The sequence below is a fragment of the Lissotriton helveticus genome, chromosome 2_1 (assembly GCF_964261635.1).
Source record: "Lissotriton helveticus chromosome 2_1, aLisHel1.1, whole genome shotgun sequence".
Lineage (NCBI taxonomy): Eukaryota > Metazoa > Chordata > Amphibia > Caudata > Salamandridae > Lissotriton > Lissotriton helveticus.
This window is the reverse complement of record NC_136059.1, coordinates 811,729,457-812,882,889: the sequence shown is the minus strand read 5'-3', so window position 1 is coordinate 812,882,889 and position 1,153,433 is coordinate 811,729,457. Positions and strand designations below refer to the sequence as shown.

Here is a 1,153,433-nt window from a genome sequence, read left to right as displayed (position 1 = left end):
AATGTACGTGGTGCTGTGTGGCTGAAGTTTCTGGTCACTGGAGGTGTTCGAGGTTTGTGCTACTTGGAGCCTGAAGATCTTCTTGGAAGGAAGCCAACAAGCCTTTGCAACTGCAAGTTGACGCAGTGCACAGGCTTCGGTTATTGCAAACCCCACAAGTGATACTGACCATAAACTTAGTAAGAGGACAGTGCAGGCCATGGGAGCTGTGGAAAACCACCACCTGTGTTGCAGATACTTACGGGGTTGGGAGGAGGAGCTCAGGACCATCAGACCGGCTGACTTAGTTGTGGTGCATACCAATTTAAGGGAGAAAGTAGATAGACTGGGTTCCCGATTAGCAGGATCCTAGTCAGACTAGTCAGTAACAGCTTAGCACCAGGCAAAAAAGGTGGGGTAACCATAAAGTAGATCCTATTTTCCTACAGTTATCATGCACTGCACTTACCATAATACATCCACGAGTAAATGTGTACTGGGAGGGCAGGCATGAGGCTCCTTTCTCTCTTGTGATTGGCTCCTCCTTGGAGTTACTGGCTGGTGAGACCCTGTGGCTGCAGTGTGCTCTAGGAGTGGTACTTGATCCAAAAGACTTGGAGCAGAAACACACGTGCCCAGAGATACAGATCACTAGTTATGCCAAACATGATGAACACTTCAATACTTGTAAGTAAACTAGAGTGACTTTCTGTCATGCACTATAATTATCATAATGCATCTGTTAGAAAATCTGTGTTAGTATACCAGAGAGTGGGCACTCTTCATACTGTGATCTTCTCTTAAGTTTAGTCACATCTTTCAATGTTAAATAATAATAAAAACAAAAATATTTTTACATAAATAGCAAATATAGTGTGAAATCTATGTGGTCTCCGTTTTGCCCTATTTCCTTTTACACAACCATCAGAAATTATGCAACTGGTTGTTCCTTAGTTTTTTTCAAGAAGGAACATTTCCTTTAATGTAGGCCAGGGCCATCTTTGTATGTTATTAAACACCTATGGAGTTTGTTGAGCATGTGCTAATTTACTAGGTCTGCAACATAGTGGTAGCTATTGTTTCATGTATCAGCCTTGCATTGTATGTAGTCAGTTTACGTAGGAATTGTTTCAAGGCCCACATAAATCATGTTTTTGTCATTTACTGGAGTTTACTCCCTAAATGGAATTCCGGCTCAGCTGCAAATTGGGTGAGCTGCAGGTTTTTGCCCACACAATTGTTAGGAAATTGTGCATACTAATAGCTCTATTTCTTTCCTACAGTACAAGGAAAAGCATGGCTAATTAGTGCATTACTCTGCAATCCTAGATCTGAAACTCAGAATTTTGTACATATTTCTAAAATGGTGCTGATGGTACTTACTTTATATATGTGGCACTTCTATAGCGCAAATCTTTCTAAAGGGGAACAGAGCTCTGTACATGGTCAAAGACAATTAAAAAGTCAACAAGTGATGTGCTTTCATTGGTACTTGGGTGCAATCTCTGGCACAAATTACGCAAACTGTAAATTCCAATAGTAGGTTTTCGTATTTACTGGATGCACAATCTTCTGCATCCTTCTTAGTGTAGACCTCAGAATGGGGGATAACGTGCTAATTGTGTGAGTATTCCCCGTTCCGAGGTATGCACGTTTTAAGGGAAACATCCTTTACAACGCAACTTTTACCACGCAGTGCCTTTACAACGCAGGTTTTACAACGAAAACCATTACAACGCATTGCGCTGGGGGGCACTCTAGGATAGGGAATAGATTTAATTTACTATCCAACACCTTCCTTAGTGTCCACGGGGACTGGAGTTGGAATAGTAAATTAAACTATTCACTATCCAGCACCCCAAAGCACTATGCGTTGTAATGGTATGCGTTGTAAAAACCGCGTTGTAACAGCATGAGTGGTAAAAGCATGCGTTGTAACGTCACACATCCACGTTTTAAATAAGCCTTATTTGTTTGCATCATTTGCAGCAGGATTTACCTGACAAAATAAGTGAGGCCAAAAACGCTCAATGTACGCAATTTTTAGGCTGAAACTCCCCTTTGCACCCACAATAATGTATGTACAACCAGTGGTTGAAGTCAGAGGGTTATGTGCAGAGGTTGAAGTGAGCGGGATCTATAGGGAACTACTTTCCCAATCTTTTTTAATTTTACTCTAGTAGTTTCCATACTTCTTGCTGCCTTGCGCCTAAGTTCGCTGACCCCACCACCATGGCACTCATCATCAGTGCTTTAAATGGGCCGGTACTCACCGTTACTGAATACTTGCACCTCTTCATGTTCTCCCATTGAGTACCAGGACTTCTCCTTGTGTTAAGAGAGTACCGGTACTCCTAGTGGCAAGCTGTGGTCAGTCTCTTACTTATAGGCGCATGACAGGTAATGGTGAGTGTATTCCGGCGCTAGGTTGCGGCTGCAGCCCAACACTCAGAGCCGGCATTTGTTAAGATAGAGCCCTAGGCGGAGAGAAATTTGGTGCCCTTGCTAATAGAGACTGAAATGAGGCAGCAGGGGGGTCCTTCTTGAGTTGACTCGTCAGTCCCTGGATGAGCAGTGACTGCCCGCTGAACCCAAACACCTCGGGACCTCCCTAGCTCACCTAAATCACCGATAGCTTAGCTGCCTCATGGTGATGGATCTGTTGGTGTGTCTCAGCAGGGGTGAGACGGTGAAAGGAGCACAAAGAAAGGGGCAATGAGGTGTTAAAACATTGCCCAAAAGCCTAATCATAAAGGATGTAAATAACTCTAATCTGGCAAGCCAGACAGAGGCAGAGACAGCTAGCCCACGCTACAGGCCGGCCCTGCTCACACCCTGACAGCGCGGCAGGGCATGAAGACACATGTAGTTTGCCAGCTAGAGCTCTCGACATTGGAACTGTCGCGCTGTCAGTTATAGGGAAAGGTTGCAGCGCCATTGTCTGTCAGTGTGCCTCACGCCCTTCGGCCAAGTTCGGCTTGTTTGTGCTGGGCACATTGGTCCATTGTTTCAGTTATATATAGCGCAAATGTGGCAGGAGGGCATTAAAATGCTTTACATGAGAAGCACAAGTTCTACACGAACGTATACTTTTTGTTTTTATGGCACAGGTGAAATCCCAGCGTGGGCTCAACATCCTGTGATTCAGGGCAAATCACTTAAATCTCCTTGTGCCATTAAAAAAAGTCTGTAAAACTTCTGCTTTTCACGTTAATACCCTCGGGCTAAGTTCACGCTATATATAATTACAACAAACACCAATTACACCCTGCAGCTATGAGCAGAACATGGCCAAGGGCACCGGGGCACTTTACATTGAAGAAGAAAATGCTGATAGTGCACAAGGCTGCCTCGAAGCCACGCCCCCCAGACACGCCCCTCCCAGGCCCTCCCCCATCAATTTGGTGAGTACTGGCACTTCTCTTTTCCCATTTAAAGCACTGCTCATCATAGTTCCCATACTTTATTATCCACTTCAACCTCTGTGTGCAACTCTCGGAGTGAGGGCGGGGTGAACTCTCCAGTTAGCCCATGGGCTGCCAACAGAGCAGCTTATTAAACTGGAGCACAACCATTTCTTCACCTTCGCACACAAGTCCAAATTAGTGTAGTGAGTCTATAAATACATATCAGGCAACATTTTTAGAGAAGAGTAAAACTTTAGTAAAAGAAATCACATACACGCCATTTCCAGAATAGTTTGCTTTTTGGCATATTCCTCTGACACAAATCGCCTAAGCCTTTCGCCCCTATGGCTCAATTATAGTTTGATATCGTGAGCATCTTTTTCTTTGACACACCCTTTAATACGTAGCTTCAAGCTTATTATAAGGCAGCTTCATAGGTTGAGTGTCAGTCGAGGTGGTCTGTGCGCAAGCTGCGTGTTACAAGTTAATGACACAGAAAGGCAACTAAGACATTCTCCTGCTCGATATTAACCGAATGCTCCATGTGGGTATTAAAACACTTAACAATGCCAAGAACAACTCTCCTTGTAGTCTGTATTAAATAATTTGCCACACTTCTGGCTTAACGAAGCCTCTCTGACAAGAGCTCATGATGTCTCAGAATCTCAGAATGCGTCTGCTTTGACCGGGCAGCCCGGCCACCGATGACAGGATGAGTGAGGAATGTACCCGGGTGCCTCTCTTCTGCAATCAGACAGGAAGCTGCATTTTACAGGGCCTGCAGGTGGGACACCTCAGCATTCCAGGCATAACGAAGCCAACACCTGGACGAGTGTGAGAAAAACATAGCCTCAAAGGAAAGCCACGCCATTGATCATTTTAAGCATGCAGAGCAATGCTTGACTGCTGAACCTGTCCTAGGTTTCAAAGACAGCTGCGCCGGAGAGCCTCTCCCGCCTTCTCACTGCAGGCGCAGGCCGGTGTAAACACGGAAGTATGTATCAGAGAAGGCTTCGGGAAAAGTACAGATGGGCCGAGCTCGAGATGAGCAGCTCTGCTTCTGTGTGGATCGCCCTGCGCTTGGCTGCATCCATTTCCAAAAATACAGAACCGTACTCATAATGTACGTTCACTCACACATATTACAAATTGGTGCAGTGCTTGCTCTGAAGTTATCCATGCCATCTAGAAGTTACGAAGTTTAATCACGGGTTCTTCATTCCTTTGGGAGGGAGGGCGAGGGGTGGGAGAAAAGTAGACCAAAAGTTGTATGTGTGTGTAAAAGGCCGCTTTATTAAGACACAGGTGCACATTACAAATACCAACCTTGGCAACGCCTTACAAAACTAAACCTCACTAAATAAATAAATAACTACAAACTCAGCCCCCCGAACCCTCCCCCACCCCTAAAACATTTGAGCCCTCCCGCTCCCAACAATACATCAATAAACAATATAACAGCATTATAACATTACATCATCAATAAAACATTACATCATCAATAAAACATTTCGTCATTGAACAAACATACGTCATCGTTAAAACTTTATTCGTCAAACCACAATTGCAATAACAACGGTCAGGTCCTCCATAACCATAAACCCTGCCTGACCCTGCACTCCTGCAGATACCCCCCTCACAAAACTGAACGGTCAAACCATGACCAACATACCCCAGCACTTGTCAAAGAAATACTCGAACTAATACTCAACCAGCAATCTGCCTAAAACCGTAATGATACCCAAAAACACCGCACTGCACCTGTGTCTAGCGACGAATACAAATACAAGATAAAAAACCCCTGCACACCGGTGTCCCACAAAACAGCCTTTCACTTAAAAAAGAAAATTGGAGCAAAAAGCACCAAAAATGGGAAAAAACGAGACAGCGAGGGGAAAAAAGGAACATTAATGCAAAAAAGAGGGAGGGAGGGTGGGACAAAAAAGCTACAAGCCCTCCTAGCCACCAGGTCACCAAACCTAAAATGGTGGCTGGTAGGCAGTGGGAGGGGAGTTTATAATTGGGCTATACTGGTCCTACTAGACCAGCCCAAATCTAGAAACTTCTGTCTCCTTAAAGGGAAACCCCTCGCAGCCCTCCCAAACCGCCCGGGGGAGGAGACCTCCCGGCGGTCGGCTCCCTCCCCCAAGCCCCCCTTGGGAGGGAGGGCGAGGGGTGGGAGAAAAGTAGACCAAAAGTTGTATGTGTGTGTAAAAGGCCGCTTTATTAAGACACAGGTGCACATTACAAATACCAACCTTGGCAACGCCTTACAAAACTAAACCTCACTAAATAAATAAATAACTACAAACTCAGCCCCCCGAACCCTCCCCCACCCCTAAAACATTTGAGCCCTCCCGCTCCCAACAATACATCAATAAACAATATAACAGCATTATAACATTACGTCATCAATAAAACATTACATCATCAATAAAACATTTCGTCATTGAACAAACATACGTCATCGTTAAAACTTTATTCGTCAAACCACAATTGCAATAACAACGGTCAGGTCCTCCATAACCATAAACCCTGCCTGACCCTGCACTCCTGCAGATACCCCCCTCACAAAACTGAACGGTCAAACCATGACCAACATACCCCAGCACTTGTCAAAGAAATACTCGAACTAATACTCAACCAGCAATCTGCCTAAAACCGTAATGATACCCAAAAACACCGCCACCCAGAAAGGTAGGCGGGGAAGACACGCCTCCCTTTCTGCCCCCCAACCGCGAAGCGAAAGAGAAACCAGAAAATCAGCACTGCATGGCCAATGCCCGGGCTAAGACCTCACGAATCTCCAACAAGTAAAGTTCCATGCCCACACGGGACAAATGAACTCCATCATCCCTAAAGAACTCAACAGACTCAAACTTAATGTCCCTGTGTGAAATCCTGCTGAAACCAAGGCTCCTACAGCAACGAGACACCTCCGAATTCACTTTCTTCCTAGCCCGATCGACAGCCCTGGGATTCACCGCTCCTCTCCATATCCTGCGAGGGATTAACTCTGTCCAAAAAACATGACACCCAGCCCACCGTTCCTTAATGAGGCCTAAATCTCGTTTCATAGCTCGCAGCAAGACTACACCTTTCATTGCACATAGGTCATTTTCTCCCAAATGAATGACTAAAATTATCCGGGCAGACACCGCCCACCATGTTGTTGTTCAAACAAGGGATCAACTCTCTCCAGAGCATCCCGCCTTTACCCTTCCAAAGAACGTTAAACATTCGATCATTGAAACCAAGTAGGTCTCCAAAGTAACTCCTCGCTGCCTGGACTCTGGCCCACTTGACAAAGGAATGCCCCACTATCCAGACCGTTACCACCGAGGAGCGAGGCCCAGCAACGGATCCTGAAAAAGAAAAGAGAGTTAGAATCATGTGAAGGAGGATGACGCATGCGCCTCCTCCGCCGAGCTCCTCACATAACGCTGGAAACAGTTAGAAGACCAGCGCCCCAATCGTTTAATATCCCTTTCAGACCAACTTCTGTGAAAAGCTTCAGTGGCTGCACCTATTCTGAAAGAGTGAGTACCATAAAGAGTGCCATCGAGACCTATGTGCTGTAGCGCTTTGCGCAAAACCATACGTAATTGATAAGGTGTTACAGGGGTGCCATTGATATGTTGGAAAACCAGGACTTCATCGCCACCCCCACACAAGGAACGCCAGCGCCGCGCCAGCAGTAGAGGGCAAGTAAGCTTCGGAGCACATGCCTGTAACCACACACCTTTCCCCTTACCCGTCTGATCAGTTTTAGAACTGGCCAACCATACATGAACTCCCTCATCATAACAAAAAACGTCCTTCCAAAACAATCCACACTTATATTTTGAACCCAACAACTCCGATACCCTGAAAGCACCAAAAAACATGAACGCCATCAGCATTGAGAAAAGACATGCCTCAAAATCATCCGAACAAACTAAAGGCAAAACTGTAATTAACCTGGCAAGAACTTGCCAAGATAGAGGGGCTCTGGATCTACCAACGTGCCCTTGCTCCCTGGCCCAGCCCTCAAGCATCCTTCTACCAATTTCCCCCGCAGATGGAGGATAGCCCCACCACAACTTCCCCATGAAAGCAATCCCCGCCAGTTTCCCAGCAATGGTTACTTTGGTCAAACCCTTATCCATGAGGTCCAGTATAAAGTTGACCACATCATCCGACCGACTCGACAGATCCTCCCTTCTGACAGCACCAGATTCCAGAAATTCCTTCCACGCAAGGGAATACGCAGAACGCGTGGACACAGACAGAGAACCTACCACCAATTGAACGACCCGACCTCGCCGACGTGCCACAGATGACTCGGCATCGGAGTCGGGGATCTGTCCGCATCCCTCGCCAGTCCACGGAATCTCCCCCACTGTGAACGAGACAGAGCATCCGCAATGTCATTGTCCACGCCAGGAATGTGTAAAGCACGAAAATGAATATCGTGTTTCAAACAACCAAGAACAAAAACTCTCATAAGTTTCAACACTTGTTCGTCCCTGGCCGATTGGCGATTCACTATCTCCACCACCGCCATGTTATCCACACGAAACAGCACTTTCTTGTGCGCCAATTCCTCCCCCCACAGTGTCAAGGCGACCAATAAAGGGAACAGTTCCAGGAAAGTGATGCTGCGACCTCCATTCAACCATTCATCGGGCCAACGTTCCGCACACCATTTGCCATTCCAAAAGAGCCCAAAACCATCACTGCCAGCAGCATCCGAAAACATTTGTACATCCCACTGAAAGTCAACCTCTCTGACCAAGGGGACACCATTGAAGGAGTTCAGGAAAAACTTCCACATTCTCAAATCCTCCTTGACACCAGCAGACAGACGAACACGATGGTGGGGCAAATGATGACCTGCCAAAGCCCTGCCCAGTCTCCTACAAAAGGTCCTGCCCGCTCTCACCACTCTGCAGGCAAAATTCAAATGACCCAAAAGCACTTGAATCTCTTTCACCAACACTTTTCTCTTTGACAACATCACATCCAGTAATTCAATCATGTTGACCCTTTTGTCCTCGGGCAGTCGAGCAGACATAACCACAGAGTCTATTTCAATACCCAAAAAGGAGAGGACAGTGGCAGGGCCCATTGTTTTCTCGGGAGCCAAAGGAACTCCCAAATCCTCCATGAGCCCTTGGAATGTGTCCAGAGCCTTCTGGCACTCCGCGGAGCCCGGGGATCCGACAAAGAAAAAATCATCGAGATAGTGTGTTACCAGGGTATGACCGGACTGATGGGAAAAATACCATTGCAGAAAAGTACTAAAACACTCAAACAAGGCACATGATATGGAGCAGCCCATCGGCAGCGCCTTGTCCACGTACCATTTACCAGCGAACTGAATACCTAAAAGGCTCCAATCGTCCGGGTGGACAGGCAATAACCGAAAAGCAGACTTGATGTCACACTTAGCCATCTCAGCGGCTGCGCCCGCTGTCACAACAAGTGACATGGCCACGTCAACCGAAGAGTAAGAGACAGACACTGCCTCTGGGTCAATGAAATCATTAACAGACGACCCTTCAGGCCATGACAAATGTTGAATCAGTCGAAACTGTCCCGGTTCTTTCTTCGGGACAACTCCAACCGGTGAAACAATCAAGTTATGGATCGGCCAATCGTGAAACGGGCCAGCCATCCTCCCTTCATGTACCTCCTTATTAAGTTTGTCTTGTACCACTGTGGCATGTTCAGAAGCTGATTTTAAATTGGCAGACCACCTCCGTTCCCTAGAACCTAAGTAACCGAGTCGGAACCCAAACTGAAAACCTTCCAACAGTGTAACTTTTGCTGACTGATCTTCGAAACCATGGAGGGCAATACGCAGCCTTTCTAAATTAACTGGCGTACGAGCCCTTGGACCCAGCACCCTTAGCACCTCTGTATCCCCTTCCTCCTGAAAATTGTGAAGTCGTATTTGATGTTCCTGAAACCGTTTGCTTTCCATGTGTACCCTCCGATGGCTGATTGTCCCAACACTTGGACAACGGGTGTTTCCTACCACAACCTGAGCATTCATGTTTAAATTTACAATACTCCCTGGTACAGGAGCCCCTATTAAATTCCCAACAGAAACCAGACCCTGAGTGCAAGGTTGCAGTGGCCCCCACCCCTCCCCGGGTGGGCTTCCCCTGAAAGGGCCGATAAACTAACGGCAAACCACTGGCCGTAAAAATGGTTTTCCCCCCTGACGCCGACCCCATTGTGTGTTGCCACAAGTCATTATCCAGCTCCCCCCACTTAGCCTCCGGGTCCCAAGCCATCCTGGCCCTAAATTCCTCATCATATTGAGACCAAGCAAAACCACCCCCGGTGATCTGGGCCTTGCGAATGACGTCCATGTATTTAAAAAGGGACACGCTGCGCTCAGGGAACTTTTCGCAATATACACTGGCATAAATCAAAAATGCAGCTGTCCAGTTTTCAATAGTTAAAGGCACTCTGGGGCGTTTTGCCAGCTCAAACTCCTCCTCCTTAGACCCCTCTTTAGACCGGACTTCCCTGTGGAGTAGCTTCAGTAGTTCCACATACTCACCATTCCAAATACGTTCCTTGGTACTTAACATGAGATGCGCACCTAATGGTTTTGTAACCCCCATGTAAGGCATTTTCTTGATTTTTTATTCTTTACTGGCCACAGGCTCTTTAACCTTGCTGGAAGCACCAGCCATAACACCACTTACCACCTTGTTCGTAACGTCTACCACATCATCTGTACCAACTGCTGTGTCTTTTACATATCGACCTTTGACCAGACGGCCATCACCACTAATCACTTCGGTTTCACCACCTGTACCCACAGACACCATCGTAGGTTTGGCCTGTGTGGCTGATTGCTCACCTGGCAACAGAGAGACCACTCTCGATGGCTCCGCCCGTGTCTCCGAGGTCAATGCATCCGGTCTGCGAGGCGCCCTACTCGATGGGCCGTGCTCTCTTCTCCCTTGCACTTGACTTTGGACCACTGGAGCCTGTAACATACTACAAGAAACATGAGAGGGCACCCCCCCTTCCGGATCCCGCACTTCACCTTCTTCAGGACTCTCTTCGTCGTAGTCCAACACCACTGAATCGACACTGGTATGCAACAAATCACCACGGGTCTTACCCAACCCGGTATCAACCACCGTACATTTAAATGATTTTGAAACTCCAGGAGGGGGAGCAGGCTGTACCTCCCTGCGCGTTGACTCTGCAGCTCCATAGCCGCCGGCAAGGCCTGCCACCTATACCTGCTACTCGTTGGGGCCGGCGGGGCCACGCCAGACCCTCGTATGCCGACCGCGGCGGGATCCCCCGGTGGAACAGAGAGGGCCGCGCTAGGCACTCTCCTCACTTCCCCTTGGCGAGATGGGACTGGACCGCGCCCTGCCAAGTCTGGAACTCCGCACCTATTCCTATCCTGAAAAGAAAAAGTTTGGACTGGTGTGCTAGGGTCCCTAAATACAACACCTGAAACAGACCTTGACCTCTGCAAATTAGCCTCAACAACCATCCCTTGCAACCTATCCAGTGAACGCCCTCTAATGCCGCCCCTCGCAGGCCGTCCCCTGACCGGGGAATCGCCTATCATTTCTTCATCATCGCTCACATCCAGGTTACCCCCTGCCACCGCCGAAGATGGAGCAATAAGAGGGGCCCCCGCACCACAAACCTGGCCCTCATCATCCCTTTGAAAACCACGCTGCGCTAAACCAGAGGTACCAAAATGTTCCCATCCAGGAGATCCCCACATAAAATGTGGACCTCTTGCATCTCCAGTCCAACCTGGGACCGCCTCTCGAACCCCTTGAAGGGGCCCGCCACTCACTTGCCCGTGAAACCCTTCCTGTCCCAAAGACGTGCCCCGGAAACCCACTGCCTCTGCATACCGCACATCTGGTCGTGAAAACCCCACCAAATGCTCCACACCCTGCATCCCAAGCCCCGCCAAACCTGAGGCATGAGCAGGGCCAGCCCCACGTCCCTCCCACGAAAAGGCTCCCTGACCCACCTGTGACGCCCTCCTGTCCTATCTCTGCAGACCACCTCCATCTCCTGAAAACCGGAAACACCTCCCTTTGACCTTGAAAGCTCCTGACCCAAAGTACAACCAGACAAAGAACCCCCTTCACCCATCTGGGCCCACTCTCCTTCTCCCCTGGAACCCCCCCCCACTGACAAATCAGCACCCACCGATGAACCAGGGGTAGAAAACAGTAAAGGGCTGCCCACATTAGCCCCCATTTCATCCTGTGCAACACCAACACTATGTGAGGAAACAAGCGGGACAAAAGGAGTCTCACAACCCCCATGTGTCACCACCCCACCTGCCCCAGACCGACTTGACAAAATACCCTCTACAGCACAAATTCCAGGAACCAACAGGCTGGAAGGGGACAACAACATCTGTGCACCTGCGTCCGTGGTAAGCTGTGTCTCCGCCACCACCCGCTCTGACACATGTACTGGAGGCTCCATATGCCTTTGTGATGCACCACGAAGATCAGCGAATTGTACTGAACCCCTTCGTGCACCCCTAGCCAACACAACGAACTCAGGCTCCAAAACACGCTCCCCCAGGGGGTCGGATGCGGAGCGCTTCTTGCTCCCTCTCCGCCCCCCCTTTCCCCGCTTGCCTGCAGCATGTAAAAGCGGCAGGAACGTTTCAACGTTCCGCACACTTCCCGCCTGCACCGCCGGTGGAAACAAAGGCGCGCCTGCCCCGCCCGAATGTCCGGGAGTCCCGTCAGGGACCGCCGGAGCCGCTCCCACCCCAACCGCCACCCGAGCTCTCACCACAGTAGCCGGCCGCACTGCAAGTGCGCCCGCCACAGGAGCGCCGGACTCAATCAAAGCACCCCCTTCCCCCCCAGCCCCACGCGCCTGCATGGAAGGGGCCGGTTTCCTCGTACGGGACCGGCCCCTTTCGCTTACCTGTCCCGAACGCCTCTTGGTAGGCGGGGAACACGCCAGCACAGCAGCGGAGACGCCGGCGGAGGCCTGGCGCTGGGGGCGCGCCGGCCCCCCTCCCACCAATAAGTCCATGCGGCCTGCTTCGGACAGCAGCCTCATGGCCTCCAAAACGCGATAGTCCTCCATCACAGTAGAAGAAATGCTACAAGAAACTCTACTAAAAGTATCAAAATGCACCCAAGTAAGCACTCCACACACAAAAAAGCTACAAGCCCTCCTAGCCACCAGGTCACCAAACCTAAAATGGTGGCTGGTAGGCAGTGGGAGGGGAGTTTATAATTGGGCTATACTGGTCCTACTAGACCAGCCCAAATCTAGAAACTTCTGTCTCCTTAAAGGGAAACCCCTCGCAGCCCTCCCAAACGGCGGTCGGCTCCCTCCCCCAAGCCCCCCTTGTGCGCCAAACAAGCTCCTTGCACCGATGTCTTCTCGCCCCCACCTCCACCTGGTGTCACCGAAATGTTTTTGCACAACCCATAGAAAGCAATACAAGAGCGTGACATGCAAACACTACTTGTTGTTGGATTTTTTTTTTGGCAGGTTTATTTAGGCAAGGTCATAGGTTATTTTACAGGCAATCAATCCCAGGCCAGTCAGGGATGTTAGGACCTAAGTTACCCGCCCACCTGATTAGTCACTGAGCACCAGAACTCCAAACTCTCCTTGATCGGTTTACTCAGACTTTCTGAGTTGGCTCAACCCAACTCTGAGCCCCTTAGAAACTACACAAATGCACAGGGGTGAAGCTTCACCAGGGCAAGCACCTCGTTGCGCAGGCTTACAACTGCCCCTGGGACTAATGGGGAAGCTTCACTTTTATTCTGGGTGGCAGCCATACAGCTCCTAGTGGACTGTGATGAAAAGGCCCCTTCAGTGATTGCCTTTCCGCATCAAAATACTTTGGATCATCTTGTCGGTGTGTCAGTCTGAGTAGGTGACCACTATCGACTCCGAGGCCCACATTGCCTTCACCTAGTCGGTCTGCTCCACTTCTTGCACTGGTTTCTTCTAGGGCCTACTGTGTGAGCAAGAGGAATATGCCTGTGCTCACATCAAACAAAACAATGTGTAATCGAAAAAAGTGGCTGAGGAAAAATGTATACAAATGAGAAGTTCAGGACAAAACAAAAATAACACACAGCAAGAATGCATCCTCTTCAATTAAGGCCACATGTAGGCATCAATGGAATTTCGACCATAATAGAATTGGATGGTCATCTTCAGGACAAAACAATGAATTTTGAAGCATCCAAGGAAATTCTGTAAAACATCTATTCCGAGATTAGTTCTGCAGCAAGAAAATAAGTGAGTTCTATTCACAGGAGATACAAAACTTTGCTGCACAACTAAGATGTCGCCCTATCCAACATGGTTTGTAGCATATCAAGGAACTTATGTGTATGTGTATACTTTATTGCTGCGGACCTAATGGAATAGATGTTTTATTGAGTTTCCTTTGATGCTTCAATATTCATTGTTTTGTCCTGACAATGCCCATCCAATTCTATTATGGTCAAAATGTCATCGAAAACTACATGTGGCCTTAATTGAAGAGGACAGATTATTGCTGTGTGCTGTTTAGGTCTCGCCTACGCAGTGCGCATGCGCTGCATAGGAAAAAGACCTTTTGGAATCGCTTCACTTTTCGTCGTAAAAACGTGCACGCATTGCATTGCTTTGCGTGCACGTTTGACGATTCCCTTGTGGGAGCGAGCTTTGGCGCCATGTGTTAGTGTTCCTGGTGCTGCTCGCTCCCGCAAGGGAAACGCTTTCACTTTTGCCAACACTTTTGTTTTTTTACCTTTAACGCGTTGCTCGCACGCTTGTTTTTAAGTGTCGTAAGTGAACTCTCCGCGGCAGATCTGTCACTTGTAAAAGTTTTGTCCATTATATTTGAGACCCCTATCCCAAGAATTCATTCCACCCCGACTACCATGATAAAAATAAAAATTATTTCAAACATAAATAAAAGGTCAAGAAATCTCCCTGTTACTCCTTTCACAGCTCACTAAGTGGGGTTCACGTTTGTTGAGTGTATGAGGTTTCTTGTGTACGAGCGGGCTAGCCTAGATTTGAGAGAAATGTAAATTGGGGCCTTAAAATCCAAGACAGTGGCTAGCAGTGTACATACCACACGACAGGCACCCTCGTGTTTGGTCTTTCCGCTATACCACGCGACCCTATATCCATTTCGAGAAACTATAAAATGATCACAAGTGAGCGAAAGGCTGATGGTGAGTGCAAATACAAACTCTTTTTCCTTCAGGTGCAGTTTCTTTTCCACACTGTTGAGAGAAATCTTGGCGCCGGAAGGGACGTGGCTGCTTAATACCAGACAGATGGACGACCACATGAATGACATTTGAAGCGTCTCAGCTCGCACTGCTACAGCCTATGAGGATAAAGACGAAAACTGGAAAAAGAGGGGTTTCTAGTGAACGCGTCTGGGTCAAAAGACGAGAGGCGTCTATTCACTTCAACCATTTTGAAAGCAAAGCAGCAGGACACCTGTCTGGCAGAAGTGCCCATTTCAGACAGAGGTACGGCATGGGCACCAGTAAACAAGAACGAGGAGGTTTTTACTAAAAGACGGTGACTCTCTCCATGAGGCGACCTGCTGGTTTGTTTATTGTCTCTCCCAACGTGTCTCTCGACACCTCCCCTCCCCCTCGTCCTGTGCCTTCTTCACTGGCAACTTTTTACAGTCGGTTTAACCGTTGAGCACTGTTGTGTGTTTCAATGTTCATAAGATGGCACAAGTTAAAAAACGTATGTAAGGAGTACTTGAAAACAAGGACTATGCTACGCACAGCTATCAGGCAATCATGCCTCAAAAATTATAAGTACATCATTTAAACCAACATTAATTGATATTAAACACATTCATTGTATACATTTATTTGAAGTATTTCACATAAGTATTCAAAAGCAAAGTAACGCAATTTTTCTAATGAATTATTCATTGATATTGAGAATCCAACTCTGTGATTCATAAAAGTAAAAAATAGTAATCAAATCAAAACAACCCAATGCATTTCGGGTTCTACTGAACCCTTCTTCAAGGGTTAATTTTAAGCTTTTTCGTTCTGATTCTCCGGGCTGGTTCAGATGCCGAATCTACAACAAAAGTACACAATATGGACATTTCAGAAATATTACATGCGTGTCACGTATTGAATAATATATACAACTATAACCTAAGGGTTTGCATTCTCCTGTAGTACCACAGTCTCCGTAAAGGCTAAAGAAAAGACCAAAGAGTCCAAGAAACCCAAGAAAAGTTTTTTATGAATCCATCCATGCCATGGTTGGAACATATAGTGCAAATGAAAAGAGCAAGAACCTAACCCATCGTGAATAATTCTAATTCAGTCGTGTTCTAAAAAGTTAAATGTAAACCACACTTTCAAAATAAAGACATTGCTGTGTTCTAAAAGTTAGATGTTATATGCTAAACTGATAAGTACCTTAGTACCTGTGCTGCATTAGCTCGGTGAAAAAAGGTCGTCCGTTCAAGAATAACACGATCCTGTAAATAATACAATTATCCTAATTGTAAATCCGTATGTAATCAACCTCAGTTCTCAAAGTAAAAGATGGGAGGTAATGCGCCTACCGTCTCAGTGAAAGCCAAATACCAGCTGTTGAGTTGCTAGGTACTCTTGAGTAAACTTCGTGCGTCACCAACTGTACAAGAAATTACAAAATATCCAATGTAACAACTATTAGAGTTAGACTTGAGTCACGAATTCGACCTAGGGAAAAGCCCTTTCTTACCGGTGATATCACAATAAGAGCCCCATCCAGTTTGTATGTGTTAGTTCAAGGCTTACTCGCTCTTCGGCGCAAATGCCCTAAACGAAATAATATTACTATTAGAAACTGTACGTATTGAACAATATACCTCCCACTTCCACATAATACATCATGTGACGTCCCCTACCTTCGGGCCAAAGTTTCCAACCGGTAATCAAATCTCAGCGTCCAAGTTAACAAACTACAATCGACCCGACGGGTCTATCCTGTTCTTAACCTAATGCGACCCGGAAGTAAACATGAAAAGTGAACTAGAGGTTGAAAACAACCAAATCCAATATGGCGCTTACACGCGATCTCCTCAATGCAGGGTTCTAGACTGCCCTTATACTTTTCGATGTGAGAAACCAAAAGTGAAGAAATAAATAAACAAACAAATAAACAATAATGGATATAAAAAATTATATAGAAAGCATGAATGTGATGCGATAAAATAGAATGAAAAAGGCATATTATGAAGAGAGTGACACTTCAACCTGGTATAACATGAGGATGCAATATTACCCTGTACAGTCTGTATAATTCACAAGAAACACAAAAGTTCATAATGGTCGTTAAGACCCCCCGGGATTATGGTCCCCAACTTTTTTATCCATTCTGTCTCTTTTCGGGCCAATGTTGTGTGAATGTCCATGCCAGATTGTGATGTGATATGCTCTAAAATGGTAAATCGTAGTTGGGGGATAGTGTGTGTGGCATTCACGCAATGCGCAGATAGTGATGAGCTCATGTTTTTGTTCCTAATACGACTTTTATGTTCTATAATCCTTGTTTTGATTTTTCGACTGGTTCTGCCAATATAGACTAGACCGCAAGGACATTTGATTGCATAAATCACATTCTCTGTTGTACAATCAGATGCGTGTTTTAAGGATATCGCTTTTCCTGTCTTGGGATGTTGAAACTCCTTTCCTGAGATCACATTTCCACACTGGCCACAATTGTGGCATTTTCTCATGCCCTTAAATGTCTTTGTACATTGCTGTGTTCCAGATCTTCTTAAAAGTTCTCGTAAGTTCTGGGCTCGAGTATGCGCAAACAATGGTGGTTGCATGAAAATATTCTGAAAATCAGGCTCATTTTCTATCAATTCCCATCTCTGACGTATTATGGACTTAATCTTGGGAGCCTGAACGGAGTGTTTCAGAACGTACACTTCTCTTTTAACTGAGGATTTGGTCTGTTTTTTCAAAAGGTCATCTCTTTTCTTAGTGGACACCGTCTTTTTAGCCTCATTGAGTATAGATTCAGGATAACCTCTTTTCTTATATTGTTTTATTTGTTGTTCAATCTCTTTTTCACATGTAGTGTTGTCTGAAGTTATTCTTTTAATCCTCATTAGTTGTGAGACTGGTAAATGTTGTTTCAAGGTTAGAGGGTGAGCACTTGAGAAGTGCAACGCACTGTTAACATCTGTAGGTTTTCGATACACTTTTGTTTCAAGACCTTCGTCTGTCTTCAAGATTTCAATATCCAAAAAGTGTATCCTGTTTGTGTCAATCTCTGATGTGAATTGAATTCTGTTATTGTGTGTGTTAAGTTCAATCAAACACTTTTCCAATTGTTGTCTAGATCCTTTCCAAATTACAAGGATATCATCAATATATCGCATAAATAGAATCGTATGCTCTTTCCATTCGGGATGGCTCAGTATAAACTGATTCTCAAAGAAAGCCATGTATGTATTGGCATATGCAGGTGCCCCCGGAAATCCCATTGAGGTACCTGTCCTCTGCACATAGAATTTGTCCTGCCACTTAAAATAACTATGGTAGAGTGCAAAATGTAGAAGTTCAAGTAAAAACACACTCTTGTCACTTGAGAGATGTGAGTTCAATAATCTCAATTCTGTTGCCTCTAGTCCTTCCCCATGGGCAATAGACGTATACAACGCCACTACGTCGATGGTACACAATAGTATGTCCTCATGAAAATTCTCTTGTATTGTTTCAAGTTTTTTCAAGCAATCCGTCGTGTCCTTTACATAAGTTGACCAGGTTTGTACAAGTGGTTGTAGGTGATAATCAATAAAGTACCCAAAGCTTCATGTATTGACCCGCATCGGGCTACAATTGAGCACTGTTGTGTGTTTCAATGTTCATAAGATGGCACAAGTTAAAAAACAACACAAGTGCCATAAACTTTACACCGAGAGATGCAGGACAGAACCGACAAGAAAACCTTAAAAATCCAGCAAACAGACTCCCCAGCGGAAACTTCTCTAAAGAAAGAGAAACCGTGCCAATCAAGGTGACTTTGTGTGCAAACACTGCCCTCTGGGGGAGGGGCTGCGCTGAAGGCTGATCCAATTAGCCTGGTTTTATCTCCTACAAACAGCTTAGGCTGCTAATGGGAAATTCAGGGGAAAATTACTGTTAACAGCTCTCTAACGTCGAATGGTTTAGGAACAGAGAGTGATTGTGACTGTGCCAGAGGTGTTCGTGGTTCTACCCACGACTCTTCCTTCGTTAAACGGGTCTGAATTTAAAGTGTGCGCACGTTTTAAAGTGCCTGTCAGTGTAACTCGAGGTAAATGCTGCAGATACCTAGACCCCCTATGAATTGAACTTCAAATGCATTTACCAGGTAGACCACGGATAGCTGCACAATTTAAGAGATCTGACATCAACAGTAACTTACCAGTAAATACAGTTGGGGTTCTATTATTTATTTAGAGTGTAATCCAGTCCCCCCCCCACTCCCTCATGTCCTTCTGTGAGTAGGATCCCAAGGAGTACGCTCCCAACAGCTGCACGCCCAGACGCATGGTGGCCCCCTCTCCATGTGGAAAAGGTGCCCTGATGGCAATTAACTGTATGGAAATCCTATAGGGATGAGTGTAACCATCAGTGTCAAACACCGGAAAGAGCCGATCTCCAAAAGAGCTTGGAGATTCGCTCCAATCACAGAGCCGTAAACAGACTTAAATGACCCCGCTACTGCTTCCTGGCAAGTCCAATGTGGCTCGCAAATGACCTAACTTTAGCCCCACTGGACTTTCATGCCCACTCACCACTCACGAAATCTGAGAAGAGACATTGACACTGACCCAACCCTATCAGCTATTCATAGGCACAAGCCTATTGGACCCCGGACCACCCTTCTGTCAAGTACCCACCTGGGTCACAGATTGGACTGCTTCCCATAGACACCCATTCCTCTGGCGCGAGCAAGGCTGGTAGCCACTCTCAAAAACCCTATCTCGTTTCTGGTCAATAGCCATGCCCAGAGTGAGATCCTCATCCATTCCAGCAAGGGCTCCCCTCATAGGACCATCCCTGTCAACTTAGACCACTGCTGCTTGGAGGGTCTTCGCTCTATAGCCATCAGTCAGAGCTTAAGTGGGCCGGGTCTCAAGCGGTCTGAGCACCGGCAGTTTTTTTCAGGGGGCCTCGAAAGGGGTCTCTATCGGGCTCTGTTTTGAGCCCTGGCACAGCCGTTCATTTTTTTCCAGACTGCAGTGACAGCAGTTTGCTGCCACTGCATCCGGAAAAAAGTGCCAGGGCACAAAACAGCCCGATAGAGACCTGTTTCGAGACAGCAATGCCAGGGCGCAAAACAGCCCGATAGAGACACGTTTCGAGACAGCAGGCACATTGATGTGTGTGTGCTCACACTGCTCACTTCTCACTAGTGGAGAAGTTACGGCATGACGGCATGACATCATGCCAAGTGTGCATTGTGGGGGAAGGGAAATCCTTTAAAGAGTGATTTTGTTTCTGGATTTCCCTTCTCTTCTTGAAACGCAAGAGCAGCAACATTGTGGTGTCACCAGGGTTTTAAGTGGAAGCTTTTTCAATATTAGATGTAACAAGCCGTAGTTGCAGCTTATTTATCTTATGCAATTAATAACCATTGACAAAGCCAATAGTCCTGACTTGTAGGTATGATGTTACTTGTTGTATCACATATCTGTATGCAATGACAGAAACAGCAAAATACAAGTCTGGCGGCACACCATGCTAAACACAGATTTTTAGCGACAGTGTTTTAAAGCCACGCCCTTAATTACATCGGCCACGCCCCTTCGAGAGACCCCCCCAGTTTTTTCATCCCACTTAAAGCCCTGCCATCAGTGGCTGGAAGAGCCGTTGTTGCGAAAACAATAAGTGCAAAATATAAACTGCAGTTTATCAGGCACCAGAACCCCAATCTCTGGAGGACTGACCCCCCCTCCCCCCGCCCAGATTCAGCAGCTCCCATGTTTCTGAAAGGAGGAAAGCAGGGGGACAGATAAGATCCGACAAATTAGAAAAAATCGGGTCAAGCAGGTGGGACCTGAAATACAGATGAATATTCATTGCTTCGAGGTTGGCAATGAATGCCGTGCTTTTGGTGCACGGAGGATCATCTAGATGAAGATTCAGGTCACCTAAGATGGTAAAATTGGCGGCATTCAAAACATTGGAGGCTATAAAGTTGGAGAAGGAAAGTGACCAAGGCCCAGCTGGGCCCAGAGGGTGGTACCTTAGTGTACCAGACAAAGGAAACTTAGTTGTAAGAGTGAGTTTAAATAATAAGGCTTCGCAGTCATTGGCAGATAATGCTTCACAATTCTATTCAATAGAGCTTTTGTGAATAATAGCAATGGCATCTCCCGTTCTAATTTTTCTGTTCTTCCTAAAGATGGAATAATTCGTAGGGAGTGCAGTAGCCACATCGGGCCCTGAACTGTCATGTAACCAGGCTTCCGGTAAAAAAACTGCGTCAGGTTGGTTATTGAATAAAAGATTGAAAATGTCAGATTTATGCTTCGGGTACGATCGAAAATGAATGCTGTAGAAGGTAAAGTTTTGAAGTGGAGGTGTACCTAAGTGTGTAGTCTTCACTGATAAAGTAGTGTGATTAGAGAGCCCAGGTTCAATTTCAAGGGGTCGAACCCTGTCCTGGTAGTCATTGTATACTGCGCCCCTGAAGGAGAACCTACAGTGCTGGCAGTTTACGGGGGCTTTGTCTAATACAATCTTATGACAATTGGGGGAAGGGGATTGACAAAATTCTAACAGTTGTTTGGAGGAGTACCTTCTCCTCGCTGTGTTGAATTGACTAGGGGTCGGGCCGCTGGTCCCGGCCCGGCCCAGACGGGCTTGCCTTTGGCGGCCTTCCGAGCGCCATCGGTGTGCCCTCTGTGTGCATCCACTGCGCATCCGCTCCTCGGCCATTAAGTAGTGGTCTGAGGGGAGAAGGAGCTTAACAGCTGGACCGCTAACTGAAGCGGAACGTCAGGCACCACAAGATCGCCTTCAAGGTGGAGGAGCCCCGACGTCTAAAGTGCAAGGTGCAAGGCGTTTACAGAGAAGACAAATTCACATCTCATTAAACATATTTAGAAATGTAGTGCCACAATAGAAAACATACTCAGAACAAACAAAATAAAAAACACAGATTAAAACATAATAATGAAAATAGGCTAGGATCCCGGGCCATTAAGTAGTGGTCCGGGAGCTACTAGTGGGTTTGCAGCACTGCTTGGGTCACCCACCGAAGTAGCCTTTCAAACCTGTCTCAGGCCCATGCCACTGCTGGGCCTGCGCACGCAGTTTATTGCCGCAGTGACTTGGCATGTAAAGTTGTTGCCACGTCCAAACTCTACTTTTACTAGATATAAGTCACCACTAAGTTAGACCCTAGATAGTCCTATGGACAGGGTGCTGTCTAGGTAAAAGGTAGGACATGTCCCTTAACTATCCTGTAGGTGACAAACATCCGATTTCATTTCTCACTGCTGTGAGGCTGCCCTTTCATAGTTTTGCATTGGGAATTCCCTGAATTATGCTTCAGTGGTAATTTCTGATCTGAGAGGGGTCACATGACCATGTTCGGTATGGTTGAAATAGTAGTGGTAACTCCTGCTTGTTGGTGAAAGCAGATTTATTATTACTATTTTAGAAATGTCACATTTAGAAGTGGGCATTTCTGTGTGCTTATGTGTCTTTGTGCCCTGCCTGGGTGTGTATTGACCATCTGGTATTGACTGATAGGAGAGAAGGGATGGGCATTCACTCTAGATCATCACAAGGGGGATTGAGGTGTTTACCATGCCTTTCCTGGGTGTCTCAGCGCTAGGCTGAATAGACCTTAGCTGAATTTAGAGTAGTGGAAGGAGTTTCCTTGTACCTGAATAGGCCTGATCTGCATTTGGAGTGGTGGGAGGAGTTGCACCTGAATAGGGCTGTCTGCCTTCTCCAATGCTGTCTCCGCCACCCTGTGGTTTGTCTGGGGCCAGGGCTTACAATGTGAATGGGGTTGTTGTGCACTTCTAAGATGTCTTTGAAGTGCCCCCTGAACAAAGACCTTTGCACCATAAATACAGGGGCTGTGACCCCATTAAAAAAAGAAGACACTGCGTGGACTTGGAATAAGATGCTACCTGTTCTCTATGCTGCCCCAGAGGACTGCTGGGCTACAAGGGAACCGCCATCTGGACTTTGCCTTTATGTGCTGGTATGAGCCTGCTCGGGCCCCCCAGTTAACTCCCAGGGCTTTGTGGTTTGCCCTATCTGATTTAACACAGCACATGGTTAGCGCTGTGTTCTCACCATGTTACATTAAAGCCCATATGAAGCACTGTTCAGGGTCTCGAGAGCTCTTTACCTCCTCCTGTCTGGTGCAAAGAAGAAGGCACCAAGTGTGGCTGCTCGTCAGGGATCAAGTGCAGCAGGAAAGTAGGGCGTTGCCTAGCAACCTGGCAAAAGCTGGGGAGAGGAGCCACGGTTTGCTGCCACCCTGCAGGAAGCCACCACAGCAGCCGGAAGCCAGGCAGAGCTGACAGGCCGCATGGTCGAGCCTGGGTGTGGGCTTGGCCAGATGGGACTGCATTCTGCATAGGAGCTCTGCTCTGCTGTTATCCTGCTGCAGCTGGGCTGGCGAGGACTGCTGCACCCACTTTCCATGACTCACTGCAGAAGGAACCACCCGCACAGTGGAGAAGCCGGGCTGTTTAACCCCAAGAGGTCTCAGGCAGCCAGAAAGATTCCAACTCGCCAGGAGTACGGGTGAGTCTGATTACTGCAGGTAGTGCCTGTGCTGGATTACATGTGGGACGGGGCAGCGGGGTCTCACTGCAACGTTGTGTGCCCCCGCACCGTGGTATGCACATAACTCGGGCCTTTCTTCTGATTGGGAAATTCATCCCAGGGGGATCCTCGATGGAGGCCCCTGCTTCGCGGAGTAGGGAACCTTCCCTGAATTACCATATAGTTCCTGATAGAGGCATCAGAGTGAGGTGCCCTATCACTTAATGAGGAGGCTGTGGTTATATAAATTCCAGGTCATTTGTGACTACTGCATCTCCGCAAACCCTGAGGTGGTGCTGTGGGTCATTTCATGCCCTGAAATATAAATGTATGTAGTGGCATGCCCCGTGTGGGAATAACCAGGACTATGATAGCAGGAACTGCTGATTATGTAAGTGATGTTTTTGTTCTATCATCTGTGCACTCCACCAGTATTTACTACGGTGCACTACTGATGATGTTATGACAATTGCCCAATTGGCAAAGTGATTTGTGTAATCCCTGTGACATCATTAAAAAGGCCTAGTGGCACAGTAATATATGTGATTTTGAATAATACAAAGGATATGTTTATATAACATTGAGTGGAGTCTCTTTTGTGGTGTGCCTAGTGTGTCACTGTTGTGTGAGTGTGTTGCGCAAACACTTTACACATTGGCTCTGGGATAAGCCTGACTGCTCTGCCAAGATACCCAGGGGGGTGAGCAGGGGTTATCTTCAGTGTGTAACTTCTTTGCCCTGAGTGATGGGTTCTGCGTGGCTTAGGTGCATCCCCTGTCCAACCAGAAACCCTCTTTCTAACAAATGTGTTTAAGGATGGGCAGTGGTTGTGAACCATAATTGCAGTCTCAAACCTTTGATAATGTGGGAGGTTTTTTTAGATTTATATTTTTCATGTTGCCAATATCATTAAATATTAATGCTACTTTATTATTAAATCTAGGCATAAGCAATTACATAATATGTATTCAGTTGAAATAAGTTTACATACTGTTTAGAAATGTGTTTATTAACATGTTGTGTTTGTGTTTATGATTTTGTTTTTCATCACCCATCAGCACAGTAAATGCCATCACAGTAACCTGCACTCCTCCAACTCCCAGGAACTATTTAATGGCAGCTGCAATACGGAACCCTTCTGTGCCCATCTGCACCTGAACCATGCCCAGCACCAGATACCCTGGTCTGATCACTGACAGGAGATACTTCACATCAATCCTTAGGTTGCTAGACCTCAGACGTTGTTCCCCCACTGTTTCCATACCCCGTCTGGCACAATGGTAGGAGCTTTAACCTGCTCCCACTGCTGGTTCTCAAGCAGCCACAAACCCACATGCAAATGCTGGCAATGCCCTCAACACCACTCCCAACACACATGCCACACAAGCACCAACAATGCCCACTCCTCCATCCCACATCACATGCACAGTGATTCTGCACATCAACACCCACTGACATGCATGCTTCTAATTTTTCATTATCAATCAGAAAATACACAAACTAAATATGGTACCTGGAGAGTAGTGACACACCAGACATCCTCTTCATCACATGAACCTCTCTCAAACCCTCATCAGTTCGCGACATCGCCACAGCAATTCCAGTGGGCTAAAAGATTGTTCAACAGAGCCAACTTCACCAGCCAGGAGGAGAACTCTGAAGAACCGGGTTTTAAGACCCAGCGGTGCCAGGGGCACGCCCAAAGTCTTCGGGTTCCACCTGTCTTAGAATACAGAGACACGGGACTCTTCTTGGTGGCGTCAAAGATCAAATTTATTGGCTGCAGCCAGTAACAGAAGTCCTAGAAATCATCACGGTATGAGTTCTCAGGAGACTGCTCAATTTTACACAGCAAGTCATCCCTTTTTATGCCAAACATTATGCTTCAGGCAAACCTTCCTTGTTTACAGTTTAACCAATCACATGTTTCCACAACAAAAGTATTGCATGATGGTAAAACCCACTTTTCAGTTGCCCAGCCCATGATCAATCATCGGTCAAACCCAACATTCTTCTTTAGACAGGTCAAACGAACCCATAATAAAAAAGGCCACAACCCAATCATAAATAGATCATAAAGAAAGGAGCAGAAACAGGTGAGAGTAAGATAAGGCATATTTGTGTGCAATAAAACTTCTACGATGTCCTGTGCTCTGATCCTTAATCTTGATCTGCTAAAGGGCAAGAACTGGTTTAACAAGGTCAGCTTCAGGCAACAGGGTCAGTTCACTCAGGTCAAACAGGAGTCAGCACGAACTGGAGCTAAGGTGTACATGTACTTTAAAAGACTTGTTCAGCCACAGTCGTCGGCCTATGTGAGGGCAACCACAAAATGGCTGCCATACACAAAATGGAAACCAAGGGTTCAGAATGAAATCCCTAAATACGTAGTGAATCCATCAGTCTAACATGACGAAAACACTCATACTTGCCGCACTAACTAGTTACGGTTCGCTAATATCAAATTCATAACGAAACCATGACCTTTATGGAACAGGTTCAGAATTCACAGAACCTCAGACCCTCCTTTTGCCCTTACATAGGCAATAACCTAAACTCACGTCAATCTGAATCCAGGTCTATATTCATTAGATCATCAAGATGTTGCTGGAGCATAATCCTATTACTTAGTACCTCTCTTGGGACAGGTCTCCTTGCACACGTAGTAGCACAGAGGCCACATATAGCAGGAGCGCACTGTACACAAAGACAAAACAGGAAAAGAATCGCTAAAGCATCCCAATGATCATCAGAATCTTCCATCCCCAGGTCGATAACAGTTCCCAAAACCATCCAATCAACGACCAATCTCCTTTATCCACATTTATAGACTCAGAGATCTTATGTAACTTAGAAATGGCCTGGTATACTGTAGGAGCATTGTCTGGTATGAAAACGCAGCAACTTGATTGGATCACTTTACATACCCCACCTCGATCTCCAAGTATGACGTCTAAAACCATTTGATTCTGTAACGTCATAAGGCGATCCGCTTGAAGCTCAGCGGTCAGATTACTAAGGGCACCGGCAGTTTCATTTATGGTGGATTCAACCACTCTCGTTAATTGCCGTAAGTTTCTACTGTTTGCCATAGGTCCCCAAAATGGCAGGAAACCCTTGAAAAAGTCTCCCACTTCTTGTCCAGTGGTATCTTCCTTACTGAAGACACCCCTAACGACTCTCGTTCTGTGGTAATCTACGGCAGCTGTGTACGTAGTAGGCAACAAATATGCAACATAACATGTTCCCGAAAAATCAGGGGGCAACCATGTATATGCTCTATCATAGCAGACAAAATACGTGCCCTTAGCTGCTAAAAACGGTGGGGAAGTTTGGGACACAAAGACATACGTCTGAGTACAAACACTCTTCCCTAACTGAGCTCTCGGATTCTTGCCTTTCCCTTGCAGACAAAAATTACCACGATGGGGTACAATCCAAATCGGAGGTGACCTTTTTCGTCTCTGCTTCTCACCCAGACTGATACTATATCCGGTTGCATTCCAATCAACATATGCTAGTAACTCATCCTTGGGAATAATCTCATACGTTTCGATATCTCTACTCATATCTGTAATTCCCTTCACCAAGGCTTTATTACTTGAGTTATCTCTCATGGAACGCAGGGGATAGATTTCGATGGCATAAATAAACATCGTCTGATATGCCCATACGGACCCATTGTAACTGAATGGCAGAACCAGATAAGGAATACCTCTATCCATAGTATGTGGCATAAGACCACACACCCGACAATTAGTGGTGTTTACTACTAACTGGTGTTGATGGAGAAGTTGCACAAAGGAATTATTCACAAATTCCGACCTTCTAATCTGTTCGTGTTCAGGTAAAGTATGAAAAGAATGCAAAGAAGTAGTAGCAGGTAAAGTCGTAGGTTGGAAAATGGGTGCAGAAATCAGTTGAAGAGAAAATACAAACCAACCCACCAAAGCTAACGTCATGCTAAAAAACATCAAAAGACATGTGATCAGAAAACATTTGCTATGCATAATTTTACACAGTTTCTTCTTAAAGTTAATTTTCTCAACGGCTCTCTCAATCTCAAAAAACTTAATTCTCTAACCGATGCTGTTCACGGCGGTTGGTTTTCCTCTGCTAAGGAATGCTTCTGTCAGCCCAGGGAACTCCCTTAGACCAACCAGAACCGTTGACCTTGCGTCTTCGGCTTGCACTCTCTAGTCTTTACACCGTGACCCTACAGCTGAACCCGGATGGTGGTTCACAAAAATATACCAAAAAAGTTTCCTGGCTGAGAGAGTTCAATTCCTGAGAGAGTTCAGTTCCAAAAATCAAAAAAAAGGAATTCATTTATTTTATTAGTCCATTGTTTCTAGGACGTAGATTATAACACTCTTTTCCAGGCCTCGTTTGAGGCTGAAACAACAGTTCAGGTTCAGTAGTGTCTAATCTTTGAGAGACAGGCACAGCTTCTTGAAGGACATCGTCATCTTCTTTCTCGGAGCCACTCCACACCAACTCAGCGTCGCTAAACAGTGCAAACTTCGGCACCCTTTCAGTCTCTGAATCTGCAATACCTTCACGGACCCACTGGTCGTATGGCAGAGGCAATGGCGCCCTCTTACAATGTACGCCCTGGATCCAATTTTTCTTCCAGAAAACCTTTACTGAAGTCCTCGTAGATAGCAGGACTTGGTACGGTCCATTCCAGCATAGGTGATCATTCTTAGTCGGCTGAAATTTTTTCACCAGGACCCAGTCACCGGGATTGAGGATGTGACGTGGGTCCGCAGAAGCTGGCGGCAATTTATCATGAACCTGTTGATGTAAGACACGCAATTTAGTCGTCAAGTCATACAAGTAGTCCACTAGCATAGGGTATTCGATGTCACTAAACTTCGTTGGCCTCGGCACTCCCCAAACGTTTGCCGGATGGCCAGAGACAATCTCATACGGACTAAGGCCTATCCGGGAATGTACTGTAGTTCTAGTCGACAAAAGTGCCAACGGTAAAGCATCAGGCCATTGAAGACCAGTTCTAGCTTGAATCTTAGCCAGCTTTAACTTTAACGTGCCATTATAGCACTCAACTAAACCAGCTGATTGGGGATGATTCGCAGCGTGGAATTTCTGGTGAATTCCCAACCCTTCACACACTCTCTTCATCACCTTCCCCATGAATTCACTTCCGTTATCACTCCATACCATCCTTGGCAACCCAAACCTAGGGAAATATTCTTTGACCAGGACTTTAGCAGTGGACAGGGCAGTATTATCTTTTAGGGGGTATGCTTCTACCCATCTAGAAAAGGCGCAAACAACTACAAGGACATACTTTTAATTATTGCACCTTTCCATGTGGATGAAATCCAATTGCAAAACCTCGAACGGATACGTCGGAGGAGCAAAGTGACCAGCTGGAGTTGGGGTTCCCTTGCCAGGATTATACATTAAACACACCATGCAATTCTTGACCACATTCTCCGCACACTTGGGAATTCCAGCATTCTGCCATACTGGAGCCAACAACTTACAAATCCCTTTCACACTGATGTGAGACAAACCATGTGCCATAGTAACCTCTGCAAGCACGTACGCATCTGGCAACATCCATCTTTGGTGTTCTGACAATTCAACCCAACAACCAGTCGAATCCAATCTACCCGTAGTTTCTCTCCAAACATTCCTCTCACTTTCAGTAGCTTCAGCCTGTATCGATTTCACACTCTCAATCGTATCTTCGCACATTCCAACATCACCAATCCATCTCGCAGGGCCTGCCACATACATTTGACTCATCAAATTTCTTGCTGTGTCTTTCGCAACTTCATCCGCAAACGCATTACCACGGCCAACATTATCCATAACCTTCCGATGAGCAGTACACTTCACAATCGCAACTTGCTTCGGCAAAGTAAGTGACTTGAGAAGCTCATTCACCAACTGTCTATGCTGAATCTTAGTCCCATGGGATGTCAAGAATCCCCTTTCTTTCCACAAGTGTCCAAAACTATGAGCAATACCAAACGCGTACTGGCTATCGGTATACACATTCACTCTCTTTCCTTCAGACAAAACACACGCTCTCGTTAATGCAATCAATTCCGCTGCTTGTGCTGAATTATAGCTCACTCGTGCAGTTTCAACAACTGTACTTAATGTCGTCACGGCATATCCTGCAGTCGTGTCACCATTCGGAAGCTTGTAGCATGAACCATCAACCCATAACGTACCATCAGGATCCGGAAGAGGACAATCTTTTAAATCGATCCTACCCTTCGTCTCCTCTTCCGTCCTCAGAAAACAATCGTGCTGTTCCTGACCATCTGTATCCACAGACGCCGGCAACAATGTTGCTGGATTTAATACATTGCATCGCTTAATATGCACATGACTAGCCAAAAGTGTCAACTCATAACCCGACAACCTTGCACTAGTAAGGTGTTGAGTTTTTGTCCGATTTAATAAAGTATCCACTGCATGTGGAACCATCACAATCAAGGTATTATCCATCACCAGTCCAGCAGACTGTCGGATAGAAACAGCCGCTGCCGCTGTAGCTCTCAAGCAACTCGGCAACGCTCTAGCTACCGGATCTAACGTTGATGAAAAATACGCGCATGGACGCTGCTTGTCCCCAAAAGATTGTGTCAACACTGACAACGCACATCCCTCTCTCTCGTGCACATACAACGTGAAAGGCTTGTTATAGTCTGGAGTACCCAACACAGGAGCCGAACACAATGCATCACGTAATTCCGAAAAACTTTTCTGACATTCATCAGACCAAGGAAGAGGATACGGAGTATCTTTCACAGTCAATGCTAACAGAGGCTTCGCCAACAATGAAAAATTAGGGATCCATTGTCTACAATACGATGTAATACCCAAAAAAGCACGTACTTCTCTCTGCGTACTAGGCACAGTCATTTGAGCAATCGCTTGAATTCGTTCTGGGGTCAACCTTCTTCCCTTCTTCGACAAGAGATGACCTAAGTAGGTCACTTCTTGGCGACAATACTGCAACTTAGAAGGTGACACTTTATGATGCAAGTCCGACAGATGTCGCAACAAAGAAAGAGTAGCTTCTTTACAGGTTTTCTCATCATCAGCGGCCGCTAACAGATCATCCCCATACTGAATAAGAGCAGCACCAGCAGGCAACACAAGAGTATCAAGTTGAGTTTTCAAAGCCTGACTATAGATAGAAGGACTTTCACAATAGCCTTGGGAAGCTCTCTTAAACCAGAAGCTTCGGCCTAAAGAGAAGCCAAACATATCTCTACTCTCCTCAGCAATTGGAATACTGAAGAAAGCATTTTTCAAGTCTATGACTGAAAACTAGGCAGCTGAAGCAGGAATCATAGTCAGCAAAGCAGTAATGTCCGGAACAACAGGAAACTGTGGCACGACAATCTTGTTAACCTCTCTAAGATCGATCACAAATCTATAAACAGGTGGCTGAGAAGAGTCAGTGCGCTTCAGGACAGGCAAAACGGGACTGTTACACACATTACCTCTCGTTTCTTCAATCACATCTTTCTCAATCAAATCATAGATGATCGCTAAAAGCGCTCTTTCACCATCGCTAGAAATCCTATATTGGGGGATGCGCGGCAATTTAACATTCGCTTTAAGCATTACAACGTAAGGTGGAATCTCCAAAAGACCCACATCATTAGGACCAGTAGCCCAAAGAGTATCAGGGAGAGAACGCAATTCCAGTGGAAGCCGATCTTTAGACAAATACATCGGAGAGATCACTTTCTTACCCAATGTAAGCTGTACTCCCGCAGGAGAACAACGTAATGTTGCATGCAACCTTTTAAACAAATCCAAACCCAACAAATTCTCACCACAACCTGTCATTAAAATGAGAGGTGCTTCCAACTCACAAGGCCCTATAGAATGAGACAAGGGACTAGAAACTGGGTTACGAACTGGGGCGCCAGAGAATCCTACTGAAACATTAGTTACGCCAGACAAAGGTGCGCCAGGGAGTTTAGAGTGCATGATAGAACTCTTCGCTGCACCAGTATCCAAAAGAAAAGGCTCTACCACACCCGATGTGGCTACTGCAACATAAGGCCCACTCTGATCTACTGGAACCAACACTACTCCCTCTCTTTGTCTATGGCTGTCCTAGCAATCATTATAGTCAGCATTCTCACTCTCAACATAATAGTCATCAGCATAATACTGAGTCGACTGACCAGATGCAATTTTCTATTGATCAAAGCAATTCAGAGGATTTTGTGGGGGAAAGGAACGTTCGTTCTGAGGAAACGCACCACGTCCTCTACCTCTTGACACTTGCTGAAAACCACCACAGCCTCCCAGGGCCGTCATACCACTCGCACGCTGTCGCAACACAGGGCACTCATTTTTATAATGACCTTCCTCCCTACAATACGCACACTGATTTAAACCCAAGGGTGGTCTGGGAGGAAAATACCCAGCGTTCTGTTGCGGTCTCTGAAACTGTGGAGGTTGCTGTGACTCTTGCTGATTCGAGCGAGGCGGATACGCCTGCTGTAAAAGAACCTTTTTCTTTAAGTCTTTTGCCTTTTTCTCTGCTTTTTCTTTCTCGTCCTTATCCCTATTCTCATATTACTGTGCAGTCGCCAATATCTGGGCCGACGATGAAACAGCCCAAGAACTTTCAGAATTTTTCAACTTATTAGGAAGTTCAGGGAGCAAATTAAAGACAAATTTGTCCACAAATAATCATTGACCACCTTCCGTACTCATATCCTGACCACTGTGATCAATAAACGTCTCTTCAAACCTAGTGAAGAAGTCAGACACACTCTCATCTTTCTTCTGCTTGCATGCTGCTAATTTATCCCAATTCACTCATAAAGCAGGCATCATCATCTTCATTAAATTAATAATTCTGCCAGGTAGATCTGCCACTAGAGCTTCAGGTTTAGCACCACCAACCTGTCTAGCATCTGCAGCAGCGATATTCACCCATGAATCACCTAACTCAATCGCATGATCCTCATGACGAATTTTTGCCCACAGAGGTTGAGGTACCACGTTACCCAACAGCATATCTATATCGGCTAAATTCATGATGCATGCGTCAACTGTCTGGGACAACTCCTTGTAATAACCAGCCGGATTTTTACGGGGATCAGGTAAAGACTGTTTAAGGGCCAAAACTTCTACTCTCTTCAATGGCACATGTACCCATACTCTTTGAAAATGTGCTGGTATAGCTGGGGGAACATTATTCGCACCAGCAGCTACCTCATCGCGCCATACTGGAGGAACTTCTCTCATCGGATACTGTCTCACTTTCCTCCTAACTGCGGAATCAGGTTCAAACAGTCGCTGAGAAGGGAAATCGCTCCTTAACGCAAGTACCATCGCAACTGCATTCTCAATTCCGGGACCCACTATCGTCCCTTTCGCAAACTCAGACTGGACATTTAGCAATTCTACAGGGACTGAACCCAAATCATTATCTTCCCATTCCTCATGAAGGAAAGTACACATAACTTCAAAAACATACCTTTGCTTGGGTGCTTCCCACTGCTGGAAAACATCCATAACTGACTCTAAGTTATACCTCGAAACATTCGAAACCCATCTGCGAGCCAAGAGATCTAACACTGCCCGTTCTTCGCGACCAGGTAGCTGACTACGTATTTGTTTACGTGCAGAAACAGGGGTCATACTCAATGACACAAAGAAAGGAGACAAAAGACCAGTAACAGTATCAGTCATTCGTTGTCGAGCAGAAGGAGAAGCTGTCATAAGGACAGGAGACAAAGTATTTTGAGGTGATAGAAGCGTAGGGTTAGTAGCAAGAGAAGTTGAAGGTACAGGAGAATAAGGCAAAGTAGTTCCAGACAAAACCGATAGCAAAGTCGGCGGCCCCAGAGGAGGCTGCGCTGTAGGAGGAAGAACCAGCTGAGGAGGAGCCGGTGGCGGAACAGCAACAGGAGGTTGTGCAACTGAAGGTTGCGGAGGTGCCGTAGCACTCTGTGCATAAGGGGGTGGTAGTCTCAACAAATGTGACATCAAAGGATCCTTCTCAGGGTCCTTCGTTACATTCTCAAGAAGAGATGGCAAAGCTGGATAACATTTATCAATAGCCATATTATGTTGCCTATCTGACACCTCAATTGCTTTATCTTCTTCGTTTTCTTTAAACTGCCTAGCAGCTTGCATTATTGATACATCCTTTTCTCTTTTATCTCTTTTAGCTTGTTTAATTCCTCGCCAAAGGCGAAAGGAGTCAATCATTGCCGGCCGGGCTTTCTTCCTAAACAATTTAGCTTCTAAATTGTCTAAAATCTCTGTATTAAAGCTACCATGTTGGGGCCATTGTAAGACACCATCTTTTCTAGTGTAGTGGACCCATACTTCATTGAACGTAATGGGGCCCACACCGTGTTTAGAATAGAGCTCATAAGTCAGAGTTCCAACCGGAGGTATCAGACACGAATCCTCCAATCGGGAATCCTTGTTGCAACCACAACCAAACCAAGTACCAAATTTGCTACGATTAGGCATCTTCGCTCACTAATCGAGCTTCAAACTTCAAGGGATTATCTCTACCGATATACTCGTAAATATACAAGACCCTAGGCTTTGGAAATTGCAATTTTCAAATCAAAACTAAGGACCAAACAAACTAAGAACCAAAGAACCAAAAACTAAGGACTGGGAGCGACCCACTTATACTTAACTGAGGTATCAGTCACGCCACCAGAAGCCCGTCTATCGTCTCGCCTTACAAAGCATCACAAATGGGTCCAAGACAGGGCGACAGTCAGGGCAGCAGTCCTTCGTAGCCGTCAGGAAAGCGGGAAGCCTCGCAGAAAAGACCTTCAGTCCACATTTGACATGCCGGGGTCGATAAAGTGGTGGCCATCCTCCAGAGTTTCTTACGAAGCTCCTCACGATCTTCAGGCTTGGACCGGTACCGCTGAAGTCGCCCCATGTTGGGCGCCAACTGAAGAGCCGGGTTTTAAGACCCAGCGGCGCCAGGGGCACGCCCAAAGTCTTCGGGTTTCACCTGTCTTAGAATACAGAGACACGGGACTCTTCTAGGTGGCGTCAAAGATCAAATTTATTGGCTGCAGCCAGTAACAGAAGTCCTAGAAATTATCACAGTATGAGTTCTCAGGAGACTGCTCAATTTTACACAGCAAGTCATCCCTTTTTATGCCAAACATTATGCTTCAGGCAAACATTCCTTGTTTACAGTTTAACCAATCACATGTTTCCACAACAAAAGTATTGCATGACGGTAAAACCCACTTTTCAGTTGCCCAGCTCATGATCAATCATCGGTCAAGCCCAACATTCTTCTTTAGACAGGTCAAACGAACCCATAATAAAAAAGGCCACAACCCAATCATAAATAGACCATAAAGAAAGGAGCAGAAACAGGTGAGAGTAGGATAAGGCATATTTGTGTGCAATAAAACTTTTACGATGTCCTGTGCTCTGATCCTTAATCTTGATCAGCTAAAGGGCAAGAACTGGTTTAACAAGGTCAGCTTCAGGCAACAGGGTCAGTTCACTCAGGTCAAACAGGAGTCAGCCCGAAATGGAGCTACGGTGTACATGTACTTTAAAAGACGTGTTCAGCCACAGTCGTCGGCCTATGTGAGGGCAACCACAAAATGGCTGCCATACACAAAATGGAACCCAAGGGTTCAGAACGAAATCCCTAAATACGTAGTGAATCCATCAGTCTAACATGACGAAAACACTCATACTTGCCGCACTAACTAGTTACGGTTCGCTAATATCAAATTCATAACGAAACCATGACCTTTATGGAATGGGTTCAGAATTCACGGAACCGCAACTCTTTATCATCTACAAGGAATCCATCAAGTGCACAACATCGACAGAGCACGCCACCCCATTCATTTAACACCTGCACTTGAAGCTGCAAATATCTGAAAACTTCTCACTAAACAGTATTCTTGGCTACGGAAAAGCCAGACCACTAGCCACCTCTACCAACCTCATCACCAACTTCATCACTCCACTTGTTGCAGAGATTCTGCACATATACAGAACTATGCGCAAGAAACCAGGACCTTGGTGGATAGTGGTGTACCAAGCTATCACCTAAGTGCCCAAAATCTGCAAAACCGACTAGCAATAGCGTCTCATTCATTCTCCAACTAACAGCGAAGTACAAATGATAAGACAACCCAGAACATAACACTCCCGACTCTCTCAGGAATCGCGGTAGCAAGACAACTCTTTCGCTCACTCACTCATATCTGTCCACAATAAGAGTATTCAGAGTCACGGTATAGTTTAAAATGTTTATTATAACTAAAGTGCTCTATGGTACAGTACACATGCCATTACTAGCAGCAAAACGCATAAACACAATATCGTCAGCATTGTCACAATTACATAGAATACAAACAGGGATAGCATTTCATAAAGACAGTGGAAAAGGGCTATAGTACCTAACCACCCTCGCCGTGATAACACAATTGTATATTATAAAAAAGAAAACTTCTGGGCTTTGTTAGCAGACCCCATACCTCAAGGCCTAGATGAAAGGTTTACATCTCTGGACAAGCACAGCTCTACTCTCTGGAAAGGTCTCTCTCCAAGTGTCTGAACAACATGCTTCGCTGCAATATTAAAGCATACCACTCTCAGTAGTGCAGCTTTGTGTCATGTTATGTCTAGGTACGAGGGACTGACCAGAACAGAATAACAAGGGGCATTGTTTATCAACCTTGTACATCATGTGCAGACTACACTGCAGAGCACAGCAAAGAACAGTAAAAGAAGACAGTTCTCATGTGAAAAAGCACAAACAAAGTCTTGCAAAATAAACGCATGTAGTGTCGTGTGCAAAAGCAGCCACATGGCAGCGAACCTCATGCTAACTTAGCAATGTCGACAATGAACCCACCATCCATACTACACACCCACCATTGATTCCAGAGCCTATATTCTCCTAAGTGACTTCAACTGTCACCTGGAAGATCAAAACAACCCTGCTCCTCAGCATTCCTTGAAGGCTTGAGCAACATCAGACACGCCCAGCTTGTCTCATTACTAACACACACCGCAGGACACACACTGGACCCCATCTTCATAACAAGTGACAACAGCAAATACAACTCCATCACACCGCCCATATGAATCAACCACTCCATCATCCACTTCCAAATAAACACACCTCAAGTCAATACCCCTAACAGGTTCAGCATTCCAAGGTGCAGCTGGGACAGAAGCAGATTGATTCAGCGCCCATAGCACAGATCACCCTAGCCCCACAAACAAGCTTGACAAGGTAATGAACAACTTCAACAACTGGATCAAGAACTGCACGGACTCTCTTGCACCCATCAAACCCAACAACCGTAGTTGATCAAACAGGCCAGATAGTAGAAAAAAGACCTCTGAAACACCAAACAACACTGTAAACAGCTAGAAAGAAAATAGAGAGCCAGCCACGACACCACCGCCAGATCTACCTACGTAGGTGCACTCAGATGCTTTCACTAGCAAATAAGATACACCAAGAAAAATGTGCAAATGGACTGCATCAAAAGAAGTTACAAAAGCTGCAAGGAGATCTTCTCGATCGTTAAGGATTTCACCTTACCTTCAGCCACTGTCAGAAACATTACTGCCTCTCCACACCTCTGCGACAACAAATCCAGCTTCTTCCACAGCAAAATTGCAAACATTTACAGCAACTGTGCACACCAACCCAACCCTAGAGAACTCGTTGTTAACCTACCCACCACCAACCAAGACAGCCACCTGACCGAATGGACAACACTCACTAGAAGCAACATAGAGACAATCATGCAGACCATTCACTCAGGGCCCCAACATACGCATGCCCCACTACATCAACAACATGGGAAAATCACCAATCTGCACCTTTCTGACCCACATCATCAACACTTCCATCAGATCCAACACTTTTCCAGATGAATGCAAACTTGCAGATATCAACGTCCTCCTCAAGAAGTCCACAGCGACCCGAATCTACTGAGCAACATTTGATCCATCTCTCTGCTACCCTTTACAGCCAAAGTGATTAGGAAGGCCATCAACAAGCAGCTCACAACCACCTCAAACTTCACTATCTTGAAGACAACACTCATTCAGGATTCAAAAAGAACCACATCACCGAAGCAGTACTCATAGCACCATCAATGACATTTGAATCATCCTGGACTGAGGCGAAACTGTGGCATTCATCCTGCATGACCTCTCTGCAGCCTTCAACACTGTCTCTCATACGACCTTCATCAGAGTCTCCACAAGACTGGCATACAGGGATGCGATATCACATGGATCTATTCCTTCCTCACAGGATTAACCCAAAGTGGCAGACTCCCACCCTTTGCATCTGAGACCAAATAAGTGATTTGCTGAGTCCCCCAGGGATCATACCTCAGCCCCACTAATTTGTTCATATTTCTTTATTGAAAGTTATAAAAGAACATCACAATGCAGGTAAATCATAGCATTACATATTGGCTGAGGTCTATTGTCATTATAGATACATCTGTGCTGTTGTAAAGAAAAACTGAGCGAAAAGGGGTGAGTGAGGGATGGAGGGAGGGGGAGGTAGTGGGTGCAAAAGGGTCAGTAAACAAAAAAAACAAGGAGGGGGAGAGGGATGAGGTGGAAGGCAGTAAAAGGGGGAGGGGACAAATCCGCATAGAAGAGGTAGTCATTCTCCGCAGTGTTCAGCATTAGGATTAACTATGATTAGTTAGGTCCTATTATTGGGACCAGTAGTTTATAGTAGACTAGTTTGGGTTATTGAGTGTCATCAATAATGAAGGGTCCATGTCCCCCTGAGGGGGCCATGTGGTGGGTTATGGTAGAAATGTAGCCTTGAATGGGGAGGTTAAGGAGGGCAGGGGCAGGTGTAGATGGGTGTCCCTATGATTAGACTGGGGCGGGAATATGTTGTATGTTGAATCCGACATTCCCCGGCAATCACAGTCTTGAGGTGGTCTAGTCAGGTTGGGTCTCTGGGAGGAAGGAGAGGTTGAGTCACGGGTGTGTGGGCTGGTTGGTGATGCTAAGGGGTAAGGGATGAGGTGGATGGCGGCCTCCTTGCCCGGAGGGGGTGGGGAGAGGGGAAGGAGAGGGGTGTGGAGGGGAGGTCAACAGATGGTAAGGGAGAGGGAGAGGGTAGTTCAGGGGGAATATGTATGACATGCCCTGATGTGGGTGGAATTTCCTGATAGTGAATTACAGCCATTTTCATTTTTCACTATTGCAAGGCTACCTGTTCCCCATAGGCCAGAATGGGCAGTTTAATTATTACACCGTATAATCCTAAGTGACTCTTGGAACTAGGTAGAAATTGAAGTTTAGTATGCGCCTGTACTCAGAATGATAAAATACATCTTTTAGTGAAGGTGGTTTTAACATTCTGTGTTTGAAAAAGCAAATTTTAGAAAGTAGGTATTTTCTTGCCTAACTGTCCAAGCCTGCCTCTGCTAGGTTGTATATTCCTTGTCTGGAGTTTGAGTGACAGGGGCCTGGGGATTCCAGGAGACAGAGTGAGTCAGCACAAGGCTGAATAGAGCTATCTGCATGTAGATGGGTGGGAGGAGTGCACCTGGGACATGAATAGGGCTGTGCGTGCATTCTCCAATGCTGGATCCACCTCCTGTGGAGTGTCTGATGTCCCTGGCCCAAAATGTTAAAGCAAAGAAGGAGTCTTGTCAACAAAGTTCTCCAGGACTGCACAGAACTGGTTTGGACTGGGTACAGGACCCTCTGCCTTCAGAGGACAAAGGATTTGCTAGTATAAATATTGGGACCCAGACCCAATAACTGTAGGTCACTTTTGGGAAACAAGAAGCACCTTTTCTGAGGAGAGGAACCAGAGAAACTGAGGAGGAGACTATCCCTAAGCTGAGTGCTATTTGGGGGATTGGCCTGCAGTGGTTGCCTGACTGCCAAAGAAAGGAGAACGTTATTTGTGCTACCTTCAAATCAACTTGTAAGAATTTCTAAGGGCTTAAGATAGAGCTTGCCTCCTACTGAAGTCTTAGGGACAACAGACTTCACCAACCAGCTCCCCTGCCTTCCCTTGCTGGGAATTGAAGTGCCTGCTGTTGAGCTGGGCCTTCTGAAAGACTGTGTGTCACTCGCCGCCTCAGCCGTTGTCGTTGCATCACCGGAGAAGAGTGTCGCAGCAGACTCCGTCACATCACCGGAGAAGCGTGCTGCTGCTGTCGCCATCGCACCCAAAGCACATCACATCACCGGAGAAGAGTGTCGCTGTCGCAGCAGATGCGTCGCATCACCAGAGAAGCGTGTCGCAGGGCCTGTTACGGCTCAGAAGAATCGTTGAGTCGACGTACGGCCGTCGGCATGCACGCATTGTTGTCGCATCAAGAAGAAGACGCCATTTTGTTTCATTGAACTGGATCTTCATTGCATCACGGCGCTGCTGGTTGCATCGCCACGGAAGTGCAGTAAGAAACCGATGCATCGCCTTCCCTCCAACACTTTCATTTTATAGCGGTACGCATCCAAAGGTACATTGAACTCAAAGTGTCGCATTTTACATCTAAAAAGAACTAAGCTATTACTGTCATTTTTAAAGTACAGTATTGTGGATCTTTGTCCTTTGTGGTCTTGTGTTAAGTCTATATAAAAATACTTATTTTTATACTACAACTTGTGTGGTGTCCATCTGTAGTGTTATCACTGGATTACTGTTTGTGTTCACAAATGCTTTACATACTGCCTCTGAGATAAGCCTGTCTGCTCGTGCCAAGCTACTAAGGGGGTGAGCAGGGGTTATTTTAAGAGTGTACCCCCTTATCCAACACCACCACCCTTCTGGACAACCTCGCCAATCTTGGACTCAAACAACTTGTTAACACCCCCACCCACTATGCCGGACACACGCTCGATCCAATCTTCACCTCCAGCAAGCACATCTCCTTCAATCACACCACAGCTCTCTATTGGACAGACCACAGCTGCGTTCACTTCAACGACAAAAAGACCACGACCCACAACCACCCACAACCAATTCCCCACAGAAACTGGAACAAAATTACCACCGACCAACTCTTCACATCGCTTCACCAAAACCCTCCTGCAAAATCATCGGACCCAAAGCTTGCAGCCACCAACCTCACACAATGGATCACCCACAGCGCTGACGAATTAGCACCCCTCACAAAACATCAAATCAAGCAAGGTAGCAAAAAAGCCCCCTGGTTCAACGATGACCTTAAGAAATCCAAGAAGTTCTGTCGCACCCTCGAGAACGCCTGGAGAAAAAACCCAACCACTGACAACCTGGCCACCTTCAAGAACGCCACCCGCAAACACCACCAACTGATCCAATCCACCAAGAAATCAGCATTCAATGATAGACTCGACAACAACGCCCACAACAGCAAGGAACTATTCAACATCGTCAAAGAATTTACCAACCCCACCGCCAGCACCAACGACATCACTCCCTCCCAAAACCTCTGCGACTCCCTAGCCTCACTCTTCCACAACAAACTCGCTGACATACACAACAGCTTTGAAAACCAGTCCGGAGACCATTCCACCCCACCCACTTCTTAACTTAAACCCACCCTCGAAACAACTTTGCACCTGGAACCCTATCACCACTGAAGACACCATCCGCCTGATGAACTCTATCCACTCAGGATCTCCAACCGACCCATGTCCCCACCACATTTTCAACAAAGCAGACTCCATTATCGCACCCCATCTCCGAGACGTCATCAACTGCTCCCTCAACTCCGCTACCTTCCCGGAAAGCTGGAAACATGCCGAACTCAGCGCCCTTCTGAAGAAACCCACAGCAGACCCCACTGAACTTAAGAACTACCGCCCCATCTCGCTCCTCCCATTCCCTGCCAAAGTCATTGAAAAAGCCGTCAACAGTCAGCTCGCCACCTTCCTCGAATCCAACAAATCCCTCGAACCTTCACAGTCCGGCTTCCGAGCCAAACACAGCGCCGAGACCGCCCTCATCGCAGCAACAGACGACATTCGAACACTACTGGACAACGGAGAAACAGCTGCCCTCATCTTACTTGACCTCTCCGCAGCCTTCGACACAGTCTGTCATAGCACCCTTATACAACGACTCAGCAACGTCGGAATTCAAGGCAAAGCATTAGACTGGATCATTTCGTTCCTCGCCGGAAGAACCCAGAGAGTCCGCCTCCCCCCTTTTAGATCAGAGGCCACCGAAGTCATCTGCGGCGTACCACAAGGATCATCACTCAGTCCCACCCTCTTCAACGTATACATGAGCCCCCTCGCATCCATCGCACGCCAACACAACCTCAACATCATCTCCTATGCAGACGACACCCAGCTGATCCTCTCCCTCACCAAAGACCCAAACACCGCCAAAACCAATCTACACGAAGGGATGAAAGAAGTAGCCGAGTGGATGAAGAACAGCCGTTTAAAACTGAACTCAGACAAAACGGAAGTTCTCATCTTAGTCCCATCCCCCTCCGCCTGGGACGACTCATGGTGGCCACCGACCCTGGGAAACGCACCCATACCTACGGACCACGCACGTAACCTAGGCTTCATCCTGGACTCCTCCCTCTCGATGACCAGACAAGTCAACGCCGTCTCATCACCATGCTTCAACATCCTACGTATGCTCAAAAAAATCTTCCGTTGGATCCCCACCGAAACAAGAAAGACGGTCACCCACGCACTGGTCACAAGCCGACTGGACTACGGAAACACCCTTTACGCCGGAACCACAGCCAAACTACAGAAAAAACTCCAACGCATCCAAAACGCCTCAGCCAGACTCATACTAGACATCCCCCGCCAAGCTCATATTTCCGGTCACCTGAAAGACCTCCACTGGCTCCCCGTCAACAAGAGAATAACGTTCCGTCTCCTCACCCACGCACACAAAGCCCTCTACGACCTAGGACCCGAATGCCTCAACTCGCGCCTATCCTTTTACACCCCCACCCGCCAACTACGATCGTCCAATCAAGCCCTCGCCGCAATTCCACGCATCCATAGATCCGCCATGGGGGGAAGATCCTTCTCCGACTTAGCGGCCAAAACCTGGAATTCTCTCCCCACCCACCTCCGCCTCACACAGAACCACCTCTCCTTCAGAAAGCAACTAAAAACTTGGATATTCGATAAGTAAGTAACCCCCTCCCTCAAGCACCTTGAGACCCTCTGGGTAAGTAGTCCGCTATACAAATGCTAAACTTGAACTTGAACTTGAACTTGAACTTGAACTTGACTGGATGCAAGGGTCCCTATTTGGTCAAAGGTACCTACCTCTGCCAACTAGAGACCCCCAAATCTAACAGTTAGGTTCACCCTCCTTACTGACTGCAGTTCCACAACAACCGGAATAGCGGAATTAGAAACCTAACCATGCCTCATCATTGGGGTCCTCTCAATCCGCTGTGGATTGAGGCAAGCTACGACATGCGAACTACGTAGGAGCACTTAGTTATTGGAAAATATGTGTGGTGCAGTGATGTGGAGTGGTACAAATAGGATATAAATACCTAGCTAGTGAGCTAATATTGTATTCCTGCTCCTAGTCAGTATGTTTTAAAATCAGGGGTTGATACTACAGAAAAACTTAATTGTAATGAGTATGGTGTACCTAGTACTGGGTCGACATGTTTCGAGCTTTGACCTAAAGCTCTTCTTCAGAACCAAATGAGGGACAGCCCCATGCATACCACTCCTTAAGAATCCTGTGAATAGGAAACAATGGGGTGCACACCTAATGTGTGTTTACATGATACTTAATACATACGGTTGTACACTGACACGCTGTATCTGTAGGAAATAAAGGGAAAGGAAAATAAAAAAAGCCTGCCTACCAGCCAAGCTTGCAGGCCCTTTATATATTAGGCATTGTATCTTGATCAATGTACTCCTTCATAGTCGTTGTACTTAACATCTATTTTGTGCAAAGATCAGTGGTGGAAGAAATCAATCACACACAATGTCTTTGTGAAGAAAAGTAGTTATGTACAAATTGCAGTTTAAAAGCACTCTTGAAAAAGACACTACGTGACATACAACATATAACAAAATAGGAGTATTAAATATCAAATACACCTACTTTTGTTTAGGCAGAAATATGCCTCATGATCTGCAGTGGTAGAGGGGCTTGTAGTCACACCCTAAAATGGTCATGGGGACTTAGAGATAGTCATTAGAGTTTCCTTAAGGTAAATGAGCTAGGAACCAGGGACAGAATTCCTGGTGACTTGCCTTATCCTGGAAGGAAAAAAGAAACCTTATTATTTCCTTAGAAAAATATGAAATAAGGTCAAACGGGTCTGGCTGGACTTACTTCATCAAAGCACTCCTCTAGGAAAATGACCTAATGGCACCCCAGGAGACCGCTTCTTACAGCGTCTGTCTCCCGGTGGCCATTAAATAGACCTGGATCAACTTAGTCATGCTTACTTAAAAAAACTAGACGTTGACTCTCACAAAATGGCTGTTGAAGCTGGCAACAAAGCATCTTGGGCGAATGAAATAGACCGGGATCAGCCAAGTCAAGCTTACTTCAAAAACTAGACCGTGTCTCTCAAAAAATGGCCGCTGTGACTGGCAATGGAGCAGGGCCATCGTAGGTGAATGACCAAATTGTCGGGTATTGTGGACAAAAAGCTTAAAATAAAATAAAACTAACGAGGGGGATAAATTTACAAGGGGGATGAATTTAGACACTCAAGTACGATGTAGAGTAGTGATTCGTGCAGTATGTTGCGAGCGCAACTGTACATCTGATTAATGCGCAAGACCCTTAGACATAATAGCTGACCCTGGTTTGAAAACATACTGACTAGGAGCAGGAATAACATATTAGCTCACTAGCTAGGTATTTTTTACCATTTTTTTCCACTCCACATCACTGCACCATATTTTCCAAAAACTAAGTGCTCCTACGTAGTTCGCAAGTCGCAGCACGCCTCAATCCACAGCAGATTGAGAGGACCCCAATGATGAAACTTGCCACCTAGGGGTAACCCTGGTGGGTGAAGGGACTCTCGAAAATATTTTTTCTTTCTGGAAAAAGGGTTTTTCACACATGTTCAGTGGAATCCCTGTTCATCCTATGGTTAGTTTTCTAATTCCGGTATTCCAGATGTTGTGGAACTGAAGCTCAACTCTGCCAAGAAGGAAGTACTGGTCTTCGGCAACAAGATCTCCCCATGGGTTCCTCCTGGTGGCTGCAGGAGCTAGGACCAACACCCACAAACTACGCAAGAAATCTAGGGATCATCCTAGACAAAAAACTGAACATGACAGCTTAAGTCAAAATAGTATGCACTTCCTGCTTCCTTATCCTATGCAGGCTGTGAAGAATCTTCAAATTGTTGACTCAGAACACCAGCTGGACCATCGTGCAAGCACTCATCACCAGCAGACTGTACTACAGCAACACTCTCTATGCCGGATTCTCCAAACAACTCCTGCACAGAGTGCAGATTATACAGAACACCGGTTTAGGACTCATACTCAACCTTTCACACTGCACCCACATCACACCGCACCTCAGGAATCTTCACTTGCTCCCCATGTACAACACAGCCTACTCATACTACTCACACACACAAAGCCCCACACAACGCAGGATCAGAATACCAGAACAGCTGCATAAACTTTCGCCAACACACCAGAGACCTATGCTCTGCCACACTGTCTCTCACATACATTCCCTGCATCTGCAAAAGCAAAACTGGAGTTCGCTCATTCTCCTACATTACACCCAAGACATTAAATAACCTCTAGCAACATATCAGAGCCTCCTCCTCACTTCTTGAGTTCCGCAAGAAGCTGAAGACCTGGTTCTTCATAAAAGCACCTGGGGGACCACACACCTGCACACTTGCCCAAGGGGGTGAATACACTCGCGGGTGATTAGTGCACTAGACAAATCAATATAACAACTTTTAGTTAAAATAGATGCTGTTTCAGTCTCTGTGTCTTTGTTCCTGCATCCACCCCTCCCATCGTGTTACCCCGCACGTCTTCTCTCGCCAAAGGCTCAGTAAAAGCAGAGACAATTGATGTCATGTTTATTTGATTAACAACAGTGCAACAGTCCATTAGAAAGTGAAGCTTCTAGTGTTCTAGGAAGGCAACATTTGAGTGTTTTTTAGCTGTGTTTCTGTAGTAGTGTCCATTATGCACGTTTATGAATAGTCAATGTTTTTTTTTTTTTTTAAAACAGTTTTATTTGGCTTTTTTTAGCATTATCACAATACAGTTACGATTTGTCATCTCTTTCATTAAATGCTTACATTAAAGTGTGATCGTTGCTCGGATCAATAGTTTACAGTCTTATACAATAACACAGTCTTCGGTCGACGTATTCTCACGATAGATGTTCGTATTCTGTTACATAAACATTGTGCATCACAGGTTCGAGATTAAGTCTTACAAGAGATATTTACATCATCCAATCAATACGTACATTCCTTACTGTTCTTTCTTCATTCTTGACCATGACATCATCATATACACAGTGCAACCTCCACCTCACTTTTATGGGCTTATGTCAGGGTCTGGCATTTCTTGTGGGGGTTCGCAGATGTTACTGCGGTATATATTCCATTTCTCCCATATCCGGGACCATTTTTTCGGGCACCCCCTGTTCATGTAAACGGCCTTTTCCGCCACTATCGCCGCATCCATATCATTTCCCCATTGCGTTCGCGAGGGTGTAGTGTTAGACCCCCATTTCCTAGCGATATTTCGCTTTGCTAAAGTCATGCCTAGTGTGGCCCATGTTTGCAACCCACGGTTAAGGTCCGTGGGGGACCATATATTTAACCCCTTCGATGCTGATGACGGAACGGTTCCATCATGAGCGTCGGTTGAGCTGTGCTCATGACGGAACCGTTCCGTCATGACTCCGCCCGCGCAAGGCGGAGTCAGCATGGGCGGGGAATTTGCGCCGCACGCATGCGGTTAATAGACAGCACCTGGGTTCTGGTGTTAGTTCTACTTCACTTGCTTCGGATATATCCGACATGACAGATATCCAGTATGTTTGTATGGAAGGACATTCCCATATCGATAGTATGTACCCCGCATTCCACAGCCTCTCAGGCAGTCTGGCTGCGGTACGCGTCCTAGTTTGTGCAAAAGAGTGCGTGTATAGTATACCCTGTGTAACACCTTTAGTTGTATAAGTTTTAACCGGGACGGTATGGAGGCGTCTCTAGCCGAGGCCAGCGCATATAACCAGTCCTCGTCGTCTATATCTCCCAGTTCCACCTCCCATTTGCTTCGGAGTACCACCATGGGATCTGGAAGGTTATTGAGGAGTTTACGGTATGTAAGCGAGATTGCCTTTTTTTCCAGGTGATCAGTAAGGAGTCTATCTTCCAGTGGGGAGGAGTCCACTAGTGTGGTCCCTGGGGGAATGGCGCCCTGTAGGGCGTGTCTGATTTGTGTATAGCAGTATAGTTCGGTGTCTGCCATTCCGTACTTGTCTTTCAGGGCCTCAAACGTGATAATTGCTCCCTGGTTCCACATGTCCCCTATCTTTGAAATGCCTATTAGGTCCCATTGTCTGAAGCCCTTAGTGTTGGCTAGGGTGCCAAGACGCCGTGTATCCCATAGTGGGGTAGCAAGAGTAAAGACTCCCTCCAATCCCAGGGCTCTTTGGGCTGTATGCCAGATCCTGATCGTGTGTGCCGTTGGGCCAGTGAGTGTATGTCGTCGTTTGTTGGTGTAGAGAGCTTTCAGTAGCTTGTCAGAGGGGAGTATAGCTCTGTCTAAGCTGTATGCTGGATCATTCTGTGGGGCATGCAGCCAGTGGTTAACGGTCGTCAGTTGTGAGGCCCAATAATACAGCTTGACACTCGGGAGTGCTATCCCTCCGTCGTACCAACTACGGATGAGCTTGGAATGTGCTATGCGTGCCGGCTTCCCGTCCCATAGCAGAGAGGAGATTTCAGCATCTATCGCTTTGAAGTAAGTGAGCGGCATCGGAAATGGGGTATTTTGTAATGCGTATAGGAATTTGGGGAGTGAAAGCATTTTGAAGAGTGCTGCTCTTCCTAATAGTGTCAGTGGGAGGGAGCGCCAGTGTTTTACATCAGATTTGAGCCTCTGTAGTGGTTTTAGTAGATTTTCTTCCATAAAAACGGATTGTTGCGGTGCAACGTAGATTCCGAGATACCGGAAACCCCTAGTCGCTATCTGTAGTGTGCATGTAGGGGGTAACGTGGGTGTTTGTCCGTGGAGTACGTACAATAGTGATTTCGCCCAGTTAATTGTGTATCCTGATATTTCTCTGTATTCCTCTAGGATGTCCAACAGGGTGGATAGGGACGTGGTCAGGGACATGATATAAATTAGTACGTCATCGGCTTAGAGAGAGATACGGTCTTCCCACCCCGGTTCCCATGTGATTCCTCGGATCTGTGGTTCCGTTCTTACTTTCACCGCCAGTGGTTCCAGCACGAGTGCGAACAGGAGCGGGGACAGTGGGCACCCTTGTCTTGTACCGCGACCCAGCGTGAATGTACGCGAAATATGGCCATTTGCCACTACCTGCGCCAGGGGACCTGTGTATAATAGCTTTACCCAGCCACAGAACTTGGGGCCAAATCCCATCTTCCGAAGCACCGCAAAAAGAAAGGGCCATTCCACTAGGTCAAATGCCATAGTTGCGTCTAAGGATAGAATGGCCGCCTCTTCATTCAGCATCGGAATACGGTGTAATACGCCATTAAGGTGTCGCAAGTTGAGGGATGTATTTCTCCCGGGCATGAACCCCGATTGGTCCGGGTGTACCAATGTCATGAGGTGCGGCTGTAGGCGTAACGCCAAGAGCTTCGCCAGAACCTTGGCATCCACGTTCATCAGTGAGATGGGCCGGTAGGAGGACGGTTGGTTTGTCGGTTTGCCAGGTTTGTGTATGGCCACAATAGTGGCTAAGCGTTGTTCTTCTGTCAAACTACCTCTCGTGAGACATTCATTATACATGGGAAGCATGTGGGGAAGTAGATGTTTGGCCATTGTTTTATAGCATTCTACCGGCAGGCCGTTGGGCCCCAGCGCTTTGCCTGTGTGTAATGCTGTTAGTGCTTTCCCTAATTCATCTATCGTTAAGTCATCTTCAAGTGTTTGTGCGTCCTCTTGGGACAGAGTGGCAAGTGGTACGTCATTGAGGAAATGTTCGCTGGTGCCTTCCGTCACGCTGCTGCGTGCTGTGTATATTTGTTCATAGTATGTGGCTAATTCTTCAACTATTCTTTGTGGGGAGGTAGTGTGCGTACCATTGGCCAGTTTCAGTTGGGCTATCCACCTGTCTGCTCTTTCCTTTTTTTCCAGCCATGCGAGCATTTTCCCCGTTTTATCCCCTAACTCATAAATCCTATGTAGGGTGTCAGTGTGTCTTCCTTTGGCCATCTCCTCCCCATATGCTCTATATGCGTGTGAAGTCAGGGCAAGTGTTTGCGTCGTGGCGTCTGTAGGATCTGAGGTATGGGCTGATTCTGCCAGAAGGACTGCAGATTCTAGTCGTTCTATGGCCTCCCTTTGTTCCTTTTTGTGTCTTGTAATAGAGGAAATGGCCTGTCCTCTGAGAACAGTTTTATACGCTTCCCATAGTATGGATGGTGAGTTTACCGACGATAAGTTTTCTTCAAAGTAGTGCGTGGTTGTAGTGTCTAGGGCTTTTGCAATTTTGGGGTTCTTCAGGTATCCTGGGTAAATCGGGTAGATTCTTTGTCGTCTAGTGGGGTGTGTGGTATAGGTGAGATGGATTGGAGAGTGATCTGATATCCCTCTTGGTAGGTGTTCTAGGGATGTTACCGTTTCCGGGGGTATTTCTAAGGTAAGGATGTAATCTATTCGGGAGAGACTGTTGTGTGCTCCGGAGTGGAATGTGTAGCTGCGTTCATTACTGTGTTTAATCCGCCACATATCTACAAGCCCTATCGCGTCTTGGAATTCTTTGAAGAGGTAGCTCGATCTGGTCGGGTACCGGGGAGGTTGGCGGTCTATGTCTGTGTCCAATACCGCGTTAAAGTCACCCCCGACTATCAGGCGTCCCTCAGGGAGTTCAAGTAGCAGTTTCCCTAGATCCTGAAGTGTCCCTTGGTGTAGTGATGGGGGAATATAAACCGTTATTATATTGTAAATCTTTCCCTCCCATTGACATGTGATCCCCGCAAAGTGCCCTTGGTCATCTGCCCATGTGCGTTTGATTATTAACGGTGCCTTCTTACTCACTAAGATTCCGACTCCTCGGGATCCGGAGGAAAACTCCGCATGTATGACCATTTTGAATCCCCAGCGATTCATTGCTTGGGTGGCGTTTCCTGCGAGGTGTGTTTCTTGTAGGAGGATAAGTGTGGGGGCCTTGCGCTTTAGATATTGCAAGACCAATCCCCGTTTTATTTTATGCCCCAGGCCGTTCACATTCCAGGAGATAATAGACAGTGGTGGGGATGCCAAGTTGTTCAATTGGTGATCTATGCCCGTCAGGTTATCATCCCCCATCATGGTCAGTACAAAAGGATGTCTGGAGTGGTGCGGAGTGTATCTGTGACAGGGCCAGTAAGAGGCCGCTATCTGGGGAAGAGCCCCAAGCTTCTAACCTTCGTGCCGTTGGGTGGATGAAGTGTGTGAATGCAATGCTGAATGAATTTTGTAGGCTGGCCTCATCCGAGGCCGTATTTCTGAGTATATGCGAAAGAGCCATATCGGGTGCATCTTGTATGTGTGCCAAGGCTAGCCAAGCCATAAACCTAGAACATAAACAGAACAAACACATTGCGTGTAACTCCCCTGCCCCCCTCCCTGCCTCCCTGCCCGGTGGATAAAGAACCTTCCACCCCCCAAACTGAGCAGAATGCGTAGTGTCCCAACTTTTGATTATTGTTCGTGGGGGTGAGACTTCTGTAGTCTTCTTTGAGTCTCTCTCACCGCAGATAATATGCAAAGTCTGGTAGATCAGGGATTCTTACCTGCTCGACGCACATGTCTCGGGTCTGAGTCTTACCCTGTTTGCCAATGTCAGGTAGATGCAGATAGTCTTTCAGCCGCTGGCAGTTTCTTTGTCATATCTGAGGATACGGGTGCAGTTCACAGCCGAGCCATCCGTGTTCAATTCGGCCTTCATTAAACTGTCTGTCGCGTAGGCTGCTGAGTGGCACCTGTTTATTCAGTTCCATCAGTCATCTGAGGGCTCCTATCACCGTTGTTTCGCCATGGGTCGCGGTTCTTGGGTCCTCTAGCTGGTCTCCAGCCCTCCAGCCAATCCTGTGCGTCTCGTGGCGAGTCAAAAAAACAAGTTTTACCTTCTGATTCCACGCGAAGCTTCGCCGGGAAGAGCATTGAGTACTTAAGTTCTCGGGCTCGCAGTTCTTTCTTTACGTCTGTGAAGCTCCTCCTTTGTTGAGCCACTGCCGCCGTGTAGTCCGGGTAAAAGTTTACGTCCGAGTTGTCAATTCTGATTGGCGGGTGTGTTCGGGCTGCTTGTAAAATGGCGTCTCGGTCCCTGAAGTTGAAAATTCGCGCCAAAATGGGGCGAGGTGTAGCCCCCGTTTTGGCCTTTCCTCCAGGTACTCGGTGAGCCCTTTCTACCGAAAAATAATTGGCTAGTCCCCTGGGTTTGAGCTGTTGTTGTATAAGATTCTCAACATATAGGTCTAAGGCTGGTCCACCTTCAGATTCCGGTACGCCAATCAAGCGGACGTTATTGCGCCGGGAGCGCCCTTCCTGGTCGTCAAGTTTGGCTCTTAGTGTGGTGTTATCGTTTTCTAGTTGTAGGACCCTGCGTTACAGGTCTGACGTGTCCCCAACGAGTCCCGTGGTGGTCTTCTCCACTTCTCCGAGGCGATCCGACATTTTCGCCAAGTCAGCCCTTATCAGTGATACGTCGGTAGAGATGGTGCCCATGGAGGATTGCATCGTCTTCAGGGTCGCCATCACGTCGTGGAGGGTGATCTTCTCGGTGTCATTTGATGCCCCGTTGGGCTGGGGTGACGTACGCTGTGTGTCACCTCTTTTTGGCATCCGGCGGGTCTTTAGTGTAAGCAAATTTGTCCAGTTTCAGGGTCTGTTGGCCCCGTGTCCCCCTCCCACTCATACTGCAGTTGATGGGATGTGTCCCTCAGAGCGGGGTCAGTGCATGCCCAAGGTTGGAGCCGAGTTCGGTGGAGTGGTGGGACTAGCGCCGCGATTTTTGGGCGAGTAGGGCCGGTCTGGCGTTCTCCTGCTTCTGGTATGCGTTCAGTGATATTACTTGCGTGTGGTAGATTGGTAGGTCGATGTGGGAATAGGTTGTAGGCCTGGAATGACGAGCTGGTCAGAGAATGCCGTTTTTAATGTGCAGGACAGCTTCGGATAATTCACTGCTAGGATTTGTGTGATCCACGCGCCTCAGTATTCCAGGAAACAGGTAGGGTGTTGGCGGCTGGGTCTCGGCACTATTTCACTCTCCGGTGCTGCACTATGTGGTTGCTGTGGCTACTGGAGGGGCCCAGGTGCCGTGATCAGTCGCGGCTCGAGGCTTTTGAGCTTGCGGCTGTTTACGATCCTCTCCCTACCCTGGGCCGGTACCACGCTGGTCTTCTATGATGGGGGACCGGGGGGGCCAGGCGGGGGTCCCGTCGATGGTAGGTGGGCCGCTGTTGCGCCGCTGGAGCGCGGCGCGTCTGTGTACAGCTACGCGTCCAGCCGCAGCGCAAAGTGTTCGCCCGGTCGGCCTGGCACTCACCACAGTCCCCGGCTTCAGTCGCGAAATTCGGCCGCAGGTCGGACCTCGATGTATCTCCGTAGTCTTGCCACTCTCTGGGACGCGAGCCGGCTCTTTGTGCACCGGAGGCTTAGCGCAGGCAGGTGATGCGGGTCAAAAGTTGCGGTATCGCGGATTAATGTCCGGATAATTCACGAGAGAGCTCGTCAGCTACAGAGCTCCGTTAGTGTGCGGCCATCTTGGCTGGTTGCTAGCCATGCCCCCCATGAATAGTCATTGTTAAATGTTGCAAGTTATGTTCAAAACTTCTATTGAAGACTGTGTCACTGATGTGCAGGATGCTTACTTACTGCTTATGTAGAAAATGTGATAGTAAGTAAGTAATATATTTATTGCACAGTTAATTAAAACCTTTACAAAAGTTGTCCATCTCTTATAAAACTGTAAAACATCAATTTAAAAGGCTGGTAGTCATAATTAAGAACACAGTTAAAATTGCAAAAGAGATCCAGTGCTCCAGCCTTGGTGGCCCATAGTCCAGTTTCTTCATCTTTTGTAAGCGGAAATTTGGCAGCAGTTCGTAGGGTAAAATACCCCCCCCCCCCTGTTCAGTCTTGGCAGCAAAATGAGGGAGGGCGATTAAGTACAAGTTTAAAGTGCATAGTGCAGCAACAACTTTTATGGCTCAGTGCAAAATGGCCGAGGTTAGCCCGTTGATGTTTTTCTTCGAGGCTTGGATGTGCAAGAGTGCTTAGTGCTTGATGTAAAAGGCGCTGTCAGAGGCTTTTGCGTGGTAGGTCAGCAGGCCGGCTCCAACCCGATTCCAATGCCACTTCTCAGATAATCTGGTAGTATTTTTTTTAATCTGAGATCAGCAGCAGTTAAACATTTTACCAGGCAGCAACTTAGTTGAATATCTTCATCAGAGAAATTTGCCAGCACCGCTTGCCTACAAGACCGTATTTGTTTCTTGTTAAAGATTGGTCTAAGTAGTGACCAGAGCACCTGCATTAATTCCCGGCATATGGTTATGATGTGCACTATGTCCTCCTCTCCTTCCCCACAGAGACGGCAGATTTCCGGCTTTGGAGGGGGTAACCATGGAGGCAGGTGATGTGCAGATGGCAATAAGCCTAACCAAAATCTCAGAAACTTCTCTTTTGTGGTTTTGGAGAAGTTAGATTGGAGGTATGCTTTGGGGGGTCGCTTTACTGTGGGACTGTACAGTGAGCCAGCCGTGTGTGCGTCTTGTCAAGACGGCTTTGTCTTGTATGATAGATTCATTTTTGACAGTGTCATTTACAATTTTGTTGAAGCTTGCCATGGATCCTGACGATTTCCCGAGTTGCCGTAACCCCAGCTGGTACAGTGCAGTGTCCAAGAAGTGTCTAGCTGGGCAGGTCTCTGAGGCTTCTAGTTCCCTCCACAAGTAGGAGTTTAGCACTTCTGGCTGCCCTTTTTTGATTTTGTACCAGGTTTTACTGAAAGCTCCTTTGTGGGCCAGCTCGTCTTTGCATCCCGAATTCAAGCCTCATTTGTGCCGGAGATGTATATCCTAGCAACGCGTAGGTAATTCTCAAGGCTCTTGCAATAGTGTCGTTCAATATTTCCGCGTCACTCCCTCTCATGGCTTCCCTTCCATAGGTGGTTGATGGAATTAGTTTAGCCTGTATCACCCTGGTCGGAGGGAGAAAGCTTGGTCCAGCGGTCTTATTTTTCAGACTTCTAATGCCACTGCTGTCATTAGTCCCCTCTTTTTTATTGCCTCACATTGTGCTGTGTAGTTGCCTTTGTTATCAATCATAACCCTCAGGTATTTGCAGTCTTGGACGCCTTCCAGCTTGACTTTTGCCAGGAGCCAGTTGTGTTTTATTTTTGTCTTCCGGAAATTTACACACATGACTTTTTTGTTTTTTCTTGATTCATACTTAGTCTGTTGGTCTCAGAGTATTGGGATGTGATGTCAAGCAAGCGTTGTAGACCTATAGGTGTCCGGCTGATGAGCACCAGGTCATATGTATATAGAAGATTGGATAACTGACGGCCTCCTAGCTTAGGGGCATGCAAATTGCTTTCATTGAGTTGGACTGAGAGTTTGGTCATAAAGATATTAAAAAGAATTGGGGCAAGCACACAGCCTTGTTTTAAAGCTGAGGCTGTGTTTATCTTTTTCTTTAAATGGTCTCCTGCCCACAGCTTTACTTGCACCCAGGTGTTACTATGCAAAATAATTAGTCGTTTTAGAAGCAATGATGGAATTCTTAACCGTTTTAATTTTTGCCACAGAATATTTCTATTTATGTGGTCAAATGCCAAGCTGTAATCGATGAAGCACATGTACATGGGCTGTTTTATTACAAGTGCAGTATCTATCAGTAGTGAAAGGGCTGATATATTGGTAGCAGTGCCCATAGCCCTGCAGAAACCGATTTGGTTATAAGGTATTGCTTTGATTCCTATGGCCCGTGTTGTTAATTCTTGGAGAAGTGCACCAACATAATATTTGGCTTAATTTCCTGAAGAGCTACCAGCCGATATCTCTTTGGGTCACTCCTGTTGCCTTTTTTGTAGATGGGAGAAATTATTGAGCCCCTCCATGATGATGGTACAGTTGACGTTTGCAAAATTGCGTTGAAGATCGGTTTTAGGACTGAATCCCAGAATTCTGGATCTTGTTTAAATAATATGGGCGGGATCCCGTTTGGGCCAGGAGCTCCCTCACGTCTGCCTTTCAAGATTCTTTTGCAAACTTGTGCATTCATGACTATGAGATCCTGTCCCAGTATTGCATTGGAGTTTAACTGGGGCGATCGAGTTTCCAGGGTACGCGCAAGGTTAGTTGAGCAAATTTGGGGAATCTGTTCTTTATTAAAGTGCGATTCCAGGTAAGTTATCCATGCCTCTTCTATGATGCTTGAATTAATGCACTGGCCTTGCGGGTTAGACAGAGCATTAATCTTCTCCCAAAATTGTGCTCTATAGTTGTTTTTAATGTTGTGCAGGAGTCTGGCCCAAAGAGACTCTTCGGCTTCTTTTTTAATACGCCAAGTTAGTTTTTCGCGGGTGGGTTTTAGCTGCCTCAGTTCTTGCAGTGCCGTGGGGTCTTTCTTTAGCCTCCGTAGTGTGTGATTTATCAATGCTTTTAGCTTTTTTAATTCAGCGTTATTCCATGAATTGTGGCTTAACCGTTGATTTTGAGGACAAGCTGTTTTGAGAGCGTCCCTTTCTGTCTCTGTAGCTGTTCCATAGAGTTTTTGTAAACGCCTCCCAGCTTCCTATTCTGTCGGGATCGGCTCCTTCCGCTTCTTCAAGGAGTTGTTCGGAAGGGAAAATAGGCCTTCGGGACCGTTGGTTCTGCATTTCACTCTTTTCTCATTATTGATAATTTTTGAACAGAGTGTATTTGCTGGAGGCAATTTGCATGTTTATGGCTCTTCTACCGTGAATTCCTGAGGTACGTGATCGCTATAATCTAAACTCCCAATGCAATAATCTTTTACTTTTAAGAACATGCAGCTAGAGCAGAATGTGTAGTCGATTGTGGACTTTGTTACTACGTTATTAAATGTTGCTGTCTGTGGGCGATCTGGAAATCCGCCATTTAGTGCGCGAGAGCCCAGTTGCTCTAAAAACGCCAGTAGCTTTTTCTAAGTTTTTGTAGATCTTCCATCTGTGTTGTTATCTTGAGGTATTTCCTCCCAAGCAAATGGATCCTCTTCTGAATAGTTGACCTCAGCTCTGTTGTTGAGCATATTTAGGTTAAAGTCCCCTGTGACTAGTCAGCTGTTTGCTTTCTCCTCCGTTATTATTTTCACCAGTTCTTCCTTCAATTGTTGACTACCTCTGATTTTATCGCGTGGGTGCAGATAAAGATTTACGGGTATTATATGCCCTTTTTTTGTCGTCCATTGTAAGGTAATTTGGAGTGCTTGCATTGCGTTGGGTGGAACTAAATTGTATGGCAATGGTTCTGCTGCGTAAATGCTACTTATGGAGCTATATGTCGCTAGACCTCCCTTATTGTGGCCGAATTTGATGCTTCTTGATGCCGGTAGATAGAGCAAATTAAAGCCATGCAGTGCAGTTGGTACTTCACTCCATGTTTCTTGGAGCGAAATAATACCGAATTTCTGCAGATAAGTTTGCAGTTCCGGATCCGAGGTCTTATCTCCCAGACCATTGATATTCTTACTGCTTATGTAGAAAATGTGATAGAGATAATGTATAATGCCATTCACCTGGACTGTTCTGGTTTGGCAAAAGGAATATTACATAGATTATGCCATGATGAATCTGTAGCTTTAGTTAATTTTCTATGCAACATTTGCGCATGAGAACCCCTTGATTTTGGGAGTGAACCAGAACATTTTGAGCTTTCCTTGATGATAATAAGGACGCTGTCTGAATTTTCTTAATTTTAGGCTCATTTGAGTGTTAGAAAGATTTATTGACTTTTGAATATCCAGTATAACTCTACAATTCTGAGGTTTAATGGCGTTTATTTTTGCACCACTTGGTACTGGGATTTTTGTAGTAAAAGTCTAACTTTTCCTGAATATATATATCTGTGTTATTAAAGTGATCTTTATGACTTATTACAATACTCTGCTAATCTGATTTTGGGTGATGTGTTCTCTTACTTAAGATAAATCCAGCGAGGATCTTCCTGAGGTAATTTTCTGATATTCGCAAATTTGTAGGCTGTCAGGATTATTGGTGTTCTGTTCTAAATATTAGGGAATGGGGTTTGCTTCTGTTAGACCTTGTTCTTTGTACAGGGTTATCTCCAAATGTTTTACCTTCCTCAGCCTATTTTTCACACCTACATTTTGTTGGGGTTAGGACTCTGGGCACTTCCCCACTGCTAACCAGTGCTAAAGTGTGTGTGCTCTCTCCCTTAAAAATTATATGATTGGTTTACACCTGCTTGGAATAAAGTAGCCTGTAAATGAAATGCTACTAGTGTCCCTGCAGTACTGATTCTTCCACCCACAGAAGGGGAAACAACCATTACAACGCAGTCATTACATCGCACTACACTAACAACACAGTCATTACATCGCAACATCCTTTACAACACATGTCACTACAACGCAGGCCTTACAACGCATACCATTACAACACATGACACTACATCGCATTTCACTACAACGCAGGCATTACAACGCATACCAATACAATGCATACCATTACAACGCATAGTACCCCTACACTATCCAACACTTACCCTACTGTTGCACCCCCTTGAGTTAGAATAGTAGTTTTTAACCCGTACACTATCCAACACTTACCCTACTGTTGCATCCCCTGGAGTTAGAATAGTAATTTTTACCCCTATACTATCCAATACTTACCTTAAATGCAATGTAATGGAATGTGTTGTAATGGTATGCTTTGTAAAGGTATTATGTAATGTAATGGAATGCGTTGCAAAGGTAGTTTCTAAAAATGCGAGATAGTGTCATGCGATGTAATGGAATGCGTTGTAAAGGATGTTGGGATGTAAAAACTGTGTTATAAAGGCATGCATTGTAAATGTATACGTTTTAACGTCATACTTTCCCACCCACAGAAGTAGCCTTTCGAACCTATCTCTGGCCTGCCACCACAGCCTGGCATTTAAAACTATTTGTCAAGCCTTAAACTCCTCTTTTATTACACATCGGTCACCCATAAGGTAGGCCCTATGTAGCTTTATGGGCAGCATGCTATGTAAGTAATTGGTAGGACATGTTCCTATGCATTTTGCATGCACTTGGAGTGACAAACAGCCTATTTTGTTTTTCACTACTCTGAGGCCTACTCCTCTCATAGGCTAGCATTGGTATTTCACTTATCTACTTTTGAGTGCCATGTTTGGTATGTTTAAAATGGTAATAATAAATCTAACTTGCTGATGAAGTTGGATTTCAAATCACTATTTTAGAAATGCCACTTTTAGAAGTGGGCATTTCTCTGGGCTTTTAGCTCTTTGTGCTTTGCAGCCTGTCCCCAATACATGTCTGGGCTAGGTGACAGCTACACTTTGTGCATACTCTCTAGACAGCAACAACATAGGGAGGGCTGGGTGAGACAGGGGCTAAATCTACATCTGCAATATGTTGTGTCATTCCCTCAGACCACCGGCTGATTTACCCCCTAGTGATCATCTGGAACCAGGGCTGTGCTGAGAGGGATCTGTGAAAACTTCTAAGGGTTCTTTTGAAGTCACCCCCTACATCAAAGACATTTTTGAATATAAGTACTGGGGCTCTGTACCCACATTTTTAGACACTGCATGGGACTCAACTTCCTCTACATGTGCACATTGCCAGCAGACCTCTGTGCTGCCTGGATAGACCGACTTTTTAATGACTGTTATGCTGTGTTGGCCTGCTGCCTGCTCATTGCTGGGCTGCAGGAGGACCTGACACATAGCAACCTGACCTAAATGTGTTGACCTGCTGCTTTTTATTCCTGTGTGCCCCACAAATGTTCTCCAAGGACCTGTTGACTTGCCTCCTGTTTTGAAATCTCAGGGCCATCAAAGATTGCCCCTAGGCACCTCGGCATGGGACTTTATCCTCTCTGATTCCAGCAGCAGTGTGCTCTAACGGGGAGCTGTGAGTGATTGCTCCTTGCTGTATGACCAGCGTTTGTGAGCACTTCATCATTTCCCCCAGGGACTGGCATGTTGATCGTGATTTGAACTGCACAAGTAGTATGGGACATAGCCTCCGTTTTTTTCCCAGGGACTGACATGTCCTAACTTTGCTTGTGCAACGGGACACACACTTCAACTCTGGGCTGCTTGCCGCCTGTGCTCATGGGTTCTGGGCACACTGCTGGTTGCTGCTGAAGGGGTGCTCGGCCTCAGAGGAAGCCCTCCATCAAGCGCAGATTCCCTTTCTCCTGCCCTCGTGTTGCCGGAGCAACTGAAGCTTGCCAAGGGAACACCTGGTTTGGCCAATATAGGCCCCACCTTCTAGCCCTTCCAGCACCTATTCAGTGCAGAGAAGTTCCCTGCGTAGCTCCTCAGAAGAACACCACCAAGGACGGTCCTGTGAATCCAATGTCACCGCTCCCGCTGGAGGAAACCCTCTGTGGTGTTGACCCAGTCCCGAGGCCGTCACCCCTTTGGTGCTGAAAGGTACTGTGCTTCTGCAGCTGCACTGCACGCTCAAGGGCAGCTAATAGTAAGAGCCAAAGGTGAGGGACCGATTGAGGTCTCTTGTGCTCCCCTGAAGTTTGTGTTCCCTTCTTCTGTGGAGTGCCCTTAGGGGGCGTTGTTCGATGTCCTAGCCGGAGGACCCAGAAGGGACCGTCTATGCCCCACATTGAGGAAGATTGTTTCCTTTGGTATTTGTTAGCAGTACAGTGTATGGTATAATAGTAGGGACACATTGTTTGGTAGAAGAACTTACTTTATCACATTGGGTTTGGAGTAGTGCATTGCTACTCACACATGGGGATATTAGGTCCATCTGCTTTTAAACCCACAGTAACAAACCTAAAAGCAGCTCTTATGCTTGTGAGCCCTGTGATCACCTTTATGTGACCATTGATTGCTATTGCGTGTGGTATGTGAATGACATCGTCCTGAGGCGAAAAGCCGGGACTTGCCGTGAGAGACTATTGCTGGAATTGTTTGAATTTGCTTTGAACTTTATTAAAATTGCACTGTTATTTTGCGCCGAAATTGGTTTTAAAGTTTTAAACTTACTTGCTGCTCATCGCTAGTTACAGCGTGTTTTTCCCCCTGGCTGCAGACTCAGGTTCACCCACTTTGCTCGTGAGCCTTGCCAGGACCGCCCCCTTGCAGCCGAGTAGGTGCTGCTTAGGGTCCCGCCATCTTGGGTGAGGAGCAAGACGAGGGATAGCAGACTAGTGCTAAGCCCCTCCCGCCCTCACGCCCTGGCCAATATAAAAGCTCCACAGCCCATGCCCCCAATGATTGCTATTGCGTGTGGTATGTGAATGACATCGTCCTGAGGCGAAAAGCCGGGACTTGTCGTGAGAGACTATTGCTGGAATTGTTTGAATTTGCTTTGAACTTTATTAAAATTGCACTGTTATTTTGCACCGAAATTGCTTTTAAAGTTTTAAACTTACTTGCTGCTCATCGTTAGTTACAGCGTGTTTCTCCCCCTGGCTGCAGACTCAGGTTCGCCCACTTTGCTCGTGAGCCTTGCCAGGACCGCCCCCTTGCAGCCGAGTAGGTGCTGCTTAGGGTCCCGCCATCTTGGGTGAGGAGCAAGATGAGGGATAGCAGACTAGTGCTAAGTCCCTCCCGCCCTCACGCCCTGGCCAATATAAAAGCTCCACAGCCCATGCCCCCAATGATTGCTATTGCGTGTGGTATGTGAATGACATCGTCCTGAGGCGAAAAGCCGGGACTTGCCGTGATAGACTATTGCTGGAATTGTTTGATTTTGCTTTGAACTTTATTAAAATTGCACTGTTATTTTGCGCCGAAATTGGTTTTAAAGTGTTAAACTTACTTGCTGCTCATCGCTTGTTACAGCATGTTTCTCCCCCTGGCTGCAGACTCAGGTTCGCCCACTTTGCTCGTGAGCCTTGCCAGGACCGCCCCCTTGCAGCCGAGTAGGTGCTGCTTAGGGTCCCGCCATCTTGGGTGAGGAGCAAGACGAGGGATAGCAGACTAGTGCTAAGCCCCTCCTGCCCTCACGCCCTGGCCAGTACAAAATGAAGCTCTTACCCCGGAGGCGCAGCGGGCGCGCCGGCGGTGCGCCGAAGGCGCGCCAAAGGCAAGCACGTCTGTGCCCGTCCGCGACCGCACGGGACCAGGGTCCACAATCCCTGCCCCTTTACCAGGATACTTAAGGCGATACAGGTCCAGTGAACTGTTCAACCTAAGACCGCCTGCAAAGATAGCCTGCAACCATTTCTATCATCCTTTGAATCTGCCCACCCAATGTCTGCATTGTCACTCTCATCTTAAAGCCACCCCCATTACTAGGACCCAGCACACCTTTAAGATGTTTCTTCTTAATTGTAGGTCCTTACCTAAGCATCAAACAGAACTATCTCTGTTATTTGACGAGCTCACCCCAGATATAGTTTTTCTCACTGAGACATGGCTAACCCCCTCCACGGAGCCTGATATAATACAAGCTTTGCCTCAGGGATATCAAATAACAAGGTTAGATCGCTCATCTGGGAAAAGGGGTGGTCTGGCGATAATATTCAAAGATAACTATTCCTGTCGTTGCTCCCCCAGTCCCTTTCTGGACTGCGAAAGTATGTCCTTCAGTCTGGAGCTCTCACCTAATATTAATCTTGCCGGAGCACTGATCTACCGCCCCCCCCGGGGCTGGTTAGACAGTTTGCACATTCTCTGCCCTCAGCAGTTGCAGACCTAGCATCCACCTCCGCTAATTATACATTATTGGGCGACCTAAACATGCACTTTGAGGTTATTGGAGACCATACGGCCCAAGGGCTTATCGCCGATTTGTCTGCATTACAGCTATCTCAGCTTGTCCGATCCTCCACACATATGAAAGGGCATTTGCTGGACCCCATATTTAGTAACTGCCCCGATTTGGAGGCAGACCACCCCATTGTGCTCCCGTGGACGGACCACTGGTTAGTCCCGTTAATTTGGCACACGCACAAACCCTCTGCCTTGATGCCAGGATCACAGGACGCTCGAAATTGGTCCAAACTCTCATTAGACAAATGGGCTGACGAACTACAAGCCACTACACCATCTATTAATACAGATCCCCGGTTAGCTAATGAGGAATTTAACAACTGGATAACAAGAGCACTGAATATCACACTCCCTTCCAAGACAACTCGGGCAAAGAGATCTAGGACCTCGGCCCCTTGGTATTCTGAGGAGCTTAGGGATATTAAACGCAAATGCAAAAGGCTAGAGAGGAAATGGCGTCTGGGATACATTGACTCAGACAAAATCTTGTATAGGAAATCCATTAGGGACTACAAGACAGAAATAAAGAAAGTACAAACTCAGTACTACACACAAAAAATCTCCGAAGCCAGCTCCAATTCTAAGGAGATCTATCGGATTGTAAAAAGCCTCACTAAAATCCCCCAGCCCCCGGTAAATAGTGATGACCTACAAGCCCGATGTAATGGGCTAGCTGACTTCTTTTATAACAAAGTGGATCTTATCTACTCATCCTTTTCAACCATTCTCCCAAATGCTTCTGCTGACATCCTGGAGCATCCCAAGCAGGATATAACAGATAATTTGTCACCTGTGCTGGTTGAGTTCCCTCTGCTATACTCGGACCTTCTGGCCACTTTAATGGCGCAGGTTAAATCAGGTTCTCCTAGTGACCCCGCTCCCCCGAGTTCCTTAAAGGCAGTGAGCCATATTATCCTTCCTGTCATATTGGAGGTACTTAATGCCTCAATTTCCACCAATACGTTTCCATCAGCATGGAAAGAGGCAAGAGTGAGGGCTCTTGTGAAGAAACCCAATATGGACAGGAACAACTTTAACAACTATCGTCCCATTTCCCTGCTCCCCTGGGTCAGCAAGATACTGGAAAAATATATCAACAACCTTTTAACTAATTTTCTAGAAAATAATCAACTGCTTGACCCATCACAAACCGGTTTCCGTCCCAAACATGGGACGGAATCAGCTCTGTTGTCAGTCCTGGAGGAAACAAGAGGCATCTTGGATCGGGGAGGATCGGTGGCAGTCATCCTCCTCGATCTGAGTGCCGCTTTTGACACTGTGAATCATGAAATCCTATTGCAGCGTCTCCATGATATCGGGATTCAAGGGGGAGCGTTGAAATGGCTCAGGTCATTCCTGACCGATAGAACGTTCCAGGTCTTTGAGGGAAATACCATCTCCACTAGCAGACCGCTGGGCTGTGGAGTCCCGCAGGGCTCCTCGCTCAGCCCGATGTTGTTTAACGTCTATATGAAGCCGCTGGCTGGTATCGTCCGCCCATGTGGTATTAAGATCATTACCTACGCGGACGATACCCAGCTGGTGGTTTCCCTGATGCGGGCTGAGGGCCCTGCAGCCACGGTAGATCTGGCTGGTTGCCTGAGCGAAGTAAACAGCTGGATGACCCTGTCTTGTCTCAAACTCAATGGGGACAAGACAGAGGTTATGATGCTGGGACGCTCGACCCCGTCTTTGCTGGGCTGCATCTGGCCGGCCTGGGTCCCCCCCTAGTCCCAAAGGATGCCATTAAGAGCTTGGGCATCTGGCTGGACAGGTCCCTAACGCTAGACCACCAGGCTGTTAAGCTGTCTGCCACCTGTTTTGGCCTTATCAGAATGATGAGGAAGATCCTCCCCCTGTTACCTCTCCAAGCCAAACAAATTGTTGTACAGGGATTGATCCACTCTAGGCTGGACTTCGGAAACGCACTTTATCTTGGAGCCGCTGATTTCACATTGCGAAAATTGCAAGTGATTCAAAACTGTGCAGTCCGGACCCTACTTCAAATTCCCCGTAGGTCTTCTGCTAAACCTGGATTTAAAAAATTGCATTGGCTCCCTGTTAGGGACAGGATTACTTTGAAATCCCTTTGTATCACCCATCAGTCATTCTGGGCAACTGGCCCACTGATCAATCGTTCCTTAATTACCCCTTACCTCCCTAGCAGACAGCTGCGTTCTGCCAGCTCGTTTCTTGCTACTGTGCCCAAAGTTAACCGGGCTAGATCGGGAGGCCGTTCTTTTACCCTCAATGTTGCTAGGCTGTGGAACAGCCTGCCCCCTCAATTAAGGTCCAATCCAGATCTGACCGCCTTTAGGAAGCATCTTAAAACTCTTTTATTCAATAAATAAGTTCTCTCCCCTTTTTTATGTCACTCGCCCTGCTGCTTAGAACACCTCGCAATCTCAGCGCTTGGACGCCTCCGGGCAACTATTTCGCGCTATATAAAACGCATTTTCATTTCATTTCATTATGTATTCACTGTAATACTTGACAATGATACCATTTGAAAAGCATAGATATATTTGATGTTGTTTTAGTCTGCCTTTCTTCAGAAGAAAGAATATGGCCATTCTTATCATTTTTGTTCTAATGTGGTTACAATATAGAATCTATTTTTATGTAATCTTTTGTGGAGTCTCTTTTGTGGTGCAGTCATTATGTTACTGTGTGAGTGTGTTGCACAAATGCTTTACACATTGCATCTTTTGATAAGCATGCTTGGTCTGGGCCAAGCTACCAGGGGGTGAGCACAGATTATCCTAAGTGTGTATCTAACTTACCCTGACTAGAGTGGTGGGGTCTGCTTGGCTTCAGTACATTCCCTAGCCCACCATAAACCCAATTTCAAATAGCTTCCATGATACATATTAAAATGTATCAGACTTTGGAAGGGACGCCATAAACAATCTCCTTCCAAATTACACTTTAATTACAATTACATTCATACTTCTGAAACCATTTTGCGATTCAGTAATGTTAGACCTGACAGCTTTAGGAGTGGTCTTCCCCCAAACTTTTTGACTGCTTGCCTCTAAATTTGCCGAGTTTTTGTGTCTGGTGACCTAAGGACCCTATACACTTTACCCCTGCTAACCATTACCAAAGTACTTGTGCTCACTCCCCTAAACATGATTTGATTGGCATATCCACAATTGACATATTTGATTTACTTATAAGTCACTAGTAATGTGCACAATCTGTGTCCAAGGCCTGTAATTTAAATGCCCCTAGTGGGCCTACAGCATTGATTTTGCCACTCATTTAAGTAGCCCTGTAAACATGTCTCAGGACTGCCATTGCAGAGCCTGTGTGTTCAGTTTTAAACTGCCTTGTTGACTTGGCAAGTTAAACTTTTTGCCAGGCCCAAACCTTCCATTTAAAACATACAAGTCACCACTACAGTAGGCCCGGGAGAGCCTAGAGAGCAGGGCATAATGTTTTTAAAAAGCCGAACTTTTCAGTTGTACATGCCATAGTAGTGAAAAACGCTTACATTTATTTTTTACTACTACAAGGCCTTTATCCCCCATAGGATAACATTGGGATTATCTGATTACATTTTACAAGCATAATTTCCAAATGGGAAAATATAACTGGTTCATGTTGGGTGTCTCTGGAATCCTAACTTAAAATCCTAACTTATGGTGAAGTCGGATCTAAAATTACAATTAGGAACATGGCACTTAAGTTGTTGAGTAAGAGTGACTATTAGGGATTTTGTTTAACAATTTAATTCATTTCAAAATTGTTCATGAATGCCCTGATACCTGCATCAAAAATATAAATTTTCAACAGGAATAAAATTCTGTAGTGAATAAATCCAAAAAAAAGAAAAAAAGATCCAGGGGTATTATTTTTATATAAATTTTTTATCAAAAGTAGAAATCCAAGGGTACATATATATCTCATATACATAGGTGACCACAAGCACATGAAATCATTTATCCTTCTCCCCGATGTACTAAAACTCATTTCAAAAGGATAATCTTAATGGAAACAGCCTATATATAAGACATGAATTTCTTTAACAAGTTGGAAAATGGGTTGATGCGTTGACGTTTCAATCTTTTATATTGTCCATCTATAAGATCATCTTCATGACATATCAATCAATCAATCAATCATAGCATTTGTAAAGCGCACTACATACCCATGAGTGTCTCAAGGCGCTAGGGGGGGGAGCTGCAACTGTTCTAAGAGCCAGGTCTTGAGAAGACTTCTGAAGGTCAGAAGGTCTTAGGTGTGCCGTATGCGAATGGGGAGAGTGTTCCATGTCTTGGCGGCGAGGTGGGAGAATGATCTGCCACCGGCGGTTAATCTTCGGATGCGGGGGACCCTGGTGAGGGCGCGGTCTGCGGAGCGGAGCTGGCGGTTGGGGTGTAGAGGCTGAGTCTGCTGTTGAGGTACGCTGGTGCGGTATTGTGGAGTGCCTTGTGTGCGTGGGTGAGGAGTTTGAAGGTTATCTTCTTGTTGACAGGGTGCAAATGCAGGTCTCTCAAGTAGGGTGTGATGTGGCTGCAGCAGGGGATGTCGAGGATCAGGTATGCGGAGGCGTTCTGGATGCGTTGGAGCCGTTTCAGGAGTTTGGCCGGGGCTCCTGCATAGAGTGCGTTTCCGTAGTCCAGTCTACTGCTGACGAGGGCCTGGGTAACTGTCCTTCTCGTTTCGGTGGGGATCCACTTGAAGATCCTGTGAAGCATGCAGAGGGTGTTGAAGCAGGAGGAGGAGACAGCGTTGTCCTGCTTCGTCATGGAGAGGGTAGAGTCGAGGATGACCCTTAGGTTGCATGTGTGGTTGGTGGGTGTTGGGGGTGTTCCTAGTGCAGGTAGCCACCAGGAGTCGTCCCAGGCCGAGGGCATAGATGCGAGGATGAGGAACTCCGTCTTGTCCGAGTTCAGCTTCAGTTGGCTGTTCCTCATCCAGTTGGCGATGGCCTTCATTCCTTTGTGGAGGTTGGTTTTGGCGGTGTGGGGATCCTTGGTGAGGGAGAGCATCAGCTGTGTGTCCTCAGCATAGGAGATGATGTTGAGGTCATGCCGTCGTGTGACGTGGGCTAGCGGTGCCATGTAGAAGTTGAACAACGTTTGGCTGGGGGATGAGCCTTGGGGTACGCCGCAGCTGATCCCGGTGGCTTCGGAGCGGAAGGGGGGAGGCGGACACTCTGTGTTCTGCCGGAGAGGAAGGAGATGGTCCAGTTCAGCACCTTCTCTTGAATCCCAGCGTCATGGAGGCATGTTCGTAGTGTGCGGTGGCAGACCATGTCGAAGGCGGCTGACAGGTCCAAGAGGATGAGGGCCGCGGTTTCTCCGTTGTCTAGCAGGGTCCTGATGTCATCTGTGGCGGCGATGAGGGCAGTTCATGAAGAACAAAGACCCTTTAATGAGTGGTTCAACCAGAACACTTGTTGGTTATTGCTGTATGGAGATATTGGGCTGTGTAGCTCCGTGTGTTGTAACCGTTAGAGCCCCGTATTACAAAAGGCGAGATATGTACATGCTCTCAGCACCGAAATGCATCAATTGTCTTGAATTGTTCCATATCGTCGTCGTTGGAGACACAACATATCTGTATGGGGTCTTGCCGCATCACAAACAATGCTGAAATGAATTAGATTGATTGTTAAACAAAATCCCTTGTAGGCACTCTTACTCCACAATTTGTATTACCCAAGCACACAAGGGTATACTGGGTAGCCCAATCTTTGTTAACTTTTAGAAAGCTGGCATTGTCTTGTCTTACAGATTTGGTGCTTGCAGCCTGTCTTGTCACATAACTGTATGTAGTTGGCAGTTAGGTTTTATTTATTCCACCTATACATCCACACACAATGGTAGCTTAGATGTGATTGAGTGGGCTATCCTGACAGGATAGGAGGGACCAGCCTTACCCAGCCTCATTTACACCTGAATAGCCTATGTCCTGTCCCCACACAAAGGACTGCCTAGCTTCCTGTAGTTAGTCTGGAGCTAGTCCTGACAGGACAAGACATCCTTCAAAGGCTTGTCTTTGAAGTCTTCCCCACTTCAAAAGCACCACTGGGTATAAGTACTGGACCTCAAACACCACCACTTCAGTATACTTCAGGACCTGTGGATACTCAGGAAGAAGGATTGCTGTACTGCTGAAGGAATGCCACTATGCTGAACTTCTGCTCTGAAAGAACTGCTGCCTTGCTGTACTGGCCTTCTGGCTTTCTTGCCTTGGTGAGAAGAATTGGACTTGCATCTCTTAAACCCGGACCCCAAAGTATCTTCAAGGGCTATTTGTCTGGCCAAACTCGTAATCAGGCACTTTTTATATGTGACCCTATGTGCCTTAACAACAACAGAACAGATGTAAGGTAGCAGGAATTGTGCAGAGAGGACAATGGTGCTGAGATCAGTTTGGCAGATCTCATCTCACTGCAGTGCTCAAACATTCAATAAGAAATAAATAGGTAGAAAAAAATCAAAGTTGATTAATTTCCTCACAATATTTGGTCATCATGACTCTTTCATATTTGTCAAGGCATTGGTGACATAATTTAGAGTATTATACAATTACTCGTGATTAGTAGATAATTTTGTTGCATTTTTTCCTTTGTATAGTGCTGATTTTGTGAAACAACTTTCAAGTGTTTCACTTACATTTTGTCAGTTTTCTACTGACTTGGGAAACATGCGATAAAATGCAAAATAATGCTGAACATATTTTTGAACATGCTTAATTTCTTGCTAGGCCTGGCCAAAATACAGCTTTAGCTATTTATCCAGCCAATTAAAAATACATGAATAAATACATACATAGAAGAGCCGCAGGCCAGCCTTCTTTATCCATTGGTCTGTACTGTCCTTACCATTGGCATATGGCACAAGGTAATGGGTCAGCCCGTTTTTCCCCTGGCTCTCTTATACTGCCAGTGCTGCCATTTTCACTGATCATTTTCTTAGAAAGAAGCGCACTTCAGTGCTTGGACTGTTGGGCCAGTGCTCTATTTTCCAATTGCTCCTTTATTTTCATGATTTGTCCTTCTTTCATTTCTTTAGTTATTCTTGAGTGTTTAAAATATGTTTACATTACATTAATAGCTATAATAGACTATAGCTCATTTTTGGAGCCAATACGAATCATATTCTTCTCTGATCTGCATTAAAACTAAAAACAGATTCTATAGCCGTGCGTGTTAAGTACACCTTCCTGCTATGAAACAGCACTACTGGTCTATTAAAATAATGAATAATAGTTATGTTTGTTTAAATGTAAAGTTTTACAGCAGGCACATGGGCACATTCTTTAGGAAGCATACTTTATTTATTTTCTTCATGTTATTTTTTGCGCCAAATGCTTGCAATAAAAAATAAAAAATAAATGTAACTATAGCAGCAGACTTAAAAAAGCTCTACCTACTGGCTTTGCCAGTGCGTGTTTAATCTGACATTCACACTCTATGTCCTTCTACATGTGGTTGAGTATGAAGAGAGCATAAGAAAAAGTACCAGGGCATTGTAGGGGAAACAATCCATAATCACCTATACTTTCTCAGTGAAAATAATTTTGAAGCATAAAGACAATGTGGAGAAGATAACAGTACTAATAAAAATGCTTTAGAAGTGGCAGTGGAAGCGATGTCAGTTTAGCACTAACCTCTTCGCTCTGCCTCAAGGTCCACCCACCTGGAGAAAATATTATGAAAAGTAAGCTTCTTCATCCAACAACCAGAAAAGTAAGGGCAAAGAAATATTGGAGACCCAGGTTCTGATACTAAATGAGAGCTTTACCTCAGGTTGGTGCAGAGAAACCCTGAGAAACATTTTCACAAAATCAGCAAGGTAGGCACCTACTTTTTGAATTCATATTTAAAACTCACTAGTATTAAAGGTCTTCCTTTACATCAATTAAGGATAGCAGGTTTTAAAGTGCGCTCCTAACAATGTCCATATGACAAAAGCAGGTTTTTAGGGCCTGATTCAGATCTTGGCGGGACTCCCCTCATCCCGTCACGTTGGAGTATCCACGTACTCTGCCAAGCTGAAGGTATCCCACCGGCCATATTTAGATGTGTGCTGGCTGAATCACCATCTGCATTGCGTAAATGGCAAACTGTTGTCTAGGTGGCGGACTCCTCTGATGGTTAACAGTACTCGGTTGCCGTCAGGTCAGTGCGACCCGGAGGCGGAGCTTCCGGCCCGGAGGCGGAGCTTCCGGCCCGAAGTCGGAGCTTGCGGCCCAGAGATGGAGATTTCAGCCATGGCTAAAATCCCCACCTCCGAGCCGGAAGCTCCGCCTCCAAGCCGCAAGCTCCGCCTCTGGGCCAGAAGCTCCGCCTCCGGGCCGCAAGCTCCGCCCCCAAGCCGGAAGCTCCGTCTCCGGGCCGGAATTTACGGCCCGAGTTCGGACTTAGAGTTAGTAGTCTTAAATCTATTCTGTGAATACCGAAAGTAGTACGTTTATTCTGTGAATCCCGAAAGTAGTAAGTTCACTCTGTGAATCCCGAAAGTAGTAAGTGCATTCTGTGAATACCAAATAGTAGTAAGTTTAGGATTTAGTCTTAAGTTCATTCTGTGAATCGGGCCCATTGTTTCTTAGAGATTATGATTCCGTAATGATGATTCTCCTTCTGTTATACATATTGTTAGGTTGTCGATTTGCCAATCCATTGTACTTTGTACAGGCTTATTTTGATCAGTAGTCAAGAAAATATGCGGAGGTGCCCTGTGGGGCAGTAATGGATCCTTCTATAAAGCCTGTGGAGACTTTTGCCTGATTCCAATCACATTGAATCCATACTTGTGGAGGGTTTCTCGTTCATTTAAAATAATTGCTGGAATAAGACCAGACCAGAAGTCGACTCGGACTGTAACTACAACAGCCTTTTCTGGTAAGGAGATCAGGATTAGATCAAGGTTTAAGAGCCTTTTCAAGGGGGGAAGGATATGGAGGAGATTAAGTACACGTTTCCGATTCAAAGGGTCATTTTCTACTGGGAAGAGAACGGATAACTCAAAAGTCAGATAGACGTCTTGAATTTGGCTATTTCCAGTTATCATTGCCTTAGATTTGAAAGAAGTGCATCCTGGTCAAGATAGTTTATGTTCTGCGGAAAACCTTTAGTTATAAAGTTAGTTGCCGGGGGATTCAGTTGTGTTAACACAACTGAAAACAGGCACCTGACTGTGGTGATTGGGGAGATAATCCCTTATCATTGTTATTTTCAGTGTTACTTAATGGTATCTACAGATGAATTTGTGACTTCTGTCTGTGCAACTGTGCCTGCCCAAAGTATTTAGGAAAACTTAATTTTCCGGGGCTTTGCTTACTTAAATCTGTGGTTATTCCTTTTCCTTCTTTTTGTGCTTTTGGTTTGTGTTTGTGTGATTTATGTTTCCTGTTTCCTGCTGTTGGATTGTTTTAGGTTTTTTGGGGAAACTTCCCTTATTTCTCGAGTTTCTCCGGTTTTGACAGTAGTTGGGAGGGAGTAGGTTTGGCTGTTTGTTGCTGAAGATGTTTGGTTTGTCGCCTGTGTCTCTTTGTGAGTAAACATTGAATAGAATTTGTGGCTTCCAATTTGTAGGCTGCTTTCCTTCGGTGTCTCAAATAGCTTTTTTAAAGAATTAATTTTGTCGACTTGATCCCATTTTGTGTTTGAGTGCCTTTTGTTTTTGTGCTTACTAGAGCGCCACCATTTTCTTTTGTTTGAGTATTGTTGTCACTTAGTTGAAATAATTTCTTAGCATGCATGGGTTTGGAAGTTTTCCGGTAGAACAAAAATTGAAGGACTACTGATTGGGTTTCCAAGACATGATCTGAAATTGCTGTAGATTTGCCTAATGATGCCAGGATTACTTCCAAAACAGTTTGCAAGGAACACAGCGATTCCAGGACTGATGCTCCATTTTTTGGGAGATCCGGTGATAATAGCAATGGAAAATCTGGGGATAGGTTATCATCAACTTCCAGGAGGTTAGTAGGCCTAGTGTTAAACATTTGTAGCATCTGCCTTGTCATTTTTAGGGGAGGGACTGAAATTACCCGAGTCATATTTATGTCCAGAAGAGTGAAATCTGACACAGTTGTCGCGATTGTAAGAGGAGGTTGATATTGATATTTGGAAACCAATTCCTCTGGACATGAGTTAGACGGGGCTTCAGCACCCTCGGTCTGAGGAGCTAGAGGCTGATTTAAGGAATCGTTCATAATTACCTTGAGGCCCCTTTGTTCCTTTTGTTTTGGTGGTTCATGAGCCTTAGTTAATGAGGAAGGGTATGAGGGAAAAATTCTGGTATTGTAAGTGTTCCTGAAAGTACCCCGATGTGTGCTGAATGTGTTAGGCTTCTTCTCTGTGACTGGGCTGTGCCCAATCTTTTCATAAAAACTGTTCTACTTCTTAATTTTCAGAATGGCATTGCTGCACCATAGACTTTTGTGCTGTTGGCCGGCTACAATCTGTATTTTTGTGTTTCCTTTCAAATTGATTAAGTCCCTCAGGCTCCGCCGCTCTGGAAATGATTACTGGGGCTGGTTTCTAATGCTTGAGTGTCTGGTAAAGGATTTACTGTTCCTACTTCGGTATTGCTTAGTAATAGCCCCTACATGATTTTCCTTTTAAAGGAGCCTACACCAGAGAGGCGAGCCTCATGGATGTAAGGCGGTAGCTTCCGTCTACACATAGTGGGGACTGACCCTGCTCTCGCAAATCTTCTTTTGCATTACCCCTTGAGTTTATATTCAGACTCTTACCGAAGTCCTGGTTCCTGTACGCCTGGTTATCCCTCTTGTCACCATTGTTAACTGCTTAAGGGGAAGAGCCGACGTACACCAGTGAGTCGAGCGAGGTGTGGGGTAAACAGGTTATAAATGACAGAGTCCCCAAAATCAAATCTGCTGGACTTTATTCAATGATGACAGGAAAAAATGTTGATCAGAGATTCCAGTAGACATTAAGAATACAAATGATGTGTACAGTGGTGCAAATATTTACACTAAGGTCCTACCTGTCAAGGACCAGGTGTGCAGCACCTTTTCTGTGAGGTCCTGCTAGGTGCACCACCTTCGCAGTCTCATTGGAGCAGGTGAATATTTACGAGTCTTAGAGGCTCTTGGAGTCACAAGCAATGCAGAGAGCTTGACAAGTAGGCTGGCGCACTGGGGGCTAAAGGTCTTCTTCCACGGGCAATACAGGTGTTGATACCAGCTGCTGGAGATGTGCCAGATTGTCTGCAAGCCGCACCTGGCCAAGTCAGGCCGCTTCCGCTGGGACCCCGCGGGGCACACACTATAATGGCTGACCTTTAGCTGCACAAAATGGAGGATAGCCGTCAATAGCCGTCAATAGGTTTGAGTGCCTCGACCTGCCAGGCACTCCTGGGACGGCCGCTCTAAGCTGTTGGCCACACAGCAATCCTTTATAGGGCCCCGGAAGTATTTGGTTATTTTTTGGAGCTCAGGGCACTAGGCACTGAGCTCTGAGCTCCGTGCTATTCTCTCAAGCTCCACCCCCACTGCCGTCATACACCCGCCATCACTCTGGAACAGTTGAATGCGGTGACGATTTGGTGGGGGCTCGGCTAAACTTCCCCTGAGTTGCCGCTGCGGAGCTCCTGTTGGCAGGTCGCTGTGGCCCCGCTCTGCTCCAGCTGTACTCCCACCATACTCTGCCCCACTTACCAACACGTCACCAACACATCACCAATGTCACTACTGGTCATTACATAACCACAGTCCCTTCCACTTATTTGTGAAAGTCCTTTTTGTTGGCTCTTGGACTCTGTGCACTTTAACACTGCTATCCAGTGCTAAAGTGTTTGTGCTTTCTCCTTTAACTAGGTCAAAACCGGTCCTGGGATGCTTTTGTTCCGGTTCAGGGAGGATCTCGTTTGGCAGTTCGGGCTGGACTGTTCTGACTGGAGCTGGGTCAAGACTGATTTGCATATAGGTGTATCCAAACTGAGGTGACATGGTGTGCAAAATAAAGATGGATTGGGATGTGGCCCGAATAATTACCAGTGGCTGAGATTTATTCAAGCATTCCATCCATCACTTTTTTGCATACTTTAGTTCATTTTTTGTGCTTCACAATTTTGCCTCTGTGGTAAACGGAACATATTTTCTGTATGTGGTCTTTGGTGCTCGCTCTCCCTGAAATGATATGTCTTGGAGCACTATATGATCCACGATATTGTAGTGCTATTTGGATTTTGGGTGTTTTCATCTTTACATAACAACGCTCCTTTTACCTGTTGTAATCGTAAAATTGCTTTTTGTCTACAGTGTTAGTGCTTCCAGTTGAACATTATGTATTCAGGCTGTTGTTGTTGTTGTTCCTCTATGGTTAATGTACACGAAAACTGTGACCTATTCAGTTTGACGTCTCTGGTGTAAAGCTTCCTGTCTCTCTTGTTTCAGTTTCTCGTTATGCCTTTCTAGTTTTTAATCTGCAGTTTTATTGCTTCCAAGTGAAAAATATGTTATCAGTTTGTTGTTGTTGTTCCTCCTTGTTTTAGGTAAACATATGCTGGGACCTATTGACTTTGACGTCCCTGGTTGACGTTTACTTGTTTTTCTTGGATCCTCCTATGCTTTTCTAGTCGATTTTCAATGTTTTGGTTCCCGTGTTTCATTTGATTGACGCTGTTGGTTTCTTATTAAATTATATTGTGATCAAAGCAGCGTGTGTTTGAATTGCAGGAACATCAAGAGACAACTGATGTCAAGTTCTCTTTCGAAAATCGCACATTTATGGGCGAAATATGTTTGAAAAGCGTGAGACTGCCCTTATCTTAATAGCATATGACTACATCAAAGAAATGCATGTTCCAAGCCATTGAAGACTAAGAAAGTAAACATGCCTTGGCTTCTTCCAGACAGCTTCAGTGAGGGGGAGGTGTCTTTTAGTGACAGACTCGCTGGCTTTGTAGTCAGAATTCCTTGCTTTCCAATAGCACAGGCCATAATTATGAGCAAATATTATTTCAGTGTCCTTCTAAAAATCAAAGGATCTCACATTAAGAGTAGCACAGAAAATGGAATTAAATTGCAAGAGTAAAGACAATCCTGCGCCCTCATTATTATATATTGTTGTCTGCTTTTATTTTAAAACATATGTAATTTTTGTCTATTCTTGTGATCTACTTTTGAATGATTTTCTTAAAGGGTTCATTTTTCCGCATTGGCCATCATGCATCGAGTAAGGTGCTCAAAGTTGAGATTTTCCATGAAATTTTCCGTAAGCCCTTAAGCGTTCTGACACGAAGTATCTTTGATCTGAGGTACTTGCAACACTTGCTACTTAGCTTGTTGGGCATTTTCAGTGGTAAGCACACACTATACAAATACCAATACAATTAAATATAATTGTTGCACTGCTAACAATTTTCAAAAATATTAGCAAAGCACTTCATAAAAAACACATCGATCTTCTTCATCTTCTTCTTCTTTTTCGACTTCTTCTTTCCTCTTCTTTCTCTTCTTCTTAATAACATGTATTGTTATCATTGTTGTTATTATTATTGTTGTTGTTGTCATTTATTTGCAGTTTTGTTTTCTTCAGCACACTCTGCCCAACTGTTCTAAAATGCAGTTGTGGTACTGTAAAAAAAAAAAAGTTGAATGATGTCAGTTATTTAACCTCAATTTGGAACAACAGCATATTTCCAAATTATGCGGATATTAATCACCCTACCAGATGTAAGCGAAATGCTGTTGGAGAATCAGTTATCATAAATGATATGAATAGAAGGTAAATGAAACAACCGTAGGTATGGTCAAACGGCCTTAACATTTCTAAAAAGCAGGTTATTCCAGAGAGAGACTTGAAACATCAAATACATTTCAATACCACACAATTAACAATCATGGAAGAAAGTAAACCACATAATTACACTTATAGGCAGGAGGCTAGGGCGAAAGAAAGATCGACAAGGTGAGCATAATTTTGCCGAAATATCATAACTAGCCTGGAGCCACATAATACATTGTACTATTTTGTATTGCTTTGTAGTGGCATATATGCCACTGTGGACGCATCAAAGCGCTCTTGCAACTGGGTGACAAGCATCTTCGTGGGAGCAGGATGCAAGAGTGCGTCTGTTATGTTGTCTGTGTGAGTTTATATCATGCGAAGGGATTAGAATTGTGATCTCATTGTATTTAATCATTGCGCTTATGCATGAATTTGAAGCAAAAACGAGAGAGGGATAATAAATTAAGCATTAGATGCAGGATTGATATAGTGTATGGAGGGAGTCATTGAGGCCAACGCAGGGAGTGTTTTAGAGACTTGCGGGCAGGTCCAAGACTGCTCAGACCATGTCACTAGCAGTATTTAAATGCAGCTATGCATTGTAAAGTGTGAACAAAGATGCAATCATGCATACAGATGCTAACCATCTTTATAATCATCTGTAGAACCAAAATAAGTTAAATATAAAACCAAAGAAAATGACTAGAAGTGAAGCATGTTGCTACCTTGAAACATGCAGTCCGGCATCATTAATACTATATTTACTCCGGAGTCCACATGAGTGGTTGGAGATGTCATCAGTGATGTCACTGACTATGTCGTGAGAGATGTAATATTTGAGGTCATAAGCAGTGCATTGCGATGCGTAAGTTATGGTTAGCTAAGGTAACTGCCAAATTTCTATGGTTTCGTATGTGCAAAATCTGAGTCTAACTGTAACATCCCTGTAACATTTGCTTTTTTCAGTGGACTTTTTATTTTATTCTACTTCTAACATCCCTGTACCCTTTGAATTTCAAAGGTTTTTTAAATTCTATTTCCTAACTATAATGTCCCTGTAACCTTTGTTTTTTCAGTGGATTTCAAAAGTTTTTCAAATTCTATTTCTAAAGTAATATGTCCTTTTTGTTTTTTCATTTTCCATCTTTATTTCAATCGCATGGACCATAAAAGATATACACCAAAGAATAAAACAAACAAAATATACATGATCATAAAACAGTGCGTCTAAGAATCACTACATTTATCATATTGAAGTGAACAATTACTGTCCCTCCAAATGCTGCCGGTCTATAGTATAATTCAAAGTGCTTAAGCGCAGTATAAAGCAAAGCTCTAATTGTATTTAAAAATCACATTTATCGTATTAATTAAAACCTGTTAAAGTTCCTTCTGGTTTATGCTGATCTGTACTGTGATTTTTAAAGTGCCTGTGCCAAGTGCATATCGGGGTTCTGGATGAGGCGGCTACGCTTGTACCACATCGCTGTTAAGAATTTAGCCACAGCAAATACAGTGGGAGGTGATAAATCCGTCTTAAGTGTTCTGTAAGCTGGAATGCAGTGCCTGAAACCTGAATTTTTTAAAAGGGGAACAAGCCAGTGCTTTCTAGATTTTTGATAGGAAGGGCAAAAGAATAGAACATGTAATTCGTTTTCTAGCTCATGTGGACAGGCGGGACATTGCTTGGTAGCGGGGGAGTGGCACCAGGTACTAGTGAATGCTCTGATCGGGAGAGTGCCATACCTCCACTGCAAGAATAGCTTCCTGGTTAAGACAGGACAAATTCCATCCAGAACCTGTTCCAATTGGTAGGAGTCTTTGAATTGCATAAAAGTATTGGTTAAATTCCCCAACCACAAATTCGCTAGCAAGGTGTTCAGTTTTAAATCATAGTATTCCTCTGCTAGACATTTACGTGAGATCTTACTACAAACGTTTCCCGGGTCTGACCACAACTCTGGCCTTCCCAGACTTTCGCATTCATTTTTTATGTATTTCAGCCAGGGAATATTTGCCGAATTTGGTAAGCTCAAGATCTCTTTCAGTTCCTTTCTATAAATCAGGAGCTACGGGGTGCTCCAGATTCGCCGCCAAAATGTTAGGGGTTTTAGGCCCAGTAATCTTAGACCCAGATCGAATCTAAGAGGGACGAGAGGAGTGCTTGAAGGTAGGGCTGTCAACTGTCTGATGAACTTGTTTTCAGTGGTGGTCAGGTCCTGACTAGATGTATGCCCCCATAATTCCCCACCATATGTGACTGCCCCCCTCGCCTGCATTTTGTAAATTTCGAGAAATGGACCGAGCGGTTTAAGGGTCGATCAGCTTATTATCCTGGAGATGCCACCCGTTAGCTGCACCAACTTGAGGTTAGATTTTATCCGATGCGCGTCCCAGGTCATATTTTCGTTGATGGTCACTCCCAGGTACTCGAATGTATGCACCCTCTCTAACCTCGTTGTACCTATAGTTGGGTTGGGACGAGATATGGCCCGGGGGCTAAAGATCATACATTTTGTCTTCATGGCGTTGATCTCGAGCCCTCTTTCACCACAGAATGACACAAATCCATTCAGGACACGTTGTATCCCCATCGGGGACTTCGAGAGCAGCAGGGTGTCATCCGCGAACATGATCGCGGGCACTCTGCTGCCGTCGAGTCTTGGGGCGTCTATGTCTGTTATCCCAGTCAGGTGGGTGATTACCCCGTTGACAAAGAGGCAAAACAGGGTGGGCGCCAGCACACACCCCTGTCTCACCCCCCTGTCAACGGGACATTGCGCTGAAAGTAATCCATTCTTGCCACACCTGACCCGTGCAAAATTATCTTGGTGAAGCCTCATCAGTATGTTCAGAAGATCAGATGGAATTTCCAACTCTGCTAGCACGGACCACAGTTTAGTTCTCGGCACCAGATCAAAGGTGGCACGCAGGTCCACGAAGACCGTGTATAAGCTGCCGCCCTTGATTGTGACAGTTTTCCAAAATAACAAGTTAAGACGGAAAATCTGGTTCGTCGTTAAAGTTTTCTTTCTAAATCCTGCCTGGTAAGGGCTCAGGATAGAAAACTCTTCAACCCAATCCTGGAGTCAATCTAATATCAGTCTCTCGAATAACTTTTGTGATACGTCGATGAGGCTGATGGGCCTGTAGGTGGCTGGGAGCAGAGGTGAACCCTTTTTAAATATGGGGACAATCTCTGCGCCCAGCCAAGTACAGGGCACCTCCATGCCCCTCAGGACAGCGTTAAAGATCACCAACAGATACGGAGCCCAAACACCCGGCTCCTGTTTGAAAAGATCGCCCGGGAGCCCATCCAGGCCCGAAGCTTTGCCAGATGCAAGCCTCGATATGGCAACTCGGACCTCCTCCTCCGTAAAAAGATCCCCCTCTAGCTGTAGACCCTTAATTGGCTATAAGCCGACTGAGACCCCCTCTAGGTTAGAGTTGGCTCCCTTGTAAAGAGCTTCAAAGTGTTCCTCCCAGGCCTTCGCTGAGATGTTCGGTTCAACGGCCGAGAGCGGCTCGTCAGTCCCCGTATTTACAATTAGCCAAAATTTGCGGGAGTCCTTAGTTGCCAGTGTCATGGTAAGATTCTCCCATTTCTCCTGCTCCCATTCTGCCCTAGCATTACGAGTCAAATGCTTGTAATCCCTTCTCTTTGCCTGTATTACAGATTTATTATTGCTTTGCTTAAGGGAAAGTAATAAATCTGATTTGGCTTTTCTACAGGCAGCGTTATACCACGAGGGACGATGGCTCCTGATACCCCCAGTTTCCCCCGGGGAAAAAAGGACCTCTGCCATGATCTTAGTAAGGTTCTCATGAGCGGACCAAAGTTTTTTATGTGTATCATGGGAATGGGTGCACAGACATAATATCGACTCCAAAATATCGTTTGGACAGAATATCGAGTTTTAAATATTGTTTGGAGAAAATATCGACAGGACAGAATATCGACAGGCAAAATATCGTTTTTAAGGTAAGTGAAGTAATATCGACTGTAAATAATATAAAAAGTGAAAATATCCAAGTATATAATCTATATAGTAAAAAATATCGTTTTTTAAATAATATGTAATTATTTATAGTGTTTTTATGTTATAATATGTGTGAAAAGTGTCATTTTATGTTATAATTATTTTTAATTAATGATTTTTTTAAAATTATTGTGTAATTTTATTCTGTAGCGGGTTGTGGGTTTATAGGGGAATAGGGTGGGAAGTAATTTAATTATAATTAATTAAATATGTAAATGTATTAATTGGTAGTAATAATTAATTAATTGGTAATTAAATAATATATGTTAATTATTTAAAATTTAATTGGTAATTAATTTAATTTAATTTATTAATTGCTAATTATGTAAATTAAAATAATGTATTTCCTGTAGCGGGTTGTGGGTTTATAGGGGAATAGGGTGGGAAGTAATGTAATTATTATTTATTAAATATGTAAATGTATTAATTGGTAGTAATATTTAATTAATTGGTAATTAAATAATATTTGTTAATTAATTAAAATGTAATTGGTAATTAATTTAATTTAATTGATTAATTGCTAATTATGTTAAATTAAAGGGGTATTTTTAGGGTTCAGGGTCAGTTTTTAGTTTTTGGGTAAAGGGGTATTTTTAGGGTTCAGGGTCAGTTTTTAGTTTTTGGGTAAAGGGGTATTTTGATATTTTTTGATATTTGATATTTATGGGTATTTATAAAGCGCGAACATTCGCTCCAAGGGGAGCATCTTGGCGCTGAGCTTGCGATCAGTAAATAGATGAAAGATGATATTTGGTGAAACGATGGAACTAAATGGCTGCCAGTACGGAGGTGTCTGATTGTTGATACACCCATGTCTTAAGGAGTTTTCTGAAAAGGCCCTCCTTTTCAATTAGTCTGAGGTTGGCTGGTAGGTTGTTCCATGCCTTGGCTGCCAAGACAGTAAAAGTTTTCCCACCCTTGGTTTTGTATTTGAATCTGGGAATCGTGATGAGATTTGTCCCAGAGGATCTCAGACATCGCGGAGGATTATAACGCGTAAAGCGATTTGCAAGGTAGTGGGGACCTGTGTTTTGCATAGATTTGAAAACGGTGAGAAGCAATTTAAAAAGAATTCTTTTATGCAATGGTAGCCAATGCAGAGCTCCTAGTGCTGCTGAAGCTGATGACCTTCTGGGGAGTTGTAAGACCAGTCTCGCAGCTGCGTGTTGTATGCTCTGCAGCTTTTTAAGGGTGGACTTTTTCACTCCAGCCATTAATCCGTTGCAGTAATCAAGTCGGGAGAGTATTAAAGCTACCGCGACTGATTTTCTAGCTGCAATGGGGAGGAAATAAAAAAAAAAATTCTGCGATTTAATGAGACCAAAACAGCGTCCAGCCGTAATCCTGATGTAGTCATCGAAAGAAAGGAGTGAATCGAATTGCACACCTAGATTCCGTGCTGATGATACTGCACTGGGGGGGGCCTCCGATCCCAAGGGCCATCAGTCTTTCGGACAGAAAGATAGATCTTTACCCAGCGGTATAATTTCTGTCTTAGCACTGTTGCATTTTAAATGGTTTTTGTTCAACCATTGAAAAACATCCGAGAGGCAGTTTTTATGACGAAGATCTGCGTCCGGCCACTTTTTGTCGATAGTAACGACAAGTTGTGTGTCGTCGGCATAAGACGTGACAAGGATCCCGTGAGATTCTATCACAGCGAGAAGGGGCGCCATATAGATGTTAAAGAAGAGAGGGCTTAGTATGGACCCCTGAGGCACTCCTGATGTAATGGATTTTTCGCTGGATAGATAGGGACCCAGGGACACAGTCTGGGACCTATTAGATAGGAAGGAAGTGACCCATGCCAAGACTGTGTCTGTCACGCCGATCTCTCGCATTCTGTTAATCAGGATGGCATGCGAGATGGTGTCGAACGCTGCTGTTAAGTCAAGCAGGATGAGGACTGCTTGCCTTCCCTCATCCTGCAGGAACTTGATAGAATCGGCTAGTTCGATCAAGGCTGTTTCGGTGGAATGGCCGGAACGAAATCCCAATTGTTGAGGGTGCAGGATATTATGGGCCTCTACAAATGTTTTGAGCTCATCATGTACTAACCGTTCCGTGATTTTGCTAAGAACAGGTAGCAGAGAGATGGGGCGCATGTTGGTAAGATCCGTGGGCGATTTGTTCTGCTTCTTCATCAGAGGCTTTACAATGGCCTTCTTCCAATCGTTCGGCACTAGCCCAGATTCAAGAGATGCATTGATAAGACTATTAATGTAGGGGTTTACTGTCTCTATCAAGTGATGTAAGATGACAGGGGGACAGGAATCAGTGGTTCAGGGTTCAGGGTCAGTTTTTAGTTTTTGGGTAAAGGGGTATTTTTAGGGTTCAGGTTCAGTTTTTAGTTTTTGGGTAAAGGGGTATTTTTAGGGTTCAGGGTCAGTTTTTAGTTTTTGGGTAAAGGGGTATTTTTAGGGTTCAGGGTCAGTTTTTAGTTTTTGGGTAAAGGGGTATTTTTAGGGTTCAGGGTCAGTTTTGGGTTTTTGGGTAAAGGGGTATTTTTAGGGTTCAGGGTCAGTTTTTAGTTTTTGGGTAAAGGGGTATTTTTAGGGTTCAGGGTCAGTTTTTAGTTTTTGGGTAAAGGGGTATTTTTAGGGTTCAGGGTCAGTTTTGGGTTTTTGGGTAAAGGTTTTTTTTAGGGTTCAGGGTCAGTTTTGGGTTTTTGGGGTACAGGGGTACAGTGTAAAAATAAAGTAAAATTAAATTTACATTAATTTAATTTAATGAAATGAAATGAAATTAAATTATATTTAAATAATTTTAAATAATTTAAATTAAAAAAATTATTATATACTTACCAATACTTACGTTGTAATGGTAGTGCGTTGTAAAAGTTGCGTTGTAACGTCATATATCCACTGTTGCACTCTTTGCAGTGGGAATAGTAATTTTTACTCTTTTGTATTTGTACGTTAATAATATTGGCTATTATTTAATTAAATTTTGTTACTATATATATATATATGTTTTAAGAAAAATGATTAAAAAAATATTATTTTTTTACTTTCATTAATTATTTAATTATTAAAAGTTATTTTAAGTATTGTTAATTATATTTTAGTAATTAATTTTTTATATTAATGTAATTAAACATTGTTTTTATTAAAGTCGATATTTTTTACAACTATATTTTTGTAAACGATATTTTGTACTCGATATTTTTGTACTTACCTGTTTGTACATACAAACTCGATATTTTGGTTGTAGATATTTTTCCTCGATATTTTGGGTAGTCGATATTTTGGTAGTCGATATTATTTCAGTGATCCATGGGAATGAGGTTGCATCACTAGTGCACCAACCTTTTCGAGTGTGGGAATAGCACAGCCATACAACTTTGCCACCTTTTCCGGGTTGGCGACAAGTTTGTCCCACCTCACTCTACGTCTGTTGTTCGCTAGGGTCAGTCCTGGGACATGTTTGATTAGACCATCCCTGTTCCCGTTGTCTACGCCAGGGAGGGAGAATTCCAAATCTAGTGCATTATGGTCGCTGTCGTCCCTGATGGTCACCCTGAAATCCTTGATTTTAGACCAAGAGGACAACTGGACCAATATATAATCCAATTGTGACACCCGTCCTGCTCTATTGTATGTGCATTTAGAGGAATGTCTGATTTTGTGCGCCCATTACAAGCCCTAATTGCATGTTTAAGAGTTAGAGCAGTAATCTGGACTGCTAAGGGTGACAGCGCGTCTTCATCTGTTGATGTTCCATCTAGTAGACCTTTCAGTGGCTCATAGTGGCAATTCAGGTCCCCCCCAACCACGAAGGGTATGCCCTTCGGGATGTCATTGAGGAGAATGGAAAGTTCCTCGATGGTGTTAGATTCCCGGGTTATATTCACCGGCCTGGAGTAAACATTTACCAGTGCCAATTTAGCAGTGTATCACACATTGAACGTCCTCCTATGGTGTAAGGTGGGACTTGGCTGTGCAACCCAGGTGGGTTGCCACCCAGGTGGCAAGGCCACCAGAGGGACGGCCCTTGCCCCCCATCGGGCAGGGATAGAAAATGCAGCAAAGCCTGGTCGGGTGTGCTCTTCTCTCGCCCAGGTTTCTTGAAACATACAAACATCTTTAGTGTCTATGAATGTGCCCCAATCTGGGCAATCAAGCTTGTTGCATAGGCCTGCCAAGTTCCAGGACAGTATCTTCAGTGAGCCTGACATGGCGTTGGAAGTAATGTTTGGGGAGCCCCCCTGACCGATTGGGGTTTCTGGAAATTTTACATTTTGATCTAAGTCCCCTTGTTTGGCTATCTGTTGCATGATTCTAGGCGATGCCCCAGTAATGGACCGCTGGCAATCTTTAACAGGGTGTTGTTCTATAGGGGACTTGGCCCCTAGGATGCCAGCGATGCTTTGACCAGGGAGAGTGAGTTTTTTCACCTGCCACCCTCCTCAGTGGATAATGTCAATTGTTCATGTCCAGACAGCTAAACCGATTATGTGTTGTTAGATAAGGAGGCTGCTGTACTGGAGGCCGGGGAAAATCCCATCTCTCCCTACTTCCCCTACCTACCCCTCTCGCGGCCACTCTTTCTCAGCCCTTCTCTTCCTGCCCGTTACACCAGGGTGGGTAAAAGAAGGATAAGGGTAGCGGCTGAATGGATGTCTCTAGGTCGCGGTGCGGCCACCCACAAATATGAGAGACAGTTCTTGGGTCCCTGAAATTGATCAGGACGCAATCGCCGCTAATAGATTTCCTGGTATTGCCCACCCAGGGAACTCTTCTTACCACCAATACCTCACTCGCTATTCGGGGGGGAGGGGTCTGTTTATCGTAAGCCAGTTAACCACCTTGTTTTTGAGTGAGGCATAGGATTCTTTGGCCATGGGTTTTAGCTCTGGGACTACCGTTAAGATGACTACAAAGGGGCTCGCCTCAGGGGGTAGGTCCATGGACGGGATCTTATTTGTCTTGTCACCCACCCTCTGGTTGCAATTGGTACTTGGCTCAGAATTGCCAGTTGGAATTGCACCTTGAATTAATTGAGAAATTACAGGGTGGGATATAGACGCCTGTCGTGGTGGATTGTTTGAAACTAATCTGGCGTCATTCGTGGTTGGTATTATTATACCCCTCTTGCTCTTGGGCGGCCCCCCTATTTTCTTTATTATATTTATTGTCTGCTCTGAAGCCATCAGCCATTAGCGCCGATGTTTTTTCTATATTTGGCATTCTGGCTTCAATCATAGCTAGTCGGGATTCTAGGGGGCTAAGCAGTGACCTCAGGAGGACGCTAATCTTGGCGATAGTTATAGCATCTCCTTCAGTTAATGTGAGACTGGGGTTCGCCTGTTCTATTACTGGCACAGGCAAAGTAACTGCAGGTAATGAGACAGAATCATCAATAGGTAGAAGTAGGGTTGTGCTGTTTCCCAGGATGTTAGCGTCAGCCAGGGTGTGGTGCTTTGCAATTTTGGCCTTGCGCCCCCTGGGTTTTGGGCCCCTCATTTCCTTTTGGGTACTGCTCCTTCCCTGTTTCCCCGCTTTGACGGGTATGTCGGCCGCTGAAGGACTCATTGTTTAGGGTGTTGGTTGTTGTGGTTGGGGAACTAAGCTGTACTCGATTGGGGGGTGAAATCAATTGTCGTGCAGCTTCATTGCCTACGATTTCAGTGTCCCTTGGTTGTAAAGAGTCAGTAGACACAGTAGGGAAACCCATATCTCCAGTGTCCAGTGTTTCATACTCCGTGGAGTCCAATCTTTTCTCGGGAGTTCTGGCATGCGCTATATTGCCCATGGAGGACCTTTTTACCCATGCAATTTCCTGGGAAATGCGCCTCTCCATTAAAGTAATTTCGTCAATTAAAAGGGAACCAGCTCAGACAAAGTAATTGTCCAAAGTACTTGTCTAGGGGCCACCGGCCAGCGTGGTTTTACTCCTCGTTTCTCTTCCCGCCATTGTCCTTGTCGTAGGAAGAGCCCAAGGGAGGTGGCCGGTCCGGTCTCGCCCGTGCTCGAACGGGCTCAAACGGGCCCGCCCTCGTCCCGGGCTTCGCCCGGGCTGCGCACGCACACGTCCCGCGAGGCGCGGATGGAGGTGGAGCTAAATAGTACGAGGCGGGGCGGGAAGAGGCTCCAGCTGCGGCGAGTGGCAAGCCGCTAAGGGTGCTGGACCTCGCAGTCCCGCGCCCGTCCAAAGAAACCAAAGGTGCTGGGAAGAAGTTCCTGCGGCATCCCAGGGCTGTTGTCAGAGACACTCTTGCGTTGCGGCTAGCGAGCGGCTCCCGCGGAGCGGGGGGCGCGGGCCGAGAATTACTGGTGGGAGGCGGGGTGGGAATAGGCTCCAGCTGCATTGAGTGGCAAGCCGCTAAGTGTGCTGGACCTAGCAGTCCCGCGCCCGTCCAAAGAAACCAAAGGTGCTGGGAAGAAGTTCCTGTGGCGTCGCAGGGCTGTTGTCAGAGACACTCTTGCGTTGTGGCTAGCGAGTGGCTCCCGTGGAGCGGGGGCCGCGAGCCGAGAAGTACTGGTGGGAGGCGGGGCGGGAAGAGGCTCCACCTGCGGCGAGTGGCAAGCCGCTAAGGGTGCTGGACCTCGCAGTCCTGTGCCCGTCCAAAGAAACCAAAGGTGCTGGGAAGAAGTTCCTGCGGCGTCCCAGGGCTGTTGTCAGAGACACTCCTGCGTTGCGGCTAGCGAGCGGCTCCCGCGGAGCGGGGGCCGCGAGCCGAGAAGTACTGGTGGGAGGCGGGGCGGGAAGAGGCTCCAGCTGCGGCGAGTGGCAAGCCGCTAAGGGTGCTGGACCTCGCAGTCCCGCGCCCGTCCAAAGAAACCAAAGGTGCTGGGAAGAAGTTCCTGCGGCGTCCCAGGGCTGTTGTCAGAGACACTCTTGCGTTGCGGCTAGCGAGCGGCACCTCTGTTCTTTTAAGGTTTAGTTTTTTGAGTTAATTTCTAAGGGTTATTTTTAATACTAAGTATACTACAATGTATTTAGATTTTTAATTTAGCATGTTTTTCCAAATATACTTTATATATGTTTTAAAAGGTGGCAGTGACATCCATAAATAATATAAAATCTATAATGTTTTTATAAATGTAATTATTCAAGATTTATATATTTTTTTAAAACATTTTTGGTTCCGTGGTACTTCTGTGAATCTGAAAACTTATACAGGACCACAAGTACTCTATGGTTTATAATTCCGATCACGTGATCGCAATTAATCCATGAAGGCGGATCCGTGGATTCACCGAAAACATTAATAATTATATCAGTGTGAACATATTTACAACTATATATATATATGGGCCCCTACATCTGTTTTTAAAGATAGTTACTCATTTTCCGATTTTTGCGAATCCACAATTCTACGGACTGGATTTGCACATGCACCCGATGACAAACCCAAACCTTACCTTTGATTGGGTACATTAGGACCAAACCCATGTACATGTAAAACCTCACCCCAAAACAGTTTTTTCTCTAGTGAACTCTTTAGAAAGAAAATCGAGAACCAGTGGTCCTCTGCTTTCATAGCTTGGCTGAAGCATCATCTTTTGTTCTAACCCTCAGTTCTACAGAATGTCCATGGGGTGTCTTACGTGACTTTGTGAGACAAGCAAATTCTAACATTAAAGGCATCAAATTCAAGACACCGGGAGAGTTGTGTCTATGCCATGTTTGTGTAGTGTAACATCTGCGGCAAGCAAATAACAAGATAGACTGGTAAGAATTATTCTTATGGGACAAGTTCCAAGTGAAACCATCCATGAAAGGACATACAATTACTTGATGCAGGAGAAGACAATTAACTAATAAACATAACATATCTTATTTAACTATTTACAAATACTCTTTTGTGCACATTACTTCAGCTCAATACAGCTATGTCTTTAGACTAGCAAGGACAACCTGACCCTGTACTACATGAGCAGGAAGAGACACCACCTCGAAATACGAAGAGCAATATTTGGAAACATTTCAGTATTCCTTCGGGAGAGAAAAAGGTTAGTTCCAAGTTTGTAAAGTGCAATGTCTGCAGCAAGCAATTGTCGAGACAGCCTGGGATTAAGTAATCCCACGAGACAAGTTCCATGTGGAAGTACATCAAAACTACCCATCAATGCATGTGCCATCACAAAATGCGGGACAACGCAGGTGCAGCAGAAGAACAATCATTTTCTGCAATAGCCATAGTGAAACATTGTCACTGCCTGTCATAACTGTTCCAGCTGTCTCCGATAAGCTAACTGAGATAGTTAATGCTAGATGCCCGTGGCTCTAAAGTTGTCGTCCATGGCTGCATACCTCGAAACAGTGAAGAATCACCGATGTTAATTATTATTTTGCTCCCTGTTGAACCTTCATATTTTTAACAGACTAAAGTAAATTTGCTTTTTTCCAGTTGCCTTCCATTACCCCTTTTAATACCTTGTTTATTTTGTTTCCAAAAACATCTAAAAAAACCCAACATGTTAATGCTGCAGGACCACTGCCAGCATTTAATTTACAGGCCCTGAGCATACGTAGTGCACTCTACTAGAGACTTAATGATAAATTAAATATCTTACTTTTGGTCAATCAGATCATGTTTAGGGAGAAGCACTTATACTTTGACACTATCTAGCAATGGTAAACTGCTCAAATTCCTGAGGTGAACTGAGTGTTTCTGTATGTGGCAAGGTGTCTTGGTGTCTGTATAGGTGGTGAAATGGGTATGTAAGTCGCAATATGGATTGGTAACAGACTGTGTTAGTGGGTGTTTGGGTATGTAACAGTGTGCACAAATGCCTCTATTAGTAGTGGACACATAAGTACTGTGTGAGTGGATGTATAAGTGATTCTGCCACTGAGTGGATGCAACAGTGGGTGTATGTTCTCTAAGTGCATGTGTAAATGACTGAAGGGACGCTCCAGCTTCTGTGTGCTGTGTCGGGCTGTGTTGGGCTCAGTCACATCATTGCACGGAGTCCTTTATCCCTGGTGTGTCTGTAGTCCACGCTGCATCTTTCCTTGAAACATGACCCTGGTGGGGACTCCAAGTCCCAGGGTGTAACACGAAAGCAGCCAGGTATCGCTAACTAGGGGGAGGCACTTCACCATCTCTGCGCATAAAGCTCCGCCTCTCCTACTGTGAGGCCCGGGCCAAGGGTGGGCCCATCTGTGCCCATCAGGGGCTAAAGGAGGCTTGGCTGGGCCAGGGCATTAACATCTGTAGTCAGGACTAACTGCCATCGATGGACCTTTGCTGAACTGAAATTGAGCTGAATCTGTAAGGTATTGGGTCCCAATTCGTACAAGAGACTGAAAGAGACTGGGTTGTCCTAAACATTTATTATTGCTTGAAATTGACTTGTGATGTCCCATAGTATTGGTTATTGAAGGTATCAGTGGAATATTGTTTTGTCTGCTACTATTTTGTGCGGTGAGTCTATATTAAACATGACAAAACCATAGGTCGGTCAAGGGGTAGTTGTGGAATTTTAGTTCGTGTACTAAACATCATCTACGCCATCTTGCCGATTCACGTATGAACATACACGACAGCCATTTTAGGTACCATGGTCTCCCTGTTCACGATCGCCCGTCAGCACACTTCCCTGAACCTTGCAAGCCTTCCCCGCGCCTCCTGGCTGCCCCCGCGCTCACATGCACAAGTCATGAACCCCCCCCCCCATGACTCTGTCTCAGGGAATCACACCCCGCGCCTGACCAACACCTCCTTTCCGTCCATGAATACCCCTCCTTTGATGACCCCTTCCTCTGAGCCCGACTGCCTGTACAAACCGCTGGTCATCCCTTAGCCCGAGGGTACAGTTTATTGCCCACTACTGTATGCACTCGCCTCTCCTGAAAGAGACCACTATTGATCATGACGTCCCCACCCCCTGAGATTCGATCAGGCGCACACATTCCAAAGGAATCGGCAGAACACTCAGCTGCGTGATAACCCCCTCCCAATCATATGAGGGGAAAGGGTTTCTACTGTTGTCATGTGTTGGAATGGGCCGGAACTGGGGGGGTGCCGGGGATGTCGTTCTCATACTTCACAATGCCCTTGTTGTAATAAAGAGCGTTCACATGTCTTAACCCAGGGGATAAAAGACCAGGTCTCAGAGAGGTTGAGAGGGCACCTCGAGACGATACCTTGTTGTCTGATCTGATGTGTTCTACTCCGACGGAATAATCTTGTTTCCTGTCTTCCTGTCTCCAGCGCCTGCCTCTTTATTGAATAACTTCGTATGGTATTAGAGGCGTTTTACGCCGGGCAAATTTAACTTAGGAAACATCTACTGAAAGCGCCTGACCATTTTGAAATTGATCTTTATCAATTGGCGTCCCAAACGCGGGGCCCATCAGCGACACGTGGATCCAGTGGGAGAGGTCCTGACGACAGAGTGAACAACTGCAACGATCGGGAGAGCTCCTGTCCGATAGACCCTCGTCTGACAGCCGATCATCTGAACTTCACTGATTCCGAGCTGACCTCTCCCGAGTGATCTACGGTCCTGACTGGGAACCACCAGGAGTGCCGCGATAGCAACAAGAGAATAGAGGACAATCGGGCGCTGGAAGCGGAAGACGAGAAACTGTCCATGCGGTCCGGGTAAGGTCGTGACACACGACAAATTGCGAAATTAATTGATTGTTTGAAAATACTAGTATTACTTATTGACTGTTTCTGAGAAATTCTCTATTTGCAAACAAGTACAGAATCGCCATACTCTGTTTAGTCTTTGCAGATAGTGAAGGGTAGGCAACGCAAGCCTTTAACACGTCGTGCCTATTTTTCTCCTCATTGATTGATTGATTGAATCGAGCATTGAATTGTTCGAAGTTGGTTCTCTTAAGGATCTTCTCTGCCTACAAACGGGGAAGAATAGGAATATTCTCTCTCCCTTTGCAGATAGTGAAGGGTAGGCAACGCAAGCCTTTAACACGTCGTGCCTATTTCATTCCTCATTGATTGATTGTTTGTCCAAACATTGACTGTTTGGAATTGGTTCTTTCTGGAGGTATTCTCTGTTTGCAAATAGCGTAGAATAGAATATTCTGTCCAGTCTTTGCAAATAGTGAAAAGATAGGTAGTGCAGGCTTTTGCCCCCCATTGTAATCCGTCATGCCTATCTTCTCCCCATTGGTTAATAGTTGGGTCAACCCGGACCGCTTATTAGAGATGAACCATCCAGCTCCACTGGAAGGCACCCCTAATAAGGACATGTTTACTAAGCAAGGACTAGTCGCTATAGCTTATAGTAAGTTATGGCATAAATATACAAAAAAGGATCCTGAAAGTCAGTGGCCACTGGTAGGTTCTTTTGATGAAAATAAAATAAAAACACTAGAAGCAGCTGTAAAAATAAACAAGGCAACGCCCACTATGCTCAATAGTATTGGCATGTGGCGCAAAGAAGCAGAACATCGAAGGAAAAGAGAAGAAGCAAAAATAGTGAAAGAGTTACGAAAAGCAGCCCATCTGGCCGCAAAAGAACTAGATGAAGAAATAAGAAGAAGAGAGGAAGTTAAACAAACGCAAGAATCAGGACTGGCAGGCCAATGCCCTGTCAGGACCACCTCTGCGCTCTACCCGGAGATGCCCTCCAAACAGCGGGCAAATGACGAGTTACTGCTCGGTCCTCCAATTATCTACATGCCTCCTCCTTATGCTCCCAGCCAGCCTCTAGCACAACACTCACCAGTTCAAAGTGCAGGTGTGGGTGACCCTAGCGCTAGTGCCCCGGCTCTTACGGCCTTCGCACCAGCCGCATTGGTAACAACAGTAGATGAACATGAGACTAGCAGGCACCTAACAGCCAGACCAAATAGGTTGAGCAAAGATGAGCGGGATGGAATCGACAAGATAGCAAAAACATTGGTAGAACGGAAGGAGAGCGAAGAATATACGATGAATATGCACAATTCACATGCCGGTAGTCACAGACGGCATTTCATTTTACGGTTCAGCTACCACACCCTGAACGCGTATGAGGATAGGTACCAGAATAAAGGTCCTGCTAAATTGACGGCTCTATATAGAAGGGTCGATGTTGGAGATGGAACTGAGAGCGATGTGACGGACCTCTTCATGCAAACGCTTGAGGTCTTCCGCCACCTCGCGGAACAGAAACCAGAGGTCAAGATCACAGTCCCTGAGACGATTGAGTCCTCATTAGAAGCAGCCAACACGATGATGCCTATCAGAGAAGCCGCCCCCTATTGGGTTCCCCCAAGAGGTCAGGGAACAAACGATGATATCAACCACGCAGATGCAAAAGGGAGGGTTGTGTACAACTGGGTTTACCAACCATGGGATCGGCAAGATATTTTAACTTTTAGGCAAACCCTGCCCGATCTACGAAAGAACCCTACAGCATTTTATACAGAACTAGGCACAGCCTTGGGCTCAACCATAATGACTCTATCGGACATTGATTTGTTTTTCGGGTTGTGTCTGCCGGCTGATGTGTGGAAGCAAATCCGGAAAGCCGACCACACAGACCTGTTCGGACACACCTGGAAACAACTCGATGACCTAGATAGGCAGCGAGAGACCGGAAAGAAACCTGTAAAAGACATACTGGAACTCCCCGACAAAATAGTACAGAAGCTAAAGACGTTGATCCCAGAAAAGAAGGTAGACTGGTCGATAGTCACGGCTTGTCGTCAGAAACCTCAGGAAGATGTATCAGAATATTTCTCCCGATTTGAAACAGTGTTCTCCGACTACAGTGGCCAAGACATGACCACCGCAACCGGACAACACCTATTCGTGCAAAACTACGTAAAAGGGCTATCGCAAGAGGTCTCCCAAAAGTTACAGACGAGTGAGAGTAGTTGGGGAGCCTCCAAACCTGCAGCTATCCTTCAGATGGCTCAGTATTATGAACACCAAAAGAACGAGAACGAGAGGGCGAATGAGAAAAAGAAAAAGGACTTAAAGGAACGAGTGATGATTGCTCAATTGCATGAAGTGACTACAGGAAGGGAACGATATAGGGGAAACTACCAGTCGAATGCCCCTAGGAATTCGGCCCCTAGAGACCGCAACCCCACACCTGGCGCTCCACGAACCGACCTCGATGAGAACCAGTGTGCATTTTGCAAAGAATTTGGGCATTGGAAGTCTTAATGCCTGGCCCTTCGGGAAATGATTAAAAATAAAGAAACAAGGGACATGACAAATGGCTCCAAAACTGGAGGGCAGGGACGAGGGCAGACCCGCGACACCACCAATGACCGATCTGGCAGACCAAACCCATTTGACCGCCCCCGACAGAATCAGTGCCAACAGTCCGACTGCAACAATGCTCACGACTCTGCATAGGACTGCCAGGGGCAAGGGAGGGATCCAGTCGAGCTCTGTGTTGACCAGCAAGGTCCTTACGTCACTGCTAAGGTCCTGGGTACAAAGTCTCCATTTTTGGTAGACACTGGAGCGACACGTAGTGTATTATCAAAACGACTGATTCCAAGGGCACCCTTGTCTGGCTCACACATTACCTCGAAAGGTTTCGATGGAACGCCCTCCACTAATCCCCTGTCTGTACCTATCTCCTTTGACCTAGGAAACAATCCCACTGACACAACATTTCTGCTCTCCTCCAACTCCCCTGACCCATTATGGGTATTGATTTACTGAAACATTTCCGAGCTACTATTAGGTGTTCCCCGGATGGAGTCCGAGTCATCCTGTACGACAACCCGAGCATGTCCAGACCCTACCCCGCACGACATATGTACGCCATAACAGATGCTGACCTATCCTTGCTCGATACCCTACCCCTGTACCTATGGGCCAGAAACGACTCGGATGTAGGACGAATGATGATCGATCCTGTACACATAACTGTTCGACCAGATGCAATACTCCCGAAACTCCCACAGTACCGGATATCGCCCGAAGGCGAGAAGGCATTGGTAGCGATTATTCAGTCCTTGGTAGATGCAGGAGTGGTAGAGGAAGTGGTTAGTAATGTCTGCAATAGCCCTATCCTACCCATTGTTAAGAAGCAAGGTGAGGGAGATGAGAAAGCGTACCGCTTCATCATCGACCTGCAAGAAGTCAACAAAGTGGTGGTACCACAGTACCCCGTAGTCTCAGACATCGCCACCATCCTGACTCTCATCCCGTCCACTGCCACCACCTTCACCGTTATTGATCTTAAAAATGCATTTTCCTCTATCCCCATCCATCCAGGCAGCCGTTATCGCTTCGGCTTCACTTTAAAAAACCGTTCATACCGATTTTGTAGAGCTCCCCAGGGCTACACTGAAAGTCCCAGCATTTACAGCCAGGCCCTCAAAAGACAGCTGGACGCCGTCCAGCTACCAGATGGAGTGGTGTTGATCCAATATGTTGACGATATCCTTTTGGCGGCCGACACCACTCCACTTGCAATCACAGCCACTATCCAACTCTTGCACTTTCTTGCGGAGAATGGCCACAAAGTCTCCAAAAAGAAACTGCAGTTCTGCCAGCCCCAAGTAACATACCTAGGCCATCTCCTGTCCAAAGAAGGGAGGAAACTTACGCCCGACCGAATCCAAACCATCCTAGACACCCCCATTCCAAAAACACAAAAGTAAGTCCGTTCATTAGTGGGCCTTACTTCTTTCTGCCGACAATGGTTTCCAAATTTCAGTCTCATTATAAAACCCCTACTTTCCCTGTTGGCCAAAGATGTTCCGTTCCCACTCCCGTGGACTCCCGAATGCCAAGCATCCTTTAAGGAGTTGCGGGATGCCCTTTGCTCGGCACCCGTTCTAGGAACACCAGATTACTCCAAGCCCTTCTCCCTCTTCACTCACGAAAGGGAGGGATGCGCATTGTCTGTTCTAACTCAGCCCATCGGCGCCAAACAACGCCCTTGTGCCTACTTCTCTGCCACTCTTGATCCAGTCGCCAGAGCTCTACCTGCCTGCCTTCGAGCAGTAGCCGCTGCTGCTGTCTCTATCCGCCAGAGTGAGGGAATTGTGCTTTCAAACTCCCTCACGGTATTAGTGCCCCATGCAGTTGACACCCTTTTGAACCAGACTAAGACTCAACACCTGACTAGCGCACGACTAACAGGGTACGAATTGACTCTACTTGCACCCCACATCACCCTGAAGAGATGCACGACATTGAACCCTGCTATACTGTTACCCTTGCCCGAAAATGACCCCGATGTGCCCCCTATACACGACTGTGTGACCCTCACGGACGAACAGACCAGGAGTAGAATTGACCTCCGAGACATTGCTTTCACAGGTCCTGATGGAGAACTATGGGTAGATGGCTCTTGTATCAAACTCCCAGACGGCACCACCTCTGCTGCCTATGCGGTGACGACAGCTCGAACAGTTGTTGAAACAGCTCGCATCACACAAAGATCCGCACAGGCAGCAGAGCTAATTGCCCTCACACGAGCATGTATCATAGCAGCAGGAACCACGGCAAACATTTACACGGACAGCCAGTACGCCTTCGGGGTGGTTCATCATTTTGGGCTCCTGTGGAGGGAAAGGGGATTCCTGACGTCCCACGGTACGCCCATCCTTCACGGAGATTTAGTCTCCGCCCTGATTGAAGCAGTTCTTCTCCCCAAACGATTAGCAGTGATCAAATGCCAAGCACACAAGAAGGTGACAGACCTAGTCGGACAGGGAAACGCACTGGCCGACACCACTGCCCGAACCACAGCTGAGAATAGGACAACGACACGCATGTATGTGACCAGGTCACAAGCAGAAAAATGGACCGACGCTAGGGAAACAATCAGGGACATCCAATCGGCCAGCACACCACACGAACTGACTGAGTGGGCACGGGTGGGTCTAAGGGACGATGAGGACTGCTGGCGGACAAAAGACACGAACAAATGGTTGCTGCCTGATGCATACCTGATCCCCATACTGACCATGGCACACTCCCCTGCACACATAGGTTCTGCCCCCATGATTGAACTCATCTCCAGAGTCTGGCACAACAACAGGATCCCCGACTCAGCCAAACGCCTGGTCCAGCAGTGCCTTATCTGCCTACAACACAACCCCGGGAAAGGAACTGTGGTACCCCGGGGAGGGTTTGGGATCCCCGACCACCCCTTTGAGAACCTCCAGATGGATTACATCCAATTAGAGAGGTGCCAAGGCTTGAAGTACGTATTGGTCATTGTATGTGCCTTCAGCAAATGGGTGGAAGCCTATCCGACCCGTGATAACACTGCCATGACTACTGCCAAAGTACTACTGAAAGAGTTTTTCCCTCGCTACGGCCTTTGTCGAATTTTATGGAGCGACAATGGCCCCCACTTCATAGCTGAAGTTATCCAACTAATCCTGAAGGGGTTGGGGGTAAAACAAAGGTTCCATGCGGTCTTCCACCCCCAATCCGCTGGCCTGGTTGAACGACACAACGCTACACTGAAACTGAAACTGTCAAAAATAGTGGCCACCACAGGACTTAAGTGGCCAGATGCCCTTCCACTGGCATTACTATCGATGCGCTCCACTCCCACTAAGCACCACTTGACCCCCTACGAAGTTGTGTTTGGGCGGCCTATGAACCTCTGGACTGCCCCCAAACCAACCTCCATTCACGACGTCCCCGACGTCCTGCTGTCAGATTATTTATACAAGTTAACTAAAACATTGTCTGTCATTCATCAACAGGTGCAGCAGGCCATCCCCGATGCTTCCAGGGGTCCCGGTCACGATATCCAACCGGGGGACTATGTCCTAGTCCGGAACTTTCAACGAACGAAGAGTCTGGAACCCCGGTGGACGGGCCCCTGGCAAGTACTGATCACCACTCGGACGGCTCTTCGAGTGGAGGGGAAGAAGCACTGGCTGCACGCCCACCACTGCAAAAAGGTTTCCTCGACCCTGGCCACGACAGACAACGTCAGCACCCAAGAAGAGCTCCTGAACAAAGACCGACCATCACTGAACTGCTATCCTGATACCGAGGCACTTGAACTTGCAAAACACTCTGATCCCACTGTGCCATCTCGAGAAGGGTATTTCCTGCGTCGAAAGGAGGGAGCTTCGGCTAAGTAGGCCACTGACTAAGTTAAAAATCTCAGAACGGTGACCCAAAGCAACCAAGGGTTACCCGGAGAGAAGCTAAACAAAGTCTGTGGTTCTGCCCACTACCGAGCACCTTGAAGATGAAGATGATGGAAGCGCCAGATAAGAAGATGATGGAAGCGCCAGATAAGAAGACGTCGGAAGCAACAGGAAATACCCACTACAGGAACCCAAAGACTGACAATTTGCACAAATCAAAGACAATCGCTTTCTTCATTGTCTTCCTCTTTTGCCTCCTCCTCATGACTTCCTTCTGGATCTTGGAGGAAAGCACACCCGCTCACCAGATGTTGCCAACCACTGTCCAGCCAACCACCATGAAAGAGCACCACCTGATCACCCTTTCACCTCAGCTCCGAGAAAGGCGTAGGGAGTTCTGGAACAATTCCTTCGTACAACTGTTGCACCAGCACAACCTTGCTGCAAATGCCACGAACTGCTGGTTCTGTGGGTTGCTCCCACATGCTACCGGACACTCCATCCCCTTCATCCCTTCTCCTTTCTCAGTTCACGGCTCCTGCCTCGCCTGGTTGATCCTCATGCAGGAAAGCCACAAGGACAACGCCGCTTCTGGTCAAACAGTGTCACACTTCTACTATGGGTTCTGGCTGAACAAAACAGGAAGGACGTCTGCTCCCTTTTGTCCTGCAATTTCAGGTTCAACCTTCCTCACGAACATCCCTGCCAAAGAAAGGGTCGAAATGCAAGTGCTCCACAATCCAGCCAGACCCACCTTCTCCCACCTGCGGAAACAAACGGCTGCCACCCTGACCGTGGCCCTGTCTGTCATCAATGTCACAGGACTCGTATGCCTCGAAGGACAAGGAACGCAGCTGGTGGGTCACAGTTCTTGTCGCATCACCAAAACATTGGTCTCAGCTGACCCCCCCTCCTTTGTTGCTTCCCCGAATATGTACTTTGTTTGTGGCACCAAAGCTTACACTTGGCTCCCAAGAGGCTGGAGGGGTACGTGCTACATCGCCTTCATTCTTCCTCCCATGTATGTGGCTTCAGCCAACCACCACCGGCAAAAGCGCGCCGGAGATGTTGAACAAGCCGACTCCACCGGAGCACAGTTCCTGGATGCAGCAAAGGGACTTGTTCCTCTGTGGGGACCAATGGCAAATAGCCGCGCTATTCGACACCTGACTCAGGCATTAGAAACAACCATTAACATCACCGCTGGCATCCTCGCCAACAACACGGCTGAGCTTCAGGCCGTCCGCCTGGTGGCTCTTCAAAACCGTCTTGTTCTAGATGTGGTTCTGGCCGACCGCGGAGGAGCATGCCGCATCATCGGCTCCAGCTGTTGCACCTACGTGCCAGATAACTCACCTTCAGTCTACAAAGCAATCGAACACCTCCACAGACTGTCCTCAGAGGTTCACCAGGAGCAGGAAGGATGGTCGCTTGGAGGCTGGTTCTGGGACACTTTGAAGAACTGGGGATGGAGATTGTTCACATTTTTATTGATACCAATCATGATACTGTGTGGGTGTTGCCTAGGTATTCAATGTTTACCACCTTTATGTGCACTCATTTCCAACTGTATGTGCCCAAAGACTTTGAACTTTAAACCTGAGCACATGAGTCCCCTATACGAGATAGAGGTGCGTGGTCTCATGGGGATCGATCCGAACTGACAAGCTGGCGAGACATGTTAAAGGGAGGACTGTGGAATTTTAGTTTGTGTACTAAACATCATCTACGCCATCTTGCCGATTCACGTATGAACATACACGACAGCCATTTTAGGTACCATGGTCTCCCTGTTCACGATCGCCCGTCAGCACACTTCCCTGAACCTTGCAAGCCTTCCCCGCGCCTCCTGGCTGCCCCCGCGCTCACATGCACAAGTCATGAACCCCCCCCCCATGACTCTGTCTCAGGGAATCACACCCCGCGCCTGACCAACACCTCCTTTCCGTCCATGAATACCCCTCCTTTGATGACCCCTTCCTCTGAGCCCGACTGCCTGTACAAACCGCTGGTCATCCCTTAGCCCGAGGGTACAGTTTATTGCCCACTACTGTATGCACTCGCCTCTCCTGAAAGAGACCACTATTGATCATGACGTCCCCACCCCCTGAGATTCGATCAGGCGCACACATTCCAAAGGAATCGGCAGAACACTCAGCTGCGTGATAACCCCCTCCCAATCATATGAGGGGAAAGGGCTTCTACTGTTGTCATGTGTTGGAATGGGCCGGAACTGGGGGGGTGCGGGGATGTCGTTCTCATACTTCACAATGCCCTTGTTGTAATAAAGAGCGTTCACATGTCTTAACCCAGGGGATAAAAGACCAGGTCTCAGAGAGGTTGAGAGGGCACCTCGAGACGATACCCTGATGTGTTCTACTCCGACGGAATAAACTTGTTTCCTGTCTTCCTGTCTCCAGCGCCTGCCTCTTTATTGAATAACTTCGTATGGTATTAGAGGCGTTTTACGCCGGGCAAATTTAACTTAGGAAACATCTACTGAAAGCGCCTGACCATTTTGAAATTGATCTTTATCATAGTAGGCACATTAAATGCCTTTTTATGAAGGGCTGAATCTGCGCTCATACATGAAATTGAGCTAATTGAGCGCTGATTGTCCCTAGATTCTCAAATATTACCGAGTCACAATACCCTCAGTACTTTAAGCTCACATACTGGCCTGGCAGATGGAGTATTACGAACAAGCAGGTCACCCTCACCATGCGCTGAGTTTGTTAGCACTCAAGAGAAAACCGACTCTCAAGCAACCTTAGCCAAGTCAAATGTAATCACGAGGGCTCAGAAATCTAAATCAAAAGATGGATGTAGTTCTGCACCACCGCGAAAGAAAAGGAAAGGACAGGTAGCAACTAGGAAACATAAACAAAGTCATCTTATATCTAAATTTCTGGGTAGTAGGAGCAATCAAGCGGACAGGGAGCCCACATCTGAGGTAAATTAAGCTATAGTCCCTGTAGAGACGGTCCCTAGGCCGACTCTGAGTTATAACCTGGAGGAGGGTTTTTGGGATAAACTGAAAATCGTAATTACAGCTCATCTTAATCCTATTCTTTGTAAATTGACTGCCATTGAGAGCAGGCTATCTTGTTAGAGAACCAATTACTCAGCGTTTCCACACTGCCTGTAGATCACAGACGTAGGCCAAACATGATAGTGAGAGGGGCAAATGGTGGGAGTGTTCATAATTTGGATTCCTCTAGTAACACCATGATACGAGAGGGGTCCCATCAAGGGAACCCAGAAAAAAAAACATCCACAAATTATTGTTCCTCCATAACAGACAGGAGGTTTTTCACAAGGTTGTTGTCAGCCTATGAATCCTAAAACTACTAATCAATTGAATAGGGTGTGTAATAATGCTGATGAAAGATCCCAAAGCCTAGGCCCCTTTGTTGCTCACCACCCATGGTATCCGCACATTAGTGGTTCAAATTGACATTTGCCCCCACAAACAACACCTTACATTGTTGTCCTAGCTAATGTTGCTCCATTGTTGCCTGGTGATAGGGAAGACTGGTCATCTTTGAGGAACAAATCTCTGCACTTGTAAATGTAAAGACAGGAATAAACAATAATCTCCTGTTTTCTGAACTTAGGATGGCACATAGGTTTTAGGTGGGTAGGGTCAACTAATAAGTCACTGGCGGGGGACTGCATTGTACTGACCTTTAGGCCACCAGGCCTGGTAAGATCTATATTAGATAGGACGGCTGATCAACCTATAGATGAGTCAATGATCTCTATACTACCATTCGGTTTCTTCTACCAACCACCCAGATTGCGACCTCACTTAGGGGAAAAAGAGTGCCAATTAAGGACAAAACAATATCCACAGTCTTAACCATGGTATCATGATAACCGCTTTGAGACATTAAGCGATCTCACAGATATAGACTGACTAAAGTCAAGTGTACTAGAGAATAATGCTCATGTTTCCAAGATCACGCCCAATTTATGTATGAATGATAAAGTGTATACATTTCTTGTGGACCCCATACATAACAATAGCCTTCCGCAGCAGTTTCATAACAAAAGCTTGGGAACGAAAAAAGCTACTGGGATAGATCTGACTGCCACGCAAGTCTCTTCATATAAGCAAAATAGCCAACCTAATAGGTGCAGCCTTCGTTTAGTTTCTTGGAACGTGCAGGCATTTCACGAAGGCTATTGGATGAGGTATGGGTTCAGTATGTCAAAACTTTTGATATTATTTGTTTGCAAGAAACCTGGAGCAGGAATGATTTCTCTCTGGATGGATATGATCCACTAACTGTGCAGGCTGAACCATCACTGGCTGGGAGGGCAAAGGGAGGTTTAGCGACCCTAATCTTGGTGCAGAATGAGTCACTAAGAAGAGAAAAAGTAATTGACCAGTTGACCTTGCGTTTAAACCTGATTAATGTACCTATATTATTAGTAAATTGGTACTACAACATCTTTGATAAGCATACTTCTGACGTTATTGATTCTTTCGATATGACGAATGTTAAGGTACCAGGGAAGGTCTCTCCTTTGTGTATTATGTGGGTGGTAGATTTTAACTGCACCTTATGTCAGTATAGTGGGAGTAAGGTCTGTGGGCTAGTAGATACTAATGACCAACCTCTGACTCATTTTAAACATACAACACAGGGTGACGCGTTAAATTCTATTATTGTAGTTAATGTTGTAGTTAATGAACTACGTATGAGTGATACCTTGGCTACTACCCCAATGGTGCAATATCTGACATTTCAGGGGGGGTCATGTAAGTACAATCAACTTTATGTTGATCTCTAGCAAGTACATACACCTTGTTGATGATTTTGCAGTCGAACCTAATCCAGCTAGCGACCATAACCCTCTTACTGTATCCCTACACACTGTGGCACGAAAGGGTAAGGCATCAAATTGTTTAATTAAATATAGTCATAACCAAGGGATTTATTTATTTATTCATTTATTTGAGAATTTTGTAGAGCGCGCAGCGGCCCCAGCGGGGCGTCCCGGCGCTGAAACTCTGAAAAAAAAAAAAGAGGTCATAGGGGCAGATATCCAGATTTAAGAGGGGAATAGGTGTGTTTTCAGGGATTTACGGAAGACTAATTCTGTCTGACAGGTGCGTAAGGCTAATGGAAGTTTGTTCCAGCACTGAGAGGTACAAACCTCAAAGGTTTTGCCACCTGCCTGAGATCGTTTGAATCGGGGGGTTTCCAGGAAATGGAGGGTATTGGACCGTAGAGTCCTGGAGTTGGCATAGGGTCAGAGGGTGTTTTTGAGATGTGCCGATCCCCTGCCCCTTGAGGCTCGAAAGGCCAGTGTCATGGCCTTGAACACACATCTTTTTGCTATGGGCAGCCAGTGCAATTTGTGGAGATGAGGAGTAATATGGTGTCTGGCTGGGATTCTCTCCACTAGCCGGGCGGCGGCGTTTTGGACCGTCTGGAGTTTGTGGCAGAGGCCCGCTGTGATGCCAAGATAGAGGGCATTGGCATAATCAAGGTGGGATATGATCAGGGCCTGGATCACAGTCTTACGGCAGTCTGCCGGCAGGTAGTTAATGAGGCGTTTTATGGTTCTAATCTTGGCGAAACAGGAGGTTGCTACTGTTTGCACCTGATTTTTGAAGCTAAGTTGAGTGTCCCAGCGGACTCCGAGATTTCTCACCGAGTCTTTAGGGATGGGAGCTAGGCACAAGTCTGCTGGCCACCATATACTGGGGTCCAGGGGGGATGGAGTGTTGAAAAAAAGGATCTCTGTTTTTCCGGCGTTGAGCCGGAGGGAATTGGTATCCATCCAGCTCGAGATGTCCCTGAGACAGGATTTCAGAGGATCAAAAGCAGAAGCGGAATGGGAGTCGAAAGTGAAAAGAAGCTGAATGTCGTCAGCGTAGGAGGTAGATTTGATCCCCGTCTGTGCAATCAGCCTGGCCAAAGGGGTGAAATACACGTTAAAAAGGAGTGGGCTCAGGGAAGAGGCCTGTGGAACTCCCCATTTAAGTGGTCTGGCCGGAGAGGAGAAAGGGGGTGTGAAGACAGGAAGGTAGGATGAGAACCATTTCAGGACAGCGCCACCCAACCCAAGGTCCTCCAGTCTTTCCAGCAGGATTTTGGGAGAGACGGTGTTGAATGCTGCCGATAGGTCCAGCAGCACCAACACCGCCCTCGATCCTTGGTCAAGCGTCCACCTCACCGAGTCGGCCGTTTCAATTAGGGCCGACTCGGTGCTGTGGCCCGATCTAAAGCCGTACTGGGAGTCATGGAGAAGACCATTGGTTTCAATGTAGTTCGACAGCTGGGAGTGTGCCAGTCTCTCCAAGATCTTAGCTGGGGCAGGCAGGAGAGAAATAGGCCTGTAGTTACTGGGATTGTCTGGATCCAGGTTGGGTTTTTTTAGGATGGGAACTAAGGAGGCATGTTTCCATTTGGCAGGGAAACAGCCTGTTCTGAGTGAATCATTCCAGATGAGATTGAGGTACGGGTTGAGAAGGGACGCATGTTTTTTATATTGCTTGGCAGGCCAAGGGTCTTTGGGTGAGCCTGATTTACATTTGATTAGTTCGGCCAGAGAATCTGCTTCTGATATGGTATCAAATTCGAGTAAGGTGGGAAGCTGGGGGGAGAGGGTATTGAGTTTCTTTTTTCGCCCTACAGTGTTGGGGAGGGGGAAAGAGGAATAGATGGCCTCAATCTTATCCTCAAAGAATTTAGAGAGTTTGTCGCAAAGCGACTGGGAGGCAGGCTGAATACGAGCGCAATAGGGTTTGTGAAGGATCTCACTATGTTAAAAATTTCCCTAGGGCCATTACTGGCAAGTTGGATTCGGGATGCCAGAAAATCACGTTTGTGTTTTTCGATCATTCTCCGGTATTCTTTAAGGGCTGATTTATAAGTAATTTTGCTGTCCGGGGAGAAGTTATGTCTCCACAGGCGTTCGAGGGATTTACAGGAGGCCTTTTTCTGCCCAAGCTCATCAGAGTACCATGGTGCGGAGGGTGTCGCTCTGTAGGTTTTTTTGGGTTTGCTGGGAGCTAGGACATCCAAGGCCTGAGTAATCCATGAGTCCAGGTGGTCAATCTGTATGTCCGGATCGGACAACAGACAAGGAGGAGAGTTTTTGAGGTATCCCAGGAGTGATTCAGGGGTGATACGACTCCAGTTTCTACCTGATAATTTGGGAATGATGACAGGTCTGGCGTAACAGGGGATGTCAATCTCAAAAGGGATGAGAAAGTGGTCTGACCATATAACCTGGATGGGAGATGTGACTCGGATAGATGGTAAGTTGGAACAGATCAGATCTAAAGTATGGCCAGCTTTATGCGTAGGTAGAGTCATTATTTGGACTAGCTTACAGGCAGCTAGCGTCGAGATGAAATTGCTACTATGTGGACAGGATTCGTTATCAACGTGGAGATTGAAGTCTCCTAGGGCGGTGAAATTGGCGTAGCGTGTGCTAAGCTGAGTGAGATAGTCCGCCAAAGCCAGTAAGTGAGAGACATTGGAATGCGGGGGGCGATAGATAAGAATTCCAGAGCAAGAAGAAGACGGGGAGATTTGGACATTGAAGGGAAGGCCTTCAATGCTGTCAATTTGATCAAATGGGGAAGGGAGACCGTCCATTTGGATTTATGAATTAACGCAACACCACCTCCGGATTTACCATTGGGTCTGTTTGCACAGGTGATGTTATAACCCTCCGGCAGTGCGAGGTTGATGACGGGATTCGTGGTGTCATTAGGCCATGTTTCGGTTAAGAAAAGCAGGTCCCAGTCGTTGTCTCGAAGGGTCTGCCAGATGTCAATGGCGTGTTTACTCAGAGATCTGCAGTTGATCAGAGCAGCCCGGAGGGTCCGGGGGGTGGTAAATCGCGTGAGGGGGGGGCAATCAGGGCATCAGTCATCCTGATAGTGTAGCCAGGAGAGGGAAGAGAAAAATTGCAGACAGAGCAAGCGTGGACAAGGCCTTGAGCGTCAGAGGAAGGGAAAAGGCAAATCGTGCACTGGGGGGGTTTCAGAGACAGCAGCTCCTTTCGGGTGTAATTAGCGATAGTATGGCTAGAGGGTCGGAGATACCTACCGGCCCCGGTCGCGTCCTGATCGCGGACGAGCGCAGACGAGCTTGTCTTAAGCGTGCCTTCGGCGCGCCATCGTCGCGCCCGCTGCGCTCGTCCGCTGCGCTTCCGGTATGTGCACATTATTATGGAGGTGTAAGGAGGGGGGGCGTGGCCTCGTAGTGGGCGTGGCCAAGTCAGGGCGTGGGAGATGGCGATTAGTGAGAGATCGCCGATTTCAGCTTTTCCAGCGCTCGTTTTGCTGGGAAAATGGGGTGCCTGCACACAGCAATCGTGTGGAGGTGTGGAAAATGACTAAAATTAGTTATATATAAGCGGCGTTCATTCATGTTCACCACAGCCACTGTTGAAAGTAAAGTAAGAATCGTGAAACAGTGGCCACGCCATCCTGTCCCTTTTAGGCCCCATCATGCACGTAAGTGGCAGCCATTTTGTGTGTCATGGCCTCTCTGCCCACTGCCAATAGCCTGCGCGTCTCTCTCCCCCTCACTCCCCGGCCTTGCAAGCATTCCCCCGCGCCCCGACAGCCCCCGGTCTCTCCTGCTTGGGCCATAAGCACACCTCTAACGCGACCCTGTCTCCGAGCCACATCCCGTGCTGAACTCCCTCGCTCTTTCATCTCATTCAAAGAACAGGCCCTTTTGATAACCTCTTCCTCCCTGCCCAATTGTCCGGCCTGATCCCAGGCCATCACCTAGCCCAACAGATGCAGTTTATTGCCCCCTACAGTAGGACTTCGCCTCACATCAAAGGAGCGGGGATTAATCAATGCTTTCGCACCCCGAAGATCCGACTGATCACACACATCCCCGTTCCCAGCGGAATGTCCAGCTGCGCGATATCCACCACATGCTGAGGTCGGGGTGGGAACTCTACCGTAGATATGTGTGGGAACGGGCCTGGACCGGGGATTCCGAGGATGTCTTTTCTGTCCTTCAAAGAAACATTACGGATGCAGTGTATGTAATAAAGCCATAAACCTGTGTAAGAGGCCAGGCCTCAGAGATGCGGTTAGAGCACCTCGAGGAGATACCCTGTTGTCTGATTTGACGTGTTCTGCTCCGTCGGAATAAACTCCTGTTTCCTGCCTTCTGTCTCCAGCGCCTGCCTCTTTGTTTGGTAATTTTGAAAGTATGAGAGGCGGCTAACGCCGGGCAAATACTGAAGGGTTCTTGGTCGAATTCGGCCCTACCTTTTCACAGAGGAAGAGTAAGTGCAAAGTTTTAAAAGAGTTTCCAAAATTACAGTTTTTAAAACACAGTGCTACAAACACGATCTATCAATCTGCTCCCGGCTCTGCCTCAGGAGTATTTACAAAGCTGTCTTGCGCGCTAGCAAATCAGCGCGTTTTTAAGACCTTCTGCGGGGGGCGTGGCCTTGTAGTGGGCGTGGCCAAGTCAGGGCGTGGGAGATGGCGATTAGTGAGAGATCGCCGATTTCAGCTTTTCCAGCGCTCGTTTTGCTGGGAAAATGGGGTGCCTGCACACAGCAATCGTGTGGAGGAAGGGTAAGTGCAAAGTTTTAAAAGAGTTTCCAAAATTACAGTTTTTAAAACACAGTGCTAAAAACACGATCTATCAATCTGCTCCCGGCTGTGCCTCAGGAGTATTTACAAAGTTGTAAATACATAAGGCTAAAATGGGATTAGATGAATCCTCAGGACCTTGAGAAGTCTATCATTAATCCTTGCACATCTGGAAACATGGGCCAATGCTTCTGGTATCATTGTAAATACCCAATATGGCTTCAGGGAAGAAAGGGGAACGACTGAGCAGTGCCACAACCTGTCTATGATTATGGGCAAGTACATGAAGGCAAGGGGTGTTTCAATCCATATGGCCTTCATGGACTTGTCCAGTGCTTTCGACACAGTCTGTTGGGTAAAGTTGCGGGTGTTAATGGACACCATTAGATTTGAGGAACCGCTTGTTACTTTATTGTGCAGACTGCATGCAGCTACTACAGTAGCCATTCGGTATGGTCCAGGAGGAGAAAAGACCAACCCCCATATGCATCAATCTAGGATTTTGCATTTCTTAAATAGCGAAAATTAAGGAATCGCTATTTAGGAAATGCAAAATCCTATGCATCAAGAAATCCTAAAAGTTTTTAGGATTTCTTAATTTTCGGAAATTGCGATTCCTTAATTGCGAATCGCAATTAAGGAATGGCATTACATTGATTCCTATGGGCCTAGAGGCCCATAGGAATCAATGCCGTTTTGCATTTTTTTTTTTTGCACTCGCAATTTGTTGATGCATTGCAAGGGTGCAGAGGGGGGTCCAAAGGACCCCCCCCAGCACCCCTGAAATGTATTTTCAAGTGCATGTTTCACACACACATGTCCTAAGGACATGTGTGTCTGTAACATGCATGTTTAAAAAATGCATTTTTTTGCTTTTTTTAAAATTTTCGCAAATTAACACGAGGGTCAACCTCGTGTTAATTTGCACCTCCTATTTTAGAATTCGCATTTTAAAAAAAAATCATGCATTGCATTTAAGGAATCGCACACATGCGATTCCTTAAATGCAAACGCATTTTTTAGAAGTGCAAAAAATTCCTAAAAGTTTCATGCATAGCAAAAAGTGATTTTGGAATCGCAAACGGCCGAATTTTCCGATTCGCACCGTTTGCGATTCCAAAAACCTTTGATGCATGTGGGGGCAAGTCAATTCCCTCAACTGAGGGTGTACCCCAGGGATGAATATAGGCTCCCTTTCTATTTTTAATATATAAAAATGGAAATTTTTTTATTACAACAAAAATTGGATTTTCCAAGAATAGAAGGCAAACAGGTACCCTTATTGTCCTATGCGGACGATACAGTATTGATGACTTTAACAGCGAATAGCTTACAAAAATGTCTGAATGCATTTAATGAGTTCATGTTAGGATTGGATCTCAAGGTTAATTTTAGCAAATCTTTTAATATGGTTTGTGGTCCAAATAAAACTAAAACACGTAAGTACACTGTAAATGACATAGTCATTGACAAAGTGTCAAATTTTACCTATTTGAGGAATCTTTTCAATAATAAGTTGAGCTGGTATCACTTGATTACAACACGGTTACAACAAACGAGCTGAACCATAGAGGAGCTCTTTCACTTTGCCAGCAAACTTGGTCATAAGCCGATAGCTGAACTGAAAACACTGTATAAATCGAAATATCTGTCAGTAGCCACCTACGGGGCAGATCCCAATATCCAAATCAAAATATTAGAGAACACATTTTTAAAATGCCTCCTATTTATCCCCAGTAGTACTTCTACTTTATTCTGCTATTCCGAGGTGGGCTTAGATTATGTGATTGACAGAATTCATGTTTCCCTGTTGCTTTTATGGGGGAAAATTTGGACCTCAGAAGAGCTGTTCTTTTCAAGAGGTATTTTAAGAGATTGTATGAACCTTGACAATGCAATGGTGGTACCATGGTTACGCTATGTCAAGGAAACTTTTTATAAGATAGGCCTTGTAAAGTTTTATGAAAACCGGAGTCTATTCAATCTAACATAAAGACGGTCATCAAGAATGCCCATCATACTGTTTTAAGTTTATCTAGTCAGGATAGTAACACAGTGGCATATGTATCTTTAAAACAACAAATATTCTACTTGTCTTTTACTACTCAGGCGCATTCGCGCTTTTTAATGACAAGATTTTGTTTAAATACACTGCATTTTCTTGTGGCTTTTCCGAAACAGGGGGGATGGTGTGAGAGACTTCCCCTTATCCATGTAATAACGCAGCACATCAGAGCACAATGCATCTTATGCTGTTTTGTTTACTTTATAAAGATCCAATAGCCCGTTTCATTAAACCCTTTGTAAGGGACATTCATCCTTGTACTTATTAAGAAGGTTTTAATTACCTGTGGTCATTATCAACCGTTGTCATTTGTAGCTCTGTGCTATGTTTTATCAGAATTGTTCTTTTAATTATGAAAAGTTATGAACACATTTTATTGATTTTATGTAACTTAATATCAACTTTTTGTACTGTTTGCTAAAACCTTTTGTATTTTAAAATGAATGTACGAACTTTCTTGTAAACTTTTATGATTTTTTTTAATCGAATAAAGGTATTTGACTTGACTTGACTGAAACTGAAAAGTACGTGTCTTACATTTTACCTACAGAACCCCCTGCCCATTGGGCTTCCTAGGGCGTACCTTAGGGGTGACATGTGTAAATAATGGATACTTTAAACATTGGAACATGCTTTTAAATACCAAGTCGAGGATGCAGTAAAGTGCATACACAGGCTAGGCAGTGGCAGGCCTCAGTCAGGTTTAAAGGGCCACTTGTATGGATGAAGTAATTAGTGCTGTAGGACCACTACTAGCATTCAATTTACAGGCCATCGGTGTAAGTAGTTCACTCTACTAGGAACTTACAGAGCAATTAAATATACCAATTGTGGAAAAGTCAATGAAACCATGTTTAGGTGAGAAGCACATGCACTTTACCATTATCTAGCAGTTGTTAAGTGCTCAGATTCCTAAGGTGAACTGGGTGTCCCAGTATGTGACTGGGTGTGTTAGTGACTATATGGGTGTCTAAATGGGCACATAGGTGACAGTATGGATGAGTAAATAGCTGTGTACATGTGTGTGCAAGTGGCACTATTAGTAGTGAATACATAAGTATTGTGTGAGTATGTGAGTGGATGTGTAAGTGATTCTGTTACTGTCTGACTGGATGTGACAGTGGCTGCATGGTTTTCTAAACAAGAATGTTTGTGGCTGTATAGGTGGGTGACTGGCTATATAACTGGGAGTATGGGTCTGTAGTGTGTGTGCAAGTGATTTGCACTTAAAAGTAAGCTTACCTTTTAACTACACACCATCATGCCCATTGGGCAACCGAGGGAGTTCCTTAGGGGTGAGGTATGTGTAAAAAAAGGAGAGTTTAAACATTGGCAAGGGTATTAAATGGCAAGTCAGCCTGGCAGTGAAACTGCACACACAGTCTCTAAAGTCGCAGTCCCGAGACATGTTTAAAATGCTACTTGATGATGCTTGACTAGTGTCAGTACTTGAGTACATATCTGATTGACTGTATCTGATTCTCTGTGGGCGTGTCACCGGATGTGTAAGTAACCCTCAGCCTGATTCATGAAGCGAAATAGCGCCCGCAATGGCTGCGAAAATGCAATTGCGGGTGCAAAATACGGAATCGGCATTCAAGAACAAAATAGCGAATTCGCAAACACAGAATAGCGATTATAATAGCGATTACGCTATAATAGTCGCAGAGTCCCGGTAGTCGAGCATTAGCGATACGGAAATAGCGACCAACCACGGAATCTGCGAAATGAATAGCGAAACGCAATATATTCTCAATCGGCATTCATGAAAAATATACAATAGCGGAAAACCCCAAAATCGCAATTTTGCGCGGCGCAAATTAAGGACAACTCAAAGCAGGTGGTAACCATAAAAGCCATGATTAAGAAAAATTTGAAAAACAGTTGGCCAATCACCAACAGGTCCAGGCCTGACCAATCACACATAAGGACATTCAGCAGCAGCATTAGGCGTTCCACAGTGCCAGGAATGTACATGGTGGTGAGGCGGCGAAGGCTACAGCGAGCAGCACGGAGGAGACGCATGAGGCAGGAAAGGATTTACCGGCAGCGGGTCACCTTGCTGGGCCAAACCAGAGAACAGATATATGCTAAATACAGGCTGAATGGGGAAATGATCATCTGGCTGATACATGAACTTGACCCCCTCATGCAGCACCCAACAAGGCGGAACAATTCGGTGCCTACACATGTGCAGGTATTGTGCAGCCTGCACCTCCTGGCCTCCGGCAGTTTCCAGGGCATAGTAGCGGCTGCTGGGGGGATATCCCAGCCCACCATGTCACGCTGCCTCCACACTTTCGTTGACGCCATGCTCACCCAGCTCCACCGCCACATCACATTTCCCACGAGCCAACAGGAATTGGACCTGACAAAACTTCAATTTTACAATGTAGCCCATTTTCCCCATGTCCTCGGCTGCATAGACTGTACCCACGTCGCCATCTGCCCACCAGCTGCCACGGAGTATATGTACCGCAACAGGAAGTCCTACCACTCCCTCAACATACAGATGGTCTGCAATGCCAAGACCATCATCACTGACATTGTCGCCCAGTACCCAGGGAGTACCCATGACTCCTTTATCTTCAGGCACAGCGGACTCCACACACGACTGCTCAGGGGAGAGTTTGGGGAAGGACACCTACTTGGTAAGTACACTTTGTCGACAATGTCACATTGCAATGAAGTCACTGCACTGCACAGGCAATCAACATCTGCTCCTCTCATTCAGGTGACAGTGGCTACGCCCTACGGGAATACCTCCTGACCCCTTACCTCAACCCTGCCACACCTCAGCAACGGCGCTACAATGTTGCGCACATCCGGACAAGGAACTGTATAGAAAGGACATTTGGCCTGCTCAAGAGCAGGTTCCGTATACTGCACAAGACAGGTGGGGCCATGTATTACAGTCCTGCTGCCTGCTGCCGCATTGTGGCTGTCTGTGCAATGCTTCATAACATTGCAACCAAGCCCCGGATACCTGTTGAGATCTCAGGCAGTGAATCAGAAGGGGACGACCGGCCACCAGCACATGCGCACCATGCACGCGGGGAGAACCCAGCTGAAGGCCACAGACGTCGCAACCACATCACAGCGAACAATTTCTAACCCACCCTCTACCCCCACCCCACATATCACAATTGCATGCAAAATGTAATGATCACACAAGGCTAATGTGTGCAGCAAAATAAATATATTTGTTTCATTCACAAGAAAAAGGTAATCAGTACAACTATTTACAACCAACAGTATTCCTTCATACTGCAGTGTGCAAGTACATGGCAGGCTTATAGTCAGCCTGTGCCAGTGTTTTTCGGACAGAGTCAAGTGCGCCTCCTGCGCGTTATGCCCAGCCGCCTCTGAGGCTCATCCTCCTCCGGGGCACCTGTACCAGGCGTTGCCCTGGTGCTGTGCCTAAGTGGCGGGACTAGTGTTGCAGATTGGCTGCTGACGCTTGAAGCCCCCTCACTGCCATCGTCACCCCCTACAGGTGCAGGTAGAGCTGGAGGGTGTAGTGCCGTCACCGCGGTGGTTAGGTGCTCCAGGACCCTGGTGATGTCCTCACAGCACTGAACTAGTTGGTGCTGCTGTGTGAGTGACCGGCGTGACAACTGGGAGGTGGCATTTGCAGCCACATAATTTGACCGGCTGTAGGAGGCCAGCCGGCTCATGAGCTGGTGGTGGCGCCGGCTTGCTGCCCTGCGCTGCTTGCTCATCGCAGCAGTGTTTGCCTCCATGGCTGCAGTCATGCGGCCCATGGCCGCCGTCATGCGGTCCATGCGGTCTCCCACTCCCGCCACATTGCGCCCAATTTTGTGCAGCTGGAGCTGTATGGCACCTTGCTGCTGTGACTGGCGCTGATGGATCCTGAGCATGCGCCTCTCTACGCTCAAACAGGCATGGCGCTGTCCATTGCCCCTCCTGCTGATTGGAGCTGTGGTGTGACGGTGAGAACTCCCACGCCTGCTCTGCTGGCCTGTCACAGTGGCTGGCCGCTGTGTTGCCACTGTCGCAGGCCCAGATGACGTAGCACCAGTTGCAGGTGGTGTCACAGCAGGCGTTGCTGGTGCGGCAGGGACTGGAGGCACATTAGTGGGGTGCCTGGCTCTGGCTGCGGGTGGGATGGCAGATGCAGAGGCCACAACGGTGGGGGGCCTGGCTTTGGCTGCGGGTGGGATGGCAGATGCAGAGGCCACAACGGTGGGGGGCCTGGCTTTGGCTGCGGGTGGGATGGCAGATGCAGAGGCCACAACGGTGGGGGGCCTGGCTTTGGCTGCGGGTGGGACGGCAGATGCAGGGGCCACAACGGTGGGGGGCCTGGCTGCTGGTGTTGTTGCAGCGGCAGGGGCTGGTGCCTGGGTTTCCGGTTGTGAATCCTCCTCCTGGGCCTCCTCATCTATCTGCAGCCTCTCGCTGTCACTGCTTTCTGCGCCACCTGTGAGGGTAAGTGGATACTCATTAGTTGCATGTGACTGCCAGACGTGCTGATGTTAAATGCATGCTGGGTGACATTCCCTGGATGGCTGTGGATTTGCGTACTTTGGAACCTGTCTGGCTGCATTGTGGTACTACTACATTGTGGACATACTACATCTCCCACAATGCTTCAGGGCATTCCCTGATGCGCAACAAAGGCATGACTAAGGGCCAATAAGTGAGCCTATTTGGTCAGGGACGGTCATAGGGGACAGGGTCGCAGTCGCATGCCACTTACCTTGGGTGTCTTGGGTGGGGCGGGAGGAGTCCAGAGGTGTGACGCCAACGCACGCCTCCCTCTCAAGGGTGTTCTCGACCTGGTCCTCCAAGGGTGTGTTGGGAGGGACTGTCGGTCCGCCACCTCCAGTGCCCGATGCCTCTCCAAGGCGCTCCGCCACCCTCTCCTTGGCACGACCTCGGAGGTCATACCATCGCTTCTTGAGCTCCTCCAATGACCTATCGGCCACACCCACGGAGTTCAGGCTGGAGGCTATTCCCAGCCAGATCCTCCGTTTGTCTTGCTCTGGGACCTTCCTGGAGTTGATCCCGAAGAGTCTGTCGTGGTTGGCCACCACCCCTTCTATCAGGTTCTCGAGCTCCTGCTCTGAGAACTTCAGCTTCCTCTTACGCCCTGCGCTGTTCCTGGGGCCAGGAACAGGTTCCTCAGACATGGCAGCAGTTAGGTAGCTAGTAAAGTCGTTAGTGAAGTCGCTATCACTAGTTTAGCTGCTGCTTTCCGACTTGCTCCCTCGAAGGTTTGCCTCACTGTGGTGTTTGGGGGTGGGAACTGCCTGCTTCCTGGTTGTGATGTCATCACTGTGCTCGAAAAGCGACTTCCCGTTTTCCCGATCGCGCGAGATTGCGAGTCGCATTCCCGATCGCACGAGATTGCGAGTTGCATTCCTGATCGCACGAGATTGCGACTCGCATTCCCGACGCAGGTAGCCGGGAATAGCGATTTTTCTGCAATTTGAGTTAGTCGCTAACGGATTTAGCGCCCGCGTGCGAGTCGCTATTTTTTTCCCGTAATGTACATGAATGCCGTTTTGCGTGTCCTCAATAGCGAGTCGCTATGAATCGCTATTATGGCCACGCAATACGGCCCGTACATGAATCAGGTTGCATGTCTCTATGTGACTGGCTCTCTTAATAACTCTATGGGCCTGTAAATGTGTATCTAAGTGGTTGTATGGATTGCTTGCTGGATGTCTTAGAGAATATTTGGGTATGTAACTCTGTGTGCAACTGGCTGTATTTCTGCTTGAGAAATGAGTGCTATTTGGGTGTGTGAGTGAATTTGTAAATGCTGCTGTCACTGTCTGACTGGGTGTGTTATTGTTTCTATGCTTTTGTACATAGGTATATGAGTCACAGTATGGGTGGGAGACTGGTTGTTTATCTGTGCATATGGGTCTCTAAGTGTGCATGAAACTTCGAAGTACATGACTTACCTTTTAAGCACATAGCACCTTGCCCTCTGGCCTACCTACCGCCTACTTTAGGGGTGCTTATATGTAGTAGATGGGGAGTTTAAGGTTTGGCAAGGGGTTTTAAATGCCAAGTCCACATGGCAGTGAAACTGCACACACAGGCTCTGCAGTAGCAGACCTGAGACATGTTAAAGGGCTATTTGTCTGGATGAGTGATGAGGAGTGTCGGTAATTGAGTAAATATCTAAATAAGTGAATCAGTCCCTCTGTGAGTGTGTCACTGCATGTGGCAGCATATGACTGGCTCTCTTAGTAACTCTTTGGGTCTGTAAATGTGCATGTAGTTGACTGCACTGATTCTTTACTGGCTATGTTAGTGAGTATTGGGGTATGTAACCATGTGTGCAACTAGCTTAGTTACTATTGGATGCATAAGTGCTGTGTGGGTGTGTAAATGTATGTGTAAGTGCCTCTGTCATTCTCTTACTAGGTGTGTGAGTGGCTGTATGGTTTTGTAAATAGGTATGTGAGTAGCTGTATGGGTGGAAGACTGAGTATATATCTGAGTCGATAGGTGTGCAAGTGCTTGTGTAACTGACTGTCTGAGTGCTGGGTACATGAATGCCTGTGCAGGTGTGTGAGTCAGTGTGCTAGTGCCTGTACGAGTGCGTAAATAATAGGTATGTGTATGTGTAGGTGAGTAAATGGGTATCTGAATGGTTTTCTGGCGATATAAGTGATGGGTGTATACATGATTTTAATTGGGAGTGTAACTGGTTGTGTAAGTGCCTGTCTAACTGTGTGCATGGTTAACAATTGGGTACTAATAAATGTCATACCATAAGCAAACACCCAGATCTAATTTCAATTGCTCACTCTATTTTGGTTAATGCTCTCATCTAAGCTACCTTCTATTTTGCCTTCTAATATAATGTCTGGAAGCTACCATTTTCTTTCATCTTATATGCACTCACAATTTGTTATCTAAATATACTTTTTTATACTCCACCCTAATTAACATACCTGTAAAAGCTTTTTGCTGTTCTCCAACTTTAATTTCTATTTATGTTAACATCTTTTATTGGAAATCTCAAGTAAAAAATATGGGAATCCTTTTCCACTCTCAGTACAAAAGCAACTAAAATGGCTACCCTTCACCATGTGTTTTTACTTATTCTCCTGTAGTTATTAAATCACAGGCTTCCTTTCATCTTTTATTTTTGATTTACCACTTCAAAATGTAGTTTTTTTTAAAACTCATTCCATGTTTTCTGGAAAGAAGCCAAATGCGTTTTTTTTTCTGTGAATCTGCAGATCTACTGTAACAATGAGTTGCCCCCCAATGTAACTTTACGGTGCACCCGCAGATCCACATAGAAGCCCTTAGAGGAATTTAACAATCTACTATTATTAGTTTGCATTTATGTTTTACTTTGTAAAAAGCCAAACACTCCCTAATTACCAGTGTTTCCATACCACTGTTTTTAGTTTTTGCTCCCTTCCCCATATTGTCCGGGTCCAACTAGAAATTGTGGAAACACATTATTTTGACACTTGGGGATCTGTGGATCCACTACAGCGCTCAGCATGGCCTACCATGTGAATCCACGGCAAAACTGTGGATCCAGATCTCAATTAAAAGAACACAGGCACCCACTCACACCTGTCTCACACACCTGCACAACCACTCATACACCCACTCATACATCCATACACCCATACAGTCACTCACACATCCACTCACAGACATAGAGAACCACTCACACAGCTACATACATACTCATACAGCCACATTCACACATCCATACAGACACACACCCTCTTACACACCCATAAATGTAAATGTAAATCTGTATTACGGGTCTCAAGGCGCTGGGGGCCGTCATGGAAATTAAGTGAGCTATTGCCCAGAGTCACATGGTGCTGAGCTGAGCTGCTGCCAGAGCCGGGGATCAAACCGCAAACTCTGTGCTCCGAAGTCAGCTGCCCTGGCCACACCTCTCCACATACATACCCATACAGTCACTGATATCTCTACTCAGAGACCCAGAGCACCACTCACACACTCACTCACATACTCATACAGGCACTCATATACCCATTCACACATTCAGACAGCCACTTACACACCCAGTCACACACCCGTATAGTCACTGATACATCAACTCACAGACCCGGAGAACTTCATGTTAGAAAACCTATAAGTTCACTGAAAAAAACTAAAGGTTACAGGGACAGTATAGTTAGAAAATAAAATTTGAAAAACCTTAGAAATTCTCTAGAAAACCAAAGTTACTGGGATGTTATAGTTAAATTCAGATTTTACAAACATAAAACTGTAGGAATTCAGCAGTTATATTTATAGTTATAGTTATAGTTATCTCAAGTGTTAGACCTGGCATCCTTGGTGTGGTTTCTTCTGACTAATTCCCTTCCGACCTCCTGTTTTACTGACTTCATTTTTACTTGCATTAGGATTCTGGGCACTTTACCACTGCTAACCAGTAATAAAGTGCATATACCCTGTACTCACAATATACTGACATTTACATTTACTTATCCACAATTGGCAAATTTATTTGACTTATAAATCCTTAGTAGAGTGCACTTTATGTGCCCAGGTCCTGCAAATTAAATGCTACTAGTGGGCCGGCAGCACTGATTGTGCCACCCATTTAGTATCCCTTTAAACATGGCTCAGACCTGTCACTGCAGAGTCTGTGTGTGAAGTTTTAAACTGCCATTTCGACCCGGCAAGTTAACCTACTTGCCAGGCCCAAGCCTTCCCTTTTATTGCCTATAATATAAGTCACCCCTAAGGTAGATCTTAGACAGCCCTATGAGCAGGGCACAATGTATTTGAAAGGTAGGACCTTCTCTTTTCAGTTTTACATGTCCTGGTAATAAAAAAACAGTACATTTGTTCTTCACTACTGCAAAGGCATATCTCCCCCCCCCCCCATAGGTTAACATTGCGATTGCTTTAAAAACATCTTTTAAGTGTAATTTCCAAATGGGAAAAGATTGAGATTTGGAGTTTGGTGTCTCTGGACTCACAATTTAAATTCACAACTCATGTTGTAGTCGGATTTTAAATTGCAAGTCTGAAAATACCACTTTTAGAAAGTTGGCATTTGGTAACTTTATGCCTCTGCCTGTCTCTGAATACACTTCTGAGTTAGGTGAAAGCTGGGCTTTGTGCCCTAGACAGTGTGTGATATCTGCATCCTGATGGCCCATCACCACGCTGATGGGCCTTCCTGATGGGCCTTCCTTAGATATAATGGGAGGGAGGAGCTGACATGTGCACCTGAATAGGGCTGTGCCTGTCCACACACAAACAGCTTAATACTCCCCTGTAGTGAGTCTGGAGCCAGGGCAGGAAGGGCATAGACCTTGTGATCTTGAAATGCTCTCTGAAGTCTCCCCACTTCAAAGGCACATTTGGGTAGGTATAAGTACTGGACCCCGACACCATCAATCCTGAACTTTGCTGGAAACACTGACATTGTGCCTGGAAGAGGAGCTGCTGTGCTGCAGGAGGGACTGACACTTTGCTAACTGAATTGCTCTGTAGGCCTGTTGCCTGCTGATAGTTGTGCTGTAATAGGGACTGCCACTTTGCACCCTTCTCTGTTGTGTTGAAAGGGACTGAATCTGCTCTCTAAATGCTTGATACCGAGTTACTGCAAAGTTACTGAAGTCCCAGGGTCACAAAAACCTCTTGCAACTCTGCTGATGCTGCTGCACTCTGCCATCAGTAAGTCCTACTCTTGACTGAGATACATCCGCCAGTCCTAAGCCTCAGAATTGAATTCTGCAACTTTTTCTGAAAAAAATCAATGCATCGTCACCACTACGTCGCAATGCTTTCTGACGCTGACTCAGTACCGATCCAAGGACTTTCCTACATGGCTTGATGATGCGTATTGACCTGATTGCGAGGTTCAATGACAATTCAGTGCCGAACCGAGGCCCTTACTGCGAGGCTCAACAACAACTCATTGACCTGACTGCATGAATCAGAAGTGACTCGTCTAGTCTCCGGCGTTGACGCTTACTCCATCCAAAGATGCATTTCATCAGGCCCTGTGTGGGTCCTGTAGCTGTCCAACCCTCCATTGCAGTCAGCCTATAACTTTGTATTTAACCAAGTATAGTGCGACCTCAAGGAACCTTTTAGCGTTCCAGACTTCTAAGCACTGTTTTTGCATTTTATTTACCATAAAAATCATATCTCAAATTCTGCTTATTGGTTTCTTGTCATTTTGGTGTTGTTTTACTTAGATATATATTCTCTATTTTTCAATACAGATGTGGGGTCTTTTTGTGGTTTTTTCCCTGTGACTGTAATTCAAGTGTTGCACTAATAGGTTACACATTGCCACTTAAGTTAAATCTGACTACTCTGTGGCAAGCTACCAGAGGGTGAGCACGTGTCAATCAATTTAGGGTGTGTAGCTGACCTACTCTGACTAGGATTGTGGCTGCTGCTTGGACAGTATGCATACGCTACAAACCCGAAACTTCATTTTCTAACATCAATGGCAGTGGTGGGATAGCACTCGTGTTTGTGCAGTACCTTACAGTAATATGGTATACACTACTATCCACATCTAGACTAATTCAAATCAATTGTCTCTGATCCCCATTGTCATTTTTTCCTACTCGCTTCAATTGGCATTTTTAATCTTTTAATACTCCCTTATTGGCATTTTTGCTTTTTCCTAAACTCTTGTCTCTGATCGGTAGTTCTGTATCTGCACCTGCAAACTTGGATTTGAGGTGGCCAGAACTGAGGGTTACACTGTGACCTATCTCAAGGATTTCTGCAATGATTTTGTGCCCCTATAAAGAGCACCACCAGGAAGGTGGAGCTGTAAACGGCACTGAGAGCCTGGGCAGAAGCCCATGCTTCACTGAATGACACCCCAGAGGAGGGTGAGGAAGCGCTAGATGAGGACGATGATTTGGACCACGGTCTGAGAGGAGGCCTTGGGCTGCTGTCTGTGGAGGAGGGTGGCAATACACTTTAGGAATGGGTATTCCTTCCAGTGCAGGGAGCAGTGTGCCATCCAAGTGGCCTGTCTCAAGAGGAGCTGGAGGGTAGGAGGGAGGAGAGAATGTTAAAATTGGAGCAAGCTAAGCTCAAATTGGAGAAGGAGAAGGCCTTAGAGAAGAAAAGGCTAGCCTTGGAGATGGAGGAGAGCCAAAAGAGATTGGCTATGGAAGAGAAAAAAAGTATGTTGTCTCAGGAGCTAAGCCTGAAAGATCTGGACATCAAAGCTAAGCAGGTGGAGCCCAGCAGTGATAGTGGCAGCATTTTCTGTCTGTACCCTCTGACAGGTGTGTCCACATACCCAAGGGTTTGGTGTCTGATTTTGTGGTGGGAGACACAATAGACAAGTGGTTTGAGGCCTATGAAATTGAACTCCGAATGTGCAAGGTTCTTGAGGCAATCGGGGGCTAGTCTTTGGAGACATAACCTTAGTGAGCGGAGGTATACTCTATTGGCCCTAGAAATGAGTGACAGGATGAGGTATCGCCCCATGAAGAAGGCCCAAATCAGAACGTTTGGGTGGACACCAGAGTAATATAGACAGAAATGCAAGGATAGTCAAAGGATTTCCCAACAGACCTGGGTGAATTGTGCGGATTCCCTTTGCATGGCATTGGATGGTTGGATAAAGGGCAGTGAGGTAAAAGATTACATGGGGCTGTATAATTTATTTGCAACAGAGCAGGTTTTCAGCCTTTGCTTTCCAGATCTACTCCAACACCTTTGTTGATAGTAAGCTCACTGACCCCAGAGAGCTTGCTAAGGAGGCAGACAGTTCAGTCAGCACCAGAGTCAACAGGAATGTATCTGGGGGGATCACCGCAAAGGTGGGCAGGGTCTTTGCCAGAAGAAGGAGGGGGACAAAAAGAGTAAGAAGTTCTCCAAAGGGCCCCATACTAGTTCTGTGGGTCAGGGTTCCCTTCCCGTTGGTGATAAAAAGAAGAAATAGTTCCATGAGAATAAGTCTGCAGGGAAGACTCTTGTGAAGTGCTATGAGACCAGCAGAAAGGGCACTACAAAGAGGATGGCAAGTGTCTCAAGAGGGCACAGCCACCCATCAGTGGGCAATCACTGGGGTTGGCTAGTATAGCGCTTGGGGAGAAAAGTGCCCTAGATAGTTGTGGGGGAGTGTAGAATTGACCCTAGTGTCACTGTGTGATGGAGAGATGGTACAAATAACCCACATTCCTGATAGTACTAAGAAGTACAGTCAGTGGGTGTCCAATAATGGACAGATGGTGGAGGCTCTGAGAGACACAGGAGCCAGCATGACAACTGTCTGGTGTCTTCAGAGCAGGTTGTCCCTAACATTTTCCATGTTGTTGCTGCTGACAACCATGAGAATCACTATTCTGCGGCTCTGGTTCCCTTTGAGTGGGGGGATCTCAGGTGTGCTAAAGGTAGCTCTTAGTCCATCCATGTCTGTGGATTGTCTGCCGGGCAATGACCTGGAGCACACCATCTGGAAGGAGGTGTGCTCCAGCTCAGGTCATACTTGGAGATGACGGGGTTGCCTGAGTGGATGTGTCTGACCTCACGGTCCAATGGCAGCTCAAGAGGGTGGTCAGAAGGACCTGGAGCCTGGAAGAATGGCCCTGATATCTGCCAAAAAGAAGAAGGGCAGGGCACATGAAAGACGTTCCTGAAACACCCATGGTCTAGGAGGAGACTGAACATGGGAGGCCTGCAATGGTACCTACAGGGGAAGAAGTGGATGAACTAGGGGAGCCAGCCTGAGCTGACCAACTGGCAGCAGGAAGGGGGTCCCTCCAGGGAAGAGTTCTACAAGGAGCAGGAATGTCCTGCTGTTGTAGGTCTTTTGATAGCAGTCTGAGACCCAGGCAGCTGGTTATGATTCTGGGCAGCACCTGATCTACTGGGAGAATGATTTCCTGTTTAGTGAGCCTGGTGCAAGATGTGTGTTGGTGGTACCCCAGCACCTTAGGGCCTTCCTACTGGGTTTAGCTCATGATGTGCCATTGGCAGGTCATTTGGGCCAAGACCAGACCTTTGACAGACTGTCAACCACTTTTATTGCCCTCAAACGATCAAGGCCTCAGATGAGTTCTGTAGGCCCTGTCCTACCTGCCAGGAAAGTGGCAAGCCAGGGTTGGTGCAAGGCCCTGCTGCAACCTTTCTCTGTCATTAACACCCCTTCTGATCAGGTTGGCATCAACATTGTGGGACCTCTGAATCCCATAGCAGCGAGGGGCAACTGATTCATTCTGGTCTTTGTCATTCTACTGCACACATTGAAGAAGGAAAAAGTCTCCAAGGAATGTTTTTGGGAAGGATGGTGTCCCTTCCTGCACAAAGAAAATCCTGCCAACAAGGCAGACAGCAGGGTGCCTGCATTGTTTCTTGTCAGGAAGGACAGGAATGCGCAATCTTGCAAATACTGTACATTCCTGCCCTTTCGAATTAAGGTGGGACACTGCAGCCAAAAGACTTGCAGTGCAGCCCTAAGCCAATTTATTGTAAATGAGGCCCTTAGTATATACATTTACAACCACGGGTCAGAGAGGACCACACCCAGGATATCCTGCTGGATTTTAGGGTTAGGAGGGTACAATTTCAGGATATACCATGTATCAGGAAATCTGAATGTGGTGGAAGATTTTCTTTCCAGGGCTCCCTTAGATATTCCCATACTTGAAAGCAAAGGGACACATGATGAAGTTGTGCTTACAATAGTCAGTGTAGATGAAGCTGAATGACAAAATTGTCTGCAAATAGATGAGAAATTGAGCAGACTATCCAGGCTTATTCAGGAAGGTTAGCCAGAGCACCTCACTGTTATTACCAATTGAAATGCACACATTTTGGGAGGTCAGGTTTGAACTAAGTATACAGGGAAATGCTCTGTACCATGGGGACAAAATTATACACCCTGCAGGGATGAGAGAACAGATTATCAATATTGCACATGAGGGCCGTTTGAGTAGCAGTCACACTAAAAATAAGGTACACCCTTAATACTGGTGGCCAGGCATGGACACCAGGATAGAAGAAATGTCCAAGATATATCCAGAATGTATCAAGAGAGACAAAACCCACCAAGTAAGGAAGTCTCCTTTGTCATCGGTCGGAGTCCCAAACACACCTTGAACAAAGTTGGCTTTGGACATACTAGGCTCTATAAATCTAAAATCACTTAAAGTGAGATTCAGTCTGGTTTTGGTAGATTATCACACACGTTGGGTAACACGGAAGTGTGTACAGAAAATTGACACAGGACTTTGCTCATTTGGTGCCTCATTTGCCACGCGCGCACGGTGGAAGACTCCAGGGACTCCAGGATCCACCATGCATAGTGGCAGGAGCCACCCACGTCACTGGGGCAGAAGTGCTTTTAAGCAGGACCTGGCTCCTGCAGAGTGGGATACTTTGCTCATTTGGTGCCTCATTTGCCAAGCAGGCATGGTGGATGACTCCAGGGACTATCACGCATAGCGGCAGTAGGCTGTGGTGCTTTTAAGCGCGACTGGGCTCCCGCAGCGCGAGATGCACACGGGTGTGCCCGGGCCGTCCGAGACCGGATGAGGCTGTGCTGGGCCTATTCTCTTGGTCCTCTATTGGAAATTTCTTCAAACGGAGCCCAGCTGTTTGATCCTATTGATGAGCCTTGTCCCTGCCCTGCTATAGTGGTGTCCCTCTGCGGTACCAACAACGGCTGAGGAGGTAGGATGGAGGCCGGCTGAATATTGCTTATTTCTTATACATGCACCGGTACCACATATGGGGACTGTATGGGAGCCTGAGCGTAGAGTGTTTGTTTTGTGGCCTGGACATTCTAGTAAAGTATCTTCAAATACCTAATTAGGCCTGCTTTTCATATTATCGTGGTGTAACACTAGAGCTATCCCTCTAAAGTTGAAATGCTCTAACTTACTAACATTGAAACTGTCCCTTTACCAAACTGAAAATGGTTAGGCGCAAGGCAAAACTAGCCCCAGTAAGGGCTGTGACCGGTACAACCGCTTCAGCGACTACTATGGACTCATTCCTCCAGTGGGCGGCAGCAGTGATAGACAAGGATATTGAGCTTGTTAACAGACACCTTCCCAGGTCCCCTATCACTGCCTCTCATCCCATGCACGCTGACACACATGTGTCCCTGATTAGTGGTGAAGATGACCTTTTGAGCCTGCCTAATAACACCGGACTGCAGGAGGTCACCCATGACTGTGTCAAGACATCTAGTCAAGCAATACTTCATCCTCCGCCCCCGCCTCTTTCTCTCGTTGTTATAATAAGTAATAAGGAGGGATCATGAAGTGTCTTTAAATTAAGTGAATCTGCCTATCACCTCCAGCAAGCAACCAGAAACACCAAAAGCTACCAGACAAGGGACTTTATCCTTCGCTGAGACAGGGGGTTCAGGGGCAGGTGTAGGCACTAAATGGTAATCCCAAGTAATAGGGGGTAAAGTTGGGAGATCAAAACCCAACCTGTTCCCAAAAACCTCAGTATCCTCCCAAATATCACCTAAATCAGATTTGACGGGTGCACTGGAATCCTTTCAGGTAATGATGACAAATTTGCTGGACTCCCTACTGGGCCTGATAAACCATTGTCTGACACTGATTGAAAAAAGCTTATCTGACCTTAAACACTATGTTTTACCTTCATCAATGGGAGGGACAAGTGGCCAACCAGGACAAAGTATTCCACTGGAGACCCTCACTCTGGCAATCCCGCCTAAAACCACCAGGGGACAGTTACAGCCACAGTCACCGCCAAAGTCACGGGGCAAGTAACTGTAAGACAGGTAGTACCTATACAAGGTGAAAGCCCAGGCCAAAGCCATAACAGGGACAGATTACCCACGCAGGCTCAGGTTTTAGAAGGAAATCAATCAACAGGTAGTTAGACTCAGGGGGGAAGGGAGGTCCATCTGCAGCGTTCACCAGTTATCCTTCTGCCAACAGAATCCACCCCTTATGTAGTGGTACTGGGTAATGTGCCAACTCTCCCACATGATATAAAGGAGGACTTTTTCCAGTTGAAGAATAAAGTTCTTCAGTGGTTATCGCACAACACAACAGTGGGATTAAGGGTAGAGAAAAACATTAACATGGTGCGTAGAGTTAGCTAGATAGGTAGTACTCACAAATCATGCACGGGGACTGTGTTATTGTAAATTTTAACAGAACGCATATAGCATACAGGATCCTATTTACGGATTCACATTCTACTCCCTTTGGTTTTAAGTCGAATATCATGGCCTTACCACTTTTTATAAACCAGTCCTACCACGGTATACTCATGTGAACACCAACAATGTGGTCCCTTTTGACGGTCTGTCACAGAGAATCCCATCTATCAGGCATGTTTATTCGAATCAGCCCCCATCTACAGCTCACTTAAATCAGATGTCCATATATCGACAGAATTTTTTGTCCGCCACCCTTGGAGCTGTCTAACAAGTTTACCCCACTGGCCATGATGGAGGCATGTGACTGACTAGCTCCCCACTGACGGATCCTGAGATTTCGTTAAATCAGCAGGATTCTTCAATGCAAAGCAAGGGGGGCACATGTGAACATGACAATAATGTAATATCTTGGAACATTGCAGGTGTTACTAATATGTTTTCCGATCCTATATGGATGGATTTTGTGAAACAATTTGGTGTGGTTTGTCTGCAGGAAACATGGTTAGCGGACTGTAGTTTATTTTTGGAGGGTTATAAGTCCTTTTTCGTTCCAGCCTCCCCTTCTACGGCTGAAAGGCCAAAGGGCGGTCTCGTTATTTATATCTCCCTAGCTGTAGAATGCCAGATACAGGTTTTCCCCTCAACAAGCCCATGTCTACAGTCTCTGGTCTTAAAAGAGGGGGCTAACAAAATGGTTCTTGTACATTTTTATAACGCTGCATCATGTCCCTCTGCTGGCTGTAATATCACACTGTTGGGGTCTATTATAAGGCAACATTGCATTGCTGAACTACAAAACCTCATAGTCACAGGGGATTTTAACATCCACCCCTGTGGAGACCCAAGGACTACTAGCACAGTTGACTTAGGATGCCCACGGGTGAGGGGGATCCATTTTGCACATTCTGTTCAGGGGGATGTTTTGAATAACTCCCTACACAAATTTGACCTAATGTTACTCAGGTAATTAACTGATCCGTGTAGCAAGGCACTCGTCCCTTCTTTTGAAGGGAGAGGCAGTGGCACACTTATACATTTTATTTTAATCTCATCCTCTTTCCTATCTTTATTTCGAGGTTTAACTATCCAGGTAAGTGCCTATAGCGACCATAATCCTCTCTTTGTTAAAATTGGTGGACCATTGTTAGAAATGGGGGTCTCTAGTTGGTCACAGTCCAAGTAGGGACCCTTCTTCCTAAGTCAGAGTTAGGGGGCTACACCCTTTTATAACCCCTGCTCAACCCTGTGGTAACGTAGCACGAGCAGCTAGGCTTATCTCAGAGGCAGTGTGTAAAGCATTTATGATCATACACAGTAACACAGTGAAGGACACTAAAAAGGAACGCCACACAAGTAGGTATAAAAAATAAGTATCTTTATATATAGACTTAACACAAGTGCAATAACGGTAAAACGCCACCATACTGAAAAAGGGGGGTACTCTTGAAAAGCTGGAAAAAGAGTTCAAAGTGTTCAAATAGGGGTTCAGTTCAAAGCAGGGGTCTCTGAGACCCTTTTACTTACAAAGTACCTGGATTTTGTAGCAAAACAAGCAAAATGTCGCAAACAAGCTGTAGCGATGATTTTCCCCAAGCTAATGGTGCGTGCGGGACAAAGCGACAGACTTCTTCACGCTAGGCCAGTGATGCATTGAATCCTTGCCCCAACGGAGGACGATGCGCTGATCCTGTTGCGTGTGCGATCTTGTTGCGATGAAAGAAAATGGTGCCCGCGGGGGAGCGACGATCCAGGTGCGATGCAAGGAAAATGGCAGACACACGGCGCCCCCTCTGCCATGTTGTGATGCGATGATCTCGATGCGATGATCCGGGGTTAGCGAGCCTTTGAAAACCCCGCAAACGTGCAATGCAATGATTTCTGCGGTTAGCAAGCACTTTGTGGCCCGCAAGCTTGCGATGCGATGACCTTTGGTTTGCGAGCGCTAGGCAGCAGCAGCGCGATGATTTTTCTTATGCTCTTCAGCTGCGGCGGCTCATAAACAGGCTTAAGCGACGATTTCAGCACTCTCTTCTCTGTAGTAGAACTAAAGGCCCTGGAACTCACAGGGGCCTCACTGGCAGATAGAAATCCTCGCTGGGAGGAATCAGGAGACTGGTGGGGGAGTCAGATGTGCCTGTGACTCCAGCAGGAGGCTAGCTCTCTTCTAGCCTTTGGGTGATTGCTTAGCAAATTAAATGTCTCTCAAAAGTCCTTTTCCCTCTTCTTCCAAGTCCAAGGGGAACTACTGCAGGCCAATCCAAGAAACAGCACACAAGCACAAGGACAGTCCTCTCCTGCAGATTCCTTCAGTAACACGGACTGAGGTTCCTCTTGACATCCAGGAGCAATATCAAAATCAGGGGTTTGGGCACAGATATTTATACCCCAAAAGACTTTGTTCTCAAAAGTCTCTATTCACTGAACCCAGCCAGAACCAGTTCTGCGCAGGCCTGGAGCACTTTGTTTACTAGGCTGCATCCTTCCTTTCAGAAAGAGGGGGTCTGCCATCAGACGCACAGTAGGAGGTAGAGCCAGCATTCACCTTGCCAGGCACAGCCCTTTTCAGGTCAAGGAGCTACCCCTCCCCAGTACTCAATGCAGATCTCCCTATTCAACCCAGGTCTGACTCAGCCTGCCTTTCCCTTCTAAACTCAGACAGCCAATACACATAACAGTAGAGCACACTGGAAGGCTTAGGCATAAAAATACCTACTTTCTAAAAGTGGTATTTTCAAACACAGAATATTAAAACCAACTTTGCTAAAAGATGTTTTTTATTACTCTGAGCTCAGGCATACTGAACTCGAATTTCTACCGTGTTCCCTGGGACAGTTAGGACTATAAGAAGTAATAGCCAGACTGCCCATTCTAACTTATGGAGAACAGGTAGCCTTGCAGCAGTGAAAAACAAAATGGAGGGTAAATCACTATCAGGACATGCTACACATATAAAGCCATGTCCTGCCTTCCACATACAATGCACCTACCATAGGGGTGACTGAAATGTTGCTAAGGGAGGTTCAGGGGCTGGGAAGTGTGGGCACTTCGCAGCCAAGAAGGCAGTTCTGGACTGCATACAGACACTGCAGTGGCAGGTCTGAGGTACCATTTACAAGCTGCTTCTGTGGGTGGCGCAAACCAGCGCTGCAGGCCCACCAGCAGTATTTCGGTTACCAGCCCTGGGCGCACATAGGCCACACTACTAGGGACTAATAGGTAACGCAAATAAGCCAATCAGGGATATACCAATTCACAGTTACACTTACACAGGGAGCATACGCGCTGTGACACTGAATGGCAGTGGCACAGCGCCCAGAGCATCTAATACCAGCAAACACAGAGGAGACAACAGCGAAATATGGAAGGGAGACCCACGCCAATGGTGCCAGGTCTAACAACCATTATTGACAAGCAAAAGAGGAGTTGAGCAAAAAGGGACGAGAAGACCAACAGATGGTAGAAGACAGCTAAGGTGGACACAGATCTCTCCAGATATTTTTTTATAAGTCGGTAAAAGAATCCTGTGCCAGTGAACTAGCTCTGTATACCTCTTCGTGCTCATCCCCGGGGGAGGTTATTAGCACCTTTATCATTATTTCTACAGGAGTAGGCAAACTTTTAAGTGTGCCAGTCCATAGAACAGTCATTTCGAGCCCTAGAGGGTTTGATTCGACCTGTTCGCTGGCAGCAAGAAAGTAGCGGGAAGCCCTTGATGGGAGCCCTAGAAATCAAACCTTGGTTAGAGCGTGACATAAAGACTATAAATTGAAATTGGCAAAATGCAAATCCGCCCTGAAGGAGGAGGCATGGAGGGAGCTGCCTGAGGCAAGTACCCTGAGGACCAGCTCTAGGTTTTGGAGTATCATTAACAGACCGTTCTTAGAGTATGACAAAGGTAGCAAATCGGGTGTACATATTATTCAGAATGAATGGGTGCTCCACTTTAAAACCATGTTTAAGAGCCCGCCTGAGCAAACTTGTCAGCCAGGCGAGAGGTAGATGCCCCCGTACTAACCTTTGGACTGGGGGAGGTTGAGCGGGACATCGCCGGGCTAACAAGTAATAAACCGCCTGGCCCTTATGGCATCCCTCCGGACATTTTTAATTCTGATCCACCTTTTTGTGCACCATGCCTTGCTACTGTAATCAATGCGGCCGGAAGGAAAGGTTGCCCTGAGTCCTGGACCACCTCGACTATAGTGCCTTTTTTTAAAAAGAGTGACCTGACAGTACACATTGGGCCGATCTCGCTGTTGGACTCAGTGGTCAGGGTGGTGGGCCGCGTGTTACTTGACAGACTGACCACCTGGGCAGAGGAACACGATATACTTTCAGATGTACAGTATGAGTTCCGCCCATGTCGTTCAACCGTGGCCCAATGCCTTAACCTAACCATGATACTCAATAAATACACGGTTGCACGTCCTGGTACCATTTATTTAGCCTTCATGGACTTGTCTTCCACGTTTGATCTCATGAATAGGGCAAAACTGTGGCAGTCCATGAAGGATATTGGGGTTGACAGCAACATTGTCCATTTTCTAGAGGACCTTCACAGGGCAACCAAGGCCAACGTTATTTTCTCGCAGGACCTTAGCGTGTCATGGAATTTTGATATAAAAGACGTGTACTCCAAGGGTGTATCCTGACCCCCTTCTTGTTTATTCTCTATATTAACGACTTAGACAAAGCCCTCTTATGAACTGGGGTAGATTATCCGCATGCAGGGCGACGAGGTCTCCCTGTTTTGCTTTATGCGGATGATGCAGTTCTAATATTTAGGACTGCTAGGGGGATTCAAATTCTGCTTGAAGCCTTTTCCGACTTTATGTTGGAACGAGACTTATCTATCAACAACTCAAAATTCTATGTCATGCAAGTGGGGAAACATCCCAAAAAACGTTGTAAAATTGGAAAATGGTCAGATAGGGTAGGGGTAGGGTTAAGCCTTAAGAGACACCTTCTTCAAGTGTGCAAAGTAATCATAGGCAAGTTTTTATCGGAGGAAAGAAACATACCGTAATCAGGAGGGTTGTCGAAAAGTGGAATGAGCATGTTCAACCCAAAATGGCTTAAAGACATGATTTTAGTTAAGCATGGTAACACAAATCCAGTGGTAATGACTAATATAAACGTAATCAATATCTTAGCATTGTAGCCATGAATAGCTATTTACTTTCTGCGTCTTTTACTATGGTTATGTGAAACCAACTCTGATATATTTGCAAATGCTGTCTTCCCATCTGATTTGCTATGGATTTTCCAGTTTATTATCAGGTGCATTAAGACAAAGGAAAAAATGGCTCACATCATAAGTTTGTTACTTTTTGGATCTGTTCCCCCACATGTCTATTGGCTTTTTAGCACTGACCAGTTTTAGAAGTTTTATTGTATTTTACCAGTGGTTTTTATATATATGTACTGCACTATTGTGCACTTTACATGGTGGTTTAACTCTCTAGTCTCAATGTCTTCTGAGCCATTTACCTTCCGTTTGTCTGAAACAGTTATATTAATTATTAGTCTATACTTTTTAATATATTATATTGATCAGTTTTGGTACTGTTTGGTGTGTTTGCTTTTGTGGCCTAGGTTGGCTGAATGAAGTTTCTTTAACTTGACTTACTATGGTTATGGCAATCTTTTTAATCCCTCCCAAGGGAGATGTGTTGTAATGTTCTGATGTTAATTCCTGTCCTGTTTCCTCCCTCCCTTCATACTTCATCCTAATTCTTTGGGAACTGTATACGCAGCGATACCCTAGGGCACTTTCAAAATTCTTCTGAGATATTTATTTTCTGTATATTGAAGTTTGTTAGCCACTAAACAACCCCATACCTCACTTCCATATAGCGCCTTAAAAATGTAGAAAGAATTATACAATTTTAATATTACACCCGGTGACCATGTACCTAGTCTGTGTGCATAATTTGCGATTGCTCCCATTGCTTTCCTCATATGAAGTATCTTCCCCTCCTGCAAAAGTTTTAAATTTAGCTTTTCATCAAATAAAATATCTGGATAGGAGAATGCCAGGACCTTCTCAAGCCTATGTGTACAGACTTTATAGGTATTGTTTCTGGTGGCCTACTTACCAAATTCCATAATGTACGATTTTGACAAATTTGGTGACAGGTCCATCCCATTCATGAAGGCCACAAATCCATCCAATAAAAACAGCAAGCCTCTAGGGGTTCGTGCTAACAATACCGCATCATCTGCGTAAAACAGGACTGGTACTGGCTTCTGCCTAATCTTTGGGTATCAGCCTGTAAATCAATCAAAGTCGCTTCCAGTCCAATTAATGTATAACGTAAATGAAAATGGGACCAATATGCATTCCTGTCTTACCCCTCTAGAACATTTAAAATAATCAGTAACATTCCCATCCTGGGTATAGCTGACTGCAGCAGTAGTATTAAAGTGTAAGGTCATTAAAACATTTGTGATCGCAGGGTCAACCCCGAGGTCACCAAGCAGGGACCAAAGTTTGCGGTGGTTCACCCGCTCAAATGCTACAGTGAGGTCCATAAAACCCCAAAAAAGAGCACCAGGCTTAGCCATTGTGTATTTCAATATCAAAAGATAGAGGTTTAGGCATTGGTCCGTAGTTGACCTACCTATACGGAAACCATATTGTACTTCTGAGATGATTTGGTTGGTGTCCACTCAGTCTGAGAGACTATTTAATAGTACTCGGCCAAGGGCTTTAACTGTGGCATCAATGAGGATATAGGGCGGTAGCAGTGAGGATTGTGCCTGTCCCCTTTCTTGAAGATCGGAACAATAGTGGCTATAGACCACGAGGGGGGCATTATTGTCCTTACAGTAGTATTTAGGATCCTGGTTAAAACTGGAGCCCAGACCTCTATATTGCTGTGGAAAAGGTCCGGAGGGATCCTGCTAGGACCATGGGCCTCGTTCTATGACAGACACTCAATGCAGTCTCACCTTATGTAGAGTTAAAGAGATGGCTTTGGCGCCAGAGGGAGAACTGGTGTCTATAATTGATTCCTCGCTATAGCCATGTCGCTATAGTCAAAGTAGTCCTTTCACTGAGCTGGGGTGATGTTATGAGCTAATCCAGGAATCTCTGGGTCTGTAAAGCAGGGGCTGTTAATAATCTTCAAAGAAGGGTGCAATCCTTCTTTTCACATGCCTTTGTCAGCTCCTCCCATGCTTGTTTCTGTAACAAGCGCTTCCGCTCCTTAATGGCCCCCTTATAAATACTTCGACAAGTTGCCACCCCGGCCCAGTCACGTGGGATCTGCTTCACGGCCTTTTTTTGTTGACGCAAAGCCCGCGTGCACTCACTATCAAACCATTTCGGTGAATCAGCAGCACAAACAGTAGCTACCGGGACTGTTAATAAACATTCAATTGCAATAAATGCATATATGGTTTCTTCTCCTAAGGTTGAGAAGTCTAAACACTTTAAAATCTCCTGTTACCTGAAACTAAAAAGCACTCGGTTAAAAAGAGTAATATCCAGCTGTGACCACTTCAGATGCCTCCCTTGATTAGTTGCAACAAGTGAACCCACAGTCACCATACAGTGCACAGTCGAATTTCCCTGCACTTTGAGCACCAAATTCAAGGGATTGTGATCACTAAAATGACTGTGCTGGATTTTAAAAGAGTAGTATTTGAAAAAACATTTCAAACTTTGACCATTAAATATACAGTGAATAAAAACGTATGTAAAGTGTTTTCAAAGTTTATGTATTTATTTTGAGTCTAAAGATTGTTTGTTTTAGTACCTTTGAAAACACTTTGAATATGTTTGTTTCACAAATTATTCACTGTATATCCATTGAATTGAATGTTGATTCACTTTTCTTTCATCGCACCAATTGGTAAAATTTGAAATATTTTTTCAAATACTACTCAAGAAATTTGAGGCCATGTTTATTGAGTGCAATGTACCTCATGCATAAGTAAAGATGCATTTGGATTTTAAAAGAGAGTACAAACCACTTCAAGGAAAAAGAAATGAAAACAAAATCAAAAATGTTTGCAGACCCCCTGCCTTTGTAGGTCAGCCGTAAAAACAGATCATGGCACTTCCCCCAAATCTAGGGTGTATATTTCAATTTTACTGCTTCCGGCCACGGCAAAAATTGGCGAAAAACTGACATTTCGGCAGCTGAACGAGTTTGTAGAATCGTCAGGGGCTCTACACCCGGCTCAATCGGGGTTCCGTGCTGCACACAGCACGGAGTCTGCACTGGTGGAGATCTCTGAAGCAGTTAGGGAGTGTCTGGATAGCGGCGGCAGAGCGGCTCTAATTCTATTGGACCTCTCTGCCGCGTTTGACACGGTGCCTCACCAACGCCTTCTCGCTCGGCTTGCTGATATTGGGGTCTCCGGCCTGGCTTTAGACTGGCTGAGCTCCTTTCTTTCGTCTAGATTCCAGCAGGTCTGGCTTCCCCCTTCTCATTTTTGGCTAAGCCTCTTTCGACAGGGGTCCCTCAGGGCTCCACTTTGAGCCCTCTGCTTTTTAATGTTTATTTGACCCCCCTGATAGAGCTAGCCGAACAACTGGGGGCCAAAATTATTGCCTATGCTGATGACACACAGTTGTTATTTACGTGGCCCAGTGTTGCCTTAGACACAGAGCGGATTCAGTCCTGTCTATCCTCAGTCTTTAATTGGTTAGCTTCTTCACAACTGAAGTGTAATGAGGATAAGACGGAAATTTGACTCTACGGTCATTTCCCCCCTAATTTCAGAGAATTATTGTGGCCGGCTGGCTTTCTGATGCCCTGCTCAGTCAACGCCCTCGCTAAGAACTTGGGGGTCTGGTTGGGAGAAGACCTTCGGTTCGAGGGCCATATCAAGAAGCTGACTGGGGGCTGCTTCGGGACCCTTAAAGCGCTGCGGAAGTTTTTCCCTTATCTTCCCGCCTCAGCAAGAGAGTCAGTAGCGAGAGCTTTAATTCTCTTGCGCCTCGACTATGCCAACGCCTTGCTGAGCGGCTCCCCGGCATACACGGTGGGGCATCTTCAAGTGATTCAAAACGCGACCGCCAGATTGCTGGGTAATATTTCCAGCCGGGTGAGCGTAAGGAATCACTTGCAGAGTTTGCACTGGTTGCCAGTTCCACAAAGGATTACTTTTAAAATTTTGACACTGGCTCACAAAGCCATTATTGGACAAGGACCCGCCTATTTGATGAAACGATTTAGTCGTTACTCTCCTAATAGACCCCTGCGCTCTGCCGCTCAACATCTGCTGCAGGTTCCTCATTTCCGGCGTGCCCGGTTGGGAGGGCAATCAGTGGCGGTGAAGGCCGCTTCGGCCTGGAATGAGCTTCCATTATCTCTGCGCGACACCTTGAATTTTGGCTCTTTTAAAAAAGCGCTGAAAACTCATCTGTTTCGATTGGCCTTCTAGCTTTCCTGCTTTCCTTTTCTTTTTTTTTTTCTTTTTTTTTCCTGTGTAGTGTTGGCTGTTAGTCTGTGTCTTCTTCATCGCGCCAGAATACTCCGGCAGTAATTGAGCGCGTTACAAAACAGCATAACATAACATAACATAACATTAGACCATAAGTGTCTAGCAGAGTATTCAGTTTCTGTCCTTCTAGAGAGTGTGCCATGTGCAATCCGTCCCTAATCGTACATGTGACCCACTCAGACTGTGTTCTGTACTGGATTTGTACATAGATGGCAATTAAAATCGGATATGCCTCCTTATTCCGCAGTCTTTTAGTACGCAGGGAATCACAACGCGGTCGTTGCAACGACCGCGTTGTGATTCCGCATACCATTACTCCACAAGTCGGAACAACGACTTGCCGGCGGAGGGGGGGGGGGGGGTTTGCTGGATGTTGGAAAAGTATGATTTACTATTCCATCTCCAGTCTGTGCAGACACTAGGGAAGGTGTTGGATTTTAAATCCAACACCATCCCCCCCCACCCCAACCCCCCCTCCACAAGTCGTTGTTCCGACTTCCGGAGTAATGGTATGTGGAATCACAACGCAGTCGTTGTAACGACCCCGTTGTGATTCCCTGCGTACTAAAAGTTTCGTTATAAACATTCTTTACCATTAAAATCATCCACTAGAATGTGTTCTGTACTAGATTTGTACATAGATGGCAATTAAACTCATCCACTAGAATCAAATCACCCTGCGAAAAACCTTCACTCTGCAACAACTCTGGGCGACCACTTAACTCTGCGAGGCTTGAGGGATCATGGGTCTTACGTTTCGCGTTACAAAAGTTAATTAAAGTGAAACAAGGTGATTTGCCAACCGCTAGTATAAGACCCTGTGCAATTTTAGAATCCCCATTCAAATACTTAACAGCTCGACAGAGCCTCAGATCTATTATTTTTAATCAAGCCACCCCTTGCTCTTCCCATACTTGAGCGCTCTGCCAGGCCGCAGAGGTTTTGTAGCCCTCAAGAAAAGGGTTATTTTTAGTCTCCCATGTCTCCTGGAGGCAAATAATGTTATAAGATCTGATGAATTGAAGCCATCTTTATCCACAAACTTGGCGGCTAAACTTGCTACATAGATAATGTTTACATTTTCACCCCCACCTGGGTGATACTTAAAAGTTGCTTGTTAGGGTCCAATATTTGACTATTAGCCCCCATACTAGACACTTCCGAACTATCTGTGGGGGAGCCGTCCTGACCTACAATCGTACCCACTTGCAGCCGCCTTGTTACCAATCTCTGTGACAATGAAACACTGGATATAACAGTAACATTACTAATCCCATCACTCTCATGTACTCAGTCTGGGTCATTAATGTCCCTAAAGGGGCACACAAGGATTGGGCATTGACTGTATTCCCTCAACAGACGAGGGAACTCCCTCCAAGGTTAGAGGATGGTTACTGGTTGCGGTATTGTAAGTAGGCCTATAAAAGAAGCCCAAAGGTGATTTTGAAGCATGCCCCAAACGTTATATGTAAACCCAGCACACATGTTGTTAGACCTTGCATCCTTGGCATGGTTTCCACCCTAACTTTTTGCCTTCACACCTTTTGTTTTGTTGACTTCGTTTTTGCTGGCTTTAAGACTCTGCAAACTTTACCACTGCTAACTAGTGCTAAAGTGTTTCGGTTCTCTCCTTAAACCATGGTAAAATTGGCTGTTAACCACTTGACACATTTAATTTAGTTGTAAGTGCCCAGAGTTGTAAATTACATGCTACTGCAAAAGACACACAAGTGATGGACATAATGCAGAACAAATCAAAACCAGAGATCCAGGTTAAATCCATCATTCTTTTGCTCACTCTGCCACCCCAGTGTAGACCTTACCATATGCAAATCAGTCTTGACCCTGTGCCTCAAGGGAACATTCCAGCCTGAGCTGCCAAGCCAGGTCCTCCCTGGACAGGTAACAGCATCCTAGGACCGGTTTCAGGGTTTCACCCCTAATCAGCCAGGAAAGCTTGATTCCGGTTGCACAGTGAGCCCTGGAACCACATCTAGGCATACCGGGTGCACTTAGGGCAGGAAAGCAATTAATGGACGGAATGCAGAACAAATCAAACCATTCACCCCCATTCAAGAGATCTGGGTTAAATTCATCATTATTTTTCTCACCATGCCACCCCAGTTTAGACTTGGCCATATGCAAATCAGTCTTGACCATGTGCCGCAGGGGAACAGTCCAGTCCAAACTGCCAAGCCAGGTCCTCCCTGCACCCGAAACAATTATCCTAAGACAAGTTTTGGGGTTTCACCCCTCATCAGTCATGATGGCTTGATTCCAGTGGCACAATGAGCCCAGACCCACATCGGGCATAACCAGAGCACTTAGGGCAAGAAAGCAAAAGACACACAATTGATGAACGGAATGCAGAACAAATCAAAACATTCACCCTTTGTCAGGAGATCTGGGTTAAATCCATCATTCTTTTGGTCACCCTGCCACCCCAGTTTAGACCTGGCTGTTCGGTCTGAACTGTTCCCATGAGGCACAGGGTCAAGACTGCTTTGCATAAGTCTGGGTCCAAACTGGGGTGGCGTAGTGGGCAAAAGAACATTGGATTTACCTAGATCTCTTGACTGGGGGAGAGTGTTTTTTATATCATTCAGCAGTTCGTCCATCATTTGTTGCAGTTACCCTTTTGGCCCTAAGTGGGACAGGTATGCCCAGACGTGGGCTCCTTGCTCACTGTGCCACTGGATTCAAGCTGGCCTGGCTGATGAAGGGTGACATACCCTGAAACCGGTCCCAGGATGCTTGTTTCCGGTCCAGGGAGGACCTGGCTTGGCAGTTCGGTCTGGACTGTTCGCATGAAGCACATGGTCAAGCCTGATTTTCATAAAGCTGGGTCCAAACTGGGGTGGCGTAGTGGGGAAAATAACAATGGATTTAACCCAGATCTCTTGACTGGGGGAGAGTGTTTGAATCATTCAGCATTCCACCCATCATTTGTTGCAGTTTCACTTTTCGCCCTAAGTAGGACGGGTCTGCCCATACGTGGGTCCCTTGCTCACTGTGCCACTGGATTCAAGCTAGCATGATGAAGGGTGACATACCCTGAAACCGGTCCCAGGATGCTTGTTTCCAGTCCAGGAAGGACCTGGCTTGGCAGTTCGGTCTGGACCGTTCCCCTGAGGCACAGGGTCAAGACTGGTTTGCATATGGTTGGGTCCAAACTGTGGTGGCATAGTAGGCAAAAGAATGAAGGATTTAACCCTGACCTCTTGACTGGGGGAGAGTGTTTGAATCATTCACCATTCCATCTATCATTTGTTGCAGTTACACTAGTGGGCCTGCAGCACTGATTGAGCCACCCACTCAAATAGCCTTTTAAACATTTCTCAAGTCTACCATTGCAGCATGTGTGCAGTTTTAAAACTGCCATTTTGACCTCGCAAGATAACCCTTTTTCCAGTCCCAAACCTTTCTTTGTAATACATATAAGTCACCCATAGGCTAGGCCAGCAGACATAACAGAGGTCAGGGTACACTATGTTTAAAAACATCAACATGTTCTTTTTTGTTTTATATGCCCTGGTAGTGAAAAACCCTTACATTTGTTTTTCACTATGTCAAGGCCTACCTGTCCCACAGGATACCATTTGAGTTACGTTGTTATATTTAATAAGTGATCATTTGCAAAAGGGAGCAGACACCTAGTTCATGTTTGGTGTCTTTGGAATTGTAATGAAAAACCTCTCTCATGGTGCAGTCAAATTTAATATTACAATTTTGAAAATGCCCCTTTTAGAATGTTAGCATGTTCCTGTCTTAGCCTGCAGCCTGTATTTGAGGCACATGGCTGAGTGTAGCTGACAGTTGAGAGTATATTCCTACTAGACAGCCACATACACTAGGGAGCTTAGTTATGCTTGGATGGGCAGTCACTGGCAGGATGGGAGGGAGGAGCTGGGCACAGGCCTACTTACACTTGAATAGGCTGTGTCCTACCACCACACAAAGGGTCCCCTACCCCCTGTAGTCAGTCTGGAGTGAGGGCACGAAAGGAAGGTAGCTGTGGACTTCAAATGGAAATCTCAAGAAGCTTCTCCCATTTCAAAGGAAGGCCTAGTATAAATATTGGACCTCAGACACCATCTCTTCAGTACACTTCTGAACATGTGCATCCTCTGCCAGGAAAAAGGACTGCTGTGCTGCTGAAAGGGCTGCCACTCTGCTGCTGCCATGAAGGACTGCTGCTTTGCTGTGCTGACCTGCTGCCTACTGCCCTCTTGCCTGAGTGAGAAGGACTAGACCTTCAAGAGTCTAACCCAGGACCACAGAGTGACTCCAAGGGCTAGTTGGGTTTAACTCTTGACTAGAGCCTCAGGGACAGAAGGCTCCAACAACCTTGAACCCAACACCTGGACTCTGCCACCGGTGAGCCCTACCCTGCCAAGTGGTGCCAGCCCAGTCCTGCACTCTTGGAAGTTGGCCAACCCACCTGTGGATCTAGCAAAACCAATGCATCGACTCTGCTGGACGGTGCGAAACCTGAGCAGAACCGACACATCGCCTCTGCTGCAAGGATTCTGTCAGCGCAAGGACTCTGCATAGATCTCACAGCCCACACCATAAACGCTGCTGTGTGAAACTTCACAGATAGAGGCCTCACATCGCCAATCTCTCATTGACGGCAGCCTCAACAATGACGCAGCCTTGCAGTTCTTCAAAACCAACACATTGCCACGACTGCAAGATGAAACCTCATTGCCTGACTTCGTATCGCAAGCCCTTGTTGGCGTGATCATCAATGACAATGCAGGACCTCGCATTGCAGCTTCTCAGCTGCTTAGAATCAACATATTGCATCAGCTGCACAGCACATCCTCGACATGGGACTTCGCAATACCCCACATCGAGGATTTCAGGCATATTGTTCAGCGGGCCTAACTGGGTCCCTGTAGCTGACCAATGCTCCAACATGGATGGATTGAATTTGTGACCTTGTCACGGTCCTTTGTGACCAGATATCCACACTTGTTGCTTTGTGCTTTTTGCCACTATATTTACTGAAATCTTTAAAATTGTATGTCTCCGGTTCTACTAATAGGATTTTTGTCATTTTGGTCTTGATTTATTTATTACAATCTACCCTATGTTTTACATTGGTGTGGCATTTTCCCCGTGTTGTGTTTCTACTTTATTACTGTTTGAAATGCTTCATAAATGCTTTACATATTCCCTTTAAGTTAAGCCTGACTGCTCTGTGCCAAGCTGCCAGAGGGTTGGGAATAGGTTGATTTGGGGTTTACTTGTAACTCACCCTGAGAAAGATTGTGGTTGCTGCTTTTGTAGGGTTTCACCCCCTCAACCAGTAGCCCAATTTCCTACACCTGTCAATCAGGGCTTGACACATCAGCAGTATCTGACACTGTAATATTAACAAGAGTCCCACGGTTTTGGAGGCCAGTCTAGCTGGGGGTGGGGGGAGAAGCGCATTAACTACATCTGCTTGTTACAGAGTAGGTTTTTTTCAAGTTAACCAATTCCATGGGCCCAGCTAACAGGTTATCTTTTCAGTGGCAGAACAACAAATCCCCACACCCAAGACCTTTTGTTCCTGTACTGAGAGGAAGATCAGACCTCATTTGCGAATATTGAAATGCTAATTACTGACTTTCAGAAATGGCAGATAAAACGCAGATTTTGCTTCCAAGGGACCTCAAGCAGGGCAAAATACAACTTTTTGAAACTCATCTCTCCAAAAATGTGTTATAAATCTGACTTGACCAGTGAATTGGGTTATAATAAATATTAAACAGAGGTAAATTTGTAGCTGTTTCATAGCTGGAGATAATATTTATTAAACTTAATATTGTATCCCATTGCTTTCAATGGAACAGCCAACCCTGCTACATTGAAAATAGATTTTAGGGCTTTTCACTGTAAGGACATGTTTAACATTAAACTTTTATGTATCCTACTTTTAAATACCATTCACCCTGCCTCATGGTTGTGCCCACTTTGTTTTACTGAAGATAACCACTGATCCTAGAGGGGCACGAAGTTCTGATGAGAGTGGATAATATCCTAGGCTACTTCGATCCCACATGAATGTTTTTAGGGCCTCTTTGTAGAGACCTGCCTGCAGGCTGCACCTGTGGAAACATGTATAGTGTGATTCCCACCTCACTTTCAATGCCGCTACTGGTGCAAACCTGACCATTTATTTGTGAGCGCTGAGGTTCCATCCATGAAGAAATACACCCCCTAGGGGGCCAGGATACTTCTAACCTACAGGTCCCTTTCCAAATAGTGCCCTTGGTGGAACCACTACCTGTGCATCGTCGTCTGGGTTGCGGACATTTACTTTGTTCCCTACAGGGCTTTTTTACTCACAACGCTGGATCAAAGATATGGCATTGATGACAAGAACATTCGCTTGCAAAATAGGGAATGCCTATTGTGTGCCTGATTTGCGCAAGCACTCACTTTTATTCTTCTGGTGGCAGTTTTCCTGTGCAACCCAAACAAAGGTCTCCACAATTGTAGCAGTAGGAGGTGATCTGTCTTCATCAAGGACCCCCAAGTTGCAGTCTAGGTGGAGTGTTTGGCTAGTAAGGTGTGTCCTTTTCTCATTGCTCACCTATCAATGTTCTGCAAACAGTATGCACTTTATCATCCACATACACAGAAGGCATAGTTGACTTGAGCTGTCAACTAATTAAGGGGGACCAAGTAGTGCTCACAGGGTATGAGGCCACCTCAAAGAGGGCCCAGAAGAATTATGTGAATATCCCCAAGAGTCATGAGATTCAGACTTAGGGAGAAAGGGGAACAGAGTACTTGGAATGCAGAGACAGTGTCTGAACAGAGCAGTTAAGGAGCTTAGTGGGGAAAAGAGAGAGAGAGACAATAAGGTGGACAGAGAGCATGGCAGAGATTAAATAGGAAAAAACAGAGGGGGAAGGCTCAGTGGGGGACTGAGTAGGCGGTAGAGAGACTGAGGTGAGTAGACTGAGAGGGATGCTGAAAGGGAAGGAGTGAGAGGTGCTGAGTGGAAGATGAGAGAAACAGAAAGAGACTGAGGTGATACAGATAGAAAAAGAGAGAGATAGGATGAGAGGCACATAGAAAGTTAAAGGGATAACAGAGTGTTGGACCCGGCCTCGTGGCGTGGTCCTCATTGACCCATAGTAATTCCCCCTGACCCGTGCAGCCCCCCAGGGCCCTGATTCACCCGACCATTCCCTCCATGACCCACATCCCCGACACTGATCTTCCCCGTCCTCTCTCTCCATTTTCCCTGGTACCCGTGGCCGATGCCCATGTCCCTGCACCTAAGATGGCCGCCCCAGCCCCAGCCCGACCTCAGCCTTCGGCGCCATACCCGGCCAGGGGGTAGAGCGCTCCACGTGAGCGAGAGAGGGAGGAGTAGCTCGATCACACCTCCCACCTCCCCTCGAGAGATGAGTTTCGATCACCCATCCCGCCTCCCTGAGGGCTGGCTCCAGGCCTGCTGAGTTTCTGGGATCCCTCCAGACCCAACTTGGAAGGATGAAAGGAGCCGCCGAGGCGAAACCCCCAACAACCGGCTCCCAGGTGCTAAGACCCCTGCCTGCGAGGACTCCGGACATCAAAGACGAGGAGTCCTATATCAGGGGTTGCTCTGGAATGATCAAGTTAGTTGTATCCTGGACTACGTGAGCCCTGCTGACCTCGTCGCGGCTCCTACCGAGGAGAGAAGGACTTCTACTCGAGACCCATCTGAGCCCTGCTGACGCTGTTGCGGCTCCTACCTGGCAGAGAAGGACTTCTGCCCAAGACCACCTGAGCCCTGCTGACGCTGTCACGGCTCCTACCTAGCAGAGAAGGACTTCTGCCCCAGACCACCTGAGCCCTGCTGACGCTGTCGCGGCTCCCCTGCAACCGTGAGACTCCTGAGCCCTGCTGATTCGATCGCGGCTCCCTAAGACTATCCTGGTCCGGCTGGACCCAAGATCACCCCGTATCCCGCGGCTCGAGGATTGAGAGCTGTGCGCCGGATACGCAACCGCAAGTGACTTTGAACCTTGAGACTATCCCGCTACCCTACCCCTACCGAGACTCTTTGAGCCCTTGCTCGCCTGTACATAAGAATCTGCGGATCATAAAGATCCATTTTACTTGAAGATATAAAGAATACGTTCTCTTAATCCTACGGTGTGGTGTCCCTTTGTCGAGTGGTGCTAGCGCAGCGCGTACAATCCTAGATTTGAGGTCCTCTCCCTGAGGATCTCCCGCCAGTGCTCGGCTGTGTTCCTAGGAGAGGTGGGTCACCGGGTGGTCAGGTGCCAAGTCTGTCCTCCCCGGGGATCGCCCCTCTAACATTGGTGGCAGCGGTGGGATCCGAGTTCACAATCTAGAGATCGTACAGTAAGCGGCTGACGCACTACCGAACAAAGATGGCAGAAAAGAACACCAAGAGTACCACTGAAGCCGACGCGAGTACCGCTTTCCGTGCGGAACGGCTGGAAGAATACACGCAGAAAGAACTGAAAGAATTTTGCAAAGCACGAGGCATCGCTACCACAGGCCTGAATACGAAGGAAGACATGTAGAAAGCCCTACAAGCTTGGGTAGAGTCCGAGGAAAACCCTCCCCCGTCAGGAGGAGGGGCAGGGCAGCCAACCGAACTCGACCTCAGCCCAAGAGTAGGCAGCAGCGCTCCCGTACGGAGCAGCGCACCAGATGGAGGCCTCTCCCCAGAAGAACTAGCGGACAGAGACCGAAACCGAAATCATGAACTTGAATTGGCGAAACTCAAAATTGAGTGCGAGTTAAAGCTAGCAGAGAAGAGGCTAGCAGTAGAGCAGCTACGAGTGCAAGGAGAGATGGAGGAGAAGAAACTCCAACGGGAACATGAAGACAAAAGACTCCAGCTGGAGCACGAGCTCGGCCTAAAGGAGATCGAGCTAAAGGCCCGGAGTGAAGAAAACCGAACCGCGGGGAACAGAGAAGCCGTTCCCCCAGTAGAGCCAAAAGTCCACATCCCCAAGGATGTGGTGAGAGAATACTATAAGAACGATGATATCCAGCAATGGTTCAAGGCCTACGAAGTTGCCATGACCTCCCACCGAGTCTCACAAAAGGACTGGGGAGCTGGGTTGTGGGGTCGATTGCTGAGCGAGGGGAGAGACACCCTGCTCGATCTGCCGTACTCTGTGCAGACCTCCTACAGCCACATGAATGAGGCCCTCCTCACGAGATACGGGCTCACCCCCGAGATGTATCGCCAGCGGTTCTGAGAGTGCAAGAAAATCCCTGGCACCACGTGGGTGGAGTACGTGAACTTTTACAGTCGAGCATTAGAAGGGTGGATCAAGGGCAGCCAAGTTACCACCTTCGAAGGACTTATCGACCTCATTGCATGGGAACACTTGTCCGCAAACTGTTTTGTGGACCTACGCCAGCATTTGTTGGACAGCAAGCTTGCAGACCCAAGGAAGCTGGCCGAGGAGGCCGATCGCTGGGTAAACACCCGGGTCCCCCGGGGCCCCGTAGGAGATAACCCCCGAAGCAGTCAGGGATCTCCCTGCCAGAGGGGAGGGGGGAACCATGGAAGACAGAGGGATTCCCAGTCAGGACCCCAGCGTAGCCCCCCCCGAAACCAACCCCAGACCTTACCAGCACCCCCTCCAGCCAATCCCGCTCCCCCGGGTAACCGTGGGCACCGGGTCACGATTTCCTGTTTCCGTTGCCTAAAGCCAGGGCACTACGCCAGCGACCCCCCAGTGTCCCACGGCCCCGAGACCCTCCACGACAGCTCCCCCAGCCCGACAGGTAGCCAACGTAGCCCTAGGGGAGGAGATGGAGGACACCGAAGAGTGGGAACCCGCGGCCATGGCCCTAGTCTCCCTAGGAGACCGAGAGATGATGGCTCCCCTACCCGACAATACCAAGAAATACCGGCAACTGGTGATGGTGAACGGCCACCGAGTGGAGGCCCTTCGCGACACTGGGGCGAGTATCACCGGTGTCCTCAGCCACCTAGTCAGAGAGGATCAGATCATCCTGAATGTCCTGTGCCCCGTACTGTCCGCTGACAACACCGAGAGTGTATGTAGGATGGCCCTAGTCCCGTTCGAATGGGGGGGAGTGATAGGAAAATTACGAGTTGCTGTCCGAGCATCCCAACCTGTAGACTGTCTCCTCGGAAACGACCTCGAAAGTTCCCCGTGGAGACAGGTAGAGCGCAAGACCCACCTGGGCATGATGGGCCTACCCGAGTGGGTGTGCGCCACCACCCGATCCATGTCTGCTCGACTACCCCCCCTCGGGGCCGTCGACGCCGAGCCTCTCAGCCACAGCCCTGTAGAAGAAGATAGGGATGACCGAACTGAGCCCTCCGGCCTCTCCCCAGGAGGAGAGCCCATCACCGACAACGAACCCTTGCATCCCGATCCCGCACAGATCCCTGGGCTGGGTGATCTGCCCGAGTTGGCGCAGTGGCGTCACGAGGGGGGCCCCTCCCGAGAGGAGTTCTGCCGGGAGCAAGCCACTTGCCCTTCCCTGGTCGGACCCCGGCGACAGGCGGCGGCCCAAGCTGCGGGCGACCAAACGGGAACCCATTCCGTGTATTGGGAGAATGACCTCCTGTACAGTGAGCAAAAGTCTGCCGAGCTAGGGCCAGCCCGAGTGCTGGTGGTACCCCTACGCTTCCGAGACTTCCTCCTGGGCCTGGCCCACGATGTACCCCTGGCGGGACACTTGGGCCAGGACAAGACCTATGACCACCTAGTTACACACTTCTATTGGCCCAAAATGCGAGCGAATGTAGAAGCCCACTGCAAGTCCTATCTCACATGCCAGGCTAGTGGAAAAAGTGGAGGAACGGGCAAGGCCCCCTCCAACCCTTTCCCGTCATCAGTACCCCCTTTGAGCGGGTCGGGATCGACATAGTAGGGCCCCTGAACCCTAGGACCGCCCAAGGTCACCGATTCATCCTAGTCCTGGTGGATCACGCCACCCGATACCCCAAGGCCATTCCCCTCCGCACCATAACGGCCCCCGTGGTGGGCCGAGCGCTGATGGGGATCTTCTCCCGAGTGGGTTTTCCCCGCGAGGTCATGAGCGACCGCGGCACAAACTTTATGTCCAAATACATGATGTCCCTGTGGCAACAATGTGGAGTGTCCTACAAATTCACCACCCTGTATCATCCCCAAGGAAATGGCCTAGTGGAGCGGTTTAACCGGACACTGAAGGGGATGATCATGGGCCTAGAAGAGCCCCTCCGGCACAAGTGGGACGTCCTCCTCCCCTGCCTCTTGTTCGCCTACCGGGAAGTCCCCCAGAAGTCCCTGGGGTTCAGCCCATTTGAGCTGCTGTACGGGTACCCCGTCCGGGGACCCCTCAGCTTGGTCAAGGAGGGATGGGAAACGGCCCCCCGAGAACCACATCCAGATGTGTTCCGCTACATCCTCACCCTCAGAAACCTGACCCGGAAATTCCGAGCGCTGTCCGAAGCCAACCTTGAGGCAAGTCAGGAGGAGATGAAGCGCTGGTATGACCAGAATAATTAACAACAAGGGGTGGTGATGGACAGAGTCTCTGAATTAAGCAGAAAACTCTTACCCAGTCAAGAGATCAGGGCTAGATCCAACACCGTTTTTTAGCTCACTGCATCATCCCAGTTTCAGAACCTGGCTGTATGCAAATTAGTCTGTTCCTGTCCCAGTGCATGATGGGAACAGGGCAAACCAAACTACAAAGCCAATTCTTACACTGGAAAGGAAACAAGCTACCGGGGACCGGTTTCTGGCATTTCAGCCTCTTCGGCCCGGCTTGCTTGAATCCTGATGGTGCAGTGAGCAAGGGACTCATGTCTGAGCATACCCTTCCACGCTTAGGGTGGACAAAATAATTAACAACAAGGGGTGGTGATGGACAGAGTCTCTGAATTAAGCAGAAAACTCTCACCCAGTCAAGAGATCAGGGCTAGATCCAACACCGTTTTTTAGCTCACTGCATCATCCCAGTTTCAGAACCTGGCTGTATGCAAATTAGTCTGTTCCTGTCCCAGTGCATGATGGGAACAGGGCAAACCAAACTACAAAGCCAATTCTTACACTGGAAAGGAAACAAGCTACCGGGGACCGGTTTCTGGCATTTCAGCCTCTTCGGCCCGGCTTGCTTGAATCCTGATGGTGCAGTGAGCAAGGGACTCATGTCTGAGCATACCCTTCCACGCTTAGGGTGGACAAAATAATTAACAACAAGGGGTGGTGATGGACAGAGTCTCTGAATTAAGCAGAAAACTCTCACCCAGTCAAGAGATCAGGGCTAGATCCAACACCGTTTTTTAGCTCACTGCATCATCCCAGTTTCAGAACCTGGCTGTATGCAAATTAGTCTGTTCCTGTCCCAGTGCATGATGGGAACAGGGCAAACCAAACTACAAAGCCAATTCTTACACTGGAAAGGAAACAAGCTACCGGGGACCCTTATTGTAAATTAATTGGTATGACCAGAATGCCACTCTGGTCGAGTTTCAACCGGGCCAGCAGGTCTGGGTGATGTCCCCGGTGAAACCCTGCGCCCTCCAAGACAAATGGACCGGCCCCTTTAAGGTCGTGGAGAGGAAAAGCCAAGTGACCTACTTGGTGGACGTCCAGTCCCCTCGGAACCCCCTTCAGGTTCTCCACGTGAACCGCCTCAAGCCTCACTTCGTGCAGACGGAGTTGAGCTTGCTCTTGGCCACCGACGGCGGAGCGGAAGAGGAAACGGAGCCTCTCCCTGACCTCCTGTGTGCCAAAGAGAAGGATGGCTCCGTAAACGGAGTGAGCCTCTCTCCCTCCCTCACTCCTCAGCAGCGTGAGGATTGCCGCCAGCTCTTGGGGCAGTTCCCTGATTTGTTTTCCTTGATCCCCAAAATCAAACTAGTGTGTCCACGATGTGGACACCGGAGACAGCCCGCCGGTGCGACACCGAGCCTACCGAGTGCCTGACCGAGTCCGGACCTACATTCAGGCCGAGGTCTCGAAAATGCTCGCCCTAGGAGTGTTCGAGCCCCCAGACAGCCCCTGGGCCAGCCCAGTGGTACTGGTCCCGAAAGCCGCGGCCCCTGGTGCTGTCCCCGAACTTGGGTTTTGTGTGGACTACCGGGGGCTCAACGTAGTCACCCGAGCACACGCCCACCCCATTCCCCGCGCAGATGAGCTCATCGACATAGATCAGCCCGTAGCCTTCATCAGCAGAAGGTTTCTGCCCCGAGAACACAGGTGGAGCACCATCGAACGAGAAGCGTTTGCAGTAGTCTGGGCCCTCAAGAAACTCCGACCCTACCTCTTCGGAACCCACTTCCGAGTCCAAACAGATCATCAACCCTTACGGTGGCCGATGCCCATGTCCCTGCACCTAAGATGGCCGCCCCGGCCCCAGCCCGACCTCGGCCTTCGGCGCCATACCCGGCCAGGGGGTAGAGCGCTCCCCGTGAGCGAGAGAGGGAGGAGTAGCTCGATCACACCTCCCACCTCCCCTCAAGAGATGAGTTTTGATCACCCATCCGGCCTCCCTGAGGGCTGGCTCCAGGCCTGTTGAGTGTCTGGGATCCCTCCAGACCCAACTTGAAAGGATGAAAGGAGCCGCCGAGGCGAAACCCCCAACATCCGGCTCCCAGGTGCTAAGACCCCTGCCTGCGAGGACTCCGGACATCAAAGGCGAGAAGTCCTATATCAAAGGGTTGCTCTGGAATGATCAATTTAGTTGTATCCTGGACTACGTGAGCCCTGCTGACCTCGTCGCTGCTCCTACTGAGGAGAGAAGGACTTCTACTCGAGACCCATCTGAGCCCTGTTGACGCTGTCGCGGCTCCTACCTGGCAGAGAAGGACTTTTGTCCAAGACCACCTGAGCCTTGCTGACGCTGTCGCGGCTCCTACCTAGCAGAGAAGGACTTCTGCCCCAGACCACCTGAGCCCTGCTGACGCTGTTGCGGCTCCCCTGCAACAGTGAGACTCCTGAGCCCTGCTGTTTCGATCGCGGCTCCCTAAGACTATCCTGGTCCGGCTGGACCCAAGATCACCCCATATCCCCCGGCTCGAGGATTGAGAGCTGTGCGCCGGATACGCAACCGCAAGTGACTTTGAACCTTGAGACTGTCCCGCTACCCTACCCCTACCGAGACTCTTTGAGCCCTTGCTCGCCTGTACATAAGAATCTGCGGATCATAAAGATCCATTTTACTTGAAGATATAAAGAATACGTTCTCTTAATCCTACGGTGTGGTGTCCCTTTGTCGAGTGGTGCTAGCGCAGCGCGTACGATCCTAGATTTGAGGTCCTCTCCCTGAGGATCTCCTGCCAGTGCTCGGCTGTGTTCCTAGGAGAGGTGGGTCACCGGGTGGTCAGGTGCCAAGTCTGTCCTCCCCGGGGATCACCCCTCTAACACAGAGACAAAGACTGAAGGGGTGCAGAGAGAGAGTGAGAGTCTAAAGAGGCAGAGACTGACTCAGAAGTGGAAGCTGAATGAAACTTAGACAGAAGCAAATAAAGCGATACCGCCAGAGGCAGAGAGAGTGACTGAGATTGGCAGAGACAGCATCTGTTTGGGGAACATAAAGAGAGAGATAAGGGGGCAGGGAGAAGAACTGGGGCAAGGAAAGGGAGAGTGGAAATGGAAACATTCAGTGTGACAGAGAGAGACTGGGGAGCACAGAGAGCGAGTCTGGGACAGGAGCTGAGAGAAAGACTAAGAGGGCAGAGAAAGATTGGGTGGTAAAAGAGTTTAGGGGACAGAAATAGTAAGAGGAGTCAACAAGAAAGATTTGGGGGATACCCATCAGGCCCTACACCAGCTGTTTGGTCATGGAAAATTTAACATGCAAGCCTCCCATTTAACCATGTTTAATAAATATCAATGGGCTCTTGCTTTCCTTTTTAAACTTAAGGAATGTGTACCTGTCAGTTTTACTACATATTTTGGGAAGCTAATGCCAATGCAAAATATGTGTAGAGCTTTCAGTTTGTGTGTGTGCCTGCGTGTGCCTTATTTGTGTTTGTTTATCTGTACCTGGAGGTTCGTATTTGTGCCTGATAATAAAACAAAACGAAAGTCAACTTTTAAGGACTTGCTACCTACAGCTGTTTCTATAAAAACCTTTCTCATGCAGGCAGCAAGTTCGGGGATGAGGTGGGGCATTGGTACCCACCATCAATTTCGCTTCAAGCTTAATTAGGGGAATTCCTCAGCTTCCTAGAACTCAAACATGACTCTCTAACCATTGAGGGGCTTATTTATGAGCCCTTGCATCACTTTTGTGCCACCGGTGCGTCACTATTTGTGACGTGACAGTGACGTAAAAAATGCGCCTTGTTGAACCATATTTACAAAGTCACTCATCTAGGCAGATGGGTCACTTTGTAAACCCCTGCGCCACATTAAACTTTTTTCAGTTCAATTGGGTTTTTAAAAAAACAACATAGAAATATATGATTTACAAATCCTGAAGAAGGAGGAGATAAAGTCGACAAAACGCTGCGTTGACACTTGTTTTATTTAATGCAAATCATTGTTTAGATACTTGTTTTATTTTAATGCGAATCAATGTTTAAATTTTTGTATAATTGTTTACAACTATTTGTAAAGAACTGGGATTGACATGTAAATGGTGATGAGATTCTGAAATCCATGCTAAAAATCACTTGACAAGGAAAATCCAGCTCCATTGGATTTTAGAAAAAAAATGTTTTTATGGAATGTGTTATATGTTTCAATATGAATTTAATGTAATAAGTTGGTTTGAATATATGTTTTTTGTTATATGAGTTATTTTCAGGGAAGGTTCTGATTCAGTGGTTACTATTTGATTGACACTACTTCTAAAAATTGAAGCACAGAGGGGAATTTTGTTGTGTGTGTAACTTACCCAGTCCCCTCTCGCCTAACTGGGGTAACTCTCTTACTTTGTAAGGAAAGATAACTTTTGCACACTCTCCTTGATTTAATTTCACAATCTATGTTGTGCCCTTTTGTGAAGATGTACACTTTAACATTGGTACCTAGTCACAAACAGGCAAGAGATTAAAGAAACTGGAGAAACTGAAGGTACATTTGCTCAACATCCACTTTGAGCCAGGTACATCAAATACAGCCTCTAATTGCTGTAACATTACACTGTCCCATCTCTCACCATGGGAGCATCTGAACTTGTGGACACTTTAGGCTTTCATCCAGCAAGCTTAATACATTTTTCAACAAACACAAAACACAATATTACACAAAATAGTAGAGCATTCTTGTTGAGGCTGTTTTTCCTGGGTCCTAATTTAGCTCTATTGGTATTGGAAAAAGGCCATAATCCAAGTAAATTATAATATTAGTCCTCAAGGAAGTTGGATCAGAGGACAGCACAAGCTTGCTCATCTTGCTTGTCTCTACTCAATTCCAGTAAGTGCCTGAGTGTTTGTGGCTGTTTTTGTTTGTGTGGATGTATGTCAATATGTGCCACTGATTAATGTCTGTGTGCTGGAAGGTGTTTTTTTGAGTGCACATTGGTTTTTCATGTGTATTGGCTGTGTGCACTAGTGTGTAAGAAGTATGTTAATATGTGTGTGTTTATGAATATCTAGAGGTGTTTGCTGTACAACACAGCATGGTTCTATGATATATGTGCATTTTTGTATGTGCACACTGGTGCCTGCATGTAGTCTTTTTGGCTGTGTATACTGTACAAGAGTCAAATGTTTTTTGTTTAACCAATTATAATTCTTTTTTTTTCTACTAAAGCAGTGTGTGTAGAATGAGGGCATGATGGTTTATATGCTATTCCCCATTCCAACAAATAATACCTTTCCTGTAACTGACTTTGTAGCCTTTCTCTTATCCATTTTTGGGAAGGATTACAAGTGTTCTCTACCCCTACTTGGTGCACTCTGGATTAATTCTGCTGTTTTTTGCAATGCAAACCTAAAATAAGCCAATTCAGACAGACACTTCAATTGAACATGTTTTCGCTACCGTGGCAAAGGAGATGTATGCTTTTTTAAACAAGACCAGCTTCCCCCAGTCAAATCGCGAATAATAAAATGCGATATCAAAGGTTTTAAGTAGTGTCCAATATCAGAATGTCCACCTACTTGTCTACATGAAGGCACAGGCCACCTGGTTTGCAAAACCAAGGGGGTGGCCCTGCCCTACCTCTTCCTGTCTCTGACAGGCACAGACGGGACAGCCCTTAGCACGGGCTTTGCCAGGGCGTGGACCGCGCGACCTGCACCACAGGGGAAGAGGCAGAGCTATGAGTGCATTGGTACTGCCTCCCAGTGACATCAGGGGCAGCAGCAGGGACTGTAGTACCCTGGTACAGGGAGTCCCTCTAGGGTGGAGAAGTAGGGGCTGGTGATGGATTCCGCCCCACCCCCTCACCCCCTCCCCACAAACAGCAAGGCAAGAATGGGTCTTGCTCCACGGGGTTATAGGCAGTGCTGTGAGCAGTTGATCCTGCCTACCCCATAACTTCAGCGGTAGGAGGGACTGTCCCACTAGGGTGAAGAAGCGGGGCTGGCAATTGATTTGCTCCCCCGTCAAACAGCAAGGCAGCAAGAACGGGTCGCGTTATACCTACTCTTAGCAAGACCATTCTGTCATATTAAGGATAACAGCTGTAAATATAAATGTAAGCTGTGGATCTGTTAGCCAAATGCCTATTCATAGAGTGAGTAATGGAAGGGGAAAATTGCATGTGCAACAAGTAAGCTTTTGATTTTATGACCATACATTTATTTTTCAGCTAGCAAAATTATATTTGATATTTTTTCAACTTGAGTGGCACAGAATCAACTTGAGTGGCATAGAAAAATAAAAGTGCCTTTCTGATGTCTGTGATTCTAATGGCTTTTTAGCTAAGGTTGTAGACTTAAACGATTGATTCATAGGACATTGTAGGAAAGTCATTTCAATCACATTTTTCTAACAGAGGCATTTGCCAAGGAGGATTATATAATTTCTTTCGACGACCTTCCATGTACCTTGTTCAGTTCTATCCCATGCCACTAAAATGCAGTAAACAAGCCCAAACTTTTATTTCATTTCAGAGTAATGCATGGACATACTATTAGTAATACCACTACTTCTACTATAATGATCCTATTCATAATATTCCCAAGAATTATGACATACAAAACAACAAAAATAATGAAGCTAGTACATAGAACTTGTACACAATGAGCAATAATGTATCCTGTTTCAATATTCCATTCAGTCATTTTAGCTATATTGTACAATATTTGTGCAAGAGCAGGAATACGTTTAAATAAAATTCGGTTTTACCATCTCACGCAGGGCTGATTCCCGCTGCACTCCATCCCATAGGTCGATGGACTTTGGACATTGTATTTGAGAAGATCAGGAGCAAATCATCACATAAATAGTAATCACAAATTCTTTCTGAAGTCCAGTCAATAATGAGAGGTAATTACAGTTTTATTGGTTTTATTATTCTGATTTAGTAAATCATCTTTATTTAATTTCATACATTTTATTTGCATTATTTCCAATAATCAGTCATTTAAAGGAATGAATAACAAGCATTTGCAATGCAATAGGTCTCACATTTACTCGAGGTTAAGCTATTGGCATTGTAAATGACAATGCCTAATATTTTTGTTTTGTTTTTTAAAACAAAAATAAAAGGCATTGTCATTTACAATGCCAATAGATTTATAACGAAGTGCACAACTGAAGTATGTTTATTCTTGGGAACCACACATGAAATAGCTTCCTCTATTTTTCACCGTGCCTTATCAATTTCTTTATGTGCTGACTGTAGTAGCATGATGTAGTAAACCTGGCTAGAGATGAGCTTTGGCATTAAGTCATAGTGCGAATTCTGTCACAATCATATGTATTCCATAGCCAACTAAAAATTACATAATCTCTTGATGTTTAAAAAGAAAGCATGCATTTTTAATGCCCACCTCAACAGAACTCCTTGCTTTGAGTTGACCGTAGGAAGATGACAAGATAAGTGGGCCCTGCTGTCGACCATGACCTACAGATTACTTACCACATGCCATTATTACGGTTATTGGTGTAATTTTGCCTTAAGCGTGTTATTCAAATGTACACCATTATGCCAGGTGTTGTAATTACTCCTTGTTCGTGGTACAATTTTTTGTGAGAGCACAAGAGCAGTGCGAAATACCAGAACGAGGCTGTTGTTCATGGCTCTTATGGTTTTTGATCTATTTTTTAGTATGAAACACATTTCCGCATCCAAAATGAAAGAAAGGGGCAATTTTGCGCTAAAAAAGGAATGCTACATGCTGCCTTTGCACTTGATGTCATTTTTGCAGAATTGCACGTAATTGCATAGAAGCAAACTACACAAATGTCGGACACTCCTAGCCATTCTGCAGAGACTACAAGTAGAACAGAACACAAAGGAGAAAAGATCGTGACAGGGTGTGATGCTCTGTCAGGCTTTTGCAATGGTCCCCAATAGATTGAAAATGAGCTTCTGTCAATCTGCCTCTTGGAATAGGCTGGGATTTCCAAAGCCAAGGTCTCTCGGTAGGGGTTCACCGAGCGGTTTGAGTTACTGGCAGAGCTGCTGACTCCTCCGCTCATTCGTTCCGTCTATTTAAAGTGCGCATGCAGCGTGAAGAACATGTAGGACTGTTCAACAATTGACTTGAGCGAGTATAAAGTATCACAGAGCTGTAATAAGATGGACTACCACCAATTTAAATAGAAGTAACACGTATTATCTATTGCAATGCAAACAACACAGAATACTAGTACACCTAAAGGACCTACATAAAAAAACATTATTTCGAAGGTTTGGATCATTGAGTTTTAAGCCAGCCTTACAGTCAACAACATACTGTGCATTCTTGCTTGTTTTCATTTGAACCGCAGTTTGAACGCCGACAAACGTATCATGTGGGGTATAAAGCAAGTTTAACCGTGCACCCACTTTTTTTTATTTTAAGAGGATCTGGTGCTAGAACTGTTTCGCTGTGTTCTGATGAGAATCTGTGTTGTGCACAGACAATGTACAGCTACGTATGGATCACTTGAAAGTCACGCTGTCGCAAATAGATGACGTTTCATCTCATGACTGAAACGTTTTAACTGTGAGTCGCCATGCGTTGTTTGCAAGTGAAGAGCTGCGCTGCTAATGGTCCAAGAGGATGATGAAATTGTACAGGTCAATTAAAAGCAAAAGCAATAAAGCGCACCGGGTAAACTACTGGAGCCCTTGCTTGGAATGCCATAAGAATGAAGAGTGGAGTTTAGACAATGCATTGCAGTGGGGTTTGGGGTCCACCCATGTGGGGATCAGAAGGCCCTTGGTTAGGCCGTGGGCACTAACAGCAACAAGCATTTGCAATGCAATAGGACTTGCATTTACGCGAGACCTATTGCATTGCAAACAGGAGTGTGTGAGGGCAAGAAGGCACGAACAACAGGGGCTGGGGCGGGGGACAAGACACGGACTGTGGGAGGGGCAGGCACGGGAAGAAAGTAGTGCTGTGCTGCGATAGAAGCAAAGGGGCCAGTAGCCATGGAAGGACACAAATGACGACATGGCCGGCATAAGGAGAGACTAACAAGCTTAAAACCAATCGGAAGGCAGCATTTAAGACACAAGCCAATGAAAAAGATGGGTGGAGAGTGGGCGGAGCTTTCACAGAGCTTCCACTCCATAGTGAATACTGCATCCCTTGAAAAGCGAGCAGTGCATGCGCACTGCCGCTATAGGCTCGACCTAAAAAGCAAGAAGTCCCTGTTCTAAGAATGGGGCGAATAGGGGTCAGAAGGAATCCAGAAAGAGTTCAAGTTCAAAAGAGAGTGAGAGCAAATATAAAGCTAAAAATATATTTAAAAAGTCAATAATAGATCGAAGCAGAACTTCCCATAAAGAGAAGTTCACAAAACTCAGTAGAGTCTCAGATCAATAAGAAATACTGCAGGGTACAATGTGCAGTAGTAGTAGCAAGTGTAATCAGCAATAAGGCCTGGACAGAATGTCTAGATAAAGCATGGTGGTTAGCGTATGGTGGTAACCTACTCTAGGAACACATAATATTATAAACAGTTGGATGTTATGTTGCATCCTTTCCTCTCATCCAATCATCTTTCAGGATGCTTCCTGGGAACAGGATCACTCCTCCTGCTCTCACAAGAATACAATAGTTCTCAGACAGTAATCTCCAAGTGTGCAACTTTGTTGTATCAGTCTCAACTACGCGATGATTTTTACAATCAGAACTTCTTTTCCCATGAATGAAACTGCACATTTAACCTTCTAATACAGCAAATTGTATGTTAGCTAACAATGGACTATCTAGAAATCAAAACATCTATAGTAGCAAGAAACAATTATTAGCATAACATCATCCCTTGGGAATAAAACAAGTATGTTAAAAGAGGTCAAGTTCAGTCTGTGCTGCATTCTATGTGTGATTATTCTTCATAAATCCAGTAAACGATAACTTCTAAACAAATATTCAAACTTTTGATGTATAAGTATATAATTTTACAGAGTTCATTTGAAACATTTATTTAATGAAACATAATCATGGAAAGGTGAAGAAATGTAACATTTTCTGCGAACTTCAGCATATTTTAGTTGAGCTACTTGTAAAACAATGCTGTTGTAAACATTTTGAGACCTAGTTCGAGTGAGTATAGCTACCTACCACTATTGTGCACTTTGTTAAACACATTTGTTCATTTGTGTGCACGTTAATATTGCACATATATTTTAGCTATATTATATTGTGTTTTGCTTAAAATGCCTCTTTACTTGAAATTATCTTAGAACCCCAAGATGGTTGTGTTAGATCATCATATACTTTACGCCTTATGTTTAATTTATACTTGAATACTTTTGGTTCCATTGATAATTGTGAGGGGCAAGATGGCGGTCTGTCCTTAGACCGTGTAAGCAGCACCGTGTCTGAGCTCCGCTTCACTCCGCTTGTAAACCGGCATTCTGAAGGATTCATGGATTCATGGATTGATTAATGGACTCTCTGGACTGAAGCTATTCGTTCTGCTTAATACGGGCTAGCTTTTCTAAATCATCGGTTGCTGAAGTGTCTGGTTTTGTGGGGAAAGAAAAAACCTTATGCTTACGTTTGAAGTTTACGTTCACCCTGAGCGGCTCTTGTCTCCCTCAGTGCCGGAGGCTTCACTCGGCTCTGCTGCAGCACCGCGACCGCTCTCGCTGACTCTCCCTGTCACAGCTGTAGTGTGTTCTTCGAGCGCGGAGCAGCAGGGCGGGGTTCCGGTTCAGGGATCGAGTTTGAGCTCCGCGCAGCAACATTGTTTCAGATACTGCGGCAACATTGTAGCATCAGGTCCCTCTGCTCACGGCAACAGCGGAACGGAAAAAGCTGAATCTGGAAGGCTTTTTTTAGTACAATTCGTCGAAGCACAGAGTGAGAAGGAAACACCCGTTTTTGACCCACGTTCATCTAAAAAAATGCCAGCAAAGTCTTCTGCGTCAGCTGCAGCAACCAGAGCGAGGGTCGCCAAGGCTGCTAGGATTTTACGTAAAGAGGCCGAGCGGCAACAGCATGAACAGCACGAACAACTAGAGGAACCTGACAGAAGTGAAAGAACACGTTTACTGTCTAACATGGATAAAACTAAGACCCGAAGTCAACAGGCTCTATTGGATTCTACAGCAAGGCAGGAGCTTCACGCGGCACGCAGGAAACTAAACTCAACTGTGGGCACAGTTCTTGATTTATTTCTCAAGAAAGGACTTCTCAGTGGCTCCAACAAACAAATCTCAGTGAATGAGATCCCCGCTTTGTCTGCCACTACCACTAATAACACTGATGTAGAATCAGGACAGTTAACTACAGAAACTACAGAAACTTGTCCTGCTCCTGAGCTACAACATTCTACATCAAACATCGAAACTGTAAGTAATGTCAATGAATCTATTCAGACCCCTGTCCTACATATTTCTGAGGTCCCGACTAGCTCAAGCCATGTTTCGGAGCCTGTAAGACAAACTATGTCTTTTTCTGGAGTAGGGGGAAACATTTTGGGGGTGCAACTAGACTCAACTTCACCAGGGACGGCTCAATCTAGTCAATTGACCCCTAGCAGACTCTCAACCACTCTTACTGAGTTTTCAAATATAGCTACACCCCCTATACAACAAACAGTTGTCTCTGCAGATTCAGATTTGTTAGAGGGGGGCCACGCACCAACTCAAATAATTGCAGGGGGAGGCATATTAAAAAATCAGGCTCTTGATGAGAAGGAGAAGGAGAAAGAATCTAGTGAATTTTATTCATTCTCTGATGAAAATGGCTTAAATGTACTGGGGGAGTGGTCAGACAAAACTGACTCGCTGGAGGGTCTTGAAGATTCTGAACTGCAGTTCAGCTCATATGACGAAAGTACAGATGAGCAAGATTCTAACATTAACACGATTAGAGCCAGATCTAAAACCACTACCAGAATACAGGAAAAGGGCGCTATGGATATACAGACAGCTCCTAACCCGCCTCCACAGCTAGCAACAACATCAAATACCCAAGCAATCTCAGGGCTTTCTCATTCAGCCGTAGAGACTATCCTACAAGCTATAGCGGCTCACAGAGAAGAGACTGCACAAGATAGTAAAAAATCCAGAGCTGCACTTCGAAAAATGCAAGGAGTAGTCAGAAAACTCTCCAAATCCTGTAACCTGATAGGTGAAAGAGTCACCGAGATGGAGGCTAGAGTTATGTCCAATGAAAAAGAAACTACGTTGAATGCCGAGCGCGTCAAACTTCAAGATGCTGAATTAGTAGATATCAAATGGAAGCTAGAAGAATTTGAAAACCGGCAACGTCGGAACAATCTTCGTATTTTAGGTGTCCCGGAGAAACTTGAAGGGGCTGATACCCGAGCATTCGTGGTTAAACTATTAGAAGATTATATCCCTGCACTTAAAGACTGGAACCTGAATGTAGAGGTCCAACGGGCCCACCGGATGCCATTTAATATTCCAACAAAACCTGGCATATATCCTAGAGCCATTTTGGTTTATTTTGGAAACTTCTTAGTAAGACAGACTGTAGCCGAGAAAGCTAGGCCAGATCATAAAGTGCAATATAATGACTTTGCATATTTCTCAAGAACAGATTTCTGCCATGTAACGGTGGAAAGACGTTGGCAGCTTCGTTCTCTGATCAAATCTTTTCAAGACAAAGGTGCACAAGCATATCTTAATAACCCCGCAAAGCTAAAAGTTGTACATGGCGGCCTTACTAAATTTTTTCTTTCAGAGATCAAAGCAAAGGCGTACTTAGATCAGATTCCTTAATTTGTTTATTAGGATGTGAATGAAATTGAAAAACTGCTTTGTTTAATTAATGCCTTATACACTCCTATACATGTTTAGATGATGCGTCATCTCTGTTAAATATTTGTATCATTATGGGGGTATCTCACGTCATATATTGCACTGTTACTGATTAATTGTCCTGTTTATTTTTGATTCTCCTCTTATTAATCTTTTTCTTACCCATTTCCTTCTTATCTAATGTTTTTTTTAAGCAGCTGCTCCGACACGATGTTGTGATCACATCACTCAGACTCTGGTTGAGTCTGATTGCCTACTGAATGGGGAGGGGGGCTCAAGGGGAAGGGGGGTTGGTTTGCCAGGGGGGGGCACGGGTGGGTCACCTAGGGAGGTGAAAACTAAAAAAGGAAAAAATTAACCAGTTTTCTTAGCAGAGGAAATACGTAAAAAGAGATTAAACAGTACAGTAACAGAATTAGAACATTATTTTATAATAAAGATGTATTTGCTTGAGGCACTGCTACAATCATTTTCTATTAATAATGGGTAGGTTAAATGTTCAGACTTGGAACGTTGGTGGTTTATTAACAGGAGATAAACGAAGACGAATGGCTGAATTGCTCAAATTAACTCCAGTAGATATACTTTGTCTCCAAGAAACCCATCTGCCATGGGATAAAAAAGCTTGGTTAAATATTATTGGGTACAACATATTGGCTGTCTCTACGCAGACCTCAAATATAAGGGGGGTTGCAATACTCGGGAAAAAAAATCTGGGACTAAGTGTACGACATCTATCAGATCCCCATGGCAGATGGGCCATTTCAAAACTTGCCTGTGGTATTAACATCTGTACAGTTTATGGCTCAAATCTAGACGATTCCACAATTTTTGAAGAACTAGAGATCGAGCTGCCTACATGGCAGGGCCCGTTAATCCTATGTGGAGATTTTAATATTTCATCAATACCACCTGTATCTAATATTCCCTCTAAAATAAAATACAAAGGACGTAAACCCAGAGTTTACAAAACCCTTAGTAGACTTATCAATAATCTTGGATTAATAGATATGTGGCTACACAACAACCCACATGATCACGGTTTCACCTACTTCTCTCATCCGCATCAAAAGCAGGTTCGAATAGATTACATATTTGCAACCGCAGACCTCGTCCCACTCTCAACTATTAAAAAAATTCCAAGAATAATCTCAGACCACAACGCATTAATCTGTGCAATTACATTTATTCCTCTTTCTACTCAACAGAGGTCTTGGTCATTTGACCGGAAACTACTTTCTAATACTGAATTTATATTACATATTAAAAATTGGACTGAGGAGTTTTTCAATATAAATCGCTTTAGTGCGTCCAGAAATATAGTCTGGGATTCATATAAATCTGCTTTAAGAGGAGAGATTTCTAGTTTTCAATATGCAGCACGAATCCAAGCTAGAACATTTTATGAAATAAAGTTAATGGATCTAACGAAAGCTGAATTAGAGCACACCTGTTTGATAAAAGAGAACAAAGATTCTAATAATCAATGGCTTCGGGTTGCGGTTTTAAAAGCCGAGCTTAATACTGAGCTAAGTCAAAAAGCTGCTCAAACTTATAGAGCTTATAGAAAGAAGGTCTACAAGACAGGGGAAAAAATAGGTAAGCAACTGGCTTTGCGTACACGTCAAAAAATGTTTATAATAACATTACTTCTATTGTAGATGGCGGACGCACATACGTTCAGCCTATAGATATTATTACCCAATTTCAACAGTACTATCAAAATTTATACTCCGAGGAAGGGAATAATTCTGAAAAAGACATCAATATGTTTTTGTCTCGCTTTCTTAACAATACGGCAGCCATTAACCTGCTAGATGATGGGATGAGAGAAGTACTTGAGGTGGAGATTACACTTGGTGAAGTTGTAGAATCTCTCTTACTTTTATCTTCGGGCAAAGCAGCAGGCCCGGATAAATTGCCAATTGAAATCTACAAAATTCTTAGCTCCCTACTAAGCCCCTTATTATTGGATCTATTTCTCGGTGTACAGTACAATGGCATTCCCCCACCTTCTTGGGATGAGGCTAGCATTATAGTATTTCCTAAAAAGGGAAAATCACCCGTACAGTTGACCTCTTATCGACCTATCTCATTGATAAATTCGGACTCCAAATTATACGCCAAAGTGATGGCTCTCAGACTCAGCAGGGTCATTGGACATCTGGTCTCTCCGTGGCAACATGGCTTCGTTCCGGGTAAGGGGACAACTGATCATATTCGCCGTACTATCGCTTTATTCGATGCCATGTCGGTCACGGGGGATCAGATGTCTATGATCCTGCTTGATGCTGAGAAAGCCTTTGACCGTGTCTCGTGGAGCTTTTTATGGGTCGCTATGGCGCGTCTTAATTTCGGCCCCAAATTTCTTAAATCTATAAAATCTATGTATCATCAACCAAAAGCAAAAGTCTCAATATTAGGCTTGGAATCAGGTTTCATTAATATAACAAGAGGCACAAGACAAGGCTGTCCTTGCTCTCCTTTACTTTTCGCCCTTTATATTAATCCCCTTATCTTAAAATTAATAGAAAATAATAATATAAAGCCGATCTTATGTAACCATTATGAAACCAAAGTTCTGGCATATGCTGATGACATCGCGGTATTAACATCCCACCCGATCGAAGCGCTACATGAAATCGAACTGCACTCTCTCCAATATGGTAAATATTCGGGTTATTCTCTGAATAGGGGAAAGACCATTGTACTCTGCACCGACAACACTATATGCTTAGATACGAGAAGAGCAAAAACTGCGACATATCTCGGTGTGATTCTTTCCGCTGATATAAAGACTTTAGCTAAAAACAATTTTGACCCTCTTATAGACAAAATTAAAATAGACCTGGATAGGGTAAACAGATTACATCTTTCCATTATAGGCAGAGTGAACTATCTAAAGATGAATATATTACCAAAATGTCTGTACCTCTTTCGCTCTATCCCTTTAATTATAGACACTAAGATAATTAACTCAATGAATAAACTCACTTCTAAATTTGTGTGGCAACATGGGAAGATTAGACGATCTCTACCTTATCTATCCATTCCGCTCAACAGAGGGGGGCTTACTGCACCGAATATTATTTTGTACCATTGGGCAGCCTTTTTAAAACACCTAATACCAATCGTTCTAGAAATACCCTCTGCCACCGATACTATTAACACTACCATTCCTACAATTTATGAACTAATGCTTGGACAGGAAGCTTACGGTATGCTATTAAGAAAAACTGAAAATGCCCATTATAAGCAAATCAAGGGTGAGATTATTAAAAGCGCTTGGCTAATCTGGAATCAGATACTTAAACATATACAGATCGGTTAAATTAACCGATATACGCCCCTATTTCAATCGACCATTAGCTCTGATCTTGATTTTGAACATACAGCCAAGAAATGGTATAGCTTGGGCATAAGAACTATTAATGAGGTTTGGATAAATGGCCCACAGACTACATTTCAAGATGTAAAAATAAAATTTGGTCTCCCAGAAGGGGATTTCCTCAAATTTGCTCAATTGCATGCAAAATTAAAAGCTAAAAAAGATCTAATCAATCTTCAGAAGAACGACCTAATAGAAGCATGCTACCTTGCAAAAACTAGGATAGGAACATTATACAATATTCTATTAATAAATATCAATGATGATATCGAGAAAACAGACACCAAATGGGCGGTAAAGTTAAATAATCCCGATATTGATATAGATAAAACACTAGAAATGAGCAATAATTTATTTATGGCTAGTAATTTAAGGGCACAATTGTACAAAACCATTTATGATTTATATTTTACCCCTGCCAAACTTTTTGCATGGGGCAAAAGCGAAAACGACTTATGCCCACGCTGTTCACAAGGTCCAGCAACGTTAATTCACCTGTTCAGCAGCTGCCCCGAGTTACTTCTATTAAAAAATATGATGGCCTCATTTTGGGAGAAAGTCTTTCATCATAAACTTCCAGAGTCTGATACCTTATATGTTTTGGGATATGACAGCTCGTTAAAGCTAAGTAAATCGGAACAAAGATTATTATTTATAGGTACAGCTGTACTTATTTTGTACTTAGATTAATTTTGTCTGCGCGTTGGAAGGATAGTTTGCCCCCTAGCTTCCAAATGTAGCTAGCTCGCCTTCTCGCTGTCTTTAAATTTGAATCTGCAATATATGCGACTAGGGGAATCAAAACAAAACTTTGTGGCAAAGAACTGTGGCGCCCTATGTCTACCTGGAAAGAAGGTTTATGTCCTAGTGGAATCGGTTAAATTAAATTGGAATCCCTATTTTGTATTCTCTGTTAACGTTTTTGTTTTTTTTTGGCCTTCCCTTTTTTTTTTTCTTTATGATCGCTACGGCATGTATTGCATTACGTTTTACTGAATTTAAATGTAAACACTGAATGTATTGTACTTTACGGAATATGTATTATCCTTTGTTAATGCTGGTTCTAATAAAAAAATAAAAAAAAAGAATACTTTTTTTCTTGACCCTTCATGAAGAGAACTTTGATTAAACAAAAAGCAATGATGAAGCTGACTAGTGGGGATTGAGGGCCTCTTTATCTCAATGGATTATCACAGAAAAAAGATGGTGAGAATGAAAGGGGTCTCAAACAATGAAATCCACAATTCATGCAAATGGTGAAATGGAGCTGCATGGTTTCAATTCACTGCCTGCTGCGCAATAAAAGTATAGGTAATTTTAATATGGGTCAACATTGCAGGACCCAATGATACTCATTGTATCAACTCATGTATGATTCATGGCTTGGTTTTCCTGCCAAATTTCGATGCAGTAATTATTCAGTTGACAAGTAAAAGATAAAATAGTTTTCACTTAACATATGAGTAGCATTGGTGACATGGCCACATATGGTTTACCCATGAAGTACTCTCTCTAAGTAGACCTCTATATTTGGAATAAGAATTGGTAAAATCAATGTCTGACTTTCATATGACAATGCATGAAAATACAGGCATGCACAAATAGTGTTGCATGTGTAAGAAGATTAACCCGTTCCGTGCTCGCGTTGGCCAACGCACTACCTCCCGAGTGTTGCGCACGACCAACGTCCGACACAGCCCCGCCCACTGCATGGAACACCCGCACCACAGCGGAATGTGCGCCGCAGTAAACGGGTTAAAGTGGGGCCTATTGGCCTTTGCAGTGCTAGGTATTTCAAGATCAGCAGCACAGGAATATAGTACTATGAACAGCCCTGAGAGTATAAAGCAAAAACCTGAAGTGCCACAAGCTATTCTTAGGAGACCCACAAGAAAAGAGCAGCTGCTGTTTATTACACCGGCACTACAATGTAACTGTGGTTTCTTTTTCATAAAAGTATTATATTTAATAGGGATCGCAGTAACACATATACTTCAACAAAGAAGAAAAACATTAGTGGTACATAAAGGAGTAACACTGAAGAAGAAGAACAACAGGTGGGACAATGAGCCATAAAAGAAGTAGCACAGAGGTACATTAAACTAGAAACAATGTTTGTGAGGGGCCTGGTCACCGTGCAAAAAATGACATTGCTTCGCTGGCGGCATGTGAACAGAAGTACAGTAGCCACCACTCATCAACCAAAATATGTAAACATTAAATAATATTTGTCAGGCATTATTTGTATATATAAAATCATTATGGTGGGATTTTTTTCCAAATCAGAAAAAGTTATTCTTAACAATGACACAATACATATTATACAGCATTTACTCCCACAATTTTTAATTCATACTTCAATTATGCAGAGTATGTTCATTTTAGAAAGGGAAGTCTTCTATTCAACTCTTTTATGTGACTACCACATGCTCAAACAATGCATTCATGCATTGCAGTTGAAGCACTTTCTGGAGGTGGAGGGATACAGAAATAACCGATAGGAGAAGATGAGAGAGGTTTACTTTTCTAAAGCATATCATTTTAGACCACTAGTGACAAAAGCTTCAGCAAACCTAATAAAGCAGATGTATGGTTGTTGCTTTTGTAGCAAAATAGTCTGCATTGAGGCATTACCTGCTGCACTAAACCTTTGCCACCATATTTCTACCTATGTTTCTATTTGGCAGGCTATTTTTAAGCAGTAATTTCCCTTTCAAAACGCAAATACTATCCTGCTGCTACAAATGCTTATCTTCCATTTGGGAAAATAAAGAACCATCACAACACATAGGGGCATATCATCAAGCGACTTTTCACCACTTTAAACGCACTTTTCGGCCGTACATTAATTATCGCACTATTAGCAAGGCCGCGCTAAGATGACGCTTTGCATGTCAGCGATAATTATTGCTAATGACATCCAAAGTGGGCGTTCCTTACAATGACTGCATATAAAACGACGCAAGCACAACTTTTCACTATTAACAATGCAGCACCAGAGATAAATAAAGTAGCGCTAACCGCGAATATCGCAGGTATTGTAAGCCTGATCAAAACTTGACTAAACCATCCTTACAATGGGAAGTGGATTCAAAGTCCACACTTGTGTATTAGCGAGATTTTCCATTATCGCCGAAAATCATCGCAGGATTCATCCCGCTATCACTGCCTTACGCCACTATCGCTGGATTTCACATCACCTCTGCGCAGCTCGTTGATGATACGCTGCTAACAGGGCGAGAAAATCCAACGATAGGAAAAAACGCGCTAAGCGCGATTTGCGATACTTATCGCATTTTGTTGATGATATGCCCCTAAAGCCTTTATTCACTAAAGATTGCACTGGCACTTGTGTGACGCAATCCAAACACGTGCGCCCGCTGGTGTTGCCTTATCTGACTGCCCTTGCAAACATTTAGTAAAATAGTGCCTTTTAGTTGGACATCTCATTTTCTATGTGATGCACATATGTTGATGCCTTTAGCATGGTCGAAAATAAGGAACAGAAAGGATTTTATATTACCCCAGCAAAATGTTCATTTATGTTTACAGTGAAAAGGCATGTATTATTTATTTATTATATTATGCATTTATTTTGCACAATACTGTATGTGGTTGGAAAGTTTTACAAATGTGTGTCATCTGGGGGCATATTATCAAGGGGCTTTATCTCCGCTGTTTTGGCTTTAAAAGCCAAGAAAGCGGAGATAAAATTATCTCCCTATCACCAAGCTGTCGCTAACACCAGTTAGCGACAGATAATAGGAGATAGTGACCATCTTGGGCCCCACTTTGCATGTCAGTGATATTTATCACTAATGACATGCAAAGTGGGCGTGCCAAGATGTTAGCGACTGAAAACAGTCGCTAACATCGCTATCTCCTATTACCAACTTTTGGAGATATTCGCGCTAAGCGCGAATATCTCCAAAAGCTAACACTTGCCCAGGAGCAGTTCTTAGCCATGTTATCCAATGGGAGGTGGATAACATGGCTAAGAGCATTTGCTCGATAATGCATGAATATCGCTGACTTTTCAGCGAAATTCATGCATTGCGGCCGTTTTTTATCGCATTTGCGATAAACCTTGCTAATAGCAAGGTTTATCTGCGATAAAAATCGCCGATTTGCGGCGATAATTTTTGTCTCTAAATAAGTTAGAGACAAAAATTATCTCTATTGGTTGGTAATATGCCCCCTGGACACCAATAGAGCTTCAGAGATGCATGCTAAGGCCTGTACAGGGCATCAAAAGAAGTATTTTTAACTGCGCATAGGTTAGGTCAGATAGAAAGCTTTAGGCATTGTTTCTCGATCCTTTTATGGCATACTCTTATGTAAACAGTTTGATAATCACACTTTTTGTGGACAGTTGACTAACACACCTTGATAGCTCCAGGCACCATTGACCCCTTGCTCCTGGGACTTACATTTGTTTTCCTAAGTTCATACTCTGTCTCTTAGTCAATCATGTTATTAGTAGACAGGTGTTCGTAAGACATGTCACCCTACAGAAACTTGCATTCAAGCCTGAAAACAATGACCTTTTAGAACTGGATATCACAGTAAATTGTTGGTGAATGGGTTGTTTTTGACACAGGTGCAGACATTCTCTCCAACATTCCCACACCATTGCTTTTTGTGTTCTTAGTTCTTCGTATTGTGCTGTTTGAGAACGGTCCTTTAAATCGTATTCAGACAATGAACCTCAAATTCCCTACATTTACTACGTAATGGAAAACATTCTTAAAAAGTATCAGATTGCAGAAGAGAAGGGTCCTGGTTTAAACTTAATTTCATAGTTCGTGAATGCGAGGGTATGCTTATACCACTAGTTTTACGACTGCTCACCTGATTCACAAAAAACATGCATACATTTAAGTTCCCTTCCAGTATTTACACGCAGTCCCGATTACTTATTTTCCAAATCCTGCCGGTGGGATTCCCTTCATTGCGGAGAATCCACTCACAGGGTGTTAGGAAAGGTACTAAATGTAAAAAATATATTCTTTCACCTTTTTTCTTTACATCTAAAATTATTCCCCAAATTAAATCTTCCCTTCATATAACCACCTTTGGGAAACATGAAAATGTTACAGCACTTTACCATGTATTCTGCATAAGGTGCATCTTAGGCACGCAGCTGCAAATTTCAAATTACAGAAAAATGTGGCAACGTCTTTACAAATATTTGAAAATAGCCACTGCTTTAAGATCGATGTTAAAGTCATTTGCGCTGCATTTCCTTAACCAATCCTCTAACCCGTGGCTGAGAATGATTATCCTAAACGCAGTAGGTAACCATTATGCTTGTGAAAAATGTTTATATTTCGTAGAACATGTCTACTTGTAAGCTTTTTGCTAGAGAACGGTGGTCGCTGATGTGTTCAAAGCAAGGAACCGATTGCTGCTCTAATAGTGAGCATGTTTGCATTTAACAATACTGCGGTTGACTTACTGTCTTCTGAATATATCTTTCCTTCTTCTGGCCTGTATTTACAGGATTTGCATTCTCTCGGTACATTGCTAACCTCACGCAGATCATCACATATAACAACGCAATAGAACCACAAATGACAACAAAGACAAGTTTACATTCCACACACAGACTGTTTTATGACAGAACTGGCATGACAAAACTATGCGTGCCTTAACAACACGGTCGGACCAACGATTGCTCTCAATCAAGCATTCTTTTACCAGGCAAGCCTTTACAATGACTTGCCTTAAGGAAAGTGCTGGACTTTGAAACATTATTTACTATTCCAACTCCAGTCTGCTCAACAGTAGGGAAAGCATTGGACTTTAAAGTTTAACGCTGCTTTACCTAAGGCATGTCGTTGTAACGACATACATGGTAAAGTTATGCGTGGTTAAGGGTATTTGTTATTCCGACCATGTTGAAAAGGACAATGTGTATTTCTGCCATCGTTGTTATTGCTGTTTCTCCACATAGACACAAGAGGGGCAGAGAAACCCTTCCTCTTAGTCCTGGAACTCCTATAGCCTATTAGCAGCAATAATCTCTAGGCATAGCCTCCAGTGACTGTCTCAGTCCCAGCTATTCAAACCTTGAACTCAAAAGCCCTCCCATAACACTATTAGCACCAATTTCACTTGACTTCTTTTTCAATCATGATCCCCTGGTCATAAGTTATCCGCCCAATGTACTCTCCTTATATTTTTACCTTCTCATAGTCATTGGTAGAGAGTGTTGAAACAAGGATAGTGAAAATATAGAACTGCTGCGCTTTTAAAATACTAACAACACAATTGGGCAACCCTATAAACCCTTGGAGGCTTGGGTAAATCTAGATCAAGATAAGGTCAATGTGCCTACAAGTGATTTTTTTACATAACTCAGAAAGTTTTGTTGATTCAGAGAATTGTATCTATAAAGCCCTAGTTAGTGGCTAAAAGTAAACAAATTAACAAAATCAATTTTTTGTATTCAAAGTGATTGTATCAACAAAGAAAAGGAAAACCCGGGTGAATACTTTAAAGATACAAATGTATGTAGAAAAATCAGTTTATAAATAAGGGTACAAAATGCAAATCACATAAGTACAAAAGTTACGGAGATATATTATTCACAGTTTACGCCAGGATAGCCAGAAACCTTTAATATCTATTTCTGTTGTCAAGATTGTCTTTTGGTGATGCCAAAATGTCCCAAACTAGGCATTTTGACAAACTGCTCCTTGACTGCAAATTCTTCCTCACACTTCTTTGACCACTCATATGTGATCCCCTTTTTAACAACAGCCTCAAAGGTACAAAACACTAAAAACTTAGAATAGTTTTTAGGCAATGCGAGGAATGACCTCACACCATCCTTTTCCACTGGGGCCAGAGCCCTTACCATAGATTCAGTTGGATCCACCTTGAGTTGTATGTTATGGTATGTTTTTTTTTTTTATAACAAATTTTATTCGGTTTTACAGGAACAGGTGGGGCATTGCCCGATATAGACATTATCAATGACAATTGATGTAGAAAGTACCATATTTTAAATAACCATAATAATTCAGCCTGTATAACATCTGGCCTGCGAACTAAACAGTAGCAACTGATCCCTCTGAGTACTCGCCACCGCATACATTTAGATATTTGTGTAGAAACATAAGAAATGGCAAACCTGTGGCTTACTGATGGATCATGTGCTATATTGGGGGATTTATGGTGGTTCAGGGTGTGGTAAGGGAGGTAGATCTATACCTTGGTATAGTGCCCAGCCGGACCAAATTTTTCTATGTTTTTGCGGGCAACCCCGTGCCTGGAAGACTGTAATTTCGGCGCCCATACATCTATCCATGGCTTTTTTTAAATCTCGATACTCGGCGGAGTTAACACCTTCCACATCTGGGCTATATCCCTTTTGGCCGGAGCTAGTCCCAGGAACAGCAAGCGTTGTTTGTGGCGCTTTCCACCAATCTATTCTATACTGTGAAGTAATAATAACTGGGGGTCATATGTAATGGTCCAGGCCAAGACATTACCAAGGCAGGACGTGAGTCTCCGCCAGAATGGCTGCAACACTTCACAACTCCAGACGGTATGTAGGAATGTGCCCTCAGGGTCTCTGCATCAGAGGCAGTGAGGGGACTGAATCACCGCCATTTTCCATAAACGAAATTGGGTATAATCGGCACGGTGAAGATAGTAAACCTGAATGAGGCAGTATTGTGTGAAGATCGCTGCATTCCGGGGGCTAGCTAGGGCCTCGGTCTAGTCAAGTCAGATATGGTAGGTATGTCGGTCTCGCAGGCAGCTTTGGTCTTAGGTAGTGTATTTGGTGTGTGTGTGTGGTTAGAATTTGATAAATGTATCTAATCTTGTGCGCTCCTATGTCTCCCATTAATAAGCCACCCTCCAGGTGAAGGAACGCCAGTAATTCTTATGATAAGCAAATGGTGAGGGTTAAGGTGTGTCGTAATTGCAAATATTTATGGAACTGTGATTTATGTAGCTGAAACTCTGCTTGTATTTGTTGAAAGGATTTAAGCGTGCATCCCTGCATAATGTCGCCCAATGTGGAAATTCCAAAAAGGTCCCATTTGTGAAAGCACTCAAGGAGAAAGACAGTGCATATGTATGTACATTGCCACAATAGGGGTCATCCGCGTCAGGCATCCCATCCAGCCCAAGGCCTTAACCGTGGATCGCCATAGTTGTATCACTGTTTTGCAAGCTGGCGGGACAGTATCCAGATTTGTTTGGCTATACAGGAGTTTTTGTAAGGGAGTACCTTCCATGGCCAACCGTTCTACAACATAGGTCGGCTCTGCTTGTGGTCTGTACCACCATTCATTGATAACTAAGAGATGGGATGCAGTACAGTATGCGTATATCTACTGCAGTAATACTTCCACAATAGGTCGACTGTATGCATGTGGTTAATGCTACCCGAATCGCTTCCCCCAACCATAGGAACTTATTAAGGATAGCATTCATTTGGGCGAACCAAGAACGGGGGATATTATGTGGGAAGTTCTGTAGCCGATACAATATTCGGAACAGAGAGACCATCTTGAAAATGGCTCATTGGCCATATAGCAACAGGAGTAGTTGTGACCAAATATTGGTTTCATCCAACAGCAGGAAGAAGAGGGGTGATATTGTGTGACCACGAAATTGTAGGGCTTGATGAGATAAATATCCCTAGATATTTGAATCCCTCCTTGACATGGGATAACTGCTCGGCCCAGGTCCCACGTCCCTGATCTCCGCACACAGGATAAAGTACTGATTTGGAGGGGTTGGCGCCTAGGCCATATGTCAACCCGAACACCCGAAGGATCTTGAGGATGCGAGGTCCGGGGAACAAAGGATCTGTCATAAAAAAAGGACATAATCGGCATATATTTAGATTCTGTCGGAGCGCTTGCATGACCATTCAAATCCCCCGACTCAGCGGGTCCTGCCACACCCAAAAGGCCAAAGGATCTATGGCTAGAGCAAATAACAATGGAGAAAGGGGCAGCCCTGCTGCCTGCTTCTGTGGATAGGAAATGAGAGGACCGCATTCCCGTAACCCGCACTGAGGCCGAGAGGTCTGTATATAATAGTTGGACGTACGCTAAGAATCAGGGACAAGATTGAGGGCGCGCAGGAGTTTGTAAAGATATGTCCAACTCAAGGAGTCGAATGCTTTGTCAATATCGGCCAGTAAGATGGCCGCTGGCTGGACCAACTCTGGGGCCATAGCTAGGGCAATATGGACTCGTCTAATGTTATGCCGGGTAGATCACTGTGGCATAAAGCCAGATTTGTGATTTTAAACATATCTTAAGCTGAATTGGGGAATGATCAGATAGCCCTCTATCCAAGATGGAACAGTCTAACTTTAGGGAAGAAAAATATAATTAAGACGTGACAGCATGTCATGTACTGCCAAGGTATATGTGATGCCCTTTACGGATGGGTGGTGGGCACGCCACGTATCTGACCAACCCAGTGTGGAGGCCAAGCGATTAAGTTGGTATTTGCATGTGTGAGTTTTCCGCCTTGATCCCACCAACAGTCCAGAGGTGCCATGACATTGTTCCAATCTCCACCCAGTATTATTAATCCCTCAGGGATTTCCCCCCATATCTGAGTAATATTTTCAATGAATGATTGTCCCAGTGGGGGTGGGGCGTATATACTGCCAATTTTCAGTTGTTCACCAGCCATCGTACCAGTACTGATGGTGTGTAGACCCCCAGGATCTATCCAATGTTTACAGATGATATACGGGACAAGACGGTGCACCAAGACGGCTGTGCCTCGAGAGCCCCGTATGAACCCTGAATGATATATTAAAGTAAAGCTGAATCTGTTGAGACATGGGGTTTCGTTCCCCAGAAGATGGGTCTCCTGCAATAGGAGGACGCCTGCCTCACAGCGTTTAGCTAGTCGAAGGACCGCTTCCCTTTTAATCTTATTAAGTAACCCCCTGACATTCCTGGAAATTATGTTCAATTCCCCCTTTTGAGGGCTATGGGTGAGTAGCATCATCAGTCGTTGATGTGACGTAATTTGCAGTTGTGGTTACCACGATGGAATGTGGCCTCAATGTGTGGTCCGTGTATACAACAAAACATAATACAACTTTCCCACCCTCCCTCTCCCCTCCCCTTGACTTCCATAAACAAGGAGTACCTGTCGCGGAGGCTCAGCCACCAAGACCCCAATGAAGGGAGCCCAGGGAACTCCAGCAATCATACCCAACAATCCCACGACTGTTAAACATTACAATTTGGGGGCGTAGTAACTCAATTCATGGCCCTAGCCAGTTCAATTCACCCAGCAGTTCTAAATCCAGGGATGGAGGAGTCGTGTCTAGTCCGATCATGGACCTAGAAGGTTATATTAACTTATTATCACTTATGTGACTTCGGCGTGGTTTTGTGACCTCCAAAAGGATCTAGATCGATGTCTCCTTTTAGAGTTACTTCTTTTCTGTCTGTTTCTCGGCGATCCTTGCGAGGAGTCTGATTCCACTGGTGGCAGGGTATGTGGTTTGAGATGCATTGTTTCGTCAGCCCAGGTGAATACAGCTTCCAGGGTCTCAATGAAATATGTTTTCGACTTGCAAGACACTCACATCCGAGCAGGATAGAGCAGCATGTAGGAGATGTTAAGTTCCCATAGCCTGCGCTTGGCTGCCACAAATGATTGTTGCTGTTGCTGTACGAGTCTGGTATAGTCCGGAAAAATCATTATTGGCTGCGAGTCACACAATAATCAGTCCTTATGGATTCTTGCAAACTGAAATATAGCATCTCGATCAGCGTAGTTTAGTAACTTGGCAATCACCGGTCGTGGACGTTCACCAGGTAGGGGCTTCTTCCTCAGCGCCTGATGAGCGCTCTCTACCGTGAAGCAAGGGGACAAGAATTCTACTGATAGAAGGGATTTTAGCCATGTTTAAAAAAGTTGTACTTAGAGGAGCCACCACAACCCTCCGGGAAGCCTATCGGGCGTAAATTGTTTCTCCATCAACGTCCCTTGGCATCTTCAACTCAGGATGATACTTCCTGTGCTACAACTGTGAGTTTGTTCCCTTTCTTATTGAGGGAGGATACTGTATCTTCCACAATAGAGACAGGGGTTTCATCTTCAGTGATACAGTGTACTGCTTTACGGAGGTCTTGGCATCGGAAAGAGACCTCTGATCCCACTGTGCCGATCTTTGCCTCCAGGCTGTCTCTCGACTGAGAAATTGCCTCTAGTAATGTCGCATTGTCTGGGATTGGACCAATGGCCGTTATTTCTACTGGGCCGCTGGGGGTTGTAGGGTAGTGATCTAGGGTGCTCTGTTTGGAGCCTGCACCAGCTGGTTTATCTTTGCCCATGTTGGTTGATGGGGCACGAGGAGGAGGGATGATTGGCGGGGAAGCTATCAGTAAAATCAAAGTGCCCTTCTTTTAGTGTCACCATGTTCGCACTGCCAGAGGTCTGCGCTAAAGGATGACAAGTCTTTACCCATGTGTGTTTTAATATGCTGCTGTGTGTCCAGGTCGCTTAGTGGGACTCCCCCAGAGCAACAACACAAGCCGGATCTCACGGAATCCAGGCTGCTAGGTCCACAAGCCGCACCAGGCCTGGCCTGGCCACCTCCGTAGCCCCAGAAGACCAGCCAAGTGGCTCCCTAAAGGAACCGGACTCGCCGGACTCCAACCTGATAGTCGCTCCGATAGGAGTACTTCTCTGGAGGCAGGAGTCGTTACCCTGTAGAACATGGTTCTGTAGAGCTAATATGCGTGATTCTGTGTTTCCTAGTCCAAGCTCCTGGTTTGTTCCACCGGTGCTTCAATCGGGTATTCAACGATCTTGGTTATGTCCCCCACACTGGCTCTGCGGGAAGTTCTTTGGGTGCCAGTATCTAGTGTGGTAACTCCGGCTCTAGATTGTATCGTCCTCAGATCTACAAGGCCGCATGTTACTTTTGGCTTTCCGTTTCGTTGTCTGTCCTGGTGTCAAGATGCTATGTTAGAGGGGTCCCATTCCCCAGTCAGGTCACCAGTTCACAGTACTCCCAGTCATTGTTTTGGCAAGAGGAATATCTGCTTCGTGGCCTGTCGGGCCTTCAAGAGGAGCCTGCCGACCACACTAGTCCCCAGGCCCCTGCCTCAGCCACCGGGTCCCAGGTATCTCTGTGTAATCTCCCAAGCGCGGGGCACTAAATCCAGACATATGCTTTTCCACGGAGTCCTGTCAGGTGCGCAAGTCTTTAAGGAATTCCGATGCGGCCTTCTAAGCCTAGCTTTCTCAGGGTGAATATTGGGGGTTTCTTGTGGTTGCCTTGCGTTGTATTCGTGCCCACCCCTGCCTCGGCCACCACAGAGTCTCCTCACCTCCGTTCGTATCCTCGGGTAGCTGTTTTCCTCCCTGCAGTCTCTGAGATGTGGAAGCGCCAACACACCGTGCTCGCTAGCCTGCTACTGCGCAGGTTGGCCCGCGATCTAGTCGGTGTACGCCCACTCCGTTAGGTCTTCGGATGTCGCTGTTCATCACCTTTGTCAAACGAACCGCTCTCTGGGGTCAATACGGCAGGATCGTGTGGTGGGGTCCGGAGTTATATCGGATTCTGACAATTAATGGCTTGGGTGGTTGGGGCTGTTTTAGGTCGCAACTGCCATGTTGGCTTACCAAGCCACGTCCCCATAGTATGTTATTTAAACTTAATCTCACACATGAATTACTGCAACGGGGTAACTCGGCGCTACGGATAAATACAAGCAGTAAGTCTAAAGGATAAAATTAGAATAAGTAAATCTTTAATAATTGTTTGAATTTGGTGTAGTCAGTCCCAGTGCGAGTATGGAAGGGCATAAGATTGCAATAGTTAGGTATACCTCTCCTGGAATAATGTGACCCAGTTATGATACAGTGCCTACTCTGAATTTTCAAGGGCATTTTTCCCTCTTTAGGGTAAGACCTTTGCTCTTCAATCACTCCAACACATGTCACAAAGTGCCATTGCAAGTTTCTTCATCCTTCCTACAAACCAAAATATTGCCCTGGAAAAATAACACATTGCTAACGTCTTCCAGGATGCCTATTAATAATCTTTGAAAGCATGCAGAGGCTAATCCAAAAGACATTAATTTTAACATATACACAGTGCAAATCCTCATGCAACACCACCTGGTGACATGCTGCTGAAAGAACCATGATACTGAACAAATTAGCAACCCCTCAACATTGATAACATCTCCACTATATTGAGAAGTGGTTGTAAATTCACCCAAATACATTGGTTTACCCCTCTGTGATCCACAAACATCCTCAACTTGGTTATGTGGTCCATGGGTGCAAGTACCAGCGGAGTCAATCTTTCAGATACCTTGATCTCCTCAATCACATCCAACCTCACCTATCTGTCCAGTACTTCCTTCAAGGGTCCCATCATTAGATAAGAAACCTTTCCGAATTCATGTACTGCAAGTTTCAAATTCCATTTTACCATATGCTTTTGTTTGAATCATTCCAACAACCCAAGTTCACCTTTACACACCTCTGGAAACTCATTCACCACATCATCATAATCATCACTAAGATTGGCTATCAGCATAACTTGCTCCTTGTCATTAGGATTGAGTATAATACTCAAATACTCTTGATGGTGCCAACCTAACAAATTGTTACCACGTCTTGCCACAGACACATTCCAACAGTTGCTTGGAGTTTGAAATTGATACTCATTACTGTGTAACCATCAAGATCAATTTTCATTCCCCCCGAGCCATCTTGGTTGATATATAGAGCATGTAACCATTTGTTCCCCTTGACAAAAATGTTTCCCCAGTTCTTGTCCACAATTAGTGTACAGGGAGATCTCGAATCCGCCAAAACAATGACTGCTTTGCCACAAACCAAAACATCCCATTCCGGCATTCGTACACGGCCACCATTCACTACCCCATCCAGTTGATTGACTTGGGGGTAACTCACAGTGAGATATAGACAAAACAGCTTTTCTATTAATTTCAGGTTGGTAGCCGCTTATCTGCTTGTTGCCAGTTGGGGAATCCTGAAGCAGCAGGGTAGGACTTCACATCCCATCCACCCCTGCTCCTGGCCATGCTCTAAAGCGTGTCGCATCTCCTACAGTGGTGTAGCCACTTGTCTGCTTGCTGCCAGTTGGGGAAGCCTGCAAAGTAGTAAAGTAGTGGGGGAGGACTTCACATCCTGTCCTCCTCCCCTCCTGGCCGCACTCTAAAGCACGTTGTGTCTCCTGCTGCGGTGTAGCCGCTTGTCTGCTTGTTGCTGGTTGGGGAAGCCTGCAGAGGAGTGAAGCAGCAGGGGAGTACTTCACATCCCGTCCACCCCTGCTCCTGGGCGTGCTCTAAAGCACCTTGCATCTCCCGCGGTGTGGGATGTGCATGGGGACGCGCTCGGGCCAAGGGTGGACCCGCACACGCCCATCCACGCCTGGAGGAGGCTGGGCCTCCTCTCTAACATCTGGATCCCGGGACCTTCAAGACTCTCTCCTTGAGGTACTGTGCCATTACTAGTATTTGTTAATAATAGTTTAAGTGATACTCCTTACAACAATGAGCAAACGTAAGGGTCTTAGCGAACATCCAGGGTGTGGAGTAGCAGGAACACTTGATGCCTCCCTAATGAGGTCTGAGTCTATCCTCACCCACGAGATTGAATTAATGGAATAGCGGTTTTCCTTGGACCACTTGATCTTGCAGATACGCTCCTCCCTTGGCAGTCATATTAGGGATAGTACTCCTCTATATCCCTCCAAACCTCGTCCACACAACATCTGGTGGCAAGATTACACTTATCTCCACCTCCCGAGTCAATAACTGGGCCTAATATAGTTACAAGTGGCCAGGCTGTGAAAATTCAGCAAGATAAAAATGAATGAGCCGCAAGTGAAAAGAAGAAGGCGCGGTGGACTGCAAAAACAAAAGCCCTTGAAAACCACCAGAATTGGTAAACTAAGAGGGAATTGAGAAACTGAACTCGGGTTAAGTCCTGTGTTGAAGACTACTGACCCTGGTATACTGCCTTCCTGGGTGAACGACAAGGACTTTTGGAAAAGACTAAAGACAATGGTTACTGTACTCATGAACCCTCTGTTATTAAAACTAAGTCAAATTGAAGAGAGACTCTCACACATTGAGGGTTCGGGTATAAGCAATTTTCCCTCTCCCAGGGCATACCTCCTGGTATGGATTTTGGGCCATCATCACATCTGGGGGTGAGGGCTCGCTCAATGGAAACCAACACTGACGGGGACCAGTCGTATCACCCAAACAATAACATGAGCACTTTTGAATCGACCACTCGCCCTCACTGTCAAAAGTCCCCCTCACAACCCCCACAACCCTTTGAGCATTTGTCTAACACGGAGGAACCCACAAGTTCTCATTTACGGATGTATGTCAGTACAACGCGATCTTTTAGATCGCGGTACATGACAACGCTGCCATTACAACGCAAGTCGTTACAACGAATTGCATTGGAGGGCGTGGATTGTGGAATATTATAATTTTATATTCCAACACCAGTCCACGTAACAGTAGGGAAGGTGTTGGAATATAAAATTACAATATTCCTTATACAACTGCGCCATCCAGCGCAAGTCGTAGTAACGACTTGCGTTGTAATGGCATCGTAAAGGCAACACGGTGTAAACACCGCGTTGTAAACTATGTTCTCCCTCATTTACATGATAGTAGTATTACAAACAGGACCATAACTAATACATGGGCACTACGAACGGGGGACGGAGGGAGATATGCTCTTTTAAGGCAGCAAAGATCTAATCTGAGCCAGTTTGCTATCACAAATCAGTCCTTTCACCTTCCACCAGCCTCGTCCCCTCTCGTACTGGTCTTGGGAAAGTTCCCGACTTTGAGGGAGGGTCAGGTCGAAATAACAACCCAATTTATGACAAATCCCTCCATTGGCTGTCTCGTCATACAACCTGTACGAGAAAAGGGGACGCTTTACTGGTTAGCCACATTATTATGGATAGAAGGGTAGGGTGGCTGGGTTCGTCCACAAATTCAATGGAAGGTGATTGCGTGGTAATTAATCTTAACAATCCTCTTGCACCAAGATCTCTCTTAGCCCAACTACATAGAGCCCCAATTAAGGGCACACAGATTATAGTATTATCTTTGGACCATTTTTACAGGCCCCTTCCTTCGCGAGCCAAAGAACCTATAGTCTATTCAAGGGGAGGACCAATGAGGTTTAGCAACATGTGTATCTCGGGGATAACTCTTGAGAATAGATTTGCTCCACTTTCTGATCTGGATCTCTGTGACTGAATACATTCACCAGCTAATGAGGGATCTGCAATAGTGAACGTCCCATTTCTTGACACACAAGTGACCCTCAAAAGCAATGAAGTTAGGAAGGGGCGAGACAATATATTTAAAATTACATCTTGGAACGTGGCAGGTCTCACTAATAAATTGGGCAATAAACATTGGCTAAAACTTTGGCGGGATCAAGCTATCTCCTGTCTACAGGAGACATGAACAACTGAACCCATTTGTATAAACGGCTATCATTCGTTTCAGACAAAGGCAATCCCGTCATTATCAGGAAGGGACAAGGAGGCCTTCTAACCCTAATTCCCAGTACATTGGCAATGAAAGTTAAGAAGTTTGAAGGCAGGAGCCCCTACTTCCATCTGCTCATACTTGAGCGGGCCAACCAAGGTATTTGGCTTTTAATAAGCTATTATAATAACAATTTTGTGGTAAACATGTAATTAGTCGTAGATGAGGTAAACAGGGCAATCCATGAGGCTATAGATACATTAAGGAAAACTGAGGTTTTAAATATTATCTGGGTGGGAGACTTCAAGGAGACTTCAATATACATCCATGTAAGCACAATCAAGATTGTGTCTGTGGCCTGGAGGACTTGGTGGGAACCCCGGTTTACCATTTTTCCTATAGTAATTATGGAAACAGTCTCAATAAGACACTATTTACTAGGAATATGGTAATAGCTAATAAATTGATCACCTCAACGGACTCCCTAATAAAAACCTTCCGCCGAGACGCATATGAAACAACTATCAATTTTATATTGGTTACTAACCTCCTTAATGATAGCTTTAATCATGTAGACCCTCAATTCATGAACTTTAGAGACCATGCCATTCTTAGTTGTGAGATAACTCTGACCCCTAGTGAAGTGACCAAGCATCAGAAAATAAGACTCCCATTATTGGCCAAGGAAAAATGGCTACCAATTAAACTGGGCTCAAATTGATAAGGTTAAGTTGATCCCCCAAATAATAATGACTACCCATTAAAACATTGAAAACTGCTTAGACTCAGAAACCTCTCCTTCAGCTTTGGTATCATACTTTAGTGAACTGCTAGAACAAATAAAGGTGGCACTTACCCGGAATGAATCAGTTAAAGGGCTAAGGGCAAAGGTTGGGGAAAAGGGGGGTTTTGTATCAGTTATAGGTGGGTGCACTGCCAGTTCATACGCATACAGTTATAGATAATATAAGTCTCCTAGGTGCTAATCGGCGAGTGGACAAACCCCAACCACTCCTTTGAGTAGAGAACTACTACTAACTAGTACATGGATTGCCGAAGCACTCTATTATGAGTAAACAAGATTGTTCAGTGACAATTTACAAGCAATTTCAATAACATCAAAATGACAGAAGTGAAAAGAGTTCCAAAAGATGAGTGAATCTTGGAGTCTTTAATGAAGATTACAGCCAGCCGACACGTGTTTCATCGCCTTCGCGATTCCTCAGGGCTAGATGGCCGTGTCCACGTCAGAAGGTCGCTCAGCTGGTGATAATTCCGACCCAGCCGGGCCCTTGACCAGTTGCACTAGTTCGAGTGCGACCAGCAGCGGTAAATCTCTTTATTTATGAGTCTATAGATCACAAAAGTATAAGTGGGGCTCGGAGACCACCCGATATATTGTATGTAATTTTTGAGACTTCCGTTTTCTAATTTTCTAATTCCTGTGGGCTCGGAGGAGGTGCACCCACCGGACACAGTTGGAAGAGCCTAACACGGCTTGATACACGCTTGAACGGGAACCGCAACCGGTATCCACGCACAGGAAGCTAAATAGCATCTCTTCTTAGAAAATTAGAAAACGGAAGTCTCAAAAATTACATACAATATATCGGGTGGTCTCCGAGCCCCACTTATACTTTTGTGATCTATAGACTCATAAATAAAGAGATTTACCGCTGCTGGTCGCACTCGAACTAGTGCAATGAATCTTTCATTAATCATGGATAAATATACTAGAGCAAAGGGTGGGGAAATGTATCTTGCATTTATGGATCAATCAGCAGCATTTGACTGCGTGTCCCACTCCAAGCTCTGGCATATAATGGAAAAGATGGGGATCAAATCGGCTATAACTTATTTTATCCATCAATTATATGCTGATGCTTCTGAATGTGTCTACTATGGGTAAAAGGGGGAATGTACCCGCTCTTTTAAGATCTTAAGGGTGTAAGGCAGGGTTGGGTCCTCGCCGCGTTTCTCTTTTCCATCTATACGAACAGCGTTGAAAAAGCGCTTGCTGGCGCAACCCTGGATGTCCCTATGACTGATTCCCATTGGTTACCAATTTTGGCCTATACATACGGCACCGTCCTGATTGTCAGAACGGGGCTAAGTCTCCAACGTTTCATATCAGCCTATGTGTATTTTATGGAATCATTGGACCTGAAAGTCAACCAGACAAGTCATTCGCAATTATTGCAGGGGCTGGTAAACAAGATAAAACCCCGCTCCTCCACAGGGTTTCAGGGAAATTCGAGGTGGTCGAGTCTTTCCCCTATCTAGGGGTACTTTTTGAGAAAAAACAAACATGGTCATAGTTGGCTGAAGGAAGGGCTCTGGGGATGGAGAGGAGTCTAACAGCGATAACATCTTTCTCCAACAGGCTGGGTGCAAAACCATTAGTGCCCATTAAGAACATCTATCATGCCAAAACAAAGTTTGCAGTAACTTATGGGGCAGGTGTCTGGGGTATGGCACCTATTGACTCACTCCAAACCATTGAAAATAGATTCTTTAAGTCCCTGGTGTCTCTCCCACAATCTCATTCAAATCATGTATTACACGCAGAACTGGGTTTGCCTTATATTTCAAACTCAATCAGACTAGCCCTGATCCTGCTATGGCTCTCCATATGGCATAGGGATTCGGTGACCCTAACACAAAACATAATAAGAAATAGCCTAAAATTGGAGAACTACAGTTGGACTGGACTGAAGCTGACTGCTATGGGGCTGAAAGAGCTTTTTAAGGACCTAACTGAGTGTAGTAAGATATCACGGCAGATGTTGGTTGATACATTTATGTTGCGGGCCAAATATATTCATAGGGAGAAGAACTATAGCAAACTGTCGGTCCTTACTTACCAATTAACCCCACCTATGCTCGAGGGAGGCTACTTCTATCTAGTGGAAATCCCTATATCACAGCACAAATTCTTTATTATTGAGATTCCACTTAAATCTAATACCGCTGATGCTAGGGCACCCGGGGAGAAGTTTTAAGCCCTCAAAATTGTCCCTGTGCCCCTGTGATATGCACTCTCCCCAAACTGATCTCATCTACTATTTATTTGTAGTTTTTATCAGAAGGATAGAAAGGATTTTATTGCCCCGATTTTAAAGCGGTACAATTTTAAACAATGTCGAGTTGCACTTTATTTCTTAAAATGTTTGTCAAATCCTTTTGTCTGATTTTCGGTAGAGACATTCTTGTGGGCATGTAGTAAAAAAAGGTAGCAGTTGGGCACATATTTAGCCTATTTTTTTTTTTTACTATTTATTTTGCCACAATTTAATATCAGATAATTTGTATTTTAACTCACACTTTAAGCGGTCGTAATGCCTATGTATATAGAATTTTAAAATTAATTTTATCTGGTTTTCTTTTACCAATATGAATTGGGATTGTATATTCATTGCTTCTGTTTATGTAGTTTTCTGTTTATGTACTTTTATGATCTTAACTGGAAAAGAGCGAATATAGTTTCTAAAATAAAGCGAAAGGATGGTCAAATAGATTTTACACTTTAGGTTTTCACAAAACGAGCCGAGGCAGGAAACAATAGAAAAAATTAGTTTTCCCCAACAACAGATAAAGGATTAAAGCTTAAGGAAACTGTACGTGGCCGGTGCTCCTCACCCTTGAGCAGAATCAGATATCACCTATGCGAACCAGTTAGGATGCAACAAAGAAGAGCAACACTGGAGTGAACTTATGGTAGGCAGCAGGCAGGCACTAAATTGTTTTATTGAATATAGCAGGTCTTGCAGACAACGCATGCCCGCTGCCTAGGCCCGACCTTGAAAAAGTCTGGGAAGAATGAAGATTTATGCATCTAGAACATTTTCAAAAGTCCCTCGCAATCCAATATGTACGTTCAACAAACATTGGTTGATAGTTCAGTCATATGCTACTCTGAGAAAATACCTACCAGAGAAAGTGAGCGGGGAGAGGAGTTGGCGAAACGGCTAGGGCTATCGCCCTCGAATCTGGGGAACTGGGTTCGAGTCTCGGCAATGACAGCTGAACATCCTGTGATTCTGGGCAAATCACATAATCTCCCCGTGCCTAACAAAAATGAATGTGTTCTCATGTAATGCAACTGGTGCTAAGTAGACCGCTCTGATATCCGATTCAGGTCAAGTTCGCGCTACATAAAACTCTGTAAAAAAAAATTCACATTTAAGCAATCTACCAACATCAAATAACATATATGGGGCCATACGATCAAGAACGGCAATAACATTATAGCCGATTTAGCGGCAGGAAACTCGGCGATAATGGGCTTCATAATATGGCCTTGTGAATTCCCATAGAAGTCCAGGTTCACACCAGCACCTGGGCTTTTATGGGAATTCACAAGGGCATATTATCAAGCCCATTATCGCTGCTTTAGCGGCAGTTTCCTGCCGCTAAATCAGCGATAATGTTATCGCTGTTCTTGATAATATGCCCCTTGATCCTTAAAGAATGAACCACTTCAACCAATGAGAAGTGCAATATATATTTTTGTTAACTAAGTAGATTCTATAGATGCAGGCATTGTGCCATCTTCCAGTTGTGCATGAACATATATAAAGGAAGATTATTACCAGGACTCAAACCATACCAGATTCAATTCACTGATTTGTCAGTATACTGTTTATGTTCTAAACTGCGTGTAGCATAATTCATTCAATGAAAACCCATGCGTATAAACATTATGATCAGTCAATAACTTGGATGTAAAATTCCTCTTCATTGACAATTACACTTCTGAACATCCAAAGGAATTACAGTTTATATTTACAACTATTGGACACACATTTATTTTGAGATGAAGGGGTGCAATAGAATCCACTTTTCTACCATTACTTTCAAATTATCCTTCTCTCTCATATCGCTATACATGTAATGGCTCAGGACAAAAGGTTGATAATGACAATAGAAAACAAGTAAGAATCGGTCATTTTTAGCTTGCTCTTATCATTGAGGACTGCACTTACAGTTATTGTATACATCAGCCATATCACAATTAGAGCAATTTGCAATTTGCCACAACTTGCGACCCAGCATCGAATACATAGTTTGACATAGAGAATGCTTGTCTCTCTAAACTTGATACGGACAAACGTGCATGATGTAGTTTCACCACCAGGACAAATAGCTTTTTTGTCATCATATAATAGTCATATTAATACATCTCAGATGCCCCAAAAGACACCACAAATGTTTCTACGTGCATGCTTTAAAACAGGACTGGTGCAAGGACAGAGAGTCTTGTCCTACTTTTCACGCTACGGACATTAATGCACACTTTTTCACCACTAGTACTTACAAAAGCACACCATACTTTTGAATTGCTCAGACATTAAGGATGAGGTGACACTTCTTGTCCCTACTCACTCATCAACTGTACAAACTATTACCATACTCTGAGATTCTTTCTCTAGTAAAACCAATTACGATCTAGTAATATACACTCCCCCAATCCTTTCTGGGATAGCAACTTGACTACTGTCAGACCAAATTAAAAAAAAAACGACCAATTCAGTGCTTAAATAATATTAGAGAGACACACATGCAATGCTCTTACCGTGTTCACTAACAACGTTTTATTAGATTGACCTAAGTAGGTGTTTTCAATTGCACTTTAAAATGTGTGTGATGTGCAGTGTCAGGCACTCTCTTGTTTTTTCTCTATCTGTTCATAGAAAAGTCTCAAATGTGACCTTCAGTATTGTATTAATAGTGTGAAATTCAGCTCACTTAACATCCCTGTTTGTATTGTATCAATTCAATATTTCACTTTTTTTCGTGATATTCATTAAGGAAGGAAAAATAATTGTATTCAAATGAAGGCCAATTCTTTTGGCTGAACGAAAATGCTTACATTTTGAATGTGTTTTTGTTTTCTTTTGTAGGGCTTTATAGGATTATTCAATAGTTTAAACCAAAAGTCATTTCACTATGTGAATAGCTCAATTTTACATTCACATCATGGGATGGGCCTGGCCTGGCAGTTCGGGCTGGACTGTTCCCATGGGGAGCAGGCTTAGAACTGATTTGCATATGACTGGGTCCAAACTGAATGAAGTGACAAAGGAAATAAATGATGGAATTAGGCCCAGATCTGTGACTGGAGGTGAATGTTTGACAATGTTCAGTATTCTGTCTATCATCTTTTTGTTGTGCAACAATGGGTATGCAGTTCCTAAGGGGAACACAGGTCTTGCTTGTGATGCTCTCACACACCCCGGAGGATGTTATGCTTCATCATTGGGCTTTGCTCCTCATCGGGCCGCGCTGCAATGCCCGACGGGCCCATCGTGAACGGGGCTCTTTCGCGGAGATCTTTTAGTGAAGCAGCCGTTACCATCCAATAACATTAGGAGCCAGACATCTAGTAGTGCAACACACCAGTCACTTAGGTCCTGATAAAGTGCCATTTGACGCGCTAGGAGCTACAGAGGCACAAAACATGTTGACCCTTTCCATAGAGATACCCCTCTAGGAACATTACCTCCACATAGTGCATCCTGACATTTTTAATTAAGCTGGATCTCCCTAGAACAATAAAATAGTTTTTAACAGGACTGATCCCGACTTATTTTAACACTCACTATCCTTGCACTACCCTTGCCCTCATACCCACACACACCTAACGGCTGCTTCACTAAAAGATCTCCCCCAAAGAGCCCCGCTCAAAGTGAGCCCATTGGGCATTGCAACGCCGGCCCGAGAAGGAGCAAACCCAATGATGAAGCATGACATCCTCTGGGGTGTGTGAGGGCATCACAAAGCTAGACCTGTCTTGCCCCTAGGAACTGCATACCCCTTGTTGCACAGCTTACTATGAGCCGTGTATGTAGGACCTATTAAAATAAAAACCTCTTCTTCTTTGATATCATCTTTTTGTGTCACATTTCCATCATGCCCAAGGGACTGTGTGGTTACTATGTTAAAAACTTAATTGTAACAATCCAGATGAGCGACTACCACCCCTAGTGCAAGCCTGACTTTAGCTAAGCTCTCATTCAGTGAATCTATCATGCCAGTTTACTTTTTGAAAGTACTGGGGACATCTTGTGTAGGATAGTTTCTTTGTACCCGTCTAGTACAACATATAATAATAATTTTTATAAAAGTTGGTTTGCGTGATTGGGCAACACGTGGTATAGGTAGAATATTTCTTGTTCAGAATTTGAACAGAAGATGGGTTTTTTTTTTTTTATACTTTACTTTTATATTTTACAATCCTTACAGGAAATCTTGTCTCCTTGTGAAAAGTCTCATTAAATAGACTTTCAACTACATTCTTTGAGTGGTAAGATTTGAGAATTTGCAATAGGTGCACAATGAGAGTTTTCAGACACATCATATGATATATTTTGGTTTTCATTTTAGGCACTGTATATCTGAATATGTGTGGTACTATAGGCTCAGGATGTTTATCTTGAAATGAGCTATTTCCTCCTCAAACGTAAGAGGTATAGACAGAGTATTACTCACAACTTTGGATAATCTGAATGGTTTGGTGGCTTTCCTTTCCTATTTTGATTTGAATATTCACATGGCTTTTCCTTTGCAGTTTATTTATGGACTACTGTTCTCCAGACATGAGTGTTCTTTTGGGTGGTTACTAGGTGTTTTTTCTTTGACATTTAGGATGCACTACTCAATCTTTTCCTTTGGATGCTTTGTCTTGGTTGTGGTTGCATGCCTCTTATCTCCTAATGTTAACATTAAAGAAACAGTCATTTTTATTATGAGGAAATTAACACAGAAGTTTGTGCACCAGGGATATGGTGGTTGAATACTACATAAGAATGAAACTATGTAGTCATGAATCGCTTGATTATGTTTACCTGTGGCCCTGATAAAGTCGATGGTGGATATACCATATTGACAAAACACGTGTTAGCTACAAAGGTTTTAGAGACTGCTGGATGCATGTGGAGAATACAAAATGAAGCATTACCGATTATACTGAACTACTGGTCTTTGAATGTTGGTGCTCAGGGAACTTTATAATGTAGTGTTCGGAAGCTTTGGCTCACAATTGGAGTGTATGGCGACCACTACTTCTCCTTAGAGCCCGTTACTGAATTGATTTTTTAGATGCATTGAATACTTATGTGTTTGCACAACATTATGTCATTGCCACCTATTTGACATTCTTATTGAGCAAATTGATCCCTAGATTCAGTTTGTCAGTTTCTTTAGAATCAGATAACAGAACTCATGTTATGAATGAGTTAATGAGAATTTTGTGACTGCAGGAAGAGATGATCGGAAGTTTCATTGTAGTTACTGACCAGAAACATTCAGAGTTGTTGACAGAGTCAACAGTACTCTCAAATCAAAGTTGTCCAAGATGTGTAGTTTAACAGCACTGAAATGTTTATATAGTCTTAATTCAGATGAAAATGAGAAGCACTTGTCAGGAGATCATGAAGCCCCCTCACCCACCTGTGACACACAGTATCTTCATGGTCATGGAAGGCTGAAAGTATGCTGAGGTTATAGACTAATATTACACGTATGGCACAGGACACTACTGTTCTGCATGGTATGCACTCTAAGGGGCTCATTTTCAAGTCCAGTGTCCTCCAGAATTTCACGTTTGTGATGTGTGTTGGCGCACAGGGCGTAGACATATCTACAAGTCCACACAAAGCCACCCGGCGTGGCTTTTCTTGGCCTTGTAGGTATGGAGTGAAGCAATGCAGTGCAAGTCTCTGTGTTGCTTACACTGCAATGGGGAGGCATGCATTGGGTGTTATGGTGGGTTTTTACATGTAACACCCATGGCACTTGACACATTCCCAGATTTACAACAAGCTGTAAACTATGCGTGACGAGGAGAAATAATTGTGTTTCTCCTCGTTTTTTCCTCTATCTATGTGTGTTGCATTCAGAAGCACACATAGAAAGAGTAAATCACCTCCATCGATTGTTTTTGGGCAGGAAAAGCACACTTTCTGCCGAAAAACAATCATCCACAGTGCAAGGGTGCCTGCATTGGTGCAAGGCACCCAATTGAGTGCAAGCGTAGAGAAAAAAGACAAACATGTGCTGTATCAGATAGAAACGCTGCATTTCTACCCTTTTCTTTTGCCACTGGGCTGCGCAGCAGGAAGGCTTGCGGAGCTGCCCTATGGCAAAATATTATAAATGAGGCCCTAAGTCTGTACTGCTTGACTTCATGTTTGCACCAATGACACATGTTATGCTTCTAACCAAGATTGCCTTTGTGACCCTTAATGTCCCCAATGATTGCATAAACTGTGTTAAGCATTCTTTTTCTTCGGCTTTTTAGTGATCACTAAAACAAGGTCCATTTCCCATACAAAACCAAAAGCAGCCCTCAAGATCCGGCGAGATCATGAGGACATCTCGGCTTCCATCTTGGATTGACTGAGAATATAAATAGAGACCACATCCTGGTTCTTCTCCTTGTTGTTTCGGCAAAAACCAGGAGAGTGGTCTTTATGTTGGAAGAATTGTATTGGACCGTTTTGGATTAAATACACCTGAGACTTTCCTAAACAATCATTTTGTCAGTAACCCTGAAGAGGAAGTGATGTACTACCGTCCCTCATCTATCTATTTTCTAGTGAGTGAAAGAGCAGAACGCGGTATGAGTATTGGATTCCATACTCCTTAAAACCTTTCTAAGATAAGAGAATTCTTTGATTATTATCTAAATGCACTCAAGCCGTGTTTGTTGGAATATAATCGTGCTTATGAACAAGTTGTTGGAACAAAACTTACTGTCCAAGAAAACATTCCATAGAGGCAAATAAGAAAGACTCTCAAATTGAAAAAAAAAATAGTGGGAAGTCTTTTGGTCAAATACACAGAACTGTATATTCAAAGGTGACAGAGAATTATAACCCCACTCAGGGTGAAAGTTGCTGGAGAGACTTTATCTCAGCTGCATTAAAATTAAAGAAAGCACTGGAATGTAATAGCCTTTATGAAGAAATGCTTTGATACCATGTAGGGTGAGTTGTTCATAACAACCAAATGTTCCTTTCACTCGCAGGAGTGGCATATTGTTTTTTAATAGTCAAGCATTCCTGGAATGTTTGTGTTTGACGGTAGCAGTTCATTGTGGCAGCTGGAGGAAGGATAGGAGGAAGAACACTGGGGAAGCTTGTCGTGTCCTTCTGTGCTCCTCAGCTAACAAAGCAGCTAATAAAGGAATTACTTAAAATTGCATCGAGTGCATCATTTCATTGAACAGAATTCTTATACATATATTTTTGAAGAAGTTCTAAGGAGTTCAACTACTCTCATTCCAGATTTCCATCCCCACAGTATCCTCCTAACTCCCTTCCCTCATCTGGCCACTCCAAATCTCTGATAGTAATACATTCAGAGTCAGTGCTGCCTTAAGGGGAGTTTTTAAAAGCACTGCTCCTGAGGAAGTATGGCTATGACAGCACCCCTAATAAAGCGATGGTTCTCTCTCCACATGGAGCAACTTTGGGTGGGATTGATACACGTTCCTGCACCTGCAAATGTTCCTGGTGTCCTTGTTCTGGATTACTGTATTGATTTGACTGATGTGGTATGTTCTATCTCTCACCAGGTGAAGCTAAATACTCCCTCAACAAGTGAGGTGCCCTGATATGATCTGAAATCAGGTTACAGGGTCATGGTAAAAAAGCATGCAAGGAAGAACTGCCTTGATGTGAGGTGACATGGACACCCCTAAATAATCCTTGTAGCAGATACTGCTCTGAAGTATGAAGCTTTCCACAGGAGATCCACATATCTCATAAGACGAAAGTGAAGACTGAAGATGAAGAAGTGTTGACATCAATCACTGATTCATAGAATCAAACTAAAGATGGCTAAGCTGATCCTGAGAGGACAAGAAAATCAAGAAGAAGAGGATACCATCACACCTGAACTGCAACGGACCATCAACACCACCTTCACAACAGGCACTTTCCCAGATGACTGGAAGCGCGCAGAAGTCAGGCCCCTGCTCAAGAACCCCACGGCCGACCCCACTGACCTCAGGAACTACCGTCCCATCGCGCTCCTCCCCTTCGCTGCCAAGGTGGTAGAGAAAACAGTCAACAGGGAACTAACACAATTCATCGAAGAGAACGCCGTCCTCGACCCATCCCAATCCGGATTCCGGAGCAACCACAGCACCACGACCGCCCTACTCGCCACCATAGACAATATCTGCACCCTCCTGGACCAAGGCCACTCCGCAGCCCTGATCCTCTTTGACCTGTCTGCAGCCTTCAACACAGTCTCTCACTGCACACTAGTCGCCAGGCTGCACAATGCCGGAATACAAGGAACCGCCCTGGACTGGATCCGATCATTCTTCACCGGAAGAAGCCAAAGGATCAGTATGCCTCCCTTCCTCTTCGCCCCCACTGAAATCACCTGCGGAGTCCCGCATGGGGTCATCACTGAGACTGGCCCTCTTCAAAATCTACATGGCCCCCGTCGCTGCCATAGTCCGACACTACAGCCTCAACATAGTATCCTATGCCGAGGACACCCAACTCAGCCTCTCCCTTACCAGAGACCCCACCACTGCAAAACTGAGCTTCCAGAGAGGAATGCACGACGTCGCAGCCTGGATGACCAACAGCTGCCTAAAACTCAACGCCGAGAAGACAGAAGTCCTCATCTTTGGAACCACCCCTTCAGCATGGGATAACACCTGGTGGCCCATCGCCCTCGAAAGCCCACCTACCCCCTCAGACCACGCCAAAAACCTTGGCATCGTACTTGACTCATCACTCGCCATAAGCTGACAGGTCTACGCTGTCACCTCCATCTGCTTCAACACCCTCTGCATCCTTCGCAAGACCTTCAAAAGGATCCCCCCGAGTCAAGAAAGACAGTCAACCAATCACTCAGCACCAGCAGACTGGACAATGGAAACGCACTCTACGCCGGCATTAACAAGTCCCTACTCCGCAAACTCCAGACTATACAGAACACCGCAGCCAGACTTGTCCTTGGCATCCCCTGGCACAAACACATCAGCCAACACCTGTGGAGGCTCAACTGGCTCCCGTGGAGAAGAGAGTCACCTTCAAAATCCTCACTCACGCCTACAAATGCCTACACAACAACAGACTCAAATACCTCATGACACACTCAAATACCTCACAACAGAATAAACTTCCACGGACCCAAAAGAAACTTCTAATCTTCCAACCTCGCACTGGCTTCAACCCCGCGCATCCACAGAGCCAGAACAGGTGGAAGATCATTTTCTCACATCGCAGCCAACACCTCGGACGAGCTACCGGTAGACATCAGGTGCGCCACCTCCCTGAACACTTTCAGGAAGAGTCTTAAGACCTGGCTCTTCGGCTGACTGAAGCTGTGAACCTTCCCCGCCCCCAGTGCCTTGAGACCCTCACGGGTGAATAGCGCGCTTACAATTCCCTGATTGATTGATCGATTGATTGAAGCATTCATTGCACAATAGCAAATTGAGAAAAATCGGTAAGCAAGAATGCAAATAAAAGTGTGAGTTAAAGCAGATCAAGCTGTTCCAGTTGAAAACTGCATAGATCAAGTAGCAAGTGAAGATGCAGCAATTATCATTAGTGGGTCCGAAAATGGTTTGCCTGAGAGTGTGAAATGGAGTAGAAGAGTGCCAAAATAAAACTTGCTAACCGGAACTGTTTGAAAGAAGAAAAGACAGAATGAGAGTCAGAGCAGACAGAGCCAAATTTGAATGACAAGGAGTTAGATTTTTAATTATTATAGAATTGTGCAGAGGGTGCAAGGCAGAAATTAGGAAGAGCTATTATTTGGCGTGGAAGACATTTTATATACTATTTTTATTGATAAGTTTGATAGGTATTCGTGATAGTCTATACACATCAGTTCGGCATGCCTCAGCTAAAGATGAAATTGAATCATATATAATAAATTCTTATTCATTATGAACTTATTTATTTTTATGTACCTTCCTACATGCCTGTTTCTGTCGCTGAGTGAGTGACTTGCAATCGAGTACCACTTCCTATAGTTTGAGTTGCAGCATATTGTTCTGTTGGAGAAATTACCTGATATTGGGTGGTATAGGTTCTATTGGAGAACATTTTTAAGTAGTCAAGTCTATTAGCACTACTAGCATGCGTGATGAGGAAGGGTTGTGTAAAGGTGAATGATGTGGAACTGAATTTTAATAGATAATGTATTGCGAGAAAAGTGAAAATTTGTAGAACTTTTGATGAAATGATAGACACTGAGTTGCAAATTGAGGCTGCAGAGAGAGTCAGAAATTGGATAATACACCCTAGAATTTAGCAAGAGAGAATAGGAGTTGTGTGTATGATGTGTGAGAAATGCAATGGTTTAAAGCCATATGAAATGTTTGGAGCGAGTGAATGTAGTTATAATTTTGTGGTTGATGATAAGTATTTAAAGGGCTTAGACTGTATATATAGAAGTATTTATTATGCTGGTGGTAAAATGGTTTATTTTACCTGTCATAAAGTAGGGGGAGCAGCTGCTATCTTGTGTTGTTATTCCCTAGAGTATCAAACACTGAAAAAACAAATGTGCCCTTATAATATGTGCACCGACCATGAGAGCAAGACACCCTTAATGTTGAGAGACTCCTCTTTCTTGGGTGATAATCTGTCCCAGTCACTACAATTATGAGCCGAGCATGAAAAGAACGGTATGGCCTCACACATGGGTGTCATGTTTCATCATTGGCCGTACCATGCTAGCCAAAGATGCAATAATGATGGGCAGCCCTCGTCAAAAGGCTGATGGACTTTTCAGGGAAGAACGGGGGAATGAGGAATACGACTAAAAATCACTATCACCTACCTAACTGAAAAACAACACTTTTATTAAGCCAGTGGTGAAGGGATGATTAAAACAAATAGCAGGCCACATGAGGCTCAATTATGTAGCTCATGTCCACGTAGGTCAACATGTTTCAGTGCTGAAAGCCCCCTGCAGGGTCTGTGGCTTTCCTCTGGACCAGAACCCTGCTTAGCCCTATTTATATCCCTTTCCTAATGCTCACTCACTCAGCGCCCATGCATTTGTGCAATATCAGATGGTAATCACTGGTTGCACCCAATAAGGTATTTTTCCTTAGTAGAGTGGGCCCTAATGTGGGACAATAATACCCCATGGAGGAGCAGGGAGAGGCGAACCTTGAAGTCAAACATTCGTCAAAAGTCTTCCTCCCCCCAGGGGTGTACCTAATTCTGGTTTCTATTCTCCTCCCGCTGCTCATATGGTTCCCTAAAGTATATCTGAAAGAGGCCCACACAACAGGTAGGAGAAGGGCTTTATTCCACATCCAGCCACAGCGTCTCCCCGGCAGCAACTGCAGAGAATAGAATCAACACATGTGTTCCACGCAGGGAACACTCTATTCAGAATGCAGTGACAAGTATGAGAAATCCCAACACACCTCCCTTTCTTCATAAAGAAAACAAAAGAGGAAAAGAGAGAAAAAGGAAAAAGAAAGAACCGAAGGAAGGATAAAGACAGAAGCAGAAAGAGATGAAAAACAAAAGGCAACCAAAGAAGAGAAATAGACACAAGCAAAAAAACAACATTGCTTTACCCCATCATATAGTCCTGAAATTTCGTAGGAACAGATCTGACCCTGGAGGAAGTTTCCCTCTGCGGGCAAGAGACAGAAACAGGAGAACGCACAACACCACCCACCTAAGGAGAAGTAGGGGAAACACTAACCCCTAACCGCTTGCCGACACTCTCAACCATAAGGCCAGGCACAATGGAAACAATACTCTTGCTCCAAATCCTACCATCCTCCAGCACCACCACACGATCCTTTACTGCAGACACCTTCTTGGGAGAATAAAACCGCGACTCTCACTTACGGAGAAACCCAGGTTTCTTTATCCTCACCCAGTCATCGACCTTCACCTTGCAAGAAGACAAAACGTCAGATCTGGTATCATACTTGCTTGGAACCGAAACCCTGACATCAGCAACACTAGCTAAACAAGCAGCATCCATAACTTTCCTAGACATCCATTCTTTGTTCAACTTGGTGCCAGCAATCCTACCACGCAACAATGTAAAAGGAGCAACACCAGCCGAAACATGCGGAGTGGTTCTTACAGCCCATAACATGTCGCTAACCGCTTGACGCCAATGCAAACCATTCACCAAAGCCAGTTGAAGGTGCTCTTTGACTACACGGTTGAAACGCTCAACTAAACCGTTGCTACGAGGATGATAGAGTGACGTGCAAATATGTTTAATACCAACCTCCTTGAAAAATGAAGTCATCTCAGCAGAAACCAACAGCGTACCATTATCGGAAACTATCTCTTCAGGAGAACCCTCCCTGGAGAAAATGTCACGTAGAAATGAAATCACCACTGAAGAACTGATAGAATCAACAAACCTAACCTCAGGCCACTTGGTCATATAGTCAAACAACACTAAAATAAACTTAGGAGTTGAACCAACGAGACCATAAGGTCCAGCAATGTCTAAAGCTAACTTGGACCAAGGAACATTTTTCACAAAGATAGGTTCAACAGGCAAAGGATGGGTGACCTGTGACTTATCACTAACAATACATTCGCAGCATTCTCGAACAAAATGTTCAACATCCTTGTCTACAGATGGCCACCAAAAATCCTGCCTCACTCTACGTTTCATGGAACGAATACCAGGATGGCCTTCATGAGCCAGACCAAGAATTTTACTACGGATCGAAAGTGGAACAACCAATAAACCCCCTCTTCTCAATATTCCATCCACAAGGGGAAATTCATCCTTAACTCTCATGTAAGGAACAATAGCAGGAGGACAAGCTTTTTCACACGGCCAAGATTTGCAGAGGAGATCTATAACAATCTGCATATCATCATCTGAAGCAATCCCGTCTAACCACTCACACTCGGAAAGAGCACGCCCAACAGAGTCACATAAAGAACCAACCGCACAAACCACTTCCAAATCGTCACATGCAACACTGTCAACACAATTGGAAAGGGGTAGCCTGGATAAGCAATCGGCAACCAAATTCTTCGCCCCAGCTACATACTCAAGTTGATATTGGAATTCTTGCAAATTGAACTGCCATTTGGAGATTCGTGGAGTTGCCCTGCCACCTCCTTTGGTCGTGAACAAATCGACCAATGGCTTGTGGTCAGTCCTCAAGATAAACCTGTTGCCCGACAGAAAATTCTTGAAGTGCAAAACCCCCCACCACATTGCTAAAGCCTCCTTTTCGATGGTAGAGTATGTTCCCTCAGCAACCCTCAAAGTTCTGGAGGCAAAAGCAATGGTTTCCTCACGACCATCACTCCTTCTCTGCATGAGGACAGCCCCCAACCCTATATTACTGGCATCGGTGGAAAGAATGCATAAGTCATTGAAGTTAAACAATTTCAGTGGGCGAGCACCAATAATTTCTTGCTTAATGACATTGAAGTTGCTACTACAATCATCATCCCAAACAAACTTGGCATTCTTTTTGATTAAATTGCGCATAGCAGCAGTTTTGGAAGAGAAATTTTTAAGAAATTTGGAGTAATACTCCACCAGACCAAGATACGAACGTAATTGATCCTTGTTCGCAGGAACCGGAGCATTTTGAATGGCATCAATAATCTTGAATTTTGGTTCAACACCATTTTGGGAAATATGGTGACCAAGATAGTCCACTCCATCTTGAAAGAATTTGCATTTGTCTTCCCTCAAAGTTAGCCCACTAGACCTTAAGATGCTCAGAACAAGTTTAACACGTTCATCATGCTCAAGTTCGGTTTTGCCATGGACCAGTATGTCTTCCTGGAAAAAGACAACACCAGGAATGTTTTTGAACAGGTTGTTCATTAACCTCTGAAAAACAGCCGAGGCCGAAGCTAAACCAAACGGCATGCGGATGTAACGATAATCTCCCTCTGGAGTTACAAAAGAGGTAAGATGCATGCAATTTGGACACAGTTCAATCTGGTGATATGCGGATGAAATATCGAGGGAAGTGAAAAATTTAGCACCTTTGAGAGTAGCTAACATCTCGTTGATATTGGGAAGTGGTTGCCGGTCGATCCAAATGTTTGCATTGAGATCACGCAGGTCAACACACATCCTCAAACACTTATCGGATGTCCTTGCTAAAACTATGGGAGCGAGCCACTCGGAACCCTCAATTGGCTCGATCACTCCAGCAGCACATAAGCGCTCTAATTCTTTCCTCAATTCTGCACGTAAACTTAAAGGCACTTTGCGCACCTTATGGGCAACAGGTGTAGCATTTTCTTTTAAAATTATGCGGTGTTGAAAACCCTTGAGTTTGCCTAACTCCCCGCTAAGTAAGTGCCTTAGGTGGTGCAGAAACTGAAGAGTAAAACTCACATAATTCACTGCGGGATATCATCATATCCGTATGGTTGGGATCCAAAACAATGTTCAAATCACCTTGTTCGTCCCACCCCAACAAATTGGTACCATCCTTGACTATGAATACCACACTGGTAGTATGATCGGCATGAAATTCCAGTTTGGCAGAACACTTTCCCAAAACCTCTACTCTTTTGCTATTATACGCAAAGATTTTAATACTGGAAGGTTCTAAAAGTACACTAGACAGTTTGCTGAAATCAGTAAAATTCAACAAAGTGAAAGGAGAACCAGAATCTGCTAGGAACTTGCAGACAACTCCATTCACAGCTATTAAACAAGAAGGAGACTTTCTTTTCCGAAGACCAGACAAAGCAGACAGTTCAACTACTCCGGCCTCAGGAGAAGCAGAAGACAGCATCAACAATTCATAGCATTCCTCATAAGATTCCCCTGAGATATTTTTTACAGAGAGAATGGGCTTATTCGCAGAAGCAGCTTTGCACATACGGGAATAGTGACCTTTGTTCCCACATTTATAGCAGGTTTGATTGAGAGCAAAGCAAAATTTAGCAGAACCCAGAAGTGACCTACTACCACAACGAAAACATTTTGCACAAACTTGGTTCTGGAAGACATATTAGATGGAACAGAACGGGTAACATTAGGCAAAGCACTGGCTTTAGGTTTAGAAAGAGGTTTGGAATTCAACAGTTTAACCTCCACCGAAGAAGAGGATGTGGGTGGAGAGGAAGAACTCATCTCTCTAACACAAAACTGAGAATGCTCAATACTTTTGGCTAAAGTGAGAGCAGTCTCCAAGTCAGGATCACCGGAAGCAAGTAGTTTCTCTTGAATTTTCTTATTGGAAGTCCTTTCAATAAGTTGATCTCGTATGATCTCATCCCTGAATTCTCTATAGTTACAGTTAATGGCCAGTATGCGAAGCGCTGCTACAAAGTCGTCAATAGATTCACCAGGGGTTTGAGCCCGTTGAAGAAACTTATGACGTTCGAGCACAACATTTCTCTTGGGAGAGAATCTTTTATCAAGAGTTTGAATCAACGAGGCATATTCATCAATTAGAAGTGATTCACCAGCATCACCACCACTAACTGTAATGTTGACCACCTCTAGAGTCAAAGTTTTCAACATGTTTCTGCCTCCAGTGCCAAGATTATAAATGAGTAGAGCGTTTTTCTTTTTGCTGGTAAAACTATCACCATCAATAGCCTCTAAATACGCTTCAAAAGTGTCCTTCCATTGTTCCCATGGTACAGGCGGTGTGCCAGCATTTTGCAAGAATGGAGGAGGAGCTAAAACACGATCCATTGCGTGGGTGAGTTGCTGCCCACAACATACACAAAAAATATGTATATTTATATGTATATAGTAAAACTATGAAGATGTACACATTTTTTTTTCAATCAAACAGTGTGAATTGTAACTAAGTGGTGAATTTAAAAATTGTGCACATCAGTGATGATGAAGAAATTCAGCACAAGAAATGTGCACAGAGTTGAAGACAAAGTTGAGTATTTTGAGTAACTGTGTGCATAAAAAAAAACCACTAAACCAGAAAGGTACTGCTGTGCGCATCAGCGATGGAGATGATATTCAAAACGCACAAATAAGCCGAGACGTGCTGTGGGCATCAGCGGTGAAAGCGAAGAAACGCTAAACAGCTTTGCGCATTGAATTTGACGTTGCTAGGTTACTAGAAAGCCATAAATGGCCGCACGCAACGTGGAATGTCGCGTTGACGTCGTCAGGCAGGTCAGGCAGAATCGACGTGATAACGCGAGAGCAGAGCAACCGCTCGATCGCGTAAGGAAAATTGAATAAACAGTACCTTAGCCACGATGAAAAGAATATTCGGCAGTCAGCAGGCATGGAGGATACAACAGGAGACTTTAGGTAGAAATCTCGAGCAACAGGAAACCATTCTCGACAAAACGTCGAATATCGAAGAGTAGGAAAATGTCAGGGAAACCGGACTGCCACAGAAGGGATTGTCTTCAACACAGGTGAGGCTGGGAACTAGAACCGATCGTCGCCACTGAAAGGAAGTGAGGCCCACATGACAGGTAGGAGAAGGGCTTTATTCCACATCCAGCCACAGCGTCTACCCGGCAGCAACTGCCGAGAATAGAATCAACACATGTGTTCCACGCAGGGAACACTCTATTCAGAAGGCAGTGACAAGTATGAGAAATCCCAACAATATCATGTGAATGTAATGAGTAAAAGTGGACACAAAAGAGTGAAATGTGGATTTGGACAAGTGCTTTTCGATATTTTTGGCGTGTTGATTCCTCCTACTGATGTTGCTTTGAATGATGTGAAGAGTAGAAAGTTGTCGACTTTGGTTGATCTAATACAGCTGATGCACTGACAAAAATTAATATGAAATGATTGCTTTGCAGCTATGGTTCTGAAAAATACATTGCCCTGGATATTCTACTATCTATAGTTTGTGTCATGGGCTGAAAAGAGACACTGTTGTCTGTTTGTGGCAATATTATGCATTTGTATCTGAAAATACGAAGCCGATTAACTGATGCAATAATATCTCTAATGTTTTGCGAAAGGAAAATGCTTTTGAAGAGATTGGTGCATGGGAGACGGTTGATTCATTCATGATTTAGTTGAACTCAGGATTGAATTTAAAAGGTTAGAGAATTGGTTGGTGATGTTGGTGGTGGAATGTTGAAACGGTCTTAACACCACTGATTATGATATAATTGCGTATAATAGGTTTATTGCTTTTTCTTAAATTCTTTGGAATAATGTACTGTAGAAAAGGGTTAAGCTGTGGGCGTAAGACAGAGAAATAATGACTGGTAAGAAAAGGAAAAAGGACAATACGAGATGGAAGACATCATGTCAAAATGTTGACGAATTATGTGCATAGAATTTTTTTGAGTTGAATGAAACAGAGTGAATTATGAAATGGTTTTGTAATGTCGGTTTTTGTGATGATGTTTATCTTTAAAAGAGGGAAATGTGAGTGTGAATTAAAACAAAACTAATAATGCAGTGCTTTAATTATTGAGAGAGACACAAATGCAATGATTGTACTGTGTACAATAACAAAGTGTTATTACATTGGCATAAATGGGCCTAGTCATATTTTCATTTGCACTTTAAAATGTGTTGTTTTCGCTGTCTCTCTCAGTGTACAGAGAAGCCTCAAATGTGACCTTAAGTACTTTATTATTGATACAAAATTCAGTTAGCTTAATAGTCCTGTTTGCACTGTATCAATCAAATGTTTCTGTTATTTGTTTGAGGTGTTCCTGAAGGAAAGTAATTATGACTGTATTCAAATGAAGACAATTTCCTTTGGCCCAACAGAGGTTATTATTTTGAATCTGCTTTTGTTTTATGTTCTAGGGCATAATATAGGTTTATTCTGCAGATGTACAGCAAAAGTTGTTTTACCATGTAATATGTCCCTTGTTTTATTATTCGGTAGTTGATTGTATGACAGAACCACGCATGCATTTACCACACGTGCTGGTTCCATGCGGTCTTAACCATGCACATGCCTTTTACCACGCATGCCTTTACAATTAAATATGCGATTTTAAGGATTGAATGGCAAAGGCATATGCGTGGTTAAGACTTATTAGGTAAGTGTAACTCCCTTGATCCCTGGCCCCTGCCCTCCGCCCTGAAACCTAAAACCACCCCCTCCCTACTGAAAACCAACTTCCCTCCGAGCACTAGAAACTTCCCTGCCCCCCAAGCCCTAAAAAGTACCCAGATCCCTAAAACCTACCCTGACTCCCCCAGAGGCCTAAAACCTACCCTAACCCACCTTCTAAGCCCTAAGAACAACCCGGCTCCCGAGCCCTAAAAACTACCTTGACCCCCGAGCCCACAAATCATCCCCGACTCCTAAGCCCTTAAAACAACCCATCCCCCCAGCCCTGCAAACTACCCCTATCCTTAAATCTCCAGCCCCACTTACCTCGCATGTTCTTCCTGATCCTTCCTCTTCCTTCTTCTTCTGCTTGACCATTTCAGCAACTAGACCGCACACTGCCTTAACAGGTTAAGGCAAGCATGGGTGTGCATGCCTTGTTGGTACGTACACATATGGCTGAGCCTGCGTTGTTCTGAGCATTTCCCTGGATAGTTCAATGTAACATCGTGCCACGGTGCATGTACGATTTTTGTCTGAAAGTGTATGAATAATACCCATTTGGTAAATGAGCCAGAGATTTCCCCTTACTCTCATTAGAAGCAGAGTTTATGTAACACCTTTTTAAAAATTTATTTTCAGAAGTCCCCTTGCAGAGCAGACTCCATATTAGTCTTTTTACTGAATAATACTTTAAAATGTTTTCATGTTTTTCTCTCCTGCCTTTAGTCAACGGTTCTTATGACAATTTGCTCTCATTCGACTTGAGCTATACGGTAACCAGTTTTGGCTATTGATTAAATTAGGGCCCGGTTTCCAATGCAAATGTTATTTTACATTTATTTGCATTTTAAGCATTTTCACTTGATTGGCTAACCATTATCTGTGTGCCTGCTGTAATCCTTCTGAAATTTTAAATAAACCGTTATGTTTTTGTACCTGAACCTGGTGTCGATTTTGAAGTGTGGATATTTTATGAGAAATTCTCTGGGTTTACATGAAATTGCGTTTTCAGCTTTCATTAATGAAGAATCACACGTACCCCTGATTCATCTATTGGACCTTTTGATGTAAAAAGCAGAAACAATACCACCTGCTTGTCTGCTTTTCTCCCCATTGGACATATGAAAAACTGTCCTAACCCAGCTACAACAACCAAATATACAAGGTTATGGAAACCACTCTTTCACAATTTGAATTCATTTTTAGGCTGATTCTTCCTCTGAAATAATAACACTTTTGCTGGACTACACCCCTTTTATGTGAGAAAAAGTGAATGAATGATTTCAGGAAGGCACAAAACACAGCTGTTAAGCAGCACTTATCGAATTAATAATAGAACAATATCTCAAAGACACATTATGGATTGCACGTGCAAAGTTAACAAAACAATCCTGCAACAGCTTACGAGCAACATATACAGGTCACCTGTAAACAGCCTCATCGGTTAACACAGGAGACATAGACAATATTGTAAAATCAAATCTCTCACTAACTGCATATCAGCTTGGGAAAGATATAAACACAGGAGTCTCCTGGATCATAACAGGAGCCCCAGCGGTCTTCATCAATGCATGCTGACATTTAGCTGCAAGACCTGATATTTGGTCTGCGCTTGTACCCAATATGTACAGGGGGATAGGATTGGCCACAGGGACTGGGTAATTAATGTCAGAACCCTGTCTAACCCTCCATGAATGACAAACCCCGCTGTGCTTGGTCTTCATCCATGCACAGTGGGGTATTTATTAAGTGCCTGGCCTTGGCCAGACTCTGCACCCAATCCCCCATGGATGGTTATTGACAGCTACTCTCCATGTACCCAACCTAATTCTGCTTGGCCAGGCTCTGTACCCAACCCACCAGAGCCATCCCTGGCTTTATTCTTGTGCTGTGGGGTTTGAATTCAGGTCATGTGTAACAAGGATTGGCCATTGAGCCTATCCTGCATCCAGGTCCTAAACCCTACACAGTAAAAGCAGGCAACTTCCACTATGTATGGCCTTAGGCAATGCATACTTGAAGCTGTACACAGTGCCCGTTCTGCAGCCAGGTCCTCCAGTCAACCGACCATGGGCAGGCAGCTCTGCCGCACATAGGCATCGGTCCCTGGCCAGGCACTGGGGCTAATTCGCTGTGGGCAGTCAACCCCCCCACTTTCCATAGTCTTCAGCCATGCATAGCCTCCAGCCCAGGCCCTAAGCTCAAACTGACATGGGAGGGAAGACAATACTCCACTGCTCACAGCCTTCAGTTGTACATAATGGATGTGCCCGTAGGCTCTGGGCTCTCCTCAACCGAGTGTTCAAACTGTTGTGAATGAAGAACCTCTCTGCACATCGCCTTCAGCCATGAACAGCAGGCAATTCCTGCAGGCTCTTGGATAGCCAACCCATGCTGTTCATGGCCTTCAGGTGTGTATCAGGGGTTGTCTGCAGAGCTTGCCATCAGGGCTGCCTAGAGGGCTTGCCCTCCAGCTAGTTCCTGTGCTCAGCCAGTAGTAAGTGGCGACGTTCAGCTGTTTGGATCAGCAGTGGAACGGCAGTCCCATGGCACCCAAAATGGTGGCCACGACCATAGTACCTCTTTTGTTCCAACAGTCCTCAGCCACCATTGCATGTGTCAAGGAACCACGATTCCAGAAGCCTTAAACACAGTTCCAGTGAGTCTTGAGCATTTTTTTTAAACTATTTTTTTTAAAAGGGGTTATTGTTTATTTGCCCCTTTACTTTCACCTAGCCCCGCATTATGTAATGGCTGCCACAAGAGAAATATTTTTCTTATGCGAAAGCCAATCATATCACTCGGATTGCATTTCCATGTGCACAACCGTCATTCTAAAAGGGACAACAGAAGCACAGGCTCCCTGGTCCAATATTATTCATTTATTTTTTAATTTCTTGCATCGCAGAGGATCCATGATTTGCCAATGGCAAAGATAAAAAATAAAAAAGTGTTAGCCTTTAAAATCCAGTCAACACCTTTTTAAAAAACTTATATCTGAAAAAACAACTAAAGAGATTTACACCAAACCAACAAAATCATGCTTTCTGAGTTCTACTTTCGTGCCAAGTATCCATTGAGTGGTTTGGGCTGTAGAAGTGAGCAAAATTTCAAATGGTAGTTAAAAAATTTAAAACACAACTGTCCCTGGGGTCAAAAGTTATAAGCTAATCAAAAAATGGCTTTACCATGGAAAATGCAGCTGAGCCATCAACAATATAGTGGAGACTGACAAGACCCTGCGCATTCTGCTGACCTCATTTGGCAAAGCTTGGTGGTGTATCTTTAATATGTTAACACTTGAAAACACAAACATTAAAAAAATATGTTTGCGTGTGTTGGCACATTAAGGCAAGACCTATTGGCTTTGCCAATGTTTGAGAAGGAGTGGTGTATCGACCCTGTCTTCAGATCAGGGTTCACAAACTACTACTGCGAGGCTAATTCTGGGGGAAAGGGGTGCTCTGCTGGTGGTCTTGTGATATAGTTAAAACGTCTCTTAATTGCAGTCTGAAAAGGCTACCCTTACATTCATTTTATATCCTTGGCTTGTTGTTTTCGGTTATTGATGGGAAGCCTCTTTATATTTTTAATGTGTGCAAAAGACCATCAGCTAGATTCATGAAAGGGCCGTTTTGCGAGTCTTTAATAGCGATTCATAAGGAATCGCTATTAAGGACTTGCAAAACGGGATTCATGTAGGAATTGCAAAATAAATTGCGATTCCTACACATTCCTATTGCTAATCGCAAATAAGGAATAACTCCCCATTCATTCCTATGGGCCTAAAGGCCCATAGGAATGAATGGGGAGTTATTCCTTATTTGCGATTAGCAATTTGCTATTCGCAAATAAGGATGCGATTTCAAGGGTGCAGGGGTGTCCAAAGGACACCCTGTAGCACCCCTGAAATGTGAATTTACACTGATGTTGTGCACACACATGCAACTTAGAAAAATGCATTTAAATGCATTTTTCTAAGTTTTAGCTATTTACCACGAGGTTTGACTTCGTGGTAAATAGCGGTCCTAAATTGCGATTTCGCAATTTCAAAATGGTTCATGAATTGCAATTAAGGAATCTCAAATAGAGATTCCTTAAATGCAATTCCTCGCAAATGTGCGAATTCTTTATTAGCGAATTTTGCATTTGGGATGATGAATCCCAAATGCAAAAATTGCGCTCGCAAAGGGCCAGATTCTCAGAATCTGGCCCTTTGCGAGCGCAATTAAGCTTGATGAATCTAGCTGCTAGTGTCCATAACAGAAAGTTGTGCATATTTACTAGACTAGCCTTGAGGAATTTGTTGATGCGAATTTTGCCTGGGGGTCTGACCATATTCACTATGGATTTTAACATCACTTATGAACCTTTGATAATTCTGACCTTGGCATTTTCGAGGAGGAAGAGAAGGATTGGGGCATACTGCAACTAGATAGAGCACTGTTGAAATGGCACTCTTTTTAACGACTCAATTTCTGGGGCTTAAATTGACCATTAGTCTTAGAGCCTGTACTGGCAGATACCACTCGGATTTGGATGGAGTGCATATAATGAAGAGATATATCCAGTCCAGAAGAATTGATAATATCATACTCTCTTTGGAATTATGGCCACATATGGTGGATATGATGATCTTCCCCAGATGTAACAGTCACCATAATGCCCTCCAATTGGTAATGAAAGGGTCTCTACAAATGAAATGTGAATTGCAGCAAGCTGGCCAACATAGGGGATTTTCTTCTTGCCAACAACACTCTGTAGTTGTGGGGAGATGTGGAAGGTGCTGTCAGGAAGGGCTGGTAATTCCCCCTACAAGCATCACATTTTGACAGATTTTAAGCAACATTTCATTTTCACTTGTACATCAAACACTGTTGCACCAGCCCTGAGCATGTTCTGATGGCCTTACAGGTAGCTTTTGATAGCTGCTTGCCTTGGTGCCTTAAACATTGGGAATTTGTGTGCTGCAGTCCTTCGGCTAAGGGACCCAGGGGACATACATTAGGCTGCTTCAGAAAGTATTCTTTCACCGTTTTCTAGTTAAACATATTGGGCAATCAATTTAAACGTGTTGTTGTCCCTGGCTTTTGAAATTTTAATGAGCAGTTATATGAGCTCTTTCCTTTATTTCCTTTATGTTTTTTAATTTTTACTCGGATGTTGTTCAGTTTCCAACGTAAAGCAATCATGCCCTCCAGAAGGTTTAATAAAATGAGGCCATAACTCACGACTCACGACCGAAGAATCAATTCTCTTACAAACATTTCACAAAGAATATTACAAAGTACTGATTCAACATGTTGTGCAAAATATGGCCTTGTTTTAACTATCCAGAGTGCAGACAGGGAGCTTTACCACCTTTATGGTTGACTATATATTTTCTTTTTGCCCACTGGAGGAAATTTGAAGAAGCAGAATATGGTGGTAGAAAAGAGAATGGCCACAACCCTCTGTTTCCCTCAATGAGGGTGGGATTCGTGGTGGACGAGAAAATATATCTAAGAAGGATAGACCCCTTGGAGACCAAGAACAGAATGCAAATAAGATCGCAAAGGTAATTTTAGAACTTTAATCAGAATGGTTATGCAAAGAGAAAATAGGTACCCAAGATCAACACAATTCAACCATGGTTGGACTCATCACGCCCAGAGCCACACAAGGAGTAAATGTAAATGTATGTATACTTGTAAAGCGCACTATCACCTTTCAGGCATCCTGGCGCTGTATACCGCTGTGGAAACCTTCCTGGCTTTCCCTGTGAGATACCCCCTACTGGGCACCCCCAAGGTGAAGCCAGGCATCCCATCGCTTTCGGGGCCATTGTGGAGATTAAGCAAGCTATTGCCCAGAGTTGCAGAGTGGGACCCATGATTAGAGTAGGCACCGAGGTGAGAATTATCGAGTCCGTGGACATTGAGCCCAAGAACCTGCCGCGTCGGGAATTGAACCCTGGTCCCGGGTCAGACCTCTGCATCAGGGTCTGCCACTCTAACCATTGAGCCACACTTCTCCATCAGTAAGGCACAGTAGGATATGAACTGGTAAAATAAATTGTGGGATGGGCATTCGAAGGAACAATATTTATTTCAAGTAATCAAGAGGGTTAAGAGAAAAACATAAAATATCCTCTGAGGCAGAATGGGATGGGATAATGATGAGTGCTTCACTCCCAATAAAATGTAAAACATCTTCTAGCCAATGACTACAAGCCCTCAGAAATAAAATACATCACGAAACAGTTAACGGATCAATTTCAAGAAGTTAGGAAATCAGGTCAGGAATTGCAAATAATTCTAGAGAGATTCTGAAGAAAGAAACAGTATAAGTTCTTGGGAAACACTGACCAAGCACTAGCAGAGCATTCAAGATATAAATAAAACACCAACCCCACTAGTAGCCTGAATTGCAAACATTATACCTAACGTTCAATGCCCTGAATCTGAAGTGCAATTAGATGTCACAGAGACGTATTATCTGCATTACATACACAAGTAAACTAAGGAGGCAAGAGCCACAAAGTGCTGCCATATTCTTGAGTCAATAAGGAGGCAAGAGCCTCAAAGTGCTGCCAGATTCTTGAGTCAATAACACAAGACCAAAAGAAGAAGAAGGAAAAAGTGCTATTGTTTTCTAGTTTACTACAGAAAATATTGTATTGTACTATTAATGCATTTTCATAGCTCTGAATAACCCACATGAAGCATGCTGCACCGGAACCTTAGGTTAGTGGTTAATCTAATGGTTATTAGTTACTGTTGGTTAGTTGTATTAGTCTTTTTTCCCCATGTGTCTTTGTGGTAAATAAAACTGACAGGGTTAGATCTGATCATTAGTGGGAGCTATGTGAGTTCATGAAAATGATTGGTGTGATTATAGATTAAATATTCTTAGACTGCCGGGTATGGTTTCACAGGAGGGTTCTGGTCCATGAGATGAGGTGTTGGCATTGTGTAGTAATATAAGTTCAGTGATTACTACAAACATGCATGCAACTTAAAGTCATCTGTACTCTGAGACAAAAAGGCATGCAAAGAATGGGGAGAAGGAGGCGTTCATTCAAAAGAATACAAGGAGAGGCAACAGTCAGATGTTTTAAGTCGGCGTCAATTTTCATGCAGTTTCTCATGCACATACAAAAACTGCAGAAAGAAACAACATTATTGGTGAAGTATCTGTCTGCTTTTTGGCTACCTTTAAGACCACTGGCCTTACATAACAGAATAACATGTCAGAGAGAGTGTGGTCTACTGACCCCTCTCATGTAAGGTTCTGCTAATAGATGAAACCCAGAACATTGCACTGGTATCCCACAAGCATGTAGAGCATGGGTACTCACAAACCTTCTCTCGGGGGCCAAATTTACAGTGTGGTTTGTGTCCCGGGGCCGCACCGGTGGGGGCGGGTCAGTGGGGGATGGGGTAGGGCTAGAGCAACAAAAAAACTGTGACCATGAGGTTGAACACAGGTCCCTGCAGCAGACGCCTTCGTCCACTGTGCCACCAGACCCGGAATACACATATCTCTCTCTCTTTCTCTCTGTCTCCCTCCCTCTCTCCCTCTCTCCCTCTCTCCCTCCCTCTCTCCCTATGTCTCCCTATGGCTCACTCAGACTGTCTCACTTCCTCTCACTCCCTCTCTCTACCCCTGACTCCCTCTGTCTCACTCACTCTCTCTCTCTCTCTGTGTCTCCCTCTCCCTCTCTCTCTCTCTCTGTCTCCCTCTCTCCCTCTCTTTTTCACTCTGTCTCCCTCTCTCTCTGTATCCCTCTCTCTCCTTCCCACTCTGTCTCCCTCTCTCTCCTTCCCTCTCCCACTCTATCTCCCTCACTCTGTCTCCCTCACTCTGTCACCCTCCTCACTCTGCCTCCCTCTGTCTCCCTCTCTCTGTTTCCCCCTGTCACCCTCTCCCTCCTTCTGTTTATCCCCCTTTGTCTGTCTCCCTTTGTCTGTCTCCCTCTGTCTGTCTCCCTCTGTCTGTCTCCCTCTGTCTATCTCCCTCTCTCTGTCTCTCCCTCCCTCTGTCTTTCTCTGTCACCCTCTCCCTCCCTCTGTCACCCTCTCCCTCCCTCTGTCTGTCTCCCTCCTCACTCTGTCACCCTCCTCACTCTGTCACCCTCCTCCCTCTGTCACCCTCCTCCCTCTGCCCTCTCCTCCCTCTGTCTCCCACTGCCTCCCTCCTCCCTCTGTCTCCCTCCTCCCTCTGCCTCCCTCCTCCCTCCATCTGTCTGTTTCCCTCCCTCTGTCACCCTCTCCCTCCTTCTGTTTGTCTCCCTCTGTCTGTCTCCCTCCCTCTGTCTCCCTCTGTCACCCTCTCCCTCCCTCTGTCTGTTTCCTTCCTTCTGTCTGTCTCCCTCCCTCTGTCTGTCTCCCTCCCTCTGTCTCCCTCCCTCTGTCGCCCTCCTCACTGTCACCCTTCTCCCTCTGTCGCCCTCCTCCCTCTGTCCCCCTCCTCCCTCTGTCTCCCTCCTCCCTCTGCCTCCCGCCTCCCTCCTCCCTCTGTCTGTCTTCCTCTCTCTGTCTCCATCTGTCTGTCTCCCTCCCTCTGTCAGTCTCCGTCTGTCTGTCTCCGTCTGTCTTCCTCCCTCTCCCTTTCTCTGTCTCCCTTTCACTCTCTCCCTCGCTCTCCCTCCCTCTTCCTCCTTTTCCCTCCCTCCCTCGCTCTCCCTCTGTCTGCCTCACTTTCCCTCCCTCCCTCTCTCCCTCTCTCTCCCTCCCTCTACCTCCCTTTCCCTTCCTCGCTCTCCCTCTGTCTGCCTCCCTTTTCCTCCCTCCTTTCCCTCCCTCGCTGTCCCTCTGTCTGCCTCCCTTTCCCTCTCTCCCTCGCCCTCCCTCCCTTTCCCTCCCTATCCCTCCCTCGCACTCCCTCTCTTGCTCTCCCTCCCCCTCCCTCCCTGTCTCCCTCTCCCTCCCTCCCTCGTTCTCCCTCTGTCTGCCTCCCTTTCCCTCCCTCCCTCGCTATCCATCCCTCTCCCTCCCTCTCCCTCTGTCTGCCTCCCTTTCCCTCCCTCCTTTCCCTCTCTCCCTCCCTTTCCCTCCCTCCCTTTCCCTCCCTCCCCCTCCCTCCCTCTCTCCCTCCCTCTACCTTCCTCCCTCGCTCTCCCTCTGTCTGCCTCCCTTTCCCTCCTGCCCTCACTCTACCTCCCTCTCCCTCACCTCCCCTTCCCTCCCTCCCTCGCACTCCCTTGCTCTCCCACCCTCTCTGCCTCTCTTTCCCTGCCTCCTTTCCCTTCCTCCCTCGCTCCCCCACTGTATGCCTCCATTTCCCTCCCTCCCTCGCTCTCTCTCCCTTTCCCACCCTTGCTCTCCTTCCCCCTCCCTCCCTTGCTCTCCCTCCTCCTCCCTCTACCTCCCTCCCTCGCTCTCCCTCCGTCTTCCTCCCTTTCCCTCCCACCCTCTCCCTCCCTTTCCCTACCTCTCTTGCTCTCCCTCTGTCTGCATTGTTGTATTTCACCTCTTAGCGCCCCTGCAGCTCCACTCTGACTATCACTGGAACGCTGGGGCCCCTACAGAGCAGCATAGTCTCTCAGAGTCACGATCAGTGTTTGCAGACACTCTTTAATTTTTTTTTTAAAACAGGGTACATGTTTGCAAGGTCCGCGGGCCGCCAGGGAAGGCTTGCCGGGCACTGGCGGCCCGCGTGCCGTGCCCGCGGGCCATACTATAAGTGCCCGTGATGTAGAGTGTGTGTACCATGGACATTATTCCTGGGGCAAGAGGTTAGAGGTCTAGACACTGAAGCGTGGAGTGTGGAGACAGGGCTATCTTTACAAATGCCATGAGGGCTTTGTTAGCAAGGACTGCTGCTTATTTCTTCCTGAACACTGCCATTTGATGGTGGCAGGCGTGAACGAATGTATGTTGTTTAAGGTGAGGAACATTTCACTCCTGCCATTATGTCTGTTTCTGATGGCTGCATCAGAAAGGCCTCATTGACAGCAAGGTGCTGAGATCTCACACTTCTTTTTCCCATGTTGTGAGTGCTCGTGCTTGGAACCAGGACCGCAGCCTCCTGATGTAAGAAGCATCAGTTTACACAATGGATTATGAGAGAACCCACCCAAAGTGATGGACAGGAGGTATGAGCCCATTTTTGACCACGAAATACAGTTAAAAAACCCAGCCAATCTGCTATGTGCAGTGCTGCAATAATGCCGAAAATAAACTGTCCGTGACTTGTGTAACATGATTAAACCACAGAAGTGCAGGATAATGTTCATGTTTGATAGAAGAAGTATTAAAAAGTGATTGGAACTCGAGGCTCAACGATTAGTGTAAACATTCACACAGACATAATTTAGCCATAAAAGAACAATACAAGAATGGACAATCTAATTGCAAACAGTATAAAGCATACACAAATAAAAATGAGATTTTAAAACCAGCATAACAGAATAATTGCCCTACTTCAGCTGCCTTTTTCTCCCTTCCCTGTAAAATTATCATCCTTCGGAGTACATTTCAGAAACCGAAAGACAAGGCTTTAAACTCTGTCCTCTGTGCTTTACTATGTTTAATAAGTGAGAGCTCTGCTTAAGATTATTGCAGAGCACAAACTTATGTTAGTCTTAAAGTTTTGAAATTGAAAACGGAAAAAATTCGCCCGGAGGCAATGGTTGCATTTGCAATATGTGGAAGCTTCTAGCACAATCATTCGCACCTCTGAAACACTCTGTCAACAACTCATCCCCTCAACGTCGTATCCTTAGGGCAAATAGTGCCTATCTGGATGTCAGTGATGTCTCAGGGAGAGGGCCTTGCTAGGTTTATGCATCACCAGCCTACACATTGGAAGAAAAATCTTCCGTTTATTAGGGCTAAGAAACACGCCTCAGGCCAAAATGCTGTATCCCAATGTACGAGAGAGTTCTCCACGACGAAGGAGCTATACATCTGGGCAAAGGCTAGCACCTCTTACTATGGTTTGTGCGAAATAAGGGCACATTCTCTTCAGTGGCTCATGCCACTGTCTCTCTGTGTGATCTTGTTTCTGAGCCACTTGCAGAAGACTACATGTCAGGACTGACACAGACGAACGGAAAGAGAGAGGGTGTGTTTGTGCACACACACGTTAATCTAGGATAGTCCACTGTGCTAAATATGGGGAATGAGCTATACTGAGAGGGCAGTGCTTGGGGGGATGATCCTGGGATACATATAGTGAAAAGGTACTACAGGTGGGAATGACCAACAATCCTGCTTTTTGATATTATTTACTGGAGGAAAGTGCTCCTTTTTGACATCCCCCCCCATTTTTTGCCTGCTATTTGATGTGATTTTGACTGGAAGTGCACAGGGTTGCGGCTTACCAGGTCCTCAGTGCCAGACCTATTTCCCAAATCTCTAGAATTGGTTCCCCATTTGGCAATACCTTTAGCACTCCCTATATGTCCCTAGTACACGGTACCCCTAATATCTAGGGCAAGGAGGCTAAGGAGGATCCTTACGGGTTGCATCATGAATTGTGCCACTCTAAAGTACCCCTCACCAAACACACAGACTGCCACTGCATGCTGCGTGTCTTGGTGCAGACAAAAGTGAAAACACAACATGGTACATATCCCTGTGTGCCATGCCCACCGACACTGCATCAAGTATAGGTAAGTCACCCCCACAGCAGGCCTTACAGCTCTAAGGCAAAGTGCACTATGCTGCATGTGTGGTCATATCTGCATGAGCAGATAATGCCCCAGAGCTGGTCAGTTTCATTGCTGCGAGTACAAGTGATCATTGAAGCCATTTTAAGTACATGTGCTGGACACTGGTCAAAAAGAGTTCCCTGGCTACATGATGGTTTTTTGTATTAATAAGCCCACACTGATTCCAGTGATGGATGTATTAATTCATGCACTCAGAGGGAACCTTAGAGGTGCCCCCTGAAAACCAACCAGTCTCTAGTGTGTTCACAGACTGGTCTTAGCCCACTTGCAATCCCAGACATGTTTCTGATCCCCAATAGTGAGGGTCTTTGCTCTCAGGAGGTCAGGGACAATAACTGCTTGGGCAGAGGGTGTTTATACCCACTCCAACAGGATGGCCTGCAAGTCAGCATTCCAAGGCAGGGAGCTTGAAAGAGCCCACCACTTTGGTAGGCAGAGCTGGCTTCCCTCACAGGAGAGGATGCCGTCCCGCCCTTGACCAGGGCCCATCTGGTACCTGGACAAGGCGGGAAAATCAGTAGACTGATAGGCAGTGTTCACTTTAAGGCTCGTTCCACCTCTAACGTGGGCTACCTGAACTGAAGACGAAATTTCTGAGTCTGCCATCTTTGTGATGGCAAACTTAAGAACTCTGGGACAGGGTAATGGGTAATGCCCACTTCCCACAGGAAGTAGTCATATAGGGTGCTTAGTGAACCCAGGGGTAAATATCCTATTGGCTAATACCCTACACTCACCTAGCAACCCTAATTCTAGTATTTAAGGGACACCCTGGCACAAGGAAATCAGATCCTGCTTACCTGAATGAAGAAGACAGATGTGAAGAGACGCAAGTACTGAAGAACAAGCAACTGACTTGGTGCCAACCCTGTGGACATGTCTGCTGATTTTGACAGTTGCACCAATAGATGACTTGTTCTGCAGCTACTGTGTCTTCAAAACCTGGGAGTACTGCCACCACTGTGCACAAGAACCAGGAACTCTTGTGGAACAAAAGAGCTGCTCCCCTATGCGCCTTGCAGTTACCAAGAAAGAACTGTGAGGCTCCAAGACCCAGCCAACTTGACACCAGAAAGCATCACTGCGCCCGAGCCACCTAGTCCAAGCAGAAGTGGACCAATGGAGGAAACAAGGTCACCAGACCCTCCTGACTCGAAGTCCACCTTGGGTTTCCCCAGTGTGGACTTCTCTACGCCACCTGCAGCCTCTGTTTCAGGCCCTCTCTACCACTCTCCCAGTGACAAATACCCGATCCCTAGGGACACCTCTGCACCCATTGCCTCAGGCCTGTGGAGAAGAGGACCAAAGGTGTCCCCAAGGATTGTGTGCCCTGAGCCTCCTTGTTGGTTCAGCCCGACTGGCCTCCCAGTCCAAACCTGCAGCCTCTTTTCACGCAGACCAATCCCCATAGACTAACATTGGGCACCTGCCGCTGTTTTGCGCCACTGCACCCAGCCTCCCTAGTGCCACTGTAGGTGACCTGCTGGTGCTGCCTTGGACCTTGCCGAATACTCACCTTAAGTCCAGGAGATTGGTCTCGAAAGTCTGGTGCCTAAATATATATAAAGATACGTGTTATTTCTATAAGTTGATGTGGACCTCCTTATCGAGTCATTTGCATCATTGTTTGACTGTGTGTGTATTTTGCAGATGTCTAACACTCCTCTCTGATAAGCCTAAGGCTGTTCAACCACAAAAAACCCTAGAAGAGTACCATGGGTTTGCTAGAACAAGCCCCTGTTCACTAGTAAGGTTATACCTGGACTCTTTGTATGGTTTACCTCATTTTAGCATACCATATGAAGAGCCAGCATCTGACATGTACACCATTTGTTTGCTTTATTCCATTGCTCTCAGGAATTTGGTGCAGATGCATAATAGTTCCCCATGAGCCTATTTTAGGGGGAGCAAAATGAAAGATCATCTTCCCCACAGAACATCACAAGCAGCCCAACAGTGTGTTGTTTTTACATCTTTTAGCCCTATTTGTGCAGTTAAGAGGAGCCTGTCTGAAGCAAGCCGTGTTTACCATGTGGCTATGGGAGAAGTTGCAGCAGGCAGAGTGGGTACCTCCAGTGCTTACTTTTCTGTCCAGAAAAAAGAAGACCCTGAATGTAGATTTCTAGGAGAGCTCAAGAAAAGCATGGCTGGAATAGGCAGGCACAGGACATCCCCAGTCCTCAGGGGCAAAATATTGTTAAAAAATCTATGAAACTGCAGCAATATATATCCATTCAGTGTGCGAATCAGAAAACTGATTGCCAGACCAAACTCAACTCAGCATCATCGATGCATACACATGACATTCACGTTGAAAAGAAACGTCTATCATTTTCTTTTTGTAGGCCCGAAATATAGTCACTAAAGTACATCTATAATATAAAAAGTGTCCTCATTTGTGTTTTAAGGCTGCAAAGTAAACCGATCTGCCTGCTCGTGCCTCAGGAATAATTATATAAGTAGCATCTTAGCTATGGAAGGCAATCACAACCAGAGATACATGGTCACCACAGAATCAACATTCACGAAATGCCATCCCGCCTACAAAGGGTCAAAGCCCAGTGTGGATAAGTTGAATTTCATTTTGGGTGTTCCAGACTTCCTAGTAATGGCAAAGCTGAAACATGCTTGATGCCAGGTAGGCTATAGAACACAAATAAGGAAGAGTAAGATTGGGGTGCTCTGACAAACCAGAAAAAGTTTCTTTAAATATTCAGGCTATTAAATAAACAAATTACCCTCCATATGTTTATTTAATTTTCTCCCCGATTGTTCTACTTTTATATTTTGCACTTGTACACAAAGGTCATCATGCTGGACGAATGCAAATAAAAACTTGAAATCTTGATGAATAGTTAACGAATGTATATTTTGTGGTTTATTTATTTCTAGTGTACACACGCCTTTAGTCTTTTCTAAGGATTTCCCAAATATGCTGAATGATCTGAGTAGAAATGCAGATTTCCACCAAATTGCGCTGAGTCCAGTCAAAAGATAATAACTAACATTACATGCCTTAGAATATTCATGATTAACTTCTGTGTAGATGATGCGGTTTGTCTCCTCAGACAGTGCTCAATTCTAGCATTACAATGTGTTACTATCTTCGTGAACATAACATACAGGGGTATATTATCAACAACTAGCGATAATTTTTGTCTCTAACTTGTTTAGAGACAAAAATTATCGCCGCACATCGGCGATTTTTATCGCAGATAAACCTTGCTATTAGCAAGGTTTATCGCAAATGCGATAAAAAACGCCCGCAATGCATGAATATCACTGAAAAGTCAGCGATATTCATGCATTATCGAGCAAATGCTCTTAGCCATGTTATCCACCTCCCATTGGATAACATGGCTAAGAACTGCTCAGGGCAGGTGTTAGCTTTTGGAGATATTCGCCCTTAGCGCAAATATCTCCAAAAGTTGGTAATAGGAGAAAGCGATGTTAGCGACTGTTTCCAGTCGCTAACATCTTGGCACGCCCACTTTGCATATCATTAGTGATAAATATCACTGACATGCAAAGTGTGGCCCATGATGGTCGCTATCTCCTATTAGCTGTCGCTAACTGGTGTTAGCGACAGCTTGGTAATAGGGAGATAATTTTATTTCCGCTTTCTTGGCTTTTAAAGCCAAAAAAGCGGAGATAAAACCCCTTGATAATATACCCCACAGTTTCTAGCCTGTGCTTGACCCAGTGTGATATTTTGGCTCCATTTCAAAGATATGTTCCTTGGAGTTTCCAGGAATAGGTCTCAAGCTACTGATTGGAAAAAACGTTTGTGAACTGGAACCTTTTTATGGTTTGATGTGGTTTTGCATTCAGCTAGAGATTGGCAAAGATACTCAGGGGCCACCACAACTCTCCATCACTTTTTCTGACGTTGTGGTAGTGATAGGGGCTTTGTCTTATTTTGTCTTTGGCTTTGTCTTATTTACAAGGCAGCGTTAACGCTGCCTTTTAAATAAGGCACACTTTTACGGTATACATAGCGTGAAAGGGCCGGGCAATGGCTGTTGTGGTGGACGTTCCACCGCAACACCCATTGATGTTGACGCTGCCCCATATTTACAAGGGTGGGGTAAATATGGGGCCTTACCCTGGCACAACGAGGAGAACGGTTTAATTTCTCTTAGTTTTCTCTTGCATTGTGCAGCACTCATAGAAACAGCAAAAGGGCATTGATTGTTTATGTGCAGGTAAATGTCCCTTCCTGCACATAAAAACATCATTAAAAAAAATGACGTTTTGCAACTTTAATGTGTGCTGCATTAAGCAGCACACAAATGAAGTCACAAAACGCCATTTCAGATTGTTTATGTGCAGTATGGGACACCTTCTTGCACATAGGCAATCTTCACCTGCAACGCAGGTATCCTTGCACTATGGTCCAAGGGTGCCTGCATTATCACTATGCAATTAAATTAGCGTCAGTGCAGGGGGGAATGCTGGGCTGCACCGTATCCTTGTAAATATGGTGCATCCCTCTGTTTCAGAATTAGCGGAGCATGGTGTTAAGCCGAGGAGGCTGACGCCGCGCTCCGCCACTTATTCATATATATATGTCCCACAGTGAGCTGAGCTCTTTAGCTGACAAAAGTTAAATGTTCCAATAGTTTGTACACCTACTATGTAGTCGAGGAGCAGGGACGCAGGCGTATCCTATGACCACTTACATCACAGTGAATAATTCTTCCATCGAAGAGTAGCACCAGAGGATAGTTCCCTAGCAGTGAGCTGAGGATAATGCACTTTGCCTCTTCTTTTGGGGTATCGTTCTTTTACATGTTTTTATAGAAAAGAAAAAGGACTAAATGACTTGGCACTGCAATTGGAGGGCATTAATGTTTACATATAGACCCATCTCACTTAAGCATTTATTAACCTACATATTGACCATGCTGGAGGTCTAGATCAGCATACTCCCATCCTGATCAGTTTATGGAAAAAATATTGGTGTACTGATGGGGGTGTTTTGAAAGGACAGCTGCCCTCAGTAATAGACAAATTAGAAGATACCCCATCACGTTGACTACAGGGCAGTGAGTCAGCCAGTATTCAGTCCATGCCCCTACATTATTATGTTCAGTGCTCTTGTCTGTCATTTTTTGCTGTACATTGATGGTGTTGGTCATATTGGGGATTTATGTACTGATGAACATCTAAAACCCAATTAAGGATCCTTGACGCTTTTATATTTGAAGCTAATTCTTTTGTAACTCCTGATTTCATCAAAGATATGTACTAATGTGACACATTCTGCTTATAGGATGTCTATGATTAACCACAGAAAACATGAACGTGGGCAGTAAAACCCTCATATTGTGAAGGGCACCAATGCTGTGACAGGCATTGAGAAGAAGATGGTCACATTACTTACTGATATAATCAGAGCAGTTAGAACTAGAACTGCAAAAAGAGGGTGTTCCATTGTAATTCGTAATAGAATGGTCTTGTATCTATTTCCTGAAATGGACCTTTCTTCTTTAGTCATATATTATGCCAAAGCTCTGTATTCAAAAGCTTCCCAATAGCATCATTGAAGAATCTTTTGGATAATGTGACTCACTGAGCTAATAAGAATGGTCAGGTGTGCAGGCAGATGACCACTGCTCGTGACTTGTAACTGAGTTTGTCCTATTTAGGTGACACCTCTTAAGATCTTGTGTGGTGCCTATGTACCTAATTCAAGATGTAGGGTGGCTCCAAACCAAAGAGCTTGGTTGCGCAACATCCACCTGCCAGGCTAGTTACTGATACCACAATGTGGCCAAATCACTCCATCACTGCATTTTGGTCTGTCTTGATGATGTTTCACAGTCTCCCTCTTAAAGCAATCTACGCAAATAAATCAGTTTGCCACACTTACTAATTCTAAGCCACACTTCTCAGCACATCCTACTACTTGGCTGACAAGATCGGCATCTCAGTAGTATCTAAAGATTTCTGTTGCAAAATATAATGCTAACCAGAAATACTTTATATCAAGAAATAAATCTTCTTTATTAGTTCCCAGGGATTTAGAAAGCTCTTCCACAGGTGCATTTTGGTCCCTGCCTCCAACCCTCCAGGACAGAGATTAACGTCTACTTGGTGCACAGGTTTCTGTGGCATGATAGGGCAGGACCTGGGACATCAGTGGTAAAGGACCCCAAACCATTTGGGGTACACACTGTATAAACACTACCACACTGATTTAAAAAAAAAAAAAAAAGGAAATCGCAGTACACACACAACCCAAATCCAAGATAAATAAGCAATGTAAACTCAGCCCTCATTCTCCAAACATACTAAGCTGTTTGGCTAATACGTGCAGTTTAGAGGAATAGTTGAGGTTAAAAAAATAAACAAATCCATTGTAGATCACCAGCCCCACCTTTGACAGACTATGCCTGCTGAAATGAATTGAAATGAAAAAATAATGTATAAAGCGCTTTAGTACCCGGAGTTGTCTAGGTGCTAATCCACTAAAGGAAAAAAGAAAGCCTAGCTGATGGAACATGGATATATCCAGGACCTGAGTCTATTGATTTAAGTGCCATGTTTGTAACGCCTTTCTGCGTGCCTCGGAAGCGATACACGTACTCGTGTTCGCTAATGGTGACTTTAAAGACCACGTTATATAGATCGTGGAATATCTTCTTTTGGGACCAGTTAATATTATCGGAATCAGGAGACACCGAGTAGCGTACCTGAGGAGGTGGCTTTATGCCCACGTTATAAAAATTGTGGACTATTCTATTTGGACCAGCTCGTACCAGTAGAATCAGGAGATATCAAATAGTACAGAACCTGAGGAAGAATTATTTTGTTTGGATGTGGAGATAAGTTGACTGAATATTGGACATGTGGAATTTGAAACACTGAGCATATTGGTGAATACTCTGATTTACATTGATTACTTTTGCGATCAAAATACATGGAATAATAATCTTTGTGAAGAGTTATTATATTTTTCTGAGCCCTGATGAAGTCATGGATGCATGGAAATAATGCATGACGAAACACGTGTTGGCTGCTAAGGAAGTCTTTTGGAAGATAATTATTAAACTACTTCTGGATATACTTTCCAAAATGGATACCTGAGTTTTGTGTTCTTCAATTGGATATTTACTACATGGACACTTCACTTTGTTAAAGGAAGAAAATAATATTTGTATTACTTCTTCACTTATATAACTAATTCTTTTTTACAAGAATATATGCACTGAACATTTTATACGCTTGAAGAGCTCGGGGAGAACTTCTGTGTTTGTATTGATGAACTCAGAATTTATTGTGGGTTTTGTGGGATAGAGTGGTAACCTATTCCTTTCCCTTAGGAGCACTCATTTATTTACATTTCTAAATTACTTTGTCTTTACATTTAAGTTGTGCGCCTGAATCTATACCTGGTTACCATTATTCATAAACATTAACTATGCCATAGGATGTTTGTATTTTTCTTGAGATGTGGGATCTATCTCCCAAATCTTCATGGATTCAGGTGTTAGTATGGAGCTGAATTATGGCTTATAAGAGGGTAGAAGGAATCCCCCATTTCTCCAATTTAAACCATGGTTTACGCATGGGCATGCGATCGAACGCTGCCTTGAAGTCAACAAAGCAGGAATGAAGTGGCATTTTCGATGCGTTTTCCGTCAGTACCGATAATGCAAGCAGGATTGTTGTAGTTCCTGATTTTGCCACAAAGCCAGTTTCACCTTATACAGGGCCTGAGGAAGTCCCTTTTGTCCTGGGGCCCCATAACAACTGCTCATTGGTTATAATTTGTGCAATACGGGTCATCAGTACTTTGGGTGCCTTTAATGCCTGATTTAGAGGCTCATCTTGCTGGAGCTAGGTTTCATTATTAGTTGTGACTGGTGTCAGGGCGGCCATGTCTGTTAATTGCTCAGGTATCCCGTTGTGCCTAAGGGGGGCTGCAGTTGGCTTAAGGTGGTCAAGAGGGCAGATGGCGTGGGTTTAACAGATAGGCCCTTTTTCATTTTTGTCACTTTGAAATCAGCCACTAAGAATGAAACCCATTTGTCTTCGCAAGTGTTTGTACTGCTTTGCTCTCTTGGGCCTTATGTCTTCCTGTTCACAAGGAGCCAGAATGCCTTTGGGTTAGGATTTTTACTTACATAGACTAATTTTGTCCAAAACTGGTCAGAGCTTTTTTTGTTTTTCTCTGAATATTGCTTGCCTAAATGCTTTTTGAGCTTGCTTGTAGTTGTTGTATAACTGTTCGTCCCCCAGGTGCTTCTAAACTTGTGTTATTGCTGAATTGTGTAAAGTTTTTAGTTTATTGGTCTCTGCAGAAGCAATTGTTAGATTCCTGTTTATGATTTTTTGTGGAATGGACGGGAACTTATCGAGTAATTGGCTTAAAAATTTTTCCCATACTGCAGTGGGCAGAATATCGTCAGGACTCTTTGAACCTAGCAAGCCTCTGCACGTTGTCATTATTGTCGGTGTGGAGAAGTCTGTCCATTTTAACCTTTTGAGGTTCTCTGTGAAGACTCTGCTTGTTGTTAAACTTGCTGTAGCATGCCGAGCAACGCTAGAAGACAGAGTTATTCCTTAAGGACGATGGTCACTGTCTCCTCCTGCACAATAGTTTAATTTTCTGTCAAAGAGAACATTTCATTGTTACATAAGGTGTAGTTTAAAAAAGAGTAAGTGTGTCCATTTGTTCTTGTCCTGTTTGGGAGTTTATCCAGGGAAAAGCGGTCATTAAAAGTTGTCTAACCCAGACTACTAAATTGTAATACCATGCATTCTTCTAGTTTGCTGTATTCATTGCCAGTGGGCTTTATTTGTTCCATAATGTTTTGCTTGCCCCGGGGCATATATCGTCTAGCTCATCGGGGGGATCTTGAAAAAGGTTTGTGTTAAAGTCATCTGCAATTAGACAGGGTGTGCTTCCATATTCACTTACTAGCTTACCCGTCGCGCGTTGCTGCGATCTCCGAAGAAAGGAAATTCAAGGAAACTCGTTATGATAACATTCAATTTACATTGTGTCATTTTTATTGAAACGTATTCATTTTAATAGGGTAAACATTTCAAAGTGTCATTTTAATTCTATTTATTTGTTCGAGTGCTTGTGGATACACGATTTTTTGTTTTTCCGTCTGGAGCGTACATTAGAATTTGAAAGATTATGAGGGCCCTGGGGGGCCGATATTTAAAAAATATTTATGCCAGAAACCTTCGCGGGAGTGCACTCAACAACTTCCCAAAGTTTCATGGCGATCGGATGAATGGTGTTTTAATTCTATTTATTTGTTCGAGTGCTTGTGGATACACGATTTGTTGTTTCTCCGTCTGGTTCGTACATCAGTATTCAAAACATTATGAGGGCCCTGGGGGGACGATATTTAAAAAACAATTTATGCTAGAAACCTTTGCAGGAGTGTACTCAACAACTTCCCAAAGTTTCCTGGCGATCGGATGAAAGCTGTTTTAATTCTATTTATTTATTTGAGTGCTTGTGGATACATGATTTTTTGTCTTTCCGTCTTGTGCGTACATCAGTATTCAAAAGATTATGAGGGCCCTGAGGGGCAGATATTTAAAAAAATGTTATGCCAGAAACCTTCGCAGGACTGTACTCAACAACTTCCCAAAGGTTCCTGACGATCGGATGAATGTTATTTTAATTCCATTTATTTATTCAAGTGCTTGTGGATACACGATCTGTTCTTTTTCTGTCTTGTACGTAAATCAGTATTCGAAAGATTATGAGGGCCCTGACGGGCCGATATTTAAAATAATGTTATACCAGAAACCTTTGCGGGAGTGTACTCAACAACTTCCCAAAGTTTCATGGCGATCAGATGAATGGTGTTTTAATTCTATTTATTTATTCGTGTGCTTGTAGAAACACAATTTGTTGTTTTTCCATCTGGTGCCATCATCAGTATTCGAAAGAATATGAGGGCCCTGGGGGGGGCGCTATTTAAAATAAAATTATGCCAGAAACCTTCGCGGGAGTGTACTCAACTACTTCCCAAAGTTTCATGGCGATCGGATGAATGGTGTAGTAATGCATAAAGGACAAACAGACATACATTCGTTTTTATATATATATAGATTAAGTTGCACGTGATCTGGATCAGGTATTCCTGTTTGGCCCTTTTCTCCCTAGCAATTTTTGGGAATGTATACTTTGTTCAGGAGCATTTGTTTGATGGAATAGGAGCTCCTGATCCTAATGCCAGTGATCCAGTCTTCTTCAATTGATAGCTGGATGATGTTTATGCTTAACTTACCCACAACATATATCAAGAGGCCGCCTCTAGGGCTACCATACTTGTGCAATCTTAGGGTGGGGCACCGGAATTCCAAGTACTCCTATTTTGGAATGCTTGACTCAGACTATGTTTCCTGGAGGAGTATGACCACATAGTTTTTTAGAAACTTTATCATATCCGATGATTGGAATTGCGCGGTAAGGCCATTGATGTTCCAGGAACACACTGTGACTCCAAGTTGAATATAGTTTCAATCGTGGCTACCCCTGGAAAGTGCCACTGGCAGCAGGCCCAGTCATCCGTCAAAATGACTGAATTCTCTGTTACTAGTTGATTGTGTCCTGGATGAACTCGACCTTCTGTGGATTTTAGTATTGAGAAAGGTGTATTACTAGAGTTGTAAAGGGGAGCCGGGGTTTTTGTGTGTACAGACTGGTACCGTGTTCTAATTGGGGAAGATATTTTGATACCCCAGTTGTTAAATTGGTCAGCCTTTCATAATACCAGCTCCTTTATTACCTCCGATGCCATTGTGATTAGTGTCAATTCGGTAGTTTGTTTGCCGTTAATGGGTATAAATTCAATAGATGTTATGCCGTTAGATTCAAAGTTGTGGACTTCCGGAATGAGTTTGAACAGTTTAAGGATATTCCCTATATTTAAGATGTTGTGTGAACCTTGGGTGGAGTACTCCAGAGTGAATAGTAATTTAGATGATTAGTTTGTTATAGCCGGATCCAGTCCTAGGGCCATGTACATACTCTTGTCCTTTTTCTGTGAGGGTAAAGAACCGCCTTATTGGGAACAATTTTACACGTTTGCAGTATCCAGGATATTTGCAAATGTTATCCAGAGGCTCTCCTTACCACCTGATTTTAATTCATTGTTGGGTTGCTCTGTGACAACGGTTCTTTGTTTTGGCTTAAACTTGCTTGCTGGATTCGGGGGGGTATTGTAACTTCAAATCCAGTTGTTAGGGGGTTCAATGCGGAAGCTGGCTCAGAATCCTTCTTTAACTCAGCTAAGGTCTGAAATTGTCATTTCTTCGATGGGCTTCCCATCTACGCCCAGAACTTTGCCTAAGCTCATTATGGTGGCATATTGCAGATGTCACATTGCATGTTGGTACAACTGTGGTTTTTGGGGATGGCAGTTGTGGCAGAGACAAACTGTTAACAGTGCTTGCTGTGCTTGTCGGGCCAGATCATTGATTGCTTTTATGTCTGAAAAAGTGATTGCTGATTGCATTTTGTGTCGCAACACTACGCTTGTTACTCCTTATCCGTAATCTTTTTTTCCGTTTTGCTCAGCTGTTGTTTTTGTAATGGGTTGTTTGTTATACCATTACCTGGGTTAATAAACCCTAGGTCCCCATTGCACTGTAAGGGTGTTGTCTTTGACGTGGTTTGCAGATCTGAACTCAATACTATTGGGTCCCTGTTGTCTAATTTATTTGATGGTGAGGTCTACACTTAGTGGTTGCAGGCAGCTTGATTTTCATGGGGCAGGTCGGCCCTGGAGCATCTTTCAGCAGAATGAGAGTACTCACTCCCAAATTCATGTTGCCTATGTTGGTTCCTTGCTTTACGCTATGCTCTTTGGAAGCTGTTGGCGCAGTTGGGGCTGTTGGATGAAAAAGTTGGTGCTGAGGTTGGTCCTGACTGGATGCTGGTGATTTCCAAATTTCTGTTAAAACTGTAGCAAGGAACTGAGGGAGGGAGGGAGGACAGACTATGAATTATTGGGGGACAACAAGATACTGATTCAACCATTTTGGCATTAGATTGTGCTTTTGTAATCAGTTTGTTTAGGTCTTCCAGTTTGTGATCAATCCCTGCAGTCTTTACTGCGAATGTGTTTAAAAGGTCGACTTGGAGGTCAAGTTTATCCGAGTGATAGTTTAACACGATTGCTGTATATTGAAGGGTTTGTAGAAGTTGTGGTCAGAGTGCATTGGACTCAATCACAGACAGATTGCGACCTTTATGCGGATCTGGGATCCTGTCAAAATATGCCTGAAAGAAGGATTTCCAGGAGAGAGCGGTCGCTGGGCTCACCTCACTTTATTTCGGAAAGGTTGTAACTAGCAGGGTCCGATGGGGTCAATGGAGTCAGGAGTTTGATGTTACCTGGTGATGACCTGGTCCATTGCACTGCTTGGGGTTTGCGTGTGTTCTTACTCCCAGCTGGTTTAATGGTGTTAGTATGTAAGTTAAGTTCATGGTGCAGTGATAACTTCAGATTAGAGTGAGAGTCTTCACTTGATATAGTAATTGGGAAGAATCTTTGTGCTATGTGGATTTGTAGAGTTAGTGGCTCATGATTAATTCATCACTTAACTGAGGGGTTAGTCTTGACTTGAGGTTTTTAGGAGGGCAATCTTCTTACATTTTTGAGGTACCATCTGGGTGTAGGCAAAGGCTCTGCCCATAGGACTTCTCATGGACCATGGCCTGTACTTTTATTTGTGCCAGATCTGCTTTCTGGCATGGTTGTGTGGGGTGTGTCAGCAATGCAGACGTTGCACTGGGGCCACTTAATGCTGATGGTTTAATGCCGCTTTTCTAAAAATAATTTCTCAGATTCCTCTTTGGTGCATTGACTGCTAATGTACAGCACCTTTTATCTTGGGTATTTAGTTCATCCGGTAGTATTAAAGTTTGCACTACTGTTGTACCTCCAAGAGTATGTGGGTCCTGTTCTGGAAGCTGAGGTACATGATCTGCGTGCTCGGGGCTAGGTGTGTTGAAACCGCCCCGTATCCATAGGCTCTATGGTTGATTCTGTGATGGGCTTCTTGCAGTGTATTGCTGATTCTTTCCTCAATCTTCTGGACCTCATCATACAATAATTGTGACTTAAGCTGACTACTCCGACTTGCTCTTACTTGGTACTCGCCATTGTAGGTAACCGAGGAGGGGCACTGCACAGACCCTTTCAACCTTATCCTCTGATGCTGCCCTTAACCTTCCTAATGAGATAGATCTAATGAGATGGATCTTACTCCTTCCCACTCATAGGTAACAATTTAGCATTCAATTCAGTGTGGGTAAACTATTGGAAGGTGACTAATTGGGGCTAAGGCATATCTAGAGTAATTAAGGGTCTCCAGGGTTAGGGTTGTTGTACACTGGTACAAAGCAACATCCGTCTTTTAGTTTATAATCGGAGGCCTATTTCTCTTCACTATAGAGGATCTGATTGACCAAACTGAGCCTACCTGCTGTTGTCTAGTATTTCTCCTGTAGTCCTTCTGCAGTTCCCAGGAAATTAAGGGGCTGATCCAGGATATGAGCGGGGGATCTGTCGGGCTACACCCACCTTTGGCTCTTCGCAGCTCCTCCGGGCTCTATTCTGCCCCGAACTGCGGGCTGCAGGGGAGTTGACAAATTTAAAGGTAGTCAGCAGGAACGGGTGTCTCCAGCAATGCCTCCTGATGCTTCACGGGGTGCCAGCAAGGTGAAGACGTGCAGGTGAGGGCCCACACCGCCTCGCAAGCCGCACCAACCTAGCGCCGGCCGCCTCCAAAAAATAGGGTGGAGCCGAGGCTCTAGCCTCTGAAACACCCCGCCTTCTGCAATTCCAGCAGTTGTGCTGTGTTACACCGCCGTCACCTACTGGCTGCTCTGGGGTAACGTTCCCCTGATGTGGCTACTGCAGTCGGCAGGAGTGGGGTGGCTGCGGCAGCTCATTCCGTCGCTCACAGTCCCCTCACAGCCCCTGCACTCCCGAACTCCTGATTCCGCACAACACTCATCAAGCTTGTGCACAGGCTCAATTGCTTCTGCTTCCGCTTCCGGAGTCAGGTCGGACAGAATAGGCCAGCCACTTGCGATACTGTAGTGTCAGCGCTCTAGCTGACGCACGTCGCGTGATGACGCGACGCGCCTCCGGCCATTTTGTGGATGCGCGCGCATCCACATTCGGAAGGCGTGAGTGCCGGAGCCCGGACGTTCCACCGGCTCGGCTCTCTCTGAAGCGAGTTAGTTAAATAAATAACGCTTGAACCTCACGCTGTGTCCTGTCATCTGTGGGCACTAATAGTAACTTTACAATAGTGACGAGCTCGGGATATAAATAAACAAAAAAAACATCAGAAATAACGGACACTACGTTGAAAGAACCCAGAGAGCCTCGAGATCTGGCACCAGCTGCAAGCAACAGCGCAGGGTCTGTAAGTACCACAGCCAAACAGTGGCGGAGGGGCATCAGAGAGCGCGGCAGAGCCCACATCCCCACAAAGGTGCCACGGAGAGCACCGGGAAGGAAGAAAAAGGGTGCAGAGGGGTAGACTGAAAGGGGCACCCCACAGCACAGCACAACCCATGGGTAGGAGCACTGGCGACCCCAGGAAAGAGCGAAGAGGCAGAGACGGAAAGCCCCCAGCAGCAGTCTGAGGAGCAAGTGGAGAATGGCGCACCGGGCAGCCCCAAGGGCCACAGTGGGACTCCACCCTCGGAAAGGCGCGAAACCATGTGCGCACAAGCATCATCCGCGACGGCGCCCGTACAATTCCTGCCCAAGGCAGGGGAACCCCTCATGAGGTGGGAAGACTGGAGAGACTACATAGACAACTTCATTGAAGTTCTTGAGGATGAAAATGAGGAGAAATTTACCAGTAAGAGGAAGAAACGGATATTGTTGCATAATCTAGGCCCGGAGGGGCTTAGGATTTTCAGAAACCTTGTGCCCAAACAACATGCGAGCACAGATGATGATGTATATGCCCACGCGATTGAAGATTTGAATGATCACTATAGACCTGCGGTTTGTGTCTCAGTTGACAGATACAATTTCCAACAAAGGAAGCAGCACGCGGGGGAATCGGTGGAAGAATATGTGGCGGCATTGAGGAAGCTGGCGTCCACATGCAAATATGATACGTTCCAGGACGAATTTATAAAGGATCAAATCGTAATGCACACCACAAGTACAGCCGTACAGGACTAACTATGGGCTAGTGGGGATGCCACCCTGAAGGATGTAATGGTAATAGTCAAGAAAGCGGAATTGGCGCGGCGATGCGCGGAAGCGGCAAAAAGAGAGACGTTGGCTAGTCCGATAGTGAACAGGATTGAAGAAGAGGAGCCCCGGAGAGATGGTAAATTCAAAGGGACCACACCGAAGGGACCAAACAGGTGGCAAGGGAATCCGGGACCTCCGGGAAAACAAATGGGAAACAACAAGAAGGCCTGCTACCGATGTGGAAGTTGGACACACGAAGCCCACGACAGGAAGTGTCTGGTGTTTCGCGCCAAATGCATGTGCTGCGGGATCGTAGGGCACTACGAGATAGTGTGCCGCAGGAAGTCCGCCAGGAGTATGGTAAGATACATTGATCAAGGACAGGAGGACACGGAGGTGAACAACCAAGAAGATGATGACACCATTCTCTGCATCTATGAGCAAGTGTGGATAACAAGAGATCGACCAAGCCGGTGCCGGACATGACGATTGGCGGAGTACCGATAAGCATAGTGGCAGATACAGTTTCACCCTATACCATAGTCCAGAGGGCGGTATAGAATGAGACATTTAAACCACACTTGGGCCCAGAACTGGAGAGACTGGACATCAGGCCCGTCACGTACAATGGAGATCGAATACCCATGGTAGGGTTCAGGCCACTAAAGTTTGAATTTAGGGGACGCAGTGCCAACTGCAAACTCTACATATCTGAAAAAGGACCATCGGTGCTGGGATGGCTGGACCAGGGGGACCTGGGCATCAAACTGGACCCAGGAGGTAAAGTCTAGATATTGCTCACTGAACCTGAGGGTTGGCTGGACCTGGAGAAGTGGAAGAGAGAGTACCCCAAGGTATTTGGAGGCACAGTGGGAAGACTCGAGAAGTTTGCGCACAAAATCGTACTCAAGGCAGGGGCGGTGCCAGTGTCTCATAAGGTGAGAAATGTGCCCCTCGCAGTGAGAGAGGAGGTGCAGGAAGAACTGCAACAGTTGGAGGAAAAGGGCATAATAGAACCGATCTCGTGCGCGGAATGGTTGGCCCCATTAGTAGTGGTAATGAAACCCAGTGGGAAGGTCAGGCTATGTGTAGACCTACGTGTACTTAATAAGAACATCGTGGTGGAGAAGTTCCCCTTACCAAGGATCGAAGAAATGTTGGCAAAAACAAGAGGAATTAAGTGGTACTCCACCATTGACTTAACCTCAGCATACCACCAGATTGCGTTGCACCCGGAGAGCAGGAGGTTGACGTCATTCAGGATGATATCCTAGTGATGGGGCGAGATAGATTAGACCACGATGCGAAACTAACCAGAGTACTGAAGGTGTTGGAAGAAAAAGGCCTAACTGCAGAGTGGGAAAAGTGCCGCCTAGGCATGCAATCAGTGACCTACCTAGGTCACAAGATAGGAGTGCAAGGAATCACACACAAGACCGAGAACGTAAAGGCTATTTGTGATGCACCACCACCCACCAGCAAGGAAGATGTCAGGTCATTTTTAGGCATGGCGGAGTACTATAGCAAATTCGTGCAGCATTTTGCAACAAAGACACATCACATGAGACAATTAATGAGAGAAAAGACAGTGTTCTGCTGGACGGAGGAGGCACAAAGAGAGTTCGAAAGCATAAAGAAAGACGTCGTGGGAGCCATACCCCTGCAAGGATACGATCCTCAAGGAAATACTGTGCTCACGACAGACGCCAGTGATAAAGGATTGGGCGCCGTGTTAATGCAGGACAGAGGACAAGGAGTGATGGAAACACTGAGTTTCGCGTCCCGCACACTGAGTGACACGGTAAGGAAGTTCAGTGTCATAGAAAAGGAAATGTTGACCGTGGTGGGGGCAATGACAAGGTTCCGACAATTCCTGTGGGGTACACGATTTCAGTTGAAAACGGACCACAAACCATTGGTGAAGGTACTTACCTCCAGCGGGCACGCCAGTGCCACCCCCAGGATTTCAAAAATTACATTGAAGCTGCTGGAATTTAGATATGATGTTGAATACATTCCAGGCAGTCGGAACAAAGTGGCAGACTATTTGAGCAGGGCGGCAGCCATGGAACCCGGATAAGAAGATAAGGTAGGCGGGGAAGAAATGGTAGCCCTAATGGATGACCAGGAGAAGGTCATTAGCATTCAGGAGTGGAATGAAGCCTATAAAGAAGATCAGGCCATGCAAGATGTGAAAGAATGCATAGTAAATGGCTGGCCAGAAAAGAAGCACCTGAGTGAAAACCTACGTAAGAACTACGAGGTCAGGGAAGAATTGTCAATGGACGATCAAGGAGTCTTCATATACAGAGGGGACAAGGTCATTTCCCCAGCAGGCATAGTCCCAAAACTATTGGCCATACTTCATGAAGGTCATCTGGGGATCGTAAAGACAAAATTGCTGACCAAACAAGGATACTGGTGGCCGGGCATGGACCTGCAAGCGGAACGTTATGTCAGGGAATGCACACAGTGCCAAGGAGCTGACAAAACCCTCAAGCCACTAAGACCGGCGCTGGGAAGATTTGACTCCCCAAAGAACCCGTGGAAGACTTATCCATCGATATCCTGGGCCCGATCTTGGACAGACAAGGGACCCAAAAGTATGTGTGCGTCCTCATAGACAGATACTCGAAATGCCCTGAAGTGAAAGTGGAAGAAGTAATGGAGTCAATCCTAAGGGTCTTGAGCGACACGTTCGTGAGAGAGGGCATTCCCAAATCCATCTTGAGCGATAACGGCCCCCAGTTTACATCAGAAAAATGGACCAAGTTCATGGAAAGAAATGGTATCCTCTCCAAACACACCTCGATCTATCACCCGGCAGGAAATGGACTAGTAGAACGCTTCAACCGGGTGGTGATGGGGTCTGTGCAAGCAGCGATAACGAATGACAGAGACTGGGAGAAAGAAATATGGCAAATGATATGGGCCTACAGAATCACCCCCACCGGAACAGGGTATAGCCCCTTCCAAATTTTGAAGGGCCGGGACCCCTTCACCAAGGACAACCGAGCGTGGAAGGAGAAAACAATAACTAGTAAATGGTCCCCCGCGGTGGTTCAGGCGAACTTGGAGAAAGCACAAGCTGTCTACGCCAAAAGGAAATATGCCATGGCACTCTGAAGCGCCTGTAGCTTGCTTAGAAATCTCTTCTACAATTGCGTTACAATAGTCAAGTTTGGAAACATTAAGAGTGGACACTGCAGTTTTCTGTAGTTCCTGTGGGATTTGGGGAGAACTTTTCTGAGCAGCTTTAGTATAAAGAAGGGAGAAGAGCTAATATGCTTCGAAAGAGAATTTGCTTTCAAATAGAATCCCAAGATGTTTTAACCTCTGTGGCCCTCTGCATAATCTTAGATTTGGATATTCCAACAATTCTCAATGAACAGACCAACATCTTGTAGAGGACATTTTATAAAACCAAGCTCCAAATAAGACATGCTATGTGATATGCAGTGTTTTGGAGCACCTTCAGAATCTGCATGCTCCTGGGAAAGGTCTTCGAACAGTTCTGTGTATGAATGTGACACAATCACTCCAACATCACCTCACGATTGAACCATATGCATGAGGTGATGCGGAAGGAGAGCTTCCTCTGCACAAATAAGCCAAAAATGAGATCCTTGTTGGAAGAAATTTGCATGTTAGTTAAGAAGGTTGGAATCCTCACTCAGGCAATGACAGCAATCCTTGTCAGGATGAACCACAAAAGTCACAAAATTAATGTATGCTTAACCCTCTGGTAGCTTGGTACAAAAGCAGTCAGGATTAACTTAGAGGCAATGTGTAAAGTATTTATTCTGCACACAATCAGTATTCATGTGAAAATACAACACAAGAAAAATCTCAAACCAACATAGACAATTAGAGTAAGTTTTAATAAAGAAAAGGACACCAAAATTATAAAAATATCAGCAGAACTGGGGATGCGGGTTTTTGAAGCTTCTTGAGAAAATATCAACGAAAATTGCAAAGCGTCAATTGCAGTCATCTGGTCGTGCAGGACCCATACTAAAAAACATGTTCAGGCAGACTGTGATGGAGCATGGACAAGGAACAGGACTGAGTTCAATCCACTGAGAGTTGTACCCTTTTGTTTGCCATGCTGTGGTGCAAGGCCCTGCCTCGGGCTACATCATGCTGTGCCAGTTCCGGTGAAGTCACATATCACTACAGGGGGAGCATTACAGGTCAAGTGATAACTGGACACTGGCAGGTAAGCCTTTTGGTTGTGGTAGAAAAAGTTAACTTTTTAAAAGTGTCTGTTCTTTCATAGTAACATAAAATCTCATTTTATTATTATGTTTGATTTTAAATTACTAAAATTAGTCCTTGAGAATTTTTTTCTAGCTATCCCCAAACTTAATTCTGTGCTTAGTAAGTGTTAAAGTGTAAACCAGTGGTAGCATATGGGAGGGACAGTTCTGTCACAGTGAAAAGCGACTTTGGATGCTTTTCACTGCAAGGAGCATGTAAAATTTAAACATACATGTCCTACGTTTAAATATCATGCACCCTGTCCTATGGGCATTTAAAGCTCATCTGAGAAGTGACTTATAAATATTAAAAAGGGAGGTTCAATTCTGTCAAGAGAGTTATTTTGACCGGCCAAAATAGCAGTTTTAAAACTCCACCACCGGGCTTAAGTGGTAGGCCCGGGGATATGCTTTACCTTGCCACTTTATTGGAAGCACAAAAAGTGCTGCAGTACACTAGTGACAGTTAATTTACAAGCTCTGGATACATGGGATTTCATCAACAAGGGACTTATAGGAAGGTTAAATGTGCCAGTCAGGGACTTAGCCAATTCAATATGTTTTGGGGTCAGAGCACATGCACTAGGCAATGCATAGATTTTCCCCAGTGTGCAAAGGCCAAAACCCAGCAATAAATCGTAGCCGAAAAATGGGGCAGAACACACAATAAGAGGGATTTTCCTGCAGTGCTGTACTAGTTTCGTCCAGTAGAAGTCACAATGAAATTCAAAGCACTATATTACAGGACATATAAATCCTAAGGGAGCAGAGACCCAGAATACCTGAGAAAATTGGCTTCACACTACACCTGGGCCAGAAGCCCTGATCATCATCTACTCAACTAATCCAACAAAATATTTTTCATGAGGATAAAACATGGTGGTAGATTATGGACAGTACAGGACCAAGACCTTGAAAAACCCTCAAACTCACTTTGAGATCCGAACTGTATCCCTTACAATTCACAACAATACGGAGCAATTTTCAGGATAGCTCCCTATTTGAACTTATCACCAAGGCCTACTTTAGGGCAGTGCAACTTGAGGGTGGGCACAGACCTCAGGTGGTGGCGCTGCGTTTAGCAATAAAGTGCAATTTAAAAGCAGCTGATGTAGAGTACCTTGTGTGTCCAAATTTCAGGCAGAAATAAAACTGTCAGGATAACTCTTGTGATCAATGTTCCTGCTAGAGAGAGAGATCAGAGTTTTGTAGCAGTAGTTGCAGTTTTGAATCACCATCAAGTAGCGCAGAGGGTTAATATGGCCACTGCAAAGAACATATCTGTGTTTACGGTGGATAGCTGTATGGATCAGTAAAGCCAGCCATTCATTACCAGCACTTTAAAACAAATTAAATGTATATAGGAATGGGGATATGGTGAGATGAGGGGCCTGTTTGTCGGGTGGTAGAGAGGGAATCTAAGGAGGAGATCATGGGGGGGTGGGTGCTAAAAAAGATTGTGGCACTGGGCGCCATCAGCGCAAAAGCTCCTCACAGATAGTGATCACAGCTAGAGAATACCGTTCCTGTGCTCTTTCTTCTGATTGTATTCTAAACTCTCCTTTATCTGAAACTGTGCTTTGGCCTCCTCCAGGGCTCTGAAGTACTTGAAATATAGCAAGTATACCTTTGTTACATTTACAAACAAATAATGAAATAAATAAAATAGGTGTTATTCTTGTGATCCTAGAGGGAAGAAAGTTTAGACCATGCCACCAGCCAATGATTCTCTGCCTGCACGACACACTCATATCCCAGCTGTGAATGCACAACATACAAAGCTACCATAATTTCTGGATGGTGTGAAAAGGTCCTGCGCTTGCATGACAGACATGTGGGTTGCACATTAGCACAAATCCCTTCGGGAACAGTGTCATGGTATTGCCTACATCGGCCCCTGGGACAATACTGTTTGTCACAATTACCATAGTAACCGCCCTTAATGGTGCCTCAGTATTATTTACCATAACAGCCACAGAAACCGGGCAAAAAGAGAACGTACTTTCTGCTCACTTCTCACATGAAAACGTTAAACTCTTACTGACCCATCCCTCATATGAGAAGACGGAGCTGGTCATGTGTTCTGAAGTCATGTACTGAATGTATAGATTGCACATTTTACATAAACTAGCTCTACTCACATAGTCCTATTTCGTATTATTCCCTTCCCCCACTGTGTCACTGCTTTGACAAAGGTCGTTTAGCAGCCTCAATGTCCTCGTGACTAAACAATTTATGATTATGTAAAAACTCTAACCCTGGCACATGTGATACGCTCTGATGTGTTAGTTAACTTGAACTATCAATCTCTTATTACTGTATGTTAGTCAGCCCTGCACAAGTGGGCACAAAAAGTAATGTTAGACTTTCAGAATCTTAATTGAAGGGCATAAGTTTCTAAAGGGCTCTTTTTCATCCCCTGGTTGTCTGCCAAGAGTGCACAATATCCTAGAGTTCCCACTGAGAAACCAGATCAAAACACGAAAAGAGAGGCCCAAACATCGGTATCAAGGCACATACAGGTGTCTGAAATGTACTTTCTTTGTCTAAACACCTAAAGGAAGGAACAATGGCCTATAAAGAAGGCGTGAACACGAAGAGAAAGGCCCCATGTGACGGCTGACATTCAGGAGGCCTACTTTCAGGTGCGACCTACATAGAAGAAAGGAACAAATCCGGCCAAGGATGCAGAATAATTGCGGCTTATGTAGACGTATCAATAACTTGTCCCAGTTCTGAAAAACAAGTGACGTCTGTCATGTATTTTCCCAAAGCTGACAATATAACAAAGCAACAATTTCTTCTAAGAAGCCGAAACAACCTACTTTTCCCACGTATGAGACATCTGGTGGGAACTGCGTCAACACCAGCATGTGCTCTGATGTTTGCATGAAGGAAAAATGGAGAAAGAGCGCTAACGAGCACCTTCTGGACCTGTATACCTTTGGGTCCAGATGTAATGACCTATTTTGGTTACGCAGAGACTTCTATTCGCACATTTTAGAGTGTTTAAAACCACAAACCCGTTGTTTCTTATATGCTGATCCCAATTTAGGAGTGATTAAACGTTTATAGATCTTAAATTGGGATGCTAAATGACTAATGTATCACAATTTGGAACGGGTGTATTGTGTGCAACCCATCTATATTGCTATTCGGTTACAAATGTATGATTTGCTACTAGAATTTTTGTTGCCAACACTTGACGTTACCGACTACCAATGTGAGGCAGTAACTTATATACAAAAGGAAGGGGTCCCCTTTGGAATCCTACCCTTTTGTCAATTAGGGTAAAAAATTCAGAGGGAGCAGGCATTACCCCCAGGCCCCTCCTGTCCTCGTCCCATTCATGACAAGTGTAGATAACCATCTCCCGACAGAAAAAAAGATCAGAGGAATACTGAGACCCTTACCTCAAACCCCCCACTGGGAGCACATAAGCAGTACTTACCCAGCATTCCGCCTGTTCTTTTTTCCTGTCTATGGACAGGAATGGGACGAGGTGCTGGTGCTGCTCCTGCTGGGCTTGAGTGACAGTTTTCTTCAGTACCCCATCTGGCTCCCTGGCTGTTTTTGATTGGGTGTGTGCTATTTGGCCTCCCGGACTTCATGCTTAGTTTTCCGACTGGCTCTTTGAGGTGCGCGCCAGTCAACCCTTTGCGGCTGATGCACCGCCCTCCCAGTCACTTCCAGGTTGTAGGGCATGTCTTCCTGAGGTCTGGCTGTGTGGTTGGCACGCCGGGCTTGCGGGATGACTCCTCTGACTGTGCTGTTGGTGCACCTGAAAGGTGTGCCTGGTATCTGGCCTGCTGTGCGTTCCGGCTGCCCTGGTGAGGTTGCTGGTGGTTCGCCTTGGGCCAACTGTGGAGGTGGTAGGGCCTTGTTCGGAGTCTGCTAACCCCTCTCCCCGGTAAGTACTGTGTAGTGGTTCTATTGTTTTGATCCCTCCTCTGCTGTTGGGCTCTGGGAGTTGGGTGTTTTACCCCATTGCTCTGACGATCCTTTTTCCTTGGCCCTTCTTTGGGGCATGTGGTCATGCGGGCTTGCTGCTGCCTGCTTCCTGCCTGGGTAGCGTGTTGTGCTGGGGGTGTTCAGCTGGGTGTGCCGCAGGTTCGCTCACATTTGCAGCCAGCGTGCCGGGGCATGGTCCTCTTTTTGAGTTGTTGGGGTCGATGGCCCCTTCTTTGGGGTGGGATGTGGCTTGCTGGCTAGAGTGGCCGGCTTTGGTGTTGACGAGCCTGGTTCGAGTCTGGTGGAAGGCTCTCTGACATTCCTGTGGTTCTGGGCTGTTCTCTTCATCTCTCAGTGCCAAACAGTGACTGCCTATCTGTCATGCAACTGGTGCTCATGTATGGTGCTTTGATACCTTCTACACCTAGTTTTTGGCCTCTGGCCGTTCCTCCCTGGTCTCCCCTGTTCTTGTCTGCTTTTAGGGGTTGTGCTGGGTTGGGCCTGGTTCGTTCTTGGGCCTATGGCCATCCTGCCCTGTTCGTGCCTGTCTCCTCGGCTATCAGGGGTCCTTGGGTGTCCTCATGGGGATCCCCCATGCTGTTGTGTTTGTTCACCCTGTGGTGACACAGCTGTTTGGTGTTCCTCTTGCTTTGACCCTCAGTTGGCCTTGCTTCCCTGTAAGCTTCTGTTCTCCTCTACCCCAGCGTCGGATTGGTAACGCGGGCATTCCGCCAATGCCCGAGGGGCCGGTGTCCGAGTACTGCAGCTGTGGGCCTCTTTTTTAGCAGTCTCGGGGGCCATTTGGGTGCTGTCTCTATTCGAAATCAGCCAGCGGCCCGAAGGTGTCTGAGTGGCCTTTCTAGAGGCATATGGGTGCTCACTACCTCCGTTAAGCAAGAGGTGTCAATCCCTTTGTCTCGCTGGCCGGCCCATTAATGTGTGCACATACAGAGTAGTGGCAGGGGGCCTGAGTAGAAGTGGCCTAACTTGTTTCACCACTGTAAACTTAACGCATGCATTTTTTTACCCCAGCCTCCTAAAGTTGTTTTTATAAGATTACGCCAAACAGTGATTTGAGGAGTGATTATGCAAATATGGGCCGATTATTTTTTGCGTGCCCGGGCCGATTTTCAATCCTAATCCAACCCCGCTCTACCCTCAGGGTGTCCGATTGGATCGGGCCTGGTTGGTCTCAGATTTGGGGTATGTTGGGGTCTGCCACATGCTGTAGGCCTTTTGTTTGCCTCTGGTGGGCCATCTGGCAGTCCTCCTGCTCTCTTCTGCTCTCTGTGGTTCAGCTGGTTTGGGCGTGGTTCCTGCCCGGTTTGTTGTCCGCCTGGGGATTCCAGTGCTGTATGCTTGCACAGCTACTCAGGAAAGAGAGTACCAGCGCTAAAATTGCCCTTTCAAACCAACAGCAGCCACTACCGGTGGGAGATCAGGATTAAATTGCAGCTAGAGAAGAGGAGAGCAAAATTGATTGTGCAATAGCCACGTCTTAAGCACTTTCCTGAAAACCGCTGTTTTGGTGTGTGTGTTGCTTCTGGCCCGGTCCTGCTGTGTCAGGAGTGGGGGGTCCTGTGGTCTCTGGCTTGTGCGGCTTTGGCCTGGTGGGGGGCTGGTCCCACTGTGGTTGGGTCCCAGTCCTTATGGGGGTGGGGTGGTCCTGCCGTTTGTGGACATGGCCCGTGGTTCTTTGCCTGGGCGACCACTCCTGTCTTCCCTGCATGATCCCCCTTGGGCCTGTTGTTGGTGTCAGACGGTGGGTGTTCCCACCACTCCCACAATCTCTCTCACTCCCTCCCCCAAGCTTACCTTCCTGCTGGTTATCCTGGTGCCTGCCACTGTGGTTCGGGTGGGGTTTTGTGCTTCTGGCTTCTCTGCTGCCTCTTTTTCCTGGGGCTGTTCCTGTGCTTTGGGTTATGGTTTTGGTTCTGTCCCTCTTATGGTCTCTGCTCCCTTGTTGCGGGGTGGGGGCTGTGTGTCCTCCGTGTACGCTTGGCTCCTGGTCTGGTTGTGGTCTTTTGGCTGTTGCCTCTGGTTTCTTTTGGGGCCTAGCTGTTCTATTCTCAGCCCTCGCTGGTCAGGGCCATTGAGCAGATGCCTTGTTTGGGTTTCGGTTGTGCATGGTCCGGCGGTTTTGTGCAGGGGGTCTCTGACGGCCTCCCTGCCCTTGGCTTTTGCCTCTGCTCTGCATGTTCCTTCCCCAGGTGCGGGTTGGGCCATCGTGTCTTCCTGCCCGGACGGATTGCTTGGCTTGGGCTATGGCTTCCTGGTTTTGGTGGCCTTGCTTGTGGCTGGTTTCCTTGTCTGTCTTTGTGCCCTGGGGGCTTTCTCCCTTGCTACTGCCCTCCTCTGATGCATGTTGGGCTGTGGCCTTGGTGTGCCTGTGTGGTCTGCTTGGTTTCCGCCCTGACTTATTGTTCCCTATGTGGTTTGGCTGGTTTCGGGGCTGTGGCTGTTGGCCCCGTCCTGCCCATTCTGGGCCTTTGTGGGTTCCAGGTTGGTGGCCTCCAGTCTTTGCTGGCCTGTCTGTGATTCGGTTTGCTGGCTGCTTGGTCCCTGTGGGGGGGTGCCTTTGGTGGTATTCCTGTTTTCTGTCGTTTTTTTTTGGTCTTGGCCCTTCTGCAGCTGTTGTTGGGGCTCGCTTGGAGTGCGCCCTTGGTGTGGTTCTGGGTTCTCTGTGCCGTTTCTTTGTCTGGCTTTGTGCTTGGTAGGCTCGTTGTGCCACTTCTCTGGTTGTCAGTGTGTGCGCCTTCTCCGGGGCTGTGGTTTCTTGCTCCACTTGACCCCCGGGTCTCCTGGGGTGTTTTGTTTGGGGCGGGGTTTTCCCCGTTGTGCCTCTTTGTTCTTTTGGTTGCTCTGGTCTTGTTGGATTTTTGGGTTTGCCTCGCCTGCCCTTACTGATCTGCCCTTTCGTGTCTTGCCCAACTTGGTTTGGGTCAGGGGTCTGGTGGTTTCCGCCCCTTTGCCTTTCCTTCGGTTGGGCTCTGTTTCTGGCCTTGCTCCTGGTGAGGTGTTGGAGCTTCCCGGTGTTCTGGTCTCTGGCTCTTCCCCTGTCCTTTCTGGTTCGTTGGGGCTGGGGTCTGGCTGCCTGGTCCTCCTGGTTGGTCTTTCGGCAACTAGTTTTCTTTTAAGTGCTGTGCCTGCTCCCGTCTGGTTCTGGCCTTCATTGGTCCGGATTTCCCAGCCTTCTGCTGTGTGCCTTGGCCTTTGTATCTGGGCCTGTCTGTGGGCTCCCGCTCTGTATCCTTTTCCTGTGCTGGGTGCTTGGCGGTTGTCCTGTGTCGGATCTGCTGTTTGGTGCTGGGCATTCCTGCCCTGGGGCCTGGTCCTCCTCTGAGAGTTTCGGTGGTGGTGTCCGCTGGGCTCTTTGGGGGGGGGCAGTACAGTCTGGGGGTGAGGAGGCTGGTGTTTGGGCGGTCCTTCCCCCTTTCTGGTTTGGTCTGTGTGGCCCTGCCCATGGTTGGTCCCTAAGGTTTGTGCCTTAACAGTTGATGGACAGAATGCAGAACAATGTCATACATTCACCCCAGTACAGAGATCTGGGCCTAAATCCATCATTGTTTTGCTCACCACACCAACCCAGTTCAGACATGGCCATATGCAAATCAGTCTGACCCTGTGCCTCATCGGAACAGTCCAACCCGAACTGCCAAGCCATGTCTTCCCTGGACCGGAATCAAGCTTCCCAGGACCGGTTTCTGGCATTACAGCCGTTTTCAGCCGGGCTTGCTTGAATCCAGTGGCAAAGTGAGCAAGGGACTCACGTCTGAGCATACCCTTCCAACTTAGGGCGAGCAAAGAAAAACCAAAGGGGATGATGGACGGAGCGTTGACAATACAAACACTCACCCCCAGTCAACTGATCTGGGTTTAATCCATCACCGTTCTTTAGCTCACTCCACCACCCCAGTTCAGATATGGCCATATGCAAATCAGTCTGACCCTGTGCCTCATGGGAACAGTCCAGCCCGAACTGCCAAGCCATGTCTTCCCTGGACCGGAATCAAGGTTCCCAGGACCGGTTTCTGGCATTACAGCCGTCTTCAGCCGGGCTTGCTTGAATCCAGTGGCAAAGTGAGCAAGGGACTCACGTCTGAGCATACCCTGCCAACTTAGGGCGAACAAAGAAAAACCAAAGGGGATGATGGACGGAGTGTTGACAATACAAACACTCACCCCCAGTCAACTGATCTGGGTTTAATCTATCACCGTTCTCATCAAATGAAGACAGTGGAAAAAGGACTATAAGGCCTAACCACCCTCCCCTTGGTAAGTTAAAGTTTATTATATAAAGGAAAATCTCTGGGCTTTGTCAGCAGACTCCATACCTTGGAGCCTAGATGGAAGGTTTACATCATAGGAACAGCATAGCTCTTCTCCAAGGAAAGGTCTCTCTCCAAGTGTGTGTGAACAACATGCATCCTCGTTATATCAAAGCATGAGTTTTCAGCAGTGCAGCTGTGTTTAGCATGTTTTGTCTAGGTGGTAACAAGCGGCATGTTTATCGACCTTGCACATCGTGTTCAGACTAAACTCCAGGAACAAGCAGAGAATGCAGAAAGCAAACAGGTCTCATGTGAAAGGCACAAACAGAGTCATGCGAAATAAAGTCATGTAGTAACATGCGCAAAAGTAGCATCATGGCAGCAGAACTCATGCTAACTTAGCAATGTCAACAATGACCCTAGCAGCCATATATATCACCTGTAGCGTAAAAGGATATAGGTGAGTGTCCCACACTCACTGAAATGGATGATTGTATGCTGGGTGGTGCTCTGGTCCGCGGGTCAGTGAGTACCCATATACGTGCTGACCCATACATCACGTGCCACAGTTGAGTGCCCCTGCTCTCGCATTGTTCTGTGAATGATCTTCCAACAAAAGAGTGAACTTAGGTCCTGTGGTGTTCCAGGACTGTTGGGGTGCATATACTTTCACCAGATGTGCACGTGAAGAGACCATGACCTTCATGAGTAACTGTCATCTTTGTTGAAATGTAGAACATCACCACACGAGACTCAGTATGCATTTTACTTTCCATTTATGAACAGCATTTGAAGGACTAAAAGGACACCATCAAAATATTCTGTTGACACTAAATCAGAGACCAGAGAGAAAGGATGAATGAAGTCAAGGAGCAGAATTTAGGGGGAATCCAAAGGGAGTAAAGACTTATCTGAATGGCCTCATGAAAATGACAAGTGTTCCAGTGTGTTCACAGTAACTGAGGCAAAGTGCTACAGAAATTAACAGCAACACCAGAAAAAAATCATACCATTCTCTTTGGGCCTAGCAATGCCTGCTAGTTAGTAGTAATTTGTTGGTATAGTAATCCGCCTCTCCTGGGAGCAGTATGGTCAAGAAAAAGAGTCCAAGTTGGTGATATCATGTTGTGCAATACAATACATATTTACCTTGGAGCAAGAGAGTCAGTGCAGCAAGGCAATGGTGCAGAAACAATTTTCAGAGTGAGGTGCTGCCATCAGTGTCACATCACCCAAGTCATAAGGATTGTGCAAAATGTGTGTGCCACATAAGGAAAAAGTGTAGTAAATGAGCAATGCATTTGCACTTTGGGAAAGGATGTGGTATGTAGTCGGTGGTGCATTTTGGAGAACGCTGTCACAAATATATCACTTAAGCATTATGTGGTAGTGCACTGTCATTTACAGACAGCACATATTTATTTACATGTGCCATTTTATCTGCACAGCCATATTTTTCTAATAAAAGTACACAGTGCACAAACGGGTTTCAGTAAATAATTATGATTTGTACATTACTATGTAAAGTGTCCTGATTTATTATGATCCTATTAAAAAGTGTGTTTTCGTCTAACTTCAAAATAACAAAAAAAGTGTTTCATATGTGCTTCATATGTGCTTTCTATATACGCTTATATATTTTGAAATATCTGTAGAGTCCATTAACATGTATGTAAATGTTGCTGTGTTAGAAAAAAAATAACATCCTACAGTCTTTCCTTTCAAACTCCATGTACTCCAGTAAGATTGTCAGATAGCTCACTTTAAAGAATTCTCTTATCGTCTAGTGCAGATGATTCTACACACTTTATTGAAATCCATTGGGAGCTGCCTACTTTTGATCTGTACTAAAAGGTAACATGGAAATGTATAACGTAGCCTTCATGATGCCTGCGAAAAGCACACAGTTGAGTGACGCTCCTCTCGAAACGCCAGGCTTTGCTCAGATCTCATACCATTATAGAATGAATTGTATTACATGCGCCTTATGTTAAAGTTTTTTTTTTCTCTCCCCTTTTTTCTTCACCGCAATTGCTAATACAGACAGCGTTATATGTCATGATGTACTTTGTAGGCTTCAAGGTGGTAAATAATTTTCTAGTCTTCAGTAATGAGGTTATGGTAGAAAGGATAAATAATATTGATCTTTTCCAAAACGTACTTGAAACAGCTGCGTTGCATCCAGGTGAGTGAGGGTGGCTTGCATGCACAAGGAGAGAGTGAATTATAGAGGGCATTGTTGTCAAGTGTTATCATTATTTGGTATTACCCATTAAAAAGTAGAAGGTGACTCCAAATGATGTGTTGAGTCCTGGGATGGAATGTAGGTAAATGTTAAAAATGAAGAAAGACAAATATAGCCTTGATGGACACTAAGCCCATGCCTGTGATTTGGTCGATTTGTGAAGAGGAGAGAGTGGCTGTGTTCTGATGGATGAAGTCAGTCTTGGTTAGAAAAGATCTAAGACCAGGGCAGGAGTTCAGGCAACAGCACACATTCTATAAGGAGCTTTGTTAAGTTTAAATTGGATGCAGGCGATCTGGAAAAAGAAAGAACCTACATATTGACCTTCGTATAGTGCAAGGCTAGTCCATGTAGGGCCTGGGGGCTACTTGAACCCTCTGACCTTTACATGTAGTCCCCAGGTCTGCTGTTTACTTCACCTGAAGCGACAACTGCTCATCGGAGTAGTCACACTCTGTTCTCAGCTCGACATGCCCGAGCGCCGGTAAATTGACTTTAGTGACTTCTGTGAAGCAGTAACATTTATTTGGAAATTGATCAAATCTGCAAGCTTTTCAATATCTTCTTCCTTTTATATTGTAAATGACTAGGAAGATTTTATGGATCTACAGATTCAGTCATGATTAGGTATTCCTTATGGAATAATCATAACAACAGTTTATTTCATCGTCCTGAAGATGGTCTAACAGATGACTATGCCGACAAGACCGAAACATCGACAACATCATCTACTTCCTTGTTGTTTGATTTATATGTCTACAATAATGACTCTGAGGTATGAATAACACAGAATTATTTTCATAAACCTCAGTCATTTATGTGTTGCTTTAATCTTTTTGTACCCTCCAAATTCAGATTATATAAATTTGATTTATGAAGAATTCACACCCATCTCGTTAGTATCTTTAAGAGATGGTTTGGGAAGAAATGGAAAACTGAATTGTAGATTGTTTAAAAATTGGTTACCAGCTGGTACCTTGAAACATCATTGCATGAATTAGTTAACAGAGTGCGCTCTAATGAATCCCTCGTAGACACTTTTACCTGATCATGTTTACATTTCCCAACCCTCCAAGGGTCAATTGGGTTCCCACTTACCTCTCCTATAGTTTACTTCACCCAGCACAGACATACAGAAACTTGTTGAACTGACAAATTATTTATGCATTGACTCAAATAAAATGACAAGTAGCAAAGAAGATGTCCTGCACCACTTATCTTTAAAAACACAATTTTTAAGACATTGTGCAGCAAACGTGTAAAAATATGCTGAAGACTCTTCCAAATTTTCAAAAGTGTATTTCATTAGGAGCAAAAGCGCTTCACATTGGAGCACCAGATTGATAGGTATTTATTAAAAGTGATAGTTTCTGAACATGAACTTAGAAACATTCATGCCTTCCCTGGCCTGACAACAATGCCATAAGTGAAGCAAGAGGCAAGTTAGTTGTGATGGACATCCTCTATGCAGGAGGGTTATTATGCACGGATCAACTTTATAGTTTAATAAATCAAACACAAGAGGTTTTTCACAGCACACAACATGAACCCATGTGTTTCAAGTTGCTCTCATATGCGATAATGAGGAAAAACTAAACGTGCTGAAATAAACCAATTGCCACGGATTACACAATTTGGTAAAGTGGGGGGGGGTCAATATTAATTCCAGGTTATCTGATTTCACCATGTACATGCTTTGCGTTTCCTATGCCCACCTTCTACCCCCCTCCCGTACCAACCCTGCAGACATAATGCCGCCATCTTTTACACTACAGACCATACTTTTAGGCCCCTGGAAAAATATTTGTGAGTACACATGACATAGTGGCAATCCTTTCTAAAAAAAGAAAATAACTAGATCTTTGATATGCAGACTACCACGTGGTAACTTCCTTAAATGTCTATAGGTGTTGCCCACCTTAAGGAAATTACAAAAACCAGTAAAAAGCATTACCTTCGGAAGCGTAAATGGTCAGTGTAACTAAGTTGAGAAAATATCATACAATGGGAGGGTCTCTTCAGGAAGAACATTGCTATCCCTATGTTTAGTTGTGATATTGAATTATGCATGTTGGACCATGGTGTGTCAATCTAAAGCCATGCCATTATAAAAAAATAAATGTTGATTTTCCGCCTACTACCATAGTTTTGCCATGCTATAGTGGATTAAAATGCTGTTATTTCTATCGCCTATTTCAATTATATTTAATCCATCAACTTCAGAAGAACAGAAGCTAAACTGCATCAGTACTGTAAATATTTTATACTTTGAACACCTTCTTATGCAAATATGGGAGCACAACATTTAGTTTCCTGAACTTTCTCACCGTGCATGGGTAAGGCATATCCTAACACATGTGATGTGACAGTTTGTAAATAATATTTTTCGTGGGTTAACGTGTTGGATTACATTTGCAATGTTTTGGAATAAAAAATGCCACTGTTATGATAGGGACAAAAATATTGAAGACTATTGCCCAAAGGGCACTAAATGAATGTCATAAACTAGGCATACAAAAATATAGAGTAAAAAATGAACCCTACAAAAAATTACTTGGCAATTAAATTCCAGAGAGCTCTGACCACAAACATTTGTGAAGCATGCTTTTTTGGTTTTGGGGGCTATCATTATCAGTTGTCCACAATGACTGAATTACAAGAGATGTGTTTGTAGGTGATTGACTGATATGTGACTTGGTCCTCACCCCAGTGAATTAATGCTTAATGAGACCCATCTCTCCTAGTGGCCTATAAAATACATGTGTTGACTACAACTAATAAGTGAGAGCCTATCATGAGGCACATAAAAGTCGAATTATTAAGTAATCTCAGGACAGATTCACAAAGCTTTTGCTTTGAGTAGTTATTTTCATGAGTCACATTTTGTTCAAGTTACACTTAATACCCATGCTATTGGTTTAATGGGATTTGCTTACAGATTTCTAGGTGGAGGACATCCTTACACACATAAAAAAATAGGTCACACTTAAGCCCAGAATAAGAAATCACCAGCCACACTAAATCTTTGTGAATTGAGCTCGGCTTGTAGTTGAATGTTAAATTATGTGGTGGTCCAAATGCTATTCCTATTGCTCGATTACTGTAGGTAGAATGGGGAAGAATTTGAACACTATTATCGAGCAAACATGATTTTTATTACAGTCACTAAAACTGAATAATAATGTTAAACACAAAGGCCCTCATTATGATTCATCCGGAAAATGAGCTCGCCTCCTTGGATGAGGAAATTCAGACTATTACAAATGGGGCCCTGAGGGACCCTTTAAAAATGAGGAATTACTGAGTGAGTCTGTAATCTCGGGTACAATTTCCCCGATTAACTTTCCATTTTACCCCTATTTTCACATGGCAATTTCAACTGCGTTCAGCAACTGAAATATTCGTATGAAGTAAATAGCTGCTACTCCCTGGTTCCACCACAATCAATGACAAACCAGCAAATTACTGGACAAAACAGCGCAGCACCACACTGAACGGGCACAAACTGGATCTCCTCTGGTCCTCCCCCTCAAGGAACAAGATAACCACAGCTTTGGCCCAGACAAAATTCTGGCTTCTACACAAGACATACTGGACCCCGGCCCGACTAGCAGCACTAGGCCTCAGGGAAAACAATTTATGCTGGAACTGCAAGAACGAAAAAGGCGACCTAGCACACCTCACTGCCCTAAAATTAGAAGGTTCAAGTTTATAAAAGAAATGCTGGGATGCACACTAAGGCCAGAATTCTACACCCTTACCACAGCGTTTATAACTAGTGCCCTGGATTCACAACAGTACAGGGACCTGCTAGACCTCCTGCTGACCTCGGCAGTTAAAATGGTGGTCTCCACATGGTAGGAGACAAATAAGGCGACATTCAAGGGATGGCTCAACTGGATAACACACCTCAGGGGGCGCAGACAGTACCGCACTGCACAACTCACCATGGAAACCGACAACCAGGGCTATGTGGATAAAACAGGATGAATACTTGGGTCACTATCAACCCCCGTGAACAGAATCAAAGAAGGGCGGTCGCCCACAAGGTACTCTCCCACAGGCCAAGATAGAATCACAGGCATGTTAGCTCCTTGTGCAACAACCTCTTCCTTCTCTTTTCTTGCTCCTTCTCTTTTTTTTCTCACTTACCTTCATTCTTATAGGAAGACAGTGGAAAGGGGGACATAAGAACATGTAGACCGCTTACCTGTACCAGTGTCATGCACAGCCAGGTTGTGATGTTAGCCCATGATGGGAAAGCGAGGTTAAATGTATGTGTAACATTTCTTAATAAAATACTTTGAAATCAAAAAATAGAAAAACGCCACTCGTAATAAGGGTATAAGAACTAAGATGGGATCAAAGGAATGGGATGTGGCTTGTAGTAAGAGCCCTACACGAGCGAGGAACATCAGGGTCACGAGGATGTATGGCCAACAGAGAAAGCATTCACTGCAATTGAAATTGTCATTTAAAAATAGCAGTTTTTTGGGGGGAAAATGTGATTGGTGTTATGGGACTTGCTGTAAAAAACAAAATCGCACATGCCACTCATTGAAATATCACAGATGCGTGGTGGGCATGCACTGATTTGTTTAGAAACACAGTCTTGTGAACCCTGTTCAAAGTTTATCTCTTTGTAGTTTTTTCTGTCACATAAATCGGGCAGTCTCAACTTCAACAAATCCAGGACATCAGAAAGAGGCTTCGAGAACAATGACTTGGGAATACGACACGGTAAAGCACTCTGCTAAAGTAAAGAATTGGCAATTACGTGCAACAGCAATGGAGATAAATTAGTGGTCCTGTCAATATCATGAAGGCGCGTTTTGCTGACTCTTTAGTTTCCCAGTTTTCAAACAGCCTTCCCGCGTCATTCATCAACTTCAGTGGCCCGTTGAATGAAGTCAGCTTTCGAGTATAAAAGCACTTTCCACAGCATCACTTGCATAGCACGCATGAAAGATCCCTTATTTAAAACCGAATGGCTCATTCTGGGGCAGATGTATCAATCTTTCACACAGAGCATGGAAGCAATCCACCTGGCTGTGCTGTGTGCAAGGGAAAGGGCAGGAATGCGCTGTATTTAACATTATAAGCTGCATTCCTGTCTTTTTTAAGCTCTCTCTCACTTTTGGCTGCCGAGTGCCAACACAGGCACCCTTGCGACATGGTGCAAAAGTGCCTGCGTTTTAGGCAGGATTGTTTTGTGCAGGAAGAAACACTTGCGCAAAAACAAGCCCGGAGAGGCATTTCCCTCTTTCTAGAGAGAACGAAGAAAAAAAGAGGAGAGATAAATACACTTATTGTTGTTATGTTAATTCAACAAGGCTGATTAGCCTGGAATAATAAAGTTTTGAGACGTTTTCTGAATTTGAAATGGTTTGCCCATTGACATATATGAAGTGGTAGCTATTCCACCAAAGGGGAGCCAGGTAAGAAAAGGATCTCCCTCCTCAGCGGGATTTCGTGATACGTGGGGTTGCCAGCAGGGCTTTGTCACTGGATCTCAAAATCTGCAAGGATCATAGTGAACAAGCTAGCTAGGTGCAGTGCCCAGAAAGGACTTTTGAGTTAGGCAACAAACCTTAAAGATGATTCTCTTGTAATTTGGTAACCAATGAAGCGAGTGCAAAAAGAAGGGTAGATGCCGTTCTGGCTGAAAAACTGAGGATGAAATGTGCTGCCATATTTTGGACGGCTTGCAATCTACTTAAAGCAATTTCATTTATCGATAAAAGAAGGAGGGGGAAGACTCTCCGTAATAGATATAGCATGTGAAAACAAGTGCCAGTAGTGGCAGGAACCTGATCTTTCATGGCAAGTGCTTGGTCGGAGTGAACGCTGAGCTTTCTTACGACCAATGTGGGGGAAGGGATAGAACCAAGTTCCAAAGGCCATCGTTCAGGTGTCCCAAACTGGTGAGCCTTGCCAAACAACATTATTTTGATTTGGTTGGCATTCAAGTGAGGCAATTCGCAGTCATACAGGATGCAATAGCAATCAAGCCTGTTGAGGAACGGGCTTTAACATTATTTGGGTCATGATCCAAAGTAAATATCAACTGCATGTCGTCCGCATGTGAAAAAGGTAGAAAGCCAAACTTTCTGCCAAGATTGGCAAGGGGGCCATAGATATATAATATTAAAAAGCATGGGGCTCAAACAGGATTCCTGGGGCACCCCTTTATCCACTTTCACAGTGTGCAATTTATAAGCTCCCACGGAAATAGTTTGCATTCGATCAGGTAAAATATACTTGAGCCACGATAATGTCGTCCCATTTATTCCTATCTCCTGTAATCTCAGCAGCATTGTAGAATGAGAAACAGTGTCTAATGTCGCTGAGAGGTCCAATAGCACAAGTAGTGAAGGGGTGTTGTTATCAAGAGAACATCTAATTTGGTCGGTCACTACAACCAAAGCTGTCTCAGAGCTGTAAGAGTCCATCAGCGAATTTATTTGAAAGTACTCTATGAGTTGGATATTAATCTGACTTTCCAACAAATTGCTCAATGGTGGAAGATGAGAAATGGGTCTACAGTTGGTCAGATCCGTAGGTGGCAAATTAGGCACTTCTCCTTGTTACTCCTCACCTGGAGAGGCATACCATTTTGATGCATTCCCAGGTCTACCACTAAGAGTAAATATGGGAATGCATAAAAATCCATGGGTGGGAGCATGGGAACATCCATGCTACACCATGGAATGCCCACTTGGAGCAGACTAACACAAGTTAACAGAGCATCCTGCAATAATTTAGTTTGGAGACCAGTTATTTTAGAAAAAGTGTTTGCACCTGTAGGTGTTGATGGCGATTCAACCCCAACGGAAGCCAGAGGGTCATCAACAGGATGAAAAAAGTGAAAGAACACTTTATCAAATTCCCAGCTCACTGTTTAGTGAAATGCTTGAATGAGACAGAAAGTGAATAGTAATGTAGGCGAGAGGCCAATAATTCAGATATGCCCCAATGAGGATATTTGGCCAGCACACAAATTGTAATTAGTCTTAAGTTTCTGCCTGTAGAGGGACCAATAGTTTAACTGTGCCCCACCGGGTGAAAGGTTGCAGCAGCAGTCCAGTATGATTTTCTTTAATTAAAGTAGCCCGGGTTCCTTTAACGAAAAGAAAAAAAATATCCATTTTGGAAATCGTCAATGAGGGCAGACAGTGGTCCACTGAACCATTGCCCATTCCCCCTGAAGAGACTGCATTGATTCCCAAAGAGGAAGGGGTCCATATTGAGCCCCATCTCCTTTGCAAATCATTTCAATCGGTCAATCAATCAGTTGATTTATATAGTGCTTCTAATCTCCAGTGAGGGTATCCAGATACTCCACGGGTCTGAGGGACTAGTCGAACAGCCAGGTCTTCAGCGACTTTTGGAATTCCGGTAGAGAAGAGGGGGGTTCTGAGCTGCAGGGGGAGGTCATTCACGTCTTCGCTGTATGGTAAGAGAAGGAGCGCCCTCCTTGGCTTCAGCGTCAGTGGATGCTGGGAGTGAGGACAAACAAGAGGAACGAGAAGGGTAGATGTCTGGCTTGTTGGTGGAAGTTCAGTCTGTGGTTGATGTAGGTGGGTCCTTGGTTGTGTAGGGCATTGTATGCATGGCCCAGTAGCTTGAATTGGCATCTCTCCTGTATTGGAAGCCAGTGGAGTTCTCTGAGGTGAAATGCAATGTGAGTTCATTGAGGGATGATGAGCCTGACTGAGGCATTCTGTGTGGTCTGAAGTCTCTGTAGGAGGTGTGCGGCAATCCCTGATTAGAGAGCATTGCCGTAGTCCAGTCATCTGGTGATGAGGACCTGAGTGACAGTGCACCTTGTGTTCTGGCCTTCTGGGGAAGCCATTTGAAGATTTTTCATAGCATACATAGAGAGAAGAAGCAGATGGAGGAGACTGAGTTGATCTGGGACTTCATGGTCAGCTTGCTATCCTGGATGATGCTGAGGTTTCTGGCGTGGTCAGTCTCCCAGAGAGCCTTAGATTATGTCTTTCCTCATTAAGGTTGCAGCTGAACCAGGTTTTTGAGTGTTTGACATGAGTTTTTTTTAGCTGTTTTGGAGCAATAGTGTCAAGTATTTTTGTCATGGAATGGATGTAGTGAACTGTAAGGTCATTCACATCCGTCATATTTTTGGAGAAGTTAGAAGGTTATTGCTAATGGAAGTTTGGTACATTATTTTAATATTTGTCAGGTCTCTAGACCATTGTCTGTGTTTAAAAGGTTGTCCAGTCTAATCAGCACCTTTTCCAAGATGAGGAAAGAGATTAGGTAGTGATCTGACCAGTCACATGGGGATATGGATTCTAGTTGTAATACATCATCCTTAGCAATGATTAAGTCAGTAGTAGAACCTCTGTTGTGAGTTGGGCCATTCCAAGATTGAATAATGGTGAGGTCCAAAAGGAAATCCTTGAAGGTGTTAATTAGGGGGTCATTTCGGTTGTTCCAGTGAATATTAAAATCCCTGAAGAAAATCTGGTTGGTGTGTTGGCCTGAGTTAGAGGAGACAGTCTACATTAGTTGTTAAATGAAAGGTATGTTGTTTCTTGCAGTGCAGTAGTTTGTATGGAGTTTGCACACAATGTTATCCTTGTTACATATTTCAATGCCTATGTATACACATGCTGGTACTGGAGTAGTTTCTGTACGTTTCAAGGTGAGTGCCGATTTGAAAATGAATGCTATGCCTTCTCCAACTCTTCCAGATCTCTCAAGTCTAATGATGTCGTAATTGAGAGGAACTAGGATATCCAAAATGTGTGAGGAGGTGTCATTGAGCCGTGTTTCGGTTAAGATTAGGAGGTCTAGGTCTTGTGCTTGGATGATTTCCGCAATGCCAGCTGGGTGTCTAACCGCAGACCTGCAGTTAAGAACCAAAGACTTGATATGAGATTTAGTTACTAATTCTTCACAATGAGTTATGGGGACATGTAATAGATTATGCTTGTCCATGGATCTAAAGTTGAATCTTGGAGTGTAGTGGATGTAGGATGTGTGTGAGTGCACAGGGGTTGGAGGGGGGTTATTGTGTAGACAAGAAGGGTCATAGGAGTAAAATGATTTTGAAGGGGAAGCGGTATGAGGAAGTGGGTTAGTAGAAGGTGTACTGTGAGTGATGATTGGGGGAGGTGTAGGAAGAGGACTCCAAGGAAGGTCAATGGTGGGCCTCAAGGGCTGCAGAGGTTGTTGCACACCAGTTGTAGGTCGTAGGGTTCAAGTGGGTCACTCGATGGTTCACAGAGAGGGTGGTAGGTGGGAGCCCTTGCTCACAATAGGGCGATTACAAGTACTAAATAATTTTGGGTAAAAGCTGATGCTCATTCTTGAGGTGTGTGCATTACTTCCTGCATTACTATGGAGTGAAGGAGGGGAATGTTCAGGTGAATGGGGTATATGGGAGGGGCAAGAATGATATCGGAAGGTAGCAGGACTGAGGCCAGCAACAGCAGTTACCGTGTTGGATTGGAGGTAAACGGTCATGAGGAGGTGTATGTGACAGGGTAGGGTTAGATAATGCCTGTATTTCATTTATGGAGAGGGGGAAGGATGTTAAATGATGTATGCGGAATGGCCATTATTTGGTACAATATTTCTGATCTTCAGGTAAATTGCATCAAACCTCTAAAGATGGGGGCGTGGTCGGACGAGCTGCGAGATGGCCGCCTAACCAGCGAGCTCCGCCGGCTGCAATTGAAATCCTTTATAAAATCCTACCTTTTCCCAAACGGACACACGCGTAACCATTGTACGGAGACAGCGGATGGTCCAGGGCACAATCAACTTGAATCACGGCACTCCAGAGCGCTGCGAATGTCCTACTGTTGGCACCCGGGCAGGAGACCGACTGACGCCCATGGCGCGACCCGGTGGTGCTGGAGGGCTGAAAGGGCGAGGCGCGCTACTTGAGGGCGCGGCCTCGAGGGCCTCATCGCGTGTGAAGATACGCGCTGCAGGGAGCTGACGGACTCTCGAATCCGGAGGTAGGGGGCTACGCTGAAGCGGCTAGGTCTATACCGCATGCTATAGGAGGCATAAGAGGGCTACGGACACGCCGAACGGCCACAAACTATATGCTTGGAGATTTGTCGAGGAGCACGGCCGCCATTTTGGATTGGGCTCGGCTGGTGACACTTGCTTGCTGTAACGATCTATACTCACGACCCCAAGTTCTGGACGGGAGGCCTGTTATACCTGCTGGCGGCTGCTGAGTGGTAGTGAGGAGGCCCTGGCGTTTTGTGCATTTACTTCGGAGTGTCCTCGCTCTGTGGTTCGCGCACGTGGCAGTTGCGATGACCGCCTGATGGCTGATGGTGGTGTTCTATGTGGCTGTTGCGGTGACGAGCAGGTCTACTCTCGCTACGGGCCCCTGGCTGCCGTCTGTCCCAGTGAATCGAGTTACACCCCGATACTAGCGCGCCCTATTTTTTGACTTGTGTTCACCTTACATAAGCGCCACCGCCCTGGAGATATTTACAACAAGGGGTGGTGAGGGACAGAGTCTCTGAATTAAGCAGAATACTCTCACCCAGTCAAAAGATCAGGGCTAGATCCAACACCGTTTTTTAGCTCATTGCACCATCCCAGTTTCAGAACCTGGCTGTATGCAAATTAGTCTGTTCCTGTCCCAGTGCATGATGGGAACAGGGCAAACCAAACTACAAAAGCCAATTCTTACACTGGGAAGGAAACAAGCTTCCGGGGACCGGTTTCTGGCATTACAGCCGTCTTCGGCCCGGCTTGCTTGAATCCTGATGGTGCAATGAGCAAGGGACTCATGTCTGAGTATACCCTTCCACGCTTAGGGTGGACAAAAATATTTACAACAAGGGGTGGTGAGGGACAGAGTCTCTGAATTAAGCAGAATACTCTCACCCAGTCAAAAGATCAGGGCTAGATCCAACACCGTTTTTTAGCTCATTGCACCATCCCAGTTTCAGAACCTGGCTGTATGCAAATTAGTCTGTTCCTGTCCCAGTGCATGATGGGAACAGGGCAAACCAAACTACAAAAGCCAATTCTTACACTGGGAAGGAAACAAGCTTCCGGGGACCGGTTTCTGGCATTACAGCCGTCTTCGGCCCGGCTTGCTTGAATCCTGATGGTGCAATGAGCAAGGGACTCATGTCTGAGTATACCCTTCCACGCTTAGGGTGGACAAAAATATTTACAACAAGGGGTGGTGAGGGACAGAGTCTCTGAATTAAGCAGAATACTCTCACCCAGTCAAAAGATCAGGGCTAGATCCAACACCGTTTTTTAGCTCATTGCACCATCCCAGTTTCAGAACCTGGCTGTATGCAAATTAGTCTGTTCCTGTCCCAGTGCATGATGGGAACAGGGCAAACCAAACTACAAAAGCCAATTCTTACACTGGGAAGGAAACAAGCTTCCGGGGACCGGTTTCTGGCATTACAGCCGTCTTCGGCCCGGCTTGCTTGAATCCTGATGGTGCAATGAGCAAGGGACTCATGTCTGAGTATACCCTTCCACGCTTAGGGTGGACAAAAATATTTACAACAAGGGGTGGTGAGGGACAGAGTCTCTGAATTAAGCAGAATACTCTCACCCAGTCAAAAGATCAGGGCTAGATCCAACACCGTTTTTTAGCTCATTGCACCATCCCAGTTTCAGAACCTGGCTGTATGCAAATTAGTCTGTTCCTGTCCCAGTGCATGATGGGAACAGGGCAAACCAAACTACAAAAGCCAATTCTTACACTGGGAAGGAAACAAGCTTCCGGGGACCGGTTTCTGGCATTACAGCCGTCTTCGGCCCGGCTTGCTTGAATCCTGATGGTGCAATGAGCAAGGGACTCATGTCTGAGTATACCCTTCCACGCTTAGGGTGGACAAAAATATTTACAACAAGGGGTGGTGAGGGACAGAGTCTCTGAATTAAGCAGAATACTCTCACCCAGTCAAAAGATCAGGGCTAGATCCAACACCGTTTTTTAGCTCATTGCACCATCCCAGTTTCAGAACCTGGCTGTATGCAAATTAGTCTGTTCCTGTCCCAGTGCATGATGGGAACAGGGCAAACCAAACTACAAAAGCCAATTCTTACACTGGGAAGGAAACAAGCTTCCGGGGACCGGTTTCTGGCATTACAGCCGTCTTCGGCCCGGCTTGCTTGAATCCTGATGGTGCAATGAGCAAGGGACTCATGTCTGAGTATACCCTTCCACGCTTAGGGTGGACAAAAATATTTACAACAAGGGGTGGTGAGGGACAGAGTCTCTGAATTAAGCAGAATACTCTCACCCAGTCAAAAGATCAGGGCTAGATCCAACACCGTTTTTTAGCTCATTGCACCATCCCAGTTTCAGAACCTGGCTGTATGCAAATTAGTCTGTTCCTGTCCCAGTGCATGATGGGAACAGGGCAAACCAAACTACAAAAGCCAATTCTTACACTGGGAAGGAAACAAGCTTCCGGGGACCGGTTTCTGGCATTACAGCCGTCTTCGGCCCGGCTTGCTTGAATCCTGATGGTGCAATGAGCAAGGGACTCATGTCTGAGTATACCCTTCCACGCTTAGGGTGGACAAAAATATTTACAACAAGGGGTGGTGAGGGACAGAGTCTCTGAATTAAGCAGAATACTCTCACCCAGTCAAAAGATCAGGGCTAGATCCAACACCGTTTTTTAGCTCATTGCACCATCCCAGTTTCAGAACCTGGCTGTATGCAAATTAGTCTGTTCCTGTCCCAGTGCATGATGGGAACAGGGCAAACCAAACTACAAAAGCCAATTCTTACACTGGGAAGGAAACAAGCTTCCGGGGACCGGTTTCTGGCATTACAGCCGTCTTCGGCCCGGCTTGCTTGAATCCTGATGGTGCAATGAGCAAGGGACTCATGTCTGAGTATACCCTTCCACGCTTAGGGTGGACAAAAATATTTACAACAAGGGGTGGTGAGGGACAGAGTCTCTGAATTAAGCAGAATACTCTCACCCAGTCAAAAGATCAGGGCTAGATCCAACACCGTTTTTTAGCTCATTGCACCATCCCAGTTTCAGAACCTGGCTGTATGCAAATTAGTCTGTTCCTGTCCCAGTGCATGATGGGAACAGGGCAAACCAAACTACAAAAGCCAATTCTTACACTGGGAAGGAAACAAGCTTCCGGGGACCGGTTTCTGGCATTACAGCCGTCTTCGGCCCGGCTTGCTTGAATCCTGATGGTGCAATGAGCAAGGGACTCATGTCTGAGTATACCCTTCCACGCTTAGGGTGGACAAAAATATTTACAACAAGGGGTGGTGAGGGACAGAGTCTCTGAATTAAGCAGAATACTCTCACCCAGTCAAAAGATCAGGGCTAGATCCAACACCGTTTTTTAGCTCATTGCACCATCCCAGTTTCAGAACCTGGCTGTATGCAAATTAGTCTGTTCCTGTCCCAGTGCATGATGGGAACAGGGCAAACCAAACTACAAAAGCCAATTCTTACACTGGGAAGGAAACAAGCTTCCGGGGACCGGTTTCTGGCATTACAGCCGTCTTCGGCCCGGCTTGCTTGAATCCTGATGGTGCAATGAGCAAGGGACTCATGTCTGAGTATACCCTTCCACGCTTAGGGTGGACAAAAATATTTACAACAAGGGGTGGTGAGGGACAGAGTCTCTGAATTAAGCAGAATACTCTCACCCAGTCAAAAGATCAGGGCTAGATCCAACACCGTTTTTTAGCTCATTGCACCATCCCAGTTTCAGAACCTGGCTGTATGCAAATTAGTCTGTTCCTGTCCCAGTGCATGATGGGAACAGGGCAAACCAAACTACAAAAGCCAATTCTTACACTGGGAAGGAAACAAGCTTCCGGGGACCGGTTTCTGGCATTACAGCCGTCTTCGGCCCGGCTTGCTTGAATCCTGATGGTGCAATGAGCAAGGGACTCATGTCTGAGTATACCCTTCCACGCTTAGGGTGGACAAAAATATTTACAACAAGGGGTGGTGAGGGACAGAGTCTCTGAATTAAGCAGAATACTCTCACCCAGTCAAAAGATCAGGGCTAGATCCAACACCGTTTTTTAGCTCATTGCACCATCCCAGTTTCAGAACCTGGCTGTATGCAAATTAGTCTGTTCCTGTCCCAGTGCATGATGGGAACAGGGCAAACCAAACTACAAAAGCCAATTCTTACACTGGGAAGGAAACAAGCTTCCGGGGACCGGTTTCTGGCATTACAGCCGTCTTCGGCCCGGCTTGCTTGAATCCTGATGGTGCAATGAGCAAGGGACTCATGTCTGAGTATACCCTTCCACGCTTAGGGTGGACAAACATATTTACAACAAGGGGTGGTGAGGGACAGAGTCTCTGAATTAAGCAGAATACTCTCACCCAGTCAAAAGATCAGGGCTAGATCCAACACCGTTTTTTAGCTCATTGCACCATCCCAGTTTCAGAACCTGGCTGTATGCAAATTAGTCTGTTCCTGTCCCAGTGCATGATGGGAACAGGGCAAACCAAACTACAAAAGCCAATTCTTACACTGGGAAGGAAACAAGCTTCCGGGGACCGGTTTCTGGCATTACAGCCGTCTTCGGCCCGGCTTGCTTGAATCCTGATGGTGCAATGAGCAAGGGACTCATGTCTGAGTATACCCTTCCACGCTTAGGGTGGACAAAAATATTTACAACAAGGGGTGGTGAGGGACAGAGTCTGGAGCTACGGGCCCCTGGATGCCGTCTGTCCCAGTGAATCGAGTTACACCCCGATACTAGCGCGCCCTATTTTTTGACTTGTGTTCACCTTACATAAGCGCCACCGCCCTGGAGATAGACATCCAGCCCTGATGATACGCGGCTATTCGGGCGAGTCCGCTTGACTACTTGCCCTTGCATCTTTGATTCCCACGAACAGGAGTAGGGTCGCAGCACCAGGTGATCTCCCTTTCCTACATTTGCTAGCTGTCATCCGTGGGCGAGACTAGCTGCTGATAAAGCGAGCCGCGCATCAGACAAATCAGACCACAAGCGCCTGGCCATGGGGAAGGGGGACCCTCGCCATCCGAGGCTCATGTTTGAACAAAAGAGGGGGCCCAAACAGGCTGAGCAGGACACCGGTGAGGCGGGCGGACCATCACAGGAGAACCCACTGGACTTGGATGTGACTGCACTGATGTTGGAGGTGCGATCCAGCCTTAAGAGCATAGATGCAAAGCTGGATAACATGGCGGCCCAGCTGGACAGTGTGAGATCCCAGGTGGCCACCCACGAAACCCGCCTGGATGGTCTGGAGAACAGACACACGGAATGCTGTGAGTTTCAGCACAGTACAAAGGCCCACATCGCTAACTTGGAGAAGACCGTCGAGACTCTCTGTGCCGAAGCTGATGACCTTGAGGCGCGTTCTCGCCGATGTAATGTTTGAATCACGGGCGTTCCGGAGACCACGGCGATGGGGAAAATGGAGGTCTTTGTAACTGATCTCTTGCACGAACTATTCGACCCCAACCTCTCCCCGGTCTTTACTGTGGAGCGAGCACACCGGTCCCTGGGGAAAAACCCACCACTGGGCACTCCACCTAGACCGATCCTGGCCAAACTGCTCAACTACCAGGACCGGGATCTCATACTTTGTTTGGCAAGGGAAAAAGGGAAGATAACGCACAAAGGGAACAATATATCCTTCTTTCCAGATTTCACGCCACTGGTGCAGGCTGCACGCAAAGAATTTTTGCCCGCCAAGAAACTGCTGCTGCAGGCGCAGATCCCGTACTCTCTCATGTACCCTGCGAAACTACGGGTCGTGCACGATGGCACGACGCACCACTTTCTGGATGCAAAATCCGCCTTGAAATTTGCGAAGCATATATGTCGTCCAAGAGCCAAGAGACAGAATCAAGCTGGTGCCGTGGCTGAAAGCCAACTGAGTGACATTGAGTGAGCCTCAAGGCCCAGGTTACTGACGGAGCACGGATATTGTTGGGCTATGCCGCTGGTTTCGCCATCCTGGTGATTCTGCACGGCCCTGCTTACTTTTTGTATGCTGTTACAGGATACTAGCGATGTCTGATTGTTAGTGTTTACCATACTATTATCCTACAATGTCCGTTTGTGGAATACCTTTTTGTTTGCAGCCACCCTGTGTGAGCAGGGGTGTATGCTTGTGATGCCACGCCTCCCAGGGGTATCTCCCACAATTCAAATGTTCTATTGTTTGTGCGCCCTTGGCGTATTAGGGGGGTACTGACACAACCTGATTGGGGGGTTGGTGTGGGTGGGGGGCGGCGTTGAGTGAAGGGTTGTTTGATATTTCGTCAGATGTACAAAACTATGCATGACTTTAATGTTTTCTTTAGACCAGGCATGAGATGGGCGGTGAATAGACTCAAAGCTGATCAACACGGACAATGGGGGTGACTAAAGTTCTAACGTGGAATAAAGGAGGCTTAAACGACAACAGGAAGTCTAGGCTTATGCATAGCTACCTACTCAGGCACAGCATTGATATATGTTTCCTGCAGGAAACACACATTAACTCCACATGTTCGCCCAAACTCAGACATTCCAGGTGGGGTTTTGTATATTCAGCTATATATTCCAACTACGCCAGAGGAGTAACTATCCTCTTGCGTCGAGGTATGGATTGGAGGGAACACTCTACACTAGTCGACACTGCTGGCAGATATGTCGTACTGCATGGGACCTTGCTAGGCAAACAAGTGATATTGGTGGCTGTGTATGGCCCAAACACTGACGACCCGGAGTTCTTCAGAGAGGTGTGGGCGAGAGTTGATGTGCTTGACTGCTCCACGGTTATATGGGGGGGGGACTTCAACGTGGTCTTAGAAGACTCCTTAGATAGAAAGGGCACATCCAGACAGTTATATCCACATGCCAGTCAGGCTTTGCGAGATATAATGAATGAAGGCTCACTTGTGGACATATGGAGGTCCCGAAATGGGGATGCCAGAGTGGGCACATGCATATCCGCGCACCATGCGGCCTGGTCCAGACTAGACTACTGGTTGGTGTCTACAGACGTGGCCATTTGGACTGTGAAAGTTGATATCCTAGCCCGTTCTTTGTCTGACCATGCTCCCTGTCTCTTAGAGCTAGACATCCCAGGGGTCCCAAACAGAGCCTTCACCTGGCGTCTCCCGCCGGATGCGTTTCAAGATGCTGCTTTTACTGAAGAAATTCGGCGGAATATTGTTGACTATTTTGCCACTAATACGGGCTCGGTCGACACTGAGGCATTACTGTGGGACGCCTTTAAGGTTGTTATTCGTGGCCAATGCATTGCGCGCAGGGCGGGGGTTTTGAAAGCCCCTAGAAATTCATTGGCGGCTGCTGAGAGTGAACTCAGGGTTCTCAAACATTACTTTTGTGCTAAACCGACGCCGGTATTGGCGGCCCAAATCAAAGCCAACCTGCTTGATTTTGCCGAGGAGGCGCAGCGCGAGCTAAAATTCCTCGGAAAGCAAGCTGAAGCTCGCAGATATGGGGAGGGAGATGGACCCAGCCGCACACTAGCCAGAATGATCAACTCCACGCTGCCGCCCACGCAGGTGCACACAATACTGAACAATGCCGGGGAACTGATCACCGGCCAGCAAGACATATTGCAGTCCTTTACCACCTGCTACACTAATTTGTATGAGTCCACGCATGCTGTCTCGACAGAGGCCCTTGAGTCCTTTTTGGAGTCCATAGCACTTGTGTGGTTTAACAACACGCACAGGCAATATATGGACCGCCCCGAGACGGTGCAGGAAATTGTCGCTACCATAAAGGCCCTACCGCACAATAAAGCGCCGGGTCCGGATGGACTTACGGCGGCATTTTATAAGGCGTATGCTGAAGAACTCGCTCCGTGCTTACATGCTGTTTTTGTGGAGGCGCAGGAGGTGGGAGTACTGCCAGACTCGATGAGAGAGGCCCTTATTATCACACTGCTGAAGACTGGCAAAGATGATAAGAGTATGGACTCATACAGGTCCCTCTCGTTAATCAAAGTGGATGTCAAAATATACGCGAAGATAATAGCGGACCGCCTGCAGCCCCTTCTCCCGATTGTGGCCCTCCCGGACCAGTCGGGATTTATACCGGGCCGTGCCACCACACATAACCTGAGAACGGTGTTCTCAGTACTGCATTATTTACATCCTTATACAAAGGCGGCTGTGGTGTTTCTTGACGCCACGAAAGCGTTTGATTCACTTGAATGGTCGTACCTATTCACTATTCTGAAGCGTATGGGGTTTAGCCCATTATTTGTTTATTTGATACGCCTACTTTATACTGCCCCTAAGGCCAGAATTAGAATAAATGGCATGGTGTCTGACGCATTTCCCATCTCCAGGGGTACCAGACAGGGGTGTCCACTGTCCCCACTCTTGTTCGCCATCGCTATGGAACCACTAGCTGCTAGGATCAGGCAACATCATACTGCCAGAGGCATTGCATTTAGTACTCGTAGTTTACTCATCTCCCTATATGCTGATGATGTCACCCTGTATGTTAACAATCCAAGTGAGAACCTTAATCTATTGTTGCGCGAGTTTGTCAGATTCGGGGGGCTGTCTGGCGTTTCCATGAATTGGTCCAAATCAGTTATATTTCCTCTCACTGACAGCACCACGGAGGTACACTCTGATTACCCTTTGAGTTGGGAGGCGGACGAGGTAAAATACTTGGGTATTTGGATTAGCCGTAACGTCCAAGAGATCTGGAATCTGAATTTTGGCAGGGCGGTGTCCTGGCTGGAGGGCAAGGTGGCGATCTGGTCCAAACTCCCCTTTTCTCTCGCAGGTAGAATTGCACTGATAAAAATGATTGTGCTGCCTAAATTCCTTTATCTATTCACAAACATTCCACTTCCACTAACACAACACTTTTTCACCTGCCTGCGCTCTCACCTGTTGGCGCTGGTTTGGGCTGGGAGTCAGACCAGACTGTCCTGGGCAATGTTGACACTACCACTCAGGCAGGGAGGTTTGGGTGCCCCAGACATGCATTTGTATGCCCTCTGCGCGCAGGCACAGTATCTACACTTTTGGGCGTTTCCCACGCCTTACCAACCGCATGTGGCAGTTGAGATTGACATGGTCTCTCCGCTCCCACTAAGCGTGGCCCTGTTTCGTAGGGCTCCCAGGCCGTCGCAGGACATAAACTCAGCCAATATGCTCTGCTGGATTTGGAGGGAAATGCTGAAACGAGCCGCTGTGCCCATGTTGTATGCGCCTGCTATACCCCTTAGACACAATCCTATGTTCCCTTGCCTGGAGGATGACGGCGGTGAGTTGATCAACACTGGCACCGCTTTGCGCACCTTTGCTGACATTTACCCTGCAGGCGCATTTCTAGATTTGCCTTCTACAGATGAAGACCACCCACTGCCATTTAGAGACAAATTCACTCACCATAAGCTCAAATCTGCATGCAAGGCATTGTGGGACCGGTTCCCTGAAGAGCCACCTCACCTACACGCGCTGCAGAACATATTAGCTTGAGCCTCCCGAAAGAAACTTGTTTCGCGCCTTTACAACTCCATGCAGGACCAATCCCCCATAGTGGTGCCCAAGTCGCAGCAGTTATGGAGCGCGGAACTGGAAACGCCCCTGACTGATGAACAATGGTCGTTCTGCTGCAGGCAACTATTGGTACTCTCCCCCAACTACAAACTCAGACTTATACATTTCAAGTTCCTCCACAGATTCTATCGCACCCCGCTGTCTCTCCATCGCATGGGCATCAGGGAGGATGATAGATGCTGGAGGTGTGGTGCAGAGGGTGCTTCCTTTTTGCATGTGGCTTGGTGCTGCCCGGCCTTATTGGAATACTGGTCTGAAATCTTTGTTGCTATTAATCAAATCCTGAATAGATCAGATGATCCATCTCCACTCCTGGGCAAGTTGGGGTGGGTTGAAAACACTGCACACAAGAGTCGAAAGCTGCATGCACTGTTGCTGTTATATGCTAAGAGGCGGGTGGCCATGAACTGGGGGCGGAAAACTAAGCCCAAATTTAATGACTGGCTGGCCGATGTTACATACGGCCACACGCAATTGGGAGCCTACTGAGATCAAATGCCAACCACCTCGCGTCCCAGAGATATTTGGGAGCCCTTCTTGCAGTGGTTGCGTGACAGGTCGGTCTCCCCCGAGTCTACACTGGGGAGCCCATCTGCGCGACCCGCATCTGTTGCTGTGAGTCCGTCTCAAATCTGACTGGGTGATTCTGCCGACTCACGGCATGAGTTGATGTTGCAATGCGGAGATCCCCATGTAAATTAACTCATCTCCTGGGCGGTCGACAGCTCTGGAACGATGCAATCGCCTACTCAGTGGTGGATGTTGAGTTATAGATGCTTCTAGACAGTATTTGCTGCCCTCGGGAGCATGTTTCTACACCGTGCCTTTTGATGTTTAAATGCTGGGATGTTTGATTTGCAATGTAACTACACTAACGGAAACCTATGTTCTGGTTAGTTATGTTTAAACAAAAATTGCATCCTTTTGTAATATGCAGCGGTAATGATATATTGACTGTCTTGTCTGATGTACTGGTGATATTGTTTGATGTAATTGCTGCGTTTTAACTCTAACTTTGCAATGAATACAATTAAAAAAAAAAAAGAATCTACCAACTTTCTAAAAGTGGCTTTTTCACACCTGCAATTTAAAAAACAGCTTCACTAAAAGATGTGCTTTTACATTGTGAGCCCAGAGACACCAAACTTACTCTTCCTATCGTACACATGTAAAGTGTTACAAGGCAGCTAAAATACTAACCTATGGGTGAGCTAGGCCTTGCTGTAGTGAAAAAATTAAGTAGCTTTTCACTACCAGGACATGTAATACTCCAAAGTACATGTCCTACCTTTTAGATACCTCGCCCTGCCCATGGGGCTACCTAGGGCATATCTTAGGGGTGACTTACATGTAAAAAAATGGAAGGTTTGGGCCTGGCAAGTAGGTGAACTTAACAAACAACAACAAACTTAGGGGTCTAAATTGAGGATTCCACCATAGTCCTCTACTCTTCAAAACCTTGTCATTAGTACATAGGTATGAATGAAATGTGCTAGCAAACCAGATCACCAGATGTGAAGAACCAGTAACGTGAGTCCCCCCTGGTGTAGGATTCCCATCAAAGGTCTTGTAATGATCAATATTATCATTTGGTAGTCCTAGTCGGGTGTTGTGTCTCTAGATCATTGAGACCAGCATACCCCGAAAACCAGATAGGGGGTAGCGACCCACAATCACTTGGTACTACCACATGTTGTTGATATGGTGGGAAGTGCAGTGTAAAAAAATTATAATCAGTGGTGATTTAAAAAAGGATAGGGAGCTCAACCCAGAAAATTTTAATAATTGTTTGCCCCTTCCTTGCTAAAAACAAGAACAGTGAAATATCGTCATCGCAGTAAAACCAAATAGCTGCGAGGAGACCAACATGTTTCAGCCACTCAGGGATTAATCCTTCGGCTTTCGTCAGGGTCTCTGTTCTATACCAATACTACTGCTTCAGTTGTGATAAAAGTGTGAAAAATTATAGAAAAAACACACAAGTGAATAGACCAGCAAAGGATACAATTTTCCTTCCGCTGTTTCAACCCGGGCCTCCCCCTGACTCAGTCACGGCCCGGGACACCGACGGACAGAGCGGGGTCTCACATATCCTGAGCCAGGTCCAGGAAGAGGTGAGGTCCACTCCCCGGACACTCTGGTATACATTCAACCAGGTGCCGAAGAGAGGAGTTGAAACAGCGGAAGGAAAATTGTATCCTTTGCTGGTCTATTCACTTGTGTGTTTTTTCTATAATTTTTCACACTTTTATCACAACTGAAGCAGTAGTATTGGTATAGAACAGAGACCCTGACGAAAGCCGAAGGATTAATCCCTGAGTGGCTGAAACATGTTGGTCTCCTCGCAGCTATTTGGTTTTACTGCGATGACGATATTTCACTGTTCTTGTTTTTAGCAAGGAAGGGGCAAACAATTATTAAAATTTTCTGGGTTGAGCTCCCTATCCTTTTTTAAATCACCACTGATTATAATTTTTTTACACTGCACTTCCCACCATATCAACAACATGTGGTAGTACCAAGTGATTGTGGGTCGCTACCCCCTATCTGGTTTTCGGGGTATGCTGGTCTCAATGATCTAGAGACACAACACCCGACTAGGACTACCAAATGATAATATTGATCATTACAAGACCTTTGATGGGAATCCTACACCAGGGGGGACTCACGTTACTGGTTCTTCACATCTGGTGATCTGGTTTGCTAGCACATTTCATTCATACCTATGTACTAATGACAAGGTTTTGAAGAGTAGAGGACTATGGTGGAATCCTCAATTTAGACCCCTAAGTTTGTTGTTGTTTGTTGATTCCTTCGGGGGATAATACTTAGGCTTGGTCGTTAAACATCCCTCTAGCCCTGCATTAATTCGTATTTTTCCAAGTAGGTGAACTTGCCAGGATCACAATGCAGTTTAAAAACTGCACACACAGGATCTACAGTGGCATGTCTGAGACATGTGTGAAGGGCTACTGATGTGGGTGAGACAACCAGAGCTGCAGGCCAACTTGTTGCATTTGATTTACAAACCCTGGGCACATGTAGTGCACTGTACTAGGGACTTATCAGTAAATCAAATATGCGAACCATGGAGAACCCAAAATCCCATTTCATTTTAGACACGCAACACATGCACTTTAGCACTGGTCAGCATTGTAAAACTGCACAAGTCCTAAAGCCAGGAAAAGAATAGTCAAAAACAGAGAAAGAAGAAGGCAAAAAGTTTGGGATAACCCCACAAAAAGACCCATTTCTAACAGTTACTTAAAGGGGTTTTCAGCCATACTTCATCCACTTGTCTGTGGTTGGGTACAATGGTTGTATAACTTTACAATGCTGTCAATTACCACGTTATGTTATGTTATGTTATGTTATTTATTCTTTTGTATAGCGCAACGGTTACTCAAAAAGAGTGTCCCGGCGCTTTTAGGAAAGGGCAACAGATTTCAGAATAACACAACACAGCTAAAAGAGGTTAAAAGATAAACAAAGAAAAAAACGAAACTGCTGGCAGACCTATTGGGAAAACAGCCAGGTTTTGAGACCTCTTCTAAAATCAAGGAGAGTAGACGCCCCCCGCAAAGGGAGCGGTAGTGCATTCCACATCTGTGGGGCCAACAGACTGAAAGAGCGGCCCCCAAGGCGAGCCTTCTTCACACGCGGGACAGCCGCCAAAAGTAGAGATTCTGACCTCAGCGAGCGAGTCGGATGGTAAAAGGTCAGTCTCTTTTGGAGATGTTTAGCTCCCACAGCGTGGAGCGCTTTGTAGGCCAAGGTCAGAGCCTTAAAGGCAATCCGTTTGCGGATGGGTAGCCAGTGTAACGTCACCAACAACCCAGAGGCGCTAGCACGTCTAATTAGGCCAAAGATGGCCCTGGCCGCCGCGTTCTGTACAACTTGAAGCCTTTGTAGCAGATACTCTGGCAGGCCCAGGTAAAGAATGTTGGCATAATCCAACCTGGAGCCAATCAGAGCCTGCACCGTCAGCCTCCTGTGCTCCTCGGACAAGAGAGGCAAGAACCTCCGCAGCATTTTTAACAGGCCAAAGCAAGTGCCGGTTACCCCCAAGATCTGGGCTTTCATCGTCAGCCCCTTGTCCATCTTAACCCCCAAGTTTTTAGCCATGGGAGAAGAGCCGGACGGAGGGAACATGTCGATAGGCCACCAGGCCTGCCAGCTCGGCTCCTAATCGCACCCGAAGAAGAGTACCTCCGATTTATCGGAATTGCACTTGAGGCTGTTCAGTTGGAACCATGCGAACACAGCCCCAAGGCAATTCTGGATACTCTCCCCGTCAAAGTCAGCCCCTCTCTCGCAAGAGAAGAGGAGCTGGGTGTCGTCGGCATACGACACGATCCGGGCACCAAATGACTCCGCCACCGCCGCCAAAGGGGACATAAAGATGTTAAAAAGGGTCGGGCTCAATATAGAGCCCTGAGGGACCCCGACTCCCAGAGGCGGCATTACGGCGGTGTCAGATGATGTCCAGATCGTTTGCCGGCGGCCGGCCAAGAAAGAAGAAAACCATTTGGGCACCGTCCCCCGCAGACCAATCTCAAAGAGTCTTGCGAGCAGGCCCTCATGGGGGACGGTGTCGAAAGCCGCCGACAAGTCCAACAACACCAACATGACTTTGCCCCCGGTATCCAACACCCCTTTAATGGTTTCAGAAACCTCAAGGAGCGCGGTCTCGGTGCTGCGATGTGAACGGAAGCCCGACTGGGAGTCATGTAAGATCTCATGGGACTCCAGGAAATTGGAGAGCACCGACTGAACGTGCTTCTCCAGAATTTTTACAAGGGCCGGCAGCAACGAAATTGGCCTGTAATTGGCTGGGGCTTTCGGGTCAAGTCCCGGCTTTTTAAGCAACGGGATAACCATTGCCTGCTTCCATACTGGCGGCACCTCTCCCAGACTCAGCGAGAGGTTGAGAAGAGGATGCGCCAGCGGATTAACCACCTCCGCCAGTTTACCCAGGAGCTTAGCAGGGCAGGGGTCAAGCGGAGACCCAGATTTTAAATTGCCCATAAGCGCTAGAGAGGCTGAGGCTGGCAGAGATGGAAATTCAGCCAATAAAGCGCCCTGCGCAACTGGGGGAGGCGAGCCCGCCTCGGGCATCGGCAATGTAACCGGTTCACTCGATAGAAAGGAGTCTTGGATGAGTTTGATCTTGCCTGTAAAAAAACACGCAAGATCCGCCGCCCAAGATTCTACGGGCCCCTCTTCCGAAGCAGTAGTCCGAGGAGAGATGAATTCTCGAACGATGGTAAAGATCTCCTTACTGGAGTTCGAAGCTGCTTCGATTCTCCCCGCGAGATAGGCTTTCTTTTCGAGGCGGATGTCTCGGTGGTAAGCTTTAACCACAGCCTTGTAGGCAGACCTGTCCTTGCTGTCATAATGTGCCCGCCAGGCCCTTTCGGCTACCTTGCACTGCTGCCGCGTAGCCCACAGAGCAGGGGTAAACCAAGGGGCCGACACCCGCTTAGATGTCGGGCGGGGGGCAGGACTGGGGCCAGGTCATTCAGCCTCTCCGTCAGCCATACTTGCAGGGACTCCAAGTCTCTCTCTAGCTCGCCAGACAGAGGGCAAGGGTGCGTCGCAGCAGCCTGAGCCAGCATCTCAGGGGTCACCCTGCTAAATGCTCTAGAGGCTCGTCCCCGCTGCTGTAAGACAGGGTTAGGCGCCCTGACGTTGCCGCTGATTACAAATTTGGCCAGCCAGTGATCCGACCACAAGACCGGGAGAATCTCTTTCACCACTAAAGGAGAGGTCGAGAAGACCTGATCTAGAGTGTGCCCCTTGTCATGGGTTGGGCCCTGCAAATGCGGGGTGAGACCCAGCGGAGTCATAGCCTCCAAAAGCTTAATAGCGGCAGGGTCCGACGGATCATCCATCCGGATGTTAAAGTCCCCCGCCACTAAGCAGTGTTCTGCTCTCAGTGCTAGACCCACCAGCACCGAATCAAGGTCAGCAAAAAACGTCCCAAGCGGACCAGGGGGGCGGTAGACTAACAGTCCCTTTACTGATTGATGCGGCGCTAGCACAATTGAAAAAGCCAACGATTCCGAGCCACGGATGTCCTCAGTGGGCAAGATAGTGCAGGGCGTGCCCTTCTTTACCACCAATGCGACCCCGCCACCCCTGCCCTTTGCTCTGTCCTTCCTGAAGATGTCAAAATCCGGTGGAATGGCCATAGCCACATCAGGATTAGAAGCTTCGCCCCACCAAGTCTCCGTCAGCATTAGACAGAGTGGCTTCTCTGTCTCGAGGAGCTCAAAGATGTGTTGCGCATGGCTGCGAGCTGATCTGGTGTTTAACAACATGCAGGCATACTCTGCCCCAGCTATGTCAATAGGCGGGGCTGATGACAGAACCCGTGTCGGATGCCAGCCACAACCCGGACATCGCGACTTACCCCTATAGCGGGCCGGAAAGACAGTACAACAGCAGCTCTCCCTATGATTCAAGGAGCGCAGCTCCCTAGATGAGTACCGCACCAAATGAGGGCCCAGATTACTCATTCTCGGTGAACAGAGCCCCGCCCGCCGCCAAGGCGCCTCCGGGACGCTGACGGGCGCAGACGGGCAGGACTCTGGCAAGACTCCGGCAAGTGACGGCGTCCTAGCTGCGCGTACCCGCTGCGCGGGTAAGAGCGACTTTAAATAGGCGCCGAAGTGGAGGGAGGAGCGCCTGGACGCTCCAAGATGGCGCTGGTCGCCGATGACAAGACGATCCCCGGACCACCCACAGAACCCGGGCCCACCAAAATGGTGGTGAGTATTCCTCAAATTAAATGCAGGTGTGAGGGGGGGAGAGCCCAGCCAGTGCACAGCAAATAAAACGAAGCAAAATGCCAAACGCGCGAAGACGCGCTAAACGCGCTAGATACTGCACAAAGTAAAAGATTAAAAACTGCAGCCCTTGCAAACCGCAGCGCGGTAAAACGGGACCTTTCAAGGCTGACCGCCAATTAAAAGTGCCTTAAATAGGCGCCGAAGTGGAGGGAGGAGCGCCTGGACGCTCCAAGATGGCGCCCGCCAAAAGAAGCCTGGACCCAATCCAAGATGGCGCTGGTCGCCGATGACAAGACGATCCCCGGACCACCCACAGAACCCGGGCCCACCAAAACGGTGGTGAGTATTCCTCAAATTAAATGCAGGTGTGAGGGGGGGAGAGCCCAGCCAGTGCACAGCAAATAAAACGAAGCAAAATGCCAAACGCGCGAAGACGCGCTAAACGCGCTAGATACTGCACAAAGTAAAAGATTAAAAACTGCAGCCCTTGCAAACCGCAGCGCGGTAAAACGGGACCTCGTGTGCCTTTACCACACATTTTTACATCAAATGCCTTTACCATGTATATGCTTTTTGCCACACATATGCCTTTGCCATGCAGGTAAGTATAATGACGGCAGTGAAGACAGACTATCAATAGAAAATAGAGGAAGTATTCTAAAAAGTATTTGTACTCGTTTTCTCAACAGACTGTTTTCTAAAAACATCTAGGTTTCCCCAATTCATGGGACTTGAATATAGCAATCAATGATACATGGTTGAAACAAAAAGTAAAATGCCATTGTCATTAAAAACCAACTCCTAGCCATTTTAAACATTTCATTATGCACAACTTCTCACTGGCATGTGCCCTATATCCATTGTTTTCATGAAATAATTTTTTTCACAATGGGACCATCCTACTCAATTGTTTTATCTTAATTATCTCATTAAAATGGCATGAAATAATGTAAAAACCATTTATCACATGTTATTACCATCTTATGCATTATACTCCCAACCGTGTCAAAGTTTGCTTTATCAATACGACCATGTTGAATCAAAGAGAAAACAACAATACATGTGCTATTCATCAAGTTTTTTGGAACTTTATTCAATTCATTCTGACGGATTTCATATATTTTCAGTTTTCATTCACGATGTATCTAAAATGTAATTAAAAGTGCAGATGCTTCATTGTAGTACTCTCATTTCATAATCTAAGCATTAGTGCGAAAAATTACATCATAAAGTGCAAGTGCATTACAGTACTCAAATATGTGCAAATTTATGCAATAAAGTGCAAAGTTGTTTTACAAAAAAGAAAAAAAAAAACCTCTAAAGATTATAGTCAGAAGATTTCCTGAGGATATCCCCATTATTGTAAAGGGAGGTGGATGCTTCAGCCTTGAAGGCCTACAAGGGTACTTTCGAAATACGTGTCCATGAGGGATTTTCTTGGTTGTGTTAATCCGTTGGACTGAAGCTATAGCACTTCTCCATTGCACTATTCTGTTTGTGAAGAAAATTAAGTCATTAACCACAATTCCTTTTTTTGCACAGCATCAGATATGAGTGTTTCATAGTTCAGTTTAAGTAGTTTATGTTTAAAGTTCTGAGCTGCATTTTTAGAAATGTTAGGAAGAAATATAATCTTGAACACATTGAGGCCAGCCTGTGCTATCAAATTATCTCTAATGCATACATTGTTTGAATCCCTGATTGCTATTGATGACAACATTTAAGGATTTAAATTGACCATTGATTGATTTGTTTCACAGAGAATATAAACCAGGCAGCACATAAATGTCAAATGCATCAATTGATCAATGATTGATTTGTCCCACAATGCATTTAACACAGATGCAACTGAGCTGTCAGGGAGTATAATGGGAACACTGAAAAATCCTTCAACAAGGAAAACGAATCTAATAAAAGTAGTTCATAATCTAAAAGTCTATTAATGAGGCAGAATCAATTTGGAGTGACAATAGAAAACAACTCATTATCATTGAGATATGGCTGCACAGATAGACGCTCAGATATGCTGTGTGTAAATCGAGTCCTTCTTTCCTTTTTCGGAGTCTAGGAGAGGCACAGTCTTTTTCTATTACAGTTGCTGTAGTGGGCCCCTATCTTGGGAAGGAGCCTTCAGGTGGGGAAATAGAGAGAGTACCTCAAAATAGTGAGCTAACCAAGCCCAGAGAGAACCTCATCAAATTAAGCAAAGAAAATAAAAAAAATGCTGGAGCCTCAAAATTGCCAACAACCAGTCAGAAGTTAGTACAACACATCAGGACACGGATATCCAAAGAGGGAAGCATTAAGTTCAAAACATCACCAGATTCACAACTAAACAGCTCAATTGCTGTAAGTCAATGTAAGGAGGGCTACCATGTCGGAAGCGAGCAGTGCTCTGCAGCCTGACCACACGAAGAAGAGAACAATGGACTGGTGCCGACAGTAACACGTCAGAGGTCATCCCAGGCTAGACACTTTTACCCATCAAGAACTGCTCCCCAGTCGGGCAGCATCACGTCATGTGAATAGGGAAAGTGAAGGAGCCTCCGAGAGGTTGCATGAAGGACCCACATAAGGAGACAGCTTCTATAGACAAGCAGCAGAGAGACCCGGGCCACAATGGGAACAAGGTCAAGATGATGGAAGTTAACAGCCTCTGCTTGCACACCTCATGCTAATCCAGCACTTAGCCTCATAACTGCTGACCACTGGGGTTATCATTGGAGCTCCAAAGGCAGGAGTAGACTCTTACCAGGCCAGCACAGGCAAAGTTAAAATATACAAAGGGCCATGTTATTTCCAGTTGTTTGCTGTTGTGTTTTCAAGTTCTCAGTTCTTCGGTGGACCAGCTGGTATGTTTGTTGGAGCACCTGTGTCTGCTCTTCTTGGTGGGAGTGATGGTGTTGGCACAGTTATTGATCCAGGTGTTGAAGTTCTTCAACCCTGGTCCATGTTTGCTGTAGCGTCTTGGTTAGAGGTGTTAAGGGCGTTGGTCCATTGGGTCTCCCATACTTTGCTCCAGCAAGGGGTGGAGGACTCTGGGCAGCTTGGTGGGGAGGATTCAAGGCTTATATGCATTTATACTCACAAGTATAACCTGCGATACTATGAGCATCCCAGAGAGGTTTTCTGGTTGTTCTTATGTGAACCCATGAGATTTCTGTATGATCAAACTAAAGCAGCCTTTGTTCTATATCATTTGTATGGGAATGCTGTCAATTTGAATATTCCATTAGTTGAGTAGAATGATCCACTGCTGTGTAATGTTTTGGCTTTCTGTGATCAAATATGAAAGCCAGTGAGTAGGAATTAGGGGTGGGTAAAACTTACGAAATTCAGTGTAGCGTAATCACAATTACATAAACTTTTCACAAGATCACACACAGTTATGGGAGGAGAGTAATTCTGCATTTAGTGCTGTTTCTTAACTCAAAATCGCTCTGTCTCATTTGAAAATGGGTGTGAGAATGCTTTTGCCAGTAAGAAATAGCCCTAACTGCAACACAGCACAAACAGCGAGCATGAACAGCTGCATGGCTCTCTAAATGTACTCTTGGAGTAGGATATTTCCCTGACCCTTTCTTGGCATTTAGCGCAAACTGCACATGCGTGCCCAAATTAGACTTGAGGATGCATTTTGCACTAAGAAATAGCACTAAATGCAGCAAAACATGAATAATGATCATGAGCTGTCACAAAGGCTAGCAAAATGTGCTCTTGAAGCAGAATATTTCCCCCCAAATTACTCTAAATTACACGCGCAGAAGTAATCCCGTCATTGTCTGTAATTCTAAATCAACGAGTAAAGCAAAATTACAAAATAAATACTTATTACTCTGGTGTCATTTTTTTATTTTATTTTATTTTTGTGGTGTTTTAGATAGTGTGGTCTAGACCCAACGGTATCAGAGCGCTATGCATAAGCACCAGTTATTTTACAGAAGGACACATTCATTTTTGTTAGGCACTGGGAGATTAGGTGATTTGCCCAGAATCACAGAATGTTGAGCGTCCCTTCTGAGACTTGAACTTGGTTCCCCAGTTCTGAGGTCGACCGTCCTAGACATTGTTAAAATTCTGTCCAGACATAATAGAAATCACAGGCTCTTTCTTCAGATAGTGACTTACTGAATTTAAAACAGGGTAGTAAAAACTGAACTGCCTAGTAGTTGAGGCTGGCTGGACATAAGAAAAGATGTCCACTCTCTTTATTTAAGGGTACATTAATTACAAGAAACAGAAGTTGTGATTAATCCCTACCAAATGTACTGAGCTCATCAATTAATCGGGACAGTTAGATCACCGCTAAGCTGAGAAACACCCAAAGAAACATAAGATCATAACAAAGGTTTTTGCAGCTAGACCAACCATAGAATGACATACCTGCAAAGACAGTTCCGAACTCATGTACTTAGGCATGGTGAAAGGTCCAATGTGTAAGAAGAAAAGGAAAAAACGTAGGCAAAGATTGTGAATGTACAGCGGTAAATCTGGACATTTCATGAAATACTTTCAAGATAAATCTAGGATTTCTATGATCAAATACCAGTAACATCACAGTTAGAAAAGTTACAGCCGGGGCAAAACTGTATTCCTTGATTTTGAAGGGTGCTCCATTATGAAATGAAGAACATCAGTTAGTTTCAAAATTGGTAGTGAACTCTATGCAGTCATCAATTTCTCCCTTAGAACTTTCTCTGAAAATAAGTGACCAGGACAGGATAAATGCTTTTAAGACTCTTAGATTTGGGCACATCAGAAATTAATACGGATATTTAGGGGCCGATTACAATGTTGTTCGGAAAGCAGTTTGACTGAATCGGTTTCGGAATGCTCTCTGACCAACTTGGGCTCAAGGAGTCTGACCGACTGCTTACGATGTTTCCGAACACCCTTCAACCGGACTCCCTTTGACTTCAATGGGAGCCTGTGTTCAGACCGACTACACAGGCTACCATTGAAGAAAGGGGTGTTTGGGGAAAATTGTGCACCCTGAGGAGGACACCACATGGTGCCTGCTACCCTGTGCATGCATGAAAAGGGGGGACCCATGGGTACCCCCACGGGCCACATTCGGATATCCCCTGGGAAGGGGGGCCTGCTACAGACACCCTAAGTCAGATACCCACAGCCGATCCTTGTCAGAACAACCGATTTAGAAAATCTGTCTGAATCTGACATCCTAATCATTCGGCTGGAAATGAGGTGTGGAGACCGCTAGGATTCAGCTCCGACCAACTAGGTTACTCCGAATGTCTTTCCGAACCGAGTCTGAAAGTCCAAATAGTTTTCTGCTATCATAATCAGTCATTCAGAAATGTTTCTGAGTCGGTCTAAAACAAGGCTTCCGAATCGGATTCGAACAAATCGAATCCTGTTCATAGCTTTACCGAATGACATCGTAATTGACCCCTTTGTGTGCAAAACCATTACAGATAACTGCTATCAAAAGGAAAGTTCCAAAAGAGGGGTTAGGGTAGAAGATGTTTCAGCATTATCTTCAGAATCATGGAGTCTGCATACACATTATTTATTTGGTATGCGTTGGAAGTCATTATCAAAAAATCGTTTCGACTTAATCAATGGCCCTAGTTTAAGGTGATTATGAGTTTGCCTAGATTAACCCTTGCATTATCCTAATACTGATTGAGGGCAAGAACTATCAAAAGAATTATGGGAACAAGTAAACTTTATGGCTAATTGCTCTTCTCTCGATAATATCTCAATCATCCAGGCTATAGCAGAAAAGTATGTGAAAACAAGAAGGCAATTGGTATACGTGTCTTTCAATGACTTTGTCACCACCCTTGACTGAGTCGATAGACCCACCTCTATGGGATTTCCCTATTCATTGCTTTACTTGTTAGTGGCCCTGAATTCAGCCACATGGTGTCAGGTTATCGTGGGAGATACTCAAGGCCTTGTAACAAAAATTCCAAGAAATAACAGGCTCAAAGACGGTTGCCTCCTGGACCCAATATTATTCTCCCTTTATGTGTCTGACCTTTCAGCGATGATCTCCTCTTATATGGGAGATCCTCCCAAAGTAGGTGGAAAGGAAGTGTTTTGTCTGCTGTACCCAGACAATATAGTTATTACTTGATCTAACAAGCTTACAAAGGAAGCTGGACTTGCTTATACCCATGCAGGAGACCACTTTTCAAAAACAAACGCATCCAAAACTAAGGTGCGAGTGCTCACAGGCAAGCAACTGAAGAAGACTTGGAGTCTGAGGGTCGATAAATTAGAGGAGGTAAAGTCATATCTGTATCTAGGGAATTTGTTTTCTAAAACTTATTAGAAAGAAATCAAATAGCCCACTTGCACATCAAAGCAATATAATATGCAAACAGGTTGACATTATTTTACTATACACATGTTCGTAGACATTTTTCTCTTTATTTCAGCTATACCATATAAAAAATCCCTCCTGTTTACTATACTCTCTAGTGATATTGCAAATTGACAGATGGTCTTTTATGGACTCTATTGAAGGTAACATTCTCCGTAGTTTAGGCAATTTGAATACTTTAGCTTCCACAGCAGCTCTCCAAATAGAAATGGGTCTGGTGAGTATATTTGTGTAGGGTTTTGCAGCAATCCTTCATTGGGGCATTCGGGTGAATCAGTCTAAGGTCAACTCTTTAAGGAGAATACTGTGGTAAGGGGTTGGAGCAGAAGCAAGATGGCACCTTCAGGAGAAATGTATACGTTGCCTTAGCACATTTCAAACTAAATCATGGGAAATTGGCATTCATGTCTGTGTTGAACCTGATACTTTCAGATTAGATTGCAAATGTTACCAATAAGATGTACTATAGGAGCCTGCTAGAAAATTAACAAAAAGGAGTGGACAAATAATTTATGCTCTAATGGAATTCCAGAGATTGTTCAGCTCATTTTCATTTGCCGTATGCTACGTATTCCACCTTTAAGATTTTTAAAGCCACTATTTATACAAATCGGCATTTTAACTTTTGAAAAGGCACATGCACTTTTTTGTAATGAAATTACCTGTTTTAAAATAGTTATAATTTTTGCAGTTTTATAAACTTGCATTCATCATGGATTTATTTTGATTCTCAATAACCCTTTTGTATCTGAGTAGCAGAGGCACACAGTTGTATGATACCCGTACGTTAACTAGTGGTGTTAGAAGGAGCAATAAAAATCTTGTTGGTTTTTTCTCTCTTGCACTTATGTGACACTGTAAGAACTTGAAGTTATGGTTAAAAAAAATTCACAGGGACGCGGAGACGGGTAGGTGAAGACAGTGAGAATAGTTAAGAAAGTTATAATCCTGTGTATATTTTTTTATTATTTTTAATCTGCAAACTGTTGATCAGGGAGAGATGATGTCTGTTTTTATAAAGTATTGTCATTCCAAAAATGGAACAAAAATAATAAAGGTGTTGACTCAAAAGATTTAGAATTATTGTATGAATTATAATGTAAAAACAAGTTCTCAGTCCACTGTCAAAGCTTTTAGCAAGGATAATGCCAACTCAAGGGATTGGTCGCACAGTTAGCGTACACTTTATTTATTTTTTTAGAGATTTCACGATGTATTTCATGAGAAAAAAGCAAGTGTATTGCCCCATACCAAAGTTATGATTGCAAGATTGATTTGGAACCTAGGGCATCCATGACATGTGTGTATATGAATTTACAGAATCAGAAACAGAATATCTTAGGGAATGCTATCATGAAAACATAGATAACGATTTTTTTTAAGACAGCCTCAATTCCCGGCCTACTCCGCTTTATTTTTTGTACCAAAAAGGGGGATAAGCTAAAAACATTTATTAACTGTAGAGTACTCAACAGGATTACAGTTAATAACTGATATCTAATACCATTGATGTCTGTTCTTCTGGATCAGCTCAAACAAGCAACCATTTTAATAAGCCTGATCTCAGGGTAGCATATCATTTAGCTAGAGTCAGAAATGGTGATGAATCGTAGACCTTGTTTTGCACTTTGTTAGTTCCGGCTATTTAAATTTCAAGATATGTCTTTTGGACTCTGTAAGTCTTCTTTAGAGTTCCCGTTTTTTTATTTATGAAGTGCCAAGAGGATTTTTGGGTGGACTTTGTGCCGTATATTTTTATGATAGCTTCATTTATTTTTACTCTGTAGACACACATGTGAAACATGTTAAATAAGTATTATAGAGATTGAGATCATCATCTTTTTGCTTTCCAATTTTTGAAATTTATTAAGTGCCAAGAGGCTTTTTGGGTGCACTTTGTGCTGTATATTTTTATGATATCTTCATTTATTCTTAGTTTGTGGACACACATGTGAAACATGTTAAATCAGTTTTACAGAGAGTAAGAGACCATCATCCTTTTGCTAAACCTGACAAGTGTGCATTTCATACCACATGAGTAGAGTTCTGAAGTACATCATTAGCCCACCTTGAGTTAATATAGATGACAAGAAGGTTCTAGTAATCAGTGATTTGCCCACAGCTGCTTCTGTAAAAGCCATATAGAACTTCTTACATTTTGCTAACTTTTCTTGGAGATTTATTTTTCAATTTTCTGAGATAGTCAGCCCCCTCAACAAATCATTTTATGACCTCAATTGGTTCAATAACGCCGATCAAGCCTCTTGTTTTATGGAAAAATATTGCCTTGTGCTCCTGTATTGTAGCATTCCAATAAACAAGCATTTGCAATGCAATAGGTCTAACATTTGCGAGAGTTTAAGCTATTCACATTGCAAATGACAATGCCTTTTATTTATCTGTTTTAAAACCAGACACAGAGATAAAAGGCATTGTCATTTACAATGCCAATAATGCAAACTCTCACAAATGCAAGCCCTATTGCATTACAAATGCTTGTTTTCTTTCTGTTCCAGTACTTTGAAGTGACCTAGCTGACGTGCAGCGTAAGGTGCAGTCATTATTCTACAAGAAACAAAGACCACATCATCACAGCTTGTATGATTTCGAGGGGTTTAACAGCGAGTGGTATTGCCAAAACCCAATTATCTTCAGTTAGTGCAGGCTCTCTGGCTTCCATTTTGCAGGATCAACTTTTTTTTAATATCGCCATGTTTACACTTTCCATGTGTCATGGGTGTGTAGTTGGAATCATGCAAAGAAATTAAAGTTCAATTCTTCCACCTTGGTCCAGACTATCTGAGAAGAGTCTTCCTGCAATCTGACCCATGTACTCTAATTAATCTTGTGCATCAGAGATCTAAAATAGCAGATCCGCAGTATGCATTATTCAACTGACTCTTACATGCATTATCATCCACTGAGATATGAATGGCTAGGACAACTCCACCATAGTGAATAATTTCATCAGCATGGCATATTCATCTGGGCATCCCCGAAATTAAAAAATGAAATAAGAAGTCTTATCGAGGAAGCATCTTGCGAGGGCTGGATTACACCTCAGGAAGCTAGGTATCTGACCACGACACATCCGGTGGTTCCTTACTTTTACTGCCTCCCGAAAATACATAAGGAGAAGAGACCCCCTCCGGGTCGTCCAATCATATCGGGGATCGGGTCTCTACTTGAGCCACTATCCACTTTCGTGGATGTTTTTCTTAAACCACTAGTGAGAGAGACACCCACGTACCTGCAGGACACTGGTGACGTACTACGATTACTTGCAGAGACCGAGTTCAACGTCGAGACCGACCTATTGGTGAGTTTCGACGTGGAATCCCTCTATACTTGTATCCCTCAGCAAGAAACTCTGGACTGCATCAGGCAATTACTTGAATCTAACCCTCCGGAGACTATCACTCCAATACCTTTCATCATGGAGTGCGCCAGACTGGCTATGATGGAGAATTATTTTCAATATCAGGATGACCTCTATCTCCAAGTCTCCGGGACCTCAATGGGGAGTGTCTTTGCCCCCAGTTTGGCAAATCTGTATATGCATCAATTCGAGCAACATCATATCCTAAACCACAGCAACCCTTATTTTCATCAGGTGTTGCTGTGGCGCAGATATATAGACGACATCATTGTCATATGGAGAGGCACTGTTTCTGAGGTTAATGACTTCCATACGTGGTTGAATTCAAGAAATCAATATCTCCGATTTACAGTTGAGTACAGCAAGGAGCAACTTCCATTTTTAGATCTTCTCATTTTTCCGGAAGAGAACGGCCTGCAGAGTCGATTATATAAGAAACCCATGGCTCGAAACTCCTTACTGTCATACCGGAGTTTCCATCCACAATCATTACGTGATAACCTGCCGGTGGGTCAATTTTTGAGGATTCGGCGAAACTGTTCCTCCAATCGCCTGTACGAACAACACGCAAAAGAGTTATCACGGAACCTGAAGGAACGGCATTATCCTAACCATCTGATACGTAAGGCGCACAAAAGAGCCTTCAATAACAACCGAGAGGCATTAATTGAACATCAGCAAAAAAGAACACCAACTGATAGGATTACAATGGTACACACCTTCAGTACTCGATCGAACACAGTGAAGAAAATAGTACTGAAGCACTGGAAAATGCTCAACACTGCTTCTGGTGCAATATCCAGGCCTTTGTTTGCCTTTAAACGTGGACCCAGTATCAGAGACAGTCTGGTTCACACGAGACCAAGGACACGGAGGAGAGAGACTACCACCACTCTGGACACCATCTGGAATACTACTCCGGTACAGGGTCACTACCCATGCGGTAGCTGTACGGCTTGCCCGCAGACCCGGAAGACACTTTCCATAGACATCGGTACATCGAGGCCATGGAAATTGATTAACCACACGAACTGCAACTCTGAGCGATTGATCTATATGATCACATGCCCGTGTGGTCTGGCTTACATCGGACATACCACTAGAAAAGTTAAGCTGCGTATCGGCGAGCACAAGAGCACGATAAGGTGCAACAAACAGTCCACCTGCCTGACGAACCACTTTTTAACCAAAAAGCACAAAGCAGATGACCTGAGGTGGGTGGTATTAGAACAACCCTTCATCCCAGCGCACATAACTGATGTCTCACGATTTCTATTTATTAAGGAACAACGCTGGATTTTCAAAATGAAGACTGATATATCAGGGTTGAACGACAACATCCCTTGGGTCTCCATATGACCACCCTCGATTTTCTATGAAAACCCTTAGGAGTTGTCAACTCTACACATCTTTAATCAAAATATAAGAGTTTGTTCACCATACACCTCCACAGACATTGGGAATATACGATCTTGATCCCATTGGTATCAGTCTTGGGGCTAGCATGTACATCGCGGGTGGCTCTACTCTTGTAGCCCCCCATGAAGTTTTCGCCCTGGTTATCAAGGAGCTAAACTCATGGTCTATAGTGGTCAGATTATATCCCTAGTGGCTCACACTTGGCCACACAACCAACATCAGCGTTAGGGTAGTTCTCACCTTTTACCCTTACACGGTCTCTATACTTTGCAATTAGCCCTGTGTTGTTTCCAAACAATTCATTTTACCTGGGCGCGTTACAAACTTCATAACGTCCTTTAGATGAGAGATTTATTAATAATTGCCATAAACATGAGGCGATGTTATTCTCTTTGTCTTTTTGTACTTACACAGTGCCTCCATTAAGTCTTCAGACTATGGAGATGACATTATTACATCTAGAGTGTTTCCTTGCCTCCACGGTATGTTTTGCGGGTGGTTTTAGAATAATGTCCAGCATGACGAGCGACCACGCTCTATTTGTGAGCCACTTCTCCTGTTAGAAACTGTTGAAAACCCAGCAGCGCATGCGCGACCGAGCGGTGCTTGTTTACACAACCGTGCATGCCTCTGCGCATGCCCCAGGGACTGCCCGCATCGTGGTGCGCATGCGCGCTGTATTAGACGCTCGCAGATCATCACTGCCAATTGAAGAGCAGCTGTCTGATATCACGGATAATTGCTCCAATCAGAGCAGGTATATAACCACACGCCTCGCCTCTCTCCGTCGCCTCCCCTTCGGCTTCGCATTCAGCCGAGAGGTACCGACGGAGAGGTAAGCAGGAGCGTCGCGCTGTGCCAAAACTGTTGTAGGAGCTTGGTTTAGCCACTTAGCTTTGAATAGGTTACCTGCTATTGTAAGAACTATAATTTTCAAATGAGCAAGGACTTGTAATGTGCCTAAATATTGCAATCATGCCTTAGTTGCAGACATTGGCTATGGTTGTTTCTCATAGCCTAAAATCTTAAATTGTATTGTGAATTAGATACACCACGGTACATTTCCATATGACTATTGTCACTAGTGAAGAATATGTTTTCACATAGGATCTTTTCAGTCAGTCTAGTTTTGTTTTATTAGTTTCAATCAACCAGCCTTCCTTCACTCTCCATGGGACTCTGGATCATTGTGGGCAATCTAACAACCAGTTTTATTTATGCACAAACTCTTTAAAACATGGTTTTGACTCAGGACACTATTCAAGCCCTCGGAGTCATTTAGGCTTACATGTTTATATATGTTTTTTGTGCTTAGAGCGGGGCCTCATTCTCCGAGCCGTTGCCGGGTGAGGTGAGGTTTGACTCCCACATACTGATGGGTAAGTCGTGTTTACTTTACTTTTTGTTGAATTACATGCAGCAGTGTCTATGGTTTACTTTTTGCAACCTAAATAATATTCATTGGCTGTTCTAATAGGGACTAGCCTTGCTGAGCCTCTTTTTGGTCCTTATGACATTTTTAGCTTACATAGTTTAATGAACACAAAATAGTTTTTTCTTTTCTGTTTCTTTTACAGGAGAGTATCCTCCTTCGAGATATTCGCACAAGGGGATACGGTAGGATGGTCAATGTGACCACACGAATAGTTTGACAGTCTTTTTAGGATTCTAGGTCTGTCTTCTCCACTTTATAAGAAAACTTTAGCGTGTTTTCATGCAGTAGCAACAGCTTATCTATATGGCCCTGAAGAATGCCGGTGTAGTTACACCAGTTGGCAGAAACATGTTGGCCGCCTTTACAACATAGCTAAGCAACAGTGATTTTTTCACACTGTTCTACACCTGTTTTTAACCTGACGTCCTGGTGAATATTAATAAAAAATTTTTTTTGCCTGGAACGCCATTTTAACATCACTTACTCACTTTTTTGTTTGCACTGCACACGACCAGTACCATGTAGTGGCATGGACACTCTCACCGTTTGAACCAGAAGTGTGGGTTCTATGGCCAATTCATCTGGGCCTTGACGCACTACCCTGGTTCCAGTTGTCCTATATGACGAGGCTCCGCCAAGTGGGTGGTCGGATAGGATATCGACTACACAGCTAGTGTCATGTGACCACTTGGACTGATCTTGTGCAATCCAACAGTGTGGTGTTTCAATAAGGATCTTACAGACTCAGCCTCTGGTTTCATAGACCCTCCAATTTTTCGTGTTATTTCATCCCCGAAATTAGGCTGTCTCACTAAGTAAAAAACTAAGGTGATGCTCGCAAGCATATACGCCACAGGCAGTCGCTCAGCTCGGCCCTACTCCGGAACACTAAGACAGGATCACTTTATCTAAATTAGAATAATTAATATTTATAGCACTTATAGGTAGTTATAACTACCCAGAGGATTACATTTAACTACCTTAAAATATGAAAGAATGTGGAAAATTCTTCAATATTTTAAATATATGCCTTGAAGGTTACATGCTGTATAATTCACTAATTTATATGATCAGGATTGAAATTTGTTTAATAGACGGATGTCTGGAACAAAAGCATTAACCGACTAAGCTATGTCAAGGAAAATTCAATTCTGTAATCTGCATGTTACATTCCGTGCTTTCCAGCAGGCGCACTGACACTATTTTATGTTCAGTCAAACGTGTGACCAGCTTGTGCTCTGATTTATCTTGCAAACACATTAACCACCAGAGGAATCCCCCACCCCCTACCCTGACACTTGATGAACACACAGACCTCTGCAGCAAGCGCCTTAACTCCATAACATAACGCTCATGACGCGACTAATGAAGTAAACAACAACTTTAATGTCGCCTTTTCACGATGTACAAATTGTCTCTCATGACTCCACCCTTTTCTATCGTCACTCCGTGACTTAATAAATTATGGGTTCAAGGACAATTTTTTTTTTTCAGCACTGGCCATGTACTTCACCCCCAAATGAACTGCAATATTTTTTGCAGGTTTTAATGCTAAACTAAAGACACATATATAACCTACTGGTGCCTTATAAAATGGTGGCTCAGCTTTCATAATGCATTAGATACCAGTGGTGTGTCACAGTCCTTGATATACCCACTTATGCAATAAAAACCCACCGCCAAGAAGAGGCCATCACAATGTTTACTATTATTGGGATCACTTCCTGTTTTATTTGTCCCTACATATTTGAGGAACTGAAAATGTTGCGGGGGAGTGGTAGCAGACAGCTGACGGGGAACAGCTAAAGGCACACGGCTGAAAGTGCAGCACAAGTGGTGTGAGCTTGTGATACCAGCCGTGACAACACCCCTTCTACATCCAGCAGATGTGGGTGCACGGGCACCCCATCCCCGGGCAGACAGAGGAGGGGAAACGACTGACTATAACTGGCAGTAGGAATCATGACAACCGCGCACTCACTAGGCGAGGCCTGGGATTAAAAACAAATAAATAAATTAGCAAGCTGCGAGGAGATGGCGAAAAGAACGAGCAGACTGCTCACAACAGAAAATTGGGCGCTGTGCTGAAACATGAAGCACGGCTGCCATGCACGGCGTCCAGAAACTCCTCCCACATTATCAGGTCCTGCTTCAAGCCCGCTGACAATTTCACAAAGTGGTGGCGTTTGACTACTTTTGCAGTTGCCCTAGCTAATCGCCTAGCAAACACCCGGCCCGCAGGGATGACATGCGCAGCAAAGTTGAGTTTGCCAAGGAGGCTCTGGATGACGCCTAGCGGTGCCTTGTCCCTTCCCAGCAGACCGCGGATGTCCCGTTGCAGGTCCTGCACCTACCCGGCAGGGAGTCTTGACACCCCATTAACTGTGTCTAGCTCGATGCCCAGAAACGTGAGAACTTGTGCCAGGCCCTCGGTCTTGCCTGGAGCCAGAGGCACCCCAAGGTGTCCTGCCAGATCCATGACGCATGAAAGCCCATCGCTGCATTCGTCAGTGCCTTCCCTCCCAATGAATAAGAAATCGTCCAAGTAGTGAGTCACCGCCCTGACCTCATATCTCACCGAGAGTGACCACTGCAAGAAAGAGCTGAATGCTTCGAAGAATGTGCAAGATACTGAACATCCCATGGGCATGCACTTGTCAAAGAAATACTGGCCTCCCCACTTGAAACCCAGCAGGTGATGGCTCTCAGGGTGAACAGGCCCTCAATGTCGGCCTTCGCCAACCACGCCCCCCTCCCTGCTCTCCTGATGATGTCTATGGCCACATCTAGTGAAGAATAAAATACAGAACATGCACCCTCTGCCAACCAAGAGTTAACTGAGTCCCCCTCCGGGAAGGATAGGTGATGGATGAGCCTGAACGCACCCTGTTCCTTCTTAGGGACCACTCCTAAGGGGGATACCACAAAATCCGGAAGGGGGGGAGGTCGAACGGGCCTGCAACTCTCCCCAAAGCCAGTTATTTTCTGATCTTTTCCGACACCACTTCGGGGAGGTCCCTAACAGATTTCAGGTTCTCCGCGTCCCTACTGACTCTCGGCCCCAAGTAAGGGATTTTGAAACCTTCTACAAACCCTTCAGACAATGTGGCCCTGTCTTTCGCATTGGGATATGACCTCAACAGGGGCAGGAGGTTGGGAAAAACAATTGGGGAAGTGCCTTTCGAATGAAGGGAAGAAACAGATGTGGTAGCCCAAACAGCTGTGGTGGCCCTGTCGGGTTGTAACCAAGGGTCATGTGGAGCTGCAGGAGACGGGTCGGATGGAAATGGAGAATGGGCTGAGAAGGATATGTTGGGGCTGTTACTTTTCTTGTTTCTGCTGGCCCCCAGCTGTATCCCGCTTGTCGCATGATGAGGCAGGATGGGCGCCGCTGCACTTGCTGCATGTGTGAGCGAATCTACAAGCCTTGCCCCACGTACAGTTCCCCGCATTAAACAACCTGCAAGTTCCAAAGAAGGATCTTTTGCCAGCCCTGTTGTAACCACCTCCTCCTCGCCCCCCCGAAAGGACTGTTTGAAATGACCTTTTTTGTCTTGGCTCTGGCCTTTCCCTGCCTCCACTTTCTTCTCAACGGAGCTGGCTTTAGCAGCGACTTCAGCCTTACCCTTGCCCATGTACTGCATCCATAGCCTAACTTCCATTTGGTCCCAGTCCAGTTCGGGACACACTGACATCTTTTTTCTAAATTCGCAATCATAATTGTACCAACCCATGCCCCCGCTTCATTCCGCCTCATTGGTGATTACGCTTGCGTACTGAAACAGGCCCTGCGCCTGCTCGGGGAAACGCTCTGTGATGACTGCGGCTAAGATAGAGAAAGCCTGCCTCCAATTCTTGATAGATTTCTCAGGCCAGGCCTGATAGCGTACCTTCTTCTCCTCATCCTTAGCCCCCATCTTCCTGATGTCTACCCCTTCGGCCCCGATCATGAGGAGGGAGAAAATATCAATAAATTCCCTCCGCCAGATGCCTTCCTTTGCCGCCTGGGGCACCTGCCAAGCTAAAGAGCACTTTCCTGAAAGCATGGGAGCCATGGACATTTGCGGTGCTGCTGGCACGCTGGGTGATGATGTGCTTGCCACAGGGGTGGGTGCTGCAGGTGGCGCGGGGGGCATCTGAGCGGCAGGGGGCGGAGGAGATAACGCTGGTTTGAGGGGCGCTAGCGCTACGCTTTGCTGCTCGGCAGGGGGTGGAAGGGCCTGTAAGACTGCTGGCTGGGGAACTGAGACGCTGCTTCTGCTAGTTCCTAATTGTGAGATCTCGCTTCCCCACACTTGTGTAAAATTTGCCTCTGCTGCTGGCAAAAGAGCAGTTGCTGGTGCCCCTGTCCCGCCGCCCGCAACCACATGATCGCCGCCTGCTGGCTGCCCAGCTGACTTTAGTCCTGCTCTAATTTCATCCATAAAGTCTGTGAGGGTGGTGGTGAGCTTACCCAACTCTTAATGTGTAGCAAAGTTCGTGGGTGAGGCCACCGCTGCCACGGGAGGGGGAGCCCTGACCACGGGTGGAGTGGATGCCGCAGCACGGACTATGACATTCCTGGCAGGCTCTGTGTTGCGGCTTTTGGCTGGAGCCGGTTCCGCAGGAAAGTCTTTGCATGTGGGCCTCTTCAATCTCTTGGGCCTTGTGGTCCCAATGTCCTCTGTTATCTCAGGTTCCGCCGCTGGTGATGACAAGACAACCCCGGAATCCCCGGGACCGTTAGCACCCAAATGCTCGCTAGCCCAAGCCACCCCTCTGGCCTTTATCAGGTCCATGAGTACACTCATTTGTGCATCCTGAGAAGGTCCTGCTTGAGACTCGTCAACTTGGGACATCTGGGAGAAGAGCGGGGGGGATCCCTGGCTATCCATTTCGACTATTCAAGTTCGGATCGTGAAAAAGAAAGGCTCCATGAGCTTGATACAGGGATAACGATGTGTGGCCTTGAGCAAGGACTAAGCGATACAAAAGGGGATGATGGACGGAGCGTTTGAGCAAATCAAACACTCACCCCCAGTCAACTGATCTGGGTTTAATCCATCACCATTCTTTAGCCCACTCAGCCACCCCATTTCAGACATGGCTATATGCAAATTAGTCTGACCCTGTGCCTCATGGGAACAGTCCAGCCCGAACTGCCAAGCCATGTCTTCCATGGACCGGAAACAACATCCTGGGACCGGTTTCGGATTCATAATCCTCATCAGCCAGGCTATCTTGAATCCAGTGGCCAAGTGAGCAAGGGACTCATGTCTGAGCATACCCTGCCACACTTAGGGCGAACAAAGCGATACAAAAGGGGATGATGGACGGGGCGTTTGAGAAAATCAAACACTCACCCCCAGTCAACTGATCTGGGTTTAATCCATCACCATTCTTTAGCTCACTCAGCCACCCCATTTCAGACATGGCTATATGCAAATCAGTCTGACCCTGTGCCTCATGGGAACAGTCCAGCCCGAACTGCCAAGCCATGTCTTCCATGGACCGGAAACAAGCATCCTGGGACCGGTTTCGGATTCATAATCCTCATCAGCCAGGCTATCTTGAATCCAGTGGCCAAGTGAGCAAGGGACTCATGTCTGAGCATACCCTGCCACACTTAGGGCGAACAAAGCGATACAAAAGGGGATGATGGACGGGGAGTTTGAGCAAATCAAACACTCACCCCCAGTCAACTGATCTGGGTTTAATCCATCACCATTCTTTAGCTCACTCAGCCACCCCATTTCAGACATGGCTATATGCAAATCAGTCTGACCCTGTGCCTCATGGGAACAGTCCAGCCCGAACTGCCAAGCCATGTCTTCCATGGACCGGAAACAAGCATCCTGGGACCGGTTTCGGATTCATGATCCTCATCAGCCAGGCTATCTTGAATCCAGTGGCCAAGTGAGCAAGGGACTCATGTCTGAGCATACCCTGCCACACTTAGGGCGAACAAAGCGATACAAAAGGGGATGATGGACGGAGCGTTTGAGCAAATCAAACACTCACCCCCAGTCAACTGATCTGGGTTTAATCCATCACCACCCCCTTTATGAATCGTTTTGGCCACCACAAGTGTGGAAGGGTATGCTCAGATGTGAGTCCCTTGCTCACTGCACCATCAGGATTCAAGCAAGCCGGGCCGAAGACGGCTGTAATGCCAGAAACCGGTCCCCGGAAGCTTGTTTCCTTTCCAGTAAAGAATTGGCTTGGTAGTTTGGTCTACCCTGTTCCCATGATGCACTGGGCCAGGGTCAGACTAATTTGCATGTAGCCAGGTTCTGAGCTGGGATGGTGCAGTGAGCTAAAAAATGGTGATGGATCAAGCCCTGATCTTTTGACTGGGTAGGGGTGTTCTGCTTAATTCAGATACTCTGTCCATCACCACCCCCTTTATGAATCGTTTTGGCCACCACAAGTGTGGAAGGGTATGCTCAGATGTGAGTCCCTTGCTCACTGCACCATCAGGATTCAAGCAAGCGGGGCAGAAGACGGCTGTAATGCCAGAAACCGGTCCCCGGAAGCTTGTTTCCTTTCCAGTAAAGAATTGGCTTGGTAGTTTGGTCTACCCTGTTCCCATGATGCACTGGGCCAGGGTCAGACTAATTTGCATGTAGCCAGGTTCTGAGCTGGGATGGGGCAGTGAGCTAAAAAATGGTGATGGATCAAGCCCTGATCTTTTGACTGGGTAGGGGTGTTCTGCTTAATTCAGATACTCTGTCCATCACCACCCCCTTTATGAATCGTTTTGGCCACCACAAGTGTGGAAGGGTATGCTCAGATGTGAGTCCCTTGCTCACTGCACCATCAGGATTCAAGCAAGCCGGTCCGAAGACGGCTGTAATGCCAGAAACCGGTCCCCGGAAGCTTGTTTCCTTTCCAGTAAAGAATTGGCTTGGTAGTTTGGTCTACCCTGTTCCCATGATGCACTGGGCCAGGGTCAGACTAATTTGCATGTAGCCAGGTTCTGAGCTGGGATGGTGCAGTGAGCTAAAAAATGGTGATGGATCAAGCCCTGATCTTTTGACTGTGTAGGGGTGTTCTGCTTAATTCAGATACTCTGTCCATCACCACCCCCTTTATGAATCGTTTTGGCCACCACAAGTGTGGAAGGGTATGCTCAGATGTGAGTCCCTTGCTCACTGCACCATCAGGATTCAAGCAAGCCGGGCCGAAGACGGCTGTAATGCCAGAAACCGTTCCCCGGAAGCTTGTTTCCTTTCCAGTAAAGAATTGGCTTGGTAGTTTGGTCTACCCTGTTCCCATGATGCACTGGGCCAGGGTCAGACTAATTTGCATGTAGCCAGGTTCTGAGCTGGGATGGTGCAGTGAGCTAAAAAATGGTGATGGATCAAGCCCTGATCTTTTGACTGGGTAGGGGTGTTCTGCTTAATTCAGATACTCTGTCCATCACCACCCCCTTTATGAATCGTTTTGGCCACCACAAGTGTGGAAGGGTATGCTCAGATGTGAGTCCCTTGCTCACTGCACCATCAGGATTCAAGCAAGCGGGGCAGAAGACGGCTGTAATGCCAGAAACCGGTCCCCGGAAGCTTGTTTCCTTTCCAGTAAAGAATTGGCTTGGTAGTTTGGTCTACCCTGTTCCCATGATGCACTGGGCCAGGGTCAGACTAATTTGCATGTAGCCAGGTTCTGAGCTGGGATGGGGCAGTGAGCTAAAAAATGGTGATGGATCAAGCCCTGATCTTTTGACTGGGTAGGGGTGTTCTGCTTAATTCAGATACTCTGTCCATCACCACCCCCTTTATGAATCGTTTTGGCCACCACAAGTGTGGAAGGGTATGCTCAGATGTGAGTCCCTTGCTCACTGCACCATCAGGATTCAAGCAAGCCGGTCCGAAGACGGCTGTAATGCCAGAAACCGGTCCCCGGAAGCTTGTTTCCTTTCCAGTAAAGAATTGGCTTGGTAGTTTGGTCTACCCTGTTCCCATGATGCACTGGGCCAGGGTCAGACTAATTTGCATGTAGCCAGGTTCTGAGCTGGGATGGTGCAGTGAGCTAAAAAATGGTGATGGATCAAGCCCTGATCTTTTGACTGGGTAGGGGTGTTCTGCTTAATTCAGATACTCTGTCCATCACCACCCCCTTTATGAATCGTTTTGGCCACCACAAGTGTGGAAGGGTATGCTCAGATGTGAGTCCCTTGCTCACTGCACCATCAGGATTCAAGCAAGCCGGGCCGAAGACGGCTGTAATGCCAGAAACCGTTCCCCGGAAGCTTGTTTCCTTTCCAGTAAAGAATTGGCTTGGTAGTTTGGTCTACCCTGTTCCCATGATGTACTGGGCCAGGGTCAGACTAATTTGCATGTAGCCAGGTTCTGAGCTGGGATGGTGCAGTGAGCTAAAAAATGGTGATGGATCAAGCCCTGATCTTTTGACTGGGTAGGGGTGTTCTGCTTAATTCAGATACTCTGTCCATCACCACCCCCTTTATGAATCATTTTGGCCGCCACAAGTGTGGAAGGGTATGCTCAGATGTGAGTCCCTTGCTCACTGCACCATCAGGATTCAAGCAAGCCGGGCCGAAGACGGCTGTAATGCTAGAAACCGGTCCCCGGAAGCTTGTTTCCTTTCCAGTAAAGAATTGGCTTGGTAGTTTGGTCTACACTCTTCCCATGATGCACTGGGCCAGGGTCAGACTAATTTGCATGTAGCCAGGTTCTGAGCTGGGATGGTGCAGTGAGCTAAAAAATGGTGATGGATCAAGCCCTGATCTTTTGACTGGGTAGGGGTGTTCTGCTTAATTCAGATACTCTGTCCACTACGCGATACATTTTGTGCTACCACCTGGTCTTTATATGGCCAGAGCTTATGCAGAGGAAATTAAATCATCCTATCGCTGGGACAGGATCAATATAGCTGCTTTCAATCTGCGTCTGAGTGAGACTATTCCATCTTTCATTAATATTGAGCAAAATCTGAATGCTCCCATCTCTGGGTGGCTAACAGATGCGGTGTCTGCTCATGTCCCTCGTTCTGGCAGTAAACATAGATCCCTGCGCCCCCCAGCACCTTGGTACTCGGATGAGTTAAAAATCCAACGTGCTAAATGTAAAGCCTTGGAGAGGAAGTGGAGAATGTCCTTCTCCGTCTCTTCCAAAGTGACCTACAAAGATGAGCTTAAACTCTACCATACAAAATGTAAACGTGCCAAGGCTCTTTACATTACCTCCACAATCACCTCAGTGCAGAATTGTCCTCGGACTCTTTTTGCCACTGTCAAGAAATTAACAGGTGTTGACACCATTCCGGCGCTGCCGGCTCTAGATGGTATACATTGCAATGCTATTGCAGATTTCTTTATATCTAAGGTTGAGGGCATCCATCAATCCTTGGCCTCCCTTCCACCACCAATTGATCTCTCTTTACCTGGTTTTTGCTGCAATGCCCCTATCTCTCCCACTGAGTTTCTTCACAACTGGAAACTATTTGATGACTCGTCCTTCCTGTCGTGCTTAAAAAGCATTAGGTCAGGCTCTCCTCGGGACCCTGTCCCTATGAAGATATTGAAACAACTTGACCTTCAACCACGGAGATTCCTAATGAGGTTACTAAACATCTCCCTTAGTGAATCTCGGGTTGAACAGGATTGGAAACATGCCATGGTCGTTCCCTTACTAAAAAAATCTGGCACGGACATCACTAATCTTGCCAACTTTAGGCCTATATCCCTGCTGCCAGCTTGTTCTAAAATACTGGAACGTCATGTTAATATCCAGCTTAACGAGTTTGTTGAAAACTCGGGATATCTTCACCCATCCCAATCAGGCTTTCGCGCTAATTATTCCACCGAATCCGCACTCCTTGGGGTGATCGAGCGACTCCGACACGGCATTGATAGTGGTGAGACCTCTGCGCTTATTCTGCTTGATTTAAGCGCGGCTTTCGATACCGTGTCTCATTCCATTCTATTGGAGTCTCTCTGCTCCCTTGGAGTTGCTGGATCAGCGCTTGCCTGGGTGGCCTCATTTCTTAATGAGCGCACATTTCAGGTTTTCTCAAACAAAGCTGAATCGGCGATTCACTCATCTGCTTACGGCGTCCCCCAAGGGTCTATTTTGAGCCCTTTGTTGTTCAATATTTACATCAGACCACTTGCTTTTATCGTAGAGGACGCCGGTCTGTCCATATATTCATATGCAGATGACACGCAGATCGTGTTTTCTCTATCTGGCAGCAGGGCTCAGGACATCTCAGCCCTAAAAATTGGCCTTTCTCGTGTTGCGGCTTGGATGCAAATCAATCTGCTGAAGCTCAACGGAGAAAAGACTGAGGTTATCATACTAGGCAAACACAAAGATCTGTGGGGCTCTAGACACTGGCCCAGTGACATGGGTCCGTTACCTATCCCCGTGCCAGTTGCTCGTAACCTCGGTTTCCTGATCGACGAGAAACTCTCGATGAGACAGCAGGCAACTAAGGTTGCTGCAATCTGCTTTAATACCTTACGCTGGTTGCAGAAGATCATATGGATGTTGCCTGAGTCTACCCGAAGAACTGTCGTTCAGGCCCTTGTGATGTCCCGTATCGACTATGACAATGTGCTTTATCTAGGAGCTGATAAAGCTACAATAAATAAACTCCAGGTTGTTCAGAACTCAGCTGCCCGCCTTTTGTGCAACATTCCACGAAGAATGTCTGCAACGCCAGCTTTGCGTGACCTTCACTGGTTAAAAATCTCTGATCGTGTAGATTTCAAAACTCTGTGTCTCTTGTTTAAGATTCGTCAGGGTTCTGCCCCTATTTACCTACACAATCTTGTCCAGCCATATCAGCCTAGTCGCTCCCTCAGGTCATCAAACAATGCCAATTTTGTAGTTCCAAGAATTCGATTGGCTAAAATGGGAGGCCGCTCATTCGCACACCTGGGACCAAAGATGTGGAATGCTCTCCCGCTGGCGTTAAAAACAGAAACCAACCTTTTGGTTTTTCGTAAAAAACTGAAAACTTTTCTGTTCTAGCTTGTTCTGTTTTCTTCTCTAGCAATGGCTTGTTTTCTCCTTTAGTCTGTCCCTAGCGCCGGGAAACCCATTACGGGTAGCTGTGCGCAATACAAATGTAATAATAATAATAATAATAATAATAATCACCACCCCCTTTATGAATCGTTTTGGCCACCACAAGTGTGGAAGGGTATGCTCAGATGTGAGTCCCTTGCTCACTGCACCATCAGGATTCAAGCAAGCCGGGCCGAAGACGGCTGTAATGCCAGAAACCGGCCCCCGGAAGCTTGTTTCCTTTCCAGTAAAGAATTGGCTTGGTAGTTTGGTCTACCCTGTTCCCATGATGCACTGGGCCAGGGTCAGACTAATTTGCATGTAGCCAGCTTCTGAGCTGGGATGGTGCAGTGAGCTAAAAAATGGTGATGGATCAAGCCCTGATCTTTTGACTGGGTAGGGGTGTTCTGCTTAATTCAGATACTCTGTCCATCACCACCCCCTTTATGAATCGTTTTGGCCACCACAAGTGTGGAAGGGTATGCTCAGATGTGAGTCCCTTGCTCACTGCACCATTAGGATTCAAGCAAGCCGGGCCGAAGACGGCTGTAATGCCAGAAACCGGTCCCCGGAAGCTTGTTTCCTTTCCAGTAAAGAATTGGCTTGGTAGTTTGGGGGCCACATCATCAAGCCCCACGAGCCGGCATAGCAGGTCGCCCCTCCCTCATGCGAGATGCGTCGACGGGGCCCTGTAATAACAACTTGCGGCCAGCCGGAGAAGAAAATGAAATGGCACCTGGAAAATCTACTGCGCACACGGCAGCCGTGCCTGATGCGGCCCGCGCTAAAATCAAAACCGCCCCACCCAGCGCATGAGGACGGCAGCACGACGGGACAGGATGGGGCGGCCGGGGAGGTGCACACGACAAAATCCAGACTAAGGCACGAGGCCCGCCACAGCCCCCAAGCGCCAATGAGCTGTGAAAGTGTACCACGCATGAAGCCCGGCCCGGGGTCGCTGCGGGATGCACCAACGCCAAAGCCCAGACCGAGGAACGAGGACCGCCCCCAGCGCTAAACCAGAATTGCGGCGCGGCAGCAACCAAGCTCGCACCCACCTATTCCTTGAACACCGCGTGTACCATCGCGGCTTGACGCCCCCGCGACACAAAGAGCAGTGGCGATACCTAGAGCGGTGGCGGCCTGGTCACTAATCTCGGCCACCAAGATGGCCGCCGCCCTATTGAATTTCCGGCGCTGCGGCCATGAGGGGAAGAGGTGCGAACAAAACAACCCTAATGGCTATAAAATACTGTGCAGCAAAATGGCAGAGCTAGTCCCCCCCCCGTTACCGACATCGCGGGTAACATCGAGCCCCCTGCCCAGCTCGGCACAAGGAGCAGGGGCGGCACAGGGAGCAGGGGCGAACTAGGCAATCGATGTGAGCCGCCATATTGGCATCCACCATTTTATCTTACTTCGGTGATGGCCCGAGTAGGCTAGTGCTCGCACGCTGAGCATAGTTGGGGGAGGGGCGGTTACGGCCACAGGTATTGCCCTTCCCGGGGTACGGGCCGCAAAGGACCGTGCCCCGCACGCTGAGTCCCTAACAACCAAACGAGATGCGAGATCGACTCTGCTAATGAGGGGGGGAGGCGGGGGGGGGCCTTTGCTTGTCCCGCCCGCCGCCATATAACTGCGCACACCCGGGAAACTAAGCGTAATCGGCCCGGATAGAACATAACAACATTGGGCCGGCTCCTAACCAGCGCGGATTGGCACTGTAGTCCTTCCCGTCTAGTGCCCAAACCCCTCGGCCAGTACGGCAGTTGCCGCGATAAGGCACTCAAACACAACGGATCCAGGTGCCCACTCAAGGATAACGCGACGGCCAGGCTGGCGAGCGACGCAATGGCGTGTGTGCCCGGTGGTGTATACGGGTGCCTGGGACCAACCACCCGACCCCTATCTAGATGCAATTCCCCCAGGGACGCAGGCAACACATGAGGAAGCGATACGCCAAGCTGAGCCCACCCCGATGACCCCCTTGCTGCCGAACACGAGGCACACAAAGGGGGGGTGGGTGCCCGTCCAACCCCGTCCCCTCGCAACGGCCACAAAGACCCATTATGCGGGCTCGGTGAAGTTTGGCACCCCCGCCTCCACAGTGACCCGCTTACTAAGCAGGCCACCTAGCCCCGCTCGACCTCCGCAAAGAGGGAGTAGGCGGAGGGGGGGGGACCGGCCAGCTAGGCCCTCACTCACCGGGGGAAAAGAGTGTCCACGTAGTGACTGGAGGCGTCCGGGCGGCAAAGAGGCATCTAAAATGGTGAGGGGAACTTAAATACCCCTCGCCCTGCCTACCGCCCCGATCGCACATCACTAGCCGAGCCCTCTCCCTGTAGAGACTCCTCCTACATCAGAGGAGTGGGTGGCCAAGCGAAAGGAGGGTGGGGGGAGGCCCTCTGTAACTAGGGTGCCGCCCTCCTAATGGCCACCGGGTGGCCTCGGGCAGCCGCATATATAGCTATGTGTTCCTGCATGACCTGGCAGCGGAAATTAGCAATTACAAAGCAGATGGGGTGGAGGTGCAAATAGAAGTCTGCGGAAAGCACTAATTACAAAAGAGTTCTACCAATGGTCAGATAGAGATGCATGCACAAGGAACCTGTTCTTGGCCAGTGCTCCTCAGCCTTAAAAGGAAGTGAGGTATCCATCGAGTGAACAAGTTAGGAGACAGCCAAGAAGAGCGACCCTGAGCTGAATCTATGACAAACAGGAGGCCGGAAAAAAGTGGTTTGTATTGAAGACAGCAGGTCTTGCAGACAGTTTATGCGCACTGATGCTCGACCTAAAAAGTATGTGCTGACCTGTGCTATGTGTGAGGAACCTTTCAGCTGTTCACTTTGGCACATCTAAAGACCTTAAGTATCATATCTCTATGGGTTATGAAGTTTTGCTTCCACTGGTTGCATGCAGAAACACCATAGGTTTAGAGTTAATAAGAAAGTAAGGCAGGGTTAGGCCCTTATATAAAGACCATTCCCCAGTTCTGTGTATTGGCAGAGTTCAGGTCTAGCACTGGTAAGCTTTGAGGTAGCCATAGCAGGCCTCAGGTAGAATATAAACTACAAAAGACTGCAGAATGAACAATCTATTCCAGAGCTTGGTGGAATCTTCCTACTACGTTTTTTGTGGGTAGAATGATTGTTCTCCGCCCCAGAGGTGCTTCGTACGGTGAACAGCCTTTACGACGCGGCTGCTACATCGCAGTGCCGTTACAATGCGGTCTTTTCAACGCAAGTCGTTACCACGACTTGCGCTGGAGGGCGCTTCAGGACAAGGAATTTTTTAATTTACTATCCAACACCTTCCCTACTGTACGTAGGCTGGTGTTGGAATAGTAAATTAAAAAATTCCTAAGTCCGCACCCCCTCCAACGCAAGTCGTGGTAACGACTTGCGTTGAAAAAAATGCGTTGTAACGGTACGCGTTGTAAAAGTACGTGTCGTAATGCCATACATCCGCTTCGTACAGATTCACACTGTCACCATAGGCTCAGCAGAAAATGTTGTAACTTATGTTATGTCTTGTCATGTCATGTCATGTAACATCATGTCATGTTATGTTATGATTCAAACTCTTGCAGCTTTCACTGCACCATTATTTTCCTCTTACATTTTGGTACAAAATAAGTTTTAAGCCCCAGCTCTCAATTAGAAGGTTAGTGCATATTTCATCACAAGCATCTATTGACATTGAGGATATTTTGAAAAGGGAAAAGAGATTTGAAGTTGAGCATTGCCATGCACGGCATAGTTTTTCAAAACTGATTTTATTGTATTTTTTGCCGGGATATGGCCCAGAGGGCGCAGTAGTGGTGTATACAGGCTATCACATATTGACATGTGTAAGTGTAATTATCAATGTCGACATATAACAAAGCCAAAAGACCATTCAACAAAGAAACTAAGGGCCAGATGTATGAGCCCTAATACCGGTCAGAAACGACCGATTTCGTCCGTTTCCGACCGGTACTAGGGTTTTCAGATGTAGGGGGCTTAAAATTACAGAATCGGTATATTTACCGATTCGGTAAAATTACCGATTCGGTAAATTACCGAATCGGTAAATATACCGATTCTCTAATTCCAAATGTAGGTGGCACAGTTTACAGTGGCACAGGCCCTTAAGAGTCGGTATTTTACCACACAATCCTATTGTGTGGTAAAATACCGAATTCAGGTGTGCATGCACTTCTGTGCATGCACACCTGTGCAATGTGACACACAGACATGCCCTTAGGGCATGTATGTGTGCCACATGTCACACAAGCCTGTACTTGGGGTGCTAGAGGGTGTCACAGTGACACCCCCTGCACCCTTGCAGGATTCGGTATTTACCGATTCGGTAAATACCGAATCGGTATTGCCCATTGATTCCTATGGGCTTCAAGGCCCATAGGAATCAATGGGCAATACTGATTCGGTATTTACCGAATCGCTAAATACCGAATCTTACAGATTCGGTATTCCTGAAATTGGAATTACATACATCTGCCCCCTTCCCATTTACAGACTCTTATATACCGAATCGGTAAAATTCGGAATTTAAGAGTCTGTAAATGGGAATTACCTACATCTAGCCCATAATGCGCTAGACCCCAACTATGCTCCCCACATCGAACCCTCCAGCGTCTTGAAGTTCCTTAAATACATGAACTGTAAGGCATTTAAGAAAGAGAGTTCTGCTCATCAGGATTCATTGTCCATTCGTTTTTCTACAGAGGTCAAAGGCTCCAGGAGCAGGCCTTGGTAATCAGCCCAGCGTTGCCAAATTTTGGGTTGTTTCTAAGGGCATTCCTGTGCCTTGAATATCGGTATCTCTAAGCCCATACAAAGGTCCATACCCTGCTTCCATACACCCATGTTTTTCTGTTGCTTGGACGGACCTGTGTGGAAACGCTACTCTTTAACTTGCTGCGAAGCAACTTATCATGGTTGCGAAAACGTGAATGTCTTGAAAACGTTTGAGCCACTGACCTTTCACTTAGACCTCCACTGCACAGGAGATGTACTAACGCTAAAATGATCTGTATATAGTGAGTAATATAGTAGCTTCATCGTACATGACTGGTGTTACGATTGATTGATAGATTTGAACCAGTTCCTTACGCTATACTGCAGGTGTCTACTCCATCATCTAATTGAATGGTACTCTGCTTCAAATACACTACAGTTTGCGTTTCTTACTCTGATGAACGAATAAAACTCCACTCCACCACATGTATGCCTTGATGAAGTCTTTGTGTAGGACGAAACACGTGTTGGCGATCTACGTGCTGGGAGAATATGCTTTTTGAAATTTGAATATCAATAAAGAAAAGATTGAAGAAATCAAAAACTGGACTATACTTGAACTTTTATTGACTTTTTGGAATCCCCCACTGAATAGAATCGTGGTTTCTGTCCCTTACGGTATTTTCCATGATAACTAGAGTGTGTTATACCTAGGGCCTTATGCACTGTATGCCCAGACTGTTATAATATGAATTATTAGGAGTGCTGTAATTAGAATCTCAACCCCCTGTATTCCATACACCCATTTGGCGGGGGGTCAGCGCTCCAGAAACTAGCAATGTCTCGCTTAGCCAGTGTAAGGCCAAGAACTAGAAGGTGGTGTTTGTACCTGTTACCCCCAGTCTCATCAGTGGTATGCCGAAGGATTTGTTTTGGGGACATGGGAAGATCCCAGGCCATAACCTCTGTCAAGAAAGCCACAGCACCCCTCCCACAACCTCGCAAGCGTGCTGCAAGTCCATACTATGTGGTGAAAGGCGCCTTTGCTACTGCCACACTGTGGGAAAGAGGGAGAGGCTACTAAATACATTTTCAAAAGCCTGTGCTGAGTATAGCATGTAGGGTGAAGGCTTGTAAATTGGATAAGCTGCAGGCAAGAGTAGATCGCAATACCACATGGGGACTCCAGTGCATCAGTCCAATCATTGCTGTCTATCTGACCCAGATCGGGCTTCCAGGCTGCTCCAATGGTAGATAAAGTGGTAGTACTGTTGGTGATTGGGATTGGTATATCTTAATTATTTTATGATCCCCTATATCTCCCATGAGTAGTTTACCCTCTAACGGTTTAAGCTCAGGAAGGGCCATAAGGTTTTTAGAGTAAGGGACCAGGACATGACGAAATTGCAAATATTTGTAGAATTGACTGAGGGGCATGGAGAATTCATCCTGGAGGTCTTGGAAGGATAAAGGGTCAGGCCGCGCTTGACTACACCCAATGAGGAGATGCCAATTATTAGAACTGGGGGTCTCTAGTTGGCAATGGTTTGCACCTTTGTCCAAAAAGGGACCCTTGCTTCTAGTCAGGTTAAGGGGGCTACACTCCTAAAATAACCCCAGCTCAAACCTGTGGTAGCTTGGCACGAGCAGGTAGGCTTATCTCAGAGGCAGTGTGTAAAGCATTTGTGAACACATACAGTAATACAGTGAAAAAACTACAGATGGACACCACACAGGTTTTTATAAAATTAAGTATTCTTCATATAGAATTAACACAAGACCCAAACGACTAAAATTCACAATACAGTATTAGCAAAATGACTTTTAAATGATAAAAACAGCTTAGTTCAAAGATGATGGTAAATGTGACACGTTTCTCACAAAGAACTTTTGGATGCATAACAAGACAATCAAAAGGTTCGCAGGGAGAGCGATGTGTCAGTTCCTTGCTTTGGGGGAGGCGATGCGTCTGCTCCTCAGTGCTTGCGCAATGTAGGCGATGCGTCTGTTCCTTACCGGAGAGGAGATGATGCATTGATATCGTATGATGTTCCCGATGCCATGCGATAGAATGGCGCCCCGATGCGATGCGATGATCTGGTGCGATAAGATGGCGTCTTTGATGCGATGCAATGATGTGAAGGCGATGCATGCATGCCTGACCGCCGTGCAGCGACTCAGAAACTTCTGAGCCGCGACAGACCCTGCGACAAGCTTCTCCGGTGATGCGACTGTGACCTTTGCGATGGCGACACGCTTCTCCAGTGATGCGACAACAACCAGCTGCGACAGAGACATGCTTCTCCGGTGATGCGACGGCAAGGCTGCAGCTGCGACTCGCTTCTTCTCGTTGTGACGCGCTACTTCTTGTTGCGTTGTGCTTCCAGCTTCCAACAATACACAGGCTTCTGCAGATAGAATTCCCAGCAAGGAAATTCAGGGTTGAGCTGGTGGTAAAGTCTTGTATCACTGAGACTTCAGCAGGAGGCAAGCACAATTCAAGCCCTTGGAGATTCTTCTTCAAGATGATGAAAGTTCAATAAAAGTTCCTTCTCCTTTCCTTGGCAAATAAGTAACCACTGCAGGCCAACCCCAGAAAATAGCACAATGGTACAGGGGCAGTCAAATCCTTCAGCTTTCTTGGTTCCTCTCCTTGGAAAAGGTTCATCTTGATTCCCAGAAGTGATCTAAAGTCTTGGGGTCTGTACCCCAATATTTATAATACTAATTTCTTTGTTCTCTGAAGGCAGAGAGTGTCTGTACCTGGTCAAAACCAGTTCTATCTTCACTGGGGCAGCTTCCTGGAAGGAGGTTGGAGACAGCATTGTTGAAAGCAGACCTGGCCTAGGTAGCTGAAAGGAAATCTCCTCCCGCTACTCTCTATTCTATGAAGGCTCAGGGGAGTGAAAGGAAATCTCCGCCCCATACTCTCTATTCAGCGAAGGTCCTATTCAGCCCAGCCCTGACCCATCAGACTGTTGGAACCCAAGCCCTCCAGACATGCAATACACAACCTAGCAGCGGCAGGCTGGATGGTTAGGTAAGAAAATACCTACTTTCCTAAAGTGGTATTTTTAAACACAGAATATAAAAATCACCTTCACTAAAAGATGTATTTTAACATTCTGAGTTCAGGCATACTAAATTACTTATTTTTCTACCATGTTCCCTGGGTCAGTTAGGATTATAATATGTTATAATCAAACTGCCCATTCTGGCCTATGGGGACAAGTAGCCTTGCAATAGTGAAAAACAAAATTGGCTGTAATTCACTATCAGGACATGCCACACACACCAGGGCATGTCCTACCTTTTACTTACAATGCACCCTGCCCGTGGGCCTACTTTAGGTGTGGCTAACATGTTGAAAAGGGAATGTTTAGGGACTGGTAAGTGGGTGCACACAGATTCTGCAATGGCAGGCCTGAGTCACATTTTACAAGCTGCTTCTGTGGGTGGCACAATCAGTGCTGCAAGCCCACTAGCAGCACTTGATTCACAGGCCTCGGGCACACATGGTGCACTGTACTAGGGTATGAAAAGTAAATCAAATAAGCCAATCATGGGGTCACTAATCCATTAGAACAATTTACAATAGAGAGCATATGCACTTTAGCACCACCAAGAGGTCAGAAAAAATACAGGAGGAAGGCAAAAAGTCCAGGGATGACCCTGCAAAAATGGCCAAGTCCAAAACCAATATTATCCCATCCCAGAAACGCGGAAAGGTTAGCCACCTGAGGCAGGAGTCCATTTGCCACAGTGAAGTCTCTCACATAAGGGGACCCCACCACTCCATCCGCTGCAGCAATTGTTTTCACTCCTGAAACACCACTCTTGTCGCTAGTGGCAAAACCTAGAACTCTGATCAGCTATTGAAATATGCATTCAAAAAGGTGTCACTCATAACCCAGCACACAACCGCATTGGCGGGTCGTCCCTGGTGCAGTACCACCATTCATTAAGAACCTGCGGGTGTGAAGCCACGTGGTAGGACTAGATGTCTGCGGTGGCAATGACCCCACAGTAAGAGAACTGAATACAGTTAGGTAGAGCCACTCGAGCAGCTCTATCACCACATAAAAATGACCCAAGAGTGCATTCAACTACCAGAACCAAGCTACGGGGATCGGGTATGGGTAGTTCGGCAGTTGATATAGGAGGTGGGGGAGGGAGACCCTCTTGAAGATTGCAGATTGACTAGGATCTCACTTCAGCCTTCACTTGTTTTGTTAATGGGGACAAATTGCACTTCCAGGAGATGGGTTGAGAGCCAGACAAGAAGACACCCAAGTACTGCATTGCATCTGCCGTGATAGTCAGGTTCACCTCCCACTGACCAAGCCCCTACCTTAGCCAAAGAGTGGACTTACAAATGTTCATATGTAAACCCGTAGTTTCCCCAAAGACCTACATAATTTGCAGATTCCTGGGACTGGATATGTGATGCTTGGTCAAAAAAAACAAGACGTCAGTGGCGCATTGCAGAATGTGTTCAGAGACTTCCTGTGGCCACTAAAAGCCCCTGACCAATGCATTGATGCTAACCCAGGTGGCTAATGGCTCCAGGGCCAATAGAAGTGGGGATAGCCTTGCCGAGTACCACACTGAACGGGGAATGGGAGAGAGACAGAGCAAACCCATGCACCTAAGCGGTGAGGTCCGTGTATAGTAGATGAATGTAAGAGAGGAAGCGAGGGTCTATGTTAAGACATCGCAGGAGTGCAAACAACTAGGTCCAGCTGACTGAATTGAAGGCCTTGTCTATATCGGGTACTAACAGGGGGGATGGGTGACCCAGGCAATCCACAGCTGCAATGGCATTAAGAGCTTGGCAGATATTATGATGTGTTGCACAACAGGGTATGAATCATACCTGGTCCGGGTGGACGAGGTCAGTCATGTGGGGTATGAGCCTGTTAGCAAGGGCTTTGGCTAGCAATTTGGCTTCTATGTTTATAAAGAGGGCAGGCGGTAGAAGGAGTGAAGGTCTGGTGGCGGACCCGGTATAAGAAATAACATGATCTCAGCATGTCTCCAGTCCGAGGGCAGATGGGTCTCCCCAAGGGCACCCTGTATCGCTGCGAGGTAGTGAGTGCCCACAGGGAAAACCATTGAGACCTGAGGTCTTGCCTGGGTGCAAGTCAGCTAGGGTTGTTGCTAATTCTTCAACTGTAAGAGGGGCATCTAATAGTGTTCTAGCTGAGACCGACAAGGACTTGGTGGATAGATCATCGAGGAACTTCATTATCTGAGCATCAGGCAGGGTGTCTCTATTGGTGTACAGGGCCTGATAGTAGCCGGCAAAGCTTTTAGCGATCGCCGCTGGATCACTGAATATAACTCCATTAGTACCACAAATGGTAGGGATTTGAACCAGCTTCAGCGCGTGCTGACACAGTTGATGCAGCAGTTTTCCTGATTTGTCCCCCCACTGGTAGATCCAGCTTCGAGAGGCCAGGTACGCACATCTTGCCTCTTCTAAAAACCCTTCCTGATACTACTGTTTCAAAGGGACCAATTGACAATGTGCCAGTCCCCCCTCCCTCCGTCCCAGCTGCTCAAGGGCCAATGCATGAGTTTCCATCTGCTATAGTTTATCCTGTGCTGTTTGTGATGTGCTGTGCAAAACACAATATTGACACCACGAAGGGTTGGCTTCATAGCCTCCCATAGAACTGTGCTCAAGGTGACAGTTTCCATATTCAGAGCAAAGTATTCAGTCAAGGCCTGGTGTATATGGGTCTTATATTGCTGATCTTGCAGGAGCCAGAGGGGGGGGAGGTGCCAGAGAAAAGGAGGATGGCTGGGGCCCAACATGAGCCAAAGTGTCACCGGAGAATGGTCCGAGAGTACCATTGCCAATATTGCAGCATCAGTCACTCTGTGCATATCGTTAGTGAGTACAAAAACATAGCTGAGCTAAGAGAATTACCCATGGATATGGCAGTAGTATGTATAGCCAAGTTCGGCCAGATGAACTGTCCTGCATACATCCACCCAACCAAACCATTAGCCAGAGTCTTCAGACACAATTCGCGCATCCCTCCTGTCTCCTTGGCGGCACGCCATCTATCGTGATTTGGATGCATAACGTCATTCAAATCACCACCAAGCACAGCCATTGCCTTGTGTATATGTCCCCATATTTCCAGGACTCACTACACCGGGGCCTGGGTGAGGGGTGAGGGGTGGAGTACACACTGCATAGAACCACTTGCTCCCAGTCGAATATTCCAATCGCAGAGACATTTCTGCCCTGTGTATACACCCATGACCTTGAGAATTGAAAGGGAACTCTGTGATGGATCAAGATGGCCATGTCTTGGGAACCTCTAGTAAAACCTGAGTGAAAGGTCTGGGCATAGCCGTATCAGGACTGACATCGAGTTTTAGAGCCAAGGGGATGTGTTTCTTGCAATAACACTATGTCTTCCCCTAGATGCTAAGCCTGCCGGAGCAATGGCCCGCTTCACTTTGTCCATGACCCCCTGAACATTTAAGCTAATAATTTGTAGCCTACCCTGTAGAACACTGGGGCCTACATCAACCATATAGCCGGTTCGTTAGCGCTTCTCGAAGGCGAGCCTTCGCCATTGTGAATGACTGATGTAATTGCTGAATAAATCTGGTATAGCCCAGAAATATCATGATTCGTTGAGACTCAAAGGAGAGAGATGCTTTCAATCTTGCCTGTCTGAGGAGAGTGTCTTGGTTGTAGAAATGAAGGATCCTGGCAATAACAAATCAAGACTTAGCACCTGGGGGGGCCTCCTCATCAGGGCACTGTGAGCACGCTCGATTATGAAACAAGAGGATAAAGTCCCTTTCAGAATTTTCTCTGCAATCCACTTGGTGAGGAACTTTCCCATGTCTTCACCCTTGCAGCCCTCCGGAAAGCCCACAATGCATAGGTTGTTTCGATTGGCTCATATTCAATGTATGTTGCAACACCCCTTGTAAAAGTCCCAAGGGTATCCACTTTCTTTTGTAGGGTAGCCACAACGCCTTCTGCACTAGGCACCTTTGTCTCAGCCTAGGTGAGTCGCTCAACTGTGTTGTGCATGGCCTGATGCAGCAGTGTCACGTCCAAGCCAAATGCCCCAATCTTGGCACCTAATATGTCTCTGGATTGGGTGATGGCTGCTAGCAGAGCCGTGTTGTCTTTTGCCGCTCCCACCGGCCCTCCCACATCTGCAGCCAGTGCCCTGGCCTCGGTATAGCAATAAACCATGCTCTGTTTGGAGATGGAGCTAGATGGTTTGGCACTCGTCATTATGGGGGAGTCACAGCCTAGCGTTTGTCAGAGAGCAGCAGAGTTGCGTCACTTGAAACCTCTTTGGTGGGAAAGTTGGATGTACGCTGGTGTCACAGACGGGTCCTCAGATTCAGCTCCCTCATGGATGTAAGGTGGGAAGAAGAAGAGAGAGCTGCCACCCTCATCACACAAGGTGTAGGCAGGGACCCCCCTGCCCCAAAGCTGCACTGGGGCCTAGTCCGGCCACCTTTGCTGGTGGGAGTACGCCCCCACATCCTAACGGGTGCCTCACCTAAGTCGGCTCAGGATCCACAGCAGGCCGTCCTGGACCAGCACTGCCTCTACCGACACTCAGTGCAGTCAACCCTCGGGTCTGCATGGGCCACCGCAAGGCAACGCATCAATCAGGCCTGAAGCCACAGTCACGTCACTCTGGACCCAAAGGATCTTTGCCACTTTGCTGCCTCGCTCATGCAGTACCACAGCACCAACCACATGAGACCGCTCAGCACATGTAGGCAGGCAGGCCAACTGACCAGGGTGGTCCACCCTACAAAAGTCCTTTATCATTGATGGAGCCTGACATAGCCACCAAGCCTCACTCGGCTGTTGGCAGCATGTCTGGCAAGCCGCAGACCACCTGTAGGCACCGCTGTGCCTTGCCACTGCTCCGCCCTGTTACCAGGTGGTCTCAGCAAATATGTGACCTCCAAGGCCCACCAGCAGATGATCCCCAGCCACCAGGCATTCCAAAGGCAACAGGATCCGCAGCAGGTTGGACCTGGCTGGCGTTGCTTCCACCTGCATTCAGCATGGCCGCCCACCACAGACAGGCCTCCAGCTGTGGTCTCGTCACTCCGAGCCCTCAGGATCATGCCACTCTGCTGCCCCGATCAGGCCGCACCACAGCTCCAGCCACTTGAGGTTGCCCAGCATCAGGAAGCAGGCTGGCTATCGCATGCAAAATGCCCAGAGCGGCACTGCTCCAGCAAGTCCCTCGCCACCACCACCACCCAATTTGGCCATGAAATCTCACCCCACCACAGGCCGCACGCCCGCAGAACTGCTTCCAGCCACCGCCACACTCTGTCACTGCTCTGCCCCATCACCTGTTCCCTCGGCGTGTATGTGAACATATGTGAGGCTATAGGGGGTTGTGACAGCAGTAATACGGCACCATTTTGATGGATTTAGGTTTTGGGCTGTCAGAGTTCGCCTAGAGCGCATCCACCATCTTAGACCACTAGGATTCTCCCCCCCATTTATGGTTTTAAACACGATTTATGATATTCAAATTTAAAGCCAGGCTGAATAAATTATTCTGTATTCCTTACCGTTTTCTATATATTCTCTACCAATGTATTATATTGCCTAGGGGACAGAGTGGTTTCAATAAAATATATTTTCGTGTCAAAATCTACATACCATGTGATATTGCTGCTATGTTATTATTGTGCCTCAAAAGTATTTTTCACGTACAATAGCATGAGATTGCAAATGTTGCTTGTTCTAAAGGGGATTTCCTGAATGGCAAAGATAAAGGAAAAGGCTAGATTTCGAATCTCTTTTTTTCCCTGTAAGTGCTGAGTTTGTATGTGAGGCATGGCATCAACTGTGTATTGTCTCCAGGCCATTAGCTCCGAGAGCACCACATGTTGAGGAATATCTCTATAATATAAAAGATCATGGCCAAGTTTTATGGAAATATATGGGCAAAAAGATTCCAGCCATGCTAGAGCTGTGCCTATCAACTCATTGCTGACAGCCGGTGTTTGAAGTACAATAAAGAGAATATTTTGTAGCGTCGAAGAATAAAAAAGATGCAGTGAAGTGAGCTCCGTCAGTGACCCTCATTCTGTTCAACGTGTTTGCTGACTCTTTTTACCAAATTTTCAGAAAGTTATTGGATTTGCAATGTCAGTAACTAGGATATGAGGAACTGCTAGAATGCAGTGGCTGACAACAGTTTGTTAGTCCAGAAGCTAAAAAAGTTGTAGGTACTAGGGTGAGAACACACATTTTTAAAATATTTTGGCACTAGGCCATGTGGAAGGGGGCTTCTGCTTGTACATGTAAGAAAGAAAGCCAAGGTACTATGTCATTTCTCTCCCTAATATGTTCTAGAAGAATCATGTGAGTGACAATTCCAAAGAATCGAGTTGAGAAATGATTTCTAATCTTTCATTCATAGTAATTTGGAAGTTGACATTTTTTACGTAAATTGAACCTCTTGATAATATAGAAATGTGCTTTAACGTTAACATAAAAAATACATATCAAAATAATGGTTATAAAAATGTGCTTTTAAACGTTCAAAAAGGGAAAATGCTTTTAGTTAGTGAGCAGTAGTTTAGGGTAGGAGAGGTATGCACAACAGGACACTATATGAAGCGGCAAATGTAGTGTCTATTGAATATGTGGTCAGTCTCTGTGCTCTACTAATTGAATAACTCCTGTAATGTGATTTCTTTTGTCATCAATAAAAAGAATTTATAAAACCAAAAAAAGTGAAATTGCTGCTTATTTCTGCAGAAGGATCCCCTGTATATTGCTCTTTCACTGCTAGGCCCCAATACTGTTTTGAGTCTTTCCTATCCCTTTGATAAAATAAACGCCTTTTTGTAAATGATGATTTAATGTTATAATTGAACTGCAGAAGTTGACGTCTACGCGAAATATGCTGTATGCTTCAAAAGGTATTCTTTCCTTCCTCATACCATATGATTTGATTATATGTGATATTGTTTCCTCTGCCACATGCTTATGATGAACAAGTGTATTACTGAAGGAGAATGCTTGATGTAGGTTAAAATCCCATGATCTAACCAGGACTTGCTAGATATTAATGTTTCATTTCATAGACTAGCTAATTGTTACACAATGCAGCACTGAATAGCTAACAGAGTAGGCTTCCGAAGGTTCTCCTGAGAACCTTCCTAGATGTATCTTTTTGTAATACACTGTAGCCACATGCAAATAACTACATGATTACATGGACTTTTACTGTGGGAATCGAGGAATAAGACAACCGACCATCAGAAGATCATTTCTTATTGGTTAGAAATGATTCAGCATCAATAGTTTGGGGGCTAGAGGGCTCCCGGCAAGATAGCCACACTGTAGTGCAGCTCTGCTGGCCTTGAGCCAAACATCCACAAAAGATCCTGCAGTCTGGTGATCTGGCTAATTGCGGAGATAATAGCTACTGAGAGGTACTACAACTGTCAGATGGCAAACGTTTTCTGAGGAAAGCTGACACTCCAGCTACAAGGCCACGGGAGCCAAGATAAGCAGATGGCCGCATGAGACAAAATGGCAGCGCTGTCTGGCTGAGGCCCTGAAGATGGGGGCGTGAGCATCTGACGCCAAGCGGTTGGAATATCATTGAAGAAGGGGGCCCGGTGAGTGGCTGACCCCGTGGGGCCTGGGGTGCTGCTGTCTGCCCTGACAGCAGCTGATGGTAGACAAAAAGGCAGCAACACAAGGCATGACCCAAAGAGGCCTGAACATGAGACAGGTTGGTGGTGTGCACTGTCTGAGGAAGTTGCTGCAGAGGCAGTACGGGAGTGGCGCTAGTGAAGCTTTACTGTGAACACGGGGCCTCAGGAGGGCATCCGAGCGGGCCGCATCAGGATCAGTGGGCAAAGCTCGATAGCCGAGACTGCAGGCAGATGATGAGTGCGGACACTGTTAGGAGTTAGGGTCGGGAATGCGCTGCACCCTTCAGGTGCAGTCCAGATCCGGTAGCTGCCAAACAATGCTCTTAATGCAGATGCGATAGGAACAGAGCAGTACCCCAATAGAATCCTATGTGGCGGACACCAGGGTATTGCAGACTGGGCCTAGCCGCCCAGCAGAGGAACCCTGAGTATTTCATACAGGGAGCATGCTCCCACTCACATTGTCCCAGGACCACTAGTGGGTATTACCATATCTAGTCCAAGCGGGGGAAGGAGGGTGACTGGGTTTGCAGAGACAAGGCCCAGTGTGGCGGTGGCAGAATTGCTCTGAGGGGTTCAATCTTTTTATATACGCAAAAAAGAGTACACATATTAGCAGCCAAAATGACACGCTGCACAAGAAATTGGTAGTGAGGGGCACATGTCAAGAAAAATGGAAATAAAGCTGTGTGAATTGCAAAAGGGATGCCCTGCAATGAATAGAAATTCAGTTACACTACTGCCTGGGCCAGGGGGGTGCATGGAGGACAGGGTGTGAGATCAGATTGACTGAGAAACAAGGCAACAGCTTATTTGAAAGTAAAGGAAAATAACTTTAGGGTGAATGAATGGCCCCCATGGGTAAAACAGACAAATCGCAGCCCAAACTCATGTTCAAGGCCAGGACAGGTACATGTGGAGTAGGGATGCAGTGGGTAGGCCAGACATGGGGAACCAAAGTCAAAGATCTGGCACGTTAGAGGCCACCCTGTATGCGATGCAACAGAGCTTGCGATCGCTAGATGGCAAAATTGATCGCCTGAACCTACAAATGGATAATTTAGCAACAAAACTTGATCAGCACGCAACCACATTGATGGAAGTGGAGCAAAGAATATCTGCCTCTCAGGATACCACACAGTGTCTAAATAACAAAAAATGTCTCAATATGAAAAAGCACTTGCCCTAATCCAAGCCACTAATGAAGATTTGGAAGCCCGCTCCAGGACAAACAATGTTCATATCATGGGAATTCCTGAAACAATAAATACTGGGAAGATGGAGCTATACATACATTGAGCACATACTAACAGATGTCTTTGGTGCTGAGGCCCTGTCACGGATGCTAGTGGTGGAGTACCCCCACTAATCCCTCGTGCCATGACTGCCCCCTGGAACAACGCCACAGCCAATTATTTCATAACTATTAAATTACAGAGATAAAGACAAGGTTCTAAGCCTGTCCTGGGAAAAAAATATATAAACTATCAGGGGGATACAATATCCTTCTTTCCAGACTTTATAGCAGCAGTGTAGATAGCACAGAAAGAAAACCTACCTGTAAAGAAGCATCTAACAAAAAGGCTTAAGATTGTATATACAGGCAGAGTAAAGATTTTCACACACGCCAAACTGCCACTGACTACATCAATCTGAAAGGACGAGACGGAGGATGGCAAGCAGAAGATGAGTCACCCTCCCCCTCTTCTTTCATGTTGTGTCTCTCACCCTCCCCTCTCTTTCCCTCCTTCATTCGCTGTCTACGTCCCCTGCTCCTACCCCCTCCCCCCTGAATCGCTCCCCTTGCCTACTTTTCCCCTTATGCATATGCCCTTATTGTTTGTCTCGACCGAACATGTAACTATGTAGCTATGCTCTAATAACTGTATAACCTTTGTATAAATGTAACCTGCAACTCATGTAAAGCGCTCTGATAACTCCGGGTCTAGCCAGCGGTATATAAAACCTTTTAAATAAATAAATAAATAAATAAATAAATCCAAAGCCTTAATGCAGGTTAGTATTAGTTAACAACATTCACCCACTCTGGACATTGAATAAGACTAGGATATCCAGCTGCCAAACAAGACAAGATGATTACAAGGAAAGTAGTGAACAGAACTGATGGTGGTGAGAGGCCTGCGAGGACGGTATATATATATGAAGATTGTACATATGTAAGGTTACAAATGTTAAAATACTGAATGATACAATTGATTAATAATGCCTAATAAGAGCAATGTGCCACTCAAGGTTTCTTGGTACTGTGCTGAGAAGGTTTCATAGATTAGCTATCACTAAGACTCATGGCCCCCCGTCCAATACGTGGGTACTGGAACTGTAGTTGCCCCCCCTGCCGGTGCACTCTACACTTGTTCACGAATTGAAAACACTGACCAGCAGTGCTATGTTAAAGTATTTGTCATAATCATCAGTGGCTATGTTGAGTAGGGAGTCCTTTATCATGATTGGGATGCTGAAGTGGGTGGTGGGTGGGTTGTTAAAATTGTTAAGTCACTGCCATAATTTCAAATACAGTGAAAAAAGAAGTCACACACCGTATGGGCACAATACAAACATTGTTATTGTTATTGTTATTGTAGTTTTGTATCGCGCCTAATCACCTGCAGGTCTCTAAGCGCTTGGAAAAGATGGTAACAGACAATAACTTAACAAAGTGGACGCATTGGCCGAGACAAGATTACACTGTACTCAAGCTTCTACTGAACAGTAGCGTTTTTAGGCTCTTCCTAAATCGTAACAGGTTTCCTTCCCCACGCAGCACCCCAGGCAAGCTGTTCCATAGCTGGGGGACTAACACTGAAAAGGCTCTCCCTCCCTTAGTCACCAACCTGTAACGGGGACAGATCAGTAGCTGAGAGTCTGAGGACCGGAGTGTTCTCATAGGGCAATACCGTTGCAAGCGATCTTTAATGTAGGTTGGGGCCTTGCCATAAATTGCCCTATGAGCCGTACATAAGCTCTTAAATTCCACTCTTTCTTTAATGGGGAGCCAATGCAGGCTTTGTAGTAGGGGAGTAGCTTTAGATCTCCTCGGGAGTCTAAAAATCAGCCGAGCAGCGTCATTCATTATGACCTGAAGCCTACTGGTCAGGGTTTTGGGTAAGCCAAGGTAAAGAGCATTACCATAATCGATTCTGGAGATGATGGTGGCTGCTACTATTGATCGCATCATGGGTTGTGAGAGGACAGGAACTAGCTTCCGCAATTGCCGAATGATGTTTGTGCAACTGCCCACAACCGACGAGATCTGAGGGGCCATTGACAGATCACCATCCAGCTTGATCCCCAAGCTTTTAGCGGACGGACTTGGTTTCGGAGCAGGGCCTAACTCCGTAGGCCAATAGAGGTCACACCAAGGTGAGGTAGTGGATGAAATCACTAATACCTCAGTCTTGTCAGGGTTGATTTTTAGCAGGTTATCCGTCATCCATTGCACTGTAAACCTCAAGATGTTCTGAGCTTGGAGTTGTGCGGCCATAGTGTCATCGACACTTAACAGCAATTGAGTGTCATCCGCGTAGTTAAAGACTTTACAGCCCATGGTGGCCAGAGAAGCAATCAACGGTTGCAAATAGAGGTTAAATAGAAGCGGGGACAGGGCAGATCCCTGTGGTACCCCGCACTCTAGTATCCCCGTCTCAGATGTTTCATCCCCCAGTTGTATCTTTTGGGTCCTTCCTGTAAGGAAAGATTGCAACCATTGAAAGGCCAGGCCCCTAATCCCAAAATCCTTCAGTCTTTCCAAGAGCAGGGCATGGCTGACAGTGTCGAACGCCGCTGATAGGTCCAACAAAATCAGGGCGCTCGGTTTCTTGCAGTCAGCCATGCCTCTTAGTTCATCCAGCACCGAGAGCATCACCAACTCGGTGCTGTGATGAGCTCGGAAACCTGCCTGTCGCTCATGGAGTAGATGATAGGATTCCAGATAGAGGGACAGGGATTTCAACACATGCTGCTCAAGGATTTTTGAGAGAAAAGGCAGCTGGGAAATAGGTCTGTAATTCTTCAACACCGCAGGATCCGACCCAGGTTTTTTCAATAAGGGTCTTACACGTGCCTCCTTAAGGTCAGCCGGTAGATACCCCGTGTCTAAAGATCTATTGAGGAGGGAGATGATACATCCCTCCAATAAGGGGCGCGCAACACGGAAGATCTCAGGTGGGCATGGATCGGCAGGGGAGCCAGATTTGATTTTACCCATCAGCTGTTCCAGAATCAATGCATCCATCTCTGGAAACACTTCAAGGGAGCAATCACTCACATTCTTAGATGCTGATACCATAGCAGTCCCCATTACTACCCCATTCTTTATCTCCTGGATGATGATCTTCACCTTCTCCAAAAAGTAGGCCTGAAAGGTGTTACCATCGATGGGAACCTTGGAGTTATCTGTTTTTTTACTCAGCTCTGCCAGTATTTTAAAAGTCTCTATCTGAATATTAGCTGCCTTACTTAGGCGGGACTCAAGGTATTCCGCTTTGGCATGGGTCATAAGATTTTTATATTGGTTGAGGGAGGCTTTATAAAGTTTCCTGTCCGTGTCCTGCTTAGTTTTCCTCCACACTCTTTCCAACGCTCTAAGCTTTCTTTTTGCTTCCCTTAAAGGTGGCGTAAACCAGGGAGCCCCTTTCCCAGATCCCTTTATTCGCTGTGTTATCACCGGCGCTATTTGGTCAAGGGCCCGGATCATGCTCCTCGTTAGGTCAGAGTATTCACGGTCCAGGCTACGTCCTAGACCTACGACCTGGGATGTTACCGGGAACACCTTAGTCAGGGACGCTAAATCGACCTCAGCCCATTTCCGGGTTTTCCTAGAGCCAAGCGGACTGCGAGTAGTGCAGCTTTTTAGGCGAGCCTCACAAGATACCAAATGGTGATCAAACCAAATGCAAGGCACTACATCTTTGAGGGTAAGACTGGCGTCTGTGGTCCACACAAGGTCGAGAGTGTGGCCTTTTCATGTGTAGGGACATCCACAATTTGTTTAAAGCCCACCGCAGACATTAAGATGTCAAGTTGGCGCGTGGGCAAATCCCAGTTGGGCTTATCCCAGTGTAAGTTAAAGTCACCTGTTACAGGATTTTCGTGTATCTGGAACATAGGTCAGATATAATAGGGCAAAATAAATCATGGAAGAGTGGAGTTGAATTAGGTGGGCGATAAACTGACAAGATTACCCAGCACACATTGTGCATAGTGACCTTTACCCCAAGCAAATCAGTCAGGTCAATTGTCTTTGATAGCAACTTTTCGACTATCATAGTCTTCCTATAGAAAATAGCTACCCCTCCCCCCCCGTGAACCCCCTGGGCGGTTGTGCCACATTACATCATATCCGCTTGGAAGGGCGGCAATGATATCAGGCGTCGAGTTCTCACCCGTCCAGGTCTCCGAAAGCGTCGATGTCATTGTCCTGAAGCATACTATAAACCTCCAGATAATGACAGTGGAGCGATCGAGTATTAAGGCTAGCTATTTTTAATACAGGGTACTGACCCGGGGGGGGAATAGCCTTATCGGGGTGCAATATAGCATATTTTTTAAGCATCTGTAGGACTGCCTGATCTACAAGAGGCTCACCTCTATTCAGGGTATATAGCTCCTCCATGGAGTACATGCGCCGCTGGCCAGTATTCCCAGCCCCTGCGCCCGTCAGTGCGCGGACGGGCGCAGACGGGCTGGACTCTGGCGTGACTCCGGCGAAGCTCCGGCGAGCCCGCAGCGCGTGCCCGCTGCGCGTCAGCATGGCCCGTTTTATATACCGGTCTAGCGTCCTTGCGACGACTAGACCATGCGCAGCTTGTCTGAGCTACACCCCCAACCCAAGATGGCCACCACAGTGCTGCCTCGAAGAACAGGGAACAGGGACCCGCACAAACGCGGTGGTACAACAATTACAGTGCCAGTAAGTGGACGTTATGTTAAAAGCACAAAACGGCAGCTAAAACAAATAAACTAAATACAAAATCGAATGTTTTTAAAAAGGATCTTAATATGGCTCTTGTAAGCGCGCCACGCTCAGTAATGCTTCCTAAAGTTAAGATTCGTTTCCAATCACCGGCCGCCTAGTTTGCCCCGTTTAAATACCGGTCTAGCGTCCTTGCGACGACTAGACCGTGCGCAGCTTGTCTGAGCTACACCCCCAACCCAAGATGGCCGCCACAGTGCTGCCTCGAAGAACAGGGAACAGGGACCCGCACAAACGCGGTGGTACAACAATTACAGTGCCAGTAAGTGGACGTTATGTTAAAAGCACAAAACGGCAGCTAAAACAAATAAACTAAATACAAAATCAAATGTTTTTAAAAAGGATCTTAATATGGCTCTTGTAAGCGCGCCACGCTCAGTAATGCTTCCTAAAGTTAAGATTCGTTTCCAATCCATGAACATATGTCCCTCACTGGTACACTAATGAATAGCTCCCAGTGACTGGAGCTACTCTCAATGCTCCCCTGGAACGTCAGGGGTTTGAATGACCCCGAAAAATGCGACAGGTAGCCTATCTAGATTGATACAATATAAAGATAGATCTTCCACAAGAAACTCACTTGACCAAGCGGATAGATAATGCCATAGGAGCCAGGTGGGCCGTGGTGAGTAAATAACTGAAAACAGAGGAGATGATCACCATCATATAAAGGTAATACTTAAAAGATTCTCTGAGGTTTATGGGTCCCTTTATGCTTCCTATGAAACTGTGATGGCAACAGAATTAGCTGTTATCTACGTTGCCCTTACGTGGCTCTCAGGGGGGCTTAGAAAATACCTGGTGTAACCCAACAAGTAAAACAACAAGTATAAATCTTTATTGTTTAAGTTATTTAAAACCACAACAATATCATAAAACAAATATAATGTCCCAATAAAAGTATTAAAAAATGTTTAAAAAAAAGAACAAGCATGTTAATTTATATAATTCCAATAGAGCAAAAGCGGTGTCCTTCTCATGATGACAATTTAAAGTTTATACATAATTCTACGACTTCGTATTGTTATTGATTTCAATTTATAACACAAAAAACTTTCCCCCCTCTCTTTTTTTTTTTTCTTCATTTTTACAGTTCTTGTAAATTGACCATAAAATTCTAACCATTATTGTTTAGGAATTGCCACATAGTTTGTCTCATAATACAGTAAGAATTTCATTATTTTACAAGTCAGCTGAGGGTCTGTCGTGCCGAGTCCTCTAACAATTGCACCTCTACACGTTCGAATACCTCTGTCATTAAAAGCCTTTTTTAGTAATACCATGCGTTGCATTTTTAAAGTGGGACAGAAGCATATTAGATGGATAATGTCTTGCCAGGCTTCACCACATAAACCACAAGATTTGACGCCACTATACTTCCACGACGGTTGTTCTGCCATGCTTGGTAATACCCCAAATCTCATTACCATTAACTTGAGTTTCAAGTGGGGCGAGTATGTTGCTCCGAGGTATTCCGCCAGTCGAAGTGATGTATAGGATTGCAGAACCATCCAGCCATGAGATCTTTTTGCTATGGAACCTTTGTCTGCCAATAATGATTGCAGATTTTCCGCCTTGTTTATTATGCTATGGAAGATTTGGAATGAAGGGTTCTTCGTCCATAGATCCCTCGTCTCGGTGTCATCTTATGCCTTTTTCAAAAATGTACCGTAGCTTGAGTTTGGATCCTCCTGGGCTTGCCACAAGGCATCATTTAGCAGATTAGATCGATACTGCCATAATTTATACCATGTTTTGATTGCTGCGTATTTTCTCCCAATTTCCTGCTTGATGAGGCCAAATTCAAGTCGGACCTGTGCCGGGGATGCTGACTGGGGTAATCTAAAGACTTTTTTATAGGCCTTTATTTGTAATGAGTCTAAGATTTTACCATCTTTTCCATTAAACATGATGCTTCCATACGTGATTGATGGTAGTAACTTTGCACCCATCACAGAGATTAATGGCATGAATGAGGGACCATATAGCTTCTTAGCGATAGCGCAGAAGGCATAGATATTTTCGTTTCCTTTTTTTTCAAGATATTGTTTCTGAGGTTGAAAATTCAGACTTTTGTCGATGTATACGCCCAAGTACTTATAGGTTTTTACTATTCCAAGGCGTTTTTCTCCTATTTTAAAATGATACTGATGCCGTGTGCAGTTCGTGAACGACATCGTTTTTGTTTTGGTCTCGTTAATCTCCAGTGCGTTAGTATTGGCAAACATCAATAGTTCATTAAGTGCTCTTTGTAGGCCTACTCGGGACAGGCTTAACAAAATGATATCATCTGCATAAGAGAGATGCGTTATGGGCAGTATTCCCAAACGCGGCGGGTGTGCATTTGCTTGATCCAAACGAGGTGAGAGGTCGGCCATAAAAAGGTTGAATAAATGGGGGGCTAGTACACAGCCTTGTTTTAATCCAATCTCAGTTGGTATTTTTTTGGATAATTTAAAACCATTCGCCATTTTTACACGGACCCAAGTATGCATGTAAAGTTGTATGATGGGACGTAATATTGTTTCCGGAACTGGTGTAACGAATCACTACAGAGGAAGTACAGGACACCATACGGTCCCTACCTAATGGGAAAGCACAGGGGCCGGATGGGATAACCAGTGAAATCTATAAGGAATATGCCGGCCTGATGGTGCCAAACATCTTGGCAATGTATGAGGAGGCATACACTAAGCAGACTCTGCCACCAACACTACAGGAAGCCATGATAGTGGCGCTCCTGAAACCGGTTAAACTGCACAACAGCTGCAAATCTTAATGCCAACTCTTTCTTATAAACACTGACGCTAAGATTTTAGCAAAGGTTTTGGCCACAAGGTTCCTGCCCCTATTGCAAAATATTATATTGCCAGACCAATCAAGATTGATCCCAACACGCTCCACCATGCATAATTTGCAAACAATATTTGCTCTTCAACATCAGTTGAACACGGAGTTGGAAGCAGTGTTGCTCAATGCCACCAAAGCCTTCGACTCTAATGAATGGGAATATCTGTTCACTATATTAGGACGTATTGGAATGACAGATACTTTTAGAAAATGGGTGAGAATTGTACACAGAACCAGTGGCAAGAGTCCGAATAAACGGGCACAGATTGGAGCAGATACTTATACATCAGGGTACGAGAAATGGATACCCCATTTCGCGAATCCTATTTGCAATAACCCAAGAGCTGCTTGCATGTGTGATCAGCCAAAAACATGCAGCAGCTGCACTAATATTCCAGCAATGCCTAAGAGCCATCTCATTATACTCAGATGGCATGGTCATATATGTGTGTTACTCCAAAATCCATTTATTGCCCATCTTGAGAGAGCATATACGATTTGGGAGATACTCTGGTCTTAGTATCATCTGGGAAAACCCACAATACTTCCACTGACTGCATCCACCAGCTCTCATTACTTGGAATATCCCCTGAAATGGAGCACTGAACCAGTAAACTACCTAGGGATATATATACACAGACACCCTGAGGTCATAGTAAGGGAAAACTATGGTACAGCAATAACGAAACTGGAAAATCAGATAGAGAGGTGGATTAAAATGCTGATGTAACTGGCTGATAGAATAGCCGTCATGCAGATGGTAGTATTACCTATGTTTCTATACCTATTTAATATGTATTTTATTTCTTTATTTAGAGTTTTCTAGGGCGCTAACCAGACCTGTAAGGGTATCAGAGCGCTTTACAGGTAAGGCAAGTAGTGTACAAGGGAACTTGAGGCGGAGGGTACATAAAGGATAACATAGAATGGAAACAGTTAGGATAAAAACAGGTAGATACATATTACAAGAGACAGGTGGTCTCAGATCAAGGGTGGGATGCCCAGGGGTGCCAGGTAGGTGTCTTCCGGACACCGAGAGAGCCCACAGGAAGGTAGCACTAATTCGCTAAGGTGATTGTGATTAAGCTTTAGGAGAGGAATTTGTCCATAAGGAAATTTTGGCCTCCATTTTGAAGTGTGCCAGGGATGAAATTTTAAGGATGGCCGGAGGGAGAGAGTTCCAAATTCTTGGTGCAGCCCTTGAGAAGGCCCGATTGTGCGTTTTTTCCCCGTATGCTTGCAGGTTGGAGCAAGAGGTCTCTGGCAGAACTGGATTTTCTGGTTCCTCCTGACACTACAAGTTTTGGGACGAGGAATGCAGGTGAGTTCGAATATAGCGCCTTGTGAGTGATGCACGCCAGCTTAAGTTGGATTCTGGCCTCAAAAGGAAGCCAGTTGAGAGCTTTAAGGTGAGGGGTTAAGTGGTCGGATTTCTTTGAGCCTATTAGGAGTCTGGCGGCATCATTGAGGCAGGCTTTTAAAGGTGCCAGTGAGGTCTTGGGAAGACCTAAAAAGATAGAGCATCCATATTCCAGTCTGGAGATGACTAGGGCCTGGATTGCCATTTTCAGGTCAGGAGTTTTGAGGAAAGGTTTAAGGTTTCTTAGGTAGCTTAGGTGATATCTGGCTGTTTTGGTCATCGAGTTAATGTGGCCACATATGTTCAGTCTGCAGTCTGGGGTAATTCCAAGGGATTTAGCAGAGTCCACTATGGTTGGCGGGCAGCTGAGCGCTAAGATCGCCTTGATCCATTCCTGTATGTCAGGGTTGCTTTTAAGTGGGGAGATTAGAAGGAATTCCATTTTTTTAGCGTTAAGATGAGCTGGTTAGAGGTGAGCCAATGGACAGTCAGCTTCAAGGCCTCATGCAGGGAAAGAATGTCCTTGGGAGAAGAGATTTTTATGTAGATCTGGGCGTTGTTGGCATACATGTGGTAGGAGATATTAGCGGTGCGTAATACTTCTGAAAGCGGTTCAAGGTAGAGATTGACAGAGTTGTTCCTTGTGGGACTCCAACCGTGATCGGAGAGGGAGCGGATAGGTTGCCGTTGATTAGGAATCTCTGAGAGAGATTCTGGAGGAAGGACCTAAACCATTCAAGAACAGGGCCATCCAGTCCCATCCTGATTTTGAGGTGTTTAAGGAGTTTTTTATGGTTGACCATATTGAAAGCAGAGGAAAGGTCTAGGAGGATTAGGAGACAGGTTTTACCTTGGTTAAGAGCTTGGAGATCATCAACCACGATGTGGAGGAGGGTGGTTTCAGTGCTGTGACCAGGTCTGAATCTGGATTGGAAGTCGTCCAGTCGGTGGAAGTTGGTGATGTGTTGGCTCAGCTGCTGTTGGACACATTTCTCCAGCACTTTAGTAAGGAGTAGGATGTTGGATATGGGTCTGTAGTTGTCAGGGGAAGCAGGATGCAGAGCAGAGTTTTTTAGGATGGGGATGACTTGGCCGGCTTTGAGAGAGTCAGGTATTGATCCTTGAATGAGGGAGGCGTTGATAATTGCAGTCCAATACGTGTTTAACTATGTATTTTTCGAACATGCTCAATAAAAAAATTAAAAAAAGATAATTGCAGTCCAAGAAGGGATGAAAGCCTGAGAGGCGGCAGCTAAGCAGTTTGAGGGGAGAGGGTCATTGAAGTGGTTGTTCGGGTTAAGGGATGATAGAATTTTCAAGACTGAGTGTTCGTCTTAGCCTTTGAAGTTAGACCAATGCGCTTTGTTTTTGGGGAATGCCAGGGGGGGGCAATGCAGAAAGCGCGGGCAGAGTTGGAGGGGTTTGGGAGAGAGTGGCAGATCTGAGATCATTTTCTAGGGCAATGATCTTGTCGGAGAAGAATGCAGAAAATTCCTCGCAAGATATCAAAGATTTAGGGGTTCCTTTCGAGGTTTTTGGCAGTTTGTTAGATTGGTGTTTGACCAATTCGAATAGTTTGAGTGGTCTATTCTTGGCGTTCTCCAGTTCTGTTCTGAAAAATTATTTTTTTGAGTTGAGAATTTTCCTGTTGTAGGCATTTCTGGACTGGTGGAGAAGTTTTAGATATGCTGCTGATCGGTGCTGTTTCCAGTTTTGTTCTGTCTGCCAGAGGGCTCTCCTCTCATTGTTTAGAGATCCGTTTAACTAGGGGTTCCGGTCTTTGATCTGGGTTCTTCTTAGTTTAAGTGGAGCAAGGTCAACTAGAATGTTGGATATGGCAGTAGAAAAGTATTCAGTGAGGTTGTTGCTCATAGTGATATGAGGGGGGGGGGTCAGCCTCACACCGAGCGGCCAGTTTCCTGACATCAAGGTTCTTGGTGTCTCTAACCCAACATATGGGAACCACAGGTTGTGGAGCTCATCTCTTGTGGGTCCAAGGCAGAAGAAAGGTGATAGTGGGGTGGTCAGACCAATCGCATGGGTCTATAGAGATAAGTTTGACCGCAGAATCGTTTGCGATGATCCAGTCCAGTGTGGCGACTTTCGAGTGAGTTGGGAGTGTGCAGACTTGGGTAAGGGCTTGGTCAGCCAGGACGTCTCTGATGGGTTTGACCCGAGGGTCCTTAATAACATCTCCGTAGTGTTGCCAACCTGCCTACTTAAAACATTGCACGCATACTAGATTAAATTAGTATGGGTGGGTAAACTACTCAAAATAGAATGGGATACTATGACGCTACCTTATTCGCGGGGAGGTTTTGCAGCACCTGACTTTTGCTTCTAATACCTATGCGCCCAAGCTCATTATACACATTACTGGTTTCACTCCCCAAAATGCACACATCATCTGGCAGTGGAAATGGAAGGTGCACCCCTAATACTGCTAAGAAGTATGCTGCCGCATCATCACAGAGACATTCCATGCACTGAGATGAACACATTTATGACAAAGGCGACATGGCAAACCATTAGCGCAAGAGCGCATAAACTCCCCTTATACTCCCCAGCAAAGCGCTGGAATATAACCCAGCTATATCAGTCACTCAGAAAAGAGGGAGCCTTACTCTACTCAAACATGTGGGTATCCCAACGATGGGCGAGCTATACCAGGATGGCCAGTTTTTGGAAGCGACAGACATGACGTATGTAAGTAATTACACACCTCTATTTAGATTTACAATTTGCCCACCTCATGCAGTGATTAAAGCACTGTACCCGTCGTTCCCAGAGGAGCCCCCCACATTGACTGCCTGCAGACACTGATCACTAGCCCCATGAGGAGGCATATTGTCACAACACTATACAGGGCAGTGCAAGCAGAGGACATACAGCGTAAAAGTAAGGTGCATGAGAGATGGAATCTAATGTTAGAGTTGCCCCTGACACAAGAGGAATGGGAATTCTGCTGTGCCCTGACTGGGATTCTGACACTCAATGGTAGATTATGCATTATACATTTCAAATACCTACAACAAATGTACTACACACCTGCTAGGCTGCACAATTATGGGCTGCGGGAGGACACATGATTTAAAAGATGTGGAGGTTTAGATGCAGACTCTTTTGGATCTAAAGTGGACCGGTGGTCCGGTTCAGGAATTCTGGGAAAAGTAAATGATGAATGCTCTACGACGAAGTGCCCTGTGGAATGTTCGGTACGAATGTGTTTGATGGGGATGCTCCCAATGGTAAAACCCCAACAGCATAAATGTATAGCAATGGCGCTGCAGTTGGCCAAAAGTATAGTGGCCATACTCTGAGGGAGTCATTCCAAGTCCTTACCCAAACAGTGGCTGATTGACATGATACATTGCTGGGATACCCTTAGGAATTATGAGGAGGAGTTGTTAGTCTCATCGTGACCAAAAGATATATGATACTCACTAATGGCTTACCTACTGGAGCATCCAGACGCCATAGGAACTGTATAAATGGACTGATAATGAACCGAGGTGATGATATCTGTCTATTAAGTATGTAATGACTGGCTACCATGTGAAGTGTACGTACAATTTGTACAGGAATGTAAACCAATGGCACAACCTTTTTGTTCTGTTAAAATCTTTTTGTTTTTTAAACATTTATAGTTTGCAACATGTTTTGTGTGTTCTAATAGTATGTGTTCATAGCTAGAGAATTAAGGGATTCTATGCACCCCAACCCTGCCATGACCCTCAGCACTTTGTTCTGCAAGCCGGAATCACCATAAGCTACTGCTAACAGTGATTTCTTTGTTTCCCCTAAGCTTTGTGAGGAGATTTTCTGTCTTTATAATCGTAGTTACTGCTGCGATTTTTTCTTTTTACCTGTTTTACCTATTGCTACTGCAGCTGTTTCCAGAACTACTCATTATGAGAAGTTTAACCTTTTCATAGTTATTGGTCCAATTTGACTTGCTCTTTTCCATAGGGAACACTTTATATGTTCTTGCTAGGAAAGGTTAGGTCCTGTAGATTAACATAAGGAAGAATCCCTTACGGAACATGCTGTGATTTTTCTATGCTTGTTCTAACCTAAGTATGCTTGATATTTCTGTAAATGGATTTATTTGGCTAACCAATCCTCTCATCATTAACTGAACATTAAATGCTGTAAGACGATGATTGTCACAGAGATGTGTTTGGGATATGCTCCATTCTAATATGTCAGAAAAAGCAAAAGAATGCCACCACCCACTTGTAATTTTTGGAAAGATGCTGGTTATTTAAGAGCAATAGGACAAACACAACTTTTTTGTTCGACCTGGTACTTTTATTTGTACCTGATATCTTCAGTATTTTTTGTTTTTATACTTTTGTGCAAAGAAGAAAAAGAACATTCAGCTACTTCACCATAAATATATACATCAACTACTTCACAATAAATATATACATCACTATTTACAAACCACAAAATTAAATCCAATCCTATTGTACAATCACAACCATTCTACATATAATACAAAACATATACAACATAAAATAGAACAATCCTGTGTATAAACGATCAAATCAATATTTATACAAACGGAAAAGAGACAAAGTCAAAATGGGGGAAGGAGTGATGGTTTGATTCTAAAAACAATTAATGTTTATGAATAGCTCCTTCCGGTGTGCCGACGCGTTTCTGGTCCAAAGAGGTCAATCTTTAGACTGTCATCAGGGCTCTGTAACTTATCTGTATTAACATGCAGAAAAACAATACAATGTTTCAATATTTCTGCACTCTATTATGGTGATGAATGAATGATAAATCGCACCGTTAATTTTATGTACACGGGGGAATACCTGTTGGTTTTACTTTGGAAAAAACATACTCTGGGGTAGCGAATTCTGTTGTCGCTTTCCTTTGAATTACTTATCGGGGTCTCTACCCAAGGGAGGGAAACGGAATTGTGGCGTTTTAGTGGTCATATCTTAAAAATATGTCATGAATTGTTCTAAAGGATGGACTGCCGGCTTGTCTCCTACCTGTCTCATGTAGCAGGAAGACTCAATGATGGCGGTTTCTTAGCGAGTCCAATTCGCCTCGAATCTGTTGATGTTTAAAAACTAATATTACTCCATGCGATCACAGTATGTGAGCGCCCTCATCTAGCAGTGAAGCATAGGGGGCCAGTGCACAACATACCTTGACTGGAGGCGTGGGCTCCTACCGCTGGGTCCCTTCGTTCTGTTTCAAACTCCAAGCGCGGCATGCGCCGCGCTCTTGTTGGCTGCGTTTGTTTACGCGTCCACAGTTCTCGAATGCGATATCTGCAATTATGACGAGCGAAATTGTTTTAAAACGAATTCGCGCTAGTGTGCAGATCCCTCAAAAAGGCTCAAGTCTTTTCGGTGCATACCTGCTTAATTCCCGACTGTGCTTCACTGGTTCACTCAATGCTGATGTGGAGGGGCCATTTTGGATTTTACCATCATTTATGTCTATGATGTCTATGGAGATTGTGGGACATGTAGTCCTGGGATCATTTTCTAAGACACCTACTGAAGGCAATTCAGCTCGCTTGGAGGGCAGGTGGCCACCTTTAGAAGCCCAGTTTGCACATATTATATTTACAATCTAGACACTTCGGACAAGTTATTTAATCCGGTGACTGTGCTATTGAATTTTAAGATGAGGTACGCTTCTTTTTGGAGCAGAACACTCTCTGTGTCAAGTACACGTTTCATCTGGTTTATTGAGAAGAGAACAGACCATTTAAAGTCATTCTCGCTATGGCCTTTCTCGATGAAGTGTTCGACCATGGGTGCTGTTATCACTTTTTTCTTTATCCTGGACCTATGCTGGCAAATTCTCAAGTTCACCTGTTGACTCGTTTTGCCGATGTAGATCTTACTACATGGGCATACCACCACATATACAAAATTTTTTGTTTTACATGTTGTAAAGCCTTGGTGTTTCCACTTACTGCCCAGATGTTGGAACTCGTTCCCTTTAGTGTACTAGCACAGGCTACACAGTTGCCACATCTATGATGGCCTTCAAGTGGCTTCATTTTCAATTGACTCCGTAAGTCATTTTGAACTCTGGTGGTACCTATATCTGCTCTCACCAATTGTTGGCCTATACTTTGGTTCTTCTTATAGGCGAACATTGGGCGTGGGAATGAACATTCAAGTCCCTCCAAGAGATGCCAATTCTTTAGTATCGTTTGCCTAAATTTGTGTGTGTCCGGGCCAAAGGTCGTGACACACACCAGCCTGTCGAGTTCTTTCTTTTGTTTCTTTTCTAGCAATTGCTCACGGGGGAAGAACCTAGCTCTCTTACGGGAATGTTTCAATAGTTTTTTGGGGTATCCCCTCTGCACCATTTCATCACAGAATGTGTTTGAATGGGCATCATACTCACTCAGTTCAGAACAATTACGTCTAATTCGGAGTAGATGCCCAAATGGCAGGTTGGCTTTTAAATTCCTGGGGTGGGCACTCTTGTGGTGTAATATTGTATTTTTATCCGTGGCCTTTTTGTACAGGGACTTGAATGTTTATTCCCACGCCCAATGTTCGCCTATACGAGTTCCAACATCTGGGCAGTAAGTGGAAACACCAAGGCTTTACAACGTGTAAAACAAAACATTTTGTATATGTGGTGGTATGCCCATGTAGTAAGATCTACATCGGCAAAACGAGTCAACAGGTGAACTTGAGAATTTGCCAGCATAGGTCCAGGATAAAGAAAAAAGTGATAACAGCACCCATGGTCGAACACTTCATCGAGAAAGGCCATAGCGAGAATGACTTTAAATGGTCTGTTCTCTTCTCAATAAACCAGATGAAACGTGTACTTGACACAGAGAGTGTTCTGCTCCAAAAAGAAGCGTACCTCATCTTAAAATTCAATAGCACAGTCACCGGATTAAATAACTTGTCCGAAGTGTCTAGATTGTAAATATAATATGTGCAAACTGGCCTTCTAAAGGTGGCCACCTGCCCTCCAAGCGAGCTGAATTGCCTTCAGTAGGTGTCTTAGAAAATGATCCCAGGACTACATGTCCCACAATTCCCATAGACATCATAGACATAAATGATGGTAAAATCCAAAATGGCCCCTCCACATCAGCATTGAGTGAACCAGTGAAGCACAGTCGGGAATTAAGCAGGTATGCACCGAAAAGACTTGAGCCTTTTTGAGGGCTCTGCACACTAGCGCGAATTCGTTTTAAAACAATTTAGCTCGTCATAATTGCAGATATCGCATTCGAGAACTGTGGACGCGTAAACAAACGCAGCCAACAAGAGCGCGGCGCATGCCGCGCTTGGAGTTTGAAACAGAACGAAGGGACCCAGCGGTAGGAGCCCACGCCTCCAGTCAAGGTATGTTGTGCACTGGCCCCCTATGCTTCACTGCTAGATGAGGGCGCTCACATACTGTGATCGCATGGAGTAATATTAGTTTTTAAACATCAACAGATTCGAGGCGAATTGGACTCGCTAAGAAACCGCCATCATTGAGTCTTCCTGCTACATGAGACAGGTAGGAGACAAGCGGGCAGTCCATCCTTTAGAACAATTCATGACATATTTTTAAGATATGACCACTAAAACGCCACAATTCCGTTTCCCTCCCTTAGGTAGAGACCCCGATAAGTAATTCAAAGGAAAGCGACAACAGAATTCGCTACCCCGGAGTATGTTTTTTCCAAAGTAAAACCAACAGGTATTCCCCAGTGTACATAAAATTAACGGTGCGATTTATCATTCATTCATCACCATAATAGAGTGCAGAAATATTAAAACATTGTATTGTTTTTCTGCATGTTAATACAGATAAGTGACAGAGCCCTGATGACAGTCTAAAGATTGACCTCTTTGGACCAGAAACGCGTCGGCACACTGGAAGGAGCTATTCATAAACATTAATTGTTTTTAGAATCAAACGATCACTCTTTCCCCCATTTTGACTTTGTCTCTTTTCCGTTTGTATAAATATTGGTTTGATCGTTTATACACAGGATTGTTCTATTTTATGTTGTATATGTTTTGTATTATATGTAGAATGGTTGTGATTGTACAATAGGATTGGATTTAATTTTGTGGTTTGTAAATAGTGATGTATATATTTATTGTGAAGTAGTTGATGTATATATTTATGGTGCAATAGCTGAATGTTCTTTTTCTTCTTTGCACAAAAGTATAAAAACAAAAAATACTGAAGGTATCAGGTACAAATAAAAGTACCAGGTCGAACAAAAAAGTTGTGTTTGTCCTATTGCTCTTAAATAACCGGCATCTTTCCAAAAATTACAAGTGGGTGGTGGCATTCTTTTGCTTTTTCTGATTTAAATAGGGTCCAGCCCCCCCACTTCCTACTCCAGGACCTAACTCCTTTTGTTTGTAAAAAAAAATTCTAATATGTCGGCAAAGATTCACCAACCTGAAGAGGTATGGATATTGGAGTTTCGCTTAGTAAATTTAAAGGGGAGATACTTATAACATGTTTATGAGATTTCCATGCTCACAGTATTTCTCTGAGAGTTCTTGATGATTACACATGCCAACATGCAGAGAATAAAAGGGTAATGAAATAAAGCAAAATGTGACATGTTAGTTCCTCAGTCTATGTTTATTAGGTCTCTACCACTTAACTCTGTGGAGTGAGTTTGTGAGAATAATGACTCTGTAACTGTCTCATATTTCCTAATGAGTTTGGTTTTAATGTATACCATGCAGTTTGTAGAGCATTTTGAATAACTAAGAGGTAACTCAGAAAGAATCAGCTGATTATCGGCTGCCAAGATTTCTTTTGCACAAGCCCTACTTAACCATCTTTATTACCTGCATCAAAGTGCTTTACTGGATCTTGGAGTCATTATGTTAAATATGAAATTAAGGGGCATATTTACGAGAAAATGTCGAAACTCAGCTTCACCAAATTTGGCAGTGCCGCACTTTGACATTTTCAAAACGAAGGGAATTATTTATTTATAATGTTTATATAGCACTGTGTTCACATGAATACGGCGCACCCCTGTGTTTTCCCTAGCGCTGGCACTACATTTAGCTGCCTAGCGCCAATGCAGGCAACTCTTGCACCATAGTGCAAGGCTGCATGTGTTGCAGGGATTGATTGTTTATGTGCAGGAAGGTGTCCCTTCCTGCACATAAACAATCAATAATGGCGATTTGTTACTTCTTGTGTGGTGCATTCTGCAGCACACGTATAAGTAGCAAATTGTCATTATTTAATAATTGTTTATATATGCAGGAAGGTATACCTTCCTGTACATAAACAATCATTAATGGCATTTTGCTTGTTCTATGTGTACTGTAGAATGCAGCACACACAGAAAAAGCAAAGACAAGGAGAAATAAAAGTATTTATCCTTGTTTCGCCAATCTAACGCCTGCTCTTGTAAACGTTACATTTTGGCACTGCCTCAGATGTACACCTCCTTGTAAATTTGGAGAAGCATCAAAAGCAGTGGGGGTTATGGTGGAATGTCCACAGCAGCACCTATTGCACGTACGTTTCATGCTATGTAATGTGTGTAAAGGGGCCTTATTTACAAGGCGGCTTAAGCCACAAAAAGTGGCTCAAAGCCACTTTGTAAATATGGAGAAGGGCATATTGCCACCAAAACGTGCTAAAAGTGACATTCTGGTGCCGATTTTCCATTGTAAATATGCCCCTCAGAATCTCAATAATCTCTCTCAGTTCTAGAAGGCAATCCCATTTTTTCTTACTTCATGCATTAATCACTGGTTATGGAGTTTGGCCAGACATGGTCCTAGGCAAGTCTATCATGTATGAATGGCAAGTGGTAGCTGGACACTCTTCAAATTGCTTCACACCAATATTACACATTTCACGTAGGGGAGCATCTTGTACTCGAAAGCCTCTCTAAAAGTTCAAGTCTGAATTGCCTTAGTATTCCTATTCCTCTTTCAATTTTCTGTGTTACTTTTCCTGTTGTTTGGTTGCATGTGGTCGATAAGACACAACTAATTGCACCACAGTGGGACTAAGTTATGAATTAACAATAGGATATGACATAACTTCATTTTCTTTGTGCCAAGCAAAGTTGACAATGACTGACTAGTTGCTCATATGTATGGTGTTTCTCTCCAATGCTGCAAAAGCAACGGAATAGCCAACTTCTTAGCTTACGCTACAAGGTAATCTATGCCTTGGTATAGAGATGGGCATTATGCATCATCTTCATCTATTTGTATACACATGTACAATATTCTCATGGGGTAATTCAAAGCAGTGATTGCAAATAGCAACAAAACAAAGGGGCAGATTTATGAAGGCCTTGCGCCGCCGGTGCGTCATTTTTAACATGGGAAAAAGTGACGCACCGGCGGCGTAAGGCCTTCATAAATCTGCCCCAAAGCGCTTTCTGTGTCAATATTTCTTATACATTTCGGGCTTCATTTCTTGAATCCCTCGCTTTAAAATGTTTATAGGACAGTCTTTCTACCATAGAAAAAAACTCTCATGTACCAAATCCGGATCAGGAGTATGAGGCAGCGCCTGGCTGTGACATAACCCTCATTCAGTCATTAATGAGCACTGAGCTGACTGCCAGACTGGTGCATCTGAGAAGCAGGACTTTCCAGCCAGGAGGTAATTGTAAGAGGGATTTGTGATCTCAAGATTCTGAATGGGCATGAATTGAAAGGCTCAGATATTCCATGGGTTTCCTCAATAACATAGCCCAGAAAAAGTTTCATTAGTCTACCATGCACAATTGCCCATTGTGGCATTTGTTTGGGCAACAATTACACTGGCTGCTCAGTCATGACTTCAGCCAGAGTTCGGAAATAGACACATTTTTGACCCCTTATGTCAGCCAGTTACAGATTCCACGCTGTTTATTTCTTCATTTGTCTGCGGTTCTTTAGAGTAATTAGCACACAAAGAGTAGATTTCACGAACAGCCGGGCCCTTGCTGCTTCCATTGAAATCGGCATCACAGCAGGCCATGGATTCATTTTCTGCGTGGACACAAACCAAGACAAAAACAAATTGTCTGCAGCAACACTGCTGTTACCCGAAGGGGTGCCGAGCTTTTCACTTGTTGCATTTTGCTGGCTGTGGATACAGGTCATGCATACTAAGGTCACGTGTGTTACAGGCGGGCGTCTAGCGCACAACAATGAATGTATTTTCACTGACAGAAATAAAAAGAACTAATGCAGATGGGGCAAGGATCCCACATCTTTTTTTTTACAGGGTTTCATTTCATGCTCTTGTTGGTTAGTTAAGACAGTTATTAGTGAAAACAGCTTTTTTCATTGCATGTTTTTTGTACTGTATTTCATTTGTTGTGTTCTGTTTTCGCTGTTGTATATTAGTGTACCCTTTTATGTTTCAAACAGGTTGTTACGTTGCTGGGTGCTAGGTAATATTTTATGTTCTGCTGTTTGCTTCAAATATGTCAACAAATGCTGCTACATTTCCTAGAAAGTTCCTATGTGCTACATCCCTCTAGCATGGTCTAAGGCGATAAAATAGTGTTGCTCCAACGCTTCAACTAATTAATACATCAGTCAGCCCAGATCTGTGGCAGAGACTGCGTCGAAACGTAAAAGGATAATACCACCCTGCAGAATGTAAAGAGGGGTGCCATTGTCTCCCTAATCTCACAGGTATTGGTATTTGGCCAAATGGAACCCTCCTGAAGGATTGAGGGGCCCCTGAAGGTTTGGGGCCCTTATTTAGCGGGGGCCTGTGTTATGCCGCCGACTCATGGTGCTTTCAGTATGTCGTACTGCCCTGTGTCTTAAATTAGTAGCCGTGCTGATTTTATGTGATAGGCCGGCAGAAATCGGTGCAGTTGGATCCATTCCTGCCAAATGCACGAATAAATAATAGATGCTAAGGACTGTAATATATAAATTGCAGAGGCACCTTCTTGGCACATTGCAAGTATGATGGAAAGGTTAACCACAGTCAAATGTTCTTTGAACAACTACGGACTGCAGACATTGTTCTCATTTTCTGCATATGTTTTAATGATGCTTCCCGTTTCCTTTTAAGCCCACAAAGGGATAATCGTAGTGTGGTGCTTAAGAAATGCAATGCCTAAATCAACCATAAAACGTTACTCACCTGACTCAAGGTGCTTTCAATACCTCTTCATCCCTCATCCTCGACCCAGTCATTACACATGGGGTATATTCACGGACAGGAAACAAAACAGGAAAACGCTTGCTAGCTCCACCCACCCTTCTGCCAGGGGTTGTGATACAATATCCAGCACAAGGCACTTATTGTTTTGTTTATTGTCGGTGAACGTGTCAGGTACGTTGAAGTAACTACCAGACTCTTACCTCCATCAAGTTGTCTCCTGGCTTCTCCTTCTGCTCGGCTTTAGTAGTGCTGTATCGTCGCGGAAGCAGCTGGAGTCGGGACGCATATGGAGGCCTCCTGGACTCTATGATTTGCTGTGCTGCCATGTGCCTGACTTGCTGGGCTTGATCGGGCCCTGTAGCCCTCTCTTTATATTCTCTTATTATCCATTGACCGCACTGCATCCTCAGCATCATGCCTACGGCTGATTTCGGGATGTCTACATTCTGAGGAAGGATCCCCCTGGCCTAATCTCCCACGGTTTATTACCTCTGGGTGCCGTGGGGGAACCACTCGTATAAGGGCCGCCTACATGTACTGACCAGTTACTCACCAGTAATATTCATTACTCCAAGTCGTAGCCCTCCCTGTCCCAGTCCTGACTACATGAGCATAGCTCCTCCCACCAGAAACTCCTAAGCAACTTAAAACCCATCCCTTCCCTCCAGGCCACACCCATACCCTGAGGCATATAACCCTGCGACCTGCCAATCAACAAACTGTACCTAACAAGCACAAGAAGCCAAACAGGGAGGGATGGGAACCTGGACTGGGACAGGGAGGGCTAAGACTCGGAGTAATGAATATTACCGGTGTGTAACCGGTCATTACCTCCTCGTCAGCCCTCCCCGTCCCAGTCCTAACTACATGAGCAGATACCAAAGCAATAATCGGCTTCACTCAGTAGCAAAAACAGACTTTATTAAAGCACATAAAAAGTCACACCACCAGAGCAGAATGCAACACAGCATCCCCAAACCCAGCAGAATCAGTCCCCCCCAACCACCAAACGATAATGGCACATAAAGGTGTGTGGAGAACTTCAGGTAGCAGCCCTGCAGATCTCAGCCATGGAAGCCCCCTGAAAACAAGCCCAGGAAGCCGTCACCCCTGAGTCGATCTCCCCTGAACAGACCTAGGAGCCAACACACCACAGGCCTCATATGCAGCACCCACAGCCCATTGCAGCCAACAACTGAGGGTAGCCCCAGAAGGCTTCAGAGCTTGACCAGCCAGTCCAAAGGTCACAAAAAGGGATTCTACCTTACGAAACGGCTAAGTACGCATCAAATAGATCTCCAGAGCCCTCCGAACGTCCAAACATTGCAGCCGCACCTCAACCTCCAAAAGAGGACCAGGACAGAAAAAAGGCAAAACCAGATCCGCAGAGCAGTGAAAAGAGGAAGGGGCCTTGGGAACAAAGGAAGGATCAGGCCGCAGTACCACCCGATCAGGAAAAAAACGTAAAAAAGGGGCAGAACATAGCAAGGAGCCCAACTCCCCAATCTGCCGAGCCGATGTATTAGCCACAAGGAACAGCACCTTGATCGTCAGAAACCTCAAAGACACCTCCTGCAGAGGCTCAAATGGAGCCCCCTGCAAAGCCCCCAAAACCAGAGGCAGAGCCCAAATAGGAGCAAAGGACCGAATGACCGGCTTATGAAGGAAGCAACTCCTCAACAAACCACTGGGTCACAAACCGAACCCCGAAAGGCCCGAACAGCAGCCCACTGAGCCCTCAGGGAGGACACAGCCAGACCCAAGTCAAACCCGTCCTTCAAAAACTCCAAGACATGCACCGGATCCACCGGATGGGGAGGGCTGACGAGGAGGTATAGCTCGGTTATGAATGGTCCGCTCTCTGCCCCAATCGGCTTCGCAGATTACTTTGTGCTCAGCCTCCCGGTGGGTGAGGAGGCTGTGCAGATGGTTTCTGACTGAGCCTGCCTCTGTGTACGGAGTGACTGGTGCCTCTCCCCATATGGAGTGGGCTACGGCGGCCTACTGTGTCGGCAATTCCGTGTGGGCTTGGGCTGGAGCATGACATCCAGTAACCATGCCTCTGCATTCTTTCCATGCCACACGGTGTTTGACATTGATTTTTGTGTCTCCCTGTCAGTGCGCATGCTGGGGCTGGTTGAATGTGTTTTTTCTGTATTCTGGTGGAAATGTATTTAAGAGTTTTACATTTGTGGATGTTCAGTCATTTGACTGTGGATCAGTATGGGGAAGCATAGTCATAAGTGCAGACCTTGCTCTCGTCTTTCTTCACCCACCTCCTCAGGGGGCCGTGGTGATTCACCCCCTCCTTTGTAGAAATGTAAAGGGGGTAATGACAACAGGATGAAGAAGTTAATTTTGGAGACTTTATCTGCTATGAAGCCTGCTAAAAAGATGACTGGTGTTCACTACGGAGGGGCCATGACCTCTACTTGGACATTTCCAGCTCAGAATCTTCTGATGGTTCTTCCTTGAGCTCTGTGAACCTTAAGGGGACATATATCTCTAAGGATATGTTACCGGACATTCTTTCCCATGTGAGTGATAACATGGGTTTCCCTGATGAGGAGGTCGCCTGCACGTCCAGGGACATGGTTTTGCTCCAGTTTCAGAAGCAGTCTACTAAGACCTTGCCCATTCATCCTTTCATGATGGACGTTCTTTTGAAGTAGTGAAAGGATCCCAACTGCATAATGATGCCTTGCTTCATGTCTAAGCTTTACCCCCTTGAGGGACATGGAAAATACTATTTCGGAGTCGGTTCATGTTGACTCTATTGTGGCCAGTTGGGTGGGGCATCCGACCAGTCCGGTGGGGCATCCGTCCATGGCTGAAGATAATGTCCTAAAGGACTCATCTTTGAAGAAAGCTTATGCGGGTCCCATCTCTGGGGTGTATGGTGCATATGTGGCACAGTTGTTATTGGCTGAATTCAAATCTTTCTTCACCACTATGAAGGATGGTGGGCATTGTCCTTAGTTGTTGGAGTCCATGATATGTCAGACTGAGTTCCTCTCAGACATTGCGTTTGACTCTGTTCATGCTTCTGCTCTGTCCTGTGGTGCATCCATTGCTGACAAACGTAATTTGCTGCTGAAGGGTTGGAACATGGATTCTGCTCAACGGTTCATGGCTTTGAGCTTTTCGTTTACTGATCCTTGTCTTTTTGATAAAGACTTTGAGGAGAAGTTGCACTGGGTGTTCAAGGAACTGAAGCATTCCTTTTATTTTTAACGTCAGCAGTGGCATAAGGAGGCATTCTTTTCCTTGGCTAAGTCTTTTTAACAGCCTTCTTGTTAGCAGAGGAATTCCTTCAGGGGCAAGAAGGGCCCTGGGAAAGGTTTCCAGGAGATGTTTAGGAGGAAGCCTCCTCCCGATGCGGAACCTGGGAATCAGTATTCCTGACTATTCTGCCTTCCACGGAGGTCCTGCTGGAGTTAAGCCAGAGGTTGGTGGGAGGCTGCACCATTTCCTGGTGACATGGCGTCTCATGATGATGGACCAGTGGATACTGGATGTCCTGACACAAGGTTAGCAGATCGAGTTCCTGTCTCCCCCCCCTGCATCTGGCAGGGTGCGAACTCTGATACCAAAAGAGGAGTGGTAGCGGCGGGCCCTGTTGGACTGGTTCAGCTGTTGCTTTGGAAGAAGGCAATTATCCCTGTTCCTCGTTCGAAGTGGGGTCAAGGCATTTATTCAATCATCTTTCTGGTGACTTTGGCTTCCCTGCTTACTTGGATGCAGGTGAAGGGGCTCATGGCAGCCTTAGTATTCACTGTTCCATGGACCAGGTTGCATCTTCACCCCTTGTTGTGGCATCTTCACCGCTTTGTTTTTTTCCCTGTTCTGGATTTTTCCTGTGGGAGCCTGCAGTGGCTGTTGGTCTCTTCCAATCCCTCCTCTGGCATGTGGTTGCATTCCCCACTGCCTGTGGTTCTGACAATGGATGCCAGGGCATTGGGTTAGGGTGCAGCTCTGCGTCAATGGACCGTGCAGGCTTGTTGGCAGGGATCGGAGACCCGCTGGTCTTCCAACTGGAAGGAACTGTTAGATGTGGAACGGGCCCTTTGGTTCTTTTAGAGTGCTCTATTGGGTTGCAATGTTCTGGTGAGGCCTGACAGAACTGGGCTTGGGCTTACGTAAATCATCCGGGCAGTACACATAATCAGTCCTTCAATCTTGTAGCATGTGTTATTGCGGGTTGCGCAAAGCTTAATTTCAAGACCATTTTGGCTCAGCACATCCGAGGCTCAGACAACTTGGTGGCGAATGCCCTCAGTCACAGGTTTCCTTCTTCTCAGATGTTGTGTTTGTCTCCCAGGGCATTCCGCTTGATTTAGTGGAGGTTCAGGTCTCCCAAAATGGATTTGTTTGCTTCCGGGACCAATTCTCTCCTGTCCCTCTTTTGTTCCTGGCTTCTGCAGCGGTTGGGGGTGGGGTGTGGAAGCCTTGTCCCTCACATGGCCTCCTTGGTTCCTGTATGCCTTCCCTCCCTTCCCCCTCCTCCCTGCATTCCTGTTGAATGTCCAGAGGGTGGGGGCTCAGGTGGTGGCTGGGTGACCTCGCTGGCCTCAGAGGTCTTGGTTCCCGTTGTTGGTGAGTCCTCGTTTGATCTTGTCTCAGTGTCCATTTCCTCTGGGGTCTTCCACTCCTCACCTGCTGGTCCCTCTCACTGTAGTGGTCTGGAGGTTGAATGACAGTCGCTGGATGAGTGGGGGTTTGCCTGACCACATTATTTCTGTGTTGCAGGGCTTGAGTATGAAGTCCACCTTGTCTTATTCTAAGCATTGGTCTTCTTTCTACTTCTGGTATTCTGTTCATGGTCTGTCCTCTACTACTTGTTCTGTCTCTGAGATTCTGCAGTTCTTTTTGGATGGCTTTCATAAGGAATTTGTTCTGTCTAACCTGAAGGGCCAGTGGGTGGCTATCCAGGCTTTCCGGGATCTGGGTTCTTTGTCCTCTACAGACGGGCTGTTGGTGTCCCAGTTGTTCCAGAGCATTTCTCTCTCCTCAACTGTTGTCCGTTCTTTGATGCCTACCTGGGATCTTTCTCTGGTCCTGCGTACTCTTCAGTCCTCACCTTTTGAGCCTTTGGTGCCTGTTGATGTCAAGTTCTTGTTTTTTACAGTGACCTTCCTGGTGACCATCACTTGTGCTCGGAGGTTGGGTGAAACTTTCTGCTTTGAGTTGTTCTTCCCCTTTGTTGGGGTTTGTGGAGGATGCTGTGATTTTGCATTTGGATCCTGGTTTTCTTCCTAAAATTCGTTCTACTTTAGATGCATCTCAGTAGTTGTTGTGGCCTTCTTTCTGCCCTTCCCCTTCTTCTGCTGAGGATCACTTGTTGCAAACTCTTGATGTGAAGCATGCTTTGACCGTGTATGTAGACAGGTCTGCTGCTTTTTGCTCGCCTGACAGTGTGTTTGTGACTTTTGGGCTGGCTGGCCATGGAAAGGCTGCCTCTCTGCTAACCCTGGTTTGTTGTATCAAGTCCACTATTTCCTTGGATTATCAGGGCTCTGATTTGCCTTTTCCTTTGAGTGTGCAGGCCCGGTCCACGAGAGGGGTTTCGGCTTCCTGGGCTGCCTTTCATAGTGTGTCTTTGGATGAAATCTGTTGTGCAGGGACTTGGGCTTCTGAGTCTAACTTTATTAAGCTTAAGCTTTGCCGGTTTCCTGTGTCTTAAATTAGTAGCCGTGCTGATTTTATGTGATGTGGCGGCAGTAATCGGTGCAGTTGGATTCCATTCATACCAAAGACACAGATAAATAATAGATGCTAAGGACATTAAAATATAAATTGCAGAGACACCTACTTGGCTGTGCACATTGCAAGTATGATAGAAAGGTTAACCGCAGTCAAATGTGCTTTAAGTAGCTACCTACTGCAGACATTGTTCTCTTTTTCCGCATATGTTTTAATGATGCTTCCCTTTTCCTTTTAAGCCCACAAAGGGATCATCGCATAGTGTTGCTTCGGAAATGTCATGACCACAAAATCATAAACCACAGACATTTTTTCCAATCCTAGTTTAGCTATAGATGCCTTGACCAAAGTTGCAGCATTTCAGAACTCTCGAACACCAAAGACCTGTTTTTTTCTAAGCCATGTTGCGATTCCAAGATGATTGTGCCAATCTTCGACAAAAAAGTGAATTATTTAAAGTGTGTATCTCACTGTGATGTTTTATATTTTCATTGGAAGACTATAATGAGGCCCATAGTGATATCAGAAAGATTGAACTTTCACATCCAGTGCAAGGAGGAGGTAGCCAGAAGCATTAAATTGTAGATAACATTAAGTTATTATTTCAAGTCATACAAAAAAGGAAACGCTAACATGATAGGCTGGATTCAAGAGAAAGTAGCTTCATTTACAACTTTATTCTCACCACAAATTATATAATGTAAAACAACTTGGCTCTGCTTCATGACTGTTTGAGACTGATTTTAGAAGTCGAGGAGAGTACTAATTAAAATTATTTACAGATCATGCACCTCATTGAGATGGTAAATATGTTGTGGCTTATTTATGAGCCCTTTGCGCCGCTGTTGCGTAATTTCAAGTGACGTTGTGGTGTTGTAAAAAATGTGCCACGTTACGCCATATTTACAAAGTAACACATCTAAGCAAATGCTTTGTAAAGCCCTGCGCTATGTTATACCAGTGTCAGGTATAATGTATGCAGAGTGAGTTTTCCCCTGCAAAGAAGGGTCATAGAAGTGGTGCTCTAGGACGCCACTGCATCCAAATCTTATGCCTACCTCACATTAGGCATGAGACAGATGCAGGTGCCTTTAACATGGGACTTGCCCATGTGTAATGACGCATTGCTGGAATAGCGTCACTTTTGCGACACCATCCAGCAGTGCGTCATTATTGCACCCACAGATACATTATAAATATTTATATATTGGTAAATCCTTGCGACATGGAGCACCGTACATATGGCACATCTATGGTGTTGGAATGAGGGCGCATTGAAAAGTGTTGCATCGCTGTTTTCTTGCAGCGATGCAACACTTTTCATAAGTGAGGCCTGTTAACTTTAGGTGAAAGAACCTCAAAAGGAGTTGTGCATGCATCTGTGAGCAAAAGACAGAGAAAGGCGAGCTTTGAACCTAAAGAGAACAAGTCTGTTTCGCTGTAAGACACGTTAGTAAACATAGCATGATAATTTGGTGCCCCGCAGCTCCTCAGATCAACATGAAATCGCTTTCCCATTTGCAATGTAAGTGATCTCAGGGAGGTGTGAATTTTTCTTACCCTGGGCTGAAAAATGTACTATGAATCAGAAGGAAATCATCCCAAAAACAACTTGAAATGTATTCAACAATCGCATCAGTAAATTCTCTCTTCAGTAAGATATGATTGCCTTCTTGAGTTGTGAACTTTTTATAAGAACCCCCAAATCATTTCTTGGTAGTCTTTAACATGCTCTTACACACGATATGCGCATTCTCTAGCAATAATTACATTACCCTCATGTTTAGCATGTAAACTTACAACTTTGAACATAAAACATGAAATTTCATGAGTGTGGTAACATAATGTAAGTAAAATACTTGTGAGTCCTGTCCTGGAGCTCCTCAATACAGTTTACACTAAAGCCATGAAATTGTCATCCAGTGGCCATCTAATTTCTCCACTGCCAGCCTTAATAGACCTTTGTGATAATTCACTACATTGCACCTATAAGAGCGATAACATGTCTCCTGCAAGATAAATCATGTAGCCACTTCACAAACAACTGGGCTTCTTTATGAGCCCCTGCATCACTTCTGCGCCGCAAATGCCTCACTTTGTAAACCACTGTGCTATATTATACCTGGGTCAGATATAATGTATGCAGGACAGTAACTTTTCCTCGAGGGAGTGCTGCAGGGTGGTGATGCGTGTGGTTAAGGGGCAGGGTGCGGGGTAGTAAACTCCGGCATATTGCCGAACCGGTAAACAGTCATAATATCGATTCCAAAATATAGAATGGACATAATATCGAAGTAAAAATATAGAATAGACAAAATATCGAATGTACACAATATAGTGGTTAAAAATATCAAATTTAAGGTAAGTAATATCGATTTTCAAAATATAGAAGTCAAAATATCGAAGTATACAATATAGGCATTAAATATATCGATTTTTAAATAATATCAATTTTTTTTAAGTGTTTTGTATGTTAGTATATGTGTGAAAAGTGTGTATTAATTTTTGTAATGTATGTTTAATGTATTTTAAGTAATGAATTTTATGTTCTCTAATTTTTGCGTAATTTAATTCTGTAGCGGGTTGTGGGTTTATAGGGGAATAGGGTGGGAAGTAATTTAATTATATTAAATTAAATATTATTTTTTAGTAATTATTAATAATTTTTAATAAAATTTTGCTTTCTAGTTCTGTAGCGGGTTGTGTGTTTATAGGGGAATAGGGTGGGAATTAATTTAATTGTAATTAATTAAATATTGTATTTATTTATTGGTATTCATTTTGAATTTATTGTTATTTTTTAATTGGTAATTAATTTTTATTAATTGCCAATTAATTTGTATTAATTGATTCATTGTTATTTATGTTCATTTTCTAAATGTATTTTCTGTAGTGGGTTGTGGGTTTATAGGGGAATAGGGTGGGAAGTAATTTAATTGTAATTAAGTAAATAATTTTTTTCATTTATTGGTATTGATTTTAAATGTATTGTTAATTAATTTTTAATTGGTAATTAATTTCTATTAATTGGCAATTAATTTGTATTAATTGGTAATTATTTTGTATTAATTAAATATTTGATAATTATGATAATTGTATTAATGTATTTTCTGTAGTGGGATGTGGGTTTATAGGGGAATAGGGTGGGAAGTAATGTAATTGTAATTAATTACATATTAAAATACTTTTTGTGTATTGATAATTAATTTACTGTTAATTTTTAATTGGTAATCATTTTTATTATTAATTAGTTTTTGTTATTGAAAATTAATTAGTTGTTAAATAATTATGAATATGTTATTAATTTTTAATAACTAATATGTAGTTGTATTTCTAATTAATTATTGCATAATATTAAATTGGTTATTAATTTCAATTAATGTTTTATTGGTATTTAATTTATTTTTAATAATATATTAAATCATTACTTTCCCTACTGTTAAACTCACTGGAGTGGGAATAGTAATTTTCACCCTCCCGCTATCCAACGCTTTCCCTATTGTTGCACTCTCTGGAGTGGGAATAGTATTTTTTACCCCTACGCTATCCAACGCTTTCCCTACTGTTGCACTTTCTGGAGTGGGAATAGTAATTTTTACCCCTACGCTATCCAAAGCTTTCCCTACTGTTGAACTATCTGGAGTGGGAATAGTAATTTTCACACTCCCGCTATCCAACGCTTTCCCTACTGTTGCACTCTCTGGAGTGGGAATAGTATTTTTTACCCCTACGCTATCCAACGCTTTCCCTACTGTTGCACTCTCTGGAGTGGGAATAGTAATGTTTACCCCTACGCTATCCAATGCTTTCCCTACTGTTGTACTCTCTGGAGTGGAAATAGTAATTTTTACCATTCCAATATCCAACGCTTTCCCTACTGTTGCACTCTCTGTCATGGGAATAGTAATTTTTACCCCTACGCTATCCAACGCCTTCCCTACTGTTGCACGCTCTGGAGTTGGAATAGTAATTTTTACCCTCCCGCTATCCAACGCTTCCCCTTCTGTTGCACTCACTGGAGTGGGAATAGTATTTTTTACCCCTACGCTATCCAACACTTTCCCTACTGTTGCACTCTCTGGAGTGGGAATAGTAATTTTTACCCCTACGCTATCCAACGCTTTCCCTACTGTTGCACTCTCTGGAGTGGGAATAGTATTTTTTACCCCTAAGCTATTCAACGCTTTCCCTACTGTTGCACTCACTGGAGTGGTAATATTAAATGTTACCCTCCTGCTATCCTACGGTAAAAATATTGTACATTTATTATTAATAACTTAAATTAATTATATCTTAATTTTAAGGTTATTTGAGTATTTTTAAGTATGTTTTATTTAATTATATTTATTATTTCAATAATTTTAAATTACTTTTAAGACATTTAAAAAAATTCGATATTTTGACTGACTATATTTTTTATAGACTATATTTTGGATTCGATATTTTTGTACTTACCTGTTTGTAGATAGGAATTCGATATTTTGGCATTCTATATTTTGGTGACTATATTTTGGTAAGTCTATATTTTGTCATTCTATATTATGTCAGTGATCCGGCCAAACCGAGTGAAGTTACATTGCGCGCGCTACACCAGCAAATCGGTTACAGCGCACACAATGTAATTAATTTTATTTATTTATCTATGTACTTAACTCGGTTCGGCCGTATGCCAGAGTTTACTACCCCCACCCTGCCCCTCCCCTTCCCCGCCCCGCCCCACTGCACCGCAGCCCTTTCATAAGGAGACGCGACTGGTGCAGGGTGGGTGTTTCCCCTATCAAAGCCTCGTAGAAGTGGCACATTGAAATCTATAAGACTTCAGTGTGCCACTTCTAGGACGTCATTGTGTGAAAACCCTACGTCTGCATTATGGCAGGCGTAAGACTGATGCAGGCCATTTCACATGGGGTTTGCCCCATGTGAAAGGAACATTGCTGGGTTGCGTAACGCTTCCGACACTACTCCAGCAATGCGCCAGTTTTGCGCCAACAGATACGTCAGTAATACTGTCGTGTCTGTCATTCCTTGCAACATGATTCGTCATACAATACATATGATGCATCAATCACGTCACAAGGAAGGCGCAGTGAAAACAGTTGCATTGCTGTTTTCATGCAGTGATGCAACAGTTTCTTAAAGGAGACCCAATGCTCTTAAGCTTTGAACCCTATGAACACCCTGTGAACAACGTAATTTAACACATTAGATATTAATTTCACTTACTAGTGAAAATGCACCCAGGTACGCTATCGGCATGTGAGCAAGAAAATGCTGTAGAGATGGGTAATGGTCTTGTATAAGTCATTCGTCATGAAAGAATTTGGATTATTTCTCAACTATCCACTGTAACATATTTCACTATACTAAATAAATTTGAACTAAAGAGTACTTGCATCACAATATGTGACCTGAGCAGTGACCTACATATGTTACTGGGTTATTTCTGCATGAATCATGTCACGGTAGCTGCAGACGCCAAAGAATAGGCACCATACTGTATGGCCTGATAAATTGCCAAGAGAAGAAATATTATAAAAAACCATGAGGTTTTCTCACAATGAAACATGCCCTCACTCGCACCATTACCCTTTCACCCATATGAGCCATGAATGTCTACAATGATAAACAAAAACAAAGAAATGTTCTTTAGTGGCAGGAAATTGCAGCATGATCATTGAAATGTACATTACAAGGAACGCTACCATGATCTGCCATCAAGGATATAAGGTATTCGATGAGCATATTACTTGGCTTTTTCGGTTACCTACAAGGGTGAGCCAAGAGCATTGACAATATGTAGTAGGAAATGATAGCCATTCCTACACACATGACCTATAGACAGTAGTAATCTTTCTAGGAAGTCTGAAAGCGTAGGTCCATATTTATAAAAAATCACTGCAGCAAAACACCTTGCTGTGCTGCACTGTGTGAAAGGGAAAGGTCAGGAATGCTACACATTTAACATTAAATGGCGCATTACAGTCCTCTCCTTGCACTGGCACACAGTGTGCTACCTTGTGTCGTTGCAGGACAAACGGTAATTATATGAGCGTCCATACCAGTATCAATGAAACATCTATTGTTAAAGTAGACCCAACTGAAGGTGCAACCATTGTATGGAGTCCACCCGTAAAATGACCGTAGAATGAAGATCATGAAGAAATGCTGAATTATATTTGCAGGAGCTTATGCATGAAATTCAAAGGCTCCAAGAGTAGGTGAAATAATGGAACAGCCTATTCCTTCAAATAATTTTAAGAAGCCAAATTAATTGGCAGAAGGCTTAAACATCAGTGCTAGTAGATCAATAATTACAGGTGTTTATTTATGAGTAAACTGTCAGTCGCCTTTAATAAATTGGTACCAACATATGGGTAACTGGCTTAATCCAGCCCCACGGGTTCTGTAGCACAAATAGTGTAAACGGTGTGGGAGGTATGATTCCAAGCACTGGAAGAACCCTCTGTTAGGCTCTCAGTGTTCCCAATACCAGTCTTCTAGACCCCGACAGCACAAAATATTTTCTGCCGACCAGAGACACGATTCGGCTCTCCTGTTGCTGAGCCAAGCTTGAGCAGGGAAAGGCAGAACAATTGGCATCCTGTCACAGGAAGGTGTTACCACCTCCCAGACAGGATTTAGTGTGTTGGGGTGGGTTGGTGTACTTGCCAGTCCCACTCAGTCCGCATGAGGGGCACATTTGGTGTCCACATGCATAGTCCAGTTCAAACCAGCTCTGGGAGCTGTTGGCTTACGCTCTGGCACAAAACTGGACAAAGGACATGGGAGTAACCTCCCCCTGTCCAGACCCTCCCCTGGGAAGGTTCCCTGAATCGCCCAACCCTTTCCTAAGGGTACTTAAAGGCTTACCAGTGGGTGGGTCCCTAGATTCATCATGGGACAAGATTCAAGTCAGAAACCACTTCTACTCCACCTGTCTAGCCCCTCTGAACTTTGTTTGGGCTCAACTTCATCCCCCTTCCAGTCTGCTGCATCAGCTGTGCATGTGCACCATAAAGAAACCTTCCAAGGTCTGTGCACATCAAAGACACCTGAAGGAATCTCCCTTGAAGTGAAGGAGTCTCTTCCCTGCATTTGCAGGCACTTCAACTAAGTTGAATGGCCTGTTGATCCTGAGCTCCCCCGGACTCCGAAAGGTTCCTCAACACAGGTTGTGGTTCTTCCCAGCCCTTGAGTCCTGCCCTGCCCTCTCACCAAGTTTGAGGCCAGTAATCCCTCGTGGGGGCTGCAGTAACCGAACCACTGTGCACTGCATCAACTTGCAGTTGCAAAGGATTTTTGGCTTCCTTCCAAGACAATCTTTGGGCTCCAAGTAGCCCCAACCTTGAGCATCTCCATTGACTAGAATCTTTGGCCACACTGCATCATTTTGCATTGTTGCCTGCATCTTTTTGTGAGCTACTTGAGGTCCTCTCTGGCCTGTGGGCCCATTTAGGGTCACGTTTGTTTCTTTTGGGGTCTCCTGATTGCTCAGGACCTGCGCTGAGTCCCCTGCTTGTGGTGAGTCCCCTGGACCTTGCTGGTCCCGACATTGCACCTTCTTTGACTTTTGCTTTGGTTGCATTTGCCAAGGCTTATTGGTGCTTCTGCCAGACACCGACCCCTCAGAAACTCAACATCCAATGTCGGACAGCTTGTGCATGGCTCCTGGTCTTCCTCAGGATTGCCTGGCCCTCACAGATGCAGAGTCAAGGTCCTCGTCACTTCACCCGACATCTGTGGGCATTGGTCTTCCAGATTTCCTGGTCACTCCTGAGTGACATAGACTCTTTCCCCTCTGCTTGCAGGTACCTATAAACTAGAATCCACCTTCGATTTCCACCTGACACTTTTTCCGTCTTCAGCAGCGGCACTTTCCTGATGTCCTCCATTTGGTACATATTTTTATAAATACCTTGTGTGGTTCTTTTTCACTTGATCTATACTATAAGATTGCTTTCTGGTAAAGCAAGCTGCTTTACACTCCTTCTGGACTAAGCCTGAAGGCTGCTCTCCACAGCTACCACTTAGAGTGGTTTCTAAAGTTGTCTAAGACCTCTTAAATCACCATAAGGGTTGTCTGGACTGGTGCAGGGTGCCAAATTACATAAGTGGGCATCATATACCAGGCTAGCTTCTCACACTCGTAGTGTTATAAATTCCCCAAACTGGTCATGATTATATGTACCTTAGCAGTGAAACTGACTACACTCCTTCTTGTCTCATCTCCATGTAAGTATTAAAACAACTCGCTGCTACTTCGTGACCGCAGTTACACCAACCCCCTTGTGTGCCTTCCAACAATTCACCTGATGCTAATTCCAAATATAAATCCAAATCCCGTTAACCATTACATGCTACTCCTTAAAACACTGTCCCTTTCTAACCCAACACAAAATGTATACTTAGTGTTTATAAACAATATCCGATATTTTTATGAAATAGCATGTGCCAGATGTCAAAAGTACATGGTATTATAAATATCAAATCCTTTCACAAAGGCATTTTAGCAGTTTTAAAGTTGCGAAATCAACTTCTTCTCGCTAACATTGTTGCTTATGAGTACATTGCAAAAATTTATTTTTGACTATAAAAGTGTGCATTTTGTCACATTTCATGAAGTTTTAGAAATAGGACATCTTTCTGCTCTTAACTTTGCTTTGTGTGCCTTCAGCCTGTCTCCAATACACATCTGGGCTGTGTGACATCTACATTTTGTGTATTTCCTTTAGACAGCCACAACACAGCAAGGAATGGATGTGGCAGGGGATTTATTAGCATTCATCTGTATACTGATAGCCTTCCTGGGCAGGAAGGGGGAGAGGTGGCTCACACTTACATCTGAATAGGGTGTGTCCTGCCCCCACACAAAGGGCTGATTTACCCCCCCCCCCCCTGGTAGTCTGCAGGCAAGGCTGGGCTGAAAGGTACCTCGTGCACTTCAGAGGGTTCCTTTAATGCCACTACCTACATCAAAGGCACTTTTGGATATAAGTACCAGGGCTCTGGCCCAGTCAAATCATTGCACTTCTGAATCTGGGAAGAACTCTGCTCATATAAAGACTGCTTTGCTGAAAGGTTTGCCACTTTGCTTTTACTAACTGATCTGGGGAACTACTGGTCTACTTTCCACAGCTGCCCTGCTGCTGCTGATCGCTGCCCTGCTGAGGACAAGGACTAGACTCTCTCACGTGAACCCAAAATGACTCCAAGGGGTTGCTAGCTTGACTCCTGTTTTCTGTAGTCTTAGGGACACAAACAACTTCTGGAATCCTGCTGGTGCTGCTGCACTGCCACCTGTGAGTCCAACCCTTACCTGAGGTATCACCTTCAGCCCTGGGCCTCAGAACTGGGATCTGCAGCTGATTTCTGCAAAAACCAAAACATTTTCCCGACTGTAAGTATTTCCACCGCAGTGCCACTTTGATGCAGAAGCTCTCTAGATGTGATTATCACTCGTATCTGGTGTCTCAAATGGGATTCACCTGCAATGTCCACATGGGCACCCTCAGGTGCTACCAGGTTCCTGTCACCTGCGGAGTCCCCAGGGATCTATACTGTCCCCTGCCATCTTCAACCTCTACATGGAGTCACTTAGTGCTTTCCTCACAGATAATAGGAGTAATGTTCACCACTATTTTCATGATATACAACTCTACTTAAATGTTTCTTCTGCCTCAGACATCCAGCCCCTCAAGCATTGCTCGCACATCATCTTGACTTCGAATCTCAGTGCATAGCTGAAGCTGAACTCAATCAAGACATAAATGCTGTTTTTTGCTACGAACAACACACAAGAAACAGTACGAACGTATCTCAATGATTTGAAACCGTGACGATTTCGAGCCCCAACTTTTACCAAATGCAAGTAAAACGTTTGCTTTAAGAAATCAACTGCAGAACTGCTGATCAAGTCCTTGTACTCTTGCATTTGAATGGTGATGATGACTCATTCCATGTTCTCCAAGACTTCACACTGGCACCCTTTAATGGCACCCAATATGCAATAACCCATTTCACCAGGGCCTGAAGAAAAATGATCACATCACCTCAATTCTTATGAAACTCCATTGACTTCCCTTGATGGCCCACAAAATCTTCAAAACCAGCTGCATCATTTACAAAGCCATCATAACCAGTACTCCTGCATATCTTGCAGACTTGAACACCCGGAACTAGAACACTATCAGACTGAAGAGTTCGAAGTCTAAAAAAGAAAAAAACATGACAGCAGGCCTTTTCCATCCTTCCACCCTGGATCTGAAACAAAATCCCCTTTCTCTCAGGGCAAGGCATGTGCGAAATTTTTATTAGGGTAATCAGAGTTATTTCGATACTTTTGAGTTACTCTTATTACACAAAATTAACCAAAAGTATGCTATTATGCCTGCTAACCTAACTTAAAGTAATTTGAGGCAATAAGGCCTAGTGCAAGAGCACAGAAACACAGCACGAGCAGCGGCATTTGTTTATGCCCTGCTGGATTTAGCACTGTTTTCTTAGTGTAAAATGCATTTTGGAGACAAAAGTGCTTTTTGTGCTGGGGAAACTGTGTTTAAGACAGGGTTATGCTCCTTTCATAATTTCAGTAATCTTGCTTAATTTTGCTGTAATTAACTACAGAAATTAACAGGAGTAACATCCAAACCTAATCACAAAAACCCTAACAATCCTCAAATTTAGGAAAGAGTTGAAGATGTACCGCTTTAAAGAACAATACATCAGAAACCATTATCGATCCACACATTATCTACTGCTCCTATCACTGGTTCACTGTATACTTGTCTTTGACCCTGTAAAGCACTCTGCTCCTTTTAGACTATGCTCGCACTGTAGAAATACCACATACATACAGTGCTCTTCTGCTTCCTGCCCGCTCTCAACCCTGCATTGCCATTTACCTGATGAATGCCGCATAATTAATTTCCTATACTCTGAGATCAGTTCAATTAGTTCAAATCTTGTATAGTTAAATGTATGCAGCAAATGTGGTTAATTCACAGTGCATTAGCTCTGTGCCTTTTTCACTCTCTTACCTTATCTCTCACTGTCTCGGCCTCTCTCCCATTAATCCCAACATTGTTCTGGAAAATCATCTGACTTGAATACACTCCTGGCGTTTTAGAAGTGCAGATTAGACGATTTTTGACAGTACAAGTAGTCTTTGACGACTTAAGTATCCAAACAAATCACAGCCTGTTCCCCATAAGTTCTGGCTTTTTAGTTATTCTGCTACTGACAGCCTTTTAAGTAGAGCACACATTTGCCTGCACAAATCTTTACACGACTGCATGTATTTTCCTTCAGTACCTTAACCTGCATACTTGTCATAGGCATTCTAAGTAATCGTTTCATTTATATTTCTTTATTTGTGATACATCTTGTGATACACCTAACCAATTTGAATAAATGCTTCTTCGAGAAATTAAAGGTGCTGATTGCATCCTTATACAAGAAACGTAATTTTCTTTAACGGTTATTGTATTCCTCATCTGATGAAGTTCTAAGATTTGAAGTTTTTCTTTTTGGGTCAGAGTTATTAGTGCTGGGAAGACCTATTGCGTTTGATTTTATTTAAAAAATACAGCTAAAATATCGAAATCAATTTAACCAATACATGCGAAAACTGAAAATCATCCTCCCTGGTCATTATCATGTTTCTTCGGCCCACATTGGTTCATGCCACAATTCCTTGATTCACCTAAATGGAATACGCTGATCAGTTAATACACAATACATTATGACATCTAATTCAAGATTCCACATAGCAATAAAGAGGCAGGGGATGAGGGAGGTAACATTTTGAAATCTCTGGAATCAGTCCTTCATTTAGCCAATTCTCCTGGTTAAGCTGCATATATTTTAACCTGATTGCATCTGCACCTCTTGAAGTTAACATTCCCCTTCTTAAAATGTCCATTCTTATACGCGATCTTTCCTGAGACTTGTGTGTTGACTTCCACCTCACTGCATGCTTGTTATTGACAGAGAAGACTGTTTCTTGTCTCTTCTGACCACAATGGTCGCTGGATATTCCAGTGGTAAGGTCTGTTCACCTCTCCTTATTTTGAAGTTTATTCTTCTCTTACTTTCAGTAAGGTCTTTGCGAATCCCTGTGCTGTAATACGGATCAGCTATGTTACATTCTTGCACACTTCTGCCCATTTATTCCAAAGAATATCCAGCATGACCACTACAGCAGCATGCCTTATATTTGCTACCCCTATAGAAGCTTCAGTGACACTTACATCTCTATTAAAAAATCTCAGGTTGGAATTTCTGAAAGTTCAATGTGTCCTGGAATACTCTAGCTCTGATTTCAATTGATCTTTAAATTTAAGATTCCCTGCACATTTGCATCCAACTCAGCATGGCACTAAAGACAAAAGCTGGGGATTTTTGCATAGTCAATTTCGTTGGGTAAATCTAGGTGCAAATTGTCAAGCAAATAGCAGTCATGTTCCAGACACCAACTTTCCACCGAGTGTAATATGGAATAGGTGGCAAATGGAGCACCCAACAAATAACAAAATTCAGACAACTGGGTGAGCAATTTGCTGCCAGGAGGCCACACGATTTCTAGCCTTCTGGAATTGACAGATATATTTGCTGAACGGATTACTTCTTGGGATTGGTTCCTATTTTTTAAATTATAGATGTTAGTAATGACTAGACAATGAAAATATTCGAGGGGTAAGGACATTCCAGAAATCTGTCACACGCAACAAGATATTTCTTAGACATGCCATGTTCTGTTTCTTATTATGAACGATGTAATATGGGTGCACACATCCTATGATTTAAGTGCATTACAACTCTTTCTAATTTCATGCGCAGCGCATGCAGCATATAGGAGAAATGAAACGCATACATATGCTCTTTATTCATTCTTTATACAGACATATTCTTCCTGAACTTTGCTGTTGTGTCAACCCAGCCTTTTTATCTTTTCAACAATTGATCGTGCGGCGCAGAAAATATGTTTCAATTTTGGTAATTGCGCACCCCCTCCCTCCCCCAACGAAGTGATCTCCTGGGTTTGGCTCTGGCTGCTGAAAAGGCAGTTGTGTAAATAGCTTCTACTCTGTGTGACTCATGACCTCTCTTGTGTAAACATCCAGATTGAAAACCTCTGCATCTTGTAAAATCTGTTCAGTCACCATCGCAATGAAATGCTGATCCAACACACTGTCTATTTAAACTCTAATCAGTTGCCATCTGAGATATGTTAAGCCTCATTAAGTGAGAATCCCAGGGCTGGCACCCTAATTCATCAAAGTCATGTAAAGTCTACTCGGTGAATTCTATTGAGTGTTTATGAGCCTCGGGGTGGCATAAAGCACAGTCAGTCAGAGGTCCCTCTGAGCACATTCCTCCAATTACAGGCCATACAGGGCTCATTGGAATCAAGTACTCGGTATTCGCAACCCAGTCCATCAGCACCTCTCGCTTTTGTTTGAGAGGCCACTTAGGTAAGAGTTCTCGCTGTACAAGCAAAGCGCTTTGTTGCATCTAAAAATGAGTGGAAGCGCTATGCACAGAAGAATAATTTAGTGTCCAAATGTGTTTATTTAAAGGGAAAAAAAAGAAAAAAGAAAAAAAAAATATATATATATATATATAAAAAAACTACTGGTGCTTGCAAGTAGGTAATAATTATAGTTAGAACTTAGTTTTCATAGGAAGAGCATTTTTTAATTTGCCAATAACTTTGGCGTCGTTTGACGAATTCTCATAAAATTTTCAGAAATATTTTGCCCCTCACTTCATATGCAGTCTTGAAAATTTCAGGGTGACCCATCAGGAGGGGGCCGAGAAAAAGGGGAGTCTCAAAATGCATTTTTCCCATGTTAATGTCAATCGGAACTTTAGACACGGCTACAGCCCGAACTGCTGAATGGAATTACACCAAATTTGGAAATAAGGTTGCTGCCGATCCAGAAAGTGACCTTTTTGTTAAACGTTGTAAATCCGCTCAGTAGTTGTGGGGAAATTTAAATAACTTTGAGGTTGTATACATAGGGTATGTATGGGGACACGGAGGATACACGACCCCTCCAAATCTCATGCTGAGATCTGTTTGGCTGCCAATATTTCAAACCAGGAAATGTTGGCAGCCATCTTGTAACTGGGATGAACCGAGTCACAGAAAAAAAAAAAAATTTAAAGGGAAAATTAGAAATGCCCTGTCCCCCTAGGGACACACAGAGCCAAAAAAGCATTTTGCTTGAAATAATTTTAGCGTGTGTCACACTAAATCCACGTATCCTGCTGAAATGTTTAAAAAACAGAAGAGTGGTATCTTGCGCTTCTGTAATCTGGAACACCCAGGTACCGGGGCATGTATTATATATGGAGGAGGGGGACGCATGGGGCCCCCTGCCCATGGCTCATTAAGCTCTGGGGACCACCACCTCACCTGCATATTTTATGCGAGGTTTCCCGCTGGGCAACCCACATGCCCATGGCAAATGTTGAATCAATGCAGGGGGGCCCCCCAGGACGAAGCAGTATGTTAGGGCCTGGCTTTACAGTTCCTGCCAAGTCACAGCAAACTGTCCTTTGCTTTGAGCAAGTATTTTGCCCTCGCTTGCTCAAAGCTGAGCGCAATTGATTTTACCGAGAGGGAGCTGCATGTTAGCAGGTCCCGCTTGGTAAAAGCAATGCTGGATCCCACAGGAGGTGGGTAGCCGGCAGGGACCATGGGGGCCTTGAGGCTCCCCCTGTGGTACCCAATGAAGTGGGTGCCCTGGGTGGACCAGGGCTCCCACAATTGAGGCCAGGCTCTGGGGGATTGGGTCCCTGAGGCCGGAATTGACCCAGGAGGGGGCCCGAGCTGCCACATCCCCTTATTTATTTTTTTATTTTTCTAGAAATTTAAAAAAGAGGCCGGGCCCCGGGGGTGGGGTCTCATGGGCTGAAACCGGCCAGGGAGGTGGTGCACTAACCCCGTCTCCCTTTATGTTAGCAAAAAAAGGCCAGGGGAAGGGGGCTGCATGGCCCTCTCCCCCCTTCAAAATAGGCCTGGAATCAGGGGATGGGGTCCCCGGGGCCAAAATCCAAGGACGTGGGGCCACTCTTTCCTCCTCCCTGAATGAATACAAAATATAAAACAATTAAAAAGTCGCTAGAGGCCAGCCCTCTTTCACCAGCTCTCTGCAAACATGCCTCCTGGCACACAATTGATGGGGGTAGGAAGTCTCTTAGCTGAAGAAGGTCCTTGGTGCCAACAAGCCCTCCTGTTATCTCAAGTAAATCCCAAACAGTGGAATGGCTTAGAGGTCTTCGAAGGCCAGGTCTCCTTTGCTCAACACTCAGCAAACGCACCTCCTGGCACACTACTGGTTGAGGGATGAATTCCCCTTGGGTGATGAGCATCATTGGGGGTCAACAAGCCCTCCTGTTACCTCCAGTAAGCCCCACCCAGCCTGATTGCTGAGAGGACTTCCGAGGCCATGCCCCCTTTCTCCACCAATCTGCAAACATGCCTCCTGGTGCACTGCTGGTTGGGGGGGAAGTCCCTTTGGATCAGGAGGGTCCCTGAGGGCCAACAAGCCCTCCTATTATTTCCAGTAAGTACCACACAGCGGGACTGCTACGAGGGCTTCAGATGCCATGCCCCCTTTTGCCACCACTCTACAAATGTGTTTCCCGGTGTACTGCTGGTTGGGGGATGATGCCCCCTTGGATGCTGAGGGTGCTTGTGGGCTAACAAGCCCCCCTGTATCTTCCAATAAGTCCCACAGAGAGAGATTGCTGAGAGGACTTCTGAGGGCACATCTCCTTTCTCCACCACTCTGCAAACATTTCTCCTGGTGCACTGCTGGTTGTGGGGAAGTCCCCTTGGCTCAAGAGGATCCCTGAGGGCCAACAAGCCCTCCTGTGTTTTCCAGTAAGTCCCACACAGCAGGTTTGCTAAGAGGTCTTCAGAGGCCATGCCCCCTTTTACCACCACTCTACAAATGCGTCTCCTGGTGCACTGCTGGTTGGGGGATGATGCCCCCTTGGATGCTTATGGTGCTTAGGGGCCAACTAGCCGTCCTCTTACTTCCAGTTAGCCCCACGCAGCTTGATTGCTGAGAGGACTTCAGAGGCTATGCCCTCTTTCTCCACCACTCTGCAAACATGCCTCCTGGTGCACCTCTGGTTGGGCGGAAGTCCCCTTGGCTCAGAAGGGTCCCTCTGGGCCAACAAGCCCTCCTGTTATTTCCAGTAAGTACCACACCGCGGGATTGCTGCGAAGTCTTCGGATGCCATGCCCCATTTGTCACCACTCTACAAACGCGTCTCCCGGTTCACTGCTGTTTGGGGAATAATGCCCCCTTGGGTGATGAGGATCATTGGGGGACAACAAACCCTCCTGTTACCTCCAGTAAGCCCCACCCAGCCTGATTGCTGAGAGGACTTCCGAGGCCATGCCCCCTTTCTCCACCACTCTGCAACATGTCTCCTGGTGCACTGCTGTTTGGGGGGAAGTCCCCTTGGCTAAGGAGGGTCCCTGAGGGCCAACAAGCCCTCCGGTTATTTCCAGTAAGTACCACACAGCGGGATTGCTGCGAGGTCTTCGGATGCCATGCCCCCTTTTGCCACCACTCTACAAATGCATTTCCCGGTGCACTGCTGGTTGGGGGATGATGCCCCCTTGGATGCTGAGGGTGCTTGGGGGCTAACAAGCATCACTGTATCCTCCAGTAAGTCCCACAGAGCTCGATTGCTGAGAGGACTTCGGAGGGCGCATTCCCTTTCTCCACCACTCTGCAAACGTTTCTCCTGGTGCACTGCTGGTTGTGGGGAAGTCCCCTTTGCTCAAGAGGGTCCCTAAGGGCCAACAAGCCCTTCTGTGTTTTCCAGTAAGTCCCACACAGCAGGATTGCTGAGAGGTCTTCAGAGGCCATGCCCCCTTTTGCCACCACTCTACAAATGCGTCTCCCGGTGCACTGCTGGTTGGGGGATGATGCCCCTTGGACGCTGTTGATGCTTGGGGGCCACCAAGCCCTCCTCTTACCTCCAGTAAGCCCCACCGAGCCTGATTGCTGAGAGGACTTCAGAGGCCATGCCCCCTTTTCCCACCACTCTACAAATGCGTCTCCCGGTGCACTGCTGGTTGGGGGATGATGCCCCTTGGATGCTGAGGGTGCTTGGGGGCCAACAAGCCCTCCTGTTACCTCCAGTTAGTCCCACAGATAATGGTTGCTTAGAGGACTTTGGAGGGCGCGTCCCCTATCTCCACCACTCTGCAAACGTTCCTCCTGGTGCACTGCTGGTTGGGGGATGAAGTTCCCTTTGCTCTAGAGTGCTCTTAAGGGCCAATGAGCCCTCCAGTTACTTCCAGTAAGTCCAAAACAGTGGAATTTCTGAAAGATCTTCGGAGGCCATGCCGCCATTCTGCACCACTCTACAAAGGCGCCTCCTGGTGCATTGCTTGTTGGGGATGAACTTTTCTTGGATGCTGAGGGTTCTTGGGGCCCAGAAGCCCTCCTGTTACATCCAGTAAGTCCAACACAGCAGGATTCCTGAAGGCTCCTCAGAGACCCTGCTCCTTTTCTCTACCACTCTACAGTTGTGATGACTAGTTAAAAAACCATAGAAATGTACTTAAAAAAACAAAGGTTACAGGGACGATATAGTTAGTAATTAGAATTTGAAAAATCTTACAAATTCACTGGAAAAAACAAAGGTTACAAAGACATTATAGTTAGGCTCAGAATTCACTTATACAAAACCAGTGAAATTTAGCAGTCATAATTATCTGAGCTAACTATAACTTATGCCCCCGCAATGAAGTGCTTATGACCTCACATATTACATCACTCATGACATGGTCAGTGACATCACTGATACCCTCTCAAATGATATCACTCATGACATTATTGATGACATCAGCTACAAAACCACTCACACACCCACTCAAACCCCCACACAACTTCTCATACGCCTACTCGCATAACCGCACAAACACGCACATATCCATTCACAGACCAATACTAGTACTCACACACTCACTCACTCTTCCATAGAGGCACACACACTCACTCACACAACCATTTATTCACCTATACATCCACTCATACAACCAGTCACTCACTAGTACAGCCAGTAGTCACATAGACAGACACTGACTCATACAGCTACTCGCACACCCACTAATTTACATAATAGTCAATCACACACTCACTCGCCCATAGAGCCTCTCAACACAGTCCCTCACCCACCCATATAAGCACTCACACACTCACTCACACACCCACTCAACCACTTACATACCCATTCACACATCCATACAAGCACTCACACATCTGCTCACTCACCCATATAGCCATTTCCACAGACTGTTACTCTCCAATACAGCCACTCACACACCAGCTCACTTAACCAAACACCCACTCAAACAGCCACTCACTCACCCATACAACCACTTATATACCAATTAGCACACTCTTTCAGCTATGCAGACACCCACTCACTCAGCCATACAGTCACGTATACATACTATACACCCTCTTACGCACCTATAGAGGTACTCACACTGCCACTCACTCACCTGTACATCAACTGACACACCACTCACCAATACAAGCTCTCACACAGCAACTCATTCATTGATACACACAAACCCACTTATATACCAAAACAGCCATTCACACACCCATACATACAAGGATACATACAATCACACATTCACTCACATTATAGACGCTACAAGCAGTATCACTCAGAAGCAGTCCACCTAGATTATTAATTTAACTTTCGTAGTAGGTTAGTTTATATGTTTAACTATCATAATCATAAGTTATATCATCAGTGATGTCATTTGAGATGTCACAGAACATGACAGGAGTGATGTAATATGTGAGGTGATAAGCAGTGGGGAATGTAAGTTATAGTTAGCTCAGGTAACTATAACTGTTGAATGTCACTGTGTTTGTATGAGTGAAATCTGAGCCTAGATATAACATCCCTTCATCCTATGTTCTTTTTGATATATATATATATATATATATATATATATATATATATATATATATATATATATATATATATATATATATATATATATATATATATATATATATATATATATATATTACCTACTGGCGGTCGGCAGTAGGTATATATAGTTAGGATTTTTTTCCTATGGGATTTTTGAAAATTCTATGTCGAATAACTTTGGCGTTTGAGGACGGAATTGGATGACATTTTCAGGAAAATGGAACAGTTTGTTTCTGAGCAGCCCCTGAAATTTCGGGGGGGTTTCGTCAAGGGGGGGCCGAGAAAAAAGGGGGGTCCCAAAACGCGTTTTTCCCATGCAAGTTTCCATAGGGCGGTTGGACTCACTTTTAGCTCGAACGGCTGAATGGATTTCCACGAAACTTGGCAAAATTGTAGGGACTGGTAGCCCGATGTGCCTTTGCTAGGTCTCAATATATGTGCTCCAGTGGATTTTGAGAAATTAACGTTCAAAAAAATATATATATCTGTAAGCGCGCTCCGGGCAGCGCCCCGGTTCGCGTACCTGACACGTAACGGAACTTCGCGAAGCGAAGCTGATTGGCTCTCCGGTGTCTGTCAACATTCTAAACAGTCCGGAGCGGCCGCCATCTTGTCTCTCGGTAGGATCGAGAGACAAGATGTGGTGAAAAACGAAGGGGGAAATAAAGGAAAGGGGGCAAGGTAGACCCCTCCTGACCCCCTAGGATTGATGAGGGGGATATTAAAGTGCCCCGCGGGGCAAAAAAATAAAAAATAAAATTTTTGTGATTTTTCACCGTAGAGGCGCGTCCCGGTACGCGAACCGGGCAGCTAACCGGGCAGCTAACCGGCAGCGTAACGGGAGTCCGCCATCTTGTGTTTTTGGAGCGTCCGGTTCGCGTACCGGGTAGCGTCCCGGTAAGTGTAACAAGGGGAAAACCAAGAGAAACAGTAAATTTTTTTTACGGGAATAGATTTCCACCAAACTTGGCAAAATTGTAGGGACTGTTTGTTTGATGTGCCTTTGCAAGGCCTCAAGATTTGTGCACGTGTGGATTTTGTCTAATTAAGGTTAATAAAAAATATATATATCTGTAAGCGTGCTCCGGCGTGCTTAAGTTACGGGTTTTGTTTGCGCTGCAGAGCCGATACGTCACGGTTATGCGACGCGTCATGAGGCGTCTCACGTGGCTACGTGATACGTCACGTAATAAAGAATATATTTTACAGCTATAGATATTAGCTTTTAAAAAACCAATGAAATTCACTGAAAAAACCACAGGTTATAGACCATATATAGTTAGGAATTTGCATTTACAAAACCTTGAAAATTCACTGAAAAAACCATAGGTTGGAGACCATATATAGTTAGCTGGACATTTTATTGATATAAAACCAATGAAATTCCATATATAGTTAGTTACACTAACTATATATTTCGCGCATCCGCAATCCAATGCTGATGATGTCACATATTACATCATTCATGACATGGTCAGTGACATCACTGATGACATCACTGATGACATCTCAAATGACATCACTGATGACATCACTGATGACATCATCCAGTGACTGTGTGTTTCTGTAAAGTTTAAATATGTTTTACATATTGAAGAATGAGTGGATGTATAAGTGTCTGAATGAAGGTTTTAGTAGGTGCGTGATTGACTGTATGAGTGAGTGATTAAATGCGTCTTACTGAATGCATGGGTTAGTGACTAAACTGTCTGAAAGTGTGCATCAGTATGTCTGTTGTTGTGCAAGCTGCTGCATGTGTTGATCAGTAGCTATATGAGTGGCTATATGGGTTATTGATTGGTTGCCCAAGTATTTGTATGAGAGACTGAGTGTGTGTGTGGCTGGCTGGGAGGTGTGTGACTCTGTGCAGATCAATGTGTACTTGTATCAGTGATTGTATAAGAGAGTAAGTATGTGTTAGTATATGTTTGAAAATGTAAGGTGTTCTGTGTTTAACTGTATAGATGAGAAAATGGAAGTGTGATTGATTCTTTACAGGACTGACTAGGTGTGTGAGTAACTCCATGGATGAGTGGCAGTGTGTGAGTGTCTGCATAGGTGTATGAGTGCATATGATAGTGTTGTAATGATGAGTGACTGTATGTACGAGTGATTGTATGGGTGAATGAGTGAATGTGTGTGTAGACGTAGGAATCAGTGAGTGCGTATGTAGTAAATGGTATTCGTGTGTCAATGGTTTCAAAAATGATACTCTGTATTTTACACTAGGTGTATCAGAGGTTATATTAGAGTGTAAGGAGGTGCATTGTATTATCACATGAAGTATATCATCAGTGGTGTGATCATTGATGTTAAATGAGATGTCATCAGTGATGTCATCAGTGATGTCATTTGAGATGTCATCAGTGATGTCATCAGTGATGTCACTGACCATGTCATGAATGATGTAATATGTGACATCATCAGCATTGGATTGCGGATGCGCGAAATATATAGTTAGTGCAACTAACTATATATGGAATTTCATTGGTTTTATATCAATAAAATGTCCAGCTAACTATATATGGTCTCTAACCTATGGTTTTTTCAGTGAATATATATATATATATATATATATGTACAAAACCAGGAAATTCAGCAGTTATAGTTATAGTTATGGTGTGTATATGGAAGACTTATGTGTAGCTGCCATATACACACAAATAACACAAAGGCTCTTGTCAGAGGCACCCTAGTACCCAAAATATTGTTAATTTTCTTTATAATGATCCTTTTTTATGTTAGTTTTTCGTGTATCTTTCCAACGACATCACAATTGCTGGGAAATCGCAAACAAAAGCATACATTCAACCGCCACCAGCACATCCAAAAATGTTAACAAAAAAAATACATTGTAAATATTGCACTACACATATTACTGTAAACATGCTTCTTTAAAAACATGTTTAAATTCATGTTTTTGTACTAAGTTTCCTTAAAATCCATCTTTAAGACTAATTTTCCGTTTTTGAGGTTATTTGGAGTCACGACTACACCGTTACCCGCGACAATCTCACCCTTTCCATAAAGTGAAAAACACATATACCCACATATTACAGTTCTTTACACACTAGAGGTTTAGAACAACAATCTCTAAAACCTATTTTCTGTTTTTGCTGTGAGGCTGGACATCGCAATGACATTAGTACTCGCAATCCCCACGAATATGTTGTGAAAGAGGAAATCAAAACCAGGTATTCACTAGCCACCTCCACATTCAAAATGCATAACTATATAATTAATTCTAACCATCACACTAGATAAATCATAAATCCCTATCTAAATATTCTATAAAACATTTATCAAAATCTCAGTATCTCTATAACAATGCGTATTAATGATTCACATATTTTTTAAATGTTATTTTCACCAGTATTCACAAGGATGTCGTTAAAGTCACGATGTCCCTGTGACGATACACGGGTGCCGCGCTAGCGGTCGTGTCATCGTCGCGAATATCGCGTTCAATTAAAAAAATCTATTTTTTACACATAACTTGTGTCACCATCACACCCAATTTTTCAAACATGGGATCCGAGAACCTCCACCCTGAAAAAACTAGGAGATGATGGACGGAGCACTGAAACTTTTTAGACACTCCCCCCCAGTCACAGATCTGGTTTGAATCGATCATCATTCTTTAGCTCACTTTGCCACTCCAGTTCAGACCCAGCCATATGCCCATCATGTCTTGACCCTTTCCCTCATGGGAACAATTCAGCCTGAACTGCCAATCCAGGTCTTCCCTGGACCGGAAACAATCATTCTAGTACCGGTTTCGGGGTAACACCCCTCATCAGCCAGGCTAGCTTGAATCCAGTGGCAAAGTGAGCAAGGGACTTACGTCTGGGCATACCCTGCCAACTTAGGGCTAACAAAGCAAACACAAGAAGATGATGATTAGAGCGCTGAAACTTTTCAGACACCCTCAGTCACAGATCTGGGTTGATTCTATCATCATTCGTTGGCTCACTTCGCCACCCCAGATGTGGGTGCCTTGTTCACTTTGCCACTGGATTCAAGCTATGTGCCAGTGATTCTAGTTGTACATAAAAAGTTTTGTGGTGATTCATCAAGCGGCCGAGAAAAAGCAGGTGTAAAAAAAAATGTGTTTCCTATGTTAAATCCCAATAGGGATTTTGAACACAACTACAGCTCAAAGTAGTTTGCGGAAATATACCAACTTTGGCAAGAAGCTAGATATTGGTCCAGAAAAAGTTCTTTTTGGCCTATGGTGCAAATATGTTCAGCAGTTTTGGAGTAAAAAAAAAATCTAGTTTGTATATCTAGGGAAGTGAATCCTCTGAGGATCTGTCAGTCTCTGTGCTGAAATTTAATTGGTTGCCATCACTTCAACAAGGATGTGTTGCCAGCCATTTTGGGACTTGGCTTCAGACGAGTCCCCCCAAAAGTTAGAAAAAAATAATATGGGGGCAGGGTAAGAATACCCTGACCCCTAGCACTGGTCCTGGGGTCCCCCTTGCACCCCACCAGGGTAACACAATCATAAAAAATAACTATTGCCACAACATCGCAACAGAGTTGCAAATCCACTGGGACAATTTTAAAAACCAGCAAGTACCGACTACTGTGCTTGTTAACAGTATAGCTCCAAAGTGGGCCAGGTCCTAGGTGCATAAAAAAGAAAAGGAGGGGGGACACATGTGGTCTCCTCCTGTGGCTCGAGAGGGGGCTGCTCGGACCCCTCTTCATTGGGCTGATTGAGCCTTGGGGACCAACACTTCTCTTTGGCTTATTTTTAAAAATAGATGGGGGCTGAGTGGAGCCCCCTCCTGGTGATGTTTGAAGCCCTGGAGACCACAACCTCTCCATGGGTAAAATTATGCCTTTAATGAGGGGCCTCGCCGATCCCAGGGCTCCACCATCTCCCAGGGGCCAGCATAATATATAGAAGTGGAAGAGGAGCCATATATTGTCCCAGGGACCACCACCTCCCCGGGGCTGGCGTGTGCCAATTAAAGGAGGGGGACACGCGGCCCCACTCCTGGAGCCAATCATGGCCTTGGGGACCCTCATTCCCCAGAGGCAGCTCCTGATATCACCCTCTGGAGATATCAGTTTGCTTTTCCTTAGCAGAATCTGACATCCCTCATCAAGCAAGAGCACACATAACTCCACTACCAGCAAGCGGGAGCTGTCAACCTGCTCCCTCTTGCTTGGAGTGGAGTTTTCATCTGTTTCTTTGCCCTCTGTCATGTGGGCAGGGAAACAGGTGAAAGAATTGCTCCACATGCAATGAGCTGCACCTTTAGCAGCTCTTTACTTGAGGGAACAATGCAGACTCTTGCTGGAGGTAGGGAGCCAGCTGGGACTGCGGAGGCATTAAGGCTTCCCCGCTTTCCCCATCAAACCATACTGGGTGCCCTGGTTAGGGACAGGGCGCCCACATAGACATGGCTGTGCCTCAAGGGAGGGAGTCCCAGGGGCTGAAATCAGCCCAGGGAAGGGAGTCACTCTACACTCCTCCCCTATAGAATTTTGACCAGGACCTGGGGGATGGGGTCTCTGTGCCAAAGTGAGTCTGGTGAGGGCAGCCGTTGCTCTCTTTCCCCAAAGAATTTTGGCTAGGCACCGGGGGATCGGGACCCCAGGAAAAAAGTCCCTCCCTCCCCTTGGTAAATATTAAAATAGTGGACTCTTCTTGAAAAATATGAGGTTTCATTCTGGCCCTGATGCTTATTTCACAGAAATTAAACCTCATAAAGCACTTATAAATATAAACACAGCAGGTGTCCCAGATGAAGCTCCATGCAAGTAAATCACAACAATCCTAACTACTTGGGCATTGGTAAAGGCAATGCAAGTCTTTTTCCTCTCGCATTTCACATTGAAAAACCATCTGAAATTCTTAATGGAGTTTATTCCATCATTGATCTGTTGGAGTACAATCGGATCTGAGGTGACTAGGACAACTGATTTCTTTTTTGTCCTCTACTGGTTCATGATTCTCCCTTTTAATTGCCCTGAGTATGCAAATGCAGAAAATCATCTGCAAACTCTGCCCATTTGGCCACACCCCATTTCCTTAGAAATATGTAAAGGACTTCCCACCTTTTCCTATGTTGATGGTAAGTTTACCAAAAGGCCCTAAAGACCGTTTCCTGAAGATTTTGGTGATATGTTCTCCATGCAGAGGAATATGAGGACATCCCCACCAAACAAAGGAAAACGTACTTTATTTAGTTAAGGGGAAGTTTGGTGTAAATTCACTTCTTTGCAGTTTCGTCATCCTTTCTTGATGAGGATTCATGTTATCACAGATTTCTGGATGAAGATGCTCAAGGAACAATCACATTGCTGAAATGACACACCTTGTGCTCTGTTACGCAGCTGTAGTGCAGAATACATTATGGCCATTTATCCAAGGTGATGGCACTTAGTCATTAACCAGAAGAAAGTACTCCACTTGGGTAGATCATTTGTGCAAAATTGTGGACTCTTTTTGGATAAAGGGCCAGATGTGGTTCCGTTTTGGCCCAGTCACTAACACACCTAGTGATATACCAACACAGACACTTAGACACCCACTCAGATACTTACACCCACTGACAGACCAACTGAGACAGTGACACACTGAGACAGTTACTGTGGCAAGACTTCTCCACCCGATTGGTGAGTACAGAGTTAAACGCTGGACCCCTCAGCTGTGCTAACTTCAGATCTCTCTAACCAAAACGGACACTCCAAGGTATCCACCAACTTGTTACATTAAGCCTAACTTGTATCTCAAGTTCAAATAATGTAACTTGTTACAGTGTGCAGCTCTAGCAAAGCTGCCACTTTGTTACCTTTAAAACTCCTGTGCCTTCCCAGGCACACATGGATCCTGCTTCACGGGACAGCCTCCTGCTCTTCTGGAGAGACATGCTAAAGACACTCAGGAAGGTGAACAATGAGGAATTGCAGCTCAGGGGGTGCCACCTCCCTCCTGTAGGAAGCCACTCAGGTGTTAGTGATGGGATATAAATTCGATAAATATGTGTTATTGGCCTAATATATACAATATAACCTTATAACCGCACGCTAGCATTGCATCATTCACATTGTATTATTGTACTTAGGAATGATTCAGTTTCTGTTGCTTAAACCTATTGGTGTGACCGGAGCCATCTTGTTTCGTTTCTCTGTTTTAAGTACTGTTTCCCTGAAATCACGTGATTAAGTTTTCTGCACGAAACCACGATGGCTGACTTAGCTGTCTGCTCCACTTGCTAGTTTTTAGCTCAGGGAAACCCAAGGTCACACCTGCCCTTCTTGTGGGATGCGCACATTCTAGCGGATCCCGTTCCTGCACTCCTCGAGCTACAGATAGAAAGGGAGGCACCTTACTGACCTGCCCCCGGAATAGCTTAGGCCTAGCTACTAGCAATCTATTGTGCCTTATATGGGTCTTCCTTCTGGCACACTGAAAAATTGTATCTTTCCTAGGAAGGTGACATCGTGGTGTGTTTGAAACGTATATATGCTCTGTACCATTTGCATGTAGTCAGTCTCCTCTGTGCACCTCCGAGGGTCGTGTAGACTGAGGCTCCCCTGTCAGGGTTTGTATTTGCAAAATAAACGATTGAACCTTCTCCATTGCCGACTGACTTATTATATATAACTAAGATATATGGGCTATTGGTGAGTATAGTCCATTAGTGTAATATTTTGGTTCCTTCAGTTGCGACTCCGCCGGGACTCCGCAATAGGGTCGTCCCCTCCTGTAAACAGGAGTAGAAGGGACAGGGAGGAGTTCTGGCCGAATGGGTGGACAGAAAACGAATCCTGATTGGAAACACCCGCTTGTGGTACGAAAATTAGAAATTCCACTCTCGAGTCCAGTATCCCTCCCAGCTGCTGAAGACCCTACGCCGGAGTCCTACGGGCTTAACCCGAGAGAAAAACAGACTGTGCCGGTCTGTCTAGGAGTCGGCAGTGGAGAATTCGCAATCGACCTGAGTGCACCCTGTGAGTGAATTTTGATTGCATTGGATGAGGGACACTTGGAAGAAGTGTCTCTTTGGTAGCGGTTAACTGCGTTTGGTGGTGGCCGGGGAATCCGGACCACGAGGAAATCTGGGGGTCTGCCGTTACGGCAAAGTGGCTGTGCGGGCGGATACCTCACGGACTTGTTTGGTGAAAACTTGAGACAACACCTGGTGCCTTAGCGGTGTACGGAGTTACTTGCTCGGCCGAATCCTCTTCGGGAAAGCCCTGGAAGCAACTTGGTAAGCTAGGGTTCTGGAGCGGCGTGCCTAGACGCCCAGCCCAACCAGAACAGGACCATGGGATGGCCTGTAAGAGAGTTCGTGGTTCGCCTACCAGGTGATCTCAGAACAGTCTAGTGACTGTTTCTTTTGTTGTTGAATTTTGTCAGTCCGGAATTCTGTTGAATCGATTTCCCGAACAGTAGTCGACGGGCTCTGTTCGTTTTTGAAGACGTCATTTGCATAGAATAAGTAATCAGTACTGAGAAATTATTGCCTTACGACGCTTTACAGCACTTTATTGCGAGAAAATAGAAGAATATGAGAGTGTGAGTGGTGAGAAGGACGCGTCCTAATGTGAATGGTTTCGGGCATATATGAGTAGAATTGTTTGAACATTATAATAATGCCTTGTTTTAGTAAAATATGTTTTGGGTGCTGCTCTCGGCGAAATATACGGCTGGAAGAAAGACAGCTTGCTCCTCCCGAGGGCAGCCCCAGTTTTGATATGTATGTGAAACACGGTCTTACACCGATTTTGTTCAACACCATTTGGAATAAGTATACCAAAAATAATTCTGATTTGCAATGGCCTCTAACGGAGTCATTTGATGAGAAAAAGATTAATTACATTCAAAACAAATTGTTTATGAAGAAAAGCCGCCAATCGATGTTTGACTCCTTGAACCTATGGTTGAAGGAGGCAAAACAACGACGGATAAGAGAGGAGAAATTGGGAAAGCTTAAATCAGGACAGACAGTCACCCAGAAAGCTATAGCTTATGATAAAGGGAAGGTTGAAGAGAATATTGGGCAAATGGATAGGCAGTTCTGTTTAGAGACGGACAAAAGTTATGTGGCTCGACCCGATGCTGGAGATGAAATAGAGGAGTTATTAGAAGCCCGACCACCCCCTCCTTATGCTCCGCAGGGGTTATACCCAGCTGTGCCTTTGGTACGAGCTGAACACATTGGAGCAGCATTGGCCGTTGGAGCGGTTGCCACGGCCCCTGCTGACGGATCAGTACGGAGTGCGTTACTCCCCCCTCCCACTCTCCGACCGACTACCTCACCCTTGATATCCTTACAGCCGGACGCGGCTGTTCCCTCCCCTTCACACCCTGTATTTCTCTCCCCTCCGACTCAGACCCCCATAGATCCCCGATATACAGCTTACCTAGATACCACGCCCAAACGCCCCAGACCTGACTTGAGTGATCAGCGAGTCTATACTAGGTCGCTTTTGGGTACGGAAGAAAGGAAGGCCATAGTAATTCAGGCATCCCAGTGGATGCGGAATGCCATTTACACTTTGGAGGACATTTGGAGCACCATGAAAGATTTTGAACCTGTTGCGCAGCAACTGGCTTTAGAGAACATGGCGACCAGATTAATTTCACTATGGGAACTGTGTTTTGAAGAAGGACTACCTCCTCAAATACTGCGTGATATGAGATCGAGATTTTAAATTCCAGTTACAGGCTGATGAAGTATATCAAAATGTAGCTACTCTTGTACATTATCGTGAACGAATGCATCGAAAGTGTGCCGATTGGGGAGCACAGCACCCCATGAGAGAGGTGCACCCCCTCTTTTATCCAGAACTACGTGAATTAAGAGATGCCAATAACCAAATAACTAGGGCCCGCGTGGATGCTAGGCTTCAGGAACAATGGGTTTATACCCCTTGGAAACGAAGCAAGGTCCTCACTCTAAAAGCTCAGCTCCCTGACCCCCGTAAGAATCCCACTGCCTACTATAAGGAATTAACTGAGGCCGCCAATTCTGCTATCATGACAATACCTGATATTGAGCTATTCTTTGGTCTCTTGATCCCGGTAGACATTTGGAGACAAGTACATGACACGGACCATGTTCCCGAATTAGGAGGGACGTGGGACCAACTAAAAACATGGGACAAGGAACGAAAACCCGGAGAGAAACCTAGAGACGAAGTACTAGCAGCACCAGCTAAGATTATCGCTTATATGCAGACTCTCCTCCCTCCTAGAAAAGTTGATTGGGACAAATTAACAGCCTGTAGACAGAAGAAGGATGAAAGCGTGTCGGATTTCTTTACAAGATTTGAGAAAGTTTTTATAGATTTTAGTGAGCAGGACCTATCCACGGAAGGTCTGATACGGTTGTTTGTGAATAGGTTTGTTACAAATTTGCTCCCCGAAGTGATGTCCCGTCTCCAAGCAGCCAAGAGCACGTGGACTACGGCAGCCCCGTCAGTAATTCTTAGTATGGCTCAGTATTATGAACATCGAGAGAATGAAAGTAAAGAAAAATCAGAAAAGAAGACTAAGGATTTAAAAACTAGAGTTCTTTTGCAGAAAGTCAGTAGAGGACAGAATGCAGGACGGGGAGTACGTGGCTCATTCCAGAGGGGTGCAATGGCAGGGAGAGGTAGAGGAGGTCCCCCGAACATTGGCATAAATCAATGTTCGTATTGCAAACAGGAAGGGCACTGGAGGGCGGATTGCCCTCTGTTGTTGGCAAGGAATGGTCCTAGCAGAGGACGAGGAAGGGGTCGAGGGAATATAGACCGAAATAGTATGAGACGAGAAGAGATGCAACATGAGGATTCCCGGAAAAACTACTTTGACAATCCCCAAACCAGACAGTACTACAATGAGAATTATAGGGATGATGGGTATGGCAGACAGGATTATGCATGAGACAGCCAAGGACAGAGCGGGGGCCACTTTACAGTACCAGTTGACCAGGAGGGACCTTATGTACAAGGGGAACTGTTGGGAACATCGGGAAATTTCTAGTGGATACTGGGGCAATGAATAGCTCAGTTGCCCATACACTGGTCCCAGGGGCTGCTCTGTCTGGCCAAAATAACACATCAGTGGGATTCTCTGGAATACCTGTGGTTAGCCCTGTTTCTAAACTTCTGCCTCTCACTATAGGCCCCATTTCTATACATTCGCCTTTTCTTTTAACTTCAAATTGTGGAAAAAATATTTTGGGTCTGGATATTTTGAAACAATTGAATGCCCGGATTAATTGTTCCCCAGATGGTATCTACTTGACAATGAAGAAACCGCCCTCGAATGCAGCTCAATATTTTGCAAAGAACGAGAGCCTTCCCCCTGAGTTTTCTACAATTCCCCGGACACTGTGGGCTACAGGAGACACCGATGTTGGTCTGTTAAGAATAGCCCCCGTGTCAATAACTTTGAAACCTAATGTGCAGCTGCCCCGCATTCCTCAGTATAAAATTTCACCAGAAGGTGAACAGGCCTTGTTGCACATTATTCGTGACCTTATTCAGAAAGGAGTAGTAGAGGAGACAGTTGCTAATGTTTGTAACAGTCCGATTTTACCGATTTTAAAGAAAACACCAGTTGATGGTGCCCCGGATTATAAAAATACATATCGTTTTGTAATTGACCTCCGAGAGGTCAACAAAATTGTGGTCCCACAATATCCGGTGGTACCTGACATAACTGCAATTTTGACAATGATTCCCCCTACTGCTCAGTATTTTTCAGTAATCGATCTCAAAAATGCTTTCTTTAGCATCCCCATTCACCCTGATAGCAGACATATCTTCGGATTCTCATTAATTGGCCGAAGCTTTAGATTTACTCGTGTACCTCAAGGCTATACAGAGAGCCCTAGTATTTACAGCCAAGCCTTGAAAGCAGTCCTTGATGAATTAATTCTGCCAGCAGGGAATACGATCATCCAGTATGTGGATGACATCTTGGTGGCCTCCGATACGGAGGAAGGCTGTAAAGAAGCCACGGTTAAATTGCTAAAACATTTGGCTAAAAAGGGTAATAAAGTGTCCCTTTCTAAATTCCAATATTGTCGACAGGAAGTGACCTATCTTGGCCACTAACTGTTGAAAGCGGGGAGACGATTGACTCCAGAACGAATATCTGTGATAACTAACATGCCTGTACCTCGTACTCAACGTGATGTTCGTGCTTTTCTCTGCATAACCTCTTACTGTCGCCAGTGGATTCCTAACTTTTCACTTCCCTCTAAACCCTTGTTGCATTTGACAACCAAAGATGTGCATGAACCCCTACCCTGGACGGATGAATGTCAAGAAGCCTTTGATTCTTTGAAGTATGCTCTTTGTTCTGCACCTGTCTTGGGTACCCCAGATTACCGAAAGCCTTTTTCACTTTATGTGCACGAGGTGGACGGTTGTTCGCTTTCAGTGTTAACACAGGGTTTTGGCGGAAAGCAAAGACCCTGTGCATTCTTTTCATCAGTCCTGGATACTGATGCACGAGCCCTCCCGAGTTGCCTGAGGGCCACTGGTGCAGTAGCGGTGGCCATCCGGCAATCAGAAGGAATAGTTCTAAATACAGATCTCACAGTCATGCTGTGGATATCCTTTTGAATAGAACCAAGAACCAGCACCTTACGAGTGCTCGATTGACAGGGTACGCGCTAACTTTGTTTGCACCCCATATCACAATTAAAAGATGTGCCACACTGAACCCAGCCACATTACTGCCCCTTCCTTCAAATGATGAAAAGGACGATGTCCATGATTGTATATTTAGAACAGAAGAGGAAACGAAGGGGCGCGTATATCTTATTGACACACCTCTTCCTGAACCCCAAGGGGAGTTGTATGTAGATGGCTCTTGTTTTAAGTTACCAGATGGTACTGTGACAGCTGCATATGCTGTTACGACATTAAAGACTGTGGTGGAGACGGCAAGGATGTCTCATCACTCAGCCCAGGCAGCTGAACTAATAGCCCTGTTAAGAGCATGTGAATTGAGTGAAGGGCTGAGGGTGAACATTTTTACCGACAGACAGTACGCCTTTGGCGTGGCCCATAGCTTCGGGAGGCTGTGGAGGGAGAGGGGTTTCTTTACCACACATGGCCAGAAAATTCAACATGGCCCTTTTATTAACCGATTACTATTTGCTCTGACACTACAAGAGAAAGTGGCCATTATCAAGTGTAGCGCCCACAAGAAAGTCATTGACTCTACTGGAAAGGGAAATGCTTTTGCTGATTCAGTAGCGAAAGAAACAGCTCAGACTAGAATGAACCCCATGTTCCCTAGCACATCGGCCCGGTGGGTAGCAGAAGCATCCCTTTTCGACAACACCATTGAAAATGTGAGAGAACTACAGAAGGAAGCAACAATCGATGAAGTACAGAGATGGGAACAGGAAGTAGGAAAACTAGATAAGAATGATTGTTGGATAGATCTATCTGAGAAGCAGCGATGGTTACTACCTAATGCATTGGTATATGCTGTAGTGACCATGGCCCATGGTCCGGCTCACATAGGCACGAAAGGTATTTGTGCTGTGTTAGACCCAGTATGGAACAACCCAAACATTCCCAAACCTGCAGCACATATAGTGAAATATTGCCCGGTGTGTTTACGTCATAATCCTGGGGGTAGAGAATCTGTTTCGAGTGGAAATGTTACCCCACCGTCTTTGCCTTTTGAGGTAATACAAATTGATTACATCCAGATGGAAAGAGTGAATAATCTGAAGTATGTACTAGTGGTGGTATGTGCTTTTAGTAAATGGGTTGAAGCCTACCCCACTAAAGAAGCCACTGCAGTTGCAACTGTCAAAGCCCTGGTTAAAGAGTACTTGCCCCGATATTGCATGCCCCGGGTCATCTTGAAAGACAACGGGCCTCATTTTAATGCCAAGCTAGTACAGAGTGTTTGTGAAGGGCTGCAGATAAAACAAAAATTCCATGCCGCCAGACATCCCCAGTCGGCTGATCTGGTTGAAAAGTATAACGGCACTTTAAAATTAAAAATGGCTAAAATCTGTGAGAGTACTGGATTAAACTGGCCCGACGCACTCCCATTGGCACTGCTGTCCCTAAGGACAACCCCTCACACTAGAACTGGATTGTCCCCATATGAAGTAATCTTTGGCCGTCCCGCCAATGTGTGGGGAGTCCCCAGACCCCGATCCTTTAGGGATATTGATTACCCTTTGATGACAGACTACTTGTACGCTTTGACTAAAGATTTGCGTTCTTGAGTTGAGGAACATCGGATAGAATTACTGGGGTACTGAGCGAGACACTGGACTGAACTCGTTGAGAGCTTGGAACATTGTGTTAAATAGCTCTGTTCAGAAAGAAAGACTGAGTTAAGGGCCGGGGTCGTACTACTGAAATATATATAAGTTGGTTCTTTGGATGAACGATAGGAGTCTACCTGTGAGACTCTAATGGACACAGGGAGAAGATCCCTCAGTGGAAAGAAGAACCCTCTGGTGATGTGCATGCTTTATGGATACAAAGATTAGATTTGGACTTTGAGAGAGGAACCGAGTTAGACTTTGGACTTATAGAGAGCATGTTTCCTTTTGCCCGATTTGCTATGGAGGATGAAAGACCACTTGCCCCTCGACGGTATATTGATAATATGCAATCATTTTCCGGATGGCCCACCAGAGTGAAGGTGGCATTCATTGCTTTTATTGTGATAATCACAGTAATTTTGATGTGTGTATTTGTGTATTTAGAATTTCAGCACCCTGTACAGAAATTGCTAGGAACTACCCCTGCCCTGGAGGAACACCTCTTTTATTCCTTACCTCCACATAAGGCTAGACACAGAGAAATGTATTCGAAAAATGTTTTTATCGAAATGCTACATCAGACCCATAGCACAACCAACAAGACAAATTGTTGGGTCTGTGGGTTGCTCCCGTCAGTAATGCATCAGCATGAACTATTAATTTCCCTACCCTTCTCCCACTTAGCTAGCTGTGAAGCCTGGTTCCAATTATTGTCACTAATGTACTCTCACTATGTAGCTGAACCTAAGATATATACCGAAAAAGACTATGAGGCCATTCTGAAGTATATAGAACAGCACCAAGTGTTTGATGCTGAAGGAAATGGAGGAGAGGGATCCTTGGACCCAAATGCCTGTATGAATGTATACACTGAGTATAGAAATGCTACCTGGTTACAAGAAGAAATACAGGATTTTGAACTTTTCAACTCCACCATGTATTTTCAGCACTTTAACGAACGAAATGTCACTAATGACAAAGCTTTGCCAATTCCTATTATAAATGGTACTTCCCCCTTTTGCATACAGGGACGAGGTCACATTAAGGTAGGAAGCAGTAGATGTAATTACACTTACACATTGCAGACATACAGTACTCCTCCTGTGATTACTCCTCCCAATGTATATTTTGTGTGGGGTGAAAACGCATATACGTGGCTTCCCCGGGGATGGGCAGGGCGGTGTTACCTTTCCTTCCTCTACCCCCCAGTTTATATTGCCCCATCTGACTACCATAAGACACATCAACTAGTTAAAAGAGAGATAGAATCTAACCGGAGTATCAGGAGTTTCGATACTGACTGACTGATAGTAGGCCAAAAAGGCCATCTGATGGGATATAAATTCGATAAATATGTGTTATTGGCCCAATATATACAATATAACCTTATAACCGCACGTTAGCATTGCATCATTCACATTGTATTATTGTAGTTAGGAATGATTCACTTTCTGTTGCTTAAACCTATTGTTGTGACCGGAGCCATCTTGTTTAGTTTCTCTGTTTTAAGTACTGTTTCCCTGAAATCACGAGATTAAGTTTTCTGCACGAAACCACGATGGCTGACTTAGCTGTCTGCTCCACTCGCTAGTTTGTAGCTCAGGGAAACCCAAGGTCACACCTGCCCTTCTTGTGGGATGCGCACATTCTAACAGATCCCGTTCCTGCACTCCTCGAGCTACAGATAGAAAGGGAGGCACCTTACTGACCTGCCTCCGGAATAGCTTAGGCCTAGCTACTAGCAATCTATTGTGCCTTATATGGGTCTTCCTGCTGGCACACTGACAAATTGTATCTTTCCTAGTAAGGTGACATCGTGGTGTGTGTGAAACGTATATATGCTCTGTACCATTTGCATGTAGTCAGTCTCCTCTGCGCACCTCCGAGGGTCGTGTAGACTGAGGCTCCCCTGTCAGGGTTTGTATTTGCAAAATAAACGATTGAACCTTCTCCATTGCCGACTGACTTATTATATATAACTAAGATATATGGGCTATTGGAGAGTATAGTCCATTAGTGTAATATTTTGGTTCCTTCATTAGCCCCAAAAGGCAGGTTTTAAAGGTGAAGCTGCCTTTGAAGCGCAGATGTGGGAAACCAGGGGAGAGGGATGCCCCACAGATGAAAACAGGCTGGCACCCCCTCGCCATGTTCATGGACCAAGGAATCCCTGCAGGAAGACCCCTTTCGACTGTATCACATCAACAGCATCTTTAGAGCATCTTCAGTAGACTTCGTACCTTTCATCAAGACCACTCCATAGGAATCCATTGAAATTCAGATAAAGTGCTTGGAACTGTTGAAGGACTGCTTCTCCTGTGAATGTAATGTAATGTAATGTAATGTAACGCGTTTTTATATAGCGCATGGTTATCAGGAGGCATCCCAAAGCTGCGGTAGAATCAGACTCGAGAGGGGAAAAGGAGAACAGGGGGTCATTTAGGTGAAGAGGAAGGTTAACTGGTCCTGAGGACCTTGCTAATCCCCCTGACTACCTCCCTGCCAGAGATGGTCACTCCAAGTATATCTAACCAACGGTATTGACTTTTACCAAAATTTCCTTCGAAATCTTTTCTGTTTCCAATTAGTTGACTTTGCCAAGGCTTGTTAACGGTTGAGTGAAATTGCACTGATTTATTATTGCCTGTAAAATCTATATCTCAGGAGCCCTCCAGTGGATCTTTTTCAATTTAGTGTCTAAATTATTATTAAAAAACAACTTATTTTTATACATTTGTTTTGGATATCTTGAGTTTTGGGTTGATTTCTTCTTCAATTGTTTTGGTGCTGTTTAAATGTTTAACACTTATTCATCTGTGTAAGCCATGCTGCTCAGTGCCACATCTACCCAGGGTTGAACTGAGGGTTTTTCAGACCAAACCTGCTGTACCTAAAGGGGTTGGTAAGTGTATTACACAGTGAGGTCTCACAACCACACCATACAGTACACCCCATTTCCTCACATTTGTGCCTAGAAGTGTGACACACAACTTGTGTTTAGCAGTACCATACAGTTGTTGAAGTTAAGACCTATGAGAACCCGCATAGGTAGACAGCCAGAAAAGAAGTTCCTATTCACAAAAAGTATTTTCATTGGAAATTGCTGCACTCCAGAGTACTGTCTACAAAGAGTACAAAAATATTTGCAAGTCTGTGAAGATGAAGTCGAAAAGTTTGGTAAAGTTTCCTACAAGTTCAAGTAAAGGAGGAAAAGGTTTTCTACATGTTTTTAACCAGCTCAGGAGCTGCTCTTTTACACAGGAGACATGGTGTTTGACTTATCAAGTCTGTCCACAAACAAAAGATGATATGAGGGTATTTTGGGCAGGGAGGAAATCATCAGGGAACCAAAGCCAAGAAACCTGCTTAGATTAACAAATGCTCTGCAAGCCTGGGAGAAGGCTCACAGAGTACCTCCATGCCTGGGGGAATTTGGGCAGGGTAGTGGGAATGAAAAAGAGGTGGAGGACAATTGTAGCCTGTTGAGTGGGGCCAGTGGGTCAGGCAGAAAACTACCCCTTCCCTTTTGAGGACCCTGGAGGGTTCCTAGGGCCCACAGCCTGGCTGGCTCTGGACACAGCCAGAGATTCATACAGGAGAGAATGACAGTCCTGGACAAGGAGGAGACAGACATAGCTGGCTGAGAGTAGGTTGGCCCTAGTGAAACAGTGGGTTAAGCTGGGCTTAGAGCCCACAGAAGATGGTGGCAGCAGATCTGGAGGTACAGATAGGGTTGCCCCTAGTGTACGTTTGCCCAAAAGTGGTGTCTCTAGTTATGTTCTAGGGGATGATATTGACAAGTGGCTGGCGTCATATGAGAAAGCTCTCAAGATAAGGAAGCGGGGGACACAACACTGGGAAACACCTCTGTGGGAGTTAGTACCAGGGGTTAGTAGGGATGGTTTACTCACAAAAGAGGAGGAGGTAGCTGGGTCATACACCCACAAGAAGGCAGCACTTGTTGAACCCTCCGGGTTGACTTCTGAAGTGCACAGGCTGAAGCTTAGATCTCCTCAGAAAGGTGACACAAAAACATGGGTATATTTTCATTGAAACCTCATTTAACTCTTTCTGTGCCACGGATGTAACGGTTACACCCCCCCCCCCCCACACTTTGATCAAAGGGCGGGAAGAAAGGGGAAGAATGAAAAGAAGGATGAAGAAATATGACAAAATTACAGGTGATACCCCTTCACAATTTCAAAAATTGTATATATAAAGAAAAAGTATGAGTAAGACAATATTAATAGCAATATTAATAGCAACAATAAAACAACAATAGTGCTCAACAAGTTACACAAACAACCATAAAGACAATACACTTTGTAAACATGAAAAGTGGCTGAGGAAAATTACATATATGTAGTTTGAACAAGAGAAAAATAAAACATAGCAAAAATGCGTCCTCTTTAATCAAGGCCACATGTAGGTATCGACGGTTAACTGACCGGCATGGTGCCCTTTGTGCCGACTAGCTCCTAGGAAGAGCAGTTTGGCTTGTCTGGTGGGACCGTTAACTAATATTTGGCCCACCTTATAGGCTTGCTCAAAGTCTGAGCAGCCTTGTTTAACTTGAGGACCAGTTAATTAACACTGGGCTATTTGTTGCTGCCATATTGTGATCCCAATCTTGAGATATATATATGAGCCCTGAAACGCTATAAATTCCAGCTGAAAGGGTGCTTCTCTTATTTGCTTTGGAGCAACTTAACTTGGAGCTAATGGAGCCTACTTATTTCTATGCTGTGGACTTGCCATTAATAGGCTTTTATCGAATTTTCAATTGGCCTCTCTGATATTTATTAATCTTGTTTTTCCTGATGATGACCAACTAACTTTAATGTGGTTGAAACGCCATTGACGCCTATATGTGGCCTTGATTGAAGAGGACACATTTTTTGCTATGTTTTGTTTTTGTCTTGTTCAAACTACGTATACGTATTTTTCCTTAGTCACTTTTCATGTTTACACAGTGTATTGTCTTGATGATTGTTTGTGCAACTTGTTGAGAGTCATTGTTGTTTTATTGTTGCTATTATCATTGTCTTACCAATATATTTTCTATATATATACAATTTGTTAATATGTGCACGGGTATCACCTGTTTGAAAATTTCCTGTAATTTTGTCATATTTCTTCATCCTTCTTTCCATTTTTCCCCTTTCTTCCCCCACTTTTATCATTTTTTGTTTGATTATTTGGTATTGTATTCTGTATTTTACACTATACATGATATTTAACTTGAACCTTTGTTAGGATTCAATCTTTACTTTGCCCCAGGTTCAGGTCTTAGGGCTGCCCCTGTTGTTGGTAATTACTTTTAGAAAGTGGGCATTTTCTATCTTTATCATTCTGTGCCTCTGCCTGCCTGTGGAATCCCCAACTGGTTTAGACTGACAATTAGGCTGTTTGTGTACTTACTCTAAACAGTCTCACAAAGGGAGCTGAGGTGTGCCCTGCATATCTTGATGCCCCATCACCAGGCTGATGGGTCTATCTGAACTATAGTGGTGGGAGGATTTGTCACCTACACCTGAATAGGGCTGTGCCTGTCCTCACACAAAGCAGTCTCTGCCCCCTTGTAGTATGTCTGGAGCCAGATTAGGGAAAGGGAGGTTCTTAGGCACTACAAACACTTTCCTTTGAAGTTTGTCTACTACAAAGTTAGAAACTGGTATAAGTACTAGAGCTGTGAAACCATAACATCAGAACACTTCAGGATTTAAAGGAGATTCGGCCACAAAGAAGAGCTGGAGAAACTGTAGTAGGGGAACTGTCACTTTGCTTGTTGCTGTGTTGTGCTGTCCTACCACTTGCTGCTTCTGTTTTGGGTAGTGAAAGGAATGGACTTTGCTTTCTGTATTCTGCTTGCCAAGATTCTCCAAGTGCTTTTGTGTGCTTTCCTCCTGTTAAGAAGTCTGGGGTCATCAAAGACTTCACCTGCAGCCCCTGAACTCCTCTACTGGAAGTTCTGACCTGCCAAGTGGTGACAATTTCAGTTCTGGGCCCTTGGAGGTGGCTTTGCTGCAAAGAATGGGAGAAAACTCATAAATTGACCTCCAGTGACTGTTTTTCCCACCTCAGCAATGCCATACAGTTGAATAATCAACTCAATGCCGCAGTGCAGCCGAAGAATTGATGCAGCACCTGTCATGCAGCTAAAACATCGCTGCAGCCTGAGTCCCAAGCCCTGTCGTAGGCCCTGCTGTATGGCTGAAGAAATTGACCCATCACCTGCTACCGGCTGGAAAATAGACACAGCGCCTGTTTCGCCACCACCTCATCGACTGAGCGCGTCCAGATTTTCACTGCATCACACTTGTGCATCAAGTTCTTCATCAACGTTGCCCTGCAGTCAGGAACCATGACCGGGTGTCCAGAAACTGACGCATCACCTTTCATCATAGTAAGGAACCAATGAATCACTTCCCCTGATAGTAAGGAAACAACGCATCACCCCCCCTACGCTGCAGTATGGAACTGACACCTCATCTCCCCTGGCATTAGGGAGACAACGCATTACGTCTCCTGGGAGTAAGGAACTGATGCATTGCTTCCCTTTTTCGGCGCCTCACCTCCCCTTTGCCTGTTTTGTTTTTGATTTTGACACATCCATGGTACTTTGTGATAAAAGTGAGTCATCCATAATTTCCTATGGACTGACCTATTATGAACCTTTGGATGGCTTTACTTGTACATGTTGGATTTTTGCCATTTTGGTCTTGTTTTATTTAAATAAATATTGGTTATTTTTTCGAAACTGGTGTGATGTTCTTTTGTAGTGTTTTCTCTGCTACTGTGTGTTTTTGTACAAATGCTTTACACATTACTTCTGAGATAAGCCTGACTGCTTATGCCAAGCTACTAAGGGGGGTTAGCAGGGGTTATCTTGTGTGTGTAACTCCCTTATCCTGACTAGAATAAGAGTCCCTACTTGGACAGGGTGCAAGCAACTTCTAACTAGTGACTCCCATTTTTACCACGGATGGTGTATATTCCATATAGGTATCCCGATATAGGCTCAGGTAACATCGTAACCTTTCACCTAAACACTCCCCTATATTACACACATAACGGTTTTTGGGGACTGACTTTTTACCTAGATGCAACACTGCACCCAGAATGCAGGATTTTCCCTGGTAAAAACCTCATCCATTATGCATGAGGATTCTTGGAAACTCAGCAGGACTACCATCGCCTTTATAATAACTATGCATAAAGTTAATTCCTGATGTCGTCCAAAAGTCCGACAAGTGACACTGCAAGGAAGAACCCGCCGGGGAGACCTTTGGGTATATAAACATCTTGCTGAGACAAATAGAGGCGATCAGGACTTCCCTGCAGACACACTGATGCGAGACGCTGAGATTCCTGCATGCAGATACTCCAGCTCGCAGTGGTCTAACATCCCCTGCAGGGTGTCCAACTTGAGACCAAGACGGGGTCCTACAGTCTCTCACTTCAGATAATGGGGGTGACGTTATCCTAGAGGGATTCTTGGCTTAACACCTACATACATGCCAGGTACACTTAGTTACATCTAATTAGGGTAGCATAGTAGGAGTACACATTTTATTGTCATGTATTTTACCTACTTGCCTGTATTCATGGTTATATCAAAATGGTAGAAATCTACCATGCTGTTACTTTCTTAGTGGTTCTAATCATTTATGGACCATGGACGGATCGTTCTCTTATCCATATGTGCCTTAGTCTAGCTGGTGCCCCTCAGCAGATCTCCCATCTGCCTTCTATGAAATGACCCTGGCACAAACTAGACGATCCTAGCTTAGTGTCCAGTCTAAAATCATCCCGCCCCATCTGGTCCACCGACTTGGAGGAAGTGGATAGAGCTTACAGGGGTTGGATTAACAACTCACTTGACCAATGCATCCCTAAGAAACTGTCTTGCGCCAAGTAAACGCAATTGCATGCCTGGTACAACGAGAACCTAATGATGGAAAGAAAATGCTGTAAAACTTTGGAACATACCTGGAGGCATACCCACGACCCCATAGCTGAAAAGATCTATAGGCAGGCTATTAAAGCCTACCACCAACTTGTACAAAAGTCCAAAGCCGCATTTTACACCAATCTGATCACATCGAGTTCTAACCCCTCCGTAACCATTTTGTCTCTCATAAATGATATGACAAAACCCCCAGTAGAAACGAATAATATCATATCTACCAACCTGCACTGCGAACCTCTGGCATGCTACTTCATTAATAAAGTATAGTGCATCTACAATATACTCGACTCTAGAAGAGCTGCCTCCATACTGCACCTTTCTAACTGCCCACTTGATCTCCCCTTCTCTCTGCAAGTCTTACCATCCATGCCCTTCAAAGAGCTAGAAACTCTGGCAGCAAAGGTGAAATCAGGCTCCCCTGGTGATCCAGTAAAACTAGACATCTTCAGGAAATTCCAGGGATGTATCATGTTGGGGGGTAGGGAACTGATGACAGATCGCTCCAGTCATCAGGAATTCCTAAATCTTGGAAACATGCCAAGGTTGTTCCTTTACTGAAAAAGCCATCACTGGATGCTTCTCTACTGGAGTATTTCCGGCCAATTTCCCTGCTTCCTTAATTGGCAAAGGTCATGGAATCCCACGTCAATATCATCCTGACCAAGCATTTGGAAACCAAGGAGATACAGGTCACAAAACGTGTTCCGGCATAAGCATAGTAAAGAATCCCCCTTGCTGGCAGTCACAGAGCAGCTGAGGGCATCGCTCGACCAGGGCAACACCTCGGTACTGATCTTACTCGATCTGAGTGTGTGGCCTTCGACATGGTCTCCCATGAGATTTTGCTCTAACGTCTCAGGGAGATCGGGGTCAGTAGTAAGGCCTGGACCTGGTTTGCATCTTTCCTATCCGATTGCTCTTTTCAGATCCACACCCCTCCCTACATGTCCAGTACTTATCCCCTCAGCAGTGGTGTCCCCCCAAGGCTCTGCTCTGAGCCCCAAGTTGTTTAACATGTACTTCCGCCCTTTGGCCCTCCTGGCCAAAGCCTAGAAGATCAATATGATATCATACACAGATGATTCGCAACTGTTATTCACTTTCACCAATATCCCAGGTCAAGACCAACTGAAATTTCTCGAAGATGTCTTGGCCATCTCTGATTGGATGGTGGAAAATTACCTCCATCTTAATTCTTCAAAAACGGAGGTGCTTCTGGTTGGCCGTGATCCCCATAAATGGGACTACCAGTGGTGGCCCGCTGCACTGGGCCCTCCACCCCAACCGAAAAGCGCAGTTAAGAATCTAGGGGTCCTGATGGACAACTCCCTCTCATTCGAGCTCCACGCCAAAAAAGTGGCAGGTACATGCTTTGACCACCTACGCCATCTGAAACCCATTCTGGTTTTTTTATGCTTCCACCCGACAAATGATCATTCAAGCGATGGTTCTATCATGTCTTGACTACTGTAACGCACTGCTACTGGGCTATATAAAACTGTCACGAAGAGACTTCAAGGGGCGCAGAATGCGGCTGCCCTCCCTAAGCGTTGTCACACCTGCCATCTCCTGTACCGCCTACACTGGCTGCCTATCGAACAGAGAATTCAGTTCAAAACTCTTTGCACCACTCAGAAGATCCTACATGGCCAGGGCCCACAGATACTGCAGGGGCTCTGCACATCATATGTCCCAACGTGAGTACTACGCTCTGCAGATCTGCATCTAGCATGCACTCCAAGGGTGCGCAGGAGCAGGGGAGGGCGCTCGTTTAGGTCCCTGGCCCTAGCCCTAGGGAACTCTATTCCAATTGCGGCGCATAGCACACAAGATCATTGGTCAATCAGAAAACAGATCAAAACATGGCTGTTTTCATCCATCTAGCACATGATGTGTGGCTTGCTACACTCTTGTCCTCTAGGCTTTTAGAGAGAGATAATACCTGGCTGTCTTTCCATCTGGTTAGCAACACTCACCTCGGTCACCCTTCCTCGAGTGCTGGGACACCCCATTTTTGGGGCAGCCATGTACTATACAAGCACTTCTAACATAACATAACATAAAATAACATAACATAACATAACATATCTGTTACTGTCTAATGGTTGTTTCAGCACACCTACTTTTCACTAGAATAACGATTGTTCAATAAATACTTATTGAAAAAAGCCCATACCATTTATTCTATGTATCTCTCTGAGACTAAGTGAGCACGAGTGTGTGAGCGAAAAGTAGTACACTGTTTCCATGGTCCTGAGGGATCAGGATTGTAATGTTCAATAGTTGCCAAGAACTATTCTGTCCCTGGTAAGAGGAGTTTCTAGTGGCACTGGGAGCTAGCTGGTACACAGGCCAACATACCCGGAGGGGGTGTCTAGAATCAGTCTGATATCAATCCTACAGTGTATTTTGTCTAAACGCGCAGATCCTATATAGGTTTTATAGGAACTACACAACAACTGATGGTTAGTGGTGAGGATAGGACTTGTGATTGTACTTGACATACAGTGATTGGTGTACACTACTACCAGATCGCAGACCACTACGCAATCACATACTGTTTTTGATTTTTTTCTCTTCCTTGCAACTTTTGAGTTTAATCTACAAATAATGTCTCACTCTGGTGAGCTCAAATGTCCTATCAGGGGCTTCACTAAGAAGGAAGATCTCCAAAAGATGCTAAGGGCCTGATGGGAGACAAAGGAGGCTCTTGGGCACAAAGTGGATAAGAAAGATGAGGTGGGAGTGTAGGAGTAGAGCTTGCTGAGTGATATTGTGGATCAGGATTTGCTTTACACATTGCCTCTGAGCTAAGCCTAACTTCTCGTGCCAAGCTACCAAGGGGGTGAGCAGGGGTTATCTTGGGTCTTTAACTCCCTTACTTTGACTAGAATAAGGGTCCCTAGGTGGACATGGTGCAAGCTACTGCCAACTGGAGACCCCCATTTCTAACAACCACAAAGCATATCAACACTGTTGTTGTCAGAATCTAAGGTAAGCGTCTTTTTTTTGCATGTTTTCTTTTGAATTGTCTGTTTACAATTGCTCTGGATATGTGCATTTTCACATTTCTCTTAAGATCATTTTTTCTAATGTGTACTGTATATGTGTGTAAAGTCGACATTTAAGAAATATAATGAAACACACATAAATTGACTTTATTTGTATTTGGTACATGCTTCCATCATGATAATTAACACTTACACAAAATATGACATTAATCAAAATTCATAATGTGTTCATACAGGTGTGCTTAATTATTTTTCATACACTATCAAATTATAAACATGTGCATTACACATTTTATGAATAATTCAAATGTGGTATATTTCAGTAATTGCACTAGGCAAGGTAAAACTCTTTTTTAAATAAATGTAAAATGAATGTTAGCTTTAAATCTAAATCATTTTTTAAAATGTTTTTATGGAACATTTCCCCTTGTCTGATGCATTTTCTGTACTTTATTAATTTTTGTTACTTAAGGTTAAATGCATAAGTGTTTATTCTTGCACTTATTAAGTTAAAGCAATTACACCTGAATCAATACGTAAAAAAAAAAAAATGTCAATAGTTTTTTTGGGTGTAAGTATCCATTATCATGATTAATGCTTGCACCAAAATATAAATGACCATTACATTCTATTTCTAATGTTTGGACTTTCCAAACATGCCATTTAAAAAATATTTAGTATTTTCTGTTATAAATTTAAGAAGCAATATATATTTCACATTTTCATCATTAACTTTTTTAATAATCAATGAGTTGTAAATGAAAAATAATGTCAGGACAAACTTTGTAAAATTAATGTATTTTTATTTATAATTGGGATATTTCTCTCATGAACTCTTTTTACAATAAAGAAAAATGAAGAAAAGAACCCATATTGACAACATATATCAACTGGTAAAACAAGAGAAACAACAATAATGCTACAAATGTTTTAACAAACCCCCCCAAACAATTATATATAGATGTATAGACATTAGCAACAGCTAAATTGAAAGCAAAAAATACATTTAGGTTTAGTGACACATTCAAAAGTATCTCTTACCAGGCTCCACTCCATCAGGGATTCCTGTCAAGCCTTCAGGATGTAGGCTCTGCAAGACCTTCTTCAAGGGATATAGATGTAAGGGGGGCAGGAGAACCACCAATAGTCCTCTGAGCCTCCAGGTGATGCTTAGAGGCCAGGAAATGCACCCTCTCCGGTAGGTTCTTTCACTTCTTCCGAATTTTCTCCTGTCTGCGCAGGTTGCGTGCTACAGCATTCACTCTCTCAACTATGCTGGTCTACATTTACCTTTTCTGAGCTATAGTTGTATTTTGTATTTAAGATTCAAACAATTGTGTCTCTTCTCTAATTATCTATCCATCATGACTGACAATTCTCCCTCAGTAAAACTGAGATTTCCCCTCCCTGCCATTATCGAATAATAAACTTAGTCTTATATTAACCAATTAGAAAATAAATTATGAATAAAAAAATTCACAAGAAAAAGAGAAAGCAAATGAAAAACCAGACTTCACTGAAAAAGTTCTCATGTACCATCTTCTGCTGCAGTGGAATGGCAAAGGATCATGATATGAAATGGAATGTGTTTTATAGTGTGGTATGCAGGTGAAAACAATTAGCCAAAACACATCAGGTGTGTGATGCTAGCATCCATCCAAAAGCCACAGGAATAGTAAAATATTGAATGTGTGCTACAACAGGATCCCTCCACCAGGAATTCACCACTAGGATAACGCCAGCACAACTGAGCAATCTAAATAGGCTTGGTGTAATTACGCTACCATGACAGCTAAGGAATAATGTTAGTCAGCAGAGGAGTCCACCGCGTTGACAGAGGTGAGCTACTTATGTGACGAGAAACACTTTGTCCACACAGACGGAGGATCAGTCAGCACACATCTAAATAGGGCATGTGGGAATCCATCAGTTGATGAGTACTTTTAATCGCTGCCACAAAGGGATCATGAGAGTGGTGCCAAGATCTAATTCAGGCCCTTAACCTTTGGCCAATCTCCGACCACAACATTGGAAATGTTGGTGTGTTTGTCTTGATAATATCTTTCTTTTCTAACTTCCTTGTGTATCATTTCTCATTGTTCTCTGGGTGGTCTGGTGTTTACGTCTAACCATTGTTTGCCGCATTTCATTTATGAAGGAACTAGTTGAGTATTGGGGGCCTTATTTATGAGGTTTAACCATAGGGCAGTGCCGCAGGCTTTCTTGCTGCGATGCCCTACCGTAAAAGAAAAAGGGCAGGAACGTGCTGCACAATGGGCTGCCATGTGCCAACGCAGGCACCTATGCACCATGGTGCAAGGGTGCCTGCTTTGCGGGGACAAATATTTCTGTGCAGGAAGGGAAACCTTCCTGCACAGAAACAATCAGGAGAAGCTTTTCCCCCTTTCTATGTGTGATGCACAGTGAAGCACATAAGGGACAAGGAAAAACGTTCCGACAGCGGAAGGTGCCTCATAAATGAGGCCCTGGGTTTTTTCTCCTTAATAACTCAAATGGGGTTTTCAGAGTGCTTTGATGGGAGTCAGACAAAATTCTCTAATTCTCTTGAAAAGTTCTACCTTCCAATTAAGGTTGTTAAATTTAACTTATCGTATTCCTTCCTTCAATGTTTTGTTGAAGTGTTCTATGGCACCATTGGTTTATGGATGGTGTTGTGGTGAGTGCAGATGGGTGAAGCCATTCTCTTCTAAGAATGTTTGCATTTCTTTAGAGCAAAATTGTACTCCGTTCTCTGATAGGATAGTCAATGGTAGCCCTTCACGAGCAAATACATCTGCTAAAAACTTGATGACACTCTTTGAACTAATGTCTGAAGTAATTCTGATTTCTGACCTCCTGGAGTATAGATCTAACAGGACCATAATGTAGAGTGTCATGTTTTCCCCAGCTATGGCACCAATTATGTCCAAGGTCAATTCTTCCCATGGGTTGTTTGGATGTTTGTGTATGTGCATGGTGGGTTTCCTTGTGATTAAGATCGTGTCCCTCTCATTGCATGGTACACAGTCCCTTACAGATCTTTCAATTTTGATATCCATGCCAGGCCACCAAATGTCAATTTGGAGTCTCTCTTTGGTATTAGGAACACCAACTTGTGCTTTATTTATGATTTTTTCTTGCATACTCCCAGGGGAAAATAGTTAGGTGCTTCTAAACAGACATCCAGTACTGCAAGTTCATCGTTGATGCACCAATCTACTTTTAATTCCTCCTTGATGATGTTAACGTTTGGCCAACTACTGTTTACACACTGTCTGACAGCCGCCAGGGTTTCATCCTCTCTGAGGCTTGTGTGACAGGACAAGTAATGGGGCCATCAGTTTACTTTGTCACTTCTATTATTTATTGTCAGGACAGTATTATCACTCTTAATTAAATATCTGTGATACACAAAAGACTCCTTCCAGCCTTCCTCCTCTCCAGCACCCTCAGGGAAAAAAACAGATTATAAGGCCATTATTGCTCTATTCTATAACATTCTTTCCCCTTCACCAAGAATACATCTCAGAGAACAAAATAGGCTGCAAGTGCGTGTTTAGGTAAGATGTGGTTTCATACATGCGCTGTGCTGTTGGTCACTACCCTTGTCCTATAATTATTTATTTTCATAATGGAAGTTCACCTGACACTAGCTGGTGTCAGTAATTTAAGCAAGAGTGTCCTGCGCCTTCCCAGTGAGGAAAACAAGCTCCCACAACACAGAATCAATCCCAGCACAAACCCAACCCCTACAAGAGGTGTGCGAGTGTATCACACTTGCCTGAGGCTGGGACACCCATTCGGACACCCGGCGGTTTCATCCAGTATGTCCTCCCTCGGGTGCACTGTCTTCTGGCTACTAAAATCCGTGACTCCTCAGCCGTGAGGATGCCATCCCTCTGCCTTCTCCTCACCACTCGCCCAACCTCCGATCTCCGGTGTCACGTCCATCGTCTTCTCCTACCTGTCTCCTGCAATGCAGTTCCATATCTTCCTCACCATCGACGAACCCGCTGATGCTGATGGACTTCCTTTATTCAGACAGCACGGCCCCACCTCCTCATTCACCCAATCCCGGGCCGAACATTGAAACACATCCGAGTCTGGCAGCAGGAAAACATTAGGGCATGTTTTTCCAGTGCCCCGGTGTCCTTGCTTCGTTCAGGCATGTCTATTAGAGCTTGTTTTTAATTCAGACTCAGTTATCACACTGTCAGAAATTAAGCACATGTTCCATAAGGCTTAATCTTCCTCGTCATTCTGTGTTTCATCATCTATACTACTGTTCATGTTGGTAGGTAGCCGGAAGAGGCAATCTGCCTTCTTATTCTTACTCCAGGAATGTAGTCAACTGCAAATGTGTACTCCTGTTGGTTGACAATCCATTTCTTGATGCAGCTAGATACTGAGTCTAAGCCTTTTTCTGTCAAAGATTTCTTTCAGTGGTTTGTGGTCAGTCCTGATCTTGAAATCACTCCCCCAAACAATTTTTTACAACTACGAGGGCTTTTTTTTCTATTATGGAGTAGTTCACTCCCCCCCCCCCCCCCCCCCCAATGACCTCAATGTAAAGGCCACTGTTATGGTATTCTTTCCTTCTGCTTGTAAGAGTACCACTCCCAATCTTTTCATGCTGGCATCTGTGGGCATAATCAGTGCTCTGCCTGGTACAAATAATCTGAGTTGTGGTGAATTTCCCAGACACTGTTTGACATCTTGAGACTCCCTTTTTCACCTGTTGTTGCAGATGAACTCAGCTTTGCATTTGGATTAGCGACCTTATGTGGAATGTTCTGTTTGTGAAATATTTTATGAACTTGTTGTAAAACTCCACCATGCCAAGGAACGATCAGAGTTCATCTTTGTTGGTTGGAGAGGATAGTTCATGATGGAATTTACCAGATCATCTTTTGGTTCAATCCCTTTGCTGGAGATCTTGTGCCCCAGGTCGATTATTTCTTCACATGCACATTTACATTTGTCAGCCTTCACCATGAGAACAAAACTTTTTAAATTCCTTGGTACTTTCTCGACCCTTTCATTGTGTTCTGCGTTGGCTGCCCCACAAATCAATAATTAATTCTGGTAATAGTACACTCCTAGAATGTCTTTGAGCATTGATGAAATAGCCCTTTGGAACACTGAGGCTGCAGAAATCCAAAGGGCATAGGTTTGAACCTGTAAGCACTTAGGTGTGTGATGAAGGCAGTGAGATCTTGTGATTCAGGGTGCAAACATTTCTGCTAATAAGCTGAAACCACGTCAAGGGTTGACTTAATGCTGTGAACATTTCTGTAATCGTGGGTAGAGCAAATCTGCCCACCATTACTTCTTTGTTCAGCGGTCTTAGATTAAAACATAATCTCATCTTGTCTGCTTTGTGCGGTACCACAATGAGAACTAACAATTCCGGGGCTTCGACTGCTTCAATAACACTCTGATCACATAATTTCTCCAATTCCAGTCTCATGGCATCTTGTATGTTCACTGGGAATCTTTGGATACCACAGGGGTTTGGCTTAGGTTTTAACTTTATTTTGTGGATGTAGGATTTGAGGCATCCTAGTTTTCCACTGAATACTTCTGGAAACTGGTGTACAAAACAGTTCTCTTGGATCGCCTGAACTTGGTTTTGTAGTGAGGCTTTAGGGTCCAGACATACTCCTAAGGTTTTTTGTACTGGCCAACCTAAGATGCTGTCACCTTTCTCAGCGATGTACACTTTAGTTAGGGTTTCTTCCCCACAAAGTATCCTTTCATGTTAATGGGTTGGCCCCCATATCCACCGAGTTGTATGTCCATGATCGTCAATTGGATCCTATTCATGAACTTGTCTTAACATACTTAGTCGGAAATAATGGCCTTTTTGGGAGCATGAATCAAACATGGCATCTAGCTTGACATCTTAAATTTTAATAATGGGTTTGGGATTACCCTCACCTGTATCATTCATGTGAAAGACAATGTTGTCACATATTTCAGATACTTTGGAGCTTTCATATCTTTCCTCGCTTTTCTTGTATCGACAGCATGCAATAAAATTCTTCTTCTCTTTCACAAAATTGATTGATGCCTTATTTTCATGTGAATTGCTTTAATTTTCAACCTTCACTTCTTTCACACAGGACAATATGTTCCTCTTGCTTTAAAACTATTAACACTTCGTTAGGGGGGAATCCTCCTTGTGCCACAGTTCATAACCTATAATATCTATGTTACACTTTAATAAAAACTGATCACAGATGCATTCATCTAATGTATCACTGAACTTACATGTGGCTGCTAGTTTTCTTCGGTCAGACACACATTCATTATGCTCTCACATTCTTTCTGGCTACTCTTACCAAAGTGATATCTTTCTAGATGGGACTTATTCTAGGTAAAAAGTGTTTATTCAATTTCATTACACATATTTCATAAGCATTAGAATCTTCTACCTCATCCTCAGAATAATCTGCTAGGTGTTCTAAAACCTGCTCCGAGGAGCAGAAGGGTTCTGCTCCTAGGCAATGTGCTAGCAATGCTACTTTTCTGTCAACATTTATATTCAGACCACACACTATGAGGTAATATTAAAATCCTTTTGACATTTGCTCTACAACATTAGGGGTTCGCCGTGCATGACCATGAAGAATGGAGGTGGTGTGATGTTTTGCAATGAGAAAGATAAACACGACAGGAGTTACAAACAGTAGTCTTCCACAGAGTAGTTTGTAGAGTTACAGAATAGCAAATACAATGCCATATGATATATGATTTTGATAAGCTGAACACTCAGACTCTCTAGAGCAATAGTATGAGAATCATGAACTGTACCCTCCGAGTCTCTGGAGCAATAGTGTGTGAATCACTGTTCCTTGTCTTGTGATCCACTGTACTTAGAAGGCAATTTAGCCACTGTGGATCCCTGAAGATATGTATATATATTTTAATGCATTGCTTAGTCAATGAGAAATTGTGTGTGAATCATGGTTCCTTGTTGTGTGAGTCACTGTGTTTAGAAATGTCAAGACCTGGATTACTGACACAAACCAATGCACAAATTCCTGACATATTTGCATTGGTTTCCTGAATAATAATGAAAATGCACTGGGTTCCAAAAGATGGTGCAATTTCACACCCTTCCTTCCCTTTTGTATAATTCTCCTTCGTTAAGCCTTCCTGAAATGTCAGGCAGAGGATATCATGAGGCAAAGCAGCAAGGAGGCAGAAGCAACTACTGCTAAGCAGGCCACGGGACAGTACCTGGGCCAGCGTTGAATTCGCCAGCTTGCATTCAACATGCACAGTCAGTCAGGGCTGACTGCAATCCGCAGTGCATCGCATTCGGCCTGCAGAGTCAGTCAGGGCTAACAGGAATCCTTAGGGCGCATAAACACTCTAAATGGCCCACGCTGCCTTTGGGACGATAGTGAGGGGAGCGCTGACAGTGGGGAGGAGCTGAAGGAGTGGCTTGGGAGAGGCAACATTCTTGTATGCGAGTGTGTGTTGAAGTAGCTGTCTGCCAAAGATTGTCAATCACCCAGCAGGCGGCCCACACAGCAATTTCCACAGCAATTCCAGACACAGATACATGAGCGCATATGATACTTAGAGTCACAGTCAAAAATTGCTGGGCACTTCAGAATGAGATTAAGGCTGGGAAGCTCTTTTAATTACACATAGCTCAAGAGCTCAAGTGGCTTTACATAGACATTAGTCAAAATTTGCCTCCTGAAAACGGTGCACTGCGCACCAGCTGTCTTCCATCTAGTTCTCTAAGACACCACAAGCACAGTATATATTAACGTGCACTCATTAAGACATGTACAGCCTCACCATAAAGTTGTCACAAATGATCTCTTGCTTTCTCCCCGATCACCTTCTGGGTTCAGTCAAACCTGTGCCTGGATTGGTGTGAAGGGGTGTTCTTCAGCATGATCCCATCCTCTGTGAACAGTGTAGAATCGCTGAATGAATGACCAGGAGGGCAATGTGCTTCTCGATCGGTTTATTGGTAGCACTCCAGCACAGGTACAGTTCTTCACTGAAGGGAACATGCTCTCCACAGCCGAAATGTCATGTTGGATCATTCAATTTTCTTGAGGATACCAGTGTAACCCAGGATCATATGCTTCTGAATATTAAACCACTGCTGTAATGTATAACTGGAAGTGTCCATGCCATACAGGTGTTGTAAGACTAATAAAGAAATACTTGAGAGAAAGTTTAAAGTGGAGCATTGTGGAGCAATATACGGGCCGCAGAGACTGATTAGAGTCTGTGGCGAGATGAGAGGTCAACATGCTATAAGGATGAGCCTGCCACATAACTTGTGGAGCTACTACTGAATGCTGGAAAGTGGAGAAAAGTCGACATGTATGCAGTTGTTCTCCAAAAGATGTACTAGGAGGCTGGCATAGCAGGGTTTGTCTGAGTAAATCTCTATTAATAACCACAAGTGTCCAGTGCTGGAAACCAGAATGGTCTTTCAATTGCCATATTACTTACAGTTGCCTTTCTGTCCAATGAAAAATTGTGCAAACTTACTATAACTTGTGTCCTCTGTAGGTACAATGGTGCCTGCAGAGCTGGGTATTTACTTGTCGAATCCAGTTGAGGCAACTGAAGGGTTGAGAGATCTAATATACCTCTCTGGTGAATAATGTCCTCAAAAGCATCTCTAATTTTGCACCTGCAAAATGGAGAAGCTGAGTTCAAGAAATTGTATTGCTCCCAGGGTAAGGTGTACCATAACAAATGTGGTGGGTGCAATGGAGAGTAGAGGGGGATCAGCATTCTACTGGGGACTCCCCGTGCTTTCCTCCCCTACCATCTCAGCTCCAACATACAGTTACCTATTCAGCACCAAATCAAAGAACCCACGTTATGTGTGCATGTCTATATATGGCAACTTGGTGAGAGAAGCAGGGAGATACAAGACTATGTTGTGTAAGTAGAGAGATGAAAACTGAGGAACCTTTGGCTAGGTAAGCTCTTATATCACGTGAATCTCCACCTTCCTGCCATCCATCCAAGCAGTCCTGCTGTGATGCCTATTCAGGAAAAAAATGAATCTTCGAAGCTAGCGTCAGTAATAAAATGCCTATGGAACGTATAGGAAATTGCAAGCAGGTTATCAAGAGAATCTTTCTTAAGATGCGGCTTACAGTACATATAGCTACCTGCTTACCTATGTCATTACACTCGCACTTCTGGCTTTGCAACATCCTGGCATGGAATAATCTCATCTCTCCAGTGACTTCCACCGCCTTTGTAATCCCTTTCTACTCCTGATTTTAATAAATCCTAAATCGAATTCTAAGTGTTGTTGTAAGACATAACGAAAAAAATGGCAGATATCTGTGGGCTCTTTTTCCTTTAAGAGTACTTGCAAACTTCCATTATTCTCAGTTGAGGCTGTATCATAAACAAGCAACCTGATATAATAATAGGCTCTCACTGTCATTTAGAATTTGGAGGGTGGGAGAACTGCTGTAAATGTATCGGCTATTCTGCAGATTTTGGTGTTTGATGGGAGGGGTGGGATGCCTCTAAAAGAAGAAATGCCAAGTTGATTGAAAAACACTTAGCACCTCACGCTTCATTTAAGTTTTGTAAATGTAAATCTACCACACTGGCTCATGCACTTTCAATATGGCTAGTCGCTGTCTCCTAGGGGGTGGGGGAAAGGCCTCCACCAAACAGGTGGACAGGAAAATCTGTCCACCAATGTCTAAATGAAACCCTTTAATCTAGAGCTTGGATACTCAGAAATATTTTCCCGGGGACCGAAAAGTTTGGTTTTTGGTTTGTCCGAGGGCCGCACTAATGCCAGCAGGGGGGGTGATCGGTGGGGGGGAGGGGGTCATAAAAAGGGTGTAGGGGAAGCACACCATGGATATCTAGAGGCTGAACTGAATTACACAACGTGGAACCAGAAAACCTAGGGTGAATCCCATCTTCCCAACTTGACCAAATTGTGTGATCCTGGGCAATTGTTTTATTTGTTTCCCTCGCAAAAGGACCTTGAAATACATGCCTTCAGGATGCGTGCTGTACAAAACATTCTCCTGTGTTTTGAATTTAATCGCTAATGGCATTGTTGTGAAGGGGGTAAAACATGTTTGAAAACTATCACTTTTAACCCTTTTCCTGCGGGGCTAATTCACCCACGGTGCGGGGGGGGTGAGTGCGGTGCTGCGTTGCTCATTACGAGACCAGGCCGTCATGAGTCACGGTGGAGCTGTGCTCATGACGGCCTGGTCTCGTCACAATCCCCCCCCACTCATTAATTCTCCCGCACAGGCGGGAAATTAACCGTGTGTGGGCAGAGCGGCGGCGTTATGATGAGACCAGGCCGCCATGAGCACAGCTCAACTGTGACTCATGACGGCCTGGTCTCGTCATGAGCACACACGGGGTTAAAAAAAATGCTTCTGAATGCAGTTACAATCTGCTTTACTAAGATTAAATGGTTCTGCAGGGTAATGAAATACATTTTTTTTACTTTAAAGAGACAATCATATTTTTATGTTTGCTGTCTTTAAAAACGCTGGGGCATATTATCAAGGGGGTTTATCTCCGCTTCTTTGGCTTTAAAAGCCAAGAAAGCGGAGATAAAATGATCTCCCTATTACCTAGCTGTCGCTAACACCAGTTAGCGACAGCTAGTAGGAGATAGCGACCATCTTGGGCCCCGCTTTGCATGTCAGTGATATTTATCACTAATGACATGCAAAGTGGGCGTGCCAAGATGTTAGCGACTGGAAACAGTCGCTAACATCGCTATCTCCTATTACCAACTTTTGGAGATATTCGCGCTAAGCGCGAATATCTCCAAAAGCTAACACCTGCCCCTGAGCAGTTCTTAGCCATGTTATCCAATGGTAGGTGGATAACATGGCTAAGAGCATTAGCTCGGTAATGCATGAATATCGCTGACTTTTCAGCGATATTCATGCATTGCGTCCGATTTTTATCGCATTTGCGATAAACCTTGGTAATACCAAGGTTTATCTGCGATAAAAATCGCCGCAGCTCAGCGGTAAATGTTTGTCTCTAACCAAGCAATAGCGATAATTATCGCTATTGCTTGGTAATATGCCCCGCTGTTCCTAAAAGTAAGGAGTACAGAACACACTAGTTCCTTCCTTACTTTAACTATAATTAATATTTAAATAAATGCTTTCCTTTTATTTAACCTTTTATTTAATGGTAGTGCTGAGTCCAGTAAACAGCAGCCAAGTGCTTCTGTAGTCCAGAGGGGTGCATGAAAAGGTCAGGAGGGTCCCCTGCCGTACTTCGAGTATCACTGGTCGTCAATCTGCAAACATCCCTCAGAGAAATGTTTGAACTGACTCTCTACGTGACTTTGCCCCTTTCCTGAGTTCATGGAGCAGTAGGGAACATTGTTTAAGGATATATTGCTATCTTTAGTATGTGCATCCTTTCTGTATGCTATGAGCGCACCGCTTCGCCCTTTTGTTAGACGGAGTATTCTTGCATCATTTACAAAGTATTGATTACCAGCCCACATAGTTTTATTTTCATAAAAAGGCAAATATCTTCTGAACGCTAATCATATTTCCAAGCTTGACAAATCCCATGTGACAAAAGTCTTGAAACATTCTTGCAATTAATAAAACGCCAAATACAATAAGAATCTGCATGCAAGGAAATACTTGGAACATTTGACTTCGACTGGGTTGGAAAGCGCAACTGTGTTTTTGAAGGTTCATTTTTGAGAACTAGCAAATATCCTACTGAGTTTTGACATTTTCCCTGCCATTAGCCACTAGTGAACACTCCAATTGTTTTGTTGAAAACATGCAATTTAAGCATTTGCATTTAAAGCACATTAAAAGTGTGCAGTTGTGTAGAGCAATTTCCCCCACACAAATCCCATCTTTTGTGAATCATTTGCTTTATTTTCAAACATAAAAAAATCTTTGCGGATCAGATTTGTTCATAGTAGAGTCGGGTGTCATGTGATCAATCAGAGACCAAAACTGTTTATAGTATGTTTCATAACAAGTCAGAAGCACTTGTATGCAAATACGAACGTGGCAAAATCTAGATTACATTCTTAGGTCTCTCTAATTGTATGTTAATTTCAACGAATTATCTTTAATATTTTATAGATAACAAATGCGACGCCATGCTAAGTATTTCATCAATATTAGAAAGGTTTGATCTTCATTTCCCGGGATAAGTATAGAAGGGACATGCTATTGGAGATGAGATGCCATCACCAATCATGTAGAATTTATTTCGTATTTCAAGCAATGGCTGGAAACTGGTTAAATCCATTTCAATTAACAATTGTCCGACTTGTTCGACTCCAAGTTTGAAGCACATCGCAGACTGTCAATCAAACATTAATGTTGACAGAAAATAAAGATTGCTTCCACATTTCTCAGATCCACTGACTGCAGTGTATTTGAGGGGGAAAAAAGCATAAACGTTTAGTTCTTCGCGATTTCTTTTAGTCAGCCCGTATTAACATAATCATTTTAGTAATCTCCCCAACCTTGAAGTTGGTAATGCCCCAGAAGAATTCGCTATTAAAATTGTCAGAGAGGAAACTAGCAAGATATGTTCAGCCTTATTAAAGCCCCTAATGAAGATTTGTTGATGCATTACTTTTTAGTGTTGCAAAGAGAATTGGGAATTATTGTGGATTCCTTCACACAGAACAAACAATTGTATATGACAATGTGATGATGCTGGATTCTTTCTAGTCAAAACAGCAGATGTGAAAATATTTGTTGCAGAACACAACCCAGCTCGTTTTTAAGCCCGATTTCTTGTTATTATTTTGTATATTGACTATTTTTCTTAAAACGTTAAATTTGTGCTGCCATTTGGCATTCCCCATGTTAAAGTTTGACATTAGCCAAATAATAGAGGGCCATATATACAAACCATTTTTGCGGTCCTATACGATTGGCAAAATGTTTTTACATATGTACGAAATACGAATAGACCGCAAAAATGTTTTAAAATATTTCCAAATTCCAAATTATGATGCGGTAACTTGTTACCAAATTGCAATATGTTTAGGATTCGGTATTTGGAAGGGGCGTGTTTACGGCGTCCCTTCCAAATACCACATTGCAGTGATATGTATGAATGTTTTAGGAACAAATTACAGTCGCAAAGCATTCATTTTTTATCAGACTACTAAATAGTAGTGGTAACCATTCACAAATAGGAAGGGGTCCCCACGGGACCCCTCCCCTTTGAGAATGTAAAATATATATATATTTTTTAAGAGCAGGTAATGGTCCCACAGACCACTGCCTATTCTTAAACAAGCATTTGCAATGCAATAGTTCTCGCAGTTACCCAAGTTTAAGCTAATGGTGTTGTAAATGACAATGCCTTTTATTTGTTTTTACAACAAAAACAAAAATAAAAGGCATTGTTATTTGCAATGTCAATAGCTCAAATTCGCATAAATGCGAGACCTATTGCATTGCAAATGCTTGTTACTTCAGGTGTTGGGAGATCAAGTGATCTGGCCAGAATCACAGGATAGTTTCCCACTTTCAAGTTAGCAGGTTTGGCTGTAACACCACCTCCTTTTTAGTTTAATAACACCTTAATAAAGGTTGCTTCACAGCGAGGCCTTTGCAAATGCACACACCCTCCAGGAAGGCTTTTCCTACTTCACGACCTACCCATCCCTCCATAGCCCCAGGGCGATGGACCTTGCATGGGAAGGGTCAAGAAAAAGGGCACAGCTGCTGCTGCTCCAACGGGGGCTGAGATGTAGATGGCCCATAGCCAGAGAATCCCGGACCCCCAGCGGGGCCCCTGCATACTCCCATCCTCTGTGGCCCACCATTTTCTGAATGTGATGACCTGGCAGAGGAGGGGGAGGGGCAAGACGCTGCTTCTGGGTTTAACTGTCCCCACGGGGGCTGAGGTAAGAATGGCCCAACAAATGGAGCATAACCTGGCCCCCAGTAAGGCCAATGATGTCACTTACCAGTTACCACCCTCGCCCGCCCACCATAGCCTAAATTGCTATGGCCTGGCAGGGCAGGAAAGAACCGGGGGCCCTGACAAAATACGACCCACGTATTACCCTTAGGCACTAGCGCTTTGGCCAATGCCCGATTGCCCGCCTTCCCAATCCAATACTGGTGGTGACAAAGAGCTGCTTTTATTGGTTCCCAGGCTGGCAGGGATATGTCCATGTCACTTTGACGCTCCCATGCCCATAGCCTTCAGCATCTGCAGCACATGGCAGTTTGATAAATCACAAGAGGTATGGTGTGTCTGGTCTCCTGGGCTAGGAAGAGAACTTCATGCTTGGAAGGGAGTCCTCAGAGGTGCCTGGTTGTTGGCATAACAGCATCTGTAACGCCCATGGCTGTTCCACAAAAGAGCACACGATGTCAGAGCACAGCTTGTCAAGCTCTGATTTATTGGATAAGCAAGTCCAACCTCAGGACTGTATGCTTGGGCAAAATGGCAGACCCCAGCTTAAATCTGAACAAAAGTATACCGGATTGTGCTGAGGAAGCCTTGGTCGCCACAAGGTCGTCTAAGTGTTCAGGCTAGTCCTTTGGGAGCAACTGTTTATGTTGCCAGTCCAGAACCTGAAACCAGTGATCCGAGGGCAGAGGCCCTGCAGAGGGGACACTAGGTGGGGGAGCCCAGTCGTGTGCACCGGCGGAGCAGCGAAGTGACAAGCACCATTACCCACAAAAAAAGGTAACAAGGGCACTGAATAACACAGGATTTTCTCTTTGTATCTGGCAGGAACAACAAGGTTAAAATGCCCTAGTTCCAAAATGTAGAATTAGTGCTACAACGGTCTTCAAGAGGACCTGCGATGGATTCCACTTCTGCCTCCCATACCCTGGAGGCGGCACATGGGTCACTCGGTACGGTCATACTGCGGTGGGATGCCCACTTGTTGACCTCTCATGGCACTGCTCCACACTTCGGAGAGGACGCTTTCCATTCGCTGTGTTTCCTGATGATGTGTCGCGCTGGTCCGTCCAACAACAGAACTCCTTTAGATCCAAACAGATTCTTCCACTCTCTCACTGGAAGTGAAACCAGGCCACAGGGACACTTTCACAATACAGCAGCCGGGAATGCACGTTTTTGGTAAAAAAAATACATTCCTTACTCCTAATTTATCAAATAAACGACTCACTGAAGAACAGGGGCCAGCTGCGATCAGTAAACAGCCGTTACAATGACTTCTTTACTTCGCGATACCATTACAACTCATGCAATACCATTACTAAACATTTTTTTAGAACGCATGGTCATTTACCACGCATGCCTTTATAATGAATTTCGTTGTAAAGGTATGAATGGTTAGTGACCATGCGTTCTAAAAAAAGTAGATAATCCACATCGTTGTAAGGAAACAGAGGCTGTTCCGTTTCCTCACAACGACGTGCACCGCCCCTCAGAGAGGACGTGAAGCAGGAACCACGAGGAGAGAGGAAACACGAGGAGTGAGAGGTAAGAAGCATTGGGCATGGGGTGGGGGTTACTTTTGTAGGGTTTATGGTAAAGCAGTGGTGTTTGGGTAGTGTAGGGGGTCATGCTGTGTGTAGTGTTTTAGGGTTAAGGGTAGTGCAGTGGTGTTTGGGTAGTGCTGGGGGTCGTGCTGGGGGATAGTGTTTTAGGGATTAGGGTAGTGCAGTGGTGTTTGGGTAGTGTAGGGTGTCGTGCGGGGGTAGTGTTTTAGGGTTTAGGGTAGTGCAGTGGTGTTTGCTGGGGGTAGTGTTTTAGGGTTTAGGGTAGTGCAATGGTGTTTGGATAGTATAGGGGTCGTGCTGGGGGTAGGTTTAGGGTTAAGGGTAGTCCAGTGGTGTTTGGGTAGTGTAGGGAGTCATGCTGGTGGTAGTGTTTTAGGGTTTAGGGTAGGGCACTGGTGTTTGGGTAGTGTAGAGGTAGTGCTGGGGGAAGTGTTTTCTAGGGTTTAGGGTAGTGCAGTGGTGTTTGGGTAGTATAGGGGGTCATGATGGGGGTAGTATTTTATGGTTTATGGTAGTGCAGTGGTGTTTGTGTAGTGTAGGCGTTGTGCTGGGGGTAGATTTAGGGTTTAGGGTAGTGCAGTGGTGTTTGGGTATTGTAGGAGGTCCTGTTGGGGGGAGTGTTTTAGGGTTTAGGGTAGTGCAGTTGTGTTTGGGTAGTGTAGGGGTTGTGCTGGTGGTAGCGTTTCAGAGTTTAGGGTAGTGCAAAGGTGTTTGTGTAGTGTAGGGGGTCCTGCTGGGGGTAGTGTTTTAGGGTTTAGTGTAGTGTAGTGGTGTTTGTGTAGTGTAGGGGGTCGTGCTGGGGGTAGTGTTTTAGGGTTTGGGGTAGTGCAGTGGTGTTTGTGGAGTGTAGGGGGTAGGGTGCACATCTGTTGTCCGGGCGCGTGCACATCTCCTGTCCCCCATTGGAAGAAAAATCATGATGGGGGTAGTATTTTATGGTTTATGGTAGTGCAGTGGTGTTTGTGTAGTGTAGGCGTTGTGCTGGGGGTAGATTTAGGGTTTAGGGTAGTGCAGTGGTGTTTGGGTATTGTAGGAGGTCCTGTTGGGGGGAGTGTTTTAGGGTTTAGGGTAGTGCAGTTGTGTTCGGGTAGTGTAGGGGTTGTGCTGGTGGTAGCGTTTCAGAGTTTAGGGTAGTGCAAAGGTGTTTGTGTAGTGTAGGGGGTCCTGCTGGGGGTAGTGTTTTAGGGTTTAGTGTAGTGTAGTGGTGTTTGTGTAGTGTAGGGGGTCGTGCTGGGGGTAGTGTTTTAGGGTTTGGGGTAGTGCAGTGGTGTTTGTGGAGTGTAGGGGGTAGGGTGCACATCTGTTGTCCGGGCGCGTGCACATCTCCTGTCCCCCATTGGAAGAAAAATCGACAACAATCTATCTTGCCAAGCATGCAGCGCATGCCCTGCGCACTAGGCGAGACCTAAAAATGAAGCTTCAAAGTTTGATTTTTTTCTTTTAAAATGTATCCTTTTTTGCTTCTCACTAGGAATCACTAATTAGAAGTTGTAATCTTCTCACATGAGGAATTGCAATTTCCTACTTGCGATCCTGTAATAATCGTAAATTGGAAATCGCAATTTCTACTTTTTGTTCATCTGGTCCTTAGTCTCTTTTTTGGAGCTTGGAATCTTTCAACAGGGCAGGGTTGCAGCTGTAGCCAACGCTGAGTTTCACAAGGTTGGATGCCTTCTTGTCAAGAGTACGCTAATCTGGATATGCTGCTGCAGAAAAGCTCCAAGTGGGAGGAACCGGATTTCTTCATCCAGCGAGGTAGCACCTTGATCAGGTAGGTGGGAGGTAGGAGGCAGGTGGTGTTGTGTGCTTGTCCTGGTGTTATGGAGGTATGGAAGTATAAAAATGTCCCATGTTTTATGGGGTGGTATGAAAAGTCCAAATACACACATCCAATTGTCCCAGGACCTCAGGAACAGCACTTGGGCGGGGGGGGGCAAAACTCACTTCAGCAAAGACCACCAGCAGGGTACAGTTTAGGTCCAGCTTGTACTGGTCAGCTGGTAACTTAAGGAAAGCCCTCTTACAGCTGTTTGTAGCCCTATTGTCACACAGAAGACCAGCCAGCTAACCCTTGGAGTCTACTTCTTAGTCTTGCGTACAAGAGAGAACAGATCTTATCCTCCTTCAGGTCTCCTTTTAAGTCACAGACAGTAGGTCCAATTCCCTTCTGTTCTTCCAGAGGTTAAGAACATGCTCTGTTGAGGATGCCTTGTGATGCTACATTTATGCCTGACACTGGAAATGGGATCACTCCGGTCCTCTCTCTAAACAAAGGGTTATATGTACCCAGTGACAACCCTACCTATGTTTAATGTGGTTCCTGCTTGCCCTAGAGCATGCACTCCCGCATTCCCTCTCACAACTAAATTCCAAGATGAGGAAATCCTTCTCCCCTTGTGCAAAACCTCTGTACCCACCCAGTGATATAGCCAGAGCAATGAGCAGCCACTCTTTTGTGGTCACCTCAAACCAGTTGTGGGGTCAGTTTTTCCCATACTAGGATTGATGTCTACGTAATTTGGAGGACACAAACTGTGGACTTTCCCGGTGTCACCTAACAGTTGTTTGTGACAGGGGAGGCCTCTTTAAAGTAAATTAAGTTACTGGGTACAGCCTAACTGGCCTTTCTGCCAGGGGAAGTGTAAACACAAATCCATACCCAAGTCATTATCTCTGTTCTAGGTACAGTTTCCACACCTCATAAGGGCTAATCACCCTCTGAGCTATTGCTGGAAAGCTAATGCTGATTAGCCTCCAGGGGTTTCAGACCGGGAAATATTAATATTTAAAAAATAAATGTAATCACAATTAGGTTGGGCTTTTATTATATATTAAAAATAATATTAATATTACTTCAGAGAAAACAGATTCATTATTTAATTTTGCTTCCCATTTTTTCTGTGGGCCAGCCAGATCATTCTTCTAGTGCAGTGATACTTAAAGTACAGCCAGGGGGTCGCATGAGACCCCCTGGTGAAGAGCAGCACTGGGCTGCTTTTTACGAGAGAGATTACTAACATTCAGAAAGATGTTTAACAAACTGAAAATAATGTAGTTACATGCTAACTGAAATAAAAGAAACACATAAGATATCCTGCACCACAAATTTAGAAACAGATTGACATTCAAAGACCTCTTGCAAGAAAAGTGTAAAAATGTGATAGGCTCCACAAAAATCAAAAAAGTGTGTTTGATTAACATGCACACGTACTTCATTTTAGTACATAAGATTATGTCAGTGCTTTTGAGAAATACTTTTAAAAGAGATAGCTTTAAAAAATGAAAGTACACAAATTCATGCCTCCAATAGTGAACAAACAGGCAAGTCATTTGTCATGTGGACACATCTAGATCCTGGGTTGTTATTCTACATGGATACATTATAATTTATTAAATCTAACACAGAAAGTTCTGTCCAGTGCACATCCTTAACAAGGTGCCTGTATATGTGATAATGAAAAACAAAGAGACAAAGTGAAATAAAACAATTGTCTAGGATCACACAATTTGGGTACGCAGGAAGGCCAGGATTGATTACAGGTTTTCTGGTTTCTCATCGTGCAATTCCATTTCATTCCAATTCAAAAATTAAGTTCCTTACTTTTTACCCTTGGCTCTACCAAGATAGCAATAGCAAGTAGAGAAAGCGTATGCCAAGGTGCAGTAGAGGCATGACCATTAAGATAGAGTATAATAAAGTATTATCACATCTATGACTCATTAAGATAGAGTATAATAAAGTATTATCCAATCTAAGACTCTTCTTGAGTCTAGGGAAATCAGCTTTAGGGCAATATGGAATGAATCCCTCAAAATAACTTTATGACTCCCTGTCCACATGTTGTACATGCTTAGCTTCCCTAAATCCACAGTATACCCCGAACGCCTCACTCGTACACTGCTGGCATCAATGCAGACCTTGAGCACACAACAAACAATGCCTTTTGGCCCGTGGGAACTGTTTACGAGTACCCATGTTCTAGTGGAAATACATTTTTGGTGCTAGTCATTGTAAGGGAATGTTAATTTTCTGTTCCTACAAATCCTACTTTTAAATACCATACACCTTGCCTTTTGGGCTGCAAGGCCTACGTGCATTAAGGGTGACATTAATATTTTAAAAGAAAGGATTCCTCCTATCAAAAAGGGATATTTTGAAAGATTGCAGTCAGGCTACACAGGTTAGGCTTGAAGACAGATTTTCCCTGTCACTGAAGTGGATGGCACAATATGTTCTGCTGTCTTCAAGTGGTGTTTTACTTTCAGACCCTGGGTGTACTTTCTACACTATGTACTAAAACATATGGGCAAATTAAATGTGCCATTTAGGAGTGAGCTTGTCCAACCATATTTAAATGGAGAGCAAATAGTTCTAAAGCCAGCAAAGCAGATAGAGAATAAATCTGGGACAATATCACCCCAAAAAAAGTTGGTCCTATACCTGGTCTGAAATATCGTTTTCCTGTCAAAAGTACAAAAAAAGAAGAAAACAGCCTTCTCCTCCTGAACAATTTAAAATCTGCATTCAAGTCTAACTATTTATTTATTTATTTATTTATTTATTTATAGCTTTGAAACTGCTATATGATTATTATTTATTACAATACTTGATAGGTTAAACCATGGCACTCCCTTAAAGATTCTCAAAGATAGACTAGGAGTCCATGCACAGTCCTCCTTTGTCTTTCACTTGTTTCCTGAAAAATAAGTGCCAACTCAGTCGAATGGCCATCTTCCTCCCTTACCCTGTAATAATCTTCTAGGAGTGCCCCAAGATTCTTCCTCTCTCAACTCTAGTCAATATTTATATGATCCCAGATGATGTGAAATGTTTGGATAAAGTCGTAGATGCCCTTCAAGACTGAATGTCATAACTCTACTTAAAACGTAATCCTCTTCAAACTGAGTATCTCATGTCATCCTAACTAAATCCTTGAACCAAACATGGCCTCAAAACTATCCTGTAACCCTGCAGTTTCCGAAGCATGCCAAATCCATCAGCTTCTGTTAGAATGTGGGTTTCTTTTTGGCAGAGGTATGCACACTGCCCAAGCAGGCGCCACACTTCTAGTCAGTGGAAGTCAAGTACACACAAAAAATTAATCTGTGTGAACTCTCTGGTAGCTTGGCACAGAGCAGGCAGGTTTAACTTAAGAGGCAATGTGTAAAGTATTTGTGAAACATTTTAAACAGTAAGACAGTAAAAACATCATAAAGAGACTCCACACTAGTTTAGCAAAATAGAGTATGATGTTATAAATGAAACTAGACCAAAGCAACAACAATCCAATGATTAGAAGTCAAGATATACATTTTAAAAGATTAAAAGTGAAAAATAGCGCTTAGAAGCAATAAGGACCTCTTGGGTTATCTGGACATGCTGGACAGGGGGAAAATTAAGAGTCCAGGCCAACCACGATGGAGAGGGGGCTGGACACAGGAGCCACGCAAGGTCCACTGAACAAAAGTAGTTTGATCCTGGTGGATCAACTGCAAAATGAGGGCTGCAACTGAATGATGTGTCGGTGTCGATCCTGCAGTCGAGGTAATGCGTCGATTTACCTGCATGCACCGATGGCGATGTGCTGGTTTCAAAGATGAAGAACTGGTTCTGAGATTCATTGGTTGTGGGGCTGATGTGCCAGGTTTCCCCATCCAGTTGAGGGGGTGCGTAGATCGTCTCCCTGCAGTGGCGGAGATGTGGTGGTTCGGATGCATTAGTTCTGAGGGCGATCCACTTGTTCCAAGTATGATGATGATGATGATGAAACAAGCTTTATTTCGATACTTTGCATATATCTTAAAAAGCATTACAGACAAGAAATAAAAGAATTTTTAAGAAGATCAGTGCATATAAAAACATTTCAAATTCATATTATACATCGTTTACATAAAACTGCTGAGGGCATTAAAACAGAATGTGAGACTTACTGGTTATGCACTGTTTTTAGTTTAAAAGACCTGATCCGCCATGCCCATGCTAAGAATTTAGCTAGACAGAAAGCGAACAAAGGACGGGGGTCAGATCTTAGGATGCGAAGAGCCTCAAGGTGAGATCTAGTTCCAAGGCTCCTACACAAGGGTTTTAGCCAAGAGCGGCGCGGGGCAATATAGGCTGGACACTCAAAAAGAAGGTGGGGCACAGACTCTGGCCTACTAGTACAAAACGGGCAAAATGAGGATAAATGCAATGGTGACCTCCAACTGGCAACAAGTTTACCCACTGGCAACAGACCCAGCCTAAATTTGATATAAAGTGCCCTGTCCCATGGTTTGCTGATCTGGTCCAGGTAAAATTCATAACAAGGAACGTCCTTCAGCAAAAGAAATTCAACAGTAGTTCTGCAAAGGAAGGGATTACAATTCCTGGCATTCGTCACCCATAACCAATACAAAGACTTAAGTGTCTGTTTGGGCGGAGCTGATCGGTTATCCCATGCATCCTTGAGACCTAGTGCAATAAGAAGACGCTTAGTTTCTTTAAGCCAGTGGATTTTAGACCAGCCTGGTGACAAGAGCAATTCTTTTAGCCCATCAGCATAACTAGATAGTTTGGGTACCCTCCAGATGCATGCCCAGAGGAGAAGGGGACGCAACCTTGCCTGATCACCTATCGGTCGAGTACCTGCATCAAGTAGAAGTGGGGGGGCAGGAGTACTATGCGGCAGTCCCATGAGGTCTCTGTGGAATTTATTTTCCACTTTAGTTAGAATGTCTGTATTCTGGAAACCCCATAGTTCTGATCCGTAAAGGGCTGCACTCACCCCCCTTGCTCTGTAGATGTCCAAAACAGGACCAATAGGTTTGAGGATAGAGGCCCGTTGTTCTTTCATAAGTACTCCTACCACCTTCCTATGGGCCAGTGATGCCTTTTGTTGGTGGGGTTGCCAGCTCATAGAATCACTGAGACGAATGCCCAAATAGTCAAATTCCTTTACTCTTTCTAGTGGAACAGAATCCAGAGATGGTGGGGTGACGAGTTTCTTCCGGGAATTTATTACCAGGAACTTGGTTTTATTAACATTTATGGAAAGACCCCTTGCTGCGCAAAAGTCTTTAAAACCAGTGAGTAGGCATTGCAGGCCTGCAGGTGTTTTTGAGATCAGGAGGGTGTCGTCAGCGAAGAGAAGAGTGGGAATTTTCCTGCCAGCCAGGGTTGGTGCATCAGCCGGATGTTCGAGGAGATGCTCCACCACTCCATTAACATATAGAGAGAATAGAGTGGGGGCAAGTACACAACCCTGGCGGACTCCCCTGTTCACAGGGATACGAGATGTTTTTTGGCCCTGATCCCCCCTCCTGATCTGAGCAAAGTTGTCCTCATGTAGTTGGATGAGCATGTGTAGTAGATACTGGGGAATACCCATTGTGCCCAAAACCCGCCACAGCTGGTCTCGTGGAACTAAGTCAAATGCAGTGCGTAGGTCTATAAACGCGAGGTACAAGCTATATTTGGCTAGGACAACTACTTTCCAAATTATCATGAGGAGCCGAAATGTTTGCTCGATTGTGCCGGTACCTGTTCTAAATCCCGCCTGGAAATCAGAGAGGATTTTTTCTTCCTCCATCCACTGCTGGATCCTTCCCAGGACTACTTTGCCAGCAATCTTCTGCGTAGAGTCGAGCAAGCTGATTGGACGATAATTTGCGGGGTCGTCCCGGGTCCCTTTCTTGAAAATAGGGACGACCTCCGCTCCCTTCCATGAAGCCGGGAATGCTCCACCCCTCAATGCAGCATTCAGAAGTGCGGCAATTAAGCTGCTCCATTCTTGTGTGTTGACCCTTATAAGGTCGCCTGGGATTCCATCGGGCCCCGCGGCTTTGTTAGGGACCAAGCATTTGATTGCCCCTTCAACTTCCTTGGCGGTGAAGAGGTTAGCCTCTGAAAGGGCTGTGCTATGGTAGGAGCAGAGGCCGGGCAGTTGGATCGTGTGGTTAGGTAAAGAGCCCCCAGATGAAGAGTAGAGCTGGGAGAAATGAGCAAACCACGCCTCCCCAGTGATGTTACAAGTCAAAAGAGAGGCAACGGGTTTAGACCTCCATCTCACCAGATCCCAGAAGCCCTTTGAGTCTTTCTTGGAGCTTGCCTCTATAAGGTTAGACCAAAATAGCGTATCATGCTCGACCCTGGCCGTAGATAGTATCTTCCGGTACCTTTTCCTTGCTAGTTTGATGTTATTAGACACCTTGGATTTCACTGCTCTGATGAGATCGCATTTTGCAGAGCGACAGGCAGGGGTGAACCAGGAGTCGCCAGTTTTGTTGGTGCTTTTGCCCTTCCGTCTCCCATCTGCTGGAGCGATAGTAAACAAATCTCCCAAAGCTTTGGTTGTTTCAGTGAAAAGTTGCAAAGCGTCCACGTTACCAGGGGAACTAGCATCGAGCCCTACTCTGGCTTTGGACATTATTGAGTTTACAATTGCCAATTTCCCTTCATCCGTGGCAACTTTGCTCCATTTAAGCCTCCTTCCACAGTTTGAAGGGCAAACTTCATGGGTTGACTTCCATGCGTGGGGGGGGGGGGAGATTGACTTCAGGCCCTTCCAGGGGGAGGACAGTGTTAGTGCAAGAAAATTGTGGTCGCTATCAGCCGTTGTTATAACTTCCATGTCAAACAGATAGGCCCAAAGCTTAAAGTTCAGAAGGATGTAGTCGATCCGAGAGGTGTGGCCGGCCCTATTGAAGGTATGGGCCCCTTTGGGATCAGATTTGGATCTCCCATTTACTGCCCTAAGGCCAAATTCCATACAAAGGGCATTGAGATTTGAGCATTTTTTCATAGGATCAAGTGTTAATACAGGGATACCTCTCCTAGTGTCTTCCTCCCAAGTGTCTAGGATGTCCTCACTAGCAAGAGGCTCAAAAGAGCAATTAAAATCCCCGGCAAGAAGGACAAGGGAATTAGCGTTACAGGTTCCGAGTTCGTCTTCTAGGCCTAGTTGTGACAACGTGGATACGCCACCCCTTGCCCCCCTAAGATAGATGTTGAATATTTCCAAATTTTTCCCCCCCAGACCTTTAACTAATAATCTCTGCAGGTCAGGGGAGTTTGTGGGAAGGTGTCTGATGGAAAGACCCAGAGAGATTCTGACCCAAATTAAAAGGCCACCTGAGGGGCGACCTTTAGAGACAGGCGATTGCAGCGCTGGGACGAAATATGTGGTGTAACCCACCTTATGCCGGGGTTCAACACACCAGGTTTCTTGCAATAAGCAAATCCCGAAGGATTCAACTAAGAGATTCCAGTCGGGGATGGTAAAATTGCGTGCAAGGCCTGCTACGTTCCAGCTCAGGATCCGAAGCGCAGTACCCGGAACGATGTTCCCGGTAGTCTTCATTCCTAGGGATATCCGAGGTGCTAATGTATTGGACTCGGGATGCCTATCTGTAGGTAACAGTATAACATCCCCTGTGAGGTTTTTCACTATAGGCCCCGCCTCCACCTTAATGATAGATTTGGCTTCGGTGGGAGATGATACACAAGAGGCTAATGCGGGATCTGCCCTATCACTGCAGGTTAGGGATAGCTCAGGTGAAGGTGACCGAGGTGATGAATCGGACGAGGTCGGGATTGTATATTGGTGTGCTACCTCGTGAATGGTATTGCACGTCCGCCCAGCATCAGCTACGACACATGGGTTATAATATTCAAAAGGGTGACTGATGGCGGGATAAAAGGATGTGGTGCTGGTTAGTGGCCAAGCAAGTTTTCCCATATCATTTGAAGGGGAGCTACACCGCTCTGGACTGCTCTCAGGAATTGCTACATCCAGGGTTACTGGTGACGATTTGTTCCTAAGATCATGGGATATACAGGAGGGCAGGGAGAGTCAATCAACCTCTTCTAAGCAACCAAATCTGTTTGAGGTTGTTGCTCCCTGCCACCTCCCATTAGAAGAATACCGGCCCCCGCTCTCACCACTATATGCCGGAAGACAGGGATTTGACCACTCGGCCACAAAGTTTTGGACGAGACGGGGGGGGTAAAAGAATGTTAGAGGTCTAGGAACAATGGAAGAATTGTCCTCTCCAGAGTTCCAAGAACAAATATATTCTGCCGTCTGGGGTTCATCGAAGGAGACTACAATACAGTCACCTGGGATTGATTTGCGTCTAGGTCCTACCCAGGGGACTCTACGCACCATTAATACTTTACTTCTCAGGTGCCTTGGGGTCTGCCTATTAGTGTTTAACCAATGGATGACCTTGTTCTTGAGGGACCAATAGTTCTCTTGAATGGATCTCTCAAGAACAGGAACACCCGTTAATATTACCAATTAGGGCTTTGCGTCAGGGGGTAGGTCTATATACCCCCCGCGAAAATTTCCGACGTTCCTTATTTCGTGTTTGGTAGGGAGATTGCGGTTAATGGGATTAGCCCTCTGAACAGCCGCCTCTTTGTTGGGTTTGGGAGGCTGTTGTGGAGGCTGTGGGGGTGGCTTAGTGGGGGGATAAATGAGTTTGGGATCAAAACCTTTGGTACGTGGTTTGGGTAGTGGTTTAGGTATAGGCTTACTTGAGGACGGTACATTTGGCATAATAGGCGTTGTCTTCCTGGACTATGGGAGGCCCGTTGTTGTTTTGGACAGAGAAGCTTGCTAGATTTAAAATGCTCTTTTCCATTTCCAAAAGGTGGTTTTCAATTCGAGCAAGTCTAAGGTCCAGCGGGGTAAGAAGCTTTTTTAATGATTTCCAGACTAATTCTAGGAACTCACCGTCGCTGCCCCCAAGCATGCTTGGATCCCCCCTAGAGTTCGCCTGTGTAGTGACTCTTGCAATTGGGCACAGGCTTGGGCAACTCCCTGAAACATTAGGGTGGTCCGAGTTTAAAGCAACAGGACTAGGTGCTGGTTGCTGGACAGATGGATTGACAATAGGTGGGCAATGTATACTAGCTATTTTCGCCTTTTTCCGCGAGAAGGCAGACATTGTAGTGCGCTTCCTTTTTTGAATTGGGACTTTCAGGTGGTGACCCTGTAGGGAAGCATACTCCTCAGTGGTAGTAGGGGTTACCAAAATGGAAGATGTATCTAAGTCAATGTCAACACTCCTGTCGCTGTTATACAAAAGGGAAATATCACTAATGTGTGAATGGGAGGAAGTAGGAGACAGGGAGAGCCTTGGAGATGGAGAAGGGATAGGGTGAACCTCGACCTGGGTTATAATTGGACGGGAGTTAGGTAAATGTTTTGGGCTCTTAACTGTAGCTATGTGACCTAGAGAAGATTTCTTGGATGTTGCAAAAGCTTCAGACAATCTTCTAGCTGCTTCAAGGTCCAGGGATACACGTTTTTGCATTTTCGTGATTTCATGGTCAATGGCTGTATTTGTTGGATTGACCATCCTCCTCTTGCCCTTAGCGGATTTGCTACGAGTAACCCGTGTAGACATAATGGTGGGTTACAACTATATGTGCTTAGCTAAGGAGGAGGAGGGTGTAGGTGCAATGTGCACTAAGTAGGGAAAATGTGAGCCAAGGGTTTAGGGACCAGACCAGTCTCTCCGGTCCTCGAACGGCCTCAAACGGCCCGCTCTTAGCCCGGTCTTCGCCCCGAGCTGCGTCCCGAGCTGCGTCTCGCGCTGCGGGAGGATGAGTCCTTGATGTAGTGCACGTTATGGGCAGAGGGCGGACCAACAGGGAGAGCGGACCGGAAGCTGCCACTCGGTCTCGCAGGGACTCCTGGGTAATGGAGTCCCTGCTACGCTCGCAGCCCTGCTTCAGCCCTCGGCCCGGTAGCTAGGCTCGTTGACCCCCCGGAAAGACCAGTGACCAGCTCTGCTCGCAGCCGGCGATGCGGCACCCGCGGAGCGGGTGCGGCGAGGTCCGTCGGCAGGTCCGGGAAATGGCTCTCAAGACACCCAAAGCCTCCAGGTAATGGCTCCTGACCGTCGTTTGTAAAAGTGTCCCACAATGCTAGGGGCAAACACAAGTTTTAAGCTCCTGGTGGGCGGAGGGCAGACCAACAGGGAGAGCGGACCGGAAGCTGCCACTCGGTCTCGCAGGGACTCCTGGGTAATGGAGTCCCTGCTACGCTCGCAGCCCTGCTTCAGCCCTCGGCCCGGTAGCTAGGCTCGTTGACTCCCCGGATAGACCAGTGACCAGCTCTGCTCGCAGCCGGCGATGCGGCACCCGCGGAGCGGGTGCGGCGAGGTCCGACGGCAGGTCCGGGAAATGGCTCTCAAGACACCCAAAGCCTCCAGGTAATGGCTCCTGACCGTCGTTTGTAAAAGTGTCCCACAATGCTAGGGGCAAACACAAGTTTTAAGCTCCTGGTGGGCGGAGGGCGGACCAACAGGGAGAGCGGACCGGAAGCTGCCACTCGGTCTCGCAGGGACTCCTGGGTAATGGAGTCCCTGCTACGCTCGCAGCCCTGCTTCAGCCCTCGGCCCGGTAGCTAGGCTCATTGACCCCCCGGAAAGACCAGTGACCAGCTCTGCTCGCAGCCGGCGATGCGGCACCCTCGGAGCGGGTGCGGCGAGGTCAGTCGGCAAGTCCGGGAAATGGCTCTCAAGACACCCAAAGCCTCCAGGTAATGGCTCCTGACCGTCGTTTGTAAAAGTGTCCCACAATGCTAGGGGCAAACACAAGTTTTAAGCTCCTGGTGGGCGGAGGGCGGACCAACAGGGAGAGCGGACCGGAAGCTGCCACTCGGTCTCGCAGGGACTCCTGGGTAATGGAGTCCCTGCTACGCTCGCAGCCCTGCTTCAGCCCTCGGCCCGGTAGCTAGGCTCGTTGACCCCCCGGAAAGACCAGTGACCAGCTCTGCTCGCAGCCGGCGATGCGGCACCCGCAGAGCGGGTGCGGCGAGGTCTGTCGGCAGGTCCGGGAAATGGCTCTCAAGACACCCAAAGCCTCCAGGTAATGGCTCCTGACCGTCGTTTGTAAAAGTGTCCCACAATGCTAGGGGCAAACACAAGTTTTAAGCTCCTGGTAGGCGGAGGGCGGACCAACAGGGAGAGCGGACCGGAAGCTGCCACTCGGTCTCGCAGGGACTCCTGGGTAATGGAGTCCCTGCTACGCTCGCAGCCCTGCTTCAGCCCTCGGCCCGGTAGCTAGGCTCGTTGACCCCCCGGAAAGACCAGTGACCAGCTCTGCTCGCAGCCGGCGATGCGGCACCCGCGGAGCGGGTGCGGCGAGGTCCGTCGGCAGGTCCGGGAAATGGCTCTCAAGACACCCAAAGCCTCCAGGTAATGGCTCCTGACCGTCGTTTGTAAAAGTGTCCCACAATGCTAGGGGCAAACACAAGTTTTAAGCTCCTGGTGGGCGGAGGGCGCACCAACAGGGAGAGCGGACCGGAAGCTGCCACTCGGTCTCGCAGGGACTCCTGGGTAATGGAGTCCCTGCTACGCTCGCAGCCCTGCTTCAGCCCTCGGCCTGGTAGCTAGGCTCGTTGACCCCCCGGAAAGACCAGTGACCAGCTCTGCTCGCAGCCGGCGATGCGGCACCCGCGGAGCAGGTGCGGCGAGGTCCGTCGGCAGGTCCAGGAAATGGCTCTCAAGACACCCAAAGCCTCCAGGTAATGGCTCCTGACCGTCGTTTGTAAAAGTGTCCAAGTATGGTGTGCTGGTTCCAAGCGCGTTGTACTGGTTCCAAGTGCAACACGCTGGTTCCAAGTGCGATGCACCAGTTTTATTCCTGCAACAGCAGGAATACATTGATTCTGCTTCACGTGGTTTCCATTGGAACAGACCCTGGATCCACTTTCAATGGGCCACTACTTAAAACAGTAGGCAATCCAGCATGCCCTTGGAGATCACTCTGGGTTCAAGTCAAAGAATCCAGTTCTTCGTCAGCGGGCAGAGGGTAGAAGGTAGCAGGGCTGGACAGGAGAAAAACTATTCTTCCAGAGCAAAAGTAAAGCAGAGTGGCAGTCCTTGTAGAAGCACAGCAGTGCCTCCTCCTGGCAAAGTTTCTTCACAGATCCAGTAGTGTCTGATTTGGTGGGGTCGGCAACCCAGTTGTGCCTTTCAAGTGGAGGTGACTTTTTTAATGTATTTCTTTCTAGTAAACATATCTATAGGGGATTTTATGATACAAAATATTAATAATCATAATTTCATCATAATAAACAATGCTTATTTTTTTTGCAACAAAGTGATAATGTGCCCAAAAAATCCCAACACAAAAACATACAGGTATAATCATTCCACCATAGTATTCAACAAATAATCAAATATACTTTTAATAAAGTGCAACAGTGCTAAGCTTAGCAACAAACTATTCAAAGTTTCCATCACAATTTCTTCATGAAACCATCTAATTTAAATGCAAACCTTCCATACATTGATATGTTTTTCACCAATACATGGTCAATCCATAATAGTCAACTTAATAATCATCATTTCATCATCAAAAAAGGTTGTTATTGTTTCCAACAAAGTGATGATGTGCCTAGAAAAACATACAAAAATAATCATGGTGCCATAGTGTTTAACAAATACTTTGGTATATTTTCAATAAAGTGCAACTGTGCTAGATTTAGCAGCAAGCCATTACTATTCAAAGTGAATCTCATCGAGTTCTATCTGGATCTCTTCATGAAACCATCCTATCCAGAAGTAGACCTTCGATACGATTATATGTTTTTCAAAGTGCCATTGTGCCTAAAATACGGACATTTACATTTTTCTGTATGCTATGTTTCTCCACTGCAAAAAATGATATCCAGTGTTGTTTTACAAGATCTTACTCTGCTTCATTTTCAATCCCCTCCAGAAATTTCCAGGAAGCATTGAATCTTTGTTACCACCCACCCTTTTTGTGTATGCTCCCTAAAACGTCTTAGTTCGTTTCATCCTATTGTATCACTCCTGGTACGTTGGAACTCTACTTGTCTTCCAATTCCAATCAAGCAATACCAATGAATATATCAGCCCTCTTTTTTAGTGCCTGGTATTGCCTCTGCCTAAAAAAATCCAAAGAGTGCCACCACTGCCTCTGGTTGAATTTGCCTGTGAAATAATCAACTTAAAACATCAAATACTACTTCCCAGAACCTTACCACCTTTGGACAGGTTAAATAAAGTATGTAGCTATTCACCACCCCAGCTGCTTACAATGAAAGAAGTGATCCTCTGACTCCAGATACATTTTGTGGAGGGTTTTAGGAGTATAACATGCCATCCAATGCACTAGAAAAGACATTCTCTTAAAGTTTGTAGCTCTTAAGGCCTTGTTTCCAAATTTCAAGATCGCCTACCATTCGACCTCAGAGAAAATGCATTGCATTGTCAGCGTGGTCCTTTCTTATTTTTTCTTTTTTTACTATTTTTTTATTAACAAACTGATGAGGAAAACATGCCAGTACATATACAATAAAGAAAGCCACAATTTACAAAATGAATATAAATGGTTCCCAAAATATATTCAAATTCCACTTAGTACACATAATAAAAAAATATATATATAGTTCATATTATTCATACTAGAAACGGAACAGCAGGAATGCTGCGGCAGACTAATGGCCCACTACTTAGACAAGGCTTCCTAATAATGTTGATTTCCGGTTTAGATTCTTAGATAAAGTTAGCCCAAATATTTCCAAATTTTCTTAGTGACCGGACCCCTCTGAGTTTGGCCAAGGCTAGCTCCATAGAGTGAATTTCACTTACTAAAGACCACCAATCCAAAATGTTAGGGGGTTTAGGAGAAATCCAGGCTCTAGCTAATATTAATTTTGCACAGGAAAAAAGGATCGTAACCAGTGCAGGCCGAGATAGAGAAACAGGATGTATATCAAGTAGTACTGTTAAAGCAGTGATAGAAGGTAGATGAATCTCCTTAATTTCCAAAACTTTATGTAATTCTGCCCAGAATTCCATTAAGGCTGGGCAAGAAAATAACATGTGTTCCAAATCTACTGCAACTGCTTGACATTTAGGACATTTAGTACGGTCACTATAAGTATTGTTAAGGGACCACTTAGAAATCCTTTCCGGTGTATAATACAACATACAGGTAGTTCTAAACTGTTGCAGCCTTAAACTTGATGATCGCACGGAATTATTATTGTTGGAGAAAGAACTAGCTATCTGCTTAGATGTTATATTTAATCCCATTTTACTACTCCATTTCTCCGCTAGTTTTAAACAGTCATCAGTTTTAAAAGCACTAAGACACCTGTAAGCTTCACTTATAGTTGACTTATTTTTGGATGTATATAGACAATTCCAAATATCACAATCTGAGATTTCATAGATTTTGTTTTTCCATATCAAAAAATCATGTAGCTGTAGATATTTAAATCTCATTGTTTCCGGCAAGTCGTACAATGTTTTCAATGTATGAAAATCTAAGAACCCTAGTGCGCCGTATAAGTCCCCCAAGACATTGATACCCTGGGCAGACCATCTAAGGGCCATACCGTCATTGAAAATCCCAGGAAGACCCGGATTACCCCATAGCTGTAGTTTCGGGTGGTAAAAAGTAGTCCTACAGAATGCTAATGTATTAGACTAAATCCTGATTACATCCCTGGCAGTCTTAAATTTCACCCTCTTGAAATAGTTGGGGTCATTAACTCGGAGCAAAAACATATTTGAATCAGATTTTAGCATAAATAAATGAAAAAAGAATGGGTCTTCACTGTTAAGTAAAGACCGAAGACGCCTAACAAACGAGGCCCAGAAATATAACTTGACGTCGGGAAAGTTGAGGCCACCCTTATCCAGACTGTTTTTTAAAAGTGCCAACGATCTTCGAGCTTTTCTGAATCCCCAAATAAAGCTGCTGAAGACTCCATCTAACTGCTTAAAAAAAGAATTATTCAGTGCTAATGGGATTGAACGAAAAAGATAAAGAAATTTAGGTAAAACCTTCATTTTAATTAGGTTGATTCTGCCAATTAGGTTCAAGGGGAGTCTGTGCCATTTTTTAGTAGCAAGGTAGTAGATTTAATTAGCTCATTATAGTTAATATGGTTGATTTCTCGTATTTTAGAAGTGATTTTAACGCCTAGATAAGTGGCAACTTTACAAATCTCTGGAACCACTGCCACTGGTACATAATTAGCTATAATTTGTGTTTTATTTATATTAAGCTTATAGCCGGAAACTTTTCCAAACTTACAAGCCTCTGTGGTAATCCCTTGTAGTGCCTCTATAACATCGGGAGAATAAATAGCGATATCATCGGCGTATGCCGTCATTTTCAATAACTGTGAGCCGGACCTAAAAGGTGCAATTCGCGGTTGGGCCCAAAGAGCATGTAGAAATGGCTCCAGAGAAAGGGCAAATAGTAGAGGTGATAGGGGGCAGCCTTGACGGGTGCCCCGTGAGATGGAAAAATCTGAGGAGGTCAACCCACCATAGCTGATACAAGCTGTAGGGTTATCATACAGCGCTCGTATCCCCTTTACAAATTGTCCCCTAAACCCCATCTTTGTCATAACATGCCAGAGATAGTCCCACCCCACTCGGTCAAAAGCCTTCTCGGCATCCAGCAAGATCATACCGAGTGGGGTGGATTCCGTCTCAGCCACATCGAACTCCGTAATGGCCATATTAACGTGAGTGGTGGTGTCCCTCCCAATCACAAACCCATGTTGTTGCGGGTTGACTATTTTAGGCATAAGAGGAGCCAACCTATTTTTGCATCGGTATTGATAAGAGAGATGGGTCTATATGATCCCGAATCCTCCTTTGGTTTGTCCTTTTTAAGAAAAAAAAATATTTTGTCCCTATTCCACGAGTTGGGAGCTTTTCCAGTTACCCCAATGGACTGTATAACTTGTAGCAGTAGAGGTGAAAGTTCCTCTAGGCAGATTTTATAAATCTCCACAGGGATGGTATCTTCCCCTGCGGCCTCCCGGTAGGTAAAGAAGGAATAGCCTGGCTAAGCTCTAGCCCAGTAATATCTTCAGAAAGTTGATCCATTTCTGAGATATTACAGATGTTTATTGTATTCTCATCCAGATAGTCCCGTATTGAGACTACACATGGAGAAGACTCCGGAGTATACAAAGAGCTATAAAAGTCCACAAATTGTTCTAATATGTCATTTGGCTGAACATGTAGCATATTATCAGATCCTCGGATATTAGCACTGTTAGCTCTGTCCTCCGCAACCTTGTAGGCCAGTATTTTGCCGATTTTGTCCCCTCCCTCATATTGCGCTATTCTAAATTTATGTAAATTGGCACTTTTTTTTGGAAGAGTTTTGCCTTAGTGTCAACTTTTAATTGACCTAATTTCATATTTATTTCAGCTACTGCAGGTAGCTTTAGCCGTAGTGTTGCAGCGAGCAGTATTTCTTGTGCGGTAATACTAGAGGTTAGAGATTCATTAAATTTACGGCACTCCAAGTTTTGTCTGTGCACGTATCCCTGCGTAAAACCCCGAATACTTGCTTTACAGGCGTCCCAGACCATGGTACATGTAGTAGAATTCTGATTGAATTCAATAAATTAGTAAGATGTATTTTAAGCTGAGCTATAAAAACAGAGTCTCATACTAAATATCTAGGGAAAGAGAATGGTCTGGGACAAGGACGAGTATATGGAGTGGAAAATATCAGCATTATAGGGTTATGGTCCGAAGAGATTCGAGGACACACCTCCATGGAGCTGGTATTCAATAAATTATCGTTAACTAGAGCCATATCCCAACGGGAACATAATTTGTGAGGCGCAGAGTAATATGTGTACCCAGGAGTGTTTGGATGTATGTAGCGCCAAGCATCTTTGATATTAGGAATACGGCAGATATCCAGAATAGAAACCCTGGTTTTACGCATCCGCTGAAAGCTCCCGGGCCTAGTGGTATCTTGTTGATAATCCATAATGCAGTTGAAATCACCCATTATAATGAGCTCCCCCTCCCAATTTAGAAGTTCTACGTTCAACTGGTCAAAAACCCTAGGTTCGTCCCTATTTGAACCATAAACCACACATAAAACATATTTATGATTTTCAATACTTAACTGAGCAATAGCCCATCTGCCATCCTTATCATAAGCAGTTTTCAGGGTTTCTGCCCTAAGTCGTTTGTCCTTAAGGATGGCAACCCCTCTAATAGAAGCCCCAAAAGCAGAGCAAATTATAGTATCATATCCAATTTGACATAGCAGTTTTTTGTCCTTATGAGCAATATGCGTTTCAGACAATAAAACAAAATGCGGGTTATGCAATCTCAACTCTTCCGACACCAAGCGTCTCTTACTCTTACTATTTAACCCCGCAACATTCCAAGCTAAGCATCTTAATTTATGCATTCAAGAAAAGAAACAAAAAAGACATGGTTAACCAAGTGGAATACTTCTGTTCCTAAGTAACAAAGAAATAAGTATATTCTCATACTTTTAATCCCCTTTATCACGTGTCTCCCCATCAGATTGAAAATAATTTTTTTTTATATTTTTATCCCCCAACCCCACCACCCTGCGGAGAACTGAGAACCCCCTCCCTCCACCCCCCTATCGCCCACCTGCCAAGGGGAGAGACCACCCTTCAGCCTCAGCTGCCGCTGTAGAGGCAGCGCCTGAAGTGGTGCGCCTGGTGCGAGCCCTACACCCCCTCTGACGGAATATTCTGGACGCAGCCAAAGACTAATATTTGAAAAAAGAGAGAAAAAAAAGGAAAAAAAGAATCCTGACCCCCCAAGAATTAAGTCTTGATCTCCTTATCTGCTATATTAGCCTGGTAATTCTACCCCCTCAATTGATATGGCTGACACCAAACTCAAACTAAATTAGATAACATCAGCTCGGCTTCTTTTATATCAGTAAAAAAATAGGTGTGACCACCTTTGATAACCTTAAGGCGGGCGGGTTCCTGAAGAAATACCTGCCCCCCAATGGATTAAAATGGGTCAATCAATTTGCACAGTTGCCACCGTCTATCCATGGTGGCTTTACTAAGATCCGAGCGAACAAAAAGAGAGAAGTTCTCTATAGCTACAGGGGAATTGCCAGATAGCTTGTCTTAATAAAAAGTTACCAAAACAGATAGGGAAAGGACGAGGAAATCTGCTCTCTTTGTTCCTTTGGACTAAAGGTAGACGGTGTGCCCGCTGAATTTGGGAGTCCCAGTCCCAGTCTGCTAACTCTGGGAAGGCTTTTTGTAGTAAACTAACAAGAAAAGCCCTCGGGTCCGACCCTTCGGACCCCTCCGGTATTCCAAAAAGTCTCAAGTTCGATCTTCTGTGTCGATTTTTCAAATCCTCAATTTTTAGTTGCAGAGATGTCATCTGAGTGTCATGTTGACTCACTACAGTATTGATACGGGTTGCCACCTCCTCTACACTCACCACCCGCTGTTGTACGTCTTCAATATCCTGCGAGACCCCTCCAAGTTTAAAGGTGAGTTCATGTAAGGAAATCTGTAGTTTATTGTTATCTTCCCGAAGTTAAAGATAGTGTTCTTGTGCCTCTAGACGTTGGCTGGTTAAAGTTTGCAGTATGATTTCCAGGGCAGAGATGTTTGTCTCCTGTTCATGTTCGTGTTCATGTTCCTGAGTCATAATTGTTGCTTTAACAGAGGTCACAGTGGTCACAGATGTTATTGGAGTTGGGGCGATAGAAGCATTTAAAGTAGAGGGCTCAAGTGCAGACTCAGCCTCTTGGTCGGGTGGAGCAATTAGTGTACCATTGTCAGCCTTGGAGATATCAAAAGAAATCTCCGAGAGAGCAGGGCAACCTATAGTGGGATCGACATCCGTGGGGCTAGTACCTGACAGCTTTAAGGTCATACTTTTCACAGGTCCCTTTGCCTCAATCCATTTCCTGAGAGGGCTATTGTCAATAAAAAATTTCCTGGAGGTCAAGGTGTTGCTTGTAATCAGCCGGTTGGGAGCAATACCTACTTTCCCCCTTTTTTAACTTTAGGCTTGTTTTTAGCCTTGCGCCTCCTTTCCGCCAAAAGTTTCGCTGTCTTATCAGAGGGATCAACCGTATCTTCCTCCACCTCCGCTTCGTAATCTTCAAAGGAGCCCAATTCAGCGTTCTCCTCTTCACCCTCTACAATAGTGTGGCATAAAGCAGACCCATCACACACCTCTAGGGTAGGTAGTCCGGTTTTGTCTACTGGAAGAACAGTGAGCAGTCCCCAACCAGTAGCAGGTGGCAATTCCAAAGAGCCCAAGTCCAAATCACCCAACCTCTCAGCATCAGATGCCACATCATTTATATTTGTGTTTATGTTTATGTTACCCTCGATATCATTTCTAACCATAACCAGTGCATTCATAGATTCTGTAATGAACACACTCTTAGAGGATGTGTTTGTCGGCAGGAAAATCGGACCTGAAACACTGTTGCTAATCTGGGATTTTTCCGTAACTTCTGTGGCTTCTGTGATAACTGTTACTATTGTAGCCATAGGTGTTGTATCCGAAGCCGCCAATTCTAACGGGGTAGTTGAGCAGCCCGCTGCACCCCCTTTCGCAAGTACAGAAGCCCCCAGCTTAGCGGCATTCTTGGCAGCATTTTTCCCAGAGGAGCTCCCCGTAGCTGTCAGCGTAAGTGGACGAAGCAATAGCTTACCCGCCAGCACCCGATCAGGCCCCTTGGTTACCGCAGCCGCGGAGGTCTCTGCTGTGGTAACTAGACATAATATCGACTCCACAATATCGAATGGACAAAATATCAAGTTAAAAATATCGACAATAATAAAATATCGATAACAAAAATATTGTTGGGAAAAATATCGATTAAAATAATGATAAAAAAATATCGAGTACAAAAATATCGACTCAAAAAAATCGGCAAGACAAAATATCGATAAATAGTCAAAGTAAAAAATATCGATAATATGTAGAAAAAAGGTCAAAAAAAATTATGTATTAATAGTAATATAAATTGTAGTTAATGTTTAGGAGCAGGATGTTGGGTTAATAGGGGATAAGGGTGGGGAGTAATTTAAAATAAATAATTAATTAATATATGTTTGTAAATATTTTTAATTATTAATTAATTGGTAAAGAATTAATATTAATTAGTTATTTAATTAATATAATTTTGTACATATTTTTTATTAGTAATTAATTGGTAATTAATTAATATTAATTAGTTAATTACATTAAATAGAGTACTTTTAATATATATAATATTTTGTTATTGTTAAATAATTAATTGGGAAAAAATATTATTAATTATTACATTAAATTAATTACAGCTAATGTGCTAATATATTAACTTCTTTGATATTGTTATAAATTGTAGTTAATGTTTAGGAGCGGGATGTTGGGTTAATAGGGGATAAGGGTGGGGAGTAATTTAAAATAAATAATTAATTAATATATGTTTGTAAATATTTTAAATTATTAATTAATTGGTAAATAATTAATATTAATTAGTTAATTAATTAATATAATTTTGTACATATTTTTTATTAGTAATTAATTGGTAATTAATTAATATTAATTAGTTAAGTACATTAATTAGAGTAATTTTTTTATATATAATATTTTGTTATTGTTAATTAATTAATTGGGAAAAAATAATATTAATTATTACATTAAATTAATTACAGCTAATGTGCTAAAATATTAACTTCTTTGTTATTGTTAATTAATAATTAATTGGTAATTAAATAATATTAATTAATTTTGGGTAAAGGAGTATTTTTAGGGTTCAGGGTCAGTTTTGGGTTTTTGGGTAAAGGGGTATTTTTAGGGTTCAGGGTCAGTTTTGGGTTTTTGGGTAAAGGGGTATTTTTAGTGTTCAGGGTCAGTTTTCAGTCTTTAGGTAAAGGGGTATTTTTAGGGTTCAGGGTCAGTTTTGGGTTTTTTGGTAAAGGGGTATTTTTTAGGGTTCAGGGTCAGTTTTAAGTTCTTGGGTAAAGGGGTATTTTTAGGGTTCAGGGTCAGTTTTCTGTTCTTGGGTAAAGGGGTATATTTTTGGGTTCAGGGTCAGTTTTCAGTTTTTGGGTAAAAGGGTATTTATAGAGTTCAGGGTAAGTTTTCAGTTTTTGGGTAAAGGGGTATTTTTTGGGTTCAGGGTCAGTTTTCGTTTTTTGGGTAAAGGGGTATTTTTTAGGGTTGAGGGTCAGTTTTAAGTTCTTGGGTAAAGGGGTATTTTTAGGGTTCTGGGTCAGTTTTCAGTTCTTGGGTAAAGGGGTATATTTTTGGGTTCAGGGTCAGTTTTCAGTTTTTGGGTAAAGGGGTCTTTTTAGGGTTCAGGGTCAGTTTTCAGTTCTTGGGTAAAGGGGTATTTTTAGGGTTCAGGGTCAGTTTTCAGTTCTTGGGTAAAGGGGTATATTTTTGGGTTCAGGGTCAGTTTTCTGCTTTTGGGTAAAGGGGTATTTTTAGGGTTCAGGGTCAGTTTTCTGTTCTTGGGTAAAGGGGTATATTTTTGGGTTCAGGGTCAGTTTTCAGTTTTTGGGTAAAGGGGTATTTATAGGGTTCAGGGTAAGTTTTCAGTTTTTGGGTAAAGGGGTATTTTTTGGGTTCAGGGTCAGTTTTCGTTTTTTGGGTAAAGGGGTATTTTTTAGGGTTGAGGGTCAGTTTTAAGTTCTTGGGCAAAGGGGTATTTTTAGGGTTCAGGGTCAGTTTTCAGTTCTTGGGTAAAGGGGTATATTTTTGGGTTCAGTTTTGGGTTTTTTGGTAAAGGGGTATTTTTTAGGGTTCAGGGTCAGTTTTAAGTTCTTGGGTAAAGGGGTATTTTTAGGGTTCAGGGTCAGTTTTCTGTTCTTGGGTAAAGGGGTATATTTTTGGGTTCAGGGTCAGTTTTCAGTTTTTGGGTAAAGGGGTATTTATAGAGTTCAGGGTAAGTTTTCAGTTTTTGGGTAAAGGGGTATTTTTTGGGTTCGGGTCAGTTTTCGTTTTTTGGGTAAAGGGGTATTTTTTAGGGTTGAGGGTCAGTTTTAAGTTCTTGGGTAAAGGGGTATTTTTAGGGTTCTGGGTCAGTTTTCAGTTCTTGGGTAAAGGGGTATATTTTTGGGTTCAGGGTCAGTTTTCAGTTTTTGGGTAAAGGGGTCTTTTTAGGGTTCAGGGTCAGTTTTCAGTTCTTGGGTAAAGGGGTATTTTTAGGGTTCAGGGTCAGTTTTCAGTTCTTGGGTAAAGGGGTATATTTTTGGGTTCAGGGTCAGTTTTCTGCTTTTGGGTAAAGGGGTATTTTTAGGGTTCAGGGTCAGTTTTCTGTTCTTGGGTAAAGGGGTATATTTTTGGGTTCAGGGTCAGTTTTCAGTTTTTGGGTAAAGGGGTATTTATAGGGTTCAGGGTAAGTTTTCAGTTTTTGGGTAAAGGGGTATTTTTTGGGTTCAGGGTCAGTTTTCGTTTTTTGGGTAAAGGGGTATTTTTTAGGGTTCAGGGTCAGTTTTAAGTTCTTGGGTAAAGGGGTATTTTTAGGGTTCAGGGTCAGTTTTCAGTTCTTGGGTAAAGGGGTATATTTTTGGGTTCAGGGTCAGTTTTCAGTTTTTGGGTAAAGGGGTATTTTTAGGGTTCAGGGTCAGTTTTCAGTTCTTGGGTAAAGGGGTATTTTTAGGGTTCAGGGTCAGTTTTCAGTTCTTGGGTAAAGGGGTATATTTTTGGGTTCAGGATCAGTTTTCTGTTTTTGGGTAAAGGGGTATTTTTAGGGTTCAGGGTCAGTTTTCAGTTCTTGGGTAAAGGGGTATTTTTTGGGTTCAGGGTCAGTTTTCAGTTTTTGGGTAAAGGGGTATTTTTAGGGTTCAGGGTCAGTTTTGTGTTTTTGGGTAAAGGGGTATTTTAAGGGTTCAGGGTCAGTTTGGGGTTTTTGGATAAAGGGGTATTTTTAGGGTTCAGGGTCAGTTTGGGGTTTTTGGGGTACAGGGATATTTTTAGGGTTCAGGGTCAGTATTGGGTTTTTGGGGTACAGGCGTACAGGGTAAATATAAAATAAATTTATATTAAATCAATGAAATGAAATTTTAAAAAAAATTACATTAAATTATTACGTTTTTAATTTATTTTAAATGTATATGTATTAGTTTTAATTTTTTAAATATGTTTTAATGTTTTTATTTAATATTTGTAAAATTTTATGTATTTTACAATTATTTTTACATTATTAATAATACTTTTAAAAATACGATATTTTTAAATTCGAAATTTTGGTACTACGATATTATTTTTTCTATATTTTTGTACTTAGCTTTATGAAGATATGACTCCGATATTTTTGATTTAGATATTTTTGTGTCGATATTTTTGTATGTAGATATTTGGTCTGTCTATATTATGTCATACATTCAACATAATATTAGTATTAGGAATATAAAGTGTGCAAAAAAAAATATAAATATTAAAAATAATTGAATAAATTTTAGTGACAAAAAGTTGCAAATTTTTCTGCAAAAATATAAATTTAGTACTACTCTGCAAAAAATATAATAAAAATAAATGTAAATAAAATTAATAAAAAATATATAATTATTTGACAACATTTTATACAATAACATTATACTAAAGTAGCAGTTCTAATTTATACATGGTCAGTGTCCAGCACCTTTCCTGATATTAGTTTGACTGGAGTAGGAATAGTAAATATTAATTAGTCAGTGTCCAGCACATTTGCATATAATTGTACATTACCGTGTTATTATATTACAAAATAATGCAAAATGGTTTTTTTCACAAAACTATTAAACATTTTTAATTTTTTTATGTGTACTACAATACAATCACAATCAAAAAGAACATAACATTTTTTTGAAATGTAGTATTTGCGGAATAACACATTATCATTTATGTACATGTTGTAAATTATCACACAAAATTATTTAACAACATTTTTTCTGTAAATAAACATATTTATCATCATTAACTTTGAGTAACAAGTATTTATATTGAAATAAATAAAAAACCAGTTTTTTTTCAGCTTCTTCCATTTATATTTAATAATGTTAATATTATATATTAATATTATTTAATATTTATATTTTAAATTTACATTTTTATAAAGTAACATGACAATTATTATATTTGCTCAAGATATGGAAATACAAATTAAGACATTTTTTGGTACATATTTCAGACAATGTTGTTTTTAAATGAAACATATAAATATATTATGTTGTAAACTTTATAACTGTATAGGGGAAGAATATGTTTAATAATAATATCTGGTATTGGCAAAAGATTATTTATGCAATTATATACTTTTATAATACTTAGAAATTATAATAAAACATTTTGTAATAATTAATAAAAATAATAACAAATATATGTATTATTATTATTATTAATTACTAAACATAATCATTTATCTCTTCTTTTCTGAAAAACATACATTCAGAGAAATAAAAATACATTATTTCAGGGCATTGTTTATATATTAAATGGTTATAATTTGTTTATTAATAACAATAAATAAGTTATATTATTCATTATTATTAATTATTACCATAAACAATTATAATGTTTAGTTATAAACAAACACAAAGTTATTCCAATAAATGTACACAATAAGAAAATATTTACATATATTATTTCAAGTGTTACATAATTTTTTAATATTATTAATATATAATAATTACTATATATTAATTAATATTAAATATATTTATATTTTTAAACAGTTTAAATTATAATGAGTCTAGTGTATTAATTTGTTAAAATAACAATGTGTATGTATTATATTTTTTTACTATAACATTGTATTTTCTATGATACCTTTTCAAAAAAGGTTTAAGGGGACTACTTTTTTACCGCGTAAGGTTATTGCGCTTCATTCAGGACTGGAGAAGCTCGCGGTTGGGAGTTGCTTCGCGTGGAGAGAGGTAAGGTTAATTTTACATACAATTTATAACTGAGTGGTAATGTTTGAGGGTATATTCGAATTGTGTAGTGTTTTTGTGTGTATGTATGAATTGTTTATGTAGCGTTTAGGTGAAATGTCGTCGTTATAGATGCGTCGTGTATGTTTTAGTTCTAGTGTTATTTTAAGTGTTAGGAAATGTCTTCTTACATGGTTAATGTTAATTGTGAGTGTATTTACAAATGTTATGGGCTATTTGTGGGTGGGTTTCGTTATGTATGTTTTTTTACAGGTTCCGGTACTTCGCATGAAAACTACATGGAAGGAAGCGTGTTTTTTTCCGGAGAAACTAATGTATGACTTATTATGGTTATATTTTGACATGTATCTCCTATTTTTCGTGTTTGCCAGGAGCGGATTTAAAAATTTTTAAACATTTTTCGTTTTTTTGGAGGGTTTCGTATTGGATTGATACATTGATATGCGTGACCGTTTTTTAAAAGTTGTGTGTATATCACTTTAAATACTAAAGTGTCCACACTACTGTTTTCGGGATTTCCTGGAGCGTTTATTTCATTTTTACATAATTTTCGGGTTTTTGAGGGTTTCCCATATTGGAATTGTCCTACATTGCAATGGATTGTATGGATTGTATTTTGCTTCATGACGTCTTTTTCATCTACAAAAATTGTCAGTATTTAAAGTACTTTTTTTATTGGGTGGGAAATGTCGATCTTTATGTAATGTGTATGTGTGATGTAATTATAAATATTGCATATTTGTTCAGAAATAATATCCCAAATTTTGATAAGTTTCTTAAACAAATATGTATTATTTATAATTGTTTAGAAATGTTTATGATTTTTATATTTACCATTATTGTAAGAAGACATTAGTATATTTTGTAGACATTTTTATAGTAGGCTTTTAGCTATTATTGACAGGTATTCTAATCCTCTAGTTGTAGGATATAGTGTGACTTGACTTTGCAGTAGTCGGAACATTTGTTTAGTTTGTTTAGTTAGTTTTGGACCAATTTGGGTCACAGATTGTTCCATTCTTAGTTCTTGATAGCTTTGTTCTTTTTTCAAAGCTTTTAATAGGTTATGGAATGTGGGTTTGGCTCTGCTTGTGGTAGCTTGGAAAGCATTATGCCACCCTTCTACACTGTTGTTTGTTTTAGCCTCTTGGTTTAAAGTACTAAGAAAGACATTCCACCAAGGGATTTGGAATTTGGGTTGGCGTCGATGTCCAGATCTGTGCAACCTTCCCACCCAAGTATCTTCGAAATAGTCCAGTAATGGGGTTAGTTTATCTTCATTCCTCTTGTAATATGTGCTGTCAATTAATAAATTATAGTGTTCCGCTACATCGGTAACAGGAACGTAGGCCAGTGCTATCAATTTTTTAATTTGATAGGCAAAGGTGCTATCTGTTGAGTATAGAATACTTAAAGTTGATTTTTGGAGATGTATCCATATGCTCTGATTGAAATGATAGTAGCAACCCTGGATTGCTGTGTGGGGAAATGTTTTCAAAATGCTATTAATCATAGCTAATTCGAAATCAATAATTATTTTTTGTGGAAAATAATTATTGATTTCATTTTTGAGAACATTTAATATTTCTGTATAAGTGTTTTGCTGTTTGTTAGGTAGCAAACAGTAAATGAAAGGGATGTTATAGTTATGGTATAAACCGTGGATGGAATATAGTTGATAAAAAGGTTTTGGGCATGGTTTAAATGTTCCATCCATCATCCATTGGGGACACTGTTGGATTTTTCTTAAATTACTTGCAGTTGCAAACATTATGATTCTGTTTGTACTGCTTTCATTGTCAAAAAGGATAAATTTGTCTTTATTGTGTGTGATGCACATTTCTGGTGAAATAATAATTTCCTCAAAAGTAGTAGGGTTGGGTTGGGTTGGGTTGTGGTAGTGAGTCTTTTAGTGTAGGCAATTGTGCGTTTAAGGGAGTCAATAGAGGGTAGTTGACCTGAAGCATGGGCTGGGACTTTTAACAGTTCTTCTTTAAGGATTTGTGTTGTTGGTTTATCACTTAGTGTGCTAGCAGTTTTTATACTTTCTAAAGCATCTCTTATTTCAATTTCTGTGATATTGGGGGGATGATTGTGTTCCCTGGTAAATAACACATTAGTTTCCTCAGAAGTAGCCCTTCCATAACATTTGTTTGAGTAATATTTGGTACATTTCCAGAAAACTTTTCTACCACTTTGTCTTTCCTGATTATAAACATAACCCATATAACATAACAGTAATTTATTTTTCTGTGACATTACAAATTCTGCACCTTCTGTCATTTTGTTTTACTTGTTCTAGGAAAGAGTAGAAAGAAACAAAATCAAAAAACATATATTTCACTTTGTGGTGCAAACATAATTAATGATGTATTTATACTTACAGTTACTAAAAGTAGTAATCACAAATGCAGAACTGTATTTTGAAGGATTTTCTTGTATGTATTTCTTTATTTACTGTTGGTATGAAAATATAGGAATGCTAAGTTAATGTTTACACATAACAAACGTTTTTCCTAGGAAAAAGCAGTTTTCTATTTTGCTTAGTAGTACATTTGATGTCAACATTACATATACTTACTTGTTTCAATAGTTGAGTTGTAGTATTTGGTGGAGTACATCAAGGTAGTAAAGTTCAGATCTGTAGAGAAGATAGAATAAATAAATGTAAAATATTATAAATAATATTTGGAACCGTTGGGAAATTGGAAATATTTAAAAGTATACAAACTTCTAAATAAGTAGTTTTGTTTGCTGTAGGTAGAATAGATGTATGATGTATTCAGAATATCTGTAGAGGAAATATAAAATAAATAACATGGTGTTAAGAACATAGTTTTCGTTTATTTCGGAAGTTTTAGACAAATTACAAGTATACTTAAATTTTTTACAAGGGTAGTCTTGTCTTTTGGTATAGTTGATGTTGGATGTTTTTATTGGATCTGTAGGGAAGATGTAATATGCAAGATATGTTGTTTAGAAAATAGCATTTTTAATATTGGGTGTTTACTGACAAAAACATATATACTTACATGTTTAATTAGTGTAGTTTTATACATTTGTAGTGTTGAAATAGGAAAATCTCAGAATATCTGTGAATAACATGTTTAAAATAAAGAATGAATCTTGTGAAATAGTGTTTAAAAACAGCAGTTGGTGTATAACAGAGCATTAATATATACTTACTATCTGATTTTCCAGGTGAAGAAATAGGAGCATGTATTAGGAAATTATTTGGAGTAGTTTCTATCAGAAATGTAGGAGGAGATAAAAATTAAATAAGTGCAAGAGTTAGGAGATATAAGTAAAATAGTAGACTACTGATTTAGATTTCTAAATAATGCACTGTAACTTACTTGAATAATTAGCTAGTGAGCTGGATCTTTAAAGATGTTTCTTCAGGAACAAAATCTTCAGAGTGTTGGCATCTTCTTTCTATAGAGTTAGCAGCAACAAATGGTAGAATGCATGTATCCCTTTTATAGTATGTGTATTTTGTGTGCTTTGATTTGATTGGTTGTAGGATGAAATGAAGCATTGTATAGGCTAGTTTGAATTTTTTTTGTTAATTGGTGTGTTTGTTGATGTGAGAATGGTGGTATGTGGTGATTTCCGCATTAAAGCAGGTTCGTTGTTAAATAAAATAGATGAGTAAGTGAAAAAAAATAATGAAAATGTTAGTTAAATGTAAAGAATATTTTTCAAATGATAGAACGCATTTAAAGAATGTATAGCAAATGTAGATAAATAGGAATGTTATAAAAGTAACAGGTATTATATGTAAAATGTTTTTTGTATGGAGCAATGACTTGTATTGACGATTAATATGGTATTTTAGACATGAAAGGGTACAAAAAAGAACTCGGTATTTTATTTGAAATGATATTTTTGTACTCTATATTTTAGTAGTCAATATTTTTGTAGTGTTAGGGGTAATTTCATTAAAAACGATATATTTGTAGTCGATATTTATTAAGGCGATATTTATGTACTCGATATTCTAAAGAGTTGATATTTTTGACTCGATATTTTTGTAGTTGGTGTAATAAGTATACAAAGTCGATATTTTTGTCGTCGATAATTTTTCAACGATATTTTAGCAAGTCGATAATGTGACCGTCGATAATATTTCAGTGATCCCTCTGATGTCTCTACTGCCGAGTTGCTCATTCCTGTCTCCGCCCCCGAGGAAGCTGCAGAAGAAGCCGCCACGGTCTCTGAAGCCACAGCTTCCACTACCGTTATTACTGCAATTGCGGGGGGGGGGAGCGGCAGCAGCCCCCGAGGCATTTTTATTATTGCGGGTGGATCTTGGAGGATTTTTCGGTGTCATTTTACTGCCTCCCAAAGCACGGGCTACCAGCTGCAGACAGGACCAGCCAAACCCCGAGCCAACGAGCAATCCGCGGATCGTCTGCCAGGTGATCCGTGAGTGGCCCAGGAGCAGCCAAAGCATCGGGCGAAGGGGAGATTCATCACCGCTCCCAGTAAGTTTCCTTATTTCCAATTATCTCTTTACTGGCTCCTTTTCCGAAATTTTCCTGCATGTAGATTCTCCGAACATAAAAAGTACATCAAAAGGCACTTAGGGGTGCGTGATTTGGTACAATTAATTAGATCTCGTCAGAGAGGTAGGGAGCATCCAGGTTAGCTACTACTCAGCGGCGTCCTCACTCCGCCATCTTGGACCCGCCCGTCAGCGTGGTCCTTTCAAAGAACCTTTTCACCAAGTGCTACTTTCCTTGACTGTAATAATCTATACCAGTTTCCCACCTCCTCATCTTTGTCCTAAACAGAGCAGTCATGATTGAGGAGGAGACTAGATTTGGGTGGATACAACACATTTTAGTAAGTGTGTAATCTGCTGGCATCCAAAATAGAAAAGCTTACACTAAACTCCGCACCTAGCTTCTAAATCCTGCCAAGTTATACAATTACCCCTAACCAAAAAATGTCCCAGTTTTTTAAATTAATTTGTATCCCAATATCTTACATTGCTATTGGTATTTGAAGGTCCAGCACTTTACATTCCTTAAGCTGCAAATAGCTTTACTATGTAGGCTGAGAATTTATGGAGTAGAATGCTTGCTTCCAACAATACCCCTGAAGCATTTCATACCTTGTCTTTATTGGAAGTGTGGCAATCTTAATAAATACCGGAAGCTGGGATCTGGCCTCCTGCACAATCCGCTTGATAAAAAAAATGATCCAGAGATCCCTTGGCATCTATGAACCGACCTAATATATCTACAAGAGAGGCTTCATAATATATATTCATCTGAGGTAATGCCGATCCCCCCCTGGTTGGTATGTAACTGAAGCACTGGAATTTTAACTCAAACGCTATATTAATTTTGATCAGGACATTAGCAAAAAGAAAAATCAATAAGGGTAAAATAGACATTTTTATCAGCCTGACACACCCTCTTCATGTGAGAGGAAAAAGTGATCATCAATCCAATGATCATCTATCCAACAAGTCTGTGATATTTTTCATCACCACTTCATAGTTTTATTTATAAAGTTCTGTATATTGATCGGTTACTTTTATTGGTTACTGTTATCCTCAAATACCACATTGGGTTGTGATTAGAAGCCTGTCGCTGGAGATTAAATGGGAGAGTACTAAGAAGGGTTTTAACAGCAATTCTGTTTTATTCTTGTTGATTTTATATCCCCCCAATTGCTTGGAACTGCTCAAATTCTGACAATATTGTTTTAATATGTTGTTCTTCTGGCCTGAGATAAAGTATGATGTCATCTGCAAGTAGTTTAACCTTAGACATTCCCACTATCGGTGGCTCTATTCCCATATTAGCCCTCATGCTTGCTGCTAGGGCTTCAATAAAGAAAGTAAATAATAGATGATACAGGGGGCAGCGCAGGTGAGTTCTCCTATTTGTTTCAGCCATTCCTGCTAAATTTGAATTCTTGAAAACCTTTGCCTGAGTGCCTTGATATATACAGTGGTGCATATTAATAAGCTGTAGATGAAAGTCTATCCTCTTAAGGCCAAATAAAGAGCATCCCTATTAACTAGGTTGAATACTTTCACAGCATCTACTATCATTTTCACAGTGGGCGTCTGGTTCAGATTAAAAAAATAGAGTGCTTGAACTAGAAAACCTCTGTTAGACAACATCAATCTGCCAGCAAGGACCCCAGTCTGATCCATATGAATTATTTTCTGAGCTGTCGGAGTGATACGATTAGCCCGGTAAACAACCGTTACAACGCAACAACGGACTACTTTTACAACGCAACTTTTACAACGCAGGATCCATTACAACGAACTACCATTACAACGCATTTTTTTACATTGCAGATACCTTTACAACGTAAGTATTGGTAAGTATATAATTATATTAAAAATGTTATAGGTTTGGGTTTTTGGGTAAAGGGGTATTTTTAGGGTTCAGGGCTAGGTTTGGGTTTTTGGGTAAAGGGGTATTTTTAGGGTTCAGGGCTATGTTTGGGTTTTTGGGTAAAGGGGTATTTTTAGGGTTCAGGGCTAGGTTTGGGTTTTTGGGTAAAGGGGTATTTTTAGGGTTCAGGGCTAGGTTTGGGTTTTTGGGTAAAGGGGTATTTTTAGGGGTCAGGGCTAGGTTTGGGTTTTGGGGTACAGGGGTATTTTTAGGGATCAAGGCTAGGTTTGGGTTTTAAATAAAATTAAATTAAAATTAAATTAAATTAAATTAAATTAAATTATATTAATTTTAATTACTTACATTTTTAAAAATATTATATTATATACTTACCAATACTTACGTTGTAATGGTATGCGTTGTAAAGGCATCTGCGATGTAAAAAAATGCGTTGTAATGGTAGTTCGTTGTAATGGATCCTGCGTTGTAAAAATTGCGTTGTAAAGGTATGCGTGCTAAAAGTATGCGTTGTAACGTCATACATCCGATTAGCCCAAAATTTCATCAACATATTATAATCTACATTTGACAAAGTTACAATTGTTGACTCCTTAATAATTGATGGAACCCCCCCCCCCCTTTTTAATGAATAAAAAGTTCCAATTCTTTAAAAAAAGTTTCTTAAAATTCTAAAGGAAGGCCATTGCTGTATTGGGCCTTATGACAAGGCATAGCGGCCAGGGCCAGTTGGACTTCTAATGCTGTAATATCCACTTCCAATCCTTCCGATTGTATGCATGCGGCAATTTTATAGACTGGAAATAATAAAAAATAGTAAACAAAGAAGGTATGCAGTTCCCCAGTGGGGTAGGCTGGAGGCTAGGGGAAGGGGAGGAAAAACCAAAAAGTGGGTGAAGGCACACGTAAGGGGGGGAATATCCCTTTTGGAACTAGAACCCTCACACACCCAGCAAGCTAGGTGTCATGCTTCATCATATGGGTTTGCTCCTCGTCGAGTTGGCGGTGCAATACCCGACAGGCACCCATAAAGCGGCTCTTTGACGGAGATCTTTTGTTCCTGTCGTATGGTGCCGTGGGTGTGAGGGCCTAGGGGAATGTGTAGATGTAGATGGATAGTGTATTAAGAAAGGATAAAGAGTCCACTGCGAAACTTTAATACCGTGGTAATCTACCTTGTTAAGAAATGTGAAGAGAGGCTGCTCGCTGGTTACAGTGATCCAAGGGAGCAATGCTCTACTCTATGTTGCTGGTCAACATGTTTCATGCTTTGCCTTCAAAGATACAGTGCAATTCATCAGGACCAAAGAAGTTGCTATCTACACACTGTGGTATGGGGAAGTGTTCTACCTACCACTGGATTCAGGGGTGGACAGTTAGTCCCACCGCTTCTAGTGAAACATATATAGGGATGACAGAAACAGAAATAGGTAGAAGTGAGTAACGTCATCACCCTGGCCCAGCTGGCAATGGTTCATCAAACTAGTACAGGTTAGAAGGAGCTAGGGACAAGAACTAGACAAGATCAAAGGGGAGAATTAAAAACGGGAGGCTGGGGGTAAAAAGGGTTTTTATTATAAAAATTAAAAAACAAACATGGACTGGTTCTACTCATAACGCAACATGCACATGGCAAAAATTATGTTAAAAGTAAGGAGATGTGATCTCACCCTTCTGGAGAGAAGTGCTGGCGTCAACAGTCTTCTCTGTCGAAAGCACCTCAAAAGTAGGTGCCCTATGTGAAGGAGGTAATGTTAATGCAAATGTCGGTAACACGAGTTGCAAGTTGCTCTCAGCAATGGCAAGATAATGCATACGGGGCCGTCTAGTCAGGGGGTAAGGGAGCTCAACTAACCCCAAACAACTGTGTTTCCCTGTCAGGTTATTTTACGATATTGCTTCAGTAGGTGAGGGGAGGGCTTGGTGCTCAAGGCAATCTGTGTGAGTGATCGCGTCCACAGTTTCCCCATGGCCAGCTAAAGTAATAGCAAAACCTCATGGGATCAGTGATTTGTCCAGCATGAGTACTCCAAATGTGCCCCCTGAAAGGTAGCACGTAGTATGGTTAAAACACACAAGTCGGGGAGACAACAGCTCTCGTCCCACATAGCAGTCGATCCCACTCACAAAGCACTTACCTGTCCGTAGTTGGACACACTCCTCGAACCTACCCGCATGATGGGCCAGAGAAGCCGGAGCGGGTTATAAGCGCAGTCTTAGCATTTTTATTAAGCCGCACTTCCTCGAGGCTCACGGTCAAACGTAGTGGGAGTGGGGAGTGGTTCCATGCGTGCGTCGCAAGTCGCGCCGTGTAAGCGGACTCGCACGCACTGGTTGTGCTTTGTAATCTATAAGGCGGCCATCTTGGAATGTCCAGGCAAAGGTCTGTTCAGAGGGCTATTGAGGTGTGTACAGCATGCCCGGCAACTGCTCCCGGAAAGTGTGTTATAAAATGAATAACAAAACGAAAATAAAGGAAATCAGTTCACATCGGGCTAAGGTCTAGCTACCTACGGTTTGAAACCTTGGTTACCAGGATGGACTGTGAATCTTAATATTCACAGGCTGGCCTTCAACCGTGAGCTCAATGGGGACCTTCTAGGTGAAGGTGTAATATGAGATACAGTATAAAGATTTTAAACAATATGTATAAATATGTACTCATAGTACTGAATGAGTGCCATACACAAGAGGTGGGGTAGATGGTAATTGTAATTCATAGGTAACAAGGACCCCCTGAGTACTTGAATATGGTAATTCCTAGGTCAGGGATGAATAACATATAATATGTAACAACCTAGGCAATTCAATATTTAAAGTTTAATATAAAAGTGACATGGGAGAAAACTTGACTAGACGAAAAATTAATAAGATGACTATCAATTTATTCTCATACAAAGATAAAAGACAAAGATTAAAAGTTATTTCTCAAATGTAAATAATCACATAGGGAAATCAACATTACATAACATCACAGTAAAATCAAGAATTCTAATTTGTTTATATAAAAAAGAACTTTATACACAGAGTGAACAAAAAAGTGGCAAAAAATGCTTCTCTGAGAAAATCTTTGTTTTTTATCTTTGTATGAGAATAAATTGATAGTCATCTTATTAATTTTTCGTCTAGTCAAGTTTTCTCCCATGTCACTTTTATATTAAACTTTAAATATTGAATTGCCTAGGTTGTAACATATTATATGTAGATGGTAATTGTGCCAGAATCTGGGCGACCACTGTCCTGGCTAAAGTAAGCACAGGGGTACCCGCAGTAGTGTGCCTAGGTCGGCGCCCCTGGTTGGTGGATAGAGGCGGTCACCTGGTCTATTTCCCACAAGCTGTGTGGCAGCAAGGTGTATTGGTAATGTACCAAGGTATATCTAAGTAGATAACTCGTTCTGTTAACCTAGTTCAGTGTGTGTTTGCTAGGGTAGCCCAAGGGATGCTGTCATTAAGACCGTCAGAGTTGGTCGCCAAACAATGCACCCACCTCTGCTCTGGTGTGTGAAGTAGGGGTGTGATTCAAGCACCAACCATTTTAGGCTGTCCACGTTGTGGTTCGACTCCCTGCAGTGGGTATTTAACCTGGTGTGTGTCTTCAAACATCACACGTTACTCTTGTGTTCCGTGATACGTAGCTTGATCTGCCTCATCGTCATACCTACATATCTCTTGTGGCAGGGACAAGTAAGGAGGTAGATGCACCTAGAGGTGTTACAATTCGTTTGTCGTTTTAGCCGCCATGTGAAAGTTTCTGAGAGTCTGATTTCTCTACAGGCACTAGTCTGGTTACAGACCAAGCAACCCCCACACGGGTAGTGGCCGGTCACCGGGGGCAGGTCCCAGAGTGTTAGTTGGGCATTAGGTTCCTCCCTCCTTGGTCTAATATGTACCAGGGTATCCTTTAAGTTGGGGGTATGTCTGCATGCAAATCTAGGACGTGGGATGACTAAATTCCCTGAGTTCACTATGCCCCAATTTTTATTAATTGTCTTTTTGATGACGGATGAGTTTTTTGTCAATGAAGTAACACAGGTGAGTACGTCAGTGGATTCTTTTTCTGTGGTTTGTAATAACACCTCTCTGGGGTTATTCATTGCCCTTTTGTATGAGTTCCAGATTTGTCTAGTTGGATAGCCTCTGTCCAGAAGCTTGTGCTGAAGTTGTCTCGCCTCTGTTTTGTAGTCAAGTATAGTGGTACAATTCCTCCTAATCCGGAGGAACTTCCCGAAAGGGAGGTTATCCCTTAGTGACTTTGGGTACTGGCTGTCATAGAGTAGGAGACTATTTCTATCTGTCGCCTTTCTGTGGAGATTGGTACTCAGGCCAGTGTCTGTTAGCCAGATCCTAAGGTCCAGGAATGGGATGTTAGTATCAGATATTGTGTGGGTAAACTTTAAGAAAGGGTTCTGTCTGTTCACCCAACTACAATAGGACTCACATGTTGTTAGGTCGCCATTCCATAGAATGAGGATATTGTCTATGTACCTTCTCCATATTGTCAGGTTATTCTTACATGGGTTGTTCAGGCTCATAATGACGTTTTCCTCGAAGGTGGCCATGTATATGCAGGCTACACTAGGGGCAAAAGTGCTCCCCATAAATGTACCATGGGTTTGATGAAATAGCTGGCTTTAGTACTCAAAGAAATTCTCAGTGAGAGCAATGGTGGCACAGTCCGTGATGAAGTTAATGGGAGTGTGGGATGTCCAGTCTTCTTTGAGTAAACTGGATTCCACAGCCTCTAGGGTGGCCTGAGGGATGTTAGTATACAGTGCCTCTATGTCCAATGTTACTAGGAGGTCCACCCCTTCCCTTCCCTCGATGTTATCAATAAGGCGGAGGACGTCTGTGGTGTTCTGCACAATGGAAGGTATTTTTTTCCCTAGTGGCTGTAGAAAAATGTCGCAAAATTTCGACAGGGGTTCTAGTAAAGACCCTATCCCTGACACGATAGGTCTCCCTGGGATCGGTGTGGTGTTCTTATGGATCTTGGGAAGCATGTAAAAATAGGGGGTCCTAGGGTCCTTAGTAATGAGGAAAATGGTCTCATTCTTACTTATCCACCCATTGGTTTCCCTGCCATGACTAGTGAGGTGATCATGGCCTTGAGTGTGGGAGTTGGGTCGTTTCTGAGGGGTGTGTAGTGACTAGTGTTGGTGAGTTGTTGTCTACACTCGGTGTCGTAATCCAATGTGGACTGGATAACGTTCGCCCCTCCCTTGTCAGCCTGTTTGATGATTATGGTCTGGTTATTGAACAAAGATCTGACCTCCTCTCTCTCAGTATTGGTTAGGTAATGAAAGAGAGGTGTGCGTGGGATATTAGCAAGTCCTTTCAGTACAGCCCCCTCGAAAGCCAGGACCTCCGGTGGGACCAACTTGGCTGAATCTAAATATGTTTTGTAATAGTATTTAGGAATAAGAAGCTAAAAAGCTTTGGTGTGTTGGTATCAAGATAGATCTCCTGAAGCAATAGCACTTGTGGTGAAAAGTAAGTTAGCCACCTAATTAAGCACCCATACATTTGTTTGTTGGATACACAATTGACATTACACAATATTATTCACATTTTAAGTCCCATCACCTCTGTAACTGTTTTGATAAGAACCTTGTTTTTTATCAGCATTCTTCTCCCAATTACATGACATCCTATGATTCTGCTTATTGTTTCAACCCATGATCCCAACACCCAAAGCACCCCCCGAGCTCCACACCAACAAAAGCTCATTTGAGAGAGGAATAGCTCACAATACACCTTTCATGGTTAGAAATGCCCCTTCTGGGTGCCATAGTATTGCACCTGGATAGATTGCCCATACCCCCATCCCAGTCATCAGAAAAATGCATGTATTATGACCATTGATCTCCGCCACTCATTCAGCTTTTTATCTACTACCCCTCTTTTTCCCTCCTCTCCCCCCCACCCCCGGACAATCAATATATTTAGCTTGAGATCTTTTGTAGAATTTCCTGTGCTTCATCCAAATAAGTGAACATATGAAATTTGCCTTTTACCAACACCCTTAATTTAGACTGTTGGGCGATTGCTGCCTGTGCGCCCTGATCTTTAAACAGATATAATTGCTTTATGAATTTTTAACTGCAATGCGTTGCTGCTGCTGACATATCCGAAAAGATAGGGCAGAAAGGTCCTTCAACAGTAGTGAACTACTTTTTCTGAAAAGCTCTCGTTAACATCCGTTCCTTCATGCGAAAATCCACTAAATTTACCAAGATTGTCTGTGGAAGCTTTCAATTATTATTATTCCAATTATGGCTGAGCCGGGACCCTATGTGCCTGCATAATTGTAAGATCTCCTGAATTCTCTGGTGATACATTTTTCTTAATGAATGTCTCGACCCACTGAAGGACTTGCACCCCCTCACAACCTGTGAGACCCTATCAAGTGTAGGTTGGAACACCGTGAATGGTTTTCATCTCATCAATTTTAATTTCCAGTGAACATTTTTCCTTCCTTGCTTGGGTAACTTGTTGCTGCATTACATTCATCTTGTTCTCCCTCCAACTGCAAGATACTTGACTCAGCCTCTTGTGTTACTTGCAGGAAAACTACCTACTGCTTCTTCAATTTTAGACAATGGATGATGCAGGGACGCTATTTTGCTTGCTTGTGTAACTTTTAATTCTCTAATTTCCTCCAGGATGAGGTTCAGCATGGACTTTATATCCCACTGCACAGTAGTCTCCTCAACTTGCTGTTGTTTTAAAAGTTGCATCTCTTGGGGTCCCCCTAGATCGGGAAGCATCTGATCTTGCTGGTCTTGCTGATCTTGCATATCCAAGGCTGCATGTGTTGTTTTAAAAAAATTACTCTGGTCAGCGAAGGGCAGCTGCGTAGCTACATCTTGCTGGGCTGTCTGTTTTGGACTCTGAACAAAAGGTTGTGTACTTACTGGAAACCCGGATTCACTAATTAGAAAGGTTCTCTCAGACACATTTAAAGGTGTTTTCCCTTTTAAAAAAGTGGGTAATTTTTTGGCTTTCCATGGTCGAAATGGTGCTTGCTTCTCAGGCAGGTCACCAACGGAGTCAATGTCATCCCCACTAGGCTCCGGGAAGACCTCCTCCGTGGCCCTATCTACCTCCAATGTGGGACAGTCAGGTGCTGGTTTCCCAAGTCTCTTACCCTTCCCTCTCTTGGCAGCTGTCTTGGCCATTTTTCCATGCTCTAGACATCCGTGACTCCCTAGATGGTCAGCTACTGATTTGATTGTTACACAGACCAACTCAGGCAACCCCAACATTTTGTTCCAACATGTCCAGCCTCCACTTCTTTCCAAGCAGTGTGATCAAGATCATCCCCTACCTGACAGTCCACAGAAATGGCAGGGTTCACCTCAACATTCGGTTGTCTGCTACTACATCCTGGTGGAATGCATTGGGATTCACTTGCTCTGTGGGCACCAGATGACACTTAGCAGAAATCACACTGGCTCCAGTGTCCCTAAGATCCTCCACTCTCTTCCCATTGATGATGATACATTGCTTATACGTAGACCTATTAGAAGACATGTGGGCTTTGGTCCCCATATCCTGGTCACCAAAGGACACTAGAGTTACCTCACTGACTACCCCCCCCCCCACTAACGGGTCCATCTCCTCCCCAAGCACTACACTAGCCAACCACAGGGGTTTCCCTCCTCTGGGAAGTTGCACCATCTTGAGACATTTGGGAACACCCTAATGGTGGCCATTCTCTTAACACTCACAGCATTTGGGGACAGATTTGCAATTATTCTTATCAGAGAAAACTTTTTTTTCTGATGGCTAGATTGGAACTGGTATTCTTTTCCTTGAGGACTATTCTGGGGGCCTTTAGAGAACTCCTTCTTTTTATCTCCCACCTCCTTCTGTTGGGAGTACCCCCTGACCGTCCTTTTGGTAGGGAATCCCCCTCAAGCACTTTCAAGTACTTTCTTGGACACTCTGGTGATGGCACAGAGGTCTGCCTCTTCAGCAAGATTCCTTGGGTCAGTTAGCTCGCTTTCTATCAGGTGTTCAGTCAGCTCTGTAAAACAGGTATGGTATTGAGTATGTGCTCCCTCAAAATCAGGTTGTACAGCCCTGTGAAATTATATACCTTGCTGCCCCTCACCAGGCCCTTCAGTGCCTTGCTGGAATAATCCAAGAAGTTTACCCAGGACTGCCCCTAAACCTCTAACAGTACCTCTCAGAGGTCAGCCAACAATTGGCAAAAAGAGTGGCCTTCATGGGGCACACCTGGTTTGGTTCTCTACCACAAGTGTCAGAAGTGTTTCCCTCCACATTGTGGGCATGTACCCACACAAGCTATCCCCCAGAACTACTCTGGGACCTTGTGCACCCTCATAACTGCCTCAGATGCTGAGAACCATTTATCTATATCTTCTCCCACCACATAACTGGGCACCAGGCATTTAGGTATGTGGACCCTCGCCTATCTAGTAGGCACTGCTGGTATTCTGCCACCAAAACTGCTGGACTCCTTCTGCTTGGCTTTCAAGTCCAGCTCCCTGCGATTGTGCTCATGGCCCAGCCTCTTCTTCTCCATCCTTAGCTTGGCCAGCTCTAGTTTGAGTTTCCTCTCCTTTCTACTGTCCTCCAGCTCCTTTGGGGTCAGGCCCCTAGCAGACACACTGCTCCCTACACTCTGCTGGCCCTCCAGGGCATCCAGGTCATCTGCTGGGGTTGAGTTGGACTCGCCTGGCATCAGAGGACTCTGGGCTAAGTCCTCTCTATCCTCATTATCTGTTTGTGCTCCCTCCTCTTCACTGTCATGCACCTCATCCTCTTCTGAGGTGGCCTGCCAGCTCTGCACCTCCTTAAAGGACTGAGGGTTACCTGGAGATCCAGTTCGGTAGCTTGATTGCCTGCTTTCAGTCCCTTCTGCTTACATTGTTTCAAAGAAGGTGGGGCACTTAAATTTAGAAAAGGGAGAAAATAGCCAAAGAAAAAACTAAAGAACAGTTTAAAAAGGGGTCACTCTGAAGTCAAATTATTTATCTAGGAATTTGGGTTACACAAATCACTGTATGGAACTGCACAAACTCAATTCCTGATCCACACCGCTGTACACCAATTTGAGAAATTGGGTTGTTGGGGTGTGTACCCGGGTCAAGCAACAGCCACAATCCCGTGCAAGGTGAACCACAAAAAGTCAGTAAATTAGCCTGTGCTTAACCCTGGGTAGCTTAACACAAAATGCAATCAGGCTTAACTTAGAGAAAATGTGTAAAGTATTTACACAGCATGCAAACAGCAATAAAGTGAAAATAAAACACAAATAAACCCAAACTAATTTAATTAAAATAGAATACATTGTATTAAATAATTTGACACCAAAACAACAAAAATCAAATCCATAGAGTAGAGTTATGATTTGTAAAATATTTTTGTGAAAACTTTTGCCTGAACATCAAATCGCCAACTGCAGACATCTAGTCATGCGAGACTGGGTCAAAGTCAAAAGTTAAGGCCGACTGCCATGGAGCGCGGTTTGGATACAAATACTGAATTGGGCCTGGCTAGCCTTTACCTTCAGTCTTAGAAGAAATTCTGAGAAAAAAGGTCTGAGAAGGTAAAGTGTAGTGAAGCAAGGCTGAAGGAGGTGGCCATGGAGGGAGCGTCGTCGTCAGATTCCCCTTATGACGAAGCTGTGGTGAGTATTTCTCCATTTGGCTGAATTGAAAGTCGTAAATCTTCTGCCGATGAGGCAGGGGCTGAAACCGAAGACAGTTCTTTGAGGTAAGGACACCCTCTCGAGAAGGACCACTGGAAAGTATTTGCTGCTGCTGAGAAGAATGCAGTGGGATAAGGCACAAAGTTAAACCGACTGGCAATGCACCTTAGGCGGATAGGCAAGCAGGTTAGTCCTGGTCTCCTGGTTCTCAGAGCCCTTTTGAACCTAAATTTAACTAAGTCTTCAGTTTGTTTTTTTGGCCATTTGGCCACCTGTAGTTTCGCAACCAAGGGTCCAGTACGAGTGGGACACCTCATGGGCCTTTTATGTTCCTGTGGCTTGGAAAAGGAGGCTAGCAAACTAGCCCTTTGAGTCACTTCTGGTAGTCCTGGGTGCAGGTGAAGATGCAAGTCTCAACAACAGAGTTAGCCTGTGAGGGTTCAAGGCAGGTTTAAGGCAGCAAAGTAGTCCTTTCAGGTACAGCAGCAGTCTGGCAGAGTGAACAGCAAGTCAGAGCAGCAGGCAGTCCTCTGATGGATCTTCTACAGGTCCAGTAGTGAACTTCATAGTGTGTCAGAATGTCCTATTTTTATACCCCGATGCCCTGTATTCTAGAAGGTGAGAGAAGCTTCTGGAAAGGTTCTTTGAACTGCATGGAATTTCCTGACTTTCCAGCCCTGGTGTCAAGCTGGCTGCAGTGACAGTACAGGCTCGTTAAGAGCTTTGTGTGTAGGAAGAGCACAGGATATTTAGGTATAAGTGGGTCTGTGCTCAGCTCCATCCGTCCAGCAGATGGCTCATTGAGGAACACCTAATCTCACTATTGCGTGTCTGTCAGGAAGGAATTCACAAAGTCTAACTGTCAGTTACACCGAGTCACGTGCCCCAGGACAGGCTGCAGGCACAAAGGGCTAAGAGCAAAAAAATGGCAACTTTCTAAAAGTAACATTTTCAAAATTGTAATGAAGACTCTGATTTACAGTTAAAGAACATTTATCATTACAATTTCATAGGTATCAAACATGGCACAGCAATCTGCTCCCAAATAGGAATCACACTTTAACCCGGTCACTCCACTCACCGCATGGCCCCCGTGTGCCCTGGTCACCGCTCCTGCCTCTAGCGCCTCTTGCGCCGCCACTCCTGCTGCTGTTGCGGCTTCTCGCCTTCGTGCCTTCCTGCCTTATCCTTCTGCCTTGCTCTCTTGCCATCTCCCCTGTGGGCTGTTGCTGCTTTTTGGGCCTCCGCCCTCAGGCTTGCCCCCTCACCGCTTCCCCCGTGATTTTTCCCGACCTTGTCTCCCCCCCGCTCCCCGCCGCTGCTCCCCTGCGGCCCCGCCCCCTTCCTTAGTCCCGATCCCCATTCGCCGCCCCGCTCCCGCCTCCCAGCTGCTCCTCCCTCCCACTTGGCCATATATGGCGGGGACCGCGCGGCAGTGATCTGTGACCCTTAACCCGGTCACTCCACTCACCGCACGGCCCCCGTGTGGCCTGGTCACCGCTGCTGCCTCTAGCGCCGCCACTCCTATTGCCGCTTCTCGCCTTTGTGCCTTCCTGCCTTATCCTTCTGCCTTGCTCTCTTGCCATCTCCCCTGTGGGCTGTTGCTGCTTTTTGGGCCTCCGCCCTCAGGCTTGCCCCTCGCCGCTTCCCCCGTGATTTTTCCCGCCCTTGTCTCCCCCCGCTCCCTGCCGCTGCTCCCCTGCAGCCCCGCCCCCTTCCTTAGTCCCGATCCCCATTCGCCGCCCCGCTCCCAGCTGCTCCTCCCTCCCACTTCGCCATATATGGCGGGGACCGCGCGTACGTGCAGCGTTCACGCGCAGCGTTCACGCTGATTGCGCGCCAAAGGCAAGCCCGTCTACGCCCGTCCACGCCTGGACCGCGCCCAGCGCCAGGACCCCTGGCCCCTGTCGATGCCAGCCCACCCGACGGACTTACGACGCCGCCACCCTCCACGCACTCAACACCGGCCGGAACCCCACCTGCTACCGAGCCACTCTGAAACACACCCACGGACCCTTCACCTGCCAAGCCTGCAGATTCACCTGCCTCCGAGCCTGCTCCGCACCCGCCAAGCCAGGCACCAGCAAAGATCACCTCAAGTGCATCCTGCTCAACACCCGCTCCGTCCACAGGCACGCCGTCGAACTCTGGAACCTCCTCGACACAACATCGCCAAACGTCGCGTTCCTCACAGAAACCTGGATGAACGCCTCCTCAGCCCCTGACATCGCCATAGCCATCCCGGATGGCTACAAGATCACCCGGAAGGACCGGGTCAACCAAACCAGAGGAGGCATCGCCATCGTCCACAGAAACACCATTCGAATCATGACCAACTCCGACGACACCCTCACCGCCACCGAGTACCTTCACTTCCAGATACACACTGATCCCAAGATCACCCTCAGAGGCACCCTCATCTACAGACCCCCACGACCACACACACAATTCAGCAAAGCCATCGCAGACTTCATCAGCCCGCACGCCCTATCCTCCTCAGACTACATCCTCCTAGGAGACCTCAACTTCCACTTGGAGAACAACAATGACAGCAACACCGCAGCCCTGCTGGACAACCTCGCCAACCTCGGACTCAAGCAACTGGTGAACACCCCCACCCACTACCCCGGCCACAAGTTTGACCCCGTCTTCTCTGCCGGCGAGCACATCTCCTTCAGCCACTCAACCGGACTACACTGGACAGATCACAGCTGCGTCCACTTCAACTTCAGGAGAACCACGACCCACCACCACCCGCAATAGGTTCCCCGCAGAAGCTGGAGCAAGATCACCGCCGACCAGCTCACCACCTCCCTCAGCCAGAACCCTCCCACCAACACGACGGACCCCAACGAAGCAGCCCGCAACCTCACACAGTGGATCACCAACTGCGCCGATGACCTTGCACCACTGAAGCACCCCCCCAGCAGACACGCAGCAAGAAAGCCTCTTGGTTCACCAACGACCTCAAAAACTCCAAGAAAACCTGCCGCACCCTCGAGAAAGCCTGGCGCCACGACCAGACAACAGAAAACATGACAGCCCTCAAGAACGCCACCCGCAAACACCGCCAGCTGATCCGCACCACCAAAAGAACCACATTCAAAGAACGACTGGACAACAACTCCCACAACAGCAAGGAACTCTTCAGCATTGTTAAAGAGCTCTCCAGCCCCAGCGCCTGCAACAACAACATCATACCCTCGCAAGACCTCTGCGACTCACTCGCCTCGTTCTTTCACCGCAAGATCGCCGACATACACAACAGCTTCGGCATACAGACCATGCACCCAACCACCGATCCAGCCCCCCCTACCACCACCCTCTGCACCTGGACCTCGGTCAGCACCGAAGATACCACCCGCATGATGAACACCATTCACTCCGGCTCCCCAACCGACCCCTGCCCACACCACATCTTCAACAAGGCCAACTCCATCATCGCACCCCAACTCCGGGACATCATTAACAGCTCCTTCGCTTCTGCCACCTTCCCGGAGAGCTGGAAACACGCCGAGCTCAGCGCCCTCCTGAAGAAACCCACCACGGACCCCACGAACCTCAAGAACTTCGGCCCCATCTTGCTCCTCCCTTTTCCGGCCAAAGTGATCGAGAAAACCGTCAACAAGCAACTTTCCGCCTTCCTCAAGACAAACGGATCCCTCCACCCCTCGCAGTCCGGTTTCCGAGAAAACCACAGCACCGAGACTGCCCTCATCGCAGCTACCGACGACACCAGGTCCCTGCTCGACAACGGGGAAACAGCTGCCCTCATCCTCCTGGACCTCCCAGCAGCCTTCGACATCGTATGCCACCGCACCCTGATACAGCGCCTCAGCAACATCGGAATACAAGGAAAGGCCTTGGAGTGGATCATCTCGTTCCTCGCCGGTAGAACCCAGAGAGTCTGCCTCCCCCGTTCCGGTCCGCAGCCACCGAGATCATCTGCGGCGTCCCGCAAGGATCCTCGCTCAGCCCCACCCTCTTCAACGTCTACATGAGTCCCCTCGCAGCCATCGCACGCCACCACCCCCTTAACATCATCTCCTATGCAGACGACACCCAGCTGATCCTCTCCCTCTCCAACGACCCCACCACCGCCAGAGCCAGCCTCCAGGAAGGAATGAAAGACGTCGCAGAATGGATGAAGACCAGCCGCCTGAAACTGAACTCAGGCAAGACAGATGTCCTCATCCAGGGAACATCCCCCTCCGCCTGGGACGGCTCCTGGTGGCCCCCTGCACTGGGCACCGCCCCCAAGCCAACAGACCATGCACGCAACCTGGGCTTCATCCTGGACTCCTCCTTCACGATGACCAAGCAAGTCAACGCCGCCTCGTCATCCTGTTTTAACACCCTGCGCATGCTCCGAAAGATCTTCCGGTGGATCCCCGCCGACACCAGGAAGATGGTCACCCAGGCCCTCATCACCAGCCGACTGGACTACGGACACACCATCTACGCTGGATCCACAGCCAAACTACAGAAAAGACTCCAGCGCATATAGAACGCCTCTGCACGACTCATACTGGACACCCCCGCCACAGCCACAACTCGCTCCAGCTGAGAGACCTGCACTGGCTCCCAGTCAGCAAGAGGATCACGTTCAGACTCCTCACCCACGCACACAAGGCTCTCCACCACATGGGACCCAAATACCTCAACAACCGCCTAACTTTCTACACACCCATCCGCCAGCTCCGCTCCGCCAGCCTCGACCTCGCCACCGTCCCACGCATTCGCAGAACCACCGCCGGAGGAAGATCCTTCTCCTACCTGCCGCCAAGACATGGAACTCCCTCCCCACCCACCTACGACTGACCCAGGACCATCTCTCCTTCAGGAAACAGCGCAAGACCTGGCTCTTCGAGCAATAGCGGTTCTCCCCCCCAGCGCCTTGAGAGCCTAACGGGTGAGTAGCGCGCTTTTTCAAATTCCCTTGATTGATTGAAATGTAAAAAGGAATCCCCAATTGTATCCTATGGAATGGAGGGGCTCAAATTTAGGAGTTTTTCACTAACAGGACATGTAAAACTTAAAAGTGCATGTCCAACCTTTTATTTACTGACCACCCGACCTATGGGCTACATAGGGCCTACTTTAGGGCTGGCTTGTATGTAATAAAAGGGGAGATTAAGGCTTGAGATGGGGGTTTAAATTCCAAGTCTCAATGACAGTGTAACACTGCATTCAGGCTGCAATGGCTGGCCTGGGATATGTTTATGAGTGCTACTTAAGAGGTTGGCACAGTAAGGGCTGCATTTAATTTACAGATCTTGGGTATATGGTATACCACTCTAAAAGGGACGTATAAGTAAATTAAATATACCAGTCAGGTATATTGTAATCAAACCATGTTTAGGGGAGTGAGTGCTTTAGCACTGGTTAGCAGTCGTAAAGTACATAGGGGCAGATTTACAAAAGTAATATGAGACAAAATCCTAACTTTACGACTTTAGGAGTAGTAAAGTTAGGATTCCTAAACTGTACTACTTCTAAATGCCTTTTTGTGAATACCGAAAGTCGTTAAGTTAGGATTGTTCTCAGTGTAGGAGTAGTACATTAAGGAATCCTAACTTCACTACTCCTAAATGCCTTTTGTGAATATCGAAAGTCGAAAAGTTAGGATTTTTGTCTCACATTACTTTTGTGAATCAGGCCCATAGAGTCCCAAGACCAACAAAACCCAAACCCAGCAAAAATTAGAGGTAAGTAGTCAAAACGTTTGGGGGAAATCCACCCTAAGGCTGACAGGTCTAACATTCTCACATTAAAATTTAAGCCAAGACAATTTAATTTTTCAAGATCCCTCTCAAAACACCCAGCGCTCCCTTGAGAGTCGAGGTGGTAAGCATGCTCCGATACTCTATGATGAAGCATGCCACAGAATTGATAAGCGGGTGAGAGTTCTTGGTGCGCAAATCAGTGGGTTGGCTCTGTCTTTGTTTGTCATGCACCTCCCCCACACTCCAGTCATCCTGAGTAATTGGGTTGAATCGAATAATATTATTATGACCTGATATTATTAGGTCAATTTGCACACGATGATCACCTTTCTATGCACAATTAGGACCCTTTTCCCCTCCTATTTACCACCTGCTCCCATGTACTAGGTGGTAAATTAGAGTAGGGATCCAATTCAGGCTGTAGAGTGAGAAGGGGATCAAAAGGCATGGACTTTTTGGCCCAGCTAACCAATGGCTGCTGCTCCAACCGAGTCATGAGTAGTTTAACTGGGTGCAGAAATGCACCCACTAAAACAGGGTCGAGGAAAGGGAATCCTAGGCCGCTTAAAATGGACTAGAGGATTTTACATCATCGCTGCTTAATGCGTGCCTTAGTTAGGTAATCATAAATATCTAGTATCTGCTAATATCACTTGGAGACCCCTCACAGTAGATAAATGTATGCATGTGAAAGTGTGGCTAGATGAATTATTAGATGAAAGGCATTTCGTTGGGTAAGGAAATGTGAAACTAGAATAAGAGAGATTTATAAATGGTGTGCTAGATCAAGAGAATAATGGATGGAATAAAGAATAGATAAAGAAATTTTTAGATCTTTTTTGCTATGGTGATGCATGAAAGTCTTGCAGTTATGTCCAAGCAGGGAAAAATGATCAGTTTCTGAGCAAGCATTTTTTAAATCAGCTGAAATAGTTTTACGTAAAAAAATGTTGGTTTTAACTCGGGACTTCCCTTTTATCTTGCGATGGAATAAACAGTGCAAGGGGATATGAGTAATAATCTCATTATAAAAAGCAGACACGTTTAGTAAATGCATTTGGTTTTGTTTCTGAATGTATCATCAGTTTATTGTTTGTTTCTCTACTTGCACAGCCATACACCACTTTCAACACATCCTTCCAAGCAGTGCCCTTATTGCTTTTGCCTGTAGAGTAATGGCAACTATAACAATTTGGACCAGTGGAAGACTATGGCCCACATGCATCAAGCATTTTTGCAGTCGCAGACGGTGCGATTCCTTAAAATCGGCCGTTTGCGAATGCAAAAGTGCTTGTTGGGATGCATCATGCCATTTTAGAAGTCGCATCTTTTTTACGATTTCTAAAATTGCGTTAGCATTTAAGAAATCGCAATTGTGCGATTTCTTAAATGCTATGCATCATTATAGAAAAATATGCGTTTTTTAAAATTGGAAGTGCAAATTACCACGAAGTTCAACTTCGTGGTAAATTGCGAAATTGATTAAAAATGCACAAAAATGCATTTTTTAAACTGTAAAGTTACACACACACATGTCCTTAGGACATGTGTGTATGTAACTTATGCTGAAAAGTACATTTCAGGGGTGCATGGGGGGGGTCCTTTGGACCCCCCCCGCACCCATGAAATTTTCTAAGTGCCACTCGCAATTTCCATTGACTCCTATGGGCCTTTTGGCCCATAGGAATCAATGGGAATTGCGAAAATTAAGTTAAGAAATCGGTATTTCTTTGGGATTCGGTAAAAAATGCGATTTTTACAGAATCCCACAAGAATACCGAAAATATTGATGCATATCATTTTGCATTTCTTAATTTGCGATTCCTTATTTTTCGCAAATTAAGAAATGCAAAAAGACACAATGATGCATGTGGGCCTATGTCATTTAATAGAACGATGCTGTACTAATTCTTTATTCTGTGTTATGTTTTTGTTTTGGAGTGTGTGCGGTAGACACACTGTGTGAACCATTTACTGTCACAAAGCAAGTATTTTTCTATTTCCACACGGACATTGTCAGGAAGGACTTCGATTGTGCAAAGAATATACAGAAAATACAAGCATAAGTATATATTTAAAGTTATTTTGCATGTGTATTTTTCATCCACTGTAACATACTTCAAAAATCACTTTGATTCCTTATTTCTCGTATCGCCATTATTTCTGATGGACACCCAGGCAAACATTTAGTGTAGGTTTTTTATCCCTTGCTTCTTTGCATAAGGGCACATGGATACCACCACTGTGTGGGTCCTTGGGCATTCCTTTGTGCATCATTCAAAGTCAACTTTCAGCCGGAGTCTTGGTGCGGACGTGGGTCTTCAGTTTCACTGGGCTGGTAGGGGCAGGCTTTGTTTGGAAGGCCTACTCCAGCTCACCGACGAGATTGCAACTCAGGGGCTACCGGCACTCATCACTCTTCATATCTGTAGTAATGACTTGCCTGCGTGGGGCAGCAGGACCACATTCAAAGAATTGCTGGTTGAAATTAAATGGATGGCTAAAAGATGTCCGAGCGCTGTCACAGCATTGTCTCATATCTTCCTGAGGAAAGTCTGGAGACTTGGATGGTCTGTGAAGGGCCTAAACAAATCAGTCAGGCGTTTGAACAGCAGGTTAAACGATTGCTCAACACAGCATGGGTAAAGACAATTTCCCATGTTTGCCTTCTGGGGAAGGCACTCTTTTACATAGATGGAGTCCATCTGTCCACTCAGGGAACAAACTTTGAATGGAAAACTTGGTGGCCTTCACAATGCAGCATTTTGCACATCGTTAGTTGACTCACCTGGGGGGAGTAATGGTTGGTCGTAGAATCAAACATTTCTGTGGAGGTTAAAGCTTCATTTTTTACCAGAAAACAGGTTAATAACTTTGGACATCACAGATCTAAGTGCAGGCGGCTTCAAGATGCTATTGGTTCTTTATATTTTCAGAATAACCCATTGCAGGGGTGCCAGGGTCACTAGTGAAGGGCTGGTGACAGTCACTACTGGCATTATCCATAGCCCTGTAGGGTACTCCATTATATGGCACTTGGGATGTCGGGGGATGGTGGCTGCTCCAGGGGACCAAGGTATGGCCCGGTTGCCTGGAATCATTTCCCGACTGGGCCCCAAGGTGTTTCCCTTTATTGGGTTGCTCTGTCATGGTTCTTTTTTTTTGGGGGGGGCAGCTGCTTTGCTGGTCCTAGATCCCTCTATCTATGAGTTTTCATTGAATGCTACAATTTTTAGAGGGGCACGAAAAAATGACCCGTATCCCAATCAATTGAATTATGCGGTACCACAAGGAACTGAGGGGTGGTCATCCATGACTATTAATGGAATGTAAGATTATGTTGGTGGGAGATTTTTTTGTATTGCTCAAAATATTAAGTTCAAATAAATTTTGTATACACTGTAAAATAACTTTCAATAAAGATAATAGTTGAATTGTGATGTTACCTTTAAGAAGTGTAATAAATACGACTGGAGACTTTGAACATTCTCTAACACCAGAATGGTGCTGTTATTGCATCATTGGGTAGGATAACGCTTAGCTTTTCTTTTATGGTGTGAAATCTTTCTTTGTTCGTAGATGGCAAGTCTCACTCTGGTCACTCACCTGTGGACAAAGAGCCACACATCAAAGGGTCCCGAAGACAGGTGCACGCTGGATTGGACGGGTCGGGTCGGTGGCCCAACGGTGGCCACATCATTCAAATTTTCACGGTTGCCCTGCGGGTAACAATGATTGGTTGTCCATGTTGTCTAGATTTCAGAGGAGTTTCTTTTAGCCACCCTCCCTTCCCTTTAGCCTCATCATTGTTGAGGGGGTTTGCAAAAATTACCCCTGGCCAGTCAATCGAATTATGCAATGCCACAACGAACTGAAGGGTGGTCAACCATGACTCTTAATGCATTTTGAGACAATGGGCCTAATTACGATGTCCAGCGGTAGAATGCTTTCTGCCCAACAAGGTAGGTTTAAAGTCCGACCGCCGTATTAGGATGACATTGGTCGTAGTTTAAAACTGCAGGGGGATTCCAACGTGGTTCTGATGGGCTTAAGGTGCCCGTTGGTTTGTCGGAAAGTCTGCATAATCCCTTAATGACGGAGGCTATGTTGTTGAGATTCGACAGTGATTTCATGTCGGCCTTTCTGACATGGAAGGGCTGTCGGAAAGCAACATTGGGGGCTTTCCGACCTACATCATAATGTGGCCCATGGTGTGGGTGCATACTCCCATTTCTCTATAGGAGCTTGTGCTACGGCTAAAGAATGATGCTGGATTAAACCACGATCAGTTGACTTAGTTCCGCATACACACCCTTGTCAGTCCGCTCCTCGCATCGTTGGCGCTCCTCCCACCCAACCTCCCCTCCCTTCTCCCACCCTGCCCCCGGATTCTGTTGGCCCCTTCCTCCTTATCACCGCCTTGCCCGCGGCCCCCGGTAATCTTCCTTCTCACCGCCATGTTTCCTCTCACTTACCCGGCCATCACCCCTAGGCCATCCTCGCTACCCCACCTCCTGACTGGGCTATATCCTGCGCACCGCATGGTCCCCAACTCACGTACCGGGCTTCTCCCTGTCCCTTCCCCGTGCCCACTTACACGCATGCGCACTACCTCCCTAGCCCACCCCTGAATTGTCCTTTCCATCTCACAGCACTTCACAAACCATACAACCCAGTCTGAAGGCGATCCCAATTGAAGAGGATCGAAACCCCGTCGACTCTGCAGAGCAATACTAGGCGCATTCTCTATCGTGGCTCAATACTAATTGCTAATTAACTTATAGAGTGATGTCATTCTGTCACCATTCTTGAGCCGCCCACTGTACATTATTTGCACTACTGTTCACTGTGCGCCGTCCACGCTGTTCACCTTATCACTTGCGTCGCCACGTTCTTCACTTACACGTTCTTGAGCACCAAGTGCTTTGTTGGTTGTCACATGATTTTTTTTATACAGTGCTGCTACAACTGTATATGCCTGACCATAGAAAAAGTTGTTTATATCGAAATACAAGATAAATAACAATCTGAAATCAATTGAATAGTGGTCTCCTTATTTCTGTCATTGTAATGCCTACTGCATACATGCTTATTTGTCTTAAAAACATTACCTGTTGGGACACTGTTTATTTATCTACCTTTATAAACCAATCCCGACTTGGTATATGGGTCACGCTCCTGTTATGTTTTACTATCCTCTGATGAGGGGCACCGTGGGTTTCATGAAAGCAATGTAAGTTCAAAATCTTAGGATAACTAGTTTGCAGCTATGCAGACACTGCAGTAGACTTGGTAAACTATATATATATATATGTATACACCCACCCGAAGTGATCTTCAACAAGTGTCAGAAGAAAGGTTATTTCGGTAATAACTTACTCCCTATTTCGGATGTGTTGTTCAAAAATGCATATGACCTGATCCCTAAAGTAATGGGGCCCGTTAGAGTATGTGGGACCCAGACTATCCGGTGGTCATTTTCCCCATCTGTAGTCAATATTTCGAGCCGACCAGTCTCCTTGGTTTGCCAAGTAAGAAGTCCACTTGCGATTAAGGGCCTCATTCCAATCTCTGTCGGAAGGGCTCTTAATCGGATTTTAGTCTTACCTAACCCGATCCGGAGGTCTTGTTTTCAACCGACTCATTCCCAAGTCCGAACAACCCCAGTGCAATGCCTGGAAACCCTTAGCACTGACCGAACCAATTACGGAAGGCATACGGAGAGATAGAGCTCTCCGGTGCAGAAACGTACAGCTCTATGGAGTAGGTTTTCCAAGCGAGCAAGTACGATGAACGATTCAGACAGCCTTTACAATTTGTTGAGCCCAGATCGAAAAGGCTGCCTGAATTGGTCTTTGGAGGCGCGTAGCAGGCTCCCGTTCACCTGGGGCCCTCCAAATCGTGCCCGTGGGGGTACCCATGGTCCCCCCTTTAAGGACATGCACAGGAGGCAGGCACCAAGGGGTGCCCACCACAGGGTGCATGATGATCCCAGGCCACCCCTTTTGTCAATGGGAGCCTGTGTATGCGTTTGGTACACAGGCTCCCATTGAAGTCAATGAAAGTCCGACCGAATCGTATTCGGATGCATTCAAATGCATTGTACTTGTTCAGTCAGACTCCCCTGACACGAGTTGTACGGAAAACATTGCGGACATGAGTTGTTTGGTTTGCTTTCCGAACGAGATAGGAATTGGGCCCTAAGTGTTTACATAAAGGTCCTCACAAACTGCTGAGGATCCCTTATGGACAGTAGAGGCATGAAAAATGTTGACCAGTTATTTAGGAATTTAGGGAGCAAAATTATCCCAAAGTGTTTTTAGTTCTTAAAAAAGGCCCCAGTAATAAAACTAAGCTGTTAGGGAACCTTTAGTTAATGTTAATGATCACTTATTATACCAGTCTACCCCTCCTAACATGCACATTCGGAAGACATAGGGCTAGTAATTCTAGCCCCAGAAGCAAGATAAAAGCTCTCCAGGAAAGAGCCTTCTAAGGGGGCCCTTAAGCATTGCAGCGCCAGACTAAGGTAGAGCAGAGACCAATAATGAAGCTTGCCACCCTATGGTGGGCGAGGGCTCGTGCTTCAAAAAGGAGACACCTTGTTTGACCCCCATTAATCTTTGGTACCTTAGATGGTTAACTACGACCTTCACTACAGAACTGCAAACTCTATGCCTAAGAGATATATGTATTTATGGAGAACGTGTGCTGCACTGAAAAATCTCTGTCTCTCATATCTTGAATTTATGGTGGGATTTATGTCAGTCATGAAGTCACTGGAGATAAGAAACACAACTATATTGTTAAAAATAAACTTTCTGCTATATACACCACCCAAAAACTTTGAGATCCACTTTATTATTGTACGAACGGACACTATATTATAGGTATTTTCTTGAATATGTTTGAGGGATGGTTCTCCTAGACTTCTTTATTTCTTGTTTTTAGTATGCACAAACTGTTCGTGGTATGATACTCATAATAAAAATAAGAATGTATTTGTGTTTTACCTAATTATAGTGATTTATAAATGCATTGCATGTTATTGAATATCTTTATTTTTAATATCAGCCGGTATAGGGAGCACAACTCCCGTTGGGCTCATGTGTGACTCTGTTTGAGCACTTTCAAAAGGCGAGTTTGTTTCCCGCTAAATAAAGTAACTCTTACACAGGATAGTACTCAATTTAGAGATGCCCTGAGGCCAAAACTGGGCACTCTCCTGTGGCTCTGACTGCCCCAAGACAGTACAGGTCTAACACCCTGGTCTCCATGAGGGAGTGTGTTGAGGGAGTATGTTGTATTCTCATTTGGTGCTCTCCCTTTAAGACTATCATTCTTTTTGGAACTTTATTGTAGGGGTGTTCTATATCTTGGCTTGTAAGGGCAGTTGCCTGCTAGCTTGGAGAAGGACACCAGCTTATCTCTGTAATGCTAAATAAATATCCTTTATTTGATATACTTACTTGTTGTGGACATTCAAGCTTCCCCTACAACAGAGTGCAATGCACTGTGGTGGGAGATGCCCAGGAGGCACAGCCTGTCTTCGGTGTACCAAAGAGGCGGACTGACCATAGTGACTCATACTGATCCTAGAGATTTAAGACTGCGATCGTCACCGAAAAGCCGCTGGGCCCACTCTTCCCCTGTGAGTCACAAGGGACCAGTTTTCAAGGCTTGAAGTGGGGTGCTGGATGATCCTGGGCCTTGTAGCATTGAGTAGCTCTACATCAGGTCATAGGGGTGCTCTTCATCAGGGGATACCTCACCTGATACTTCTGATTCCTCCAGCGAACCCTGGGGCAGAAATGCACGAGGGGCCCACATTCCACAGTTTCCACAGCATAGGCCCATTTTTTAACCCAAACAACAACTGCCTTCACCGAAGTACTGAGGGGAACCTACCCTCCTGACCGCTGCTGCTAATTAGCGCCCCCGGCACATGGGACAGGACCCTGTCTACGATCAACTAAGCACAACACTGGACCGCGAAGCTGCTCATGCTTGCCCTGCTGCTAGGATAACTGATGTGTCTTGTGGACACGTTTGAGTTGGCCCCAAGTGAAGGGTACTGGCACTACCCAGGCCAGCAGCCAGCACCTACAACTCATCACCCACGATAAAGTCAGACCAAGCTGGAGGGTGTGGGGGCAACATGCTGCACGGTCATGGAGGAGACCACAGCACTATAATGCTCTGCCCAGGCTCTGCTGACTCCAAGTTTGCTGCCTCCTCTGTCAGTTCCATGCCTTATAAACTGGATCTGATAGTAGTTAAAATGCATGAGTCCCACTGCACTCTGGAGCACAAAATCGACACCCTGGCCCCCGACCAGCGGCAGCATTTATTCAATGAATTAGCCCCGTTCTATGAGAACATCATGTGTTGGCACCGTTTCATCGACGACATTATTTTTGTCTGGAACTGTAGTGTAGTTCCTATTATCCCAATAGGCTCTGCGCATTGGAATAATACCTTCAATAGTATAGGCCTAGACCAGACGTTAACTAGGTCTACTACTGTTGATATTAGACTTAAAGTTTTGGGTTTTGCCAGCTAGCTCAGTGTTCACTAGAAACTTTCTCGAATAGGCAAGGAGGAGTTGAACCTCCCTGGATAGACAAGAAGGGATTTAGTTTCTGACAACCATAGAACATGACAACTTTGCTCTCCCCTAATCAAGAGTGTATCTCTAGAGTCGTGTGAAAACAAAAGACGACTTATTTTACTCAGTCAGTACGTGCATTCTTAGTCTCACCTAAGCATGGGCGTATTTTGCGGATTCGCAATCCGCGAATTTGCGGATTTGCGGATTTGTGGATTGCGAAAATCCGCAAAATCCGCGAATTCTTGCGGATTTGCGTATTTTTGTGGGGGGGGTGTGTTCGCACGGGTTTCTGCAAGTTCGCGAGGGTTTTGTACAATTTCGCAAATTGCGAACTTACTTGTCGGGTCGCCAGTTTTGTGAACTTGTTGTTTCTACGTGCCCAGCCTGTTTGCAAGGCTTTCTTCATCACTGCCACCCTCTGTTACCACTGGCACTCTCTTTGGTCACCCATGCCACCCTCTGGCTCACCCATGTTACCCTCTGTGTCATCACAGCACCCTCTGGTTCACCAGTGTACATTATTGAGGCAAAGCAAAGCACTGCCATCCTGTCAACACTGGCACTCTGGTTCACCCATGCCACCCTCTGGCTGGCACACCCATGCCACCCTCGGTGTCATCACAGCACCCTCTGATTGACCAGTGAGTGTATATTATTGAGGCAAAGCAAGGCACACCTGCTAAGTGCTTTAAGTTTTGCAAACAACAACACCTGCCCTGCCCCAACTGACATTAATGAAGGCTGGCACCTGCTTGTCTGCTCCCTTTCCTTTTTGTTGCAATGTAAAACAATTTTAACAGGATGCAATGGCATACTTGTAACTATTCTGTGACTGTCAGAGCAGGGTCACACAATAGTTGCAAGTAGGCAACCGGATTCTGGAGGGCCCCTTCAGGAAGCACTACAGGGAAATGGTTACAAATGATGAGCTCGAACTTTTGCACCTGCTTGTTGGTTTTGCTTTTGCAAAACTCGTTTTTCGGTAATTTCGCCCTATTCGCGAGGCGCGGCGTCGTGCGAAATTGACCGTGGAAGCCGCGAACTCGTGCGAGTTACCACAAGGTTGACTATGGGCGCCGCCATTTTGTTTGCGTGACGTATTTCCGTTTCCGCCCGCTATGTGTAATCTCGCGCGATGAGCGCCTTGCGAATACAAGTTCGCACGAGTTCGCGAGAGAAATCGCGTGCGAACTTACTTACACGCACGTGTTCGGGCGGCCATCTTGTTTTTCATTCATTCCTATGTGTCTGGGCATGGTGTTTCTATCCTCTGTATATCTCTGCCATCCTTTGCTTGTTTTATTTATTTTTTGATCTATTAAACTTTTTTTCTATCCCTCTTGTTTTCTAGGTCTATATTTTTGTGTTTTAGTCTACTTTTGTTTACTTTTCATCTACTTTTTTAAACTTTTATTTCCTTCTTTTCTACTCTTATTCTTTTTCATTTTATCTCCTTACCTGCCCAGAACATGGTGAAGACAGCAGTCAAGCTGCCCAAGACGGCCGCCGCAGCCCGTGCCCGGCTCCCGTGTGGCCGCTTGAGGGCGGAAATGGTGGTGCCCCGGGAGATCTTCAGTCCTGAGGAGGTGGGCTCACTTGTTTATTATGTGCAGCGCCGTCTCCCCAGGACCATCGCGGCAGGCGGCAGGATCGCTGCCGGTTACACCAACAGCCAGGAGCGACGGAAGCGGTGGGGGCAGGTGTGCCGGGCCCTTTTTAACATCACGGGGGTCCAGCGCACCTATAATCAGGTGACCCACCGCTGGACCGACATCCTGGACCGGGAGCACGACCTGCTCGACCTGCTGGGAGTGGAGGTCCCCGGGCTTGGTGAGTAGTAGTAGCAATTTTTTCATCACTCGTTACTACTCTGTTTTTTCTCCTGCTCTGTGTGTTATATAATATTGCAAATGTTTGCTTTAACTTTTTTACAAAGAGCAATAATGCTGCTGATTACATTGATAGGAGAGGTAAATTAATATTTCAAAATCTTCTATGCATTTCAGGTGCACTGCTCTCCTTCTCTGTGGCGGTGCCACTGCTTATTTGTTTTCTATTATGTGTTCATTTATTTGGGCTGAGTAATGTATGAGTGTACTTTACAGAACTGCGTAATGCTAGACACAAAGGGGCAGATTTACAAGCCCCTTGCGCCACGTTTACGCTGCCTTACCTGACGCACAGCGACGTAAACGTGGCGCATCCCTGCGAGTCATGTACGACGTGATGCATCTAGGGAGATGCGCCACGTTAAGACCTGGGCCTGCGCCACAATGGGAGCGTTCCCACGCAGGGGGAGGGGGGCGGGTGGCGGTCAGGCAGATGTGTGCCTCGCAAAAGTGCCTGCGTGAAATCTACAAGATTTAACGCAGGCACTTCCGCGACGCTGCTACGTCAATTCTTTATGCCTGCTTGCTTGAAGCAGGCGTAAGGACTGATGCGGTATGTTGAGTATTGGGCAGCCCTGAGCATTGCTAGAGTTGCATCGCGCCTGCGATGCGACTGTAGAGATGCACCCCTCTTTCGTCACGAGATGCGTCACGCATCTGCCTACCCTTGCGCCAGGGTTTGCCGCATTGTAATTGCGGCGCATCTGCCGTGACGCAAGGTTAGTTGTGCGTTACGCATTTGTTCTGGTGCACATCTGGAGGTGTCCAGCTCAGAACTCGTAAGTATGCCCCTAAGTGTCAGATTAGCAATTACCTGCGCATCCCTGCAAAGTGTGAGGCACGCCAGCACCACCCATGGTGCGCCGTATTTTCAATGCGGCACGCCATGGTGCCAAAACGTCACCGAAGCGTTACGCATCGGTGCCGTAAAGGCGGCTCATTGATGGAGTTGCGTTGCAACGATGGCGCAGCTCCAGCAATGCTGCGTCAAGCCGTAAGTCTGTTTCATGCAGGCGCAGGGTTTCAGTGATGGATCATTGTCCTAAATGACTGATTGAAATTTTATCTATTCCCCATAGCCACTTTTAGCATGCGTTCCTGCGCAGGAACGCCCTCCCTTGCGCTGGAACGCTCCCTTATGGCGCAGGGCTTTAGAATGGGATGCATCTCTCATATGCGTCACGTTGTTAATATACGCCACACCATGGCGCCTCTCTTGTTGTGGCGCTGCGTCACAAAAGTGACGCAAGAACGGAGCAAAAGAGCTGCAAGGGGCTTGTAAATCTGCCCCTAGAGTAGAGGATCAGGTGCAGTCCTTCCTTTGTAGCCCTCTTTTTGGCTGAAATAGTTGGTTCTTGTTCTTTCTAAATGTTTGATTTGGTTGACAAGGACATCGACACGCAGCAATCATCAATTTTTTCTGTTCTTTCTTTCATGTTGTACGTCAGGTCCGCCCAGGGGCAAGCGGACAGAAACAGTGGATGCAGTGGTTCCAAAGGAGGAGGATGCAGGCCAGGGCGGCGAGTGCTCCTTTGCTGGCCCCAGTAAGTTTTCATTTAAATATAGAGGACCTATTGTTGTCCAAGCGTTCCTAATTTAATTTTTTCGAAACAGTGTTTAGATAGGAGCAAAATCAATAATACTACTGTTGCAGGGACAAATCTCCACAAACCAAACTATGGACACGAAAGACCAGAGTCATAATATTTCAGAGTGGTGTGTTTGGCACACTGTATAAACCTGGTAGTGTCAGCAGCACGGACTCCTCCTTGCAAAAATTACAAAACCTTTCGCTCAGTCACTCTAGTCTGGAGGACCAAAAAACCACAGAGTCTATTCAAGTTTAAAAGCTTCATTAAAAGTAAAAGTAAACACATATATTAAAATAAAGTTAGCTGGAAAAGGAAAAGTGCTTGCTGCTGAGTTGATGAGTAATGGAAGTTGGAACACATTTCTTGTGGTCGAGCCGAGCTTTCACCTGGTTTAGTTGATGTTGCTCTTGTCCGTAGAAGTCCAGCGTCTGCCTGTTCAGAGAAAAATGGTGTGTGTTAAAATTAAGCAAGCATTCATCAATTGTGACAAAGAAAAGCAGCAAGACAACAGCCTTCCCTGGAAGGAGGGACATTTTTACTTTAGACTAGAGTAGACAGTCAATTAATTTTTCTGTTGTTTTCAAATTTCTTCCTTCCTAAACCAAATACTAGTGAGTGGTGTAATCTAACAGTCTTAAATATATTTTTTAGGTGGAACATCTGGTGGCGGGGCCAGCTCGGACGTGATCGTGATCGACTCCGAGTCTGAGGACTACTCTGTGGGGGATGCGGCGCCAGAGGACAATCAGACTGTGAGGAAGCAGGCAGTGGTGGTGGCGAGTACAGGTAAGCTGGATCATGGTACTATCTGACTCTTAGATAGCATATGATGTGTATCCAGTGCTGGCCCAGTGACAAATTACAATATGGTAATTACAGCAGGCTGGGACCGACAGACAGATAGAGGCAGAGAGAGAAGAAGACAGAAGGAGAGAGAGAGAGAGGGAGGGAGCCAGAGGGAGGGTGAGGGAGGGAGACAGAGAGAGAGAGACAGCGAGGTAGAGGGAGACACAGGGAGACAGAAAGAGGGAGACAGAGAGAGAGAGAGAGAGGGAGGGAAACAGACATATCGCCTGGGCCTGGTGCAGATGATACGGTTGCTGGTGTGGTTAACAGCTCAGAGGAAAAGTCACTCACTTCTGCCAGATCTCTTTCATATGAAAGAGCACCAAACCATAAGCGCCCCACCTTGCCCCTCCATGCAGACGCCCATGATACTGGCCTGAATAGATTTGTACTGCGCTGGCTAGTTGCTAGTTGTACTGTGACACAACTTCCTGCTGAATCATTTTGTGTTAATCATATTTTTAAAGAGCATTCGTTACAGATTATGTCTTTCTTTCTTCTATAGTTGGTAATACTAAAACTGCAAAACCGAGCAGGAGTATGCTGGCTGTACTGGCCCGGCAACGGAGGCTGGATGCCACTGTTGCGCAATATCGCCGGCTGGTGGAAATGGAGGGGGACGACACGCACTCAAGTGCATCAAATGTTACATCTACTGCATCCTCCTCCGTGACCCCACGTTCTGCCGGTAAGCGCAGTGCTCCAGCCAACCAGAGCCGTGCTGGAAGACGCCACCGCCGAGCAGCAAAGGCTGCACCTCCTCACAGTACTGTAAAGGCACGCTTGCGCCGTGCACTCCGCAGAGTGTCCAACCTGGAGGCGGAGTGGGAAGAGTACAAAAAGGTGATGGAGGGCCTCCGCTTAGATCACGCCATGCTCCGGGAGGAGTACGATGCCCTGGCCCTAAGGCATGATGCCCTGGAGGCCAAAGTGAACAACCTGCATCCGTAGAGTGTCCCTTGCCCCTTTTTTAGAGACTTTTGGGGGGTGGGAATTGGGAGTTGGGTTTTTTGGGGACTTTTGATGGACTATTTATTTGTTGGGGTTAGGGAGGGTCTTGCGGGAGATTATTTTGTTAGGGATATAAATATACTTTTTCAAACTTTATCTGAGCATACCTGTTTTTTACTACTTTTGAGCCTGGTGGGTGGTGGTTTTGCAGTAAGTTCGTTTTACTGAACACTGTCATCGTGTTGGTTCACGTGTAATAGGCCAAATGTTTTCCAAAGTAAATGCCTGTCACAGAGTTTGTTAATTCAAGAGCCCTAGGACTTTACTGCTAGTACCACTGTCACTCTCTCGCCTCTCCGAATACTCCATTATACTACCTCCCATCCAAACGCTTATCTTACCTGTAATTTGTGTTTGAGGGCTGGCTCCACCTGGAATTCACAGTGGGGGACTCGTCAACGTAAGTTTCTTCATTGTGCAGAATCCAGGCATCAGCATTATGGGTAATGGATAGGGTGAGTCTGGAGGAGGAGGACTCAGGATAGACGACCAGGACTGAGTTCTTGTCAACTAACTGTTGTGAACCTGAGGAATGCTGCGGCATCAAAATCAAGACAGTTCTGTTGATGGGCTTGTTGTTTTATTGGTTGATTACAGTTTTGTTGGGAATGTGATGAAGCACTTGCTAAAGAAAGACAGACACACAGGAATAAAAGTGAATAAGGAGGACTAATTACAATTAATGAATGATTGGCTCATTTTCAGAATTCGCTGTCAGGGAAGCAGAACTCGTCCTCATACTCTGCTAAATCATCAGTCGGGGTTACTTCTGGTAACTGAGGAGAACTTTCCTCAGGTAGGTCGGTGTCCTCTTCTTCCTGCGTGGATTCTCGTACTCTGTAATCTGGTGGTATGAAGTGCTGGTTCATCTTTATCAAGGTGAGCCGCTCCACATTTGCGGGCAAGAGGCGGGACCTTTTGGAAGTCACAATGCCACCAGCAGAACTAAAAACACATTCTGAGGACACGCTTGCGAGTGGGCAAGACAAGTAATTGATAGCCAGGTTGGTGAGCTCTCGCCATATTTTTCTTTTCCCATGCCAATACGCCAATGGGTCCTCAGTAATATTGACCTCTGTTGAGTCATCCAGATAGGCTTGCACCATTGAAAGAATGTCCTCCCGGATTCCTGTACTTTGCACTTCTGTGTCCTTTCTAGGACAAGGAAACCCTAGCTGAGTTAGCCAACCCGCTTCAGACATATCGCCTGGGCCTGGTGCAGATGATACGGTTGCTGGTGTGGTTAACGGCTCAGAGGGAAAGTCACTCACTTCTGCCAGAGGCACAGATGCAGAAGTGCTTTTTTGGGACGCCTGATGGCCTGCTGATTCACTAGTAGTACTGTCTTCTCCTACAGTTTCCTTCCGCTCTCTTTCAAAACGAATGGCTGACTGAGCTAGCCAACCTTTGTACTCTGTAACATCCGATGTTTCAAAAGGAATTATTACTTTGCCAAACAATGGCTTTTTGTAACGTGTATCCAGAATAGTAGCACAAATGTAGTGCTGTTGTTTCTTGATATTTACAAGCCGTTCATTGCTAACTAGGCGTTGTAATAATCTCTGCGCCAACTCATGTGCTTCGTTCTTTCCAACGTCCTTTAATTGTGAAGACACCACCTTGACTTGGTGCTCGAGCTTCAGCAACAATGGGATAGCTTTGCTCAAAGAACAGTCCTCCCTGCTGACGTCACGCGTGAAGACCTCAAAAGGACGAAGCATGTCTGTCAGGCTTTTAACTAGCTGCCATTGCTCCACCGCTAGCATCATTTCTGTTGTATCACCACCCAGGTTGTAGAAATACTCATTGACTACTGGAAACAGCTCATGCAGACGCTCAAGCATGTAGAAGGTTGAGTTCCAACGTGTTGCCACCTCCTGGATAAGTGCTTTCACTGGCATTCTACGTTCATTTTGCTTGCGCCTCAGCTCCTTCCGGGCCTTAAAAGAATGGTTGAAATGTGTGCATATTCTTCTGCAGATGGTCAGTGTTTTGTCGACTGCAAGTTCTTTTTTCAAAAAATTTTGTACAACAAGGTTGATACAGTGCGCCAAACACGGCACTCTGAAATAGAAACCGTCCTCCATGGCCTTAACTACATTCCTGCCATTATCTGTAGAAACATAACCAACCTTGCAATTTCTTGGGCGCAGCCATTGCAAGACCTTTTTGTTAAAGTCAGCCAAAATGTTGACTGCAGTATGACTTTTCTCCATGCCAAACATGGCTAATGTTGCATGTTTACGAGCACCCTTAAAAATCTCGACCAAGTCACCACCTGCATTTATCTGTTTTATAACCCCTGAAAAAGAGACCCAGTGTGCAGTGATGCACATGTAATCAAGGGCTTGGCAACTGGTCCACATGTCTGTTGTCAGGTGTATAGTGTGAACAGCACTCTTCTGCAAAGCTGCCCCCACCAACTCAAGCACCTCTTTGTGTAGTGCTGGAACAGCAACCCTGGCAAAATAGTACCGGCTAGGAACCTTCCATTTAGGGGCCAATGTTGCCACGAGTTCAAGGAAACCCACACCTTCGACAAACGAAAAAGGGAGAAGGTCCACCGCTAGCATTTTTGCCAGCTTAGTGTTATACAGGCGTACAGTTGGGTGGTTGCGTTGAAATTGCGCATCTGAGGAGAACATGGCTGAAATGGTGCGCTGGACAAATTTACGGGATGATGCTGATGCCTTCTTCGACCCACTTCTGATCAGTGTTGACATTTCCCGCATTGGTGTGTCTCCCAGACTCTCAGTGTGCCTGCTATGTGTTACGGAGGGTGTGGTGCTGCCAGGGGTACTGGGTGCAACCGGACACATGTCTGACGCTTCTTCTACCTCCCCATCATCTTCAGATGAAACACCTACTATGGGTATATTTTGGCCACTTGCCCTTTGGGATCGCTTTCCCTTGACGTTTGCTAGGTGCGGAAACCATTCGACAGCGTGCTTTCTTTCAAGATGACCTATCTGGCCTCCGGTTCCATAGTTGGTACCAGTCTTACCACGGCTAACGCTAGTCTTACAAATGCAACAAACGGCTATGTTATCATACTTTTCATGGACACTAAAAAAGTTCCAAACTGGGGACTGGCAACTTCTGGTTTTGCCGCACGAGGTGATACTGCTGCCAATGCCAGATGAAGCAGTGGTGGATGAGCCTTGCAGACATCTACTGGGTTGTGCAATTATTGCAGCAACCTTACTTGAGGGAGTCGAGCTGGATGGAGTCCCCCTCCGGGGAGAAAATATGGGAGCTGTAGGTTTTGTTGAACTTGTGGTACTACTTGACTGCGTTGGTGGTGCTACCAGTGGCACGTCGCCAGGGTCAAGCTCAGCATGACGTCGGGATAGGGTGTAAATGTCTGTCTGCTGCATGGCCGGTGTGGCTGGACTGACATGTGTGATGAATAGATCATTGCTGTCATCCTCTTCAACAACATCAGAATGCACCACTTCATCAAGTCCGACGTTCGGATCCATAAGTATGAGCTTTCCGGGGCCCTTCCTTTTAACATGTGATACCTTTCGCAGCTCATGGTGTGCCTCCCTCTCAGACGTCAGAGATGGTTGCCAATCTAGATCCAGATCATCATCTGATGGAGCGGGGCTTGAAGAGGAACTTCTACAAACCCTCCTTGATCTTTTCCTTGCTGGGGAGCTGGGAGAAAATGAATCATCAGGAGGAGTGGCTTCGTCTTCCTGACATGATACCCCGGCTCCAAAGTCAATTTCCTCCTGTGCCCCTACTTCTGGAAGAACAACCATTGTGGGCACTTGCACCGCTCCATGCGCCGCTACATCGGCATCTTCACTGACCTCTACTTGCAAGTCTCCATGGACCTCTCCTTCTCGGCCTTCTCCTTCTCGGCCTTCTCCTTCTCGGCCTTCTCCTTCTCGGCCTTCTCCTTCTCGGCCTTCTCCTTCTCGGCCTTCTCCTTCTCGGACAGCTCCTTCTCGGACAGTTCCTTCTCGGACAGTTCCTTCTCGGACAGCTCCTTCTCGGACAGCTCCTTCTCGGACAGCTCCTTCTCGGACAGCTCCTTCTCGGACAGCTCCTTCTCGGACAGCTCCTTCTCGGACAGCTCCTTGCGCATGTACTTCTGCTTGTACTAGTAGCCCATGCAGTTGTTGTTGCGGCTTTGGTTGTTGAATAGTACTTGTGAGATGAGTTAAAACCTGTGTTGATGGCGTGCTGCTACTTTCTTGCAATGATCCCACATCACTGGTCGTTGGTGATTCAACAACTAAACAGGCTACCTGTGCAGCACTCATGGTGGGCCTTTGTTTTTTTTGTTGTTTTTCCCCAAAAAATGTATTGGTTGAGCCACCAGTCTCCTTGGTAAGTGGTGCCACTTGCTTCTTCTTCTCCTTAGTAGAGACATCTTTCTTGCAAGAGGACCTACGGGCACCTCTTTTTGGAGCCATCTTCTTCAGATGTCGGAACAACAGGCCGCAGCAGCACTTCTTCCTGGCACTGATGCTCAACGATGATGCGGAGTTTGTGCACCTAAAAGCAAACGAAGACAGAGGAACATCAGTAAATATATGTTGCATATGTAGCGCTTGAATAAACAGTTTGCAAGTAGGCATTTATGAATACACACGTGCACACCACACAATATGGAAATTTCAAAATTAGGATTTGCTAAATTTTTGGGAAACAGGAATTTAACATTGATCCAAGAGAGCACACACAGAGAGGGTTGTACTTTCATGTACCCCTGACTCCGCCTGGGCACAATGGGTGAAAGCAAGGCACAATGGGTGCAGGCCTATGTCTCAAAGCTCACTGCCTGCCTTCAAAATGGCCGCTTGACCCCCCCATCCACATGGCCAGGACCATGCCTCAAAATGGCCACTACCAACATAGCCAGCACCCAACCCCTACTCCAAAAAGTGAAAACACACAACACAAATCAAATCACCACAATCCAATGCCATTCATCAAGTTTCAGAAGGCTTATGCTGCCTGCTGGTGGTTTTCCGGTGCAAAATTGCAATTTTTACAATTTCGCGAGTGCGAGATTGTTGCTTCACGGCGCGAACGTGGCGAAAAACACGCAAAATACGCGAACAGACCGATTCTGTGCCCCCCTGGGCATAATGGATGACATCAGAGCACAGTGGGTGCAGGCCTATGGCACAAAGCACACAAACTGGCTTACAAATGGCCCCTAGACCCCCACCCACACGGGACCAGACAATAAAATGGCCCCCACCCACATAGCAAGCACCCAACACCACCCCAAAAAGTCCTAAAACACACAAAAATCACCACAATCCAATGCCATCCATGCCCTGGCCAGAATCATGTTAAAAAAAAAATTCAACAAAACAGTTGTATCATGCATGCACCCATAAATAAGCCTGGTGGTTTTCAATTCATGTGCAGAATTGTAATTTTTACAATTTCGCGAGTGCGAGATTGTTGCTGCGCGGGACACGAGCAGTGCGAACACAAGCAAAAACATCCTCAGCTCGCGAACTTGCAGATTTTCCCCCCAAAAAAGTCGAAAAAAAAGCAACACACACAAAAATCACCACAAACAAACAACATCAACTTACTTCTTTGTGAAATCAAATTTCGAATACAAAAGTATTCCAAAAGGCCTCAAATCCAAATATCCAGCAGCAACCACAAAAAGTAATCCTTCCCAGTCAAGATCGAAATCAAAGTGGCCAGGAAATGGAGGAGCTTGCTGGACAGGAACAGGAAGTTGGAGACTGGGGCACTTCCTTCACCCCACCCCTATGGGAGGAGCTTGCTGGACAGGAACAGGAAGTTGGAGACTGGGCCACTTCCTTTACTAATTTTTGTACTTTCGCTAGTGCGAGATTGTTCCTGCCTGCGCCGCGGACCGCGAGCAGTGCGAACACAAACAAAAAATCCGCTTCGCGCGGATTTGCGTATTCTCGCCACATCCGCGAGAGTTCGCGGATTGCGGATTCTCCGAAAATACGAAAAATCCGCGAGCGTAACGGATTTTACGCCCATGCTTAGTCTCACCAGATTGTAGAGAAAAGGAAGAGACGGGCGTGTTCAATAAAAGATGTTATTTATTGATCAGTCTCTTTTCTCATACAAGAGAAATGGATCGATATTATTGCAATACTTATGGTTAAGTAAAGTGCATACATTAAAAGCAGAAGTATAAAATAATACTGTAAAAACATTGATATGGTTTCTAAGCCATATGATGGTTTAAAATGGATAAAATATATACATACACATTTACATTTGACTAATCGTACTCAACTGGTGTTTCTAACTACGCCTACCCCGTGTACCTGACCTAAGCCTAATACGTGGGCGGGAATAGAAAGTTACAGTTTAAGTTAAGTTTGTTTTGCCAAGTGACTGACTAGAGAATTCTCTGCGAGGGGTTATTCAGTTCTGTACCTGGATTCTAGGATGAATGAGGGATGGTATCTCTCGTCTCTGGTCTCGATATTCCAGGCTGCCTGCGAGGGCTACCCGGAAGCGCCGGAGCTGGATTTTCTCGGCAGGAGAAAAGCAGCGTCTCGTTCTCAGCGCGTCAGGAAGGCGGGGCTGCGCCAGCGGGGTCTGCTCTGCTCTGGGCTTCGGCAAGTCTGGCTGCTCCGATCTCGTCACCACCGCGTGTGTTTGCATAGGGCAATATCGGTAATATTTATACCTTTAAGGTGCCGAGATTGACGTAAGGATGGACATAGATACGTCAATAAGGATGTCATACGACCTGGTCGTTAGCACATTCTTTTGCTGAAGTTCTCGGTGAAATCAAAACAATGGCCGCAGGGTTTTTCCCAGGTCTGTCATAGGTTTGATTTGTTTTGAGAACTCCGTATGCCTTATCAGGGGCTGGAGGAATATCGCTTGTCTAATTAGATGGCAAGCGTTATGACCTAATCAGATAACACGTTCCTGTGCCGTAGTGTGGCTTTATCAGATAACGGTTCCTGCATCATGGGGGTTTTCTGCCTCATGGGATGGCTGCTAGTTAACTTGTTAACCAGAATAGGGCCAGGAATAGGGGGATCGATACAGTACCTATAGGAATACATCACACCCACTCCACGCTAACTATGGACATATTTACGAATCTATGCATAGTAAAAACCTACTGTAGAGTATCGTGTATACCTTACCACCCCAAAATACATAAATGCATTTTGAAATTATCAAATATACGGAAAAAACAGTCACATGTAATATATGCACTCAAGCCGTAGAATAACGCTAAAGTAATCACGCATATCTATACAGTATCATTAATTTGTATATGAGAATTTACACATGAAATGGCTCTAAATACAGAAAAAAGGTTCGAGACCATTCCATCACAGAATAAAATAATTATGAATATACCAGCGGGCAGCTAATGTCTATAAACTATCTAAATTTAGAAATTTTAGTTCTCTAAGAATAGTTCTTACTTTAAGCAGAAGATAAGTGTCCCGAAAAATATGTAGAAATATTTTGGGGCTGCTGAAAAAAGTTGCTGTCCGTGAACTGGAGGGAAAATGTTCATGGTATTTTGCTATTCTCGGTGAAGGCCAAATTCAGGGAACGCCGTGTGCGAGCTTGCTCAAAAGTCTCTATTTCTGCTCTGGTGAGAACATCATATCATTTAGACTCTCGAAAAAGTTGTCAACAGCTTCCTGGGAGAGTTCCACTAACTCGGAAAAAGGTGTAACCATGCATTCGTGCGCATGATTGTCTCCATTGACGTTTTGATTAGTATTGCTGACAGAAGTTCGTACCTGATCAATGCTGCTTTCATCTTGAACTTCACTACCCCTTAATCGTAGTGGTGAAGCTTCCACGAATGCCGTCATCAGGATTGGTAGCCGTTGAGGGCAGCACAAAGCATGAGCCTTTATTGGACTCAACAATGTTTCTGCATCCATTGGCGCATCTGATTGTAGAGTCAGACAGGTGTCTAACACGCATTCTTCTCCGCATAGCAAGCACCTTAATACAGGTAAAACACATCGATGCCACATAGGTCGAAATGAAAGAAACCAAGTCATGTTCAGGTCTCTAAGCCGGGATAGTCCCAGGATTTTTGATATCCGGTCCCGGTATCCAATGGCTAGGATTGTTTCTTCCCTTGTCGCAGGTGTTTTGTCTGTGACATGGTTTGCCATATCGAAATATAAGGACTAAGAATAGGATTCCTGCAATTAGTCCCAAAATGAGGGGAAGTCCGCCAAAAATCGAATGGACGAAATCTGGAAAAATACCCAGTATGGCTTTGAATGGTGTTAATGCCATCGAAAATACTGTCTTAAATACATTTGAGACTCCACTGGTATCAGAAATATTTAAGATTTCATTCAGGATTTCTGCGAAATGTATGGGGGAATTAGTTGATAATAAGGAGTGAATCTCTGCAGTCGTCCTTGCGACTAGGAGATCATACGTTTCTTTTGATGACGTGAGTCTGGTCGGCGTCTGAAGAAGCACTGTTTTCATTCTGCTTAAAGTATCTATTCAAATAGAAGTAATTTTCAAGTTGGGCCATGCCCTTGCCTCCCTGTCTGGAAGGGAGCTGAGGAACAATAAGCGTCCACAGCACTTGACCTTCGCAGTCGTAGTTACGAGATAAGGAGTCCCGGGCATAAGACTACAGCATCTGCGATCTACAATTAGAATGTAACTCCCATTGTAGAGTCTTTGAAAGAATGGTTCTATCTCTGTTGCACGTGCGCCTAGCTGGTGACATGAAAGGTTATTTGAGTTCCCTTCACAGGCTCCATGCAAACTAATTCCATTACACAGAAGTGTACCGCTTAGTGACATTGCACAATTATCGCCACTAAGAAACACTTTCTGTCCTTTATTACTGACACATGCATGTGAATAGGGCAGGTTCCATGTTGTTTTAATGTACCCCTTTCCCAATCTTTCGTACATGCCAGCCTGTATATATTTTTGGCAGTATTGAAACCTGAAGGTTGATATTGGAATATTAAGTATCCCATGTATTATCCATTCACTGACAGGTCGTTCTGACATTGTCACTGGTAATCTCTCGAGTTTCTCAATGCTCAGGATTGTATAATCAGCACCCTTTTGTGCCATACTGATTTGTTTATCAGTAAGGTTAAAGATATTAAATAGTGACGTTGTGTTGATTAAACGCCAAGGCACATAGCCTGATCGCAGATTTTGTAACGTCCAGCCAAGCTGTACAATAGAACGCAATTGGGACTGACCGTGTTGTAACAACAGTAAGTCTTGCGATATTATGTCTATTGCTGAAGACACAATGCTGTCCAGAGAAAAAATTCTGGAGGACAGAGTCATTAACCCATTGTCCACTACAGAAAGTGATTTTTCCAAATGAATACGGTCAATTTCCCGTATTCTTTCTGCTGTCTCAATTTGAGTCACCTTCCAGGCCTCGTTGTATGCTGCATATACAAAGGCTGCTATGAAACGTTTCTGACGCTGTTTGCGCGGTCCCATAATGAAATCACGCAAGTCAGCACCATCAGTAAGTAAAGTTAGGTGTTGCTTAATTTCTGCCAGTGTGGAAGTTTGTAGCCACTGAAGGCATAATTTGCCCACACTGTAGGTGGTTATTATTCCTGGGTGTTGTCTTTGGGAATATCTAGGGTCTGGCCTGGTCATTTTGAACCCCTGTGTTTTGTTCAGGAATCTATCTTGACAGTTATTGGTATCTGTGGGCCAGATCAACCACTTTTTCCAATCAGGATGTGTTCTGTTTTGGTTTAATACATAATTTACGTCTATCTCTTCATCTGTAGAGCTATTGCTGTTCATTGTTGGTTTTGGAATAGACGGTTTATTTAAGTCTTTGATTTTGGCTAAGCCAAGACAGGTAGTTTGTTGAACAGTGTCATTTAAAAATATAATTTGTTCTGGGATCATGCAGGCTCTAAACAAAGATTCTATACCCTGTACTTGCCATTCTTTTGTACCCCAAACACTATTTACTTCAACATTTTTGTCCCAATAATCAAAACCAAAAGTATTCATTTGTTCAAAGAATGAGTCTGAAGATATCAATTTCGTGTTTGTTATCATGGTCTTTGTCCCTGTCTTATTTGACAATTTGAAATAAAATGTTTCAGCATTACTTGTGTTAAAACCTGAAAAGTATGAATATTTGTCATAAACGGTTCTTGAGCTTCCTTTTGGAGTGGTTGCACAATGTTCCCATTGATTATAATTTAAAACATTTCTAGGTTGTGCAGATCTATGTAGAAAATGGTTACCATAGTGGTTATAACAGTACATACTATCATAATTTGTCGAACCCTGCAAATAATCATGTTTGGTAAATTTAGCAGACATCACTAAGTCAGACATCATATTATTTATACTTTCAAAGTCCCAATCATCAGCAAATGAGCTTGGTTTTACAAAGTCACTCAACGAGATCTTAATTTGGTGTGGATATTTCAGGATTTCAACCGGACCATAAATTTCGTAGTCAGTTTTGTCCCATGCTACCCCACCCGGTATAGGATTGGCTGTGAAGTTGACTGAAGAAAGTTCTCTTTTCTCGACGTGTGAAGATGTGTGTGGTTTGAGGATCAAGTTGATTTTCTGACTTGCTGTGTCCATTTTAGCATATTTTCCCTCAATGAAGCGTCCCAAAGTTAGTACCATGATGAGCCAAAGTATGAGGATAAATGCACCAAAACCCACCCAAAATTCAATCCATGGAGAAATTAGATATGTTTCTTTCAGTTGTTTCAAAAGTACTTTAACTTTATCTTTAAAGGTTTTTGTTGATGGCTCTGTTTTTGATTCACTTAGGTCTTCAGAGGAATCATCGAAGTTTATGAAGTAGCCGGATGCAGTTCTGTCAATTGTTCCAATTGCTTCAGGATTATTGTTTCTTGCATGGTCGTTTGTTACTTCATTATAGATTGGTGTGTCTCTGCTAAATGTTTTTATTTGGGTATTCAGAGGTCTAAGTTCCATTGCATTGTTGCATAGTCCTTGTTGTAGTTCTGTAGGCGTTTCGAATGTGATTAGCCGCTTAGATTGAACCTCTGTATTAGTAGCAAATCTTGGTGTTCTACTACTTCTCGGGAGTCCACTTGGCCTACTATTTGTTATCGGCCACATGTTGTGGTTTTACCAGGTCGATGGATACAACTCGGTTCTCCTTTTTACCAGCAAGCGGCGGTAGTACAACTGATCTTGTCCCGTTGACAGACAAGACAGGAACTGCTTTTCTGTAAGAAGGCCCAAATTCCTTCTTTACCGCGATCTTTTCTCTGACTAGATCCCCGACTTTTGGAATCCAGACAGGTCTTGCTGGGACAGGTGGTGGTTCTTCAGTGGTTGTTGGCTGCTGTTTCAACTTTATGTTGCTCAGGTCTTTTCTTGTTTCGTTTAAGTCCTGCAAAATAGCCAAACGATCTTTGATATCAAAGCATTTTTCCTTCACCACTGAAGTCTGACTGTCGAGGTCTAAGACCAACATCCTAGTTCCAAATAATAATTCGTACGGACTGAATCCCTTCAGAGAATTTCTTGGCAAGTTATTTAGACTACGTTGGACACTTATTAGATGTTTGACCCACCCAGCTCCCGAACCTAATACCTTTGCCGTTATAGATTGCTTTATGTCACGGTTTTTTCTTTCAACAATTCCGTTCCCCTCAGGGTGAAATGGACAAGAGTACCGCAATGTAACGCCCATGCTGACCATGGCCTCCTTATAAGCTCTAGAGCTAAAATCAGGACCATGGTCCGAATGCAGCATGCCAATTGCGTATGTGCCGATAAAGACTCGCAAATCTTTTATAACAGTTCTGGCGTCAGCCGTTCGCTGGGGCCACATCCATATGAATCTCGTGCATGAGTCCACTGCAACCAAGATATATTTATAGTTACCATCCCTTTGTAAGGGACCACAGTGGTCTAGGTAAACACAGGCTAATGGTTTATCCGAGATTAGAAGGGGCGTCTGCGCTGGACGTCTCACCGTTGATACTTTCATTCTTTGACATATTTCACATTCTAAAACATAGTTCCTTGTTTGTCTTCTCATTTGTGGCCACCAGTATCTCTGTTTTAATAATGATACTGTGGCTGAGACACCAGCATGTATAGAAGCAAGCCCTTCGTGTGCCGCTATTATCAGTCCTAACCTATGTTCCATGTTTGGAATTGCCCTATCCCCCACTCCAGGGATGTCGAGCAAAAGGAACATTGTTTGCATCAGTTATGTATGAATATTTTACTGGAAAGCCTTTCAGGAGTGTTTCTATCGAATCCTTTTCTGTAGCGCTGACAGCCTGTAATATTTCGCTGTCTATTTTTGTTTTTGACCGTGTGATGGCAGCTACGGAAGCCGTTTGCACAGCTGCCTTGGCGGCCTCATGAATTCCCTGCAACGTGAACGCCATCACTCAGCGTATGTATCACGTGAGTCTTTGGTAGTTCTTTTTGTAATAGAACTACTTGTTCCCAGAGCATCTTATGCTTGATTGTGCCTCCTTTTGCATCCTTAAAGCCATTCTGAAGCCAGATCTGCAAGTATTCATTGTAAGACTGAACGCAGTAATACGAATCGCACACTATGAGTGTGGGGAATTCTCGATCGGTATTTTCAAGCGCCATCTTAAACGCCAGTAGTTCAGCTCGCTGAGCTGTACAATCTCCTAGAGATTGTGTCTTAGTGATAGCCGGTTTGAATTTTCCTTCATGCCAGCGACCTTTAACGATCGCGCACGCAGCACTGTAAGCTTGTTTACCCCCTATTGCGGGTTGTGCTGATCCATCTGTATATATTATACAGCCGTAATGTTCTAGAGGCAGAATTTCGGTCGGCGGAGGACATTCAAATTCATATTGGAGAAATTCTTGTGTTTTTAAGTTAGGATCAAATTCGTATGCCACGTCTGTTGCAGCAAGAGAATTAGCCCATTGTATCCATCTCGGATGGAGCGCTTTAGCATTTGGAATGCTTGCTTTTGTTACAGCCTCCAGGGCTGGTATTGGTGTCACGATTATTATTCGTTTACCTTGTGCCAGGGCTCGTTCTTTTGCTATAGCTGTCTGTGTTGCAGTAAGAATTTTTTCCGTTGGGCTAAATTTCATTTCAGCCTTAGTGTACAAGTGTGATTTGAATGCAATTGGTACCTTTTCTCCCTCATTAGAGGTCAGGTATGTGAATCCGCATCTTCCTGGGAAGAGTCGAATCACAAGATTGCGTGTGTTATCACGTGTTTCTAATTTTGTTTTAATTAACATGTCTGTTTGTAAGGATCTTAATATTTCTGTGTGTATCTGAGTCCAATTAGTTCTTTTAAAATCTGGTTTTATTAGATCATAAAGGGGTTTGACCCTTTCTGCGTAATTTGCAATGTATGTTCTTCCGAAATTTAGGAAGCCTAGAATTGACTGTAGGTTTTTTAGTGTTCTTGGTGCTTGGAGTACGGCACATTTCTCTAGGAAATTGTCAGCCAGGCTTTTGCCTTCACTTGATAATTCATATCCGAAGAACAGGACTGTTAGATGGGCAATTCTGGATTTTTTAAAGTTGAATTTGTAACCCTCTGCTGCGAACCCAAGTATTATGGTGTTCACTCTCTTCAAGTGAGTATCCAAGTCATCATCTGTTAGGTATATGTCATCGACATAAGATAATGCTTCGTCATCATATGTTTGTAGTAACTCTGTTACTCTCGCTGAGAATACCCCTGGGCTATTCTTGTACCCCTGGGCTAACCGACAGAATTGTTTTTGAGTGCCATTTATTGAGAATGCAGACAAATATCTGCTCTCTGGTGCTATGTTTTGACAAAAGAATCCATTAGAGATGTCTAATGTTGTTTTGTACTTTTTGCGCACTATGTTATTCATTAGTGCAGCACTATGCGAGTTTTGCACTGCAAAAGTTTTGCAACATGAGTTAAGGTGTCGGTAATCCAAAACTAGACGATATGAATTGTCTGGTTTGGAGAGTGGAAACAAAGGGTTGTTCATTTGTGAGGTGCAAGTTTCAATCACCCCCTGGTATTCTAGTTGATCTAGGATTTCTTTTACCTGTTTTTTAGCTTCTTGCTTAATTGGGTACTGTCTTTGTGCAGTAGGTTGTGATTTTAACTGGATTTTGTGAGGAGGAGAGTCCTCATCCCATCCTACATGATTTTTATATAAAGCAGGAGCTTGAGCTACTGCCCACTTTCTGGCAAGTGTGTATTTTTTATGAATTGGGATATGATTTGAGAAGGCAGGCATAATTATTTCTTCGCCATGAGGGCACTCCCTGACAAACTCTGGTGGCCAGTCTTTTTCAGCTAGAAGGATGTCATAGCCCTTGGAGAGATTATCCCAAAATAGTCCCCTTCTATACATAAAGTTATTTCATATATTTTGTGAGGTTTGCTAACTCTGGTGTCTGCAGTTTCCACTTGAAGATATTCATTCGTGTCCACTGTCTCCAGATGATTCATAAGGACTTTGAGAGCTATGCTCACTTCTGCTGCGCTATCTAGCATTGTCTGAGCCCATTCTCCGTTTTTCAGTTGTGTCCTCAGTATTCTCGGCATTGTTAACTACCTTGATACTGGCTACCTTCTTTTTTGGAAATTGTAGTTTCTTTTTTAGATGAGCAGGTTCCTTGTCTTTGGACTTGGCGTGCTCTTCTCTTTGTTCTGATCGTCCTCTTCTTTCCGATTTCTGCGAGGAAGTCTGAAAAGATTGAGAGGGACGTGTATCAATGTCTTGATATCTATCAGGCTTCTTTATATTATCCCTATTTCTAAGGTTATATCTTTTCCCAGAGGGGTCACTTTGGGGTGACCTGTGTCTTTGGTTCGGAGATTTTTCTCTTCGCCGAGGAGACCTTCCTCTGGACTGGAATTTCTTTTCTTTAGGATTGGATTGTTTGTTTCCATCGCAGTTCTTTTTTTGTGATGTTGAATTATTGTTAAAAAATATTTTTTCAGGACTTTCAATCAGTTGTGGTTTTACTGGTATTCCACCTAAACTATCTCTACCTAGTTCCTCATAGGATTTTTCTATAATTCTGGCAATTTCAGCTGGTTGGTCTGCTATATCTGTCTCTTTTAACCTCTGGCGGATCGCCACGTTTGCTGCTTCTCCCTTTATGTTGGCTAATAATATAGCCGAGACCTGCTTGAAGTCTTTTAGTAATTTCATACCAAGAGTTAAAGCGGGTTCTGGACCGTATTCGTCTTGAATTTGTTTTAGCACATCTGGTATTACCGAAATGGATGGAACACCGTGCGTTTTTGTGTAGATGGAAGCAAAGACTGTACCCCAAGTGTCACAGTCCTCCACGTGTGGTGCGATTCCCATTGGAAGACAGATAGTCAGAATCCTGTGTTTTTCTAACGGGGTGGTGTCTGGAAACACCGCCTCTATTTGGGTGATTTTTTGTGCTAGCCAGAATGGTATTTGTTCCCGTTTAGCCGGTACTTTACCTAGGCAGGACTGTATATTCTGTGGTGTAATTTTATTTGTGTTCCCCTGGTGAGGGGTCAGCTGTGGAATTTTAATTGCTGGTTGAATTGTTGAAGTCCGCATCACATATTGGACTAATTGTCTATGTAATTTTATTAATTGTTTTAGCTGTGTTAAAAGCTCTGCTGCAGACATCCCATCGATGTCTGGATGTGGTGTGTATCCGGCTAGGACCGGCCACGTTGCTCCTGGTCTGCCTAAGGGACCGAGCCTGGTGATGTGATTATTATGTTTTAGGGCGCCATTAAATAAGAGCAGATGCTCTTGAAATTTAAGTGGTACTTCCACCTCCTCGAAAGGAGTGTACTCATTTGGAGGATCCTCTGTTTTGTAATAGTGGAAGTACTTTGTTACAGCATTTGCTGCTGGAAAATGTATCCATGAATAGTATACCTCTGTCTGCCGATATTCGTGTGCCTCAATTACGAATATGACTGTGCCACCTCTAGGTGTCAGTCCATTTTCTATAAGTTTTAAAGTTATAGATTTTCTTTTGATGACCGGGATGAGTATTATATCCTGGTCAGCGTCTTGCAGCGCATTGTCAGCTGCTGCGAGTTCAGTTGCTATCCTAACTGCCTCTCTTTCATCATCACTGTCTACCATTTTACCGACAGGAAGGTTATTTCTTTTGTTTGCAGATCAGGTTTCTTACGGAAACAAAGATTAGATGCACAATATTTTGGAACAGTTTATCCTTCAACGTTGACTAAACCAAGAACCATACATCGGAGTTTCCTCCTGCGAGGTTTGGCAGATATTACCTTTCACCCACTCCAGACGTCTTTGGAGTATTATGGGAAAAAGGGGTCTGAGTGAAAAAGCACGACTGAGTTACTCTAAATGTCTTACGTTAGTTTTATCGCCCTTCCAAACGCGTTGGGCGCCATGTAGTGTAGTTCCTATTATCCCAATAGGCTCTGCGCATTGGAATAATACCTTCAATAGTATAGGCCTAGACCAGACGTTAACTAGGTCTACTACTGTTGATATTAGACTTAAAGTTTTGGGTTTTGCCAGCTAGCTCAGAGTTCACTAGAAACTTTCTCGAATAGGCAAGGAGGAGTTGAACCTCCCTGGATAGACAAGAAGGGATTTAGTTTCTGACAACCATAGAACATGACAACTTTGCTCTCCCCTAATCAAGAGTGTATCTCTAGAGTCGTGTGAAAACAAAAGACGACTTATTTTACTCAGTCAGTACGTGCATTCTTAGTCTCACCAGATTGTAGAGAAAAGGAAGAGACGGGCGTGTTCAATAAAAGATGTTATTTATTGATCAGTCTCTTTTCTCATACAAGAGAAATGGATCGATATTATTGCAATACTTATGGTTAAGTAAAGTGCATACATTAAAAGCAGAAGTATAAAATAATACTGTAAAAACATTGATATGGTTTCTAAGCCATATGATGGTTTAAAATGGATAAAATATATACATACACATTTACATTTGACTAATCGTACTCAACTGGTGTTTCTAACTACGCCTACCCCGTGTACCTGACCTAAGCCTAATACGTGGGCGGGAATAGAAAGTTACAGTTTAAGTTAAGTTTGTTTTGCCAAGTGACTGACTAGAGAATTCTCTGCGAGGGGTTATTCAGTTCTGTACCTGGAATCTAGGATGAATGAGGGATGGTATCTCTCGTCTCTGGTCTCGATATTCCAGGCTGCCTGCGAGGGCTACCCGGAAGCGCCGGAGCTGGATTTTCTCGGCAGGAGAAAAGCAGCGTCTCGTTCTCAGCGCGTCAGGAAGGCGGGGCTGCGCCAGCGGGGTCTGCTCTGCTCTGGGCTTCGGCAAGTCTGGCTGCTCCGATCTCGTCACCACCGCGTGTGTTTGCATAGGGCAATATCGGTAATATTTATACCTTTAAGGTGCCGAGATTGACGTAAGGATGGACATAGATACGTCAATAAGGATGTCATACGACCTGGTTGTTAGCACATTCTTTTGCTGAAGTTCTCGGTGAAATCCAAACAATGGCCGCAGGGTTTTTCCCAGGTCTGTCATAGGTTTGATTTGTTTTGAGAACTCCGTATGCCTTATCAGGGGCTGGAGGAATATCGCTTGTCTAATTAGATGGCAAGCGTTATGACCTAATCAGATAACACGTTCCTGTGCCGTAGTGTGGCTTTATCAGATAACGGTTCCTGCATCATGGGGGTTTTCTGCCTCATGGGATGGCTGCTAGTTAACTTGTTAACCAGAATAGGGCCAGGAATAGGGGGATCGATACAGTACCTATAGGAATACATCACAGAACGGTGCCACCACAGAACTCTTAGAATTTCCAGCATGGATCAATTTAGGAGATCCTAATCTTAAATTTACAGTGAATTACAGTAAGGAGAAGGTAGAATTTCTAGATATCAGTATCAAATGTAGGGATAACATATTGGAGGTTGAGTTGTATACAAAACCAATGGATAAGAACTCCCTCCTACAATACACAAGTAATCATCCTCGATCGCAGAAAGACAACATCCCCTTTGGGGAGTTCTTGAGACTGCGTAGAAATTGTACCACACTCACTGATTTTTATCATCACGCAGACATCATGAAAACCAAATTAAAAGCAAGGGGAAACCCCAATAAATTGATCAAAAATTCAATGAAGAGGGCAAGATTCTATGATAGGGAAAGCCTGCTAGACATGAATAAAAAGAAAGAAAATAAGATGCCAGATAGACTGGTGTTTATTACTCAATATTCGCATATTAGCAACCAAATTAAAAACATTGTCAATCACAATTGGAAAATCTTAAATCACGGGAACGATATCCAACTACAGAAACCGCTTTTCTCTTTTAGAAGAAACAAAACAATACGCAGCTCATTGGTAAGAACATATAGAGGAACAGAAAAGAAACAAAATACCCTGAGCGGGGAATCCGCCATGGGAAATTACAAATGTGGAACTTGTTCCATTTGCCCACATTGCCTAGAAAACAAAGAAATAATTTTTGCAGGTAAAAAATTAGTGGCTACTACACTTAATAATTGTCGGAGCAAAAATGTGGTGTATTTATTCATCTGCCCCTGTGGTTTGGGATATATGGGGGAAACTAGTCGTGAGCTGCAGACACGTGTCCTCGAGCATAAGTCCTCAATCAGGACTAACAAATTGAATGCACCACTCACAGACCATTTTAAAAAGGAAAATCACAGTTGTGAGGAAATCAGTTGGTACATTTTAGAGAAAATAACAATAGACAGACGAGGAGGCGACATAGATCATAAAAGAAAGAGAAGAGAGCAATGGTTCATCTACCATTTGAATACAATGGAAAGGGGCCTTAACTCCCGAGAGGATTGGGTCAAGATCATACAGATGTGAACGACTCCAGACATGCAAGGGATGCCCTCCGGAATCGGAAGAGCAAGTACATTAAAGAGGTTCATGATTGTTGGGAGAAAGGGGACTCTTTGAGCCGATCTTCGGGTCTTCGTAATTAATTATTGGTAAGCCATGGCGGATCAATCATTACTTATACGATTCCCTGTACACAGAGTGTTCTGTCAGACAGCTAGATAAAACGCGAAAACAATGTCAGGCATTGCCATAGCAACAGACTAAATAAAGTTACATTGAATGAGCACTATAATGAGTCACTTCGGTACATCGCAATCTAACTTTTAAATATCCAATAACATAGCTCAATGCAGCGCACTTCTCTTATGTAAGCAACACGTGAATACGAAATCCAATGACAGTGCGGGTAGCTTACGGGGAAACCCAGATGCAAACAGAAAGATTAAACAAGAGCGGTAGATATCCAATTAGTGCAGGGGTATTAAAGATGCAAGTGCCTTGGTTCAGCCACTCTATCGAGCAAACCGGAGCGGGAAGAGTAGCGTGCAGGAAAATCGGGCTGCAAAGAATAAAGTAGGCAGAGGTCCTTGAATGAGTACTTGATGTGGGGCGGCTAGTTACAGAGAAGGACTAGTTAAACAAAACCTTTCTTACTCTGTTTTAATTTAGAAAAGTCCGAGACCTTGAAACACGCAAACTCCAGTACGCACCGAACAGTAGAAACCAAATTGAAAATAAAGCCAGCTAAATAGCACAAAAGGTAATTAATACGATCACGTAATTCGGAAAGTAGACACATTTAAAAATAAAGTCATAACGACAGTATAAGTACAATGTGGCCTCTTATATTTATACAGCATGGCATTAGCGGAAGGTCAGCCAGAGCACGGGGCACTTTTATACAAATCACATTTCTTCGCAATATAAAATTAAAATAAGAGCGAACATACGGATGCCCTTTCAAAAGGTAAATGAAATATAATCCGTAATAGAATCTATTACAATAGATGAAAGTAATTAGGAATGGGCCAATTAATATTAAGTCGCTTCATCTATATCCCACAGGAGACCTGAGGTTTATCCAAATAAATATCTCCGGCTCACACTGCGGAACACAAAGATTAACGATACAACAGAAAACAGCGTAAACATTTTATTACAAGAGCCTTCAATGTGAACACACAAAGGTGAGCAGGGAAACATATAATAGATGAAATGGCATAAAGTGGAACCGTATATTAGGACTAGGAGAGATAATGAGTCAGTTGAAATGAAGGTAGAGCGAACTAAATTTCAAAACCCAGCAACAGCTCCGACATAAGTACTGAACTGGAGATACTACGATATGCAGAGTTATAAGATACAGATAGGCTTAACCAGACACATATCGGAATTAGGGGAGTGTCGGGTGAAATTCACAATTTACGATTGAGGTCAGGTATCTTGGAGCAAATAGCAATAGAATGATTTGGGTCAAATTACGCAGTATAAGAAGAATACCTAAACAAAGGAAATAATCTTAATGTCCAGCTGTGATTGAAATGTTCTTCTTCACACGGTAATGTAGGACATGTGATATTAAAATAATATGACATGTTATTTTAGATAAAAACTTGTTGCTCTAACGTTGGGAACTGTTTAGAAAATAGAAGCAGGGTGAGCATGGAGCGATACAAGTAGGAAATGTATTTTGTTAATGCATACAACAAAGGCAAAGATAAAATGAATAAATGTATTTATATTTGTTTTTAGGATAAATCAGAAAGCACATTTGGAACAACAAAGTTTATTATTTGTCTTGAAAAAGGTGGTACTAAAATTAAAGATAAACCGCCGAAACGCGTTGACGCTAAGGACAGCACAATTGAAAAAGAAAGCCAAGAGAAGGGTTCAAATATTAAGTTTGAAATATTGACTATTGGCTATCGACATCAATGTGCAAATCAATTAGACAATGCTGAGGTCTTTTTATGTTTTTTTGTTGTTGTCCAGATTATGCAGGCCATAATCTATATATACTTGAATGTGAAATAGGCGAAACACTTGTGGAACTGTAGGTTGTATTCTTATCAACCATTTTTTTAATTTTTGAAGAAATTATTTTTGTGCAATATTTGTTTATGTAAATATAAGTTTTTTAGAAAAGTTGTTGTTACACATGTATGGTTTATTTAAAAAAAAGCCAGAATGTTATCAGTAATGCCTAAGGTACAATAATAAAGACATATGTTTTTTTAGAATAAAAATCTTTTTTTAATTTTGTTGGTGTGCTAACATTGAACTGAAAGTTGATTAGTGAGCAATTGGTTTAGTATATTGAATACCACAACCAAGGGAATCCTCTCTTTTGTCTGGTGTAGTACCTCTTGCCCTTGGTTTTACTAGGGGTCCCTCTCATACCTTTGACACCTCGACCTTTGAGTCCTTAGAGAGGACCAAAGGAACCTGCGAGAAAGGGTCCACCAGCACACCTTTGACTTGCAGGACATTGCTCCCAAACATAAAACATTTGGCTGAAGATGTGGAAGGCTGGCAACAACATCAGGGTGCCATAAGCTACTTTGAATGTGGGTGACCTGGCTGGCCTCTCACCAATGTGTGCAGTGGAGTGCACCTGCAGGGTCCCATTCTCGTGCACCTCCCTGGGTGAAGCCCTATTGAGAGGCCCAAATAAGATATGCGTGACCTCGGCCTCCTGTATGACCTCCCCTTTCCTTCACGAATGCGCGTGGTGGCTGATAAGTGCACCCACTTCTTTGAAATCCCGGCTCAGTTGTGGGCATGACCAGAACTTCATCATGGTGGGGCCGGTGCTCCGGCTGCCTGGGCAAGGGCGTTCACCCCCTGCAAGGGTCCCATTCTCGTGCACCTCCCTGGGTGAAGCCCCCCCCACCAGATGGTCAATGGAATCTTCAACTGCAGAGATTAGGACTATATTCTCTGCTTGGCCAGAACTGTGAGCACCATCTTGGTGGACTCCTCAAGAGTAATGCTCTTCCCAGACTTTGCCCTAGTGGTCAAAAAATACGTAGCACCCTATTGAGAGGCCCAAATAAGATATGCGTGACCTCGGCCTCCTGTATAACCTCCCCTTTCCTTCACGAATGCGCGTGGTGGCTGATAAGTGCACCCACTTCTTTGAAATCCCGGCTGAATTGTGGGCATGACCAGAACTTCATCATGGTGGGGCCGGTGCTCCGGCTGCCTGGGCAAGGGCGTTCACCCCCTGCAAGGGTCCCATTCTCGTGCACCTCCCTGGGTGAAGCCCCCCCCACCAGATGGTCAATGGAATCTTCAACTGCAGAGATTAGGACTATATTCTCTGCTTGGCCAGAACTGTGAGCACCATCTTGGTGGACTCCTCAAGAGTAATGCTCTTCCCAGACTTTGCCCTAGTGGTCAAAAAATACGTAGCACCCTATTGAGAGGCCCAAATAAGATATGCGTGACCTCGGCCTCCTGTATAACCTCCCCTTTCCTTCACGAATGCGCGTGGTGGCTGATAAGTGCACCCACTTCTTTGAAATCCCGGCTGAATTGTGGGCATGACCAGAACTTCATCATTGTGGGGCCGGTGCTCTGGCTGCCTGGGCAAGGGCGTACACCCCCTGCAAGGGGGGGCAAAAAAACCACAAGAAACACAAGACAGCAATGGCACCCACATCTAACCAACCTAAGCTAACCAACTGACACTTCTCCTGGGTTAGGGATCTCCTCCTTCTCTTACTCTTCACCCTGTCACTGCCATTCATTGAGTAACCCTCGACTGCCCCCCCCCCGCCGGAAATTACAATTTGACATTCCTCTGCCTTTCTTTCACGCCTTTTTTGGATGGTCGACCCGTTGGCCATGGTCTGGTTATGTTTGGTAATATTTTGTTTTTAGAATTTCACTATTGGAAACTCCCATGGCCACCCACCCACTATGACATTGTCAAGGAGACCGGGCCATTGCGGCTTTCTTCCTGTTGGCTGGACACACCACACAGAGCCATGATGATACGCACCCAGCCTGAGACTTACAGGCTCCTGATGTGGAATGTTCGAGGAATGGGTATGACAGCCAAAAGATTTAATCTCTACTTTCAAATTTGACTTGTGGGCGCTCATAGACTTCCTCCAGGAGCCTCACCCGGATAGCACAGAAGGGGAGCGAGTACATCACCGCTAGTGGTACCAAATCTACTACACCACATAATCCTCCTACTCCAGATGTGCGGGTGTTTGGGTCCGACCGAGAGTCCCCTTGCTGGTCACAGCAATAATGATAATAATGGACAATATGTTCTAATTCAAGGTCTCCTAGACGGCCAGATGTTATTCCTGGGAAGCCCTTATGGTCCAAATCACAATCAGCCCTAGTTTTTTCATGTCCCTTTTTCCTCACCTGGCGGTCAGGGCAAACAGTAGATGGATTCAGCAGGGGGGACTTTAACTGTGTCTTGTACACTGCCCTTGACCGGTCACAACCACCTCCTGTGCACTCCCGCTGCCCACATTGCTGCAGCGCTGTTCGAATGGCTTAATCATTGGCCACTCATAAATAAATGGCAGATACACCTCCTCATGACAGAGAATAGTCATTCTTCTCCCTGTTCAACTACCTACATGCCTGCCTCAACTACATAACCTGCTTTGCAGAGCTAGTAACATACATTGCAAATGTGACATACCTCGGTAAGATGTCCTCCGATCATAATTCTCTCTGCGTAGATGAATGTTGGGGTCGACAGTCCGGTCTCCACATGGAAGCTGCAACCCCAATGGCTGGAGGACCCAGCCTTCAAAGCCACCATCCACAACAAAATTACCTCCTATTTCACGATCAGTGAGGGCACTGCCTCCTCCTGCCTAGTGGAGTGGGAGAATTTTAAGGCTGTTTTGCGAGGGGCGTGCATCAGGACAATGGTGGGCTGTCGGCACACGCTGTAACATCAGTTAAAGGAATTAAAGAGAAATGTGGGCTTCCATGAATGACAAATGCTGGCAGACCCCTCATGTGATGAAGAACTGGCAGCGGTGAGGAAGGCGCATGCCACCTTGCTAGAACATCTCCGATGCCTGGACTGGACAGCCTATGTAGCACATACCCACGCAGAGGCAGAGCCCCCTAGCAGACTCCTAGCCCACTTGGTGGCACCCTGCCCCTTGACTTCAATTCATAGAGTTTGCAACCCTGCAAGAACATTGTATAATACCCAGGAGGGTATCAGTGCAGCCTTCCGTGTATATTACTCCTCCCTCTACAGCTCGAGACCCATGACAGCTCCAGCAATCGACTTCCATGTAATGGATAATGTCTCACTGCCCAAGATCCCTAGGGGCATCTGAGAAACCCTTAAAGGCCACATTACGGAACAAGACCTTAAGGAAATTATCAATGCCCTGCCCAGTGCTAGATACTGGGCCCTGGCGGCCTACCATCAGGTTCTATGCCATGTATCAGCTCTCCTTGGAAAGACAACTGTTGCTGCTGTTCCAAGCAGTGGGGGAGATGGGTGTTCTTCCCGCTAACCTGCGGGCAGTGGCGATCCTAATGATCCCCCAAAATTTTGGACTCAAAATCTTTACTACTACTGCATCTCCTACTATAGGCAAAGCAGAGATGCAAGTGATGCAGTGGAAGTTTTTTAACTTTTCACTTGTATTTTCAATGGGACAATAGGAACTTTTTTATCCTTTCTCAACTCAATTCCACTGATTACAGATTTACACTATACCTACAGAGGCATTGGTTCTCTGCTAAAACATTTTCTGCTGTAGTTAAGGGTGAGACTTCAGGATGTTCAAAAACCATTTGCCACCCAATGAGGACCATTAATTAGTGGCCAGCTCACAAGTTTGAAAGAAGGTTCAAGTAAACTACTCTGAAAACCATACTGTAGAAATAAAATATTTCAATTGGGAGAGACAACCTCCCAAAGAAGTTCAATCTAACCAATATAATACAAACCAATATCTCTGCTGTTGCCACGCAAAATGAAAGCAGCAGGACTTGATGTTCTGAAAACAATCTATGACTATCTCTATTATGCATTTAGAATTAAACTATCAGCACAGTTTAAAGAAAGAACACCCGGACACAATAACAGACTCAGGCAATTCAGAAAGTTTAATTATTATATTAATAATCTAAATTCAGTGCATACGAGCAACATTGTATATAGCTCAGTGAAAATGGCAATAGCAAGTAGTATGAAACTTAGTTAAAGAATTTAAAAGAAGAAGGTTTGAGCATTACAGAGTCTCACTACTACATGAAGGTAGGAGGATGGTTTAAAAGGGGAAAACCTAATTCAGGAAAGGTATAAATGGGTCAAGTTAGAGTCCACTAAGGAAATGTCTACAAACAAGGGAAACAAGGGAAATTTAAGCAAAATCAGGAAAGTTTAGATCTGGGTTCTCACCAAACAGTCCAAAAGAGTTCAGTAAGGAAGTTCATTGCAAAAGAAAAATCCGAAGCATTAAGTTCAGGTTGTCAGCAAGGAAAGGATTCAAATCAATCAGCAATTACAGCAACAGCTGCAAAGGCATTCCAAGTCATTGAGCAAAAGCGCTGAAAAAAATTAGGGACAAATTTACAAGAAAATGGTGAAGCGTTTCCGTAAAGCCAAGAAGGATAAAGACATGCTTCGTCACTTTAGAAATGCAGGGCTGCACCATATTTACTGGAATATGGTGCAGCCCTGTATTTCCCCTGCACTAAATTTAGCAGCCTAGCGCCATCACAGTGCAAGAAGGGAAACATCCTTTACCACGCGGATTTTACTCCGCAAGGCTTTAACAACGCGTCCATTACAACGAAAGTCGTAACCACGACTTGCGCTGGAGGGCGCTAGAGGATTAAGAATAGTATATTTACTATTCCAACACCTTCCCTAGTGTCCACGGGGACCGGTGTTAGAATAGAAAATTATACTTGAGAAATTATACTATTCTCAATCCGCGCCCCCAACGCAAGTCGTGGTAACGACTTGCGTTGTAAGGGACGCGTTGTTAAAGCACGCGTTGTGACGGTACGCGTCGTACCGTCATACATCCGTGCAAGAATGCCTATGTTGAGTGGAAGATTGTTTATGTGCAGGAAGGTGCCCCTTCCTGCACATAATTTACAACAAGGGGTGGTGATGGACAGAGTCTCTGAATTAAGCAGAGTACTCTCACCCAGTCAAGAGATCAGGGCTAGATCCAACACCGTTTTTTAGCTCATTGCACCATCCCAGTTTCAGAACCTGGCTGTATGCAAATTAGTGTGTCCCTGGCCCAGTGCATCATGGGAACAGGGCAGACCAGACTACAAAAGCCAATTCTTACACTGGGAAGGAAACAAGCTTCCGGGGACCGGTTTCTGGCATTTCAGCCGTCTTCGGCCCGGCTTGCTTGAATCCTGATGGTGCAATGAGCAAGGGACTCACATCTGAGTATACCCTTCCACGCTTAGGGTGGACAAAATAATTTACAACAAGGGGTGGTGATGGACAGAGTCTCTGAATTAAGCAGAGTACTCTCACCCAGTCAAGAGATCAGGGCTAGATCCAACACCGTTTTTTAGCTCATTGCACCATCCCAGTTTCAGAACCTGGCTGTATGCAAATTAGTCTGTCCCTGGCCCAGTGCATCATGGGAACAGGGCAGACCAGACTACAAAAGCCAATTCTTACACTGGGAAGGAAACAAGCTTCCGGGGACCGGTTTCTGGCATTTCAGCCGTCTTCGGCCCGGCTTGCTTGAATCCTGATGGTGCAATGAGCAAGGGACTCACATCTGAGTATACCCTTCCACGCTTAGGGTGGACAAAATAATTTACAACAAGGGGTGGTGATGGACAGAGTCTCTGAATTAAGCAGAGTACTCTCACCCAGTCAAGAGATCAGGGCTAGATCCAACACCGTTTTTTAGCTCATTGCACCATCCCAGTTTCAGAACCTGGCTGTATGCAAATTAGTCTGTCCCTGGCCCAGTGCATCATGGGAACAGGGCAGACCAGACTACAAAAGCCAATTCTTACACTGGGAAGGAAACAAGCTTCCGGGGACATAAGCACTCTACAAATGCTGTTTTGTAACTTCTATGTGTGCTGCTTAATGCAGCACACAAAGAAGTGGAAAAACTGCTTTTTTTTTTTTAAATGATTGTTTATGTGCAGGAAGGAGGACCTTCCTGTACATAAAATATTATTGGTGTTTTGCTGTTTCTATGTGTGCTGCAAGGCAGCACACATAGAAACAGCCAAAACGAAGAGAAATAAAGCATTTCTTCTCGTTTTGCCTCATTAAAACAAGGTTTTCCATGGTCTTAGTTTTGGCGCTGCCTCCTATTTATGCTACTCTTGTAAATAGGGGACAGCACCAAAATCAATGGCTGGTGTGGTGGGATGCCCACCACAACACCCATTGCCCACCCCTTTTAAGTGGCTTAACGCTGCCTTGAAAATAAGGCAAAGCTCCTATCGCCATCACAACATCACTGGTGGCGATAGGGGTTAGTAAATAGGCCCCTTAGTCCCTTTGATTCTGCACCTCTGCCCCTGCTTTGGGGAGTTCAATATTATACTATAAACAATGCAGTTGTGACATCAATGATTGGACCACAGTGGTTTGTCCAAAGTGTGGCCATCTTCTGTCAGGTACAATTGGATACTTGAGCATTGGTTCCAAGTTCCTCATTAGAAACCACAATCTTTACCATCCTCACGGGTTAGTTACCAAAGGAAAAATTTGCTTCTTGCTCCTTCATTGGAACAGTCCAAGGTTAGGTTCCCACCAATTCACACACATGATGAATAAGGCTTCATTCGTAGTTGAATTGTTACATTAGGCAGGAACAGTTAAAGCAACATTTGAGGGGAAAATGTCAAAGTTTATTTCCCTTGGCCATGAAATAAGCAGCCTAAGCAAGAGAATGTCAATGCATTAATATTTTTTTAGTAATTGACTCATTATTAATATTCAAAACATAAAAATGTAAATCAAATGTTTCTTATTAAGAATTAATACTAGCATTGGCACTGATTGTTGTAAAGAAATGAACAATCCTAAATATGACACACACATACAATTTTTAAGAAGTAGCAGCATGTAAACTAATTCTAAAAATCATTAAAACAAAATGTTTTTCATTAATATACCTTTGTGATGTTAAGTACTTATACTGAAAGTTTCAAACATGCAACCCTTATCAACATTGATTGGCACCAATGTCAAGTTTGTTCAACACTCTGCAATTGTAATCAATAGAAATGCTAAACTTCTCATTAGTTTTCATGACAACCATTATATTATTATAAGGTAAATAGTTACAATACATCCTATCTTTACTCTTTGAATAATCCTAATGTTTCTAGCTAATCAAGCACGCATTTACGATGCTGATAATTCAACATTTTCTGTTTCTGTGATGTTTTCATCAAAATGTGTAAAAAGCATGTTATGATTTTAGTGTAAAAACTAGTATGTATGTTGTGTAAGGAATAATCAATAACAACGCTGTTACACACACTAAGGGGTCCATTATGATATCGGGCGGATTGCCTCTGCCAGGCGGCGGAGGCAATCCGCCCGATATCATACCCAGATTTCTTCCCCGCCATATTAGGATGGCGGGGGTGACCACAGCGGACGGAAAGACCGTCCGCCACTTTTCCGCCCCGGTCGCCTTGCGGCCGGGGCAGAAAAGGAATAATATGGTGGCGATTTCTAACATGTCTGGTTTTCAGTGCCTTTCCGCGGCGGCGATGCCGCCACGGAAAGGCATGCGGTCTTCACCCAGAGTGAAGTACAGGTGGGGGGTGCACATGGGCGGTCCCGATTTACGATGGGATGACGGGCGGGCAAAGTCCGCCCGTCATCCTAATGAGGCCCTAAGTTGGAACACAACATTATGGCCACAGCTCACCTTGGATTCTACATTCCCACTGACCTCTTCTCATTCTAGAGGTATGCAGGGCCTACTTTCTTCTCCACGTTTCTAAAGTGAAAGAGGGAAAGCAGATTCATAAAAGTGTTAATTTCCATTGCTAGCTAACGCATTGCAATTTCTACAGTACAAATGAGGCCCTCTGTCTTCTCTTCTAATTAGCATGCCACTTTCTAGAATGTTAACTCAGTACTTTTGCGACTTCAATTGCACCATCTGTACGTTCCAATGTCTCTTCAGTTGCTGGTATATCTAATACATGTCAAATGTACCGAAAATGATTAGATTTATTTTATACAAGTCTTTTAATAAAAGCAGCTGAACTTGTCAGCATTTCGCTCTCTCTATGCACCGGAAAAGTAATTGGTATTGTAAGATGGCAGAATATTGAAAACACTGCACTTCAGGCTTGCATATGTTACTGAACAAATGGTGGGGAGGTCAGTGAGTGTCACTGTGACACAAAACTGTCATTTACGTTTTCTCCGATTTACAATGCGCCTGTTACCGCCAGCCATTGCTTTTGTATTCCGATTCTTTCTGTAAATGATTTCCTAGCTGCGCTCGAGTTTTCTAACAATGGGTAGACTCACATAGGAAAGGATTATTCTGAGATACCTAGTTCCATACCCAAGGTGTTATCACATTGATATTTGCAAACTTTCGAGAGGACATGTATGCAAATATATGAAAAACGTCGATGTCCAGTACGTACCTCTACCACTTAAAAATCGTCCGATTTATGCATAGGGCGAAGGTAAAAGCTTGCATTACCAGATTATGTTTCGCCATTTCTCTCCTGCAGGTGATAACCACCCCCAAGAAAGAATAAGGAATTAGGGCTACTCAAAACAGGTATGGCCAGATATCTGAATCCAACTGTGTCCCTTTATGACCTTGTGCAATTAAATGGCAGCACATGTGCACCCAAACGTTCTTTAAAGAGTACAAATCGTAGACATAATTTGCTGCCTGAAAAAATTATGGAGCATATTTACAAGGATTTAACGCCAGAATTGCATGCATTTTTCGAATTACAGCAGCTGGTTTTTTTAATGTCATATTTACAAGTTGCTGCAAAGTAAAGCTAGCGGGATTTTTTCAGAGTTAACATGATTTTTTCATAGCGGCACTTCTGTTAGCGTGACTTACCAAAAAGAGTTGCAAGGTAGGTGTTCCCGCGTAAAAACTCCCACAAAACACACAACGCGATATTTACAAGGATTTCCATGTACCTCGCTAAAAAAGAAAAACTGCTGCTAAGTCCCATTAGAGGCAGTTTTTCAATGTAAGAAATTAGCTGGTTTTAAAAATGATGCAAATACACTTGGGGTCTCATTTAAGAGGTTTTGGTGCAGGACAGTGCTGCAAGGAGATGATTTCTCGCGAGAAATGCGCATTTGCGTGCGCGCGCGCATGTACAGTTTTCCCAGAGACGACGCGATGAAGAGGAGGAGGCAGCCCGGGGAGGCCAGCTAAGGTAAGTGGTTTTAATTTATGTTTATTTGCTTTAAAGCCTTTTTATTGAAGTTTTAATCAATTGTTATTAGGGGAGTGGGAGGCGGGACTGGCCAACTCTGCTCCGCCCACGGAGTGTGCGGAGATTTGCCTACTCGCAGTTCTCTGCGTAACGTGGAGTAGGCAAATCTCCGCACACTCTGCTGGTGGAGCGGAGGTCTCAGCCCGGGGTTAGTAAATATGCTGCAGTACATTGCCCCATGGAACGTCAAAAAAGTGACATTCCAGCAGTGCTAAAGTGCCGCTAGCTATGAGGCCCTTGGATAATAGAAAAACTCCCACAATTCATCCTTGCCAAGGTCAACGGTACCATGGACCTCCTGCCATTGCAGCTAGGAGTATCAAGGAGACCACCACCGCAACCCTTGTCCATCATCACTCACCTGAACAACTGCTCTGTCCCCTTTGGGTGATGACTTAATCTAATCCCTTCTAAGTGCTGACCTCGGAAGAACGTCAGCAACAGGAAGCTGGAGACTGAGAACCACAGAAAGTCAAAGACTGTCCGGAGCCATCTGGTACAGTGAAAGAAAGAGAGACGCACAACCAGTCAACCTTAAATTAGGTCATCTGACGTCTGAGGAGTCACATCTGAGGGCCACTGGATGGTCACTTCACAGTGGAGCGATCATCACTGGGGGAGCGTTCAGGGGAAGTGCCAGGATCCATTCTCTTATACCGGCTGCTTGCAGAGCATTCTGTCTCTCCTGTATAACCTGCTTCAGATTGGGGGTGGCTTGTAGTTGTGGCATGGGGTGTCTGCTCCTCCTATGCCTCCCACTACCACTGGTTCTGCGAATCTCCCTGTCCACAGCATCTGGCAACTAGCACAATCCAGCCAGGTCCAGACCTGTCCAGCAGCATCACAGAATCACGTGTTACCATCTGAGATCACTCGCAGCCTTGTCAAGAAGTGGAGGGAATATTTGATGCCCAACTCTCTGAGGCAATGCTTAACCACTAGAAATTCCTCCCTCTCCAGCCCCGTGGCATAGTCAGGGAAGAAAAGTACTGTGTCGTTATCCGCTTTCACCTCCCCCAGCTTGCGTACCTCCCTCAAGACAGTGTCTCGATCCCTGTAGGAGGCAGAAGAGAAAGGGTCTAGGACCATCCCTGGTGGCATTCCATGGGCACGCTCCACAACAAATAATGGGGGAGTGCACCTGCTGGCAGTAGGTCATGCAACCATGTCTCAGTATATGCCACTGAATCAGCTCCTTCTGCTCCCTTGGGCAGACCCACGACCCCCACGTTGTTCCACCGGGAGCAGCCCTCCGCATCCTCTGCTCTTCTTTCTATTGACTTCACACATGCCATTACCTGCTGTACGTCCAATGCTGTGGTCCGAGTAATAGGGTGGACTTCGGCCAGGTCTTGGTCAATGTTGACTGTGTGCCTCCCTCACCAACAGCTGATGTCTTTGACCTGAGATAGTTAGTAGAGGCCCCTACCAGTTCATCTACTTTCACCTGGTGAACACACACCTGCGATGCATCATAATCAGGATACCTCATCCCCCACCCATAAAAGTCGACCTTGGACATAAACATAATCACCAATGACTCCGAACAATGTCATGTCCTGATCCTGTAAACTTGCCCTAGAATACATCTCTGAAGCCACACTTGCCTCAGAGTTCACACATCTCTGAAGCCGCAACAAATCTGATTTACATAGTCAAGAACAGGTGGAACCCTGTGGACAAGAAAACCAAGAGAGCTTCACACAGATCCCCTCACAAAGTGAAATCCCACATCCTCAAACAACAGGGCATGTAGGGATGCAAAGCAAGACTCTTCAATTATGAAAGATGGCACCAGTGACACCAGGCCTACAAGCAATGAGCAAAAGTGGCTGTGCCCATGAATGTAGCCACAACTAGACTGGCAGGAGATACCAAGATCCCTGCATCATCAAAACTGAAATAAAGATCCTAGTACACAATATATTATAGCATGCAGATTAGGGAGCAGCAAACTCCGCTCCTTCTGCGGAGTTTGCTGAGGTTTTCCCATGGTGTCTGGAGTGCAGATTTTCAGAAAAATCTCACCAACCGCCACGTGGTGGAGTTTTTTCTTGTGTGTTGCTTGCCAATGGTAAGTTAGCGAGCGAGAAAATCAAGCACTATACCGCCTCCCGGTGAGATTTTTCAATTCAGGCTGTCATGGCAGGTCAGTTCGACTCACATTGAGAAAACTGCCACTCGCATTGAGAAAGCTGCTACTCACTTTGCCACTGGATTCAAGCTAGCCTGGCTGATGAGGGCCGGTCCCAGGATGATTGTTTCCGGTCCAGGGAAGACATGGTTTGGCAGTTCGGGATGGACTGTTCCCATGAGGCACAGGGTGAAGACTGATTTGCATATAGCTGTGTCTGAACTGAGGTGGCAAAGTGAGCTAAAGAACGATGATGGATTCAACCAAGATCTGTGACTGGGGGTGAGTGTCTGAAAAGTTTCAGTACGCCGTCCATTATCTCCTTATGTTTGCTTTTTTCGCCCTAAGTTGGCAGGGTATGCCCAGACGTGGGTCCCTTGCTCACTTTGCCACTAGATTCCAGCTAGCCTGGCTGATGAGGCCTGTTAGCCTGAAACCGGTCTCAGGATGCTTGTTTCCGGTCCAGGGAAGACATGGTTTGGCAGTTCGGGCTGGACTGTTCCCATGAGGCAAAGCGTCAAGACTGATTTGCATATAGCTGTGTCTGAATTGGGATGGCGAAGTGAGCTAAAGAATAATGATGGATTCAACCCAGATCTGTGACTGGAGGTGAGTGTCTGAAAAGTTTCAGCGCTCCGTCCATCATCTCCTTGTGTTTGCTTTGTTTGCCCTCAGTTGGCAGGATATGCCCAGACATAGGTCCCTTGCTCATTTTGCCATTGGATTCAAGCTAGCCTGGCTGATGAGGGCTGTTAGACCGAAATTGGTCCAGGATGCTTATTTCTGGTCCAGGGAAGACATGGCTTGGCAGTTCGGGCTGGACTGTTCCCATGAGGCATAGGGTCAATACTGATTTGCACATAGCTGTGTCTGAAGTGGGGTGGCAAAGTGAGCTAAAGAATGATTGGGGAATCAACCCAGATCTGTGACTGGAGGTGAGTGTCTGAAAAGTTTCAGCGCTACGTCCATCATCTACTTGTGTTTGCTTTGTTCGCCCTAAGTTGGCAGGGTATGCCCAGATGTGGGTCCCTTGCTCACTTTGCCACTGGATTCTAGCTAGCCTGGCTGATGAGGGCTGTTAGCCCTTAATGGTGCATCATATTTGGATCTGTGCCCTGCTGTATCTTCTCTGTTCTCTGTTTTTTTGGATTGTGTTAGATTGTTATCACATATTTGTTTTGTGGTTATCTGGGTACAAGAAAGGAGTGATCAATGGATGGATTCAAGTATAGAGAGACAATGTGGTATATGGGTTGTGTGACTGCCTGATCTAACAGGATACAGTTCTGGTGTTTTGGTCTTCGGATTATTGGCAAAAGCTGCTTGGTATTCATGATGGAAGCATATTGACATGAATCCAAACAGTATACACTTTGCAAGTTAAGTAGGCAAGGAGCCATATGTACGACTTCTTGAAGAGTATGTATATCTAATCAAAAGTCCCTACGGTATAAGAAAAGCCACTGATTATATATATTTGGATTGACGTATCCTCTGTAGTGTGCATCTGAAGGTGACTTGAGGTGTCATATAGTGTTTGAGTTCATCAGTTCAGTGACTTGCCATACAGCCTTGCTGATTGATTATTCTGATACGCAGTGAGTCTTTTATACATTTCTGTTGGCATCTACTGGAATAGTATTGTTGCCCTCAATACTATATCTCTACTGTTTGTCTTGGCTGTGGCTTGTAATGAATTGAGTAGTAGGAAATTACTTATCGTGTTCTTGTTGAATCTAAGGAAGGCCCAGATTTATTGAACTGTTGGGTGGGTGCTAGCAGGACACAAGCGTGATGCTGTGTGACTTACATCAGCACAAACAATGGATGTTCATCAGCTTTTGTGCTGTTTGCACTGAAAAAGCATGACATAATGTGATATAAAATCCCTGTTAAACAATGCATTTTTTATTGTTTGTGCAATGCATTGTTGCAAAGGTAAAAGTTTGTATGCAGCATTGTGTTGCGCGTATCTTGGTAATTTTGTGATTTTCTTTGACAGTTTGTTTTCCCTGTGTGCTCAACCACTTTTCCAAAATCCTCACTTGAGTGGGTGTGCCAGGCAGAAATTCATGTATATAAGACTGAAGACTTTTTTGGGGCTGTCTGCATTACTTTAGTTCATTGTCTGCCACTGTGTCCATGCCTTCAAATGGGGTGCATGTATGCTGGCTGAAGGGGTTAGCAGCAATGCCTTTATCTTTTTCACATGAGTGTGTTCCCAGGAAAAATGCCGTCCAGCAGGCTGTAGTGTTTTGATTGTGAGGCTGCAAGTATCTACATTTAGTAGACAATATTTCTACACATTCTTGCTAACAATGATCATGAGTTTAGATCAATTGCAGAGATTACTGACAGGTAACCCTCATTACTCTAGGTCCTAATTATACTACCCCAGTCATTACTTATGAGGTATATCCCAACCTTTGCATAGATGGAAAAGGACTCTTGTCATTTTCTTTTTTTACATTACATTTTTCTTAGTCTGCAGTCTGATGGCATACTGGTTTTGGGTGTGTCGGGAACCACCTGAGATGGAGAGCTTATCCACAAGATAAGTGGGGGTGCTGGTTGTGATGGCTTTGTAATTGATGCAGCTGGTTTTATGGATGGTGTGGGACAGCAAGCTCAACCAATGGAGTTCCATCCGATAATGTGATCAAATTTCTTTGGTCCCCGGATGAGATATGCTGCAGTCTGCAAGATGACCTTAAAGTGTGCAGAAGAGAATCTGGGAGACAATGGAGCAAGGCATTGCCACCATCCAGGGGCAAAGGTATGAGGGCTTGAACAGCAGTTTCAAAGGCACTTTCTTCAAGAAGTGCTCTGACATACTCTAGAAGAGATAGCTGGCATCAGGTCCTCTGTTTTTTGGCAATGTGTCACACGAGGGTGAGCCTGGTGTCCGGGGTGAAATCAAATGACTTGGCATTCAGTGAGAGTTAGGGTATGAAGCCATCAAGGTTCATGCCATTGGGCCAGGTTTGTACTGTTACTTGTTTCTTGTTCTTGGCAAATGACAGAAATTCTGTCTTGGTTGACTTGAGCTTCAGATAGACACTGGACATGGAGATCTGAATGATGTGCAAGCAGTGTTTGAAGAATTGGATAACGGAAGCAGAGGAGACTTTCTAGTAGAGCTTTGCATCATCAGCATATTGAGACATTTTGATGCTGCTATCTGTGAGTAGAGCTTCCAGGTTCTACATGTCAAGTTGGAAGATGGTTGGAGATAGTATGTATAATGAGCATAATCTATGTTGGCTTGATGTTAAACAGTGAAGTTTACTGTAAAAATGTAGACAAGATAGAAATCACCCTCCTTTTTGATGTGACGCATTTCCACCCTTAAAACAAATATTTGATTGTTAAAAAAATTAATTATGCTGACTAAGTTTAACTAAGGTGAGAGTTGAAGAAATCAATGTGTTCATCTTTCTTTTTTCATCCCTTGAGCATATCAAATTTACATATTTTAATGTTTTGCCTTCTAGCTCTTTTTCCGACTTAATGGATGTTTCTATACTTTTAGCAATTCTGATTGTATCTGTCAATGATGGATTGCTCCATGGCAATAACTTTTGTATGAGGGTTTTGTCCATGCAATGACAAATAAACTGGTCCTGAATCAGTTGTGCACTGAAATTTTCAAATTGACACTCAGCTACTAATTTATGTATTACTGATATGTATGTGTCAACATCTTTACCCGCTTTTAGTTCTCTTTTGAAAAAACTTATGTCTTGATAACAAGGCTTAGTGAGACATCAAACTTATTTATTAGTTTTTTTATTCCCTTCTGGTAGTCATCAAGCTACTCCCCATCAATTATTTGAATGTCAAGCCAGTGCTTAAATATCCTTTAATTTATTTATTTGTTTATAAAGTTTTATATAGGGCGAACATGATCCCGAGGGATATCAGAGCGCTTTACAATTGGTGGGATAGGAAGGTAACAGTTGCATTACATGTGTCACATGGAAATACCAAACAGAACAAAAATCAAATAGGACTCACAGAACAAGAACGGTTACAAATATCAAGGGTCAACAAAGAATAAGATGAAAACTGGTATGTAGCAAAATAGGAGGGAGCAAATGTTGACTTCGAAACCTTGAGAATGCAATAGCAGAATGCTTTTTCGCTGTGGTCTAAATATTGAAGCACCAAGTGCTCCCGAATATGTCTTGAAAGCATCATACCACTGCCACCATGGTATCGATGGATCCCCTGGGGTGTCAAACAATGGTAGAGGAAGACTAACCAACTGCATGATGTTATTCAAAGCAAGCACAGACAATTACACTTTGATACTGTGCTAGACAAATATTGATACACTGTACTGAATCACTGTTTAAAAAGCCAAAACGTCACTTGAAGATGGTGTGCCAATCACTAAGATTAACACTAGAAATCTAATTGTAAATATAGTTGCACCCCTGTAATCAGCATAAAGCGTTTCAAGATGCAAACGTTGTGGTGTTCCTGTCTTGTGTAACAATGAAGGCAAGTATTTACTTATAAAGTAACTGCAGAATCTTAAGACAGATGCACCATGCAGAATGAATTCAATGAAATTGACTTGCAGAATGAACTCTAAGTAATCGGCTTGAGAGATGTATTACACAGAAGGAATACGCTGTAAAATAAGCATTAACAAATACTTATATGCCTGGAGCGTGCCTTACAGCATTTTGTGTGTGCCTCTTCACTGACTTCTTGAGGAAAGCGTCCCAAAGTTTTAAGATGGCCACAGTTGCTTGCTTGATTTGATAGTTGGTGGAACGCTTTGTTTCAAGACACTCATATGCTTCCCCAAGGGAGACACCAAGGCAGGCACGTTTTTGCAGGTGATGGTGCGCTACGTGAAATATTTCCAAGCACAGTTTTAGCTTACTATACACATCCGTAAAGTATCAAGGTGGCCGCCGGTATCAGTTTTGTTTTGATTGGTGGTTGGGCCTGCAATCTATGAGCACGGGGAAAGTCTAATTCTGGCCCTGCAGAGAGACATGCGTGAATCAGCTGCCGCTTGTAGACACGCCCATCACCCATCCGATCAATGGCTCACTTCATGGACCTATGTTAGCAGTAAATGTAAATATAAATGTGTTGTATTTGTAAAGCGCACGGCTGCCCACGCGGCGGGGCGTTCCGGCACTGCACTCATACCGCTGTGGAACCCTTCCTAGCTTTTACATGTGAAATGTCCACTCCTGGGCAATGCCTACCTTTCTTAAGGACATCAAAGATGTCCTTCGGATGCTCCCTGATATTGAATTTGACATGGCAACTGACCTTCTTGTCTCTTTCGATGTGGAATCGCTGTATACGTCGATTCCCCAGACTGAGACACTCGAGGTAATCAACAATCTACTACAACATAGGGATTTGCAATCCATGAGACCAGTACCTTTCATAATGACTCTGGCAGAGATGGCGATGAAAGAGAATTATTTTAAGTTCGAGGACACTACTTACCTACAAACATCAGGGACCAGCATGGGTAGTGTCTTCGCTCCGAGTCTCGCTAATCTTTATATCCATCAATTTGAACAGGCTGAAGTCCTAACTCCCAACAATCCCTACTATGTGTCGCTTCGAGTTTGGAAGCGATACATAGATGATATCTTTGTAGTTTGGCGAGGTGTGGAAGCAGACCTTATGGAATTCCACCAGTGGTTAAACTCTCGTAACATCTATTTGAAATTTACGGTTGAATCTAGTAAGACACACTTACCCTTCCTAGATCTCACCATTTTGGCCATGCCAGAAGGTTTGGGCTCAGAATTATATAGGAAGCCCATGGCCCGTAATGCACTTTTAAGCTACGAAAGTTGCCATCCCAGGGCACTTAGGAACAACTTGCCCTTTGGGCAGTTTCTAAGGGTCCAGAGAAATTCTTCTACCAAAGAGGCTTTCGAGGTCCATTCCGCTAAACTGGCTGAACAACTGCGAGAGAAGAAGTATCCCAATAAGATCATACGCCAGTCCAAGAAAATTGCGTCCAATAACAACAGCGACGCCCTTCTTGAACTGGCAGTACCCAAAGAGAAAACAGAGAGGATAACATTTGTTAATACTTTTCATACAAAGTCCAATCAGGTTCAGAGGATTGTGAAAAGACACTGGTCCATTTTGAATACTGGGGGTGATATCTTGCCCATGCCACTTTTTGAATTTAAAAGAGGGCAGAATATAAAAGATCAACTTGTACATACTAGACCTAAAAACAAAATCACAAGACAAGTTGGAACACTGTGGGGTCTCCCCCCGGTAGAAGGCCATCACCCGTGTGGTGCTTGTTCCGTTTGTCCTCAAACCTCCAAATCCACTATTGTAGACATCGGTACAAGTAGACCATGGCAGCAGTGGAAGTTCACAAATTGTAATAGTGAAAACATCATCTATCTTATCACATGCCCTTGCCTTAAAAGGTACGTAGGCATGACTACAAGAAAAATAAAGACTCAAATTTGTGAACACAAAAGTACTGTGCGCTGTCGCAAACAAGCAACCCGTCTAACATCACATTTCTTGGAAGCGGGCCATGGTCCTAATGATTTCACCTGGACGGTACTGGAACAACCTACGATTCCAGACCATTGCCCTGATGTGAGTAAATTTCTATTTAAGAGAGAACAAAAATGGGTTTATAAATTAAATAGCGACAAAGGAGTCTTAAACGAGCCGATACCTTGGACGTCGCTATAGCCCATTGAAGTTAGATACATATAGATTGGAGTCCGTTGAGTGGTATTTTCTAGTATAAGCCCTTGGACCTGTGTACTTTTGGACCCTCTGAGGATGTTTTATCTACCTCCATTCCTTTGTTGCGTCATTGTATGTATATAATGCAGCATACAGTAAAGTGATAGCGTTTACTTATTTTTACGAAATCTGATTAGATTTATAAAACTGAAATTGTACAGATCAAAAATGTCCTTATTACAAAATCTGGGGCTTCGCACTATAAGTCCTACAATCCTTAGGTGTGTCACTTATGCGGAAGGGTGGTGCCCATTAATTGTCCACCTTAGAGACACTCGTGATTTTTAACTATATCATGCACCATACAGTAAAATGATACCGCCCTCTTGTTAAATCTAATAGGATTGATAACCCTGATATTGAATAAACTGAGGCTTGTTCTTAATTTGTCCTCATTACGGTATACGTTGCATTGTACTACAATTCCCACAACCCTGAGGTGTGGTCACGTGTGCGGAAAGGTGAATCTAAACAAAATAGCCGCCCTGGAGACGTTCGGTGCCTCCCCAGATAGCGCAGAGGAACGCCGGGAGACACCGACGGATAGGTAAGGAGCGAAGCCGCTCTTTGCTTCACTTTATAAGTTACTGTGTTTTGTGGCTCTGACACTAACAGGAACGGAGCCGGTCTCTCTAATGATTCCAACTTAGAGTGGCATTGTTTGGAGTAAAACTGCTTTAACCGTTTTGCTTGACCTTGTTAGCTTTTGCGGTGCTGTGGCTCTTATACTAATACTAATGGCGCCGGCATCTTTAGCAATCTCATTTTTTCGAGTGTTTGGACATAAATACTACCTTTCTTGCTCCCGTTTGAGTCACCCATCACGAATGTTTGTTTGGGGCTTTAAACATAAGGGTATCACGAATTTGATACGTATGTGTGATGCTACCGGAAAACAATTCTGATTAATTTCGATGTCTGTCTGTCGATCTGACGACGAAACTGAAGACTATTAATTTGTGACCCTCGTGACTAAATCGACAACCAACAGTCTCTTCTTTGAGAACAGAGGGTTCGCTAGTAATATCACCTATCGAGTATTATTTCTGACTACACTGTCGGGACTCTAATGAATAGACGGAATATTTACATGTATTATTATTTTCTTGAACAGAGCGGTGCTCCTCATTACCTGAGCTGCAGCCAGGTGGGGTGAGGTGCCATTTCCACAAATATTGGGTGAGTGGCTATATACTAATATGTATTTGAGAATGATTTGATCATTTCAGAAATGACATATACATTACATATGAGTGTATTATGAAATTTTTCAAAAATTCGTTTTGTCTCTTTTTATTGTTTTACCTTTGACATGACGTTACAATAGGAGTTTGGTGGAATATTCATCCTGAAATGCAGGTGATATATTACCCTTTTTATTCTTCTTCACGCATTTAACAGCAGTAGGTACATCTAGGTCCTGACGAATGCAGTGGCACATTATCCACTTATGCAGAAACATGTCGACCATTAATTGCTGAACGGATATTTTGTTAAATCTGTTTCTATTTCACTTCATTTTAGATTTGGAGAAGCTGAGAGAAAACATTAAAAATTATACCTCTACTCAGCTTGATCCAATTTCATTATCACCACTTACACTTTTTGCACTGCTTTTTTCAGTTGCCTATTTACATTTATTCTTTATCTGCACCACCAATTTGCTGATATTTGAGTCACAGGGTTCTCACAGTCCCTACTATATCCCGTCGACTGTGAAAGTCCTGTCTCCTGGATAAGGAGAACCCACATGATGTAAAGAATGGCGGAACAGATCGGCAACTGATGGGAAAATTTCACCTACCCTTGAGGTTTTTCTTTCCCAGATCTATATGACCACGTATATTAGACTTAATTCAATTACTCTTAATGGACTTCGTGGTTTCCACCTACTAAAAACTAACACTTGTCACGTCATTGGTTTTCTTTGAATAGAGTTTTTTTCTTTTTGACTCCTAGATATTTGTTGTGTATTAACACTCCTGGGCATCTCCAAGAAAATTTCACCTACCCTTGAGGTTTTTCTTTCCCAGATCTATATGACCACGTATATTAGACTTAATTAAATTACTCTTAATGGACTTCGTGGTTTCCACCTACTAAAAACTAACACTTGTCATTGGTTTTCTTTGAATAGAGTTTTTTTCTTTTTGACTCTTAGATATTTGTTGTGTATTAACACTCCTGGGCACCCCCAAGGTGAAGCCAGGCATCCAAGCGCTGCTGGGGCCGTTGTGGAGATTAAGCAAGTTATTGCCCAAGTTATTGCCCAGAGTCACAGAGTGGGACCCATGATTAGACTTGGCACCGAGGCGAGAATTATCAGGTCCAGGGAGATTGAGGCGGGAATTGAAACCTGGTCCCGGGCCAGACCTCTGCATCAGGGTCTGCCACTCTAACCATTGAGCCACGCTTCTCCACAGTATCATCCTTCCGCAATATCCTTCAGTAATTTATGATTAAAGTACTTGGGTTTTCAGCTTTATACCATTTGCTGCTTTGCCTGTAGTCTGTGGGTTTGATTAATTTGGGGTGACTGCTCGTCACCCCGTATAATGAGCAGAATCCATGTGGACTTGATATTAAACAGCAAAGTTATTTGTCAAAATGTAGACACAATAGAAATCACCCCACACCGTTCAAGGCACAACCTCAACTAACAATTCAATCTCTCATCAACAAATGTCCTACCACACAGCATTCCCCTAAGTCTCCAAAGTAAAATTATACCTCACTTGTGTGGGTGGGGCAAGGGCCTGTGACTGGGAAGGACCAAATACAGAGGCATTAGGGGTATAGCACAGTGAGGTATCAGTTTACTTGATAGTCTGAGTTGAACGCTGTGTGGTAGGACATCTGTGCCTGCACAGTGATCCCATGCAAAAATATTTGGAAAATATTATTTTTTTCAGCACAATTTGAGGTTTGCAGGGGATTCTGGGTAGGAAAACTTTGGAGGACCTACACAAGCCATACCTTACTGGTCTTGCCGGGGTGTCTAGCTTTTAGAAAAGTGTGTGTTCGGTAGGTTTCCCTAGATGGCCACCGAGCCCGGGGCCAAAAACCCAGGTAACCCCCTCGCAAAAACAGGTCGATTTGTGAAAGGTAATTTTGATGTCTCCACAATAAGTTTTGGGCCATTGCCTGCCACAGGTGCTTGGCCCACACACATAAGTGAGGTACCATTTTTATAGGGAAATTTGGAGGAATGCTGGGTAGTAGGAAATTTATGTCAGCCTGGTGATCCCACAACTTCCTCACACAGAAATTTGAGAAAAAAAATGTTCAGCTACATTTGAGATTTGCAGGGGATTCTAGGTCGGAAAACTTTAGGGCGTCCATGCAACCCATACCTACTTGGACTCCCCAGTGTGTCTAGTTTTCAGAAATGTTTGGGTTTGGTACATTTCCTTAGATTGCCGCTGAGCCTGGGACCAAAAAGGCAGGTGACCCACTTGAAAAACCAGGTCGTTTTTGACAGATAGGTGGGCGCCTGTGCTTTGGTCCCAGGTTTGCAGACATCATGGGGAACCTAAAAAACCCAGACATTTCTGAAAACAAGTCACCTGTGGGAATCCAGGTAGGTGTGGCTTGCATTGATCCCCGACATTTTCCTTTCAAAAATTCACAGTAAACCTCAAATGTAGCTAAAAAGTCACATTTTCCTCTATTATCTGTGTGGGAAAGTTGTAGGTTCACTGCACAGCACAAGTTTCCTACCACTCAGTGTTCCCCTCAGTCTCCCGATAAAAGTGATACCTTATTTATGTGGATGGGCCAAGTGCCTATGACATGGAAGGGACAAAAACGTGTAGCGATTGAGGGGGCCCTAAGGGGGTCCAAAAGGGCAGTTTGTTCATACATTTTTAGGCCCACTCTATTTTGGGCACCCATACAAGTGAGGTATCATTTTTCTCAGGAGATCAAGGGGAATGCTGGGTAGTAGGAAATTTGTGCCTGTGTGGTGATCCTACAACTTTTCCACACAGAAATGAGAGGAAAATGTGGCTTTGTAAGTAAATTTAGGGTTTGCGGGGGATTCTGAGTAAGAAAAAACTGGGGGATCCATGCAAGCTACACCGCAAGCCAAGAGTCAGTACACGCACAACACCATCCAGACACACCATTAGCCAAGCACCATGCACGCACTACACTAGCCAAGCATCATCCACACACACCGCCAGCCAAGCACCATCTATGCCCACCGCCAGCTAAGCGCCCTCCACATACACAGCTAGCCAAATGCTATCAATGCACATAGTCAGCCAAGCAATATCCACGCACCCCACCAGCTGAGCACCACCCACGCACTCTGCCAGCCAAGTGCCATCCCCACACACTGCCAGCCAAGCAGGGTCAGACTGTGAACAGCAACTAGCCATGGCAGATTGGTGCTCGACCAGACCTGGCAGGGGGGGCGTGCAAGTAAAAATCATTGCTTCCACTTTTGTTAATGGGGCCCGATATTACAGCACTGGTGCGAAACTGGCTCCCAGTAACAAAACCTCCCCCCACGGCCAGAAAACCTGCCCCCACCCCTCCGACTCACCAGATAAACATCTGTGCACCGCTATTGCCAGTCCAGACCTGCAACCAAGCACCATCCAGGCACACAGCCAGCCAAGCCCCAGTCCACGTACACTGCCAGCCAAGCACCACTCCATGCACACGACCAGGCAAGCGCCAATCTACACACACAGTTATCAAGCGTGAATCCACTCACACCATTAGCCAAGTACAGGCCCACACACACCGCCAGCAAAATGCCAACCAAAGGTCAGTGCAAGCAGGCCGTCAGCCATACTCCAGTTTACACACACACAAACTCTCCCTAGTTTCTAGAGGTTTTCTGACCCGCTTGTGTGTAGATGAGAATAAAAATATCACTGAAACAGCCAAATGTGTGCCTAAAAAAAGGGAGCGACCTTTGCCTATAGGGCTTCTCACTGGCCTGCCCATAAACATATCCCTGGTGCCTAGTGGGCTTTTGGGCCCTGCGGGGGGCAGATAGGAGCAATTGCCCAGATCTGCCTTCCGGGGAGACAGAAAGCCTTTTTTGGCCAGTGGGATCATTAGCATGCCCATTTTCCGCTGCCCCCACACCTATGTATAAAAAAAACACAAAATCCCTGGTCCCTGATGGGCTTTCTCCCAACCCCCCACCGAGGGCAGATTGGGGACTATTGCCCCCATTTGCCTGAGGCAGAAAGGCTGTGGTAATTTTTGGGGAGGCATTAGCATGCCCATTTTGACAAGCCCCCTCCTCTACATATAGAAAAAACAATCCTTAGTGCCTAGTGGACTTTCTGCCCCACCCGGAGGGGGGTGCAGATCAGGGGCTATTGCCCCATCTGCCACCTGTGTGGCAGAAAGACTTGGATTTTTTGGGGGAGGCATCGGCATGCCCATTTTCGGCAGCCCCCACCCCTATATACATAAATAAAAATCACTGGTGCCTAGTGTGCTTTCTGCTCACGAGGGGCTGGTCAGGGGCTATTGTCCCTATCTGCCCCCCAGGGGGACAGAAAGACAGAAGTTGTGCTGTGTGTGGGGGCAGCCCCACCTCTAAATCAAATTTTTTTAAACCCCTGGCTTCTAGTGGGCTTTCTGCCCCCTCTGGGGCCAGATTGGGGGCTACTGTTCCATCTTCCCCCAGACTGGAATTTTGCTGGGGGGTGCTTTCTTCACCAGAAAATTCTGGATTCATAGGCAAAAACTTGTTCTCTGGACAGATAGCAAGGGGTGCTTTGGGGGTCTGGAAGGAAGGAGCCAGCCTCTATTTGGGAACCTTTCTTGATGGTTGACAAAACAACTTAACTTCAGAAGATTCAGATGTAAAAGAACAAGGCGACAGAGAATATCTAAAATAAGAAGAATGCCTTGTGTCCTTTAACAGCTTATGCAGTCTCTCGTACACCTTAGGCCCAAACAGTCTAGTCCCATCAAAAAAGCATGAGAGGAGAATATGATTTTTTTGGGGCATCTGTGTGACAGACTCTAAAATGTAAGTTTCTCTTGGCTGCCATAGAGACCCCTCTGCCTATGGCTGAATCTCTTACAACATTGAAGGAACTGAATTTCCATACCGTCAGGCAGAGCATTCTGAACCATCTGCAACTACTTTAAAATGTTTACTTGAAATCAGAAATCAAGTAGTATAATTTTGTGTAAACCCAGCAACTTGAAAGATATCAGAATGAATAAAGATAAGGGTGCAAAAAGCAGGTTCCGGTAAGAATACCTATATTTGAAATATTATGCAGAATATCCACATAAAAATCAACAAAATAAAAGATTTCAGGAATCAACACTAATCTCTGAGCTGAGCTGGGGAAGACACTTGTAAATCCTAAAGCAAATATGACGATCCATTGCAACTTCCAGAAAACTCCAAGCCCATCATAAGAAGAATAATGGAGTTGTTAGGGCTAAAATAGACTTTAACTAAAGTGCTACTCCCTGTAACTCTGCTTACAATATTAAGATGTTAGTGGCTTTAGATTGTTTTCTGGATTATATTGATTGTTTTGCTGTTTCAACTTGTTGTTTGCAATGTCGGCACTTGTAGCTGGTAAAGAGGATGCAATAGTTGACTTCTGTTTTATTCCTTGACTTACTGATTAAATGTCCGTGTCTAGCAGGGCAACTCCTTTTCCACACTTTTGCTATTTTAGCCTTTTTTATTTAATTAATTTCTGTAGAATAACATTTTATGGAGTGTTCCGTCATAATGGATATTAATAACCTTACCTTTACAAACACAGACAAAGCACTTACTCACCATCCTTTCCCTCTCGTGCTGAGCATTGACTTCAACTGTGCAATAAGTGAATTTTCCTCACCCATATGTCTACTAGCAATGTTGTATCTATTCTTCCTCCAACCACATGCAAAGGCATTGCTCTTTCCCTCAAACATAACCTAAGAAGCAAAAGAACGGTTTATTTCCAGTCACCCAATCACAAGATGCAACATGTTTTCACTCCACCTATTACTCCAATGTCAGATGAAGAGCTCCCCTGTCACATGAAGACTCCCCATTGGTACTGGACGTATTGATGCCAGGGAGTGCTACAGCACACCCCAAATAACCATGCTGGAGTTCAGAAGATGAATGAGCAATAATGATACCTTTAACGTTTGTTTTTATCTTGACACTTTTGCTCTGCGTTCATACACAGAGGTCAAATGTCAGGGTATTTCTTCTTACAAATTGCAGATACATCTTTTAACATGGAGATTGGGGTTTATATTTCTTTCTCTGACTCCAAATGTATAGATTTTGTAAAGTGAACTATGTGGCAATCATGCTGGGGCACAGTGAGTGTGAAAGGAAAAGCTGTAGGATGTCTTTTATTTCTAACACACAACAACATCTAAATACATTTTAAATGCCCTGCACAAATATTTCAAAATATATCAGAAGCTATGAAAGAAAAAAGAGCATATTTTTATATCATTCTGAAATGTGATTGAAATAAAGTTTCTACTCAAAACAAATTAACAGACACTTTGCTTCATGATATGTAACTGATAAATACTTGCTGAAATCCAGTTGCCCTACATTTTGTTTGTCCGCTATTTGTGGGAATAAGTAACCCTACCCTTCAATATAAGTATATTGTAAGTCATAGAAAAGCTCCACAACCATATAGAGGAACCAGAGAGAAGGCTGCAATCCTCTTAAAAGGTTATGGAGCTCCAAGGTGACTTGCAATGTGCGGCAGGAGGCCCTTTATCCCCTATAATGCCTGGTCACACCATCACCTTTCTAACAAACCACTTAAATCCTAGGTATATAGATCTTTCATATACAAGAGAGAGCATGTTTACAAACATGAAGAATCACAATAGAATCTCTGGTGTAAAATTAAATGCAGCACAAACGAGGTGAGATATTTTTTGCAAGAAGATATTATAATCAGCTTGGCACCAGGGTACCATTGCGGATGATAGTGCACTTTACAAATACTCATCACATAACATGATTTAGCAATATATTTGCTGCGGTGTGCACGAAAAAGCACCATCAACTACGTGTCACACCCTTACCACTCTTCTGGGCGGCTCATATGCTACACTTGTTCTGCATGTGACTCTTGGATTTTTCAAAATACATATGACTTCAATGTTGAAAAATTGATAGCATCACATCCATCCGGAAAAATGTTCCAGCACCACTCCCTACACTGCTACAAGCTGAGACTGCTAGAGCAGTTTATAAAAAGCTCCAGTTAATAAGAAAGGGGATCTAATAAAAAGTTGGCGTACTAAAAAATAAATCAATAAAAAAAGTATTGAAAACAGTAGCTTTTAAAAAAAAAAGAAGAGGAAGTCAAATAGTCTTTTTGTACATTCTGACCACTTTGTTAGGTGTGCCTTAAGAGTCCGGAAATTAGTGTGTGCCATTTTAACTGTGTGGATCTCTTACAAGAGAGAACTGCATATGTCAACCACATAAAATGTCGACTAATTAAAAGGGATAATTGTGAATTATATTGACCAAGAGCAGAAATATATAAATATTGCATGACTCATTCACATACTGCAGTTTTCTGTAAGTTTACACTTCCGGGTAAGTTTGCTACTTAGTGATGTACACAAACTGTACTTTTGTAGTAATTTACAGTTTTGTTGTAACTTGCACTTTTGTAGTATGTTTAACACCTTAATTGGGCAACCAGTGGTACTGCAATACCCTCCCATAAAAAGGTTGGCAGTAGTGACTTCAAATAAAACCCCATTAAATATAATGACTAAGCCTGGGCGGAGTGCGCAAAGCGTAAAAAGACTCTGCAACGCTACGCGGAGCTCCGCAAGTAGGAGGAGTTGCTTGCTCCACCGGTTCGCGAGATGTTGGCGAGATGTTTCTGACACTCAGCAATGCGGATTGCACGATCTGGGGAAATATTGCATCAACTTCACCACTCGGTCGCCAATGAGCGTGGCCATCTTGCTTTTCTACGCTTTGTTATGGTTCTGAGGCCTGTTTTGAATCCTCCCTATATCTTTTAAATCCTTTGTTCCTAAAACTTTTTTTCTGATCTTTTTTATTTATTATCTATCCCTCTCTATTCCTAAGTGTATATTTTGCCTTTTTTTCTACTTTTTGTGTGTTTTACTGCATTATTTATACTGTTTTTCTATCACTTGCTTTTTATTTTTTTACTTCACTACTTCTTCTCTTGACTTTATTTTTTACTTCCACTTTTTCTTTTCTGCCCCCTGCCCCCCAGAACCATGGCTAAGAGTAAGAAGACGATGCAGAGTGCGACCAGGAGCCGCATTCCTTGTGTAATGGGTTGCCCGGAAGGGGTGCAGCCCAGGGCTTTATTTTCTGAGGTGAACGTGGCTGCACTGGTTTCTTTTGTGCAGCGCCACCTCCCCTTAACCCTAGAAGCAGGCGTCTGGCCTGGCTCTGGGTTCGGGATCCAGGCGCGTCACCGGCGGTAGGCGAGGGTGCGCCGTGCAGTGTTTCAATGCTCTGATGTCCGGCGCACCCATAATCAACTGACACTCTGGTGGTCTGACATTCTGGACCGAGAGCAGGAGGTGTTGAGGTTGTGGGGCTTGGTGAGTAGCTAATTATTTATTACCAATGTGTGTTCTGTGTTATTGTAAATATTATTTTTTCCCAAATAGCAAGAATTCTGCTGCTGCTTACTTGCAGGTAAGTTACGTTTAAAAATCTTATATTATGTGATTATTATTCTTCTAGACAGGTGATTGGTGTTACTAATCTTACTTATTTGCAACTTTTTGCTCGCTTGGGCTGATTATGTAACATAGGTTAGAGAAGTAAGGCAGCCTAGAGAGACTCCTTTCCTTTGTCCTGTCACTAACATAGTGGTAGTTAGTTAGTTAGTTAGTTAGTTACTTACTTAGTATTAGTATCTAATTTAGCGGACCGTGTGACGCGTCCTTCTCTCACGTGCTGAGTGACTCCTTAGTCCAAGTTGAACCTCTTGTAGTTTCTATAGTGAGTGAATATAGCAAGCAACCAACCAATTTGGTGTATGCAAAATACATGCGTCCATCTATGCAATTACAAAGACTAAATGCAGACTTAGTGAATTGGCCTGGCAAAGGGGATTACTGAGAGATGATTGGGAATGAGATCGGAACTTAGAAGCAAATATAATTTTTTTGCGATTCATTCCAAAGTCTTTGGAATACGCAGGCTAGGTAGGTTTAGGATTTAGGAATCGGGATGGAACTGTGGAATAATAAAGATAGGAAGGTTCTCAACCGCAATATTAGTCTACTACTTATTAGCAGCCGTTGATGGTGAACAACTGATTACCATTCACCATGGCTGGAAGGAAGTATGTGGAGGAGGAGGATGGCACCAATACATTTTCCAACCAAGAGAGACCTTATGTCCGATTGTCCCCCCAGTTGGCCACTCTTTTTCTTTTCAAAAACTAAGATTCACCAAAAGGCTCTAGCCACTGAGTCTATTCCTTTGGGTTGTCCTCTTCTTGAGAGGGTTTTCAAAAATTGCCACTAACAAAATACTCAACCGGATATTTTTATTATTTTTGATAGGACATACTGTCTACTCTACTCTGGTACCCAAATTGCAGTGATGTGTGTGCTATATGTATTGTATTTTCAATCTTGCTAATGAAATAAATAAATAGGGGGAGGCGTACATGGCATCTAAAAAATGTGAAATGGTTTTTCTAGGCATAGCATTACCATTGCCGGTGCCAGCCACGAAGGTGACACTAGTCAGGAGGGAACTGATGCGGCAGCTTCAGGTGGTGAGCCAGCAGCAGTGGCGGGCTTTGATAAGTCATATTCCTTACTTATTGACAATACACTCACTGCAAGGGTGTACACTATACTGTTGAGACTAGGTTGTTGTGAACATTTGAAGAAGACACCTTTTACTTGAATTGAGTAACTAATGACCTCTTCTATCTTCAACTCAGCAGAGAAAGTTTTATGAAGAAGACTAAGAGACAGACAACCTCGATAGGTTGATGGAAAAGGGAAAGAAGGATGGAAGGAGGAAGGACGGGTGATAAGTAAGCCTGGGCAGAGTTCGCGTAGCGGCGCTACGAGGAATTCCACAAAGTTGTAAAAAAGCTCTGCTACGCTGAGTAATGCGAGCGAACGGAGTTGCTTGTCCGCCTATCGTGATGCGTTTTTGACTTTCGGGAACATGTATTGCGTGCTTGGGGGGAAATATTGCCCGAACTTTACCACGTGGTCGCCCATAGGTGCGGCCATCTTGTTTTTTCATGTTTGCTATGGTTCTGGGCCTGAATTTCTATCCTCCCTATATCTTTTCAATCCTTTGTTTCTAAAACATTTCTTCTGATCTTTTATATTTATTATCTATCCATCTATTCCTGAATGTATATTTTGTGTTTTTTCTACATTTTGCGTGTTTTTTTGTGCGTTTTTGACAGTTTTTCCGTTACTTGCCTTTTATCTTTTTTATTTCCTTTCGTTTAGTTCCTACATTTTCTTTTCCACCCCGCACTCCAGAACTATTGTGAAGAAGACTAGTAAGCAGGGGAAGAGAAGAAGCGAGAACCGCGTCCACCTTCCTTGCAAAAGGCATTGCCCGTAAGGGGTGCAGACCTGGGTCTTGTTTTCCGAGGTGGAGGTGGCCGCACTCGTTCTTTTTGTCCAGCTCCACCTCCTCCGGGAGTTTCACCGGCAGTGGGCGAGGGTGCGCCGGGCAGTGTTCACTGCTCTAGGGTTCGGCGCACCCATAGTCAACTGACACACCAGTGATCTGACATCCTGGACCAGGAGCAGGACCTACTGGACCTGCTAGGTGTTGAGGTCCCGGGGCTTGATGAGTAGCTAAATATATTACTATTGTATTCTTCTGTTCTATGTTATTGCAAATAATATTCCCTACTGGCCAGAAATTCCGTCGACTTCCACAGCGGAACCCCTGGCGCTTCTCTATTGTGGATACCCTGTCCTATTTCTTGTAGTCATAAAGCATTAATTGTTGGGGTATCTCAAACTATGTAAAAACCCTTTAAAGTTCACTTATTGTTTGTTTTGCACCCACCACGACCGCTGTATATACCCACTGCTTCGTCACCGGAATTTCACGAGCACTGACACACTGTATATTTTTGTTTACATGCATTTCATGTAACACAGTGCTTCCTCTTCATGTGATTGTACATATGAATTTCAATATGTCTAACATGAGTAACATTTGAAATACACTGCATTCTTGTTGATTTATTGTCTCCTTGGCTTCCTTCCCCCTGGATCCATTCCCATGTAAATTAACTGTACCGTGTATAACTGTTCGCCAAGTAGCACCCTTGCTTGAGACACTGTTGTTTGTTACACATTATTGCCCTAGTCTCCATGGGGTTTAAGGGTTGCCTTCCGTAGTCCGATATTTTGTCCCATTTATCTGGCCAGAATCACTAAATTTGTTGAACAAATTTAAAAGTGGGAGAGTCAATGTGGAGGAGAAGCACTTGTCAAATTTGGCACTAAACCCATCAGGGCCCGGAGCTTTTCCAACTTTAAGGGTCCTTATTGAACTTTCGATTTCTGAGGTAGTAATTGGGCTGTTTATTTCGGTTTTTTCTTGTTTGGAGAGGGCAGGTAGTGTACACTTATTTAAGTAGTCCTGTGTTTTTGTGCGATCTATATTTTTGTCCTTACTATACAGCCTTACTAAATCCTTAAAAATGTCCCCAATTTTCTCATGGTCAGAGTGAGCCATACCATTTTGGTCTATTAGACTTTTAATCATGTTCTTTTGCATTTTAAACTTCAAGTATGAGGCTAAGCTCTTCCCTGCCTTGTTGGATTCACATAGAATAAAGCCCTTTTGTTTACTTAAGCATATTCCCACTCTGTCACTGACTATTTTATTATACTCGTATTTCTTCCTCATTATTTTGTTCAAAACTAAGGTATCTCTGGATATTACATGCTTTTCTTCTAGTATAGCAATCTCTTTTTCTAACTTTTAAAGATTATTATTGGTTTCCCTATTCATGGCAGCTCTAATTTTAATGATCTCTCCTCTGACGACGATCTTTAATGCCTCCCCTCTTGTGAGGTCCAACATGTCTCCTGTTTTGTTTACCCTGAGATAGTTCTGTATTGCGTTATCAATGATTTGCCTATGAGATTTTTTTTCTAGGTTCTCATTATTGAGTCTCCAGAGAGGTTATTTTTTGCAAGGTTTTGGATCAGATATAGATAGGCTAATACATGAGTGGTCTGAGATCACCCTTGGTTCAACGGAGATTTGTTCGATCCTGGCTAAGGTATTGTTTGAGATAAGTAGGTAATCAATGCACGAATAGGAATTATGTGGGGATGAGTAGAAAGTATATTCCCTCCCTGTGGGGTTTTGTAGCCTCCAAGTGTCAGTCAAATTGAAGCGTGAGCAAAGATTTATAAGGGCTTTGTGGGAGTTGTTGGTGCGGAAAGGACAATGTGAATCCCCATCTAAGGCCGGGTCCATGGACAGGTTTAAGTCTCCTGCTAATATGTGCATAGCAGTATCTGGAATTGTGTCAATTTGCTTGCGTAGATCTTCCCAGAAGCCCGATTCATACCTACCTATTGGGGGCGTAAATGTTAGTAATATAAAATTCTTTATTGTCCTTTCTCAATTTTGTCATGATCCACCTCCCTTTAGTGTCAGATGTGCTTGTCACCATATCTATGTTTGATTTTTTTAGCATCCAAAGTCAGGACACCATGGTTTTTCCTGTTGCCTCTGAGCCAGCAACATCACTGTAAGACCTATTTCTAAGTGAATTAAATTGTTTGGAGTCGATCTTCATTTCCTGTAGTAGGAAAATGTCTCCCTTTTGTTAATGAAGGTAATCTAGGATCTTTCTCCTTTTGATAGGGTGGTTTAAGCCCTTAACATTCAGTGAGACTATCTTGACGTTGTTTTGAGCTGAAGTAACTGGAGGAATTTGCGATATCATAAGTATATTAAAAACATTATAAGTGATTCCTTCACTCTGGAATACGTTTTGTGTAGTTTGTTCAGTTTGCGATGTTTATTCACTATATGAGGAGAGATTGTAGTTCCATTTTGTACTTGCCAAGAAGTTAGTGTTCACTGTTGCGCTGAGTTGATTGGCCCTATGTGCATGTCATGTATACGAGCCCTACCATTCGAAGAGGTTTCACATGTAGATACATGTAGATACAAGGTTGTTTCACATGTAGATACAAGGTTGTTACCACAGGGCATTTGACTTGATATTTGACTTGACATTTCACTTGAAAGAAAAAGCATGGAACATAGCATATCATACATGGCATTTGTGTAAAAACATCTAACAAGTGAGCAGAGGAGTATGTCACTTGTATGGCGTTTAACAGTCATCGAGGCACCCTGTATATAAACGAGAATAATACAGTAAAACCTTGTACTTGAGTGAAATAACATGGTACTTAGATAAGAGGATACATCATGTACGTCATGTATACAGAGCATACTTTTCAATATAGTATCACCTGTATGCGTAGGGTTGTCACGGCGACAATCACTGCAAAAAACGTCACTTGAGGAAAGAGGAAAGGCACTTGAGCAAAGAAAACAGTTATGAACATCATGACAAAAACAGCATATAAAGACAAATAAAGTAAGAAAAACAAGGTTCACACTGTTAAGCCCCATTTACTGTCAAGATATGATCTCTTCCCACAGAAAAGGCAGACAGCTTCTACCTATGCTGGAATGCTTGCTTTTTATTACATAGTTGTGTAAAGCAGATGATTTAGCCTTAGAAAATTTGTGGCATTTCCTATTCATGCATTAGTACCTTTCTTTGCTCTTTGTAGACATTAACAAATTGATTTTTTCAACTTAATCTATCTGGTCATTATGATCAAATTCTCAATGTTGTAATAAACATTGTGCTTTAAAAAAGTTAATATACAAGAGCTATACTATATATTACTATTAAATAGGCAGGCACAAGTGCAGTTACCTTGCAGACAACAGGATCAAGAGTTGAATGGTGCAGCAGGTGCAATAACACCGGGCCCAAAAGTTGTCAGAATTCCTCTAAACACATAACATTGCTATATTTGACTACCAAACAGCAGTCATAATTGTGGTTACCTTGCAGTTAGAAGGGACTTGATTGGAATGGTTCAGCAGGTGCAGTGGCACTAGAGCCAAAAGCACTAGGAAACTCACTAAACCCAGATTATTGTTAAAATGTAAAAACTAAACAGGCGGTCACAAGTGCAGCTACCTTGCAGACAACAGGGTAGCTAATGATTTCAATGGTGCAGCAGGTGCAGTGCCACCAGGCCCAAAAGCTCTGGGCATCCCACTAAACACCTAATATTGCTATATTTTAATAATTGACAGCCAGTCACAAATGCAGTTATCTCACAGGCACTAAGGGCATGATTTGAATGGAGCAGCAGGTGCAGTGGCACCGGGTCCAAAAGTTGTCATAACTCCCTTAAACACATAATATTGCTATTACATAAATGAATTCTATTATTTCCCTCTTTCATTTCATTTTTTTTTTAAGAATTACTATTACTTACCACTAGTAACAGCACTATATATTGCCTTTTTGTACATAAACAAGTCATAACAATTTAACAAACTTTCTGTAACTAATATTGTACAACTACTCAGCAAGCTACAATTTACAACAAAAAATAGCTTATTAATAATCACATAGGCGAAATCTAATGCATCTACCTATGCTTGTCCTACAATGTGTCAACCGTTGAAGCACTGAAAGGTCAACCTGAAGAGATGACAAATGATCTGGGAATCATGTAAGTATTCCCAGTCCCTCGCTGCGCTTCCACGTAACACATGCTCCTTTCTTTCACCATTGATAACCATGACTGAGAAAACAGATTGAACTCTGTGCTTCACCTTGCTGGGTGGTCTTAACCTGAACAGACACGCAAATTGAAGCATGTGTGTCGCCAAACAGACCTATTGACCCCAGGTGACCTTTAAACCTGGAGATATCCACATTGCTGTGCGTGATAAACCATCGTAGAAACAGAAAGTCCAACATCATATTGGAAGTGAAATTTGTTAAAAAATAATTGTGCCTTTTGGTAGCTTGTTACTTTGCGTAAATTGACAAAAAGACAAAAAGACAAGGCGTTTGTTTCCGCGGATTTCAATTGGCGAGCAGCATTTGACGACTTGGCACGTGGCGGGTGAGTGAAATACGACGGTGATATGTTTCAGTGGACTTCCTTTGGCTTGATTTCCTTTCATTTATTTCTGTCTGGAGAGAAGATTTGCGTCCCTGATCAATGTGCGTGTGACTAGCACTGCAGACAAAAACAGAAGCCCCTTGTTCATCCACGTCAGTGGTGTCTGGACCTGTAACGTAAAACTGTGCGGTATTTTCCTTAAAAGTTAATTAGGTCTGGTTTCAAACAATGGTGTTCAATTCTATAAAAGTAAATCTTAAAAACTCGAAACACATATGGATTTCCCCTGTAGTTATTTTCGTCCTTAGAACTTTTATTTTTCAAGTTCGATAAATAATTGCTTGAACATGTCGAGATGTAATTGATTGCTACCTGCTTCCTGAAAAATATCAGTTTCATATTTCTGACTTTGACATTCCTTTCAAACAAGCTAACTTTTTCCTTTTGAAGATTCCTAGTATGTCAACGGGACACACCCTGGGGCTATACTTTCGTTCATATTTCTGCTCTGAAGAGCACACATCAAAATATAAAAAATACATAAATAAAAACGTAAAGTAATAACTGCCAGTCTTAATTGTATGATTCAACTACACCTATATGCATTTGATTTTCTTCATTTTTTTCAGGTGACTAGTTATTTTTTTATCTATCATTCTGCGTTATGACTCATTTGTGAAACACATAATATACTAAAAAACAAAACTATAAGCATGTTTAGCATTTCTGGAGTAAGGATGTGTGCTGAAGATAGAACAGTACTCGTCTGTGTATTCATATTTATTTTTTGAGACGTTTTATAAAGTGCCTTAAGTCCAACTGTAGTCACTAGAGAGCCCTGGTGTAACCGGATGGAAAAATACAAGCTGCAGAAGCAATCCGACATGGGTAGGGTGCACAGATGTTGAATGGAGAAACGTTACCTTGTATTTTCAGTCGCTGCATCTCTGGACTCATGCCTGCCGTTAATGACAACTCGAAACAGTTTCTTTGACTGGAGTTTTGTGAATCTTAAATGGTTAGATTCTGTTCTAGTCTGGGATGTAAAATATTCAGGTTCTGAAAGTTAAATTATTTGCCTACATCGTTCTGTCATCTAAGGTTTGTAGCTGCGGCACAGTCGGGAGCCAGGTTTCGAAAGTATGATGCTCTTATTTCTATTAGACCCTGTGTGCAGGTTTGACTCATCACTCCAAAGGAGGCGGACACAGTGCTTTCAGTGCTAGTTTTTGTGTGCCTGTGCTGCCAAAGATAGAGTAAGGGTGGCTGCATTTTATTGTCTGTGAGTGTTTGAGGAGCCCATATGGATCACGCTTCAGCAGTCCAGTCATCACTAGGGCTCTTAATATTTCCACCCCCCTCCCTTTGATTGGTTTGCAGGAAAACAGACATTTTTAGCATTGCACATTAGACTATGGTTTGAGGTGCAAAGAACAAATCTCTGTGAAAAATCCCAGATTCCACATGTTTTGTAATATTGCAGACTGACGTCCTAGTAGTAGTTGTATCAGAGCAGGAGCAGCTGATCTCCAGTGATCGAAGTATGCCCATCCTCTTTTTTTCTAAGAGTAATTGTATGAATCTCATGAAGGCACTGATAACCTGCTCTTCCTATTTCTCTGCCGAGGCTTATTTAAGGCCACAGGTGGCACGACCACACAGTGGGTGTGCTGGTGGTGCACCAATGCCAATCCAAAGTGTGGCTAACATGACCAGAAGTACTCGCCAGCAGTGCTGCCAGGTTGCCTGCACACTGAAGTATTTACAGTTTCGACAAGCTGCTGAAACTACACTTCTAAAGTGCTATAGCATTCAGGAAGAATTTAAGATATATATACCTTATCAGTGACTAAATATCGAGGGACAAAATATCGACTGTCCAGAATATCGATGCCAAAATATCCAGGGACAGAATATGGAGTCCCTATCTACAAACAGGTAAGTACTAAAATATCGAGTACAAAATATGGATTTTTAAAATATAGGTAACTAAAATATCGAATTTTAAAAATGTATTAAAAATAATATAAGAGTAATTAAATAATAAACACAATTAAATAAAACATAGTTAAAATAATGTAAAAAAGCCTAAAATGCAAAAATAATAAATGTAATGTAATTTTTTTAACATATATATAGTTACTTAATAATATTATAAAATAATTAATCTTAATTATAAAATATTTAAAACATTATTAAAAATATATTTATATATATATATATAAACCTAATATATAAATATAAAAATGAATAGTATTCAATAATTTACATAATTAAAGTAATACTTTTTATGTTAATTAATAATTTTCACTACATTAAATATAACAAAATTAAAAACGTTGCATAACTAAGGGAATACAATTAGTATTCACAAGCCAACATGTGCAAAAGTAGAGAATTTGTTGGATAGCGGGTGGGTACAAATTACTATTCCCGCTCCAGTAAGTGGAACAGTAGGCTCGAAATCAGTCTTCTTTAGTCAACAGCTGGATCAAGCAAAAAACCGACCAAGAAAACTGTTCGAGTTAGTAAAAATCCAAACCAAGACGCAACCTCTGCAACCTAACAGCTCAACAAAGGATATTCCAAGTTGCGAAGACTTTTCTGCTTTCTTCAAGCAAAAGACCGACAATATAAGAAGTGATCTCCTCAAGGATGTAAGTCGATACTCCTGCTCCATATGCATAACTAACACTCAACCTAAAAACAACGCCTCATGGACGTCCTTCGACACCTATACTGAAGAATCAATTCACAAGCTGCTCGGCACCTTGAAACCCGCCAATCATCTCACAGACCCCCTACCTGCCAACGCTGTTAAAGCCCTCACCCCCCTGTTCCTCCCACTCTGGACTAAAATCATCAACTGTTCCTTGCAACAAGGACTCATCCCAGACTCCTTCAAGATAGGGCAAGTCACGCCTATACTCAAGAAACCCACAGCTGACCCGGCCGACCTAAACAATTACCGACCCATCACCAATATCCCCACTCTGGCCAAATTGCTAGAAAAATGTGTACAACTCCAACTGACAAAACACATTGAGCAGTTTGACCTCCTCAACCCTCACCAATCTGGATTCAGAGCAAAACATAGCACGGAAACGGCTATGACTCACATAATTGATGACGCCCTCCAAATCCTTGATCACAATGAGTCCTGCCTCCTCATCCTCCTCGACCTCTCCTCAGCATTTGATACGGTCAAACACGAGAATCTACTGGAGCTGTTAAACACCAGAATGGGCATATCCGGGACTGTTCTCAAATGGTTCACTTCCTTTCTGCACAACAGGTCTCAAAAGTTCAAGATCAACAACGCATTGTCCTCGCCTGTACCCGTAACACTAGGAGTCCCGCAAGGCTCCTCCCTATCCCCCACATTGTTCAACCTCGTCATGGAACCACTCACCACCTTGCTTCAAGCATCAAATGTACACTTCCATATGTACGCTGATGACACTCAGCTCTACCTCAAGCTTCAATCCCCTGAAGACATCAAACTTTTGAATGCCACACTAAAACACCCAGGCATGGCTGGCCGACAATCACCTTAAACTAAATGCTCTGAAAACTGAGTTCCTTCTGATCTCACCTCCTGCGAAAAAGGCCATCAGCCAAACCTGGCTCAACCATCTAACCGCTCTAAATGTCCAGCCCACCATCGTGGACTCGGCGAAATCCCTTGGCATCACACTTGACTCCAATCTCGACATGCAGCAGCATATTAGCAAAGCAGCTAAGGGAGCCAACTTCCAAATCAACACGCTGAGAAAACTCAAACCCTTCCTACCACCCAAAGACTTCCGAATTGTTGTACAAGCCCTAGTCATTCCTCGCATAGACTACGGAATTGTGGCTCTCAGCGGGCTCCCCCTAACAACAACGGCGCCCCTACGAGCCTCCTTGAACGCGGCCGCGAGACTCATCACTGGTTCAAGAAAACACTCGCATATATCCCCTGACTTAAAAGCCCTGAACTGGCTGCCTTTTGAAGCCAGAGTTCAGCTGAAAATTGCCTGTATGACACATTCGGCCTTACACCACAAGTCACCCAACTACCTCACTCACAAGCTGACTATATCAGGAGGCTCAAGATCCAACAGAAGCACAAAGAATCTCCTCCTGAAACCTCGTAGATTCCGGAAGGAAAAAACATACAAACGCTCCTTCTCAGGGATGGCACCTAGGATCTGGAATGCACTCCCGCCAGAAACTAGGCTTATCCCCTCCTCTGTACTCTTCAAGAAAGAGGTAAAAGCCATCCTTATGGCTAAGTTCACCTGAACCCTATTGCTACTGGAACAATGACAGTACATGGCTCCTATATTATCGGCTACCTGAATGCTTAACTATGTTAGACTCTTTTATGGCTGCTACTGGACCAAATTCACTGCACGGATGCTATAATATTGGTTTCCTGATTGTTTATTAAGGATGTACACTATGACTTGATTGCTTTACTAACTCGCATTCCACTCACTACTGCCTACTATGTTCTCAACAGTGTGTTTACTCACCCTCTGGGGTGCTATAATCTTATTCGAGTCGACATTGCACTGCTTCTATATTATTGCTTATTGATTGTTATTATTGTGCATACTCTTGTGCGATTTCTACCCTAATTAGCAAATCACTCCCTACCGAATTCTATACTGTTGTCAACAGTTTGTCTATCCTACCTACTGTTTCTGTAAAGCGCTCTGATATCTGCAAAGATCTTGTTCGCGCTATATAAAACTTTAAAAATAAATAAATAAATAAATAAAGTGTTGGATAGCGGGTGGGTAAAACATATTATTCCCACTCCAGCGAGTGTAACAGTAGGGAAAGTGTTGGATAGTGGGTAGGTAAAAATTACTATTCCGACTCCAGCAAGTGGAACAGTAGGGAAAGTGTTGGATAGTGGGAGGGTAAATATTACGATTCTCACTCCAGTGAGTGCAACAGTAGGGAAAGCATTGGAGGGGACCTTGAAAACACTGGAGCTAGATTCTCAGCGAGATAAAGGACAGCTTCTCGATCAGTGCATCAGCTGGAGGGTCGGCTTCCTTCGGCACTTGCTGTAGCGAGTTGCGTCGGCTAAGTAGATAGTCGAGCTGCTCCGAACCACCGTGCGTTTGCTAGGGCAAGTGTAGGCATATTTATACCTTGAAGGTGCCAAGTTTGATGTACAGTTGGGCATAATAACGTCATCAAAGACCCCCAAGGGAATGGTAGTTCTTTGAAAACTCCATGAGTTCTTGGACAAATCAATATTCAAGCAAGGGAATGTCCCTGACTGCTGAAGCCGATTTTTCCAAGAAATCGTTGTTGCTTTTTGGAACGGGTGGAAGTAGCCATGCCTGTATTTGGACTGCATGGGCTATGTCTAAATAAGGTTATGATTTCTATGCCTATATAAGGGCAATGTGAATTGTACCTAAATAAAGGGCATTGGCCTAACGGCTAGGGCGCTCGACCTCGGACCTGGGGATCTGGGTTCGAGTCTCGGTAACGACTCCAAAACCTCCTGTGATTCTGGGCAAATCACTTAATCTCCCCGTGCCTAAAATGAAAGTCTGTTCTCATGTAATGTAACTGGAAAATATGTAAAGCGCTCTGATACCTGATTCGGTTCGGGTCTAGTTCGCGCTATATAAAACTCTGCAAAAAAAAAAAACTCTGCATGAATCGGGAATTTTTGCTCGGATCCTAAATTGCCATACAACATCCACTCCACTTTATTATGTTAAACATTACTAAATTCTAAGCATTTAAAACATATCTAAAGCATGATGTTTAAAAATCCATCCCAAAATACTTAAAATGTATTTGAAATGGTTATACATGAAAATGAGCATTTGTGCTGTGCGTATTTTAAAAGCAATGTTTTCATTCAAAGCATATATTGGACATTGGAAATGCTATCCGAATGAATCATGAAAGTACATTTATGAAATGGCTCTTAAGTACAGAAGAAAAATCGAGACCATTCCATGACAGAATATATAAATTGTTTTGGTTGTGGACAAGGTCAAATATTGTCTCTTGGAAGTATTAAAAGAATTCCTGTTCTCTATGAATAGTTCTACTTTAAGCAGATTACTTGGTGCCAAAAAATGTTCTAAGATAGATGAAAGTTCTAAAGTTAGAAGTGTTGTTTTGAAAAGTGAAGGTCGAATACAGAGTCCCATAGAACGCTGTGTGCTAATCTCAAAAGTCAGTCTCATTGTTTGGAGAAAATATCATATCTTCTAAGCTGGTAAAGAATTCGTCTAGCACAGTAGGTGAAAGTTGGACCACTTTGTTAAGTAGACCGATTGCACAAAAATGTGAAGTATCGACGTCAGCGTTAGCCGCGTTAGCACTGTTCAATGAAGATGGAAATGGTACCTGTGTGCCTGTCGATCCACGTATCTCACTGTTTGCATCTGTGAGACCTCAATGAATGCCGTCATCAGGATTGTGAGCTGCTGGGGACAACACAATGCATGAGCCGTTACAGAACCAAGCAAATTATCAACATCCGTTGGCAGTGCTGATGGGAGTATCAGTCAGATGTCCAACACGCATTCTTCTCCACATAGCAGGCATTGTAGAACAGGCAAGATGCAATTTTGACAGATTGGTCAAAATGATAGAAACCACGTGGTATTCAGATCTCCCAAAAGAGCCAAGCCCAGAATCTGTATCATGCGCTCACGACACTTCATTGCCAGTAGATTGTTCTCTATGGTAATCTGGGTGTCGCTGGTGACCGGACTTGCAATTTCGGAGCAGAAGGAACAAGAATAGTATTCCTGCTACGAGTCCCAAAATGAAAGGCAGGCTGCTGAACAGAGTGCATGAAGTTTGAAAATATGCCGAGGACTGCTTCAAAAAGGGCTAACAGTCACGAAAAAGCTGTCTTAAATACATGTACAATACCACTGGTATCAGACATGTTTGAGATACGACCTAACATTTCTACAAAATGTACAGGACAGTTTGTTGATAAAAGGGCATGTAGCTCTGCAGAGGACCTTGCAACTTGTAGTTCATACGTCTCTTTGGACGAGGTCAGTGGCACAGTTTTTTTTTTAAAAGAATGGCTTTCATTCTGCTTAAAGTATCAATTTGTATGGAAGAGATGTTCAGTGAAGGCCATAGCAGCGACTCCCCGTCTGTCTTAGTTTTAGGAAACAATACTTGCATACAACAAGTGACCCTGGCTCACAGTTACGAGATAGGTTATTCCTGGCAACATTCCACAGCAGCTGTGATCATTCAACATAATGTAACTTCCATTAGAAAGCTGTCTAAAAATTGGATCTATCACTACAGCTGGAAAACCTTGCAGGTGGCAGGATAAGTTGGTCGAAGAACCGTCACATGCTCCGTGTAAGTTAATACCCTGACATAAAAGTGTACCGCTTAGTGCGTTTTTGCAGTTTGTACCACTAAGAACTACTTCTTTTCCCCCAGTCCAACATCTGTGTGTATATGGTAATTCCCAGGTTGACTTAATGTATTCTTTACCCACCCTTTCATACACGCCAGCTGGTATATGTTTCAAACAATATTGAAAATGGAAAATTGTGACAGGCAGAGTGATTGTCCCATGTATTAGCCATCCTTTTGCAGATTTTTCCGAAACAGTTAATGGTAATCTTTCCAGTTTTTCAATGATCAGCACCGTATAGCCTGCTCCTCTTTGTGCCAAAGTGATTTGTTTATCTGTAAGGTTAAATACAGAAAACAATGACGTGGTGTTGATTAGAAGCTATGGCACATATCCAGAACAAAGATTTTGTAACGTACAGCCTAAAAGCATTATAGAACGCAATTGTGACTGTCCATGCTGTAGCATGAGCAAGTCCTGTTCCATTATGTCTATGGCAGAGGATACTATGCTGTCCAAAGAATAAATTCTGGATGACAGAGTCGTTAACCCATTGTCACCTACAGAGAGAGCTTTCTCTAAATAATACGATCAATTTCTCGTATTCGTTCTGCAGTCTCTGCTTGTGTCGCTTTCCAGGCTTCATTATAAATGGCATATATACCAGCATATATAAAATGTTTATGACGTCGTTTCGCAGGTCCTTGTAAGGAGTCCCTTAAATCAACGCCATCTTTAAGTAAAGATAAGTGTTGTTTTACCTCTGTCAGTGTGGATTTTTGTAGCTAATCAAGGCACAGTTTCCCTATACTGTATGTTGTTACTATCCCTGGATGTTGTCTCTGGACATATTTTGGATCTGGCCTGGTGTATGTGAACCCTTTGTCTCTTGTTCAGGAATCTATCTTGACAGTTGTTTGTCTGTGGGCCAAATTAACCATTTTTTCGAATCAGGATCAGTTCTGTTTTTAAGTAAAATTATTTTTACATCGACCCCTCCTTCTGTAGTGTTTTTACTATTAGGTGTAGGTGTATGTATGGACAGTTTGTTAAAATCTTTTATCTTGGCTAGGCCAAGACAGGATGTCCGTTGCACAGTGTCATTCAAAAACATTATTTGTTCAGGGATAATGCAGGCTCGAAATAAAGCTTCTATTCCCTGCACCTGTCACTCTTTTGTGCCCCAGACAGTTTTTGTTTCAATGTTGTCACTCCAAAAGTCAAAACCTAATGAGGACAGCTGGGCATAAAAGGCTGCAGAATAAAGTCAACATACTTTTCATTCCTGTCTTATTAACATTTTTAAAGTAAAAAGTTTCTGCATTTGAGACATTAAAACCTGAGAAGTATGTACATTTTTTATAGAATGTTTTTGAGCTGCCTTTTGGTGGCGCGGGACAATGTTCCCATTGATTGAAAGTATAAACATTTCTAGGGTTTGCAGATTTGTGCAAATAATGATTACCATAGTGATTATAACAGTACATTTATTCATAATCTGATGAACCTTCCTAGTACTGATGTTTTGTAAATTTTGCAGTCTCAAAGTCCCAATCATCAGAAAATGTCCTGGGTGAAACAAAGACACTCTAGGAAACCTTGAATTGATGTGGAATCTTCAACAGCTCTGCAGTGCCAAAGATGTCATAATCAGTTCTGTCCTATGCTATACCACCAGGTATAGGAACGGCTGTGATGTTCACTGATGTCAAGTATCTTTGTTCACTATGAGATGATTTGTGTGGCTTGAGGAGTAAGTTGATGTTCTTACTTGCTGTGTCCATTTTACTATATCTTCCATTTATTAGCATTCCCAAACTTAACACAAGAATTAGCCAAAGTAGGAGAAAAAGTACGCCTAACACAATCCAAAGTTCAACCCATGGTAAAACAAGATAAGTTTTTACAAGTTGCTGAAAAAGTTCTGTTACTTGTTCTTTGAAAGTTCTTTTTGTTGGCATCGTTTCAGGCTCACTCGGATCCTCGGAAAACGTATCAAATTTAATGAAATAGCCTGAGGCAGTTCTGTCAATGGTAGGTATTGCATAAGGATTACTTGAAATCACTGGAGCTACTGGATCCCTTGTCATGTTAGTATAGTCAGATGCTATATCATTGTAGACAGGTGTTTCTTGACAAACTGTTATTTGGGTCTCAAGAGGCACAAGTTCCATGGCTTTGTTGCTAAGTCCTTCTTTTCGCACTGCAGATTCCTCAAAGGTGATGAGTCTCTCAGTTTGAACCTCTTGGATAGTAGCATGATTTGGTAGTCTGCTACATCTTTGGAGTCCAACTACTTATGAATTGCCACATGATGTGGTTTTACCAGGTCGATAGACATGAACCTGTTCTCCTTTCTTCCAGCAAGGGGTGGCAGTAATACTGTTCTTGATCCGTGGATTGCTAGCACAGGTACTGGTTTTTTGTAAGAAGGCCCAAATTCCTTCTTATTCACTATCTTTTTTTCAGACTAGATCCCCAATCTTTGGAATCCAGACAGGCCTTGCTGGGACAGGTGGTTCCCCTTCAGTGGTCGTTGGTTTTTGGTTTTTGTTCTACCACTGAAGTGTGACGCTCAAGGTCCTGGACAAGCATTCGAGTACCAAAAAGGATTTCGTATGGAGTAATTCCACCCAGAGAATTTCTTGGAAGATTATTTAGACTACGTTGGACACTTATTAGATGTTTGACCCACCCGCCACCCAAGCCTAATACCCTAGCGATTATAGATTGCTTTATGTCCCGTTTTTTTCTTTCCACTACAGAATTTCCCTCAGGATGGAATGGACTAGAATACCGCAATGCAACACCCAGATTGGCCATGGCCTCCTTGTAAGCTTTGGAGCTAAACACGCAGGACCCTGGTCAGAATGTAGCGTGCCGACTGCGTATGTGCCGATAAAGACTCGCAAATCTTTTATAACTGTTTGGGCGTCAGCCGAGCATTGAGGCCACATCCAAATGAATCTTGAGCATGAATCCACTGCAACCATGATATATTTGTAGTCACCATCCCTCTGTAAGGGACCACAGTGGTCCAGGTAAACGCATGCTAATGGTTTATCTGAAATTAAAAGGAGTGTCTGCGCCGGGTGTTTCACTGTTGAAACCTTCATCTTTTGGCAGATTTCACATTCCAAAACATAGTTTCTGGTCTGTTTCCTCATGCGTGGCCACCAGTATCTTTGTTTTAATAATGACACAGTGGCGGAAACCCCTGCGTGTGCAGAGGCGAGCCCTTCATGTGCTGCTAAAATTAGTCCTAATCTATGTTCCATGTTTGGAATTACTCTAACTCCCACTCCAGGGATTCAAGCAAAAAAAATCATTATTTCCATCAGTTATATACGAGTATTTGAGTGGAAAGCATTTTGGTAACTTTTTACCGCTGTCTTTGTTGGAAGCGGCAACAGCCTGCATTATTTCGCTGTCTATTTTTGTTTTCAAACGAGTGATTGCAGCTATGGAAGCCATTTGCACAGCTGCCTTCGCGGCTTCATCAGCCAATGAATTCCCTTCAATGTGAACGCCATCACGCTGATGACTCAATGTATGGATCACGTGAGTCTTTTGTAGTTCTTTCTGTAATTGAATTACTTGTTCCCAAGGCAGCTTGATTGCGCCACCTTTTGCGTCTTTGAAACCGTTTTGAATCCAGTTCTGCAAGTATTCATTGTAAGATTGAACGCAGTAATACGAATCGCACACTATGAGTGTCGGGAATTCACGATCAGTATTTTCAAGCGCCATCTTGAATTCCTGTAGTTCGGCTCGCTGAGCTGTACAATTTCCGAGAGATTGTGTTTTAGTGACCACAGGTCGGAATTTACCATCTCGCCAGCGACCTTTGACAATCGCGCACGCAGCACTATAAGCTTGTTTACCCCCAATTGCGGGCTGTGCTGATCAGTCTGTATAAATTATACATTCGTACTGTATCTCAGTGGGCAGAGGACATTCTTGTTCGTATTGTAGAAATTATTGTGTTTTCAAATAAGGGTCAAAAACATATTCAAAGTCTGTTGCAGCAAGAGAGTTAACACATTGTATCCATCTTGGATGTAAAGCCTTTGCATTCGGAATGCTTGCTTTCGTGACTGCCTCTAAGGCAGGCACAAGAGTAACGACCATTATGCGTTTACCCGGCGCGAGAGCTCTCTCCTTTGCTACTGCAGTTTGAACCGCTGTCAGAATTTTTTCTGTTGAAGTGAATTTCATTTCAGCTTGTGTATACAAGTGTGATTTATAAGCAATTGGTACTTTTTCACCTTCATTAAAGGTTAAGTACGTGAATCCGCATCTTCCTAGGATGATTCTGATTACAAGATTGCGTACGTTTACGCGTGTCTGTAAATGTGTTGTTGCTAACATGTCTGTTTGCACTGAACGCAAAATTTCTTTGTGTTTTTGAGTCCAATAGTTGTTTTGAAATCAAGTTTGATTAATTCGTAGAGAGGTTTAACCCTTTCTGCGTAGTTTAGAATGTAAGTTCATCCGAAATTCAGGAAACATAGAATTGACTGTAAATTTTTCAGTGTTTTTGGAGGTTGGAGCAGCGCACACTTTTCTAAAAGGTTGGCTGCCATGCTTTTGCATTCACTTGATAACTCGTATCCTAGAAAAAGGACGTTGAGGTGGGCAATTCCTGATTTCTTAAAGTTGAATTTATACCCTACAGAAGCGAATCCAAGTATAATGGTATTCACTCTGTTCTAGTTCCTGTCCAAGTTATCGTCTGTTAGATAGATATCATCGACATAAGATAATGCCTAATCATCATACGTTTGTAGTAACTCTGTTACTCTAGCTGAAAATAACCCTGGACTATTCTTGAATCCCTGGGGGAGATGACAGAAGTGACGCTGTGGCCCCATAATTGAGAAAGCGGTCAAGTACCTGCTTTCAGGTGCAATGTTTTGACAGAAGAAACTGTTAGAAATATCTAATGTGGTTTTATAATTTTTACGCACAATGTTATTCATTAGTGCTGCACTGTGTGCATTTTGTACTGCAAAAGGTTTGCAACAAGAGTTTAAATGTCTGTAGTCCAAAACTAGATGATATGTAGTGTCTGGTTTGGAGACAGGAAACAAAGGATTGTTCATTGAAGAGGTGCATGTTTCAATCAACCCTTGGTATTCAAGTTGATCTAATATCTCCCTGACCTGTTTTTTAGCTTCTTGCTTAACTGGATACTACCTCTGTGCAGTTGGTTGTGTTTTAACTGCATTTTATGGTGAGGAGAATCCTCATCCCATCCTACATGATTTTTATAAAATGCTGGAGCCTGGGCTACAGCCCATTTTCTGGCATAGGTGTATTTTCAGTGAATTGGAATATGATTTGAGAAGGCTGGCATAATGATGTCTTCTATATCTGATAGATATCCTGCACTCCTTCTTTTGAAAACAAAAGTGCTTTGACAGTATCGTGCAACAGTTTTTCTCAATAATCCTGGTGCTGTCCCTACTAACCGACTGGCTCCTATCGGTCATATCATACTCCACTATCCCAAACAGAACCTGTTTGGTAAGGACGCACTGTACACTAGCACCGAAGGTGCTAATTTCTAATCATTTTCAAACATATAATCAAAACAAATTATTACACCATTGTCTGACGTATATAACTATGTATCACTGTTATATAAACAAGTTAACCAATTGCAAAAAATATGTATATGAAAGCAATTTCTAGTGGTTCTTCATAATTTCTTCTTTATTCTTCATTTCTTTTTCATGTGACGCATTCTTAATTCATTACATCATGAATTGCTTGTGTTTACAACCTGATTCCCAATCATGTAGTGTAGTTCTTATATTCCCAGTAGGCTCTGCGCATAGGAATAATTTATCCTATAGATTTGACGTAGGACTGGGGTCGACTTGGTCTCTATGGAATATATTAAACTTAATTGTGAGTGCCAGCTAGCTCAGAGGTCACTAGAAACTTTCTCGAATAAACAAGAAGGGATTAGTTTCTGACAACCCCATAAACATGACAACTTTGTTTGTCCAAGAATAAACGTATCTTCAGAGTCGTGGAAACAATAGACAGATATTTTACTCAGTCAATCATGCATGCTTCGTTTCATCAGAGGTGCAGAGAAATAGAGAGACTGGCGTTTTCAATAAAAGGATTTATTGAACAGTCTTCTTTCTCATGCAAATAAAGTGAACCGCTACAATCGCAAGACAGGCTGCAAAATATAATGCGTACAGCGTGAAGAGTATTATAAAATAATACTGTAAAAGCATTGCATGGTTTCTAAACCATAGATAAATACATACATAAATAACAAAGGCTAAAAGTACTCAACTGGTGCTTCTAAAATACACCTACCCCAATGTACCTAACCTAAGTCTAGTACGAGGGAGGAAGTAAGTGTGGTGTAGCATAGGTTTAATTTTTTTTGCCAAGAATCTATCCAAGATTTCTCTTATGGTCTAATCAGCTCCGTATCTTGGTTTTAGAATGAAGGGGGTCTGGTATCTCTGTATCGGGACTCGATTTCCCAACACCCCGTGAGGAGAGCTTGGAAACACTGGAGCTGGATTCTCAGTGAGAGAAACAACAGCGCCTCGATCAGTGTGTCAGCTGGAGAGTCAGCTTCCTTCGGCACTTGCTGTAGCGAGCTACGTAAAGGCAAGTAGATGGTCGAGCTGCTCCGAACAGCCTAGTGTTTGCTAGGGCAAGTTTAGGCATATTTATACCTTGAAGGTGCCGAGTTTGACGTAAAGTTGGGCATAATAATGTCATCAAAGAACCCCAAGGGAATGGTAGTTCTTTGAAAACTTCATGAGTTCTTGGACGAATCAATATTCAAGCAAGGGGATGTCCCTGACTGCTGAAGCTGATTTTTCCAAGAAATCGTTGTGGCTTTTTGGAACGGGTGGAAGCAGCCATTCCTGTATTTGGACTGCATGAGCTATGTCTAAATAAGGTTATGATTTCTATGCCTATATAAGGGCACTGTGAAATGTACCTATATAAGGGCACGAATTGGGAAATTTTGCTTGGATCCTAAAACGCCATACAACAAAGTCAGACCTGAAGTTCCGGTACCAGGGTAGCCCCTTAAATCCTAGTTTAGAGGGCATTAAGGACCTGAGGGGATGTGGCCAAATGACTACTGGTCCTTACGGCTGACCCGCCTCTGTAGTGACAACATCCTGTGGGTGTACATCACTGTGCTACTCAGCATACTCCATTGTAGGACCTGTCAAAATGGCAGAACCCTTCGTCTACTGTACAGACCTCTTTGCCCACCCTAAAGCTGTGGCTAACCTTAAGAGCTGTACGTCTCTGGACTACATAATTTTCCTTCACAAAACAACAAAACTTGGTTATAAAAAACACATGACAACTTTAAACAATCTGAACCAAATGGGTATCATGTCTCAGCCAATGGTCTCCAGACGATCTGACAAAGTATACTTTGTCAGCCCAGCCCGAGACCATTGGCAAATTGTTTAAAGTTGTCATGTGTTTTTTATAACCAGGTTTTGTTGTTTTGTGAAGTACGTGAGTGGAGAGCTTCCTGGTTATAATTCCTTCTGATGCTCCTTATTTGATAGTCTATATAATTTCCGTGACAGAGCGGGAAGGGCTTTGTCCTCAAGTGGAGAACAAGAGATTACCTATCAAGGGCTGTGAAAGCCTTAAAGGATCACTGCCTTGACTACTGAATGGAGGGTAGAGGCGTGGCTTCTTCCATGCCCAGGCCTTTGTCTCCTACCTGGGGAAGTGTGAGCACTTCCCACCAGGAGGGCACACTCTTGTCTTGACAGCAATCATCTCGGGGAAAAACCGCCCATGCACTGAAGCTTTGTATCCTGGAGAGTACCCACATAGCGTGGCACCCCTGTGCATGCCAGCTCACCTTCCACACTAGAATTGTGTTGGGGGAACATGGTATTTGATAATAAACATTATACAATTTGGTAATTCCACAATGAAGCTGGCTATCTCAAGTTTCCTCAGTAGCTAGCCCAAGTTACTCTATGAACTGGAGATCACTTATAGTAAAACCTTGGTTTACAGGGTTACTGTAGGAATATACATGTATAAACATATGTATCCATACCTTTAGTATAATGCACTCTACCTCCTGGGCGTAGTAGGACAACCTTAGGAGTGAATTACTTATATTCACACAGTGGTGTGGCTCTGCAGCACATGGTGTGTGCAGAGTCACTCTCGAGCAGACAGGCTGCTTGTGCAGGGCCGCAGTGGCAGTCCTGCAGACACACTTTTATTTGGGTCACACAGGGTAGCACAATACAGTGCTGCAGTCCTGGAGACCCCTTTACTACCCTTGCCCCGGGAACCACTGGTACCATATACGAGGGACCTATAAGCAGGCAAAGTACCTTGCCAATTGGGTGTACCAATTAACATCACTTTTAGGGGAAAGAATACAAGCACAAGGGCCTGGTTAGTAGGTCCCATCGTATCAGATTCAAAAACCAGCATCTAGCAGTCTAAGATGGGGCAAAATGTGTGGCGGCATCTGCAAAGAAGTTCATTTTTTAAAACAGGCAGTCTTTCTGTTCAATTAACACTGTCCTCAATGCTTTTACATGCACACTTTCTGACCAAGCATAGCTTCCAAATATGCAGCAATGGTCACCTCAACATTTGTGGTATCACCAAGTAATAGCTGAAAGATTCTTCTGGCTCGACATGATCCTAGCAGTGCATTCTATGACTACGGCCAACCTTCTTGGCTAGGGATATGAAAGCCTGCATTTTAGGATAGTCCTTTTCATACAGAAGCATCAAACATCTTTGCACTTGTATTATTTGCCTATTCTAAATTTGCAATAACTAGTGACTGGTTTAGCATATAAGGCTGGGCATACCCTGGCCTTATTTTTCTCCTGCCCTAGGACTTCATTGTACTAAGTACTTTCTCCCTACTCCATGTTCTTATCATAATGCAATCACATTTTCTATTAACATCACAATTTCCATCCAGGTTTTCATCCAAAACCTTTTGACACTTACATCTCCCATCCTGTGGACCCGATCACTAGATTGCAATATACTGTTAACTTCAGTCACAATCAATAATCATTTACCACTAAAACATTCTGACTTCACTGGACTGGTTAACAGGTACTCCAGGTAAGGTGAAAACAACCAGGCTGAATATCAGTAGCAGACAGAGCATGGCTATGTAATCAAAACAATATGTTTCCATATTTTACAATAGGGGTCTAGTTATGAGTAGGTCTGTAAATTCTAACCCATAAATATACCCGTTTACGCATGGTTTAGAATTATGGGTTTGAAGGTACGCAACACATTCGCTAATTATCGGATGCATTAAATAACTCAAGCTTCATTACATTTTGACAGGTCAACCCTGACAAAAAGTAACATGCAGATTTGGGTGCGTTAAACACTAAAATCTAAGTTATTCCACACAAACTCATAATATGTGTTATGCATCGCACCTGAAAAGTAATGCACCCCATGGTATAATTGTTTAGCAGGTATATTAAACAACACTTCAAATCGTAATCAGGCCCTAAGTCTAATTTTCAGGCTTGCAGTACATTTTATCATGATGAGAGCTTGCACGGCCCCTCCTTCACCAAAACAGTTTTCAAGACTGCCAAGGAACTAAGAGGTGCTCATTGTAATAAATCCTTTATTTCCTTTCATTTCAAATTTGTGAACCTATCTCTCTTTTCTAAAGCAAAATTGAGATCTGTCACAATGCTTTGACCATATGTAGAAAAGTCAGCCCACATCGCACCCGATGCCCAGGCTGCTGGTGCAGGGCGACTCTTAGTTCCTATCTTGAATAATTACCAAATGAAGAGACGGGCACTGGAAGCAGGAAGACAAGGAAAAAGGTTTATTTCTCATGAGGAGAGCATGTCATTTGGGACACTCGCATAGTGTCTTCGGGAGGTGCTCTAACAAGTTTCTCTGAGGCTTCGTCTTTTATACACAGGTTTAAGGCACACACACATCCTTCATTACAATCAAGACATTGTGAAGTATGAAGATATTCCAACACGTGGCTACAGTAGGGGCCCTTTTCCTCCATGCAATAGGAGGGGGCTGTCACGCAGCTGAGTGTTCTGCTGATTCCATTGGAATGTGTGTGCCTGATCAAATCTCAGGGGGTGGGGTGGTCATGATCAATAGTGGCTCCTTTCAAGAGAGGCGAGTGCATACAGTAGTGGGCAATAAACTGTATCCTCGGGCTAAGGGATGACCAGCGGTCCGTGCAGACATTCAGGCTCAGAGGTCGGGGTCATCAAAGGAGGGGTATTCATGGAAGGAAAGGAGGTGTTGGTCAGGCGCGGGGTGTGATCCCTAGAGACAGAGTCATGCGGGAGGGGAGGTGCTCATGACTTGTACATGTGAGAGCGGGGGCAGTCAGGGTGCATGGGGGAAGCTTGCAGGGTCAGGGAAGGGGCTGATGATCGATCGTGAACAAGGAGACCATGATACCTAAAATGGCTGTCGTGTACGTGTGTGCATGGGTCTATGCTAGCGGGATAACACAGTCAGTGTTTTAGCGATATCTGTTCTGCTTACAACAAGGGGTACTGTGAACACAAATGAACGCCGCTTATGTACATACACATTGCTATTTTCAACAGTCGCCGCTTTTTTACATAAGCGAGTTCAATTTCTACATAGTCGATGCGATAGGCAGAATGCACTACATGTCAGTTTACATTTGTTGGGTTCTTCATACAAGCCTAGAGATCGGCATAATATTGAGTCGGAGTCAAGAAAAGAGGTTCCGAAACATTACAGAATCAAGTTCAGACTTTTTCTCCGATGACATTAATTAAGAGTAATCTGATACCTTCGGGTCTTATCAGTACTTTGGGAAGCTAGATACATGGGTGACCGATGAAACATTTTTATAAGCAATAAAATTGAGGGAGGAATGCAATTCGATGTAAACAACTAGTCAAGGGGTGGGTAGAAAGTTCAGGAAGGGGGGGTCTTAGTGAAAACGTTCTTTTTCAATGACGAGCCACCACTGGTAGACTCTGGTAGTCCGTTTTCTTTTCGTTGGCGCTTTTGAGCACCGGCGGTGGAGCTATAAGTCCAGCTTGGAATCTTCCTTACGTGTTGCAGGGTGCGATCAGTCCTCTGCTGTTAGATCACAGTCCTGTTTCCTAACTCATTTTCTTAGGGGTGCCTCATGCTGGGCACCTGCGTGTCTTTCTTTTTCCGTGGCAAAATCCCATTCCATAGTCAAAAGTTTATATGAAAGAGTTTGTTGAATAATCGAGGGAAGAGAGGGCGGAGTGGGGCCAGATCTTCGAACACACCAAGAGACCAAGGGAGCAAAGGACAATGAGCAGGCAAGCCCAACAGTCGGACTCAAAAGGGGACGGGGACTTCAGGCACGAGTGGGTCAGCAAGTCGAGGGCTTCAAGGTAGCCCTTCATTCTTTCATCTGCTGAGTTTGAAAGTTATGCCTCGTCCCGCATCTCGTTGCTCTGCGGCTCCACCTTTGGTCATCACACGTGCTCCATGATCTGTGGCCAGGCTGTGCGTTACGTCCAGCTCCTCTCCTCCGGTGATTATACCTTTGAATGGGTAGAAAACAAGTTTTAGAAAAACTGGCAGGAGAAGACATTTATACATCTCAATTCCGTCCTCAATCCTATGTAGGTGGGGGATAAGTTCATCGGTCACAGTCAGAAGTCGTCACTTATGGAGCCTGTAGAAGGGCATTGCTTATTGAATTCATAGACCTGCATAGCGTTCATTTGCGACATATGATGAGAGAAGTTGGACTTTTATACACAGTGTATTACATCAAATTCAAAATCGAGTCCTTATGTAGAGACTCGTCCTTCCCTTTAACCCAAGTATCGACCATTTTACATCTCCCTTCGGGGTCGGCTAACTCTTGTAAGTGGGGCGTTATCGTCATGAAGAAGGGGGAGGGGGTGGACGTAAAACATGACTTCTTGGGGAGTGAACGTTAATCAAGGTCATCAATTTCGCTTTCGAGGGTAGATGACATGAAGCTGGGGTTAATCGGGGGAAACGGGGACGCTTTGGACAGGGAGCTGGGGTCGATCGGGAGAAGTGGGGTACTCTGGACATCCACCCTTTAGTGCAGAGGAGCGAAGTAATCTGTGCATTGGGAATTGCATTTTTAGCGAACTGAGAAACAGGAGGCCATTGACGTTATAGTCCCCCTATAAAGGCCAGATTAGGGGACGTTAGTCGTCTGACCCGTCCTTTCTTTCATGACCAACTCGGGTCCTATTGTTTTACAGAAAGGAGAGGTAGTAACATGGCAAGTTATAGTCGTTTTAGTACCTGTCAATTTTTCCAAACACCTTTGTGTTCGAGGAAACCCAATTAGGTGTTGTGCCGGGAGGGGCACAACATTACCATTACAAGAAAAGAGGGAACAGGGGGGTTTTTAGAGAGAGAGAGAGAGAGAGAGAGAGAGAGAGAGAGAGAGAGAGAGAGTGAGTGAGGGAGAGAGAGAGAGAGAGAGAGAGAGAGAGAGAGAGAGATTGCACTCTAAATGGTCCATTCTGTACACGCATGGCATGGAGCGAGAGAGAGAGACGTGTACAATAATGGGCCATCCAGTGCACACAGAACAACGGGGATTAAGTACTACGGAAATACAGACAGAGGGATGACGTAGATCCATGCATCACGTATACACAAACTCAGGCGGAGAAGACAGTACATGTATTATGTACGAAAATCCAAGACAAAACATAAAACAGTTATTGGCCAAAATTATCCCTTTCTGTATGCTGTGCATTCTTAGCATCCTAAGCTCTTTTTACCTTTTTTTTTCTCTTTTGACCATCGGCTGCCCTTACTGGTGGCTTTGATTGTACACACTTACGCCTTTGGCAATTGGTCATGAACTAACCTGGTCGGGCGAATGCTCACGGTGGTTTATTCGAGTCATTTTTAGCAAATGCGTTTCCAGGCTGAGACAATAGTCGGTGTCAGTTGGAGAATAATGGGGCAGCTTTGGGTTACATGTCTATGAGGATGCGAAAAAGGAGGTAGTAGGTCTTTAAGTGTCGGCAATATCCCTAGTCCTCCCGTTGGAGGGTACTTGTGTAATCCTTACCTCGGAATTTTCCTTAGACTTTCCCTATTTAGTTAAGTGTGGAGGGTTTAATCATGTGCGCACATTAGTTTAGATTATATTATTCGGAGTGCGTGGGCACCATAATCGAACGCCTTTTTCCCGTCTCTTCGTCCGTTAGATCACCATTTTCTTTTTCTCGTATTTTTAACCGATGTTCCAAAGTGACCTGCAGAAAAGAGGGAAAAAGAAGGGGGCGGGGGCAGCATTTAAGAATACATCAGTGCGCATAAACCCGAAAAGGCTTTTACTTACTACATACGCGGTCTATCTCCCTGGAACGCAGTTCTTGCCAATTCGGCATTTAAGCCCAGATGAACCTTTTAGTGTGCGAGAGATGATTATCGGAAGCCGGTGGATAGCATAGGTCACCCAAGTGTGGTATTACGGATCGTATGTAGGGAGGCCAGATGGCACTCCTTTGGAGCGACTTAGGGGCATTTTAGCACAATTTTTCTGATACAGGTAGCATATAAAGTATAGACTGAATTCCAGGGTCTTTTAGCGGTTGCTTTAGGCCGTACAAAGATGTGCAAAGTACATACAACAAAAACCTGTTCCATTCATTTTTGCAGTATCTCTGCGTACTATACCTTTTAATCCTTAAACAGTGGTCATTTATTCGAAACTTACTAATTCACACGTGACAACTACGTTTGCTTTTTCCAGAAAATCTTTAATAAGAATGTCGGTGCATAAATATGGGCTTACAACCCCGTGGGCCGGCCACGGAGCAGGCTGGAACTGTTATATGTGGGGATACTTTATTAGTAAAAACTTTAATGGAGTCGGTGGTCGTTTATTTCATAATCTAAAAGTGCGACAAGTGCAACAAAATCATGTCGAGACTTCAGTGTGAGCGAGTGTCATGAGTGTTGGGCTTCCAACTTTCAATAATCATGATGCGCCAAACTTAACAACAATTCATTGTCCGAATGTTCAATTAATACCCATCTGATATCAGTTTACCGTCTGAACACATAATCAGTACCCACCCAATATCAATTCATTGTCCGAACATATAGCCAGTACCCATCCCATATCAATTCATTTCCCGAACTGACAGTACACATCCTGAATCAATTAATTGTCCGAACATATAATTAGTACACATCCTATATCAATTCATGTGGTTAAAAAAACCCTTCATACATATCTCATGACACCAGGGCTGCACAATCGGGGTACAACAAGGAGTTGAAAGTTTCATTTGCATTGGCGCCATTTTGGGTGCGGTCAGGCAGAACCAGGCATAGTCTAAATTTCTAATAACTCGTGGTTGGCCCAGAGCTTCTTTTGGCAGTCCAAAAGTTCCGTTAAAGGGCAAAAGAAAGGATCGGTGGTCTGAACCATCAATCAAAAGGGGAGGGAGGCAACAATGTTCCTACCGGGTCATACTGTGCTTTCACCGGAACTGATCCGAACTGTAGTCTGCAGGATTCTAGTCATTCAAACTGAGGCTGGCGACAGCATGGAAGCGCCGACGTCCTGCGGCTACGTTTCCATCGTTCCGTGGGCAATCATGGCAGTCATTCCCCATCGGGGGTATCTGCGGGGGTCGGGGACTCCCGCGGCTCCTCTAGAATCTTCAAGGTCGTGGAGAACTATGATGGTGGAGTCAACAAGTGACCGGGCCATTCCTTCATGCTAAGCCCGCTCTTGCCAGGTCGATCGCCATTTTGAGAGTTCGGCAGCTACCGACGATCGCGGGGTCAAATGAGCGGACGGGCTCCACCCTGCCGGGCGAGGCGTTGCAGCATCGCCACAGTGGAAGAACCCTTTTCCGGGCGCCTGGAGCGCTGAGGGTGCAGCTGGGAAGCCTCCACCTGGGGAGGCGGGAGAGACTTGTTCGCACCGTCTCTCCCTCCCAGTGCACCCCACGGCGTCTCGCTTGACATTTGTTATGGCCAAACCAGGCGATGAGGACGAGGGGGGGGGGTCGGAGGCATGTGCAAGACATCCCCCCCCCAGGGTTGTCGCAGCCATTATTGAAGAAAGAAGTGGCGCCTGGCATGTTTTCGGGCCGGGCCTCCGGTGGATGGCGGCCGGACGCTCTTCGCCCTGGCCCCAGGAACGGGTTCCTTGGTTCATCCGGTGGGGTAAGCCTTGGCGTGTGATGCCTCTCCTGGGCCTTTCGTGCAGTGGCCTCTCCACTCCCAGGCCCTCCATGGATGCTGGTCCAGACTGGGAGAGAGAGGGGAGGGTCGAGGACATAGACATTCCCCCCCCTGCAACTCTCCAGGGTTGTCGTAGCAGTCCCCTTGGCCGGGTCCCTTCGGCCTCGGCCTCTCCTCCGGCTACACCCTATGTGATGATCTCCGGCCGACGGTTGGCAGCAGGACCCGCCCTATATGTGTTGCTTCCGGCTGGGCGTAGCCGCAAACCTGTTGCACTTTGGAAGTTTCCGGAATGGGGGCGGATGTCTGTTGCTTTGTATCTTTCTCAGGTTGTCGTTATTGGGCGTGGCAGGCGGTGGGACAGACATGTTTGGAACAATGAAGGGCGATGAAGCCTCGTTGCCTCGTGGCCGTCGCAATGTCAAGCTTGGCTTCTCTTATTATTTTCAGGTTTCTTATTAAGGGCTTATTTCTAACGTTTCTTGTTTCTAGGACAATAATAGATTTTATCATTAAGTATTGTTATCGTTTCCTTGTTCGTTATTTAATAAAAAGTTCATCAGTGGCCTACTGATTTCGTTCTCCTATTCCTTTCTTTCCAGGTTGTTTCATGCTAAAGTTTCTGTTAACAGGATACAGTGATCACTTCGTTATTATTGTATATGTCCTTTTCACTAGGGGTGCTCTCTGGTCGGGCCAGATGACCTACCTCTAGTAAATGGTCCGGGTGAAACTGGCGTCTCAATCAATGGGGAGTAGATAGGCATGACAGATTACAACGGGGGACAAAGGTCCGCATTACCTACCCTTCACTACTTGCAAAGATTTTCCTACGTTTATTTGCAAACAGGGAATACCTTCAAAAAGAACCAATTCCCCAACAGTCAATGTTCGGGCAAACAATCAATCAATGAGGAACGAAATAGGCACGACGTGTTAAAGGTTTGCGTTACCTACCCTTCACTATCTGCAAAGGGAGAGAGAATATTCCTATTCTTCCCCGTTTGCAGGCAGAGAAGATCCTTAAGAGAACCAACTTCGAACAATTCAATGCTCGATTCAAACAATCAATCAATGGGGAGAAAATAGGTATGACGGATTACAATGGGGACAAAAGTCTGCATTACCTATCGTTCACTATCTGCAAAGACTAAACAGAGTATGGCGACTCTGTGCTTGTTTGCAAATAGAGAATCTCTCAGAGGCAATCAATAAGTAATACTAGTATTTTCAAACAATCAATCAATCAATTTCACAATTTGTCGTGTGTCACGACCTTACCCGGACCGGACCATGTGGACAGTTCTTCGCCTTCCTTTTTCCAGCGCCCGATCGTTCTCTTTCTCCATGTTTTTACTGCAGCATTCCTGTGGGATTCCAGTCAGGACAATAGGTCACTTGAGAGAGGTCCGTTCGGAATCGGTGAAGTTCATTCAATCGGCAGCCGGACGAGGGCCCTCTCAAGGCAGGTATACTCCAATCATTTAGATGTTCACCTCATCGTCTGGACCTCTCTTACCGGACCCTATGTCGCTGATGGACCCCGCGTTGGGGCGCCAATTGTAGAAAAGTCAGCCCACATCGCACCCGATGCCCAGGCTGCTGGTGCAGGGCGACTCTTAGTTCCTATCTTGAATAATTACCAAATGAAGAGACGGGCACTGGAAGCAGGAAGACAAGGAAAAAGGTTTATTTCTCATGAGGAGAGCATGTCATTTGGGACACTCGCATAGTGTCTTCGGGAGGTGCTCTAACAAGTTTCTCTGAGGCTTCGTCTTTTATACACAGGTTTAAGGCACACACACATCCTTCATTACAATCAAGACATTGTGAAGTATGAAGATATTCCAACACATGGCTACAGTAGGGGCCCTTATCCTCCATGCAATAGGAGGGGGCTGTCACGCAGCTGAGTGTTCTGCTGATTCCATTGGAATGTGTGTGCCTGATCGAATCTCAGGGGGTGGGGTGGTCATGATCAATAGTGGCTCCTTTCAAGAGAGGCGAGTGCATACAGTAGTGGGCAATAAACTGTATCCTCGGGCTAAGGGATGACCAGTGGTCCGTGCAGACATTCAGGCTCAGAGGTCGGGGTCATCAAAGGAGGGGTATTCATGGAAGGAAAGGAGGTGTTGGTCAGGCGCGGGGTGTGATCCCTAGAGACAGAGTCATGTGGGAGGGGAGGTGCTCATGACTTGTACATGTGAGAGCGGGGGCAGTCAGGGTGCATGGGGGAAGCTTGCAGGGTCAGGGAAGGGGCTGATGATCGATCGTGAACAAGGAGACCATGATACCTAAAATGGCTGTCGTGTACGTGTGTGCATGGGTCTATGCTAGCGGGATAACACAGTCAGTGTTTTAGCGATATCCGTTCTGCTTACAACAAGGGGTACTGTGAACACAAATGAACGCCGCTTATGTATATACACATTGCTATTTTCAACACATACATGCCCCATATAACTCTATAGGATACTCTCTGCTGTAGCCCAGAGTCTTTGCAAAGCAGCTTTAATCTTATGGCTTTTCAGGAGCTAATTGATGGAATGCATATGATCAAATCTAGTTCACCTCTGGTCCTCATCCTCTGAAGTTGGCATTTCATTAATTTGACAAATTCCCAATTCCATACTTTATCTGCTCTAGTTCCACTCATTATTAAGTAGTAAGTAAGTAAAAAATGTATTGTTTCTGATTAATTAAAACCATTACAAAAATACATTTGGGTGCACGTTTTGTCAATAAAAAGTCTTAAAAAGAGAGATCATGATTATTAATAGATATATTAGTAGAAAGATAGGGTTTGCGAAGTGTCCATAGTTCATTATATCTTGTCTGGGCCGACATCTTGGCTTGGTAATTTCAGCACCACTAATTTCTGGAATTTCACCAACTTCCCGTTTAGTGACGGAAATCCTGGGTCGACACACGCAAGGACTGCTTGTCTGCGTGTGCGTATTCTGTGCTCATTAAAAGACGTTTTTAGAAGAGCTGCTCTTTCCTCATTCAACCTCAAGCAGGTGCGTAGCAAATGTTCAATATCTTCTTTCCCAGCACGCATAACCTGCATGTTGTCCCACAGTTCCTTCTCAACCATGGTTGTAGATGTGGTATAGCTGGTAGAATTCCTAGCTTATGTTTTAAAAAGGCTTCTTTTGATTTCCTGCAGTACCCCAGTCCAAAATATGCCTGTAACCCGGGTGATTTATATGTACACAGAGTCATCCAAGTGTGACGCCTATGGGAAAATATTGCTTTGTCCTCTATGAGCGAGAGTCTCTTTATACACTTATTTGCTACACGTTTGAATTGTGCGTGTGGTAATGGGATTTCCCATAGTTCTTTTAGTCCTGTAACAATCAGGGACTCCCCTAAGTATTTTTACCCCGGCATTTTGGAGCAGCTGCACAGATCTTGCCAAAGCTGATGGTTCAATGTATTTTCTGGTGAGTTCTTTATTTTGTACCAGCACTTAATATACTATCCTCTCCTTGCGAGCATTGGGCTTGTTAGTCCAAATTCTAGCCGGATCTGGGCTTGTGAGGTATAAGATGGCAGATTTAAGATAAGTCTGTATGCTTTTGAAATGATTGTATCCAGCAGTTTCGCATCTGTGCCTCTTAATGCTTCGCTGCCGTAAGTAATTGATGACTGTATTTTAACTTGGGCAACACGAAGCAATAGTAGAAGAGAGGGGCCGGTCAACTTAGTTTTAAGTTGTTTAAGTCTTTTCGCGATCAGCATACCTTTTCTCTTTGTGGCCTCAAGGTGGTTTGAGAAGCGACCTCCTTTGTCGACTATGATGCCAAGATATTTATATTCAGAGCAGTTTGTAACTACCTGTGTTCCAAGGAGCCAAGAGTGCGACCTTTTATTCCCAGTTATTGACAGTACTTTGGTTTTGTCAATGTTTACTTCAAGTAAATTCTCTTCGGCTTATCCATGCAGCGTATTATAGAGATTCTACAGTCCTACATTGGTATGACTAACCAGGACCACGTTGTCTGCGTAGGATATGCTGGGCAGGGCTTTACCCCCCAGTCGGGGTGCGTACGCGTTGCAGGCTTCTAGAGCAGGTGGCAGATCGGCCGTAAATAAAGTGAAAAGGGTTGGCGCTAAAATGCACCCCTGCTTGAGGCCTTTTGTAGTTGGAATGCGCCTGGAGAGGTGGGTGCCATTCCCAAGATTCACCTGAACCCACGTATTAGAGTGCAGTTCGATCAAAAGGCTTAGGAGAGGGGCAGAAATCCCCCAGAAGGCTAATTTTCTCCAAAGATTGGCTCGATTGACATTGTCGAATGCCGCCTTGAAGTCCACAAAGCAAAAGTGAAGAGATTGTTTAGTCAGTTTTGCTTTGTCTATAAGTAGCAATAGTGGCAGGAGGTTTGTTGTAGCTCCCATATCTCTACAAAACCCAGTTTGACTAGGTGGAATTATATTGCACTTGGTTGCCCATTCGCACAGCTGTGTCAGTAAAAGCCCTGCGAAGTATTTTGCCTCAATGTCCAGAAGGGCTATCAGACGGTAGTTTTTTGGTAACGTTCTGTCCCCTGCTTTATATATCGGTGAAATAACTGATCCCTTCCATGATGCAGGGAGACGCCCAGAGTAGCTGACAGACGTGTAGAGGGGGGCCAAGGATTTTGCCCAGTATTCTGGGTCAAGTTTTGAAGAGGGCTGGAGGAATTCCGTTTTGCCCCGGTGCACCATCCTTCCTTCCTTTGGAGATTAGTTTCCTAAGTATAACAGCATTGATTTTGATTTTGGCTTTTTCATGTAGTTTTATTGTTTGTGGGGGATGGCCCTCCTGGGCATCCTGGGGCGTGTTTGTTACAACGGCCTGTTGGTTGAAATGAGTGTCTAAGAAAGATTCCCAGGAGTTGTTGGTTATGTACGATGTTATTCCACCATGTTTTGGGTTTAAAAATGTTTTTGGTGTGGACCAAAAACGGGCGCTGTTGTTTCCCTTAGAGTCATAGAGAAGTTTATTATTATTAAGTAGGCAATTGTAGTCCCTTGCTCAAGAAGCCTAACAAGCACCCTACAGTCTTGTCTAGTTTCATGTTTCTCTGCTCCTCCTTCAAGCAAAGATTCTAAAAAGGATCATCAACCACCTCGTTTCAAATCTCATTTCATGTAGTCTGCACTGCACGTTTAGCATACTCCACAAAGCTTTCAATCTCCAAAGACATAGTCCTCATTTCTGCCTTTGATTACATCCTTTGATGGTGGACTTGTTACAACTTTGATCCTATTTTAGCTCTTGTTTTCTTTTGACCACATTGTTCATCCATGGCTCACCCACAGTCTCTAAAATCTGGCAATTTGCTGGTCTAATCTGATTTATTCGAGCTCGCCGACGCGCCTTTGGGGAGGTATTGCTTGAGTATCTATTCTAAGGAAAGGAATCTGCGGCTAGAAGTCTCTATCAGATGAATACGTGATTATGGTAATCCTGCTGTGCATGTCCTAGGTAGGGGATTAAGATATGATACTCAAAGGTAAACTGCACCCTGTTGTCTATTACCAGAACTGCTGGTACACCACCATGTGAAAATACTGATTTCAGAAACATGTTCATTGTAGTTGTGGATGTGAATCTGACATTTACCCAGTGTGAGGTGTAATCTACCAGGACAAAAATTAATCTCTTTTGGGACCCCAATGTTTCCATAGGCCAATTATGTCCATAGCATGTTTTGTCCATGGTACTTCGGGTACCTCCACAGGAGACAAAGGAACTTTGCGCAAGATTTTTTTTTTTCGCTTCTGGCACAGCTGATACACTCTTTGACCTTCACTTCCACTATTGAGTCCATCATAGTCCTCATTTCTGCCATTGATGACATCCTTTGATGGTGGACTTGTTACAACTTTGATCCTATTTGAGCTCTTGTTTTCTTTTGACAACATTGTTCATCCATGGCTCACCCACAATCTCTAAAATTTGGAATATAATAATCAACATTAGAATTATTTCAGTGTTTGTTTTTTCAATATGGACTCAGGCAGTACCTAGCTCCCTTTCAATATTCCTTGCATACAATGGAATGTGGATCTCCATTGCACTCTGTTCAGAGTTCCTATTTATTTAATGCATTTGTATTTCCATTCACTGCACTTAATAGATCATTTGAATTTACCTTTTCTGCCTATAGCGATGACACACAAATGCTCTTCATAATGTAAGGCGATACAGCTAGCAAATTCCACATCTTCCACATATGCAGCTTTTCAGTAGCCTCATAGATGGCGAAGAACAACTTCAAACTCAATCTGAACATAATTGATGTCCTTGCCTTAGCTGTTCCAACTTCTATCAGAACTTTGGCATGGTTGTCACGTATTTTGGACCCTGTCCTTCCACGAGGACTCAGAACTAGGGGTCATTGGTAAGCCTCTCTGTCCTTTGTTCCTCAACTGAACAAACTGGCATTTGTCGGCTTCCTTCTGTGGAAAACTCTCTGGTCAAGCAGTGAATAGATCTAATTTGTACTTCCTAAGTATCTAACACACTTTAGATAGTACAGAAGACTGGAACATGTCTGCTACTTCCTTTTGACCACTGTATCTGGCCAACCATATATCTCACACTAGCTCTGGGTGGAGAAGTGCTTTACATCTCTATGTAAAGTACACCATGCAATCATTGCAAAATTATCTCTTTAGCACTGCAGTTTGTTCACCTCTATTGGGTTCCCCACAATCTTCCTCATGTCCTTCTTAAATGGTCTCAGTTTCACAGCTTTCATACTAATGTGTGTGCTTTCTCCAGCACAGAGTCCAGCTTGTTGAATATCCTTCCGGTTTCATCATGCACCATTACAGAATATATGATGTAAGGCAAACAATTAAACAATAATCTCTGCAGAAATTGTTCTTCTGACCTTCTAATTGGTTGCAGTTCCCACCAGTATCAGGGCACATAAGGCTAGCATAGTTCTTTAGAAGAACGTTTGTTTATATTGCTCTTTAAGGTTTCTTGAACTTAAAGTTGGTATGTCACTAATTGTTTAAAAGTTGAACTTGTTTTAATTTTTAATACTGCAGTCGTTAACTGCCATCCTCTCCGTCTTGATGAAATTTTTGCATTACAGTTTAGCTATAGTTCCAATTTTCCTCAACAAATACGTGAGTGGTCAGTTTCATTGTAGTGTATGCACTTGCAACAACCACTGGCAATTCGAATGGGTCTAGCAGTAAAGTTGTAACATATGCAAACACAGGCATAGACAATTACTCATTGTACATGCTTGTGCTTATATGCATTAGCATTATACAGACAGACCCTTTGAAGAGCTTTGTTTCACATAGAAATGAAAGAATGGCTTTGTTAAAAACTCTTGCTTTCAATATATTTCCATTTTAGTTTCTATGTGAAAATAATATTAGATTAAACAGTAGTATTCATGCGTCATGGAACAATATATGTCAATAAAAAGACAATAAATAAAGGTTGTCTTAGTGACAACAATACACAAATTGATTGCATTATGTGTACAATGCATGTATGGCGTACGAACTTGCATACATTTTAGATGATACAATGCCTGTATGACATAAGAACTTGCAAACATTTTAGATGTAAATTAGTACAAATATGGATTTCAATAGAAGATGTAAAGATTTATGCAGATAACCAATAGTATGAGGTGAGAGAATATGCTGCCCTGCGATGGAGCCACAGCCCACTCTATGTATGTGTTAAAGGGCTTGTAACAACTTGTCACGCAAACCACTGTGATATAAAGCCAGACCTAAAAATATCAATCTAACTAAAATATACTGTATATAAAATAAAATGCACTCAGTAAAATACACCAAGAGAGCAGAACACATCACAATGTGTGACTTTAATTATTCCCAGTATTACAGACAGCAACAATTTCAGGATTTTACATGATAAACTACTTCGTGCATATCTCTAACAATCTACTGATAATAGGATAAATAAATAAGAATATATATACAACACCTTGAAACTCAAGGCACCTTGTCATCCACATAAACAGCAATGGTGAAGTACCTTGGCATAATATAAAGTTTAGCGGACAGGGTTCTCCTCCACAAATGTGTCAGAGTACCTTGTCCCCAAACTGATTGTCCACCCGCTCTATTTAGAGTCAAGTCAGCAGAAACCTTAAACCGATGGGCTTGGGACTGCCAGTGTAAGTACAATGTGAATACTTCATACTGTCCACCTATTTAGGGAAGATGTCTTTTTTCGGTTTGATACCACCAAGAAAAGTCTGGAAGTCCTGAAAAATTCAAGAAAATTACCCCACACATTGGGAGAAGCACAAACATCCCAAGACCAGTTTCCGACATATTACAGAACAGCATCCATATTGTTCCATGTTTTCCTACATCAATGCACATATTTATAAAATAACATGTTAAACATGTTATGTTGAAATTGGACATGCATCAATAAACATATTCAGTTCAATTAAACTCAATTTAAAATATCTTAATTTGGTCGGAGCCATAAAAGTGAGGCATCCACATATAAAAAACAAAGTAAACATTTAGACAAAACATCAACTCAATTCAATAGGAGATAAAGTGCCCATGTGTGTCATAATACATGTATATCACAAAGTATATAAAAAAGATCATATCATTTTCTAACAATTACAATGAGTTGTCACAGTGCACAACCTGAGCATTAACATTTCAGTAGAGGAATTAATTCATTCAAAAAGAGAAAGTGCTCAGGTGCCATTTAATGTGCATATGTGTATTTTAAAAATTATATAGTTTCGTAATTTTAAAAGATACTCTTATGAAATTTATAATTGCAAGATGTGTGGGGATCCTAAATGCTGCAAGGATACATGCCCATACTTATAATGTCTAAAATTTGTCTTTCGGAAAATAGGAATAAAAAAAGAGAGCCTCTGAGCTGAATACAAATTGCAAAACAGTGTAAAGCAACTAGTGCTCTGCATAAAGACATTATCACAGCAACAAAGAAGTAAATCCTGTAGCCATGTCCCTGATAAGGGAAAGCACACTTAAAATGCAATACACAGAGCATAAAGAGTATATGTTAATGTTGTTTAGTAGGATTTGTACCCCATCAAAAAAAGTACTATATTCTCCTTGATGTTGACACTAATAAATATTTGGCTTTTAATTCCATAGCCTGGGCCTTCTCAAAGCATAAGTTTTTACAATGGTTCAAATCACGTTGCTTGACTAGTTCTTTTTATTCTGGACCAATTCTTCAAGGAATATTGCATAATTTTTTAAGGCCTAGAGACTTAAATGATTCCTTCAGGTATGAAAGCCAGGATATCTGGTCTGCCCTATCAAGTTATGTGTATCAAATCCTAGGCAATAACATAACAGTGGAAGGGACAAGGTTTCAAAATAGAAAAATGTACAATAAAACAATCTATCATCAAAGGGGTTCTTATTTATTAAACATACACAATAAAATCAACAGATCATGTATCACATAATACTCATCAATGAATACAATATTTGGTTTAAAAATATACAATGGATTATAAACAAATCAAATAACAACCATATTAATAAAAAAGAGAGGCAATTAATGTACTCGACGCACGTTTCGGCGTTAAAAGAACGCCTTCTTCAGGAGCCACAAAGTAATCTGGAATACATAATAAAAACACAAAGAAGAAAAAATAATAAATATACAACATTTAGTTAAAATCTTTAAATTCATAAGAAACACATACAATTTATCGAATTCATTTACATAAATAATTACCTATCTAAGCAACCTTATCCCAACTTCATAGATAGAGAAAACATAAGTGACATTTTATAGAAAATATTTAATGAAATATCTGAGTGATCACACATCAATCATGTTCAACATGTGAAGAAGTCCAATATGTGGACAATAAAGATTATTATGTTGAAAAGCAACACAGTTACAACTAGGTGAGTGAGATGAAGGAAGGAGAAACGATATATTCATAAGTCATGATGGGGTATAAATTGAATTTCTTACCATGTGGAGAATGGATTTTAAAGGTGACAAAAGAAGTAAAACATGCTCATCTTTCTAGAAATCTTTAACCACATCAATGCTACAGCAATTCCCCCTCTGTGCTGACCATCTTGGACTCCCATTGTTCATGACGAGCTCAGCTTGTCATGAGCACACAAGCAGTGTACTGAATGACTAGCTGAGCTCGTCATGAGCATGGAAGGGGTTAATGATAAAATAATGACGGATTCACTGATGCACCATATAGGATTGACTGTAGCGATGTATTCAGAACAATGTGTCTCAAGATACTGCACGTATAATATCTGGAAAGGAGGACAACATGTAACGGAATGCACCTATCCTTTTAGAAGTACACTACCGAAGGAGAGTATTACGATAACCTGATATGCTCACCCTATTTATAAAAAAGAACAACTACTCCAGAGAGTTCAATGGAAATTCCTATGGACACAGTCAGTCGACAAATAATCGCAAACATGCAACCCAGGATGGCATATATTTTATATCTGAAAAGAATAGACATACCCAGAAATTAGGGTATAGACAAATAGGGATAAAGGACAGAAGTAAAACGCCTCACTAATACTCCTGCTTACCTAAAATAGAAAAGGCATTATGCAGAAAAGGGATTCTGTCAGAGCGATTTAAGTCAGAACGCCCATGTGCGTATATACAGGTGATGAAATCACACAAATCGTCGTATCCTACGATTCAATTCCCAAAGTAAAAGACCCAAAGGATACGAGTCTGAAATAAAAAAAATAAATAAAACAAACATTAAACTACGACAGTGGCCACTCGGAATTAAATAGCCACCTACACAAAATTATAACGTAGGCTCCAGGACGGAAGAACTATGAGCCACTTACCAAATATAAACTGCCCGTGTGTTTACCAGGACGCTGCAACAGAAGATGGCTGTTGGCGTCTCACGGTGTTAAAAAGATGTAGCCACAAGGAACGGCGTAATACTCGATAATACGAGTCTAAAATAAAAATAAAATGAACCAAGTGTTATACTCGTAAGACACTTAAGAATTGGCTAAACCACTTAAGTCCACATCGACAAGACTAACTAAAAATAGTGGACTATCAGTTGGTAAACCGACAAAGTAATAACTGCTCCTTACCAAATAACGACCGTATGTGTGCCTAGAGGGTCTCGGCAGCAGAAGATGGCTGTTGGCGTCTCACGACAGTTAGAAGGTGTATCGCTAGTACCTAGTCCCACGCGATTTTAAATACACCGCATAGTCAGGTAGTAGGTCATGTGATTGACCACAGACAGAAATTTAAAGGGGTAAACTCCGAAAGCGTGTGCATATTGTTTGATCCCGTATTGAATAGTGAAGAGATTAGTCAAAGCGTAAACACCAATTAAGCTTGCATGATGCTAAATCTGGCTACTCGGGTTAAACGGATACCACTACACTTACTGGGCAAAGCCCATATATTACCAAAGAAAAATGATAATATATGTAATACTAGCTCGAAGACAGTCAGCAAAATGATTGGTTCAAAGAGGACAATTGTTGTGGGCAAGAAAGAGTATCCGTATTGATATATTCCATATCATTGAGGGTGTCTACTATTGAAGGGGTATAATAAGTATGTTCTCTTTCTACCCTTATTTCCCCCTCCACAATTCATTAATATATCCAGGAAATGTGAATACCAACCAATTGTGTGGGGATTACCAAATATGCAGACCACATAGTGTATAGAGTAGGGAAAATATTTAGATAATTAAAATATCGCGTTTTCCGAAGGGATTTCACTATTTAATCCCTGTTTTCAAGTATTCAAAACAAAAATCCAGAATACTTCCTTATTTTTGCGGATAGTGCAACCACCCTTGCTATCAGGTGTTCTGAGTTTTTCCAAAATACGCCAAATGTCTTTTACTTTGGGAATCGAATCGTGGCATACAACGATTTGCGTGATTTCATCACCTGTATATACGCACATGGGCGTTCTGACTTAAATCGCTCAGACAGAATCCCTTTTCTGCATAATGCATTTTCTATTTTAGGTAAGCGGGAGTATTAGTGAGGCGTTTTACTTCTGTCCTTTATCCCTATTTGTCTATACCCTAATTTCTGGGTATGTCTATTCTTTTCAGATATAAAATATATGCCATCCTGGGTTGCATGTTTGCGATTATTTGTCGTCTGACTGTGTCCATAGGAATTTCCATTGAACTCTTTGGAGTAGTTGTTCTTTTTTATAAATAAGGTGAGCATATCAGGTTATCGTAATACTCTCCTTCGGTAGTGTACTTATATAAGGATAAGTGCATTCCGTTACATGTTGTCCTCCTTTCCAGATATTATACGTGCAGTATCTTGAGACACATTTTTCTGAATACATCGCTACAGTCAATCCTATATGGTGCATCCGTGAATCCGTCATTATTTTATCATTAAAGATTTCTAGAAAGGTGAGCATGTTTTACATCTTTTGTCACCTTTAAAATCCATTCTCCACATGGTAAGAAATTCAATTTATACCCCATCACGACTTATGAATATATCGTTTCTCCTTCCTTCATCTCACTCACCTGGTTGTAACTGTGTTGCTTTTCAACATAATAATCTTTATTGTCCACATATTGGACTTCTTCACATGTTGAACATTATTGATGTGTGATCACTCAGATATTTCATTAAATATTTTCTATAAAATGTCACTTATGTTTTCTCTATCTATGAAGTTGGGATAAGGTTGCTTAGATAGGTAATTATTTATGTAAATGAATTCGATAAATTGTATGTGTTTGTTATAAATTTAAAGATTTTAACTAAATGTTGTATATTTATTATCTTTTCTTTTTTGTGTTTTTATTATGTATTCCAGATTACTTTGTGGCTCCTGAAGAAGGCGTTCTTTTAACGCCGAAACGCGCGTCGAGTACATTAATTGCCTCTCTTTTTTATTAATATGGTTGTTATTTGATTTGTTTATAATCCATTGTATATTTTTAAACTAAATATTGTATTCATTGATGAGTATTATGTGATACATGATCTGTTGATTTTATTGTGTATGTTTTATAAATAAGAACCCCTTTGATGATAGATTGTTTTATTGTACGTTTTTCTATTTTGAAACCTTGTCCCTTCCACTGTTATGTTATTGCCTAGGATTTGATACACATAATTTGTTTTCCCTGTCCTAGGAATAAGATTATTTCTTACCCATGGGGTCCTTGTTGTTCACATATTACTGCCCTATCAAGTAACAGGCAATCAGTAATGCAGGTGCTAAAAAGGTGAGCCTTGGGGTTTCCCCAAATTTTAATCCACAATAACATAGGGGCAAGTCCAATCAGATCCTCCAGATATGGCAACAAGAGCTCCTCATGGCATATGAATGTCACAGTGCCCCCAGGAACTGACAGTCCTCTGCAGGTAAAACGATGTTCAGCTCGTTGCAGGATCCCCAGTACACAATAGCCCCATAACCCAGCGCCAGAAACCCCAACCAAGATCCATTTGTTTTTATAAAGACTCAACATTTCTATGATTGGTTTATTTTTTTACTTTTTGTACAAATCTGAATATGAACTTTATATTGCAATTAAAAAGCTGTGCTCTTGATGTTAAAAGTGCAGTGCAGCCAGGACAAGTACTAAAAATGATCCCTACATAATTAAAAGTTTTTACCTTTGCTAATTGAAAATCCCCTACGACAAAATGCTTAGGCTTCGTGCTTGGCTGACCACAGGTCATTTGTCAAGATTATGAATAATTTATCTGGAGGTCTAAGACATTCATGTAGGCTAAAAACAAATCCAAAAAGGGCTGGAGGCCATTTGCCGTGCGGGCAAAAAACACTGCAGCATCCAGGGCCGTTTCTAGGTGTTTTGCCGCCCTAGGCGAGAATTGAAAAATGCCGCCACCTCCCTTTTACTGCGATCTCTCTCGCCCCCGTCATCCGTGCTAAAAGAATTATTCCATGTACCTGGAGAACACTGTATAGGCCACAGACGCTACTACATACATTTCCTCTCTCAGCATCATTGTAGACGCACCAGCCAGACCAAACCCTACCCAGCTCTGGTAGAATGTTGAATGATAAGAGCCAGGCCCCTCGCCAGGAGGCCACTGCAGCTTGCAGCACCCATTACCCCTTGCGAGTGTTGCCAATGACAGTACAAACACAACTAGTAATCATTACACCCCTACAGAGTGACAATACAGAATATTCCAAGCCCCCAGTGTTAGAAGAATGGCTTAGGTGGCAGATGTAGTCATTTTTAATGTATATTGGATTAATAAACCACTGTGTTTGTGCTCATCTCCAAATTAGACCACCAGTGCTACAATGTGGCAGACTATCATAGGTGCCGGTGATGACATTTAGGTATCGGTGCTTAGCACCGGAAACCACCTGCTCAAATTAAGCACTACGTACAGGAGATGTGTGATAGACCAGACATGAACACACCCTCACAGAGCAAAAAGGAGGTTGAGAGAGTGACCAAGAGGGAGAGGAAGAAATATAGAGTGTGCACACCTCCACATGTTATTTACCACCATGGAGGTTATGCCATAAGATCAAAGTCAGAAATATAGCCTGACATAAGTAGATTGTCCTAAATATCCGTCTATTGAAGTAAGAATTTCTCTTACTAACTCCAATTGGGAGATATTTTAGCAAAAGATATTTATGTCAGATTGTATTCTGACTACGACATTCTGGCCCTGCACCCTCCATGGATACAAGTTCTTGAATGCAAGACTTTCTCTTGGTAGTGTCTCTATAATACTCATCAAGCAGCAGTATCGGCTCGTGATGGGAATGCTGCGGGCGGGGCTGGGGAGGAGCAGGGTGGGGGGTAGTAAACTACGGCATACGGCCGACCAGAGGTAAGTAAACAAATAAATAAATAAAACAAATGTAATTGCGCGCGCTGCATTGCCAAATGTGATGCAGTGCGTGCAACAAAATTAGTTTCATTTATTTATTTGTTTACTTACCTCCGTTGGGCAATATTCCGTAGTTTACTACCCCCCACCCAGCTCCTCCCCCACCCCGCCCCACTGCCACACGGCACTCCTATCACGAGCCACTACTGTCAAGCAGGAATACTGGTGCAAACAAAAGAGCCCACTCACATCTTCAGCTATCAAGGAGACTTGTTGTTAATAAGGTAACTTTAAACAATGCAGGTCAGCAGAGAAACATGGAGACAGACTAAAACAGTTTATCTGAAAGGCCCCTCTGGAGTCCCTCCATTTAAGAGAGAACATATATATTACCGTTCTTGCAATCAGGACATCTTAGATAACATGGCAAACCAATGTAAATCAATTCTGTATCCATAGGTGCTGAGAAGCCTAACCTGCCACTAAACAATATTTTGCATTTAGACAGCATAAGGAACATCGAGGAAAGAGAACTGCATGATGATTTCTCCCAGGCATATATGGTAGAAAACTGTTACACAGGAGTATACCGGGGCAAGGGGGGGGCAGAAGTTCTCATTAATTTCAAATATTTCGGTCTGTTCGTGGCTGCAATTTTATAGAATTTGACTTGCGCTTACCGATAAATAAAGTTCCTGTGTTTCCATTTTGGACCAAAATGGAGTTGGTACATGAATTGACCAAAAGAATAGGAACTTGGTCTGACCACATAGTTTCAGAATAAGGTGCCATTGTGCTGGTGTCATCTAAGATTTCTTCAAAAACTTGCACAGGTCATGAAGTAATCCATCAAAGCCTTGCACCGCTCATCAAGATGATCGAGAAATTCCCTTGGGCTAGAAGCCACCCTCCAGTAGATCGAAAAACGCACTACACACACAGCAGGAGGAAGGTACATGTAAATTTAAACAGGTGATGCTTGCAGCCTTTATCATCTCTTCCAGTCAGCCTGAATTGAACAGGAAGGACTCCGCTAATGAACATCTGTGCAATAGGGTAGATGCTTCAAACCATCACGACTAATAACTGCCATTAGCGGAGCCACAGGGCCCACTTGCGGACAGTTCAGCAGAAACCACTCATCGGTAAAACACCGAAGCTTCTAAAATGCATCAGTTGGCCTGTCAAACTACCCCGAGCAGCGAATGGCAAGATGTTAGAAGCAGCTTGCTCAGTATAAACACACTATGCTGACTCCTGTCCTATAAGTTTCATTGCTGTCAGCAACCCAAATACATGAAATGATTTGTCGCAGCCAAAGTCCAAGTTCCATCCACAGGTCTACATATCACATTGTGAACATAGCTAAAATCTGAAGGCTACAATAAGTCCATAACAGCATTTTATAGTGATGCAATATCAAAATGTGGATGTGACATGGTTTTCCATTAAATGTAGTGGTGATCCAAATGACCTCATAGGCAGCCAGATATTTATTTAAATTATTTCCTTTAAAAAATGGACAACAATAGCATACTGGTGTCAGGCTTCTGCCAGTTTAGTAATGAACACTTCCTGTATTCCAGTGGCCACACAACTGCATGTTGTGGTCTCTGAAGGGTGGCCAGACTCTGACACTTGCTGATGGAGTGTTTCAGGTGGCGGTTGCAAAGAGCAGTAAAACTGTGATTGGCAAGGGGGCGCTTCCGTTCAATAACAAATGTATGCAGTAGTGGTGGTCCTCCTGTCATTTGTCATACAATATTTGAATCCCATTCCACACCAAACCTACCATGGGGTTATTAACAAATATTACAAAGCAGAATGGAGGTTCAGCTATTAAAGCACACACTTTGGCTGGAAGCACGAATCCTCCTCCAGAGAAGTTCAAGCTAGACCCCTGCAAGCACTTGAAGGAACCCTTCCCAGCATATTTTCTCTCTCTTCTTCCCCTGACACTTCTAGCTACAGCAATCAAAGCCGCTATGATACACAGTCTATAATATAGACTGTGTATCAATAAAGCTCATTTATGAATGTTTTACGGTTTTGACGAAGCGAATGAAAATGTCATAGAACATTTAAACCGACTGACTCGGCGATGGCGCAGGTACGGCTGGAAACGCTGCCACTCCTTCTAAAGCAGGTACGCTTGCACTCCACTTATAGGTGCTGCTGCTGCCTGCATGTTTGTTTGCCGCCCCCCACCTTTTGCCGCCCTAGGCGGCCGCCTAGTCCTGCTTAATGGCTGAAACGGCCCTGGCACCATCAACGTATATCAAAATGGCTGTAAGTTTATCACCCATATGTGGAAAATCCTTTCCATTTTCCGTTAGGAGTCTATTAATGCCATTAACATAGAGCAGGAAGAGGAAAGGGTCCTGGATGCATCCCTTCCTAACACCCTGAATGGAGTTGATATGAGGGGAACATTCGCCAGAGGGGCCGTAACACACCATTACTATGAGATGCTGGTGTAGGCACCTAATGAGGGTGATGAGTTCTTTCTCACCGCCTATCCTACCCAAAAGTCCCATAACTTGGAGTGATTCGCTATGTCAAAGGCCCTTGCTAAATCAATAAAAGTGGAATGTACCAAACCCATTTAGGCCTTACAGGAATTTCCCGCTATAAGTAATGATTTAAACATTGTTCAACAGTGCCGATGCCAGGTCTAAATCTAAATTGGACTTCCATCAGAACACTGTTTGATACAGGCCATTCTTCTAGTCGGGACAGCAAGACTAGGCTCAGGATCTTGGCACTGGAGTCCATTATAGAGGTCAACCTACAGCAAGTTGGCTGGGTTCTATCCCCCTTTTTTAAAATTGGGACAACGGTAGACAACCTCTAAGAATTGGGGATAGGACCTGCCACAGCAGATCTAAAAACATGAGTCAGTAAAAGAGCTCACAAATTTGTTAGTTTAAAAAATATCATCTGGAACTCCATCTGGGCCAGTGGCCTTTTGTGAGATACATTTTTAATGGCTAAAGAAACGTCTTGGACTTCCATAGATGTTGGGAAGCTATAAAAAGGCTCGATGTTTGGGCTGCAGTCTGAGCCAAAATTAGTGACCAGATTTTATGGTGAGAAGATGTTTGTAAAATAGGTCATCCATGGTTATTAAATTCTCTATTTACACAAGTAGAGAGGCAAATAAACAAGGTAATGTCAGTGTTAAGGAACAGAAAAATTTGATGCCAGAGGTCTTGTGTTCTTTCTTTAAAAATCTTATACTTCTTTTATTCACTCTGTATGAATATATACAGTTTGGCACAACCAACGTGTTTCACCCACAATATGGGCTTCCTCAGGGATGTGAACATAACAAACAAAACTGTCAAACATAGGAAAGTACACATAAACATCAAAAAAGACTCACATTTCTATACAAATACATAGTCACAAATCCAATTATAATCCAAAATTACAATACATACGGTTAACACACACATTTTTCCTAGTACACATAATGAGCTAGACTGATATACATTGTTAAACACAGAGAGTGACAAAACATTCATAAACAGGGGGCCCCTTCATATTAACTTATATTAAAATGTGGGGTATATCCTGTAATACAGATAGAGTCATGGTATATTCTCTCTTGTACATTTAGTGTACATGTGGTATATATCGAATAAGCAAAACGGCTCTGTGTCAAAAAACCCTCACAATCATTTTGTCCTGTCCCCAATTACTCACCTGACCCTTTCTGGGGTAAAAGTAATTTGACACTTAGAGCCTGACTCTGCAGTATTGGATGAAGAGTTTAATATATTTCTAGATTTTCTCCAAGTGGTTTAGTCATGTTCCTTCTTGCTTCTTCTGTCTGTCCCAGATGTCATTTTCCTATGGTAGTTTTTGCTCCTTCTGTCCCTCCTCCACCTCCCATCTCCTATACCTCAACTTCTCATGTGCCTACTTTTCATCAGGTGTCCCTTGCTCCTACGGTGTGTCTTCCCTTGTCTTCTTCAATTGCCCCTGCATGTCATCATCCTTCTGTGTTCCTTGCTCCTTCTCCACCTCTCTCCTCATCTTCTTCAATTGCTACTGTGTCTACTCCTGTAATGTTCCTTTCTCTTTCTCCACCTTCCTCTTAATCTTCCCCAACTGCTCCCATGTCTTCTCTCACTTTCCCATTTTCCAGAATAGCCCTACTAGCTGGTACTCCTTGTCTTCCATGCTCTCCTATAGAACTCTGACAATCTTGCATGCATAGTGGCAGCTCTTTCCTGACAATCTGACTTCTGGGAAATGGTCTATAGAATTAGAAGGAACAACAACTTCTGTGTGAATTTTGATATGTTTCAAGTGTCCCATTAATTGCCTCATAAACACACAAGTGTGAAAAAGTGTCTTCATCCTCTTTGACAGTGAGGAATTACGATACCCACTACAATGCCATCTGGAACCAACTCAATGGAATGATATATATCTTACATTTTCTATTTTAGGTTTTCAAAGTATACAACAAGTTTCAAGGAACAGCAGATGACTGAAAAATCAAATTCTACTGTGGAAAGAGCATCATAAACAGGAGTTGCTGTTCGTAGTAGAGGATGGTTTGTGCTCAGTCTACTGAGGCCATATTACAGAAATAATAATGACGGTATATGGAAATTTGTAATATCAGCAATGTGGATGGTACAACTAATTAGATATACACGCAAAACACATTTGAATTATGTAGTTGTAGATATATACATTATCCATATGTTTGAAATGTTGCACGTGAAGATAAAAGGTGAAAATGACAATGATATTTTTTAACAGTAGACTTACATGTTCATTCCTCTGCTATATTTTCTCCTGTAGTATATGTGGAATCGAAATATGCATTGAAATATTGTAATATGCAGTTGAATGGGTTTCAACTATTCTCAGAGTAGGTTTACTTTTATATTACTTCATAGATTTTTACTCAGCATTTTTACCACACTTGTTTATTCTTTTTCAAATCTTGAATTGTCCAGCCCAATAAGTGCCCTTTTTACCCCTTCTAGTCCTACTATCCATGGCTTGTTTGTCTAAGCCTTCATTCTCATCCAGGATAGTTGACCTCCAGGAATATAACATAGCCCTTAGCAAGCACAAGGAGGCACAGAAGGAGGAAGCTTGGGGGTAAGCTCATGGAAGCCTCGATCATTAAGTGTAGTTCCAAGTTTTGGAGCATTATCAACAGCCCTTTCCTGGGAGTAGAGACCGCAATAGCCGTGGACGCACATATTACAGAAAATGAGTGGGTCAGCCATTTTGAGGGTATGTTTGAAGGTTCCTCAGCCCAGTCTACACTGCCAGTGGGGGGATGGAAAATATAGCCCTGTCAGTTCTGACTGCAGATGTGTCTTTTTTTAGAATTGACAAATGTTCTGACTATTTTACACACACCCATCAGCTTCTAACCTCAGCCATTCACACCCTAACCATAACTAGTTTCAAACACTGGCTGTAAGCCCACAATATTCTTTTTTCTAAAATGCATTTTCTCTGTAGTGAGACCTGTTCCCATGGGACAAAATTGGTGATACCTTCGTGTTCCCATTCTGGAAACACTCCTGTCAATGCAAGTGTGCTAGTGTGATTCAAAGGTGGGAAGCACTGGGCGTAATATTGTTCATCATCCGCAGAGTTACTGCTTTGTGGGTATTCCCAAGAACTAGCATGAAGTTAGGTGTATAAAATAGTGAATAACACCAATAAAGTTTTGTTCAAGCATTTTATTTAAGTACCAAAGGCTTTTTGTTTAAGTTTTCAAAGGCTATAACCCTGAATCCAAGGATATAATGTCATCATTTCAAACTTCATGTACTACTAATTTTCTCAAGGCCAAATCGCACATTTTGTGCATGCAAATGGTATTTATGTCCACAAATGAACTGATCTGAATATGGAAAATCCCCCATACTTAGTCACAAAACAGTCGAGAAAGGCAGTAGTCTTGTCAACCCTTCTCAATATTCCAACACCCTATTATGAGGACTGTGGGAAACAGACTTCCTAATAGTGGAGACTCCAGCAGCTGTGCCATCAAGAATGTCATTTTAAAGAGCAGAAGCTGCTGAAGTAATACCAGGCTTATGCTTCATTTAGGATTGATAGCCCTCTGCTATATTTGGAGGTACATACTCAATGAAAGATCTCAGTTTAAGCCTAGTGTTTCACAGAATCAAATGCTCACGACATCTTGGGAAAAAGTAAAACCCAGGTATATCTGGGACATACTTTATTGTGGGTGCTGGCGATACACCCCCCTTGCGTGGCACTGTGTGCTTGGTAAATCTAGAGAAACGCAAGGCAGTGCAGGTCACTCCCTGTCGTACTCTGCCCTGGATTGGCATTCCATGAGTGGAACATGGGTGTTCCCACGTATCCACCTGTGGGTTTTGGCGCATTGTCAGATTTACAGAGACTGATAAACCTGGGAATTCATCAACATTCTGTGCCTTCCCAGGGGAGGTGCAGCCAGGAGAAATATCCTTATTTTTCCTCTTTGTGTCCTCTTTCTAAGTGTGCTGCACTCTGCAGAGGAAAAAGCCCCCGAGGGCTGCTTTTGTGCAGGAGGTTGGCACTTCCTGCACAAAAACAAGCCTGCCTGCAGCACAGGCACCCTTGCAGCATGGTGCAAGGATGCCTGTGTTGAAACTAAGCAGCATATTGTGTATCAGTGCAGGCAGAGAGCAGGAATACGCCATATATTGGTAACCAAGGAGCATTCCTGCCTTCTCCGTTTCACATAGCTCAGCGCAGAAAGTTGCCTTGCTGCATTGCTTGAAATATTGGAAAATCAGGCCCTAAGACTTAAGTACAATCCTTCTAAAACAATAACAGTTGCTCTGACCCTCCGTCATAGATAAGACAAGCCATACCATCCTCCAGTGTCACTAAACAGTTAATGTAAGGCCTTTCATAGAGAGGTCAGAATACAACTCCCAATATCATATGAGAGAGTAAGGTTTTCTTATTAATCCTGAATTGTGGGAGATCGCTGGTTACTTTATTTATTGTAGAGTTTTATATAGCGCTGGCCAGAACCAAAAGTATCGTAGCGCTTCACAGCATGTGTGAAAACACACAGTTTGGCAGTCGTGAACATATTGAATCAAGGCACAATTGGTCTCTGCTCTCTGAACAAACTTGCAAGAAAGGAAGGAAGACTCAGAGAATCCCAATATGGAGCACATTGCCTCGAGCCAAGTGTCCTTTAGGGAAGGTGGGAAAGAGGGAGGGGTCAGGAAGGGGATGGGGTAGAAGTCTTAGGGATGAAGTGACTGTGTCCTGCAAAGCTCAAGCTTAAGCCTTTTGGCAGCGGCTATCCATTCGGGAGAGAACGGTTGAGGAAGAGGTCTTTGAGTCTCCACAAATTATTCCAAAGATTCTACAGAGATATGACGTGTCTATCTTACCTCCTCATGCATTACACACCTCTGGGGTCTTTGCTCTGCACAATTCAGCTGTTCCCTCTCTCTGGGCCAAGGTCTCACCTTCCATGGCCCTTTCACTCGTATAGATGTAGTTATACTGCTATGGAGCAACATGCAATTAACCGTATTAACTTAGGTCTGGTAACATTGAAAGGCGCGCAGCATCTCTGCAAGGTCTTCTCGCTGTCATTGTGCTAAAAATATGATCGCTCGGCCAGCCAGTCCTGTCAATGCAATGTCTGAAGCGATCTTAATGCCGGCAGCCGAGGCTTTCAAGCACGAGGCGGAAGCTCGGGGACCACATGCTTCATGCAAAGGACAAGGCATTAGACTTGCAATGAACTTAGTGAACCGGCAGCCTCTAAGCCTATTTACTCTCAGTAATTGGATCTCCAACCAGAGCTGATCAATTTAATACAATCAAGTTAAGACTATCTTTATCCAAATGAACTCGCCCAAAAGTACTGCAGATAAGACATATTGATTCATCTGGCGAACGGATGCAGGTTTAGATTTATTACATAACAGACTCCTATCAATGACATCATCAGCGTAGGCACAGAGTTATAGTGAGGTCTATAATTACTTGGAAGGTGGATTTAACTTAATGAGATCTGTCTGCTAAATCAAGTCACTGACGGCAGCTTTGGTTTCTACTGTTTTTGATTAAGGGCATGTAGGAATGAATGTACCTCCGGTCTGCATTGTCAGTCACTGACTCAGAACTAGCAGTTAACTTGTGGCTTAAAGCAAGAACACAAAAAACAACTCCTGAAACCTGGACTAACTGTAAACCTCACATTAACACGACATGATGAGGCCTGCAGCACTTCCAAGTTCAGTCTGTCAGAAGAGCAGAAGAACTAACTCACTCTCTGCAGAGAAGGAAATCACTTCTTTGAATGAAAGAAAAACATGCAGTAAAAAAAGAAAAAGTATGCAAACAAAGTGAAGGATGGAAATCTTTGATTGACCTCATTCACTGGTAATTACTCAGGTCCGCATGCCAGTCCATCGTTCTTATGCACACCTGTCACCTCAGTTGGGACCCTGCCATATGCAAATCAATCCAGACCCTGCTTCAATAGGGACAGTCCATTCTGAACGTCTGGCACTTTGGGATGGACTGTTCCCATAAAGAGCAGGGACGGTACTGATTTGCATAAGGCAGGACGTTGTCTAGAGTAGCATGATGGGCAAAAAATGATGGACTATAATGCACCCCGAGCAATTCCTTTGGCTCAGATTAATTCGAGCATTCCATCCATCATCTTGTTATTGTGAAAAACAAAAAAGGCTCAAAATTACAATTGTTGCTTTCATCACGCTTAACTTAATGCTGCAATAGGGATATTCGGTTTTTAGTGCCCTGCATTAGTAGGAAATGTAATAAGTTTGATTTTTCTGCTCCCTCTAACTGAAAATAGTTGTGTCAGATCACTTTCCTTTCATCCAATCACAGAAGAAGCACCATAGTGACTGCAAATTCGACAGCAAAACATTAACGTCAGCCATAATACCATAATATCTCAAAGCCATTAATATAATAAACCATATAAAACTGGTGGTATGTTTGCATTTTTATAGTAACAAAAGGGCTATATTTCGTAATGAATGATGAATACATGAAATTGCTCTTATTAGAATTTGTTTACTGACTGTTTTAGATTCCAATTGCTAAAAATATACCGACATTTTTCTTTTCGAATTGTATGTATGCGATCACAGAGACATGGAAACATTATGTTGTCATTTGTCATCTTTTTCCAGTTTGAGGATAATGACCACAATACAAAATGTTCACTTCCCACCTAGTCTATGACATATGTGAAGGCAATACTGCACAGCAAACGGACTCAAAGTCATGAAAAAGTAATTTCGTCAGCTTCATTTTCCAGGAGACTTCATTTAAGATGACTGCCAGAATTCCATGTGGTGGCTCATAGGGTGAGGGAGGGGTATGTTGTAGATGGTCACAGTGCACTACAGCAGAGTGTTGAGGCTCCACCTGCCTGTAGATGATCTACATTTGACATAGAAATGAAAATGCATTATTTGATGAGCAATAAATATATACTCTGCAAAGATAACAATAGTGGTTATATTATGTATTTGTCAATTATACAGGTAAAACATGAGCACAATGACATTATTTATATTTTTTCACATTCAAGTAAACAGGCTGGTAGAGATCATTGGTTTATTTGAGTGTATGGTAGCAGGTGGGGCCCACTGGCACTCATTTTTGGGAACTGAGACTTTCTTAATATGGAGCAAGAAAGAGAAAAACACAGAAGGGGGGAAGAAGGCGGAAGAGAAGGATGGAAACCATGACAAAGGGAGAAGGCAGGGCTGAGAACTAACCTACAAGAGTGAGATACCGAGGCAGGGAGTGTTTGGTGGCAGATTAAAGAGGCACTTGGAGGAATCAAGACTACACAGTCTTGGCATTGCCCCCTCCCCCCCACCTTCAATTCCACTGGCCGCAGGCTTCTTGAAAAACTGTGTGTCATTACACTTAGCCAGCATATGCAATCGTGGAGATTTCTGACAAACTAGACAAACACAAATAATTTATTTAGTACTAGCGGCCCGTCCCGACGTTGTCCGGGTATGAAAAAGAATGTCTGCAATGGTTAGAATAGGCAAGGCAAATTTATTTCAAAACTTCATGGTATACTACATTTCTTGTTTCATGAGACTCTGGATTGAGAATAAATTGGTTTTCGACATTCCCGGAGTGCCATTTGTTAGGAGTAGCTGTGCGACACTGATTAGATAGTGTAAATGTTCTCCCCTTCAGTGGCCAATGCAAATCCCTTTGAAGCCGCTCCCTGTGCCATACCTTAATCAGAACCAGCAGGGGACTATGTGCATAAAAGGCCGAAAGGTTAGTGACTCCACAAATTCAAAGAGTTTTGGTGGCAGCATGAGCTAAGGCAGTAGGGTTAGTAGGTCCAACATCGTGTAGTAGTTCTGAAGACTAACACGCTTTGTTTAGCAATTGTAGAAAGATTTTTTTACCTGTGTAGTCGAGCAGTGCATACACGCTAATGCTAGGTGTCCATTGCAGCCAGTGTCAGGAAGTGCCACAGTGATAAGTGCCTCTGCTGCGCTTGTGGCTGCTGTTAAGTCCCTTGGCCTCACAGTGTTCAACAGCGGCCCCGCGATGCTGTGCGTGTGGCAAAACCAGTCCGTGAAATTTGTAATAGCGCCCCAGCGATGCTGAAGCGCCTCAGCATCCGCTGATGAATGCGCTGAAGTCCCGCCTGTGCGGCCGCTCAGAAGCGTTCTTTCGGTTGCGCTGAAGGTGAACGTGTGCTCTGCGGTTTGTTGTCCTTGCCGCAGAATGCGAACGTGTGTGTCCGCTCCCGCCGACGCCCCTGATCGGTCCTGGCATGCACACTGAGGGCGTGTGCCTTAGTAGGTTCACGCACTCCCCAAACACGGCGTGGTGCACTTAGACGCCCCACATTGTGTCAACGGCAAACGTCACAACTCCAAGAACGCTATTTCCCGCTTCTCAATGCTTCCGGCGTCTCCGAAGGCTCACGCCCACAACAATGCTAAACGACACGCCCACTTCAAGACGTGTCAGAACGCTAATGCTTCTGGCGTCTCTGAAGGCACACGCCCACAACAATGCTAAACGACACGCCCACTTCAAGACGTGTCAGAATGCTATTCTCACACAGAACGCTTTTCGCAAGCTGTATAATACCGCTGGCTTTTCACGCATCACAATGCTGAATGCACACGCCCATCGCTTTACAGCAAAACGCCCACGCCCACAACGGACTACTTTGTCCCAAACGTTCTTTTTCCCTTCTAATGTATATGTGGGGCTGGTGTATAGCCTATGTCCATCTGCTTATACTCTACCTTGAAATGAAATGAAATTTGATTTATAAAGCGCATGGCTGCCCGGGAGCGTCCTAGCGCTATAGAACAGAGGACACTGCTCTATGCGGTGTTCCGGTTGGCGCTGTGGTTCCGGAGCTTACCCGCCTCAACGGTTTGGGCTCTCTCTTTATAATATTGGTATGGATGTATGCCAAGATGAGGAAGGTAACGTTGATGCTTTACGGGCCTAGCGCAAACTTACAAATCGTCCATATCTATTTGGGTGTAATGGATTGGCCAAGACATTCAGTTGTTTAATAAATGTATTTCTGAGTACCAATATAGTGATGCACAGTTAATGACAAAATACGTTGTAATGTTATTGATGTCAATGTGAACACAGTAGCAAACACCTGGGTAAATATACATCCTTTTTGTACTATAATTCTCAGGTAAGAATCCTCTGTGTCCTAGTGGGTCTGCAGAAAACCTTTAAGGTTTCTGGAATAGCCATATTTTCAATGCATGAGGGCAAATATTTGCATCAAACCTTGCTTCGTCAAATTGAAATTGTTCACTTGAAAATGATTATCTTAGAATTGTTTAAACTATAATGGTATCATTTGCTTTTCAAAACGAAAAGGTAACGTCCACCAGGCATTGATTTCCATGTTTTTCTGTCTAAGTTCAGATCACATTCTTTTCCAAATTTATTGAGACTTTCTCACAGATATATTCATGCCCTAGCTTCAGTTAATAGTCCATGATCAATCTCTGTCATAGGTTGTTAAAAATGTCTACTGCCATTATCACTTTTTCTTCCTATAACGTCAGTCATTTCAGAAAACATTTCTCAAACAATTGAAGCATTTGCTCCTGCATAGACCATGGTCTAAAACGGCAGTTGAGAATACATATTGAACTGTTGGGTGTATTGAAACACTAGGTCCTAAATTTATCAAGAAGTCATGCAACGCAGCGCAGCAAGAAAAGTTGTTGTGCTGTGCTATGTTGCATGAAAAGGAGAGCCATATCTAGTAAGATGTGGAACTGTTCTCTCTCCCTGCACTAGTGCACTTTAGGCAGCCATGCACCAATGCAGACATCCCTGCGTTTTGATGAAAGGGTGTCTGCGCCGTCTGAAGCTTTTGTACTGGAAGGAGTACCTTCCAGTAGAAAAGTTATGCTTTAGGTCTTTTGCCACTTAGTATGTGTGCTGTATAATGTAGCCCACATGCAATGTGGGAACAACTAAAAGAAATTAAGACTTTTCTCCTTGAAGGAGGAGTATGATTTTGTCTACAATTCTTCATTGTTCATTGAGATTTGCGTCAAAACCCAGGGGTGGTTGCATTGCAGAACGCCCATTCACCACCCATGGAATGCCCCATGGACGCAAAATAATGGAAGGTAGAGATTTGTGCAGCTGTGTGTTACTTTGAGTTACTGCCCACTGCAAATCCTTATTTGCTATTGAATAGTGAAACCCAACTGAACACTTTGCATTGGGTTTGCATTAGAAAAGTAATGCAGCACTGATGCAAAGCATTTGTAAATCTGAGACAACGTGTGTCTTGTTTTTCCTGGAATAATTTGAGAATCGTTTCTATCACTGGCCTTTCGTGTATCATTTTCAGGGCCGGACTGGCCGTAGCGGGCACCGGCCATTTACCCGGTGAGCCGCCAAGGTGTGTCTGGTTTTGGGCCCCTTGGGGGCCTTTTTGTTACCGGGGGCCTGTAATATCGGCCCCCGGTAACAAAATTCAGGGCCGGCCTGGGAACCGAAACCGTCCCTGGCAAAAAGCTCTGCCGCACCCCCCACCCTCACCCTCGGGGCTGGTCGAGGTGTTTGCCAGTGCCGGTTTCGGTTCCCAGGCCGGCCCTGATCATTGTAGGTTAGCTAGAGATTCTATACATTTTTACTGACAAGCCAAAGATTTTCTAGCAGTGTCAAGATGTGATCACTTGTTCTGAGTCTTTTGGTTTAGGTAAAAGTGCAATCAGGGACTTTTGGATTCCATTCAGAAAATATTCCACAAAAGCTGAGTAGATGGAATTGGCACAAACCTCTTTGACGTTTACCAGGATACCAGGAAGGACTGTTTCGAGAGCACATAGAGACTCCGGAGGCTGAAAGCCGGGAGTCAACTTAACAATTTGCACTTTGCACATTTTGTCTTGTTTTAAAACCTGTATTGTGTTTTTAAGCTGAGATTTGTCATTTTATTTACTCACTGCAACAGCCGAGATAGGTGCTGACCTCAGAGGTACCTTGGCTGTATCGGAGAGTGCCAGTTGAACTAGCCGCCATCTTGGGGGTATCAGTTGGTAGCGGGCCAGTTCTTTCGCCCCTGATGACATAAATGCCAGCGAGAACGCAAACGTGCAGCACATAGAGACTCCGGAGGCGGAAAGCCCGGAGTCAACGTAACGATTTGCACTTTGGACATTTTGCCTAGTTTTAAATCCTGTAATCTGTTTTTAAGCTGAGATTTGTCATTTTATTTACTCACCGCAACATCCGAGATAGGTGCTGACAGGGGAGGTAACTTAGCTGTATCAGAGATTGCTGGTTGAACTAGCCGCCATCTTGGGGGTATCAATTGGTAGGTGGCTAGTTCTTTCGCCCCTGATGACATAAATGCCCGCGAGAACACGAACATACAGCATTGTCGGATAGACTACAAACTATTATGCTAGGGCCTTACTTCTCACAGAAAACGCGGTTAGACAAGGACGTGCCCCAGGGCTCTTGCCTAAGCCCGACATTATTTAATGGACATCAGACTGAAGCTGAACTCAGACAAGACGGAGGTCCTCATTCTCGGACCCACCCCATCAGCCTGGGACGACTCTTGGTGGCCCACATCGCTAGGCACAGCCCCGGAACCCACAGACCACGCACGCAACTTGGGGGTCAGCCTCGACTCCACCCTCTCCATGACCAGGCAAGTCAATGCCGTCTCCGCGTCCTGCTTCATCACCCTCCGCATGCTCCGCAGGATCTTCAAATGGATCCCTCCCGACACAATGAAAACCGTCACCCAGGCCCTCATCACCAGCAGACTCGACTACGGAAACGCCCTCTACTCAGAAACAACAATCAAGCTCCTGAGACGACTACAACGAATCCAGAACGCCTCGGCATGACTGATCCTCAACATCTCCTGACGCAGCCACATCACACCCCACCTGGGAGGCCTGCACTGGCTCCCCGTCAACAAGAGGATCACCTTCAAACTCCTCATCCACGCACACAAAGCCCTACACAACACCTGACCTACATACCTCAACAACGGACTCAGCTTCCACACCCCCACCCGAAGCCTCCGCTCAGCCAACCTCGCCCTCGCCACAGTTCCTCGTATCCGGAAAACCACTGCCGGTGGAAGATCCTTCTCCTACCTCGCCACCAAGACCTGGAACGCTCTCCCCACCAGCCTACGACAGACTCAGGACCTGCTGGCCTTCAGGGGACTCCTCAAGACCTGGCTCTTCGATCAGTAGCAGCCCCCCTCCCCCCCAGCGCCTTGAGACCCTCAAGGGTATGTAGCGCGCTTTATAAATGCAGTGATTGATTGAATGTTTATATGGCCCCTTTGGCGAAAATTTTAGAACAACTAGGGTTCTAGATAATTTCATATGCTGATGATACTCAGCTTATGTTTATAATTGGTCCTAATTTAGAAGCTGAGAAAATTCGATTTTCGGCGGGTATGCTTGCCTTCAGCTGAATCCTGGTAAAATGGAGGTAATGTTAATGGGGAAAGCACCAACCATTTGGACGGATGATTGGTGGCCACCCCTGCTGGGAGCAGCCCCCACAACCAAACAATGTGTAAAAAATCTTGGATTGAAGCTTGATCAGACATTATCTATGAAAGATCACAGCGCAGCAATAACTAGCTCCTGTTATTATAGCCTACGTCTTCTATGGAAGATTTAGCCTTATGTGCCCACCAACCATCGTAGAACCCTGTTCCAGGCCATGGTGATTAGTCGACTTGACTATGGAAACGCATTGTTGGCTGAAGTAGGTGAGACTTTGCTTGCTAAATTGCAAGTGATTCAGAACACCGCAGCAAGAATGATTTTAAATTGCCCGGCAGGCTCTCCCACAGGTCCTTTGCTGAGAGAGCTCCACTGGTTACCTGTGAGGAAGCGATCCAACTTTAAAATCTGTTGCCTCACCTATAATGCCTTAAACTGCAAAGACCCCTACTATCTACAAAAGAAATTCACTAAATATGTATCCTGTCGAAATCTCAGCTCTCATTCACTAGCTCTCTTAAAGGTCCCCAGAATACGTCTTAGTCGCACAGGGGTAAAGCTTTTTCGTACCTTGCTCCACGGTACTGGAACCAACTACCTATTGCTCTGCGAGAATGTACTTCATACAGTATCTTTAGGAAACAATTAAAAGCCTTCCTGTTTTGAAGTTTGCAGTAATCTTGACTCCGGTTCCCACCTTCAGCCTCCACTTCTCTATGCAAGCGCCGAGATGCCCCGGGTGAGCTGTGCGCTATAAAAGTACGCCTAACATAATATAACATTTAATGTAAGGGAGTGCCTTTTTGCAGAGTATGAGAGTACTTGCATGTTCTAATGCAGCCTGGCCTATCTGGTATTTATCATATTTAATTATTAGTCATTCTGTACCTGCAGCTAAGTAGAATACATAGACACTCCAAGGGCAATTAGAAAATGAGCCTATAATTGTAGTGCAAATGTGTTGGTTCAATAAAAAGGTCTTAAACAGAATTGCCGAAAAACAAACTTTACCCACTCCCTGATTGCCTCTCTGGAATCTGTAACTCTACATATCCAATGTCCCTGAATGTAAAATCTGACGATTCAAGGTGAATGTGAATACAGCATTCCATTGGTCATGTTCAATAGTCGGAATGTAATACATCATCATGACTGGTGCCATTAGTATGTTGAACTAAAATATGGGGTTGTTTCTCTACAGAGAACATGCTCTCCTTCATCCTTCCTCTCTTGTCAATGATGTCAAAATCTGCTTTCCTGTCTCAGAACTCTACTCATGGCAGATCCCAGACCAAGCCTGGAAAATTACTCACCCCCATCAGTTACTGTTCCCTAAAGTACAGGGAAGAGCCTCAGTATCGGATATATGACGTTACAACGCATGCTTTTACCACGCATGCTGTTACAACGCAGTTTTTACAGCGCAAACCTTTACAACGCATAGCGCTTTGGGGTGCTGGATAGTGAATAGTTTAATTTACTATTCGAACTCCAGTCCCCGTGGACACTAGGGAAGGTGTTGGATAGTAAATTAAATCTATTCCCTATCCTAGAGCGCCCCCCAGCGCAATGCGTTGTAATGATTTTCGTTGTAAAACCGGCGTTGTAAAAGCACTGCGTTGTAAAAGTTTTGTTGTAAAGGATGTTTCCCCTCAGTATCATATATAACAAGAGTGTATATGCATTTTGTATGATTCTGCATTTTCTACACTATATCCTATTGGGAAAGCTTATGCAAGGGATTTCTTTGTCCTGATGAAAGTCACTGACACTGACCAATTTGAACTTGTTGCTTAATCTTGTTGACATATGGACGTAGGTACCATTATAATCCCATAACACCCTCAATAACCACTATTTAATCTTGTCCAAGACACCCTGAATAAAGCAAGATTGGGGTACGTTTTAGACAATTTTAATCTCTCATTTGTTATGTCCTTAAGCAAGGGCATACAATTAGGAGTTTGAGACCATCAGTTGAGCCCATCCCCCTGATATTATTCTATATTTGAGATGAATGTCCAGTGATGAAGTATGCCATGGTGAGGATTTTTTATCTTGGGCAAAGGGGATCTTCTGACTTAAAACTTCCCTTGAACTCTGCAACTCGGAGGGTTTGTTTTGTTTGGTTGGGCCTTTTTTGTGTATTTATAAATTACTCAGCACATCACAGATAATAACTGTATCCAGTGAAACAATGTGCGAGTGCAGTGCTGAGATAAGCATTGAACAAGGAATGCAACACGTTGTGTACGTGCTTCCCTGCTCTTCAATCTTTTCATTAATGATAAGGGCAAAACACTCATCGACCTGGCCATTGATGCCTCTAAAGTAGGAGGTGTCAAATTGCCAATATTATTTGCAGACGATGCGCTCACCCTGTTCCGGGCACAGCGACCAATGCATCAATTACTTCTGCTCTTTGAGAGGCACAGCATCAATAAAAGATCAACAATAAGCATCACTGAAAAAAACCATGGTACCGACATCACCAAAGAATTTAATATCAACTTTTAGAATCCACAGAGTGGCTCTAGAACGAGTCAAACACTTTAACATACAAGCAGTCAGGAGGCCAAGGTAGTATGATTTTATCTTAGTGGGTGCAACTAACCTCTGGTCTTCTAGGGGCAGATTTATGAAGGCCTTGCGCCGCCGGTGCGTCACTTTTTCCCATGTTAAAAATGACGCACCGGCGGCGCAAGGCCTTCATAAATCTGCCCCCTAGTTTTCATTAAACGCCTTTGTTTATAACTACTGCACATGAAAAAGCATATATGCAGATCAGCATTTACTAATGTTATTTATTACTATTGTTGATGGGGGCATCATTACCCATTTGAGATAGTAAAAGTGACATTCTTAGTAATGAACATTTCATTGTTTTTATATTAATCTGATTATTTTGCATATTCCCTCTCACTCTTGCTGTCTCTCGTTGTCCTCTCTCACTCTCCATATCTCTCTTTTGGCAGCACTTATAACAAAGCTGAAGCGGAATTTGGCACCATGCTGGTTCTTTAAGATGAAACATTAACACATCTTACATTTGGTTGAAGGATGAAGAAACAGAAGCAGACATTCTCTGTCCTGTGAGGTGCAGGACGGCCCCCACTTCCTGTAAAACTCTGGTCAAAGCATTGCGTTTTTACTTGCAGAGACATCAGTGAGAAGCTAACCTTTGCTTGTTCTGTGGGATATTGTATTCTACAGTACATTGCACTTTTGATCAATGGAATTACGAGCAGATTGTGAAGCGAGGTTGTGGATTTCTTTAAGCCTCTGACTCAAGAATAGATAGTCCTCAGTGCTGAGAACAATATCATTTACTAAACGTTTGCAAGTGTTAATTATTGTAGGTACCGAGATTGCGTACTTTGTTGTGGGAGGGAAGGGCATGTGACAGGGCCCTCTTAGAATTAAACAGTGCATCACTAACCAACACACACAGTAAGCTGGAGACATCAAAACGAGAATGGAATTGACTGAACACAACAGAAGGGCTGCAGCTGGTTCATATATTGCTAGTAGGTAGGTTCCAATTAGCAGGTTATTCCTGTTTTCAACTGTATCAAAACTGGTCGTCATCATAAGATTTGTTTGGGGATGACTCCCTGTTGGAATCTCTCCCGTGACCTGATTTGGGGCTTAAATGATTGGGTATTTTCTATCAGTGCTCATCAACATGGCCCACGCAGACTGAGGGATCACCCTGCAGCACATGTGGTACCACTGACATCCCCCTTCCACGAGCTTCTCCTGGTTCCGACAACATTGTCACGTGAGCTAACTGGAGGAGAGTTGGTTACTCTTGCTAACCTCCCTATAGGCTGCTAGGAACCAAGGGCCTAATTTATTAAAACTGTTGCATCGCTGAGACAAAACAGCAATGCAACAGTTTTCACTTCACCCTCCTTGTGACACAATGGATGTGCCGTATTTAATGTACGGTGCTCCATGTCGCAAGGAAAGACAGGTACATCAGGAATCCTGACGTATCTTCCGGCGCAAATGTCACGCATTGCTTGTGTTGTGTCGCAAGCATGTTGCAACTCTAGAACTGCATGGGGCAGGCTTGTGCCTGTGGCACTGCAGCACACTTATGCGTGCCATTAGGCTGGCATAAGGTTTTGACACATTGGCGTCCTAGAAGTGTCACAGTGAAATCTCATAGATTTCACTGCGACACTTCTACAGCGCTTTCTTGCGGGGAACGTCCACCCTGTATACATTATACCTGATGCAGGTATAATGTGGTGCAGGGCTTTACAAGTTAATGCAGCCGCATAGATGTGTGGCTTTGTAAATATGGGGCAACGTGGTGCATTGTTTACGCTGATGCTGCGTCCCACAAAGATGTGCAACGGTGGCGCAAAAGTGTCACAAGGCCTTCCTAAACAAGGACCCAAATGGTTAAGATAGATATTTAGTGCTTAATTTGTTGAAATAACAAATGTAGGGTCCTATGGTTTTTCTTAAGAGTCTGTGACTGGACCAGCAGATTGTCATGCTTACCGAATGCCTTGCCTTGATTCTGCTTCATGCCTATTTGTTCCACCACCCTACACCTACTGTCTATTTATCTAAACCTAGCTGGTTCGTTTTCCTTCCTGCTTTGTTCCTTTGTCACTGTCTCGTATTCACGTTTATTCCTTCATTTCCCATTTCTCTCTCTTGCTGCGGGTCAAAATCTTATAATGAAAAATGAGTCCTAACTCCTGAACTGAAGAAATGAGGGTCAGTGCCCACCGACTGTACCCACTGACTCGAGTAACCAATGCTTACAACCATCGCTGCACCACTATGGCTTTGATGCTTATTAAAAATACAGTTTTACTCCAAATGTGTTTTTCCAAAAGATGTTAAGTTAATTTGCGGCTTTCAGAGATGTTCTGACTTGCAAGAAATCCAATAAAAAAAACAGGAACATGCACCGACAAATCAAAAATCAATAGTATGGGTTATAATTACTCCTTGTTACACAGATATTTGCAGTAGCTCGCAATCAATTTTTTTAACTGTACTGACAGACTTAATAATGACAGCATGCAAATACTTCACATGGAAATATCATGGGCCATACAGCTTCTTCGGAAACTTCATTTCAGGGCAGAAGTGAACAAGGTTTGTTATGAATCCTTCAGATCAAGTACTTTCAGATCCGCCTGCCTTCCTTTCAGATAATTGTTTTACTGTCGCTCCCCCCTACTTAATACAAAAACATTTTCGTTTTCCTTTTTCTTAGTCACCCTTCCAGAACTTGGCCCTGCAAATTTTAATATTAAAAAAAAAACATCTGCAGGAAACCTCTGAACAAGAGGATTAAAGGTGGCACATGTTGAAAGTCTTTTATTGACCTGTATCATGGAAAAGAACTCGCTTACGTCAAAAGAAACTAAATGTATGTGAAAAGCTGTTGAAAGCACAAATCTGCTGCATGATTTCACCGACATACTATTATTTATATTAAACTAATAATTCACAGATCTGCCAAAGTTGGAACATTTGCCCAAAACATTTATGAACCACGTGCGGCTGCATGCAAGCACTTTTTTTTATTTAAGATAGTTCTTGGTTCATGTCAAGCAGTGAATTTTGGAGAAAAAAAAATCTTTGTATCTCTTGGTCTCAAACTACAATAAATTAATACGAACATTTTTTAGAATAGGGTCAGAATTTGGGGTCAGATGTACAAGCGGTTGGTCACAAACATTCATGGCCTCATTTATGAGAAGTGGAGCATGGCTGCGTGAAAGCAGCGATGCGCCACTTCTCAGTGCACCCTCCTTGCGACACCAATGATGCGTCATATTTATAATATGACGCATCATGTCGCAAGGAAGGACAGATATGTCAGGAAAACTGACGTATCTGCCAGCGCAGAAAGTGGCGCATTGCTGGAGTTGTGTCAGAAGCCTGACGCGACCCCATCAATGTTCCTTTCACATGGGGCAAGCTCATAGTGAAAGTGCCTGTGTCACCCTTACGCATGCCATGAGGCAGGCGTAAGGTTTTGACGCACTGGCGTCCTAGAAGTGGCGCAGCAAAATCTAATAGATTTTGCTGCGCCACTCCTACGACCCTTTCTTGCGAGGTTACGCCCACCCTGCATACATTATACCTGGTGCAGGTGTCATGTAGTGCAGGGGGTTACAAAGTTACGCATCTACCTAGAAAAGACAGATACATCAGGAATCCTGACGTATCTGCCGGCACAAATGTCATGCTGATGCGCATCTTTTACACCACAGGCGCGTCACAAAAAGTGACGCACCGGTGGCACAAAAGTGACGCTGTGGCGCATAAATGAGCCCCCCAGATCCTTGAGACGCAACAATTCTATTGTACCAATCTCATTTTAGAAGTACGTAAACTTTTACCAACTCCTAAAAGGGGATTGTGACCTAATATCGATTTGATATTTGGAAGAGGACTGTTGTTGGCGTCACTTGTAAATACTGAATTGGTATGTGATGTATCAATGTTTTGCAATCCCAATCTGCTCATAAAACATTGGAAAGGTTACTGACTCCTGAGTTGGGATGGTATCCCATTTGCAAAAAGTAAAGGCCTCCCCCTCGTAAATGTATAGAAAATGTTGTGGGAGAGAAGGCAGTGGTCTATTGTAGGACCACTGTCAACTGTCAAACAAATGTAAAAAAAAAAGGAGATTTTTTTTTTAAAGTGATTCAAAAAGGGGGGTGGTGATGGACAGAGTATCTGAGTTAATCAGAACACTCCTACCCAGTCAACAGATCAGGGCTTGATCCATCACCGTTTTTTAGCTCACTGCACCATCCCAGTTCAGAACCTGGCTATATGCCACCCCTTGTTGTAAATTCTTTTTTAAAGTGGCACCATTTCCTTTTAAGAAAATAGGCTGCATTTTAAATAATATTCATGAGGTAGGTCGGATTACGCCATGCAGTCAATTGGAATTTTATGAGCTGGCCGATAGGTCCATAGACCAGTTTGTACAATTCTGTAATGGTCCAGAAATACTTTCTTGCAACCGGTATTTAGCACATTTAGCCCTTGGATTTCCTACCAATTGAGCCATCTTTTCACAATTCATCACTTTGGATTACCAGGGCAATGTGGTATAAAGAATTACCAATTTCGTTTTTTAAACTAGTAAAAAAAGTCATAATCTTTTTAAGTTATCTGTCAGGGTAGACAACTTACCACTAGTCACCAGCTTTGTCCTTCTCCTATGTAATTGCAGTAAGAGTTTTTTTGCAGGAGCTTTTTGAGCGTGTTGCTATATGTAATTTGAACATAGAAATCGATATACCTCACCTTGAACTGTTCGTTATGACAACGGGTTAAGCTGATGCTGCTTTCTGAGTCTGCATCACATCATCATTGTTCATATTGAGAGAAGTACACTATGTTCTTTGAGAGGAAACATTCCCATTGAAGACACTTTCCTTGAAACCCTGAAGAAGCGGATAAGAGTCCATGAAACTCGTGTTGACAACTTCAGTGCCTGAATAACCGCAAGACCTATGAATATACTATGGCAATTTTGGATATAATATTTTGGCATGATTGAAATGATTTGTGCATGAAAACTATTCGCTTCACACCTTCGAATACAATCTTGTATTAAGAAAACAAATCTTCACCAAATGGGGTCGCACACTGCTTATACACCAGCGGGATCGCCCCTAAGGACCATGGTAATTGTAGTACCATTTTCTGCGACGCATCTTCTTTCAAATTCTTGAGTATCTTCAAGTCTTCGCCATCCCTGTACACGTGTTTCGGGGTATTTACCCCTCGTCAGCAGAGATTAGGCCATCTTCTGGGGTTGCTGCGTGCTGCCAAATATTACCAGGTATAGTACCACACAAAGGCACGCAGGTGCGGGGTCCCGAGCTCGTCAGCCCAGCACCTACCCCAATTTAATGTAGACTGGAGTGGGAATAGTAAATTATATTAAATTAGTGTCCAGCACCTACTCCAATTTAATGTAGACTGGAGTGGGAATAATAAATTATATTTAATTTGTGTCCAGCACCTACCCCAATTTAATGTAGACTGGAGTGGGAATAGTACATTATAATTAGTTAGTGTCCAGCACCTACCCCAATTTAATGTAGACTGGAGTGGGAATAGTACATTATTTATGACTATAAATAAATGTGTACAATTTTTGTGTAGTTTGAAATTTTTATTTTTTTAATAACATGGAAAGAAAATTAGGAAACATTAGTATTACATTTTTATTTCATACTAATTAATTTTGTTACATATATTTGAGAAAAAATGTAATGTTCATTTTAAATTTTTATACTTTTTTCAAATTGTAAATTTTATTTAAAAAAAAATGTAATACAGATGTAAGTATGGTTAAAAATGATAACAGAAAAGTACAATTTTTTCACATAATATATAAAAAATTGATATTGTTATATATGTTGGTTGTACATATAGTTTTTTTAATTAATATTAATATTTAAATTATTAATATTAATTTTTTTAACAATATATTGAAATTAAATTAATATTTTAACACAGGTATATTTATTTACAAAATTTAATTTTGGCGCACAACATTTTTAACAATTTTTTAAAGTTTTAATAATTATAATAATAAATATGTATTTTATAATATTTATTTTTATAATTTTACACAATATATACATTTTGTTAAGTATTCTAATACAAATTACAAAAACAGAATTTTTTTTAACATTGTATTTATTTTTAATTTAGTAAAGGAATATTTTTGAAAATTAAATTATATGTTTGTAAGGTTAATCTATTTTATTAGTTTTGGGTGTTTTATTTTGTAACCGCTTTAGGTCGTTTTGTGTCATTTGGATGAAGACTAGCTCGCGGTTGGGAGACACTTCACGTCGCTAAAGGTAAGGTTTGTTTTATATGTTTTAAGTGTGTTTTAAAGTAATTTTGATAGTAGTGTGGTACTATTTAGTGTTGTTAGAAGTAAATTAGTTATATTAAACTGATTTATATGTTGTATTTACGTATGGTGGATGTACGTATTTTTACCTTGTTCTAGGCTTGTTTGTATAGTTAGTATTTCGATGTTAAAAGTACATTTAGGTGAAATATAATGTTACTAGTGGTGTTAGTATGTGTTTATGTGTTGTTTTATGTGGGTGGGAATGCATGTTTTATATATTTTTGTTGCAGGTGTTCGTGATATCGGAAGCAGTCATTTTTTTTTTAAGAAGTGTTTGTTAGTTTTATTAAGTAATGGATTTTAAACACTTCTTTAAATTTTTCGGGTTTCCTGGAGCGTTGGTTTGATATTTAAAAATAAAATCTGGATTTTTATGGTTATTCGAAGGATATTCGTTGAATGGATTATTCACTTTTGGGACAGTTGTATTTTTTCATTTTTTTGGGGGGCAAATTTTTTCCTAACTGGATTGTTTTGGTCAAGATGGATTCTACTGTACTTGGAATATGGTTGGTAAGTTTTTTTTTACTTTTATTTATTGTGGGTGGGTAATGTTATTATTATAATTGTTATGTTTTATTCATTTCATATTTAATTAATGTGTGTATATATTTAAAAAAATTAACATATATTGCACACATTAATTTTGTATGAAATAAAATATATTATTTTTATTTATATTGTATTGGTTTTATTTTTTAGGACTGGTTTGTTCTTCACAGTAATTTAGAGTAGTGTTTTGGCTATTATGTTGAGGTATTTAATGCCTTTTGTGCTAGGGTACAACTTTACCGGTTGTTCTCGGTATTTGTCCATTTGTTTTGTTTGTTTAGATGTTTTTGGAGTTAGTTCAGTAATGGATTGTTCCATTCCAAACTCTTGATAGCTTTGTTCTTTTTGTAGGCATTTCATAAATTTATCTAAACTTGGTTTAGTTCGGCCAGTTGATTGTAGGAAAGCGTTGTGCCAGCCTTCTACAGCGTTGTTTGTTTTTGATTCACCATTTATGGTGCTTGTGTAAACGTCCCACTAGGGTATTAGGAATTTTGGATTTCTTCTGTGGCCAGATCTGTGGAGTCTGCCTACCCAGGTATCTTCAAAGTAGTCTAAAAGTTGACTTAATTTAGCTTCATTTTGTTTATAATAGGTGCTATCAATTAAAAGGGTGTAGTGTTCTACTACGTCAGGTTCTGGAACGTAAGCCAGTGCTGCAAGTTTTTTTATTTGATATGCATAAGATGAGTTTGTTTCATATTCTATACTTAAAGTTGTCTTTTGTAAATGTCTCCATAGACACTGGTTTAAATGATAATAGCAGCCTTGAATACAGGTATGGGGTGTAGTTTTAAAATACCTGAAAGCATTGCTTGTTCAAAATTAAGTATTATTTTTCAGGGGAATAGTCATTAGTTTTTTGTTTGATTGTGGAATTAGTTTTATTTGGTGCATAAAGTAGAGGTATGTTGCAGTTTTGGTATAGGCCATGTATTGTATATAATTGGAAAAAAAGTTTGGGACAGATGTTAAAAGTCCCATCCATCATCCAATATTGGCTTTGCTGAAGTTTTATGAGGTTTATATTTGTGCCAAAAATTATGAGTCTTTTATCATTGCTTTCATTGTCGTAAATAACAAATGGTTGTTTATTTAAAGTTATAGTTTGGTTAGGATTTAAATTTATATCGCTTTATGTTCTAGGAGGTGGAGTGGTAGTAGTAGTTGTTCTTTTTGTTCAGGCTATTGTTCTTTTTAGGGAAATAATATTTGGCATTTGAGTAGTTGCAGTTTTAGGTATTTTGGGAATTTGTTTTTGTAAGATGGTGCTTGTTGCTTTTTGGGAACCTGTGCTTGCCTCTTTTATGTTTTCTAATGCTGTTCTAACTTCTATTTCTGTTACGTTTGGTGGGTGACTGTGTTCCCTAGTATAAAGTACTGTTGCTTCTCTAGTTGTTGCCCTTTCATAACATTTGTTGGAGTAATATTTGCAACATTTCCAATTAACTTTCATCCCAAATTGTTTTTCTTGGGTATAAGTGTAACCCATGTAGCAGAGTAATAGTTTTCCTTTCTGGCTGGTAGCAAATTCTGCTCCTTCACTCATTTTGTTGTTTGTTGTTCTACAAGAAATATATTTTGTTGTTATTAAAAAATAATGTCTGTATTTTAAGTTAATTAAAAAAAATCTATAGTATATACTTACATTTTTAGAAAATCTGTCTTTGAATTTGATGTACTTGACTGTTTAGTTGTGGCCTTTGTTTTCTGTGTTTTCTTGATCTGTTAGGAAAAGATGCATTTATTTGTGTTAATTGTTCAGAGATATTTTTTAGGTTGCAATTACAGTTTTTGTGAAACATTTAGCTTAAACTCAATTTATGTGTTTCAGAAAATGTTAGAATATACTTACTTAGATTTATCTTGGTTTTCGGAATTTTGTTCTCTGTTATTTGTCAGTAGAGTATTCTGTAGTGGTAAGAGAAAATAAAAAGTAGATATGTTTTAGTAATTTGAGCATGTTTGTAATTTTGAACATTTTAGCAGTCAGTTTAATGTTTGAATATACTTATATTGTTAGTTGTATCTTGGTATTTTAGAATTATGTTCTCTGTTCTTTGTTAGTAGAGTATTCTGCAGTGGTAGGCGAAAATAAAAAGTAGATATGTTTTAATAATTAGAGCATGTTAGAAATTTTTAACATTTTAGCAGTTACTTTAATGTTTGAATATACTTACTTTGTTAGTTGTATCTTGGTTTTCAGAATTTTGTTGTATGTTCCTTGTCAGTAGAGTATTCTGTAGTGGTAGGAGAAAATTAAAAGTAGATATGTTTTAGTAATTTGAGCATGTTTGTAATTTTTAACATTTTAGCAGTTACTTTAATGTTTGAATATACTGACTTTGTTAGTTATATCTTGGTTTTCAGAATTCTGTTCTCTGTTCTTTGTTAGTAAAGTATTCTGTACTGGTAGTCAAAAATAAAAAGTAGATATGCATTAGTAATTTTATCATGTTTGTAATTAATCACATTTTAGTAGTTACTTTTATTTAGTTTATTTTAGTTACTTACTTTTAATCCATAGAATTTTCGGTTCAATCTTGATGTTCTTGTAGGTTTAGTCGAATTTATCCAATGTGTTTTCTCCTGTTTTTTTTTTCTTCAGGTGGTTTGTGTTTAGTGTGTAATTGTTTATATAGTGGTTTGGAGTTAGTAATTAGTTTGCTATTGGTTAATTTATATTTTCAGTGTTTTTATTGGTCAGTTTGTATTTTTGAATATATGTTAGGTTTTTTTATATATATAATGCAAATGTAGAATAAAAATTTTGCGTTTTAAATTTATATAATTTAATTTAAAACTTTTAAAAATATTTCTACAGTTATTAGATGTTTAATAAATTTGAAATGTCTATATATTTATATTTTGTTATGAGAGGTGTATATATCTGGGTTAATTTAATTATAATATGTTGGAAATTAATTTTATATATATATATAAATAATTTTGATATATATAAAATAACGATAATATTGTTGTCGATAAATGTGTTTATGATATTTTTGACTTAGGGTATACATTTTAATGTAGTCGATATTTAAAACTTTCGATATGTATGTTGTCGATTTTAGTGAGATCGATGTTTATGTAGGTTGATATTGTGTATCCGATATTTTTGTATGTTTTTAGTTATGTATAGGATGTCGACATTATTGTGTTCGATATTTTTGTGCCGATATTTATGTAGGTCGATATTGTGTCTATCGATAATATGTCAGTGATTCAACGACCGTGATAGGATTGGAGTAAAGGAAATCTGATGTTTACAGAACAGAATCAAAATATAGAAATGGGTTTGTTACTTTGTGATTTTGCCAGAATCATGACATTTTTTAAAGAATTCAAACGTTTTGTGAAAGGACATTTTACAATTCCACTACAGGAGAGTGTAGAGGTACCATCTGAGTGTAGGCCTGCACATTATACGACAACTGTATTGGAGCAGGATCTCTGAGAAGGAAGGTGCATTAAAATTTCAGAAATATGATGACTTTGAGACTAGAATTATTGAGAGATTGTAAGAATATTTGTACAAGATGAAACCACACCCTAGATTCACACAATATGAAGCCTGGAATATGTGGAAAAAGGTTGACCAAAAAAAAGAAAGGGGAAAATATCAGAAAAGAACAAAGAGTGCAATGCGAAATTATGCAGATGCTCGACTGGATGAAGAACACTAGAGATGGAGGAAAGCCATATTTGAAGGAACTAGATTAAATCCATCTCTTTCTACAGAAATACCAGAGAAAGGGAAAAAGAAAAAGTCCCAGGGGAAATATAAAGAGGTAAAAGAAAAAGAAAATGAGACAGATAGTGAATCACAGGATGATATTTTAGAATAAATATTTGCTGCACGACCCTCGCCTTATTCAACACTAACTGATAGTACTGAGATTGGCGCCACAATGGCCAATACACTAGACTCTGCTCTTGTTGAAACTAGAGAGGAAAAAAGTTGAGCGACCCTTCAAGTATTAAAGATTGCCAAACCACGAGTTTCCCAGCCTCAGACTGCTCATCCACCTGTGGTAAATACAGCCGCGGCCCGTGGAGGGAGTTGCGGTGGGGCAGGCAGACGGGGCGGGGGAGGGACAGGGTGGGGGGTGATAAACACCGGAATGTGGATGATTATAGGTAAGTAAACAATTAAATTAATAAAATCATCCATATTCCGGTGTTTATCACCCCCCACCCTGCCCCTCCCCCGCCCCGCCTGCCTGCCCCACCGCAACTCCCTCCACGGGCCGCGGCTGTATTTACCACAGGTGGATGAGCAGTCTGAGGCTGGGAAACTCGTGGTTTGGCAATCTTTAATACTTGAAGGGTCGCTCAACTTTTTCAACCAATAATTGTGCAGAGAGTTCCTAGACATTTTGCAAATCCTCCAGTATAGGTTTAGTCAACTTCAGAGGCTTAAGGAGCTGAAGGAGGTTTACCTACAACAAGATTTATTCCAACTTCCCAGAATTCACCGATTGTTGTATGGAGACTACCTTAGACAGTCCAGGCATTATGAGATGAGGGAGGGCTTGTTTTTGAATTTTTCCAACATGGTTTGAAGAGGCTGCAGGGATTGCACAATGCGACATGCTAACACAGAACCTGAAAAGGCGAGACCATTTGAACCAATAGCAAGAGAAAGAATTGATTTACCGTGTTGTTAGAAATGGGATTTCGGGTTGGCTAGGACATGCGCCTAAGCCAGACAGGAACCACCACTCTAGTCAGGGCAAGGGAGTTACACACCAAAGATAACCCCTGCTCGACCCCCTTGGTAGCTTGGCAGAGCAGTCAGGCTTATCCCAGAGGCAATGTGTAAAGCATTTGTGCAACACACTTACAAAGCAGCGGCTCACTAGGCACACCACAAAAGAAACTCCACACAAGGTTATATAAAAATAGCCTTTCACATCAGAACATAATCACATATATATACACTGTGCCCCCTGGCACTAGTTATTACTTTAGGGAGATTATATACACCACAAGGCCAATTGGGCCACTGTAAAAACATCACTACTCAGTGAAGACAACCAGTAACTACTGGTAAGGGTACACTTAGAACAAACACATTAGGCATAAACCATCAGCAGCAGCAATGCACCATATCAATATTACTGCACAAAGGGGTACTCAGCACAGCAGATTATGCTTACACAGAATGAGCAGTGCATTACAGCAGGGAAATAACGTGCCCCTCTTAGGCATAGACAAAATAATGGTGCTTAGCAGAGCACCTTACTCACAGCCATCATCAGTAGTGCACCATAGGGAATACTTATCCGAATGCCCATATCATAAGTACGCCCATAACTGCAGTTACATAAGATCCTCAACTGGCAATGTACCCCCAACCTTATTACATCAGGGCATAACACAGCCCATAGGTTAGGACAACATTAAGTGCAGCCCCAGCACTCCTACGACAAGGCATGAAGCACGTACTAATTTAGTAGCTACCATTTACCAGGGGAAACGGCCACTACAACGTGGCCGTTTCCACGCATAACTTAACCGCGTATGCATTACTACGCATGCGTGGTTGCAACGAATAGCCTTTAACATGCATATCTTTACTACGAGATATGTAGTAAAGGCATATGTGTAAGAGGCTAAAAATAATAAAGGGGGCTTGATGGGGTCTCCCCTCCCAAAAAACGTGAAAAGGACAAGGGGCTTGGGGAGGTCCCCACTCCCCCGACAAAACGCACCTGTTGAAGTTTCTATGTGGAAGCAATCGGGAGGCAATTGGCGTCGTTAGAGGAAACGGAAAGACACTTCCGTGTCCTCTTAATGACTTGTGATGTCAACACAGGAACATTAAGAAGAGACGACGTAGAGAGGTAAGGGGAATATTAGACTTTAGAAAAAAATGCAGGGGTCCGATTTTAGAGTTAAGGGTAATGGAGGGGTATTTGTTAGAAGGGTTTAGGGGTGGGGGAATAACCTTTACCAAGAGTATACCCTTACCATGATTGAATTTACAACACAAATCGTTGTAAAAGTATGTGTAGTAAAGGAATATTCGTGGTAAAGTTTATGCGTGGGAATGGCATTCGCATTGTAACGCATGCGTGGTAAAGGCATGCGTTACAATGGAATGCGTTGTATCATCATACAACTTTTACCAGGATCCCTCCTGGCCATGTAGGCGTTCCTCCCTCCGTAAGAATTGTAGAGGCCCAAAGATCCCCTTGCCTGAGGCCTCAAAATCAGCCTCTTAATGCTGCCAGGGGTGTTGCCAGGCCGGGCCACTTACACCAAGCATGAAGGCAGAAACCTGGCCCCGGCGGTCCTTGAGCACTCCTGGGCCACTGGCCCAACTATGCCAGTAAATGCAGGGAATCACTGTGGTGCGGTGAAAGTACCCAATGGGCCTCTGCCAGTGGCCCCTCAGGTTGGAACAACAGTGTGGCCATTTCCATCTGGGGCGCTCCTAAGCCATCGACTGGTCTCCCGCTACTTCGTGCAAGACAGTGCGGCCAGGAATAGAGCAGTGACGGTCCCGCATTCACTCGCATCCCAGCTAGCTTCTGCGAGGGTTGCTGCTTCCTTGGGCTGGCGTGGCCCCCGGTTATTTGAGGGTGGGGCGGCGGATGATGCGGACACATCTCCAGCCATTTCAGCCAGAAAAAAAACACCTTGGTTGCTTGGCAATGCCCTTCAGGGCCGTTCCCTTTGGCCAGACCTCAACTCTGTGGCGTCTCTTCACTGCGCGAGTGCATGCCTCTGCGCCCTCTGCACTTGGAGCTTGAGCCCCCATCCAGGGCTCCAACAGCCGCTTCAAGCCCCCACCTCACAGTGGTCAACAAGGAGATCCAGCCAATTGCTCTTCTCAACAAGGAGAGCCAGCCAATTGCTCTTCTCTTGAGGGCCAGGAGAAGCGCCCACCACGTAGTGATTAGAGAGAGAACATAGGCAGCACAGTGCTCACCACTCGCTGTATCTCTCCTTTCTAGAGGCTGGAAACAAGTCACAGGGAGGCCAGCACACAGGACACCGTTGTATGGGGGCAGCTCCTTCAGCCCCCAGGGAAGTCACAGACATCACCCACTTTATGTGCCACGTCACAGCACCAGTAAACTGCACGCGAAGGCCCTGCAGTGGCAGAGGCCTGAGACAGGTTTGAAAGGCTACTTTGGTGAGTGGCGCAAGCAGCGCTGCAAGCCCACCAGTAGCATTTAATTTACTGGCCCCGGGTATATGAGATAACACTTTACAAGGGAACTGATAGGTAAATTAAATATGCCAAACAGGTGTAGACCAATCTTATCAAGTTCACCATAGAGAGCATATGCACTTTAGCACAGAACAGCAGTAATTAAGTACCCTATGTCCGAAACCCACCAGCACCAGGTCAGAATAAATACCAGGAGGAAGACAAAAAGTTGTAGGATGACCTTGTAAAAAGGGCCATGTCCAGCACCTGTGTAAAGAAATTACAAGACAAGAAGCAATCACACAAGATAAATTGGCCGAGTTGACTGAGATATGAAATATGAGATAGACCTTTCAAAAAGTTTTCCCTTACAGAAAAGTAACAGGCTTCAATTAGATTACGAAGTAATTGAAACAATGCGTTCTTCAGGAATGGGATTGCACTTTACTGAATTAATAAAATGTATTCATAAATGAAGGGTAACAAATCCACAGGAAAACGTGAAAAGAAAAAGAAGGAACCTGAATTAGTTGGGGAAAAGAATGAACAGAATGAGTAAGGAGATTCAGCTTATCCACAGAAAGAAATAACAAGAGATGTGTATGTCCATGTACCATGGAATAGATAAGATCTTGTAGCTTTTACAAACAATTTCCCAAAAATTGAGAGACAAACCTGTGCAGTGGTAAACATAAGTTGATTGATTTGTAAAAATGTCAAAGGTGCTGTAGATTTATTTGCATACAAGAATGGCATGCACTAATGCATCGTCTATTGTAGTTATGGAAAAATATGAAGTAGTCTTACTTTCCTGAAAGGCAGAATGCCTCCAAAGGATCTTGATTAGATGAAATGAATTGAATGACACAAGAAGCAAAAGAATCAGTTAATGAATGCTATGAGCGGTTGTTGCCTGTGTTCCAGCAGCACAGTGGAAGGGACTACCCTTATGAGAAAGACATGGGGATTTTTGTATCTTAGTTTGATTTAAGTTTGAGACCAAAGATCAGTTTGTGTATAACCCAAAGTGTAATCTGCTGGCAGAGTAAATCGCTTAATGAGATCCTGAGATTTGCAAAATATTACAATGATGAACAGGAAATGAAACAGAAAATGATTGACGAGAATTTTATGTTGCCTCAGACAAATCCTTCTTTTGTAGGAAATCACAGAGGTATGCAAGGTGTTGCTCTTCCACAAGCAGGTTTTCAAGAAAATCCAGGAGGTTCTTGTGTTCCACAAGGTAGAGGTAGAGGTGCTTTGACTGAACAAGGTTGAGGGATGGAGGTTGCAGCACTGAAGAAAATTACACCTTGTCACATCTGTCACAGGATCTGGCATTGGAAGAGGGTGTGTACATTTAATCCTAACAATGCAAATGGAAATGTGCAAATGCAGAAGGAAGTGCAAATGCAAAATACACTAGTACTACAGATGAAGGTGCCAATGCAAAAAGAAGTTCTGGTGATGCAGGTCCCACAAGCTCAAATGGTCCCACAGTAGATGGAAAACCCAAGATTTAATTTGAACCAGAAGCCAAAAGCAAATGCAAATCCTTTTTTAAATGCAAAAACATTCCAGCAATTACCTAACTCAAATCAGAATGCCTTTTAGCAATTTCCTGTTTTTCCATGACGATTGCTCTGTCTCTGACATCTCAATGACGGTGCCTGGATGGGGAGGAAGACTGCATGCTTGCTGCAGTCTTACAGGTAGACCAGAGTGGGCCATTCATAGAAGGTGAGGTGAATGGCCACCCCGTATCATTTCTCATAGATACTGATGCTACCAGATCCATTGTTAGAAGTGTAGAAGTCCGAGACCTACCCCTCTCGGGAAAGAAGATCAAGTTGTATGAGTTTAAAATAAACAGATTACCAATCAAATTTCTGAGAAGGTCCGAGTAAAAATAGGCTTATTTGAAGAAATTCATCAATTTGTTGTTTGTGACACAACCCTAGTAAATCAATTCGGGAAGTATTTGTTATGCATGTTAAATTGTACAATTTATTTCACACCGGATGGTGTAAAGTTCTAATCGCATGATGAAGATATAGAGTTTGAAATGGCTCAGCAAAAGACAGTTGCCGGATTGTTTCCATTAATGAAAATTAAGGAATTTCCTGCTGACTTGAAGGAAATTGCTAACCCAGAAAATGGGATTTCACAGGGAAAGGCATTGGACTGATTAAAGGAGTAGAACCAGTCTGAATTACCTAAAAGGCAAATGTGGCACACCCAAAACACCGCTGTACTATCTGACTTCCGAACAATTGGCAGGAATAACACCTGTAATAGGAGACATGATACAGAAGAGGATTTTGCGGGAATTGATTGGGAGGCCATGTAATTCTCAAATCAGAAACCCAATGAAAAATATAGGATCATTCAAGAATTTAGAAAGATTCACAACATAGTTGTCCTGTGGTACTGAATCCAGCCGCATTATTATTATTCCAAATTCCCTTTACTGCAGTATGGTTTACTGTTATTGATCTTTGTCAGGCTTTCTTCTCAGTGCCATAGCATGAGGATAGCCAGTTCCTCTTTTCATTTATTTTCCAGCAGAGAGTTTTGGCATGGTGCCAAGTCCCACATGGGTATACGGAGAGTCCATCAATTTTAACCAGATCTTGGAAAAGAATCTGGAGCCATTACAAATTCCCTACAGGTCAGTTCTTGTGCAGTAGATAGACAATCTACTTTTGGCATCAGAAACATGGGAAGCTTTTTTTGAATCACCTGGCTGAAAATGGTTACAAAGTATCACCATGTAAACTGTAGTACTTTCAGAAAGAAGTTCAATATCTGGGACACACAATTGAGAAGGGAGCTAGAAAGATATCCTCTGAGAGAGTTAAAGCAATTCTTTAGATGAATCCACCTTGAACACAAAGAAGTCAGGATATTTCTGGGAATGGTTGGTTACAGTAGGCAGTGGATACCAAACTTTTCCCCGGTGGCAAAGCCTTTACGGAGGCTGACACATAAGGGTGTATCTGATCTGCTTCCTTGGGATAACAATCGCTTGAAAGCGTTCTCAAAGCTGAAATAAAAACAGTGTTGTGTCCTAGCACTAAGAATGCCTGATTACAGTAAAGAGTTTACCTTATTTTGCAGTGAGAGGGAAGGCTGCTCTCTCTAAGTGCAGACTCAAACACATGGTGAAGCTCGGAAGCCAGTTGCATACTTTTCGACTACTCCTAACCCTGTTCCCCGCAGGACTGACTGGCTGCCTTAAAGCGGTTACCGTGGTGAGAACTAGTCTGGAAAAGAGTGAGAGGACAGTGTTGGGATATCCTTTAACTGTAATGGTCCCACACTCTGTGGAGCTTCTATTGGCATAAACAATAAACCAATACATGACCCATAATTTGCTCACAAAATATGAGCAGAGAATGTTGTCCTCTAGAAATGTATTGTTGTCAAATTGTAAACCCATCAACCTTCTTGCCCAAGAATGATACTGTTTGTGATGAAATTGAACATGATTGCCTAGATTTCATGGATTTTTGCTTGAAGTGTAGACCCGATATTAAGGATGAACCCCTGATTGAGGCTGTCTATGTAATTTTTGTAGACGGCTCATGTCTGAGAAATAATGAAGGTACTCTGAGAGCAGCTTATGCTGTGTGTACAATAAATTATGTGTTTAAGTGTAATGGCTTCAAGGGGTTACCTCAGCACAAGTTGCGGAATTGAATGAACTTACTAGAGCATGCAGTTTAACTGCTCAAATGAGAGGGACTGTATTTACAGATAGTCAGTTTGGCTTTGGTGCTGCCAAAGCTTTTTTGGCAATTATTGTCACAAAGACGTTTTTATGACCTCTTCAGGTACCCCAATTAGAATGGGGTGCAGGTGAAAAATTTGGTGGAAGCTGTACAATTGCCTGTAGAAATTGCTGTAATTAAATATGCAACCCATCAACATTGTAATGGCTGCATTGCAATGGGAAATAGGTATGCACAATAATGTGCTCTGTTGGTCTGCACATTTCATGAAAATTTCACATGTGAATCTGAGGAGGACACTTCATTTTCAATGTTGATGAAAGAATCCGATACTTGAAATGAACTAGGAAAATGTTTCAGAAACAGAACAACAAAATTGTATCAGAGCAGGATGTGAGAAAAATGCAAATGGCACATGGATGTCAGCTGATGGGAGACCAGTGTTACCTGATAGTGTGCTACTCCCAATGCCACAATATGTTAATGGAGTCTCACATTTGGTGAGGGATGCCATTATAAGACTCATTAGGTAAACTGGTTTAATCCCAGGTTCAGGATGCTTGCAGAAGAAGTGTGTCATCAGTGTGTGACATGTCAACAAGTTAATGCAGGGAAAAGAACATTCATTACATACGGAAATCAAATGGTCCTTTCAACAGAATGCAAATGGGCTTCACTCAAATGCCTGATTGCTACTGGCTGAGATATGTCCTGATCATAGTATGTGTCATCTCAAGATGGGTGGAAGTCCACCCAAACAGAAGAAATGGCAATCTCACAGCAACACAACTGGTTTATGAGATCTGATTCCAAGTACGGAATGCCGGTCTCTCTAACAATAAGGTCCTGAAGATGGTTTAAACAGCATTACAAATTGACCAAAGACACATTACAACTATCGACCTGAGGCCTCAGGTATAGTAGAACAAATGAATGTGACTATCAAGTTTTGACTAGCTAAAGTTTATGCTTCATCATTAACGAAATGGCCAAATGTTTACCTTGGGTGCTGATGAGTATTTGCAGTACGCCTGGTGGGAAAATTGGTTTATCTGCCCATGAGATTTTGATGGGTAGTGCAATGAGGTTGCTTGGTGTGTGCAAATACACTCCTGAATATCGCATATTGTTTGCTACTCATTTACTGCAAAGTATTGGCTTGTGATGTCTGTTCTGTTCCTTACAGGTTGAAACTGCCACTAAAACTTTTCATCAAGAAGGATGTCATGACCTCAATCTCGGTGACTGGGTTGTGATCAAAAAGCATGTTCTCAAGACTTGCCTGGAACCGAGATGGAAAGGCCCTTTCAGGTTATTTTAGTAACCAACTCTGCTATTAAATGCGCTGGAGTTCCAAATTGGGTGCATGCATCACACACCAAGAAAGTAGGAAATACAGAAGAAGAAATGTGTGCACTTTCATGCTGAGTAAAGAGCATTGGTGACCGCACTACCACCAGCTGAGAGACCGCAAAGGGCAGTGGTACTGAAAACAAAACAGCAGCAAGTAGAAGAAAGTGTTGAAGATTCACAAAATGCAACAAAAATCAAAGGGCCTGTTGTTTCACACAGTGGCTTTAAAGTCTCTAATGAAGGAGAAGCAGAGACTGACTCTCAACTTGGAAACTTTATTGAGTCAAAATCGGTACAGTTGAAAGAACTGGGTGAAGGAACAAGCACTAAAACAAGAAGAGTCACCCTTAGAGTTGAATGGCCACAGAACTGTAATCAAGGATGACTGACAAAGAGCATATCAGTTGATCTGATTCCATCAAGTATTGATGAGGAGATAGAGTCAAGAGATACAGAAGGAAATCATCAAAACTGAAGAAGATCAAGAATATCAAGAGTGCCTTGTCGGAGGTATCAGGCACCTGAGTGGTCTTACTACGAGGACTAAGTACTAAATGTAAAAATAGATGAGTTGTGTGATGTGAAATCTAAACTGTTTGAGCCTTCATGACTTCATTACGGGAAGCATTGTTGGGATACAAATATTTGACAAAAACAAACTGTGCAATCATGAAGAGTCATTAAAAAAAAATCAAATCAAAAAGATTGTTTGAAAGAGATAAAAGACATAAACGAACTCCATTTTTATTTTAAAGAAGATAACCTAGGTCTCAATCTGCTGTAGTAGAATAGCGATTACAATTTAGAATAACATGAGGTAAGATTAAGGGTTGTCTATAAGAAGGTTCCTTTGCTGAAAGTTACCCATCTTAACGAAGCTACTTACAAAAATTCTACATTGAACTTTGAACTTGGCTTCATCTAATCTACTTTTGTAGAAACATGTGTTTCCTTAGCAATAAGTGTAAATATATGATGTGCTCAGTCTTTGTAATAACAGTAATGATTACAACAGTGCCAGTAGGATTTTATTTCACACCCGAGAGAGGCTTTAGAAATACAAACACAATAAAAACACAAACATACCTACATGATGAAGAGCAATTGAAAGTTTCTTTTGTTGCTTACAATAGATTGATTAGTACAGAAATACAAACATGCCATGGGAGAAAAAGACTGTTATGTCTGTGCCCATTTACTGCCATCAGCATCAGAAGAAGTTACATATTATCACATGCCATTATCTTAAGGAATTACATGTGGTATATTGCTTTCATTTACAAATAGACACAAACATTTTGAATTGCTCTATTCTAACTATGACTTAATACTTTTTAAGTGGAGGTGAATTATTGGGAGACAAATTTGGTGCAATCAATACATCTGTGAGAGTCATATTAAATGATACAAAGATTAGAAAACTGTCCACTGTTGTGGACAAGCTGGCAGCCAGTACTGTACTCTGTTAGTAGTAAATACTGAGCTTCTAGCAATACAATCAATGCTTTTGGAAGATCATCTAGCATTACACATTTTATTAACAGAAAAATGTGGAGTCTGCATGATGCTTAAATTAACCGATTGTTGCTCCTACATACTTGGTAAGATTAAGAAAATAGAGGAATTTACTCAAGCAATCTGACTTAAAACCCAAATTAGAAGAGATGGAAAACCCTAGTGTTTTTGAAAACTTTGGGAAAATGGATTAATACAATTTGGAATTGGAATAAGACAGCAGGAGGAGGTATTTTGAACGCTATACTTATGCCAATACTTATTATAAGACTATGTTTGTTATGACTATTTGCTTTATTTAAAGGCCGCAGACTTCAGTTACACAAGAGTACGAGCAGAGAAAGAAATAAGATATTTGAAAAAAGAATTAGAGTTAAATAATCTGATGAATGATGACTACCATAAGTCATTAAATTCCAAAGTTTAAAATGGAATTGACAGGATTCAACAGATAACGCAAGTGCCCTTTCAGCAGAACTCACATGTGAAATCAAGATAGTGTGGTGGTTAAGATAACTATCACAAGGGGGATTGATAGAATCGACTAATTAAAATACAAATTATTTAGATTAACAATAAAAATGTGCAATGATTATCGTAAAATTCAAACCTGAAATGACAAGCATTCAAAATGTGGAAACTGCAATAGGCAGTCAGAGCGTTAGAAATGCTAAGAAGCAAATTTCCTTTAACTAAAAGTTAACCTAATATTGCTCACATATGCACAAATGTAATTTAGAATTCTGACCTTAATGTGACATGTGTAGAAATGTTTGTTATAACTGCAGAATGTTCTGATTGTAATCATTGTATTATTTTACTAAGCAACATTTTGTTGTGATGAATAATTTCTGTTTCTCACCACATTTGACATAATGCTTGAAAAGAATAGTTGCACATTTAAAACAATGTTTCTTGTTCATGTTATTGAAATGCATTACTAAATAGTATTTGCAAGTTGATGTTTCTCTTCTTTAGCATAGTTCATTGTTTACACGTGAAATATTTAGTATTTAGAAGTCCAACCTGCATCCAATGCCTATGGGAAACGAGGCATATGTTTCCAGTACTTAACTGTGTTATAATGTCTGTAGCTAACTTGTGATAAAGCTTTGCAAGCTATATGTATTTTGGTGAGACAGAAAGAGCTACCATGCTCACAGACGAGTGCTGCCATTCGATTGGTCCAAAGAGGAATACGCCTGCTACAATGTCTGCAACATGTATTCATGTCATTTATATTGGTGGGTGTTGCTTTTCGGCCTACCTTCTTGTTCTACTTTGACAGTTGTGGCTAATACTGCTTTGTTCATCCTTACTTTATTTTTTATACTTTATTTTTGCATATTGCTACTGCCACTGTATGATCATTTGCTCATATTAACAAAACTCGTCTGATTTTCATGGACTACTCTTTATAGAAAGTTCTGATGCATTTATTTGGCTTTGAGTTTTATGTTCCTTTTATCTCACTTTTTTCCTTTGCACTTGAGCTCTTCATGAGTTTTAACAACTCTGAGATTCTAGTCTGGTCCTTTAGAATAGGGTTTTATTTCTTTATGAATGAAATGTGCTTGATGCATTATTTGACTGTCTGTTTCTAACCAAACCTTTTATGAGATTTTTGTAAATTTACTTAAGATTTATTGACTAATACAAATAAAAAGAAGAAAAAGGCACTAATCTCATAATGAAAATAAAGCTTTTAAAACATCTTCAAACTCTCATTGTTGACTGTACTTGGAATTGAAATGGAAGTTTTCTCATGTTGGTGACACACTTTTTGGAGATGCATCATTTTGTGACACAGTAAGGCAGTGTAGCGAGCGAGTGAGCCCAAACCACCTAAGGGGGGTTTAAGGGAAGGGGGTTCTCCCCCGGAAGAAAATTTTGAAATAAAAGTGGGCAAATGGTCTCCCCCTGTATGTCTCCCTCCCTCTGTCTCCATCCCTCTGTCGCCCTCCTCCCTCTGTCTGTCTCCCTCTGTCTGTCTCCCTCCCCCTGTCTGTCTTTCTCCCTCTGTCTGTCTCCCTCTGTCTGTTGCCCTGTCTGTCACCCTGTGTCTCCCTCTCTCTGTCTCTGTCCCTCTGTCTCCCTCCCTCTGTCTCCCTCCCTCTGTCTCGCTCTGTCTGTCTCCCTACATCTGTCTCCCTACATCTGTCACCCCCGTCTGTCACCCTCTGTCTGTCTCCTTCTGTCTCCCTCTCTCTCTGTCTCCCTCTCCCTCTGTCTCCCTCCCTCTGTCTCACTTCCTCTGTCTCCCTCCCTCTGTCAGTCTCTCTCTCCCTTTGTCTGCCTCCCTCTGTCTCCCTCTCCCTCTGTCTCCCTCCCTCTGTCTCCCTCCCTATGTCTCCCTCCCTCTCCTTCCCTGTCTCCCCCTGACTCCATCCCTCTGTCTCACTCTGCCTCCCTCCCTCTGTCTTCCTCTCTCTGTCTCCCTCTGTCTCAGTCTCCTCCCGCTCCCTCCCTCTGTCACCCTCTGTCTCCCTCTCTCTCTCTCCCTCTCCCTCAGTCTCTCTCTATCTCCCTCTCTGTCTTTCTGCCTCTCTTTCTCTGCCTGTCTCAGTCTCAGCCTCTATCTGTCTGTCCTTGTCTCTGCCTCTATCTGTCTTTCTGTCCCTGTCTCTGTCTGTCCCTGTCTCCCTCCCTCTGTCTCCCTCTCTGTCTATCTGCCTTTATCTGTCTGCCCCTGTCCCTGCCTCTGTCTGTCCCTGTCTCTGTCTGTCTCTGTCTCCCTCCCTCTGTCTATCTTTCTCTCTCTGTCTCCCTCCCTCTCTCTCTCTGTCTCCCTCCCTCTCTCTATCTCTCTCCCTCTCTTGCTCTCTCCCTCTCTCTCTCTCTGTCTACCTCCCCCTGTCTGTCTGTCTCCCTCTCTCTCTGTCTCCCTCTCTCTGTCTCCCTCTCTCTGTCTTCCTCCCTCTCTCTGCCTCTCTCTCCCTCCCTCTTGTATGTCTCTCTCTTGCCTGTCTCCCTCTTGCCTCTTAATTAGGAGCAGTTACGTGCTAAGACACACCCACCATTTACAGGCGATACAGTACTGCGTCGGGACACACAGTTTGGAAAGCTCTGCTGTAAGTGATGGTAATGAAAAGGGTGAACCATATTATTTAATTTTGGCCCTAATCCGAAAGTTGTCCACTATAGTGGATATATTGGCCATAAGTGCATTAAGTTGCTAATTGGCTGTATATGTTGAAATGGTAGCTATGAGATCCATGATTTTGCAGAACCGTCTTGAGTTAGACAGACTTCTCATGAAAGAGGGTGGAGTCTGTAAATTGTTAATGGTCCAGCCATGCTGTACCTACATTCATGACAAGAGTAAGGATTTAACGAAATACATTAAGAATTTTACTGATCTAAAAGAAGATTTGAAGGAAGTCTAAGCTATAGGTGCTTGGGTAGCAATTGGAAATGGATTTTCTGCAATAGGCACAGGGTTTGAAAACAAGGAAGTGGGATAGTGGGATTTATCTTGAAACCTCTTACTGTTATTGCCATCTGTGAAATATGTTGGTTCATTATTTACAAAGGATACAAGAATATAAAAGCAAGGAAGGAAGAAAAAAATGGGAAAGGATTGAAAAGAACTAGAAGGAGTAATTGAAATGGAGGAGATTCAGTGCACATTTCATGATGACATGAAACACCTGGAAAACACAGGATGAAAGTTGTTGAGGACATTAAGGCTTTGACTTGATTTCACCTGATAAGTAGTCCTATGTGTCTTACTGTGATGGCTAACATCTCCATCAGAGGGAGGATTAAAGTAGAGCAATTTAGACTCTACCCTTACACGTCATAGAAATGCCCTTATGTACCTACATGTAATTCTAATATGCCATAACTATGTTAACATGTGTGAACATTTAAATGCATGATGTATTTACTGTAGAAACTAGAGTTTTCTAAACACGTGCATTAATGTTCAGTTTAAACATGAAAATGTATTCTGTATTCATGTATGCATTTATATTTTAAGTCACATTTGCCTATATTCTGAAAGTCATATTTGAAAGTGTAAACATGTATGCTTTTACTCACGTTTGCATTTGTTCTTGAGTTACATGTGCACAAATATAACCACGTATTGGGAGTCCATATTTAAATGTTTCACTAAAGTTAGCCTGACTAAAGGTCTTGATTTTGAAATGTATTTTGCTTGGTTAGCGTGTTCTTTCTTTTGCAAGTGCGTTCTCATGATTTCATTAGCTAGAGAAAGGAGGATTGTTGTTTGCACTTGTTTCTTGATAGTAAGGCCAAGACATGGAGCAAGAAATGTGAATACCTAATGAGCAGGTAAAGCCTCCTCTTCATCACATATCAGGAACAGAGAATGTTCAAGGCTGCAGTAACAGTCCAAGTTCACTGGGATGGGAAAGTCTGGCAATATTGCTCTTACTTATGTTTAATTTGTTTTCACACCGTTAGAAGGCAGCAGATTCCCTTAGACTTTGAAGGGTGCAGACCTCTCTGCTTCCTTTATTTTTGCAAGTGTGAAGCTTCATGCTAAACACTTATTCCAATTCTGGGAGAGTCTTAACTATGCTAACACCTTCTCGCACTTCTAAATTTCCTTGACACCCTATTCTACGAACCACCCTTATTCTAAACTTAGAGCCTTGGATAAGTGACTTTAGAACGTATTCATGTGTAGGGGAGAGCATTTGAGTTTCTTTAAGGAACACCTATTCCTATTTAGCAGATTTTGCATTGTTGTGGCTGTGATTATTTCATATCTTATCTTCCTGAGACTGATCTTATTGTGATATTTTAATTTGCCAGCTGTAATTCTACATCTTTGTAATATTCTCTTCATAAGCATATATACTGATCTGATTATTAATTAGTAATAAAACTACTTAACTTCAACCTCTGATTCCTAGTCCTTATTGTGGGGCCAAATGGGCTTTATGAATGTTTGAATTGGTTTATTATTGCTAACTACGTTTGCATCTCAGTCAACGTAAAAAGATCTATCAGATGAGAGAATGTAAAATACGCACTTGTGTACTCTTATTACGCTGAGTACAGACTGAGGCATGTGCAGAGGCCATTTTAAAAAGTGTAAGGGGGAAGATGGTCACTATAGGGGCTCTGAGGGATGGCAGAAATGGTGGCGGATGACAGATGCCTGACCAGCAGGCCTCTGCTCCAAAATTTTCAACAGCCCTCTGTCCCTATTCTACCCCTTGTATGAACAAACAGGAGTGAAAGACCCATCAACCTTGTTGGGATTGGGGTAGAGAACTATGTAAATAAAACAATATCCCAACCGGTAATAATTGAAGACAAATAATAAGGATATGAGAACATTATCCAAGGAGAAACAAGGAGGCTCTATTTGATTTAAAGGGGGTGCTTAAAGCATCATTTTACTAAACATTTAAATGGAATCAACAAGTACATATACAGTTAATTATCAGCACTGCAAATTGTAATTCAAGGATAACAAACCAAAGTTGTACAAGGTGCGCGAGTGACAAAGTGAGAGACACTACGGCGACACAAGTGACAGAGTGGTCAGCGTGAGCGGCGCAAGGTGTAAGTGCATATATATTTACAGTGAATAAAAACAAAACAGAGTGGCTTCCATATGATTCAGCAGAGTTATTTTCCTTTTCTGATATTCTAGGGATAACCACTATGTAAGGGGCACCTATGGTCTGGTTGATGAGTCAACGGCGTTTCGATCCATAGGAATTAGGATCATCTTCAGGACAAGGAGGGTCGGTGGCAGTGCTTGGGGCGCAGCTGGACAGCCGTGGTATCAAGCCGAAGTAGTGGTAGAAATCCAATTAGCTGCACAAGAATCAGGTGCCCAGGTGGGCATCCGACAAGTGGGGGAGTGGATGGACGCTCCGTGGAATGGGAACCCAGACGGCTATGGAGACAATTAATTGAAATTCCACTGTGGAGGGGCACTCAAGCCCGCGTGGTCTGTCGGGAAAAACGTGCCGATCCAGGAGTGATCGGCGCGATGAGGCGAATTAATCTTCCTCGAGAAATCCGGCACGAATGGCAAGCTGTTGGGGTGTTGCTAGGGCCTACCACTACTTCGGCTTGATACCGCGGCCGTCCAGCTGCGCCCCACGCACTGCCACCAACCTTCCTAGTTTTATTTACATACCTATTCTACCCCAGCATGGACTGCCAGGGCAGTAGGATCTTGGAATTAATCTCTGCTCCTACCCTCTTTTTGGCACACACGTTCAAGAACACAATAGCTTCATAGCAGATTCCCGCCCTGGCACACTGACTTGCATACACTTTTAGGGTCAGAAGACTCCCATAATATTCCCTGGGTTTCGTTTTCTGTTGTGCTGCGTATAGTTTTGCTGTTCATGTTGTATCTATTTTGGGTTTGAGGAACGTTTGCAGAGCTGATATCTTTGCTCTAAACTGGCTCCATGACTGAAGAAATGTTTCTATTACTGTTGCAAAATTGGTACTCGTTCTTGGTAATTCACACAAGTTTACCCTTCTTTTGCCTGTGCTTGTTCGAGGTGCATTAGGGAACTTATCGCCACCGTTGCCGCCTGTGCTTTATTCAATTATAAGCACATTGTTCAGAGGAAAGGGCTGGGATTTGGACAAGACAATATTATTTTTGTTCTGCTATGTTTGAATTTGTATTTACTAAAAGGAGGCGTGGCATACATTACTTTGATGACCACTGTACCATGAATTTTTATTACATTGGAGTCCGTTTGGAACACTGTCACGCCCTGAATAATTAGAGGAATTTTGGAAGTGTATTCCTGGCACTTATACTGCAAATCATTGTTCGTTTGTTTTAGTTGCTTGAGGCGAAATTAAAGCATGCCCTTGTTTTCCATTTTATTCAGCATCAAAGTGTACAATATGCTCTTTAATTCACATTAAGGTTACTTCTTTCAAGGATAAAAGCTAATGAGAACGAAAGAGGGGAAACGATATAAAATGTATTCAGTAACTAAGAGACAAATGCCCCGAATCAACATCTATTTACCTCTGTGCAAATCAAATCTGCCGTGTATAGAAAGAGATACGCTCTTCTGTATGCGGGTGGATAATGTGTCTGTGTAATTTGGCAAATACCTTACACGGAATAAGAATCTGCATGTTGACTTTAGGCCTTGTTTGTTTGTGCTGGCTTTTGTGGAATGAGAGAACAAAAAACGTTATATAACGCAACGTTGTCATTATTCAGATCACTAAGCTGCCAACGGGGAGATTTTCACAGGCAAGAAGAATGCCCTTAAAGCCGCAGGGCACCGTATGAAATTGCCACGCGAGGACAGTTCACTGTCCCTCTCCTGCGCAGCCCCCGCTGCCAAAAAGAAGCCTTGTTACAACAGTCTCTGGCCATTGCTTATGTCTGCTTGCCCGTTGCCTCAGGGTCCGGCCCTGGACGTGAACAAACAGAGCTTGTGTAGCCGGTTTCCATGGTCTGCTGGATGCTCCATGCTCATGCGGAACAACGGGATTGTTTTGACGAGCGAGGGTGAGCCGGCCTATGTTTAGACAGCCTCGGTCTGTCTGCTGCTGCCGATTAAAATATGTTGCCTCGCATTAAAGTGAGCTCAGAGCGGCGCAGGCCGCAAGCCCTGAGCTGCAGATAAACCATGCATCGGAAGGCAGCACGGCGGCTGGAAGTGTAAGCCTGGACTTCAGACGTCAGCAAAACAGCTTTTCAGATATTAATTAGCTGCTAAAAGCAGGGCGGAGGTTGGTAACTGACGACCTGTGTTTTGGTTCTGCTGGTGGAAGGAAGCGGTGAAACACGCAGGCTCTATATGTAAGGGATAATAGGGCCTCATTTATGAAAAGTGACACATCGCTGCGTGAAAACAGCGATGCGTCACTTTTCACTGCGCCCTCCTTGCGACACCAATGATGCTTCATATTTACAGTATGACGCATCATGGGGCAAGGAGTTACAGATACGTCAGTATTTCTGACGTATCTGTATGGCACAATAGTGACGCATTGCTGGAGTGTGTCACAAAAGTGACGCAACTCCAGCAATGTGTCCTTTCACATGGGGCAAGCACCATTTGAAAGGGCCTGCGTCAGTCTTACGCCTGCTGTGAGGCAGGCGTAAGAAATTGACGCACTTGTGTCCTAGAAGTGGCGCAGCGAAATCTTATAGATTTCACTGCGTCACTTCCATAACCCTTTCTTGCGTCAAAACGCCCCCCTTACATACATTGGGGCAGATTTATGAGGCCCTTGTGCCGCAATTGCGTCACTTTATTTGATGCAAAGGCAGCGCAAACAATGCGCCCTATTTACAACGTGACGCATCTAGGAGATGCGTCATGTTATAAAGCCCTGCGCCATAAGGAGGCGTTCCTGCGCAGGGGGGGGCGTTCCTGCGCAGGAACGCCTCCTGAAAGTGGCTGAGTGAAATCTATAAGATTTCACTCAGTCACTTTCAGGCCAATGCTGGGTCAAAACCCTGCGCCTGCTTGAAGCAGGCGTAGGTCTTGACGCAGCATTGTGAAGATGGGGCACCCCCGAGCCTTGCTGGAGCTGCGTCGCGCTTGCGACGCAACTCCAGCAATGCGCCACCTTTACGGCACAGATGCGTCATGCATATTTGCCGTTTTTGCACCATGGTGCGCCGCATTATAAATGCGGCGCACCATGGGTGGCGGAGCTGTGGCGCACAGTGGCGCACATTAACTGGCGCATCCCTGGGGATGCGCCAGTTAACATAAATCTGCCCCATTATACCTGGCGCAGGTATAATGTGGCGCAGGGGTTTACAAAGTGACACATCTACCTAGATGCGTCACTTTGTAAATATGGCACAACAAGGCGCATTTTTTTACGCCACTGGTGCGTCACAAAAAGTGACGCACAGCCTCTTAAATGAGGCCCCTTTTCTTTTCAGCCTCATTCAAGAGGATACGTCGAAGTCCGGGGACAGTCTGCTGCGCATGCCTTCAGTTATGTCAGGCTTGGGTGTCTGTTAACTTGGAATATCTTCGAATATGTCGCACATTACACTATTTTAACCCTCAGCATTGTTATAGGATACGCAACACATCGAATTGTCTCTTGCCACTTACAAGTAAGGGGTCATTGAAGAGAAAAAACAATAGCGCACTTCTTGTCTTATTTTCAATGAAGTGCTGAGTAAGTTAGCTCTGGGGAGTTGCAACCCAGTGGCCTACAAGTTGCACACAGACACCCAGAAGGGCGGCTTAATCCATACATCTCTATTAATAGGCATGTTTTACCAACTTTCTGGTTTCAATAACTTTCTGTTCTAGTCAGAGAACTCACACTTAGCTTAGCTTTTAGACATAGTGTTTCTGTTTTGTATAGTCATTCTCACGACAATAAATCACGGCATACAAAAGAAATAGCACAACCATCGTGTCATTGTGAGGCCGCATAGTTGTCTGTTAAGCAGCCCTCTGCTTCATTCACCTGGAGTCACTACTCTACCTGAATGTCTAAATTGTTTACCGGTGCTGTTCAGCAATCATTCCACTGTCATAGTAAGTCTGCTGGTCAACTACCAGAGAAGACATAAGTTAGAAAAGCCCTACATGAATAGTTAACTAATAGTCAAGTCAAAGAAAGAAGTAAATAAGACCAGAAACACCCAATTCTAAAATCTACAAATTGTAGATTTACACTTAAGAATTTCATAAATTTATCGGTTTTGGGAAATTCACATATCAGATCTTGAGTATACCCAGAACTCTGTCCAAGACACAAATCGCAATACACATTCCTATTTCAACATGTATATCATTAGCTTACAGCCTGCTGCAAGGGGCTATAGAGACTCAAGACAGGGTTGAGACCTTATACAAGGGAAATGGGGCCTCATTTTTGAGGTTTTGCCATAGGGAAGCGCAGCAGGCCTTCCTGCTGCGCTTCCCTGCGGCAAAAGAAAAGGGCAGGAATGTGCCGTATCTATATGATATAGCGTATTCCTGTCCTTTTCCCCTGCGCTGGTGCACAATTGGCTGCCTGCACCAGCGCAGCCACCTTTGCACAATGGTGCAAGGGTTCCGGTCTTGCGGGGAAGATTATTTTTCTACAGGAAGGGAAACCTCTCTGTACAAAAAATAATCACAAGAGGCTTTTCCTCTTACTATGTGTGCTGCAGAATGCAGCACACATAGAAAAAGTAAAAAAACAAGGAGAAATAAAGATATTTCTCCTCGTTGTGCCTCCCTTACGCCTCCTCTGGGGAGGCATAAGCTTTTGGCACTGCCTTAGATTTACGATTTCTCGTAAATCTGGGGCAGTGTCCAGTAACACCCATTGCACGCCCCTTTAACGCAAAGCACTACATTAAAGGGACTGTGGAAAATGACTAAAATCGGTATACATAAGCGGCGTTCATTTATGTTCACCATAGCCACTGTTGAGCATAAAGTGAAAATCATGAAACATTGGCCACACCATCTTGTCCCTTTTTAGGCCCCTTCGTGCGCGTAAGTGGCAGCCATTTTGAATGCCATGGCCTCTCTGCCCACTGCCGATAGCCAGCGCGTCTCTCTCTCTCTCCCTCTCTGACCCCGCAAGCATCCCCCGCGCGCTGACAGCCCACGTTCTCACATGCTTTGGCCATAAACCACCCCTTCAGCGCGGCCCTGCCTCGGAGCCACATCCCGTACCCGGCTAACACCTCCCTCCGTCCCTTTGATGATCACACATCCTTTGATGAACCCCCTTCCTCTGTGCCCGATTGTCCGGCCCGATCCCAGGCCATCACCTGCGGATACAGTTTATTGCCCCTTACAGTAGGAAGCTGTCCCTCTTCAAAGAATCTATGACTGATCAAAGCCCCCACCCCATGAGATCCGATCAGCCGCACACATTCCGGGAATCGACGGAATGTCCTGGTGTGCGATAGTCATCACCTACTGTGACCAGGGTGGGGACTTCTACTGTAAATATGTGTGGGAACAGGCCCAAAGTGAGGATTCCGAGGATGTCTCTCCGTACATCAAAGTATTGACAAAGAATGTGTTTCATGTAATAAAGCAATAAACCTGTGTATAAGAGGCCAGGCCTCAAGGATGCGTTTAGAGCACCTCGAGAAGATACCCTGTTGTCTGATTTGACGTGTTCTGCTCCGTCGGAATAAACTCCTGTTTCCTGCCTTCCAGTCTCCAGCGCCTGCCTCTTTATTTGGTAACCGTGAGTTGGGTGAGAGGCGGCTAACGCAGGGCAAACCTTGAAAAGGGGTAATCGACCTGATCTGCCTGACCCTTTTTTCTACAATTGGCGTCCCAAATGTGGGGCCCATCAGTGACACGCGGATCCAGTGGGAGAGGTCCCAACGACAGAGTGAACGACTGCAACGATCGGGAAGTGCACCTGCCCAATAGACCCTCGTCTGGCAGCCGATCATCCGAACTTCACTGGTTCCGAGCAGACCTCTCTCGAGTGATCTACGGTCCTGACTGGGAACCATCAGGAGTGCCACGACAGAAGATAGAGGATGATCGGGCGCTGGATTCGGAAGACAGGAAACTGTCCATGCGGTCCGGGTAAGGTCGTGTAACACGACGAATTGCGAATTGATTGTTTGATTGTTTGAAAATACTAGTATTACTCATTTGATTGTTTCTGAGAGATTCTCTATTTGCAAACAAGCACAGAGTCGCCATACTCTGTTTAGTCTTTGCAGATAGTGAAGGGTAGGTAACGCAGGCTTTTGCCCCCGTTGTAATCCGTCGTGCCTACTTCCCTCTCCATTTGATTGATTGTTATCCAAGCATTTACTGTTTTGGAATTGGTTCTCTTTGGATCATTCTCTATTTACAAATAAGCACAGAGTCGCAATACTCTGTTTAGTCCTTGTGAATAGTGAAGGATAGGTAACGCAGGCTTTTGCCCCGGTTGTAATCCGTCGTGCCTATTTTTATCCCTCATTTGATTGATTGTTTGACCGAACATTGATCGTTCGGAATTGGTTCTCTTTGGGTTATTCTCTATTCACAAATAAGCACAGAGTCGCAATACTCTGTTTAGTCTTTGCGGATAGTGAAGGATAGGTAGTGCAGACTTTTGTCCCCTTTGTAACCCGTCATGCCTATTTTTGCCCCGTTTGTTGGTAGTTGGTTCAGCCCGGACCGCTTATTAGAGGTGAACCATCCTGCTCCACTGGAGGACACCCCTAATAAAAAGGACATATATATAAAAATGCGGATTAGCCGCTGTATCGTGCTAGCAAACTATAACATAAAAATCGTTAGGGAAAACAAAAGGAATCGAACAAAATCAGTAGGCCACTGATGGGATCTTTTTGACCCCGCTAAAATAGAAACATTAGGAACAACCCCTCATGAGAAATATGAAACTGGTGAGAAGAGCCGAACTCGACGCCATGATGGCTGCAAGACAGCTCGGCTCCACCGCCAACCCCGTCCAAATAACGACAAACCCTATGCAAATATTATAAATAAATACAACACTCCAGCAAAGTAACATGTTAAAACGTTTTATTATACAACTATTTATTAAACAACTATTTACATGGCAAACGGCTGCAACAACAAACCCAAATGCATTTGCCGCCTGCTTGACGCTGTAGCAATGTTGGGCTACTTTGGGCTACTTTGGGCTACTTTTTAGTAGGATTTGGGCTTTAGAAAGTCTACAAAAGCCATCAGCCGGCGAGGTAGCATCGGTGGCGGCCTGGGGTGGAGGAAGTCGTTGTGCGAATAGGCCGGAGGCAACCCAACGCGTCGAGGCCCGTCCCCGGATCATCCAGAGGTGATGTCCAGCAAGTTGTGTGCGGGGGATGCCCTGCTGATGGCCCTCCTCACCCCCACACCTTTTTGTTGCCTGGTCCAGCCATCCTATAATGCTGCGCCGAGAGACGGCGTGGGGTGCCCTGGGGGGGAGGCGACGCGAACGGGCCTCCCCCACCTCCCCAGGAGGAGGTTCCTCAGCTGCAGCAGGGCGACCCTTAGCGTTTCACTCACCAGTCAGCTGCAGCAGGGCGACCCTTAGCGTTTCACTCGCCGGTCAGCTGCAGCAGGGTGACCCTTAGCGTTTCACTCGCCGGTCAGCTGCAGCAGGGCGACCCTTAGCGTTTCACTCGCCGGTCAGCTGCAGCAGGACAACCATTAGCGTTTCACCTGCCGGACGGCTGCACCAGGACTGCCATTGGCGTTCCACTCGGTTGGATGGCCGGAGGACCCGCTCCGGCGGCCGGGGTGAAGAGCGGCTGCTGCTGCGGAACGCTCAAAATGGCGGCCGGCTCCCTGGATTTGGGCCTGGTCCACTAGTACGGCTCTGGACTACTCTGGAACTCGAATGCTTGCCTGCTCGGGCATGAGCCACACTCTTGAAGACATTGTCCAAGCTTTAAAGATTCTACGAGAGTCGTTGGCCCTCGACTCCCGCGGGCTTCCGGTGGGGGCAACCGCCACTGTTGCTCGACTATCCCCCATGGATATGCCACTGCCCCGGGTGACCACCGCCTTATCCCCATCTGGTGCCGTGAGAGAGGTTGATTCAGCGCATCGGTGGAGGGATACGCCTGCTGTCCCGCTCTCCGGAGTGGCCGCAACGTTGCCGCGAGAGGATGGTGCTCTCATGATGACGCCAGCTTTTGTCTGAATTACCAAGAGACACTCGATCAGCTCCGGTGGGACCTCAGCGTGACCCGGTAGGGAAGATTTTTGCCCCCCCTTTTGAGTCACGGTTCATGCAGCCTGTTCTTTCTGTTGGCGCTAACAAACTTTTTTGAACTGCCGAAAGGGATTCTGGTCCGGCCGCTAGTTGTTGGAGGCATTTGGACTATACTCTGGACCCACCCGGCCTCGTCCCAAAATGGCGCCAGTATAGGCGAGACTTACAACTCCTTATGACGTTTTTAGTTACGTAGCCTTGATGTTATGGGATATGTATGCGGTCCTTGAGCACGTGGCGGGCGGGGAAGGGTACTGACTGGGCATGCGGACAACCCTACTGATATTGGTTTTTATTCACTATTGATTATTGTATTATTATAGCTTCGAAGTAATGTTACTCATGATACCCGCCCATGGTGTGCGTATGAACGATTTTATTGTAACTGATCCTGTTATACTTTCAATTATAAAATCAACCTTCACTGATCCTGCAACCGTTTGTCACGTTTGGTTTTTTTCAATTAAATGACTCACTTGCTTCTATACTACAGTGTAATCTCTCCTTACCTCATGCGTTTCCCGTCTGTTCCGTAACCGACCTATATGGTTGGAGGCCCTTATTTGAATGCTGACATTTCCACAATAAAATTTTTTACAATATATGAAACTAGCATCATAACAGTCACTTTGATTGGTAAGGTTTTTTTAAATACCACGCTCTGCGAATAGGAACGACCCTTTACCACCGTAGGCCATTTCTTTTCCTCAAATAAAAACGTGAATCCGTCACCCCCCCCCCACCTTATACCGAATGCCCCTGGCTTTTGACCCCTCCCTACATGCGGTCTGTACTACCGCCCTCGGGCGACCTATGTAATGAACAGCCTGTCATTGGTTATCTTTTCCGCACTACCGGTTCCTCTGGGCTTCAATGCCGAGATAAAAGGGGCTGCATCCCACAGAAATAAGTCAGGTACGTGGTAGGTAAAAACATTTTTTATGTTTACGCGCGCTGATGTGCTTTGAACACTGCCCCCCCTCTTTTCTTTTTCTGCAGGTTACATCGGAAATTCAGCTGAAGTATGGAAAGGACCTAAAACGCACCATGCTCCACGCGAGGAAAATAGGCCAGCTCTGTGAGATGGTACATTATATGCAGGAGCTATCTCTGAGAGCATGAAAATTGTATGGTATGAATGTGCGCATGGGCCCTGATTTGTACGGTATGAATGCGTATGTGTGGCGCACGTCTGGGTCGATAAAAGAATGCTTTTTGTATGACGGAGGTGTCGATCGAACGGTTATTGGAATAAGAAAAATAAGCCCGAACATGGTACCTGCATGTGAAGGACGAAAAAGAATATAGCACTTACCTTACCTAGGAACGACTCTCTCCCTCTCTGGAGCTAGTGAATGGGAGAGTGGCCTACACCAGAAACTTGAAGGGTTATTGTAGTACCCCAGACCCGAACCGATATCCCAAATGTACACCCAAAATAATGCGCACCAGTGAGTCAATTTACGTGCTGACTAAATAAGAGAAGTCAAGAGTACCCCGGGTTGGGGTTCATCCCAAACCCCCCTCAGCCTAGAAATTAGGGATATTGTTATGTTTTAGATTTACCCCTTCTTCTTCCATCCTCGTAGGAAAATCAGAATTGTACCATTACACGTCCGACTGACACCCCTCCTTTACCTCAACTTGGATCATCATTTGCTAGATGTTGGAAGGCCCCACCGTGAGTATAAGTACGACTGGACTAGTGTCCGACCAACTAAGAGGGAGTAAGTATTTTCAAAAACGAGGTTACCAACAAAAATTGTCCACTATTAGGAAGGAAGGAGAATAAAGAGCTCAACCCCCAAATGAATTAAATAGAATACTGAGAATGCGCAACACGCATGAAAAAGTCCTTTTGCCCAAAATAGCTCTGTGTTTTGTCTTAGGTTTTCGCACTTGATGTATGTACTGTCGCACCCTATCCGGTATTTGTGTGTACGTAAACTGTGAATTTATGTTTTCTCTCAGCTTGTGTTTTATACTTGAAACCAACCCGTATTGGTCTATATATGTGTGCACTGAATAAACCTATTATCATACACGTTTTTCTCTCTCTCCCTATGTTGTACGTGTACTAATGGCCTATTTGGTGCGCACGACGCTCTCTCCCTCTGAGGGCTCCCTTGCTCCCTTTTGAATAAATGGTGACACTGTACCTCGCCGGTACAGGTATAATTGGCTTTAGACACGACAGTGTTTGAACAAATTGACAGAAACAAAACGATCGTATTTTGCCATATTACTGCCTCTCCTTTCTGTAAAATGATGAAACTTAATTGGCTGAGAAAGAAAGGACAGGTAAGACGACTGATGTCCCCTAATCCGACCCTTAAAAGGGAACTATATGTCAGTGGCTTTTTGTTTTAGTGCTTTAGTAACACCACCTTCCTCATTCAGATTACCACCGCCCATTGCACAAAAGTAGAATGTCCGAAACGTCCCCGTTTTTCCAGAATGGTCCCAGTTCTGTAACCAGCCGTCCCAGAAAATCTTAAAGACTGTAGCTGATGACCTTGTTTTTAAAGATAAATCGTCCAAAAAACTGATAAAAGTTAGCCGTTGCTGTCAGAAAAGAAAGAAAAAAATGCTTAACGTATGTCCTTCCCTGGAAAAAGTAGCTGCAGGCCCATGATGATAGCACTTCACACTTTTTATAAATTAGCAGACCTTGAAGAAAAATATAGCTCAACAGGATTTGTTTTAGAAAAAAACAAGTCTCTCCTAGAGGAGCCGGTTTTGAATAATTGTTGGATATCAGACTTCTTGCCACGTTCACAAATATAACAGGAATAGACACCAGACAGACATAATGTTTGAAAATAGAAAGATACTTGCAGACCTGCACCACAGGAATGATGCATGAGTTAACAGCATACACCGATGTAAGGATTACTAAGCATCCACCCTATCGTGACCAATAAACGTTACCCCAACTACTTGGGGTTGGGAGAGAAATTAAAGTGTGTAAACATCTTCCCCTGCCAGTTCTCTAAGACTTGTTTTTCTTGTACTCATTTAAGGATAACATGCGGTCATCGGAGGAGAGGGGCCGGACGTGACGCACAGCCTGGCTGCAGATCGGGGAATATCTATGACCTCGACCAAGGTGGAGCCACAGAGCAAAGAGTTGCGGGACAAGGCACCATTCTCAACGCAGAAAGTGAAGGAAAGAAGGGCTGTCCAGAGGCCCCTGCATGTTGATGAGCTCGTGCCGAAAGTCCTAGCCCATTGTGCCCGATTGATGGGCCCACTTGCTTGAAATTTCTGCCCTCCTTGGTCCGTTTCAGATCTGATCCCACTCCACCCTCTCTTCCCTCGGCCTCCCAAAGCATGCCCCCATCGCCCCTTTTTTCCATACGGAGTTTTTCTTTGAACTTGACTTGAAGAAGAAGCACAGCACAAAGATAGAGTAGGGTTTGTCACGAAAGAAGAACGGAATTCGGGTACCCCGCCTAAGGTACCTATGATAGATTAATTAGGGAACAGGACAACCAGGACTGTGGTCCGAGAGCAAAGAGTGGCCACACCCTGCAACGCAAAATCTGAATTAGAGCTGGACGCATAGCTCCACCGCCGGTGCTCAACAGTGCCAACAAAAGAAGAAGAACAATGAGAGCCTACCAGGGATGGCTCGCTGTAATAAGACACTGGAAAGACGAACCCTTTTTGAACATTGCCACCCCTTGACTGACACTTGTATTAATTTGAATTCCTCTCCCAACCACTTGTATTGATTATCACCCAATTGAGCTTTCGAAACCTTACATCGGTCACTTTCAACTGTACATGGATAACTAAGAAAGCGTTAACTCTGTATCATGATGATTGTGGAACACCAGTTATGCACATGAGCATACTGTCTAGTTTTGATCCCCATGGAGTCCAGACCTCAAGTAATAATAGCCCTTATTCTGCCAGAACATTTTTGTATGACATCATGTTTGTATTCGAACGAATTTCCTACATCGTCTAAATAATGTCCCAGTCTCCAAGGTCTAACGTACGACACAGCTAATGTAATTTTGTATGCAGTGCCTCCTCGCCTATCGCATTGACTACATGTGGTTATGTACGATTCTGTCAGCATTGATAGCAGGAGTATTTCCATCTGCCCGTAATGCATATGGGCTACCAAAGACCTCAATAGACAGCCCAGCCACACACTTCCCTTATTAGTATAACTAAATGTCAGCTTGTACGTCCTTACCTCAGACATGAACAGAAATGAACTAACTCATGATAAAAACTGGGGACTGTGGAAAATGACTAAAATCGGTATACATAAGCGGCGTTCATTTATGTTCACCATAGCCACTGTTGAGCATAAAGTGAAAATCATGAAACATTGGCCACACCATCTTGTCCCTTTTTAGGCCCCTTCGTGTGCATAAGTGGCAGCCATTTTGAATGCCATGGCCTCTCTGCCCACTGCCGATAGCCAGCGCGTCTCTCTCTCTCTCCCTCTCTGACCTCGCAAGCATCCCCCGCGCGCTGACAGCCCACATTCTCACATGCTTGGGCCATAAACCACCCCTTCAGCGCGGCCCTGCCTCGGAGCCACATCCCGTACCCGGCTAACACCTCCCTCCATCCCTTTGATGATCACACATCCTTTGATGAACCCCCTTCCTCTGTGCCCGATTGTCCGGCCCGATCCCAGGCCATCACCTAGCCCTGCGGATACAGTTTATTGCCCCTTACAGTAGGAAGCTGTCCCTCTTCAAAGAATCTATGACTGATCAAAGCCCCCACCCCATGAGATCCGATCAGCCGCACACATTCCGGGAATCGACAGAATGTCCTGGTGTGCGATAGTCATCACCTACTGTGACCGGGGTGGGGACTTCTACTGTAAATATGTGTGGGAACAGGCCCAAAGTGAGGATTCCGAGGATGTCTCTCCGTACATCAAAGTATTGACAAAGAATGTGTTTCATGTAATAAAGCAATAAACCTGTGTATAAGAGGCCAGGCCTCAAGGATGCATTTAGAGCACCTCGAGGAGATACCCTGTTGTCTGATTTGACGTGTTCTGCTCCGTCCGAATAAACTCCTGTTTCCTGCCTTCCAGTCTCCAGCGCCTGCCTCTTTATTTGGTAACCGTGAGTTGGGTGAGAGGCGGCTAACGCCGGGCAAACCTTGAAAAGGGGTAATCGACCTGATCTGCCTGACCCTTTTTTCTACAGGACTGATATTTATCAGGCAGCAGTACGCCAAAAAAAGTGGCTTAGTGCTGCCTGATAAATATCACAAAGGCTTCTGCGCCACAGAATTTCACAAAAAGTGAAGTTCCTATCGCGCAAGGGGCCTCATAAATGAGGCCCAGGGTATTTAACAAGCCATTTTGTCCATGACAGAAGGCTATAAGGCTATTAGAATATTCCCTCCACTGAGGGTAGAATGTTCTCAGGTTAGCAGGGAAAAACACAAACATTGGAATGTTGGATCAAAAGGCCCAAACTTGCCATTATTGGACTTGAATGAATCCACTGCCTTTAGAGGAGCCCTCAACATCCTAAACTTCTAATACTGGGTAATTAATGTCTGTGTGCCAGACAATCCACTGGAGTATGCCTTGCAGAATATACATTACAAATGAGCACTCATTTTTTTTGTTACACTGTTGTCTGCTAAAGGATTTTTTCCCTGTGATGTAATCTCTTTCTAGACACCATGCAGAAATATTGGGTTGTTCCGATCCCTTTTGCACTCAGCAAAGACCTACCTCTTGCCTTTAACTTTAGTAATTTAAAGTCCCTTACCAGTCTGGGAACGACATGAAAGATGTGAAAAACGACTGGAAAAAGTGTATGCCCACAAACATACCAAAGGCCAGATGTAGGTCACCAAATACCGGTCGGGAATGGCCGATTTCCGACCGGTATTTGGTGATTGAGATGTAGGGGGCCTATATTTTACAGAATCGGTAAATTTACCGATTCGGTAAATTTACCGATTCTGTAAAATACCGAATCGGTATATTTACCGAATGGGTCAATCCATATGTAGGTGGCACTGGAAACAGTGCCACAGGCACCTAAGAATTCGTTATTTACCATGTAATACTATTGCATGGTAAATAACGAATTTCTGTGTACATGCACATCTGTGCATGTACACCTGTGCCATGTGGCACACATACATGCCCTGATGGCATGTATGTGTGTCACATGGCACACAAGCCTGAATCAGGGGTGTAACAGGGTGTCAAAGTGACACCCTGTCCCCCTTGTAAATGTGGTAATTTTACCGAATCGGCATTTATTGATTCGGTAATTGACATTGGTTCCTATGGGCCTCATGGCCCATAGGAATCAATGGCAATTACCGAATCGGTAAATAACGATTCGGTAATTACCGAATGTTACAAATTCGGTAAAAAATTCGGTAAAAATACTTACATTGCATTTACCGATTTGTAAATACCGAATCGGTAAAATTCGGTATTTACGAATCGGTAAATGCCATTTACCTACATCGGGCCCTTAATATCCTTTTTACTCCTACAGTTAGGAAAAAAATTCACAGTGTCCCAAATATAAAGGATGCCTGTGGAAAAAGTCCCTACCGGGTATTGGGTATCTACTACACGAGTTCGATTACTGGACGCAACCACCAGGTATCACAACAGATAATGTACCTACAACTAATCACAATTTAAACAACACACTACAATAATATCAATCATGAAGATGACAATGTCAAGAACATAAATAATTTTTGTGTGACGTGAGAAAACAAAGCACAAGTATTAGGCGGTGTACATGCGTTTATTATACATTAGTAAAAAAGGTTCATACAGTTTTAAAATACATCATGTTGTCCATAAGAAAATTGTTTAAAATGTTCCTGAGAACATGAGTTCTCATGAAAATTTTTAACAATTTTCTAATGTCATTTCCCCTGGTCCCAAATTGTACCTTAGGGGGCCTCCTATACCTTTTTGATACTCCTACAGTTACACACAGCCGTTTCGTTGAGTGCACTGCATCCCCAAATGCGAAATTCGTTTTATTTATTTAAATGTTTACTTACCTCTAAAACTTTGTGATCCATACATTACTACTCCCCACCCTGCCCCTCCCCACGTCACCGCCGTGCAGGTACTCCCACTGCCGGCCATGGCTGGTTACACATACGGACACAACTCTTTTGTAAATAAGGATCGGAAAGAGCATTATCTACCTTCGAAAACATATTACATTATTCTCTACAGTCAACTAAAAAGATAATAATTATTGAATATACTCCTAGATTTTAACCCATTCTGTGGACAAATGTGCATCATTAGCACATGCCAAATGCAAGGATATGTGCTATCAATTATATTGAAATTATATTCTCCGGTCTAGCTTCTGCACTCTGTTGACTTGGCTACAAGCGCCGGGACGCCTCTTTGCTGATGCAGTTGTTGCGCTATACAAAACTACCAAATAAATAAATGAATATAACTAATCAGAACCTAATAACTGTACCATACTTCTTTCTCAGCTCCTTTGTGTATATTTAAGATGATGAAATTTGGTTAACTATATTCTGAAACATTCTTGCTCAAGGAATTGCCTACTATCAAGGCACACAATGTTTTCATAGAAACAAATTCACCCCAAAACTCCTGATGTCAATCACAAATACTTCACCACTGAGGCACACCTGCTCCCAGAGGCGTGCTTGACTATCCCTATTTCCCGCATAAATTTAGCAGACATATGGTCTTTTGATATTTTTTTGTTTTTCTTGTGCTCAGGGAATCCTGGGAACACCACAGCTGCCCTAATCCAATGGAAGCTGATGCTGCTCAAGCTCCTGCCCCTGCAGGAGGGCCATATGTGAAAATGGCTGCTGAGCTCGGAGAAGACTGAGTCAACACAGACCTTTGAACTTGGAGTCATGTGAAAATCAATAGGAGATGAGGTAGGGGTCATGAAGCAAGGCTGCAGGGAGATACAGTATCAGCATATGGGTTCCGTGCAATAAGTAAAGATGGTGGAAATATTTGGTAGTGAAAATGAGAGAAATATGTGATAGAACCAAACAAGCAAGAAGAGACTAGTGCAAAATTGTAGCAAAAAGCAAGGGATTGGCCATTTTTTGACCTGCATGTCATAAAAAAAATGGACCCAAAAAGCTGTACAAGTTTTCTCCCTGCGCTGCATGTCGAGAGGCAAAAAGATGTTGGCACAATTTTCTGACATACAAGAAATCAAACCATTATGGCCACAGTAAACAAACCAAACCAGTCTGGAGTTTGATCACTTGTAATAACTTCCTTTACACTGCAAATGAAACGTGAAACAGCTGTCCATAGATTGGATTAAATAACATACATTCATGAACATTTGAAAATTAACGTGGATGCTAGCAAGTCGTAAAAAGGAATGAAATATATATGTTTGGGTTACGTTAAGATTTGTCTATGAACAGTATTTGGAACAGTTAATCTATTATGCCAATAATTCTGTTACTGATATTATTTAAAGAATTTATATCTTAAGGTAGCCTAGAAACATTGTACAATTTATCAACAAAGATACTTTTTGCTTAAGGAAACTTTACAACCCTTGCAATGACTCGGAAAGCGGTGGTTTGTCACTACAGACTATGTGCACTGATTATAATGCACGGGCTATACTTCCTGGTGACGATGGAAGCCTGCAATATTCAATGTCAAGCACGTGACTTGAAACAGAGATAGGAGACGCATTGTGTATTGAACCATTGTTCTCTTAGCTTCCAGCCAAACCCTACAGTCAGGTCTTTGATATTGAAAAATATGAAACCCTCCAAGGTACAGAAATGATAACACAGCTGCTGAACTTCAATATTCATGGTGAAAACGGTACCTGAAATAAACTCGACGTGTTACTTATTATTTCTAATGTCCAGAGCTGACCTTATCATGAGAGTACACCATAAGCAGATACTGGAATGCCATAGTTCTTAGGCTTCCTATGTATAGGAAGACCCTGGGGCATCTTCAGTGGTACTGCCAGAGACACCAGCCAATAGGAAATTATCCTTTGATTGAGTCATATAGAAGAGAAACGAGGATGGGATCTCAGACCGCCCTCAAGGGCCAGTCCTAGAAAAAGGGATATGGAAGTCCATGTAATTCCCATAGCAGGACTTCTACAAAGACGAGGCAGCAGGTCATGAGGTTTGAGGAATCCCTGTATTATTGAACTGATGATACACAAAAATGCATAGCACTGCTGCACCCTGTTCTACCTCTGAAACACTATGGAATATTTCAGCTGCATCTTTGTAAGGTGGTAAACTGTAAGCACGGTAAAGCCTCCAGATCAATCATTAAAGACATTAGGTACTACCAGAGCGTATCTCGTCTTGATATTCAAGAGTTCAAAACGGCAATTTCTTTCTTTCTATATCTTTTTTACTAATTTTATTTTATCTTCGAATCGTGCTGAAGGCTCAGCACCAGAACACATAGTAGATAGAAAGTCACCGGCATGAAAGAAAAAAAACTTTAAAAGAGCATGGTTTTACACTTCATCCCACATTTTATCAACTCGTTAATGCATACAAATAGTGTCATGTTTACAAGCCCCTATCGCCACCATAACGTCACTTTTCACTACGTTGTGGTGGTGATAGGGGCTTCGCCTTATTTCCAAGGCATCGTTAAGCCAATTAACGTGGTTAACACTGCCTTGTAAATAAGATATCCTTTCACTTTATACTTACAGTGAAGGGGTCAGGCAATGGGTGTTGTGGTGGGCGTTCCACCGCAACTCCCATTCATTTTGACGCTGCCCCATATTTACAAGGGGGGCATAAATATGGGTCAGCCCCATAATTAGGACCAGGGAAAGCCTGATTTTACCCATGCAAAACAAGGAGAAATTTTTAATTTATCCTTGTTTTAATAGTTTCCACGTGTGCTGCGTTGTGCAGCACACATGGAAACAGCAAAACGCCATTGATTATGTGCAGGAAGGTGTCCCTTTCTGCACATAAACATTCATTAAGAAAAAAGTAACTTTGCAACTTCTATGTGTGCTGCATTAAGTAGCACACATAGAAGTTACAAAACACCATTTAGAGATTGTTTATGTGCAGGTAGAGAAACCTTCCTGCACATAAACAATCATTCCCTGCAAAGCAGACACCCTTGCACTATGGTGCAATGGTGCCTGCATTGGTGCTAGGCAGATACATCTAGTGCCACTGCAGGGGAAACGCAGGGCTGCACCATATTGTTGTATATATGGTGCAGCCCTGCGTTTTAGAAGTGGTGGAGCATGGTGTTAAGCCGAGAAGGCTAATGCCGTGGCCCATGCAGGTAAGAACGGTGGGGCCCTGGGGCCGGGTTGGGGGGATTTCGACAAACGACGATGAGGGAAAATTAAATAAACAATACATTTTGCCCTCGTCATCGTCCAACAAAATACCCCCAACTGGGCCCCACCTCTCTTACCTGCATGGACAGTGGCTGAACGATGCGCTCCGTTACTTCCATTGAAATATGCCCCATAATGTCTTGCACAAATGAGCAAATGTTGTTCATGTGATTTCTCCTTTCTTCTGTGCCTCCGACTTCTTCAGCCTATGTTTATTCTCCAATCCTGGGGTGCAGAATAGCACTAGCTTCACTAAGCCAATCAATCAGGGATTTGTGAAGCGCGCAACACACCTGTGTGGGTCTCAAGGTGCTGGGGGGGGGGGGGGGGGGGGTGCAACTCCGAGTCAGGTAAAGAGCCAGATCTTGAGGTTCTTCCTGAAGGCATGCAGAGTAGGGGAACATCTGATGTTGACTGGGTGCTCCTTCCAGGCATTAGCTGAGACATAGGAGAAGGTTCTTCCACCCGCTCCGGTTCTGCGAAAGCGCAGGGTTTCTGCTAGGGTGAGGTCGGCGGAGCGGAGGTTCTTTTTTGATATATGAAAGGAGACTCTTTTGTTGAGGTATTTGGGTCCAGTGTTGTGGAGAGATTTGTAGGTGTGGGTGAGTAGCTTGAAGGTTACTCTCTTCTCGACGGAGAGCCAGTGGAGGTCTCGTAGGTGGTGGGTGATGTGATAATGTCATGGGATGTCGAGGACGAGTCTTGGCGTGGTGTTCTGGATGGTCTGGAGTTTGCGTAGCAGGGATTTGTTGATTCAAGCACAGTGGGCATTTCCGTAGTCCAGTCTGTTTGTTATGAGTGCGTGGGTGATGGTCTTTCTGGATTCGGGGGACTCCATTTGAAGGTCTTGCCAAGGATGTGGAGAGTGTTGAAGCAGGTGGCGGTGATGGCGTTGATCTAGTGGGTCATGGTGCGGGAGGAATCAAGTATGATGCCAAGGTTCCGTGCGTGGTACGTGGGGGTGCGGGGGTTGCCGAGGGCGATGGACCACCAGGTGTTGTCCCAAACTGAGAGGGTGAGTCCAAGGACGAGGACTTCTGTCTTCTCCGAATTGAACTTCAGACAGGTGTTGCTCATCCAGTATGTGACGTCTTTCATTCCTTCCTGGAAGCTGAGTCTGGTGGCTTCGGGTTTCTTCGTGAGGGAGAGGATGCGCTGGGTGTCATCGTTATCAGAGAATGACAAAAGAGAAGCACTGCAAGTTTTGGAAATAAAAAACAGGACACAGACTACCGGCTGAGAAAGATAGTTTGCCCTGAGACACCGCCCAACTATTTTATGACCCTTTGCATTTGTGAACACATTAAAACTTTGGCAATTCCTTTTTTCAGTGTGTTTGCGATCCCTAGACTTTACAATCCCTGTCTCCCACTACCTCACAGGATGACTATTTCTGAGATTTATTTTCCCTGAGGAGGCATAGGTGGGAGGGAGAGATGATTAGAGATCTGACAATAGGAAGTGTGTTACAGTTATCCCTTATATGACTAGCATTATATGATTTCAGACAGTAGTCATAGAATATAGTTAGTTGGGACGTGCAGTGGTGGGCTCTGTTACAGTCCCATGGTGCCCAACAGTCTGTAGGAAATCTATCCAGTCATTCCATATCTGTCCAGTTGGTGGTAAATGCTGCTGGACTGGAAAGGTTACTGGATGATAGAAATGCACTGTAGCTGTTCTCTCTAATGTAAATATCGGAATGCTGTGTGGTATGAGCACATTTTTAATCAACCTGTCTTAAATTACTATCAACTGCAGGAGAGCTGAGTCTTTGAACATTGGTAAATACCAGAAGGGGTTAGCAGCCTGATTCATCAAGCCGAATAGCGCTCGCAAAGGGCCAGATTCTGAGAATCTGGCCCTTTGCGAGCGCAATTTATGCATTTGGGATTCATCATCCCAAATGCAAAAATAGGTAATTGCTAATTCGCTAAATTGCGAGGAATTACATTTAAGGAATATCTATTTGAGATTCCTTAAATGAAATTCATGAAGCATTTTAAAATTGCGAAAATGCAATTTTGGGCCGCTATTTACCGAGAGGTCAGACCTCTCGGTAAATAGCAAAAACTTAGAAAAATGCTTTTAAAAGCATTTTTCTAAGTTGCATGTTGCACACACACATGTCCCTTGGACATGTGTGTGCGCAACACCTGTTTCAATTAGCATTTCAGGGGTGCTACAGGGTGTCCTTTGGACACCCCTGGCACCCTTTCAATCGCTATCTTATTTGCGAGTAGCAAATTGCTACTCGCAAATAAGGAATACTCCCCATTTATTCCTATGGGCCTTTTGGCCCATAGGAATGAATGGGGAGTTATTCCTTATTTGCGATTAGCAATTTGCTACTCGCAAATAAGGAATGTGTAGGAGTCGCTATTTATTTAGCAATTCCTACATGAATACCGTTTTGCGACTCCTTAATAGCGATTCGCTATGATTTGCTATTAGGGGCTCGCAAAACGGCCCGTTGATGAATAAGGCTGTAGGTGTCCAGAAGTAACTAGTCTTACCTCTGGTTGAGTTGCAGACATATTTGACTATGCTTGTTTTCAGTTGCTAAACACCAAGTCCCAGATTTATGAAGCCCTTGTGTTGCCATTGCATCGCGCAAGGCAGCACAGGGGAACACGAGGACAACAGTGAAATTTACTAAGTCACGCAAAGCCATCTTGCATGGCTCTGCATGGTTTAGTAAATTCAGAGTAAACCAAGGCAGCTCATGTCACTGCCGTGCATTCATCTGAGTTGGGAAGGCTTTACATAGGTAAAGAGTGGGTGTTCCCAGGCATCCACTTATGGATTTGGCGAATTCCCATATTTACTAAGACTAGTAAACCTGAAAATGCATCAAAACGCTTCGCCTTTCCAGGCGAGGCATAACAAGGAAAAATATCTTTCTTTCTCGTCATTATTTCCTCTTTCTACTAGTGCTGCATTCTGCAGCACTTGTATAAAGAGGAAAGTACATTTAGGGATTGTTTTTGTGCAGGACGCTGTCCCTTCCTGCACAAAAACAATCATGCCTGCTTTGCAGGCACCCTTGCACTATGGCACAAGGGTACATGCATTGGGGCTTAACAGCCACAAGTGGGTCAGTGCAGAGAGAGAGCAGACATGCATCGCATGATAGTTATTATGGCACAATCCTGCTCTCTCCATTTGCCCAGAGCAGCAAGAGGGTCCTGGTTTTATAGCCTTCATATTATGAGCTGGGACCTGGATTTCCAAACGAGCCAAGTAAGTGGGCTCTACCCAGGAGCATAATACTTTATAGCTCAGAACAGCTACCTATCCTCTGTGGCGGTGATGCTTACATGATGGTCTGGCAGTGAAGTTGCAGAGTTTTGGGTTTAGGCTCTTTCTAGTTCCCAACAAGCAATGCTAATAAACCTATGCCCTTTACCTGGATGCCCAGTAGAATTTGGAAGTGCACATTTATGTGAAGATTTTGGAAGGAATGAATAAGCTATAAATGGACAGCTCATCCTACCTTCGAAATGGCACTGTCAGATTCTGTGTCACTTTGCTATGTGAATTTTTAAAATATTTGCCATTTTAACCCCCAAAATCATATAATTTGCTTTATGTTTCAAGATTCTATCTTGGAAAAAGGCAAGACCATGCCTTCATCCAGACAACGGTGCCACTGAGAATATATTGAGGGGCTTATTTACAAGCCCTTTGTGACTCAGCTGCATCACTTTTTTGATGCAGCAGAGGTGCAATCGGTGTGCCACACTGCTCTATATCTCCAAATCAACGCATTGGGCCCAATGCGTCAGTTTGTAGAGCCCAACATCACATTATACCTGCGTCAGGTATAATGTATACAGGGTAGGCATTTCCACGCAAAAAAAGCCCCGTAGAAGTGGGGCAGTGATATCTACATTTTAGTGCATGAATCTATAACTGAATTTCATCAAAATCTTATGCCTACTCAGATGAGGCGTAAGGATTTTTGCAGGGCTTGCCTAAGTTCTCTGATGTACTGCTGGAGTTGCATCAGTTTTACGACCAACTTCAGCAATATGTCATTTTTGCGCCAACACATGCGTCAAAATTTATGACTCATCTGTCGCAAGAACATTTGGTGCAGGCACAAGGAAACTGATGCATCAAAGCCGATGTGTCAGTTTCTTGTAAATGAGGCCCTAAATCTGGGCATAAAGCTGAAAAAGAAAGGCTTCAAGAGGCAGTAATTATGCCTGAATTTCTTTTTCTAATTTTCTAGTGTTGCATTTTGGGAAAATTACATTAAGACAGCCCTGGCTACTAATCTTCAAAATCCATTCAAAATCAATTTGGATTAATAATCCCAGATAAATTATAATATTTGACGGGTGTTTACGGTTGGAACTACCCACACTACTGTACCGATGCTACTGGATTATCTCGCTGCGAGTGAACAAAGACTGTGTTCAAGCAGTTTTGAGAATTGCCTTATTTGAATATTTTAACATGTATTTTTAAGCATTAATTACCAATGTTTGTATAGCACGGATCTATTCTCTTTAGCAGTAGAGTGTTTTTCATAACCTTGAACATGTCGCATGTGTCTTTCTGTTTATCAGGTGTTGTCAAGGGGCGGAGTGGCTCTGTGATGTGTAGCACCTTTTGCCCACCACTGTAATAAGGTTCTGTTGTGGATGGTTTTAACATCTGGGCCAGCTTTCGTCACTTGCTCCCTACCTGATTTATGTCTGTCCCTGCCAGCACGCGGCTAATCCCACTCATCACTCATGTCACGCACTGAGGCGCTCAAGTGATTCTACCGCCATGGATGGATTAGCACCTACTTCCTACACATAATCCCCTCAGTTATGATATATTTAAAGGGGGCCTTCTGCTTATTAAACTTCCTGTACCAGGCCCCAATGATCCGATTTGTTCCTAGACTTTAACATATGCTTTCTGAGCCATCCGGGCTATTCCTCGCCTGAAGCAGTCTATCCCCTGGAATGCAGTAGTACAATTGAAAGGAACTTCTTAAAGTATATTCGCACTGACTCTGGGGCTCCTTGCCCCACATTTGCAATGCATACCCAGGTGTGAAGAGAGCACGTCACAGAGGGCTGCGACCTGCAATGTTGCTGGAGTTTAGCTATTCATTGGTTGACATCATTTCGAGGTCAAGGGGCCCTGGCATTAGTAGGCTCCTCGCCCGTAAGCCGTGTATGTGATGTAAGGCCTCTCCTAGGGCACGCCTTTAAGCACACCCCTCCTCAAAAGCGTTGCCCATTTCACCTCAGCGGGTGGAATAGAAAAGGGCGTGGCTGTACTGATCAATAGGACATTTATAGAGAGCTCTGCAAGCAAAGCAGGGGTCAAATGTAAGCCGACGATTCCTTAATACCTACCCTATGCCTACACTGACGCTGAGCCCACAGGTTTGAGGAGCACCATGATGGGTGCTTTTGTGTGGGCATCACTACAAGCAGGTGAGTGTTAACATATTATCTTCAGAGCACGGGGAAAATTGGAACGACCAAAGATGATGATAGCATGTTGTAACATTAGAGAAAAAAATCACAAATGAAATATAGCTATTTCAACACTCACATTGAGCCCTACACAACCGAATATTCAATAACAAAATACATATTTCTGCCTGTGCATTGTGGGTTCAAAGGAGTCCGGTAGGCACACACAGCGTGCTGACAAGTATCAGGACACCCTTCTGAGAACAAACACTCAGCACATCTAGTGACGACACCGAGGTGCACCACTAAATCAGCAGGCCCTGGAGCCCTTCGCTGCTTAATCAGACCACAAGGACGTTCCACCCTAGACCTGCTGTTACTGTACATTGCCATAAACGTCAGAACAAATTATTTTTCCTGGATAGTCTCATCTTCTAGGGCTAATGCCATTATTTTATTTTTCACATATTTAATATGGCTGGTTTGCTGCAGCCACAATCCTTGCAATGAAGAAAATTCATATCTTTATATTCATGTGATGGTTTCCATGTTAAATGTTTTTAACCCACACATAGGGGTGCTCTACTCACCGAGCGCTGCAGATACAGACGTACACTTATAGGTAATTATTCAGGTGGACTCTCGGAGTGTTTTCCTAAGTTTGTATACAGAATTGCCCAAACTATGTGCCAATTAAAGAAACAAGGCTCTTATATTGAGGAGCACAATAGAATGTTTGATTTGTATTTGGTATAATAAATGTAATCAAGGCAGAACGTTCCATTAATTTATTTGAAATTCGCAGGGTCTTTATTTTCTTAATACTTTGTCAATTTCGTGCTAACATTTGCGTTGTTTGCATCCTCAGGTCACAATTAAATTTTACTACGTACATTGTTAAGAGGCTCACTTTCGCTGATTAAAAAAGTGACTTGACAGTAATAGTGTATCCTTACTCTACGCATTTTTAAACTGTATGACAATGCTGTCAAAATTCAAATTTCAACTCTTCACTAATTTTAGACGTTATTTAACATGGTATAATTCATGCAGTGGTGGCTGGCATGGTTCGCGGGTGGCGGGGTGAGTGGGAGGTATGGGAGGGGTGCGTCGCAATGTAAATAAAAAATAAAGTAAATAAACACTTACCTTGCTGCCGGGCCCTGTGTCTCTGTTTCTGCTCTCCTCCGTTGGACTCCAGGAACAGGAAGCACAGCCAGCCTCCCCTGACCAATCACAACGCTGCAATGCAGCATTGTGATTGGTATCACTCAAGCTCCTCTGACCAATCACAACGCTGCAAAGTAGTGTTATGATTGGTCAGAGCATTGTGGTTCGATGCTCGGCCAGTGAATGGGGATCTAGGCATGTTCTCCGCGCAGGCTGTAAATACTTTTTACAATCTAACATACAAATGCAGAGATATTCACTCCTATTTTAGTTATTTCAAACACTTCATAAAATGGCAGAACCTATTGGATAAATGTCAGAACCTATTATCCAATTCTTAATAACAACAGTTGTAATCATCAGCATTATCATTGTAAGAAATTAGCTTACTGGTTGAGGGGGGTGGTAGAGTAACATTTAATAAATAAATTGACACTAAAACGTCAAAAATCCATTTAAAAGAACCTTAGATGTGCAGTTTTAAAGATTTAAGTGAAAATAGTGCCAAAAAACACAAAGGGCCACTTGCGACTATCTGGTAGTGCAAGACCAGGTTAAAGTCACAAGTTCAGGCTGACCACAATGGAGTGTGGGTTAGACCAAGTTAGTCCCACTGAAAGAGTTACCTTCAAAGTCCAGAGCAACGAGTTTTATTCACGATGACAGGGGTCACGAGGAGCATGGACAGCTCTGCTGATGGCTGTCAATGTAGCGATAAAGCTGGACTGGGAGTCGCAGATGGTCATCGATATAGTGTGAAGTTCCCGTTGGCATCATGGATGGTCCTTGCCGTGGCTTTGCATTGGTGGTCACCGTGAGCTGTTGAGGCTGTGCCTCGAAGTGCAGACCTTGCGCTACAGGGCATTATTGACAGTCGCTGTAATGCGAAGAATCAAGTTTGTTGGCGCTTTGCGTTGCTGGACAGCATGGACAGCAAGATCTTGGCGCGAATGGGCCCATTCACAAAAACCTCAAAAACTTCAGAGGTATCTCAACTGAGGCCACATTGAGGGTCCAGGACTTGAGGGGCACAACTTGGGGGTCAGGAACTCACTCCTACAGAGGCCAACAAGGCACAGGCAGGTTCAATTGCAAGTCCAGGCAGCACGTCAACTGAGCAGTTGCAGAGATCCTCTGGATCATGTAAAGTCCCTGTAGATCAGAGCAGGAGGTCAGTTGACTGACCCATAGAGTTACTTCAGCATGGGATTAAAATTGCAGCAAACAGGAAAGCAGGCAGCAGAGCAGCAGAGTAGCAAGGTAGCAGAGTGGCAGTCCATCTGGCAACAGATCAGTCCTTCTTCTGTAGTATCCACCGGTCCAGGAGTGTACTAAAGAGTTGGTGTTTGAGGTCCAATATTTATACCTATATTTATACCTGCTCCCTTCTTTGAAGTAGGAGGAACTTCCAAACGATTCCGTTTGAAGCGCCCAGGTTTTCTTCCTCCCCTGCTCTGCCTCCAGACTTACTACATGGGGCATGAAGTTCCTTTGTGTAAAGACAGCACTAAACCTATTCATGTGTAAGTAGGGCTGTGACCAGCTCCTCCCTCTCACTCTGTCATTGATGGCCCATCTAAGCACACCTAAGCTCTCTACGGGGTGCGGCTTTCTAGGAGGAATACACAAAGACCAACTGGCCACTACGCCCAATCATATGACTCAGAGACAGCTTGGAGGCATTAAAGAGCTACAGTAGTGAAATGTCAACTTTCTAAAAGTGGCATTTTCAAAATGTTAACAAAAAATCTGACTTTACCACATAATAGGATTTTTCATTACAATTATGAAGACACCAAATGTGAACTGTGTACATGTTCTCATTTGGAAGTTACAGCTTAATACATGTAGTAAGGTAACTCCAATGTTACCCTATGGTAGAAGCAGGCCTTGTAGTGGTGAATACATTAATTTAAGAGTTTTTCACTACTAGGATATTTTACCCTAGTGCATATTATGCATAAAAAACAGGTTTGGGCCTGGCAGATCAAAATGGCAGTTTAAAACTGCACACCCTGGATGCAATGGCAGTTCTGAGGCAGATATTCAAGGCTACTTAGGTTGGTGGCACAGCAAATGCTGCAGGCCCACAAGTAGCATTTGATTTACAGGCCATGTAGTACCACTTTACTAAAGACTTATAAGTAAATTAAGTATTTCAATTGGGGATAAGCCAATGTTATCATGTTTTAAGGCGTGAGCACATGCACTTAAGCAGTCATTATCAGTTGTAAAGTGCACACAGTCCTAGGGCCAACAAACACATTTTCAGAAAAACATGGAGGAGTGAGGCAACAAGTCGGGGGGGATGACCACCCTAAGGCTGACAGGTCTAGCAATCGTTATCTGTTCACAATTTCTGAACTTTACAAAATGTGCCCCCAATAGATGAACATACATATCATATTTCCTTTTTAATCAATAGTCATCCTTTTCATATCAGGTGATTGTCATTACTGTGATTACTCATTAAGGAGTTACATAGTAATCAGTTTAGACACTTCAATTATAGTGAAATGTAAATGCTTACATTGCTTAATCTTCATGGGTTGTTAAGGCCTCTGAGTGTTTTAATCAATTCTGTCTTCCAAATAAAAACAGAAATAAACTGTATTTAGACTTATTATCATAAGGTCAAAGCTAGTCCAGTCTAGACACATTACATTAACTTGGACCTTATTGCAATCTTATGCAGAGGTCAGTATGTGATTTTTGAGAAAGTTCAAATTGCCAGCACCTAATGTCCCAAAGGGATTACTATTAGTATTTTAGGCATGCATGGTAGATCATGACAAATTGTATAATAATCTATCATCTGGCTCACCAGGGTCATCCAGCATTATAGTTAATAACTTGAAATCCTACCGTGTTAATCCAAAGAGGATATATATTTGTATCCATTAATCAAGTTAGAAAGGAAAGTTTATTAACATTTGATAAAATACAATTAATTAATTACATGGAATAGAATAGAGGAAACAAAAAAATAAACCTTTCAACATGTTATAATAATATAAGTTAAAGAAAATATCTAGGGAATGCATATCTATATACACTATCATTGCTAAAAACACGACTAAGAGAAATATAGGTATATCATAAAAGGCAGGTAATAGTATTATTAATTAAAAAATTAATTAAGAAATCACGGAAGTTTGGAAACCTCTTCAATTTGAGGATCATGTGAAGTAGTCAATTTTGCTGAAGAGTCCAAAAAAGTTGTCACTTGAAGATAAAGAAGGTATCTTTTTATGGCAAGTGTTATGGGCGTAACATATCTATGATTGTGACAAACACTATACCACCATGCTTGAAATGAATAAGTTGGAAGAATCGTTCCATGATTTGGGTATTTACTGAAATACTATTGCAAGGAGTAAATCTAATATGTGAATTCTATCACTATAAGGGGACCAATCTTTTGAGAGACTACCTAAAATAAAATCACAAATTTAAAATGAATATGTGCATGAAAAATATTAGTTATCTGTTTCCAGGCCTTCACCCAGAATTGATATGTAGAGGCACGTTCGAAAAGCATATGTTTAAGATCAGAAGGAGATGTATTACAGGATCAACAAGAAGGAGAAGAAGTATGGAATATCCGATTTAAAGTGGAGGGTGTAAGCAGTAGACAATTATAAATCTTATAAATAAAGAATTAAGTTTGAATAATATTAGCTACTCTTGAAGACTTTCACATTTTTAGCCAAATTTCATTCCAAAGAGGAATAGAGAAAGAAACGCCTAAGTCTAGTTCCAACTGTCATTCGACATTTGTCTTTTCTTGCATTTCTGGATAAGTCATCATTTTATAATATATTTGTGACGCAGAAGGAGAGGAAAGCAAGGATTATGCTATATTAGTAAAAAGAGTGGCGGGAGAGGGGTCCTCTGATAAATTACTATAACAGAATTAATAACTGATATTAAATAATTGTATTTAGTGGAAAATGAAGAGGGGAAGGAGAATTGTTTCTTGAGCGACAGTGAATGAGAAACAGGAATTATTTAAAAAAAAGTTGAATAATCAATTTCAGACCTCTCATGTACCAAGCTCTCCAAAAAAGTGTTTTGTTAATAAATGTAACCAATTTATTGTGCCAAATTGAAGAATGTAAATATTGAGTTTTAGAATTATTTTAAGGGATACAAATTGGATGCAAATTTTACAAGCATTCTTTAAAATAGCAATAGACATAGAAAGAGGATTTTTCTAGAAATAAAGGAATCCCTGAAAAGTAAATGGAAAGATGAGAAAACGTTCAATATCAATCTAGAGGGGAGACTAAGTAGCAATGTTTTCATTGAGTAAAAATGCAGCTTGTTTGAGGAAAAAGTCAGTATTATAGGTTCCAAAATCTTGAAAATTAACTCCTCCTAAATTCTTGGGGCGGTTAAGTCTCTGAAAGAGTATACAAACTACCCTTTTGTTCCAGAGAAAAAAGTGAGTAAATGTTTTTTAAATTAAAAGAAGGAATATTGATAGGAATATTGATAGAAAGGTTGGGTAAAGAAAACAGAATAATGGGGATGAGCATCCTTTTTAAGGAATCCAGCCTACCCCACCGGGATAAAAACGTAAGGATTCCAATTAGATGTTAGAGAAGTAATACAATAAAGAACGTGTTTAATGTTGCTAGAGACTGTGGGCCTCATTATGATGTGGTTGGTCTGACCGCCGACAGGCCTTCAGTCCGACTGCCGGTATCGTAATAAGGCAGTTGGGTCAAAGGGCTGTCGGTAGTTGGACATATAGCTGTTGGACACAACACCACCATCTCCACCAGGATCAAAGATCCCAATGGTGCGGCGGTCGGAAAAGCATCCCAGATTGGCGGTATTGCAGAGGCCTGCGTCACTGTCAGGTTTACGATATCCGTTTCAGATAATCTTTACTTAGCAGGGATCCCGCCCCCCTACATTCGCACTATCATGTGTGCATCATGTGCCATGCATGACATAGGACATAGGACTGACGTACTGAAGGCACTGCACAGCGGGAACATCTGCAGAGGCACTTTCTGTGCTGTGGCATTCCCCCGCATTTGTACAGCCAAGTTCAGACTGCCAGGCCGGCAGTCCTGTTGAAGTTAGGAAGTGGGACCACCGCATACTCGTTGGGCGGTCTCCCGACCGTCGCAATGGCTGTTGGTCGTCCCAGCATCATAATGAGGCCCTGTGTCTTTAACCGTGGGATAATACCAAAGAATAAATCAGATTGTTGACAGTGCACAGGCGTTAACATTCAATTTTAGTCTATTGTAGCGTGCCACAGAGGTCTCACCTCGTCGTCCTTGAGGTGTTGAAATCAAATCATCACCACTGCGTCCCTTCCAATTAAGGGGCGACCCTCTGGGCGCAGCTGAAAATAAGTGATCGCAGGCGCGATATTTTCAATGTGATATAAATAATCCAATCTTAATGTTCAATCACACGATTTCATTCGATCTTAGTTGTGAATAAAGTATTTATTCCATCTTCTTTAAATTTAAATTGTTATGTTGTACTTCACATACAATTTCAATCCATTATTTCAAGCTTCGCAAAATCCCAATGCATTTCGTGCCATGTTGCACGTCATCAGGAGAATCTGTAAATCAATTTACATGATGAGGACCCACTTTCAGATAATCAATATCATAAACAAGCTCAAACATTCCATCTAAATAATAAAGAAAGCCTCTCTCCTATATAGAATCCTGTGTGTTTTGTATTTACACTTCCTATTCATAGACAACATTGTGATAGTGCATCTATATAACACGTGTACAGCCAGTGGGCTGTTTGTTCGTGAGTAAAAATATATATATATATTTTTTTTTTGTTGAAAAAACCTTTATTGGTGACAAGGAGAGGGTACACAGCCATTTGCCTACAACCTGTTACCTCAGGCCGACAGCGCTCGCATTTCAAGTATGTATGCCGGTGAACAATGTCAGTAAGTAAGACGGTACTTCAAACACAGCAAAGTCGCCTACAACCCAGAGGGCCGGCCACGATGTGAAGGTTTTATAAACTGTCAAAATTTGTTTCAGCAAGCTTGCAAGTTAGCAGTGTACGGACGTATACTCATAACATGAGGTTTCATTTATCTAGTATAGCAACCAAGTAAATCAACAGAACGAAAACAATCCCAACCGTGCTGCCCTAATCATTCAAGAAAGATGTGAGAGGTGTCTGAAGGTGCAGAGTGACATAAGTCTACTGGCCTGCAAAAAGGGGGGGGGGGAAGGTAGTGAACCGATCGAGGTAAGAGTATTACGTGACTCAACGAATGCAGCGCCTTGCGTGGCATGCGGGTATGTGGCAGGGTAGCATCAGTGACGGGGATTGACGTCTGCTCGGCTGCGGCAGGAGGGAGTAGTGGATGCGGCACTTGAGCTAGTATCCTGTGGAAGTATGTTCAGTCCAGTGTTCTAAGCCTACCGCCAGCGCGGCCAACACCCAAGCTATCGTACAGTAGGGCAGTGCTCCGGGGAGGGAGGTGGGAGGGGAGAGGGGGGGAACAGGAGGGAGGGAGGGGGGTAGTGGGCCCCGTAGTCTCTCTACTGCGAGGCGCCAGGGCTCAGTTCGTACTTAGGGAATGGGCATGCCTAGTCTCCACCCCCTACACCACCAGCCCCGGGGTCGTCTGCCTCCTGCAATGAATGGAGATACGCGGTCAGGGGGGCCCAGAGATCTTTAGGACGTGACTTTTGTGGTAATAGATCGGCGTATGTATGTAAATGCTCTTGCCATGTTGACATCGTAGAAAGCCATACCTTAAATTTGGGTGCGCGGCCTCTACCCCAGCGGCACGCCACATGTCTCTTGGCCAATAGGAAGCCCAGCGCAAAAAACTTCCGATGTGCCTTGATCACTGGAGATGAATGACCCAACAAAGCGATCTTGGGGCATGGCGCGCCGACCGCGCCGACCGCGCCGACCATGGCGGACATTGCCTTAAATATTTCTTCCCAATATGCTGCTACAGCCGGGCACGACCAGGCCAAGTGGAAGAAATCTGCCCCCTCGGTTCCACACCTCAAGCATCTGTCGTTGTCCCGGAGGCCAAAGCGGAATAGTTTAGCGGGGGTATGGTAGAGTCGGTGCAAGAATTTATAATGTGCAAGCCGGAGACGCGCGTTTCCCGTGACTGCGCTTGTGTGTGAGCAGCTTTCTTCCCATTGCTCATCAGATAGTGGCTCGTTAAGATCGCCGTCCCAGTCTCTACGCGCCCTGAGCATCAGGGGTGAGGGGGGGCCTCAGTATGTTTGTACAGCAAAGATACCACGTGTTTCGGGGGATCAGGATGGAGGAGAGCGTGTAGCGGAGCCACAATTTCCGGTTCATCAGGAAAATTGGGTGTGACCGCTTGACATTCTGGCGTAGCCGGGTATAGAGGAATGTATCCATGACTGAAGGGATAGAGTCCCCAAAGAATTGGGCCGATGTTCGAAACTGCCCCCCAAGATACAGGTCACCCCAGGCACGGACCGCATACTTTGTAAGCAGTTTACGGCCTATCTCCTCGCAGGCGACGCTTAACCTGGGATCGTGCGCTAAGAGCATACGTGGCGAGTATAAGAACTCGATCTCCATCTGGGACGCAATGCGATTCCAGGCCTGTACCGTGCAATCGCTCATTTGCCCGGGTCGGGACGTAAAGGTACCCCGATGGTTGAGCTGGTCTCATATAACTGTCCTCCACCGCAAGGTGAGCCATGAAGGGAGGAGGATGTAGCCAATACACAGCAAAGTGCCCCTGGGCGCAGTCGTAGTAGCGCTGAAAATTCGGGACATCAAACCCGCCTTGGTGGTATGGCAACATAAGCGTCTTGAGACCGAGCCGAGCCTGCTTGCCACCCCAGATTAGTCTAGACAGCTGGGAATTCAGGACGCGAAAGAAGCTGGCACCCGGAGTGTACGGTATATTAGCAAATAAGTAAAGGAGCTTGGGAAACACGTCCCGCCATCGAGAGTGGGAGGTGGATCCACTTAGTGATGGTGTCAGTCAGCTTGTCTAGAACCGTACCATAATTAGCTCTGATGAGAGCTTCCCGGTCCCTAGTCACGATTATACCTAAGTATTTTATTTCGTCAGCCTCCCACATCAGGGGGTAATCCAGTGGGAAGGGGACGGTCTTGTCCGTCAGGGGAAACAGGGCTGATTTTGACCAGTTGATCTGAATCCCGGATATGGCACCAAATTTGGTTATCTCCCGCAGTAGAGGGTTGAGGTTCTCCTGCGGTTTGTCTACGTATAAGGTCACGTCGTCCGCATATAAGGCGACAAGCAGCTGCCTCTCCGGGTAGATTAAAGAACGGTGGTTGTGGTGTTGCCGGAGTTTGGCTGCCAAGGGCTCAATGGCAATCGCAAAGAGGACCGGCGAGAGCGGGCAGCCCTGCCGGTTACCCCTATGGATCTCAAATGGATCAGAACGGGAACCATTCAACAATACGGTGGCCTGGGGCCTGCACTACAGCAGCCGGATCCAGTCAAGGAAGGAGAAGGGGAGTCCCATCCGTTCCAGAAGGGCCAGTAGGTAGTCCCACTCTAGGGAGTCGAACGCTTTCGTTGCGTCCCGGAAGACGGCAGCTGCCTCGCAGCGAGGGTTGATGTCCTGCAGGACAGCTTGTAGGGTGCGCAAGTTGTGAGACGTCGCCCGGTTGGGGACGAATCCAGCGTGGTCCGGTAAGACCAGACGCTCCATCAGTAAGTTCAGGCGTGTCGCAAGCACTTTCGCCAGTATTTTTACGTCAGTATTAAGCAATGACAGAGGCCTATAAGCATCGCAGTACTCTGGAGGCTTGCCAGGTTTCAACAAGGATGCTATAAGGGCTTCCCGCATGGTGGAAGGCAATGCGCCCTCCTCAAGTGCAGAGTAGTAAACCCGTTTTAGTAGAGGAGCAAGCAAATGTATATAGGCCTTGTAAAAGTCTATTGGAAGCCCGTCCGAACCAGGCGATTTGCCGGACTTCATAGACATGATGGCGTCTTTGATTTCGTCAAGCCCAAGTTCATGATGTAGAAAATTCTGTTGAGAGGGACCGAGCCACGCGACTGCAGTGTCCTCAAGATAGGACTGCAAATCGATGGGCGTCTGACGGTGTGAAGTGTAGAGAGTAGAGTAATGATGAGTTAGGATACGCATTTGTTCCGTAAGGTCGCCCTGTAGGGCCTGATGTTCGTCCATTAGAGTCGAAATATAGTTATGATACTTCGGGGGCCTAACCGCTTTCAGGCAAGTGCCTTGCCTGGCCTATCGCCTTCGCCGTACAGGCGAGCCGCGTATGGTTTCCCGAGGAATTTGCATTCTTTTTCCGTCGCTTCCGCGTATTCATTAAGCTTGTCCCTTAGGAGGGCCTTAGGTGTAGGACCGAGTGGGTCACTGGCCATGTCACGTTCGAGCAGCTTGAGTTCAGTTTCTAATTTGCGCAGTTCGCCACGAAGCGATTTAAGGACCCCACCACCCTTCGCAATACACCAGCCCCTGACAGTGACCTTAAAGGCCTCCCACACCGTAGTAAAAGATGTGACGGAACCTGTATTTCGCTCGAAAAAATCCTGAATGTCCTGTTCAAGTTCCACCTTGAACGCTGAGTCAGTGAGGTGTGCGGGGTTGAGGCGCCAGCTTAGATACGGGGAGGCATCAATGGGTATGCGCAAAGTAAGGAGGACTGGTGAGTGATCTGAGAAAGTCCTAGCAAGGTGGAGAGCGCCCCCAGCCAAGGGAGAAGGCCAGCTGACAGGAACACGTAGTCGAGCCGCGCCCATGTAGAATGAACCGCTGAGTGATGGGTACCCTGATTGAGAGAGGGGTGTAGGTGCCTCCATGCATCAATGCAGTGGTGGTCCTTGACAAGATCAGATAATGTACGTTGGGTTTGTGTGTAGTGAAGGGCTTGGGGGTGGGATCTGTCTCGGCTCGGTTCCAGCGCTGTGTTGAAGTCGCCCCCTAGTATGACGTGGCTGACGCCTAGCGTTTGAATTTTACCCCACATTGTAAGAAGTGCGGAAGTGTCGTCAGTGTTAGGGCCGTAATAGCAAGCTAGGAGGACCGTGTGTGAATATAGTGTCCCCCATATCATGCAATATCTCCCACCCGGGTCTGTCTCAGTACCTGCCGGCAAAAATCGCAACCCCCTTCGAACCAAAATTGTAACCCCCCTAGCATAATTAGAATTAGAGGAGAAAACCTTACAAGAGGCCCATCTAGATGCAAACAAAGGGGAACCGTCCGGCCTTAAGTGGGTTTCCTGAAGCATGGCGATAGATACCCCTTGTCTATCCAAATAACCCAAAATTTGTCTCTTCTTTCGCGGGTCATTCAGCCCTTGAATATTCTATGTCACTAGGCAGAACTGCTGAGCCGGGTGTGGCGGCGTTACGTCACCCATGCAGCAAATCGTAAACATGTGCAGCGCATTAGTACCTCAGAACGGTTCACTGCAGTATCAAATGCATGAAAACAACATTTCCCCCCCGCGCCCCACCCGCAGACCAACCCACCCCACACAATAGTATCTCGACATCCATGACTTCGTGAAACTGGAGCATCAACCCACCCACATCGGCCACCCCAACTAGCCGTGTATTGAGTCCCCACCCTCCCACCCTTAACCCAAACCAAACCAGAACAAAAGCCGAAAAAATAACAGCATAAGCCTCAACCCTTAGTAGGGGAGAGGAACTCTGGGGAATACCCATTGGGGGTCTGAACTAGGGGCACCAGACCTGCTAACCACCTGCATTCAACCAGGTTGCCCCGGTCGGATCCGCGGGACGGAGGTGGTCTAGTGAGCACTCAGTATACATTTAGACCAGCCAGATGTAAAACAAATCAAAGACCTCACCGGGATAAACAGGAGTCAGTTCGCACAGAGCCGGTGCACAGGGAATCAGGGATTCAAAGGGGCCACCGAATAATGCAACATGTCAGTCTTGTTGAGATAGTGGAGAGTGCGACCTAGAGCGGCGACGAGTTGATTCCTCCCTGTGCTGGTCCTTCTTACACTGTTTAAGGTAGTCCTCCGCCTGCTGCGGATTCTGAAAGAAGTGGTGCTTGCCCTGATGGGAGATTTTTAGTTTGGCCGGGTACAGCATGGCATAGGGGATCTCCTGGGTTTGCAATTTCTTTTTGACCCCTGTGAATTTGCGCCTGGCTTCTTGGACAGCGGGGGTGAAGTCAGGGAAAAAAGAAAGCGTTGTGTTTTCATAGCGCACCGTTTTCAGTTCCCTCGCACGGCGTAGCACAGCATCTCGGTCTCTGTAGTTAAGAAAGCGCGCTATGATGGGCCTGGGCGGGGATCTGGGGGGGGGGGCAGCCAGGGAACGATGGGCTCTCTCAACAGTGAGGAGTGGGGAGAATGATTCCTTTCCAAACAGGTCCGTAACGAGATTTTCAACAAATAGTTCCATCTTCCCCGTGTTGGTGGTCTCCGCAAGGCCCCAAATGCGGACGTTGTTTCGTCGCGATCTCGCTTCCAAATCTTCATTCTTGTCCGCTATGATTTTGAGCAGTCTGTCCATTTGGGTGAGTTGGCGATGTGAGGAAGTAGCACCATCCTCCAGCCCCGAGATTCTCTCCTCAGCCTCCTTTATACGAGTGTCATGATGTTCGAGTTTCGCCACCACGCTATCCATACGCGCATTTTGGTGTCGATTTTAGAGTCGATCGTTGATAGGCTTTGCTTCATGCCTAGTAAGAGCGTTTTCCAGTCCTCCTCTTGGGGGGGCCGAGGTTGAAGGGCTCCCACCACTCTCCGGCATTGTCTTGGAGGTCTTCTTAGATTCGAACGGGATTTTCGATTGTCGTGCATCAGAGCGGCCCATGACGCGCGGCGGTGTCCGGGACACTATAGAGGATGTGGACGCCAGTTCTCGAGAGGGTGCAGGCTGGAGGGGGGGGAGGAGGACGGGGCCAGGAGCTGAAGCCGGTTTGTTGTAGCTGCGCACCTGCAAGATGCCAACGGCAGCGCGGGGTAAATAATGGGGAGGGCGAAGGTGCTACCCAAGGAGACAATGTCAGGATCACGAGAACGGAAGGGCTCCTAGGCCATTCACCAGCAGTTCGAGTGAGCACAGGGAATTTTCTGTAGGAGCCGCGTGGAGTGAGGAGTATGCAGCAAACAACGTTCGTCTTGGAGCGGTAATCGATGTTGCCCAGGTGTACCAGGGAGGCAAGGGAGCTCGATGACTCTAGAGGCGCAACCGCAGGGCCAAGTCGGGCTCACCCAAAATGGCCGCGAAAGCGGCAGCCTCGGCGGATGGAAAGGAGGTGAAGATCTGCACAGGCCGGGAAGGAGGGAGGTGTGCCCAGCGAAGTCTCTATCCCTGACGTGGAGTCCGCCGCACCATCTCGGGTTCGATAGCGGCAGGTGCCGCGCCCTCGCGGGGAGTCCGCTCGAAAGTGCCCCCTGCAGCGCCAAATGTAATACCTGGGAGCAGTAATGGTGCGCAACTAGGCTACGGCAGTCCAACGTCACAGGTTAGCGGGTATGTCAGGGACCGGGCCACCACCCTTCTCAGTCGAGGCGCGCGGCAGGCTGCAGTACATAGGGGAGTCCAGGATCCAGCAGCGCCGGTAGGGTGGTGGGCGGGCTTGTACCTTGAACTGAAGGGTTGTGAAGACTTCCGTGAGGCGGGCCCTCCCGGCAGGGAGCGGGGTGGTGGATCAGGCCGCTCGCGATGCGAGGGTTGGAGCACGTCCGACTAGGCCCCAAAGCCCCGGCCTCTCCTAACCGGTGTGCCCAGGAGGGCGATGCGGCGGTAGGGCGTGAGGCGCCGCTCGCGGGTTCCGGGCCGATTTTCTCCGGCACTGGGCGTGCGACGCGGGAGCTAGTAACACCGGAGCATCACCGCAGGCAGGCAGTTCAGATCCCGCTGTTCAGGAGGCAATTAAGCTGGTCAGGATGGCATGCAGGATGGCGGTTAGGCTCAACTGGGCGAGAGCCTCACAGCAGTGCGGCCATCTTGGTCCGGCGCCACCTAGCGCCCCCCGTTCGTGAGTAAAAATATGATAAATTCATGAAGCATGAAGTAAAAAAATGAATAAATATAAATGGTATTTTGCAAATACGGTATGCGATTGTGCTCTCGAGTTAAAGGCCAGTGATAATCGTAAGGAACACAATAATAATAGTGTCCAGACGAGTGACAAAATTATATGTGACACATAATTTAAAGCTAGAGCGATGATGACAGGGTCAAATCAGTTACCGCTTGAAAGCAGTTCTGCCGAGTATTTGAACACAGAACAACAATATGAATTCGCTCTTACCAGTTAAGCCGCGAGGCTGTCGCATAAAGTGCAAAGTGCTATCTGAAACGCCGTAGCGAAATGCTTTCGTTCCGCCATTATAAAGCGTGTTGTTATCCGGTTTTAGAAATAAATGATGGCATGCTGAACGTTGTGTAAACAATCTAAAAGGTGGCGGCCATCTTGGAGTGTGAAATGTAAGGATGTGCAAAGCGAGTATACTTAAGGTACTTCATGTTAAACTGCATGAGTAAATGAATAAACCTGTAAGTGATACTAACGGTTCTGACCAATTAACATAAACTAAAGTTATGCAAAATAAAAATAAGTGGCATATATCAAAAATAGGGGAATAATAAATCACTATAATTATATTCTATTGTCAATCATTGTTCATAGTGTTATTATACATCACAGATAACACGGGAATTCCATGCGGTCATTCAGCCCATGGGGCTTAAGGGCATCCAATCTAAATATCCATTCATTTTCTTTTTGTAGCAGTTTCCGATTAAGATCAACATATTCATCAGCATCAAGTGTGTCTAATACCAAAAATGTAAATTGTGAAGCATTGTGTCTACATTCATTGAAGTGTGATGCCACTGTCGATTTTTCCGCAGTGGAAAAGCCATAGAACTAAAAGTGATAGCTACTTGTGACTCCAAAAATCTAGTTTATCTACTGAAGTGCCCCTGCGGCCTTGTGTATGCTGGAAAAACAATCAGAAAGATTAAGACCAGACTTTTTGAACACAAGAGCAGTATTAGAAGAAAAGATGAAAAATCGACAGTGGCATCACACGTCAATGAATGTAGACACAATGCTTCACAATTGAAATTTTTGGTATTAGACACACTTGATGCTGATGAACATTGGAAGGTGAAGAAGAGAAAGTTTCACTTTCATCATTGTCATCATTTCACTCATACAAAACCATTGAAATTCGTCTGTTATAGTTAGTTGTACTAACAGTTTCTCTCGTGCCCGCAATCCACTGGTGATGATGTCACATATTACATCATTAATGACATGGTCAGAGATATCACTAATGACATCGCTGATGACATCTCAAATGACATCACTGATGACATCTCCTAGGTCCTGAATGGTGGATACCACTACAGCTTCTCCGTGGCCCGGCAGATCTCATACATGTTGCTGAGTCCTGAGTCATCAATGGCGGAGACCACCTCAGGGTTTGGTGCTGCTAAACCTCTGTAACTCAAGTTTGTGCCACGTGGTGGTAGGCTCCTGATGGCCGCATGAGTTTGGGGTGGCACTAGCCCTATGCATATGGAGTCCACGCCAAGGGGATGTTAGGCCGTTGAGTAGCATACGTTGAACCAGCCCACTCCGATTCCGCTACTGGGGCAGACAACACAGCTACAAGACCGAGACCTACCCCACTGCCTGAGGTAACATGGTTGTGTCCACAATGTACTACACTACAAGTATAAATAGTATATCTCCACATTGAGAGGTTTGTGCTTTGCATAATGAGGTCTGTGTAGCACATCAGCTTTACACTTTGCATTGTGTGCAATAATATTGATGGGTGACTTGCCTTTTTCATATATAGTTGGTTGCCACATCTCCCAACATTCAGCTATTGTGCGGCTGAGGGGCCAAGGTATTTTGGGAAGGTCAATTGTCCTGTTTTGCGCTGCCTCGTGGTAGTAGCAGGGGGGTGGTCCGGGGGGAGTTTCTGGTGGTGGTGATGCTGGGTGTTGTGGTCTTGTTGGGTGTCGGAGCTGCATGATCAGCAGCTCTATCACGTGTTGGTCTTTAGATGTGGCTGTGAGTTGGGTCTAATTCACGCAGTAGATAGTCGACCTCCTTACACCAGTTAAAGGGTTATGTTAATTTGTTACTGGTAAGTCAGGTTATTGTCTGATTTTTGGATTTCATTGGCTGGTTGTTGAAAATGTGGGGAAGTGGTGTTTTCGTGGTTTTTTTGCACAGGAATGCCTACTTTGCATATCATTAGCGTTAGTTGAGGCTTTCGTTTGTGGCGATTTTGTTGGCGGAAGTTATCGTTGGAAGAGTGGTGAGATTTGCAGTTTTCTCCAGGTTGAGAATGGGATGATAATTAAAAAACACAGAAAAAAGATATGTTTAATGAACATTATAATTAGTAATTAGCATTTAAAAAACCTTTGAAATTCACTGAAAAAAACAGGTTTCAGGAACGTTATAGATAGAAATTAGCATTTAGAAAACCTTTGAAATTCACTGAAAAAACCATAGGTTTTACAGACATTATAATTAGAATTAGCAATTAAAAAACCTTAGAAATTAACAGACAAAAACATAAGATTCAGGGATGTTATAGTTAGTTGAACATTTCACTCATACAAAATGATAGAAATTCTGCTGTTATAGTTAGTTGAGCTAACTATAACTCGCACCCCGCAATGCATTGCTGACGATGTCACTTATTACATCATTCATGACATGGTCAGTGACATCACTGATGACATCTCAAATGATATCACTGATGACATCACTGATGACATCATCCATGTGACAATCTGATGCACCTCATCAGACCTTCATATAACACTTGATACACCCACTCTAAAATACAGCCTATATATTTTGAAACCATGAACAAACCAATACCAGTTAGTACATATCCACCGACTAATTCCTAGGACTACACACACATCAATTCATTCACAAATACAGTAACTCATACATACAGTCAGTCACCAATACAGCATTATCATATTCAGTCACATATCTATACAGACACTCTGACACCGCCTCTCATTCATAGAGTTATTTACACACCTAGTCAGTAATGAAAATAATGAATCACACTTTTATTTACTCACCTGTACAGTTATACATACTTTCACTTGAATACAATAACAAATACAAGCACACACTGATCCATACAGGCACTCTCACAATCACTCACTCTCACATATAGTCATTTATACAGTCCAACACTCACATAAACTGCCTTTGACATATGCAGTTACTCACACATGTACCATTGAGGCATCCATTCACTCACCAAGACACCCATACACAAACTCACCCAGACATACAGCCCTTCACAGATACAGACTTGAACACATAAACAAAGTGAATTATCCACTCACACATTTATTCACAGAGTCATACCCCCACCCACCCACACAGACACTCAGGCACCTATACAGATACTCAGACAAGCAATCAATAGCCCATATAGACCCTCATTTAGCTGCTAACCAAACCATACAACAGCGTACACACCATCTGACAACCTAAACTGTGTGAATGTCTGTATCAGTCGCTAACACATGCAGTAAGACACAATTAATCACTCACTTATACAGTAAGTCACACACCTACTTACTCATGCATCCTGACTCTTATACACACATTCATTCTTCAATACACCTTGGCATATATATATAAAACATATTTACATTTTATAGAAACACATAGTCACTGGATGATATCATCAGTGATGTTGTCAGTGATGTAATTTGAGGTGTCATCAGTGATGTCATCAGTGATGTCACTGACCATGTCATGAATGATGTAATATGTGATGTCCTCAGCAGTGCATTGCGGGGGCGCGAGTTATAGTTAGCTCAACTAACTATAACAGCGGAATTTCTATAGTTTTATGTGTGAAATATCCAACTAACTATAGTGTTGGATAGCGGAGGGGTAAAAATGACTATTCCCACTCCAGTCAGTGCAACAGTAGGGGAAGTGTTGGATTGCGTAGGGGTAAACATTACTATTCCCACTCCAATGAGTGCAACTGTAGGGAAAGTGTTGGATAGCAGAGGGGTAAAACTTATTATTACCACTCCAGTGAGTGCAACAGTAGGGAAAGTGTTAGATTGCGTAAGGGTAAAAATTACTATTCTCACTCCAATGAGTGCAAAAGTAGGGAAAGTGTTGGATAGCGCAGTGGTAAAACCTAATATTCCCACTCCAATCAGTGCAGCAGTAGGGTAAATGTTGGATTGCCAAGGGGTAACAATTAATATTCTCACTAAAGTCAGTTCAAAAGTATAAACATACAAAATATTAACAACAAAATATTTAAAAAACAAAATAAATAAAAACAAATATAAATATATTAAAAATTAAAATACAAATATATTTAATATTACAAATTAAAAGGAAACATATTATAATGTTAAATACATATGAAAAATACCTACAAATATTATATTAAATAAAATAAAAACTATTTTTCACATAAATAAATATTTTTAATTAGAAATTATTTAGAATCAAAAACATTCATTATTTATACATTTCTTATTTTTATTTCCAACCCTATAAAACCACACAACTCACAAACAACAACTAATATTGTTTACAGAAAATTACTTACATTACTGACATAATTCATTACCAATTAAAGAAATATTATTAATTAAAAAAACAAAGCTAAACTCATAAAAATAAATAAACTTCCCACACTTCATCCCTATATTCCCCACAATCCACTGGTAAAATTAAATGGTAAAAAAATAATTACACAATTAAAATGTATTTTCAATGAAAAAACTAATAGTATGTAAAGACGAATTATGAAGTAAGTAAAATGTATTTGCTGCCCACCCTTTACCCTAAAAAATGTAAAACCCACACACAAAAATATAAACTACCCTAATTAAATATCAATTAATCGATTAACATTGATGATCAACCAATTCTTAATGAATTAAACATAAATTAATTCCCACACTTTACCCCTATAAACCCCATAACTCACACGTAACATTAATGACAAAAATTCCATATTTAATTTTCAATTAATAAATCAATATTACTTAACAACTAATTAATTAATTAAAAATAAATTACTTCCCACCCTTTACCCCATAAAACCCACTACCCACACCTGAATAAAATCACACAATTACCATGATTACATGATTAATTATTAATTATTTAATTAATATTAATTAAGAACTAATGATTAATTAATTAAAAATAAATTACTTCCCACCCTTTACCCCATAAATCCCACACCCTACACCTAAAACAATCACGCAATTACCATACTTAATTAGCAATTCATTAGTTAATATAAATTAACAAATAATTATTAATGAATTAAACATAGATTACTTCCCACCCTTTACCACTTTAACACCACAACCCACACCTAAAATGAATTATGCAATTTCCCTAATTAATTTTCAATCAATTAATAAATAACAATACACTAATTATTAATTAATACAAAATAAATTACTTCCCATCCTTTACCCCTATAAACCCCACAACCCGCACCTAATTATGAATGAATTAATCAATATTAATTAACAACCAATTAATTAATAATTAATTACAAATAAATTACTTCCCACAATTAACACTATAAAATCTAAATATAATAAATGAAAAATAATCATTAATTTATTATAATAAATTACTTCCCACCCTATTCCCCTATAAACCCACAACCTGTTATGGAACTAAAAAGCACAAAATGTAATGAAAATAAAATTGATAACTACTAAAAATATAACACATATTTTATAAAACATAAACAATACTTAAACAAAAAAAATACATCACATACATTTAAAATCTAAACTAAAATACATAACACTAATTAAAAAAGTTGATATTTTAATCAACTAAGGGGTCTATTTGGATCGCGGGTGGATCGCCACCGCCAGTCCGGCGGTAGCCACTGCCAGCCCGGCAGGGCGATCCACCTGCCATCCATGCATGAATGACCCCCACCATATTAGGATGGTTGGGGGGTCCGCTGCGGACGGGAAGACCATCTGCCGCTTTCCTGCCCGTCAACGAGTCAATCGGGCAGAAAAGGGCCTTATATATCCATATTAACATGCCGGTGGAGAGCAGTCTTTCTATGGCGGCATTGCCGCCATGGAGAGGCATGCAGTTTTCACTGTAGGGGGCACGTAGCGGGCCCCTAGGATGTCGGGGGTGCACATGTGCATTGCCTGTCACCTTGTGCATGCCAATGTACAACATACATTCCCAGCATTGTGGCCACAATGTTGTGAATGGAGGATGCCACCGCCATGGTGGCGGTGGCAACCTAATTGCAGGGGCAGAACCCCCGCACCCCTGGCGGACGGACCCGCATACCGTTATGGTGGCGGGTGGACAAAGTAATAGACCCCTATGGTTTTTTGCAAACATTATTAATGACTTCTATATTTTTAAAAACTATGGGGGTCATTAGGATGGTGGGCGGACTTTGTCCGCCCACCATCCTTCCGTGAAATGGGACCACCCGCCATTGGTGCGGAGGTCCCATTGCACTGGTGGCCACATCCTGCATTCCTGACATTGTGGCGGGCGGTACACTCAGCACCGCCCGCCACAATGCCAGGAAGGCATGTCGTGCACTTCCATGCACAACATGTAAGCACCATGCGGTGCCTGCCATGTTGTGTATGGAACTGCAGGGGGTACCTATACCCCTCATGTGCACCCCCGAGTCCCCATAACGGGCCCCCGCAAGCAGACTTGGCATGCCTTTCTGTGGAGGAAAGGCATGTTCCTGCCCACATACTAATATGGCAAGCAATGTCTAACAGACATTGACAACATATTGAACGCTTTTCCGCCCGGTCGATTTGTCGACCGGGCAGAAAAGTGGAGGACGGTCTTTCCGTCCGCCGCGGACCTCCCAGCCATTGTAATATTGCGGGGGGGGGAGGGTCTTTGCTGGGAGGATGGCGGGCGGACCCCCGGGCCGGCAGTTACTACCACCGACCCGGCGGGGGAGATCAGCCCGCCATCCTAATAGGGCACCAAATTTCTTACCTTAAATTCGATATTCTTGACCATGATATTCTTGCTGTCCATTTTTCAGAATCACGATATTTCCAACTCGATATTTGTGTAGGTCGACATTTACAACTCAATATTCTTTCAGTCTCAACACCTCAGTGCCGAGGCGTCATTATAAAAATACAAATTTTTTGAAAATGGGTGAGACACACCCAGGAAGTGATGCATTGTGTGTTGCAGGGTGCATATTAGGAAACATGAAGTTACTTTCATTTTCTATTACTCTCAGTTAGCCTGTGTTGGCTGTGAGATTGTTGGTTGTTTGGTGTTGTCAGTGTGTGCTTTGTCTCTGTATTGTGTCCTTGTCTAACCTTTTTGTCCTTTTGTGTAGTTTGTCTAGTTATTGTCACTGTATTGTTGGTAGTTTGTCATTTTCGGGATATTTTATTAGATAGGTAGTTATAGTTGGTAGGGAGGTTAAGTCTTTTTGAATAGTTCTCAAAGAGGGGAAAAAAACCTCAGCAAGCCAGAGTTGGGAGGACTGATCTTGATGATCGTCCACTACCTGCCTAGGATGGTGGTGGCTGGCGGTAGGGTGGGGCTACCCTTCAATGGACAAAAAGGATCAGTGGGAGTGTTTGCAAAGGCATCATCAGATAACCTTTCAAGTTGATCACACCTACGTCCAGATGAATCATAGGTGGTCTGACGTGGTGGTACAGGAGGTTTGAACTGGAGATTAGCAGACCCATAGGTATTTATGTTTGTTCCTTCTGATTGTTATGATGTAGCTATATCTGTAATGCCAAACATACACTGTACATCATTTTTCAAGTTCTTTTTACTTATTGCAATCTGCAAGTTGTATATCAAATTATAATGATCTCAGGAACTGAAGAAAAGTAAGGGAACTTTGTGTGACTCAGAGTGCCTAGATTAAGCAAATGTTAAGCAAGCACAGTGCACATTGCTCCATTGCCATACCCTGGCACAAGGGTCTGTTCAATGTTTGCTGAGTGTCAGTTCTAAATGAAAATGCATGGAATCATGAGCTTTTCCTTATGTGACATGCATGAATGCGCAGGGGATGCTTCCACAGCAAATCCACTGTTGAAGGCGAAGCAGCCAGTCAAAGCCCAAAGTCCATATATGTACAATCGTCCATGTATGCAGCATTGTGCTAAGCATGTACACAGATTAATTTGCCTCATAAATATCCACATGTACAGAACTGTGTTTTATTCAGAGCAACACCAAAACATCATACCTGCAGACAAAGCATGTATTTGTGCAAAAAGTTGGAACGTACAAATAATTCACACTAGTTAGCACTCCACCAGTAAGAGTAAATCCTTATATGGCTTCAATAATATAACATGTGGTCTATGCTTTTCCTATTCAAGCATTAGTCCCACTTAATCATTCCGAGGGTGAATGTTGTTATCCATGGGTCATGGCAAAATGGATTCTGACATGATGTTGGCCAGCATAACTAAATACATCACATACCTGAGGCATGCTTAAGGAATGTGATGATAGATACATCTGAACTACATCATCTAGCCAGCTTAGGCCTGTAAGCAGACTATCTGCATCCAATAATCTGGCCATATTCAAATATGAGTGTCTAAGCTGTTGTGTAAATCTGAAATACGGGGATAGCTTGGTTGAGGAGAAATGTAAGCATATGTTATAGCACTGTTTACAATACAATGTCCCAAAGCATGTATTCTAGGTGTACATCAACCATTCACCCGGGGATAGATGGACTCCTTCCAGGAGCACAACGCTGCCGGTAAGTGTTATAAGTACATGTATGTAGCCTTTTAAGTCTGTGTGTGATCTAAGTGAAATGTAACATTGTGATGTGTTGTGGGAGGTAATGATCACCTACTATCAATTTGCTGTCAGTGTGTGAAACACGCTCAAAACAACATACAAAACAACACAGCACAACCTTCCCACAGATTCATTTGGAATAAACAAGGAAGAATTCTATTGTGAAGGTAGGGATGTATGACCCTTTCTCCCCCTCCATCAGAAACGCCGCAACGGAAAGGCTAGTTCCCGCATGCATTGTAATATGGATGGCTGTGTCTAGCAGACACCGCCACCATATTCAACCCTTTTCAGCCTGAAAGCGGCACATGGTCTTCCTGTCTGCCCCAGTACCCCCGCCATCATAATATGGCGGGGGTAAATTGCATGCAGGCGGTGAATAATGGCAGGCGGATCGCCACAGCCATATGAGCGGTGGCGTTATAATAGACAGGGCCGGACTGGCTACCGGGCATTTTAGCATTCTGCAGAGCTGGGGGCTGATTTCGTTGATGGGGACCTGCGTGTGTTTTGCATTGTTGATTTCGAAGCACACGCAGGTCCCCATCTACGAAATTAGCCCCCACTGCAGTGACATCAGCCCCCAGCTCTGCAGAATGCTAAAATGCCCGGTAGCCAGTCCGGCCCTGATAATAGACCCCATAGTCTATTAAAATCTCACCCAGAAACCCCAATCTCTGACCCTTACTTCTGAAACAACATTGGGCATATAACAAATGACATCATCTTCTATACCAAAAGTAGAGCCCAATGGCGTAAAGCCTTTCTCGCCCTATTCTCGATTGCATCCACTAAGAAAACAGCACCTGGCTTTACATTATCCGTCATTCCCTCCCCGTTCTACAAAGCAGCAGCCACAATTAACATCTATCATAATGGGATCATCCTCATGCAGGCATCAGACTATAACCTAAATCTACTGGATAACATCTTCCCGCTAATCAAAGAGAAGGCTGCAAGATCCTATCCCACTTCCCCAACAAACCACTCTCCGAGCGCACTGCCCGGCTCCCTACCTGTCTCCCTAGCTAGACATTTTCCCTCGGTATGCCATGGTGCATATACACCCACCCTAGGCCTAATCGACACACCATTAAATGACATACATCTCCCTAATCCGTACTCCCCCCAGCACCCACCATAAAATCTATGCCTATCTCACCTCACACTCGCATCTCCTCGCCTCCAGCCTTCCAACACACTCCCTCGTCCCCCACCACTAGTCCCTGTCTTCACAACCACACCTTCGCTCTCCCTTTATATAACACACCTCTCCCCACTTCACTCTCCATCCCCAGCAACTCCACTGCAGATTCTGCTACAGTCTCCCCCTATACACCTACATTTGATCAGCTGGCGGTCCCACCCCCTTATTCTCCCCACACTACAAATCCACCGTCCCTCTTCCTACAGCTCACTTCAATACCCCCTCACATCCACTCTCTACTCCCCCTTTCTAGTGATTTCCACTCTGAAAAACTGTCATACAACAATCCAGATCCCCCCAACTCACACATCAATACCCCTTTAAGTCCTTTCTCTACTCCTCCCTCTCCATGGACTACCACACTGAAAAACCGCCATACTTCGAACCAGATCACGTCTCGCCCCAGGACCCCACACAAATAAAAACCCTTCCTCACTTAACCACAGTCCAGTTTATCAATACGATAACTCTGACACCTGACCCTAGACTCGATGAGATATTACTATCTCTACAACAAATCAAAGAGGAAATCCAAACTCTTCATGACCTGATCCTGATCCCAACCCAAGCCGCAAGCGAAACTCACTCATCAGCCCCGCGCTAGCTCTCCGTCTCAGAGGATCCCCAGATGGAAAACAGCACCTTACCCCAATTCCTCATCCTTTCCAATCAGAAGAAAAAAACCCTGTTATCAAAAGATCTAACTTTCCTACTCCATTCTTACTAGTTCCCGTCTCCACCCCCTAATTCTGCATATACGGATAACACAAAGAAATTGTCCCTAATCCACTCCATCCATTCCAATGCCTCTAGAGTTACAAGACACATTCCCAGAGGTACTGTTGAAAACAACCACAAGAGAGTACGCACCGTACCCGACCCCAACACTACTCCTGCTAAGGCCCGGCTAAAATGTATCCTTCTAAACTGTAGATCGGCCACACATCATGCCGCTGATATAGCTGACCTCATACTAAACAATGAATCCAACCTTATAATTTTAACAGAAACTTGCCTAAACTAATCATCCACGCCCATCTTAGACATACTATTTCCCCCAAACTATTACATTACAAGACTAGATAGACTTGATAGGCCAGGTGGTGGTATTGCCTGCATACATAGGAACAACCTCTCTGTGTACCGCTCCAACTCCCCGGTGCTCTCTTCCTGCGAATACCTATGTTTAGACATCACTAATAATGACAAGCCAATATGCTCACGACATTCTTTCTACCATCTTCCAGGTAACAACCTCACCTTCATTGAACATGTAATGGATACCCCAGTCACAAATGTCGGACAACAGAACACTCAGATCTTCCCTCAGGGACTTCAACCTCCACTGGAATGACTCTGACGACCAAGAGGTCACTAGACTCAAAGCTTTCCTATCGGACCTTAACTTGTCCCAAATCTGTGAAAGCCCCACCCACAAAAAAGGCTAAACCTTCGATCTAGTAATTTCCAAAGCGGACTCCACCCAGATGGAATCAATCCTCCCCTGCAACTGGACTGACCATCACATCATCTCTTTCCATATCAATGAAGCAGTTAAACTACTGTCTGTCCAACCCACTAGAACGAACATTTGGAAAAGGAACCTAAAAAACATCAATCCTGCCTCACTTGCAACCGCTAGTCCTAGCTTTATGCCCCCACCTGTTGGATTAAATGATGTACATGATCTGACTAATCATTGCCTCCACTCTATGAACACGGTACTAGACAACCTAGCCCCCCTACAACTGAAAAGAGTCACTGCAAAATACACAAATCCCTGGTATGATGGTAGGCTAAATGAAGACAGAAGATCACTAAGAGCAATTGAAAGACAATGGAGAACCGCACCATCCTCAGCCCACCTCAAATTACTAAGAAGTATGAGAAATTCCTATTACAGAAAGATTAGACAATCAAAAGTTGAATTAATCTCCAAACAATTAGACCAAGCCAAGAATCGTCCCAAAATATTATTCAAAATAATCAAATCTTAATCTAAGGGTGTCTCCCACACCCCCCAAGTTATTTCAGAAACACTCCCCAAATGCAAGGAATTTGCTTCTTTTTTCACAACAAAGACAGACAACATACACTGAATACCTCCAATCACTTCACAGACCCTCTCCCAGCAACCCACTTAAAAGACTTCATTCCAATGTTAGTGCCCCTATGGACTAGGATTATAAATACCTCTCTTCTGGAAGGAACCATCCCAGACATCCTTAAAGCTGGTTAGGTATCCCCCATCTTAAAGAAACCATCAGTGGACCCGTCAAACCCGAATAACTATCGCCCGCTATTCAACATCCCTACCTTGGCCAAACTACTAGAAAAATGTGTTCACACCCAGCTTAGCAACCACATAGACCACTTCAACCTGCTCGATCAATTCCAATCAGGTTTTCGTTCAGGGCACTGTACCCAATCAGCCATGACCCACATAATAGATGACACATTACAAATACTGGATCAAAACAAAGCCTGTTTTCTAATCCTGCTTGACTTATTCTCAGCCTTCAACACAGTCAAACACGACAACATACTAGACCTCTTGAAACATAGAATGGGAGTATCTGGATCGGTTCTAAACTGGTTCACTTCCTTCCTCCAAAACATAACACAAAGATTTGAGATCAATCAATCTTTATCCAAGCCCACCCCAGTCACTTTGGGAGTACCCCAAGGGTCTTCCCTCTCCCCGACACTCTTCATTTTGTTTATGGAACCACTCACTGAGCATCTCAACTCCTCAAATATCTATTATAACATGTACACAAACGACACACAACTCTACATTAAGGTCCACTCACTTGAAGACATCAAGTCCCTCAATTCAACACTCCAAAAAACATACACCTGGCTGGCAAAAAACCTTTTTAAAACTAAACACCCTTAAAACAGAATTCCTCTTAATCGCCCCCAGCCAAACAACCATCATCGGTGAGGTGATGAAGCACCTAACAGCACTCGACGGTCAACCTCTCATTATTGATTCTGCAAAATCGCTAGGAATAACACTGGATAATAAGCTAAATATGCAGAATCACATAAGCGAAGTAACTGAAGGAGCAGATTTTCAGATGATTACCCTGATAAGACTGAAACCCTTCATTCCCGCAAATGACTTTTAACAGGCAGTTCAAACTCTAGTAATCCCTAGAGTGGACTATGGGAGTGTCGCTCTCTGCGGCCTTCCCAGATCAACGACAGCCCCTCTAAGAGCCTCAATCAAGGCAGCCGCTAGACTCATCACAGGCTCCAAAAGAAACTGTCAGATCTCCCCTGACCTTAGTGCCCTCAACTGGCTACCTTTTGAGGCCAGAATCTATTTGAAAATTGCCTTTATGACACAAGAGGCATTGCATCACAAAACCCCGAGATACCTAGCAGAGAAACTAGTACTATTGGGTGATAACAGAACTACTAGGAGTTCCGATAATCTTCTACTGAAACCGCACCAATTTTCCAAAAAGAAAACTTACAACCGTACCTTCTCAGGAATGGTTCTCAGGATTTAGAACACCTTGCATTAAAAAAAAAAAAATAAGTGAAATCGATTCTCTTATCCAAATTCACCTGAACTATTTTATACAATCTTGTTGATCTGTGTCACCCTGTAATAGTTACCACCACTTTATTCACATAAGTCATTGTATTTTTATGTATATGTCTATCACCTATATTTGCGCCCTGATACCCGCAAGGGTCTTGTTCGCGCTATACAAAATCTTCAAAATAAATAAAAATAAATAAATGTTGATAAACAAGTCTTAGCCCACTCACATGATGCAATCCCTAAACCTAATTTTCGAACTCTGAACCATGTATCCAACGTGAAATCTAAACATCATCATGAGTGTGAATCATTGTTCGGTATGAGAAGATTGTATTGTCATTGTGGCCATATTTACATAATGTGCATCCTCACAGATGGCATCAGACTCTGTTTTCCTTGCTTAAGTAGGGGATGTCTATGTAGTGATAGCATATTGATCATATAATATCCATCTCTATTTCTAGAGTTGGTCTAGTCAGGCACATATGATTGTGTTACACTGTAATCATATTTTCACACACATCATTTACATGTATAGCTTGTGCAGAAAATGTTTTCCTATTATCACCTAGATAGCATGACAGCAGAAAATGTCAGAACATTTGAAATGTGGAGGGATTGATACCACCACATTAAGCATGTTGTTAAGGCCTACAGGAAAATGAAGAAGTGTTACAAGCGTGCAAAGGCAACGGGGTCTTGGCATGCCCCTCTGAACAATAGGCCATCCCTGTTTAAGAACTTTATATAGCATAAACTATAGAAGATTACTATGAGGTTGGATGATATACAGAGGTACTAGGCCAGCCTCTGCACACATGTGGACACAATGGAGGAGGCACTGGTGCAGGTCTCCCAACTACTCTGAACTTGGTTGTGGACTAGGTTGTTTTTTTGGGATATTATTTGTTAACATGTCATTTGTGTTAAATGTTTAGGATAGATTAACATAAGTTAAGTTAGGTTAAGGTAGTGTTAAGGTAATTGTCGGGTAGGTAGATTAAGGGTAGTTAGGCTTAGGATAGAGTGTGTAAATTAGCGTAGGATAGGTAGGTTAAGGTAGTTGAGGCTTATTTTAGATAGTGTAAGTTAGTATAGGATAGATAGGTATGATTTATTATGATGACATTTTTTTATATAAAAAGTATTTTCTACTTTCACAACATTGCAATTATTTCATACTTAAGAGTTGTCATCATTCATTAGGTTGAGTTGAGTATATGATGTAGCTATTCCCAGCAGTCTTTGTAGATATGTGTTACTTTGTGAGAGGGAGTCACTTAAGGACTCTTCGCCATTCTTTAAGCACAGTGAGGGGTCCCCTTTGTCTGAATTGATGCATAGTCCAACACAGATAGCCACCTGCTGTAGCACTGTATATGTAGGAGATGCTGCATGTATAGTAAGTATGGTTCTGTCACTCCAGATTACCCATTCCTGGCTGTGCTGGGACACACCCTGGTGTCTGCCACTAACACACTCACCCTTGCACCATTGTGCTAGTAGCTCATTGTTAGAGGGTTACAAATCATGAAAGTGGCCCTATCCTGCCTGGATAACCTCAATCATCCTTGGCTTGCTAAGGGTGGCATTTCATGCATGTGACTTTGTGAAACTACTTGCTAAGTTTGAAAACCATAAATCTCACATTTACTCTAACCCTGGAGTGGCTCCTGTGTTCTGGCTCTCAATTATTGACATGTGTGTATATTGTGCCATTGATGTCATGTGGTTACACTCACACTCAGGGGCAGAGGAACACATTTACCCTACATATGTAGGGTAAATGTGTTCCTTTCAACACCATTTATCAGTTGACACTGGACCCCAAAAATGCATTAGTTGCATTTCATGCATACTGACATCCAAGGGGGTGGACTGACCTTCAACATCCTTGAGTGGCATAGGTGTGATGCAAAATCAGAAGAAGTCTGGACACGAGTTTCTGCATATTGTCCGTGCATGCATAATTAAAGAACTTTAGGATCTCTTCGATGTAAGCATTGAGGCTAGCATATGTGCTTGATTACGTTGTGACAGACAATATCATAAATTCTCTGGACCAGGGCAAAGCTGTGGCCCTGATTCTGTTAGACCTGTCGGCAGCGTTCAACACGTTCTCTCACCAACTTCTACTAGAAAACCTACATGAAAAAGGGATAAACGGAAAAGCCCTTGAATAGCTCATTTCTTTCCTGTGCAACAGAACCCAAACGGTACAGCTAGGAGCCTTCTCATTCAAACCTAAGCAACTGAAATGCGGTGTCCAGCAGGGAGCATCCCTCAGCCCCACGCTGTTCAATGCCTATGTCTCACCTCTGGGACAAATTGGGACAAATGGGGCTTTGGTGTATGCTCCTACGCTGATGACACTCAACTCACAATCACTATCGGGAAGGGGCATGAAGACACCAAAACGAAACTCAACAGCTGCCTTACCGAAATGGATAACTGGATGGCAGACCACTGCCTAAAGCTAAATCCAGACAAAACCGAGATCCTGCTCCTCGGAGAGGCCAAACATATCTGGGACACTTCCTGGTGGCCCTCCTCTTTGGGAGACGCCCCTGCACCCAAACACTGTGCCACAAACCTGGGCATAAGTATTGATAACACATTATCTATGCAGGTCCACATACAAACTCTATGTGGGAAAAGCTTTGCCACCCAAAAACTTCTAAAAAGGCTCTTCCCATGGATCCCCCTGGAAAGCAGGAAAACAGTCACACAGAACCTGCTAGTCAGCAGGCTGGACTATGGCAATGCCCTTTTCATGGGCATGCTAGGTTACTTATTCAAACGACTACAGGTGGTGCAGAATGCCACAGCAAAACTAGTGTGCAACAAAGGCAAATACAGCTCAGCAAAAGATTGCCTAAAACAACTTCACTGGCTGCCCATGCCTCAAAGAGCTTGCTTCAAGCTCCTTAGACATGCCCACAGGACACTCCATGACCCATGATCCTCCAGTACAAAATACGCTTCTATACACCCGCAAGACCACTAAGATCGCAACACCTCGCTCTTGCCGAAACCACAAAACAAAAAATCCAGAACGGGAGGCCGTACCTTCTCACACCTGGTAGCACGGCACTGGAAAGAGCTCTCAGTCGAACTCAGGTTGAACAAAGACTACAACGTCTTCAGGAGAAAACTCAAAACACACCTATTCTCCAAAGACTGATATCTGACTCATCAACCTCACGTACCCTACTCATCACCGTAATCCTTAGCGCCGTGACATCCCCTGGGATAAATGTTGGGCTCTATAAATGAATAAATAAATAAATACATCTCTGAACAAGATATATGTGAATGTGTGAAACAGTGTTTGTGACTCACATGCCTCACAGAACCCATATTGAGCATTTGTGTGATTAGTAATGCATTTTCACTGTCTGCCAATCAAGTACCTGATGCTTATTGTCTCACCATGACCTTCAATCGGTAAATGAGATATTACACATAATGCCATTGCAGTGGATGTACATGATGATTGAGCATGTACAACAAGAGCAAATGATAGTGACTTAATCACAATTCCCTTGAGATGCTAAACAGTGGGTTTTGTATATACACATCCACCATGGTCTAATTAGTCCTATCTGCAACAAACATACAACATGCTGGTTCATAGGAGTGCATTTATTTACAGGTGTGTGCATAGGGATGTACATATTTGTAGTTCTTGGGGCAACAACACCACCATTGTTATAGACCAAAGGATGTCCAGACAGAGTCCTCACGGGATGCATGTCACAAGACATGTAGAGGTGGGGAGAGTTCCAGTGAGGAGGAAGTCCAAATTGGCATTAGGGAAGGTAGTCCTCATCAACAGTCAACAAATGGGTTAGATAAGCAGGTGGGCGTACAAAAAGGGGAGAGTATTAGGTGACAATGGAGGTGGCATGATGATAAACACAGGTCCACTGAGAAACTGGCCAAGAGGAGCAGACAAATGTTATGGGGAAGTTTGCTGTCATAAATGAGTAAAGTACACATCTTCCTCCTATGATGGGTGTTCTGCCTCCACTTAGGGTGGTGGTGTTTGAGTTTGACGGCATCTCACACACACATCAGGGGCAGAAGATGTGACTCCCCTGTCCTTGGCAGCATTGGTCTGTGCCAGCAAGGAAGGCAGCACAGAACTGACAGGGGCTTCATGGCTTGTCAACAAGGCAACAATGTCACTGTGGAAGGTACCAATAGTTGTCATACAGTAGTCCTGCATGGGCTCCATAGATTGCAAGATGGTGTTGATGGCCCCCAGCTGGGTGGTAATCGTGCTAGTGTCGCATTAGAATGGCTGTTGTTCTTGCCTTTGCCTCATACACCAGTAATGGAAGCCATGGACTGTTCCATTCTATGAAGTGAAGGGTAGGTTCTTTGATTGCTTCAAAGACGTCCCTATTGGTACAGAGGCACCTATGGACTCCTTCTAGGGCACCCGCGACGGTCTCTTTCCTGTCCACACCTCATCTACCAGCTGTTGCTGGACTCCTACCGCTCACCATTGAAAGTCAACTTGAAGGTCCTTGGAGTCCATAGCTGGCCTTGGGCTGACAGATAGGGCAAGTCCTGTGTTAGGCGGTACCTCTGGAGACCCAGCGACGCTGTCATTCCTTGCTGTGACTGAAGAAGATGTTCCAGTGGAGTTCAGGAGTTGCTGGAAGGTGTCATCGTCCATGGGGGGGCAGGATGTTATTGCCAACAGGCCGGTCATTCAGGACAGGCTGCTGGTCTGGAGATGTTGTTTCTCTCTGCAAAGAAATTGAAATATGTTAATGGTGATCTAAGATAGATGTTGACATGAGTAATTTGGCCACCATACAGACGTTATTCTCACTCACATTCAGTTAAACATTGATGTGAGTGACATAAGTTACTCAAAGGAAATTAGGCCAAATTGCACTGTAGTTGCCTTTCAGATGGCAGTATTTTTACATTGTTCACACAACCACTATGTGGCAAGGGTACCTTTTCGTGTCATACCACACATTGCAATGCAGTTACACAGCTTGCTGGCCTGCCCTGCCTGTGAGGGTAAATTGAGGTAAGGACCACATCTGCCTTGTTGATTAGCTTTTTTTCATGATGACTATATCGGATAGAGATTCACCTATTGACACCACTACTGTGCACATTTAACCAGGTTACCAGGGTCACTCCTTTCCCTCCAGCCACTACTTATCCCACAACTCCTGGGAAAGGGATGCTGGTCATGTATTTGATTTGATCCTGCACCCTGCCTTTCACATAGTACATCACTCTAGTCTGCCTTGTTGTACTGTCTTGCATGCACAAGGGCTCAAATTTGACATGCATCCGCACAACTCTACAGTTAGCAACCTTGCTACACTGCATGAATGTGTAAGGCCATGAACGTATCATGGATTACTTATTTGTGTATAATCATCTAATTTTATTACACACACAGTTGTCAGCATAGTTCAGAACAGTAGGTACTGTGTATCATCTCTGAAAGGGACAGACCGCGTCAAACTTGGAAACTTACTACCACTGATGTTCACCCCATTTCATCATGGCCAAAGTTGGTTATCTATGGAGTATTACACATCTCTTAACTCAGTCTACTTCACTCGTACCTGTACCTGACTCATATGGCAAACACCATTTCAACCCAGGGTATCTACTGACTGTCACACACTGATGGCACCAAGAGCATACTTTGACTCTCATGTGACACCAACACCACCAATAGAAGTTTACAGATGCAATTGACTACCTGTATGTGAGAGTTATGGCTCAAGCTGTATCCCACATGCTAGCAGTAATAATACTCTGTGACATGTACCTACCCTATTTGGCCACACACAACTAGGCTCATACACCTCATCCTCCAACCATCCCCAAAACCTGCCCATCATCCTTGACATCTAGCTCATCCTGTCACTTCATTATTCCCTGATTCATATCCTTCTGCCTTGTGGCATATGTGGCATAGTCAGACATTTGTTTTTATGGCACTCTCCTGACACCTTCTACAGCTTCATCCTGGTCCACATTACATGTAGGATGTAGTACACCAATATCCTCTTCTATGGCGTCCCTTTACAATTGTGACATAGGTGTGACACTAACAGACACAGGAGTACATGACTATCACTCAGGCACCTTGTAGTACTCATGTCACAACTCACCTACTTGCCATGCAATATCTACCCATTCAAACAAAGTGGGAGTTCAATGTGCTCAGCCGCACCTACACTGCACTACACTACCAGGGGCCCACCAGGCTCACACATCATCTAATCTTCCAACAGACACTCACGGTCCTCTGGTGTGCATCACTTGCATTCACCCCATTCCCAGCATACATGTTTACATGATAGGAGGTAGAGTGGTCTTTAACATGGGGAGAGATACTTGTGTGCTGTTAACGAGGGATATTAAGACAGCTGCATGCAATTTAGTATCATGCTAGTAACTATATACATGGCTCTTCGCATGATCCTTCTTGGTGATACGTCACATACTCCACACCTGAGCTCCCTCTCAGATGAGGAGTTAAACCTCTGGAAACCCCCATTCCATTCCATTGCTTTACAGTCCAGATTTGGCTGCATAGGTCTGAGATAGACACACTAGCCTCATGGTGTAAGGGCGACAGTGTTGTCACAGTCAAATTGGGCAGAGTTCAAGTGTCCATGCATGATGTGCTGCTCTACTCCAGGTTTTTTACTTTGTATTGTGAGACTTGTAGTCCTGGGCACTCATGTTATACATTTCACTACAAGTTCCAATATACAGAGGTGAACCTGGACTGGCGCTACACATCACGCATGGACTGGACAAACTTAAGGCTGGACTGGGCTGTAAAACAAGAAGCTGGGCCATATGACTTACTAAGTGATGTAGGAATTAACAGGTGAGAGATTTCTGCCATTTCCCTTGCACACAGCACAGTTCAGAGCAGGAACGTATTTGCTGTGCTGCATAGGATGACATTTTTAACCATGTTGTCCCTTGTTGCCACTTACCCTGTAGGGCTTGCTGGTCCTCAAAGCCAACACTGTCATGTTCTTCCACTCCTGCCACCAACTCTGCTGGGATGACTCATGCCATCTGCTCCTCCAAAGGGTCCAGCACCTCCTGGTCCTCTTCCTCTGGTCCACATGGCTGCCATCAGGTTCTTGGCCAGTTTCTCTTGATCCTGCACTTATAGCCATGACAGCGCTTCTTTTGCACTCTGGCACTATCATTTAAGTTTGCCCTACACTGTTTATCTTCTCCACTATGGCCTGCCAAATGACTTTTTTCTTCTTTAATGGCAATTTTGAGGTGACCAACAGAAGATACTCATTCTTTGTCTCCTCTGTAAGTCAAGTTTGGTTCTCGCCCTCACTAAAATTATTCTTCCTCTTCCCCTGTGGGTCTATCTGGACATCCTGGCTGGTGCTGTGAGTTGTTGCCTTGACAGCTGCTGTCTGCTCCATATCTCCCTTTTTGATGTGTAGGATTTTTATTTTTTGGCAATGTGTCGCTTTTTGAGTGATTTTTGATGCATGGTGCACTCCAATGTGACGCAAAAGTGATTTGCGGCACATAAACGTTGCTTTACAATCCACAAATCAACAGGGTCACTTTGACTGCTAATGCATCACTTTTCTCTGTGGCATCCGGCTCATGGATGCGTCAATATTTTTGACACACCTTGGGAATTTACGACATGGTACCCCCCTTTAATACAGCGCATCCATGGCGTTTGAAACTGTTATACCGCAGCACAACTTTTTCTGACACATCACTTCCTTGCTGCAGCGATGCATCAGTTCTCATAAATGAGCCCCTGGGTGTCAGTTAGTGGCCTTCCATTTCAGGAGTTTTGCATTAGTGACAATGGCCCACATGCATCAATATCGGCTTTTGCGAGTTCTAAATTGCGAAAAATAACGATTCGCAATTTAGAAATCGCAAAAGCCTATGCATGAATATTTTAGCTTTTTTTTTGCAATTCGGTAAAAATCGCTATTTTTACCGAATTGCATAAAAAATGCAATTTTTCAATTGCGAATTTACAATTCCTATTCATTCCTATGGGCCAAAATGCCCATAGGAATGAATGGGAATTGCGAATTCGCAATGTGAAATAGCAATTCATCAATGCATTTCAAGGGTGGAGAGGGGGGTCCAAATGACCCCCCCCTGCACCCATGAAATGTACTTTTCAGTATAAGTTACATACACACATGTCCTAAGGACATGTGTGTCTGTAACTTAACAGTTTAAAAAATGCATTTTTGTACATTTTTAAACAATTTCGCAAATTACCACGAGGTTGAACTTCGTGGTAATTTGCACTTCCAATTTTAAAAATCGCACATTTTTCTGAAATGATGCATAGCATTTAAGAAATCGCACAATTGCGATTTCTTATATGCTATCGCAATTTTAGAAATCGTTAAAAAGTAGCGACTTCTAAAATAACATGATGCATCCCAAACAGCACTTTTGGAATCGCAAACGGCCGATTTTAAGGAATCGCACCGTTTGCGACTCCAAAAATGCTTGATGCATGTGGGCCAATATATTTTTAGAGCGTATCATTTCTCAAAATGTTGTCATTTCTATTATTTATCTCTTACAGTGCATTTAATTTCTTGGTTTTACTTTCTAGAAAGTGTAACTCTTAATCGTCACACATTTAACTGTTGAATGCCATTCATAACTTCATTGAAACCATTAAAATGTCAAACATAAGGCGTTTGAAAACTTGGCAGATATGGACTGATCTCTGCCGAACCAAACTCAGACGCCATAACTCCACCTGCTCCAGCGCTGGATATGAGCAGAAAGCGCACTGAAGGAGCAGTGCCTCTGGCGTGCATCTGTGGGCCACAATCTAACAAGAATTTAATAATATCAAAATCATAAGAAAGCAATAAATAATTTAAATAAAGGTTGACTTATCTGTCGCAACATCTGGCTGGTCGAGAGGTTAATCAACCAGGAGTAGGGTGACCAACTGGCATGGGTGAAAATTCAGGACAGTGAGTGTAAAAATTCAGGACAAAGGGTCAAAATTCAGGACAAAAATTCAGGACAGAAGGTCAGAATTCAGGACAAAAATTTGGGACGAAAGGTACATTTTACAGACACATCAAAGGAGGTAGCACAATATTACATAAGTAAACAGACAACCAACACAAGCACAAGTCAAAATAAGTTTATATTAGGTTGAGAGAACCTTGCACTGCATCTGTAGTGTGCCGGAGTGAAACTTAAATACCTGCGTTTGCATATTGGAGAAACCTGGGTAACATTATCCAAAATGAAACCTCCACCCCCCAGAGCTTGGCCCCTGGTGAGGTGACAGGAGCCCGTAAACAAAAACAGTTTGCCATGCTCTGGGCTGACTGATTCCTAGCCAAACACATTGGGATGTATTAAAATGGTGAAAAGTAAGAGCAATCTTCGTTGCATTTTTACAAACAATGGTAAAAACAATTTTGTTAACTTCTAGGCGGGCCAAATATGTATTCACTACTAAATGAAGGTATGGTGAACTTTCTGAAACAGATTACAAACAAACCCACCCGTTATTGTACCATTTATCTCCGCAAACATTACAGGTCATCATCTGGTTTTCCATTCTACACCCAACCAGGGAGAAAGAGTGTTCCTCTAGGGATCACTGTTGCTGTGCAATTAAAGTTCTCACATCGCTGACATTTAATTTTATTTGTGGTGGTTCCCTCCACACCATGGGGAAGCTGGTGTTCCAGGACTGACAATTCTGTATATGAAGCCCTGAGTCTCCTTAACTCATCACTAGCCATTTCCAGGGCAGTCATTTTATCAAACTCTTTTGGGCTAAGAGCTTCTAAGAACAAGTGTTGCCTCAAGTGGGGGGTTTTGGGGTTCTTCAGGTTTGAAACTTTGCTCCTGATGCAAATTTTGTACTTTTTGTTATTGTTGGCGTGTGCAGAGAAGAGGTCCTCTTCGATTTTCTTTGCTAAGTCCCAAATCACCTCTTCTTCATTCGCTTGCGATGTAATGGAATCTGCCAAAGCTCGGTAAAGCAACTCTGTGCGTTTGGTCCTCAGAGCGGCCATATTGTGTTCCTTTTCCTGGTGTGTTACAACATTTTTCACCAGTTCCAAATGACAACCAGGATTGTCCTCTTGACTAAGACTGAGGTCGATCTTCAGTGCACTGTATGCTTCCTTTTGTACGCTTTCTAATGGCAATGGATATGATGAGTGCAAGACTTTCATAGAACTGTGCTCCAAAGAGGCCCCCGTTGGCTCTTCTGAAAGCAGTTTAACGTTTTCTTCATCACCCTTTTTCCTTGAGAAATGCCATTTGCAAGTACGTGGATCCATGGTAGATGCTTCTATAAAGCGCTTTTTAGTTAGATAACAGGGGCCGTATTTATGAAGGCCTTGCGCCGCCGGTGCGTCACTTGTAAAATGGGAAAAAGTGACGCACCGGCGGCGCAAGACCTTCATAAATAGGGCCCCAGGAACTTTGCTTTTTTTTCTCCAAATTACGTGATGGGCAGGTCTTTAGGACTCTGTACACAGCTGCAACCATGTCAGTCTCTTGCAAAAGTTCAAAGGTCACATCAGCGATTTCCAGCTCAGCTAAATGGCATTTATATCATCATTCATAACCCTTGTCAGTGAGCAGTTTCTGAATAAGATGGACTCTTTCTTATACTCTTTCTTCATATTCATGCTGGGCTGTTAAGCTATCTGTGTTAACTGTCACTCACGAGGCATGTAAATATCACTCGCACGCACAACGATAACACAGAAATCATGTCACAAGTCTTGAAAGCTGGCTGACTGCGGATTTTCACGCAATAAAGTTAAAAGTAAAAGTTAAGGTTTGTGCTGCAAGGTCGGTTAAGTATTTCTCTTTTTAATTGGAAAAAACAACATTTTTAAAAAGAGAATCGGAAAATGTACCCTTCAGGTAGACTAGCCTGTGTAGATTTGATTTTACAAATGTCAAATTGTTACGATCCATGAGAAGAGCAGTAAGTGCAAGAGGAGGCCCAGCAAATGCTGTCACGGGCCCATTATCATTCTGTATGTGATAATTAGGCCGACATACAGAATGGTAATGGGCCTGATAGCAGTCTGTGTCAGGTCGGGGAGGGGCTGTAGCAGGCTACTGCTCACAGCAGGAGCTTGAGCTGGCCCCCCGCAGAGAGAGTTACAGGACTCTCAGGCTGCTTGCAGGGGGCAGCTGAAATTACGGACAAAAGGCGTCCGTGAAAGAAGTCTTCACGGACAACGGACAAGAGGCCCAAATTACGGGCAGTCCGTGAAATTTACGGACGGTTGGTCACCCTAACCAGGAGATGGGAGGGGAAGGCGAGTTACTTTTGGTTGACTGGCAATAGACATAGAGGTGGGACTAACGTTCTTTTTAGGTTTACTTTAGCAGTATCCTGTGGGAGGCAGGGCACCTTATACTTGTTACGACCGGGACTAGGGGGAGGGATGATGAGTAATAAAATATTCTTACGTAGTACTTTAAATAACGTAGCTCATAGTTTGGAAGGCCATGAATAATTATTGTTGCTTGTTCTGTGATGCTGGGGTTTGAGTGCATTTTACATGACAGTCAAGAGAATGTGTTTTGAAACAGTTGATGTCTCGAATGCCAATCATTAAAAATGACCCATCAACATTGAATTATAGGAAATCAGCTAGAAGTATCTACTGCCTCCATGGGTTTTTAACGACATGCAATTACTGTTGTAAAGAGTTTCTAAGAAAAAGCATTATCAGCAATCTTTGATAATACATTCTAGGACATCTGTACATACCTATTGCCTGGATTTTTTACTTGAACCATTGTAAAGGAAGGGGGGATTATGAAGCAGCTAACAGGTCAAAATATTATGTATATTTGCAGCAAAACTTAGGGCATATTTAGAAGGGGATTGCGCCACCTGAACGTCACTTTTACCATAGTTCCTGTGGCGCGATGCCCTGCACCATATTTACAAAGAGGTGCTAACCCACAGTGGCTTAACGCTGCATTGTAAAAATTGTACCCTTTTACACAGGTATTTGCATGAAACGCGGATGCAGCGTGTGTTGCTGTGGGCGTTCCACCGGATCACCTATTGCTTTTTGATGCTGCCCCAGATTTACAAGGTTCGGTAAATAGGAGGCAGCGCCAAAAACACCATTTGCAACAGCAGGTGTTAGAATGGCACAACGAGGAGAAATACTTTTATTTCTCCTCGTTTTTGATTTTTCTATGTGTGCTGCATTCTGAATTTAGCACACATAGAAGTAACAAATCTCCATCACCGATTGTTTATGTACAGGAAGGTGTCATTCCCTCCAGTGCAGGCACCCTTGCACTATGGCGCAAGGCTGTTGGTGTTAGCGCTATTTTTAGCGCCAGTACTGGAGAAAACACGGGTGTATTGTATTGTTGTAAATATGTGCATGCATGCGCTTTGGAAATGGCGGAGCTGCGAAATTTGCAGCAGCACCACTCTCCATCATTTCTTTGTAAATATGCCCCGTAGTGTTTTTTGATAGGAAGAGTGAAACTTTTCTCTGATGATCTGAAATAGCTCGGTAGAAATGAGGGCGCCTGAGGAGGGATAGAAAAATCCAGCTGTGTACATTGTGTGCCATATTTCGATTGCAAAGTGTTGAAGGTGCTGGAAATCACAGGAAGATGGAAAGGTGATATATTGTTGAGGCTTAAAGACGGTCTGAATGGTTGAGAGCTAGCCCAATCTTTTCAAAAGTCTTACTTTACTCCTCACTTCGAAAGTCTTGCAACAGCTGCTTATAGGTACTTTAAATGCATTGCTACTGAAAAACTGCAGCCTGTCTTTTACCTGGGATTCAATGTATCTTATCCTACTAATATCAAACTGGGAGAATCTAGCCCTGTGATATTGAAAAGAAAATCCAGGGGTAAGCGAGTCTGGCTATTGAATGACATTACCTTACATGACGCTTTCAAAAACATGTACAAGCGTCATTCCCCAAATATGCTTAGGCCTATGGCTTGATTTATGGAGTTTTTCTAATCCTTGCGCCTCACAAAAATGACATATTTCCAGGGGAAATTATCACTTTTGTAGAACACTAATGTACTCCTGTCGGCCATAACGCTATATCTGTGGATTTTTCTGCGAGCCAGGATTTAGAAAGTGCATGGTAAACACAGACACATAAACACAGCCAAATAAATAGTCAGTACAGTTATAGACGGAAATTCAGGCGAATTCTAGAATTCCTTTAACAAAAAGGTTTCATCTCTATTTGGAGGTCCATAGGTTTTGCTGCGAGCCTTAGGTTTGGGTGAAGAAAATTCAATTGGATGGGATAGCATTAGAGAAAGACTGATCAGACTGCGTACCTTCTTGACTAAATAGTTACCGAGATGGGGGGTGTATGGAGGCAAGTTATGAGGGTTGCTGTGAGATGTAATCCTATTAAGGACAGGCAGCTTAAACTCAAGCTTAAACGCATGCTTCGGTCAGCAGCCAATGTAATTATGACAGTAGGTGTAAAATGACTCCCGTACTCCTTCTGCATGCCTCCACAATCTGCACACAATCCTTCAGCGCAGGCTCTGCCTGACCGATCTTTACCGTGCCTTCCAGCCCTTGCACCTGTTGGGGCTGGACGGGTCATTCTGCCACTCTGGCATTTTCCAAATCAGCCTCTGGCTAACAGGCTAACTTCTGAGCTGGATGGACTGCTACAAACCTCACCAAGTGTCCATCACCCCTTTCTTTGCATGGCTTCTTGCTATGCGAGCTGGTTTGAAAATGTTTAACAGGGCAATCTTTGGATTCCAGTTCAGCCCTGGCACCTCCCTCCTTCACCCTCAGTTACAGCAAGGGCAGTGCAGTGGGATGCACTGCAAAACCCTACTATACTTATGCCATGAAGGGGCTCACTTGCTACTAGAAACATTCATAAATCTAGTAGCCCCATATGCACTAGGGGAAATGAATGAAGAAAAGATGACCTGTCTTTGGCATGAGGTTCAGGTACCAAAATTCTCTGTGTAAACAGTGAAAGCGCACCCTATAATGAAGGATATACTGCCCTCTGGGTACCGCAAACTAGAGTTGCCCTGGGGGCAGTGCATTCAAGTGCAAATAGCGAGCAGCGTCTTCAAAGTCGCTCCAAGTTTCATAGTGCAGGTGGCAGCCCACCTTCACTTTCAAGCGGGATTAGAGATTCCGTTGCAGGCGGTGACTGCACCTATCAGCAGGGGGATGTCTATGGGGATGTCCATGGGATCCCCTTTTACCCGTTGAGAGGTCTACCATTAGGAGCCGCATTGAAAGTATGCCTCCTAAGGGGATGTTTTCCCTGTGCCTACATTTGTAATATAGCAAACACAAGGAGATGATGGACGGAGGTCTGAAACTTTTCAGATACTCACCCCCAACTACAGATCTGGGTTCAATCCATCATCATTCTTTAGCTCACTTCGCCAACCAGTTCAGATACAGCTATATGGAAATCAGTCCACCCCAAAATGCCAAGTCCATTTTTCCCTGGACCGGAAACAAGCATCCTGGGACCAGTTTTGGGGTAATACCCCTCATCAGCCAGGCTGGCTTGAATCCAGTGGCAAAGTGAGTAAGGGACCCACATCTGGTCATACCCTGCCAACTTAGGGCAAACAAAGCAAACACAGGGAAATGACGGACAGAGCTCTGGAACTTTTCAGACACTCACCCCCAGTCACAGATCTGGGTTGAATCCATCATCAAATCTTTAGCTCACTTTGCCACTCCAGTTCAGGCCCAACTATATGCAAATCAGTCTTGACACTGTACAATATGGGAACAGTCCAGAGCGAATTGTCAAGCCTGGGACCGGGTTTCGGGGTAATACCCCTCATCAGCCAGGCTAGCTTGAAACCAATGACAAAGTGAGCAAGGGACCCATGTCTGGGCATACCCAGCCAAATTAGGGCAAACAAAGCAAACACAAGGAGATGATGGATGGAGCGCTGAAACCTTTCAGACATTCACCCCCAGTCACAGATTTGGGATGAATCCATCATCATTCTGTATCTCACATTGCCACCCAAGTTCACCCAGCTATATGCAAGTCAGTCCTGACCCTATGCCTCAAGGGAACAGTCCAGGCCCAACTGCCAAGCCAGGTTTTCCCTGGACCAGAAACAAGCATCCTGGGACCGGTTTCAGGGTAACCAGTTCTAGGATGCTTGTTGTCCAGTGAGGGCTTGGCTTGGAAGTTCAGGCTGGACTGTTTACATGAGGCACAGGGTGAAGACTGATTTGCATATGGCCAGGTCTAAACTGGAGTGGCATGGTGAGGAAAATAATAATAGATTTAACCCAGATGTCTTTACTGCGGGTGAATGTTTTGATTCGTTCTGCATTCCGTCCATCATCCGTGTGTCTTTTGCTAGTCCATCAATTGTGTGTCTTTTGCTACGTTGGTAATATGGCACAGAGACAGAGTGATTCCCTCCTTTCTATGGTGCCATGCCCTATGCCAGTGAGAGAATGCCCTCCCACGATACTGCTGTTGGTACATGTGCCAGCGCTATCATTATTAAAGAAGAGGCAACACAAGCATCTACGGCCCCCTTTGATCTGTAATATGAAAGTATCTTGGGAATGCACGAAAGCGGGCGCACACACCCGTTTTCCACCAGGACATTTTCTGTAATACAGCCCCATGTGTTAAAGCAAACTGCTTGCAGGATGTACTGTTTAACTATTCAACTTTACAATATACTAGAGGTGACATTGCAGCTGACTCGCAGAACATATTGTTTTTATCTACGTGGATTTCATTTCTTTTATTTTAGCTATACATGGGCCATGTCTTCATGATGGAATTAGTGATGGCGTGACAGATTTATAGCTGCGAACAGATGTTTTATGCTCCTTAATAGCTTTGAGAAAGGCATTGCTACGGTAATATGGTAATATTGCAAAACGGTCTCCACTTTGGTGGAAATAGATGCTTGTTATTTGCAATAACCAAAAACTAAGGGCCCGATGTAGGTAATTTTATTTTACCACTTCTTAAATACCGAATCATACCGATTCGGTATTTAAGAAGTGGTAAATATGAAGGGGGGAGATGTAGGTATTTCCAGATGTGGAAATACCGAATCGTTAAGATTCGGTATTTACCGAATCTGGAAATACCGAATCGGTATTTCCTATTGATTCCTATGGGCTGTGAAGCCCATAGGAATCAATGGGCATTACCGATTCTGTAATTACAGAATCGGTAAATACCGATTTTAGCAAGGGTGCAGGGGGTGTCACTTTGACACCCTCTGGCACCCCAAAAATAGGCATGTGCGCCATGTGGCACACAGACATGCCCTAAGGGCATGTCTGTCTGTCACATGGCTAGGTGTGCATGCACACATGTGCATGCACACCTGAATTCGGTATTTTAACACCCAATTGGATTGGGTGTTAAAATACCGAATTTGTAGGGCCTTTGGGACTCTGAAGAGTCCCACCTACATATGGATTTACAGAATCGGTATATTTACCGATTCGGTAAAATACCGAAGTGGTAAATTTACCGAATCGGTAAATATACCGATTCTGTAAATTCAGAACCACCTACATCTCAAAAGCCAAATACCGGTCGGTATTTGGCTACCTACATCTGGCCCTAAGTGACATACATTTCTTTCATGAAAATATGAGTTGTAAAACTTCAAACCCAGTATGAATATTTTCTGTGAAAAATCAAGTATCAATGACATTTGCCATCATTTTTTGTATTTTTCCCATTTATGCCTATTACATGCGATTAAGGGCCTGATTCTGATGCGGTTAGGAAAGCATTCCCACCTAGGGCCTGATTATGATGCTGTTAGGAAGGCCTCCAAACAGCATTTGCTCCTTCCAAATCAGACCGGGAACGTGTCTTCCCGACTGAGGGCCCAATTACGATGCGGTTAGGAACATATGCTCCCATTGAAGTCAATGAGAGTCCAACCAATCTGGAAGCATCCGCATGCATCGTACTCGGTCGGTCGGACTCTCCCGATTCGAGTGGGTCGGAAACCATTTCCAAACCAGTCAGGAAGCTTTCCAAACCACATCAGAATCAGGCCCCAAGCGGTAAATATTTCGAAAGAGAGTATTAGAACACATGATATTTCTGATTTAAAGCAAATTCCAGTCCTATCTCTTTGATGCAAAAAAGACACATAAGTAAGAAGCATTGAGAAAGCCAATACTTCTCGCTTGTATTTTTACAAGCCAGAATTACTGGCATTTCTTTAGCTGCTGGGCATGCTAATTTTGTATTGCAGCAGTGGCCTGAGTCCTATCAGAGGCCTGGTGACTCAAGGTGGTTGTCAATAACTCCAAATGGATGTTTTTTGTGGAAACCGTTAGAGCAATAGCCCTTCAACATCCTTTGCAGTGTTTATGTTTTGTATACAGAAAACCAAAGTGGTGTGCAGTTGAAAAAATGTTTTAAAGGATTTTTTTGTATACAATGCATGTATTAGATAAACAATTATACATGATAAATAGTGTTATGGTTCAGTATACATTATAGTTTTCAGATATGAAAATGTCCCTCACACATAGCAAAGAAATACCACCTAGCACGTGGTAGGATACACGGTACAGCCAAGAGTAAAGCCAATTACATCAGGTGAGAGGTATATATATATATATACTTGTCTGGGCTGATACAAGATGTGACTGGTGCTTCAAATATGCCCTTGTGCTGTGCTGAATATTATAATAACAGATAAATACATTCATAAATAAGTAAAAATGGAAAATCACAAGTTGCAGATTAACTAAGGCTCATTACCTCTGAAAAATGTGAGATTGACGAAGATGTGAAATAAGTAAATGGGTTATCACCTCTTCTCCCAACTGACTCTCAGTATTGTCCTTCTTTGGCATTTATTCCTACTTAGGACATAAGTTGGGCAGTAAATGCATACAAGTAATTTGCAAAACTGTACTCCACTTTAATTAGTCTTTGTGCAATTACCACACCTTTCACTATAGGCACTAGGAATTGTGGAACAAGTTAGGCAATAGCCCAAGCATTTCCCTATTCCTAAGGGATGTAATCCATCCATTTGAGATATTACCTGCATGATTTGTTTTTGGTTTTATCTGCTGATATGTATGCAGGCAACACTACTCGATGTGTGCAATGTGCACTTGAATTATACAGCTGATGTGGGACAAATGGAAATTTGCACTTGAATCAGACACAGTGGCCACAATAGAATGAGGGCCTTTGTATCTTTACTGGTAAGGAGGGGAAGTGCTTGTAAATAGTGGCAGTGTTGCAACACATTCCTCCTGATACACACTATCAACAATGTCAAATCTTATAGCCTTGACATAGGTTAATTTTGCCTCAAAGAAAGTATTATCTTCATGACCATTGGCAAAATACCTCTTTACAATGTTTATAACTTTTTTAATATGTTATCATTAAGTATGTCTTTTGAAAGAAAGACCAGCTTAAAATGATAGTGAAAAGAGTATTTCAAGGTCCGCATTTTTATTGGTTGTGGGATATCGTAGCATGCTACCACTAAGGCCATGCCTTCTCCCAAATACAAAGGGTAATATGGATACTACCAATCAGATGGCAGCATCATGTCATCTTCCCTTTCTAGAAGCCCACCAAACACCCACCATGATTTAACATGACATGGTAAAGAAGAACAATGGAACATAATGCTGGAGTCTTGTACCACTAAACTTGTGCCTTTCATCTCCCAATCCTGTTTCTCAGAGAACCCCCATGGATTCTTCCCTGATGACTTCTGCTAATGTGGAAATCTCTCAAAATTTCCACCAGAGGTACCACCACAAAACGTACTTAGGGAATCTAGATGTTCCCCGCCTTTCTTGGCCAATGAATCTTTGCCACCATTTTCAAATGAAGATTTACACATCAAAAGACATTAATAATCACAGTTGATGATCAGTCAATAAAAATAGAGTTGGTGAAGTTTTAAAAGTTTATTCTCTCATTTAGTAAATTAGTCTGTGTTCAAATTAGTGGCAAATCATTTACAGAAATAATAAGAAATAGATTGGTTAGAACTAAAAACAGTGGGTTTCTTTCAGAGTATCGCCCTTATTTTAAACTAAAGGACCTAATATATTTTAACAATAAGCCATAAAGAGTTCTTCCTGGAAAAGAGCAACTAGATTTCGGAGTAGATTCAGATAACTAGGAGGAAGAATGAACTCCCCATAAAGGGTTGTTCTGGAAACTCAGCCATGGTCTCCTCACAGGTGCAGTAGCAACCGTTTAAAGAGAGAGAAGGAAAGAATTACAGCAGTAGCTATGTTCAACATAAAATAGAAAATCTCCTCACAAAACCTATGGAAAACAAAGAAATCATTGTAAGTAGTAGCTTATTGCAAGTAGGGTTAGCACAGCAAAGCGCCAAAGGGCATGGCAGGGTAGGCATGCATGGAAAGAGTCTTGAGTCTCTCTAGCTAGGCACGCATACTATATAGAAAGCAGCTAAACATGTTGCAAAAACAGCAGTATATCATCATCATCGCCCACTGGTGAGATGTATTCCGATGGTTCATTGTCTTCACCCTCAGTTCCCACAGTAAACGTTCACACCAGCATGAAGTCAGTTAGAAATGGCTCCAACATATTTCAAAAAGTTACATCTGCGAAGTGTCGCATGAGAACCTTTTGCAAACCTACTCTGTTAGCTGTCTGGTGTCTCATCGTATAACAATGAGCTACTCTATGAAATGAAGCATTCAAATTCTGGTATGTCCTGGTTACATCACAAACTAAGCTACAGCAAGCATCTTCTTTTCATTAATACACTTGTTAATTATGCATATGTGGTAAAGAAAGCAATCTAAGTACAGTGAAGTCATATAGTGTGAGAGAAGAAGGAATACATTCTCCAAGTTACAGCACATTTCACAAAAAGTCAAGTCCTAGAGTTCGATTATAATGTAAAATCTGTTTTTTATGAAACACCTTTATTTTCTTAAAGAGATAGAGCAGAATAAATTAATACTGTGGCCTAATAAGTGTAGAGCAATAGAAATGAAAGCTTTCTGCAGAAATCAACAGAAAATTTTCCACATTTGCACATTAAATAAAGGCTCATTTCTCTATCATTTAACTTATGCATTTTCAGGTTTAGTATTTAGTGCATTGCTATATTATTATGTGGTGACATTTGCATAAATACTTTCAGCTTTATCATGTTGTATGACAGGATGGGCATGGAGACCACTCCCATTGCCCCAACACCTTCAGGCCAGATCATGGTTAACCTTAGGATTAGCTTTCCTTACGGCCCCAAACACATCATGAAAGGTAATCACTATTTTGATAATGATGCCTGCTCACACTTGAAAGGATAATCTTAAAGCCCCTGGTCCTACTGGTATCATCCAGATCACCCAATGCTGGGGGTGCAATAAATATAAGTGCAATAAGCATTTATATTCTTAAAGGAATAGAGAAAAATAAAGGAATAATTGTGAGGCCTAGCAGCATGAGAACAACAGAAATGAGAGCTTTCTGCAGAAATAAGCAGCATTTTCACTTTTGCATTTGTAATTAAGGCACATTTTCCTAATGCCTATTTTATTAGTTAACGATTCAGAAAAGGGGGTGGTGATGAACAGAGTGTCTGAATTAAGCAGACCACTCTTACCCAGTCCAAAGATCAGGGCTTGATCCATCACCGTTATTTAGCTCACTGCCCCATCCCAGCTCAGAACCTGGCTATATGCAAATTAGTCTGTCCCTGGCCCAGTGCATCATGGGAACAGGGCAGACCAAACTACCAGGCCAATTCTTCACCAGAAAGGAGACAAGCTTCCGGGGACCGGTTTCTGCCATTTCAGGCGTCGTCAGCCCGGCTTGCTTGAATCCTGATGGAGCAGTGAGTAAGGGACTCATGTCTGAGTATACCCTGCCACACCTATAGTGGCCAAAAACGATTCAGAAAAGGGGGTGGTGATGAACAGAGTGTCTGAATTAAGCAGACCACTCTTACACAGTCCAAAGATCAGGGCTTGATCCATCACCGTTATTTAGCTCACTGCCCCATCCCAGCTCAGAACCTGGCTATATGCAAATTAGTCTGTCCCTGGCCCAGTGCATCATGGGAACAGGGCAGACCAAACTACCAAGCCAATTCTTCACCAGAAAAGAGACAAGCTTCCGGGGACCGGTTTCTGCCATTTCAGGCGTCGTCGGCCCGGCTTGCTTGAATCCTGATGGTGCAATGAGCAAGGGACTCACATCTGAGTATACCCTTCCACGCTTATGGTGGACAAAATGATTCAGAAAAGGGGGTGGTGATGAACAGAGTGCCTGAATTAAGCAGACCACTCTTACCCAGTCCAAAGATCAGGGCTTGATCCATCACCGTTTTTTAGCTCACTGCACCATCCCAGCTCAGAACTTGGCTATATGCAAATTAGTCTGTTCCTGTCCCAGTGCATGATGGGAACAGGGCAAACCAAACTCCCAAGCCAATTCTTATACTGGGAAGGAAACAAGCTTCCGGGGACCGGTTTCTGCCATTTCAGGCGTCGTCAGCCCGGCTTGCTTGAATCCTGGTGGTGCAATGAGCAAGGGACTCACATCTGAGTATACCCTTCCACGCTTATGGTGGACAAAATGATTCAGAAAAGGGGGTGGTGATGAACAGAGTGCCTGAATTAAGCAGACCACTCTTACCCAGTCCAAAGATCAGGGCTTGATCCATCACCGTTTTTTAGCTCACTGCACCATCCCAGCTCAGAACTTGGCTATATGCAAATTCGTCTGTTCCTGTCCCAGTGCATGATGGGAACAGGGCAAACCAAACTACCAAGCCAATTCTTATACTGGGAAGGAAACAAGCTTCCGGGGACCGGTTTCTGCCATTTCAGGCATCGTCGGCCCGGCTTGCTTGAATCCTGATGGTGCAATGAGCAAGAGACTCACATCTGAGTATACCCTTCCACGCTTATGGTGGACAAAATGATTCAGAAAAGGGGGTGGTGATGAACAGAGTGCCTGAATTAAGCAGACCACTCTTACCCAGTCCAAAGATCAGGGCTTGATCCATCACCGTTTTTTAGCTCACTGCACCATCCCAGCTCAGAACTTGGCTACATGCAAATTAGTCTGTTCCTGTCCCAGTGCATGATGGGAACAGGGCAAACCAAACTACCAAGCCAATTCTTATACTGGGAAGGAAACAGGCTTCCGGGGACCTGTCCCCAGTCATTCATCGTATTTTAGTTCATATGTTTCACACTTATTTCCCCAAATCGTTGATGCTGAAAGAAGCTTTTGGAGGAGAAGACAGCCCTCATTCGTTTTCGTTGTTTGCTAGCACATTTCTCACAGGCTAGTGGGAGGGAAAGCTTCAGAATACCTATTAACTTCCTGACAAGAGATGGCTATGTTATGATAGTGATACACTGTGAGGCCGAAGTACATCACATCAAAGGGCAAAGAGCACCTCGCTGGATGGCTATCAGGGCCCAGGAGAGTGACCTACTCAACCTGATTGGTATTTATTTACGGTGATTTGTTGTGGTGGTCTCAGCACAGGCTATAATATATTATTATTTAATTTAGAGTGTGTTTACTTTTTGCATAGTACCAGTGCTTGAAAAAGTGGGATGAAAAAGTGGGAGGGTCCCTAAAAGGACTATTGCCTCAGACCAGGGAATCCTTTCCCAGAAACATGGCCTATGTAATTAAGGATGCGGCTTAAAACATGTTAACTGAATTCCTGTTATTTCCATTGTGTGCCAAAATACCAGTATATCCGTTCCTCTCTCTGCATTTTCTGTTATTGTATCCCAACATAGTAACAGGCACACACCTAAAACAAACAAGGCCTATTGGCTTTGTCAACACTTATTAGCAGTATCAGATAAATGAGTAATAACAATGAAGTTGCTGTGAACAACTAGAATTGAAAATGTTTCCATCCTGAAAATATGAGACTAGGAATTAAACATTACTAAGATCTGTGGAAGCTGTAGTGGTCTTCAGAGTGCCTCAATCACTCTCACACTCTGTTAGACACAAACATTTTCTCCCCACATCTTTTTGAAGCTTTCCATCTATATCTCACACCTCACCTCTTTCTTCTTCAGTACTCTATTTTCAAAGTCTCTTGCATCAGCTTCACTTCGCAATCTCGCCTCACAGACACAACAAACCCACTACGTTTTATTTTTACCACTATATTTTTCAGCTATGTACCTCCTTAAAACACTTCAAAAATTGCAAATGGCACACATGACCATTGTTCTGTGCACACCACAGAGGATTAGAAGAGCATGTGTTCTGAAAACCTTTGTGACACACTGACAGACTTTGTGAGAAACTTGTGCTGCCTTCAGCCTCAGCTACAGAGCACTCAGTCATGGCACATCATAAATACCCACCCACAACTTAAACTCAAGGAGGCATCTAGAGGCGACTCAGTTCAAGGTACGCACTATTCATGCTGCATGAGACAAATATATAAACACAACATGCTGGAGAACGCAGAACTTTTAGAGAATGTAATATTAAGTAAAACATTTGAAATGTGAAGCAGAACTGCATCCTTGACATAAAGTAACACGTTTTGCAGTCATTGTTAAAAAACTCTATCAGACTTTTTTCCAGTGCGGTGAGGGACATGAATATAGGTCTATTTTTATTTACTGCTGGGTCTGAGACCCAAGGTACCCACCCTGATTAAACACTGTATGTTAATCTTCTTGCTTTTTGGGAACTGTCATTGCCAGGAAAATGGTGCTTGTCATTAGGAAAGTGATTCTCAGACTGAGTCAGGATCCACAGGTGGGTCACAAGTTGATTTTTGGAGGGGGGAACGAATGTCCTGGTCAACATGTAAGTCATATTTATAATGATTAGCCCTGTTTGTGCACAAGTGCAAGAGTGCCAAACAAAGTCCCTAAGCCCAACCTTATAACAAACCCTTGCAAGTATTCCCAAGCAAGACTCCGGGTGAACCCTCTAATATTTGTTGCTGCTGGGTTTTTTTTACTTAACAAAGCCCTTTAAACAGAGAATGTACTCACTATACTTGATCACACACAACCATACCACTTATGTGTGATTGTCAAAATGTGGATGTGGCCTAACAGCCAGAGCTGCCAACTTTGGATCTGGGAGCCAGGTTTGAGTCCCAGCATTGGATCAGCAGCCTTCCATTCTGGGCAAATCACTTTATCACCCATGCGTATCATAAAACAAACCTAAACTTGTGTTATGTTTTCTGGTGCTCATGTAAAGTACTCCAGTGCCTGTAATCAATGATGTTATTACAAGTGTTGTAGTGATGGCATCAATGATGTCATAGAACATGCCATGAGTGTTGAACTATATGTTGTAATTAGCAGTGAATAGTGAGGGTGCAGCTTATAGTTACGTAGGGCATGAGGTATAGTCACTTGTGATAACTATAACTCCTGAATTTCCGTGGTTTTGTTTGTTTAAAACAGTATGCTCTAACTGACATTTTGACCTAACTATAAAGTCCATTTAACCTTAGTTTTTTTCAGTGGATTTCCACAATTTTTTTGTTTATTGTAAAGAGAGACATCACTTCAACTTTTGTTTTTTTTCAGTGAATTTCTATGGTTTTAGCGTAAAGTAAGATGTTGGTTGCTCAACCCCCAGTCATGCACAGATGAATGTCTGACTATGTCATGTAATAATATATAGGGAGTTATTTTGAGTAAGGCAGACGTACTGTCTTTGTTAAACGGTCAGAACCACAAAATATAGAAAACAGCCTGCCTAGCGGCTTTATCAAGGCATCAGCACACCAACATATATAAATCAGGCCTATAAGCTTGGTCAAAAAGACCCCTCCCCTAAATATCTAGAGCCTCAAAGGCTCTGAGTATGCTCAGGATGGGGCCGCATGCCCGCCTTCCCAAAACACTATAGTGCCAACCGGTGGGCCTCGTCCACCCTTGGGCATATTTTTAAATGCGCAAGATGTCACACTTCTTTTTTAAATGGATCGCGATCAGCGGATCTTCCACTGATCCATTTACAGATCTGTGGTCGCATAAAAAAATTAAATACGTGTTTAACCATAGGGCCAATCCCATATGCTATCCCCCTACTTATTTTAAAAACTTTTATCCAAGCATGGGATTGAGTCCCAGAGCCCTAAAATGAGACATCTTTGTTGAGGTGGCACAGTAGTTCCTGAGAATCTATTGCAACTTAGCAGTATGACTCAGTCAAACATGATGTAGCCATACGGTAAAGTTTCAAAACTTTTTTTTTATTTTTAAAAACAAACCCCAAACTGAGTTTTTGATTTTGAAAATAAATTAAACAGTGCCCTCCTTGCCATGGAAGTCACCTTGCAGCATTTGCTGTACCTGTTACATGTGAACGGCAGAATACTGTACTGTGGCTGCCTGTATGCATGGGAGCAGCACTGACTAAATAAAATAATTTAATTTTAACAAGTTTACCAAGTTTGACTTCGTCAGTTCTTTATTATCTTACTATTATCATTAACACAAAAAAAGGATTTTTCTATCAAAAAGAGCTAAGTATTTATATAATTTGTCTATTCTATTTGACTTCTGCACCATGTATTTGCCTCCATGATTACGATGTTTTTCTGGGGGCGTGAGTGGAGAGCAAAACATGTACGACATTGTTTTGTCATAGCACTTTCTTTTTTATCCAAGATGCTTATTGTAATATATTTTATGGAAATCCCAAAAGAGAAATGCCACACTGTGTCAGGAATTGGAGATTGTCTTTTCTTTCAAGTAATATTTTTCTTACCATTGCAAATTGTACAGGACAAACACATAGCAGTGGGGAACCTGTAACAGCGGCAGAACGAGCAAAACATGATGTTCTCCGAAGATATTGTACAGCTTCACATCGAATGCACACAGTAAGTAACTGAATCATTTCCCTGTGGATTCACCAATTTTTGAACAACCCCTCCTCTCTCCTCCAATGCTTCTTTACTCTGAAAATGAGCCACCAGTGTTGAAAGGAGTGTCAGTCATAGAAAGTAAACAATTCATATGATTGCCAAGGAAGTTGTGCATAATAAATAAAAATCATGTAATATTCCCAGTGCGTTATGTAGAAGTGCTGCTGTTGTGACTAGACCTGTTTGTGACTAATATCTTTCAGAGCTTTTCAAATGTAAGATTAAAGTAAGAGTAGGCACTTGTTGCATGCAGAGAGACAACATACAAATAAGGCGTCACATTTCACTCTGACAGATTCTCCTTCATTCTTTTACAGCATATTGCATTGGCATAAGATAAAATACAAGCGTCCTGCGATATGATGACCCCGCCCCTCCCCCCCGCCCAATACCTCACAGATACACATAGTTTTAGACTTGTTATCGTCCATATGAATGGTTTCCCTCCATTCCTTCTCTAAGTCACGGCAGGGCAGTAGAGACATGTTTTAAGCCCCTGACAAGCTGACATCATCAGGTATGTTGTGCAGGGTTTTCGTTAAAGACAAGAGGTATGATTCATCTGGCGAGGCATGTGTGTTCATGGCCGATGGTACTAGTGAGCCTTCACGTTCATTCACTTCCACTAGTATCAGAATGTATTTGTCTCTCCAGCCTTTCTTCTTGTTCGCTGTTGTCTTTTGCAAGTTCTTTGCCTTGGAATATCTTCCTCAGCCTTTCCTCGTTCAGCAACAGTCTTTGTAGGAGTTTCTTTACTCTCCAAGGAACTTTGGCTCAAACTCGATTTTGAGTTTGAACTCTGAACAAGATTATCTTAGTCTGTTTTGTTCACTGTGGATTTTTTCTTTCCTTGTTACTTTGATGTTCCACTGCAACGTTTCATTATTTGGGTCAGAGCATCCTTCTTCTTGCTGCCACAAATGCCTTTGTCTTTTTCACTGCAAAAGCTCCTCACTCTAATCTCTGTCTTGAAACTGGAGTTCAGCAATTTTAGGTTCTTTGTCACAGCTTCATCTTGCTTATGCTTTTTGACTTCACCAGTTTACATTTTTTCACCATCTCTGGATTCACGCTACGAACTTGAACTTGGCTTAAGCGTGACTTTGCACTTGACTCTGTGGACTCACATCCGCTTCTCAGTTGATTTTTTCACTGTTTCTGCCATCTTCACTTTCCTCATGTGAGCAGTGCAAATCTACTGTGGCATACCAGAATGTTTTACAGCAGTGTTTGTCATCAATATTATCTGGAAATGACCCCGCCATTGTTCTTCCAGACAACTTTTCCTGATATATTTTGTGATCACAATCCAGTCACCAATTGCCACATTCGCCTGATGATATCAGCCAGACCTTTGCAGTAATCTAGCATGATGTCATTAGCTAGATATTCTTCGAAAGCCTGTGTGTGATACAAAGCCATTACTTCCTGTCTTAAATGTACGCTATAAAGAAATCCTCAACTATGTGTTAGAAACTGTATTTCCATTCCATTCAGAGATCTAGGTACATGTATGAAACTCCATGTCCTTCATAATTTCAAATGGAGGTGTTCTCTCTGCAGGTCATTTCTGACCCTCTGTAGCATGCCCGACTGAAACCTTATGCTTATTCAAGACTTTCCACATTATATCCACCTAAAAATAACTAAAAAAATTAACCTTAAAATCACAACAAAAAAATTAGTGAACAACAGTCAATCACAGCGCAGCTTTGTCAAAGGTCAATCTATCACAGCACGGCTTTGTCAGCAACCCATCAATCAGAGCACAGCTTTCAGGTGACATCTCAAGAATCCCACTGCGACTCCCTCGCTGACTAACTAACGCCCGTTCTGGTGCAGCTGACGCGAGGGACCACCGCGGGGGGCCAGGACTTCACTCTCCAGCCGGCTTTGCAGCTCCTTGCTGCCGCCGTCATCCCGTTCACACCAGGAAGCACTTTAAATCCTGTGGAGGGCTCCCGCAGCGCAGGACGCCCATTCTGGTGCAGCTGATGTGAGGGACCACCGGAGGGGGCAGGACTTCAACCTCCAGCATGCTTTGTGGCTCGTTGCCGCCATCCCGTTCACGCCAGGAGGTGCTTTAAACCCTGCGGAAAGCCTGGGCCACGGGTGGCCCATCCTGGGCACGTTAGGACCCAGGGGAGGCTGGGCTGGGCCACCCCACTGAAATCTTCAGTTTGAGGACTTGGACTGTTTTCCGCTAAGGTACTGTACATCATCGATTGTCTAATCTGCACATTGCCCCCCATTGTCAAATTGCACTTACCTCTCACTGCAGTATTGACTTGTCGACATGGGGAAAAGGAAAGTAACTGAGGGCGGGTCAGGAGGCGCAGTGAAGATAAAAACAAAGAAACGGTTCCAAAACTCATGCCCTGAGCTCAGGAGGAAAAGGGTGCATGGGGTGAATCTGCTAGTTTGCATTGATAATAGTATTGCACACTGTGAGGGCCTGCTTGCGACAACTGCACCATCTACCGACACTCCTACCCTCACCCCCATGGCCTCTCAAGCACATACTTCTGTTGGGCCTACTAACAGAGGGTACGGGAATATAACAAGCTTATTTTAAAAAGTGGCCAGTAAGACACATCCAATGACAATCCCGGAAGCCCCAGAAGAGTCCCACTGTAGGCCTTTGAGTGAAACATGCACGTCCGAACGCGTCACGTTAGTTGATCTCCTCCTGGGTAATTGCTTTCCACCTCTGGCAGAGCAACCCTCCACAAACGTAAATATGCACAACAGAATCTGAACCCACGAGCACAGTAGACAATAGTCTCAATACGAGCTCCTTTCAGGGTGGAAGGTCGGCAGCTAGCGAACTTTCACCCTCTAACTTAGATCTACAGAGGGAAAAAGTAGAAAAGGTACAATTGAGACATTGACTGCCTTAACAACAAGGTTGTACCTTAAAATCGAAGAATATAGCAGATCCGAGTCCTCTCCACCTGTGCCCATTTCAAATATTAACACAAATCCATTGTTGAGTTCCGCCACCCCCCATTGCATGCAAACCCATTATAAAGCCTTGAATACTAACCCTGTATCTCCGTTGGCTCTACTGGCTGCAATGATATGGCTCCTAGCATTCTAACATCCGCACATGGCAGGTATCAGGAGGGACGAGGGTGGGTATACAGGGGTACTCCTCGGGGCCCAATGGGGCTAGGGATGTTGACAGAGCAAGCACCACTGCAATCAAACACATGTTGTAGTATGGCGCCTCTACTTCGCATCCGCTACATTCCAGCCATACTGCTACCCTGTCTACAACTATTTACATGAGCAATGTTCCTAAGGTTGACTGAAATAGCACCAAACATGAGAACGGTGAAGCCTTAAAAAATAAAGTCATACATTGGATGAGGCACACTGGGGTTGCAGATATAAGGGACGATATTGTGCAGGCAAAAAGATGTGTCTCAAACCACAGCACTGTTGACGCAATAGAGCTTACTCTAGCCAGTGAACATCTAGTGAATAACTTAGTAGCCCTGGAAGCTAGAACCTGCTCACCACTTGCTACAAACATTCAACTGAAGTTGAACATTCCTAGCTTGGCTGAACCCGCCAAAGCTGCTCTATTGCCCCTCAGGGACGCTCCTCTCTCGACTCGGTCCCAGAATGACTGATTACCCCTAGACTCACTCAGGAACCCATGCTCCTTTCTAATGCAGATCGTGATTTTACCTCTTCTACTTTGCACATTCAACAGGAAGGCTCTTCCCAAGGCAATAAGCCAATGATATTTAAATCACAGCCTGCACCAGCCACAGTCATAAATTAGCTAATGGGAGATCATTTGCAGGCCTGAGACACAGATACATCTACCCACCAACCAACCCACATGACTGAATCAACCGCCCTACACCCTCCCCAGACTCCTTCCCCAATGATAGACATTAGGAAGTTGAAAATAGTGTCATGGAATGTGGTGGGCATAAGTGGGAAGCTTGATCTCCCCTTTTGGCTCGAGCTCATTAAACAGCATGAGATCTGCATATTACAGGAAACTTGGAGCCTGACCCCTATATTTATTCTGGGGTTTATGACATTTCATAGACCGGCAATTCCTTCAAAACATGGCCGGCCGTCTGGTGGGCTGCTCATCTTGATTAATATTGCAGGGTACTAAGAAGGAGCTTGTATGCCGCCAACAGAAATAGGGATATTCCCCTGACACGTGAAGTAAGGAGGCACTATAAACAAGCACAAAACAAAGCTAAGAGAGAGTGGGACAAAAGGAGATGGGAAGAACTTGGTGAGGCCATCTGGCACCCAGATAGTAGGATGTTTTGGTCACTTTTGTCTAAGGGCAATTTTGAAAGATCTCCCCCTTTGGCCAACAACATCCATGCTAGGGTGTGGCAAAAACACTGCAGTGCTCTGTATTCCATTACCTGTACCGAAGACAGAGCTTCAATGCTATTTGACATAGGTCAGCCAGTATGTAGCCTCTTGTTTACCAGAGAGGACATTTTGACCTCCCTGGAGGCAATTTTACTAGCAAAAGCCCAGGGCCGGGATGGTATCCTTAGGGACCTCTTTCGCACAGACAGGGGAAACTGGGCTACTTACCTCACAACACTGTCTAATGACATCGCAGGTGGAGGAATGATTCCAGAATCATGGAAAGGGACCAAAGTCATCCCCCTTTTTAAGAAAGGGGTCAGGTCGAAGACCTCTCACTACCGCCCAATCAGCTTGATCGATTGTGCCTAAAAGGTCTTCTGCCACTTTCTCCTAGTTAGGATCCAAGATTGGATGAATGAGAATCACATCTTCTCTCCACTCCAAGCAGGCCTTCGACAGAAGACCGGCACTACTGATCAAGTTTTTTGTCTTGTCATGCTATACTGGAAGGTGTTTTTGTTGGGCAAGGGTAGTCTATATCTAGCTTTTATAGACTTAAAAACAGCCTTCAACCCTGTTCTCAGGGATCTATTGTGGCAGGTGCTCAGGGACATGGGAATGTCCTTGGGAATTAAGGAACTCCTAATTAGGTTGCATGAAGATAATGTTGCCGGTGTAAGATGGGGTAACCAGGGTCAAACTTCTGAGCCCATCAAGATACAGCGGGGGGTCCGCCAGGGCTGTGTCGTAGCCCCAACCCTCTTCTTTTTGTATATCAATCAAGTAGCTGAGCTTCTATCCTCCATTTAGATGATGCCCCCTCGTTGGTGAACCATAACATTTCCACCCTATTTGCAGACAATACCTTTCTCGTTTCTAAAACTCCCATGGGCCTTTAAGGTAAACATTATTGAACCAATTTAAGGTTTTTTGTAATGGGAGGGGCTTGGAAATTAACACCTCCAAAACAAAGTTAATGTTGCTGAATCTCCACAAGTTCTTTAAGGGAAATCTGTTCCTGGACAATGCTCCGCTTGGGAGAGTTAGCTCATTTGACTACCTAGGAATCAAGCTGTCGGAGGGAATGGCTAGGAAGCTCCATCTTAAGAAGGCCTTTCTCAAACGTTCCCAGGTAACTGGGGCTCTGAGGCAGGAGGATTGTCTCTCATACACCAAGCTCTTAAACTATATAGCTGCAAGGCCGTGAGCTGTGCCCTATACGGGGCTGAGTTGTGGGGCATGGTAAATGAAAGCAACCTTTTTGCAGTGGAGAACAAGTTTCTTAGAAATTTGGTATCCCTCCCACAAAGCACCCCTCTCCTCCTACTTAAACTTGATTTGGGCATTAAGCCTAACAATGATCTTGCAAGACTTCGCCCACTGTTGTTTTGGCACAGAAACGTCACCACTCCCGATCTGGCACCTTATGCGGCTGCCTTCAGTGGGGTTTGTGCTCTGGTAACACTAAAAAGATTGCCTGAATTAAACACGTTAAGAGCCTTGGGTGCAGCATTGCTTTGCCAAAGCACAACACTGGCTGTCCACCAACCTACACTAGATACAAGGTCAAATTATTATATTGGGCATGGGTTGAGAAGAACACATTTTCTAAAACCAAACAGGGTAGCCTAACAGAAGCTTTTGGAGACTTGAAAACCAGCCGTGTTTTAGAGAGCTATTTTGATATCATCAAGGTCCCAGCCGATAGGAAACTTTATATCCAATTCAGGCATGGCAGCCTACCAATTAATGTTTTTACATACTCTTGACTGATTAACAAATCTCAACCCAAAGGCTGCCCTTCTTGTTCTTGCTCCCATGAATTGATATGCCATATTCTCTTTGCTTGTACAGCCTATGCGAAACCTAGGTGCAAATGTCTGGCTCCAGTGTGTAGACAACGTGGGATTAGAAATTCCAAAGTGGCCTTGCGCATATTGAAATCAGATGCTAGACCTTTATTCGCTTGCGCAACTGCAAAATATTTAGGCCACTTTTGGGCAATTAGAAGGAGGGTGTTGCTAATCCCCTTGCCCAGCCCCGAGAGTCAAAAATGTGATGGCCCGCCTACAACAAGATCAATTGCCATAGATGTCACTATCTTTTATTTTGTAAATAGCCGTCCTTGTACTAATATTCAATGCTTTTTTAACTTCGTCATTGCTGTTTGATTATGAATAATGTTAATTTTAATATGTTTTTATGCATTGTGTTGTGTTATGCCTGGATTGTAAACTCGGGGTGTGTCTCACACAAAATTACTTGAATGCATTTCTACTTTAGTAATGGGTTTTTATTGCTTTTCTACAAATTGCTGGAGGTATTATAATCATGAATTATTTGACAAATGTTTTACTTCACCCTTTCGCATGCTGTTATTCAATCACGCCGTAAAGCAGCTGCAAAAGTATGCTTTACTTCTGAGAACAGTTGTAAAAAAAACATTAACGAGGAAAATAAATAAAAAAATGAAAGGATTTAAAGGAAGGAACATTTAGTGCGCATGAATTCAGCAAAGAGGTGGGGAAGGGTCACGCGAGGGGAATTAACTGCCTTGATCTCTGCAACAAAACCATTACTGGAATCTCAAGCCCAGGAATCGACAGAGGGGAATATAATTGAAGGAGAAAATATTATCAATAAAGAGCTGGCTAAATCCCGAATTCTAGATATAAGTTACGCCTTAAGAAATAGATCCTTGGTACCGGCTCCATTAGAGGAAATAGGTCAAACAGTAGAAGCAGAAGCACAACAGCAAGCAGTCCCTCTGGGTGGTAACGCAGTTAAACATTCCAATAAAAGGCAAAGGGGTCATAAAACAAAAAGCGGAATTGCAGCAGTGGTCTCAACCAAAGCTGCTAAGCAGCGAGAAAAGCAGTTTAAGAAAGGAGCTAACCTAAAAGTGACGCCTTCTCTCCATTCCTTTTTTAAAGTGCAGGAGAAACTTGCACCTAATAGTAAAACACAAAGGGAAGACGATGGCAACAGAGGGGTCCATACAATGCAAAAACGAACACTTTTCTTTACTGGAAATACAGTGGAATCCCCAAACCGATTCCAAGTCCTCCTGTTGGAAGCCCTGTGGAAGAAAACGGATTAGTAAACGGATTCAATGAAGAGGAAGGACTGAAGATTGAAAATAATTTACATCAAAACACGCCGTCTAATGATCTGAGTCTCAGGTTCAGGTTTAGACTTAGAACCATCGGTGCAAGGTGAATTTGGGGACTTGATGGGATTATTAATGAAAGAAATGAAACTGAGTTTTGCTAAATCGGAAAAAAAAAACAAGAGAGGATACAAGCAACTTGTGAAGCTTTGGAGTCTTAGGTCAATGCTTTAATGGATCTAGTATCTGCCATGGAAGATACGGTGGAACAGACCAAGGAAGAAGTGAAATCTTGTCGGAATGATATCACCGAATTAAGATCAAGTGAAAAGGAGCTCAGAGACAAGATCGAGACTTTGAAGAATAATTCAAGGAAAAACAACATACGAATATTGAATATCCCGGAAGGAGTGGAAGGTCATAATATAAAGGATTTTGTAGTCAAATTGTTAAAAGAAACCTTTCCGGAGGTAGAAGAAAACACTTTAAATGAAGACATTCAAAGGGTACACAGAGATCTTTTCAGGATAAACAATTTAAGGAAAAATGCACAGAGAATTCTTGTTAATTTTAAAACTTATACCTTATACCTTTCTAAGTAAGGCTCTAAAGGCAGGTACTCTCTCCAAAGCTGATCATAATTTTAAAATTAGTTCCGACACATCTAGGACAACACTAGAAGATAGAAAATGGGCTCTAGGGAGTCATATGCAAGAACTGAGATCCTTAGGAGCCACAGTCCAAATGAGGTTTCCTGCTACTTTGAGGATAATGTGGAATAATCATACATATAACATCAGGGAACCAAAGGAAGTGGAGTCACTGTTAGAACAAATGAAAGCTAAAAAATAAGGGCCAAGGAGGTAGTAATATACAAATCTCATGACAACAGAACTCAAACGGATAACTAGGTTATCCAATGACAGTAGGGAGGGTTCTCCAGGGATGGGGGAGTGGTAAAAGTAAACGTTTTCTGTGTACTTTTTTATGTTTTTTGTTGGTGGGGAGCATGTGGGAAAAAATCCCAAAAAATAATCTTCCAACTTGTAAGGTCTATGGTAGACTTGGTCAAAGCAAAATGTACAATAAACTAAAATTAATAAGGCAGTTGAAGGAATAAGAGGCCAAAATATAAATTAGAATAGAGATCTCTGAACCTAAAAATAAAACTAAGATCTTAACTTGGAACATAAACGGACTTAGAGTAAGGAAAAGACGACAACAATATCTGAAATTATTAATGGCTAATGTTATAATTTTGCAGGAGACTCATCTTAGAAAGTCCAAGTGGTCTGATATCATAAAATGTGAAAAAAGGGTAGAGAGTAGCATCTGCACAAATCAGTCTTGTTGCATCAAAGGGGTGGTAATAATTGTTAAGTAATCTTCAAATATATCAATCACAGAGGAAATTGTGGATCTGAAAGGTAGATGAGTGATTGCAAAGATGAAATTAGAAGACAAGTCCTTTTTAGTGGTTGGGTATTACGGCCCAAACATAGACGACCCAGCGCCACTCCAATCCCTATTCGCTCAGCTAATCAACACATCTACCGCAATTATTCTAAGGGGAGAATTTAACATCCAATTGGATCCTTAAAATGATATATACCCTCCAGGAAGAGCTTTGAATCTTCCTAAAATGAGGGAATGGATGAACAGTTTCAAAGAAGACTTGGGTCCGGTCGATATTTGAAAGACTAAAGGTGACCAAAGCAACAGGTTTACCTTCAAAAATCAAAAATACGGCCACGCCTCAAGAATTGACTTCTTTTTATTAGATGAACTGTGTCAGATCACTCCCCAGTTCAGAAGGAGATAAGTCAAAACATTACTCAGGCTGAAATAAGGTGGACATTAGATTATACTCTTTTGCTTGATGAACAAATTATTGAAAATTTGAAAAGTACAACTGAGTACAACTTTCAAGTTAACAACAATGGATAGGTATCCACTCAAATAGTTTGGGACGCCTATAAGGCGGTATTCAGAGGAGGTTTGATTGGCTGTGCAGCAAAAAGGAACAAAGAGATTAGAAATAAAATAAGTCAATTAGAGATAGACATATTAGAGAAGTATAAGATACACAAAGTTGCAACCTCTAAGGAAGAGCAAGACTTGTCAAAAGAAGAAATTATGAAATAGAAGTGTGACTAAGCAATGTTTTTGGAAGGAAGGATAAGGAAAAGATGGGAAGCAAGTGCATTGTAGAACTACGAGTATGGTTAAAACAGCAGGAATCTTTTGGCTTGGAAGCTCAAAACAGGCGCCAAAAGGAATAAAATGATGGCTCTAAACAGCAGCTTGAGAGACGGGATGGTAGAAGATGCGTCATTAATAGAAGGAGCCTTCGTAGACTTTTTTCAGTCTCTATATGAAGAGGACATAATATTTTCAAGTTCAGATGTGGACTCATATTTAAGGGAGTCACAGAACTCCAAGTTGGAGCCTGATTTATGTGAGCCGTTAAATGCAGGGATTACAGTTTAAGAGGTCCTCAAAGCGATAAAAAGACTGAAAAAGGGAAATCAGCGGACCCAGGCGCTATTCCTAATGATCTGTACTCTGCCTTAAAAGAAATTCTTGCTGCAAGATTAGCAGACCCATTTAATTCCATTTATTTAGAAGGCCTGCCACTCCCACAAACATGGAATGATGCGACTATTAGTTTGATTCTGAAACCAGGTAAAGATCCACAAAAGTGTGAGTCGTATAGACCCATAGCCCTCCTAAACAATGATTATAAAATATTTACTCAAATATTGGCCACAAGACTTGGAATCATAACAAATAAATGTATTCATGATGACCAAAAAGGCTTTTTTAATGGGAGGCAGCTACACGATCTCACACATCAGCTCATTGGTGCCATCGATATCGCCACTCAGGAAAAGCTACCACTTGCCGTTCTTACCTTCGCCGACCCCAAAGCGTTCGACTGAGTGAACTGTCAGTTCCTACAGGAAGTCATTTCTTACTATGGTTTAGGGGAGAACTTTTTGAAAGCTATCATGAATATATACAAGGCTCAGGTAGCAAAAATGTTAGTAAATGGTAGTCTATCAAAAGAAATTCAGATTAAAAGAGGTACAAGGCAAGGCTGTCCACTTTCTCCTCACCTTTTTAATCTTTACAAGGAACCTCTGGCCAATATGATTAGGAGATCTCAGGAAATCACCCCTTTTAAATACAAGGGTTGGGTCAAGAAAGTTGCATTATACGCAGACGATCTAATGGTCTATATGAGTGACCTAAAAACATCTCTTGCCGTCTTAACAACTCTGTTAGCAGATTTTGGCAAATTTTCTGGATATCAAGTAAATCATCAAAAGACGGAGATCATGCATTGGAATATGGAACCAGCAGTAGCGGGAACTAAAACCAGAATTAAATACCTGAGGATAGAAGCCTTAAATAACATTGATGAAATTGCTCAAGTATATTTGAATTTAAGAGTAAAAGAAATGCGGAAGCTGCTAAGATCTTGGAGCTGCCTATCTCTCTCCTTCCTAAGGGAGATCTAATGTTGTTAAAATGACCATCTTGCCGAAGTTTACCTTCCTTTTTAATGCAATTCCATAAGAGTTTAAGTCTAAATGGATAAAAAAAATACAAAGTGAAATCAATTGTTTTATATGGGCCTCTAAAGCAGTAAGGAGAGCATGAGGAAAGTTATGCCAGAGGAAACATCGAGGTGGTATATCAAGCCCAGATCTTTTGAATTACTACAGAGCTTTCCAATTAAAAAATATAAGGATTCTATTTAGACCACATGACCATTATTCTTCCTATTGGGAAGCTGCTACTGATGAGGACAACTGTCTCTACAAATTTGGGCATCCGTAAAAAACATTAAATTAAAGGTATTGGGATCAGCGTACAAGGTATGGTACGAAATAAGAAGAACATGGAAGATTCCATACTATGGTCGTTTCGCACCTATATGGAGATCACCTGGAACCGATGAATGCGTAAAAGACTCTTTGGCAGAACCGCTGAAAGAAGCAGGAATTACACAATGGGGAGAACTGCTCGACTCTGTTTACTTACAAAGTTGGGAGTTACTTCTTGAAAGAACAAAGGGGGAACTATCCATGTTCAAATATTATCAGCTGTCGAGCTGGTCAAAGGATCAAGAGAAAAGCCTACAAACCACTGGAAAATTAGAGAATGAACTACAAAATGACATGACAAGAAAGGAGATATCGAAGTGATATTGGTATTTGACTCAAAAAGATGACGAATTCACAACCCCAGATGATGTATGGAAAACGTCCTTCCCAGCTCAAGAGTTGCAACTGCAATGGAAAGTATCCTCCACTTACCGATGGCCCACTATTATTTCTGCACCCCTTAGGAAAAATCATTTGTGTACTTTACACAGGTCATATTGATCACCAGAAAAGTTATCCAAAATGAATAAACAGGTGATGAAAAAGTGTCCAAAATGCAGGGAACCAAAAGCGAACGATATTCACATGTTCCACCTGTGTCCTCACCTTGATATTTTTTGGAAAGAAGTGGGTAAGGTCATTGATAAAGCTTGGTTAAGGTAAGCACTTTTACTGTTATTTTTCTCATTATTTTGTTAGCCAGACGTGAGGTATGTGTAAATTGGATTCTTGCAACTCCTCCAAGGGTGGCACACTGGCTTTACTCTGCAGAAAAGGTTAGGAAATTCGATAAATCTAGAGGGAAGAGTAAAAAGACTAAGTATTGGGAACTATGGGAAAGGAACATGAGGTAGTGTAGGGAGCAATGTCCAATGATTCTACCTTATGCAATCGAATTAAATTCGAGGGATCCATCAGGGTAGCTTAGTGATGACTGGATCTAAAGAATTTGAAGGTTTTTAAGATTTGATCTCACCTGGTCATATAAGGGCAGTTTCCACATTATCTAGGGTAAAGCGACCTTGTCTACCATAATCGCATAAATGAGGACAAAAAAAAAAGATTGTGGATTTTGACAAATGCGATAACCAATCAAAATGAACCAATAAAACCGAAGCAAACTTAAAATGCATTCACACATATAAATAAACCATCAACACAATAGTGATCAATCCATCAATTGAGCCCACTATCATCATAGTATATTTAAAAAAACTCACAACAGAAACAGAAATTCATTGCTCAAATATATAATTTAACGTACATCAAAATACAAATGCCATACACAAATCTGATCATCCTATTCATACTTACACTCCAAATCATTCATGAACGCACAGTAAATCACTTCTCTAGAGTCTCCAGCACTGGCAGAGTTTTGGAACTCTGAAGAATGACGGCCTGGGCTTTGAGGACTGGAAAACCTAGAAAATATCTTTTGCGGAACTTCTACAAAAGACCAAGTTCCCTTACACAGTCATCCTCTGTTACCATTTTTTGTTTAAGCTGAACCCTTAAACCAAAATATCTGAGAAACACCCAGCATGTTACCTTCTGAGATTCTGCTCTGACATAACTGATCTATCATTAAACATTAAATAATCATTGCAACGTCAGACCCAACATTAGATTTGCAGAGTGAATCAAATCAACTCAAAAACATTCTATATTGTTTAAGCTAATTAAAAACAATAACAATATACCCCTAGAACTAATTGTGTTTGTTATAAAAAGATATACGTTTTTGTTTTCAGCAGTGCAATTGTTACGCAGGTCATTTATAAGTGTTTAAACTAAAAAGACAGTCTCAGAGGGAGTTATTGTACTTTCCCCCTCATATATTTTTACTTATTTAAAGTTGCAGTGACACAGTAAAATCAAAGCTGAGCGATAAGTAGTCCATTTTGTGAAGCTAGATGTCGCTGATGCTATTGTTTGTCTTCACTTAGGCCAAGCTCTAGTTGTTTTTTGTACAGGATTAACATTCTTACTAGGTTTCAGTTGAGCTAAGGATTGTTATCAAGACATTTTAGTATTGCCGATCTACAGGTGCGAATGCCCCTTGCATTGAATAGTTTTTTCAGTCGTTGAAGATGGTGTGGCTTTAAAGGTGGACAGATGCAAATTAAATAATTAAAGTCCTGCTTTGGTGCTCCACACAAGCTGCATGCCGTTGGGCCTTTGTATTGCCAGCTTGGTTGATCTACATTTGATGGTATTGAACCAAGACGTAAAGCTAAAAACTTGTTTTGAAATATGAAGGGGTACGCCTGACTCCAGTATGTTGCTGGTTGTAGTTCGGTATACGATTGTAAGACCATCCACACATGGTCTTGCTTGCTAAATCCTATTTTATCCTCCTTTAATGAATGCTTTATTACAGTTTTCTTCAATATTGTTTGGAAGGAAGAAAATTGAAGATTCATTTTCCAGAGACATTTAGTATGAGTGAGTTTTAGGGATGATTGTAAGTATTTTGAGTAAACAGCCTTGGGGTCATCATCTAGGACCCTCCAGTGTACCTTGGTAATTGAGGTGTGCCGGTTGGACCAGATTTTGTACCACGTTTTTATTGTTATGTATCTTCTGTGTAGATACTGCTGCGGTAAATCAAATTCCAACCTCACCAGCGCCGGTGAGGAGTGACGGGGTAGGGAAAATACTGTTTTGTAATGTATCCAGAATTGCCTAATCTTTCTTGTGCTGGATTTCACTTGCGTAAGCCAGTGTCTGTAAGAGTTTTGCTTTGATAACTGCTAACAGCGGGGTAAAAGATGGACCTTTAAGGTTCTTTGCCATTGAGTAAAAGGCAAATATTAGTCCATTTCCTTTTTTCATTAGGGTCTCATTGTGTTTTCGGAAAGTTAGTCGGTTGTCCATAAGCACACCTAGATATTTGTAGCTGCTGACCACTTCCAAGTTTGTATTGCTGACTTTGAATGACAGGTGTTTCTGGGCGCGACGACTTATGATCATGGCTTTCGTTTTTGTTGTATTTATTTCCAACATGTCTTCCTTGGTGAATTGTACCAGCTCGTTGGTCGCCCTTAGGAGGTCCACTCCTGTGTAACTTTATAACAGTCAGTCAGTCAGTCAGTCAAAGTACTTTATTTCGGTAACATACCATAAAAAGGCCATACATACACAATAAAAGCAACACAATAACAAAGGATAATACAAAAAAACCTTGTGTTAAAAATCACATACAAACAGTGCCTGCAAATATTACAAACATCAAGTAAAACACCGAAATGTCAGTATATAAAATATCTAAAATTTTATTAAAAATGTGTCACCTCCTAGAAAGTGGCCCTTAGTGCAAAATATGAGCTTTCAGCTTTAGTATTGGACATCTCGTGTACCACATAGATTGAAGAAATCTTGCTGTGGCAAAAACTATCAGGGAGGTAGTGTCATATTTAAGAATACTGAAGACCTCCCTGTAATCCCTAAGGCCCCTAGCCCTACATAGCTGCAAAATCCATTTCTCCCTAGCCCTAGCCTAAGTATGGCAGAAGAGCAGAACGTGCAGATCTGTCTCACTGCCGCTCGAACACCCCGGGCGAGTACTTGCCGTTGAGGAGGCGTTCCGCCATTTGTGCGTTACCGCCCTCAATCGCAGTGCGCTGTGTCTGAACTGAATGTAAAGTTTCTTAGCCAAGGAGGGCTGGATATCATCCAAGAAGACTTCAAAGCGGGGATAAGCCTTGATGTTCAAAAAGGTGTCCGTTAGCCTACCCAACGAGGGATTACTTGATGTAGACTCCGTGCGGTATCTCCTAAGAGCTACATTAAGTAGTTTTTTAGAAAGCAAAGGGCAGGCGTCTTGGGGGAATAACCACATGTCTCCTCTGCCTAAAGCATGACAGAGGTGCTTGATGTAATTCAACCAGGGTATTTTCCCCGAGGTCCCCCTCTGCAGAATGTCTCTCAGGTCCTCCCTGTAGCTTGAAAGCTCAGGAGTCGCCCAAAGACGCCTCCAATACAGGAGAGGGCGATTTGCTACGATCTCCTGGATTGGTACCAGGCCCAGATCCAACCGCAGAGGGATCAAGGGGGAGCTCACAGGCAGATGGAGCAAACGCCTGATGAAACTATTTTCCGTGAGCGTCAAAGGGGCAGCTGATGTATGGCCCCATAGCTCTACGCCATAGAGTGCACCCCCTCTTGCTTGGGCCTTATAAATCTCAAGGGGCGGGCTCAGGAGTTTTAGTGAGGTGTCATTAAAAATCTTTAAAATACCACCCGATGATTGGGCCAGCTTTAGGTTGACCCTAGCCTTATGGGACCCCCAGTCCATCTTGTCATTCAGTGTGACCCCCAGGTACTCAAAGGTGGACACACGGTCCAACACTGTTCCATTCATATGCGGGCGGGGGCAATTGGCCGGTTTATAGTTGTAGACCATAAACTTTGTTTTCGAGATTTTGATCTCCAGATTTCTCAGGTGACAAAAGGAGCAGAATGCCTCTAATATGCGCTGTATACCCCCTGGCGATTTTGACACCAGGAGAGTATCGTCGGCGAACATTAGGGCCGGTATCCGTCTACCCGCTAAACTGGGAGAGTCCAAATCTTTTGCTCCCGAGAGATGGTCTATTAGCCCATTAAGAAAGAGGGAGAAGAGGGTAGGAGCCAGAATGCACCCCTGCCTGACTCCCCTCTCAACCGGGAAGGGGGCCGACAACTCCCCGCTCCTCCCATACCTCACCCTAGCATATGTGCCCTGATGGAGTCGTTTGAAAAGGTGGCACAAATAAGGGGGGGGATCCCTTCGCCAGCAGTAAAGCCCACAACTTATCCCTATGGACCAGGTCAAACGCGGACCGAAGGTCCACGAAGATCAAAAACAAACTGCCCGCCCCAATAGTGACCGTCTTCCAGTAGACCAACTGTAATCTAAACAGTTGGTCTATGGTGGAAACCTTTGCTCGGAAGTCCGCCTGAAGGGAGGTTAGGATGTGTTGGTCATCCATCCAACTCTGCAACCTTGATTTTCTGGAGGACGTCAATCAAACTTATGGGGCGGTAGTTAACCGGGTCGAGGGGGGAAGCTTTCTTGTGAATGGGGATTATTTCGGTTCCCAGCCAGGTTTCAGGGATCTCCAAACCCTGAAAGATGGCATTAAAATAAACACAAATATAGGGAGCCCATACCTTTTGTTCACTACAATAGAGGTCGCCAGATATCCTATCCAGGCCCGGGGCTTTTCCTAATTTCAGGCTACCAAGGGCCACCCGCACTACATGGACAGAGCAAGGTGGGCAGACCGGGGCCGGAGCTTCCAGGAGAGCCAGTTCTGGGGAGCGGTTTTGCAATACAGCCTCCTTGTGGTGGTCACTGTGGCCAGATGAATACAGGGGCTTAAAATGGTCTAGCCAAGCATCTTCACTAACTTTATAACACTATATCATCTGCAAAGGAAAAATGCGTTATGGGCAGGATGCCGAGGTGTGATGGATGTGTGTTTACCTCATCTCATTTTGGAGAGAGGTCAGCCATAAAGAGGTTGATCAGATGTGGGGCCAGTACCCAGCCTTGTTTTAATCCGGCATTTGTATAGATCTTCCTTGTAATTAGCAGAATGATAAAATAGTAGCTGGGACAACTCAATAAGTGAGTTCTAGATCATGGATAAGTTAAAATATTTATTACAAAATCTCAATTTAAGCGACACAGAGAAATGCTAAATATGCCATCAAGAAACAGAGTACATGGTCAAGAAACCAGACGTATTCTAAATGCCAATGAAGAGCAAAATCATAAGAGGAATGTGCAGCGTCCCTAGAGGAAGATCAAAACTCTGGCTCAGTCCCAGAATCAATGAGTTTTTATACACGTTATGAATAGGTATTAAGCAAAGACTGCATGTACAGTGTGAAATAACTAGTGATAAATCAGAAGGACGATCATCATACTAAAGCATATAAAAATAACCCACTTCTAAAAAAATCTCCAGCAGCTTCTGCGTTGTTGCTGTCCAGAGGTGCACAACATTGCAAGAAACACTTTTCAAACTGTGACCCATACACCAGTGTATTCTACCAGACTCACATCAAACCTACTGCAGAGCTGCCCAGGGGATTGCACCATTTAGTACACAGAGAATTTCATTCACAATGGATTAATCCTAAAGAAATAACCAGTTACATCGTAGTGTCCTGTGCTCTGCAGTGACTGTGAGGAGAGAAGACGTGCAGGTAACATTGATTGGAATAGGGAATGAGCAGGATCAATTTGAACAGAATATTACAACAGAACTCATATTAATTGAAATGGTGTCTCCGTAAAAGTGTGGCACAGCTATAGTACATTCATAAACACACTTCTAAATTACATTACAAAATATTTTTAAGTGTAACGTTGATAATTCATCAGTTACAACTAGATTCATCAAACAAATCATTAATATTTGAAATAGTTTGTCACCCAAAATTGTGCCTTCGGAAAAAATTCATCACCTCATCTACTAATTTGTGCTTGTGTTAGGCAAGAGAATATTGATCAAATACTAACTTTGAAAGTTAATTATTTTTACATTTCTATTACGCACCTTTCATTACATGTTATATGCCAGCATTTTTGAGAATTGTCATAGATGGGAGTTGCACAAGTGTATATTCTTTTTCTTCCTCTTTTTTTCTGAATCTGTCACAAAGTTTTGAAAAATAGCTCTCAGTTGTGCATAAAAAGTTCTTTCAAGAGGAATGGCAACCTGCACTCCAACTGACACCATTATTTGGATTTTAATCTCTAGAAGAATTTATCGAGGACAATCCAAATGATGCTCACACGCATTTACAAAGAAATTCTACTTGATAAGGATCTATAGTAATTACCTGCTCCTGGACATATCCAACTACATTGTAAATCAATGTCCGCTAACATAGTCTAATAACCATTTTAGGCATTAGTCCATGAAAGATGTGATGTGTGAACATGGTTGAGCAGGCAGTGCACCTCTTAAATCAATCTCTCTGTTCAAAGTACAACTACACATTGGTGAAAGAAATCAGAACAGAGAGACTAGACTGGCTGTCAGGCCAGCTAATTATTCTGAAGATATGTTTAGCATCCTTTTATCAGTTTTTTAATCTGCCTTTAGCAGTTTTGCTATTGTATCTCCTAGAATTCTTCAGGATGGAAAGACATGCCATTTACGCTGTGTAAGATCTTTACCTTTTTCCGTTGTGGTACACAGCCTCACAGCGCCTTAATACTGAAGCTAGTAGACAGGAGGCAGCTCGATGCATCACATCTCTTGCTTCCGTGAAGGAGTGCACCTCTTTTTCCACCGCCGTAAGACCAGTGGATTCAGTCACTTTCTAACTTCACGAAAATATTTGAGATCACAAAGATATCCCATGCAGAACCTGACGTCACTCAGAAACAGGCCCTAGGGACAGTCTCTGTGTCCTTACTGCTTATTTTCTGTGAAGGGGCCGGCATTCTCAGGCGCCCTTAATCCAAGAGAGGGACCCAGTGTAGTGCTGCTGTTCTGGTCGAAGTGGTGGGGACATGCTGAGCTCTGCTTAGGAGTGGTGACTGCGTCATTCACCATGGCGTTGTCAGATCACTTTGTTGTAAGGCTGGTGGGAGTGGGGACCTGCATTGACATGATGTCTAGCTGTTCCTTTTCACAAGCTGACTGTTCCTCTTTGCTGGCTGGAGGTCTGGATTTCAGTCCTTAAGAGCAAGCAGACCCTCTTTGCTCCCCATTCCACTCACCTTGCTATGAAGGAAGACTCCGTGCAGCAGGTCAAGATAAAGGAGAGGTGTGTGAGGTACTACCTTCAGTCTCCCTCTCAGCGATGAGAGAGAACAGGGAGGGGAGAACGGAAAGGCTGCTGCTACCAACAGCATTTAAAACCTTCACAGACTATTAATATACATCTACTAAATGTAGTGTCAAGCTCTCACTCAATAACTATCTGAAACTACCTGCCACACTTCACACATTGTAGTTTAACACTATTGATTCCAGCCTCACACTCTTCACATACTATTAGTCTTACCCTATAGGCAGGGTTCTAACACCATCGCACCCCATCTCCGGAAAGTAATCAACATTTCCTTCGAGACAGCAACCTTCCCGTAAATTTGGAAGCATGCAGAGATTAACGCCTTACTCAAGAAACCCAAGGCAGATCCATCTCCCTGCTACTGTTTCCAGCGAAAGTCACCGAGAAAATCGTCAACAAACAACTGACCAGCTACCTCGAGGAGAACAACATCCTGGACCCATCCCAGTCCGGGTTTCGCAGGAACCACAGCACCGAAACCGCCCTCATCGCTGCCACCGACGACATCAGGACCTTGCTGGACAGCGGAGAAACAGCGGCCCGCATCCTCCTAGACCTGTCAGTGGCCTTCGACACAGTCTGCCACCGCACTCTATGAATACGCCTTCACAACACCGGAATCCAAGACAAGACCCTGGATTGTACCACATCCTTCCTCTTCAGCAGAACTCAGTGTCCACCTCCCACCCTTCCGTTCCAAGGCCACGGAGATCATCTGCGGCTTACCCCAGGCCTCATCCCTCAGCTTGACGCTGTTCAAGATCTACATGGCACCCCTCGCCCACGTCGCTCGACAGCACAACCTCAACATTATCTCCAACGCCGACGACACACTGATGATCCTCTCCCTCGCCAATGACCCTCACACCACCAACACGACCTCCATGAAGGAATGAAGGCCGTTGCCGAATGGATGAAGAACAGCTGTCCGAAACTGAACTCGGACAAGATGGAGGTCCTCAACCTCGGCTCCACCCCGTCAGCCTGGAACGGCTCCTGGTGGCCGACCACTCTGGGAACAGCCCCGACACCCACCGACCACGCATGCAACCAATGGGTCGTCCTCGACTCCACCCTCTCCATGACTAAGCAGGTCAACGCCTTCTCCTCATCATGCTTCAACACCCTCCGAATGCTCGACAGCACAACCTCAACATTATCTCCTATGCCGACGACACAGTGATGATCCTCTCCCTCGCCAATGACCCTCACACCGCCAAAACCAACCTCCATGAAGGAATGAAGGCCGTTGCCGAATGGATGAAGAACAGCTGTCCGAAACTGAACTCGGACAAGATGGAGGTCCTCATCCTCGGCTCCACCCCGTCAGCCTGGAATGGCTCCTGGTGGCCGACCACTCTGGGAACAGTCCCGACTCCCACCGACCATGCACGCAACCTAGGGGTCGTCCTCGACTCCACCCTCTCCATGACTAAGCAGGTTAACGCCGTCTCCTCATCATGCTTTAACACCCTCCGAATGCTCCACAGGATCTTCAAGTGGATCACCACCGAAACAAGAAGAACGGTTACACAGGTCCTCGTCACCAGCAGACTGGACTAAGGCAACGTCCTCTACGCCGGATCCTCGGCCAAGCTCCTGAAAGGGCTACAACGCATCCAGAACGGCTCTGCACATCTGATCCTGGACATCCCCCGCCGAAGTCACATTACACCCCACCTGAGAGACCTTCACTGGCTCCCCGTCAACAAGAGGATAACCTTCAAGCTCCTCATCCACGCGCACAAAGCTCTCCATAACACCAGACCAGCCTACCTTAACAGACAACTCAGCTTCTACACCCCCACCCGCCAGCTCGCTCCGCCGACCTCGCCCTCACCACAATCCCCCGCATACGTAAAAATTACCAATGGTGGCAGATCTTCTCCCACCTCGCCACCAAGACCTGGAACACCCTCCCCACCAACCTACGGCAGACCCAAGACCTACTGGCCTTCAGAAGACTCCTCAAGAACTGGCTCTTCAATCAGTAGCAGCACCCCCTCCTCCCTCCGAGCGCCTTGAGACCCTCGCGGGTATGTAGTGTGCTCTATAAGTGAACTGATTGATTGATTGAACACAGTTGAAATGCTGCTTGTTGCACACTACCATATAAACTCTCTTGCCCCTAGCACACTAAAATACCCAACAATCTCAGATCCCTAACCCAGGAAAACCAGTTTAGGAAGCAACTTAAAACATGGATCTACTCCCTCCCTGATGATTATGTAATCACTTTCATCTAGTCCCCTAACCATAACCTTTGCATACTGTCTATCTAGTGCCAGTATGCTCCTTCCGGAGCGATAGCCGCGCTTTAGAAATGCAAAATACAAAATACAAATACAAATACAATACACTAGTAGCATAACACTACATTTATAAATGGGGTCGCTAGTTGGCAGTTGTATGCACTCTGTCCAAGTAGGGACCCACACTCTAGTCAAGGTAAGTGTAGTACACACTAAAAGTTTTCTTGTGCTCACCCTTTGGTAGCCTGGCACAGAGCAGCTAAGCTAAACTAAAGAGGAAATGTGTAAAGTATTTGTGCACATACACACTGTAACAGGGTGAAAACACCACTAAAGTACTCCACAACAATTTAGACCAATAGTCAAGATTTATTTGAGTACAGTGACACAAAAAATTAAAATCTAACTTACACAAGTCAAGATATACATTTTTAAAGATTAAAGTGCAGTACTGAAGAAGTCAGTAGCTCCAACTGGGGATATGTGGGCACGCTTCACCGGGACAAATCCAAAAGTTCTGTTCAACCGCGATGGAGCGTGAACAGAAACAGGAGTCACACAGACCCCTTTACATTACCTTGGATGCATCGGAAATCGAAGATGATGCATGACGTCGAGGTGGTGATGCATCGCGGATGCAGGTGATGTGTTGGTTCATTAAGGTGGTGCCAGGTCGTTGAAGATTTAACGCCCGGGGAGGATGCAGTGTACAGAGGATGTGATGTGTCGGTTGCTTGGTGCGAGACCCTGGTTCGTGAAGGCGATACGGCATTGAAGAAGCATAAATGTCAAGAGCGCAGTGCGTCGATTCTTCAGCTTAAAGTCAAACTGCTGAGCTAAAGGTGATGCATCGGTCGAAAGCCACGCAGGGAAGGGAATGAGTCAAAGTCAGGAGGGCGTCCGAAACTCCCTCAGCAGTGGTTCTTCAGAGGTGCTGCAGCAAAGTTAGGACTGCGTTGAAAGAGTAGTTGTTGCATCGGGCATTTCACGAGCAGTGTCCATGACTTCGGTGCACTTTGCGGTGATGTATCAGTTTCACAGGGATGTGCCGGTTCCGAACGGACTCTTTGGAGTCGATGTCTTGGTTTCTTGGTCACAGCACCAACTTCACCTGCAAGGGCCCAGTACTGGATTTGGCACCACTTGGAAGGCCAGGACTCACAGCAGAGGAACCCAGGTGCTGATAGCAAGATGCAAGTGAAGTCTTTATGTCCCTGAGACATCAGCAACAGAAGCAAGCTTAGTCAAGCCCTTGGTAATCTTAGAACGCAGAATGCAGAGAATAACTTCCAGTCCACTCACACCCTGGCAAGAAGCAGCAGGCAGCGGGCCAAACCAGTAAAGTGGCACTCCCTCCTGTCAGCACAACAGCTCTTCTTCCTGTCAGAATGCCCTCAGTCCAGAAGTGTTCTGCGTATATTGTGCCAGAGGTCCAGTACTTATACCCATTTTATCCTTTGAAGTAGGGAGACAGCAAGAAAGGTCTTTATAGTGTACAAGCCCCTGTCTTTCCTAGGCCTAGCGCCAGACTATAGGGGGGGAGGTATGCAGCTCTTTGTGTGGGGACAGGCACAAACCTATTCAGGTGCAAATGTCAACTCCTCCAACTACTCTAGCTCATGAAAACCCCTGAGCCTGGTGATGGGCCATCAGGATATGCAGGGCACACATCACCTCCCTTTTTGTGTGATGTCTAGAGTGAATTCACAAAGCCCAGCTGTCTCCCTGACCCAGATGTGTATTCTAGGGACAGGCAGAGGCACAGAATGGTTAAAGTAAGAAAATACCAGCTTTCGAAAAGTGGCAGTTTCAGACCTGCAATTAAAAAAACAACTTCACAAAAAAAATATGTTTTTAAATTGTGAGTCCAGAGACATCAAACTCTAATTTTCTATCTGCTCCCAATTGGATGCTACACTTCTAAAGTGTTACAATGCAGCTCCAATGCTACCTACGGGAGAGATAGGCCTGTAGTGAAAAACGAATTTAGCAGAGCTTTGCTACCAGAACATGTCAAACTTAAAAACACATGTCCTACCTTTTAAATACACTGTACCCTGCCCATGGGACTGCCTTTGGCCTACCTTAGGGGCGCCTTACATGTAATTAAAGGAAAGGTTTGGGCCTGGCAAGCAGGTGAACTTGCCAAGGCGACATGGTAGTTTAAAGCTGCACCACAGGCTCTGCAGTGGCAGGCCTGAGACAGGTTTGTAGAGCTACTCATGTGGGTGGCACACGCAGTGCTGCAGGCCCACTAGTAGCATCTGATTTTCAGGCCCTGGGCACTTGTAGTGCAAACTACTAGGGACTTATCAGTAATTCAGGTATACCAATCATGGAGTAACCAAATGCCATTATAATATAGATACTGAGCACATGCCTTTTAGCGCTAATCAGCAGTGGTAAAGAGCCCAGAATCCTAAAGCCACCAAAAAAGAAGTTCAGCACTGACAGGAGGTCAGAAACAAAAAACAGGGGAACAACACCAAAATATGCCATGTCTAACAACTACCAAAAGCAGTCTCATATCTTTCACAGACTAGCAGTTTTACACTACCAAACTCAATGCTGCATACACACCACTCATATATTAGCAGTTAAAAAATATCAATAACACTCTCACACACATTATAAACAGAACTATGACACCCATCACACACTCTCCATCTAACACTGCGATAAACACGCTTGCCCTCTCAGAGAGTAGCAGTCACATAATATAATAAAAGTCTCTCCTCCACCATAGAGCAGTGGTGTCCCACTACCAGAAGCATTCATGTACCACTCAGAGTAGCAATCGAAAACTAGAAACAGCAATGTCATACCAATAACAGACTAATAGTCACACACTATCAAAAGTACCTTCACAGCTATCACAGATTCTGACACTTACTCAAATCCTCTCAAATTCATTAAGAGAGTAGTGACCTCATACAACAGACAGGTCTCCCACATCCTCACAGATTAGCGGAGTAGTGGTGTTACACTACAGGGAGCATTCCTACACCCTCAAAGAGTAGCAATGTTGCACTACTGACAGCACTCTCATGCTTTTTAAACAGTGTCAGTCTTGCACTACTGACAGCCGAAAGAACTGGGTTTGACTTCTTTTTTTGTGTATACATTTGACTGGCATTTAAATATGGCAAGTTTATCATATCAGTTTATCTTTTGCATACATAACAAATAAGACAGTAATAAATCCCATACCCAGCCTCCCCAACGTGCTCCACTTGAATGTACCATGGCTTTTACAGAGAGCATTAAAAAAAATGGTCCAAAGTAAAAGTAGAGACAAGATTACAGCACCTCAGAATCATCAACAATATAACCACTTATTTATATGCACTTATTTAGTAGGGTGGCAACAAATCACCTAACCACCCCACCCACTCTCAGCTCGTGGGGGCAGGGCAGTTAGGAGCTCAAGCAGCTTACTAAGCATTGCCTCCCATGCCAGCAAGTCATCCGCAAGTTTGTTGTGCGTCTGGGACAGTCACATAAGACACTCTTCCGCCACAGCCCATTCAGCAATATCTCATAGCCAATCAGACACCTTGTAGGCAACAGGAGACAACCACCTGATAGATATCCTCCATTTTTCAAGAACTAAACCCTGTAGGGGAAACCTCCTACTAGGCTTTTTGTTCTTCTGAACAGGTAACATTCCTAACAGGGTCTGACCCACATCACACCACTCCGTGAACACATTTAAGGATTCCAAGACGGTTTTGCCAGAAATTCTTTAAGTCTGGACCCTCCCCAAAGGATATGTCCGCTCCCCGTCTGGCACAATGGGGGGCAGGAGAAGGATTGCAGTGTCCAACCCCCAGCCTTATTCAGTGACATTCACAAAGTAATTGATTCCGGTGGGACAGCTGGAAAGAAGGGGAATATTCCACAGCCAGTTGCAGCAATCTAAGCAAACTGCAAAAATTAGCCCATCCTCATGGCAAACATTTCCCCTGCATCTGCATGGGTGATAAATCTATCATTAGGGAATATATCACGTAATGTATCACGCCCACCTGCTCGCCACCTATCAACAGACATCATCTGTGCAATGAGCGCAAAGAGGCGCAGAGTCCAAAAGGCATGTCTGTGCATTTGCAGCCCTACGCAGAACCTCTTGTACCACCTTCTCCCATGCCCTTCACAACTGTCTGACTACAAAGGGCACTAAGTCTGGAACCTCCCTGCACCCATAATTAACTGCTTTGCCAAAAGAACTCTGCCACAGGTACGGCGTCAACACCTCTTCTCCCAGTTCTCACCATCACCAAGCCAATGCACCGCATGTTGCACCTGAGCCTCCAGATAATAAAGATCTGTGTAAGGTAGTTCAAGCCCCTCCCCCCCTTCTGCCAGGGTTGCTTCAGAGTCGCCAGACTAATCCTCTTCCTCCTTACAGCCCATAATAGCTCAATAATCACTTTAGCAAGGTCCACAAAATATTCCTAGGAATCTCAAAAATGGCCCCCTGAAAAACAAGCAACATGGCAGAATTATCATTTTTGCTAATGCCAGCTTGCCCATAAAAGACAGCCTGAGAGTGTTCCATAAAAGCACTGAGGGCCGTAGCCCCTCCAACAGGCTATCAATATTCAAAGCCTCAAATGTAGCAGCTTCATGAGCAAGTCAAATCCGGAGATATCTGACACTGGTCAGCTCCCAAGAGAGACCAAGCCCAGGTAGATCCTACACCCATCACCTTGCAAACCCTCCTAATGGAATTTTTTTTATTGCGTATAGTTGACAATCAATCCAGACACTTCACCAAATTTTGACAAGACTGGGGACTGAATACATCGGCTTGCGTAGGTATATCAAGGCATCATCTACATATGAGGAAACCACATGTGTAGTCTCCCTGACCGGGACACCCAATCCCCATTGAGCACAACCAAAATGCCAGGGGTTCCATTGCCAGCACAACAAAAAGCGGGGGCAACAATGGGCAATCCTGTCTGGTACCCCTATGCAAGGAGAAGCACCAATACACCGTCCGACCAACGCACACCCATGCCACTGGGTCACTGTATAACAACTTTGCCCACTTTATGTAGTGCCCCGCCATGCCTAACTTCCATAGGACTGCTATCAAAAGTCCCACAACAAAGATTATAATGCTTGTCCTATATAGAGCCCTACTGGTCATATTCGAAAATGTGAGTTTGCGTAACCTGTGACAGCCTCTGCAAATTACAGAGGGTGTTCCTGCCTGGAATAAAGCCACACTGGTCCTCTTGTACCAGCTGTGGCAGATACTCTAGCACTCTGGACACCAAGAGTTTACTGAGGAATTTAATATCCACATTCAGCTTCGAAAGGGGGCAGTAGGAAGTCACTTCTTTAGTATCCTTGTCTGGTTTAGGCAGCATAACAATGAGTGCCTAACTCAATAACTCAACAATAGAACCTCCCGAAGGACTCGTTATAGACCTCTAACAGGTGATGCTGGAAATCACTCGTTCTGTGCTGGCACAGTTCAGCAGGTAGGCCATCACCACCCGGGAATTGAGCTGTCTTCAGAGCCCAAATTGCCACCACAATTTCTTCCTTGTTTATGGGTGCAAATAATCTATCCGTATCCACTCTCGAAAGGGAGACCAACTGCTAGCCCACGAGGTAGGCAGCACCCCCCACGCTTGTACTCCTTCCATTACGCTAATTACTATAACTGCACTGTAACAAACTCCTCCAGAGCACTAAGGGGCATATGTACAACGAGTTAACGCTGCTGTAGCGTCAGTTTTCTGATGCTACAGCAGCTTTTTTTATTATCACCGTATTTCCTAGTTGCCACTAACCGCAGTTAGCTGCACTTTTCCTTCGTAAACGTGCAATTTCCAGATCAATTCTGTTAGCGGAATTTAACGAAAATTATATGCAAGGTGGGCATTCCCACGAAAAAAATGCCACTAAGCCCATTTCGTGATAATTACAATGAACATTCTGTCCGGCAATAGTCCCAAAAAAATGCCGCTAAGGCCAGTTAGCTGGTGGTTTTTAAGACCAGAAAAAAAGCTGATCTAAAAAACGGAGCAAAATAAAATAGAATATAAGGGAGACAAACCGAGAGCATCATTTGCTCACCAAATGATGCCATGCAGGTACTACTCCTGCAGTTTGGAGCCCCAAGAAGACCACAACCACCACTTCCACCACCAGCAGGACCACCACAGAGGCAGCGCCAAACGCATCACCCTGATAGACCTCCGTCCAGTGGACGTGATAGCACACTACAGGCTCTAGAGGAACTCCATCTCATGCGTACTCACACAGATGGCACCAAGGCTGCACAAATATCCCTCCGCAGACAAAGCTACTTGCAGTGCTGCACATGTTGGCCTCTGGTACCTTCCAACCAACCACTGACAGATTGGGTGGAGTCTCACAGTCAGCCTTCTCCAGGTTCCTACCCAAAGTTTTGGATGCCATCATCAGCCTGATGCCACAGCATCTACACTTCCACAACACTGCACAGGAACAACTGGAGAACAAACAAGGCTTCTGTGACATTGCTGTCTTTACGCATGTGTTGGGGGCCATTGACTGCACCCATATCCTACTTGTGCCTCCTGTGGACACTGCACACATATACAGGAACAGGAAGCACACACACTCCATTAACGTTAAGGCAATTGTGAACCACCTGGGTCTGTTTATCAATCTCGTTGCCAAGTTCCCTGGGAGTATGCATGACTCATATATATTTCGTAAATCGGTCATCAACCAACGGTTTGAGTATGGCACTTATGGAAATGAACTGCTTGTTGGTAAGTACACACTGAACACACCACACACCTCAAGTACACAAGCACATAGCACAAATATGAGACAATGCACAAGTAGCAAATGTAATACAACATACCTCGGAACAGGTCCAAACAATGCACACAACCACACACTGCAAATCAATCAAGACATGTGGATCACAGCCCAACAAGGGAAGATCCATGAAATATTCCCACAAACCACTATGGAATTCTTGAAATATAGACTTCGCAGAACACATCAGAAACACATTTCAATTATCCAATGCAGTACATGATACAGAACATATGATACTACTGTGCCACATACATGTCAAATACAACAACATGCACCATATGTACAAATAGATGACAGATCACCCTGCTCTCACTTATGAAAGTGCACAATTTGCTGACATGCACAAACACAGTCAGCCATGCCCCATGTAGTGAGTGTACATGCATAATGGCTCAGCAAGAAGTGCGATATGAAGGGAACACTAACTGACCACAAATAAAAACAGAAGTTGTTTCGTACATCAGTCTGTGTGTTTTCTAAATGGAGCATGCATTGGAGGAGCATGCAAACTATCCAAATCACATCCTCAACACAAGTCGTACACACACATGTCTCCCCTGGTGATGTGTAGCAATCTGATGGCCAAAGTCCAAATCCAGAATATGTGTTGTCTGTGAACAGACACACACGTGTACATTGACATGGTGTACCACAACATGCATACATGTAGAGTCCAAGTCAAACTATGCACAAGTAAATCAGTGCGTATGTATGTTGCCCATAATTGTCCCAGTAAGTCAAGATCACCATGTAACTGTGCCACTGTCAACTAGACTCTGTCCCACATTAGTGACAATGTTGATGTAAATAGCACCCAATAATTCCAATCTAAAGCAGACAAGATGTGGACTCTTAGTCACCCTCAGCACAATGACTAACAATGAGGAACCCTGATGATGTCCCAACATAGTAGTCATCAAAAAATCAAGGATGATGCCTCACATCGCACATGTGCCAATGGTGGACCCTCAACGATATGTGCACAGGAGACATCAGTTTTGTACAATGTGCCTGTAAATAACCACTCATGTTCATTTACATTGACCCATCCTGACAATCACAACATGGAGTCAATACACAGGAAACGAACAATGACAACATGGTGATGTGTAGTCTCTCAAGTATATGCAAGTCAATGTCAATGATGCCTATAAAGTGTAGCAAAATCAACATGTCCAACCAGAAAGTACAAACTTGCACAATGCACACACACCTAAGAAGGCACTCTGCAAGCAAAGCACGCACATGTACTAATGGCCACATATCTCTTCAATCTGTTTCAGGTGATCAAGGATATGCACTCACGCCATGGCTGATGACGCTCCTCAGAGTGACACACACAGGCCTAAAGAGACTACAACGTTGCACCGGGAAGCACACGGGCCATAGTTGAACGGACATTTGCAGTCCTCAAATCCAAGTTCCAGTGCCTTGATATATTGGGGGGCCGACTCCTGTACAGTCCTGAACTCCTGAACAAGATCATAATGGGGTGTTGCATTCTGCACAATATATGTGTACGCACAAACATGCCATTGCATGCAGAACAGGAGTAGCAGGACAACCCATCTGATGGCCAGGATGAGGAGGCTGATGCGAGACACACACCAGCCTCTGCTGCTGGAACAGCAAGAAGAGAACAAATAATCTCCAATGTTTTACCTAATCACAGGACCAAATATCACATCACATGTATATTCCTCCTAAATATTTACACATCTTAAATTGGTATAATAAAATACCACCGCACCAAAGTCTGGTATGCTTGTTTCATCATTTCACAAGTACACATATCAGTCAAGTGAAAGTTAAATCATAATTTGTGCAACACACCTATCACATATATCAGTGGACCCAACAGCAATCATCCATGTGAATATGACATATAACAAAGTGATGACCAACATGTGTTGATGATAGGATGCAACATATGTTTGCCCCTTGAATGGCAACATCTGCAAGCAGATCACATGGACAATGTTTTCCATTCAAAAATGTTATGATCAAGCAGGCTTTTTCATGGATGAACTGCTGATACAACCCCTGGTCCTCCTCTCCCTCACTCACAAATAATTACTAACAACTCAATACTACAGCATGTGTCAATATACAACACTCTCTCTGACTCACTGACTAAGCAAGCATAAGCCTTTGTGAGCACAGATAATCGAATACAGGGTACAGAAAGGAATGCAAACTATGCAATTCAAAAACCTGATGCAGGTGGTGGTAGTGGACACTCCAATTTGTCTCATCACATTTCCCCTGCATCACCAGTCCAGCATAGCCGATGGGCCTCCTCCTCGACAGTGGCAGTCTGTGCAACATACTCTTGCTCACATACTTTGAGCACACCTTCAAAGAGATCGGATATCTACCCTGCAATGTCAGTGTACTCATGGTGTCTGTAATGTAATGCACACAAAGATTTGTACATAACCACTACCATCCTTAAATTATGAACACAACAAATTGCAACATGCCTACTTCACATGTTAGTGTTGTCAAATCAAGAACATGATAAGACTTTACATCAGGTAATGTTAATTGTTCATGCAATAACATGCAGCACACAGAACATTTATGTACAGGAAGGTATACATTCCTAAACATACAAAATCCATGCCAGATACATTTTTCCATGTGTTCTGCACAAGGCAGCACACATGTGAAAAGCAGATACGTGGAGGTAATATGCATTTCTCATATTTTTGCCATGTTTATAGCAAGTCTACCATCGTTAAAATGTATGCACTGCCTCCTATGTACGCTGCACTTGTACATAGGGGGCTGATTCAAAAGGAATGTGTGTTGCAATGGAACGCCCACCACAACACACACTGACCATCCCTTTGACACTAACCAGAGCGTGAAAGGGTGCCTTCTTAACAAGGCAGTGTTAAGCCACTACCATTACCATTACCCTATTGCCACCACAATGTCACCAAAAGTGATCTTGTGTTGGCAATAGGGGCTTGTACACATGGCCCTTCATGTGTATGTACACTGACGTGAGAATTGTTCCAAATCACATCATCATGGGCATGTAGTAAATTTCTTTCTCAGAGGCAGTGTTGTCTAACAGATCAGGGCATTTCTTATGTCACAAGTGTCAGGCACTTGAATTGCATATAATGGACACAGATTAAGCGTATTCCCTTTCTCAGATGTTCTTTGATTAGTAGTAATGGCTACCCTGAACATGCATTGTTGGCACATTTCAGACATGATTGGTCACAGGCAACACACATCTTTGTGACTGAATGATTTTAATTGACATGTGCAGTGGGTTCTGCGGTAGACTTTCTTTATGCAACAAAAAATCATTGTGTGAACGCCTGGAGGGGGGCATACAGAGTCCATGGGGGAACATATGCAGAGACATGTTGAGGAAGAGGCAAAGTTCAGTCAGCAGGGTGATTGCGGTGTCATTGTGAACCACCCAAAACATGGCAATACATATCGATGTCCAAGGTGAGTGTTGCAGAGTGATTCAGGGAACAATGGAAGCTGAAGTTTCGGGCAATGATACTAGGCACAGATCCAAGCAGAAACAGTCCATTTGAGAGAGATGACTGCTACTGCTGACTTCTTGGAAAGATTGTTGAATCATCCACATCTTCCTTCTCTGAAGTGTCATGTACCTCCGTGTGTGAATTATTTTCTTACAATGCAAAAGTCTGCTTAATGTGAGTGGCCAATTTCTACATACATGCAACCCCAGTTGTGCTCTCTGTTCAGTAGTGACAGTGGTGCAGGTTGTACCACATTGTTGTCAATGCAGATTAGCTCAAATTAGCTCAGATTCATGTGTCTGTACACTGCATTGTGCTAGAGTCACTCCAACTCAGTGCACTATGCTTTTTTTAAAGATTGTTCCGTTGTGGAGGTGTGGATTGCATGCTGCCACACATTGCTGTTGGCAATGCAACATGATTGTTGTTGTGGCATGAGTAGGGCTATCACACTGTTGTGATCTGGGTTGATGTGATGTTCCACATGATATGTGCAGGTACATATGCTTGATTGCCATGATACAAACTGTGTAGATACATGATGATGTTGTTAAGTCAAAGTGAGTAAAGACATTCTCATTGATGCATGTTGATCTGTAGGTTTGGTACTGCTTCTGTTTTACTCCCCCTTATCCCTTTCACCCCCTGATCCTTTCACTTATGTGCATTTCCAATGGTGTGATGTTGCAAGCAGGAGGAAATATGGGTCCTGGTCACAATTGGGGCACTTGTTGGACAGCAGATGTCTTACTTACATCAGGGGTTGTTTTGATACGAGGAAGTGACAAAGTGAGACCTGCTCCTTCAAAGATAAATTCCACACTCATTCACTTCAGTGACAGGGCCCTGCACCATGTTTACATGTTTATGGTGCAGGCATGTGTTTCATCATGCTGTGGCACTTGACTTGTCAGTGTGGCACACAGACAAGCAGCATTGCAGGGTAGTACAAATGTGCATGGGTTCAGGGCGAGAATGTTTATGTGTGAGGAGGGACCCCTTCAGACACATTAGCAATGATTAACTAATTGCTGTTTCTATGAGTGCTGCACAATGTAGTACACGTGTAAACCAAAATAGCTTAGGCAATTGTGATTTTGATTTTATGCATGTTGGGGGTCATGGTTTTCATTGCATACATTGCTTACTGCCCTTCTGTTGGCTTAACCGTTGTGAGTATAGGGCAGCGTGACTTTCTATGGGTGTTGCAGGGTGAACAGACAGAAACAACACCCATTACCTTAAATGTTCATACCATGTGCAGTGGGCCGTGAATACATGGCTGTGGATTTACACTGGCTTCTTAGTGGTGCTTGGCCCCTATCACCACCTCAACATCACATCAGGTTCAATTTGCAGGGTGATGTGTGCTTGGGAATATGCCCCTCAGATGGTCACATGGATGATACATGCTGTTCTGTTTAGGATTGTTGGATGCCTTTATTTGTGAGAGGATGTTTCCAGACAGGCCTGCATATTTGTTTACTGACACTGTCGACTTTCACAAAATACTTGTTTCCATGGACATCAAGGTGTAATGGGCGTCTCACACCACGACTGTGATTACTGCAGAATACTGTTATCTGTATTGCACATGTGTACACTTTGGAGTAGATGAGGGCATTTTGTCATGAGGGATGATGGTGAAATGTGGCAAGTTGACATGCATTGGTGCCTAATTGTTATTCTTGCTTGGTGTCATACTTAAATTATCATAATTCTTTACAGGGACATTATAGTTTCTGTGAGAATGGCACACCAACAAAACATGTGGATGATGTTTTGGGGACACATTCCTGATATGCTTGGTCCATGCACTGTACTGTTGTAGGCATATCCCCCTGCTCATCGTATTTCATCACATTATGCCGCAAGTATGCTGAATTTGTGCTTTGTGGGATATGCACCTTTTAGACAGAAGGCTGCATGAACACTGTGTTGTGGCAATGCATATGTTTATCGTTTGCAGACTCACTAGATGCTTTCTCACTTGGTGGACTCAGGGCTGCATCTTCTGAACAAACAAAGGGGCACATTGATTGGAGAGGCGGCAGAGTGTCACATTGGCCTTCTTGCATCGATATCACACACATACAAATTGTCTACACAGGGCTGCATCTCTTTGACAACAATATGATAATGCACCATGAATGAGACTGATGGTGGGCAGAAGTGAGCATGCCACCACCGATGGCAGAACACATGCACCAGTGTGCATAGGTGTCTGAGTTGTGAGCAAGAATGTGTATGTGCAGTAAGCTCCCCCTTCATGCACATGTACAATCTTCAACTCAGCTCAGACACCCGTGCACAATGGTGCATGTGTGCTGCCATTGGTGGTGGCATGCTCACTTCGGCCCATGATCAGTCTCGACCAAAGTCAGAACCGTGCAAATAGACAGGAGGTAATAGTCCAATCTGCTATTGTGTGCCCATTGCAGGTTTCTGCCTTGAGGTAAAAAAAAACTCCATACATCCTGCAACCCCACACCCCCATGCCCTCTCAGAGTGCACTAGTCATCGCAGGTTACTGTCCATTTCGTTGGGAGATGGTCCAAGTTACCATCTAACACACACTTCATATTTCCACCCAGCAGAACTACTGGGCCAATGTGGTCTGCACCAGCACTCAATATGAACACGAAGAAGTTCCACATTTGGAGCATAAACATTTATCAAAGTTATGTCACTAGCATAAAGTGCTCCTGATACATTCACATATCTACTGCCTGAATTAACCTTCATACCTTTAGCCAGAAAAGGAATCACAGGCACCACCAAATAAATGCACCCTAGCATAGCTAAAGTAGGATGTTGCAAATATCTGGCCACTACATCTCCACCTCCCCTCTGTAATGTATCCCCCCAGGTGTGGGTCTCCTGCAAAAATACCACTGAAACTCCATGGCATCTCTGTCTTTTGGTGGGTTGCCTCTCACATTCCATGTGATGAACTTCCAGGCAGAGACCATCCGTCAGAATGAAGTTGTGCGGTCATGTCCCACTGTAGAGAGACAAAATATCGAAATTAAAATATCGATATACAATAATATCGATGTTTTAATTTCGATGGTATAGAATATCGATGTGCAATAATATCGATAGACAGAATATCGATATTAAGGTATGTATGTTACTAATATCGAAATTTTGCTTAGTGTTATGTATTTTATTATGTTGTTTATATGTTTGTTAAACATGTTATTAATGTATGTTTAGAAATTAGTAATTTTGATTACAATTTGCGTTTTAGTATCAGAGCGGTTTGTGGGTTTATAGGGGAATAGGGTGGGAAGTAATTTAATTATTATTAATTAATTAATTAATTTTTTATATTTTTGATTAATAAATAATTATTAATTAATAATTAATTGGTAATTACTTTGTATTAATTAGTTAATTGAATTAATTAGAGTTAATGTAGTAGTATTTATTATTTTTTGTTATTGTTAATTAATAATTAATTGGTAATTAATTATTATTAATTAGTTAATTAAATTAATTAGAGTTAATGTAGTAATGTTTATTATTTTTTGTTATTGTTAATTATTAATTAATTTGTAATTAATTATTATTAATTAGTTAATTAAATAAATTAGAGTTAATGTGCTAATATTTTTAATTTTTTGTTATTGTTAATTAATAATTAATTGGTAATTAATTATTATTAAGTGATTAAATGACAATTACATTTTTTATGTGATTTATTTATGTGTAGTGGGTTGTGTGTTTATAGGGGAATAGGGTGTGACATAATTAAATTAAATTAATTAAAGGGATTGTATTTATTTATTGGTATTTATTGTTAATTAATTGGTAATTAATATCTGTTAATTAGCTAATGTATAATTACATCCATTTAATAATATTAATTGTTATTAATTGATTAATTGATATTTATATTAATTGTGTTTTTTTGTATGTGTAGTGTGTTGTGTGTTAAAGGGGGAGTAGTGTGGGAAGTAATTTTTACCCCCATGCTATCCAACACTTTCCCTACTGTTGCACCCTCTGGAGTGGGAATAGTAATTTTTACCCTTACGCTATCCAACACTTTCCCTACTGTTGCACCCTCTGGAGTGGGAATAGTAATTTTTACCCCTACGCTATCCAACGCTTTCCCTACTGTTGCACCCTTTGGAGTGGGAATAGTAATTTTTACCCCTACACTATCCAACGCTTTCCCTACGTTGCACCCTATGGAGTGGGAATAGTAATTTTTACCCCTACGCTATCCAACGCTTTCCCTACTGTTGCACCCTTTGGAGTGGGAATAGTAATTTTTACCCCTACGCTATCCAATGCTTTCCCTACTGTTGCACCCTCTGGAGTGGGAATAGTAATTTTTACCCCTACGCTATCCAACGCTTTCCCTACTGTTGCACCCTCTGGAGTGGGAATAGTAATTTTTACCCCTACACTATCCAACGCTTTCCCTACGTTGCACCCTATGGAGTGGGAATAGTAATTTTTACCCCTACGCTATCCAACGTTTTCCCTACTGTTGCACCCTTTGGAGTGGGAATAGTAATTTTTACCCCTACGCTATCCAATGCTTTCCCTACTGTTGCACCCTCTGGAGTGGGAATAGTAATTTTTACCCCTACGCTATCCAACGCTTTCCCTACTGTTGCACCTTCTGGAGTGGGAATAGTAATTTTTACCCCTACGCTATCCAACGCTTTCCCTACTGTTGCACCCTTTGGAGTGGGAATAGTAATTTTTACCCCTATGCTATCAAACGCTTTCTCTACTGTTGCACCCTTTGGAGTGGCAATAGTAATTTTTACCCCTACGCTATCCAACGCTTTCCCTACTGTTGCACCCTGTGGAGTGGGAATAGTAATTTTTACCCCTACGCTATCCAACGCTTTTCCTACTGTTGCAATATGTGGAGTAAGTATATATATTAATTTAGATGTAGAGTTTTTAATTTAATTTAAATGTATATGTATTAGTTATTATTTTTTAAATATGTGTTAATGTTTATATTTATATTTTGTTAAATTATAGGTATTTTTAAATTATTTTTACATTATTATTAATACATTTAAAAAATGATAGTTTTTAACTTCGATATTTTTGTACTACGATATTTTTTTTGATATTTTTGTACTTACCTTTATGTAGATAGAACTCCGATATTTTTGATGTCGAAATTTTTGTGTCGATATTTTTGTATGTCTATATTCTGTCTGTCGATATTATGTCATAGATTCATATCCCACAGTACAGCATGCACACACCACATGCGCACTCAAACAATATACCATTCATCCCAACTGTGCATCGTGGAGCTGATGCAAACTCCTTTCAAACCCAACATCCCTCAACAGGAACTCCCATGAAACACCCCCATCCACAGGCTGTATGGTCCAGAACTTCTAAGCCAACAAGAAGCACAGACCACCTCATTACCCCACAGAGGCCGAAGCCTCAACATATCCAACTTCATCAAGCATCCCACCACAGTGGCAAGGCCAGAGGCACTCAAACCACCCTAATAGGACCATAGCTCTCCGCGGTCTCAGTCCGGCAAAAATCAAGGGGACTACATAATTAGGCAAAGAAGGTGAAACGAATCACTCAAAAAGAATCATCACCCCCATATCACAGTAATACCATTTAGAAGTCCAAGGAACAATCTCCAACCCAGTCAACAGTGGGACAGTCTTAAAGGAGCTGTAAAGAAATAGGTATGCTAATGCACATGTAAAACTAAGGAAACCAGGAACAACAGGACCGAGGCTTGCAGTAGATACTTTAGCCCAAATCAGTACTCGCTCAGATAATCACAGAACCCTCTGTGGGCTCTGAATGATTCACGTGTATCTGGCACTCAATTGGAATCCTACAACATTCCATCGGTGCAGGCCAGCATATTTCCAGTTCGTCAGACCCCACTGCAAGCTTCCAAATCTGCAGAGTACCTGCATGAACGTGCCGATCAGTGATTAGCACCGTTGCCCTCAGTCCTGTGGTTCGAAAGAGGCTTCCAATGCAGACCGCAGAGTGAGTAAAGCCAGCTATTAACCTCCTCAGGTGTAACAAGGAGGAATAACTTGCCCTCATATTCCAGTCGCAATTTTGCAGGAAACATAAGGCTGTAACGGAGTTCATACTCCCTCAGGTGCTTTTTAGTGAGCACAATGTCTCTATGGAGCCCCTGTACATTACGGGTGTAATCACAGAAGAGCATTATGTTCCTGACTTCAAACTGAGCTTTCCCATGGACAGGGACATGTTGCAAAAGTGTCTCTCGGTCTCTAAAGTTGAACAGATGTCCAATAATGGTATGTGGCGGTGCCCCGGGTCTAAGCACAAGCGCAAATGTTCATGCTCAATAGTAAAGAACTTAAAGAGTTTCCGTGTTTTCAAACAAGTTGTGATCCATTCCCCCAAGAACAACCCCACTGACTAGCCCTCGGCTCTTTCAGGGAAGCCCAAAAAGCGAAGATTGTTGCTTCTAGATTGCTCCTCCGCATCCTAAATCCTGGCTTCCAGTCACGTTGAGAGAGAGCTGAGCATGGACACAGTCTTTTTTAGTACTGCTACCTCCTGCTGGAGCTCCGATACATGCCCTTCAGTCATGGATACTCTTTGCAAGATGTTACAGACGTCTTCATGGAGCAGGCCCACCTATACTGCCACTTTATTGATTTTCACCAGCATAGCCTCACATGAGCCCTTTATTCCTGGCAATGGATCAGGCATTGTAGGGGTCTCCAGTGCCACAGAAGGGCCCTGTTTGACATATTCTCCCACAGTACTCTCAGGTGGCAATAGGAGGGCATAATTGTCTATTTTATCAGCCTGCATGGCCTTTACTCACTTGTCCTTTGCCATTTTGGTGGTACAAAAATGGCATAACAAGCACCCATCACAGGCTGAGACCCACTCCTAAGACCAAATCACACAGGCTAGTCCCAAGTGACCTCTAGGCGCCCAAGGAGGCAGGGCCTGCAGATCAGATTCTGAAACTCAGGTACAGAGAGTGCAGGGCCCTTCTCTCCCCAGACATTCACATCCGTGGGTGCATTCACCACACTTAAGAATGAGGGGACATTTTATTCCCTCCAACAAAGTACCAGGCCATATTCATGTGAACTAGTTACCCCAGCCGAGGCCTACTCATGCATATAGGCACCCCCAGGGCCACCAGGCATCACTAATCGCCGCGCAGACTTGAAGAGGTCAATAGTCATCCTCGTGCGCTCCAGCCACCGCAGTATAACCAACTCACAACTGGAACACCAAAAAGCAGTAATGCATGGGCCGAATCACTGAGGTCCCCTCAGCGGGATGTAACAAAGCGATGAGCGCGGCATTGCAGGATCCGTTCCCCCGCCGGAACTCACCACATGCTAAGGGCATCGGGGCTCCTCAGCTCACATCTTCTTTGTTCATTGTCTATTTGGGCCCTCAGAAGCCCCCGGACATTCACAGCCCCCATAGCATAGTGCAAACCCAGTGCACACCAAAAGCACTGAAGGGGCCAGTCCTTACCTCTAGGGCTGTCCCACAGCCGTCATGGAGCCCCCACGGGCAATTGGCCAGTGGGTCACTTATCCAAGTACAAGAGGGGAGAGCCAACTCAAGTCCCAGCTCTGCCCTCACCTCAAACCAGCAGAGCACCACTCTCCACACAGCCTGAGCCCGGCTACCGCCCACCACAGGTCTCAATGAAGAACCGCAACACAGGAGCACCAAGTCACAAATCCACTTAATAACAGGTAGAGCAGCAGTCACAGGTGTGATACTAACATGTGGGGGTGAACAGGGCTGCAGCAGCCACAGGAGGTTCTAGGATAACAGGGTAACCGGCAGGAGCCCCAGAGAGCGCATTTACACAGCCATCTTAATTGGCCATGACCCTTGGTTCAAATTCTTGATTTCCCACTTCCCCACATTATGTGGTTCCGTGCAAATTGTTCTGTACCTATAATGTGGGCCCTCTTTTCTGTAGAAAATTGGGAGCCCCAGTGTAAGAAACCCTAAAGTAACCTGCACTCAACTATCTGGTAGCTTAGCACAGAGTGGACAGGCTTTATTTAGAGGCAGTTTGTAAAATATTAGTGCAACTTTTCAAACAGTAATAAAGTGAAAAACACCATGCAAAAAGTATCCCATGTCACATTAGTAAAATTGAGTGATTTCTACTAAAAAAATCTAGACAAAAATGACAAAAATCCATTCTGTAGAACCGTAGATATGCAGTTTTAAAGATTTTTTTTGTAAAACTAGTGCTAAAAAAATCAAAGCTATAACTGTGAATCTGTGGTCTCACCGGACCAGAAAAGAGTCAAAAGTTCATGCTGACTGCGAAGGAAAGTGGCCCAACTTCAGTGTTCAAGTTAAGCTCGCTTAACAGAGCACCTTAAATCCCGAGGCGCTGTGAGGATCCATGCTGAAAATGCATCACTGAGCTGAAGCGTTGCGTTGGTTCTGGGATGCGGCAAGGCTGTAGTATGAATTTCTGCATCATCGAGGATCTCGCTGATGAGGGCTTGCGATGAAAAGTCTGGTGTCAGGGATGCATTGCACAGTCGGGGCGATCACATCTTCCGAGGAGCAGTGAGGCTGCATTCTGGAGTCTGGCATCATTGCCAAGGATGCTGTTGATGAGGAAAGCAATGGTCTGCCCTGAGGATGCCTCTCGCAGCTGCAGTTCCGATGGGGTGAAGTGTTGCGATACGCTCTGGATCTTTGCTATGTGTGTGATCCATGCAGCAGTAGTGATGCATCGTTCTGCTCAAGGTTGCACAGCAGAGGAGATGTGTCAGTTCTGCAGGGTTCACAGAGGTGGGCAGAGCACCTTCCAAGGGTCCAGAGTTGAAGTAGCATCACTTGGCAGGGAGGGCTCACAAAAGGCAAAGTCCAAGTTTTGGGGTTGAAGTTGTTGGAGTCTTGTGTGTTTGAGGCTCAAGTCCGGAGGCAAGCCAACTAGTCCTTTGAGTCCCTCGGGGCCTTCGGTTCAGCAGATGCAGGCCCAGTCCTTCTGGCCCAGGCAGGCAGACAGGCAGCAGGTTGGCACAGCAGGGCAGCAGTCCTTCAGAGCTGCAGTCCAGCAGAGTGGCAGTCCTTTCAGAAGCTCAGCGGTCCTACTTCTTGGCAGAGTATCCACAGGTTCAGAAGTGTGCTGAAGAATTGGTGTCTTAGGTCCAATATTTATACCCAGTTGTGGAGGATATGCAGCCCTTTGTGTGGAGGCAGGACACAGCCTATTCAAATGTAAGTGGGACTGCACCTAGCTCTTCCCTCCCATCCTGCCAGGGATGGCCCAACCAGGTACCCCCCCCCAAGATCTCAATTGTATGCACTGTCTAGGAGGAATACACAAAGCCCAGCTGTGAACTACACCTAGTCATGTGACCCAGAGACAGCCTGCAGGTTCTGAATGGTAAAGGCAATTTAAAATCCAACTTCACCATAACTTAGGATTTTTCAGTACAATTCAAAAGACACCAAACATGAAATAGTTACCTGTTCCCATTTACAAATTGCAGCTTATTAAATGTAATGAGGTAAATCCAATGTTATCCTATGGGAGAAGTGTGCATAGGTAGGAGTTGTGAAACAACTAATTTCAAACACTTTCACTACCAGGGCAAGTAAAACAAAAAGTAAATTGCTCCTTGCCTTTCTGGGCTGTCCATGGCCAACCCTAGGGGTGACTTGCATGAATTAAAGGATGGTTTGGGCCTGGAAAAGGGTTTATTTTGCCAGGCTGGCAAGACACTTTAAAACTCCACCCATGGGCTGCAATGGCAGGCCTGAGAAATGTTTAAAGCGCCACTGAAGTGGGTGGCATACTTAGAGCTGAAGGCCCAATAGTATCATTTAATTTAGAGGGCTTGAGCATAGGTAGGCCCACTTTACTAGGGACTTACAAGTAAATTAAATATGCCAATTAGGTATAAGCCACACTTCATAAACATAAAATATAACAAGGATCCACCGTAAAGTTTCAGACTCACCCATATCCCTCATCACAGATACAACAAACTCTGCCCACACACCAAGTACATCCCAATGAAGCTAGGTTAATGGTCAGTCCACCAACAAAAATGTCACTACCACAACTTACTTCCTAACACAAAATCTCCACCAAACACATCAACATCACTTGCCTACATAGATCAGCTGTGGAGTCCTCCATTGCTCCTCCCTGAAGGCCCCCCTCTTCAACAGCTACAACGCCCCGCTTGCACCTGTCATCAGAAACCATGAACTCAATATAATTTCCTATGCCAATGACACACTGCTGATACTCTCCCTCACCAACAAATCTACAGCCAATTAGAGCAAATTCCACGACGGGACGAAGGCAGTTGCCATCCGGGTGAAGGAGAGCTGCCCAATACTCAACTCCGACAAAACAGAAGTCCTCATCATGAGCACCATTCGCTCTGCTTGGTGGCCTGCATCACTCAGAACTCCCACCATACCCACCGACCATGCAAGCAACCTCAGCATTATTCTCGATTCCTCTATATCTATGAACTGCAAAATCAATGCCGTATCATCCTCCTGCTTCCACATGCTCTGCCTACTTCAAATGGATCCTCACTAAGTCCAGGAGAACTGTCACCCAAGGGCTCGTCAGCAGCAAGCTCGACCACAGCAACGCACTCTATGGCGGCAATACCCAAAAACTCGAACACAAATTGCAGCACATCCGGAACCCCTCCGCAAGACTTATCCTGGACATCACCCGCCAAAACCACGTCTCTAATCACCTGAAAGACCTCCACTGGCTCCGAATCAACAAAAGAATCCTCTCCAAGCTCCTCATGGCTACAAAACCCTGCACAACACCGGACGAATACCTCAACCACTGCCTCTCATTCTATACACCGAGTAGACACCACTGCTCTGCTCATCTGACCCTGGTCACTATTTTACAGATCCACAAGACATCGCCTGGAGAAAGATCCTTCTCCTACCTCGCTGAGAAGACCTGAAACTCTCTACATCTTCACCTCAGTCAATCACCGTCACTGCCTCAATTCAGGAAGACTTCAAGACCTGGCTATTCAACTGAACTGCAAAACCCCCCCACCCTCAGTTCCTTGAGACCCTTATGGGCGGGTACCATGCTCTATAAGAACCCTGATTGTTTGAAACATACAAACAAAGAGCAACATGCTGAATTGGTTAGAACCGTGAATTCTTTTAAACCAGGTATCTGGGTTCTATGCTACCACCATCCTTCCACATCTAGCATCATAAGCTATCCAGAAATCCACAATCTCTCCTATCCTCACCTCACACACTGCTTATATAATTATATCTTACAATTGGCAGGTTTTCTTCAGTGATTTCCTACTCTGTTTGATCTCCTTCATACATAGTTGGTTCTACCCTTCGCCCATTTACTTCTAAAAATACCCTTTACCTATCACTAATATATGTATGGATTTCCTACTTGGTTTGATCTCCTCCATACATATTTGGCCTTTACCCTTCCCCCATTTACTTGCAGTTTACTTCCCTATCATCAAAACATTAAATCTCTCAGGTTTTCCATCTAAGACATTTGCCTTGCAGGTCATCAAAATCACTGCTGCCTGTAGAGGAACATGTAAGGCTCCAATAGGATATTTAAGTACTCCCTCCTCAGGGCCTTCTAGCACGCTGCTTGAAGGCAGCTGTAATAATTCATCTTCTAGAAAACGTATAGTACTTACTAGTAGCTTATATCACCTCCTCTCAAATCCACCATGTCTCCTTCCTATCCTTCTCCTCCAAAATTACACTGAAACGTATTTTCAACTGACTAACAAACTTCCTCTGAAGCTACAGCCTGCTTGACCCATCAAATAAAGATTCTAACCGCAACAGTTCACTGAACCCACTCTAACCCAAAGACCTAGATTTCATCACTATAGTCAATCATATTTGCCTTTCCAAACCCCTCATCTTTCTACATGCATCAGCATCCCTCAACACAAAGGACCACCCAACACTTCCTGACTCCCTTTTTTCCATAACATTGCTGATATACCACTAGATAAATTGATTCGCCTCCCACTTCAGGGCCCACTGGCCTCAGCCAATTATCAACTTCTTTTCCTGTTCTCCACAAACTCACCTGCCAGAACCTTCTCCTTCTTTGGATTTTTATATGACCTGTTTGTCGATATGTAACTTAATTTCGTTTACTTCTTCAAGCTCCGCTTCAAAACTACATGGTGCTATGCAAATGTGAAATAGTGAATATCCCTTCATCTTCTACACCCCCAACCCTGTTCTATGACATACTCTGACATTCTCTCATGGCTTCTTTAGTCAGGAACTTTAATATTAACTTCAAAAACAATATGAAATTAACTGCCTTTTTCAATTGTTCCCAGTCTGTAGCATTACTAACTTCTGAAGGGCAACCATTGCAACACGTTTTGTAATTCTGGAAGAGCATAGAGGTTGTGCTGGTAAACATCACATCATCATCAAGCATCTTTTTAACAGGTCAATTCTTCATTGGAAATTATTTATACATACTTAGGAAATGGTTTCTTCTTGTTTACTTGATGTTTTAAGTATATATTTCAAAGTGGGAAAATTCAAAATGTTGGTTAGTTTTGCTAAAATATATACATATCCATGCACACACACCACCCAGTGGTGGTCGAGTTTGGGAAGTTACAGTGAATTTGTTTCTGCTAATAACTTTGGCCCTGTCCCATGAGAGTCCCACAAACCCCATTCTCAAAAATTGAACATTCTGATTGGCCAGCGTCCTAACTTTCCTTTGGGCCAATTCGCTCCAATGGGAGTCAGATTCCTGTGGGAGCGAGATCTCTGATTGGCTGCCAGCAACATGAGAAAATTTTTGCTGGCAGCCATTATATGTCTTGGGTACATCGTCCCTTGTCCTGACGTTTAGAAAAAAGCAATATATATTGGGGCAGAGTAGCGATACAGTGCTCCCCTATACCCCATGGGGGGACCCAGAGAGACCCCCTCCCCCCAAGCCAAAAATTTGAAAAAATCTGCATTTATTTCCGCAATACTGTGGGACATACTTGGAGTTGTAAAAAACAAAACAAAATAGCAGTCCATGACCACATTGATTAATTAAGGGAAGGGGGTGTGCGGCCACCTTCCAGAGCCATTTTGAGCCCAAGGGAACTAATCCCCCAGGGCCCAAATTAATTAATGTGCTGCACCCCCTCCTTGAGCTGCATTCAGCCCCACTGGACAGCATTCCCAGAGAAAAATGTAATTAGTATAGGGAGGAGGGTGCTTGTCTCCCCTCCCTGAGACGTATTTCGACCCAGGGACCCATACCCTGGGGCCCAAAGTATTGATTAAGTAGAGGAGGGCTACGCGGGCCCTCTTTCCAGAGCCTTTAAAAGGCCCTGGGTCCCCATGGCATGACTTTTAGGAAAGGGAGGGGGCCTGCGCGTCCCCCTTCCCTGGGCCTTTAATGGCGCCCGGGACACCATCCCTAGGGGACAGCTCACTTGCACTGGTGCGAGGAGGGAAACTTGTGTTTGCCGCCATCTGGCAGGAGCATTTTACAAAATGCTCCCTACAGCTGGGAGCAGACTTGTGTTCTGCGTCCCGGTCCACACATATCTGGGCAGGGAAACAAAACAAGATATTACTCCCGCCTGAGCGGAGCAGGGCAAATAGCTGCTCTCTCCTGGCAGGAGCACTGCCAGCTCTCACACCATGTGGGGAGCCGGCTGGGGCTGTAGGGGCCCTGGGGCTCCCCTAACAGCCCCTAATAGTTTGTTTGTGGGTACCCACCTTTATTAATCCAGAATAGGCTTGGGGAAGGTGCCACGTGACCCCCCTTTAAAATAATAACAGCCCTGCCTAATGATACTCAGGGAGGGGGCCACACGGACACCCTCCCCTCTAACAAAAAAATATTCCTGGGGATGGGGGTCCCAAGGCCTAATGAGGCTCGAGAGCACTTGGGACTCCCTCCCCTTTAAAAAAAATTGGCCCTAGGGGATTGGGTTCCAAGGGCCTAATATAGCTTGAGGAGTGTGGCCACCCAACCCCTTTTTTTACATTTTGACACTGGGGATAGGGTCCCTGGGACCTATTTAGGATCAAGGAGGAAAGAAGAATGATGCCTTCCTTTTGTTAATTACTCTGTTCTGGGATGTGGGGTCCCTGTGGCCTAATAAGGCTTGGGGGAGGGGGTCACGCAGCCCCCTCCCTTTATAATGTAATGCAGCCCTGGGGGATAGGGTAACCAGGGCCTAATAAAGCTTGAGGAAGAGGGACACATGGCCTCTCTCCCCTTTTAAAAAATGGACAGCCACTGGGGAATAGGAGCTTAGAGGCCTGAGAAGGTTTCAGGAGGGGGGACTCTACTCCCCTTTTTAAAAAATTGAATGGCTCCAGGAGAAGGGGTCCGTTGGGCCTCATACGGCTTGGCTGCATGTGCCAGTCCACTTAGATTTCAAGGCTCAAGAAGACTCAGGGTGGGAGGCTGTGTGGAGCTCTCCTCTTTTTTATTTTATTTGGCCCAGGGGATGGGGTCTCTGGGGCTTATTAAGGCTGGGTGAGGTGGGCTGCACACTCTCCTCCTGTGTTTAATTATAGTTGGCCCCAGGAGATAGGGTCCCCAGGGCATTTTCAGGGGAAGAGCGGAGACCGTTGGGCCTCCCTCCCTTTTGTATTGGAACCGGCCCAAGGGATCCGGTGATGGAGTTCTCGGAGCCAATTAAAACTTGATATGTAACTCATAGGAGTACATTCCTTAGTGCAATGTATCTAGTTTATTGTATGTCTCAACTCTTGTATGTCTATTTGTTGTCTAACATGTATTAGGGTAGCATCCACTACTTTATGTTTCTTAATCTTTCTAATCAAACTGTAGGTAGAGTCAATACTTTAGTTATTCAGTCAGCCACTCTATAACCATGGAGAGGTTTGATGTCATCATCTTAAGTATGTGCCGAGATATGTACTCAGCAAGATCCTGATTTGAATTTGAATTTTGCGTAATCAGAGACTCATAATCATGTAGTCTGCTATCATACATTTCTTTAGATTTCCTAATATTCTTGATGTGATTTTATGGTTGCCTAACATTTCCATAAATAAATAACAGTTTTATTACGCCCATAGAACAAAGAAGCTCTCCTATTGTAGTTGTGAATAACCTTGCTCCACTTGTTTCAAGATCCTGATAGCATAGCACCCACTTTTTCTAGGTGATTAGGCATTATCACAGTCCTGGGAAAAATTAACCCAAAACAAAATCTGATAAGTTCTTGAAAATCCTCCCATATTAGTGAGCTCCACCAAACATATACTGGCAGATGCATCACACAAAATAGCTCCCAGTAAAATAGCGAATCGGTAAAACAGGCCGTTACCGAACGCAAAACCTGAAAACGCGATGCATCAACCCCAATTCCCCAAAAAATAAAGATTCGCAAAATAACCCCGTGGTAAATTACCGAATCGCAAATTAGCCAATCGGTAATACCCAGAAAGAAATCAGCCCCCGGAAATACCGAATCTCTATTAAAAAATCGCAACAAAATGCATCAAAACTCGCAAATAACGAAAATGCCAAAAATCGCTATTTTGCATGAGCAAAATAAGGGGAATCTCAAACTGGAGGTAAAGTTGTTGGAAGGAAGAAAAAAAATAAAAGAAAAAGAAAAACAGGTGCATACAATCAGAAACCCTTCAAATATGCCTCTGGAGACCCTGTATGTGTACCAAAATGGCTGCCCCCTACGTGCTTGCTAGGAGGAGGAGAATCAACGCTCTTGCACAGCACAGGAGGATGATCCAGGACAGGGTTTTCAGGGTGCGCATCACATTGCTGGGCCAGACAGAGGAACTGATCTACGACAAGTACAGGCTGAACCGGGCTATGATCATGCGCCTCATTGCTGACCTTGAACCAGCACCAGACCCGTAGGACCAACGCCATCCCAGCCCATGTCCAGGTCCTATGCAGCCTGCACGTGCTGGCATCTGGAAGCTTCCAGGGGGTCATAGCAGAAGCCGGAGGCGTGTCGCAAAGCGCACTTTCACGTTTCTTCCACAAATTCCTAGATGCCATGCTGACATTGATACATCAGCACATCACCTTCCCCACAACCCCACAGCAGTTGAACCGCACCAAACAGGAGTTCTACCAGCTGGCACAATTTCCCCATGTGATAGGATGTGTTGACTGCACGCATGTCCCCATCTGTCCCCCCTCGGCCAACAAATACATCTTCCGCAACTGGAAGTCATATAATTCCATCAACGGGCAGGTCGTGTGCAATGCCAAGCAGATCATAACGGACATTGTAGCCCAATTTCCAGGAAGCACACACGACGCATACATATTCCGACACAGTGGCATCCACAGGCGTCTGATCAACGGTGAATTTGGAGAGGGACACCTACTAGGTACATACTAATGCCTCATCATTAACTCCATCCTCACATATATGATTGTATTCATGCTGCTAACCCTTTGCTCCCCACCCTGCAGGTGACAGCGCCTACGCCTTGCGGGAATATCTCCTCACTCCCTACCTCAACCCAGCAACACCTCAGGACCAGCGTTACAACACAGCACACATCAGCACCAGGAATGTGGTAGAGCGAACCTTCGGCATCCTCAAGAGTCACTTCCGGATACTACACAAGACAGGAGGTGCCTTGCAGTATGACCTAGTGACCTGCTGCCAGATAATAGCGGTCTGTGCCATGCTGCACAACATTGCCACAACAAGGGGGATACCAATAGAGGTGGACGGCGAGGATGACTTACGTGCACAGCAACCCCCCAAACACCAACAGGCACACGTGCCTAACACAGCTGAAGGACAAAGGAGGCGGACATACAGCACACAACATCACTTCTGAGACAGGTATGAACGAGCCATCACAGCATGATCATGTTTGCAAATGTTTAATGCACATGAGCACTTGTCAGGTGCATATAAATGAGACGCCAACATGACGCAGATTCAAAAAATAGTCTGGGATACATGTCCGTTGTAATCACGGGAGTATCTTGTGGTAGTGTAGGTGGCCCATGGTTAAGTCACCATGGCCAGGGAGCCAATGGAACATGGCTATTTGCGCTTCCCACGTACCCCCAGCCTCCTGTCACGTGACTCCTCCACATCACCGCGATGTGTCTCAGTGGCTGTGGAGCTGCGCGCACTGCGCCTCCTCTCGCTGGCCTCCCGCACAGAGATGCTGCTGACGCTTGAAGCAGCCTCACTCCCCTCCTCCACTCCCAAACTGCTGGCACTAAAAGTCCCAGACTGCAGATGCTCCACTGCAGTGGTCACTTTTTCTAAGGACTTTGCCAGATCACCACAGTAATGGCCCAAGTCGACCTGCAGGGACACAGATCTGTGTGATAGTACAGCTGTGCTGTTGCACAGCTTTGTGATGGCCCTAATGGAGGCGTTGGAACGGAGCATGTTCTGCCGATGCCTCCTGCGCTCACTCTGTTGCCCTGCTATGACAGCATGTGTGAGATCCTGCAGGCACAGTTTCATGTCTCTGTTACCCTCAGCAATGGCTGTGGGCATCTCACGCACAGCGTCAGTCATGGTGCCAATTTTGTTTGGCAATTTTGATATATTAATGTTGATAGCACCCATGTGTCTCCCCTGCAGGCGCTGTACCCGCAGCATCCGTGTCTCAACTACACCGTAGCCGTGTGTTGGATCCTCAGATCTCTCTGCAGCTCTACCCAGGGGCCTGCCCTGCTGTCGGACTCGGACACGTGCTGGTATTTGACCTGGCGGGGTGACAACTGACTGCCGTGGAACATTTGTGGCTCCTGGCCTCTGCTCCGTCTCCATCACCTGCAGGTAGGGGACATTTGCCCTGCGGTTTTGTGTTGTTGTCCGCGGTGGTGGTGGTGTTGGTGTTGTGGTCCGCGCTGGTGGTGGTGGTGTTGTTGGTGTCATGGGTTGACGTCCCTGCGGAGTCTCAGCATCGGTCAAAACTGGCGTTTTAGAGATTATGAGGCGTCCGCTGTCATCTGAATTCAGGGGTGATGCATCTGTGTGTGAAACAGTACATTGTTATTATGTTGACAGGATGTATCTGTGTCGCATACTTTCATCTACATAAAGGACATATTTGGACTGAAAATTGGCCCTGTGCTGCTGGACTCATTTCATTTACATCAGGGATCAGACATGCACACTTTCATGATATGACTACAACTCCCATGGTGCAACACTCTGGTGAGGGTATATGCGTTAGGCACGGCTACATGTGCACTGTGTTTGGCCTGGGGGAATGGGCAGGGGTAGACAACACACTGCGTATCTGCACTGGCATGCATCTTACCTTGTCCTCCTGCCACAGCTCCGGAAATGTCCAATTGGGTGACCCCCACAACAGCTTCAGGCTCAATGGTAGCCTCAACGAGGTCCTCGAGGACTGTGTTTGGTGTTACGTTGGATGTTCCCCCTCCTGTGCCAGCTGCATCCTTCACCCTTTCTGCAATCCTCTCCTTTGCCCTTTTCCTGAGGTCAAACCACCTCTTCTTCAGATTGTCTATGCTGCGGTGGGTGACTCCTACAGCATTTACCCTCTCCTTGATGCGCAGCCTGATCTTACGCTTCTCTGCCTCAGGCACCTTTAGGGACAGCTTGCCAAACAGCCTGTCATGGTTACTGCTCACCCCCTCGATGAGTAGTTCAAGTTCTTTGTCAGAAAACTTTTGCTTCCTCTTCCTGGGCGTGTCCTTGTCCTGGGGTGCATCCTTCTCCATCCTGAAATGCTGTGCAATAGCTGGTTTGTGCTGTCACTGTATCACTCCTCAGCTCCTGTGCTCTGCCTCCTCCTCTGAGCTCATCAGGGCACTGAATGAAGCATGGGGTGTGTTACTTCCTGCTTGTGATGTCATCAACCTGCTTCCTATGCGCTTTTTTTTTTGTTGCAAATTCGCTAATACCGAAATCGCAAATACAGATTCGATATTTGCTAATTCGGTATTTGTTATTCTTTAATTTGGAGTCTCGCAATTGTGGTTTCGGATTTATTTAACGATTTTTTGTGATTCGGTATTTAATACCAAATCTGTTGATGCATCGCGGTATGCGAGTCCTTATTTGCGATTCCTTATTTTTCGCTAATAAGGACCTGTTTTACCGATTTTTGATGCATATGCCCAATAGTATTGTATTGTTTATGATGTACAATGTGCAGTATCTACTTGTTACAAAAAGATCATATTGAGCTGAAATCAAGTGAGACAGAAGTTTTAACTAGCACTGGACCAGATTGGTTACACCTTTCAAAGAGCTAGTGTTGAGATACGTTTAGTTTGAATTTGTAAAACTTACATTTGTCAGCATTCCAAATGAACTTGTAAGTGTTGTAAGTTGTGTTATCACTTTTTTGTGAGAAACTTGCCACTTGCCGTCACTCTTGCTAATCAGACATATCAATCATTGAATGACTTCTTGAAATTAGTCAGCTGCTAAAGGAAACTCTAGTCTCAAACACTTGTAATGCAACAGGCACATGTAAGTGTTGAAAGTGGCATATAAATGGTTAACTTGCTGAAAACATTTGGAGAACATACAGGCACCATGCAATATATAACCATATCATGCATATCTGTCTTTGGATACCATTTCTTCTTCTGCATGGATCTGTTAAAATAGTTCATGTCTACTCAGAGTCTCACAGTGCCAACGTATTATTTATTTACATGCAATACTGACAGTGAGAAACATGGTATTAGTGTATTTGAATATTTGATGACATCTGGAGACTGTAGGTCAATAATTAACATTCCACAGTATTTTGCAGGTAGAGGCCCTTAGACACCAATACGGTTTATGAGTTACAACACGTAAACACAAACATAACTTGTTGTGCTAAAAAAAGTTTGAGCACGATAGATGACTGAACCATTAGAGCAGAGTTTGGTCTAAATGTTTTTTATTTTTCAGAGACCTCTGAATGGTCCTGAAAACATCTTCTTTTGAAATTGGTTAGTATGAAAGATATATCAGCTCATCTGTTGATCAAAAGACAAGATGCAGGCATCTGCACTTGTGATGCATTCACTAACTCAGTCATTTAAATGTGTTTATATTTGATACCAGACTTAAACCGCTTTGACTATATTGGCTAAATTGCTCTTCCCTTGACACACTACCTTAGCTGCCCCCCTTGGCATCCTCTAGCACCTGTTGGCTTTTATTCTCTGATAACTGCATAAATCTTACCTTCAGTTGTTGCTATCCATTATATATTTGGCCTGATCCATCTAAGTAAAATGGTAGACATTTCTTCAGTGACTTTTAGGTTTTAAGTTGATCGGAATGTGCAAACTTGTAGTTTATAACTTTCGTCCCCAGATTACCACCATACCAAAACACAGAAGAAAAAAAGATGAAACTTCTTTTTCCAACATTTCTATCACTGTTCCATGAATAAAGCACGATTATATTTAAGTGGGAAAGTACATTTCTCTTTACTGATTAGAACCTTTGCTGCAGTTTCTGTGAAAACGTCTAAAGCTTTTAATGTCTGCCATTGGTTCACCTTGCAGAATGTGCCTGACCATACAACAATATCTGATCATTCAGTGGTCTTCCATAGGGAATAATTATTGGACTTCACATGAAAATAGAGCTAACTAGTCACCATTTGTAATACTGATTTATGTATAAAACAAACAAAAAAAAGTTGTTTTTTCCATCTTACTCATCTATTGGACCATCAAATATTTTCTTCAGTACTACGTTACTAATTTTATTCACTTATCCGCAGTGATGGATACAAATAGATCAAACATATTAAGCAATCATTATATTTCACTGTTTTAGGGAAAAATATTATTTCAATTCTATAACATGTCCATGGTGCCCCTGCAAGTGTCTCCACCAGTTCATTACAAAAATATTGTTATTACTTTACAGCCCTATGTTTTGTTGTGATGGAATCATCTAATTTTTCCTTTTACTGGGTGGGAATGTCAGCACTTTTCGGCCTTGTCATTCTGGTCTCCTCAGGACAAAATACAAGGAAGTCTGTTTTCGAGAGTATCAAAAAAAACATGCAAACAATCACCCAAGTATTTCCAACATTTTGTAATTCGTGAAAACATTTGATAATTATTTATAATCGTGCTCTTATACATGTCATCTACTCAGCCAGGAGATAATGAATAATACCATGATTATTATTTAACTGGTATAGATGTCCCTTCTGTCCAAGCAAGATCACTTATTTTAGGTATTGTAAACACATGTCTGCAACATCAGGATTCAATATCAGTATCTAATTAGACCACGGCCTAAAATGGGGCACATCAGGATTCTTTACCTCCAATACTCCTACTAACATCATCCCACTTTACTAAGGACCCTCTAGGATATGGTGGATTGTATTTCTTGACCCTTCCTCTGACACAAGTCAGGAAGGTCCAGAACTAGGGGGACAGGGGACCTAACCACACACTGTAATCCATCCTTTTCAGACAGGGTCACAAAGAACAGATGGGGTGAATGTGGAGGGGCAGAGGAAGAGGGGAGAGCTTTGGAGAAATCAACACCAGACGGAGGTCCTACAAATGGTAGACGAAGCAAGTATTCAGATTTATAATGTATCCCAACACACATGAACATCTGAATAAACAGCTGTTTTAAAGGTGGGACTCTCATGTGTTTCCACAGCTATGCGAGATGTAGTAGACAGTAAGGTAGTGTCCTGTGATTTTTCAGGAACTTAAAAGTCTATTTTGCAAGGAGGGAATTATAACTGATAACTATAGACTGAGCTGTAAGTTATCCTTTTGCTCCCCAGTAGTAAAATGCCTCCACAAGTAATGGCCTAGATCATCACCTGACAAGAGATAGATGAATAGCACAAAAGCAAACGTTGTTCAGCCATAACAATTATAACATCACAAATAAAGAGATGCAAGCATTACAAGCTCTTTTAAAGAAGCATTTGCAATGCAATAGGTCTCACATTTACACTAGTTTAAGCTATTGCCATTGGACATGACAATGCCTTTCATTTACATTTTCAAAACCAAAACATAAAATAAAAAGGCATTGTCATTTACAATGCCAATAGATCAAACTTGTGTAAATGCGAGACCTATTGCATTGCAAATGGTTGTTATTTTTCAGAATCTGGCCCACAGCAAGAGTAAGAAGGAGGAAAAGACAGCTACCAAATGGAAAAGAAGGGATGAAAAGAACCCGCAACACTGAGCTAAAGAGACTTATGCATACTATGATGGAAGAAAGTAGCATGTGTTGGATTCAAAACTTAGTCGCCTTACAGCACTGCAACCGTGGGAGTCTGCAGCAACGGCGGCAAGCTCCTAAGAAGCATTTGGGGGCCCTTCACTTATTATTTATACACATGAAGGACAGTGTCAGGCTACGGTGGCAGCAGGATTTGGAGTATCAGTAGGTCAAGGACTGCAATGCTTTGTGTCCACTGCTCGCAAGCTAGCTTGGTATATGAAGCAGTTAAATGGGCAGACTCTGGAAGATCTACAGGTCTAGAATTCAGACAGACTTGGAGGTTCAGGAAAGTAAAGGAGCACTGATAGGTCCAGGAGGTAGAGGAAGACCACATATCGAATAGGCTGAACAGTGACAGGTAGGTAGGGGTAGACGAAGTTAAACACCATGTCTGTGAGGTTAAGCAGAGTTGGGGAACTTCATACTCTGCAAAGATGTGTGAAGACACTTAGTTTCACCCTGGACACCAACCTCCCCCTCAAGGAGCACACCTTAAAAAAAAAAAAAGATGCTCTGGTACCAGCTCTCTCTCTTTTAAAGAAATTCATCTAATTTCATCCATAAAGGGACTTCAGAAGTGCTGTCCAATCCCCCTTACTCTAACATCTGGATGGTAGCTCTGTCCTACTCCATGGCCTCACAGACTCCACACTGGCACCCCTTAATTCTATCCAACATGGTGCTACATCTCTCATTCAAGACCTGAAGAAATATGATCACCTCACCCTGGTGGAACTCTATTGGCTCCTTTGCAGGCTCACACCATCTTCAAAACAAGCTGCATCTGAAATGTAGCAGGGAAACACAATAGCTTTAGCTTGCTAGCGTCATCCTCTCCCTATTCCACCACTGTGGCAGCTTCCACACTGGGACTTCTGGTAAACGATAAACGAGATGTGTCCACAAATGCTCCAGAAACAGTTAATGGCTGTTAAGTGGCATGCTTGCAGCAATACATACAGTGCTTAATTTGAGCCAGTGGTTTCCCGTGCTCGGCACTGGCACTTAGCTCGTAGCACTAGTGCTTTCTGATAGTATGCCATAAGGTGGCGCTGTCTGCCAAATTTGGATTTGAGAACAACATCATCTGTTTATTAATTTAATATACATTAACAATCACTAAAACATGCCACCCAAGCCATTCTTATAGCATTGGTGGCCTCGAATAGTATAAATTGTGACACTTGTAGGATTGTGATTGTTAGTAGTTGTGTTGGTACTGCAATTGGCATCACAGGAGGGGCAAAGGATGGTGCAAGCTGCCACGTCCTCCTGACAAGGGCTCTTATTATTTTACAAATTAAACTCTGAAGACATAGCATCTGACACGTTTCCCCTTAAAAGCAGGTGCCCTTCCATGCTCCTGAATTGTGCCCGCTTTGCAAAACTTGGTAATTTTTTTATTAGTTTTAAACAGAGAGAAGTTACAATGTGTAGAACATCACAAACTTGCACATGCCTAGTTGGTAGGTTTGATGAAGGAAAGGTGGACCATTAAGTATTGTAGCTTAAATGGGTACGTCAAAAAAGGCCTTATAAGAGGGTGGGCTAGGTGGTTATCTTTAAATTGGCAAACGTATATGAGGAAATGGGTGAGGTAAGGATTGTCCAAGCATTAGTTAGCTGGCTGGTGCAATTTTGTAAAGTGACACTCCAAATGTATTCATTTTTGTGAGCTCAATGTGCCACATTAAAAGTGTCTTTTGTACACTACCTCGGTGTCCATGTTCTATAATGTCTTTCCTCCTGTGATTTTCTACAAAAAAGGGGAAACAGGATAGGGTAGAGATCTGCATGCATATTCAACATCCAGCAGGGGTCAAAGTTCAGCCAATCTTAGACACAGAAGGTTGGAATTATAGCATGCTCTGTTAACCAACCGGATACATGACACAAGTTTTCACAGCTGAATCTGGGAGTAAGGAAGGCTGTGGCTGCAAAAAAGGCAGAAACAATGGGACCTTGTTGGAGGAACTGAAGAGTGCCATTAAAACAAGGACAGAGCTCATCTTCCCTGCTCTGTCCTAGACAGAAAGAAGTATGCAGGTGTCTGCAGCACACACAGCTGGGAGTGAGCGTCCTGTGACTGGATAGGACAACTCTTGGAAGCAGGGGCATCCTACTCTTTGATAAACAACCCCTGGCAGTAGGGGCTGTTGTTTGGGGCCAGAAATGGGTGGGTATCTCTCCAGGAAACCCCTCTCGGCACCTGCTGTTCATCGCCTCCAACTCCCAGCTGAACGGCTGCCTGCAAGAACAGGGAGTGGACACTGTCAGAGGGGATGGGGCAATCTGGAAACGTGCCCAAAGTACTGGGAATGGCAGGACAAAACCAAGAATGTATCTGCTGGCTAATTGTATTGGCAGACATAGCTTCCCGTACTATAGCTCAGCTGTTTAACTGGGTTGTTGTTTAGGTGGTTCCAATGCTCTGTATTCTGGCTTAAATTTGATCTGTTGGCTCCATTGCTGGCAGGCCAAGTATTCTAATCCCAGCTCCAACATTTGGCCAAAACATTGTGTGATTAAGGGCAAAGCACTCTATATACCGGTTCCCCAAGTTGTAAATAGTTGTAATGCAAACACAACATAAATTGCATTGTCTCCGGTCCGGTACTGCCCCGCCCAACTGTATGCACCCACCAACCAATCCTGCTTTCTTTAGCCTGGCTCAACTAAACATCTTATTTGTAGAGGTACAGCATACTCCTGCTGCACTAAAACACAAAAATAATTTTCTCTCCATTTAATATAGGTTTACGCTATATCACAAACCTAACATATTCTAAAAATCATAGCTGCTGCACACGTTCACATCATTTTGAGGGCGTCCTTATTCTGGTCATTCAGTTACTAGAGCAATAGTAACATTTTAAGGTTTTCATTGTTATTAGGTCTTTATTTCACTCCAGTATGTGAAAGCATTCGCTACTACAGACAGACTGCTCAGAAACAAGGATGCAGCTTGAAACAATAAATCTTTCTTGCGATGTTAAAACCAGCTGACGGTCGCTCTCATTGGAAATTGACTTGTAATGAAATAGGACACACCAGAGCTGCCAACTCGGAAGCTGGAGTTCCAGGTTTGCATCTCGGCTTCGGCTCAAAATCCTATGATTCTGGGCAAAACACTTAGGCCCCAATTAGGATGGCAGGCGGACTTTGCCCACCTGCCATCCTCAAGGTACAAGGGACCGCCCACCATAAGGGCACCGCCCACCGCATTGCTAAGAAAACATCTTGTGCATTTCAAAGCACAACGTGACATGCACCGCGCGGTGCCTGCCACGTTGTTCTTTGAAAGGCAGGGGCGTACCATAGGTACCCCCGATGTGCCCACCCACCCCCCTGGAATCCATGGGGGCCCGCAACAGGACCCCAAAGCAGACTCCGCATGCCTAACCGCCATGGAAAGGCATCCAAAACAGCACATTGTAATATGGCTGGCGGTGTCACACAGACACCGCCACCATATTGGAGCCTTTTCAGCCCCGGTCGCAAGGTGACCGGTGCGGAAAAGCGGTGGACGGTCTTTCCGTCCGCCGCGGACCCCTCAGCCATTCTAATATGGCGGGGGGTCAGTTCTGCAGGGATGGCGGGCGGATAGGCCCCGCCAGTCCGGCAGTGGCTACCGCCCGCCATCCTAATGGACCCCTGCCTGGACAGTGCCTGGAAACCCTCGCGTGGTGATAAGCCGTGCTATATACATCTTCAAATTAACAAAAAAATTATTTCACAGAAAACATGCCTGACAGCAGTGAAACGTTTTCTGACACAAACTGGAGCAGCAGTGTGGGCAACTGTACAAGCTTCTGTGACTCACCTGACACCTGAAACAGGTAGCAGCACATACATGACGCGCGCGCGCGATTTCCAACCTTAAAATTCAAGGTGAGAAATAAGCAAAAGCGAAAGGAGGAGTGCGCACCATCTCCTGTCCTGAAACGCCAAAAGAGGAGTCGCCATGCGTGTGCACATCGCCTGTCCGTGCACGCACGTGGATTGTCTCCCGCCGGCAACAAACCAACGACAATAGAGGCTTGCAAGGCTAAGCATCACATGCGCTGGATGCAAGCAAGACCTAAAAACAGTGAAATTGTAATCAAAGCCACCGATAAAGGCAGCAGGATTGTGATATTTGACAGCACAACATACGATGCCTAGGTGCTGCATCAACTCAATAATGAATGTCACTATGTATAATTATTTTATTTTTTTTGCAGAGTTTTATATAGCGCGAACTAGACCCGAACCGAATCAGGTATCAGAGCGCTTTACATAGCACCAGTTACGTTACATGAGGACTCACTTTCATTTTAGGCACGGGGAGATTAAGTGATTTGCCCAGAATCACAGGAGGTTTTTGGCGTCGTTACCAAGACTCGAACCCAGATCCCCAGGTCCGAGGCCGAGCGCCTTAGCCGTTAGGCCAACTCCTCTCCCCCAGTGATATTCCCAGTGATACAACATTAAAGAGTAAATGACAAATCAAGAACATCACAGAAGAGGGCCTCCAGAAAGGATGGCTGAAAGTGAAAGAATTTGACTTTTTCAATAAAGAAAAAATCACGTATTCCCATCATTTATGTATTGCATAAGGTGCCTAGCGCTGGGATGCCTCTGGGTAGCCATGCGCTTTATAAATATAATTTCAATTTAATTCATAAAAACAGCACTAACCCACTCGGTCATCCTATTATCTCGGGGTGGAGCCCATTATTAGAGGCGTTGTCACAATACAAAGACACATTTCTGAAACCATTTACGCCTAAAATTAGGGCTTTTATTAGAGACACAATGGATTATAAAGAAATTGGAGAACCTTCCATTTGTTCCACAGTGCAATTTGTTGATGAGCATTGAAAAACAGTCACTGCACACCAAAATACTGCAAGGTGAAACCCTGGTCGTGGCTGCAGACATTTTGGAAAAAAGAGAAGTGCCACAAAATGCACCCACATATTTTTGGATCCAGCTAGCTACCATCTGTCTAAAAAAATGTTTTTGCTATTTAAATCACAAATGTACTTTGAAATAAACGGGGTTGCCATGGACTGCCACTTTGTGCCAGAGATAACAAATCTATTTATCTTGTATTATGAGCAAAAGTGGATCTATGGAGAAGCGAACCCATTCAAAGTATATGTAAAAAAACTGGTATCACTATATAGACTATTGCTTCAGATTTGGAAGAGTCCCCTTAACTTTCTGGAGGGGTTTCATGGTCGGCTAAACACTCACTCCCCTGACCTCAAATTTACCCATAACCATCTATTTAACAGAAATTGATTACACTTTGTAGATTTTTGGATCCAACATGATGGGGCAAATGATCAATCAACCTCTGTGCAAAACTCAAAGATAGAAACACAGTGCTACATTTTACCAGTGGTCACCCCTGTTCTCTGAAAGAGAATTTGCTGTATGGTCAGTTCTGGCGAATTCACAAGAACAGCGGGCCCGATTCACAGAACTAACTTAAAACAAAATCCTAAACTTACTACTTTTGGTATTCACAGAAGGCATTTAGTAGTAGTACAGTGTGGATTTTGTCTTAAGTCTGTCTTAAGTCTGCCCTAAGTTTGTCTAAAGTTTGTCTTAAGTCTGTCTTAAGTCTGTCTTAAGTTTGTCTAAAGTTTGTCTTAAGTCTGTCCTAAGTTTGTTTTAAGTCTGTCTTAAGTCTGTCCTACTACTTTTGGTATTCACAGGAGGCATTTAGTAGAAATAAAGTCAGGATTTTGTCTTAAGTTTGACTTAAGACAAACTTAAGACAGACTTAAGACAGTCTTAAGACAAACTTAAGACAAACTTAAGACAGAATTAAGACAGATTTAAGACAGTCTTAAGACAAACATAAGACACACTTAAGACAAACTTAAGACAGACTTAAGACAGACTTAAGACAGACTTAAGGCAGACTTAAGACATACTTAAGACAAACTTAGGACAGACTTAAGACAGACTTAAGACAGACTTAAGACAAAATCCTAACTTTACAACTAAATGCATTCTGTGAATACCAAAAGTAGTAAGTTTAGGATTTTGTCTTAAGTTAGTTCTGTGAATCGGGCACAGCAAGTTTAAAGATGATTACTTCATCAATGAAAACACTTTAATAAAACTATTGCTTGCAAGGGAGGTACATGAATACGTTGGTGAGTAATACCCTAAAAATGGTACACTCTGTGGGAGATGCTGCTGGAGAACGCAGAAAAGGACACAACATTTCTATTGACCAGGTCAAAGGCAAAGGTTCAGGCTGAACGCAATTGAGCGCGGGTTAGACACAGTCGCAGATTAGTGCAGCTGAAGGTTTCCCTTCTCACGTTTTGTGCCAAGAGTCCTGTTCGCATTGGAGAGGGTAGAGGGGAGCAAGGAGACTGCTCCGGGCGGTGGTTGAGTGTCACGGGCATGTATGGAGGCAATCAGCCCCAGTGCTAACAAAATTCAAAAGATAATATTAAAGAACTGGGAACTCCTGCACAATTTGAATATGCCAAGACAACTTTTTGCTTTTAAGAAGTGCAAAAATGTACAATATACTTTATAATGGAAGCAAAAAATCCAAACAAATTGCCTTGAACCTTCCACCTCTGCTGGCACTACTTCCCATACAAAGACATCATAAATGCAGCATATGCAGTGTGTGCAAATATACCACCAATTCAAAAGAGGTTTACTTTAATGACTCACGTTCTCTAACTGTAATTATAGAAATGTGGTTGAATGCATTACGTGTCCCTGTAATCTACATTATAAAGGGTAGACAGCACAAGAAGAGAGAAATAGAACCATTCAACACAGATCCAGGATTAGATGTGGACATTAGGAGCTCCCCTAGTATCACACTAAAAAGATTTGAATCACTCAGAGAACAATATCTCTTGGACAGTATTGACCGTGATAATGCAAGATCAATGGAGGGATCCATTGAAGCTAAATTAAAAAGACAGAAGACAAAGATTATTGAAAAAAGACGTACGGTCTATAACAGTTTAAATTACCATGAGGAATTATCGACTTTAATGTGAAAGTCAATGAAATATGACACACCACTATTTGATGTAGATAAGAACTTTGGAACCTCTGTACAATAGTACCTTTCTTTTGGAGTATATAATGTTATTATGAAAGTAAAAATATATATTTGATGATCATCAGACACGAGATGATGTAAAGTAAAAAACCTAGTACAGATCAAAAAATGGAGTGAGGAAGAAGCAGAGGTTAATTCAGCTTCTAAGAGGTACTTGCTATCTATCAGAAAGGGGGAGAATGAACCACATAAGTCTCAATACCAGAGTCTCAGAACTTTTTGCTTCAGAAACCCCCAACCACACGTTCACAGACTGCGGTGTATGTAATCGCCACTTACTGTGATTTGGTTGATAGAGTCATCATCAGGCCTTGTCACTTTAGTGTCCCATTCTGCAAGTGACATCAAAACCTCCACCAGGAGGGAGACTGTCTGGATGTTGACAGTGGTGAGTGGATTAACATTGTCTTCTATTTTTTAGGTAAATCTTTACTGGGGGAAAAGAGGAGGATAGGGATAAGTCTAAAAACCAATGCAGTGTTTAGAGGATGAGTCTCTGGTCCACGACACCTAATGGTTGTGATAATATTTTTCAGCCTGGAACAGCCACTGCAGATCTATGGCCTTCGTCAGGACGAAAGAACTATATCTGAGGCAGTATACTTCAAGGCTTCCCAGATAGTGTGTTACTAGTAAGTGGAAGCACTCACCTATCATTGACAGTGAGCACAGTTTGCTCCAGATGGAACATGTTTATAGGTACGGCTTTAGGCTTAGAACTGTGACGGAAACAGCAGAAAACTAAATGCATGATAAAACTAACATTGACCTTTTTCCCCAATTCACCCAGTATGACTCTGAAAAAACGTGGGCAGCGATGTTGCTGTTGACAGTGTGGCTATCCTCCTATAGATTTGCCTTAGTGAAAAAAAGATACAGCCAGGGGGGACAGAAATACTGCCTTGCTCTCACTCTTGGCAAATGTGTGTAGAAAACTGTGAGGTAAAGCATAGCGCTCTCTCTGTTAAATATTTATGATAGTGTACAGATAAATCATCCCTGCGTTCAATATTGGCAAACATGCTGACAGAACTAATGGACAAAAATGGCTCATAGGAATGTGAAAAAGTGAAATGATGATACTAGACTATTTGAAGAACCCAGAACAGGTGATATTTTTTTATCAAAAAAACAAATGTACCCTTACCTTAAATATGCAACTCATTTGCATCCTGGTGTGGAGAAATGTAGGACAGGAGTTTAAGCCTAAAGGGGAGATGAAATAAGTAAGGCAACAAATCCATATGTACTTTTAAGTTCTCGCCACCATAAATGACAACCGTCCTTGACAGAGTTGTATGCTTCATTTACAGCATGTTAAGCAATCAGAGCATGGAAGTCTGAATCCTAGAAATTAGACAGCCTATTGAAATTCTTCCAAAATGCTATCAAAGTTCGGTTAAACTTGAAACTCCATATTTATGCTCTCAGAATAACAACAGTGACAGAAAACAAGAAAGGGGATCCATAGAAAACACCTCCAAGCGATGATCTTTCACAAACAGATGAAGAGAATGCAATACATGTAGGGCGACCCACAACTAGAGAGGTATGTGCCAAGTTTGACCCCACCAGTAGTCTGCTGAAATCTTCCTGTCTTAAAATCTTCAAACTATTCTTGCCAACTCATTTAAGCATGTTTGAACAAGGAAAGTTGATTGGGGCGGTGTGGGGTAGAAGTGGGTCCTGTCATCTCTTAAGCGAGAACTAATTTATCTAAGCAATACATGATATGCAAACTAAGCTAGTTTGTTCTGATTTAAACTTAAAAATATCCAGTCATGACCTCCAATTTGGGTCACGGTACAATTTACCTCAGAGTATCTATACAAACTAGTGTATTAGAATTCTTTAAAAAAAAAGCGGAAAATAAAAGCTGGAGGCAAGATGGCCGCGGACTGGTCACAGGAGTAAGACGCTACCGCTACTCTCTCCCAGCAGGTTGTGAAATGAAGGAAGTTTTACGAAGACATGCAGAGGTTTGAAAGACTTAGAAGCTTTGTTAATAACATCCTGACATTTATACATCAAAGTGTTCGTCGGAAGGCTTTTCCGCAGAGCTGGTGTTGGAGGGCTCATACAAAAGCCGCTGGACAGGGCGTTTACAAGCTTGATTTTGTGGAGATGCCGGCACGCAGGACTAAGATGAAGAATACGGCTAAGACTAAAGATGCGTCGAGAACGGCTATTGACCCGACTGACTCAATGAAGCAAGCCGAAGCGCACAACCATGCCGTTACTAGAAGACAAGCAACTGCCAAAACTATGAGCACTACAGCAGACTCTGCTTCAAAAATGAAGGCAAAAGTATTAAGGGACAAAGACACCGAACAGAGAGCAGAGCAAATAGCGGCACAACGGGCTGAGTTGAAAGCCGAAAAGAGAGCGGCTGCTATGGCGGCCAAGAAGAACGCGAACATGGATCTAAAGGTAACCCCGGGAGACACGTGTGGTGAAACACCCAAGGGGTCTACACTCAGACAACCTACCGTCCTAGAAGCTTTTGCCGGAGGGTCTGTGCGGGCCGATCTGATCCCAGAGGATAATCCAGGGCAAACGGAGCAGCATGCAGAGCAGGCAAACACAGAGGCTGGGGACGGAGCAGCGCCAGCACCTGTGACAGAATCGGGAGAGGCGGTAGGAGTCACGCACGCACAGGGAAAACCGAGCGGGTCATCCCCAGATGCGCCGCAGTCAGAGCTGCCGGTATCGGAGCAATCGCCAACAGCGGCAGAGGAGCAGAAACTAACAGGGCGGAGTGCCGGCAAACCGGCGTTGAACTATGGTGTAGAGGCGGAGGCGCGCAGGAAGGTAAGCCGCGCATCGAATCTGATTGATGGCTGTAGTGTTGGTTATAGTGTGGAGATAGGTGCGGCTGGCAATGGAGGGGAAGCCGATACTCTACCATTAAGTGCAGCCACTGAGGCCACTGAGGGGCAAATGGTGCAAATGATGCAAGCTGCACAAGGGTCAGACCTGCTGGGTAACGATGACAGCACCAACAGTGCTGTTGGTAAGGAGTTGAGTACAAACTCAGTATTGGACACAGAGACAGCCACATTTGAGCTAAGGGCCATGCCAGATACGACAGGGAAAGCGCTGGCGCTGGCGGACTTGATAGATACTATCAATACCAATGGCGATGGTGCTCCTATTTTAAACTTGGAGCACGGTAGTACAAATGAGGATGTAATTGCTCACTGCTCACAGACTGGGATAGATTTAGGGACTACAGTACCAGGCTCCCCAAATGAAGAGTGCTTCTATTCAGTGAATGATGAGACTGAGTCCTCGTCTGGGAGTGGTGAGTTAGAGGAGAGCGAAGTAGAAAGCTCGGCCACAAACACAGACCCAGAGTCCATATCCTCAGAGGATACAGAGGTGTCAGAGGAGACTATCCAAAGGGCATCCTCAAATCGAAGAAAGAAATTTCAGAGGAGTCGCCAAAGACATAGTAAGAGAACTCCCACTAGCCCAGCACAAGATGAAATGGCCAAAACATTTGTTTGGGACTACTCAGCAACATCTAATCTATATCATGAGGAAACAGGGTCTGGAGAGCAACAGAGGAGACCCCAGGGTACACACCAGCAGCCTCCTACGATGGACCTACTTTATGCCACCCTGAAACAAATGCAGGGAGAGGCCAGGACAGAGAGCAAAAGAGCCAAGCAAGCAAATAAAAAGATCCAAGGGTCACTAAGCAAAATGAATAAATTATATGCAGAAATGGCAGGAAGAGTGAATGAAGTAGAGGAAAGAACAGGAAAGTTGGAAGATGAGGTGACTCGCTGGCAGGAATTTAGGGAGCCCCAAGAAAGAGCCACAGAAGACATTCAATGGAAGCTCGAAGATTTCGAGAACAGGCAGAGACGCAATAACATTCGGCTATTGGGCATTCCGAAGGGGGCAGAGGAGCAAGATGCCAGCTCTTTTGTAATCACTCTCCTAAAAGGTGCCTTCCCGGAAATTGAGAATTGGAACTGGGATAATGAGGTGCAGCGAGCACATAGATTTCCCTTGACACAAAGGATGATGTTTGGTGCTGCACAGAAAGCCAAGCCAAGAGCTATGCTGGTTTTTATAGGAAATTTTCTGGCCAGGCAGGAAATTATGGACAAAGCTAAACCAAAGGACCGTCTTACATTCAAAGGGATAACCTTCTTTGCTCGACCAGACTTCTGTCACGTTACCGTGGAGAGGAGATGGAGACTGAGACAGCCGATAGACCCATTCAAAAACATAGGTTGTGAAGCATACTTGTTATTCCCAGCAAGGCTTAAAATAATATGGGATGGCCATACAAGAATGTTTTTTGCCGAAATTAAGGCGCAGGCTTACCTGCACGAAATGAAAGAAAAAAGGAACCAGGGAGACATTCGGGCAGCCGTTCAAAAACCATGATAAAGACAAAGATTACTAATGTATAAATAGCGATGTGTTATGTATAGATATAAGCACTAACATAGTGGGGGAGGGGGTGCCACCCTTCTATGTTTGGACTGACGGCATTTTTGTAAAGGTGCAGATGTATTAGTTTAGAACATATTAATTTAGATATAGATGGGAAAGAGATGGTAGCGACACTCTATTGCAAGGAAGCAGCTACACATAGATCAGGATTGACCTATTTGCCTGTAAAGGGGGAGGGGGTGGAGGGGGGAGCAGGGGAAAGGGGAAGCACAGGACAACTTGTAATGATAAGGACACAAGAGCACAGAGAGAGAGAACAGGAAAATTGGGTGATAAAAGTTAAACAGGAGAAAAAGCAAAATGGTGAAGGGATATGGGATACACATGGGAGATGGGTGGTGCTCTGCAGAAAGAAAGAAACATGGACTTGATATTAAGATCTTAACATTAAATGTATGTGGGCTCAATGATCGATCAAAAAGACAGAGGGTGGCATTACTACTGAAAAAAACACAAGCTGATTTTATATGTCTCCAAGAGACCCATATAGAAGGGAATAAACCGTTCCTGCTAGAACAACTAGGGCTGAGACAATTGGCATATTCAAGACAAGGAGCCAAAACAAGAGGGGTTGCTATCTTAACTAAACTACACAATATTAGTACAATGAAAAGGCTGGAGGACCAATGGGGAAGATGGGTTTTAATAGAATGTTTAATGGGCGAAGAATGGATTACGCTGGGCTCGATCTATGGGTCAACGGAGGATGATCCAGAACTGTTTGATTTTTTGGATTTAGAATTAGCCACTCGGGCACCGAGGATTATTCTAGCTGGCGACCTAAATATAGATGGTGCTACAGGTCTAGGTATGGAACCTTTGAGGCAATATCAAGGAAGAAAAAAAAGGTCTGCAGAGCAATACTGAATATGGCAGATAACAATGCATTGGGGGACGTATGGGGGATACTGAGAACAGGAGAAGCTGGCTTTACTTATTACTCAGCACCACATAAAAAATGCGCCCGATTAGATTACTTTTTTACCACAAGATCAATGATAGCTAATCTAAAGGTGGAGAGGCTACCACGTATTCTGTCAGACCACAACCCACTCATCTTAACAATTATGTCTGGCGGTCTTAAGAGACAGGTGAGATCATGGACATTTGAAAGGGAGTTTTTGGTAGACCAGGACTATCTTAATCACATGCACTTATGGATAAAGGGATATTGGGACATTAATAGGGGAAGCATTACGGTAGGGAATGAATGGGATGCTTTTAAGGCAGAGGTACGGGGGGAGACACTCAGTTTTAGCATTTCGAAACAAAAAAAGAGAAGGCTAGGATGGATCAAATAAGTAATGCCCTACTGGAAGCGCAGTATAGGCTAGAGCAAGCCACTCTGGGTGGACGAGACGTGGAGCAATAATTTTTGGAAGTGATGATGGCCAAAGCTGCGGCAGAGGAAAGCATAGCAGAAAAGGCGGCTAAAATATTCACTGTACACAGAGAGCAGTGCTACGAATACAGCGAGAAAGTAGGACGTACATTAGCAGCAAGAACTAGACAGAGGGTGGCTAAAGGGTCAATTAAAGAAATAAAGGACTGCAACGACAATCTGATTACAGACACGGGGGAGTTATGGAAGTTTTCAGGGATTTTTATAGCAAATTATATATGGAAGACCAAGATAGAGACCATTTTGATATTCAGAGATATCTGCAGGGTATACCCAGTAGAGTAATACAGGAGGAAGACAGCTCGGCTATGGATGCTCCCCTGGGGGCAGAGGAAATTATGGAGGCAATGTTGAGTTTACCTTCAGGCAAGGCAGCGGGTCCAGATCTAATTCCAGGCAAATTTTACAAGGTTTTCTTTACGTCCATTAAGGCGGATCTAATAAGAACAATCAGAGAGGCACAGTCAGGAGTATCCATCCCAGCCAGCTGGGATGGGGCTGATATTGTATTAATTTTATAGAAAGGAAAACCCCCGACAGAGCCAGGATCATACCGCCCAATAACGCTTATTAATTCAGATTTAAAAATCTTTTCCAAAACGCTAGCTGTAAGATTATCCAAGGTAAGACAGAGTTTGGTTAGCGAAAATCAACATGGGTTCATACCACAAAGGTGCACCACGCAACACATTAGGAAGATGATTACCTTATTTGATCTACAAGGGGTAATGGGGAATCCCATGGCAGCCTTGCTGCTAGACGCCGAAAAGGCATTTGATCGAGTGGCTTGGGAGTTTCTCTGGGCTGTACTTAGAAGAAGTGGGGTTGGGGCAGGATTTATGACAGCAATTCAGTCGCTATATAAGGCTCCGACTGCATGTGTTAGGGTCAATGCTGGACGCACGGCGCCCTTTATAATCACTAGGGGAACCCGGCAAGGGTGTCCGTGCTCCCCCCTTCTTTTTGCAATGTATATAGACCCTCTGATCTCTAAACTAGAGCAAAATAATCTAATTAAATCCCTAGATCCAAAAATGGGTCCCATTAAAGTTTTGGCGTACGCGGATGACATCGCGGTCATCACACCTTCACCCACCGAAGCCATTAAGGCAATTGAGCAGGAGGCAGCACAGTTTGATCAAGTGGCAGGATACGCACTGAATAAGGCCAAGACACAGATCCTAAAGAATGAGTATGCAGTTTGCACAGATGCACGGGTGAGCACTAAGGGGGTGTATCTAGGGGTGGTCATCACTTCCGATCTAGATAGTTTGGTGGAAATTAACATAAGACTAATAATAAACAAAGCAAAGAAAGATTTAGATAGGATGCATAACCTACACATGTCAATAGTAGGCAGGGTAAATTTTATAAAAATGAACTTACTCCCAAAGTTTTTATATTTATTTAGAACGATTCCTCTGTTCTTTAACTGTATATGGTTTAGCTCAATAGAGTCCATGATTAATCGATTTGTTTGGTCACAGGGTAAGACAAGGAGAGCGTTAAGATTTATGTCACTACCAAGGGATAGGGGGGGGATGGTCGCTTCCAGATATGAGAATATATTACTGGGCTGCAGCACTCCAGCAAATGATAGGTCTCACAGGGGGGGCAGAGATGGACGCGGAGACACAATTGGGCTCAATAGCAGTATATGGTTTGGTCTTTGGGGAAGATGTTCAGAATATTCTCTTGAAGTTTACGGAACCAAGCTATTTACAGAGAATGAGATTCAAGACAGTAGACGCGGCATTCCGGGTATGGAAGGCTTTTAAAAAAAGCGCCGGACTCGGGAGGTTTAACCAGTATACTAGATTAGATATAACCCTACATTACCGCAAGAAATCTTTGCGGACTCAACCTTCAAGGATTGGAACCGGATGGGAGTGAAAAAAGTGGGAGACCTGTTAGGACCAACGGGGTTGCGCCAGTTCTCAACTATACAACAGGAATTTGGTGTCAGCTCAAGGAGCTTTTTCAAGTATTTTCAAGTGAGAAGTTTTCTAGCTAGTAAAACAGGAGGACTGCGGGGTTTTGAGGATAATGCAATACTGAAGATTATTGAGCAGGGACATGGTTGTACGATTAAAAGGATCAGGTTTATTTGTTGCTTGCTTTGTATTGTGATTTTTCTTCGACAAAACATGCTGAAGAAAATTACAAGGGGAGGTGAGCTGCTGCAAACAAGGAGATTGTCATCACAGTGTGTTGCGCTATGATCGGTCAGTTAGTGGGAGTTTGTGCTGGGATTGGTTGACTATGTCATCAGAGTCGAGCTGTTATTGGTTGAGATAGATGAAGTGAAGTGTTGGAGAAAATAATTTCTTGGATTTTAGAGATAGCATTTGTGATTACAGAGTTGAATTAGAATAAAATACTTTAAAGCCTTACAGAAAATGATAAAGAAAGATGAGACAATATCTGTTTGAAATAAGGTAGGTGCAAAAAGAACAATTGATGGACAGAATGTTGAACAATGGCAAACATTCACCCCAGTACAGATATCTGGGCCTAAATCTATTGTTTTTTTGCTCTCCATGCCATTCCAGTTTAAACCCAGCCATATGCAAATCAGTCTTGACCCTTCCCCATGGGAACAGTCTAGCCCAAACTGCCAGGCCGGGTCCTCCCTGGACCAGAAGCAAACATCCTGGGACTGGTTTCGAGGGTTCACCCCTAATCAGCCAGGCTAGCTTGACTCCAGTGGCAGGGAGAGCACCGGATCCACGTCTGAGCATACCTGTCCCACCTGGGGAGCTAGAGGGGATGCACAACAGAAAAGGTGGAGATCAGACATTGTACATGGTACATGGTACAAGATTATTTCCTGTGTTAGAAGTTGGATAAGATGACAATGGAAAGAGAAAAAAGAAAAAGAAACATACAGATACAGAGAAGAATGAAACGGGGAAACAAGAAGAGAGTGACGTAGACTATGAACTTTTAAATGATTTATTGATAAATCATCCACCACCTTTTCAATGAGACTCAGAGTGAGGGCTTGACAAAGCGCTAACACAGCTGAGATTCTGAATGCATCTTTTATTCATGGTCTGCCTAAAAACATTCACTTGTTGCTCGTGTAAAAGGGAGGACAAAATTTACATCTCCAATAAATCTGAGTGATTCAAATGCTCCAGATGCTATAACTGTACATGGTACTATTGGACCTGTTGTACCTCTTCACAAACCTGGGTTACAGGTAAATACAGTTTGCAATTTGGCTGTACCTACAGGAGTAAATAAACCACAAACTAATCCAGTAGAGTTAACAACAAGATTATTGCTTCAAACATCTTTGGTTCCAATTCGAAGAGATACTTCAACAGAAGTTAGAAATGTAAGTTACATTCCTAATCTGATTCAAAGCAACCAGATGAGCAGCATGTTTCAGAAGTGCCTGCCTGTTTATTGTCTTAGACTGAGTGGACCTCCTGAAATGACTTATCATGCTTCTGTCAAGACTATGACAATGGGAAGTACAGTTCTAGATACATCTGCATTAAATATGCAACCTAGAACACATGCAAATTTGAGCAATGGAGGATTTTATGTAAATGCTGCAGGATAGTAATCTGGATATATGCCTCAAAAATTTAAGGAATGGCTTAAAGGCTATGGTAGTCTGAAAAAAAATCAACATTTTGAAAATGTTTCAGTATCAGCTCCAGTCATGAGTTTAGATCCAATTTCAGTTTAATCTCCAGTGTCTTTTTCAGCTCCAGCTTTGATTTCCGTTCCAAGTCCAAGTTCGATTCAAAATTCGGTTCAGGAAAAAAAGCCAACAGACGGGAGTAACCTAAAAGAGGAATTAGAAGAAATGGCACCAAAACCGGGGTACCATCCCAGCCGTGAGGGAAACAGCGTTGCACACCAGTTTCTCACCAGCTCCTCACCTCTTAACTCCGCCGTGAGGGGAACAGCTCCAACGCTTGCCGCCAGTCGCCCGGTGCCTCACGCAGCTGGGGAACCACAATACCCAGCTGCCCCGGGGCTCGCACGGTAGAACTGATGCTGGTCACGCGCCAGGAGGCGCCTTATCTGCAGGAGTGCCGAAGCGCTCTGGGGGCACCAAAACCGGAGTACCATCCCAGCCGTGAGGGAAATGGCATTGCACACCAGCTCCTCACCAGCTCCTCACCTCTTAACTCCGCCGTGAGGGGAACGGCTCCAGCGCTTGCCGCCAGTCGCCCGGTGCCTCACGCAGCTGGGGAACCACAACACCCAGCTGCCCCTGGGGTCACGTGGTAGAACTGACGCTGGTCACGCGCCATGAGGCGCCTTATCTGCAGGAGCGCCGAAGCGCTCTGGGGGCACCAAAACCAGAGTACCATCCCAGCGTGAGGGAAACGGCGTTGCACACCAGCTCCTCACCAGCTCCTCACCTCTTAACTCCGCCGTGAGGGGAACGGCTCCAGCGCTTGCCGCCAGTCGCCCGGTGCCTCATGCAGCTGGGGAACCACAACACCCAGCTGCCCCGGGGCTCGCGCGGTAGAACTGACTCTGGTCACGCGCCAGGAGACGCCTTATCTGCAGGAGTGCCTCTCGCCCCCTCGACTGGGAGAAGCCCGGGACAAGGGCGGGACCGTCTGTGGCCGTTCGGGGCCTGACGGAGACTGGACTGGGCTATCCCCCTTGATTTTCCACCATAAGGTACTGTTTATATTCCATTTCCAGTTTATCTGTGGGCTCTATCTACCTCAGTTATGGGGAAGAGGAAATCCACTGAGGTTCTGAACGACCTTGCTGGCGTGACTGCTAAGGGAGGGAAGCAAGCCAAGAGACCATCCAAAAAGCCATCCAAAAAACGGCAGTCACATGCGGGAGTTAATTGTGTCATCGACAGAATTGACAATTTGGTGCAAGACTGTACAGACTTGTTAACATCTGCTCCCATTCATGGGGAGAGACCCTTAGAGGGATGTACTATCATGAGTGCCCCGGAAGTCAAGAGTAATAAGCGAGGGGTTGCTGTTATTCCAGAGATGTTTACTAATAAGCAGACCACAGGGGTTAAAAGGGTTTCAGTGGAGATGGGAGAGCCCATTACAGTACAGTCTCAAATCCCCTCATCTCCTAATCTTAATTCTGATAACATAAGCGCCTTACCCTGTAGCAACAGGTTTACTGTTCTAGCACAAATTGAAAATTGTAATGCTGAAAGTAGCTCTGAGGCGCTTGAGCCTGGTCCACCCCCAGCAGAAGATATTTCGAATGTGGCTACTATTATGGGGATGCCTGGGTTAGCTGAACTAACCAATAACCCCTTGTTTAAAATTGTAAATCATTTGTGTAACTTGGGCGTGAGTATGCAAACTAAGATCGACCAACTTAGTACTGCTGTAAGTAACTCAAGGGTGGGCTCTGGCATAGGCTCTGCGGTAACCAACCTTGCTAATTGTAATTGTAAAAGTGCAAATATAGCAGGATGCCTAAGGAAAGCTTCCCCCTTGACTAACCTACTCATTGCTCAGGGCATTGCAGTAAATCCAAGACAGATACCCACAAATATGGGTAAAACAGGGAGCGTAGCTATTACAACCAATCATGTCACCCAAAGAACTGGTCCAGTGTTAACTGCTTTACCTAGTGGAATACCCGGGAACCTAGGGGGTAAAAGTGTTTATAGAGCAAGCCAGGCTGTACAGCAAGTCGTGACTAGCCAACAGTACCCAAGACCTGTTCCATCATGCCCAAACCTCATGACACCTAATTCTCATCTGGGTAAATCTCCTCCTGTGTTCCTGATTAATATTCCCAAGCTGCCTATTGGTAGGGCTCATGAAACTCCTGAAGCACTCACCAATAAAGCAATTCACTGGATTAGATATGTAAGGGGCTGCAGGTCAGTCATCAGTGAGGACATCTCCCGCGCGGCGAGGCTTATCTCCCAGGGTGATGCATATGATTGCATTGAACTAAATTTCAAAAACGCAATGATAGCTGGAGAATTACTAAATCTAGAATTTAGATCCTGTTCCCCGGATCATTCAAGGATTCAGATGAGAACAACTCCTCCCCAAAGTTGGCTCTATGAAGGAGGGAAAATTGGTAAGGGTCATTTTCTGGCTAACTTGAGTTTGGATCATAATGATTGACTCCAATCTAAAGTTTCTATTGGGGTGAGCAGTGATTCAATGAACAACGAAGTCCTAGGCCCCGACTTAATTAATGACCTGGCTATTCCACCCGAAGTGCCATCCTCGCTATCTTATCCGACATGTATGGCTGCGCCCCTATCTATGGCCGCTGAGTCAACTGAGCATGATATGGCTGTGCCCCTATCTATGGCCGCTGAGTCAACTAAGCAGGATTGTACTGTGTCTACTATTGGCAAATTTGAGTCTGTTCTTTCCTGGAACATAGCTTGCCTCCAACCTAAAACAGAATCCCCGGAGTGGGTATCATTTGTTAGCCAGCATGATATATGTTTATTTCAGGAAACTTGGCTACTGGACCCATTACATCTACCTGATTATTTAAACTACAGCATTCCGGCAGAGAAGGGAGTCAAGGGTCGGCCGTCTGGTGGCCTAACCATTTAAATCAGACAGGACCTTGGTGCTATTGTTAAAGTAATTCACTTCAATCATAGGGATCTACAGGCCCTAAGCCTTGTGTTCCCTAACCAAGAGCCGATTGCCATCTATAATATCTAAGCACAAAGTACTGCTGGGAAAAAGTCACCAGTACTTGTACTCCTGGAAGAGATGCTTCATTCCCCTCATCTCCACTCCAATCTAATTTTGGGGGGAGATTTTAATGTTACTTTTGAACCCCATCTATGCGATAACTGGAATATATCGGACGACGAGGATAGGGAATGGGGGATACCTAAACTTGAGCTTAAACCAATTAAAAAGTGGTCAGACATAGTGATTCAAATGAATTCTATCTGTTTAAATAATGGCCTAAGATCAACAAATGGAAGATCACTGGGTGATAAAGCCGGGGTGAACACATTCAAAAGTGGTACCAGGAGAGTAGAATAGATTATACCCTACTCAACCTGGGGATATGGAGATTCCTCCAGGACATGCTAATCATAGACAGGATAGAGAGTGACCATAATCCCCTGTGCATGACTCTCTCCTACTGGAGTACTCCTGAATTCCATGGTAAGGATGTGTTTCCAACTCCCATTACTGACACTGTCCTATCGAACGATATGCGCCATGTCCGATGGTCGAAAGTTTCAATTAACCCAGTTAATATTGATTTTATAACACGAAAGCTCGCTCAAGCAACATGTGACCTAGAGGAACTGCTTGAAAAGGATAGTGTCCTTCCTTTTCAAGAGGAAGGAACAAGGGTCCATGAGGCCTTCTTTTGCGAACTGAAAAGCCTTTTCGTTAAGCCTTGTACAAAAATGACCCCACGTATACCTGAGCCACCTCATTAGTATTCGGGGGAACAACAACATCTTATCCCATCTACAGGCTGGCTTCAGGACCTCAGTTAGCAAGGTCGACCAGGTGCTACATTTTATGATGTTGCACTGGAAGACTGTGTTGATCGGGCATGGTAGCCTGTACGTAGCATTCATAGATTTAAGAGCGGCATTCGATCTGGTTCCGCGCGCTACCCTGTGGAAAGTCCTCAATGACATGGGTCTGCCTGGACCCCTTCTTATGCTTCTGAAAAAACTCCATGAACAAAACTACGCACAGATTAGGTGGGGTGGTCCTGGCAGTGTTAAGCCCCAGTTCCCAGTGGAAACTGGAGTCCGCCAGGGCTGCGTCCTGGCGCCAACGTTATTTTCACTATACATTAATGATGTGGCCAAAATGTTAATTGATTCCAACATTGATGCCCCTATCCTAGCTGGAGCAAAAGTTCCTATTTTAATGTTCGCCGATGATTGTCTTTTAGTAGAAAAAACCCAAAGCGGGATGCAGAAGGCCTTGGTGCTTTTTGAAGATTTCTGCTCTGCTCGGGGTTTTTCTGTAAAGACATTATTCTACAAGTGAGATTAACACATGAGAAATTGACAAAATTGGCTCAAACATATGATGTAAAAGGTTTTACATAAATCATATTGGTTAGATTTTAGTGATGAAGTCATCATATACTTGACAGCTCCTGGAGTAGAGTTGTAGATTACAGGAACTGATGACATTGATTAAGAAATAGAGTAAGAGAGAAAAGGGGGAAGGTTTTTGGTAAAAAAATAAAGAAGCAAAAGAGTTAGGGTGCAGAGTTTACCTGATGCAATATATTGAAATGAAGGAGAAATACAAGTGCTTCCAAAGAAAGAAGTACCTAGTGGAGGTTATGTTCATATACCTGATATTTTGTCATATACAAATGATTTCCAAAAATTGAAAGAAAATCCAGTGGAATGGTACAGAGAGATTGGAAGATTTGTGAAAATTTAGAATGTTTTGTGGATCAATTTGAATATTCTATTTGACATTGTAGTAACAGATGATTTATGAGCCAAATGTAAAGTTATTGTGAATTGGCCTGAGACAGAACCAGAGAGGGGTACTAGAATAGGAGCACCATTTCCAGTGGTATTGAAGAAATACCAACAGCTGATAAATCACTTGAAGACAAAGATTTCCCCCTGAAGCGATTGATTGGCTGCAAATTGGCAAAACAACACAAGAACTAAAAGAGTCAGTACATACCTATTATGGGAGATTTATACAGGCTTTCAAACAATATTGGGATTCGGACAATGTCGCAGAAAAGGATATAGGACATATTGTTTGCAGATTCAAGCATGGTTTGAGACCTTACATTTCTAACAGGATTCAACACAATTGCTTTGTTGGCAAAGTAAACCCTAGAATTATATTTTGCATTATGCAAAATATTGTGGGGACGAAGGATAAGAAACTTAAGGAGAAGTTGATGGTTGCTCAGATAAGAACAATGCAGAACAATGCAGAAAGGTCAGAATCAGACGAGTTTTGACAATATTTCTCCGTAACAGAGAGGATATAATCAAGTTCTGATGATGAAGGGTGTTAATGGTTTACAACAACAGAGGTTGTGGTAATCTGGTAGAACCAAGAACTGGTGTTGATGTGTCGCTTTTGAAGACATTGAATGCATGTCATGCTTGCGGAAAATACAGACACTGGGAACGCAAGTGTAAGTCAATTGTGAATAATGTAGGGAATCAGATGTAGAATGTAGAATATGCACAGTCTCAAGGGAAAAACATGATACAGACTCAGCAGGCACAAGGTCAGAGAATGCAAAATTCTTATGTACTTCACTCAATGCAAATGCCCCAAGCTCTGATGCCTCAACAGAATGTATAGGTGCAAAGGTATAATGCAAATTTGAATCAACAGCTGGACAGATATCCTTTCCAGAATCAGAATGTATCACACTAATATTTGATTCAGTTAGATGGTTTTGATCAGGACCCATCAGCCTGATGGTGCCTGAGGGGGAGGAGGACTGCGTACTTGACGCAGCCTTAGAGGTAGACTAGAGTGATTCCTATGTTGATAGAGAAGTGGATGGGAATCATGTCTCATTACTTGTGGACCCTGGTGCTACCTGCTCTACCGTGAAAACAGCAGAGGTTCCTAACCTACCCCTCTCTTGCAAAAGTCTCCAAGTTGTAGGAGTCACAAACAAAAAGATGTCGACCCCAGTTTCAGACCCTGTTTCAGTTCAATTAGATCTATGCTCATTAGGTATTCCAGCCCCAAGAATTAATAAGCCTACTTAGCGTGCCCTGGAGACATTTCACTTACAATTGAAAAAGACAGACTCTATATAAATGTAGTTGTCTCTTGTATATTGTATATATATTTGTATGTGTCATATAACTTATATATAAACTACACCCAGTCACTTATATCACTTTGTCACTTCATTCACTTAATTATTTGTCACTAATGTCATTTGATGATTATTGAATTTTGACAGCTGTATATGACTATATGGTTTACAGAGAAACAAGTAAAAATTAACTTTTATGTTAAATATCGCATGTCATTTGTGTTCCATCCTAAAGTCTATAAAGAAACTCATTAGATGTGTCTTTTATATGAATAATACTACATGAATTTAAAGCAATTGTTCTACCCGACAGAACCATTTATAGTTTGTTGTATACATACCCAGGTTCTGAGGGACACATGGTTACCCCATTGACTCTTCAATCAGTTAAAATAGGGTCCTTAGAGGGTACACATCAATTTGTGGTATGTAACACAAGTCCAGTGAATTTACTTGGATGTGACTTACTGTGTAAGTTAATTGTTCCATTTGCTGCACACCTACAGGTATTGAATTTTACAAAAATAATGACGACGTTTTTAAACTTGGTTGACAAAAAACTGATGTGAGAATGTATCCTCTTCTGAGGAGTGAAGATTTGCGAGACATCATGTTACCTGAAGTTTGGGACTTTACAGATAGTGATATTGCCCTAATTAAGGGTGTTGAACAAGTCTGAATCATGGTAAAACCAAATGCTGAATTTCCAAGAATCCCACAGTACAATTTGACTCAAGATACAATTGCCAAAATTATTCCTGTGATCAACTCAATGATTGAGCAATGACTCTTAAAGGAGAATATGGGAAGTCCATGTAACTCTCCTATTATGGGCTTACAGAAGCCAAATGGCGTATTGTGCAGGATTTATGTACGGTTAATTTGATCATTATTCCATGATGTCCCGGGGTAACAAATCCAACTGTAATACTGTTTCAAATTCCATGTGAAGCCAAATTTCATTGCATGAAGATGTTTAGTATCTTTTTGCTTCCTGTTGTCGTGTTTTAGCATGGTGCTGAGTTCCACAAGGGTATATGGAAAGCACCTCAATCTTTAACCAGATACTTAAAAAGAATCTTGCTTCTCTGGTAATGACAAATCATTCAGTGTTAGTGCAGTACATGGATGACCTACTGGTGGCGTCAAATACAAAAGAAGCTTGCAGGATTGATAGTATTGCTCTTTTAAACCACTTGGCAGAGAACAGACATAAAGTATCTCTGACCAAGTTACAATTGTGCAAAACAGAAATCTTGTATAAGGAAATCACATTGAGGAAGGTGCGAGAAAAGTGTCATAATGCAGGATAGCAGTGATTCTTAACATGAATCCACCAACTACCTAAAAGGAAGTCTGCGTGCTCTTGGGAATGGTGGGCTACTGTCAGCAATGGATTCTGAATTTTTCATTGACAGCAAAACCTCTACAGAGGTTGACACACATAGACGTGTCTGATCCGGTTCCTTGGGATAGCAGTTTTATGACAGCTTTCACTGTGCTGCAAGAATGTCTTTGTAGGGCACCAGCACTGGGACTGCCTGATGCTTTGTGTTGTTTTGCAGTGAAAGAGAAGGCTGCACTCGTTCAATGTTTTTCAGCGACTCTTAACCCTGTTGCACCTGCATTGCTTGATGCTTGAAACAGGTTACATCTACAAGTATGAGTCTAGAACAGTGTGAAAGCATAGTCAGGGGACATCCACTGACTGTATTTGTACCTCATTCAGTGGAGATACTGTTAACATGTACATGTATACAGTATCTGACTAACACTTGTCTGACTAAATATGAACTGATTTTACTTGGTGCAGACAGTGTGGCACTCAAAAGATGCATGATTTTGAACCTCAATACTCTGATGCACTTATTGGGAAATGAAAACTTGATTGATGAATTTGAACATGATTGCTTGGATGTGTTGGATGTGACTGAAGTATGTACTAAACAGTGTCCTGTCTTTTTTGACAAACCCTAGATCATATGTTGTTTGTTGATGGAACCCGTTTGAGAGACAATGAAGGAAATCTGAAAGCTGCTTATGCTGTATGCACAGTTAGAGTTGTTCTTGGAGCATCGTGGTTAAAAGGAGAGTATTCTTCCCAAGTCGTGATACTTGTCACCTTGACGCCAGTTTGCAGCATTTCAGAGCAACTCAGAGTTACAATTTACACTGGTAGTCAGTATGGCTTTGGATTTGTACATGACTTTGGGCAATTGTGGTCACATCGTGGGTTCATGACATCCTCTGGTTCGCCAATACAAAATGGAAAGAGCATGAAAAAGCTTTTGCGGTCCCTACAGTTGCCTGCCAAAATTACAGTTGTGAAATGCGTTGCTCATAGGCAGGGCCCTGACTATGTCACTTTTGGGAATCAATATGCAGATGAAATGACTGAGTATTTGCTTATACTCTAGTTTTATTTAATTCATATTTGTGGTTTTTATTGTGTGTGAACAGGACCTGAATGCATTAGAGCACTTTACAAGGAGAACAGGAGTTCTGGAATGGGATTGTATAAGGAACAGCGAAATATCGATAGATCACAATAACGTGATTACAATATAAAAAGACAAAATTTCGAGGTCAGTGCACAGAGGGAGATAAGGGTTTACTATTATTAACTCCACATCTACACACCTTGAAGATGTCACCTAGGTATATAGGTGTGGAGTTAGGTATTGAAAATATATACAAACTTACCTATCAATATTTTGTCCCTCAATATTGTGGTCATGAAATTGTGATCCATCAATATTCCAGATTCTATATTCCCAGTCTACACCCTGGAAAGGATTACAATCAACATAAACCTACAGCTAAGTATCAAAACAGGTCAGACAAGTCACATGATTGAAAATTGAGTAGTGGATCTTAGAAAAGGGGAATACGAGGCAGCAATTCATGAATTCAGCCATAGTTTCTTTGAAAGTACAAGATTTGAGTTATTTTTTAACTGTGGCAAAACAGGGGGTAGACGAAAACCTGGATGAAGAGATTTCCAAATGTTTACAGTGCTTTCTGACAAGGCCTTTTACATATATAGCACTGCAACGGGACCGCTACCACATCGTGTGCAGGTGCCTGGGCTAGTGCGGTGAGCACATCTTGTGCCCCCTGCTCCCACCCCCTGGGCAGATTTGCCCAGGGGCCCTGTTGGGTGGCCCTGTCCTTTCCTTTCCGCCAAGCATTTCATAGTGGGCTCCCTGCCATGAAATGCTTGTTGGAAAGGCAAGTTGTAATTGTGGTGCAAATTCGGCCTCCAATCCTCACTGCCGCTGGATCCAGGCGGTGGAGGCGGTCCTATGGCGGTCCGACCACCACAATCCTAATAGAACGGGCATACCCACAGGGGTGGTGGTGGTCAGACCGCCACAGTGAGTACTGTGGTCCCAGGACCGCCCTACTCATAAAAAGGTTCTTAAAATCACTCACCCTGTATTTCTCATCTGTGGTGTGTGGCCGACAAAAAGGCCCTATACTTTGAAATCGCCAATGAGCCCATACACATGAATTCCTTTCAGGATTATGCTTCCCCATCCGGTCTACAATATATTTATTAAGTGCACCACATGACATCCTAATAAACCTATGTTTATATATGTGATGAATTGCATAGGCAAAATGACAGTGGTGGGAGAATTAACACTATCTGGTTTAAATTGTGCACAAATATTTTAGAGGTGTTATTCAACAACATAAAGTGTTGACCCTTATTTTGGGATGTAATATATATGTACACGTTTCCTCATAAAATGCTAACAAACTAATTTTCCTAACGTGATGTAAAAGAGTTATGAGTTATGTGTCACAGAAAGGTGCCCACGGTTTCTGTTTTTTGGGCACAGAAAAGCGTGTTAATGTTTTTGATAGAGGACGTTGGAGTATATAATTATTTTGGCAGATATTATTTTGAATCCATTATTCATTCTCGTCATGAAATGAATAATGCATTTTACCTTCTGGGTCCCAGTAACCCTTATAGCAAAATGTCAGCTTGCACTAGTTTCTGCTGGAGTTTGTATGGCTCAAGGAAGCTATTCTCAGTTTTTGGATCATCCCCACTTTTGTATTTAATAATTTACTACAACAGACGCACGACAGGTTTATATAAATGTGTTTAGTGTAATATGCCATTAATTACCCTTGAAGAATGTTAGGAAGGGGCATCACTGACCAGAGGTGAAGAGGTGTTAGTTGCACGGATTTTGTTGGAGATCGGATTTTAAAGACACTGAGGGGCATATTACCAAGGGCCTTATCGCCGGTTTAGTGAGAATTTTTCCCGCTAAAGCGGCGATAATTTCATCGCCCTATCACCTAGCTGTCGCTAACACCAGTTAGCGACAGCTAATAGGCAATAGCGGGCATTTAGGGGCCCACTTTGCATGTCAGCGATATTTATCGCTAATGACATGCAAAGTGGGCATGGCAAGATGTTAGCGACTGAAAACAGTCGCTAACATCGCTATCCCCTATTACCAACTTTTGGAAATAATCGCGCTAAGCGCGATTATCTCCAAAAGCTAACGCCTGCCCAGAGCAGTTCTTAGCCATGTTATCCAATGGAAGGTGGATAACATGGCTAAGAGCATTTGCTCAGTAATGCATGAATATCGCAGACTTTTCAGCGATATTCATGCATTTCGGCCGATTTTTATCGCTTAGGAGATAAACCCAGATAATATCAAGGCTCCTAAGCGATAAAAATCGACGATGCTCGGCGATATAATTTTGGCCGCTAACCAACATGAGCGATATTTTTCGCTCCTGCTTAGTAATATGCCCCTTAGTTTCCTGTTCCTTGAAGAAAAACATGTAATTGCTTTTTTTTGCATGAAATGTGTTGATGTTTGCCTTTTGAAAAGGAGTCGGCTTCAGAGGAGTATCTTCATATGAAGACTTCTAAGGAAGTTTGTGGTTGGAATTATTTTGGCTTATAGGAGGTTGTTGTTCTAAAATAATTTAAAGTGAATGTTAGATAATTGTGCATATATTTCAAAAATGTTAGTGAATGCTGTGCAATGAAATATGTTTAAATCATAGTTTGGAAAAAAATAGTTTATGTTTGTTTTTTTAATTCTATTTGAAGACAGTAATTCCTAGTGTTTATTACACTGTAATGAGTTGGAAAAGGTTACTAAACTTTTTGTAACTGTTGAACTGTTTGAAAAGTTGTTTACCTGAGAATTTTTTTTATGAATGTTCTGAAAATCACAACCAAAAATATTGATTGCTATTAGAAATAATTTCTGAAATTATGTTTAATTTGAGTACTAGTTTTTTTTTAGATATAATAGTTAGGCAGTTGCTGTTGTTCGCTCCAGTGTGTGTTGTCGCATCAGTGGTTAGTGACACACTGTTAACAAAATGCTTGACTCCCATATATATTTTTTTGAGGTAAATCCCGAATATTTAAAATATGTGTTTGAAAGCTTGGATATTTATCGTTAAATAAATGACTAAACCAAGAGTTTAAATGGTATATTAATGTTAATGTTTTAATCCAGACATTCTCTTGCCTAAGGGTCTGCATATCCATTATGTTAAACACATTCAATTTTAGAGTAATTTGTGAAACAATTTAGTTTAACCTAAAAAAATTTTGTTTAATATGAAAAATAATCTTTAAATAATTAATTTGTATTATAAATAAGGCATATGTGATAATAGTATGCACTGTAAAGTTATGTTTGGTAAAGGTAGTTTGAATTTAAATGAATGTCAATGCATTGTAAAGACATGTGTGGTAAAGACATATGCATGTTAAAGGCATGCGTTGTAGTGTCCTACACCCAATGTACTTAATAGTTAGCACATCAGTTTTGAGAGAAGCTGGAGAGAATACTCAACTTTTTATTTTATTTTTTGTTACTACACGTCAATACGAGCTAATATCATGATGTTTTTGTAAGTAATCGATTAGTATTTGGAGTGGGTGACTACCCCCTCAAGAAAAAATCACAACCCTCATCTTGGTGAACCTTCTAAGTCACAAATTATCCTGAGCTCAACCGCCCTGATAGCTTTGGCACAGAGTAGATAAAAAAAGCGGTACAAAAGGGGGTGGTGATGGACAGAGCATCTGAACCAATCAAACACTCACACCCAGTCAACAGATCTGGGTTTAATCCATCACCGTTCTTTAGCCCACTCTGCCACCCCAATTCAGACATTTTGGCCATATGCAAGTCAGTCTGACCCTGTGCCTCATGGGAACAGTCCAGCCCGAACTGCCAAGCCATGCCTTCCCTGAACCGGATTCAAGCTTCCTAGGATCGGTTTCTGGCATTACAGCCATCTTCAGCCAGGCTTGCTTGAATCCAGTGGCAAAGTGAGCAAGGGACTCACGTCTACGCATACTTTTTTTTTTTTTTGGGCCATATGCAAATCAGTCTGACCCTGTGCCTCATGGGAACAGTCCAGCCCGAACTGCCAAGCGATGCCTTCCCTGGACCGGATTCATGCTTCCTAGGACCGGTTTCTGGCATTACATCTGTCTTCAGCCAGGCTTGCTTGAATCCAGTGGCAAAGTGAGCAAGGGACTCACATCTGAGCAGATAAGCATAGCTTAGGGCAATGTGTAAAGATTTCATGCACTACCAAAACAGGAATAAAGTTGAAACACCAAACACTACAACAAATAATAATAATATTAATAAACAAAATAACATCAAAATGACAAAATCCAAGTGGAGCCAGAGACATGAATTTTTAAAGTTTGAAGTAAAAATAGTGCTGAAAACCACAAAGTCCCAATGATAACCAATGATCACCGTAGACTGGGACCAAGGCGAGATTTGAGGCTGACTGCAAGGACGCGTGTGTCGGATATATCAACCAGGTTATTCCATCCTCTGGATATTCAATGGATATTCCATCAGCTGTATTACAAGTGCATTATATACTATAGCACTTCTAATATGGAAGACATGATATCCTCCATGTTTTTGACAGGTTATCTGAGCCACTAGACTCTGGAAGAGGCCCTTTGCCTTTTCAGCCCAAATCATCCACAGGAGTAGACTTCTAAGGCCCCTAGAACCTTCTGGGAGGGGTGGGGCACTTAAAGACTTGCAAGGTGGCAGGCAGAGGCTAGCAGCATGGTCCAGTCCAAGTCCTGCTGTCACTGGTCAGCTGGGCACTATTGAAAAAGGCCTCTTGTCACTTGCTGCCTCCCTGTAGCTACACAAGAGGTCAGCCAAGTGACCTTTGGAGTCGTCTTTGCCATGGGTACAAGAAAGAGTAGGTCTACTTACAAAGGGCTCCTTTCAAGTCACTGGCAGCAGTTCCAGTCCTCTTCTGATCTTCCTTGGAGAGTGTTCTGAAGTAAGTATGGACGAATTTTGCCAATCAGCGGTTCGTGAATTTGCGCGAAATCGCAAAAAAATCCGCGAATTCGCGAATTTCCCCGTGAAATTGCGGATTTTTTTACGATTTTGCACCATACTTAACTGGAGTACTTTCTACTGGCTAATCAGTAAGTGCTACCTCGTTGAGTAAATGGATAGTGCTTTTCCTGCACTAGAGCTGCCTAAAGGGCCAGAAGAGTTGTCTGCAGTGACCATGTGTGTGTTACTATGCTATCGCGCCGAAGGGCGCAGGGGTCCCTTGAGTGAGCTGTCCACATTAGTGGGTAAATGGCGGGAAGACGGTGCACACCGCTAGTGTGTGGGCGGGGCTTCCATGCGAGTTCACATGCCTCTTGTGTGTATAAATGGTCAGAGACCGATCAGAGCAGCAGATGGGGAGAATGAAGCTCCAGTGACCATGTCTGTTACTATGCCATCGCGCCGAAGGGCGCAGGGGTCCCTTGAGTGAGCTGTCCATATTAGTGGGTAAATGGCAGGAAGACGGTGCACACCGCTAGTGTGTGGGTGGGGCCAAACGGGCGGAGCTTCCATGCGAGTTCACATGCCTCTTGTGTGTATTAGAGGTCAGGTACGATCAGAGCAGCAGATGGGGAGAATGAAGCTCCAGTGATTTTTTGGGGCTGACTGAATTTGACCTTCAACTTCGGGCACCTGCTTTATCTGTAAATGCTTCCTGTTCTCCTGTTCACGGAGCCTCCTTGTCTACTTGTAACTATTCTCTGACCCTGCTTCGAGGGTCAGAGCAGGGTCAGAGAATAGTTGCAATTAGGCAAGGAGGCGCCAGGAAGCACTTACAGGGTTACAGCAGGTGCCCAAGTTGAAGTTAATTTCGTTGTAACCATTTTGTAAATGGTTACAAAGAAATTAGATTCAACTTGGGCACCTGCTGTAACCCTGTAAGTGCTTCCTGAGCAAAATTCGTCCTGCTCGCGAATTCGTGGATTTTGCCGCGATTTCGCACGATTCGCGGATCGCGAAATCACGGAAAATCTACAAATTCCGCGAGCGGCACGAATTTTCTGCCCATACTTATTCTGAAGACGGCACCTGGGTGTTCCACATTCATGCATTAAACTACCTATTGGATGTTGTGACTCCCAGCCCCTTCCTAATGTATGGGGTAAAAAATTCCCTGGGGTAACACTACCCACTTTTGAAGCAGTTCCTCTTTGCCTTACTGCAAACAGGCCCAACATGTCATGTGTGAGGGCAAAAATAGTGAAAGTCTTTGTCACACTAAACTTAGCCTCTGAGGCAGGCCCGGACTGGCCATAGCGGGCACCGGGCAATCCCCAGGTGCGCCGCACGGGTGGGGGCCGGTTTTGGGCCCCTGGGGGCCATTTTTGTTACAGGGCTGCAAAATCGGCCCTGTAAGAAAATCGGCCGAAAACCGTCCCCAGCAACGTGTTCGGCTGCTCCAGCCCCCCCCCCCGCCCCCGTCCCGCTAGTGGGGAGGGGGGGTGGGGGGGGCCGAGCACTTTGCCAGGGCCGGTTGTGGTTACCAGTCCGGCCCTGCTCTGAGGGCAGGGCTGGGGTATGTGGGAGAGTGTACTATGGTAATCCTAGTATTCTTCCACATCTAACTTTAAAATCCAGTTTGAGGCAGGCACTGTGCCCACAATAAAACCAGAGACAGAAGTCAGGTTGTACAAAAGCAGGGTCCCTCAGCAACCAGACAGGGGATCAACTAGATTTATCTTGGCATCTTCTTATCTACCTTTCAAGTGTGTCTCAAGTGTTTCATGTTGCTCAACAGATAGCTCCAGTTGGATTTGACACCATAGTGTCAAAAAGAATTCCCACAGCCTCCAGCCTGCATATTCAGCAGAATTCAGAGGAGTTATCTCTGCCCATTAAGGTTAGCCTATTGATTGATTGCTCCTGGGAGGCATTTGAGCCCTCTTTCACACCTATCCAAGGCTAATTACAGGCTGAGAGCTGGCATAGGCTTATACTGATTAATTAATAGCTCAGGTAGCTGAAGGGTAACTTTTTTTAAAGTTCCTTACAATAATATTGATTAAAAAGCCTATTACAACATTGAATTGGAGCTTTAATAGCTATTAATAATAGTGGTGTTAGTATTTTTCTTGTTTCTCCCATTCCTGAGATACAGTATCAGTATTTTAATATGTACTTTGGTTTTCTGCATCGGACAGACAGACCTTCCTCAATGAAAATGACTTTTAGGACCTTGGCACTGTAGGAACATGGGGGCATATTACCAAGCTATAGCGATAATTATCGCTAAGCTTGGTTAGCGGCCATAATTATAACGCTGACCTTCGCCTATTTTTATCGCTTAGGAGCCTTGATATTATCAAGGTTTATCTCCTAAGCGATAAAAATCGGCCGAAATGCATGAATATCACTGAAAAGTCCGCGATATTCATGCATTACCGAGCAAATGCTCTTAGCCATGTTATCCACCTACCATTGGATAATATGGCTAAGAACTGCTCTGGACAGGCGTTAGCTTTTGGAGATAATCGCGCTTAGCGCGATTATTTCCAAAAGTTGGTAATAGGGGATAGCGATGTTAGCGACTGTTTCCAGTCGCTAACATCTTAGCACGCCCACTTTGCATGTCATTAGCGATAATTATCGCTGACATGCAAAGTGGGCCCCTAAATGCCCGCTATGCCTATTAGCGGTCGCTAACTGGTGTTAGCGACAGCTAGATAATAGGGCGATAAAATTATCGCCGCTTTCGCGGGAAAAATTCCCGCAAAAGCGGTGATAAGGCCCTTGGTAATATGCCCCATGGTGACATTTATTTTCTACAAGTAATGTAATGTAATGTGCACTAATACTCCGGAGAGTGCCCTGGCGCTCTGCACTACTAGTGAGTAGAAACTGAGAGAAGCAGCATCAGTCATGCAAAAAAGCCATGTTTTCAACTTCTTCCGGAACTGGAGGGTTGATTTATTTGTATTTGTTTATTTATAGTTTAATATAGCGCGGAAATGACCCAGGCGGGTATGAGAGCTCTTTATAAATGATCATGGACAAACAGAATTAGGCAAGTGGGTCAGAAACAACAACAGTGATAAGCATGATACTTGTGTATAAAAGAGGAACAATGTATTGTGACATCGCAAAAAGGATATAGATGAGCATTCATGAACAAAAACAAATATTGATGTTGAGAACAGTCGTAGGCCATAGTCATAGGATCAAGTGTGAAAAACATTGTAGCAGCACCACAGCAGGTTGAGGCAGTCTGGACAGGAGGAGTGAAACCAGCTTGTTGGAGAACCAACAACAAATGGTTCAGAGTGGGTACATTCAAGTCAGAGGGTATTCAGCAATAGTGCTTTCACTTCTGTTTTGAAAGATGCCATTGAGGGATTTAGTATGATTTCCGGAGATAGGGAGTGCCAGATTCTCGGGGCAAAAGCCAGAGAATGCTCAATTATAGGTTTTCTTTCTTTGCAATTTTTGAGGTTTTAGCAGCAGGGTGCTGGAACTCCTAGACGATCTGCTACCACCAGAGAGTACCAGTGTTTGAGCTAGGTACACAGGGGGGTTATGATGAAGGGCTTTGTGTGTCATGCAAGCAATTTTAAGACGAATACTATCCTCAAAAGGCAGCCAATTTAAGGATTTCAGGTCAGAGTGAGTGGTTATTTCTTCTGGATCCCATTATATGCCTTGCAGCCAAATTCAGGGATGCCCTGAGCGGTGCCAACTTGTAGATGGGTAGTCCACAGAGTGTTGCCCAACCATACTCTTACCTGGAAATTACTAGCGCTTGAATAGCAGACTTTAAGTCGTCCGGGTGAAGGTAAGGTTTTATCTTTCTTAGGATACTCATGTGGAAGTTGGCTTCTTTGGTGGCTGAGTTGATGTGGTCCTGCGTACTAAGGGTCTTAGCAAGTATTTTTCTAAGAGACCTTGCAGAGTCAATGATGTGTGGAGTACAGTTGAGAGCCGTTAGGTGTTTCATGTATTCAACAATGACGGGAGACTGTTTAGGTGGCGCGATAAGGAAGATTTCTGTTTTGAAGGAGTTTGCCTTGAGATGTTGGGAAGTCAGCGAGTGTTGTGCTTTGAGTAGGCTTGAGTTAAGTGGCCTGATGTCTTCTGGGGAGGAGATTTTCAGGTACAGTTGGGTGTCATCTGCATACATGTGATAGTGAATGTTATATAAATTGAGCATTTCCATTAGAGTTAAAGAGCATGGGTGAGAGTGCAGACCCCTGAGGGACCCCAAGTGGGGATGGCGTACACTTGGAGAGGGTTTGATTGACTTTAAATCTTTGCATTCTGTTGTTACAAAAAGAGGCAAATCATTCTAACACTTAGAACCATCCTGCGTTCCAGTATGTCCAGGAGATTGTCATGTTTGAACATATCAAAAGCTGAAGAGAGGTCAAGGAGGATTAGAAGACAGGCTTCATTTCATTCTAGCATCCTTAAAGCGTCATCTACTATATGAGTAACGGCCGTTTCAGTTTTATGGCCCTGACAAAAACCCGATTGGAATTGATCTAGCAGGTGGAATTGATCAATGTGGTTACATAGTTGGACATGAACACATTTCTCTAAGAGCTTCGATAGAGTTGGAATGCTAGTGATAGGACGGAAGTTATTAAGGTCATCTTGATCCGAATGGTTTTTTTGAGCATGGGCGTAACCTGTCCTGACTTTAGACAATCAGTGATCATACGTTGACGTAGGGAGGCATTTACTATTTTGGTCCAGAGTGAGACTTTGGACCATTTCATCTTATTGAAGCAACTTGAGGGTAAGGGGTAACTGAAGTAGTTTGAGGTTTTCAAAGTAGGAAGCAGGCTGAGTATAGAGAATTCATAAAAGGGTGTGAATTGGCTCCAGAAAGCATTATTCGTGGGGGTGAAACCTGGACCAGGCAGAGGCTGAGGAGAAGGAGGGGATGTGGGGTTAGTAGGGAATAGGACAATCAGTTGATTGCATTGCAGTGTTCGGAGATCAGTTTCAATCATAACCATCTTTTCATGGAAGAAAGAGGCAAACACGTCACAATTTGACTTTGTATTGGCCTGTGTCGGTGGGAGAGTTGAACGATAATTGGATTGGAGTTTGATTAATTCAAAAAGTTTTTTAGGTCTGTGTCTGGCATTATCTAGTTGGCTTCTGTAGAAGTTCATTTTCTCCCTCCTGATATGTTTGTTGTAGGTGTTTCTTCAAGATCTCAGGAGCATGAGGTGTTCTAGGGACGGAGAGCCTCTCCAGGATCATTCAGCTAGTCTCAGATTGTGTCTCTCTGTATTTAAACTATTGTTGAATCAAGGTTTGAAGTCTTTGGTGGACCTTCTTTTTAGTCGTAAGGGGACAATTGTATCTTGAATACTCAATATAGGGTAGATGAGATGCATCTTAACTCTAAGGAGAGTTTATTCCAAAGAGAGGGTCCCAAAAATGAGAAGGATCTACCTGTCATTCTGGAGCTACGAATCCTAGGGATTTTGGTCAGAAACGGTTGGCTTGTGGTCCTGTCCTTCCTCAGTAGCAAGTAACATCAAGAGAGGAAGTTGGACGGGTAACAGCCCTACCTCTGGGCAATCTCCATTGGCTATCCACGAACACAAGGGTCAGAAAAGAAGGTTTGTGTCAGTGGCCTGGAGAACGCCTATTTAGAGCAAACATCTACTGGTGGCATATATGAGGACACAAAAAAAAAAAAAAAAAAAAAAGAAACGGTTGGCTGAGTGCAGACACCTGGAGGGAGCATAAAAATGAATTCTTGTCTGAAGTACACTGTGCCAGACTGATGAAGAGCTCTGTGGATCAATAGCAATATCTAGAAAAGAATCCTATTAATAATAGCCAAAGTGGCCGAAGAGAGCAAGACATTTAAGAAATTGTTGGCCAAAGGGTAATAATATCTTCTCCTACAGCCAGAAGGCTCGTGGCACATGAGTTCAAGGGAGAGCCTGACTTAAAACTGCAAATTGGTAATAGTGATCCCTCCAGAGAGCTCGGATCAAACCTATCCAGAGAGAGGGATGAATTATAAGTTTAGAGAGGCTGCTTATTTTCCCAATCATCTCCTCCACCTGCAAAGAAGGGGATAGACTAGTTTGAAGAATGGCAATCTTATACTGGAAGTAATGAGTAAGTTGTCTACATCATTCCAAGCAGGGCACCTGCGATCCTACCTAGGCCACTGAGGACATAATTTGTACCACTATTTTATAAATTTCTCTCAATCTATTAACAGCAGAATTCTTTTGTCATTTTGACCTCTTTCTTTTATACCTGGCTTTAGCAGTTGGGCTATATGACACCCTCCACAGTCCTTTTTGGTGTTTACACTCAGTCTTGTCCTCTTTGAACGAGTCTGTGTACGACGGAGAGGAAGGCTTACCTCGGTGTGACTGCTGTGGCAGTTCAGGCACTAAACCACAAGTATTGGAGCCAATCCAGTTATCCAGGAGGTCAGCATCATTGACCACATCACGGGAGAAAATCCTACTTTTAAATACCATGCACCCTACAAGGTTTAAATAGGGGTAACGTTTAACAGGTTGCAGTGCAGCAGTCAGGTTACACTGGATAAACTTGGAGCCATGATTGCTTTGTCTTTAGTAGATAGCACAATAGGTGCTGCAGTCTACTAGTGGTACTTAACGTCCATACATGGGGTGTACTTTGTTCACTATATATATTGGGGACCTATAGACAAGTTATAAATACCAATTAGAAGTAGGCCAATGTGACCATGTTTGAAGGGGGTACACAAGCACCTAGCTACTGGTGATAAGGGGTAAAGTGCACAGAGCTCTAGCAAACAGAAATAGCATCCAGCAAAGGTGAAAAGTCTGGGTTGACCATGCAGAACAGGCACACTTCCTACAGTTTTTACATGAAATATTCATGGAAGGTAGTTTAATCACAATAAGGCGGGTTTCATATTATCTATAACAACAAAAGGGCAGTTTGTCAAACACTGCCCACACAAAATGAAAGCACAAGTAAAAATAACAAATTCCCCTATTGATTGCATCTATAGGTAATTTTAAATAATGTCTATCAATTTGATCCTACCTGAAAGTCCATATTATATCTCATTCATACTTAGTTAACGCAACTAAAGATACCTGTTTTTCTGGTGAAAGCTGTACAATGTTCTGCACACTGAGGAGATTTTTGTCAGATGATTTTAATGCACTTACTGCCAAGCTGCATTTATTTATTTATTTATTTTGAAAGTTTTATATAGCGCGAACAAGATCTTTGCAGATATCAGAGCGCTTTACAAAGCCGGGAATACCAACAAGCGAGTGAATTTAAACATAATAAGTGGGAGGGGTAGGTACGTGAGGGAGCAAATTAGTACAGCAAATCAATAATAAAATATAACAGTTAAAAGTGTGCATAGTTGGTCAGTAGCGTCAATAATACAGGTGAAATACATAGTCATAGAGTTCGAACATAATAATACAGGTCGGTGTAGAGTCTTTATAGATCCATGCTCATAGGTCAGGTGTATTTGTCCATAAAAATAGCTTTCACTTCTTTCTTAAAAAGTGTAGTGGAGGAGATGAGCCTAGTTTCAGGAGGGAGTGAGTTCCAGATCCTGGGTGCCATTCCTGAGAAAGAGCGTTTATAAGTTTTTTCCTTCCGGAATCTTCGAGGTTTTAGCAGAAGATTGTTTGTGCCTCTGGTGTTTCTAGAGCCGCCAGAGATTGACAGCTTCTGAGTGAGGTATCCGGGAGAGCTCAGGTGTAGAGCCTTGTGTGTCATGCAGGCGATTTTCAGATGTATTCTGGCTTCAAAAGGCAGCCAGTCTAGTGATTTCAGGTCAGGGGAGATATGAGAGTGCTTTTTTGATCCAGTGATGAGTCTCGCTGCAGCGTTTAGAGAGGCTCTTAGGGGTGCAGTAGTGGTTAACGGGAGACCGCAGAGGGCGGTGCTGCCGTATTCAATTCGCGGGATGACCAGTGCTTGTACTGCAGTTTGGAAGTCTTTGGCTGGTAGGAAGGGTTTAAGTTTCCTTAGGGTATTGATTTGGAAGTTCGCTCCCTTAGTAACCTTGCTGATATGGTGCTACATGTTGAGATTGGAGTCAAGAGTTATGCCTAGGGATTTCGCTGAATCCACTAAGGTGGGTTGGACATTGAGTGCAGTTAGCTGTTTAAGCCAGGTTTGAGTGGTAGAGATCTTAGCTGGAGGTGAGATCAGCAGGAATTCTGTTTTCAGAGCATTGAGTTTGAGATGATTATCAGCAAGCCAGGATTGGGTGCTTCTGATCGTAGAGTTCAGGAGTACGATGTCATTGAGGGATTGTAATTTGAGATATAGTTGAGTGTCATCTGCGTACATGTGAAAAAGTACATTGGATGCTTGAAGCAAGGTGGTGAGAGGTTCCATAACTAAGTTGAACAATGTTGGTGAAAGGGAGGATCCTTGGGGGACACCTAACGAAACAGGTATTGGAGAGGACATCAGGTTGTTGCTCTTGAATTTCTGTGACCTGTTGTGTAGAAAGGAGGTGAACCACTTGAGAACAGTCCCGGAAAGACCCATTCTTGTGTTCAACAGATCGAGTAATTTCTCATGTTTAACAGTGTCGAACGCTGAAGAGAGATCAAGAAGGATGAGGAGGCAGGTATCCCCTTGATCTAGGATTTGAAGGGCATCGTCGATTATGTGAGTCATAGCAGTTTCGGTGCTGTGACCTGCTCGGAAGCATGATTGATGACTATTAGTACTTTGGGTCAGAAATATTTAAGGAAATTTACTAATTAGTACAATATAACAAAGGGCAGCAAATTTGCTTAAAGTTAGTGAAATACTGTCATATTATTAAGCTCATGATTATGTAATCAAAATTAAAACAGGTAATTTTCTTCTGTGAAAACAACAAACCATACAGTGATATTGACATAATAAATCAAAAATATATGTAAACAGACAAATGTGCATGCTGTTTTTGCTGTTGCAGTGCATTAAGTAGAAAAATACCTAGCAATGCAATGGAGTATCCTGTCCACCAAACCCTCGGTCCACCAGCCTCATTTAGATTTGGGCAGACCAGGACAATGCCAAAGGCGAAATTGGCTTCATGGAAAGGAATACTTCCTCCAAGTGCCTAATGGAGTATGGTCAGTCAGAGGACCCTGACAGTGACACCATCTACCCTTGTTAGTTTGGATAGTGTAAATCCTAGCAGTAAGGGACAGGAAAAATCTGGGAATAGGGAACAGAAAAAAAACAATGATGACCAAATACCCTGAGAGAAAACTCTGGTTAGCTTTTTGTTTTTCAAAAACAAACTCCTGCTTTGGGACTTTGTTTTTGAAAAGCAAAAAACGTTTGCTGAACATCACGGCTGACACTGCCACCCATCAAAAGTGTCCTACATTGAACAATAACTGTAATGACCTGTTCCTGTAAATGCAGAGAATTGTCCTCAGGGTCGGTGTACAACTCCGTCACTGTGGCAATCACCGTCACTGCCTCAATTCAGGAAATAACTCAAGACCTGGCTCTTCAACTGAACTACAGCGCCTCGATGGACCAGCAGCTCCCCCACCCAGTGCCTTGAGACCCTTACTGGTGAGTAGTTACGCTTTACAAGATGTTAATTGATTAATTGATTGAACTCTAAATTTGCTTGATTAAGATCTTCAGACTACATGCCAGTTGGCATAATGGGTAGTAAGGAAATAAGATAGCCCTTGAAATGGCAGAGTTATTGTACTTCGCTATCTGATGGAGTAAATTCCATCCACCAAATTCTAAGTCGGTCCCTAAAATCTCTAATATTCATGAATCCATCATTAGTAGTAGAACCTAATTAATGTAGTTACAACTTTCCACCCCCACTTTGCCAATCATCCATCACCTTTAATATCATTTCAGAAGAGGAAGTTATGCATCTTGCCTAGAAAACCAAAGCCTCCAACGTTTCAGTGGAATCTTGTCAATTCAGGCATGGAGGAGGTCTCCCAATCCTCAAGCTGATGTTACCAGAATAAATAGTGACTTTCTTTTAAGGTGTACATTTCCTAACTTGAAGCAGGCAATCATCTCCCCCTCCTTAAGAAGCCATAAGTAGCCTATTTTGTCCAACTAGCATCTATTGTCAAAAGTAAATCCAAGCCAAGTCTTAGCAAGGCAATTTGTCAAACAACAACAACAGTACCTGGAACAGAAACTCATCCTGTATGACTACCAGGTATTCAAAGCTTCTTGAGGCACATGGCAAATACCAGAGAATTCCTTGTCACACTTGGTAAAGGAGAACAAGATCCTATGATCCTTCTAGTAATTTCAATTGCTAATTACATGGTTGTCTACACCATCCTGCTGAGCAAGCACAATGGCTGGATGAGGGTCACAGGGACCCCTTTTGAGTTGATTTAATAATTACTTTGCAAATAGAGTCAACAATTGGGTGTAGGATAGGCTTGTGTGAAATTCGAACACTTTGATTTTACGGAATCACACAAAATTTCAGCAAAGTCATACAAAATTATGCGTAATTACATAAAATGCAAATCCAAGAATTCACACTATATTTTAGGACAAAAAGATCCCTGGAATCTAATTTTGGCACAATCAAGTATAACAGGCCTTGATATTCTGCTTTTCCTATGTGTTTGTGGTAAGAACACCCCAAATGGACACATTCACTATTAATGTTTACCGTAAATAACCCATAATTACACAAAGTGGCATAATGGCAGAATTTCGGGAATTTTGCAGAACAAGCAGATAAAATTCACCGCCATTACGAAAAAACATCTGAATAACTTACATTTTGCTGCAGCCTCTTTTATTGTTATATAAAGTAAAATGGAGAGGTCATCAGGGGGTCTTCCCTCTCCCTATTTCCCTTCAGTATGTACTTGCTTTGCCAGAATTCAAGTGCTAGAACACCATCAGGTAGCAATCTAGAAGTATACGGATGATATCAATGTACACATCTGCAGAGGGAATACTATGTTGCGGTTTTCCCTACATTGTTTACAGTGCATATTGCCAATGTGAGTGAAAACAAAGGACACATTCTGCTCATTTCCTCATTTGACCTAAACCTGGTCAGTTTGAATAGGCTATTTAGGTCTCTTTAGCTGTGCCTACAAGCAGCATTAGCTGTCAGTAGTGATAGTTTATTTCACAATTCTTCAAAAAATATCAAAGCTAAGTATACAGATAGTGAATGTTTTGTGTCACTCTTCTTCACCCACAAGCTTTCTTGCTTTTCTTTCTATTTGGTGCTGCTTGTATGAGCCATCAGTTAGGTCCATAACACTTTGTGGATGTATATTGTCACGTGGAGATATCGGGCCTGGCTAGGTAACTCTGTTTTACATGCTCACATTCTTAAGATGACTTCTCTCACTAAACAAAATGACATTTGACACACATTCATTTGCATGCAAGTATGGGATAACATTCTTAAAATTCAATTTTGCTTACCATACTACTTCGTTGGCACTCTATCAGAACATCTTGAATGTTCTTTACAAGGGCTAAGTTCAGCACGCAAGATGTTGTTATTTGCCTTTGGCCGCTCTGCGACAGAGCAATCACAATAGAATAAACAATAGTGGCCTGACTTGGGCTTCGGCATGGTAAAATGGAGGATGTTCTTATATATAAGACATCAAGCTTTTGCTAAGCCAGAGGAGCATTTCACTGGGGCTGGGAAGTTGCTCCATGCTGAAATCCCAGCACAGCTGCTTTATGTTTACCTCATGCGAGGGATGCTGTCCAGCTTTAAGCCAAAACAGGCAGCTTGAAGACACTAAACCACAGGTAACAGGGAGTTAGATCACCTTACAGGGATTTGGTAGATTCACTCACCCTAGACATGATAGGTTAAGATGCACTAGGTAGGAGTACATTATATTCCAATAGTTGTATGCAAGCATATATTCTCTGTAATGAGCAAAATGGTTGAACTGTTAATCTTTTTCACCATCCTCATAATGCTAATCACATTATTCTGTTTCCTTCTATTGATCATTGCAGTACAAGTATTTCACTCAAAAATCACAATGCTTCAATAAATATTGGAACCGCATGTTGTGTATCTTTTGTGTATCTTTTTGGGTATACAAAAGTGCATAAGTAACTAAGCAAAAGGGTTTTAGAGTTGTTACTAAAATTTCCTTGGGGAGTCAGGTTTGTCATGTTCTGAGGTTGCACAGTCCATTTGTTATCCTGTCGGGTTAGGGGTACAGATAGTGCACTGTGAGCCAGCAGGACTTCGGCCGACATATCTGGAAGGTGCCCAGGTAATCAGTTTCGCACAGTTATGATCATTATATTATCCAACAAATGCACAGTTTCACTTGAGAAAGGATAAGCATTAGACAACAATATATTGCACCACAGCCATTAGATTATGACTTTGGTGACTGAGCATATGGCAGTTCCTTATTTTGACTGAAGTGTTCTCCCTAGTTCCTGCCACTGGCTCTAGAGGCATTTCCTTTGCTTCACTGAATGGTAGTTTGGATGGCTGTCAGGCACAGTGTGCTCTTTCAGGGTGAGTGATACATTCCAATCAGTGTAAACAGTTCACAGTATCTTTCTTGTGCAGTCATTAGTGATTGGTGCACAAGCAGTGAGGACCTCTACAGTGCTCCCCATAACCAATTTTTTTATTTTGAGATTCAATGGCTATCAGGCACACCTTGCATGGACACTCTCGGAGGCAGAGTGGCAGACCCAATTAGCCCAGACTGTAGAATAATATCTCGTATTTTTAATGCACACATACCAGTGCTAGGCACACATGCATGTAGAACCCAGGGGTGGAGAATTCATATCTCCCAATGACTGAGACATGTCGATTTCTCTCACAAGCAAGACAATTTAATGTCTATTTTGTCTGACAGACAACTATACATTAAATCAAAGTAAACAGTGACAAAGTTGCAGCACTTTCCTTCTTACAGTCAATCAAGCAGGCTTGGCATGAAGAAATGGGCATGTGGGTAATCATTTCATCAATCCCCTCTGGCTCATGCCTCATTTTATTTTCATCCACTGCGTGAATTTGAACAATCTGGGCCTTAATAGACCAGGATCGTTTATTTATGATGCATTACAGTGCTTAAGTGTCTGGCAGGTACCCAAGTTTGTTTACGAGATAAATAAGAGAATGACACTGCAGTACAAAAAAAATATCCTTTGGAAATGCATTTCATGTCCTGTAGAGTGCTGATAATGCATAAATATGGAGTGGGGGCCATAAAGTAGTTGGATGCTGACTAAAGAATTTAGGGGCATATTACCAACCAATAGAGATAATTTTTGTCTCTAACTTGTTTAGAGACAAAAAATATCGCCGCAAATCGGCGATTTTTATCGCAGATAAACCTTGCTATTAACAAGGTTTATCGCAAATGCGATAAAAAACGTCCGCAATGCATGAATATCGCTGAAAAGTCAGCGATATTCATGCATTATCGAGCAAATGCTCTTAGCCATGTTATCCACCTCCCATTGGTTAACATGGCTAAGAACTGCTCAGGGCAGGTGTTAGCTTTTGGAGATATTCGCGTTTAGCGCGAATATCTCCAAAAGTTGGTAATAGGAGATAGCGATGTTAACGACTGTTTCCAGTCGCTAACATCTTGGCACGCCCACTTTGCATGTCATTAGTGATAAATATCACTGACATGCAAAGCGGGGCCCAAGATGGTCGCTATCTCCTATTAGCTGTCGCTAACTGGTGTTAGCGACAGCTTGGTAATAGGGAGATAATTTTATCTCCGCTTTCTTGGCTTTTAAAGCCAAAAAAGCGGAGATAAACCCCCTTGATAATATGCCCCTTAATGGTCAGTAGGGACAACAGAGTTGGACTATACTGCAAGACCCTCATTTATGGGATTTTGGCGTAAGGCAGCTGGCAAGGCACCTTGCTGTGCTGCCGTACGCCATAATGAAGGGGCAGAAATGCACTATATTTATGCAATACAGTTTTTTCATGTCCTTTCTCCCTGTGCTGGTGCCATTTCGGCAGCCTATTGCCAACATAGGCACCCTTGCACAATGGTACAAGGGGGGCCCCGTTGCATGCAGGATTGTTTTTGAGTAGGAAAGTGCCCCTTCCTGCACAAAAACAATCCTAAGAGGTATTCTCCACTCTCTATGTGTGCTTCAAAATGCAGCACACATACAAAGAGGAAAAACAAGGAGAAAAAGAGATATTTCTTCTTGTTATGCTTCACAGAGACGTATGGATTTAGCACATCCCCAGGTTTACATGATTTTGTAAATCTGGGGCAGTAATACATTTCATGGCTGTTGTGTGAGCATCAAAATTCAGGGGTGTTGCATGGGAAAACCCACCGCAACGCCCATGGAAGGCCTCCAGAGTGCCTTACTCAAGATTTATGAGGCTACTCAAAGCCATGCAGGGTGGCTTTGCGGGGCTTTATAAATGGGATTCAGAGCCCCACGTCAGGCATTTACCACTTTAAGAGATGCAAAAGTGATGCAGGGCTCTCATAAATAAGCCGCTAAGAGCGTTTTGACCTGTCACTTTGTGATTTTTGCTGCTCTACCAATGATCCTGCAACTGTTTCAACTGCTGTAAGCTGCTATGGGTTCACTGAATTTGCCACTCTTTCTGCGAAAAACAAGCTTTTCAGAACAATGGTTCTGGAAAACTTCCCGACAATTTTGCAACTTGGTGATTAAACATCTCCAAACTCATATTTCTGGAGAGCTATGTAGACCCTCTACTCAGCATCACAAAGTACTTGTGATTGTGAGTTTTCCTATCTTTAGCTGACTCAAATAACTGTGGCTTTCTAGGAAGGCATGTGTATAAGTATATACATACTGACAGTTGCGTTTGTCTTCAATTCTGTATTTGCCCGAACTGTGGGGCATATTATCAAGCCTGTGCGATAAAATTATCGAGGCTTTATCGGCCGAAAACGGCCGATAAAGCGGCGATAATGGGCTTGATAATAGGCTCTATGGAATTCCAATCGAAAGCCATGTTAAATGTCTTCACATCTAACATGGGCTTCGATTGGAATTCCATAGAGCCTATTATCAAGCCCATTATCGCCGCTTTATCGGCCGTTTTCGGCCGATAAAGCCTCGATAATTTTAGCGCACAGGCTTGATAATATGCCCCAAAGTTTGTACAGAGCTAGTATCATCTCTTCACATCAGCACTGAAGGTGCCTCATAGGGGTTTGAGGCCCTGTCTGCTTGATCCAGGCTTCATTCCCTGACAAATGAGTAGTGTTAGCTGAATATCTACCAAATTAAAGGAATTAAGTTATGAGAGTTAGAAATGCAGTCCTTTCAAAATTTGAAGAAAGCAATCTCAAAAACTTCAATTATGTTGATTAATGCCATCTATTCTGCGCTTGGTGGGCATATGAATTTTGGAACATCACATGTAAAAGAACAGAGAGCCTTAAACACCCAAGGAGACTAGGGGTGGGCAACGTGGGCCAAGGAGGGCCAAAATCACACTAGAATTTCAGGATTATCACACAAAAATGAACAAATAGTTATTTAATCTCTTTGGGAATACCAGTGATAATTCTGAAAGTCTAGCCATGGATTCTGACCTGCCTTCATGGAATATGCTGGGCATCTCTGCCATATAATCCAAAATGTCATTGGAGCCCTTCTCCTTCTGCAATTTACATTTGTAGAATGTCCTTCCTTTGAATAGAAACTGAGTGGCTTCTTCCATTCTTTTTGGAATTCCATATATTTCTTTGCAGGCATCCTCTCTACTCCACTCAAGCCCAAGTTAGTCACATGTTATGCAAACATTTCCTGTTAGGCACTGCCTAATGCATGTTCAAGCTGCTGCGTAGATCAAGGAAATCATCTTGTCTGTATGCTTTGTGGCTTTTCTGTTAGCACCGTTATCTCCGACTACTTCGGCATAAAACAGCATCAGGAACTAACCAGTGCAGAATGTAACACATCGGGAATAGGCAGGCGAAATGTTCCCTGCAACTCTGCACACTTTGTACAGTAACTGTTCCTAGGTACCTGTGACGAGGCACTGCTTGTTTAGATGGTAAATGGAGGGAGAAGCTGAATCACAGAAGATTTATTGCTCAATGCAGTTTTAAAAGCTCCTTTAGAGATTCGAAAAAGGAGGAATGTGAACAAAGGTACAGCAACCCCCCACTCTCAATGGGCCAACCATCAGTTAGCAGAGTACCGGGCCACAACTCTTTGGAATAGGCTGGCCCATACAGCCTTAGCTGGATTGAGTTGTTGGTCAGTCCACAACTAGTAGAAAGGGACTATGGCTGACCGTTCCTCTCTTTCTTATATCATTTTCTACATTCTGGCAGGCCAGCCCACCCTCAAAACCCCCTGATCCAGGCAGCAACCTCTACTGTTTGTGAAAAGTCATGGAACTTGGTTTGCTTGAGGGTAGACTTGGTGCTGGGAATTAAAGCTCAAAGTGTGCACAATGTGTTTCTGCAGGACATGTGCGTCGGGTCAGAGTGTGAAAGCATACATTTGTGGAGGTAATATCTCTGTGCTTGGTGTGACTCTTCCTGTGTCAATCTGCAGGAGATGTGTTGTCTGTCTACAGGAGTTTTGGGTCAGTGCATTGCGTAGGTGTGTCTCTGCAAAACATGTATGTGTGTCTGTGGATGGTATGTATGCCTGCAGTGGGTGTGTGTCTGCAAAGAGGTTGTGTGTCTACAAATTAGTTGGCCTCAGTATACCCAAGTGTGGGGATGTTTGTCAATAGGGAGTAAATGGGTCTATCTAGAGTGGGTGTGCTTATGTCTGAACTGAGATGCGGAAGTATGTTTCTAGGGGTGTGTGCCTACATAGGGTGGTGAGTCTCTACAGGAAGTTATGTATCTGCCTATGCAGGGTGTGTGTGCATCTGTAGTGTAGTTTTGTGTGTGTGCAATTCGGTTGTATGAGTGTACACAGATTGTGGTTGCCTATCTCTGTAGTGTGTGTCATTGCAGTTGGGTTGTGTGTATGTGCAGTAAGTATATCAATAAGGCAACAAAAAAATTGGGATCGAAGCAGGACAGGTGTCTTGTGACAGACAGCGCTTACCAAACTGCACAGAATTTCTGAACCATTTCTTTTGTACTGCTACCTGGAGGTACTCCACCTTAACCCCTTCGCTGCTAGGCCTTTTCCACCCGTGTGCTAAGCCTGTTTTTGGCTCTTTGGGGTAATTCGTGCTTAGGCCCCTGTAACTTATTCACCACATAAGGCATCCACGCCAGGGGGCGTGGCCAACTGCCAAGCATGGTGGATGTGAGCTGAAGAAGCTCCGCGCCGAGCCCAGATACTGTGCCAATAATCCTGTCAGATCTGGGACCATCTGGGCTTAAAAACAACGCCTTTTACAGCAGAGACCCTGAGGCCAACAGCGACTCTGGAAATTAGGGTCATGATGCCAGTTTAAGAAGTATACACGCCGTCGCTCCTGAGAGCTGAGAGCCAGTGGGGTAGGAGCGGGCAAAGCGCCAGAAGGTGCCGGAACAAGTGTTGCACTGTGAATGGAGTGAGAGGTGATCTGAATACCCACTGAGCTGCTAACTGGACTGACATACCCACACTATCTGTGAGTGTAATCCGTGGCGCACTGTGTGCAACAGGATTGAAGTTTAGGGCGAATGCGAAGCTCGTGAGAAGCATGATGGCGGAGGGCAGCGCTTGTGAGCAACGGACCGGTACCTGACTCTGGAGTGACGATTCCACAGTGCAAGGGCCCCCCTCGACGGAAGTACCACAAAGTGTAACTTAAGCCGACTACCGCAGTAAATATAGCCGTGCACTGGCGGGCATCAAGGATGGACGACAGAGCTATTTCCTGCACCGAGCCAACGCGCTAGTGTATTGCACAGCAACAGGTCAAGTACACCATGTCGGCCGCCGGGTAGCTGTTAAACAGCTGGGAACAGTCAGAGTCAATGAGATGGAGCGGTCAAGGGCATATGACACGGACCCCTGAGATGGCGATATAAGGGATGACTACCCCAGCATCACTACCAAGGCACAACTTACTACCGGTGTTCATTCACAGACGAGGTAAGGCGCCCGCTCACCAGCAGCAGAGGGGACCTAGAGAGCCTGAATGTAGGAAGAGTGGATTTGCTGATCTGAGAGCGGTAAGCTGCCCTGTTGTTCCCTGAGTGACTGCTAACGTAGCAACAATGCGAGGAAGCCATATTGAACAGTGAGCATAAGCAGAGATGTGGCAAGACCTCTACACACACGACTACGGAACCTTTGGTGCCTCCCTGGCATGGTAGCTTTGAGCATAACCACTGCAACAGCCTGCCTTGATAAGTGCGCTCCTCTAAGGGCTGATTTAGACTACTTGCAGGTGCACCCATTCATAATCTACAGCGAGTAGCGTGGGGGTGGGTTTGTTCATTTTTTGTTTTGCGCCCAAGATATCAGAGGGGATTGTTGTGCTGGGTCTTGGCTTCTCTTCATAATGGGTAGCAGCCCGACCCCCTGCCTTCGATGACACGAATTCTGCAACACATAGCGATTTAGCGCAAAGTCCTGAAACAGATGTAGTGCCACCGATGGGGTCTGAACAAAACACTGATCAGCTGGACCTGATACTAAAAGAAATCAGAGACTCACGCATGGCGATTGAAACTCAAATAGCTAAGCTATCTACTAGCCTCAACCTGTTGAAAGCGGATCATAAAAAGTTGGCGGACAAAGTAAAGTTGAACAAACTTGCCCTAGATGATTTGATACCGCAACAAACAATGCATAATTCCCAAGTGGAACAACTACAGCGACAGCTACAAGGATTGCAAGATAAGGTGGATGATGCAGAAGGGAGAATCCACCGGAATAACTTTCGTATATTGGGAATACCGGAGAAGAGTGAGGGGTCTAATCCCAGTCAGTTTGTTGAAAAATGGCTGCGAGATCATGTAGCAAGGGAAGGCCTCACTGAACTCTATAGTGTGGAGAGGGTGCATAGAGTGCCACCTAGACCTCCCCTTCTGACCACTGATAGCACGCATGCTGAACTATAGAGACCGGGACACAATACTGCGTACAGCGAGGGAGAACGCTCCCCTCCACTTTAAAAATAAAAAGATCTCCCTGTCCCCTGATTTTACGCTGGTGGTTCAGAAAGCGAGAGCCACCTTCCAAGAAGTTAAATAGAAACTGCGGGCGCATAATTTGAAATATGCTTTACTCTTCACGGCCCGTTTGAAAGTTATTTTTGGACAAAAATCCTTCTCTTTGACAACCCTGAGGAAGTAGCGGACTGGATGGAAATTACTTTCACACCTCCTGCGTCCCAGAACTCGCTTCCTACAAGTCAATCTACGCGGTCCTTGTCAAAGCGCGAAGATGAAGCCAGAGTGGATAAAAATTGGTGCCTTAGAACAGGGCCTAGTGTAAGTCCATCTCTGGATCAGATCTCTAAAAGTCAAAAAGACGCTCTCCTGACAGTGGCAGCACTGGCGGAACATAATGGCAAGTCCCCCTTTGTGTCTGTCAATTCTTCGGAAGATGCCACTGTTCACTTAGACTCTGAAACCAGTCTGGCATTCTTTCCATTGGTTACTCCACAGCCTGCAAATGACTACTAAAATTGCATGTTGGGCCCTCCAGAAGTTGGTGTAGTATACTGTATAAATAAGTATGAATCGCTGTATACAATGATACTTGATGGTCCTATTATCCATGTTTATTTTATGATGACGGGCTTGTGCTGGAGCGATAAGAACAATGTGATTACATACAGGGTAATGAATGTCAGGAATGTGGTGGTTGCCACCCCCCTTTGGCGACTTCACTATGTTATCTCTTACACAGAGTTCGTGTTGAACTTTTTTTCATGGTTTGGTCCTCTAATGTTACATAGGGGAACCTAGTATTGGGGAGTTTTATTAGATATACAGACTCAGCTACAGGTTATGTTGTACCAGATTGGCCTATCATCCTCTACGTTCATGGCAGATCACCCTACTTAGGACCTTATGACACATCCTAGCAAATATACGTACAGCTCTTGGAATGTAAGGGAGCTGGGCTCCATCCACAAAAGGCATAAGTTACTGGCTCAGCTAAACAGAAGGAAAACTAATATTGCACTTCTTCAAGAAACCCACTTGAAGCATGATGAAGCAATAAAAATGCAAAAGAAATGGAGGGGTCAATTGTTCTTTACGTCCTACTCGGCATTTAAATGTGGGACTGTGATATGGATAAGGAGTGGTACCCCATTCAAATTGTTAGAACAAAAGATTGATTCGAATGGCAGGTATATCCTAGTTCATGGTTTGCTAGATGGGGAACCCATTGTGGTGCGAAGCATATACGGTCCGAACACAGATCAGGACAAATTCCTAGAAAATCTTAGCACAGTATTAGTGGGATGGGAAGACTACCCCTGGGTGCTGGGAGGCGATTTCAACACGGTGTTAAATATTGATCTGGACAGCCTGTAGAAGTAGACTTCATCAAGGTTTATCGGTGCTATGGGTTCGCCCTTCTCTGCTCACTAGTCCATAGACCAATAAGTAGAGATATGCACGGAAGCTGGAATATCAAGAGAATAGTTTATTTATCCTCATGAGGTGGAATTACATCTATACAAAACCCTTCGTCAGTGTATGAGGTAGTACAAGGAGTAGAAGAACTGTGGGTTGTTTATACACACACTGGAGCTCAAAAAGAGGCGGTATAAGTACACATAGGAAGAGTTACACATATACATGGTCATACAGAGAATGCACAGTCAACAAAGAAGGAGGGGTAATGAGTTGCTGACGGATCACTGACAGAATATCGAAATCAAAAAAATCGACATACAAAAATATCGAGTCAAAAATATCGAAGTACAAAATATCGACAGCCTATCTTCAAACAGGTAAGTACCAAAATATCGACTTACAAAAATATAGACTGTAAAAATATCGATTTTTTTGAATGTCTTAAAATTAAGTTAAAAATAATATATATAAATATATTTAATATAAACTTAGAAATAATTATTAAATAAATGTAATATTAATAAATAATTAATATAAATAAAAAAATTATATCACCAAAAATAATACATATATATATATATATATATATATATATATATATATATATAAACATATTATTAAATAAACATATTAATATAATATAATTTAATTTAATTTCATTTCATTAAATTAATTTAATTTAAATTTAATTTTACTTTATTTTTACACTGTACCCCTGTACCCCAAAAACCCAAAACTGACCCTGAACCCTAAAAATGCCCCTTTACCCAAAAACTAAAAACTGACCCTGAACCCTAAAAATACCCCTTTATCCAAAAACTAAAAACTGACCCTGAACCCTAAAAATACCCCTTTACCCAAAAACTAAAAACTGACCCTGAACCCTAAAAATACCCCTTTACCCAAAAACTAAAAACTGACCCTGAACCCTAAAAATACCCCTTTACCCAAAAACTAAAAACTGACCCTGAACCCTAAAAATACCCCTTTACCCAAAAACCAAAAACTGACCCTAAAAATACCCCTTTACCCAAAAACTAAAAACTGACCCTGAACCCTAAAAATACCCCTTTACCCAAAAACTAAAAACTGACCCTGAACCCTAAAAATACCCCTTTACCCAAAAACAAAAAACTGACCCTGAACCCTAAAAATACCCCTTTACCCAAAAACCAAAAACTGACCCTGAACCCTAAAAATACCCCTTTACCCAAAAACTAAAAACTGACCCTGAACCCTAAAAATACCCCTTTACCCAAAAACCCAAAACTCACCCTGAACCCTAAAAATACCCCTTTACCCAAAAACCCAAAACTGACCCTGAACCCTAAAAATACCCCTTTACCCAAAAACCCAAAACTTAAATTTAATTTCCAAAACCAATTACTTTTATTTACGAAGTAAATTTTATTTAATGGTCAATTATTAATTAATTAACAAATATAATTAATTAACCTATTTAATTAGTTATTATTAAATTACTCCCCACCCTATCCCCCTATAAACTCACAACCCACTACAGAAATTAATGTACTAATTATTATTTATTTATTCTTTAAATATTTATAATTACCAATTATATTTTAATTATTTACCAAATAATAATTAATTAACAATCATTATTAATTTACATATTTAATTAATTAAATTTAAATTACTTCCCACCCTATTCCCCTATAAACCCACGACCCGCTAAAAAAAATAATATAGTAAAAAGTAATAATTTATCAATTATTCAATTATTATTAATTACCAATTATAATTTAATTAATTAACAATTATTAATTAATTAACAATTACTATTATATTACATATTTATATAATTATATTTAAATTACTTCCCACCCTATTCCCCTATAAACCCACAACCCGCTACAGATTTATATTACACAATTATTACAAATTATAAAACACCTAATTTGACATATTTTTGTTGTCTATATTCTATCTACTCGATATTATGTCTAGTCTATATTTTTGATTCGATATTTTTGCTATTAATATCGATAGTAATCGATATTTTTGTAGTCGATATTATGTCTGGTCGATATTTTGTCTAGTTTATATTTTTGACTCGATATTTGTGTATGTCGATATTTTTGAGGTCGAAATTATGTCTGTGTACCGTTGCTGACATCAGTTAAAACAGTCTGACAGTAACAGACTAGGGCAGGTGTATGGGCAGCTACAGACTTCTTCTGAGCATGTGCAGTGTAGCAGGGAAGTATAGCCAGTTCTTTAGCAAAGCAAACTAAAAGAATTGACTTTGGTTTCCCACAACACGCATTCCAGTTACACAGCCTTCTGGGAGTTGGAGTTTTGACATTGGCTGCAACTAGGCGGTTGACCACATGACTGGGAGGGCGTTTACAAATGGACTTATTATCAAGCCACAAACATTGCAACAGGGCACTACGGACATGAGGAGCGGCAGTGAAGGGTGTCTGAAGAAGGTTTTACTACCGAAATGCATAATGTCCAGCTGCCTCAGTTTCCATTAAAAAGTACCTCACCTGCTAAATCCCTGCGTGTGGCTCCTTCCTTTCACAACTTTGGAGGGCGGATGGTGATATTTGGTGCCGGCCAGAAGACACGTTAAGGAGCCGCCGTTCCGTCAAGAGGCTGCCTGCTTTCCTGACAAAACGGAGTAAGCTCAGGTATGGGCATCCAGGCAGCTCACCTTCTCAGCGCTATAGCCAAGGGACACTGCGCAAAAGGCAGCCCGTGACTTCACGGGTGAGTTTGGTGCAATCTCGCCAACTCATAACCCAAAGGAATGGCGCTTTTGGAGGTTGGAACGTTCAGCGGGGACTCGGGGGGGGTCCAGGCATTAAGAGCGCTTCATCAAGTGTGCCCTGTGTTGTAAACGCCATACAAACTAAAAGAATTGACTTTGGTTTCCCACAACATGCATTCCAGTTACACAGCCTTCTGGGAGTTGGAGTTTTGACATTGGCTGCAACTAGGCGGTTGACCACATGACTGGGAGGGCGTTTACAAATGGACTTATTATCAAGCCACAAACATTGCAGCAGGGCACTACGGACATGAGGAGCGGCAGTGAAGGGTGTCTGAAGAAGGTTTTACTACCGAAATGCATAATGCCCAGCTGCCTCAGTTTCCATTAAAAAGTACCTCACCTGCTAAATCCCTGCGTGTGGCTCCTTCCTTTCACAACTTTGGAGGGCGGATGGTGATATTTCGTGCCGGCCAGAAGACACGTTAAGGAGCCGCCGTTCCGTCAAGAGGCTGCCTGCTTTCCTGGCAAAACGGAGTAAGCTCAGGTATGGGCATCCAGGCAGCTCACCTTCTCAGCGCTATAGCCAAGGGACACTGCGCAAAAGGCAGCCCGTGACTTCACGGGTGAGTTTGGTGCAATCTCGCCAACTCATAACCCAAAGGAATGGCGTTTTTGGAAGTTGGAACGTTCAGCGGGGACTGGGGGGGGGGTCCAGGCATTAAGAGCGCTTCATCAAGTGTGCCCTGTGTTGTAAACGCCATACAAACTAAAAGAATTGACTTTGGTTTCCCACAACACGCATTCCAGTTACACAGCCTTCTGGGAGTTGGAGTTTTGACATTGGCTGCAACTAGGCGGTTGACCACATGACTGGGAGGGCGTTTACAAATGGACTTATTATCAAGCCACAAACATTGCAACAGGGCACTACGGACATGAGGAGCGGCAGTGAAGGGTGTCTGAAGAAGGTTTTACTACCGAAATGCATAATGCCCAGCTGCCTCAGTTTCCATTAAAAAGTACCTCACCTGCTAAATCCCTGCGTGTGGCTCCTTCCTTTCACAACTTTGGAGAGCGGATGGTGATATTTCGTGCCGGCCAGAAGACACGTTAAGGAGCCGCCGTTCCGTCAAGAGGCTGCCTGCTTTCCTGGCAAAACGGAGTAAGCTCAGGTATGGGCATCCAGGCAGCTCACCTTCTCAGCGCTATAGCCAAGGGACACTGCGCAAAAGGCAGCCCGTGACTTCACGGGTGAGTTTGGTGCAATCTCGCCAACTCATAACCCAAAGGAATGGCGTTTTTGGAGGTTGGAACGTTCAGCAGGGACTCGGGGGGGGGGGTCCAGGCATTAAGAGCGCTTCATCAAGTGTGCCCTGTGTTGTAAACGCCATACAAACTAAAAGAATTGACTTTGGTTTCCCACAACACGCATTCCAGTTACACAGCCTTCTGGGAGTTGGAGTTTTGACATTGGCTGCAACTAGGCGGTTGACCACATGACTGGGAGGCCGTTTACAAATGGACTTATTATCAAGCCACAAACATTGCAACAGGGCACTACGGACATGAGGAGCGGCAGTGAAGGGTGTCTGAAGAAGGTTTTACTACCGAAATGCATAATGCCCAGCTGCCTCAGTTTCCATTAAAAAGTACCTCACCTGCTAAATCCCTGCGTGTGGCTCCTTCCTTTCACAACTTTGGAGGGCGGATGGTGATATATATATATATATATATATATATATATATATATATATATATATATATATATATAAACATATTATTAAATAAACATATTAATATAATATAATTTAATTTAATTTCATTAAATTAATTTAATTTAAATTTAATTTTACTTTATTTTTACACTGTACCCCTGTACCCCAAAAACCCAAAACTGACCCTGAACCCTAAAAATGCCCCTTTACCCAAAAACTAAAAACTGACCCTGAACCCTAAAAATACCCCTTTATCCAAAAACTAAAAACTGACCCTGAACCCTAAAAATACCCCTTTACCCAAAAACTAAAAACTGACCCTGAACCCTAAAAATACCCCTTTACCCAAAAACTAAAAACTGACCCTGAACCCTAAAAATACCCCTTTACCCAAAAACTAAAAACTGACCCTGAACCCTAAAAATACCCCTTTACCCAAAAACCAAAAACTGACCCTGAACCCTAAAAATACCCCTTTACCCAAAAACCAAAAACTGACCCTGAACCCTAAAAATACCCCTTTACCCAAAAACTAAAAACTGACCCTGAACCCTAAAAATACCCCTTTACCCAAAAACTAAAAACTGACCCTGAACCCTAAAAATACCCCTTTACCCAAAAACCAAAAACTGACCCTGAACCCTAAAAATACCCCTTTACCCAAAAACTAAAAACTGACCCTGAACCCTAAAAATACCCCTTTACCCAAAAACCCAAAACTGACCCTGAACCCTAAAAATACCCCTTTACCCAAAAACCCAAAACTGACCCTGAACCCTAAAAATACCCCTTTACCCAAAAACTAAAAACTGACCCTGAACCCTAAAAATACCCCTTTACCCAAAAACTAAAAACTGACCCTGAACCCTAAAAATACCCCTTTACCCAAAAACCAAAAACTGACCCTGAACCCTAAAAATACCCCTTTACCCAAAAACCCAAAACTCACCCTGAACCCTAAAAATACCCCTTTACCCAAAAACCCAAAACTTAAATTTAATTTCCAAAAGCATTTCGTCTCCGTCAAGCCTTTGACTCCCTACACTGGCAATATATATTCGACGTGGGAAAACATGGTGGCCGGCTAGTTGCGGACTGCGGGTGATGTTCGTGACAGGCGGTGGGTAGGGATTCATACGTACCGTATGGATTCTGGAGAGAGGTGTCAGGCAGAAAGAAGTTGAGCGCTGTTAATATATTCCCCCTTATAGTCAGTAAAACTGTTTTGAAGTGGTTTTGAAGTGGTTACTTTGTTAGGAGTAACTCCAAGCTGCGCTGGCTGTGTAGGGCGGTCTCAGCTGCTTGTAACTCGGCGTTACTGGAGGAGGCGGAGGTGGAGCCAGCCGCGCTAGTGGAGCTCAGCTGGGAGAGAGCTGCGCTGGAGGTCGGCAGGGGTCACCGAGCAGTAGCCAGAATTCCTCTTCAAGGGGGAGGTCGGGGGAGCTGCAGCCAGGCGGACAGAACGAGTAAGAGAATTACCAACGACCAGCTTTTACCATCGAAGCTTGCAAAAGGTACCTTTGTTTCACGCTTCGGCGCAGCAGCAGCCCCAGGACATTTTTACTCTCAGGCTTAACAATAGCGATTCCAAGGGGGCTAAGGCTGGGCAGGCACTAAGAGGCTCGAGTGGCGTCTCTAGATACACGCTTAGGAGTGCGGTGAGAGGGGTGAAGAAGTTTTATTCTAATCATACAGGCTCTCCTGTTCCCAGTAAAAAAGAGGTGTTAGAGGTTAAGGCTAAGGGTAGGCCTATTGTCAAGAACAGTAGTAGTAATAAAACCTGTAAGAAATTGGGAAGTGGGCCTTATTAGAGAGTAAAATCAAGGTGACCCCCTCACTTCGGTCCTTTTTTAAGGTGTAGCCGAAGACTAATATTGGAGGGGAAAACTCCGACAAAATTTACTGGGCCTCCGATATCCCCAAAAGCTAAACAGGATTATTTGGGTGGCGAATCTAGATTGGTCGGTGTGCGGGACGGCTTGGAAGTTCTGCGTGATTTAGATTCTGTTGATTGGTCTAAACATTTAAGTCTTAATCGCTTTCAGGTCCTGTCATTAGAGATGGAGGAGGGTGATGATGTTTCACAAGTCCAGGAGGAGGCGAATTCAAGTGTATCGCAGCAGGTTTTGTCTCCCGAAGTAAGCGGTTCTGGGCTTATTGCTGGCCCCCCTAATAGTCCGAGCATATTTGGTGCAGAGGGAAAGCAGCCTAGTCATTTGGACCAGCAGAAGGAGGCAGATTAGAAACGGAACAGGAGAGTACTCATCTCTCTGTCATCGCTTTGCTTAAAAAATTACATTTGGAGATGCTTAAAAGATTTGACATTCATGAACAGAATCAGGAAAGTGTCCGGGTGGCTTGTGGTTTGTTGGAGAAAAAAATAGACGATTTGTGCAGCCGTACAGTGGAATTAGAGGGGGAGCTTAAGGACCTTAGAGAGGAAGTGATGGTAAATCGGAAAGAGCTAGAGGTAATCAAGATTAAGGATAGGGAGCATGAGGAAAGGGTAGAAAGGTTGGAGAATATGTAGAGAAGAAATAACCTAAAGATGTTGAATCTCTCCGAGGGCAAAGAAGGAACAGATATTAGAAAGTACGTAGTGCAGTTATTGAAGGGTGAGTTGCAGTTGGAGGAGACAGAGGAGGAGATCTCCAGGGATATTCAGAGAGTGCATCGCGATCCTTTCAGGTTGAACCCGAATCGTGTTAAACCCAGGAGAATTTTGATTCATTTTATGTCATATTGCTTGAAAGAAAAAATCTTAGCTAGTGCCCTTAAGAAAAAAACAATTGAAGTAGATGGTGTTAAGGTGGAGGTTAGGTCAGATTTATCACCCATTACTGCTAACAGACAATGGGAGCTTGGGAAAAGGATCGAGCCGTTGAGGACGTTGGGGGCTTCGGTCCAATTGAAGTTGCCTGCGCTGTTAAAGGTTATGTGGAACAACAAGATGCATTCCTTTCATTTTATAGATGAGGTTGATAATTTTTTGGAACAGTGTAAATCAGAGGGTATGTAAGTCAGGAAATGTTAATACCGTCTAGCGACTCTATTAGGTTGCTTAGGTTTTCTCTTAAAAGAATCTGTGAGTATGCATTATAGTTTTTACTTACTTAAGTTGTAATTTTTTCTAATTGCACCGTCCGTCTGGGAGCACCCATAGGGATTATTTGTTATGTTATGTTATGTTATAGGGTTTTATATAGCGCTCAGCTGCCCCAGCCAAGGGGTGTCCCGGCGCTTTCAACAGCAAGAAGAACTAACTGCTGCGGCGAGAAAGCTCAACATAACTCAACATAACAGCCGCGCGAAGCCTACTTTAAAGGAAAGAGGTGGGTTTTGATGGCCTTCCTAAATGTCAGAAAATCCTCTAAGCCTCGTGTTTGGACCGGCAATGAGTTCCACAGTTTGGCTGCGAGATAGCGGAAGGAGCGACCGCCCGCCCGGGAGCGCTTCACCCGTGGAACCGCTACCGGGTGCTGCCCTAGAGAGCGCACTGCTCGCTGAGGAACATACGGGGTCCACAGAGTACAGAGCATCTGAGGTGTAGAGAGCTTCAGGATCTTAAAAGAGAGACAAAGAGTCTTAAATTGGATCCACTCTGCCACAGGGAGCCAATGCAGTTTTCGAATGGTATCGGCAATAGGATGTAAACGTGGAAGTCCTACCAGAGCTCTGGCCGCCGCTTTTTGTATACGCTGCATCCTCATGATCTCCGCTTGGTTTGCCCCCAGAAGCAAGGAACTGGCATAATCCAGGCGGGAGAGAATAGTCGACTGGACTATCAGCTGGCGGGTTGGTGGATCGAAGAATTTCAAAATAGGTCTAAGACCCTGTAAAAGAGCTAAACAAGCCCCTGCCACTTTTTTAGTGTGAATACAAAAGCTAAGGGAGGAATCTATCCACACCCCTAGGTTTTTTAATTCCTTCTTGGGTTCTGGGGCCTTGCCTAAAGTATTTGGCTCACCCCAAGGATTGTCATTCTTGCCGACTAGCAAAACCTCTGTCTTACTAGCATTTAATTGCAAGTAATTAGCAGTCATCCAGTCCTACACGGCCGTCAGACCATTTCTAAACCTGGAGATATTCAGGGTAGTGCCATCCGCCAAAGCAGCCACAAGCTGGGTATCGTCCGCATATGAGACCATTGAGAGTTCCCATTGCCTGGCGACCACAGCCAGTGGCTGGACATGAAGGTTGAACAATGTGGGGCTTACACCGAGCCCTGAGGTACCCGCTGCTCGATAGGTCATTCCTGGACTAGAAAAGGGGGAGTGGAGACACGAAAGGATCTTCCGGTGAGAAAGGATCTAAACCACTCCAAAGCCAGGCCCGAAATTCCTGCTTCTTCCAGACGATGAAACAGAACACCATGCGAGACCGTGTCAAAGGCGGCACTCAGATCCAACAGGATCAGTGCCGCCGTTTGGCCAGAGTCAAGAATGGTCCGCAGGTGTTCGGTCATGGCTAAGAGTGCTGTCTCTGTACTGTGGCCGGAGCGGAAGCCATGTTGCGTGGCATCCATGAGTGTTGTTGGAGCACAGGAGGTTTGTAAGAGTGATATTAACATGTGCCTCCGCCACCTTTGCCACCCAGGGAAGAAGGGAAATAAGCATGAAATTCTCAGGTTTGGTGGAATCCAAGGTTGGCTTTTTAATAATGGGGGATATCCACGCCTGTTTCCATTGTGCCGGCACCACGGCGGACGAGAAGGACGAATTGATTATCTGACGAAGGGGAGTCAGAAAGAGCGAAGAAGTTTCCCTAAATTGGGCGGGCTTTAGAGAGTCGGCCGGGGAACCAGACTTAATTTTTCCACAAAGTCTATTGAGTTCCTCATAGGAAATTTCAGGGATATCTATAAGCCTAGAGATCGGCCCTGGTCTGGAAGGGGTGAAGATGCAGGAAATTGACGTGGGGGGGAAAGGACTTATAGATTGCACGTACTTTTTTCTCAAAAAAGGAGGCCAGTTCTTCACAGTGCAATTCTGAGGTGGTTACAGGTGCCGAAGATTTCCTGGCACGAAGGTCTTTTAAGATTTAAAAAAAACATTTAGCAGGATTCGGGCTAAGCCTAATCTCATTAGCATAATAGACCGCCCGCGTCTTGCAAATGGCTCTATGGTAGATTTTAAGTTCCGCCATGTAATGTTTTTTTTTTTTCCGGATCATAATCCTTCCTCCAATCACGTTCAATTCTTTTACACGACTTCCTCAGTGTAGTCAGGGTGTCATTGTACCATGGTCTGGACTCTTGAGAGTGACCCTTACACCAGCTTCCGGGGATAAGAGAATCAAGCGCCAGTGTTATCCAGGCGCAGAACGTCTCGTAGCCAGACTCAGCGTTGTTAAAAGGTTCCAGAGGGTCCGCCCTAAGCAGGGCATGAAAGTCTTCTAATCTTAGTTTCCGCCATGGTCGCTTATATATTTAGCCATGGGTAATTTGGATGGGTTTTCTGGGGAAAGGGGGGCGCTCCTAGGTTGTTTTTGAGGTGGGGAAAACACAGAAAAATCCTCAGAAGCATTTTTGCCGTCAATGGAAGAGAGGGTGTGAGAGAGTGTTGGTCTATGTTTGGGATGAGTGGGGGTAGTTCTAAAGAGTTGAGTATTATAGCTTGGAATGTAAATGGAATGCGTGTGAAAAGAAGAAGGGATTTGATTTCGCAACATTTGAAGGATTCTATGGCCCAAATAATAATATTACAAGAGACTCATTTATCCAGGGAGGAGAGTAAGAAATTCTTCATGTTGCAGTAGTGGTTGGCCCATGCAGTCTTTACCCCCCAGACAGCTGTGACTAAAGGGATCGCAGTTTTAATTAACGTCTTCCATGCTAATGACGGCTCCCGGCCATCATGAGTCACGGTGGGCGTGTGCTGATGACGGTCGGGAGCCGTCATGACCACGCCCACGATCGGAATGTTCAGCACTGTGGCGGAATTCGTGCCGCAGCGATGAGGTTAAACATGGTTCAAACATTGTGGTTGAAGGGAAAGCGGCCTGCGTACGAGGGAGGTGGCTGATTGTCAAAGGTTCATGGGCAAATGCTTATTGTGGTGGGTTATTATGGTCCGAACCAAGAAGATATGGGCCCTTTAGATGACATGGCTAGGGAATTATTGATTTTTTTGGGACAGCTCATCTTGGCAGGAGATTTTAATACAGTGCTAGATCACAGATTAGACCGTTCTGAAAGGAGTAGAGCAGCTGTGAATCCTAAAATGTCGAATAGGGTCAGGTTGATGATGTCCCAGTTAGGGTTATGTGATATTTGGAGATGCCGGTCTGGACAGCAGCTAGGATTTACATTCCATAACAAAAAATATAATCATAAATCCCGTATTGATTATTTCCTGGTAGATAAAAGGCTGGTTGATTCAGTTGTTCAGGTGGGTCATGTTGGAGCACATTTATCTGATCATTCAGCTATAACCCTCTGCTTGGCGATAGGGGATGGCACCTCTGGTTCAATTTGAAGGTTAGATCGCACAATACTCTCTGTTCATGAGGCAATAGAGGCTTTTTTTTTGTGTTGATATTTTTAATTGAAAAGTTTTGAGATAAAATACAGAAACATATATATATATGCAAATAAGCAATAAATGAAATATTGATAAATGAATCATAAAACAGATATGAAAATGATATAGTTATATATAGGATAAATTGCATATGAAAAAGCAAGAATATCAAATCTTCATATAAACTATAAAGCAAGAAATATCAGAAAGGAGGAAAGAGAAAGAATAAAAGGAAAGAGAGGAAAGAAAAGAAAAGAAATAGAACAAAGAAAGAATCCCAGAATAACAAGAGAAAGGAGAAAAAGAGGTGAGACCGAAACACATGAAAGGATAAAGGAGCAGAAAAATAAATAAATAAATAAATACATTTATTGAGGAACAACAGACGTTGAAGAGGAAGAAGTGGAGAGAGAGTCACTATCCACCATGGCTTCTAGGAATGGGGACCATGTTTGAAGAAAAACAGAAGCCTGATCTTGCAAATTATAAAGTACACGTTCATAAGAGGCTGTTTGTACCATAGCCACCACCCACTCTTCCTGAGAAGGAGATAAGGAGGACTTCCAATGACGTAAAATACAAATTTTGGCCGTAGCCAAAGCAGTGTGAAGAAGACGAGTCTGCGGTTTAGATAATGTCGGAAGACCACGAAAATCATGTAAAATAATATTTGCAGAAGTAAAGGGTAATGGTAATGACATAGTAGATGCCAAAGTCTTTCTTATAAAAAGCCAAAATGGTCTAGTACAGGGGCATTCACAAATGATGTGTGTAATATCACAGCTTGGAGCTGAACATCTCCAACACAAAGAATGTGTTATCAGTTTAGCATGATGTAGTTTAGATGGAGACCAGTGCCATTCATGGATGATTTTGAAAATGCAAAATTTGAGACGAGCCTCTCGGACACCTTTATGTAAACCCTCCAGAATCTGATCCCATTGATTAGCGGAATATGTAACTGATAAGCGAGACTGCCATTTCAATTGAAGAGCGTTCGAGAGAGGTTGTGAAAAGAGAGGATGTAAGAAAGTTTTATAAAGACCAGAAGTCACACCTTTAAAATTTCCCCACAAATGTAAATAAGACAAAATAGGAGAAACTGTCAATAATTCAGGTGGAGAACCTAAATGTTTTGTAATGGCTTGTTGAAGTTGAGTATATTGACGGGATTGTGTTGGTGGTAGACAAAATTCCGCACTAATTTGAGAGAAAGATTTAAAATTGTTGTCATGAAGCAGTTGTTCCAGAGAATGAACACCAGCCTCCTGCCATAAAGGCCATGACAACATGCGACCATGAACACGAATAGCCGAGTTGAACCATAAAGGAGCTTTGATATGAAGCCGTGAATTAGATTTAAGTAAACGATGACTTCTTTGCCAAGATTTGTACATAACAGATAAGATAGGATTTTTGGGATCAGAGGAACTGGAGCCCTTACCATATAAAAGGGATAATCCAAGACTAGAGGATAACAAGTGACGTTCAAGTGGGACCCATTGAGGTATATCCTTAGACTTCGGCAAAAAGAAGGAAAGTTGTGAAAGATGAAGGGCAAGTGAGTAATGTTCAATAGAGGGAAGACCCAAGCCGCCGTGTAATTGATGAGATTTTAATTTGGCCAAGGTGAGACGCGGTTTAGCCGTACTCCAGATAATTTTTTTTATTTTGGAGTCAATGGACCGAAGAACAGACAGGGGAATGTTGAGAGGGAGCATACCTAGAACATAAAGAAATCGCGGTAGGGTGACCATCTTAACCGCCTGCACCCGCCCCCACAGAGATAAGTCAAGGATATTCCATTTATCGAAATCTCTCTGCATCTGTGCAATCAACGGTGTTAAATTGTCCATAACTATATTTTCCAATCCTCTGTTAATCAATACTCCTAAATATTTAAGGCGGGAGGGTTGCCAGTGAAATGGAAAACCAGAAATTGCAGCTTTTGTAGTAGCAATGGACATGGGTAATGCTTCGCTCTTATCCCAGTTTATCTTATAGCCTGAAAAAGAAGAGAAAGTATTTATGATTGAAAGGAGAGCAGGAAGAGAACGGGGAAGAGCAGTGAGTGTGAGAAGAAGATCGTCCGCATATAAATAAATTTTTGAATGACCAAGTGGAAGAGGGACTCCAACCACTGAAGGTGATTGACGTATTGCAGCAGCCAGAGGTTCCATTGCCAAAAGGAAAAGAAGAGGGGAAAGAGGGCAACCTTGACGGGTACCCCGCCTGATTGGAAAAGGAGTAGAAAGGAAACTGCCGCAGTTAACTTGGGCGGAAGGATTGTCATATAACAGACGCACTTTAGTGATAAACTGATTGCCTAGACCAAAACGTTGCATTACGGTAAAAAGATACTCCCACTCAATACGGTCAAATGCTTTTTCGGCATCCAAAGAAAGGAGTAGGGCATCGCTGTCAAGATTTTTAGCTGACCATAAAGCATGAGAAAGAGTACGTAAATGATTTCGAGATGAACGACCAGGAACAAAGCCTACCTGTGAATTGTGGATTAAAGATGGTAAAACCTTTCGAAGACGTGATGCAAGGATACTTGCAAGAATCTTAACATCAGAGTTTAATAAAGATATGGGGCGATAACTACCACACAACAGAGGATCTTTACCAGGTTTTGGTAAAACAGCTATGATAGCCTTGTTGGATATAGAACCAAGAGAAGATTCCTCTGTGGCTTCCACAAATGCGGCATGCAGAGCATCAACCATACTCTGACCATTCCATTTGAAAAATTCAGGGGGGAAACCATCATCACCTGGTGCTTTATGGTATGGTAAGGCAGTGATAGCTGAGGAAATTTCCTCCTTCGTTATATCTCCATCAAGTAGAGCTCTACCATCATCCGAGAGTTGTGGAAGATGTACCGTATCCAAAAAATTGGACATCGCTGACGTGTCAATATGAGTGCTTGGGGAATAAAGAGTTCTGTAAAATGAAGCGAATTCATCAACGATTTCTTGCGGCCGGGTAAGCATGTCTCCAGAGCTTGATTTAATGGCCGGAATTGCCATAGCAGCCTCCCTCTGACGCAATTGCGCAGCCAAGAGCCGGCCAGCCTTTTCATCCTGCTCATAGTGACGCCCTTTCATCTTTTGTAAGGCATATTCGGCCTTGGAAGTAAAAAGACTGTTGAGGGACATGCGCGCCTGCTCCAGCAATTTACGATTTTGAAGGGTTGGTTTTGAAACATATAATTGAGAAAGACAGCAGATTTCTTTTTCCAGATCAGCTTGCTTCGCAGCATTCTTCTTGTTATGCAAAGCTGCATCACGCATAAGTTGGCCTCTAATAGTTGCCTTGGCAGCTGCCCACACCGTTCTTCTTGAGGAAATTGAGTCCTCATTATGCAAAAGATAGTCCTGCAAGTGGGATTGTAAAAGAAGTTTACCTGTTGGTGTTTTATATTTATTAATGTTTAAACGCCAGGACTTGCGCCCCGGATTGGAAAGACCCAAATCAAGAGATAAGAAAACAGGAGAATGATCAGAAATGGCTGCTTCTAGAATTTTCGATTCTGTAACTAGCCGGACTGTATGTTGCAAAAGAAGAAAGTAGTCGAGACGGGAGAATGTGCCGTGAGTAGAAGAAAAGAAGGTGTATTCTTTATCTTGAGGGTGACTGAGCCTCCAATGATCAACAAGACCAGTATCAGTAAGAATGTCTGTCAAAACGGCTCTATCGGATGCGTTGACGGTATCAAAGCAACCTGTTCTGTCAAGGGCAGGGTCCGGAGCCAGATTCCAATCACCTCTGATGAGAAATTGGGTAGCATTAATTTCTGTAAGGAGGCGATTAAGTCGAAGGAAAAATTGCTTTTTTGAACCTAATGGAGCATAAACAGAACCAAGACAAATGAAAGAGTTTCCAAGTTTCAACTTAACAAATACATACCGACCATCCGGATCAGTCCATGTCTTGATAATCGTAAAAGGAAGTGACTTTCGAAAAAGAATGGCTACTCCACATTTACGAACAGGGTTGGGATTAGTGGGATCCGGTTTAGAGACACTGCTATGAATGACTTTACCAACCCAATCCCTGCTAAGTTTACTAGATTCAACATCGTCCAAATGGGTTTCCTGTAGCAAGGCAACATCTGCATGTTTAGAATGTAAATAAGAAAGAACTTTCTTTCGTTTAATATAATGCGTGAGGCCATGAACATTCCAGGAAATCACCGACAATGGGTGGATAGTAGACATGACAAGAGAATTGAACAAGAAGATGATAAAGAAGAGAAAAAGAAGTAAATAGAGGTAAGAAAAGATGTATGTTACTCTGGGCAATGAGGAAAAAGAGAGAAGAAAAAGAGAAGGGAAAGTATATTATGAAGGTAGAATGAAAAGTGGAACAGACAAAGCAAATATGAATATAAAAAGAAAAAGTATGAAAGATGCAAAGAAGAGGAAAGAAAAGAAGAAAAAGAAAGAAAAAGAATCCTAGACTGTTAACTACGGGTCTGGGTGCACCTACAGCAGCACCAAGGGAGTCCGGTGCCCCACCAAGCAAAGAGGAATGGGGATCCGGGGAACAAGTAATAAAACTGAATATCTCAAAATGCATTTAGAATATAATTACAACAAGAAAAATATGGAAAACCATAGACTATCATCATGAAATATAAGCAATAAAATGGACAAAAAATATGATATGAGAAACATACAATAAGAGAAAAAAAAAAAAAGCAAAAGGAGAGAAAAGATTAAAAGCAGGGGAGATGAAAGAGAAATGAAACCTAGTACATAATACATAATAAGAGAGGTACGAAGATAGAGTGAAATAAATAGGAAAGGTAAATGAGAGGAACAGCGAAACCCAGCATCATTATAAAGAGGGGGAGAGAAGAAGGTAGAAAGTAGAGTTAATATTGCATTAGAATAGAGACATAGGAAAATACCAGGACCTATTTTGAGAAATATATGAAAGTATCCAAAGCAGAGTATCCACTGAAGAGAATGGATAACGTCACTTTAAACAACAAATACTATAATATAGAAAAAGAAAATACAGTGAAAAAAGACCATCATAGTAAAGGGAACAAAATTGAGGCAAGTCTACAGACAGAGGGGTACTCTAAGAAGGTCGAACGCATAGCGTGAAGCCATAAAAGAAGGGGGACATAGAGAACACAATGTGAGACAAAGAACAAAAAAATGATCTTATCATTAAAAGAAAAACGGCTTGAGAAGCAAAATAGCAAATAAAGAAATAGCGAGTAAATACCTTAATAACAAGAACATTACTATAGCAGGGGGAAGGAATAAGAATAAAGGAAAGAGAAGGTACGTGTGGGAAGATAAGAACCTTATAATATATAATAAGGGAAAACCTGAAAATGAATAAAGAAAAACACATAGTAATAGCAAATATAGAATAATAGTAAAGCAGAAGGTACTTATACAGAACACTAAATATAAGGAACCATATTATGTCATGCATAAAAGTCTCAGTGAACTAAACAAGCAGCTAAAGCATTATGAACAACCAATACTGCTATAAACAGATAGAATTTAGAAAAAGAGAAAAAACAGAACATAAAAAGGAATTCAGTCAGCATCAGAAGGCGTCTTAAGAGGTGATCTAGACTTGTCTCTTTGTTGCGTGTTAGTGAGAGATGAGACAGAATGTAAAGCTGAGTCCCTGTCTTCCTGAGAGCGAGACACACGAGTGATATCTCTGCCATTTTGCCTAGAGTCAGTAGAAGTGTATAAGGAAGATGTTGGTAGATTCAGTAAGGAGGACTTGGACTGAGGAGGCTGGGCAGAGGAAGAAGGCTGAGTTTCCATATCACTGGACTTGATATCACCTAGGAACTGTTGTAAAAGTGCAGGATCATAGAAGTCTTTGGATTCTCCATCCCTGGTGTTACCAAAACGTGCAGGTTCAAATAATCCATACTTGATGTCCATTTGTCGTAGTTGGGGCCGCATAGAGAGAAACGCTTTCCGTCGTTCATTCGTTTCTTTAGAGAAGTCTGCAGCCATCTGGATGTTATGACCTTGAAACAGGAAGGAGCCATGAGTGCGAGCCAATGATAAAATCTGTCTGGTTTGCTCATGCCTAAGAAAGCAAGCAATAATTGGTCTGGGTCTTGCCGAAGGACCAGAACGTGGTGGGCCCAGTCTATGAGCACGTTGGAGCTCAAGAGGAGGAGCGAAGGAGATTCCGGTCAGAGTGGGAAGGACATTACAGAGAAAGGTCTTCATATCTTGCTTTTCGATATTTTCTGGAAAACCCAAAAATCGGATGTTGTCTCTACGACTGCGATCTTCTAAATCAATGATCTTACTGTGTAGAAAGAGTAGATCTTGATCTGAACCCTGAGCCGAATTCAGTCTACCTTCAATGGCCTCTATTTTAGAGTCAATGACGTCAATCCTGGTGTGGAAAGTAGTGAGTTCTGCCCTGATAGATTTAGTTTCCGCAGTTAATGAGGTCATGGCAATGTCCAGACCCTTCAATCGTCGATTAACTCCAGAGAGTTCTTGCAAAATGCGTTGCATAGTGTCAGATAAGGATTTGTCACTCTGAGGTGGTGTCGCTTGCGTTGGAGGAGGTGACGCAGATCCATTACCTTTAGCTGTCGAAATAGAGGGTTGTTTAACCACGTCAGTGAAGAGTGTTTGTTTAGGCCCACGACCACCATTTCTATTATTAGACATTTCCATACACTTTTGTATTGGCGGTCTGCAGTAACGAATAGAGGAAATTTTGGAATATCAGGCAATGATGGAATCAGAAATGTAACAAATAGCAAGGAAATAGTGTGTTGTGAATAGCGAGTAAATGACCAAAACAAACAGCATACAAGTAATGCCAAAATTACCTCAAAAAAGCATGTAAATACAGTAAAGGAGTACTACAATAGAGTAGCAGTGTAGTGACGATAAAGTAATTGTACATAATACAAGTACATATTGAACGTGAAGGTAAAACAATTCCAAATGGAAGGTAGCATAGAAGAGAATAGAAGTATCATAGACTCATATATAAAGCAACAACTGTGAATAAATGTCAAATGTTACTTGAAGGCGACGGGCTGAGGATAAGGCTGGTAATCCTGTTTGTGAAATTTCCCAGAGCACAAGCGCAGTAATATTCCATGAGTCTGTAGTAATACAGTGAAAATACAGGTTTTAATGGGTGCCAAGGGTAGAAAGTGTAGAGGGGCAGAGCTGAAAAACCCAGTAAAAAGTACTTTAAACAGGCTCCAGTTGATAAACTTCGTCGTGTGAAAACGATTATGAAGGGATTCTTTTACTAAACTTCAAAGAAATCCATTAGAAAGCCACTTTTGAAAGAAAGCGTCGTGTATTAAGGAGATACACGATGTTATGCAGGCTTCATGATGAGCTCCGTATGCGGAGGAGCGCGGCCTCGTCATTGAAGGGGGCGCGGCCTACAGCATGGAATGCCCGGCCCTAGATTAGCAGGAGGCGCGGCTTACCCTGAGGAGAGGCGCGGCATCGTCATCGCGCAGCTCACGGTGCGCACCACAGGGCAGACAGGCTCCCCACTCACATGCCGGAAAACGGGAAATACAGCACCGCCGAGCTTCGCGAAGGCACCGCTGAGCTCAGGAAAGTCCCCGCTTGCAATGGGGCACCGACTGCAGGATCCACGAAGAAAGGTGAGAGCGGAAGGCTCGGTAGGGGTCCGTCCCTCGGCGCAGCTTCACCTTCAGGCGGCCATCTTCCTGCGTGGCCAGACCACGCCCCCGCAATAGAGGCTTTGAAGGAGGAGACAAAGCTATTTTTGGATAAAAATCAGGGAACAGCCAGTATAGAGGTTGTATGGGATGCGTACAAAGCATTCTTACGAGGGAGATTGGGAGCTCTGGCAGCTAAGAAAAGGAGACTTATTATGGTAGGGTTACAGATCTTGAGAAAAATATTTCTAAATTAGAGCTGGGCTTGGTAAATTCTGCTAGAAGGGTTTCTAATGAAAAGCTCCTTCAAGGTCTTATGGAATTAAAGACAGAGCTTGCGGGAGTTCCGAGGGTGAGAGTCAAGGAGAAGTGGGATTCTAGCCAGCTTGCTCACTTTGAATATGGTGAGGGTTGCAGTAAGCTGTTAGCGTGAAGACAATGAGTGACCAAGTTGGAATCTGATTAAAGAAGTAAAGAATGTGGAGACGGGTTTGATGATTACAGATAATAAAGGCATAGCTGCTGCTTTCTATGAATATTTTGAGAAAGTCTATAAGGAGGATATGGGGGTTGAAGAAAAGGCTGGCCGCACAACATCAAAAACAAAAGGTTGCCGCCAATGGAGATATCACTCAGAGAGGAGCTACCGCACACACTTCCATGGCGGTGACAAAGTCGCTGCACTTGCTCATTCCCCAAACGTGTTTTGGGCGGTGAGCCCTTGATCACTGGTGCAAGTAGAGACACGAAGGCAGCTCTGTGTTGGGAAATCATTTTAATTGAATAGAAGTCCCGCCCCAATGGGCGTGTTCCGGCATTGCATTGTGGTAGATGCAGTCAATATGCTAGACAAGGACCCCAGGTTATCCAAAGTACATCCAAGTGGGCACCGCTGCCCCCGTTACAAGTTTGAAAATGGGCTGGATACAGTTCGTTTGGCACCAATATTTCCCAGAGATGAGGCCTCCTCGCTTCCACACGGTGCTGTTGTGAAACACCAGGATCCGCTATGATTAGAGGCGGGACATCTCCGCAACCGGGCTGGCCGCATAACATCAAAAACAAAAGGTTGCCCCCAATGGAGATATCACTCAGAGAGGAGTTACCGCAGACACATCACTGGCGGTGACAAAGTCGCTGCACTTGCTCATTCCCCTCATTCACCAAACGCGTTTCGGGCGGTGAGCCCTTGATCACTGGTGCAAGTAGAGACACGAAGGCAGCGCTGTGTTGGGAAACCAGTTTAATTGAATAGAAGTCCCGCCCCAATGGGCGTGTTCCGGCATTGCATTGTGCTAGATGCAGTCAATATGCTAGACAAGGACCCCAGGTTATCCAAAGTACATCCAAGTGGGCGCCGCTGCCCCCGTTACAAGTTTGAAAATGGTCTGGATACAGTTCGTTTGGCACCAATATTTCCCAGAGATGAGGCCTCCTCACTTCCACACGGTGCTGTTGTGAAACACAAGGATCCGCTATGATTAGCGGCGGGACATCTCCGCGACCGGGCTGGCCGCATAACATCAAAAACAAAAGGTTGCCCCAAATGGAGATATCACTCAGAGAGGAGTTACCGCACACACATCCCTGGCGGTGACAAAGTCGCTGCACTTGCTCATTCCCCTCATTCACCAAACGCGTTTCGGGCGGTGAGCTCTTGATCACTGGTGCAAGTAGAGAAACAAAGGCAGCGCTGTGTTGGGAAACCATTTTAATTGAATAGAAGTCCCTCCCCAATGGGCGTGTTCCGGCATTGCATTGTGGTAGAAGCAGTCAATATGCTAGACAAGGACCCCAGGTTATCCAAAGTACATCCAAGTGGGCGCCGCTGCCCCCGTTACAAGTTTGAAAATGGTCTGGATACAGTTCGTTTGGCACCAATAGTTCCCTGAGATGAGGCCTTCTCGCTTTCACACGGTGCTGTTGTGAAACACCAGGATCCGCTATGATTAGCGGCGGGACATCTCCGCGACCGGGCTGGCCGCATAACATCAAAAACAAAAGGTTGCCCCCAATGGAGATATCACTCAGAGAGGAGTTACCGCACACACATCCCTGGCGGTGACAAAGTCGCTGCACTTGCTCATTCCCCTCATTCACCAAACGTGTTTCGGGCTGTGAGCCCTTGATCACTGGTGCAAGTAGAGACACGAAGGCAGCACTGTGTTGGGAAACCATTTTAATTGAATAGAAGTCCCGCCCCAATGGGCGTGTTCTGGCATTGCATTGTGGTAGATGCAGTCAATATGCTAGACAAGGACCCCAGGTTATCCAAAGTACATCCAAGTGGGCGCCGCCGCCCCCGTTACAAGTTTGAAAATGGGCTGGATACAGTTCGTTTGACACCAATATTTCCCAAAGATGAGGCCTCCTCGCTTCCACCCGGTGCTGTTGTGAAACACCAGGATCCGCTATGATTAGCGGCGGGACATCTCCGCGACCGGGCTGGCCGCATAACATCAAAAACAAAAGGTTGCCCCAAATGGAGATATCACTCAGAGAGGAGTTACCGCACACACATCCCTGGCGGTGACAAAGTCGCTGCACTTGCTCATTCCCCTCATTCACCAAACGCGTTTCGGGCGGTGAGCTCTTGATCACTGGTGCAAGTTGAGACATGAAGGCAGCGCTGTGTTGGAAAACCATTTTAATTGAATAGAAGTCCCGCCCCAATTGCGACAGGAAAGGTCTCAAAACGCAATGTGGACACACTTCATTTTTACAGTGAAAACTGACCCTTTGTTTGCAAAGTTCCTAGCTGTAGAATGTGAACCCTAGCTCTGCCGGCACCTAGGAACGCCTAGCTAAACTATACATTTTTGAAAACTAGATACTGAGGGGAATCCAGGGTGGTGTGACTTGACTGGCTCTCACCAGGTTCTATTACCCAGAATCCCTTGCAAACCTAAAAATTTGTTAAAAAACTAATTTTTCTCACATTTCTGTGGTGGAAAGTTCTGCAATCTGTGTGGATTCACAAAATTCCACCCACCATGTGTTTCCAAAAGTCTTCCGAGACAAATGGTACCTCACTTGTGTGGGTAGGCCTAGTGTCCACGACAGGAAACGGCCCAAAACACAACATGGACACACCACATTTTCACAGTGAAAACTGACCCTTTTTTTGCAAAGTGCCTAGCTCTAGATTTTGAACCCTAAATCTGCCAGCACCTAGGGAAACCTAGCAAACTATACATTTTTGAAAACTAGACACCCAGGGAAATCCAGGATGGGGTGACTTGACTGGCTCTCACCAGGTTCTGTTACCTAGAATCCCTTGCAAATCTAAACAATTGTCAAAAAAACAAATTTTCCTCATATTTCTGTGGTGGAAAGTTATGGAATCTGCATGGATCCACAAAGGTCCACCCACCCCGCGTTCCCCAAAGTCTTCCAAGAAAAATGGTACCTCACTTGTGTGGGTAGGCCTAGATCCCGTAACAGGAAATGGCCCAAAACGCAACGTGGACACACCACATTTTTACAGTGAAAACTGACCATTTTTTTTGCAAAATGCCTAGCTGTAGATTTTGAACCCTAGCTCTCCCGGCACCTGGGGAAACCTAGCAAACCTATATATTTTTAAAAACTAGACACCCAGGAAAATACAGGATGGGGTGATTTGTCTGCCACTCACCAGATTCCGTTACCCAGAATCCCTTGCAAACCTTAACATTTGTCAAAAAACACTTTTTTCTCACATTTCTGTGGAGGAAAGTTCTGGAATCTGCGTGGATCCACGACATTCTCCCCACCCCACGTTCCTCAAAGTCTTCCGTGAAAAATGGTACCTCACTAGTGGGGGTAGGTCTAGTGCCCGTGACAGGAAATGGCCCAAAATGCATCATGGACACACCACATTTTCACAGTGAAAACTGACCCTTTTTTTGCAAAGTGCCTAGCTGTAGATTTTTAACCCTAACTCTACTGGCACATAGGGAAATCTAGCAAACCTATACATTTTAAAAACTAGACACCACAGGGAATCCAGGAAGGGGTGACTTGTCTGGCTCTCACCAGGTTCTATTACCCAGGATCCCTTAAAAACCTCAAACTTAGCTGGAAAAGTCACTTTTTTCTCAAATTTCTGTGTGGGAAAGTTGTGGAATATGCATGGATCTACAAATTTCCTACCACCCAGCGTTTCCCCAAGTGTTCTGATAAAAATGGTACCTCACTTGCGTGGGTGGGTCAAGTACCCGCAACAGGCAAGGGCACAAAACCAATTGAGGTGACATAAAAATTACCTATCACAAAACAATCTGGTTTTGCAAAGGGGGTAACTTGAGATTTTGGCCCTGGGGTCGGCAGCCATCTAGGGAAACCTACCAAACCCACACATTTCTGAAAATTAGACACCCGGGGAGTCCAGTAAGGTATGGCTTGCGTGGGTTTCCCAACATTTCCCAACCCAGAATCCCCTGCAAACCTTAAATTCTGTTGAAAAAATATTTTTTTCCTCACATTTCAGTGTGAGAAAGTTGTAGGATCACCGGGCTCACACAAATTTCCTACAACCCAGTTTTCCTCCAAGTCTCCCAATAAAAAGGGTACCTCACATGTGTGGGTAGGCATAGCAGCTGCAACAGGAAATGGGCCAAATCATATTGTGGAGACTTCAAAATTACCTACAACAAAATTACCTGGTTTTGGGGGGGGCACCTGGTATTTTGGCCACGGGCTTGTTGCAATATAGGGAAACCTACCACACCCACACATTACTGAAACCTAGATAACTGGGGGAGTCCAAGGTGGTATGTCTTGCGTGGATCCACCAACGTTTCCCTTCCCAGAATCCCCTGCAAATCTCAAATTTAGCTGGAAAAAACAAATTTCCGACATATTTTTGCGTGGAATCACCGTGTCGGCACAAATGTCCTACCCCACAGCATTCTCTTTAGTGTCCCGAGTAAAATTATACCTCACTTGTATGGGTGTCCAATGCAGAATTGGCTAAAAACGCATTAAAAAATAAACTAGCGCTTAGAATTGTTGGTGCTATATCCTCAATCCCTATATTTTGGGCTCTTCCCAGTCACAGGCCCTTGCCCTAGCAACACAAGTGAGGTATCATTTTATTTGGAAGACTGAGAGGAACGCTATGGGGTAGGATATGTGTGCCTGCACTGTAATTCCACCCAAAAATATGTGGAACATGTGTTTTTTTCTGCTAAATTTGAGGTTTGCAGGGCATTCTGGGTAGGGAAACATTGGGGTATCCACGCAAGCCATACCTCCCTTGACTCCCCAGGTATCTAGATTTCAGAAATATTTGGGTTTGGTAGTTTCCCAAGATGGCGACAGAGCCCGGGACCAAAAACCTAGGTGACCTCCCTTGCAAAATCAGGTTGTTTTTTGATAGGTCATTTTGATGTCACCTCAATATGTTTTGTATATATGTATGTATTTATTTCTTATATAGCGCAAACCTTTCACCCTACGGGTATCTTGGCGCTCAAATTGTCGCACAAAGCCCCCATTACAGTAACATGGTCAGAGAGAAAGAAAGGAAGTGGACTTAGCTGCCTCTAGGAAACAGCCAGGTTTTTAAGCTTTTCCTAAACGAGGTCAACGTGTTAGACTGTCTAATCTGGAGTGGTAGCTCGTTCCAGAGTCGAGCTGCTGACACACTAAAAGCCCAACCTCCCATCCTTGATCGCTTAAATCTGGACGTCGCCGCTAGGTTTAGCGAAGAGGAGCGAAGCGTCCTCTTAGGCTGGTACCAGTTAAACCTGTTAGAAAGCGACCTTGGGCCTGAATTGTGTAGTCCATTAAACACTATACACATAGATTTGAAGCGAATTCTTTCACAAATTGGAAGCCAGTGTAGCTCTTTCAGAGCCAACAAAGTAGAAGAGCGATGCTCCCAGTTCAGGGCTAATTTAGCCGCTGTAGACTGGACTCTTTGTAAACTCTGAATGATATACTGCGGGGCTCCCAAATACAGAGCATTACAATAGTCCAATCTACTAAGTATCAGACTTCTGACCACCATGGGGCGAGTCTCACTCGGGAGAAAAGGTAGCACCTGTCGCAACATTCGTAGGAGGACCATACACACACTGATGGTCTTGTTGGCTTGGGCCTCCATCTGAAGGTTATCCTCCACCATAACCCCTTGGTTCCGTACCACCTTAACCGGAGTCAGGGGTTCTTCTTCCGATGTAAGTCTGAACTCCAGTGGTAGGTGGCAAGGTAGGGTGTTACCCGGGCAGAACATTACCTCCGTTTTACCACCATTAAATTGAAGGTAGTTTTTCCTAAGCCAAACGGAGGTATGACTCATAAAGTCCTGAAGGGTACTCAGCGGCACCGCTTGCTCCCCCTCCAGGGAAAACACCAATTGGGTGTCGTCGGCATAGTTAACCAACTCAATCCCAAAAGATCTAATCAGGGGGAGTAGAGGATGCAGATAAATATTGAAAAGGATAGGGCTAATGGACGAGCCCTGAGGCACTCCGTGGGGGACTGGTGACTTATTTGATGTAAATGGTGTTAAGGATACTGTCTGTTGTCTGACCGACAGATGAGACTGTAACCATTGAAAAGCCATCCCGTTCACCCCGGTCTCTGTTAGCCTCTCCAACAAGATACAGTGGTTCACCGTATCAAAAGCAGCTGACATATCCAATAATATCAATACAGTGGGCTCTCCATTGTCTGCATGCCTTCGAAGACTGCCCATGACCGTTAATAATGCTGACTCCGTGCCATGTTTTGCACGGAAGCCAAACTGGTCCTCATCCAACAGGTAATTTTTCTCCAAGAAGTCTGAAAGATCCCTGCTTACTAATTTTTCCAAGACCTTTACTGGGAAGGGTAAAAGAGATATAGGTCTAAAATTAGCAGGGGCACTAGGGTCCAGCGAAGGCTTTTTGAGCAGGGGGGTGACCATTGCATGTTTCCAAGCATCCGGCACCACCCCTGCCTCCAATGATTGGTTGCATAACTGATGTAGCCAGGGTAAAGTTGCTTGTCCCACTTCCTTCCATAACCTCGGGGGAAAGGGGTCAAGGGGGGAGCCAGAAGAAACCTTACATACTAGACTGCGAAACACTTCCTCGGTCAATTCGGTAAATTGGCTAAGGGAAGGTTTCAACCCCGGCTCTTCCTTATGCTCCAGTGGCACAGTCTCCACATTAACAGTAGTTGACTTTTGGAGGTTACCTATGATTGTAGCAATTTTCTCTTCAAAAAATGCCGCTATCTCATCGCAGAGCTTCTGCGAGGCAGTCACCTTATTACTCATGCATTTCGGATTAGAAAGTTTCTTAACAATGTCAAAGAGGGCCTCCGTGCAGTTAGAAGATTGTAGAATGGAGGCGGCATAAAACTCAGCTTTAGCCTTAGCAATGCCTCTTTTATATTCCGCCTGTAGTAGTTTTAGGGTGGTTTTGTCTATGTCGGAATAGAATTTCCTACAAATCCGTTCCGCCCTCCTACATTTTAAATGAAGCGATCTCAAATCCTCACTGTACCATGGAGCCGACGGCCTCTTCTTCACTTTGTGTTGTTTCACTGGTGCTAGAGAGTCTAACGTCTCGGTTACTAGATCATAGTATTGTTTTTTTTTGTTTTTTTATTATTTTTATTGTTGCATCAGGCGGAACATGGGTGCAGGAGACAAAAACAATTCGGGGGAGCGTCAACATTCCGCTCTTCCCGATATTCTGCAACTTTTCAATGTCAGGTACATAGCTTTCATCGTGACGAACTTGTTTTCATTTTCACCCCAAACTCCCCCCCCCCCCCTTAACTCCTGATAAAGTCAGCAACTGAGAAGCCTCTATCAAAAGCCCCTCTTCCCGCCCTCCCACTCCCCTCCCTTTTCTGCAGCATACCCCCCTTTTCCGCCACCCCCCTCGACCCCCGAGTCTCTCGCATCCTCTAAGTCTTGACACAGTATATAGGTAATTCAACGACCCAAACCCTCCAGAAACTATGTCGGATTCAGTGACAAACGTGCCTCCCCGGCTGTCTCCCCTGCCACCCGCTCATTCTCCCCGGACAGTCCTACTCCAGTCCATGGTAGCGCCTCCACTTAGTCCATATTTTTCGAAATTTCCGAGGGCACCCTCTAGCTTTGTAGGTCACTCTTTCCGCCGCCATATACATATCTAAGCCTCTCCTCCATTCATCCAGGTTGGGTTTCCCAGGCGCCCCCCACATTCGTGCTATGTCTCTCTTTGCTACTACCAAAGCCAGCAGCAGGAAAATGAGCAGGTATCGTGTGATGTCTACTTCCGTCGACATGCCCAAAAGCGCCAGTTTGGGATCCCTAGCAATCTCCACCTCCAATATCATACTCAGTTCCCTGAATACCTCACCCCAATATTCCTGTATCACTACGCAGCCCCAGATGATGTGGAAGAAATCGCCTGTCTGACGCTGGCATCGTATGCAAGAGGTGTCGGTCACCCTCCCCATCCGGGCAAGCCTCACTCTATCGAAGTAGGCCCTGTGAAGGATCTTAAACTGTATGAGGCGAAGCCTCGATTTTATGGCCACTTCCCTCGGGTGCATGAGTGCTAGTTCCCAATCCAGGTCCTCCATCGTGCCCACATCTGCCTCCCACCTCTCCCTGAGTGTCCGCAAGTCTCCCAACATATTATTTGTCAGTGTTTTGTATGTCATAGATATTGCCCCCCTCTGTATCTGCTCCTGTAGTAATCGGCCCTCAAGTGGTGCAAACTGGGGTATGTCTGTGAGCGATATGTGCTGAGCTCCCCAGGCATGTCTCAACTGCAAGTATTTATAGTATTGGGTGTTCTGGAGGCCAAAGTCCTGCTGTAGCGCCCGGAAAGTTTTAAGTTCCCCCTTTGCTATGACATCTCCCACCGTGGAGATGCCAATGTCATCCCACCTGTGGAATCCCTTCAGTTTATGTAGCTCTGTCAGCCATCTACACGACCATAGGGGTGTCTGTCGGGTGAGCCTTTCATGCCAGCCCATTCTGATTGTCGCTCTGCGCCACGCCGTCAGGGTGATCTTCGTCGCTGGTAGGAGCTGGTGGCCCCCTTTCCCACCATACAAGAAGTGTAATACCGTCTTGTTGCCCCATTTGGATCTCTCTAAAGCATAAGTGGGATGGTCCGCCGGGGCGTGTAACCAGGCATTGATCGGGGCAAGGTGTTCTGCCCAGTAATAGGCCTCCAGATTAGGCAGCGAGATACCCCCATTGTATTGGTGGCGCTGCAGGGTCGTGAGTGCCACCCGGGACTGCTTCCCCAGCCACAAGAAAGAGCGAAGGTCAGCATGGATTGTCCGCAGTGTCGCTTCTGGTAAGGGATAGTACTCATTTTGCAGGGCATATAAAAACTTTGGTAACAGGATCATTTTATACAGGGCGGCCCTGCCTAACATGGTGAGCGGTAGCGGTCTCCATCTATCCATCTCCGCCTTCGCTGCCACCACTACCCTATTTACGTTGTCGGCGTATGAGCGCCGCCTATCCCTGGTGATAAACACCCCCAAATACCGGAAGCCTTCCGTAGTGTGAATGAGCAACTCAGGCAGGCACTCCCCCCGCGGCTCACCTTGCGGGTCGTAGAGAATCGACTTATGCCAATTTATAGTGTGTCCGGCCACTGCCCCAAATTCGCCCAGTTCCTTGAAGAGGGCCGGGATCGTCCTAGCCGGGTCCGTCACATATAGCAGCACGTCATCGGCGTACAGGGAGATCTTCTCCTGGTCTGTTGCCGAGGCCCCCCAGTGAAAGCCAGTCACCTCCTGATTGAGCCGGATACGGATCGCCAGGATCTCAATCGTAAGGGTAAAGAGGAGTGGGGACAGCGGGCACCCCTGACGTGTCCCCCGCTCTATCGCAAATTCTCTCGACATTCGCCCATTAATCCGCACTCTCGCCCTCGGGTTCGAGTAAAGAAGACTCACCCACTGTCGGAACTTGGGTCCAAACCCAAAACGCTCAAGCGTTCCCATCAGAAAGGGCCAGTGGACCGCATCGAATGCCTTCTCCGCGTCCAATGAGAGAAACCAGTGTGGCTCCCTTTTGTCACAGACTTCCTGGAGCCAGTTATGGGTGCGCCGCAGGTTAAGTTTAGTGGCCCTGTCCGGCAGGAACCCGGACTGGTCCGGGTGCACTAGGTCCGCTATGACCTGTCGGAGTCGTCGTGCCAAGATGGTGGCGAGGATTTTATTCTCACTGTTCAGAAGGGAAATAGGGCGATATGAAGAACAGTCCTCCCTGGGCTTGCCCTCCTTATGGATCGGGATTATGGTGGCCAGGGCCAGGTCCGGCGGGAGACCTCCGGAGTCAAACGCCCCCACATAAAGTGATTTCAAATGACGTGCCAGGAGGTCCCCCGTCCGTTTGAAGAACTCCGCCGGGAAGCTGTTAGGTCCCGGGGTTTTCCCAGGTTTCAGGACTGCCACTGCCTCCGTAATTTCTTCCAGGGATAGGTCGGCGTCCAGAGCCTCGCTATTTTCGGGGGTCAACTGCGGCACTTCCATACTACCCAGGAACGACCTTACCACCTCGCAATCTCCGAGGTCCCTAGCCTTGTAGAATTCTTCAAAATAGTTCGCAAAGGCCTCCGCTATCGCGACATCTGTTGATGCTCGTGCCGAACCCGGGAGCCCAATCCAATCAACCCATCTGGCCGCTTGCTCCCGCCTGCTCAGCCATGCCATGAGTTTCCCGGATTTGTCGCCTACATCATACAGGCGATGAAGGGTGGCCAGCGCCTGCGTGCGCGCTTCGTCCGTGAGCAGTTCCCTGTATAGCCGTTGAGTGTCTAGCAGAATCCTTAGATGTCCCTCCCCCTTCGTCCTGTGGTATTCAGCTTCTTGAGTCAAGATGTTGGCCTCCTCCTGCGCTATTTCCTCAGTGCGTTTCCTTCTGGCCTCCCCCACCCTGGAGCTGAAGCGGTCTCTCAACACGGTTTTCATGGCTTCCCATAGCGTAACTCCCGATTGCACCGACCCCTCGTTTTCCGCCACAAAGACTTTGATATCCGCTCTAATTCCCCCTAGAATTCCAGGAGTCTGGAGATCCCACGGCGACATACGCCACTGTGCCTTTCCACTCCCCCTACCACGTCCTATATGTACAAACAGCGGGGAATGGTCCGAGACACCCCTCGCCCTATATTCTGCCAAGTCCCCCGTCGAGAGTTCCTGCCTCGTAGTGAATATATAGTCCAATCTAGAAAAAACCTTGTGGGCCCCTGAGTAAAAGGAGTAGGCTGCCTGCACAGGATGGAGCCACCGCCACACATCAGTGAGACCAATCGCGTCCATTCTACGGGCCAAAGCGGTCACTGCCGTCACTGCGTGAGAGTCCCCCGATCTATCACTGGTCGTGCACATCACATCGTTGAAGTCCCCTCCCATAATCTGTGTCGTGTCAGCAGTGGCTAGCAGTATGTTCGTGATCTCCTGCATCGTCCGGTTTTGTAATTTGGGTGGAGCATATACTGACAGCAGCGTGTACCTGCGCCTCCTCCATGTCCCCTGTACCCCTGCGAACGTGCCCTGCTGGTCCAGCCAAGTGTGTGTCACCGTGAATGGCGTCGTTTTCCTTATGAGTATTGCTGTGCCCCGTGAGCCCGTCGTGTATCCCGCGTGTGCTAAGACTGAGATCATAGTATTGTTGGTAATTACTCTCTACCGAGGTGGAGGGATCGAAAAGATTTACCCTAGAAAATATCTGGGTTATCTTATCTTGTTTTAGATTAGACCAGTCTCTGTCTTTCCGGCAAGTTGACTCCTGCCTCCCGATCATGCTAGATCTGGACACCACTGTGTGAAAAAGTATGAGTGAGTGGTCTGTCCAGTATTGTGGCAATATATCTATCACTTTTGTTTCAGCCTGATTAGCATATAGGAGGTCAAGAATGTGACCCCCCTCATGAGCAGGGGATTGCACTAATTGTCTCAAATTGAAACTGTCACATAGCCGGGTAAGGTCTCTCAGATGGTCGGCCAGGCACCCATTGTCCCAGAGATTAAAATCTCCCAGGATCAGTACTCTAGAGTGGGAAAGGGTCAAATTTGTAATCGTATTTAACAGCTCATGGTACTGAGTGTCTGAGCCTGGAGATCTATAACATATTAGGCCTGAAAAAAGAGTGCCTCTAGGCTCGTAAGCTGAGATACCCAACAATTCACTTCCTGCCACATACGCGACCTGCAGGTGGCGCAAATTCCAGTTATCTTTGTACATTACCCCAAGCCCCCCTCCTCGTCCATTATCCCTGGGCTTCTGTATTATTGTGTATCCTTCTGGACATGTGAGGTCTATATTTGCAGTGGAATGTGCACTTGACCATGTCTCGGTCACAAAGAGAAAATCCAATTTTCTATCAGCCACCAAATTGGCCACCTCTTGGTAATGCTTTACCATAGATCTACTATTAATCAAACCACACTTTGCATCCTCAGTTACAGAGTTTTTTGTATAAAGAGTCTGCCCCGGTGTAGGGCAAAGAACTGCATTCATGCCCTTACAGATCTCCCACAGTTGTTCCCTCGAGAAGACGCGTCTATTAGCCTCTGGGATTGAAACAGCAGCATTGCTGGCGCTTAGCGCGGCCGTAGCGCTGACGGACGCAGATGGGCTTTCCTCTGGCGATCCTCCGGCGCGCCCGCTGTGCACGAGTGCTGCGCGCTTGCATACCGCGATTTGGGAACATGCCTCATGGGAACAGTCCAGCCCGAACTGCCAGGCCAGGTCCTCCCTGGACTGGAAACAAGCATCCTGGGAACGGTTTCAAAGTTTCACCCATCATTAGCCAGGATAGCTTGACTCCAGTGGCATGGAGAGCACGGGACCCACATCTGGGCATACCTCTCCCACTCGGGGTGACAAATGCAAAAACAACAATTGATGGACAGAATGCAGAACAATGTAATCTGGGTCAAAATCCATCGCTTTTTTGCTCACCATGCCATTCCAGTTTGGACCCAACCATATGTAAATCAGTCTTGACCCTGCGCCCAATAAGAAAAGTCCAGCCTGAACTGCCAGGCCAGGGTCCTCCCTGGACTGGAAACAAGCATCTTAAGACCGGTTTCAGGCTTTCAGCCCTCATCTCCCAAGATAGCTTGACTCCAGTGGCATGGAGAGCACGGGACCCACGTCTGGGCATACCCGTCCCACTCGGGGTGCCAAATGCAAAAACAAGAGTTGATGGACAGAATGCAGAACAATGTCATACATTCACCCCAGTACAGAGATCTGGGCCTAAGTCCTTCATATTTTTGCTCACCATGCCCTTCCAGTTTGAACCCAGCCATATGCAAATCAGTCTTGACCCTGTGCCTCATGCCCAGACGTGAGTCCCTTGCTCACTTTGCCACTGGATTCAAGCTAGCCTGGCTGATGTAGGGTGTTACCCAGAAACCGGTACCAGGATGCTAGTTTCCGGTTCAGGGAAGACCTGGCTTGGCAGTTCCGGCTGGACTGATCTCATGGGGCACAGGGTCAAGACTGACTTGCATATGGCTCGGCCTGAACTGAGGGTGCGAAGTGAGCTAAAGAATGATGATGGATTCAACCCAGATCTGTGACTGGGGGTGAGTGTCTGAAATGTTTCAGTGCTCTGTCCATCAGCTCCTTGTGTTTGTTGTGGTGTAGTATAGCGGCAACTGGCAGGGAACGGGTGGCAGCAGGGTTTGCGGCAAATCGGGTGGTACAGAGGCGGGTGGAACAAAATACAAAAATAAAACCCACCTACCTTCCACGGCTTCCGTCTCGCCACGGTCATCTCCCCGCTTATCTTCCTGGCAAGTCCAGTAAGCACACAGTCTTCACTAAGCCAATCACAACGCTGCTAGGCAGCATCGTGATTGGTCTGAGTGAGATGGTTCAGCATACAGACGGGGACTGGATGCCTGTGCATGTTCTCCGCCCAGGCTGTGTATTACAGCCCAGTGGAGAACATGCTAAGTGCGCATGACTGTTTGGCCAGCCCAAGACAGCCGTCCAAAACGTCATGCGCACTTAGGTGCATGAACCACGCCTCTCTCTGTGACAACAAACCCGCCACACCCTAACCTAGCCCCATAGCTACAAATAAGAAAATGATAATAAAGAAGCTATTATCATTTTATTTTTTCATTTCCCTGCTCTATGAGCAGTGGGGCGACACGCTTCCCATGGCCACTGTGCCCAGAGCAAGTGCTGCTGTTGGCATGAAGGGAATGGTGGAGTCACAGTGAGTAGTGCCAAGTTAGTGTCAGTGCTAGTGGGGTGGCTTCATTCTGGACCCCATCTGTGTGACACCACCTCTCCCTCCCGAGCCCTTTAAAATCTTTCGATCTGGATCCACCTCCCACCCTCACCTTCAGCCTTTATGTGACCCCAAACCACCCTTATAGATCTTCTGTGTGACAAATTCCCTACAACTCTTCTGTGTGTCACCATCTCCTTGCAGCTTTTTCTGCTGCCCTACAGATCCCCTTCAGGTCTATAATGTGAATCCTGTCCACCTGCAGCATCTCTGTGTGGCCTCGCATCCTGAACTTGCAGCCCCACTGTGCGCACCCACCACACATGCAATTCCTCCTTCTGTGGCGATGCCCGTCCCGCAGGCCTTTCTGAGTGCTTTCTAACCACCCTGTATGCTGCATTGACCATGCCAAACCGCTGTCGCGCCTCTGTGTGAAACCTCACCCCGCTAGCAGCAGCCTATGCAGGCATCCCTTTTATGTGCTCCCCTGATCTCTTCCACTCAGTCCCACCCCTGCAGCCTATCTGTCTGCCTCTCCAACTGCAACATTGGCAAAGCCAATGGAATGGCTTGTGAAATAAAATGAAATGAAAATAAATGTATAACGCGCTGGACTCAGCCCAATGGGCATCAAGGCGCCTAACATAATATATTGAATAACCATGCAATGCATAATGATAGGCTTTCCCAAAATACCAGGTCTTGAGAGCTCTCTTAAAGAGGGGCAAGGATGAAAGGGCCTTGAGCTCGCAGGGGAGAGCATTCCATAGTCGAGGGGCCACTGATGCAAAGGCTCTGCCTCCCCATTTTGTCTTTTTAGTGCGGGGGAAAACAAGGAGGTTCTGTTGAGAAGATCTGAGACATCTGCTGGGTACATAGTTAGAAAGCAGAGATCCCAGACCGTTGGCCGGGCCTGCTGTAAGAGCCTTATGGACTAGGCAAGCAATTTTAAAAGAAATGCGTTGCTCAATGGGTAGCCAATGAAGATTCTTCCTGGCTAATGTGGCAGAGGCGGAGCAAGGAAGGTCCAGAACAAATCTCGCTGCTGCATTCTGTGTTACTTGCAGGCGATGTACCAGTCCCTTATTAATCTCAGTGTATAGCGCATTGCAATAATCTAAGCGAGATCCAACCAATGCTACCACTGTTTGTTTTCTTGCCTGCGGGGATAAGTAGTGAGCTATTCTACAAAGGATTTTTAGAACTCCCCAGCAGGTAGCTACAGTTCTATTGATCTGTAGGCTCATGGCCAGCTCAATGTCAAAGATGACCCCCAGGTTTCTTGCTGACTGTGACGGTGTCGGACAGGTTCCCAGTGATGGCGGCCACCATTCACTCGACCAGGCGTCCCTGTCCTTTCCGAATATCAGCACCTCGGTCTTGTCGCCATTCAGCTTCAAGGAATTGAGCGTCATCCAATCGGCAACCGATTGCATGCAACTCCTGAAGCTGAACGCTGTGGTGCTGACAGACCGTGACAGGGACACCATGATCTGAGTGTCGTCCGCATACGACACTACCTCCATCCCCTGAGATCTTACTAGTCTAGCAAGTGGGGCCACATAGATGTTGAATAGGGTCGGACTTAAAACCGACCCTTGTGGAACCCCACATTGCAAGGACTTTACAGGGGAGAGGTATTTGCCCATTTGGACCCTCTGCTCCCTAAGCTCTAGAAAGGAGGATAGAAGGTTAAGGGCGGGGCCCTCCACCCCCAACTCCCTCAGTCGAGATGTTAAGACTGAGGGAGAAAGGGTGTCGAATGCAGCGGTCAGATCCGATAAGACCAACATCGTGGTCTGTCCTTTATCTACATTCATCCTGATGTTGTTGGTCACAATAGTGAGTGCAGACTCTGTGCTGTGTAGTCTTCTGAAACCATGTTGAGTCTGATCAAGGAATCCCGAGGAGTCCAGGAAGACAGACAGATGATGGTTCAGGTGCATCTCAAGCATTTTGGCTGGGGCAGGTAGTAGAGAAATAGGCCTAAAGTTTTTTAGCACTGCAGGATCCAAAGAGGGTTTCTTCAGTAACGGCCTGACAATGGCCCTTTTCCAAGCCGAGGGAAATACACCGTGCTCCAAGGCACCATTCATAACCTCCAAGATGAGGGGAAGGAAGGTGTCCCTGCATTCCTTCAGAGTTTTAAGCGGACATGGATCCAAGGGAGAAGAGGACTTCGTCCTATTCAGCAGGAGGTTAAGATTTTCAAAAGTGACAGGAGGGAAATTGGTAAGGGTCTTGTCATGATCCTTTGACCATGTTTCTAAGATTGAGAAATCCGTGGCTATATGTGTTCCCAGATGCTTCCTCTGTATTTCCAATTGCATGGAAATGTCTACAATTTTCGTATGAAAGAAGCTTGAGATGTTGTCACAGAGCTCCTGAGAGCCTATTATAGGATCAGGTGTCTGTAATGAACAAAGGGAGTCTACGATTTTAAAAAGTTCCCTAGATGATGTCAAGGATGTAGTAATGTTGGAGAAGTGGTCTTGTTTGGTTTGATAACTGAGGCCTTGTATATCTTTAGAGAACTTTTGTACAGCTCTCTATTCTTAGTGTCCCATGTCCTCCTCCATTGTCTTTCCTGTCTTCTACATCCTTGTCTCATCAACCTAAGTTGCTCCCCAAACCACGGGGTAGAGGGTTTACGCCTCGCAGCATACCTAGGGGTGGCAGGAGCTAAAATATCCACAGCCCCAGAAATGCAATTGGCTAGTTCCGAGGCTGCCTTCTCTGGGTCTGAAGTCAGAGAAAGGGTTCCAAAAAACGGGGCCAGGGAGTCATTAGTGATATTTTTGTAATTTCGCTTACATTCTCTTGAAGAATAATCCTTCCTGGGAAGCTCTATACTAGAGGTGGTAAGTACGATAGGACTGCTAAGTGGTCAGTCCAAACTACCTGTTCCGGTGGGCCTGTCATGATCCGGGAGTCATTAGAAAAAATTGCGTCCAGCGTATGGCCTGCTCTATGTGTGGGTTCCCTGACCAGCTGTGTGAAACCGCAAGCATCTAGAGGATCAATCAAGGATATAGTATCTTTGGATGTGATGTCCTCTAGATGAAAGTTAAGGTCCCCTAGTATAGTGAAGTGCGGTTTGCCTACGTAAGGTTCTAATAATCTAAACAGGTCACTGCTGAACTGTGATCTCAGCCCTGGGGGCCTATACATCAGAATCCCTGAGAATGACGTGGATGGTGATGTTGAAATACAGAAATGAAGGGCCTCAAAGGGATCTGATGGTTTTGACAGAGCATTAGTTCTACTAGTGAGATGAGACCGGTGAAGGATAGCCAGGCCGCCACCTCTACGCTTAACTCTGTCTAATCTCTGTAAGGCACAGTTCTCTGGGATGGCTAGGAGGAGGTCATGTCCCGATGTGTCTGTGGCCCAAGTCTCCGTAATAAAAACCCATGCTGGATTCCTAGCTGTCACGAAATCGTGAAAATAGATGTTATTTTTGATGATGGAACGGGCGTTGATCAAATAGCCTCTTTGAGCAGTGGCCTCATTAAGCAGTTGGCAAGGAGACAGAACATTGTTATTAAGTTCGGGGATAGTGGATAAGTTAAACCTGCATGTACCACATAAATATCCTTCCCGAAGAACTTCCGGGATATGTCTATGATGGCAGGAGCGCGAGCAGGGGTTCATAGCAAGCAAATCTTGGATGGTATATGAGTGGGTTACCTTGGAGGAAAGCTCTAGATTCCCCTTACTCAGCCCGCCCTGCAACGCGTCCTCAGCGCGGACGGCCGCAGACGGGCTGAACTCTGGCGTAACTCCGGCGTCAACCCGGCAATCCCGCTGCGCGTGACCGCTGTGCGTCGCCATGACCTCCTTTAAATGCGCGGGCGGAGCCCTTGTGACGCCTAAAGCGTCCGGATCGCCTTCCGGCATGCCTCGCCTGTAGTAAGATGGCCACCGCCTGGCTTCTGAGTGTAACTGGAGTAAATTGTAATCCGCAAAATAGCGGTGCGTTTTAGCTTCAGGGCAGCTATTTTATCGTGCAGGTATGTGGTCAAGAATTTTAAAAACAGGGGAAATGCAAAATCATACAAAATGAGATATACAAATCGGGTAATTTTAAAAACGCCTAAAATTCGGCAAAGCAATTTTATGCTGTCTTCCTCAATCAAAGTAACCAGAACACTGGATTTACCCTCCTTTAAATGCGCGGGCGGAGCCCTTGTGACGCCTAGAGCGTCCGGATCGCCTTCCGGCGTGCCTCGCCTGTAGTAAGATGGCCACCGCCTGGCTTCTGAGTGTAAGTCAAAATGCAAGCCAGACCTATTGGCGTTGCTATTGCTTGTTCAAAAGGTGCCATTTAATTTGTTATTGTAGTACTACCAAGGCAGCAGCCAAGATAGAAGTGGGAAAATTCTGCAAAAGTCTTGTAAAACCAAACCTCTGCATTCTAGCGATATAATTCTCTATTAAGGGGTTTGAAACGGACGTAATTCAACCAGTTTTTACTGTTGTTCTTGCAAATTATTTTTATAGGTTTTATAATATGAGTACAATAATACTATTCCGTCATCCACATATTTACTTTAAAAACAACCGGACATGCAGAGCACTCACACATTAAATATACCCTACTGGGGGCCAGCAGCAACATTATTTCATCTGTCAAACGTATCTGGTAACTCTCACAAATGTAATAGCTGCACGTGTAAATTGAAGCTCAGAAAGAAAGCTGTGCCGAAGGAAGTTTAATGGTTGAAAGCGAGAATGAAGGAGTAGAGACTAATAGTGTATCCTAGTAGGCTAATGCATCTGTAGCAGAAATATGCGGCCACCTGCAGTTCATATACTCCAACACCAGAGCAACCATTGAGTTGGGATTTTGAACGCTTGTTTTTGCCTTACCTAGTTAAGGAGGTTGTTGGATATGTAAAATGGGACCACATGAGTAAATTACTGTTTCTGATAAATAATGCTGTGACTGCATAGCATTTCAAACCATGATCTGCGCCAGCACGGAAGCATCAATCAGTGATGATTCTTTTATGCGTTGTTACTCGCAATAGTAATGATTTCTTGGATGTAATATTATTAACTAAAAAGTACAAATGCATGATTGAACCTTATTTAATTGTTTCATTGCAAAGGCATTCCCAGGGTCTTTCTCAACCTATATATGTACATGAAAATGTTATGTTACTCCACAGACTTAATTGAATGCTCAGGTTTTGCTAATTAGTGCCCACGCACTAGCAGCCAAAATATTTCCTAACTTTAGCCTGTGGATGTCCCTATTCAATTTTTAAGGACAAAGTGAAATTTGCAACACGCTTTTTCTGAAATATATTGAAAGGATATTAAACAAATCGGTCATACTTGAATTAAGTTTTAACCTTTCCTTCATTTATTTGGGTTGATATCCTTTATTGTGTGTCAGAACCCCTTTCAGAAAGCCACAGGGCAAGAAGGGGTCACTGGGCCAAACTGTGGGGGTTGTGACCTTTAACTCCTGATGTTCTAGGGCCTGACATACTATGGATTCGGAGCAACTGAGCAAAGTACCCTGTGTGTAATTGACTCTGGTTGAGCAGTCCAAGGTTGCACAGTGATGCACAAGGTTGAATTCTTGGTGGCCGACTTTATTCTCCACATCAGCAACAACTTGATTGGTGCGGCAGCCATCTCCTCACGTCTTGCAAATGGAGTCCACTCAAACGGGCGTCACATTGGGCCAATACCCCCATTTTCCTAAAAGAGCATGCTGGTATTGGCAAGTACGCAGGTACTGGTACTCCAGGCTCCAGGGCAGATGATCTTGTATTCCCTGGGTGATGTCCTCTCACCCTGTGGGGAGACTAACAGGCCTTGACCCCTAGTCCTTGTCATAGGCAGAAGTCTTGCATATATTCCTCACCTCATGCAACCCGTCTGACTGCTTGGCAGATGACAATTTTGGGAGTCTAAAACTCTCCTTCTTATAGTCTATTTCCAGACACCAAAAGTTGGAGTCTGAGTCTTTAAAGTTTATGGTGGGGGTCTGCTTCTTTTGAAGTGCCAGTCCTCTGCAGTCTGTCACAACAGGAGTGACTCCAAAGCTAACAGTCCCACAACACAGGCCATGGGAGTGACCAGATGTCAGTCCCAGTGATATGTGTATCAAAAGGTTAGCCCAGGACCCCAGCCCTACTCTTTCTGATTCTCTCCTCAGCCCCATATCCTTCTTGAGAAGTGCTCAGTCCCCTTCCGTATGGCCTCTTACTAAATCAAAGAGCACCCTTTGCAGTCTACTGGAGAAGCCTGCCCTCCCGTCTGCAGTGTGTGTCCCACCCTGCATACAGTATTGCAGCAATATAAAAATCTGTCTATAGGGATTCCTTTACCTCCTCTCCTCATATTTCAGCATGCAGGCCAGTGTCTCCTGAAAATGGAATACAGAGTGTCCCATGTATTGTACCATTCACAGGCACCCAGACCCCAATTCACAAAGGTAAACTTAGACCTGAAGTCTAAGTTTACCTTTGTGAATTGAGTCCTTAGACTTCAGGTCTAAGTTTACCTTTGATAATTGAGCCTCGAGTGTATGTATATAGCATACACACAGCACAGCACTGTATTCTTCCTCTACTGTATCACTGAGAGGCACACAGGCATTCAGCACATGCGTTTAATATGCACACACTGCACAGCACAGTATCCTTCATGTACTGTACCACTTATAGGCATGCTTACATTCAGGACATGCATTTAACATGCACACATTGCACCCTCATGTATTGTACCACTCACAGGTGCACATGCACCAAGCACATGTATTTGGGGAGAAGACATGGCCTAACAGCTAGGGCGGTCAACCTCAAATCTGGGGAACCAGGTTTGAGTCTCAGCAACCGCAACTCACTTTATCTCCCTGTGTCTAACAAAAAATGAATATTTCCTTATGTAATGCAACTGGTGCTCATGTAAAGCGCTCTGATACCTTTGGGTCAAGTTTGCGTTATATAAAACTCCAAAGTTTATTTTTTTTTCACCAGCAGACAATGCACAGCACTATATCCTTCATGTAGTGTTCCACCCATAGGCACACATACATCCAGCACATGCACTCAGCATGCAAGCATTGCACACCACTCCATTATCCCTGTATTGCTTACTTCCCAGTCACATATACACCCAGGGCAAATACACCACTCATGCGCTGTGCAGCACTACACACCATACCGATGTAGGCCAAGGGTGAGTTGAGCACACAGCAGCAGAACTTTAAATGAGTGAGACCGTAGGCCTCACCACTTTGACACAGGTTAAAAAGTAACTAATCGCTCTTACTGATCACTATACAGTACGCTGCACCCATGCAATTGTGCTGCTTAACTCCTGGTAAAGGCAGTACCCAATGAGGGTAGCACTTTGGGTGCCCTGCCTTGTCCAACAATTCTGCAACCCGTGAGAAAGGCCAATATCATGATTAGTGTTGGATTATGACAAAAAATATCAGCATTAGGAATCCAGACAGCAGTACAGTTGGGGCACTCAGGGCAGGAATGCACATAAATTACCAAGCGTAGAACTTTTCCTTCCTAACACTGAGACACTGAGAATTTCATTTAAAGTTTGGTGAAATGGGAGCCCTGCTGTAAGGCATCAAGACTCCTGCCCTCTAGACTTGTGGTTCCTTCACCCCATTTACATAGTACATAAACAGGGGCATTAGCATTGATGATTTGTATTTAGCAGTGACATCACTGTACGAGCATTTATTTGGGATAGTTGTAAGAAATTGGGTTAGTCATTGAGGGGAAGGGGTAGAAAGCTCGCTCTGTATATACTATACTAAAGTAAGGTATAGTGTGTACAGATTCCTGTAGATCCCCAGAGGTATAGCAGGGGCTAAATTAGAATAAAAGCTCTAGTTGTGGCAGTGTGGTTGAGCAGTTCGGCTTATCAGAGGGTGTGTAAGCATTAATTGTACTCACTCAGGCAAGACATAATAGCACACACTCAGAGACAGAATTCAGACCAATTAAGTAAGTATAAAAAAGCTATACTTATGTTTTATTTCTAACACCAACAAGGACTTGGCAAAAGTAGGTAAAATATACTTTCAAATGCAAAGCTATACACAGAAATGCAATTGTAGATGAAATTGGTATAGTTACAGGTTTGTATTTGCTTTAAAAACTGTTCAGAATACTTTGAAAATACTTTGGATTACTTTTTTGTTACTTTTACTTACATCGACTACTCAGAGTGAAATGCCTAGATATCACAGTGTAGTTCCTACAATACAGAGGTAAGTAAGGCAATATACCTTTCAAAGCACAGTTACTTTTGTTTCATACAGAAAACAGGTCAACACAGAATATTTCAGATAAAAAAAACACAACATGGGTTTCTATGGAAAAAACTAATGTTATTGGTTTGTAGGTAAGTAAATGACTTACAAGGCTGGGTGTCTGGGGTTAGAACCAATGTTCCCCAAGGTTTAAGGAGGGACTCAAGTTGCACCACCTGTGTCACTAGGGCGGCCGGGTGCATAATGCTGAGGCCCAATGTTTGCTAATGGGGCTAGTGGGCCTTTAATTAGGGGCTGCTCTTGAGCAGGCCACTCGGTTGTGGGAGCAAAGCTCCTGGGGTTTAGATCAGCACTGCAGGGGCCAACAATCAGCACAGGAGCTGAGCCACCAGAGGCACAGGGGCGGCAGGATGCAGGGTGCCAAGGAGACCTCAGGAGCCCTGTTGATTCCAAGGGATATCTCCTGTTTGGAAGAAAGGTTGCAGGCTCAGGCAAGAAGGTGTCCTAAGGATGACCACCAGCAGGAGAGGACAGTTAGATTGATGGAGGATACCTGGACACCATTGGTTTGTCCATCCAAGGCCATGGGGCATCGGGTGCAGGGGGTTCTTAGGCATCAGAATTTCTCAACTGCTCCGGTTGCGGTCTGGGGTACCCCTCAGGATGAAGCTGCAGGTGCTGGGTAGAAGATCGAGGCAGATCAGGGGTCACTGGATCCCAGGTCAGGATCACTGGGAAGACCTCCTCGTGGTGTTTGGCCACTTGGACCGTGGGCGTTGGATGCAGTTTGTTGCAGAGCCGCGGATCTGGCTGAGTCCGAGGTCTGTGTTGGAGTCTTTGGTAGAGCAAATCCAGTGGTCACGGGAGACAAAGCCTTTTTGGAGAAGGCAGGGCAGGTCCTCCGGGTTCTGGATGGCTGCTGGACACTCTGGGCCCAAAGCAGTTGTTGTCCTCCTCTTCCTTGCTCAGCATGGCTCTTCGGTCCTTCTTCTTTCTTCTTCTCGAATCTAAGAAGGCAAGGTTCATGGTCACCCCTAAATACTAAATTAAGGGGTGTTATAGGTGTGTATAGGTTGGGACCAATGGGTCCTTTCCTTGGGGTGAGCAGAGCCCCTATTATGCCATGTTCTTGTGGGAGGGGAGCATGAGCCTCTCTCAGAATGGCTGTGTCCTCTCACACCTCTCTTCCAAACTTGACTTTCCCGCCGATTCACCCACCCAAAGTGGGGGTCAGAACCAGTGGAGTCAGTTGCTGGGGGGCAGAAAAAGGCAGGGTAAGCTAACAAAGGTGGCAGGCATTTGAAGATACTCCTTTGTAATGCCAGTCCATCCTTGGAGGAGGAGGCATGTCACTTCTGCCCAGGATGGGCTTTGTTTCTGGATCCAGAAAGTGGAGCCATCTACCCAGGGGACCAGAAACCTGTCTAGTGGTGGCTAATGCAGGTTAGCCATTCAGAAACCACACAAGGGCGTTTTTGCATGGAGCATCTCTAAGATCCCCTTTGGGTGTATTTTACATTAAAACCCACACTGGCATCAGTGTGGGGTTAATGTATTGAGAAGCTTGCTACCAAACTTCCCAGTTTTCAGTATAGCCATCATGGAGCTGTGGAGTTCGTAATGATCAACTCCCATACCATATACTGTTTACAGCTTTACTGCACTTACAATGTCTAAGAATGGATTTAGACACTGTAGGGGTACAGTGCTCATGAAAGTGTACCCTCACCTGTGGTTTAGTTCACCCTGCTATAAGGGTGACGTATTTAGGCCACAGGCAGTGGGTTGCAGGCATGGCCCACAGGGATGTGTGCTCTGTCTACTCTTCCCTTTTCTCTGCACCAAAACGCACAGCCTGCAATGGCAGTGTGTGGGTGTTAAGGTGCAGGGTCTCTAAGTGTGTTACAATAGGTGCTGTAGCGCTGAGAAGCCTTCTCTGGTCACAATGCCCTTGGTACCCTTGGTTACCTTTTACAAGGGGATTACCAGTGTCCAGAGAGGTGCCAATTGTGGAAACAGAGGTCCAGCTTTGGGAAGGAACACAAGCTCTTGGAACCTGACTAAAGGGACCTAGGGCAAATCAAGTCAAGTGTCATGCAAAACATAAGGAGACGTAATCATGCAAAGATTGACACTTTTCTACAGGTGGTAAAGCCCTCCTCAAGTGGCAACCTCTGTCCTTGTCATGGTGAGGTCACAAGCAAACCCAAAATAACCTGTGCTTAACCCTCTGTTAGCCTCGCACAAATGAAGTTAAGCTTAACCTAGAGGCAAGTGTGCAGTATTCTTACAGTTCTTTAAACAGTAATGAAGTGAATCACAACACAAGAAAAATCCCTCACCACTTTAGTAAAATGTAATCAATAATTTGAGACCAAAAAGCACAAATACAATCAGTAAATCTGGAGATATGCAATTTTAAAGATTTAAGTGAGCCTAGTTTCAAAAAGCACAAAGCGCCACTCACAGTTAACTGGTCTGCAATACGTGGTGAAAGTCGCAAGTTCAGGCCATCTGGGATGGAGCGTGGGCCGGATACAGGGAACAGGTTAGTCCTGCTGCAAGAGTTACCTTCACAGTCCAGTTCAAAGAGTTCCATTCACAGTGGAAGGGGCCGCAAAAAGCAGGGAGAGTGTTGCGGATGGCCATCAAAGTAGCGTGAAGAGCAGCCGGACATCACGGACAGTCGTTGCTGCAGTGTGAAGCTGCTGTTCGAACAGTCGTGGTTGGGACTTCCCGTCGGAGGTCCTTGCAAATTGTCGATGCAGCAGCGCGTAGTGCTGATCTTGCTCTTCCGGGCATCGGTAGCAGCCACAGTAGCGCGAAGAGTTGAGTTTGCTGGAGCTTCACAATGGTGGGCAGAGCTGGTGGCAGGATCAAGGCATGAATGAGCATGTTCACATTTATGAGGAGATTAAAACTTCAGGGTAGCTCAACTGTGACCACACCAAATGTTGAGGACTTGAGGGGAACCACTTAGGGGTCAGGAGCTCACTCCAACAGAGGCCAGCGTGGCTCAGGCAGGTCCATTGGAGATCCAGGCAGCAGGTCAGCTGGGAACCTGCAGGGGCCTTAGGAGCTAATGTCCCTGCAGCTTAGAACTGGAGGTCAGGTGACTCACCCTTAGAGTCATTTCAGTCTTCCTTTTGAGCAAGCAGAATAGCAGGCAGCAGAGTAACATGCAGCAAAGTGGCAGTCCATCAGGCAGAAAAGCAGCACAGCAGTCCTTCTTTTGTAGCATCCACAGGTACAGGAGTGTCCAGAAGAGTTGTGTCTGAGTTCCAATATTTATACCTGGTGCCCACTTTGAAGTTGGGGAAGCTTCCAGAGGTTGCCAAACCCAGGGGTACCTGAAGTTCCTGGCTCTTTGCCTTGGCCCCAGGCTGTCTAGGGTCACAATAGACTAATGTCAACCCCCTTTGTAATAGTCACCAGGCAGAGCCTCTGTGATGTGCAAGTCTGGGAGGTGACAGCTCCTCCATCTCGTTAACTGGCCAATCCTGCCAACACCTATCTTCCCTTTGTCTCACTGCCTGGTAGCAATACACACAGAACAACTGCCAGCTACTTCTAGTCATGTGGCCCAAGCACAGTCTAGGCACCATGTGGTTAGGAGAAGATGGTGCCAACTTTCTCAAAGTGGTATTTTCAGAGTTGTGACAAAAAATCCAACTTTACCATAAAAGAGGGCTTTTGATTGTAAATTCTTGGGACACCAAATTCGAAATTCAAAACTGCTCCCACTTGAATGTTATCACTTATCAAATGGAATAAGATAACCCAATGTTATCCTATGGGAGGGGTAGGTCTCACAGTAGTTGTAATATAAGTTGAGAGTTTTTCACTACCAGGACATGTAAAACTTGCAAGTGCATGTCCAAATTTTAAAATGCACTGCACCCTGCCCTCTGCACTGTTTAGGACCTACCCTAGGGGTGACTTACTTGTATCAAAAGGGCAGGTTTATGCGTGGGAGAGGATTACCATGCCAGTGATGGAGCTGGGTTTCCTTAAAATAAAACTAGCGCCAATTGAACACTCAGTAACATGAAAACAAATGCGGAAAAGAGCCTAACATGAGGGAAAATGCTACAGCGCAAGCTCATACTAAAAGCACTGAAGTACACAGCAAATGCTTCTTGGCTGCTTTTGTGCACTTTATTAACGTTTGCTAGGAAAATAATATTAATTTGGGGCGTGCTTGGATAAATGCAGCATTGGGTAGTTGTGTGCGTAATGGAAAGGATTATAAGTAATTAATAATGTCTCTGTTTGTTTTCCGTAGAAGCATGTTTTTCTTCTCTGCAGGAAACCTTTGGGTTAAAGAAATAAAAATAATTCAGAAAATAATATTGAACAAGTTGGGGAAAGTTATAGATGAGTGTCCTTCATGGGCTCTGTGTGCATGCCAAGAGTCAGCTAGAAGCAACAGTTTCTTCATCGAGTAAAAGAATATTTCCCCTGAATGCAACACGGATGGACAACTGAGACACAGAATTTGCTAAATGACCGGAATGAAGGGAATGAATACTATGACAGTGGCTAGAAATGTGTATTTCTTGAGGTGGAAGTCGATAAATTCAATACATTAACAATAAGATATTGAGTGAGATGGACATGACGAGTGTGGTGTGACAGTACACCCCCTTCCTTAACCAATCATGTGTGGAGGAATCTTCTGTTCTGACACAGATGTGGGTTGGACATCTGGGTTTTAGGGTTTAATTGAGGTTCATGGTGGGAGGGGTTTAGGTTAGTCAGTGGTTTGCTTTCCTACCTGCGTGAGGAGAGGCCTTGTTTGCTGATTCTAGAGCTGGCTTTTCCTGTCTGCTGGTTCCTGACTTGGGGCCAGATTAGGATTGCGGTGAATCTGCATCCTCCGGGCCGGCGGAAGCCATCGCCGGCCCGGAGGATGCGGATTCACCGCTGCGGAGAGAGAAAAGACCCCCCCCCAGATTAGGATGGCAGGGGGGTCATCTGCGGACGGGGAGACCGTCCGCGCTTTTCCACCACGGCCCCGCAGCGGAAATATGGGGGCGGTGTCTATCAGACACTGCCAGCCATATTAGGATGCATGGGGAAACATGCTTTTCCACGGCGGGTTTTCCGCCGTGGAAAAGCATGTGGTCTTTGGTGTTTGGGGGCCCGTTGCAGGCCCCCAGGGTGTTGGGGGAGTGGGGAGTGCACATGGGGGTACCTATGGTACCCCCCAGCATTTACATGCACAAAGCGGCAGGCACTGCGCGGTGCCTGCCGCTTTGTGCATGTAAATGTTACACATGCATTTTTAACCTTGCGGCGGGTGCTGCTTCAAGCAGCACCCGCCGCAATGTTAAAAATACAGGATGTGACCGCCAGGGTGGCGGTCACATCCTAATTCGCACGGAGGGACCGCCGCTGCCCCTGCGGACGATCCCTCCACCTCTGGGGTGGCGGACGGACGGAGGTCCGTCCGCCATCATAATAGGCCCCTAAGTCTTTGCCCTTTCAACACTTTTTGAGGGGCCTTACTGCTTTCATGGCCAGGGAGTAGTTTTCCTATTTCAATTTGGTTAGTATAGACAGAAAACTGAATTTGCATAATCATTTGCAAATGTATTTGTCTCTAAACCTTTTGTCTCTTCGTCTTTCCACTCCGTTATGAACTGTTATATGAGATGTGTTTTATCATTATTTCTCTGATATTGTTACTCAGTGATAATCTATGATTTTGTACTGTATATTGGTATCAATGAGCATTTATTCACATTATTTTAGATAAACATTATGAATATATACAAATAAGTCTGTTTCTATTAGAGGGGTTTATTCTAGTTTTAAGAGTATTTTTAGAACCAAGGGGCACATTAGGATGACGGGCTGACTTTGTCCACCCGCCATCCTGTCGTAACAAGGGACCGCCCGCCATAAGGACGGGGGTCTCGTGTCTGCAATTAGGATGCGCCTGCCACAGTGGCGGGCGCATCCAGCATTCCCAAGATTGTGGTGGGCGGTGCACTCAGCACTGCCCGCCACAATGCCAGGAAGTAAAGTAAAGTCCACATTTGTAAAGCGCACAATCACCCGTAAGGGTCTCTAGGCGCTGGGGGCCGTCGGGGAGATTAAGCGAGCTATTGCCCAGAGTCACATGGTGCTGGGCTACCCTGCCGCCGGAGCCGGGGATCGAACCGTGGTCCCCAGATTCCAACGTCAGTCGCCCTGGCCGCGGCGCCACACCTCTCCCACTAAGGCATGCTGTGCACTTTCATGCACAACATGGCAGGCAACACGCGGTGCCTGCCAAGTTGTGCATGGAACTGCTGGGGGGTACCATAGGTACCCCCCATATGCACCACCCCGGAGTCCCTGGGGGCCCGCAACAGGCCCCCAAAGCAGACTTCGCATGCTTTTCCGTGGCAGCAATGCCGCCACGGAAAGGCATTGGAAAATGCCCATTCTAAGTTGGCTGGTGTGGTCTGATAGACACCGCCACCATATAGAACCCTTTTCTGCCTGGTGACCGGGGCGGAAAAGCGGCGGACGGTATTTCCGTCCTCCGCGGACCACCCAGCCATTATAATATGGCGGGGGTCATTCTGGCATGGATGGCGGGTGGATCGTCACCGCCAGGCCGGCGGTGTCTACTGCCGGCCTAGCGCGGGCGATCCGCCCGCCATCCTAATGGGGCCCCGAGTATTAGTTTGCCAAACCCTGTCAACTGTATAAAGATCGCATCGCCATAATTGGTATATCAGACGTGAATGGCCTGATTCACAGAACTAACTTACAACAAAATCCTAATCTTACGACTTTTGGTATTCGTAGAAGGCATTTAGTAGTCTTAAATTAGGATTTTATCTTAAGTTAGGATTTTGTCCTAAATTAGGATTTTGTCCTAAATTAGGATTTTGTCTTAAATTAGGATTTTGTCTTGTTAGGATTTTGTCCTAAATAAGAATTTTGTCCTAAGTTAGGATCTTGTCCTAAATTAGTACTGTGTCTTAAGTTAGGATTTTGTCTTAAGACAAAATCCTAATTTAGGACAAAATACTACCTTAAAACAAAATCCTAATTTAGGACAAAATCCTAATTTAAGACAAAATCCTAATTTAAGACTACTAAATGCCATCTGTGAATACTAAAAGTAGTACGTTTAGGATTTTGTCATAAATTAGTTCTGTTAATCGGCCCTGAAGATACAAATTTGATATTGGTAAATTTGGTATTGGTTTAGAAATTCACTAACCTAGCGTGAAGGGACTTGTTGGGTAATGAAATTGTAGAAAAACTTTAGTCCCAAATCGCTGGATCAGTTTTGGTAGCAGAGGATGGTTTATACTGATTATTTTGGCAAATTAATGGTTGAATTATGGATTTTGGTTGCTAATATGAAAAGTTAGCGTTTTTGTTTGATGTAGTTTGGAGGTACAGGTACGGAGTTGTCTAACATCCCGGGATGTTGATTCAGCCTCAGGGGCAGAGGAAGATTGTGGAAAAGTATCGCACTGGAGAAGTACTTTGTCAGTTGTTCTAATATCGAACAGTGAAAGGCTGTTGATATTGTTCTAAGGGACCTATTCTGAAGTTAGTAAGTAAGCTGAAAGTAATAGTGAAGTTCTCTTCCGAAACTTTAGAAAGTACACCTAAAGGAGTATTAATACCTCTTTTCACTTGGCTGTAATTGTGAAAGTCCTCTTCCGAAATTTTGGGATATTCGCCCAAAGGAGTACCAAGACATCTTTTCACTTGATTGAGATTAGAGTGACGCTGGTTGTTATTTTACTGGTTATGACAGGATCTCTGAAATGATTGAACTATCTCTTTATTTAGTGGAGCAGACAAAGTAGCAGCGTTTTGTGTTGTTTCTAATAAGAATTTATTTAGAAAGACTTTGTAGTACATTGCCATATTATTTCTTGAAGGGAGGGTCAGTTGTAGGAGTTATACTGATGTCACACAAAGCAGCGCTGGCATTGGTCAGAATAGTGGAGATGTACGTTGTTACAACGCATGCTTTTACGACGCATGCTTTTACAACGCAGGTTTTTCAATGCAAGTCGTTACAATGACTTGCGTTGGGGGGTGCTGGATAGTGAATAGTTTAATTTACTATTCCAACTCCAGTCCCCGTGGATAGTAGGGAAGGTGTTGGATAGTAAATTAAACTATTACCTATCCTAGAGCGTCCCCCAGTGCAATTCGTTGTAATGACTTGTGTTGAAAAACCTGCGTTGTAAAGGCACGGCGTGGTAAAAGTTGCGTCGTAAAGGATGTTTCCCAGTAGCGATGTGTATTGTGCCGTGATTGGTGGTTAGTGTGAGTTGCGCTGGTATTGGACGGGCATGAGTGAATAGAGTGAGCAGAATTACGGAAGGATTTCCTTGATTTCTGAAGTATTTAGTGAAAAGAGAGAGTTGAAAATGAAGTTGGTAAAAATGATACAAGATTTATTTAAAAAAGACAAACCAATAGTTACTAGAGAGGGAGTTCCTGTACCTCCCCCAAGATCGCCTGCTTCTTTTATGATGTTAGAACATGGGTATCATATGTGTACATGGTTAGAGAACTGGGTGAAATGTACAGCGGATGATGGAGTTTTAGCTTTCCCAGAGCATGGTACTTTTAATGTCAGAATTTTGTAAAATTTAAGGAGACAAATTAATTTGTTGAAACCGAATCCTAGACCTATGCAGTATGAGGCACTTGAGGAATGGGAGCATGAGGCGTACAGAAGAGAGAGTGATAGGAATGGGATGAAATATAGGAATACAATGAGATGGTATTCAGAAGCTGAATAGGATGCTTAGATGAAAAGGTGGAGGAGTGATGTAATCATAGATGGATTATCCCCAGTAACGGTTGCTGAGGATCAAGCTGGGGGGAAGTGCAAGGAGAAAAAGAATAATATAGAGACTTGAGAACTAGATATGGATCTGAATGAAATTGATGATGAGTTATAAGATGAGGTGTTATTGAAGAGACCTCCACCATATCAGGAGAGTCCAGATGGGATTACTCCAAGTGCATTATTAATTGAAATAGAAGCTTCACATGTTCTGTTAGTTTTACAGTCTTCACAAAATACACATGTTTCACAGGATAAAGAGATTGAAATACTAGATAGAACAAAGGAAGAGTTGACTCAGGAACCTAATCAGATGAGTTTAAATGCAGAAGCATTGTCAGTTCCAGTGACAATTGGCCCTATAGCTCCATTGTATAGTGAGGATCAAAATATTTTGAGAGTGTATGCATTGGCAGTTGCAGTGAAGGATGCTAGAAATTCTAGTGAATCAGAATCAAATGAGATGGGTACGTCACTGATTGACATTCTAGTAAATGGAAATGTGACTGAAACACCAGAAAGGAGTGTACAGATCAATCCTAGAAAATTAATGCCAAATGTGAGAGAAACAACTTCAGTATCAGGGGGTTCAGTGGGACCTTTGCCGGAAGAGTTGAATGATTGGATTAGAGGAATGGCACCTAGTAAGTCCAAACCGAATATAGATGTAAGCAAGTTAAGAGTAGATCTGGAAGAAATTACTATTGGTACAATAAGTCCGGAGAGATTGAGTAAATATCAGGAGGATGAGTTATTCTTGTGTACGAATATTACATTGAAAGCAAAAAATTTGCACGAGAGAATGTCAGAAGCAGCACAGGAATATGGAGTGATATTGAAAAATCAAAAGCTTTGCAGAAGACATATAGGTTGGATTTTAGTGATAAGGACTTAGAGTTTGAATGTATCTGGTAAATGATGGCAAATAAAGGAGTTGATTAAAACTCTGAAAAGATGGGGTGAATTGAAATGATGGAGAGGTAGAAGGGCGAAAAAGAAAGAAGAAACGCTTGCAAGTAAGGGTGTGACTGTATCACCTTTGCTTCCGTTAAGAGAGACAGAATCTGCTGAAATTATATATCCAATGCGAGAAGTTCCTGGTGGTGGATATGTTCACATTCCTTGGTCAAGGCAGGACATATTGTCTTTTATGAATGAATTTCCCAGGTTGAGAGAAAAGCCTGTTGAGTGGTACAAACAGGTAGAGAGGTTTTTTAAATTTTTCAAAGGTCTTGTTGAAAGATTTCGATTGTTTGTTTGATATTGTTGTTCCAGCTGATTTATGGACTGAGTGTTAGATTACTGTTGATTGGCCGAAAGAGGAATACCCTAGAGATGTTAAAACGGGAGCGCCTTCAGAAGTGGTAATGAAGAAATATTATCAAGTGATTACTTATTTGAAGAGTAAGATTTCCCCAAAAGAAACAGATTGAGTTAAGATTGACAGGACGAAACAGGAGTCAAAAGAAACAGTACATGCTTATTACGAAAGACTTTAACAGGTGTTCAAACAGTATGGTGGTTTTGAAGCATAACTAACAAAGATATGGGACATTTTGTGTATAAATTTGTGTTTGGATTGAAACCTGAGATTAGTAATATGATTCAGTAGCATTTGCTTTGTTGGCAAAACAGGACAGTGGATGAAATACTGAGGTACGTAAAGTATTGCAGTGATGATATTGACTCTAGGCATAAGAATTTGAAAGAGTATTTGATGTGGGCACAGGTGAAAGCAGCACAGCAGAAAAATGATCATTTTTTTGACAGGTTTTCAGATGAAAGGGCAGGATCAGAATTTTCAAAATGGTCAGGTACCTAGTATGAATGTTGTACCAAATGGTGTTGTTCAAGTGCAATTACCAGGAAAAGGTAAAGTAAAAGTAATAAAGAAGAGATGAAAAAGAAATATCCTTGTCATGAGTACGGAAGGCTAGGACATTGGAAGAACGAGTGTAAGATCTTGTTAGGAAATAATTAAAATTTTTAATCCACAGATGCAAAATGAGGTGGTTGTGTATCAACAACAGCTACAACAGCAACAGGTAGTTACATCGCAGGTACAAGAGGAACAAGTGCCTCATGCTCCTATGCCAAATAATGCGAATGCTCAGGTACAGATATACAGTGCGAATGCTGGATTTCACATGAGTGAGCAAGTTGGTACGAATCAAAATGTACAGATGGTTTCGCAATATTGGTTGCAATGTCCTGAGAGTGATTCAGATTCATCTCAATGAGGGGGCCTGAGGGGGAGGAAGAGTGCGTGCTTGGTGCATCTCTAGTGATAGATCAATCAGGTCCTTTTGTGGATGGGAAAGTGGAAGGTAATGCTATTACATTCCTTGTGGACACTGGTGCTAGCCGTTCTACTGTGAGAGCAGCAGAAATTCCAAACCTACCCCTCTCGGGAGAAACTATCCAAGTGGAGAGAGTTTCAAATAAGTATATTAGAACTCCGGAGGCCAAACCAATGGAGGTTTATATTGAAGAGTTTAGAGATTTGCATCGGTTTGTGGTGTGAGATACAAGTCTGGTGAACCTTTTAGGTATGGACTTACAGAGTAAAATGAATTGCACCATCTACTATTCACCAGTTGGTATTGCTTTTCAAACACCAGAGGAGGATGTTGCTTTAAAAGTGAGGTTAGCAAGGCAAGGGACAGAAGTGAATGATTTGTATTGTTTCTTTACAGTGAAGGATTTGCCTGTTGAATTGAGAGATGCTGGGATGACTGATCTGTGGGATTTTACAAGGAAAGACATTGGATTGATGAAGGGTGTTGATCCTATTCAAATTTTGGTAAACAGGGTGCAGAATTTCCGAAAATACCAAAGTATAAAATGAGTCCTGAGACCATTGTAGGAGTTATCCTGTAATTGAGCAAATGATTGAACAGGGTATTCTGAGAGAGATACAAGGGAGTGCTTGTAATTCACCTATTATGGGAATTGAGAATCTGAGTGGCAAATATAGAATTGTGTAAGATTTGAGGAAAATTAATAGGATTGTAGTACCTTGTTGTCCGATAGTGCCAAACCCAGCAATGATTCTTTACCAAATTCCCTGTGATGCAGAATGGTTCACAGTGATGGATTTGTGGCAAGCATTTGGTTGATACCCTTCCATCAGAATGACCATTATCTTTTTGCTTTCCGGTTCGGAGACCGTGTTTTGCTATGGTGTCGAGTTCCTCAAGGGCATACAGAATCTACTTAAATTTTCAATCAGATTTTGAAAAAGTGTCTGTGGTCATTGGTTATGCCAGAAGACTCAGTATTGGTGCAATACATTGATGACCTATTGGTGGCATCAAAGACACGAGAAGGACGTGTGACAGATACAATTGCTCTACTGAACCATATGGCAGTAGGTGGGCATACAGTGTCACCAGCAAATTTGCAGTTTTGTCAAAAAGAGGTTCAATATTTGGGACACAAAATTGAGAAAGGAATCAGGAAAGTATCACAAGATCGAATTGCTGTGATCTTGCAAATGGGTCCTCCAAGAACACAAAAAGAAGTTTGAATGTTTCTGGGCATGGTTGGATACTGCAGACAGTGGATCAGTAGTTTGTCACTGATAGCAAAGCCATTACAGAGATTGACTCACAAGGATGTAGTCGATCCGATTGAATTGGATGAGGAAAGCATGAAGGCTTTTGTTGAATTGCGAGACAGTCTTTTGACGAGCACCTGCATTGGGAATATCAGATTATAGTAAAGATTTCACATTGCTCTGTTGTGAGAAGGATAGATGTGAACTTTCAGTTTTGATCTAGACACATGGAATGGTGCATCGTCCAATCGCATATTTCTCTGCTACTTTGAACTCAGTGGCTACAGCATTACCAGGTTGTTTGAGAGCAGTAGCTGCTATTTGTGTGAGCCTGGAGCAGAGTGAATCAATTGTGATGGGACATCCAGTGAAAGTGTATGTGCCACATTCTGTTGAGATTTTGATTACAAGGACGGGAACATAGCATATGACAAGTAGTCGTTTGACTAGATACGAGAGAGTGATCTTGGCGGCCCTCCAAGAGACTGAAGAGGAAATTTCAAAAAGATACAATGACATCTATGCAATACCGGAATTAGTACTGGGCAGTTTTTGCACTCCCAATTCTTGTGTGTCACATGTAAAAAGGTTGCAAGTAGGGTAAATGTGGAAGTCCATGATTTTTTGAGTAGTTTGGTGAACCATACATGTTTTCTGAGATCAGTTGAAAAGGATTCAATGCGTATATGCATAGATTTTAACAGTTTATTTTCAATCGTACGAAAGGGTTTGCAGGGGAAAGAAAGTGTGTAAAGATTTATTTTAAGAGGAGCTAATTTGGGAGGGCACATTTTTTTTTTAATAAACTTTGTTACATTTTTAAACAGTTCAATTATAAGCCATAGGACAAAAGTTGACAAGAAACCTAATAAATACATGTTTGAGTAAAACCTATTTAATTTCATTTTCATTTCCATAGGACAATCTATCAAATAGTCAGAGTGTGTGAGCCGTTCAAGCCAGGGCTTTGTGAAGTTTTGTCGTCGGCTGCTTGAATTCTTTTTAAAATGTATGTGCAAACTTGAAAAGCTTTTTTTACATTTTTACATGAGATAGTACAAATTGAATTTTGTGACATTTCACATAAGTTATGCATAATTTGTTTGAAATGTGCACAACCTTTGTCTATGTAGTATGGTGTTGACTGCAGGACCTGTGCCCCACATACTACAGTTGGCCATCTCTCAGTGTACATTGCCTTTCGCAAAGTCCTGAAGCCCACCTACCATGGGGAGCCAACAACCATTGCGCAGAGCCTTCAGAAGTAAGGTTTTGATGCCCAGGCCCTTGTGTGGGAATGCAGTATAAATCTCTCCTTGTGCAACATTGAAGACCTGACAGTAATGAACATACACACACTCCACAATTCCCAATGACATTGCAAGATGAGTGTGATATCTGAGAGTGTTGTGGCTAGACACAGAGGAGGACTTGCTTTCCAGTGTCAGAGGTGGATTTGCTTTCCATGGTAAGTGCTATCCAGAGTAATGTTCTGGGTGGCTTTACCAGGATAGTACCTGTAGTGAAGATGTGTAAGGTCTCTATAAAGGCAGTCGCCAGACTTCGTGTGAGGTAACACCACACCGGGAAATCCAAGTTCAGCAAGGAGCACTAATATCAGGGGTGCTAACACCTAAGTATTATATATGTTCCCATATGGAATCTGAATTAAACTTCCAATCCACACTGATTCGCGCATGTTTTTCCACATTCTGGGAACTTTTTTCGGAAGCAGATTTCACCAGGCTTTTTCTGTTAAATATATGTGATACAAAGTTTGGGAGTTTGGTGTTCACACATTACTTGCAATGTAGATTCAAGCAGTAATTCCTAATATTGGCCACATATGAATTCCTTCCCAACTCAGATTGAGGCCTAAGCCTTTATGAGATTGAAAGGTGACGTCACAGAACAACCTACATTTAATGTCTATGCTATCTTTCCCACACCATTGTGCCATATGCAGAATATTTTCCAGATCTCCCACAGAAGACAACAATCTCTGTAATGCTTCCATTTGTCAGAGGGTTGTGGACTTGTGTACTTCCTGCCTTTGGATAGTTTCTTGCCGTAAAAGTCAAGAAGTCGATTTCGTTGCTACAGGAAGTTAATTTTATTAAGGCACTATGACCCTGGGGAATGTTTACTTCTATTACATGGCTGAGGATCTGAAGGCTTTGGCTTTAGTTCACATACTTTGAGGTATCTGTATCCCCTTACACGGAGGACTGTGGTATTCTAATCAAGTAAGTGGTTCTGGGGTGAATGGAACTGCATAACAAGGTCACAGAGAGAAGAGTGGTAAAGCTCAGGAGCATTGCTGTTAAAGATCGCGGATCTACTGACAGAAGTTGAGTGTCTTTTTGATGAAATTGGTGATCTACACACGACCATACAGGGCCTTTAAAGAAAAGGCAAAATAAAAGTTGTTTGTTTTGCTGAATTGAGTATGCACAAAGGAGTAGCCTGTGTTTATCGAGACAGTGCAGAATATAAGTGGGGCGGTCAAGGCTCGAGCCTGGCTTGGGTCAATGGTCTGGCTCTGGCTCGGCCTTTGGTGCCATGGAGAGGCCGAGTCAAATTAGAGCCTGCCTGTCATCCCTGCAAATTTGAACAAAAAGCTGTTCTGCAATCATGTTCTAAATAAATAAATTCCCTTATGTGCTATTTCTCTTTACGAGATTGAATCCAATATATCTTACCAGTTATATAGTGTCTAATTGAGGAGTCACATAATGTGTTTATACTGCAAGTCAGACAGTGAACACTTATCGGATTCAAATTCTATCTACCCATGGGACAGAACTGTGTGAGCTTATGCAAAGCACTTGATTATGCCTCTTTTCCCTTTAATGCAACAGGTGGTGTGATTGGTTACGTCACTAATGACATCACTGATGCCATCGAACATGGCAATGTTGTTGACGTTAGTCTGTACATCCTAAAAATGTTTTTGAAAATGGGGAAAAACGACTATGGCCCAATACAGTGGGGTTTGAGTGCATGCGGATGGGTAGGTGCAAGGCCTTCAGAAGCTGTGCACATTGGGGGTTGGTTGCCTCCAAACGGTTGGGCATAGGGCCTCAGCGCAGTATCCAGCACCCTGGATCAGCTAGCACCTTGCTTTACCCCTAACTCTAGAATTCAAGGGCACTTCTAAAGAGTATGGGCAAAAATCCCAACCTGACACAGCAACTCAGACCACTATTGTCATCGAGTATTCGAAAGCTCCCAGGCTTCCCCCTGAAGTAAGATATTTTTTATTTGTATACGTCTGAATCCTGGTTGAATGACCACCACTTCTCGTAGCTTTCGTGCCTCGTCCCAATCATCATCTTCCGGTGCACCTAAACTCCCTCCCAGTTCTCCTCAAGTGTTCACGTGTGATGGCCATTGTTAGTCTATGAGCTACATATCAAGGACATAGCATGTTTCCTAGGTGGGGAAGGCAGGACTCTGCCAAATTCCTTCCAGGGAATTTTCTTTCTCAATATTTGCCAACAAATCTTTATTTTTGAGTAGGGCATGTTTGATCTTTGTATATTTGAAGTGTTGTAAATGTGCAAAGCTAAATTCCTCTTTTAGATCTGCAAATGATTGGTGTCCGTCAGAACCTCACACATCTCTCAGTTTTGATATCCCTAAACCTTCCAATTTCTTACACCAGGGCATCACATTATACAGCTCTGTGCCAAAGTGGCATTCCTAAGGTGGGACAACTGCCCTATCCTATTTGTCTAGACGCCACCCTGTAAGCTTTTACAGCTCATCACGTAGGAGCAGGTGCACAGTCAAAATATCGACTCCAAAATATCGACTGGACATAATATCGAGTTTTAAATATCAATAGGACAAAATATCGACTGGACAGAATATAGACAGCAAAAATATCATTTTTAAGGTAAGTAAAGTAATATCGACTGTTAAAAATATAGACAGTTAAAATATCAAAGTATATATTATAGGTTATTAAAATTATCTAATTTTTAATATTATAGAATTTTTTATAGTGTGTTTTATGTTATTATATGTGTGAAAAGTGTGTATTTATGTTATAAATAATAATAATTAATGAAATTTGTATTTTTAAATTTTTTTGTTATTTAATTCTGTAGCGGGTTGTGGGTTTATAGGGGAATAGGGTGGGAAGTAATATAATAATAATTAATTAAATATGTAAATTAATTTATTGTTATACATTTTTAATTATTTGTTAATTAATTTTTAACTGATAATTAATTAAAATTTAATTGGCAATTAATTTAAATTAATTGATTAATTGTTAATTATGTTAATTTTTCTAATTTATTTTCTGTAGCGGGTTGTGGGTTTATAGGGGAATTGGGTGGGAAGTAATTTAATAATAATTAATTAAATATGTAAATTTATTTATTGTTATAAATTTTTAATTATTTGTTAATTAATTTTTATTTGGTAATTAATTAAACTTTAATTGGCAATTAATTGAAATTAATTGAATAATTGTTAATTATGTTAATTTTTCTAATTTATTTTATGTAGTGGGTTGTGTGTTTATAGGGGAATTGGGTGGGAAGTAATTTATTTATAATTAATTAAATATGCAAACATATTTATTGGTATTGTAGAATTAATTGTTAATTATTTAATATATGGGTAATTAATTAAATTAGAATTGCTAATTACATTTAATTTGTAATTTCTATTGATTAATTATTATATTATATTAAATTCGTAATTACTTTTAATTAAATTTTTACCCTACGCTATCCAACGCTTTCCCTACTGTTGCACCCACTGGAGTGGGAATAGTAATTTTTACCCCTACGCTATCCAACGCTTTCCCTACTGTTGCACCCACTGGAGTGGGAATAGTAATTTTTACCCCTACGCTATCCAACGCTTTCCCTACTGTTGCACCCACTGGAGTGGGAATAGTAATTTTTACCCCTACGCTATCCAACGCTTTCCCTACTGTTGCACCCACTGGAGTGGGAATAGTAATTTTAACCCCTACGCTATCCAACGCTTTCCCTACTGTTGCACCCACTGGAGTGGGAATAGTAATTTTTACCCCTACGCTATCCAACACTTTCCCTACTGTTGCACCCACTGGAGTGGGAATAGTAATTTTTACCCCTACGCTATCCAACGCTTTCCCTACTGTTGCACCCACTGGAGTGGGAATAGTAATTTTTACCTCTACGCTATCCAATGCTTTCCCTACTGTTGCACTCTTTAAAGTGGGAATACTAATTTAAACCCCTACGCTATCCAACGCTTTCCCTACTGTTGCACCCACTGGAGTGGGAATAGTAATTTTTACCCCTACGCTATCCAACACTTTCCCTACTGTTGCACCCACTGGAGTGGGAATAGTATTTTTTATCCCTACGCTATCCAACGCTTTCCCTACTGTTGCACCCACTGGAGTGGGAATAGTATTTTTTACCCCTACGCTATCCAACGCTTTCCCTACTGTTGCACCCACTGGAGTGGGAACAGTATATTTTACATTTTGCTATTGTACGTAAATAAAATTGGATATTAGTTAATTATATTATGTTAATATATATATATGTTTTAATAAATATGATTGTTACATTTTTTTTATAACTTTTATTAAACATTTAATTATTATAATTTAATTTAAGTCTTTGTAAGTATATTTTAGTAATTAATTTTAAATTTAAATTTAATTTAACATATTTTTTACATCTATATTTTTGTAAACGATATTTTGTACTCGATATTTTTGTACTTACCTGTTTGTACATACAAACTCGATATTTTGTCTGTAGATATTTTTTCCTCGATATTTTGGGTAGTCGATATTTTGGCAGTCAATATTATTTGAGTGATCCGTAGGAGCAATCGGGGTCGCCATTAACTTCTGCCCATGTATAGACCTAATATAGCCCATTGGATCCATGCAAATCTGTCACAATTCAGGGAGGTGCTTGTTGCCCAGCCATTAAAAGCTATGCTTTGGGTGGCCCAAACAGCCCTCTATTGCTCTGTCCTAGATGGCATGTACACCTCAGTGGTGTGCACAGGTTATCAAAATTGCACTTTTCCTAGTCTTAAACCTCTTCTTTGAAAGCTACTTCTTCTCTGAACCTCTCCTTCTTTTCCCCAAGGATGTCAAATATTGCTGCTTCCATCTGGATCATTTTCAGTGCCTCAGAAGTGACTCAGCTGAATGCAAGAATCCTATATTCTGTTATAGTGACTAAATGTTGCAATGCTTCCCTCTCGCACAGTTTCCACATATCTAATCGCCATTCGATGAATCCATAGTTTGTTCTGAACTGAAATATTGCCTCTAATGTTAAGTGGTCAGATATGCCCCTTGCGAGGTAAGACACATCCCTGAACCTTCCACATTGTACTATTGGTGGAGAGAGACAAACTAGTATTCGAGAAGGAGTTGCTCCTGAGAAGAAATGAGAACCGAGAAGCATTAAGATCTCTATGTTTCCCCATATTCTATAGACCCAGTCAGTGCCTCAGTGATTTCTTTAAGTTTTGGTGCTACAGTTATCTAATTTCTGAAATGATATTCCGTATTCAGTGTATAACCAGAACTAAATAACGATAACAAGCTGAGGTAGTGGCTTGCAGCATAATTTCTACCACCAGTTAGATGTTTAAATCTGCAACCTAGGGGTAAAAACAATGCCAACAATATAGTTTTGTCTCTGTCCAGTTTTCCTATCACTGCTGCATAGCAGCAACAAATGTCATTCCAGGTATCTATCTGATGCATATGATAGTGATTTGTAGGTCGAGCCTAGAGCAGCGCATGCCCTGTTTGCTCAACTTTTAGTAAAAGGTAAATAAAAGTGCTACCTACCAGAGGCTTTGCTGGCCTGAAGCTTAAGTGCACGCGCGCAGCTGCCATCTGTCTCCTCAATCATGGGTCATTAAGTTGCTTTCCCCTCTGCCTCCGTGCGATCACTTTACCTTTCACTTTCGTGGCTTGGCTTGTTTTGTTTCCTTTGCTTTCAGCACTCAGCCTTCAGCTTCATTTGTGTCTTCTAGCTGAGAGTCATGCTCCTCTGCTCCACTCCCCCTCCCTTCTCCCCCTCCTCCCCCTCCTCTTCGTCAGTTTCATTTGTGTCTTGTATCACTGTGAATGCTCCTGCTTCCACCAGACACACACAATACCAGCCGTCACACACTACCAGCCGTTGGTACAAGCTTCCACCAGGCACACACACACCACCAGCTGTCGGTGCATGTTTTCACTGGGCACATGCACCACCAGCCGTCTCTGCATGCTTTCACCAGGCACCCACACCACCAGCCATCACTGCACACTTCCACCGGGCACACGCACCACCAGCAATCAGTGCACGCTTTCACTGGGCACACACACCACCAGCCGTCAGTGCACGCTTTAACTGGGCACACACACCAACAGCAATCAGTGCACGCTTCCACAAGACATACACACCACCAGCCGTCAGTGCACGCTTCCACCAGGCACACACCACCAGCCGTCGGTGCACGCTTCCACCAGGCACACACACCACCAACTGTCAGTGCACGCTACCACCAGGCACACACACAACCAGCCGTCAGTGCACGCTTCCACCAGGCACACACCACGAGGCGTCAGTGCACGCTTCCACCGGGCAGACACACCACGAGCCGTCAGTGCATGCTTCCACCGGGCAGACACACCACCAGCCTTCAGTGCATGCTCCCACCGGGCACACACACCACTAGCCACTAGTGCACGCTTCCACCGGGCACTCACACCACCAGACATCAGTGCAATCTTGCATCGGCCACACACACCACCAGACATCAGGGAACGCTTTCACCAGGCACACACATCACCAGCTGTCAGTGCACGCTTTCACCGAGCACACACACCACCAGCCACCAGTGCACGCTTCCACCAGGCACACACACCACCAGCCGTCAGTGCACACTTTCACCAGGCACACACTACCAGCTGTCACACACTACCAGCCGTCGCTGCATGCTTCCACCAGGCACACACCACCAGCCGTCAGTGCACGCTTTCACCAGGCCCACACACACCACCAGCCGTCGGTGCACACTTTCACCAGGCACACACACCACCAGCTGCCAGTGCACGCTTTCACCAGGCACATGTGCCACCAGCTGTCAGTGCATGCTTCCACCAGGCACACACACCACCATCCATGAATGCACGCTTCCACCAGGCACACACACTGCCAGCCGTCAGTGCACGCTTTCACCAGACGCACACACACCACCAGCCATCACTGCACACTTCCACCAGGGACACACACCACCAGCCGTCAGCGCACGCTTCCACCAGGTAAACACCACCAGCCATCAGTGCACACTTTCACCAGGCACACACACTACCAGCCATCACACAGTACCAGCCATCAGTGCACGCTTCCACCAGGCACACACCACCAACCCTCAGTGCACGCTTTCACCAGGCACACACCCACACCACCAGCTGTCGGTGCATGCTTTCACCAGGCACACACCACCACCAGCCATCAGTGCATGCTTTCACTAGGCACACACACCACCAGCCATCAATCAATCAATCAATCATAGCATTTGTATAGCGCGCTACTCACCCGGAGGGATCTCAAGGCGCTAGGGGGGGGGGCTGCTACTGCTTGAAGAGCCAGGTCTTGAGTTGCTTACTGAAGGATAGATGGTCCTGGGTCAGCCGGAGGTGGATGGGCAGGGAGTTCCATGTCTTGGCTGCCAGGTAGGAGAAGGACCTTCCTCCGGTGGTGGCTCTGTGGATGCGTGGGACGGCGGCGTGGGCGAGGCTGGTGGATCGTAGCTGGCAGGTGGGAGTGTAGAAGGTCAGGCGGTTGTTGAGGTACCTGGGGCCCAGGTCGTGGAGAGCCTTGTGTGCGTGGGTGAGGAGTCTGAACGTGATCCTCTTGCTGACCGGGAGCTAGTGCAGGTCTCTCAGGTGTCCGGAGATGTGGCTGTGTCGAGGGATGTCCAGGATGAGTCGTGCAGAGGCGTTCTGGATGCGTTGGAGTCTTTTCTGGAGTTTGGTTGTGGTTCCGGCATAGAGGGTGTTTCCGTAGTCCAGACGGCTGGTGACGAGTGCCTGGGTGACTGTTTTCCTGGTTTCGGTGGGGATCCACCGGAAGATCTTTCGGAGCATACGCAGGGTGTTGAAGCACGACGACGAGACAGCGTTGACTTGTCTGGTCATCGAGAGGGAGGACTCCAGGATGAAGCCCAGGTTGCGTGCGTGGTCCGTTGGCTTGGGAGCGGTGCCCAGGGCAGGGGGCCACCAGGAGTCGACCCAGGCAGAGGGCGATAATCCCAGGATGAGGACTTCCGTCTTGTCTGAGTTCAGTTTCAGGCGGCTGTTCTTCATCCACTCGGCGACGTCTTTCATCCCTTCGTGTAGGCTGGCTCTGGTGGTGGCGGGGTCGTTGGTGAGGGAAAGGATCAGCTGGGTGTCATCGGCGTAGGAGATGATGTTGAGGTTGTGTTGGTGTGCGATGCCTGCGAGGGGGCTCATGTAGACATTGAAGAGGGTGGGGCTGAGTGATGATCCTTGTGGTATGCCGCAGATGACTTCGGTGGCCTCGGATCTGAACGGAGGGAGGCGGACCCTCTGGGTTCTTCCGGTGAGGAACGAGATGATCCACTCCAGTGCCTTCTCTTGGATTCCGATGTTGTTGAGGCGCTGCACTAGGGTGCGGTGGCAGACCGTGTCGAACGCTGCGGAGAGGTCCAGGAGGATGAGGGCCGCTGTTTCCCCATTGTCGAGCAGGGATCTGATGTCGTCTGTGGCTGCGATGAGGGTGGTCTCGGTGCTGTGGTTGGCTCGGAAGCCGGGCTGCGAGTGGTCGAGGGATCTGTTCGTCTCGAGGAAGGCGGCAAGCTGTCTGTTGACGGTCTTCTCGATGACTTTGTCAGGAAAAGGGAGGAGCGAGATGGGACGGTAGTTCTTGAGGTCGGTGGGGTCCGCTATAGGTTTCTTCAGGAGGGCGCTGAGCTCCACGTGCTTCCAGCTCTCCGAGAAGGTGGCGGTGTTGAAGGAGGAGTTGATGATGTCCCGGAGTTGGGGTGCGATGATGGAGTCGGCTTTGTTGAAGACGTGGTGGGGGCAGGGGTCGGTTGGTGATCCGGAGTGGATGGTGTTCATCATGCGGGTGGTGTCTTCGGTGCTGACCGGGGTCCATGTGCGGAAGGTGGTGGTCGGGGGGGGCGTCGGCTCGGTGGTTGGGTGCATGGTCTGTGCGCCGAAGCTGTTGTGTATGTCAGCGATCTTGCTGTGAAAGAACGAGGCGAGTGAGTCGCAGAGGCCTTGCGAGGGAGTGATGTCGTTGTTTCCAGCGCTGGGGTTGGAGAGTTCTTTGACGATGCTGAAGAGTTCCTTGCTGTTGTGGGCGTTGTTGTCCAGTCATTCCTTGAATGCTGTCTTCTTGGTGGTGCGGATCAGCTGGTGGTATTTGCGGGTGGCGTGCTTGAGGGCAGTCATGTTGTCTGTGGTCTGGTTGTTGCTCCAGGCTTTCTCGAGGGTACGGCAGTTCTTCTTGGAGTTCTTGAGTTCGTCGGTGAACCAGGAGGCTTTCTTGCTGCCGGGTCTGCTGGGAGGGGTCTTCAGTGGTGCGAGGTTGTCAGCGCAGTTGGTGATCCACTGTGTGAGGTTGCTGGCTGCTTCGTTGGGGTCCGTTGTGCTGGCGGGAGGGTTCTGGCTGAGGGAGGTGGTGAGCTGGTCGGTGGTGATCTTCTTCCAGCTCCTGCGAGGAACCTGTTGCGGGTGGTGGTGAGTCGTGGTTCTTCTGAAGCTGAAGTGGACGCAGCTGTGGTCCGTCCAATGAAGTCCGGTGGAGTGGCTGAAGGAGATGTGCTTGCTGGAGGAGAAGATGGGGTCAAGCATGTGGCCGGCGTAGTGGGTGAGGGTGTTCACCAGTTGCTTGAGTCCGAGGTTGGCGAGGTTGTCCAGCAGGGTGGTGGTGTTGGTGCCATTGTTGTTCTCCAGGTGGAAGTTGAAGTCCCCTAGGAGGATGTAGTCAACGGAGGGGAGGGCGTGCGGGCTGATGAAGTCTGCGATGTCTTCGCTGAATTGTGTGCGTGGTCCCGGGGGTCTGTAGATGAGGGTGCCTCTGAGGGTCGTCTTGGGGTCAGTGCGTATCTGGGAGTGGAGGTGTTCGGCGGCGGTGAGGGTGTCGTCGGAGTTGGTCGTGATGCGGATGGTGTTCTTGTGTAAGATGGCGATGCCTCCTCCAGTCTGGTTGATGCGGTCCTTCTGGGTGATCTTGTATCCGTTCGGGATGGCGATGGCGATGTCGGGGGCTGAGGAGGCATTCTTCCAGGTTTCCGTGAGGAAGGCGACGTCTGGTGAAGTTCTGTCGAGGAGGTTCCAGAGTTCCACGGCGTGTCTGTGGACGGAGCGGGTGTTGAGCAGGATGCACTTGAGGTGGTTGTTGCCGGTGCTCGGCTTGGCAGGTGCGGTGCAGGGTCGGAGGCAGGTGAATCGGCAGGCTTTGCAGGTGAAGGGTCAGTGAGTGAGTGCGTTGAGGGCTGCGGCGTCGTAGGTCCGTCGGGTGGTCTTGCATCGGCGCGGACCAGGGGTCCTGGCGCTGGGCGCAGGCCAGGCGCGGACGGGTGCAGATGGGCTTGCATTTGGCGCGCCTTCGGCGCACAATCGGCGCGCCCGCTGCGGGTACGCGTGGGCGTCATAAGTAAGGAGCCGGGAGGGAGGAGCAGCTTGGTGGCGGGAGCGGGGCGGCGAATGGGCTGGAGGGGGGCGGGCCGCAGGGAGGCAGCGGCGGGAAAGTAGGCGGCGGGAAAGTAGGTGCCTCAGCGGCGGCTGGGGCGTCAGGCGGCTGGAGCGGCAGAAGCGAGGCAGGAGCTGCAAAAATCCAGGCAGCTAGCAGCGGTGTGTGGGGGAGACCTCGCCTGGTTACAGGCTCAGCGGTCGCTCCCTGCACCACTACGCGGTCCCCTTAAGTAAGGAGCCGGGAGGGAGGAGCAGCTGGGTGGCGGGAGCGGGGCGGCGAATGGGCTGGAGGGGGGTGGTGCCGCAGGGAGGCAGCGGCGGGAAAGTAGGCGGCGGGAAAGTAGGCGGCTCAGCGGCGGCTGGGGCGTCCGGCGGCTGGAGCGGCAGAAGCGAGGCAGGAGCGGCAAAAATCCAGGCAGGTAGCAGCAGTGTGTGGGGGCGACCTTGCCTGGTTACAGGCTCAGCTCAGCGGTCAGTGCACACTTTCACCAGTCACACACAAACCACCAGCCATCAGTGCACACTTCCACTGGGCACACCACCAGCCATCAGTGCACACTTTACCTGGACACACACACCACCAGCTGTCAGTGCACGCTTTCACAGGGCACACACACCACCATCCGCCAGTGCAAGCTTCCACCAGGCACACATACCACCAGCCATCAGTGCACCCTTCCACCAGGCACACAAACCACCAGCTGTCAGTGCACGCTTCCACCAGACACACACACCACCAGATGTCAGTGCACGCTTTAACCGGCCACACACACCACCAGCCATCAGTGGACGCTTTCACCGGGCACACACACCACCAGCCGTCAGTGAATGCTTTCACCAGGCACACACACCACCAGCCATCAGTGCACGCTTCCACCAGGCACACACACCACCAGCCGTCAGTGCACGCTTCCACCAGGCACACAAACCACCAGCTGTCAGTGCACGCTTCCACCAGACACACACACCACCAGATGTCAGAGCACGCTTTAACCGGCCACACATACCACCAGCCGTCAGTGCACGTTTTCACCAGGCACACACACACCACCAGCCGTCAGTGCATGCTTTCACCGGGCACACACACCACCAGCCATCAGTTTACGCTTCCACCAGGCACACACACCACCAGCCGTCAGTGCACGCGTCCACCAGGCACACACACCACCAGCCATCAGTGCACGCTTCCACTGGGCACACAAACCATAAGCCGTCAGTGCAAGCTTCCACCAGGCACACACCACCAACTGCCAGTGCACGCTTCCACCGGGCACACACACAACCAGCCATCAGTGCATGCTTCCACCAGACACACACACCACCAGACGTCAGTGCACGCTTTCACCGGCAACACACACCACCAGCCATCAGTGCACGCTTTCACTGGGCACACACACCACCAGCCATCAGTGCATGCTTTCTCCGGGCACACAAACCACCAGCTGTCAGTGCACACTTTCACCAGGCACACACACTACCAGCCATCACACACTACCAGCAGTCGGTGCATGCAACCACCAGGCACACACACCACCAGCCATCAGTGCATGCTTCCACCAGGCACACACACCACCAGCCGTAAGTGCACGCTTCCACCAGGCACACACATCACCAGCCGTCAGTGCACACTTTCATCAGGCACACACACTACCAGCCATCACACACTACCAGCAGTCGGTGCATGCTTCCACCAGACACACACCACCAGCCGTCAGTGCACACTTTTAAAAGGCACACACACACCACCAGCTGTCAGTGCACGCTTTCACCAGGCACACACACCACCAGCCGTCAGTGGACGCTTTCACCAGGCACACACACCACCAGCCGTCAGTGCATGCTTCCACCAGGCACACACACCACCAGCCATCAGTGCACACTTTCACCAGGCACACACACTACCAGCCATCACACACTACCAGCCGTCGGTGCATGCTTCCACCAGGCACACACCACCAGCCGTCAGTGCACACGTTCAAAAGGCATGCACACACCACCAGCCGTCAGTGCATGCTTTCACCAGGCACACACACCACCAGCCATCAGTGCATGCTTCCACCAGGCACACACACCACCATCCATCAGTGCATGCTTCTACCAGGCACACACACCACCAGCTGTCAGTGCACGCTTCCACCAGGCACTCACACCACCAGACGTCAGTGCACGCTTTCACTGGCCACACAAACCACCAGCTGTCAGTGCACGCTTCCACCAGGCACACACACCACCAGATGTCAGTGCACGCTTTAACCGGCCACACATACCACCAGCCATCAGTGCACGCTTTCACCGGGCACACACACCACCAGCCATCAGTGCATGCTTTCACCGGGCACACACACCACCAGCCATCAGTGCACGCTTCCACAAGGCAAACACACCACCAGCCGTCAGTGCCCGCTTCCACCAGGCACACAAACCACCAGCTGTCAGTGCAAGCTTCCACCAGCCACACACACCACCAGATGTCAGTGCACGCTTTAACCTGCCACACATACCATCAGCCGCCAGTGCACGCTTTCACCAGGCACACACACCACCAACCGTCAGTGCATGCTTTCACCGGGCACACACACCACCAGCCATCAGTGCACGCTTCCACCAGGCACACACACCACCAGCCGTCAGTGCACGCGTCCACCAGGCACACACACCACCAGCCATCAGTGCACGCTACCACCGGGCACACAAACCATAAGCCGTCAGTGCACGCTTCCACCAGGCACACACCAACAACTGCCAGTGCACGCTTCCACCGGGCACACACACAACCAGCCATCAGTGCATGCTTCCACCAGGCACACACACCACCAGACGTCAGTGCACGCTTTCACCGGCCACACACACCACCAGCCATCAGTGCATGCTTTAACTGGGCACACACACCACCAGCCGTCAGTGCATGCTTTCTCCGGGCACACACACCACCAGCCGTCAGTGCACACTTTCACCAGACACACACACTACCAGCCATCACACACTACCAGCAGTCGGTGCATGCTTCCACCAGGCACACACACCAGCAGCCATCAGTGCATGCTTCCACCAGGCACACACACCACCAGCCGTCAGTGCACACTTCGAGCAGGCACACACATCACCAGCCATCAGTGCACACTTTCACCAGGCACACACACTACCAGCTATCACACACTACCAGCAGTCGGTGCATGCTTCCACTAGGCACACACCACCAGCCGTCAGTGCACACTTTTAAAAGGCACACACACACCACCAGCTGTTGGTGCACGCTTTCACCAGGCACAAACACCACCAGCCGTCAGTGCACGCTTTCACCAGGCACACACACCACCAGCCGTCAGTGCACGCTTCCACCAGGCGCGCACACCACCAGCCATCAGTGCACACATTCACCAGGCACACACACTACCAGCCATCACACACTACCAGCCGTCGGTGCATGCTTCCACGAGGCACACACCACCAGTCGTCAGTGCACACTTTCAAAAGGCACGCACACACCACCAGCCGTCAGTGCATGCTTTCACCGGGCACACACACCACCAGCCATCAGTGCATGCTTCCACCAGGCACACACACCACCATCCATCAGTGCATGCTTCCACCAGGCACACACACCACCAGCTGTCAGTGCACGCTTCCACCAGGCACACACAAAAACAGCCGTCAGTGCACGCTTCCACCAGGCACACACCACCAGCCGCCATTGCACGCTTCCACTGGGCACACACATCACCAGCCATAAGTGCACGCTTCCACCAGGCACACACACCACCAGATGTCAGTGCATGCTTTAACCGGCCACTCATACCACCAGCCATCAGTGCACGCTTTCACCGGGCACACACACCACCAGCCGTCAGTGCATGCTTTCACCGGGCACACAAACCACCAGCCATCAGTGCATGCTTCCACCAGGCAAACACACCACCAGCCGTCAGTGCACGCTTCCACAAGGCACACAAACCACCAGCTGTCAATGCACGCTTCCACCAGGCACACACACCACCAGATGTCAATGCATGCTTTAACTGGCTACACATACCACCAGCCGCCAGTGCACGCTTTCACCGGGCACACACACCATCAACCGTCAGTACATGCTTTCACGGGGCACACACACCACCAGCCATCAGTGCACGCTTCCACCAGGCACACACACCACCAGCCGTCAGTGCACACGTCCACCAGGCACACACACCACCAGCCATCAGTGCACGCTTCCACCGGGCACACAAACCATAAGCCATCAGTGAACCCTTCCACCAGGCACACACCACCAACTGCCAGTGCACGCTTCCACCGGGCACACACACAACCAGCCATCAGTGCATGCTTCCACCAGGCACACACACCACCAGACGTCAGTGCACGCTTTCACCGGCCACACACACCACCAACCATCAGTGCATACTTTGACTGGGCACACACACCACCAGCCGTCAGTGCACGCTTTCTCTGGGCACACACACCACCAGCCGTCAGTGCACACTTTCACCAGGCACACACACTACCAGCCATCACACACTACCAGCAGTCGATGCATGCTTCCACCAGGCACACACACCACCAGCCATCAGTGCATGCTTCCACCAGGCACACACACCACCAGCCGTCAGTGCACGCTTCCACCAGGCACACACATCACCAGCTGGCAGTGCACACTTTCACCAGGCACACACACTACCAGCCATCACACACTACCAGCAGTCGGTGCATGCTTCCACCAGGCACACACCACCAACCAACAGTGCACACTTTCAAAAGGCACACACACACCACCAGCTGTCGGTGCACGCTTTCACCAGGCACCCACACCACCAGCCGTCAGTGCACGCTTTCACCGGGCACACACACCATCAGCCATCAGTGCACGCTTCCACCAGGCACACACACCACCAACCGTCAGTGCACACTTTCACCAGGCACACACACTACCAGCCAGCACACACTACCAGCCGTCGGTGCATGCTTCCACCAGGCACACACCACCAGCCGTCAGTGCACACTTTCAAAAGGCACGCACACACCACCAGCCGTCAGTGCATGCTTTCACCGGGCACACACACCACCAGTCATCAGTGCATGCTTCCACCAGGCACACACACCACCAGCCATCAGTGCATGCTTCCACCAGGCACACACACCACCAGCTGTCAGTGCACGCTTCCACCAGGCACACACACCAACAGCCATCAGTGCACGCTTCCACCAGGCACACACAACCAGCCGCCAGTGCACGCTTCCACTGGTTACACACATCACCAGCCATCAGTGCACGCTTCCACCAGGCACTCACACCACCAGACATCAGTGCACGCTTTCACTGGCCACACACACCACCAGCCGTCGGTGCACGCTTTCACTGGGCACACACACCACCAGCAGTCAGTGCACGCTTTCTCCAGGCACACACACCACCAGCCATCAGTGCATGCTTCCACCAGGCACACACACCACCAGCCGTCAGTTCAGGCTTCCACCAGGCACACACCACCAGCCGTCAGTGCACGCTTCCACCAGGCACACACACCACCAGCTGTCAGTGCACATTTTCACCAGGCACACACACTACCAGCCTTCACACACTACCAGCAGTCGGTGCATGCTTCCACCAGGCACTCACCACCAGCCGTCAGTGCGCGCTTTCAAAAGGCACACACACACCACCAGCTGTCGGTGCATGCTTTTACCAGGCACACACACCACCAGCCATCAGTGCACGCTTTTACCAGGCACACACACCACCAGCTGTCAGTGCATGCTTTAACCAAGCACACACACCACCAGCCGTCGCTGCACACTTTCACCAGGCACACACACTACCAGCCATTACACACTACCAGCTGTCGGTGCATGCTTCCACCAGGCACACACCACCAGCCGTCAGTGCACGCTTTCAAAAGGCACACACACACCACCAGCTGTCGGTGCACGTTTTAACCAGGCACACACACCACCAGCTGTCAGTGCACACTTCTTCCAGGCACACACACCACCAGCTGTCAGTGCACGCTTCAACCAGGCACACACACCACCAGCCTTCAGTGCACGCTTCCACCAGGCACACACACCACCAGCCATCAGTGCACGCTTTCATCAGACACACCCACCACCAGCCATCAGTGCACTCTTTCAGTAGGCACACACACCACCTGCCATCAGTGCACGCTTTCACCAGCACACACACCACCAGCCGTCAGTGCAGCAGGCAGGCTCTTCTCAGAGTTCCTTGTTAAATATGTGTTCGATGCCTGAGAGAGAGTGGCTCGAGTTTCCTTAAACCATTCTGAGTATGCAGGTGCAGTGCATGAACTCCCCCGTGAGTGAGTCATGCTGCCTGGGGCTCACACATTCCACACTTGTAAATTGCGCCTGCACTAGGCTTTTTCTCATTTGCTAGGCAGCCCTCACCCCCCCTCACCCCCTCCCCGGGAATACTGCTTCCTACAACCAGAATGGAAACAACATTCAGAGCAATGAAAACAACTTCATTTAATGTAAAGAACTGTTAACAAAAACCATGTCCAGCTATTGTAGATCTGGCAACTTAAACAAAACAGCAACAAAAAACAAACAAGCATTGGCATAGCCAATAGGTCTTGCTGTTTGGACCCTATAAGTATTTAGTTATGCAGCAGAATATCCTTTGTGCAACAACAGCAACTGTGGCATGGCTAAACACTTATAAGGTCCAAAATGCGATACCTACTGGCTATTCGATTGCTTGTTTAACAAGAATTTCTGCCCGCCTCGAGCCTGTCATGTGCTCAGTATGTGCCACAAGAACATATTTAGTTCCTTCTCTTCAGATGTGTTTGTGTTGCATCACCACATACAGGTCATTCATTTTGGGGCTTCACAATGCAAACCTTTATTAAGCTTGTGTCCCAATGCATTTACATTCTATATGAGAGCATTAAATGTATTGCATTCTTGTATCATATGAATTATGCAATAGCATGTCACGGGCGCCTGGGTGACGCATTCATGGCCATGCAGGAACTACTCGGGTCAGAGCATGCCTGAAGAGGGGCGTTCTGGAAGTTTTAAAACATAATGATCCTGTTACTCCCCACCCTACTTCCTTGTGCCGTGGGCTTTGAACTATCCCCCATACCAATGCACAGGGTAGCCGTTGTCCCTACATGAACACCACAACCTCATACCAGTGTGATTTTTCCTTAACAGTGCATACACATCATTGCCCGACTTTTTTTATGCAGTGTGACATATTTCTTATAAGCTCCCCAATAAAACTGCCTGGTACCCCAACCAAGGCACCCAGGCAGTGGCTTAACAATAACCCCCACAGACCCTGCGGTGAGGGGGAGTGAGCTCCAGAGAGCCCTCCGACACTGTGCACAGGTGGTGACGGGAGCTCCTGACTGGGTTCGGAACATGGGGCCCTCTATTTACTTTGCAGGGGCCCCCCCCTCAAGTTTTGTTAAGCCACTGAACTCAGGCTGCAATATCAAACATAGTATGTCACCAACATCCATTTTTTCCACCACAGTATGCAAGTGTCTCTTCTCGCCTATAGTTGGTTTTTGATGTCTGGGTTCCTACCTACCTGCTGTTGGTGTTGGTTCCAGGATGTTGGGCAGGTCCATGTTTCAGCTGATGCTGATCAGTCTTCTATTGAAGGATGGGTTCACTTTCTTTGCTGGACCAAGATACCGCTGCTGTTCCACAGTGGGCAAACAACAGTTCGGATACATTTAAGGGCCTCGGGTCACCAGCCGAACTCCAACCCTCAAGCCATTATCAGATGTCTTCTGGATAGAGGATGCACCATGTCTTACCCTCTGCTAGGACATTTAGAGCCTGATTCACAAATGTAAACTTACACTTTTCGAGTTTGGTATTCCCAAAGGAATTTATGAGTAGTACCTCTCCCAGGAGCGGCCCATGCAGGTAAGAGCTGTGGGGCAGGGTGGGGAGGGAGTCGACAGACGATGAGGAGGGTAAATTATGTTTAAAAAGAAAAACACTTGCCTTGCACTCGCCGCATCGCCGAGTGGTGATGCGGCGAGCGCAAGGTAAGTGGGTTTTTTATTTAATTTTCCCTTGTAGTCATCTGCCTCTTACCTGAACGGGCGCTCCTGATCTCGCCGCATCCTTAAAGATAAAACTTGTAAATCCCTTTGTGAATAGCAAATAATCATAATCCCACAGTATTTCTCGGATGTGAGTTGCAATATTTAGTGCATTTTAAGTTCCCATCACTTCATTATGTCATTGTTGTTGGAAATCTTAGGTGAAGTCAGGAAAAAAAAAAACTTTGGAGCCCTCATACATCAAGGGAGTTTGGACTGCGGCTGTCTGCAATATTGCATCGCTGTCTCTACAATTGAAGATGCAAACAATGAGTGCTTTTAGTCGTGTTCCAGGATAGAGCATAGGTACTGCATCTCTATGGGCACATTTAACAGAAGAAGAATCAAACTACCCTTTGGAGCACATGTGCTTTTGGATTACGTTTTTGACTAAAAGAATCAAACTCTGTCCCTCCGTCTCTTTGGGGATTCCGGCAATGCTGCTATTATTGCTCCTTGATCAACCCTCCACATTTTCACTTTGGCAGCCAGCTGTTGTGACAACGACAGTAGCTGTCCACTGCAGTCTTTACCAGAATTACGACTCATGACCTGGCTTTTCCATTGATCCCAGTGAGAACCCAGCATCTGGTTACCTGAACGGGTGATTAACCACGCTCTACAAATCCCAACTGATTGATTGATTGATCAATTGATTGATATGGCCAGCAGGCGTTTTCTTGAGGAGTGATGTGGTATCACTGCAGACTCTTTGTCAGTCCACAGCCATTCTCGGCCTCACTTTCACACCAGGCAGTAATCTTCCATGCCCAACTTCAACACTCAAGCCACTCCCATCTCTCTCACCAGCTGGGGTGCTGACTTTGATCTGTGGCTGCAGATCGTCATCCCTCTGTAATTTTGGGAGCTCTCTCTACAGTCCTACTGCCAATTATGATTTGATGGTGTCTGGATGTTGCTGGATACAGTGCAGCTAAGCTAGATCAGGCCAAGCCAGCATATCCATCCTTGTCCAGGGAATGGCCCACATTGTTGCCTAATTATTGTCTGACAAAAATCTTGTGGTCTAAATAATATTTACAAAAATATTGCTCCATGGGATGTAGATTTTCTATTACTAACATCAGTAAGGATATAACTTTGTAAATTATATTGAGAAGAATATTTTTGTCAGTTGATATTTAGGCAACAATATTTCGGTCCCATATCTTTGCACTACCTGCCATATTTTGAGATCCCTGCCTTTGAATAGCTTGCTTTATATTTTTATGTGGCCCCTGGATTTTCCATCCAGGCTGTTAGTGCTGTGATTCTAGCTTACATTATGTTTTTTAAGGTGGCAAGAAAACAATGTTTTCTCTTTAAGTAAATAACGCAAAGGGTGAACTCCTCTAATCGTTTATATTTCACGACCTATGGCCTTATTTATGAGGTCCTTACGCATCACTTTTTTGTGACTCTGCACTGGCATAAAACCACACCATGCCATATTTACAAAGTGACGCATCTAGGCAGATGCGTCACTTTGTAAACCCCTGCGCTACATTATACCTGTGACAGGTATAATGTATGGAGGGTGGGCGTCCAGGCACAGAAAAGGCTCCTAGAAGTGTTGCATCGAAACCTATGAGATTTCACTGTGACACTTCTATGGCCTCACTGTGTCAAATCCTTGCACCTGCTTGAAGCAGGTGTAAGGGGTGACGCAGGCCTTTTCGCATGGTGAAATGACACATTGCTGGAGTTGCATCTGTTTCCAGACACACTAAAGCTATGCACCATTTTTGCACCAACAGATATGTCAGGATTCCTCATGTACCTGTCAATCCTTGCAAGATTGATCGCCGCTGAGTAAATACAGCGCATCCATGGTGTTGCAAGGAGGGCGCACTGAAAAGTGACGCATCGCTGTTTTACAACAGCAATGAAACACTTTTTATGAATGAAACCCTTAATGTTCTCAAATATTCTTGAAGCTGAGCCCAGAAGCATGATTTTGCTTTGTTTTTCATGTGATTTTTCTCCATTACTGGACCAAAGGACTTCCATTGCCTGTCCCAAGGGAATCTTTATAATCCAGCCACCTATCATGTTCTGGTAGCCTCATTTCTCGATCACATTAACTCATTAGAGGATCTGCTGCCCAAGCCAGACGAAAATGTTCTGATTGTGATAGAGAAACGTTGAAGAAATGTTGACAGCCTACAATACAGCAAGTGGGATACCGCTGCTTTGTAACTTTAATTCTTCCATGGCTTTTGATGAAGCTGTGGCAAAATTTTAAATTACGTTGATGAAATTCAGAAGTTTGTAACATTTCTCTCAATTGAATGACATTTGGCAACATTTTTTAAATGTAGTAGACTCGTTTGAGCAAAAAATATTTAGCAGAGCGACATTGTCTGCTCGAACCATTGTTCTGCTGGTATCTCACAAGACTCTAGTATGCATACTCACGTGAAAAGTCATGCAAGATCATGGCAAACACCATTTAACTCCAAAAGCATAGTTTCACACAATTTTTATGGAATTTAGCAAAATATTATGACAAAAATGTTACATTTTACACACCCCTTGTTTATTTTGACAGGGACTTGTTACATTTCTCTTAGGGAGTAACGCCCACATGCATCAAGGTAAATTGCATTCGCAAACGGTGCGAATCGCATTTTTCGGCCGTTTGCGAATGCAATTTCCTGATTTGGGATGCACCAACCTTTTTCATAAATTCGCAATTTAAGAAATCGCACAATTGCGATTTCTGAAATTGCGAATGCATTTAAGGAATCTCAATTTGAGATTCCTTAAATGCAATTCATCATACTTTTAGAAATTGCGAATTGGCAAATTAGAAATGCAAATTACCATGAAGTTGACCTTCATGGTAATTTGCAAAAATCTAAAAAAAATGCTTTTAAATGCATTTTTCTTTGTTACATGTTACACACACACATGCCCTTGGGGCATGTGTGTGTGTAAGATGTATCCAAAAGCAAATTTCAGGGGTGCAACAGGGTGTCATTTGGACACCCCTGCACCCTTGAAATTGCATTCTCAAATTGCGAATTCACAATGATGAATTGCAAATTGAGAATGCCCTCCCATTCATTCCTATGGGCTTCTAGGCCCATAGGAATGAATGGGTAGAAATTCCTTAATTGCGATTCTCAATAAGAGAATCGCAATTAAGGAATTTTAAGAAATCGCAATTTTTTTGCGAATTTCTTAATGAATTGCATTTTGCAATTCCTTAATTGCGATTCCTTAATTTTCGCAATTAAGGAATCGCAAAATGGAACAATGATGCATGTGGCTGTAAGTGTCTCCAACGGCATCCCCAAAAACCTAACATAAGCCACCAAGTATATCGCTGCTTACAACTTCCCCACCTGAGGCTTTTTGAAGGTTGTGTGCAGCACAAATACATTCTGCATGAAAACAGCAAATGGCATACAGGTGCAGATGCTCATAATCTAAAGGGCCCTTTAAAGTCTGTGTGCATTGCCCATAATGTAGTATGTTTTTACAGTGCTAATCAAAACTGAAATTTAATGCTGTTCCTTCTTTCTAAAACAGGTTGTCTATTATATTGATCCGTCGTAAAAAACGGACTATAATGGCAAGGTTGCAGCAATCTTGATTAATGGTACATCAATGTGGTTGTCTCTAGTCTGTAGGTTGATTGATGCACTTGGAGACCCTGTGTGGAGAAGGTTTACAGACTTCAGACGATTGGTACTCTTAACCCAATTAAACGGTGACATTCTCTATTTTTAAGCAAAGTCACAGTCCACTGTTACACCTTTCCTGCTATCACAGGGTCGTCAAAGACACTGATGATAGGTAGTCTTGAAATGTTAGTGGTTCTGAAAGCAAAGCTGCCAGAAAGTGCTAATCTACATTTTGTTATTTGCGAAGTGCATTGTCATTAAAATTGAAGGTTCGTTTTCTCAACACTTAACTAGGTTAATTGTTTAAAAATCAGCAAGTAAAATGATTGCCTTTCAAAGAGAATGGTTTTCACAGAGGCGCTAATGACACCGACATTTACCTCATGACTAAGTGGAGATTTGTTCCTTAACAACCAGCGGTGGCCGCCTGCCACTCAAAGAAGATTTACCTCAATGAGGCCAATATTAACATGAAAGGGGCGTGCCTTCATATTGCTGCACCTGTTCCACGGCACGGTGCTGCACAAGATTGCGGTCGTCTTTGACTCGGGATTGTCTTTCTTATCAGAAACGAAAGAGGTTACAAAACCACCTCAAACTTCCATGATGCATACTCCACCCATTGGCCATTCCCCGCAAGGCCACTTGTTCCTCCCAATCTTTATTGTCGACTTGTTCCTCCCAATCTTTATTGTCAACCTCGATTATTTCAACTCCCTCTAAAGGGGTCTACAATATCAGTTAAAAATATAACAAAAATGGTAAGACCAGAGCCACGCGGCTCACAGTCATGAGACCTGTTCTGTTCATGTAGCAGCAGCCATGATGTTGCCATACCTTTATGTGATTGAACCCGATTACTACTTCAAGAACTATGCTCAAGCCTTGTGAATGGGGCCAGGTGTCTCAGAAAGACCTTCACCACTCCCACAGGTCGATCCCCACACTGGTGAACAAAGTAGGCATCCAAATATAAAATGTGCAGCTGGAGATAGCTTCACCTAAATCTCCTTCATTGATTCGTCTGAGCCTATGTCTATGCCATATTTCACGAAAAGAAAATCTCCAGACAGTGATCTGGAGTAACCCGATGCACTACGACAAGCGTCCAAGACGCTTAGACAATCTTAAACAATACACATAAATTTAATTCTTGGCTTAATACATCTTAATCCGTACAGTATCAACAGTAAACCATGACAGAACACGAAAAGAAATTCACAAGATGGCACGTCTTGATATCTTGTATCCGAAGATGTTTAATTCACATTCTTCAAGGTAAATAAAGTAGAACATGTAATGCTTCACATCAGCATCCAAAGGTTTAAAAATCCCAATGCATTTCGGGCATAACGGGATGGCCCTTCATCAGGGGAATCTATCAACAAAAAATATTTACAGTAATCTTTTAAACATTCATATTACATGAAAAACTCATCAAAAAGGAAAAGGACCCTGCTCAATGTGAAAGCAATGTGGCCAAGCGCAGAGACTGAAAACCAAGAAAAAAGAGACATTATCACACCACCAAGACAAAGAAAAAGAAAGAGAAAAGGGAAAAGAAAAAGAGGTGCAGGTGAATTCGAGTAAAAAGAGGTGCAAGTGGATTAAAATAAAAGTTAGAAATGGTGTGTAGGACCAAACTCGGACATGCAGCATAAATTATATGTTGTCAAATAGTGCACCACCTCGCCAAAAAAAAAGGAGTGAAGTCAGAATCAGGGAAGTGAACTAATCATCTAAAAAAACACAGTCAGAGAAACTCACTAGGAAAACCAATAACTTGACGTCCAATGTATTCAGCACGCTCACTGCAAACGTGAAAACTGAGTATTACTCGAGTGGACAGGAGAGCATTAAAACAATGACGGGGAACACATAACGAAGGAAACTAACGGAGGAAAATAACTAGTACTCACCAACAGTATTAAGTGTTGGTGTCTTCACTGTAGGAGTGAGTATCGTGAAGAGGATAATCTCGTGCGACGTCAGACATAGAACCAACTACCGAACAAAAAGCCGAACAATGCCGTTACCTAACAGTGCCATATTTCAGCCATTACCTACATGTTCTCATCCTCAACCGCCTACTTGAAGTGCTTTGAAGTCCCTGTAAGGCAACACGAGCACTAAATAGAAACATCCATAAAACTATATGGTAAAATAAAGGGATTGGGTCCAGTCCAAAACCCCACCACCAGGGAAGAACAGAGGTGAAGAGATATGGGAGAGGGGGTGTATGACAGCAGCAGAGGAACTTTGAGAGAAAACTGTCCTGCATTTGGAGCCGTGTGCTGCATAATAAGCCATCTGGAAACAAATATTTCAGAGTGTGTCCATTAGAGTAAGGTAGTCACTGCAATATTTAGCTGATAGTGCAAACATTTCGAGGGCTCTGTTTCTTTTAGTGTATGGTGCTGTCAGCACCTGGGAGTGCTACAGGGTGGGGCAGTCTGTAGATGCTCGTGATAGAAGAAATAGCATACACCTTTACTACACAGTGCCCATCTCTACTTCCCCCCTTTTAGAGTGACTCGTAAATTGTGTGGGCTTTCATTTTTTTCGTCTAGACCTAGCATATCAAAGCAGCCCATACGACTTCTATCACCCATATGCGAAAACAATGCCCGCTGCTGCGTCCAGGTTATGGGCCTGCACCTGTGGAAGTCATTTCCTGTAATCTAAAGCCGAGCAGCACTCCTATTACACAAATCAAAGGCTATCTTGTAAAAAAGAGTGCAGGCTAGTGTCTGGGTGAGATGGCTTGTGAAATTCATTGATGCTGTTAACGTTTTCCTTGGAGATTTATGTTACAACTCACATATGAGCATTTCTAAAGATGTTGCTATTTTAAGTCCATGTGAAAACAATTAGGAGTGTAGTATGAAGCCCCCTAGCAAATCTGACTGCGATCAAATGCAGGCTGCAGGTGCCTTACCCAACAAAACCTCCGCCCTGCAGACCATCTTTTGGAAATAGACCTCGTAGCTAATAGCAATGTCGGTACCATGCAAAATTCGTAAAACAGGCTATTTGATAATATCGCACTGCAGATTTCACAATCTGGTAGTAATCAGGCCCTACCCCAGGGCACGAATTATTCCGGTGAAATTGCATGCCTGCTCAGGTGTGCTGGGATGCGTGAGGCCGTGAGAGGCGGAATAATTCAGCCTCTTGAGAGGTGGCCGTGCAGACCAATAAAACACAGGCTGGAAAACATTATTACAACAATAGAACACGTACATGTGGAAAAAACACTGTCTGAGCTTTTCTAAGCGTCTCACTTCTGCATTATGGCACAGCGGGTCCTCTCTTTCCAATTACATTTAACACATTACACCATATTTTACCACACCTCATTGATTTTGTACTTTTTGTGGACCAGCGCACTAATTCTAGTCATAAATTTTCAGGTCTTGATTTCGTTTGTTCAGTATGGGGCTAGATTGTACGGCTTTAACCTTCAAAGATAAACGAGTTTTCCAGATAGTTTTCTTTTGATTTACGCGTTTTACAGACTACATGACGTAGCATATGAATATGAGCTTGACAATCGACGACGTTAGCACTGAGTGCAAGATGATTTCTATTAACCAGAAATACGTAATGGGACACATGCCAAAATTGGCAGGGGTCCTCTCCATTTCCTCGGAATTCCAGTGCCACGGGTTGAGGGCAGCAGAACTGGTGAGCCACCACCAGCTCTCCCCTCAGTTGTGTTAATCAGCTCGGAGTGACTGCCCATTAAAAGTGGTCAGACTGGCACCCCTTTCAGGCATGCCAGCGTGGACTATGGTAATCTCTCAAAGAACACCCATGCAGGTATTCCGTGGAGAAAACTCCCAGCATGTCTGGAGCACTTGATGCCCTTATTTTATGGGTACAATGACTGAACACACAATTTAAGGGGACATTTCTATATATGCTTATGTTGGTGGAATTCATATCACAGAATTATTCCCCTAAATGTGCTACTCCCATGGTGGAAGCAATCACGTTAAGGGAAAAAAAGATATTTCAGCATAGTGGCTATCCGCCTAGCATGCTCTAAATTGAGAGGAGCATCCACAGACTGAATGTTCTGTACTATTTTATAACTTTGGTGGATGTGAATGTTGTTTTGAATTTAGGATTTTCTCCATAAATTGAAGGATTTTCCATTGCATTTACACTCTAAATATGGCTTGTATTGCTAACACTCGCACCTCGAAATCTCGCTAGTCATCCTTGCTTCCCCACTTGTCCTCTAAATTAGGTAACCATAAGACAATCATGTGGGGACCAATTCACAGTAGGTTCTTCACAAAAGTCAAATGGAGAAAGAACTCGTATCTGGAGCCAGAAGTTACAGATCCCGAATTACTATCTCTAAATGGTTCTGGTTGCACATGGCACTTACAACTACAGAAAATCCGCCCAGTGAGCTGATCTCGTACGGTTGTAAGTGTGAGATTGGAATAAAAAAAAAATATGTTCCCAAACGTGCAGTGGGACTTGACTTTGCAAATGTGGTGAAAACCAACTAAGTAATAACAGTATGATTGTGACAAAAATTTGCCCTTTCTTTTCTCACCCTCAGTACTTTTGTGCCAACACATTAAGGGCCTTTTTACAATGTTGGTGGGCCCGTCACCAGCAGACCGTGGGTGGCAGATCCAACGACATTCAGCATAGCGGCCGACTGCCACATTATGATGCAGTCGGTCGGACCGACGCCTCCAAAAGGTTCAAGGAGCCCGTCGGAATAACTGTAATCCCTGCAAAGGGGGCATTGCCTGCAGAGGCATGGCCGTGTGGGATTATGATGTCCCTCTTTCCTCTGCCTTTACATGGAGGTCTGACCGTGTAGTGTTGGCTTTCTAGTTGTTTCACATATGTCATCATTTGGAATGTTATCACAAATTGGAATGTTATGTTCAGATGCTAGTGAGTTAGAAGTTGAGGATTAAGCTGACTGGTGACAGTTCCTGGTGAGGATTTACTAAGGAATTTATTAAGGATTATTCTTACCATCTTATCTTATATGTGAACTAACACCTCATGTTATCTTGATTAATAAATACATCTTTCTACAAGAACCAACGTGACCTGATCATCATTTAACATCACTACAATTGGCGACGAGGATGGAATGCTAATCCCAGTATGCCAGTTTTTCACCATCTATTAATTGTTTTTGTGGCAACTTTTCCTCAGTGTTATATGCGAGTAGCTCTGTTTTATGTTTATTATGCCAGTTTCTAACCGATTTTACAGGTTTCATTCAGAATTTATTATTCTTGCTGGCAACCTTTCTTCTGTTCATGCTCGTTAGATGTTAATGTTCAATTTTTTCCTATGATTCTGGGATTTCGAATTGTTTTCATGTAAGAGCATTTTTTATTTTTAACTTTCTCATATTTGTGCTTTACTTGGTTCTACCTTTCACTACTCGGTTCATTGTTTCACAATTACGCTAGTCTGGCCAATTGGTGTGATTGCTGATTCCGTGAATTTTGTGTTCGATGTCCATATTCTTAATTTCGTTTTCTTCTTTTCCTTTATGGAGAAGATGTGTTGTCTTTTGTATTTTCAATTGGTTTCTGTTCATTCTTCTTAGTTCTAATCTTGTTTGATTTTCCCTGTTGATTCTTTTTGCTTCTAATCTTGCTTGATTTTTCTTTGTTGATTCTTCTTAGTTTTGATCTTGCTTGATTTTCCACCTCTTAGATGTTACTGTAAATTTCCTTTTCTCTTAATTCATCTTTTCTTTTTCTTCATTGTTACTTAATTATCTTCTACTCCTATTTCTATGTTCCTCCTTTCTGTATCCTTTTATTTTGTGTAATTGGTCTTTAACATCTTAGTTTTTAGTTGCAATTGTTAAATGTGTATAAGGGGAAGATGTGTAGTGTTGGCTTTCTAGTTGTTTCACATATGTCATCATTTGGAATGTTATCACAAATTGGAATGTTATGTTCAGATGCTAGTGAGTTAGAAGTTGAGGATTGACCTGACTGGTGACAGTTCCTGGTGAGGATTTACTAAGGAATTTACTAAGGATTATTCTTACCATCTTATCTTATATATGAACTAACACCCCATGTCATCTTGATTAATAAATACATCTTTCTACAAGAACCTACGTGACCTGATCATCATTTAACATCACTACAGACCGCCATGTAAAGTTAGACATAATTGGACTTTGGGGACCCCTAGCAAGGCCCCTATAGTCCTCTGCTATGGGCACAGGGGGCCACATGTGGTGCCGCCCCAAACATATAAGCACCATGTGCCAGGCACCACATGGTGCCTGGCACACAGGGCATGGGTGGTTGAAAACTGTTCTTTTGCATTGTGGTTTGTGCTACAGTCTTTTTATAGGGCCGCAGCATAAGCCTCAGTGCAAAAGAGCAGATTTGCGAATGTGATGCAAGCCCCAAAGTATCCCAAATCTCACAGATATTCTTTGTCCTTAGGCTGAATGGGGCCCACTAAAGGGTTGGAGGCCCCCTAGAAGGACGGGACCCCTTGTACAGCAGGGGCTGGAAGGACATGCATTAGGGCCCCGATGAGCATAGAAGAGTACTTGTGATTGATGTCAATCTCCTTTTACTGTATCCTGGTATCCTGAAGATGATCTTATCCAATTTTGGCTTTAGGTCGGAATATTAACAACATAAAGTCAACAGATTGTGACAAATATATCTTGTGAACCCTGCTTCCATACTGTTGGCTCTTTTACGCAAGCTGCATTTTATTCTGAATATCTACTCATATACTCGCTTCTCACATCATATTTTGTCACTGTGCCACCTGCACTTTTCAGTATTGTGTTACTTCTGTTATCTTTCTAATATAACGCTTTTTATAGTTGGGAGAATATAATTTTTTTCTAAATACAATGTCGCTTTGCCATGTATTGCATGTATAGCTATTGTGAGTGAAACAGGGATTCTTAACTTTGTGTGGATGTTGCTAAATAGTTTCTATGCAGAACATTCTCTCCAGTGTACAGAAGATTGGGATAATCTGCCCAGCTGATGCGCAGTGAACATACTATAACCCATCACTAGCAAAGGAGATAGTCTTTATGGTTTAAAGAAGCGAGAGTGAGAACTAAGAAATATAATTTGGTTAAAAATCACAAAAGCTTATAGTCAAATCCAAATAATTTGCTCTAACCAAAAGTAGCTGTGGACAAGGGCAGTGAGAGTGGACAGAGGGAAGAGCCCAATGGAACAACTGGAAGTGCCTGAGTGAGCTGGAATAGCACCACGAAGATACAAGACAGACCTGTGGAGTGGTGGGTGAGACCGAGTTCCAAAAAGGACACAAGAAGTGGAAGGAGGCTCAATAAGAATGGGGAGAAAGCAGTGGACAGAAGGGTGTGATAGAGCTGGGGCTACAAGTTAGAGAACTACAAATGCCCCTAATGTCCACATGCAGAGAAGAGCTACAGAATCGGTCTAAACTGCGTAACGGGTAACATGCATGTAAGGACCACAGGCAGACAGGATCCAAACAGCAATCACTGATGAGTGCAACATTGATGTACTGGTACACAAGTGTCCATGGGCAGCAGGAAATGAACAACCCCTAGGGGTGCATGCAGAGTGGATGCACCAAAGAAATCAGTTGTAGGGAGAAATGTCTCAACCTACTGCAGTGGTGTGGCTCACTGGTTAGAGGCGGCAGAACCGGAAGCAGAGGACAGCCCGGGACCAGGGTTCTATTCCCGACGCGGCAGGGTCGTGGATCAGGGTCAGCGGACTCGATAATTCTCGCCTCGGTGCCTACTCTAACCAGGGATCACACTCGGCAACTCTGGGCATTAGCTTGCCTCATCTCCACAACGGCCCCCCACACACGCCGGGGATGCCTGGTTTCACCTTGGAGATACCCAGTAGGGACCATCTCACAGGGAAAGCCAGGACGGGTTCCCCAGCGGTCTACAGCGCAGAGATACTCCTTCGGGAGTCGATTCTAGCGCTTTAGAAACCCACAATTAATGGTGTAATTTAGAGAAGGGCCATAGATAGGGGGTATTGAGCAGACCCATCAGCTGCATGTACATGAGGGCAACAGGCAGGAGGGAATGGAGCAGTACTGATAAGACACACAGGGGTAAACGGCATCTGAAAGCAATGTCCCAAATAACGTTGTGGGCCACATATGGGGGCACAGGCAGAAGGTACTAAACAGCAATAAAGGACACTTTCAGGAATGTTAAAAGGCAGGAGGGGTGCACTGGACCGAACAGTCGAAAGGCAGGAGTGGTCCCATCAGCACTGGTGGCCAAAAGCGGGGAAGGACCACATGAGCAAGAGGATGGACTTCTTACCTGTTACATTTAATCAATCAGAAATTTGTAGAGCGCACTACTCACCTCTTAAGGTCTCAAGGCACTGGGGGTGGGAATGAGAAGCTCTGTTGTGGTCACTCGAAGAGCCAGGTCTTGAGGTCTTTCCTGAATTGGTGCAGTGTCGGGCTAAGCCAAACATTAGAAAACAAATCAACTGCTGTATATTATTGGACATTTCTGAAGATCGCCTGTGCACTCCTTGATGGCCACCCAATGAAAGGGGCCACTATTGAAGACAGAGAGGGTCAATTGTTACGATAGAAGTCCATTAAAGAAGAAAACCAACAGAGAAAACACCAGAATACAAGCCCCACCCTTAGGTGATGCTGGACATTTTACCATTTTCAGGTGGTGCAGGGCTTAGAAACTCAGAATCCATTGGTGATGGGGTACACCTACTTCACCTTCTTGAACCTCTCTATTACTGACATGGCTCTGCCAACCGAGAGATTACTTGGGAAAGCATATGATCAACCCACCATTGCAGTTACTGACTCTAGTCTAATATACCCTCCGCTCATCATATACACATTAATAGTTTTCTTAAGACTGATGGAATCTGCTAAAATATGCTGAATGTAGTGACCTCCTGGATGTGCATATTATGAACAAGCTGCAGTGTGAATAGCATAGTCCTTGCCTGACACCCCCGTGTCACACGTGACTATTGCCGGTAATCTTCAGTTCACTTTACTTTAAGTCTGTGTTGCCATATGGATTCAAAGAAAAGACCTACATGTACAGTGGAAGCATCTAAATAATGCTGCCTACCTTCAATTTCTTGGTCAATGGTTGAGCGGAGTGACTATTTTGAACAACTACTGTATTGTCTGTATGCTTTGGTCATGATTATTCGTGTCACGTTCTAATGTGTGTATGTATGCACGTGTTCTGACTTTTGTCCATTTCACAATAAACATTTGTCAGAATGAACTAAGCAGACATTGTGTGCTCCATTTTCTATGACATTTTGAATTGTGTCTAATTAAATGTAAGTTGGACGTTTTTCAATGAAGTGTTATTTGAGTGTATTTGTGTGTTGTGTTGTATACGTGGCTCATCTTTAGGGCCAAGTCCATCATCGACAAGTTGACTGTAATGCTCCTGACTATTAGGCCACCAAGCCAGGCTTTCCTCTCTGTTAGTCAGTTCATAGTGAGTACACCTAAGTGAGACCCATCGCTTTCACACCCAATTGAAAATACCCTCTTTTCTTTCACCATTGTGTGGTTCAGTTAATTTTTGTGTTGCGATCCCAAAATGTACAAACATTTCAGATTTAACATGGCAATTGCTGATGTTTTAAAAGTGGTCTCTTTGATATTGCAGTTATTCACACAACTGCCTACAAGAACAATTCTTGTCATCAAGATGACTTGCATTTTAAATTCCTACACTATAACAGCAATTGATGACTGTTATTCTACTAAAAGACTTTAATATAGCTGTGGAAACAATTGGGGCTCGTCGCAAAACGGAACTGGATGATTTCCCACTGGACCTCGGAGAGGTTCCCTGCACTCAGCATTGGCCATACTAAGGACCCTGCCTTATTGCCACTCAAGGGTTTCAGCTGCACCTAGCACCCACCAAATCGTCTGACTGTCATGAGATAATGCAGAGGTTCTGCCCTGGACAATGAACGTGACACCTGAATAATACACCAACAGTCAATCCAGTAAGCCACTATGGTTTGGACATGTGCATCAGAAACCTGCACATACAAGTTTATCAACAAAGATCTGACTGTTATGCTACATATGTAAAAACATGATTCATTTTGTTTGTGTCATTTGTTGTACCGCCAAATGTGTTTGGGTTGAATACATGCAGATGACCGTTACTGTGCCAAAAGCTGCATGACTATAGATGTGCTTTCATAAACATAAATGTACAGATGCTTAGAACCTATAGGCCTGCTTACATACACCCTATATTCACAAATACAATCCTCCTTATTCATTTCAAATGAACCAATAGGCAGGTTCTGTCATGTTGCAACACTGACTGAAAAATAGTAGGTGATTATTACCTACCAGAACACATCACATTGTCACACTTAACGTAGATCACATACAAACTTCAAAATGCTACATACGTGTAATCATTACACTTACTGGTAGCGTTGGGGTCCTGGAATTTGTCCCCCTCACCACGGGTGAATGAGAGATGTCCTCCTAGAATAGGAAATTGCATTGTAAATAGTGTAGTTAGAAAAAAAAGCAAAACATGTCATCCCTGTTTTTCAAATATACACAACAGCATTGACACACATACATACATAGTACCTTAATGAGTGACGCAGCAATTCAGCTTGCAAGGCTGAGCTGGCTAGATGATGAATGTCTGCGCTATCTATCGCCAGTCAATCAAACAGCATTTATAATGTGCAACACTGTCCCCCTTAGGGGTATCTGGGTGCTGTGTCTCCGTCGAAGAGCCTGGTCTTGGGTTTCTTTCTGAAGTCTGTTGATGTGGCAGGTCATTCCAGTTCCTGGCAGCAATGTAGGAGAAAGTGTGGGCACCACTGCGGCTGTGAAGGATGCGAGGTGTGTGTGTGAGAGTGAATGTAGGGGAGCGCAGGGGAGCACAGGTGTCTAGATGGTTGGTGGAAGTTTAGTGGATGATTGATGTAGGTATATTTGTGGTCATGCGGGGGAATAATGTGGGTTCGTTTGGGGAGGTCCAGGATGAGTCTGGCTGCAGCGTTCTGCATGGTCTGGAGCCTTCTCAGGAGCTGGGTGGAGATGTCGACGTAGAGGGCATTGCCATAGTTGAGGCAGCTGGTGACAAGTGCCTGAGTGATGGTCTTTCTGGTGTTGTTTGGAATTCACCTGAAGATTCTGTGGAGAATGCAAAGTGTGTGAAAGCAGGAGGAGGCGATGACATTGACTTGTCATTTCAGTTGGCTGTCGAGGATTATGCTGAGGTTGTTTGCAAGATCAGACAGTGTGGGTTTAGGTCTGAGTTCTGCCGGCTACCATCTGTAGTCCCATGCAGAGGTATTCTCCCCAAAGATCAGTAGTTCAGTCTTGTCAGAGTTGAGTTTGAGGCAGTTGTCTCTAAGCCATTTGGCTTCATTGGTCATGGCGTTACAGAAGTTGGTTTTCGCATTGGAAGAGGTCTTCGTTCAGTGAGTGGATCAGTTGAGTGTTGTCTCTGTAGGAGGTTGTTTTGAGTCCAGCTCCCATGGACTCAAAATAGTCTGATGACGTCTCCGAGGGGAGTCATGTAGATATTGAACAGAGTGGGGCTAAGGGATGATCCTTGTGGAATGCCACATATGATGCCTCAGGCATGAGATATATTCAGTAATGCTAGCCAGCATCATGTCTGTTAGACCGGACATCCTTGGCATGGTTTCCCCTGTCTTTTTGCTTCTACCGCTTCTATTATTGACTATATGCAATACTTTGTTTTTGCTGGTCGGTTTGTTCTGGGCACTTTACCACTGCTGATCAGTGCTAAAGTGCAAGTGCTTCATCTGTAAATTGTGAAGATGATGGGCAATCTAATATTTACCTATTTGATTTACTGGTAAGTCCCTAGCTAAGTGCAATCTGTGTGCCCAGGGCCTGTAAATCAAATGCTACTAGTGAGCCTGCAGCACTGGTTGTGCCACCCACATGAGTAGCCTTGTAATCTGGTCTCAAGACTGCCATTGCAGTTTTAAACTGCCATGTTGACCTGGCAAGTGCACCCACATGTCAGGCCCTAACCTTCCCTTTTATTACATGTAAGGTTCCCCTAAGGTAGGCCCTAGGTAGACTCATGGGCATGGTGCAGTGAATGTGAAATGTGTGCCATGTCATGATCATGAAATCCTTCCAATTTCGTTTTTGATTATTGCCAGGACTAGCTTTCCCATAGCTTATCATTGGAGCTACCTTGTAATGTGTTACAAGTGTAACTTTCAATTGGGAAGAGATAGAGATTTGGTGCTTGGGCTCTCTGAATTTAGTAATACATCTTTTAGTGAAGATGGTTTTAAAATTGTGTGTTTGAAAATGCCACTTTTAGAAAGAGGGCATTTCTTGCTTTACATTTCAGTGTCTCTGCCTGCCTGTGGAATCAACATCTGGTTTAGACTGAGAGATGAGATGAGTTGTTTGTGCATTCACTCTAGACAGCCACACAAAGGGAGCTGAGTTGTGCCCTGCATATCCTGATTGCCAATTACAAGGCTGATGGGCCTTCCTGAGCTAGAGTGGTGGGAGGAGTTGTCACAGGGACCTGAATAGGTCTGTGCCTATTACTCACAATGCTTTCTCCACCTCCCTGTAATGTGCCTGGAGCCAGGACAGCGCAATGCAGTATCTGTGCACTACAAAGACTATACTTTAAAGTATGTCTACTTCAAAAGACAAAAGGAGTATAAGTATTGGACCTGTAATCCCAGGCTTTTAAAACATTCTGGACTAAGAGAAGATTCTGCCAAGAAGAAGAGCTGGAGAAGCTGTAGGAGGGGAACTGTCATTCTGTTTGTTGTTGTGTTGTGCTGGCCTGCTGCTTGCAATAAACAACTACAACTTGCCAATACTGCTTCTTGTTTTTCAACTTTAGACAACCAGAGACAGAGTAAAACTGACCACTGTTAACCACTTTTTCAGTTCGAACAAATCAATTTATTCTTTCTCGAATCTATTTAGTTCATTTTCATTTCAAAAAACCATTTTACAAAAAGTCACAACATTACAACCGACATTATAAAAATAGTCCCCACCCAAGACTTGTGCTTATAGAGCGTACCTCTTTTATACCCACACGTTCATACATACATACCATAATATTTTGTTTGTGTATTCTAAATGAATATCGTATTCATACTCCTCTTATCCATTCAACTCTTCTCCATTCAATTCTTCATACATACCTCATATATACAAAAACAAAAACTCACCCTGGAGAAAAAACCGTAATCAGAAAATCTTTTTTTTTAAATCGAAAAGCAACAATATTTCCAAACATATAGAAGAAAGTTATACATATAGGCCATCTCAAAATATCACATCAAATAGTCCTTTTAGCATAACATTTTTTGATAGATTGGCCTAACAAAAACTGTGGTTGACGCGTTTCGAGTTCCTTAGATAGGGAACTCTCCTCAGGACCAAGTGGCTCTAGTCAATCATTCCGCTCTTCTTAATCAGTTGCTCATATGGGGTCCTCGGAAAGGGTGTTTTTCTTTCTTGGCGCGGTGCGCCTCACATTGAATCGTGGTGGTAGATCTACGGTCCGTACTTTGAAATGTTTCTTTTTCTGTCCTGTTCTCACGTGGGCGGTGGATGTGTGATTCTATTTGTCTTTTTTTCCTTTTTCTTTGTTCGAAATTCTTTTTTGTGGCGCCGGTCGAAAGAAGACTGCTCTCTGTCTGCTTGGATTTCCGCAGGCCTGCTGCTTGCAACATTTGTTCTGGAGAGTGAAAGGACTAGACTTTGCTTTCATCACCCAGATTACCAAGTTTCTCTAAGGGTTGGTATGCTTGCCTCCTGTTAATAAGTCTCAGGGTCATTAGAACGTCACCTGCAGCCCCTGAACTACTCTGCTGGGAGGTCTGACCTGGAGAGTGGTGCCAATTCCAGTTCTGGGCCCTTGGAGGTGGCTTCTGCTGCAAGAAAGAAAGAAATTCCACGCACCAATCTTCAGTGCCTGTTTTTCCCACCGCAAGCTTGCCTTACGGTTGAAAAACCAACGCACCTCAACGAGCGACAGAAGAATCAATGCAGTGCCTGTCATGCGGCTCGAAGTTTACCGCAGCCCGAGTCTCGAGCACCATATCTCTGAAATCCGAGACACCTGCTCTGACTCTAACACCTGCCCTGCTTTTGCGCTGAAGATTCTATGCATCACCTGCTCTAGGTTGAAAGAATCGACACAGAGACTGTTTCACTACTGCGGCATCGACTCTATCGCATCCGGATTTTCCACGAATCACACCAGTCCGGCAAGTCTACATCGACTCTGGGCTTCAGTGAAGAACCAAGGCCGCATGTCCAGAGAATTGACCCATCACCTGCCCTTACAGAAGGAAATTGATGCATCACCTGTCCTCGCAGAAGGAAACTGACGCAGCACCTCCTCTCTCAGTAAGGAACCGACGCATCACCTCCCCTGTGTAGTAGTAAGGAACTGATGTATCAGATTCCCTGGAGCAAGGATCTGACCCATCAGCTTCCCTACGAGTTAAGAACCTATGCACCACCTTCTCTCCGTATAAGGAACTGATGCATCACTTTGCCTGCCGGCTCCACACTTCTCCTGCGACTGTTCTCATAATGTGATTTTGACCCATCCCAGGTACTTTGTACAAAGGGTGACGCATCCATAATTTTATATGGACTGAACTGTTTAAACTTTTTTTAAATGATTTCTTGATCTGTGCATATTGGATTTTTGTTGTTTTGGTCTTGTTTGGTTTAGACAAAGATTGGTCATTTTTCTAAACTGGTGTGCCCATTTGTAGTGTTCTCACTGTGTTACCATGTGTTTATGTGCAAATGCTTTACACATTGCCACTGAGATAAGCCTGACTGCTCATGCTAAGCTACAGAGGGGGTGAGCAGGGGTTTTCTTAGCTGTGTAATCCCTTACCCTGACTAGAAGGAAGGGTCCCTACTTGGACCCAGTGCAAGCCACTTTCAACCAGAGACCCCCAATTCTAACAATGTCACACTCCATTATACCATGACAGATGGGTGACACCATTGTTTCTCGGCAGAACTAAGTAGTGCTATGATAGCAAAGGACAGGCAGACACCATATGTGACATCGTAAAAAGCCATATAAGGCTTTAATGGCACTGGTGCACAGACTGCTGACTAGTGGAAAATCTTGGTACCTTCAACTTTGTGGTAGGATTCATGCCTAGTCAGCGAGTATTATGTTTTAGTTGCATATGTTACTTATTGGAAGTGTCAGAATTCCATGCTTTTTCATTGATAACAACCACTTGCAACCCATTGAACAGCCTCTTCTGCCCAGGGTATGGCAGTACAGCAATTGACACAGCGCTTGCTGTAAGCATGCTTAATGTAGCCACTCTGACGCACGGAAACGTCCCTTATGTAGCTAGTTCACTTCTCTATAAGTTATTTGAATGTACATGTTGCACATTACTAAGTAACAAATGATGAATATTCCATGTTTCAGATTAGCATTACTATCATAGCTACATTACTACATGCAGATGTACATACCTAAAGGTCCTCTGATCTTCAGTCCCAGGTGATTAACGAGGTCTGTATCCAGGACCACCACGTCAGCCCATCGATGCTTGATTTGGTGGATGGTCTAATCAAACCCAAAGGTCTGGTTCAGAGGCCAGCGTACACACCCCTACTTGTCTTTTTTATCTGTGTCTGGCTAGCCCTGCCTGACCTTACTCCCAGAGGCTAGCATCCTGGGCAGATAATGGAAGATGAACCAAAGTAGGCCCTCCCAACTCTCCTTCTGAAAAATTCCTCCCCCTGCCAGACAGCTCCCAATCTCTCCTGGACAAAGTACAACCCAAAAATGAATGCTTAATTCTATAACAAGCCCTATCAATGTAAACCCCAAAATGACAAACTCCCAATAATACACAGAAAAATCTAACAACAATACAATGTAATGAAACAAAAAGGTAATATAAATACGCAAGACAGGGACAGACCACACAGTGACAGAATAAAATATTTGGCACAGACACTCTCAAATACACCTCCAACACCCAGCGCAAATCAAAAGAGAGTAAGGGAAAGTGAAAGTAACTTTACACTTCCCAGTATGTAGTCTGCCACACCCACTGCATCCTGTCCTGTGTGTACTCTGCCTGTTTTCGACTAATGCGTAGTTTTTTGACGCATTGCTGCTCCATTGCCCATAGGGTGATGAACGCCCAGTGCATTAGCACTAATGCAATGACATCCACAAATTGGCATCGATGTGCAGCTTACGACTGGTACAATGCCCCCAACAATGCAGCAACAGGGCAGATGCACAGGTTCTGTCCCACACATATGGGACAATATGTAGGGTGTACTGTAGAAGACTGGCTAATGCTGGATTACACACCCCTTGGGCACACTTCCTTTTGGCCAGGACTGGGGTGGCATCAGTTGGCAGATCTGTGTGACAGAGGGTAGTCACCAGTTGGAGAATCTGGGTGGCTGTAAGTCCTGCATGTCCCTCTCACTTTTTGACAGGTGGGTCAGAAGACTGCCCGTGTGGTCAGTCTGGGTTCAAGGAATGAATGTGTATTTATCATCACCCAGCCAGGGTAATAGCATGCTGCATGGCACCATAGCAAGTCACTACCCATGAGTTGTATGATGACACATCGGTTTTCAGAGCCGTCACCAGGGTACATGCCTGGATGTCCCCCACAGTCCCATGTGCATGTGAAGTTGGCTCCAGGGACCCATGACCCACTCTTTCGTATTTCCCATTCCACCTAATCTCTTCATAAATTGAATGTGTCAGGATTTCTTCCATGTGATGTGTCACGGATCCAACAGACACTTAGGGAAGCACAGAGACAGGCTGGGTCACCCGTACTAAAAAACATGTGCCATCTAGAATGCAGGTCTACTCGATGTCCTCTAACCATCTGGTATGAATCCAATATAGGACGTCTGTCAGGCAGCCATGTCTTATGCATTAAGCTAGACAAGTCCTCCATGTCATGTGCTGGCAAAGGCACTCCTGCCCTCAAGGTTACTTGCACGCACTAATATGTGTGGCACATGGACGCGGAGGAGGAGGGGGGCGAGCACTTTGCCACGGACGGTTTTGGTTCCCAGTCTGGCCCTGTTTACTTGCTTATTGGGATGGGTGATGTATGGCAGGCCAATGATCCCACTTTGCTTCCCCGTAAGTGGGATGTGAAGAAAGCCTACTGGGGGTGGGTAATTCAGGAGGAAATGAGTAGTCGGGTTCGGGGGAAGCTCACTCTAGACTTCATGGCTCACACATTTTTTTTTTTTTTGAAAACCTTTATTGAGGCAAAAGGAAGCACACAGCTGATATCACCTACATCCTGCCACGTGCAGGCCGGCAGCATTCATGAAGATATTAATGCAGAGTACGGAGTATTAGGATCATAGCTGACACAGCAAGCCGCCTACAACCCTTCCGGGCCGGCCGCGTAGAGGATTTTCAGGAACCGTGATTAGCAGCATTCAATAATGGTAATGGTTACAAAATACACATATCTAGAATGCATGAGGATTTCGGGTTTTCTTTTGTCTATCCCCCCCTCCCGCCCCCCAATACAAAGAACAACCAACTACAACTCAATCCTATTATCCTGTTACCTAGTGTACCTAGTGTGTCCTGTCTGCCAGCCTCGATCTCCCCCTCCCGTGTCTTGCAGAGGAAAGGGAGGCGCCCAGGTTCAAGAGCGAGTACCCTGCGCCCAATGGCCCAGGTCATGAACTACGTTTGAACGCTCCCCATCTCGTGGAGATGTGTGCGGAACGGGGAGGAGGTAGCTGCGGGGAGGCATAGTGAGTTAAACAGCTTGAGGCCGGGGTGTGGGCCGCAGTCCATGTACAAGGATCGTACCTGTCAGAAACCGGAAGAGGCTAAATGTGACAGCTATCTGGTCGGGATAACCGTGTAACATTTCATGCTGAATTCGCTAGGCTGTGGGAGGGGATGCGTGTCATCCATACCCCACGGGCATGATGTTCGTTATGGAGTGTAGTGCAAGTGAGTCGCCAGACGAGGGGCGCAGCTTGCGGGATATGTCGCAAGCACGGTACATGGTTAAATGCACGGGTTACAGACAGCGGGTATTAGGGAGTGTCCGGCTGTGCTTCGGTTTGGAGACGCAGAAGGTATGCCGTTAGTGGACCCCATATGTCTTTTGGCCGTGAACGCTGTGGGAGGAGCTCTGCATAATTCTGCAGTTGGTCCTGCCAAGTGGACATTGTCATGATCCAGTCCTTAAACTTGGGTGCTCTGCCTCGACCCCAGCGGCACGCCACCTGCCGCTTCGCGAGTAGGATCCCCAAAGCAAAAAATTTACGGTGCGCATGCGGCGCTGGGGATGTCTGTCCCAGCAATGCGATTTTCGGACAGGGTGACGTATCCACCCCAACCATGTCAGACATAGCCGCAAACACCTCCTCCCAGTAAGCTGCTACTTTGGGGCAAGTCCACGCAAGGTGGAAAAAATCCACGCCCTCCCCTTTGCATCTAGCGCATCTATCATCCTCTCGGAGTCGGAAGCGGTGGAGTTTGGCAGGCGTATAGTAGAGTCTGTGAAGGAATTTGTAGTGTAGGAGCCGAAGACGTGAGTTCCCTGTCACTGCTGCCGTATGTATACAACTTTCCTGACATTGTTCATCAGTCAGTTGGGTGTCTAGGTCTCGGCTCCAGTCATGCCGTGCTCTGAGGGCTGGTGGGGCCGGAGCTGCCTGCGTGTGTTTATAAAGTAGTGAGACAACATGTTTCGGTGCTTCAGGTTGGAGCAGGGAGTGAAGAGGTTGTACCGTCTCTGGTTCATCCGGGAAGGCGGGGGTGACAGCTTTTACATTCTGCCTCAAACGCACATAGAGGAAGGTATCCATGACAGTTGGGGAGTTCTCGCCAAAAAATTGCGCCGACGTTCGGAAGGTGCCCTGTAAGTACAGATCACCCCACGTGTGTAGCGCGAGCTTAGTAAGCAGTTTACGGCCAATTTCCTCGCAGGTAACACGGAGCTGAGGGTCATGAGCAAGGGTCATTAGTGGCGAGTATAGGAACGGCGTATCCAAGGCGGCCGCGAGACGCCTCCAGGCCAGAACCGTACAGTCCACCGTGCTGGGATCTCGGTCTACAATCTTGGAGTCAGTGTAAATGTACCCCGCAGGTTGCATAGGTCTCATGTAGCCATCTTCTACCGCCAGATGAGCCATAAAGGGGGGGGGTGTGTAGCCAGTACACAGCAAAATGGGCCTGCGCACAGTCATAGTATCTCCGAAAATTCGGGACATCAAGTCCTCCTTTGTGGTAGGGAAGCATCAATGTATTCATGCCAATTCTGGGCTGCTTTCCACCCTATATCAGCCGTGACATTTGCGAAGTGAGTGCACGGAAAAAGTGGGGGCCCGGATTATATGGGATGTTGGTGAAGAGGTACAGTAGTTTAGGTAACACTACCATTTTAATCAGGGAAATACGTCCCGCCATTGATACTGGGAGGTGGATCCATTTGGTGACTTTGTCGGTTATTTTATCCAGGACTGTGCCATAATTCGCTCTGATAAGAGTATCATGGCTTCTTGTCACATTGATGCCTAAATATTTGATTTCCTCTGCTTCCCAGACGAGAGGATAGTCTAGGGGGAAAGGCGTGGTAATGTCTGTCAGCGGAAACAGAGCTGATTTTGACCAGTTTATTTGTATTCCTGCGAAACCACCAAATTTGGTGACCTCGCGTAGTAGGGGGATAAGATTCTCCTTGGGGTTATGGACATAGAGGGTCATGTCATCGGCATATAGTGCAACTAGCAGTTGTCTCTCCGGGTATATGAGGGATCGGTGGTTATGGTGCTGACGCAGCTTAGCCGCTAAGGGTTCAATTGCGATGGCAAAGAGTACCGGGGATAGCGGGCAACCTTGCCGCGTACCGCGTTGGATCTCAAAATGGGGTGAACGGGAGCCATTTAGTAGCACCGAGGCTATCGGTTTATGATATAGCAACCGAATCCAGTCCAAAAAGCTAAAAGGAAATCCCATCCGTTCGAGTAACGCCAGAAGGTAATCCCACTCTAGCGAATCGAACGCCTTGGTGGCGTCCAGAAAAATGGCAGCAGCTTCACACTTGGGAGTGATGTCCTGTATTACTGCTTGGAGTGTGCGCAAGTTGTGGGATGTAGCGCGGTTAGGGACAAAGCCCGCTTGGTTAGGCAAGACCAGCCGTTCCATCAGCAAATTAAGTCGGGTTGCAAGCACCTTCGCCAGAATTTTTATGTCAGAATTTAGTAGGGTAGGGGTCTGTACGAGTCACATGACTCCGGCGGTTTGCCCGGTTTTAGCAGCGAGGCTATGAGAGCTTCTCGCATAGTGGTGGGTAAGGTGCCCTCCTCTAGAGCTGCGTAATATACGCGTAGTAGGATCGAGGCAAGGACGTGCATGTAGGCCTTGTAAAAGTCAATGGGAAGGCCGTCTGAACCCGGCGATTTACCCGACTTCATGGACATTATGGCGTCTGTGATTTCTTCCAGTTCTAGCGTGTGATGTAGGAATTTTTGTTGAGATGGGCCTAGCCAAGCAAGCGCTGTGTCTTCTAGGTATGCATTGAGATTTATGGGTGCAGACCGTTGGGAAGTGTACAGTGTGGAGTAATGGTCGACAAGGATCCGCAGTTGTTCCGGTGCGCTGTGCTGAGGCGTGTTATGTTCATCTAGCAGTGTGGTTATGTAATTATGATGCTTAGGGGGTTTCACCGCGAAAGCAAGCGCCTTGCCAGGCCTATCTCCCTCCCCATAGCTACGGGCTGAATGTGGTTTTCCTAGGAATTTACATTCTTTTTCGGAGAGGTCTGAGTACTCATTTAGTGTTTCATGCAGCTGAGCCTGAGCTGCATGCTTGGGATTGCCGCTAACTATGTCTTTTTCTAGCTGTCCCAGTTCCCGTTCCAGTTTTCGCAACTCGTCCCTAAGGGATCTGAGAACACCCCCTCCCTTAGCAATGCACCACCCTCTAACAGTGACTTTAAAGGCCTCCCATACCGTCGTTATGCTGGAAACTGAAGTCATGTTGCGGTCAAAGAAATCTGTTATGTCTTGTTCAAGTTCAGCCTTGAAGGCAGAGTCGGTTAAGTGTGCCGGGTTCAGTCGCCAGCTTAAGTAGGGAGAAACGTCTTGCGGGACACGGAGCGTTACCAGTACTGGGGAATGGTCTGAGAAGGTACGAGCTAGGTGGGACGCCGCTACCACCCAGGAGGAAAGCCCCGTGGAACAAAATATGTAGTCAAGACGCGCCCATGTGGAGTGCACTGCAGAATAGTGGGTGCCTTGAGAGTGAGTTGGGTGGATGTGTCTCCAGGTATCGGTCAAGCGATAGTCTTCGACAATACTCAAAAGAGTGCGTTGGGTGTGTGTGTAGTGCAGCGCCTGAGGCTGGGACCTGTCCATAAGTGGGTGTAGCGTTGTATTGAAATCCCCGCCTAATACAACATGTGCAATCCCCATCGATTGAATCTTGCCCCATAACGTAAGAAGTATGGATGGGTCATCCGTGTTGGGTCCATAGTAACATGCAAAAAGAACTTTATGTGAGTACAATCTGCCCCACATCATACAGAATCTTCCATTCACATCCGTTTCCGACCCCTCAAGGATAAAGCGAACACCCCGCTTAACCAAGATTGTTACCCCTCTAGCGTAGTTGGAGTATGAGGAAAATACTCTACTAGATGCCCACCTAGCTGCAAATAGTGGAGAGTTGCCTGACATCAAATGCGTTTCTTGGAGCATTGCGATTGAGACTCCATGTCTAGACAGGTAACTTAAGATTTGCCTCTTCTTCCGTGGGTCGGTGAGCCCACGAACATTCCACGACATCAAATGCAGTTGTTGGATAGGCCGCTCGTCTGTCACTTCTCCCATTCCAACAAGTGCAGAGATAAGCATTGAACAAGCTTAAAACAACGGCATGCCACACAAGCCACTGTACCCATGCCGGAATATAACGTCAAAGTCAGTCCGACCACTGAACATAGGTTCAGTTCGCAATTGCAATGGTTAGGATTTCGAGTAGTTGGAACCCCCTCCCACCCACACCGGCCACCCCAACCCACCGGGCATAGTACCCCCCTCCGCCCACCCAACATTTCGTAAGAACAAAATACGATAAACCAACAGTTCAAAGTCATCTCTTCCTCAAGGGAGGAGAGGTTATAAAGGGGATCGCCCGATGGGGGTAGCATTGCTAGGGGCACCCGACCTGCCCTCCACCTCTCAAGTCACACCCAACGGACGCCAGTGTACCACCGGTTCGTCCTCCTTGGGATGGAGGTGGGCGTCGAGCCCAGGCTAGAATTCTTACCGGTAGAGCGAAATACTAGGAAAGTACCTCACCAGGGATGTAGCTCTTGGAACAATGCAGCGCACTCACGTGGGTTGTTGTCACACATCCAGGCCACAGTCTAAGTCAGTCTTGTTGTGCCATTGGCGAGCTTGATCTGGAGCGGCGTTCCGCTTCGTTGTTTTTAGCACGATCGTGTTTGTACTGCTTCAGGAAATCTTCTACCTGCTGTGGGTTGGTGAAGATATGTGGTCTGCCTTGGTAGGAGAGTTTCAGTTTCGCAGGGTAGAGCATAGTATAGGAGAGTTCCAATGTTTGCAATTTCTTTTTCACGGCAGTGAATTTACGTCGAGCTTCCTGTACAGCAGGGGTGAAATCTGGGAAAAAGGACAAGGTGGTATTTCCATAGGTGACCGTGCCCAGTTCTCGGGCGCGGCGAAGCACTACGTCGCGGTCTCTGTAATTCAAGAAGCGTGCAATTATGGGCCGAGGAGGAGCTCCTGTGGAAGGGCGGGCAGCCAGAGACCTATGAGCACGTTCAACAATGAGGTGTGGGGAGAAGGACTCCTTCCCAAACAGTTCCACGACCAGGGATTCTACAAAGGGCTCCATTCTTCCTGTGTTTGTAGTTTCCGCCAGGCCTAGGATGCGGACGTTATTTCGCCGAGATCTGGCTTCCAAGTCCTCGTTCTTATCCGCAATAACTTTGAGGAGTCTGTCTATTTGGGAGGTCCGGCGGTTCACAGCGGCGGCTCCATCTTCTAAGCCAGATATTCTTTCCTCAGCTTCAGTGAGACGGGTGTCATGCTGATCAATCTTCGCCACGATTCCGTCCATGCGTAGGTTCATATTGTCTATCTTGGCGTCTATACTGGAGAGGCTCTGTTTCATGCCCAGTAGTAGGGATTTCCAGTCCTCTTCTGGCAGTGGGGCTGTCCTCCGGCCCAGGCATCGTCTTGTTCGTTTTTTTGGCTTCAAACGGGATTTTGGACTGTCTGGTGTCACTACGGCCCATGGCACGCCTCGGCGTTCGTAATGTCGCAATTTTGAGCGTCCGTTTTTGGCCAGGTTAGTGTCGAGACCTAGGTCCCAAAATGGGAAGGAGGGCCTGGTCAGGAGGATTGCAAAGTAGTTCTGTTTTTGTTCGCAGCTGTGAGTCCCACAAATTGGCCGCTTCGGCGGAATGAGGAGAAGTTCCCGCTCGTTATCGTAGCCGGTCTAGGCAATTAGGGGATTAGGCAGCTGTGGGTGCTTCTGTGAAATTGTCCAGCAGTATCTGCCAAGCTTCGCAGGTAACAAAGGATGGGTGTCTCTTCACATCCGACGCATGTACGGGAAGGTAGTTCCCTGGCGTGGAGGCCTCCGCAAAATGGCCGCTGCAGCGAGGGGAAAAGGGAACCCCTCGCGTTCCACCAGTCAGGCCGTGCAGGGAGAGATATGGGAAGCAAGGGCCTCCGTGCCAGAGGAGCAGGTATCAGCGCTCGGCACCGCTGGGTCACCCGGTATTAACTGCACAGTCCGGCCAGAGATAGGAGCTGTAGGGCGGTCGGACGTGTTTCGCGCCCAATGGCCGTGTGGGGGGTGAAGCTCAGCGGTCCGGCGGGAGAGCGGTGGTTGTAGGCTCTTCCGATGACACCGCGAGGTGAGGAGGGCCACCGGCAGCACAAAAGTCGGGAAAGGCGCTCTCCTCCTTGCCGTGGGTCCCAGCGCGGCAGCAGGGCAGAGCGTTGAGCGCCGAGCTGCGCACAGTCGCTGGCGGGTGTGGGCGGGGGAGGGGGGGATCCGCCGAGGAGGCTGGTAAACCGGGGCCCCTTACCTCCACAAGCCCCCGCCGCAGGAGTTCAGTAGTCGCCTCTGTGTCCCGCGGGCCGGTCCGCGCCCGCAGGCCTCGAGACCACGGTGTCGCGTAGTCCGGCTCCCCACAGGAGGCGTATCTCGGAGGAGCACGAGTTTCCGCTCGAAAGTTCCGCGCTGGAAAACGGCGGCTGTGGCAGTCGGATTTGGGTGATGAAAACTTCGGAATGATCCTCTCAGTCACACCAGTTCGATACCGCTGTGCAGGGGTCGATTTTCACCGGTCAGGATAGTATGTAGGATCGTTTCAGGCTCGACTGGGCGAGAGCCTCACTGCAGTGCGGCCATCTTGGTCCGGCACCACCTAGCGCCCCCCATGGCTCACACATTTGACCGCTCCCTGAAGGATAACTTGACTTCATAGAACACCGAGGGATTGGAAATTGTACATCCAGGTCAAGTTTGGCACATTGCCCCTGAACGATTTTACTTGTAAATGGTCATGTTGGAATGGGGTTGCTCTCAGCTGTCCTGGCTGTGGACATTAACAAGAGACCCTAACCCACACAATAATTGCCTGTCCATCGTATGTGACGGTGAGGACAAATTGACTAACTACAATTTGCAAGTTACTGGGAACTGAAAATTACAGCGTGGCACTGAAGATCCTGAAGTCTGGTGCCAGGCCACTGTTTGCAAAATTCTGGGGCCAGACGTGGGGCATTAGAGGCAGTGCCCAGCAGGCGAACACTAAATAAAGCCCTAACCAAAAATCCCAGATTTTAGTTTTCCAAAACTTCTAATGAAGGCGATATATGTGGTTTCTCAAGATGTATTTTGTATCCTCTGTATTCTATCGTACTTATTATGGTTTTATGCTTGTTTTATTGGACTCTAATGCATTTAAATACAGTTTTATTATTCCTAGATGTAGCTATTCTTCTCGTTTCTATAAAACGAGCCATCGGATGGTATTGGAGAGGAAAAGCAAATGCTAACAATCACTGACTGTATTAAGTGGGAATATTTTCATTGCACGATTGCGCACTTTATCTAAGGCTATCAACCAAATACTGTTGCTATCTAGTTTATTGGCTTTTAATAGGTTGTGGCATATACTGAACAGATGTTTAGATTGTCAAGAGAGAATGTAGAAAAGATGGAACCTGAAACATTATTGCTGCACATTTTTATGATTTTACTAGGCACTTGATTAAGACTTGCATGTTACTGTATCACTTCAGTACCATTGGTATATTGTATGCAAACATTTATGACTTGATGTCCAAATAAAGTAATTGAATAGTCGAGTAGTCAGTGAACATACAGGAATACTGCCCGGTGTGACACACTTACTCATTTATACAGGATTTGTTCTCACACAATTTAATGTGTGGATCTTTAACTGATACCAAGACAAGGCAGGCCATTGAGGAGACACGCATCTCGCATTCATCCTTTGTGTAGCGTTTGCACTCATGTTGACCTTTCAGGTGTATCACATTGTTTTTGTTGTGATTTGTTCACCAGTTCACATGATGTGGTTCCTTCCTTTCACACAGTGTGGATTGACACATTACAACTCACAGATGCTCTGTAGCTACTACCATTACCATAATATTGAGGGGAATAGAACATGGGAAATAATTATCTATACTTTGCAGTACATTGTTCCCACTATGTGCACATGACGCTAGGGGCCAGATATTTGGCAAAGTAGCACAGTGCGGTGGTGCAAGCCACCCAGCTGCACTACACGGCATCACTGGGAAAAGACTATAGTTTAGAGGACTAGGCCATATGGCACATTCCTTTCCTTTCACCCATCACAGGCACAATGGGCTGCCTAACACAAACACAGGTACCCTTGCACTATGGTACAAGTGTGCCTGAGTTGTATGCAGGATTGTCTTTGTGTATAAAGGGGCACCTTCCTGCACATAAAGTACCCTTAGAGGCATATTTATGTGTGTCACGGAATGCTGCACACACAGGAAGTGGAAGTGAATTTGATTACTTCAGTTATTAATCATTGTGACACATAACCTGGGGAAGCCTATTAATTTAATGCATTCTCAGGTTGACCTGGTTTGGTATACATGACATGCGTCATTAACCATGAAAGTTGCTTGGAAACTCCCACAAAACCTCATGGGACACTTCCCTGACACACAGTGAAACAACACAGCATTTTGTTCAGCAGTGGATTACTCCTAATTGTTACGCCATTCATAACCATGCTAAGTAGCTTTGCATGTCTTCACATATTCACAAATATTACTTAGGGACTTGCATTACACATTTGCCATGATGCATGGTGCAAGTATGAGGCACACCGCTATTACATATGTCCCTAGCTCAGTTAACAGACACAGAGATGGCTATTACGTCATACATTTCTGAATTTTTGTTGGTCTGTTGTATGCTTCAGATTTTCTTCCCAACAAGTAGGCCATTCCAATAATATCAATTCTGGAAGCGCTCGTTGATGATGCGGTGCCTGAATATGTATATATCATACACGCTTTCATAATATTTTGACAGCACTTAGGTGAAGATCCCCAGATGGTCTAGATGGCTTGGACTTTGATTGATTAGGTGTGCTTCCGGTTCCTGTAAAGGTGTGATGTTTCTGAACGGGGAAACTATTGCACATGTGTGCAATCAATGATGCTTAACACATAGGGATATCCCACTACAGCATAGAAGCCTTGCTTGGTCTCCATCTGCTGTTGTTGGGTGTTGGGGATGAAGGTTTACTGGGATGTGACCCTGATGATGGCATCCAAGACAGAGGTTTGGAAGGCAGAAAATGCTGGCTGTGATATTCCGATGGCTGGAAGGAACCAAATGCCAGGATGTGGAGGATGTGGCTGCATGTTATGGGGACTTGTAGTTGGTGTCTGCAGCCTTGGTCCAATTTTGTGTTGCTATTGAATGGTGGACTCCCTCCAGATTCAATACAATTTGATGACCTCATCCTCTCTGAGGTCACTGAGGGAAATACGCTGCCGAAACACACACTGCCTTCTCCTTCACTGCCTACGTAGTTGCAGTGGCAGTGGTCTTCTGGAGACTCCCAGCTGCAGTATGACCACCTCCATGGCGTAGTTGGGCTTGCAAAATTGTTTGGGTTTGTCTTTTTCTACCTCAGCTACTATGGCATTACCTACTCTTGGGGTTGCCAATGTGCAGCAATTTTGACGCATTTCAGGCTTTCGCAGTGATTGTCGACAATGTGGCACAGATTAACAAAACCATAAACATCACTGTGTTTGTTTTACATTGGATTTTGCGGAGGAAACATACCTTGCAGATTTTAGTGTGGATGTGCTGCAGCTGGTTTAGGGACAGCTTTTTTCTGATGCAGGAGCTCCAAAACAGTTGTATTTGACCACATGCATCATCTTGTAGAGATGGAGTACTGCTTGCGCCGCCTTTGGGTCAAAACTAGTGGCACAATGCCAGATCAAGCCTCTCATAAATATGCCCCTTAATCACCATACCTAGTAATTTTTTATTCAGTTCAGTCAATATAGTGATAGCTATGTAGAATAACTATTCTTAGTTAGAAAAATACAATTCACAGTGATCATATAGAAGGCAACAATAAAAATAGTGTTTTAATGACTACCGAAAAGATTTTCATTTTATGCAAATATGCTTTAGAAGGATTTCGTAAAAATCATGTGCAAAGATGGTTGTTGGTATCTCGAGTGTAGTTTTTAGGTTGAGCATTAGAAACCTCTTGTAGCTATGTTAGTATATACTTCTTTGTGGGATACAGTCCGCATATAGGCTTCCCATTTGCTGGTCCCATTGACACTCACATATTCGTTCTCCTCATTTATCCATGGAATGCATTTGTCATGCCTCTTCCTGTGTTTATCCGTCCCCTGAGAGATGGCACCAAGTACTATATAAATACACTGGTCACCATTTTAACATCTGTTCATGAACTCATATTCTATTTCTTGAAAAGCAATTTAAAGATTGGTCCTGTTTTCACCCCTTCCCTCCATTTTGGTAAACAGCCCTGTCTCTAAGGGCCCAATTACGAGTTTGGTGGTATGGGAGCAGGAGTGCCACACAGTTGCCCTGCTCCAACACCACCAAACCCATGTGGTCACCATCAACGAGATTACCACTTTTACAGTCGCTGGCGAGCAGTGTTTTTGCGTTCCCACTGCTGGGCCTGAGAAAAAGGAACTGCATTGAGAACGTCAAAGGCAGTACCTGAACAGCATGGACTGCACCAGTGCATGCCATGTAGGTACTGGGGTGCAGACACACAGAAGGGCACAGCATGTGCCCCCGTGCATGCACCCCATGGCTCTGAGGTAACAGGGGGACCTGTAGGGCCACCTTGTTTCCTCTCTGCTATGGTTTTCATAGAGTACGAACCACCATAAAAACAGTGGCAGAGAACAAACTCGTGATAGGCTTGGTGGGATTGCGGCAGTCCCAGCAAGCATATTGCGGACCTTAAGACTGCTGTGCCACTGTCAAAGAGCTCTGATCCCTGGAGGTTGGGAGGTGCATTGGAGGTCCAACCACTCAAGTTGTAATAGGGGGATCGGACTGCTGGTAGGGCGGTGCCCACACCGCCATCGCAGCTACAACAGTCCATAGGAACTCCGTAGTCATAATCGGGCATAAATCTCCTCACATTTGCTGTGCATTCAAAGATTGAGGTAAAATGCCAGACTCTGTTTCCCAGCAGTTCTTTATTTTACTTCTCTGACTTCAAAAATAAGTTTTCCTGGTTTGGCTTGCACATCCCCAACCCCCTCTCCCTTAAATGCTTGGGCCATGCTGTTTTGCTTGTTTTTTGTCCTCTGTCTCTGTCTTTATATTTAGCCATGCCCCTGCAGCTCTCCTCCATCACATCTCTCTCCTTTGAGTTAGAGCGCCCAAGGCCTTTGTGCTTTCACTTTCAGTGTGACAGCCATTTTGTAAATTTCTGAGAGGGAGAAGTAAATAATATTTTTAAAAACAAGCTCTAAAACTACTGGCAATAAGAGTGAAGGGGCCAGAGAGGGTGCGTACTGTAGACGTTAGTCATTTACTTTGTATGTTAACCCGTTGCATGCACACGTCGCCAATGGCCATCGCGAGCACTACCTCGGTAGTGCTGCGCACGTCCGTTGGCCGACGCTACCCCTCCCACTCTTTAGAACTCCCGCACCGCAGCGGAATTTGCGCCACGTTAAGGAGTTAATGTGAAAGAATGTTCCTCCCCTCTCGACGGACAGCATGGCTGTATTTATATGTGTCTGTGAGGTGAATAGTGAAGGCCCCCATCTGGTGCACTGACCTTTTTGCTGCGGTGGTGGATGTGTCACCGTCAGTGCTTGTAAATGCAGCCGGGTAGATTGTGTGTAGTAGCAGCCTTTTGCCGCTTCGTTGGGAAAGTAGTGGTAATGGCAAAGACCTTATAAGCTGCGTTATTGACAGTTTGAGTATGGTTTTTCTATTGTTTTAGCAACCATTATGGCCTGCATATAGCCACTGGGTTACTAAGCTGCAGATCTTTCTTTACGTTTTGGTTTCACATTGGAGTGTTCTATACCGCGACTTTCATTAAAAGAAGGTTTTTTGTGTGTATGATCTATGTTTTACCGTTATTGAGGCTGGTTTCTAAAGTGGCTGTTTGTACCCCAGTTTGAGTTCTACTCTCTATCGCACTTTTATTTCTTTGCACCACCAATGAGCTCCACGTTTTTCAAGGATTATGAAAAGCTTTTAGAACAGTTAATGATTTAGCGAGACAGCATTTCAAGACGTTGCATGATTCTGCCCTCCCACCAGTTGGAAACTCGCCCACCGGAATAGTTTGAGTATATACGTTTTAGAAATATGTCAAAGGTTAATGAGGACTGTTAAAGCAGTACATTAAACATTTTTCTAGACTTAATTGAAAAACATGGTTTGTCCTTGCAGCACATTTTTGGCAACTGTTTTGTTCCATTATATTTGATGGTGTTTTCCTCAATTTCAAATAAAAATAAAATATATTTGAGCTAAATGTGCTTGTTGAAAGAAATAGTGCATGAATCACTGGAACCTGTCTATAAAGTCCATGGGGTAATTTATTTTTCAGTTATCATGCCTGGATTTAGACTGTGTTAGACCAAGCGGTTTTCAGCTGGCAAGGACGCATGGAAGCCAGTCAGGATCCACCTTTCTAGATAGGATGAGTAACCTGTGCTCACCCTTAAGTAGCTTGGCACTAAGCAGTCAGGCTTATCCTTTGAGCCCAAGTGTCAAGTATTGGTACAACACCACCCTCACACCACACTGTGTTCGCCACAAAAAGACTCTACACAATATGTATAAAACACTTGTCTTTGTATTACACACACTGAAATCAAAACAAGATACACATTTATATACACTTCACAGTTATAGACAAATGTCAGACTTCCCCTATAAAATCAAAATGAGATACACCTTATATACACTTTACAGTTATATACAATCGCCTAACTTTCTCAGAGGTCAAACAATCACAGGTCTTTGACTATGCCTCCTGACCCGGCCCCTTAGTCTTCAACTACACCAGCCAACGATACGCATTGCCTCAGCTGGCACCCCATCGACTTGACAGTCAGAGGTACCTAACACAGAAAAAACAGTAACTTAGTTTTGTCCATCTGCATTAGACCTCCTGGCACCTGACAGCACCTGCCCGAGTGCGGCACCGCGATCCTCCATAGACAAAAGCTTATGCTCCAAGAAGCTGGTGCGCTACCAAGTTTGGAGAAATGTTTCCCCCTCGGGCAGAGTTATGAACTGCTGTAACCCCCAACAGTCAGTGGCAGGTGTCCACAAGGCACACAAAACCTCTCTGGTTTCGTCACAATGTTCTCCACAACAAAGTATCTTGTGGCATGGGTCAAGGTAGTGGAAACCAACGATACGCATTGCCTCAGCTGGCACCCCATCGACTTGACAGTCAGAGGCACCTAACACAGAAAGAAACAGTAACTTAGTTTTGTCCATCTACATTAGACCTCCAGGCACCTGACAGCACCTGCCCGAGTGTGGCATCGCGATCCTCCATAGACAAAAGCTTATGCTCCAAGAATCTGGTGCGCTACCAAGTTTGGAGAAATGTTTCCCCTCGGGCAGAGTTGTGAACTGCTGTAACCTCCAACAGTCAGCGGCAGGTGCCCACAAGGCACACAAAACCTCTCTGGTTTCGTCACAATGTTCTCCACAACAAAGTATCTTGTGGCATGAGTCAAGGTAGTGGGAGCCAACGACCTTGCACAGAGGCGGTGATGTCAGGCACTGTCGTTCTCCTGGCCTGGAGGTCGAAGACAGTCTCACCTCCCAGCTCAGGTTCCCCCAATGACCCTCATACACCACACGCTCTGGAGTGCAAACTAGCAGAAGTCCTTTGGTTGCAAGCACGGGTCCCTCAGACTCTGCAAGCTTTCACCACACTCCTGCAGCTCCTCACATCTCAGTGCCTCAGGTAGCTGCTGATTTTTCGTACTCACTCCTCTGCACTGGGTGATGATGCCTCGATCACAACCAGCCCCTGCCCACTACGAGTCTGCGGTTAATCTAGTGCCCTAAGGATCCCTCGTGTCTATGTACCAGTGTCGGACCAGCGTAGTATGGTTCCCAATCCAAAAGAGTCTCTGGCTGCTGGGGCCGAGTCCCTGGTAGATATACCCACAATGGCCTTTGAAGATGCACTCAGTTCAAGAGGCCAACTTTTAAATGCACAGGCCTTCTCTAAATTATGTTCTGTCTGCCCTCATGCCCTGGGAGATTAGATCACTATCTTTAGTGGGGCCAAGACCCTGTCTCTTGGAATGCAGGAGCCAGTTCCACCCCCACGTAACCATCCCAGAAAGGCCCCTCAGAGTAAGAGGTCAGGAGTTTTCCTTGAGCTTTTAGTTTATGGCCTTCAATCTGCAATGCACATATGTAACTGCCCCCTAGCACCCAAATGTGAATTGGAGACAGGCTGACAATCACACAGAGCCATGAGCATCAAAATTCCCACTTTTCCAAAAGTGGCATTTCCACACACGTAATGTTCCACACACGTAATGGTGACTTGCCTGACTCCGTGTAAGGCGGCCGCTCCATCCTCCCTCCTGGATCCATAGCGCTGCTTGTGGTATCGTAGCGCTGCTCCCAAACCTCTGGCATCATTGTTATCTAACTAATTAGATCTGCACTCACTCTATCTGCGTAGCGCTCAGCATTACTCTGCTTGTAGTGTGTTTTCCATGTGAACTGTGATTTTAAGCATTGTTTAGCCAGATTTGCTTATAGCATTTAGGAAAGGTGTGCATTGCTCTCACTTAATTAAATCTGTTAATCTGCCCGTGTTCCAGCGCCAGCTCGCACTTCCCGGTCCTGTTGTTTATCTCCCCGTCCATTTTGTTGTGCCTGCAGCCCGTCCCTCCCCCTACGCTCCCGCCTCCCACCTCCCCCTCCCACCCACGAGATACCAGGGACATCTCAGCTGTGGAACCTCCGTGACTTGCCTGACTCCGTGTAAGGCGGCCGCTCCACCCTCCCTCCTGGATCCATAGCGCTGCTTGTGGTATCGTAGCGCTGCTCCCAAACCTCTGGCATCATTGTTATCTAACTAATTAGATCTGCACTCGCTCTATCTGCGTAGCGCTCAGCATTACTCTGCTTGTAGTGTGTTTTCCATGTGAACTGTGATTTTAAGCATTGTTTAGCCAGATTTGCTTATAGCATTTAGGAAAGGTGTGCATTGCTCTCACTTAATTAAATCTGTTATTCTGCCCGTGTTCCAGCACCAGCTCGCACTTCCCGGTCCTGTTGTTTATCTCCCCGTCCATTTTGTTGTGCCTGCAGCCCGTCCCTCCCCCTACGCTCCCGCCTCCCACCTCCCCCTCCCACGCTCCGCCCCCTCCACTATCCATTTAAGATTGATGAGCCAACGCGCAGCGTCCACGCGCTATGACCGCGCCGAAGGTGCGCCAAAGGTAAGCCCGTCTACGCCTGGACCGCGCCCAGCGCCAGACCCCCTGGTTCCCGCATTGCCCAGCCCACTCGCATCACTTACGATGCCACCACCCTCCTAGCCCTTAACCCCGGCCGCTCCCCCGAATGCGTCCAAGCCGCTCCTGGATACACCCATGGACCCTTCTCTTGCAACTCCTGCAAGTTCTTCGGCACCAAGACCAACTCTTCATCCACTAACACCAAACAGAGATCTGACACCAACCACCTAAAATGCATCCTGCTCAACACCCGCTCGGTCCACAGACACGCCATCGACCTCTGGAATTTACTAGACACCATCTCACCGGACGTCGCCTTCCTAACAGAAACTTGGATGAATGCCTCTTCAGCCCCAGACATCACCATTGCCATCCCGGAAGGATACAAGATCATCCGTAAGGACCGCATCAAGCAAACAGGAGGAGGCATCGCTATCGTCCATAAGAACTCCATCCGCATCTCAACCAGCTCAGACGTCAACCTCGCCAGCGCCGAACACCTCCACTTCCAGATCCACACCGACCCCAAGACCACACTCAGGGGCACCCTCCTCTACCGGCCTCCAGGACCCCGTGCACAATTCAGTGACGACATCACTGAATTTATCACCCCACACGCCCTCCCCTCCGAGGACTACATTCTATTGGGAGACCTCCATTTTCACCTGGAAAAGAGCAATGACACCAGCGCCACCACCCTTCTGGACAATCTCGCCAACCTCGGACTTAAACAACTTGTCACTACCCCCGACCACATTGCAGGTCACACACTCGACCCCATCTTCACCTCCAGCAAACATGTCTCATTCAGTCACACCACAGCTCTTCATTGGACGGACCACAGCTGCGTTCACTTTATCTACAATAAGTCCACAATCCACAACCATCCTCAACCCTCCCTGCGAAGAAACTGGAACAAAATCACCATCGACCAGATCTCCTCATCGCTTCTTCTAAACCCCCCCGCCCACTCCTCAAACACCGACCAAGCAGCCATTAACCTCACCCAATGGCTATCCAACAGCTCCGACATCCTAGCACCGTTGAAAAAACGTCAAATCAAACTAGGCAACAAAAACGCCTCCTGGTTCAACGATGATCTTAAGAAATCGAAGAAACTCTGTCGCTCCCTCGAGAAGGCCTGGAAAAAAGACCCAAACACCAGCACTAGGGACGCCTTCAAAAACGCCACCCGCATACACCACCAACTAATCCGGTCTGCCAAGAAAGCCGCATTCAAAGACCGACTAGATAACAACGCCCACAACAGCAAGGAATTATTCAACATCGTCAAAGAATTTAACAACCCATCAGCCAACTCCAACGACATCACCCCCTCCCAAGCCCTCTGCGACTCCCTAGCTTCCTTCTTCCACAACAAAATCGCAGACATCCACAACAGCTTCGACAACCGACCCGGAGACCAACCCACCCAACCTGCTGCAGGACCGTCACCCCCCTTGAACATCCTTAACGATTGGAACCCAATCTCCACTGAGGACACCATCCGCCTGATGAACTCCATCCACTCAGGATCCCCAACTGACCCATGCCCCCACCACATCTTCAACAAAGCAGACTCCATCATAGCACCACACCTCCGAGATGTCATCAACTGGTCCCTCAACTCCGCCACCTTCCCGGAAAGCTGGAAACACGCTGAACTCAGCGCCCTTCTGAAAAAACCCACAGCTGACCCCACCGAACTCAAAAACTACCGCCCCATCTCGCTTCTTCCAGTCATCGAGAAAGCTGTCAACAACCAGCTCGCCACCTTCCTCGAAACCAACAACTCCCTCGACCCCTCACAGTCCGGCTTCCGAGCCAAACACAGCACTGAGACCGCACTCATCGCAGCAACAGACGACATTCGAACTCTACTGGACAATGGAGACACAGTCGCCCTCATCCTCCTCGACCTCTCCGCTGCCTTCGACACAGTCTGTCATAGCACCCTTCTACAGCGCCTCAGAAACGTCGGAATCCAAGGAAAAGCATTGGAATGGATCACCTCGTTCCTCACCGGAAGAACCCAGAGAGTCCGCCTCCCACCATTCAAGTCAGAGGCCTCTAAAGTCATCTGCGGCGTGCCACAAGGATCGTCACTCAGTCCCACCCTCTTCAACGTTTACATGAGCCCCCTTGCGGCCATCGCTCGCCAACACAATCTCAACATCATCTCCTACGCTGACGACACTCAACTGATCCTCTCACTCACCAAAGACCCTAACACCGCCAAAACCAACTTACACGAAGGAATGAAAGAAGTAGCCGAGTGGATGAAGTACAGCCGTCTGAAACTGAACTCAGACAAAACAGAAGTCCTCATCTTAGGCACCTCCCCCTCCGCCTGGGATGACTCTTGGTGGCCAGAGGCCCTTGGGAAAGCACCCATCCCGACGGACCACGCACGAAACCTGGGCATCATCCTGGACTCCTCACTCTCGATGACCAGACAAGTCAACGCCGTCTCATCATCCTGCTTCAACATTCTTCGCATGCTCAAAAAAACATTTCGCTGGATCCCCACCGAAACTAGAAAAACGGTCACCCACGCACTGGTCACGAGCCGCCTGGATTACGGAAACACCCTATACGCCGGTACCACCGCTAAACTCCAGAAAAAACTCCAACGCATCCACAACGCTTCAGCCAGGCTCATACTAGACATCCCGTGCAAAGAACACATCTCTGGTCACCTGAAAAACCTCCACTGGCTCCCCGTAAATAAGAGGATCACTTTTCGCCTCCTAACCCATGCACACAAAGCACTTTACGAACTTGGACCCGAATGCCTCAACACACGACTATCCTTCTACACCCCCTCCCGTCAGCTTCGATCCTCCAACCAAGCCCTAGCCACTGTACCTCGCATCAACAAAACGACCATGGGAGGTAGATCCTTCTCCTACCTGGCAGCTAAAACCTGGAACTCACTTCCCACTCACCTTCGCCTTACTCAGAACCACCTAGCATTCAGAAAGCAACTTAAAACTTGGATATTCGACAAGTAATTCCCCACCCTTCCTCAAGCGCCTTGAGACCCTATGGGTATGTAGCGCGCTATATAAATCTCTTGACTTGACTTGACTTGACTTGAATTCACTTGCACTACCAGAGAGTATTTGCCTTTACAAACTCATCGATATCAAACACAATACTGCTACTATTCTGCCCGGAGGAAATACTGCTCAATGGCCTTTCCCTACATTCCCCCATGCTAATACAATGCGAGAAGCAGGCTCAGTCATACTGATCCACTACCCCGCCCCACCCCTGCCTCGAGCAATGGCCGCTCGGCTCTGAAGCTCCGTCCGGCCACCCAGCATTATGGCTTGTTCCTGGGACTAGCGCTGGCATTGCGGTGTGAGCACGCTGTGACTGTTGCCTGAAGTGGGGCGGAATCCTCCAGTCGAAGAACGGAGCCGCTGAGCGCCCGGGAAGGACGTTCTGGCCCTGCGATACGACTCCCCCCCTCCCACCGCGAGATCGGCAACTACTCGGAGCTGCCCCACCCGCGGGAGACTCTGGTGAGTGCCGCCGCGTCCCCCCACAGCAAAGACCGCACGCAGCCCCTTTAGAGTTCGCCGCTAGCCGGGAGATGCTTCTGACCCGGTGAAGCCCCGTATTCCAGTTGCTTCACGGGGCCTGTGGGGGGAGGGGCGCGCATCGAACCACCACGCGCCTCACCTTCCTCTGCCCGTGATGTCCTTCAACTCCTGCCTACAGCCCAGTGTGAAGCGCAGGAATCAATCGGGGGGGTTAAGGATTCGTGAACTGCCGGGTGCTAGCGGCGGCGGGGGTGTCGCTTGTCCCCCCATCTCGACTGAGTGCCTCACAGATTGAGAGAAGCAGTGGGGGTCCATCTCGTCGTGAAGAAGGCTCCAGTCATTAGCCTGTCTCTACAATGGCGCCTTGTCTGGAACCTGATTTAATCAGAGACTGCCTCCCTGCAATGTTGTTCTGCTCAAGGGGTTCTCTGATCTGATTATGCGCCCCTATGCCAAGCCATGGCTGCTGCTCTGTTTAAACCCTCCCACATAAGTACTAGATAAAGGATTCCTATCCCATCATCCAGCTCACCGCGCCTGACCCCAAAATGGCGGATGAAAGCAAGATTTAGGACAGTGATTCTCATGCTCCTCATATCCTGAGCCCACTCTTGCTGCTCCAGCATCACCCTCGGCCCTAATAAGCGGTGTTTAAGCCCGGTAATTGCTGAGCGCCACAGGTGGGCGGGAAGGCTCTCACTAGGGTGACCAGAATTTTAAAGCCAAAAACCTGGAAATTTCACAAAAATAGAAGAGGACTACAATTTTACTTCAAGCGATGAGAGCGCTCCTCAGCAGAGAATTACAGAACAGGCCATAAGAACATACTTAAAATGCAATTTTTAAGCCCAGTAGCTTGCCTGTTAATTAAATTGCTTTCTTGAAACAATTGCTAACCATCCCTGCTTTGTACAACATACAAAACAGCTCCCACCGTTTTCAGTCGACACTCTTTAAAAACAGGGACATGAGCTACATTTCTTGAGATTTGCTGGGACAGCTGGTTAAAAACTGGGACCGTCCTGGCAAAACGGGGACGCCAGGTCACCCTAGCTCTCACTCTCTTCAGCGCAGCAAGTCCTCTGCTGATACATCATTTAGGCCTTTTCACCTGCGCAGCAAGTAGTGCCTGCTGTATCGCTTAGGGCCTCTACAGCTGCGCAGCAAGTAGTGCCAGCTGCACCATTTTGGCCTTCTACAGCTGCGCAGCAAGTAGTGCCAGCTGCATCGTTTAGGCCTTTTTACAGCTGCGCAGCAAGTAGTGCCAGCTGCACCGTTTAGGCCTTTTTACAGCTGCGCAGCAAGTAGTGCCAGCTGCACCATTTAGGCCTTCTACAGCTGCGCAGCAAGCAGTGCCAGCTGCACCGTTTGGCCTTTTACAGCTGTGCTGCAAGTAGTGCCAGCTGCACCGCTTATGACACCTTTATCTGTGGGGACATTTCTGATTGAGTCAGGACTCTCGCTGCATTGGCAGCAACCTTGACATTATGGTTTCTGATTAGGGTGGTCTGCTGAGATTTTGGGCGTAGAATGCGGTTGGTGCCGAATGTGCTTATGTGTTAGGATGATGCTAAGTACAGTGACCACCATTAGTCACTGGGTGTTCGTTTGTGATCTGCTTTACTTTGACTAATTGTGCGGTGTGATGGTTTTGACAGTGTTCCAGTTGGTCCTACCATATGTAATCATTTCCCTTGTAAATATTATCTTGTGCCAGTTGGTTTCATATACACCTGGATGAAGGGCCCAACAAATACCCACCTCTCTTCCGGGACAACACATTAGTTCAGTTTTCCACTCCCGACGCCTGGAATATGTGCCCCCTGTTAGTCCTTATACTTCTCATCACCACCGCTCTCCTACTAACACCCGTCTCATACCCCCCGCACTCTTTCTCACGTCCCCAACATGGCCACCTCTCGAATAAAGGATGGAATTAATTGCTACAAAATCATCTTTCCTCCCGGCCAAACTAAAGCTTCAGTTAAACGATTGAAGCATAAGACTATCGAACGTTTCCCTGATTCCCTTTTTGTTGACCAATTTTACAATTGTCGTTCTGGGAGGCGCTTTCTTTCTTCACTCACGACACCCCCTCTTGGTCCTCCAACTTATCTAATTCCCTTAACGTCACCTCCTCCTCCTCTATCCCTCATGGGAAACAACTAAAGAGTTCCCCCTCTGCGTATTGCAACGGCTCCCTCACCATCTCAATCTATAACAACGGTACTGTCTTGATCCAAGGCAAAGACACCTGTCTTTCTCTCTTTGACCACCTCTTCCCCTCCCTACTCCCCTCCTCTGCGACCAGGCTTTCCCCTGACTCCCCATCTAACTCCACCCTTTACTCCCTTTCTCCTCCCTTGACTCCCTTCACTCCAATAGACTGCACCCTAGGGAGGCTCAGGTCAGCCCCCTTCCCTCCCCCTCCCTTGTGCCCTCCTCTCCCTTTCCTCCCACTTCACAGTCTAACCCCCCTTTCGTCACGTCAGCCTTACCACCAGGCAATACGCTCCTCGTCCAATCTGCAGCATCCCGGTACCCCAATCTCTTCTCGTCCCCCCTATTCCTATCTGCTACTCCCGTTTTTAGTCCACCACTCCGCCAACCTCCTCCCCCTGCTAACTTGCCTTATGCTCACCCCTTTCCTCCCTCTCCCCCTCTTCTCTACCCCCTCCTCTTCTCACTTCCTTCCCCGATTTCTTCACAATCCCATTGCATCTCTCTCCTTTCTCCCTCTCCGCTAGCTATGCTGTGCTGCCCCCTTTACCCCCCTGGTAACCCATTTCATCTCCCCCCATCAGGCCAAACAGAACCTCTCCCTGTCCTCAACTTCCCCTTCTCCCAAACCCCCCTCACTCTACCAGATACCGGTTCCCGCACAGCCACCTTTCCTAGCCAACAGGACCTCTCCAACCACCGCCCCTCTTTTCCTCCCAAACCTCCTACACTCCTATGTCCCCTCACAGTCCTCCCCTCTCCTTCCCCACCGTCTTGTTCCGCACCCATCTCCCCCTAAACATGTCCTTAATTCCTTTCCTTCGTGCAACGCCAACAAAGACAACTCTCCCTTCACCTCTGATACACCAACCCCCGCTCTCAACCTCCACCTTTCCCCACCTATGAACCCTATACCTCAACCCTCCTCCTGTCCTTCCACCTCTCCCTGCCTCCCACCACCTATATCACCCCCTCCTCTTGCCGTCGAGAAACCCAACCTTCCGTGCTCTGCCCTACTCTCTCTTGAAAATAAGCTATGCTCTCCTATCACCTCCATCTCCCAGCTGGTAGCTTCCATTTCACTTTTAAGCTCTAAGATTTCAACTTCCCCATTCAACTCAACTCCTCTGGAAAACTCTCACCTCCCCACGAGATGCACCTCGCCCCCTCACCCCATTATAGCCAAGCACAACCTGCCATCTGCAAACATCGCTCATTCATACAAGTCCTTGAGCGCCACCCTTCTTCAACCAGCATTTCCGAGTAACCCAACTACCTACTCTATTCCAACCATCTCCTCTGTCAGAAACAAGCATCCACCTAAACCCTCCCGTGCACCCCCATATAGGTATAATATCCCTATCGCCCTTCTTAGCCCAAGTGCCTCCGTCACCAAAACAGTCTCGACAGAACTGCGCTGTCTGCTCCACAACTGCAGATCCGCAATTAAACACAAACTCGAAATCTCTGATACCATCACCCTTCACAATATTGACCTGTTGTTCCTAACAGAGACCTGGTTCAACGATACCTCTCACTCTATGTTTGATCTCCTGCTACCCACAGGATATTCTATTTTCAGGAATGACAGACCTATCAAAGTTGGGGGAGGTGTTGCAGTCATCTTTAGAAACTCACTTCAACTCAAGGCTTTTCCCATTAGCGCCTTCCGCACTTTTGAATGTCTATCTCTTGAGCTTCAAGTACACCACCGCTCACCCCTCAGATTCCATGTCATATACCGCCCTCCTGGCAGCGGCCCTTCGTTTATGGAGGAACTCACTGACTTCATCAGCGACCAATACGCACAAAGTGACAATCAGACCTTCGTGGGGGACTTTAATCTCCACTGGGGCTCCCTGCAAGACTCTTCCGCGAACTTGCTGGCCATCTTCCTCTCTACAAACGATCTTATCCAACACTGCACAGAATCAACACACTCTAAGGGCTCAATCCTGGACCTTGTTATTTCTAAAGCTGGCATGCTCTCTATCGCTACCCCTATTCACATAGACTGGTCTGACCACCTCCTCATCCCATTCTCTCTTCACCTAGCGCACTCTATAACTCTTGGCCAACCTAAGAGGGCTACCTCCTGGTTCCGTGACGCTAAAAACATTGACACTGTTTCCCTCTGAGAATCAGCTTTGCTGTCACTTCCAAGGTTAGACCCGAACCTAGATGTTAATGATCTCACCTCACAATGCCTCTCAGTCCTTGCAGCCGAAATCAATAGCGTCGCTCCTCTCCAAAGCAAAAAGAAAAGGCCCATTCCCTCAGCACCCTGGTTCAACAAATCCCTATATGAAGAAAGGAAGCACCTAAGACTCCTGGAGAAACAATGGAGGCATGCACCCTCCACCGATAATTTGGCTACGCTTCTTTCAGCAAGATCCAAGTACCACAAGCACATCTTCCTTGGGAAAGCATCACACTTCAAAACCCTCCATGACTCAGCCAAAAATAGACCCAAAAAACTATTTGACCTCATCAAGAATACTAACTACTCTCCCCCTACCTCCAAATTGGAGGATTCTACTAAGAAAGCTGCTGATTTCGCTTTATTCTTTGATGAAAAAGTGAAATCACTTGTGGTCCAGGTTGCTCATCCTACCCCTCCAGAGGAGTGCAAATCTCTAGCCATTTGGCAGAACTTCGACCCCATCTCTGAAGATGTCCTCCTCAAGTGCATCCTCGAAACAAAGCCCTCCAACCACTCGCTCGACCCCATCCCTAGTGCCATTGCCATTGACTACTATACCCAATCTCTTCCCTATTGGACCACTCTGGTCAACCTCTCCCTCTGTCAAGGCTCCCTTCCTGTTCCCTTCAAAACTGGGCAGGTCACCACTCTGCTTAAAAAACCCACTGCGGATCCGAATGACTTCAACAACTTCCGCCCCATCACTAACCTACCCTTTCTTGCGAAGATCACAGAAAGATGTGTTGCAAAACAACTCTCTCGTCATATCAAGGACAATGATCTTCTTGACAATCTTCAGTCCGGCTTCATCCAAAACTGCAGCACTGAAACTGCCCTGCTGCATGTGATCGATGACGCGCTGTGAACACTAGACTCGGGGGGGATCTTGTCTTCTAATTCTCCTTGACCTTTTGGCAGCCTTTGACACTGTCAATCACAACACTCTCCTCAACACTCTTCAACAGAGAATGGGCATGGAGGGCACTGTGCTTAAATGGTTTGCTTCTTTCCTTTCTGATAGATCCCAAATGATCAAAATAGCGGACAGTCTTTCATCTCCTCTGGCGGTGGGTCAAGGTGTTCCCCAAGGCTCTATTCTTGCACCCACATTGTTCAATCTCTATTTGGAACCTTTGGGAAATCTCCTATGTAAATCTGGGGTCAACTATCATCTATACGCATATATATGCACAATATTCGGTGGTAGTGTTTCTCTTGAGAGAAAACGCCCGCACATCAAGTAAATACAATTCCTAGAGCATGTGATATCAATAATAAGTAAATGATTTGAAAGGAGGTGCACAGTAAATCCTGTTATACACCCACCACCAGGGGTGTTAAGCTAGCAATGAATGCTAACCTTAATTAATTTGAGAAAAAACAGGTTAGTCAGGCACACCCCAAGTACGACATCAATTCAAGCGTTGATCATTAAGTATCATCAGTTTAAGGAACAAATAGAGTGCAGTGTAATTGTTGTAATAATTATAGGGATAATGTCCATTTTAGAATAGCGTGCAAGATGCAAAAGTATGGATCCAAAAACAGATGTTGTTCTTCAAATTCTTTATTTCATACACGTTAAAAGTTATTCCAGCTCACACCGCCGACACGTGTTTCGTCTCAACATGAGACTTTCTCAAGGCTAAAAGGTATTGTGAGGAGATATTACTACTCCAAATCTTGCCTCAGAATATAGAATCGACATGCAATATAGATGTACGCAATTGATATGGTTCCAAATATAGATGAACAGATTAGAAGCACTCTTAGAAGTCCTGGTAATTATAACCGCAAATAATCATGGAGCATGGTTAGCGGTCCAATGTCATATCAGACGTTGAAATGTAGTTCTTCGTAAATAAAGAAGTGTTGCCGCATGGAGGTTGAACTCATAAGTTTGGGAAGTAGTGGATGACCATGATACGTCACTCCTTAGTATCGTAATACGTGCGCGAACCTCCACTGCTACATGGTAGCAGTGGAGGTTCGCGCACGTGGTAGCAGTGGAGGTTCGCGCACGTATTACGATACTAAGGAGTGACGTATCATGGTCATCCACTACTTCCCAAACTTATGAGTTCAACCTCCACGCGGCAACACTTCTTTATTTACGAAGAACTACATTTCAACGTCTGATATGACATTGGACCGCTAACCATGCTCCATGATTATTTGCGGTTATAATTACCAGGACTTCTAAGAGTGCTTCTAATCTGTTCATCTATATTTGGAACCATATCAATTGCGTACAGATATATATCATATGTCGATTCTATATTCTGAGGCAAGATTTGGAGTAGTAATATCTCCTCACAATACCTTTTAGCCTTGAGAAAGTCTCATGTTGAGACGAAACACGTGTCGGCGGTGTGAGCTGGAATAACTTTTAACGTGTAGGAAATAAAGAATTTGAAGAACAACATCTGTTTTTGGATCCATACTTTTGCATCTTGCACGCTATTCTAAAATGGACATTATCCCTATAATTATTACAACAATTACACTGCACTCTATTTGTTCCTTAAACTGATGATACTTAATGATCAACGCTTGAATTGATGTCGTACTTGGGGTGTGCCTGACTAACCTGTTTTTTCTCAAATTATCATCTATACGCAGATGACACTCAAATCTACCTCAAGGTTGCCTCCACTCACGATCTCTCCGTCCTAAGCTCTACCCTCGACTCCATTCAAAATTGGATGTCAACACATCAACTGATTCTGAATCCCTCCAAAACTGAATTCCTCCTCCTCTCCTCCTCTCTTTCTCCTCCCCCGGTTCAATCATGGATGGACCAGATGAATCTGCTGAACAACAAACCCATCATTTTCGACAGCGCAAAATCCCTCGGTGTCATACTCGCCACAAAACTCATTCTTCTCTCCCACATTAATTCAATTGCAAAGTCTGCCCGATACCAACTGCGCCTTCTATGGGGGATTTGTCGCTTCTTCCCGGAGCATGACCTTAAAACCCTGGTCCAATCGCTGTTCCTATCCAGACTGGACTACTGCAATTCTCTTCTAACTGGCTTCCCCAAATCCCACCTATCCCCCCTTAAGTCTGTTCTCCATTCAGCAGCTCGTTTCATTTATGGGGGCAAAAGAAACGACCACATCACTCCCATGTTATCCACCCTCCGTTGGCTTCCCATCGAGGCTAGAGCTATCTACAAGACTGCCTGCATCACCCACAAAGCCTTGCACTCCTCCTCTCCGCGTTACCTGGCTAATAAACTGAAACTCTCTGGAGGCTCTAGACAATCACAAAATGCGGAAAATCTACTACTGGAACCTCCCATTCTCAAGAAGGAAAGATCGATGGCTCAATCCTTTTCGGGCAGCGCAGTGAGAGTCTGGAACTCACTTCCGCCTCAGCTCCGGACCACCTCCTCTTCCCAGGCCTTCAAAACTGACCTCAAAGTTCTCCTCCTACAAAGACACTTCCAAATGTAATCCATGCCCTCTCTATTATCTGAAGGAAGCCCTTTTAATTATTGAAAAATCTACTTTGCATGACTTTGGCAGTGTCCTCCCAGTGTGTTCTTGTGGTTTGAGAGTCTGCCATTTATTGCAGTACTATCCTACCTGTGTTTGGGACTCATGTGTATCATGCACCCGTCACTTTCTCTTGTAACACACTGTTTCTACCTCTTAAATTTGTTTGTTTTCGATACCTGCACAAGTGCCACCAGTGCCTTCGTAACGTTTGTTCTTGTGCTTGAGTGTCCTCCATATATTACAGTATTTTACCTCTATGTTTATTTTGTACGCTTTTGTAACCTGCACACGTCACTTTTTCCTCCTGTAATGCACCGTTTGCCACCTCTTGTATTTTGTTGGCCCACGATTGTCACTTTTGTAATGCACCGTTTGCTACCTCTTTATGTTGTTGGTTCACGATTGTCACTTTTGTAATGCACCGTTTGCTACCTCTTGTATTTTGTTGGCTCACGATTGTCATTTTTGTGTCATTTAATGTAACGTTTGCTTTTGTATGTTGCTCACTTGTAATGTTCTCATGTATCAGTTCTGTTCCTACTGTGAAGTGCTCTGACACCTTCGGGTAAAGTCTGCGCTATATAAAAACGCATAAATAAATAAATAAATAAAATACCCAGTGTCATTCATGAGCCTTGCATGTAACGCACACATGCAGAAGCTCTACCTCTTCCTAACACTGCACCCTGTCACCAGAGAGAACTCCGATATAGCAAGAGACATGCAGTACCTTGGCACATAGCGTTTTGCCAACCAGAGTAACAATAACCCATGCACCCAGGCCCCACCAGGACAAAGCTGTGGCACAATTGATGAGCTACCTCAGTGGACGCACAACTGGTGCTGCAGGCCCACGGAGGAGCATTAGAGAACCATGCCCTGGGTGTATGTCTTACCCATTGGCGAGGAACTTACAGCTAACTCGAATCAGCCAATAATGGTTGTGATGAACACAGCGCTTTGGCTATGAATGGCAGTGTCAAACGTGCTCAAAGACCTATGGCTTACATCCAGAGCAGCAGAAAACTGGGAAGGAGAAAAGTAAAAAAATCGAGGGAAAGCACCATAACAAGGGTCATTTCCAACAGATTGCCAGAGGGATTCTTTTCCTTTTGTTAGTAAGTTACTATTTTGCATTATTATGATTTTATGCAGCCACCATGTTCAGTCCCTTCGTAACCTCTAACTGCAGCAAGAACTGTATGAGGCACTTCAATGCGCTATCCTAGGTGCCCAGGAAGATAGTGTCCTCTCCTCTGTCCAATGAGTTGAGGCAAAAGTATAATGTCCATTTCCATGCCAATCTGCAAGAATGAGGAGGTCCAGGTGAGTACATTGCATTGGTTTATAAGCCACAGGGCAAGCAGTGGTTGAATGGAGTCATGAAGCATGTTTGTGCTTCATTTTGTCAGAATGTAAGTTTTGGCCGTATTAAGTCCCTTCTGTTGATATGATGTTCACTGCTATGCTGAATTTGCCAGAATTAAAACACTCCCAGTGGAACGGAAGCTCACTTGTATCATCACTATTTATTTTCCACGTTCTTGTGAATTATGTTCCCTCTATTAATGTGTTCATCTGTATTGTTTCCATCATGCTTTTCTTTTTTAAATATATAATGATGAATTTGATTTTGATTACCCACCATAGTGCCTCTGATTCTAATGTTATAGAAACAAAGTAAGTCTTTGTCATTTGTGCTGAGTGAACTCTAATCGTAGGTTCGGGAGTAGCATGCTACTCGCCGCAGAGTACTTCAATGCCTTACTAGGGATAGGAAGTGCTACATAAATACAAATGACAGTTGAACCAAGTGATGTGAACAAATAATTGTATTTCTTTTAACAGAACTTTTAAGGAAGGAAGACATTGGCTCATGAATATGTACATTGCATAGAGTATACTATCTCAGTGTGGCTGCCTGCTTTGAAAATAGATGTTTGTCAAATGGGATAGAACTGTGAAATGGGATAAAACAGTGATATGGTAACGAGCAGGGCTTTAAGTGGGCTGGGTCCTGCCAGTGCTCAGCACCGGCAGTTCGAAAAAGCAGGTGCCGAGGCGGGTCCCTATCGGGCTCTCTATTTTTGTCCTCACCCTCAGGGTGAGAAAAAAATCTTAACTGTGCAGCAGTGCCACTCTTCACTGCCTTTGATGTAACTTCAAAGAGACTCGTTATAGTTCTTTCACAGTCTCATCATTTCAGAACTAAAACATTTTCAATGTTCTATACAATGAAACCATTGTATTTGCTTTTGTAACTCAGACTACTGAACAAGCTGCTTCCAGGATTACCTAGGGTCCCAGTATGTGCTTGAATTGGAACTTGGCTGTTAAATTCTGCCTCTGATAAAGTCTCAGTGCATTCAGCAATTCCTCTTTTATTTCTGTGCACCTGCATACTTTTTCTATTATAGACTTCAGCAGACACAATCTCTGGGAAACCTAATAAATGCCATACTGAAATATGAATCTTCCTCCTAAAAAACTGATCCACAGACTTCGACACCGAGTGAAATAGGAGTACAGTGAACTTTGGTCTATAATCAAATCTATGTGTTTGAGTAATTCCACCTAATTCAGATTAAGTGTGTGTGATTCTAAAACAAAGCTGTTATAGTGAGCAGTGCTAAAGTGTTGCGTAGCCATTCATGGTCTCAATGTAAACCCCAGCTCGCCTATTAGCATTTGGGCATTCCTCCCATTAAATACTTGCCACCTGGAATGCCATGAGTAGTAAATTAACCCAACCTATAAAAAAGTCTGCATTTTTTGTGTCCACATTTTACTCCAAGATTAATATATGTAAAAATGTATGGAGGGATGCTTTGTTGACAGCATCCCAAATGGCTGTCACCTCAGGTGTGGTTGTCACAGAAGTATTTTGTTAAGATTGTTGTGTGTTGCTAGATAAACTACACTGCATGGCTGCAAGCTGATAATTAGTGCTGAAAGCTGCGGCACAATATCTCGGACATGCGGCGTGCTTCGTGTCCAAATAGTTCCTAGGGTCATCCCGAAAATTGGACTGCATGTACTAACCAGCCAAGTTGGGTTCAAGGAGAAGAGTTTTTCCTTGGGCCGGAGCGATCCTTACACTGTGTGTTTCATTGGAGAAAGCTTCCTTGCTAGCAGCGGCAGCCCCTGCGCTAAGGCAAAGGAGTGTAGCCCCACTGCTCTGAGAGCAGTTCAAAAAGGAAAAATAAAATGATAATAACGCAATGTTATTATAATTTATTTTTCCATTCCTGCTTAGGTGCAGGGCGGAGCTATGCTTGCCAGAGGAGGGGCCAGGGGGAGGAGTGGTGAGCACACTCTAAGTACGTATGATGGTTTGGCCGTCTGTCTTGGGTGGGCCATACAGTCAGGCACATTTTGCATGTTCTCCACTGGCTGTATTGCATGGCCTGTGTGGAGAGCATGCAGAGCCTCCCAGTCCCTCTCTGAGTGCTGAACCACGGCGCTCAGACCAATTAATCATAATGCTGCTGTAACACAGCGTTCTGATTGGCTAGGGGAGTCTGGGAGCCTGTGTGCTTCCTGGTTCTTTCTCCTGGTGTCACCTGAAGAGCTGTAGAGCACTGAGAGGCTGCCACCAGCCTGCAGGTAAATGTATTTTTTAATTTACCCCCGCACCGAACCACTGGCATCACCACCCCCCTTAAATAGCTGCCGCCACTGCCTGTAGGGTTAGCAGTAAGTGGTGGAGGGTGTCCTATTTTGAGGGAAATGCGATATAATTGCTTATTTATAATGCCTCATCTCTTTTGCAGGGAAAGATTTGAGTTTACTAGAGGTTTTCTCTGGGTTTGTGCATGTCTGTTGTTGATCCCACCAGGCGGCATTTTTCCAAGTTAAGTTTCCCCAGGACTTGCTGACCCTCAGTGGGCGCACTCCTGATGTGTCAGTATCACTTGCATGTCAGGGTAACTATACTCCATAGTAATAGTCGGTGCATTTTGTACGTCCCAGGAGGAAGGCACTACTCTCGTCAGTACCAACATGACATTGAGATTGATGGCCTGTGTGGCATCATGGTGGTTGTTAATTTCTCCATGGTGGCAGACTCTTGAGTGTGCAGGTCATTGTCAATACAATTGTGCTGCTATTTTTAATATTTACGGAACCTGGTGGTAATATTTTCAAATCTTTGAATGTTACTTGTGTTGTTTTGCAATGAAGTGGCAACAAGCTATAATTACTTTGTGTGACTAATGAGTTTTCTCCAAGGCTTCACTAGCAAGGATCCTACGGTATTCAATGGTGCTGGGACGGTAGGTATTAGATATCATTTTCAGGTTTATTTGCAATGTTGTTCAGTTAATTTCGTAACATTATTTTCAAGAATTCTTGCCATATTTATTGGTCAATACATGAGCTGTTGCTTTTCTTGATCAGTCTCGATGACTTTAAAAAGGTAACCCTTCTAGACAAAAAAATAATTATGAAAAGCTTCATCTTCTGGTCATAACGCACCAAGTTATCCTAGCAATTCACTTACCGTGTTTTAAATCAAATGCTAGTAAAATATGCTTAAATATAAACATGCATCTATAACATAACATAATTTACGTCATATTGTGTACATCACAGTATAATGTGATGCATGGCTTAACACTTATAATATGCAAAAGAAACAATTGATGAACGGATTGCTGGACAATGCAAGCATTCACCTCCAGTCACAAGGATCTGGGTTAAATCCATCATTCTTTTGCTCTCCACACCACCCCAGTTTGGACCCAGCCATATTCAAATCAGTCTTGACCCTGTTCCTTGGGGGAACAGTCCAGTCTGAACTGCTAAGCCAGGTCCTCCCTGGACCAGAAACAAGCATCCAGGGACCAGCTTCAGGGCATCACCCTTCATCAGCCAGTCTAACTTGACTCCAGTTGTGTAGTGAGCAAGGGACCCATGCCTGGGCATACCCTTTCCACTTAGGGCGACATATGCAAAAGAAACAATTGTTGGACCAGTGCTCTCCATGCCACTGGAGTCAAGCTATCCTGGCTGATGAGGGGCAAAACCCTGAAACCGGTACTAGAATGCTTGTTTCCAGTCCAGGGAGGACCTGGCTTGGCAGTTCGGGCTGGACTGTTCCCATTGGGCGTAGGCTCAAGACTGATTTGCATATGGCTAGGTCTAAACTATAATGGTATGGTGAGCAAAAAAATGATGGATTTGGGCCCAGATCATTGCACTAGGGTGAAAGTTTGACATTGTTCTGCATTCTGTTCATCGAGTGTTCTTTTTGCATTTGTCACCCCAAGTGGGACGGGTATGCCCAGACGTGGGTCCCGTGCTCTCCGAGTCAAGCTAATCCTGGCTGATGGGGGGCGATACCCCGAAACCGATCCTAGGATGCTTGTTTCCAGTCAAAGGAGGACCTGGCTTGGCAGTTCGGGCTGGACTGTTCCCATTGGGCACAGGGTAAAGACTGATTTGCATATGGCTGGGTCCAAAGTGGAATGGCATGGTGAGCAAAAAAACTATGGATTTACGTCCAGATCTCTGTACTGGGGTGAATGTATGACATTGTTCTGCATTCTGTCCATCAATTGGATATAAAACTTATAATGTCCAAAATGCGAGACCTATTGGCTATGCCAATGCTTGTAAATTTATCATCCTGAAAATGAAGTATTTTATGTATATGACGCCAAGTCCACTATCACTTACACGCACTTCCAGGATTTTCGCCCCTCCACCTTTAAGCCCGAACACATCCCAGCCCCACTCCTTCAGTTTGAGGCAATTTCCTCCAAACTATAGCAAATGTTTGGTTCTTCATTCACCTTATTTTAAACCCCGTTCGCCTTTCTGATTGCAAAAAATGTACTCGATGTAAATCTAGTGTCAAATAGTAAGTGGCATTGTCATATCCTTTTATGCGCTGTTAAGGTGCCCAAATTCCCATATATAATACGTCGATACGTCGATTCTCGAAGGCCGCCTCTTTTTCCATGACTAAGGCACTCTCCGTGTACCTAGCTGTCACCGTGCCTCAACGCACAGCAAATGGCTTGAGCCAGGGACAGCTGATTGTAATGGATTACATCCTAACGCACGCCTCTGCCCCTCGCTGTAAAGAGCTTCTTGCTTCTGAACGTGACCCCATTTTCTAACTTCCTTGGCTACTTTGGAATGCTGCTCGCTGTGTGTATTCCTCTAAAGCAGCAGAAAAAGGAAGAATGTCTTTCAGAGGTCAAGGGCGTCTGAAAAATAAACAACTTGTGTGCTCCATTTCGGTGCTCATCTCAGCGGTGCGGGCCTGTGCCGAGCCGGATGACAGCTCTATCATGATAGCTGCAGATACCTCTGATGGAGCTGTTGGCAAGGCAAGAAAACACTCTGATGATGGCTTGCAGGCGCGTCCCTGCCTTTCCGAGCACAGAAAGAGATGGCCGCACATCCATTAAAAGCGTGAAATACAGTCTGAAAGTGCACTCGGTGCACGCTGAGATGGGCTGCTGTTGCCATTTTGTTATCAGTGATCTCCCCGAAATTCTTTTCCATTCCAGATGCCATCTTTGTGGTTGTACAGACATAGCTAGTTTGATAAACACCTGAAATGGCTAATGGAGGGAAAGCAAAAAACTGAACCGAAATGTGAAATATCACGTAGTTAAAGGGTGAAGAATGCAATGTTGGCCATGATATTTCCCATATTGTAAATGCAATTACATTTATGTAGCGCTTACTACCCCTGACGAGGCGTCAAATTGCTTTTTGGCTAGTAGCACGCTACTCCGGAACGCAAAAAGGATTAGTGGTGAATTAGTATACGGAAGTATGAAATTATCATTTTTGGTTTTTGTTTTATATAGCCCAAACTCGGCCCGAAGGTATCAGAACGCTTTAAATGAGCACCAGTTGCGTTACAGATGAACACACAGGGACGGCCGGCAGACCTCGCTGTTGGGTGAGGGGCAATAACAGGTGTGGGGGGGCTCACGGGCTGCTTAAATAAATAAATACATAAAACTTACTTTGCCGTCGCCGCTGCCAGGTCTGGCGTCTCCTCTCCTGGTCGCCTGTGTCCTACTCCAGGTCAGAACAGGAAGCAGTGACAGGTAAAGGTGCCTACAAGGGATTTTGTTTTAGGATAATTCTGTGATTATTAATCTGGGAATTTCTCTGCGGGTGAGTCTACTTAGAACACAAACCCAATTGTTCGGAAACAGATGGTGGAGTCGACGTTTCGGTCTTAAGTGGCGTCAGTCCGTCAGACCATCTTCAGGACAGTAGATATTGCATATAAAAAGGACCCTTTTCTGATTGGACTCAACATGATTAATCATTTACGTGGAGATTTGATTCTCTCCGCTTGTATAGATGGTGGAGCCGTCACTGATCAACAGATCAAGGTTAATCCAAATCTATGGCGGCAATTTCAAAAGGGGATCACGGTCACTCCAATCACAGTTTCTTAACAGTGTCTCTAGAAAAGGTTGAAAAGTTGCATGGAAGCTGACGTCAGTCCACAAAGCAACAGGACAAAAACAGGAAGCCAGGCTCCCACCCCTAAGCCAATGACAATGCTTCAATGGAGCATTGTGATTGGTCTGAACGCTGTGACAAGGCGCTCAGCCAGGGTCTGTAGGGGTGGACATATTCTCCATGCAGGCTATATTGAAGTCTGCATGGAGAACAGAGGAGAGCGCATGACTGTTTTGGGTGGCCTGGGAGGTCCAACCAAATGGTCATTGGCCACAGGATTGTCTACCACTCCTCCCCTTCAGCTCCGCCCCGCCTCCTTATGCAGTGCTGTATCAGGAGGAAAAAATAAAATGATAATAACATTCCTTTATTATCATTTTATTTTTTCCTTCCTTTGCTGCCCTGGCAGTGAGGCGACACTCCTCCGCCTTAGCAGAGGAGCCGCCACTGTGGACACATTTGTTTTGAGCTATGGACATGTGAATCTGTTAGTTTGATTAAGAAGGATAGGAGAGGGATAGAAGAGGGAGGGTCTAGAAAGTGTTTATTTGGAGATCATAGCAGCAGGAGGAGGTTTGGGATGGGTAGAGGGTAGGGGCAAGAGTCAGAGGGAAGGGTTTAGAAGGCTTATTGGGAAGATCTGAATAGTAAAAGATGTTTGAGATGATGCAAGGAGGGGTAGAGGAGGAAAGAGTCTAGAAAGGGTTATATTGGGGATCATAGTAATATAATGGATTTTGGGATGATTCAGAGAGTTGAGTTAGAGGATATATTGAGAGAGGTATAGAGTGAGTTATAGGGTATTGCATTGCAGATGCTGAATGAGTAGTAAAGTAATAAATATAGAGAGACATAAGTACATGGAAGGTATAAATGTATAGATACGGTAATATATATATATATTTATGTTGTTTATATTAGACTCAGACGTTTCAAGTGTTGCTGGACTTTAAGCTAATTTATTTGTTTTAATGTTTTTATTCAATAGTGAAGCAATTGTAGATGAAAAGGTTATGATAAAAATGCACTTATTTATGCAGTGACCTATATACATGTTAAACTTAGAATAATATAACTATAAGTAATATGCACATTTGTTAGTTAGGAAGAACTAAAGAACATCTATATGTTTAGACACATGATTATTATACACACTTATACCAAGGAATAAACATATATCGTTTAACTACCTATATAGACAGGGATATGCTGTATATTTATGTTTGAGTATGGTGGCTATGTGGGTAAGTAAATTGAATGCGGATCTTCTGGCAATTGTATATTCAGCTATCCAATTACATTTATGTAGCGCTTACTACCCCTGACGAGGCGTCAAATTGCTTTTTGGCTAGTAGCACGCTACTCCGGAACGCAAAAAGGATTAGTGGTGAATTAGTATACGGAAGTATGAAATTATCATTTTTTGTTTTTGTTTTATATAGCCCAAACTCGGCCCGAAGGTATCAGAACGCTTTAAATGAGCACCAGTTGCGTTACAGATGAACACACAGGGACGGCCGGCAGACCTCGCTGTTGGGTGAGGGGCAATAACAGGTGTGGGGGGGCTCACGGGCTGCTTAAATAAATAAATACATAAAACTTACTTTGCCGTCGCCGCTGCCAGGTCTGGCGTCTCCTCTCCTGGTCGCCTGTGTCCTACTCCAGGTCAGAACAGGAAGCAGTGACAGGTAAAGGTGCCTACAAGGGATTTTGTTTTAGGATAATTCTGTGATTATTAATCTGGGAATTTCTCTGCGGGTGAGTCTACTTAGAACACAAACCCAATTGTTCGGAAACAGATGGTGGAGTCGACGTTTCGGTCTTAAGTGGCGTCAGTCCGTCAGACCATCTTCAGGACAGTAGATATTGCATATAAAAAGGACCCTTTTCTGATTGGACTCAACATGATTAATCATTTACGTGGAGATTTGATTCTCTCCGCTTGTATAGATGGTGGAGCCGTCACTGATCAACAGATCAAGGTTAATCCAAATCTATGGCGGCAATTTCAAAAGGGGATCACGGTCACTCCAATCACAGTTTCTTAACAGTGTCTCTAGAAAAGGTTGAAAAGTTGCATGGAAGCTGACGTCAGTCCACAAAGCAACAGGACAAAAACAGGAAGCCAGGCTCCCACCCCTAAGCCAATGACAATGCTTCAATGGAGCATTGTGATTGGTCTGAACGCTGTGACAAGGCGCTCAGCCAGGGTCTGTAGGGGTGGACATATTCTCCATGCAGGCTATATTGAAGTCTGCATGGAGAACAGAGGAGAGCGCATGACTGTTTTGGGTGGCCTGGGAGGTCCAACCAAATGGTCATTGGCCACAGGATTGTCTACCACTCCTCCCCTGCAGCTCCGCCCCGCCTCCTTATGCAGTGCTGTATCAGGAGGAAAAAATAAAATGATAATAACATTCCTTTATTATCATTTTATTTTTTCCTTCCTTTGCTGCCCTGGCAGTGAGGCAACACTCCTCCGCCTTAGCAGAGGAGCCGCCACTGTGGACACATTTGTTTTGAGCTATGGACATGTGAATCTGTTAGTTTGATTAAGAAGGATAGGAGAGGGATAGAAGAGGGAGGGTCTAGAAAGTGTTTATTTGGAGATCATAGCAGCAGGAGGAGGTTTGGGATGGGTAGAGGGTAGGGGCAAGAGTCAGAGGGAAGGGTTTAGAAGGCTTATTGGGAAGATCTGAATAGTAAAAGATGTTTGAGATGATGCAAGGAGGGGTAGAGGAGGAAAGAGTCTAGAAAGGGTTATATTGGGGATCATAGTAATATAATGGATTTTGGGATGAGTCAGAGAGTTGAGTTAGAGGATATATTGAGAGAGGTATAGAGTGAGTTATAGGGTATTGCATTGCAGATGCTGAATGAGGAGTAAAGTAATAAATATAGAGAGACATAAGTACATGGAAGGTATAAATGTATAGATACGGTAATATATATATATATTTATGTTGTTTATATTAGACTCAGACGTTTCAAGTGTTGCTGGACTTTAAGCTAATTTATTTGTTTTAATGTTTTTATTCAATAGTGAAGCAATTGTAGATGAAAAGGTTATGATAAAAATGCACTTATTTATGCAGTGACCTATATACATGTTAAACTTAGAATAATATAACTATAAGTAATATGCACATTTGTTAGTTAGGAAGAACTAAAGAACATCTATATGTTTAGACACATGATTATTATACACACTTATACCAAGGAATAAACATATATCGTTTAACTACCTATATAGACAGGGATATGCTGTATATTTATGTTTGAGTATGGTGGCTATGTGGGTAAGTAAATTGAATGCGGATCTTCTGGCAATTGTATATTCAGCTATCCATAGCAGTATGGGCGACAGAAATTGATATTAAAAGTACATCTGTTTGTAATAAAATGTGACTGTATCACAAAGCAATATACATAATAATCAGCTTTTCTCTAACAAACATTGGTCCCAAATGCAACTGAACACACTGACACCTGTCAGATGACCTGCCGAGGTCAGCAGGCTAATACCCAAGGGCTCGGAAGAATGTGTGCCATTGGCTGACTGCCCCCATGGCTGACTCTACATTGGCAGTTCAGCAACAGTATTACATGAGTTGCTGGAAAGGGGAAGCATGTCAGAAGGTGCTGCTTTTCAGGCTTCGCTTTCTGAGTCAGAAGCTTTTTTGGCAGAAATGGGTGGATTTGTCAAAAAGGACCTGAAGTTCTGAAATTAACAGAACCCTTTCACCTCTTGCCTCCTGCATGGAGGCTTGTGGGTACTTGCCCATTGTATTTCATTACTTTTACCCACCCATAGAGCTGCCTCCGAACCAGCAGGAATGAGGCTGGGGATACTACCCATCTTTTACTTTTAAAATATTTTAATAGACATTTTGGTTTGTAAGAACAACAAAGCACCGCACCGTTCAAGTGGGTGCTACATACACAGAAATATGTATTCTGGGATACTACCTGTAGGACAGAGACAACATTCCAAAGGGGCAGATCTCTCACAGATCTATTGAAATTGGTGAGTATAAGTTTCCTGGGGGTGTGGTGTTGTCTCCAGGCCTTTGCTCAGGTCTGTTTATGACAATTGGGTGTTCAGGGTAGGCTGCAATGTTTATTCCAGGTAATTCTCTTATGTCTCTTTCAATTCAGGTGTGTGCCTCATTAACTGGCCTAGTGATACATAGAAGAACATTTTGTGCAAACAAGTGAATGTAGACTTGCTGAGGAAGTGAGTAGTTTTCCAGTTTTCAAAAATTAATAGAATTTGGGTTATTTCAAAGCCATTTTGTAAGAAATTGTATTATTGATTAAGGGAGACGACTACTCACCTTAAAAAATAACCACAATTCTTGTCAGGGTGAGCAACTAAAGTCACTAAATTAACCGGAGCTCTAAACCCTGGTGGCTACGGCACAGAGCATGCAGGCTTAACTTAAAACCAATGTGTAAAGTGTTTCTGGATTAACAAAACAATATTAAATCAAAACATAACACAATAAAAATCTCAAATTAATTCAGTAAAAATAGAATACATTGTAATAGATAAAATGAAAGCAAAACAAAAAAAATCTGAGATATGAATATTACATTTTTTATATAATAGTATCAACAAGTATTAAATGCCAACCCTGGTTAACTGATCATGTTAGACCCTGACTTAGGCACTCTTTGGGGCTGACCGAGATGGAGCAGGGGTCAGATGCAGGGAGCGGGATTGACTCAGATTGAGGGTTTACCATTGGATTTTCTCTCAAAATAGAAGCCCCGCTCTTCAGTGGGGCAAGACAGCAGGCTGTAGCTAAATGGGATCCACAAGGTCAGAAATCTGTTGTACACAGTCTCAGTAAAGTTGTTGGTTTTAATGGGGAAGCTCCGAGTGGGAGAAATTTACATTTTGTACCCAGAAATGGTACCTTGCTAATCCGAAACTTCTAGTGCGTTCACCTGATCAAGATTTCTTCGATCGCACCAAGTCACTTTTTTGGAACTCGATTCCTTCAACAGGGCAATGCTGAGGGTATAGCTGAATATGTCTCTGTGACAACCCGCAGAATCTGATTTGCTGCTGCAGAAAAGCTCCTAAGGGGAGAAACCTACCAGCAATGCAACCTGATGGGATTGGCTTTAAAGGTTTCTCCCAGTTCTCTGCAAGTCTTTGGAGTCAAACAGTTTCTAAGTTCCATGTTTTCAGGGGTGGTAGAAGAAGTCCAGCCAAACACACTGAAAGGTTCTAGTTCCTCAGGAACAGCAAATGGGGAGTCAGGAATCTCTCTAGCAGAGGCCAACAGCAGGGCCCAGAGCAGGTCAGGTTGGATCTTGCTCACGAAAACTGGACATTGAAGCTTTGACGGTCAGAGGCTTCCACAAGTCCCAAAGCTCTCCTCATATTTTAAATGGCCACAAACCACATCTTGTACAGTCGCAGAGCAGACAAGCCCTACAAAGGATTCTGGCTGCAAGATTGCATGTGCTCCCTTTAAAACAGCTGTACCCTTCTGTCAAAGTTGGCCCAGCAATCACGGAGTGTCACCTCTGCCACTACAAGCGTGAAACACTGTCTCACATTCTATTATCCTGTCCTGCCCTGCTGTCAGTCCGTAGAATCCATCTAAGGCCCATTCTTCTCCAACTGGGTACACGGACAGTAAAAGAGGCAGTTCTTCAATTATACTGGCTGGACACGGTGAAGCACATGGCCAACTTCGCCAAATGTATTTACCATGCGCGGCTAGCCCTAATGGACAGGCCAACTATGATACAAATTGACTTTTAGCTGGTGGAAGGTCCCATGTAGCACATGCCTCCCACACATACACTGTTTTACTTCAATTTTAATCTCCTTTTATATTGCTTGCTCTTTTTAATACTGATCGCTCTCTTTTTTATTGATTTTTATTAATCACTCAAATAAAGTCATTGTCATTGTCATTGTCACTGAAAGGTTCTTGTTCCTCAGGAACCGCAAATGGGGAGTCAGGAATCTCTCTAGCAGAGGCCAACAGCAGGGTCCAGAGCAGGTCAGGTTGGAACAGGTCAGCTGAGTAGTTGTAGGAAAGACCTCTTGTAGCTTGTTGTGTCCATGTTGCTTGAATGGGAGGTCCACCGTATGACTCTTGGAGTCCACTTGTTTGTCCTGAATATAAGATCGGGCAGGTCCAATCCTTCAGGGCACTTCCCAGGTCTTTGACAGGAGGTGCAGTGCTGTTCTCATATACTTTAGGTCCAGTAGTGTTCTGAGAAGGATGCAGAACGCTGGCTCTCTATATAGTGTACTAAAATGAAGTATGCTATGCAGCGTGTCCAGTGGCCCCCCTATTGGTATATCAAGGCTAAAGTAGATAATGCTATTTTTTTTGTGGCAGTGTGAACGAGCATTTCGGCTTATCAGAGGGTAGTACTAAGCATTTGTTGTACTCACAGAGGCAATAAATGACACACACACTCAAGAATACATTTGAGACCAATTTGTAAAAATACCATTGATTTTTATATAATTTTTCTGACACAACTAGGTTGCAGAGTTGATTCCGGTACAGCTGAGCCACTAGCAGAGCGAGTCTCAGGGGTCTGAAAGTCCCTCAAAGGGTGTCTGCATACTGTATTGTTGCAGTCCTAATTTGACTTTTTCTATTTGATCTTTGGCACTGGGGGTCTAGTACCATGGGTTATGGTACTTTACAGTTCTGGTAGAATCTGCTGTCCTCTCACTTGGTGGGGGACATATCTCACCCTCTGGAGCTGGTGTACCTCTTCTTGCTTTACGACTGCTTCGGAGTCGCCGGGGACCAGCAGGTTGGTAGACTGGACTTCGCGGTTAAGTGCCTGCAGGCTGCAGGGGAGTAGCTCCTTTATTCCAAGGGAGGTTCTCTGCAATTTGTCAAGGACTGGAGGTGCCCTGGTTATCTTGGAGGCCTCTGTTGCAGGATGAGACAGCAGGCCATGATTATTGAGCCCTGGGAGAAGCTGGCAGGGATTGGTGCCAATTTTCTGTAGCAGGGCTTTGGTTCTTAAGTCAGCAGCACTTCTTTGTAGGTTGTTCTTCTTTGGTCCATCAAAACTGAGTTCCTGGATCAGGGATGCTACCTAAATACTAAATCTAGGATGTTAAAGGGGGAGACAGGTAGTAGCCAATGGGCTATCTACTAGTAGGATGTCTACACCTTGTAAGTGATCACTTTGTGTGGGAAGGGGCTCTACCTTAGCTCTGATAGGTTGTTTTCCCACCATCTCAAGGTGGAGGATTTGAAAAAATAGTGTCCTCATCACCCTCCACATCATAGGGGTGGTGCTGGCTGATTGGGGGTACACTTTCTCATCTAATTGTCCTGCCTTTCCTCCCACCAAAAGTGGAGCAGGAAAGGGGGATTGGCATCCTCCACTATCTGGAGGTGCCTAACTTGGATTTCAAAGGCAGTAATGCCTTTGAAGCTTCCCGCCTGGGCAAGCCCTTCCGGCCTGGGGAAAGTGTGAAGAAGCTCCACCCAGATCAGGTTTTGTTCTTGGCCTCTAAAAGCTCTGGCTCTCACCCCATGAGGTCAGAAACATGTCTAGAGGTGGTAGGCTGGCTACGACTAGTCAGAGACCACACCAGTGCTTGGTAGGCTTTCAGGAGACCCTCTAATGGGTCTCCTTTGTGCATTTTTTAATAAATCCAACACCGGTATGAGTGAGGATTTATTAAGACAAGATGTTTGGTACCAAACATCTTAGGGTACAGTGAAGCCATAATGGTGCTAGGAAACTTGTAATGTCAAGTATCCAGCCCATGTACTCTGTATGGCTTCCCTGTGCACTTACAATATCCAAGAATGGACTTGATATTGTAGAGTCCTATCTGCTAATGCAGGTATGTCCCAGCATGGGATATAGTGCACCTTGCTTTAGGGCTGTAAGGCCCACACTAGGGGTGGCTTACCTACAAGTCATGCAGTGTATGGGGGCATGGCACACAGGGCTGCAATGGCAGTTTGCGTGGTCCTGATGAGGGGTCTATGGGGTGGCACACTTTGAACTGTAGCCCCAGTAGGCCCTCTTAAGTCCTAATGCCCTAGGTACCAAGGTTACAATTTACTAGGGACATACAGGGTTGGTTTTTAGGGATGGTTGCAGTTGTGCCACACATGATACCGTTTTGAGAAAAGATCTGGCACTGGGAACCTGGTGGTCATGGACCCAGTGCACATAGAGGTTGAAATTACATTAGGCATCAGGGAAAAGGTGGGGGGTTAAGCATGTCAAAAGAGGCACTTTCCTTTAGGCGGGTACTAGAGGTGCTAAATGTATGCCTGGCACCAGCTTTTGGGTAATGGTGACTCCGGGCTCTTCCTAACTAATTGGGCAAAAGTTCTAAGTGGTTACCCTACCCACTTTTGCAGTATTTCCTGTGTGCTCTACTGCAAACAATATCACAGTGCAACTCTCTCCCTAAATCAATGATCGTGCAGCCCTTCTCTTCATATGCGGAGCCTCTGTGACTACCCCAGAGGTGTGGCTGGGTAAATAACAAAATAAACAGCCCCTCGTCTGTGGTCACTTCAAACCAGCTTTGGGGGTAGCTGCCTTGCCACTGGGATTGGAGTCTGGCTGACTTGGTAAACACAGGAATGGCTTGTTCAGGTGCCATCTGACAGTGACCCTTTGAAATAAATGAGCACTGACCAAATGGTCATCATGCCAGAGGAACATAAAAAATCAATCCACGCAAGCCTTTGTCTCTACTCTGGGAGCAGTTTTGACACCTAATTCAGGGCTTGAACACTCCATGGTCTACACCTGTAGGGTAATGCAAATTAACCTCCAGATTCTTTAAACAGAGAAAAGGTAACTTTCTTATTATTATTATTTATTCTTTATTTCGGCCGAATGGCCATAAAAGATGCACATATATACATTAATTGAGTCAAAAATCATAACAGTAAACATGCATCAATTCATTTAGAACAGTGATTTCTAGCAAATAAAATGCAGAATTAATTGTCAACAATCAATTTGAAATATCATCCGTTTAGCAGCAAAATTCACTTTTTAAAATTAAGATTAGTCCAGCTTAGAGCATCTGTCCCAGTTTCTTTCGTGCAATATACACACAGTAGAGAAACCTACTAATGCTGAATACAATAAGCTGAGCAGTGTTAGTTTTTAGGATCCTATATGCTGTTAAACACGATCTGGTTCCCAAAAGAACACACATGGGTTTGAGCCATCTTTTGCGAGCATTCAGGTACGCTTTACATATAAACAACATGTGGACCTCGTTCTCCTTACACAAGTCTGAACACATAGGACATCTCTCAATTGTGCTACTCACAGAATCAGGTTTATTCTTTGACCAACGCTCTATGTTGGAATTCAGCATGAGGTTTCCATACCTAAATTTCAAGAATAGAGTCTTGGCAACAGGAGGCTCTATTTCGTCCAGAAAGGATTCAAAGCAAGGTTCGCTTTTGAAGGATAAGAAGTTCTGAGTTAACGTGCCAATTCGGCTTTCATGAACATGCCTATTATTCATAAAGCACCAATAGGCTCTTTTTACCATTGGTTTAGCAAAGGGAGGTAAATTTTCTGGGTTCTCCCAAAACGAATGCAAGCCCAGAGTAACGAGCCATTTTTTAATATGCCCGAACCACCGGAGGGAATTGAAAGAGTCTAAGTTCATTACTTCTCGAAGACCGTTCCTATAGTCTATCAGTTCTGGCGTGGACCAAATCCTTATCCAGAACATTAGCGGTCGTATAATAGTTAAATGGTCGGTTCGTTTAAAGTTCAAATCGAGCTGAAGGGGAAGCAATGGCGTACTAATTGGGACCCTTGTAATCGTTCTCATAAATTTATTATCCAGGCCTTGGAAACTCTCCCGGGCCCAAGGTCCCCATATCTCGGCCCCATATAGGGCAGCAGATTGAATTTTAAATTTAAAAAGTTCAAGTACAGGTGTTACACTTTTACTTGTGCTAGCATTCAATCTACAAATTATTGGTTTCGCGTTATGAGCATATGACACCTTACTTTTCTCGATTTGGGCCTTCCATGTTAACTTAGAATCGAGAACTACGCCTAAATAGGTAAAATTCTCCACAGTACCTAGGGTTTCCCCATTCAAAGTCAGGTACCCTCTGTCCGGCCTACTAGGATTCAAGGCCATGCATTTGGTTTTATCAACGTTTATTTCTAAACCTTTGGTCACACAGTAGCTACTGAAGGAGTTTAAGAGTGCCTGGAGGCCCTTCTTAGTTTGGGATATTAAGATGGTATCATCCGCGAAGAGCAACGCAGGCACTCTCTCTCCATTGAGCTGAGGTGAATCATTGCTACAGGTGTTAAGATATTCAGGAACATCATTAACAAAAATAGAAAACAGGGTGGGGGTCAAGACGCATCCCTGACGGACACCACGTTTGATCGGGATATCACGCGTTAGTTCGCCATTCGGACCCCATCTGATGTTTGCGTGATTTCTATCGTGTAGCTCTATAATGTGGACCAAAAGGCTTCCTGGCAGGCCAGCTTTGTCTAAAGATCTCCAGAGCAAGTTGCGAGGGACAAGGTCAAATGCCGCTCTCAAGTCTATAAAAGCTACGTACAAATGACCTTTCCTGATCAGAACATACTTCCAATACAGACAGCACAATCTGAATATCTGGTCTATAGTGCTAGTCTTAGACCTAAAGCCCGCCTGAAATTTGGAAAGTATAGCTGACTCGTCCAACCAATCATTTATCCTAAATAGTAAGTGTTTGGCGTAAAGTTTTTGCAGAATGTCCATTAAACTAATGGGTCTATAATTCGAGGGGACAGATCTTTTCCACTTTTTGAAAATCGGGACAACTTCTGCTGCACGCCAAATATCAGGAAATTTGCAGCTTACAGACAGATCATTAAACAAACGAGTGATATAGGGGGCCCAGACTGCAGATTCATGTTTGTAGAGGTCACCCGGTATTTTATCTGGGCCGGGAGCTTTGTTATTTTTTAGGTCGTTGATTGCCCTATTTGTTTCTTCCAAGGTGAAATCGAGGCATACAGGTAGCGGAAGTGAACCCAGACACTCCTCATCACCACTATCGTATTGTTTGTACAAGTTTGTAAAATGTGTCACCCATGTCATTTCATCAATGAACGTGTCCTTCACAGGTCTACCAGCGTGCCCCCCGTGTGCAACCAATCTCCAGAAGCCAACATTGTCATTCTGTTTTGCTGCAGTCAACATATCAGCCCAGATTGACTCTTCCCATGTTTTTTTCGAGACTTTTTGGGCACGCTTGTACTCATCCCTGGCAAGTCTAATATCATCTTTGGATTTATTTTTAATAGCATTTAAGAGCTCCCTCTTAGCCATTTTACAAGTATGGTCGTACCAAAGTTTCCCATGACATCCCACTCGTACATTTTGCTGACTCTTCCTTGGCATTTTAGACATATAATTTCTTAATTCATTAAAGAAAACATTGTGTAGTTCAACAAAATGGTCGCAGCTATTAGTTGAAGAAGGTTGTCCTACTAAAGGTGCGAAAGTCTTGTCAAACAATGAGTAGACTGCAGCCAATGTCTTGCCCTCGCTTAAAAGATGTGGCCATTTTAGAGCGCGTCTATTATTATTAATTGTGTGTGGGTGTTCACATAGATCAGCAGTAACTGTCTCGGTTGACATGGAGGTGTTGATATCTCTAATTATGTGTGCGTCAATGTAAAGTTCCAGAGGATAGTGATCACTCTCGGCCCTTGTTGCTACTTTAAAATCGATCATAAAATGCCAAATAATTAAGGAAACAAAAATAAAATCTAGCCTGCTTTTTGATTTCCCAAAAGTGGGTTGTTTGGTCAAATCTGAAGGAAAGCGACCATTACACGCTCTAAGGCCATGGTCAACTGTTAACCTCAGTAATTGAACCGCCAAAGTAGTACACGGGACATAATCCAAGGTTTCAAGCTGAGGAATATTATACGCTTGATCTTCATCTAGGAAAACATCAGTGAACCCAAGGATTGGTTCGAAATTACAATTCAAATCACCTCCCAATATCACAGGCACTTCGCCCACCACCCTTTTTAAAAAGGAGTTCAAGATTTCCAGGGTGGGCGAGACCTTATGATGCCCAATAGGTCTATTATAGGCATTAACAATGTAGTATTCACCCCCTTTTGAAGATACAATTTTTAGAGCCAAGATGTCAGGGGTTCCTGTATCTATGAATTCAACCTTTATGGCTAGAGTAATTTTAAGCCATATGATCAGACCCCCAGATGGCCTCCCCCTATCAGACTGAACGGCCTCAATTCCAAAAGTTTTATATCCCATCCTATGCGGGATGTCCAGTGCCCAAGTTTCTTGTAGTAGACAGAAATCACTGGAATCCACGTAATCTGCCCATTCTGGATCTCTCAGATTTTTGCCTACTCCTGCTATATTCCATGACAGGAAAACCAACTGTGGGATAGACCCACTACCAGAAGAATCGCATTCGGCAGTGGATGGAATTGGTGCCAAGGGGGAAGCTACTCTATCTTGACATAAGTCGTCTGTTTTGATCTCTACCTCAGTATTCGGAGCCCCTGGTGAATCGCACATTTTTACACCAGTACAATCCTCAGCTATATCGGTGCCCACTACAGAAACCAAGTGGCTTTCCATATCTCTGGAACCACAATCGGACGCTAAGGGGAAACTATCAGTGAGCCCTATAATTTGAGGTGGAGTGGCCATTGCCACTACATCAACAGTAGGTTGCCTTGCGAGTCAGTCTACCTCCTCAAGGCTACCGAACCTGTTCATGGTGGATAGACCATTCCAGCTGGCAAAGGGATCTTGATACTTGGAGGGATGACTCCTCCATGCATGGCGCTGTACTACGGACCAATCATCTTCCCGTGTTTTTTTGGGAGGTGGTGGATAAAAGAAGGGCAAAAGCCTAGGTATAACACGGGAACCTTCACCAGTGGGACAAGAACAAATATAACGAGCTGTATTTGGGTCCTCAAAGGTCACCACTATACAGTCCCCAATCACAGATTTCTTTGTGGGACCCACCCAGGGTACACGACGCACCATCAGTACTCTGCTCTTCCGACCATTGGGAATTGGACGGTTCGCATTAGGCCAGTGCATTGTCTTGTTCTTCAGGGACCAGTGGTTCTCGTACTGGCCGCTCTCAATCTGGGAAACGCCCGTCAAGACAACCACATATTCATTGGACTCGGGGGGAAGATCGATGTAGCCCCCTCTAAAATTATTCTTGGCTGAGGTGCCTAGAGAATTCTGCTGGCGAGATACACTGGGGGGGGTTTGACGGGAGGGCCTATAATAGGCTTTTGGATAGGTAGGGGAGTAGGACGGGTGGGAACCTCAGGTTTAAAGGTAGCTATAATTTGGTTAACACCCGTGGTTCGTGGCTTCGGAACCGGGCGTTCAGATGGTGGTATAGGGGGAGGAACATATGATGGTTGTGGAGTTAGGTCCTCTACCCCAAAGCCCTGGTTTTCTAGACTTCTCAAGCCAAGAGTGGCCAAAGCAATAATGCTTTTCTCCATCTCCAGCAAGCTGTTTTCAATGCATGAGAGTCTAAGAGCAAGAGGGGACAGTAGTTTCTTGAGTGTTTCCCAAACTATACCTATAAAATCTCCATCTTTCCCTTCCTGACCATCAGCAAGTAAGCCCCCCTCTTGTACTGTAGTGGCAGGAAGAGCGGGATCTATCCCCTCAGAAACCCCCTCTCGATATGACTGGTCCCTAGGGGTAATCCCTTCAGTTATATTGGGTGATGATACACTAGACAATTTTGGTTTCCGTGTCGCCGCTACTCTTGCCTTCTTACGGTAGTAAGTATACCGGGAGGTCCTTTTTCTTTTGGGTAAATTACCTTGATTTGTTTTGGTTCTAGATGAATTGAACATTACTGGGGCGGGGAAGTTAGAGCTAGAGTCCTGGTTAGCAGTAAATGATTTCAAAATAGTCGGGGCCGAGAAATTAAAATTAGCCTTCTTCGTGGAGGACAACACAGGCGGAGTCAAGTTACCTGTCTCGTCAAGTGGCCCTGGGGCTGGGGAGGGAAGTTGTAGAGTCGGAGCCTGATGGACTTCTGCCTGCATGACTAATGGACTGAGCTTGGCAGGTCGCTCCGGGGTAATTGCAGTAGCTATATGTCCAAGTGAGGATTTTTTAGATACCGCAATTACCTCCGATAGTCTTCTAGCTTCTGCCAACTCCAGTGAAACACGGGTCTGCAGTTTGGATATTTCCTCGTCAATCGCCAGATTAGTGCGAGTGATGAAATCATCCATCGGACCACTAATTGATGTGACTCCCTTACCGGCCTTGCTACGAGTTAACCTTGTAGACATAATTATACAAAAACAAGAACCCGGGCAAGGTCTCCTAGGGGATGCAATTGATTACAACACCAGACCCAGTTAACCAATATCGAAAGAGTGGGCGAAAAAGGGTGGGCCAGTCCAGTCCTCGGCCGTCCTCGAACGGCCTCAAACGGCCCAGTCTTTGCCCTGTCTTCGCCCGGGCTGCGTCCCGCGCTGCGGGAGGCGGAGGTTGTAATATAGGGGGCGTGGGGGGCGGGCCAGCAGGGAGAGCGGACCGGAAGCTCTTCCTTGGTCTTGCAGGGACTTCTGGGAAATGAAGTCCCCGCACACTCGCAGCCCCGCTGACACCTCGCGCCCACTGCCGCCTTACCGCCACAAGGAAGCCCCGCTGTGCTGGTGTCTGCCGCTCCCGTCGAAGCGGCTCCCGCGGAGCGGGTGCGGCGAGATGTGGGCTTTGAGCTTTGGGCGCTGATGTCGAGTTAAAAAGATGCCGCTGTGCCTCTGGCCTCGGTGCAGGAACTGCTGCTACAAACAAAGTAAGTGACCCACTCGGTGGAGGACTGGTCGCCTCTTAAAAGCCTCGTGGGGGGGGCGGGGGGCGGGCCAGCAGGGAGAGCGGACCGGAAGCTCTTCCTTGGTCTTGCAGGGACTTCTGGGAAATGAAGTCCCCGCACACTCGCAGCCCCGCTGACGCCTCGCGCCCACTGCCGCCTTACCGCCACAAGGAAGCCCCGCTGTGCTGGTGTCTGCCGCTCCCGTCGAAGCGGCACCCGCGGAGCGGGTGCGGCGAGATGTGGGCTTTGAGCTTTGGGCGCTGATGTCGAGTTAAAAAGATGCCACTGTGCCTCTGGCCTCGGTGCAGGAACTGCTGCTACAAACAAAGTAAGTGACCCACTCGTTGGAGGACTGGTCGCCTCTTAAAAGCCTCGTGGGGGGGGCGGGGGGCGGGCCAGCAGGGAGAGCGGACCGGAAGCTCTTCCTTGGTCTTGCAGGGACTTCTGGGAAATGAACCCCCCCACACTCGCAGCCCCGCTGACGCCTCGCGCCCACTGCCGCCTTACCGCCACAAGGAAGCCCCGCTGTGCTGGTGTCTGCCGCTCCCGTCGAAGCGGCACCCGCGGAGCGGGTGCGGCGAGATGTGGGCTTTGAGCTTTGGGCGCTGATGTCGAGTTAAAAAGATGCCGCTGTGCCTCTGGCCTCGGTGCAGGAACTGCTGCTACAAACAAAGTAAGTGACCCCTTTCTAAAAGTACTATACCATTAATATTTATTCAAAATCCAACTTCTCTAGTGAATTGAACTTTTGATAAAAATTACTAAGAGTTCAAGACTGAAATTTTAAGTGTAACCTAGCTAAAGATAGCATTGTTAAATTGAATGGTGCATCCCCATGCTCTCTATGGAATAACCAGCCTTGCTACTGTGAAAATAGCTTTTGGTAGTGAATCACTGTACGGACATGTATCACATTACATTTTGTATGTGCTCTATTTTTAAAAACCATGCACCCTGCCTTATGGGCTAGAAGGCCTACTTGTGGGTGACTTAATAATATTTACAATGAAGATTTAGACCTGTAAAAAAGGATTTATATTGACAAGTTGAATTGCAGTTTTAAAACTGTTCCATTCAGACGAGAATAACATAACATATTATGCTATGATACTGCAAAGGGTATCTTGGTGCTGAATAATAGATGTTTATTGTTACCCAACTCAATGTTACTCATTTTATTGACCTCAGAAGAATGAAAAACTGAATGGACTCCCCAGCAGGGGCGTAACACAGGCCCCCGTATCCCCCGCAGTGCGGGGGGGCCCTGAGCTGCAGTGGGCCCTGTCAGCACTGTACTCACACCGTAGCGCTCCAGATTAAATCCGGAGGGGGGCCCCTCTGTGTACCTTGCAGGGGGGCCCCTTCAACTTTCGTTACGCCGCTGCTCCCCAGGATCTGAACATGTGACCAAGATGTCAAACACATGCACCTACGGTGCAAGCATTAGTCCACCAAGCCAGCTACCCAAGAAAAGTAGGCATGAAGCAGCGTTCACTGCCGCTGTAGTGGATGGCACAATAGATGCTGCAGTCCACTAGTGATATTTAACTTACAGGCCATTTATTTACTTTGTACCATACACTGGTGAATTATAGGTAAGTTAAATATGTCATTTAGGATTGTGTCAATTCAACAATGCTGAAAAGAGGATCACAGACACTTTACTAATGGTCAGTGGGAGTAAACTACATGGAGTTCTACAACCAGCAAAAATATATAAGGCAAAAATCTGGGGGTACACCGTGCAAAAGTCGGTTCTTTTTTTTCAGAACTTTGAGCACAAGCCCCTGGGGGTGGATCTGCGTCCTTTTATCAACCTAAAGAAGATCAACCGATTCCAGGGCAAGATCTGATTTTGGATGAAATCTCCTCAACAGATCTTTCTAATGGTACAAACCAGGAACATCCTGTCTTATAGTAATGAGGATGATGCTCAAAGGAACTTCAGAAAAGTGTTGGCATCACTGTTGGTTCTTCCACCTTACATGGAGAATCAAGTTCACTCCATCATGAAAATGGTCTTATTATCTATGTCAAACAGCTGGAGGGAGCTTTGAGAAGTTTGAATAGTGGTTTTACTTTTTCTATGAATAGGTAAGAGGATGTCCTAGATGGTGTGGACAGATCATTTGGTAAACACTAATATCAATAGACATGGTGAGTCAAAATCTCATTCTCTCTGCCTGGTGGCACACAAACTGGGGTCCAGAAAGAAGTCTTCCTGCCCTCGATTCAGGCCTTGCATACTCCAGGACTGTGCTGAGAACCTTCCTTTAAGGGATTTCTCTTATCCTTGCAGTTATCTGGGAGGTTGTTGCTCATCTTTGTCTGCTTTAGCTGTCCTCTTTGTATCTGGACCAAATGAGCTGCTTCCATCATTGTGCACCAGGTGATGAGAGCTAGGGATTTAAGACTGGATTCTGTAGGTCTGCTATGGTCTCAGGAAGAAAGTGTTGTTGGTAATACTGATATACCTGTATTTACTGTATATGTTGAAGTTGACTGTGTTCTAGCTTTCCAGTTTAGCCCACAGTAGCCTTGTCGCTGTCTCTTTTTTCACTGTGTTTGCTGACTCTAATTTCTTAGCAGTTGAGCTTGTTGAGAATGACCACATGGAGGCTTAGCATGTAGGTATGTTGTTTTAGGAATGTTCATGGATGTGGCTTGCACTTTACATCAGTCCAGGAATAATTCAACTCGTATTCCAAGCACTGAAGCTCCCTTTAGTCTTGGTGTTTGCTCATCTCATTCTCAGTCTCCTATGAAGTATTGCAGATTTTTGATTAAGAGTGCTTTCTCTCTCTCTCTCTTTGTGTTCAATTGGCCACTATATGGATCATCTCTCTACATATATATTTTCTACTCAACAAGTTTGGCCCAAAGGCGTTAGGAGACTTTACATGGGCACCAGACTACATTAAGCAAGGTCAGATTCATTTTTTTTAAACAGGAAGATTGAGTGATTTACCCATATTCACAGGAAGTTGATCCAAAGACCTGCCTCGAACATTGTTCCCTAGTTCTAAAGTCAACATCGCCTTTTACGGGATATGGAGTTTTCTTGTTTCCTTAACTTTTGGTTACTAAGGGTTTATATCTCTTTCATCCTCCACTTAAAGCTATCTTCTCCTTTTAAGATCTTTGTCTGTTTTTTCCAGGCTCAACAGGTCATCCTTTTATGCCTTTGAAGTATATAGTTCTCAACATGCTGATAGTTACGGTGTTGTCCTTATTGCTATCACTTTGACCAGACGATAGAGGGGCTAGGAGCTGTTTTGTGGATAGAATTTTACCTGTTTTCTGCCAGAATTTCTTATCTTGCAGAACCCTCCTGGCTTTAGATCCAAGCCACTCTCTCAGTTTTCAATTGCTCAAGACATTACACTGTAAACATGGGGGGGGGGTTATTTACAAGCCCCTTGCGATGCTAGTGACCTACTGGCTGTGCAAGGGGCTTGTAAATAAGCCCCTGGGTACCTACGAATCTGATCCAGGTGGGTTGAAATTCCACGCCTGTGATATTAAGCAGTGCATTGTTTACACTGAATCTTCACACAACTCTGATGTTATTATTATGACCTTTAGTCACACTAATATGCATAAGAAAGATGTTATTTGCGATTTCAAGACCCGAATCACAAAGCTAAACGTAAACGTTTTGTCTAAACTTAGACCCAACGCCTAAGTTTACGATATTTGGAATTCACAAAGGGCATTAGGGAGTACTATCTTTATGTTCGCATTGGGGCAGATATCCAGGCCCAGTGCAGACATAAAGTACTTGTAAATGGCCTTCGTGAATTTCTAAACACGTAAATTTAGACGTTTGGTTTAAGTTTAGACCAAACGTCTACGTTCACCTTTGTGAATCCGACCCTCAGTGTGCTGGATTTGATCTGATGGACCATGTCTTATGAGTTAGTTAGAATTGTTCCCAACATTGAGAGTAAGGATTGGTCTAATGATGGGGTGGCTTACTACTGGGCACGATGCAAGTGGATCTCCCTGTTGGATTTCACAAGACAGTCTCCTGGTTTTCACCAGCTACATTTTTTTCACTTTATAAGTTGAATGACTTGGCTTCCAATGTCACCTTTGTGACAGCTGTGCTCAGTGTGGACTTGTAGTGTAGGAATGGTCTTGAATTAATTTTAATAAAATAATGTATTATACAGATGTTTAACCTACTCTTTTCATCTATTGGTCTGTCAGTGTCTGTCACATTTTTGTTTATACCCACCACAGCATACAGCAAGTGGCACAGGATCAGGTCACTTTAGCCATTACTCACCTCTTCAGACGTGACAGCATTTTGCTCTTGCACAATGTGCATTACACACAAATATAGTGCCCATGAACAGTTTTACAAAATTAATTCATTAACATTGGCAAGGCAAAAGGTTGGCAGCCAATGCCAGACATATTGGCTGTGCCAAATGCTTGTTTGAAATGTGACATTCTCTGAGTTCTTTGTGCTTTCTGCACAATTTCACACATTAAAAACATACTCAATCAAGCATGTTCTTTTGCCATGTTCGGTGCATTCTGACGAAAAGGTGGGCACAGGTCCAGGCATGCATAGTACTATTAAGTGACATATAGAATTGCCTTAACCCCGCCACCATGACCGAGGCCAGTATTTCCCTCTGTGAGCAAATACCAAAATCTAAAAGAGAACAAATAATAAATCATGTTATTCAAGAGCTGTGTAAAATATAGTGTATATGAAGGACTGAGATATGCCACTGTAGTGCTTTGCATTGCAAACTCGCCAACATTCTTTCCTATTTTAAAAACAATCAGGCACATGCATCAACGATAATTGCATTCGCAAACGGTGCGAATCGCGATTTTCAGCCGTTTGCGAATGCAATTATCAAAATTGGAATGCATCATGTATTTCGCAATTTTAGGAATCGCAATCATGTTGCGATTTCTAAAATTGCGATTGCATTTAAGAAATCGCAATTTCAGATTTCTTAAATGCAATGCATGATCATTTTTAAATTGCGAATTGTCAATTTGGAAGTGGTAAATTAGCATGAGGTTGAACCTCATGCTAATTTACCGAAAACCTTCAAACATGCACAAAAATGCATTTTTGAAACTTGCATTTTACACACACACATGTCCTTGGGACATGTGTGTGTGTAAATTGCACTTAAGTTTAATTTCAGGGGTGCAGGGAAGGGTTCTTTGGACCCCCCCTGCACCCTTGAAATTGCATTTTCAATTTGCGATTCGCAAATTGAAAATCGCAAAATGGAAATGCCTTCCCATTGATTCCTATGGGCCTCTTGGTTTTCCTTAATTGCGATTCGCAAATTGTGAATCGCAATTAAGGAAAAATAAGAAATCGATTAAAAAAATACGAATTATTCATGCATTGCCGTTTGCGAATTCTTAATTGCGATTCCTTAATTTTCGCAATTAAGGATTCGCAAACAGCAACATTGATGCATGTGGCCGAATATGTAGTGGAGACCAGGGAGACATTTTTGATGCATCTGTGGAGCGATTCTGACGGTGTGCGCTCCTAACAGAATGACTACTACTACGGTGCTGGGAGAGGGGTGAGTTACTTGCCAGTGGCCTACAGAGTGGTCAGAGCATAAAGTCGAGTTTCAGCACCTGAGCCCGGGGAGCTTTGCAGCTTCATGAGGGAGAGACCAGTCGCCCATTGCATTACTGAAGATCTGAACTTCCAAGCTGTGCCCGGGCACTGGAGCTCTGAGTCAGACTGGGACCGCAGATGTGAGGTGAGTGGAGCTGAGTTCCCTGCACTGTCCTGCATCACGGGTGTCAGCCTGCTGATGTAGCATCTTGGAAGGTCCAAGTGCCGGTTGTCATTTATGGAATGCTCAGCTCCATCAGCGATCTGCTCACGGTGACTGTGAAGCAGCATTCCCCCTTTCCACATTGGTTTGTACCGCTGACTTGGGGCCTGAGGGCGAGAAGGCACTATGATCCGCACTGGTGCTCATAATGATCCCACGACTCCGGAGCTTGGCGCTGATGATTTTCTGCACTGTCCACTGCTAAATTAAATTAAAGTGTGTGACACACTTTCAGCCACTACCACAGTGCTTTTGTGATTGAGGGGCCCAGGACACTAGTGTTCGCCATCTTGTTCCCCCACTAGTCCAGATGAGAGTTGAGGTCTCCACAGGATATGGCGATCTGACTGTGCTAGCCGCAGTCCCCAGTTGTTGCCCTGAGCTACTCCCGCTGACAATCTCTATTCGCAGAACCCTGGTGAGTCACTAGAGCCTGCATTTCTGCCTACTGGGCTTCACTTTCCGAAAAAGGTGGCACAGTGGTGCAACGGGAGCCACTGTCTGCACATACTGATCTGTGAGGGGGTGCCCTGAGAATAACACTAAATTTCCCTGTCCTCTTTCACAGGAATAGGAACATAATAATCTACCTGCTGGACATCCCCCTACCCACCTGCCACCATGGGAAAAGCTTCCTGAAAAATGGAACCGGACTCTGGGGGTTTGACCAAGGAAGATCCATCTGAGCCCCCACATTATGATGGGGCATCTCCCTTATAGTCAGCACCTCCTAGAGGCCCCACTCCCCATGATATCGTATAGGTCATAACAGCCTCCGGGGAAGTATTGGAAAGATAGATTGACCCTGATGGAAGTCATGGGAATCTTGAAAATGGCCACCGATGACTGGCGGAATGAGTCACGAAGGCGGAGAGAAAATCGGTGGAGATCCCCCCAGTCCTAGGTACAGTGAAAGAGCGACTCACAGACATGGAGGCAAACTTTCGGACGCTGGAGCCCCAGGTGAAGATGCTGAGAACAGATCATGTTGAAATAACGTCAGGGTGATACGACTGCCAGTACATGTGGAGCGGGGTAGCATGATAGTCTACCTAGAACATTGGCTGCACGTAAAAGTGGAGAGAAAGGGTCTCTCTCCATTGTGTGCTCTGGAAAAAGCACACAGAGTGCTGGTGTGGCCTCCACCACCGGAACCGCTGCCACGGCCAATGGTGGCCAGACTGTCGCATTGAAAAGATCAGGACCACATTTTGAGACAAGCCAAGCAGAAAGGATACCTCAAAGTTCAAAAATGGCAAATATATGGTATTCCTGGACTTCACTAGAGAAGTGCAAAAACAGCACTCCACCTTCCTGAATGGAAAACAGTGGCTCCAACAACTGGGTCTGCCTTACATCATGATCTTTCCCTTCCGGCAGCGAGTGATGACTCTGGACGGAGTGTAGTACTTTTGAACTCCATAGGAGGGGTGGGATAAGTTGATGTGCACCTGCAGAAAAGTCCTATCCAGGGACCCCCACAATTGAAATTTACAAGACCCGGGAGAAGGCACAGAGCTAAAAGCTGTAATAAAGTGAGCTGATCCACAGAGGAAGTCCAACAGGAACAGCAGAGGGTGCAAGAAGTAGTGGCAACAATGAGTGGCAGTGGAGTGAGCTCCACATCCATAGCAGAGGATGGCACTCGAGACTCTGAATGCAGATCCAGCTCATCTGGGGACTCAGGCACAGAACTGCACAAAGTGATGCCTGGGTCTGCTTATATAGTAGAGATACTATGTCAGGATCGCTAAGCTTATTGTCTGGGGTCTGACCCGTCGTGAATACTCAGAGGGGCAAGGGTAATTTATTCTGTCCCCCTTTACCATTGGCAACGTTCTCCTAGATAGTCAGAACCCCTTTGATTGGTTAACACATGGGTTCACCCGCAAATTTCTGCAGTTGGACTGTGAGTTTAGATGGGGGTCGCTGCCTACTTTTCCTGGGGAGTGGGAGTTGAGATGCATGTTGTATGTTTGCTGAGGGGTTTGTGAGTCGCAACACATTGGTTCTCTAGTTTACATCACAGCACTGGATGAGTGTGATACAATGTGGTTTTGAGACCAGTTGATGGTTGATATTGAACCTCTGTAGTTACATTCAATGGAGACCCCCATGAATTACAAATTCATATCATGGAACATTAGGGGGGTGAATGATATGAGGAAGCGATACAAGGTCTTTTCAAACCTGTTGCCTGAAGCAGTCCATAGGTCCAACAATCTCTAGGCCCACTGCTCAAATTGTGTCCCAACAACAGGGAAGGGGTTTAAGGATGCTGTACACCTCTACCCTGCCTTCCCATTGGCTTGGAAAGTCACATAAGCCCTACAGCATGCATCTGAGGAAGTCTTGATGCTAGGCCAACAGAAGTGGAGGAACATGCCTTGCAAAGGTCTTGTCTTGGCCCAGGTGCATGAGCCAGCTCTAGTACGAAGGCCCTGTAGCATTGGCCCTTCTATTCCATGTACAAGAGCCTTAGGCTCACTTTAAAGGAGGTTGTCTCCTAGTAAATGTGATGAATCCCAGAGGCATCACCTGCTGCTTGGACTTCGACCTGTTGTCTTAGTCCCACAAGGGTTGGGCCCGACAGAACTACTCCTTGGAAGGCCCTTCTTCCACATGCCATCTGGCAAGCTCATGTAGGTCACCACGGGGAGCAATGTCCTCCTCAGGGGGATCTGGGGTGGCCACAGCAGGTTTCCCATCCAACTCACTGGGAAGACATTCAGGGGCTGGTTTCCCCACGCACTCTGCCTTTCCCTTTCTTAGCACCTATCTGGGTAATTATTCCAGGCTCCCGCCATTTTTAACTTCCATCCTGGGCAGCTATAGATCTTGCCATAGCACACATCCAGTCAAGTAACATCTCCACTTGAGCCTTGTGCTCCACTAACATCCAGGTAGTGTGCTCAAGGTCATTACTAATCAAACAGGCCGCCAGTACGCCAGGACTCGCATGGATTAAGGGCCTCTCACTAGTGACCCTCTCTTTTGTGAGCCACCACAACATGGTGGAATGCATTGGGAATCACCTGCTCTGGGGACACCAGCTGTCTCCTTACAGGAGTAATGCTGGCCCCTGTATCCCTCAGAGCCTCAACACCATGCCCATTGATGTTGACCCATTGCCTATACTTTGTAGTATTTGAAGGCACATGGACCTAGGGAACCAACTCTCTGTCACCGAAGGACATTAGAGTAACCCCACTAACCCCCTGCCCATTAACTGGGACAAACTCCTCCCCCAACACCACACTAGCCATCGCTGGAACATTTTTGAGTTGGAGATGGTGCTTTTTTGGACACTTGGGATCCCCCTTATAGTGTCCATACTCACAACACTCATAGCACTGATGGGCTTGGGCTGCTGACTCTTGTCACTGTAGTCTTGCTTTTGGTGGCCAACTTGGGAATGAGAACCAGACCCTTTCGCCTGTGAGTTGCTTTTGGGGCTTTTAGAGAACTCTGTCTCTTTTTATCTCCCTCCTACTTCTTCTGGTGGGAACCCTGACCACCCTTTTGGGCATCCCCTCCCCCAGAGACCTTCTTCGACACTTTTGTGCTGACCCAGATGTCCACCTCATCAGCAAGATCCCTGGGGTCAATAAACTTGCTATCAACCAGGTGTTGGCACAGCTATGGAAAACAAGCATCAAGCATGTGCTCCTTTAAAAAAATAAGTTGCACAGCCCTGAATATTCATCAATCTTGCTGCCCCTCATCCAGCCCTCCAGTGCCTTACAAGCATAATCCAAGATATCCACCCATGTCTGTGTGGAGAGTTTGTGGCTGGCCCTGAACTGTTGCCTATACTTTTCAGGGGTCACCCCAAACGTGCTGATTAAGATGGCCTTCATAGCAGTGTAGCATGGCTGGTTCTTTACCGCTAGTGTAAGGAATGTGTCTCTTCCCAGTATGGGCATATACCTCCATAAACGACCACCCAATACCCCCTCTGGGACCATGTGCACTTTCGGAGTCACTTGATAGGCTTCAAACCATGTATCTATGTAATCCCCCACTCCATACTGGGAGCAAAATTCTTGGGTATCCGGACTCTGGACTCACCAGTGGATATTGCAGGTATACTGGCACCATTACTGTTGCTGGACCCTACTTGTAGGGCTTTTAAGTCCAGCTCTCTAAGACTCAGCTCATGGGACATCTTTGTCTCCTTCGTGGCTAGTCTCTTCTCCTCTAGAGCTTGTTCTTTCCCCAATCTGGCAAGGGCCTGCTCTTTCTCTACCAACTCAAGTTTTTATGCCTGCTCCAATTTTGTAATCACCAATTTCAGTTTTCTTTTCTCCCTCCTGTCTGCAGATCCTCTAGGGACAGGTTCTTGGAGAAGATGTTGCTCCCTGCTCTGGGGAACACCACTGCTTCCAGCAAGTTGTTGGCCCCCTCCTCAGGCTGTTCCAGAGCCACCCCGGACTCTAAAATCAGGTCATCCTCCTCCCCTGGAATTTCTTGTTCCTCCTCCTCTGGGAACTCAGTCCCTCCATTTTGGGCCTCTGTCAAGGCTTTCTGCAGCTCCATCTTCTGGAAGCCACCCTAGTCTAACACGTGTGCCCCCCACAGCTGCAAGTGTGGAGATCTACCCTAAGGATGACAGGTCTAACAGTATTAAAAAAAAAACACAGAAGTATAACCCATAAACTACGTTGAGATCTGGGTTGGTATACAAAAAGAGGGAACAACATCTCAACTGGTATCATTAGGGGAGTCAATTCAAGAGGTATGAAAAGTACATTACAAGGAAGGAAAAAGGGAGACTCATGACAAGTTTTTGAAATGTGCACATGGCATCATATAATTAGGGTCCAAATTTAAAATGGTACAGTTGTATGAGCACTGTAGACATAAAATGAATAGGCAGCCTGAATTGGACTTGGTGCACAAATGTGCTCGTGACACATATAAGTGGGGACGCAAGTGACAAAGTGAAATCAGCGAAAGGCGCACAGTGACAAAATTGTGAAAATATGTACAAGAGACTGTGTGGTTCAATACAAATGATTTACAATGAATGCGTGGGTAAAGACTGAGCGATTTAATTGAACCACAAGGAGTTAGGGCGCCGTCAGTTGTGCTGAGGAGTCGACAACGTTTCGATCCTATAGAATCAGGATCATGTACAGGACAGGGCTGCTGATTAGGTAGTGCTGAGGGTTAGGCTGGTGGAAAGGAACGGAGGGGGGGTTGTGGTACAGGGCTGTCGCGGCGAACAATGTCAATGTCTGGGCGGGCTGGAGGCTGAGCAGGACACGGTCCTGTGTCCACAATGACAAGCTGGAATCAATCTGGTGGGGGGGGGGGTGCAGTATGTTGCCTGGAGGGTTCCGGGCAAACACGTCCTTGGGGGAAAGCATGAAAGCCGCAGTGTTGGAGTACTTGACCGCTGGGCAGGGGCGCCATGAAGGAAATTTGGCGTGGAAGGCACCGGAGGCCGGCGAGTCAGGAGCTTCTGTGTCACCATGCGATATGGTGCAGGTGCTGGGAATCGTTTGTCAAGGAGTGAATCCGTCTGGGAGGGTGGCACTTCGGTCAGCGTCTAACCACGCCACGATTGAATTGACTCCCCTAATGATACCAGTTGAGCTATTGTGCCTCTTTTCGTAGGTCTAACAGTATGTCACACATGTTACTACTTATCAAGTATGAAGGAAGACAGAGCTTTCAATTTCCCAGGTCTATGTATGAGTGGTTCATCCCATCCTGGCCATTCCTATATATTATGGAACTTGAAGTTCTGTTTGACCCAGTATAAAATTATGAATACAAGTCAGAATGGAAAGGGAAAAACCTAGATGGAAACACTCATGCATGGACTAGGACAATTTGAAATATCTGTGAAAAGGAACTTGATGTAAAGCCAAGTGTTTTTGTTTATTGCGAATTTGCAATCCCTATTAAGTGCCACCCTCAACACAATTGCTATCCCTATCTTACAAAACATAAGTTTAGTAACTTCGGAACTTTTTTCTGTGGTGGGATAGAGATGTAGCACAACACTGATGGCTTTCATGACCCAACTGAATCTCTCCCAACGGTTATATGGTAGAAGCATTAATGGTTTTATCAAGCATGCCTCTACCAAGTATTCCAACCACGAATGTGTCTTAACCACGCATTTTTTTACCACACATGCCTATACCATAAAATATTGTTGAATAGGCGTCAATGGTAAAGGGGTATGTGTGGCTAAGGTCACCACTACCCCGCCTCTCCCCCAACCACCCCCCACCCTGCCCTCCGCACTGTCCCCTTGACTACCCCAAACCCTTCCACTGCCTTAAAACCTACCCGACCCCAACACTAAAAACTACCCCAACTACCCGTTCCCCTCCCACTGCCCTAAGGCCTAATTCTCTACACTACCCCAACCCCTTGCCCCCGCTATCCCTTAAACTACCCCAACCCTTTCCACTGCCCTAAAACCCAACCCGACCACCGCCATAAAAACGAACCCAACTACCCATTCCCCTCCGATTGCCCTAAGGCCTAAAACCACCCTGAACCCTGACTTACACTACCTGTACCCACCAACCGCCTGCGCTGTCTCTAAACTACCCCAACCTCTTCCAATGCCAAAAAACCTACCCCGAACCTCAGCCCTAAAAATAAACTCAACTACCAATTTCCCTCCAACTGTTCTAAGGCCTAAAACCCTACACTACCAGCACCGCTCCTTAAACTACCCCCATCTTAAAAGCTAACCCAACTACCCATTTTCCTCCGATTGCCCTAAGGCCTAAAACCTTGCACCGTAACTCACACTCCTCCGACACCCCCTGCGCTCTCCCCTTAAACTACCCAAACCCTGCCACTGCCCTTAAACCTACCTCAACACGCTCCCAGTCATTTAAAATTAAAACAGCCCCACTTACCACACCGCTGTGTCTTCCTGCTTCTGTCTTCCTGCAGCTAGTTCATGCACTGCCTTAACCACGCATATGCGTGGTTAAGGCATGCGTGGTACAGCTTGCGTAGTCGGAACACGCGTGGTTCAGAACGCAGTGTTCTGACTGTTTCCCCCTCTCAACCCACTTAGCAATATGGTAGCAGAAACCTTATGAAAGGGTCTTTCTGAATGGAGTGGATATTTTTTAAGCAGCAGTCTAGTGTTAGTAGCAGGAAGCTAGGTATATGTTATCTGAAAGGTTAGGGTATTTGGGTACCAGGTATACAGTTAGTTCGGGAAGGAGTAGTGCGGCCAGGCCAGAGTGTATGGAAATTGAATAAGGGGTTGGAAAGCCAGGCAACAATGTGTGTGCATATCTGGATTTCAAAAACAGCCCAGGGATCTCTGTTTTATAGGGTGTGTTTGGGAGGTCGGATAAGGACATCAGGGGCCGATTACACAAAGTGCCATGGAGGCACAACTGGCATTTCCTTCCACTTTGCACGCCTCCCATGGACCCCTTCAGACATCCCCTTGCAGGCGGAAGCAGTTACTCACTGCACTAGCCTGCAAGGGATTCTCTAATCCTTCAACATGCAGGTGTATTGCCGCCTGCATGGAGCGGCTGCTTCAAAGCCACTCCTTCTTTACTTGAATGTGCTGCCCCCATTGCAGCACGAGTTCACAGCTGCCCTGGAGGCTGCACATTCTATATAATAATAATAATAATAATAATAATAATAAAAACATTTATAAAGCCCCTGGTTACTCTATAATCAGTGTGTCCCCGCGCTGTGAATGCAGTCCAAAAGGAGGCAGTCGTCATGGCCATCAGCGGAAAACAGAGGTCAAAGACACAGATTCAAATTTTATTCTTCGGGGAATAGGGTGCACTTTCCCTGTTTGCGCCCTGGCGCACCTGATTTATGGTGCGCCGGACGCAAACAGGGACAGTGCACCCTATACATAATAGGGACCCAGATGTTTTGTTATGGGAAATGACAAAATATTAATCATTGTTTCTGTTTCATGGTATGGAATGGTGGGGAGGCTCAGAATACCGTTGTTACTGTTTTAGGTAAAAGAGGCCAGGCAGAGACATGCGAGTTAGTTTGCGAGAGGGAATATAACAGTAGGTTTGATGTTATTTTTAGGGGAATTGCAGGAGAGGATTTTATTGGGTAAAATGGAAGCGTTAGGAAGCCTGGCATACGTTTGTCTAGCCGTGAGTGAAGGTTGTATTGCCAAGAATGCGTGCATCTGAGGTGGCGTGGGGGGCAGGATATCAGGTATGTGTGTGTGGGGTTGGCTACTTGTAACAGCTGCACTACACCAGGATATTAGGTTTATAGCAATAGGCCTTGCCTTTATAAAACTGCTGCATGCTAGTAGTACTAGTCTTTATACACCTTGAGTGGCACCTGATGATTTAAAGTGGGATCTGGTGAATTATTTCATGATGCACCTCAAAACCCAAGCAGGCGCAATCAAACAAAAGAACGTTCTAGGATGTCTGTTGTTGGTGATTGTCAGCGATGCAGGCCTGGGTAGGGAGAGTTGCTTTTAATTCTCTATGCTGGATGGCCGCTTTAAATGTTGAAGGAAACCCAGGGCTGGATACTCGGTATCTCGTGACATTGAGCCATAAGGTAAACTGATCTGTAGGTGCGCAGAATGTGATGCTATTCTGTGCTGTGTGTGTGAAAATGTTTATATTTTTTACCTTAAAACTTGACAATAATTGGTGCAATGTAGTAAGAGAATGAAACGACCTGTACAAGTAACTGGAAATTAAAAATCGTTATTTAATGGCGATATGGAGTTTCTAAAAACAACTCTTCGAAGAGGTGATGGTAGGTTCGGAAATGTGATGCAATAAAGTGCAGTTAAACTCGATTTCCCCAACTTTCACATGCAACTGCGAAAGATGATAGCATGCTTTTAACGTGCATTGTACAGACGCAATACGCAAGTATAATCATTACGGCGTTTTATAGTAGTTAGGGTTTTTGAAAAAATTATGCTTCAAGTATATTTCCACCACACCACTAAATCTCTTTCTCTGTGTGGCTAAAATCGAATGAGTTTAGGAGCTGCAAAAGCCATGGCAAGAATTCCACGGGATTTCGGAGGCAGGGATTGGGCGGGACCTTGGAATCCGCTCCCTCTTCGTAATTCATGCCAGTCGAGATGAATCTGATAGTTTAACTCAACACCCTTTAGCACTACTGTCTGTTTCCCATCAACATGCACGTGTGAAAGGCCACGAGCCACAAGCAGGGAAAGCTGCTCTACACTGAGGGAGTATGTTTCCACTTTGCTGACATCTGCTATCCCTGACCGGGGCTCATCTTACTCCTGGTTGCACTTTGGAGACACGCTTCAAGCCTTCTGGCTCGTGAGTATTCGAAAGACCATCACGTCTTTGCATTAGAAGCATGTTTCATGAAAAGGACCCATGGAACTGTTGACGGTTGTATTCCATCAAAGATTAACCCCGAAACCCACATGGCCGCAGCATGTAGATTTTTGAGGTATAAAGGGCAGGATTCAGGAAGATAATTGATTCTTCTCTGGAGGCCTCTGCTGTGTGTGTTTGGTTTCCTGAGAGCAATTGTTCCATTCAATGGTAGCTGTTCATTCAACATGACCAGGTGTGGCGATTGAAGGGGGAGACTGATGTATCGCACATTGACTGGAAATCTGCTCTGGTAGAAATGTCATCCTTCATGAGTGGAGCTTTCCAATTTTGTATTACGCCCTCATCTCCGTCCTCTCGTCCTAGTCCATACAGATTGGGGTAGCCCCTCCTCAACCTGTAAGGACTGGGAGGAGGAGGACTAGGAATCGGTGTAAGGAAGAGTACCGGTTTCTTTTTCTATTTTTTTTTATTTTATTTTTTAAGAGGCTGCTCTTTCCCATTGTGTAATTGTTAATACATATGATGATTCGTTGTTAAAAGACAGGTACAAATTCAAAAGCATATTTTTGCCTTTTTTTTCTTAGTGGATAAAGCCCCTTCCCTTGCACCTCCACAAAGTTTGGTTATTCTAGCCCTTTGCTGGAGTAAAATGCTGACCATATCTAGGGTCATAAAGAGTTGGATAGAGGTTTGTGAATTTTTACAAACTCTCGAGTTTACGGGTGTTCACAATCTGACATGGCAAGCCACACCATGTTTTTCCTTCTCTCCACCCATTGCATTGTAACGGATATGCTGCGTTTATGGCTTCAGCCCACTGACTTCATTGGAAGTCTTGGATATTTTTAAAGTCTAGTTGGAATAAAGGAAGGGTGCTAATTTTCCTTATTGATTTTGTAGTAGTATTACGTAATGTAGAAAAAAAGTACCCCAATTTAAATGAATTATACATTATTCTTTTTTAGAGACATTGAGTACTATCTCAGAAAGTCACAATGACGAATATCCTGTTTTGCAATTGTGCTGTATTTTGCTTAAGTGTTGCTGATATGTCACTGTATAGAAACATTGCATACAGTAATCTCACTCTCTCTGGTGCTATGATAATTTGTCTTTCTGGCACTCATTTTAACACCATCTAGCAATGATTCTGAGGAACAACAATGTAGCAATGATTCTGAGGAACAACAATGTTACTGCCGGTAACTGCTGGTACGAGAGGCTGCTGAGGCTTCGTGTGTTACCTGTTATTGTAATAACTTTTAAAAGCACTATTTTATGTTAGAGTGAGCGCTTTTCAGCGCTTTGCTTTACTTTGCATTGTGTTGATTTTAATAACGCATTCGCACCTCTTCTGATCGCCGCTCTGGCGCAACGTTTGTTATTTGATCGCCGCTTCTGGCGCAACGTGTGTAATTGATTGCCACCTCCTTACCTTCGCTCCTGGCACCGATCCGCCACGGCTTGTGCCGTTAGCAGCGGCGGTGGCCACACGAGCGCACTCTAACTTCCGCCCTTCATCCTCACTTCCGCCCTGCTCCCCAATTGGCAGGTTAGCGGTGTAGTGGTTGGAATAGAAGGCAGTATTTAAATCCTGCATTTATGTTTGCTCGGTGCTAACTGCTGGTACGAGAGGCTGCTGAGGCTTCGTGTGTTACCTATTATTGTAATAACTTTTAAAAGCACTATTTTATGTTGGAGTGAGCGCTTTTCAGCGCTTTGCTTTACTTTGCATTGTGTTGATTTTAATAACGCATTCGCACCTCTTCTGATCGCCGCTCTGGCGCAACGTTTGTTATTTGATCGCCGCTTCTGGCGCAACGTGTGTAATTGATTGCCACCTCCTTACCTTCGCTCCTGGCACCGATCCGCCACGGCTTGTGCCGTTAGCAGCGGCGGTGGCCACACGAGCGCACTCTAACTTCCGCCCTTCATCCTCACTTCCGCCCTGCTCCCCAATTGGCAGGTTAGCGGTGTAGTGGTTGGAATAGAAGGCAGTATTTAAATCCTGCATTTATGTTTGCTCGGTGCTAACTGCTGGTACGAGAGGCTGCTGAGGCTTCGTGTGTTACCTGTTATTGTAATAACTTTTAAAAGCACTATTTTATGTTGGAGTGAGCGCTTTTCAGCGGTTTGCTTTACTTTGCATTGTGTTGATTTTAATAACGCATTCGCACCTCTTCTGATCGCCGCTCTGGCGCAACGTTTGTTATTTGATCGCCGCTTCTGGCGCAACGTGTGTAATTGATTGCCACCTCCTTACTGTCGCTCCTGGCACCGATCCGCCACGGCTTGTGCCGTTAGCAGCGGCGGTGGCCACACGAGCGCACTCTAACTTCCGCCCTTCATCCTCACTTCCGCCCTGCTCCCCAATTGGCAGGTTAGCGGTGTAGTGGTTATCTCTCCCGGTGTATTTAATGCCACAATGGCGGAAGCGCAGCGGACGAGCGCAGCGGGAGCGCCGACTTCGCGCCGAAGTCGTGCCAAAGTCCTGCCCGTCTGCGCCCGTCTGCGCCAGCACGTGCCCAGGGCTCAGCCCCTCTGTACATATTCCTACCTCCTACTCACGTTCCGCCTTACTGCATTTGCGAGAACCACTGTGCCCCTCACATACCGTGCTGAATTGTAACAATGCTCCCATATCCTGTTCCCATTGCTCTCTGGCTTTGGACTCCCTTGACTCATGTACAGACAGCATGTCATCCACGTTTTGGAATTTCCCTTCCCCTACGCGCACCTTCCCTCCCACCTTGCACAATCCCTCACCTGCTCTGAGCTTCATTAGCATTAACTGTCGGTCACTCTCTAAACACAAGAGAGATATTTTCGACCTTTTGGAGACAGCTAATCCTGCTGCCATGTTTGTCACCGAAACTTGGCTAAATGATAGCTCTGGCCCCGATATCGCCATGGCTCTTCCCAATGACTACACCTATGTGGGACGAAATCGAGCGCTTAAAGACGGCGGGGGAATTGCCATCATCTTCAAGAGAGCATTCTCTTGTAAATGGGAAGATTTAGATTTTCCAAACTGTGAAGCTGGCCTGTTTAAATTAACTCTTTCTCCTCAGTTTACCCTAACTGGCACCCTGATTTACCGCCCGCCAGGTTCAGCTAGCTGCTGGGCTGCTTCATTTCCTGATCTTATCGCCCCTTTTTTAGCACAATCTACCAACTTCACTATTGTTGGGGATTTACATATTCATTTTAATTCTGTTTCTTGTGCCATTGCTAAACGCCTTATACAGGATCTTGAAGCCTTTGATCTGCATCTCCTTAACTCCGACCCTACTCATAAGGCAGGTAATCTTCTAGATCCCATCATTTCCAACTTGATTGGCATCTCCTATCAATCCTCTATCCCTGTTCTCTGGTCAGATCATTTTATTGTTAATTTTTCGATTAAAACGTGCGAAGCTGTTTCTTTCAGGCCTGACCCTCCTCACAAAGCTAGCAGGAACTGGAAACGCTTAGATCTAAATAAATTAAACTCTCTCCTTGCCAGTTCCAAACCTTCGGTTTCCAACTTGACTATCAAAGAGCTACCTGTGGTTAGATCATGGTTAACTACTGCTTTGGACTCATGCCTCCCTACACAAAAAAACAAATCTCAAATTCATCACCCCCCGGCACCCTGGTTTAATGACTCCCTCCGTTCTGAAAAATCCAACTGCAAAAAATTGGAACGAATTTGGCGTTCAAATTATAACCCTGAGCATAAAGCAAAATACAGGTCAGCTCTTAAAACCTACCATGCGGCATGTGACACCGCTAGAGCTAACTTTGCCAACAGCACCATACTCACAGCTCAAAATAGACCCAAGGCCTTGTTTAAAATAGTCAAGGAGCTCTCAGGTGCTTCCTCTGTTCCTAAGGATCCCTGCCTAGACACGGCCCAGTGTAATGCTCTAGCCAACTTCTTTCGTGAAAAAATTGATAAAATCTATGCGATTTTCAACTCTACTCCAGCCGCCTCAACTCACGCTGCTCAAGCTCCTTGCAACTCTCCTCCGGTTATTACTCCTTGCTCTTTGCTTATCACCACCCCACTTCATGCTTAGGATCCTATCTCCCCCGCGCTTCTAAAAAAGTATCTTCAGGACATCAAATCTGGCTCCCCCCTTGACCCTCTGCCCCCTCAAGTTCTGAGTTCCCTTGACCCAGCTCTACTCCACATTATTTTGGACGTCCTGAACGCTTCCCTAACAGAAGCGATTGTCCCAAACGAATGGAAGCACGCAATGGTGGTACCATTACTAAAAAAGGCCAACGCAGACCCCAATAATCCTTCCAATTTTCGCCCTATTTCTTTGCTTTCTTGCTTTTCCAAGATTTTGGAGAAGCATGTTAATTCTTTGTTGTCTTCCTTTGTTGAATCCACCAATTTTCTTCATGGTTCTCAATCCGGGTTCAGGGCTGGTTTCTCCACGGAAACAACTCTCCTTGGCGTGTCAGAAACCATCAGACGCCAAGTGGATAATGGTGAGACGGTGGCACTCATTCTGCTTGACCTGAGTGCCGCTTTTGACACCGTCTCCCATTCCATCCTATTGTCCACCCTGGAGGCAGTTGGTGTCGGTGGTACCGCCCTGGCCTGGATCGCTAATTTTCTTTTTGAGCGCACATTTCAAGTTTTTTCTTCCACATCTGTTTCATCTATTCTCCCTTCCCCTCACGGTGTTCCCCAGGGGTCTATTCTTAGTCCCCTTTTCTTTAACCTGTACGTGAGGCCGCTTGCTTTCCTGGCGGAACAAGCTGGCCTCACAATTTATTCCTACGCTGATGACACTCAAGTCATCTACTCTCTCTCCACCAATAAAAACCTCCCCTCTTCCTCTCTGCAAGTTGGACTGAAACATATATCGGACTGGATGTTGAAGCACAAACTAAAATTAAACGGGGATAAAACAGAGCTGCTCCTGTTTGGCCCAGACACCTCTCTCTGGGGCCCACACCGTTGGCCTCCAGAGATGGGTCCTCTTCCCATTCCATCTGTGTCTGCCCACAATCTTGGTGTGATCTTCGACAACCAACTCACTTTCAAACAACACGCTGTGAAAGTCTCAGCCACCTGTACTACCATCATCAGGTGGCTGAGAAAGATCACCTGGATGTTACCTGCGGACACCTTGAGGACCGTAGTCCAGGCTCTTGTCATCTCACGCCTGGACTATGGGAACATCCTGCTCCTAGGTGCTGCCAAAGAGGTAATCAAGAAGTACCAGGTGGTACAGAATATGGCTGTCCGCTTGATCCGTCACCTTCCTGCTCGATCCTCGGTCGCGCACCATATGCGGAATCTGCACTGGTTGCGGATTGAAAGCAGAGTTAACTTCAAAGCACTCTGCTACATGCACAAAAATATGACTGGTAGAGCCCCTTGCTATCTCTCTGCTCTGGTGCAGCAATACATCCCCCCCGCACACTTAGGTCTTCGACGCAGAATACATTTAAGATTCCGCGCATCAACAGAGCCAAGATGGGAGGACGCTCGTTTTCCCTGCTGGCCCCATCCTTATGGAATTCTCTTCCTCAATCTCTGCGCACTGAATTGTGCTTTCTGAAATTCCGTAAGGGAATAAAAACTTGGCTTTTTAACAACTAATTTATGATCTTATGATCCTCCCTCCCTTTCACCGTTCAGTTTGCTCTAGCGCCGGGAAACCTCCGGGTAGCTGCGCGCTCAACAAATGTAATTATAAATAAATAAATAAATAAATAAATTGTATCGTATTGTTTTGTAATATAGTTATACAGTACTTTTGACCTCAGACAAGATTCTGAAGCTCTCAAATTGACATTTTAGAATCCTGGAAAGTCCTTTCGAAGTGGTTGTATGGTTAAATGCGGAGTTATAGTTTAGCTCATATGGAAGGTGAGGGGTGTGTTTCTTAACATTTAAATTTATGCTTCAATCATGGTTTCTCAAGTTACTAGTTGTGCACAAGCATGAAGTGTGAAAATGGATATGGCTGTGCTCACATGTACCTACTGTCTGGTCTGTATTTAGACAGTGTACCTACTACTGTCTGAGTAGTCGAACAACCTGTATTAGAACAGAAATTTAAAAAGCACAGTATTAAAACTGAGCATATTCAATGCGTCAACTCTTACTGAGCCATCATGCCTCAATGTGTGTTAATCACTATTTTCATAGTAATCGGTTAATGCATGCATGCAGAGCCAGCGCGCACTCAAAGCCTCACACAACCCCAAACTTTTATGTTGTTTAAAGGCATGCAACCTCATCAGCGCGCCCAGAATGTTTTAATGAAACATTTGGATTAACTTCGCAGCTCTAACAATCACACAGCAAGAAAGAACGTTATTTCTAACACACTCTAGTCCGAACATTTAACACAATAAGGCAGCATTATTTAATGGATGTGATACTGCAGACACAGAACACTTCCGCTTACTAACTCACAATCAAGTGGCGGATATATTATTTTCGGGTGGAAAATACAGTACTTAAAATGTACATTTTCTTTTCACATTTCACAGACACTCCCCTGAGGAAGGCAATATTCCGAAATGCATAGGGAGAAGTGAGGATTCAAATCACTTGAAATATAAATAAAGCATTATGGGACATGAAGTACCATTTGTGAACACAATGGAATAAATGTGTGAGAGTGTACACATTAAAGTATGATATCACAAAACCTGAAAATTTGAAAAAGAACTGTTTATTGAAAATGTAGCTGGTGTTTTACAGCACATGAATCTGTGCCCTGGGAGACACCCCACAAACAGTGGGGTTTCGACCAAGGTATCAGACTATCACACTCCTGTGCAGGGAGTGATTCCCAGGAGCACGTTTTTTTTGATTATCTTAAAGGCAAACTACAAAGCAGTGCACAATCAAATTGACCATTGTTAGTATATTGAACCTGCGCCACAATCGTAGCACTAAATTTCAAAAATGCAATACGAAGAGATCACAAACCTCACGGAATCCAGGGCGGAAACATTCACTTTCGCCAACAATGAAATTACGCGAATATATGCATTAATACAGGAGGAATCAACCGAATATACCACAACTCGTACCAAAGAATAACACATCAGACAATTACTTTATTTGTCTAGGAAAGAGATAAACCAGCGATTACACGCTAGCACGATGATAAGGTACCACAAGGCACAAAGAATACCTAGAGGTCTGAGAATATCCCTGAAGCCATCCTTATGCAAAAACACACAAAAATTCACTTAAAGATGGTATGCAATATTGAATAAGTGCTCCTTATACCTAATTTTGTTAATAATAGAGGAACTATCCAATATATTGGAGGAACTCAGAAACGAAATCAGTATAGTGAAAACGGAACGTGAGAAAGCAATGACCGCAGCCGCGGCCCATGGAGGGTGTTACGGTGGGGCAGGGAGGCGGGGAGGGGGAGGGGCAGGGTGGAGGGTGCTAAAAACCGGAGTATGGATAATTGCAGGTAAGTAAACAATTTAATTAATAAAACGAATTTCGTAGAACGCCTTGCATCGCAAAATGCGATGCAGTGCGCGCTATGAAATTCATTTTATTAATAAAATTGTTTACTTACCTGCAATTATCCATATGCCGGTTTTTAGCACCCTCCACCCTGCCCCACCCCCTCCCCACCTCCCTGCCCCACGTAACCCCCTCCACGGGCCGCGGCTGAATGACCGCAGAGGAACTAACTAAGATATTGGAACATATTAACAACCAACTACAGAAACATACCCAAGAGGTGAATGAAAGGAAAATTAGAAAATATCGAAGAGACATCATCGATTACAAGTTAGGGGAAATATATACGTGGGCTGACATCTACGCAAAAAAGAGGCAGAGCAGACCTTATACTCCAAATACAGATACTTCTTCATCAGATAATGAAACCAGTGACTCATCAAAAACCACATCAAAACCAAGTACCACATCGGGTCAACAGCAGTCAACTGAAAGCACCTCATCTTCATCTTCCTCTCATTTTTTTATAGAGGTAGGCCGCGACTAACGGGACGACCCCAGCGGGGAAAAAGACAAAGGCAAAGAGAAAGGGAAAGACCCACCTCAAACGAGAAACGTGACATCGAAGAAGGACAAGAGCAAGAAAGGAGGTCACTGAATGATTTAGTGATTAACATTTCCGATTACCATTTTAATAAAACTCAACTTCAAACTCTTCAAAAAGGGACCTCGTTCGTAACCACAGCTCATACAGACTTGCTGGAAATAAACATCAGTTTCTTCAAACTGATGAGAAAACTGAGGCTGCGTCATTTTTTCAAAAATGTGGTAACTTAACATAGCGTAAAGGGAGAAGACCTCTTAAAGGGATTGAGACCAACCAGCACATATATGGCACCAGTGAGTCATAAGACCCTAGATTTATTTGAACAGATGGTGAAACAAGATCTGTCAAAGTTAAATTTTCACAAGAAAACCAAAAACAATTTCAAACAACCAAGCAGTAATCTGCCAGAAAGCAGATAAGGGTGGAGCCCTAGTGCCATTAAATAATGCGTACTATTTGGAACAAGACAGAGTCACCTACAGGATGAAAACATTTATATGAAACTTGAATGTTATCCTACAGCAGAAATTCAAGCAACCCTACTAAAGATCATACAGAAGGCATCGGATAACGGCGTTATCGATGAGAAAGTCAAAAATACCTGATTCAAAACAACCCTAAAAGTCCCAGTTTCTACATGGTGCCAAAAATCCATAAGGATCCCATAAAACCTCCATGCCGCCCCATCGTATCCACGAGGGGAAGCCTACATGAACCGGTAGGCAAGTTTCTGGACCGTTATTTACAATCTTGTGTACTTAAGATGAGATCTTTCCTTAAGGACACCACAGATTTTATCAAGAAACTCAGTAACATCACAGTAAACAACGAAGAACCCACAGTATTATGCACCATCAACGTAAAAGCCCTATATACGTCTATCCCACACCAGCAAGGTATAGAAGCGGGAGAAAGAGCTCTACTGCATACTGAATATGAAGAGGACATGAAGGTGTTCCTGATGGAACTATTGGAATTTACAATAATGTACAGCTATTTTAAGTGGGACAACAACTGGTTTTTGCAAAAGAGTGGAACATCCATGGGCAATTGCGCATCACCAACATACGCAAACATATTCATGAATGAATACAAAGAAGAGCATATCCTTCACACATCACCATGGAAGGAACATATACTATAGTATCTGCGCTATATTGATGACATTTTCATCATATCGAGAGGGACAACAGAAACTTTGTCAACTCAAATTACAAAACTGAATCCCATTGATGAGAGAATACAGTTTACGTTTGAAATACATGAACAGTCCATTAACTTTTTGGATGTAGAGATTTACAAAACACCAACAGGCTTTACAACAAACCTCTATAAAAAGCCAACAAACAGAAATAACACCTTTCAGATACGATAGTTTTCATCTGCAACCATTAAAACAACACCTACCATACTCACAGCTACTGAGAATCAAAAAGATCGTCTCAGACCCCTACAAGGAAAAAGAACAGTCCAACCATATGATACAACGGTTCAAACAAAGAGGATAACCGGAGGAGCTACTCAAACAAGTGTCCAATCTAACAAAGAATAAAACAAGAATGTAACTGCTTAACACACAGCCTAAAAGACAGGAGGAGAGAGTTACATGCGTTAGCAAGTATGCACAATGAGCCGACACTACAAGGAAATAATAAAAAAACACTGGATTCTCCTGAAAATGGAAAAAGACTTTACTAATATTTTTGAGCAATAACCCTTGTTCGCATATACAAGAGCCAAAAAAATAGGAGAAATCATTCCGCATCCACCTAAAACAGTTAACCAAAAATCATATAGTGGCACTACCCCGTGTTGGAATTGCAACAATTGTCATATCATCATTCGAGGAGGATATATCACCCACCCTATGAAAGGGTACAATGTGCATCTAAAAGTCAATGTTACATGTGACACGTCTAACATCATCTACATTATAAAATGTCCATGTAGGAAAGCCTATATATGTCAATCGGAAAGAAAACTAAAAATTTGCATCAATGAACACAAAAGTAATATCAGGACTAAGGCTGTGAAATCAACAGTAGCTTCCCATTTCATTGAGGCCCAACACCATGTCAGCCAAATAAAAGCATGCATACAGGAAGTAGTGGAAAAGAGTAAAGGAAAAGATAACAGAAATACTTTACTTATGAGAGAGAACCATTGGATTCATTATCTGAACACTTTAAACCCAATGGAATGAATGAAAGACTGGAATTCCAATGTTATCTTTAATGGTGTCTATTTTTTTGATCATTTTTTTAATCATATCTCTAATGACTCTTTGTTTAATCATAAGGTACCCATCGGACAGCTAGCAACTATCTTGATATTGCATCAGTAAACAAATGTTTTATTTATTCTTTCTCATTTACATTTCAAATCACACACTTTAGACTTTATTATTTTGTACTTTTTACTTGACATTCAAAACATTTTTAAAGTACACCAGATTTACTATCCAGGTAACATCCTCTATATGTAACCAGCTAGTAATAGCATTTGTTTTGAAATTCCATCTTTATAGACAGCGCGTAAAACCAACAAACTCCTTTTTGTTTCGATCACATGAACGGACGTAGAGATGTACGCTCTCTCTTTTAACGTCACTGATAGACACCGGCACATGCACGAGATTAATGAGGCAAGCAAAGACCTCACGCTCGTAATACCGGTAAGCGTCGTCCTCCGAAATAGGAAACCGCGTAGCGTATGAATATTAACAAGTGCGCACTGAATCCGTAGTTAAATGTCACTAGAATTCCATGAGAGATTTTGTTGCCGAAAACGCAGTAATCGGTTAATGCATGCAGAGCCAGCGCGTACTCAAAGCCTCACACAACACCAAACCTTTAAGTTGTTTAAAGGCATGCAACCTCATCGGCGCGCTCCGAATGTTTTAATGAAACATTTGAATTAACTTTGCGACTGTAACAATCACACAGCACGAAAGAACGTTATTTCTAACACACTCTAGTCCAAACGTTTAACACAATAAGGCAACATTATTTAATGGATGTGATACTGCAGACACAGAACACTTCCGCTTACTAACTCACAATCAAGTGGTGGATATATTCTTTTTGGGTGGAAACCCAGTACTTAAAACGCACATTATCTTTTCACGTTTCACAGACACTTCCCTGAGGAAGGCATTATACCGAAATGCATAGGGAGAAGTGAGGATTCAAATCACTTGAAATACAAATAAAGCATTTAGGGACATGAAGTACCATTTGTGAACACAATGGAATAAATGCGTGAGAACGAACACATTAAAGTATGATATCACAAAACCTGAAAATTTAAAATGAACCGTTTATTGAAAATGTAGCTGGTGTTTACAGCACATCAACCTGTGCCCAGGGAGACACCCCATGAACAGTGGGGTTGCGACCAAGGTATCAGACTATCACACTCCTGTGCAGGGAGTGATTCCCAGGAGCACGGTATTTTTGATTATCTTAAAGGCAAACTACTAAGCAGTGCACGATCAAATTGACCATGGTTGGTTTTCATTTTACCCCATAAAAAATGACATGCTTAAAACTTTAGCTACCAAGTAATCTTGACCGAATAACCAGAACTATCGGAATATAGCACAAATGTTAGCCTCAAACAGGGCCCATCAGTAGTCTCAAAATTTAGAGATGTCACATACTTATTGTAGGCATAACTTGGATATAAGCACAGAAAGGTCTACATTCCGTGCACGCACTAAAGACCTGCAGTGTATCCCCTGCATACTAATCTGCTGCATACTATGCGTACCTGAGGCTGTGCACTATATATATATATGTATATATATATATATTCACTGAAAAAACCATAGGTTATAGACCATATATAGTTAGGAATTAGCATTTACAAAACCTTGAAAATTCACTGAAAAAACCATAGGTTATAGACCATATATAGTTAGGAATTAGCATTTAAAAAACCTTATTTTACTCACACAAAACCATTGAAATTCCATATATAGTTAGTTGCACTAACTATATATCGCGCACCCGCAATCCACTGCTGATGATCTCACATTTTACATCATTCATGACATGGTCAGTGACATCACTGATGACATCACTGATGACATCTCAAATGACATCACGGATGACATCACTGATGACATCTCATTTGACATCAATGACCACATCACTGATGATATCATTCATGTGACAATACAATGCATCTCCTCACATTTTAATATAACCTATGTTACACTCAGTGTTAAATACAGAGTATAATTTTTGAAACCATTGACACACCAATACTAGTTACTACATACGCACTCACTGATTCCTACGTCTACACACACATTCACTCATTCACCCATACAATCATTCATACATACAATCAATCATCTTTACAACACTATCATATGCACTCATACACCTATACAGACACTCACACTCTGCCACTCATCCATGGAGTTACTCACACACCTAGTCAGTCCTGTAAAGAATCAATCACACTTCCATTTTCTAATCTATACAGTTAAACATAGAGCACCTTACGTTTTCAACCATATACTAACACATACTTAGTCTCTTATACAATCATTGATACAAGTACACATTGATCTGCACAGAGTCACACACCTCTCAGCCAGCCACACACACACTCAGTCTCCCATGCAAATACTTGGGCAATCAATCAATAACCCATATAGTTACTCATATAGCTACTGATCAACACATGCTGCAGTTTACAGAACAACAGACATAATGATGCACAAATTAAGACAGTTTAGTCACTAACCCATGCACTCAGTGAGACATATTTAATCACTCACTCATACATTCAGTCATGCACCTACTAAATCCTTCGTCCAGACACTTATACTTCCACTCATTCTTCAATATGTAAGACATATTTTAACTTTACAGAAACACACAGTCACTGGATGTTGTCATCAGTGATGTCATCCGTGATGTCATTTGAGATGTCATCAGTGATGTCATCAGTGATGTCACTGACCATGTCATGAATGATGTAATATGTGACATCATCAGCAGTGGATTGCGGGTGCGCGATATATAGTTAGTGCAACTAACTATATATGGAATTTCAATGGTTTTGTGTGAGTAAAATAAGGTTTTTTAAATGCTAATTCCTAACTATATATGGTCTATAACCTATGGTTTTTTCAGTGAATTTTCAAGGTTTTGTAAATGCTAATTCCTAACTATAAATGGTCTATAAGCTATGGTTTTTTCAGTGAATTTCATTGGTTTTTTAAAAGCTAATATCTGTAGCTGTAAAATGTATTCTTCTTTAAATCCAAAAATATATTTTATATGTTTATTAATACATTTTTGTTAAATATTTTTTTTGTTTCGCTCCCGGTTCGCGAACCGGGAAGCTTTCCGTTAGCTCAATTTGATGCCGCGACCCGGTCCGCGAACCGGTAAACGTTCCGTTAGCGCAACTGCCGCGTTAGAAATCAACATCGTGACGCGTCGCGGAAGCGCGACGTATCACGTTGTCGCGTAATGCGTCTTATGACGTGCTGCGTTAGCGCACCCGGAAGTGCTCCGGTACGCGAACCGAGGCGCGAAGCGCAGCGACCCGGAAGCGATCCGGGGCGCGTTCCGCAGCGCGTAACATAAGCGTGAGAGGTCATGTGACTTGTTAATAAAACTTTTCATTGGTTCATTTAACTTTTGGTTTCATAATCATGTAAGGCTAGGTCAGGTGACCTAAAAATAACACTTTTCATTGGTTTAGAACTATTGTTTTTCCCAAATGATGAAAACCCCTCCTTCTTTCCTCACTCTGACTTTCATCATTGTGAGAGGAAGACCTTTATTCATAGTAGAGCAATGGCTTCAGTACTTGCTTCAGCTGGTGCACCCCCACCACCACCTCCACCTCCTCATGGGAAGAGAGGACCACCTCCCCAGGTCATCACCAACACAGAGGAGGAAGAGGAAGAAATAGAGGAAGAGGAGAGAGAAGGACCACAGTTCTTGGAAGAGGTGCCCGGGTTTCCCATAGGAAAGCCAGTTTCATTTGGCAGTTTTTTTCAATCCCTCCAGGGCAGAAGAAAGTGAATGCGAGGTATGTCACCTGCCTCATTTGCAAAGAGAAATTATCAAGAGGGACTGATAAAAAGTATAGCTATGGGAACTATACCATGCATAGGCACATGAACAGGTGGCATCCACTCAATTACAGCCAGGCGGAAATTCGTGACATGGAACAAAACCCAACAGCAACTCCTGTGGCCAGGTCAACATCGTTTATATCATTGACAGCAACAGAGGCACGGGAAACCGTGCCAAACATCCAGGATAATTTTTGGCATATGAAATTTACTTGTCTGCACTGTGGTGCATTGATATCATGTGGTAACATGAGTATTAATTCCATCAACCTGGCTTATAACAATCACAATTGCCCTAACCGCCCCAGACAGTTTTTTTTTTTTTGCTCCTGTTGAGCCCTTTTCAATGCCTGTTTTTTGTTGTTTCCCCCCCAAAAAAACCAAAAAAAATATAAAATTGTTCAAAAAATACAAAAAAAACAAAAAATAAAAAAAAATACAAAAAAAATATAAAACAACAAAAACATTTAAAAAAAAGTTCTTTTCAGAACTACCTCCCCTTTCAAAAAAAATTGCTAGAATGTTTAGCACTCTGGCAAGCTCTATTTCTTTTAGTTCGCTTCCCAGTTCGCTTCCCGGTTCGCGAACCGGGAGCGAACCAAAAATAAAAAAATAAATAAAAAAGAAGAGTAAGTATAAGGAAAGTAAACAGAGAGTGATGTTAAAAGAAAGACAGCTATAGGGAGTAAACCAGAGATACTGTTTAATAGATCTATTTACCGAAGAAAAGACAGAAGAGGGTATAATTGTGGAAAACAAAATAGATAAGGAAGTGAAAGAAAAAAAAGAGAGTAGAACAATAACAAAGAAGAGTTTCTTGGAGAATGTGAGTGAATGTTCAAAATAAGATTAAAACATGGGGAATAACAGAGAGAAAAAATAGAAAACAGAAAACAAAAAATAACAGAAAAAGATTAATTGAAACAGCAAAGAAATGTAAATAACATAGAGCCATATCATCAACATAGGCAATAAAAGTTTTGCAGCTTTTATCGGCAGAAATATGTCACCAAAGCCGCTTTTGCGGCAGAAAACTGCCGCTAAAACCACTTTTGCACCAGTTTTCTGCCAATAAAAACAGCAATAATTTTATTGGCTGTGTTCATAATATGCCCCTTAGTGTGCTTCAACTACACAGAGAAAGCATTATGAACAAGTAGTGAAAAAGTGATCAGTCAAAGACACTAAGAGTAATAGAGACGGAGTGAGTGAACAAGAGTGAGGAACTATGAGAAGAGAGGGACTGAGAAAAAGAGTGGAAGGAGTTGAGTAAGTAGGTAATAGAGAAAGGAATGAGGAAAGTAGCAAAGGCAGGAAACTGAGGGTTAAAGAAATGAAGCTGTGGAACTAATAGTAGGTGAATGTGATAGAAATGTAACGAAAAGAATACAAAACATTTACCTTATAATTGTCGTTAAATTACTCACTTTTTGTTTTTATACTTTCAATCTGTGAAAGAGAGAACAAACATTTGAAAAATATTAAAACATGTATTTAAAAATTACAAAAGACAAGGGAAAAGATTGAAGGACAAACAGTTTTTCAACAACTTTGACACTGACAAGAGCTTCTGCTTCTCCAGGCCCCCTACACAGTCCTAAAGATATACATTTTAAACTAACAGTATCTTGATGCAGATGAAGTGAGGCCTATCTTAAAACATGGTGCATCTTTTGCACTGCTGTTGTCTCAGAAAAGTGTCGCAAGACACTAACATTTTAAATGATTGCTTCAGGATGCCAATAAGATGTGTCCTATCCAGAGGTTTGTTTGAGGTGAGACCTACTCAGGGTTCCAAATGAAATGTCGAGTCGTTTGAAGAGAACAGAGGACATAATACATGTGAAGGCCTACCAATGAAGTAAGTCATGTCCACTTCACTCTTGAACAAAGGCCAGACCTCTTCTGTGTCCGTGGACAGACCTAAACTTCATCTGCACAATGTCATTCATAAACTTAGGAAACACAAGTGATGTAATTGAAAAATGTGGAGTTTCTTTTCCTCATTTCACAATCACATCACCTGTGTTGCCTTTGCTTAGGTATCTCATAGTGCAGATGTAGTCCAGCATATTAAACAGTACCTAGAAGTGCAGCACTGCATGCAACAACTTTGACACTTATAAAAGCTTTTGCTTCTGCATGCCCCCTACACAATGCTAATTATATACATTTTAAACTGATGGTATCTTGCTGGAGATGAACTGAAACCTATCTTGCAACATGGTGCATCTTTTACACAAAAGTGACCCACAATGGAGCAAAAGAGGCGCACGGCCACCATAAATCTGACCCTAACATTTTAAATGATTGTTTCAAGATGCCAATAAGGTGTAACCTATCCACAGATTTGTTTCAGGTAAGTCCTACTCAGGGTTGCAGATGGAATTTAGGTTTGTTGAAGAATACAGAGAAGATAATACATGTGGAGGCCTACCAACGAAGTGAGTAATGTCCACTGCACTCTTGAACAAATGTCAGACCTCCTCTGTCTCCAGGAACAGGCCTAAACCTCATCTACACAATGTGGTGTGTAATGTTAGGAAACACAGGTAATATAATTGAAAAACATGCAAATTTTTTTGCTCATTCCACAATCATATGACCTGTGTTTCCTTTGCTTAGGTATCTCATTGTGGAAATGTAGTCTATCATATGAAAGACTACGTAGAATATGAGCACTGTATGCAAGAACTTTGACACTTACAGAAGCCTCTCCTTCTCCATGCCTCCTACACAGTTCTAAATGTACATCATAAATGGAAACAGTACAGAATTAATTATACATGTTAAATGGTTTATTTTTGCTGTTCTCAGAATGTATCAAATTTCACTAAAAACAGTGACTTGAAGGTATTCATCATATAACAGCGGGGAAAAAAAAACACAATCAAAATGATTGTGTTTAAAAAACCCATACAACATAATAAATCAGAATTCAGAACTCCTTAAAGTTAACTTACTTTCCATGACGTCAAAAGATGTCCTATGAACAGCTTACACTCTGTTGTGCTGTTATTACTTTCAGCCCGCCACTTTCTGAAAGAAAACCTCCATCGTTTTGAAAAACATGTTACATACAATAAATGACTTCTTGCTCTCTACCACAAGTTTCCACAAGGCCAAATCTTGTCAGAGCCATTTATAACTCTTGGATTTCTTGTAAGCCAATCCCGTCATTTGGCATTTCCGCAACTTTCAGAATTAAAATGTTGAAGATCATTTTCACAATCCTGGACTAGTAATATCTTCCCCTTCTTCCTCAGTCATGTTCTACATTTCCTATGACACTGATACTGCTTACTATGAAGCAGACTTACACTACCTCTATGACTACTACAATTATTTAATTCTCTACATCACTTTTAATCACAAAGCAATGTAAAACAGTAGACAGCATTGCAGACTTACATTCCCTCTACTCTATGTTTTGATTGGCTGCTTCAATTAGCTTATAAAAAGAAATAGTTTTTCTGAACTCATTCAAAGTGCACTTATTTCTCCATGACGTCCAGTCTTATCGTTAGAAGTTATGTCTCTGAACTACACTTATCCTCAAGGCCAAATCGTGTAGGAGCCATTAGAACTTCTTGAAATTCCTCAGAGCACATCCCGAGATTCTTTCCCTAAAATTTTGGTTTTAAAAACACCAGGTAAGAGTTTTTAAGGTCATACGGCAATTTTTTTTTGAAAATTAAAACAGAATCATTGCAGAATGACCAGCCATTTCTAGACTTTAAATAAGCTGTGTAATGTCCTGATGTTGTTGAAGGACCGTCATGATATATAATTGCTGCAGTTACAAAAGTCCTTCCTGATATTGACAACTGCGAAGCCACAACATTTTAAATTAAAGTTGTCAATTTTGTTCCATCAGGCCTACATCGTTGGAACATTAAAATGACATACTGGCCATATGTTCGTATAAATAATGTGGACATCATTTCAGATTTACATTGGCTACACTCCATGTTGTGATCAGCTGCTTTTACTAGCTTATTAAAGGAGACTGATTTACTGTCTGGTAAAGTTAAATATATAAATCTTTCTGAGTCTACACTAGTAGTACTTGATACCCTACAGTTCTCGCAGTCATGCTGCCATTGATAAGAAAGCCCAAACAGCTGATCTACATCTACACCTTCAGCATGCAATACATCAAGCATATACATTAAAAACTCCTGACAATCTTGCTGAATATTTTGAGAGAATTGTGTTTGGCCTGAACATCTGTCTAACTGATTTCGAATTTCAGACACACTTTCTATGTTTGTTCTATCAGTGCTACATTTTTCTAAGACAGAATTTAACAAACTGCAAAATCTTTGATCAGAATTGACCACAATCTCTTCTTTTACATTTTCTAGAGAAAACAAAACATTAACCACTACATTAGCATAGCAGTTGACACCAGAACTGTTTTCAAATTGAAAACCAACAACATCTTCAACAGAATCCTTTTTGTTTCTGCTTATAATTTCAGGTTCATCGACTTTTCGTCTTTTTGCTACAACCTCACCAGTATTGGTCACATTTCTTCGTTTCCGGCCTACCACACGTTTCTCAAACAAAGGATATTGAGGCAAATGTGGCGCATACTCTCTTCTTAACCTATTGTATTCCTTAACACAATCTAGATCCGCACAAATGCTTGTGACATCACACTCAATCAAGTACAATCCCGATAAAGTTCTAACTCGTGACAATGCCACATATGCCATACCCTCCTTGAACACAGAACTGCCAATATTCACCAATGCACTGTCTACACTTAAACTTTGCGATTTATGGATTGTCACCGCATATGCCAAGCAAACAGGAAACTGCTTACGGCGAACATATAAGTCTTTTACAAGCAAAAATCTAGCAGAACAACGACCAATTAGCTGTACTTCCTCAATGCCATCAAATTTAATTTTTAAAAATTCAATTCCATCTCTATTTCTGTATTTTACAAAATCAACAACATTACCCATTGATCCATTTACCAGACCTCTTTCAACATGTAAATTCCTTCTTAAAATTATACGGCAGTTCAAGCACACATTCAGAGTCTTTTCAAAACCTGCAGTTTTAGATATACTCTTCTCTAATGAATCCAATTTTGTTTTCAGATTCTCAGACAAAATAATTGTTGATCCCATATGCTCTACTCTGTCAATAGCTTCCAGTTTCACAATCTCTTGCTTTTCTAAATGCAACATTTTGTTGTTGAATTTGGCACATTCTGCAAGAGTTGGCATCAAACATATTCCAGATTTCTTCTCAGTAATTTTCAGAAAAATATTCTCAGGCACAACATCTTGTTCTGGATATAAATTTGACAGTAATCGTGCATGTAAAGCTTCTTTCCCATGCTCGGTCACTTTTCCAATTCTAACATCTTGTAGAATAGTTTTGTAAACTTCATCCTTCGCCTGACGCATATTTTCATGCAGTTCAGCATAATTGAAGTTTAACCATATATTGACGTTGCCAATGCTGCCTAGGCACTTCCTGGTATCTTCATGCGTGAGCATTTTGAACACAGGTTGCCCTTTCACTGGTGTCAGCTGCAGAAGATCTCCGAAAACAATGATGTGTTTGCCACCAAATAACACATCATACTCTGTTTTGAGAACTTCTTGCAATCTCAAATGCACAAAGGCAAGCATGACATTGGAATCCATGCTTACTTCGTCAATGATAAGAAGTTTCATTTTCCTCAAGATTCTTGAAACTTCAAAACAAGCATCTCCAGATAGCTTGTGATATTGTAATTTGTTGTCATGCTCCACTGGCAGCATCAGTAAACGATGTAAAGTAATCCCTTTAATGTTATGTGCTGCCAGTCCAGTTGGAGCGGTGACAACACAAGACAGCGATGACTCTGTCCTTTCCTGCAAATAACATGAAATTGCTTTAATAAGGAAACTTTTTCCAGTTCCCGCTTCTCCACTCACGTACAGTCGGACAGGCTTCAACGACGTACATGAGCACTCTTTCTTGTCATGACTTAATCCATGATCAATTTGCATGGTAACTTCGTCATATATTTTCCTCTGCTCAACGTTGAGTTGTCTTTCCAACTCTTCTAAGTTAACCGCATCCTCCTGAGCATGTGCCATGGCTCTTTCCACTTCATTCATAGCAGTGGCAGCTTCATTTTCGATAAGAGGTCCTCCTAGTGGATCCTGACTCAATGAAGCAGAACTCTGACTGTCCTGAGAACTGTCTCTGGCAATCTCGGCTGCAATCATTGCTTCCTGCTCAATTTCCGCATTCAACATTTCTACATATTTGGGAAAAGCAGGACATTCTATGGTCTCCTTGGCGGCATTGAAAGAGTCTTCGTAACAGAGAAAATCTCCAAGCAGTTCCTCTTCTGCACGCCAAGGCTTGAAAAGTTGCAAAAGTGCTAAATAGAAAAACTCCTTTTTTTCAGGAGATTCGCCACTCAATTTTCGATGGTTTACCAAGTGGCATTTTCTTTGCTTGACCAGACATCCCTCACTTCCTATTACAGCATACACTCCTTTCTCAGTATCTTCTTTGATGTTCCTCTTGAATATGTAATTTTGAAGAACCTCATACAGACAAACATTCTCGAGGTGAATGCTTCGATTTGGATAATATGTATCCAACATGTTGGTCTTCAAAATGTCGGTACTGTTTGGCTCCTTTTCAGCCAAATACTCAATTTCCCGCACAGGTTTGAGAACTCGATTACGCGTTGCAGCAAGACCAAGACTCGCCCAAACGATACTCCTGGAATTGGCATAGAGACTTGCTGAAGACAACCGGTCAGAACATTCGTACGCTCCAATTTCTCGATGCGACAACATCTTCAGACTGAAACTGTACAACTTCTTGCTGAGGCTCTTTTCATGGGAAATGTCCTCCCACATATCCTTCAATTCTGTCTTCTCTTTTTTGGTGATGTAAGACGTCACATACCGAGCCACAGCCATACAGTTATCAGCCACAAACTGTATATCCATGTTAGCATTCCACATGGACAAAATCACCGGGTTGTAGTCGTTGATGTACTTGGACTCTTCGTTCCTCTTCAAATTGTATGTGTTTTTAGGTGATTTCTTCATCACATTATGTCGCAGCGAAGACATCAAACTGTTTACTCTTCCTTTAGAAATCACCGGTCGTGGAAAGCCGAAACGACATTTGGTGTAGAACTTGTCCTTGTTTCGGAATTTACGACGACAGTACTTTCCACATCGATGGCTTTGGAAACGCAGAACTTTTTCTCTTAGGCTTTTCTTCTCCTTTGCGTTTGGAACAGCACACGTAGAATACTGTTGTATAAAACTCATCACTGAGTCTTCTGGATCCGTTCCAAATTTAGGTGCATCCTTGATCCACAGCAACATATGTATATGAGGAGCACCTCTTGCTTGGTACTCCTTTCTCCAGAAGAAATCCAACACCTCTCCAAGAGGTGGATTCTTCTTATTCATGATGAAAGACATCATAGCTTCAAATCTATGATTGAAGTACCTACATACATTGACTGGATCCAAAGAGCACAGTTCTCCGGGTGTCTTGAATTCGATGTTTTCTACGTTAGCATTTGCCTCTCGTAGAAATTCAAGTAAGTCTTCCCAGCCATATTCGGCACAGCTCAGAGTGAGGAACCATGTGGGAGTTCCTAAGTTCCTCAGCATACATTTTAAATCACCATGACGACGGTACCAGTACTCATTAGTACCACGCTGACACGCCATGAGATTAATCAGGTGAGAATCCAAAATACTGTCTTGGACATTGACTTTATCCATAAAGTCACTTGCCGAGATGTTTTGCATGTGTATACCACTTTTCAAGATGTGGTTCACTGCATATGACAGTCCAGACAGATCGCTTTCAAACAGGAGATGAAACAAATAAGGAATGCATTGTCGAAACCTAGCATCTCCTGCATACAATCGCAAAGTCCGGTATTCAGAAGCAGGAATTTGATGAGGTCGCTCATCATATCTTCCTCCCTGACCTGTTGGAAAAAGCTGTGGGAAACACCGAGCTTCCAAACTTTCCTCCCAAACACTAATGGGACTCCCTTTGGCTTGTTTCATTTGAAACAACTCAATAGCATTCCCCATGACTTCCTTGGAATGCAAAGGATGAACACTATAATGTTCATATATTTCTTCACTAGTAGAGGGTTCTACTTTCTCAATTTGACCAGCACACAAATCACTATCCTCTTCCTCACTTACTTCCTCTTCTGCAACATATACATTCTTATAGTATTTATTATTTTTTTTCAAATACAATGTTGCCTTTTTAACTTTCCTAACATCCACTAAATCTTGCCATATTTTCTTATTCTTTGTCGGAACCCCATTAACTAAGATAACCAGAGGTTCCTCTTCCACTTTTTCTACTCCAATTGTGTTAATGTTTTTCTTCAAATCTAGAGGCAAATAAACAACTCTTCCCTTTAATCCTCTCTGTAAATCTGATGGAGGCAATTTCCCTGTCTTTGGCTCCATTCTTACAATAGCCTGAAAGGGATGGATACTTTGAATCAAAATAGATTCATAAGTATTTAAATCCTTCAATTCAGAAGGAATCTCAACCAATTCCAGATTATTATGAACTGCTCTAGCAGGCATCTGGTTTTGATTTAATTTGCAACAACAATAAGTACACACACGTTGATCCAATCCCAAATCAAAACAATTTTCTGCCATCAAGTATGTTGCGAAATCCTTCCATTCACTATTATTTTCCCTTTCACTTTTTGCATATAAATCCACTAACTTAGTCTGATTCTTATAATAAGTGCATCGACAACACACACAAGTGAAATTTGGCCTCTCACTTGATTTGACCTGAAACGTCGCAATTTCCCTCTGGAAATTATCTGTACTGGAAACCTGTACACTATCTTCCACATTACCCGCTTCTTCTTGGTCAATTTCAACATTCTCCTCTTTACTTCCAAAGTAACAAAACTCAATTTCTTCACATATATTCTTCACATCTATTTCAGAACCATGCAAAAGAGCAGCGCATAATTGTTTAAGCATAATTGCTGGACTCTTAGCATAATACAACATTCTAACTAATTTCCTCACTTTATTATGATGCACTGCTAGCATCCTGAAATGATGAAAAACACTCTGGCATACTCTCCTGGAAAGACAAGCCAGTGAATGACCATGCAAACCTGTCACTTCTCTCACTCTGCAAGGATCTAATTCTTGCAACAACCTCATTTTCTGCTTCAAACTTTTCTTATTAAATGACCGTACAAAATCACAAAGCAAATTGATGGAATCCTGTCGCACACTGCAAATACTACTACACTTCCAGGTGTACACAGGACCCTTAGCACGTCTTCCTAAAACCTCATTACCTAACACCTCTTCTGCCTCTGTTGTCACAAGTTTTTCTTTTTCAACTGGACAACCATCTTTCACTTCATAAGCTCGACCACTGGTGTCAACTGCATGCACCAAATCATTATCCTGGAAATAACTCTCCTCATTAAAAAATGCCTCACAGCTTGAACTATGCATCCATTCTCCAGAAAAAACTTCACAAAAATTACTACGATTAACTATTCTCTTCCATCTACTATTTCTTTTGAAATCATAAATTGCCTTGTTTAGCATCCTAATTCTATTGATTATCAAAATAAATAACTTACGTTTAATTTCGAATGCCTGATCAATAACTTTCTCAACTTTTTTTTTCTCTTATAAAAAAACACTTTCTGTTGACCTTTCTTAATATTTTTTAACAAATTGCCAATTATCCTGTTGCGGAACATTCATTTACGAATGTCCCTAAACTGTTGTTTCCTTCTACTATCATGCACAGAGTTATCTCTTGCTCTAGCAGTAACATTTTTCATTGGCCTTTCCTTTCCGTTTGAATTGCTTCTCTTTTTCTGGACTGAAACATTTTCTGTAGTAATATTTTTTTTACTACAAATATTTCTTATGAATGTTTTTGTACTCTTACCCGGTGCTTTCTTGGTGACTTGACAAATCTTTTTGTTAGAGGACTGCTGCTTTTTTTCATTAACCTGCTGTCTTTGACGTTTTGCAGCCTTTCTCACTCTTTCTTTGGTTGGCATGCTGAAATCTTGAAATGATCTGCAGTTGAATCTGTGGTAAAATATAATAAAACATGTTATTAACCACTATTACCCAACAGTAAATCAATAACAGTAATCAAAAACTTAAAACACTACTTGACATTTTTACATAGAAGATTTTTTAGTGCTTGGCAAATTTAGAATACAGAAATAGCAGAAAAGAAATGGAATTTATATTCATGTTACCTGTGCTATTTTATATGTGAATCTGATCTAATTTTATGAGCATATTTTAATATTTTATTGAAGACACTACACATAACCTGTTTTTGAAGGTGTCTTTATTTTTAAATTAAACGGTTTACATTTTTACTTTTTATTTATTATAAATTTTTAAAATAAATGTTTATAGTTCCATAGGCTCAAGCACGTCAGCTTCCCATCCTATGTCATATAATTCGGACAAATCTGCATCCTCATCACGTTCTTCTTCATCCTCAGGATTTAAATCATCCAAGGGATCAACATCCACTGATGTTTCAATTACGAGTTCAATGATGAGGTCAAAATCAACTGATTGCTGATTGTCGCTCATGTTGATGTTGTCTTTATCTTTAAAGAAAGATAACAACAATGAGATGTTGCAGAGTAAGAGACAAATCTCAGAGATTATAATAGTAAAATTGTTTAACAAGAGTAACATTTTGCAGCTATTATATAGCCATGTCCAACGATGCTGAGCAGGTGAAGCCTATGTCTAATTTTTCAGTGAACAGGACTCATCTCTTCTTAACCTTGGATAAGCCTCACCGACTCTGTGTCCCCTGCACATACTTAAATGTAAAGGGGCAGATTTATGTTAAATGGCACATCCCCAGGCATGCACCAGTTAACGTGCACCGCTGCTCTGCCACTCATGGTGTGCCGCATTTACAATCAGATAGGAGAAAGCTACGTCAAAACCCTGCGCCTGCTTGAAGCAGGCATAGGTCTTGACGCAACATTGTGGAGATGGGGCACCCCTGAGCCTTGCTGGAGCTGAATCACACTTGCGATACAACTCCAGCAATGCGCCACCTTTACGGCACAGATGCGTCACGCATCTGTGCCATTTTTGCCCCATGCTGCGCCGCATTGTAAATGCAGCACACCATGGGTGGCGGAACAGCAGCGCAGGATGACTTGCACATCCCTGGTGATGCGCCAGTCATCATAAATCTATCCCTAAGCTTCTTATCTTGTTAGAGATGAACCGCCATATGTATCATCAAACTATTTTGCATTTCCTAAATAGCGAATTTTAAGGGATAAATAGCAATTCTTTACCATTCCTAATTTGCGATGAGCAAATTGCTAATTGCAAATTACCCATTCATTTCCATGGGCCAGGATGCCCATAGGAATGAAGGTGCAATTTGCGATTAGCAATTAGCTCATCGCAAATTAGGAATTTTTCCAAAGGTGCAGGGGTGTCTCAAGAACACCCTGCTGCACCCCTGAAAAAGAAATTTGGGGGCATATGGCGCACATACATGCCCTAAGGGCATGTATGGGCGTCATATGGCACCTTTTGTTTTTTGGAAAAAAAGCTTTTTGAAAAGAATTCGCAAATTACCACCAACTAGAAGTTGGTGGTAATTTGCAAATCCTTAATGGCATTTTTTGCATATTTTTTGTTTGATACATTGCATTTAAGGAATCGCAAAATTTGCAAATCCTTCAGTACAATCGCAAAATAAGGAATAGCAATTTTTGCTATTCCTTATTTTGCATCAAACTTGTTTGATACATACCATTTGTCTAATTAGCATTCGCAAAGGCCGAAATTCGCAGAATTTTGACCTTTGCGAATGCTAATTAGCTTGATACATATGGCCCCAAGTGAGGTCTGTCTTGCAACATGGTGCATCTTTTGCATCACTGCTGCATCGGTTTCATGTGGCACGTTTTTTTTACACCATGACACATCTGCCTAAATGCATCAATTTGTAATTTTGTCGCCTCATAGCAAATCTTTTGCACCGCCGCTGCATCAGAAAAGTGACGCACAGTGGCGCAAAAGAGGCATACACCTATCATAAATCTGTCCCTAGCATTTTAAATGATTAATTCAGGATGACGATAAGGTGTGGCCTATCCAGAGGTTTGTTTAAGGTGAGGCCTACTCAGGATTGCAGATTAAAGTTACGCTTGATGAAGAATACAGAGGAGATAATACATGTAAAGGCCTACCAATGAAGTAAGTAATGTCCACTTTATTGCGCCAGTCATCATAAATGTATCCCTAAGCTTCTTATCTTGTTACAGATGAACCGCCATATGTATCATCAAACTATTTTGCATTTCCTAAATAGCGAATTTTAAGGAATAAATAGCGATTCTTTACCATTCCTAATTTGCAATGAGCAAATTGCTAATTGCAAATTACCCATTCATTTCCATGGGCCAGGAGGCCCATAGGAATGAAGGTGCAATTTGCGATTAGCAATTAGCTCATCGCAAATTAGGAATTTTTCCAAGGGTGCAGGGGTGTCTCAAGAACACCCTGCTGCAGCCCCTGAAAAAGAAATTTGGGGGCATATGGTGCACATACATGCCCTAAGGGCATGTATGGGCGTCATATGGCACCTTTTGTTTTTTGGAAAAAAAGCTTTTTGAAAAGAATTCGCAAATTACCACCAACTAGAAGTTGGTGGTAATTTGCAAATCCTTAATGGCATTTTTTGCATATTTTTTGTTTGATACATTGCATTTAAGAAATCACAACATTTGCAAATCCTTCAGTGCAATCGCAAAATAAAGAATAGCAAATTTTGCTATTCCTTATTTTGCATCAAACTTGTTTGATACATACCATTTGTCTAATTAGCATTCGCAAAGGCCGAAATTCACAGAACTTCGGCCTTTGCAAATGCTAATTAGCTTCATACATATGGCCCCAAGTGAGGCCTGTCTTGCAACATGGTGCATCTTTTGCATCACTGCTGCATCAGTTTCATGTGGCACGGTGTTTTTTACACCATGACACATCTGCCTAAATGCATCAATTTGTAATTTTGTCGCCTCATAGCAAATCTTTTGCACCGCCGCTGCATCACAAAAGTGACGCACAGTGGCGCAAAAGAGGCATACACCTATCATAAATCTGTCCCTAGCATTTTAAATGATTAATTCAGGATGACGATAAGGTGTGCCCTATCCAGAGGTTTGTTTAAGGTGAGGCCTACTCAGGATTGCAGATGAAAGTTACGCTTGATGAAGAATACAGAGGAGATAATACATGTAAAGCTCTACCAATGAAGTAAGTGATGTCCACTTCATTGCGCCAGTCATCATAAATGTATCCCTAAGCTTCTTATCTTGTTACAGATGAACCGCCATATGTATCATCAAACTATTTTGCATTTCCTAAATAGCGAATTTTAAGGAATAAATAGCGATTCTTTACCATTCCTAATTTGCGATGAGCAAATTGCTAATTGCAAATTACCCATTCATTTCCATGGGCCAGGAGGCCCATAGGAATGAAGGTGCAATTTGCGATTAGCAATTAGCTCATCGCAAATTAGGAATTTTTCCAAAGGTGCAGGGGTGTCTCAAGAACACCCTGCTGCACCCCTGAAAAAGAAATTTGGGGGCATATGGCGCACATAAATTTTAACAACATTCCTTTACCTCAAAAACGATTTTCAAGTCATAATTTGAAAACACTGCCCACGGGGAAATGACTTAAAATGTCCTTAAGACACATGAAAGTGTTTTTTTAAAGCCTTTGCAAGTTTTTGGGTCACTTTTAACATGGCTATGTAACTCAAACAGTCAAAATCTAAATTTACCATGCACAGGTGGGACCATATTTACAAGGAATGTGCCCCACGGGGAAAGGTCTTTTAATGTAATATGGGAAAAATGACATCAGAGACACTGAAATGCCTTATAAAGAAGCATACACCATTATATCCTTGTCATAAATTTACAAACCATTCCTTTTCCCCAAAAACGATTTTCAAATCATAATTTGAAAACACTGCACATGGGGAAATGACTTAAAATGTCCTTAAGACATATGAAAGCGTTTTTTGATTGCCTTTCCAGCATGGTTGGGTCACTTTTAACATGGCTATGTAACACAAACATTCAAAATCTAACTTTGCCATGCACAGGTGGGAGCATATTTACAAGGAATGTGCCCCACGGAGAAAGGTCTTTTAATGTAATATGGGAAAAATGACATCAGAGACACTGAAATGCTTTATAAAGAAGCATACACCATTATGTCCTTGTCATAAATTTAAAAACCATTCCTTTTCCCCAAAAACGATTTTCAAATCATAATTTCAAAACACTGCACATGGAGAAATGACTTAAAATGTCCTTAAGACACATAAAAGCGTTTTTTGATTGCCTTTGCAGCATGTTTGTGTCACTTTTAACATGGCTATGTAACGCAAACATTCAAAATCTAAATTTGCCATGCACAGATGGGAGCATATTTACAAGCAATTTGCTCCACAGAGAAAGGTCTTACATTAAAATGGGAAAAATAACATCAGAGACACTCAATTGCCTTCTAATGAAGCATACACCATTATGTCCTTGTCATAAATATTATAACCATTCATTTTCCTCAAAAACGATTTTCAAGTCATAATTTGAAAAGACTCCACAGCTCCTATGCACAATAACACCCTGTCAGTACTAATACTTCACATTTTCTCCAATTACATTTTCTCAAAGAAACAAAATCTATTTGTAAAACACTTGAGACAAAGCAACATTTGAAGAACACAACTTTCTTCATAATTTTCTCCTTAAAGCACACTATTCTCTATCTAAATTAAAGAAATCTTTTCTCACCTTAGCAAATACTTTGAGTTTCAAAACAGTCTCAGAAACACACCAATTTGTCTTCAGCAGAGCAAAAGGTATGCACTCCAGAGTCTGCAGCTATCAAAAGCACAGAAATGCTGTAATTCTTCACACATATCTCTCATGTCACCCAATCAAAACTCTTCCCTCACTTTTTTTCAAATGAAAACCCTTCCCCCCTCTGCCATTTCATGCCTTTTCTGCATGGCAACCACGTCTTGGAAGACCTCTGGTGTTTGCAAGTTCACACAACAATGTTGCAATTGAACTCTGAACTCTCAGTGCACCTCATATCCAGTGCATTCTTTCATTTAATGATTTTTTCTTGACCACTCAAAATACATCTTTCAAACAACTCATCCATGCACCCTAACTTTCTGTTTTCAGCAATCAAAATCCACCAATCACTGTTACTGCTTCATTAACACAGAAACTCCACAGTTTTTATAATTTTAAACTCTTATTTTTTCAACTGCCATTTCATTGCCACACTTCATCTGACTGCAGGAGAACCTTCTCTCACCATGTTTTCTGTCTGGATTGTTGGACATAGTTACATCTATTGGGCTCAGAGGTATGCTGAGAACAGGAATTTACCTAACCTCAATTTACAAGATGTGGAAATTAAGTGGTTTGGCCACAGAGGATTAAAATGTCACCAATTGATACCATTGGTGAAAACCTTTATGCATTTGCTAAAACCTGACCTGTTAATTGTGCACTGTGGAGGTAATGATTTGGGCACTTTGACTGGGGTAGGTCTGGAAATGCTTTTAAAGGACACCTTTGAGCAATTGATGGCACTTTTTCCTCAGACTGCCTTGGTATATTCAAATATATGCCAAAGACAGAAATGGAGGTGGTCAAACCAATTTTGTCCACAAATTGAGAAGTCGAGGAAGCATGTAAACAAATCTGTTTCAGCTTACATGAGAGACCATGGAATGGGCTCCCTGTACAACAATAACTTGCGTTACTACATGCAAGATATCTACAGAGGAGATGGAGTTCACTTCTCAGATGAGGGCAACAGAATTTTCATTCTGAATTTAAGACTGTGCATTGGTACCTACTTATAAGTACCTAAATGTACCATAAACCCAAAAGCTCTTCTCAGAGCTACCCTACATCTGATCACTCACAATTATTATTTTACTCTAACATTTTTCACAAATTTTCAACAAAGTACGCTCCCTGGGGCGCTACCCGGTACGCGAACCGGGAGCTAACCTCGCTAAATTTTTTTTAAAATGGTTTTTTTTCTCACATATGGGCCTCCTCAGCCACCCTCAGAAAACCTAGGGGGTCAAGATAAGTCTACCGTGCCCCCTTCTACCCATTCTGAACATTATTTGCCCTCCATCTTGTATCTTAATTCGACCGAAACACAAAATGGTGGACTCCCGTAACGCTTAAGGTTCGCGAACCGGGGCGCTCGCCAGTTCGCGTACCGGGTCGCTCCCTGGGAAGCGCACCATCAAAAAAGGTGGGAAAGTAGTTTACAGAAAAGCAACTGGAGACAATTTCACCAAATATAGATTACCTCATACTACATACCAATGCCTACCATTTTCACAAATTTGATTGAAATTCCATTTAACCATTTAGCCTGTAGACCTCTCTAAATACCCTGAGGTAAACTACTTCACAAAACACATCTGAAGTGTTGGAATTGACAACCAATTAAAATGTTACTTTCATTTTCTACTTTTTTTACCTGACATTTGATTGGCTATGTACCTGAATATATATAAAGGAAGAGAGAGAAACACAGCCATTTGACTACTACTTCCTGAACTACATTGCAAGATCATTTTCACTCACAACTTAAACTTCTTTTTAGAAGGTGAGATATTATTTTATAAATTTGAAAACATTTTCAGATAGTTATATACTATCCCTCTGTAAGAGTTAGACATTGAGAAAGGCTTCTTTATTATAATTATGGATTGATTTAGGTTTCTGTGGTATAATTATGAATTTACTTAGGCTTCTTCACAGGCACTTTTTAATAGTACTACTTCACGCCTGAAACCATACAGTGCCCATAGATTACTTCTCTGTTATAAACTCACAAGTACCTGTCTGAACTTAAACCCAACAGTGCCCTATCTCTACTGATATATTTATTTTTTATGCAAATTACAGCAATAAAATGGAAGGTGAGCAGAATGTTTCCTTCGAAATTGTTCTGGAGAACAACACAGAAAAAGATATTGAGGACAATGATGACTCAGATTTCATGGATGAATCACGGGACCATGAATTAGTTCAATGTGTAGAATCTGTGGATCATTTACTTCATTATGATGACGGTCAAATGTGGGAACTTATGTTCACTCAACAAGAGGACATATCGGACAGTCAAATGCTAGACGTTCTATTAAATTTTGAAAAACAATCCGAAAAATAAAATTGTATGTAATATTAAAAAATTGTTTGAGTCTTTAATCATTTTTATATGTAATTCATAAACTAGTTAAATGTTAGAAATGTTATTAAATTTTCAAACACAATCACAATAATAAATAATTGCTTAAAAAATAAAAAAAATTAAAAAATAATCAACAAAACCAACAATCAATTAACATACAGTATTTGAAAAGTCTATCATTCTTTTTTCCTTATAGTACGCTGCCCAGAACGCTTCCCGGTTCGCGAACCGGGCGCTACCCACGCAAAAAAACCCTTTTAAAGCCTCCACATTAAACCTAGGGGGTCAGGGAGGATCTACTATGCCCCCTTATGGTCATTTCCCCCTTTGTTTTGGCCTCCTCTTGTCTCTCAATCCTACCGAGAGACAAGATGGCGGCCGCTCCGGACTGTTTAGAATGTTGACAGACACCGGAGAGCCAATCAGCTTCGCTACGCGAAGTTCCGTTACGCGTAAAGTCCGCGAACCGGAGCGCTGCCCGGTCCGCTGTTACAGATATATATCTTTTTTTGAACGTTAATTTCTCAAAATCCACTGAAGCACATATATTGAGACCTAGAAAAGGCACATCGGGCTACCAGTCCCTACAATTTTGCCAAGTTTTGTGGAAATCCATTCAGCCGTTCGGGCTAAAAGTGAGGCCAACCGCCCTATGGAAAACTCAATGTTAAAAACACGTTTTGGGACCCCCCTTTTTTCTCGGCCCCCCCTTGAAGAACCCCCCCCAAATTTCCAGGGGCTGCTCAGAAACAAAATGTTCCATTTTCCAGAAAATTTCAGCCAATTCCGTCCACAAACGCCAAAGTTATTAGACATAGAATTTTCAAAAATCCCATAGGGAAAAAATCCTAACTATATATACCTACTGGCGACCGCCAGTAGGGAATATATATATATATATATGTATATATATATATATATATATATATATATATATATATATATATATATATATATATATATATATATATATATATATATATATATCAAAAACACAAGTTTGCTCAACTTGAGAACATCCTCCCAGAAACTTGTACTTCTTCAAGTGAGGTTTGCAGTCATCACAGCCTCCCGCTTCATCCTGCATCTGCGGCTTAACGCGTTTCGAATGTAATATTCTTGATCACAAGCCAAACATAAACTGCCATATTGCAACTCTGTTTCAACTGCATTTATTAGTGGAAAAGTCCCGCCCTTGTGGGCGGGTTCTTGCGCTACGATGGGCGTGTGCTGAGAAGCATCATGGTATTTGCAGTCTCAAATTACTTTCCCCAGTGGGTTTCTTAGTTGCTTACAGTCTATTGTTCAAGTTTTTAAAAATAAATGTCCCTCGTAGGTTGATGTCAGCAAAGAGTGCTGCAGTGGCTGACCAATACACAACACTCACTGTTGAAAAAAAAATTCTGTCCCGATCTCGGCGTCAGCATTTTCTGGCGCCGCGGGTCCGCTACAGCGGTGGGTTGTCCTCACGGCCCGAGCACGGCCGCTCGACATCAAAAACACAAGTTTGCTCAACTTGGGAAAACATCCTCCCAGAAACTTGTACTTCTTCAAGTGAGGTTTGCAGTCATCACAGCCTCCCGCTTCATCCTGCATCTGCGGCTTAACGTGTTTCGAATGTAATATTCTTGATCACAAGCCAAACATAAACTGCCATAATGCAACTCTGTTTCAACTGCATTTATTAGTGGAAAAGTCCCGCCCTTGTGGGCGTGTTCTTGCGCTACGATGGACGTGTGCTGAGAAGTATCAGGGTATTTGCAGTCTCAAATTACTTTCCCCAGTGGGTTTCTTAGTTGCTTACAGTCTATTGTTCAAGTTTTTAAAAATAAATGTCCCTCGTGGGTTGATGTCAGCAATGAGTGCTGCAGTGCTGACCAATCAGTGATGTCATTTGAGATGTCATCAGTGATGTCACTGACCATGTCATGAATGATCTAATATGTGACATCATCAGCAGTGGATTGCGGGTGCGCGAAATATAGTTAGTACAACTAACTATATAGGAGCAAATTCAATGGTTTTGTATGAGTGAAATGTCCAGCTAACTATAACACCCCTAAAACTTATAGTTTTTTGAGTGAATTTCAAAGGTTTTTTAAAAGCTAATTCCTAACTATATAAGGCCTGAAACCTATGTTTTTTTCAGTGACTTTCAAAGGTTTTTAAAATGCTAATTCCTAACTATATAAGGCCTGAAACCTATGGTTTTTTCAGTGAATTTGCAAGGTTTTTTAAATGCTAATTCCTAACTATATAAGGCCTAAAACCTATCGTTTTTTCAGTGAATTTGCAAGGTTTTTTAAATGCTAATTCCTAACTATATAAGGCCTAAAACCTATGGTTTTTTCAGTGAATTTCAAAGGTTTTTTAAATGCTAATTCATAACTATATAAGGCCTGAAACCTATGGTTTTTTCATTGAATTCGCAAGGTTTTTTTAAATTCTAATTCTATTAACGGATAACGTTTTTATATATTCAAACGTTTTTTATAATGCTAATTCCTAACTATATAAGGCCTGAAACCTATGGTTTTTTCTGTGAATTTCAAAGGTTTTTTAAATGCTAATTCTATTAGCGTATAACGTTTAAATATATTAATATCCTAGTGGGACCACCTGAGCAGCCCTAGGGGGTCAGGGTGTTTCTACCCTGCCCCCTTTTTGTGTTCTACACGTTTGTTTTTCTGCTTTCTTGTGCCTCAGTCTACTAAGATCCAAGATGGATGCCAACACTTCCTGGTTAGAAGTGTTGACAGCCAATGAGCATGCAGCTTTCTCGGGAAGGCAAGCTGATTGGCTGTTACTATCTGTCAACACTAGCACAAGATGGATGCCAACACTTCCTGGTTAGAAGTATGGACAGCCAATGACCATGCAGCTTTCTCGGGAAGGCACGCTGATCGGCTGCCACTGTCTGTCAACACTCCAAACCAGGAAGTGTTGGCAGCCATCTTGTGCCTTGTTAGAACCAAGGCACAAGAAAGAAGTGAAACAAAGGTGTGAAACTCGCAAAGGGGCCAGAGTAGAAGCACCCTGGCCCCCTAGGCCTGCTCAGGGGGTCCCACAAGGACCCCCAAGGCAAAAAAAAAATAAAACATTTAAAGTCGCGGGGTATGCGTACCGTGCGCGTACGTACGCGTACCCCGCGACTTTTTAACATTTTTTGTTTTTGTTGCCTTGGGGGTCCTTGTGGGACCCCCTGAGCAGGCCTAGGGGGTCAGGGTGCTTCTACCCTGCCCCCTTTTTGAGTTCTTTACGGTTTGTAATACTTTATTCGAAAAAAATATTTCATAAAAGTACAGACATTCATACATACACAAATACATAAATAGTATTACAGGAATTACAAGTTCTACACATTTGTTTTTCTGCTTTCCTGTACCTCACTCTACCGATGCACAAGATGGCTGCCCACAATTTCTGTTTTAGAGTGTTGACAGACAATGGCAGCCAATCAGCATGCAGCTCGTGCACATAGGGGTACGCGCACGTACGCGTACATACGCATACCGTACGCGTACGGACGCGTACGGTATGCGTACGGGTAAGCTCACGAGTAAGCTTAAGGTGAGCTGCTATAGATATATATGTGTTTTTGAAGTTAATTTTCATAAAAACCACTGGAGCAATTTTCACCAAACATAGCAAAGGCACATCTGCGTACCAGTCCCTACAATTTTCCCAAGTTTGGTGTAATTCCGTTCAGCGGTTCGGGCTGTAGACTTGTCAGACCGTCCTATGGAAATTAACATGGGGAAAATACGTTTTGGGACCCCCCCTTTTTTCTCAGCCCCCACTTCACGAATCTCCCCGAAACTTTCAGGGGAAGGAGCGCAAATTACACGCAAATTCCTCAACCGGCGCCAAAGTTATTCCCAATAGAATGTTGCGGATTTCCTATGGTAGCCAATCCTAACTATATATACCTACTGGCGACCGCCAGTAGGTAATATATTTAATTACCTACTGGCGGTCGCCAGTAGGTATATATAGTTAGGATTTTTTCTCTATGGGTTTTTTGAAAATTCTATGTCTAATAACTTTGGCGTTTGTGGACGGAATTGGCTGAAATTTTCAGGAAAATGGCACATTTTGTTTCTGAGCAGCCCTTGAAAATTTGGGGGGGGTTCGTCCAGTGGGGGCCGAGAAAAAAGGGGGGTCCCAAAACGTGTTTTTAACATTGAGTTTTCCATAGGGCGGTTGGCCTCACTTTTAGCCCGAACGGCTGAATGGATTTGCACGAAACTTGGCAAAATTGTAGGGACTGGTAGCCCGATGTGCCTTTTGTAGGTCTCAATATATGTGCTCCAGTGGATTTTGAGAAATTAACGTTTAAAAAAAGATATATATCTGTAACAGCGGACCGGTTAGCGCTCTGGTTCGCGGACTTTTCGCGCAACGGAGCTTTGTGAAGCGAAGCTGATTGGTTCTCCGGCGTCTGTCAACATTCCAAACAGTCCGTAGCGGCCGCCATCTTGTCTCTCGGTAGGATCGAGAGACAAGAGGAGGTCAAAACAAAGGGGGAAATAACTATAAGGGGGCATAGTAGATCCTCGCTGACCCCCTAGGTTTGATGTGGAGGTTTTAAAAGGGCCCCGCGGGGCAAAAAAAAATAATAAAAATAATAATTGAACGGCTGAATGGATTTGCACGAAACTTGGCAAAATATTAGGGACTGGTAGCCCGATGTGCCTTTGCTAGGTCTCAATATATGTGCTCCAGTGGATTTTGAGAAATTAACGTTCAAAAAAAGATATATATCTGTAACAGCGCTCCGCTTCGCGTAACGGAGGTTTGCGAAGCTGATTGGTCATTCTGTCACTGGGCTATAGTTGGGCTACATCTGGCTGATATTTGGGCTACATTTGTTTTTTTGTGTGTCTGGCGGCCATCTTTGGGCTACATTGGGCTACATTGGGCTTCATTGGGCTACATTCGGCTAATTAGCAAATAGCTCATCGCAAACTAGGAATGGTAAAGAATCGCTATTTATTCCTTAAAGTTCGCTATTTAGGAAATGCAAATAACTTTGATGATACATATGGCGGTTCATCTCTAACAAGATAAGAAGCATAGGGATAGATTTATGATGACTGGCGCATCACCAGGGATGTGTTAGTCATTCTGTGCCGCTGTTCCGTCACCTATGGTGTGCTGCATTTACAATGCGGCGCATCACGGGGCAAAAACAGCACAGATGCGTGATGTATCTGTGCCGTAAAGGTGGCGCATTGCTGGAGTTGTATCGCAAGTGTGATGAAGGTCCAGCAAGGGTCGGGGGTGCCCCTGTCGCAGGGTTTCTGTTCTCACACAGAACTGTGGACAGAGGATTGGAACCTCGGCGAATTAGGGTGTCCCAAAACTCACGTTAGTAATCAAAAACTATTTAGCAAGCTAGGTACAGTGTCACATTGGATATAACAAACTCTCAATGTTTAGACAATCCATAATATGAACTTATAGTACCTCAGGATACGTGGAACTCATGAACAGTCGGTCGTTATATATTTCTTAGAAACCAGAACATGGAGTTAAGAAGAACACATGTGTATTTGAAATGTTTATTTACTAATGCCGTCTTCTCAGGCGTAGTACCTTAGATAATAAAAGTACACATATTATCAGTAGCAAAATTACCAGCATAGTTACTAGTACATAAAAAGTGAATGGTGATAGTATGTTAACATGCTGTAAATGAATAAGAGTTAGCAACACTTATAAGCAGCCGCGGGCCGTGGAGGGAGTTACGGTGGGGCAGGGAGGCGGGGAGGGGGAGGGGCAAGGTAGAGAGGGCTCCACCCTGCTTCTCCCCCTCCCCGCCTCCCTGCCTCACCGTAACTCCCTCCACGGCCCGCGGCTGCTTATATCTCACCCTCCCTAATACACATATTATATTATTTGCTAAGAAGGTCTCTTTGTGTTGGTTTAGGGCGTGCCCATACTTTAGTGTCTTAGATTTGAAGGAATCACATCAGCATACACCAGCTCTCTCTTCATGTGAACCGCATCAACTGTTGTGTATGTGTGTTCGGCAAAGCAATATAAAACCCGCCTCATGCCCAGAATTGGCAGAAGTTGCACTTATGTTATGAGTATGAAGTCGTGGAGATCAGACCTCATAACAATTCTGTATCGTGTTGTTCTTGAAACTTTAGCACTCGCTGTACAGATATAGTTTAACAAGTAAAGCAGATAGTAGACCAATAACATATTATTCTCATGTAAACCACGATGAACTACTAGGTGGAAAGCTAAAGCAACAACTAAATGTCGTGTGCAGAAGTTGCAAAAAAGGAAAAATGGCGTTTAAACCGGTAATGAGCCCATGCTAACTTAACACGGTGTAAAGATATCCAGGACCTAGATGACACCTCCTCATGATCCGGAAACGAACTGAATAAGATAATAGAAGTGCCATCTCATGAGAGCAGATTGCAAGTTTATATGTGGACGGTCCGCAAGGTAAAGCATTAAAAACTAGGAAAATTCAATGCTAAAGAAAAATAAAACAGCCAAGTACTTTATCGAGTCTTAAGCCAATAGGCAAGGTAAATAATAAAAACTTGACAATTAAGTCAATGAATTGTCAATGAAATGCTAGTACTCAGCATATGAAACATGAAAAAGGTCTATGACATAACTGTGTATGCAAAATAAGCTGCAACAGCCTCCAACAGGAAGTCACCGTCTTCATCCGAAAACAGTTCAGCCATCCAATTTAAAAGCGGAAAAGAACATACGTGCTCTCCCAGCACCGGATCCTCTATCACCATCAGAGGACAGCTCGGTGGGTTTTCAAGAAAGCTGTGTTCCAAGAAAGACTGTGCTGCCGCCAGTAAATTCCAGGGACCAAGTAGTCCATGCATCAATGCCACAGCCATAATCCTTTCGCCAGGACAAATCAACTCGTGAGTAATGATAGGAGTCATCAGCTGATTAAAGTCGACGTCAGGAGAAACCGGTCCGCAGAGACACAAATCAATGGCCCAATCGAAATCACAGGTCAGGCAGTGAAATACAGGCTGGACACAGGTGAAGTAGGAGAACCGAAAAGATAATCCATATGCCGTGCTTAATATCGCCAACGGCATTGTGCCATAATATTCTAGCATGCGATTGCGGAACAGTGTCAGCAGCTGCAGGGTCGGAGGTTGCATAGGAGGGACATCCATATTTAAAAATGTAAAAAAGCACAAGAGCGTCCGCTGGTAATGCAAGTAAAAATGCAATCCACGAACCAGAGTGGAGAAAATGGAATGAAAGGGAGCAGGGATGACTCCAAAGATTTTCTCAAATGAAGTCACGAGACCACTGGTAACAACTTTAAAAAAGTGTGCCAGGGATTTTGTGGAGGATGCGTTAAAGATAGTCGGAAACATGTTGCTGAAATTGAAAGGCAAACCTGTGTACGGGTGTTCGCTATGTGAAGTACGAAAGTTTCACGGGCCGAACTCAAGGCCACCTCTCTCTGAGACAAAAGAGCTCTTATTCTTGTCATGCCGTTGAAACGTGTCCCAAGGTTGGTATTTGTGGCCAGATTGAAAACTCCCTATGTTCATGTGTGGGAGGAAATAGAACATTTCTGCAGCAAATAACCCGTTCACTTACTGTTACGATAAAAGGAATACTTTTAATTAACTCAGAACAATCTTCATTATTGAGCATCAAATAACTACCATTTTCCAACAACTTGAACGTGGGGATGATAGCAGGAACTGGCGTGCCTTGCAACACGCAAGCCATATTTGGTCGGTGTTTGTTGCATGAATCGTGTAACTGTATGTGCCTACACATTAGTGAATGATCTGGCGTCTCAGTGCATTCCTCTCCATTCAGATAAACTTCTTGATCATCTTTGAAACATCTGTATGTGTATGGAAGCGACCAGACCTCATGAACAAAAGCACTACCTAAAGGTTCATAAAGACCTATTGGTATATATTTCATACAATTTGAAAACTTATATAAAGCAAAAGGCAGCGTTATTAAACCGTGGATAAGGCATGTTGCCAAAAAACCCGCAATCCTCTGCTGATGATGTCACTGAGCATGTCATGAATGATGTAATATGTGACATCATCAGTAGTGGATTATGGGTAATAGTATCTCTAGTTTACTCCCCTATAGCTGTCTTTCTTTTAACATAAGTGTGTGTTTCCTTCCCTTATACTTACTGTTTTTGGTTCGCTTCCAGTTCGCGTACCAGCGAGCGAACTAGGAAGCGAACTAAGAGAAATAGAGGTTGGCACAGTTCCAAATATTGTACCAATTTTTTAATAACGGGGAGGTAGTTCTGAAAAGAACTTTTTTTTTTATTTTTCTGAACATTTTTTTAATGTTTTTGAATTTTTCGGAACAGTTTTATATTTTTTTGGGTTTTTCTTGGAGGGGGCAATGAAAACGATTCATTGTAAAGGGCTCAACAGGAGCAACAAAACAAAAAAAAGAAGTATTTATTATTTTGGGCGTTTCGGACAAACTTGCATATGATAGTCAATAGCTCTGTTGATCAGAGTGATGCTTCTTTCTCCGTAGGAAATGAATCCATCGCAAAATACGCAGGTGTGTTTTACTTCACCAAATCTCATTTGTATATTTGGCACCATCTCCCTGCCCTCTGGTCCCGTTACTTCCGGTACAACAGATCTTCTGGCCATAATAGGGAGATTATCTAGGTCGTTCCGAAACTGTGCAGCACTGTAGTTGTTAGGATGCCACCTAGTCATATGGCGATGCATTGTGTAGTTTCCGAAACTGTATTTTTTGTCGGTCCCTCTGGACAGTCTATCTTGACATATAAGGCAAGTTACGTATCTTGCATTTACTTTTTTCTGACCTTTGGGAATTTTAAAAAATTGCCAAATGAAGTTTTCTTTCCGGTGAGACGTCTTGGGCTGCTCAGGCAAAAACTGCCTCTCTTCGTGCTCGTCCTCCTGTTCCTCTTCTTCTTCTTCTTGTTGAATTACAACTTGAGCAGGTGGTCCACTCTTCCTTGGATGTGGTGGAGGTGGTGGGGAAGCACCAGCTGAAGCTACTAAAGAAGCCATTGCTCAGTGATCACAAAGGGTCTTTCTCTCACAATGATGAAAGTCAGAGTGAGGAAAGAAGGAGGGATTTTCATCATTTGGGAAAAACAAGAGTTCTCAACCAATCAAAAGTGTTCATTTTAGATTATATGACCTAGTCTTACATCATTAGGAAACCAAAAGTGAAATGAACCAATGAAAAGTGTTATTACCAAGTCACATGACTTGCTGTGTTTACGTTAAGCGCTTTGCAGGGCCTCCCGGTTTGCTTCCAGAAACCTGCGCTTTGGCACTCGCTTCGCGTACCAGTTCGCTAACGTAGCACGTCATATGACGTATCACGCGACAACGTGGAACGTCATGCGGACGGGAGGCGTCACGATGTTGTTTTCTAACGCGGCACTTGCGGTAAAGAAACGTTTACCGGCTCGCGGTCTATTTCGCGGCATCAAGGTCAGCTAACGGGAAGCTTCCCGATTCGCGAAGCGGGAACGAAGAAAAAAAAAATATTTTAAAAAAAAATTATTCATAAACATATAAAATATATTTTTGGATTTAAAGAAGAATACATTTTACAGCTACAGATATTAGCTGTTAAAAAAACAATGAAATTCACAGAAAAAACCATAGGTTATAGACCATATATAGTTAGGAATTAGCATTTACAAAACCTTGAAAATTCACTGAAAAAACCATAGGTTATAGACCATATATAGTTAGGAATTAGCATTTAGAAAACCTTATTTCACTCACACAAAACCATTGAAATTCCATATATAGTTAGTTGCACTAACTATATATCGCGCACCCGCAATCCACTGCTGATGATGTCACATATTACATCATTCATGACATGGTCAGTGACATCACTGATGACATCACTGATGACAACATCCAGTGATTATGTGTTTCTGTAAAGTTTAAATATGTTTTACATATTGAAGAATGAGTGGATGTATAAGTGTCTGAATGAAGGTTTTAGTAGGTGCGTGATTGACTGTATGAGTGAGTGATTAAATGCGTCTTACTAAATGCACGGGTTAGTGACTAAACTGTCTGAAAGTGTGCATCAGTATGTCTGTTGTTGTGCAAGCTGCTGCATGTGTTGATCAGTAGCTATATAAGTAGCTATATGGGTTATTGATTGGTTGCACAAGTATTTGTATGGGAGACTGAGTGTGTGTATGGCTGGCTGGGAGGTGTGTGACTCTGTGCAGATCAATGTGTACTTGTATCAGTGATTCTATAAGAGAGTAAGTATGTGTTAGTATATGTTTGAAAATGTAAGGTACTCTATGTTTAACTGTGTAGATTAGAAAATGGAAGTGTGATTGATTCTTTACAGGACTGACTAGGTGTGTGAGTAACTCCATGGATGAGTGGCAGAGTGTGAGTGTCTGTATAGGTGTATGAGTGCATATGATAGTGTTGTAAAGATGAGTGATTGTATGTATGAATGATTGTATGGGTGAATGAGTGAATGTGTGTGTAGACGTAGGAATCAGTGAATGCGTATGTAGTAACTAGTATTGGTGTGTCAATGGTTTCAAAAATTATACTCTGTATTTAACACTGGGTGTAACAGAGGTTATATTAAAGTTGAGGAGATGCATTGTATTGTCACATTAATGATATCATCATTGATGTGACCATTGATGTCAAAAGAGATATCATCAGTGATGTCATTTGAGATGTCATCAGTGATGTCATCAGTGATGTCACTGACCATGTCATGAATGATGTAATATGTGACATCATCAGCAGTGGATTGCGGGTGCGCGATATATAGTTAGTGCAACTAACTATATATGGAATTTCAATGGTTTTGTGTGAGTGAAATAAGGTTTTCTAAATGCTAATTCCTAACTATATATGGTCTATAACCTATGGTTTTTTCAGTGAATTTTCAAGGTTTTGTAAATGCTAATTCCTAACTATATATGGTCTATAACCTATGGTTTTTTCTGTGAATATATATATATATATGGCGGTCGCCAGTAGGTATATATAGTTAGGATTTTTTCCCTATGGGATTTTTGAAAATTCTATATCTAATAACTTTGGCGTTTGTGGACGGAATTGGCTGAAATTTTCAGGAAAATGGCACATTTTGTTTCTGAGCAGCCCTTGAAAATTTGGGGGGGGTTCGTCAAGGGGTGGCCGAGAAAAAAGGGGGGTCCCAAAACGTGTTTTTAACATTGAGTTTTCCATAGGGCGGTTGGCCTCACTTTTAGCCCGAATGGCTGAATGGATTTGCACGAAACTTGGCAAAATTGTAGGGACTGGTAGCCCGATGTGCCTTTTGTAGGTCTCAATATATGTGCTTCAGTGGATTTTGAGAAATTAACGTTCAAAAAAAGATATATATCTGTAACAGCGGACCGGGCAGCGCTCCAGTTCGCGTACTTTTCGCGCAACGGAGCTTTGTGAAGCGAAGCTGATTGGTTCTCCGGCGTCTGTAAACATTCCAAACAGTCCGTAGCGGCCGCCATCTTGTCTCTCGGTAGGATCGAGAGACAAGAGGAGGCCAAAGCAAAGGGGCAAATGACCATAAGGGGGCATAGTAGATCCTCGCTGACCCCCTAGGTTTGATGTGGAGGTTTTAAAAGGGCCCCGCGGGGCAAAAAAAAAAATAATAATAATAATCTAACGGCTGAATGGATTTGCACGAAACTTGGCAAAATATTAGGGACTGGTAGCCCGATGTGCCTTTGCTAGGTCTCAATATATGTGCTCCAGTGGATTTTGAGAAATTAACGTTCAAAAAAAGATATATCTGTAACAGCGCTCCGCTTCGCGTACTTTTCGCGTTACGGAGCTTTGCGAAGCTGATTGGTTCTCCGGCGTCTGTCAACATTCCAAACAGTCCGTAGCGGCCGCCATCTTGTCTCTCGGTAGGATTGAGAGACAAGAGGAGGCCAAAGCGAAGGGGGAAATGACCATAAGGGGGCATAGTAGATCCTTCCTGACCTCTTAGGTTTGATGTACCATTTTGCCAAGTTTGGTGTAATTCCGTTCAGCCATTCAGGCTGTAGACGTATGTAAATGTCCTATGGAAAATTGCATGGGGAAAACACATTTGAAAGTGTTGAAATTTAGAACCAATTAAAATGTTACTTTGGTTTTGTATTTGTGTGTGATGAAAGTTAATTGGTTATGTATATATGTCAAATGAGAGGAAACCACAGCCATTTTGTGATACTACTGTCTGAGGTACATTTGTGAGGAATTTTTGGTGGTGAATTTCTGGTGTTTGATTTACACAGTACTAACACTTCTCCTACTTTTAAAAAGGTGAGTTGTTAATTTGTAAGGGGAACTATGTTGTACACTTGAAGATAATTTGAAAAATGTTTTCTGTTATTTATTTGCAGTCCTTCTGTTATACTAAATACTTGATAAAGTTAGTTTTATATTATGTATTACTAAAAACGATAAATGAAAGTGATTATTTTTTTCTGCAATTTACAGCAAGCAATTTCAAAATAAAATGGCTCACAATGAAGAGACCGTGGCAATTTCTTTTGAATTGTCCACTACATTGATTGAAATTGAGAGCACCAATAATGAAATATTGTCACAAGGAGGAGATGACTTGTATGATTCCATTAGATTGATTGAAATGGACAGCACCAATAATGAAATATTGTCACAAGGAGATGACTTGAATGATTCCACTACATTGATTGAAATTGAGAGCACCAATAATGAAATATTGTCACAAGGAGGAGATGACTTGTATGATTCCATTAGATTGATTGAAATGGACAGCACCAATAATGAAATATTGTCACAAGGAGATGACTTGAATGATTCCACTACATTGATTGAAATTGAGAGCACCAATAATGAAATATTGTCACGAGGAGATGACTTGAATGATTCCACTACATTGATTGAAATTGACAGCACCAATAATGAAATATTGTCACAAGGAGGAGATGACTTGAATGATTTTTTTGATCAATCTGTTGATGGCGAATTTATCGAATGTTTGGAGACCATAGAGTTACAAGAATCATCATTGCAGACTTTTCATGAGGAAATTGCTGATGAGGACATGTTACTAGTTCTTTCAAATTTAGAAAATTCTGAAGAATAAATTTATATTTAGAAATCAAAAATTGTTTGAGACATTATTCAATTTTATTTTTAATTTATGAGGTTGTAGCGAAGTGATTGTAGTATAAAATGAGACTTATAGTATAGAGTGCAACATTTTTATGTTACATGGTAAGTTTACTCATATTTACTTCCCTTCTGCCACTATATTATCTCCAATGTGTATTTGACATCTCTTCTTCATCTCCGGCCTCCTTTCTCTCACTGTGTGTCTCCGATGCATCTTATCGCTGCTATTTTGTGTAATTACAGAAGAGAGTAAAATAAAATAGTTCGGAACGTGAAAAGGGGGCAAAGTAGAGTACCCCTCACCCCCTAGGCCTTTTTAGGCGGTCCCAAAAGGATCAGTTTCTGCTTTCCTGAGAGATTATGGTATGAGTTCCATATACCACAATAATTTGCATTACAACATGCAAGATATCTATCTCCTATTACCAACTTTTGGAGATATTCGCGCTAAGCGCGATTATCTCCAAAAGCTAACACCTGCCCTGAGCAGTTCTTAGCCATGTTATCCAATGGGAGGTGGATAACATGGCTAAGAGCATTAGCTCGGTAATGCATGAATATCGCTGACTTTTTAGCGATATTCATGCATTGCGGCCGTTTATTATCGCATTTGCGATAAACCTTGATAATAGCAAGGTTTATCTTCGATAATTTCTGACGATGCTTAGCGGTAAAAAATTCGTTGGTAAGCATCGTTAGCGATAAATATCGCTTAACTTTGGTAATATGCACCAACGTCTGTTAACGTTCGATTCGAAGGAAATGAGGAAGTGTTGAAAAACATTGTCTGCGCCATCTTGCCTTTTTTGAAATGCCACACTTTTGTCGTGCACGGCAGCCATTTTAGATGCCTTGACCAGACCCACTCTCTGCACGCTGTCGATTCGTAGCATGGCTCCCCACCCTCGCAAGCATCTTCCCCAGGCACTGGTCACCCCCGCTCTCGGTCTTATGCATCGGCAATAAACCTCCCCCCATCTGCGCTGCTCTTCCCTGAAAATCACACTCTGTGCCCGCCCGACACCTCCCTTTCGCCCTATTCACTACCGCACCCTCTGACACTCCTCTTCCTCTGTGTCCGATTGTCCAGGCTATCACCTAGCTCTGCAGATGTAGTTTATGGCCCCAGCTGTAAAGAATCACCCCTCTTCAAAGGAGTTATAGTAGATCAAGGCCCACACCCGATGAGATCCGTCACACCACACGTGTTCCTACTATCTGAAAACCATCCTGTATTGTGATTGGGGAGGGGACCGAGCCTGAAGCGGAAGATTCCAGGAATGACTCTTTGTACATCAAAGTTTTTACAATTATGTGTCACATTAAAAATATATAGCACTCCAACAAAGTAGTAGGAATATAAAACTTTAATAACATATAAATATATACAACAAAACAAAAACAGTAAAAACATTTAAACAACGAAGAGACCGTGGCAATTTCTTTTGAATTCCTGATGAGGACATGTTACTAGTTCTTTCAAATTATGAAAATTCAGAAGATGTTGCCTGGGGGTGGGTCGTCAGTAGCAGTCTGTTGTGCGAATAGTTCCAAGGCAGCAGAACGCGCTGAAATCTAGATGGCACGAAAGTGATGTCTAGTAAGTTGCCGCCCAGCAAATAACGGCGTGGGGCGCCGCGGGGGTGAGTGAGTCCAGTAGGCACCACAGCTATTCTTACCGGCATTGCAGAATTACTGCTGGGGACAATGCCTGTGCTGTAGCAGGGTCACAGCAGAAACAAAAAGGATTCTGTTGAAGATGTTGTTGGTTTTCAATTTGAAAACAGTTCTGGTGTCAACTGCTATGCTAATGTAGTGGTTAATGTTTTGTTTTCTCTAGAAAATGTAAAAGAGGGGGAGGCAGTCCAAAGTTCCGTTAAAAGGGCAAAGGAAAGGATCGGTGGTTTGAACTATCAGTCAAAAAGGGGAGGGGGTGCAACAATTTTTCCTACCGGGTCACACTGTGCTTTCACCGGAACTGAGGTCTGCAGGATTCTAGTAATTCAAAGTGAGGCTGGCGCCAGCATGGGAGCGCCGACGTCCCGCGGATACAGTTTCGTCACTCCACGGGCGATCATGGCAGTCATTCCCCATCGGGGGTCGGAGACTCCCGCGGCTCCTCTAGAATCTTCAAGGTCGTGGAGGACTACGGTGGTGGAGTCAACCAGTGACCGGGCCATTTCTTTATACTGGGCCCGCTCTTGCCAGGTCGACCGCCATTTTGAGAGTTCGGTAGCTTCTGGCGATCGCGGGGTCAAATGAGCGGACGGGCTCCACCCTGCCGGGCGAGACGTTGCAGCATGGCCACAGTGGAAGAACCCTTTTCCGGGTGCCTGGAGCGCTGAGGGTGCAGCTGGGAAGCCTCCACCTGGGGAGGCGGGAGAGGCCTGTTCGCACCGTCTCTCCCTCCCAGTGCACCCCACGGCGTCTCGCTTGAGATTTGTTATGGCCGGACCAGGCGATGAGGACGAGGGGGGGGTCGGAGGCATGTGCAAGACATCCCCCCCAGTGTTGTCGCAGCCATTATTCAAGAAAGAAGAAGTGTCCCGTCCGTCTTCGGGCCGGGCTTCCGGTAGATGTCGGCCGGACGCCCCTGGCTCTGGCCCCATGAACGGGTTTCTTGGTTTATCGGCTGCAGCCGGATCCCGTCGGCCTCGGCCCCCCGACCGTTGGTGGCCGGACCGGAAGAGCATGTGGCGGGACTACCTGAAACTGTCAAGGGCCACCGCGGCCGGACTGGGAGAGAGAGGGGAGGGTCGAGGAGATATTCCCCCCCCCTGCAACTCTTCAGCGTTGTAAAGGCAATCCCCTGGCCGGGTCCCGCTGGCCTCGGCCTCTCCTCCGGCTACACCCTACGTTAGGATCTCCTGGCCGAGGCGTGGCAGCAGGACCCGCCTTATATGGGCTGCTCCCGGCTGGGCGTAGCCGCAACCCTGCCCCACCTTGGAAGTTTCCAGAGTGGGGGCGGATGTTCTACTGACTTGCATTTTCCCTAGTCTATCGATTTTTTTGGCGTGGCAGGCGGACGGACAGCGAGGGGTGATTTGGTTTCTCTTACTGTTTTTCTGGTCTCTCACCACTGGCATATTTTAACGTTTTCTTGTTTCTAGGACATTAATAGGTTTTATCATTACGTTATGTTATCGTTTCTTTGTTCGTTGTTTAATAAAAGTTCATGTTCATCAGTGGCCTACTGATTTTCGTTTTCCTATTCTTTTCTTTCCAGGTTGTTTCATGCTAAAGTTTCTGTTAACAGGATACAGTGATCACTTCGTTATTATTGCATATGTCCTTTTCACTAGGGGTGCTCTCTGGTCGGGCCAGATGACGTATCTCTAGTAAATGGTCCGGGTGAAACAGGTGCATCAATCAGTGGGGAGTAGATAGGCATGACAGATTACAACGGGGGAGAAAGGTCCGCATTACGTACCCTTTCACTATTTGCAAAGATTTTCCTACGTATATTTGCAAACAGGGAATACCTCCAAAAAGAACCAATTCCCAAACAGTCAATGTTTGGGGAAACAATCAATCAATGAGGAACGAAATAGGCACGACGTGTTAAAGGTTTGCGTTACCTACCCTTCACTATCTGCAAAGGGAGAGAGAATATTCCTATTCTTCCTCGTTTGCAGGCAGAGAAGATTCTTAAGAGAATCAACTTCGAACAATTCAATGCTCGATTCAAACAATCAACAAGGGGTACTGTGAACACAAATGAACGCCGCTTATGTACATATACATTGGTATTATCAACAGGTTGTTCCTAATGTTTCTATTTTAGGGAGGTCAAAAAGAGATCCCATTAGTGGCCTACTGATTTTGCTCGATTCCTTTTGTTTTTTTACACGATTTTTCGCTATCTGCAAAGACTAAACAGAGTATTGCGACTCTGTGCTTGTTTGTAAATAGAGAATGAACCAAAGAGAACAATCAATCAAATGGAGAGAGAAGCAGGCACGACGGATTACAACGGGGGCAACGGGGGCAAAGGCCTGCGTTAACTACCCTTCACTATCTGCAAAGAGAGAGTACTCCTAATAGAAATGAGGGGTGGGGGGCAGCATTCAAAGCAGATCAGTGTGCATAAACACGAAAATGTTTTTACTTACCACGTACTTGACATTCGACAGCTTATGATATTTGCTATTAAAAAACCATTGAAATTCACTGAAAAAACCATAGGTTATAGACCATATATAGTTAGGAATTAGCATTTAAAAAACCTTATTTTACTCACACAAAACCATTGAAATTCCATATATAGTTAGTTGCACTAACTATATATCGCGCACCCGCAATCCACTGCTGATCATGTCACATATTACATAATTCATGACATGGTCAGTGACATCACTGATGACATCACTGATGACATCTCAAATGACATCACTGATGACATCACTGATGACATCTCATTTGACATCATTCTTGTGCTAATACGATAAACCTCTTCAGACTCTAATATAACCTTAGATACACTCAGTGTATATAGACACTCACACACTGCCACTCATCCATGGAGTTACTCACACACCCAGTCAGTCATGCAAAGAAACAATCTCACCTCCATTTCTTCAACTATACAGTTAAACACACCTTACTTATTGAAACATATACTAACACATATTTACTCTCTTATACAATCCCTGATACAAGTTCACAATGATCGATACAACCACTCACTCATTCAGTGGCTCTCATGCACAGTTATTTATATATGCCAACTCTCACATGTACTGTGTTTAACATATGTACTTACTATGACATGTAGCATTGAGATATCCATTCACTCATCAATACACTCATGCACACAGTCAACTGCCCATGTAGCTGTTTCCACATGCAGTCTTGAACTCATACACCTAGTGAATAAACTGCTCACACATCTATGCATAGAGTCACACACCTTCCAGCCACCCCCACACAAACTCAATCTCCCATAGAAATACTTGGGCAACCAATTAATAACACATATAGCCTCTCGTATAGCTAATGATCAACACATGCAGCAGTTTACATCACAACAGACATAATGATGCACAAATTAAGACAGTTTAGTCACTAACCCATGTATTCAGTGAGACACATTTAATCACTCACTCATACAGTCAGTCACGCACCTACTAAATCCTTCATCCAGACACTTATACATCCACTCATTCTTCAATATGTAAGACATATTTTAACTTTACAGAAACATACAGTCACTGGATGTTGTCATCAGTGATGTCATCAGTGATGTCATTTGAGATGTCATCAGCGATGTCATCAGTGATGTCACTGACCATGTCATGAATGATGTAATATGTGACATGATCAGCAGTGGATTGCGGGTGCGCGATATATAGTTAGTGCAACTAACTATATATGGAATTTCAATGGTTTTGTGTGAGTAAAATAAGGTTTTTTAAATGCTAATTCCTAACTATATATGGTCTATAACCTATGGTTTTTTCAGTGAATATATATATATGTGTGTGTGTGTGTGTGTGTGTGTGTATATATATATACTATCTATATATATAGACATATATCTATCTCTCTCTCGATATATATATATATATATATATATATATATCCAAGCTCGCTGCTCCAAAGTCCGGTGCACACTTACAGCGGGTGCTCGTCTCAGCGCGTCAGAGCTTCGCGCTTCAAATATAAAAGCTCACTCCCTCCCAGTCCAGTACGCACGAGCAACTTAAAAGATGCGAAAGGCTACTTTCCTTGTGGCCGATGCAAAGCCTGTGCCAATAGTAAAAGGGTTTACTCTTATGAAATCATGGGTTGTGGTACCAGAAAGAAGAGGAAAATAAATCAGTTCCTCACATGCACCTCCCCCTTTGCTGTCTATTGTCTTCTTTGCCCCTGTGGGCTTAGATACATAGGCAGTACAATCAACCCCGTGAAATTACGTATTCTGGAGCATATGCGGGCAATAGTAAACAGAGATTTTACATATCCTGTCGCCAGACACTTTTCGATCAAACATAAGAGCGACAGGAACCTGTTACAGTACTTTTGCCTGGATGCGATTTCAGACAATATCAGGGGAGGGGATAAACTGCAAAAACTTCGCAGGCTAGAATCCCGTTACATCATAGATTGTCAAACCAAAGCCCCCTGGGGATTGAATTGTGGGGAGGAATTGACTGTGCATCTAGGGAGTTGAAATGTCAATGCCACACAGCATTTCCAGTGTAAATATAAGTGAATTACAGCTGCACGACAATGCTTGTTTGTAAATAGTGTCTTTCAGTAATCAATCATCATTGTGTGTCTGGTATCACGGGACAATGCTTGTCTAATGATGTATTATACTTCTTTTGTTTTCTAAGGATTTTTTGTGAAATCTTGCAACTTTATTGTTACTATTTTGAAATGCAAACATCCGAGAGTGATTGGCAAATATGATGGTATTGGGTATTTGGAAATTTATATGGCAACCTTAGTGTTGCCTCAGGCCGATCCACGGCAAGATTTATAATCCATTTCCCGGTAAATTAGAGAGAGGAGATGTGCCGATCCACGGCAGTATTTTATTATGCAAATTTTGGTTGGAAAGTCAAATGGCTTTTACAGAAATGTGACAATTGATAAATGCAAAATGTATGGTTTGAATACGAGTATGCTAATGCGGGATGAAACGCTTTAGCAACATGGCGCACACGCGTCAGTCCTCTCTCTGTGTCTGCCAATACAGCTCGTTTGTCAAATTTGAAATAAATGGCGCCAAGTCGCGTGTTACGGTGTAACTAACATTGAGGAAGGAAGCGTTGCTTCCGAAACGCGTCTGTGCGAGTAAAGTTGCCGTTGCAAAGATTCCCGTGTGTGCGGTCTTTATTTTTCTCCCAGGACTGGGAGGGAGTGAGCTTTTATATATATATATATATATATATACATATATATATATATATATACATATATATATATATATATATACATATATATATATATATATATATATATATATATATATATATATATATATATATATATATATATATATATATATCCAAACCATAACAGAGCCCTCATGGAAAAGAAGCCTCACGAAGGTAACTTTGGCACCCTTCTTTATTAAAAGTAACAGCCTGCCAGCAGGATAGTTCATGCAACCTTCATATAGGGATTGAAGAGCAAGACGCGTTTCAGGAAATCGTGTTCCTTTCTTCAGTGGCATGAAGGGCAAGTGTCAGCTTGAGAGCAACGTCTCTTGAAACGCGTCTGGCAGCCTTTGTGTGAATCATGCTGGTGCTGGAAGCCGGCTAGCAAGCTGTTGAAATAAAGGAGGTTTGAATCGATTTCGTGTGTGGCTTCTCCCTGAATGGGTACCTGCGCTATGGTTGGATGTTATAACGGCCGTCCCGGTCGTGGGGAGGAAGCCTGCTGTTCACCGAATCATTGTTGACACCCATTAAAGGACAACAAGTACACGAAGGTTATGAGACTCTGCAGGGGAGAACCATGGCCACTCCTTCAACAACTGAAAAGCGGGGCCAGCGGACTGCGCTAGTGTCCTTCACAATCCACTGTGATTTTACTCTCCACCGATGCAAAACGGAATGCCTCGCTTAATTGTTTATGGACTACAGATCCCAGAAATGCCTCTGTGACCTAACACGCCTAGGGGGCGGGGACTGAATACTTAAGAGGCACACCCTAGCCATCGATGAACGTTTGCCACTGAGGAAGAGAGCAACGTCTCTTGAAACGCGTCTGGCAGCCTTTGTGTGAATCATGCTGGTGCTGGAAGCCGGCTAGCAAGCTGTTGAAATAAAGGAGGTTTGAATCGATTTCGTGTGTGGCTTCTCCCTGAATGGGTACCTGCGCTATGGTTGGATATATATATATATATGTATATATTACCTACTGGCGGTCGCCAGTAGGTATATATAGTTAGGATTTTTTCTCTATGGGTTTTTTGAAAATTCTATGTCTAATAACTTTGGCGTTTGTGGACGGAATTGGCTGAAATTTTCAGGAAAATGGCACATTTTGTTTCTGAGCAGCCCTTGAAAATTTGGGGGGGGTTCGTCCAGTGGGGGCCGAGAAAAAAGGGGGGTCCCAAAACGTGTTTTTAACATTGAGTTTTCCATAGGGCGGTTGGCCTCACTTTTAGCCCGAACGGCTGAATGGATTTGCACGAAACTTGGCAAAATTGTAGGGACTGGTAGCCCGATGTGCCTTTTGTAGGTCTCAATATATGTGCTCCAGTGGATTTTGAGAAATTAACGTTTAAAAAAAGATATATATCTGTAACAGCGGACCGGGCAGCGCTCTGGTTCGCGGACTTTTCGCGCAACGGAGCTTTGTGAAGCGAAGCTGATTGGTTCTCCGGCGTCTGTCAACATTCCAAACAGTCCGTAGCGGCCGCCATCTTGTCTCTCGGTAGGATCGAGAGACAAGAGGAGGCCGAAGCGAAGGGGCAAATGACCATAAGGGGGCATAGTACATTGTCGCTCACCCCCTAGGTTTGATGTTGAGGTTTTAAAAGGGCCCCGCGGGGCAAAAAAAAATAAAAATAATAATAATCGAACAGCTGAATGGATTTGCACGAAACTTGGCAAAATTGTAGGGACTGGTAGCCCGATGTGCCTTTGCTAGATCTCAATATATGTGCTCCAGTGGATTTTGAGAAATTAACGTTCAAAAAAAGGTATATATCTGTAACAGCGCACCGCTTCGCGTACTTTTCGCGTTACGGAGCTTTGCGAAGCGAAGCTGATTGGCTCTCCGGTGTCTGTAAACATTCCAAACAGTCCGTAGCGGCCGCCATCTTGTCTCTCGGTAGGATCGAACAGCTGAATGGATTTGCACGAAACTTGGCAAAATTGTAGGGACTGGTAGCCCGATGTGCCTTTGCTAGGTCTCAATATATGTGCTTCAGTGCATTTTGAGAAATTAACGTTCAGAAACAAGATATATATCTGTAACAGCGCTCCGCTTCGCGGAGATAAAATTATATGTGTATTACCTAGCTGTTGCTAACACCAGTTAGCGACGGCTAGTAGAAGATAGCGACCATCTTGGGCCCCACTTTGCATGTGAGTGATATTTATCACTAATGACATGCAAAGGGGGCATGCCAAGATGTTAGCGACTGGAAACAGTCGCTAACATCGCTATCTCCTATTATCAACTTTTGGAAATATTCGAGATAAGGGCGAATATCTCTAAAAGCTACCACCTGCCCTGAGCAGTTCTTAGCCATGTTATCCAATGGGAGGTGGATAACATGGCTAAGAGCATTAGCTCGGTAATGCATGAATATCGCTGAGTTTTCAGCGATATTAATGCATTGCGGTCGTTTTTTATCGTATTTCAGATAAACCTTGATAATAGCAAGGTTTATCTGCGATAATTTCTGACGGTAAAAAAATCGTTGCTAAGCATCGTTAGGGATAAATATCGCTTAACTTTGGTAATATGCCCCAACGTCTGTTAACGTTCGATTCGAAGGAAATCAGGAAGTTTTGAAAAACATTGTCTGCGCCATCTTGTCTTTTTTCAAATGCCACACTTTTGTCGTGCACGGCAGCCATTTTAGATGCCTTGACCAGACCCACTCTGTGCACGCTGTCGATCCTTAGCATGGCTCCCCACCCTCGCAAACATCTCCCCCAGGCAGTGGTCACCCCCGCTCTCTGTCTTATGCATGGGTAATAAACCTCCCCCATCTGCGCTGCTGTTCCCTGAGAATCACACCCTGTGCCCGCCCGACACCTCCCTTTCGCCCTATTCACTACCGCACCCTCTGACACTCCTTTTCCTCTGTGTCCGATTGTCCAGGCTGGTCCTAGGGTATCAGCTAGCCCTGCAGATGTAGTTTATGGCCACAGCTGTAAAGAATCACCCCTCTTCAAAGGAGTTATAGTAGATCAAGGCCCACACTCGATGAGATTCGTCACAGCAGAAGCGTTGCTATTATCTGAAAACCATCCTGTATTGTGATTGGGGAGGGGACCGAGCCTGAAGCGGAAGATTCCAGGGATGACTGTTTGTACATCAAAGTTTTTACAATTATGTGTCACATTAAAAATATATAGCACTCCGACAAAGTAGTAAGATTATAAAACTTTAATAATTTATAAATATATACAAGAAAACAAAAATAGTAATAACATATAAACATATTTAAGGAAAAACAACGAAGTAGCGGTCGGCTGTGCGAATAGTCCCAACGCAGCACAACGTCCAGATTTCCGGCGTGGGGCGTCGCGGGGGGTGGGTCATCAGTAGCAAACTGTTGTGCGAATAGTTCCAAGGCAGCAGAACGCGTTGAAATCTAGATGACACGAAAGTGATGTCTAGTAAGTTGCCACCCAGCAAATAACGGCATGGGGCGTCGCGGGGGGTGGGTCATCAGTAGCAAACTGTTGCGCGAATAGTTCCAAGGCAGCAGAACGATGGCACCAAGGTGATGTCCAGTAAGTTGCCGCACTGGTTTTGGTATCCTACAATGCTGCTCCGAATAACGGCGTGGAGCGCCCCGGGGGAGGCGGCGTGAACGGGCCTCTCCAGGTGGAGTGTCATCTGTTGTAGTGGGGCGCCCCTTTACCGTTTCAGTTGCCATTCCGTCCGTTTTTGGTCCACTGTGTCAAAAGCCGCAATTCAGCTGAGTTGCGCCCACTCTTGCGGTGCAGCGATAGGCGGCTGTCACAGGACTCTCAAAATGGCGGCAGGCTGTTTCCTTTTTGGGCCTGGTCCACTGAAATGGCCCTGGGACACCTTGGAAATCGGACGCTTGTCTGCTAGGTCTTGGACCTCATTCTCGAAAGCGTCCCCTCCGCCTTGAGAATTCATCAAAAGTTTTGGGGGCTCCGACTCCTGCAGGCTTCTGGTGGGGAGCGGCTGCCATGGTTGCTCGCGGAATGACCACGACTGAGCTACGAGATGGTGGTGCTTTCATGCTGACGCCAGCTTCAGTCTGAAACATCCAGAAACAAGGTGGGGCTTTCATCGTTTGGGGAAAAAAAAAAGTTTTCATCCTATGAAAAGTGTTGTTTTTAGGTCACATGATCAAGCCTTCCATCATTAGGAAACCAAAAGTAAAATGAACCAATTAAAAGTTTTATAAACAAGTCACATGACCTGTTATGCGGCATAGGGTGTAAAATTAGGAGAAAATACGTTGGCACGTGAGGCGGCGTCAGTAGCGGACCGATGTGCGAATAGGCCGAAGGCAACACAACGCGCCAAGATCTGGATGGCACCGAGGTGGTGTCCAGCAAGTTGCAGCACTGGTGTGGCCATCCTACAATGCTGAAAATCGGCGTGGGGCGCCCCGTTGGCCTGTGAGTTTGCGTCAGTAGCGGACCGATGTGCGAATAGGCCGAAGGCAGCACAACGCGCCAAGATCCGGATGGCACCGAGGTGGTGTCTAGTAAGTTGTCGCACTGGTGTGGCCATCCAACAATGCTGAAAGTTGGCGTGGGGCGCCCCGTTGGCCTGTGAGTTTGCGTCAGTAGCGGACCGATGTGCGAATAGGCCGAAGGCAGCACAACGCGCCAAGATCCGGATGGCACCGAGGTGGTGTCTAGTAAGTTGCCGCACTGGTGTGGCCATCCTACAATGCTGAAAGTCGGCGTGGGGCGCCCCGTTGGCCTGTGAGTTTGCGTCAGTAGCGGACCGATGTGCGAATAGGTCGAAGGCAGCACAACGCGCCAAGATCCGGATGGCACCGAGGTGGTGTCTAGTAAGTTGTCGCACTTCTGTGGCCATCCTACAATGTTGAAAGTCGGCGTGGGGCGCCCCGTTGGCCTGTGAGATGGCGTCAGTAGCGGACCGATGTGCGAATGGGGCCAAAGGCAGCGCAACAATATTTTCTGATTTGAAGACACCACAAGGCGCTGAGATGCCAAGATCCGGATGGCACCGAGGTGGTGTCTAGCAAGTTGTGGCACTGGTGTGGCCATCGTACAATGGTAAAAGTCGGCGTGGGGCGCCCTGTTGGCCTGTGAGATGGTGTCAGTAGCGGACTGATGTGTGAATGGGGCCAAAGGCAGCGCAACAATATTTTCTACTATATTTTCGGAGTAGAAGACACCACAAGGCGCTGAGATGCCAAGATCCGGATGGCACCGAGGTGATGTGTAAGTTGCGGACGGATGTGCGAATGGGGCCAAAGGCAGCTCAACAATATTTTCTGAAGAGAATACACCACAAGGCGCTGAGATGCCAAGATCCGGATGGCACCGAGGTGATGTCTAAGTTGCGGACCGATGTGCGAATGGGGCCAAAGGTAGCGTAACAAGATTTTCTGTATGGAAGATACCACTAGGCGTTGAGATGCCAAGATTCGGATGGCACCGAGGTGATGTCTAGGAAGTTGTGCCACTGGTGTGGCCATCGTACAATGGTAAAAGTCGGCGTGGGGCGCCCTATTGGCCTGTGAGATGGTGTCAGTAGCGGACTGATGTGCGAATGGGGCCAAAGGCAGCGCAACAATATTTTCTGACTGACACCACAAGGCGCTGAGATGCCAAGATCCGGATGGCATCGAGGTGATGTCTAAGTTGCGGACTGATGTGCGAATGGGGCCAAAGGCAGCGTAACAATATTTTCTGTATGGAAGATACCACTAGGCGTTGAGATGCCAAGATTCGGATGGCACCGAGGTGATGTCTAGCAAGTTGGTGTGGTCATCCTACAATGCTGAAACTCGGCGTGGGTCACCCCATTAGCCTGTGAGATGGCGTCAGTAGCGGACCGATGTGCGAATAGGCCGAAGGCAGCACAACGCGCCAAGATCCGGATGTCACCGTGGTGGTTTCATAGTTGAGAGGCACTTCATCTGCAGTGGGGCGCCGAGATCCGGATGGCACCGAGGTGATGTCTAGCAAGTTGCTGTACTTGTGTGGTCATCCTACAATGCTGAAACTCGGCGTGGGTCGCCCCATTAGCCTGTGAGATAGCTGTTCTTTGGATTTGGGCCTGGTCCACTAAAATGGCCCTGGGACACCTAAGAACTCGAACGCTCGATTTTTTTTTCCTTTCCTGTACATGCAAAAAAAGGTAAATGCCCGGTATGTTACACGCTTCATCTGCCACGATGAACTCTCCAGAGGAACCGAAAAAATATATAGTTGTGGTAACTATACCATGCATCGTCATATGGAGAGGTGGCACCAATTAATTATAGTGCTGCATAAAAGAGAGATTTGGAGGAGAACCCCTGACCTGCTAGTACATTCATCAAAGAAGTGGCACTGAGAGCTTCAGAGGCAAGGGAAACGGTCCCAAATATTTAGAAGAACTTTGGAAAGATTAAAATGACATGTTTAGATTGTGGTAAATTAATTTCATGTGGGCAGATGAGTGTTACTCTAATAAATACAGCATATGAACATCATCATAGTCGATGGTTGGTAGAGACATTTTGACTATATCCTGGACCTGCCCGTCCTCGCCCAAAATGGCGCCGGAATAAATGGGACTCGTAACTCCTTGTTGTGTACTGGTTGCAGAACCTTGAAATCACGAGATACGTATGCAGTTTTGAAGCACATGGCGGGCGGGGACGAGAATTGATTGAATATTTCGACATCCCTATTGATATTAAGTTCTGATGTGTTATTGATTACTGTACTGTTGAAAATTCGAATTAACGTCACCCATGGTACTTGCCCGCAAATGTATATCTAGATAATTTTATTGTAACTGGCCCTGTCGTATTTTAATTATAAAATGTACGTCCACCGATTCCGTAACTGTTAGACACCTTAGTTTTTGCAACCTAATGGCCCGCCCGTTACGTTCCTCTACAGTGTAAATGTCTATTCATCATATACGATTACAGTTTGCTCCGTGGCAGGCCCACGTGGTTATAGGCTCGTATTTGTATAATGAAATTTTCACAATAAAGGTTTTTAAAAGAAAACATGGTAGTAGTGTATACATTGGTAAAGTTTTTAATAATAGTCACTGTTTTAGAATCATTAAAAGGCAAGTGAAATAAAGCAGACCAATTACATGAAGGGTAAAAGGTATAATACGAAGGAACGCAGTAAAGATAAATGGTCAAGGGCTGTTGTGTTTTCTATTCCTGCAACATAAAGTGATCGATAAGAATCTCATATTCAGGCGTATCGGCGACTAAGACAGCAGGTCGACCCTCTTTTGCTCAACGGCTCCGTCATGGGACGAAGAAACGCTCTTTTTCTCGAAAAAAGAATATATTTTACTTGCAGGACAGTTGTAAAATTTCCGGGAAAGTACATTAGCCTGGAACATTATAACATATATTTAAGAGAAAATAATGTTCGGAAGTAATTAAAAGCGTAATTTTTAGGTGATATGACCAAGGCTTTCATCATTAGAATAAGAAAAGTAAAATGAACCAATGAAAAGTTTTATTAACAAGTCACATGACTTGTTATGCTTACGTTACGCGCTGCGCGCCCCGGATGACTTCCGGATGCGCTAACGCGGCACGTCATATGACGCATTACGCGACAACGCAGGTCCAGAATATAGTCAAAATGTCTCCACCAACCAGCGGTCGAAACACAACCCCTTTCAGCAGGCTAAATAGTTCTGTTAAATGACAACAGAAAGGACAGGCAACAAGAACCATCAGTCAAAGAGGGGAGGGCTAGTTCTTCTCTACCGGGTTACATTGGGGCGCTACCGGAACTGATCGAATTGGTAGTCTACAGTGTTTCTGGATGTTTCAGACCGAAGCTGGGGTTAGCATGAGAGCAGCACCATTTCGTAGCTCCGTTGTGGCCATTCCGCAACCAATCATGGCAGCCGCTCTTTATCGTTATTTTGGGCGGGGTGGGTGGCGGAGCCGAGCTGTTTTGCAGCCATCATTGTGTGGAGTTCAGTTCATCTCACTAGTTTTGTATTTGTCATGAGGGGTTGTTCCTATTGTTTCTATTTTAGCGAGGTCAAAAAGAGATCCCATTAGTGGCCTACTGATTTTGCTCGATTCCTTTTCTTTTTTTTACACGATTTTTCGTTATCTGCAAAGACTAAACAGAGTATTGCGACTCTGTGTTTGTTTGTAAATAGAGAATGAACCAAAGAGAACTAATTCTAAAACAGTAAATACTTGGATAACAATCAATCAAATGGAGAGAGAAGCAGGCACGACGGATTACAACGGGGGCAAAGGCCTGCGTTAACTACCTTTCACTATCTGCAAAGAGAGAGTACTCCTAATAGAAATGAGGGGGCACCATTCAAAGCAGATCAGTGTGCATAAACACGAAAATGTTTTCACTTACCACGTACTTGACATTCGACAGCTTATGATATTTGCTATTAAAAAACCATTGAAATTCACTGAAAAAACCATAGGTTATAGACCATATATAGTTAGGAATTAGCATTTACAAAACCTTGAAAATTCACTGAAAAAACCATAGGTTATACACCATATATAGTTAGGAATTAGCATTTAAAAAACCTTATTTTACTCACACAAAACCATTGAAATTCCATATATAGTTAGTTGCACTAACTATATATCGCGCACCCGCAATCCACTGCTGATCATGTCACATATTACATCATTCATATCATGGTCAGTGACATCACTGATGACATCACTGATGACATCTCAAATGACATCACTGATGAGATCACTGATGACATCTCATTTGACATCAATGACCACATCACTGATGATATCATTCATGTGACAATACAATGCATCTCCTCACGTTTTAATATAACCTCTGTTTCACCCAGTGTTAAATACAGAGTATAATTTTTGAAACCATTGACACACCAATACTAGTTACTACATACGTACTCACTGATTCCTACGTCTACACACACATTCACTCATTCACCCATACAATCATTCATACATACAATCACTCATCTTTACAACACTATCATATGCACTCATACACCTATACAGACACTTACACTCTGCCACTCATCCATGGAGTTACTCACACACCTAGTCAGTCCTGTAAAGAATCAATCACACTTCCATTTTCTTGTCTATACAGTTAAACATAGAGCACCTTACATTTTCAAACATATACTAACACATACTTACTTTCTTATACAATCATTGATACAAGTACACATTGATCTGCACAGAGTCACACACCTCCCAGCCAGCCACACACACACTCAGTCTCCTATACAAATACTTGGACAATCAATCAATAACCCATATAGTTAATCATATAGCTACTGATCAACACATGCAGCAGTTTACAGAACAACAGACATAATGATGCACAAATTAAGACAGTTTACTCACTAACCCATGCACTCAGTGAGACACATTTAATCACTCACTCATACATTCAGTCATGCACCTACTAAATCCTTCGTCCAGACACTTATACATCTACTCATTCTTCAATATGTAAAACATATTTAAACTTTACAGAAACACACAGTCACTGGATGATGTCATCAGTGATCTCATCAGTGATGTCATTTGAGATGTCATCAGTGATGTCATCAGTGATGTCATTTGAGATGTCATCAGTGATGTCATTTGAGATGTCATCAGTGATGTCATCAGTGATGTCACTGACCATGTCATGAATGATGTAATATGTGACATGATCAGCAGTGGATTGCGGGTGCGCGATATATAGTTAGTGCAACTAACTATATATGGAATTTCAATGGTTTTGTGTGAGTAAAATAAGGTTTTTTAAATGCTAATTCCTAACTATATATGGTGTATAACCTATGGTTTTTTCAGTGAATATATATATATATATATATATATATATATATATATGAAACCAACAGTCCTGTTCCGACACTGGAAGTCGGAGTTCCTTCAGGTGCGGACCTAGCGCAAATCTCTGTATTACGATACAGCCAATCCAAAAGAAAGTTCAAATCATCAAGGGTGTAGAAGAATAATGATTTATTTTTCAAGAAAATAAGGGACAAATGTCCATCCGATGACGCGTTTCACTCCTCAAGGGAGTTTGTTCACATATATATATATCAACTCGATCCTCTCGCTCGACAAAGGGACGACAAGCCACACCAGCCAGGTACGATTAATTTCTCTTTATTGGGCACAAAAACAATTATATATTGTTTGCGCCGATTTTTTCAAAATTCAAGCTTGAGCCCAAATCCTTAGTGCGTGGTAACTTTATTCAAACAAGATTGCCAAAACCACCCGACGCGTTTTGGTGCAGCCGCACCTTGGGCACGGGTCAATCAGGTTTGTGAATTCATCCATTTTAAGTGTTACAACATAAACATTAACATAAAAGTAGGACTACCCGTTCCAACACTGTAGAATGAAAACTTATATTGGCAGACATCTTTAAATTCTACCCGACTGTGCAAATCTGTACATCTCAAAACGGTTACAATTCATAGTGGTAAATGCACGCTGTCATTCTAATAGTTGCATCACAATTATATTGAAAAGGTGCCTCTTTAATATTAAAGATCCGTGAATACGTTGTAAAATATTGCTTAACAATTCAAGCATACTTGATCTCGGGACCACCTAGTTTCTCAAACTGGTCCCTCTGTAACTCCTTTGCCCCAGTGGGCACATTCGTGGTGCTTAACTGCAATTCTGCGCTAGTGGGCATAAATGCACCTTACAAATACAGCGTATCCTTATTCAGATAGAAAGTTTCTTATGTACAATCATTGTATACGAAATCTTTGCCACTTCCGCCCTAGTGGGCTACCATTTCTCATTCATGTAACACTTTAAATCATAACAAAATACACAGTTCCAATCGGTACATCTTATTAGGTTGCTGTTGATTTTTCACCCACGCTGTGTGCGGACTATCTGTCTCCTACTTTGTGAATATATATATATATCTGCATCATCTTCTATAATTATGCACATGATGTATGTTGTGTTACGTAGTATATAAGCAATAGTCAACATGAATTAGATCCTGTTAAGGATTCTTATTTTCTTTATTCTTCAAGGGCCTTCAAGGATTACGAAATACAGTACGTAACATGAGAACAGTAGCAGCATTAAGTTGTACCTATGTGGAAACAATCGTGCGAATTACATCGTCCACGACAATGAACTGATAACAAGCTGAGAATTCTGTTAAAACTCTCATCCAACGAATATGTATAAATCAAGAGAAGAGCACGTTTAATGATATTTACTAAACACAAAGGTTTTTTTTTGTACTTTGTTGTTTTTTTAATTGTCTACAATCACTTATATATGTATTGCCACTTAGGGTTAAAGTATGGACTATAGGGGAAATGTGAATATATGAAATATGGTGTTCTCAAATACCTACCATTTAGACCGGCCATAAACACCAGTTTAGTATTTTTTCTATGCAAAAATATTTAGTTGTATATATTTGTAGATAATGTATATAGTTGTATAGGAATATAATATATGTAAGTATTTGTATATAAGAATTGCACATATATATATATATATATATTTCTAAGTACGTGGATAATGGTTGTGAATTGGGGTAGTTTTTTGGATTTGGTCTATAGGAGGTGAGATTATAACCCTTGTATGATGGATTGGACAAGGAGTGATATATGAGAACATTGTTATTTATTGCATTCATGCAGCTATATATTTTTTCTTTTCCTTTCCCCTGTCTTTAAGTTGAAGGATGGTGGGTGCGGTGAAGTATTTTATTTATGTTCATGCACCATGTGACTCACTTTGGAGGTGGAGCACTGCAAAGAAAAAAATTTATTTAAATGTGTGCTGACCAGGTGTATGGTGTGTGATCAAGAGCACGTGTTGCTCGAAACGCGTCGCCTGAGAGGAGAATAAAATCTACCTTACTGCAGCCTGGGGTCCGTGTCTTCTATTTGCAGGAGCTTGTTGCAGTGTCGAAGACTTGGTTTTATATATATATATATATATATATATATATATATATATATATATATATATATATATATATATATATATATATATATATATATATACATATGAGGAAAGCATATTGCTTAAATATTAGAGGCCTCACTGCATACTGTAAAGACTTAACTCTATCCTCTCTACTTAGTGTGCCGGCTGATAGAAATACTACTCAAGATCAACCCAGCGACTGCAATGATTCCCACTCTGCAAAGAGAGATGGTGGGGTGGCTCTGCTGGTCGGTGACCAAACATTAGGCAGATAGGTGCTCTACCAACACCTTGGAACCCGTAAGTGCTGAGATTTGAATAAGAAAGAGGGGAAGCAAAATGGCCGTGTTGACCCATTCTAAAGTGTGATATTGTAAACGGGAGATAGTAACACAAATATTGATTTTTAAGTGTTTGATATAGTGCAGACATAGCTCCAAGAAGCAAGATATAACTTTGCCAAAAAAACATTTTTTCCCGTGCAAGCATCACTAGCGTGAGAGGGCGTGCATAGAACAGTACTGAGTTTGGAGGTCGTGTCGTGCAAGGTGAGGTCTTTTCTTAGTCTCATTGAACGCATTATGATATGTTAAACTACAATAAAAGCCATACAATTGCATCTGGTGTAGAATGTCAGCGCTGAATATCTTCTGTGCCTTTTTACTTAGAATGCATTAGCATTCACCTTTTACAATGTATGTGCCATATCAATAACCTGAAAGCCATTTCTAAATTCAACAAACGTGCTCATAAAATGAATCAAACTCAGGATGTTACTAATATCTGCAGCCTTGAAACGATTATGAAGCACGTCCCTGGAAAGAGCCACGGGCCAGATGTACGGATGTGCCCCCTTCACAACGTAACAAGTCCGCGGCATTGTGCTGTGAGTGGGGTCGGCGCTGCGCGGTTCCAGATGCTGCCGGCCTGTTCTCTGTGAAGGCTCCTGGGAGACCGCCGCGCGCAGCCCCAAGCCAGCCAGTATCTGCAGCAAGGTATTCATTCTGCGCGGACACTTCAGGTCAGATCCCTTCTGGTTCTCTTGCATTCCTCATTATCAAAGAAGTCTTAAGAGCGCTGGAATGCGAGGTGGTATGAGGTAAAAATCCAAGCCTGAGCAGTCACCTCGTGAATACCAGGAGAGAAGATAAGATTTCTGGCAACAGCCGGGCTATTCTTCCTCTCTTTCTCATTCATCTTTCAACTTCACATTTCCGCACGATCTCCCTTCTTCCTGTCTCTCATCCTTCATATCTTGCCTCCTTTTTTGTACATCTCCTCTTTCCTCTCCTCCTCTCTCTCGGCCCTTTCCTCTCTTCAACTCTCCCTTTCTCTCTACTCATACTTTTACTTCCCTTCCCTCTCTTCTAGTCCTTCCCCCTTTCTCTCTAATCTTCCCCTTTCCTACTCGCCCCTGTTTGCTACTGTTCCCCCATCTCTCCACCTCCATCTCTCTCCATTTGCTCCTTACTCGTATCTCTACTCCATTTCCCTTTACCTACTCTCTCCTCTACCCTTTTCTTCTCCTCCACTTCTTTCTCATCGTTCCTGCACTTCTCCCGCTGCCTTTATCCCATCTTTCTCTCCTTCCCCTCACCTCTTCTCTACTCCTATTTATCCCTCTCTTATCCCCTCCATCTCCCTGTTTGCCCTGCCACTTATTTAACATCCAGTTTTTTACTTCTGTTCCTCTCCCTACTCTCTCATCCATCCTCCCCTCTCGCCTTCCTCCTACTTTTCTTTCTCCTTCCGCATCTCTCCCTGTTACTCTCCTCCTGGTGTATTGTGTTTTAATATTTCAGCTCTGCGATGTGCTATGTCTTTTCATGATTTTGTATGCAAATGAATAAGATTTAGGAGTACAAACATTTTTATGATTATGTCCAAAATATTGATATTACAATATGACTGATGACCAAAATGTTCAATATTTACTTTAGTATATTTGACTTTATCAATTGTTTAACTTCATTACAGTGGCAAAATTAGAAAGCTGTACACTGGAAAGTGCAAGTGCGCAGCGGCTCCTTCAATGTATTGTCATCCAGGGTGCACAAGGCTCCACATCAAATACACTAGAGTCCTGCACATTTAGTGAGAAATGGTGGTGGTTGCTGTTTTTCCATCGGTTGTTTCACAAACCTGTAAGAGCTATGCACCTTCTTCAATAGGCATTGACCATAAACCACCAGTTGAAGGAGTGATAGTGGTCTGCTAGTGACACCAGGCTTCCTCTTCCTTGGTCAAAGGGCAAGGCCTTAAATGGAATACAATCTTATTCCACGTTCTTCAGCAAATAAGGGATCCGTAACACAATGTATTCAACAAAGGGGAGAAGGCACAACGGGAATTTAACCTATGTGCCAAATTTGGCGAGTTTTCTGCTCGAACGGGGGAGCGAAAGGTCCAGTCCTGGTGTTCGCCGAAAGTACCAAATACAAGAGGGGTACCAGGCTGTTCCTAAAGGATTGCTAGTTAGTGGTCTGGGTCAGGTTAGGGATGTAGTAGGACAACATGGGGTTCCTACACACGGGCATCCATTTTGTTGGATGTAATGGCCTCACACACCCTTGCGAGTGTCATGCTTCATCATCGGCAATGCTCCTCGTTGGGTCGGCGGTGCAATACCCAACGGGCAACACCTCAAAGAGGGGCTCTTTGGCGGAGATCTTTTTCCAACTGCCGTATAGGTGAAGTGCGGGTGTAGGGCCAGGAGAGTGTAGACGTGATAGTGATTTAAAATGTGGGCAAGGATACCGGGATCAATTTTATTCTGGAGGTCCCTTCTGGAAGATCTCCGCCCAAGAGCCCCTCTTTGAGGTGTTGCCCGTTGGGTTTTGCACCGCCAACCCAACAAGGAGCATTGCCGATGATGAAACATGACACTCGCAAGGGTGTGTGAGGCCATTACATCCAACAAAATGGATGCCCGTGTGTAGGAACCCCATGTTGTCCTACTACATCCCTAACCTGACCTATACCACTAACTAGCACTCCTTTAGGAACAGCCTGGTACCCCTCTTGTATTTGATCCGTAGCACAATACCTGCACCAAGTATCCTCTGTTTACATATGCAGAAAACTGTATACATGCGCATTTGTGCTTAATCATTTAGGTGCCTGACAGTGTGAATAGCCGCTTGAATTTGCATGTCCACATTTGAACGTAAGTTTACAAAGTCCAGACAATTCTCTGCTGTTAAGAAGTGTCATCTCCTTCTTTAATGCAGAGGTTATAGACCACACATGAACAGAGACATAGTGCTCAACTGTCCCCTCTCTATGGCTTGTTCCTCTACATCTGGGGGAGCCTCACTCCACACATGCTGTCCCTACCTTCCCAATCTGTCCAAAGCTTTGGAAAAAAGCTTCCAATATAACACACTTGAACAATTTCCTGACTCCTTTTTTGTCGACCAATACCACAGTTGCCGATATAGAAGACTCAAAACTGACCTCATTTTCTTCACCAACATCTCTTATTGGATCACAGTCTTCAACAACTGATTTAATGTTACTTCCTCTTCCTCAAACCCACAAAGGTTACAATTAAAGTTTCCCCTACAGCTTGCTTCAATGGATCACTCACTTTTACAACAACGGTAAGGTAATGATTCAAGTTAAAGACACTTATCTCTGTTTCTGACCACCTTTATGCATCCTTGCTCACCATCCTTGGCAATCCAATCCCTCCTGACACTCAGATGGACTCTTTCCTCTCTTCACACTTGCCTTTCCCTATCCACCTGGACACCGCAAGGCAGCTCACCCAAGAAGAACAGGATTCCCCTCTGGCCCACCCGCTCCCGTCCATCCCCTCTGCTTCTCCTCAACCCAATATCTCCAGTTGGGATGTTATCCTCAACACCCCATCCCAGCCAATGGCCAGCACTCTTATTTTCCACACGTACCATTGTGGGACTACAAAGAAACCTTCCTCTCAACTAGGTTATGCACCTCCTTATCCAGTCCATCTTTTCAACAGCCAGACTACCCAGCTCACATAGTGACCTCTCCTCCATACACTCTTACTTCTTATCCACCCCACCATTCTTCCTCTCCCATTAACTGGAATCCTTTCCATACATCTCTCCACACCTCACCATCATTCCTGTACTACTGCTCGACCCATTACTCACTTATGGCAGCTCGACCTTTCCCTCCCCTTTTCATTAACCAAGAACAACCATCTACATTCTACATCTACCCTCCTGGACAATTATGCTCATCATCCATGTCCCCGGCCCCCACACACTCACATGACCTAGCTCAAGTGCATTCTCCCCTTCCTCCTCTCTTCACCTCCCCTGACCCCTGCCTTTCCTCGACTTCCATCTCCCCTTCCCACATACTGTCATCTCACCACAGTCTTCACACTTCTCCACCTCATTTAATACACAATACATCTATCTCTTTTAATGAATGCCCTGAGAGTTGTTTCTTCACCACAACGACACCCACACTTATTTCTAACCAACACCATTTGACTCTACACCCTCCACATCATAATCCAATACCCCAGCATATCGTCTTTCCTCCCCCCTCCTCACTCTACCTCTCAAGTTGAACTCCCTTCAGAACCCATTGCCCCTATCAAGCAGCATAACATTTGGTGCTCAGCTCTGCTCTCCTTAGAAAATAAACTAGGCCACCTCATCTCAATCTCCAAGCTTGAAGCTCCCATCTCCCACCAACGTTCTAAAATGTCTACTTTACCTGACTCCCTAATCCCCTTGGCCAATGCACAATATCCCAAACTCCTTATCTCGAGGAGTACTCTTTTGCCACACCCAAAAGAGCTTCACACAATCTGTCCCCAGCAGAAATGTCCAATTTACTGGCTAGCTACTATACCTCTAACTCCCCTACCATCTCTTCTCTGGACAACACAAACCATTGCACTATACCGACCATCTCCCTGGTCGGAACCAAACATCAGCCATTTACAAACCAGGCGCCAACATTCAGGAACATCACCCCTAATTTTCTAAAAGCCCTGACACAGCTTCACCAAAACAGTCATATCAGAGCTGCACTTGCTTCACAACTGTAGATCTGCAACTAAACACAAGCTGGAATTCTCAGACACCATCAACCAATATAATCCTGATGTACCTTTCCTCACTGAGACCTTGTTCGATGACACCTCTCACATTACTTTCGATCTTCTGATACCACAGACTATTCTATTATCAGTAATGATAGGCAGGGTAAGGTTGGGGGAGGCGTCACAGCTGTCATAAGAAACTCTCTTCAATTCAAGGAATTTCCCAGTAGCTCTCTCCTTACCTTTGACTGTCTTCCTCTGGAACTTCAATTACAGGAAAGCTCCCCTTTCAGGTTCTATGTCATTTATCACCCACAAGGTGACTGCTCTACTTTCACAGAGGTATTCACTGACTTTGCAGGTGATCAAAGTGATAAATTGATCGTTCTAGGAAACTTTAATCTTCACTGGGGCGTTTTGGAAGGTTCAGCTGCAAACCAGCTTGCCACATATTTCTCAGGAAATGGTCTCTTACAACACAGCACAAAACCAACACATTCCAAGGGCTCCACGCTTTAACTAATTATTTTCAAAGAAGAAATACTAACAGCCAATGATCCTGTACCAGTAGACTGGTCTGACCACTTCCTCTCCCCTTTTCAATGCACCTATCTCATTCTGTAACCCTTGGACACCAAAAACATAGACCTTGACATTCTCTGCAACACAGCCATGAAGGCACTTCCAGTCTTCAGTCCTAACTCTGACATCAATGATTAGACCCCCCCATCATCTCACCAGTCTTTCCGTCGTGATAGACAATGTTGCTCCACTACAAAGCAAAAAGAAAAGGCACACACCTTCTGCACCATGGTTCAATAAGTCCCTCTATAATGAAAGGAAGAACCTGAGGTACCTGGAGAAGCAAGCAATGGAGACAAACCCCTTCTACATTAATCTCTGCCAAGAACAGACCTAAAAACTATTTGACCTAATCAAAACTACCAGCAATGCTTTCTCAACCATCAAATTTGATAACCCTCCCAAGAAGGCAGAATTTGCACAATTCTTCAATGAAAAAGTGAAATCGCTTATTGACCATGTCACTCATCCTACCCTCCTTGAGGACTGCAAATCCAAAGTCTCATAGTACACCTTTGACATCATCACCGAAGATGCCCTCCTCAAGAGCATTTTGAAAACAAAACCTTCAAACCATTTTATCGACCCCATCCCTAGTGACATTGCATTTAACTTCTACTCCACAGGTAAGGCTCCCTTCCTGTTGCCCTCGAAACAGGTCAGGTTGTCCGTCTTTTAAAGAAACCCTCTGCTGATGTGAACTACTTTAACAATTTCTCCCTCTCATCAACCTCCCTTTCATTGCTAAAATCACTGAAAGATGTTTAGCGGAGCAACTCTCCCAACATATCTAGGACAACAACCTTCTTGATCAATTTCAATCCGGCTTTAGTAAAGGCTGCAGCCCTGAAACAGCCCTGCTATAAGTTATCAACGATGTCCCGTGGGTATTTGACTCAGGCAAGTCCTGTCTCCTGATTCTTTGGACCAAACTGCAGACTTTGACAATGTTAATCATAACACTTTTCTGAACATATTGAAACAAAGAATGAGTTTTGAAGGCGCAGTGCTCAAATGGTTTGAATCATACCTATCTGGCAAATCTCAGATGATAAAAATAGCAAACTGTCTCTCTACGTCGAAGCCTATGGATAAAGGAGTCCCTCAAGACTGAGTCTTTGCGCCTACCCTTTTCAATATTTACTTGGATCCACTAGGAAACTATCTAAAAAAGTCTGAGATCCATTATCACCTCTATGCTGATGACACCCAACTCTACCTAAAGGTTTCCTCTGCACAACGACATTTCAATCCTCAACACTACCCTCAACTCCATCCAAGATTGAATGACATCTCATCATCTAATTCTGAATTCCTCAAAAACTGAATTCCTTCTTCTTTCTACCTCAAACTCTCCTCTTCCTGATCAATCATGGATGGATAATCTGAACTGTCTTAACAATAAACCTACCATTGTTGATAGTGCCATATTCCTAGGTGTCATTCTGGACAAAAGACTCCACTTACATTCCCAAATCAACATCATGACCAAGAATGCACGCTAACAACTGCACCTTCTCGGGGGGATTTGGAGTTTCATTCCTCAGCAAGACCTGAAAACCCTGGTCCTATCTTTGGTTCTCTGCAGACTGGACTACTCTAATTCTCTCCTTTCTGGCCTCCCCAAACCCCACCTATTGCCTGTAAAATCCATCCTCCATTCAGCAGCATATTTTGTTTATGGGGCCAAAAGAAATGATCATATTACACCAATGCTGATTTCTCTTCACTAGCTTCCCATTGAAGCTAGGTCATTTTACAAGACTGCTTGCATACACCCATAAAGCCAAAAACACTTCCATCCCTCGCTACCTGGCAAACAATCTCAAAATATCCGGGGGCTCCAGACCTGCAAGCAATGCTGAAAATGTATTGCTCAAACCTCCAACTTTCAAAAGGGAATGACCTATGGTGCAATCCTTCTCAGGTAATGCAACTAGAATTTGGAACTCCTACCTCCAATCCTTCGGACCACTGCCTCTTTCTAGATTTTTAAAAACAGAACTTAAAATGACATACAAAGGGTGGCTCAACTGGGTCACCCACCTAAGAGGAGCGGACAGCCTGGCACTACTATACTCACCTTGGAAAGTCTCCTCTAGGACCCTATGGGAAACTTTGGATAAGAACCTAATCCCATATGAGCCACCGTAGGATAACGGGCAGCGGTACAGGGGTATACCCCGAAGAACACAGGGGTGAGGGATAAAACCTGCACGGATAAACGGAACTGTAATGTCTGAGGAAACTGTGTACCAATAGACTGTATGCAACCGTCATCATGATTGTTAGGTAATGTCTGATTTACTCCTGTCCTATCCTTCTCCTACACTTATTCATAGTTTCTTCTAAACCTCTCTCTATCATTTATCCTAACTCCATACCTTGTATTCTCAGAGGTGGGTAGCCCACATAACAATTCTTGTCTGAATTGTATGTATACAAAATATCATAAATAAAATATATATTTTTTTAAAACTCTTCTCTCCTAAGACACTTCTATGAATAATTTGCCTTGTCCCAGGTCATTGCCACATGATACTCGCGAGAGTTCAATTTTGTAAATATGGATTCTGTACCCTTATCCTGCCACCTTTTCGTATTTTATAATCTTGAATATATCTGTAACTTGTTAATATATAACTTTTACCACGAGTACCTATAAGTCGTTTTAGCTATTTCCATGCTACTCTTACTCCTTATGTAATTTACTTCGCTCTATTTGAAAGTGCTCTGACACCTGCGGGTAAAGTTCGCGCTATACAAAATGCATAAGTAAATAAATACCCGACCTTGTACTTGGATCCCTTGCTCCTCCCCACACTTTCTGTCCCGTGCTATCAAGCAGGAAGTGACCTTGGACGTGGTTGGACCCCTTGCTTCTGGTTCCTAATGTCCTTCCCACAAAACGGAAGGCATTGTTTGCTTCCAGTGAATTCACGTCTCACTGAATCGGTGCCATTCTCAGCGCAAATGAATTGTGGCTGTGAACGTATCAGAGGTGAAGTAGGGAGCTAGCAGCAGGAAACACACACACACGCACACGCACACACACATTCACGCATTTTTCATTTTTGAACACAATTTGGTTACAAATAAATAAATCTTTCAGTGCATTTTATGGTGCTGAGTGCATTTTATGTCCCATTGATCAGCGAGCAGTCATGTGGCGTCCCGAGCTGCGGTTGCTGAGAGGATTCACACCGGGTGAAGGAGGCTCGCTGCTGTAGCTGTAAATAAAATCAATGCACCTCATTTTGGCAAAAGCCTGGTATTGATTTCCGCCGTTAAATATGTGTATTTCTCTCCACCCTCATCAAATATGTTGATGCCTTTATTCTAGGAACATTAAGGTCTGGAAAACCTCCGCCTCTCTGCCCCTGTACCTCACAATCACCGCATTGCTTCAATAAACTTCATTAACCTGAGCAGAAGCTTGCAGAATGTCAGTTCAATGGCAACTAGCACGTCTCTGCATTCAACAAAAAAACGGCACCAACAACATTACATATATTGTTCATAGGCTCATCAAATCCTTTCGACGGGAATTCAGCAACTTGTTATGTCTTTCAATATTTAAACAAATCGCCTCAGAAAATCAACATTTCAAATGGTAAGTATGCAGTGATGACCAAGTAAACTCTCTCAATGTCTCACAGAGGCACGAGTATTCCATTCCAAAGGAGAATGGGAAATATTTGTTCTCAATTTCTCGTGATTGATGGTGTTCCCATGACTAAAATTTATTTCTGAGATTGTAATTATTTATATGTAGCAATAATGCTTTCGAACGACTGTATAGTATTTTATGCCATCAAAAGCCATTTTCTCCACGTATGCTGCATGCAGACTGCATGGGGAAAACGGAGAGTGCATATGATTGGTTTGGTCGGCCCTGGGGCCCACAACAGTGGGCAAGGCACTCCTCTCCTGCCCTGGAGCAGGACCACCCACCCTCCGGCCCCCACCCAAACAGTTCTGCCTTCTCGCAGTGCAGGAAGCAGAAACATACAATGGTATTTATACCATTTTATGTTTCTGCTTCTCGCACAGCAAGAAAGTAGTAGGGCGACGCTCCTTTGCCCACATGGAGGAGCACTCCTGTCCATGTGTCTTATTTGTGATTTTTATAAGCGCCCCCCTGGCCCAGAATATGTAAGTGTGTGATGACCAATGTGTTAATACTCAGCGATAAAAAAAACCTCAAGACGTCGGGAGAAGATATAAACAAAGTTCAAAGTCCATGGTCAATGAATATAGATTAGCAAGTGGCCTGGTGCGTACTCTGCCACTAATGAGAAAAGCAAGACATTAATTTCCTTTTTCTCTAACAAAATCACCAAAAGAAAATATGTCTTCAACATCAAACGTACTCGACACTCATTCATTTGGCAAAACCAGCTGGCAGTCATTTCCAGATACTACAACTATATATAACTCACAACCAGCAATGGCAAAGCCAATAGGTCTTGCCTATACAAGAGTTATTGGCTTTGGCAATGTTATTTTGCAGTGTTGTATACCAGTATGACCACTATTCAGCATTGCTAAAAGTTAAGGATGTGAAGTGTCCTAGATTAGAGTGGGGGAGTAGGGTGTTGTAGACTAGCTTTGTTGGAATAGAGTGTCGTAAATAGGAGTAGGGGCAGTAGAGTGTCAAAGAATAGAGAGGGGTAGAGTTCAATGGCAGAGACTTCCGAAGAGTGGAGTGCCATAGAGTGAAGTACAGTGAAGTGTATTAGAGTGGAGTGTATTAGAGTGGAGTGTCATAGAGTGGGGTGGCATATTGTGGAGTGGGTTGGAGTGGAGTTCATTGGATTGGAGTAGAGTGATGTGGATTGGAGTGGGTGGAATGGATGGGGTGGTTTGGAATGGAGTGGGGTGGGATGAATTGGAGTGAGGTGTATTGGAGTTGGGTGAATTAGAGTGGAGTGGAGCAGGTGGACAGGACTGGACAGGAGGGGCTGGATTGGACTGGAGTGAGGTGGAGTGGATTGTATTGCAGTGTTGGGTGGTGGGTTAGAGTGTGTTGGTCTGGAGTGGGGTGGATTGGATTGGAGTGGGGAAGACAGAACAGAGGTGGGTGGATTGGACTGAAGTGGGGTAGGTTTAATTGGAATGGGGTGGATTGGATTAGTTGGGTCTGGGGTGGACTGGAGTGGGGTGGACTGGGGTGGGGTGGACTGGAGTGAGGTGGACAGGAGTGGGGTGTAATGGAGTGGGTTGCATTGAAGTGGGTGGATTGGATTCGCATTGGAGTGGATTGAAGTGAAGAGACAGGATTGCAGTGGGGTGGATTGGATTGGAGTTAGGTGGATTGGGTTGAGTGGAATGGATTAGGGTGGATTGGATTAGATTGGAGTGAACTGGATTGGGGTGAGTGGGGTGGATTGCATTGAGGTAGATTGGAGTGGGGTAGGATAGATTGGAGTGGGGTGGGTGGATTTGGCTGTATTTGGGGTGGATTGGATTTGGCTGGATTGGGGTAGATTAGATTGGATTGGGCTAAATTGGATTGGACCGAGGTGAATTGGATTGGAGTGGGGTGAAATGTAGTGGGGTGGACTGGAGAAGGGTCGATTGTTTTGGAGTGGCGAGGGACAGATTGTTTTGGATTGGAGTGGGGAAGATAGTGGTGGATTAGAGTGAGGTGGATTGGGGAGGGAGTGAGGTGGATTGAATTGGGGTGATGTGAGGTGGATTGGATTGGAGTGGGGTACAATCGATTGGGGTGGATTGGAGTGGGGTGGATTGTGGTGGATTGGAGTGGGGTGAATTAGGAAGGAGTGAGTGGATTGGGTTGAGGTGGACTAGGCCAGAGTAGGGTGGATTGGATTGAGATAGATTGTTTTGATTTGGAGTGAGGCGGATTGGAGTGGAATGAATTTGAGTGGCGTAATGGTTTGAATTGGTTGGAGGCGGTTCAGAGTGGGCAGATTGTTTTGAATTGGAGTAGTGCAGACTTGGAGTGGGGCAGAGTAGGGTGCAGCAGATTGGAGTGGGCAGATTAGAGTTGGGCATATTGGAGTGGTACAGATTGTTTTGGATTGGAGTGGGGAAGATTGTTTTGGATTGGAGTGGGGCAGATTGTTTCGGATTGGAGTGGGGAAGATTGTTTCGGATTGAGTGGAGCATATTGTTTTGTATTTGAGTGGAGCAGATCTGAATGGGCCATATGGTTTTGGTGATTGAAGTGGGGCAGAGTGGAGTGGTGAAGACAGTTTTGGATTGGAGTGGGGCAGAGTGGAGTGCGGCAGACTGAATGGACTAGGCTGGAGTGGGGTGAATTTTATTGGGGCAGATTGAAGGGGGACATATTGTTTTGGATTGGAGTGAGGCAGATTGAAGTGGGGCAGATTGTTTTGGATTGAAGTGGGATAAATTGGAATGGGGTGCCGATTGTTTTGGATTGGCTTGGGGTGGTTTGGAGTGGGCAGATTATTTTGGATTGGTTTGGGGTCGATTGGAGTGTGGTAGGCTGGATGGATTGTATTGAGTGTGGTGGACTGAACTGAGGTGGATTGGAGTAGAGTGGTGCAGATTGGACTAGTGTGGCAGATTGGAGTGTGGTGGATTTGATTGGGGTGGGGTGGATTGGATTGGGGTGGGGAGGGGAGAGGTTGATTGAAGTGTGGTGGTTTGGAGTGGGGTGAACTGGAGTGGGTTGGACTGGGGAGGGGTGCACTGGAGTGAGGTGGATGGGAGTGGGGTGGGGTGGAGTGGGTTGCATTGAAGTTGGGGGACTGAATTGGTGTCGGGGTGGAAAAGAGTGGAGAGAGTAGATTACAGTGGGGTAAATTGGATTGGAGTGAGATGGATTGGATTGAGTGGAATGGATTAGTCTGGATTGGATTAGATTTAGGTGGATTGGATTGGAGTGAACTGGATTGGGGTGGGTGGGGTGGATTGCATTCACGTAGATTGGACTGGGGTAGGATGGATTGGAGTGGGATGGGTGGATTGGATTGGGGTAGATAGGATTTGGGTGGATTGGAGTAGGCTGGATTGGAGTAGATTGGATTGAAGTAGGGTGGATTGGATTGGAGTGGGGTGGATTGCATTGGGGTGAGATCCATTGGATTGGAGTGGGGCAGAATGGCGTAGTGCAGATTGTTTTGGATTTAAGTGGGCTGGTTTGTTTTGGATTGGAGTGAGGTTGGGTGGATAGTGGTGGATTACAGTGAGGTGGATTGTGAAGGGAGTGAGGTGGATTGGATTGGGTGAGGTGGAATTGGACTGGAGTGGTGTGGATTGTGGCTAATTGGAGTGGGGTGAATTGGGATGGGTTAAGTTGATTGGGGTGAGGTGGTCTGGTCTGGAGGAGGGGTGAATTGGATTGGGGCAGATTGAAGTGGGACAGATTGGTATGGATTGGAGTGGGGCAGATTGAAGTGGGGCAGAATATTTTGGATTGGTCAGATTGTTTTAGATTAGAGTGAGGGAGACTGGAGTGGGGGAGATTGACCTGGATTGGAGTGAGGCAGATTGTTTTGGATTGGAGTGGGGCAGATTGTTTTGGATTTAGTGGAGCAGAGGGTTTTGCATTGGAGTGGGGCAGATCTGAATGGGTCATATTGGTTTGGATTGGAGAGGGGAAGAGTGGAGTGAGGTAGACTGTTTCATATTAGAGTGGGGCAGACATTCTTGAATTGGAGTGAGGCAGATTGTTTTGGATTGGAGTGGGGCAAATTGTTTTGATTTGGTGTGGGGCAGATTGTTTTGGATTGGAGTGGGGTGAATTGGATTGAGTCATATTGGAGTGGGCATATGGGAGTGGTGCAGATTGAAGGAAGTGGGGGGTTTGGGAGGATTGGAGTTTGGTGAGTTGGAGTGGATTAGATTGGGATGGGTGCTTTGGATTGAGTGGGGCGGATTGGTGTGAGGTGAGGTGCGGTGGATTGGCGTGGATTTGGGTAGGGTGACTGCAAGATTATGTGTTAAAGCATCATTTCAGAAATACTGATAAGAAAAAAACAATGTCGTATTGCAATAAAATAATCTTCATCTTTTGAGAATAGCGTCTATGAACAAAAACAAAAGTCAGCATGATGCGAAGTGAGAAATAAAGACTTGGCAAAATAAAAGAAAGGTAACTATGGAAAATACATTTGAGCAATTTTGTTTGTCCTGCTGGGCACAGTTTAGCCACTCATATGCCTGTTTGCAGGGCATTAAAACAGACATGCTAAGGTTTTAAAGGAGGAAAGTGGGAGATTAATTGATTCTTTTTGAAGCAGAGTCAATTTCATGCAGGAGACATTAAAATATAAGCTATTTTTGGATCTAAAAAATCAGGTCTCCCGCCTGAATCAAGTCTATTTGAGAAGCCAGGTCTCCCCATATTCAAGGATGCAATGAAAATCAACAAGTACATTCAGTGTTGCGATTTCCATGCTATGACCTTCTCTGAACCTCCATAGGGCTGGAGAAAGCAGCACATTTAAGTACTTATTTTCATGGAGACACATGTCACAATGGTTCAATTATTCAGGCCTCAGTTCAGGTTCAGTTCCTTCAGACTCCTATATGGATTGGTGATCTAGGATATCATATGAGTTTCTGATGCCTGTATGGACACTGGATATCTGATGCTCATCACGTGATATTTGTACGCTGTATATTTCGTGTTTTTCTTCACCATTTTCTTTCTCGCTCTCCCCTCGTCTGCTTCCTGTTCCTACTATCTAAGCACTAATTACATCTCCCTTCTTCTTCCATGTACCTTGTGCCCTCCCTTCATGACTTTCTAGATCACTCTTTGCTCATGTATACTGTGCACTGTTCAATGTAAAGCGCTATAATTGTTCTCTAATGACATGGCACTTTTTAAAACTGTTAAGTTAAAATAATAGAAAACTGCTTTCTGTTAGGGATCTTCGATGTGTACTATAGGTGTAGATTATTTTGCTGAAGAACTTTGAAATGTATTTTGTTTAACTGAGGTTAGCAGTTTCCAATTGCTGGCCTGAGCCAGGCCAGCAATTTACTCACATGGCGTTGTTAGCAAGTTATATAGCTTCAAGTCCATATTGTGCATGTGTTGATGTGGTATGTCTATGCAAACTTGTTCTGAGTGGTTTTAAGAAGTTTTTTGGTGTGGTGAGAAACGTGTTGTTCAGGTGTCAAATCTTTAATTTAGTAATCCTTGAAAGGATAGTAGACGTTAGTCCAGTGGATAAGTAGACTAGTTTTCGCGACATGCCAATTTCCGAATTGAGCCTAAAATGGTCCGAGCAAGTATATAGATGGGGTCCAATTCACAAAGGTACTTTTCTGTTGTGAATCTACGCCTCGATTTCTTCCTGCAACTTGTTTAGGATTTTTATATATTCCAAAGCATACATGCTTAAACCAACAAATTTAGATTGATGTGGTATGTCTGACATTAGATTAGCTGATATCTTTTGGTGGATAAACTGCATGTTTAATATGACTCAAGTGCAATTGTAGGTTTCTGCTTTTATTCTGAGTAAATATTATACGACCCTGGCTAGAAGCCAATGCTTTCATTTCTCCTGAAGAAATGAAGATTTTTTGAGATTATTTTTCTCTTAATTCTCATTGTTTGAGTGGATTAAGAGAAAAGGATTGGCAAAAAATATGTTTCAAATCAAAACCCCAATTTACATCTTGGACCCTCGAAATCTGTGGTGCTTGAAAGATCCGATGGACCTTTGCTACAGTGTTGCGAATGGAGCTAGAACAAAGACACAGGTCATGCATATATCATCAACTGCCAAATCCTTTATATTCAGTCAATGATTAGAGGTTGAAAAAGTTTTCAAAACCTTTATTTATCTTTTAGCAATTATTATGGTTTTGTCATCTTTATTCAGATTAGTCCAATTTACTGAAATATTGAGTACAAAGGATGATTAGTGACAGAATAAATCAATACAGAGTGTCCCATGAAGGAAATAGTCACTAAACTAGCTAACAGAGACTAATCTACCCTAAAGTAGGACCCGTGAAGGGTCCCTTCTAGAAAAGAGCAAGATATTTGGAGCATACATAGAGTCTTGAACTTCCCATAACGAGTTGTTCAGGAAACTCAGCCGAGTTCCCCACAGCTGCAGTAGCACATGTCAGAATATCAGTGATAAAGGAATGATCGTTGCAATGGCATTGATCAAGAAAAATCAAGATAAAGAAAGGAGGGTAAAGTCTCCATTAGCAGTAGCTTTTAGCAATGAGGGACAAGACAAGGAGTAAGGTTAAGCACACATAAAATATATCTAAATTATTAATTATTCTAACAGTCTATTCATTATGAATTCACAGAAAGATTCATTGTTGAAGCAGGGCGATTTAATATGGTGTGATGAAGCAAAGAAACATAATCTGAAGTCAGCACATTCTTTAGCAAGATGCTGGTGCTAGTCCAAATGTTCTTAATAAACGACTATTTAGCTGTTAACAAGAGTCAAAAGGTTTGGGCCTAGTTACCAGGGTACATTTAATAACGATAGCCTACTACATTTTTCTCCATATTCATTTTTCCTACGCATTTAAAGCAAGCACATTTTCCCTGCCTGTGATTTACTTATGAATTATTTTTGCAAAGTATAAATGCATTCTGAAGTGATTCTTACATGTTACAAAGCAAGCACATTTTTTCCTATGTGATATTTTTCTATGCAAAATTATTTTTGCAATGGTTTAAACACATTCTAAGGTGCAATTCTAATATGGCCTGCAAGTCAAAATCAGTTTTAAAAATTCATTTCTTACAATACCCTTACGTAATTGGGAGAAAAAATATTCATACATCTAATTTCACGATTTTCTTGAGTCGTTTTTTAGCCTGAGTATGGCAAAGTCATAATTTATTAATGTATTTTAACCATATTGTCAATGGTCCTTCTCCAACTTACATGGGGAAAAGGGGTCATCACATGCCTAACCCATAAAATTACAACATTTTAAACCAACTCTACCCTTAAAACAGATGATCTCTTGTGCAAAGTATACTTTTTATTCATCATATTTAATTTAAAAAGCTAAACGAATTCATTTTATGACACTTGGGGAGTCATTTATAGTTAGATGGATAGGGAGCACTGCTGTAAATAGCCTTGTGTTTTGCTAGGAGCATGAGAGTAGTACTTTACACAGAGATTGATCATGAACCTCTGATTACCACAAGCAATTGCAGACTGTGTAAACTATGTTTATAATGAAGAACAGGCCTGCCTAGCTAGATTGGAATTCCTTCCAACCAGCAAAACAAGGGTTGACAAATGGAGAGCCAAATATGATGCTAAACTTGCCCAGATTGTTATGGGCACCAGAATTAATAAATGGGAAGCCATACTCAAACCTGAATTAGGTGATTACCGAAAAGTGATACAAAAGACCTCTTACTGCTTGACAACATCTAACCCAATAAAGGGAAATGGAAATAGTAACCAACATGAGTGTTTCAATGACCATTGCTGGACAAGGAAGAAGGAGCTATCTCGACCCTTAAGGGCACAGTATAGATCTGTTGATGGGACGTTGGTGTTTTAAAAATAACTAAATCTTTATTGACTTTTTGGTGAACATACAGAACTCTGTTCATTGTGGGAGTATGCAATAAAGGATAGCAACAGCACAGTGTATAATACAGTGGCAAAAGTAGTAAGAACTTGAATGCAGTAATAGTACAGTTTACAATGTTCAATGGTATGCCACATATGCAACAATTTGAGCAATCAGGAGCGGATATTGCGATCATTGCAATGCTTGTCAAGAAATATTTCAAACATCAACTAAAAGAGGATGAGGGCCTTAGTTTGCATCTTGTATCCATTATTTTTTCAGTAGGTGGCTGTGGACCAACGCTATGCACGTCTGAGGTGACAATGTGAGAGTGCCGGAGATTGGGTGAATCATGTCTGTGTCTTAAGTGGGGGGGTGATGTTATGGGGTGAGAGGTAAAGAGGATAGCAGGGTAACAAGTCAGTTCCAAGTGACCCGAGGTATCTGCCCATTTCTACTTCAGTGACAGCCTTCTACAAGCCCGGTCATCATGTAGGGGTAACTGTTAGTTTAGCCTCAATTGCAGTAAGGTATATTTTCCAATCCGGGGGATTGGGTGTGGTTGGGTGGCCTGGTATGGTCCCATCAGAGATTTCAAGTTCGGTTATGAGGGCTTTGCGTAGATCAGTGAGCCATAACTGAATAAGAGGGACTAAGTGAAATTTCCAGCTCATATCTATCCTCCAGTTAGCTATCTCCAAAGCCAAGTCCAAGAACCTATTTAGGGCCTTGTGCATTGCCATACGTGAAGTGATCCCCAGCAAAAATTGCGGGTCGTCCAGCGCCACCATACTGCCTGCAGCCTCTGTAAGTATATTGACTATTGTCGGCCAGTATTTCGCCAACTGCGGGCACGACCATACCATGTGCATTAAGGAAGCCTCAGTATCACAGCAGCAGGGGCAAGCATCCGGAGAATCGAGGTACATCCTTGCATTTCCTTGGGGCATGAGGTATGTATGATGGAGATAATTGAATTGGGTGTAGTTAAGCCTAGCAATCACGGAGATGCTTTTTGGGATTCCTGGACATTGCAACCATTGTTTGTCAGTTAATGTTGTCAAGAGTTCGCCATCCCAGTAAGCCCTGAGCACTGTAAGAGGGACTGCCCTGTCCTGTCATATGGAATTGTAGAGCATTGTTATGGTTTGTCAGCCAGTGCTGTGTACGAGTAGTGTTTGGAGGAGTCTGGATGTCTCAAGTTCATCATGTGTCCTGCCCCATACTGTGTGCAGTTGCTGTGTGAGAGATGCCTACAAAAGAAAGGACTCTAGGAGGATCCCGTTTTCATCCATCAAGTTTTCAAATATACAGAGAATTGAGTCAGAGAACAGGTATCTCCATGAGTTGACACCTGCTTTGATCCAGTCTGTCACTTCCGTCCTAGGACCCAGTGCGGTACAGCCAGACATCGCCCAAAGAAATAATGTTCAGGGGCACACTGGGGGTGGATGGGAATTTCTTATGCAGGTAAAAAGAGCCATGGACATTAGGATGTTCCCTGGCCTCTTTGGTATTGTGGTCTTCGAACCCAGCAACCATTCCAGCACAGCAGTTGGTCGTAGTCCAGACGCCCAGCATCCCAGCGTCAATATATTATGGCCAGCCAGCCAGCCAGCCAGTGCATTGGCCACTTTAACTGTGCGGCTAGGTAATAATATTCAGAGTTCAGTGCTCCCAATTCACCTTCGGACAGTTTGGCATATAGCTTTGCAAGATAGTCCTGCTTCCTACTCCTACCCCACATAAGGGCTATCAGTAATGACTTAATATTCCAGAAGAATTTTTGGGGCAATAAGAGGGTGAAGGCAGCAGAAAAGTTCAGCAATCTGGGCAAGATCAGCATTTTAGAAATGGCTATACGACCCATCAGTGAAAGTGGTAGCTCCATCCAGAACGGTAGAGAAGAATGAGCACTGGCTATTACCTTGCCCAAATTCCCATCTAGTAAGTCTGTAGTTCACTGGTATACTTGGACTCCCAGATATCTGAAAGAGTCACAGGACCATGGGAGCAGCATTTGTGGAAGGGCTATCCTTCTTCGGGAGTCAGGGAGGTCATGGGAAATAGGTGGGTTTGTTCCAGTTCACTCTCAAGCTGGATACATGCCCAAACCGTTCCAGCAGTGCCATAAATTCGCAGGCATTATGCGCAGGTATGAAGCCGTTCTGATCACAGTGCACAAAAATTTTGGTTCCTGCGATCAGTCTATTAGCCAGAACTCTGTCAAGAATCTTATAATCAAAGTTCAGGAGGGACCCGTGTATTATCCCGTGTATGATCCAGTACTTCTCGTGTATGACCCAAGAAGTACTGGATCCCTGCCTGGTTTGGGTAGGACCACCAACACTGCTTCTTGAAGAGAGGAGGTCAATATTCCTTTTTCATATGCATCAGAGTATACATGATGTAGGCGAGGGACCAGTTGTGTGTGGAAGGTCGTATAGAACTCCAAGTGCCAACCGTAAATCCCAGGTGTCCTACCTCTCGCCATCTGTTTGATGGCATCTGCTATCTCAGCTTTGGTGATAGGGGATTCCAGCTCAGTGTACTGTATCAGCAGAACTCAGGGAAGAATGATCGTATCTCAGCTGAGTCGCACTCTTGGGGGGCTCTGTACAGAGCGGCATAGTACAAGTGGAAAGCTGTATTATTTTCGTTCTGTGCGTTAACAATTTGTCCCGCATCATTTCTAATGGCTGTGATTGGATTCCTGGGTGAATCTGATCATAACAGCCACACAAGCAATTTACTGGCTTTATCTCCCTCTGCAAGGTGGGGGCCAGTGTGTTCTGTAATAGTGCCTGAGTCAGGCACTGCCAGAAGGAGGACTGGTTGGTGTTGAGGGCATCTAGCAATATCAGCAATATTGGGGGACCATCCAACAGACCCTCTAGTATTACATAGCAGCCCTCGGAATCAATTCAAGTGTACAGGACCTATGGTGGTGTCCCCGGGGCCAACCAGATCTGTGCTCTCCTGCCATAGCTGGAGTATGTGTTTCCCACCAGCGTCCCCCTTCGCTGCCTGCTTATTTAGTTCAGTGTTTGTGAGGTAAGATGAGTTTTCTGTCGGAGTGCTGTTGTGACCTTGCACCTGCAAAGATATTGGTATGCATGGTGTACCCCGCAAGACCTCAGACATTCCAAGTTCGTAACAGTACTGGGGAGCTTTGTTCATATGCCATCAGGGCCATACTTTTGCAAGCAGAAACAGCCCCACCAGAGTTAACAATACACCCTGCAGCCACCATTGTAGCCCACCCACGTGTACAGCATGCAAAGTCCCCTTCTTAGGATAAATGCAAGGCCCCCCTTGTGGACAAGTAAAACAGACCAACATTAACTCCCAACTCCCACTTCCAGGTCAGTACTCCAATAGGCGACCAGCCATTGGCACTGAAATACAATGATAACAGTTTAAGAAGAGTGTCTGTAGCAGTGGTTCTGTGTAGCTGGGGGGAGGCAGGTTTGAGGCAGTGGTAGGCCCTCTTGATAGGTATTGTCTCCCATGGCCTCACCTATAGAACCAATTAGGCGGCTACACATGCCCAGCAATTCAACAATCATAGGCACTCATTTCTACCATCTCCAAACTTATTAGAAGAGTTCCACATTGGGTTCTCGTATGTTAGAGGGGGTGACAGCAAGGCCGCCATCCAACAGCGCTGTGATCTGGGAGTCAGACAGCAATGGTGAGTCGTTGTGCTGGTTCTCTACCTCTGAGTCCGAGGCCGGGGAGAAAGAGTGGTTGCATGCTTTTTCAAGTCCTTTACTGCTTGGGCCCTTTCTCTTGCCGCTACCTCTTTGGTGGGACCCCACTGCCGCTGTCTGAAGTGTGTCCTGCACTGTCTCTATGTTTGCCACAGAGGGGAGGAGCCAGATTTGTCTCCATGTAAGGGTGCTTGTCCCCTTTGCTCGAGTCGATTCCTGTTTTCCTTCAAAGTCGCACATAAGGTGGTGTTGCCCTCGTGTTGCACCCAGAGGGTGGCAGGAAACTGTAGGGCGTATTTTATATTGTGATCACGTAGGCACTTCACCTCAAGGTAGGAAGATCTGTGTCTCTGGACCTCCAAGTTGTAGGATGGGTAGTCTTGACAGTCCAGGGACCCCTTGCTCTCGTCACCTGTAATATGTGATCTGTGTTCCAGTAGTTGAACAAGCATGCCACAACTGGATGAGGTGGGGTGCCCATGCGGGCCGGTCCTCCCAGGATCATCTGGGCCTCTCCACTGAGAAGAAGGTGGAATGTTTGCCCTGCAGAATTGTGTTGACGAACCAGTCCTCCAAGTTGTGTTCAATGTTTTGGCCCTCTGCCCGCTCAGAGAGGCCCACTATGCTCACCTTGTTTCTTCTAGATCTCGGTTCTTTGTCCTCAATACATCTGCGCACGTAATCCACCTCCTCCTGCTTGGCCTGAAGGCGTTTTCAACCTGGTCCTTCAGCTTTTTGTGATCTTCCCAAAGGAGGCCTACCTCGATACACAGCCAATCCAGCTTTGGCTCTAGTGTAGATTTGATGTCTAGGACTGCCGGACCTTGTCGAATCGGCAGGGGTGATCAGTCAGCGACTTGTCCATGGGAGCACCAACCATCAGGTGTTCTTCAGTCCCTTCCGTGTCGACGACCGATGTGTGGGCCCTGTTTGGTTTGGTCTTCACCATCTTAAAAGAGGCGGTGTGATTGGGTGCAACATTGTCTGTATAACGGTTGGTGAGGATTATGGTAGGAAAAAGAAACTGGATCAGTTTGCCCTGTGAGAGGCAAAAAGCGGAGTGATGGATGGGGACAACCTGATGCTTGCAGCATCCATTGGGGTCCCGTCATTCTCTTTCCCAACTCCTGGACACCCGTCCGATAGCCTGCTACTGTGAAGTGCTGCAGCGTGGTATGTCGAGTTTGGGGGTAGGGGGCACAGAGAATAGTAAAAGAAGGACAGGTTGACCATTTAGGGTGTATATCAAAGAATGAAGATGTTCTACATAAACTGGCCAGTGCAGGGCATGGTGCAGCAGTTGCAGGTGAGAGATTCCTGGTGGCAGACCTCCACTAGCACCAGTGTAGTGTGCATTTGAGGTGTTATATGTGCTACTCCCTCAGCCTGATCTTCTCAATCCGCCTTCTATGTGTATCGCAGGCAGCCACAATTGAAGTCTATGCCATCTCAGGCCCTCCGCCCGCAGTGTTTCCAGGCCTTTGATCCAGAAGGCATCGCCAGCTACAGGGCTCCCTGTAGGGCATTGAGCAGCTCACCTGTGCCAGTGGGAGGAGCCGGGAGGAGAGAAGGGCAAGGGATGGCTCCCAGGTCACCACAAAGGTAGCCTGGGTGGTGCGTTCTAAGCCACAGGGGCAGTGACGTCAGGTCGCGGCACTCTCCCAGTCACACCGCAATGAGATGGGTTCAGTCTAATGTGTCATGAGTTTTGGTGCAGCAGGGGCCCGTGGCATCAAGAGTGTCCCCTGACAGGATCAGGAGGTACCTTGTGCAGCGCTTGATCCGACTGCCCCAAGCTGGGCCGGCCGATGACTCCGGTGCTCTGGCACAGCAACTTGGGGCACACCTACAGGCACAGCGTGGTCCATATTCAGACAGCCCAAAGTAGGCGAGGGCACATGGTCGATGTAGGCCTCCCAGTATGCGAAGCGGGCTGTACAAGCATGAGTGACGTATCTTCCATGGACGAGGACCAGCATGGAGTAGAGGAAATAACAGGATTATTGGTGTGCCTCTCGCAGTGCACTTTATCGTGCATCCATCTTGGATGCCATTTTGGCCACACCAGGACATTGGTGTTCACTAACATTAGAAGGGACAATAAAAAATAATGTATAATATAAAAAACATAATTTGCAGCTGAAATAAGTGGTGACTTGAACTAGGCTAGATAAAAAAAAACTCAAAGTTATGAATAGTTGTACCACGAGGGTAGAAGGGCTATGGTAATGCCCCAGAAGAATTTTTAGAATGCAAAACTAAACAGTGGCATTAACTATTCAACCTCCGTTTTTATGTAACATACTGCAATTTTGAATTTTCGGTTACTGAGGTGGAATTAGCGATAGCAAGCCAGAAACAAAATAAAACCTTGCTCCCAGACAGTGTACCACTGGAACGTTACCATGCTGAACATAGATTGTAGGCCAAAGTTCTAACTAGGGTCTTTAATGCTTTATCAACTACCAGTACTGACCTAGCTCTTGGCAGACTACTCAATTGTCCTGAATCATAGAAAGGGCGATGCACAAATCCTTCCAATTATAGACCTATCTTCTTTCTGAATGGTGGTGGTAAAATTTATGAGCATGTCAGGCTAAACTTTATTCAGAGCTGGAAGGATGGGTAGATGTCATCCAGCCCATGAGACTTCAACTTATTTGCATAAAATACGTCAAGCTTAGACAAGTGCCCTTATTTCTGTTATGTTATGTTATAAGCTGTTTTGTAACGCGCTCAATTACTACCGGAGTATCCTGGCGCGGTATACCGCTGGGGAACCCGTCCTGGCTTTCCCTGTGGGATGGTCCCTACTGGGAGTCCCCAAGGTGAAGCCAGGCATCCCGGCGTTGATGGGGCCGTTGTGGAGATTAGGCAAGCTAATGTCCAGAGTTGCCGAGTGGGACCCCTGGTTAGAGTAGGCACCGAGGCGAGAATTATCGAGTCCGCTGACCCTGGTCCACGACCCTGCCGCGTCGGGAATTGAACTCTGGTCCCGGGCCGACTACTGCTTCCGGGTCTGCCGCCTCTAACCAGTGAGCCACACCACTCCACTATTTCTGACCTCTATAGATTGAAAACCTGCCTCTTCATCTAGTTAATAAAGATGAAGTTTGGTCTGCACTGAATCATCAAGGCCTTGAGACATCTGTGATATGGGATCTCAAACGCCTCTGTATAAATACCTTATTTGAAGTGTGCAATGGTCATCACAGAGAATGTATGAATGCTTCTAAACTGCGACAAGGGTGCATCAAGGCTGTGTGCATGCACCCTTGATTTCTAGCCTGTTTTTTTTATTTTATAGGCGCTTATTTAAATAGGCTTAGCCACTACAAAGATGTAAATTAAGAAGGTACTCATATTAGTTTTTTCTGGCAATACCATAGTGCTTTCTGACCGAATTGTCAATGCACCACTTGTTAAAGGGCTTTAAAGATTGCTGTACAGCAAAATAGCTAATCATCAATGTTTCCAAACCAGGGGTCATGATTATGTTGAAATTGCACTCAAATGATCATTTAACATTAAGGAGCAACAGGTCGAACTGGTCAAATGAGGCACTGACTACCTTAACATTTGATATCATTCTAAAATAATATGGTCCAAACATAGGGGAAATGCAGACTGTGCAGGAGACAGTCTGCCACTGCTGGCTTGAGTTGTAAAACTAGTGGGCTGGTGTACACTTTGGGAGAGTGAGGGTGTAGTGTCCTCTCAAGCCCAGGTACTCACCATTGACTATGCCACACTCAGAGTTTGGTATATCATGTCAGTATTTCTCTGTGTGTAACTGCAAACTCAACATTCTAAACCTGCATTCACTTTACTACCGCCTAATGCTTATGTCACAGTTCCTACAGAGTCCTTCAGGAGTCACAAAGGTGCCATCATTACAAACTTACATGATACTATACCTCCACTTATGTTAAGTAAACAATGAAAGATGTTTACACATTTATACACAAATATAGCTCTTCAGTGAGGCTTCATGGTGCTTTCATCACATGTCCCGACCATGTCTTCGGAAACTGGGGACAGTCAGTAGAAGTGTCCATGACCGACATTGGTGATGTTGAAACAGCTGCAGTTAGGGGTTCCTTCACTTATGCTTTCAGACCCAGTCTCTACATAGACATCAGTGCCTGATGAGGTATGAGCCACATGTTGGAAATGCAAGGAATCTCATGTAATAGACTTCCCAGGACATTGGCAGTTACTATGTATTCTGAGCTGGTCACAACATGAAATGGTTCAGCATCGAAAGGAACATCAGACTTGTGTTTTCTATACTGACGAAAAAGCACTCGGTCTGCACTAGTGAATGTAATGTCCTTTTGCATGTCAACGCTTACCTGCATACACCTTCATTTTCCTCTTACGATCCAAGTCTTTCATGTGAGTTTCCTTCTCAGTGTATGATCTTCTGTTGGTTAATTGAGGCAACTTCGTTGTCATTGCTCTCCTGAACATCAAGGTTGTAGGCCATTCACCTGTGGTTGAATGAGAAGTTGAACAGTAATTTAAGAAGTCTTAAGGTTGAGCTTTTTTAGTACAGCACGCTGGTCAACTTTTTTAAGAGTGCTCAATTATATTCTAGAAGGCTATTGGCCAGTAGCGGCCGGTGGTGGGAGTGCTGTGTGAAGGTAGGGCAGGGCGGGGAGGAGCAGCGTGGGGGGTAGCAAACTATGGCATACGGCCGAACAGAGCTAAGTAAACAAATAAATAAATAAAAACAAATTTCATTGCGTGCACTGCGTTGCCAAATGCAATGTAGTGCGCGCAACAAAATTTGTTTTATTTTTTATTTGTTTACTTACCTCCATTGGGCCATATGTTGTAGTTTACTACCCTCCACCCTACTCCACCTCCACCGCCCCCCACCGCCCTACAGCACTCCCACCACCGGCCGCTACTGCTATTGGCCTGTGGCCGAAGAGTTGCGTTCTTCTGATGCTTCACATTCAGTTGATTGAGAAAGTCTCTGAATTTTCGACTGTTAAAAGAAGGGCCATTGACAGACTTTAGGATCTCAGGAACACCCCAGGTCACAAAGATGCTGTTTCAACTCTCAATGACACACTCTTGAGTAATAGATGAGGGATTTTCTATCATTGGAAAACGGGAGTATTCATCAGCGATCACCATCAGGTGATGTCCGTTGTCAAGAGGACTGAAGAAGTCAATCGCAATTCTTTCCCATGCATGAGTAGGCAACTCTGACCAGTTTAAGGGGCGTTGAGTGGTTTTCGATGACATGCAGTTGCAGAGATGATAGGCCTTTAACTCTCTTTCAACTTTCTTATCGAAATGTAGAAGAAACCAGACTTTAGTGGCAACAATTCCACACAAAGTTCTTTGTGGGCTATTTTCTTTATCTGCAGTGTGTTGACTTTCCAGAATGACAATTTATGACCCTCTTAAAATAATACCTTGCTGAGTATTAGCAGTTCATCTTTAACATTTTTAAACTTCTGATATTCACTGTCACTGGTAAGAGGGCGAGGGTGCTGGTACCAAGACTGGTGTGAAATACTGTCTTTCAGTTTTAGCATGCCACTATCGTGACCCGTGGCAGTGACAATTTATTCTAGCGAAAAGGCTGCTGTGGTGCTGGATTTCTCTATGAAATTTATGTAAGTTTCAGCCATTTTAGAATGGGTGCCAAGGCACTATAGAGTAAGCAGGGCCGTAAAATTCATTCCGCTTGCGGATTTTGCAGATTTTCCGCAATTCGTGGCAAAATCCGCGAATCCGCGAGCGGGATGAATTTTGCTCAGGTAGCACTTACAGGGTTAAATTGCAGCTAATTTCTTTGTAAAATGGTTACAAAGAAATTAACTTCAACTTGGGCACCTGCTGTAACCTTGTAAGTGCTTCATGAGCGGCGCCTCGTTGCCTACTTGCAACTATTCTCTAACCCTGCTCTGACCCTCGAAGCAGGGTCAGAGTATAGTTTCAATTAGGCACGCGGCTCCTGTCACTAAAATTAAATCTCAGCAGGAAGCACTTACAGATAACAGGTGCCCGAGTTGAACCTCAAATTCAGTAACGCATTATAATCAGCCCAAGAATCTAGTGAGCACGGTCGATACTAGGCAGGTGTGCTTTCTCCCCAGATCTACCGTCTACAATTAGCTTTAATCCGTGATGGGGGTCTAGGCATCCACGAGTTTCTCGAGCGCAATCCCCCTGTACTTCTAGTGACCAGGAGGCTGCTTTCTCCTCATCTGCTGCTCTGATACGCCTCTGACCCTTTATAAATGAGAGGCATGTGAACTCGCACAGAAGCCCGGCCCCAGCTCACACACACTAGGCTATGCAACCTCTTCCCGCCCTTTCCCCCACTGTGATGGACAGCTCACTCGAGGGACCTCGGCGCCTATGGGCGCGGTGGCAAAGTTACAGACACACGGAGTCACTGGAGACAACTCTTCTGGGCCGTTACACAGCTTAGTGCAGGAAAAGCATGATACATTTACCCAACGAGGTAGCACTTACTGCTTTCTCCTCATTTGCTGCTCTGATCGGCCTCGGACCCTTTATAAACGAGAGGCATGTGAACTCGCACAGAAGCCCGGCCCCAGCCCACACACACTAGGCTATTCAACCTCTTCCCGCCCTTTCCCCCACTGTGATGGACAGCTCACTCGAGGGACCTCGGCGCTTATGGGCGCGCTGGCAAAGTTACAGACACACAGGGTCACTGGAGACAACTCTTCTGGGCCTTTACACAGCTGTAGTGCAGGAAAAGCACAATATATTTACCCAACGAGGTTGTCAGATTTGCTCCACAGGATTCAGCTGCCGAATAGTGGTTCCACCTCCAAATGTCACCAACACCCTGATTATACCAACAAGGAGTTCGAGCCATTAGGCGAGGGAATAATAAAAATAAAAAAAAGGAAGGGAAAGGAAGGGGTCAGCAGGGAAGGGATACCTGAAACGACAAACAGATACCAGAATGAACACCTCAAGTATACAACAGGCTTCACTCATATATTCTCGCTAATAGGAGCCGAATATACCTGCGTAAAGAAAAAGAATCAGGCCTTTCGTTCATAAGATAACTTCACTCTCCACACTGTCCTAGTTACTCCTAAGGGAACATAAACAAGAACATACAATCACAAACATAATGAAGTAAGATGAAACACCTAAATGTATCTCTCGCTGCCTATGAACCTACCACTAGACAACTTGGAGGAATTGCAATAATGGATCCTGTAGAAACAACTTAATAGGAAAGAACTTCCTATTTGAAATGGCCTTTATATAAAGATCTAGTTCCGGACACGGCAGTGTGTAGGAAGCAAAAACCACAACACTCCGCTCCCAGTGTTCCACACAGAATGAATATAAAATAAAGGATAAGTCAGTAAAGATATGAATAATATGGGACTGCACAGAAACGTGCAGTTGCGACCACTACAACGTTCTGCTCCCTTTCATTCAGCCAACAAAGTTTAATGACAAACACGGCAGCGCGTAGTTCCTGACACTACAGCGCTCCGCTTTATCCAGCCAACAAAATGTAATGAAAAACACGGCAACGCGTAGTTCCTGACACTACAGCGCTCCGCTTTTATCCAGCCAACATAGTTCAGTAAAATACGGCAACGCGTAGTTCCAGACACTATAGCGCTCCGCTTTTACCCCTGGAATACACAAACACAGAAATGCCCCAGAAGTCACTCAGCAGCACAAGATTGCAAGCACCCCACTCTCCGTCGAGCGTTCAAACCTTAGCCACTCCTGGTAAGTCCAGTACTCCGAGTCCGAGCAACGAGGCGTCTCATCAGACGCACCTTGGGAATTCTCCAAGGAGGGGAAAACGTCTCTGCAGCGCAGAGACCGAAGAACCGTACTCTTCCCCTGAGCCATTATCACTCCCGACTTTCTTCCCTTGTGAGTAAGAGGTTCAGCGCTGGGATACCCTCCGGGTGACTACGCGCTCTAGAAAACCTTAAAAAACAAAACAAAAAAAAACGTAACACAGGGGAAGGACGTGCAGAGCGAAGGCTCCCACCTCCGAGAAACAGGAAACAGGAACCGGAATAACACGCACCAGGATGCGTGTGTACCAGACTTAAATCACTTCCTGGCAGCGCCGCTATGAATCCTGGGAAGCGTAGTTTTACCACACCACAGGCAATGCAGGCGCGGTTATGTCGATTCTGACAGAGGTAGCACTTACTGCTTTCTCCTCATTTGCTGCTCTGATCGGCCTCTGACCCTTTATAAACGAGAGGCATGTGAACTCGCACAGAAGTCCGGCCCCAGCCCACACACACTAGGCAATGCAACCTCTTCCCGCCCTTTCCCCCATTGTGATGGACAGCTCACTCGAGGGACCTCGGCGCCTATGGGCGCGGTGGCAAAGTTACAGACACACGGGGTCACTGGAGACATCTCTTCTGGGCCTTTACGCAGCTGTAGTGCAGAAAAAGCACAATACATTTACCCAACGAGGTAGCACTTACTGATTAACCAGTAGAAAGTACTCCAGTTAAGTATGGTGCAAATCGCAAAAAAATCTGCGATTTCGCAGGAAAATCTGTGAATTTGCGGATTTTTTTGTGATTTCGCGCGAATTTGCGGACCGCTGATTCGCAAAATTCACGCATACTTACTGTAGAGGCAATCATGATAAATACTTAGCAGGGTTCTGATTTTTCCCAGTACGATGAACAGTGGTGTAGTTGCATTCTTGTAATCGCAGGCCCCAATGTTTAATGCGAAGAGGCATTTTTGCCTTTTGATTGCCAAAGATAGTCATCAGTGCATGATAATCTGTCACAAGCATGAAAGGCTTCCCATACAAGAATACATATAAGTGTTCACAAGCCCACACCACTGCTAAGCTTTGTTTCTTTTTCAGGTTATAAATAAGCATGTTCAGTTTGGTACAAACTTCGACCTGCATATGCCACAGTATGTCTTTAAGCATTTGGGTGCCCGCAGTGCTGTGCAAGGATGGCACCTAACACAACAGAGCTAGTGTCAACAACAAGCAGTATGAAGATGAGGATCAAAGTATGCCATTTCAGTAGCTTTCTCAATAGCGTGTTTGATTTTCTGGAATATTTGCTCGCACTCATGTGACCAAAGTAAAGAAACATTCTTTTTTCTCACGTCTGTAAATAGCTAGCTGAGTGGGCAATGTCTTGTATGTATCTAGAGCAATAGCTGGCCATACCAAGGAATGAATGTAACATGGAAACATCTTGTGGCGGACTGGCATTTGACATCCAGCTTCCTGAGCACTGAGGAGAGCTACAGTAGCAGGAAATTGCAGGACCCGGGGGTCCCCCCCACCCTTCTGCAAACCCTCCCTCCCCCCCCCAACCGCCCATCATGCCTGCCCTGAGTACTTCTGCACAGCTCTGATTCAGAGGCCGACCGTGCGCACATTGCAGACTCTGGGCACAGCACTCCTTCAGAAACTGTTCATTTTGCACTGTGCTGTCTGTGAGCATACGTGCTCCCCCAGAGACCGGACTTGTGCACACTGCAGAGATGCAGTTACCGACGACCAAAGCAGCACATGCACATGCTCACATTCCAGACTTCACCTAAAGCAGCGGGAGCTAAGGAGAGGAGAGGAGCCCTGTGGCGCTTTATTTAAGCCACAGCCAACTCACTCTGCTGCAGGGGCTTGACCCGAGCGCTACAGTCTTAGCTGCCGGAGGATGCTGTCAGCAGAGCCCTGGCAGCATTTCTGTGAGCCTGGTTTCCACTTTTTAAATTGTGGGTTTTATTCTGTGAATATTGACTCTTCCACGTCTTGGTGTTATCGTCACTGCAGCATGAAATGCCCTGTGGTGTTAGTGCTTGGATTATAACTGCCCGGGTGATGATTGTTGACAAAATGCCCTGAAGTCAAACCAAAGCAGTAATTATTTACTTAGTTAATTGGAGTTTCCAGAACACTAACCCCCAGATTCATCAATGTCCCAATTTGCGAGTCCTTAAAAGCCATTATTAAGGAATCGCTATTAAGGACTCGCAAAACGGGATTCATGTAGAAATCGCACAATTAAATGCGATTTCTACTGCTTCCTTATTTGCGATTCGCTAATTGCTAATCGCAAACAAGGAATGACTCCCTATTCATTCCTATGGGCCAAAGAAGGCCCATAGGAATGAATGGGGAGTCATTCCTTATTTGCGATTAGCAATTAGCGAATCACAAATGAGGAAGCGATTTCAAGGGTGCCAGGGTGTCCAAAGGACACCCTGTAGCACCCCTGAAATGCAAATGTACACAGGTGTTGCGCACACACATGTCCAAAGGACATGTGTGTGTGTAACATGCAACTTAGAAAAGTGCACTAAAGTGCTTTATTCTAAGTTTTCGCTATTTACCACGAAGTTATACTTCGCGGTAAATAGCGGCCCCATATTGGGAAATCGCAATTTTCAAAAGGTTCATGAATAGCATTTAAGGAATCTCTAATTGAGATTCCTTAAATGCGATTCTTCGCAATTTTGCGATTTCTGTAATTGCGATTTTTGCATTTGGGATGATCAATCCCAAATGCAAAAATAGCGCTCGCAAAGGGCCGGATTCTCAGAATCTGGCCTTTTGCGAGCTGATTTTACGTTGATGAATCTGGCCGTAAATCTCCTCTCTTGGGAATACATTTGAGAATCCAGTGCCTTCTAGGAGCTGTAAACTGTAACCACGATCCCAAATTAACTAAAGTTTTCAATGTGACGCAAACGGCAGAGCAAATATTTCCTTGAGAGCAAGGGTATTTTTTTTGCCAAAGTTGACGTGACAACAGCACCAAATTCCTTTGCATCATGGAGTTCTAAACCCTCTATAATCAGGGCCACTGGAATTATGCGGTAGGAGACCAAATTTGTTGTCAAAAAAAGACATACAATGCGGCATAATGCGGCACATTTGTTGATAACATTACTTCAATATTATGTTACTTTTACACATGCTAATAGTGTATTGGCAAAGAGTTCACCTCATTGTTACAGGTTCAACAACCAAATACAAAAATAAGCAACTTGACGCCACGTTTTTAGTAATTATTGATCCGTTTGAGCTAGAATTTTTTTTTTTAAGCAGCAGATTATGTAGCAAATGATAGATTATGTGGCAAATCCGGCGAATCCATAATCATGTAAACAAAAACCATGGCAGTAGAATCACATATTTCCAGTATACCTGCCCTTAAGGTATTCAAAGGGGGTGCAATGAGGCAGGAACAGGCCAAACTATATAATGGTTCAATGCAAAGCCAGATTTGTAGAGTGACCTTTGCGGTACAAAATGAAACCACTTGCAAATACAGAATATTTTGTCATTTTCCATGTACAATGTGCCACAGCTGCAAAATTACATGTTTTAAGTGACTAAACCATGGCCTGTTGTGACTGTGTATACTTTTTTTTTTAGTGGGTCTACCTTGCGTATAAATCTGACATGCCTCACACAACTTTGCACTGTGGTGCAATGCCTAAAGTGGAATTTCCCGCATGCGTGGCCAATTAAATCATCAGTGTGCAACTCCCTGTAAATATGGTGATACATAATGTTCCCCATTTGCCCAATGTAGCATTGCAGATAATCACACATTAGTACGTGATTTTTAGTTAATTTTGGCCTAGGTACGCGTCAACATGAGTGACTTAGCAACTACAGTGATTGTGAACAGCATTCCCCAGGTCTCACTCTTTTTTGGAAATTTCATGGTAAAAAAAAGCTTATTTTGAAGAAAAAAATGAAATACATATTTTGACTGACACCATACACCTCTGTCCTTTGCATAGCTGACGCATGGCCCAGTTTTGTAGTTGAATATTGAACATTTTAAATGTGGGCTCAAAAAATCCAATATGCAAAGTTCTAATGCCTAAAAAGCCAAAAACAGCTAAAAGAGTCATGCATACTGAGCCCCACACTGTTTAATTTATATAAAATGTGTAAGAATTGACCAATTCAATGAATAGCATCTATAAATATGTGACTGTGACCTTTAGCACAAACCATTACTTGTGAAAGAATAGCACAGAGTGGGACAGATGGACAGAGCATGTGGTAGGCCAGCATCTGATATGCATCCAATTAGACTGAGAGTTTGTCAGTCACTGCCTTTGTTAGAACAGATTCATAATTGCTTTATTAACCTTCCTGCTATCTCAAATTTGCTTGAAAATGCACTATTTGACCACTCAAAATATTCTCGGGGGCAACACCCCCAGAACCCCACAAGGTGGTTTGGGCTTGCAAGCTACTCTTGCTCGCAACAATACAGTTTGGCTATTGTTTTATGCACACCAATTTTCAAATGTTACCAGCCACCACGGCATGATAGCTTTGTTGTGCTCCTTCTGTGTACCTCTGAAAACCAATATGTCATCACTATAATTGAAAGCATTCATGACAGGCTGAAGGATACGTCAAATTACATCTAGGAGTAGCTTCACAGCTCATGAAACAACACAACTTAGTGTTTTGTAATGGAACAGACCAACATGAGTAGAAAAGGTAGTAATGTACCTGAAAGTCTACTCAAGTTCCAATTGATGATGTCCTTGATTCAGATCAAGGTGAGTGCAGAGCTTCACACCATTCAATTGTGTTATCATGTCGACAATGAGCGCACCTGGATGTCATTCTCTTTCAGTTGCCTTGTTTGCTTGATGCATATCCATGCAGATGCATACAGCTCCTTCGCTATCCTTTTTGTGTACTACCACTATGGGAGAAACCCATGTAGTTAGACCAGTGGATTTCCTCAATGATATTGTGTTTGAGTATTGTTAGAAATGGAGGCCTATAGTTGGCAGAGGTAAGTACCTTTGTCCAAATAGGGACCCTTGCTTTTAGTCGGGGTAAGGGGGATACACACTCTCGATAACTCCTGCTCACCCCCTTGGTAGCTTGGCACGAGCAGACAAGCTTATCCCAAAGGCAATGTGTAAAGTATTTGTACCAACACTCACAGTAACACAGTGATAACACCAGAAATGGACACCACACTGGTTTAGAAAAATACCATATCTTTATCTAAACTTAACAAGACTAAAATGACAAAAATCCAACATACAAGTATTAAGAAAAAGGACTTTCCAAAGGTTTTAGCAACTGAGTCCATAAAAAGCTATGGATGCATGATTTCTCACAATGCACCTGTTGGTGTGACAAAATTCTCCAAGCCAAACTGCTGTAGCAATGAGAAACATCGAAAAACAAAGAGATGCGTAGATTCTGAGATGACTCCAATCCGCGGGTGATGCGTCGGGGAAAACTTGCCGCACAGGGACGATGCATGGAAATCCAGGATGCATTGACAAACGATGCGGTGGCGTAGAGCAGCGCTGTGTTTGTTTCTTCAGCTGCATTTCCTCAATGCGTCGATTCTTGCAACGGTGACAGGTGCTGCGTCGGTTTCAGCAGAGGCGGTGTGGGGAGATTCTTCTCGCACCACTGCATTGCTGCAAGAGCGATGAATTTATTTTCTTGTTGGGGCCCACACAGTCACAGGCACTCCTGGCAGGTCAGAACTTCCAGCAAGGAAGTTTAGGGGCGCTGGGGTGAAGTCTTTGTGTTCCTGAGACTTCAAAACAGGAGCAAGCTCTACTCAAGCCCTTGGAGATCTCCTTCAAGTAGGGGACACAGCACACAGCAAAGTGCTTCTCCTTTACTTGGCAGAAACAGCAACGGCCGGCCAATCCCAGACACACAGCAAGGGCAGCACTTCTCCTTAGTTACTCCAGCTCTTCTCCTTGGCAAAGGTTCTTCTTGATTCCAGAAGTAGTCTAAAGTTCAGGGGTTTTACGTCTAATACTTATACCCCAAAATGTATTTGTTCTATTTGTGCAGAGAAGCCCTGTGCCCAGTCAAAACTAGTTCTGTCCTCTCTGGTGCAGCTTCCTGGCAGGAGGTGGAGACAGCATTGTGGAAAGCAGACCAGGCCCATTCTGGTGAAAGGAAATCTCCTCCCCTACTCTAAATGCAGCCCAGGTCTATTCAGCCCAGCCCTGACTCATCAGGCTCTCTGGAGCCACTGCTCCTCCCCAGCCCCTGACACTCCCAACCCAGGCAGTCAATCTACATCCTAGAGGAGGCACACTGGGGGCCCAATTCACAGAACTAACTTAAGACAAAATCCTAAACTTACTACCATTTTGGTATTTACTGAAGGCACTTACTCATTTCGGTATTCACAGAAGTAAGGGGTCCTAACTTTAGGACTCCTAAATGCGTTCTGTGTATACCGAAAGTCTTAAATTTATGCTTTTTCTCAGTTTAAGAGTATTAAAGTTAGGACTCCTAACTTTAGGACTCCTAAACTGAGAACAATCCTAACTTTAAGACTTCCGGTATTCACAGAAGGCATTTAGGAGTCCTAAAGTTAGGACTCCTAACTTTACTACTACTAAACTGAGAAAAATCCTAACTTTAAGACTTTCGGTATTCACAGAAGGCATTTAGGAGTCCTAAAGTTAGGAGTCCTAACTTTACTACTCCTAAACTGAGAAAAATCCTAACTTTAAGACTTTCGGTATTCACAGAAGGCATTTAGGAGTCCTAAAGTTATGATTCCTAACTTCTGTGAATATCGAAATGAGTAAGTGCCTTCTGTGAATACCGAAATGAGTAAGTGCCGTCTGTGAATACCAAAATGGTATTAAGTTTAGGATTTTGTTTAAGCTTGTTCTGTGAATCGGGCCCTACATGACTAAACAAGAAAAATCCTGCTTTCTAAAAGTTGTATTTTAAGACACACAATGTAAAAATCACCCTCACTAAAAGATGCATTTTAACATTCTGAGTTCAGGCACACTAAACATTATTTTCCTACCTTGTTCCCAGGGGCAGTTACGTTTATAAGATGTTATAAGCAAACTCCCCATTCAGTCCTATGGGAACAGGTAGCCTTGCAATAGTGAAAAACAAAATTGGCAGTAAATCATTAACAGGACATGTCACACACATCAGGGCATGTCCTAGCTTTCACATACACTGCACCCTGCCCACAGGGGTGCCTTGGGCCTACCTTCGGGGTGTCTGACATGTAAGAATAGGGAAGGTTAGGACCTGGTTAGTGGGTGCACCTACCAAGTCGACATGGCAGTTAACAACTGCGCACAGACACTGCAGTGGCAGGTCTGAGTTACTATTTTAGAACTACTCATGTGGGTGGCACAATCAGTGCTGGAGGCCCACTAGTAGAATTTGATTTACCAGCCCCAGCACACTCAGTGCACTCTACCAGGGACTGACCAGTAAATCAAATATACCAATCAGGGAGAACCAATCATAATGACAATTTACACAGGGAGCACTTGCATTGTGACACTGATCAGCAGTGGCAAAGGACACAAAGCATCTAAGCCAGCAAAAGCGAAATCCAGCACTGCATCAAAAATACAGGCGATAGAGGCAAAAAGTCAGGGTAAACCACACCAAAGATGCCAAGTCTAACAAGTATTTATTCAAGTTCTCTTTCAACAGCTTCCTGTGAGTGAAAGGGAATTTGTCTGTGTCTTTGAGCAACATGACTGATGTCCTCCTTAATGTGTAAATGGATTTTCATAGTCTTGAGATTTCCCAACCCGTGAAACAACAAAGGGAATTGACTTACTATTTTATGATGAGCATTCATGTTATAGTTCATGGATATAAGATCTATATTTGCAGCTTCGCTGAGGCTTAGTAATCAGGCCCTTGACGCCGTACCTTGAAGTACATGAATGGGTGTCTGTACTTTTGTTTTCTTATCCTACATCGTTGCCACAAATTAACCTTGGCACTTTAATGGCACAGATGCAGCCTACGTATACACTTTAGTTTTTTATGGCTTAAGTTGTGGCAATGGAAAGAGTTCATTATATTTCTCTTCAGGAATAATATTTACTGTTGCACCACAATCAATAATGAAAGGTAATGAACAACCATTGACTTTTAGTGTTATTTTCTGACAATGCTTAAATGACTTTGGTGTTTTGTCATGTTGACTTCTCTTAGACCTGTATCTTTCCTCACATGCGGCAAGTCCAACATGCGCATATTTCTCTGAGGTCAACATCAACATGAGACAATTGTCTTCTTCACTTTCACTTGACATTAATATGGAAGAACTGTTTTGATACTCCTCAGCTATGTCTGGTACATCACAACATGTTTGATAAAGATTTAGATGTCGATCAACTTCATTTGGTGTCCATTTGTCTCAGCTGATGTGATTGCTTGAACTTGTGAGTGTACGCGAATGTCATTTTTTAAACATTCGGACAGCCATTTTGTCTTTGTGCTGTTACACACTTTCCTTTGCCTTACAAACCAATACAAAAAGGTTCTCCTTCCCACAGCCTTGATTTGTCCAATGTTGGAACATTTACCTTTGTGCACAAAACGAAAATCCACACTGCAAGCACAACTTCTTTTTCTGTGGAGAATTCACTCTGCATCCCTCGGCCTTGTGCATTGGCTTACTTTTTACTGTCATAACTGACTCACTCTAGGCACCTCCAGCCTCCATGTCAGCAGCTTGTTGTTCAGCATGCTCTTCAGCTCTGACAGCCTAAGAACTCACTTCAGTCTAACAGTTTCTTTCAGCATTCTTCGTCTGAGCGAATCCGTCAATCACCTTGAGGTGTATAGCTTCGTCATCATTAATTTCATTGAACTTACAGTGTTTGATGAGCGTATCCAGTCTCCGAACAAATTTGTTGATGGTCTCACTGGCTTTCTGTTATTCTTGACTGAAGATCTACCTATAGTAATCTGCATGTGGCTTTGGATTAAACTTGAGATTCAAGGTTGCTTTGATTTGACTGTTTGTAATTTTGTCAGCTAGCGGCATTTTCTTTGTGACTATTTTTTACACCTTTTCCAGCAAGATGCCTGAAGTACTTGATAATCTTCTTCTTATCTGCTTTGTCAATCGCATCAATGAAATCATCAAATGTCTCTATCCAGGCAGTCAACGTGTCATCAATATTCAGCTTTTTGGCTGTATTGAATGGCAGTGGTAGTTTCAAGAAGGTGGCTGCATTGCAATCATTTTTGGGACTCAGTGGAGTGGAGTGTAGAATTCTTTCCAAAACAGCTTGGCTATCTTGTTTATGCAAAGCATCTATGAGGCTATGTGAAGTGCAGGTCTCTGGAACATCATTGATGATGACAGGAAACGTGATTTCTTTCTTGGTCTCCATTGGAAAAGCAAACGTTTACTATTGCAATCACTTCTTTTGGGTTTCTGAACTTCGTAGACTTTTGGAGTTGTTCTGAGCCCCACTCAGCAGCTCTGGTGAGCTGCCAATTCGGGTATGGATAGCTCTGCAAGCACAACCCGGGTGCTTTCTCTGGGATCAGTCTCTTTAATCAATACTGGAAAGCAGATGACCATTTCTTGTTTCACTTTGCCTTTAGGCGTCTCTTTGTGCTGACACCTGATTGATCTGTGCCTTGCAGTGCTTCTGTTTGAAGTGTTATCTTGCAATTTCCTGCTCTTTCAAATCCTGGTTGCACCCACATATAGCTTTATCACTCCGTACAAATGTAAGGCTTTGAGTTCTGTAGTAGTGTAGTACCTCTCTATGCGGCCTCGCAACAGCTTCTTGGTCACCGATATGTAAACTTCTTAGTGAAGCTTTCAATTACTTCAAATGATTTACACAGAACTTGGGCTATGCTTTGACTCCACATACACCAAATTTCAATTCCCACTTTGACGGAGGCAAGTGTGGCATGCAGGAGCATGTTGCTGGGCCACTGCAAACTCTCTGGGAGAACACTTTTATCTTTAGGTTACTTACCCCCATCTCGTCGCCATTTGTAGTGTCCTACCAAGCTGAGGTACTCGCCAATGACTACACCACACAAGGAGCTTGGAATAACACATCTTTATTCTCTGTGTACAACCGCAAACTCAACAATCTAAACCTGCACTCAGTTCACTACACACTAATTCGTATGTCACAGTTCTACAGAGTCCATCAGGAGCCCAAGGGTGCAGTCATAACAAACTTACACAACACTACAGAGGGTACTCCGTCTGGATGAGGCAGGCCATTGCCCCTGCCATCCCAAGACAGCTCTGCTCATCAAATCGCAAGTTGTGCACCAATTAGGCAGCACCAGGAACTTCTTACTTTGTTTCCTGACTGTAGAGGGGGAAAAGAGTTGATCCTATCTTCACCATCTTATAGTCACGCTGCAACACTATGACAAAAGCTGATCTTGATGCTGCTGCTAAAGTTATTGCTGCATATTCCTTCTTGTCCTCCATATACAAACTAGAAGCCGGAAAATGTATGCATTCATAGCACATGCACCAGTCTGAGCAATTAAAAGACATAAGCACAAGCCATGGCACAGAAGACATTAACACAGTTTTGATGATTAACATAGACGAAAGTGTGAGGTGTTAAAATCCATATGTGCGGCAGTAAATAAGATAGAAACAAAGGGAACAACCAAATTTACAATGTTACAACTTGAAGTTATGGAAGATGAAAGTGATTGAGGGTTTGGGGGATTTCAGCGTTTAATGTATTCTTGAAGGCCAGTGAGGATTTTATAGCACTGAGCCCATACTGGGTAGGGGTGAGGGATACCAGTGTAGCAGACCTGGTAGGATATGAGTGCCCTGTAAGTACACCATTGTATAGCTGACAAGTTTATTCTGCATATTATTATCCCCACTTCAAAAGCTGGATTCTGGGATGGCACTTTGTCCTTCATTGATAAGGGTTCTGTGTTACCATTAGTGATGTTAGATTTGTCTGTGGTCTTGAAGATGGTTGATCAAGACATTCTTCATGAATGATTGTGAACTCCGGTAAAAGTCATTGTAGAACCTAATGTTACCCCCAACCTCACTCTCTCTTGCACTCTCTCATGTCTGGGCACACAACCTCATAAGGATCTTCAACATCTTTGTGGTGCCATCCAGGCTTGGATGAAAGATGACTACCTGCAACTTAACCAATCATAAACAGACCTGCACGTGTTTGGCTTCTCTGGTGGGCCAACATTAATTGCTTGAAAAATCATTGACATTTTCTGCCTATATTTTATGTCTGCAGATCTAAAACCTAGAGGTCTTGTTAACTAATTCAAACATCAGGTCAACGCCGTTGTAAAGAATTGCTGCTTTCAAATCAATAAACGTAAACTGATTTTGCTGCTTATCTCTACCAAAAAATCCAACCCAAGTGGTTGGTGTGACAGTTAACATACGCAAAGACAACCGCAGTGCCCTTTTCATTGGTTCGTCAAAAAATCTGATACAGCTCAAATTAGCCAAATGATAGCAGCTAAAGCCATCCATCGTATAAGAACACAAAACATGTCACATGCCTGAAAAATGTTTCTCCGGTTGCCAGGTTCGGAACCACTTTCGGATGTATGTTTGTTTTTCAAATGACATCCTGGCTTAGCTCCTTAGTTCCTGTGCAATAAAATCAAACATCCGGCATATCATAGACATTACATAGCAAAGTCAAGCTCTTGCTAAAGGTCCACAGATCCCAAAAGTGGGGCACTCTTCTGCTGTGCAAAGCCAGGGTTTATGGAATTGTCGTCCTCTCGATACTAAGCACTCTTCTCGCTATTATATTTCAGGCACAAGCTGAATTTCTGTTTGTTTGGTCAGGCAGATTGAGGACAGCCACAAGAGACACTTTAGGCTGGTTTGTGCTTTACCAATGCTGTCTAATAATCAAGAATCTTTGTTTTACAAATCTGGAATTTCTTAACTCTGCTCATTATTTTCTGTATAAATCTGAAGATCTCTGAAGTGGTTCGATTTTCTCTACCGTGTTCTTGGTCTCGCTCCGGATTCTCATAGGTAGGATCGTGTGAGGCAGATGTTCTTTATTATAAGATTTTGTTGAATGTGACCCAGGGTCACTGAGGCGCCAGAGAGCTGTAAAGAATTAACCTTGCTTCCTTCAGATGCCCTTGACATCGCTAAATTGTTTTGCTCATTAGGCAATTAATTAGTGAGTGTTTAGAGGAAATAAGACTAGGTTTCACATATTAGCCTGCTGAAATAATGAGATATTTGTGCAGAGGCCGACAACTTTTAAACATACCGGCCTTCATCAAAGAAACGAGAGGAATTGTGCCATTTATGCAGTGCTTGCAGTTTGTGTAATCACCCTGGTTATTAAAGTGCAAGTGCCCAGTGGGCCGTTACAGGATAATTTTTCATTTGTAAAAGATACTTGTATATTAATTAATTAAAAGATGGACTCATAAAATCTAACAGCTGCACGATTATTGGGCATTTAGATACACATTCTTAAGTGGGCTCTATGAATTTCACTTTGCTGTTGTCTGATACCCATGATGTATAAAGGAGTTCAAACATATTCAATCACTTAAAATAAATGTAAAGTCGCTTACAATTCACACACGCATACAATAGCTGAGGTATATGTGCTTAGAGGTTAGCATGATGAGCTATAACTTGAAAGGCAGGCTGCATAACAGGCCACATGTGGGATAACCATTCACTAAGCCTCCCCTTTAAACTGTGCAGAGATATTTATAGAAATATCCAGCACATGTGGTAGTAAAAGTAGTAGTGCTTTAAAAGCACACTTGGGCACACCATGAGTTGCACTATGACACAATCCAAAATCTTGCAGGCAGATGTGGACAGGTATCTACAGCATCCAGTTGTGCCCCTGACTGAGCTGTACACCTTTATTTAGAGCAAACGTCTTAAATCTGTGAGGCGCGACCCCAGGGGGCTGTGGAGACATGGGAAGGGGGTCGAGCTACTCATTTGCTAAAAGAAAATGTCACAGACTTAGTTAAAATACTTTCCCTGGAGTGTTATTCAGGGACTCTCCTGTGCTGGGAAATCGGAGCTAGACAGACAGCTAAACACGCCTTTCTACCAGTGTCTCACTGGCCTGAAAGAACTAGAAATGTGCACAACATCAGATTAACTCATTGTGCACATTTACATGTATTTCAGTCCTTCAGCAGCACACTGGCAGAAAGGTGTGTTTAGCTATCTGCCTGACTTTGGTTCTCAGAACAGCAGAGTGCTGTTGCAGTTAATTGATCAAATCACTTCAAGCTTTTTGAGTGGTAGTGCACAGAGTTTACTGAGCTGTGAAGTTATTGCTTTTAATTGTCATTGTTTTACATAGCGCTTACTATCCCTGAGAATGTGTTGAAGGGACAGTTATGCAAAAAATTGCATTACATAATGTAAGGAGATTACAAAAATCTATGGGTCTCATTTCCAATGAAATGGTGAAGGGCAGCTCCGCAAGTATTTTTGATGCGCTGCCCTATGCCAATTAAAAATGGCAGGAATGGACTGTATTTAAATGATACGGTGCACTCTTATCCTTTCTGCCGGCGCGCAATTTGGTGCCTAGCGCCAACGCAGGCACTCTTGCACCAGTGTTCAAGGGTGTCTGCATTGATGGCAGGATTGTTTTTGTGCACGAAGGCACGTCTTCCTGCGCAAAAACAAACTATGGAGGCCTTTTCTTCCTATGTATGCTACACATAGAAAGAGAAAAAAATTGAGGAGAAATAAAGATATTTCACCTCGTTATGCATCCCCTGGGGCAGCGTACAGTTTTGTCACATCCTCAGGTTTATAGATCCTTGTGAATTTGGCGATGTGTCAAACCCCATGGAAAAATCCACCGCAATGCCCACGCATTATCCACTGCACCAACCACGATTTAATTCTGTGGCTCACTGGTTTCACACAGACCTTTGCAGTGCATTAACTAATCGAGGTTTCATAATTTATTATAGTGCATTTCCCACTGAGTAACAACTTTTTAAAGCGTATTTATTATTCATTGAAGCTGCCCATTATTTTATATGTAGCTACCTGATGACGAAAGACCTAAAAATGTTTGTATGTTTTAATTATGATGAATGATGTTCAGCAATCTCCAGTTACATGCAGCTGGAAATGCCAAGCTGTCCACATCCTATGAAATATGGTATGGTTTTCCTCTAATGCCGAGCAATAAAGTTGCAGCCCATGCATTTCAGCTATTATATCAAGAGCCACTGGAATTATGTGATTCTAGCATAATTATAGATCTGCTGCATTTGCCACATAATCCAACATCTGCAGCATGATCTGCTGATTTTGACCCCAAAAAATGTATTTACTCAAAAGGTTTAAAAGTTACTAAAAAGCCGCAAAAGGTGTTGCTGCTCTGTTGAAGGCCCTTTGTAAAGTTGTACTAGTCCCCTTTTTGTTGTTCATTGCCATATTTAGGTGTTAAACTGGTACTAATGAGGTGCAACCACAGATTGACTGTTTATCTGGAGAACATTCATGGTTGTCAATGATAAGGACTACCAGGTTCTAGAAATCTTTGTCAGGAGGGGGTCTTAACGCCTACATCTTCTTGATGGGGGTCTCGGCATCAAAAAGTGTAAAGATCACTGCTTTAGAGGGTTAAACCCCCCAGGTGTAGATTGATCCATTCACTTCCAAACAGAGATCTTTCCCATAGTATGTGATATAACAATGATGAGTACCGAATTAGACTAATCTCTGCCATGATTTGTGTGCAGTCTGGCAATGTAGTTGACTAATTTGTAGCAGGATTGTTATGTATAATTGTATGGATGTTCTGTATCTTTTCCCTGGTGATCAAATCGTCACCATTGCCTTCACTTTCAGAGGTGAAAGAAGACAAGGACCCACATGTGAGCACAATATTAGGCAAAGAAGGGAATTTAGACTTCCAACCCTACAAGTGAAAGGGTTTATGTTCTTAAATCTTTGCTTAAACACTTTGAGCATTCAGACAGTGTGGTTAGTGGTCGACATCTTATAGTCACCAAGGCGTAATTTGGCATATATTCTCAAAAGAGCAGTGCTTTGAGTTTTTTCCTGGATGTTGTATTTCGGTGATGGGAGAATTTGATTAGACTTTTCCTAAATGTGTCCCACTCCTCCGAACACTAAATGTTGTGATGTATTTCAATGGAGATAATATATCAGCCTAATAATAAAAAAGTAAGATAGCTGTTAATAAAGTTATGAAGATATTCCCAAACAATGCGAACTAAGAGTCAAACTGTAATTGGAAAGTTGAAGTGATGAATCCTGACAGTGCATAATCCCTACCTGACATCAAGTGACAACAGAAATATGGTTTAAGTTAAGTTGCATGGTTTCCCCAATAATTCCACAAGGTCGGTGTCTGCAATATGGAAATCTGAGCATGATAGAACAGATGTTTAAGTAAGTCTTAGTCATCCTCTTTTAGTGTGCTGTGCATGAACAAGAGCACCACATCGTAGGATTGCTTCTTCTTTCATTAATCCACTCTGAAGGTGTTTGCCCCAAAACTAGCTGGACTCCTACCACTATCCTTGCCTAAGTTTAGAAGATTTTTCAGCTGAGACAAAAGGATGCATTGGTGGATACAAAAATATGTCAATAAATTGTTGAAGGATTGAAGCAAAGGCTATCGTGTAGATCTGAAAGGCAAAACAGTAGATGCTGGTTTTAGAGAGCGACTAGGTAATACTGATTTCAACAAGAGAGCTTGATTGCACTTCAGAGAGATGTTGTGGTCACAGGGACAATATGTTTGAGTCTAGGGGCACTGATGAATTTTTCCGCTTAGGTGGTAGGTTGAGCAAGCTGTTTTTCTTGAAAGTCTTCATCGTTGTCTTTTTGGATAACCTGGATTAAATAGCTGGAAGTCTACTTGAGACAATTGGTGGCGTATTAAATTGGAAATTGCAAATATGTTTTTAGTTATTATTCATATGTTATAGCTTTGTGCAAGAAAACCCTGGGCTAAACTAGACCGGGCTGGCAGTGCCATTGAGTGACAACATGTCTTCTGAGAGATTAATGCCTATATTATCGTAAGCATCTTATGTTGCACAATAAGGTTTTACACATTTCTCACATCTAATTATTAATACTAACGCCAGCCTTCCAGAATTCCCATGATTTCCTTTTTGAGTGCTGCTGAGTAGTAGAAGATTTGAGAAGCCCAGAAAGTATAATTTCTAATCAGTAGATGGGATAACCCACAACTTGGACTTTTGTTTTCCACTTAAGATGTTCTTAATCATACGTGTTTCAAATGAAGTTAGAGCATTTTACACTGCAAGCTACTAAAATAGAAAACTATGGACTGCTCCTTACACCGTACTATCACTGCCATTTGCTTTCAATCAAAGATGACAATCCATAAGAAGACCTTCTAGTGGTTGTGGAAATTCATGAGGCATTAGTAGTGATGAAAGAAAGCCACCTCAACCACTACAGGTGATGTGGAGAGGATCAGACACCAGAAAATCAATGTTAACCGTTTGTGTCTCAAAGACGGAAAGCCACTCTGGGGTCCATTCACAAATGTGTGTCACCACAGTCACTTAATGTTGCAGCATATTGTGGTGGGGGCCCATTCACAAATGTGTGTCTCCAAATCCAGCCATTGATATATGAGTTTGTATGTCTTGTCAAAGGCAACAAATGATCCAACACAATGCGCATGGACAACAAGAAGAAAAAAAACAATGATGGCAAGGTCATTTCAGATTACTGCCAATGCTGATTCTGTCTTCTAAGATGGCCTAAAACCTGACTAAAGCATTCATGTGCTGATTCCCCTCCTTAAGGTATTGTTTTGTGTGCATCATCACCTCCTCAAGGGTTTAAGCCTTTCAAGTCATCCCTGCATGGGTGGGGGATTAGATAGTGGTATTTGGATAATAAAGGCTTCTACACAATTGATTAACAGATGCAGCAACAACACTTTGCTGAAGGGAGCTGATGATAAAATATGTGGATAAAGGATCCACTGTATAGGCAGACTAACAACCACCATGAAGTTATTTTGTATTATTCTTTATTAAATTGAAACATGATACATCAGATAAGAGTTCAATGCTTTTCTGTAGAATGGAAAATATCACTATATTCACATTAATATTAATACAAAGACCAATAACAAAGGTAGGTGTGTAAGAAGAGATTCCTGTCAGATGAAGAAAGGAAAGAGTGGGAGAAGTTACCCCTTCTGGTCCATTTCAACAATCATAGAAAAAAACGAATACATAGAAACATCAACATAATATCAAGTAAGAGATTGCTTGCTTAACCTCCACGCCCAGCAGTGCCTCTTCAACCCCCTTGGACAGCGTTCTGTCAGATCTTGTAGTGTGTCACAGGCAATGTTCCCTCTAATTTTATTTCTCCATGTGCGGCAATAGACGGTATGAGTGTGCACTTCTTTCATCCATATGAAAAACAAAATGTCATCTTATGACAATGTCATCAACCTATTCCTTTCAAACTAGGCTTGGTATGGGGTTGGGCGTATGTGAGGTGTCCCTTAGCCATTTTTTCTTTTTTGTGCAAAATGTTGACATTTTAAAATACTTTTATCCAAATGTGTTATTAAAACAGGTATGTTTAGACAAATACCTTGACATATGGTAACAAAGTACACATTTTAAATGGCCTACCTTTTTGGATTCTTAAACAATTTTGAGCGCCACACCCCAGAAATTCAATTAGCCTGATTTTTTGAGTTGCTGAGCAAGTGATCCAGATTTTCCTCATGCCCAGAGCTGCCAATTCCGGGGGTATCAGGAATTCTGGAAATGATGACTAAGCAGACCATTATATATCACATACTGTGAATTCCATATATTTATTAGCAGCAGAAGACTTCTGGAGAGTGTATGAGGCCAATAGCCATACATAAATAAACAATCACCTCTAGGTACTAGAGTTTCCACAGGTTTTGAAAAAGACAATCATATTTTCACATGATATTTGTTGGATCACTAAGACACCAACTATTTTAGGACTCTGCTCATGCACAGGGTCGTACAGCCCAGCCAGACCCTTGGCTTAGCTCTGGCTCTAATCTCCCTGTTAATATGTTAGCTCGCCCACAACTAAGAGGGGGATAAGTACAATGAGAGACTGGACTTGTCGGGAACTGTAAACTCTGAAAGTGGAGAAAAAAAAGAAGCAGAACTGGTGTGGACAGGACTAACCAGGATTATCAAACACCATAGATGGACATAGATGGAGAAAAACGCAAAGATGGACTGGAAAGGAGGACCTGTACATCCTATAGAAGGGAGGAGTGAAGCAGGTCTGGCCTGGTTTGGACTGATTAATTACCTAGCTGTAAGGAAAGAAGAGAAAAGCAGGAATTGAGTGCCTCCCTTAAATCATGTCCTCCCTTCCTTATACCCTTTACTTGTTATCAGTCTTTACAATAATTACTTATCTTTTATTTGGCAGTACCTACCATATAGGTAGGGGCTCTAAGTGCTGTAAAAAGTATGTCTGTAACCAAATTATGGCACTTCTAGTGCTTTTATGGGGCTTCTTCCTTATAAAAAGATAGTGTTCTCCACTCTATGCCAAGTAACTATGCTAAAACAGATAGGACCATATTTACAAGCCCGTTGCACCACCGGTACATCACTTTTCCCATGTTAAAAATGACGCAAAAGTGGTGCAAGGGGCTTGTAAATTAGACCCATACTGTTTGGTCAGTGTTTATACCTCTGCACTGTTGCCTATTCCTTTGCTTCCTAGCTGAACTCCAATGACAGTGTACTCCAAGTGATAAAACTTTGTTTTTCATTCTCTTTTTATTAAACAGTGGTGATGGTACAGTGGTAGGCCACACGGCCAAGAAGCAAGAACAGACAGTGGTAAAGGTTCATAAGCATGCTCCTAAAATAAGCTCCATCTCATTACAGAATTAAACAGTAAGCAGGTCAATGTCCAATTCAGCCCTCTGCAGTTCAACTGAAGGAGATACACATGGTTCACCCTGTGATATATTCCATTTAGCCCATTTGTGGTCCCATTTTGCGGGGCAACCCCTGTGTTTAAATCCATCTTTTTCAGCAATCATTGCGTTTTCCATGTCATTGGTCCATTTGGGGAATTTAGGCAAATCTCCGGTCCTCCATACCTGTGCTGTATTCCTTTTGGCAAGGGCAATGCCCAGGGAAGCCCATGTGCGCTCTGTTTGAGTCAGATCCGTGGCCTCCCACACATTTAGTAAGCACAGTCACGGGGAGTGAGTGATGGTTTTCCCTCTTGCCATCGCTGATTTAGAATTAATTTTCACCCAGTATGGCTGGATATTTGAGCACTCCCAGATCATGTGAAAAAGGTACTCTCTGCTGTGCACCATCTAAGACACCCAGGATCCAATCGACGTCCCATCTTGACCAGTGTGTGTGCGTAGAGGTAGGATCTATGCAGGATTTTAAGCTGAATGAGTCATAGCCTCATGGGATCGCCACTTCCTTGGGGGAGGAGAGGGCCTCCTGCCAGTCATCATCCTCCAAGTATCCCAGGTCTGATTCTCATAGCTGTCGAAGACTTATTAAAGGGTCTGGTTTGTTGTTTATCAATTTACATAGGTGAGTGAAATCGCTTTATGTGTCAGGGGGTCTGCCAGAAGCCGATTTTCCAGCGGGGAGGCCTCGGGTAAAGCCTCACCACTAGCAACAACAGTGGTGAGTGCATGGCGAATCTGTAGGTAGCGGAATTTCTCTGACCCCGCCAGTTGATATTCTGTTTGCAAATCTTTGAATGAAATCATCTTGTTTCACTTCTACAGATCACCCACTGCGGAAATACCAATTAAATCCCATGTATCAAAGCCCGGGCATCTACTCAGTTTACTGAGTTGCTCATATTCCCTCCGAGGGAGTGAGCAGTGTCAATTTCTTGTACCACCCCAATTGTTTTGTCACATTGTACCAGAGTGCAACTGTGTGGGCTGTGGGGCTGGTGAAGTGTTGTTGTTTGGGATTTGAATAAAGTGCATGCTGATATCGCCCCAGGGCCAGTACCCATCAGACTGTGCAGTACGCCTGCTCAGACGGTGGGTTAAAGACCCACTGATTGACCATCGCGACCTGGAAAGCCCAGTATTATTGTTTCAGGTCAGGCAACGCAATTCCTCCATCATACCACCCCTGGTCAGTTTATGTGTCGCAATGCGCTGATTTTTCCCATCCCAAAGGAGAGTCCTAACCTTGCTCTCCCCACTGATAAAATAGGTGTCCGGGACTCTGTTGTGGGTGTTCTGCAGAATGTACAAAAATCGAGGCAGGGCCAGTACTTTAAACAATGCTGCTCTACCAAGCAAAGTGAGGGGCAGTGACTGCCAGTGAAGCACATCCTTTCGCCGTCTGGTCAGTGGGGTCTTAAGATTAATATCTTAGAATTGGGCCGGGTGTTTAGTGACAAAATCTCAAGATAGCGGAATCCCTCAGTAGCGACTATAATATTGGTGACCTTAGGCATCCGGGGCACGGAACCCCGCAACATGAACAGGATGGACTTTGTCCGATTAAAAGTATAACCCGAGTGGGCGCTGAGGATTGCGAAAATATACAGAATCCTGTGAACCAAAGCCGATGGAGCTGCCATGTACACAGGACATCGTCAGCATAGAGGGAGATTCTATCTTTCTGTTGATCTGTCCATTTCAGCCCCCTGATCATGGGGTCACCCCTGACCCAGGTCGCCAGAGGCTCCAGCAGTAAGGCAAATATGAGGGGTGACAGGGGGAAACCCTGCCTAGTCCCCCTCTCTAGACGGAAGCAATGGGAAGTATGTTGATTGACGACTACCTGGGTGTTGGGTCTGTATACAATAGTTTGACCCATTTTATGAAGTGTGGGCCAAATCCCAGATGTTCGAGGAGGGCAAATATGTAAGGCTACTCGATGGTATTGGATGCCTTTTTTGCATCCAGTGACAGTAATACTGCATCTTAGAGAATAGTGTGAGTTCTCCCCATCACTCCATGCAACCTTCGGAGATTTAGAGCCGTGTTACGGCAGGGCACAAAACCCGATTGGTCAGGGTGTACAAGTTTACATTTGACGCGGATTAAGTGATTGACCAGTACTTTGGCCAATATTTTAACTTTGGCAGTTAAGAATGAGATTGGACGATAGGACTCACATCTCGTCACTGGTTTGCCTTGTTTATGTATGACGGCTATTGAGGCCAACATAAAGTCTTGGGGCAGGGACCCTGTTTGGAAACTCTCTAAGTATATTGCACAAAGACATAATCTTGCAAGCATTTTCCCGGTGGTATCACCTAACTTATATTTTATGGATAGTCACTCTTTGTTTCATCCTAGCAAACTCCGTCACTAACTGACGGTAGTCCTGCCGTTTAACACTTAAAGTGTGGGTAAACTGCTCATCGCCGCTAATTACCACCCAGTCCTCCAACTCCTTAATCTCTCACTCTAGAGTTTCTAATATTGCCTTCTGTTCCTTTTTACATCAACCAACAATGAAAGTGCCTGACCTTTGATTACTGCCCGAAGGTTCCCCATAAGAATTGGTGGGATTGAACTGTATGTGTGTTCTCAATAAAATAGTGATCTACTCCATTGAGCAGGGTGCTCCTAACCTGTAGGATCTTCAGGCTCCATGGATGTATGGATAGGGTGAGGCGGTGATGACCATGGGACAAAGTCAACTAAGTCAGAACACGGAGTGATCCGAGATACCATGTGTCAGGAACTTGGATTCAGTAAAGTAGGAGAGATCCTTGGCGTGTGTGAGCAAATGGTCAATTCTGGACTGACTGCCATGCGCGCCGGAGTGAAATGTAAAGTTCCGGTCCAAGGGATTAAAATGGCACCAGAGATCCACCAAGCCAAAAGCCAGGAGAAAGTCCATCAAGGGGGAAGTATCATGTGGATTCTGTCTAGGGGGCCGCCGGTCAACCCAGCCGTGCACCGTGAGGTTATAATCACTGCCCAACACTAGGATGCCGACTGGGAGGTCAAGCAGGAGTTTACCTAGATCAGCCAGCGTGGTTGATTTAAGCGCTGGGGGAATATAGATTGAGAGTACATTGAGTGGCTTCCCCTCCCATATCCCAGCTATCACAGTAAATCTGCCCTGGCCATCAGTCCAAGTGTTGTTTACTATAAATGGACAGTGCTTGCGAATAAGAATGCCAGTTCCTCTGGAACTAGATGTAAAACCCGAGTGTGCCACCAATCTGCAGCCCCATCGATCAAGTGCCTTGCAGGTGTTAATGATTAGGTGTGTCTCTTACACTAAAGCAATGTCTGGGGCCCGCCTCTTGAGATATTGGAGCACAACCCCTCTCTTCAATGTGTCCCCCACCCATTGACGTTCCATGTAATAATGCGAAGTGTTCTCTTCGCATTACGATCCGACATGATACGTCTAGGCGAATTGGGGTGCTATCCACCCATATCCAGAGTGTAGATAGTCAATTTCACCAACCCTGAGTGTGTCTGCATGGATGATAGGTCTTGCACCGCTTCCATTACCTAGAAACAACAAGAAAAATGAATTAAACAAATCCCCCCACCCCCAAAATATCCGCACCCTCCCCCCTCCCTGCCTCCCTGCATGACCGGCACTGAACCTTCCGCCACCCCAAACTTGCAGAGTGCCTATCGCCCACCCTCAAAATAATCGGGAACCTGATCTAATCCCACTCCCTGTGGCATCAATTTGCTTTAGTGCTTTTTCTCCAATCGTTAGCCTGTTAAACGGAAGCATAACAGACAATGAATAGTAAGAAAACTACGATACCCCACAGCAAGTAGCCGTCACGCCCTAGATCTGTTGGTAATAGCGCCAAGTAACCTCAAAGTTCTGATATAAACAGTTCTGCAGTGGGTAGGCATGCGCCCGCAGGGGCCTAAGAGTTTTGGCCATATCGACTGGAAACCACCATCTCACACCTTCAATCTGCCTGTGTCTTTTCTGCTGTACCCTGGCTGGCTGCTCGACCTATCTTTATTCCCAGTGTCACAAGTTGCTTTATGGTTCCACTTGCCGACTGTGCCAGCCGTTGAGCCAGTCCCATGCATCCTCAGGCCTGGTGAAGAACCATGCTTTTCCTTTGGATTCAACACTCAGTTTTGCTGTAAACAGCATAGCATAGTTGATTTCTTGGTCGCGCAATGCACGTTTCACTTCCAGGAAGCTATGGTGTTGTTTCTGCAATGGCAACATGAAATCTGGGATGAAGGTGACTTTGCAATTATCAATGGTGATCAGTGGGGCCGCTTTCGCCGTTTGGAGTATTACGTCCCTGTCTCGGAAGTTAAACACCCTTGGCAGGATCGGCCGAGGCGGTGCACCAGGCTTGGATCTTCCGCCCGGCACCCTGTGTGCCCTTTCAATGTAGAAGTATTTGGGCAGACCCTTTGGCTGGAGATGCTGCAGTATTAGGTCTTCGTCTTCAACAAATAGGTCCGCCGCTTTCCCTTCCACACGTTCCGGCACTCCCAGTATTCGGATGTTATTGAGGCACATTCGCCCTTCGCAGTCATCGAGTTGCCATTCGAGCACATCTTGATTGACTTGAAGTTCAGCTACGTGACGTTTTAGGAGGTCCGTGACAGACGTTAAGTCCTTAGTTGTGGTTTCAACCTCTTTGATGAGCCCGGCCATATTTTGCATGTCTGCCCTGATCAGGGAGACCTCAGAGGCGACGGTGTCAATGCCACTTTCTAGAGAGGTGTGTACAGTCGTAATGGCTGATAGGATGTCTTGTAGTGTGGGGTCTGGCTAATCCCCCACAGATTTTTTAAAGTTTGTTTGTCTCACCCTGGCCTTTTTGCCACGCATACTTTTCCAACTTCACCTGGAGTGTGCCGCGGCAACTGCGGCCACTCACCATGATGTAGCCGGTGCATAGGGTGTGCTAGATGAAGGATCGGGCTGCACTGGCTACTCGCCGCCACCTCCATAAGAGACTAGCCCTATCCGGCTTGTCGGGTTTCGCCGGCGAGGCCCACGTCAAGGGAAGACACACTTCAGGGGATGCACACCCCATGAAAAGAGGAGGGAGGGGTGGAGCATAGACGTGCTGTAAAAGTCTCTCCTAACACAACAATGATGGACAGAATGTGGATCAATGTCACACATTCACCCCAGTCCAAAGATCTGGGCCCAAATCCATCGTTTTTCCACTCCACACCACCCTGGGTTAGACAATAGCGATATGCAAATCAGCGCTGACCCTGTGCCCCATGGGAACAGTCCAGTCCGAACTACAAAAGCCATGTCCTTCCCAGAACGGAAACAAGCATCCGAGGACCGGCCCGGTTTCGAGGTAACACCTCTCATCAGCCCGGCTAGCTTGATTCCAGTGGTGTGGAGTGCCTGGGACTCACGTCTGAGCATCCCCAGTACACTTAGAGCGGTAACTGCAAACACAACTATGATGGACCGAATGTGGATCAATGTCACACATTCACCCCAGTCCAAAGATCTGGGCCCAAATCCATCGTTTTTCCACTCCACACCACCCTGGGTTAGACAATGGCGATATGCAAATCAGTGCTGACCCTGTGCCCCATGGGAACAGTCCAGTCCGAACTACAAAAGCCATGTCCTTCCCAGAACGGAAACAAGCATCCGAGGACCGGCCCGGTTTCGAGGTAACACCTCTCATCAGCCCGGCTAGCTTGATTCCAGTGGTGTGGAGTGCCTGGGACTCACGTCTGAGCATCCCCAGTACACTTAGAGATATAACTGCAAACACAACAATGATGGACAGAATGTGGATCAATGTCACACATTCACCCCAGTCCAAAGATCTGGGCCCAAATCCATCGTTTTTCCACTCCACACCACCCTGGGTTAGACAATGGCGATATGCAAATCAGCGCTGACCCTGTGCCCCATGGGAACAGTCCAGTCCGAACTACAAAAGCCATGTCCTTCCCAGAACGGAAACAAGCATCCGAGGACCGGCCCGGTTTCGAGGTAACATCCTCGGATGCTTGTTTCCGTTCTGGGAAGGACATGGCTTTTGTAGTTCGGACTGGACTGTTCCCATGGGGCACAGGGTCAGCGCTGATTTGCATATCGCCATTGTCTAACCCAGGGTGGTGTGGAGTGGAAAAACGATGGATTTGGGCCCAGATCTTTGGACTGGGGTGAATGTGTGACATTGATCCACATTCTGTCCATCACTGTTGTGTTTGCAATTACCGCTCTAAGTGTACTGGGGATGCTCAGACGTGAGTCCCAGGCACTCCACACCACTGGAATCAAGCTAGCCGGGCTGATGAGAGGTGTTACCTCGAAACCGGGCCGGTCCTCGGATGCTTGTTTCCGTTCTGGGAAGGACATGGCTTTTGTAGTTCGGACTGGACTGTTCCCATGGGGCACAGGGTCAGCGCTGATTTGCATATCGCCATTGTCTAACCCAGGGTGGTGTGGAGTGGAAAAACGATGGATTTGGGCCCAGATCTTTGGACTGGGGTGAATGTGTGACATTGATCCACATTCTGTCCATCACTGTTGTGTTTGCAATTACCGCTCTAAGTGTACTGGGGATGCTCAGACGTGAGTCCCAGGCACTCCACACCACTGGAATCAAGCTAGCCGGGCTGATGAGAGGTGTTACCTCGAAACCGGGCCGGTCCTCGGATGCTTGTTTCCGTTCTGGGAAGGACATGGCTTTTGTAGTTCGGACTGGACTGTTCCCATGGGGCACAGGGTCAGCGCTGATTTGCATATCGCCATTGTCTAACCCAGGGTGGTGTGGAGTGGAAAAACGATGGATTTGGGCCCAGATCTTTGGACTGGGGTGAATGTGTGACATTGATCCACATTCTGTCCATCACTGTTGTGTTTGCAATTACCGCTCTAAGTGTACTGGGGATGCTCAGACGTGAGTCCCAGGCACTCCACACCACTGGAATCAAGCTAGCCGGGCTGATGAGAGGTGTTACCTCGAAACCGGGCCGGTCCTCGGATGCTTGTTTCCGTTCTGGGAAGGACATGGCTTTTGTAGTTCGGACTGGACTGTTCCCATGGGGCACAGGGTCAGCGCTGATTTGCATATCGCCATTGTCTAACCCAGGGTGGTGTGGAGTGGAAAAACGATGGATTTGGGCCCAGATCTTTGGACTGGGGTGAATGTGTGACATTGATCCACATTCTGTCCATCACTGTTGTGTTTGCAATTACCGTAAAAGTCTCTCCTGGCCACTGCAGATGGTGCCCTCCACCTAGCCCAAGTTGCGTGAATGACTGTGGCCAAGGTCAGAGAGGATGGGAAAGCACAGGTCTCCCCCTCTACAAGCGGTCCCAATGTCTGCCGCCTCGTAGACGTTACACAGGGAATCACCAAGATCTCAGCGCTCCTCCCCACTCAACGCAATAAGAATGAGATGGCCGGTGAAGGTCCACAATCTTCCCTCCCGGGGAATCAGGTAGGGGATGCAGGCGCCGCAGCTGCGCCACAAAGCGGTGTCCTGAGGTCCAAGACGCAGAAGTGTTGCTGCTGATAGTGGGGAGGCCGGTGCACTGAGCCCTGTCTTGCTCAGTGGCTGGGAACATCCCTTAGATGCACAGAGGTAGGCCTTCGTCCGGCCTGCGCTCTCTAGGAGTTGCGGGGGCAGAGCACTCACCAGACAGTAGGCGGCCGATGCGTCAGTGGTGCACAGCCTCTGCGGAGAGAATGGAGGCCTAGGGTGCACACCGCAGCCGCGGTGTAGCAGTAGGCAGGCGGCCGGAGGCCTACAGGGCACGCCTCATGTTGTCCATGTCGGCAATCCGGGTCTGGCCAGAGAGCTCTGCAGCATTTGATAAATCAGGGTGGCCGTCGGTGCAGCGATAGTACACGCTGTGGGGTGAGCTTTATTACAGATATTTTTATCTGGGGCAAAGCTGGTTTATGTGGATTTTGCGGCAGAGGTTCGACGAAGCTAAGCTACCGTGCAGCCATTTCCCTCGGCAGTTGGCCATGCCCCCAAGAGGAATGTATGACGTTACAACACATACATTTACAATGCAGTTTTTACATCACAACATCCTTTACAACGCATTCTTTTACATAGCATGCCATTACATCGCATTTTCAGAAACTACCTTTACAGCGCATACCATTACAAGGCATACCATTACATTGCAATTAAGGTACTTACTGTTGGATAGTATAGTGGTAATATTTACTATTCTAACTCCAGTGAGTGCAACAGTAGGGTAAGTATTGGATAATGTAGGGGTATAAATTACTTTTCAAAATCCAGTGAGTGCAACAGTAGGGTTAGTGTCAGAATGTGTAGGGGTAAACATTACTATTCTAACTCCAGTGAGTGCAACAGTAGGGTAATTGTCGGAGAGTGTAAGGGTACCATGCGTTGTAATGGTATGCGTTGTAATAACTTGCGATGTAATGCATGCGTAGTAGTGACATGCATTGTAATGACATGCGTTGTAGTGACATGCAATGTAATGGCTGCGTTGTAATGACATGCAATGTAAAGGATGTTGCAATGTAATGACTGCTATGTAAAGGTAGTGTGATGTAATGAATGCATTGTAAAGGTTGTTTCCCCCCCAAGAAGGAACGTTTTTAATGCATTAAAAAAAGTCTGCCATCTACAGGCGACAACCAATATATTAATAGCCCATCATTTTCTGTGGACCTCCACTAGAGTAAACTTCTGTCTGGTTTTAAACCAGCATGATGGGTATTTTAATGTCTTTGCCGGCACAAGAAAAAAAAGAAAATAGTCTAAAGTCGGTAATTGTTCCCCTTATGAATATATACTTTAAACGGTAAATGTAAGAAGAAAACACTGTGAAAAGTGCTTTATAGCTGTTCGAGTGATCTTTAACCACATCCTCGCGGCACATTTTCCCTTCCTGCGCTGGGATTTTCAAAAACCCATTATTCATGACGAGCTGGGCTCGTCATGAGCGTGCTGGGAGGCTACCTCATGACGAGCCCAGCTCGTCATGAGCGTCGAAGGGGTTAACTAATAATGAAAGTAAAGAAAGACTGAAAGGCCATATTAAAAATATATAGGTGATTTCATATAAGGATTTGTTTCGAAATCGTGTCTGGGCCTTTGAAGAAACTTAAAACGTGAACAGGTAACTGGTATTTTTCCTTTTCTGATTAAATTGTAGTATATACAGAACCGGAAATTCATGAAGGAAGCACAACTTCACACAACATGTACAAAGTAAAATAAACTCACGTTTGGAACAAATGATATGATAACAAGAAAAATTTTAAAAAGTATATCATCAGAGATATGAGTACTATATTTGAGACCCCTAGTTTGACAGTATCATTGGATATCATCAACAGTATACAACAACTCTTTTTGCTCACCTACAGAGTGTGTGTACAATGAACATTTCCATTCTGACTCTGTGGTGTAGCTCAATGCTAGCAAGATCAACAGGGAGCAACCTTGTCTGGTGTCTCACATCACTTGAAAAGGTGTGGACAACTATCCTCCACAATTTACTAGGATTTTAGGCCCCATAAGCAACCAGAGGACTTTCATAATATAGTCCTATCTCAGACCTAGTCTGCATGGTGCTGAACTTATAGCCCTATTCAAAACAATTAAAGGTCTTCTGGGAAAAACGTTACCAATTTACCATCTTCGTAATGTTTGACATGTCAAAAATGATGTAAGAGGTTCTGAAGGTGGCTAACTGATGTTCTGACAGAGCCGCTCTATTGCAGGGTTTTTAGTAAAAGGGATGATAGGCGCACTGCAGTGTAACATAACTATTTATGTGTCACAAAGGTCAAAACGGTGCTGCTAGGAGAGGGGATGAGCCCTATAACCCCTCAATGTCATGTGGGGACAGACCCTCACACTTACTGAATTACATCCAAAACCTAGTCACACTTCAAAGTAAATCCACAGCATGTATATTCACTACAAATTTAACACAAAAAAAAACAAGCCCTCAGAACAAAAAGATCCATAAACATGTAGGTAAGATGTTGCTTTGTCTTTAATTCGGGTATCGTTAAGCCAAACCAGAAACCAGCTGACACGTGTTTCGTCGCATGTGGAAATAGTTCCCGGACTTCTTCAGGGCTGAATGGTGAACAAGAGGTCTTTGTAATCGCCCTGCCTGTGATAATTCCAACCCGACTGGGCTAATCTCAGGGTATGGATAGTAAATCAATTTCAATTGAAGCGTCGCGCTGCCGGTATACAATACGTTCTGGCTCTTCTAGAACAGTCCTACAGTTTAGAACTCGAGGATTTAGTCAAACCAGGGTATAACTCCTCACGGCCAATCACTGTGTTCAGAACACTGAGCGGCTGTGAGAAGTTTGTGCACACACGCCTCAGATCTGTCCTTTGATTCCTGCGACCATCCCGCACAGACTGGCCTCACGGCTCCCCCTTCTTTGACGCAAACCTATACCCTGGTTTGACTAAATCTTCGAGTACTAAACTGCAGGACTGTTCTAGAAGAGCTGGAACGTATTGTATTCTGGCAGAGAGGCCATCATATCGGTCATCACCTTCAAGAAGTGCACTGGTTGCCAATCAAGGAGAGAGTATGGTATAGGAGACTTATACGGCCCATGGAGCCTTCCATCAGGCTGGCTCGCGGTGTATGGCCAAGAGGATCATTCCATACTATCTGGCAATACTCTTGCATTCCTCTGACGCCATGTTGGTGATGGTCCCAAGAATTATGAGGTAAAAACGAGTGGCCCTTCTTAATCTTTCTTTGCTGACACCACATGAAACACCCTTCCTTCTCGCCTACTGGCTGCGAAGGACGAATGTGCCTTCAAACGCAGCATTAAAACCTGGCTGTTTGAAGTGGTGTATTAGGAATTTGCTTTTGGTACAGGTGGTCAATGAGGTGATAAATTGGTGGTCAAGGTGTGGCAGCAGAAAGGAGATGGAGTCTTGAGGTGTGAAGTCATGAAAAAACGGAGCCTGAGGGCAACGTATACATGTATGTTTTCAAAAGTGGTGCCGTAATGCAGAAAAGCACAACTGATAACATGCATATCGCAGACTTTTTTTTATGTTGCTGCCTCAGTGGTTACTGTCTTTGTCACTCAAATCATTTTGTTACTTTGATTTCATAAGTTACAATCCTTCTAATAAAGCACAGTAAGCTCTCAACCAGTATTAAGAAGCTACATGTAAACTCAGTGGAGGCTCGCACAGGTAAAGCGGTGGTGCGGGTGGGGTGAGGGGTGGTGAAATTCAATAGAAGACTGGCTAAGTAATATTAAATAAATAAATGAAATCACTTACTTTGAGCTCACCACTTCGCCGACGTGGCGATGTGGCGCGCACAAAGTGGTTAATTTATTTATTTATTTATTTAATATTACTTAGCCCAGTCGTCTGTCGAATTCCACCACCCCCACCCCACCACTCTTACCTGTGTGAACCACTACTGTGTAAACTGCAAGCCATATTTTTTCTCAATCTTTCAGTTTTCTATGATTGATAAAAAGGGTAGTAATAAAGACTTGTAGTACAGACAACTGCAACTACTCATTTGTTACGTGTTAAATCCTGACTTAGTGTTCCTCCAGACCAAGTACTCTTAACATATAAGGCCTTCCAGGGTGGATGATGTGTGACTCCTACACCTTATGACCCTAATTGTCTCATGTAACATTTCCTGTACATTCATGTACATGCTTTTTTGATTAATCGCTCTGTATGTGTTTGTGTATAATGTAAATTACTCCAGTGTCTGACATTGGAGTGAGAGTTGCTATTAATAAAATTAATAAAAAAAATAGGAGGCACAAAGATTCATACAATGCATCTGCCATTCTTATAATTCATGAATAGCTCTTGCATAGAGAGGTGCATACAGAGGGTGAGCAAAGTAGAAACCCTGCCTATGTTTCTGATAAGCACTTGTAATAGTATAACAAGCAGAGAGCCTTTGATTTACTCTATTACACTGGAATACGTTTGTTAGGCTCGGGATAGCTTATCCAGGTTGAGAATCCCCAAGAAATAGTGCTGATTGTACTTTAAATGAGACCTTTGTGTTGGGTCCAGCTGAAAAAGAAAACAATAAGCCACGAAAGTGTACAGTTGTGGGCACGTTACACTAACATAAATTCAGAATATTTGACTGTGGGCGGCCAGGGATTTGATTTAGTGATAGCTGCTGGATACGGGACCCGGCTGGATCCCTCTTGTTTCCTACACTATTTTTTTGTTTATCTTTGCACTGGTGGTACTCACATTCTCCTCACTTCTTTCAGTGAGGACAGGCTGCACAGTTTACACACCTGGACACTGACATGACCTGTTAAACGTGGGTGATTACAAAAAACTCTGGGTTTAGAAAATCTTCTGTGATGTATAATTGTACATTTATAAATTTGTGTTTTTTTCAGGTAAGATTTGTACTCAGACAAGTATTTAGTAAAACTAGTGCATAATCCATAGCAGAGCCGTGTTTTATGATGCAAATCTACATCTACAGCATCTCAGAAAAGTGTCTTTCTTTTATTTATTTTTTAGCTCGAGTGATTACTTAGCTCTTAACTACAGGAATGCCATTTGCTGGCATATATCACCAAGGTTATCATTTCCAAATGTAGGCTCACCCTGAAAGAAATTGCAATTTTAGATGTGACGGCACAAATCTAATTTTCTGTCTGACAAAAATCCCTTCGAAGACGCTGCTCCTCTTGTAGAATTTGCTAGATATAGAAATGCTGCCCTTACCACAGTGATTCCGTTTTGGAAGCAATCAAAACATCTAATTTCAAGCTACTTTCCATAAAACGAGACAATTTTCTTCTATCCACTAACTGCTTAAAAAATAGAAGGCGGATAGCCCCAAATGTGGACATAAAGCTAGTACAAAAAGCTAGTACTCGTAAATGCCCATTGTGAATTCCCAAAGCCCTAAACTTAGACATTTGTTCTAATTTTAGACCAAATGTCTAAGTTTACCTTTGTGAATCGAGCCCAAAGTGAGTGTCTGCACATTTTGGCAAAAATTCACAGATCTTGATTCTATGAATCAGAATTTTGGCCACAGTTCTAATATTGTCTTCTTGACTATCTGTTTAGCTTTCAGGTACAAAACGTAAAAAAAAACTGTAACAGTCATTTTAAACTACCAGGTCTGTTGGAGATAAACATCTATCTGTGAATATGAAGTTTTGGAGATAGTCTGTGTGTGGACAAGAAGCAGCAGTAGTATTATTATTTTTGAATTTCACATATCCCAGCCAGGTCCTTTGGTCATCAGGACTATGGCCCTTGTTTTGAGTTAGGAGGATGGGCTAGCCTTTAAAAACATGTAGCAGATATCCTCTAAATCCTATTACAAGAGCTATGGGCTCTGAGGCACTTGTAATATGGCGGACAGGACATTCACCATGTTTGTGACAAAGTATCCTGTCTGCCAAACTATAAGAAAGGCCAACCAGCGTGGATCACATGTGTGCCAAATCATAGAACAACAGGCGAAACCCAACGGACCCTTTGTGTGCCGACACGATTCACCTGCCCAGTGTTCCTCGCTTGAAGACTCAATGCATTGTAGGCAGCAACGTCACTGTGGATTATGCCAACTGATGTTCATCTAAATGACAAATATAGCCAGTAACAGCTGAAAACTACAAATAAATACAGGCGTTAATAAATATGTTTTTTCTGGTGGCGCGTGTCATTTTCATACATCCTGTAAGAAGAAAGATGTATTTTTTTAAAGGAAGAGAAAGCAGTTTGCTAAACTGAAAGCGTGATCCATTTAAATTCTGTAAAAAGTGCTGCATTTGTAAAGATATGGAATTGACGGTAATGCTTCTAGCTTAATATACAATCATTTGCATCTCAAATGTATGTGGCACTTTTACATTTGTGCCGAACGTTCTATTTGACCAGAGAATATTTGTGTACTGTGTGTTGCTACACAGGGATCTGGAACATAGTGAAGGTCATGGAGGGACTGGGAACAGAAACCAGCCTTGGCAATTCTGCTTGGCAGGGGGGGAGTGGCGGGGAGAGGAGGGGTGAGATGCTACTGAGAAGCGCCAGACCCGGTGGAGGGGGACTAGTGTTAATCACCACTGCCGCTTTTGGTACAGGGGGCCCATATTGAAGCACAGCTGCAAAACCCTGTCCCCAGTAATAAAACCGGCTCCCACGGGTCAAAAACCAGCCCACAACCCTTCTGTCCCAACGGTAAAACACCCAGGGCCTCATTTATGAAAAGTGACGCATCGCTGCGTGAAAACAGCGATGCGTCACTTTTCACTGCCCTCTCCCTGCGACACTAACGATGCGTCATATTTACAGTATGACGCATCATGTCACAAGGAGTTAAAGATACGTCAGTATTTATGACGTATCTGTATGGTGCAAAAGTGATACATTGCTGGAGTGTGTCACAAAAGTGACGTAACTCCAGCAGTGTCACAAAAGTGACGTAACTCCAGCAATGTGTCCTTTCACATGGGGCAAGCCCCATGTGAAAGGCCTGCATCAAGATTTTGACGTAATGGTGTCCTAGAAGTGATGCAGTGAAATCTGAGATTTCACTGCGTCACTTCTACGACCCTTTCTTGCATCAATACGCCCCCCTTGCATACATTATACCTGGCGCAGGTATAATGTGGTGCAGGGGTTTACAAACTGACGCATCTACCTAGATGCGTCACTTTGTAAATATGGCGCAACAAGGTGCATTTTTTATGCCACCGGTGCGTCACAAACAGTGACGCACCGGAGGCGTAAAAGTGACGCAAGGGCTCATAAATGAGGCCCCCAGTGCCTGCTATGGCCAGCCCAGCCCTGGAGAAGTTTGGTCAATAACAATTGAACTTACTCAATGAACTTGCGTGTGGGGTTTCATCACTGTTACAGACATCGTGGGTATGTACTCATTCGTAGAAACATATAGGCTCCCTGGCCTGAATGCACATGTTCAGGGCTTGCGATGCCTAATGCTCACTAGTCTGTCAGCCGCCTGTAAGAGACTAGTGTAAATCCTGCTCTTCAGCATCAATGGTCCTGAAAAGCTGTCGTATCCCATGATGCCCTGCAAGCACCTTTGACTTTGAGTCACTATTTCATCCCCGTCTCCATCTGCTTTTGTCTTTGAGAGCACTAAAGCCGGCTGCACTTCATAAAGGGCCCAGCATGTGCTGAATGACTGCAAGGAGGCACGTGACGAGCCTACACCAAGGTAATGAAAACATTACTTGGAGCAGGGCAAAGCCGCTCCTCAAGCGATGCCCCTTTTATTGGTGGGGACCCCTATGTGGTGTAATTGCCCGTAATATATGTGTATAATTCAGAGCAAATTGTTTCATCATTTTTTATGAATTCACTGTAGAGACTTCCTTTGCGGATCAATGCGGTGCTGGGGTGCGCGGTTGGGGCGCAGTTGGAAGGCTCCTGAACTCAACAAGGCCTTCTGCAAAGAGTTAACCTCAGGGACAATAACATATGGAGAAACGTTTCCTGCCTGCACACGGAGGCAGTAAAGTGTGCTTCACATAACACATAATTACAGTAGTTTATTTACCGCTTGAAAAAGTGTTTTCCTGAGGAACCTTTTAATAATGGTTCGATGCTATAGTCTCCTGCCAGCTGTGCGTTATTACCACTTGTTAGCTAGTGCTTCCTGCATCTCGGCTCTCATGTAGGGCCGTACATGCCATTAAATCTGGAGAACTCAATTTTATGCAATAAGAGTTGTACAATAAAGCTAATAGTTTAATTTTACGTTGAAAAGGCAGCCCCGGGCCCGAAACAGCAGAGATCAATTCAATTGATTGAAACCAGAAAGCTATGTGCCTCTATTGGAGAAAAAAAACAGATTGGAACTCCTGATCTGACCAATTTTCGCTAAATGATCGCATTATGTAGCATCACTTCCTTTGCTAAAAGCAAAATCGTGTGCCAAGCTAATGCTTAGGGGTTTTTATTTCTTTGCGAACTTCTGAATACTGTTCCTCCCCTTTTAACCAAAAAGGAATTGAGTTATCTGGTTTTGGGGAGTAGATTGTCGAATATAGAGTTTTCACAATGAAAAGGGAGAAATCATTTTTGGCACCATTTTACTGCTTTCTTTGGAAGATGCTGAATTGCCCATTTGCTGTTACATAAGCAGCAAAAATAGTGCATAGTTAAGTTCCTCTTGTTTTTTGCAACAGTGCAAAGCAGTGTGAAGTACAGTAATTCGGTCTTGAATGTTTAGCTTTGTTCCTTGACATAATCTGATGATGATACATTTTCTTGAAACAAAGCTCAATGGGTAAGATTACACCAGTACCCAAGGGGTGCAGCGGGCAATGGTCATTTATTTTTGAACCTCTGAGCAATTATGTTATTGCAAGAGGGCTTACAAATGCTTGCACAGCTTGTGCCCACACAATACCATGGGATAGTTCTCTTATGGCATACTCTCATGCAAATTAGCAACAGGCTTTGTACACTCCCTTTCACCATATTGCCAGTATGGAGACAAAGGCACATGGGGCTCAGTAGCTGTGTGCCACCAGGGTTACAACAAGTCCCGATGTTTGGGGAGGGGACAATATGTCAACCAATGGAGGCAGGGATAACACTTCAAATAATGGGGTGGCACTATCCATAGAGTCAGTAGAAGAAAATTGAGTGATAAATTGTGTATATGAAACATTGATCAAACCCAACAAGATAATAACAAACATGTTTGTGAATTTGGCAATGTTTATAGGCTACTGGCAGATTTCATTATAAAATGCTTTAAACCCAGTTTTTAAAAAAGTTATTTCAAGATGACAACCCTTTATTGCCTATTCTCAGAAAGGTTAGTGCACTTTCCCTTTTTGAGGTCAAAACTGAGTAGCATTATAAAAGACTTTATCTGCGAACCGGACTCATATTTGTATTTGGCACTTTAAATAAGGATAAGCCGTTACTGGGACATCTGCGCTTAATAGGTAGAAGTAAAGAAGTGTGATACAGGAGTGCATATTTGTTTATATTACTACATAAACTAACTTCTTAATTTTGCACCTATCACACTGACTGCAATCAAAAAGCCTAGTGCAGTCGGATTCTAGAGATTTTGTCCTCCACTTGTTGATGAAGATAATAAGAGACAATTTAGAGAGAAGAGTGTCTTGTGAGTGTTATAATAATACAGGATATATATAGATATTACATATGCATATACATAGACATTCCTATCTATATATTCATATGAAGCGCAGAAGGTAAAAGATGTATGAATGGACTTTAGTACTCAAAAACCTAATGTGATAGTGTTAAGATAGAGCTCCATAGATTTGCTGATTAAATTGTGTCTGTTTTCCTTGCTCATAGTGGCTGGTGTGACACCGAAGGTGCACTTCACAAACAGACACCTGAGAACACAGGTAGGATTAACGGTGCACCTGAACCAGGCACCCCCCCGGAAACGCATTCTGATTTCTTCTCTCTGTCTTTTGTCCCATTCCCTCTTCCCCCCTGGGACAGTGGTCGACGCAAGGTCACATCCTTGTTCGGACTCTGCGTCAGGCGTGAGTGGGGGTCTAGCATTGTCTCAGCAGACAAGTGCTCCAGGTGAGTAGTTTAACACAAACTACACTAGCTTGAAGAGGCAGGACACAGCCATGCAAAGCTCACACAAGGGGAGTACTGGGGTACTGCCTCTGAATAGACTGCTTCCTAGAGAAAATCCACAAGGCATAAGTTAAAGAAAAATTGACATCTGTCTTATAATGCACTCTGAAATAATGATTATAGAGGTGTTTTGTGTAGGTGGCATAGGTATGCCTGTGGTTAGACAAATGATATGTTCAGGCTTTGTGTAGCTGAGCTATTTTTCAGAATACCTTTGGCTCAGGCATCAGACACCTGAGCTATCCCCCAAGTGTTAATAATCCATCTCCAAAGGAAAAGAGCCCCACCCTATCATTTCTGCTTGATTTCCTCTAAAGTTTGCCACCTGGGCTGCATTTAATGCCTAAGAGCACCCACTAAATATATTGGAAATCTATAAATGCAACATATGAGCTGAGCTGAGCTGAGTTGTTACTTCTAATATGCAATACACGTCCTAAGGCATCTTGGCGCTGTACTGACTAGCATCATCCGAAAAGAAAAAAATGATAATCCATAACATGCATGACTTTTTACGGCCTTCCTAAACATAGAAAGGCCCTCTCTTTTACGCGGGGCAAGACTGAGTGCATTCCAAATACAAGAAGCAACAAAAGAGAAGGAACATCTCCCCTCAACTTACCCATCGAGTCTTCTCTAACACTGGGGCCTGATGGCAGGAGGGAATGGTCAAAATTAAGGGATCTCTTAAACTCATAAACAGCATGGTATTCTTTTGATTGTAATCTCTGTGAGCAAAGCAGAGTGCCAACCTCTGCAGTTTACCGTGAGCCTGTGAGAATTTATCACATTTTCTGACATTTTTATGATCCATCATGCTGCCTTATTCAACACCTTGAAGATGGTACATAGCTGACTCAGGAAGTCTAACATAGCACGCACTGATATTGTTCAATCCAGAAATTATGATTATGGTAGCATTAACAACACAAGCATATAGCGGCATTGAATAAAAAAATAAGTTTTTTTATGATCTGTTCGAATGGAATCATGCATTCTTTGTCTTTTGTTGAAGTTAGTGTGGCAGGGTATTCTCCTAGATGTGGTGGGAAGTGATAACTAGGCCTTTCCTACCTGTTGATCTGACCCAAGGCACTTTAAGCCGCCCATTATTTCCCCTATTACAGGTTGCACTGTCCCGGTGCAGTGCAAAACTGCATTAGTAATAACCATTCCAGTGCAGTTATGAGTTAAACCCAACGAAATGGGGAAATACTGTGCAGACCTACATTTTACCTGGCGGTATTGCCAGGTAAATTCATGGTATTACCTAATCTGGCGGTTTATTGCATACTTGTTGCACCTGTTTTTTCAGAAAATCATAAAAGGGTGCAGGGGCTGTGTTAAAAGTGTATAGAGGCTGTTGTAAAGTGAAGGTGGGGGAGGGTGAAGGAAGGAGTGAGAATGTTGCTTGGTAGGGAGGGCATATAGTGCTCCCCATACCCTGTATAATGTTTGGGCTCGGGTCATGGAAGGGCTTAAGGCTAAAATGCCGCCTTTTCCGAAAGTGATTTTGCCTGCTAGATTTTCCAGTCACTAAAAATGTATCCATTGGGTTCATTGTTCTCACACCCAGTAAATCTGGGTGCAGGAACACTGGACCTCTTATTATTGTGTAGAACAGAAATCCACACTCCGAATCAGGGCCATGTCTTTATTGGGCAGCTTGCAGGGGGGATGATTAGGAAGAGAGAGCACAACCTCATGAGGCATGAGAAGCAAAGGAAAATGAACAAAACCTTCTCTACCAGTAAATGGCAATATCAGTTAGGTTCAGTTCTCACAGCTTTATTCGATCTTTATACACAGACCAGAAAAGCACAACAGTACATATAACATTTCCACACCAATACATATAAATATATACACAGTTAAAATAAGTACTAAATACGTTTGCTGTGGTCTGGATGAGCCATTAGTAAACAATTGATAAAATAAAGCTACACAGTACTACTAAGATATACAAAAACAGGCCCATAGAAATGAGGCAACGCAAAAGCAAACAAAAGGGTCCAGTAGGGCTTTTAGAAAATACATGATGGCCCGGCATTGCCTAAAATTATGGCGCCTCAGGATTGGGAGTATAAATGTTTTCCTCTCCTGAGAATAATTTCTGTCTGCACGACATGGTTATTGCAAGGGCAGGGAGCAAGATCTGCTAGTCTGTATTTGTTTTGTGGATGTCCCAGAAATAACGTGATCATATTCAATCGGAAACACAATGAAATAAATCTATGCTGCGCGTTATTTAAACGAGATAGGTAATGGAAACCTTCTCCTGGTATTGACGGGATCAGATCATAAGCAACGGAAGAAGGAAGGATACGTTTTTTTCTCCTTTCAAACATAATTTCATTTTTGGGTATACAAGTCCGTTATCCATTTCTTCGTAACCTTTTTGCATGAGTCAGGGTCCTGAAAAAGCTTTCCCAGCCCTAGGGCTCTCAGTTCAGACTCGACATAATTTAACCACCCAATCCTTTTATAGTGGTCTAATTTACAGCATTCCCTAATGATGGTTTGGGTCAAGTCCACCGTAGTTCTCCGCCATATTGAGAGCAACAGGAGGACTGGGGCCCACCTTATAGTATCACTCAAATAGGTAAACCCCAAATCAAGATGGAAGATGTAATTTGGGGCTGATTGCGGTAGAAATACACACTTTTAAAAGAAGGAGTCTTCCATTTGCTGTAATGCAGCATTAACCATCCCCCAGACACCTGCCCCATATGTTGCCGCCGATTTTGTTTTTGCTAGATAAATATTCTTTATTACATCTAGTGGACTTCCTCCCAATTTTTTAGCAAATCTCTTAACAGCATTAAGACTCCTTTGCATACCCTGGCCACTTTTTTCCACTAGTTTAGACCACAAAAGGTCTTTATAAAAGAGCACTCCAAGGTATGGAAAGGAGTCTATAACCTCGATTCTCGTACCTGCTAACTGGAAGTGGGGATGTTTCTCACCTTTGGTCGCTCCTGCTACAATTATAAATGATTTGGATTCATTAACTTTTAGATCGAGGGAGGCCATGAAGACTGAATAAGCTTTAACTAGTTTTATTAAGGCTAACCCGATCTAGCTCTCAATACCGCATCATCGGCGTACGCCAAGATCGAGAGAGGGGTGTGTTAAAATTTCGGCACGTCCAGTGAAAGTGCTGACAGAGAGGACTCAACCTCGTTAGTATAGATAGAAAAAAGGAACAGGGCGAGCACAAACCCCTGTCTTACTCCTGTTTCAATTTGGAAATGACGGGTGCCCTCCCCCTCCCTTTCATACCTTACACAGGCAGTGGCGTTCGCGTAGAGCTAGCGAATTAATACAATAATCGGCGGGTCAATGCCCATGCCCTCCTTCATGGCCCACAGCCTAGAGTGTGATACACAGTCAAAGGCTGATGTAAGGTCCATTAAGGCCATATATAACTTCCTGCTTTTAGCCTTCGAGTACTTCCCAATAGTTAGGGAGAGGTTTAGGCACTGATCAACTGTCCCCATTCCTCTGCGGAACCCATATGTTAATATCTTTTAATTTGTACAATAAGAATTTCCATACTTATTTTTTTGTTAAGAAAATAAACTTTCCAGAGTGGATACTGAGTACTTTCAGGTGCCTCTGGCTGAAAAGAAGGGAAGGGGTGTGTGTGTGGTAGAGGGGGTGGGGGGTTCTTGTGTACTGCAAATCTAAGGGAGAGGCAGACAGCAAAAGAAGAAACAAAACTGTTCGCAGGGTGCCTGCTGCGTGAAGGAAATGTGAATGTGTGCAACTGGTTAATCAGAAAATCTAAAGGCAGCAAGGAAGACTGTATGTGGCTTTAATTGATTGAGCCATTTGAATTTTCATTGTGATGATGGTTTCTTCTTTTTAAGAGGTATTATAAGGGTATCAGCTGAGCTCTAGCGTGTGTCCTTTTAATGAACAAACCGTTGCACTCTGTAAAGTATGATTAGTAAACGTATATCTTTTTAATGCATGTGAGGGCAGATTTACTGTTAATCTGAACCTGGTGATAAAAAGGATACAAACTGATGCAAACTTTTTATTTGCCTGAATGTACCTTTGAGAAAAAAAAACTTTCTCCAAAGTTTTACAACTTTGCATGTTTGTTGCACTGTAATGCACAAACACAAAGTAGGAAAAGTGTTAAACTATGTCCAAGCATAGTACTTGGTAGTGTATGGATACCCTTCCAGTACAGAACCTGTGCTCAACAGCACACACACAATCCGTCCAGTATGACGCTAGCATGTGTGCATTGGCGTGTGTCACTTTAAAGTGAGCCAGCACAGGAAGAGAAAGAAACGGCACAATTTCTTGGTAGATATCGCACTTCACTGGTTTCTCCCTTTCCCTCAGCGCAGTGCTGCAACTTTGACTTTCTGGTGCTGAAACACTTGTGGAAGCATAGCATATTTTGGAATTGCTGTAACTGGTAGGGGCCATTTAGCATTCACCCAGAAACCAAGCATTTGAAATGCACAAGGACTCCCATTTACGCGAGACCTATTGCATTGCAAACGGGGAGTGCGGGCGGGGGGGGGGCGAAAAGGCACAGACAGCGGGTGTGCGGACAGGAGAGGGGGAAAATATAGTACACTAAATATCACACACCTTAAAGTCTAACACTCGAAGTAAAGGGGCCAGTAGCCATGGAAGGATAGAAATGACGACATGGAATAATATGGCAGGACAAACAAGCCTCATAACCAATCAGAAGACAGAATTTACGAAAGACAATGACACGAGCCAATTAAGAACATGGGCGGGGAGCTTCCAAGGACCTCACACTCCATAAAGATAACTGCATACCTTACAAAGCGAGCAGCGCATGCACGCTGCCACTATAGGCTCGACCTAAAAAGCTACATTTTGAAAGTACTTCCAGCATTATTTATTTGTTAGATATATTAGATTTTAACTTGAAATTATGCTTTTAACTTGAGGTTATGGTTACAAAAGGAGCTAAATGGTGCAATTTTAATTATTTTGGATATTATTTAAAAAAACACGTTAGACTTTAGATCTAAATAACTCCTTTAAACAAGCATTGGCAGTGCCAGTGATTCTAGCTGTTGTATGTTTGAAATAAGTTATCAGGCCTGATTAATACAAATAAGATGTAGCATATGGATAGAATAGTAGATGCGTATTTCCTGTTTACGAGAACATTTGTACTGCTGCAGCTGTAACTGTGCTAAAAATCTAGTCAGGTGTATTGAATATCTTTTAAGTGTACATGTGCCAAACAGTTGGTGCAGTTAGTTAGTTTTCAGATGTGAGGGCTGGAAATCAGCAGAGGGTCTAAATGAGAAAGAGTGGACAGGTGCAGGGTCTAGTGTTCTCTAAATGGAAGGTGGTCAGAATAGGCTTTAAGAAGGGCATGGGAGGTTAAGGTTGAAGGTAACTATTCAGGAGCAGGACAGGGTTCACTTGGATTGGGATCTTTGCAGTATGTGTGGCAAATGAGCAGGTTCCGGGTATATGAAGAATGCAGGGCTCGGAAATGGAAGTGCACAGCCCGTGGGGAAGGGGAGCACAGAGGCCATGATGCCACAGAGTAGATTCCAATAATGAGCAACACAAGACCCAGGTGGGAGTAGGGACTGACTTTGTGAGGAGCCTGCAAGCCATGCAGCAGCTGTTAAATAGTTACTTCCTCCTAGTACAGGTTCAACATGGCTGCAGCAATGCTAGCTTCCCTCCCTCACAAAAGGATGCTGCTGAGCAAGCACCAGTGTATTCTTCCTCATCACAGACCAGGAACAGATGGTGCTGCAGCAGCATCACAAGCTTCTTATGTTCAAGGAACAAATATTCTATGGCTTTCGTAGTGGAACGTTCTCTCTGCCACCAAGCCTGCCGATACCAGGCCCACTGTGTGGCATCAGCAAGAAAGGAGGGGTCAAGGTTTGGTCTGTGATCCACTGTTCAGGACGAAGTGGCAGAAAGGGTTATTGGGATGTGATGTGCTTGTGACATGAAGGGACTATACTCCAAGCTCTGATCTGAGCCAATATTAAAAGGTGGAGGGACAAAGGGCTTAGACTTGGGCATTGCAATATAATGACTTCCTGAGCTGATACTGTCTGGATGGGGAGCTGGTGATCAGGAGTGGAAGCAAAGTGATCACTGAGAGAAGACGGGCTCATGATGTTTTGGCATGGGTGACTGTTGATTGTGGATGAAGCTACAAAACCTTTCGATACAGTGACCAAACTCCTTATGGGACAAGATGTCAACAGACTAAGCAAGACCTACACTGGGATGACAGGCAGCAAGGGGCAGTGGGGTGGGACACAGAGTTTTGAAACTGGAAATGGTAAATGAGTGGGAGGATGGAAGTGAGTAAAGCAGTAAGAACACAAGTAAGAATCCATAACAGCAGTGTGTTGGAGTCGATGTGTGATGGCACCAGTTACGCTTCTCAATACTGCACAACAAACTATGATGTCTTGTGCTTTACTATGCAGTTCAGTAGTACTGAGTTTTATAAATGTTGGAATGACAATACGTCATGATTCAACCCCATGTGTAGCAAGTTACGCACAGGTGAATGTCACCTGCCCATTAGCAGTCTGACCTACAAGTAAGATTGAGAGTTGTGACTAGCTGCATATTCTCAAACCACTGCAGTATATTGCAAGCATTTAATATTTAAAGTTTCACAATCAGTAACCCAATTTTTCTTAGTGGGATTACTGCTTAGTAAGTTCATAACATTGAAGTAATAGTTTTAAAGTCCAACATGAGTGTTGGTTGCAGTATCGGCCATTCTACTTTCTGTTTCCCAGCAGGAACCCACAACCTGAAAATGCTATTGTCTTAACTGATACTACTAGCAGCTCAATATACTCAAATAATACCACTATACTCCTCTGCACAGAAATCCATCAATTTGGAGCTCACAAATCCATGACATTACATTCGTAAGTGGTTCAGTGGTCACAAGACCTGACCCCCCTATGGTACTTCAGAATAGGGAAACCCACACAAATTTGCTTTGGTCAGGAACACAGCTGCCACACTTTGCTACTGCTTTTTAGTCTCCCCACTTCATTTGCAAGTTGACATAATACCTGATGCATGAGACAGACGCTCACCGAGGGAAGAGTAAGAAAAGCTTGTGAGGTGTGGGCAGGTCTCTGAAAATGACCATTGGAATAAGCCTTTGAGACAATGGGAGAAATCAAATTCCAAGAACTAAGTGTGAAAACATGGTGTATGATGGTCATTTGCAGCCATAGCATTTCATACAACATGGAGACGGTGAAGCAGCACTAAATGCTATGTATGGTCTTCTGATACTATAACAGGTATGAAAATGCACAAAACCAGCCTGGTGGTCTCTATCTACTGTCCTCTTTACACATGTTTTTATAAACATGGACTCTAGAGCCTGGATTATTGGTTTCTATTCCCTATTACAAAAGTTACAGAGGGAAGACGAGAGAAAACTATTGAACACTGTGCTACTGATATTGAGCTCCACTTGGGCCAGATGAAAAGCCTGATGTCTCCTGTTGGTTCAAACGTTTTGCCACATTTAATACATTTATTTCAGTCCACGATCTTAGTAGCTCCAGAGATGTTTTTAGAATAACGACATATAACGCTGTAGATGGGTCCAGTGGGATCCACACTGCCAGCTAGTCTTTGCCTCTGCCCTGCATATTTCTACTATTATGTTTCCCAGAATGTACTTTGCCCCTTGACTGTATACAGCCAAGTGTTGACAGTGACTCCCATGATCTAGGGGAATAGTGTGGATTTTGAAGAAGTTGATGTGCTTTGATGCATTAATGTTTGATGTAAAAAATATATAAAATATTGTTTTTTGGTTGGAGCAGCTCTTTGGTTTTAATACATATATGACCTTGTGAAGGCTAGGAAGCAATAGACCTTTGCAAAGTTTGAGTACTAAAGCCTGGAAGGACACCTGGACCCATATCACAAATGAGGTGCACTGACCTGGTCTGTGCTGTGGCACACCTTGAACTGGGTATGCTGGGCCCAGACGTGTTGGTGCTCCCTATACAATTAATTGTGTGCCAGCCGGGCATCAGTGCCCTTGCGCTTGCTCTAGTGGCAGCTCATTCGTGAAAGGTGGACAGACTGTTTAAAACAAGCAGTCCACTTTCCACTATTTAGGTGGCAATGCAGCTTGTAGAGAGATCCCCTGCAGATGGGACTAGTGAATGAAAGAACTCACCTGACAAGTAATGTCTTGAGGGTCTACATGACACCCTTTTCCCTCTTCAATGGGGGACCTCTTTTGTGGCATACAGTCAGTGCACCTCCCTGACAGAGCCTTTGATTCTGCAACCACTTCTAAATACTGCATGATGTCGTGCCCGATGAGGGCACTAGGACCCTGGGGACACAGGGTGGGGGACAGGGGACACCGGACACCACATCCGGTCAGGGGTGGGGACGAGAGGGCAGACTGGACCTGGACCTCGGGGTGAGAGGTCGCGCAGACATCGCGCTGCGCCCAGCATGTAACTAAGAGAATAAAGTTACCTTGAAGTAATCAGCATCGTGTCCTGTGTGTTCCTGGGCAAGGGGAACACGACAACTGGCGACGAAGGTCGGGATCGGAGCCCACCGGCATGCAGGAAACAATCGCGATTTGAAACTTGGAGCCCACAGAGACAACGTGTTATCTCTTTTGCATGGGGCCTCACCCCCATGCAATTAGGGAATTCCCGCTTAAGATCTGACCAACACTATCTGTGTCCTCACGTGATCTCTATTGAAGGTGAATGAGGAGTGGCATTGCTATTTTTCAGCTTGTTTGCTGGGTATGTATTTTCAGTGTAAAATAAAGATAATTTGATAAATACTTATACAATGCCTTCAACATAGCACCCACTGGGAGTCTCCTAAGCATAGGGTAAAAAGGATAATGGTAAATGTTTTATAAACACAGCACATGGGCTCGGCTCAGCAACCGTGGAAGTCACTGTCGCTCCTTTCTGGTGACACCAATCAGCAGCATGGTGTAACCATCCAGTTTTGAGCCAGTAATGGCTTTAGCAATAGCGACCTTTTTTCTATCCAGGCAGAGGGGCGAATCCACGGGAGCAGCATACTATACCATTTTGAAGATACTACTGCGACGTTTGGGTTGTTCCTCGGACTAGCAGGTTAGTGATGAGTAAAGAACAGACTGTGTCCGAAGTGAATCTGCTTGGACCATAAACTCCCATTCAGCCTATCGATTTAGTCTCACGGTCACATTTGTAATTTGTAATTTGTAACTGGGTTTTGTATCGCGCCAACTCACCGACAGGTCTCAAAGCGCTTCTGACAAAGTACAGCAACAAAGTGAAAGTGAAGGATATTAGCTTAGATTACGTGAGTGTAAACGCGTCCTTGAAAAGCAAAGTTTTCAAGGTTTTCCTGAAACGGAGAAGGTTGGATTCTCTGCGAAGCACCTCCGGTAGCTTGTTCCAAATAGTAGGGGCTTGGACTGAGAAAGCTCTGCCTCCTTTTGTTGCCAGTTTGAAACGTGGGCAAGATAACAGGAGGGAATCGGAGGATCTCAGAGCGCGCTTGGGTTCATAAATTTTGAGCCTATCTTTTATATAGGCTGGCGCCTGACCATGAATTGCTTTATGGCAGATGCACATGCTCTTGAATTCGACTCTTTGTTTCATAGGGAGCCAGTGCAGTCTATAAAGCAGGGGAGATGCATGGGTCCCCCTAGGTACTACAAATATCAAGCGAGCTGCATCATTCAAGGTGACCTGTAGACGGTTGAGGGAATTTTTTGGGAGGCCTAGGTATAATGCATTGCCATAATCAATTCTGGACACAATCGTGGCTGAAACAATGGTTCGAAGCATATTCCTTGAGAGTAAGGGGGCGAGCTTGCGTAGTTGCCTAATCAGGTTAGTACATGAGCCGACCACAGCAGATACTTGGTTGGTCATTGATAATTCCTGATCAATTTTCATTCCAAGGCTCTTTACACTAGGGCATGGTTTTGGGGTAGGTCCAAGTTCTTGTGGCCAGAATAAGTCATTCCAAGGGGAAGTAGCGGTTGAGACCACAAGAACCTCCGTTTTATCTGGATTAATTTTCAATAGGTTGAGCGACATCCAGTTTACAGTGAACCGTAGTGTGTCTTGGGCCATGGACTGAGCCGATGTTGTGTTGTCGATACTCAGCAATAGCTGAGTATCATCGGCATAGTTAAAAACTTTACAGCCCATGTTTGCCAGGGATTCTATCAATGGTTGTAAGTATAAATTGAATAAAAGTGGGGAGAGCGCGGACTCTTGCGGGACTCCACAAACTAAGGCACCCTCTTTGGAGACCTGATCTGCCAACTGGATCCTTTGCGTCCTCCCTGATAGAAAGGCTGTCAGCCATTGGAGAGCTTGTCCTCTTATCCCGGACCTGGCTAGTCTGTCCAGGAGCAGTGCATGGCTGACAGTGTCAAACGCCGCTGACAGATCTAATAATATCAGGGCGCTTGGCTTTTTGCTGTCAGCCATGCATCTGAGCTCATCCAATACCGATAGCATTACTAGTTCCGTGCTATGGTGAGCACGAAAGCCCGCTTGCCGCTCCTGGAGAAGATGGTGGGATTCCAGGAGGGGTGCAAGGGATTTTAGTACGTGTTGTTCTAGTACTTTTGATAAAAATGGCAGCTGGGAGATTGGCCTGTAGTTCTTCAGGCTAGTTGGATCTGCCCCAGGCTTTTTTATCAACGGTCTGACGTGTGCCTCTTTAAAGGTAGTTGGTAGTGATCCAGTAGCTAATGAGGTGTTTAAGAGGTCTAAAATCTGGTCCTCTAGGATTGGGATTGCCAGTCGAAAGATATCGGGCGGGCATGGGTCGGCGGGGGAACCCGACTTGGTAGATGCTACTAGATGTTTAAGGGAGGTAGCGTCCATTTCAGGAAATCTAGTGACGCTAGGGGTTGAGGAGTGTAAAGGGGGCAGTGGCAGGGTGTATATAGCCGGGTTGTCCTTCTTGATATCTGACAGTATGATGCCTATTTTTTCAAGGAAATATCCCTGAAAGGTGTCACAGTTGATTGATATGTCAGTCTTTTCCTCCTTCTTACTTAGCTCTTTCAGTATTTGAAAGGTCTCCTTCTGAATATTTGTGGCGTTGTTCATGCGTGTTTCATAGTAGTCTTTCTTAACTGAAATAATGAGCTTTTTATACAATTGAAACGATGTTCTGTATATTTCCCTATCGGTGTCCCTTTTAGATTTCCTCCAGCATCTTTCGAGGTAACGGAGCTTTCTTTTTTGGTCCCGTAGACTTTGGGTGAACCAAGGGGCTCCTTTTTCTGCGCCTTTTACTTTGTGTGTTTTTTCAGGTGCTATCTCATCAATAGATTGCCTAAGGGTGGTTATTATTCTGTCATAGTTTAAGTCTAAGTCATTACCATCTGATGCAATTTTGAATCTCTGTTTATGTTTAGACAGAACTTTGGTCAAGATATCAGAGTTGACTTTTTTCCACTGACGGACTTTTTTGGTTTTTAGTGGAAGTTTAGTCTGGAAATTATAGGGCGGTATGTTATATAAGATTAAGTGGTGGTCTGACCAAATGCAGGGTGTAATGTTTGTAATGACCGCTTCTGGCACAGAGGACCAGATAAGATCGAGAATGTGGCCTTTTTTGTGGGTTGGAGATTCCACAAGTTGTGTCAATCCGAGAGCGGTCATAGAAGTCTGCAGTTTCAAGGCTAGTAAATCTTTGTCCCTTTTGTCTCAGTGAACATTAAAGTCACCAGTCACCAAGATGTTTTTGTAACGTGTACATAGGTCCGATATTATAGGGAAAAAGAAATCGTTGAACGTTAGTGTGCTTTGGGGTGGGCAGTATATTGTTAAGATGATGAGACAGGAATTATTCATGGTGATTTTTATCCCTAGCAGGTCCGCGGCGTTTATGGTCTCAGATAGGATTTTTGTTACCATGAGATGATTTTTAAAGATCGTTGCTACACCACCACCTCGGGTCCCCCCTGGTCGGTTGTGCCAGACCATGTCGTAACCACTAGGGAGGGCAGCTATGATATCCGGGGAGGAGATATCACTCAACCAGGTTTCTGTGAGTGTCAGGATATCAATGGTCTCGTCCTGTAAAAGGGTAAAAATTTCTAAATGATGTTTCTGTAGAGACCTGGTATTAAGGGTGGCGAATTTTAGGGGAGGTGTCTGACTCGAGTTCGCGGGGCTGGGGATATGGAAGATGTTATTTTCCTTGATAGTAGCACATGTAATAGGAGACAAACAATACCTGTCAGACCTCAGTGCTAGAAGATCAGGTAGAGTATAGCAGGTCCGTGTGCCAGAGTCCCTAGGCCCTGAGCCCGATCGTGCGCGGACGGGCGCAGACGGGCAGGACTCTGGCACGACTCCGGCGCAGGTCCGGCGTGTCCGCTGCTCGCGTCCGCTGCGCGGAGCCATCACCGTCTGTTTTTATAGGGCTGTCGATGGCCTCACCAACCCAGCCCGACCCAAGATGGCCGCCAAAACCGGCGCCCAGCCCTCGGCGTCGGTACTCAGCCGAGAGCGGGACCGGGGCTACAGGGAGGGGGTGAAAATGATTCTGAGGCGCTGCTAAGCGCTAGGGGGGTCTCACCACACTTTGTAAGCTCAAGTGTGCGAATTAAAAATGGCGAATACAAAACAAATAAATCACAATTTAAAATCAGAGAGGACAAGAGACCTCCCGGCTTTTCGCCTCAGGAGGGGAAGAGTGCGTGCAGTGTCAGTGTATAGCCTGTACTACATCGTGCACGATATTGTTCTACAAGTCTTCAATGGAAGCGGCAGTTTAGAATTCCTGTAGGTCTTTTTTCCATTGCAGCCACCGTTGTCGCACAATCCGTTCGATGTGTCCCTTTTGAAATGAACGCCTTCTCCAAAGACTGTATGCCCTTTGCCTCTTCAGCTGTGCGTAAACCGAGCAAAGATGTGGAATTCAACAGATGAAGTAAGCAAATGGCTCTAGTATGCTTTAACGGTGAACCAATAATGTATCCACACCTGGGAATTCAAAAGACATGCAGATTACTCAGACAACCTCAACTTAATAGCACAGCTGCTAGTAAAAAGCAAAAAGTAAGGGGTATTTAAAGGACTGTATAATATTGCAATTTTTCCCTCGAACGGAAAGGTTTATGAATTTTCTGGCAGGGACTGAGTTTCTGACGTTCGTGCATAAAACTCTCTTAACATTTTTTTATAGCCGCCTTCAGATAAAGTGTTACAAAGATGTTAGGCATCACATTTTCTTCGGGTGGAAATTAATGTTTCAATGAGTAGCCCAGATGAAAAAGATCAAAACTCTCGCTCGTTTTTATCAAGCCGTTAAGTCACAAAATTTAGAACAGATCACCCTTTCATGGTGATGGAAACCCAGAGTTATGTGACAAGCAGTTTTCTGCTGCAATAAAAGCATCAGGGCTGGGTATCCGTTTGTGCTTTCAATTTGCCATTTGCATTAGAGGAAGCCATTGCTCCAGGTCAAGGCAAATGTTAGCAATAAAATAGATGTTTCCTATGTATGAAAGGATCAATGGACTATATGGAAGTTATGTGTGCATTTTCCCTTAATGTCTCTGCGGACCTTGAACAATTTATCCCAAGGGGACAGCTCCTTACATCTTTGAAAGGTGAGTTTGGGAGAATTTCCTGCCAGCAGGTGCACCGGTTTGCAGGGACATTCCTGTATTGCAATAACAGATGTGCTGGCCTCCGAAAATAATAGGAAAATGCCATTAGCATACATGAACCCATGTGTGTTTTATTTTAAGGTCAGGCATGCCTCAAACCTTCCTCCATTTGCAACGGAAAACTGTTTTATTTCCCCCGAAATCAAAGTTACATTCTGAAAGTGTATCCAATCAGAATTCTAAACTCAAAGGTCACAATTTCTTTTTTCTAGTTACGAACAGATGTTTGGGCGAGCTTTTCTGAGCTGTGAAGAATTTTATATAAACATCCACGACAGTGGAATGTCAAAAAGGACATAGAGCAGGAAATGCCAAGTGGCCCGTGCCAAAATCAACATTTGTTCTAATATGCTGCCTTATTTGTTATACCTTTTCCTTCTTCTCAGTAAGCTCAGAATGATAACAACTTCAATGCACACAGGTCTGTCACCCCAACTTCAGGAGTTGTGGCTGCTTCCATGGTGTTACAACGCCGCTGGAGCACTAAACCTGGACTGACAAGCATAAGCAGTCTGCATGCTGGCGTGCACTGTGACAAGCGGAATGCATTTCCATCATGTTCCAATGGTATAAAAAAAAATGGCTGCCCACCCACTTTGCAAACAGTAGTGAGGCACCCCTATCATTCCTGTACATGCAGCATAACTGCTTAACTACAACCCGGGCAGGACTGGACTGGGAACACAAACCAGTCATGGCAATACAGCTGGACTGGCCCGGGATGCAGGTGGGTGGGGGGCAGATCTAGTGAAAAGCACTGCTGTCACTGACGGCTTTTGTTACAGGGAAACGATATTGCAGCAGTGCTGCAAAACAGTCCCCCGGTAATAAACTTGGTCCCCACCCTTCTGGCTCACCAGGAAAATGCCCAGTGCCAACTAGGGCCTGATCAGCCCTGAACCAGGGCCAGACTAGGAACTAAAAACAGCACTGGTAAATGTTGTCAGACCACCCGCCATACTACTTGTAGTGAGCTAGTGCAGCGAGTGAGCCTGACCGCTTCAAGGCGGGCTTGGGAGAGTTCTCACCCCAAGAAACGACTGAAAACAAATTCAGATGTGGTTTGTTTTACAAAACATTTTTCATTATAGAACGTTGTCCAGTCATTGAATGGATGTAAGCAGATTGGAGACACAGTTGCATGGCTCAGTGAATGAATGGCTATATGGAGAGGAGTGCGTGGATGAATTAATTCAAGAATGATTGACAATGAATTAAGACATTTAGCTACGTGTAGCAAATGGTCTCAATGAGTTGTCTAGGGTTAGGAGTTCTGTTTTTCATTTCAGCGTCTACATTAAAACATCACCCTCCCACACACTACTACCACCATTCCTTATGAAACATGCATTTAGAACAGTGCACTGGTTTGCTGCCTCTAAGATTTCAAGAAAAGGCATTAAGATTTCATCTAAAATGTGAGAGAGAATGAGATAATCATGTAGTGGCTGAATTGCATGACACTAGAAAACTTTCCATCCATCCCGGCTTCCACTTGACCACACTGTGTTGTACTAAGCAATCACTTTTTTCACAGTGACTGCTTTTCCATTACCATCATACGAGAGCACTTTGAAATATATCAGTTCAGGGAGTAACCTACATAAAAGCAAAACACTATAATGTTACTCCATCTATTGTAACACCCTAGGCCATGTATAGGGGGCAACGGCAGTTGATTTTCCTCTTGGTTCGCTAATAACGTTATCATCAGGGCAGTAGTGGTATGAGCATGAATGTTTCTAAGTTCTTGGTATTATTTAATATACAAACCTTAAATTTGTTGCAAAGATTACATTATTTGTGGCATAAAGTACTCTCCACTGTACATTAAAAAGATATTGCAAATCACATTCCAAGACCATATAGGGGAACAAGGTCGAAAGACTGAGTTCTTTTATAAGTGTCTGGAACTCAGTGGAAACTTGCAATATTCTTATAATGGTCAGCAGGGTGTACTTTATACCAAATAACACATGGTCACACCACACCATCACTGTTCCCATAAACCACCTCAATCTTTTGTGTGTAGATCTCTCGGTGCATGCAGGAACGGTGGTGAGGGGGAGTCACCGGAGGGACAACTTTTTCGAAGGGCCATACGGGCGTTTTGGCATGCTGCCGAGCTGGGGGCTGATGTCACCGCAGTGGGGGCTAATTTAGTTGATTGAGACCTGCGTGTGCTTCAAAATGAACAAAGCAAAACTAATTTCGTTCAGCACACGCAGGTGCCTATCAACGAAATCAACCCACAGCTCGGTAGCATTCCATAACGCCCGGTAGCCAGTCCAGCCCTGCTTGTTCCCAGGGGGTCAAAGCCGACTTGTTCAGGGGGTACTGGGGGGTGGCGGCCAACAGATGACTTGTTCTGGGAGACGTGGGTGGTGGTTAACAGACAACTTGTTTCGGGCAGGGGATGGCGGCTAACGGATGAACTTTTTTTCGGAGGAATGCGGGCTGACCGACAAAGTCACCGCAGGGGACCCTCATAAGAGGGCGGCACCCTTAGTGCCACAAGATGGCACACGGGGCAGCCCAGTGTTCCACAACCCCTGTTCGTGTCCCATCGTCACTTCCAGCCGTGTTGGGGGGGGATAGGTATAAATTCCTCCCCCGCCCACCTGGCAGCCTCTTTGTCCCCTCACCCTGTCGCTGTTTGGGTGCCCTCTGGTCGCTCCGTCCAGAGGCCTGGTCTTGCGTCGGTGTGCTGTGTTTTCCGCCGTTCGCCGGATTGCTTCTCCTGCGGTGAGATGGGGTGAATTGGTTGGGTGTCGCGTTCCCACGGAGAAGCCTTTGATGGCGAGAAGCAATGTTCGGGGGCATGTGGGGTCACTTGTGCAGGCCCGCGCTTTTGTATTGAGCCTGAGTCCTCAGTGAGGCCAGGTTTGGCGGGGGGAGACTTGCCGATCATCTTTTGGGAGAGCCTTGTCTCACGCTAGTTTTGCTTTGTTGCAAGGGAGGCAAGAATTTTATGTTTCTTGGCAGTAGTTAGCGTTCGGGTGGCTCCGCCCTTTGAGGGAGCTAGGCTAGATTTCTGTGCTGCGTTACACCTGAATTGTATCAGTAACTTGCTCGGCAGAAGTACACGCATCTATAATGAAAGTGACTAACAGAAAACATTACGCCATCCACATCGGTGTATTAAGCTGCCCTTTTCGCTTCATGGTACAGTTTTTCTAATATGGTGATCGCGGTGCGTCCCCCGTAGAAACAGCCAAGTCAACTGTAACTCGAAGAGTCCCTGTGCCCCGAACACCTTTAACAAGAGAGAGGACTTTTTCAGTAGCCAGCAAAAGGAAGGGGTGTCTTTTGAAATCAACGTCTCTCACAAATTATTAAACACAGTGTTGACACGTGAACCAGAAATTAGGCAGAGTAAAACAATATTGTTTGTTGCGATTATTTGGTTTCTTCTATTTAACTTCAGGTAGTTCGAATCCCAACACTGCCATTTCTTTCATGGAAGTTCCCATAAAGGAATACCCATTGACTATTGCCTTCGGTTTTATTGGTTTGTTGTAAATTCTGGTGCCCAGAATATTTAGACACTTATTGGCATGTTACGGCCAGATAGGGTTGTGTCTTAGCAGGAGGGCCTGCGATTGAGTTGGCTGGGTTTCACTTGTAGGGTCCAGATGTGAGCAGGTAATATACACAGTCTTAAACGAACGGCTGATATTCACATGCAGTGGATGACCCATGGCTAGGTGCACTGGTAATCGTTCGGCCTGAGTCAGATTTATTTGGTCGCTATTCAGGACCTAGGTGGGGAGATCATAGGCAGTATCTCCACGCCGGGAAGTACACAGTGAGAAAGTAGTAGTGTCCCAAGTTGCCCAACTTGATATATACTTTGGTTAAAAGCCGCCTTGGGTCCAACGAGTGCCCGATCGGGGTGAATGGTCAAGAAACAGACATTAACAGTCACTTGGCACGGGGGACTAGAAGGGAGATTGCCGAAGTAGGTCCCAACTAGCCTTATAGGCATGATGGAGACAATTAGTGACATGCCTAAGAGGTAAGCCTTGTGTTGTAGGGACGGGATCCCAAGGGAGTTAGTTTGGTCGGACTACACAGGCAGGTGATTTCTGCAGGGGCTTAGTGAAGCTTGCGGCCAGGCAGGGGCTTGCACAACCAAGGTGATTACAGTAAGGGCAAGCACGCACCAAGTGATGGATGCTCAAGTCCATTCGAGACAGACAATTACGCCTGCTTAAGAGCCAGCTAGGGAACTAGGCAGTGGTGGTAGCTGCCAGTTAAACTGTGGGGCGGTGCAATAACCTGAGGAGAACGTGGGGTCAACTTAATTTGGCTACAATGATTGAAGAAGGTTGTTTTGGCTGTCCGACTGCCCAAAAGGGTCAAGTGTTTTGCATTCATGTGTTTCCCCCTTTTATACGTCAAAGACACATGGACACCCGTTGCTATGTCACTTTTCCCAGGGCAGGTTAGTTCCTAAGGTGAGAAATGGCCTTTGATATGCCTCGTCAGGACACGGATAGCCGCTCACACGAGCTGGAGCCTGCGAGGGAGAGCAAGGTTAGAAACTTAGACGGGGAGCGCTGGGCCCAGTACCCCCTCACAAAGTCAGCGGGGGGTACCAGGCTGTAGGTGTCTTTGAGGGACGGGTGAGGGCCTTATAGGGCTGAAGTGGGTGACACAGCGTTGGCAGGGACTCAGATGGGTCGCAGCAAATCCACCAAAAAGGAGTATAGCTAAACATGTGACACACTATCTTGTAGTTTGTCACCATTACTGGCATGAGTATCAAGGGTCACAGCTGGACAAATGGGTCCGGGCACTTGTAGGTTGGCACTTCACGATATGGTGCAGTGTCTAATGTTGGACACCACACACTTATGCCCTCAAACCTGTTTGACACCATTCTATGGGCACCAGGGATGAATTGAAAATAACTATGAAGTTGTCTGGTCTAGGTGGCAAAGCATGAACCAGGGATGAAGACCACAATGACCACATGGGGCAAATTAGCATTAGCAACCAGTGGGGGACTGGTAAACGTCAGTGGTCGGAAATCACCCCTGGCTCCTGTGTCAGGGAGCTTGGCAGGGGAGGCATGGAGCCTGCGCGCAGGAAGTTCTGCGCTATGTGTAAATTATCTGGGCAGAGGAGACTTAGCCTCATTAAACCTGGGTGCTACACACCAAATTCACAGGGTGTGTTGAGAATGAGGGGTACTTCTGCCCAGTATAAGCATGGACCGAGTCGTGCTGGTTAGGGGAGAGGCCCTAGAAATAGCAGGATGTAAGTAGGAATGCCGGCCTTGGTGGGGGGCCCTGGCTGCGACGGTCGCCACACCCAGGGCTGTGGCGGAGTTACAGGGCGATCCAGAAGCGGAAAGGTACAGAGGGGTACCCTCTTCAGGAGCCAAAGGGTGCTGAGGCCTAATATCCCCAGGTAGTCTGTGCGGTGGACTCTGGGGCGCGACGGCGCCCCGCTATCCTACGGGCGGTTGGAAACCTGTACATCCGGGGGTTGCTTGAACGCTCTGCCCCTCGTAGAGGGGGGCGTGAGCAAGAGGGTGGACCAATGGTTCACCGGAAGTGGGAGTGGCTATCCCTCACCACAACCGCTAAGCAACGATTGGCTAAGGCCACGATGCAAGTTGGCCCTTCAGGTGGTAGGTCGCGAGGGGCGGCTTGCCTTTGGATCGCCTGTAAGATAACCCACCATGTTGGCATATGTGTTTGCTAATAAACCTGCAGCTACTTTTCTCCAAAAAAAAAGTTGTTTTGTCTGCTTATTTATGCTTCATGTATGTTGCTGCAAGAGGGCTGGTGAGTGGGCCGATATTGGCACTATGCGGGCTGACCGACAAAGTCACCGCAGGGGACCCTCATAAGAGGGCGGCCCCCTTGGTGCCACAAGATGGCACACGGGGCAGCCCAGTGTTCCGTGACCCCTGTTCTGGTCCCATCATCACTTCCGTCCGTGTTGGGGGCGGGGGAGAGGTATAAATTCCTCCCCGCCCACCTGGCGGCCTCTTTGTCCCCTCAACCTGTCGGCGTTTCCCTCCCTACCGCGTACCCGGCGCTTTCAGGGTGGGGGGAACTGACTTCCAATCTTTTTTATTTGTGTTGCAGGCGGAGTTACAGGGCGATCCAGAGGCGGAAAGGTACTCAGGGGTACCCTCTTCAGGAGCACAAAGGGTGCTGAGGCCTAATATCCCCAGGAAGTCTGTGCGGTGGACCCTGGGGTGCGACGGCGCCCCGCTATCCTACGGGCGGTTGGAAACCTGTACAACCGGGGGTTGCTTTAACGCTCCGTCCCTCGTAGGGGGGGTGTGAGCAAGAGGGTGGACCAATGGTTCACCGGAAGTGGGAGTGGCTATCCCTCACCACAACCGCTAAGCAACGATTGGCTAAGGCCACGATGCAAGTTGGCCCTTCAGGTGGTAGGCCGCGAGGGGCGGCTTGCCTTTGGATCGCCTGTATGATAACCCACCATGTTGGCAAATGTGTATGCTAAAAAACCTGCAGCTACTTTTCTCCAACAAAAAAGTTGTCTTGTCTGCTTATTTATGCTTCATGTATGTTGCTGCAAGACGGCTGGTGAGTGGGCCGATATTGGCACTATGGTGGTAGTCGACAGACATGACTTGCTCACCTCCGCCGCCTCAAATAACAGTATCGTCCAGGGCGGACCGCCCCCTTCCTACCCCTAGTTACGCCACTGACCATCTATCTATCAGTAGACAGTGGAGTGCATGACTCACTGGTGTGATACGCCCCCTTGAATGAAAATAGTTGAAGTTTTTCTGCAGTGTGTCGAATATTTTTAAGTTTGGAAGGCAAGAAGAAATCAATTATTTTCTCCCTTTCCTGGTCTGATATGAATCTTGAAACCTTAATAGAGGCTTCTCTCGCACAAATTATTTATTATTTTTCTTTAGTGTTATCTTTTCAGGAGAAGAATAGCCTGCCATCCGTACTTTTTCTTTTGGCCCATATAAAGCGGCCGAGGTATGACATCAGTTCAAAAATCATGCGCATGCGCTGCTGGGGACGTCGCCGAGACTCTACAATACAGAGACTCAGACCTTCCATTAATGAGGCCCATTCAGCTTAAATGATCTAAATGCAAATGTAGAAATAACTTGCAATGCGATTCCATAGCTCAATTCATTCTTATTCTTTTTAACTTGTTTCTTCGCGCAATCTTAGCTTCAAAGCTGAGGACTGAATTCAGGCTTCTAAATATGAAAGCCACTTTGAGGAATTATATCTGGCAATGCTAAGTTCTTTTCATGTATCTACGCTCCTATTTATCTGAATGCAAGCTTACGGTGTGAAAAGAAACTTTCTCCAACGCAGCTTACTCAGCAACTTTAATCCTCTAAAGTTATTTTTCTTAATTATCTACATGAAATGTCTTTTGTGACCCTCGGATGCTCCTACATTATATCATCTTTGCATTTATTTAACAGTTAGTCCAACACAAAGGCATCAAAACACGGAATGTTGGATTTACAGAGTAGACTACAGCGGTGTTCAGATTTTTATAAGTTTATTATCAACATTTAAAACGAACTGATGATACAGCACACTGTGAGACAAGAAGCTCTGACTCAAAGTATTTCGAATTCTAGTTAGGTCCTGGCACTTATCACTACAGTATTCTACAGCATGTTCTAAATCAATTACATTTCATTATTTTGAATCAAATATAATTTCAACATACTGGTTTATTTAGTCATGTTTCTATTTAAAAAAAAAAAAAAAAAAAGATTGTAGTTCCATAAAGTGAAGATGTAATCATGGATTGTCATTTTCACCTATTGGCATACACCAAATTGCATTTCTCTTAGATCCTAATGGAAGAGTGATCAAATAGAAATGTAAGATTTGAGCAAACAGAACGTGCAGGTAAAACCGGAGAGGCTGGTGACCTGAAAAGAACGAATCAGAGGCTCCATGTTATCCTCATGTGTGAATGACCTAGATTCTTTCCAACCCTGCATATTCAACCAATGTCACAGTCTAACCCATTTTTTCAGGTACTGTTTTTACACGTGACTTTTCAAATATGATCTGAAAAATACACTTTACCATTTACCAGTGCCTAAGAAAATATGAAACGGGTGTGAAACTGTCCACTGCATCTCCTGCAGCACAGAAGAGCCCTCGAATGCAGGGCTCGGTGCAAGGTCAGTGTCTGCTATGAAACTGAATCATAGTCAGGCCTGACTATGGCCTCACCGGGCACCGGGCATTTTCCTGGTGGTCATGGCAGTGTGGGGCAATGTTTCACTGCTGGTCGGGGTCGGCTTTTGTTGCTAAGGATGGGCCAGCCATGTTTCCTGCTGGCAGCGCTTTGGCACTTTAAAAATAAATAAAGCAAAACAAATGGCTTCTTTCAAAACAGTTTGTTATTGGATTTGGGTGGCTCATGTCTTCTGCATGGTCACCATGAGTGGTGGTAACCTTCAGGGAATGACTGAATGAATGGATAAACAAATGAATTAATACTCGTTATTGTTCACTTGATTTAAACTTATAATTAAATACACCAGTAAAAATCCAGCTGTATACGCCAATATCTGCATATTGTTTGCTCACTAGTTAAAAGAATTTAGTGCAATTGAAGCCCATTTAAACAAGCACTGGCAGTGCCAATTGGTCTCGGCATATTAATGAGTTTAATGGTGTAGTTGTTATTATAAATATAGTAATATACTGTGTTTAGTATCAGATGAATAAGTTAGCAGTTTAGCAATGGCTTCAGCAGTAGCAGAATAGTAATGCAGCAGTTTTAGTAGTAATGCAGCTACAGCAGGAACACTAGAGTAGTGATAGCAGTTAACATTAGAGCATTGCTAGTTGTGTTAGCAGAACAGCAGTATGAGCAAAGTTAGTATGATAGCAGTGTCAGCAGATTGAGTAGTTTAGCAATAACAGTAATACAAGGAGAACAAATACAATTTCACCAGGAGAATAGTAATAGGAGTAAGATAACAGAGGTAACAGTGGGGCAGTATTGTGAGCAGCATTATTAGAGTAGAACTGCATTAACAGGAGAACAATATTAAAAGCATTAGGAGAGCAGGAACAGCAGTGATATTTGTAGAGCTTTAATAGCAGAGTTATTGTGAGAGTTGTGACAGAAGTTCTAGGTAAGCAGTAACTGCATTATTAGCAATAGACAGCTACAGCGATATCAGTAGTTAACAGGATAGCAGTAACAGTAGTAAAGGAGAAGAACACAATAGCAGGAGGAGAGCAGTAATAGGGGCATGAGTAGATTTGTGACAGCAGTGTTAGTAGCATTAGTAGAGTACTGTGTGCAGTACCAGGGGAGCAGCGGTTAATAAGTTATCCAGGAGAGCAGTGATAAAATTTAGCAAGAGAGCATTAATAGTAGTGTTAGTAAAACAGCAGTGATAGTATGATAGTAGTGTGAGGAGTACAACAGTAACAGAAGTGCCAGGAATAGGAAAGATTGCAGTAGGCACTCACAGCAGTATTAGCAGTTAACAGGATAGCAGTAACAGTAGTAAAGGAGAAGAACAGATTAGCAGCAGGAGAGCAGTAATAGGGGCGTGAGTAGTTTTGTGACAGCAGCATTAGTACATTAGTAGTAACAGTATAATTCGTAAAAAAGTAGTTACAGCAATAGCATAACATTGGTGTCAGTAGTATGAGAAGTAACATGGTAATCACAGTAGTGTCTGCAGAGTTAGGAGGATAGCAGTGATAGATTGCGCAAGATAAAATTGACAGCTAAGGTTACAGAATAGCACTGACGGGAGTATCAGCAGTTATCAGTAGAGCAGTAACAGGAGTGTTAACAATCAGCAGGATAGCAAAAACAACAGAATGAGGATAAGAAAGACAGTATCAGCAGGAGAGCAGTGATGGGAGTATAAGTACAATAGAAACAGCAGGTAAAGTACCATTAGTACAGTCAGCAGGAGCAAAAGACCAGTGGTTGTAGAGTTACCAGGAGAGCAGTGACAGCAGTTAGCACAAGAGCAGTAATTGTAATGTTAACAAGATAGCAGTGACAGCAATATAAGCAGTACAAAAGTAACAGTAGAGGTACAAGGCTAGCAGTGACAATGTTGTGTCCAGTACAGCAGTGACAGTAGATTAGTATGATGTAGTGACAATAGTCAGCCGGATAGCAGTGTTAGTAGTAAGCAGTGACAATATAGTTAGTAGGATAGCAGTAACAGTAGTGTAAGTAGCACAGTAGTGACATCAGTGAATAGTTTTAGTAGGATGAAAGAGCAGTAAACTTAACAGAATAGCAGTAACAGCAGTCTGCTCAATATAGCAGTGACAATAGAGTTAACAGGATAGCAGTGACAGCAGTTTGCAAAATAGCAATGACAGCAGAGGTAGCAAAATTGTAGTAACATCAGAGTCAGCAAAAGAGCTTAAAACTGCAGTATAAGAAGTACAACAGTAACAGCAGTATAAGCATTATAGTAGTGACAGCACAGTTAGCAGAATAATAGCTGTGACAGTACAATTTTCCGAAAAACAGTAGCACACAAGTGAGTAATAAAACAGTAACAGTAGAGGTAACTAACAGTCACAACATAGTTACCAGGACAGCAGTAATAACAATATAAGCAGGATAACTGCTACATTAGAGTTAGTAGGATAACAGAGTGAGCAGTACAGCAGTGACAACAGATTTAGCATGACAGTAATGTGAGAAGTGAGAGCAGGACATCAGTGACAGCAGAGTTAGCAGGACTTCAGTGAAAATTAAATTAGCAGGACACACTAACAGCAAAATTAGCAGATTAGTAGTAACAACAGTGGGAGGAAAACAAACAGTAGCAGGAAAGCAATAATAGGAGTGTAACTACAGCAATGGCATTGGGACAATAGTGTGAGCGGTCTTATTAAAATACTGACTGCAGTAGGAGGAGGACAGCATTGGTAACAGTAGGAGAGAAGTGAGAGCAGAACATCAGTGACAGCAGAGTTAGCAGGGTAGCAGTGACAATGAAATTAGCAGGACACGCTAACATCAGAATTGGCAGGATAGCAGTAACAGCATTGAGACGAGAAAAAACACAGTATCAGGAATGCAATAATAAGATAGAAAAAAATAAGGTTTGATCACCATCAACCAGTTCACTTTTGGAGTGCCAAGATTCAGAGTTTAATTCATTTTAGAAACAACAAACTAAAGTTTGTGAAATCAGACTTAGGAGAAGTCTCGGGGCGAAGATGCAGAAATGTGTTATTTAAAAATTACTAGCTTAAGTAGCAACCGAGTGCTGCACATACAGTATCAAGCAAAAGGCAATCAATGAAGGCCACTATCTCTTCCGGCCTTCATACCCAACATAAGAAAGAGGTCCTCTTTGCAGCCGCTATGCAGGATTGAGGAGCTGGTGGTCTTCAAAGACTGACAAGAAAGCCCTTAAGAAATTAACCTTAGCTCCATTTCATCTGCAACAAAGGTATTACACAACAGCCATGGAGTATTTCATAGGACAGGACTGTTGAGATGTCACAATTACCTTACAATTAGTACATTTACAGCAGTCTTTGGGTAGTATAGTTACTCAGCTGGCAGAATGCTAAAATGCTCACTGTTGAAATGGGGAATAACCTACATGCCAAGGGTGCGAATCCTGGTAAGGCCAACTCAGCCTGTCATCTTTCTGAAGATCAGTATTTTAAGGACCATACATTTGTTAGGATTACTACTTCTTATTAATAAAGCCTAGAAACAGCAGAAATTTTACAGATGTTTTTATAATAATGTATGTCTCATATATTAAAAATGTATCGTGCATCTAAGCAATGTTTGTACTTACTTTGTCGGGGGTCCCCACAGATCTCACTTCTTCGGTATGCAGCCACTGCTTGCTGTTCCAGTGCTTTACTTTGATGCCATAGCTCAGCAGCTGCTGCACCACTGGGAGGCGCAAAAGACTCTTGTCAGAGGTTTCATACGTTATTACTTATATGGGAAGCCCAGTCGCCACTTTTAAAGGAAAATGGGTTGTAATCGATTGGTTAGCCTTTGAAGTACTCCAAAGGACATATACAATGTAAGAGTTAAACAGGCATTGGGATCTGTGAAGACACTCAGTATTGCACTGAAACCCGAAGTGGCACATGCACTGAAACCCAATTCAAACTGTGCTCTGCTTCAATAATCGGGACTATGCATTATCAACCCACGCATTCCCTGATCAACGCACTTACAACTTGCCATCTTACAGGTATTGGTACATTGTTGGGGGTTCTCGTACTGCGCGGTGATGCTGCTGCTTGTCGAGGGTTACTGGGCGGAATGAGGAGCTGGGATCAGAGCGCGGGTGTCTTTTGGGATCCTGTTGGGGTTGGTGCTGTCAGCTGCTGGGAGTCTGCAGCAGGGATGGGTGTCAGATCTCCCGCTGAGCTGCTGGTGGATTCCATTGGTGTCTCCCGATCAGTTCTGTCGTCGCAAGTAGTTGTTTTATTCATAATTAAAAGTATTCCCGCTGTCTTGAGAAGTGCAGGTACTGTTCCTAGCTAAATAAACAAGTTGAAACATTAAAGTTAAAAAGCCAAAATGGCCACTGATGTGTGACAATGCTTGTGACGTGCATGCACTATACTGCATGTGATGGATGCACATGCATGAGTGCACACATCAATTATCTTAGCATGGATCTTTTTGAAATTAAACCCATTAAAATATGGCTGCCATTAGAGCGCATGTGTGTGTATGCATTTTGATGCCTCAGAGGCTACCTTGCTTTGCCAGTCCAACATGGCCATTTTAGAACAGTTACACAAAAATAAAGGATAGAAAATTGATGTGCCTATTCAAACAGTTATTGGCAAAGAAAACAGGCCAGTTCTTGAAGGCAAGGCCTATTGGCTTTGCTAATGTTTGTATTGCCTGACTCTGCTCTTAAGAATTACTCTGATTCCCATTGCTTCCTACCTTTCTTTCTCCCCCCGGACAATCCCTCTTTGTCCTACAGCAGTGCTTAGAAGTGCTTTAATCAATAATAAATAATGACGTTTTTTTATTGCCGTCGATAGCTCGTAGTTTATTATTTATTACTGTACCAGTGATAGCTCGCTGCTGCATTTCAAAGGCGAATCAGAGCTCTTCCCCCATCATTTGCAGAGAAAACAACTCCTACAGCCTGGCGGATTCTTTTCACAGAGTGGAAGCTCAGTGGAAAAGTCAAACTTTGTAATTATGCTGCTGCTGGAATATTGACATTTGCACGCCACACATGTTACCTTTTGGACAACGTCCCGTATGGCTGGTGATTGCAAAGAAAAATGCGGAGCCAGTTTCCGGTGGGGGAGACTGGTATGTGAATTGGAGTTCATTAGTGGCACAACATGTGTCTTTTCAACTACTGAGAAAGCAAGGCACTCCGAAACCGTTTCTGGATCAGCCCCAAAACTGTGATCGCTTGAATAGACCGTCGTATCTCCAGCCACACGCATTGCAGGAGAAAATTAACAATTTAAAGAAGAAGCGAACATGTCGCATGTTGTCATCTCTAGCGAGAAACAGGAAGTGCAGGCAAAAATAAGGAAAACAAGCTCCTACGAGCCGGCTCTCACTGCCAATGTCCGAGAGCCGACTCACCCAGACTCTTGCCCCCTCCCCAAGTTGAACGGGGGAGGAGGTCAGGTTTGCTCTACCTGGAATTCCCAGCAGCTCCTCTCCGGGACGAGCCCTTTGTTGCCGGGCAAACCCCGTGCGGGCACCAATCCCAGCGCGGCTCTTCCCTGACATCAGGGGTGCAGCGCACAGGGTTCCTGAGCTGGTTTAAATGTTTAAAAGTTTAAATAGCGTGAACACAAGCCCGCGCTGGTGATAACACACAGTGCCCTCACAGTTCCCACACAAGCAGAGGCCATCCCCCGGGCCCGTGGCGGTGATCTCATTCTCACGATGAGATGAGTTGGGGGGAGAGTAGGCTCGGACAGCAGGAGGGGTGGCACAGGAATCCCCTGGCCCGTGGCCGTGATCTCATCATGAGATGTTGGGGGGGTGGGAGAGAAGGCTCAGACAGCGGGAGGGGTGACAGGGGCACAAAGTAGTGCTCAGCAAATATGCAGAAAAGGGGCCAATAGCCATGGAAGGAGACATGGCTGCCATAAGGTGGGACTAGCAGCTTCTAAACCAATCAGAAGGTAGCATTTAGAAAAGAACAAATCCACAAGCCAATTAAAAAGATAGTTGGAAAGTGGGCGGGGCTACCCCCACTATACTGTATACAGCATCTCTCAACGAGACAGCGCATGCGCTGCCTAGGCCGAGACCTAAAAAGAGGAAGGCTCATATAAACATTAATGCTTTGATAGTGTAAAATCACAGAGGAACGTGCTCAATGCTTTAGCAGAGAAAGTAAGTGCAACACACTGGCATACACTGAGCTATTAGGGGATCATTGGCTCATAGTGCGATTTTACTAAAGAAAGGGAGAGGATGTGGTTTAACGGCTAGAGCAGCTGACTTTGGATCCGGGGAATCAGTGATTCTGAACAAATCACTTAATATCCCAGTGACTAAAAAAAGAATGTGTCCATCTGTACTGCAACTGGTGCTCATATAAAGTGTTCTGATACCTTCAGGTCAAGTTTTTACTACTGCATCTAAAAAGTGTGTGGCGCATATAGTAAACAAGCATTTGCAATGCAATAGGTCTCGCATTAGGAAAGTGTGAGCTATTGGTATTGTAAATGACACATTTTTTTAATATGTGTTGGCTTTGAAAATATATAAATTAATTGCATCGTTATTCACAAAGCCAATAGCTTACACTTTCCTAATGCGAGTCCTATTGGCTATGCCAATGCTTGTTGGTAGCAAGCAAGGACAGTGCTGTTGTGGTGCTGAGTGATGATGTGGTAGGGCTGAGTGATATGGTGGTGTATTAGAGTGATGTGGTGGTGTATTAGAGTGATGTGGTGGTGTATTAGAGTGATGTGGTGGTGTCCCAGAGTGATGTGGTGGTGTCCCCGAGTGATGTGGTGGTGCCCCTGAGTGATGGGGTGGTGCCCCTGAGTGATGTGGCGGTGTCCCCGAGTGATGTGGTGGTGTTCCTGAGTGATGTGGTGGTGTTCCTGAGTGATGTGATGGTGTTCCTGAGTGATGTGGTGGTGTCCCCGAGTGATGTGGTGGTGTACCTGAGTGATGTGGTGGTGTCCCAGAGTGATGTGGTGGTGTCCCCGAGTGATGTGGTGGTGTCCCTGAGTGGTGCCCCTGAATGATGTGGTTTTGCCCCTGAGTGATGTGGTGGTGCCCCGAGTGATGTGGTGGTATCCCTGAGTGATGTGGTGGTGTCCCCGAGTGATGTGGTGGTGTCCCAGGGTGATGTGGTGGTGCCCCTGAGTGATGTGGTGGTGCCCCTGAGTGATGTGGTGGTGCCCCCGAGTGATTTGGTGGTGTCGCTAAGTGATGGGCTGGTGTCCCCGAGTGATGTGATGGTGTACCCGAGCGATGTGGTGGTGTCCCAGAGTGATGTGGTGGTGTCCCCGAGTGATGTGGTGGTGTCCCTGAGTGGTGCCCCTGAGTGATGTGGTGTTGCCCCTGAGTGATGTGGTGGTGTCCCAGGGTGATGTGGTGGTGCCCCTCAGTGATGTGGTGGTGCCCCTGAGTGATGTGGTGGTGCCCCCGAGTGATATGGTGGTGTCCACGAGTGATGTGGTGGTGTCCCCGAGTGATGTGGTGGTGTCCCCGAGTGATGTGGTGGTGTCCTTGAGTGATGTGGTGGTGTCCCTGAGTGATGTGGTGGTGCCCCTGAGTGATGTGGTGGTGCCACTGAGTTATGTGGTGGAGTTGTAGTTGGAGGGTGGTGTTGGAGTTGGAGGGTGGAGTTGGAGGGTGGAGTTGGAGTTGGAGTTGGAGTTGGAGGGTGGAGTTGGAGTTGGAGAGTGGAGTTGGAGTTGGAGGGTGGAGTTGGAGGTTGGAGGTGGAAGGTGGACTTGGAGGGTGGAGTTGGAGTTGGAGGGTGAAGTTGGAGGGTGGAGCGTGGGTGCGAGAGCGAGAAAGAGACGTGGAGAGAGGGGTAGGCGGAGAAAAAAAATAACACACGAGCGGTGCGCACGTATAAAGTGGAAACAATTTAGTTAAAAACACCTGGCGTCTGCTTATATTTTTCAATATTCATCCTTGAAAGGGAAAGTAGGTTAGCGAGAGGGATGTTACGGGGAGAGCGAGGGAGAGCGCGAGAATGAGAGAGAACTACAGGGGAGGAATGGTGATAAAGAGAGCTAACAGTGATTAAAAATTATGCTTAAGATAACACATTGTGTCAAGGTGGAAAGCCACTTGTCTATCTCTCATCCTTAGCAATAACAATTTACTCATTTTATTTAAGTATTTTACAAAGCACCGACATGCCACTTTACAGCCCTTTCAAAGCACTTAAGTAGAATTTTTACTTCATTGGACCGCCCATATGGGTCCTGTGTTATCAGGCCCTTCAAGTTGTGTTGCTGTGATGAACTATCAGGCCCTCCAGGCCTGAACAAAAGCTTGAAGTATAGGAATAGTTCACAAGCCTCCCTTCAGAATTTAGAGGGAAAACGTTGGCTTCTTGGGCAATATGTTTAGACAATTGTCATATATAGTGAACTATTTGACCAAATTTGGAATCATTTGGCACAACAGGGCTTATTTACAAGCACCTTGCACCGCCGATGCATTACTAATAAGTGTTTAGCCATGCAACACCCCACTCAGCACCCACCCTGCCTCACCTCCCCGCATCATTTACCTGTGCAAGCCACCGATGATCCAGGTGAAACGTCGGTCCCTGTGTTGTTCCTGGGTGGCGCTAGTGAGACGAAGACGAAGGAGACACCGGCGTTCAGTTCGCCCTGACTTTCCAGGCAGACGGGCGGACACACTGAACGCGGCTGCAGACTGAGGCTTCCCGCAGCTTTTCAAGTCCAAGGAGGAGGTGGGCGAGGAGCTGAGCCGGGGTGCCGGGGAGCCAGAGAGCCGGGTGAAAACAGCGAGAGCAAGCGAGAGAGCAAGCGGACAGGTGGCGGCGGCTTGCACAAGCGGTAAGGAACGGCAAAAGGGCGGCGTTTTGGCAGTGTGCTGCGCCCCTGTGCCCCAAGCCCACCTCTCCTGCCGCCGTAAATGCAAGCCTGCTACCGCCGCCGTAGACACTAGCCTGCTAGCCGCTGCTCCCCTCACCCCAGCCACTCCAGCTGCAGTATTCACAGACACGGACACGAGCAGAACCGCTTCTCGCTCTCTCCTCCTCCTCCCACGGTCTCCCGCAGTAGCAGCACAGTAGCAGTTGTGGTGACAGCTTTGGTGGTTTTACGTGTGGCAGGGGGCAGGGGGCGCGCAGAAACCCAGCGTCCCAGCAGTCACGCCGACAGGCCGACAGGGGCTTGCACTGCCTGTACCGCCTGAGCCTGAGCTGCCTTTCAGCCTTTCTGCTATATTGTTAAGAGCAGTCAAGTACTCATCCACATCCTTGGGGAGAGCTCAAAGAGCAAAACAGGCAGCAGGAACTGCCAACTCCAACTTCAACGCCATATCGATTAGAAGAGCAGCCGAGAGACGACGCGGCGTGCTTGTCACCGGCTTCGCTGGTGGAGCACCCCCCCCAGCAGCTCCGCTTTGTGGGGTCAGCGAGGGTTGGCTTGGCTCCGGCTCCGGCTCGTTGGGCAGTTGACGGCGAAGGGGAGCAGCGCGCAGGCAGCCCGCAGGTAGTCCGCCATGAGGTCCGGAAGGGAAAGAAGACCTCCAGTGACCGAGCCGAATAAACGGAAACGGAACAACACCAGTACATCAACATCAACAAGTCCACCCGGTGCGACCAAGCTGACCAAGCAGACCAAGCAGACCCCCAGCGGAACAAACACGTCTGAAAACACAATAGGGTACGAAACATCGCTGAAAGGAACTGACGAAGGACCCAGCATCAATCCACTTGATGTCCAAGCAGAAGGACCACGACTGGGAGCAGAGGAGAGTCGCGCCTCAACACCTGAAAAGACCAGAGACAACAAAACAAAAAGTAGCCCATCTCCAAAACAAGGGAGGCGCAGAAGTCACAAAAGGAAAAACAATCAACAATTAATTAAACTGTCAGGACAACAAAGCGAAACAACAACAAAATACAACTTTCAGCCTAAAATCTACACCACATTCAATTTCTTAAAAAACCCATGGAATGCAATCTACTCTTCAAACGATTCCATTACTGGTCTCCAATCCCCTCTGCAACCGGCTAGTGAGCCCAATGCCACCCCCGCGACTACAGGCCACACCACAGCGGAAATCCACACGGCACCAATGCCAAATGAAATTACAAACCCGACTGGACATGGAGCAGACGATAGGGGCAACCCGGTACAGCAACACACTAGAACACCGTCAATAGAAGGCCACATCAGTCAGGCATTCCCACAAGCGGAATGCTCAAAGAAAATTCAACTAACAAGCCCACTACAGTCACCCGTTGTATTGAACAACCAAGCAAAAGGGCACGAAGGGAACTCAGGGTCCCCCAGAAGCAACCCGCATTACCAGCTTGCAACAACAAATCACTCCCTACCCATTCAAGATGCTGCACCAGAGGAGGAAAAAATCTGAGAAATCGAAGAGCACCAAATTCAAAACACCCTCGTAGCCATAGAATCAAAGCCTCATAGCAACACAAGAACCACCGACCTCCTAGAGCTAAACCTAGATCATGAAATTTCCACAACAACCTCCTCACCAACTAAGGATATGACCTTTCTGACCTCGGAAGAATGGATAGACCTGGAGACAGCATATAACGGCAGGCAGCCCACAATCATTAACAGTGAAGAAAGTTCACATCCGCCTCCAGAGAGGACTATGGATCCAGTCAATACTTTTTGGATCACTCTTCTCAACACAATACAGCTATCTTCAACGGCCCTACAGTATCAATCTGATAAGATGGACTTACAACTAACTGTTCTGCAAAGCCTAGCAGAGGCCACAATGGGGATAGACAGGAAATTGGCAGACCTGAACGGACTCGTGAAAAGAGGACAAGAGTCAGTCAAATTAACCGAAATAGACAGAACTAGCTGTACCTGCTCGTTAATAATCGACAAGCTGTCATCATTACCTATGATGCTGAGCAACCTCTTGGATGAAATAAAATTAAACACCATAAAACTCCCCCAAGCGGAAGTTAGGTTGGAGATGTCTGACCAAAAACCAAACACGGCAAAGCCTTCTCCAACAAAGGCAGGACCTCTAGAAAAAATCGCCGACACGCAAAAACTTATTTTGCCGATGGGTCAAACCCAAAATGTCACCCTCACAGCCGAAAAGACCGCTCAGAACACCCTCACAACAGGACAAACTAATGAACCAGAGAGCCCGCAGAATGCACGGGCGCGACGCAAGCAAAAAAGGAAGGGGCGCAACAGAAAGGTCAATGAGGACTGCCAAGGAGAAAACCAGAACTCCACAGCTTCGGATGGCATGGGGCAACCAGCAACCGGCGAGCCTCAAAGGAAAGACAATTCCCCTTCAAGGAAACCGGAAACCTCATTGCCATCAAGTGGAACGTCAATAGAAGGACTAGGAACCCCTACCACCAGCGCGGGCCAAATAAACCAACCAGAGAGAAAACAGACAGTAAGTAGAAACGAGTCAACTGGCCGTCATCGAACAGAGCTGGCACTAGGGCAATCGGATGGCCACCAAAGGGCAGAGAATATAAATTCGGAGGAAGACATTGAAGATCGGGTAGAGCCAAACCCAATCAAAGAAAACGTGACACTGATTAATTCTATAACACGGAGTACATGCAAGAAGACGAAGATGACACCTACTAAAGCAAATAATTCAAAAACGGCTAGGCGCACAGCTGAGTGTCAAAGGAGAAGGTTTGTGAAAGGTAGGTGGTGGTTTTTAAGTTTGGGTGCTCAATCAGGTGGTGTAACCGGCCTAGTACACCAAGTAGAAATGTATGAGACAGCGCACAAACGTGCGTGAGTGCGTCCCTGTGAATATAAGCACACCTTGGTGGTTCGTCTAAATAGACTGACTCCAAATAAGATATAGTTCACATTTCCTCGGTTTCATGAATATGCTTTTTATTTTCTTGTTGCTGTTTCAGTTCAAAAAATCAAAGTTCATTTCATTTCACTCTCAGAGCGAACGCACGCCACCAAGGAACAGTCCCACCAGAAAACGCTGTCCACATTGGAAACAGACACAAAAACAATCTTCTTCATACCCGAATATAAATCCAAGGGAAGAGTAGACATCTTAAATAGGGGCAATATACTGAAATTAACCAACTCAATAGACAAACTAAAATCTATAAACACCTTGGACTTGCTTTTAATTGAATTCCACCCAGCAACACACCCACAAGGGAACGAGAAAACAAGGGCCACGTGGAAAACCAGGGAGGTAGCCAAATCAATCATGGAGAATGCATCTAGCTTCTCCCAGTGGGGAATCCGGCTTGAACCAGAAATAAAACCAGCTTACCCTACCCCGCTACTCGTAAAAAGGAATGAAGAACGCCTCCCCCCTGGCCAAGTCAATACTTAAAGGAGCACAAAGCTACTCCCCAGGACGGGAAAAATACCTGGCCAATTCGCAAAAACGTTTCAACGAACAGCCCCTCGCAAAGAAAAAATAACTCGTACAATAATAGGAAGCGACACCAACTGACAAACAAAGTCAGCCTTAGCCACCAAAACTGTGGGTTCGTTCAAAAACAAAAATAAACTCAATATTTGCAGTTGGAACATCAACGGACTAGCCGACAAACTGGAGGACCCCGAAATACTGACCTACTTGCAATCCTTTGACTTGATTCTCCTCCAGGAAACATGGGAGCCCAACGATATAGCCCTACAAGGATACACAGCCTGGACATATCTGGCCCGCAAAGAATCACAATACGGCCGTTGCTCTGGCGGCCTGGTAATCTTCGCGTCAATCTCAGTTATAGGAGAAATTAAACCATCAAGCATAAATATTACCCCCCCGAACGCAATACAGGCAATATCACTTACAATCGATGACAACCAAGGAAGTCATCAGTTACTTGTAGTAAACACATATATCCACCCCAAGAATAAGCTGACCGGGTCAAACGAACTAGTCCAAGAGTTAACAAGACTCATGGAGGATGAGGAATCGGATAACATACTACTGGCAGGCGATTTCAACCTCCATCTATTTAGTGAATCGGCAACCGACGATATAACGCAGGAAATGGATGCAGTATGGAAAATTCCAACTCAATCAATTCCTTCCAGTTATAAACATAGCAACACTGCATCTCAACTAATAAAAGCCCTAGAACAATTGAACCTGCGCGTTCTCAATGGTCGATTCAAAGATGATATTCCTCCAGCACCAACATATCATTCGTCAACTGCCTCATCCTACCTAGACTTCATGCTAGTTACACTCCCGCTGTACGACAATCTACAGTCATTCAAGATAGGAGACAGAGCTCAGAGCGACCATTTGCCGCTAGAAGCTCACTTAGCCCTGACCTGTAAAAACGAAGCAAAAGAAACAAGAAGTATGTGTACAGAATATACCGCTAACTACAAGCGAATACGATGCAAGATCACGGACATGGAAACTCTAGCAATCAGTGCAAAAACAATAATACAGGAAATATCCAATACAACCGACAACCCACTTGTCCTCTGGGAAGATTTTACAGTGGCACTAGGAGAAAAGCATGCCACAGGGAAGAAAGTTCAAAAAGGGAATACCACAAGGTTCATGCTTGGCAAAGTAACAACAACAGAAACAAAAAACATCAAGCTTGAAATAAAAAAGACCCTCAAGCAACTCCGTCAAGATCCAAACAACACGGAAATTCAACTACAGCTTTGCAGGTCAAAAGTAATGTTACAAAAGAAAACCTGGGAAAGGAAAAGGCAACTGAACGAAGATCTATGGGCTAAAATTCTACATGATTCGAAGCAGAAGAATAGCTCTAGTTTTTGGAAAACCATCCACAGGCTTCAACAGCCAGACCATAATGGTATCAACTCGGAAATATCGGAAACCGATTGGGCTAACTATTTAACAACTCACTTTAACATAAATGACCCCGCAATGAAAAAAGCCAAAGGGGCAGATTCGGAAGAAGGAGCTCTCCACCAATTGGACAATATCGCCACACTCACCAAAAAAGCAAACCAAGTGCCCAGAAAGAAAATAACCGGGCCCCATATTCTAGCGAAGGACGAAGCCAGTCCTGTGACAGCTGAACCTAGAATATTCGAAAATGAACTATCAGCTCAGGAAATAACAGATACTATTCTTAAACAAATCTCGAAGAGAAAACTTGAGGGGGCCCCAGGACCAAACGGGATCCCTCCGATATTATACAAACAGGATCCAGCTTTTTGGTGCTCTATATTGACTCCAGTATTCAACGAAGTAAGGGAAACAGGAAAAATACCAACATCTTGGAGTGGTTCGATAATAAGCCCAATATACAAAAAAGGCGCTAGAAACGATCCAAGCAGCTACCGTCTGATAGCCCTGATAGACGTAGAGGCAAAGTACTACGCAGGCCTCATCCTGAAAGATCTAACAACATGGGCAACAAGAAAAAACATCATCCCAGCAACACAGACGGGCTTCCGGAAGGGCCAGGGTACCTTAACAAACATCTTGGCATTAACCCTATTGTTCGACGCAGCAAAACGACAAAAAGCGTGCTTCATCGATTACAGTGCCGCATTCGACCATGTAGATCGGCACAAACTATGGCGGAAGCTGAGCTCGTGGGGAATCCCCGGCCCCCTCCTACAGCAGCTGGAGATGTTGCATACTGACACCTGGGTTCAAATAAAACTGGGATCTGGCACACACCTATCGAGAAAAATAAAGACCAGCAAAGGACTAAAACAGGGCTGCGTCCTAGCCCCAACGTTGTTCAATCTCTTCCTCGCGGACCTTCCCGAAGAGCTACAGACAGTTACATCACACGCACCGCGGTTAGGAAATATTACGCTCTCAAATCTGCTTTACGCAGATGACCTGGTCCTTATCAGCCGGTCTCCTATCGGCCTCCAAAACCTTCTGGACAGAACCAATGCATTTTCGAAAGCAAACTCGTTGACAATCAATCTGAACAAAACCAAAGTCATGCCAATGAACCACAACAAAAAACGGAAACCCGTATGATACCTGGATAATCAAAGACTAGAACTGGTGACCTCATATAAATACCTAGGAGTCATAATAGAGGGCAATGGCTCCTTCAAGCAACAACTAGAGGCCACCCGCCAAAAGGGCATGACCTTCCAACTATCAACAAGGCCCCTGCAGAAAGCTCTCCCCGACAGGACATTAGCGCCACTCTTACAGGTAATAAAAGCTCGCCTACAGCCTATGCTCTCCTACGGCAGCGAATCTATGCGAGGCAAAGATGCAAGTACTCTGGATAACATCATCAGCCGTGCATATAGGGCAATTTTCCACCTCCCTAAAAATTCTTCGCCCGCTCAAATTCGACTCAAATTTGGACTGCTGAAACAATCTGTTGAAAGGAAAGGCCAATATGTAAAAAGCTGGCGCAAAATTAAAGATGCCGAGCACGGATCCCTAAACGGCAACCTATGGATTGAGCTTAACGCCAAAGAAACCTCACCTGCAAGAGCCTACCTAACAAACTCACTGGAGAGCCTAGGACTAAAAACGCTGTAGAAACAAGAACGGATTTTGGGACCTTTAAAAAAGCAGTGTCGAACGTCGTTAAACTGGTCTCCTCACTTGAGGACAGAGCCACCCTAACCAAGAGAGCACATGGATGGGTTGTGCTTGAAGGGTACAGAACCATAGAGCCACAAGAGTACCTATCAACGGGTCTCACACAAAAAACAAAAAATAAGTTCCTAAACATGCGCTTAGGCAACATACCCATAGCACGTTACCTAGCACCATGGAAAAGGCCTGAACCATCAAACGCATGTCGCCTTTGCCAATGTGCGAAGGAGGATCTTATACACATCATTTGCATTTGTAAAGCTCTTGCGGACACAAGGCGCTCCATGCTTCGGCCCCTATGGAACCAGAAGGGCGTAAAAACCTGCAGGCAAGCAGTGATGCTCTGTTTTAACCGCGAAGAGACTCAGTTAAACTGTAGAACAGTCAAATACTTTGAAATAGTGGCCAAAAAACTAAACAAAATAACACTTGGGTGCGAAAATCCAACCGCACCGGGAGAATAGTAATCTTTCCTAATGGCCCTAAAACTTAAGGCCCACAGACATCGAAGCCAAAGTAACTACAAGAAAAATATGAAATCACTAACAAAACTAAACGAAAAGACAGTTGGGTGAAACAACTAACCATATCAGGAGTACAGTGATTTCTCCAACGGCCTTATAACCATAAGAACTACAAGTATTAAGGCCGGGACCAACAGGAAAGACTCATTAATCTACTAAAGACTCCTTGTGATTTTATTAACGTGCAATACCTTTTTTGTAAAATCCTTTTTTATATAGTCAATTACTTTTTATCCATTGTGTAATATTGTGAGTTTTTATTAACTGTACAATAAACAAATTCAATTCTGTGTTCTTCCTGTGCTGACTTGGATTGTCGAGTGATGTGGTGGTGTCCCCGATGTGGTGGTGTCCCCGAGTGATGTGGTGGTGTCCCAGAGTGTTGTGGTGGTGTCCCCGAGTGATGTGATGGTGTCCCTGAGTGGTGCCCCTGAGTGATGTGGTGTTGCCCCTGAGTGATGTGGTGATGTCCCTGAGTGATGCGGTGGTGTCCCAGGTTGATGTGGTGGTGTCCTCGAGTGATGTGGTGGTGTCCCTGAGTGATGTGGTGGTGTCCCCGAGTGATGTGGTGGTGTCCCTGAGTGATATGGTGGTGCCCCTGAGTGTTGTGGTGGTGCCCCTGAGTGATGTGGTGGTGCTCCCGAGTGATGTGGTGGTGTCCACGAGTGGTGTGGTGGTGTCCCCGAGTGATGTGGAGGTGTCCCCGAGTGATGTGGTGGTGTCCCTGAGTGATGTGGTGGTGTCCCTCAGTGGTGACCCTGAGAGATGTGGTGGTGCCACTGAGTGATGTGGTGGAGTTGTAGTTGGAGGGTGGCGTTGGAGTTGGAGGCTGGAGTTGGAGGGTGGAGTTGGAGGGTGGAGTTGGAGTTGGAGGGTGGAGTTGGAGGGTGGAGTTGGAGGGTGGAGTTGGAGAGTGGAGTTGGAGGGTTGAGTTGGAGGGTGGAGGTGGAGGGTGGAGTTAGAGTTGGAGGGTGGAGTTGAAGTTGGAGGGTGGAGTTGGAGGGTGGAGTTGGAGGGTGGAGGTGGAGTTGGAGTTTGAGTGTGGAGTTGGAGGGTGGAGTTAGAGTTGGAGGGTGGAGTTGAATGGTGGAGTTGGAGTTGGAGGGTGGAGTTGGAGTTGGAGGCTGGAGTTGGAGGCTGGAGTTGTAGTTGGAGGGTGGAGTTGGAGTTGGAGGGTGGAGTTGGAGGGTGGAGTTGTAGTTGGAGGGTGGAGTTGGAGGGTGGAGTTGGAGGGTGGAGTTGGAGAGTGGAGTTGGAGAGTGAAGTTGGAGTTGGAGGGTTGAGTTGGAGGGTGGAGCTGGAGGGTGGACTTGAAGTGGAGGGTAGAGTTGGTGGAGTTGGAGGGTGGAGTTGAAGTTGAAGGGTGGAGTTGGAGGGTGGAGTTGGAGGGTGGAGGTGGAATTGGAGTTTGAGGGTGGAGTTGGAGGGTGGAGTTAGAGTTGGAGGGTGGAGTTGAATGGTGGAGTTGGAGTTGGAGGGTGGAGTTGGAGTTAGAGGGTGGAGTTGGAGGGTGGAGTTGGAGGTTGGAGTTTGAGTTGGAGGGTGGAGTTGGAGGGTGGAGTTGGAGGGTGGAGTTGGTGGGTGAAGTTGGAGGGTGGAGTTGGAGTTGGAGGATGGAGTTGGAGTTGGAGGGTGAGGGTGGAGTTGGAGGGTAGAGTTAAAGGGTGGAGTTGGATTTGGAGGGTGGTGTTGGAGGGTGGAGTTGGAGTTGGAGGGTGGAGTTGGATGGTGGAGAGTGGAGTTGGAGGGTGGAGTTGGAGTTGGAGGGTGATTGTGGAGTTGGAGGGTGGAGTTGGAGTTGGAGGGTGGAGTTGGAGGGTGGAGTTGGAGGGTGGAGTTGGAGGGTGGAGTTGGAGTTGGAGGGTGGAGTTGGATGGTGGAATTGGAGTTGGAGGGTGGAGTTGGAGTTGGAGGGTGGAGTTGGAGTTGGAGGGTGGAGTTGGAGTTGGAGGGTGGAGTTGGAGGGTGGAGTTGGGTGCGAGAGCAAGAAAGAGACGTAGAGAGGGGTAGGAGGAGAAAAAAAAATAACACACGAGTGGTGCGCACGTAGAAAGTAAAAACAATTTAGTTAAAAACACCTGGCTACTAGTTATATTTTTCAATATTCAGCATTGAAAGGGAAAGTAGGTTAGTGAGAGGGATGTTACGGGGAGAGTGAGGGAGAGAGCGAGAATGAGAGAGAACTACAGGGGAGGAATGGTGATAAAGAGAGCTAACATTGATTAAAAAGTGTGCTTAAGATAACACATTGTGTTAAGGTGGAAAGCCACTATCTATCTCTTACCCTTAGCAATAACAATTTACTCATTTTATTTACGTATTTTACAAAGCACCGACATGCCACCTTACAGCCCTTTCAAAGCACTTAAGTGGCATTTGTACTTCATTGGACCGCCCATATGTGTCTTGTGTTATCAGGCACTTCAAGTTGTGTTGCTCTGATGAACTATCAAGCCCTCCGGGCCTGAGCAAAAGCTCGAAGGATAGGAATAGTTCATAAGCCTCCCTTCAGAATTTAGAGGGAAAACGTTGGCTTCTTGGGCAATATGTTTAGACAATTGTCCTATATAGTGAACTATTTGACCACATTTGGAATCATTTGGCACAACAGGGCTTATTTACAAGCACCTTGCACCGCCGGTGCATTACTTATAAGTGTTTAGCCATGCAACAGTTGGTGTTGCACCAAGGATATTATTGTGTTGCATAACTAAATACTTATAAAGTCCCAAAAGCGAGACCTATTGGCTATGCCAATGCTTGTTTAACTTATAGGAGGATTTTAGATATGTGCCAAGGCTGTTTACATTTGTCTCTGAAGGGCAAACTCCAGGCATATTTGAGCTGGTAAGACGTGGCTTGGTAGGGTTAACATCTGTCAATAAGCGCCAAGTATAGTGTTTGCCAAATATTTTGCCAGTTCTTCCTCAAAGAGCCTCATTACCATACGCTATAGAGGGGACATGTTTAGCAGCCATGACTTGTAGGACTGGTCGGAGAGAGAGGCCTTTTAAAGAGTTCCATAAAGTTCAAAAAGCAGATGTAAGGGAGTTGTTTTTCCTTTAAACCAAGCTTCACTGCTTGTTGAATGCACCTCTTGAGTCAAAGATGACTCTTAAGCACTTATATTCTGTCGCGGATTACAGAGCCTAGCCATCCAGTTCAGCGGCGGCTCGCACAGGTACATGCTGCGGGGTGATGAGGCGGGGCAGGTGTGGGGCAGGGTGTGGGTAGTGGAATCCGACATATGACGGGAATGTGAAAACTAACTAAATACATACATAAAACCACTTTCAGCGATGCGGCGAGAGCAAAGTAAGTGGTTTTATTTACTTATTTAGTTAGTTTTCACATTTCCGTTGTATAACGGTTTCCACTATCCCCCACCCCACTCAGCACCCACCCTACCTCACCTCCCCGCATCATTTACCTGTGCAAGCCACCGTTGATCCAGGTGGAACGTCGGTCCCTGTGTTCTTCCTGTGCTGACTTGGATTGTCTTTTTTTGTATTGATATTGGCCTGTGTTTTTCTAAATATATGGCTGTTGGACTTGACCCTGCTTGCAGGGTCATCCCGAAACTTTGTGCCTTTCCCCTAGCCCTTTCGCTGTGCTGGAATTGGTGGATTCAGGATGTTGGACACTTTGGTGCTGGTTAGCAGTGCAAAGTGTGTATGCTTTCTGCCTCACATAGGTATATTAGGAACACCCCCACCCTTTAGGGGACAACTACCCCATGGTAGGAAATGTATATGCCGTGTGTGGTGTGAGAGAAAAATAATAAATGCTGTGCAATGGTGTGCCCACCTTTAATTTCACCATTTTCACCATTGCAGAAATGTCACTTTCTGTCTGCTTGTGCTGCCTGCCTGAGGTGGGTTGACGGTCTAGTGTTTGAAGTGACAAGGTGCTCTACACTTCTCCCAGTGACAGTGAGGCTGGAACTACCAGGGACATTCTAGAAGCTTCCAGCCCTTTCTGGTAGTTGGGAGGAGGGGTGTATATGTAGAGCAGTCAAGTCAAGTCAAGTCAAGGATATTTGTATCGCGCACAAATCACATCCAAGGAGTCTCATGGTGCTTGCAGACGGCTCTGACAGGAGGTCGTAAGATTTAATTGACAAAAAGCCAAGACTTCAGCTTCTTGTAGAAGAGGTTGTGTTCAGGGATAATGCAAAGATGGAGAGGCATTTTATTCCATGATGCAGGGGCGAGAAAGGAGAAAGCTCGACCGCCGTTCCTGGAAGTATGTATTCGCAGGGATGTTAACAAAGACTCATTGCTTGGAGTGGTTCGATAATAAGCCCAATATACAAAAAAGGCGCTAGAAACTATCCAAGCAGCTACCGTCTGATAGCCCTGATAGACATAGAGGCAAAGTACTACGCAGGCCTCATCCTGAAAGATCTAACAACATGGGCAACAAGAAAAAACATAATCCCAGCAACACAGACGGGCTTACGGAAGGGCCAGGGTACCTTAACAAACATCTTGGCATTAACCCTATTGTTGTAATCCGCGACAGAATATAAGTGCTTAAGAGTCATCTTTGACTCAAGAGGTGCATTCAACAAGCAGTGAAGCTTGGTTTAAAGGAAAAACAACTCCCTTACATCTGCTTTTTGAACTTTATGGAACTCTTTAAAAGGCCTCTCTCTCTGACCAGTCCTACAAGTCATGGCTGCTAAACATGTCCCCTCTATAGCGTATGGTAATGAGGCTCTTTGAGGAAGAACTGGCAAAATATTTGGCAACACTATACTTGGCGCTTATTGACAGATGTTAACCCTACCAAGCCACGTCTTACCAGCTCAAATATGCCTGGAGTTTGCCCTTCAGAGACAAATGTAAACAGCCTTGGCACATATCTAGAATCCTCCTATAAGTTAAACAAGCATTGGCATAGCCAATAGGTCTCGCTTTTGGGACTTTATAAGTATTTAGTTATGCAACACAATATCCTTGGTGCAACACCAACTGTTGCATGGCTAAACACTTATAAGTAATGACCGGCGGTGCAAGGTGCTTGTAAATAAGCCCTGTTGTGCCAAATGATTCCAAATGTGGTCAAATAGTTCACTATATAGGACAATTGTCTAAACATTTGCTAGATCTAAGTTCTAAGAGATGCCATGTGCTCAGACTGAGGGTGGACTGGAATGAGAGGGGATACTCTGCCAGGAGGTACCACCGCATGGGCCTGTGTGCTGGCCCCTGAGCCTATCTGTACCCCTCTGCTGTCCATAGGGCCAGTGAGAGCCTTTGCTGGAGTGAAGACTGCTGTGTCAGGATGAGTGCCACTTTATGGGAGATGACTTCTTACAGGAGCTGCTGTCCTGTACTGATGAGTGCCCACTGTCTGCTGATCTTGCCCAGCCTGCCCTGCCTGCTCTGCTGCCCTAGCGCCTCGTGAGTGCTATACTTTAACTGCCTGCACTCCAAGGAGGTGAGGAGCGTGGGCGCTACTCCCACGGGTGGGACCCCGGGAACTGTGAGTCACCTAGTGCCTGGTGAGCACCATATTTGAAGTGACTGTGCTGCTCTGCCTGCACTCTAGCGCCTGGTGGGCACTGTTTTCCTGATTACCAGAAGAGGTACACTATCTTCTGTCCCGGAAGCTTCTAGTGGGATCTAGTGCCTCGAAAGCGCTATATTCAAGGTGCCAGGGGAAGAGGAGCTGACGCCTGCAGCGCTGTGCTGTCAAAGCGCTATATTTCAATTCCCCTGCGTGTGTGCTGCATTGGGATGCTGCCAGAGTGCCATATTTGCATTGACTGTGTTCTGCTTGCTGCCAAGGCGCTGCAACTGTGCCCAGGAGAAGAGGAGCGGACATCTGCAGCGCCGGGATTCTAAAGCACTAAGAGGGGATTCCGGCGTGTGGAATTCCCCCCTGCCTGCTTGGTTGACAGTGGGCCGCTGCAACTTATTGGGGGGCGTTTTACTCCTCAGGAGAAGAGAGAGAGGAGTGAGAGACACTCCTGCCCTGCCCCAGTGCTTTGCGCACTTTGCTTTTGCTGTTTTTGCAGCCAGCCCTGACTAACAATGGCTGTTGCATTAATTGTAATTGCAGACTGACCTTCGTATAGCTGATCAGTATGACATTGTTGGCATACAGCATATGGGAAGTTTTAAATCTGGATAGTGTAGGTGGATGCATGTTTACAATGTTAAGAATATTTTCAGCTCTGCTAGGTACAGATTAAAGAGGAAGAGGGCTAGGACACATCCTTGCTTGAGTCCATTGCACATTAATATTCTCATTGAGACTGACGCACCTGTGCTCAGCCTTATCCTTGTTCACTTGTTGGTGTAAAGTAATTGGATGGCACTGACGAGAGATGGAGAGATTCCCCAACTTAGTAGCTTGGACCACAAGATGTTATGCTGGACCACATTAAAGGCAGAACCGAAATCCACAAAATACAGATGTAGATTTAGGGAGCTTAGTCTGGCTTGGTCAGTTAGCAGCATGATCATTAGGATATTACTATTGTACCTGTATTTTTGACAAACTTATTTTGATTCACCTGAACCAGTGAGCCTTCCTCTGCCCAGTCTATTAGTTCGGCCAGCAAATGTTTGGCAAAGTACTTTGTCTCCACATCTATTAGAGCAATACATCGGTAATTTGCATGGAGTGTTTTTTTCACCAGCTTTATAGATTAGGGCTAGGATCAACCCCGCTAGTTGTCAGAGAACATGGTTGTACAAGCAGCACAGATGTCTGGTCCAATATTGGGGATTCTCTTTAAAAATAGCTTGCGGTAGGCCTTTGGGGCCCAGGACGCCTTCACAATGCCAAGAAGCAATTGTTTTTTCATTCAGCCTCCAGGGTCAATAACTTTATTTCATGGTTCCCCTGGGTTTCCTTGGGGCCCCTAACATTTCCTGGAGATAAGTAGTCCAAGTGGCTTCTGAGATGTTAGAGGATGAAGGAGGAAACTGAGGGCCTGAGGTGTAGTTCACCAATCTCCAGAACTCTCTGGTGTCCTTTCTTCGAGTGACTATGAGGATTTTGTGCTGTTTCTGGCTTAGCTGACTCTCATGTGGCTTCTTTATGTAAGGATCTCAACTTAGGTAGGACAACTCTCCATAGAGTTGGGTTTGAGCTGTTTCATAGTTCGTGATTACATTTTTTTTTGCTATAATGAGTTGGGCAGTGGACCTCCTGAGAAAGGCCCCTAATGAAGCCTTTTGTTTCCCATTGAGCTGTCCTTTTTCAGCTAAGAGAATGCCAGAAGCACGACCCATTGCTCCAGTGGGTCAGAGGTTGAATTGCATACAAGTTCCCATTTGTTCCCTGCTTTGCCTTCAAACTGCACAATGGATCCTGTTGTCCAGTAAAGCCTCCTAAAATTCATAGTGGAGAGTGTCCAAATGTCTGTCTGACCCTTTTAATATGTCAAATAGTATAGGCTTAGCAGTGTTGTGTAGTTCCCACTAATCTGTAAAACCTGCGCATTTGTTGGACAACATAAAATTTGGGTGAGATGCCTAGACTGACTACCGAGCACAACTGAAGGACATGTTGGCCTAGACGCTAGGTAGCTCACAGTGCCACTGTAACCCCCCCTAACCTTACAAAGGAGCGAATGGTTTCTGGCAACCACTGAACATGGCAATCCTGACCCCCTCAGGTATCGTGGAACAGATCAGAACCTCGTGCTTACTTGTGCTCGGAGAATTAGACATAGAATACACACTGGGACTTTTTTAATATAATTATTGAACCAACGTTATTCTTGTATAGAATACATGTGCTGCACTTACAAGTAGACAGAAGCAGATGAAAGTGATTAAAAACACCAAAAGAGTAAATAGTAGATACAGTTCCAACAAGGTGCTAAGACAGTGTATATATACTGGCATATAATACAAGATAGTAATTAGGCGTATTCCTACTATGCATACCCTAGTCTGTGTGTGCCTAGATGGTGTGTGTAGGTGTGAAGCCAAGAATCCCCCCAATGGATGATCCAACCCCATTACCTGGTGAAACAGAATGTAGGAGCCCGTCTTGGTCACAAACTGGACACCCGTCACAGAGATGACAGATCGCTGTGTGGTGAAGTCTCAGGATGAAGGGACCCTGAGTGTCCTCCTCTGCTTATCTTTTGGAAAGCTAATTTTGTATAATAGAAAGCTCCCTTGTGATGTGCGTAGAGAATTGGCGATGTTATGGATATGTAGATAGCCCTGTCACTACAATGATGAAAATAGAATGACATTTGTACATAGTGCGTCAAGAGGCCTTGTACCTGGTGCTTGAGGCATTGTGATAATGCTATGCGGAGCGAGCTGTGTAAATAAAGTAAAGTGTAAATAAAGTAGTTTCAGAGAAACAAAACCAACAGTGTCGCACATGCAAATATGTGCAAAAGGTCACAGCAGAAATGTTATTGTGTACATTTAGGACAATGTAAGTAAAATGTGTAGCTCCGTTACTTGGGCCTTACCCAGGCACATAACACCCCATACTCAAACTAAGGGTTGATATATGAAACCAGCTGGCCATAATGAAATTTAGAAATAAAGAGGTCTAGAACCACTTTTAAATTCATCTAAAAGCAAGCTTCTCTTTAAAATATTCATAAAAGCCTTAAAAAGTCATTATACTATTTGAAATTCCAAGCACTCAGAAAGCCATGGTGGCTAGAACAATATAGCAATTTTCATTCAGACTGAAAACAGGCCAAATCGTTCCCACCATACGGAAAAGCCAATTGTTTATATGTGTTTATGTGATCCAAGTGGTAGATGCAACATTGCTGTTGCAGGCAACCGCAGGCGATGTTCCCAGGGGCACACCTCGTAGAAGGTTTATAGAGCAAAGATGATTTCATCCAGTTCCCACAGCAGCCACTGAGGGAGGAACCTAGGGCCAGATGTAGGTAAAGCCCATAGGAATGAATGGGGCATTACCGGTCGGTATTTACCGAATCGGTAAATACCGATTTTGACAAGGGTGCAGGGGGTGTCACTTTGACACCCTCTAGCACCCCCACAAAAGGTTCAGGGGCCATATGGCAGGCATATCTGCCCTAAGGGCAGGTCTGCCTGTCATATGGCACAGGTGTGCATGCACACATGTGCATGCACACCTGAATCGGTATTTTAACATCAAATACAATTTGATGGTAAAATACCGATTTTGTAGGCCTTGTGGGACTCAGAAGAGTCCCACCTACATATCAATTTTACCGATTCTGTAAATATACCGGTCGGTAAATTTACCGACCGGTACATTTACCGAATCGGTAAAATTACCGATTTTCCCTGTTTACCTGCCCCTACATATCAAATGCCAAATACCGGTCGGTAACGGCCGAATTCTGCCGTTACCGACCGGTAAAACCCTACCTACATCTGGCCCTAAATCCTGTAAGCGTATTGTAGAGGCAATATCCAGTTCACTATCATCCCAGGGTGGTTTGAAAAATGCATTCATCAGCAATGGATACCCATAGACCTTTAAGGGGTCCCTCAGTACCTCAATATCCAGTGGCGCAGCTGATTGGGATCTTAGGCATAGATCCAATATGCATTCATGGCTGCAAATCAGGCCACAGAATACAGGCTGTATGCAGTGAAGCCAAACAGGCATGAAAGACAAGTGCCAGTGTTCATTCAGTTCTCAAAGCCGAGGTGGGCCGAAGCAGTGAACCATGTGCTCACGGCATCGCAGTGCAAGCAGTGCTATCTCCATTCTGGGTTGAACTGGAATGTCCATTGCAGAGCAGAATATTTTAAATCAGGATTTCTGCCACAAGTAGCAGGACAAGCAGGGGCCCTCCAAAACCTCTACCCAGCTGTGAATTAATGATGGTATAACTCTGAAAATTGTCTGAAAGGTGCTAACCAGTCCAGAGCCAATACATTTTAAAAAAAGTGCACTAATCCCTTTGTATCAGAAATGTTAAAAATTGCTCCCCAAAATGAAGTGGGAAGATAGTATGGAGTAGCGTCTGTATCCTGGATGAGAACCTTGCAACTCGAAGATCAAGCATCTCTCTAGCTGATGCTAAGGACACATCTTTTTGAAAAAGCATGGCTTTCAGTTTGCTCAGAGAATCAAAGTATATGTTGGAAAAATGTAATAGAAGGCATAGCAATGCCTCCCTAACTGTGTGCACAGGTGGAATCAGCACTTGTGTGCAGCAAGTGACTCTGGAATTAACCGTTATCGGATAAGCGATGCCCGGTTCCATACCACAGCAACCCTGATCATTCAGCATCAAATAGCTCCCATTTGAGAGCAGCTTGAACACTGGATGTATCACGGCAACCGGAGAACCCTTCAGATAACAGGAAGAGTTAGCAACTGAAGCATTGCTTGCCCCATGAAGAGAAGTGTCATTGCAGACTTACAACTTCTCTTTAGGGGGAGGAGTACCGTAAGGCCACACCCAAACTTCCCATGACTTCCTTGTAATCCAGAGTGCTAAATGCAAGGCCCTGGTCGGAATGTAGTGCGCCAATTGTATATGTCCTAATGAAGACTCGCAAATCCTTTATAACAGTTCGAGCATCAACCGAGTGCTGTGGCCAGACCCACAGGAATCTGGAGCATGAATCCATTGCCACCAAGATGTACTCTTTGAGTGTACGGCTGCAGTGATCCAAATAAACAATCGCTAGAGCCTTGTCTGAAATCAATAGAGGTGTCTGTGGAGGACGTGCAATGGCTGAGCCTTTCGTCTGCTGGCAGATTTCAAATTTAAGGACGAAGATCTTGGTCTGTTTTGTTAGACCTTTCCACCAATAGGGCTACTTCAATAATGAAATTGTAGCAGTGACCCCTGTGTGTGCTGAACCCAGACCCTCGTGTACAGCTAGTATTAAACCCAATCTGTGATCAGTGTTTGGTATAACTCTATTCCCACTGTTGTAATCTGAGCATACAGTATATTTTGTGCATCTAAGTTGTAGAAATAATTGAGTGGAAAGCCTTTCGGTAGGTTGGTGTCGTTGCGAGCCACGTTGACAGCCACCATAATGTTTCTGCCTAATCTCATACTAGAATGAGTGATTGCAGCAATGGCAGCAGTGCAGACTGTTGCCTTGGAGGCTTCAACAGCCATGGAATTCGCCAACACATTGATGACTCAATGTATGGATAACAGGAGCCTGTGGCAAGCATTCTTTCAGCTTTGCCACCTCTTCCTAAAGCAGCTTGTTCTTGATTGTGCAAACTTTGAAATGTCAAAATCCATTCTGGCCTCAATAGTGAAGAAATTCATTATAGGACAAGACACAACGATATAAATCACACACCATAAGTGTGGGGAATCTGTGATCCGTCCCATGTAGCGCCAAGATTAGGGCTTTGAGTTCTGCCGGCTGCGCTGCACAGTCCCCTAGGGACTGCAAGTGTGTTTTTAAGGACTCAACTTTCTGTCATGCATGTGCCCTTTTTTTGATTGCGCATGCTGCAGAATATTGTTGTCTTGACCCTAGGGCAGGCTGAGCAGATCCGTTAGTATAGATGATGATATCATATCAATCTAGAAGCATAATTTTATTTGGTAGAGGATATTCTTGTTCGTACTGCAGGAATGCATGTGTCTATAATGTAGAATCGAATCTGTAAACTCCATCTATTGCAGTGAGAGTGTTAGCCCATTGAATCCATCGTGAATGTAATGCTTTTGGCATTGGAAATGCTTGCTTTAGTAAATCGCCCGTAAGGTTGATACTGGAGTAATGTCGATTATTTGCTTACCCTGGCTCTCAGTCTGTACAGCTGTGAGAATTTTCTTGGTGGGTGCAAACGCATTTCATCGTTCTTGTACAAATGTGAGTTGTATGCAATATGTCAACTTGTGTGGGATGTAAAATGTCTGTATGTTCCTGTATCCGATGGATGATTGAAAAATATCAGGTCTGATTAAATCGTAGAACACTTTTACTCATTCTGAATAATCCAAAATGTATGTTCTGCCAAAATGTAAAAATTCTAAAATGGATTGTAGTCTTTCAGAATTGTTGAAGCATGGAGCAATTCACATTTTTCAAAAAAAGGTGCCACCAGGCTTTTGACTTCACTTGATAACTTGTATTCCAGAAACATGACATTGAGATGGGCAATTTGTGTAACCCAGGTGAGCAAACCCATGATTTATGTGGTTTTCTCTAGCCAAGTGTTCCATTAACTCATCGTCCATCAGATAAATCTTGTCTACATAGGAAAATGCCTCCTCGTCAAAATGTTGATGTAACTCTGTTACTCTGGCTGAAAACAGCCCAGGGCTATTCTCATACCTTTGGGGCAAATAGCAAAATTGCATTTATGAACCTAGTGCTTGAAATGTTATCAAATACCTGCATTCAGGCACGATATTTGGGCAGGAAAATCCATTTGAGATTTCTAGTGTTGTTCTGCACAATGTTATTCATTAGTACAGTGCTATGTGCATTTTGTACTGCAAATGTGCGTGTGGGTGTGTTTAAATGTCTATAGTCTAAAACTAGATCGTATGAATTGTCCTTTTTAGGTCTCGGCTAGCGTAGGCTGCATACATGCGAAGTCTCGCTGGCAAGATTTAATGACTCTGAGTAGCGAGGGTAAACCCCGCCCCTCTTCTCCATTGGCTGGCCTCCAGAAGAGGTCTCAGTGATGTCATTCTTTCCATCTAAGCCCCGTCCTTTTTGGATTGGGGGCGTGTTTTTTAGTTTTGTTCTACCCTCTTCTCCATTGGCTGGAATGTAAAAACAACAGTCAAAAACACTCCCGTTGTTTACATTCCAGCCCATGGAGAAGAGGGGAGAAAGAAAAACACGCACCCCAGTCTGAAAAGGACTGGGCTTACAGACTCCTGCTGCCCGTCTTGCTGTCTCCTTCGGAAACACTTTCAAGATTAGTGTTTTCACTGCCGGAAGACACACTGCCTCAGCACGGGGCCTCTAATACACAGGAGGTGTGGGGCAGAGGCACAGACAATTGGCGCGGGCCTTTAATGAAGCGCTGTATTTCTTGAATACAGGGAGGGAGCAGTCAGCCTGCTCTGAAATCGCAGCGGAGTGACAGTAGGAATCCGACTACAATGCTGTAATGCGTAGGCTGTGATTTAAAGTAAGCACAGCCCAGTGCACCGGAACACCTCAGCTGCATTCGGTGAGGATTAAAACCGCCAGTTGAATGACTGCAGCCAAGAAAACTGTCGGTGAAAGAGACGCACGAGGCGATGGCCGGAGCTTCGCAAGATGGCGGCGCCCAATATGTATGCCAGCTGGAGAAGACAGTGAGCATTGTGCCCGGAGCAATAATCGGATGTTTGGATGTGCTGACCCGCTCCATGTACCGCCAGATGTGCGATAGGTTGATAGACTGTCAGGAAATGCCCCCGTTTACCCAGTCCCCTGCCGTACCGTATGCGGGCTGGAGGTGAGCCACGCGGGGGGCCAATGGTGCAGAGGCAGCAGGAAGCTGGGTCCGGGGGCGGGCCCGCCATTCAGGGGGCATTGTGGAGTGAATGGGAGAGCCTCATTCAGAAGAGGGGTTACTGCCTCATTCACATACAGACTCTTGATTAGACCGGAAAGGAGTCTGTCACGTATCGCAGCTTGTGAGTGGGTAAGAACAGCCCGACCCGGTCTAGCTCGGAGATATGTCACCTATGACCTGCAGTGAGGACCCCACAGCTCGAAGGCATAAAAAGCCAGTATTTTGCCATAGGTACCGTGTGAGGGCCAAACCAGGTAACCAACAGAGTGATGCTGGTTGGACGTGTTGCCTGACCATGACGTGTTCAATGATAAAGCACAGTCCCACCTGAAGTAATCCAGGAAGCAGATGTAGTTGTAGATAGAAGGTTTAATGAGGAAGAACAGCTTGAACATCCACAGTCTTCAGGAGATAGGCTTATACTGCCCAACTCCCACATATAGAATGTAGAACCAAGACAGAACATAACAATTCTTAAAGGGACAGGAAAGGGGAATACTACACATCTTCCCCCTTTTGAAGAAAAAAACCCCCAAAAAAAACATAGGTTAATGAACGTAATCACGCAATTTGATAGGAGAACACTTGACACGAACACTTCTCCTTAGTGCATCATTGACAGGTTGTTCAATAACATGTCCAGTAACATCATAGTCAGAATTTACATTAGAAGTATCATCTAGAGAACTACAGTGGTGGGAAGGAAAATCAACATTTCCAATTTGCGAATCAACATTCTCAGTTTGAGGCTCACACCCAAATGTATCCAACATAGCTGAAAAAGTAACATCAACATCTGCACTAGAGGTAGATTGCGAAATAGTTTTAGAATCCATAGCTTTACACAAAGAGATCCTTCTGAAATTCCAGACCTTACCGCCCTCAACTCTTACAGCCTTGGTAAAAACCTCAGTGACCTTACACGGGTCAGACCATTTGTTCCACTTATTGCCAAACGTTCTACCAAATTTTACTCGTACAAAATCACCCACTCTAATTTTGGGACAGCGAATAACAGAACCAAAACAATTTCTCTTCATCTTTTCCTGATATGCTAGCACCTTTTCCCTGACTTCAACAGGATCAAATGAACGCTCACAAGGAATTCTATTTTTCATCCACCATGGTAACAATTTGGAGCCCGGTTTCCTACCTCTCAACATCTCAAAAGGAGATAAACCCGTAACAGAGTTAGGGGAAACACGATAAGATAAAAGAGAGGCACGCAACGCTTCCCTCCAATTCAAATTGCTTTTAACAGCAAGTTGAATGGACTCTTTAATTACCCTGTTAAAGTGTTCTGTCTGACCATTGGCCTGTGGATTATAATTTGACACTCTTTTGTGAACAATACCACATCTTTCAAGAAAAGAAGTGAACTCTCTGCTAATAAATTGTGGACCATTATCTGAAACCATTTCCGCTGGAATGCCCTCTCTACAAAATACTTCATCCAAATATTCCACAATCTGAGTTGAACCTATTTTATCCACAACTTTTAACTCTGGCCATTTAGAAAAGTAATCAATCAAAATAAAAACATCCTTGTTAGAAGTCAAATCAAGAGGACCAATAATATCCACCCCCAATTTTTTCCAAGGGGACGTGACACATTCGATGGGTGAAACACCAACAGCTAAAGGTTTCACAGATTTATTACTCAAAGAACAAGGCAAACAAGAACTGACCCATTTATCAATCACATTATCAATACCTGGCCACCAGTAGAATTCACGAATACGCCTTTTGGTACTGGACATACCCATGTAACCTTCATGAGCCATTGAGATAATTTTCTTCCTTAAATCACAAGGAGGAACTATTTTATCACCTCTAGTTACAAAACCCTGATCAAACATGATTTCATCCTTTATCTTATAAAAAGATAAAACATTGCCAGACAATTTGCGTTCCTCAGGCCAATCATGTTGTAAATAAGACACTACATTAGACAAACCAGAGTCCTTGTACATGGCATTTCTCCATTCAATTTCTGAAATAGTACCACACAACTTGTTGTTACCTTCACCATTGTCATCCCCAATGGAAAACACAACATCACAATCACTATGAACAGTGGAAACTTGCGAATCTAAAGGCAATCTAGACATGCAATCGGCATGTACATTCAAACGGCCAGGAACATACTCCACTACACACTGGAATTCCTGCAGCTTCGCAGCCAAGCATGCCAAACGCGCTGTCAAAGTCCTACCACCACCAGCCGCAAGCATTTTGATTAAAGGCTTGTGGTCGGTTCGTAAACGGAATTTAGTTCCCCAAAGAAACTGTCTGAAATGTTCAACAGCCCAGGTGCATGCCAACAATTACTTCTCAATAGTGGAATAATTGTACTCCGCACCATGGAGAGTCCTCGAGGCATAGGAAACAACATACTCCTCACCTCTATTCTTTTGCATTAATACAGAACCTAAACTCACATTGCTTGCATCCACACATACAATACATTCTTTACCCAACTCAAAAGGTCTTAAAAATGGAGCGTTGAGAATCTCCTTTTTGAGTAGATCAAAAGCAAATTGTTGTTCAACAGTCCATAAAAACTTTGCATCTTTTTTTAACAGTAACCTCAATGAATGTACCTTTGATGAATAATCCTGTACAAATTTACTGTAAAATTCAGTAAGTCCTAAGAAAGACACAAGTTGTTCTTTACTAGAAGGTGCAGGAACCTTAGGTATACTTTGGATATGATTAACCTTTGATCTTAATACCTTGGGAAGAAATTTCGTGTCCAAGATATTCCACTTTACTCTGTCTAAATTTGCACTTAGAGAATTTCAAAGTTAGACCTTTGTCTTGAATGTGTTTTAATACAGAGTTTAGATTTCTGTCATGATCTTCAAAATTCTTCCCAAAAATTTAAATATCATCCTGAAAAGCTATGGCCCCCTCACAACCCTCAAGGACTTCTTTCATGAGTCTTTGAAAGACTGATGCTGCACTGGCTAAACCAAAAGGCATGCGACAAAATTGAAACATACCTTCTGGTGTTATAAAGGTAGTCAAAAATGTAGACTCTTCATGCAAAAGTACCTGATGGTAAGCACTTGCCAAGTCTACAGTAGAGAACACACACGCACTACATGATCGACACCTCCACACCTGTAACAAACAATTTGGTTTCTCCTTTCAAAAGGTTTAATGTCTCTTCTAAAATTCTCTTTTTGTTTATTTTGGAATAAACTGCGGTTTATTAGGAACAAACTGCGTTTTTTTTAAATTGGAAGATTCCTTCACTATTGAAACTTCAGGAATCACAACTTTATTTTTATTTTCTTGACCTCTGATCTCGCTTACAAATAATTCAGACTGTTCGATGCCTTTTGCAATATTTAACACAGCCTTAAGAGTAGTTTCAGTTCCCATCCAAAGACGCTCCTGTATTTTCTTACTCTTAGTTCTCATCATAATTTGATCTCTGAGAACTTGTTCAAAATTGATTGTCTCAAAGGCACAAGAACCAGCGAGGGTTCGCAAAGCAGCAACATAGTTCTCAATTGATTCATCTTCTTTTTGTGCACGCGAATAGAATTTAAAACGTTCCATGACTGTATTTATTTTCCTCCCAAATCTAGCACCTAGTTGTTTAACCACAACATCAAATATATTCATATCACCTGCACCCTCAATAGGAGGTACATTTTCTAATTCTTTGAGACCAGCACCACCCAAACAATTTTTTAATAATGCTAACTTTCTTTTAGGAGAACAACCGTCTTCCTCTACAACATCAACGAAAGCTAAAAAAAGTAGGAAACCATAAATCCCATTCCATTTTGGGATCACCAGCTAGAGGAAGAAAATGTGCTGGAGAAGCAATATTGTTAGCCATAATAGAGAATATAGTGTAAAGCAAATGCTTAATAAATAATACAAAGCAAATGTAAAATATTAAAATTAGAACCTTAGAAATAAGTACATTTCATTACAGAGATAAGAGTGAAATAATAAAGACAAAACAAACTAAAATAGTAAAAGTAGTCACCAATGTATAGTGATGTCCATCTTGAGGAAGTAAAATGCAGCAGTATAATAATTCACTGGTGAAATGCCAAGCGCATTGACTCAGAAAACGTGGTAATGTAATTGATGAAAGGAAGTTCGGGAAAGTATTGCCGTGCGCATCGGCGTTGAGAAGCGTTGTTGCTATGCGCATCGGCGTTGGAAAGCGCTGTTGCCGTGCATATCGGCATTGACAGGGAAATACAAAATGGCGTCACGCTATGACAAGGGACGTAGCGTGATGCGTGATGACGTGGTAAATATTCCTCTCTCCGCGCACTTGGCTCGAGAATCTGATGACGGAGGGCAAGATGAAAACTCCGAGCGTGCCGGCAAAAGAATGGAGATTCTGAAACAACTGCTAGATTCAAATACAAATAAAGTTCAAGTGAAACAGTACTCAGCAAAGGTAAAGTTATTTCCTAAAGTTAGATAAAATGATTACAATATTGAAAGCTGGAACTTGTTTCGGTACACAGTAAGAGGAAAAAAAAATTGTAGAAAAGTGAAGGACGTTTTAAAACGAAAGTCATTAAAATTCGTGCTAATTGAGGGGAAAATTCCAGGAAAAAAAAAATTCAGCCGCTGGTGCAATCAGAGCACATCAATTAAGGTCAGTCATAAGCTTTTATTCGATATGCAAGATATCTTATAAGCACATTTACAATACAATCATTACAGTAAACAAAAAAACATTGCTATAAGAAGTCAGTATAGGGACTCATTTAAAAAGGATAAAAGGACATAAAGTGCCCGTTAATAATTTAGCTAAAAAAAGAATTAAACCGCTACTGACAATCTCTTACAACGAATAAGCCAAAACTGTTTTAAAAATTTAGCTGTTCCACACACAATAGGGGGGGAAGTGTCCGTAGTTAGGATACGCAAGGCTACTTGGTGGCTACGTGTACCCATATTTCGGCAGAGAGGTTTCAACCAAAAACTCCTAGGCCTTGCATAATCCGGGCATTCAAATAGGACATGCGCAATGGACTCAACCCTGCTCGGGCAACATGCACAATTGGGGGAAGTACGGGCCACTGATGTCCAATTCGATACCACAGCAGCTAGCGGGAGGGATCCAACTCTAAATTTAAAATAAAGGGCTCGGTCAAAGGGGAGGGTGATCAGATCCAGGTAGGGTTCAAAGGCCACAATGTCTTTGATTTGTAGGAAGGCGACAGTGGACTTGCAGTGGTTCGAGTTTGTAATTAAGCGCTCCGCAGTCCATTTCCAGAAAAGCGCCTTGACAACTTCTTTTGGCGGGGCTGAACGCGATGACCAACAGTCCCCTAGTCCGATCTTCTCCAGAAGCTTTTTAGTTTCTCTTAACCATCTTATCTTAGCCCAGCCCCCCAGACTCATTATTTCGCCCAGACCATCAGCATAGGATTTTAATTCTTCACCCCTCCAGATTCGTGTCCATAGCAGGAGCGGGCGAAGCTGGGCCTGATCTTTAATATTTTTACAGCCCGTGTCCAACAACACTGGTACAGATGGTGTGCTCAGTGGAATAGAGCTAAAGGATTTTAGTAGCTTGCTCTCCGCTGTCGCTAGGGCATCCAAACGGCAATGGCCCCACAATTCTGCCCCATACAAGGCTGATGTCACTACTTTGGCCTTGTAGATATCGATTACTGGGGTAAGTGATCTCCTAGGTGAGGCCCGGAACTCCCTCATGAGAGCTCCTCCTACTCTCCTATGGTTGAGGACCATTTTGTCGATGTGATTTGCCCAAGACATCCTATCCGTAATCCGAATACCGAGGTAATCGAATTCGGCTACTTTCTCTAACGCAACCGAGTTAAGTGTAGGTGGGCGGCCCAGTTTCCTAGGTGGATTTAGGACTAAGTATTTTGTTTTGTCCACATTTATTATTAAACCTTTTGCAGTGCAAAACTCCTGGAAACGTGATAGCAATTTCTGCAGGCCTTGGGGGGTCTTTGAAATCAGAAGCGTATCGTCCGCAAAAAGCAGAGTGGGGATACGGACTCCTCCAAGACAGGGGGCGTCGGCTGGTTCTTGTCAATTAAGGATAAACAGGCGCAGGTGCAATCAATGTACACTAAATATTAACAAAAATACCTTCAAGTATACGTGAACGCTGTTTCAAAGACTTCCTTTTCCTCCAGTATCCACTTTTCTTCTTTTTTTTTTTAAATTGAAGATGTTCTCATCCCAAAACGTCGCCAAAATTATGAAGTAATCCAGGAAGCAGATGTAGTTGTAGATAGAAGGTTTAATGAGGAAGAACAGCTTGAACTTCACAGTCTTCAGGAGACAGGCTTACACTGCCCAACTCCCACATATAGAATGTAGAACCAAGACAGAACATAACAATTCTTAAAGGGACAGGAAAGGGGAATACTACACCACCCATAGCTTATTTCATGAGCGCCTGAATAATAACGAGTGTCTGGTGCTGTTAATTGTACGGATTTGTTCTCAAGTTCCTATCTCTTGACGCAGTACAGCCCTCTTTATTTATTCCAGTGCTGTACTCGCGTCCACCAGGTATGCAGATTCACATTTCGCCTCCAGATTCAGGCGGGCTACTGGACATACACTCAGGGGTCCTCCCGGCTGGGTTCTAGGAAGATGGCGGCCGTGGTGGTAGAGCGGTGGTTGCTTTGGTTGCTCGCACTCTTACAGGCGGTAAGTGTTCAGGGAACGGTAGGGTTTTCTCGGGGAGTTCTTCAAGGGGCGTGTGTGAATCGGCACAATGGTAGCAAGGACACGAGGTAGCAATGTTTTCGAATTCCAAGAAGGGTGACATGGCTTTGCCTTCGCTTCCTGCCTGCTGTGTGTGTTCAGAAAAGGGGAATGGACTCAAGAGCGTACAGGCGAGAACGAGACCCGCTTCTGCGGGAGATTGTGGGACATCCACTTCATAAATCCACACTGGATTAGGAGCAGAAACACCCCACAGGGCCCTCTTTAGGGTGTTAAACTGTAGTGCAATCAACGGTGCTCCCAAGACATAAACGTGCACATTAGTCAGGCATGGTGATTTAAAGCACCCTGAAGTTGGAGGAATACCGGAAGGCGCCGTCCTACACATAGAGGAAACCGAAATAGAAAAAAATGCATGGCAAGATGAAATAGTTTACTACAGTTAGAAAAGGGCAATAGCCGAACAAGGAATACACTACGTTCTAAAAGTGGCAGGGATCGGTATGTTTATGCCCAAAAAAATACCACGCCTGGAATTGTTAGAATTATGTGTTAGTTTGTTTTATGAACAAGGGCCATGTGGCTAATGCCTTTCCTTTTCTGTGTCTCTGTATCCACTTGTATACTATGAGAAATATATATGGAACGCAGGCATGTCTGAATACACACATAACAATACAAAAAGTGTGCACGGTTCTAAAGGGCTGTAACAGCAAGACGGTGTATCTTGGACGTGCGTTAGAGAGGCTTGTTTTATTAATCAGTGAGAGAAGTTGTGGCCGAGCCGCCCGAGTGTCACCAGCGGGCACAGGTGACACACACTTCAGTAAAGTTACACGTGTTCCGTCCCTACCTGCATCGTGTGAGCCTGGGCAGATCAGTGCTCTGTCTCTGTTTGCACACACACACAGAGCCACACACACACACAGAGCCACACACACACACAGAGCCACACACACATCCCCTTTCTCTCTCCATGTGGGAGTGGCGCACATGTATTCAGGGTGCCAGCCTTATTCAATTTGAACATCCAGGCCAGCATGTTCCAAGGTCTGTTTATGAAATGTACAGCAATGCACACGGGAATGTACAGTGGCTCTTCTAGTGAAGTAAACACACTGTTAGAGTGGCATTCAAGTATGAGGTAATCTTTTTTACGCTACAAGGATTGCTTAATTTCGACTCTATTCATTTAAAAAGTGTTTGGTGCCTTTTAAGGTATCGCAGTCAAAAAATTTACAACTTTGCACACTTTGAAAGCGCCGGTGCAATTCCTTTTATCTGCAGCAGGAGGGCAATAAGTGCTCTAGACAGCAGAAAAGAGCGCTCTTTGTTTCGCCAACGCCGTCACAATAAGAGGACCTAACTTTTTCCGTGCGTTGCCATCACCTGCCCTGACCTCCATTTTCCTTATTTATGCTTTTTTTATATAGCGCGACATTACTCAGAGGTGCTAGAGTGCTTTACAGTAGATAAAGTTTGTTAAATAATACCTTTTAATAATCTATGAGAGCGCTTTAAACCTCAGGAGAGCCTTATTTTAATCGTTTATGCACTGTTGTTGTGTTCGATATTACGTCCTGTTTAAAACGCTGGTCTCCCGCCCCGTTCCACCACGGCTGCTGCCGCTTGAGTGGAGGGCTGTACCGACCTATAGCTGTGCTTCCCTGGAGGCGGGCCTTCCTGGGTGACTACTACTTTAAGAATAACGGCACCGTCGCGCAGCGGGCGCGCCGCGGGCGCGCCGCGGGTGTGCCGCGTGCGCGCCAAAGGCGAGCCCGTCTGCGCCCGTCCGTGCCAGGCCGGGCCCAGGGGCCAGGACCCCTGCTCCTCGGGTAGCCTATGATAGGCAGTCCCTACTATGCTGGGAATCTAGGGTCCAACCACTGCCTGATAAAATACTGTCAAAAATCAAGCGGGAAGAGCTCTTGAGACCTCCAGTAAGCTCTAAGTTGATAATCAGGGCTCCTTCCTTTGCGCTTTCGCCAAAGCAGGGGTGTAGGTTTTCTTTACTTAACACTTGTTCATTACAAAAGCACAGTTTGGAGTTTTTCTCCCTTCTACAGGAGGATAACATAGATCTCCTTTGTGTTACCGAATCTTGGCTTAACGATTCCTCACCGCCAGAGTGGGTGGCAGCCCTACCCCTCGATTTCTTTGCCATCTATGCTAACCGCCCAGAGAACATCAGAGGGTGGTGGGTTGCCGTCCTGTTTAGAGACACTCTGGAAACTGAAACACTCTGTTCAGAGTGTATCGAAGGTGCTGACGTCCTAGGCGTGAAGTTCTGTTCCCCTACAGACTGTGTGGTATTCCTGTTAGTATACCGCCCGCCTGGTACATCAGTTAAGTTCATGGAACCTTTCCTGAAGGTGGTGCACGACCTTAGCTCCCGCTATAAAGGACTGGTGGTGCTTGGTGACTTTAACTTTCACTGGGAAAGGACCCCAAAAGATAGTCAGATTCAAGAATTGGAAGAGGTCCTAGTATCCCTGGGCCTTACTCACCTGGTGGGAGAACCCACACGCGAGAGGGGCCTCATGCTGGACCTGATTTGGTCCTCCTGTCCACTTCTAGCCCCGCTCGTGATCTGTCCCTGTCCCTGTCCCTGGTCAGATCACTATCTGATCAAAGGCCATTTCCCACTTTCTATAAAACGGCCAGAAGTTAAAACAGACTGGAAACGGCTGCGCAGCTGGAACCAGGTTAAGGCTGCAGACCTGACAGCCATTTTATTACACTCTGACTATCCCCGGTCGCGGGTAGATAATTTGGAAAAAGAAAGCATTGCCTTGATGTCTATACTTAAGGAGACTATCGAGGTAGTTGCTTCGGTCCACAAAATCAGACTGAGAGACAAGGGCAAAGGAGCACCATGGTTTAATAGTGCTCTTAGAGAAAAAAAACAAGTCCTTCGTAAATACGAGAGAGCTTGGCGGAAATCTCGTATGTCTACTGCACGGGATGCCTATATTGCACAATTTGCAGCTTATAAAAAAGCCATCCGCTTGAGGAAAGCTGATTTTTACGAAACTGCTATCTCGCAGGCGGTTAACCCGCAGAAAGAAATATTTAAAATCCTAAATGACATGCGCACAGTGAAAGTACCAAATCCGACGTTTAATTTGAAGGACTGTCAAGACTTTCAGGCCTTCTTTTTAAATAAAATAAAGGATCTGATGGTAGAGATCAGCCAGACCCCGCACTTCCTTTGCTCTATTGAGTTACCCCCTATAATCCTGAGACCAATCCTGGGCCCCCTGACGGGGCTGCCAGCCCTCACAAGGGAGGCACTATTCACTATAAAGAACCGAGTGAAGTCAGGATCCCCAGCAGACCCCTGTCCGCCCAAGATCTTCAAGCTGGGTTGGTCTGGTATGGAGGACAAAGTTCTCACCCTGTTGAACCGCTCCATAGAAGAGGGACTTGTTCCCTCTAACTTCAAGGAAGCACGGGTGATCCCCCTCCTAAAGAAACCTGGTGCTGACCCTAAAAACTTAAAGAACTTCAGGCCAATTTCCCAGCTACCCTTTCTTTCTAAGATCTTGGAGCAACATGTATTGCACTCTCTTACGTGTTTCGTAGAAAATAACCATCTTCTTGAGTCTAATCAAGCAGGTTTCAGAGCTCATCACAGCACGGAATTAGTGATGCTCTCCGTGCTGGATGACCTGAGACTGAAGGCCGACAAAAGAAATCCATGTGCCCTGGTCCTTTTGGACTTATCCGCGGCATTCGATACCGTGAATCACTGTCAACTTTTGTCGCGGGTTAAGGACTTAGGGATTCAGGGTACGGCCCTGGCCTGGCTGACTTCCTTTTTGAAGGATCGTTCGCAACGAGTCCAACTGTCTGACCTCATGTCAGATCCAGCCAAACTGACATGTGGAGTGCCCCAGGGTTCAGCCCTTTCACCCTTGCTTTTTAATATTTATCTTCAGCCTTTGATTTCAGCTCTGAATAAATTGGACTGCAGGGTCCATAATTATGCTGACACAGATCTTGATCCAGATTGAACATTCATCGGAGGCCTGTCTGAGAATGCAAGACATTCTCAAATTCACAATTAACTGGATGTCGGATAATTGTTTGAAAATTAACCCGGACAAGACGGAAGTTCTTGCAGTGACCACAGCAACCAACCCATGGAATGACCTGTTTTGGCCAGCCGAATTGGGGCCATGTCCAGAATCAGCGGTAGCAGTAAAAAGACTGGGAATCAAAATTGATGCCCTGTTATCCATGTCACAGCAGGTGTCGGCGGTGGTAGGCACCTGTGTTTTTTTACTACGCCAGCTTCGGAAACTTTCCCTACTGCTGTCCGTCCCCACTCTTAGGCTGGCTGTCTCCGCTCTGATTTTGGCGCGGCTGGACTACGGTAACTCTTTATATCTGGGTCTATCAAACAACCTTTTAGCCAGACTCCAGGTAGTAATGAATGATGCGGCCAGGCTCATTTTTAATAAACCTCGGCGTACTAGGGCAACGCCTTTACTTCAGGGCCTACATTGGCTGCCAATTGCTCAGAGAGTTAAGTTCAAGAGCCCTTGTATTGTGCATAAAGCAGTCCATGGTTCTGCCCCTACTTATATTAAGGATCGATTGATCAAATATACACCAAATAGGACCCTCCGGTCCACTGAGGCATGCAATCTGATGTGCCCTAGGTTCAACCTGGTGTCCAAGGGTGGCAGAGCTTTTTCAAGCACGGCCCCCCAAGCATGGAATTCTCTGCTAGTCACACTGAGAAAGGAAACTAATCTTCTTACCTTTAGAAAGAAACTGAAGACGGTGCTCTTTTTGGAAGCATGGGGGCCACTGTAGTGGGTGGCATGGCGTTCTTACTGGTGTTGTGTGTCCACTGTCAGCACTTAGAGACCTCTGGGTGATAAGGCGCTTTATAAAAAACATAATAACATAACATAACATAAATAAGCAGTAGCAGATCGTTACATGGGGCATATAGATACAAATGTACGCTTTACATAACCTTATATCGGTTTGATTTACAACAAACCAAGATCATTATACAAGGTCCAAAATTGAAAATGGAATATGATGCATAGAGCACAAAATTACAGCTGTTCGAAGTAGGAAGTATTAGATGCCTCATTAAACCGATAGGCCGTCGGCTGGTGCCAAGTAGGGACATAGTTTCACTTTCAGCGGTTTGGGGGTTGGCGCATTACAGCACGCCTTAATCTATTTTTCACTGTGTTGTATGTAATGTCAGCATCATTTTGGTTGTTGTCAGGCTGCAGACATTAACCCTTTGCGTGCTGGTGACGTAACCACTCCGTCACCAGCCACGGATGTGCTGTGCTAATGATGGAGTAGTTCCGTCACGGCCCGGCCGCCGTGCCTGCGCGGCATCAATTCCGCGCCTGCACTGAGTGTTCTATTGAGCGGGCGGGGCAGTGACGGAACCACTCCGTCACAAGCACAGTGCGCCCGTGGCTCGTGACGGGGTGGTTCCGTCACGAGCATGGCAGCGCCGCGCGGCTCCCCCTACCCCCCAGCGCCGCGGCGGAATTACCGCCACGGCCAAGGGGTTAAAGAAATGTCACATTTTCTTTGGGTTACCTTGCGTGGATTGTAATGGATAAAGCCTCGTTCTCTAGCAAGGGCTTTTTTTATCATTAACACATATTAATAAATATGCTAAGCATTGTGAGCTATACATTTTTCCCTTTTTGGGTTGAATTGGGGGCGGGGATGCATAAACACTGTCAGGCTGCGGTGCAGGGGTGCTTGGTTTTGAGCTGCAGGGGAGCGTTTTTGAGGATCCAGGACTTATCATTTGTGGGTATTTAGAGGGTCTCAGATAAATAAGTGCTGGATACCAAGCCGGTGACCCGCAACTGCGACCACTGGCTCAAATTAAGCACTGCTCATTAACCTCCAGGCGACTCACAGTTTAAGCAATATGCGCTGCCCCCACCATTAGAAAGAAGTTACCTTACCCCTTGTCTAGTATACCATTTCCCCTTGACTTTTTGCATACGGTATTGCATTGTGTTTGGCTGTGTGTGTGTGTGTGTGGCTCTGTGTGTGTGTATGTGGCTCTGTGTGTGTGTGTGTGTGTGGCTGTGTGTGTGTGGCTGTGTGTGTCTGTGTGTGGCTGTATGTGGCTTGTGTGGCTGTGTGTGTGTGTGTGGCTGTGTGTGTGTGTGTGGCTGTGTGTGTGTGTGTTGCGGTGTGTGTGTGTGGCTCTGTGTATGTGTGGCTCTATGTGTGTGTGGCTCTGTGTGCGTGGCTCTGTGTGTGTGTGGCTCTGTGTGTGGCTCTGTGTGTTTGTGGCTCTGTGTGTGTGTGTGTGGCTCTGTGTGTGAGTGGATCTGTGTGTATGTGTGGCACTGTGTATGTGTGTGGCTCTGTGTGTGTGTGTGTGTGTGTGTGTGGCTCTGTGTATGCGCTCTGTGTGTGTGTGTGGCTCTGTGTGTGTGTGTGTGTGTGTGTGTGTGTGTGTATGTGGGTGCAAATGCAATAGGTCTCGCATTTGTGAGGGATTAAGCTATTGGCATTGTAAATGACAATGCCATTTATTTATCTGTTTTCAAAACTAACACATAAATAAAAATGTTGTCATTTACAATGCCAATAGCTCTAACTTAGGCAAAGGCGAGACCGTTGCATTGTAAATGTTTGTTCATTATGGGAAACAAGGGATTATTCATGGATGAGGTGCAGTACTCTATTACACCCTGTTATTCAGTTCTTCTAGGATTTCTCTAACTTGTTTTTTAGCTTTATGTTTTATTGGGTATTGTCTCTGGGGTTGAGGGGTTGATTTTAATGGGATCTCGTGTTGAGGTTTCTCATCATCCCACCCAACATGATTGTGGTGTAATGCAGGAGCTAGCGCTAATGACCCACGCCTCAGCGTATGAGTGTTTAATAGATTCTGGAACAAGGTCAGAGAAAGCAGGTAAAATTACTGTTTCTTCTATAGGGCACTCCATGACAAAATCAGGTGGCCAATCCTTTTCAGCCAAAAGAATATTGTAACCATGTGTCAAGTTCTCACAAAAGAGAGCCTTAATGTTCCTGGGTTTTTCCCCCTCCAATTGGAGTGTTATTTCATATAAACAATGGGGGATACCGTGATATGCTCACTCAGTGATACTACCTCCAGATAATCCATCAGGTTCCGGCGAGCTATCATGACTTCTACTGTGCTGTTCAGCATCATCACTGCCCATTCCCTGTTCTGTTCAGAAGCTGAGTCGTCAATGGATTGGGTATGTCTTATTTTATTCCCAGCTGCCTTCTTCTTTTGATTGAGGCTTAGTGTCTTTTTTTTGTCCTCTTTCTTAAGGTTGTAGTCTGACGTGCGATGTGTTTCCCTTTTCGTCTTCACACATTCTTCTGATCTGTGTTCTGACTGTCCACCTCACATTGAACGTGTTTTGGATTAATCCTGAAAGCAATGGGAGGAATGTGTGTCAGTATCCTGATACCTGTCAGGCTTTCTAATATTATCAGTTTCTCAGATTATACTTCTTCTCAGTGGTTTCCCATTTCTTTTTAGAAGAATCATTTGCTTGCTTAGAGTTATCTTTTCCAGAATTACTCTTAACCTTTGGTTTCCCAGGTTTGGCTCCCAAATTTTCTCTACCTAGTGTAGTATAGATATCTTTGATCATTTTAGGTAATACCCTCTCCTGCTCTGCAGGAGCGAATTCCCTCAGGCATTGGCATATAGCTAACACAGCTGCCTCCCCTTTTATGTTACTCAACATACTGGTGGATACTGCAGCAAAATTGCTCATTAGTTTCATTCCTAAATCCAGGGCAGGTCCTGCCTTGTACTCCTTCATTAGCTGTTTCAATACACAGGGTACGATAACCAGTGACGGGGTACCATGAGTTTTGGTGTAAATGGCAGCGAAGACTGAAACCTAAGTGGCACAATCTTCCACCAGGGGATCCTTCTCCATTGGCAAGCAAATTGATAATATTCTGTGTTCTTCCTGCGTGCCCACATGGGGAAAAACCGCTTCCAGCTGGCTTGGTTTTTGTGCTATTCAGAACAGCATTTGCTCCCGACTGGTGGTAATCTTTCCCATTACAGCATTCAGTGTTTGTAGGCTGATAACCATAGTAGTCAATGGATAATGTGCAGTCCATGCAGGGTTAACTGTGAGCGTTCGCATTATGTACTGGTGAGATTTCTGTACATTTTCACTAGATCTAAGGATAGTGCTGTTAATTCTGCTGCATCCAAATTAGAAGTATTAGGATATAGTGTTTAGGCAGCTAGGACCGGCCAAGTTGTTCCTTCTTTACTGAGCGGACTGAGTCTCACGTTTTCTATGGTGCGTGGGAGGGCGCCTTTAAACCAATTTATGTGTTCTTTGTAAGTTAAGGGAATTTCTATGTTCACATATGGAAAGTATTCCTCTGGTTTTTCATCTTCAATATAAGTGTGAATTACTTTTGTGCAAGCATTCACAGCCGAGAATTTAACTTAAGAGTAGAATACCCCTGTTCTGAATGCTCTGTGTGTCTCAACCCCAAGGGAAAGTCACCACCCGTTGCCGGGAGGCCGTACTGCAGAAATTTCATAATTCCTTTATGCCTACAATTTTTGGTACTATTCAGAGTGACTACTTTGACTCCAGTGTTATCTCCATTATCTCCCGTTTACAGGCATTGTGGATAGAGAAGTAAAATTAATTTATGGAGATGGGTTAACACAATGTGGGAAAAAGAAAATTCACAGTAAACATTTTAATGTGCTACCATGGCTAACTATAACTGGCACAGAGCATGAATAGAATTCAATTCTCTAATTTGTCTTGATAATGCACCTATACCAAACGTCTTTCAACGATTAGCAGCCAGGAGTGCTTTCTTTCCTGCGGCGTCGGGAGCCTTTCCCGACTCACCAGCGACAACGCAGATGCAGATCCCCCCATGTGAGGAGTCGAACCACGTTCAAGGTAGCACTTGGATTGGGGGCAATAGCGGCGGCAAGCGTAGCTTTCTAACTCAGCTTAACCCTTCCTAAGTCGCTTATGCCTGACCTCATCATGGCGGCCGCACTTCTCAAAATGCTGGCGATCTCCGACATTCCCGACCTGAGCTCCGGAGCCGCCCGCTGTCCCCGCGTCGGAGGGCCCATCAATCACAGCAATTAGCGATTCTACACCTACAAACCCATGTCACTGACACATGTTTGAAAACGGCCTGAGGGCTTGAGACGCTGCGACTCTCTGCTGCCTTGATGTTGCCCTGCTTATACGTCTTTCCCCCAACTGTGAAGTTTCTCAGCGCAAACTCACCAAGGCTAACAAACCTCGTACGGGCGACCTTGGACATCTCGGTTTGGCGACTTACTGCCCCCACTGAAGTCTCCTTATAATTGGCTCCTTTAAGGCGAGGGAACAATTAACTGGAAAAGGACGCAAGATGGACGCTTGCGAGCGCTGCCCTGATGGCCGATGATCCGATGTTCCAATCTTTCCTTGGGCTTATACCGCGTCGCATAACACTGCTGGAGCAGACTGACCTGGCCACGGGGATGCAGAAGTAAGTGGACGATGGAAGTGACTTGCTGTGACAACGCCTGTCCCCAACATGGTGGACATCGTGAACGTGCAACGTGACTGGTAACGGTGATGTTTGTGGGGGGATATAGAACCATCGAAGGAGAGTTTTGAGGTAGAGAGAGACTCGCTAGGGCTATGGAAAGCATCGGGGGCACTGGATGAAGAACTACATTTGGATACTCTTATATCCCGAGTGCCTGACCCTAACATGGCCGCCGCTCCCTCTTTACCATGGTCTTCACTCCCTGTCCCAGCTGTGGCCCAAGAGGAAGGCCCACGTCATTTCGTGCAGGAGTCTTCAGTCCCTCGGGGGAGCAACGCCGAACATACCCCCCCAGGTAATGCCTCACACACCGCACCAACCCCCACCAACCGGGCTACTCCCCAGACACCGAAATAAACCCTCCCGCACCCCCTTAGACACCGAACCTACCACTCCACCCCCCCGGGCAACGCCTCAAACACCGAACTGGCCCGAGGAGGAAGGGAGCCTGGAAGTGTCTGCAACGGACCCCGCTCAGCGGCACCGCACGGAGAAGTCCTTTGTCGTGCCTGTGAAGAAACAGACCTGCTTTTTGAATGCCTTGCAGCAGATCCATGGGAACTTTTACTGAACTACCTACCCCCACCCCTCCCTGCTCTACTCCTCTCCTCATTCCTGCTACTAACCTTTGCCCTCACCTGTCCTCGCCCTAGTCCCCACCCTGTTTACCTGTGAACTAGCCCGCGTCATTTGAGAGCTAGCTTTTTTGTCTGATGCCCGATGGAGCTACCTGGTTTAGCTATAGGGGAGACAAATTGGGGATTCCCTCCTTGGACGTCACCTACCCAGTCGGTCTTTAGCAAGACTTCCTTTCGTCTATCCTGTCGTCCCTTCCCGCTTCCTCCCTCTATTTATATCTCTACATCTCTCCTCTCTCAATGTAGTGAGACAGAACTATTTTGTCTGATGCCCGATGGAGCTACCTAGTTTAGCTATAGGGGAGATGGGCCATGGATTCCCTCTTTGGTCGTCACCTACCCAGTCGGCTTTTAGACAGATTTCATTTTGTCTCTCCTTGTTGACTCTTCCCCTATCCTCCCTTTCTCACCTTCCCTGTTCCCCTCCCCTCTACGCTCCATTTATTTTGCCCTCCATGCTATTTAAATGTTTCCCATCAAGACCTAGCTCATTGGCCAAATCCCGGTGGAGCTACCTGATAGCTATAGAGGAGATGGATTTTGAAACGTCTCCTACCCAGCCAGTCTTTGGGCAGACCTTCCTTCGTCTTTCTGCCGTTTCTGCCTTCCTTCCTGTTTTTCTGCGAACCTCTTCCCTTGACATTGGGGACCGAACTACTCTGTCTGATGCCCGATGGAGCTTCCTGGTTTAGCTATAGGGGAGCCGGACCGTGGATTCCCTCCTTGGTCGTCACCTACCCAGTCGGTGTTTAGACAGACCTCCTCTCGTCTTTACGGTGGTCCCTTACTCTCATGTTCTCACCTCACCTACCCCCCACTTCTTTTCTCTCTCCTTCCTCTCCTCTCCTAATGTATTGATGATTGTTTGATGTAATGTGGAATTGTTGATCTTTTTTTTGTTATACTGTTAAACCACATTGTTGCACTTCCTTTCGTCCCTCCTGTCGTCTCCTCCCGCATCCCCCCTCTTTTTATGTCTCTCCTTCTCCCCTCTCTCAATGTATTGAGACTGAACTTTTTTGTCGGATGCCCGAGGGAGCTACCTGGTTTAGCTATAAGTGAGCTGGCCGTGGATTCCCTCCTTAGATGGCCTTCACCTACCCAGTCGGTCTTCATACAGACCTCTTTTCGTCTCTCCGTACTGTCTCTTCCCTTATCCTCCCTTTCTCACCTACCCTGTCCCCTCCACTACTTTTCTCTCTCCTTTCTCTCCTCTCCTAATTGTATTGCCTATTTTTTGGGATTTATTTGTAATTGTTGAACTTTTTCTGTTACATTGTTGATTCTCATGTAAAGCGCTCTGATACCTCCGGGTCTAGCCAGCGCTATATAACACTCTATAAATAAATAAATAAATAGAGTGAACATGGATAGCCTTCATAACATAGCAACCTACAATCAAGGCAAACACATGCCTATACTTTCATTCATCTCGCATCCATCCCTGACATCAATCACACTTCCTACTGAGATGACATTTAATGAGTGATTTGAGAGCTCTTTCCATAAAATAAAGGGTAGCATACAGGATGACTTTAATGTAGTCCTTCCCCCAGGTCATGCTGCAGTTCCTCACCAATGCCTTGAATGGATATTTGAACCAACCATGTTAGACCTGGCCTCATTGGTGTGATTTTCCCCTGTATTTTTGCCTTTTGCCTCCAATGTTTGTGCTGTGTGTTGGACTTCATTTTGCTGATCTAGATGCTGTGGGCACTTTGCCACTGCTGTTCAGTGACAAAGTACCAGTGCTCCATTTTTAAATTGTTGTTATGGATTGGTTTTTCCATAATTGCCTTATTTGATTTACTATTCAGTCCCTAGTACAGTGCACTCTGTGTTCACCTGGGGCCTGTAAATCAAAGGCTGCTAGTGGGCCTGCAGCACTGGTTGTGCGACCCACCTAAGCAGCCTGTAAATGTAACTCGGCCTGCCATTGCAATACCCGTGTGCAGTCTAGTACTGCCATGTCGACTTGGCAAGTGCACTCACTTGCCAGGCCTTACCCTTCCCTTTTCTTACATGTTAGTCACCCCTAAGGTAGGTCCAAAGTACCCCTGTGGGCAGGGTGCAGTGTATGTGAAAGGTAGGACATGTCCAGGTGTGTGTGGCATGTCCTGATAGTGAATTACGTCCAATTTCCTTTTTCACTATTGCAAGGCTACCTGTTCCCATAGTATAGAATGGGGAGTTTTGTTTAAAACATCTTATAAGCATAACTACCCCTGGGAACAAGGTAAGAAAAGAAAAGTTTAGTATGCCTGACCTCAGAATATTAAAATGCATCTTTCAGTGAGGGTGATTTTTACATTCTGTGTTTGAAAATACCACTTTTAGAAAGCAGGTATTTTCTTGCTTAGCCATCCACTTTTTCCGCTTTCTACTAGTTTGCCCATATGTTTAACAGTTGCCTAAGTATATTTGTTTACATTTGTTAGCCATCCAGTATGCCTCTGCTAGGATGTGTATTGACTGTTTGGCTTTAGGATGACAGGGGCTGGGGATGTGCAGTGGCTTAAGAGAGTTTGGATGGGCCAGGGCAGGGCTGAATAGAATTCAGCTGCATTTAGAGTAGGGGGAAGATATTTCCTTTCACCTGAATCGGCCTGGTCTGCCACAATGCTGTCTCCACCTCCTGCCAAGAAGCTGCACCAGAGAGGACAGAACTGGTTTTGACTGAGCACAGGACTTCTCTGCCACAGAGAACAAAGGGTTTTGTAGTGTAAAAAGAGGGGTTCAGACTCCAGACTTTTAGATGACTTCTGTGAATCAAGAGGAACCTTTGCCAAGGAGAAGAGCTGGAGAAACTGAGGAGGAATACTGCCCCTGTGCTGTTTGCTGTCTGGGATTGGCCTGCAGTGGCTACTTTCTGCCAAGGAAAGGGAAAATGACTTTGCTGTTTGATGTGTCTCCGGCTTTAGGAAGATCTCCAAGGCCTTGAAAGTGAGCTTGCCTCCTTTTCTGAAGTCTCAGGGACACAAAGACTTCACCCCCAGCTCCCCCGAACTCCCTTGCTGGGAGTTCTGACCTGCTAAGAGGTGCCGGTTGTTTTGGACCTCTGGAGGCTGTCTGCTGCTGGGAGCTGGAAAAGTAGCGCAACTTCAAGAAGTGTGATGCATCTGCACCTGTTTTCGACGCATCGTCGAAGCAATAGTCTCAGCGCTTGCCAGCGGTTTGAGAAATTACCGCACGCCACATCTAGTGCACCGGTCTCCGAAGTTCGAGATCACTGCACCGATTCCAAAGCAAAGCGTTCTGTGCGGCTACAAGAACCCGCACATCATCCCAGATCGTTGCATCGCATTGAGGCGCCAAGTCTGTCGCATCGTTGGGGGATGCAGTCGGAAATTGACGGAAATTGACGCATCACCTGCCCACGGAGTAAGAAACTGACGCATCACCGCCTCTACGGTAAGGAACCAACACATCACCTCCCCAGCACAGCAGGTAAGGAACCAACGCATCACCTCCCCCTGGAGCAAGGATCCAACACATCATCTACCCTGATTGTAAGAAACTGACGCATCACCTTCCCTGGGGCCCTATTTTTCTGTGTGCACGGTGTATCCAAGGTACTTTGTGTCAAAAGTGTTGCATTTGCAACTTGCTTTGAACTGAACTATTTCTACCATTTGAAAGTCATATTTTTATTACTGTATTGTGGATTTTTGTCTTTTTGGTCTTGTTTGGTTTAAATAAAGATTACATATTTTTCTAAACTGATGTGGTGTCCATTTGTAGTGTTTTCACTGTATTACTGTATGTGTTCACAAATGCTTTACACTGCCACTAAGATAAGCCTGTCTGCTTGTGCCAAGCTACCAAGGGGGTGAGCAGGGGTTATTTTAGAAGTGTACTCCCCTTACCCTCACTAGGAAGAAGGGTCCCTACTTAGTCAAAGGTACCTATCTCTGCCAACTAGAGACCCCCATTTCTAACAAAGCTTTATAAAAAAGTATAATGGCGTGCATCCTGAATTACTTTACTCTACAGTTCTTTCATGTAGAACACTCACCATTTTCTCATTATTCCTGGTACGATTATATTGAAGAATATTGATGTCCTGATAGTCACTCAGGAACTCTATAAAGTATCTCCTGAATTACTCACAACAATCAATAATGTAAACTGTGTGAGCTGTATCTCTTACTGTTTTTCCAACCCTATCAAGCACAGCAAACCAAGATAAGATAAGAGCGTCACTCTAGACACCGTGACTTCACTGCATTAAAAATCCCCTTTCACTGAAACACTTACACTTGACCACATGGCTGCCAATCCTCCCCGTGGATCCCCAAACCACAAGTATATATATATATATATTTTTTACATTTCTCACACTACCAAAGCTTTACCCAAGAATGGTTCCACTGTATGACTCCAGTAGGAATACAATGACACCTCACCAGAGGGGCACCCCAGACCCCATATGTGTACTGCCATACAAATGTATGTAGAAATCATCGTTGTCTCTCCTGGGGATGTCCATCTGAGCCCCCCCATGAGAGTCTGGCAGCCAAGGTCGCTATCCTGCCCCCTTATGTTTTTTTTGTTTTAGGGCTCCAGGTCATAGGGACCCTGTTTCCTGTACTGGAAGCCAAAACGTTATTTTTCAACTTGCAGCCAGTCAATCAGATTTGTCAGTCTGGGAACCAAAACCACTGATAGGAGAAAAAACAATACTCGCAAATCAGAGGCCCTTCTGTTTTTAACATTATGGTATAGTGGTAACAACCATCCAGATAGCACTATAATTTAAACCCCTTCATCACCCCCCTGAGCACATCTTTAAAAGCTAATTCCTCCAATGGCTGAATGGATTTACACTAAACAACAGAAAGCACTCCATTTTAACATGTATTTAGGTCATAGTTTCCTTTGAAAAACACTTTTTGTTGTTGTTTTGATAATAAATTTGGCACATTTTCAACATATTTGCACAAACATTTTTAAAAAATTCACCCAATTTAGCTTCAGCATGTCAAGTTTTGGGCAGATCTGTCAATGAAGGGAGGAGGAAGAAGGGTAAAAAAAAAGTGACATTTCCCATTTTGACTCCCATGGAAATGCTTGCTCTTTGATACAGACTTATTCAAATATGTACCTTTTCTTGGCTTGGTATATATTTGTTAGGTGATTTTTCAGGAATAGCATTTAAAAATGTGTAGGTGTGGGCTTGAAAGGGTTAAAAAGTTAAGGCTATCTGTACTGTTCGTCCATGGATGACCCACAAACTAAATGGAAACATCCCAAATCTGATTGATCAAGGGATCCTTTTTCCTGTCATTTATTTCAAGTTTGTGGATCCAAACCTAGGTCTGCAAACCCCATACAAGGGCTACTAGCGCATAGTGGATGGCGGAACCTTGATAAAGATGCACCTGATACATAAATTGCCAATATTATAAAAATTTCCCTTGTCTAAACCCTTAGGTGGGAATTATGTGCACACCGATATGACACCCGCCAACACAATGCCAGTTCTAACCAGAACTTAAACATGAGTTAAATGAAAGCACAGGTGCACCATAAATTGAACAAGTTCTCAAATTCCATTATATCAAATTCACAAATATGATTGTCCAAAAGTCCGTTTTGTTTTGATGATTTATTTTTCAACAGAGAGAAAAAGGACAGCCGACGCGTTTCGTCCCAGACGGGACTTCTTCAGGGCAAGAAACAAATAAACATCCTGGGTGATGTGTAGGAGCCAGTTGGGTTGCAGTCCGCTCTGTCAATCTCTAATGCAAAATTAATAGTAAGTATAAGCGTAGATAGTCTTAAATCTATTCAATCATGAGGTATCATACATGCAGTAGGTCTTGGCAAGAATACTAGAGTAGGCTATCAATGCTTTCTAGGAGAATTATTTTGAACTCCAATAGCAAACAGAAATAAGTATATAGTGCACCAACCATGTGATGTGCACTTCAATCTAAGAATATCCAAATACCCCTCATGACTGGAAATCCTGAAGTCAAATGGAGTCTCTCATGATTCCTCCTCCTGGGTTCAAGGAGAAAGTAGTAAACGCGGGAAATGTCCGCCCAGATGTAGAGTCCCCTCAGTCCGTATAGCGCCTGATGGTCAAAAAGCATTGATAGTCTACTCTAGTATTCTTGCCAAGACCTACTGAATGTATGATACCTCATGATTGAATAGATTTAAGACTATCTACGCTTATACTTACTATTAATTTTGCATTAGAGATTGACAGAGCGGACTGCAACCCAACTGGCCCCTACACATCACCCAGGATGTTTATTTGTTTCTTGCCCTGAAGAAGTCCCGTCTGGGACGAAACGCGTCGGCTGTCCTTTTTCTCTCTGTTGAAAAATAAATCATCAAAACAAAACGGACTTTTGGACAATCATATTTGTGAATTTGATATAATTGAATTTGAGAACTTGTTCAATTTATGGTGCACCTGTGCTTTCATTTAACCCATACAAGGGCTCTTTGGATATTTTGGTCCTCCTACAGAGCTTGTGTGTCCCTAAACCTAAACAGATCCATAGACCTTAGTTGGACCGCACTCAGGGCGGGCGGACATAGTACCAAGTTAAAGAAACTCCATGGAATGTTCTCATGTTTGTATGTTTTGTGAACTCTTCCCCGAGGTCTGTGTACCTAAAATAAAACAAAAAGGTTAGCATTCTCTTGGTCACCCTTAGGCCATGCCTAGTAAGGGTTGATCACCTGTGGGGATGGAATACCAGCTTGGACATTGAGCAGGCCTGTGTAAGTAAGGTGTGTGGAGAAGTTTGGGTCTGCCCATGCCAATGTGGGTGCATAGGCTCTGTAGCCAGCCTCAATTGTATTTGGCTGAAGGCAATGCACAATGGGGTTAAATGGATTAAGCACACCGCCTCGTTGAAAGATTAAATGCTACTAGTGAGTGTACAGCACTGATTGTACCATCCACTTAAGTAGCCCTTAAAAAATGTCTCAGGCCAGCTGGTGTAGAGCCTGTGTGTGCAGTTTTAAACTGCTATGTCGACCTGGCAAAATAAACCCATTGCTATGCTCAACCTTTCCTTCTTAATACTTAAAAGTCAGCGCTAGGATAGACCCTGGACAGCCCAGAGTTCAGGGTGCAATGTATTCAAAAATTGAACATGTTCTTTTATCTTCTACATTCCCAGATAGTGAAAAACTCTTAAATTCATTTTTAACCACTGCAAGGCTCATCACCCCCATATGATAACATTGTAGTTGCCTTATTACATGCTATAAGTGCAGTTTCCAAATGGGATGAGAAAACCAGTTCATGTTTGGTGTCTCTGGAATCCTAATTTAAAATCCTTACTTATGGTGAAGTCGGATTTTAAATTAAAATTCTGAAAATGCACTTTACAAATTGGCATTTTCTTGCATTAGACATTTGGTGCTTGAAGCCCGTCTCTGTTCACATGACTGGGTGCCGTGCAGTTGTGTATTCTCCTAGACAGCCACACACAATGGGAGCTTAAGTGTGACTGGATGGGCCATCACTGGCAGTATGGGATGGAGGAAATGGGCCCAGCTCCACTTACACCTAAATAGTTTGTGTCCTGTCTCAACACCAAGGACCTAACAACCCTGCATTGTCACTTCAGCTAGCTTGGAGCCAGGGCAGAGGTGGCAGGGAATTCCATGCACTTCAGAGCAACTGTATAGAAGCTTCTCCCACCTTCCTGAACCAGTGTAACACTGTATAAAAGAAGGACCTCAATCACCACCACTTCAGTATACTTCTGGACCTGTGGATACTCTGCCGGGAGTATTGCGGTGCTGCAAAGAACTGCTGCCCTACTGTGCTGCCCTCTTGCCTGCGCCTTCTTGCCTGGAGAAGGAGAACTTGACCTGCAACTCCTTCTTGAACCCTGGACCCCTGGACCCCAGAGTGACTCAAAGGGCTATTCTACTAGTCTCCTGATCTAAGGCTTAGGGACATTACAAGCCTGCACTTGGTGCTGCTCTTGAGGTCTTAAACTCAAGCTTTTGGGCTGTTTGTGACCATGAATGGGCCCGTTTGCACCGGAATTGACCACTTACACCAAAAAACAACACAAACCTGTCCCTTCGCACAGCAGCATTGTCAGCCCATGGGGGACAGCCAACTTGAAGCTTCTGCCCATCTGCGATGCACTACATCGACTGCCCCCCGCTCTGCTCTCCTTGCTGCCGGTGATACCCTCCAAGCAAATGGGACTCTTGGTACCAAACTTGAGAAGGTAAAACTTCATTATAACTACATCCGACCCACATTCCATCGTGGTTGGCCTGAACTTTTGACCTTGACCTGAACCAGTGCGACCAGATAACCGCGGTTGGTGCTTTCTGTTTTAGGCACTATACTGTGTTTTTTCCTTTAAAAATTCATATCTCCTGTTCGACTGATTGGACCTTTGTTGTTTTGATCTTGTTTTATTTATTATATTTAACTATATTTTTCTAATTTGTTGTGGGATCATTTTTGTGGTGCTTTAACAGTTTTACTGTTTGAAGTGTTGCACAAATACTTCACTCATGCCTCTATGTTAAGCCTGACAGCCCTGTACCAAGCTACCAGCTGGTTGAGCACAGGTCAATTTGGGGATTACATGTGCCTTACCATGACTAGGATTGTGGTTGTTGCTAGACCAGGGCTCAGGCCCCTGTCAACCAGTAAACCATTTTCTAATAAGGACAGTTCCTTGTTTGTTGCACAGAATCATGTTCTGAAAGCAAGATGCAAAATGATTCCCATTAACATCAATATATTATATGTATAAATCATTAACTGGCATAGTATTTGCAGAGCTTCTCCTTTGTTTATAGCTTTGAAATAGTTGTTGCTAGTTAAGGCCTTGTTGTAACCTGGTGTGGTAGTGGATGCAAGTGCTTGGATATCTGTTATTAATACTATATATCAAATCAAGAATTGAAAATAATGTAATTTCCCGAATAAAATAGTTTTTTTAGATTTACCCACTCACAAGAGTCAGATAGATGAGAATTCAAGAAGACTCTTGCAGTTCATGTTCAATTTGACCTCTTTCAAGTGAACGCAAAGCCATTCACATGCTGCAAGACAAAGCAACTCACAAACATGTACATTTTGCCAGCTCCGGTAGCTAATGGGCATGTTTAACACTCACGATAGGGAGCACACAAGAACTGACAGAGATAAAGAGAGAATGAGTGTGTGTGTGTGTGTGTGCGCGGGTGTGTGTGTGTGTGTATGTGTACATAATAGGGAATTAATTAGTAAAGGTCTAGATCGAAGATCAACAGTCCCAACACAAACATCCTAAAGTTTACTGTGATCCATCCATTGAATAGCCACACTGTTTCATTCCACTGCACTATGGCACCTTGAACTAAGACATGCCCAAACCTCCACCACCAAGTAAAGAACTTAGGGGTGAACATGAACTTGAACCTTTTTACCTTTACTTTCGTAGGAAAATCAGATAACCAAATCCTACTCATTCAAATTGATGTCCGCGGGTTGCTTTTGCTCTCACCTTAGAGGCCACTATTGCATTCCCTCTCTACTGCCTAGACTATGTGAACATATGATATGCAGACAACACACAGCTTCTAGTCATATGCCACCATAATCATATCTCCCTTCAAGCACTTTGATGGTTACCTGTAGTGGAACGTGTTACTGCTCCATCATTGTTGCTAATTTATTCTTCCAGCAACCGAAACACTGCACCTACCTCCGAAAAACGAATCTCAGGGCAAGACTGTTCTTCATCAGTCGCACCTTCAAAAAGTCCCCAATCTGTGGGAATTCTGTGTGGGCCAAACAATCAAGCTCTGCAACACACACCTAGCAAGAATTTGCAATGTTTCTATTCACCTTCAGCTCTGTGGAGACATAATGACTTTGGGCCTGATTCAGAGTTTGGTGAACAGATTAGTTTTGCCACAAATGTGACGGATATCCCATCATCCTTAATACAAGTGCATAATATTCTAATGTACTTGGAACAAGGCAGACAAGATATCCTGCATCTTTGTGACCGATTACCTGTCTGCCAAACTCTAAGAGGTATATTTACAAGACCGTGTGATAAACATCACCAAAAAATGCTAGCGCAATCATGGAATTCAAAGCAAGGCAATACCATGCAATAGTCTGCCGAAACCGCAGCCATTGTCGTGATACAACCATTTCGACAGAGATAAAAACACAAACCTCAATGCAAAAAAAACATTTGATGGGCCATAGCGCGATGAGGAAATCAGCAATTAGCAGCGAGAGGCCAGCAATACCCGCGCGTAATGCGGGAAAAAGCACAAGAACAGGATACGGAAAATGCCACTAATAATTATATCAACTGCGGAGTACCACGGATGCACCCTGACCGACTGCAGAGGACAACATGAACCCCACAATCCCCACGGAGGAACACCCAGAATACAGGGCCCGTGGAAGGCCAATGAGAAAAGGAAGAGGCATACAGTTCCCAGGATAACCTGATTATCGCTAAAGACGAGCCAGAACACCACCACCAACTACACGCTACACGAATTGTACGTAGCACAGTGCAAAAATGCGTAGCATAGTGTACATTTTTTGCTCACTCGCGGTCCTCAACGTCAAGTTGATGACCGCGAGCGAGCAAAACACCATCCCAGCGAGTCTTTTTCCTCGTTCGCGATTAGCAACATCAAGTTGCCGATCGCAAACGTGGAAAATAAACCTCCAGGCGAGATTCTCAACATGGGGGGTCAGGTGTCTCATTGCGAGTGGTCGCGTATGCTCGCGCCCACTCGCGATGAGAAACTACCAGTCTGCGTTGAGAAAGCTGCCGCTCGAGTACAAATCTACTCGAGCGTCAGAAAACAACCGCTTGCACTGTGCAGGATGCCGTTTGCAATGATTGCACAGTGCAGACAAGCATCCGGCACTGTGCAATCAATGCGAACAGCATTTTCCCTACCACACTGAGCAGTTCATATAGGTACGCGTAGCTTGGGTAGTGCAAAGGGCACTTCAATCAATCAATCAATCAATCAGAGCATTTATATAGCGCACTACTCACCCGGAGGGTCTCAAGGCGCTGGGGGGAGGGGGTCCGCTACTGCTCGAACAGCCAGGTCTTGAGCTGCTTCCTGAACGCCAGGTGGTCCTGGGTAAGGCGGAGGTGGGTCGGAAGGGAGTTCCAAGTCTTGGCGGGCAGGTGGGAGAAGGACCTTCCTCCTGTGGTGGCTCTTCGGATGCGGGGGACGGCGGCAAGGGCGTGGTTGGTCGATCGAAGCTGGCGTTTGGGAACGTAGAAGTTGAGGCGGCTGTTGAGGTATCCTGGGCCTTGGTTGTGTAGGGCTTTGTGTGTGTGGGTGAGGAGCCGGAAGGTGATTCTCTTGTTGACCGGTAGCCAGTGCAGGTCTCTCAGGTGTCCGGAGATGTGGCTGCAGCGGGGGATGTCCAGGATGAGTCGTGCTGAGGTGTTCTGGATCCGCTGGAGTCTCTTCTGGAGTTTGGCGGTGGTTCCGGCGTAGAGGGAGTTGCCGTAGTCCAGACGGCTGGTGACGAGGGCCTGGGTGACCATCTTCCTGGTCTCGGTGGGGATCCATCGGAAGATCTTACGTAGCATGCGCAGGATGTTGAAGCACGACGAGGAGACGGCGTTGACTTGTCTGGTCATGGAGAGGGAGGAGTCCAGGATGAAGCCCAGGTTGCGTGTGTGGTCTGTGGGTTTGGGTGCGCTGCCCAGGGCGGGGGGCCACCAGGAGTCGTCCCAGGCGGAGGGTGAAGATCCCAGGATGAGGACTTCCGTCTTGTCTGAGTTCAGTTTCAGGCGACTGTTCATCATCCACTTGGCAACGTCTGTCATCCCTTCGTGTAGGTTGGCTCTGGCGGTGGCGGGGTCGTTGGTGAGGGAGAGGATCAGCTGGGTGTCGTCGGCGTAGGAGATGATGTTGAGGTTGTGCTGGTGTGCGATGGCTGCGAGGGGGCTCATGTAGACGTTGAAGAGTGTTGGGCTGAGCGAGGAGCCTTGAGGGACGCCGCAGATGACTTCGGTGGCCTCCGATCTGAACGGGGGGAGGCGGACCCTCTGTGTCCTTCCGGTGAGGAAGGAGATGATCCACTCCAGTGCCTTCTCCTGGATTCCGACGTTGCTGAGGCGCTGTACTAGGGTACGGTGGCAGACAGTGTTGAAGGCCGCGGATAGGTCCAGGAGGATGAGGGCCGCTGTTTCTCCGTTGTCGAGCAGGGCTCGGATGTCATCGGTAGCTGCGATCAGGGCGGTCTCGGTGCTGTGGTTGGCCCGGAAGCCAGACTGGAAGAGGTCGAGGTAGCGCTACTACACGAACTACACCCGGGGTTACCCAAGAGTCACAACTCCACAAAGAGCACAAGTTACTCAAGCCTGCAACATCTCAGCACTGTGGAAGCACAGAACTGACAGGCAGACCGCATGAAAGGGACCAGTGGCAGACAAATCAAATCTGCAGGAGAAAATCACCCACCGTGCAGAATACGTACATAAGTATAAGTGCACCTAGACATTGACAACATCCCGGTACAAACAGCAACACCTACATAACAGAACACAGACCACAGCTGGTGCTGCAAATGTGCACAACATGGAAAATCACATCTGGCACAGCAGGAAACTGTGACATGACATTATACAAATACAACCTGTAACCTGCAAATATGTTTTTTTCACACATGCTGAACTTTTGGACATTGTGTACTGTCCCACGATTGCCAGGGATGGCCACAATGTCATGTGCTCATGAGAAGTAATTGTCAATGATGGTGTTCCTACGGGCCATTCTTGCCGCAGCTGCAGTGGGATGTGGACCACCTGCCCCATCGTCCCCATCATCGTCCAGTACTTCTGGAACTGGGATCCATGGGGGCATTGGTGTGTACACAGATGTTGTGCAACACACAACATGCAACAATCATCTTGCACACAATATCCAGGCTGTACAGGAACTTTCCACCTGTGCCGTCCAGGAACCTGAAACATGACTTCAACATGCCAAATGTGCATTCAACAATGCCCCTGGTGCGTATGTGGGCCGCATTGTACTGCCTCTGGGCGGGTGTGTTCGGGTCTCAGAGGAGTGTTTTTATCCAAGGGAAGAGTGCATATCCTTGATCACCTGTGACAGTGCAGGGAGAAAAGAGTCAATACTTGGTTCTGCAGGATGTGATGGCAGGCCCACTAATCCAGTGACGCCTGTTCTGGCTGTGTGTGGGGTGGAGTGTAAGCCAGCCCTAAGGGAGTAGCAGGTGCTGCTAACAACGTCAAGAGTCATCAGGCACTCAGAAAAGCAATGTCAGAACAACAAGGGGGTTGACTTGAGTCGCAAAGAGTTAGTGGCACCGGATGCATAGCGGCCGACAAAGGCCCACCGCCATGGGAAGCTGACCTGTGGGAGACTGGGGTAGGGTCATGAGGGCTGAGCAGGGTCTGGTATGTGTAGTAGGTGCCTTCCGTGGAGTGTCTTGGGGAGACTGGGAGGTTTATCCCCAGGGCATGATGCAGAGGGTACATGCCAGCTGTGTCCGGCAACATGGCGGATTTGAATGCACAAGACTCATGCCAGAAGACACCAAGTCCGTATCTGCCCATTGCTGATGACAAGCCCCAGGCCACAGGCTCAGACACCAACGATGTTCTGCCAGAGGCTGACGGTCACTCACAGTGCACAGGGTTAATTGTACCACGTGTTGCAGGCTTGCGTTGAACAGGGTTAGTGGCACCACGTGTCGCTGGCCTGTGACATGGAATTATGCCTCACTGATCGAAGGGAGTCTGGTGCTGTGGCCGCTGCCACGGACTTGGGGTCACTGCCATTCAGTACTCAGGACACAGTTCCACATGTGGGACCTACTGGGGCAAACAGTACGCCGGTGGAGTATGTCAATGAGAAAGGAGTCAGGTGGGTCAGCATTGTGGGGGTCAGGGATGGTCTGCAGAGGCTGCAGAGGTCGCGGGTCTTGGGCTTGGATATTGCACCATCATGTGGTAAGCACTCTTTGACACACAACCTTGTCAGCAGGTGAGCAGTGCAGCCTTGGGGTGCTGGGGCGGGCAGGCCTGGTCTGGGTATCAGTGTCCTGGGGTGCAGCAGGCTCACAGGGTCACAGGCCCCGCTGCTCACAGCGTCAACCTCGTGGCAGACTGTGAGGCGCCTCCCTATCAGTGACATTGGCCTTTCTGGGAGAGAACCACGCTCTGCTCTATGGAGTTTTTGTCCACACCCCTGCGCAGCCCTGGCGTACTCAGGGCCAACCCACTACGCTCTCGCACACAGGAGGGGACGCAGTGAGCGACATTTCCGCTATCTGAGCCACGGCCTGGGGTAACATGCTGCATCCACTGTTCAATACACTCCAGTCACCAGCAGTTATGGTCTTTATGGACATATCTGTGGTTTGCATACCCATGTCTGTCCTGCACATTCATGCATCACTTGTTGTTGTGTACATTCCCATTCATGGGTCACCTGCATCCTTCTCACATAGCTGCATTCTGCATCTATACACGTTCAGCTGTTGTGTGGCTGTGGTGCCATGATATAGCTGTATTCTGTGCAGGGGTAGCCCAGGATCACCATGGAGTAGTGTTGTCTTGTCTGGTAGGTGGGCATGTTGATTGACATGTTGTATGTGGGTTGGTCACGTGTGCATTCCCACAGTTGTGCGTGGTGAGATGGTGGCTTTGAGGTGTGTGGTGTGTTGATTTGGCACTTACCAACAAGCAGTCCAGTTCCATATGTGCCATCCTGGAAGCACTGGTTGATGATGGACTGTAGAAAGATGTACGAATAGTGCACACTGCCGGGGTAGTTTGCGAAGACGTTGGTGAACATTCCCCGGTGGTCCACTATTGCCTGCACCTTGTTGGAATGCGTGTGCTTTCTGTTGAGGTAGTGGTGTGCAGAATTCGCAGGGGCACAAGTGGGACATGTGTGCAAGCTATTGCCCGAACACAGCCGGGAATCCAGCTATAGTGTAGAAGCCATGCTTGGTCTCATGCTGTTCGTGCGCAGTGTGGGGAAAGTGAAGGTACTGGGGTATGAAGCTGAGGATGGCATCCAGGACAGGTGTGATGAACTTTGATAGGGCTGTCTGTGAGACCCCTCTGACTCTGGCAGTTGTTGGTTGGAAGGTACTAGAGTCCAACAGGTGCAGCACAGCCAGTAGCTTTGTCTGCGGAGGGATGTTGGTTCTCCGCTGTGTTGGGACTGTCAACCTGTGAGTGATGTGGGTCATGATGCGGATGATGGTTTTCCTTTTGAGCCTGTAGTGGGCAATGACTTCCTCGGGCGTTAGGTCTGTGAGACTGGTGCGTTTTCGGTAGGTCCGCTGTCTTACTCTGCGCTGCCTCTGTGGTGCGTCGGGGAGGGGGTGCGGGTCCGGGTCGTGGGGGTGGTGGCAGTGGGTGTTGTGGCCCTGCTGGGGCTCCGAGCTGCATGATAAGTAGTTGTATGGCGTTCTTTGTTCTTCTGGTGTGGCTGTGTGCAGAGCTCCATTAACTACTGCAGGTAGTCGTACGGCTTTAAACCTGCAGGAGGTAGGTATTAAGTACCTGCTGCTACCGCGGCTTATCATGTGATTTTGACTCGCATCGCGGATTTGGCAGTTCGTTGTGAAAGTGGTGTTGTGGTTTCTTCGTGTGTTTTTGCACGGGAACGCCTATTCTGCATCTCATTAGGGTTAGTTGGTGGTGTCCACTGTGGAGATCAATTTTGGGTCAGTTATTGCGGGAATACTGGCGATATCTGCAGTTTGCACCGGCTTGTGAAAGGGGTGTTAAATCTATCCCCACTTTTAATGCTTTAAGGTGGAGATAAATCGGAGATAAGCCGTTGTGAATATACCCCAATATCAGGCCCAAAAATGGTACTAAGTGTCTGAACTTTATACCCATCTATATCATCTTAAAGCTGTTACAAAACACTCTAATCAGAGAAGCCAACAAAAATGCATTTATTTAGAAGGGTGGCTACCTACCTTACACTAGTCTATGTCAGTTACTTGCCTTTGTACAGCATGAAGTCCTTAGTGGAAAGATTGGAGCAGATCCCTTGACTTCATTCATGGTGTTCAACACTTTCATGCTGGGCATACCACATCAGTAAACCTACATCCTATAAACCATTTAAAATCAGCTCATCTGATCATATCAGTTAGGGTTTTAGAGGGCCACGCTAGCATTATGAAGCAATTACAAATTATTTTTCATTCATAAAATTGATAGACAACTGACCCTCTTTTCCTCTGTGTTACAGTGCAGAAAATGGCTAAAATCTTCTGCCCACAAGCTGAATGCTTTAGAAATCAGCCGAAATTCACTTAATAATAATCCATATTTGTAAAGCGCCAACATATCCCCCCTCTTTAAGGTTTCAAGGCGCTGGGAGTCGTAGGGGAGATTAAGTGAGCTAATGCCCAGAGTCACATGATGCTGAGCTGCCACTGGGGGCTGAATCGTGAGCCCCACGCTTTGGGGACACCAGCTCTGGCAGCTGCGCCACACAGGGGCGTAATACAGGCTCACGCAGCCCCCGCGGTACGGGGGGGGCCTCTAGCTCCAAGGGGACCCCTCGGCACTGCACTGTGGCTGGAGAGCTCCTGATTGAGCCCGGAGAGGGCCCCTCTAAGTACCGTGCAGGGAGGCCCCCTCACTTTTCGTTACGCCAGTGGCGCCACACCTCTCCCACTTCAAAATGGGATGGGAATCAATAATCGGGTCAGAGAAGAGGAAGACAGGGCAGAAAACTGTTCATATTACAATGTGCAGTTTTGCTATGGGAATAGTTTCAAATTAGCCACAAATTCTCATACTTAGCGCTGAATGCTGTAGAAGGATATCATTGATCAAAGCCTTTGCTACTTCAAAGAACTCTTAGAACTATGATTAATAAAAATACGTATTTTGAGTTACTACAAAGAAAGAACATGCAAACGTAAATTGAATAGAAGTACCTTATGAGGAACCTGAAAACAAAATGCGTGTTGACCTTTTTAGTACTTTTTACACTAAATGTATTGTGCACATTCATGCATCACATTGTACGTGTAATTTCACCTATAAAAAAAAATAGCACTAATATATTTTTCGTTTTTAATGCCTAATATGTAAATACTTTGCTAATATGAACTCCATGGTATCAAAAGACAATAACATTGACTAAACTTAAACTGACTAAAGTGTTAGGCACAGAAAATGAATGCAATAAATGTTAATATTTCAGTTTAGTAAAAGAGAACAAAGGATAAAAAATAAAATCTCTATCCTCCGAGATACATAGGGGATCATAATGATGGCGGGCGGACATCAGTCCGCCCACCATCGTAACAGTGATGGGACCGCCCGCCATACGTGCAGCTGTCCCACCAGTGCAATTAGAATGCGCCCACCATACTGGTGGGCGCATCCTGGCCTTTTTCCATTGCGGACGGAGCTGCTGATTGCAGCGCCTTCTGCAATGGTAAAAGAGCGTGCGCAGATTTCCCTGCACCACGTGGCAGGCACCCTGCGGTGTATGCCACTTGGTGCATTGAACTGTAGGGGGGTAGGATGGGTTCCCAGTGCACCCCCCACCCCCTCCCACAGAGGGGGCCTGCAATGGGCCCCCAAAGTAAATCCCTGCCAGCCTTTCCATGGCGGCATCACCGCCATAGAAAGGCCTGTCTATTCCCACATCCTAATATAGCGGACGGTGCCTGCTAGGCAGCACCACCATATTAGTGGCCCTGCGCTGCCCGGCAGGCAATTGTAACGATTGCCAATGGCAGAAAATCGGCGGATGGACTTTGCGTCTGCCACAATACCCACCGCCATCCTAATATGGTGGTGGATAAATCTTATTACTATGGTGGAATGATCACCGCTGCCGGCCCGGCGGTGTCGATCGTTCCGCCATCGTAATGAGCCCCCTTGTTACGCAGATGCAGGCAAATTGGTGGATGGTGGCTAAACATTTAAGTAACATCATGAGAAATGTAGGTCGTTCTTGGAGTCATCGATAAATACGCATTGGCAGATGATTTTAGTTCAGCTTTCTTTTCAGCACTATTAGGCACCAGGGGCCTCATTTATGAGAAATGACGCATCGCTGCGTGAAAGCAGCGATGCGTCACTTCTCAGTGCACACTCCTTGCGACATGATTGATGCCTCATATTTATAATATGACGCATCATGTCGCAAGAAGTTACAGATACGTCAGTATTTTTGACGTATCTGTAAGTGCAAAAGTGACGCATTGCTGGAGAGTGTCACAAAAGTGACGCAACTCCAGCAATGTGTCCTTTCACATGGGGCAAGCCCCATGTGAAAGGGCCTGCATCAGTCTTACGCCTGCCATGAGGTAGGCGTAAGATTTTGACGCATTTGCGTCTTAGAAGTGGCGCAGTGAAATCTCATAGATTTCACTGCGTCACTTCCAGGACCCTTTCTTGCGTCAATACGCCCCCCTTGCATACATTATAGCTGGCGCAGGTATAATGTAGCGCAGGGGTTTACAAAGTGACGCATCTACCTAGATGCGTCACTTTGTAAATATGGCACAACAAGGCGCATTTTTTACGCCACTGGTGCTTCACAAAAAGTGACGCACCAGTGGCGTAAAAGTGACGCACAGCCTCATACATGAGACCCCAGGTGTCTCCCTTGCGACATGGGGAAGGGCAACCAGTCTATCTCATTTTTGTTCATTTCTGCTTTAAAAATTGTGGTAAAGCAAAATTAGACAATGGCCTAAATATTCATGGACTGGTACTTTATGGTAACAGAGTTTACTTGCCTGATAATGCATTTACTCACATTCTGCCTCAATATTACTTAATTAGAGCTCATCATGATAGTGCAGGTAAATATTCTCATTGGGAAATGCTCAGCTCAGGCTGATGAAATAAATCTGTTCTGCCAATCTCACCCCGTTGATTTCCCACCAAACCTCACAAAGCCACAATCCTGACCCAGACACTTGTACTACGAACTGAATTGGAAAAATGCACTTATCTGAAGCAGAAGATGCTGGGACATGACAGACTACATCCATAGATTGCCATGGGGTAGAGAAGCAGGTCTTGCCTCAGAATCTCCCTGAATCCCACGACAAGGGAGACAAGTCCCTCCCTTGCACCTTACTTTGGCAAGGTTAAGGCTGTGACGTGCATGATGACTTTGAGACTGTCATATCCCATTTTGGTTCGTTACACATCTTTGGAGACAGATGTTAAAAACGTTTCTGTTGATTACCGTGACATTTCAAGTAATGTTCGTTTGGGGATCGTTATTAGTCAAAAATGAGCTGAAAACCCCCAGAAGTGCTTTAGTGAGATTAAGGCAGCCATCAGAAATATTCAACAGCAAATTGTGACATTTTAACATATGGAGAATTAAAAACAGAATGACGTTGTTTTATCTGTAATGGAACTCAAAGGGGTGAAGTCACAGGAGTGAATTTGAAGTCGCACCAAAGACATTCAGTTGGACTTTTTTTTAGTTAATCAGCTCTTTTGCTTCTTTCTGCTAGAGCATGCTCCTTAAAGGTGATCTCATGCTGCTCCAGTTGCCATTCCCATCAAACTACCTTAATGTGCTTGTGCTGGTATTGACTGACGTTTGATTTTTTGTCATACTGATGTCCATGTAAATATTTCTTCAAAAGCCACTAATGTTCATTCCTCCCTCTTGGCTCCCACGTTCCCGGGTCTCTTTAAACTGGTTCTTCAGGTAGTCAATGAAGTGTGCTAGGATGTTATAATTTTTAGGAGCCACCTAATTGTTTTTTGATTTTCTTTTTAAGTTGGCTCATTGGAAGGCACCAAGGCCCAGATTCTCAAAAAGATCACAGAACAAAGAGGCTGCGCTGCATTGCGTGACAGTAAAATGTTAGTAGTTAGGGTTTTGGAACAAAAAGCATGGCTGGTTTCATAGGAGTGCTCATGTACCTTCCATGTAACGCCCCCTTGAACCAAAGTAATGCAAAGTAGCGAATCGCGCTGCTTTGCGCTACTTTTCCATACAAACCAACACAAATACCAATTTGCCTTGGTTTGTTAAACCCCAAACAGATTTAGGGTCAGATGTGCGTTACAAATGTAACACTAACCCGATGTTAAACCTCTGTGAATCTGGGCCCACGTATATAATTTTTTTTTTAATTGATGTAGACTGTTTCGACCCAGTTAGAACCAAGCGGATTCTAAGGGGGTCATGATCGGTTTTGATCCTTTGCTCGACCTCCATGTCATTCATGATGTATCATGATTCTGTGTTAATTAAGGCACAATCTACAAGACTACTGTCAGTGTCTCTATTGGATGTCTTGTGAATAGGAAATCTGATCCAGTGCACCCATTTAATGTTTGGAAAGATTCCGCTCCCTAAACGGTATAAAAAGAACCCCTCTTTTTATACATGTGCGCCATTGTATATCTGGGTCAGTAAGCCCCTGTGTTTTCCCGCGTCTAATAGGCCCTTATGGGGCATACTGTGATCGGGCCAAGTGTTGAAGTTGCCAAAAATAGTGCAAAATGACTATCCCTATGTTTCTGGGCTTCATTAGAGGCTATGCTAACTGCTTCAGTATTGGAAATGGTTATAAGTGAACAAAGGAACCCTCTAGGTAGTTAAGGACCTAGGGTAGCAATTTTGTAAAATAACAGTGGTCCTTAACGCATTTAATAGCAACACTATAATGAAATATAGTCAATAATGTGTACTATACACAAAGGAAGAAGTGTTCAGCCGGACACGGCATTTAATCAATGTAGGCTTATAGAGGAATTTTTACACGCAACAAAATATACAGTGGGATACACTCCTGTATCCAGTACATGAAAACATAACAAAACAAAAACAAGCATTTGCAAAGCAACAGGTCTCGCATTAGTTAGAGTTAGAGAATTTGGCATTGTTTATAATTAGCTGGATATGTTTGCTGGTTTGTGTACTGTGTGTGTTAGGGAATGGCAGGTTTGTATGTATCTGTGGAGTAAGTATGTGTATTATAGCGTTCCCATACCATGTTTACATTGCCAGTGAGGCTAACAGTAGACATATTCACAGAGACAAACATACAGAGAGACACATGCACCGATACACACATAGAGACAAAAACACACAAACGCACACAGAGACAGACAAGCACATAGAAACATACACACAGAGACGCACAGTCACACACACATAGAGACTGACACGTATAGAGATGCACACACAGAGACACACATAGAAACAAAGATGCACACACAGAGAAGAGACATTCTTACAGAGACAAATGCACATATAGAGACAAGTGGTATTTCGAGTGTATGTGGCATTGAGTGCTGTGTAATTATGTGGCATGTAATTATGCGGCACTGAGTGGGATTTGGAGTGTATGTTGCATTGAGTGCAGTGTAATTATGTGGCACTGAGTGGTATTTGGAGTGTATGTGGCATTGAGTGCAGTGTAATTATGTGGCGTGTAATTATGTGGCACTGAGTGGTATTTGGAGTGTATGTGGCATTGAGTGCAGTGTAAATATGTGGCACTGAGTGGTATTTGGAGTGTATGTGGAATTGAGTGCTGTGTAATTATGTGCCGTGTAATTATGTGGCACTGAGTGGGATTTGGAATGTATGTTGCATTGAGTGCAGTGTAATTATGTGGTGTGTAATTATGTGGCACTGAGTGGTATTTGGAGTGTATGTGGCATTGAGTGCAGTGTAATTATGTGGCATGTAATTATGTGGCACTGGGTGGTATTTGGAGTGTATGTTGCATTGAGTGCTGTATAATTATGTGGCATGTAAATATGTGGCACTGAGTGGTATTTGGAGTGTATGTTGCATTGAATGCAGGGTAATTATGTGGTGCGTAATTATGTGGCACTGAGTGGTATTTGGAGTGTATGTTCCATTGCAGAGTGTGTGAGGGTGCAGAGTGTGAGGGTGCAGTGTGTGTGAGGGTGCAGTGTGTGAGAGTGCAGTATGTGTGAGGGTGCAGTGTGTGAGGGTGCAGTGTGTGTGAGGGTGCTGAGTGTGTGAGGGTGCAGAGTGTGTGAGGGTGCAGAGTGTGTGAGGGTGCAGAGTGTATGTGGGTGCGGTGTGTGAGGGTGCAGTGTGTGTGAGGGTGCAGTGTGTGAGGGTGCAATGTGTGTGAGGGTGCAGAGTGTGTGAGGGTGCAGAGTGTGTGGGTGCAGTGTGTGTGGGTGTGGTGTGTGTGGGTGCAGTGTGTGGAGGTGTAGTGTGTATGAGGGTGCAGAATGTGTGAGGGTGCAGAGTGTGTGGGTGCAGTGTGTGTTGTGTGTGTGGGTGCAGAGTGTGTGGGTGCGGTGTGTGTTGGTGCGGTGTGTGAGGGTGCGGTGTGTGAGGGTGCGGCGTGTAAGGGTGCAGTGTGTGTGAGGGTACAGAGTGTGTGAGGGTGAGTCTCCTGGGAACATAAACTATGGGAAAATGAATATTGGGAAACATTACATACCTGCAGGAGTTTGCATGGCAATATACAAAATAAAGAAACACAGAGGTAAATACCAGCTATAAAAAATCCATTAAGTTGCGAGAGACCCACAGCAGCTGTGATTTCATGTAAATAAAATAAAACAAGTCACTGCGAACACGCTGTGTAGCCATTAAATTAGATTGTAGTGTAGCTCCTATTTTCCCAATAGGCTCTGCGCATTGGAATAGTACCTACAGCAGTAAAGGCCTAGGCCAGACGTTAACTAGGTCTACTACTGTCGATACTAGACTTAATTTTTGGGTTTGCCAGCTAAGCTCAGAGTTCGCTAGAAACTTTCTCGAATGTTCAAGGAAGGAATTAACTCCCCTGATTAGACAAGAAGGGATTTAGTTTCTGACAACCATAGAACATGACAACTTTGCTCTCCCCTAATCAAGAGTCAATCTCGAGAGTC

At 44.3% G+C, this 1,153,433-nt stretch overlaps 1 pseudogene; it reads right to left on the bottom strand.

The window, feature by feature from the left end:
• Positions 1 to 653,514: 653,514 nt before the first annotated feature.
• On the bottom strand, positions 653,515 to 654,319 carry LOC144820166 (transcription elongation factor A N-terminal and central domain-containing protein-like; annotated as a pseudogene).
• Between the last annotated feature and the right edge of the window lie 499,114 nt (positions 654,320 to 1,153,433).